This window comes from Anomalospiza imberbis, chromosome 18 (assembly GCF_031753505.1).
Source record: "Anomalospiza imberbis isolate Cuckoo-Finch-1a 21T00152 chromosome 18, ASM3175350v1, whole genome shotgun sequence".
In the NCBI taxonomy this organism is placed as follows: domain Eukaryota; kingdom Metazoa; phylum Chordata; class Aves; order Passeriformes; family Viduidae; genus Anomalospiza; species Anomalospiza imberbis.
Window position 1 is genome coordinate 7,122,688 of NC_089698.1, and position 1,153,433 is coordinate 8,276,120.

Here is a 1,153,433-nt window from a genome sequence, read left to right on the forward strand (position 1 = left end):
AATAAGGGCTGATCCTAAGGCCAGATGGATCCATAATATCTGGGCTGCAAAAAATGGATTATGCTGTTACTCACTGAATTTACTCAGACACTGCAGTTTCTACAAGATGAGTTTTTCCCTGAGAAAAAGTAGCATTGCTTGTATTTAAAAAACACCCTCCACAGTCCTTTCACCATCTGTTCCAATGACTGTACAAGAAAAAAAGCTAACAGCAAAGCTGTATTCTGCTAAACCACCTGTGTCTGTGACTAGAACCAGAATATAAGGCAATTTTATGAGCTTCCACAGTCAGCCCTGACCCAAAGATCCCCATGTGCTCTGCTCCTATGTAACTGAAAGAGGCTTTCAAGTTATTTGAGCGTGCAACTGGCACACCAGGAGCCATCCACCTCATACCCATGGGAACAGTGAATGCAGGAGGAAACCACTGCCCAGGAGCCACTCCCCTGCACGCTGCATGAAAGGACAAGCCAGAAGGCAGAAGAGCCCACACTGCTCCTCCACCATTAATCCCAAATTCCTCCTTGCTGCCTGCCACTCAGAAATGCCTCCATGAAGACTATCTCTGTTCCATGGTGTAGGGACAGAAGTTGCATTAAAAATACAGTTGACCCCAGAATGGGATGCGTTTATGAAATTCCACTTTTCCCTTTGTGCTGTTGTGAGGGAAAAAAAAAAAAAGATGGCAAGTATTTGATTTGCTCCAAGTTAGAGGCTTGAAGAAGTCCTAATGTCAATGAACTACAGCAGAGAGCAAATTCCTGTGGGTACCACTCCTAATGGCATGTAAAGTATAATGAGGCACTATTAAAGGAAAAAACTACCACTGATTTAAGAAGTAAGAAAGTAAGTAAGATTTCAGTGTGAACTAGGCATGGCACTCATGAGCTCAGTATGTTATCATTATTCTGAAAACAGGAATTCTCGGTTTAGGTGTTCATTTGGGGTATCAAATCTTGTGATTTCAGTGCAGAAAGCCCTACTTTGAGTCCTCATGGCTGACTGTGTACAATGGTAAGATTTATTGAAGCCAAACCCACGAGCATGCTTTAGTTCCAAAACAACAGTGCCAATGCTAACTAAAGGACAGTCCTTCACTTGCATGGAAGGTGACTTTTCCCTTAGAGAGTTCCAGGCATTGCCATTGCTCTGGCTAACCACACGTATCCTTCCTATTATTTCCTTCAGTTACCACTGAACTCAGTGGGAGGGTTCCACAAACACAGACAGTGCTCAAATAAATCCTTGAAAATCCTGCTCTTACCCCATACGGAAGAGATGGATAGTCCAAGCACCATGTGGAGGCTGGAAGTTAAAAGGTGTGAAATAAACCTCAGAAGGCAGCACACAGCCTTTATGGCTTTTACATGGCAGATACTTGACCAAGTCTGCTGAAATAAGGGTTTTTGAATTACTAATGGTCATAAAAAAAATTTATTTCAGAAAGGGGATATTTTTAAAAATAAAAGACTTACCTGTGGTAGTCCTTTTTTTCTACAATGCAACTAAAGCACTAGAAAAGCTCCTGGGCTGGCAGAATCTGCTGCCTAAGCCATGTTGGGCACTTCTGCCATGTAGTCTGATCGAACTGGTCCATGCCCACAAAGGCAGAAATTACTTCCATTAATGAGGAACAGATTGACAGAATATTTTAACACAGTCTAGAAATGTTATTAAACCTCAGCATTACCCACAGTTCTCACTGTCCATCCCATCCAGAGATATTCTAACATCTAATATCAAATGGACAGGCTATGTCAGTGCTTTATAAATTACTGTCTGAAAAATCCACACAAGGGATGGACGTGTAAAAGGTGAACAGGATGGCAACACAACTTCTAAGGCAAGTTACTCTTACATATTCTCTACTTTCTCCACACTTCCAGCACTGCCTTCCCTTCTCTCTGAATATCCCTTAAAATGGTGGGTCTGTCTACCAGTCTTCCATGGCCTGGAACACAACCACTGGCAGAAACACTGTTTCCAGTCTACTTTATTTGCTTACATTTTAAAAAAGTAATTTCAGTTCTGTATTTTGCTGCTGATACAACATTTTTTTTTTCTATCAAGACAGATCAGTTCCATTTAAAATGTATCAGAGGCAGACACCTGTAACTAGTTTTACCTGACTCTATGTATACAGTTACATATACATTATATACATATAGGCATTATATATATACATATAAATATATACACATATATATAAGGCACTGTAAAACGTACCATCACTTCTCCAGGACTGTTTTAATCTGTAGAAGCAGATAATATTTCTTCATATAATTGGAAATGTTTTTAAACATTTAAAAAATGTTTCAGGGTTAGAGATATCAGCTGTGAAATAAGCCTTATGTTAAATTTCAAGTTATTGTGACAAGATGAACAAAACCAATTTTGACAGTAATTCTAATCTATTTATTGTAAAACTGATTCTCTCTTTTAAAAAGACATATCCACCTGTATAAAGAGTTTCCTTTGTCTCTCCTTATTATGTTCCAAAATTTGAACCTAAACTTGTCCCACAGAATGAAAAATAACAACAATGAAAAAATGAAATACAAACTTGGATAATTTACCCATTACTTAGAGTGAGGAAAACCAAGATTGCTGTAAGCCAAGATATCTTTAAATAAAATGTATTGAAAGAGATCATGGCCTTATATAATCCTGCTTGATGCAGCCAACATCCATGGAGCCTGGTGATTACAGTTTGAGCCATTTTATATAAAAGGTAATCTCTGCCACGTGAAGACACAACAGCACACAAATATGATTGGCATTTATAATGAACATGCTTGAATGGATCCTTGCTTAATGCAATTAGCCTATATATGCAAATTATGGCATCAGAAATCCCGCAGCAGCTGCAGGGCTTGGCAGCTGCATGTGTTGTAAGACAGTCTGACAGATCAAATGGACATATTTCCAAAGACTAGAAACAGATAGACAGATGAAGACAGCTTAAGAATTACGCATGTTTGGGATTTATAGACCCACATGACCTGGACAGAATGTATTCAACAAATACCAATATAAAAATGTTTCCAGTTACTCTGTGGCAGTGATTAAAAACTGTGCTGGACCACAGGATCCCTATTAACCCCACAACTTCAATAAACAGTACAGAAAACTTCATTTAGTGTTGCTTCATGGACCACTTGCTGTGACCTCCCAAACTTCATTGGTCACAACTGGGAGACACTCTTTTAAAGACTCACCATATCTCCTACTCTACCACAGGCATCTTGAAAATGAGATTGAACATGCAGTCACTTCCTTTAATATTTTGTCAGTTTCATCCTTTGCACTGGAACTGGCCTTTCCAGTTCTGCTCTTCCAGTTCAGGTTTTGCACAAGTGGAAGTGAGAAAGGGCAGCACACCGTGAACCATCTCAGCAAATGAATGCAGCTGAGGCAGAAACAGACTCTTGAAAATACTGAAGTGACTCAAAGGTTTAAAAAATATATATGTATTACGAGAGCCACAAAAAAGGTTACAGACAGAGCTCCACAAAGCCTGCACGGATACATTCCAACAATTCGAGGTGGCAGAACAGGTGAAATACAGACCATAAAAACGGCATGACATTAACTTTCCAGACTGTCAGAGACAGAAAAGCTTGACCCCATCTTTCCCACACACACAAAAAAATATTGACTATATATATATATCTCTCTATATATCTCTAGTCTGGACCACAGATAGAGTCCAAAGAAAACCACATTGCAATTTCCATATGAGGCTTGTAGGAGAGCAGGCATCATCTGAGGAACGTCCACTGTAAGGCCCGGGAGGGATCCTCGTGGGCCGAGTTGACACAACATCACGCCTGGTTAGAATTAGAACAGCAACACCCCACAGCTCATGTGCTGCACATGGCTACCAACACAGAGCTCTGTGCAACCCCCCGAGCTGGCTGAACCAAACTGAGTAAATACATTTGTTTTGCTTAATTAAAAAAAAAACAAAACAAAACAAAAAACAAAACAAAAAAAAAAAAACCAAAAAACAGATGTAAGATATTAGGGCAGTTCCTGCTATCACCTTCCTTAAAAATTCAAGACTTGAAGACTTCTTTAATGTACTTGCTTACAGACATGTTTTGAGACTGTATTAATGATCTTCAGGAAAATATGCCACCCTGAGGCTTTTTCCCTTGTTCACTTCAGGTTATGTCTGCATCCAGTTTTGACATGGGGGCCAAATGCTGGTTGTCTGTCAGTGCAGTATTTGGCCCGGAGTTTCAAAGTCTTTGCTATTCAGACTTTCCTATGAGGTCAACAAACAAAGTAGTAAAAAAAAGAAAATATTAAGGCTTCAAGTAAAAATATTTTCTCTCTCTCCCACCCATGTAGTAAGGTACATTTAATTCCATAATACTCAATATATTATACAACTAAAGATATAGAGATCCAACTTTTCAAGGCAGAAAAGTACTACAATGAAAACCTGGAGGCTAAATGGGAGCATATGAACAGGGAACAAACAGATAATAAAATGCAATATTCAATGAAAACTGATGCATAAACTAAAAAAAAAACTATTGCTCTTTTTTAAATAAGTAATACAATCCACAGCTACAAATAAAAACATGTTGAAAATATTTAAGACTTTTGAAACATGAAATAAGCACGACAAAAAAAAAGAAGCTACCTTACAGGATGTGTTAACTTGTGCTGGATTTTCATGGCTGATCCCCACCTACTATAAATTAGCATCAATTAAATGAGCTTTCATGGAGCCACACCAATTTACACCAGCTGAAGATTTGGCCTGCAGTGTCTGTAAAAACAGGGTATCTTGACAGAAGAACCTTACTGCTGATCTGTAAACTGCTTAAAGAGCTATGCTTTAATATGGGCTGGATTCTGCTCAAAAATTAGATTTAATAAATAGGTCCCCAGTCCCACAACAGGAACTATGGAACAGACACTTACATTTATGAGTAAATAGCTGCAGGTTCAGTGCCTTGGATGGAAATGAAGCTGGATTTGCTGCATGCAATCTCCTGTTAACAGTTCTGCTTAGATTATTCTTTCAGAAAATCTGAACCATTTACTCCAGGCTATGTGCACTGAATTAAATTGCAAACCTCAAAAGGAAAAAGAAAACAAAAAAACTTTGGTACCATTGTAAACCTATGAAAAAGTTGAATGTCTCAAAACTGTGGGCAAATCTACTCACAAAATACATAATCCTTACTGCTGAACCTGTACTGACACAGTGCATCCTTTTATTCTCCCCTACCCCTTGTGAACTATGTCAAAATAACCCTGGATATTAGTGCTTTATACACACAATACTGTGTTTAGTCTTACTGAGAAATTCTCTCATGAACTAATGTAGTTAACTTCAAAGGCTCTTTGGCCCTTCAAGTTCCTCAGTAGCTTTTTCATTTATAAATGCAAGAGAAATAACGATCAAAGTGGAGCATCACTGGGATGCAAATCTCAAATATTACATTGGTGCAAATTTTCAGCCTTGCTTGCATGAATTTCATGTACATATTCAAAGATACATGATAAAATGTGCCCTTGTCTCACTCCCTAATCCCATGTGTTTCCTACCCCCTCTTTTTCAGGGCTTACATATGGCATACATGATACTTTAAAAACAAGTAATTTTGTGATACTCTATGCACCAGAGTGAATTCCAGTCCTTAAAGAAGTACTGCATCTTCCTGAGGTGTTAACATCAGGTTAGACTGCAGATTAATAACAGTTAAAGATGGAAGAAATCTGTAAGGCCATCTGGTCTACCCCTTGTCCCTACAGACTCACCTCTCACAGAAAATTTTTTATGACTTGTCCAAATACAGTTTGACTGTCCTAAACAGTTTGTCCAAAACTCTGCTTGGAAGACTATTCACTGCCCCTTCCTCTCCATCTGTTCTGCCCCATTCTAAATGTAGACCATTGGTTACCAGTGACAACCCTTGGATTTACCTTTGGTTTGACAACTTTTAAGTAACATATTTGTAAAATTATGATACTCAATTTTCCCTTCATTGCTTAGCCAGTGGCATGTTTTAGCCCTTTAAATCTTCTCATTAGCCAGCCCAGCCAGTTCTTTAACGTATGTTGCTCCATCAATACCTGATCCAATTTGCCAGCATCCTTCTGGTACCACGGTGCCTCCAACTAAAGACAATGTTCTACGTGCCAGTGAGCAAATCTGCACAGCAAGACTATTGCTTCTCTGCTCTGCAATATCCCTACACCAGGCATTTAAAATATCACCAAGGCAATAAAATGCACACTGATTTCTACTTCACTCTCTCAGAACTTCAGCCTATTGCAGATGCATTGCTTTCCACGTTTCTTCCTTCAGGCAACATAGAGCGTTACACAGAGAGATGATTAACTTTCTTATGTTCTCTTCAACCTTTGTCTCCAAAAAATAATGTGATATACAAGGGACATAATAACCATGTATTGCAGCAAATGTCAAGATTCATCAAATCAAAATATAAATTTTAACCAGGCAAAATTAAGGTCAATATTTACCTTCTGGAATAATTAACCTCAACATACATGAAAACAAATAAGATATTATGAACATGTTCTGAATTGCTACCAAATACCTGGAGAGCTTTCCATTATAGTCAAGGACTGAAAAGGATTTAACCCCTTGAAACGAATATCCTGAAAAATGATGGATTTAGATCTCTAATCAAAACTATTCACCAAGAGAACCAGGTGGAAAGTCAAGGTCTTGTATGCTGACTGGCTCAGTGACAAATAATAATTTTTAGTGACTTTGGCAACAGTCGTTCAGGATATTCTTAATTGCACACATGATCTAGTTGGCATTGGTCCAGATGTCAGTACTTTTGACTTCTGAGGTGGTAACTGAATGGTAAGGAAAAGGAGATAAAGAATAGAGAAATAAAAATCCATGTGTCCCAAAATTAGCTTTGCCAAAGTCCTCATACTTTTGACAAAAGTAATGCACCCCTTTCTTGTTTTTTACGGTAAAGTTGTCTTTAAATCCAACAAAGTAAATGTAGTTTTCTGGAGACAGGAAAAATAAACCTCAGAATGTTAAACAGATTTGATTGATATTCTTTTAAAAAGTTGTTCCCCAGGGGGGAAAAACCCAAATTGAAAATCCTTTGTCTAACAGTATTGAAGACCAGAGGGAATGTGCTAGTAATTAGGCAGACAGAAAATTTATATCCTTTAGATGCACGCTTGGCTCAGTTACACACACTGTAAATTCAACAGCTTATGATAACCTTGCTGCGGGATTACACTGACGGCACCAGGGCAAGGCAGTAAACTCTGTTATTGCCTAAATCCAACAGGTAAGGAGGGTGCAGGGAAAGCAGCTGATGGCTGTTTAAAATATGTTTCCATCTCAACATTTCCTTTCTTAACTGCTTGGTTTTGTTTCTGGGTCAGAGAAGCCTTTCAAACCCAGAGGGAGCAGGAGGTCAGAGTGGCAGATCCTCGCCGGTGTTGCGGTCCTTTTCCATGGAGACAAACACACGCGCACACACACAACTTCACACAAAGGGAGGCCAATGGCAGACAGGGAGAAGCTGTTGCTATCCTTTCTCCTGCCCCCATCCGGGACCAGGGAGGCTTTTAAAGAAGACATGGGTGTCTGCAGCCCAAGTGGCCTTGCCTTGTTCCTTCCCAGGAGAAGGAACCTGAGCGGCAGCGCCCCGGGGACGAGGAGAAGCTCCTGCTCAGCACAAGAACCCTACTTTCCATGTCAGCAGGAAAACAGCAGTTGGTCCTCTGGCTCCTGCCAGACACATCGCTGGCCAGAAGAACTGGGAAGGGGCATGGGAAAACTGACTGATCCTGGACTGACTGAACTGTTTCACAGCACAACTGGTACACAACAGAGTGGTTGGACAGACACGCGCACAATGGCTTTAGCGCTCTCTTGCAGGAAGGAATTCCGCTCGGTGTTGGTCTTAGGTCGTAGCCAGTTCCTGCCTGTCGGTTCAGGAAGAGTCTGATAGACTGTACAATTTTATTATTCCCTCAAGAATAAGGCTGCAGCTGGTTTTTGGCCAAAAGAGAAAGATGAAAACAGAACAAACCCAAAACAAGAAAAGGAGAGTGGCCGACTGCTGCTGCTCCTTCTTTGTTGTTATTTGAGTCTTCACAGTGCTCCTAGCTTCATGGCTGGCTGAGTGGATGGCTCTTTGTTTTTAATTCATTTTATTTTACACTGAAATTTCATAGGTTGTTCCACCAACTCCAGACACCTTCTTAACATTTGAGTGTCTAGCAGGGCTGACTGGCGTCCCTTGGGAACTTGATGTTGAACCCAACCTGGCTATTCCTTTTGGCTGTCCATTTATTTTACTGTGAGGTGTCTTCAACTGCATGTCATCCCTGCATCAAAAGAAATATCAAAAGATGCAACATAAGTGACAAAGTGTGATAGCAGAATGGCTTCATTCAGAATAAACAATTACCCCCGTCACCCTGAGTTCCCAGCATTGCAAAATATTCAAGCCTGGGAGCAAGCTGGTTGAAGCCAGTGCATTCCATGAAAAGCCACTGAAATGAGAGAATTAATTTGGCCATTAGGTTAGTGGACCAGGCCTGAGTAATATTTGTTAATTTAATTACTTGCTTAAATGCTTTGTTGTTCCAAACTAATTGCAAGGGCATTTGTAGGATGCAGGAGAGTTTAACTGTTACCACTGCTCACCACTGACCTTAAGTGAAACTGTGTTTTAAAATCAGAAATAAATTCTCAGAAAAAATATTTCCCAGTTAAATATCTAGGTAAACAAAACTTTGTTGCTCATCTCTGAAACAACTTGTTTGCACTTAACTTCAGGAGATCTACAATAATGGTTCTCCCACATTTCAGTAAGTTTTCCAAAACTGTTGGATAGAGGAGAGAGAAATCTGGGACCTTAACCAGAGGCCAGCACAGCACAGTAGGTACCAGATACAAAGGAAACTTAGATATTTCTGAAGAGCAGCTCTCCAGGTCCCAAATAAGTTTAAATACTGCATCCGCAGCAGGATCATGATCTCTTCAGGCTTTGCAAGCTCCATGGCTTCCAGAAGGAAACCAGAAACACATACAGAAGCTGCAGCTGAGCATCTTGCTCAGTTACTGAAGCTTTTGGCACAGCAAATTCTTCCTCTCCATGCTTTCTCACAGAAAGGAAGGAAGCAGCAAGGCCTTAAGGTAAGGTCACGAAGTTCTGTGCTTTTATCAGCACTTCTGTACTATGGACACTCAACACTGCTAAATACAGAGCTGTCAACGCCAAGCACCAGGACTGGTCTCAGCCTATTTCCCTCAGTGCAGGGTATGTTGCACAAGTAGGATCCCAGCTCTGCCTCTGTATCCACGGAATGTCTGGGTCAGCCTCCCTTCAGGCTGCAAAGTAGAACAGTTCCACCCTTTTGTGCGTAAGGGGAGGAATAATCTGTCTCATGCCTTGGAAATAATTCCCCAGTTCAGCTATGACACTGTATCACTATGAATTTACAGCAAAACTGACCACCTGCATGCAGTTCAAGGTACAGCAGAAGTGCAAATGTTTTGTCATGATGAGGTTGCTGTGGGGGTGTGACAGAATTGAAGAGCACCCACAAACTTCCCACCATCATGGCCCACAGCAAACACCTCATCAGGGTGTGCCTCCAGCGCAGCTCCAGCTCCAGCCCTTGCTCGCAAGCAGATTCCCACTGCTCTCAGCCCCTCAAGCAGTACATACCTCTGTGCTCCCACTGACTGCACCTCTGTAATTTCCACAGTGTTCACAAACGACACAGCCTTCGGGCCTCCGTAAGAGGGTGACCTAGGCATCCCTGTGGGGGACGATGGGACCTGGTGGCCTGGGGATTTGTAGGAGCCATTGCTCACCCTGCCCTGTAGTGCTTGATGGGACTGCACATTATTATTGGCTAAATCAGCTTGCAGAGAGGTTGTGGAAGTCCTTGGGGCTCTTGTCATTGCACTTGAGAGTGAAGACACTGAAGACTGCAGTATAGGGTTCCTTGTGCTAAAGCTGGTGGCAGCCATCAGATTGTCCCTGGATCCGTATCTCATGGCCATGCTGCGCGGGTCTTCCGAGAGCGTGCTCACTTGCTGAAGGCTGTAGGAGCTGGGCGTGTCATAGACACCTGAGTCTGCAAACACCGAGTCAGGGTGCGAGTGGAGGAGCTTCTCCCTCTCTTCCATCTCTTTCCTTTCCTGGATGGATGCCATAATTGTCTTGGAAAGGTTATCATAGCGCACTGGGGAGGGGTCTCGCTGATGCGGGGCTGGGCTCCCCAGCACCGGGCTGAAGCTCTGCGGTGGCTGGCGCTGCAGCTCGCTGCCCCGGAGGTGGCACATTTTGGCTGACAAATATGGGGAGTGGTACCCGACAGAGCTGACTGCAGAATGGGCAATGCACTTCCTCCCCGAGGGAGACATGGGGTTCAGCAAACTGTCATACGAAAGACTCCCATTTCTGTTTGACAGGGAATTGGGAGAAAAGATGCTTTTGTAAGGGGTGGAAGCTGCCCCTTCAGACTTTATTGGATGAAGGGGCACTTTGTCTGTCCCTCTCCTGCCAGCAGATTTCAGGCTCAGGGATCGTGAATTGATGGCAAAGGAATCTATCTGGAGTGGGGAAGACTGGTAGGTCTTGTGGAGGGAGCTCTTCCGGTAGCTGGGGATGTCCAAGCTGGGTTCGGACTGGTAATCAAGGCTCCTGCCATCCTCTTCTATCAGAGCCCCTTGACTGTGTCCCTCCTGCAAGGTGATCTAAAAAAGAGGTAAATATGAGAAACAGAAGCCAGTGACACGTAAGTACAGGTTTTCTCTCTCAGTGAGTGCATGGGAAGGACAGAGCTGAAGGTCTTCCCTCTGACTGTCAGCCCAGGTTCATCACAAAAAAATCTCCTGACTCCTGTTCAACATATGGATTAGCACCTTAGAAGCAAGGAGGAGTTATTCATAGTAAGTGCTAAGTAATATTGACAGTAAAAAGTAAGTTAATACATGGACACTGAAAACACAGAATGAGAGACCCAAGCTGAGACTCAAGTCTCAATCAAGGTAAATCAGATTGTTATCTGATAATACTGCCCTTGGAAAAAGCACTGTACTTCACTTTTTCTACAAATAGCTCTTGAGTTGAGGGATGTCTGGTCTTGTGTGCTGAGACAGAAATACTTTGAGCTTCATTTCAGCATGCTGGGGACCAGCACACTCTTATCCGCTCTACTCTGCACTATGAATATTCAGTAATTCTGAATTTCTGGTCATAGGTCTTCAAAATTAAGCACTTAACCTTAATTAAAGCAGAGAGGCTCCTTCTCACCATTTAGACAATGAAATGAAGCAATTTTCTCTTTTTTATTGCCCGTGTAGGAAAAAATGGCCACATCAGAAAAGAAAACAAAGCCCATAGTTTATTTATGTGCTTTGAAAACAGATAGGACTTCACTCTGTGAAAATTGCTCAGAGTTCTGTTCACTTAAAATGCCACTCTGTGCTAAGCAAATAGTTTTCACTGTTATTTTTAAGGAAGAGTTTGCCATAATGCACAATAAATTGGCTACACTGGCTCTGAAAACAGAGAGTTATTATCAGTCACACATTTAATCAGAAATGCAGTTGGCACAGCTTGTTCTTTAGTTTCTTTTAAAGGAAAGCTATTGAAAAAAAATAAACTGAATGACAAACCCCTGTTTTACTGTGGATGTTTTTAAAAAGCTTTTTCCTTTCAGCTAGAAGATAGAAAAATATGCAAAACAGCTCACTCTCTCCTAGAGCATGGTGCTAAATTTGGCCTTCTCTGGAAAAAGGAGACCAAGTGACAGCCTGTAAGGGAGGATGAGAGCAATGACGTAGCTTTTAAGTATATTTGTGCTACTTATCCTTGTGTCCCAATACCTCTTTCCTAGCAGTTTTCACTGCTCAAAAGCAGAATTACATTGACAGGCTGAAGAACTGAAAGAGAACAGACACCATGGCATTCCTCACACAGCCCAGTCTCTTTCCCTCTGTACCTCCTTTGGCCTGGCAGACAAATCCATGCCCTCCTATGAGCTCACCATGTGAACCCCATTTTATGATACTCCCAGCTGACTACTACAGAGTTGTGATTACTATAAAACTGAACAAGTCCCCAGAGCTTGCACATCAGTCAGCAACATCAACAGCACTGTTTTGGGTTAGGATTGAAACAGCAACCCTCAGAGTGAAGGTGCTGTTCCGTGTTATCATTTCACAGCACTGCCCAGTCCCCTGGCCTAATCACAACCTCTCCTGTATCTATATTGCATCTCTGGCTGTGCCCTGAATGAACACAACAAGCCTACCTTCCTTGGCTCTCTGACTTTTGCCATTATGACTCAATGCTGTGGCTCCCACAGCTCAAAATTGCTAGATGATGCCTGTAAATAGAGTATTTTGAACTGGATGTCAAGCCATTTTTCATGTAATAAAATGAAAATGATAGGACATTAAACTTTTTGGATACAGTGAACACTCTGTTGTTCTTCTGTTCCCTTTCATAAGCCACTTGTTTCTTCAATAAGTGGACAAATCCAGAGAATAAGATTTACCATTACTGCAGCAAGACTAAAACTTAAACTTGGTCATAGCTGGAATTCCACTATCTGTCACCATCTTTCTTTTCAAAATGAGAAGGATTCAGGAAAAGCTTTCCTCACCATTTAAGGAACATTCTGTCTTATTACAGTGTTGCTACAGTCAATTGTTTTTATCTACCATTTTTTCCTTTCCTTACTTCTTTCATAATACTCCTTCCTATCACCCCCTGCTTGTTATTCCAGGGGTGATACTGAAGGACCTGATGAAATTAATTTTGGGAAAAGTGCACTGTGTGTGGTATGTGTTTTTTAAGGATGTCTCCACTGGTGCATGAAGACTTGGATACATATTGCAAATATACAAGTTAGACCAGTAATTTTCCAAATACTGTTCTCAGGTCTTGGGGAGCCAAGGAATATTTGAAATAAATCCATGAGAAATAAGTTTCATAACTTCTAAGCAAAAGAGAAAACTGTCAAAATTCCACAGCAAATCTGTCTAATTGTTTGGACCTCAGTTTTCTTTATAGGTGAAAATGATGCCAAGAGTTAGGAAGGTGTTTTTTTCCACAGAACCCAAATGCACTGAATAGGCGCTAAGGAAGGTCAAACATGAGGAGTCTTCTGTTAATTCTCACTGAGGAATCTCTTGGGATGCTTTAAAAGTTCTTTCTATGTTGCAAGCTGACATCTTAAGGAATCAGTGAGTACAGTGAGTGTTGGCTAAAGGGTCTGATCCAGAGAAGCACTCAGCATGCCCAGCTCCCTCTGAAGGGAATGTGAGGTGGCACCTCTGCCAGGGGAAGCCAACGGGAGGTGACACTTCTCAGCATCCCAGGATCAGGCCGAGACACTGGAGCAGCAGCAGCGCACGCCTGGCAGCGGGACAGACATGTCAGCAGGGGGAAGCTGTGAAATCAGACATGTTTCCATAAGGAGCACAGTGAAAATAATACACTGTCACACAACAGTGCCAAGCTTTCTTATTTACTTTTACACTCTGGCATTCACTAGAGCCCCGCAGTGAATTCCTCCTCAGCTCCACACTGCCTGGCGTTAGCTGGGAGCAGAAACTCCTGGGCTCGCTCACCTGCTCGGCCGTGGCGTGGTAGTGGACTTTGGGGTTGTTGCTGAAAGCTGGTCGGTATTTGTACATGGCAGGAGTGGGAGGGCTGATAAGTTTGGGTGAGAGGCCACCTTCTGCAAAAGAAAAAAAAAGTACTTTCTATTACAATGTGTGCGGACAGAAAGCTGTCAGCCATAATTCCCTGCCATCCATCGTCCTCTGCAAACGATCTGTTCCGGAGAGAAGAGAACGTGCAGTACTTCTGTGTAGCATTCCACCAAAATCAATGGGGTCCCTTATGGCAGTAACAGCACATTGCTGCCAGATCAGCCATCTACAGAGAAGGAGAAATAAGACACAATATATTGAATGGGGTGACATGTTTTGGTGAGTAGAAATTTTGCCTAATTTGAAATACTAAATATTTGGGTTGGATTCAGTTACTAGTTCTGTCTGAAAAAAAAAAAAAGGTTTTTTAAATAGCATCAAAGCATAAAGTTCATGTTCTTACAAAAGAAATAATTCAGTTTGCAATGCCTAAGAATTTCGTGCTAATATTTCTGATTCCCTAGATTCCTTAGACATTTATAATTTAAAAAAAATATTTAAGAAGGAGTTTAAAAGAGTTTATAAATGCTGCAAAACTGACATGAAAAATTCAACCTAGGCTTGAATAAACCACTTCAAGCTGGCTTTTCTTTCCCTTTCCTGCTGTTAATTCCCCTAGTCTGGAAATCATATAAATAGAAAAATATCCTTCACCCAGAGCCCATGTTTTGAAATAATACAAGAAACATTTTAAAGAGGCTAAAATAGTTTCTTATAAATAAAAATAAAACACTGATCATGCAACTATACCTTCACTGGTGCCCAGCTGCCCTTTCAGCTCAGAGTACTTGCTTGGATCTCCTTTAGGTGGGAGAGGTGGTTGCACATCCATACTCTTATCCTCCAGACCTTCCAGGCTGATTTTAGACTGAAAATGATCCAAAAAATCAATCATTACATGCAACTTGGTTAAATAACAGCATGTGTCAGAGTGCTGGATGTACCAGAGGACCAGAACTACCTACACCTATGACAAACAGGATTTAGCATCTACTGCAGGCACGGACTGTCACATGTAAAATTAGCATTGTCATAACCACCCAGGAGAACTTTAAATGCACTATCCTGGTCTACTTGGCAGGCTAAGTACTATAATCATCATGCTAATTAATATGTGGTAGAAGACAACAGTGCTTTCTAGCATTTTTCAGCAACTTTCCAGGTGGCTCTAAGCAAGTAACTATCCAAAGTTACTTCCAAAGGAAGTAACTATCCACAAAAATCTTGCAAGTTGGCTTCCTTTGAATCCACCACTTTTTATGGGACTAAGCAAATCCTTCTCTATTATTCATGCCAGGAGAAACTGAAAAGAGAAGAGAACTCAGCTTCTGAGTCAATATTCCTTGCCCTGGACCACAAGCCTTCCTGCAGCCTGGAACCTCAGAACATTCTTTGAAGTAGAACAGCTGACCTGGTCTGGTGGTACAAGGGTTCATTAAAATTAATTTGAACACCAAGAGGTGACAGCTCGTGGGACAGAAAATAACTACTGCAAAGAACAGTCAGCTTTTCCAAAAGAAACCCAGAGGAATTCCATGCTAGAGCTGCCTGTTATTGGATCAAAAGCTGCTGTTACTGAACCTGCAATGGAGGATGAAGTGTATGTCTGAGAATGAAATATATGACAAGGACTCAAACTCTAGTTTCTGCATCATCTCAAGGAGATTTGTCAATGACAGACTCACTCCCAGGCTTGATAATGTTCAATCCATGCCCTTCAAAAGCAAAGCTTGGAGATTTCCTCACCTTGCTCCGGTTGAGGTTGGCTTGGATGCCGTTGTCGCTGATCTTCACTGTGATCTGTCGCTCAGACAAATCCGGTCTCAGGAAAGGAGGCTTCACATTCACAGCTTGCTTCTTCTTGGGCTCGACCACGTACCTGATTAATTGTGCAACAGTTGTCATTAAAATAAGCAGTAACCTAAGAATAAGGACTGAAAATCTTCCCACTTCCAGGTTATGGTTTAAGAATGTGTCAGAATCTAGGTAAGAACCTCCATTTATTTCAATGTATGTAATAATTAAGCAGCAATTAAAAAAAACTAGTGAGCAAAAGGAGAGGAAGCATTAAAAAAATCAGCAATTTTTGAAGCACTAATTGACAAGAGCACAAAGAGAACAGGAGAGGCCGGCCACCAACAGAAGTGACTGACCACATCATCCCAGTTAACATGAAACAGCTGCCCTGTGGTGGGGAGTCAGTGTCTGGGGGACAAGGCCCAGCACATGAGGAGTTACCATGGAGAAGATGATGTGCTGCCAGTTCTAACTTACCACACGGTGACTTGTTTCTGTAGCATGTTTAGTGTTCAAATAAGTGGAGGTAAAAGAGACTGCCAAGTCTATAGGAAGCAAAAAATCTAAGAGGAAATGGCTGACTTTAGACATCTAATTTCCCTCCAGTGGAATAGAATTCTCTAAGTGCAATTGGCCAGTGACTGTACTATGCCTAAATATCAATACACACACCAGCTTTCTCTGTTTTATGTAGTGAACAGGACATTCTGGTAGTGGTGGCTCAGGCACCTTCAATGCACAGAACAATCTGAACAGGTCTTCACAAAACACAAATGTTCTGCTTGTTATAATTCTGTGAATAGCCATGATGATGGCACTCACAACCCCTCTCTTAACACAAGTGTCTCACAGCGTTTAGTACCCAGCTCTTATCATCCACCTTGACCTGATTTTCATGTTTTGGAAGGTTTGAGAAGCAGCTACTCCAATGTCTTTAACACATGTAACAGTCCTTTAGGACTTATTTGTTGTATAATAAAGGGGAAAAGAAGGCAGATAAGAGAGTCAGGGTCTGGAATTGTTCAACACCCTAGAAAGGCTCAAATAAGTCTTGTAGTAAGATTATGAACATGTTTGCAGGGTGGAAAGCTCAGCAGCTAGAATTATAGTCCATCTGATCTACTGCATTAAGATCCTGATTTCAAAATGTGAAACGATAAATCAATTTCCCCAAAAATAGAAAGCCATAAATAAAATCTCAAGTTCCGTGATGTAGATCTCATTGATAATCTGTTTTATGATAATGAAAGTGCCAGTGAGATTGAAAACCACAGCAGCCTTAAATTGGATTTAAATCTTAAGGAGAAAGGCTGATTTTAGCTTCCTTCCTTTTCCCCAGCAGACTGGACATTGTGTACAGTGTAAGTAGTGTGGGCAATATGATAACATATGGATATTTACCTTGTTACTGAAATCCACTGGATAAACAAGCTGGCGAAGACAAGGGTGTAAGTTCAACATAATTTGACAAGCTCATTCCAAAAATACTTCTGAGACAAGGGTGGTGAATTACAGGTTACAGCCATGCAACACGGAAGCAGCTATCACAGAGCTCTGCCTTCGGGACTGTTTTTGCTTTGCTTTCCTATTATTCCATCAATGATCCTTGGCTTGTGAGCCCAGCCTAGCACATTTCTTCCCCTGTCCCAAGAGGGACTCTTGCTCCCTCATTCCCAGCTGAGAGCATTTCTCTTACCTGGGAGCCAAGGGGCTGCAGAGCACATGTTCCACGTTTCCACAACATCCACGGGTAAAAGGATTCACTCCCCCACGGAATTTCCCTGTCACCTGGAAATATGTTCAGGACAGTGCTCAAACCTCTGGTTATATAAAAGTCATCATCTAAGCCTCAGAAAGCCAAGAATAAGTCTGACCCTTCTGTCCTTCCCAAAGAGATCATTTTCCTTTGAATGCTGCACTTTTTCTCTCTGGCTCTAATACACCACCTCTGTCAGCTATTTCCAGCTAGGAGGCACTCAACTCAAGATCCTTCCCAAAAGGACACTGCTGAATGTGACTGGGTTTCAAAGTGATGTGTTCACCTCTCCATGCTGCTCCTGCACTGGATTTGTGTCTGCTCCCAGCCAGACATCCCGTTTTAGTCTCTTTCGTTCCCATCACTTCCCCTCCTCTGCCTTGGCGAGTCCCCTCCAAACCAACAGCAAAGTCAAATCAATGTTCCCAAATGCTGGATGAGAGCAATGTCTCCTCTCTCTCTTGAGCAGCGATCAGTACAAACCAAGGCCTTATGTGGGAGGGTGCCAGGAACTCCCTGGTGATTACAATGTTGCTTAAAAATGAGCAGGTTTAATAAAAGCCAAGCCTCATTAGACTGGCGGGATCTATTCAAGGCTTCATAAGCATTATAAAGAGTTTGTACTCCACAGGCAGATACTCGAAAGTCACCATATGGGGATAAACACCAATAAAGCCAGGGAGATTAGTAGTGGTTGCCATTAAAAGCATTACTGTTGTTGTTTGCAAGTAAAGCATTTTAATCAGCTCATAGTTCTGATCTAGCAACAAGTTTACAGAGTACCAGAAATACTTTAATAGCTTGCACATAAAATAACAAAGGTTAAATCATTCTGCAATATTTTACGCTGCCTTGTTGATATAACATAAAGCTCTTTAAGAGGCCGAGAGAGGCTGGAAGTTCTGAGATTTGGAAGAGCAACCTTTTGATGAAAATGTGGGCCTGGGACATTTGGCACATCTGAATTCAATACTAGGCTCATGCTGACTTGTGCCAGATGCTGGCAAAGCATTTCACATTTCTGTGCCCATTTTTTCAAACACAGTATGAAAATAAAATTTCTCCAAATCACAGATTACAGTACTAATTATATCAGTTTGGTTTCTAAAGTAGTTTGAAAATCACTGCTAGAAAGCAGTCTAAGAAGGAAGGGTATTTATTTACTCTATTCAGAAACTAAAAATACCAGGATATGAACAGATGTTGGGTTATGGGTTATTTTGATTCCATAAAAGAATTTCAGAGGCATTCAGAAAGCTCAGAAACATCCAAACCCAGCCACTATGCACTTTTCAATCACGGTCTGCCTACTACGAATGCTCAGAACTTACAAACTCCAGAATTAATAAATACCAGAAATTTACAGTAATAACCCAAAAATGTCTGTACCATTGGCCTATAAAATGTACCGGGAAAAGAGGACAAGATAAGCTGAGCATATTGCAACTGGAAAGCTGACAGTAGATAGCTACCAGTGTGAGAAAAGAGAATCAACACTGAGACTGCAGGAGCAAAGAGAAATGTTTTAGAACAGTGGCAAAGCCAGGAGCAGATCTCATATCCATTTCTCCTGGTCTGGTGCTCTAATTACTTAGATATGCTTCCTCTGAAAGGACCTCAGGGCTGGGAACATCCATCCTTCAAGTTACAGATAACCCCTACATATGACTAAGCAGAAATTACAACTAGATTATATTGAATTTTCAAAATGGCATGGGAAGATGTAATAAATCTCAAGTGGTTTGGTAGCTCAGGAAACCAAACCAAGCTAGGATACATTTTCCAACGGTTATTTCAATCACAGAAAAATCCTCAGCCTTTCTAAATTTTAGTGCAGCCACAAACACATGACGTTAAATTTATCATCTTTAAAGTTAAAATTTTCCTTCTTCTTCAGCTTAAAATTTTCATGGAGAGTTTATGTCACTGCGCAAAGACAAGCCTAAGGCAAATCACGATTTGGGCTATCAGACCAAAATGCCCTGTGTTTCATGCTACTATTGTTAGCACTATCAAATCTAATACTTGGCCAAAATTAATTTTAAAATGAAGAGCAGATGATTCTGAGCAGGACAGAGAAAAGCATTTGAAGATGACAGCTATGGAAGCTTGCTTTGTTCAAAGGCCATGTTAGGCAACTGTTCAGGATGACTTCAAATTCCTCACTTATGTAAACCTCCCACACTCTTCTGGATAAGAGTTTTTATTGTCTCTTGTGGGATGGAGACAATGGCATCTCAGTTTACGAAGGCCTGGTCTCAGACAGATGTTTTCATTGCTCACAGCCTGCCCAGGAGCCAGACAGCTCCACAGCATGGAGCCATCAGCCCCCAGGACAGCCAAAACAGGTCACTGGGAGCTGCAGAGCACCCATGGGGGCAAGGGCAGCAAAAACCCATCTGAAAAAAAACCCAAACCAAAAGGGAAAAGAAGTATGGTGGGGAAAAATGTGAAAAAAACCCAGATGTGAGGGCGCTTTGGAGCTGGAGCTGTGGAAGGGTAAAGCACTGGAATGCACAGAGTTCATGAGCCTTGGGATGAGACCAGTGCCACACCTGCAAACTGTCCTTAGGGTGGCAGAGGACTGTTGTTGAACCCACCACATCGACCTCTATCAGCCACACCAAGCCATTAATGTGCACATGAATGCAGGTGTGCATCGACCACAGGGACTGTGGGTCATGGACATCTGAGTACCGGCAGGGGAACTGGAGTTTTACAGGCTTTTTGGCACAAGGAGTCATGTTGGCACTTGGTTTGGAGAAGCAAAGCAAGTTGGTTCCAACAGCACTCTGTGTGTGTGTGAGTTCATATGCACGAGAACAAGAGAGAGACACAGAGGGAAACAAAGAGCTAACTCAGACCCTATTATGGGCAGTGAGGGCTTGCTGGGGAGTTCAAAATACCAGGAGAGAGGGCAAATGATTGAATATTTCTCTTTCTTTCTTTCACTCAATCTCATGGATTGTTCAGTCTGACTCATAAAGTTTGAACTTGGATTGATGGTGCTTACCACATAAAACCTATTTCAAGGCCATGAGTAGATTTTAAATAATAAATAAGCCTGGGGTGATGCTCTGTGGCTAAAAAAGGGAAACCTTTGCCTGCATTGTATTAAAAAACCCTGAAAATAAAAGAATAGGCAACCTTCCTAGATCTTCACAAAAACTCCAAGAGCATCACTGGTAAGATTTGGACTATCTTTAGCTTTACCCAAGCTAACCTGCTGATTTTCCTTCCCACCTCAGCACCTTAGCCACAAACACGGAGAAAGGATTGCTTCTTACCTGTTCATTCGTTGTGCGCCCTCGGGCCACTAGAACAATATGGAAGCCAGTGAGACCAATGACTGGGATAAAGAATAACCCAGCCACACACATGACAGCCATTCTGTATCCAGGAGTTAAAGAAACTGGGATGAGTGAGGGGAAAAGGAGTCTGTGAAAGACAGGGAGAGGAAAAGGAGAAAAAAAATAGGGGAGTGTCACAGTGTCATAGAATGGTTTGAGTTGGAACGGACCTTAAAGATCACCTAGTTCCAACTCCCCTGTTGTTGTCAGGACACATTTCATTATCCCAGGCTGCTCCAAGCCCAGTCCAGCCTGGCCTTGGACACTTCCAGGGATCCAGGGGCAGCCACAGCTTCTCTGGGCAACATGTGCCAGGGCCTCATAGTGAAAAATTTCATGCTAATATCTCATCTAAACCTGCCCTCTTTCAGTTTGAAGCTGTTCCCCCTCATCCTTTCACTCCAGACCCTTGTCCAAAGTCCATCTCCAGCTATCCTGGAGCCCCTTTAGGCACTGGAAAGGGCTCTAAGGTCTCCCTAGAGCCTTCTCTTCTCCAGGCTGAACATCAACTCTCCCAGCCTGTCTCCAGAGCAGAGGGACTCGAGTTCTCTGAGCATCTCCGTGGCCTCCTCTGGACTTGCTCCAGCAGCTCCACATCCTTCTGATGTTAGTACAGCACTCCAGGTGGGGTCTCATGAGTGCAGAGTAGAATGTTCCTCACCTTTAGCAAGGTCTAACTAAATTTCACCTCAAAGTTAAGTCCATCTTCTCCTAGTCTGGGTCCTCACCCTTGAGATGGTCAAAAAGTAATGTGAACTCAGTGATTCTGGCTCTACCTTTCTGCCTTGGAAAGAATATTCTGCACTGACCTATCAAGAGCAGTATCATGTGTTACACCAGCATGCAGGGGGCTACTTCCAGAGCACACTCTGCTCCAAAGCACAGCAACAGAGTTTTAAACACAGCAAACAGCAGTTGAGAGCTACACCTGGTTGTAAGTAAAATTCAGAGAGGCAGCTCATCCTTCTGCTGGGTTGTCATGACAAAGACTGAGAAAGACAAAGGGTCAGCTACAGTTTCTGGAGCAATCCATGCTCACACAGGTACAACGGGAACAGAGGAAAACCTGCACTGAGCATTTGCAGGAGGAGGGCAGTGGGGGATCAGGAGAGGCTCCACCAGCTCCCGGAGGACAAATATTCAGATTCATTATTTCCTCAGTCAGCTTGAGTCTGGAAAGACCAAAAGGAAGGATACGTAATGGTAGTGTGAGCTGCTCCCAGCTTTTCCATATGGTTTAGTACGAAGATGAGCCCAAAGGTGAACACTCCGACCATGTGCGTACTTAAGGACAGCAAGAAGAGAAAAAAATAGCGGTAGTTCCTCCGTCCTATGCAATTGTTGACCCATGGGCAGTGATGGTCAAAATCCTTGTAAAGAAAGGGAGAGATTGGGAAAAATATCCAAACAATGAAAGAAAATACATTGCCTTAGAGATGAATCTGAACCACTGTCATGTAAAATTACATCAGACTAGTTCTGCAGCTTTACAAAATGCTTGGCTGTCTTATAAAAGACTTTTTAGGACCAAGTTGTTTCTCTATCCATGAATGGAGAGGTACTTGAGTGTTTACAGGGTTTGAAGAGAGGATATATCAAACATAAAGGACAGGCTATTTATCTGCTAGCTGCAGAAGCCCTGATTTTTTATCATTCCTAGCATGAGTCAAATGCAATGAAGTTATTATAACCTAGAATGGTTTGAAGATGCAATAGTGCTGCAGAATGGCCTGTCCCACATTTCAGTATTTATACATCACTGAATGAATCCACTTTGAACAACGGACATCACAAAAGTATCTTTTTACCAAGCAGGTCACAAAGAAAAAGAACAGCTGGATCAGACAGAGGAAAAGTTATGCATCCAAACCTAACAATTTGTCTCAGTCACAAGTCCAAAGTCCCTCACAAAGTCAGATCCCTTTTAACAGGAGATTTAATAATGAGGGCAAGCCACAGACACCCTCCAAGTGCCTTTGCACAGTTTTGTAAGCATGTAAATCCACTGTCTCCAGCGGGATTATTCCTGACATGAAGAGAAGATCAGGTGCAAGAAATAAACCCTTCTTACCTCTGTGTTCTTCAGAGCAGATATTACACATTCATTGCACTGACCAATGAATTGTTTATTCTTCGCTTTGTGGCAATGCTATTTTTAAGCACTGCTCAATGATGACACAGGGGTTTTGTATTTCTAAGTTTTGCACAATGCATTTACAAAAAAATTTACAAAATACAAAAAAATGGATTAGAGCTTTTTCAAAGCACATTAGAGAATGACAGGGGCAACTTAAATATTAAGATAATTTCAGGCTATATCTGAAATGCTGACATAACATCTGTCTGCTATGCAAATCTGGCTGTATGCAGCCCAAAATACCTATGAATTATGAAACTATATAAGTGCTCACTGCAAACATTTCAATTAAGAAAACAAAAATCTGACTACTTTGTCACAGATTCATTTTTGTGTCCCTCTGGTAACAGCATGCTTTAAGTTTTAATTTGTTTTATTTCTGCAAGTATTGTCTGCTTTGCTGTTTATTCATTTTTATCAAATTGGTTCAGAAGTTTTATATTTGGGAAAATAATTTTTATTGTACATTCTAGACTGACAGTGAAAACATGTGAACTACAACCCTGAGTGGATCCTACATGGAAAGACAGCAGTCACTCCTTTTTACTGTCTCAAAGCTCTTCTAGAATATGACAGGTGAGTGGGAAATAAGCATCACAAGAATCAATAAAACATGTTTAAGGCCATGATTTATTGATTCAGAAGTCATTAATACTTTTTGCCTACATTCCTCCACAGCAGTAATTATTTAATTACAAGCAGAGCTCTTGTGCACTAGAATAGTAGGGAACATTCAACTGACTTGACTATCAATAGAACTTGGGGAGAGCTAGCCAGAGTCACCTTGCCTTCTGCTATTTTATGGAGGTTCTTTTTGGATTCCCTCCTATTTTCATTTCTGCTGCAGAACTGACTCCCATGGAGGCCTTACATCAGCATGAAACTTCAAGTGTTTATACCACTGAGTTTTGAGCAATCTTTCTGAGAAAACTTCATTTCCTGAAAATGAATTTTTTTGCTAAGTCACCGAGGGAGGAGGAAGAAAGAAACTCCATGGGACAACTGAGAATTTACCATCATCTAAACAATCCTCAAAACCTAGAATTAGTGAAAACATTTATGTTTTAAAACTAGTAACATACAATTCAGGTTTTCCACCAAAAATCTAGCTCTGTGCAACAATTCACAGCAGTCTAAACAAACTGTGTGTCACAACTTACAAATAGCTGTGGCTACTTTCCTCTACCCAGGGACCTTAGCAGCTCCTCACTCTCAGGCTTCTAAAATCCCACATCCTTCTAAAGCCTTCCAAAACAGGACAGCCTCATCCTATTTATCAATGGTTACTAGGCACAGCACTGCTTCCAGATAATTATGACTTAGATATATGACTGACACAAGATAAATCCAGGCAGCCTTTCTCTCACTTGTAACTGTGCTGCTCTCTTTGGGACTATTCCCTTGCTCATGGCAAAGAGGATTAGGACAAAGGTAGTGTATACAGCATTCCAGCTGACTCTGGTATTTTTTCCCCTTCTGATTAGTAATTGCTTTCATTTTAATGGCACAGCTGAATATATTTTAGACATATTAAGATTTCATCTTTCTATTGAAAAAAAAAATAGACCTTGCAGCAGAAATGATCCTTTAGAAGTAGAATTTTTAGCTCAGCAATAAAAAGTCCCCTGACAATACACTGCTGTGAATACAGTGCTCTGTACCTACATGTCTGGGAGATGCTTATAGCCCAAAACCACATCTTACTGTTTAGGGGTTATTTTTTAAAAATCCAGTGTGACTCACCAAGACCCTAAGGGTAACAAGAATCAAGAAAGTCCCCTAATTCAGAGCAATCAACATTAGAAACACGAATGAGTTCATGCAGTGAGCTGGGGTGTTGAAAAACACATGGGCTCCTTCCATTGACTGGAGAACCATTTGCTGAACTCCGAGTTTTCTTCTCCTGAACTCACACACCATTGTGGCTTCTCTGCTTGTCCACTAATGTAGGCACCAGTTTGCACCAAATTAAATGACGAACCTTAAGCTCACACATGACAAGTTGAAATGGTTCACCCTGAATTTCTTGCTGTCTTGAACTCTGCACCAACTCTCCCATTCACCCCTTTTTTTACATTCACAATCCCTTAGCTATGTCGAGGAAGATGCAGCCAGCATTATAGATGTTTATTTTAATCATCACTGGTGACAGGGCTGACAACAAGCGTCGCCGCACTCGTAACACACATAACTGAGGGCTGTGCCTCGAATGGCACAGCTCAGCGGGAGTCCAGCGAGGCCGCGGCTGAGAGCTCCCAAGAATGGAACTCTGGGACAGCCCAACGCCTGTTCCCAGCAGCAGGGGCGAGGCCAGCCCGCGGCACAGCCCGGGGCCCAGCGCAGCAGCGTTACCTCCACGCAGTTGTCGCAGACGCTGCAGTGCGAGCAGCGGGGCGGGCGGTAGAAGTGGCAGGTGGCGCACCACTTCATCCGTACTTGGATTCCTTTGATCTCCACGTTCTTGTACAGCGGCGCGCGGAAGTCGTCGTCTTTATCCTCATCTTCGTCTGCTGCTCAACACGAAACTGAGAGTTAGTGCAGGCAGCAGTGGGCAAGGAGAAAAGAGCTAATCCTGTCAGTACCTGAGACACAGGGACACTGCACAGTCCCCTTACTGGGGACAATGCAGAGGACAGATGGTCTATCACTTGTGTCCTGTTTAAGAAAAGAGCCCATTTAAAAATAAATGCACAAAAAAAAAAACCCAGTCTAGAGGAGACAAATATATACTGGGAAGAAAAAATATTACTCTAGATTCCTGTGATCTTTATTTGTTTCCTCCTGATAGAAAATCTAAGAAGTTCACATCTATTTAACACCTGGTTAAACATTATAGTGCAGCTGGCATTGGTTGACTGGCTCCAAATTAGGTGGAATTTGATAATGTTGTCCCAGAGGAGCATCAATTACTGTCATGCAGTTCTATATTAAATCTTCTCTAGATGAGTTATCATGATCCAATTTCCATTGACTTCAGAGGGAATTTCTCCCTTCACCTAGATGAGCTTGGAATCTGGCTCAGCTACAGTATTTATCTGCAAGAGTATTCTCTGGATTAACGTTTGTGCATGGAAGCAGAGTGCTGTACTGGCACCATTCCCTATAATTTTCCTTCATAACTAGTCAATGGGACTCTTAGATAGAGACAGACTCTAAATCCCTTAGGCACTTCTATAAATACAGTCTGTAGGTTCTCCAATACCATTATAAACCTGCCCAAGCCGTGTAATACATGTGGGCAGATGAAAACAAGACACCGGAACAGTCAAACCTTTTAAGCTCTTATAAAAAATCTGACAATGCTGACAAAAAGTCTGTACATTATATATACCTACATTCATTTAAACATGTTCCTTTTGCAGAATTCAGAGAGTTTGTACAAAACAGATCCACATCAAAAATACTGAAACCCAATTGTAGTTGGTATAATTAGCCAGCAAAAAACATTGCCAGTCTCAGCCCAGACTGTAAATCAGATTTTTCAAGGCAGCCCCAATTTCAGTTACTTGATACTTCCTTTCCTACTCATTCATTCTGGTGTAGTACCAGAAATTCACTCACACAGAGCCAATACTGATTCATACCAGAAAGATTCAGAGAGCCAACAAATTTTAAAAAAAATTTAAAAATGAGTAACAGAGCTGGGTGTTTGATTAAGCTCCTCTTCAACAAGCTGGGTTTCTGCAGCCCAACTTTTATCATTTCCCCCCCATAGACCAAGTTCTATCTGCCAGACCTGAAAGGTCATATAATATAGCTAGAAATGTGCTTATTTCCAGTTTCCAGAGACCTGAGCAGAAGAATACATTGACAAAGGAATTTATCTTACTACACAGATTCTCATACACTGATCCACTGACATGGAGCCGCCATGTCTCCTATTTTTCTAACAGATTTTTGGTGGCTTCCTTACAGGAACTGTGTGATTTCATTAGAGTCTCAGCTTTTGTCCTGCTTATTTGTTGTTTTGGTTTTGAAGTAAATTCCTAACTATCAGAAATGTGCTAAGAAGCTTGAAACCAAGAAGACTAAAACTAATTTCAACAGCAGAAAGCAAATAGAGTGATTGTGTATTCATTTTAAGTCACTCCTACAATTCCTGAACTCCTTGCGCTAGCAGCTCTGCGGGCGGCGTGGGGTGGTGATAAGCTTTTTTTCACATGCACACTTGTGATCTGAAATAACATCTGCTGCTCTTTCCTCCCAGCACTGGTATTTATAGTCTTTTCCATATTTTCCCTTATCAGTTTTCTTCCTTCACACATCTAAACTCCTGCTCCATTACCTTCTCCTAGGACAAATGCCATGTCTTTTCTCTCTCCTTGCTCCCAGCATCTTCCTGACAAAGCACAGCCAGAGATGCAAGGCCAGGGCCACAAATGAAGTGAGAGACAGTAGAGGAGTGAACTTTAGGAGCTCCTCCTCTTCCTGCTTTGCCTCCCTTGTGTAAAGGGAGATGGGATGGGAAGCAAGGTGATGAGAAAGCGTCTATTTGATTTCCCCGTGTGTTTCTTCCTAAAATGCAAAGTCCAAAATGAAGAACTTGTTTGCAAAAGGAAGTTAGAGAAGCCCAGAGGAAGGTATGAACTGACAATGCACTCAGCACTGATCACACCCAGGGCCTGGTGATGTCCAGCTCTGCTCTGAGGCAACTGCCCTGCATAATCACACTGGATTCTCAGACTGATAGTGTTTAATGTTTAATTAACCACTGCTATCTCTGCTGAGATAAAGAAACTAACAACTAACAAGTCCAGGAAACTCCTTAAAACTCCACCTGCAAAAGTTCTTTTGAAAGTCACTAGCATTTGTATGTTTAAGCACCTATACACTGTATCAGCTGATCTTACACAAGTGACTGAATCTTGCCTCTGCCTTAGATTGCCTTTACACACAATAATTTCCTTAATTGGAGTGCTGCAACACTTAATCAGGGGTTCAGAAGCTTCAGCTCAGAGATGCTCATCATTAGACCATGCTACCTGGAGACACCTGGCCTTGCTATTCAGGGAAGCCAGCAGGACTGGTACCTTGCTCTTGTCAGGTAGCAATTCAAAATAGACACCGAACTTGGTGAATAGAGGTGAAGAAGCACAGCTTGCAGACAGCACAGATCCATTGGTTTAGACAGCCTGCCTAGAGCAGTCTCTGCTGCAAACTGAGTGTGAATAATTATTGGAAGACAGATAAAATGAGGTGATAATTCTCTCATTAGGATGTGTTAAAAGAGATAGCTGCACTGTGGTTCCCATTACAAAAGCTGAGTGATCTCTCCTATTTAATCAGCTGTGAATCAGTACTAATTTAAGCAGGAATATATTTCTAAATGTATACATTTTTAGACACTCTAAGGCAAGCCTTAATCATTATCTGTTCTAGCGTTCAATGCTTTTGCATTTCTTTCAAGGTATTCTGGAAGGACTGTTTTGATGAAACTTGCAGGAAGTTTAGCCTCTCCCCTCTGCCATGCTCTGCTACCTATTGTGAAGACAGTGACTTAAATCCAGTGTGCCAGCATGACACAGAGGATAGCAATCAAAATCACATCACTCAGGAGAGCTATCCAAGGAGAGCCATTCTACACAGCCCTGTGCCCTCAAGTGCCAGTCGGAGCAAGTGCAAGGACACCCAGCAGCTCAGAAGGGAGCTGGGGGGTACCCAGCATTTCACTGCCATCCCACTCCTACTGACAGTCAAGTACAGTAAATAAATAAATAAAGTCTACAAGATTAATCAGCAACTTGTGTGTTTGGATACCTGGCACCTCTTTGGCTTGGATTTTCAATGAGGTGTTCCCCTCCCCCCCCCCCCCCCCCCCCCCCCGCAACAGTCCCATTTCTGTTACCTCGTGGAAAAACTCCAGGGTCCATGAAAGTTGCCATGCTGAAGTTTGCCAGCACAAACAAGAAAACGAGTCCATTGTACACTGGGATGGCTGGGGAGATGGCTTTTGTCAACCAGGGGCACCTGTGGAGAAGAGAAGTTATGGGTAAGGGCCCTTTCAGCTGTAACACATAGTTTCTTCCCACTCACTGCCATCACACAGAGAAGTACTCTGGGCCACCCCAGCCATGCAGCAAGGCTGAATTTGCAATGTAACAGAAATTTCCACAGAGCCAGTTTCAGTGATCACTGCAACACCCTCTGTAAAGCTGCTTTGTTCCAGAGCACAGAAAGCCCTGATTGTTCACAGGCTCACAGGGCTTTGCCACCCTATTGCCTTATCCGCAACCTGGCATTTTACTGCTCTCTGTAGCAGCTTCATCCCATTGTTGCAATTCTTTTACCTTCTCTACTGCCTTGTTGCAGCTGGGGTTACTTTTAATTTTCCCTGGTGTAAAGCACAATAGGATTTAAACTATTGATCCCCAAAGCAGGGGCAAAGAGAATCACATTTGCTTCTCACTAAGCTTCCATGGTTTTCAACACTCGGATCCAACTCTACAAAACCTCTCCTTGGGGAAAGTTTTGACAGACCAAGCATGGCCTTTGCAGGTGTCAGCAGAAAACGCAGTATCAAAAAGAAAGTAGATGGCATATGCCATGTGAACAATGTTCAGAAACACCAGAAAGATTTGTTGCTTACCCAGTGAGTGTAACTGAGAGGAATTGAAGATAAAGAGTAAAGGAGAATGAGTATGAGACTTTGGAAAGAGGATGGGCAAATGCCTGTTGATTAGAGAAAAATTGTTCAAACTGCAAAGAACACTTCCCACCATCAGAGAAGGGCATGATGAGGCAGAAAAGAGACTGCCTTACAGGCAGCTTCACCAAATAAAAAACAGTGTGCATTCACTCAGCCATTCACAACCTCTGAACACCCCACCAAATGCGTTTCTCCTGTCTGCAGGAGGAGGTTTGGTGTTACAGGGCCACTGAGGAGAAAAATCTGATCAATCTCATGATACTTGCAAATATAAATAAGGAAGAATGTGGGTCAAAGTATGTAATTGAAAAAAAGACCCTTCACCGAGTTGCTCCTTAGATTTCCACTTGTCTTGACAGCCAAGGACTCTTCCAAGGCTGCTGAGCAGGCAGGCATTCAGCAATGCCTGCTTTAGCATAAATCTCACACTGGCCCATGTATTCTGGGATTTTGCCTGCATTACATCTACAGTTGGATCTGATTGTCTGCCAGGCTGAAGCCTGTGCAAACAAGGAGAAAACAACAAGCAAGCAGCCCTCTTCCACGAACTTGCACTGGGTTTGTTACCAACAGGCTGTTTTGAACAGCTGAGAATGGTGTTATTGACCTTGAAGGGACACTGTCAAACGTGCTCTTGTGACCAGTGTTAGGAAGTCACCAGTTTCCTTCTCCTGTTTCTTCGTGGGCAGGCAAAAATAGATTGTTTTGCACTCCCCACCTCTTCATAGCTGGGCTTTTATCACTGCACTGCTGCATACTGCTTTTTAAAGGACCTTTTCTTGGTGTGCTTCATTCAGCCTAGCCTGGGGTGAGGAAAAGATGGACAAGTCCTACCCAGAGTGAATGAACTGTAAAGCCATGAGCAAGACACATCTGTGGCCAGGGCCAAACCTCCAGGCTGACTAAGGGAGAAGAAAAAAAATCAGCCAAAGACAGCTTGACTCCATGAGGTACCTACCCTAAGAGCCCTATGTTTCCCAAAAGGTGGAAATTCAACAAGTAGGGAGGTCATACTGACTTGCTGCCTTGCTCAGTTTGCCTCAGAGCAGCTGCTGATGACTGCAAACCAAAGCAAGGCACAAGTTTCTCACTTGCCAGGAAAGGTGCTGCTGCAGTGACCTTGCCAAGCAAACTGCAGGCCTGCCACTAACAACAGTTTCTGCCACATCCTTTGGAGGAAAGCAAAATACGCCCTGAAGTAAGCGGTTATAAAATCAATTCTACTCAAGGAAGAGTTCTTCCCTCTAAATTATAGTAAAATTAGATTCAGTAATGGGCATGACTGACTTAATTTCTTCCCATGAAGAAACTGCCTACACAGAGAAAGATTATGAAGTTACCCATTGCTTGTCAAGCATGGAGGAGAGATGTCCTTGGCAGTAAAGTCACGTAGGTTGGCAAATCAAAGGACAGGAAACCCTTTCTTACAGATAACTAGTTACTCTGAACAAGATTATAATGAGAGAGACTGTCTCAGATGATTAATGTAAGCATTTTTTAACATTCTCATTTGTGATTTATTTTGTCATGTTCCCAACAAATATATCAAAATATTAGGAAAAATTTTAGCCATAAGATAAACTGCACAGGTCATTTAATGGGTAAACAGTGTATCTGAAAAGACTTCACGGAAGCTGAAATAAAGAATAGAGTGAGTCACTGTACATACTAGCCACAAGGTCAGTTCACAATCCTTCCATTTCTTCTTCCCAGAATTGTTATGCAGCATCACAGATTACATAAAATTAGATGGGACAAAAGGGGCCTCATTTGTAAACTAGACTGGCCAATAAAAACAGATATGGAGATCAAGTCCTGGCTCATAACTGTAAAAAGGTCTGAAAAAGAAAATTTCCAATAGGATTCATCAAAATGATGCAGCCTCCCTGCCCCTCTCCTCTAATGTACATATAATTTTTGTCAAAATAACAGAAATTCTAATCTGAGCCTAGCAGGTTTTTTAATCACTAATCTGTCATGTAAAAGCCTGGCTTCTGCCCCTCTACCTCAAGAAGAAAGCTGCAGAAATGTTGGAGCAGGACCTGTAGCAAGTTTCTTTTTACTTTGTGCATATTCTCTCTCCAGGAGATCTACTTCCAGCAGCAATTATGCCTACTATATAGGAACAATTATAGCTGAACTTTTCCTTTCCTTTTTGCTAAAAGAAGTTGCTCCAAATCCAGACAAACAGCACACAGGGCTTAAAACTTTCTTTGGCTGGTGAACCCAAAATTTCAAAATGCTACAGTTCTGTGTCTTCAACTCATCTCACAGTGGAATTATATAGCAGGAAGGGTACCACAACTTTCATAGGACTACATGAATTAAATAGAGCCAGGACCAGTGTATAATCCCCAAATGGAGCACCACCAGATTTTTCTCTGAGAGAAAGTAATTGTACAATACATGTCCTATTGCAAGTTAATTTGGATGCCTCCCTTGAACCAGAAGACCTGCAGGGTAATGTTGTAGGCACCAGCCATACTGCATCAAGGACTGCTCCAAAGAGAAACTTCCCTTGGCTTTGTTTACTGGAGAGATTCAGAGCCAGCACACGCCACCATGGCACGCTGGGGATAATTACCAATCTCAAATTTTTCCAAACAAAGCACACAATTACACAGGCAGCATTTCCCTCATGATTATACTTCTCTGACACAGAGTGATTCTGTTCATAACTCAGTGGAGAGTAATTCAGGGCGACAGATGTAATCTCATTTATCCTATTTGCTCTTGAAACCCTATCCTAATAAAACGGAAAGTTAAAAAGATTAACAAATAGGATCACACAACTTGCTAGGTGTCAGATAGACTTAGCGTGATCAGCTGCCTTCCTCTGCTAAATTAAACAACAAATAATCCTTTCTGCTTTTTTGCCTGGTGCTTTGTAGCAAGACATGTTTGTGTCTTACAATTGTAGTTCACCTATAATTAAGTAATTGAATAGGACATTTTTCTTGAATCCTGCTCTAAATTAAGATTTTTGCATTTTTCATTAAAACATGGTTAGAGAAACATTAGGCCACAGAGAATGGAGCCTGGGACTTCAAGAGCCAGGTTCTAGTCTTGGCTCTGACATTGGCCCACAAGCCACCAAAAGTCACCTACTCCCCCTGGCCACCCCAGTTACATATTCTGCAAATGAGACCAAACCCCTGTCAGGCCATCTTCCCCACTGCAGGGCAGAGAGTCTGAAAGTCTAAAAGCATCTCTGTTAGGGCCAGGCTGGTGGCTGTGGTGTTTGTGTCCCTGGAGGCAGCTCTGGGCACCCACCAGCCTCCCCTGAACAGGGCAGGGGTGAGGCTTCTGCTGCTGGGCCGTGGTGTGAGGATGGGTCTGTGATTTACCCAGCAAACAGGGCCAGTGGTTCATTTTACAGCCTGCCTGCAGCACCACGAGCACACGTGAGCACGTCTGCAGGCCAGAGTCAAGGAGCAGGACATGGGGCAGAAGGCTACAACCCTGCCCTTTCTTGAAGCTGCTTGTGCAGTGCACAGAGATGTGGGAACCTCAAGAGATGGGCATCCAAGCTTTGGACATTTATCCACACCTAATAAGAAGACCCTCAAGAATTGTCTAATTGGCTGCTCAGCTGCACCTAATATTTGATCTGAGATTACCACACATCCTTCCCCTCAGCCTCAAACAGATGGCTGATGCACAACAAAACAATTTATTTCTCCACAAATCACAAGGCATGGGGTTACAACACGGAAAAGAAAGCATCTCTCAGCTCAAACGTACTTCTGCCATTGCAGAGGTAAAAGAGGAATGTGGAATAGCAGATTCAGTGCATGCAAGTAGAAGCAGCTCAGCAAAGTAGGGACTAATTAGATAAGAGGGGTCAACAAGCAAGCATAATTTGACTAAGAACAAGTACTAATTTCACTGGAAACTTTCAAACAATGTCCAAAGACTGTAGAAGCCTGTCCCCGATTTCTTTCCAAGTGTTTCTAGCCAAACCCTGACTATTAAGAACATGTTTGCACTGTAAAATCCATATAAACAATTTATAATCATCTGACCAAAGATTTAACAGCTCTAATATCAATCCTAGGATGTGGAACCAACATCCTGGGCTGCCCAAAAGCTGCCCTGCCCTGTAAGGCAAAACAGTCAGGATGGCTGAGAGGACACACCAGAGCAGGGACAGGTCCCCAGGGGTAAAAGTCCTCCTCAACCAGCACTGCACCAGCTGGAACATAAATGAAAGGGCTATCAACTGACTGATTCTGAACACCCACGCTGGAGAAGGATTTGGAGTTGGATGTAAACATCCAACTTGAAAGATCATTCCACCAGTTTGTATGTGGAACAGAGAAGGTGCAAGACACATCCTGAAGGCTGTGCATGGCCCAGTCTGCACCACAGAGCAGAGAAGGGCAGAGCTCTCTTAGTCTTTAGCAGTGTTAATCTAACACATTTCTCACATTTCCCAGTCTGGGTAAGATTTTTCTATTTATATGCTTTTTCCTACCCTGAAATTACAGAAAAGTACCTTTCTGGAATAGTAACAGAAGAAAAAAAATATCACTCATTTTCCATTTTTTGTCACTATCAAAGACAGCACGAAGATTATTGTACATCTAAAAATATTTTCCAAGGTGCTGAGACATCTGTAGGTTTAACAAGGCATCACTGGAAACAGTCAGGAGAGAATTTATGTGAGTGTCATAACCAATGTGAAACAGAACAGCAGGTCTTGTGAAAATAACAGGAGGTTCTGGACTGCCAGGTTCTTTGCTCAGCTCTGCACATCAGATTTTGATAAGTGAACTAATTTCTGCACCATATCTTACTCATTGGCAAGAGTGCAGATAATACATCGTTGCCATAGCACTACACTCTCACTGTGAGTATGGCAGTTGTACTGACAGAAAGTGATATCAAAGTAAAGGAGAACAAAGCCAAATGTTACCAAAAAATGGGAAAAAGACAAGTAAATACTGGAAAATTTATTACTGAAAAGCAGTAAATGATGAGAGCTGACTGCTACGTAGAACAGCTCACACTGGTGATAAATAGGACCTACCAAAACATCTACCCTGAGTTTTCAGGTGTGGTTATCCATCAGAAGAGGCAAAATTCACCTCAAATCCCACCACCAAAAACCTCATTTATTTCATGAGTCCCTTCCTCATTGAAATACAGACAAATACTAGAGATAGAGGTTCTAATCCATCACCTGCTTAACTGTGTTTAATTATTCACAAGAAATGTGCTGGGCTGGAATTCACTCAGGTTTAACAAGAGCTGATGAGGTTTCAGTGAACTTTCCATTACACTCTGGACTCCATCCAAAGGCTAGAGGTTCATGTCTGGCAACATACAGATCAAAGGAGCTAAATCAATTAAAAAGTCAACTTGTGATGTAATGGTCCTTGGTGAAAAATCTTACCTGGGCTATACATCACCCCCAAAGTGAAACACAGTCTACCCTTTTCATAAAGCTGCCTGGAAGCTCTGGATCATGCTCCCTGCATCCCTTTTTTAACAGTCTCCAAACATCTGAGAAAAGGCAGTATTGTCATGTGAAGCAATGTGGGAGAAACACAGAGAAGGAACAAGAGTACCAATAACCCAATCTGAGTGAGACCACCACAGGTGTAAACCCACCCATCACCCTCACATTCAGAAGCTGTCCAGCCACCCCAGGCCTATTGTCCAGGCACAGGCTGACCCTGCAGCCAGTGGGCAGCACATGCTGTGTGAGCTGTAACACTGTGTGACTTCACATCATGTGCACAGCCAGCAGATGGGCCTGGGCTGGTCTGGACTCAGTGCTCAGGCCTTGCAGAGATGCTCTCTGCACACTCAGTGGCTGCTGTGAGCCCAGGAACCCGAAAGAGCAGCCCCAGTTGTAGCCAAGCCATTGGGCTACTGCCAGGAGCTGCACTCACGCTGCTCAGAGCAGGGGCAGGGACTGGGCTCACCTGCAAATACACAGCAACCCAGCAAAATCCTGCTCTACACACTGCTTGAAATGTGCACTGTCCTGCAGGGAGTTAAGGACCTACTCAGAGTCAGTTTGCATTTACTGACATACATGAAGGCCCAGGAGAGAGGTTTTGATGTACTTGTAAAGGAATGTGCTGTAATAGTGCAGCAGCACTTAAAATGCCCAGCTCTTGGTTTGCAACTCAAATGGAAGACATGCACTGCACACTGATCTGGGGTACAGCCATGCTGCATTTCAGAGCACACAGTAACATTTTTGTATGAGGAGAAGGATGATGCTCACAGCAAAGTGAGGCAGTAGGTCTTCACGGCACTTCAAGTGTCTAATGGGCTGTGAGCAGCATCACTCCAAGCAGCAGAGAATGCTCTGGTGCCTCAGGAAAGGAGCCAATTGCCAGTGCTTGAGCAAATCAGAGCAGATTCTGGGTGCAGGCACATGGGGTGATCACACAAATCAAGAGACAAACACCTTTTGTTTGCTTTTTCAATCCTGGACTTTGCAAAGCCTAAAATGCCACGTAGGCTGGAAGAGGCAAGGACAAGCGTAATCCAGGGCTTCTCAGACATGCATCAACCTTTTATTAGTACCATGCTGGGCAGCTGGAAATGAACTCTGCTTTTTGCAGCAGCCAGTAAGAGAGCTGAGTGTATGGGGGGTGGTGTTTGGGTCATGACAGAAGAGAAGGGCAAGGAGTAACAGCAAAATAACCACAGCAGGAGAGACACTAGTGGCCCTGTCACACTGAAAGTTTTAAATCCACTTGGTTAGAAAAAGAAAGAACTGCTACTCAGTAACATTCCTTTGCAGTCCTGTCTGCATAGGGCTGGCCACCAGCATCACTGCAGTGCAACAGCTGAGTGACTTCCAGCCCATTCCAAAGGTCACACAAGCAAGTCATCAAGCCATGGAAACCTTGCTAAATGGGAAATCAGAGAATTATCTCCAAAAGATGTTGTATGAACCAATAATTCATAACACAGCAGAGTTCTCAGGGCGTGAGGCTGCACTGCCCTGTCTGTGCTCCCATGTGCACCACTTCCAGCAATAATGACAGTCCAGCTGCCCAGGCCAGGGTCCAGGGAGGGCAGAAGATACCTCACAGTGTCTGAAAGGGACACACAATGCTACACAAGCTGAGTTTTTATGAGCATTTTTGAAAACACCATGTGGAATGCAAACCTGTGCTTCTAATTTGTAAACATCATAACAATGAAATTAATGTCACACCAACTAGTGCAGTGCTAAAAAGGACAGCCCCTCATCCTCAGTCCTCCAGAGTCCCATTTCCCTGAGTAATGAAGAACACAGCTTATTTGGTCACCACTAGTGACTCTCGTGACCTTCCAGACCTCTCAGCAATCAGTAACACAAGTTTTTGTTGGATAGAAGGAACTGCATTTGCCAGATCCCAAGATGGAAAAAAGGCACAGGATAGCTCCTCCCTGGCTGAAGGATGTTCTCCTGTTTCTCTGTTGTCTTCATCCTTGTCAATACACACATGAATCCAGCAATGTGGAAAGTTAAGGTGGGCTGCTACTACAGAGTTGCTTTTTAAAACAAGTTTAAATTATCAGCAGCCTAATTCAGACACACTTGAGGTGATCCCAGCTACTGGCACTAGGATTTGTACACTTGCTCCATGTATTCCCCAACAACAGAGTGACAGAACTTCTAGTACACATTCAGTCTTAGAATTCATGAGATAGTGGGGTAGTGGAAACAAGGCAGCTCATTTTAAGTATGTGGTGATGAGAGAGAGAGAAACAAGAAATATTATGATATAAGAAGGGAGGTGGTGACATCAGTGAAACAGCAGTCTATATTACCCTTGTTGAAAAGTTAATTTGATTTTTCAGATACTCCTTTTCCACATGAGCTCAGTAGAAAGAAATTAAACTTCACAAGATACCATCCCTTTACAGCAATTACCTCACTAAAAGACAGCATCTATTAGATTAAAGTATGTGCCACTTAAATTAACAATGAGCCAATATGCATAAGAAGCATTCAGTGTGAGCTCTGAACTCTGTGATCATGTCCTTGGTGCATTAGCACAGAACAGGGTAACACGATGCGCTTTCAAAGATGCAGGGAAAAAGAAGAAAAGCAGGAGCACCAGCAGAGCCAGCCCAGGTGTCTGAGGCTGATCCTGGGCAGGCTGGTGTCCTGGTGACCCGGTGCAGGCACAGGGCTGCCTGGGGGAGTGGGCACTGCCAGGGAATATCTCACTGGAGGATCTCATCCTCCACCACAGGCACCACTCCTCCACCAGCCAGCAGTGAGAGCCCAGCCAGCCCTGCCAGGGATGTCACATGAGCAGCCCTGGAAAGGCAGGACGGACCATCCACTGCAGGTGAGGTCTGACACTGCCCCCACCACCCAGGTGTTTGGCAGGGCAAATGTACCAATGTACCAAATGTACCAAATAAACATACCAATGTATCCAAAACCCAGCTGGCTCTGACACATCTGCCAGCTGCTCTTTGCAGTGCTGGAGCACTATGGAGACTTGGACAAAGGAGGGGTAGGAAAGTCCTGTCAGGTGGGTGATAACACATTTCTTCCACAAGTGGAAAATGCTGTTCAGGAAATTTACAACTAATTGAGACCAGAGGTTCTTGCAGACCTGTCTGGATCTTGTATTGCCTTTGAAATTTGGAAAGAATACCTGTCCATGGCCTGAATAACATGCTTCAGAGCTGCTACACAAGGCTGTTCATCTATGCAATCGCTTGCCCATATGGGAAAAGGAAAACAGTTTCAATCTGAACTCTCTTGTTTCAAGATTTCTAGACACATGGTGCAGCAAAATTACTGCAGTTATTACAAGCTTCCCCTGTGTGAACCAAAATGATCAGGGACTTCATATTTTATAGAAGAGATGAACAAAACAAAGAGATGAAGGCACCTCTATTGCAAATAGATACAGAAGATAGGGTAGAAAATGTAAACATTCTCATATATCAACTACTGGAACAAATATATAATAATAAAACAAAAGTCTCTCTTAGAATCCCATCTTTAATTTCCCTCTGGAATTTCCTCTTGAAGGGGTTTTATGGAAACCTGAACTGGGAGCATGACATTTTTATACCTCATTCTCACTACACTGAGAAAGAACATTTGCACAGCAGGTATAAAGCCTTAATATATTAAGATTTTAAGCAGAGAATGAAAAATCAAAATTATTTTAGCCAATTTAAGAAAAGAAAAATATAAGAGACCGTCATGTTTCAACATACAAAACTTTGCATTTGGAAAGAACATGCTCCTGTGGCCACCTGCTTTGGGATGCTTCACCCCTTCTTCCAGCCACCAGCTGGTACCAGTCACCTTTTGAAACTGGACATCAGAGGAGAATCATCAGTGGTTCAGCCTATTTTGGCAACACCTTTAATCATTAACTGGAACAGACCTAAAAATTATGGCCAAGGTAACAAAACAGAGCAGGACACACCATCCTTTCAGCCCCCTGCTACCACAGACACCACGCGCACACCTCTCCTGGCCATGCACTGCTCTGAAATCCAGCAACACATTTTTTTACCCCACATCTCTTCCCTGCAATGTGGGTGTCAGCAACAGCAGGGGAGAACTGGGATGCTCCCAAACTCCTTCCCAGCCCATTTCTGCTGGAGGTCTGGGACTGTTTTGGGGCTCAAGGACAGAGCTGAAAAATCCTCATTTCTTCCAGCAGAGGGTAGTGGGACACACAAGCCCGCAAGCAAACGTGTAAGATTCTATTGCAAGTGAGAGATGCATGCAGTTTAAACCAAACCAAGGGTGCAAAACCACAACTCCACTGCCTAACCCAGTGGAAATGTTACAAAACTAAACATATTTCTTCATTTGCATTCATCAAATGAAGAAACACATCAAAATCAGCTTGTTCTCATTATCTCCACCCTTCCCCAGTAACAACATCATCTTCATTCCCCTTTCTAATTTTGGGAAGGATGCCCCCAGGCTGCAGCAGAGTCAAAAGAGCCTTTTTCTAAACATCTCTACTAGAAAACTGCCTTCTCTTTCCCTCTGTGGAACTATTCTCCTTCCCTTGGATCTCCTTGACTTTCAGACACTGTTTCATCTTCTCTCCCTCTGTTTGTCCTGTTCTAAATCAAATGACTGAGCAGTCCCACACGTCCTCCTGCAGCAGAGCAGCACGATGCAGTTGCTGCTTTAATCTGGGTGTGTGGCCACTCAAAGGCATTCTCAGGTGCCTCCACGGGTCTGGAAGCCCATGGGCAGAGCTGCTCAGAGATGTCCCAGGCTCAGGGCAAAGGTGACACATGCAGATGACTCATGGCTGTTCCCATGCATTCTCTCAACAGACACCAAGAAGAATAACTAAGGGAGAACAGTCACAGCCTTCTCAAACTATTAAATCACTGTCCCAAGACTCCCCTGCCTGCACATCAATGACTGAAACATCTCTGCTTGCCATCTAACAGGATTAGGGCAGACTTCTGGAAGCAGCCTCTCCTGCAGGGAAAATCTTATTACAGAACCCATCAAAAACCAAAATGCTTTTGGGGAGCAATAAAAACCTAAAACAGACCACAGTGACTGTCACATTAACAGTAATTTTTTTTATTTAAATTATGAAACCTAGCAGCATCACCACCTTAGGTCTAAGTGTCTCTGTCAGCTTGGACAAAATATAAAGCCCGTTTTCCAATATTTGTGCAGGTGCACAGGTATTCAATTCAGGTTGACAGAAAACAAAATTACTTTCTTAGCAAACATCCTATGAGGGGATAGCATCTTAATTACAGAGACAGGGAAATGGGATTCAGGCTGGAATATAGATTTGTTTCTTGCCAATTCCATTCCAAAGTGCACAAGGCGAGGATTCCCCCCCCCAGCAGCCACAAAGGCGGGGAAGTGCAACTGCTTTACTTTTGTATTATTGACTATACCTCCAAACTCAGAACTTTTAGAGGCAGAAGAGTAGCTTTCTCACACAGTGCAGTGGACACAGGGTAGCTGTTTTCCCTGTTAATACCTCACTGTTCACTAAAAGCCCAATGATTTTGTCATTTTGGGGTGCATTTCTTTCCAAGAATCACAGAGTAACCAGAAAAGGTACAGTTATGCACTGGATGTGATGAATGAAAACCCCTCCAACTCTATGGCCATAATTCAGGAACATAAGCTAATTACAATTACCTGAGATGCATTAACAAAGCTTAATACTCCCAAGTCAAAATGGGACAATTAGCAGCTCCTGTACCAAAATAGAAGATTATGGAAATGACATATGTGCCACCATCTGCTAATGACATGCAATAGGCAAACCAATTCAGGGGTGGAAGAGAAAAGAAAAATAAAAAAAGAAACAGTTTCCTGATGAAACTTGTTTCCATTTCCAAGAATCAGAGTGAATATTCAGCTTCAACATTACACTTTCCAGATTCCCAGCTGGGACCAGAATGATGAGCGTCAAGCATCTTATGATTTAACTGTTGAGAAATTTCCAGGCCAAATTTTCAAGCAAGAGGTCTGGCTACAGATCTGAACTCTGGGATGTTTTGTCTGTGGAGTTCTGTCCTTGCTTCCAGTGGCAATAACTTGCATTAGTATGTGTAGTTTTTAAATGCCCAGCTGCTCCTGAACTTTGTTAAGTTCTTAATTAGTGTTTTTTCCCTTGATTTAATTTAAAGAGTAGGGATCATCATTCTGCTTTTCATAAAAAAATGAACATTTACTTCTTGCTGAACAGCTGTCACGGTGTAATGAAAATAATTTACTGTTCAGTTTTTCTGAATGAATGCCTTATCCCTCCTGTCCTTTCTTCCCTGAATATTTCCTGAAAGTCATAAACCACCAGCAGACTAATTTTGGCTTATACTAGAAAACTTCTTTAACTCTGGGATACCTCATGGCCCTTTACATTCCTCTTTAAAAGCAAATGAGTCTGCCACAGTGGATAGGGGAAGCGTGGAGCTGCATATCACTGGAGAACAGCCACAGAGACATAAGCAAAGCTTGCTAAGATGAAACTTCCCCATCATCTCCTTTGACTGGGGGGACAAAATAAAAAAAAAAGAAAATCAGAGTAATCAGAAAATCCAAGCATAGAGCTGCAATTCATACTCTGAGGAAAACTTTGAAGAAAACTTGTATTTTCTGAAATTGTAGTACAGGTCACCCGATTCCACAGGTCAAAAACAAGGTAGAAATGAACCATGTTGTGGGGAGTTAAATCTCTGAGGTACCCTTTGGTGAATATGAAAAGCAATTTCTTTTTCAGAGCCAGAAGAGTGGCTTTTTTAGGTTTTAATTCCAGGATGTACATTTGAGTCATCCAGGTAATATTTTTCTCACTCACCCAATGGACTAAAAACAGGCTCTTGCTTATTTACCTGAAAAAGCATAGTCAGGTATTTTGAGTGACCTGGTTGGGGGTTATTTTTTTCACCAGTTTGTTTATATATTCCACAATTCAGCACATTTTTTTCATGTGGAAACACCTCACTTTTAACATAAACTTCAGCATTTTTGGAAGTTTTCCATTTAAAACAATACAAAGATATGTCAATAAAAATTAACTGGAAAGTATTATAGCCCGTCCCAAGAGAAGTTCACCAACTAGGAACAGAGATTTACTAAAAGAATGGCTGAAATGAATGACTCTCAGCAACAGACATTAAATATCCTTAAACAAGAGATTTACACTGCAGTAGGTTGGGCATGGAGATGCAGATGAGGTGTGGGGCCCATCCTCTTCCTCATCTTCTGTCACAACAGCCCTTCCAAAGCTTCTTGCTTGTGATATTAATTCTGCCATGCTTACAGGCCTGCTTCCACACACTACAGAGAGGAAAAGAGCCTTTAACATTGTTTATTCCTTGGACATGAGTGACACACTCATTTATCAGCTCTTCAACACCTGCTGTTCAACAATAAACAGAGATATCAGCAGGTTTAATTTTTTTTTTTTTACAATACCAGATCCATCAAGTCATTGACAAGTTAACAAATCTGCTTGCTTTTCATGGTGCTTTGCTTTGATTTTTTTGTAATTAAACATAAGATTGTTTGGATCTTGCCTTTTCCCTCAAAATGGAACACTGCCATATAGCAGTTTAACTCTGTATTTAGCTTCTAAAGTATCATATTTTCTCTTCTCCCTCCCTGTGACAGCTCAAGGCAAACAACAGTCCCTGGGACATCTGGAGGTTGGGGTTTGACTGCATCCCTTCCTGCTACGAACAAAAGCAATCAGCTTTGCTGAATTAATAATTATTTAGGAATTGTTAGTATTTCTGAATTGCAAAACTTCATGCTTGCAAAGGCTGTAAAGAACACTCCTCCGTCAGAAGGTTATTAGAAAGAAAATAAAAGCTCCATGTTAGTTGTCTTAACTGTGCAAGATGAGAAAATGCATTTGCCTTGTTTCTTTAGTAACTGCTATGCAGCAGCTCCTTTGGTATTCCTTGCTTCTCTCAAATTCACATAACCATGGCTTAGTTTAACCAGGGACTTCTTGTGGATGTTGGAAAAAAATAACAGCTAGAGGGAATGATATGGTTATGCAGCAGCTCCTTTGGTATTCCTTGCTTCTCTCAAATTCACATAACCATGGCTTAGTTTAACCAGGGACTTCTTGTGGATGTTGGAAAAAAATAACAGCTAGAGGGAATGATATGGTTATGCTAAAGATACAGTAAACACAGCCAGCAACAAAATGCAAGTATCCTCATTCTGAATAGGAATAGATGCCAAGACAGCAGAAGTCTGCCTTGAACTGGAAATGTTTTCAGTTAGTCACAATTTCTGCCAGCAAAACAAAAAAGGGGTTAAAGTGAATTCAGAACATCCTAATAGATGTAGAAAAGGCAGAGCCTGTGCAGAGGGTGTGCTCCAGACACTGAGGGGCCTCTCAGTGATGGTTTAACTGTATCCATGCACTTAAACCATCCCGGCAAAGCTGCGCCCTTCGCAAAAGCCAACCTGGGTGTGCTCTTCTGGCAGAAGGGCTGCCTGGGCAGAGGGGAGGAGCAGCCAAGGAGAACAGATTCCCTTTCTACAAGCATTTTGTTTCCTACGTGTTTGCTTCGACTGCGAGCCCTCGCCTGCACAAACACCCGGGCGTTGAATTGTTCAAATTACACAGCCTTGTGTTGCTCATTTACAACAGCACAGCCAGTGACAAAGAAAAGAACTTAAAGTGCTCGGCGCCCTTCAAACAGGAAGAAAGCCTGTGGTGACAGGCTAGAGAATGCGTGACTTGTTTTTGCACCACCCCACAATGCACACACACACACCACATGGAGTTTGGGAAGCTCCAGAAAAATCTGAACACAGGCTCACAGTTGTCTGCAAGAGAGTTAAACCTCCAGCTTCCCTTCCCCGAGTTAGGAGCACAAAGCACGAAAAGCAGGACCTCTCTGGAACATCTCTCTTGCAAAATGTTGTAATTTCCCATCTGTCTTCAGCTTGGATGACTTTGCCAGGTCCACAGGGGACGATTTCCAGCATTCGTTTTGGATTAAGGGTTCCCTCACTGGGACTCAGGAGGCAGAGTAAATGACCTGCAGCTGCCTCACAGAGCCATGTCAAATGGTGAAAGTGCCAGTCCCAAGGGGCTCTGCTAGTGGGTCCTAAGCCACTTAAAATCCAGCAGTTACCACCTGATCTCAAATTATAGGAACCAATGACTGTGTCAAGTTGATTTGCAGACTGATAATCATATGAAAGATTTGTTGGATAACCTCCATCAGAAAGGACAGGGTTTGTTCAGGCTTTTTTTTTTTGTAACTAGCAAAGTTGTTGGCTGAACCAATCCAATTCTTTTTTTTTTCTACTAGTGAAATCTATTGTTTGTCATTTGCTTTTGTGCTGAAAACTACTTCTAACACCACACCTTACTTTGTGTGCAAACAAAATTACAAACAGTTGTGTTTGGCTTGACACCTAGTCTAACTGCAGTGTGACTTTATAGAAGTTCACAAAGACTAACAGGCATAATAAGAACAGCATCTCCTGGATCAAAAACTGTTTTCAGAAAGGACACATAAATTTGCTCATTATTTCTCTGGAAACTTATGGGTTTTGGAAATTTCTGGACTTTTCAGTAGGCACAAAGTCCTTTTTCTAGTGGAAAAATATATTTTACCATTGTCTTTTATGATTGCATTTTCTATATACTCAGTGAAAGCCAACACTACAATACTGTGTTACTGTACCTTTCCCTCAATTTTCACTTTCCATACAGTCACATTTTAGCCAATCAATGTTGTTGTCTCCAGTGCTATATGGACTTTCCTATACTGTAACACTCACAAGTGGAGGCCACGCTGTGAGAGTCACCTTGAAATGTTTTGCTCCTTAAGCATCCCATCTCTGCAGAGTGGATACACCCTCACAAGTGGATGCTGCCAGCCAGTATTGGGTAATTAACTGCAGTCTGGTAGAAAAATTGTATTAGCACAGCCAAGCCTAATTCGATCTACCAGGTCAGTGTAAATCTGCAATGCAGATGCAGAAGCCTATTTACTCAGTTTGCTTAAGTATTTTAATTTCAGTAACTGAAGCAACTCTACCAGTTTGCTGTTCAGCATCTTCCACACTGTGGCAGATTCTGCAAAACTGACCTTAACTCTTGGGTCACTGAGTGCTCTGTGTTGAAACACCCATGTTTGAAACAGGGGTAGTGCCTACATTTATGCAAACCTCTCAGAGACTCAGCAATTAAATAAGCATAAAGTGCATTATAATAATTTAGTGCTCCCTCCTCTCCTGCCACTACAGCTGTGTGAGAGGAAAATGGGTCAAGGAAAGATACACCCTCAACTTTCAGATACTTCCAGTTATGCCCTGTCTTAATGTGGCTGCAAACTCTGGCCCCTCAAAGCTTTGGCAACCACTCACTGCAACTCCACTGTGTCAGACTCTACTCCATACTCACAATTAAGCCAATTACAAAGTGGACTTTGCAATTCATTGATAACATAAAACAGACCAAGAGACTAACACATTGCCTAATGGGAATGTGGAAGACAATTTTCCCTGGGTATAAGTGCATCCCTTCCTTCTGATCCAAGATCTGTCAGGAACAGAACTGTAGTGCAAGCACAGGAATCAAAAAACTACCTTCCAGCACAGCTGGAACTAAGCACCAGCTGGAGCCAGCCTTGACCCTGGTCAAAAGGACAGACAGAAGCCTTTGCCTTCTAGAGAAGATGGGCACCAACACTGTCAGCAACATCCTGCTGTACCAGCTGGCCCTGTCTACAGAGCAGCACACAGAAAGGAAAGCAGGACTTCTGCAGCTTTCCCTACAACTTCCATTTGCATCAAGGAGTGAACTAGTTAAACCACTGCTCCATGCCAGCTGATAAATTCTGTTCAGAAACCAAGTAAGCATTTTGAAAAAGGTTTGAATACAGCTGCCCGGGGGCCTGGCAAGATGGAGGAAACTTATGTGACCCACTTATATTGCTGATCAGAAGCCTCTTCCTAGCACACGGTGAGGACAGCCAGAGAAACTTCAGGGGAAAGCTCTGCACAGAAATATTCTGCCATTCACTGTCTCCCACTCACTACCATCACCATGTAGCATCACAACTATTCTGGGCCTTTTTCCTCACGCAATTCTTCTAACTTTTGATTTGAACTTGTTTCCTTCAATGGAGCTTTTTCTTAACTGTGAACAACTCTGCATATGAATAATGTGTCAAGAATACTCCCTGTGCATAAAGAATTTACATACTATGCAGCAAGAATCTTTTATAATTGTTTACTTCTGACCAGAAAGAAGGCTCAGAAAGAAGCCCCTGATGGCTCATAAGTGGCAGCAATGGTAAAGTAGGAGTAAAATGCTGCAGCCATGAAAGAGAAAAATAATATAGTTGAATCATGAAGTAGATGCTTGGAACATATGTCAAGGCCAGATCAAAACAGCCAATTGTTGCTATTATCTACTTAATCTTCTGTTGTGTGGAAAAGGGAGTTAGGAAATTCTTTTCAGCCAACGCGTCTGTCTAAGCCAATGCCCAAGGCAAATAATGCTCTAAACAATAAGGCATTTTGTTTAACTCTGCAATAAATATTAAATTTACAAAGACAGCTGTTTGGTTGCAGACTCCTCCTGCAATTTCCAGTCAATGTTTCTTATTTACACAAATGCATAACAGTACATAATCCCCTCACCTTCAAGTCTCAGCTCCTTGAGAGAACAGGCAAAAGAGTGGAAACTGGGGCTTAGAAGTTTAATCCTTGAAACAAAAAATTAGGCAAGGCTGCTTCCTTGAGAGCTCCATACGGTGTCTGTTTGAAAAAGTGACATTTGTAAATTTTTATTTTGGAGTTATTGAAATCTTTTCACAAGATTATCAATCACAGAACAGTTTCACTGCAGAAGGATCTCTAGCAGAAGAAGAAATTGACAGGAGCAGCCCCTGTAGCAGGGAACTTGGAACAACCATAGGTCAGGGCAGCAATCTTTAACCTTTGTTTTCAGGGGAGCCTGACCTTGACAAATTACCAGCAGCATCTGACTGTACCATGAAGTGATCCCTGATCTTTTAGCAGCTGCATTACTCATACAGGAGATTAACATTATTGCTTGCCCTATTGTTTGATTGTGAGAAGCTAATAAATCAAATTTGGCTGAAAAAGGTACATGCAAATCCACGCTATTATACTGAAGATGTCAGTAAAACAAGTCAAATCCAAACCAGAATCTTAATTGAAAGGGACACAACCCTGACGATACACTTACCTTCCTCTAAACTCAGTAAAGTTCTATTATTTGTCTTTGACCACTGAGAACACAATATTATTTCACAGATTATAATATAGACTGTAGACAGACAGAAGCATGTAAGTTTTAAAATATTTAGTAACCCTCAAAATGCAGGGTGCTGGAAGCTCACAACTCTTTCCCAAGCAGTTATCCACTCTTGTACTCACACCAAACTCTGCTAAATTTTCCACTCCAAGACCACCAGAGTCCCCTGAATAAAGATGAACAGACATGGTTGTTTGCAGATACTGGAGGAGACAGACAGAGCCTCTCCACTATAAGCATTCCCACTCATGACCAGATTTCTGCATGATGGCTCAGAACACCAGGGATGCTAACCCAGTCACTGCTGAAAACTCTGAGGATAAAGAAGTTTTGAATCTAACATCATCCTTATGAAAAAAAAAAGCAATTTTTTCCTATATGATTCAATGCAAGGCACAAGTCCTTGTGTTCAGTGGGATGAGTACAAATCTTTCACTTGATTTGGATCCTCTGCCATTTCCTTTTAGAAGTTAACTTGCATATGGCCACACTAAGGCTAAAATAAATGCATTCTAATGGAACCACAGACCATCCATGGACTGGATCTACAGCACAAAAATTCAGGTGTCTGACGTGCTACTGAAATTGCAGATGCTTGAAATATTAAAGAGGAAAAGCACGTGAGCCCCGGCATAGCTCGTACACCCAGGTGCATCTTGCCTCCCCTTCCCTCCTTCCTCAGCAGGCACACAGCCCGTGCACTTGCAAGAGAGTTCTCCCAGTCTTGTTTCCTGGGAGTCTCTAGTGGCTGCACACCAAGCCAAATGTTCACTTTGCTATCAACATAGCCAGGGGGCTTAGAGATGCTCGCCAACCCTTGTTCAACCACTGTTTCTGTTTTACAACATGTCATGCTTAGTGATATTGAAAGGAAAAGCCAATAAAAGGAAAAATTCATCTTGTGATTAAACAAAACACTTTGGATTGCTGGTTGCTGACACTGGCACCAAGCCACCTTCTTCGAGGACAGAATAGAACCTGCCTGCTGTCTTCACCAACAAAAGGATTTTTACAAAATAAGGGTGTCTTGCTATGAATGATCAAAATGAGCAGCTTGGCAAATGGACCTGGCCAATCCTCAATTACAGTTTTGTTCGACCCCAACCTAAAGATGATTTTGCTCAATTCCAGAATGACATGATCCTGCTCTTGAAGAATTTCTGCATGCCATATAAGTTACATCTAAATTCACAAAACACAGAATTTATAGCAAATTTTTAAGAGAATAAGAGTTTGAAAATTTGTTTTTAAGGTATTTGCATGTGTCAATGCAGCATACAGTTTGGAAATCAGAATCCTCAGGGCTTGCTAAGCACCTGCTCTCTCAAAAGCAGGCTTATGTGCCATTGAAAGATTTGTGCTGGGAAAGGATTAATTCCTTTTCAACTAAGAATATTTGCATAGGGTACTGTGTTAGTTATGCCAAAGTCCTCTTTGATACTTGCATAAACTGCAGTTTTTGTCATCAGTTGTACAATGTTCCTTTTTATTCTGGCAAATGCTAAAGTTTAATTTAAACACTGCTTAGTAGGTCTCTCTTAGGCAAATTCAGATACACAAATAATCATAATGAAAACAAAAGAGCTCATAAGCACAGTCAAATCAGAACACACCTCTGACTGGCTTCTCACCATTGCTGTGCTAGAGAAATAGGACAGAAACTCCATACGATAAACAGCAGAGGCTGGGTCTGTTGTTTGAGCTGGAAGATCTTCCCCAAATTCTATGATCTATGTTTCTATCTACGGCAAATCACGTGAGTGACCGATATAAAATAACCACTAGAACCATCAACACCACCTTCATACAAAAACATTTAAAATGTTATTAAATCCAACCCCCAAACACTGTAAGACCTCTCATTTTTTATTTCAATATAGTGCACCCATTAGTCTTGGCAGGCCCAAGACCCTTCACTGGATCAGTGATGAATGTCACTTCTTATAAACCAGCTTTCTAAAAACCAGCTCCATCCAGCAGCTGTAAACAGCTGTCTCCCAACAAATGTGATGACAAAGTTGCTTCCCAGTAATAAATGGTAGATACCACTGCTTCCCCAAACAAATGCTATCTCTATGAAAACCTCTCCATTTGTTTTTTTAATGATCTTCAGTCATTCCTAAACTCATCACAGGGAACACTGGGAAGTCTTACTGAGAGTCAAGTTTATGAAGACGTAAATAATTCGATAAGAAGAAAACTTTGACCAAATCTTTGATGATGAATAGCAGAATACCAGTTTCTGGAATCAATGTCTCAAACTTGAAATGGTTGTGGCAGACAGAAATGGTTCAGAGACATAAATCCCATAATCTGACAGGGAGTACTACCTGCCTGTTTGTGTGCTTCCCCTACCAAAGGAATTGTAAGAAGCTTTTCTGCAGCTCACCAGGCAGGAAAAATCAAGTGTTGATAGAAAAGTTGTGCTACCTAATGCTGTGAATCTGTAAAGGTGATGAATAGCCCAAATGTTGATGCAGCTGGTGAGAAGCTGCTGTCAGATCATTAAGCACAGCCAGGTGATTTGTCAGCGTTCAAAGATGCAGAATTTCCTATCTTCCACTTCCTCCCTCAGGCTCCTTGCACATGCACATGTCCTCCAAAGCCATCTTTCATTACAGCCTGAAAATCATGTTTTATCTCCTCTTCACCCAACTCACAAATCTGCCAGGTTTCCAGGGATGATTTTCAGCTCAGACTCTCCTTTCTCAGAGAGTCTGGGTCTGAGCACAAACTTTTATCAGCAAGTATAGGCTAACACACTGCACTGTGATTATCATGTTCACTGTTCTAAGGAAAGTCTTTGCTGCTGCAGTAGCTGAATGCATGTGGACTTTTTTTCTCTCTCTCTTATGGCTACAGACAATAAGCACTGCTGATGTGTACTTTTTACAGAGCAGCAGATTGATGTTAGATTAATTATAAAACCTATTTTATCAGATTAGTTTGATTAGCTTGGATTTCACATCTCTTCTATAAGACATAATAAAAATCTCTCTCCAGTTTAAGTTCTGTGAGAAAAAGCAGTGAATTCACAAATGTATCCTAAGAGAGACATAAAGCTTCTCCTGAAGAAAAACCCAGAAGTGAGAGGCACCAAGGCAACGACAAATGGCAGGAATAAAAGCACAGATAAGCATGAGGAAAGCTCCTCCAATAACACCCTACCACGACCAGTGTGCCCAAGACCTTGTTAAGCAGCACTGCAAGATCACATTGAATTTTTTACTCATGTAAGCAGTCCTGCTTGGGCCAGAATGACTGAGCAACCTGGCAGGGATGTTCATGGTTTAGTCCCACAGACATGGGTAAGAAAATAATTGGAATATTCTCCATGTTGCTCACAGGATGGATGCTCTTCTGACTTATCCATAATGCTTTAAGTGAAACATCTCACTAGAGACAAGAGGAACAGACAGAAATACAGTGTGAGAAAAGGATCTTCAAAAACACTACACAAAGCAAGTGTTTTTCACACTTGTGCAACTAAGGTAATTTCTACTGGAAAAATCCATCCCTCCTGCAGGCTAATATTTTGTATATAGTCAACATAACCCTGAACATGGAGGCTTCAACTATGACACACAGAAAAACAGATAGCTTTACATTCTGAAAGCAAGCAAACTTTTGACTGGCTAGGGGAGAGTTGGAGACACAGGAACCTCATTTTTTGGTCTCAACTGACTGCCTTCCTGTAACTCAACTGCAGCTCTGCACTGCATTAATCTTACTTTGCAAATGCTCCACAACATGGACTGGCTGGGCATCAGGACAGTTAAGAAAAGCTCAAGTGGAAACTGCTTGTGTTTGCTCAACACTTAATTTTCAGGCCACTTGTCATCTTGGTGTTAACAATGCCATGGCAATTATACTGTGGAACAAATTCCTTATAAATATGGATTTCCAAAACTGAAATGCTTAGGTAATAAAAACAGCAGAGACACAAACCCACAAGTAGGATCATATTTAAGACTGGTTGCAAAATGTGACTTTACTGACAACTCTTCTTAACATCTTTATAAATTTCATATATAAGAAATATGCATTTACACAATACAGTGAATAACAAAAGTAGCATTAGAAGACTCAAAAGAATGCAAGTCACAGAAATGTAAATAGAGTATTTTATTATTGCACTACATGTTCAGGCTGCATAAATAAGTGTACATATATTGGTGGCTGTACTAAGCCACTGTGACAACTATGACTTTATTGTGGCAACAAAATGCCAAGAAATCCCTGGAGATTTAGCAATATTTTCTGACACCACAATCCTGTAGCGATCTCCACAAGCAATTAAATGAAAATGCTGCACTGCCTCCTGCTACATTCCAAAGAGCTGTATCAGGCAATTCAGCCTGCCTAAGAAAAACACTGACAATGTACAGCCCGTGACTGACAGCTGCCAATCAGCCACAACTTCCTGAAATGGTTCAGATAGGCTGGCAAGAGAAATACTACACTGCATTACCCCATAAATATCAAGAATACCTTCCAAACAGATTAAAAGGAAACCTATATTCTTCAAGGGGGAAAAAAAATACAGTTGTGGAAGATGCCAGGTTGGTTTGCACTTTCTGTGCCAGCCCTCCCTGCCACCCTCCCCACAGAGAGAGAAACTGGGCCATGGTGTGGGGAGCGTGGCAGCAGCCACCAAGAATATCTAAAGGGGAGATGCTCAGCTGCATCCAGTCAGGCACCCAGTCTGTTGCTATCAACTTCTCACTCGGCTGGAGGAGAGGGAAGTTTGCAGCTGGCTGAGATGCACCAGTGCTGGCACAAAAAAAGCCCCTGGGAAGGGAACAGAAAGGATATAGATGTTTCCCAGGGAATAAAGCAAAAACCCAAGTCAGTTAGAATGGACTGCCTTGGTTTAAGTGTGTAAAGGAACAGTAAGCGAAAACAGGGAGAGATGTAGAGGGAACAGTGAGGCCAAAGTACAGAAGATAGAAAGGAAAGAAGGGTAAAGGAGGTGGCAGGAAGAGCTGCAAGAAAACAATAAGCCTGTTCTCCACAGCAGTGACATATTGAAGCCAGTGTGGGTAATTTTTGTTCCAGCAATGGCTTTGGGGAAGACAATCCTTCCACCTTCATTCCCTCCAGTGTGATGCTGCTCAATCAGGCACAGTAAAAATCTCTGCCTCAGAAGGACTACTGGCAACCAACTAAGCTTGTCCTTAGAATAAAGTAGGGAGCTGAACATAAAAAGGCTTGGCATCACACAAGACAGGTCACTGAATGCTGCTAAGAAATCTTGTACATCCTCAAGCTCAAAGATACCAAGGGCACTTCTACAGTAAATTTACAGAATCTAAGTGGTCAAGTCAGAAACATGTAGCCTTTAGCTCTTAGAGGTTATTCAATGACTAGCTGCAAATTTTGGCTTCTCTTTTCTGGGAGGGGGTCTCTTGCCTAGTTTTGGCTCTGTGTCCACTATGAGCTGGGTTCAGCTTAAACAGTTGATAGCTCTGCTTTGTCATTTCAGAGCTGGAGCTCACAGAGGTGCAGCCTGTATGTGTGTGACAGCCTCTCAGGTTGTTCAGGCAATTCCCGTGTGTACCAAAGGACATGTGCTATGCAGGAATCTGACACACAGGAATTGATTTTAACACATTATTTAGGATTATGTCTGTTTTCATCATGTGTTTCTATTACAAGCAAAATTACTTTCTGGAACTATTGAAGCCCTGGCATCAAATAAAGCAGAGCCTCAGTTCCTGCCTGGAGGGTCCATGCTGCAGCACAGACTCAATCAAAAGGCAAAGTTTGCTGATAGACAGCCAGACTTTTAAACTTCGTTTGCTCAGGCTGCACCAGAAGCATCCAGCACTAATACAATTCTGGCAAACGTAGCAATCATTTGTTCAGCTTGACAAAGGTCACCAAACATCAGCTTGAATCTCCTACTGAAGTCCCTTCACCAAATTCTGCTTTCAGTGGCAGAACCAAAGCTGGCTCACAATAAGCTGGGGCCCATTTTTTATAATAAGCAGTCAGGAACATTATGCATTTTTTATACTCTGCAATTTAAAATTTACAGGGTATAACCCTGAAAACTAGGATTAAGTTTAATACACTTTGGATTCATATGATCTCATTACAGGATGAGATGATTCTAGACAGAGTCTGCACAACTGCATGGTGAATGTACTCGGGGGCCCAACATGTGACAACTACGCACGTAATTCAGAATTCTGCCTGGAAAGGAGGGTTTGTATAATTTTACTCAAAGAACCTTTTGATTTCAGTCTTAGTCTTTTGGCTAACTGGCAAATTCTGAACACTAAAGTAGCCTGCCATTTAGCAGCAACTCCCCTGAAAGCTCTTAGATTTTATTCTGGGGCACAAAAAAGGTACACAGTTTTAAAGAACTTTAAGCTGGTCTCTCACTACAGCAAGCTATCAACTTGCTCTTATCTTGCAGTAGGATTTGCAAGGTAACAGCAGGTTGATACCTTGTCTAATTCACAAGTGCAGAGTTATGTGGCTTGTGTGTCTAATTTATACATGGACATTTCCAACTTTCAAAGGGGAAAATGTGATTTAGGTACACGATTGTCTGCCAAATTCCTCAAACAATCACAGATGTTTCATATATGTCTGACTTAAGAGGGCTGACTGCTGAAACCTAGACTTATCCAAACCACTACAAATTCCTCTACAAGCCATTTGTCTAGAGGCAAAGGACAAGATCTAGATTTATGGATCATGACACAAACTTATAAATCTTTGCTCTTAGTTTACAATTTAAAAAACATTTAAATATGGAGTTTGTCAGCCGAAGTAGATTTTGGTCCTTTAATCCTAAATTCCAGTTTAATGGAGCAGAAGCAGCACTTGTGTTTCCCTGCCTTAATGTGCGCTTACTGGTTTTGTACAGTGCCAGTGTCTTCAGCATGAACACAAGCAACCAAACCTGCAGAATTCTGGGAATGCAGCTGCCACCTCCACCGTGGGGAACAGCAAAGATGAGGAACCTTTTCCCCCCAGCCTCACCAGTGAGAGGAAGAGCCTGCAGGGCTCCCTGCAGAAAACTGCTGCTGCCACAGCAGCTATTGCTTCTCCATCCTCCTGAGAAAGTTGCCTGGCAGGGAAGGAGCAGACAGGCTACTGAAAACCCACCTGCCCAGCACACAGAGTCTGTGCTGTGTGTCAGTGTTATTCAGCTGAGGATGGGGTTTGGTTTTTCAAACAGCTCGTCTTGATAACTGTGGGGCAACCCCAGAACTGCCTCATGTTCAGCTTCTATTCTACATCAAGTTGCCCTCAAATCACTGTTACTTGACAATTCCAAAAAAAAAAAGAACCTGTCTTCAGTTTCATCTAATGTACCAAACTTCAACAATTTTGGGGTGACTGAACATAAAATTTTCAATTAATGATAAATATATTTTTCAGTTAATTTTTTAAACAAGCTAAAGAAAACCACTTCTTGCCCAGTTAAAATCCGGCAACTTAATCTTTACAATACTAATGGTGATGATGTTTGGGGCCTAAAATTTGGCAGGGTGTTGCCACTGATTTCTTCAAACCAAAACTTTTAATCATGTATTATCCCAATTTTTAAAATAGATTTAGCTGGTTCAAAACACCATTTTTTTCAGTGAATGAGCTATTCAAAAATCCTAATCAGAGACCCATTTTACTAGAAGCTGTATAAACACAGCTGCTAGAAAGGCTCTGGTACAGATTGCAACATAATGGTTTGAATTCTGTTTGGAGAAGAACCTCACAGTGGCAACTTAAACACGTCAAACAAATTTCTGTGGCCCCAAAAAGTAATGTGATATGGTTTGATTAAAAATAAGCCATAACAAGTGAAATGTTATACTGAAATACAAAGAGCAGAAGGTGAAGCCAAAGCAACCATGATGTAAGTTTATGAGAATTTGCTCTTGAAGAGCAACACCTACAAGTAAAAGAGGAAGAAGAGGAGCTGACGAGGAAAGACAGCTCTGAGGAAAGAGAAGTGAAAATAACCTGGGGCAAAACCAGAGCCAAGGAGGCCACCTGAGAGGTGCTCTGCCTGTGAGAGCACTGCCAGCCCTGGCCATTAAAGCATCTGATGAACCACTAATCCTGAAGGGAGGCTTCCAGGATATAGCACTAACATGTGGAAGACTCTTCAAATTGCATTCTGCTTCAGTCAGGTCATTTTCATTCAAAAGAATTCACTGCTTTCAGGGTTCAGGAGAAATCCATTGTGGAGCCAAAACCAGATGGGAAAATGTTTAACAACATGCAGAGTACTCAGTGCCAGGAGAAAGCCCCAACACAGCTATTTGGAGACAAGGCTCATGAGGCTGCAGGTGGAAAACAGCAAGAAGGCTGCTCCAGGTAGCTGCTTCCACAGACTCTTCTGGATGCTGCAGAAAAAGATCAAATACAGGTTATACATAATTTGCAGTGGTTTTACTGAGTGGGGCGGGGAATGGGAAGGTTGTTTGGTTTATTTGCTCAATGCTGAAATAGCTCTCAGTTGCATCTACAGAGAGCTATAATCCCTGCAATCATTTTATTGTGTCACAGAAACATATATTAGAGGTAGTCTGGCTGGGATTTATTCAGTACATATAACAGCAGCAAGGAGTTTTCAAAAAGGGGTTTGTGGTTGGATTGATGGACATGTAATCACTTTGAAAGGCAAGATGAATCACTCAAACTAGTGGGGTGAAACAAAAATGCACAATGAATTCCCCTCAGCCAAGAAAACAAAAGAATAAATTATCACATTCTACATGAACTGGGTAGAAAAAAAGGACCAGAAAATTTTCTAAGACAACTGACTTCAAACAGTATTTGAATTTCATAGTCAAAGAATTTCTAGGAAGAATCTTTTTGGAATGGATGTGAAATTTGTAATAACTCACTACACAGCTTACCTTCTTGCTGGTACTTGAATTCTCATTCCTAGGAGAAAAGAGGAACATATCAGTGTTGTATCACTAGGCTGAAGCTGGGGGTGTTCTTAAGGGAATTTTCAAAAAGATCTACTTACCAAACCAAACTCTGTGCCTCGCAGGTGAGGAAGGTCCTTGTAATTTGTGTTCTTTTGGTCATCTTCAATTAAAAAAAAAAAGGGAAAAAAAAAAAGAAAAGAAAAAAAGAGAAAAAAATAAAGGAAAAAAAAAGGGGGCTGCATTCTCAGATTGAAAATGCTGGAGTTACCCCACTTGAACAATCAGCGTTGGCTGATGCAGATGAAATTGGCTATGGCCAAGTATGCATGTTGCATAGCAGATGACTTAAATCTCAGGCCCACCTGTACCATACAAAGAGAGGGCTGCATTCAATTCAATAACCAGGCTGGGTTGCCTGAGCTTTTTCTTGGGTATTTCTGCTTGTTCCTTAAACTTATCAGCTCTTTTGACTGGACAATTTTGTACAGAATAAATGGTTCCTTCCAAAAATACCATTATACACTACAGACTCCCACCACTCCCCCCTACCCCCCCGCCCAGATTCTACTTCTACTGAAGTCCAAGTCTTCTCTTGGACTTTCCCTGCTGGCAAGGCAAGAGATCATTGCTGTCCTTTGGATTGTTTTTGCTTGCTTGTTTATAGGAAGCAGTCTGGACTTCCTAATACGCTGCACCTGTGAGATTTGCCCAAGCAGCAAAATCACTCCCAGGAAAACAGTTCTTAGCCACACTACTTAATAATGATCTTTGGGATGTACTGTGGATTTCAGCATGTTGACTCACAAAATGTTTCCATGAAATGGAGCTTTTGGTCTGATTACGAGGATACTTCTTGCTGGGAATGATCTTGATGCTCATTTTCTTTATGCAGACATTGCTAACTTGGAGAGGGAGAGGAAGATAGCCAAGGAGAGCTCTAGAGGTCCAGTCAAGGCCATGTGTAACTATAGATCCCTGTATTTTGCTGCAGTATTTGTACATCCGGCACTGCATTAAGAAATCTGACACAAAAGCCACAAACTCTGTACCATGTTCAATACTGCCAACCCAAGTGAGCTACAAAGTCCAAGCCCAGAAGGAGGAAACCTCTACAATATATTTGACATATGTTTGTTCTTATACAGCCCCTCCCTGTAGTGGCACCCATAGACTCCAGTACTTGAGTGCATGGCTCAGTGCTTGAGTTCAGTTTTGGAAGGTATTTACAAGCCTGACAGAGGATCTTATTTCTACCTTAACAGTTACTCAGACTCTCTGACAGGACACAGGACAAGATGATTTCAAGCATAAACTGACTACAGGAGAGTTCAATGCGTTTATTTTGCAGCCTTAAGAAGAAAACACTGATGGATTTTCAATGCCTTATCACATCTCTTCCACAACCATGTGGCTGGCATTACTTTGGACCTTTAACCAAAGAAAACTTTCAACTCCACTAATAGATATGATCCAAGAAATGTTTTTTGGTGATCTCACAGGACTGCTTACATGTCAACTAAATGTCTGTAATTACTGATAAATTCTTATCTGAGGTTGAACATAATTAAGATTTCTGTTGATTATCCAAAGCCTTGGAGACCCCTTAACTTTGCACAGTGTGTTTATTCCAATTGACATAAGTCAGTTTTCTTGAGCCTGTAAGGAAATCCTTCTGGGATGGATGCTGAGCTGGTCAGAAGTGTTTGATTCACAGTTGTGGAAGCTGAGGACTTCTGCCTTCCCCAGTGCAGTAAAAAAATGGTCTAAGTTCAAGTTTCTATACTTGCTGTGACAATTTGTCCTTTCTATCCATTTTTTCTTGCTAGCAGAGTCTTTGCATGCCTCCTCAATCTCTGCTGAGATTAAGCTGCTATACTTTAACAGACAATACAAGCAATATTCAAGCCAGTAACTTAGATATGATGGGACTGCTTTGCTAACAGGATTTTTCAGGAGGGTAATGGAGATATTTGTTCCAGTCTCTAACTCTAAAAGTTAAAACCTACAAGTTAAAACTTTCTCTTAACTTCTCTGACTCTCAGCCACTGACAGCACAACCATAAGTATTAAGGGTGTACAGTATGATACTACAAGTGGAGAAGATAAAACTGTGTGGCCACAGTCAAGTGCCTTTCCATTTTCATAAAATGTACAGACCCTTGTCTGATTCTTTAAAGAACTGACCTAAGGAATTAGCTAAAACATTAAGTTATACTACCTTCTGAAGTACAAGATTGTAGTTACAAGTGGGACATAGACTGTGTCAAGTTTTATTTTTCCTTATTTAAATTCTCTTGCCAAATATAATTAAAACATTGTTTAGGTTGCACTTAGCTTTTTTACATAGTACCAGAATACAAACACAAATATAAATTACTGCACAGATCTCAGTATTATCTTAAGATGGAGCTTAAAACCTTCTTTCTAATGTATAGCTTTGATGATCTTAGGTTTTGATTATTAACGGCAAAGTTATTTTTATAGAAGTAAATGTTTATTTCCAAATTAAAAAGACAAAAAATGTTGCAACTAAACAAATTGCTTTTCTCAGTAATCAAATTCTCCCCATCAAAACTAGACTGACTCTAAAATGACTGACCTCTTACATCAAGACTCCAGCAATAATCAGAGATAAACTGACCATTGTCACAGCACAGAAAGGGTCAAGTTTCAAGACTTATTTACTACCCCATTTCACAAACAGTGAAGGGATGCACTGAGGATATTAAAATACTTATAAAGTACGAAGGTAATATGAGTAAATCTTCTTAAAATGTTGTGGGCCAGCTCCCACAGCTGGGATTTAGCTTTTATGTTGAAAGACCTTGGTTCAAACCCACAAACTCTTTTGGGGTCACTGGATAAGTACTTTAAGTTTCCAAAGATAAGTAAAAGATCATGTTCATGGTCTGTTCTCCTTAATAAATAACAGTAATAATATGAATCATTTTCCCCTTTCTGAGTCAAAGCTTCCCAGAATAATTCCAAACTTTCCCCCCCCAGCCTTATTTTCGAACAGAAATCCCTAGTAAAGTAAAATGAGGAAATTCAGTGCTTATTTGCAAAAAGTATTCCCTCCCACAGAGCCAGCATTTTTCCACCCTTGGAAAAACACTGCTTCCCAAAATGGGGCACTGCATTACATCAATATCCCTGTACATGATACAGAGGCAGAGGCATGAATTCCCCTTGTTTCTGGAGGGCAGGGCAGCCCCCAGTGTGATAAAAAGCCTGACCCAGCAGGTGTCTATTCCCAGCCCAGGATCAGCCCAGGCATCTGGTGCCAGAAGTGCTGGAGCTGTGCTGCTCTGCCAGGGAACTGTGCAGGCCAATTCCCCATCAAGTCTGTTCCACACAGGCACACACAGTCAGTCTCCTGGGAAACCTCTTCCTGCTTCAGTTCTGAGAGCATTTGAAACTCTTAATGGAGTATTCGACTCAGCCTTAACATAATCAGATCGATCAGATGAAGATGTAGAAAATGGTTACCAAAAACTATTAATTTCAGTGTTTTCTCTGGCAGAAACAAAAGTAAGTTCTGGTAGGGCTGAATATGTCAGGGGAAAACATCCCCAAAGGATGAGAGAGAAACTGGAGTCACAAAGGCAAACACATGGTAGAGAATCAGAAAATCCTCCACTGGGTTCCAACTCCTAAATTAACAGTATTCTGACGCATGCTGGGGAAAGGCAGCAGTGAGACAATCTGCTTGTTCCCTTTATGAGATGAAAACAATCTCTTCTCCTTGCTCAACCTTTCACAATAATCCCATGAGGAATCACTCCAGCCAGGCGCACACAGAGCCAGCACACCCACCCAGACAGGCTGCATGGGGCAGGTTTTCCCCACCACCAATCTCCTGTGTCCAAAGGGTCAGTCCACAGCTCCCAGCTGTTCCAGGGACTGGAGTGCATGTGGAAGGCACAACTGTCAGAGCTGCAAACCCACCTGCAGGACTCCATGGCATGTGGGAAGGGGAGGAAGGTTATCTTTTGACAGTAGAAAAGAAATGCAAACTTTAATAGCTATATAGGCAGTGCCCAGCACATGTGAGCAGGGATGATAAGGAAAATACCTATAGCAGTTCAAATTGGGTTTTAAAAAGCAAGGGCTTAATCCATTTCTAATTAAGTCCCACAAAGTAGTGAATTGACACTCTAAGTGTATGTATGCAAAAGCAGCTGAGAAGAGAAGCTGGATAACTCCTCTCAGCACAAGTTGGATCACTTCTGCAATCTGTAACTCATCTACGGACAGCACTCACCATGCCAAAACTCCACGTGGCCACTTGGAACTGGAAAAGAGGCCAACAGCAGAGGACAGGCGTCCAAAGGGAACACAAAAGCAGATTCCAGCAGCTTTGCTTAGGGGCTCTATTCACGCTGCTTAACCCCACACAATGCAGCCTGGCAGCCCTTGCCTGACCAAATTAGCAGCGTGTCCCTAATGAGCCTGACATCTCAGGATGCTGCCGTTAACCAAGCAGTCGATGAGACTTCCCTGCTGCCTGCCCAGGTGACAGACCTGGCCCTCTCACACATGGCTACTTCCTTACAGGCAGGCTGGTGACCTGTTAGAGAGGGTTGTGATTTTGGAGTTTTACAATGGTGTTTTCAGTTTACAGATAACTACAGCCTTAAGCCAAAGGGCAGAGAAAGAACCCAAATCTTCCTAGATTTGCTGCAATTACTTCTGCCCATAGAACTGTGCTTAATAAAAAGATACAGAACGGGAATACCTCTGCACTGATCTCCACTCAGACACTGCTCAGCCAGCAGCTGTCCAGGACTCTGGCAGCCAGACACCATTGTGTCCTTCCTCAGGGAAGCAGCCTTGTTGCTTTGTCTGATGTTTTTTGTAAGGACCTCCATCTCTCCACCCACTCCAGTTCCAATCTCCAATGTCAAGACATTAAAAAGAAGAGATTGCTTCTTACAAGAATTCCCAACCAAAAAGGAACTGATTGGTAGATCTGAGCCTTCTTGACCTTGAATTTTTTGATGGACATATGATTCAAGATGGGCTAGCAGCACACTACTGAACTTCAAATCCAAGCTGTGAAAAGGCTTGGTAGAGTTGTTCAATATTTAATTACAAAGCTTAGTCTCCTGATATATGATGTTATATAGTTTCAGAATTCCGTAGTCTACTTCTGTTCACCTCTTTCCTCCCTAGTGTGTATTCAAGGGCTCTCACAAGCAAAATTTTCATAAAAACAGAACAATCAGCCTAAAGGACACTTCAACTCTTACAAACCTCCCTAAATGTTTACAGTGCAAATGTAGCATGGGAAGCTTTCTTCTCTAAATTAGAATTCAGCTGGGTTGATCTCTAAAGCAGTTCAGACAGAGAGTGCAACCCCAAGGTTTTTCCTAGACTTCATCCTTCAGCTGGCTCTTTCACTGAAAGATGAAGTGTTATGATACTGCACTGCAAATTCAAAAGCAGGATACTGGGCATAAGACACACATCCAAAGTGCCTGCAAGGATCAAACATAAAAGATATAGAGCACAGTGCTGCTTTCAGAGATATGAAAGATGATGATGACATTTGTTCTCTGTTAGATTAAAATCTTCCAATATCAGGTCAGCAGCCGCAAGACTTGGGAATGCTGTAACGACACTTTACTCACACTCTACACATTGGGTAGGCAATTGCCATTGTAAGGAGACCTCATCTATCCCAAACTGCATCCTCTTTAACCTGGATTAATTAAGCTGCTTTCTAGCCTGTGGTTCTTTCCTCATTATTCAAGCACAGACAGGAGGAAGGTACACAGCTTCAAGTAGGATGGAAGCTGAAATGGCCCACTGAAATCCATAGTGACTCCTGGTCATCAGAACAGGACCTGCACATCTGTGTGAAACATGGGCTCCAATATGTCAAAGCCAAAGTTTCCAGCTCTAAGAGCCTCATTTTCCAAGAAACAAATTTCACTGATAACAATTGCTTCTCCAGACCACGAATGTCTTTCATTCTCAGATCTTTGTTTCATCTCACTAACAAAGCAAACAGTACTTAAGCAGCCTGGAGATGTCATGCACAGAGAGTTAGGCAGTCTCATGGAGCTATTTTACATTTTAAAAAGCACTTATATTTTTACATGTCTAAATGTTATGACTTACATTAAAAAAATAAAGTCAATCAACATTTCTATCTGTTAACACTATGATTTTTTTTTTAATTTTACATAGGATATTTTTTCTTAAATTCCTTTGAACAGCATGTTTCAAAACTAATCCGCAGTGGAATTCTGAGTGGACAAAATTCTGAACAGAAGACATTTGCAATTTACCCCAACATTGACAAAACTGTGACAACAGCAAAGCGTACAACTCACTCTGTCCAGATGATACTTTGTTTTGTTCAGCTTTTTTGCACACTTATTTAAGATGCTGTGAGAAAAGCTGTATAAAAAAAAAAATCTCCTGATACATAAGTCCTAAGTAATACCAAAAATAAGGAAATATCCCTTCAATGTAGAGTTCTTAAAAAACCCCAAGCGAACCCTTCAGTTTCACCTATATGTGAGCTTTCTTAAAAGGAAGTATTACTGAAGAATCTTATCTCTTATAAAGTTATCTGCAATTAAAGCAGAGCAATAAAAAAATTCACCTCAAACACCAACAAAAAAGCCCTCTAAACCACTTTTGTGACCCTCTTGCACTGCTGGCTCTCCAGAGGGAAGACTGCAAACGAAACAAATCCATGAAGGCAGCAGTACACATTGGTTTCAACTGATTTTGAAGTCTCACCTCCTTTTTTACCAAACAAAAAAAAAACCACCATTTTTTGCTTAATCCAACTGAACAATACTTTGCTTTCACACAAGCTCAGATACCTTACAATAATTACAATAATAATTTGAGTCTTGATTTTAGAAGTTAATTTCTCACCCATATTGCTTGGGGGAGGGAAAAAGGACAAAAGAAACCTCCAAAGCATAGATAATAGTAGTAACAAGGATATTTGGGTTCAGATTTCTCTGAGATTGTCAAAAGTGTATGTGAGGTACTAACCTAACCTTACTCTTCCTGGTTTATTGCCATTGCTCAGCCTTGTCTTCTTCATCTTGCAGAGCAAGAAGATATGGGAGGAGATGTAGATTTTTGTCTCAAATCTGCCACTGTGTACTTTAGACCAGAAAGAGTTTCTGGATGGAAGACAGAGAGAGAAGAAACATCCCACATGACACAACCCAACACCACACATACAAAATACAACCTTTCTTAAAGGAGAAAAATGCAGATAGGAAGGTGACTCGTTATCTAGTCTGTTTTCAGAGCAAAGCTTGCTTTAATTCCTGTCCACTTTACTAATTATTCCAAAGTGTGTGTCTGTGCTCAGTGTTGCTAATCAGAGTGTGCAGAAACAATACCCTCTCTGCACTTAGAGCCAAATTTAGAGGTCTGCTGTCCAGTTCATAAAGTTCAGGGTTTCTATGAATACGCTTAATTAAGCCTTGGAGAATATCCAGGCTTCAGGACATAATTCCCACTCAGAGCCTTTGAAACAAGATTTCAGCATCATTCCTCCAGGACACAAATGGATTTGAGTGATATGACATCGTATTTTTTTTTCTCCTTTAACCTGAGGCAGCTTAAAATGGAACATTGTTATTGAGCATGAACCAGCTCTTCCTTTATGTATTTTGTGTATTATGGCCAGGAATTTATCCAGCTCTACCATTAGAAAGCATCCAGAAATAAAATGAGGAAAAGAGTATATGAGCAGCCCCAAGCTAAAATGAATAGCACCTTACCCTTGTTTTTAAAAAAATTCATCACATGTACCACCAAACTGCTGGAAAAACTCTTTCTTCCCAAGCCCTCTCTTCTCCCTACCTCATCACAGGTTCCCATTCAAGGCCAGTGACTCAACACCTCAACAGGGAAAACAGTCCAGGCTGAAATTTATACCCAACAGGATGGGAGAATGTTAAGATCATTTCAAGTAGGAAGGAAGGAAGGAAAAGCCATTAGCAGTCAGAAAGGAAGCACATTTCAATAACGCTCTTTTGTCTTTAGAAAAGGGAAAGCAAGCGAAGAAAAGTTCTCCCCACTACACAGTTGTGCTTACATAGGCTTCTTGCTTGGAAAAATCTTTGGTTTTGGCAAAAACTACACAAAAGAAGAAAAAACCTAAACTGCTTAAGAAAAGAAATCTTCTAAATAACAATAACACAGGTCTGTTCTGGAAGAGATCTAAATATTTGCACCTTCCAAGTAAATAGGAGGAGTCAAAGCCTGAAGGTGCCAAATAAAGAACATGCACAGAGTCATTTTTCACAGGAGCAATGACTGACTGTCAGACTGGCTCTGGGTGAGTGGCTGGGCACACACCAGGGACACGGTGCTGGACCTTCTTTTCTTTTCTGTCTCACAAAGAACATAAGAAACAACACTCCAGCATACCCCAGAGGTTTCTCTGGTTGCCTGTGTGAGCCCACCAAGGTAAAATAACTCTTTATCACACAACTTTGCACTCCAAAATGGAGAACTCAGCAGGGACGCAGGGCAATGAGGTGCTGCTGCAAAGGAGGTAAGACTGAGCTCCCTAAGACAGGGCCTCCAGCACACTCCAGAGATGTAAGACTTGGAAACATAAATAAGTCTTTGATGCACTTTTCTTCTACTACAGCGAGCAAATCCTGGAAACAGGCAAGCATACAGCGCTGGGAGAAATGCCAGGCAGGTTCCTCCCCAAAATGGCATCTCCCTGAGCTGCAGGGGCTGTGGGACCATCCATCCACTGGCACAGAGCTGAGGCCCTGTGCAGAACAGCAGTGCTGTCCTGTGGTCCCTGCTTGCAGCACATGCCTGGGTAGTTTTTCCAGAGAAGTTGCAGCTCCTCCTGCATCTGTGCCCATCCATCTGTTTCCTGCCTTTGATGAAAACTCTGCAGCTTGGCTAGACTGGATTTGAGCCTTAACAGGGATTGTTTTACTTTCCTCCAACCCTCTCCAGTGGAAATCAGATGTATAAGCACAGCTATCTCTCAAGATCACAGAAGACAAAGTATTATCGGTTATCATATTAGCTCCCTTCCATCTGACAACTCCAAGAATAGGAACATTATGTACCTGTCACTGCTTGTACCCATTGAACAAAGCCACAGTACTTTATGCTTCCATTGCAAAGTTTAGGCCAAGCAGAATAAGTTCAAAGCACCCCCAAACCCAGGCAGTCCCAAACCACCCAATGGTGGGTGGCACCGGCTCCAGCCAAGAACACCTTTGCATGCACTGCAGACACAGCTTGGCCATGGTTCGTGCCACCACACATAATGTGCTCTTCAGAAAAGGGCCAAACAATAGAAGATTTGTGAGATAATGTACTGGAGCAAAGCTGAGTACTTAACATTTTAAAAGTACAAGGGCCTGATGGGGCCGCGCAGAGGCACACACTGAACAAAACCTTTCAGAGGCAGACTGGAGCTGCCCACATGTTACCAGCTACCGGCCTCCGACAGGCACGAACTGAGGCTCGATTGTGTAACACAGATCAGAGGCTTTCACCAGAAGTCTTGAAAATTGAAAAGCTCTCTTAAGTTTTCAACAGTGGGGCTGTTAGCAGGAAACACAGTTCATATGACCCTCACAGCCTTCCCAGGAAGAAAAGCAACAGCCTAGAAATGCAACGGAGAGTTGGGATCAGCACTTCTGTGGTAGTAAAACAGATCCTAATAACATCTGCTGCCCTTTACTTTATTTGAGGAAGCTTTTCCTCTGAATATTTCAACTCTTCACTTTAGCTGAATAGTTTTTAGCTTACTTAGCTTTCTTACAACAATTATTTAGACTAAGAACCCATTATTCTTCAGTTATGCCCAAAACATAATATTGCTTGGGCTCAGGAAAGCAAATTCCCTTCCCAGGCCTGTTCCGAGTAGCTGTGGTGTGGGACTGCTGCCCAGGACCTGCTGGTGATGAAGGAGCCACACGCTCACCTGAGCAGACTGTCCCTCCCAACCTGGGCACCAGCACAGCTTCTCCATGGAGACAGCTGGAGCCGGATCTCCTGGCTCCTCCATACAAGGAGCCAAAAGCTGGTAGCCCCAGACCTGGCACAAGCTGTGCTGCCAGGGCACTCTCTGCAACACACTCTGTGATCCTTGCCTGACACTGTGCAAAGAAGGCACCACTGCTGATTTAAGAGCACTCTGGACTGCAGTTGTGGGAATCAGGGACAGTATTTTGGCCAAGCATCTCATCTGGCTTGTTCCAACACTCCTTTTCAGACAACTGCTACTGGCTACAGTCACAGACAGGATATAGGGCTAGGTGGACCCAGCACAGCTGAACTCATAGTTGCAAAAGAGCCCTGTAAGAGGAAATACACATCAACACAGATTAAGTTTTTAGGTGTCATACTGGGAATAATTTGGCCTGCAGAACTTTGGCAACAAGGGTTGAATAGCATGCTGTGACTTCCAGATCTGCATGCCTCACAGAGCTCCTCAGTCAAACAGCAATTCTCATCAAGAGCCTCTCTGGTCATTCACTGTGAATTATTCTGTTCAGAGGAAAAACTAGTTTCAAGTTAAAGCCAGGGTTTTTAATTTACAATTATTTTTAAACCTATTGCTTTTTGGCCTGAAGCCAGTAGAAAAAATTCCATTTATATAGATCAGATTACCTCCTCATCATTCATATATCCATCTGTTTAGAAGGTGCACTTTTCATTTATACCTTCTTAGGGAAAAAAAAAACCCTAACAAACCCCAAGCCTTTTAATTTCTTCAAAGCCGTTCAATGACTATAACTGAAATCAACAGCACCCACTTGTGCATAACTTAATTTCATTGCTATTTGTCATATAAGCCTACATACTGTAACTACAATAACTTAGATGACAGTAAGAAGTAAGGAATTGGACAGAAACCTGTAGAAATATGAACCAGCCTGTAGAAAGATGAATAAACCTGGGGTGGGTATGGGCCATCTGATTCTGAATGGATGGGGAATGGAGCTCCTGCCTGCCAACACCCTGCTCGCTTCCCACGCTGCCACAGCTTAACAGCACACCAGAGGCTGTAAAACCCAAACTAGGAAAAAAGGAACAGGCCAACACACTCCTGTACAACTAATAATCATTTTTAACAAACACTACCTTGGATGGATGCTACAATCAGAGAGTTTTAAGATTTGGGAGTTTTTTAGGGGTTTTTTAGTAAAAGCTTGTCATCTGCCTCGGAGACAGATATGTAATGCAAATTCATGTCACAGACCACAGATAACAAAAAATGTTTGGATAGTTCTCTCTTCAGGTGTACTTACAAACAAGAACAGTATATCAGTATCTCTTCACACAGTCCTTCCCCTTTGCAGTTATCTCAAAATAGTTCAACCTGCAGAAATTCAAACTTTAGTATCTGCTGCTACAGTAAGCAAGAGGGAACCACGTCTAAAACAGAAATGTTGATTATCAAAGCCATTCTTGCTTTGGCCCAGATTTTGGCAGTGGCAGCTTAAATCTTGTCCCAAATATCCCCCTGCTGCCCCAGTTTCAGCCCTGTCACAGCCCCATGGAGCAGAACAGCCCTGAGCCGAATACCCAAGAGCCAGTTCCCCACTACAGCTCTTCCCAGAACAACTGCCATTCCCCCTTACCCAGGCAGACTAAAGATAAGAACACTAATATAAAGGAAAACATTTACTTAATGCTGCAATCTCAGCAGTGATTGTTCTGGAAGGAGCAGTGGTAGTAATGCCTCTATCACTGCAAGCAAATGCCTGTTTTGCAGAGCAGCCTTGGAAGCCCCACCTGCAGCTCTGAGCTCACCTGCCAGCAGCTGCAGATGCTTAGTCACCTCCTCAGCACAGCAAACAACCCAGCAGCCTCGTCTGTGCCTGCCTCTGATTTCATTTGCAAAGTTACAGATGTGCCTACTCAAAAGCACCCTTTACAGGCAGCTCCTCACAACATTAAAGGCCCTTTACACCTTCTGAATAATTCTAGCTGCCTGTACAGCAGGGATGTTATTTGTTATCCCATCCTTAGGGATTACAGTGGAATAACTTTGCTGTATATTATCCTCTACCCAAATATTCAAAAATCATGCTGACTGCTTGTCTGTGCAGGAAGTAAGAGTTTCAGCTGTATCAAAGGGGAGGAAAAATCCAAGCTGTGTCTACAATGAACCTCCTCTAACATCCCTCCCCCCACCTGGTACTGTGCAATTTCAATGTCAGCACTACTGTAGTTCAGCCAGACTGCCAAAGCCTGCTTAAAAACTGAGCAACAGAGATTAGAGATGGAGTCGCTCAAAAATGAAGTTAAGCAAAACCTTTATGCATTTATCATAAAATGATAGGCTTCATAGTCCATGAGGATATTACTTGGAAAACAATCTGCAACTGTGATGAATTTCCTTAAGCTTCTGCAACCACAGGTCTGTACAAAATGGGATTAATTCCAAACCTTATCAGCAAAAATTCATATGGCCCAGTTCATGAATCCTGCTTTACAGGGTTAAAATTTAAGCTATCTGGTATACTATGGAGGAAAGAATTGTTTTTATAACCACACTTACGATTCTCAGAGCACAATTCTGCCCTTGAGCAGGTTTGCTATTTCATTGTTAATAATGAAAGCCTAAAGGAAAAGCTCAAAGGAACTAAAAGGAAAAAGAAGAAATCTCAAACTATTTTTTTGCATTTAAGTCTTCTGCTGACATTGCCATTTGCCCAAAATAAATATTTAAAATAAATATTTATTATACTACTTAAGCAAAATAAAATTTAATCCATGGTTCATGGAGTTTTGAGATAATACTAAGCATACTATGGGTTTTAGTTCCAGCCTTGTTTTCTTGAGGTACAAGCCGTAGGTAAGAACACCCTGAACAAGTGTTTCTTTCGCTGCTGATGTAGAAAACAAAGCTTAGGCATCCTGGGGGACTTTTTTCAAGTGCAGTCAGCCACATGCCTGTCTCTACAGTGATATGACAGCAACGGCCTCTCCCATCACTCAGAGAGGCAGATCCATGAAGCAGCAGCTTGTATTCATGGGCCATCAATTGGATTAATCCTGCTGTGAGCAGATGGCTCTCCCTCACCTTACAGCATGGAGGCTGTGATAAAGACATCAGTCATGGATAATTCAGGTTATCAGAAGCTCCATCAGAAGCATGTAAATGGTGCTGACTGTACACCAGCTGGCTTCAGGAAGTGGGTTTTGACTCGAGTTTGCACAATTTTGATTTCAAACCAGCCTTTTCCAATTTTACAGAAGGCTAGCAAGATTAGTAAAGGCAGATTAAGATTAGTAAGGATGGATTTATGCAAAACTAAAATAGACTTGATTTTAAACTCCATGACGTTCTTCCCACAATGCAACAGATTCTTCTTTTGAAATTACAGTAAAGTGATATAAATTTTCAAAAAGGGAAGCCCTCGAATATTCTGAAACTTTCTCAATATTATCTTTCAAGCAGAAAAGTTATCTCATCAAATCAGCTCTACTTCTCCTCCGAAACCCCCAGTGTGTGATGTTAACAGTGAGATCCTCTTCCTGAGATACTGGGTCCTGGGAAGCTGCTGCAACAACCACTGAACTTGAGAATCTAAAGCAGGGGATCAAGCTGAAATCTGCAGAAACCCCAGTTTAATTTTTGATTACGAGGCCAGGCCAGTTTCTCCACTCAAGGAGCACAAAGATTTAAGAAATGCACCTTAAGTTTAGCTGAACTGTAATGAGCATTCCTATTAAGAAGTGCATGCTACTTTAGCTAAACTGTGATGGGCATTCCTATCTGGGAACATTAATTAACAACATCTCTTTCCACTGAAGAAAACACAAGAAGAAACTAGACTTGTGAATCAAAGTATAAACAAAGACATCAAGTACAAACACTGTTGTTCCCAGAGATGCTGACCTCTGACAGGCACTTGGAACACAGAAGCACAATTACAAGAGTCACCAATGTCTTGATGGAAGCCAGCAGCCTGTGATCTATTGGAAACACTTTCCTCACCCAACACTTCATACATCAGCTCCAAATTTTCCAGTCTGTTTGCAGTTTTTAACAGCATTAACCGATACTCAGCCTGTAATGAGTTCCTTTTTAAATGTAAATCTCACTGGATGCAATTCTCCACAGTTCTGAGAAGAAATGACTGCTAACTTCTTGCCTTGGCCACTGGAACCTCATTTGTCCAAAAACCAGTGCTGGACTGAAACTGAAAAATTTGCATAGGTTTCTTGTAAAGGACAGGAATGCAACTAATGGCCATCTCAAGGGGTTTATGATACCAATATTCACACAAACCTGATTTCAGAATTTGAAATCACAGGTTTTGCTGGTAGAGTTGATTGAATACTTAAGACTTTCAAGGCACGTGATTTATACCACATAATATTCTGACTACAAATTTGGCTCGTGTCAATAAAGCACACACTAAATGGATTAAAAGTTGGCTAACTGACAGATCTCAAAGTAGTTGACAGTATAAAGTCACTGGGGAATGAAATTGCTTTAGTTTGGTTTTGCATTTATCAGAGTTAGTCAAATGCTCATGCAGGTACATAAAAATGCTGAAGTCTAGATATAAGCAGTTCCTTGGAAGAAATATTCTGCTAAGACATAGGTTGGCAGAATGAAATAAAAAACACAGGCATAAAGAAGAAAGAAAAATTCAGTGCACATATTCAGTTGACTTCAGTTAAAACAGGCAAAGCCAGAGACAGAGCTACACCTCTGGTAACACAAAGCAGAGGGAACTGCTCCAGGAAAGGGGATGTCTTGAAGAACTTCAGCATCCTGGCAAGTGAATGACTCAGGAGCAGCCAGTGCCACAGCACAAGAATAAATGACTCACAAAGCCTTCAGCTTTCTAAGACAAGGGAACAGAAAGTCAGGATGTGATTCTGTGGCACCACTGATGTATTACATTCAAATCTTAGATCCAAATTTTTTAATTTGCATTGGAAAATTGAAGGTGGCAGAAAAGAAGCCACCATGAAAAAAAATCTGAGTGTTGAAACTAAAGGTTTCTATAGGAGGCTTTAAACATGCTTTCTGTTGGGAAGTGACCATTATAAACAGCAAGAAGTAGCCCTGAGGAGATGCTAAAGAATTCTTGATCCAGGAGCGAGGACACAGTGGGGTTCAATCCCAGAAACTGCTGCACAGTTCAAGCAAGACAAATTAGAAATATGATACTAATTTATGGGTGAGGCCAATTAGTTACTGGAAGAAAACAAGAAGTAAAACAGCAAATCTTTCACTTGGTGTCATTAGATCAAAACTATCAGCTTTTCAGAAAAATGTATTTTAATTGACAAGGATATGGGAATGCCCATGGGTGAGAGGTGGTGAAAGAAGACAATTGTTCCTTTTAGCTGTACCTTTTTTACATCTGTGCCAGATCCTGCAGAGACTTTCAGGTATACTTGTGGGCATGCACACGTGTATCATTCTAGTAAGGGTTGGATATGAAGTAAACAGTGAGTTACTTCAATATTAAATTTGAGAATGGAGAAAGAAAAGGAAGTCATTCAAGGCTACAATGATGACATGGACAGAAACATTAAGTAATTAAATTAATATTGACGTTTTCTAGCCAAAATTAGCACTTGGGAATACTGAATCAATATTAAAATCTCCTCTGAACCTTATAGGGGACAAGAAGGTATCAAAGCTAGTTGGATATTATATACACATTTACATAATCTTGCAATCTTCCTTAGACCCTTATCAAACTATACCTTTAAATATGAAGTTAAAGAGCTATGTTTTCCAAATTTCACATGCATTTTGAGAGCTTCCTGTACCCGAGCCTCTTAATTACGTATTGTATGCCTACAATTAGGTATTAAAACAAGTAAGAATGAAACAGGAAGGGAAGAAAAAGCTATGCAGAAAAAAGCCCCAGCAAAACTACCTGCACTCATTCAAAAACAATACTGTAAGGCAACTTTTATGTTTAGACTACTGGGCCTCAAATTTCCATTATGTGAAGTTTCAATTCATAATTCAGGAGCCAGTAGTCAGGTTTTGTTTGCAGCTGAGCTAAGTCATAGCCTTTACTTGGATTAGATCCAAACTCTAAAAAGGGCAAGGAGGCCATCTCTAAGAAGGCAAAAAGACATTTAATCTATTCAGGAGCTTTCAAGACCTGCCAATATTAAAAAGCATCACATGCTCCTTGTCCAAGAGTCATCCAATACGATCCCCTAAGGAGTAATGGAAAAGTTTAAGACCCAAACCTACTAAACTGGAATATTTACAAAGGAAAAAAATTAAGTTTGAGAGATTATTCCACTCATATCTACCCTGGATATTAAGATACAAAACACTGCTTCCCTTTATTTCCTTATTAAATCAGGAGTGGACTCATCATCCAGTTAGAAACAGATGCACCAGGATTATGTAAATATTTTTACTACTCACAAAGCTCTAATGTCAAAAGATAAAGTGGCCCCAAATGTGTGTCTGTGCAAGTGTTTGTAAGATCAGGATTTTTAAATTCATGAATGTAGAAGTCAGGAAATTTTAGACATTCAAATTAATCAAGGAGGGAGGAAGAGCAGTGAACCAAAAAATCAGCAAACTCAGAAACTATTTATGATGAAAACATTATTATTCATAGCACCAAGCTTAACTTGTTTATTTGCAATTTCAGATGTTCAAACTGGTCACATTTGCACAAGTGAAATCTAGAAATCCCCCTAGAAACTCAGATATTAGATAGATAGTAGATTCAATCATTTACAGTCTTAAACCTTGTATACACAAGTCCCAATTCAGTCTTTTTCACATTCAGTCATGCCTTTCAAACAAAACAACAGAATCTCTGGCTAGCACATAGACAGCTTTGCAAAGTTAAAGATAAAACCAAATATTCTGTTTCCAAGGTGGTGTGTAATGAACCTCTGATCATCTCTCTGCATAACTTCCAGGTCTCCTTCAAAATATGAGTGTGATGGAGCAGCCTCCCATTTCCACAGATATTCTCTGACACGTGAGCACAATGGAGGAAAAAAACATTTGCCAAAGTTGCTTCCCTGAGAAAGTCCAAGGGAGAGTGGAGCGTGGCTGACAGGAACGATGTGCAGCCATCAGTCCTTGGGTGAAGGGAGCCAACATGAGGCAACATGAATGCTTTGTTTGGAATTGCAGCCCTCCTCCTCTTTGGCCCAAGCATGATGCATTACAGCAGCCCAGTCATGCAGGACCCCCCTCCTTCCCCTCCTCTGCTTCAGAGAGAGAGAGGATTTTCAAAATTCTTAAGAAAATAACCCTTGTTTGATACCAGAGCACAAGTTCAGCAGGCTCAGGATCCTGTTTCTGACAGCGGCCAACAGCAGATGCTTAGGAAAAAACCCCTAAGAACTACTCATTCATCACTTTTTATCCATTCCAACATTCTTGTGCCACTGACAGTAAAGCTCAGGGCAGACAGAGCCAGCAGCTCATAATTTAGCACCAACAGTAAAATGTTCCATTCTCATTCAAAGCAAGACGTCTGAGCTATCAGAAATTTTAAGCAGTTCAAGACACAAGATGAAGGGCAGGTACATCTATCAACTGTGCTTTTGGTTGAATGCACATTTTTCATAGTGCTGGATTTGATGACCCATGAAGTTCCTCCCAGCAATAATATCAAATCAAACAGCACTTTGTTTTCTTTGACTTCAAGCAGTGAGATGAGCCCCAAAGAAAAACAACCCAAGGATCACAGCTATATTTCAGAGGAAATTTGTTTCAGGTTTGAGGTAGTCTCCTCTCTGTCATTTGGTCTCATTTGACATGCTCAGGTATTTCTTACAGCTCTTCCCATTATTTTAGAGATATATGTGTAGATAGTTCATATATAAAAAGAAAAATCTAAGTAAAGATGACCTGTCCACACTGGCCAACTCACTGCTCAGCTCCTGCCAAATGATGGGCAACAGCTAAATGCTGCCGCTGCCTCCTGAGCAGAAACGATCACTTGTGTCACCCTTCCATTTCAGAAAGAGCAATGTTCTTCCAGGCTTCCAGCTTTCTTCTCAAACGTGAAAACTGACCAATGAATTCAGAAATTATTCAGCTGACAGAGCAATTGCAAAATCCTGGCATTTCCTTAGGAAGAAGTCAAAATAGAGTAAATAGCCTTATACAGTATTCAGATTTAATCTGGGCATCTTTGGTTGGAATATCAAAAATAGTAAGGAGAGATAAGGAGTTGCTCAATAGAAATATCTTTTAAAATCAGAAACTAGGAATGTAACATTTGCAGATATCTGCAAAGCTGGGAAATACCAATATCTGAATCATCCCAGCAGCATGCAAGCTCTAACTGTAACATCCAGTGGTTTTCAGCACCAGACCTCTGGCAGGTTAGTTTTTACCATCAGAGAGCACCCACCTGGACATAACTTGCCCTTAGTAAGCCATTTCAAACCTGGCCTAACTGTATATTAGTAGTTTCTATTATCTTGTAAGGTCAATTTTGGTTTAATTTCTTCTGCAGAGTTAGATAATTAGAATTTGCTCAAGAAACAATTTTCAATAAAAAAAACAGAAACCATAACTAGGCTTCCTACAATAAGACCACACAGCATGCCCAGGTATTCACATCTGTAGTTTTCATTTCTTATGCAATTATGTAGTCTGCTTTCTGTATTACTAATTAGGCGATTTTACCATTCTGTTGCATTTTATATAAGGGCCATTTATATAACATCTAATCTCACTAACTGTCAGAACTGAAAGCTCATTGTTCACAGGCAGGAAGACAATAAAATGATCCCAGCAGAAAAGGCAAAGGCCTCCAGGGTCAATTGCCAGGGGCCACTAACCAAGCACCTCCAGGCTCTCCACACACCTGAAACAAAGCTGTGCTCTGGAAATGGGTCTCCTTATGAAGGAAACTGTGCAAGGAGCTCAGAAAGCAATGGCAGCCTCAGGACCTCAGGTTATCACTACAGCAGAGGCTTTCTGTTCTTTTCTTCTATTCTTTTCACTGAGATGAAAGTAGTTGATGAGACACTGATTAAGCCTGCAGACATTTTGTACTAGTTACTGTAACAGGTCGCTGTTCTAAGATTTATGGCACACGAGCAGTAATACAGAGACATTGACAAACTGCATCAAAGAAACAAAAATCATTGTTAGCGAAGGCCATGATGAAGCAGCATCAGCCATTTTTCTAGGTATGCAAATTTTTTTTAAAAAATCCTTCTTTCTGTTGTGAAATAGGACACTATTTAACAATTATTTTACCAAATATTTTCCAGCTCAGGAGAGAAGTTGTGTAGGAATCAGATTCCACTTTAGCTTACAGCTCAGCAAGTCAGGTGTAGGTGTGGAGGGGAGTATGAACCCTGATGTCTATTTGTTTAGATACTTCACTCTAACCCACATTTTGGCATTCCTAAAGGTCTCAAATACCCACAGACACTGAGCACTCAATCTTGCCTTTCACTGCCTTCCTGCCAACACACAAGGCACAGCAGATATGACCTCCAGAGCTGCTGTTTATTGTGTCAGTCTTGCACAGTGGAAGTGAAAAGCAGTTGTAAGTAGTCCAATATGTTGACTTCCATTATCAAAAATGGAGGCACACCCTCCATTCCCTTCAAGCATTCCTGCTGGCAAAAAAATGGCCTTGGAGGGCAATGTCATTTTGTAGAGTCAACTAGGAAATAAAATAATCCCCATGTGAGGAAAGCTTGCATTAAGAATCTTTCCCACCTCCAAATCTACATCTCAAGCACCAACACCAAACATATTTCAGAGCACACATCAGCTGTTGCACAGAGAATTCAGGCTCAGTCTCCTAGCAGCACCACTATTAATAGAATCTGTTTAGATTAATCTTCAGATTCAACCTCAGCGAACTCTGTGGACTGAATTCCAAAAGTCAAGATTATTTAGGTATCCATAACAAATTTTTCCTCCTCAGTTCTCTGCAACTGATGTACGTAATGTCAGAGTAAGTCCAAACAACAACATCCTCAGTAAGTGGCTGATCAGTCCAAAAGACCAGAATAAGAATATTTCACCTCCATTACAGATTAATTGGCTCACAGGAGCTTGTGTTTTTGCCAACATGCCTGCAGAGATGTTTAGGAATTGTATAGTTCTACAGAGTTACTTCTAGAATTAAAGCAACTCTAATGCTAGCGTGATGCCTTTGAAATTAAAAATATACACATGCTGACATGTTTTCAAACTTGTCAGTTCCCATCTGGAGCTGCATTCACTCATCTCTGCCTTCAGCTTTAAAAAGAGGGCTGTTCGTGGAACCACAAATGGAAAAGCACTGTGTGCACAACCCTGGGCCACAGAGCCCAGGGATGGGATCCATTTGAAAAGTGCAGCAGAGACAGCAATTGGAGCTGTATCACACTGACAGGGACTAACATAAGTCTGACCTCCTTCTGCTCAGGCTCCCAGACAAAACTCTCTTCCAACTGCTCTCTAATGCTCCCAGCTCCCAGAAGGACATGTGCTCTGAGCTCCAATGGCTTTTAGGTCTTTGTGAAGCAGAGTTCAATTGAGAGGTACTAACTACAAACAGCCAGTTTCTACTTAATAAACAATTATAACACACACATACAGCTGCTTCTTTCCCCCCATGGTTTTAAAGCACTCAAGCCACTACAAAGCCTTTGTTCCTTACAGCCTCTCTAAGTGTCTATCTCTCTGCTTAACCATTTACATATTGCTCAAAACTGTCTGTAATATCTCTTTGTTTTGGCTGTTTCCCCTTCAGTTCTACCACACCTGAACACCATTTATGAAAGCTAAAAATATACAGAGATATTACTGTTCTCTGAAAGAATCTCAGAGCTGCTCTAACCTGCAGTCAAGCATGCAGGAGACGATCACAGATCTTTTCTTGGCAGCTGTTTTGCTTACTAAGCTACTTTTGCTCCCCCTATAAAGAAAGGGTTTCTTTCTTTCACTCCTCTTGTATCCTGAACCTTGAAACTTTGGTACCCTCTGCGTCAGTGTCACCATGACTCTGGAGCCTCTAAACCAGCACATTCTGACCATTGGTATCTGTTGGTGCTAATGACTTTTATTGCATTGCTTCTTAATCAGATGGATTTTCGTTATACATGCAGTGCTTTGTGCATCTTCAAATCCCACCTACTGCACCTCTTACATTCATAATGAAACCCTCATGGCTCTCTTTGGGTGTCTTACATCCACTGAGCATAGAACAATTCTTTAGGGCAAGGATGATGTACTGCTTAGCATATTCTACCTCTTATTAGGCACAAGATAAATAATGATTATATTTTAAAAGGGACATTGGCAAATTCAGACCCTCAAAATTTTAGACCATTTTCAAATGATCATGAACTAGTGATATTTCTTTTGCATTCTTTCACTGTTTTACCCTCTCAGTATCCAACAGCACCAAACACAGACTCACATATTAAAGATGTAACCCACCCCTGGGATCTCTCGTTCCTGTGATGCAGGTCATCAAACTCCATGAAAATCTTATGTTGTTTTAGTTGGCCACTGAATCACAATTCTAGAAAATGGTTTATTGGTTATTTTATTCTCACCCTTTAATGTAAAAGATAACCCTTCCTGTAAGTCAATATTTATGTGAGACATTAAATGAGCTCCCTAAAGGCTTTGGACAGGTCCTTTTATTTTTTGTTTTTGACTTAGCCAATATATGACAAATGGAAGTAATTAACTCAAATATATGTCTATATGAATAGCACCTGCATTTTAGGGGTGAAAAAACTTAGCTCTATAAGACTAACGTTGTAACTTAACATGAAAACAAAGGTGGTTTTGATCAACTTCCAGCTTAAAGGCTTGACACTAAGAATTTCAGTTTAAGTGGGGACACAAATCACTGGGTAGGTTTAAGTACTATCTGCTTGGCTGCCTTATGCCCCATGGAATCTAGGAACTGACATGTTCTGAACCACTTGCAAGCCTGGTTGGATTGCACAGGCACAGAGGAAAGAGTAGAGAGCAGAAAAACACCCCATTACAATCAATTCACCATGCACTTTCTATCCATTTGAATTTGCAGGGTGGCACTTTGCTCTGAAGAGGTGGTAAAATAAATCAGCAGCCACCTATACAAAAATCCTCCTTCTTCTGAGTTCCGTTTGAAGCCCAGGAAACCCAGAGAAGAACACCAGTATTTAAGCTGAAGAGTGAATCTCACCCTAGATAAAGCTAATCCATCCCATCAGGTCTGACTTTTATCCATAGTTGAAAAGATACTTTGAAGAGAGAATGTTTTGTATTTCAAATGCATCTGTTTTGTATTTCAAATGCATCTCAATTCTTATGAAAGACCATGCGAGGCAGGATGTCTCCTAAACCTCTCCACGAGAGACTGCTTTTCTTTACAAATCAAAGTGAGGACTGAACTGAACCCTGGGATCTGGGTAAACCTGCAGTTCAGACAGTTTGGACTTTTACTGCTCATGAGTAAATCACCTCCTGGGAAAATAATGCTTCCTATTTGCCACACTTCCACCAACAAGAGGTTGGATTTTTCCTGTAGTGGAGGGAGGAAGGAAGGAAAAAGCCTCAAAGAACTGGGTTTACTACTCAGCTGTGCTTAGTAGGACAATGTGCTAACACCTACTGGACCCACATAAACCATCTGAAAATCTCTCAGGTGCTTGCCTCTCATATTTGGTTTAATTTTCAGTGTCTATCCTGTAAACTCTGTCCACCTGACTAAATGCTGCCTCCCTTTCCAGACCTTTCTCTCCTGTGCTTTAAGAGGGGTACAAGCAGAGGAATGTTTCAGAACATCAACAGTCAATTACCACAAGGATTTCCTTCAAACGTGGCACCGTAGCACCCTAGGTAAAAGCTAATTTTATGTTGAGCATAACCTATTTTATTGACAGAATAACAAACTTCAGCTTTCAGCTAGTATGACTCACTAAATTCTCAGTTTCTACATTTACATTTAGACATTGCTGGCAAAAGACTTGGTACAGATCACCTAATGCAGGAAGTTTTGTACTTTGCAGGCACACTTCTTGGGAATGAGAAATTAGGTCCACCAGTGTCCTGTCCCTGAAAGGAAACAGCTGGGGTAAGTAAGAAAACATTAGGCAGACCACATCTGATCACACCTTATATCACGTGCTTCAGAAGCCCAAGTTATTGCATTATTTTGTGGGAAATATTAGGAAAATAAAGCCTGCAGTTTCAAAATGTAGGCCAAGTTTTCAATACTTGAATGCTAAACTAAGGCAGTCTGTTCTATATTGTTTCAGATATAAACTCCAGAAATAGAATATTCAATTACATGTATGATCAATATTTAGTGTCAAGGAAACCCCATTGGGTATTTTATGGAATTTAGAAACAGATTTACAGTCTTTCAGGAATGAAATAAAGAGATACAGATTCTCTCTGGAGAAACTGATGCATGCTGTGGGTACTCCACAAGACTGAAGCACAGAATTTGGGACTAAGTTTCAGAACATCTGAGATATTAATAAGGATTTATTAAGCACTTTTCAAGATTTCAAGTCCAGTGAGTAGGGAGAGGGGGGAGAAAGTACGAAACCATAAGAATTTATTTTGTCATCACCCAAATGCACATACAATATTCTGCGGAATCTTACCCAGCCATCTTGATAATTACCACCGAAAAATGGCCTAAAAGACCACTCTAATCTGCTTCAAAAGTTTAAAGCTCTTTATTTATACATACAGATACCTAAGTAAGCAGTAATTTTGGCGTTATGACTCCAGTGTATCACTGATTCAGCTCTGCAACACTTGAGATTCCCTGTAGTCCAGGTCTCTGCAGGCAAATAAATCAGAGCCTTTGGTCTGAACACATTGGCTGTGACTGACACCAATTTACTGTTGGATCAGCTTTTCCCAGATCTAAATCGATAACTTCAATTCCAGAAACAGGTTTAAATCTGTACTGTTTGAGAAGGTTTACAAAAAGACAAAACAGAAGCTGAGCTCTGAAGGAAGCAGAATTACTACAGAGACTCAGAAGACTATGCATGATCTTATTTTGTTCAATTGCATTGTAAATCCACCCACCATCCCACAAAAATAACAGATTGCACTATTCTGTTTCTTGGATGAGATTTTCAAATACTTTCTAGTTGGCCAAAACACGCTCCAAGACTTTTACTAGCAACTTAACCAACAGAAAAACTGACACGCCTCTGGTAGCACTGAGAGCAGTCCCAGTATGAGATGTGTAATAAAGCACTCGGCCTTTCAGCCATGCGGGCAGTTCAAAGTAAACACTGCCAAATATCCATCTTGAATGTGTTAGCAAAAACACCCCAGCCAGCAAATGATCTATGGAGCTTAAGTGGATGTCTGCATGAAGCTTGCAGATTTAAAAAGCATCCACAACTTTGTTGCAATGTACTAAAATTGACTAAAAACCCTTCTTTTAAGTATAGCACTCCTTGTAGATAAAACCTTTCATTCATTTATTACATGGTTCATTATAAAATTATATACAGCTTCAGTTGTGCTAACTCATAAAGCATACCTTTCATTTCCTGAACACTAAGATCTGAAACAGTGGGAAGCTGGTCAGCAGTCCTAACCCAAATCCTTCCCACTAATACACCTTCCTGAGCTCTTCTGCAGAACTTTGCCACCACAATAAAGACACATTTTGAAAAGAGCTCCTTTTGAAACATCTCTGGAGTGGCAGCTCCCAGGCTAGAGCTGTGTGAAAATACAGGAGTCCTGTAAAGTCTCTCCCTAGACCAGTACTATGCAGTGTAAACTGCAAACTTCCACAGAAATCTGATGAAGAAATAACACTACTTGGTACCTAATGAGAGCATAACCTGCTGTTGAGCCAATGCAGTCCTGTATTTCTCCAGATCAAAAGGCAGCAGCTGGTTATGCCCAGCTATTGACTGAGATTTCGTTCAAGCTTTGCACAGGGCAGCCTTCACAGCCTAACACCTTTCTGCTGCATTCCACAGCCAGGAGATTAATACAGCAGCAGGGTCTCTGCTAGGTTAGGAAGCCAGAGCAATTACCAGTCATTTACTGCTAATGGCTATTCAAACTCTCAAGGTGCTGTCAGAAAAGATATTAATTCAACTCCTGCTTTTTGCTAACCAAAGGCCAGCGAGTCTGCCCTGTGTTAGAGTGAAGAGTCTATTTAAATCCCACTGGAAATAATGGGGCTAAACACAGCAAAGACTTAAGGAAACGGAACCCAGACTTTAAAAGAAGCACAAGTATTGCTGATGCCTTCCTTTAATGCAGGTTTTTTCTTGGAATGTCCTCAGCCTTGCACAGCAGTCTGAGAAAAGCTTTTCCTGTAGAAAAAGACCTCTAGAAGAACTCCTGCCTCTAGAAATCAAGACTTCAGCTCAAAGCCCTGATTGTATCAGGGATATGCAGGAAAGAACATGTGGTGGCTTTGAGCCATTTCCCACTCTATCACCGTTTCTTCCCACTGATCCTGAGAAGTTAAAATTTGCTCAACACTATTTCAGTTATTGCCTGAATAAAAACACTCTTGCCAAAGCAGAAAAGAGAAATCAGTCTTGCAAATTTTTCTCTAACTATAACTTTGTCTAGTACAACCACTTTCAATGCAGTCCCACCTGAAATTACTACCGGTGGAACAATGCCCTTTTGAGAAAGCCCATGTAGAAGCTTATACAGTCTTGGTGTGTTTTAGGACAGATTGCAAACAAGTTGAATCACAGTCAAGAGTGATTCTTTAATGAATTCCATTGCTTAGTTGTCCTGTAGCATCTCACATTCACGGACTCTCCTTAAAACCATCAGGGGAATTTTATCACTGATAGAATATCAAATGTAAGCACAAAGATAACTACAGCCTGTGAAATAACGTGGAAGCAACTGCAAACTATCTACTGGAAAGTGTTAAGGCCAGTCAGCCAGGGAAGGGGAAGAAAAAACTGAAGCTTTTTTGTATTGCATACAAAATGCAGTTCATCTGGGTCCACTTTGCTGCCAAGATTTTATCATGGCTGAGTTTGGGTTTTGTTTTTCTCTTCAAAAGATTAGTGTCCAAGCATATGAATACATGCTATTTGTTTTGCTGTCAAAACATAAATACCATGTGTTTTATCCAGCAACACAGTTCACTTCAAAGATTCATCAGAAATGGAAGACATACCATAGGTTAAGCCATTCCTCAATTAGGCAGCAGACTCTGGGGCAAAATTTCTGACTTCCAGCTCAACCTCTAAAGGCTGGTTATTTTATACTCCACAAGAAAATACTGATACATTCTTTGCTCTTCTGTTGTTTGAGATCCACTCAAAGTCTCCCAGTGCATGTGTTTTCTTTAAAATTTCATCCCCATCCTTAATTACTTTCTCAAAGGCAACTGTCAATGTGAAGAGGCCCATATATTTGCTCGATTTATAGCCTTTTATTAGCTCCCCCTGCATATGATGCCAAAGGCTTTTTTTTGCCAAGTCTTTTCAGTCCCTGCTTAAAGCAGAAGCAGATGCTGTGCATTGTCAGCATAGAAATACATGTTCTGATTTAAGCCACTCTATCCCATTATTTATAGGTAATTTCAATTGTTGCAGAAGCTTGAATACCACTTTCTCATGGATAGGACAAGAATGGCTTAGGAGTTTAAACTAACTTGTTCCCAGATCCCCTCTCACTATGAATGATTCCCTCTACAGCTACAAGCAGCCCATTTCAGAGTAGAACTGAGCAGGAGAGGATTTCCCCCAGCAGCACAGCCCAGACCTCTCACTATGGCTCTGCTGAGTGTCTGGCCAAAGCCCTGCCTTCTCCCCAAGTACAGCACAATTAAACCCCAAGGCCATTGCATGTGCTGACAGATTGGAGAGCCCTGAGTTACCTGACCAAGAACACCCCCAAGAACACACCTGCTTCAGGTGCACGCTGTCCTCTAATCTTTCTTTTACACGGGTAGAGTTTCTACACCTCCACTACAAGTTCAAGTCTGCTCAAATTTCTTTCTCCTCCTTCAATATTGATTTCCCAGTCTTGGTACAGAATAGCCATGATAAAGAGCATGTGTCCATCCTCAAGGACACAAGAAGAGTCTTATTCTTTTCAAAATCTGCTTGCCAAGCAAAGCCTGCAGCTTTAGAGCCCGCAGCATGCAGCTGCAGGATTAGCAGTTAACCAGCTCCCAGCCACTGATAGACAGCTTTGTGCATATCCATTCAATGGAATCCATTCCTTTCCTCAACCAGACAGCAAGTCCACAGCACATGCCAACTTGGGTATTGCTAGTTACTCCTCTTTTCTCTCTGTATCCTTCTCATTTAGTGATCCAATTAGCTCCACTCATAAAGAACAAGTAATTTGTAGCACAATCCAAAATAAAAATATTAAAAACAATTACTATCTATGTCCAGTAATATCATTATCATGTTAGAGTTTTTTCAGTCAAGTTTCTTATCCAGCATATTGTCCAGACACCCACATCTTCTTGTACCCCTCTGGACTAAAGTCAAACTGTACATTAAAAGGATGAGCCCCTGAACACACCTGTAACACTCTGGTACACCCTCACTTTAAAATTTTCCATAGGATCAACACAGTAGCTCCAGTTGCCTTGGCAAAAATCTCAGTTACGCAGGCTGAATGCTTAAACTCAGAAAAACAGACCTCAGCCATCAAAATTCACCCTGGAGATTTTATTACTAAGAGCAAAAAACCCCACAGTTTCCTTTTCCAATCCAAACAAAATCCTGGAGTAGTTTCAATGTACTAGTCCAACACCTGAAAAGTTCAAAACATTATCTCCTGTTTGGACATGGCTTTCACTCACACATCCCTCATACACAAATTATTTAAAAAAAACATTTAGGTGCAGCAGAAGGAGGGAACAACAAACTGTGCTGGATCAAACACAGCAATGAAAAAACAAAGTAGAGAGAAATGCAGGTCCTGCTTGATGGGTTTGAAACTGCACAGGATGAGGAACAAATTGTACTACTGACTCTTCCGAACAAAGTATAATTGTCCTAATTCTATTGTGGGTGTTTTTATTGACATATATATGTGTGTATGTATATACATTTTATTTATATATGTATGTATGTATGTATGTTAATGCTGTATAAACCATTGAAACCACTATAGAGGTAAGTTCATTTTCCTGACTCCCAACCCAATTGCCTCAAACCTTTACTGAAGCATCTTAAGAAGTCCCAGGAAGCCAAAAGGCATCCAAAATGACATTTTCTTAAGTGTTTTAATTCCAGAAACATTGCCACAAGAAACAGGGTCCTATTCACAGCCCATTTAGACCTCAACCAATGGATCCAGCAATCTTTTTTAAGTCACAGAGAGACATGAGAGACAGGATTACTCCTCATTCTTCAGTAATACTGAGGCTGCCTGGAAGTGAGCTCTGCAGCAATGCATTTCTACTGATGCCTTATTGGCCCAGCAAGCTATTTAAAGGTTTTGACAGTTTTTGACAGTTATGAATTTGCAGTAATTTCTCCCTGCAGCTATTTTCTGATCTTTTCTGCATTCTGTCCCCTTCCTTCCCACCTGATTCCTCCAAACATCCCAGCATCTGAACAGCAAATGTACAAAGCCATATCTTAATCCTGCCTAATAGACTCCTGAGCAGGGTACTAAGAACGAGTGGCTCAAAAGCAGTAACCTTCAGTAAGGCAATGAAGAGGTGTTTATGCAACAGTGTCTCCCTCAAAGAGCATTATATAAGCACAGTGATCACAAGGGCTGCCAGAAGAGTGAGGCATCAGCAGCTCTTGATTTCCCAGTCCAACACATCTGTAAGCTAATTTTACACCCAAGACTGTTTAAATAGTTACGACATGTGTGAGAATATACACCAGTGTTCCAGCATTGCCTCTGATACAACTCAAACCTTATGAAATTGTAATTTTCAGATGTACATTGAAAACATGCACTAATTCGTACCCAAACCTACTTGACTGCAAAGAAACTACCAAGAATATGAAATTGGCCTGGTCAGTCAGACCTACACAGATAAGAAAACAGTTTCCTAAAACACGTCCCAAACACATCCTCCCACTTACAATATACTTGCAAAACAATCTGATACAATGGAAAAGGAAAAATCATTCCATTAACATCCTATCTGGGCAGACCATTTCATAGCTTTTTTTCCAGCAAGGGAATATATTGCCAGTTTTGTAGTTACATCTATGCTGTTCTTTGTTAGAAACGCTCCTCCGGTATCTCAGAAAAACAGCAAGTATGTGAGAGACACAGGAGGGAGATGTTGGCAAAAACAAATGTAAGAAAAACACATAAAGAAAGCCAAAACATGCAAAGTCTGGAAGATCTTAAGGTTTTTACACCGGTACTTTGTCCTGCTTGCTTCATGATGGGTGTTCAAGAAGAGGGGAAAGACATGAGTATAAAAAACAACAGAAGCTTGGGCTCCTGGCCCACAGGAGTGGAACTGAAGTCTAAGATAAAGCAGAAGCAAACTACAAAAGAACCCAGATGTGGCCTTGCTAGAAAGAACTGACAGATGCTGAGGCACCACCCTTCATCATTTCTTTACTAAAAATATGGGCCAGATCCAGAACTCTTTCAAAATGATTGGAATAACTCCACTTAAATTCAGTAGGCTTTGGATCAGATCTTTAATTGGGCCAAAAGCAAACTCACCATTTGTTGATCAAAGCTCAGCAAGAGCTTTCAAAATACATACTTTCCTTGGTAAGGGCAGACAGCTTCTAAATTCTCAAAGTTCTTTCTGAAAAAGCATCAATGAAGGCAATTGTTGGCTGATTTCATTGGTGTGCCCTCACTATAGCTTGGGAATACACAAAAAAATCTTTGTTTATCTGTTATTTGAGACTATTATAAGCATATTGACTGTATTGTTGCCATTAAATTGAAGCAATAAATAAGAACTTATTCATACAAATCAAATTTTTGAAAACTTAGAATTGTAAAAATCCTTTAAAATTAGTATCCCAATGAACCATTTCTCCAAGCTGTAACTTGGACAAAAGGCTCCACTTATATAGAGTGGCTTTCTTTTTATTTGTTTAGAAAGCTTTACAACTACGGTCTGTTAGAAATCTTGAAAAAGCAGCCTCCCCATAATGCACCTTTACACTTAATTTACAGCCCTACTAAAGCAGGGCCTTTTCCTGCAAACACATTCTTGTGCTCCATACCTAAATAATAGGATATTACTGTAAAACATGTGTGCACTAGGAAGGAACTGTTATGTTTCCAATACAAAGTGAAGTGCCAAAGACTAGACAGAATATCCTCCCAAAAGAGAAAACACTGTTTAGCTTCCATAAGAACCCACAATGAACTTTGCCCAGAGGACTGGCTGGCACAGAGGTATATGACTTCAGTGATACTAACACAACATCACTAGTATGAGAGTGAAGCCATTTCTTCCACTGGATATTAAACAGCAAAATATTTCACTGCTTCTAGTCCTTCCCCTAGAGGAAGATAAATCACTGCTGATGTGAAGTTTCCCTCCAGAAAATGTTTTATAAAGCATACTTAAAAAAAAAAAAAAAAGAAAAAGTGCTGCTAAGCTGTCTTATTTCTACAGCTCTGCCAGAGAAACTGCTCTTGCTATAAAGCTCTTGTTCCCTTGGACAAAATATTCAGTCTTAGCTTCAAAAAGAGAGTTTCTCACCTGCACAATTTGTGCAGGTATGAAAACCAGTTCAAAGCTCTCCCATCGAAAGATGCAAGGTGAAAAAATCTGGCAGCTGGATCTGTAAGCAAAATTAATCATGTCCTGCAGAAGTGTCTTCTAAAGAATCCTTAAGTCTAAATGGGAGAAGCTGCCAGCCTGCTTTTGCCAACTTTTGAGGGGGAATCAGACGTTTTCCACAATTAGGCTGTGTAACAGCAATGCAAAATGCTTTGATCAAGCCCTTTATTAGGGACACACTGGAAGGGACTTAAAGAAAACAGCATGTCTGTCTTTCTCCTTCTTTTGTGACTGAGGAATTGTTTAATTGTTTCTATGGACAAAAGCATTACAAAAAGGAGTCCAAAGTTAGTCACAAACTTGTACAAAATTGTCTGACTACCTCCTAATAAGGCAAATTCACAAGTGGAGAGGAAAGATGAGCTCTCTGGCCCACACCACTTTCAGTAACTCAAGGGGAAAAAAAGCTTCATCAGTAACCCACAGATGAGAAACAAGCCAGAGAAGGGGCAGGGGGGGCTATAGGGTCTGTAAAGCACAGCCCTGCCAAGTTCAGCTTTTTCTTGGTTCCAAACCACTCCAGTACTCCAGGGTTTTCACCAGAATAACTCATTTCCAATGAACAATAGCATTCTAGCATTTTTATGGTCACACCTGCACACACATTTAGGAGGTTCATTTCCTACCTTATTGTATACAAGCACAGAGAAGCTCCTAATTTGTTTATTGCTCTCCAGACAATATTTTTACACTTATGGAGAAATAAGATGTACAAAGTGATTTTAAAAAAGAAAATAAAAATAAAAAGTGAAGGGAAAAATAGGAATTATCCTAAATGCTGGTAGCTCAGGAAATGTCTGTGATTTACAAGAAGGCAGCCCAAACACTTGATGTGGAGACAGCCACCTTTGCCAAGAGTCCATTTTTTGATCAAACTGTCCAAAACTCAGGCATTACAGGATCTCCAGCATTAAAAAAATGTCAATCATACTACACAGCGCCCAAGAAATCTTATCTTCCAGGTGTATGTAAGCATCTTTTGCTTAGTTCCTCCAGCCTCAAGATTCCTGAAAAGAAAACTGGCCAGGGGAATGCCTCTCAGGATCCTCTGCTGTGCTCCTCCCCAGACTCTGCCTGGCAGACTCACACAGAGAAGGAGACTTCCTTCCTTTGATGGAAGAAGTGCAGCCCAGGAGCTGGACATCACCGCATGGCTGCAAGAAAGGGGAGGATATCTTGGCTTCTTTTACATTCCCTGCATAGGAAAAGGGATTTCCCATTGACAGGGACACATGAAATAGCTTGGCAGCAGGGAAAAACTAACTGCAAGGAAAAGGGAGGCTTTAAAATGGTGGTGACCACAGTAGTATGTAGATAAATGAAGAGAAATCAACAGCACATAGATGCTACTACTGAGCCTCAAGCAGTTGCACTGTTGCTGCCTCTCTACATTTTCCATCACGATTTCTTAATACTCCTCCACTCAGAACAAAAATAGCCTCTTCAAAATGCCAAATGTGCATGGCAAACATATTTGGCTTCTACATCTCATTTTATTAGCAAAAATGAGGAAATGGGACTGATCTGTGACAAACAGCATGACGGTCCAGTTTAGCATGTTCTCTCTTCAGTGTAAATGTTTTTGGGAAAGGAGACTATAGATGTAAGGACTTGGGAAAGGATATTTCAGCTTAGCATCAACAAAAGTAGATTTTTGACAACAGCAATAAATGAAATGAAAGATTTCCCTGCCATCAAAGCTGTTAGCCCCTTCTGAAAATTATTACAAAGACACAATATTTTCAAGGATGACCATCATCACAGCTCAGCTTTGTAAGACAGTGTCATTCCCCACTCCTTCCTCTTTACAAGCACTGGACTAACAAGTTCACTTAATTTTATTAGTTGTGCCTCTATCCCCAACTACCTGACTACCATGCTTCAAACTCAGTTCAGGCAGAGATCAGCAAGTTTGCTTTAGGGAGACTGAAGCTCTTCCTGCCCAGCAACCCTGCACTGCTCTGGAGCCTCAGCATTGGCTTACAACAAGACAGGATGAAGCACAGAGTAAAAGACAGAGGAAAATATCTCCTGTGGGTGGCCACGTGCTTGGCATGAGCAGCTCATCACTTCCTGAAATTCTGTCATTTGTTTCATCTTGTTTTCCTCAAGGTCACAAATCAGCTTTAAACTAGATTTTCTGTCCTTTCCTACTTTTACAGGAAATTACACCTCCAGCTGGTTAGTATTAAGCAATTCCCCTAGTTATAACCCAGGGAAATAATTTCAATAGCATAGCTGCATTCACAGTAAGAAACTAGCACATCTTAATATGGTTCATCCCTTACACTATTTTTAAAGAAGTCTTTCCTTCTAATTTAATTACTTGGAAGTGACTCCAAGTTCAGTTCCCTCCAGCAAGCCTGAATTTAAAAATACCTCAGACTGGTCATTCATCAGTGGCATTTCTGTTGCTCTGCAAGGCACAACGGCTTCTTTTTATCATTTCTGATTAAGTTAGAAGCTTCTTTTAATAGCAAGCAAAAGAGTGTTGTAAACTGAACTGATGCTCAAAACCCAATTAGCATTGATATTCACCAGAAATACACATGAGCTCTATTTGTTTTTACCCTCCAATGTTGCTCTGTGTCATGAACAACCTACCAGCCAAAAAGTAAATATTTCCACTTCTAAAGCACTGCAGTTTCCCTTCTGGATTGCCCACAAAGAAGTTCACACAATAAAATGAGCCTTTCTGCATGCCAGACGAAGAAAAGAAGTGTAAGCCCTCCTTTCAGCCATTCTACAAAAGATCTGATGAAAATTTGGAAGCATACAAACCAAGATAATTACTTTAAAATATTGCAGTATGCTGTTACTCAATGGCAAAAGCCACGCAATTCTTTGTATATTTGGTACAAATTCAATGATTATTCCAGGCTGTTAAATTTTTACACTACACATTCCTGGAATGAGTTCTTTTAGAGGTAGAAAGTTGCCATTTGTTTCCGCTAGAAAAAGGGATGTTTCCTTTAGCTGAACCACTTTATGTTTGCAATAAAACACTCCAGGGTGCGGTGACAAACTGTCTAATAACCACCACACCTACCCGTGAATGAAGTCAGTGTGTCCCAGCACACATTAGGTGTGGCCAGACTGGACAGCCTCATTGTATCCTGTTGTTAAGTTATTACTTAATGAAAAAAAGCATATCGGGGGGCAGGGAGGGTTAAACAGTGCTGAACTTTAAAACAACTCTACACATACACTACCCAGCATGGAAAGACAAGGAAGCAGACAGAAGGATCTATATGCATCATTTCCATTTGCAAAGTTTGCCAAAAAAAAAAAAAAAAAAAATCCTTTTCCTCTGTGTAGACTGTGCAGACTTTTTTTTCCTTTTTTCTCCTCTTCCCCTGTCAAAATAGGTTAGAATAGGTTTTTTTTTTCTGGTGGGATGATTCAACACTTACTGGGCTTTTACATTTCAACAAACAAATTACATGAGAGGGAGGAGGACAAGCAATAAACACACAAAACTATTACAAACCCTCCTGAAGTCAAAGCAATGCTTAATTTGGTATCAGAGATCATCTTGACATTGACCAAAGCTCATTATGATTTTTTTTTTGCTAAAGCCAAACCAGGTTTAAAGTTTATACGAAATTTAGATAACAGCAAACTCCTGACACACAAGAGTTGAACTGAAAAATCCCACAACTATGGAATAGGTGCCTTGGCATCTTACAGAATACTGTGCTTCATTCTGGAAGTTTTCTTTCCAAGAAAAGTCATCCCATGGTAGAATTATCCTTCCCTGAACTATTCCTCTAGCTCGAGTTCTAACAATAAAAATTTGAACTCTTTACCCATAATCCTACAGAGAAAAGAAACAAGACTCCTATTAGAGCAACAGTGATTTAAAACTTGTGACTGTTTCACAACAGACGTTCTCAGTCTAAATACTCTTTTTCAGTATCAAAACATTTTTCATATGTTTACACTCAAATCAATGTAATAGTGTCAATTTTAAGCAGTTGCTTAGAGCAATAATTATCTTTCAAAATAAATGGTCCAAACATTTTCTTCTGCCCTCTGGGAAATGAACAAGCTTTAAGAAGATGGTTGGTTGCTCAAGCAGCCAGGAGACACGGAGGCGACAGCTGTCAATACAGACAGAAACCCACAATTCTCATAAAGCAAACCAAAAAACATTAGGATATAAAGAAGTCTAAATATAGATCAGTTTGATTTCTTTTCTTCCCAAGTTTCTTTCTTGCTATAGAATAAAGAAATTTTTGATTATACTATTCCAGTCTGGAATTGTAACCACTTTCCCAGCAGCCAAGTCCTCCCATTCTACTCCTGTCCACCCTTCCCACTGCTGCTGCTAACCCCAGTTTGATCCCTGTGGGAATAAAGTTCCTTTCTTAGCAATTTTTAAAGATTGGAATTTCATGGAACCCAAAATGTTACCAGATTTTTAGCCTGATTAGTCTTCTCATACACACTACATTTTTTATTCTAAAAACAATTCTGAAGATTTTTAGAGAACGTCGGGAATTGCATTTAGACAAGAAATTATTTATGCTTATCTCGAAGCCTGAGAGACATAGAGTTTGGCTTTTTCTTTTTCCCTAATCCTTAAAAGTATTAGAGGAAAAAAGGTATCTTAAATCTGTGCAGTAGGACTTCTAGGACACAATTATCTTCCTTGTTTTATTGTGCCACAAAAACATGGTGATTACTCCTTTTCCCCTTCCCATCAGGGACTGATTTATTTGATTGAATAGCTTTGCCTGTAATAATATGAAATCCCAGTTACTCTGCCTCAAATAGTTGCCATGCTTGTAATTATTTCAAAGAATCATAATTACTTTCACCCAATCTATTTCAAGTTATAAAAAATCCACCAGTTTTTGAACTCTAATCCATAAAACCACAACTTGTAAAGTCATAAAGGATTGCAAAAGAGTCAAACTGGTGAAATATTAAACATCACAGAGAATGCAAGGAGGCCTAAGGTTTTGTTCTTAAAATATAAGACATATATTTATGATACTGCTTAATACATCATACGATCCCTTTTTAGAAGTGAGAGATGGAAGCATCCAAGATCTTGCAGAAATGTGACCACAACAAACTGAAACCCATAATTCTATTTGTAAAAATAGACTGTAGGCTAAGATTAATAGACTTTACTGTAATTCCTGGGGAAGCAAGCATTTTTCTGAATATTTCTGCATGCAGTAACATCTTTTACTTGCACCAAGATCGCTGTGATGATTTTGACAATAAAGAAAAATGCATTGAAAAAATCCAGATCAATCCAAGGGAACCCAAGTTATTTACAACCTTTAAACTTTTCCACTTCATAGATACAATATTGGATTTCTCACCTTCCTCAGACTAATAATTGAGTGAGAAAAAAACCCAGCCCCGAGCCCAACACTTCTTTTTGCAACTTGACACTTTAAGTTCATATTCACCATCATATTTTTAAAATACATTAGAATGATAACACTGGCATAAAGGCAAGTGCTCAGAAAATTGGACTGCTAGAATAAAACTGTCCATGAATCTTTAAAGCCACTTGCATGTAACATGAGGGCCAAATTTAATCTCTTTATTGCCTGTACTCCCTAGAGGGCTGCTGCTGCTCTGCATGCTGGCTGAGCAGGTACTGTTCAGGATCACTGTACCCCGCCAACATGTGGCCTCAGGCCATACTCGCTGCAAGCCGTGCACATTCTGTACTCAATATAGAATTGTTCTCCTTCTGGGATGTTCTGTTATAATTAACTTCATGTGAGTGTTTTGCTAACATCAGCATTTATCATTTTAACACCCCAGGAGTTATCATCTCTCCATCTCAGCTGGATTTTGCAAATGGGAACCCAAAATGCTGTGTGTCCCCCAGAACCTGACTTTTCAGGGACCTTGGCATTTGGCAGACAGTGAAAAGGGCACTGCCAACATAACATGAATTTAGTATTGCTCAGAGCTAGAAGTTCAAGATGACACTGCTCTGCAAACAAACCAAGGCTGCAGTCACTGTGAGATGACCGAAACCAGCTCACCCAGGTGCTCACAGGCTCTTTGCCTTCCCCTGCCCAGCTCCCTGACTGCCCACCTTAGAAGCACAGAGAAAACACAGGACTATTTCTAAACATCTGCTTCTGCCCTCATGTCTGCTGCTTGCAGGATCCAAGGCCTGGGCAAAGAGTCCCACGTCTCCTCCTCAGTGAGCAGAGCTGCCTCCGCAGGGCAGGGCAGAGGCCCTAGGCACTAGGTCATGCCCTGTGAGGGTGAACATCAAGAGACTGTAGCACTCTGCCCGTGAACATAAACCCCACTGCTCTTGTAGAGGCAGAAAAGTCCAAACACAAAAAGCAATCCTGTTGTCACATTTCAAGCCACTAAGGTTTAGTCTTGCTGAACTTGAAGATTCTGACAGGCAAAACTTTTTTTTTTTTTTTTTAAATCATTCTGGTTTAGCCTAAGCTAACCCCTCGGTGTAAAGTGCATTTCTTCACCCAAATGGCAAATTTCACAGAACTAAACCTAAGGTCTCATAGTGCAAGTCTTGGGGATATTTACGATTAAGGGACACTGAAACCTGCAATTTAAATTTTAAAGCAGTGATTTCATGCACAAGGGAGGCTAAGGGCACAGTTACACAAAAATTGATACAACAGCAGAAAGAGCATAGAACCAACCCTCTCTGCTATTGGCTACACAGGAACTGAACCACAACAGCACACCCGATGAAAGCTACCATCAGTGCTGGCACACACGGGGTGTAAAGGGACACACCATAGGGTGTATGGTAACTTTTTCAGAAGCACCACAGGGTAAGTCCCTTTCTGCAATCATACACAATGTCCCAAAAATGATCACAGCTTTTAGTAATTCCACTGGTTGCTTCTGTCTTCCACTCATGTCAGAATCCATTTCACTGCTTGAAGTCTTGCTTTCCCATGTTTTCCCCCCTATTCACATAGTACCCGAAGTGGCCAGCAAAGTTAGAATCACAGCCTACATATTTTATTTGTTCAGTTTCCTTACTTTTGGAAGCTTTCCAGATGGAAGCCAGGAAAACAAGTTTTAGAGACAGGGAATACTGACCAAGGGCTTAAGAAGCATCTGAAAGTACTTGCTTTTAAGAGGACTACATTTACAACTATTTTTAGTCCAGCAGTAGAAAGCTGGGCAGTTTTTGATCCAATGCAAGCCTTGGTGGCAACACAGAAAGCTCTGATTTGGATAAATGATCTGCACTACTTTGTCAGAGCTAAAAAAATACAGAAGCTAAAAAACTCTAAAAAGAGACATTAAATAATACCTTGGATCTCCCGTCTCATTAACCTATGAGCAACCTGGGAATGTCAGACAGAAGGGTTCCCCCTCTGAAAGTGTTCTATTTTACAAGTAGTACATAGCACAAACAGTGGCTTCCTACAGCTTTACTCATCTCATTTCCAGACAAGCTTGCTGCTCAAATGAGAGGACAAAGAGCAGAAATTTCAGTGTCACTTCACACTGCTGTGGTTCTCTGGAGCTGTGTACTCTGCTCCCTCATGCCCAGGTGCCAGTCCCAGCTGCTGCAGTCTGAGGGTCTGCAAATGGAGCTGCTGTGAAAGGGCACACCTAGACTCTGAAGTCCTACTCAAAGAGTGAGGCGACAAGGTCTGCAGAAAATTGCAAGTCCTTTATTTTAATTAAACACATGCAGATCAATAGTCACTCTTCTAGATATGCATAGTCTTGAGTTAATTAAACCAGTTAGTTCTTTTCTTTCCACAGCAATCAATGAAAACCATTTTCATTAATTAGCCCAAAGGCATCCTGGCTCTGAAGAGTTTAGTACAAGCTGAAGCACTGAACAAGTAGGCAATATACAGGGGAGAAGAAAACCCACATGTCTTTAATCTGTGGAGAGGAATTACTTAATCTGAAGTTCTGTTTGCTTTCCAAACAAGGCTATGCTGAAAATAACTATGGGCCATAAAATCTTTTTTGTTTTCAAAAGAACACTTGGCACAAGAGTTTATCAAGGCCAAGTACTTACTCCCTTTCACCACAGAGGAGATAAAAAGGACAGACAAACTTCCAGCAAGTGAATTGCATTTTTCATTAAGAACATAACTTTTTGAGAACTTGCATTTTCAAGTTTTGTAACTAGAATATAAAAATCATACAGTACACACCAGTGATCGAAGAAGCTGCAAATTACGACACAATTTCCAGTTCTGCTCTCCTCTCCATCCATGCTAGCACCCACTTACAAAGATTAATTGTTCACACAGCTACAGGAATGAAACTGGTAATCACTGTCATGCAGTTTATAACTTTTTTTTTTTTGCAGCTGAAAGAAAATGAGCAAAAAAAATATTAATTTGTTCTTTACATATTTGCTGTTCAGTGACAGACCAGGTATGCAAAAAACCCATATTGTAACTAGGTCTCCTTTCTTGTGTTAAATACCATGACAACTTCAGTTCTTTGCATTATTTGCTCATCCAAGTATTCATAATTCTTTCAGTATGACACAAAGAGACACATCAGTTCCACTAAAATTTCAAATACTCTTTTGTACTACCTTAAATCAATGAAATTGCTTGTATACAGAAAGAATTAAAGTCACCAACAGGCACATGAGAGTCACTTCATTTTTCTAATGTGTTTTAAAATAGCTAATGAATGACAGGCTTTTTATAAAGCTTGGCATGTGTGTGAAAAACGTTTAAGCCTTAGGATCTGACTTTTTATTAGCCTCTTCTTTTGGACCTCTGACACTGCCCACCTGTCTCTGGTCACTCTGGATCACATTTCACCCCAGAAACAAAACAGGAGGCAGCAGGATAGACTTGCTTTCTTCCTGCCCAAAGACTTCAAAGGAAGGTCTCTCATGCCTCATTCCTGTGGAGCAAAATCTCCCTGCCAGCCCCTGAGTACCTTTCTGAAACTGCCAATGCTAAATAAAAATCCAGAACAGTGACCAAAGCACTCAGATTCACTTTACCTCTCACTCTCTTATCTCTCCTGTCAGGTTTGTCCTGTAAAACAGCAAAACCCACTGTTGTGAGGAGCAGCACTGTTGAAAAAGCACAGATTAAACACCCATTGGTTCCCAGTCACTCTTCACCAAAATGTATTCATTTGGGCCTCACCTGCTTAAGCAAAACCCACTCAGGTGAAACAGGGATAATCCAGTGCACCCCAGAATGAGAGAACAGGGTTGGGGCACTGCCAAGTGCTCAGAAAAGGCCAGAAGCCTGCACTGGAACTTGGTACACAGGGATCATGTTTGTCTGCCTCAGGAAGCTGCAATTCCTGCTTGTAACAGAGTAGGTTTAAGGTTCCTGTGAGTCATCCCTAAGCAATATTGTCCTTCCTTTCAGCAGGTGCTGCAGGTGCCAGCTAGGGCTGTGCCTCAGAGGAGCTGAGGCTCTCTGAGCAGTTTCAGCTCAGGAAAGGGGAAGGAGCATGGTGAGGAAGATGAGCACTTTGCAGCACACAGCTGAGCACTGTAAACCCCCAGACAGACAGTGGGTTGTTACAGCACACATAAGGACATTCCTCCCCAAACCCCCAGACTGCTTAAACAGTCTTCACTCTGTCAATAAGGAACAGGAATGTTCTTCGAAAGCCCAGGATGAAATTGCTACAGGAGGATTTTTATGCTTTGCTAATAACTTCTTGAATGAGCCAGCTAGGCTCACTACATACAATTTGGGCTTCAAATATTCAATATATTCCTGGCAACAACTCTGCTACATACCGAAGGAGCTCCTATTCCAGCAGGTATTAGCTCCAGTTGTAATTTTTAAAAGTAATTCATTAAAATGCTGTCATAGTATGATAACAATGTTTTTAATAACCTGTAAATCATTTAAATGCCTACATTCTTTCGAAATTCAGGAAGATTTAACTACTGCCCATAGTACACAAGGCTGGCCAAAACACTGACAGAAGAAGTATTCTATACTCCAAATCAATTTTCTTCTCCAGTCAGCCTTTGAAGCTCATTGCTAATATTAGCTTTGGGACTGCATGATATTTTAAAAGTGAACACAAGAGAGGCACTTTTCAGAGGCACTCTGGAAAAGTTTGGTTCCTTCCAACAGGCACTGAAGCAAAATTCTCCATACTCTATGTCAGTGAACTATCAGCTGCAGCAAAGCTTTTGCAGTGGCTTTAAGATTTGGGAGAGCAAGGGAAAAGGATGATCACTCTTCTGTATCATCCAGGCTGTGAGAAAGAGTTGACAAGTTCAGTGGTCTGAGCCTGGACAAAAAAGTGATAGTGAGCACCAACTCCTTGCCAGCCATGAGTAACTGGGGCAGGAGGATATTCACATGGGCAGGGAGAGCAGATGTGGCAAACTGGCTTTTAAACCATTTGGAAACAAATTGTGACTTTAAGCAGCAAGTTTGATTTAAACAACTCCAATCTTGCACTCTTGTGGGATTATCTGTTCAACGTTGAGAATAATTCTTATGTTTCAAAAAAAATTATAATTTATTTTATGTTTCAATCTTTCTCCCTGTGTGGAAGATATTTCTATCAGAAATAAAATATTTCCAAAACTGTCTTCCAGTTAATGAAGTGTTTGTGCATCAACCTAAAGGGGCTTCCTTTGGGAAAGAAAGTGTGAAGAATAGGAGATTAAACCCACTGCATTAAAGTGGATTGAAAGCCCGTCAGCACAGTAAAGAGCAGCTCATCTCTCACTTATATTTGCTCCAGGAACTTACAGCAGAATTATAACTTCAGTTCAATGTAAATAACATTATTTTCATACATTTGTATTTCTTGCATCTAAAACACTAACCAGATTTCAAAGTTAACCTGGAATCTGTGCTGCACAGGTAGACAGCAAATTAAAATAGTTTCTTATCAAGTCATCCAGCTTAAATACAGATGACCTAATGCAACTGGTGATGTTCACAACCATAGGTGTTGATAAGTCTGACTAGGGAGCATCACAGTAACACAGAACACTCTCTCATGTGGTAAGGAAAAACTGCTGCTCAAACTTAGCTTAGGTTGCATTAACTATTACTGCAAGCCAGAGTCTGACACAAATACATATTTAGAGTGCACCAGCTTTTCCTATCCAGCCATGAGGCACTGAAATCTTAGAGAGGAGCCTCAGCTTGTTAGACTGTGCTATAAACATACTTCCAGCAGTCTGGATGCTGTACCAAAATAAACAGAGGCATTAAAAGCAGTTCTCCAGTATTTTTAAAGGGGCCCAGGAAGGACAGGCAATTTGGTTTACACACAATGTGTTACTGGTTGGCATGATTTCTAAATTAGGGGGGAAAAAAGCTGGTGGACCTGAGCAAGTACTAGAAGATGGGCACAAGCCACCTCTGTTCTGGCAGAGCAAAACGCATTGCTGTCACACTACCAAGTTAAATGCATAACAGTGTCATCTCTTGACAGGTGTATTATGAGCAAAGGCAATTATGATGCAGTGCTTCAGGACAGGAACAGAGACAACTGCGAGCTGGGCTGAAGCTTCAGTGTTTCTGCTCTGGAAACTTAATTTCTCAGAGATTTTGACCTAGTCACTTTTCCTGACATTGACAGAAGATGATTACTTCTCCTTGGCTCTTCCTACTTAGTCTCCAATAATAGGGTACAGCTGCCAAAGTTACCCAAACATATCCCTGTAAAACTGTGATAAATGGTTCACATTTTGTCCTTCTACTACACGGATTTAGTGTGGGCAGTCACATCTTAAAACCCTTTTTAGTCCCAGGAGAAGAGGCAACTATTTTCTGAAAAGCTTCCTCTAAAAATCTCAGCCCTATAACCATACCCCGGTATTTAAGAGGGGTTAAAACTAGCCCCATCAAGTTTTCTCTGGGATTAGCAGGAGGGACAAGGCTTTTCAGCAGCCAGTCAGCAGCAATGCAGTTGGCTCGTGAGGCTACACAGAATTAATTACCTGTCACCAGCCCCTGGTGTGGGGACATTTTCAGCCACAGCCTCCCACCAGTGAACCCTCTTCACCAGCAGCTTGTAGAGCACAAGAACTGATGGGCTTTGTGTCCTGTGCTTGGCCTCCAACAACCCCCAGACCATGACAGAGAAACTACAGTGGAACATGCAAATGAAGGATCCTCGAGCCACAGCTAAAAGAAGCCACATTAACGTGACTCATAGAATCACAATGGAAATTCTGAGGAATTTCATAAATCAGAATGAGCCATTGCTGCACTTTGACATTCAGCAATTTTCCTGAAAAGAGACTGTTGAGCGCTACTAAAAAACAAGTCATTCACAGGCAGAAAAAATGGGCAAATCCATTTTACTCCCAACTTGTTTGACTGACCTTGAGGTACAGGTGGGAACAATGAAGGTCCAAACTGTATTTTTTGGTAACAGTCTCCTTCTCCTGTATGTAAAGACTCCTTTAAATGTAGAACTGCTGGAACACCTATGTAGAAGTGTTTACTCTTTGGGGTTTGGGTGCCTGTTCCCAGACGCTGAGGGCTGCCGGGGCTCTCTGAGGGGAGCCCTCAGCCAGGCCGCGGCACCTCAGGAAAGGGCAAAACCTGCACGGAGTGTGGGGAAAAGTGTGAGGAATGGCCCTGGGAGTGGCTGTGCTGGATTCCCTGGCAGCTAGCACACAGCAAATCCACACTGCAGCCTGTGGCAGAGCCTGGGCTGAAGCAGGGGGTATTTCCTGAGGGAACGTGGCAGCGGAGAGGAACCGCAGCCCATGGAGAGCCCACACTGGAGCAAGAGAGGAGCTGAAATGGACTGACCACAGCCCGCATTTCCCCTCCCTTCGGCCCTGCTCAGGGGCAGGAAGAGGTAAAGGAGTTGGGAATAGAGGAATGAAGCTGAGCTGGCAAAAAACAGGGTGTGAGAGGAAGGTGTTTTGGTTTGATCTTTGCTTTTCATCGCCCAAATGTAATTTAATAATTATTTAATTAATTTTCCCTGAGTTGAGTTTGTTTTGTCTCTGATGGCAACTGGTAAGTGACGTCCCTGTCCTTATCTCAGCCCGCGAGGTTTTTCATCCCATTTTCTCCCGTCCTGTGAGGGGGAGAGCGCCAGAGTGGCTGGGTGGGCATGCAGCCAGCCGAGGTCATCCGGGAAGGGCAGGGCGGAGGGAGAGCTCGGACTGGGAATTGGCCCAGGCTGCTCCATGCTGGGCTGCGAGCAGCATGAAGCCCTTACACAGCACTAACTCTGCTTTGGAGCGATGGCTCCAGCACCTGGAGCAGCCTCCCTGCACAGAGTATTTCCAGCATCTCTAGCTATAAACCAGCGGTTCTACAGGAAACATAAGCAAGGGTGCATTTAAACTGCTGTCAACACCAGCTCTGATCTTTCATGCTGACATTCACTACCCTCACAATCCAAGACTGAAGGAATGGATGGAGGAGTGACAGGTCTCACACAGAGCACTGAGGAAACAACAGCTAAAAAAGAAAAAAAAAAAAAAAAAAAAAAGAGAGAGAGAAAGATTATTTCATCAAAAAACAGCCAGACAGATTTTATTAATCCTGACTGTACTTGCAGGATCTCCAACGGACTTCAGACTAGTGTACTCCTTATGTAATTCCTGCCAATCACCCCTTCGAGCCAGAAACACCAGACAGAAAGCAGTCTTACAAAAAAAATTAAATGGGGGAAAATTCAACTTTTTAGCTTTAGATTCAATAAGATACTGGACTTAATGAGAAGTGAGGGAAAGGAGATAAGAATCAAGAAGAAGTAAAAAGAAAAAAGGGCAAAACCCTAGCATTTGTTTTGAAGACTGTTTATTTAAAATTGCTGCTGACCATAAAATGAACAAAAGTACCAGGAAATAAAATATTGCCGTATAAAAGTGCCATGTTTCCATGATAATATGGAACAGCATCATATGCTGCAATAAAATGTTTTAGCTGATCATTTCTTGTCTTTTTGGCACTCTGCTGACACACTTTTAAAGTGTTAATTAAAAAAAAAAGAATCAAATCAACACTACAAATTGGATAGATTTGTGCCCTGCAAACAGTCTCTTCTGACCAGTAATTTGTGGAGCTGGGGCTCAGCCAACTTCCAATGAATCTGTGGAGAGTTTCCAGCAAACTGTCATCGCAGCAGGATGCAGTTCTTGATAGGGTGATCATACATGGCAAGTGAAGTGATGCTGAACTGTCACTAAACAAGTCTATTTTATTGTGCCTGGACCTTCCTTTAAGGCTCACCCAAATATGGAGATTGACAGTTTATATCCAGATAAGCATTTATACCATAATGCACCTAAAATCCCATGGTATCCACATGGAAACAAGCTTTTTGGATGACTGTCACATTGTGGGAGAACAACAAAAAACACTGGACCAGCCACAGCTCTAGAACACAAACACTTTTTTATATTTATAAATCAAACAGGCCATGACAAGAGACCTGAAAAAGCAGTACTTTTTCCTTAGGGGTTCTGACTTCTTTCCTATTTTCTTTTGTTTGAAATAAAGAATTTTAGATTTGATATATATGAGAGCATTTTAAGTGCGCCTAGCGCAGCACTCATCCTGTATTCATCTATTGCTAATATTTTTAGAAGGCTATTTCCAAGACACAGGTAAAAAAAGCACAAAAACAAAGCTAATCTGCATGTAGAATACTAACAGTAATTTGGAATTTCAGTGTAAATTCAAGATCTCTTGACTTTTGAGAGATTTCTGCTTTCTGAAAATGGACCCAGTCAAGGCTAGGCAAATACAGAGTAAGAATCAGCAGTCTAAGCCTCCCTTGATGTACTTTCTCTCCAATAGCCTTCAAAATACCACAGGTAATGTCAGGAAAGTGATAGTGAAGTGTTTGTGTATTCTTGGAGAAAACAGAAAATTCCTTCTGTGTTACTGCCATGGAAATCAGAATATCCCTTCTCACCCTGCAACTTCTTCCTTAGATACGTAAGATGGGGGAAGGGAATGAAAGAAATCCTTGACTGCTGCACAATAACTCATAATAGCACTATTTTATATTCTCCTGTCTTTTCATCCTGCCCCCTACCACTTAAACGGGTGCAGACAGCAAATTGTCTGAAATGTCTTCTAAAAGAGATAATTTAGCTTAAAATCACTGTTTTCTGAACTCAGAAGAACAAAAAGAGTAAACAATAAATTTTCAAGACTGTCACTGTATGGAAGAAGCAGATTTAAGAGGACTGACTTTCAGAGAGAAAGCTTAGTATTTCCTGAAATTTAGAAAGACCAACTTGTAAACTAAGGAGGAAAGAGAAGCATCTGAAGACTAGCAGCCCCTGGCAAAGCTGATGGAATGTGTTTAGATATCCGTTGATGGGACTGAGAAGGCACAGGTATAAAGCAATATTGCATATTTTCCATCTGAATCACATTGCCAAATTAACTGTTAGGCTGCAATCTTTCTGCTACCTCTGCCCTTCAGGCAAAGTATTTGTCCCAAGTAAGGCTTCAAACAAAATGATTCAGATGTTTCCAAGAGGAAGCTGAAGAGTGTTATGCTTTTCTCCTGTTGAAAAGCCCATCCCTTCAGAGCGACAGAACAGGACCTTTTCCTTGGGCCACAGACAGCCATCTTTCAGGAGGGTAAGGCCCAGGACATGTGCATGCTAAAGGCTGCTGAAGGAACACAATCGGCCAAGCCAGGAGGACCAAGAGCCCTCCAAGGGGTCTAAACCAAGCATGAAGTCCCTTGGATACCTTGGAATAATCACTTTGCAGTGAGATTTTAATGGGCAGATCAGGAGATCAGATTCAGGTTCCAGCTTTAGATAGGCTTCAACCCATCTCAGTAATTCTTACACAGCTTCATCAGGTTATGTAAGCAAGCACAGTTGAGAAAAAGTGAGAAGGAAACTAAGAGGAGAGATCTGAATCAGACGCAGGCTGTTAAATTAACTAGCTCAATATAGCTGTAAGCTTTTTTATTAAAAAGGAAAAGAAATACCTTCCGAAAAAAGAGGCCAAACTGGGACTAAAAGACAGAATGTATATTAAAACCTCAAGTTTTCTAAGTGAGGAGTTGGCAGGACTCACATGCCCAGGGGAATCAATCCCTCATCAGACATGCAAGCATCCACCCATCACACATGCATAGTATGCTGCTTTGGAGACTTATCACAACATACACAGTGTCAAAAGCAGCCCAAAAGAAATGTATTACTAGAGGAACCAAGAAAAAAACTGGCAAGAAGAGACACTTTTTTAATGATGTCAATTCAATATTGCACTCAAAATAGCCTTTTCTCATTTCCAAAACAGTTGAAGCAACAAAAATAAATAAATCACTCTCAAAGACACAAACAAAAGCACGAAACATACTAATCACAAAAATGTGGGATCACTGCCTCACTCCACTAAACATGGCTCTCTGTGATCAGAGCAGGACAATGTAACTGGCAAATTGCTACACATTTCTTTCCCTTTGGACCAGCCAGCAACTCAGCTTGCTGTTCTGAAGCAAATAAATGCACAATGAATACAGAATTTCTTGGTGGGGAAGAAGATAGAAATGTTGGTCAGCTTCTTTGGAGAGGATGCCAAATATGTGTGAGTCACAATAAAGACAGTGGCCCACTGAGAACACTTACAGTTTCAATACAGAAGAGTTGTTTCATCAACCCCTAAAAGCCACCCCAGCTCAACAGATGGGATTAGATTTTCAATTGCGTCTTGTAAGGCCTCTACTCTGGCATTTCAGAGGGGAAACAAGCAGTGGATCACCCTTTGTGTGTGTATTGGGCAAAAAGGCCTTATCCACCTGAACAGACTGAACTGGAGATCACCTGTCGAGAGAGACAGAGAATAGCAAAAAAAAAAAAAATACATGAGACAGACAAGATGCAGCCAGATAAGCCCAGGAAGATCCGGAGTGATGGAAAAGACCAAACATAGGCAGTGAGAGATGTGTTCTGTAAAGGGCTCATAGCTTAGTCCACAGCCATGCCTCCCCCTGGGAGGCAGAGTGGCTGGAAGCAGCCACTCAGGACACTTAAAACCCCCACAGGTCTCCATTTCCTTCTGCTGTCAAGTGCCTCTGAAAGGTAAACCATGTACTTGGGTTATGCTAAAAGTCATGGGCCATGGCAGTGGGCTGTGACAGCAGCTGTGATGTTTGGGGTCAACACAAGCCCTGGGGCCAGTTTCTACAGAGGATAAAGAGTCTCACGTGGGAAATGAGAGGTGGAGAAAATGTGTGTCTGTAAACCTTCTTCAGGAGCACTCTAGGGCCCAAAATTCACAACCTCCCAGCACCCACCACAGGAAGAATTAAAAAATATCCCATCCAGACGTAAATGCCGAGATGATAGCTGGATCAGAAGCTATCAGAAGCTCAGAAGCTGTCTCTTACCAGATATGAATTATAAATCAAAAACAACAGGCTAGAGGAGGGAGGAATCATTAATTTTTCAGTTCTCAAACCATAGATATCATATTTAGCTCTATCCCACTAGTCATTGTAATACAATGCAAGAAAAATTACTTGCAAAAGTAACTAGTCATTGTGGAATCACATACAAATAAAAGTTTAAAGACTACAATGTTACCATTAAACTTTTAAAGAGAGACAACAAAGCTTTAGTACATGTATTTCTCTATTCATACATTCATGCAGTGTTCAAGAAACAAAAGTCTTGCTGCATGATAGATGGCCCAAAATGACATTAGATGGAGTAGAAAATGTAGAATTAAGCAAATCTTCAGAAGCCCTTTCTGAAAGAATTACCTCCATTGAGTCCTGGGCTGACAGGGCTTCAGCCTGGAGTTGGCACATCTGCGCAAAACTTGCTAAGCACCAGCTTGTATAGTGCCTCTCTGGCTCAGTTTAAGACGTAAACAGGGATCATAGCACTGATGACCTTATTCACAAGTTGCACTACTAGAGACCAGTAGGGATGGAGACTTCCTAAGGAGTAGCACAGCTTTGCCCCAGCAAAGTCTTCTCAACTGAAGCAGAAATGGAAAGCAGATGTTTTCCAACCTGTTTATCATCAGCAGGCCAAATTCAATGCCACATGTAAGACCTTGTATCTTATTATCACTGCAATCTATTTGTCAAATGCCTTATTCTAAAAATATACGAAGATGATACAACCAGAACCATCTCATTTCAAGGAACCAACCCTTCCAATATTATAAAAACCTCTATCTGCCTATCCTCCTCCACTGTCCACCAGATTCTTGACAGCACTGCTCATACAGACTGGCTTTGATTTCAAAATTCATAGATTATGTAAAATAAGGGAACATTCTCAGCAGAGGTCTGCCAAGAAGAGGTAAGGTGGTCCTTGCATTTTATTTCTGAAACAAAACTATCTGGACATGGATTAGAAGTTTTGCTTCACAACTAAAAAAAAAAAATCACATTGATTCAATGGCTGCACCCAGAAAGTCCTGTTATTTTAATCCTGCATTGTCTTTGCACTGAAATTTCTGTAGCAGATATTAATTTCCTTTGTTGCTGCAGATGCTACAAGTTCCATACATGATTTAGAAGTCATCAAATTCAAAGGCTTCCTATCTCCTTCTGTTTGACTTGTACTGTGTATCAGAAAGCAGCCATTTTATATACCTCTTTCTACAGAATTCTCAAAACCTAGTAATTATAAAAAATCTAGTGCCTGTTGATGCTCTTACTGTTTTTGCCATAAAGACTCATTAGCCATTTACATAAGATACAGTATGTGCAAAGCCAGCTTCAAAGAGAAAAGCAAGATGTGAGACTTATGCACCACACAACAGAGAAATTAGACAAGAACCTAGAGATCTAGAGTTCCTGGTCAAAGCCATGGGTCTGAGCACATGAAGATGACCATAAAGACATCCTCAAGACCCTGCTCCATCATTGTGCCTTGGAATGTTGGAGGAAAAGCCAAGTTAACAGTGTGGTTCCACAGGAAAGTCTCGAGGCAGTGGCTCCTGAGCCCAGTGCCAGACACAAACCCCATGGAGGGAGAGCTGCCCACCTACACAACTCATGGCTCCTGCTACTTGGAGCCAGGAAACGGCATCATCAAATGCTGGGGCTTGGTAAAACACAGGAGGCGGTTCAGCAAGTCGCTGACAGCAGACAAGGGTTAACCACAGCATTATTAGATCATAACACATCTGGAGAGTCTTATTGCTGGGGCAAACATTAATCTTCAGAGAAAGCTAAACATGCAAAATGAGATATCACTCATTAGGAAGAACTGAAAGGGAGGTTATACACAATGAAAATAATCCTAAATAACTTTTGAAACTGAACTGGCTGAAAACAGGGAGAGGAGGTGTTTTTCCATAAGAAAATACCTACCTCTCCTTGCTGACTGGGATCAGAGTAAGTGGAAAAGTTTTAAGCTGAACTTTTCCATTTTGAAGCATTCCTATGATTGACCTAAGTTTAAATTAAAATTATGCTTGTTTATAGAAATGTCCAAGCTTTCCTTATTCCCAGAACTGTACTTAAATTGTGTTGATATAGATATTACATTACATTATTTCCCTGAAGACATGAATAAGAGCTAATGTAAATGCCAATTTAGTTTTAAGAATCCTTGGAGAGTAATGCTTTGTCTGGTTTTATTTATGAAGGCCCTTATATATTGAAGCAGTCTCAAGTTTGCTTTGTTGGGCTCCAACTTAAGAAGTAATTTGTTCATTTAAGAATATTCTGCAGTTAGTTTAGTCTGAGTGTGTACCAAGCTTTTCTGGAGAGTAGTCATTTCATGATGCACACATACACTGGAAACAGCTGCTTTGGTGTTTAGATTTCACATTCAAGAGATTTTTTTTGCACCTGGGACCTCTGTCATCCGTTGCTCAATCATCTCAACACACAGCAGCAGAGTACAGGTATTTCATAAGGATTTCACATTTGATGTGCACAAATTCTGTGTTTACACTTCCACAAAGAACCATGGTAACCACTGCAATATCTAAATATGGGTTACTGTACAGTTTATTCCATAATATCCATCCTGAGAAGAACAAAGAATCAGGTACCCACTAGTGTTTGCACAATGGTTTAGAGTGCAGAATTTTAGGCACTTTGGACAGCTTAGAAGCTAGTCTAGCTAAATTGCATTAGTAATTGCAAAAAACCAATCAGTGACTAATTAAATCCTCTTGCTGGATACAGATTACTGGCTGAAGATTTATGTAGTAGACACTACACTGTGGTGTACTCACTGGAATTAATTTTTCCAATCACCAGACAAGGATTCCTAAAATTGCCTCTCCATGGTAAAATAAGATGAAGGCTGAGTAGGTTTTTCCAATCCATGGTATTCTTTGCAAAACAACAATACAGAATTTCTATTAAAAACTGCAGCATTCCTGTCTCAACCCCCATGCCGCTTCCTCTCAATTTCATTAGCTGCTCCCAATGACAAATGATCAACTAATAGTATCTCTGTAACAGTGCAGCCAAATTGAACATTACTCCTGGATTATAGAGAAATAAGCGTTGTATCTATTGGCTTGAATCAAAGGACAGTAAATCAGTGTTCCACTTCTGCACTGATTACACAAGTGTATCTCGTGTAGCTTTTACAATACTTCTCCCCCACTCTAGTGTGCATCTCCTTCATGCTCTAAATTGGCTTACACCACTTTACTGCTATATTTCAGACATCTTCCAACACAAACTGAACAAAGCTCATGGTTTCCCTTTGTTGGCCTTGAAAAGTTTCCTTATAGCTTATACACTATGTGAGCACAGAAATCCTGTTCCAGGTCATCTCTCACAGGTGCCCCAGAGATCCCCACACCACAGGTCCTACAGCTGATTTCAGCTGAGAAGCAGGTAGTAGCAGGATAAGTTGCTTACACAATAATGTTATGTGTATAATTAATGACTAGCCCAGGTAATGAATCTCAAAAATCAGATCTCCAAGGTCACCAGGTGTATTTATCTCTCAGTTTAAGTTTTTTGGTTTTGGCAATAACACTCCTTAGTTGACATTACTAACAAACCAATTGAGCTTGAACAATCTTGTAGAGATTGTTTCTATTTATAAAAGGATACACATGTGCCATACTTGGACAAGCAAGGACAGTATTTAAATCAGCATCCTGAAAGGACTTTAGACCAAAAAAAAAAAAGAAAAATTGCTTGTATATTCTTGTACAAAGGCTGAAAGGCCCACCCTGATCTAATTGAGACACTCTCATTCCTATTTCTATATGACCTTAATCTCTGCTTATTAGGAAAAATAGAAAGGAGGTTGCTACTGGTATAAATCATACACTGACTACAGCAGTAGCCCATGTACAGCAATAACTTCCATTCCAGTAGCTCTTCTGCCTTTTTCAAAGTGGATCTACAGTGAGAACTGAAATGCCACTGCAGTGGCTGCAGAAAGCTCTGCATCCACAGCTGAACATGTGTAGCCATTTACTGTCCTCAACAAACATGATTCTCCTTTTTACTTTCTCAAATTACAAGAAGAAAAAAGTATTCCCACTAATAATAAGTATCAGGGTTTTTTTTTTTTTCTAAAGGAATGAATTTTAATAGCTCTCAGAAAGGTCCTGTATTGCCAACTTTGCTGTTGGAAGCAAAGATCACTGCCCTTGGAAGCAAAGATCATAAAATCAACTAGCTAAAAACAGTAAAACTGAGACTTCTTAAACCATTAAAAAAACAAAACCAAAAACTTTTCACACTTCAGTTAAATATATTTTCCTGTTGAGACTGCCTGTCTTATCTGGAATGACAAGTTTGTCTAGATTCTATTTCCAAAAATTTTATAGCAAGATGAAATTGCCACAGCTTAAAAGGATATTTCTTTGTCATAACCAAAGTAAATATTTTTCATAAGCTTACAGACATGACAATTGAGATGACTCAGGTCCACCAGGCAAGCATTGCCTCTTTTGGATTGCAGGTAGAGTGGACAGGAAAAACCTGCCATTAAAAATGCATTTAACATGGAAAATGTTAAGGTATCTCAGGAGGCCAAACTGCACTGCTTGAAATCAGTATGTGACTGTGAAGTCAGTTTTAAAATTCAGCTGATTAAACCGATGCACACTTTTTTGCACACTCTTTTCCCCCTGTACAGTGTCACCTGCATGGCTGTCAGTGAAGCTGCTCCCTACAAGTTCCAGTGATTTCTTGGTTTGGCATATGGAAAGCAAAAAAAAAAAAAGAAAAATCAGAAATACATTAATATTCCAAGTAGTGAAGAATGGTGTGGAAAGAACGTTCAAGGAGGGGGGAATTTGTTCTGTTTCATAATTAGTATTACCACTATCAAATGGACCCCTGGCTAGAAACAGACAAGGTATAGGAGCTTTGTGCACCAAAGTTTTCAGAATGCCAAGGGTATCTGATATGACCATCTGGTTAGGATGGGGGGAAGTGGATTTGTGGAGTGGCAGTGTTTCCATGTGCTCTCATACAGGCCACAACACACCTGGAGCTCTGGCATCACACAGCACAAGCAACTGCCACCAGAGCTCTCCCAAATCCACAAGCAGCCTTCAGCAGGTTATTGGGCAGAAGCCAAACTGTAAGAAGGATGTAAGACCACACTCTAAGGCAGAATTCATGCTGTCCAGCAGCATATCAAGATAAAATATCCGAGCCACAATTTTATCTTTATTTTCTTTATTGTGTATCTACTTCTCAGCATTCAGTTCTATTTCTTCTAGGCTGGTATAAAACACACCTGTGTTACAGACAAAGCTCCATAACATCTGCAATATACATTTTAAATCACATTTTATCATTTGATCTAACTGAAATCAGAACACTACACAGGCAGAAGTGAACATCTGCACATCTGGAACTAAATACTTTAGGCAAGGAAAACATCTTTGGATACAAATCAAATTCACTAAAGCAAAGATGATCTTCTATTAGCTTGGCCTTTGCTAGTGACTAAACAAATCCAAGTGAAAACAGCAGGCTGTATTTTTCCCTTTGTGAATATATACAAATCATGAGAGGAAAAGATCTAACATAGTTCAAGAACTCTAGGTACACATATCACTATATTTTCTTTTACTACCATCCAGGATGGTTAAGATAGTTTTAAAGTGCTATTACCTGTTTATTTTAAGGCTGTTCCAGTGCAGGATCAGATAACTGCAGGAAGGAGGTAGTTCTCATGATTTAAGGGGTGAATGTATCATAAGTGCATCTGGATTCATACATGTCTAACTACAGAAATGCTGAGTCTGTCTAGTTCATGAAATGCAGTAACATGATATACAAATGTAGGGAGAGCATCAATTTTTTAAAATATTCATTAACCAAAGCCAAGCTTTCCTCCCTGTTAAAGTAAATCCAGCAGCCCTGCTATGGAGCACAGTCTACCAGCCATTCTTCCTCCTTCTGCCATCTGAACAGCACAGGTTTAGGCTATTCCTCTATTTTCTTTCCATCCCTACTGTGACTTCAACTTCAGTTGCTCTTCTACACCAATTTATCACTCCTCAATTGTTTCCTAAAGGCTATTGGTATTAGACTCCCTGTGCCACAGACTGCATTAGAGTGCCAACTGCAGATATCTGTGCTGTGTATCTATGATTAGCTCCCATTATGACTCTTAAGAACAAAGTTGCTCATATTTTCAGTACTGACTGAATGAGTTTTCACCTTATTTGTGCTTTCACTTCACCCAGAAAATTACCCATTTTATTATCCCATTTAAAGAAATAGTATACAGCAGTGTTACTACCATTATATCAAAGAAGTAGTGGCACCTAGACTTTTGTTATGAATTACATGTTTCCACTGCATTTCAAAGATGCTCAAGAGGCTGCATGCTACAGAAAATAGTCTGAAAATGGGTATTTTATGAGGAACTTCAGGCCTACAATATTCAGTGAGAGAATGATGAGCTTTTTTCTCCTTACTAAAATGAGCCACAGTTTCCCCTTAAAACCATATGCTTTTAGCTGGCTGTGTAATCTCCAGACACAGGCATTGCAGCTGCTGAACTATCTCACAAGTTCTCAGCACCAACACCTACAGTAAGCAGCCAATTTAAGCAGATGAGAATTATTAGCTCCAGAATAATTATAGAATCATTTAGGTTGGAAAAGTCCTTTTAGATCACTGATTCCAGCTCTTCACAGGTGACATTCTGCTTGCTGATAATTAAGCTGCATTCTCTCCTAACACTGAAGCTGCACAGCCTAAAATAAGGTGAGAAGTTCTTGAAACTCAGGGTCTTTGAATGAACACAATTAGGTCTACATCCCAGCACTTGGTAGTTCAAGGCATAAGAGCCCAGACTTCACTGAAATAGGTTAAATTGTTACCTCTAACAAAAAGTCTTATAAGAAATATGAAGAAAAAATTATTTTGGTAGAAATAAGTTCAGGTTTGCTAGAACTGAAGCACTGGATTTGTCCTATGTTAAGAAGAATTAGTTCTTCCTTCATTACACCCTTTGATTTGCTCATATAAGTAAATTAACCTAATCATTCTATACAACATTATTGATAAGTTCCTTCATAATGCCTAGAATTAATGCTTATTTACTCTCCCACTGTGACAAATTAGACCACCTACTCAGACACTGTATTTATTACTGAAGGAACACACATGGAGTGCTAAAAGCCTGCAATAATACAACTCCGATATTTAGTTGCCTTTCCAGGCAATAATCTTGATAGCTAAATAGTTTAGTTCCCCCTCATAAAATCAGAAGAAATATAGCAGTGATACAGCGAATCCTAAATGCTGAGGAAAAAAAATAAAGGAGAATCTAAGATGGAATTTTCCTAAAGTATAACAGTACCAGAGATCAGCACCATGATGAACTAATGGCGGACTCTGTGTGTTTCAAACACTCTTTATGTGCTGCTTTTTAGCAAAGGTGTTTGGGAAAAAAGCTAAAAATAAAGACCACATTGCTAAAAAGCTAACCCTGGCCTTCAAGTTCAAAGAGCTTTTCATCCAGCAGAAGACACTCATAATGTGTGGCATGAGACCACAAACGTGTCTAGGGAAAAAGCCAAGTCAGAGACTGTTTTCATACGTGTTACTCAGAAATGTTTCCAGTGCCCTAAAAGCTTATTTTTTCTATTCAGTAAGTGGTTTAAAAATAGTTGTTATCCAATTTTTCCATATATATTATCCTCTATTATTCAATTCCACTGTGCTGAAGTTGCTCTAATCCCTGACATTCCACTGAGGTGATCTGCACCCAAAATTTGATAGGAATCCTGTCCACCATGACTTTCATGTATATATAGACAGGTTACTTCATTAACAGACAGAGCAGCCTTAGAGCTTAATGACATAAGTAATTAATAAACACATATGTAAATCTTCATCTGATAAAGTTCTTGTGGTATGACAAGCAAGCATGGATTGTATCAAAAGCACTCCTAAAATTGCTAAAAGAGTTTTAGGCCGGTGTTTCAACTGCTGCATATCAGAGCTCTATCCAACATCAAACGAGTCGTACAAACCAACAAACCTGAAAATTCAGGTCTATCTCAGCCTTTAATAACATATCACAACAAAAAGATCTTCAGGAGACAAAACATTGCCTGTGGAAAAAGATAAAAAATTAAAATGCTCAGGAAAGGGTAAAAAACCCACTGCCACACAAAAGAAACTAATCTCATGCATATGGCTTGCTTTGATTCTACAACAAAGATGGATTTTACTAACACTGCTCAGCATGAAAAACAACACCAATCCCATACAAATTCATCTGAGTATTTTTGAATGGACAGGACTTCAGATTCTGCCTGACAACAGTTGCTCAATTATGTGTTACTTTTATTACACACAAGACTTGGCAGCAGCAGAGAACGTATGTCTGGGACAATCCTCGAAAAATTTACTAACACTTCAAGATACACAGGCCAAGTTACAATATGGAGAGATCCTTAAAATACTTCATTTTGCATGTAATTATTCACTGATAACAGAGGGAGCATAGTGAAGTTTCAGATTCAGTAATAGATTAAAAGCAATTGCTTCTTCTGTACAAATTGTAAAATGAACATCTCAGTTGATGTCCTGCTGCCAAAAGGATGTTTCAAGAACTGTGTTACCAGGAAAGTCTTACATCACTAAGCAATTTGCAGCTCTACACTGGAAGTATCATGTGAAAACAAACATACAGCTTCCAAAACAACCTTAGCACACATCCATTCCTCAAGCAGCCAGAAAAATAAATGCTGGCATTAAGGCCCCCTTATTTTTTGTACCATTTAATATTCACCACTCCAGTGTCAACCAAGTTCATCACAAAAGCCAAGTTCTGTCCTGTGTTTGCCTGTGAGCACCAGACTATAATTAGACCACCAAAGGATGAATGACAGGCTGATACTTGTACTAGCTCTTGAGACTTGACTGGTTCTTGAAACAGTGTAATATCCTGAAAGGATTTATCCATACTTTGTATCAAATGCACTGAAAACAAGCAAGGAAAAAATCAACGCACATTAAGTCGAGAGCAAAACTCAGTGTCAAAATCTGTTCCGATTTAAGAAACTGTTAGACAAAACAACATTTACGATTTATTCTGAAATCCTACATTGAGATTACCATACCAGTGACAAGCATTTTGAAACATCGAGAATCATATCACAGCCAAACCACAAAAGATAATGACACAGACACATACTCCCACTCTGATAGAGCCTTCTGCTTCCAACAGCTTCACTGAGCTCGGTTAAAAAATAGCAACGGCAAAACAAGGAAAACAGAGTTTCAAAATAAGTAAAACAATAAATCTTAATATGCAATAGCCATGTTTTCACCTTCCCAAAGGTAGCTTAGTCAAAGCTCCTTTCAGAGCACAGTTTTGTAGCATCTCTGGAAACCTCTGCAGGGAGGGTGCTGCTACCCCCGCACAGGAAAGGTTAGCGAGCTACAGAACTCGAGTGTATGGAGAGGGAAACAGCCGAAGCACTACAGCACTCACATATTAATATAACTACAGGAGAGCTGCAAGGCGACAGCCACAGCTCCATTCCGCATTTAAGGGAGAAGGGAATGAGAGAAAAAGAACCAGAGAGAGGAAAACTTTCCTCGTCTTTCCTTCAAGCGAATGTAAATTTGTTCATTAGCTCCTCAAGCTTTCAGGAACAGTTACATAAAAATATGTAAAATCGGTAATGCTTAGAATAGGATGCCTTCCACTTCAAAAGGCTGTGCCGGATAAACCCTGAGACACGCGAGAGATTGACGGCAGAGGCCAGCTCTCCCTCCTGGAGCACAGAGACTCCGGCCAGCTGAGGCACAGGCTGGGTCCACGCCTGTCGGCAGCGGGGCGGCTGGGGCTGCGTTTCTCTCCCGTGCACCAGCCCTGCACAGACGGGCAGAGGGGCTGCGGGGCTCTGGCATCTCTAATGCACACAGCCGGCAGCTGCGGGAGGCTGATGGGGTTTTACGTGCCATGAAATGGTGGATCTGACTATCAGGCACATTTTATGATAGGGAGAGATCGTGAGCCTCTGCAAAGCAAACCCGGGCAGGGATAGCAGGAGGCAGGCAGGGAGCAGGACCAGCAGCGGCAGGGCCTGGAGGACTGTCAAGCCCAGCCACCTCTCCCCGTCGGGCCGGGCGGCCCCAGCCCGGGCCCCCCCTCCGCCAGAGCGGTACTTACGTGAAAACAAAAAATAAAGTAGTCGAACCCACTAATAAGGCAGCTGCTGTGGATACCGGGATGTATTTCGTAGGTTTAAACCTCTTTCCAGTGCTGCTGGGCATCCTGTAGTTTACACATCACTATGTAAATCCAACCCGAGAGGAGGGAGCCGGGAGGATGCGGGTCCCTCCGGCGCGGGGAGAGCGGGACCCGGGCGGCTGGGAGGGACGGCAGAGGGACGGGAGCAGCTGACCTCCAGCACAGGAAATCCCACCCACACCGCCCAGCCCACTCGGCTGATGTCAACCAGCCCCTTAAGGTAGCGCTGCGGGGAGACGGGAGCGGGGCGCACAGCCAGCACAGCCCCCGGAAAGCTGCGGAGCCGGGGCTGCCCGGGCTGCCCGCGGCGGGGCAGCCCCTGCCGCCGGGGGCCCCCAGTTCTGTCCTTTCTACGAGAAAACCCCACCCCAACCCCGAAAAGAAAAATAGAATGCATTGAGCTCCACAGGGCGCTGTGTGGGACGCCGAAGCTCCTGTAGCAGCTCCCTGAACAGCGGGGCTCTAGAGGGGGCTGCGGACGCGGCACCGCCGCAGAACCCGCGGAGCGCTGCGGGGTCCGCGCAGGGAGCGGCTCCGAGCGGGGCCCTGCAGGACAGGGCCAGCTGCAAGCGAATCCTGCCGTGCTTGTTCAGGGAATAAACCCTACTTTTCATTCTGCTACACCCAGAGTCACAGCATTAAGGAAACTGCTGCACTCTGCCAAATTTAGCTGATTCCAAGATCCATAACTGAGTGCAAACATAACTGAAATTACACTATACTCTGTTCTTTTAAAATCTATCCATTAGCATCAGGAAGGCAGACAGAAGAGGTAATTTAAGGTAACAACACAAAGTTCACCGAATCAGCTTTCCCAGGAGCAGTGTGAGAATGGCTTCTCTGTTCACACTCGAGGGCACCACCCAGCAGCTCGCCTGTCTCAAGGAAACCCTCCGATGGGAAAGAAGGGTTCAAGGCCACTTGGAAGTTTGGAAATCAAGACCAGGAGCTGCATACATCCCGCTCCCTCCCTCCTGCTTTCTTTCTCAGCTAATCCCTCTTCTGCAGCTGCCTACATGCAGATAAAGTAACCCCTGCCTAACACAAAAGCCACATTTGCAGCATCTGCTGGGTGTTGCTAAAAGCAAGCTTGCCCTAGAAGGCATACACTGCAGTGCTGTTCAGAAAGAACATTTTATAGTTTCTGATTTTAAGAGACTTGATTAGTTGCACAGTCCTAGAAGTCTTAAGAACAGAACAAGTAAAACCCAACCAAAAATCTGTAAGGGTCCTCAACTTTGCCAGTCTGCAAAAAAATACCCCCACAACCACTAACCAAACAAAAACACAAATTTTGAGCCCCAGCTTTAACAAAAGCAAAGCCAGCAAGTTCCAGCCTGAGGATATATAGCTATGTGAAATCTCAGCTTTTGCTAACAACTGCCCTTCTTCAAAAAGAGAAAAAAGTCTTACCCAAAAGGGACTAAAGCCACAAGGCAACTTAAAAATAATCTCCAGACTTAGATTTTTAAGGAACAGGAAGGAAAACATCTACCTAAACTTAGTTATTTTTGCATGTTTGGGGGACTGAATGTTTCCTATGCTTCACTACCCCTTGTCATGCCAGCTTATTGGAATTATTTATTCTCAAACCCCTTGTAACTAATAAAAAGGTCAACAATTTTACACAGAACCAGGCTCTGCATACAAAGCTGAAAGACTTCAGGTGCAGCTACATGAGCATGTTAAATCAGATCAAAGGCACACCTGGGAAGCAAATCTCTCCATCACCTCCACTTACCAGGTCCGATGTGTATTGCTGAGTGATCTCCAAGGAATCAACTGTGTCTCTTTTCAACAAAACTGGGCTGGAAGATCCATTTCAGGAGTACACCTAATGCTCTGGGCCACAAGTTAGTTTAGCACCACTTACTTGACAAAAGCAGAGACTTCATAGCTTACATCAATTTAATCAGCTTCCTCCTTCCCACTCAAGGGAAAAAAATCCTTCCCTTCCCATTCTGTCTGAGCAAAGAATTTAAGTTGCAAACAGAACTCTGAATAATTTTGTAGTGATATTTTTATTTTAATCTAGAAAATGTTATCCTAAGCAGCATTATGGACTGTCTAAGAAGTTGGGTGAATGTCCTGTAATGGACAACATGCATTCCGTAGGTGTTGAAAAACAGCAAAGAAGTTCTCTCCCAAGTGATAGTCATATCTGCATTTTAGCATGGACCTGCAAGCTTCCTTTCTAGGTGAGCCACAAAAGCATCCTGTCAAGTTTCTAGCATGAGCTGGGAAGCAATAGGCACAAGTTCATTTTAAGATACATATCTGGAGTTTGATGATTTAAATTTCATTATTTTTTAAAGACTAAGCATTTCTGGGACAGTAACATTCCCTCATGTGAATTGTGGAGTTAATCTTAAAGAGACTATGCCTCCTCTGCACCTCATTATTTTCTATTGTATTTCCCCCTAAGGACTCTTTCCTCTCTAGAAAGTCTGCTTCTCAAAGACAGCTTTGCAAGTAGGGAGGATTCAGCACTTCTGTTCATTCCACTCCTCAGAATGGTTTTCCCTTCATCACTCTGACACACTGATGCTGACCCAATCTTGCTGTATCTGCCCCCATTTGTTGGGCCAATCTTTCAAGCCATTCCTGTTCTGAAAGGGGACTCTCAGCAGCAAGCAACTTTGGCTTTTCTTAATATCCCGATCACAAAACACTTCTCTAGAGGGAGACTAAAGATAACTGAGTTATCAGGACACAAGGAATTGTACCTTTCATAACAACAAGAAGAGGTGCATCTCCAAACTGAACAGTTCTTGAAGACCACAGTGCCAGCGGGTTTGGGCTGCACAGTCATCCTGCGGATCACAACACCTGTGCTGTGCAGTCATGCAGACCCAGCATTTCCAAAAGAGGGCTGAGACATTCCATGTTACAAGGCTACAGTGTTATGCTGAATTGGGCTTTGGGATTACTTTTTTCTGGTGCACATTGTAGATTACCTGTCACAAAGCAGTAACTTTCTGTAATTTTGTGTCCAAGAGTTCCCACAGCTCACCTCATTTCCTTCCCACTAACACTCCAGTCCTCAAGAACGCTGTTTTCAAGCCAGCACAAAGCACTGCTGAGCAACACTCAATCTTGTTATTACAAGCCAAGTATATTTAAAGCAGTCAGATGACTTTACCTGTCAAACACTAAGGATGTCTGAGGAGGACTTGACTAAAGCAGAACAGGCATGTCTCAGAATTGCTCTCCTGGAACATCTTTATTTCAAGGACTGCAGTTTCTGGATTCACACTACCTTATGAGCATGCCAGAGGATTTTGGCAGCACTGAGGTAAGCAGCAATGGCAGCATGAGTTAGGGAAAGATTTAATGACAAAGAACAAACACAGCTACAAAGAACAATCTAAAAATAATCTGGCAGAGCGTGGCTAGTAATTGCATGTCTTCCTGCAAGATTTTACTCTGAGGTTTTACCCCAAAGGAGGAAGGGCCAACCACAGAAGCTGTGTTGGAGCCACATGGCAGGGTATCCCTTTCAGAGCTGGTAAGATGAAAGGAAACTTACAACAGAGCAAGAATCAAGAAAGCCTGAAAGCCATGTAATTTTCATATCAAGTCACAGCACTCATTTTAGCTGGACATCTTAGCTACATGATTAAGAAAATTATTTTATTTTGCACACTTGAAAGTACTGAATATCCCTAGAATATTTTATTGGTCACTTGCAAGTTAGTTCCCAGCTCAAATTTTCTGTTGCCATTAAACAGTGACCACAATAAATAATTACACTTTTCTTACTGCATTTTCTTACTACAACTACAAATGATGTTGCCAGCCCATGTAGTACTGATGACCTACCAACTGTTCAGGGTCATTGGGAAAACCCTCAAGGATCACAAGTTCCTTGTTTAATAAAAGCTATTTTCCCCTTCAAATTTACAGTGCTCAGAACAGAGACACCTGGATCATCTTGTGCTGCACCGTGCTGCCAAAAGTCCAAGCAAGGGCCAGACAGTTCTGGGTACAAGCCAGGCCTAGTAAGTTACCCTCTGAAACTTTAACATGACAATTTTAATTTAGTTGTTCCATTTCTTACCAGATAAATCAAGAAAATATTGCCTGACAATGACTTAAGAGATTTATGACAGAATTTTCTAGATAATTCCAATAGGGATTTTTTGTGGGATGGCATTTGCTCAGAACAGATCTGGTGTATTTCCCAACAGCAGTAATGGGGCATGTCAAGTTGCATTTACTATGAGACTTTAGGAATCAATATGCAGAGTTACTAAGTGATCCCCACAAAAAACTACTTACATCAGAATGAGGTAGGCCTCCAAGCAGTTTTAAAGATTCACTAACCATCCTGTTTAAAACCATTAGTAAAGTGCAATTCTCCTCTAAATGAAATATCACTCTAAATGATTCTGCTGAAACTCTGCAAGCCAACACTGTTCATAAACCAGCAAACAAGATGTTAAAACAGATAAGCACTATTTATATGAAGCAATGTAACTTTAATTATACCTGTTAGAATAGTCTTGAGAAATATCCTCCAAGCATACAAAATATTCAGTCATTTTAATGTCCAATGCATCTTCATTGATGTTTAAAATAGCCATAGTTGCTTTTGTGGAACAAAAGCATTAGAAAATGATGAAATTTAAACTACCTGAAGTGAGGCCAGCCAGCACAACATGAATAGGCAAGGGCTCACGACATTGGTAGCTTCTCTCTTAGGTTGTAAGTAAATTACACATCTTGATACAACAGTTCATATCTACAACACAGTGAATCAGCTGATGTAAATTTGTAGAGTCAAGACTGATAAACAATGAGCTGGACTTTCCCAGTTTGAAAGTTTGACTGTAAAGTTGATGAAATACTTGTGGTAGGCAGACACCTTCCACAAAATAAATTTGCTGTATGTAGCATCTAATCCAGATTTGTGCTAGCACCTTCTTTGTACTTAAAACATTATATTGCTGTAACAGAAAATACACCCCACAAACATTACCTGCACTATCAATACCTAAAAAAAAAGTGCATTTCTACATATGTAATTTATTTATGGATCTGACATAGGTTGCATTTCCACTAGACTACAGCAAACTAGTTTGACAAGTCTTAAAAACATGAAGAGGTCTTAAGTCAGTGGTTGGTGTCTAATGTGACTTAAGTGGACAAAGATATTCCATACCTGAATTTGTGTGTTATAAAAATATAGTGATCACAAAATCTGTTGCATAGCTGTAGATACTGCTTAGCTCTTAAATATTAGGAAGATTTTTGCTCCTATGCTTGTCAGTTTTCACAACCTCAATATTTATTTCCTTATTCTTACTTGCACAAGCTGCTTACTTGAGAAGCACCTTGTTTTCACACAAACTAGTGTGAGAAAGCACTTACATGTGGAATCCACTCTACAGCTCATTACTTCAAACTTTTCTTCCTCAAGCAAAATAATTCTGATCTGTTGCAGTTAAGTTTTCCTTAGCTTGTTACTCTGAAAATGATAAATTGTCAAAGATTTAATTAAGGTTGGTAAAAACCTGGCAATTTCTCTTCTTTCTATTTTGAAGAGTAATTCTAGCTAAATCTAATTAGGAAGACCTTTAAAGTAGATCCTAAATAAACCATCATAAAATAAAACAAAATCCTTTATACACAGCTCGCTTCACTGAACTAGTGTAAGTTTACACATGACCTCAGCTATGTAAAAACACTTTGAATTTAGTTTGGCTAAACAAAATTAAAACATTGGCTTGCCATGGATACCTCAGAAAATACAGCTTGCTAGAAACAACCTGGAGCAGTCAGGACAGATGGGTGTCCTGGGAACAGAAGGGCATAAATAAAGACAGCAGTGGGAAGTTAACTGGAGAGGTTTGGGGTTGTTTAAATAATCACCCACTCTTTAAGGACTGAAAGCCGATGGCAATTTGTACAGATCAAAACCCAGCAGGGCAGTTTGTAATGTAATCTCCACCATTATCTCCATTTCTACATAAATAGGTGCAATTTAATATCACTAAGGTGTCAAGCTGAGTTTTCTGAACTCTGATTTGGAGTCTTTTCTTTAGAGGAAGGTTTCTAGTAACATTAAAGTTTTTCACTGAGCTAGGTGAAGGAATGCACTGAGATGGAGCAGCACAAGGCCCAGCACTGCTGAGGGACATCAGAGTTCAGCACAACTCATCCTGAGCCACACACAGCATCCAGAGGACACAACACAAACTGGTAACAACAGTTAGCAACAAAATCCAAAGAATACTCAGACTCATTTTTTTTCCCTTTACATACAGGTATTCCTCGAGTATGTTGCATTAAAATTAAGAATTTACAACATTCTATTTGCATAGTGTTGAGAAGAATTTTAATTTTCTGAGATTTTGGTATCACAGAGAATTTGCATTTGATACAAGCTACCTTATTATACAGGGGGGAAAAAATCAACATTTAGTGTTAAAACACAACAAATTGGGAGTGTTTGCAATCTGCGAATGAGACATTTAGTGTTACTAATACAAACTTATTCCTGGAGAAAAACCCCCCAACAGATTAGTGTAGTCTTCAAAATAATTAACATGGGATCTAGAAGGAACTAGTTTAATTTATATAATAAGTAGACTTCTTTATGACCTGAACTTGCTGTTAAGAAGATACTATTTTGATGCCTGTCAAAATGTAATGATTTTTAAATTTAATTTATCACTCTGGAGTCCTCATTCATCCATCCATTCAGCACATACACACAAAACCATTCGTACCACCAAAGACTGGATCACTAAGCCTGGCTATATAGCATCTTTCTAAACCTGAAACAAGCAGAAAATTTGTATGAATTGCAGACTTTAGCACCCAACAATGCTTTATTTACTCTGTTATATTTTCCTTGCTTATAAAAAATGGATTAGGACTTTTTAAAAACCTTCACTTGGCAGTCTACTTTACCTACAGGCAAGTTAAATCATTAGAATGACTTGCACAAAACAACATGACTTATTTCACTGATATAACTTTAAAAATACTTACTGCTTTTTAATGTGTAGAACAGCTAAAGTGACCAGAACATTGAATGACCATCCTTTAGTTTGGAGGACTAAAACATTCTTCAGCCAAATGTTACCCAGAGAAATTATTTGACTGAGTGGTCTCTCTTAACTTTGCTCTTTGAGACTGAAGTCTTGCAAGGATGGTTGCAATCCATGAACTGTAAACACAGATCAGTTAACCTAAACAGGAATGGAAACGTCTTGAAGTCATCTAAGCATGCTGAAGTAAGAGAAGAAGAGAGGGTAAGAACATTAAGCAGGAGTCATCAATAACTAATACTAAGATGAATTAAGTCGTTCAGGTGCTGCCCCCTCCCTTTTGTACAATGTTTGACAGTGAAATGTAACTCATCTATTTTGCTGCCTTCATCGCTTTGCCCCTGCAGACTAAAAATGCATTCCCAGTAAGAGCTCTCAAAATAAAAAGCAAATCCTTTAAATGAAAATTTAAGTTTATTTTGAAATTTTTAAGTCATTTCTATCAATTTAGACACATTTTGACATTATCAGATCATTTACAGTGATTCATGGATAAAAGATTTGGCTTTTACATTCAAATGTTAAATACTTCAAAATAGCTTTGTCTTGTTACTTCCAAACCAGAAACACTAAAGAGCATTTTATTTTGCCTTTCAACCATCTTTGTTAATTAACAGACTTTTGATATCTGCTGTAGTTGAAGGGGAACGTGCAAAACACCAAAGGAATTATTTTGCTTGAATGAAGTGAGTACCTTAATTACAGTTCCAGATTTAAGACTCATTCACTGTAGCATCAAAAGGCAGTGCTAAGAAGAAAGACATGATTTATTTTTAAAAAATATATTTTCCTTAGGTAGACTGCAGAACCTGACTGAGTTAAAGCCTCTTTATGAAGATAAAAAGGTCTTGCTATCCCATGTTAATATCATCCAGTCTTACAGTTTAGCAAGTTTTGTCCAGTTTTCATAATTATTTTGGAAACTATTATAAAATTTCATCTCTATTCCTACCACAATCCTTGTATTAGTGTTTAACAACAAAATTCAATTTATCTATCAGACGTAATTGTGTTGATTTTATTGCTTACTATAGCTTATTTTCTTGCTCTCTAGCACTAATTTGAAATTGGATAAACAAAAAAACATTTGCAGGGAAGAGATTTGACCAATTTGCCCATTCTGGCAAGGAGGGTGTCCCTCGAGCACGTTAACCACAATTAACTGTTCCAAAGTGTATTCTAGCCTGCTGCTCTCCAAGAAGGACAGCCTCCCTACCAAACATCTGAGAAGTTCAAAACTCCTCCAGTTTGTAAAAACAGGAGCTCCAAAGCCCTGGGGAAAAAAGCTTATACATTTCAGACCTATACATTCTTGAGACTACAACAATATGCTGGCGAGGGGAATCTCACAGGAAGGTACTCAAACAGCTCTGATTCCTTTGCACACACCACAGCATGACAGGCTGCTGCAGCTGCCTTCAGTCAGCAAGCAGCACCATGGAAGATCTGGGACAGCAGCAGGAGCTTTCTGCTAGAATGAAGCCTTTGTACTATTAAAATTTGGGGCGGGGGGGAAGCACAGATTTCATTTTGTGAGAAGAAAATGCTTCTCCAATCTGACACAAGAAATTTTGTCCCCCACCTTTATTTTCACCATCTGATGGATCATCAGCAGTGTGCCAGGAATGCTCTTATTGCCTGATTGCAGAAGTCTGCTGCATTTCAATAAGTACAGGCACATTCCCTGCTCAAGTACACACAGCAGCAGGTGTGAAAGGTCTGTTAGATTACAATTTAGAAGCCATACAAGAAACACAAATGCAATCTAATCTTCCCTGCTGACAAAGGCTATTAACCTACTTAATTCACAGGAATGATGATATGTAGCTCAATTAAACAAGTGTATTCATAAGCCTTTCCAGTATACAGAAAACTCAGTTCTGTCCTCTGATGCTGTTTTCAAGTTTGTTTTATTCACTCTTTTGGATGACTGTAAATAAGTGTTTCCACTATGGAAAAGAAAGTTAGCACAGTACATTTTCATCACTGGGGAATGAATTTTTCTGAAGACACCTCCCAAAGGGCAAAAGCCTAGAAAAAACAATGTGAATGTTGAATGCAGTTCCATATAAAGTCCCTTGTAAAAATAAAAAAAAATAACCAAAGGAAAAAAAAAAAAAAAAAAAAAAAAGAAAAAAAATAAAGGAAAATCTGCAAGGCCCAGGATGATTTTATTGCTTTTCTTCAGTTTTTTCCTTGGTCTCTTTCTTCTCAGATTCTTTGCTCTCTTCCTTTACAGAAAGCTCTTCTAGTTTTTCAGCAACTTTATCAGCACTATCATTTTTGTCTGTGCCTGCTAAAAGATTGGTTAGGAAAGATATTACATACAAGCAGTAATGCATTTTCCTGTTAAAAAGCGTAAAATAGAAGGTGAAGGGGGTGGGGAAAGACAGCTGGTATTGGACAAAAAGATATTCTTCACTGACCACTGGAGTGACTCATTCCATTTCTTTTCCTCTGGTAATTACTTCAGATGTCAGATTTCCAGAAACACCACTCATACACATTAATCACTACATGAGGGCTTAATCACAGGGACTGAGGAATGTGTAACATCTGGCCAGCTGTGCTGCTACCAATAAAGTATCCAGACAAGCCCTTAGTTTCTTGGCATCATAACAAAAAAAAAAACCCAAAGTCAAGTTCCCCAGTTTGAAATTGGGACATAGGAACTCCTATGACTGGAAAACTCCAATCTAAATATCTTGAAGGATGCTGACTGCAGACCACTGGTAGTCTGTACTTAAGAAAGATAGAAATGTTTGTTTTATTTACATGGTGACATACCTCATGCAAAGGCAATTCTAAAGGGAGGTGCAATAATCTGTTAGAGACTTGTGAACAACCTCACACACACTAGCAACCATAAAAACCAGTCAATCTTATACTTGCATGATTATACATTTGCGAAATTTGGAAAAAGGACCTGGAAGGAAGAAAGAGCACTGTGGTTGCAGTGTTCACAGTTCATTTGTTTACTATAAGCCATAAATATTTCCTTGACAGCCTCTCCAAAGCAGCCATGTCCCAACAGCAACTGTAACAGCCTTCCACAGGAAAGAAGGCCATCGTCACTCCTGTGAGCTCTTACTCTCGCAGACAGAAAAGCACCTGAACTGAAGGCTGCAGTTCAGCACAGAGTGAGTCTGCTGGAACACGACACTCCAGGGTACTGTAACCACTCACACGGCTCAGAAATGTGGCACCAAGTACGCTGAGACTACCTTACCTTTCTTTGCCGTCTTGCCTACTTCATTCCTGCATTCTTCAAATTTTGCCTTGAATTTCTGTGCATCTGTTTCGGTGAAGATAAAATATTTTTTCATTACTTTTACCACCACACAACATTGAATACTTCTAATCTTGAAGAAAGATACCCCAGGGGAAGCTTTGTGTAAACAAAAATTGTAGGGACTTATGAAGTAATCTAGTAAATCATACAAGATGCAAAATCCTTCAATCATATCTTTGTGCAAAAGTAATTCATCTTCTTCAGCAAGTTTACTACAGCAGCTTATTTTGCAAAATATTCACAATGTAATGCCAGCAGGAGCTGTTTTGTAGTTATTACAACTCCCAGCTGTCTGTAGCCTAAAGGAGGAGGAATATGATGTCAGAGACTGCTAATACAACTATCTGTATGCAAAAGACTGAAGATTAGCTTTGAACTGCTATCCTTGCCAACTATGTTACACCTTAGGTCTTCCACAACCTGACTATAACTGGGGGTTCTTCGCATCAGCAAAGGAAGATAATGCTTCACCAGTACAGCATTCAGACTCTGTACCCAAGGGCTGTTCCTCACTGCAAGAGCCAACAATGCATAATCCTTACACTCTGGTCTAAGCCACCACTTGATTCAATAACCATTCTAAGCAGCTGATCAAATTGTAATAATGTCTCTACACAAGTAATACAAGCAAGAAGGGACTGGGCAAGGAGCTCCCTGACACCAGAATGACCAAGGTGGTATTACCCTGGCATCCCAGGCTGGTCTGGCTGGCCACAGGAGGTCACTGTTGCCCCACAGGAATTCTGAAGGCACTTCGTAACTAGTTCAGGGAGTGTTTGTATCAATTCCTTTTCAAGCATCTCAAACAAGAGAGACACCTGAAGGACAAACTTAGGTCTGTTCACCTGTCATCTACTTAGTCAGTACTGCAAAGGGCAAAGAGGAAGAAAGGACTACTCCCTCAAGACAGAACATTCAATAAGCTGAACAGCCTCTACCAGAAAGAGGGAAAGACTTTTCAGAGACTAGCAAATAGTTACCCCTTCATTTCCTACTTGATCATGAAGCAAGCACTAAGCAGGTGGACCAGAAAGGTTTATTTGGCTAAACAAAATGACATCGGAGACTTAAGGCAAAGGAAAAAGGCAAGATATACTAAAGTTCTTCCCTGATGTAGTCAAATCCATCAGGTTCTAAAATATTCAACTACTTCATGATTCATCTAGTATGCAAGGAGAAAAGGAGGCTACCACACTAAACTTGTGTGGCAAATTGTAAAGCAAGAAATGCAACGCTTTTACATTTTGCTCCTTTAAAAAGAAACCCCAAACCAACAGCAAAACAAAACTACATAAACCCCTCTGCCTCCAAACACTTCTTTGATTTAATCCTAGCTGATCCATTATTAGAGTTACTTTTCTAGTACTCAGAGTAGCCACTTCAGAAAAACCCACCAACTAGTATGATAGGTCTGACTTGCACTTTTCACTGAGGGTTCCATTTAATCAAAACAAAGAAGATACTACATACTCCATTAAAAAAAGAAAAACCAACCCAGATGTTCTGCTAATGCAGACAGACCAGAAATATCAGATCAGGATCTCCTTGTTTCTAATGCAAAACTCTTAATCTTAACTACAACTGAGCACCTGAATTACATGGAAGTAAGCTGTGAGTCTCTTAACTGCCTGTAGTTTTATTCTAATTGGCACAGCACTTACATTAAATAGCTTAGGTTAATAAAGTGCCTAAGGCAGAAACTGTTCAAATATTACTGCAGACCTAATTGCTACCCTGTTTGTCAACAGATATAGTTAAGTGATTAACAGACTTCTCTCAGATGAAGAATTAATTAGCTAACACTCCCATGCAGGGGTGAGATACAGCACATCTCCAACAATGGTTTAGAGCAGCATTTAGACAAGCAGGGTAACATAACAGTGCACAATCAGTGTAAGTTCAGTGCCAGTCCACTCACTCTCTGCGTTTAGAAATCGGATTGCCAGAAGTTCGGGCTTGGGGCTTTCATCTGCAAAGTCAGCATGTGTGTTCCAGACCCACGCCCTGTCGCTCCCTGCGTTAGGCTTCAGCTCCATTAAGGGTGTGACTGAAAGGAAAGCATTAAAAGATGTACAGAGCACAATAGCAAATGTTTTCCACACCAGACTCCATAAATCGCAGTGAAAACGGGCTGTGATAGTTACATAAAGCACTTGACACAGAATTACTGTGGGATAAATACAAGACAGTGGTGTTCATATATATTTTTCTTTACATTGTCAAATAAATTATGCAAAGCCATTACTGTGTGAGAGGATGCTGGATTCACTACTGTTAGGAAAAAGAGTTGGATTCAATTTTTGCTTAAAACAGATGATTGTGATACTAAGAGATGCTAAGAGTCACTGATCACAGCTCTGAAGTACAGACAAATTATTTAGAAGGAAAAGGCATCCAGACAGACAAACAACACTTACTCTTCTGCACACCAAAACTACTACCAAAATTAATTTTAAAAAGCATTTTTCCTTCAATTAGTCAACAGGTTAATTACCTCTCCCATCAGTTTAAAGTTGTACTACAAGATATTACAGAATTCTGTGGTGCTGCAAAGTGTGCAGTGTATTTTCAATCTATTTGTTCTCTCCCAGTAAATGGGGCCCTGTCCCTCCAAGACACTACAATTACCTCACCTGACTGACTTGAGAAGTTGAAATGTTACTTCCCACAGTATCTTAAGACTTTTTATATTATAGACATGCAAAGTGTAAGCAAGGCTTTTTTTCTCCTTGGGCCCTGTCTAGTTCAGGAGAAATCTGAAGAGTCTACTCCCTTCCCTGCATTTTTAACATCTAGAGATCAAAATACATTTTGCTCCATTTAATGCTTTGCAAAAATGAAGAGCGTTCTTCTGTCTGACTGTGAGTCAGCATAAATTCAATAAACAAATCTATACGGAGAGCAGCTTTTCCAGGAAAAAAAGCCTAAACAACTTTTGACATGAATACTATAAATTCATCAATTCTGTTTTCCCACGTGCAACATTTATTTCCCTAAACAAAAGCTTTATTCTGTCTGGTTGGTGGAATTATTGAGGTTTGCATTAAACTACTTCTTATTTCAAATTATCTAAATGTAGTTTAACACCACAGAACACTATAGACTCCTCATATAAAAATCTGAGTATCAGCAAGCAAGCAAAGTATCAGCAAACTGGTCTACTTGTTGCAAGTTGTGCTGACTTTCAAGTCTGTCTTGCTCTTTCATGTTTTTTTTTTAATTCAAAGAGGATTCTTTTTTGAATGAGCCAGCCCAATATAACACATTCATTTCAGTTTATTTCCCAAGCAGAGAAAGGCAGACTCAGAATTGCTTAGCACCTCAGTATCTGTTTTCTGATAGTTAAGGACTGGTTTTGAAAATTCAGACATTTAGCTGAAAGTAGTACATTATTACATCATGGGTTTTGTCCCTCTTTTACATACATTAAATTCTTATTTTAAGCAGTATTAAGGCCTACATGTTCTACACTTTATTAGTCATTAAAATAAAGCACACACACACAGAGGAAGCAATCACACAATGCCTATCACAGCTAAATTTTAAAGTGACTTTTGTTAGTCTTACAGCACTATCATACCCTTAAGAAAAACTCCAGCTTCCTTCCATTAATAAAAATAAACCCTCCTGGTTTTTGATGCCTGAAGCCTTGTATGAAGAGCAAGAAACCACCATACTTCAATTCTACAAGCTGATTTTTAAAATCAAGAATAAGTATAGAAATGTAAAACATACTGTAATGGTTTGCACAGATTTTAAGGGTTTTATCCCTCCTCATGAGGAGGCGAATTGTTCCCTTCTCCTTGTGTTTCAGGAGTTTCACATCACCAGTTCCTCGTTCTTTCCATTCTGGAAGGTCATTCTCAGATGCAAACCGGAAGAGCTTCGCTCGCCTTGGAGAACAGAAAATTTAATTAGCCTGCATGTATTGAAATACCACACCTGACCAAACAGCACAGTTCGTTTTAAAAGCCACACACAAGAAGGAAACAATTCCTTTAATAAGATCCCCTGTTCTGCTTCAAAATACACATTCAGAAACTGATATGATAAATTAAAACCAAACAATAAAATATTAGGAATTATGTAATAACTGTACTAAAATTCAACAGGTTCTGGACCCTCTTAGGGGATGATAAACATATTTTGTGTAGGCTAACTTTAAATTCAGGAAGCTAATTAACAGGTTTTGCTATAGCCAGAGCTCACCACACTACCTTGTCAGAAACTGACCATCACTTTAGTTATTATCGGAATCTGTACAAGGAGAACTGAAATCTCTCTTCCAGATGAGCAATACCGTTCTGTGATTAAGCAAAAGCAGAATTTTTAAACCCATTTCAAGCCAGCACATCAGGGATCAAATTCAAAATGCTTCTTAAGCCTTTAGACGACATTTTTCTTCAGGCAGATCAAGCCATCCTGATCTGACAATAAGCACAATCTAAGGATAAACTGTGTTGAAGACAACAGACAGGAACTGCCACAAATGCCCCAATGCTGTACTGCAGCTGCTGCTTTTATTATTTCAGTACCTTGTACATCACCCTTTACCCAGGAATGCATGGCAGCAACACCACATACATCTCATTTCCTTCCCCCCAAGACACTCGTTTCACATTCTGTGATCACAATTTCAATAATTATTACCCAAGTTGTTGTCTTCTTTTATGCAAACAATGCTAAAGCCAGTTTCACACTATCAGCTCCCTTCTGTGGTTCCAAACTTCATTTTTTTGGGGAAACATCAATCACCCCCCTGCTCAATCTCTGCCATCACAGTGCAGACCAACCAAGTCAGCCTTCATACCGATATTGCTGCAAGTCATGCAGCTTTTTATAAACACTGTCAAGTTTGAGCCTAATGAACATTCAGATAACAGAGAGAAGTATTCTACTCACATCTTAAAGAGTTCTTCCTCATCCTCTTCCAGAGTTTTTATTTCTTGCTCTGGAAGGGAAACGATGGGCTCAAACTGAGGATCGTGGTTAGAGTCATCTGCATTTTCAGTAGAAGTATCATGTTCCTCATGTGCTTCCTGAGGAGGAAAAAAGAAAACACAAACTTGCTATGTACCCCAACCCTGAAGTACTCACATCTGCATTTAAAACATTTATGACTTCTCAGCAACTAGATCTTATTAACTGTAATACCCCATAAAAGTAAAGAAATATGATTATACCTGAAAACAAATTACTTCCAAGTCAACATACAGGCACACTAAGAAACAAAAAGGTGCTCATGCACTGCTAGGTGTTTTAATCCTACCACTCATGAATTGTGCAGAGGCTTGGCCTTGGAGTAATAGCTCTGGGTTATGGAAAAATAATTTCATCAACAGTTTTTCCTATGTAATGTGTTTTAGGCTACTAAAACCCTATTTCTTAGTGTCTATGACCCATTGTTAATGGGAAAATTAGAAAAAAACCCACACAATATCCACCTAAACCAGCTTTAGAGACATATTGCATCCTGAGTTCATCATTCTGTCTTATGTATTAGAATCACCCACAGTCAACACAATCAAAGATATTTTGAGGCACAGCTGTAATACTCATAAAATAATTTAGGTTTCTTGCTTTAAGACTCCTCAAGGAACTTTAGGTTACAGGTAAATGGCCCAAATAATACTTCCTATTTAAGTTGTTTAGGAATCTGTCAAAGAACTCATTAAGCTTAAGAATAGTTTTTATTACCATAAATGTAATAGCAGGTAAATGATAAACATCTCTAGTACTTCATACATATAGACTGCTAAGAAGCACTCAGCACACAAGCCTAGGAGGGAGATTCATATGCAAGTTTAACAAAGCCACAGAACAGCTATCTCAGGTCTAGGGAACTGATTTGGGTTTGGGGTTTTTTGTTGCTGCTTGAGTAACAGAAAGGAAAAACAGTCTATGCATACAAGACATTTAAACAATATTTTTACTTTATAAATGGAAGAGTCCACTGTTACAAGCTCTATTCACAATGTCCTTTATGCACACCACGTGTGCATAAAACAACAGAAATAAACCAGCCTATTTTACTGAACAGTAAACTAGAGAAAAAAGAGGGGGGCAAGCGAAAATTAGTTTAAAAATGGTGCAAAATAAAATCTAGTTGTATCAACAACGTCACACGAGGTATCGCAAATTTTATGTCCCCAGGGTTCCAGCATGGGGAAAAAATCGAGAAAGGAATTACATCACATCTGTTTCCTAAAAAAAGGAAATGTTAGCCAAACTTTTATACATTGTATCCATCTGTGCAAGCAGCACATCCCGGAGGGTAATCCATCATGCGTTCTGCGCCTGAGCAAATAATTACACAGACCATGAGAAATGCACAATTCACAGCAGGCACACGCGAGAACGTGGATGCCGTTATCACGATACGATCCCGCCCTGCCGCGACATAAAGCACGTGAGGAGCTGGTGCGGCACGAGGGGCCCGGGGGAGGGGCGGGAGGAGGAGAAGAAAGGAGGGAAACGGGGAGAAGGACTACCCGAAAGATCCCGGGTCGCCCGGGCTCCCTCACACCGGGGAAGGGCCGAGGCGGGCGGAGGGGCCGGCCCGAGCGGCCACACGCGCCCGGAGCGGCCGCAAACCCCGGGCACAGCGGGCGCGGCCGCTCCAGCCCCCGGCAAGGCCCAGCGTCCGTCCCCCCGGGCCCTGCCCGACCTCGGCTGCCCCCGCCCGGGCCCCACCTGTTTCCGTTACTCTCCCACCCCGGCCCTCGGTGCCGCCCTCTCCCCCGCGCCGTTCCCGGCCCGGCCGCCGGCCCGCGGCCGCCCCTCACCGCCGTGTCCGCCATGGGCCCGGTCGCCGCGCTCCGCTCGCCGCTTCCTGCCGCGCGCCCCGCCCGCCTTTACCTCATTCCCGCAGCCCGCGCCGCGCCGCCGCAAGGCCCGATGGGAAACGCCCGCTCCCCCCCAGCCCCGCGCCCCGCCCCCGGCGCGGGCAGAGCACCGCCCGCCCCGGCCCCGTCACACCGATCCCCCCCACGGGTCCTCGGAACCGGCCCCGATACCGGCCCTGCCACCGAGCCCCGGTACGGACCGCCGGCGCGGCCCCTTCCGCCCCCCGAGAAGCGTTTTTGTTGTCCCGTTTCCCAGGCGCTTTTCCCATGACCCCCCGCGCCATGGCGGCGACCGCCCGCGTCCCGGCTCAAGATGGCGCCCGCGTGAGGGAAGGGCTGATGTGTGAGCTGCTGTTTTTAATGTGCTTCAGGGCCGCGGGTTCTCTCGGGCGCGAGGAGCCGCGGCGCTGAGGGGCAGCGCTTAAAAAACAACCAGATCGTTCCTCTGCCGTCATTCTCATCGCAGCGGCCCGCCCGTGAGGCTACGGCCCCGCCCCGGGAGGTGCGCGGGGTGGCTGAGGGGTGGCGGGACCATGGCGGAGGAAGGCGAGCGCTGCGACCCCGACCGCCACGCGGCTCCTGCGGCGGAGGCTGGAGATGGGGCTGAGCCCGAGAGCCAGGCCGGGGAAGACCCCGCGGAGAGCCCCGACGTATACAGATACATTAAGGGAGACTTGTTCACCTCCGAGATTTATAAAGTAGAGATACAGAACCTGCCCAAATACATCGGGTTTAATGATGTGAAAAAGTTCCTTGCCAAGTACGGGCTCAATCCTCACAAGATAAAGCTCTTCGGGAAGCAGACGTTCGCCTTCGTGACGTTCAAGAGCGAGGAGGAGCGGGACAAGGCCATGCGGGTGCTGCACGGCGCGCTCTGGAAGAGCCGCCACCTCAGCGTGCGCCTGGCCAAGCCCAAGGCCGACCCCATCGCCAAGAAGAGGAAGCAAGAGGAGGATTCGGAGCAGGGAGAGGCGAAGCGTCCGGCTCCCTGCGGAGAGGAGCCCCTGAGCAAGCGGATCGCGGATGTGGTGACCCCGCTGTGGAACGTGCCCTACGAGGCGCAGCTGGCCCAGAAGAAGCAGGAGTGCGAACAAGTGCTGCAGAAGCTGACAAAGTAATTCCTGTTTGTAACGTAACGAGTACAAGACTTGGCCTTGTGATGGGATATAGCTAAATTCACACCAGTTGATACCTCTAAACTGAATGAGTTAGAGGTAGGTCAAAACTCGGATCCCCTGTCAAAGTAATTACAAGATAATCTGCGATGCTACAGTTTAAAAGCTGTTCCATCTGACAAAACTAGCTATTGATGTTCTTGGTCACCTTCAAAAGTTCGCTTAGTGAAGGGAAATTGGTTTTAAAGTCTGTTTTAAAGCAGAAGAATGTTTGTGCTCGTAAAAATCTGGCGTTGTCATATGAGGTAAGAGAGAATCAGTCTGTAGAGATGGCAAATTACTACTAGGATTTTCTCTTTTAAAATCCCCTCAAAATTTTATGCCTGGTCTTTGAAGATCAAAGTATCACTTCTGTCTTTTGACATGAACAAAACTGGCATTAATTATCATGCATAGGAACGTTGATAAATTCAGTACATAACCATAATGTAACCAGTACATTAAACCCATTTTCAGGTTACAGCTCTTAAAAATTGGAGAGGGTTTGCCTGTTAAAAAAATCTGGAAGAAACACTCTTCCATGTGGTAATTGGTTCTTTTTTGTGCCCTATACAAAAAAAGTCTTGTGCAACTATTGACCTCAAGTTTTCTAAATGTGTGCTTTCCATTTTTTGTTTCCGATTTGGGCAGGGAAATAGGAAATAACAACAGAGCTTTACTACCCTGGTTGTTCCTGCAGAAGCAGAAGTTTAATAAATTATGTTGCCCAGTGGAGGGAGTGAAAGCATCACCCTTGCAGGTAATGTAATCTCAGGTAAAGTGTGGAACAGGGTTAATGAGCTGAGGGTTATGTTCATTATTTTGTTTTGAGAAGACTGGACAAACTCGAGTATTTGACTTTGTCTTGTAATAAATGATGAATTTTAGATGTTGTTGTCTTTCATGTAAATACTGTGTGGAAATATTAACAGGAAGCAGAAAAATTGATAACTGAATATTATAACTTTAATATGCAGTCTTTGCAAGCCTGTGTTGTAAGCTAATATGTTCCTCAACAGAGGCAATATTTTGATATTTAAATAACAAGATTTACTAATACCTTTTCATTATTACTGTTAGTTCACACACATCAAAATCCATCAGTATTGTCCATATGAGCTAAATGTCCTGTGTCCATTTTCAAATGCATTTAACCACGTGGGATTTTTTTCAGGGGAAACTTGGCGTGTGCAAATAAATGCTTTATAAATATCTTACATAACTTTATTTTAAATCTAGACTGAATATCGCAACAAATGTGAGTTCTTGATTGGGATTGGTGTAAATCAAGAAGACAAAACTGTGGGTTGTCGTCTTGGCAAATATAAGGGTGGTACATGTGCTGTAGTGGAGCCATTTGATACTATTCACATTCCTGCTATTGCCAAAAAAGTAGTAAAAGCTTTCCAAGACTACATAAGGTGAGCATAAGTAAAATGAGTTATCCATAAAGGTTTTGGTATCTTAATCAAAAATATTTATAAATTTAATTCATGTTTGTTCTGAGCTTTGAGTGAGCTATATCAGTCTCACATTTTAGCAATTCTTTGTTTCTGCCTTGTGCCTGCATCATGGGGAGTTTTGCCCTTGCTCCTGCTCAGCTGCTCAGAGATGGGGTCAGGTACCAGCTGAACACAGCTTCATTGCAAGCAAAGGGATGTGTAAGTCTGCAGTAAAAAGTGTGTGTTACTCAGGAGCTTCTTCCACTAACTAAAAGTAAAGAAGCACTCAGAACAACATTTCTGAAAGGAGGAATTAATTAACCAAGGTCCATTGTTTTCTCTGACGAGAAGAATCATCCTACAGAAAGGAATAAACCAAAAGTTGCACATTTAAGCAAGAGTACTTTTTTAGAAAAAAGGATGCATTCTTTAAAAAGCAGTTAAATCCACAAAAATGGCAACCTCAGAAGAGTCATGAAGATGTAAGATTTGAACTTGGTGTGAAGCAGAGAAGCTAATGAAAGCATTATAAAAAGTTATGTCATTCTCTGAATGTAGTGAGAAGCTGCCTCTTGCCTCTGTAATTTTGCATGGGTTAAAACAGGCAAGAGGATTGTGTGAAGGAGGGACAGGTTATTTTGCTTTAGGAGATAACTATCCATCAGTCTTTCTTAGCTGGAAGTCATTCTTTGTTTGACAAATCAGTGTACCCTCTTTTTGTACTCAGCATTTTTTCCATCACTTCTTTTGATTCAATAAACTGTTTAATGTTACACAAAAAAAAAAAAAAAGAATTCTCTGTGTAAGTGACCAAGCTTCTGGAAATTGCAGGTCAACTCCTTACTCAGTGTACAGCCCCGAAACCTACGAAGGGCACTGGAAACAGCTCACGGTCCGCACCAGCCGCAATGGCCACATCATGGCAATTGCTTATTTCAATCCTCAGGTATTTTACTTGATATGTAATGGGCAGCCCAGGCTCAGCTTTAACTGCTTAAATTTGGTTTTATGAATTGTGCATGCAAAACAGTAATAGAAGAATTACTTGATGTGGTTTGCCTTGCTTCACTGCTCTAATTTCTGTTTAGACTAATCTGATACATGGAAATGAACAAGTAATATTCTTATGTAAAGCATATACTAAATCATATCTTGAAGTCACTAAAATTATTATTTTCCCTTCCTTCACATGAAAACTTTAGAAATTGAGTAAAGAAGAGCTAGCTGACCTGAAAATCTCTCTGGCAAAATACTTCACAGAAGGGATGGGAAAGAGCAGTGGTGTTACTTCCCTGTACTTTGTGGAGGAAGGACAGAGGTGAGGGAGTTGCCTTTTGCTTTGGGGGATTTTGGTGGTGGCTGGATTTTTGGTCTTTGCAAATTTCGTAACATTGTATTGTCTACTTCATAGAAGTAGCAGCAGTTGTTACTAATTTGTTGAAGTTATTCACCTTTGCCACAAGAGACTCCTGAAATTTCCCATTCTCTGGATAAAGGCAGCAAGAGTTTCAGTGGGTGAACTTTGCCTTTGCTGGCTGTCAAGCTATAGAAGTGTTTACTGCAGTAGATGAATGTTTGTTATTATCAAGTAACTCCTGCCTTTCTTCCCTATTTATGTGAACTTTTCAATCTCCCCATCCTCCATGGAGCACAAGGCTCACACTATCTTCATCTAGAGATGGTGGAGGTCCTTGCACACTCTGAGACATTAATGGCCAAGGAGAGTCTCCAAGAGCAGATGATAAATGTTACTGCGTAGGATGTAGCACTACGGTTTTTGGGATTATTACAGCTTTGGTAAAGATTGTAGCAAACCTGTTTGTCTTCTTTTTGTGGTTTTGATTCCCCCTCTATTTTGTCTCCTCGTTCCTCCCCTATCCCCAGGAAATCTCCCAATCTAGAAGACTTGCCTTTGGAGCATGTGGCTGGTGATAAGTACATATATGAAGAACTCCTTGGCCTAAAATTTAGAATTTCTCCTCATGCATTTTTTCAAGTAAGGATGATGTGAAGCTGCTCATTTAACTGGATCTGCCTGAATGTTCTTGAGCTTGACTAATGCTGTGGAACAAGATGTTACATACCTCGAAATTTAACTTTTTATATATTTGGTATGATTAAATAGCAGTAAGTGTTATATTTGGCTGTAAGAGCAGTGAATGACTAAGCTTGATGGGAGCACATTGAGGACAACTTTTTCTATTTACTAGTTCATTATAATTTTCCTCCTGTTTCATGGCAGCCTTTTGTAACACTGAACATGCAATAATACACTTCAGGAGTCTTGTATTACTAGTCTGTTGGCTTTTCCAAAACTTATTTCTGCCTTTCCAACACTTTAAAATGTATTTTTAGCGTATAATGATTTGTTTATTAGAAACAAGAAAACATGCTTTACTAAGACTCATTAAAACATATTTACTGTTTATGAAGAAGTAGATCTATCGGAAACTTAATTTCCCAGGTGAACACACAAGCTGCAGAAGTGTTGTACACTGCCATTGGGGAGTGGGCACAACTGAACCAAGAGAGCACCGTGCTGGACATCTGTTGTGGGACAGGAACCATTGGGATTTCTTTAGCAAAGGTTGGCAATTTCTTTTCCTGAATAGAAGCTACTTTTTACCCGTTTTTAACTGTACCTACAAGGGAAGAAAATACCTTATGTATATGAAATGCAACAGATTATGTCTTCATTTTTTGAATTAATTTGTAATTGAGCTGCCTGCAGCTGCTTTACCACATCATTATGAAAGCTCACCGTTATGTTGAGCAGGCTAGGTAGGAGTCAAAGTCCCTGTTAATTGCTGCTGGTATGAAAAATGGTTACATTCACACATACAGACCACAGAGGGATCTTTTTCCTTTGATTCTACAGAGAGTGAAGAAGGTAATTGGAATTGAGCTCTGTCAGGAAGCTGTGCAGGATGCCAAAGCAAATGCTCAGATTAATGGTGAGTTAAGCTGAAACGCTGAAGCCGTTGTTTGGTAAGGAGTAGTTGCACAGCCAGTTGTTCTTTACCTTATCTAAGCAGCCTGGAATTACATGTTGTTGATAGTGATCTTGTCCCGTTTAAACACTTAATCGCTCTTGAAAACAAACACCTTGTTAGCCCATGAGGTCGATTTTCCAGTTGAACAGCTTTTTTTTTTTTTCATTGAAAGTAAAACGTTTATTTCAGTGTAAAAATGAGATGAAACCACAGCTACCCTCTTAAAGAAAACATTAACATAGCTGGTGTTTGTGGGCTTTTGCTTTAGTCCAGATAGTGGAAGATGCTCAAATTACTGTTGTTTGAATGGTCTGAAGTTAAGTGATTGTTTAAATTAACACTGATTCCAGAGTAGACTGAACAATTTGAAGTTTCTGAGGCATCAAAACTTAATATCCAAGGTAAAGAACTGAAAGCTACTTTGACTAGACAAGTACACCAATAACATCTTTTCTTTCTCCTACAGAACTGAATAATATTGAATTTTATTGTGGGAAGGCAGAAGATATTGTTCCTTCCCTAATGAACGTTTTAGCTCCTCAGAACCTGATCACAATTGTAGATCCACCCCGAGCAGGGCTGCGTAAGTTAGGGTTTAAGTCTGTTCTCTTAATGTGTGTTGGGTGGGAAGCCAAAGAAAACGCCATTGGGATAAATTAAGTGGAGGCTTCAGGTATAGCGTGGAGCAACACTGCAGCAGTTTTGTTCATGCTGAGTATAACCTGGCATTTTTCTGTGGGGCTCTTGCTGCACACAGAACCAGTAAACAGCCGTTGTGGTTTTGATCATCTAGATTCCAAGGTAATTCTTGCCCTTAGAAGAGCTGAACATCTGAAGAAGCTCATCTATGTCTCCTGTAATCCCAGAGCTGCAATGAATAACTTTGTGGAGTGAGTGTTTCTTGCATTAAGTTAACTTACTAAATCTGGTAAGAAGAAAACTGTTTTTTGAGGAGGGGGGACCATTGCTGGATTTTTATTTGCAAGCCATGTTCCTTGAGGCTTACCTTTCACCAGAAACAGCTGGTAGCTGCAGCAGCTGGCTTGGAATGGTATTGCCCAATACACAAATCATAATGGAAATATCAGGGGTAGTGAATAAGCCTATGGGGAAGAAAATCCTCTCTGAGAAGAGCAGCAGGGATGAGCAGTGTACTAACACATTAATACATTTCTTCCTGCTCTTCTTTCCCTTTCCCATCAAGCCTGTGCCGGGCCCCTTCCAACAGGGTGAAAGGAGCCTCTTTCCGGCCGGTGAGAGCCATGGCTGTGGATCTGTTCCCTCAGACCAGGCACTGTGAGTTACTGATCTTCTTTGAGCGGCTGGAATACGCCAATGGCAGCTCTGCAGCAGCAGCACCTGCTGCCAGCGAGATCCCAGCAGCAGCCCGTGGCACCGAGGGCGCGGATGGTATCAGCCCAGCAGCCAGCGAGGGGAGCCGGGCAGCTGCTGGCCACGGGGACTGCAGTCCAGGAGAGGGCTCACCTTAACTCCTGAGAGACTTCGTAGAAACTACTTCTGCTTTTTAACTGCATCGGTAACATCACTTCTGTAACTTGCAGGTAATAAATCTCTGTACAACAGAGTAATCGCAAGGCTTCCAACTTATTTCATCATCCTAATTTGAATTTAGTTTCATTATCATCAATTCCCAGAAGGGTTTGTGTTGGAAGGGACCTTAATGATTATCTCATAACCACCCCTTTGCCATGAGCAGGGACACCTTCCACTCAAGCAGGTTGCTCAGAGCCCCATCCAACCTGGTCTTGAACACTTCCAGGGACAGGATGTTACAGACGACTAGCCCAAATCCTACTTTTCTCTTCCTGCCGAGATACATACATAATATATATGTATACATCAACTCCCGATTGGGTGTATATATACACCCAATTCCCAGAGCAGGTCATCTTGCTACAGGGACCTGGACTGACCTGTCAGTACTTCAGCATGCTCTGTTCCCCTGTCAAAACTGTGCCGTGTTTTTTCAGTATGCAAGTTAAGATTAACTATTTCAAAAATAATTTGCTTGCTAAATCTTTATTAGGTAGTAACAAACTCAGTCTAATAAAAATGCTACACTTTCCACAGTTGAAGTCAGTCTTACTCTCAGACTGTAGCATCAATGACAAGACAATAAAGGCTGTAAGTTTCCTACACCATACTGCTAAAGCTGAGATGACTTTGCTGAAGGCAGGCCCTCACCCCTGAGAAGTGACAGCCAGAACTGAACTGTACTGACACCAGCACCTTCCAGTGCACTGCCAGTGCATCTACTGGAGGTGAAGGCTCTCTGGCTCCAGAGCTCCACAAGATGCTCTCCAGTCAGGACTCGCTGCAGCCAGAGGCTCAGCAGCTCCCGTGAATGGGCTGTGATCCACACTACAGAACAGACAGCGACACTCTTGGAAGGAGTGACCACCTCAAATCTCAACTTACTTCTAATATACACGTAATATGGCCTAACACCAACAAAAAAGTTCTGCTACAGCCCATGGCTGTGCTGATACCACACCTCTCCAGTGTTTGGTACCTGCACCCAACAGGTACCAAAACCAGCACTTTGAGTTGTAACGTTTCCAGCCTTGCCACGGTTTAAGTAAAAATACCTCAATTCAAAAAAAAGGTAACGATTTCATACCAAGTGTTTAACTATGTGAACATTCAATTCCTCACCATAAAAAGTGATTCAGTATTTCCATAATCAATGAGGCTGCACTGATCTAATTTCTCTTTAAATATACCTAGAGGACTTGAAGAATAAGAGTTCCTTTCTCTATATATGCTTACACTATCGTAATACTGATCACACTGGCACATTTTATAATATCAAACTTTATTGCTCGAAACTAATTGTCTGAAAAATACACATGTAGTACTCAAAGACCAAACACAGAGGATTACATGATTGTGCAGAAAAAAAGCAAGCAGAGGCTCAGTGAAAATGAGGCTTTATAGTTGTACCAATTTAGCACTGGCACCAAGCAACTGCACCCAACACAACTCAAAACAGCAACCATTGTTACCTGCTGGGGCAATAAGGATGAACTTTGTTTTCCCATGTTCTCAGATACACATTGAAATACTGTCACCGATAATTTTATTTGGTTAATAACAGCATGGCTTCTTGCACTTCACATTTCTTCCCACAAACTTAGGAGGCTATCACTTCCTGAATTTCACTCCAGAACCAAAGTACAGTTTAGTGAATAAGATAATCATGATGCTTTTAAATACTTGGACATTACAAATATTATTTGTATAAAGCCTAACAGCATCACAGGAGAATGGAAGTTTACACACAACAGTTAAGTTTATGCATAATAATCTTTCCGAAGTTCTGAGTACCCAACTAATTCAGTTTTGTCTAATAAATATGTTTAAAAAAGCTGATGACTGGTGTTTCAGTAGGTAGCATCTGACTAGTCACCGGAAGTCACAGTAAGTTTTCTGTCAGTACCATGAAGATCTGAATGCACGTGAATTTAATCCTTAAAGTCAATATACCACACTTTTGTTGAGAAGCACATAATATGCGCAAAGCAAAATCTGTCTAATCCCCAAAGGATGGAACAGTTCTTAAAAATACACTCCATCCCTATAAAAATACCCATCTTCCCCTGGATATAGAAGGGATAAATAACAAGTATCAGTGACAAAAGCAGCAGTTTTATGCATTCATACAATCAGATCTAAACCTTTACAGCCGATTACCTAGAAAACACACAAGAGTTACAAGACAAGTTTAGGATACATCTTGAATCACACTGTAAGTGTTCATGCAGAAGCTGAAGTTAATGCAATGGTCTATCCTCTATCACAGCAGCTCGTGCTTATGTGCAAATGCAAGACTGTTACACTCCAAACAATAGTAAACATTAAAACACAAGAATACTTCACAATGACATAAACAGCAGTTACGTTGTTTGTTCCAGCAGTTATTGCGCTATTTTCTGGACATCTCTCCAGTTAAAGGCTGCAGCAAGGTCTAATACCATCTTTTGACGTTTGTTTTTGTTTAGAATGCATAATATATGTTCTAGGCTTTGGTTCACAATGAAATCTCTGGATGTTTTAATTAAGGGCAATGGTCACCTTGTGATTCTGATAGTGGCAGACTGAGGTAATACAGCAATCCTCTTAAAATTACTGAAAACAAATTGGAAAGTGAGGCATCTATGGATATTCTGCAGGTGACCTGCAAATGCATTGACATTCTGATTTCAGAAAAATAAAAATATCTACAAGGGTGATTTGTCTTTTACAGTGCCATCCAAGTACAGATTTTTCTGCTGAAAACACAAGCTGAAATAAAACCTATCTAAGAGTAATACATTTAGGCATAGAAGATAAAAGCCCTGTCTTTATGAAAACAGAAGTCCCAATAAAAACAATGAAAGAGACAAACAGCAATCACTGCTTGTCACTACTGCACCAATATTATATACCCTTCAAAACATGGAGATTTATTAAAGCTATAAAAAAAAAAGCAGAGGCAGTGGTTTTTTTTTTGTGTTTTTTTTTTTTTAAGACAGGCCACTTCTTTAAATAATAGTTTATATATTGTCTTCCAACTACCCGTATCCTGTTGTAACAGGATTACAACTCATGGAACTAAAAAACTAAATATAATAGTAAAAAATGGGTGGATTCATATTTGCAGAGACCTCCAAGCACATAATTTAAACACAGAAACAGGTCCATGACTCCTCCTGTTTAACATTATATGCAACACATTAGAGAACATTCATTTGAAATATAAATTAAAATCCACATATTTCCAAAGTAACGTGTGATGTGTGATGTTAAAAGGAGGTCTTACAATACTGATGCCAACATTTTTAAAATCCAGTAGGCACTAAATTCAATATACTGCAGCACTCTCTATGTAACATGGTAACTTAAAAACCAAAACCACACTAAAATCAGATTAAAAACAAAATAAACAAACAAAAAAAAACCCTCAAGCCCCCAGATCCCTGTCAATGTAAGTACCAGGAGCTGCAGCAGGTACAGAGAACCGACCTTTCATTCCCAACAGGAGCAGAAGGAGTGTAAAGATGGAGCAGTGCAGCTCCTGGATAAGTCACTGCAGCCCTGCCACCAGCTTGGCTTTCGCTCTCTTAAGACCAAACCAAAAAATGGTTGCAAGAGAAGAGTTCCTGCAGTCACCCAGTGAACCCCGTGTGAAAGCCACAAAGCAGTGCTTTCACACAGCCACACTATTTCTTTTGTGCTTGGCTTAATAAAGCCTCAGATGACACAGTGAGTACTGCCTGTTTGCCAGGATTGTATTTTATAGTTGCATATTTGTGATTTCCTTATTTATGAGTATAACTGGTTATGGTCTCATTCTACTTGTTACTCTAGGTCATATTCCAAATCTACATTCTAATTTTCATTACAGAAGTTACACACTTGCTTTAAAAACTAAAAAAGTAATTAAAAAAGTAAAAATAAAAACTTCCTAAAAATCTAAATTGCTGCAGTCGGACTTAAGAGTTGTGTTCATTTTTTTTTTCTAAAGTCTTTGCTTTTATGGTGCAAATTGATTAAGACTTAACTAACCAAGTCAGATGCAATCTGACACCAAACAAATGAGAAATTGTTTTATTGCTGGGAAAAGGGAGTGGAAAGTCATTGGCAAAATATTTTCAGACTATCAACCATCATCAGCTGCATTTTGGCTCCAAGCTTTGAAAACAGCCTTTCAAATTGCAGTTTTATTTTAATCATAGAAGCGGGGCTATATTTTCCCTGTTCAACTTATCTGTAAACCAACACAGGCTCTTTTCATTTAAAATAAACCCTACTAATTTTCAATCTCCAACCTGTTACTCTTAACACTACCAGGTATTCTTGTTCTTTTCAAGTAATAACAAAATCTGCATCCTCTAATCTCAAATAACTAAGCCTGGCAGGAGACAAGAAACAAGACAAAAAGAAACAGCGTTACTGGCCTAATCCTATGGCATTAGAAACATTGCTCATCACTTTCTTGTATTTGTCACCAAAGTGTCTTATCAGTGCATATTATTATGTGCTGAAATGCAACAAAACTTTTCACAAAAATAGTTTTAGGCATGTTCATACAAGAAGATGTACATATACTTCTTTTATATATACATATATATGAATGTGTATATATATAATATCAGCTTCAACCTGTACATAGATATTTTGAATTTCATACTTAAAATACATCCATTTCAAACAACATGGATGGCTTTCCAGGAGAAAGTGCTTGATTGGTTTTATCCTGTGTGAACATGCCTGTCCTCTGTGCATTTGCCCCAGTAAAGATCTTTATGATCAATTCTTTAAACCTACATATCTCAGAGGTATTAAACAAGGAAAAAAAAAAACAAAGAAAAAGAAACTAGGAAAAAGTAATATTGCCCTGATGATGCAAAATGAACAATGCATAACTGAAGCAGCTTGGATTTTAAAAGTTATCTTGCATTCTGCAGCAAACAATTTTTAAATAGTTTTTGAAAATCTAGTTCCTCCATTTGTGTTATTGCTCCTCACTTGCACATTTTCTCATTAAACATCAACAGTACAGAGAGGTTCACTACCAGGCTGAGCTGATTCCACTACTGTCATCTTGGGTTTCTTTCGGGTTTCCTCCTAAAAAATACAAAACAGCCCCCAGCACACAGTCATAAAGAGAAGAGAATCATAAAACAGTTCCAATTCTGAACCATTTCAGCCAAACTTCTGTCAATTGTTGCAAGAGGCTAACGAGGGCTAATGTTAAAAACAAATGTATAGAAGTAGGTACAATCACGTTAAGAGCCAGTTTAAAAGACAGCATGACAATCTCCCCAGACGTAGACCCCCAACGAAATTCTGAAGACCTCTCTTTACTTAAAATACTGTGTAAAGTAAGCCAAAAAGCCCTGCTCATTGGTACACGTGACCCATGACATTCACACAGTTTGTCAATACATGAGAATATATACTCACTCTTTCCTGTGCCAGTTTTTTCATTTCTTCCTGTAACTTGTTCAGGATGTGCAGATTTGGCTTGTTCTTTTTGGCATACTGCTGAAGTTCTATCACACTTCTATCAGAGGTTTCCTATTCAATAGAATCATGAGCAACAACCAATCAACTTTTTATTGAAAAACATTAATGTACGTGGAGCAAAGTTCAGTCTGTTGCATTTCTCTAGTTTAGTGTGTAATTAGTTTACCTCCTTAAGTAGGAACATCTACTTCCATTAGTTAGTTAAATAGGAGCTTTAATTTTGACATGGAAGATGCAAGATTAACACAATTATTACCGTCAATGAAATCCAAGCACCTTAAAGTTTTGTTGTAACAAAAACTTTAAGAAAAATCCAGAAGCAGAATTCCAGTCCCAGGGTAGATTATACTCTAACAAAATCCTGCTCACCTGTTTAACCAGCTTGCTATTCTCTCTGCCATACATTCGCAAGAGAGAGCCCCAATTTTTCACATGTGGATGCAATAGCTGAAGGATTTTCTGAGAAGCCAATTGCTTCCCTACTCTTTTATTTTTGCCTGTAAAAGTAACCATGGAAGTGTGTCAATACCAGCACATTACGCGATGATAGCCACAAATATTCACTTGAGTTAGTCAAAACTGAGATACCAGAGAAGAGCACGACAAGCACACAACGGGCTCGGTGGCTGAACAAGCACCCTGAGAGTGGACAGCAAAGCAGAACAGGAAGAGAGGAAGAGGAGATCACACATCACACCAGTTATTGTACTTACACCAGCCTCGCACTGTATGCTTGCCACAAGTCATGACATATTCACTCTTCTGATTTTTCCCAGGAATCACTTCAAACTTTATGGATGTATCACCCATTCCGTGGTTTCTTAAGCACAAACACAATCAAGATCACATACATGTTGATTAACAAAGTTTTTTTTCATCAGTAACTTAAGTTAAGTGAAAAAGCAACCCTGTACGAGGGAAAACAAAATACATTTGTCCAACAACTACATCCTGATCTCCAGAGGCACAAACAGCAAATGTGACTCAAAGAGGAGTCAGAGTTAACCAGGTCAGCCCCACCACGTGTCTCACAGGCCCAGGGAACTCAGCAGCTCAGGCAGGGCCACTGACAAACAGCAGCAACAAGCCAAGAGCAGGTCCTGAGCCAACACCTCACACCACACACGGCTCCCCATGCTGCAGCCTTACCTTTTAAGGCACTCATGGAGAATCTGATATGGAGACAAGAGTCCAGCTTTACTGGTGAGTTCATATACCCGTGAGTCCTCAATACTGATATGGTTAAAATACTGCAAAGGAATTGAAAAGGGTTATTGTGCTTTGTGCACGTAAAACCCTAATACTGTCCTTAACCCTAATTTCTCCTTTGCTACATTAAACCAATTCTGTTGCTCTGTGCTTAGTACTTTAAAAAGTGTTTTTAAATCCATAATGGGTTAAAAGCTGCATCATTATACTGTCACACCTAATCAAACATTTGCAGACCGAAATTTTAACTCTAATCTTACATTATTCAATATGTACATAAAAATAACAATCTTAATGAATATCATAATTTCTCCCTCAGGACAAGGTTATTTTAGCAAATTATGAAACTCTATTTACCAAAATGCTGTGGTTTACTAAAAGAGAACAGAACAGCTGTTGGCACATTTGGTATTTTATTTTAAAAGAATGGAAAAAAATTGTCTGCATTTTCTTAATGACTATTTCAGTAGTGCAGGGCATACAATACAGTTCTAAGTTGAAGCAAGGGTACAAACAACTCCTGTATATTACTTCATTTTAGAAAACATTTCTTTCTGGCTGATCACCGATTTTTCCTTTACTCCTTACTGATGGTATCACCAATCAATGAGCTACTTAATTCTCCTAGCACCTGAGAAAATAGCACAACTGTCCTCTTAAAGAAGTTTTTCCTTTGATTTTCTCAAATGTCACTGCCCCAACTAAGGGATTGAACTGTGTGGTAATAAAAACATCTCAGAAGCCTGAGCATTTTTACTTCTTCCTTGGATCACACAAAACCAAACAGCACCTAGCTCTGAACATTTCCTGGCACCAACCAGAGGATTCTGGAAGGCAGGGCAGTACAGGCAGTCTGCTGCCTTGGAACATCTCAGGGGTTCAACAAGTGACCTGTTGGTCAATAAAGAACCAGTTCTCTGCATCAGAGCAAATTTTCTGATCTATTCCAATAGAAAAAAAAAAAGTATTTCCTTTGCCCTAAGTCTTGCTTTAAATGGAGGATTTTACACTTCCATTTGACTGAGGAAACAGTCTTACTAATTTTCAGTAACATTTCTGATAATAAATGTACAATGTTTTAAAAACTAACTTAAATTATGCCAGCCAGGAAGCATGAGCTCAGTACCTCAAGTTCTTGACTGTCTTTGGGCTTCTCCTCAGAGGTCTGTTTAACAAAGTCAGGAATAAGGATTTCCAGTGTAGCTCGAGCTGCAGAAAGTGATTAAACATCTTCATTAGGTTTATTTTAAACAAAAACATCTCATCTATAAATTGTCAGGCATTTTCTTCTGGTAAGAAATTCATTCACACTTTTCAAGGGAAAAAACGTCTAGTTCAACTTGAATATTAAAGCCTGATAACTAATTAAAATATGAAGAAACTACTTTTTAGAAGTGCCTACAAAAGGAAAAGTATCTTAGTCTCATTTTAGAAGTGACATAGTGCCTTTAAGACCAAAACACAGAGTTATTATCACCCCCTAGTTCTTACAGCCAAACCCCAGTACTGAATTACTATGGCCCTTGGAACCCCAGAATGGGTACAAAAAGCAAATAGAAACAATTCAGCAGTTGGTACTGAGAAAGAAAAAACGTTACCAGCTTTATTCTTGGCAAGTTTTTTGCTGCTGGCAGTTCCTGCCCCATAAGTTACTCCATCAATAATCACTGAGGCTCCAAAAGGTTCACTTGGGTTCTCTGGAAATGGAGGAGAAAAGTAAAGAAAGCTTTTTGGAACTCCTGATGTACATGAAATATCACCACTATCAAGATTTGTTTTCATTTCAGCTTCAAGAGGGATGAAATTGGTTTATTCTTCATGAAGACCGAAAAGCTGTTTAGCTAACAGAGTTTACCATTAACAGACTTACCACCATATACTTCATTCTTCCAAATAAAAAACTTAAAACATTTTAAGAGACCACTGGTAATCTGCCAGAACTCAAATTCCACATTTTTTGCATCATGGTGTGAATACAAGAGCTACACATTCTGATATAGAAATTTTAGTTGTGTTATGCACTGCATATACAGGAATAGCATAACTCTGAATAATGGTAAGGTACCCTCAAAAAAACCCCACACAAATGGGAAAAGCAAGAATTAATCGAACATACATTGTAACACTTAGGGTATATTAACCTAATTCCAGTTCTATTCTTCATATACACAACATCTTTGGATTCTTGATTAAGCATCAAGACCAGGATAGAGTTGTTTAAGGAAACAGACTTACCACATTCAAAGAAATTGTAAACAGGGCGAACCTTTAGGACTCGTTGCATATATTCATGCAAGATGCAAACTTCAGACTTCCCATTGGGATTAATGACAAACTCTGTAAAAAAGACAGGAAGAAGGGAAGAAGCTGATTAGTTCCAGTCTTTGAAAGATAATGTCTGTTACAAACAAATCAATATGAGCAGCACTCAGCAGTAACAAGAGCTGAAGGTAGTCATTACTTACCAGGACTGTAACCTTAAATAAAAATATTTTTGTTTAGAAATTAGTCTTTTGAATAGGAAGTGCATTTTGACAGTATTTTTCCTTTCCTATGTAATATACGATGGGTCAAAGAATACAAAATACTGGATCAGGAACTAAGGGGACTTATTACAGGATTTTTTTATTTTCAGTCAAGCTTAGAGCTGCAATTAGTCTTCAACGCAGCCTATCTGATCTCCAGGTAGATCAGCTCACCTTTCTTTATAGGTGCATCCTGCACAGACAGGGTGATGAGTTTCTGGTTGGCCGGCAGGATGGGCCGCTCGGACTCCGCCTGCTTCCGCTTCATCTCCCGGTTGAACTGGCGTCGCTCGGCCCAGGTCCGGAATTTTTTTACAGTCACTTGTTCAAAGTCAAAACGCTTTTCGAGATAGCGTCTAAAATCTTCCAGATCTGAGAAACACAACCAAGTTACTCTCTCTGCTTCACCACTGAACAAACATTAAGTTCTCCATTTTCGCTGTTTTAAATGTGCTGTAATTATTTTCTTAGACTAGGAACAAAATGTTTAGATGCTGTGTTGGACTAACAGAAATAATTTTAAGTTCTCCTACTATATTAAATTAGATTAAATGCAAAATGTTGTGTAAACCAGAAAACAAAACAACAAACCATTTTATTCTGCCACTTGATGATTTTACTAATCCCTAACCAGCACCAATATCCAACACAATATGCAACAAAACACCAGTAATTGTCCTGCTTCAACATCTAATCACCTTCCCTTTACCTGAAGCAAGGTACACAGTGAATACAGTAGTTGTGCTTTCAGCCTCAGTTCCCTGAAGCCAAACCCAACTGTTGCTGCCTACCTATTATGCAGTGTACCATGAAACACTGTACAGTGATGTTCCATGAACTCCATGGGTATCTGCAGCCTCTATGCAGAATTTAACACATTAAAATTCACATACAGAGTACTAAAAGATTGCCCCCTTTCAGTACAGCTGCTTCTCCTTTATAGGACAGTCTGCAAATATAATCAGCAAAAATAAAGAGTAGCATCCACAGATGTAAACAAACAAAAGCAAGCTGCTGGTATTGTTTCCTTCCACAAGGAATTCCAAATGCAAATCATGCTTATACTCGATCACTCAGTATCTTTTTCAGTAATACACAACAGATCCTATTTAAAGAGAGAGACAGACAGGTGAACTTCATGTAGAAAAATAAGTGCTTACTGGTTTGAATTTTGCAGCTAAATATTGATGATTTGGGGTTTTTTTCCATCTTTTGGCACGGTTTTTGGACTGGACATGACACATGTAATAACAAGGACAAGTTTTATGTCTGATCACTACAAAGACAAATGGCAGCCTACGACCCATACCAATACTCTGAGCAGCAGAAATTTACTGGATGGGATTCTCGGGTATGCAGATGTGATAAGCAACACATGAGCTTCTTCTCCAACTTCCTCTCCGTTGTGTGGTGATTTTGACATGGTTTCTTTAGACAACTTTTTGTGTAGATGCTATCAGATTTGCATAAATAAAATAATGAAGCATCACACCCCTCTGTATGAGTGCAATTATATTCGCATGACTTAGTCTGCTAAACTTGTGCAAATACAGAAATATAGTTTAACTACATTTATCTTAAGAGATCATCCTGAAAATAGATATAACTCAGCCAATTCAGAGAGCGCACAGAAAAGCCTACTTGAGGAAGTCACATGAACGCATTTGATGACAGCAAATGAACACACTGACATAACTGATTCTTATATTGAGACGAAGTCTACAGGACTAAACTACCAAAGTGTTCACTTTTTATGTGTAAAACCTTTCCATGTAGATTCTCAGGGCTTCAGGAAGGATTGTAATTCAGTAGCCAAGTCTGGAATAAAATTTCCGAAATGCCATTACCCCAGCTCAAGTCAAGAAAAGAGTCTACTTCCCATACATACCTACAGATTCATCTTTACATACTTCAACTTTGGCCTTAACTTGTCCCAAAGCTCCTTGTGCTGCATCTCCCCCAGAAGGGTCTTTGTCATCTAAAGGCCCAGAATCAGCAGCAGTGGAATCTGGTTCTTCTGTTTGGCAGTCCAGTTCTGAGGATTTATCTAGATGCTTTACAGGTGATACTTCCCCATTTGGGGTTATGTCATTGTTTTGTTCCCTTTCCTCATTTTCCTTCATTTTTTTGTAATGAAAGCAGGGAATGCTACTAAGGGGAGGATCATGTTTCTGCAAATACAAATAATACAGAAGGTTTCAGTATCTCAAGGTCACCAAAGTAAAACACAAACCCAAAAGATGCAAGCAAGATGGAAGGTATTTGTATTCAGTATAGGCTCAAGCTCCTCTTTGGTCAGTAAAGTCATTCTACTCAAGAGCTGAGCAGGGTCACTCCTGGGGGGCCTTCACACTGTGTGACACTGACACCATCCTGCTGGTTTAGCTCCAGACTACAAACTGTTCAGCTACGTGCAAATACTGCATGCTTTCATAAAATCCACTGAACTTTCCTGAGGCATAAGCCCATTGCATTAAATCCAATTTCTGCAGATTCCTTGGGTGCAAGAATGTCATATCCTTACTTCTGCAAATGTGGACCATAAGCCACAGACTAATTTATAGCTACAAATAAATGATCCTTAGATATATGTCATGGTGCATTAAAGCCCCAATTCTGCAGCCGTACTAGAAAAGTGAAGGCACCAAACAAGATCATCTCATTCACTTTAACTGCCCAAACAGAAAAACAAAAGCACCCAAGAAAAATTGTATCAGGTTTTCAAACACAAAATACTTTCTTTTTCAAGGATCTTAATTCAAACACCGGAAACAAGCCTGCCAAAGCAGAAAAATATTCAACTGCTTTCAGGAACATAGCTCAATTTTTAATCTTAGTTAAGTATTTAAAAAATTGACAGCTCTCACCCTTATGCTTCCTGTTCCCAAAAAATAAGGTCTAGACCAGGTAACAACTCTAGATTCTCTGTGCAGATATACAGGAATGCCCGAATTATGGAATGTCATGATCCATCCATCTGGCAAAGGCTCTGTAGGAGGGCGGCCACGACCTTTAAAGCAAATAATGGCTTTAAACTTGGATAGACTGCTTAGAAGAATAGGAAAAAAAAAAAAAACCCAGGTTTTTATTTATTGCCTTTTCGGTCCCAAAGAATAAAATGGCACTGAAACAAGATTAACAATGTTTTGTAGAGAGATGTTGTTTTAATAACAAGGTATATGCCTCTAACCCAGACTCCTGCAAAATTACAGATTCTATGATGTTCTCAACTAAAGGCAATAGTAGCAATAATTTTTATACAGACTGGTTTGTTTCATCACTGAATTCTCTTTTCTTTAGTCTTTTTATACTTATCACAAGCACCACTGGAAAGTATTTATTGGAAAAGTCATAGTTGCTTCAGAAACAACTTCATTTTCCATTAAATTTTTTTCACTTTACACTCGGGAATAAATTTGCATGGAAATACCACCAGGTTCACAGACCCAAACAGCCAGCAAAGAGCTCATCTCTAAACCAAGGTCTCATGTCTCTCTAAATCACAAATCAGAGACTATTTATCTTTGCTGGAAGTTTCCTGGCAATCCTCTGTTACTATACAATTTTGAAGCAAAAAGGTATTTGGTTTTTTATCAGAATACAGTGAAGCTGTAAAATACTCCTCTAGTACATGTTTAAATTTTAATTCTAATTCAGAATCTTTTCCATTACATTGTTCTTGATGGGTTTGTGTTCTCAGCTCTTCTTTATTAGCAGTTTCTAACACAATGAAATCAGATAAATGTAAGCCACTGACTTTTCTAGTTATTATATTTAACCTAGATGGCATTCTTGGAGACCTCACATCAGGCAATTTCAACAGCAGAAGTAACTGAAGCAGGAAAAAGGCCAGAATGTCCAGAGACAAAAGCCCCAGATCACCCTTGTTCACCTCATTACTTTACACAAATCCACACACTAAAATATATTCTTATTACATACAATAGATCAAAAGCAAAAATCAAATTCACTGTTTAAGAATGTGAAAAATCATATTCCACAAGAAGAAGCCTCCCGACAATAAAATTCTCCAACACAAAAATGATTCAACACAAACTGCTTTCCCACACTTTGCTTGCTGATATTCTTTTGTTCTACAGACACGAGCCATAGACAGGACCTACAGTTATTAAATGCACATTAACTTACTCTTCAGCACAGTTTTAATTTTGGTCATCATTGGCTGCACGCTTGTCTCTCCATCAGACTGGTGATCACTTTCACCACCGTATTTCTCATTATCTAGTCTCCTTGTCTTGGGTGCTCGAAGACCTTCTTCCAGCAGAGCATCCACATCATTATCAAAGTCATCCTGAAAGAGACTTCATCAGACACTATCCTCCTGGGCCTACCAACCTCCCTTTTCCCTTGCAAAGAGAAAACAGATATTTTTGATATGCACTTCCACACAGAGAGAAACTAGAAATTTCCAATGATTCCAGTAATAAGACTGAAAAATAAGAAAATAAGTGTGATGATAAAATGAACTGCAATTGCGTGAGAAGACTTTTAAAGGCTATTTTTACACAAAACTAGAGAAGCTGCAACACAACTCAGAAGTTTGACTAAAATAGTTTACAGAGTTTCTCAGCCATAGGTCTGTCTCTAAAAATTCTGCGGCTTTGACTCCTGTACTGCACACTTCTAGAAGAGATTATTTCTTTGCATATTTTTTTCTAGCCACTTGGAAACATCTTACCCAGGAAAGACCTGTGGATTTACTTACCTCATAGGAGAAATTCAAGGTTTCTTCATCCACTTTATCTCTTTGAACGATTGCTTTAGACGTGAACCCTCCTCCTTCTTCATCTATTTCCATCAAATTGTCGGTAAAGTCTTCTAGCTCATCCAGAACTGCAAATTCCACTCTCTTTTCCTGATCAATATCATTTTCATCATCCTTCTTGTCATCACTTTCACCCCCTATCCCTGCAGCTTTACCATTACTACCACCGAAAGGACAAACATGCAAATCCCCATTGACATTATTAGCACCAAACTCTGTATCTGCCTTATAATCCTGCTCAACTCCAGTGTACAGAACTTTCCTATCTTTGCTTTTGCAGCTTTCTGTAAAGCTAACACTAATCTTCACATCCTTCAGTAACTTAAGATCTGGGGTGAACTTTCGAACTGACGGTGCGTGACGAGCAGTTCTCGGGCTTTGGTCACTACTGTTGGGGTCTATGATAAGACGACTTTTGTAGCAGGCAGATCCCTTTGTGAGCAGCTGTGTTCTGCAGAGACTGTGCGTGTCCCCAGCAGGGGTATCTGACTGTCCATCACCACCAGAGCCAACGTCCATTACCTCTGCGTCACTGGACGTTTGCAGGGGAGGTGGTGGAGGCTGTTCGTTGGGCGGCAGAGGTGGGCGACAAGAGTGATTCTCCACATTCAGTTCTCTTGCAGGTTCTTTAGGGAGGGGTGGTACATTTTCATAGTTCTCCATTTTTAAAACTACTGTTTTTAAAAAAACAATGCTTTAATAAATGTTTGTCCCTATATTTCTAACATGCATAAGTCCATCAGGATAGGTTTATCATGTCTTATTCAATATGCAACACTGATGATTCAGTTAAGCTGACTACATTGTTCTTTTCATTAATGTAGACAGCTTTCAGAATCACTGTCTCAATTATTGGAAATCACAATGCATTCAGCTTAAATAGCTGAAGACTAAGAGTGCATCTTCACTGGACAAGCTGGTCTCCTTTTCTTCTTTCAACCTACAAGAGGAAAGAAAAAAAATTTTGTCACAGGAAAAAAATGGAAATAGTATCTCAGGCAGAAAGAAAACATGTCACTTCTTCTAGCATAAATTTCAAGTAGAAGAGTGACACTTTCACAGTGAGAAAAGCAGGGTACCCAGATACCATCTTGAATGCGGCCAAAATTAGAGTGGTTTTATCACTCGAGCTGTACACTAGCACAAGAATTTACTAACACAGTTGCCTTTATGATTAGCTGATTAACTCTGCTTTGTTAGCAGGCAGGGCATTAAGCATGACAGACTAAAAACTGCATTTTGGGGAAGTTCTCCCATAATCTGAAACAAGCTGGTATGTAAGCCATACTTACCCACACAGCAGAAAGGATAATTAGCTTACAGTTTAAGACAATCTGCAAAACCAACAAGATTTTAAAGACTATGGTCATGGCTTTTCAAAATTTAAGTCATCAGCTACTTCTGAAATCTCACAATTTACTAAAATATCACAGAAAATTACTCTCTAGATAACCAGATACTAGACATTTGATCTTGTATTTTGCACTATTATAGGACTACTTATTTATTATGTCCAAGGAATTCAGGTTCAGATATACAGCATTAAACTTTAAATTACTTTTGGAAGGTATTTAGAAGCCTATGTTTTAGGGAATTTAACCTGGAAAAAGTATTCAATTCCTCTAGGAAATTTTACAGGGCATGGGGAGTGTTTGTTTAAGGCTTATGTTTAAAGCTTATTTTTCACATTAGGTCATTCTTTCTACCATGTCTGTGATGGCTTCTTCCATTATACTTTTGTCATCTGTGCAGGACCATAAGCACCTGGGGAAAAGAAGGATCATTTCTTACCTGCTTATTTTGGTTTCTCCAAGTCCCTCCATGCCAGCCCAAACCAGGCTTAAATCTTCCTACAAGCTAGAAAAGAAGCACTGCCACTCTGCCCCAGGCAGCCAGCTGGCTGAATCGGCTCTGTTTAAAGTACTCCCAGCTAGCAGAGAAAGTCTTCCTGAGTACTTTGGAAAGACAAGCTCCAAGATCTCTCACGTTGCTGTGTAACATACAGGACAGAAGGTCTAGGTTGTCATGAGGGACTTAGAGAAACCAAGGGTAATTCTCTCATGTATCTCTATGCCAGCCCAGGCAGAACAAACCAATAGCAATATCCAAACACCAACTGGGGCAAGGCACAAAGCTGGGAAGCAGAAGTTGTAATGGGATCAATTAAAATTCAGCAATATACAGAAGTTACCTACCTGGAAGCTGGAACAATATAGAGCAAACTCTAATATGGCAACAAAGCAAGTTTTGCTGGGGCAGCAGAGGAATTCAAATTTTGTAGTGTTTTTTAAACCTACTCAGAATTGTGACACATCCAACATGCTGAGTTTGACACGCTTTATAAAATTACTAAGGAGAAAAACTGACAAGAACTCTAAAATAATCCCATCTTCTCTGATACCAACACATTAATTCTCAGATTGAAAAACGGCTCATTCACCAGTAAGACAATCAATTCTATAGGTCTAATTCCATTCCATCTTCAGTTCAATGACCTCAATACAATGACCTCAGCAATGAACAGTTCCTTCATCTTTCAACAGGTTCTGGTATGTATAACGTAGAGAACACTCCTAGAGATAAATTTGTCTATAAATTTCCTCATCTTCAGATTAAAAAAGTGAATGACAAATTATTAAATTCTTCACAGTGAATCATTAGTGTCTTAATTCTGAACAAAATAATCAAAAGTCACAGCATGAGTTCAGTAACTCCTGGAAACTAAGTGCCCAAGTCATCTAATTTTTCCATCTTACAGAGTCTTCTAAAGAATCTTGAAAAGAGCAAGCAGAATTTCCACAGAAATGGAATACTGAAGTCAGCATTCTAGAATTTGAAGGAGCAAAACCTTCCCTTGTGTTCAAGGAGCTCCCTGGTCCAATGAGAAAGACTTATTTTTAACAAGGCTAAGACATGATCGTGAATGCCACTTCCAGACCCCTGATACATGTCCTGCTCCTATGCTAAAGTGTTTTAACACCTCCAATGTCAAAACAGAACTTTACCTGCCCAGCTTGGGTAGTTCACTGATACAACACCTCTGCTCTTTGCAGGAAAGATGCCTTGTTATTCTATTCAAGCACTGGTAACAACTATATTCTTCTTGTCTTCCCTTTCTTGCTGGCTGTGAAATGATGAATAGCTGAACGATGAACAGCAAATCACAGCCAGGGATTGTCTGCTCCTCAGCACACACTGGGTCAGGAAAAGTACTAGACCAAGACCGGTTCAAATGAGCTTTTTCCATTTCTAGCCAAGAACCTGCCACACCCCTAGGGTAAAATGATAGGCTGGTAGTAATGCCAAAAAGATTTTTGCTTTTTATACATTTTTCATATATTTGCAGCTCTGCAGACTACTATTATACAGTTGTACAGCTCCTTAATTAACTCTGGTACTTTTCCTACCCTTTCTCTTAGACTTTAGAACAATAAGCTGACCTTCTAAACACATTCCTGGAATATTGTTTAGTCTTATTCTAAGCAGGGGACCTCCAATAAGACATAATAAGAAGTGGGCAGAGACCCCTTGGACCAACTCCAAGGGGCTGACCCAGGGATGGGTTACTGGGGCAAATGAATCTCCTGGGTGTACCTGTTAGATACCCTAATTAATTAACCTTATAATAGTAGAAATCTGGTGCCAGGTGTGCCCATCATGACAGGACATCTGGAAACTTCCAAAGAAAGGTCTGTTTGTTACTATTCTAACACTTTGCAAGGGTTTTTTGTCTCTTTTGATTATAGGTAACAGTAGCTCTACAGTTACAGTGGGTTACAATACCTGCTTAACAGCCACAAAAAGCAAGGCAGAACCAGTGGAACACAGGTCCAATTCCCATCTACTTCCCTGCCAGCTGACATTACAATATGCCCTTTATATCAGGGGCTGGGAAAGAAAAAAACAAAAAAACCTCAAAAACAAAGCAACAAAAACACTGAGCTATCAGGTATTTGAAGAGACAGACAGAAGGGAGAAAAGACAAAAGGAGGAGTTAGATGAGCTTGTAGGTTACAAACAGCCAAAAAGGCCTTAGACAAGGGAACAGAACAGCCACACACTAAAAGGCACAGCATACCAAGTTACATGGTAACATAAGTCAGTTTCCTATTGTCATCCTTCACTGAATTGTCCTGAAATAACAGATTTTATTCTCCAAGGCTCCACCAAGTTCCATTAACAGTTTCCATAAAGATTCCTTCCAAAGAGACAAACACCACTGGCAGCTGCAGCAGGCAGTACAAGCACTGAAAATGTGAGTGCACAGCTCATGTTCTGCAGATTACAGCACATGGAATTTCCATATCCTTAACGCTTATTTTAGCTAATCATTTTAAAAAGTTTCATGCCACAAAGTAAACTAAACAATGCAGATATGGGAGGGCATTTAAATGTAATATAGCAAACTGCATAGGTCCCAAGGACAGCAGAGTAATCTTAGCCTGGTTGTCTTACAGATGTCCTTTAAATGCAGAAAGGAAAAAACCAAAACTACTTTGTTTAGTAAGTACCGCTGCCCATTCCCACAATCAGACAGAAAAGGGATGGGAGAGAAATACACAGAGAAAAGGGTATCCTTTTTCAAGGGAGAAAAAAAACAGCATGTTAAAATTTGGAAATTTTAGTGTCACCCAAACTCAAAGAAAAATTCCTTTCTGTTACAGCAGGTCAGCAGTCTAGAAATAAATTTAATAAAGAACATATTTTCTTTACAAATACATGTAGCTGCAGCAAGGAACAGCATAACACAGATACTCTCTTCAAAAAGTCACTTTTAAAAAGAAACTCTGTCAGACTGTTTACTTCACATTCAGTAGACCCCAAAAGGAAGAGTGGCTCAGAGCAAACTCTCCTTATTTGCTAACCAAATACAAAGTCCTCCTCCTCATCCTCCAGCCCCAAATGGCAACTCAGGTGCTGATCCATTAACCCACGTCAAAGTTATTCCCCACTCACAGTAATCTACCTTCTTTTCATTAATACCTAGTGTGCCTTTTCAACACATACAACTCTAGAAATAAGTTAATCCTATTTATTACCACTGCTAAAAAAAACCCCGAAACAAACCCGAAACAAAACCTGAAGAGACTGGATTTATTTTCTTTAAGCCAGAACAGAAAGTACTAGAAGAAAATATCCTTTAAGATAATACTACATGTAAGAACTCAGCTCTCCTCATCATCAGCTTTAGTGTAGAAAGGTTCTGAACGATACAACCACTTTGTGTAAGTCAGTCACCAAGGATGGTTAAGAAAATGCAGCCAGAGCCCAATAATAACATTATCAGTGGCAAATACAGACAAGGCTCAAGAACTTCCCAGGTTCATAACACTTCATTCCATTTCAGAACAAACAGAGTACATAATTTTGGAAAGCCATCCTCAGAAACAGCAAAACAACAGTTGCTTTTAGAGCTTGAGCAGTTTGCTGGCATGGTTTAGATGGCTTGATTAATTATGTAAGACAAGAAATTGATTTACAAAAAGCAAAAATGAGAGCCTAGGAAAGAGAAAATATATTCTTCCTTTCCCATCATATGTAAGCTTCTTACTTGAAAAGAAAAACAACAGACATAAGGAACAAAAATCCCTTCTCTTCCTCTAAAAATGCAAAACAACCCTGATAATCAAAAAGAGCTGCCTAGCGACCCAACTCCTCATCCAGAACTAAAAAGAGGAGCCCCCAAGTTTAATTACCCAAACAGAACAACCTCTCAAATCACAAAACAAAACAGATCTACTTCCAAGACCTCTAACGGAATAAAGAAAACTGAACGTGTTCACCCAATTCCAGTTTATGGTCGAGCAACGCCTGGGTATTCAGGTCTCAGTGGGCAAACAAACTTTGCAGACAAACCCAAAGCTTAAGGAAAGGAGGTCCAAAAGAACGAACTGTTTCCAATTAAAAAAAAAAGTGAAGAAAGTTGGGAGAATTAACCTTTCGGAGGCTGAAGGAGATAATTTGCTACTAATAAAAAGAACACATTAGGAAGAATCCTGAGAATTACAGAGACATCACATTACCTTCAATGTACCAGAATTAAAAAATTCCCTGCGCGCCCGCACACACCTCGATGCCTTTCCTTCCCAACTCTGCTGCGGAGCCGAGCCACGCTCCCGGCCCCTGTACAAAGGGCTGCGTGCGGCGGAACCGCCGCGCCTCCCTCGGCCCAGACCCGCACGGACCTGAGGCACGGCCGCAGCCGCTCCTCCCCACCGCCCCCGGAGCAGGAGGGGCCGAGGGCACACACACGGCCTTGCCTTCCCTTCCCTTCCACCATCCCGAACACAATCCCACGGCGAGGCGACTGGGGGTAGGCGGGAAACGAAAAAAAACTCCCCCAAAAGACAAAACAACCGAAGAAAAATCCTGAACAAAACAAAACATCAGCTCTGAGCGGAGGCCGCTCAGGCCGGGCGCAGGGGAAGCGCCGCACGGCAATACCACCCGGGCAGGGCGGCGCCTTCCAGCGATGGGGATGCCGGTGCTCGGGAAGAGGCTCCTCTGGGCTCCGCGCCCGGGGGCCGCTCCGGGCAGGCGGCAGGAGCGCGGCGGGCCCGCTGGCGCCGCGGCCTGTGGGGCGGAGGGGTTGGTGCCCGCGCAGGCCCGCCCTGCCCGTCACCCCGCGGGGCCCGCACCCACCTGGGCCATCCCCGGCGGCCCCGCCGCTCCTGTGCCGGGGCTGCGGGTGAGGACGAGCCCGGCCGCCTCACGATCGCCGTCCCGCACTCCGCGCTGCCGCCATCTTTAAACGCCTGCGCTGGGCCCCTCCGCTGCCCGGGGGCGGGACCCCGCGCGCGCCGAGCCAATGGCGTCCGCAGCGTCCGCGGTCGCCGATTTGAAATCCCGGCTGCCATTGGCCCGTTCCCGTGCCTGTCACCGCGTTCCGCCAATAGAAACGCGAGGGACGCCCGCCCTCCCAGGCCCGGGCCATGGCGGGGCGGGCGGATCCTTTGTGTGGATCCTTTCCCCCTGTACGGGCCAGCCGCAAGAAAAAGCCACTTTTCCCTGGAAACGCTGTTTTGTACCTTTAAGGAGCAAAACCTACAGCATTACTACAAGACTGACTCACCTAAAAAGGATAAATCAAAGTAGGGGCCGTTTCTGCTGCTCTGTGTACCAAGCAGTTCACAGAACAAGGCCCAAATCTGCAGTGTTTAGACAGGATTACTAAATAATTATTGAAAATACCTTACATAATTTATGTTAAATTACTTTAAAAGGGTTAACATTTGCTGTCCTAATTTGCTATATTATTTTATAATTTGCGAGCAATATAGAGCTTTTATTGATATACTTATTTATAGGGTTACTTTTGTTGTTCACTGGTCTGAAATCAACATCACTCACAAAATATTGTGATAATGCATCCTGGTTTCATCACCAACAGTATGTTTGTGCTTGTTTCATGTGTGACTTAAGGACATGAAAGTCTTTTTCTAGTATTTCACTGATCTCATGTCTTTGAGGTCCCCAAATACTGCTATGAATGATAATTCATATTTTAATAAAACTTTAAAAACTTACTCAGAATACTGCTGTTAGGTGTTTCCATCTTTGTGTTTGTCTCGCTGCACCAACACATCTAATGACAGAGTGATAATTTGGACATAACATCACGGACCGTGTCAACACAAAGATCAGCTTACCAAAACTGCTTTAAATCCCTGCAAGCTGCCCTCAACAACTGACCGCAGCTTCCACTGAAAGCAGTTTCTAATTTTTAATTCCTCGTAACAGGCTTCTGCACTCAAGCCATTATTTTAGTGATTTTAAAATTATGACTGCTTTTATTAATGCTAAAACAAAACACTTCAGGATGGGCATTTAATAAATACCCACAGTTTGCAAAACAGCCACTCACGTCACACTTCAACTGCCAAAGCTGAGGAAAAAGATCTCACGACTAAGTAAACAGCTTGAGTTGATGCTGGCATTTGCTGTGTCAGGTCGCCTCAAATTGCTAACACTGGGACAGAAGATTGTCCCTCCCCAAGGCCTATCAAAATCCAAGCACTGTGATCCATCGGCACCCCGCTTACGTGACTGTATAAATGAACTTCTGCAGTAAGATTGCATACTTCCGAAAAGAGGTTATTTTTTTATATGCACAGGAACAGCAGTGCTTCAGTTAGGATCAGATGAGGCACACACACAGATTTTTGCATAGAGTTGCAGAATCAAAATGCCTGCAGTGCTTAGAAAATGAAAAAAAAACAGCTTTAGTTTTTCCATTGTGCATCTGTTCTCAGAGAATCATAATACTATGTCTTAAACTAATGGTGCAACAGCTGATTCTTTGAGACACTGACACTACAAGGAAAATGACTTCTAACTTGTTATAAACAAAAGGACAATAATCCATTAACAAAACAATGTTTTCATCCAAAAAATGCTCATATTGTGGTTAAATTTTTAATCCAGAAGGTTGATGTGACCCCTGGAGAATTAAATCTGATCTGATCTCATCTGCTCTGTCTAATAAGGTGGAAAATTCACCTGAAAATTTTCATCACCTGGACTTCTGACGGAACATTGTCATACATGCACAAAAATCTTCAAGTTTTGAATTAGAAGTGTACAGATCCACCTGCATGGTGCAATCAGGATTAACCATAATACCATGGAGTGTCATCTACAAAAAAACAGTTCCTAATGACAAGGACATTTTCACATGCGAGATATTGAAGGCTGGACAGAAACTACTGCTGTTCACACAAAATACAGCCATCAAGCCTGTAAAGATAGAACTATGAGCTTCCCAATAAAGTTAACAGGCTGCATTAATTGGAATGAAAATTAGGTGGAGCCAGTGGCTTTTTCATATTCTTCCTATGTCCGTAACTGCAGCACATACTGTGCTGTTCCAACAGCAAAAGCTGCTGCAAGACAAGTTTTGCTCAGCCTTCATTACTTTTATTTCAGTAAAATAAGGTGCACTGCAGCTTTTTACATTTTTTTGGGCATTGGTGAAATTGTATTTGCTTGCATTACACATCTTCGTCTTTCACTTTTTGCTGCAATCTGCTCTCCTCAATCTAATCTGTCAGACATCACAGCCATGGAAAGATGTCAAAAGGACCCCATGATAAGTTCTCGAATGTCAAAAGAGGTGGTTGATTGCTATAAGAACTAATCAAAGTAGACAGATTCTTTGGCTCAAGGATACCACAGAATTTCTAATCTCACTCTTGCCATTCACAGATTCAACATAATCTAAATAGTGTTGTCTATAAAATCACATATGACTTCTGATTTTCCTGTTGGAAATACTTCAGCCAAATGGTTCTCCCAAGTTTCAGACTGCTGGCAGAATTTTCCCAATGCTGCAGACATTTTTCTAAAGACAATATTGCTTGAAGTGGAGTATGATGTCTAAGTGGTCAAACAAAAAGTAACAGCTTTGCATTGAAATCTGGAAGTTAAAACAAGAAAAAATAAGTCCAAAACCAAGTGACCTTCACATTACAAACTGGGCTGCACAAGCCATGCAGAAGGAACACTCTGTTCAATTACCAGTTGCACCCGAGCTGGTGCTATCCTGCAGTGACTGAGGCTTCCCTTACTTATTCTTCATACATAGAACAAACCTATTCCTATGGCTGAAGATCCTGCATTCATAAGTACACTCAATTTATCTAGGGGGAATATTAGAGAAAAACAAATAATATCTATGTGGGACAGAATAGACTTTGATTTCTATAGGTCCTGTCATCCAAATAGTTCAGAACACTGTGCTGAAATAGTCAATATTTATCTGCTCTTTATAAACTTAAAGAAGAAACACCCTCTGAGTCAGCCTCGTGGCTGTATGCACATCGTGCAGGCCAGGTAAACCACCCCTGCAAGGCAATCTTAGTCACTTCACAGAGGTGTGGTAGTATTGCACTGACAACTACTTCTGGCTTCCCCAGCTGCTGTTGCATGGTAATTTTTCTTGTGAGCCATCATACACCATGATGTTTGTAAGTCAAAGCTGTGGTAACAAAGCACACTTGGTTGTACACACCGTGTGAACTACAGCTAGAAGCTGCTGCTGCAATCCCTTAGCCTGGACTCGTCTCTACACTGCTGGCAGCACACAGACATGAATCAGGAGCGTAATCTTTGGCTGTCAAAAATCCAGGTGTAGTTGCACTTATATAAGTAAAACCATAAATGTCAGTACCTTTGTTTTCCCTGACAGAGGCCAAATAAATTACAGTGCTGAAAGCACAGTTGTGCTGCTAGGGTTGTTTTTAATACAACTGCCATCGTGGGATTGCTTTGCCAGTCTAAACTCACGCACATTATAACAAGACAGGACTCAGACTTAACTGGCATAATATGTTGCTAAAGAAAACAGAAAAATGTGTAACTGCCATATTGCAAAGACAGTGATACAACACATCTATAGATGCTACATCTAGAAGTACAAGAGCCTAACATATGAAGATTCATGCAGCAAAACAATTGGTGCAGAGAATTTAAATCTTCATGTGAGGTGCATTTTCAGACAGTTTTGCTCAGGTTAAACTCATTACCTGCTGGAGAACACTTGGTGCATTCCTCAAGCACACTTACCTGTTCTGTTCCATCTGAAACCAGCCTAGACCCTGGCACCTGAGGCTGCCCTGAAATGTGAGCCAAGGCACAGTAAACAGGGACAATCTGGAAAACTATTGTAAGGGCACTAATCAAACCAGGATGATAATGCAGACCCATCTGTAATTGAGAGGACAGTTAATTCCTCTTTAAACCCCAGTCATTCCAGTGAGACAGAAGAAACAGGAGATGGATAATGCATCTGAGTAAGACGTGGTTTTACATAGTTATTTTGAGTAGCTATTGACAGCAGAGATAGCATAGGGAAAGGAAAAAAAAAAACTAGCTTTCTCATTCACCTTTTCCTTGGAAGAGTACATTCCTTTAACAGAGGCAAAAACCTCAATCACTGAATACTAATTATAATGTTGTACCACAAGAAGAGACACTACTGGCCCCACATATTTTCCAGTTTATTATTTAATATATATTAATTAACATCTGAAAAGTGATGTGGTTTTCTCCACTGAACAGAAGCAAGCAATGTGTTTACCCAGTCTGGCAAGTTACTGACCAGGGCTGGCTCCCTGTGTCAGGTGAGACACCGATGGAAAACACTCCTGCATCACCAGAGGGAAGTTGGAAGGCACTGGAGCGCCTCAGTAGGCACTGTCACTCCCAGAGGCCTCAAAAAGAACAGGATCACAAATCAGAACATCATTCTGTGTTCTCTGTTTTCCCCTTCCTTTCTCCATCTTCTGATCTGAATTTAGGTTAAATCTCCATTTAGGTTTCATTAATTTTTCTCCATTTATCTTTCTAGTGCAAAGACACAAAAATTTAATGCACATCAGCAGAGATACTGCTTTTTTCTCATTCATGTTGTGTATGACTTGTGCATTGTCATTTTTGCTTGTCCTGCTTAATATTAAAATATTTATTATTTCTTCCTCATCTGTGATCCTAAGTTCAGTGCTTATGTCTTCTGTTTTAAAAGATATGGTAAATTTGAGCATGTCAATATGATACTGGCTTTTTTTCATTCAGCTTCTAAGTTCTTGATACACAATGCTACAGAGATAATTTATATATATATGAAATATATTCAACATTTCTTCACTCTGCTCACCTTAACCTACATTTTGCAGCATGAGTCACACTGATGGGTTTTGTAATTCTCACAGTTCATGCCTCTCCAGCTGATTGCAGTACTGATTCTATTTTCACCAAGTCAAGACTATTTCCTAGAACCTCAGGAGCTATCAACAAGACTTCTCTGCAGAAAATGAATCAGATGAAGAACATCAGCTATGTCCTGTTACATCAATCTGAATGAAATAAAACTAACTCCTACTAGCTAATATTCCATATAAATAGGGATGCTTGCTAAGCCATAAATGTGCATTAAGTTCTACAGGCTAAAACTGAAATATGAAATACTTTAATTATTGCCTTATTACTGCTTAGTATCTCATAGATTCATTCCAAAATTACTTATTTCCTTACGATATTACAAAAACAGTGTTCCAAGTCTTATCAATATTTTATCTTAATTATTCAGTTTGGTGTATTTAATTTGTAACAACAAATATCAATTAAGCTTTGAACATAGTGAGGACCTCCAACGGCCCAGCGCCTCCTCTGCTCTGTCCAGGTGTGTTTTATTAAGCTACTAGAAGGGAGATGAGACAATTCCACCTCCACTGCAGGGACCAGTACAGCAGAGCATTAATGCAGGCTCTACTCAGTGTAACCGGAGAGTCGCAGGTCTGCCAAGGATCCAGACCTTTTCCACAGTGAACGTGGATTCCCCATCCTCCAGGAGAATTTTGTGAGGCTCCACTTTTCCCTAAGGAAGCATTGATTTTGCTCTTTCCTACCTTTCAAATATTTTCCAATTTCTTACCTGTGTAAGACAACCACACAATAGCACAGAATTAGGAAATACCCACAACAACATAAAAAGCCCAGAAAAAATACAGCACTCTTAAAATGGAATTAAGTACCAGAAATAGAACAAAAATTACAGCTCCTTCATCCTTAATATGGCATTAAAGATTTTACTTCATTGTATCACACCAAATTACAGCCAAATGAACAAAAACAGATGTACAAGAATGCACAATCTAGTAATGCCAACAAAGACTGGTCACCAGCTTGACTTTATTCTGATTCTAGTTTTGAACACACATGTAAACAACAATTATGATACAATTTTAAGCAAAAAAAAACATAGCTGAGGTTTTACACATTTTAAAATTTCTTCCACTACCATTCCAATAGAAAAAAATCAGGAAACAAAAATCTCTTGCAAATGTATGAGTGAAGAAATGGTATGTATAAGCAAACTTAGTAAAATGCCATGCAGTAGTTTCCTATATACACCTTTTTCCTTAATATCCATTAAAACTGGTATTTAAAATTCCCTTTTGTTATTAAAAATACTTTTATAAAAATAAAACACTTTCTTTGTTAACTGTAGATACAGTATCCTTTTTCCAGTGGATTCATTGCAACTCTAATTTGCACAGATAATGCACTTTACAAATATCTTATTACATCTATGGTCAAGCACCACTTGCTGATATCTGCACAGCAGTCCTGATCCTGTTTCCACTGAAGCCAATGACAAAACTCTCACAAAGCTTCCAAAGAAGTTAAAAAACCTCACTTTATAAGCTATTCTGATGTGATAAAAAAACAACATCCAAGGTTTGGGCTCTTTCCTGTTTATTTTAATTGTCAGAAAAAGCAAATCCCAGATTTAGAATTCTGATTCAAACATATCAAAATACATGATTATAATCTGTATTTATATCTAAGATCTGACTCACCTTTCTTTGCCTATATGTAAAAACCAAAAATAACTTTTCATTATTACAGAACTGCTATAAAGACTGAAGTTTACAAATGCTTTTAGTATGACACTGCATGCAAGTATTTTGCTTGCCTTTATGATAATGTCTTCAAAGAGAATGTCATGTTTAAATATCCACTAATTGTAAGGGGATATTAAAAAGTTTGCTATGCAAACTCTCAGAACAAGCTACTGAGGCAGGGCTTTGTTTCTAGGTATGCATGTGTCAAACTCAAATTTAAGACAGCTTTAGCTACTTCTTTGCATCTAAAAATAACAGTTGACATTTTTATCCATACAAATATAGGGTTTAAGAAGTCATCAAAAAATGAAAAAGGGCTGACCATTTCCTGCAGCTCAGAAGGACAGTCTGGAAGGCTTTGAGTTCTAAACCATGCACAACCCAACACAATTTTGATTGTCTTGCAATCAAGGTGGTCAAAAAGTCATTTATTCAAAACTGAATCCACAACCTGCAAGCAGTCCTGGTATCTAGAAGCTATTTAAATATCCAAATATAAAGAAGAGATTTGACTAAATGCTGCTTTAGCATCTCCTGACAATTACAAATCTGGGAATGGCCTTTCACAGTACTTCACCTCAACGGAAAGTCTCATTTACTGCTGCCTCCGTTACACACACACACACGAGAATGCCCAAACACACCAGCTTGAGTACAGAAACACAGCTGCACTTTTCCCAAAGAGTAGCAAAAGTCTGGCTACTTTGCAATAATTAGTTAAAATCAGAGCCTTGTGAAAATTAGTCAGCATACCTAAAGGAAAAACATAGTGGTGATCCATTACTAACCTAATATTCAGTATTCAAAATAAGTCAAAACAGAACACCACTAGAAGCAAAAATAGCTTGGGGTTTTCAAATATCCTGTTATTAGCTAGAATCTTCCATTACCTACACTGGCACTGAATAATTGAAAAAAGCATGCATTTAAATAGCTTTTTAATTCCCAGGTGTTAGAACATAGGAAGTACCTCTTAATATTCAACTTTTTCAGCAATATAAGACTGCAACAGTGTCACCTTATAACACATAGCTATTTCTACTAATAATCCATGAGATGGAATCCACTCCAGGCTGTAACACATTCTACCAACAAAGAAATTAATCCAAAATTTTATATGTACAAAACAGCTGATACATGAAAACCTCATCTTCAGCTTCTGTTTGCAAACAGGTACCTATTCCTTACCTGCTTGCTGGGGAAGAAAATAACAAAACCAATACTGCTAATTAGACTATCAGGGAACAGGATGTCACAGCACAAATATTTTTATTCAGGTCAAAGATACGCAAGTCTGCTCCCATGGTTCTTTCAGTAAAATTTAACTGAGACTGAACTAAATTCCCTACCTTGATTCTCAGATCAAGTTTTAGAAGTAAGATCTATTGCTATACTATCTATAGAAAAACAAATGTGAAGAATACCCCCTCCCTCTCTGCTCTCCCCAGGCAGAACATTGCACCATGGCACTGAGAAGCTTAAATTAGACTAAAGCACTTAATACTACCAGGATAACATACATTCATTTAATGCACATTGGCATCAGCTGTACAACCTTAACAGTGTATGTTGAAGATAAAGCAAAGCTTGGTAAAACCTTCATATAGAACAATAAAAGCAGCAAGTATTTCCCCACCATTTGAACTAAAACCGAGTTTAAGTTCTACTTATAAGATCTTTAAAAACATCCACATCTACAAAAAAGCGGTGACTTTGTCTTGGACAAAGATGGCCTTGCCCTGAAAGCAGGGTGGTATTAAATAAAATATTTCTGATTATAAGTTGTTACTTCATGTAAAAAAAAGCATCTTCATCTGGTTGTCTCCAAAGCATTTGTAATTTGATAGGGCATGCTACCAGTTTATTTAAACTTTTGCTTTCCTTGCTATTTTTAGTTTGTGGAGGCTGGCACAAAACATTAACTAGAGCTTAATGGCTTGTTGTCTCATTGCTATTATTACAAACCATTCATGTGGAAAGTTGTTAACTGTGCAGTTTGAATTCATAGGTGCTTGTTTGCCACTGGTTGACATCAGCATTGATCATGTTGCGCTCGGTGAAAGTAACACATCCCTCGGAATCGATGAGCACCACCGTGTTCGTCCTGCAACAGCGCAACGGCACAAGGTCACACCTGGGCTCCAGCACAGAAACTCCCAGGCTGCCACCCCTCAATCCAAAATGTTTTAACTCTTTTTTTTTTTTTTCTTTTCCTGAGCACATCATCAACACATGAGCAGGGCAGAAATCATCCTGACACTGACAAGTTCAAATGGGCATTTTCAGTCTGTCACACCACTGCTTTGATTCCCTGCTGCACTTGCAGCAGCTGACACACAAACCTGCTCATTGCAGAGAGTATAGTGAAAGCTTAAACTTAGTGCAAAGTGCTCCATTCAGAAAGAAGTAGCATAAAACTAAGTTTTTCTTCACACCCTACATGTACCCATAAGGATTAGTGATATCAATAGTACTCTCTTGATTCCTTTCTTTCAAACCAATTGTATATTATTGTGTTAATTATTATCACAGGACATTGATATATGATCAAGAACAAGGTGTCTCTCTAGGAACCTTCCAAAGAGGAAATTTGTTTTCATGAAAAGCAGATGCCAGTTGTACATCTATTCCACTTTGCCTTGGCTAAGCTGTTATTTCTCCATGGACACTGCAGTACCCTTCCACAAAGGGATGACTGACAGTAGGAATTTTGCACCATCTTGATCTGGTGGCCTTTCCCAAGTCACTCCACAGTTGTTCAGTCATAAAAAAAAAAACAACACTTAATTGCTTCATAAGAAAGTGAGGCCCAGTTAACAACCTCTATTCACTAAGCCCTGTTGCTAAGGGAAAAGTAAGTGTGAGCATACAATTATAGCAGTAGGGAGACTTGAAATGTGTGCTAATTCACCAGTAGAAGGTCAGTATTTCTACCAAGTTATCCCTGTTTCCTTTGAAACTCCAGTCTGTGAAGAAAGGGGAGCAAGGTGCTTTGTTACCATGTTAAGTCTTCGTTATCCTATATTTAAAATGTTCTTTTAATATATTTAAAGAAACCACTGTAAATACTGAGTATCTCTCTCAGAATACCAACTTAAAATGCCTACAGCAGTAAGCACTCTGCTTATCACTCCCATTTCTACAGAGGAAATACTATGACTGACCATTCCACAGACCAATCTGACAAAATTACTGGCAGACTTTTAGAGCAGCAATTCCCTACCACCAGCAGCAGGGTTCACCAGCAATTTTGTCCCATTGAAGTTTAAATGAAGATTTGCATTGCATTATTCTATTCTTCTTGCAGCTTTGGTGGAACAGTCAGAGCAGAGAGTGAGAATACCTCAGTAAAAACAGCAGTATGAGTTAGGGGAGAAGTGGAAATACAGGTTCTTCTGAACAAGAGCAATAGGTTCTTAATGTATGAAAATGGCAGATGCATTTTATGATGCACTGTCTAAGGAAAACTCTGATTTAGCAATGCAGATGACACAATTCCTGCTCGTGGAGGAAGGAGAATTGTGTTCTGCAGTATCTCTGGTAAGATCGAAGTTAGATGTGCTCAGATCTGCTGTTACACTGGGGAAGCAGGAGAACTGTATTATCTCATCTGGGACAAGTTAAAGCTGTGCCATGCTCTCCATCAAAGATGAACCACAGTGTGAGCTTCAAATGCTCTTCAGCAGCAGATCCCAGACACCCAAATACTGACCAAGCAAATACATTACTGCATTATGCCAGATAATTATCTGAAAAAAAATTTAAAGCAGTCACTATAGAATTTAGTCTTACAATAGCACAATTTTGATTTGAGATGTGCTTTGATGCAGTACACATCTATTTATGGCTATGAATTTTTTTACCTTGTTCCGTAACCTGGGCAACGAACACATAAAGCTGCATACTTGTTCAGTATGGGACGGATGTAGTCCTTCCCTTGGTCTTCAATTGCAGGGTCTGGTAATTGACTGGAAAAAAGTAGGAAAGTAGTTAAAAAAACCCCAAAAACTCCAATATTAACACATTCATCCATTTTGATCTGGAAGGAGTTCCAGGACATCCCTGAGATCACAGTCAAAGGCAGGGCTGAAGCAGAAGAGAGGGGGTAAAAGACAAAAACCCATCAGGAAAGAATGGAATTCTGTGATTAAACCAACCACTGTACCCACTAAATTCCTGTAATATGCACACACAAAGAGATCATAAAGTAATATGAAAAAGGATATTTTGAGAAAGTTCAAAGCTAGTGCATATCCACATGTTCATATTTATTATGAAAAGATTATTTCATCTTGAAGTGTGATTCAGAAAGATTACAGGCTTAGTTTTAAATATTGCTTTTTGTAAGTAAATATTTTCCTTTTATAGTCAGGTGGTTTCAGATGAGATCAAATGGAATTACTGAACATTAAGGGAAGATCATTTGATTATACTGTATGTTATACCTTTGTCTTTTTACTAGTAAAAAGTATAAAATCTAACAAATTTTAAAAAATCTCTTGATGTGATAGCAGATGAAAAAAAGCTATTAAGACAGCTTAGCAGACTCCCCAATTAGTATTCATTGCTCAGATGTCTGAGTTCTTATACAAAACTTTATTTTGAACCACTGAAAAATGCCATATTCATGAATGCTGGCATTAAAATTTGCTGTTAAGTTTGGAAAATTGAATCTATATACCAGAAACAGCTTTGCTTCAACTCTAATCACTTCCCAGACAGATAAAAGTCAAGGTAAACATGAAAGTTACCAGACAGTGAGCAATGATATGAATTTAGACCACAGCACCTCCTGTACCCTACTCCATGTCTGCACACTGAAGTGGTATCAACTGCCTTTCCTGCTGAACATCCAGCTGATGGGCTCAGGTCCACTGTGCCATCAATTTTGAGTGCAGGAAACTTCCTTACATCTCAAACTCATCTCTTGGGGACTACCTTGACTGAAACTTCCTTGACTGGAACTTCCTTGACTGAATTGTACACACACTTATCTCCTTCCCTCACTTAGCCTGAAACAACTGCACTTTTGAGGAAGGCAGCTCTTTGTACTTTGAAGTGTTGCTTTTCCACCCTCTGCCTACACTCCGAGTAGCAATACAGCACAGCAAAACCTACTAACACAGACCTGCTCACCACCTGTAGGGGTGCTGAGGCCCTGGCACAGGTTACTCAGAGAAGCTGCGGGTGCCCATCCCTGGAAGTGTTCAAGGCCAGGTTGGATAGGTCTCTGAGCAACCTGTGCTAGTGGACAGTGTCCCTGTCCATGACACAGGTTGGCACCAGAGGATCTTTAAGGTCTCTTCCCATCTAAATCATTTTATGATCTATGTAAATAAGTGCTTTTTTTAAGTGCAGTAACCAAACCTATGTGAGCCTTCAAAATCTCACAGCAAGCAGCTTGCACATGCCTAGCCATGCACTCATTGCCCTTATTAAGAGAAGTGCAATCTTAAAAAAAAAAGGACACAGAGAAACCAGTGCACAGCTGATGAGGTCTAAAACTGCAGTAGCTTTAATTGTATCTCCTTCTTAAAAATCAATACTGTTGAAAGTCAGGCTCTGTGAGAACACTACTTTCAATTAATATGAAGGAAAAGTGCTTTTTTCTTTCAAAACAGTTTCTATATGCATTTTTTAAAATGGGTCATACTGTATTTGAGTAAATTCCAGCTATCATGTTCTTACGGCTCTTGATTATTCATCACTGTAAGAAGCTCCTTCACCAAGTCTTCTTTGGTAAGGTCTTGACTTCTCTTGACCACTTCTGTGAAAAGCTGCTTCCCATACTGAAGTTTCTTCCAGGGTGTATCCAACAAAGAATTACTCAATCCATATATTCCTACACACATACACACACAAAAAAGCCCAATTTAATTGGAAAGTGCATTCTGGTGATTTCAGTTGTCATTACAGATTTTAAAAGATTTTAATGAAGTCTAAGTGGCTCCCCAGCTAACCTTTACCTTCAGGTGTGCCATAAACACACAAGCCCCATTACTGAACAGGAGAATACAGCAGGCTCCCATCTGATGCTGGGCTGTGCTTAAGCATTGCCCTCATGCTAATGCTCAGCACTTGGTTTTAGTTGGACTCTTAACTTGTATCTACAGCAGTTAGTTTAAATTTCTGGTTTGCTAAACCATGAAGGCACAACAGAATTTTATAATTTCTGCAATCTATCTAGTCTTGTCCAGTGTAAGGATAATAATCCTAAGTTATCTTTGCCCCTGATTTTACTCTTGAAAAACACTGCAAAGCAAGATTGGATGACAAGAAGGACCTTTCTCTTTAGAGACACCCTCTAACCACAAGCCAGACAAGAGACACTACCAAATATCCTCTCCTCCTAAAGGCAGCCATGTACACATGTCTGTTGTCTAAGCACAGAGACCAGAACCATCTTTGGTACAGTCTGCAGATACCTAGAATTTGTGACTCCGTTTCTCACTGTAACATGGCCAGATTTAAAATTTTTAAAAAGTCTATATTAAAACCTGTTTTATGTTTGTAGCTGTACAAAATCTAACAGTTGTTTCCAAGAATTTATGCTGTAATTGCTACAATAACAATTTGCTTACTGGCAGCCACATTCTGACCATTAAACTAAGCTGGCTAAGTAAGGCTCTGCCATCAACTGTTACCAACCAGTTACACTGCTCAGAGCCTTCCATGTGTCCTGGTTCCATTTAAACTGCCTTTCTGATGATGACTTCTGGAGCACTGTTCTCTGTAGCTAGCTAGCAAAGAACTAGATTTGAAATATTTTTGAACTGGTTCACCTAATAAGATAGATTTTATTTTTTTTAAAGCCAACTTTGTCCCTGGGGGAGCATTGCCACACTGTGACCTTCAAACTGCTGGGTAAGGGGAGTTAGGGTCAGACCCTTTGAAAATTGTTTGTCTCAAGACAGATTCTGTCCTTCTGCCATAGTTACCTAAGCAGTATTCCACTAATTGCACTGCAGGTGGGTACACTGACATTGATAGAAACTTTTAATGAACTATTTATTCTTTACTGAAAGTTACTAAGAAAAACTTATATGAATTCAAGGACATTTAGTATTATTTTCTTTTAAAGAATGCAAAGAAAAAGACAATGCTCAAGTAGCTAAATTACTAGAACAATACACAGCTACATAAGAAAAAGTAATATTCAGACCTTTCTGAAGAAAACCTACCAGCATTTAGGAAAACAGGTTCTGGTTCTCCTCTGTTTCCATAGTAGCAAATTACATCTCCTTTGGTGGTACTGAAAAATATAAATACAAATTTCTCCTTGAAAAGCCATCAGCTTCTATATTTGATTATGCTTTAATTTCATGCAATCTTTGAGCACATTAAGATGCTTCTCCCACTGTTACTCCTATGATACCAGACATTGATGTGTTTTATTACTTTCCTCCTCTCAAAACACTGCACCATTATCAGGAAGTAGCATTATCATTTTTAAACATAACTGCAATAAAATTCACTAAAACCTCATGGTTTTACTGCATGGAAGTAGCAAGGCTTAGTGACAAAAACCTGGTTTTGATTAACTGGAGATCCAGTTGCTTGGGAGAAGGGAGCATGTGAAAACAAAGGAACTGTCCATCACAGCAAGTACCCTTTTCCCCATCCCTTCTTTTGAATCCTTCTTGCATTCTAAGCCACTGACTGCTGTGGGCCACTTTAGATGGCAGAAGTGCATTTCAGGCTCACTTCCAGCAATGCTGCAGGGCAGAGCTGGGTCCTTTGTGCATTTCTTGGCTGTTTTCAGATCACTGTAGTCACTGAATCTCTCTCTAATTGGAGGCACTGGCTGCAGCACTCGCTCTCTCCTGTGCACAGAGTACAGGGAGGGTCTTGCACAAGGTTCAGAGACAGCTTCCAACATTGCAAACAACTCTGACAGAGATGGTATCAGCATATCCAAACAGCAGAGACCTACATAGTCACACCGATATGGACAACAGAAAACACCAAACCAACTGATAAGGGAAAAAAGAGAAAGAAAGTCATCAATAAGCCTTGTGTGTCCTGTGGGAAATGGATTGCCATTAGATGGCTCACTCTCAACATCCCTCACTCAGCTGACATGGAATAGTGATTCCTCAGATCACTTCCACTTGGTGGGCTTTGGCATTTTTTTTTAATTTGCCAGAATACAGCAATGAGATTTAATTCTGTATTTTCCCCCAGTGATTTATGTACTCACAGTTACCAACAAACACATTCTGATCATAGTTCAGTTTTTAATTTGTCTCCCAAGCTCCAGCTCCTTAGACAGCAGATAGAGTTTCCAAATTGGAAAAAAAGAAAAACAATGAAACAAAAAACAAAAACAAACATAAAAACCCAAACACAAGACTTGCACTTAAGACTGAATTTGGATTAAGTAGCATAAAGCATAGTACAGAAGAGAAGCTATTTCCAACTCCTCATTTTTTCCCTAAGACAAAAAGGAGTATCTCTGATGCAAATCAGAGTATATAGAATGCAATCTCATTAATGATGTACTGGAACTTAAATTGCTCTGCATAACTTAGCATCCGCTACTCAAACCTTAATAACAAGCAAAACAGTCTTGATTTAGCTGTTTATATTCTTCTTGAAAAGCCATTATGAAAGACATTCTACAGTGTCCTTTGCAAGACAGCCAAATGAAGAAGGAAATATTAACTTATTAATTATAGAAGTCAGAGGAGTCAAGAAGAGGAATATGAAAAAAGTCCACATAAAGCAAAAATAGAAGTGCCTGTCTCTGTGCACTACTCTTCCTCCTCCCGAACCCATAAGAGCTTTCTGATACCACACAGAAAGATTATCAAGTTTTTCAGCAGAGGCAGAAGACAGCAATCATAGCAAACATATTGTGTACACTATTTTTATTGTTAAATATCTTATAAGACATAACATCAGTTATGATAACATCAGTTACTCAATTCGCAATTTATCAACTGTTAAAAGAAATGTGTAGTATTTCTGAACTTTCCTCTAGTAGCTTAAAAGACACTTATTTTCCTTACCTTTTTCTTCTCATCCTTAAGATCCTTGTTCAGATTTATTTATGCTGATGTCAAGACTTACTGACCACCTGAACTCTCCACAGACAACAGCCCACCTTAGGTTTCTGAAGTTAAGACATCAGAAATCACACACACTATTGTATTGGCGCATTAACTACTCTCTTTTCAAATACCTGCTGTAGAAGGTCTGTGAAAAGATCAGAGCAATTGTTATAACCTGAAGTCTCACAAGAAAATGTTAGATGGAAAGGTGGACAAATGGCCCAAGCAAGCCCTGGAAGACAGCTGTAAGACAAGGCCTGTCACAGATGAGACTGCACGGTGAGTAAGCTGGCACTGCTGACTTCCCTTAGAATGGCTTTTTACGTGAAAGAATATAATCCTCTAGCATCTCTTTCAAGATTTGTGTCACTGACAAATTCAGTAACAAGATCCCCTGGAGTTTATCAAGAAGATGGGGAATACATACAAACTGCAGGGTCACTAATTCAGGACATCCGTATTTTATGGCATGCACACTCCCCCAGATGAGTGTTTTCACTTACATCCGCTGCAGCACTGCTGCTGCCTTCTGTCAGAGGAAGACTAAAGCCTCCCAAGAGACTTCTGAAATGGGGATACTTTCAAAATTTAGTTCACTGTGCCAGTCAGCTACTCTTTTTATCATTTGGCTCTGCCTATTCCCTTCCCACTGTTTACAGGTACTCAGTACTGAACATCAAAGCAGAAGCCAAGATGAAAAAAAAATCACTGTAAGCTCAATCGCAGCAATAGCCTCAAAACCCTGGCCTGTACTCAAGATTCTCTTCCCTCCCAGCCTTACAGGTATAGATACCAATTTCACTGCAGAAGTAATAAAGGCGTAATTAAAGTGATGACAATAGGACCCAACAGACATATTTTTAAATCCCAGCCATAGCTGACAGCAGAAAGAAACTAAAATTATGCTCTTAGATACATCATTCTGTCAAAGAAATGTAAGCAATAATAAATGCTCTAGGAAATATTCTAGGCAGCACAAATATCAGTAGCAATAGAAGCTTCACAGCAACATGAAAGCGATACAAAGTTTGCCACAATCACTTCTTAATGCTGATGAAACATCAGCAATGTCCTTCTGCACTCCTGCCCTGCTTCAGTTTCAAGGTGGCTCCAAGTCATGTCCAACAAAAACTCAGAATGAAAGAAGAAGGAAAAAAGGAGTGAGGCAGTAAAACTGCACAGAGTGGTTATCACCAAGTGATCACTCCCCTGAGCACTGAGCTCTACTCTGCTACCGACAAGGACATTGGATTGTTTTAAGAATAATCTGTGCATGTATTTTTTGTGCAAGGACAAAAGATGAAACTGGTAGCAACACTGAAATGCTATACAATAGTTTCCAATAAGTAGTATGGTTCACAGATTAATTTTCTTTTCTTCAGTTCATGAGCTAATCGGATAACTCTGTTCTGAAGCTAAAAATAAACAAGCAAACACCACCAACTATAAAGCCCAAACATGTACCACCTACCGTCAAATAAAACAATGAAAAGAATTCTGCCAGATACTCACAGCATACAAAGTCTGCCTTAAAACAGACTCTGATTTTGTTGTTAGAGTCTAAACATTTCTTTGGCACTGTCCTAGTATTTTGGGCCAGGCAGAAGCTCACAGCAGAGGAAAGAGATAAAAGAAGTTTTTCAGAAGCATTTTTCTTTCTTTTGACATTGGACTGTCCATCCATCCACTGGAAGTGACTGAAAATCTAAGCAGAAATAACCTCATTTTCATAAGGGAGCCACAAGAATCAAGACAGGTATACTCTGCAAAAGGTGATACTGAATTAAGACAATGCATGAGAAGAAAAAGGAATGAGCTTACAGAGCAATCCCAGGGACTTGACCATCCATGTTCTTTTCACACCAGCACTCTGACCCTATCTCACTTTGAAAAGGCACCTAAATCCAGTCTCTGGAGAGCAATCAAATCCTTCCCACCCAGCCAGGTCACGGTAACCATGCTGAATGAGAGCCTGCAGGTGATGGTATAGTTCAGTACATTTTCCCTGCAGGGACTGAAAACTGGCTATGACAGAGGAGAGCAGACAAGCTCACCCAAAAGGCAATTTTCTGCAATCCCCGCCAGCTGACTTGTTTGTGAGGCACAATTTATCTATTCATCATGGAGAAAGTGATTCACTCCTGTTACACAGGGATCTTATTGCACATAAACTATATAGGTTCTAGCTGACAGCCTGTCAGAGACTACACTTGCTCGGTGGGTGACAAGAAGCTGCCAATTTGTCCTTCAGGGCAGTCTGTATTACACACTTGGCAGTAAGGAACACAAGTGAGATGCTGCCACAACAGCCTTGACACAAGTTTGAGGTACCCATGAAAACCTAAGTAGGTGTAGCAGTAGATTTGTTGAACACAGGTTTTCCCCAGGACAGAAATGCTGCCCTGATCATCAACAAAAGCAGCTCACTGCCTTCAGGTATTATCACAAATGCAGAAAGAAGGAAAACCCCTTTGAATATTGAACAGGTATTTACTTTACAGAACAGTCCAGCCTCTGATAACCTTGTTCCTTTCTAATCAGACCTACAGATAGTCAAAATGAGAGGAGTGGAAAGACTGCCTTCCTGGAAGCCAATTTTGCAGCTGCACAAGATTCCAAACAGACACTGTTTGCCACATGCTATAATTCAACATAAAAGTATGTTTAGCATAACTGAATAAATATTCATGACTCTCATACTCAGCAGGTACACCAAAGATGATAAACTGAAAAATCAGAAAAATAAAAGTACTAAGTAATTTCGTTAAAACAACAAATCAATAGTGTTTAAACTGATATAAAAAGATGTCACAGAGTAAAGAGATTATTACACTGAAAGTGTCAAAACCCATGCATATTAAAAATAAGAGTCACACCAAGCTGTGGAAATAAACAATGAGATTTCACAACCTGTACAGTTTTTCCTCCTCCCCTTCTTGTAGTACTGCACCTGTCATCTAGCATACTGTCATCATAGTCATATCGAGAGAAGATAAAATTTCTTTTTCTGAAATGTGTACCTGAAGATTCAAACATTGTACATCTCTCTAAATATGCTGCTTACATTCAGCAGAAACATGTGCTCAGGTACACCCCTTTCCACCAGTGCTTCATTTACACTTTCAATCTGAGTTTCCCCTCCATTTCACACACTCTAACACAGCCAATCACTATTTGTTACACAATGGAAGAACACATTAAAAATAGTCCTCAATCTTTGTTTTGAACACTAATGTGGCCCAACAAAATAGCATCAACTACAACACCATTTTCTATTTACACAGAGAAGTATCTCCCTTTTATATACCACATTTCTCTTTGGAGTAATTCTAATTTCCTAAAATGACAAGTTTACAAATATTATTGAAATTGCTCTGCATCATTAGCTTGCCAAGAATTTCATTTCATCAGAGTATCCAAGGCGAAGGACATGTCAAAACGGAGAAGTTAATCAACACACACAGCTTTCAGAGTGATACTCAACAAGGAATTATGACCTGTATCACCACTGAAAGACTATTCAATTGAGCATACAACTCTCTATCAGCCCAGCATGAATGAATAAACAAACAAACCCAACACAGGAATGATTGCCTTAAATAAAATCAATCAAACCTACTTTGATATCATCATACTAGCAGCCATTATGATTATTCTCTTTTCCTGCATTAAAAGGAAGAAACTCAAACTTACTGCTTGCTAGGTCACACCTTGAGTATGATGCTTGCTTGACAACACCTATTTCTTCTATTGCCTTTTTAGGGAAAGATAGCCTTCCAATTTATTCAATCTAGCCAGGCAGCAACATACAGCAGAAAGCTCAAAAAGTCTAATTCTCTGACCATGGTAAAAATTCATTTATGCAACTGAAAAATTTTGGGAAGTCTCTAGTGAGAATATGAACTTCATAAAGTAGAGTGTAAAAAGACCAAAAAGCATCAAACCCTCCAACTGCCTGGCCATCTTCTGGGTTGAATTTCTGGAAACATAACCTATATATTTATTTCTAAGCAGGCACACCAAGCAGAAATACACTCATGGTATCTTCACAGAACCGACTGGTAAGTCTGAGCCATCACCTGAAGGTGGTCTAATACAGAAAGTGAAAAATGTAAATACAAGGTCAGTTAGTGAGAGGGTGCTAGAAATTATTTCCACTGAAAACAGTAAACACTCTGGCCTTCTGCTTTAAGTGTATTCCCAGAAGCATGCAGAAAAGCTGAGTGCACCATCAGGTTGTCTAATAAAATTAATGCTTCTGCACCAAGTGTGCCAAAGCAGCAGTGTGCTCCTGGCAGTTTAGATGTGCTCCCAGTCATGCAGTGTGCATCCAGCTGGGAACTGACACAGGCCTGGAGGTGCCTTAGCCATGGATTTCCATTCTTCTTCATCAGGCAGAATGCAAAGGCAAAGTAGCAGATGTACTTGTGCACAGACACATGCACAAGCAGTAGAAAGGATTGTGCTAATCTCACTGATTATAATCAAGTATCCAACATCCTTTCTCGGCTACAGAAAGTTTAAGTTAATGTTTACTTGTCTTGTGCTGATTTTTAATGTTTCATGAAAGATTAATGACACAGACACTCTGACAGGAATAATAGCTTGAAAGCTTTCAGCTGTTCTAATCCTGCTGCAGCACGTCAACTCTCAGAGAAAAAAAGGTGTCTGAGAAATTATGAGCCAAGGTTTTGTCTTCTCAAAATACAAACCCCAGAGCCTCCAGGGTAAAGTCTGGCTACAGCCTATCAGGGAGTTGCAAGAAGTTTTTTGGGAAGCAATGGTTAGAATACAAGATAGCCCTCCAGTGTTTGAAAGATAACCAATAACAAAGGAAAGGAAGACTACAATAAAATTAGGGCCTTGCATGCCAATTAGCAAAAAACAGGAGCTCTAACTTTAGTTTGTGAGAGGCTTTGTGTTGTTACACTTCGGTGCTCTGACTTGTACGTACAGCATTGTTATTATCTTTCTCCCTCTGACATTTGAACTGTGATATTTTATAGACTTACTTCAAGTCAGCTGCTAATAAATTAAATCCATTGTAAAGATGTCCCTCTACTGAAACTTTCTTCAAGTAAGAGTAGCAGTCCAGATCTGCAGTCAAGAAGTTTGTTACAAGAGCACCTAAGAAAGAGAAGTACATAGAGCAACTTGTATGTGTGCTCACTATTCTGACAGGCCTGGTAAAATAAACAGAAAGATAAAGATTCCTGTTGCAAACAGGCTGTAACAGTGGAAGAAAACCCCAAACCACAAAATCAACCTAAATAATAAACCATCCTTTATAAGTCCTACATCACTGTTCACATTAAGAGCCTGACTTTTACTCTGAAGAACTCAGTCAAAAGCTCTTGGTCAAAAATTCTAAGAATTCACATTTACTAACTATTCTGGACTGGATGCATCTTTCTGCTCCCCCCACCTTACAAATTCTTTCTTGTCTTGCTTCACTTCCCTGATATATGACCCTAGAATTACATACAAATGACATGGTTCACTTGTGTCTCTGTATAACATGTTTTGTCACTGCAATATATTCCCAATCCAGTACCATATGACAAACACATCTATTTTTACTTTTTAAAACCCCACAGATGTGCTGTTTTGAGCATCCCCTTTGAAAGAGGGTTTATTCTATTATTTCTCCTCCTCTGACTTATCAATGGGGAAGAAGAATCTTTTAGGCTACCTCCAGCATAATCCAAGTTGCATTCCCTGACAAAGGTGTTTGAATATGAATATACACTTTAAGACGTCTACTATAGTGTAAAACTAGCTCAATGCTTGGTTAATTTTTCTGCCTGTTAATTAGAATTACTTTCCAGAGGAGATGGTGCTGCTGCATAGATTGTATGAATGTGACTTCAGGCTCTAGGCACCACATCTTGTTTTACTTATGCCTGCTCGATCAAGAAATCATTATCCAAGTCAAGTTCCTCACATATGTACTCAAACTCATCAGTTAAAAAATTTTGTTTACAGCACATAAACATTCTTTTTGTCCATAAAGCTGTGTTAAGAAAATTAATATTGTAATCATCATTATTTTATTGGAACATCAGGGCTCGTTTGTCTACTTCCTTTTTTGTTTTTTATTTCAACTCCTCCATACCTCTTCCTTTTGCATTTTTATCAATCTTTGGCTGCATGTAGTTTGTCAGGGCTGCCATCTTGCCTTTCTTACTGATTCCCAGCCATGTCCCTCCTTCTTTTCCCTCCTCCATATCCAGACCTAATGGAATAAGTAAGAGTTAGGTTATTAAGTACATGAAAAAATGTTTCAAATTTACAACATGTTTTCCTTAGATATATAAGGAAGAAGAAAATTTCTTATTAGAAAGGCAACACTATCACCCTAATAATGAAAAAAAACAGGCCATGATTCCCTTATAAATCATATAGAAACTACTCAAAACAGCAAGACATACATACCACTAAGGATCTCATTGCTGCTGTCCCAAAACTCGGCTGATTTGGATGGTCTGTGGTAAAATTCATCCCTATTAGCTGCTAGAATAAGCCTGTAGAACACAAGAGGAAAAAAGACACTATTACTTACAAATTGGAACTTCACAGTACAGGCAAGGAGCAGAATCCAATTTTTTCCAGAGCATTAACTCATTTCAAGCATGAAACTATTCTTTATCTCCCATCTCACCTTTATCACTCAGTGTAAAGTTCAACTGACATCTGACAGTAGCCTTCTCTCTCACTGTCCTGAGACACTCAGCAAGTCCATCTTGGTGAGTGAATGAGGCAACTGGTGTTTTCAAAAAACAATTCTTACAATAGAAGACACTGAATTAAGATTGCATAAACAACCTTAAGATTCCTCAGCACAAAGTTACAGCTAAATGAAAGAAAATTATTATTACTTTGAAATTATATTTCAAATTTGAAATTATAATTTCAAGTATTTTGAAATTATTTTTAAGTGTTTTTCATTGGTAGAACATCCTCACCTGAGGAGCGGGTACTGCATTTGGCTGATCCAAGTAAAGGTAAAAGACAACTGTGAACCAGGCAAGCCCTGTGTGGAGGCTCAGGGCAGCAGGTGACTGCAGACAGACCTGCACAGCTCCAGTGCAGCTCCCAAAGTCCTGCTCATTAGTACCCACAACATGACTTGCCTTTATTTCAACTGTGAGACAGTGAACGTTCCCCCTTCTCTCCAGTTATGGTGCTTCATTTAATTTTAATGAAATGCTATCTTTCAAAAACCTGCAGATTTTCTTAACCAGTTTTCCATAAGCTCAGTTATCTTCTTCACTGTCAGTTCCTCTTACCAGCTGCATCTCAATTACAGCTGCACAGCAGAAGACAAGTTTGCTACTGGAAACTGAAGAGAGACCATACAAATTTAATTCTAATTTTTAGCCACAACACACGAGAATCAATTCCAATGACATCTCATTACTTTGTTTGGCATTCAGATGTACTTACATTTTCTGCAGTTTTCTGAACTTTCCTGCAAATTCATCTCTTCCCTAATACAGTATTTTAAAAGAGGACTGCAAGGTACAAGTTGCACTTTAGAAATACTACAGAAAAAGAATCATAATCAACCATAGAGAAACTAGAAAAACCTGACACTTCAATGGCATCCTTTCTGTGAGGTAAGTGCTTAGTATTTTGCCCAACAAAGATAACATCTGTTGGAAAGAAAACTGTATGTACTTTTTTATCATTCCAATGTAAATATAATATTGTTCCTTTCAAACTTACATAATTTCTCCTCTTCTAGCTGATTTTAGTCTTTGAGCTATAGGCTTTCTGCTGGTTTACTATATTTCTGTCATCTTACTTCAATATGCTCCATTAACAGGATGCAGCCTCCTTTCACAGATTTTTATTTAAATGAGTATCTCCACTGTTAAAAAATAGTTTGCCTGAAGTGCACTTCTTATCTCTTGAAGCTTCAATTATACTTTGCCTTCAATAATTCTTGACATGAAACTACATCGTTTCTATTACACGAAACTTCGTTACTATTTGTTTATAGTATCTAACTACTAAAAATAAGCAAAGTCTTTTTTGTGTGACTGAATATTCCCCATCTCAAGTTTAACGCAGACCTCTAAATTTAGCACGAGCCTAGTATACAAAAGCATAATAATAAGCACATATTTATTTTGTCATTTATGAAACATAATTATAGTGAAAAGGAGCAATATTAAGTGACCCCCATCTTCTAATAAATTGCAAAAAGCCTATTCAGCTATTTTTATAGCTGAAATAATTCGACTGTATTAGGGTTTACATATTAAGATTTATTTTAATATTGAGAGAAATGAAAACATGAGAAATCATTCCATTAAAGTGATTTCCTACAATGCAATTCAGCTCCAGAAAAGAGCCTGTGATTATAGCTTTGAAGCTTGAAACATTAATTTATTTGTAAGATGCACACAGTACTATTCAGAAAGATGTAAAGGCAGCATATTACCTCTGACAATAATAATGGACTACAGTAAAGTGCTTGTTACACTGCACTAAACTTTACCACAAATAGGCCCCAGGAGGGAAAACAGAACCAGTTGTAAACATACCGGCAGATGGATCTGTTAGTGTGTCACAAGGGCGACTCTTTGCTTAATTAGGTGCTCAAGAAAATTGACCAATATATTGCTCTAGAAGCCAGAGTCTACCTGGATGGAAAATTCTCCCAAGTGTTACAGAGAACATGTTTTAGCTTGGCCATTTTCTCCTAGCCAGTAAACTCAGTCAATGACAAGCTGTTTGTCTTTCCAACTTTGAATGCCTATTACTGACACTTTCTTTCAGTTAGAAGTGCAAAGCAGAGAACAGTAAGGAAAGTTTAATTGCCTGCTTCGTGATGGACAAAGAGATTAGTGACTGCAGGTACAGGAATCCTCTTTTGGTTGGGAAAACTGTTCCAAGACCTCACCATGAAATAAACAGAGCTACAGCACAGTGATGCTTGAACTGTCAAGAAAAATCACCCTTAGCAAGAACTTGTAGAGAGATGGCTCACTTGGTCCAATGGCTATAACACTGCTTGGAATTAAGAGGGCTGGTGTTAAAGGAAAAAAAGGACTAAAGCTATGTATCTGCTGTTAAAAGCTGACACCAAGAACACTGTGGCCTGGCATTTATCACCCTAACAGGTAGCTCAGAGTGATTTACCTCAGGTATAGAGCAGGGCACTGCTTAACAAAAGATATAGAGAAAGTTAAATACAATTACATACTCCTGAATTTAGGCCAAACATCTCAAAAGCACTGTCCTATTCTGATAATGACAGCAAGTTGTTTTCTGATATAAATTAATAATTTCAATCTTAATGCAATTTTTTTATAGCAAGCAAACTACGCTAAGTTCTACATTTAAATATTGATCATAGCAGAAAGTTCACTTGGCAAGCAACTGCAGTTTACATCCAAAGGATTTTCCCAAGAGGCATAAAATTGATGAATCTGTCTTTTGCTAACTACCAACACAAAGAAAGTCAGACCAAATAAATGGATATATTAATTCAGCACCAGTCACATCAGAAACAAAATCCCTTTTTAGTCAAGCTCCAGACGCAGAGAGGAATGCACTCTGGACAGTTGAGATTTCCATTCTCGTTTCCTCTCTTTCTATAGAATGGCATCCGCTTCTTAATACAAGAGGACAAGAAAACAAGTCAGTGAAAGGCACAGTGATTTACTCAGCAGACTGACTGATGGTTTCTGGATGAATACCAATACTTGTACCCTACAAGGTAATATGGAACCTATAGAGTATATATAAACACAGCAATAAACCTTCCTAGTCTGTTTACGGCCTGAAGTGCTTGCTGTCTTTTTATTACATGCTCAGTGTACTCAAAGATACTGATGTTGGATATGAAATTTAAAAAGGACAGGCTACAATGAGGGAGAATGTTTAATACTTTGGAAACTCATTGTATGACATTGAGACATTCTTATAAACTGACCTAGAAGCCTGCAAGCTTATTTTTTCTTTAGTTTTTGGCTAAAGATTTCATACACATGACTTAGTTTACTGCCCACAGTTTTAATTGCAAGCAGATTTTGGGGAGGGGAAAGGCTAGGACACTTCTTAGAAGTTCCTGGGTTGCAAACTGGAAGCCTTAAATCTATCTACCACACTGAAAGCAGGAGACAGCTACAACTGTGATGCCCAACAAACAAGATTCCCCTTAGTTTAAATAATAGAGTAGAAGGCAGGACTTCCAAACACTGGAGTACAATATTTAAAGGACTTACATAGCACGAGAGATCACCAGCAAAAGGTCCATGATTACAAAGGCCAAGACTTCAGATATAGTCTAAAACCAAAGGATTCTAAAAAGGCTACAGTAACTCCTCCAATGGGGAAAGCCATGAAGTTAAACACTACAAAAGCACATTTGAACACATAATACTGATTTGAGTTTGTAATTCACGCACTGGCTACAAAAAGGAATTGTGTAAAACATTACAGAAGCAAGCCTGTTTTAACTACAACCATCTTACCTGTATGCATTTTTTGAAACTGGCCGTGGGTCAAATTTGAATAGAAGGATGCACATTGAAGAACTGATGTATAAATCTTGTTTCTTCCACAAAGGCTCAATGCAAGGTCATTCTGTAATAGCCTAAAATGGTAATAAAGATTATCTATTACACTGCAAATTATAAAAAGAGAAACTTGCTGCTGTGCTGGAGCTTAAGGATTGCAATGTACTGACTAATAGCTCACCATACAAATACTTAAATAAAATACAAATACCAAAACACAGTAGTTCTAAAGAATGATTTACTAACCAAATTCTTACAGTAGTTCTTTCAAAGTTATGCCTGGCTAGTTCAGATTTTTAGGGAAAAAACCTGCATCAGGAAAATATTGACAAAGTCTAGAGTGCTAGCAATACATGAAAAAAACACTGTCATGCAATTTTCTGCTCATTACCAAAAAGCACCTTTATTTTTCCCCCTCTCTTAAGGAAGGCAAAATGCTTCTTTTAGAAGAAAAGGGAAAATAAGACTCAAACTGTTGAAGAAGACAGAAAAAGCCTCATTAAAGACACTCACAGACCTGCAAATAAAGTATAACTTAAGCCAAGCTACTATCAAGGTACAGGAGAAATTATTATTGTTTTCATTGGGTAAAAGGTCTGGTACAAAAAGAAATACAATGGACATTTTGTGTCCAGAGTTTACATTTTGATGAGGAGTTTCCAGCACTTGTGCTATATTTAAAATTCTGGCCATGCAGATGGAATGACAAATGGGCTTTCCATTTCAAAGCAACAAAACAGCTTTCAAATACTTTGTGTTGTCCAATTAGCATTTTCTAGTAATAAAACTGCAGTCTGATCTTTACTTTTTGTGGCTGCTCAAACAATTATCAGAATGCCACCATCCAATGTTGCCACACACAACCATTTTTTATTGTTACTGAGAACTTTTGCCATGCAAGGACTTTCAAGGTAAGTCAAGGGGAGAGGGAGGCAGAATTCAACACCACAACTCTAAGGCCATCTGAGCCACCCAATGACTGAAAAAACATCTGCATAAAACCCAGGATTTTTAACCGTACTTTCAAGACATGTAGAAAGCATCTTTCTTGCTCTTTGATTGCTACATTATTTGTCATAAGAGATATCAGGAAATGGATCATCTTGACTACATTCACATTACCAAAAACAGAGCTGCAAGTGCAGCATTTATACTGATTTTTTCTCAAATTAACAGCTTGCCCCTAGCTGCTGGCTCCTCTTACGTCACAGTTCAGCACTAAAACCAGCCTGCTGTTGTCATAGCACAAGTTCAGTCTTGCAACCCAACATCCTGCAAAGGGACTCTTCTGCTGCAGGACATGAAATAACTCAGTAAGAGGTGCAACACTTCTGACATGCTTGACAAGAAAATTAGTGCAAAGGAGCGTGTGTGTCTGTATATATATAAATATGCCTCAAAGTATTTTAAATTCTGTTCGCTGACAAAAGGAATTTCCCTCCCAAGTTGACTCAATCTTGTGAGCTAAGAGCAGCAATAGCAGAGCTATCCAACTTTTGTGTTTAACAGGTTGCACAATAACATACTGTTGGCTTTCTTTGCCTCTATCAAGTCAATCCCAAAATAACTGCCTTAGAAATTCATCATAAAATTAAGATGTAGCCTTGAATTTTGGATAACTGATTGACAAGCCAGGTCTTTAAAAAAACCCACAGCCAGCTTCATAGAAAAAATCTAACCACTTCTGAGAAGGTGTTATGCCCCTTCTCAGACTTTATTGCTGAATTTTCAGTTGACTGCAATCATACTGAACTTGAACTGCCAGTACTGGAAGACTTGGATCTTCTACACACAGACTATTTCAGAAACAACACTCACAGCTCAGAAGAAATCACCTTCAAATCTACGGGTTTAGAGGTTCCCATCTACAGCACTACTGTGAGTATGGCAGGGAATCCTAAACACTTTTTTTTTTTTTTTGGCAAAGTGCAAAGAAGCTCCGTTGGTGAAAGCAGGGATATAAAATACAATTTTAATGACAGCTGTCACTGAGTACTCTTGCTGACTATGGAGATATGGCTGCTAGGTGCCTTGCCAGATAATTAAATGGATTACTTGATAGAAAACTGTTTGCAATTAATCACTCATAAGACCACTATTTTAATAAACTGGTTTCAGGTTCCATTAGCTGATTTATTGGGTTCCCTTCAAATAATCAAGTAGGTCCAGCTGTTCATGCAAAGTTACTGGCCAGCATAAAGATGAAACAAAACCTGCCAGTCAGAAAACAGCGGCAAAATAAGTTTGCAATACTCATCACAAGTATCTAGAAGGACAAATATTTTGAACAATTCAGTACCTTTCTAGAATCCCCAGTCATTATTATTAGGTACTACTGCTATGACAGAATGCTTTTTGTCATCCCATCAACCTTGCTTGATGTTATTACAGTTCTTTAAGTTACATTTATGCTTTTATTAACCCCAAATATCAAACCAGCCTTTTTTATCTCAGGCTCCACCTGCCAGCCTTGAGACAAGCATAATTTTATTTTCTTTTAGACAGAAGTGTTTAAGGCAGATAAAACAGAGCTACCCCTTAAAATAGCAGCAACACTTAACTGGCAAAGGAGGCAAGCAATGTATTTTGGTACCTTCTTTGATTAAAGCTGCATTGCACTTGAAACACCTGTTGTGGATATTACCCTTAAATTCTTAAACAGAAGCACACTGTAAGTCAGACTCAATTTTGGATATTCTGAAATTTACAATAATTAACAAAACACTAAGAGGAAAAAAAAAACCTGAAGGGCTGTCATAGATACTGTAAGTACATAAACATTCAATAAAAGTCTTTATGCAGGTGCCATTCTCTCGAGCCCATACTCACATAAAAGCTGCTGCTGCAACCACGGGGATGAGAGGAGCACATTGCACAGAGCTGGAGCTGCAAAGCACGTGTACTCAACTCAGCCTCCTCCTCACACAACTGAGTCCCCACAGACCAAGGAGAGGAGAAGGTGAAAAAGTTTAGGCCAGCACTGACTTCCACTTGCAACTTGATCCTACAGCAAGTCCAAAGCTAGATCAAAAGCTGATTTTCAAACTCCATTTCTGCAGAAAATGTGTCTTCAGAACCATCCTTAGAGATGCAGAAGGTGCCATAGTTTAAAGAGCTCAAATAGAAAAGGCAAAGTGTTGTGGTACAGCACTTGCTTTCTGATTTTCTTTTTGAGGAGAATACAAGCCAGAATATACACACTATGCAACATGGCAAGGTCTGCAGAAAGGGGGGAGAAATCCTGTGCTCTAGGATGGAGACAGTGCAGACTGCTCTCTGGATAATGAGCTTTTATAAACTCTAATTTGCTTATTCCTAGTCAACAAGACAACAGTAACCAAGGATGACATGATAGCAACAATCTCCTATTTCTGTAATGTTTCTAGTTTGCTGCCCAACTGATGCCTAATACACACAAACCAGCTTGACAAGAACCACAAACATCCTGTAATTAAGCGTTCTGCTCCAAATGGCACCGCTAATTTGGAAATGACATTAAAGTAACTAACATTCTTGTTCTGTGCTACAGTACTCTGTTAGACAGCACAGTGTGTTGTTTTGCTCATTTGAAGGATCAGTTAAAAGTCTGAGTGGATACACGCCAGTATAAGGTAGCATTTAGAGGGACTTTCAGGAGACATAAACATGATAGATTGTGTATGTTCTTTCCATAGGGTTCTACCATGATTTGGTTGATTAGAAGCAATCAGTTCACAACTTGGCATAAAACTATTTTGCCCTTAAGAATTCCCAGTAGCAGGCTTTGAAAAAGGAAGCCATTTGTTATGTATTTCGCATTCACAAATGAAGCATCATAAATAACATCTGTCAGTTACCACAGTGATCTCAACTGCTTCTCAACTCATCCAAAACTATTGTTTAAGTGCAGTCTGAAACACAGCTATAAAACATTATTCACTGGAATCTGCTAATTCTATGTACTACAACAATAACATGTGTTCAGCAGAGTACAGAACTATTTCACTGTCTCTTCTGAGTATGGCCAAATGAAACTGAGCCCTACAGTCCTCAAATACCCATAGAAGTGCCATAAAAGTTGATGTATTTTCTTGCACTACTGAAATGAAGTTTTTAATAGTAAACTTTAAAATCATCAAACATAAGACATGCTTGATTAGTTCTTAAAAGTAATCTATTTTTCTCCCTCAGAGAAAAGTGTCTCCTGGCTGCATTTTTAAAGCATTTTACTGTTTCATTTTTGCACTTCCCTTGCGTACCACATGCTCCACTGCAGCAGTACTATATAACTACAGATGAAATGGAATAGATGGATCTATAATTTGAAGACTTCCAGGTTGTTCCCTGTGAAGAGCATTTGTAAGTTACCCAGGCTTTGTAACCCTACCAAGGTGAGGAGTCAGTCTTCCCTGCAAGAGACAGCAATGCCAAAGTACAAACTTAAGAAACAAAGAAAGTAACATGTAAGGTGAATGGCACTCCCAAATTTAACAGGCTAATTTTATTTTCAGCTGCTTGATTTCTGTCTGGCATGTTACTTAATTAGGTCCACTGTACAGCTCCCATGAGAAACAAATGCCAGTAAACATAACCTTTCACCACATCATGTTTTAGAAATACTTACAAGAATTGAGTAAAACAGCCTTTGCCCCAGTTAATTAAGACCATGATCAGCAACGGATCTGCAGACTCAGAGCCTTTTGCAGGGCTTGTTCCTTAGATAAAAGCTGTATTTTTAGCTTGTACAGTTCTTAGATTTTCTTCAGGGAAGAACCACCCAAGACATTAGTAGTTTTCACTATCTAACTGTGACTGTTTCTTGACCTCAAAGGGTCGCTAGATATTAAAACTTAATTTAAAAATTACTTTACTACTCTTGTACACTTACAATTACTCCTGTACGTGACGCAAGTACCAACCAGCCACCGTCCAGGCAGGAATGAAATGCCATCGCATAACCAAGGAAAACAGGTGCGAACCGACACCTGAAAATATCCCCCGAGGTGCTGCTGGATAAATTTAGGATAAAAACCTTAAGCAAATGGCGCTCAGGAGCAGCACCTTCCTTGGCGGGGAGGGCCGGGGCTGTGGCGGTGGCCAGGAACAGCCACACAGCCCCCGAACCAGGAGCCCGACAGCTCCAGGAGGATGCTGGCAGCTGAGGCGGCCCCGGGCTGTGTCCGAGCCAGCCCCGCAGGCACGGTGACCCCCGGCCCCTTACTCCCCTCCCTCACTCACCCACGGCCGCCGCACCGCCCGTCCCCCGCGCGTCCCCCGCGCCGCTTCCGGAGGGCGGCCGGGCCGACCAGCGCCGCCCCTCCGGGGGCCGGGCCCGGCTCCTCCTCCCGCCGGCGCTGCCGGCCCCCGCACCTGCCCGTGCCCGGGGACCGGGGCCCGCCGGCACCCACACCTGCCCGTGCCCGGGGACCGGGGCCCGCCGGCACCCACACCTGCCCCGTGCCCGGGGACCGGGGCCCGCCGGCACCCACACCTGCCCCGTGCCCGGGGACCGGGGCCCGCCGGCACCCGCACCTGCCCCGTGCCCGGGGACCGGGGCCCGCCGGCACCCGCACCTGCCCTGTGCCCGGGGACCGGGGCCCGCCGGCACCCGCACCTGCCCTGTGCCCGGGGCCCGCCGGCACCCACACCTGCCCCGTGCCCGGGGACCGGGGCCCGCCGGCACCGACACCTGCCCCGTGCCCGGGGACCGGGGCCCGCCGGCACCCACACCTGCCCTGTGCCCGGGGACCGGGGCCCGCCGGCACCCACACCTGCCCGGGGACCGGGGACCGGGGCCCGCCGGCACCCACACCTGCCCGTGCCCGGGGACCGCCGGCACCCACACCTGCCCGTGCCCGGGGACCGCCGGCACCCACACCTGCCCGTGCCCGGGGACCGCCGGCACCCACACCTGCCCGTGCCCGGGGACCGCCGGCACCCACACCTGCCCGTGCCCGGGGACCGCCGGCACCCACACCTGCCCTGTGCCCGGGGACCGCCGGCACCCACACCTGCCCGTGCCCGGGGACCGGGGCCCGCCGGCACCCACACCTGCCCGGGGACCGGGGCCTGCCGGCACCCACACCTGCCCCGTGCCCGGGGCCGCCGGCACCGACACCTGCCCTGTGCCCTGGCCCGGGGCCGGGACCCGCGGGCCCTGCACCTCGGCGGGCTGTGTGCGAGCGGCCGGTGCGACACCGCCCGGCATCCCCCAGAGCATTGGGAAGTCATCTCACAGCGCTTGAGCTGCTTCTTGGCTGCCTCAGCCTGCTACCAGAGTATCTGGTTTCAAGCTGAGACGAGAAATTCAGGTAGTAGAAAAATGTTTTTCACTGTTAGGGTGGTCAGGCACTGGAACAGAGCTGCCATCCTTGGAGGTGTTTAAATCTGGTAATGTGGTTTAGTGGTTTATAGACGTTACAGTGGTTAATGAGGTTGGACTTCATGATCTTAAAGGTCTCTCCTCACCTTGCTGATGCTATGGAGGTGTGAAATAAAAACATTCTATGCCTGATCTGAGCTTCACAGTGCTCATATCTCTGAGCACAAATGGCCCAGGCTGCTGACAATCTTAGTGGGTTTGGATGCAGGTCCTGACCCCTCAGAACAAGGCCCTGTGTGGGATGCTGCTCCCCGACCACCTTCAGCAGAGACTCTGCTTCCAGGAAGGCCCCAAAGTCACTGAGCCCTGAGCTTGCAATGGGATGAATTCCAGCCAGAACAGCTTTCCTGAGGATTGAGGAAAACACAAGTGACAACATCAAATTTGCTTTCAGTTATTAGCACAGCATGATCAGAACTGATAACCAAACATTTAGTAATTTTACCTAGATCTGCAGATTTGGTTTAGGACTGGATCTGTGTCACCTTTTTGTCCTACTGAAATATTATTATTTCATTTTTCAAACAAAATCTCAAACTTTATTTCTGACTTTTTTTTTTTTTTCATGGGTGGCAATAGAGGGCTTCAGCGAAGCCTGAAAATTACAAAATGTTTTATAGTGAAGCCTGTAAGGAAACACCATAAAAGCCTGGAGGGTTCTTCCAGGTTCTAACACTGATAAACACAATACACACAAGATGTGAAACAGTAATTAAAAGAATTCCCAGGGGTATATGGATGTGTTAGGTGGCTTGTCAGGCAAAACCTTTTATCCTGGATAGAGAAAACCTGAAGTCAATTGTCAGGTTAACACTGCTCTGGCATATGACATTGAGCAAGTTCACCTCAATGCTTTCCTTCTCCATCATCAACAATGGGATGATCACATTGACCTTTGCAAGGTCTCTTGAGATCTACTGATGAAAATTACTGGGTGAGTCTATGATCATCATTCTTTGTACTACTGCTTCTGAAACACAATAATAGATTGCAGTTATTACGTTGAGAGATATAAACCTAGAATGTATTAATGTTTTCAGGTACAGAGTTGTTATTTAAAGCAGTTATCTGGTGACTAAATAGACAAATTATACAAATCTCTGTTACATTGAAATTTGGTAAAATGCATGCACATTAAATGTAATGTATTGTTCTTTTTGGCACTCTGTTTGAGTCCTAAAGTATAGATTCATCACTGTGACCAAAGATTGTTTAGCTTCTATGCTCGAGTCTCATTTAAAATCTGCAGAAGGCAATCTGCATACCTTCAACAGCAGTCACATCTATGGGAATAAGGGAGTATCCATAGGCTTAAAACGGAATTGTGTTTTTTACTGATTTTTTTTCTATTTTTCATACATATGGGAAGTAAGAATAAGTTCAGTCATTTAAAAAGCCTTTTAGGAGGCTGCACAAAGAGTCCACTGCAAGAACTTGTGAATAATGGATTTGGTGGCCATTTTGACTCTTCCTTTTATTCTTGTGTCTACCTTTTGTTCTGCCTAAACCAGCTTGGTTATTGTTGCCCCTTCTAGACCCTGTCCTAGGGGATCAGCGTACAGCTCCCATTGTGTGTCAGACTTGAATAGACTGATCCCAAGCAGGCTCTGCTTCTGTATCCACTTTAAGAGAGCGGTACTGAGAGGGCACCACCTCTCTTGGAGAAAGCTAAAATACCAGCAGAAACTTAACTAAAGGCTCGTAGAATTGTCCGGAGTTGGTTTCAAAAACTAAAAGAGAAATAGTCCTGACATTTGTTTAAAGAGTTTGTTCCTTGAGTCCTGGAATGCACATTATTTGGAATGCATAAAGCACACTTTAGATGGATTAAATATCTTTTCTCTGAGAGGTCTCAAAAAGCAGCTTTAAAGAGGGGACATCAGGGACCCTGACAGTTTTCTAGAGATGGGTTATTGTCCAGATCTAGTTTAATACCTCTACCAATTGTCTAGATGATGCAAGATATTTATTAGTAAATTTTGTAGCCTGATAAATGAGACTGGTTACAAAATCATCTCATGTGCCCAGTAAGTCATCCCAGTCCAGTAAATTGCATTTTTAATATCATAAAATGTGAGGAAATGCATCTGGAAAGAATGCAGAGATGGGGCTAGAATGGCAAAAAATACCTCAAAAAAGAATTTAGTTGTTATTATTTCAGTGTGACCTCTCAGGATAATACCGTGGTAAAATGCACTACTCTAACCATTTACTGTATAAAATACAGGATATACAGGGGAGACAGGAGAGTGACATTGTCTTTGACCACAGGACAGGGACATTGCTGCACCATTTCTGGCACCCACGGGTAGGGAGGGAGGAAAACAGGACATTATTCAAAGGAGGAACATAAATTAAAACACGGTATAAAATAGGGGCGTAGGAAGCTCAAGCTATTGAGGTTGCTGAAGACTAAGCTGAGAGGTGATGATGGCAGCGCACAGACCACTGCAAACGGCGAGAAGGTCAAGTTAGACAAATCCACGCGGATCGCGTGCCAGCAGTACCTGGCTGGCTGCACCTGACGGGCCCTCTGCCACAGCACTTCAGCCACCAGCTGGGCCCGCCGCCCCCGGGCGAAGAGCTGTGCAAGGCGGCGTTCACTCCCGAGCGCACAAACCCTCCGGCGGCGCAGGGAGGGGACGGCGCGGTGGCCGCCGGTGCCCCGCTCCCCCGCCCCGCGGCTGCGGCCGCTCCTCCCGCCACTCCCGCCGCCCGCCGGGGGCGGGGCCGCCGCGTGTGACGGGCAGGCCCGCGGGCCAATGGCGCGTGGCGCGGCCGGCCGCGCGCGGCGGCGGGGCGGGGCCGCGCCGATGGCGCTCCGGTTGCCGGGCGCGATCGCCGCGGCGCCGCCCAATGGGAAAATTCGCGGCGCGGGGGGCGCGCGCCGGTTCGCGTGCGGCCGCGGGGCGGGCACGGCGCGCGGCCCCTCACGCCTCCCCTCACGCCTCCCCTCACGCCCCCCGCGCTCCTGCCCCCAGGTGCGAGTGTTGAGGAATGTGTCCCGCTTGGAAAAATAAATAAATAAACAGAGAGGTGGGCGGGCGGTGGCATCGTGGTCTGGCCGGGCAGTGCGCTCTCGTTTCCCCGCGGGCCGCTCCGGTTGTTTTCCGAGCAATAGTTTGGGGAGGGCGCGCGTTTTCCAGCCGTGCCCTTGGACGTTTTTACTGCAGCGGCCTTGGGGCCGTCAGGAGCACCGTCAGCGGCCGAGCCGGAGTGCGGGAGCGGGGACCCCGCGGGCCCGATGGTAACGAGTCCATGTGCTCTGTAGAGAAGGGGAATTCCCCTGCGTGCTCCAAAAATCACAGTAGCGAAGGTATATGCAAGAAAAGGGTTAATGAGTATTTCCACCTCCCCCTCCTTCCTCCCCCATCCCCCGCTGGATAAAGATGGTCTTGGATACCCTTTGTAAATAGGAATGTGGAGGTGGGAGGGGAAAATCAGCCCGGCTCCGACTACTCGGCTCCCTCGGTGGGTGAGCAGGCGGGAGGAGCTGGTGCAGCCCGGGCGCTCTCCCGGGGAACGCGCGGGGGACGGACGGGCACCCGCGGGGCGGGCACGGCGGGAGCGGCTCCTGCGCGGGGAGCGGGAGAGGAAGACAAGGGGCTGACATGCTGCCCAGCGGCTGCCCAGCGGCTTACTGAAGAGTTGGGGGGTTTCCCCTTTTTATTATTTAATTTTTATTTTTTATTTTATTTTATTTTATTTTTTTTTTTTTTTTTTTTTTTGTGCGCCACCTCCTTGAAGCCAGTAGCAGCAAGGAAAATAAGCTGAGGACGGAGAAATACAGACGGAGATGGTGAGCAGATGATCGCTGGGTTGGGGGGGAATGAATGAGGTTGCCGGGTTATTTTCTGTGAGGTTCTTGCAGGGAGTAGTACGTTTTGGGGTGATTTTGCATCACGATTCCGGGCTAGACTTCTTTGTTTGCTAAAGGTTGCTGGTTCAGGTTTAACAGCGTTCATCAGTTTATTGTGAGATGCGCAACGAGGAGTTGATGTATGCGAATGCCTGAATTACATACGCAAGCCACACACACAAGCAAGCTCTAAACAAACCAACATTGTAATAATCCTGCGATATGATGGGCAGCTCGTGTCATGGAGGGAAGTCATTGCTCAGGTTATTTGTGGCGTGCATAGGAGATGAGTCTCTTTGTAGCAAAGACTAAACAAAATTAACCTATTTTTTCACACACGCGACATCCATTGCACACTTAAAAGCCAGAGTTAGGGGTTAATTTTTAATTATCGCTTTCCCTGCACTATTGAGGTCCACGGTTAAAATCTGACGTTTGTAAAAGTTGAAAAACTCTCTGAAATGTTCACTTCTAGTGAATATGAAACAGTAAAGACTTTCTTGCTTTTTTTTTTTTTCATGAAGGCACTTGTTCTTGTATGTGAAAGGGGGAATTCTTAAAACGTGCACTTTGCTTGTTCCGCTGTACTGTTGTGCCTTTAGGTAGGTCACAATGCAAAACGTGATTCATAGCATGTTAAAAAAAAAACTCTAAGCAGATTTTTTTTAATCAAGTGAAGACCTGTTATCGTACCAATAGCTTAAACCCTAAATACAAGTTTTGCGGGGTGGAGGGGGGGAGGCGGGAAACAGCCCTCCTGATTTGTATTAATAGGAATGCTTTATGGTAAAAAATCCTGCTTCTAAATGACAGAATACTGACATTGCCTGATTGTAACTTCCTGTGGATAAGGTACTGCAATCTGCTAAATACACTAGTCCTTTAAGGCTCCATACATTTAGACATATTTTGTTTACAAAATTGTGTGGCCCTGCATGGTGCAGTAGTAAAATCTGAAATTTTAGTGATTTTAGAAATCTTGCAAGGCCCTGCAAAAGAGAAAATATGCAGCCTTGTATTAAATCTCCTATGGGAAAAAAAGGAAAAGGTTTGTTGTAATAAAGTAATACAGGGTATGCACGGTGACTAAAGTAACTGCAGGGTCTGGAGAGTTTGGAGTTTGTATAGAAAAAATAACTTAGGAACTATGCTGGGGTCTTCATCCTGCAAGGTATTTGGATGGATGATCCTTAAATTTATTTTAAGCAGCATCTTTGTCAATCCTTGTCTGAAATATTTAAATTATATGCTCCATTAGGCAAATGGGTTTATCTTCCCATTGCTTGGCTAAAGGAACGCATTTGGAAGGCAAGAACAATAGTTTGACTGCATGGTTCATCCTTGTGTATTGTTCAGAGATTACAGTTTGCATTTTATTTGACACTGGTGATCTTTATGAAGTGGACTTCGTTTATTTTATTATTATGCCATAGTTGCTGTCAAATAACTGAATTTCAATTTATATAACCATAGTTTTGATGTACTATTTGGCTAAAATAGATGAAAAATAATTCCCTTCTTTGAATTTCACCTATTAAATTCAAAATCTCTGCAATTGATTTCAGTATCAGAAAGTTTTTAATATTAGAAGAACCAACAAGAGCTACAAATAGAGGGAGTTTCCCATTTTATTGAGTTAGGACACTGTACTAGAAATGGCAAAATTCCTGCCTTTTGCTTCTACCTCAAATTTTGTACAAACTGTAGTTTAGATTAGATATCTTGTCCTGAAGACCATCTGTATGCATATTACAGTTATATAAAACGAAGCTTCTCTACTTGATTTTATGTAATGCAACACATTATATCTGCAGTGCTTTCAGTGGATCTTGGGTAGTGTCAGAATTGATACACTGCAAGGAAAACCTGTAAGAATTCTTGTGCTACCAAGTTTATAGTTTGTTGCTCTTAATATTTTATTGTGTGAGTATAAATCATTGACACAGACATTGTAAACAAATGCTGTAGCAGCTAAGTGTCATTTTACATTTGGCTTGTGTCTTTCCAGTTTAACCAGAGTATGACAGTATTCTGTCAGGTGTGGGGGCATCCTAATAGCCATCATAGTTACCTTCAAAACACTCAGGTCAATTTTTTTACTTTCTTGTCTGTCTCTACAGAATAAGGAGGAAAAGGCCAACTTTAGGGTTACACCAATGTAAATAGGGAAGGAATTTCACGTGTGTTGCGTGCAGTTACCTTATTCAGACTTTGTGTGTGTCTCCTGGAAATTAGCAATGAGATTTTAAAGAGTAAAATCCACCTATTTCTAGAAAAAATGTTCTTTCCGTAATGCAAGGCATTTAGAGCATACATGTAACTTGACAAACATATTTTCTTCACAGACAGGCATTAGAGGTTTCATGGGTTTAAGCATTAAAATAAGAACAGGGAGATTTTCTTAAATTTCAGGTAGGATGTGGTCTACCTGTGAGCTGAAGCAAGGCAGGTAACCACCTGAGCATCTGAGAAAAGAAGCAATCAGATAATGAAGTGGTTTTTATTTCCTTCAGCTAACTTGTGTAAAACAAAGCCAAACCCAAAAAACTGCCATGCAAATATTTTGTTCCCTGTTTGTCCTTTTCACTCCTACCCTTGCATTTCACAGGCAATCCAAAACAAACAGAAAAGCTACTTCTGCTGCAGTCTGCTGAGGTTCTACAGGTCTAGATTTTCTCCATTAGCTTAGGTCACATTTGTTTTAAGTAGTATGTTAGAGAAATAGCTAATTCTAGTGAATCCAGTTCTTTTTGTGATGGGTTTTGTCAACATTCTAAGAACAGACAGCTTAATTTAGTAAAATCCAATCTTTTGAAAGCCTGACAGTCAACCCTCTGGCATTCACAATTTCAGCTAGCATTTGGTGTGTCGTCTGTAAATGGCTAATCATTTACTTGGAAGTGGACAGCATCTATTACTCAAACAAAATAATGTGATCAAACCAAAGAATATTTTGGAGTCCTGATGAAGCTCATTGATTGTCACTGTTTCAGCGTAGTCTGATATTTTGACCCACCAAAATAAATGCTTTTCTTGGAATATCAGTTAATCTTATGGATTAAAAAATGTGGAAGATACCTAGTAGGAATGTATATATGGGTAGCATTTTAAAATATTATAACCTTTTGTAGAGAATGACTTGACTTAGTTAATGAAGCTCATATGTAGTTACTCCTCATTCCTACAAAGAACATATATTTTCTTACAGTGTTGTCATTACTGGGAGCTTACCATTGTTGGAATGAATGTGTCTTTCTGAAAATAATGGCTCTTAACTAAGGCAGCATTATACCCTTGAAGTGACTGGCTTCATTTTTATTAACAGGTTACTTTATCCAATTCTGTAAAAATTGACACTGCCTTTGTATATATATATATATATATATATATACCCACATTTTTATATATTTAGCTTTGTAGTTACATGGGTTTTGTTCCATCTGGATCAACATCCTGTGAAAGACTTGATTCTGCAAGTTTGAATGCTCTATATAATCAACTGATGTTAATTACCATAAGTTGAATGATTTTTTACTATAGTAATATATATATTTTGACTGTGTACTTAGAGTAAAATTGTAATATTCAGATCGCAGATTCCAGACTAAGTGGACCAAGAAGGTAGTTCTCATGCAGCTCTTGCACAGTGGTGATGCTGCTGCTGGCATTATTACAAGGTACTGAGATCCAGTGAGAACATATGGGCAGGGTTGTGCCTCTGTCTCGCTCTCCAGTTCATATTGTGCTGGGAAGACCTTTCTGTTCCTGAGCTACATGCAGTATGCTTCATCTCTTCAGATATGATGGCTTTCTCAGACAATTTGGGATTTTTGTTCCATAAGGTTCTTGACTGGGTTGTCAAAATCTTCTGTGCATGCTTCAGTTGATGTTATTTATAGTTAGCTTTTTCTGCATCTCAGAGCACATGCATTTTGTTTCAGAAGCTGCAACAGGGTTTCCATGAGATACTGTGCAGATATACACCAGTGCACTACTAATCTATTAGCTTCTGATTTGTAGGTCAGGGAGGAATTGAGATTTTGCTGTCTAAGCAGTATCACCTCTTTGCTGCTTCAGTGCTTACATGACATCTAATGTTGGCTGGAAATTAAAAGGACACTGTCAAGGTATCTTTGACAATTTCATTTTTATTATTTATTTTGTTTGCCTTGTTACTGCTGTCATAAGCCATTGGAAACTTGAAGTCTAGTGTCTTAGCAACAGGCCTTTGTCCTCCAGAACAGGTAGTGTTTAGCTGCTTATGGTTTATTTAAGAGTTGTAAAGCATTTTCTGTCTTCTGAAATGCAATATTGAATTACAGCTTAAACACTGCAAGCAAGTGAGAGGGAAGAAATGAGTAAATCAGTTTGGGGTAAGTTCTGACATTTTGTCATTAAAATAAATCAAAATATTTATTATTTTCCTTATTTCTTTCGGAACCTAGTAATTTGGAGTCTAGAATTAGGCATCAGTGCTTTTCTTGCACTGTTATCCTCGAGAGTGGACTTTTCAGGGGATTGGTACCAAGACCTGCATTCTGGTTAGATACAGTTGGAATTACCTGATGAAGTAATGTGTATAAGAATTCTTACAGGTGCAGTGGTATTGACTGATTGAGGTGCTGAGCAGTAGTTTTACAGGAGCTGGGCTTTGTATATCACAAATGCCTTTTTTCTGCTCTAAGCTTAGTTACCTTCCCCTCTTATTTCTGCTCTCATAAAAGGAATGATCATGGGGTTTTTTGTACAGGAAAATTTTGCCCTAACTTGTTCCTGTATGAAAAAGTCTTTTATTAACTCATCTACATTCATTGCATTGTAAAGTCAGTGAAACTAGACCTACTGTTTCCAATAATTTAACTGCCTCTTCATCTGCTCTGGTGGTGGAAACTCTACCCATGAGTTAGAATACATCCATGGAACTTTCTTATTATAGTAAATGCTCTCTGTTTAATTTGGGTTATGTAGTGATAAAATTTTAAGTAACTGCTATTCAGACCAGTGATAGAAGTGATAACACAGACTTTTTTACTGGATTACCCTGTTGGTGAGAAACTGTATTGTGATGTTTCACTATATCCACCATGGCTACTGGATTCACAGCTTGATGAGAGCTGAATGTATGTAATGAAATTGGATAGTCTAATTTTTGCAGGTTTTAAAGGGGAAAACTATAATCTTTTTAACAGTATGCAGAGTAGCAAAGCTTGCAGAGATTGCCCAGAGGAAAGCAAATTGCAGTGTGACTTAAAATATGGTTCATAAAGTGCTGACTGTCTTGGGGAAGGAGAATCTCAGGTGACTTTCAGCATGTCGATTAGATGCCTGATTTAGAGAGGGCAGCCGCTTCTGGCTGTGGATTAAAACAGTGGATGCAGACAGACTTCTCTGGAGGCTGATCCAGTCTATGAGGTTGACTCAAGTCTCCTAATTGCCACTTTATGGCCATCTCTCTGCTGAGTAGCAAATACGGGTATTTTATGGAGACTAGTTTCCAAAATTAGGAATTTACAAAGCTGAAATAATCTAACATTCCTTCTACAATTCATAATCTGATGCAAGGAAGCTTCGGTCATGTTCGTCAGTAGAATGTCAGTAACCACTCATAAAACTTTGATTCAGTTTTGTGTAACAGTACCTGTAGTCTAATGGTCCCAAGGTATTGAAAACTGTTAGTGTATGCAGGATCCATACATTTGAAAGTTTTTGGAATGTTTAAGACACATACTCTTTTGTCCTGAATAAGGATCACATATGAATTTATTTTATCAATGTAATGTCAAGTGAAGTCTCAAACACAAATCCTTAAAAACTTAAACTGGCAGTGTTTTGCTTCTTTGCACCACAGGCTGGGTCATGCCATGCAGGTATAGTTTCTCCTCATATTTTTAGACTGGTTCTATTTTAATTCAGTGTGACAATACAAGTAGTGAGTTATTGATGGCAGCTAAAGTGAGACCATTATGACTGTAATCAATAACATACCTGCATAGAATAACAACTACTACCAGGGACATATTTTCTATTGATTCAGGAATTTATGCTGTCTCCACTACACCCAGTCTGCTACTTCCATAATTTATGTAATAAAATTTCTACTTTAGAGAAGCTGTTACTAAGTTAAATACCAGGAAATGATGACATATCAAGATGTAAATTACATATTGAAGATTTTACTACAAGCAGAAATAGCACTTGCTAAATTCCTGTGGGTTCTGATTCAGGACCAAGGCACTTCCTTGCTGCAGGCTGGAGGATAATGGAAGTCAAAACCATGTTCCCTCTCCTGAAGCAGTATTTTAGAGCTGCAGGGTAAGGTGCTGTTTTTAATGTGGTGTGACGATGGAAGATTATTGAACTGTGCAATCCATAAGTTTGAAACCTCTGTAGGTTCCCACATTTTTTTTTTTCCTATGTTTCATTGTGCTATGTTCCTGCAGATGATAAACAGTTTTCAGCTTTTACAGACCACTTGCTATGCTGATGGTGGGGTTTCTGAATCCCAACCCACGCTCATCTGTCTAAACAAGGAAACAACCACCTCATTTCATTTATGATCCCACAAACCACTTTCCACTGTTTCAGAAGCAGAGAAACAGTATGATAACTCTGGTTTTTAGGAACCTTAGTATTTAAGGTTCTGATGAAATAATGTTAAATGGAACTGAAGCTAGTTATATATACACATGAGAGAATCTCAGTTATATATATAAATAACTTGATACTTTGGCTGAGACTTTCAGTGATCTGTTAGGAATTTAGGCCCAAACTCTTAAAGGGAATTAGGCACCTAGTGCCTGTTTAATTCCATTATATTTCTTTACAATATTGTCACTGAAACCAAGGGCTCAGGAATCCTTCTGAAAGCTTAGCCCACGGGTATATAAACTTCCTTGACTTGTTTCTTTCAGGTTTGTGTGGTTGTTACAGCTTTATTTTCAAATACTGATGGATTAATTTAGTAAGATGTATTGATATGTATATTTAAATTATTGCAACTGTTTAAAAAATGCACTTACAGATCTGTTTAACAAAAGTGTCAATCTCCACAGACTACTACCAAACTTAAAGAAGCTCTGAGCATAAAACTTGATTTTTGTTGTCAGCATATGTGAATATTTGTATACATTTGAATTTGAAAGACACAGTCGTACAATAAACACAAGAATTACATGGCCTTTCTCATCATCCTTGTTTAAAACAGTGCAGTTTTGAAGGCATTTAGTACATCCCCAAAACCTGAGAAAATAATTGAGATACAGACAGCTGTGGGGAGTTTCAAAATACAGAGTTTCCATTTATACTGATATAAACTGTGTAATTAAGTCAATTTCCAGTTGAGGTTGTATAATTCAGAGAATATTGAACATCCACACTTGCTTCAGGCTGTCTAGTGGACTATATTGCCCACAATTAAACAGATGAATGCACAAATAAGGATAGGCATCCTTCCAACCACTTATAGCTATATTTAGCAAATTCTTCTCATTTCCCTCTCTGTAGGAGTGTGATGTTGGTAACCTTAACATTGGCCAAGAGAGCTGTCATTGTCTTAAGCTCTGCCCTACAAGGTGTTTTACTTTCTCACATTGTTTTGATCTTGCATTTGCTCCCTTTCTTTTGGATTAACCATTTATATGTCCTAAATGAAAAATTTGCTTTGCGTTATGCATCTGAATGTAGAAAGAAGTAGAAGGTCATTCTCCATGCCACAAGGGATTAGAGAGATCTTTAAAGTTTCACAAGTTAAGTGTTCTGAAATTCATTAAAGATACAGCCAAGGCAGGGGAGCAATGCAGAGAAATCTCCTTTTTATGGAAATCTAAGGTAAATTTCTGTAATTTTTTACATCATTTTATGTATTACTATTTCAAGAATTATGGTGACTCATGTTAAAGTGCAGCAGCCTATGTAGTATTACCTTTAGAAAACACAGAATTGGGCTGAGAGAAGTCCTGTAATTGGCAATAGACATTTTAAGCATAAATAAGACTACTTATTGGCTTATTATAGATTTTATTATTTTATTTTTATACTACAGGCTTGCTACCTGTGCAATAATGAGTAAATACAGCTGTGTTTTGAAGATGCAGTGTTTAGCCACAGAAATTTGCTACTGATCCTGGTAGTGAAAGAACTTAACAGGTGCCAAATGCAGATGTGTCTGCCGCAGTAATGCAGATGGGAAGAGGAGGCTGTCAGGCAGGGGTTTGGTGTATATGGGATTGAACTGTGTGATTCCAGCAATGATGCAGAAAACAAGGCCTGAGATGAAGCTTTTTAGCCCTTGATTAGCTAAAGTAATGCAGGGTACAGTTTGTCATGGTGCCATGAAAATAGGGAAGGACTAATAAGAATTACGGGATAAACACAACTATTTCTTGTGAAAAGAGGTTGAAGTCTAGGGGAAAGCAGCTGGTCTCACACAGGAGAGAGGGATATTTTAACATCAAATTTTTTCTTTGATGTGCTAAACCAACACACTTTAGAACTGTAAAAGCTTCAAAAACAGTAATACAGGTATTTCTGTTGTTTCAGAAATAGACAAACTGTGGAGCTATAATGTGTAGGAAAAGTACTGATCTGACAGTTTCTGATTTTGGTTAAATACATAGGGATAAGGCATGTAGTGATTTCAGAAGCTTTAATGTCTACATAGTAGTTCAACTAAGAAAACTAGAATTTCACATAGTGTCTGATTTAAATGAGCTATCTTCTGTCTGTAATCTGTTATCTGCATGTACCTATGAGACTGCTATACAGAGCATATAATTATTTTGTTTACCATTTTGAGATTGATGTGGATGGAATCAATACCAGTTACTTTGCTTTTCATTACTGAAGGCATCTGAAATGTTGACCAACCTTACCTTCCTTGTGTCAAATGGATCACAAAGCCCTTATATACACACCATTTGACCTTCTAGGACATTCTTCAAAGAACTGGCAGGCTTAGCATGTCGCTTTTTTCCTCACTTGAAGAAATTAAATCTAATTAGGAGGATCCTACTAATACAATGTAGATAGAGATTACAGGTGCACAGTGTGGAGAATCCAGAATGAAAATAGCTGTAATAGAGAAGCCGGGGGAGGGGGAAGACCCTGAAATAGGCTGACTTAATTATCATTCCTGTACTCTAAAATAAGAGACTTCAGTAGCTGCACTGATATAAAACATTTACAGCAAGTTGGAAAATTCTATTGGGGAAAATATCTCCCAAGGCATTTTCTTCTACACTGTATAAAATGAGGAAGGCATTATGCACAAATGCAACAGTTCCTGAATTTTAGTATTAGTGATTAACACTTGATATTTATTTCCCTCTTCTTCACTCAGGTGTGCTTTGACTGGGTACACCTGAGTTACCTAAGTGCTTTAAGAGTGGAAGCATGAACAGAATTGACTTCTCCTTGGGAAACCTTTCACATTTCACTGGCTGTTAACGTTGTCCTTCCTACAGCAAATGTCACTTGAGACTTTTGTAATAGAGAACAAAAAAGTATGCTTGTGCATGCTTGTCATTTCACATGAAATCAAGTGACTGATTTCTGATGGAAATCTCAAGAGCATTGAGTTCATACAGGTTTCTCACAGATCCCCCTCAGAATAACTGGGTTTTGAACATATTTTTGAGGCAAGGACTATTAATAGTAGGTTATCTGAAAAACTATTTATGATACCTTTGATACTATGAAATTGAGAGAAACTTACCAAGAATGTACAAGACAAAATCCAGCTGGTTGAAAGTAGGTGTAATATCTAGGACTAAAAAAAGTGTGCTTGTTTTGTGTGTCCTTGTGTGACTGGGGAATTTAGAGTAGTCACTGGAAGATGAAGGAATCCAAGTCTCTGCATTATTGGACCCAGAGGCCATACTGTGTGATTACTAATGCGTGCAGGCATGGTCAATAAATTTCATGGTTATACATCTCATTGTCATTTTTGGAGCTCATTGATTTAAGCAGCTTGCGCTGATCAAGAATATTACAGCAGGCAGCACAGCATCATATGCTGACGGGTACAAAGTGGAGGAGTCTTACTTCAATCAAAACTGAAGAAAAATTTGCTGTTAAGTGTGAACTGAATGCTGGAGCAAGTTGGCCAGAGATGGTAGAGATCATGTTCCTGGAGATTTTCAACACCTGACTGGAAAAGGTCCTGAGCAACTTGCTCAAATTGACTCTGCTTGGAGAAGGAGAGTTGCCAGGTGCTATCCGAGGGTATTTCCAGTCTCAGCCGTTCTGTGTCTGCTGTGCAGAAACCAGAAGGCGGTTCCAGGTTTGCAAGACAATATCCCTTTATGTTTTTCTCTAGTGGGGATAAGGCATCAGTGACTCTCCCCTTTGCAGTGCAGGCTGAGAAGGGGAGCTGGAGGGACAGAGCTGAGTCAGGCTGGGATGTGGCTGCAGGTCTGAGGGCATCATTAGCAGCTGCATTTATGAGACCGCAACTTGTGAGTTTAACCAACTCGGTTGTATCTATTTAAATTAATATTTAAGGTCAAACTTCTGCCATTAGTGCAATAAAGAATTTTAAGAGGTTTATTCTAATTTAATGCTTCCACTGTCACTTTTTACAGCTGGCTTCAAAGCATATTGACTTACATTGAACATAATCTTCTAATGAGTTTTTGTTTTTGCCAGGAGATACATGTTTCTTCCATTATCTTGTTTGCTTCTATTTTGTACTTTGTGAGTAATATTTGCAATTACTTTTCTACGGTACCATGTTGGTAACAGCAGCAGGAAGCCATAGTTAGCTCAGCTGGAACATTTTGGCCTCTGGAGTTCTTCTTACTGCATTCAGAGTAAGAAATAACTGCCTGATTATCATTGTGGCATTTGGATACTCTCATACCCTTTTTTGTTCAGTATTTCTGTATTGGTTAGACTTAAGACAGCTGGTAGGAATAGTAAATCCAAGTTGATTGTAACAGATATTGTCTGACATTGGCATGTCTGTAACTAGGAAGATGAAAACAATGTGCAGTAAATATTTTGGACAAGCTGAAAGAAGTTGCTAAAATAATTCCTAATTGTCCTGCCGGCTAGACTGGGTAAACAAAGTGAAAATTATTTGCTTTCATTTGTGCACATTTTTGAAGAGCCTCAGAATTGCTGTGATGGTGTATCAAGCTGTATGTCTGCTCAGTGCTTTTGTGGACATATTTCATGTTACCTGTAACTTCCATGAGAGCAATGTTCCTGTGGAGAACATGTCCTGTGGCTGTTGTGGGACTGGAAGAGCTGTGCTCAGTTTGCACCTCAACAACTGGTGTGCATTAAAGCACCTTGAAGACATATCTGTAATATTAAAATAAAGGTGTGCAGCCTTTGTTTAAAATCCTGTCTCTCTGGAAGCAGTTTACCTAATGAGCATGTTTTACTCATCTCATGGGGACAAAGCCTGAGCTGTTAAATTTGTGGCAGCAAAATGAAACAATTTTTGAACCAAGTCATCATTTTCAGCATCAATAGGAGGTGATGCCCTTGTCAGCTGGCATTGGTTCAGCATAAGGTTCCAGTCAGAATTGCCTGCGTTATGCTTCGAGCTGCTCTTTAAGAGACCTTCACCCTTCACTCTGTTTGGAGCTGCTGCCGTGCTGGCTCTATTGAATATTTATAAGAAACTATTACGAGACTCCTTCCTGCAGTCACACTGTAGACTCGTTAGTTCTCGTCTGGCAGAATGAAGCTTGTTCAGGCTCGTGACAGACTCTACTTCCATAATTTCTTCTCTGCTTACTGTTGTGTGTTAAGCCACGATACTGATTTGAGTTCAAAATACAGCTCCACTTGTACTACTACAGTAGTTTCAAGGTTGGCTTGGTTCCTGAGAAATTCAGACCTTGCAGGACCTGGAGTTTGGCAGACTAAACTTTTTAAACAAGGTTACGAGTGAAGGCTGGAAAGCTTGTTCTCTTGCTCTGCTGCTTGACTTAACTAATGTTTTACTCAGCTGTGTAAATCACACTGAATCCACACCCCTTGCAATGTTAAGAATATGACATTGCAAAAAGTTAGGGATCTGTTTTAATATTAGGTGATTGTTCTTATCAAAAATTTTTATAGTACACTTGAATTTCTCTTCCCATTAACATCTTCAGATGCTGGAGAGAGATGAATTTTTAATCAAATGTAAATGATGAGAATGTCAAACACACTTTTTGAACAAAGTTGCTCATAAAAGAGAAAAAGTTATACATAAATGTACATTATCTATAAATTATAATTTCTTCCTGAAGTCTTCTTAGGTCTTAGAAGCATGTGCAGTAGCAGGGTATCCAGATTTTTACCTCAAGTGATACCTTGATTTATTGAAAATGTACAGTAAATCAGCTGACTGTCACCTTCTGTTTTTCTTACATCATCATCAAGAAATTCACTGATTATTTACTTTATTTAAACAGACCATAGTTTTCCACTTGTTTTGAGAGTAGAAGCTTTTAAAATGGTTCATACAAGATAGACATATTCAATTTAAAATAATTTTAGAAGTGCAGTTTAGGATTTGTTGCTATGTTTTAAAATTTTATCAAGCTATTAGTGGCATATTTTAATATGTATTATTACCCTACTGATGCAAAATCTTATCAAGCTATTAGTGGCATTTTTTTAATACCCTACTGATACCTATTTATTTCTGATTATTACTGTAACTGCATTTTTTGTTGTTTGTTTTTTGGTTTTTTTTTTTCTTTTTTTTTTTTTACAGGAAATTTTGTGTTCATTTTTTTCTTGGAAAAAGGGATTTTAAAAGTGAAATTTGTGAGGAAAATTCTTGCCTGAGGTTGGATTTGCACTGATTCAGCATGTTTTTTATGATTAGACCATCTCCCTCAGTGCTGTTTCTGGAACAACGTGACCCTTTTAATGAATTTTATTTTGTGACAAACTGAATTTCCGTGTACGTGCTCTATTTGCTTGTGTGTTTCGTGTTTGTGATGTGGTTTCTCCTTTGTTCTGCAGCACTTAAAAGCATCTGCTTATCAGAGTTGAAGATAAATAAAGCATCCTGTTAGTAATTAGCTAGATGTTCATTGTGTCATCCTGAAGGCCCTGGAATTACTGTATCAAGACATAGTGTTGTCTTACAACTTGTATATTATGAAAAATAAAATTTACCATGGAAGGTGATGACACCTGGGGAGAAGATACAGATTTTGGGAGGCAGCCAAATGCTGAATTGCTTAAAAGAATTGGGGGACAAACCCTAAAGTCTTCCTTCATAAAAACAGTCTGCAGGTAGTTGTGTTCATATTTTTTACATCACTTAAAAATCAGTTTCTCAGATTTAAGAAGCTGGTTTTCCCACTGAGTTCACATACATCCTTTGTGAATCAGAGTGTTAGTTTTGTCTGGTATTAGTGGGTTCAGGTGAGGCCTTGTGGGTGAGCGTCTTCATCCAGAACAGTAACCCCCTCCCCCCGCCAAACAAAATAACCTTAATTATTTGTGGGATTCATTACTTAAATCACTGCTGTAAATCCCTCTGTGTCAGTGTGACCGTCCTAGAAATCCAGTGCAGCCAGCAGTAGAAGGGTCAATGGCCAGCGGTGCTTTGGCATTGTAGTGCTGTAGCTACGCTTGGGCATTTATTTATCAATTGATTGATTTATATATTTTGTCCAATCACAAATGATTTTTGCATTTTATGACCCAAAGCTGTCAGTAGAAACTTTGCCACATACTAGAGCGTTGAAACCAGATAGACATTTCATCATTGAACTTTGATTTTGGGAAGTAGGAGCTCTAGAGCTGGATGAAAGCCTTGACTTGAGCTGTTTTGAGCTAGGGATAGCAGTGCAGTTTTGGCAGGTGTTTGGGGTGTGGACTGCATAGGAAGTTGTCTCATTCCTCAGGTCAACAAGCCATTAGTCACACTAGTTAGAGAGTTTATTCAGAGTTTGATCTGCCTCTTATGTTTTCCAGGGGTATCCGTAACTGAGTTGTGCTTTATGAACAAGGGGAGGGGCCTAACAAGTCGCCTGAAAGGGTGGTAAGAGTTGGCAAAATTTCTTACATATATTTATATTTCTTTCTTTATTACATGTGTTTGTGTGTATGAAATCTAGAAAGCAGACTTGTCTGGGACAGTAAATAGAAAGATTAAAAAAGTAGCAATCTCACAGTTGACATTTGTTATACCAACAATAAAGTGATAAAAGGCTAAATTCTTTTTATAGTAATAGCCTGTAGTGACCTTTCTCTCAAACAGAAGGACTTTTGAACTGAGTATGGCTAAAATATGCAAGAGTTTGAGTTAGCCTGCTTGGAATACCAAATCACCAAACAAAAACAAATGATTGTTATAATCAAAATCTAGAATAATCAACTGCATATAATGTAGCTAATAATAAATCTTCCAAAACTTCATAAATGGGCCTTGTCAAGATGTTTTGTTCTGCTGCTGCCTGGCTTTTAGACAAGAGGGGAACTGACTCGCCACTTCCTGACTGCCCCTTCTCAGCCCCTCCGTTTAGTGTCCAGCTGTACAGACAGATCTCATCAGGGCTTGTTCCCAGAGCTCTCTGTGCAGAAATCTGTGGCAGGGGAAGGTTGCACAGATCTCAGCTCTGGGGTTACCTCCAGGCGTGCTGGGCTGTGGGCCTTGCTGCCCCAGAGCCTCCGTAGTGCAAGAGAAGGGCCCGTGGCAGAGCAGCTCAGTCAGTGTAGGCAAAGAGCAAGCAATTTATTCATTCGTATGGCTTTCACTGAGCTTAGAAGTTATTCCTGAGACCTAACCAGGCAGAAGCTTCCTTAGAACAGGAAAAGTCATTTACACTGGTATAAAGGAACATAATTAAAAAAACCCTGATCTCTTAAATAACTAAACCAGAAGATGGCTGTACTTGCTAAATGAGTAAAAATGATCGAATAATTCAAACTTCTAAAAGCTTTCATTTCTTTTTATTAGTCTCCTTTTTAATTTGTTTAAGGGAAAGTAGATTTTTGGGTAGAAGATGGGAATACAGTTTACACAGTACACGCAGAACTGAGAACTATTGCTTCTGAATATCCTAAGCAGTATAGAAGAGGTGGGAGATTCCTTAGGGGATTTTTCACTATAATAGTCAGCCTGAGGTGAGACTCATATTTCAGCTAACTATTTAGAGCAAAAGAAAATTACTGTAGGGGTGAAAGGGAATAAAGTAGTAGGAACAGAAGGTGTTATCTTTCACCAAACAGCTTCACTACTTGTTCAAAATTAGGTAAAAAGGTATAAGGCAATCAAATGGAATGCTGTTTGCAGTGACATGACAAACATGTATCTGTATTTATTCTGCAGTATATTTGTGAAGGTAAGGAATGTACAGCTTTGAAAATCTTCCTGCTTTTTGTACTCTCAAGATTCAAACAATACTAATTGTCCTATCATTACCAAAGGGCTTTTTTACAGAGTTCATGTCTGAGACTGATTTCTTGTTTCAGAAGTGAGGTGTTCTCTCTATTCCTTTCAAAGAGCATGTCACCCTTAATCAGGAGAGCTATACATTTTCAGAATGATGGTGCTTTCAATTTATTGCTTGTCAACCCTAAAGAATGCTAGTCATTTTCTTTACAAGTGCAACTCATTGACTGAGACTGCTTACTTATAAAGCAATTTTAGGTTTATTTTGATTGGTTATTGGTTTGTGGCTTTTAATGATGAGATTGAATTGCATTTCTGTGCAGTAGACATTGTGGTTGAAAATCTGGAAAGTTGGAGCCATTTGGAACTGCTCTTACTCCCACTGAGGTCAGCAGTAGCATTTCTGTGGCTTTCAGTGGGAGTAACATTATACTGTCTGAATGAGAAGATTTTTCTTTCAAAAACCACTTATAATAGTCTGCTTTAGTTAGAGTTACATGAAAACTAAGTAACTATTGTACTGCTTGTTTATGGAAAAAAAAAGGTATTTCCTAAGTAGGAGAAATAAGTTGTAACCATTTCTGTTGTGCCAGCACATTGGGTTTTTTGATACCTACAGCTCTGGAAGTCATTGCCACAAAAATTGGTTATCTAGAAGAGTTTTGATTATATCCTCCAGTGTGTTTTATTATATTGTTTGTGGGAGTAGGTTTCAGCAAACTGATTGCCTTCTCACAAGGCAGGGAGTGTAGCAGGATGAATCCTTGAAGGTATTAATGGTCATGTCAGTGAGGAATCTGGATTGGAGAGGAAGTGTCGTCTGAATATATACAGTTTTCAAAACTGTGTATTAGTTCTCAGCATTTATTAAAAATTATTATTAGTGTCATTTTCAGCAATGTCATTTAAGAAGAGGGTTATTTTCTGCAAAGGTGAACATTTCAAAAAGTGCTATGTTTGCTATGCAATGACTGTCAAAAGATTTTTTTTTAAGCCCTTCTAGGAAGATGCTACTAAAGTGAACTTCACATAAAAGCTTCTAGCCCATGGTTGCCCAAAGAAGATTTCTTAAGCATTAAAAATAAATGCCTTTTCAGAAATTAATGCTAAATAGTAATTTCCAGAACTGTAGTTGTGTGATTTAAATAGTCAGTTTTGCTTGCAGTATACAAAATGGAGTTGACTGGATTTGAAATGTGTTCCAGGCTGCCAGATTTCAGACCTCAGCCATCCGGAATGGGTGTTTTTGAGTGGTTAAGAACATTTTTTTCCTTGTAATTAATTTTCTTTCCCTAATTCATTGCTTGTGGATTTATGGCTGCTTATTTTGGGTTTCTACCATATTTTCTGGAATGATCAAGAGTGATGAATTAATCTTAATTGATGGATTACTGTACATTAATCAAACTCTTACTTAATATGCTTGATATTTCTTGAGAGTAAGCTATTTTTAAAAAAACATTGTCTATAGTTCAGTTTATTAAATTAAGACTTGAGCATATAAGAGTTTCTGTCACATATGGGAAGCACAAGTTATGACCCAAATACTCAAATTACCCAAAGTTAGCATTTTGTTTTATAAGCATTTGCAGCACAAACAAAGCTCAACTAAATAATTTTAGAAAGGAATTTCCCCTCCATATAGTGTACATTATATGTAGATGTTAATTAGGGATTTTTCATCTGTGGCTTTTGGAGATTTTTTTAATCTGGTTTATCTGATGCCAAGTCTATTTATTATGAATGGGAAGTTTTACTATTGTCTCTGCATGACATGGTTTACAAACTAAGTCTGATGACTCTGTGTTGTGTGCCTGAGAATTCACCTCTACATGATTATCATTAGTTAATGATCATACAAGCTTTCCAGAATTGCTGCTGAGTCCTAATTTTGCCTTCATTATTATCCACACCATAGTAGTGCCTTTGGTGGTGCTGAATAGATATTAAAAAGTACGTTGGATTCTTATGTACAATATGCATGACTTCTCTAAATTATAGTTTAGGGAGCATCAGAACTACTGAAATACTGATTACCGAAACAAGAAGATTTTTTTTGTAGGATGTCTACTAAATGTTTGCAAAATTCTTAACCTCTCTGAAGTAGAATTTCATTGAATTGCCTGGCTAAGGTTGGCCTTAGAATTCTGTATGATACATCATTGTGTGCTGCCCTGCTTTCTGCTTCATGGCTTGGAGAAAACCTGCTTCATCGTAAATGCATTAGTATTCAAGCCCTGGATGCTTTTCTGGACTCAAAGGACCGATAATCTGTATTTGGAATACGCATGTGGAAACATGCTAATGTACACCTATCAATGGAGCTGTACCTCTTTGCACACATTAGTATTGAAAACAAATATGTAACTTCTGATTCTTGCGGTCCATCCGACAGTGTTTGTTTTCTGGTCAAATGTGCGATGCAGCTCCTCTGTCATATCTTTGCTGGCATATTCCCAGATGCCATACCAAATTTCCCCATATGGATCCAATGAGGAGATTACAAGTTTAGAATTTAATCTGTAGTTGCACAGCAAGAGTCATGGTAGGCCTTCTTAATATTCATTCAGTGTTCGTGGAGACATGTCTAGCAAGATGGAATAAGATTGGCGCGGTCTATTAAAACTACAGTGAATAAAACTTTAGGACCCAATCTCTTGATTTACATTTCTTATAGCAACATCTCTATGGAACTGACAAGACATAAATATTAGACAAATGTTCTCCTTTTATTTAGATTCATTAAAGGACTTTTCAAACAGATAAAGGAATCTTGGATGATGAAAATAATTAAACAAAAAATATAAAGCATTATCTTATAAAATGGTTACAATACCTGCTCCTCAGTAAGCCAGAAACACATCGTTACAGCATAGGTACAGATGGAATTGAAATGAAATGCAATCAGTTTAGCTGCTGCACCATCCCATGGTGACTGTTTTTAACTTTTCCTTTAGGTGTTAAAAAGTATATTTTATACAAGAGGAGAGGCAATTTTATTTGGCTTTGGGCTACCTTCTTGATTTCTTGTAGTTTCAGTATTATTCTTCCATTGTAAACTTTCATGCCTTATGGTAAGCAATGATTTTTTTAAAAATTTGCTTTATATGGTGTAATAATTGATTCTGGGCTTCAGCAGGGATGTACATGGAACAAGTCTTCTGAAACTGATTTGCAGCTGTGCTGTAGAAACGTGTTGGAAATCGTTTGGGAGAATTTTGTGAGACTATCTTGCACAACTTAAATAAAGGGTCTTCCTTTTAAAAACCTCATGACTTCACTGAATTTTGAGATAGGTTCTAAAATACCTACATAGTGAAGTCGAGAGCATTTGGACTCTAATAAAACAGTCCCCTTTGCATTTTAGATTTAAAGCTGAATTTTTCCTCCATCTGGAGGGTTATGCATGAACAACTGCAGAGATGGGTTGTTCCATGAGAGTTCTGGCAGGGATTGTTTCCCTGGAATGATGCATTCAGGAACAGAAGGGAAACGTGCCCTGATCTGTCTCAGAAGCTTAAAGCATCGCTTGTTCCTCCTCTCCTTCCTGACTGGAATTCCAGTAATTGTTGTAGCTTTAGCATCGCCCACATCAGTAGAAAGAAAGACTGTTTCTTGCCACTGCTCCTTACCACTGCCAAGATGGACCTAGGGCATTTTTGACTGGGGGTATGAGGGCGTATTTATCTCATTAAAATGATGATTATCATATCCTTTTGTTGACATTATCTTCAGCATGTTCTTTCTTTTAATTAAATTGTAGCTTATTGTATGGTAATTCTTTTGCTTTCCTGAAGTGCTTCTTCTCCTTATGATAGGTATCTGTACAGAATCCAAACTGACAGCTGACAAAAGATTGACTTCATAATGCTGTAATGGATTGCAGTACTTCTTGTTTTGAGCATTTCTTCTTTTGGCACTAGGCATTTGTGAAAATATTTGCTAGGTTTTTTTTTTTCCCATGTTTTTCTATATACATGTATAGGATGATATTTTGGCACAAAAATGTTACACTTCATTTAGTGACAAAGAAAATTTTCATCATTCTTGGAGAAAGTTGGTATGTTTGATAGTTGCACATCACTCTGTGTATTTATAGGTACAGGGGGCAGCACAAAGATTAGATGCTTTCCAGCATGTGTTACTGCAGTATTATATCTTTCATGAAGGTTTTTTTTATGGAGCTGAGCTTAGAAGTATGTTTGAAAACAGCCTTGTCACACATGTCATCAAGGTCAGAAGGGAGAGAAAGCAGACATTTCAATGTTCCAGCTAAATTTTGTGAAAGGACTGTAGAATGTTAATGCTTGCTAACCAGTGAACCAGTCTCTTCGTGCCTCTTCAACAGTCCTGCAGTGGAGAGGATGCACTTTATCCTGTTCCATGAAATTTTGAACTTTCACTGCTTGGGACTTGAAGGTTAAACTTTCAGGTACTACAGTTGATAAAAGCCACTAATTGATTAGGAACCCAAAGTGGCGCCATACAAAAGCCTGGAGTGCATGGTGTGGAGAAGTCCTCAAGTGAGGTTGGGAGTGTGGTGTCTGTACTTGGAAATTGTCTAGTTGTTGATGTAGTGGAGAACAGCGGTTCATTCTTGCTGTTTATAGACAATGGAGGCTTTTTTGGCATTTTTATCGTGGTTTTCCACCGTGAGTTCTGGAGAAATATGAACAGTTGGTTCCATGTTGTAGAACCTCACTGGTGGTGAATACAGTTCATTCCTTGGAGTGCTGCTTTAGAACACGTTTTAATTTCAAATAAATATCCAACTGAAAAACATTTTGCTGAGCACTGGACCTAATTAACACTATCATTACATATTTCTGCATTTAGTAATTTAATCTTATTACTTACAGTTTTGGGAAGCTGATGTGCATGTTGATAGCATTCAGGTGTTAATTAAAAACCACATAAGTAAGTAAACATCAGTTAGACTAATATTATGCCCCCAGACCTGGAAGTGTGCAGCCTCATCAAAAGCAGACTTTCTGTAATACCCTTTGTGTGCCAGTGACACTGAAGGATAATGCTGCTTTGTATTATCCTTATAACTTGAAAAAAAAATTATTCTGATTTATTGGATTTATTCCAGACTTAAACTGCTGTAGAAGCATACTACTGCTGTGTAAAACCTTTCTGCCAGCAGGTGGAAATGTATATACAACTCATCCTATGACTTACGTCTTTTCACTGGCTGATATTTCTTTTCCAATCACTGAAGTTGAAGGCTAGTAAAAATCCTATTTAAAATTTCAACATAATGGATCTCGCTGTGCCAAAACTTACAAGTTCTTCTCTTTAGCAGAAACTGGAGAGTCTAGACTTTCTGGAAGGTAGGAATACTGGAATAGTGTTCTGTATTACCCACTACAAGTAATTAAAAGCTGTAGATATTGGTTAAGATGTCTGTGGTATGTTTCTGGAATGATTTTTTGTGGAATGGGGATCTCTGTTGAACTTGGGACTGCTGTATTGCAGTAAATTTATCTGTGGTATAGTACTAAGCACATGCAAGCATGGTCTTTGCTAATGAGTTTATAGTTGGCACAAAGTTTCACTAGCTTTTCGTGGCAATCTTTGCTGTTTGGAATTCAGAACTAGTCATGCTATTCTGACACAGTTGGATATCTAATTGAAAATAACATCACAGAAGTATTTTTCTGTTAGAGTTGAATCTGTAAGATCCTAGCTTTGTATTTGAGACTGAAGTTTTGTACTATTTCCATTACTATATAAATACTGTATGGTAAAGAGTTGATATTATTTCTGCCATTTCAGTGGAAAATCAGAATTTCAGGTGAAGCAGAGTTGTGGGATAATAAGCTTGACAAGGCACTAGGTGAGATATTGTAGATCTAGTTTTTAAGTATTAAAAGACTGAGGAAGACTGTATTTAAGTCAAGACAAGGAGAAGAAATTAGAGGCATTGATACTTGAGGTTCAGAAGGCCAATTCTAGAAAGGAATTTGGAAGGCTTTGAATGCTGGATGATAGTGGAAGCAAGGGACAGAATACATGTCTGGAGTTACAAAATGGCTAAAATAGCTGTTTATTTTTATTGCAAGTGGTACAATACAGCATTCAGGTTGTATTAAAGCTACGTAGAAGGAAGCTAAATAGGAAAACTCATGGGATTTTGAAGATACCATTCTGCATTTTTTTATTGTCTCTAATCCCACCCAAAGGTGAATTCTCAAATATGGGAGAGCTTGCAAGCTCATACTGAGTTAGGCAACTTTACAGGCTGAGCAAAAACTACTGCCTGTACTTGGTGGTGTGCATAATTTTTCTGGGCTGGAAGGAAAGAGTTACAGACAAACTTAGAGCCTGTGGAAAAAAGGTCTTCACTCACAATGGAATTTGTCAAGCAGACACAGATATGCCATGGAATTTTTCACACTTGCTAATGGCTAATGGACTGTCTGGCAGCTCAGTTAAACTATGAAAACTCTTGCCTTCCTTTTTTTCTGTATAGCACCACATGAGGAGAGAGCATTGCTGCATCATCCAGTGCTTTTGGGGTGTTACATTGAGAGCTGATTCCACCCTGATTAATTTCTGAGAACAGGCAGCTCACAGCATAACACTGTTCTCTTTTTTTTAATTTATTTTCCACTCTACTTTCCTGCTTGATTAATATTACAGCTATTGCCTGAAACACAGAATTATTTCTCTGTACAGTTCTCATTAAGAGATGATCCAAAGGGCTTCTTTCCTAGTATACCACAATTAAATAGGAAAAGGTTATCTGGCCTTTCTGAGAACTCATTTAAAATGAAGGAATAAGAATATTGTTTCAATTTTTTTTTTCTGAATAATAACGTGCAGAGATTACATTTTGCACCTTGTTCCAAAATCCAATCACTTCTTTTTATTTCTGTATGCAGTGTAATTCCTTGGCATTTGAAGAAGATGGCACTGGAAAACAGTGCATATGGGTTCGGTTTTTTCTTTCTATAAGCAAGTTATTTTGATGTAATGAATGGAAGCCGATCCTCTGTCAGAAAGAGTTGATCAAATGTGAATTAAATAACCAGACTGTATTAAAGTCTGTGCCTAAAATGGTAAATGTTAATATGATTCATTCAAAACTGTAGGTATAAAATACAGTAGATAAAAATTTATCTTGGTCTGCTAAATTCAAGTTAATTGGAAGAAGGGTAGTGCAGAAGCGGGTGGCATTTTGTTTTGCCATGTTGTGACCAAAGGGTGTTTCAGAATAGTTTGAGTTTGTTAAAAGGCAGATTTTGCCGGAAGGGAGAAATGCAGGATCGTGTTTTGTCAATTTCTAATAGGAGTGGAATTTCATTAGGACTACTATTCATTTTTGTTGTGGGAGGAAGAGTAAAATAGATTCTCATTGACTTAAAATGTCACTGTCAATTCTAGCTGCTGGAATTCTCTGCAGTTTGTTGGCTGAATATATGAAAGAAAATAGGACTATGGGTCAGCCCTGTTCATTCTAATTAGGATCCGTGAGGTTTTGTGTGGGCTTACACATTTGTGGGTTTTGCTGTTGTAGTTGTATAACATTGTGCTTTTGTCTTTTCTTCTAACACCCACACACTCTTTGCTTTCTGATAGTGCTTCATATTTATTTCTGTAATGCAAACTCTCCTCTTGATTGCAGAAGCATAATTTGTCATGCCTATACTTCATACCTTTCTGTCCTTGATCTCTTGGAAAGTCCTTGACATTTCTTTGCTTGGTCTACCCAACATAATGGTTACATGATTTTCTTGTCCCACTGCTGACAGTCCTTTCTTCAGCGTTTTTCTCAAACTTGTGTTTATCTTCTCCTTCAAAGAGCTGTGTGATAAATCTACATATCCCTATTTCTCTCTCTGCACTCATTTTTCTTCTGTCTTTCTAAGCTGTGTTCTTGTCACAAATTTCAGAATACTCCTTATAGGGCAGCCTTTGAAATCAAAGTCTGCATACTGGCGGAAAGATACGTGATTAGTTTTTGCTTTGGCTTAAAGAAGAATTACCATCTCTGCCAGTTTCAAACACACAGACTTGCAAGCTGGCTACTAAATTCTAAACGACTTGGAATAAGGTTTTTTATCTTCTTTTGTTTTGGTAGAAATACTTAGTAAAGATTACTGGAAAATTCTGTCCTCCCTGCTCAAAGTGACAGATGATTTCGATATGGAATTTCCTGCTAGTTGTTATGAACAGCCTTTGAATTATGGCTGCCATGAAATTCTGTACTAGCGCACAGTGAAGTGACTTGAAAACAAAGCTAATGAACTCAGAAATACCTGTTGTTAATCTTGCATTCAGAAGTACCACATTAGCTGAAAATCACTTCAGCTTCCTGTGACTTTTTGGTCCTGTAAGTTGTAAAGTGTAATTCTCCTGCAATAATTTTCTTTATCTTAAAAAAAAAAAACTATGTGAGGAAAGGCTTTTGTTTGTAGGTGATCAGTCTCCCCATTAAAATTTGTAATAACTGTGTTATTTTTCCTGATTTTCCTGCAAGTTTTTAAACTTGCAGAGTAACTGCCTACATTCCCTCTTCTAATAACCTCAATGGCAGTTATATTACCTGGAAAGATTTCATTGCTTGTTCTCTGATATTTTTAAAGTTACTATCATTGGTGTTCACTATGGGTATTGAAGACCTCATCTTTACAGGTCTTTGAGGAAAAATAACGTGTCCCTGCAAACACTTGGGTACTTCCTCCTCGTTCAGAGAGAAGAGTTTGATGTCTTTACAGGAGCAGTTGTTGATGGCAGTGTGTTCGACAAGGAGGGTTATTTCTCTAATTCCAAAAGAGCACGTAAGACATAAACAATTACAAATACAAGTATTGTTAATCCCCCAGTTGTTCAACAGCAAGTAGTCTAGCACTTCCTTTTTAAAATATGGCTTTAGTTGAACTACTGCTTCTCAAAATATTTCCACTTATCTCTGAAGTCATAATTATGGTATTCATCATATTTGAATATAATTGCTGCACTTTGCATTCTGTTCAAGTCATAGGACTTCAGTAAGGAATTAATTTGAGCTATTGCTTTCTTGCCTACTGGAATCTGAATTTTGGACTTCCTCTCCTTTGGTTTTTATCAGTTACAGTGTAATGTTTCTAATGAGGCTGTCTCATGCATAGAGTATTACTCTGAAATGGAAGTAGAAATTTACAAAATAATAAGTAAATACAATGTAAGTGGTTATCAGGTGCACAGAGATTTCTGGATACAGCAGCTATAACAGCTCCATGTTAATCCTGTTGTAGACAAGTTCTCCTAAATTATTTCATCCCTTTTGAGAAAAATATTATCTCTGTATAACAAGATTTAATTAATACTTGTCAAGTGCTTGAGGTGATCTGCTTTACGAAAGGTATTGCTGGGTAGTTAAAAATATTTATTCTACTGGGTGCAGTAATAAACAGTAGAACAGTAATAAACACATGCCTCCCTCACATGTCCTGAAAGAATTAAAACACTCAAAAATATATTGGAATATTTAAAGACTTGTGCTCCTCATAGATGAGGACATTATGAAGCATTTTCAAAAGCTTGATAAATGCAATAAACTACAGATGCATCAGCTTGTTCACTGTGTGCTGTCAATCACACAGAAATTGGGACGAAGCTTTGAAGTAGTGTAGGACTATATAATAATATTATTCTGTGCCTTTTTGGAATGTGTGACCTCTTCATGGAAAGAATTGCACATCTGCACTCTAAAGTTTGGAACTGATTACAAAAGAGTTGCTAAGCCCAGTCATTTTCTATTACAACCATGGTGATTTATGTATTTAAATGTAACAAATTTTCTCCTAAAAATAATTAGTGTTTGTGTTTTGTCCCTCTTTATTTGATTTGGAAAGGCTTTCTCTGATGGGTAAAATTGTCCTGATTTCCACCAAAATGAACATCACGAATAGCTGCTCATTTTAGAGCAGTAGAGTTTGAGCTCTCATCAGTGAGAGCATTAATGGAACATGACGATGCTTGACCTTGTCCCTGCCACCTTTCTCTTTTCCTTATCTCCACTGAAGAAGAGAGAGTGAGTTTTGGGCAATGTTCACAGTAGCTTTCTCTCTTGCTGCTTCTCCAGGGCTGGGTCCCCTCATTTGCTGCCTGAGCCGTGCCTGGTGCTCTCTGCTTTGCTGGGCAGTGACGTTCCTGCTGCACATACTGAACACAGGAATGTGCAAGTCAAAGGCAGTGCAATAGGGAATGGGGCCTGGGAGGTTTGTAGAGCATCCCCAGCTCTCCCCACCAGCCCAGGGTGAAGACAGGCTCAGCACATGCTGAGCCTCTCTGCACATTTTTCTCTTCTTTATCAGTCTTTTACTGGGATACTGGCAAGTTTCTTAGTCCTTGGGTATTATTTCCATGTGCAGCCTTGCAGCTGAGCAATTGTAGCAATACCAGAGTTCAATTTAACAGTAGTTCTTCAAGAGCTTGGGTCCTTGACTGATTTGTAGAGGACAAATGAAAAGAGCAATTGCAAATGGGTTTCTGAGCTATTAGAGCTCTAACAGCCTTCCCTCTTGGCTGTCTGTCAGATCATACCTCAGGGAGGGATGGGTGGGCTATGAACCTTAAAAAGATTTAAATACTTAAATGCAGGGTCAACTTTTCATATCAGTGGGTGTCTTTAGCTGGTCTCGGTGTGCTCAGCAGTAATAATTTTCTTTAATATTTTCAGGTAGCTTTGAAGGTGGTAATTGAGTAGCAAGTGTTTTGAGTTCTTACATTTCTTAATCATATTTCCCTATAATTTACTTAAATTCACTATAGAACCTCAGTTTTGGATTCATTTTAAAGAAAACGTCATTGCAACTTGTTGTGCTGTGGGTAAGATTTGTATCTAGTATATCAATAGCTGCACAGAAACTAGTAAGCCAGAGAGTGAACCAAGCCAGGAGAGGAAGAGGTTGTTAGGAAGATCTTCTAAAGGAGAGACATTAGCATACAACTTCCTTCATTACTCAGCTATTTTAGGGTATTCCATCAATGCATAACATTAATCAAGGGAAAGGGAACTACTAGGTTGTGGCCTCTACCTTGTAGATCCTTGAGGCTGTATAACCTCTCTTCTCATACAAATTTGTAGACTTAACCTGTTTCTGGAGTTATCAGTTCCAGCATACTGCAGCACTGGCCATTCTCCTCAGTGACAGCCCCCTTTTTTTGCTTTATTCCTCTCAGGTGTGCAGAAAGTGGCAGGCTTGAATTGATTCTGGCAAGAAGCCATAATAGTTGATGCAAGAAGGCTGTCATCTTTTGGTACACAGAAGTGGTTTCTAGATGTGAAATCCATACCCTGATCCTTTGCTTCACCTGGTGTTTCAGTGGCACTGCTTGGGTTCAGTCTGTCACTGAAATGTTGCTGCTTTGTTATTTACAGATGGTTCTCTGTGGCTGATGTGTGACTCGGTGGGGAGATGACTGCCTGGTCTCTTCATTTCTCTATTATTTCATGTATGAAAAGGATGTATTGGCCACTATTAAAGAAGTAGCCTTATCAAAGAGAAAAGATAATTACAAATCACCATTAACATTCTTTGAGGATGGCTAATTGTGAGAAACTGGGGGGAACAGCAGAATGGAAAAGTTTAAGTGCCAATATCTCTGGCCTCCTGTTTAAGCATCGAGCCTGCCTTGTATAATAAAAGCTATTTATAAATTGCTGCTCTGTTAAACGTGTACAGAATTTTACGATGCATAAATTGGGAAGCAGAGCCAGCTAAGGGACTTAGCAGAGTGATGAATGGATGACAGGGTGCAAGACTGAAACTGTGTTTTATTCATGGATTGTGAGGTCAAGAAGAAGAACTGCTGGGAAGGGCTGGCAGTTGAAGGAGAAAGATACAGAACCCAAGAGATAAAGAATCCGGTAATCTGAGAATTATCAAGGCACATTGTCACATTTCTTTTTGACAGTTACAACTCCAGGTAGTAGCTTTTTATTTTTACTTTGCTACAATTTTCATGAGTTATTTTTATTCTTTCTCCCATTTCCAATTGCATCACTGTCATCAGCTACTTCCAGTGTCACAGCCCTAATTCTCCTAAATCTCAGTAATTTATTTCCTTACATTTTAAGGAGCAGGTAAGAAAAGGGTTTTTTTCCACACGCACGCACACACACACACACACACATTCCTTTTGATACAGCCACCCACCCCCATCCATTTACAGTGTAGAAGGTGTGTCATCATGCAATCCAAAATCATAGTCTTGATCTGGGGCCCAGCTAGAAATTTATTAATCTGTTCAGTTTGGGCTGAACTTGTCAGAGCTCAAAAGATTGGTAGAGGCTGATAACTCATTAAGATGCTGTTTAATTCCCTTGGTCATGCAAGTGTTCCTGAGCAGAATGCAGTTAATGAAAGTTAATTCCAAACACATGAGTTAAGTTCATTGGTTTGCAATCATTATTTGTAGTTTTGTCACAGGATATGTTCAACCTGCGGGTGCGTTTTATATCCGCAAATACCACAGACTAAAAAACAAATCAAGACGAGGCTAGAATAGAGCTGCTTTGGACCAATTAATGAAATCTGATTTCCTTTCATAATTTTATTGCAAGTTCTTCCTGTATGTAATTTAAAATCAGTAGATAGATTGTTTAAGGAATATGTGGTTGCAATTAAAAATATATGTTGTTCTCTAATGTGTTCTCTGTGTCTTCCATCTGTAAGGATTTCTGCCAAAAAGCATGGGAAAGGAGATTCAAGAGGCACTCAAGATAATCATCACACAGAGAAGAATTTCCTTACCCGGTAGCAAATGAGAAAATATACCCTGATTAGTTTTACGGTAGCATGACCTTTAGTTTTTTTCTGGTAGCTTGTATGGCATTTGAGAAAACAGATGAAGTAAAGGACTTAGATGTTTGGGGAAACTGCAGGAATTTTTTCATGCAGAAGTGACAAGAGATTCACTTTTACAGGCCCCAGTATCCTGACATATTCTTGCTATTGTCACATTGTAATGCTGTAATTTGAATTTTAAAAAACCACAGGCAAGCAGTGTTAAATAAAAAGAAAAATAAAATATTTGGATGTGATTCTTTGTAAATGAAAACACCTGACAGTGCTTATAGTATTGATTTTGGTCTAATTTGTGTGCTGCAGATTAACATTATTTCCTGGCCAGATTTTATCCTGCTTTTGCCACCTGCTTTTGTCTTGTTGCGCAAGCCCCCTTTAGAGCATGGGGGAGTGGGTTGTGAGTGGGTTCATTCTCTTCATAGGAGAATGAATGAATCATTCTTTTACAGTAGAATGACATTTTTCTGGGAGTGCCTTTTGCTCTCCAGGCTTGTAGTATCAATCTGATCAGCCTGTAGTCTGGGAATGGATGAGTGGGATCCAGAGCAGTTATTCCAGTGGAGCTGACAGACCACATGGGCGCTCCTCTTCTCTGGAACTGCTCTGGGTGCTGGCTGGTGTACTAGGAAAACTGGCAGTGCTCTATGAAAGGTTTGTCTCAGCCCTCCCTTAGTTCAGCAGTATAGCCTGAATCTTAGTCTGTTAATTTTACCTACTTGTGGATCCAAAATGTGACAAACTTGTTTGGTGCAACCATCCTCACTGGTTGGACTAAGGTTCTTCACCTTACAGTGAGTACATGGATTTTTATTTTTTTTTCTATAGCAAGTGCAGTTTGAGGGGGATATTAAAGTTTGTTTGCACCAATAGTACCTTGTGGTTGGAATAACATAAATGTCTGTTCTGCAAATAATGGCAAGTACAGTCTGCTAAACAGAATGCAAGGGGAGCATGGCAGTTGTTTTGTGAATGTTTCTAGATCTTAACCTTGAAGTTAAGGAACTGTTAGCTCTATTGTAAAGTTAATATTTTTGAAAAATAAGTTAGGCCAGGTTTCTTTTCCCTAATAGTAATAAATTGTCTTCTAAACTGTCAGTGATGTTTCTTTTAGGGGAGCATATTTTTGCTAGCTATTTATTTTGTGCATAAAGGTAACACATATGTATAAATATTATTACGAGTGTTAGTATTGCACAATAATCAGAAATTATTTTCCCACCAGTCTTGATAAAATTTTAAAATTAGGTGTAAGAACCAGCCTTTCAGTTTGCAAATTAAGCAATGTGAAGCAATACATAAGATATCTCAGGTAAGTTTTCACTTTTTACTCTATTCAGAGTAGGAAACCATTTTGCCATGGAATAGGACTAGGTTTACAATAGGTAGTAACAGCACTTTTTGGAAACGCTACAAAGATGGCATTGCCTGTTTCCACATATCACAGTTGGCTCACTAAGTGCCATATTTTCTCTTAAGTGCTTTCCCTGCTGTTATTTCCTCCCTGAAAAGTTGGTGGTTGAATCAGTCCCTAAAAGCAGAGTGCCCCTGGGAGACGCTAAGACCACACAGGAAACAAGCTTAGTCTCAATATAGGTGTTGGTTCATACATGAGCTGGATTTACATGCTGTAGTACAATCAGATAAAATGATGAAGCGAAGAGAATTCATGCTTTTAGTGTCTGTTGCTTTGTGCTTTCTGTATATGAGATTTTTATGGAAATTAGTGGACATGCAGCATTATGCATTTGGCTTGAGACATGAAGTGGGAAGGAGAGTACATGATGTCTTACACAGAGCTCTGGAAAGGAAGCAAATTGCATGCCTACCTGAAAATAAAAGGCTCACTAACATGGTGTTGAATGTGTTTTCTCAAGAAAGCGATTCCGTATTTTAATCCTGAAGTCTATGAAGTATATGTGTTACATGTGTCACTTCTGCATACATTGTTTTACTTCTCTCAGGATTTGACAAATTAGACTTAGTTTGGACCACAGCCAAATAATATGAGCCAATTTCATGCCTTGTGAGTTATTGAAGAGAATGTTTGATACCTAAAGCTTCAGTTTGCTGGCTCCCCTCCCATTTCTATTAATCCTTTTGGGAATCTCAGTTATAACTCTCTTTCAGAGGCTCAACAATTTCTGAGCACTGGGTTACTATACCAGTAGAATGGAAGGAATTTTAAATATGATCTCCCTTTCCCCTGACATTTGTCCCTTTCTGGTTTGCAGTCTCCTTTTTGCTAATTCTAGAGAACAACTATGCGAGATCAGAAAACGTGCTTTGGTCTGAATGGATCTTAATGTCACAAAAATCACTATCTGAACTTGGGATCAGAGGATGTTCAGGGCAGTAATTGGATTTGGTTTTCTGTATTTCTGTAATATATTTATTAAAGATTCCATAAGCTGTTATGTTGTTAAGGTTCCTTATGAGGCAGGACTGCTGGTTTGCTGCTGCAACAGCAGCATGAGGAAGACAGACAAACAAGTACATTTGACATACAATCATGATGTTGGAGTAGAATACGCTTTGGACAAATGTGGTCAAATGCGAGCTTTTATAATAATTTGGGGCTGGATTTTGTTGCATACAATCCAATGAATTCTGTGAGTTTGTGAGATGACCTATGTACAGGGGTGATTTTAAGAGCACTGCAGATGCCTATTAAACTTACCTTAAAAACTTTTATCTTTAATGGTCTGTTACCTCTCCTTGTACTTCTGTTTTATTTCAGTTTGATAAGGTCTGAAATAGGAAATATTTTAAATGGGAGAAGATATGTAATGATGTACTGCAAATGTGATTTATGAAACTCTTTGGAATTTTTTGGCATATAAGTATAAATACAGAAATTCTGTTAGAGCATTTTGAAGACTACAAAAGAATAGTTTTCATGGAAAGAAATAGTCATTACCTAACAAAGTGAAGGTATTGATCATACTTTAAGAAGTGAAGGTCAAGATTTTACTCAGTTTACACAGGATACTGCATGGAAACACATTCTTTAAAAGAAATTAAAATCCTGTTAATGCTCACCGTCTAGAAATGTTTGTGTAGCAGCTTTTGCTTTTCCTGCATAGGAGGTGACTTCTGTAATCTCTGTTACTGATACACTGAGGAAAGTTTAATAATAGTGCAGCTTTATTAGTGCATAAATCTCTGTTATGGCAACATAAATCTATGACAAACTTGAGACAAAATCATACTAATTGTGTCCTTCTGTTGACTTCAGCTGAGTCATGTACAGATTATTGACAAAATTAAATACGAAGAAATGCAAAGAGGCTGCTTGTCAGCTTCATCTATGTAGGTAAAGTAAAATAACTTAAAATAGGGAGTAACAGTGTTAACACTTTTTGGAGAGAAGGCGGTGTATAGATACTGATGAATTTGCCTCTTTCATGATCACAAAGTCCTCAACCACATTCCTTGTGTAACTAGCTTTATGTAGAAAGAAAAAAATGTAGTGTAATATAACCATAGTAATTGACATTAATATGTTGTAGCTGAGATTCTAGGCAAGATAGGCTGGAAGATGAGGAAAATCATAATCTGGTAGCATAAACTCCTCAAGCCAAATCTGTATCTCTTCTCAGTGTAGGTCACTGCCCATGGGGAATGTCCTCATACTTTCCTCATGTTGCAAGTGGCAGCCACTAATATGGACCTTTGGATCAATTGATTCATTTCTGACTGCAGTTGCTTACCCATGGTGCACTATAATGAGCTTATTTTCCATAGTGACTGTATTTAGGTGGGGGCAGTGTAGAGAGGAAAAAAAAAAAACAACTGGAGAGATTATAAAGAAATCAAGGAACATGATTTAAAATCCTTCATGTGGAAAGAGGGGCTTAGAGAGTCCTCCTTTTCCTCACTTTTTGTATGGATACTCTTCTTAATTTTACTAGCATCACTAATTAACTAGCTCTGTTCCAGTGGCCTTCAATATACAGGCAGATATTTGCATGAAAGTGAGAAAACTTAAAAAGGTTAAAATTTGGCTTTAGCTTCTACTCAGTCTTTTTATTTTGGTTTTATAATAAAAGATTTCGATTCTGAGGATAATTACCACAGCATCTAATGTGGATTAAGATCTGACAGGAGAGCTATTTTTAACCATGCTGCTAAAAGTTCCAGTAAATTATTAATAAAGTCAGTATATAATTTGGCAAAACCGAATAATACTTATCTTCAGTGTTCCTAAGCTATGTAGTAGGCTGTTGAAGGAGTTTCTTTAGAAATTAAGGAGAAGTAGCAATTTATAAAGGAAAACTACGTTCTTTGTTTGAACTCTTTTAGGGTATAGGTAAACAACTTCAGCATCGTGAATAAAAACCTGGAACAAGTGTGGAACAGTTTTTGGTTTTACAGTTGTTATTCCTCATTAGAAGCAGCTTATTTGTCTCCATATATACTGGGAAAAATGATCTGTATTAATTGCAAGCTCTCAAAAGCCTAATTGTTTTTAACAGACTTGTGCTGTGCTACAGAGGTTAGATCTCATGACAAGCAGTATATACTGAGTGAAAGGTGGCAGGGTTGGGATGTGGCACTTTAAGAGGAGGATGTACAAAATGCTTCTGATACCTGGAGCCAGAGACCATCCGTCAATGACAGTCTTTGTCTTGTCTCTTGGTAATGCTGCAGCTCCTTGTTCTGAGGCAGAGTTCACCTTTAAGTTTAGACACGTGAACTGTCACCAAGTGTAATGTCTTGTCAGGAGACATCAACTGTTTGCGACCTTGCGTGAATCATTTGTCTTACGAGGAACAGAGATGTTATGTAAGTAATAAAGTTATTGTCTCAAAAAGGCTGGAGCGCACGTCCGGCAGTTTAAGATTATGAGTATATAAGCATTCAGGTATTTTTAGGGACTCCAGTGGGTATTTCCACTCATTCAGCAGTCTTTTAATGAAACGTGCTTTCTCTTTCTTCCCTTTAATATGATTAGTCATTTAATAACAAAAATAGATTAAAGAAGTTGTGGGAGAACTCAGAAGCCCTATGAACAAGTTTAAAATACATCATAACTCTGTTTCATCTAGCCTGGTGTTTGTCAGCTGCCCTGTCAGCTGTCACCTGCCTTAGCATCTGGGCAAAGCAGAAAGTTTTGAATTACTGTTGTCATGTTCCTGTTTTATCCTGGTTCCTCTTTCCTCCTCCATATGAGAACTGACTATTCCTGCTTTTTCATTTCTTGCTGCTAAGTGTAGCATGGCCAAAACCACAGGATTTGGCTTTATAGCTCTCATTCCTATGGATATGAATGCTTCATCCTCAAGCGAAATGCTGGGCAGGAATGATGCTTAATATGCAGGGTGTTACTACTATACAAGAATGCAGGGAATGTTTTGGCATTAACTATTAGCAAAAAAAAAAAGTTGAATAGATTAATCTATAAACATACTGAGATTTACAAACCAGAGAAAATGAGGCATCCTTTGCCCTTTATCCCAACTTGTGCTGATCAGGGCCTGGGGAGTGGGAAACCCGATTCAGCACAGAGGCTGTAAATCATCCCTCTGCCATCTCAGGCAGGTGATTACTGCAGGGTTTGCTGGCCCAGGCACTCTGAGTTTCTTTTCTCTTGCTTTCTTCCAAGATACTTAAAATGTCCCAGCTTGCTTGCAATCTTCTGAGTTAGCGCCAGAACAGATTTGTGTGTCAGGAGACTTGAGTTCAGAAGGTTGCTTTGAAGATACGTGTGCTTTGGTCCCATCACTGGAGAAGGTTCACTTTGAATGCTCAGTTTCGTGGTAGATCTAGTCTAACCCATTGGGCAGTGCACCCAAAAAACTCTCTCTCTTCTTTCAGCGCTGCTCATGTTTGACAGCAGGAGCCCAGCAAGGGAGGCTGGGACAGCTCCTGTCACCATGAGGGAGCTGCTGCCTTGGCTTGGCTGCTACTCTGAGTCACAGGCACAGAAGGAAGAACCCCCCAGAGCTTTGCCATCAAGGGGAGCTCCTCTTTCTCCTCTCTATTTTGTGAATCTGGCCTTCATTTAATAACTTTTGTTGCAAGTCTGAAATGGAATATGTCATGTCAAAATGAAATTTTGAGAGGGTTTGAGCAAGAAAAGGAGATATTTCAAATTCAGTTCAATCTGCCGAACCAAGAAATCAATTATTCACGCTGCCTGAGTTAGGGCATAAAATGAAATAGCGTAATGTCTTCACTTTTCTCTCAGTAGTTTTAAGCAGGGTATTTTAGCTCAGACATGGGGTTTGGGGGCAGGTGTTGCTGTTGGGGCTTTTTTTGTAGTTAGTTCTTTTTTTGTTAGTGTGTTACCGTTGTAGGGAGTGGTGTTTGTTGTTTGTGCAGTGGGATCTTTGGGGACTAGAATGTAGGGAGCATTGACTGTGTGGGATGGCTCAGACTAGAGGGGGAAAGGACACCTGAATTCCCAAGGCAGCGTAGTGAATGTGTGTCTGAGTGTGGAGAGGAACTGAAGCCCCTCAGGCTGAGATCTGATGAGGGCATGGTCCAGGATGTTGTGGCTGCAGAGCCAACGCAAATGAGCTGAACATGAGTACAAATGTGCTTCCAGTAATGGCTGATCTGTTTCACTGTAAGAAAATAGGTCACTGAATAGCAAGAAATGTAAAAATGATAAACTGTATATATTTCAGCAAATGTGTGGTGTTTTTCAGATCTAATACAAAGCTCTCCATGGAAGAAGTTTTAAAATTACAATTTAAAATAATTTTTAGCACCTTTTATGTTGTCTGTGAAAATCATCATCATCAATGGCTGGTATAAAGACAGTGTGTTCTGCATGCTTAGTCTTGCATCAAGCAGTTCATACCCTAAAGGAATATTTGACTTAAGGGAATAGTGCAGCAATTAATTTGAGATAATACACAACTCTAATGGTTCCTTTTAGTGTGTTAGTGAATGCAGAAAGGCTTTAGCAAATCCTTACAGTCCAAGAGGGTAAAAAGTGACTGTCTGCCCTCCTGAAGACTCATCTATATAGAGAGGGAATCATCTTTGTTTTCTTCATTCAGTACCCCAGGCCAGCATGTGTCTCAGGCTCTTGCTGGGATTTAGTGCTGCGGCTTCGAGCTATTTATATTGGGATAGGAGGAGTAAGCTATTCATAGCTAGGCACAAGTGGAAGGAGATACAGGGAGGCAGAAACAGCGTTGGGATTAGGATCCTTTCAGTGGGCAGTGACTTTATAGCTTTTCAGCTCACTGCACTCCTGTTGGTAATGAACCTTCATTTCCCTGGTGTCATGTCTGCATCTTGTCTAGGATTTGTCATTCCATCCTCAATCCCTTTTTTCCTTGAATTGTCTTCCATTTTCACTTTTCTATAAGACTCTTCTCCCTATCCATTTCACTCCAGTTTCCTCGTAAGTTTTCCCTCACATAGAAATAATGTTTCTCACATATCCCTGTGTTGAATCCCACAACATTATTCTGTTTCCTGGTGTAGGGTGTAACTTTTTGCCAACATTTTGAAGGACTTGTGCGCTTACAGTATGTTGTTTTAGTTTTCAGAGATGGGAGGCTTTAGGTGATAGGAAGCCATAATTTTTTCTGTTTTCTAGGATACAGATCTCTTCTGGATGATGTATTTGTTGTGCCACCTATCAGTGATTTCTAAGCTGGGGGGAAGGAAGAGTCTGCTGCTTTTCCGTGAAGTTCCCATACTATGCTGAATGGGGGAGAGAACTTAATTTTTTGTTTAAGTAGTGGTTCACAGTTGTAAATGTGGTTGTATAAAGCTCGGACTTAATGTTCCCATATATGAAAATACCATACATTACAGATGCACTGGGAGATGTAGCCAAATAAGAAAATTCCGTTCTCTTTATTTTATTTCTAAAATTGACTTAATTCCACTAGAAAAGTGTCATTTATTAAATGAGTAGGTGTTCTGAAACAATTTCAAACCTATTTAGAGAACTTTAGTAGAGATTAGATCTGTTTATAGAACTTCACAGTTTTAATGGCAAAAATCCACAAATGTGGTCTTACTCTTTCTTAAATTCTAAACAGATCTTCCATGAGAGATGTGTTGTTGTCTTTTCTTTTGGTTTTCTCTTAATTTTATTAGTCATTGGAATTTGCTAACATTCCTAGCATTTAAGAGATCTAAAAATTGAATCTAAACCATTGGAAATGGTCTTCTGTCTTCCTTGTGATTTATCAATTTACATGAAAAAGTCTGGGTTATTGACACTGTATCATATTTATTGTAGGTTCCTGGATCTTGTTGCCATAGTTACATCTGGTAGTCAGGAAGAGTTTTGCTGGGCTCAAAGTTATGCTAATTGACAGTTTCTTAGGGAGAATAATCCTCAAATTTCAGAGAATAATCATTTTCTTACTCTAAAACTTGAGGAAACTATTTAGTTTTCAACCACAACAATATCCTCCTCCAACCCAATTTGATACCAATGCTGTGTGTAGTTAATTTTTCTCAGAGAATGTTCTTTTTTCTTGGGTACTTTTTGCTGTTTGATCAATCCTCCTCTTGCTTTTCTCCTCTTCCCCCATCTCAGAATACAATGGCTCTTTTCTGATGCTAGTATAGATTTTTCTGAAGAAGTGACAGTAATACAATGTCTGCCTTGAGTTTAAAGGTTCTGCTTTTTGTGGGTAATGCAACCTATTGTCTAAAGTAAGATAATCAGGGTTAATCACATGGAAAAGCAAAATATTATTACTGATGCACCATTAATCTCTCTTACATGTTCTTAAAGTAAATTTACTTTCAAAAGGAAGGAAAAAACCCAAATGCAGAAAACCTCTTCAGAACTTTGTTTGTTATTTGGTCCTGGACTTTCTCTCTTGTTATTATCGAAGAAAAAAGAGAAGAAGCCAGATTGGTGTAACTGAACAGAGACATTGTACTGCAGTTCCATTCTAAACAACACTTGGTATGTGTAAATGGTAACTAACAGGAAAGCTGGAGCTTCAGGATTATCACAAATGCCCAAGATGTGATCAGTTATAGAATTTGTTAATTTAAATTGTTTGAAGATATAATCAAGCTGTATCTACCTTGAGATTCCAGTTTACTTAGTTCAGCGTAAACTGATTTGCATCATGGTAGGTTTTATCTCGTTTCAAGAGTTTTATCTAGTTTCAATGCCTTCTGCAGTCTTTGCCACCTTCATATGGTTGGCTAAAATCCTCTTGCAGGAAAGGCTTTATTGAAGCAGACATTTAGATTTTATGATGCACTTAGATTTTATATATTTAGTGTGTAACAGTACTCATCCTGTAGTAGATGGGGAGAAAAGGAACAGCTGCCTGTCCAGCTTTTCATTATAATGTCCACTTAGTGCTATGTATTCAAGGTATTTTAAACATTAGTCTTCTGGATGATAGCCAATTAACATGTCTTACCTTGGGCGCTTGTAAGTCACCAAAGTTATCAGCAGAACTTTTAAAACTAGGTAACGTCTGATTTGTCTCAGTGAAGAGGCAATTCAGAAAGGAATTACTGCAACTGTGTCATTAAGCACATCTGATGAAAGTTCTGATTTAAGAGCCTTTAAATGCTTTTTTTTGGACTAGTGATAACTAAAGACTCTGCAAAGGTAGAGTTTTTACTGAGGAGCAAGATGGGGTCTTTTGCATCTGCTTTCTGAATCTGCCTGTTCGTACAGCTTCACTCTTGAAGGGCTCGCAGCTTCTGGCTACCATGGCTTAGCAGTGACTGAGAACAGTCTCAGGTTCTGTCTGAGCCCCCTGTGCCCCTGAAACTGCTGAGGCTGATGGTGTGGGGGCCTTCCAAACAGAGAGACATTAGTGGGAAGGTGTGAGGTGGTGTGTTTAGGAAATGAGGGCTGGGCAGACAAGTCTTGGCATCTGTAAGTATTGGCGTGGGTCTCGGGGCGGAGCGGGACACTGTCTGGCATCACACTGGTGTGCATCCCCTTGCCATGGCTGAACTGCTGTCCAGGCGTTGTGAGCTGTGGAGTTTTCCTGTGTTCAGGCCACCCTTTTATTCCTGCAGTGCGTGTGCATCCTGTTCCACTTCTGTTCCTAGAATGTGTTTGTCAGACTGCTCCGGGAGCCTTGGAATGTGCAGTGCAGGAGCTGGGCTGCCCAAGGGTTCTACAAATGTTTGGGGTTTTCATTTAAAGCTTAGTGACTCACTGGGAGTGCACAGCATTACTTGCTGAAATCAGAGCCATGGTCTAGTGAGTTCAGAGCCAAGAGGTCTGTATTCTACCCCTCGCTCCTCTATTGATTTCCTGCAGCCTTGGACATTTCATTTTTACTGTATGAGTCCTTAATGACAGTTTTTTTAAACAGGAGAGAAATATGAAAAGGGATAGTAGTGATGGTAGTAATAATATTTTAAAGATTTTATGGATTTAAGTTTATAGATACTGGCAATCCTTGTCTGTACAAGTGGTATATGATAAAAAATATTTTTACTGTAATTTTCTGTTGGAATTTGATACAGCAACAGTGGTTTTGAGATTGGCAGGGTTCAAAGGGTAGCTTACGTGTTCTGAGTTTAAATTCAAAATATAGCCTCTGTATTCTGTCCTAAAGCTGTAGTTCCTTTTTACTATTGTTGGGCAGCAATTGTATGCCTGTCTCCCCTTATCACAATCTCTGAAAGGCTACTGTTCAAAACTGGATTAATATTCTTAAATTTAGTACCTTGTGTTGCCAATTTAAATTCGTAAGTTGTTTTATTTTCTTGATAATAACATGATATATAAACTTATAGCATGTTTTTGCCTTAGGTAGTTTAAATTGCTTTCTGTTGGCATTTTTTTGGAAGGCCACTTTTTTCTGCTCTTTCCATGCACTATTCTGTTCATTTCTTTCAAGAGTTGGTGATTTAGACTCATGTATAAGAAACAAATTTAGCTACAGGGTGGTGTTAAAATTATCTTGCAGTGTACCAGTCCTACTCTAACGTAACTTGGCTTTATAATACTACCTTTAGAGAGAAGAGAATTAACAGAATTAATTAACAGAATCCTCACATCCTAAAATGTTGGCATTTATTTGAAGAAGTACCATTTATATTTAGCCATTGAAGTATTTAGAAAAATACACCTCCTATAGTCAGTGCAAATTTAAGGTTAGCATCTAGTTGCTTTATTATTTTGCTTGTTGTATTTGCTACCAACTAAAACTTGTAATCAGTTCTCTACTACACTCATTCTAAATTTTACAGATTTAGTTCAGTCTTTGCCTTTTTTCCCATGTGTGCATTAGGGCTTAGTTTTCTTTGCACATTTACATAAAAATAAACTCTGAAGGCCTGGGGAAAGGGCTCTGTTAAGAATGTCATGTTTCTGAATGCCTGCTTCTTAGATCCTATACTAGTGTCACATTAAAATCACAGAGAAATTAGCTTATGGTATTGTTTTAATTATGTAACAGAAGTGTGATTTCTCTTCCTTTTTTGAGTACTGGATTATGCAATGACTTTAGAGGCAAATTTGTCTCTTTTTTAAAGTAGTATTAAATTACTGATTTTCCACTACTTTGAAGCTGTCTGCAGATAAGCAGATCATAGAATTAAATCATGTTTAAATCATAAGGCCACTGACTACGTTGAAGTTGTGGGGATAAGACTGAAACTTTCCTGAAGTTTAACAGTGTTTGAATGGGGTATTTTAATTCAAGCACATCTTTTGTTCCTGAATTGGACAGCAGCCAAATTGTGCTGTATCTTTCTGCTCCTTCAGGGAATTGTAGGCATTTTCAGCTTTATTTTATGCCTTAGTTGAACATGCTACGTTCTTTGGGCGTGCATAAGGGAAGAGAAGGAGGAAACCAATCTCTGAATACTCAGGCACAATACAATAAGCTGTAGACCATTGATAAGGAAGGATTTTTACTGACTTGAAATAGGTGCTCAGTAGCTTCCTGATAGAAGCCCTCAGATGTGGTAGCTGCTTTTAAAAGCTGGCTGGTTTTATAAATATGTATCTCTGTCTCAATCACTGTGTCCCCAACAGAGAGATGTAAGGCTCTGCTATCCAGCCCATGGCTATAAGTGTAACAGTACAGGGAACATAACTTTGCAAACAGGTTTGACTCTTCTTCAATCTTGACTGATACGGCTATGCTTAGGTTTAATTACTGGAGTTTTGTGGTTGTGTATAAATACTTGAGTCTCCCAACCTGTAATTAGCACCTTGCTTTTTCCTTTACCTGCTTTATAATTTTCTTCAAGAATGTATGTGTGTGTTTATTACATTTCACAGGAAAGAAAAGCAAATCAGATACTAATTTTTCATGTTGAATAAAGAAATCAACTTAACGATGTTTTAAATATAAAGTGTTCTTGCATAAGTTAGTGTTTTGATTTACAGTGTTCTCTTTGTCTTTTTATAACCACCTGCTTCAGGAATTGGTTTGTGTGTCTGTCTCTTAAGAACTGTTCTGAAGGTCACACTGGCTGCTGGTCGAGGGGACCTGCTGCAGTTCTTTAGTTCTGGCCTAAGTTTATATTACATGATTTTGATGCATGATGATCTGATTATGCAGTAAGCTACAGTGTGATTCATGAGATCCAATTTTGTGGTGCCTGGGATGTTATTGAAGCTGGTGCTCTGATTATGACTTTGTGACATAATTTATGACATTATTTCCAAACCCAGTTTTTCTTCCTTTTAAAAGAGCACCAGTGTGTATTCCTATCCTAGATGACATTGAGGATCAGGTCATGCCCTTAAAATGACATGAAAATTTCTATTTTTGAGTATTAGTGAGTATTATATTCTGAGTATTAGGGTATTAGATTCTGAAAAAGAAATTGTAAGAAGTTAAGTGCTACTGGGTAAACAGCGAGAAAGGATGGGCCTCTTGGTACTCGTCTTTTATAAAGGTATCTGTCATGCTGAAAGTGTGTGTGTGTGTGCTTATTTTTACCTATGTAATGTTTGTAATTAGCTCACTGTTTCAGGAGATTCATAAGTAATCTTAGGCTAAGATTTTTGTCTCTAGAATGCATTAATCACGTATAAATGTGAGCATGTATATATGAATGTCATAAATGACTTAATCTACACAGCAGATTTGGAAGCAAATTTAACTTAGGCATAGCAAAAAATAGGGAGTGAGGAAACAGAAGTGCATTTTTAATGTAAAGTGCAGTATTACTGTATTTTTTAATAAAGAGGGCTATAATATAAAAATGTTCAGCCAGATTTTTCAAATGTCAGGTGTGCAGTTATGTGGAAAAAATATGCGTAGTACGTAACTAATGTGATTGGGATTCAGGGATTTGTTATGTAACAGAACTCAGGGATTTGTTATGTAATAAATGCTTTGGATGTGCTCACAGCTGCAGTGGAGTTAACATTTTTTCAATAAGACACATAATTGTACATGTTGCAGGCACTTTTTTTGTTTGTTGATCTTTCCTGAACAATATTGCTAAGTAGCACAGAAGCCAAGTAGTATAAAAAGCTTTTGTAGAAAATATCTTTATCTTTCATTTTTATTGTAATAACAACTTACTTTGGTTAGAAATACTCATATATGATTTTATGTAAATTAAATGTATTTGCCATAGTCCGTAATTTTATAGCTCCTTATGCTTAAACTGAAGTAGCAGGTTATAAGGAGAAATTACTCAGACCACTGGATGTGGTTTCCCTTCAGTACAAGTGTGTTATGTTTTCATGATTTAATCTTTCATTTGCTGTCACTAGACCAGACCTAACCTAGGAGTCCCTGTGTCAACCCATGAGTACATGAACTCATAAACACTGTTGTGTGTGTTTGTGTCATAGAGCAGTTGAGATCTAGTGCTAATCTTATTTTATGTATTATATTGAAGATACTGAAAGCTCTTCGGTTCCTTTCATCTTAATGTGGTTTACAGTTCTCAGAAAACTTCTTGAACCAATAAAGCTCAGGCTTTGGCAGTTTTTTTTTTAAACGCCCACTTTGCACAGTATCCTTATTATTTATTAGTGATTTGATAGAACTGCATATGTCAAATTATTCCTCAGTTTTTGAAGGAGCTGTAATCCAATGCAAATATGAGTGTTTGAATTGTTTTTTGTGAAACTTGGTTTAAAATAATTGGCATTTGGCTTTTGTATAACTCTTTTCAAGCAGACAGTTCCATAATGCTGGAATCCAAAAGCATCTTATCTTGGCTAGATGACCTGGATCTTAGTTTATCTGGGCAGTTCTTTATGTCTAGCCAGGCATGATTGAGAATTTTCTGTTGGTTCTTTGTCTCTTACAAACATGGGAATATTGGAACGACTTATTCGCTCCCCGAAAGTCAGTGGAGGTTGGTGTTAATGAGGGAAATGCAGGGCAGAGCTGTGATGGAGTCCACTGCAGTTTTCCTTAGGGTATTAATTACTTGCTATGCTGGGCTTGCTCTTGCTCAGGGCAAGGTGCTGGGAACAAAGCCTCAGGGTGTTTTTGCACCAGCAATTAGGCCTCCCCTCCCCTCTCAGCAGAGCCAAGGGGAATTCTTGCATCTTCTGAGGTGTGCCTGTGTGTGTCCTGAGCAGGTGGCAGAGGTTGGCTGCTGTGCTTTGGCTGCTCCGAGCCTGGGGCCAGATGGGCAGTGCAGTTACCTCTGTTTGCACTTAGCCTTCCATAGCTGTGCTTCCTCCTGCCGCTGTGACCCCAGGGCTGGGATGGGGAATCCTGGATGTGGCTGGTAGGGTAAGGACCCTTCAGCTGAACAAAGGAATTGCTGTACTGAATGAGCAGGACGGATGTGGCGCTTGTGTATCCCAGTTAGGGGAGTGAAATCTCTGGTGGAAGTTAGAGTGGCAGCAAGATGATGTTTTGCCAGAGCAGGCATCCAGCCCTAAGGTCTAAGAAACAAGTTCTACTTTCAGATTTGTGCTTGTGTAAACTTGAGTAGTTGCATGAAGACATTTCAGCTGTTGCTTTATGGTTCTGTGGCAATGTACTCAATCCAGATTTTGCAGGCAGTTCTGTCTCAGGAGGGTGCCTATAGGGTATAGGTAACCACTTTGGGTTTGATATTCTTGTACTTGTGTAAGAGTAGTCCTTTATTCATGTGTCTGACTCCAGGCATGTACTCTAGTTCCAGTAATAACAGATGTGATTTAGGTACACAATTAATTATCCCACTGAAATGGCAGCAGTTCACCAAATTTCTCAGTCTAAAACTGCACGTGGCCGTTTCTTAAGTTGGTGTTATTGGATCATAAAATACTTCCATGTTACATGGAACAAACTTTTTTTCATTCAAAGTAAGAATATTGACACTAATTCTATTCCATTTAGCTCACAAAAAGGCAGGATATTGAAGTATTATTTTATTTTATATTATGTTTTTATAGGACAGGTGTTCTGATTTTGCCAGTTCATTCTAGTGCATGGTGGAAAATTGCTGTAAGTTGCATACTTTTTTAATAATAGATGTTCAAAAGTTTCTCCAGCCTTTAACTCTACAAATATCATAATCCTTCTGTATGCATTTTATCTATACAATTCTGCTTTCTAAAAAGAAGTCTTTGGCCCCTAAAGAGAGAATTAATTAAAAGTAAATTGGACATGTGTTTATTTAATGTAAAGAACACACTTGATGCAAAGTACTATTTTTGGAAAATGCAGCTTACAATATAAATTCCAATTTCCTTTCCAAATAAACTGAGGAATTTAAGGATAAATAAAACAACTCTGTAAATTGTCTTTCATTGTTGTTGTTGTTGTGTGCTGTAGCCATAATTAGTTGGATGTTTGTGCACCAGGAAGAGTCCACAATGGTATTACTAGAATAAAAAGGTTTTGCATGTTTTCCATTCTGGCGTGGTGGCTGCCAGCCAGCACTGGAGTGAAATCCTGACACAGTGCTGACGTGTCTCGGGCTTCGCTTGGATTTGTGTGGAGGGAGCAGTTGTGATAAGGAGCTCTGCTCCGCTGAGTTAGACACTGTTCACTGACCTGGGCCTTGTCATCCTGGGGAAGTAAAGTGGCCACTTCTAACCTGAAAACACACAGAACAATCTGGTAGAGAAATTCAGTCTGGTTTTGCTGCAAATTGCATGGATTTATAGGTGGTCAGCCACAGCAGCAGTGCTGCTTTGCTTAGCAGCAATGCTTTAGAATGTTGGATAAACCCAATCAGTATTTCAGATCTTCTGAACTGGTGGTTATTTTTGACCAAAAATAAAGATGGTAAATAAAATAAACTTCTTTACTAGAAATCAGATATTTAGCTTTTTTTTTTTTTTTTTTTTTTTTTTTAATTTAAACAACATTATGCTTGAGTTCTTCTGATACTGGTGGGACACTGGTTCTCCAGTCTCAAATTACCATTCTGAATATAAATGTCATTGCTCAGATGTGTGGTTTGAATAGCACTAGCAGAGATCTTTTGTCACACTCTTTGGTGTTGTAACAAACTGCATCCATAGCAGGTATTACAGTCAGGTTACTCAGCTGCCTGAGCAGATGGACAGTTATCTTTGTGAAATAGAGAGCTGACTTAAATACCTGGCTGCATTTGACTTGGAGGAAATATTTGTTGAAGAAGCAGATAGAACAGGTGGATTGTCAGGAGTACCCAGGGTATCAGTAAGGCATGACCCATCCATCTGGCAGTCAAAGTTAGGGCTTTTTTCTCCTAACATTCACAGTTCAGATCTTGGAGAGAGCTGTACAAGCATGAAATCATTGGAATTATTCAGTTATGTGTATGCATTGTAGAAACAAGAAGCTTACTCTCTGTATACTCATAAGCCAGTATAATTTGATTGTATCCTGGAACAGTCCCTTAGGTGTCTTGCTGCAGCTCCATCTTTTCTGGCACACTCATTAACCTGCAAGCGAGTTATCTGAGACAGAACCCAGAAACTCTGGTTTCTTCAGAGGGGCATTTCCTTCTCCTTACCAGATGTGCTTTTGAGCTTGTTGGTCTCTCTTCTGTGCAACTCTGTTTCAGGTTTCCCCCATCTGACGTTTAGCTTTAGAATGGTTAAAACCGTTAAAGTTCAATTTACTTTATTAACTATTGGTTTTCTGCTTAAAATACTAAAAAGAGAAGCAGCCTGACCTACTCCTCTCTTCATTTTCAGATGCAAGTGCCCAAAACTTTTAAAGTATTCTTATTGAGTGCCCTTTTTAAAAAATAAAAAACTTGATTTGCACCCCTCTTGCAAGTCCTGCTAAGCCTGCATTTATGGAAGAATTAGAGATCTGATTATACAACTTCGTAAATGCATATATATTAATAGCATTTATGCATGTCTTGGGAAGACAGCTTTTTTCTAGCATACTATGTTTGCCCCCATTCATCTTTCCATTTCAGTATTTCATGGTTTCAGGTGTCTACAGTAATGCTCTGCACTTGGAGTGAGCACGCTGCTAACACTTCCAGAGGATTTCATCAAATTCAAAAGAACTTGTCACAATAGTGAGCACTGTGCTGAGCTTTTCTTTGTACACATAAATTATGAGATCCACAGCATTGGCTCAGCATCTTTATCTTCTCTGTAGGATGTAGCATGTTGCTTTAGCACCACGTACTAAATAGTGGTACTACCCTCTGCCTGTGGAGAAGGCTTTATTCAAGATACCGATGTGTTTTAATCCATCTGCCTTCAAGGCAACACTACTGGAACATAAAAGTAAGGAAGTGCATGAATATTAATACCAGCTCTTGATGTGACAGGTACTATAGCTTATGTGCATAGTATGGTACTTAGAGAATCTGAGAGACATTTTTAGATGAAAATGAATTTTGACTTTGCTGCTGACAGATTAAGGCTATTTAAAATGGATTACTTTTCAGTTTTGGGGCTTTCTTGCAGAATATGTATTAACTCTTAATTTGCCACGGGAGATTAAAATTACAAAAGTTTTTTCTGACAGATGCTAAGTTTCAGTGTGAGACTTTGACACATCCCTGCTAAAACTCATTGACATGATGTTGAGGAAATAATTCACATCCTGTCATGAACATCACAATGGTCTATATTGCCAAAGGTGGGATGCCTGATTTCATTGGTGGGATGACAGCACTCTCTTGGAACTCATCCATTTGAGCACAGCTGAGAGCCAGCAGCTGTGTTTAACTATATTAATTTGGAGAAAAATAGTAAGCTGTCATCAAATCACCTCAGCAATTCAGAATTCAAAGTTATTTTCCCAACATTTGCTGGCCACTTGACTGAAAATTTTTAAGATTACAGATTGTATTCCTGTGACTCAAAAGGGAATGTTTCTCTGTTTTTTGGTTGGGGTTTTTTTGTTCAAGACATGCTGGATTCTCCTCATTTACCTGATGACAGCTGTGATAAATTAGGTCCTTTTTGTTCTTGACTGCTGAGTGTAAATCTTGCCTGATGGTTTTTCGGCAAGTTATGTAGCTACACTCAAATAAGTGACAGCAGAGATGGCTAATAGTCATTGCTCCTGGCTTAGTGCTGTATTTATTGACATGAACGAGCTGTTGACATCAAGAAGCTGATTTGCAAATTCAACTGTTAAGATTTATTTGGTCAGTCCTTACAGAGAAGATTTACCTTCACATAGTAATAGGACATATTCAGTAAATTAACCAGAGACACAAGCCCATCCTTCTTCTAAGAAACTGTAGAGTCTTAAAAAAGTATGAATTCCTTCCTCTAAGGAACTCAAATGAGAAAGCACAATATGCATGGTGTAAACATCCTTTCTGTTTTTTGATTCTGTTAAGGAGAGGACTTGATTAGCACATGTAGGCTTTACTGTGAAATCTGCAGTAGATTTCATGTTAAACCCAGCCCTGTTTAGTTCTGCTGCACTATGGAATCATTTTCTTAATGAACAAATTCCTCAGACTTTCAGCTGTTAATGAGTACTTGTCCAAGAGCAGTGGTTTCTGGACAGAATCTTGAAAACTTCTCCTTGTCTAGGAAAACTGGGTAAATGATGTGTCAAACCATTTTAAAATGCTTTCAATAGCATTTGAAATGAAAAGTTCTGTTAAGGTAGATAATATTCCACAAGTGATTGGAGAATTTGCAGTTGGTCTTTTGATCTAAACTTGAATATTTTAAACTGCTTATTTTGGTGAGAAAAATTACAGTCTGATTATAATGCAACAAATACGTTTAACAACATAAACTGATGTATTATGAAGATGCATCTGCTTGTCTGAGAGAAAGGCTGTACTGAGCAGGGAGAGAAGACTGTGCCTGGTCCTTGCCTGTTGTAAGCATAAAAAACTCTGTAGGATTTGCTGAAGGTACAACCAATGCCTGATGTTAATTGCCTGAAAATTTGATACTACACAATGTGTCCCTAGAAGAAATGCTGTTCAGACAATTGAGTGACTGCTCTGGATTACATTTGTGTATTATCTTGTGGAGAAAAAAGTGTGGTTTTTTCCTCCCAGCAATATGTTTTGAACAAACCAGTGTACACAGTTGGACTCTCAGCAGGGAGAAAGTCCAAGGACTGACACGTTATTGTAATAATGGCAAGGTCAGCAGCACGATTGGTGCTGTAGTACAGCTGAAAGATTAATGTCAAACAAATCTATTTTTAACATGAAGCATAAGAGAATCTGTCTTTAGCTGTAGAATATGTTAAAATACATTATTGTAAAATTACAGGGCCTGGTTATTTTTCAAGTTTCTATAAATCTTATATTTAACTGATAAATAGATTAAGTTTTGCTGAAAATAGACTCCTTGTTAAACTGTGAAGATTTCAATCAGATTAAGTACTCCATATGAAAAATATGTTAAAAATTTAAGTGTCCTTGTACTTGCTTGGTTGTCTTCTATATTTAGGAAGAATGGTCTTAAAATTTCCCCAACTTGTAAAAATATATCACATCAAATGTATCTAGGTAGGACCTCCTCTTCTTGTATACCTGTCATTAATGTCTGGATATGCAAAAGATGCTACTTTTTTGCTCATGCAATTGAGATTTTGTCATAAACTCAATAACTGTAAAGCTTTCCAAAGGTGATTTTGGGGTGCAAGTCCGTGGCCATTTGTCAGTATTGAAGAGTCCAATGCTTTCATTAAGACAACTGTTGCAACACTTAGGAGAAGGGAAAGAAAGGGGATCAGGAATAAATATTTTGTGGTTTTCTTCTCATCTGTGTATTGGGGTGCTAAAATTGATCATGAGTGTGAATGCTTGATATTGTGTGTTCTTTGACATCAAAAAAAATTTCAAAGACTGGCTTGCCCACATCCTACTTGAGGAAGTATATATGAAAAAAATCTTTGAAAAATAGTTAGAGTGACTGACATGAAATTAGATCAATGGCAATATTGTTGACATTGATTGAGGAGTGTTAAGTGAGGGATGGAAAAAAACATACTTGATCAAGATTAATCCTTTTTCTGCCAATGCTCCTGAGACATGTATAATAATATTTTTTTTTCCTGTAAAGCTGCCTATGGAAGACTGCAGAGCCAAATCATGATTTACACAAGTCCATACAAACTCTGGACCCAAGGATCTTTGAAGATTGCACAAAGGACTTTAAAGACTTTTAATAATTATAGCTGTGCATCTTTATTTCAGCTGAAACTTCACTACAGTTTAAGATGCTGAAACCATTTAGCATTATGGATGCATAGTTTTGTCTTAAAATTCCCTTTTCTTGTGCCCCTGGGAAAACTGAAGTGGAAAGTAAAATTATAAATGCTTTGAAATGATTCGTGTGTTTAAGTGGAAACCCACCCACAGTTTTCCCAGAGTGCAGGTCACTGAATCCTAATGCTTCTCTTGAAGGGAACTTCAAAAACTGCCAAAGATACAGTTTAGAATCTGAGTGGGAAATGAAGTTGCTTCCTGTGTTCACTCAATGCCACTGAAATGAAGTCTGTTTTATTTGACGTGTAGTTGAAAAGTTCCAAATACAGAGCGAATGTTTCAAGTTATCTCAAACCAGATTTGGTTGCAGGGTTTTTCTGCAACATCCACAGTCACATGGAACTCCTTATGTAAGTCTTGGAAAACATGTACCACCTCCAGCTCCTGAAAAAAAAGAAAATCCCTCTTTTTAGTCATATACCACCTTTTTATCTTTTGATCTCAATCTTACTGTTACATATAGCAGAAAGTGTATATTAACCTTGGTAATAAAATGAACTCTCTCTCTTTTTGCATTATGAAAATAGGGCAGTTTTTGCTGACTGTTGCATGAAAATGCTCAAATGCTGCAGTTATCAGCATTATTCACTTTCAACAAATACCTAATTAAACTTGTGGTAAGTCATACTTGAAGAGGGTTTTGCCTCTGTGTTTATGGAATTCCTGACAGGTGGAAATCCAGGTATGTTCACTGCTTTTACAAACGTGCTTTCCCTTCTTGGCTGCTGCCCAGGGCTCTGTTGGAGCACTCTGGATTTTCCACACGTGAGCCGTGTGTGCACAGCACACAAACAGTGCTGATGGCAACTCTGGAGCTGCTGGATGTGTGCTCAGAGGGCACAGCCCCCACTCCTGTGGGGTAAATCAGGGGCTGCACAACTCCCTCAGAGTTTCCAGGAATTCCTCTGTTCCAGGCACAACACAGCCAGGCACGAAAAGGCCTCCTTTGAGAGTACCAGATTTCTATCCAAAAAGACACTGGCTGATGGCAGGAGATTATAGCAATTATACATCCTCAGAAGATAATGGTCCATTATAAACCGTGGGGTTTCTGGACCCTTGCTGTCAGAGAGTTATTCAGCATTAAACCTCAATCTGTTTGCTTCCACTGGAATTTTGCAAGGGTTGGAGCTGCTTCTCTGCTAAGACCAGGCTTCCAGAAGGTTTCTGATAGTTTCACAACTGTAATGCCAACAGTGGGGACTTTGTGGGTACAGTGAGTCCAGATAAATTAATATTTTAATTAAAAATCCACAATCACTTTGAAAGGGCCTATGTCTAATTTAAGGTTAGCATTAACCACCAACTTGACTGTGACAATGCTGCCAATCTATCCTATCAAATTTTTGTTTTTAACAGCCAGCTGACCCAACTAGAATAGCTGGGACATGGAAATTCAGGCATAGAGAGCTTCAGTTGCAAGTAATTTGATGTTCTTGCTTCCATGCTGATAAATGGATTCGTGTCCCTCTTGTAGAGTTTGTCTGACACGATAGAATGAGCTGTCTAAATGAACAATAAACATTCATGTGATTCTTTAAATTGGATGAACCAAATGAAAGCATTTCATAAAATCCAGGATGGGGCGGGAGCTTCTGCATGTTGTAAGAGTAACTGAAGCGTTACCCCTTTTCTACCTGTTGGGGATTACCCTTCAATACTCCGAAGCCTTACACTGAAGTGTAGTGATGGATGCTGCTTTAGTAAGAGGAAAGCTGCACACTGGAATCCAAACTGCTGGCCAGCTGAGCCCAACCTCTTACCAATGGAGTGAAATGGCTTAATATAATGCTGTTGACTTTCAGTTTTTGTTTGACTGTTCTTTGAACTTTGTTTCCAAAGGGATGAAGCAATCTGCACTACATTATTTTATAGTTCCTTGTTACAGGATTGTAGATTGAATGCCAAAGATTTAATAAGTCTAAATTCATATGAAAGAGAAATTAAGAGATTTTTAAAACTTTTTTTAACCTAAATACTAATAATCTTGAAATTCAGAGCAGTAAATTGAATTTGTGGAGTGAGCTGTATTATTTCTGTTAAAGGCCACAGAAATCTCATATTTAGACTTCTGGGTGACCTGCTGGTAAACATGCTTGTTAGGAGATAGGAAAGATGTCTCCCTCTAAAACAGAAAATGAATCCAGGTGCTTTCTAGACTAGGTAGAGCATTCTGAGTTACCTGTGCTCATTTGTAATTATTTTTCTTCTTAATGCTGAAGTGTCTATAAACGCGTACAAAGATGGATGTAAAGACGGGTTATCAAACTTTTAAATCAGGACAAAGCTTTGTCTGCAGAATCTGTTCTGCTTGTCTGTGAGCACAAGCAGAATATGGGAAGAACCCATCACAAGAAGCCACGGTTTACGCTTCAAAAGTTTTTCTTTAAAAAATAGAATGCTTCTGTTTATTGTATTTCTAAACTCTCTTGGTTTTGCCATTCTGTGAGGTTTTTTATTAAGCTTTAGTTCCACAGACATTTTTGCTTCCAGTTGACTTGTTTAGAACTCCTTCTGCTGTGAATGAGACCACAGATTAAACCCTGGCTTGCAATATTAATACTTCACTGTTAATTGCCTTGACTTGGTCCCTTGCAGTGCAAAATTAATGTCTGTGCCTCCTCTTTCTGCAGTCTTAACTGTAGCAGAGGGAGGTTTAATCCAAACGGGAGCAGCCTTGTTCCCAGAAAGCTGCTGGAGCAGCGGTCTGGGCAGTGGGGTTCTGCGGAGGGCAGAGCCAGCCGAGGTGCAGAGGGAAGGGGCTCGGCGGGAAGGGGCAGGAGGGCTTTGCTGTGCTCCATGAGGAGCTGGCCGCGCCGTGCCAGCGGAGCGGCGGCAGGAGCGGCGGCACCGCCGGCCGGGGGCGGCAGAGGCGCGGGGCAGCGCCGGGCGCTCTCCGCTCGTCCCTGCCGGGGTCCTGCGGGGTCCTGCGGGGTCCTGCGGGGTCCTGCGGGGTCCTGCCGGGGTCCAGCCTCTGCTGCCCCAGCGCTGAGCAGCCCTGCCCCGGGCGCAGGGCGAGCGTCCTGCCCTGCCGCTGCCGCGGCTTCTCCAGAGCCTGGAGCGGCCCTCTGCTCCACGGCGCCTCGGGGAACTGCGGGCTGTTGTTTTTCTTGCTGTAATGCTTTAGGAGGAATATATGATCCTAACAGTATAACAGATACAACCCGGAGAATATTTTTAACAGTACTGGCACGGCATGGTAACTTAGAGGAACATGTGGTTTCTGTAATCGTACTTAATGGTTACAAACCAAATTAAGTCTAAATATTTGAGGAAATTAGCCTGCAAAGCTGGATGCGAAGGAGTGAACACATACCAAATTGTTCTGATGAACAGAAATTACCTTCTAAAGTAATGTGAACTTGGGATGACTTTTTGCTCTTTGTGTAATGAGGGGAAAATGGTTCATTTTTGCTCTTTAACAGATGCTGCCTTTGAATTGTAACAAGAAGGGGGGAGACAGATAATGATTTCCAGTGAAGTCTAATTTGTTAAAAGGCACAATTAAGCTCTGAGATAAATGATTTAGCTTTTAAAACACTGAGAGTAAAGGAATTAAACTCAATTCTCACCCACTGCCTGTAGGGTAGCTTTTTGATTTCTGTCAAAGGGAGCATTGTGATTTGAAAAAAAAATAATTTTTATGGTTGTGCTCTGTCTCTGAAACCATACATGTGCAGTGACAGCTATTTTGCATCTGTTTTAGGGCAGGTTATCTTACTTGATTCTTATGAGAAGCTGAGCAGTTGCTATAGCTACTGGGCTGTGGCACTGCTGAGGTTTTTTCATCAATTTCTAAATGTAATTGTTAAATAAGTTTGGTATAAGGCATGCGATATTCTGCTGTTCTTTGCACTTGGAGATTTTGATTTATTTTTCTTATTTAATTCCAGCAGGTACACTGAATCATATATATTTATGTACATAAGTAGCGACGATGTAATGAAAAATTACTGTGCAGGTTTTCCAAACCAGCATTAGCCTCAGAAAGCCCCTGCATTCCTTTTGTTCCTCTTGTGGTTGGGTGTGGGTTCTGGTCTCTAGCCACAGTCCTGCAGGGTGAGATGCTGCTGGAGGGGATGCTGTGAGAACCACGTGCTCCAGCTCTCTTCTTCCAAATGATCTTTTCTTTCCGGTGTGCTACATCTGAAACAAATGCACAAGCAGAACTACTGCTAACAATACATTGCAGCTCTTAGGTACAGGTTTTTAACATGTGTAAAGAGCTGTTCAGAGCAGAATTAGCGTGTCCTCTAATTTGTAAAGGCTGCTACCAGTTCTTGACCCTGCCTGCAGCACTTGGTGATTCTTTGTTCCCTGCAGCTGTGATCCAGTTGTTACACTGGCTGTACTGATACCAGGCAACATTGCTAAAAATGTAGTGTCGGTTTTGTCATGGGTGGATGTGGGTTTGGGTATTTTCTTTTTTTCAGCCAAAGCTCACCAGAGGTCCAAGTCCTGTATGATCCTTATGGTGGGGTTGTTGAGGCTTTCTGTGTAGTTCTTTTGCCATCCTGGAGTGTGGCAGTTGGTGAATTTCATCTGCAGAAGCAAAATCTTTAGTGCAAACCTATTGCAAGGAGGCCATAGTGGTGTGTATTAGCTGTTAATGGCTTCTTGTCAGGCAGCAGTCAGATGGGGAAGGAAAATACCCTCTAAAGCAACACCATCACTGGAAAGCCAGGATACAAAATATGGGCTGAGCATTTAGGGCTTGAAAGATACAGTGAAATTTTTCAAGCTGCTGATGTTGATTAGTACTCCGGTGTTCATTCACATACAGAACTGGAGACACCCTTGTCTTGGGCATTTTAGGGAATTCCAGACCCTGTGTATTTTTATCTTTAGTTGCTTTATGATTCCTGCATTGTGAATGTCTGACAAATTCTCTGGTAGCAGTGGTGGATTTGGTGGCCACTTGCTGAAGTTGAGTGCCTGGGATGCAGCACTTCTGAGCCACTTGGGACAGTGTAAATTGATTCTTTACAGAGATTTTATTCAATAAGATTAGTGTCCTATTTAGGCTGCAATAGCCAATTCTGTAACTGAATAATTTATTCTGGAGCTCATAATTTTCAGAGAATGGTGTATATATAGCTGTTGTGATCCTGTTGGATAACACTAGGCATTCTGAGAACAGGAAGAAACTGTATTGAAGACATTGTAACAGAATTAAAATACTGGAGGTTGATAATGCAGACTTCTTCAGAGATGCACTTAAAGGCAGGTTCATAATAATTAAATTGATGTTACCTTTTTAGCACAATCAGTCCACTCACTGTTGTGAAAAAAAATCCCTATTTCAGGAAAAACCCTTGCTCCAGACTTCCCTTTTAGGCAGTCTTCATTTACCTAAGGCAGAAGTGTTCCCAGTCGTCTGTGGATGGATGAGGTGTAGATCTGGTGGTGTAGGACCTCTGCTGCAAAGTGCTGAGCTGCATTGATGACTTCTTCGTTCAATGCCCTCTATTTCTGCTCAAATAGCACAATTTTAGGCAAATCCTACCAATTCTGCAGCCAGATACACAGATATAACCTCTTAGGACCTTACCATTGGCAGACAACTCCTAAAGTGAGCAGCAATTATCCCTATAAGGATTTGGATTACCTCTGTACTTATTCTCAATTTTGTTGCTTTCCTGCAGTTCCTAAGATAGAATTATGCATGTAATCTAGGAGGTGAACAAATGAATGCAAATCTTGGTGACCTAAGAGATTTTTGGTAAATGGTAATTGTGAAAATATATTTTTTGATAGTCACCTATCTTGATTTCTGACTGCAATATTTGGTTTAAAATGAGTAATCCTGCAAAAGTTTTCAAGATTTATATCCTAAGTTTGGTCTTAGGTCAATACTCATTTGTCTGATCATTTAGTAAAATATACTGTTGTGTAAGATTGTCTCACTGGACTGTTTATGAACATGAGAAATATGTAGTGTCTGTATTGTGTCTAAATGTGTGCATACGGGTTAAAATAGTTATACAGACAAACTCCCATCTCAAAATCGAAAGTATTTTAACCACTAAATTTTAAAGGAATTCAAGTTACTCTAGTCTAATGAATTGCACCAATATCTTTAAAAATAGTATGAATATTTGCATGCATGCATAATCACTTAAGGTGCTTATCGTGTAATTTACTGAGGACTATAATGTGAGAATTCTTGGTTTATAAAAATCTAACCTTTAATGTCTACTGTAAAAAATAATTGTAATTAAAGTTTAATCACCATGTAAAATGCAGATATGTTTAAAAACCATACTTTTGCTTTCTAACCAATAGGTGGTGTAGAATTTACCAGAGTGCTGCTGGAACATTACATTACGAGCATTTCAGGAACCTAGTAATTTCATAGTAAAATTTAATTGGGCAAATCAATATTTTATTGTCAGGAATTGACTGAAGTACTGAATCAGTTCCTGAATTTTTTTTTACTTTTATCCTTTTCTAAAAACAAAAGTCCCTGTAATATATAAAGTATGCAGAGCAGTCATTGATTTACAGCTGAAGCACAAGCAGCTTTGAGAGAAACACAGAAGCTGTTTAACAGCAGGACTGCTCTGTAGGTTAGGGCAGGAAAAAAGGATGCTCCTTCCAGTTGGAGCTACTGGAGGTGTAACACGCTGTTGTGTGATTTCTCAGTTGGCTGATCTGACTATCAAAGAAGAGACTGCTACTAGTTCCAGCTAAAAGAACTACTCATTTAAATCAGTTGAACCAGTGCTGGTGCTTTGATGCTGAAGATTAAAGTTCAGTGCTCACTGGCAGTCATTGGGGGTATGACATTGTTGCTATATAATCATCTATGCTGGGATTTGTTTGTGACTTTAGGCTTGATATGTCTTTCGTTTCAAAGTCTGCTGTAGGTTCACTGGCTGTAAGATAGCTTGGGTTTCATATATGAATTGCTTATTATTATCTTATCCCTCACTTGCATTTAGAAGAAGCTATTTCACAGAATGAGGAGCTACTTTTCTAGTACAGGGTAAATTTGCAGCTCTTACTCATATAGAGACATAAGAATTATTTCATTCAGTCATATACTCATTTGAATACCAAAAATTGTATTTACCTGCTCTTTAAATGGTTGAATACTGTAGTTAGAAAGTAGATAAATGGACAGGGGTGTATGATGCACCTCTGTTACTGTACTAACAGCAACAGCCAATTCCTCAGTTAAAAAATGCATAATGAACTTTACAGTGTCGTCCTCTACCTCTTTATATTTTATGCAGAAGTGCATAAAAAGTCCCAGGTTGATTTTAAACTTAGAGCGTTGAAATGAGAGACAGACATGAATTCTGCAAATAATCCTCACACAACTTCCAGTAACCCTGAGCCTTTTGCAGGGGTGGAAAAATCTCTTACTCACTTGTCTTCCTGATCCTATCAGTGACAGTTTTGCATAGACCAATGCTGGTATCAGTAGTGAAAACCTGTATCTTTGCTTCATCTCCAGATGAAGCTAATGCTGCCTGAATTACTAACTTTGCTGCAATCACTTTGCAAGACAGTATCTACATTCTTGCTTTTTGTAGATCACAAGCTGTTCATGTTTGGATCCTCTGGAATGAAAATAATCTTAAAAGTTTAGGATTATCAATCACTGAAGTGATCTTACTTCCCATTATGTTTTAACTTTAAAACTTTTCCTCCGTGCCATTTTGGATATAATTTTTGAGAAGGGCTCTCCACGTGTTAAGCCCTTAGGTTTGTGCAGAGTCCTTGGAAGATGCATATTCAGAACCTCTCTGGATGGCCAAGCCCCTGCTTTGTTCTGCTTGTCAGAACGGCTTGTGATTTTCCTGCGTTTCCAGTAGAGCTTGGAATTATTCAGATACTGATGTTCTACTGAAACAAGCATGGGAGTCAAAATTAACATGGCTTTTATTTGTAGCTTGTTTTGTGCATGGTGATAAGCTGTAACATTAGAAGCACAACGCTTGCTGTGCTGCCTTCCTCTGGCACCTCATGTTGGTTTATGGCAAAGCCAGCTGTGTGGCACTGCTTCCTGGCTGGAATGTTTGCAGACAAGTTTAGTGTGACACAGAGCCCTGCATAGTTACGGTTGTGTGGCTTCCAGGTGGCTTGAGGGCAGGCAAAGGCTGCCCTCCAGAAAGCACTGATGTGAGTGCGGAGAGCAGGCAAGAGACCCTTACCTAGCTCTGTGTTTAGAGCTGCTCTTTATTAGTATCTCACTGGTAAATGTAAGCCTGGGTTTTAAGAGAGGAAAAAATTTGAAGGAGGTAGAGTTCAAAGCTTTTGATTAGAATTTCCTGCCAATGTCTTACTAAAAATGGAAACAGAAGTCTCTGGTTTTTTATGACTCTGATCAAGCTGTAGTTGACTCCTTCACTCCTACACATACACCAGTTGTAATATATAATATTGCATAATATATTAGAATATTATGCCAATGCTTTCATTGTCACTGATTGTACCCTAGAAATGTAATTGTAATTCTTCATGTTGTCCTGGTGCCTCAGTGTTAGAATGTGATGGATAAGAGATGTTTTTGCATCTAGCAATTGCATGTATTAGTGTTTGCATCAGTAGGTTGGTTGCAATTACTGACTGTGCAGTAAGTGTTACATACTTTGAAGGGATCATCCCTGGAGAGGTGCAGAGGTTCCACAGTGAAATTTTGGATTGAAGATCTAGAACTTAGGGGAAGTTGAAGCAGATCTACTGAAAAATGGAGTGGGTTTAGCAAGAATGAAATAATCCCTACAAATCTGTGGATTTTATTTTCTACTTTTCACCATAGTTCTCTCTTTTCAAGTACCTGGTGATTCACTGCTACTGATTGCAGAGTCCTGCCTGTGTGCACAGACACCTTCAGTGTTTTGGGTCAAATACTTATTCTGAGGCTCACACATGAAAATGAGTGATTTCATAGAATTAAGTGTAAGCAGAGCAGTGACCATTGTGTTGACTACAGATTGGATTTAGTAGGTGGTGGTTTATTGTTTGATTGGTGTGACACTGCTGCCAGTGAAATCTGGCACTTTGTGTGCCTGTAGTACACTTTTAGTGATGCATATTGATTTTTTTTCTCTTTTTTCCCTTCCTCTCACTCAGGGCCTTGTTACAGTAAAAGCTGATGGGTGAAAAAAAAATGATAGCAATAGATATTTCTGGGACTTGCATACCAAGCACATAATTGTTTTTATGCCTGTTTGAAATAATTGCCTATGTCCAGCAATAATGATACACGGAGGAACAAATCAAAACCTGGTCAGATCAGTACCAGAGTTTTTCTCTTAATGAAAAGAGTATATTCTTGCTGCACAGTTGGTTGCTAGCTCCAAGAAAAGCTGGAAAGCGCTGCTTGTCCCTCAGAAGCCTTTCCCTGCTGACATGGTTTTGATGAGTGTGTGAAGGGAATACCATCTGCCTTAGGGATGTAGAGGGAGCTGTGTAACACAGGGCTCCCAAGGGATTACAAAGCTGTAGGACAGCTTCAGAAGTGCTGAGGAGAGAGAAAAGAAGGGCAAAGGGAGTCTCTTCTGCTGAGAAGCAAGGTTTTGAAGCAAGGGGTGGGTGCAGTTTCTCTTGTGTTTTTGTATCGTCTCAGTACATCCCAGCTCTTGCCTCTCAGGAGTTTTACCAAGCTGCCTTCTTCCTATCCCCATAAGTCATTAGTGACATGATGGAGCATCCTTTATAGCCTCTGCAGACTTAACTGTAATTTAGATCACTGCACCAATATGCTAATTGGCTGCTTTTCCCTGTTGTCATGTGCAGACTCTGTAGGTGTCCTTCCTTTCATTCCTCATGAGTTTCATGATTCTGCAGTCTAGAGGCACATGGTTGAAAGGGCTCTCACAGGAATGCCTTGGCTTAGAAATGCCACACATTTTCCTGATTAATTGATCTCTCCCATAGATTGTAGAACTGATCTTCTTGAGTGAGTCTACTGATCATTCAGATCTCATGGGGTCTCTGTTGGGCTTACTCAGTTTCCTCTGGGGTAATTTAAAAAGGAATTTCACCTCCATTTGATGTACTGCTGTTCCACTTGTCCTACAACATCACAACTTTATAAATGTCCAAAAGGAAATCCAATTTTAGTAGGAAATGATAAAACTGGAAAAGAACAAATCAGACAAAAATCTGTAGCTAATGTACACTCAAGCGCAAGCGTTGTGGAATAACTAACACTGTTAATGCTGGAAATTATATCTGTATTGTGGCATAACAAAACCCTCTGCATGGACCATGTTGCTTTATCTACTGGTCAGGAGGTCACAAACTATAAAGCCCCCTGTTTGTGTAGGGCTGAAATAGGCAAGTGGAAATGGAAGTGATGGAAGAACTGCCTGAAAGCCTGAAGTCGCTCTAGGGCTGACGAAAGGTTGTGAAATAGTGAAGAATTCGGGGGACACTGTTAGAACAGTTCTCATCCATCCCATTGAGGGACAGTGGATTGATACAGGAGCTCAGGAACCCAGTGTTATACCTGTGGGTAGGTATATCTGTGGCATCAAGACCTACAGCCAAATCAAAACAAGACCTATACACATTCAGCCTTCATGCACTAGAAGGTGAAATCAACAGCAAGAGCAAACATCTTCATTTTACATCACAGTTAAGAATAAAGTTCAACCTTTACCCTTTTAATTTTCTTGTTTCATTACAATACTTCATAAACAGACTTAATAAAACCTCAGTTCCCATGATTTTCTCTTCAGAGATGGCACAGTGTATCCCAGCTGCAGAGGAAGTTCTGCATAGCACTAATTATGCACTGAAAATACAAAGAAAGAACTTGACATTTTTCCCAGATCCATATTGTGTTGTTTTACTGGTTTTAGGTTTGGGGTTTTTTGGCATTATCTTTATTTATTCAAAAAATGGGCTTTGAAAACCTGTTCTAGAACTTGCTTTAGATGTACAGGATTTTTCCTCACTGATACATAATGATCAAAGAAAATGGTTATTTACTCTCCCTGAAGATCGTTTAGAGCTATATCTGGAGGACTGTAGCTAAACATGACTAATGAGATCATTGGCAATTACTTCCTGTGTTGCCTTTCCTGGAAACAACACAAACAGAAATATTTTGTTTGTCCATTGGTTGCATTATTATTAAACCAGTAAATCAAACCCGCTGATCCTGTTGGGTCCCTTCCAAGTCAGCAGATTCTGGGATTCTATGCACATTACCATTTCACAGGATGGTCAGAAGACTTTGATTTTGTAGCACACTCAGGAGCCAATTACATTTGGGGTCTGACACATACACAGAGTTTTATTACTGTTCATGGCTTATTTACTGTTCATTCTTTCAGGACAATAGTAAGTACTTTATTTTGAAAAATGATTAGCCTCAATAGAAATCAGAGTAAACTTTAACACAGTTGAGCTAGACCTCTAAGGGTAGTGCTCTCATTTTATGAATGAGAAAACTTAAGGTATAGAAATTAAATGAGACTATGAAGGCAATTGGTAACAGTGCCACTGATAAAAGTTTGCATCATATGACACAAAATCTTTTGTTCCTCTCTGCTTCACAAGATTTTAGCTGCAAGAAGCTACATGGTATTTTTTCTGTTTAGCCTGGAATACAGACAGAAGCAGCAGCAAAACAGAACTTCTTGATTTATTTTCAAATTTTATTTCTTGTGTCACAACAGAACAATTATAAGTAATGAATGAAGTTGTTCTTAAGGTGTTCTGTAACAAGTAAAGAACAAAATTTTCAAAGAAATAAGACAAAACCTTTTAAAAATTCTCAGCTTCTCCTAAAATATAAGTCTGCTTGCACTTCCACATGAATTACTGTTCTGAGCAAATCAACAAACCCTAAGTGAGGGTGTTTCCACAGCAGCAGCATGCAGTTTGATACAGTTTGTCTGAGAAGTTGGCAACATGTCCTTTGTCTCAGTGATGTTGGTCCTAGTGAGTCCAAAGAGAGAGAGAGGATCCTTTGTTGCCTCTTAATGCTGGAATTATTTTGAGCACTAATCACCCATCTCTCTGTTGGTCTTGATCTCCAGCCCTTGTTGCTACAGGCAGCAGTAGCCTTGAGAGGATTGTGCTCTGGCCAGCACTGAGCAGGATTCATTCTGGATGGAATTTCCATACAGAAATGTGATGAAAGGGTGGCAGTGGAAATGAAACTAGAATGTATTATTTGAGCGCTGTAATTGCAACAGTACTTTGAAAATACTTTAAGACTTGTAAACAGATTTCATTTAATTACATGTTGGCCTGTCAGTTAAAAGTGCAGGAAGGACTCTTCCAGCGTGATATATTGCTTGTGTTCACAGTCACTCTTGCAGAAGGGTAAGTTAATTTGGTATGATCAGCTTGGGCTTTATGCAGCCTGGGTATTGAATTCACAATGCTGAAACTGCTTGTTAATCTCATTTTGCCTTTACATATCTGGCTTTAAAATAAAACTTCGTAACAGCACATGCTGTATATTGGAAAGCAGGGGGAGCTCCTTCTGTCTGCTGCATTTAAAGAGATCGGTATTTGTGCTAGTTCTGAGTGAAAATGTTCCCAGCCTCCTAATAAAGCTGTAATTAGTAGAGTGTACCAGCACCTTTCCATGAAGATATATAGCTTTGAGATAATCCCATGATTAGTAACTTGGCTTTGTAGGTGGCTAAGAACATGGAGTCAGCCTTTAAGAGTGCCTCTCCTGTTCCTGTGCTCTGATTCCACTGGGCAGTTGTAAAAGGAAGTGTTTGCAAGCAGATGAGTAGGGTGAGGAAGCATGTCTGATGTGGGATGGAGGCTGTGTGTGAATGTTTGCTTGGATGGGAGGGAGAGAGGCAAAGTTGTACCAGAGTTTTTACACCAAACCCTGTTTTCATGATAGCAGTCACACTAAGATCTCTAAACCAAAACCTACTGAAGGGGTGAGGGGCTGTAATTTCCATTGACTTCAAAGGAATTGCTAATGCCCAATTTCTGTCAGCATTTGACCTCCTGAAAATTCAGAGGAATTAAGCCTCAAGGTGTGGGTCCTTTTTGAAGGCTTTAGAGACCAGAATGTGTTTTGTCTTAAAATCTCTGAATAATATATGTTGGAAGGGACTTTTGGAGGTCATCTGGTCCAAACCTTCTTCAAAGCAATGTCTATAAACCTTTTATGACATCCTTGTAAGATTGGGCATATGTGAGTAGTTTGAAGCTTTGTCAGGTTTCACTCAGTCATAAACCATAAACTATAACCCTTTTAGCTGAAGCTAAACAGTGAGAAAAACCCCATCTTCACATACTGAGCCCTCTTACTCTCTGTGGCTGACACACAGTGCTGACTTAAATATGTTCAGTATTGAAATGCAGCAGTAATAGTTGGTAGGATCGTTCCTGTGGGTGTAAGTTGGGGTTCTTCCCATTGCATACTGACCAGGCTGAGGGCTATAGAATGTGTCCACTCCTGCAGGATATGTTCTTTCTGATAATCTGTAGCCAACCTAATACCTTAAAAATATGCCAGTTCAGTTTTAGGAGGATGTGCTGCCCTGCATTCATAGTGTCAGAGGTGCTGAAGTCAGGCATTTGATTGCCCTTGATCTGTTCTGTGCAGGGAGAGCCTTCTCTTGTAGGGTACCACAGCTCACACACACAGAGCAAAGGCACCTAGTGGTACTTTCATATCATTATCTTTGCTTAGCATTACTGTCACTTTGTTGTTTGTAAGGCACAGGTCAGATAGACAGTCCTGTATATGCTCATTCAGATTCTGGAACTGATGGATAATGCATCTGTTTCCTCTAAATTGGCCTGCTAAGATGAGAATGTGAGCAGCTAAATAACTGGAGTCAAGAATAAATGCTTAGCCCTTGCTTGGGTAATCAATCTCACAGACTCAATAGAAGGCATGGTACGGAAATAGCAGAAAAGAGAATTTGGAAAGATGTGGGATGATTTCTTTAGTGTAAATGTGGTTTCATGTCACTTTATTTCCATGATTCACTATATCTAATATAAACAATGAAAGACAGAAGAGAACTGGCTTTCTGAGGGTGGAATCAAATATGAATAAATTTAAAATTTAAGCTGCAGAGAGCTTTAGTAGAACTTTTTTGAGTTATGTCTGACACTTATCCTGTCATTAGTGGCTGAAAAAGAAATGTTTCAGGCCTATTTTTTCAGGAATGCTGGCAAAAAAAAAAAAAAAGGGTCAGTTTAACCCTTTGTCCCACCGCTGTACATAGTTTTCCTTTAATGCTGTTCTTAGGGAAAGCTAAGCATCTCTTGGAGCAAATAATAAATGTAAACTATCTCCCCAGGTAGAGGTAGTAACAGAAGCAAGAGAGAGTATGAAGGAGTAAGTAGCTATTTTAAAAGTAAATCAGGGCATGTTTACCCCTGGTGTGGTGCTTTATCCTCACATCTTTCAAGCTGCCCACTAAAACCAAGGAATTTGCATTGAGCACATCACCCTGCTTGTTTGGTGACTCCCTTGTAACAGTGCCTGCAGGCCCCAACTGGGACTAAGACCATACTGTGCTTGGCTCAGTACAAATGAGAAAAATTAAGTCAGCCCTTTCCCAAGAAACTCACTAGAGAAGAATCCAGCTGTGGCTAAGTCTCAGTGGATGCATACTAAATTTTAAAAAGCCAGCTTCTGTTATAAAGAATATAAAATACAAAATATTCCTCTTTCTGTTTCACACTTGTTTTTATATGTATCAATGTCTGATAGAGGACATCAGAGCAATCTGCTAGAGAATATCCACATGCACAACGTGCTTGTTTTATTTGTCTTGCATCGTGATTGCACTTAGATTTGTTTTTATTTATGTGGCACATACTGCAGGCAACTCTGTGAAGGTGTATTTTGTAGGTTTATCTGATGAGCATGGCAGGGCAGGCACATCTGTTTTTTCTTGTTTCATTTCCCCAGCATTTGGTGGGAGAGGGCTCTGCAACTGGAGCACTTTCTAACTGCAGGACTCCATCATTGCAAGATTATTTTTTTCTAACTAATTCTTCTTTACATTCTGCTCTGAAATCCCACTGGGTGCCTGCTCAGCAGTGCTTTAACTTCTGAATATTGAAACCAGCAGGTATGGTGAGAATGGAATATTTTAAACAGCAGAAGAGACCCTTGGTATAGTGCATAATATCTGGCTCTCTCTCTGCTGCACTGGAGACAAAAGCTGTGTGAGAGTCACTTAGGGTACAGCTGTTTATGGAGCACTGACGTGGACTTCCAGAGTACATGAAAGCTCTAAAACAGGAGAGTGGTGCTGGGTGCTGGAAAAAAGGGGAAACAGAACGACATCTCTGGGTTGGTAACTTAGCTTTTAAGATAATTTTCTAAATAAAAGAAAATTTGCTTGGCAAAACTGTAAGATGAAAGACATTGATCCAAAGGTAGACATTTATGGGTAAAGCATCTTATTTTAGTGCCTGTCTGCTGTATAGTGTGGAGATCATTATGGTAAATGCTTATCCTTTTAGATTAAGTTGTTGGCTGTGATACAATTGGAATTAGTTACGTGCAAAGGTTTTTGTAACCAAGTGTGACTTCCAGCAGAAAAAGAAAAATGCAAGAGAAACTGCATGAGCGTATAAAGTAGATTTGTGTAGGTCAAAGAAGCAGAAAGAAGAGTGATTTGGGGCTAAAATATTGATAGAACCTTGTGAAATCCCTGAATTAATGCTTTCCTGGCAAGCAGGCATGTGGGCATGTGTAGGGGTGTTTGAGAAAAGTGAAATAGATTACAATCCAGAAATGGGATTCTTGAGCAAGGTATTTTTCTTTTTCTTGGATGGGAGAAATAGCTGAGTAGTTATTTTCCTACAAAGTCAAAAGAGGCCACCTTTGACATAAGGTCTCTATGGGGAACAGTACAGAATGTGAAAGAGAAAATAACAAGGGAATGTTTTTTAAGGGGTCCGTTTCTTTTTCTTATGAGGGCTATTGAAATAGAAAACCTTACTGAGCACAGCAAAAAGCAAATGCAACTTAATTATGTTACTGATACTCTTCTTCTGAAATGCCTTTCTTAGTTGTCTAAAAAACAGAAGAAATGCTAATTCTGCAGAATGATTGTTTCCTTGCTATGCTTAATTTCTTTGCATGTTTAATTCACTCTGAACCTTAAAATAGCTTTCTGGTGCTTGCCTTGCTGGCCTCTTGTGCTTTATTTACTTTTGAATTGATTTTCAAGCTTTCACTCACTTCCTTTTGGCATGAAGATCTGTAGGGATAAGGGGATTTTAGCTCTTCCTCTGTCCTCTGCCGCTGTGCTTCCTCCCTTTCCCTCTGTGTCATGCAACACTGACCTCATCAGCTGGTTTTTTAATACTCCAAATGGAGGAGTTCTGTGATGGGAGTTGGGAAGCAATACTGTCATACAGTTGGCCTGTATGACTAATCAGTTAGAGAAAGAATTCCGGCTGCAGAATAGCAGAGACTTCATGCTTGATTGATGATAACAGCAGCCAACTGACTTACTGCCCTTACTGCCAGCATCCCCCACACTATTAGAGAGGATTTCTAGCACAGGACAATAGATTTGTCCTAGTAAGCATAATGCTAGGGTTTGTAGTGCATGACATCAAAACCAAAAGGAAAGCAGGTCAAAATGGATGGCTTCCTGATTATACTTAGAAAAGCAGGAGTGGAAGAGTCTGGAGCTACTGTTTGCTCATCCCCTACCTGCACACTTCCTACCAAAAGAAGTGGATTAGTCTCTGTACTCAGCACAGCGTAAAGAATTTCTTTCATTCCTAATGACCTTTACCATGGAGCTTGTTTTTCCTTGGCAAATCTCCCAGACCATAGGCAGGGCTGATTTCTTTGGCCAGCAGAAGTTACTCTCTTTGAGTCAGGGCTTATGAAACTGCCATTATACATAAGGGTAGGATATATGGAGGGAAATAAAGTATGTTTTATAGAACCCATAAGAAAGAAGGGAAGGCTACACTTGTTTAATATAAATGTATCTTAATTTCTTTTGTCTTACAAGCTGTAAACAGCTCTCAGAAAATCGTTTTTGCTCTGGGGTTGCAGTATTTTGTGTCTGGTCATGTGAACTTGCTGCTCTGCCCACAAAGCCGTGGATCATACTGGTTTACTGAAGCTGCAGAGAAGTTGAGGTGGGAAAACTTTTTTTGTTGCAAAGAGAAAGATGAAAGTTTTCCTGGATGAAATCAAAATCTGTTTATGAGTCTCAGGAGAGCAGTTCCACTCTGCTGCTTTACAGCAGAGAAAGGAGCCAAGAATATGGATGTTTCTAACACATAGACATAGTAATACTTTTTATGGATACTGTGAGCTTACCGGGTGTCAGGTGTTAGCAGATTGATTGCATTCAGTGTCACTGCAGAAACCAAGCTGTACTTTTTTCTGTTTAAATATCGTTGTGCCCACTGTTCTCATTACACCTACTAAAACAGAAGCAAAAGGCACTTAAAATAGTATCCGTGTACTGGATACTTTATTTGGATCGATGTAGGTGCTGTTTGGAGCAGAACTCCACTGAGTATGCAAACTAATACTTAAGATATTTCTGTAATCAGACTTCAGTTGCTGGATTGAGATATGTAGGTTAATTTATTATCTATACAAAGAAATTGCCTAAACTGTAAATAGCTGGTAATGCTTTCTGCCCAGAATTTGAGCTTTGTGTTTGATTTAGTACCTAAGAGAGAAGTATTAAGTTCCAGTACTGATTCTGATTTGAAGTTGAATTGTGAAAATTCATTGTGAAGTTGTTAACAGCAGGGAGCTTCTTTTGTGAAGAACTAAATTAGAAGCTTTCAAATCTTTCAGTACTGACACACTAAATAACCTCAGAAATTGATGAAGTTTTTATTTTGTCACTGGCTCATCAATAGCTGTCCTTCTTTTCTAGGTCCCTTATTCATAACAAAATGATTTCGGTATAAAAGGGAGCTTAGCCTTTCACAATTAGCCTTCACTTCCTGCTTGCTTCATTCCCAGTTACCACAATCTAAGCCACAGAAATACAATTACAATACTGAATGACGAGAATTTACGAGACAGTTTGGTTCTGGAAGTGAATTTGTTGTTTGTGATGTGGGGACTTGTGCGAGTGGCTGAGGGCCGGATACCTGTGGAGGACTGACGGCCAACCCTTCCCGAGCAGCTCGGCCGCTGGGAGCCTTGCCAGGCGTGCAGCCCTGCCAGGGGCTACTCATCCTTGGCCGCTTCCCTTCTGCTGCACGTGCCACATGAATTTAACATCCAGCTATCACAGAAATGAAAATGGGGCACCGTGTGTTAACCTGCAGCTGAATCAAAGAGCATTTTAATGCTGTCATAAAACTGCAAACTCTTACGAAGCTTAAAATATCCCAGATTGCATCTCTTAAGCTGTTATGCTAATGTTCTGTATTTATGTATGTGCATTAGCTAAAAGATGCAAAGTTCTCAAATGGAAAATAAAGTCTGCAGTATCTGCTCAGAAGTGCATCTGCACCGTGTCTTTATGAGGTCTGAACTTGCCTTATGTTGTGCTTCCCAAACAGATGCCAGAGAGACTCAGTCCAGTTACCATCAGGCTGGTACAGAGATGTACTGTATGTTGAGATGTTCTATATTCAGTGCTTGTCCAAGTCCACAGAACTCAGTGGAGTGGCATAGGGGGGAAAAAGATTTTGCCTTGCCTGGATGGATCTTCTGGTAAGTTCTGGATATATGACAATTGTGAAGGTGGAATTTGAAGCCATTTTGCCCAGCAGAAGCAATTATGCAATCTGTGTAATACTAATTTTTATCTTTTTCAGGCTAGGCAGCACATTTTAAAGACAGCTCTGAATGGAAAATTAATTTTACTTTACTCTTCTGTGATTGACTTGGTCTCCTGGGTCTGTAAATCAAACCAGTTGGTGTTTAGCTTTTTTAAAGTTCAGTCATGCCCAGGCTTTTGACTCTGATGAGCATTTTAGCCATAGAGATCTGCATCAGTGAGGAACAGATAAGTCAAGAAACACTTTGTCATTTTCATTTTCCCTTGGAGAAAATAAGCTGGGGGCAGGATTGTAATTCCCCCGGTGATTAGGTTAAATGGATGGGTGGTACAGAACCAGAGAACAGTCTGGAATAAGAAATCTTCAACTGAAATGTTACTGAGTTAGTTCTGGTTCTCTGTGGAGAGTAAAGGGAGGAAAGACCAGACAGAGACCAAAAACTGTGCAGGTTGGAAAAAGCAGCAACACTTGAGATGCTCCTAGGGAAGCATTCCTGTTGCTGCCAGTGGCACTCACTGTGAGCTGAGTGAACACTGTCCAGTGTCTGCCAGGAACCAGTTCTTCCTGCCCATCTCAGAGCAGCACGTCCCTCTGCAGGAGGGGATGCATTTCCCATTTATGTTTACTTGCTGTAATTCCATCTGGGGAAGTGTGCAAACATGGGCAGTGTCCTTGGGATAGTGCAGAAGGGATGCAGGAGAAGGGAAATAGGAGGGACTCTACAGTATGCCTGAGGTTGTGTAAGATCTGTTAAGGAACTGTGGTAGGTAGAAGTTGTGTCTTTAGAGTTCTTGCACCTGAAGGAAGAAAGTGTAGTCTTAAAATATTGCAAAGCAGTTAAACCAGTAGAGACATAAATATTTTTTTTCCTGCTACAGTTGAAAGGCGTGTTTCATATTTTACCGTTTCCTTTGCACTTTCAATTTTAGAGTTCTTTAGAAATCTTTGCTTGTATCTCTGCTAAAGTCTGCTTTAATCTTCAAAGAAATCTTAGAAACCTCAAAGACCTTCCTGGTTAGTCCCAACACAGGTTGTTCTGCCAATGCATTACATCCTGACTCAATCCAAAGGTACTGGTTCTGTGTATTGTCAGAATCCATAGTTGGATTCAAACAGACTTACACCATTCTGAGCACTGAAAAGCATTTTATCCTGCAGGAGGTTCAGAAGGAGACAGAATGTTGCTTGGGTTTGCCAGGAGAGGGCACGTGTTAGCCAGGGCAGGCGATGTCTCCACCCCTGACCTGCTGCTGCCGGACACCAGACACCTCTGGGTAACTCCAGAGCTGGAGCAAATTCAGGCACTAGCCAAAAAAAAAAAAAAAACCAAAAAAAACCCCATGCCATTTTCCCACTCATTCAGGTAGGTTACTTGCTCTTACAGGTAACATTCCTCGTGGCAGTTTGCCCCCACAGTGAAGAGTGACCACCATAAAAAGAAGCCTTAAGATCAGCTGCAAGAGTTTTTAATCTTCATCCTGCTTTATCTTAGCAGGGTTCCAGGGAGATGTAATTTCATTTCTGTTGTGTGGGGTTAATGGCTTGACAGATACAGGAATATTAATAAATATTTCTTAATTATAAGGTGTACTGAATTGCTAAATGAGGAGATAATATCTCTTCATGGCATTTTTGGGCATAACACAGCTAGCCTATCAAATGAAAAGAGATAAAAATAGTAATTTGCACAGTCACATGTTTTGAAGCCACAGAGGCAGGTAACAAGATTTCAACATCATTGATTCATCTATGAGCAGAACCAGAGTACAGGCAGGGAGATCAGCAAAATAACCGCTGGTGTGTCAATTAAATCTCTCTAGTAAACAATCCAAACAAGTGAAATTCTGCTTCAGGCATTTACTGCTTCTTTCTGTAGCTGCAGAAATTCACTACTAGACAATTCTAGTGGTTGAAAAATATCTTTCTGGGTTTTATCTTCAAAGTACTGTCTATCAAACCAGATTTTGCAAGGACTGATGCATGAAATTTCTCAAGTACCGAAATTTTAAAGAGTCAGAATAAATAGCAAGCAAAGTTTTAAATGACAAGCAAAAATGGAACAGAAGTTCTCAAACACAGTTTTTTCCTTTTTGGACCCCTATATGTTGAACAATACTGAAGATGGACATAAATCATTACATGTGTTGAAAAAACAGGCGCAGTGCACCAGTTTCCTTCATGTCCTAAAGACCACCCAGAGCAAATTATCAGAAGTTGGTTGCAGACAAAACAGACAGCTTTAGGAGACCCAGCGGAAGTGCAAAACATCGTAAATAAAAGTGTCTTGGTTTGTAAAAAAACAAACAAAAATAAAAGCTGTTTTAGATTACATCATAGTAAAATGTCAAAGAAAAAGATCTCTTGACTGAAAGATTCCAGGTTCAGAGATGTAAGAGCAAACCACTGTATTGCACCGTGTTGCGAGGAGTTCAGGGAACTCGTCCTGTGCAGTCCTGTGCTACTCATGCTGTTCCTGCTGTAGCAGAGCATCTGGATTCCTCATGCAGGATGGCAGCCCCCATTCCTTCTGGGTGTAATTCTATCCTGCAAAGCACTACTCTAAGTTCATCTCCGTGCTTTTCGCTGGCACTGTTAGGGGTAGGAATCCGCAGTGCTGGAATAGATGAAATATTTAAGGCCAGTCTTACACTTCAGTAGACTTGTGCTGATGTTGAACTTGTTCCAGCTTCTACATATTTTTAGATATTGTGGAATGAAATTTCACACTCCTCAAACCGTGGCTTCAGGGCAGTAGCACTCATGACCAGTTTGCCCAGCTCCAGTAGGGGCTAATGGCATGAGTACAGGGTGCAGTGCTGCATCCATTCCTTTCTCATTATTTAATAGAACATGTCAGCTGTCATAGCTTTGTTCTTCAAAGGAAAACTTGACACAACCTATGCATTTATTTATGAATTTGATGTATAAGGGGGAATAGTTATCTGTGTAACAAGAATCTTCAGTAGTACCTGTTGTCCTGGGCAGTTGCTGTGTTAGTAAGAGCTGGAGTTTAAGTCCAGGAGCAGCTGATGGTGAGTGATTCTGAATAAATTGATATAATAATCTGAAGTGAAAGCACAGCATGTGGAGTGACATTTTTAGCTTTGTTAATGTGTTTCTGGATAAAGAGGATTTTTTAATGATACGATTTTTCTCCTGATTGAAACCAGAAGAGCAGTTCAACATTGAGAAGGAATAATGTGAATGTTATGCAGTTTTACAGTAAATGTTAAGAACTTTGAGCTATGGCAAGGGAATAAAATTTCAGGGCTATGACTAGGTAACTAGGTACTCAATACTATTCAGCATGAACACTGCATCCAGATGACCTAATTTGATGTAATTCCTAAGTCTTTTATGAAATGGAAATAGAAGATGAATAAATATTCACTTGGGGATATTTTTCTCTAAAACCTAAAAAAGTATTTCTATACCCCTGAAATTGGTTTCATTTTTTATTGTTCATCTGTGGTTTTCAAGAGTCCCATGGTTTCAGATACAGCTTGACAGTCCTGATTGCTTTTATTTTACTCCAGTGTTCTCCCAAATTGGGCTGTATCTGATACTACTTTAGTAACTGTGTTGTTGATGGACGTGGGTAGTTGTCCATCCCTTCTGCTGTTCCCATCAAACCTTTGTGGGCACAGTGGACACACACACACAGAAGGGGTCATTTTTCTTGAGACTAACTGTAAATTGTGGCATGAAGGATTGGTGGCCCATCACAGATGGGAAATACTGAACCTGCCTTGATTGAGGGGAGCAACACACCAGACTCTTGTTCATCCATTGCTCTATTATTGCCTCACCGTGTTTCCAAGATCGGAAGGAAACTGCTCTGACACAATTTAAAAAACTCAGCCAAACCTCAAACCAGGAAAAGCTGAAGGAACACTACCCCCCCATCCCAAACCAATACCCACAACCCTATCCATTCCTATTTCTGTCCTGGATAAAGTATTTAATGTAGTTACATGTGGCTGTGTTAGATTTTTCTCCAACAAATACATTCTTCATCCTTTTCTTTTATTCCCAGTTTCCCAGATTAAGCCTGAGGACTTTGTGCAGTCCAAGTCTTTTATAGTAATTAAGGGTGTCCAGTTTTATAGCAAATGCTCTGATGTGATCTTTTTAATTTCTGTAATAAGAAAAAGTCATAGGAGTTTCTATAAATAAAAAAGAATATTACAAACAGTGAAGTGAAGCAGCCGAGTTTAAAGTTATGTAGAAACTACATGAAAACAATCTGTTCCTCTCATAAAATGCCATAAGATTTCAGCAGCACCCTTGTAATTTGGAGTCTACCCATTAATGTGTGTGAGCCTGTGTGTTGCTCTGCCATAGTTATGCTGGAAATCTAGAATTTAAAACCTCCAGCTGCAGTTTGGCCATAGTTATGCTGGAAATCTAGAACTTACAACCTCCAGCTGCAGTTTGGCCATAGTTATTTTGGAAATCTAGAACTTAAAACCTCCAGCTGCAGTTTGGCCAAAGTTATGCTGGAAATCTAGAATTTAAAACCTCCAGCTGCAGTTTGGCTGCTCAGGCACCACTGCAGGCACTGGGCACTCACATGCACCCAGACTACAGCTAATGAGCCCTAAAGTTAATAAATTTTCACAGGTACTCTGAAAATTACTTCAAAAGAGGCTTGAACACACCAGTTCGTATGTGCAGGAAATCATAACTGCATGTGGAAATGTGTGCTGTTATCTACAAGTTTGGATTAATGGAATTTTTTTGGTTCCTTTTGAGCTTTCCCATTCTTAGGAGTCAGCATAGTGATCAAAGAATCAGAATAGGGTTATGAAAGTAAAAAATTCCTTTTAATTCCAGGTTTTGCTTTACATTTTCCACATCAAGGATGTGTGTCTCTGATAGGAATTACTGGTGCTAACATTACTTCCCTTGGAAAATACATTGAAGTTTCAAGTTGAAAATCTCTATAAAAGTAAAATATTATCTGTAAATGTAAAATATTTGCATTATGGCGTTAATGGTGGCGTTTCATTAAGTTGTTACTCATGAATGGAATTACAAAACTTATTCTACTTTCTGCATTTTCAGCATTTTTCAATATTTTTTTTGGACATCAGACAGTATTTTGATTTTTCTTAGGGATTTGAAACTTCAGAGTTGACTTTGCTGACAGTAGCCTGTGCAGGTTATGGAGAGGACTGAGACAAATAATGCAGTGAGTTAATTTTCTGAATTGTCAGTTTGGAATGTTACAGGATGTCCGATCACTTGGTTCTGCTTCTGGTGTGACTGATTTCAGAAGGGGATTAAAAGCGGCTGATATAGCTCCTGCTTTCAGTCCGATAAAGCTGGAATCTGGAGATGCTGGTTGGCCCTGCCAAAGTTTTCCCTATTATACAGTTTTCTTTTTCCTTTCCTTAACATTTTGGGAAAGGGGCAGATGCCACCCTTTAGACATGTCTAAATGTTACTGCACATTCTTCAAATTCCTCTTCTTCGTGTTTCACAAGTGTGGAGTTGGGTGCAGCTGAGAAATGAAGATGTAAAAAGAAATGCTAGAGTTCTCTGTGGTGTCTCTATTGTATCCAGGTTACATATGCATGTAAATTAGTATAATTAATTATATCTACTCGTTTCAACAGCCAGCTCCTGAAGCTGAGCTCACAGTCAGTCAGTCTAAATAATTTCCTTTTGCATGATTATGTCATTACAGATATTAAGGACCAAGCATTCTCCCGGTAGCTCTAGCTTAAATACAATCAGAATAATGCATGTTTTCTACAAAGAATTTAAGTACTAAATCTGTTTAAAGTCTTGACAAAGCACTGTGTCCAGCAGCATGGCCATTACTGTAATTCCATTCAGCTTAATATATGCAAACCAGAGAGTTTCAGTCAATTGCAGTAATAAAACTTTTGTTTCAGCTGCCAAGTTAATAATTTGACTCCTCATGATTGTGTGTTTCCATGGCAATTGGATGGGTTTATGATTGACAAACATACAATTAAAACATGCCCTTCAAAACTGTACCTACTTCAAAACAGAGACCTACTGAAAGCTCAGTAATATTCCTAAACAACTTTTCATTAAAAGAATGGTGGATTGTGACTTTCAGCAGCCAAGAAGCTGCAATTTGTAGGTCTCAGCATCAATGAACATGGCCGAGTAATGTTAAGATTTACTGTGGCCTTAGCCTTGGATTTAAATCTCACCTAAATGTGGACTTTTATTCTCTTATTGATTTAAACTTCTCTGGCTTTAGTGATTTCTTTTAATTAACATCTAGAGTGAAATGGCCTAGTTCTTCCACAATCTAATTTCCTGTTGCCTTCATGTAGGACTGAGTGTGGTTAGCTGAGAGAGAGCCTGCTAGAGTTTTTAATAATAAGGTTATGCATATACCAACTCTTGGAAAATATATGCTAATGGCTTTACCAAAATTTACAAAAATTTATGGGCGCTTCAGTGGATGAAAAAATCTTATTTAAAACCATAAAATTCACTTTATGTTATAAAAACTCTGGTATTGTTAATCAAAGTAGGTTAATAACAGGGTTTCAGTGGAAGGTATATTTGCTTCTTGCTCTCTTTTAGTGTCTGGATGGCCTCTGGACCCATGGAAATGTCCAACTCCCTTTCTAAGGGAGAAGAACAGTAGGACTTAGATGAGGCCTAGAGGGAACAGTAGCTTATTTTATATCATCATGGAAATTTATTAGCATTATATGAGCAGCTTAATATATAGAAGCTTTTTTCATCAGACTACTCAGGGTGATTACATTTTTTTGATATAAAGTATATCATTACTTGTTAGTTCATTGCAATTTTTCTAGCAAGTCTCAGACAAGTATATTTTTGTGCAGTTTTGCAAGTCTGATATAGTGTCATTATATCTGATACTGTATTCATAGGATCTGTTTCATTTCTATATGTTTCCAGATGTAAGAAGCACCTAATGCCTGTGACACTGTTGTGATTTACAATCAAAATATCTTGCTTGTTTCCAAGGTAGCTGTATGAAATACATTTCCCTTCTCTAATAACTAGTCAAGCTGAGGGTGTTTTGAGGCCGGTGTTTTTGGCATCATCAATCCTTAGCTGCATTTTTGGTGCCACAGAAACGAGAGACATCTCTGAATCATTCAAGAGGAATGATAAAATGAGAGGGGAGAAGTTTGGCAGCTGAACATCGGTGGTGTGCCCCAGCCCTGAGGTGCTGGAGCCGGCACAACCCCACGTGAGTGTCGGGACTGCAGGATCTGCAGTAGCTTGGCTGCTCCCATCCAACAGCAGCCCTTCAGATTGAAAGAACAGCCAGATTCTGTCTCTTAAATCTGCACATTATAAATATTTAAGATGCAAATAAGACTTGTGTGATGGAGCTGCTGCTTCTGTGTTTTTGGCGGTCAGTCCTGTTCATCAGTTTTATCGCACTTGGTGCTTGTTGCGAGGATACTGTCCAGGCCGGCAAAAGTAAAATTAGATCTGTCAGCTTTGTACTGCTTTGTGGTTTCTCATGTTGTGCTAGTCCCTGTTCTGCTGCTCCACTCCCTGAGCCTGAGCTGCAGTGAGCAGCGCTCAGCTGAAAGGTTCTGCAAGGCATGAGATCTCAACTACCTCTGAACCCAGAGAGATCCCAGTGTGGCGCTCTGCATCCACACCTCCAAATGCGATGCCACTGGTACTTCTATGGCCTCAATTGTTCTCATTTCTGTGGTTTTTATGAGCAAAAGGGGAAAGGTGATATGGTACTGAAAAACAGATTCAACAGGTATATCAAATCTTTACTGATAAATAAATAAATTTTTAAAGCAGTGCAGTTCCACGCTTACTGTTCTTACCAGGAATGTGAATTAATCCTTCTGTCAATATGAAGAGCAGGAACTGTAGCATGGAGCAAATGTATATGAATTGTTTTCCCGTTTATTTCTCTTCCAGTAATTATCTATTCCCTTTCCTGACCAGCAGTGGCTCCTTAGGACAGACTCAGCATGTGCTTTCTTCACTGTTCACCTTATTTTCCTTGTTTGTTTGCTGGCATGTGTTTTTTTTCCTTCCTTGTTTATATCTCTGTCTAGCCACAGAGACAGTTCTCTGCAGTCAGTAAATCACACATCAAAATGATCAATTAATATGAATTAGTCCATTGCTACTTCATACATTCAGATGTTTGTCCTGGCAGGTACCACAGCAGCCACATAAAGCCCATCCAGCGAGAGGGATAAATGCGGTGATTGAGGCTCTCTTGACGGGGCTGGGACAGTTCTCCAGGGTCACACGTTGGCACACGCTGCCAGTGCCAGTTCACACGTGGCACTGCTGTTCTGTTCACAGCACAAATGTGCCTCTCCTGAGTGCCTTTCCTTGCCAGTGTTTCTGTGTTCTTCCTGCCCACAAATGTATTGGGTGTCAGCGTGTTTCACTGCCAGGCTTTCTAGCACGTGCTCTTCTCCTCAGTACTACACTGCTTCATTTGGCCTTTCAAAAACCTTTGGTCTCTTGTTTGTGTCCCCACCTGGAGCAAAATGCAGCATTCGGGACTCCGAGGTCAGGCTGTCACTGAAATAGATTAGGCATTTTATTGTAATTGCCAAATTTCTAGTGATCTGAGTTTACTCCCCCACCTTTTTTGTTTTTTCTTTCTATTTTAAGTACTGGCTTGGGATTCTGTCTCAGAATCCCAACAGTCTTTCTTGGTTAGGTTTTCTGTAGCACATCCTCCCGATATTTCTTAGAAAAATAACAAGAAGTTACTTGAAATTAGCAAGATGTTAGAGTTTTAGGAATATGTTTTCATGTAATCCCCCTTAATTGGCCTTAAAGATAAATACAGAACAAGGAGGTTTTTTTAATATAGGTCTAAATAGTTGATTCAACTTTTTTACAGTAGAATTGTAATAAATTTTCTATATCAGAAGAACTACAGTAATACACCATAAAAAAGGAAACAGTGTGGCAAAGCAAATAATTTTGCTTCAGAAGTGCCTGGATAACCAAATTCCTGCTGCTTTCATGTTTTAATCCTCTTTAAAAGAAGAGGCTGAACTCTTTCGGCGTTTAAAGACCAGATTAAACCCAACGAACTGTTACAATTCTATGATCGTTACACAGATGCACTGGAAACACTAAGAAACAAACCCTGTTAATAAATGTATATATTTACCATGCTTCAATTAATGTGAGGTTATAGATACTTACAGAACTTCCATGCGAGTGTGGATGTGGGAACTTCTGGGAAACTTAACAGTGCAGGTTTTAGCTGCTCTTGTTTGTGCTGGGAATTGAGAGACCTGTAGCTTAGTGTTTGAATATTTTGGTGTGTCTTTAAATAGCCACCGTGCTATGACTGCCCAGTAGCCTGAGTGCATTAGAATGCAGCTTGTAAGAGGTCTGGGACTTGGAATAGAAATATTCTTCTTATTTCCTTCTTCATTAAGCTCTCCCTGCTTTTTGTGTGAATTCCCAGTTGGCTGGGAAAGGTTACTAAGCTCTCATCTATATCAACTACAAATGATTGATTTCTTCTATCCCTAGATATTCTTCCTACCCATCTGTTTTACATTCTTAGAGCAGCGATTTTAGATGCTATTTATATCTTTCCTTGGCAATTGTTTTTCAGTTTAGATTACTACAGTAATTCACCTTTAATTTTCCCTTTGCTTTATTGAAGCAATTTATATTAGTGATCCTAATCTGTGCTAATGTCACACTGATCCATGTGCATGACTGAGTAGAGGCCCTTCTTTTTCTCTTACGTGAACTTCTGCCTTCTGATCATCATTAATAAACAGAACTTTAATTTTTTTTTAAACAAAGACAAATGGAAAGATTGTTATGCAATTAAATAGAATATACATAATTGCTGTGTAAATCAGACAGACATGCTGTGCTCTTTCGCTGTCATGCAGGTACAGATCTTGCATCCTTGCAATTTCAACTGCGAAAACCTCATTAAGTCAAATCAGTAGAACATAAAGTTTAAAGAATGCCAGCACATCTGAAATGATCTGACTGTTTACCATTTGGTTTCCTTACTGTTTATATGTATTTTGTTAGTTTGGGAATGTTCATTAAGTTTACCTGCATACACACACATCCACTTTGCCAGTTTTCTGGAAGATGTATGCAGCTCCTGCCACCATGGAGAGTGCTATGGATTCTGCAGGTTTGCTAGAGGACTCCCCTTGTTTCAAGCTACTTTTCTAAGTTCTTGTTTAAAAAAAAAAAAAATTAAAATCCTGCTTCATGTGAAGAAGAGCTGTAAGAGATGTGACTGAGGCCTCATTCAATTGTGTCTTTTTTAAGGACAAGAGGAAGGCATCACGTAGGTGTTCAGGATTGAGATTCCAGAGATGTATCACTCACAGCTCTTGACTTTCAGCAAATTGTCATTTGCTCTGTGAATTGTCATTTCTCCAATCTTACCTGTATTTTTTTGTTCCTTTCTTTTGCCTTTATCAGCATGTAATAGTAATCTGTCTGTGGCAGAAGGCCTTATGCCAGTTACAGGATTAGGTGCCAGTCTAGTAGTGACTGCATGTGGTCGTTCTTGTGGTCAGCTTAGACTATTAAGAGTATTCAGATTTATCTGTAGCAATGCATATTATCAGGAAAACAGTTCTTAAGTTAGGCTACCCTGTAATTTTATTCACAAAATATTGTTAGTTAAGCTTTCACTCAGGCTGATTTTCTTCTTGCATTTGGGCACAGAAAGAACTGGACATTTTTCAAGTACATATTTTTGGTAAGAAAATTCCTAGCTTGACAAACTATCTGATAGCTGCTTTTGTTCCGAGTTGAACCTTTGCCAGTGTCATTGCCAGGGCAGAAGCTGTTGGCCACGGGCAGTGAGTGCAGCATCGTGAGCATGCCAGAACTCTGGCAGAGCAGCACAGGAACGTCTGACGCTGCTGCCTGCACAGTGCTGCTGGTCATTGTCATCCCTGCCAAACTGGGACATGGCTCTGCTCTGCTGCAGCAGCTCATCTCTGCTCTAGCTGCAGTAGGATATTGATTACAAATTGCAGCTTTCCTTTTTGAATCGAAATTCTGCACAAAGATTCTTCTAAAAATTCCAGCTTGCTTTGGAAAATCTGCTGTCTTAACCTTATGGTTAGGGGACTGGGTCTGGCTTGCTTGAGAGAGGAATTTCTACCCTGGAGAATGCAAACATCTGCAGCCAGTTTCCCACAGTTGTTGTGACCTTTGTTGGCACTAATATATTATTACTAAAACCAGGGTTGATTTTTTTATCCTTCTTTTTCCAAGATTAAATTTCATTATAGAATTTTGGAAGATCACATTTGCCTCCTAGGTAAATGAATAAATTTATCCTCTTTCTGTAAAACATAAAAGGTGACTTTGGTTACCCCATGAATGCTATCAAGTTCAATTTAGATACCCTTAGTATACTAGAAAACAAAATTAGATAATTCATCATCTAAATTAAATGATACTCCATATTAGCATGTAATATAACAAAATTCCTTTAAAAATTTTCATTAAAAGTGATCAACTGCTGCATTTTAATTTAATTTGGTGTGATGAATTCTTATGTATAGTAAGCTGTAAAACTGTAAATTCCATTTTTAAATAAAAGGTGGTCAGTTATAGTTTTATTGCTGTGTAAGTTCTTGAAACAATACTGTTGGTGAAGTCTCACTTATTATATATGTATCTGCACCAGTGTGGTACTAGACTGTGTATACCTTGCTTTTCCATTCCTAGATGTCTGTTTGTAAGGAGAATTATTAGGAACGTAGTACTAGCAGCTGCCAGCAGGCTTTTGATAAGAAGATTATTATGTGTTAACTTTAAAGAGTTAGGAATATATAATTTATGGCTACTTGGTGGATTTTGCAGATGGCCCAGTTGTACACAGTTGCTAATTGGAATGACTTAATGGAAAACCAGTCTTGGAAATTCTGTCATTTAGGTCTGTTGCAGTCAAGAAACTGCTGTTTGAGTGCATCTCCTCTGTTTGATGTTCAGGAAGAAATCTTAGTCCTGTATTAAAAACACTAAACTGTCTGGGCTTCTTACAAATATTTACCAAATGCACGAAGTCTGTGAGATTTCCTTCAGAAGAAGGGATTAGCTTTAATTTTGCTTGTATCATAGCACAGCAAAGTGAATCCCTGTACACTGGCTTTTGTAGTTCTGTATTTCATACATTTTCTTTTAATATGTCATGTCTTTATCAACACAGCAACACAGTAGAGGAAATAGGTGCACCTGGTTTGGCAGAGTTAGTTCAGCCATTGTTTCTGTAATAAATTATTTACTTCACTGGTAGCATGTAATGACTTGAGTGACATTTTATAGGCTGTTGTACATTTTCAGTCCTGACATTTTAAAAAGCCACAGTTCTTATCTGTGACATGTCTGTGTACTGATGCATGGGCTCTTTACTACTTCTGTAATATTTATATAAAATTTATTGGCAGTAACTGCTATTACCCAGCACATCTCTTTTGAAAGGTCTGTGTATCTCTCCACATTGACTGAGCTGTTCAGAGGGGGTTTGGAACTTTCTGGGCATTTTGCCACTACTTCTGTCTGAACTTTGTCTGCATTTGTATCAGCTGCTTTAGTTAGTGGTTGCTTGCTTGATGTTGACATGCTGATTTACACTATAATTAAGAATGAGTAGGAGTTTCTAAGGGAACTCAGAGCTCCTAAGTAACACAAAAATAATGCTGTTTTAAATAAATTTATAGAGATAATTGAGTGTAAATATTAAAATATCAAACAGCTTCAAGTCCACGTCTTTTGATGGAAAGCTTTGTAATGAGTGTGCAGGGTGGCTGCTGTTCATTATGTTTGTATCACATCTTTAAGAGGAGAAACCTCACTTCCCATGACTGTTTCATATGTTTTGATTCAAGTTGTGACAAAGCATATACCCACACACGGAGTTGTGTAATGTAGCTACCTTGTGTTCGCCATCTGATACCTTACATAAAAGCAGAACTGTGCTGTCAGAATACCCTACATTTCTTTGTGAAATAAAATAGCAGTGTAGCAAATGAAGATGTAAGGTGAAGGAAGAAAATTCTTTCTTTTCACCTCCTTGTCTCTTAGTTAAGTAAATCACAGCAGATACAAAATACACTTCAGAGAGTTGTATTCAGCTCTGGCCAAACTTCTGGTGATTTATCTGTCACAAGAGGTCTTGCCAAGGAAAACATACAATTGGAGGGTATCAGCTTCTTGCAATCAATAAAACAAAACATGGACAGACAAATTAATCTGGGAGTAAGTGAGCTCTTTTCCACTGGTCTCTTTTCCATTGAGGTAGCTTTTGGCAAGTGAAGTCGTGCTGACTGCAGTCTGCTGCTGTAAGCGATAGAAACATTTGTTCCTTGAGGCTGCTTTGAGGTTGTAAGTGTGCAGTGAGGACTGGAGCCATGAGTCTGCAGGTAATTTTTCTGCTACCAAATAAATTACATGATCCAAATTCCTTATTAGTTATTTTAATGCCAGAAATGCCAGGGAGAAGGTCATTTGAGCGACAGAGAGAGCCAAAGATAACGGCTTTCCATTCATACCCTGGGCAAGATGTTACAGTGTGTGCTTATAGTAGTATTGCAGCTGAATTGAAAAGCAGTCTGCTTGTCCATCGTTTATTTTGGACTACACTGCTTGCTTCCCTCACGTTAGGCAGTGTTAATGTCACCAGTTTCTGTGCAGAGGGATGTGCTCGGTGCCCCAGAGCGTGTTCCAGCCGTGGTTTGTGTCACACTGGCTCCGTGTCACTGGCACTCAGACTGGCACAGTGGGAGCCAAGGGCCAGGCAATCCAGTGGAGTTGCCCAGGCTGTACCTGCCTGAAGGCTGCTCCTCCCACTGACTGAAAGCAAATGTTTCCAAGAGCTTGGGTGGATGCTCAGAAGCCTTTTGAGTAAGGGACCAAGGTGTGAGGAGTGGACTACCAGCACACACCAGGCATAGCTGATGATACAAAATAAGACATTAAGAAAAAGGAATGGTAGAACATGTGCTACTGTACTTCCCATCATGCTGTTTGTGTAAAAGTCCTCATCTGTTGGCAGTGCACACATTTGCAATGGTGCAGAATCAAAATTTGTCCCTAAGTCTTCCTGCAGTCTAATAAGCTGCTCACATTGTCACCATGTTAGAAAAGCTTTAATAACTAATTATGTTCACTGGAGTGGGACACGAATGAAGTGTGGTGGGGATGCAATTGTGGAACTCGCTGACTGGCAAGAAATGCTTTGCTGATAGATGCTTTACTTTCCCAGACATTTTTGCAGTGTCAGTGCCTTGATGTTCTGTTAAGTTCTTTCTTCTGAAAATATTGATCTTAATTAGTTACTATAGCTAGAGACTAATTGTCTGATTTCTTTTTTTTTTGTCATTTGTTGGTGAGTAAACATAAAACCACTCAGTCCTTAACAGTGCAACTGGGGTAATTAGTTACAAGTGAGAGATAACAAGCAATCTGAAAAGGCATTACAGGTTTTTCTCCACCTTTCCCATTTGAGAGCTGTAAGATACTTGATTAAAATTAGCAATAAAAGTACATCACTGGAATGAAGCAGCATTTTTGTAATGAAACACAGGTGTTTTATTAAATGTAATGCTGCCCAAGCTGGTGGGTTTTCTCCCCTCTCCCCTGCACCACAGCTCATGTTATCAAATGGGCAGAAACCAAGGGCTGAGAAGGGGACTTTGCAGGATGGCCATGAGCCTCAGCAAGCTGCAGTCCTGCTTCCCAGGATTTGGGCTGAAGCTCTGAGCCGCATCAGCCAATACAAACCAGCACTCGGCTTCGTGCCGGCAGTTGGACTGTGCCCGTGTGAGCACGGCATTGTCTGGTCCAGGTGTTTGCCATAACCCACACAGCACATCAGGGACTGTCACTCTTTGGCAAACACCCTGCTCAAAGAGTAAAATGAGACATGTAGATTTGTGTTAAAAAGACAAGAAGTTTTTTCTTGGTGATCAACACTAAATTTCAGGCTATACAGGTGTGATAATCATGAGAAGACCACCAGTAATACTGTGGGTGAATATAAGACTGCTGATATTTTATATACATATTTTGGGATCTTGTGAAGTAGGCAAATGCACTTTATTCCCAGGTTATATGATAAAAAAGATTCAGCAATCCCACAGCTGTACATGAATGCTATAGTGGGACTGAGTCTTACCCAGGACATCCCAAGCCTTAGGCAGCTTGTTTTCTTGGCTCTGAATCAACAACAAAAATACAGGTGAAAAAGGAGGAAAGAAAAATCAAGGGAAGTATTTTTTCCAGTAGTTTTTGTCTGTTCCAGGTGACACTAAATGTAAAGCATTATTTCTTTCTGACTTAATAAAATAAATAAAATTAGCTTACGTAGAGGAGATAAGTAATATTCTTATGAGACAAAAGCTGAAAGAAATTAGGCTTCAAAGAAGCTCTCTTCTTACATCAGAGATGTAGAATTTTCTTTTAGCACCTCTGTGGTTACAGCGAGTCTGCAGGATTGAAGTGTTTTTCCTTACTTACCACTCAGGTGTTTATTTGGCCCCCTTGTGCCGTCGAGGCAAAGGAGGAACAGTGAGGAAGGGTCTCATGATGGAGCCATATGTTGGTGACAGGGCAGTGAAATGTCTGGTTAATGGGTAAACTTCACCCGAGTGAAACCCAGCAAGGGTGATCTGCAAGAATCAACTGCTTGAAATGTTCTTGCTCTCAGGAAGAGAGTAGGAGAGTGGGAAACCAAGACAAAGGATCCTGCTGATTAACTTCAGGAAATTGCTGGGATAAGAAATGCTGTAATGGGAATGCTACATAAAGCTCAAACAAAAAAATGAGATTTTGAAAAACATTCTTTCTGGTGAATTTTCTGTCCTAATTTCTCTTATTCCCTGCTGTTAGAAGAAAAAATGTCAGACAGGATGAGGTATATCTGTGGAACCACAGCTGACATTTTTAGAGCCACTAGATGGCATTTAGACCTGGATGATTGAAAATGCTCTGATGTGTGCTTATGAGGCAAACATTTTTTGCTTTTAAATCTAGGAATTAATGGGGAATTAAATATATATTTGATTAAATTTTAAGTTTATAAGTGTGTGATTTATGCACATATGAGTGGCATTGGGATAGAAATCAGGAGGATCTTCATTAATGGATTTTATTTTCAATACTCCAGTTCTGTGGGATTTTCTTGGGATTTCAGGTGGTGGTGGAATAGATGCTAGAGCTAATGCTTTTTTGTAAACCAGCATGACTCAGGAAGGAGAACCAAGGAGACATACAAATAAAAGAGTTACACAGTATTATGTAAATGTTATCGTTTATTCAAAAATAATCCCCTCTTCCTATTTCTCCCAGATGGAATAAAAATCTTTGTTATTTTCTTTGTTTCTCTTACAGAGTTATTATCGAACCAAGGGAGAATTTCCATCTTAAAAGCCACTACAAGAAAGAAAGATTATAAAAGGTACTGTGTTTCTGCAGCTGAGTCTCTTGAGTGTCTTGTTACTATTTCATTATGTGTGTTCTTAAATCACTATCCTTTTATTAAATTGTCTTTACACCTCAGAAATTCTGTCATTTGCATGCTATTGAAGGCCAACTAAAATTTGTTTAACAGAGTGGTAGAACGGTTGAGGAGCAGAAAGAAGGGAATGCCCCTGTGATGTCCCTTAAAACTGCAGCTAGGACAGGACCCTCTGCCATGGTTCGTTGTGTCCGGAGCAGAGGCAGCGGCAGGGGTAGATCACAAGTGCAGCTGAGGAAAACAGGGATGAGAGTTTTCTCTTTTGTACCTTCTCTGATCCATCTCTCCCTTTTCCTATTGCCATGGAAATACTCATTTAGCTTCATTCTACCCCTGGCAGAGCAGGGGATGCCTCTAAACTGTGGGACTTCTTCCTGCAGGCAGTAAGGGTGAGACTCTCAGGATGTCTTTTCCTCTCTCCATGTCCCCCCTGCCAGCTATATCTTAGTCTTTCTGGAATCTAAAGCCAGTCCTCTGCTCTCTTAGAGGATGACCATAAGCATTTTCAGCTGCTCTGAATTCACCTCCGTACTTTGGTGTGTCTGTTTTAAATCTGGGGACTTGAAAGTGAATAATGGGATTAAATATTAAAGTACTCACGTTTATTTTCCTGAAATATTGCTCCCTTCTGTGTACTGCTTTATTTTTCTCAGAGTAGGTGGATTATAGTTTTAGCCAAGCATTCCTCGAAAATAATCCTCTGAATAACACATATCTTGTTACTGATTTTTATAAAGTTTTTTCCATTTTCATTTGATTGTTTTTTGATTAAACATATATGTCAAACCAAAAAGTTTTATTGAAAATAAATAGCTCATTTTAAGTTTCAAAGCTGTTTGTTGGAAAGATTCTCAGCAGAGTTTACATTGTATTTACTGTCTGAATTGTTTGGGATTTATCTCTGTTACTTTCATAGTTTTAATGAAATGAGTTAGTCGTGTTTATTATAGCTGAAATGTATTCCTATTTATACAGTGCAGGATTTTAATTTTAATATAATAGAGGGAATTTGCTTTAAACATTTGTAGTGGTTAGAAAGTTAAAGCAACATTGTTATTTTTCCCACTCAGCAGTTATCAGCAGGATGGCTATTGAAAAGGGATGTTTGAATAGCAGGTTGTTTCTTGGAGCAGATCTTCAGTGATTGGGAAGAAATATTTCTGCTTCCAAATAACTGTAATTAGGCACTAGTGATAAGTTTGTTCCTGGAAGTAGGTAATATTCTTGATGGAGGATATAAACTGCAAAAAGCATTAAGATTTAGTCAAAGATAAAAATGTAGGATAGGCTTGGAAGGGGTGAGATCAGAGTCTAACTATAGCTATCAGGAAGAAAATTACTTCTTCAGAAGACAGTTGGTACTGACCCCCTAAATCAAATATTTTTCCCAATTCCTGCTGATTTTCAGGTCAGGGTCAGCCTCAGCAGGAGATGTGATTTGGATGTGGTAGTTGACCAGTGGAAATGGGGGTGTACGAGCAGGTCAGATCCAGAACAGGCTTCCCATGCAGGGAAGGAGGGATGTGGAGAAGGGGGGATCCCTGGAGGTCTGGTGTGATGTTGGTGTTGCCAGCCCAACATCACAGAGCCTGTGGTGACCCGTGCCAGGCTCTCACCACCTGCAGAGCAGCCGGACACCACGTCCCGGTGCTCTGCTGGCAGCACAAATGCTTACATTTTGATAGAGCCACAAACCAGTGAATAAAAAGCTCTTGTAATAAAGATATAAATCTCAGTCTTGAAGATTGATACTTGCAGTTTTGCTCAGTGTACGGCGGTGCAAGCACAGCACGGCGTTTCTGTTGCGTGCGAGGGAAGATCCGAACGAGTAAAGAACGCTCGAGTCTGGACTAATCAATGGGGTTACTATGGCATCTTGATTTACCCAGGGATATGAACCAGGCATGTCCTGAATATTATTCTCTGAGGACTACTTTGGCTGTCAGTTTAACCCCACAGAAGCCAAGATGCTTGGCTAATAGAATAGGAAATGCTTCTCAGGGATAAGGGTTTCTGCCTTGAAAATTCAGCAACACCTTGCACCTGGAAACAGGAGAGTTGAACTGGCAGTTGTTGTGGCAGTGCTTCTGCCCCTCAACCAGGCACCACCTCTGGAGCAGCACGTTTTTCCAGTGTGTAACAAAGACTGTTCTGTTGAGAGAGGTTACATGCTAAAATCCATCATATGGAATGATGACTTCCTCCAAGACTTTCATTAAAATGTATCTGTTTTTCCTGTCTTTATGTTTATGCATGAACTGAATGATTATTCAAGACAGCAGATGAGTTAAATACTTTTATTTTGCTCAGAAATTATTTATTAGTTCTCAAATGCATGTTTGCCTTGTAATACTAAAAAGCTGTGGTGTTAATCAGCACAAACTTGGATTGCATCCTAAACTTACAAGGGTAAAATGAACTTGGATTGCATTTTAAATTTACAGATGCTGACACAGTGAAGGGTGTGCTCTGCACATGCCATTGCAGAACGCAGATCAACAGTTTTGGTCTAAACAGAGTAGATTTACTTAGTGCCTCGGGCTTCCAAATGTAGCTTGGTGAAAAAAAATCCTGGATTTAGAATGACACAGATGTTACTGGAGAGAATTAAAGCTAGTGGCCCTTATTCTGTTTCTTCTGTCTTTGTATTGCTTTAATCTCTTAATTGATACTGTTCTGGTTCTAAGCAACATAAGGTGGAAATCTGATTGTTTTTAATGAGAGAGGTTGAAATATGGAAGAGTAATGCAGTAAGATTGGTTAGTAAGCAGCTAATGAAATTATTTTGATTTAGTAGCTTCAAGAATTATACACAAGCATTGCCATTATGTTCTTTCCTGTTTATACTGATGTTTTCAGTTCCCTGGTGGAGCAATAGAGCAGCCACCCAATTCTCTAGATGTGCTTGTGAGAGGTAAACAAGACCCATGTTCTGCAAAACAGCTGAAGGGTTTTGGTTCTGTTTTCCTCCTGAAAGCAGGTGAAAACCACAGGGAAGAGGCTCACTCTGAACGTTTCAGACCTGTGAATTTTTTTCCTAGCAGTGACAGTTTATTTATTGGTATAAAATGCTTTGGGAGATACTAAATATTTGATTCAGATGAGTTAAATAATCTGTTTCTATTTGATGCACTTACTTGCATTAATATTAAAAATAGTAATTGGAAATGCCCTCATAAACCTCGAGACTGGAGCCCTAGAATTAAAAAGCATTTGTTATTACCCAGGAATGTAGCTGTGCAGTTTTATTGGCCTTTCTTCTACTGTAATCTATGGATCTCATTTAGCTGCATGCAGCCCTGTTCTTCTGAAACATAAAAGGAAGGAAATCTCTCAATAGCCTGAAATCAAATTATCTCTCTGTGTTAATCTACATGTAAAACATCCAAGCCCACTTCTTTAAAGGAAAACAGTTCTACTGATAAGGAGGGCTAGACTGTGTTCTTTCGATACTAGAATTAAGTGGATTTTTTTTTTGTCTGCAGAGTGCTATTTATAGCATCAATTAACTCCTCATGGTTGGGATAAGTCATTTGACACATCTGTTGCTGAGCTTAAACACTCACTGTTCTGTGGGGTCACAGTTGGATTTTTTCCTCTCAAAATGTGTAATGAAAGGACAGTTTCCTACCTACTGGCTCTTAGTTTGAATATGCTGCCTAAACACGCTGCCTGGTGCCTGCGGGGGCATTTGGGCTGGGTGGAGCTGTTGGGCTGCCTGACTGCAGAGCTGACCTCAGCTTTGTTGTTTGCCATTTTGTTCTTTATCTACTTGATGATAGCACAATCGTATCTTTTATGGAAGAGTTATTATGAGCTTCTGCAGACTCTTCCAGCCTCACTGTAATGTGTCAGTTACTCTGTGTGACAAACTGGCCTGGCTTTGGGAGCTGCTGCTGGCCCCACTGACTCTTGTTTTTCCTGTATTTTGTAGAGATTTAATGCTCCTAAATACAGGGCTGTGCTCTGCTGCAGTTCCCCACACAGAGCCAGTTTCAGTCACATTCCTGGCAGTAGCCTTTCTCTTAAAATGGAAGCCCTTTTGCCAAAACTCTATAAACACCTAAGAGATGAGAAAAATGAGGATTCTTGTATATTGTTAAGTGAAATCTTGTTCGTGTTCTGTGGAAGTAACTGCAGGAGGTTATAACAGTGTCTTTATGTGTTTGGCTTATTTGCAGCCAGATTGGATTGTATATTCAAGGAGCCAAGCTTTAAAATGCATGGGAAAGAAGGACAGACTGGAGTTATGAACTGCGCTGCTTTTGATCTTTATTCTTTTCTCTTTCTCATTGAAATAGGCCTGTTGTGAGAACAGATGTATTGATTTTGGGTGGCTCTGCTTGCAAGGGAGGCCCTAGAGTAAGGAAGCAATTTCTGTTGAAAATGTTAGAGCCCCCACGGTTAATTGAAGGCCTGACGCTATTTAACAGTCACATAGGCTGTTGGAGAGGTTTTGCTTGCTGCTTGGAAGAGGTTATTCCAGTGAAATACTCGTGGTGGGATTGTCTGTTGTCTGGTTCTGCTCGGAGTGATCCGTGGCTGAAGGGTCTGTTGATGTGGGCTAGGATCACACTGGGGTCAGAGGAAGTGGGGCACCTGGAGCTGCTGCTAAAGGCAGCTGTGAGAATACTTGGAAGCCTGGATATCCATAACTCAGAAAGGGACCACAAAGTGCAATCCATTTTTAAGCAGAGCTCCTTATTGATTTCAGTGGGGGAGACTTTGAAAAATCGATGGCACGCAGCAGCTTTAGTATGCAAGGACATGTGTTCTGGGGTGTTAAAGTGATCGGCCCATGAACTAATCAGGCTGGTAGCAATCACGTCTGGCAAGTTCCAAGGCAGAAGGAAAGGTGTCAGAGGCTTGAGATGCAGCAAATTTACTATTCATATTCCAAGAGAGATTGCAAAGTATGATCTTGTTCATTCTAGCTTTGACTTTCAAGTTGCATTTTATTTCTGTAGAAGAAAAAAAGCTACAAAGGGAAATGGAAAAAGTTTTTGGCAATATGTAAACATGGGCCTGATTATTATAAGGTGTAGTATTAAACAAATAGAATTGCTGAAGTAATCAAAATACTCTGATTTTTTTCCATGAGAAACCATCTCTGCCTTGTTCAGTCTTTCAGTATTTACAAGATTATTACAAAAACTATTCCACTTAGACACTAGTTTGGAAATATTTGGGGACTGTTTGTTTGCACAGAGAATTTACAGTGCACAGTGTGAATTTATAGACTATCACATACCCCATTAAACCTGAGTGTGGACACTTAGTAGGTGTGAAGTAATATGCTGCCATTTTGCTGTGCTGTTTTATGCTTAATTAACACAAACACTGATCTCTGAAGGAAGTTTGGCATAATGAGTGCTGTGATGGAGGAGTTCAACATATTCAGTGTAGACAAGTCCTTAGGTCCCGGAGAGCAAGAGCTCAGAAAGGTGCTCTTTGCTGTTCTGGTTTATAAATGACAAATTTCAGGAAGAAATTGATTTTTTTTTTTTTAACATTGGGTAAAAGTAAGCATAGGCTAAAGCATTTACTTTAAAAATTACCCTTACAAAAATATTTCAGTTTGAATTTTACAGCATTAAACTGAATTATTTATATTATTATATGTATGCAGTTGTGAGAAAAATGTTCTGTATTTCCATAATTTATTTTCTTTTCCATTTGGAAGAATATAGCAGTTGAAATTTACCTTACTGGGGAGGGAGAGCTACAGTACAATTAAAGCTATGTAGACACACTATATGAGCAAGCGCTGAAAACCCTGCATGAAATTTTGGAATGAAAACCTGAAAAACTCTAGTAGCAAAGTGCTGAAGTGAGGAATCTTTATCAAAGGGTAGTTCTAGAAAGAACACTGGTCATCATTTAAACATGCAGTGATTAATGCATAGAGATTGAATTAGATATAAGAAGATTTTGGGGATTTTTTTGGTTGAGAACTATATCTTTTCTGAGGTACCACAGTATGATTTCAGTGATTTGAACTAAAAGGCTAATGAAATTATTTCTTTTTAAATGGACTGGGAACGATTTTGGTAAGGTTGAAGATGCTGTGGTGCTGTTGACCAGAGCCAGTTTGGTGGTGAGTTAAGTCTTGGAACTGCATTGCCTTTACAAGCATATGTTTGGATACTTTTGTTGATGTGGCTTAACCCAGTTCATAGTATGATATTCTGCAAATTTATTTGCAGGGTTTATTTATTTATTTATACAGAATAATTCCTGCTGGATGATCAGATGAAATTTCTTACTAATGTAAAAGCTCAAATATTTCATGTTGACATTTTTTTCTGCAGGAATGGAAGTGTGGAGCTGCAGCATTCCTTGCATTGTCCTTAAGATGCAAAGTTCCTTCTCAAGGAGTTCTTCTGTTACCATTTCCTCTGCTCTGGTTCATTCCCTGGTTTAAACCTTGTTTCACAGACTGCCTCTGTGCAAAGGAACACAAAAACCCTCACCAGCTTTTTTGTTGTTTCTTCTGACACCAGCACAGCGTGTCTGTCTGTGCCTACCAGAGAACTATATTGAAATAGCTTTCTTTGTGAATTCCTCATTGCTATTCATTGGTGGAGGTTGTCACGTAAGGGTCAAATTAGAACTCAGTCAACCACAGCAGCGAGAGGACCAGGCTCAAAGATAGATTTCAGCATAAGGTCTGGGAAGCAGTTTATTTGGAATGTGTTACATGTATTTTATATATATATATGTCCAAAGTGTTATTCTTTTATCTCTAGAAACTCAGTTATATTTAATTTTCTTTCTCTGGTCATTTACTTGAGAATTAGTCTTTCTCTCACTCTGCCTCCTGACTTTCATCTTTGGGCATATCTATGCACGGTTTTGTTACAGCTATATAAGTTTTGAGCATAGAATTTAATTCTGTTAGTTTAAGAAAAAATGAGATTTCTGGCATGATGGTTCTGTGCTCTTTGAGGTTGGATCCATGTGAAGAAAAGATCGTATTTCTGGTAATTTGGCTGAAACATAAGAAAATGTGTTTATGCTGGCTTCAGGAAGGCAGACAGTACCTGGTCAAGCAAAAAACCTGCCAGGGCAATATTCCTCTGAAAATGTTCTAAAACATTTGAACCAGGAGTGTGAGTTTGTAGTGGCTCTGCATTTTGTGCCACGTGGTTGCAGCATTTTGATGTGGTAGCAGCTTAAGACTGGCAGTGCTGCCTCAGAACCATGCCTTCACCAAATGGGTTCTGTTCTCTACATTCTCCAGCAAAAACAGGGACTAAATTGGCAGCTGCTGACCCAGAGAAGTTTCAGTCATAGATGTTTTAAGACAAAATAAATCAGGGATTTACTGAGCTACACAAATGATCTGGTATCCCAAAAGCTTCTTTTGTTTAGGTTTCGTGCAGGATCAGCTAGGTACACATACAGACAGGGAGAACAAGCTATTATGCTGTGTCCATCTTTTAGAAATGAATGTCCCCTCACTGACAGGGATCTGTGAAATGAACTTGAGCCATTTCAGGCTTGTACATCTGAGAGGAGCCTAAAGCTGTGTGCCCAAATAACAGCTCTCATTTCTGAGAGCATCCTATTAGGTTTCTGTGTTTTAAATTGCCCAGCTACAACATCCAGCTTTGAAACATTCCATCATCTTCCTTCCAGTCTAGAGTTTTCCCTAATATAGGACATTAGCTGTAAATCTCACAGGAATATGCAAGTATTCATCACTGATAACAGATTAATCAGGGTGGGGTTTTTTTTCTTTAGGAGTCTCAGGATTGGCTTCTCTGAATATTATTTCTTTTACTACAAGTTAGGAGGAAAACGGTGTAATAAATAATTTCTACAACACAGTGAGAAGAGCCTGGGAGCTGACTGTATATAGGAGAGTCTGTAATACCTTATTAACTAACTCTGTCTCTTTCCTCTCTCTTGTAGCTGATTCTTCTTGAGGCTGCTCTCCTGCTTTGTCTGTCCTGTTCTAGTCTTAGCAGGTGATGTCCCAGCAGCTCTAGCCCTCAGACTTCAGTACCTCACTAGGTGTGTATGGCTCAGTTTTCTCTGCATGCTTTCTGGTGTCGCATGGAGGGCAGCACTCATGTTATGCTACTCATCTCTCGTGGCACTTGGGGCTGAGAATGCCATAGCATGCGTTACGCTTCAGTACCATGGATTGTTTAAGCCCCATTTTTGCTTTTATTCTGCTGGTTTTCTTCCCTGGAGAAGCACAAAGCTGCTGTTTCCATGCACACTCGCAGGCCTTCGTGTTTGCTCCTGCAGCTGCTGAGCAGCTCTATGAACAAGCTTCTTGATGCTCACAGAATCATCTCCTGCCAGCAGGACTGATAGACTTGGACTGGTCTGATAGAGCAGTAGTGGGGCAGCTGAGTTCAGCATCCAGACTGCTGGATGGGAGCGGTCCCTGCGAGCCTGCTCCCCTGCAGCTGAGCTGGGAGCAGCCTGTGCCGTGTTGTGTCGCTGGCGGGAGGACAGCGCGCTCTCCAAACGCAGCTCACTCACAGAGCCCATCTCTCCCCAGGACTTGGAAGTGCAGGGCATTTGAGGTTCTTCATGACTGTTAGGATTTAGGTGCCCACATCTCACGAACTTGACCCCTCTTAATCTGAAGGGCTCTTCAAAAACTCTTGACTATCAGTTACATCCTATAATAGCAAAATTAGCATGCAGAGTTGACTCACGTTTTTTGTGGAGCACCAAGTGACCCTTGGAGTCTTGGCAGTGGTTCCAAGAGCCTCAGACTCGGGTGTGAGCTGGGGTGTTAGCAATGAGCAGGACCCCTGTTTTGGCCCTTTGCACTGGGGTGATTTTCCTCCTCGGTGAGCACTCATGTTGTATTGATTTAGAAGGGGCCTTTCGATGCATTAGTGGAACTGTCAGAATAAACACCTCCTGTTACTTGCTCTAACTCCAGTGCAACACTAATGTATTTAGAGTCACGTAGGCAGGAGAGGGAGATTTGCTGCTGTCAGCGTAGCCTTTGATACTCTGTAGGCAACTGTTTGCTGTGTTTAGAAGTGCAGCCTAAGGAATAATTTTTACCTGGCTGCTCTGGGTCTAATATTTTCATTTATTGATACCCTTTTCAGTGCACTTTAATTTATTTACGAATGGTAGCAAATTGCAAGTGGCAACCTGAGTAACTGACTCATGAGTCAGTACTTTTATTTTTCTCCTCCAGTCTAGACTGCTGATAATGTAAATTGCTGAAACCCTGGTAAAATAATTAGGGGTGCAATCAACAGCAAGCAAGTATTTATCTGCTAATGAAACATTTGAAATGCAGAAGTCTATCTTCGTCCAACAATAGTTAAAAGGCAGTTACTGGTTCTGCTGCTTTTTCTGCATAGCAGTTAGGATTTTTGTGGTCACGAATTGTGCATCTGAAAATTTATACAGTTTATTTTCTGTGTGTGTTTTTCTTTGCAAAGAGTAAAGAAGCACAATATTTATGGTTATAATGAGGTCAACACTATACTTTCTGCAGGAAGATCTCTCTTAAAGATTTTACCATTTATAGAACCCAAATTTTCTAGGTTTTCTCATGTGTGGCATTAAGGGTTTATATCTCATTAAGGATTTTCTGAACGGGATCTTTGTCACATTATCAAAATGTGACTTGAAATTTATATACCAGCTTATTCATCAACTGAATTTTTATTACTAAAGCTGTAACTGCTTCTGAAGAGGAACTTCTTGATTTTTCTTGCACTGTTGCTAATGCTTTTCCTTAGAACAGAAACTTGCATTATATGTTCTACAAGAAACCTGTTTGTTTTAAATCTAGTTACTGTAGATAACATCTTGTCATCTTCTTTCTATATCCCTACTAGATTTACTTTTTGAAATCAGTCCACAGACATACCCTGCCTGTGGGACCCCCAAAAGATGACTTTTGTGTCATATCATGATTGCTTGTGAGAAAGAGCAGTTTTAGCTGCAGACAGTTCCTGAAAGCTGGGCCCCTGTGAAGACCTGAATTCCTGCTCTGCAGCACCTCGAAGGAGCCTGTCTGCATTCGTTAATCCCTGACTGATCCAAACTCTTCTTGGGCCTGGAATACCCCCTCGTGAGGTGTATTTGGGTCTGTGGCAGCCAGGCTGCTGATCTGCTCTGGCACGAGGGCAGTGATGATCAGTAACCCAGGGGTTTTAGGAACATATGGCTAGAAATGCCCCCCCACCCCCAGGTATATTTCTTCCAAAATCTGACTTGTGCCCGGGTCTTTGCAGTCCCGCTTCTTTCACGCTCCAAGGAGTCTGTGAGCATGCCTGCAACTCCTGGGAGCAGTGACAACAGACAGAGCTGTCTCCATCTGTGCAAAAGCAGGGAAGCACAAAAGCAGAAACATGGAACTTGGCTGCGCGCAAGCCAGCTGAGGTCCGGAAAGTCTGGCTGTGTTCATGTCTAGCTGTGCCAGGGCTAACTCATGCTGAGATAGTGCAGGTGAGTCTTCCTGTGACTTCCCATGAATCATACTATCCTTTTAGAGGGTTGTGATTCTCTTTTACAGAAACCAATGTACTCTCTGAAGGTTTTATAGACTTTTAATAATCTGTTGGAAGGTCTTAGAAATTGGCAGTTTGGTCTGTGTTTGACTAGTCTGTGACATCTGGAAAACCCTTTGGTGGTTTTTGGTTTTCTTTCAGAATTTCAATAGAGGTTAAATCAATGCAAAAATGACAAAACTCACTTCTACCTACTGCTCTGCAAACATGAAAGGCTCAAGTCATGGTTATAAGTACACATTATGAGATTAATACATGATAATCCTTATACTGTTCCTAACATGATTTTATTTTACTCTGATTCCTTTCAACACCAACTCTCTAAGGGTTAACAATTAACACAGTGCTACTGGCCGGTTATTCCCCGTGAAATCGGGGAGTATGTCATTGGATTTGGCTCTGTCACTCCTGCCCCAGTGTCTTTTTGGCCTGTTGGGTGATTACAGCCACATTTGACTAAAGCAAGGAGACCTTGAGCCTGCTTAGGAGTTCCCAACAAACTGTGTAAAAACATGCAGCTTAATCACTACTAATACTCCTCTTTGGGAGCATAACAGTATTATCACCACATTATTATGAGCTACCAAATAATCTGCAGAGGAGAGACACCTGATAAATGTAACAGTCATGGAAAATGGATCAGTCAAGAGTGTGCATCATCTAAAGGCACTGAATGATGAATTGCAAAGCATCAGGAAGCAGGGAACTATCTGTGCTCATGGAAATCCTTGTTGATAGATGGAAAACAAAGAATCTTTGGCAGCAAATCAAGGGACAATTTCTCAGGACTTAGCACAGAATATGAACAGTTCTTGAATTACAGGAGCCTTAGACAGTTCTGCCTCTGCTTGTCTCAGAGATGCTTTAAGTAGTTTAGTAGTAAAGGGGTTACTTGATTAACTAAGGATTCTGTTGAGGCCATAATTTATGTTTATATTATATTGCTGATTTCATACTCCTAGTAAAAAAATTTAAATGGTGTTCAGGTCACAGATCTGTGGAATCAATGGGGAGTTTTACTGCATGCACCATACAGGTGGAGATAGGGTTTTAAACGGGTTGTTTCATAACCCTGATAGGGAAGACATAAAGCAGAAGTTCTAACCCACCTAGCTGGTTTCTGAGTTTCGTTTTCTGCATTGAAAGACAAGCAGTCCTGCGTGTTTTCCATGGAAGATGTTTGCTTTTTCATTTGCATTATTAGCAAACGGCTGCATGAAGGACTGTTTCATTGACTGAAATCATCAAGCATTTCAACTGCAATTGCACACTCTGCATTTAAAATGTTTTCCATGTTACAGTGTGCTGCTATAATTGAAAAATGAAAACTATTTTCAGCTACTGTCTGTTAAGTTTGGGGGGTGTGGAAAAAATAGACACAACTGTTTTCTTCTATCATGAAGTTTCTGTCCTTAAAAATGTTAAACTTCTCACTTATACTGTTGAAGACAAAAATTCCAGGTGTCTGTAGTGAGAATGTTCTTCATTCCCTCTACAGCCATATCTTTTTTATATATTTCTTTTAAGTACATTATTATTTGCACAGTGAAATTAGCTCTGCAAGAGGGATGAAAACCCTTGTCAGAGCAGTTTTAGCAAAAAGATCAAAGGAATTAAATACAAATTCTCTCAAAGGTGAGCATATTTTTTTTTCTTTTTTGAACAGAGAAGTCTTAGATTAATTACTTTTAATTTAAAATCAGATCAATGGATGGAAAGATGGATGCTTTTCAAAGAGCACTGCAGCTTGCTTCTTAGAGTGATCAGTATTTTGGCAAGGTGACTAACGATATGCATTTTTATCTTTAACCTCTGACCCGTGCCCTCCCCACCCTTTACCTAACCCTTTCCATTTGCCCTGGTCAGTTAACAGGCAGGAAGCATTTGAAAGCAGTCATGGATGACTATGATATCAGGTCTGCTGCCAGCATTTTAGCATCTGTTAAAGAGCAAGAAGCTCGTTTCGAGCGGCTCACCCGCGCACTTGAGGAAGAGCGGCGCAATGTCTCCTTGCAACTCGAGCGTGCCAATCAGCCCGCAGACCGCATGAGCATCTGCAACATTGGCAATGGTCAGCCCCTGGCAACCGCCTGGCAGCAGCTCGTACTGCAGGTAAAGCCTGCTCCTTTCAGTGTCACTAGAGTCCCTAGCACAGTGTCCCATTCCTGACAGTCAGTGCATCGTGTGTTGTCAGCATTTCATTACTGCGTGCCTTGTCTTCGGATAGCCAGAGCTGGGGTGCAGCTTCATCGAGTCGGCTGGGAGCCTTCGGAGCCTTGGCTTGGAAGTTGCTCTCCCTCTTAGCTCATGGGATACTTCTAAAAGTATGTGCATACTTCAGTAAAAACCCTAAGAAGGGATCTTCACACCCTCCTCCAATCTATGCACTTGCTGTAAGTCTGGTGATGTGCTGGTGATTGTAAAAGAAGGCTGAATCATAATCTCCATAGCAAACAAAATTTCCATTAGAAATAGCTGGACTTTGAATAGAGGGAGCAGCATGAAAAGCAGGGATTTCCCTCCTGCAAAGCCTTATTGTTTGTGTAGGGAGGACTTCATAATTTGTTTCTCATGTGCAGTGAATTGATAGACGATTTTAATGATGCAAACTGGCTTTGTGGGTAGCTTTAGATTTCCAAATACTGTTTTGCTTGATACACATTCTTTTAACTGTTTAAATGTGCAATGACAAACTGCTTATGTCTCTAAATTACTTCAGCTCTCAAACCCCTCTGACACACAAGGTAAGTCATGCAGAAGCAATAGTACCATTTGTGAAGGTCTGTTTCCTAAGAAAACATTGTTCAATTCAGAAGGAAACTCTGGGCTGTGGGGATTCCAGAAGTTGTTTCCCAGTTATACCAGACTGTTTTACAATTACACTTGCATTGAGCTGTATTGAGGCAGATTTTACCTTATATTATGGCAGCACTGCTTTTCTAGTAACAGCTGCCATGTTTTTTACATGTAGATGCCTGAATTTGGGATTCCATGTGAAAGGAGCGGCCTAGGTTAGGCTAAAAGTCTGACCATGTCTGGTAAGAGCTGTAGGTGGTTATCCTCTGATGAGCATCTGGGCTGGGAGAGGGGAGATGTGCTTACCTGTTTTTTATAGGAAAAGGACAAGTTCACCTTCATTTTTTCTGAATGACTTTGTGCAAAGTGCCTGATTAATAGCTTCAGAATGAAATTCCTTATCCACAAAACTGATGAAGCATGAGTTTTCTGCAATGTAATGGCTTAAGGTCTAACCACTTCCAAGAAAACTTAATAAAAGAGTTTTAAGTTACTGGGGTCTACGTGACTTTTATGGAGAAACAGCCCCTCTAAGTGACCCCAGGCTGAATCTGCGTATGCTCAGCTCCCTGCCACTGGATAAGGGAGCTTTAATTCATTGATAATTAGCACTGAGGTTTTTAGAGTACCTTGTATATGAAATAAAATGGTTAAATAGCTAAATATGCACAATTAAGAATCAATGTAAGGTTAGTTGTGTGAATTTTCATAAAATACACTGAGGGCTAAATTCCCCCCTGACTTACTGGAATTAGAAAGAGTTTAGCTGAAGGATGAAAGCTGTACCTTCAGTCTTATGCAGAATATATAATATTTTCACGACTCTGGTTGTGTTGCGTTTCATTGTGCAGAGTACCCAAAGCAAAAGGCTGTCTGTGCTCTGCTGTCCGTGGGGATTGCTCACACCCTGCAGTGAAATCCACCTCCCAGGGGCTGTTGCAGCGAGCACTGGCTGAGTGCTGCAGATCACCCCGGTCGACAGCTTGTTATAAGGAATATTGCAAAGTAACTCAAGTAGCAGCTTTTCCATTTGGAACTTGCCTGGGGATTATACATAATCTAGTTATTCTGTGTAGAATTTGGACAAAAGAATTGAGAGTTAACTCCATTTTATGAGAGTGACAAATAGTCTTTAATGATCTTCACAACCAGGCATCAGTTTTCCATGTTGTTTGTTTGTCAGAGTGGAATCTGCCAAAGGGATTTGTTAGGGAAGTGTGTACAGTCAGGGCTTTGTAAATAGAGTCTCTCTCACAACTTTTTTTTTTTTTTAATATACAATCCTACACTTACTCCCTTCTTAGAACAGAAAATTAAGCCTTTTTTTTCCCTTTTCATTTTAGACGAGGAAAAGTACTATATATGTGGGCAATGTGTCAGGAGTGTAACAGTTTTCTGAAGTTCTCAAAAGACAAAATCAAAGTCTTATGAAAATATTTATTCTACTTAATGAATACTGGAACTCTTACTTTAATTTTAATTTCTTTTTTAAATAGCAGCTTTAAACTTGTTCCATAACAATAACTCCTTGTCCTAGACAGCCCAGTTAGCCACTTGCTGGTGAGTTCTGCCTGTTCAATGTGAATTTCAAATACTGGAATGGAACATGTGAACTCTGGTGCACTTGCTGACTTTTTCTGTGAGTGTCCCTTGTGTCTTGTGGCCCTTAAAGAGAAATACCAGATCTGCAAATGAGGTCAGGGATATGCTGTAATTGCCAAAAAGTGCATACATAGGCTTCTTGATTTTGCATTAAGTGTGGCTATTTCTTTCTAAAAATTACCTTAAACCTTAAAAATTACCTTTTCATGGGAGAGATTGATTACTTGAACAATCTAAACAAATCATGAATGGTTTGTTCAGATATTAGTTAGAAATAGCTGAGATTATTCTTTAAGAGGAAACTTTCTCAGTGGACGGGTTTCTGGGAAACACAGTCCTCACAATAAGAGGTCCTAAGTGTTGTTGAAATGTCTCCCAATAATATTAGAGTCTTTTATTCAGGTAGTGGCCAAGGCGTTTGTGCTTTCATAGCCCACTGCAGAAGGCAGTGCCTGCCAAACCTCCGGGCTCTGCAGAGGTTTGTACCCATCTGTGTTCCTGCAGGAGGCTGTGAGCAGCTCCTCCCATAGGGACAGTCCCCTTTAACCCACACAGGCCCTGGTGAATGGGGACAAAAGTGCTTTTTGTGCTTGATGCGCTTGAACGAGGGGTAAATGTAACTTCTGCTCTGTGCAGCTTCCCCAGGCTTCTACTGTAGCTGCAATTACAGTTTGTTGCTGAGTGTGCAGCCGGTGACATGAATTAGGGTGTCTCAACTTGAGAACTTTGGGAAGGTAGCAGCTTTATACATGTGCTACTGCAGATTCTGAAGGGTCATATAGAGTGTTCTTTCAGACTAAGAACCCTCCGGACAAAAGCTCATTAGTTACACAGAGAAAACCTTGGCATTAGTCTGGAAAATGTAACATTTAATGAAACTTCGGCCACAGATCTTATATCAGGGTAATAAAATCTCCTAAAACTCACTGCAGGTTTTTACAGTGTTCTTGACTATCTTTGGCCTTGAGTGGTGGGAGCCACGTGGCTGGTCACTGCTGTTGGGTTTTGGAAGGGAAACTCTGTTGTACTAAAGACAGAAGAGTGGTCTGTTGATGTATATTTGTGTTTGCTTCTCTGACTTTTGAGGTAAATCATGTACATTGGTTATTACAGTATTTCAGGCCATGGGAGTCTTGGCAGTCTTTGCCTTTTGATCATTTTTCCAGGACAAGCACAGTCCAGTAAGTCGCTGGTGAATGGCACCCATCATGTGTCTTCTACATGTTCAAGTATCTAGTTGATAATGTTTTTTTACAAGCCTGAGAAATCTTACTGCTCTTCATGTATGAAGTATAATTTAATTTAACTGGTTTCCAAGTCAGCTTTCTGCTATTCTTCACAGTGGGAACTGAAGTCGGGCAGGAAGGAGATACAGACATGCCCGTGTGGGTTATATGCTGTGACAGGCTGACACAGAGATGCAGTATTACCACCACAAAACATAACTTACTACTAATAAAGAATATTCTTTTATATATATATATATGTATGTATATATACTTTTATTAAAACATTAGACATGTGATACTTATTAAAGACAAGGCTATATCCTCACATGGTTTAAACTAGCTCCGTGGGTTTCAGAGAAGCTCTGTCAAATCTGATCATCTGGGGAGCTGAACAAGGTTTGCATTCAAAGATTGTTGCCCATCAGTACGTGGTGACAACTTCCATTCCTGTTAATGTTGCATAACCAAAGTACAGCATTCAATAATCCTCTGTTGCCAGGAAAAGCACTGTAACAATACCTTGACTTCAGAGATTCTGTAGTGCCCTGTAGGGATTTGAGAGGGGTTTCTAGGTCAGAAAAAGGCATTATTCCCCTTCTTACAGGTAGGAAAGCTGTGGGAATTGCCAAATCTCACATGGTACAAATAACAGAAATCAGCCCCTTACATGCTGGTGTAGGGATTTACTTATCAGATATATTGACTCTTAGGTGCCTGTAAGAAGTAACATGGGTTGATCTGAGAAGTCTTCACACTCACAGAATTATCCAATAATTGAAAAGTTACTGCGTTTGACTTACTATGATTCTTTTAGGTTCACAATGGTGGGTTTGTTGGGATGTTATTATATTAAAAATGAACAAAGTTAATAAAGTTACTTTTTCCTTCACTTTGCAAATATGATTATAGCTGTTCAAGGAAAAGTAGCTTATGGAAAAAAGCTACAGAATATTTTCATAGTTAAAATTTGGATCATTTATATATCAGCTTATGTTCCAGAGAAATAACACCTGCTTGAAAACGAACAACCACATTTGACTTTTTTTTTCTTTTTCAGGCAGGTATTTTTAAGCCATAATTAAGTACCAATAAGTCTTTGTTAATCTGAGGTACCTGTGACTTCTGCCAAAACAGAAGTTTTGACTTTTAGTGAACTGAGGGTTATTTTCAAACAAAAGGTAAACTCTAAAGCACACCAGAACACATGGGGAGAATTAAAAAAAAAAAAAAAAAAATACAAAAAAGATCGGCTCAAATTGCTTTTTTAAGAAAATACCTTCAAGTTAACCTTTCTGAGTCAGCCTGGGCAACAGTAGCACTTCTGTCTGTATTTCATTAATTTTATTTAAGATTCTCTGCTGCAAACTGACGTGGTACATACTGCTAGAATATAGAGACTGTTTCCAGTGCTTTGATAGTAAGAATATGGGTGCATTAATATTGTATATAATGGTTACTTAATATTGTATATATGTTTAAACATATCTAGAAAAGAAGCAACCATGGGTTCTGAGCTTCACTGAATCTTCACCTTTCCTTTATCTCTTCTGCATCTCATATAGAATGCAGTTCCATCTTTGTGTGTAAAGTTTCATATAATTACTTTCTAGTGCCTCTTGGCTTCCTGTGTTACATAACATATTTGTGTTCACATTAAGGGACTGACAGCATGGAAAATTTCTTTTTTTTTGCCTTACAGGTAAGGTCAGGTACAGACAACAATGCTGTCAGTTCATGACAGCTCCCTGGTGTTGCAGTACTATTTCCTGCCACATTGCCAAATACCAAGGAAAAAACTCATTGGTAGTTAACCCGTGGCTGTTCTCCTTCTGCCAGTATTGATAGGTAGCAAAATGTTGAAAGAACTTGCAAGGATAATCCTTATTCCTTTATAGACCCGGTGGAACCCATAGAAATGTACATTCTGCTGTGGGGTACCATACGGTTTGGTGTCAGTCACCTCACACCTGATCTGTGGCTGCTGCTGCCCCTGCCCAGCTTCCCTCACCCTAGTCTGGCTCGTGTTCCTCTGGCCTGCAGGTTCCTGGGAGTTACAGGAGCACTCATTCTGCCTTCAGCCTGACCCTGCACATTCAGTGTGAGTAGAGTTACTGAGCTTCCAGGAGTGACCCGGGTCAGGTTTCAGCTTCTACATATGTGCAACTATCCAAAGGTTCCGGGGGGAAGGAGGAGGGAGATTTGGGAATATGATTCCCTTGGGAGAATGAGTTCTTAGATCAGAATTCAGTGTGAGCTGAGAGGTACTTGCACTACCTAAGGATCCCAGCAGTTAGGAACTGCACCAGGAGCCATTACTCAGCTACTTTTCAGGGAGACGTGTTCCCATCTGCCTCCATCCCTGGCTTCTCCTGTGTTGGACATGATAATAATTGCATTTAGCTTGGAGGTTGGAACTTGGAGCATCTTTTTTATGGATGCTGTCCCATCTCTGTGAAAGCATCAGCTCCTGGTTTAGATTGAGAGCCAGGACCTTTGGTGATAGCTGAGCAAGAGTGGAAGCTGAAGCAGGAGCTGGTGCTCCTTGGGCACAAAGCCCTGCAGCTGGCTTGGGGCAGTGCTGCTGCCAGAGCAGGAGCTCTCCTGGAATCACTGCAGGTGTCACCTAGAGACTTCACAAAGTGACAGCATGGCAGGTGGCACCACTGAGGAGCTCCTACTGTTTGCCTTTCTGCTGGGATGACCCAAATTCCAAAGGAAATCCTACAGCCTGCTTCATGTATTGCAGAAGGAATTCATAGCAGAAGCCAAAAAAAAAAAAAAAAAAGTTTGTGCAACAGGAGGCATCTTGGTATATATCATATGAGAGACTCTGAAAATGGACTCAAATGGTACTCCAGCAAGAATTTACATTTTCTTGTTCTTCTGTTTCTTGAATAGTCTCAACCTTGTGATTATTCTTCAGTCTTCATTTAAGGCCTTGGATGGTAAAAACAGAGATACAAGGGAATGGGAATAATAGTATCAATTTCAGCAGCAGTTAAGAAGCTTTGACCAGCTGAATCAGAAGCTGTGCAGTTCTTTCCAGAAGGGATTTATTTGATAAGCAAACTACTTAAACCCCACTTAGGAGAGTTATTTGGGGCTCAGAACTGCTGGCACGCAGCTGAATCCACTCAAAATCTGATCTGTTATCTGAGAAGTATTTGTATAAAACTTTGTCAGCGAGTCTGGTTTAAAAAGTAGATTCCAAATGATTCCATACAAAATAAAAAGGGAGCCCAGTGACTGAGAAACTGACCCTCTGTCTGGAGGAAGAATGACTTTATAAGATTTGGGGTTTTTTTCAAAACTTAATTACATACTATTTTATAGCTTTACATGTGCAGGTTGAAAATATACTTCCAGCTCCAAAAATCACACCTTTGCAGAAATGTCATTTTTCTCTCTGTCATCAAAAGTACCTCACATTCACATCTCACACTTCATCTGTTAAGTATGTGCTATGCAGTTCTCTGTGGGAACTGCTGAATTCCAAAGTGCCATCTAATGTTTGTCTGCAGGACAGCAGTGCTTTGCAGTAATGATTGAAATAGTGCAAAGCAGTGGCCATGTTTGCCCTAAGCATCTCAAATATTTCTGCAGTTTCATTTGCCTTGATGGTTCCAACTCCTTTTGTTTAGTGTAATTTTTTATTGAATGAGGTTTTGGAAGCAACTGAAAAGCAAGTATTTTCTTACTTTGTTTGACAAGACTTGTGAAAGAATGACTTTTCGCAACTGTTAGCCTTTCTGGCCTGGAGCTGTGCCAGGTTTTAATTAAAAATATTTAAATTGAATGACAAATTCACTGTTCCATAGTAATTTTCCATGATTTTACATTGCTTTACTAATAGAACTATGTTTTCTTCTAGGAGAACATATAAGAGAAACACATTAAAATTAAATTCTGATTGTGGTGTGTTCTCATTATGTAAGCAGGCATCTAAGTTTTTCTTTGCATGATGTCTCTGAGTGTTACAACATTAGCAAGTATAACAGCAAGCAGTTATTAAAAAAGTCTTAAAACAGGAACATTAAAATGTAAATGTTAAAGAGTAGTATCAGGTTTAACAGGATTTTTTTAAAAAACAACTTTCTAGTCCCATTTACCACATTTGCTTCTTGATAATTAACATGAATAATCTTACATTAAAGTTGTGATTTATTTTTCATGTCCTGCTGCTTGTTTGTTTCTCAGTTCAGACAGCAGAACATGATTAATTGTCCTGACTTTTTAAGATTTTTAGTTGTCCTACTTTTTAGTTCCCAAGCATACGAATGTGTTAGTTTAGTTGGGATGTTCAGGAAGAAAGATTTTAAACCATCACAAAATCTTTCTGTACTACATCTCCCAGTTGAATGAAAAGGTTTTGTTCCTAATACAGGCCTTGATCGGTAGGGGTGCAGCGAGGCAGAGCTTCATCCCTGCGAGGCGTTGCCCAGGAGCTGGCCAGCCTTTGTGAGCCTCTTCCCTCACACAGCCACGTGCGGCTGCAGAAAGGTTTTGCAGAAACTTTAAAACCACCAAGCAGCCAGCCTGGCAGTTTCCTCTTCCCCTGTGCCTTTTGGGCTTCGGATCCACAGGGTTCAGCCTCGCTTTTAAACTCAAAAATTGTCTACGGTTCCCTTGCAATGTCTGTAAGCTCTTGTGATCTAATGCTAGAAGAGCCCAAAAGGGATGTTGGGTTATGATGACATTGATAAATTATTGAGTCTTTAGCGAGTTTAAGACATCTTGTTAATGGTTCAAATTATGTTCCTGCTTGCTTTGTCACAAATGTGGAGTGATTCACTGAAGTCATCAGCGTGACTGAGAACTGAGAACAGAATGGCCAAAGATGGCCATGGGCAGCCTGAGGCTGTGTGCCAACTATAATTAAAGCCTTTGATTTAAATGTATGTCAGAGTTTACTATTTATTTCGGTATTATAAAACCAAAACAACAAAACACAAACCAACCAAACAAAAACCAAACAAAACCCCAACAACTGCTTCTTTTTTAAGCTACTAAATTACTAGCTGGAGAGAATATTTTTTTATCCGTAGTTGTGGTGACTGGGAAATTCTGTGGAATACCATCAGAGTTCATTTTAAGGACTTAATCTAAAATGCTGGCACAGGGCATTTTTAGAATACTGTAGTTAAAGATTGAAAAGAGCTGTAGTGTCTGTGTTTCTAACCCATCCGATTAGCTCTTCTTCCTTTTTTGCAGTCTTATTTTCATATATAACTATTTAAAATATAAGAAACCTGCTCTGGAATGAATTTCCTACACAGAGACCTTAATTCTCTCTTCAGAAGGGAGTGCAAAACAGAGACCTTAATTCTCTCTTCAGAAGGGAGTGCAAAACAGCTTCAGGTTTTGGTTTGAAGAGGACAGTAATTACCATGAAAATGGGTAGATTGTGCAGACAGTTATCAGTCCGGTACATCATGGCAAACCACATTTTTGCCTTCTGGATGAGACAATGACACGTTAAGCTGGTACCTTCTGAGCAAGAGTTTGTAACATGGAGTATGAAATACAGCACAAATCGTCTGGAAAATCCACAAACCAAAACAGAATCTAAGAAATGAAAAATGGTTAATACTGGGTCTTTCTTTCCTGCATTTGAGTCTTTGTTTTCCTTTCCAGTAACTACAGCATGAAATTATGGTCACAGTACCAACCTTAACTTGATCTGTTTTCCTTGCTGTTGTTGTTCTTTTATAAATGTCATGGTAATTAATTTTTTTTTTCATAAAATGGAGGAGGTTTTTTTATCCCTTTAAAATGTAGTTGATTCTTACCTAAATGAAGCTGCAGGGAGGAAACATAGGTCATTCATTCAGTTGTGACCTATATGCACTGACATGTACCTTCTCTGTCCTTTGTTTCTAATGTAAGCAGTGCTGTCACCACACTGTCATTGTTCTTATCCTGTCATATGACAGCTTAGATGAAATGGAGTTGACTGATACTAGATGTAGCAAGATGGAAGCTGTGTTGGTATACAAATTAAAATCCCCTGAATTTACTGAAATGCCTAGTGGTGTCAGCCTGTAGAAAGTGTCTGCTTTGCTGTATTGTTCTTCAGCCTTGTGATCCTTTAGACCTCTTTTTAATACTGGCTTCTTAAATAAAGGAGACCCCTGAAATTATCCTCCATTTATACAACAGCTCCCTATTGAGGCAATCTGGCTTTGTCTCCATTTCTAAACTTGCAATATGGGAGCAAGAAGATTGTCAAAACCACATTCATAGCAACGTTAGAGAAACCTGGGTGGATGTGTCCTACTACAGTCATGCAGCCATTTTGGAGCAGGTACAGGTGCTTTGAAAGGGCTCCTGTAACTTTTCAAATACATTGAAAAATGATGATAACGCTAACAGGAAAAGATTTCAAAATGTGTCTCAGAGATAGAATGTTCTGTTTGCATTTGTGTGGATTGAAATCACGACTGTAGGGCACTCTGACACATCCCAGGGTGCTGTGCTTTAGTTCTCCCACTTACCTTGTTTATTTGCTGTGTGAAATTCACAGAAGGACAATAAAACACCCTTGGCATGGAAGCCCCTGTATGAATACAGGCTCTCTAATTCGGAGAATTGCCATGGGTGATGGTGGTGCTTTTGCCTATATGGTTAGCTGGGATTCTTGATTCATCTTGTGCCTTCTTGCTCTGTTGGGTTTATGGAAGTTACATATCACTGAAGCCATATGTTATGATCCCAGGCAGAGCTGTAAACCATTTCCTTTTTACTGCCTCTGAGAGCAGATCAATCTATAGAGCAGCACTAGTGATGGGGAATTTTTTAAGGGTAATGGGAGAAAATAAGAAAAGAGAGCTTGGCTGAGATACTATACTATTCCATCTTCCAAAGAATTAAATCCCTTCCTATTTATAAATTTTTAATTTCTCTGCAAGAAGAAAGAAGGTTTTCACCCTACTTTTGCAGCTGGAAAAAAAAAAAAAGAACAGATTAAGAATTTAAGGTTCATTAAAAAAAAAGAGGAGAAGTTTGTGATGTAGTCAGCAGTCTGATACTAATGGATAGAATGTTTGTTGCCAGAATCTGGAAGTTCAGTATAACCTCAGGGATCTAATCCATAACTCTTTCCTAGGTAATTAGTTCTTTGACTTCACATTGCCAAATCTCAGCATTCAGAATTGTACGAGCTAGTAAAATATTGCAAGAGGCTAAGGGGACTTGAAATGTAATTTCCCTTAAAAAAAAATCTTTAAGCTTTGAGTCAAAACATTTTCAAAATTTACTTTACTACCAGAAGGCCTACAAGCATCTATTTTATATTTTAGAGGAAAAGCATGTTTTTAAATAACAACCTGACTCCAGCAGGTGGGACTTCAAAATTCACCACCACCAAACTTGCGTGGCTTGCACAAATACATGTGGGTTTACAACATGAGAGACTTCTTATGTGAGTAAGAACTGGCAAACCCAGCCAGGAAGGTTTTCAGTTTCGTCACTTTGCATGCAGGAGTAGCTCCTGCAGTGCCCTATGGATATAGGCTTTACACTGTTTTTTTCTTTGACAGGGTATAAAGGTCTGGCACATAGCCATGTGCATGGCTAAATTGAATGGCGCTGTTCTGTGCCAGCATGGCCTCAACAAAAGTGGAGCTATTTTAGTTTGTTAACTGAAGAAAAGTTGGACAAGGAGAAGGGGTGGGAGAGCACTGTACAAAAGTACAGGAGACTCATACAAACCTCATTCCTTTTGCTTTGGCCTTTACGTATTTTATTAATGGCCACTACAGTTGCCTCTAAATTATTCCCCTGTAGATGGAATACATCTTTTCCCTCCAGTGAAGCAAATCACTTCAGCTAAACCTTGTGCAACATCTACCAATGCCCTTGATACTTCAAGGGCTTGGTAAAACTTCACCGCATTTATTTCTAAACAAACTAGGATGAGCTGGGTAAAGTAGCTCTGCCCTGTTCTCTGCCCCTAAAGTACAAAGCCTTAGCTTTAGTATACACCTGGAATGCTGACGTTGGCAGTAGTCGTAAGGCTGAAATTAGGATTAAATAGGTCTGAAACATTTCTTCCACTCTTAAATGTCTGTAGAGGAGATGCCACTTTTTCGGGTTCCTCTGGTATGATTTATACAAATTAACTGTTAGTTATAGGGACACTGGAAGGATGTTTTAAAATTTTCAGGGAACCTGAAGCTGGGATGAAAAGAACTTTTTGTGCAAAGATGCCTATTCTGATAATTAAAGACAATTCAGTTGTACTTTTCTTCCTGGTGTATAGCTAGTCTCCCCGACTCTGACTATGCCTGTTTTCCAGGGATAGTCTCTAATTTGATGCCAGTGTCTTTCAGTCCCTAATTACCATTGTTCAGCCACCAGCTGTTACAGTGTCGGATTTACTTATGGCTTTGGTTTGCTGCAGGAACCTCGTAGGAAAAGGGAGACCCACCATTGCCTCTTAGCTGGTATCTGCAAGCAGTGCTGGATTTTCAGCACTGGGGGCCTCAATCCCTCCCAGATCTGACCAACAGCTTCCATGGAAGGGCAGGGCACTGGTTCAGGGCTGGCTGAGCATCTCCTCTTGCCCTGTTGTAGCTCCAAGGGAAAAATGCTTCAGGTTTAGTTAAGTTGGTTTACACCTACCAGCCTACATCTCTTTCTTTCAAGACTTAATGTCTTAAAATATTTAATACATCACTTCTTGCAATTTTGTGGAAAAAGCAGGAAGAAGGATCAGATCCTAGAATAAGAAGTATGGGAAGGCTCTCCTTCCCAGGTATTTTATAGAGGTTCACAACCTTGTTCAAAGAGTGAATGTTAAAAACTAGGTACTTCTAATTTACTAGGAATAGATGGATGTGAGAACCGTGTTGAACCATGCTGTGAAGTCCCAGTTTTTGTTGCAGAATGTGGTGGATGCAAAGCATAGCACACCTGCCATTCATTTTGGTAATGAGTGATTTATCCAGGCAATCTGCTAATGAATGTGGGACAGGTTTGTGGGCAGGTGAATGGCTTTAAAAAATGAGGCCAGTTACACTTTTTAGCTCTAAGCCGCACCTGTGTAATACAGGAGGGAGGAGACGGTGATGGAAGATCATCGTTTTCTGGTGTTGGTGCGTTAAGGGATGCCATTAATCTCGAAGTGAAGTGCAAGAAGTAAGCAAGCGAGAAGGTTTCCTTTCTTGCAGACCGCCCTGTAATTCCGGAGGCAGCTGCGCTCTCCGGGCAGGCGCTGTGGGAAGGGCTCTGTGCCGCCGGAGCCGGCAGGTTACCGCTCTGAGACGCCGGGAACAGGCGGCTTCCCCCTTTGTCTCCGTAATCCATCAGGAGCGATCCGGGGGGGCGGGCCGGGAAGCGGGGGAACCCCCGGGGCTCCGGGCGCGCAGTCGCTCGGTGCAGTCGCCGGCAGCCGGAGGGACCGCGCGGCGGCGCCGGGCACAGGCGAGGCTGCTCGGGCACAGCCGCGGCTGCTCCCGCAGCTCTCCCCGCTGCCCGGCCCTGCCCCGCTCCCCCGGCGCGCCGGGCGTGGCCCGCTCCGGCTGCGGCTGCCCGTCAGTGCCGCCCCCCGCACGGAGCCTCCCGGCGCCGGGCAGCGGCGGCACGGCCATGTGAGACGGACGCGTGCCTGCCGGAGCCGCGGCGGTGCCGGTCCTGCCGGCGGAGCGGGGCTTTTCCCTGGATGGGCTCAGTCCGTAGGGAGGCTGCGGAGGGGCTCTGGGGCGCCGAGGGTGCCGGTCCGCGTGCAAAAGGAGCGAGCTTCGCCTGGGGAAGAGGCTGCGGAGGCTGTCAGAGCAGCAGCCTGGGTCCGCGGAGGGGCTGCGGGCGGCCGGAGGCGTTCCGCGCTGGGGACAGCAGGACCTGCACCTCGCATAAATGCCTGCGGAACTCAAACAGGTTTGTGCGAAACTTGTGTCCTTCCCCTCGGGCTCTGCGGCCGCGTGTGCGGGGTCCTGGTGGCGTGGAGAAAGCTGTCAGCGCTCGAAGGGGTTGTTTACTTGTGTTTGCGTTTTTAGCTGAGAACTCAGAGCAAAAGCTGAGCTGCTCTTTCTAGCAGAGCATTCGAGAGAGAATCTGCTTTTGTCTTTGTTGTGTTAACTGATGAAACACCGAAAAAGCAAGCCATTGTGTTCTTTGACCTTCTCGTCCTGCTCAATAAATCTAGGGAGCTCTTTGACATGAGCAGCTAGAAATAGTGCTTTTAAAAAAGAAAGCTTTGCTATTGTGCTTTTGTTCAATGTTTGCTTTTCCCATACTGTGCTCCCTGGCTTTCTTTTTGATTTTGTTGCTGGACATACCAGAGGAAAAACGGTGGTTTTTCCCTCTAAATGTTACCTTAAACATAAAGTTCTTCTTGGCTGTCGTCTTAGTAGTTAAAATGGACTTACAACTTGGTGTAAAAATATTTCCAATATTATTCTTCCGAGTGTCATTGGGTATTCCAGGGGAAAGCTGTTGTGGACTAGATTTAAATAAATAGAGATCATATAGACTCCTGTAATTCATAGGTACTTTTCCTGGGTAACCTCCTTCTCCTACCTTGTAAGCCTCAGGAAACCTGATAAATTTAGGTGGTGGCAGGGTAGAGCTGCTTCTCCAACTAGGATGAGGTTGTGTCTTTTTCTTAATCATTTTTCTCCTCTGCCTTTGTAATTTAAATAGAGAGTACTGTAGAATAAGAAAATGCCACAGTAATACATCACTGATAATACATCCCTGAATTTGTTGAGGTTCTTTGCATTGGGGTTGTTAGAGTTTCTCTGGCTTGGTTTAATACCCTGTGTTTCACCCACCCATCTCAGTAACAGAAGGCTGAATCATTTCATGATGCAAATAGGATGCTGATTCCCTTGAGGGGAAAGTAGCCCTTTCAGCTGGGTCCTCCAGTGAGCATTTCTTTGTCTGTAGGATTCCCTGGAATCACAGTCCTGCCTGCTGGAGGTGGCCGAATGCTGGTTTGTTTGGGTACTTGTGTGTCATGCTTCCTGTGGGTGTCTTAGGAAGGGATTTGATTTGTCTGTGGTGCTGTTCAATATTGCCTGACCCACAGCTACTGTACCTCTGTCAAATTATGTGCAATGGATTGTTGAGTTTCAGATAGATGATGTAGTTAGTAGCTCCAAGGGATTTTGGTTTTTTCTGGGTTTTCTTAATACATATAGGAAAAAGCTGGAGGTAAGGAACAGAATGCTAACAGAAAAAAAAAAAAAAGTATTTTACATCTTTTGACCCGTGCAGTACAGCTGTGTTCATGTCTTCTGGGTTTTCTGTGTTGATAGGCGGAAAAGCTTGAGTGAGAGGGGAAGGTTGTAGTTAATCACTTTAGGTCATGCTTTTCAGTTAGCTTGTAAATTCTTCTCCCGTATCAAAACAAAAAAATGTCATGGTTTTAATTTTCACACTGTCTGTCATAGCTGAGGATTAGACAGAGATGTGGTATTTTCTCTCTTCTGTTGGAGTAATGGTTCTGGATTCATTCTGAGGTCTTTTCACAGAGTAACTGTTCAATCTGGTAGCACAGTAGTTTATTAGAGAATGCTTTGCTTAATGAAAGGTGGTAGTTTTAAGCCACGAGTTGTCAGAAAAATTTGCTGTGCAGTTACAGGGCCTCTAGAAAGTATTTGTTTAGCTGTAATGATCACAATTAAGTAAAACTAAACCAAATGATAAAATGACTTTGAGGTGGATGACAAGTCTATACAATCCATAAAGATAGGAGAGATACTACAATGGACTTCTGCCACATTAACTGAAGGCCTGTTGTGTTTAGATAAGGACAGCTGTGAAATAGTAATTAAAAAGAATGAAGAATAACTTCTAATCATGCTTTTGCTGGGAATAGTCATGCTTCCTGAAGTTCTGGGCCACAAAAGCAGCATTGTACCTGAGGCACTGGTAGAGGACCCAAATGCTGAAAACCAGAAATGTAGCCATGATGTGTGGGCTGGGTGTCACCTTCTTGAGTCCTCCCTTGGCCGTTCCCCTTCTTGCTCATGAGGGATGAAGGCTGTTGAAGTTTGTGCTGGGTGTCTGCAGTGGCCTTGGAAGTAAGTAAAGAGTTTATGAAACTGAGAAGGATCTTGAAGTCTGGAACTGTTAAAATATGTGTTCATGCAGTATCACATGCGGCTTTGATCTGGATCTGAAACCTAAAGTGCTGGCTTGCCTCAGGGCCATGAAGTTGTGAAGGGGAAAGGAGTCACTTAAAGTGACTTTTGCCAAAAGCTCTTCAGTTCTCTGTTATTCTTGCTTTGGAAAATACTTTATTAACATTCCAGATTCAGGCACTGACCTCAGTAAAGCTGGCCTTCCTCAGCACTTTGTTCCTGAAGCATTTCACTAGAGGATAGTACTGATGTGAGAGAGTAGGAAATCGTAGATCTGGCAAGATGAAAAAGCATTTAATGCATTAGTGACATCCCTGCTGCGAGTCTGTGCCAGTGACGGAAAGCTTGTGCAAGAAATGTTCATGGAGGTGCAGCATGCAACAGAATCGTCATTTTCCAAGCAATTGGTCCAGTCATATTAGAAAAACCAAATAAGAAGAGAGTGTGAGGTTTGGCATGGATTTCTGTAGGGATTCACCCATGGATTCTCACATTTGACAGGCCTGAAACAGGTCTAATATGCTTTACTGCCTTGGAGTGAAGAGATGTAGCAGTCTCCAGCATTGAGTCCTCCTTGCTCCCCCAAGCATTCCCTTTGGCAGCAGGTGTGACCTCTGCAGCAGAGCTGGGCAAAGGGAATGTGTTTTGGGACTCACTAGGGTGTTGAACTAGGTACAGGAGCAACTGAATGGAGGCACACACTTGTGTGAGCTCTACCGCAGAGGCAGTAATTCTCTACAGGACAGTGGATTTTTGAATTCTGTGGGCAGTTATTGCCCAGTTCAGGTGTGGAACATCAACTCAGGTGTGGGAATGTGCCATTACCTCCCATGGAGGAGCTTGTGTAGCTGAGTCCTTCAGCATAACGAGGAAGCCTTGGGGCTGCAGGAGGATGCATGTGTAAAATGTGGAAATGGAAGTGTTCTCTTTCTGAAAATGCCTCAGTAGGAGCTGTGTTCCTTTAAAACTGCTGTTGGAGATATGAGGGCCTGTAATGTTAATTTTGTGTGAGTGCACAGCTTTGTAACAGCAATGGACATACCAAGCAAAGCATTCCAGCAATTCCACTTCCTGAGGCTGTACTGCTTAACCACCTGTCCCCAAGGTCTGGAGCTGTTGCACATGGAGGATCAGACTGGCTGCAATTTTTGCTTAAATTACATTGCAGTTACAAAAAATAAAAACATGTTTTGGTGGTTTTGGTTGGTGTAGGTTTGTTGTTTTTTTTTTTTTCTCTTAAACAAATGTCTGCACTCAAGGTATTTCTGAATGTAGAAATACTGATTAAGGAAGATAAAATGAAGAGAAAAGTGTGTTAATCACATTGGAAACTGGATGTTTATAACAAGGCTGCTCACAAACACTTTTTTTCCCAAGAGTTAATTTCTGCCACTAATTTAAGGTTTGATCCAGTAGGAGTAAGATCAAGGCCACTGGTGAAGTTCTGTCCTTGCATTTGAGTGCTAAAATAACAAGGCATTTCACTCAATATAGGAATTTTAGGATATTCTTAGCATGTCTTTACCTGTTCCTGCCTCTGTTCTTCAGTTGCTCTAAGTTACTTCCTCTGTGCTACCAAAATTTTGTAGCTGTAGTGCAGGGAAACTTCTAAAAAGCTCCTGCTTCAGACTGCACCACTGCTTGTTCTCCTTTGTGGAAGTATTTTTGGATATTGTGGTGTGAGATGGGAGGTTCAGCCTCGGGCTTCAGAAAATCCTGTTCTCCGCTACTGCTGGCTGTTGGTTTCCCAAAGTGCAACAAGGTAATGCCCTCATGTTTGGGGACCATTCTGGGGACAGAACCTGTGAACTGATGCAGCTGAAAAGCTGAAGCAAACCATAAAGCTTCATGAAAAGAGGAATTGCCTCCTGAAGCAGACTGTTTGAGGCCCTTGGAAGGGTTGTACCTTCTTCCTGGGCATGAACCAGGGAGGAGAAGTGGCTCTGCATGAAGTTCTTGGGAGAAAGAAAAGGGCAGGGGACGAACAGGAGCGTGTGGGCAGGAGCTCATGTGATGGCTCTGCTGGTGAAACAAGGTGACACTACAACACAAAATCTCAAGTGCCTTGGCCTGGGAGCTCTGTATACATTTGGTTTGCACAGATCTTCCCAAGGACAGACTGGAGCAATAACAAGACTGTATTCTTCAGATGTTTTTAAAAACACTTCTGTTTCAGTAGCCCGTGAGAAGTGAAACACAGGATTTTGCTAGTAGCTTTTCTTTGGTTTTGTTTTTCCAGTGGAGGTTTGAGGAGTAAATGGAGTCCCTGAAATAAATCCTGAGACTAGAGAGAGCATATTTCAAATTCTTGGATAAAAGGAAAGCTGAAACTCAAACATTGATAGTTTTAAGTGTCACTATGTCTTTTGTGTCTTCTGTCTCTCATTAAGTTGCAGCCAGGCTTTGGGACCTTTTTTTAATTTGCCTGTGACTATACCTGAAAGAAGCCCGATGAGCAACACTTGCTTTCTTAGGGCAGCATAATCTTTTGTATCTAAGATTCTGCCCACGCACAAATGGGTGGGCAGACTCCTTTCTGTTGTATGTAGGGGTGAAAACTCCATGAACTTGGTGCTCCCTCTATACTGCAGTAATGTGAAAATCCATAACTTCCAGTGGTGTTCTCTGCCTCTTTGAGTCAGGCCCACACCTGCTTACAGCAGGAGATTGAAATACCAGAGTTTTCCCTTTTGTCCAATCCCACACGCCTATCCTTAGCATCGCAACTCTGCAGCGTTAAAAAAAGAAAGTGTTTTAACTAAACTTTTAAGTATTTTTGAGCTTTGGAATTTCTGCCTCTACAAGCTAAATCACATGGCACAGTTCTGAACTTTCATTTTCAGTAAAACTTTCTCAGCAAGATTATTGTAGTGTTCAGGGAGTTGTTCCTGAAAGTCTGTAATGAAACAGAGTCAGAGTTTATTTTTGTATAGTAGAGATTGTATTTTTGTGTGTGTTTATATATATGTGTGTGTGTGGGTATAAAAATACATATGTGGAGATGAGAAGATGATTTAATTTAAGTAGCATTACTCTGGATGTGTGTAGCGTAAGACTGATCAGAAGAATAATCTGGAATGTTCAGAAGTCCTTTCAAAGTACAAGCTTGTAATTGATTAAGGAGCTGATGAAAGAGATGCAGCACAACTTGTTTATGGATGGTAGAGCCCTGAGATATAAACAGATCCTGTGTGTGACCAGGATTATTCTGCTGTTTGAACTGTAAACTTCTGGAAATTATTTTCATAAGTTTTGCATCTGAAGATATTTGCATCCCTCTCTTTTGATATGATTCTCAGGTGAATTTGCTGTTAAGGGTATAACAGCAAATGGGCTCCTGCTCATGGCACTGACTGGGCCTTGGCTGGTTGGGTGTGTGATACTTCAACAAAGACATAAATCAGTGTCTCTACCAGAGTTATGCAGAAATGAGAGCTCCAAATTTGAATAAGATAAAGCCACTTGTTTAAGGAGTTCAGTACAGGCCTTTGGAAGTATGTTAATTCCAAGTAGCTCTAGAGAAAGGATTGATAAAGAAACCAGTGAAAGATTACCTATAGGGCTTCACACAGTACTGCACTGCAGTAATGTGAAACATTTGTTTTGAATGGGCAAAATTTCTTATTTACAGAGCAAATTATGTGGGTGGCTAGATTTCTCTGTCAGCACCTTCCTTAATCCTTGTAAATCACTGATAAACCAAACTAATTCTTTATATTGAAACAGTATCTGGAAGTTCTTTTATGGCACCCACTGTCTCTTATATTGGCATAAATTCTGTTGAGCAGCTGCTCTGGTTCTGCATCAGGTCATGCTGATGTTCTCCCATAGGTATCACTTACTTCCAGGCACCTTCCTGGCATGACCTTCTTTTCTTCCTGTGGCATCCAGAATGGCCATTCCTAAGTCATGGCAACTCAGGAATTTGGAGTGTGCATGGTGCCTTGGTTTACGTGTGCCTTGAAGCTCCCAGTGCTATAACTGGGGCTTCAGAAGTGCTTTGCACCCTTTATATGCTGTTCCAAATGAACCCACTGGCTGATTTGCAAATAGGAGGGAAGCAAAGTTCTGGTTTCCTCCCCAGGAAGGGGGACAGTGGCAGGGGTTGCCTGATGCTTGTGGGCGGGTGAAGTTAACCACACTGTTTTCTGGATGAAATTTCAGTGAATCAGTCGTGCAGAAAGCCTGTCCTTGCTTTCTAGCACTGCCAGGCAAGTCAGTAGATATTTTTAAAATATTTGGCAGCTTTCTGAAGTGCGCTGGTTATGGTGTTAATTCTGCAGGGTCCCAGCACTAAGAGTGTCAGAACCTGATGCTGCAGCTCCTGTCTCTGTTTCTCGGTAATATATTGTTTTCACCCATGTGCTTTAATAATCTTATACTTCCCAGTTTTTCATTCTCCTCTTTGACCAACAGGAGTGGTCTGTATTTCTGACTACAATATGTTTACAAGAGTTTTAAAAAAATGTATTCTTCACATTAGTGTATGTAAATGTGAGTACATGTGTGCTAGATGAGGAGCACATCACATTTGTCCTTAGCAATTTCATCTCATTTGGTAATTCTTTTGACCAAGACATGTTATTTTATTACCTGTGGTTAGAATGCATCTTGGTCATGGTGACACATTTATCTTGTATTTTATGATGCAGTCTTATCACATCCCATTTCTTTTTTCTTTCCTATTCAGCTTTTCATCTTTTAGTGACAGCCAGGACACCAGTTAGTGGCACAGTAATACCAGGGCTATGTATTAGTGCACGCTGCTGGCAATTTTTAAGAGTAGTACTTTGCTTCTAAGGTACAATATTCATTTTAGCAGGTTGTTTCTGGATGGGAGAGCCATTTGTAATTACATCAAAACCAGCAGCCATCAGTCATTTTAGATGTAGGAGTTGGGGAAAAAGACTTGGATAATGTTCAGGAAATATGAAACAAACAGAAAGTGACACTGCACCCACCCTTCTTGGACTGCAAGGAGTGCAAAGAAGCACCAATTCATTTTTTATGTACTGCTGATGGACTTTCATATTTACAGTTGCAGCTTTTATATTTTAACATACAGAAATTATCTTCCATCAGCCATATGAAAAAGCAAAGTGAGAGGGAGAACCTTGTTCAGTTCATTGCTGAAAAAGTTGTGACCCTTCTTAATATGTTGGATTAAAAAAATTATTTTTCCCTGCCATGTCTTCAAGGGCCAAATACTCAGAGAAAACTGCTGCTGTATAGGTAACCAGGACTGAGGGACAGACTTTCAAACCTTTAAAAGTTTGCACCAGCTGCAGATATGATTAGAGATCAATTAAAAGGTGCTGTGTCAATCTGCTGAATAATTTGGAAAACCTGACTGCTGGTTTTGATGTTTAAATAGGAACTGAAGCATCTGCCTGCAGTTTCCATAAGTCTAGTGTGGCACACTGTTAATCCAGTAAGTTTTTCTTCTTCTTGGTCTTTGAGATTCCAGTCAGAATCATCTTTATTTCATTTACATGGAATCAGTACTGTTTTTTTTCCCACAAAGCTGACACTTCAAAATTTCAGCTTAACAGTGCCAGCACAAACTTTACAGTACTCAGATAAAATTTAATTTTCTTCCTTTGCTGCCTCCACCAAGAGGCATAGCATATAATGTGTAACACCCGTGCCTAGCTTGGCTGAATTCCAGAGCCCTTCCAGAAAAAGAGACCCTGGTAAAATCAGCATCTGCCATGTAAAGGAGGAGTCATGTCCACAGCAGCTGAAGTGCTGTGGATGCTTGCATAAAGACACTGCAGATGTGTGGGTGTATTTCATGAATTGTTGCTCTTTGGATTTTTTTTGTTCAGAGAAACTTGGCTGAGGTACATTATGTGGATACTGTTTTGGCAACTAGAATTGCAAAAATATTTACGAAGTCTGTTGGGTTCTTCCCCCATGCCCTTATCCCTCCTTCCTGTATTTAAAATACCCTTAAGTGTTTTGTTTTAGTCTTCTGAAAATTCATCATTTTCCTTTAAAGGGACAAGGAGAATTAGTTTTCTACTGATTGTAAATTGCAGATAAATGTTTTTGAAAAATGCCTTTTAAGTTAATATTGTGTTGAAACACAACGCTTAAACTACTTTTTTTCCTAATATTTCCTGTGGACTTTTGAATTGCAAAAATTTGTGAAAGGTACTTCCCTCTTAAAACGCAGCTCCCATGTTCTCCTGAGGTGAAATGTCAAGATGGCTTTGTTGAGCACTTCATGAGATGCCCTCTGTTTGGAGTTCTGCTCAGTTGTGTTTCCCACAGTGGTGGTGGGAGTGCAGCCCTGGCTGCCCAGAGGATTGTGTGGGCTCCTGGTCCCATCCCACTGAGCAAGGACCGCTCACCATGGTCCCATCCCACTGAGCAAGGACCGCTCACCATGGTCCCATCCCACTGAGCAAGGACCGCTCACCATGGTCCCATCCCACTGAGCAAGGACCGCTCACCATGGTCCCATCCCACTGAGCAAGGACCGCTCACCATGGTCCCATCCCACTGAGCAAGGACCGCTCACCATGGTCCCATCTCACTGAGCAAGGACCGCTCACCATGGTCCCATCCCACTGAGCAAGGACCGCTCACCATGGTCCCATCCCACTGAACAAGGACCGCTCACCATGGTCCCATCTCACTGAGCAAGGACCGCTCACCATGGTCCCATCCCACTGAACAAGGACCGCTCACCGTGCAGGGCAGCGGCTCTGGGACACGTGGTGGGTGGGGCAGGTAGCGTGAGGTGATGAAGGCTGACTTCTCCATTGGACAAATGAAACTCGGCTATCGGCCCTGGCAACTCTTGAGGTCCAGTTTCTCAGAATTGTTGCCTGGTTTGCCTGGTGGAGCACTGCACTTCAGCCGGGGGTTACACTGCCGCTTCTCGGGTTTTGATCTTGTTCCTGAATTTCTGAACTCAGTTCTGATAGTGCCCAAAGGCATTTAGAGCTGGTGTTCTGCAGCACTCGTGTTTCATTAACTCTGGAGAAGTGTAGTCCAGATTTTGGCTACAGGTAGGTCCAAGACTCTATAAAATGATGTCTTTGGATTTAGCTGAGAATTGAAGGAAGAGTGTCATGAACGGATCAATTACATTGGAAATGAAAGAGTTAAGAATGGAAATCTGATTGCACAGCTGAAATCTCAGTAGGAACTTGTGGTCTCTTGAGAGAAAATGCCATTCAGCACCGTTGCACAGAGTTATTTCATTCTTAATTTTAATTGACATGTCCCAGAATGCAGCCTTCTCTGACGAATCCGGGCGGCACAGAGGCGTTGTGAGTCTGTCTCTGTGTGGGCGATCGCTGTGTTTCAAATTCAGGTCATCATTAATTTCCCTTTGATACCAGCATCCTTTCTGCCTACCTTATTCATTCAATAGGTTGATGAAATTTGAATGAATCTTCCCCTAAGTAAGATGTTGATCACCTCCTGGGATTTCAGTGTAATAATCTTGCCCTGCTCTTTTTATCTTTTCTGACAGTTTTAGCCCCTTGCCTTGTTGACAGGGGACACTTCAGTAACAGGAAAGTAATTATTTTATTGTTGTAAAAACTGAGGTGCATAGGTGTTTCAACTTTATTGGTGGGGGGACTCCTCAGGCAAAAAGTCGTTCTAGTGTAACATCAATTTTTCATAAGTCTTCTGGGTTTAATTCAGAAGGAGTTACTTAAAAACCCAGCAAGAGTAGAGTAACCATGCAGCTTCATCCTGTAGTAGTTGTGAGTAGTTGTGAGGAGTAGTGATATCTGCCTTAAGTATTTCTTTAATATTTTATATTTCCTGTATTGATTGCATTTTTTAAATAAGATGTATGATTGACCAGTATTGGGATTATCCCAGAATTTACAGAATTCTTTTACAGCTTTCATCTCTGCTTTGTATCCAATAGGCAGCAGTTTAAAGAAACATTTTGCAGAGAGCCTAAATGCACACAGTAGCCACAAATGCAGTGGAAAACTTGAGCTACAGAACGTTACCTTGTGATTTAATTTGTTCTTAACCTGTAGATGTGCAGATGAGGACAACTGCAGGTACAGCTGGGACGCTGAAGGTTTCATTGGGGTGTAGATTTGATTACCCCTCCAGCTTATGGATAAGTATCAGTGTTACAGGTCTAAATGCCTTCAAAATATAAATTTACAGAGTATAATTTGTTTCTAGTTACATTCTATGTATTCTGTTATTCATCTTCTTTGTCTTCTCAGCTTTTTAAGCTGGTACAGTGTTTGGCTGGCACACAAATGTGCAGTAGCTATGTAAAGAGAGTCTTCATTATCTTTTGGAATTTTGCATAACATCAGCTCCTTCATGGAAACCCTGCAGTGTTAGATGGTGGTCATGGTGATGCTCAGACTTACTGCATCTGAAAAAGAATGTTTGTTTACAAAGGGTCACTCTCAGCGTAAAGACATTAATTAAAGTCTTCAGAGATTTGGATTTGAACCCATTGTTCACCTTTTCCAGAAAAATTGGTCAATGGTAATGAAGGTGGACTAAAGAGGAGAAAGGGCATATGATATGTTCTTAATTATTTGTATTTTCCCTCTGAGCATAAATAGGATCTGCTACGTTTTAACATAGAAAATGGTTTTGTATTTTTACTACTTGCCAAGGTTGAAGTAAGCTATTGTGAGTTACCTTCCTAGAAAGCCTGAGCATTGCTTCTCATGTAGAATTCCTCACTTGACACAAATTAACAGTAGCCAGTTGTCTAGTTTCCAGAGACCTTGTTTCCTGGTAAGATTTGAATGCCCCTAGATAAAAGGAGGCAGAGCTCCCTGAATTGAGGGGCGAGTCAGCCGTGGTGTCCAGACAGTTCAGTGCAGTGCTCCAGGTGATGCTGGAACTGAGTGTGCAGTTCATGGCTCCTTTTCCTGCTTCAGCCTGTCCCCAAGCTGACAGGAATTTCATGAACCCATAGCTACAGCCTATAACCTCCATCACACTTTTTCCCCAAGTTTTGGTCTGTGACACCATACCTGGAATGTTTCCTGGATGCAAGCCTTCCCCTCCTCTCTGGTTGGTAAGCAAGTGAATTTTACTGCTGGTGTGCTGCATAAGGTCCTGTAGAACTTGCTTTTGCCTGGTGTCAGTCTATTTATTGTAAAGCAAGGCATGCAAATAATTGCCATCTCTGATTGGGTGTTTCTTAGGAGAAATTATTGCTGCTGGCTGAGTTTTCCTGGAGTTTCTCTGGTCTGGGGTTTGGAGCAGAAAGGGAGCCTACCCAGCCTTTGTCAATGGAGTGGTTTCAAGAATAGGTGCTGTGCTCAGATGAAGTGTGTGATTCAGAAGAGAAAGGAAGTGTAGTCCTGTTACCTGGTCTCCTTCTAGTATTCTAATTTTTGAAAAAAACTTGATTTTTAAGCAGGTGAGTTAAAAATACTATAATGTGTTTATACTCTTGTACAGCTGCCTGCCTTAGCTGGGATGGGGGCTTAATTAATAATTAAATCATGGATTTGTTTGGGTTTGACCAGCCTCAGCACAGAAACAGCCTGCTGAAGTTGCTGACTGCAGTTAAGTATGAGAGCTTTGTTCTCAGCAGAATCCTTCCTCTTGTGTTGTTTCCTCAATAACCTGAAGGTTCCAGAACCTCTTGGTATGTGCATGTGTCTGTTCCTAAGCTAGAATGTGCATAATATTACAAATATACTTTAAAGGGACTCTACCATGCCACTCTGGAATGTGTCTCTGTGTATATTGCTTGTTTTTTCTTTCTTAAACTTGTTTTTTTCCTCCCTGCCCACAAACACCCATATACTAGAAGTTTGGAGGAAAATCCCCAAAGCCCTACATTGTTTATGTGCACAGCCTATTGTTCAATCAAAGTGCATATTATCAATGGTCACATGCTTTGCTTAAATATTTTATAAGATCACTGCACTTTGTGCTAACCCTGCCTTCTTTCTATTGTCTGATTGTGCATTTCCACTGGACCTAGTAATCTAGACAGGCTTGAAATGTGTAAGCTTTTAGCAGATATTTGATTTCGGAAATGCTTTGTTCTAAAAGTTCCCCTTTGTTACGCTCAAATGACAGAGCTTTGAGTAGTAAGGGGTTCTTTTCTTCTTGCCTTCTGATTGTACGATGCTGAAGCACTCTCTTATCTGCAAAGAATCTCCGGCCCCCTCGTGCCTCCAGCACAGGACAAAAGCCATGCAGGTGCACACCGGAGGACTGGATTAAATGGAAAGGCAGGTTTTAGAGAGAGGCAGGTTCAAGGCGTCCTGTCACAGCTGGGTGAGGAGTGTCCTGTGGCAGGAGGGTCTCTGCACGGGCACCTCTGTATCCCCCAGCGAGGCAGGGCTCTGTGTGCGGGGGAGCTCTGTGCCCTCCTGAGGTAAAGAACCTCTCTTGCTTTGTTCCTTGGCTTTTGGACCACTGCCCCTTCTAGGATAAGGCCGCAGGGTAGAAGAATGGAGAAATGCTGAAAAGAAAAGAATAGGAGCTGCTGGAGGTAAGCTTCTGCTGGCTCTGGGTGGAGGAAGGTGTGTGTGTTTCTGCCTGATCTGAGTGCAGCAGCGTGCATTGCTCTGCCCTGGTGGTACTTCTGCTCTGGTGCCAGGAAGGCAGTGCTTGATCTCTCTGCTTTCCACTCCCCAAGTCTCCAGTCATATATTAAAGAAATGTACAGGAGTTTTGTCTCTAAACTTGACAGAAATAGGTCTGGGCTGTCTGCAGCTGCAGTAGACACCAAGACTCCTGGGTTGGGCTCCACAGTGGCTGATGTTGCGAGCAATAATGATGACCCCTGTTTTTTGTGGGGAGCGATGAGTTTCCTTCTTATTTGGGCCGGAACTACTTGTTATTATGTTGAGGTCATTTACCCTGAGGGCAAGTGAAAGCAGCTTGTTACTCGAGTTCAAGCTCCAGAGTTTACTGTCCGGTGACTTCTGCCTTCTTCCCATCCAGGCAGATTTAGTGGAATGGACTTCTTACTCTTTTCTTACAAAGTTCTTTTAGGATCATTATTTCTGAAGGTGTTTAAATTTACAGGAAACACATTCAGCTTCTTGCAGTGTGTGCGTCAAGAAAATTTGAGTACATAATTAAACTGAGGAACTGGAAATTAATTGGGAGGGAAATTGTTGCTTTAAAGATGTGCTAAATAATTACCATTTTTCTATTTTTAGCTGGCTGTTGAAGTAACATAAGATGTAAAGAAGATAAATCTCTGTAGCCCAGTACTCCTCATTTTGGAGGAACAATACACTAATTCAAATAGCTAAATATTTCTTTCTTTAGCTCACTGGATTTTCTAAGTGTAGAAAGATGTCAGCTGTTGGGTTTGGGAGCTACTCAATGCCTCACTTGTAATATACTTTTGAAAATTTGAGCTTCCTTAAAAGTTTTCCAGAACTACAAAGCATCCACATGCATATGTGAATACTTCATAGCAGGGAGACAGGAGTCTCCGCTGTTCCTTGCATTCTATGCACTTGTAGGTGCCTTAAATGCTGCAAACTGTCAGACTAGATCCAAGCTCTGGGTTATCCTTGGGTTTCTTGCTTTAGAGGACAATGAGTTGGTACCAAACAGGAGCAGGAGGGTGTTGGTGGCACAGCAAGTTATGTTTGCTGGTGCTGAGTTGAACTTTCAGCCATCTGGTGATGATGGTGGTGCTCTTGAAGTCAGTCTTATTGAAGTTTAATTGAAATGTGATGAACGAAGATTGTGTGCAATGTTTCAGTTGCATTTTTGTGGCTGACAATAGCAAGGATCAATTTAGGGAGAAGCACATTAGAGCATACTATGGCTGCTGATTTAGCATCTAAGTGAGGACCATTTGTCTCATGAAGTGGCTGTGACTGTCATCATATAATAATGTGGGGTGATATGTCAGTACCATGGAGACAGTCTGTCAGAGATTACATGGAATTAATTCTAGACAACAATGATGTAAAGGTTAAACAAGCACAGAGTATGACAGAAAGCAGATCTCTGTTAGAGTATTGGGAATATATTGCAGGTATAAAGAACATACATGAGGACATACCTCTGTCTTACCCCTGGTGGGGACCATGTGATTAAAGGTGCCTGATTTAAGGAGGTTGATTTGCCAGACAGGAGCCTCAGGAAGCTGTTCTTTAAATAAATTAGGTCACATAGGCAGAGAGTGGAGAGGTTTTTACAATGATGACTGATGAAGAGCCGGATTTTAAGGAGCTTTTTAGAAGGGAGATTGTGAAGGGTATGTTTGCATGCTTTGACTTCTTGAAGTGATCCCTTTAGCAGGATCATGGGAGGCTGAGGGTGAGCAGAGACAGCTTTGTGAGGCCATCCAGTCCTGCTGGGTAGTGGGGAGATGAGACAGACTGGGCAGGCTTTAGCACAGCTCCTAGAGATAACTTTGAACTTTTGCTCCTTCCCTTAAAGGAATGAATTCCGGAGGGATTGTCAACATTTTTGTTACTGAAATAAAGGTAAGCAGGTCACAGTTCCTGGATGGTGCACTCTGTGCTGAGGAAACCAGGGGATATAACTCTGGGGTTATCTGGGGGAGAATATCAGTGCTTCTGGTATTTTGAGGGGTGTAGCTTTCAGATCATGCCTGAAAATACAGTGAGATGCTTTAAACTGTGTGGAACAGATACTTCCTTTTTTACTTTGTGTCACTTCAGATTATGGCCTGTTAATTATTTGGACAGATGTGTTTTGGATGAGGTAGATACCTGGAAGACAAACTCTTCCAAAGTTCCATACTTATTTTTCTGTCTATTTGCCTGTCTGATGAGCAAAAGGAAACTCATGGTCTTATGTGCCACAGTTACAAAGTGGTGCTGAGTGAAGTCTGTTTATTTAGCCCCAAGTAAAGCAGATCTTTACTATGCATGAGTCCATGGCCACTGCAGATTTGAATGTGGGGGAGGCAATTCAGAAAGGCTTTCAGGTTTGTTTTTCCCTCTTGGCTTGCTTTAGGTGGGGAGTGTCTGGAGAGGAACTGGAATGCAGATTTAAAATTTCAAAACCAGCAGGATATATTTTGGAGCAAGAGAATCACCAAGTGGCTGAGGTTGGAAGGGACCTCTGGAACTCATCTGGTCCAACTCCCTGCTCAGGAAGGGCCACTAGCAGGTGGCTTTTGGATGTCTCCAAGGGCCGACACTCTGTAGCCCCCCCAGAGCAATCTCTGCCAGTGCTCAGTCAACCTCACAGTGGCTGGTGTCGAGACACAACCTTCTGTGTTTGAGTTTGTGCCCAAAGCCTCTTGTCCTTACCCTGGACACCACTGACTCCATCGTCCCTGCAACATCCTGTCAGGTATTTATTTACACTGATGAGATCCCACACGATTTTACTCCTTTCAGGCTGGCAGATCTCCTGATAAATATTTTAAACAATCACCAAGCATGCCAAGATGCTGAAAAATTGAAGGTATAGCCCATTGTGAAACAAGTAAATTAAAACATCATAAGGTTCTAAGCTCAGGTGACGCTGTGAAACCAGTCAGCTGGTTTAGAAGGGCGGAAGTTGATTTCATGCCACAAAGAGGAACCAGAATACTGATTTTGATGGTATTTTGTTTGTTTCTAGAACTCCTCTGTTCAAGTGACCAGCTCCAAAAAGAAAGGTTGTAAGTCGTATCTACTTTAGCTGCCTGCTGTCTTTTCAAGTAAGCTACTTATGACTTCCACTTGAATGTTGTTTGTTATGGAAAATCTCACGTAAATAAATTGGTTTTGAATTTAGTAACAGCAGGTAAATGGAATAGGCCTTTTCTGCTGTAGTGAGTGTAGTCTGTGCGAGCTCCATTGCTGAATATGTAGGAGTTGACTTCTTTCCTTTTGCTTGCTTCTTCCAAAGCTCAGCTTGGTGCTCTTCCCTGAACAGGCATTTTGTGTGAGCGACATGAACTGCGAGTCAGAGCAGTGGTGTGCAGAGCTCTGGAGTGAAGGCTGAGTCCTTTTGTGCCATTATTTAGCCATATGTGGTCTACGTGTTGCTTGCAAATTCTGTGGGTTGTGACCCCCCTATTACAAGTGACCCATTTCTGCATTTTTCATGCTGTGGATTTTATTGAAGAAGAGGCTTCAGTTAATGGCAGTGTCTCCTTCAGGAGCTCTGACTGTGGGAGTTGAAGACAGGAGGCAGTTGTATCAGAAGGACAACAATTAAGTTTCTAGGACCGACATTTATCTAAATATAGTTGGAGTGCTAGGAGAGCCTTGGAGACAGGTTTTAAGAGCTTTTATGAATACCAGGACTAAATGGATTGTGCTATCCCTAGAAAAACTTCACTGTTTTTGTTAGGGAAGTGATAAATTTATTTTAAACTCTTGCAGACTTCCCAAACAGACTATTGCCAGTCACAGAACGCAGTGCTGGAGGGGCAGCTTTGCAGAGGGAGTTGTTGGGACAGTAATTGGAGGACTAACATTTGGCTGTTCAGCAGTGCAGTTGAGTACTTGCCAGCTTTTAATTGGGGTATCTGGATCCTGCTGATGTTTCCAGAGGCATTTGGAATGACAGCAGACTAGGGAGCCAAGTGCAGGAGGATCATTGCTGAGGAAATACTCCCTGTTAAATTTCCAGATTTTAAGGGACCAGACAGAGTATTTTTGTCATCCTTTATATGTGACAGGTGCTAATCAAGTGGAGAGAGGCTAAGACTTTTTTTCCCTGATCTTTCCTGAAATTGATGTGAGATTTTAATTCCCATAGATGGGGAGAATTCCAGTTCCAAGTTTCTTACCTGCCATGATGTACTGTGGTGGTGATGCAGCAGTGAGGCACCTTAACTGCACCATGGCTTTTGGAATGTGGTTATTGGCACTGTTACTGCCCAGATTAATGTCTTTGTTTTTCTTTTTTTGTGCTTGGAAGGTCGACAGAGAACAGTTAGTACCTCCTGTGTCATAAGACTCCCTGGGTTTATTTTTCTACAGAAAAAAAAAATCTAAAAAAGGATCCTAGACAGTTTACTTTGTCCTCCCTCTCTCTACCTTCTATCTTGTATGCCTTGTTTTTATTAAACAGAAAAAATTAGTCAAAAAGCCCACACATTCTTAAGGGTAATGCTTGTCTTGTTGCCGAGAGTTAGGTCAAGTTTTGGGGGCCCATCATCAGGCTGAAGAAGGGTTCCATAGTGGCTCTTGTCCTGGGGAACCCTACTGCCGTGTCATTTTTACTGAAAAGTCTGTTCGTTTGGCTGTGGGGATCTAATGTGGCATTCTGTATGTTGCTGACTACCTCTGTGAGAATATCGGTACACCGTTTTTCTGTGTAGTTTTGGCTAAGTCAACCAAAAATTACTCTTTCCCATGGATGATGTGATTTTCAAGACTTCTTTGGGCAAAATCTGAAATAATAAAGTACTAAGTCTGATTATTTGAATCTAGATTTCTCAGATAACAACGTAAAGAGGAAAGGCATGTTGGGACACCCCATCATGTCTTGCCCCATTCAGAGATCTAGTCCCTGGAGAGTTGCCCCCTGATCACTCCCCTTCGTGTTACTGCTAAAGGCTCAGGGTACTTGCCTCTGCTGGTATCACTTCAGCTGGGCATGTTCCTCACAGAGCAGAGAGGAAAAGGAGCTGTAGGAGGTTTTTTCCTTTATAATGCCTAATTGCATTCCTCTCTCCTGTGGGCAGACAAGTGGACAGTCCTTGGACAGGTTAAATATCTGTGAATGTTTTGACAAAGTAAATAATACGTGTCCTATGTGGGCTGAGATGAGAGCAGGCACTGTGCCAGGAGCACCTGTGGCTCCGGGGCTGAAGAGTGGAACTTTTGCTGTGTCTGTGTTGCCAGCAACAGTGAGGAATCCAGATGCTGATCCCTGTGGATTCAGTAGGTGGTAAGAGACAAGGCAAGTGAGACATACGTAGTTAACACTGCCCACAAAGTACAGCCAGTAGGAGTTTTTGCATGTACATGGCTCGTCTGACCTGTTTCTGCTGGATAGTAAAAAAACAAACAGGAGGAATTTGTTGATAAATGTGTGATGTTCCTGTTTAAAGCAGCTTGTTGGAGACAATGTCAGGTTGCTGTCCTAACTTCTTCTGGTTGTCTTTCCATTTGAAAGCTCTCATTTGAATACCACAATACCTCTGTCCTTTCCATTTTTCTAGTTTATTTGGTAGTGTGTGTATGTTAGAGTGCCCATGGATATGGTTATCTGTACAGTCAGGTGTAGCCTGGAGTCCTTGGTTGCCTAAGAGGGTGAGCAGGCAGAACTGTGACTGCTGTAGAAACTGCAGGTGCTCGGGTTCACCCTGCCAGCACACCATGACAGTTCTACTTCACTTGTTGGGGAGCTCTTGCAGCAACGTCCTCTGTCCCCAGGCTGATGTGAGGCACGTTCTCCCCAGAGCACTGCCCTCAGTGTTCTTCCTCTGATGGCTGTCAGGAGAAAATGTGACTGCCTGTGACGTACTGAGAGGATCGGTCTGTAGAGAAGGTTGGGACGAGAGGTCGCTCATCCTGAGCATCTTGCCCCTGTGCTCTTTGTCACTAAAAAGCCACTGGTAGCCCCTTATCTGCTGGTACTGCATAAGCTGATTAATGCAAGACATCTTTGGGGGGGCTGTCTCAAGGTTGTGTGACAATGTTTCTGGAAGTCTGAGGAAACTGGAGTTATTTGAATAGAAACTCTATAGATCTTCTTGAGTTGCAGTGAACTTACTGATGGGCGCATCTCAAGCTTGCATTGCTCTTTATAATGTCCCTAGCATTCCAAAAAGTGAAGATAAAAAAAAAAAATAGTGCAAGTTCAAGCAGCATTGAGTGTCTGAACTGCTCACTGTCAAATGTGCACCGTGTCCTATCAATTTTCCTGCTCAGTGGTGCCACGAGAATGGCCACACTGAGAAGGGAGTCATTACTCACCTGAAAATCTCTTCTGAAAGTTGACTTGTAACTAGAAAAGTTGGTCTTAAACAGTGGGAGGGAAGGAGAGAGAAATACCAAATGCTGTCAGCTGGTTGCAAACAGGAGGCTTTATTTACTTTAGATAAGCCCCTTTTTCTCTCTGTTGCATAATTTCCATCATAATCTTGTTTGCTTATTTAAAAATAAACCACAAAGCAAACACAAAATAAAAACTAAAATGAAGTGGCTTTAGTGAGCAGTTTTCTCCCAGGGATGATATTCTAGATTACGTCAAAAATGTGTCCTCAGTATTGAATTTTGGGTCTGTATAGTAAACTTTATTGATTGTTTGAAATGGATTGGTTGGGTGCTGTTCTCTGGGTAAAGCAAGTCAGCTTTATACAAATTCTAATGCTCTTGGCTAGGACTGAATGGAAGTTACTCGAGTGAGAATTTCCCTATGACACTAGAGGCTGAAAATTGGCATTGTGCAATATGCCTGATTACAATGAAGCAGCTTTACTGGAATACAACAAAAAGACTGTGTTCTTAGTTTAAAAAAATAGGCAGATTTGATTGTTGTACATAGGTGATTCAGAAGCTCAAACTTCCTTTTTTACAAAAAGCTGTTAAAGTATCCTTTTGAAGTCACTGCAATGAGTAATTCTTACACTGCATTCACAGTTACCCCAATGAGTATGCACCAGCTAAACCCACATATTTAAAATTCCTGCATCAGTGCCATTGCTGCAGTAATGAGAACCTGGACTTGCTGGATTGGACAGACTTCATCTGTACAGAAGAGAGATGGCAACCAAAGAAGAAGCTGGGAAGAAATTTTAATAAGACACAGGAAGAAATATTAAGAAATGACTGGAAAAGGATCATGCCTGTTCTGTTATCAAAGCTGTGTAGGAGTTAGTAAGGTACCCAGGACAGTGCAGCAGTTAGGATGGAGTATTTTGGTTCAAGACAACATTTGAAAGAAACGTGAATTCTTCAGGGAAGATAAATCCAGTGAGTATACCCTGTTATTTCTCCCACTCACCTGGGGGTGAAGAGTGAGAATTTAATATCCACAAAACTAGTAGGGTCAGCAGACGTATAGGACCCAAGTCTGGACCCCTGATTATTGGCTCTGACTATTGTTTTGCTGACTTCTACCATTTTTACATTTCTGAAATTCTTACCAGCTGTCAGTGCTGCATTCTGGTTTTAATTTTTATATTTGAGCATCAGTTGGCATGTGGAATCCTCTGATTTACTCAGGTCAGAATGCTCTGGTTGTGTCCTTATAGATTTTATGCCTGTAAATTTCTTGTAATATTTTAAAAAATCCATAAATAACTCATTTTATTTTGAAATATACATATGTGATTTGCAAGTGTTTGGGAGCAGTAGTAAAATATGTCATATGTGAGTAAATTACCTATAGGTTTGGGGTTTTTTAATTTTTTTTTTTTTTACTGTAGTAAATAACTGTGTCTGCTTTTGGCTTCACTGATTTGCTGTCAGGTCCTTTGCTTTTCTTGATTATATTAATTCTTTTTATGTATTTCCTGATTTGATTTTGTCTTGGCTGATGCTGATGGATCACTGTGTTTTCCTGCATCCAGCTCCAATTACTGAGCAAGCACAAATGATAGCAGAATTCCCTGCTGTCAAGAGGCTTTCTTCTGGCAAGCCAACCTTCTCTAGAGCATAAATCTCTTCTTTGCTGGATCATAAATAGTTTTGCAAGAGCTCATCTGCTACTTCATGACCAACCACTTCTACTGCTGAAATCTGAAAACTAACCTCTGTTCACATGAGCATCATACAGTGTTTTTGTTAATTAAATGCCACTATGCAGTTAAGTCCTGGAGCTGGTGATCTGTGAGAAATGTTGTGTTCAGAGGAACGTTGCTTTGTTAGCCTGGTTGTTTGGTATTTGCCTCACTGAGAGGTTGGCTTTGTTCTTGTTCTCCCTGTCCAGTTTGAGTCACTCTGCTTTAGGCTGGCAACAAAAAAGTACTGCAGTTATTAAACTCTGAAGGATTGTCTGAAAACTGCTTTTCTTTCAACTGGACTGCAGGAGAAATTCTCTTGACAGTTCTGTTAGGGATGGGAAAGTTCAGAGGGTAAAGCATGTGTTTGTTTCCAAAAACATGGTGGGTGTCACTGAGGCTGGAGCCATGAATGCTGTTTGTGGGAGCAGAAGGGCCATCACCCTTTAACTGGTAGGGGAACAAGGCTGCCCCTGTGCTGTGAGCTTTGCAGCTGAGCTGCCCATCTCCACTTCTCCATGTGCTACAAGTTTCCTTAGCCAGGAGACCTGCAGAAGTGCTTGACTTCCTCTCTGATTCTGAGACTTCTCTAAATGAATAGGACCCACTTCTGTTAAATTCTTTAACTTTTAAACATGTTTTTATTCCCCTTCGCCTCTTGTCTTCCTTCCCCAGAGGTAGCCCAAGTGTTTTAGAAACAACATAGTCAACTGGAGCTCATTAAATAATTCAACTGTTGCCTGAAGTGATAGGAAAAAGAGGACGACCCATTTAATAAATCAACCAGAGCTAAAAGCTCTGTGGTTTGTAAAAATGTTCATCTGCCCTCCCTTTGAACTACCCGAATTTCTGTTCTGAAGCGTGGGGTTTTTTTCCTTCTCAGCTGGATGTTCCCTGCTCTGGAAGGGAGCCTGATCATCCTGCAGGTTATCCTTGCAAGTTGATTCTCTCAAGCAGCTCTTTTCCACAGCGTACCAGGGGTGTTGCATCAGGGGCATGAGACACTGTGAACCATTGTGGCCATCCACATGGTGTTCCTGGATAACTTCCTCTCTCGTGGCTGCTTCCTTATTATTCCTGCTGAGGGCTTCTGAAATATTCTATCAAAGTCACCGCTGCAGCAGGAGCACCCCAAGAACTACCAATGCCACCTCTGAGGTTCCTTAACCAGTTTTAGCCCAATAAATGAGGGCATTTTGGTGGCCACTGAGGTATGCTTTCTGAAGCAATTAAAAGTGACCTAGCCTTTTTCATATATGCATTTGCTTCTCTTTAAATAAGTAAGAATTCTCAAAGTGAACTTTATTTCTTTTTCGTGCATTGTGCCTATTACCTAAAATGGGTCTAAATACAAGATACTGTCTTCAAGGGACATTGCTTAGAAATATGTCTAGGGAAGTTCATAAACCTTTTGCTAAAGACATTCTTCTGGCTGTAGTCTGTGTCAGACTTTCATTTAATCCTTTTGAACAGGCGCTTGCCAGTATATCAGCGTGTTACTGTATAAATTGCTTTTTCATTGTTGCTGTAATTGTAAAGTAATCCCTCTATTATACCCACCCCGTGATCACTACATTATCTTTTTGCTGAGCTGCAACATTTCCTGGTGCCTGGTGGTGTCCTGCCTGTTGAAATGAGAGTTGTTTATTAAATTGGCTTTTCAGTTGTGGTTCAGTTGAAGAACTGGCAGAGTGATCAGTAGGAGAGACTTGCTACATGCCTTGAAACATCATCAACTCCCTTGTAGTTCATTGCTTTTTTTGTTTTGTTTCAATGGTCTTTCCTTCAATCTCTGTATTTGGTCTCATGGAAACCATATCAGGTTACTGAGCTTTGTGTTCCAGGGGCTGCTGGAGATGAATTTGTGAACACTGATGTGCATAAATAAGTAATCATAGGTTGGAAATCAGGGTCTGGGGAGGAATGATCCATTCGCTTCTGTTGCCTGTTTTGACCAGAGAGCTGAATTAGCAGCTAAAATGTGTGCTGTGGTGTGTTAAACAGCATTGAATGGGAGGCTGCAGAGATAATCCTGGGAAGAGACCATCGAGGTTGGTACTGAGCCCGGACAGGCTTTGCTGTTCTCTTCTCACTGCTGAGGTGGTGGCTTTTTCAGTGAAATTCTGTACCCTTTGAAGCATCCCAAACCTCTTGCTTAATCAAGAGGTAGATTGCAAGGTAGCACTGTGCTTGATCATTTTGAAGAGCTTTTGGCTGGTTTTGTTTTCTGCTGTGTTTCTTGCTTTGTAAAAGGTTGGATTGCTTTCTTTGTAGCTGTGAGGCATTGCAGAAAGAGGCTGCTTCCCCAGCCTTTCTCACAAGTATTCAAAAGTAAATTAAAAAAAAAAAAACACTGGGTGTTTTAGTTACTTTCTCTTGAAACCCTATCGAATTCAGATGACTTCAGACATAAGCTAGGGACACTGAATAGTGTGTCTGGATTTTCTTGCACTCTTCTGTCTAGGCTGGGACCTGCTTGCATGCCTTTGTTGGTGTGCTGCTGGCAGCCTGGGGTTCAGAAATTCCCCCGGGTCCAAGAGGGAAGTTTGAAGAGTTAAAAAACCACAAAGAAATGGAGCCATCTCACATCTCTTAATATATTTTTGCACTTCAGCCTTGAGAGAACTCTTAAGGTTTTGTTTTTGAAGCCCTTCTGTAGGACCACCAGTTCCAAATAATTCAGGCAGGTCCTGAGCTTCCCTAAGAGGTGCAGATACCTTCTCAGTGGCAGGTGGTGGCACAGTCCCTTGCCATGTAAAGCCATCACTGCAGAAGTCATGCTGACAAAGTTGGCAGCATCTGGCTGTGTGATAGGGAAGGATTGAGGAAAGGATGAATTGTTGTATACAGCAGAAAGGTAGAGTTTATGTATCAATGCTTGACAGGCTCTTCTTGGCTTTAACCACCCTCACCTTTCCTTGTAAATTAACGTTTCCCCCTTAAGCCCAGACAAAATCCTGGGACTTTGTTCAGGCAGTAAGTACTAAATAAGGAAAGTCAAGCTGATGTAGCAAGAATGTAAAATACTGGGCTTCTTTCAGGTAGTAGTTCTGAAACACAGCTTCTCCTGTTAAAGAAGCTTTCACTGGCCATGTGGAACAGTAGGAGCAGAGGGCCGGTGACTACTCTTGAAGTGCTCAATCTCTCATGCCTACCACCACAAGTGGTTTTGTAGCTCATTTCTTCTTCAGGAAGTTATTTTGCAATAATTATGGCTAATTTGGAGACATTTCAGTGTATTTTCCAAAAAGAGATCAGATATTTTTTTTGTTCTGGTATGGTTTGAAGCTGCATTTAAAGCAAAGCCTACCAGTTTTCACAGATCAGCTTTAATTTTATTTTCCCCACTTGCCATACCAACAGCAAGATACGTTATCAAATGTATGACCAGGCCAAGTCAATAAACTCTAAATGCAGCCTAAATTATTTTCTGTCTGCCTTGCACATTTTTATGAGTTTGTTGAAGGGCTCACTTGATGCGTGTTCAGATGAGCAGGGGAAATTAAATTGTTTTCCCCTTTCTCTCCTCTTCCCTCCCCATGACAGAGTGATGTGCTTCGACTTGAAATTACAAAATGTCTTTTAAAGATCTCTGAAGTAGACAACAGAATTGGTCTCAATGGTCCTTCTTCAAGAGGATATCGGAAATGGTTTTTTTTTCCCTATTCAGAAACTTGAAAAGCTCATGGGGTTTTTTTCCCCCCATGAAATATTACTCTACTACTGAAAGGCTGTCCTTGCCTAATGGAAAATCCTATGTTAAAAGAGGACAAAACATTCAAGGTGTATGATTTTCCTGCTGTATCATTGTGATGCAGCCATGTTCTTTTTGTATTGCCATACTGAGGAATTAAGCACATAGGAGGTGATGATGTGTTCCAGCAAGTGGTTTGCTGTTGGCTGCAGCACAAGTCTTGTGTCCTCTCATGGTGCTGGGTACAGCCATGCATCTGCTTGGGCTGCTCCTGTGAACACTGGTTCAAAAACACTTTGCTTCATCTTTCATCACCTCTGTAGATCATTGTTTCACTGTTCACACTTTTCCTGTGCATAGGAGATGAAATCTGTTTCCATAAGGTCTATTTGGTTGTCGTTATTATAAGCAAAACAATAGGGTTGGGTTATTTCCAGATGTGCTTCTACCTATGCTGGTGGGAGGAATACCAAGCATCAGGAGAACTTGAGGGCTTCTGAAATTGTTGCCCAATAAACTAGGGAAAAAACTTAAAAGTGATTAAGCCAGTAAAACTAGGGCTACCTAGTGATTTATTTCAAGTACATCAAATCAGCTTTAAAACAAAGAAGGTTTATGGTATCGTTCAACCACTACATAATAACTTAATTATAAAGCCCCTCTTTTGTCCAAGAAAATGGCTCTTTGCTGTAGACAGCTGGTCCCTGGCCCTTTAGTCTGTCAGAATGACTGCTGTTGTTGTGCTTGGCTGTTTGACAAACCAGGGAAATAGTTGAGCAGGTTTCTGTAGGTAACCCCTGACATCCTTCAAGTGCAAAAACGTTTTGTTTCAAAGCTCAAGATACATCTTCATGCTGAGGTAGTGGAGCAATTTGGATGGCTCAGCTGGAGAGCAGTTGCTGTGTGTTTGTGGGAGAAGGATGTGGCATTTTTAAGGGAGAAGGATGATGCTGCTGGAAGGCCAGCAGCTATTTGGCTGCCTGCCCTGGAGCCTGCCAGCAGATCCTGTGGAACCAGCCAGCCTCACCAGCTCAGCAGATGGACACACCAGGGCTGTGGTGAGCTGTGCAGTAACGAGGAGTGATGGCCTATAGTGAACCTCATCTCTTGATTAATTAACATGGAAATCAGCAGCAAGGGTGCAAAGAAGAAAAAACCATTTTCCCCAGAATGACCTCTATGTGAGTGAGTTGGTGAGCCACAGAAGGGACTGAAGAGGCTTTGTAAGAGAAGCATGTAAGTGTGTGTACAACAGACGGTCAAAATTGGTTGTTAGACTGCTCCATTTACAGAATGGTGCTCTGTTTTCCAGCTCACATTCACATGACTGGGACATTCCTTCAGTATTTGTTACAACAGCCACGCTTTTCTTACTGTCCACGTAAAGAAATAGCAGGGTTTGAGATTTGACCTATGAGTGTATGTAGAGGTGGCTTCAGTTTGGAGACTAAAGAACTTTTTTTACTTTTTTGAGGAAAAAAGTTTTTTTAAAAGCACATGAATGATCTGCAAGAGCATAAAATACTTGAAAAGTTCATATTAATGTTAAGATTGAACTGAGATACTTCAATCCATTGGAAAAGGCTTTTCTCACCATGTAGGAATAAGAAATACGATGCTGAAATACTTACTCCACCTTTGTAGATACGGAGTTTTCATTTGCTTGCCAACTAAAAAATAAGAACTTCTCTGAGCTGGGTTGTTGTCTCCTTTGTAGTTTGCTTTTTGCCTGCCTTTGTTATTAGCCTTTATTAAAGAGTCCAGGAGATGATTGTGTTGATACTTCCCAGGAGGAAAGAAGCTGCTATTAATACAGCAACTTCAGCAAAAATTTAGATTAGGCTTCATGAAATTGAAACCAAGGCTCTACAAATAACCTGAACACTTACAGCTTGAAAAGCTTCTTGTAAAGAAGGTAACCATGTGTCTCTGCCTCTATTGATGGATGCCATTGGGGCAGTTTCTGTACATCCCTGTTTCTCAGGCTCTCTATTATGCCATTGAAGGAGTCAAGAGTCTCACTTTATTGTCCTGTTCTCTGTATACATCCCTTAAAATGAACAATCCCTAGGACATGCTGCCATGTATGCTAAGAATAGCAGTGATGGACAGCAAGTTGCAGGACTAGTAAGTGAGATGGTTTATTTTGGCCCAGTGCCTTTGGTTGAAAGGGGGCTGGTAATAAAAACTCTGAGGCAGAGCTCCTGTGAGTTGTATTTGATGGTTGGAGAGGTGAGGAAGAAATGGCTCCTGCTTGTGGTGGAAGAAGTGGCTTTTCACAGTTACTAAATGGGAGTCTGAGTGCTTCAGGCACATACTGAAGGAAATGGATGTTGGGCATCAGATGGTAAGGTAGGATGGGCAGTGAGGAACCAGAGAGAAAAAATGCTGTTGAAAATACTGAAGGAGATTAGGACCTCTGCAGAAATAGTAGCTGATGTTGAGAATTTAAGAAAATTGACTAGAATCTTGACTGCTTAAGGAAAGTTTAGCAAACACATACAAATTTCAGCTGAATGGTGGGAAAAAAGTGTGAGGGGAAGAGGACAAGGTACAGCCTACAGGTCGTGTCGTTTCACTGTTGGATGTTGGGATATTCTTACTGTCATGAGAGGGAATTCCAGTCAGTGTTCATGGCAGTTTAAAGTCCAGTGGAGTTAATCCTTTGCGTTTGAGTTCAACAACATTTTGACTTTTAGCAGGAGCCTAAAGTGATATGCAACATCTGTGTAGAGCATTGCTGAAATTCCTGATAAATGAGTTCCAGAGGCAACCTTCCATTTGTGGGACATTTCACAAAATCTGCCACACAGAAAGAATAAACTTTTTCAGCTGGGCTCTTCGGTGGCCTGAAAAGTTAAAGAACCAGAGTCTTCTTTTGGGATGATGGAAGAGACAGGAGTCTCTTTGTAGACACTCAAGCACTTCAGACCTACTGCTGTTGCTGACCATCAGTGTGCCATGTAAGCTCAGAATGACTGAAGGCACTGAAGCACTGGGGAATAATCTCTTGATAGTCTGTGCCTCAGTTTCCTCTTCTAAGAAATATGCAGCTTTTAAAATGAATGCTGATTTTAAATTTCCCATGACGTAGAGAAGGTAGTGATGGTGAAATGTAAAATATTGTTGGAAGGTGGTTGACTTATTTCAATTTATATAATACAAATGGAAACAAGGCCTTTATTTGCTTGGGACATCTCCTGCAATATTGGAGAGCTGGTGATATCCCTGCTTTTGTAGCAAGGTCACTTCTGTCAATACCATCCAGATGTGTATCCTCAGGGTTTGTCTAAACATGGTTTGCACTGCGTGGTGTTAATGGCTCTTACGCTCTCTCCCAGCAGGGTCCCACCCTTGTGCTTCCACCTCTGTGTTTATGGACTTTTGTGGCATTTACACTGCTTCGTCTTCCTCTGTTCATCTGTCTTGTTTCAACAATTTTGGGGGAATAAATCTTGCCTCCTTTCCTTGTATGGGAGAGAAAAATTTAAGAAAAGGACTGAGAAGCCCATTATAGAATGACAGTGAATAGGAGCAAACCTGAACATTTTTGTCTGTGACTCTTTCTAGCAGCAGAGAAGCAGTAAATTTTTGAATAGGTAAAAGCAGTGCAGGGTTAATTGTTCTAGAAGTCGTCTTATTAAGATACTTGTGGTATTCAAAATGGATCGATCTAAATGGAGAGAAGCAGGGGCTTGGGGCTCCATTCATCCTCAGTGCACGGTGTCACAGGAATGGCAGTACCTGGGTAGGTGCACTCACGTATTTCAAGACAGGAAGGTCAAGTGCCTGCTCTTAGATGACCTTTTGTCATCCCTGCTCTTGCTTCTGTTGACAAGTACCAGGTGATTTTTAGTTCAGCTCAGGAGAAGGTTATGAAAGGTTTTTCCTCTTTGCTTCTGAGTGGAGAAGGGATGCTCTGGATGTGCAGCGTGGAGGATGAAACCAAGCATGTCCTCTTCAAAATGTGGAACACGATACTGCTGTTGTTCAAGGCATCAGTACTGAAGTCAGTGTAGGAGATAACTGCTTTGAGCCAGCATGGCCACATTCCAATCAAAACTTCATTTTTTGCCTTACTGTGTTGGCCTGAGCAAGTCAAATGTTTCCCAGTTTTCTGACCCAGTTCTATTTTGTGCCTCTGGGACAAGGTCTCTTGTATGCTTCTGTCTATTCAATGTGTTTGTGAGAGTTCCAGAACCATTTCAGAGATGGGAAAGAGTAGTATAGAACTCGATAAAAAAGATTAAAAAAGCCAGCTGGAAGCTTTTATTTCCACCTCTGGCTTTTGTTTTCTTCTGATGTGTTTTTCGTAGCTGAGGCAGCGTTTCCTTCATTTGAACTGTTGCACAGCCATGGATTGAGCAGACTTGTGCCTGGGACATGTAGGTATAGGTGATAGCTCAGTGAGGTTTCCTGATCAAAGGTGTCCCACATCACCAAGTGATGGCACCTCAGGCTTGGCTTTCCATTTTAGGGTAGCTGCTGTGGTAGTGACCTGAGTTAGACTGCTTCAGCTTCCTATAGGATCTTTAAAATGAGGTGTGAAGAAATAGAAAGTGAATCCCATGAGGTTGAAAAAAAAACAGCTTTTGAAAGATCAGAGTGGCTCCTGGGGTTACAGGAGTGGGTGACAAGGGAAAAGCTTGACACTACCCACTGCTGCTGATGCAGCATTCAGAGTGCAGCTGCCCAGCTACAGAATGGGAAACGAGCACATTTTTTCTCAGTTTTGAGAAGTGACGTGGCTGAGAATCTGTAACTGTATGTTATGCTTAAATGCTTAACTGTAATGGAGTTGTAATTCAAAGATGCCCCTTGTCATTGTGGTTTATTTACCCTGGTTTATTACATCCAATTGGGAAGTTTGTCTGCCTTCAAACGTTTTGCTTGCCTGATACTTAATTGTGCTTTGGTTGTATGAGACTTGGCTCCTGACTCAAATGATGCCACATTCATTTAATAGATTTGCTGGAGATGAATTTTCCTCTCAGTGCTAAATTTGGGGCACGAGTCAAGTATGTTCTGCTGGTCTGAACATAGGCTGAGCCCTTCACTGCAGGGTCAAAGTTCTGCACTTACAGGATTTTGTAAGTGCATAAGGGCTGCTTTGGTTTTTTCCTTTCTTTCTTAATAACACAGCTGCTCTAAATAATGTGCCTACACAGCAGTTGGGACGAAAAAATTTACAGACCAAGATGGTTGGCTTTTGTTTAATGTTTTTAATTGGCAGTTGGTGTGCTGTGTAAATTCACCCTTGCTGTCCTAACAATGTTTGTGCAGATTTAAGTCTTTTCACTTTCTCGCACCCAAATTACTGTAATTTCTCAGAAGAGCCTGTTGTTTCATATAAAATTTGTGTACATTGTACAGTTGCACTTCTGTGGCTATATTGCAATGTAAGTTTTTGCCTCCTGTGTAAATCTTGAGATTAACAGCCCTGGTGCCTGCTGAAGTAATGATCTGCATCATTTCAGGTGCTCAGTGAACAGTCAAGAGGAAAGCATTTGGCAGTTCCTGTGCTGTTGCTGCATGGAAAATCAGTTTCACTACTTTCAAATGCTTAAATTCATTATCAGCTTAAGAAGCTTTTCTTGCAGAAATGGAGGGATTGGTTAATTACTCCGCTTTAATTGCAGTCACAAATGGTACATACTTGTCCCTTCCCAGGGCACAAGTGATTCCATGGCTAAAAACTGCAGTGCGAGGGAGGGCAATTAAAGGGAATTATTTCAATAAACAGTTTGTACTGAAGCCTTTGACTCCCCACACCCACCCACCCTGACCGCTGTTTGGAAATACTTGAGGAAAACACCACTCCCTCAGTAGGAACTCAAGCGTGGCTGTGGCTTTGTTTTGATATGTTCCAGTTGTGTTTTGCCACTTGGAGTGATGTTGTGATGGGCTTGTCCACCAAGAAAAAGGCTCCCAGACATGTTGTCATTTCTGTTTTTCTCCAAGGCTCCAGCTATTGTGCTCCACCTGAAGATTAGCTCGCTGCTCAGAAGTGGAAGAGAGCGGTGTTTGAGCTGCTAATGCAGCCTCTCGGGCCAGTCCATGTGCTGACTTCAGTTACCATCTCCAACAAGAGTGTCCCTGTTTGAGGAACACTTAATCATATGCTAACATCATGAGAAAAAGTGTAGTTAGCTTCTGAGCTATATAAATGCCAAACTGAAATGAAGCATAGAAAGGTGAAATGTACTTTTTCTTAAGGGAATCAAAGTGCTGTGCCTTTCTGGAAGGGAGTGGATGCAGGATATAATTGAGGTCGTGTGGGAGATGCGAGTGCACCTTGTGCCCTCTTGAAGGTGTGTGGCCCTTGTTTCCCAAGTGAGCTCTATTGTGCATTTATAGATGTCCTGATTTTCAGAAGAGTTGTTGCAGCTGTATGCAAACTAATGAATTCAGAAGCAACAGGTGAGGAAGAGGGAAGTGGATTAACAATGAAACAATTCACCTGTTCTCTGCCATTGGGAATATTGTCCTTGCTCACGCTGGAAGGTGACATTTTTCCCTGAAATAAAATTGGAAGATTAGAGGTAACCATCCCAAAATCCACACAAAGGCTATGGAGGAACGGATGGTAGAAGAGACAGGAAGCTTTCATAAAGCTGTGCTGTATTGATCTGTGGAGTGACCGAACATTCTCAAGGGAGTCAGAGACCCCATAAACTTGGGCGAGGCTGCAGGGGACAGACCCCCAGTGGGCAGAAGGGTGGGTAGGCTCAGTGGGTGTCTTCTGTATCTGATCGTGGTTAATGCTGAATGAGCTTATTATTTAGATGCTCATAATGAGTTAGATAAACAATGAAATAATTAACAAAGCAGGCACTTAAATGGTTATTGCATGGTTTAGAGCTGACTTTATTTAGATGAATGAGGTAGTTCATTCTGCTATTAGCTGTGCCCTAGCAAAAAGGGTTTCCCCTCCCCCCTCTTTTTAATGATTAAACGCCACAAACAGAAAATGCACTATGGCTTTTGCTGGAAAGACAGCACAGTGGCCTGCTTCCTTCAGAGGGAGTTCATCAGAGACTCCCAGTGACTCACATGCAACTTCTGAAAATGCTGTCTTAGTTTTCACAAATGTCAAAAGATTCTCAGGGTGTTTGGTACAATAGATCATCAAGTCATGGAACATGGATATTTGACTTACTGTCTAATTAGATCACGTCTGTAGCACAGTATTCCAGGTACTGTTAGGGTATACTTAGAAGGCTGTCTTCATTTCTGCCATTCTCTGAGCTGCTGATTCTTTTTCCTCAACTAGTTTTCAGCCCCAAGTAATCACTCAGCAGAGCAGCTTACACTGGAATGCTCGTGGATTCTTTCTGTAACCTCTGGTCAGCTGTAGGATACCAGATACCTCACACTCAGTGACTGGGCCCTAAACTGCAGATCTTTCATTTTTCACTGTACCTCATAATCTCTTTCTGTGTTGTGTGCCTTTCATGGTTCTTACTCAGTACAGATAATTTAACAAGACTTGCAAGCTGTTTGCTTTAGCTTTCATTCTTTCACACACACCACGTGTAGCCCATTGCATCTGCCAATGAAAAAGAAGAGCAGTTACCAGAGCTGTAGACCCCTGACCTCAATTCTGCAGGTTTTCTCTTTTACCTGTTGCAGTACAGCATCCTATCTGTGGAGGGCTTGGATCTTGTGAGAAAATTCAAGGGCAGCCAGAGGGGTGATTCAGATTACTGCAAAAGCTGACCGAGTTTCTGATGCTCTAAGGTATGTCACAGATGGGATTTTTCCCTTGCTCCTTTCTTTTTTTAAAGAGCAAAGGGAGAAAGACTTATGACACTGACCATGACTGTGCAGACCAGTCCTGGGAGTGGATGCTCTGTGTACTCTGTCTGGCGTGGTTTTCTTTTTAAAGGTGCTACCAGAAAGACAAAATCAGCCGTCACACCAAGCCTGCCTTGGGAGAACATTATTAGTAAATCCCTAGATGTGAACTGTTCTTTAGAAATATCAATCAAGGCAGTTTTATTTCCCTGTCTCCTTTTGCATGGGGAGGGTGCGTTTTCATCTGTCCTTCCCTTACTTAACCCTTCAGCCTTTAGGTACTGCCCTGCTCATCTGACTATATTTTGCTAAAACTGTTACCTCCCACCATTCCCAGAACATCTCAAAGATCTGGAAGAGCAACTGGATGGAAAAAAGTTTTGTCATTTGTCATAGTGGACTTGCTTCATCAGAAGGCAAATTTCAGGCAGGGAACAAGGCATTTAAGCACATTCTGAAAAAAATGCTTGATTTTATTTTTTTTCTTTGTACTTCAGTTTTTTTCTGTGCTCCATATAGGAAATTGTCAAAGGTTTTTGGCATATTCTCCTGAATTCCTATTGCAAACCTTTATGCTAAGGAAAAAAAGCTGTGAATTTAGACAGAGAGATGCATTTGGGTAGATGTGCTGGTCTGTGTAGTCTATTTAAGTGTAAATTTTATACATTACAGTTGTCCTTGCATGGATCTTGTTATTATTAAAGGTGGCTTCTCTCCAGAGTAATTGCTCTGCTTTACTAATTGTTTAATGTTATTTCAAAAGAGCATTGTTTTTCCTTCAGGACAGTATTTGTGTCAGGAGTTGCACTGAGAAGCTGTAGCTGTACCTTTCCCACAGTCAGCCTCCAGGTAATGTACAGCTACAAAAGACATCAAGGACTCATTTGACAACCTGTACTGGGAAAGTAAAAGTTGGACTCAGAAACTTTTTGAGAGCTTTTGCTATATTTATATCTCACAAGAAGTCACTAGCACTTCTTGTCTGGGGAGATCTTTGCAGGAAGTTCCCTTTAACTCTCTTGTGAAAAACTTCAGTAATACTTTCCTTTTCAAGAGCAGAGAAGCAGATGGGTGAGGTAAATCTAAATCAAATTTCTTTGTCCTCTGATGGCCAAATGTGGCTTTAGAGATAAATTCAAATGTAGCTGTGGCTTCTTCCCTGTTTACCAGACCCCTGGTAGGTGTATTCTCCCTCCCTCTGTCTGATGCTCTCATGTCGTGGCAGCCGAGCTGCAGTAGCTCCTCGTGGCCTGCTGGAACAAGCTCCTCTGATACCTTCAGACAAGAGCTGTCTGCCAGGCTCTGAGCTGGTGCTTAATGACGTGAGCGCGGGCGCTTCTGTCGCCGGTTGCCTTTTGGGCTCTGTTCAGCCATTCCCCAGAGCTGCTCTGCAGACATGACAGAACAAATATGACAATTTTCAAAGGACCAGGCAGGAGTTGTTGAGGATGTCATCTTTCAGCATCAACTGAATTGTCTCTGCATGCAGATCTCACTTCAGCATGGACCTCATACAAGTGCCTCCTCCATCCTCAGTGTCCATGCTCACAGGGCGAAACTGACAGTACAAATCACATCTTCACATCTTTTCACCTAGTCTGATTTATTTAATAAACAGATAAAATTATGTTTGCAAATTAGTCCACTGGATAACAGTTACCTTGTATGACAGAAGACAGGATTTGATCTGGCATGCACTTAATGTATTTGAAATATTTTTTTCCTAAACCCTTGATTAAAACCTTCAACTCCCCAGCTATTCTGCTGAGACTGAAAAGTACTGCAATATTTCAATATTTCTAGCTGGATTTTGCATGATATTCCTGTTCTTTTTTCTTCAAAGCAAGCAATGAAGAAACAGAGGAAAAAGGAAAGCCCAACAGCTGTGTAGAGTTGATATGCTTGGAAATTAATCATTAATGTCTTGCAGGTGGGCAGTAAATGTGTTATAAACTCTTCTGTATCTGCATGCAGGGTGATGAACCATAACTAAGTGAAGTGCGTGGAAAAGATTCTTTCAGGCCTGAATCCTTGAAGAGCAAATAGGTGCCCCCAGGAACAGCTCAGTCTACACACAGGGGGTTATTGAGGTTATGCTGGTGTGATGTGCATAGTTACTGTTTCTCCAAGTCCTTTCTGTAGGTTTATGCTGTATCAGAGCGGCTGGAAACTGATCATTTATCATTTTTTGCTTTTGTATGCCTTTTACTAGCATCTGGAAGAGAAATGCATCCTCCTAAATTAACTGTTAAGGGACTTAATCACTGGGTGGAGCAGATATGCTGGATTAAAGAGGAGCAGTTCATTGCTTTAAGAGAGATTTGCCATCTCTTGGAAAGATCAAGTGCTGTACATGGTGCCATGTGGCATATTGCAAATCTTTCAGAAACAGCTCTCCCAGACAGGAGGAGTCATCCCACCTTTTCCATTTGCAGTGTTCCAACCACTGTGTTGTGCACTAATGTTTTATACGGGTCACTTCAAAAGTCGTGCTTGTCATATGCCCATTATCAAGTGAAAAGATGTTATTCAGACAGGTAGCACAGATCCTGCTGACTCTGTTTGCAGCCTGCCTTAGAGAAGATGGTATTCTCTGAAGGTAGCTCTAATTTTTGTTCTACTTATTATGTACTTGTAAAGAAATTATTAACAAGGCCTCTGATTTGGGAACGTGATCTTGTGCTTCTCTGCAGCCTCTTCTGTTTACCAGCATGACCTGGTAAGCATGACCATCTTCCTCTGTGGGAAGCTGTTTTGAACACATCACAGTCACACCTGTTTATATTGATAAATGTTTATTTTGTGATATGCTTTAACCATTTCCTGCAGCAGAACTGAAGTTGTACATTTGAGCTGTCTTCAGCTTTGTTTTCTTGAGGTTTTAAGCTGAAGAAACTCAAGCCTGTGCTAAAACGTGTTTACAAGAGGGTGGTTGTAGGACTGCTCTCCCCCCTCTGCTGCTGCAGGCTGTGCACAGGCCATGTGGAATTAAATAATGGCATTATGGCTGCACCTGAGACCTTTCTGTGAGAGCAGTTTCTGTCTGAATGATCTCAAATGCCTGGTCCTTGGGCCTGTCCAGCTTGCAGTAAGCAGTGTATTGTAGTGTGTTGGTACAGTGGTAAAATCTTGGAGCACAGTATTTTAATATAGCTGAGGCACTCCCTTTCTATTGTAGAGACAACTTGAGACTATTTCTGCAAGGGAGCCAGGGGTGCTGCTTGTGCAGTCTGAGTTCACCACTGGGTGTGGTAATTACAGTTGCTGATATTCAGGTTTCTGAATTGGACTAAGTGGGTGTTGCATATGTGAGCGAATGCTGGAATTGGAGACCTGGACTAAATAAGCATCAGAGGTCTCTGAATCTGCTAGAGAGGCTGCCATAATGAGTCCTTGTCCTTCTGTACTCTGACAAAGGGTTTTCTGGCCTCTGCACTGTGTGGGTGCATCCAGGGGGTTTAGGAGAGGTGGCATTGCAGTGGAGGGGGAATGTCTTGGAGAGTAAATTGTCTCTCTCAGGGATGAGGATGCCAAATCTGTGCTGGTGGGTGCTTAAAAGAGGGAGGTTGCAGGATTGCTCTCCCTTCTCTGCTACTACGGTCTGAGCTTACACAGAGGCTGGTGCAGGATGAGTACTGGAGTACCAGGAATGACAGGAGTTGTGGTCCCTGCCAGCTGACACTGACATGTGTTGAATAAAGTGTCTCATTGAGAGACTGATAACATTAGAAAAATGATGTCACTGCACAGAATTGTGCCAGATGTAGTCAGAATCCAAAAATACCTTTCCTGCACTGATGAAAGGGAGTGGGGGAGGATGTGATGGATGTTAAGGTTTGTTTGGTAGTAGTGGCAGCAGTTGCTGGAACAGGTTGGTGTAAGGAGTGTAACCGTGTGTGAAAGGAGCAGCCAGGGTTACTGCAGATGAGGGGCCAAGAGATGAGTTGATGGCCTCAGATCAGCACCTCCTTCTGTGCTTCTGCTGTGTACCACACTTGTGGCTGAAGTAAGAGTGTGTGTTGGCTTTTTAAAATTATTATGGATTGGAGATTTTAAATGCGTTTTCCATGTCTTCAACCATAGATGGATACACTGTAAATTTGATGAATACAAAAACACAGATTAGTTTTTCAGATTGACTGAAGTGTTCTGATGAACCTCCTGGGTAGTCACCACGCCTGACACCTTTCAGTAACAGCAACAGGGCTCCAGTCTTAAAAGCACAGCAGCAGAGCATATGGGGAACCAATTAATTCAGTAGATATTAATTAATAAACACATTTCCTCTGGGGAAAACTTTTTAGCACATCCACTCTTTGGCCCAAGATTGCTTGCACGCATGAATGGATAGCAAACATGCTTTCCTGAATTGTCACTTGTTATTTCTTGATGGGCTGGGGAGTGCCTCCTCCAGCCTACTGCTGCCAGGCTTTGGGAGAGCAGACTGCAGCTGATGCTCGAGCTGTCTGAGCCACCAGCGTTCTCACACATCCGTGATGTCAGCTTGCAGCCTGGCCCTGACGCTGAGCCGGGCCCGGCCAGCTCCCGGCAGTCTGAGCTCTCTTTGTTTGGGGCTCCCTTCATCCGTGTGTGCATTGGAATGAGCAGCTCTGGTACAGCTGCTCTATGTCCTGGGGCACAGATGTGCACAGAGCTCTCTGGAGTGGGCAGGGCATTGTGGAGCCTTCCTCTTCCAGTGCAGCAGCTGTCTGCATCCTCCGTGGCCCTGCACTGGCTGAGCAGGGTAGGCTGGATAGTTCATACACACTGCAGGGCAAGTCACCCGAGTTCCAAACCTCCACAAACTCGTGTTCTTTTAGAAGTAAATCCATTGTTCTGTCATCGCGTTCATGTTGCTCCAAGGGTAAGAACAGTGAACATTTCTGCTGGAGCCATGGTCATTGATGATGAGGACTTCTAACATCTCTCCGCCTGCTCCTAAGAATGAATTGGTTCTCTTGTAAGACTTTCTTAGGAGAAACAAGATCCAAATGGTTTACAAAAGCTTTTTACTGCTGACCATGTGAATTTGCTTGACTGCTCAAACTGGAAAATGCTGCATAATATTGTAAGAAATTATTTTCACTGATGCTCTCCTCTGCTGTGGGGTTTTTGCTGCAGGTATGAAGGTGATGTTCTTGAAGCAGCTCGCTCACTGATTTGTTCTGAAGTTGTCATTTTAATAGTGTAAAATTCCATTAAATTAATTATACAGACTTGTATTGAAATTTGCTTCTCTTCCTGCTGAGTGTAAAGACAGAAGCCTACTATGGGAGTGCAAATCCCTATGATAGAAAACCACCTTCATTGCAAAATATGGCAGTGCTTTAGAATGGGCAGTGTGCTGAGGTGTGACCTTACCAGTAGAGGACTGGACCAGAAGGGCTTGCTACCTTCATGGTTTCTTAGGTTCTTAACATTACACGAAATACTCTCCATTAAAAACTGGTTTTATTTCTTGTACACGTGCAGATGTGAAGTTGTGAAGAGGAGAAATTTTTTCATGAAAGTCTGTAAAGAATACAGAGGGTTCTCTGGTCTCTCTTCGTCTTAGAGAAGTTATGGGTGTTAAATGCATGATGAAAATATTTTATCAATTATATCTTTAAAAAGAAGTAAAATTTCTAAAGCATTTGAAATTTAAGTTTGCTACTTGAACTTCATGGAAAAAATAGTCAAGTGCCCCTTAAGAGCTCGTTCACTGTGTGTATATTTATCACCTATCAAAATGTTACTTGTCTTTTCCAGCCACATGGGTAACCTTTCCTTCTTGGTACTTGCAGCCTGTATCCTTAGCAGGGAAAAATACTAATCCCTCATGAGTGCAACTAACATGGTGGGTGAAGTCAGCAGAAATCTTTCTACACAGTGAGCTGGCAGAGCAGGTTTGTAAGCCCGCAAACTGCAGCGCTTTGCAAAATATTCTGGATCCAAAAGCACAATGAATTATGTCTACCAGATTCACAAAGCTGGGATTAAGAATAGCTGTAATGTCTGCTGCTGAGGGTATATAGAGCACATTATCTGGTCTATTTCTGGGTTTCTAAACACATTTTAGGTGTATACTAGCAGCCTGTTAGAATATATTTGGTGGCTTTTGTGAAGTGAATGATATGGTTATACTTTGGTTTCATGTAATTTTCCAAATGGAACCATGCTCAGTTTAAACTTCTTGGGAGAAAATAGTTTTCTGTAGTTTTTTCTGTGATCAGAGTTGCTGATAATTCCTTGTTCAGGAGTCAGTTTAATTTCTGCGTGTGTGAACTGATAAATGGTGGGAGGCTGTGAATGCTGATGTGTTTGGTCACTGTTGACATAGTTAATTTAATTAAGTGTAGAATCAGGCTAGCTTTCTGCCTGTGGGGTGTGAAGTGTTCATGGTGTTGGACACAATTTGCTGTTCAGGATGGATGTCTTTGTCTTCCACCCGGGTAACTAGATGGGTACATTTGTTCTTCCTGATGTGCTGTCATCCCTTGTAAGCAAGATTTATTAATTTGGCTTCATCTTTGTGTTGTGTTGTTCTTGTGCTTCCCTGGTATTCGTGGCTTGGGGCAGTATTCTCATGCCAGTCCTCAGCTCATCTGCCAGAGCCGTGAGCTGTCCTGCCCGGGGGCTGGAAGTGCTGGGGCTGGCACAGGAGCTTCTGGTGTGGGAGGTGGGTTGTGATACATCTGGGCCTGAGCTCTCCTCCCCTTTCTGTGCTTTCCCAAATTAATCGCTTGCACGCCACCACGGGACAGTTCAGACCCATTCTGTTCATGCTGAGCAGATACAGAGGTGTCCCCAAGTCACACACAAGGCATCGCGCTGTTGCCTGAGGGTGTCCACTTGTGTCAAATCAGACTGGGCTTGTGCTCAGGTTTCTTGTGTTTTATAATCTCTTCCCTGTCAGTACAAGATAGACATCTAATGAGAGCTTAGCAACAAAAACATAGTCTAGGCAAACCACATAAAAAGCCAAAGAATGACATTATGGTGTTTGGAAAGCCTTAATAAAGAATCTTAATATACTGCCGTGTGTGGAGGGAGCTACTGCTTGCCAAAAGATTTATATGGTGAACAAAAGCAGTGTTAACAGGATGGAATTAAAAACTGAAATATTTCTTTCATACTTCTTCTTTTTTCCTTCTCTTTTCCTGCCACTTTTTTTTTTCATGTGAAAGCCACTGATTTGGCTTCCACATGACACTCTTCTCATTTATAGGTTCTGTCTCTTCTCATTTTTATCCGTCCTCCCTTTTCCCTGACGTGCTTTATTGTTTGGTTTTGCCCTCCTTGGATAGACTCATGCCTTTTGTAATGCTTTTCTCCTCTGCTCATCTTTTTTGGTGCTCTTCAGGTTGTAGCATTGCTTTTGCAACTGGTTGCCACACTTAACATCTTCCATACATCCATTTATCTGTTACTTTTACATTCCTGATTTAGCAAGTTGAGATGTAGAATATTATGGATTTCTGTCACATGAATTTATTTGTTAACAATTTGTTAATGTGAGTGATGGGTTAGTCCAAGTCAGCAAATCTGACTTGTGGATTCAGCAGCACCTTTTTGGAGATGTTTTTTTTTGCTGCTGGGAGACTCTTGAAAGGAATTCAAAGACACTGGCTTTCTCTTGGGGAAAAAAAAGGAAACCCACAAGCTGAAAACGAAAGTAGGATGAGCCCTGCCAGTGTGTGTTTCTGAGAACATTCCCAGTGCTGGGCTCAGGGTGAGTCCTGGGGGCAGGAACTGTGTTTATGGCAGGGTGTTCGTACTGGGTGGTGGACTTGCTGCTGCTAGATCTGTAGTGATTGAGTCTGTCTTTCTGTTAAAAAAGGTGGGTGGGATGACTGTTTATCTTTGATTCCTTATGAAGAATTGGGAAAAAAATAAAACAGCTTCATTTGAACTCTGGGAAAGACAGCTGTGTGTATAGATGATCCCAGGATAGCTCATGCTTTATGGAGGACTTTGGTTTATTTCTGCCAAAATTTTAGTTGTGGAGATGGGTCATAGGAAAGCCTATAAAGGAGAGAAGGCAAGACTGGGTACCTGGGTGCTGCATGGACAGGTGAAAATGGCATGCCCTGCACAGGCCTGATTTACAAAAGGAATCTAGCACAAGAGGATCGTCTGTGTGAAAGAGAGGCTGTCACTACTGCCAGTGTGCATGTAGGGATTTAGGCACTTGGAGTGGTTCTGGCCAGGGTGTGAGCAAGCTGCCTAGGACTTGACTAACACACCATATCCTATTTGCAGCCTCCACTTGGCAGGACTTCTCTGGAAAAATGAAGGATTCTATTTTCTGGCATAAAACCATAACAGGAGTGGGAGGGAAGTGCAGCTGTCCTGTCCTTAGGTTCAAACAGCTCATCTTGCCAACTGCAGAGAAGTGCAGCTTTCAGAGCATGAGTTTAGTTCTCTGACTGATGGTTGTTAATAGCAAGCCCTTAATTTCATCCTGATCTCTTGTTTTGATCTGTGTGTGTTTAATTGAAATGGCTCTCTCTCAAAAGCCCTCTGAGAACCTGCTTAAAAGTGATTTAGACTGCTGACTCTTGGGCTGCATCTTGTCTCAGTATTCATCATATTTGAATTCCATTGTGAAGTCCCAAACAAAAACACATCAGAAAAAATAATAAAAAGGTACTATGTAAATAATTGAGTGCGTGGCAAACGTGATAGGATTTTACAATTCCAGTGCTTTAATGTAGAAGAGCTGACTGTACACACAGCGCCAGGAGGAGTGAGTGGTCACAGAAAGATGCCTATTTCCAGCAAGTATGTGGAACCATTAGCCAGAGCTGATGACAAATGAAAAAAGCCAAACTCATTTAACTAAGAAATTGAGAGCTATTTTACTTTGCTGGTGAAGGTATTTACCTCTGGGCAAGTGACTTCCACCTTAGCTTAAATGACTTTTTCCTTTTTGAGATTCATGCTGTAATAGCAGTCCTTGCTGAATGGGTGACTGTCAGTATTGAGCACTCTTATTATAAACTGACTGGAGCCAGTGGTTTCCCATTAATTTTCTAGGTGACAGTGCCTGGATAGATGGTGCTCATCCCTTCTTTTCCCCTTCAGTCGCTGGTTCCTGCTGTCCCACAGCTATTTCAGTTATGCTGGCACAGCAGGTTTTGGGAGCTGTGCTGTAGGCAGCGAAGGCTGGGGAATGGGACAGACAGTCCTTCCTGGGCGATGGTGGCTTCTCCATTGACACAGTGCTCTGGTTTGCAGTTTGGCCTTACTTGAAGTACTGCTTGACAGATGAGAAGGGGCTCACTGGTGGGAGGAGAGAGAACTCTGTAGGCCAAAAGATGAACAGGCATCATTAGCCCCTTCTCTGGCCAATAAAAATCTCTTTATTGCATCTAAGTGTAGTTTGCTGAGGGCAAGCTGGGGGAGATGGAGAATTCCTTCACAAGCTTTAAATAATTTATTCTTAGCCTGAAAAATCTTCAGAGTGTTGCAGCAGTCAAGTGTGAGCAGTTGTGTGCATGCAGGTGATCACCTCTCCATTATCAGGTTTATGAGTAAATAGAAACATGTTTCTTAAAAATAAGTAGGTCCAACCTTTTCAGCAGCAAAATTTTTCCGTGTGTTTCTTCTTTGCTTGCACAATTCACACTTGCTGTATTAAACTTTAATGTGTGTGTGTCTTGTCAGTCTTCATCACAGACACTGGCACTGGTTAAACCTTTCTCTCTGAAGGGCTCTCCTTCAGCTTTCCATTATACCTTTAGCCACTTGACTGGTAATCACATCACTCCTTGACCTTCTTCTGAGGTTAATAGCTCGGACCTTAGGCGTGAAGGAGAGACCTCTGATCCTGTTCTCTTGCTGTTGTGTTGGGTGTGCTCTGAGCCCAGTGTGCTGCATCCACACCCTTCCACAGCTATGGATGAGAACTGAATGTGTTCTTACACAGCATTTTCTCTAATACCCAATTGCTCACTTTCTTTTTTGTTTGTTTGTTTGTTTGGGGTTTTTTTTTTGGTTGATTTTGGTTTGGATTTTTTTTTTGGTTGTTTTGGGGTGTTTTTTTTGGTTGGTTGGGGTTTTTTGGTTTTGTTTTGGGTTTTTTTCTTTCTCTCTTTTTTTCTTTCCATACTGTTTATTGCTAGTTTATCACAGGCACTTGCCCTCTTCCCAGTGTGTGAGGTCTGGCCATGTACAAGTAGGGGTAATAAGGTCAGTGTTAGGGAATAAACAGAAAATCTGTGAAATAAACAGACTACCGGACAAAAAACCATCGATGAACTCTCTTGGGTAGCTGAAATAGCACAGTAACTGCATTGCACTTGGGAAAATTGTCTTTCTGCTGGAATCTCTTCCATTTGGAAGATTTACAGCAGTCAGAGTGGCCTTTGGCTTTGTTGCCTTATTTGTGTCTTTTGGTGTTCCAATGGACTTGTATCTATCCAGAGACCTTCTGCACAGTTCCTTTCCTGCTGTCCCTTTTCTGCTCTCTGGGGCTGCCCAGCAGCAGGAGCCAGGCTGTGTCAGAGGCTGTTCACGCGTTCCTGCTGTGCTTTGTGCAGACCATGGCTTTTGCTGGGGGGCTGGAGCGGGGTGAGATGCAGAAGAAGAAGTAGTGTGTGATTTCACAGGGGTCATCTCCTGGGGAGCTGTTTGGGCTGACGCAGCCCTGCTGCCCCACTGCCAGGCAGACCTGCTCTGGAGCTTCGTAGTGGGAGACACTGGCAGGCACAGTCCTTGTGAGACCGGTGATTGGATTTATTGGCAGTTGCTTTGTATTCCCTAGAATGAGAAATAATTTGTTTAAGGAACAGCTTTCTTGGAATGCAGGCTTAAAAAATCCTCAGTGGTCTGTTTGTTCTGTTTCCCTCAGGATTGGAAAAGCTTTTTTGTTGTTGTTTTTTGGACTTTTTTTGCTTTTTGTGCTGTTTTTCCACAAAAAGCATTTTTGTTGCGTAATTCTGATCTACCAGCAAGATAGTGGGTGGGTGAAGAGATGAGTTAAATTTAACACTGATCTGATATGGCTCCTAGGACACTCAAATAATGCTTCAGCCTTGGTTGTAATTCAAAGAATGCAGGGATGGTTTACATCTGCCTTGAAGTTAAAAGCAATTCTCTAAGGTAGTTTTGTAGCAGTGCAAGTAGGCGTGTGTGTGTTAGCCTAGAACTGGCTGTGTCTGGCAGGCTTTGGTTTAACTCACTAAGGATATGTGAAGGTGGCTGGGGTAGAGTCTGGGACACACAGACTGCATAAAGAAACCTTCTGCTCTCACCTGCCAAACTGACAGTTGTTTTTTTTGTTTTAGATGAAGGACCTAGCTTGTACTTCTGACTCCCATGTGCATGTAAGTTTGTGGACTTGATATCTAGTAATACGTGCATCCATTTAATTTGTGATCCAAACTCTGTGGAGCCTGGAAGAAATGAGATCTGAATGCTTGTCTTGCAGAAAGGAATGTAAAATTAGTCATCCCACACCACCCATAATGCCAGTGCTGTAAAGGCAGCAGGTGGAGATGAAGGAAAAAACTTGGTGGAAAATTATAATCCATAATATAACCTCGTCCCACTAAAAACCTCCCTAATTTAGCCTTGGTTAGTTCATCTGAAAGACTCCAGAGAGGAAACAAGTCAGATCTATTTTGGGTTTGGTCAAAGATTAGGCATGCAGATTTATATTGTATTTGTCTGGGAGGTAGTTTGGCAAAATGCAGCGAACTCTGTACAAACATTGGTGAGAAACAGTAATTTCCTGCTCAGTTTCCTGCTGGGCAGCCTGTCCAGATAAACACTGGCCATGTTGTCGACAGTTAAGGGAAGGAGAGTTCTGTGTACCAGTTGATCTTTCTTGTTTTGGAGTTTGGTTTTTGATGGGGGTTTTTTGGTTGTTGGTGTATTGTGGGTATTTTTTTTTTTTTTTTTTTTTTTTTTTGGGTCCTGTATAATTTTCATATTACAAATAATGGCTTATGCTTCTATTTTACTACTTGATCTTGCTGAGCTACTGAGAGAAAAAGGGCTTGTTGACTAAGGGACTGAGTGATGACTTATGATACCCTTGTCCTGTTCTGGGTTCTACACAGAGTACTTACACTGGGCTTTGAGGCGTGGGTTCATCCTCCAGCCTTAATGCTGTCTTGAAGCACTAGATATAATTTTCCTGCAGAATCAATGGCAAGAGCTGGATTTGTCCAAGGAAGTAATTTAGTCTGTGCAAGATCTGTTCTCTGAGGCTCCTACTCTTCTTTTTGACTAACAAGAAAGAATTAAGTTATCCTGCATTTAGATACCTTGCTAAGCTGCCTAAAGTTAGGTGGTGTGTATTTGAGCCTACTACTCATCCATTTCCCCATCTGGAAGTTGCGTGTCCTCAGACTTCTTCCCAGGAGCTGTTGAGGTGAGCAGACAGCTCTGTCACATTGCAGCACTGTTGCCCTTTGCAGGGAAAAGCTGCTAGTGATGATTTTGTTCAGAAAATCCAGGGGCATGTGTGGTTTCCTGAGCATTACCTTAATGTAGTGACGTGGAATAACATGTAAGTTTTAAGTATATATCATCACATCTGTTGAAGCTGACTGAGATGTAATGTCTTGACATCCGTGGTTAACACCCAGTCAATCTGAAAAGAGGGCAAGGCAATAGGGGGCCCTGAGACACCTTGACAGAGTGACAAATTGCTCTTTCTGATTCAAAGAACCAGCTTGCATGGCAGAGTTAAACAGCTCCCAGAGAAAGGGGAGGAGAGCATGGGAAAAATACCCGATTTGTTTAGGCCTTCCCATGTATTTTTTTGTTTGTTGCTCAGAGTTGAAGCTTTTATTTTTCCTTAGTCTGAAACAACAGCAGGTTGAGAGGAGCAAAGCCCCTGGGATTCTGCCTCTCCCACTTCTCGTTCTTATAAACTGTTTACAATCTCCTTCAGTTCCTAGCTTTGTATGGAAAAGTTCAGTGGGTCAGCTTTCCCTTTAGCTTCATCCATCATTCCAGTCAATTAGAAATAGTTGAGGGCCAATTGCCCGGTCTTCCATTAACTGAGACACTTCAGATTGTTTAAAATAGCATAAAAGCCCTCTTTGTTGACCGTTGGGCAGGCACTGGATTTGCCCGTTGACGGGCAGCTACCGCGTGGCTGAACAGAACCCCAGTGTGTCTTGCTCTGCTTGAGGGATGAATATTGCTGCTCCAGGCCTTGTCTGGGGTTTGATTCCTTCTCCTTCACCTCCGCCTCTTGCTCTCCCTGAAAGGTGTGATGCCTTCAAAGGGTGAATTACCATGCCTGCTTCCAAAAAACCCGCTCCTCTTTGTGGCTTTTCAGAGCTCCTGTAGTTAAGGGTTTTCTCCAGTTGCTGAAATGTTCCTTTTAACCTCCGTGCTTTAAAAGCTCTTGGCATTATTTGTTCATTGCTTGTCGTGTGTGTTTCTGAAGGACAAAGGAAGTGTGTAAGTGTTCAGGAAACAGTTGGTGCATTGTGGTGTGGGGCTGAGTTCATTCTGGTACCCTGTGCCAGGACAGCCTGCTTTCATTTGGGGCTAACATTTCCCTTCTGTTCTGAGCTGACCAGCCTTAGGGGAGAGCTTGTCAGAGCTCTAGCAGAGCTTCAAGCTTTCTCATAGGTTGGTACGTTTGGGTTCACATTGAAGTGCACTGAATCCATTATATACATGCATATACATAAATATAGATATATAAACCCCACATTTTATTTCACATGAGAAAACAAAAAAGTAAGTTTACAAAATGGATGTTTGTTTATCTGCATCAAAGTAGATATTTATGTATTCCCATATTTAAGTCATTGTCTCTATTGCAGGCTCTGCTATCCAGCGTCATGTGTTTCAGTAGAGGCTGGTCCATGTGCTTTTTGCTGTTCTATAGCCATCTTACTTGAGTGTGCCATCATTTGGTCCCAGTTTTGGCACAGTGTTTCCCCAGTCATGAAGAATTTGGGTAGGTCTGGCTGTGTACGTGTGCTTGGTGCTGAAGACTTGGACCTTGCTGTGTTTCTTGAACTGGGGGAAACAGCCTGTGGCAGTCCTTGAACTTCAGGTCTCCATGTGCTTGCAGAAGGGGCCCTGCCTTGCAGCAAGCACTGCAGTATATGAGGGCTCACCTGATTTTGAAGAACAAATTAAAAAGAGGAGACAGTTTCCTGTACTGCTGCCCCTTAGAGGACGCAGGCTCAGTGATGGGCACGAGCTGCTCAGCTTGGAATCCAGCTTTTGCACTGCTGAGATGAACAGAAGGCTCTCAGGACAAGTCAGGGCAGAGAGCACAGCAGGGATCTTGAGGCTGTGGTGAAAGAAGGGTGCTCTGACAAAGCAGGAGGCTGTGATAACCAGATTTGAGAGTCTTTAGCTGCTGGGGATTTGGATCTTGTACTAGAAAAAGTCTATCTCAAATGCACCAAGTTCAACAAATTCCATCAGTGATTTTCTTCTTCTCTCATGTCTCAGTCTGATGCAGATCTCAAGACAGACTTTTCTTTAGCCGCCTTTTGTGTCCTTCTCCACATGGCTTCAGCAAATAAAAGCTTGAGGACATGACTGTGCTGGAAGTGCAGACCTGAGTGGGAAGGAGACCGTTGGGGCACAGCATCAGCCTGAGATTTGACTCCAACAAAGCCAGTGTTTGCTTGCTTTACACTTACAAATAATCTCATGCTTTGCAGAGATTGAAGCTTTAACGAGTAATTTAAGGAGTAGTAGAGGAGAGAGAATCCACATTTAATTCAATTAGCATTGTTGTCCAATGCCATTAATTATGCCCAGACTTGTAATGTGTTTCACAGGAACTGATACACTTGAGCGTTGTCTGGGCTGGGGTTGACTGAGGACAAGTATGTCCACTGATGTAGAATCCAGCCTTTGTGCTTTGCAAAAACCCTCAAATCTGGGATCTGACTGTAGCCTGGAGCAAGGAGTAGCTGGAATAGCCTGCACTGCAATCTTCAGAACAAAGGAGATCTTGGGGAGAATGAAGATTCAATGTACATGATTTCAGTGCTCTTGAAGAGAGGCTGTTTTAGTGGAAATAATAATCTCCTGCAATTTTATATGATTTCCAGACTGTTTAAAATTGTTCCATAGGCAGAGAATAAAGAACTTTGTTTACTGTCTTGAAGTAGGATGTCTGATCCTCCTGGGGGAGGTTATTCTTTTATTAAAACAGATATAAAATAGCTACTTTGATGGAAATACAATGCTAGGAATTGAAATGGTTATGATTACAGAAGCTGTAGTAGTCTAATGCAAAATAAGCCCTAGGAGATATGTGCCCTAAATGATAAATCACTGTTCTTTAACAAAACAAGAATTACCGTTACTTTACGTTTCTTGCTTATTTTACAAGGTCTTCAGCTGTTTCATCTGCTCTTAACTTTTACAGGCTGGAAGTAAATTGATTGTTGTTTTGTGTTGTAAATAGCCTAGCTTTTTTAAAGCACACTGGAGATGCAAGTACGAATCAACAGGACAGGATTCATTTGGTCTCAAAAAAGCAAAAGTAAAAGGAAAAGTCATGACTACTGACACCACATGCAATAATTGCACTGGAATGTATTCTTATAATTTGGTAGCATTTTGTAATCTCATTGCTTTTGCTTTGAAAGCCTCCAGTAAAGTAAATGAGTATATGTTGTTTTGAACTGAAATTAACCTCCTTCTAGCAGGCAGGGAACTACTGGTAGCATTATTCATTAGGGGTGTCGTGTTCCAGCCCTATCCAGCAGCTTGTGGTTTACTCTGGATAATTAGGCATACCTGCCAGATGTTTGGAATCTGAGATGCTGAGATGTATTTAGCAAAAAAGAGCATTCTAACTACTGGCTTGGAAGCTGAGCACAGAGGAAGTAGTTGAAAAGGGTAATGTGTCCCAGTTTCTACAATTTGTGATGACCTAAATCCTTAACGATGGTGTCTAAAGACAGATAACAAAATCTTTGCATCTTTTCTACATTAATGTTAGTTTGTGACAGCTCCAAGCTAGCATTGTAGAGAAAGCACAGGGTTTGGAGATCAAAGAACCACCTGGTTCAGGGGTAAGCTGGGTGACAGGCTGTCCCCCTGGCTCGCTGCATTCCTCAGTAGCTCACATAGTAAGAAGATGTAGTCGATGCTGGCTGGGTGCCTGTCTGTGTTGAGGTATCTACCTTGAACTTTGCAAGCTTTTAGCCTTTCTGATGCCTAGGACAGTCTCTTGCTAACAATAGTTTTCTCTTGTAGGAATGCAGATCTGTACCCTATCTGCCTGAATCTTCATTTTAGAAGCAGCCAGAGGATAAAAACCAGCACAACACTCATTTAAAGTCAATGTGCTCTAGCTTGCAATTTGCTCATGTTTAAATGCCCAGCTTTTAAGGTTTCCTTTCCCCACAGGCAGTCTGAATACAAAGGCAGGCTATTTTTTTTTTAATAAAGAAAAAGTATTGCAAAAGCTCAAAGAACAAAATATTTCTTTCCACCTTCCATCTCCTCAGGTTTATTATCAGAAAGCAGAGGCTGCCTCTCTAAAGTCTAGAGGGGAACAAAGAGATGCCAGCGCCTCAAGTGCAGCTGGAAGTGAAGGTGGTGGGTGAGCTGTGTGTGTGTACATACGTGTGTGAGAGGAGTGAGAAGGTCCCACCTTGAAGCAGTGTTGGCATTCAGTGGTGAGGTTTACAGGGATAAGGTGTTGTGCAAAAACCCTCTACACATAACTGGTTTCTTTGTTTTTGGTAAGGTTTGGTTGAGTGAAGAGGAATAAAAGTTCTGAGTCTCTACTGTATTTTGCAGTATTGTGTAAATTATTCTCTTTGGAAGAAAGCTTCGCAGCAGGGTGTGAGAAAGGGAGTTGAAGTTATAACACAGTATCTTCAAGAGAAATGTGAAGAGAATAATGTATTTATTGCAGGAGCAAGTTCCCCTTCTGGAGCCACGTGCAGAAGGCACGATGTGCCATCTGAACTCTACCATGAGGAATTCAGCATGTATCAGAAGTTATTTGCCATTAATGATTTGAGTCCTGCAGACTGGAAGGAGTGATTTTCTTTAGGATTTAGGAAACCTTATTCTCGTTGATTGATTGTCTGACCTGAGTTATTCTGTGGCTTCAATAGAAATGGAAGTAGTGCCTGCTTGTATCACTTCTGGTGCCTTATCTTTGAAGGCTGTCTCTGTTGCATTTTGACTGAGGTGATTGACAGAGGCTTATTGTCATGGTCTTGGTTAATATTAGTGCTTACCTGAAAATGAGAGTGGCTTTCTTACTGAAGTCTGAGTTCCAGAAAGTCAGAATACAGCTGTAAATAAATGAAAACTGGGCCAGGGGCATCTCAGCTTGCTTAAAGACAAATTGTAGATCATGCAAGAATTAAATGTGGACCTTAATAAGACATCAGTAACAAAAGGTCACTGTGGGCCTGCACAAAACACGGCACAGCAGAAGAGGGAATCCAGAGGCTATAGCTGGGTTGAATGCAGTTTTTCTAACTGATACAAAATGTAGTGTTGTAGTTCTCTGGTGATGAAGCTGTTCACACATGGAGAATATTTAAACTGTATTGTAATTAGGCTTAGCATCTCTGTTGTAACAGTTTCATCCCAAGCCTTTTTATTTTCCTGTGATGTGAAGAGAAAGAATGGATTTGCCCAGAGTTTTCTTTTGGCAAAGTCTGTTCAATTTGCAATTTTGGGCTCTGTGTCATTCTTCTTGGATTTTCTGTTTTGTTCTTAAAATATGTGTGTAAAAATGTGTGAGTGTGTATAGTTGTTAATAAAGGATATTCTTTGAGTGTCTGACAGGATGTGCCAACAGAAGCCCTGCTTTGCTTTAAAGCCTCTGTAACCAGATACCTTCAGGGCTGGTAATGAAAAGATCAGTTTGTCGTTTCATTTTACGTGGCTGAGGACTCGTAATGCTGGGCAAAAGTCTGATTTCTCAGTGCGTAAGCTGGTTCTTTATTGGCCTCTTGCTGGGAAGCTTCTGAAAGACATTCATCTACCAAAGGGAGCTTCTCTGATTTCTGTGCTGGAACACACAATTGCGTAAGAAAAAGGAAGGTTCTGCTGGCGAGCAGCAGAGTGTTCTCTTTAGGCAGTATCCCTGCAAGAACCCGCTTTTGATCTCCCTACTTTCTGTTTAGATTTTATTATGTTGTCTATCGGTTATAAATTTAAATAAGCTTGTAGCCAGTTGGACCTTACAGACTTAGTTAAGATGTAGGAAGGGAAGCATTTCACTGAATTAATCTCTAGCCATTAATTTTTTTTTTAATTATCGTCACTTTGGGCAGTTTGAGAGAGGTGTCTTTATTTTTTTTCTTTTCTTTAATTGTAGGTGTTGATTTTTTAATAGCCTTCTCTAGTCTCCAACTGAGTGTACTTTATCAAATGAAAAAAAACTTCCAATGGTGTGTAAGATTAAATGCTCTGAACAGGCCCAGTGGGCCTGTTCACTGCAGAACTGAAAGAATGTTTTTGCAGACAAGAATTCCACTCCTTCTATGCTGGGTATTGAAGAGAAAGCTTAAAGCAGATTTAAATATAAGATAGTAGTCTGCTAGTCTGTTGCCTGCTAATAGGAAGTACTTGATAGATGCTTCACATGATTTCTATTTGCTGCACTGAGCCCAGTCATACCAGCACAGCTGTAGCAAGCTTGTCTGAGACAGAAAATACTCCTTTCTCTGAATCTCTGCTTGCAAATTGTTGGGTAAAATGTGGTTTTTTTTCAATCAAAGAAACTGAAATCAGTGGAATAGTTACACCATGATGGTAGAAATGAGAAGTTAATTTTTTTAACCTGCTTCTTTATAGGAACAAAGCCCTAGTAACCAGACTTCAATAGCAATGATGCAAGAGCCTCAAGAAATGGTGGAAGAGACAGTTACTGTGGAGGAAGACCCAGGCACTCCCACTTCCCACGTGTCTATTGTCACTTCTGAAGATGGAACCACAAGGAGAACTGAAACCAAGGTGAGAGGTTAATAACCACTGAGGAAAATGGCAAAGTGCCATCTAATCATGGAATAGAAATAGCAGGGAGTAGCCTGAGTGATGACAATCATGCTATTGTGATCCTCAGTGATTTTGAACATTGTGTTTGCCAGCAGAGCTGAGTTCAGGGTTTTTTCAGTTTCACCTCTGTGTCTAGATTGCTCCCTATCAGCTGTGCTGATTCTGCTGTTCATGGAGCTGTGAACTGAATGTAGAAATTATCCAGGTTAACCAAATAAAAACACCTTCTCAGGCTGCTTATTCCTCTAACAGTCACTTCATTCTACTGGAGCAGTTCACAGCATTGCCCTGGAAACAAAAATTGAGTTGGTAGGGTTTGTCTGAGAAGAATATGTCTAAAATTAGGGACAATCTGTAATAACATTATATGATTATGCATTTGTCCTGTAGAACAAGGAAACAGCCTGTGTAAATAACACCATAGCATTTAAAATCTGCAACAATCTTGTGAATGGCATCTTACTCCTAATACATGGGGAAAGCTGAGTGTGCTCTCAAGTGACTGTACCTCAGGTTTGGCTGGATTACAGGTGTGGCAGACGTTCCAATTTTCCTGATGCCTTTTTGTTCCTTGTGTAAGGTAATTTTGCAGTCTCTGTTGAGCAGGTGCTGTGTGCTCATGGCTGCCTTGCATGCTTTCAGTGCCACTGGAACATTACAAAGATTAAGGGTGATTCCCCTTTTAAAAACTTCTAAACAGGACTGATTTAAAAAAAAAAAGGGGGGGGAGGGGTTTGTTCAACTGCTTTCTGTGTTAAAAGGAGTTGAAGAGAGGTCACTGTGTAAATCAGTGTTTATTTTCACTGGTGTTCCAGATTTGCAGTCCTCTAGGATATCTATTCAGGACATCAGATCCTCAGGTTGAAGTAAATGAGTGTTGATTTCCTGAGGTCAGTAAGCCTGTACCGATTATAATAAACTGAGTGTCTGGTTAAATAGTTGTTGCAGTTAGTTACAGGGTAAATATGATTGACCTATTTTCTCATTTGTTGAAAGGAGATTAAGGTCTTAAAAATAAAACAAATGAACGAAACCCCCACATTTTTATTAGCTCTTCAAATAATCTAATGTATTTAGTTTGTGACTTACATGAAAGAAATGCTGTTTTCTTTCTAGTAGCAGCAACAACAACTGTTTTTTGCAGGAAGGAAGTGATAAAATTACAGTGGGGATGGACACCTTTTCATATGTACTAATAGTAGTGCATAGTTTTAGAAGGCTGCAAGGACATAAGATTATAGCTATGACTGTAAAAATAGAGGTGAGGCCATGCCTCACCTAGATAACAGGACCACATGGAGTGAAGTAGGTTGTCTGGAATAGTCGTGGCACTGATAAAAGCTGTGTGTTTGTCACAGCTCAGAGGTGTGATTTTCTCCTCTGGGTTGGGGACCTCCTGTTCTTCCATCTTGCCACAGAAGAGTACAGTGGCAGCTTCAAAACAGGCATTGTAGCTGCATGTGGGAAAGGAAAATTGAAAAAACAGTAACCCTGGAGCTACTGTTCCATTTCTCAAATGGCTTTCTTGTGTTACTGCAGGTCATTGCAGGCACTGAAGTGTGCCCACGATGGAGGCAGGATGCGTAGCTGTCTTACTCTCCAGTTGTGTTGTTTCAAATAATGCCACTGACTCCAGCTTAAGTACAACCCAGAGCTGTTTCCCAGTAATTCATTGCTACAAGGACCAACAAAAAAATACTAAAAACCCAGTTGTTGAGAAAAGTGGTTCTGAAATTTCAAAACACAGCCTGGCTTAGCCCTGACTCTCAGAAGAGGTGCTGAGAGTTGGCTGGGTTTGTTGCCTCTGAAATGATTTTGGTTTGACTTCTCCTTGCTGTGATAAAAAGGCATAGATTTAACAGCTCTTAGATACTAATATGAGGTCAGATTTTACAAGTTTTTTATATCACTTTGGTCTTCAACTTGCATTTTGTTTTGGGAGAGACTGTGAAAATGAAAACTGTGTCACTGGGGTTTAGTAGCATCAGTTAATTGCCCTGGAGTTAATTGACATTGACACAATCATTTCTAATAGGTATCATCGTAGTGCTTTCATAGCTTGTGCTATTATGTGTGAGAGCCTTACAGAGAAAATTAACTTTCCTGGTACCTCTGTGCAGTGGCAGAATTCTGACCTTGCTGCTCAGAGGAGGGTGCTGAAGAAATCTCCCTGGCATGGGAGATGCAGCCACATGGCTGCTGAGCATCCTACTTGCCAGGACTAGGAGATGTTGAGCTCAAAAGCTGCAGCTTTGTATCTCTGCCTGTTCCCTCACAGATTTAAAGAAATTAAAAATACACTTAACAAATCCCCCCCAAACCAAAAAACTCCACATGAATCTGGCCTTGCATTCAGTGTGCAGGTGGTACTTGTCCTTGTAGAGGAGCTACACTTCTGTGGTGGGAATCCTCACATCTCTTTTCAGTACTCTCCAGTGCGTGAAGTTGACATGGTCACACTGTGCTCAGGGGGGTAGGTTTGTGCTCAACCTTTCTTTTTACTCTGAGCAATAGCCTTTTATCCTCTACGTTGCTCTGCTTGCTCCAAGCCCCTTTAAGGAAGGATTTAGAACCTGTTCTTGTTGTGTCTATAACTAAGGGCTCTGCTGGACAGTGTTGGCCACAATCTCCAGCATATCTGTCTTGCAAAGAAAGTGGTGGCATAAGATACTTCCTCTGGCAGAGTAAATAACACAGGTCATATTTTTTTTTAAGAGCCAGAGAGACCAGAGATGTTTTTCAAATGTATTCTTTCTTTGCTGGATAGTTTATGTGGGGATTTGTCAACCTAATGCCATTTTTGGATTCTTAAAAGGAAAATGTCACTTATTTTTGTTAAATTGTGTGATTTTCTAGGTTGCTGGAGAGCGATGCCTCTGAAATTCTTCCTCTTGAAATGCAGCAAAGGCTGTAAACGTGAACACTCCTGGATGCTGCTGCTCTTTTATTCTCTATTCCTTCTCCTGTTGTTTCAAACCCATAATTTATAGAGGCTATTCTTTTCAATAGTGTATTAAGTAAACAACCTTAATCTAGATGCATTGACAGTTTTGCTTTGCTTTTCCCTCATCTTTGAAAATGCCTGTAGCAGTGAAGCAGGAAGAAGGTGTAATAGAATTTAATATTTGACATATTTTAAATAGAGAACATCTGCCTTTTCAAAATGAGATCTCTCTGGGTAATTTTCCCCTACCTGTTATTCCTTTAGTGTTATACTAAGTCCCTACATAGAATTCATTGCACAAAAGATGTAGCAGATAACACTTCATTTCAACTTTATAATATCTCTGGAAGCCAAATACCTATCAAGCTAAAACAGTGAAAGTCACCTTGGGGAGAGACTTCAACTTCTTGCTGCTGGCTGGAGCACTGCCAGGTGTTAAAGGGAGCCTGTTGTAAGTGGCTCAAGAGAACTCAGTAAAGCAGATTAGATGTGTGTGTGTTTGTGTAAAAGTTGACTTTTTTTCCTTTTTTCAGGCACCTTTTATTTTTGTCTTTGAAATGCCAAAAGATTGGAGAGATTTAGGTCACTGTTCCTCATTGAAATTGATGTTTTATCATAGCAAACTGTGAAATCAATCTGTATACAAAGTTGTTTCATTTGTAGTCCATCCATTTTCTTTGAGCTTTCCAATACTCAGCAGGTCCAGCTCCCAGCAGTGATTAACTGCTGTTTCCACTTCCAGCACCTGTGATAAGAAAGTGGTTGTTACCAAAACTCTGGGTTGTGCTGGTGCCAGGTACCCCAAGAGACAGTTCTTCCAAACTTTGCAGGAAATGCAAAGGAATTAGGCAATAGAGCCGGAATGGATTTTAGCTGAAGTTGAGGGCCCTTTCAAAATGTGAAATATTAGCCTTAAAATTGAAGGGGAGAGATTTCAGCTGTTGTTTTGAAAACCTACAGGGTGAGTTCTTCCACGGCATTTAATGGAAAGGTAATAGCTTCAACCTGCACAGGCTGATAAATTTTTACTGTCCATAGTTCAAAAATAAGCTCACAGAAATGTCAGGATGCACAGAGCCTCCTGCATTCCTTCTCATCTGATTCTTGTTTATGACAGTTTCAACAAGATTGTTTTCCCTGTCAGCTTTTATAATGCTTTTTTTATTAAAAAAAATAGAGGCAAAACAAAACCAACCTCAAAAACAAAATGGAGGCAGAGTTATTGATAAGGTGACTGCATCTGACCATGATAGCCCAGTTCCACAGATATCTTGGAGTCTTCACTCCTTTGTGACTGAGACACCTGTTTGTACCATATGCACATGCATCCAGTAAATCTAATTGTTGGATAGTTTAATGTTTGTTCTCCTGTCCTCCTAAATAAATAGGAGGGTGAGGAACAGAAAAATACAGAAGCTGTTTCAAATGTATGAATATTTCCTTTATGTTCCATTGGCAAATGTATTTCCAGAAACAGAATTAGTAAAACCATTATTTCCTGTAAGGGAAATACTTATTAAAGAAGTGTTATTTGTGGGGTGAGCAATGGTAAGGTCTGAAGTATACTTAGATTTTCGGGTGTAGAGTGCAGCAATGAAATCACTGAATTGAAGTATCACAGAATTTGGGCTGCAGAGAGGCTGAATTGTAAATTGGATTTTTTTTTTGCCCTACAGCTGAAATCTGGGTATCTGTACAGGAAAAAAAGAATTACAAATATATTGTAAGCATACTCAGACAGCCTCTTCATAGGGAAGTATTCTGAAGCTTTCTCCTGCTACTCTGAGATTGAGGCATTTAAACAACTGAACATCTTTGCTTTGTCATTGAGTGAAAAAGCCTTTTCAAACAGGTTTTCTTTAGGGATGGAAAGTAAACAGAAGAAGTCAAATTGCGCTCAAAGTAACTTGTAACTCTCCATTTTTTATTAGAGCACATCTGCAGTGGGGAACTGATGATAATAAATGTTTTTTAAGATGGGGTGCATCTGAAGGATCAGGTGTCTCTCAGATAAGGCTGTCTGTTGGGACTCCCATTTGGAATAGCTTCATTCTCTTTGGCTAATGCATCAGTATTAAGGAAACCACAAAAATGTTGGGAGAGAAGATTACTGTGCTGTCAGCTGCTCAAGCTTGCCTGTGTTCTTTTGAGAAATAGAAATTAAACGTTCCCTTGAGCAGGATTTCCTGAAATAAACGTGTTTGGTTTGTTGGTTGGGTTTTGTCTTTAGTTTGGAAACCTTTCATTAAATAGACCTTCATCTGTGTGCTGGCTAATTGCTGCCAAAAAGCTTCCCTTTATTGTCCTGTCAGCAGCAAAATGTGTTTATCACATGATAAATCTTCTGTCTCAGTGCCTCTGTCTGATAAATGAGGCATGAGTACAAATACTCCCTCTCTCTCAAAATATAAATGGCTCTGTTTGATGGCCCCAGTGTAACACCTGTAGCATTACCGAATGCTTTTATACTATGAGAAATGCATAGTTTAATGCTTGAGTGAAATGTTCCTTTTTATGTGTCTGACCAAGGTGGTTTTGATTGTCCTCATACTTTGTGTTTGCTGCTGGGTGCAGCATTCAGAAAATAGTGAGAGGTGAAGCTGTGCTAACGCTGTAAACTTGTTTTTACATGTGCTGTGCTGCCTGACACTGAGTGTGGCTTTTTGATGAGCCACAGCCATTGAAAGTCTGTCTGTGCTAGTCTAAAAGACAGGAAAATAAGGCAAAGTGTAGATAGAAATTGCAAACTAATCCCTTGCATTCTGTGTTGGCAATTTAAACTAAAAACCCAAATCTCTGTAAATACTCTGTAGAGTGCCAGAGCATGGTGAAAACCTCACTAAGGGTAGCTGACGGGTCACACATTGTCTAGGAGGTGATTTTCAGTGATCTGAAATTCTGCTTTGTGGTTTTTGTGTACATGCAGCAGCTGTTGGAGACAATTGTCCTGGCTGTTAACATTTCTGTGGTTGTTACCTTGTCTGTTCACCAATAACATGGAGCAAGTCTTTGATGAAGGTGGACCTGATCCTGCAGGACAAAGTTTATTCCTCCTTTTGTGCTGTTGCTGCAGCCAGAAGAGATGTGTTAGGTACTTCGTGTTGTCTGATCTTAACAGCTTTAGGAAAAATGACACGTGACAAACTGAGCAAGCGTGGCAGCTTGTGTCTGAAAAGCAGTGCTTGGGCTTAGATTTGTTGTGTAGTGCTGAAAGAAAGAGCTTTGTGAGGTTATGCAAGGGCCCTTCTTGGCATTTAGAAAGCTCCTTCCTTGTTCCTTTCCGAGCATAAGTATCCATTTCTGATTCATCAAATTGCTGACATCTACCTTAATTCCTGTTACTGCCATTACTGGTTCCCAAATTCAAGAGCACAAAGGCCCAGCATTTTGCATCCAGTTTTGTCATGGCTTTGCAAAACTTGCATATTTCAGGCCTGAGAAATGTCGTTTTTTCTGCTCTTAGAAGATCACTTATGAGTATGGTACTTTGAATAAAAGTATTGTTTCTGACTTCAGTAGAACACTGAGCTGTGTTGCTTTGTGTGTATCCACTTCACAAAGAGCTACTGTAAACTCCACCAGCTCTTTTTCTCCTCTCACTGCTGAGTTTATAAAAGCTGTGACAGTGGTCACGCTGACAACTGAGTGCAAAGGAGAAGCATTGTGCACAGGTAACAAGCAAAAGCCCCTGTTGGATTGTGTGTCATTAAATAAATGTTGAGTTTCTCGTTTCCTTTCTTCCAGTTATTAAAATGTGTGCTTTGAAAAAGGGAGAAAAGACTCAGAGGCATGGAAGGATAGCATCTTTCCTGATGTTTACTTGCTGAGGCATTCCCTTTGTATTGATGAGGAAAATTCTTTCAGCTCTGGCTCAAATTAGATACAGAGGTCATGTTGGTACCTGGCTATGCTGCATTCAGCATCGTGTTGCTGTTAATTACACTGCTGGTGGAGAGGCATCTGTGCTGCTCTCAGTCTTGTAGGATTTCATTACTTCATTATGTTCAAGTATCATTTGCTCACAGATGTGTGTAGGAAAAGAAATGCTGTTTGGGTGAATCTTTTTTCTGTTTGGGGTTTCTGTGTGAAAACATCTGGCTAGAGGACATGTCTGGAGCCACTTCAAGAGATGAACTCTAATTATTTCCGTTATTTAGGTTTGCAGCAGTTTGGCTAATCTGTTGCCAACCTAAATATTTAAATCACGGGCTGTAGGTCAAAATATTTATTTGGACTTCAGAACCACTGAGCAGTCCAGGGATACATGTTGTGGTTAACATTTCCCTTGGATGTAGCATTTCAATCTGAGATTTACCTGAAGAAAAGTGTCATTTACTGGTGCTTATTTATGTCTGTAATAGCTTAGAAAACCCAAAAACCTTTTACCAGTTTTGTGTTCTTCCCCTGGTGTGTGTAATGCTGTCAGGTAGGTTGATTCTCACTCTCATCTTTGTGGATGTGCTGTTTTGTTGCTTGGTTGGGCTGAAAGTCAGCACCTACTAGGGTTGGGGTAACTTTATATAGGTTAAAGTAATTTTACTGGGGTTGGGGCTACCAAGGATAGACTGGCACCTACTGGACTTTTTATTCTTCCCAAAAGAGCTTTTGCTGGTCACTCTGGAAGGCAGTACAGAAGCTGATGGAGCCCAGATCCCAACTCAAACAGAAGGCCCTTTGCTGGTTTGGAAATACAGCGCCTTTTGTCCAGCACTGTCTTAAACAGATTACCAGACCTTTGCCACAAAGGCAAATGGTTCTTGCAAAGGTTTAAGGACTCTTTGTTCTTACCCTTCAGCAAGAAGTCCTGAATACAAGAGCCCTCTGGACATTTACTCTTTTCAGTTTTTGTGAATTCTGTTTTGAAATGAAATGTGATTTATGGAAGTAAAGATAAAGCTGTATTTGTGTACAGATTTTTCTTAGTGTTTTAAACAAGCTTGTCTAGGACGTTTAGGTAGCTGCAATTGCAAAAGCAATGTGATGTTAGTGTTCATTATTATTTATACGAATTTGCATAAATTATGAATTTGCATTATGCAAATTTGTTAGTCACCAAAATAATTACAACAGCTACCTATTGGGCTTGTGTGGTGGTTGGTGGATGTAAGAATATTGTAAAAGAGAAAGCAGGTGTGTTGTCCACAATCCTGAAGCCCAAAACTTCTCTGTTCGAGATCATGGTTTCCTAAATATTACTGCCGAATTTGAGCTCCATCAAAACACACAGAGGTGCAAACTTGATCCAGATCAGGCAGAAGCACATAACTCTATTTTTGTTCAACTAGGGAATGTGATGTGGTATTTATGCTGTAGCTGTGGGAGGACAGGCTGTAGCTCCACAACATAGTAAAGTCTTCTCTTAGGACAGGTGTCTCCTGAAAACATTTTGGAGGAATTGGAAGTGATATAATGACTTTGTGCTGTTTCTCTGTGCTGTCACGTGGCTGCAGTGGTTTTGATTTGGTAGTAAGAGCCCAGAGTGTTTTTTCCAAAGTATTTTTCCACTGTTCATTCCCAAAGTTAATAGGTGAGCTGACTGCTGCACCAGTGTTACAGGCACGGCACAGTAGTTTGCTCTGTGGTGCTCTCTCCCGTGTTCTCACCACATTATGCAGCAAGGAGAGCATTAACACATTTATTCGCTGCTTCCTGCCAGGTTACCAAGATGGTCAAGACAGTCACCACGAGGACAGTGCGGCAGGTGCCGCTGGGGCCGGACGGGCTCCCTGCCATGGACGGCTCCTCACCCATGGGCAGCTACACGGACTCCATCGACAGGAGGTACCTGAAGAACGGGGAGCGCTTCATCACCCCCCAGGCCTCATCCACCCTGACCCGATCCTACAACAGCTACAACGACTCGTACCCCGAGAGCCACGAGGGCCAGTACCGCCCCTACATCGGCCACGACGGCTACGGAGACCTCTCGGACAACTACGGCAGCTTGTCCCGGGGCGTCAACTACCGGCCCCGCTACGCCTACGTGCCCGGGGGCACCTACCGGCCCGATGACGGCAGCTTCACCCTGCCCAGCAGGAGGGAGAACTACGGCCCTGTTGCCCAGCCTCAGGTGCCAGTGGGCAGCAGCGTTGACCTGAACCGCTCTCAGCCCGAGCGCTTCCAGCCAGAGCCCTATGGACTGGAAGATGACAACCGCAGCCTCGGCGTAGATGATGAAGGGTATGAACTGGATCCCGATTACTCCACTGTGAACAGGAGGACGTCTGCAGGTGTGCCAGAGAGAGGAAGGCCTCACAAAGGAAGGTAAAACCCGATTGTTTTTCACAGTGCAGTTCTGCAGCTATTGCTTATTTGATCATGTACATTCAAATTCTCTGATCTGGTACATTCTGGAATTACTTGACAGAAAAACAACCCATAAATGACTGGAAAACACACATGAAGTATGGAAGAGAGAGGTGGGGCCCAAGGACCCCTTCAGTGATTCTGGGCTGCTTAGTTCAGGTTGAATTTAGAGAAAAGATGACCTTGTACAAGAAGGCTAAGTTACTTTTTTTCCTTCCTCATAGAAGAAGAGTTGTGAATGCACTCTATTGTCATAGAGCCATCCCATGCTAGCAAGGTGAAAAGAGGGGTTTGTGATCTGTGAGACTCCTGACAGGTCTGGTTGTGTGCACATCTGCCAAACAAAAGGTTCGAACAGCTGGTTGGGGTTGCAGATGAGCTGATCCCTGGTGGGGAAGGGGTGCCAGGCTGTCTTGTGAGGTGTGACAGCCTCTGCCCTGATCCTGTGCTAGCCACACACCCCCAGCTGTCTGACCAGGTTTTGCTGAACCTCACAGATCTTAAAGACTAGATCATTATTTTTGCCCTGTGCCTCTGCAGGGAAGAAAAGAGTATCTGTGTTGTATTTAAAATGACCAGTTACAAATTACTTCTGGTTCAGCCCAGTTTCTAAGGAATGTTCTATTTTATGCCATGTTTTCTGGTATTAGATGTTTATGCTGTGTTCACAGCTATCTGTTCTTGCATTTGAGAAAAAACCCCAACAACCCCCAGGCTTGGCAAAAGAGTCCTGTTACTCAGCTGAAAGTCATCTTGTACAGACCTGAAAAACTTGTAATACTTTGTTTTCTAAGGGGTGTACAAATTCTACATGTGCCTGCTTGAAGTCATATCCTCATGATTGGTGTTTTGATATGGATTTAGTTCTCATTCTTTTCCTTTTAATTTAGAATAGTTTCCAGAGCTGTAAAGAGTCTGGATTCACCTGCCTCTGTGTACAGACAGTCTTTAGACTTAACATTTCTGACCTCAGGCTATGCTGCATCATCAGCAGTTGTCGGTGGGATTTGTGTTGCCTTTTTCTTCTCTCTGAGTCCTCCTCCTTGGAGATGTTACATCATTTATTCTTTTGTGGCTCTATTTTCCCTCCCTCTTCTGGAAATTCATTCCAAAGCTAGAATCAAACACTTCCAAATTGTCATCTATACTTGTGAGAGGGGAAAAAAACAAAGATAAAAACGCAATGAAAAGGTGTCAAGGCATATCTCCCAAAACACCCTTCAAGTCCCTTGTGACATCTTTGATTTTGCAGGCTTACCCAGCAGTGGAATCACGTCCCCGTTTTATGGGGCTGAAGGAAATACCTGCACCCAGTGGGTGCCAGAATCCTGATCAGTCTGTCAGACTTGGATTAGCACTTCCCTGAACTAAGCAAGTTTACAGTTCTTGCTAAAAGAAGTCAGGCATCAATGCTTCTAAATTTTTATTAACATTTTTCAAACTGTATGCAAAATGAATAATTAAATATATTCTTAGAACCTACCCATTTGCATTTTAAAATTCGGTGGTTTTATTAAACATCCCTTTGATTTATTGTTCCTTGCAGTTTGGATAGGACCAATTCATAATTTTCCTTCTACATTTCTTTTGTTATGAGGTTTTTTTCCATATTTAATGTGATCAAGAGGCTTTGACAAATAATTAGCCTGACTGTGGCAGCAAACTTTAGCTGTTGAGAACATAAGATTGTATGAAGGCCTCTTCATAAGCAGTTACTTTTTGACATTTCAAAGAAATACTTGAACAATTCAGTAAACCTGCATTTCAGATATGCTACTGATCTGCAGGAAAATAAAGACTACAAGTAGTGCTTTGTACTAGATGAGGGTAATTGCCAATTTATTATTCCTCTCTAGTTTTTTTTAATTTTTATTTCTGTGAAAATGATTAAATGAATGTGATTGATTGATGTCACGTTTGATTTCAGAAAGTTTGTATGTGTAGAGCAGGTTTAACAACAGCTCTGTTGGATGCTGTTCTGTGTTGCACCAACTTTCAGCTTGGGCATCTCGTGTCCTGAACAGAATTCCTCCGCTGATGACTCACTGAGCCTTTGTCTCATGTTCTTCCCAGTAGGTGCTACTTCATTAGGGAGTAGTTCAAAGGTAAAAGAAGAGTCCTTACTGTCAGTCCCTGTTCTGAGAGGGCTTGATGGAGGTTTCTCATCCGAATCTGTGCTAGTGAGTCTGATTCCCTGTGTGATGAGGTGGCAGCCCAGCTGTGTCTGGAGGGGGTCCTAGGCAGGGGGATTACAAGTACAGATTGTTCTTTCCAGCTCTTGCCTGCTCCATTTGGTAACAGAGATAAATACCTATTTGTGCTTTTCTTCTGTCATCACCAGCCTCATTTTAAGCTACTTATATTTCATTTTAAATTGAGGAAAAATGTGCCTCCTCACAAACATCTCCAAATCCTGATAAATGCACAAAGGCAAACATTTCCTCTGCTGGCTCGTCATTGCTTGTGGCTGGGCTTTCTTGTTTTCCTTCATACTGAGTCTCTCCTCACGTAAGATACATCACCTTCTGCAAGAGCACCTGGCAATTCTTGTTCTTCCCCTCAGCTTATGCTCTGGTTTGGTGTAAGTCAGGTCGCATAATAAATTGGAGTTAGAGAAAAGCATTTGGGGTGTATAGTATTGAAGTTAACTTATGACGGTATTTACACATCTTTAATTGAGTTCGTGCTCTTTTTTCCTTCATTTGGTATGTTGCTTTTATTATATTAGGTGTTTAATTACAGTTTTTAAAAACATCTAATTTTATTGTGTGCTGGATGTTTTATATACAGTCCTTTTTGCAAGAGAAGAAGTACTGAATACTTTTATTCACAAAAAACATCCCTACTACTATTGGAACATTTCTTAATCATTAAATTGAAATGAACACAGGCTGGAAAGAAATGACAAGTCATAATTCATCTTACTGGTTTAAATAACTTCTGTTCAGCTTTTTCTTGTGTGAGTGGTGATTTCTTTCCAGAGTGGACCACTGCAGTCTGTACTTGTATGAGCATTCACGGGACCTCTTTTTTCCCTAAGGGCTCTGGAGCAGCTATTGCCAGTGTTACTATTCCAGACTAGACAGGGTATAAATTTTTAATGTTGACTAAATCTACAACAAAACCGTTTTTTACTATTAAATTATCTATGCTAGAAGCCTGATTTAAGACACTGAGACTGTATTTGGTGGTCACTTCACGGTCCAAATGATTATTATCAGGAAATGAGCCAGATTTTAGATTAAATACCTTTTCCAGTGGGTCTGTCTTGCTGCTGTTGTGTATAGACAGTGAGAGCACTGGTAACACCGTACATGTCAGTCTCATTCTTCTTCTGGTGTTTTTTTCAGTACAGAATGTAAAGGCTTGTAATTGTAGGTAAAACTTCCAGTCAGCACTTTTGGCCTACGTTCACTCATTCCAAGTGTATATGGGCAGCATTAGGATGTTGTCTAGTTCAGGCCAGGAGTTTATGGACATGCCTGGGCAGAACAGGGTGAGGCAAGCAATGTGGCCAGTTTGAATAATATTTGGGTTTTTTTCTGAGTGTCTTCCTTAGTGTGAATTCAGTTTGATAATATTCTGGTAGCAGAAGGTGATGAAAAGCAGAGTTTGATATGGCAGGAGGCAACCCGAGTCAGCTCATCCATTGGGAGTTCTTAGGTGTTTCCAGTTAAGGGGATTTTGGTGTTTTAACCATATGGCCCTAACTCAGGCTTGTCTCAGCAGAGGATTCACTCCAGTTTTGAATCCCCTTGTGTATCCTACCAGGGAACAGAGCCTGGCAAAAGTAGAATCTCATTCTGCAAAGTCTTTACTTCTCCTCTTCAATGTTTGGCACAAAGTTTCCTGCTGAAATCCCAAGCCTTTCTGGTCTTTTATCCAAAGCAGACACCAGCTGCAAACTGTAACGAATGTAACACTTGTAGAAGTTGTTGAGGATTAAATGTTTAAATCCTTCACCTGTTTATTCAAATGTGCCTGTGTTGAAGCCATAAGGAAGATGATAAATCCACAAGCTGTCGCCCAGTTTTTAACTATGCTAGAATGTGTTTTGATCAATTCCCTGAGACAGGTGATTAGTGAGACCCATGGCATCCTAAAAACTCATGTGCCTTGCTACAAACAAACGGAAGGCAAGATGCTTGCAGTCAGCAACTCTGGCATAGCACCAGAGCTCTTCAGTCCTGAGAGTAAAGAGCTCTTGGTCTCCCGAGAGCGGTATCTGCTGAGGCTCTTGTGAGTCCTGTATCAGGTGGCTTTTCCTTCCCAGCCTAGTTGCTCCAGTGATGCGGATGTGAAAAATCACATTTGGACTGCATCAGTCTGACTCAGAAAGAGGATTTCTTTACTCACCCAGTGTGTAAATATGTTGGTGATTAGGGTGTGTTTAATGCCCTGATAGATTCTTGCTTTTGATTTTCTCGCTCTGCCAGTCTGGTCTTCCAGCTCTGTTAAAGGAGAGCTTCTGGGGCTTGGGGCGCTTCTGCCTTGCTCTGCCTAAGCAGTTGTTCTGATCCTCTGCAGATGATCTGCTTTGGTAAACTACTTCCCCTGTTGGGTTTTTTTAACCTTCCCTAGCCTTGATCACAGTATTTAGTCATGTGGATCTGAAGTAGTGTGATACTTGCCTTAGCTGAGCTTTCTTGTATACCTCCTAGGTTCATACAGGATCCCAGATTTTCTGCATAATGATTTGGGGCCTTCAAGGGTCAAGGTGTTTTCTTTGCTGCCAGGTACAGTCATTGAGTTATGTCACTGGTGCATTAGCAGTGGCTCCCGACCCTGTTTCATCCTCAGAGGAATGTTGGATCTGGCCTGCGTGGCCTTATGCCAGCAATTGCGGGTTTTTGTTTTTATCCTCTTCTCTACCAGTTGTTGAGAGATGCTGTCTTGTTTTAAAGCAGGGTTGTGATCTTATTTATTTTTTCCTTTTTAATGATTAATTCTTCACTTCAGGTATTTTCACTCATATTTAATAAGTAGTGATTGACAATTAAAATTAGTACTGTTGGTACTAAACTTATGTGGTACTCTTTTGTCATGACAGTGTTGCAGTTTGAAGTCCTAACTCTAAAGTTTTCTTTTGACAAATTTAATGAGACCAAGGAGATTTGTGTGGCAAAGGGAAGAGGATACAACGTTGAGGAAAATAGTCCCATCTGTGTGGTTCTGTTTGGAAGGCTTTGTGGAAATAAAGCAAACAAACTGCATCCCAAGACAGTAATTATCTTTGTGTACTTGCACGGATGAGGAGGAGAGAGAAACTTAATTGCGCAGGTGTAATTGAGGTGGTGCACAGTTATTTTGTGGGCAGCTCACACGACTGAGATGTTCTGAATTGCGAGTTACCAAGTCAAGCAAGGAACAGCTGTGCAATTATTAAAATTAATCTTCTGCTGCTTTTATGAACTGAAAAAGAATTTAGCATGAAGATGAGTTTGAGAAATGAGAATTTGTTGTAGTTTTAACGCTGATTATCACAAATTTGCATTTGTAAAAATAGGACTTTGAGGAGTAGCTAAGGGGTTTTGTTATTCCTTCTGCCCCATGTGCATTCACAGAAGTAAATTGTTTCAGTGTTGTTGCTTTCTGCTTGGAGTGATGGAAGCAGCTTTGTTCTGTACCAGAAAACATGACTGTCCAGAGAGTGTAAATTACTGTGTAGAGCAACTGCTGAATTATACATATACAAATAACTGCATCAATAAAAGGATTTCTTCAGATTCATTCTGAGTTTTGGATGCTTGCCCATTTTTATCCTTTCATTCAGTTTATGGTTTAGAGCAGCAATTAAAGCAACATAAAGTCAGGAGAGGCATTTCTAACATTAAAAGCGTTAATTGTACAAGACTAAGTTCAGTCTCCACCCCCGGTTGCTCTCCACCCCCAGAGCCCAGTTTAATTATCAGTCCCTTTGGGATGGCAGCAAGTTCCGTTTTCTTCCTGACTTCTAATAGCCTGTACTTCAGCATGACAGCAGAAATGGTTCAATAACATCACTCAGTGCTTTAGATGAAAGATTTTAAGAAACATTTTATAGCAATTAGAACCACTTGCTTGACTGAGCTAACTGCAATACTGAGACAGTAGCAAACCTGTCCAGGAAAAAGCTGTAAAGCAAAAGGCTGCTGCTGGTTTGAAAAAAAAAATACATATAAGAGGGTGGTTTATGGCAATATCGATTAAGAGTAGTGTTTAGAGTATGCTTGTCTAAGCATCAACATGGAAATGTAGTGGAACTTGTCAGACTTGCTGAAATACATCTGTGGTCCCTGCCCAGGCCTTGAATGCCTTTAATTAGAGTTTTGGTTTGTTGAAGAAGTAGCAGCATTAATGAAGATCAGTGTTTCCTACTAAATGTAATCCAGCTCTGTTGTAATTGCTTTGCTAAGTGACCAGAATGAAAGCAATCTGTTTGATGGCTTGCAGTTCCTGTCATCATTTCATTGCTAGCCAAACAAACACTGTGCTGGAGTCCCATCACTGCTGAGAACTCAACTATGGTTAATTTTCAAGTTACTCCAAATAAACTATTAAAAACTGTAAATATGCTGCCCCAGTGATGTTTGTGATATAAAAATGTGTGCTTGTGGCTGAAATCTCCATATTGACTCAGTGTTACTAAGTGTTTAAACGTGCTTTTTTTTTTTTCTTTTGCCCCCCTTTCTATGTCTTGGGACCGTTTCTTCTCACAGGGGCTACGATGACCCCATCGAGACGGAGATGGTTGAGGAGAGGATCCCGTACCTGCACGGCGGCTACGCGGCGCCGCTGGCGCAGCCGGAGCGGGGCAGCATGGCCAGCATCGACCGGCTGGGGAAGCGCTCGCCGTCCATCGACAGCATCCGCAAGGACCCGCGCTGGAGGGACCCCGACCTGCCCGAGGTCATCGCCATGCTCAGCCACCCCATCGACCCCGTCAAGTCCAACGCCGCGGCCTACCTGCAGCACCTGTGCTACGAGAACGACAAAATCAAAAAGGACGTCAGGCACCTCAAGGGCATCCCTATCCTGGTGGGCCTGCTGGATCATCCAAAGCCTGAGGTCCATCGTAAGGCCTGCGGGGCTCTCAGAAACATCTCCTATGGGAAGGATAATGAAAACAAAGTGGCTATAAAGAACTGTGATGGGATCCCTGCATTGATCAGGCTGTTGCGAAAAACAAACGACATGGAAGTCAGAGAGCTAATTACAGGTCAGTGTCTGTGATTTCGTTAATGGATTAGTCTTTAGAACAGTTCTTTCAGCTTCAGGAACAAGAATTTCTGGAGATTACAAGGCTGAAGGAGAATTCAGATCACTGGCTGCAGCTGTTCTGTAGCTGCACCACGTTTGCGGGGCGAGAGCCTGACATGTGCCCATCAGGAGGGGATGGAGATCATCTCTGTGGGTGTGTGTGGTGCACCTGGGATTCCCTGGCTGCTGGGGGATGGATGCTGCTCCTTGGCTGTAGCATGCAGTAGCATGTGCTTGGGGTACTGAAGCTGAAATGAGTTACAGCAGCTCCGTTGACAGGTAATTTGTAGTGCACGTGCCCTCAGTGTGTTGCAGTCATGAGGTAAGATAGGCTGAGCTAAATCTTTCCTTGTTAATCTCTTAAAAAACAATCCTGCTGCCATGTCCCCACTCCCTCATATTTAGAGAACAGTCAGTCTCATCAGGAACACTTCCAGCCTGGTGCTCAGGACTCTGAGGCTGTATATAAAGTTGCAGCGCTTCTGAGCTGGAAAACTCAGATTTTAGGGAGCATAGGGTCTGCTTTGGTTACTTTGGACCCGGATTTGTTTGTTGCAAAGGTTGGAAAAGGGAGAATTACATTTCAGGTTAGTGAGTTCAAGCACACTTTGCAGGGAGTTTTCAAATACAGCTCCATTATTTAACCTGTTTTTATCTGAACTTAGTTTTGGGTATCATCCAAAAAGAGCAATAAAGTATATGCCAAGTTTCAAAGTTCAGCCATTAAGTGGGAAAGGGTAGAAAAGTATGTCATCTCTTAAAGTAAGGAGAAAGATATTATTCTTCAGTCTCCCATAAATCAAGAGGAGTGAAATGGATTTCCCTTTCTCTTCTCAGAAGCCGCAGGGGATGTTTGGATGGAGACCAGAGCAGTTCCAATGAATTTCTGTGCCAAAACAGAATTTTTCCTGAAAGCTTTGTGAGGATGGAAATGGGTCCAGGGCTGAAATTGTTTAGCTGCCTTATCAATGTTGGCTTGTAAAGGTAGACCCTGTTGCAAACATTGATTAAGCCATTAGAGGTAAACATCGTAATTCTGTAATTTCCTCAAAAATTATAGTAGCTCTCTTTAGGTTTTTACTGGTAATCATAATTCTCTGAGATGAACAGTGGCCTTGGGTGTTCCATCTGTTCTTCCACGGCCATTATAGGCTATTTAGCAAACTAGGTCTAAATATACAGTGTTGAAACTAGCAGGGATATTTTTCCAGCCTTTTTCCAGTGAGCTGGCAAAGGAGAGCTGTCTGTTTTGTCAGAGAAACTCTTGAGTAGCACGTGCTGGTTGTGCTTGGAGAGCTGTCTGTGCTGTGCCTCAACATGGAAACTCTGCAGGTGGTATTTATATTCCATTTGTTGCACTCATTTAATGTGATGGCAGACTTTGTTTTTTTTTTTAATAAAGAATACCTGTTTATCTACTGTTCTAGTTTAATCAACACTCATTTCTGGAGTGCTGAGAAGCAATAAATTTATTTCCTTACATTCAAGAAAGGAGAAGCCATCTATAATTTACTCTGAAGGAGTATCATTATAGTGCTAGGTGGTAATCAGTCATTTCTGAGATGGCAAAAGCAAACTGGATGTTTTTCCTTTTCACTGTAAATGGCAATTGTTTTGATTTCCCGTTGCTTAATTAGCTTTAGAGTTCAAATGCATTTTATTTGGCAATAGTTTTTGCTAATTAAATCTAGTGTTTTTATTCCACCTTGGCTTTTGTTACTTAGAGCTTTTTATTTCCCCTTACTCAGAAACACCAGGAATACTAAGGGCATTAACCTAAACAGATGTCCAGTAACAGATGATGTGTATTTAATCTCCACCTAACCAGGAATAATTTCATTCCCCTTCTAAAATGATATCACCAGATCCGGTGTGAGACATCCAAGCATCAGCACAGAAAAGAAGAATATTCCAGCAATGCCTCTGTGACTGGTGCTGCTGTACTTGCACTCTGTGTTCAAAGCTCTGGCTGACAATGTGGAATTGTCCATTTGTAAAATGAGCTCCAAAAGTCAGCAGAGAGAAACAAGAGCCAGCTTGAAGTGCAAAGGGAGCATTCAGGCAGGGCTGTCACAAAAGGACTGTGTTCTGCAGCCTCGGAAATTCTGATCACAGTTCCAGTATTCTCCTGGTAGCAGTCGCAACTTCCTGTCTGGGTGCTTTGCCCTAGTGATAAACCAAGGCCTACCTTTGCCATGAAAGTTTTTCAGTGTATCTGGACAGAAATGTCTGGGGACTGCATCAGCAATGCATTAGGAAAAAGGGAAAAAAAAAGAAAACAAAATACAGCAGCATACAGCATTTGTGTTTATTTCTTTTAACAGGCTCCAAATTCACGTTTGGTATGACACATTGATTTTTCTACAGTTTAATCTTTCTTTAACTCAATACTGGCTGCTTTTCAAAAGCTCAGTAGTAATCACCAGCTGGTCATCCCAGCTAAGGACAAATGATAAAATAATCCTACTTTCCAAAGAGATTAAAGTAATTTAAAGAAGTGTACATAATTCAGTTGTCTGATTTGAAGAGCAGTTCTAGGCTTGAAGTTTTGTTTCTCTGGCTGTAGAATACTGCCTGCCAGCAGGACAGGAGGTACCTGGGTCACACAGTAGGACACCCTGTTTGAAGCAGGGCTTTCAGGCAAAAGAGACCATCGTTCCCATCTAATGTGAGAGTCAGTCCTTGACAGCTCCATGCCTTCTTCTTTGCTTGATCTGATGCAACAGCCACAGCTGGATCTGGTCACTGTGTTAAAGGAGTGGGGAAGCCACACCAGTGAGTTAAAAACACCCAAGAGGTGGATGCAGCATCAGGGGAGAAATCAGATGTGTGGCATCAGTGCTGAACGAGTGAGTCTGGCTGTGCTGGGAGTGTGTTCCCTTGAGCACTTCCCAGGATACACATTTGGAGAAGTTAGACAACTGTTTTGACATTAAATTTTGGAAGCAGGCAGAGTGTACTGATACACCGCTGCTGCCAGATTAAGCCAGTCTGTAGATTTTTTTCTTACAGATAGCACTGGTTTTAGCAGAATTTGGAAAGCTTCTTTGGGTTAGTGCCATCACTGTTTTACCAGGTGTTCTTGACATATCTGCACTTGAAAAATAGCACTAAACATGATGTCCCTCCAGGTCAGAGATCAGTGAAGTGTGCAAAATCTGCCTTCTAAACTCAAAGATACATTCATAAAACACCACAGATCTCACATCTCTTTGGTTTTGGAATGTGGAGTTACAAAATGCTTCCTAGCTACTGCACTAAAAAAAGCTTGATTTAAGTGTTAGAGTGTCCATAAGTAAGTCATGAGTAGAGTTGTGTTGAGAAATACTCCATAAAATTCTTCCTTCATTTCTTGTTAGGCTTGTAGCTGTACTGCTGTACTCTCAGTGGATCATTTTCTTGAGAAAAAGAGAGAAATGAGGATTAAGCTGATAAGGAATTAAATCTCTTCTGATTGGGAAGGTACAAAAGTTTTATCTTGAGTGATAAGCTTTTTGTGGAGGAAATGTTCCCATCAGATATGCAAGACCAAAATTCTATTACATTCTTTGAAAAGCAATCAGGAATTGGTAGCTTTAATGAATAATTTTGTTCTTTGTGAGAACGTTGGAGTAATTTTGTTGTTTAATGACATTGCACTGATTTTAAGTGGTGCAGGACATGATTCTTCCAATTGGTTATAATTGAAAAATTGACCTTCAAAATGCTCTGCAGTTGAAATATTTTGATCTAATGCTCGAACAGCAACTTGAAGATAAATCAGCTGGCTCAGAGCTCCCAGCTCCTGGGCACTGATGTGTGCTGAGGTCCTGTCATCTGCTCAGACCTGGACTCCTCTTTGGAGAAGTACCCGCCTCTCTTCAGCTTGCTGATCTCAGATGAGCTTTCTCTTTCCATTTGCTATTCCAGGGCTTCTCAGAAGGTCCTTGTCCATGGTGTGTTCTGTCACACACTAGCTCATGTTGTGGTGCTCAACACTGCTGAAAGGAGCACAGCTCCAATCTTCAGGACTTGGATACAAACAAGTCTATCAAACAAATGCCCCCCGGACCAACGCGCAACAAGAATTCCTCAGGGAATATATTGCAGTGTGCTTATTTTTCCAAGTGATAAACTATCTGGTATGGACCACAGAAAAGGAATTAAACAGCTTCTAGTTTCTTGGTGATGCTGGATTTTTTTGAAATAAAAACTTGTAGTTATTTTCCCTGCTTAATATGTTGAAAAATCAGGGATGATGGTTGAAGCCACAAGTACATAAGTACATTACTCACAGTATTTATGAATAAAAAATTGCTAGTCATCATGTTCATCTTCTAAAGAGCAATACTTCATCTTTCTCTAGTCCTAAAACTCATGCAATCTGTGGCTAAAAAGGCCAAAACTTGTAGTGAAAGTGCATGGAAAATTTAGATAACTTCATTCACCTTGTGCTGCTGTGTTAGTGACATGATTTCTCCTGAGTGCTGTTCTTTTCAATGGATAAGAGCTTTAAAAACAGTGTTTCCAGCTTGGTGAAACATTACTGTGTTAGACCAGTAGTAACAGAGAATGATATTTAAGATGGATGTCAAATTTACAGCAATTTTTTCCCTCTGATTTTTTTTTTACTCCTAAATGCTGCAGTTGGATCTGAATTTGTCCTCTTAACCTAAAGGCTGTCAGTATCAGTGAGCTTTCCATAGAATTCATTTGCTCTAGAGCAGAAAGGATGCTGGGATTTAGAGGTCTTTGTTTCATAATTTTGAATAAGAAAAATGTACTGTCAGTGTGTTTATTTTCTATATCCTTTCTTGTGAAATATTTTCCCCATGAAAATATGAAGTCAGTGTTCAACCTGAAGTTTTTTCTCTGTCTTTGGAACCACAGGACTCCCTCACATCTGTTTATTTTGTGCTACCTTTCTTTTAAGTGCTGTGCATTTTCCCTTGCTAAATGCTGCTCAGCAGAGGGATTCTTTTGGATTTCCTTATGCAACTATTAAGGAGAACATTATACATTTAAGTGCTTTGACCTTTTGAATAATTTGAAGAGTTTGCACTAATTTTTTTAATAGTAAGGCTGTCTTTTATTCTTCTTCAGTTTATTGTTTTGTATGAAAGATTGTAGAGATGGGAGGCAGATGAGAAATTGAAAGCTTGTAAAATGCTGGGGGAGTTTTTGTCAAAGAGGGTGGGGGAAAGGTTCTGTGTAACTCCAGTTTCCTTTGTCCGGTAGTCACTGAGATTTACAGTCAAATTGTGTTTGCCCTAAAGCGTTCATTGCATAAACTACAGCCAGCCCCTTAATAAAAATTCTGTGTATGTAGAGGAGCTGCTTCCATTGGGGCAGGTGGTTCTCTTGGTCAGGGTGGGGTTACAACATTAAAGCTGGTGGTAGATGGGCAGGTTGGTGCTGAAATCTAGTTGGAACTCTGTTGAATCCACAGTTGCATTTAGTCTCTTGAAATAACCTCTGGTGAATGAGAATGTAGGAAGAGATTGGAGGTGGTGATTTTATTTTACATGCTGTGGTTGAAGGTATTGAAGTCTCGACACTAATCTCTAAGTCTTAAAACAAGCAAAAGGTTTTAGCACTGGAAAACTTTAATACAATCCTGTAATATTAGAGCTCTTGGAAATTTTGAATGTATTCCTGATTTTTTAGTTATATATCTGCCTTGTTCTTTTTAAGCAGTAAGATTTGCCTCTGTAGTTCCACTCTAGAGGTAACAGATTACATCACTGCTCCAGGAAAGATTGAAAGGGGCTGAAACAAAAGGTTGCACTTCTGTTGTTCTGTTGTGTTTTTTAGATGTATATAAAATGAGGCGGAGATTTACAGTTTGCACTGTAATCTGCACAAGTCCATAGTGGTTGTAACACAGGGAGCCTCAGGTTGATATTCCATCAATTTAGGAAAGATTCCTTGTGTGTTTTGGGGAATCTGGGTTTTCTCTTTGGGCTGTCTGGAAATTTTGCTGGAACTCACACTTTTCCTTGGAGACCAAAAGCGTGTGTCTGGCTCCCTCCAAGTGTTGTTACTGACAGTTCTCAGATGGTACCAGGCTGGGTCTATGCAGAAATTCTCTCTGAAGTGAGCATTCTGTTTTAGTCCTACTCTGATGAGTAATAACTGTCAGGACACTGATACAGGTCTGCTGGGAGGCTGTATCACTTATCTAACACTGGGTATTTTGCAGCTATAAAGCTGTTGTTCTGTTATTCGGTTTTGATGTTTGACTTCTGTCTACTTTGGCTCATAATTGAGTTAAAAATGAAAAGACAGTGGAGTTCTGGTTTCCAGCTTCTTCAAGAAATCATATGTTCGTGGCACCAGGAGATTTGAACACCGATATTGCTTGTGACAGAAAAATGAGAAAATAAATAATAGAAAGGAGACTTGAATGAAATATTATCTTGTGCAGAAGATAAGCATAAGATCGGTGATCCTCCAGAAATTCATCTCTCCTAGGACTTTGTCAATATACTTTGTTTCACTGGATGAATTTTTACTTTTTGAGACATAGTTAGACTTGAAAGTGTAACACAATTTGTATACAGCAGAAAAAGCCTATTAATCTCCAGTAGTACATCACTTTTATGTACTCTGTGTAGGGCTTGATGAGTTCAACAATGTCCATGTCTTGAAAAAGGTACTTCCATGCTTTGTTGAAGAAGCTGTGGGATTTTCCCTAAGCTGGTTCTGGTCTGGCATCTCCTCAGGTTGCTTCGCCTTCTTGTTTAGCTTTATGATTTAACCTTCAAGCACTTCCCTGTGAATCCTGTGATTCTATTTACCCTTCAGATTTAATATAGTTGTTATACTCCGGTTATTTAATGATCCCCTGCAGGCACCCTGTGGAATTTATCCTCCTACGAGCCCCTGAAGATGGTCATCATCAACCATGGTCTGCAGACGCTGACCAACGAGGTGATCATCCCCCACTCGGGCTGGGAGAGCGAGCCCAATGAGGACTCGAAGCCGCGCGACGCCGAGTGGACAACGGTCTTCAAGAACACCTCGGGCTGCTTGCGGTAAGGCACAGCTGCCGAGTTTTTTCCCCATAGTTTCTCGGGGTTTTTAGTGAAGAATTTGAGCTACTGACTAGTTAGGATTCTAAATGTTCCTTCTAAAATTCCTTGCAAAGGAGCCTTTCTGGTTTCATACTGTGTTTGCAATTCTGAAAGCGCCTTGAGAGCAGGGCAGTTCATGCTAAAAGCTGGAATCAGGAGGAGTCCTAATGCAGTCTGAAGAACCAATGTTCCCTAAACAGTGGGTCTCATTTTGCTTTTCTTTTGAGAAAAAATAGTTACGCTCAGTTTAGATTCTTCAGTTTTGTGAAGAAGTCAGTTTGAATAAAACTACTAAAGATTTGGCATTATACCTTTTCTTGCTCTTAAATGTGCTCCTGTCAGATTTCTACTGATTAATGCATCTTCAGAAGTTGGTTCATTTCTGTTTCTCGGGCTTGTGGTCTCTAAATTGCAATAGCTATTCCCCCAAGTAACTTCACAAATTAAGAAAGTAATGAAAAGTGTTCTGGAAGGGCCCATTACTGAAATTATTTGCAGTCCCTCTGGAAGCTGAGGTCCTTTAAGCAGACTCCAGACATCATAGGTTTTTACTTACTAATGTCTCATTTCTAAGGGTGTTCTGCAAGAGGAAATTAGTCATGGTGAGGGAATAAAAGGATTATCTCAATGAATATGAGATTCTCCAGTAAGTATAGACAATAAATTAGTCATTAGTAGACTAGCCTAATCCACATCATAAAATTTTATTAGTATGTGGATCCACTTGAACTTCTGTACTCCAGAGTATTTCTTGGTTTGTTGATTGATTGGATTTGGGTTTTTGTTTTGGGTTTTTGGGGTTTTTTAAATTTTAAAGTAAGGCACTGGTTTTACAGGAAACTCAAAAGCTTGTGCCCTTTTGGACATTGTATTCTTAAAGCCTATGAAGAAGGGTGTGAAACATATACTGAGATATTAGAGAATTTAAACTTCTGCTATTTCAAAGTGGTCCTGATGCAACCTGAAATGCATCAGGTGACACCCAGTGAATGGTGGCTGTTTCTGCTGTTGAAGGCGGAAATGTCTTTCAGTCCTCTCATCTCTGGTCTCTGCTGTCATAGTCAGGAGGGACTTAGTGCTTCTTTGTGGAAAATTTGAAGCTTCCATCAGATGTGAGGCGAGGTGATCTCATGCTTGACTGAGGCTGCCTAAGGTAGATGGGGACGTGAGAGCAGGGAAAGGTAATCTGGAAAAGGTAATCTGTCCCCGTCTGTGCTGAGCCATGGAGACAGCAGCCTCCTGCACAGGAGCTGGGGAGAACTGCCCTGCTGTCTCCTCACTTCATGCAGTGAGGTGAGCGAGTGCAGGAACAATACAGGTGCAGGAGCAGGTGGGTATGAGCTGCCTTTCAGCTGATTGTGCTTCCTGTTCCCGTGTCAGGGATATTACTCACACCGTTTGTACAGCACTTCCAGATCAGGTGTCTAAATGGACATATCAAAAGTAATTAACATTAAAACTGTTGGAAATTATTTTGTGTTGTGTGCTGAAATCCTGTGCAGCTCATCTTTAAAAGCAGCAGCAAGATGTGATAGTTAACACCAACAGAGAATAAATTGTTGCAGCCATCTGTCTGACAGATACCAGTGTTTAAAAACCCCTTTGCCTATGCTTCTCTCATTGACACAGTAGCTGGTCCTAGAAATTCAATTTTCCACGAATGTAGCTTATTGCAGACTGCAAACTGTTCACCAGTTTGATATTTAATTGGGAGATTAGGCCTCTTGATTATGTGCCAGCCTCCCTTTGTCCCTTTTGGAAGTGAGCCTCAGGTGTGAGCTGCGTTGTCTCCCAAAATAACTGGAACAGTCTCTGAGCTTCTGAGGTTTCAGGTGTCCTTGCAGTTTAGGTATCTAAGCAGAAGACAGGCATTGTGCATGCAGCATGGCATTCGTTTCAGTATCATTTTTTCAGTTAATGAAGTTTATCAACAGATGTGGGCGAGTTTGTTCCAAACTCAGTGATTCACAGCATGAACTGCCAGTTAATTATTACTTGCCTTTTTTTTTTAGCACTGCTTATTCATCTTTACTTTGTTCTTAATCTAGGTTTCTCCTTTGATAATGTGGAGCCATGGAAACACTAATTTCAAAATAATTAAAAACAAGTAATTAAAAAAAGCCACACTACAATTATTTAGCTTTACCTCTTCTTAAATTCCTGGTCCATCCCACTTTCCTTTCCAGTCTTACCCATTTTCCCCTGTGTACCTTGTGTCTCTCCCTCCTCACTTTGGGGGTTCAGGTGCTGGTGTGTGTGCAGGTCTGAGTAGGTCGGGGTGAGCTCTGTAGTCACCTTGGCCCAGTGCCTCAGGGTGGATTAAGAGCTGCATCAACAGCAGGGGTGGTGTGGGACGTGGCAGGCACGTGTGGGATGGAAGGATGCTTCAGCTGCAGGGTCAGTAACTGGGGCCAGTACCTGAGCAAAGATCTTTACCTGCACCGGGGCTGGGGATTGACTTACACGATAAGAGCCGTGATCCCTGCACTCTGCCCTTGGCTGGAGCTGAGGTGGCTTTCTGTAGCCCTGATTTACCCACTTGCTGAAGTAACAAAATTCCTGCTGTGATGCTGGATACTGGTTTTGGTTTGTGTGGCCGCAGGACTTGCATCCAGCAATGGACCTGCTCTTTTATCTGTGTCTGATACTGAAAAACATTGGACTTGGTCATTTACAAGCTGGAAATCAGAGAAGCTGCTCACAGTTTGTCATCAGGAAAGCCATTCAAGAAAGCTGCTTTGCCATGTTATCTCATTCTGGGATTACCTGGGACACTCAGTGGTGTCCACTCCAGGCTACTGTAGCTGACCACACACACACAGAGCCAGTGGGAATCCAAGGAGGAAAAGGCCACTGGTGAAGGTCTGTGTGGACTGTTGTTTATTTAAAGGGCTCCTTCTGAAGTCAGGCTCTCTCCTGTGATAGTGCCCATTGTAGGAATATTTTGAATCCTGGTATCATCTGGAACATGGCTGATGGGTTCTGTGTGCCATCTCACTCTGCACTTGACTTGCCAAAAACTCTGTTCAAAGAAATGTTTGGGGGAATCCTTTGGAAATTGGCAGTACACCCAATTTGTAAAGTATGATCTGATAATGAAATTTACTGGATGTTCTTTTATAATCTTGACCACTGAAGTTTTCAGAAACTAGTGCAGGTGATGGTAATTTTGTCTTCATTCTCATCCTGAGATCAGGAAAAAGATGCTTCCTTTTTCATTGCTGTGTTTCTAAGGATAGACACACTATGATGAATAGATCTGCAATATCCATAATCAGTTTACTGCCGCAAATGGTCACTAGCCTTGTGAAGGATGCTGCCCTGGGTGTCATTTTATAAAACAGAGGTATTCTTGTTGAAGCTGATTAAAGAAACATGTATGGTAGAAATCTGGAAAGGAACAATACAAGACAAAGCAAAGTGGATTTTTGGTTATGAAGCAGTAGGACTGGGGAAGAAGTAAGAAAGACATTTGCTTACCATAGGAGAATCATTAAGTATGCACAGATGTTCCTTCATTTCATTTACAATGCAAGTTTTATGTCTTCGCATTGTATTTTATTCTTTTAGGTATGTGGAGAATGTCTCTTCTAGTTACTGCCCTTTTTTTTTTTTTTCCATTAAACACTTAAATCCATACTGGGATTTGCAATCCAGAAGTATTTGTCTTCAAATAGCACTCCTGGTGAAATAATGAGATTATTTGGTGCATCTTCATGAGGCCATTTCATGATCCATCCTACAACTTTTACCCAGACATGGAGGTGCTTCAGGAGAAGAGCATGAATTGAGCTCTTGTAGGAAAGATGGATCTGTGGTTCATGAACACCCAGGCAGTACCAGAGACCTTCCCTGGGTCCCCTGGGTTCTCCTAAGATGCTTCCCTGCTTTACATGGAAATTGCTGCATCTGTGGGTCAGAGCACTGTTGCAGTCACATTGTCTTGTTAGTTGTCTGTGGAGATAACCAGCATGATTCCTAGTTCTCTGGAAGCAGCAAGGATTTTAATGATTTAAAAATGAAATTCATTCTGGTCTTAATTGCTAGTTTCTGCCTAATTACTTTTAATTCTCCTAGATTTTTTCACTTAAAAGAGGACAGAGTAGAACTTAGTTCCTAAATTGCCAACTTTCTAGCCTGATTCCTGTGCTAAACTGACCTGCTGTCAACAAATGTTAAATGAATTAATTTGCATAGCAAACAGATGCAAAGTGCTCCTTTTTCCAGGGGTACCATCTGTAGTTGCAGCATTTCTTGTCAGTTCTCCAAGTACACAGAAATTCGCATTCACAAACATCCTCAGGGTTCAGAGCCCTGGCCGAGGTGTATGAACACAAACAAACTGCACCCACCTGACTTTCCCTAAAAACATCCATTCTTCAGCTGGAGATTGCACATAACAGCTTGTCCAACATCAGCCCCTGAGAAGGGAAGGGACCGCCTGGTGGCTGGAGCTGTACCAGGACACTTGAGAAGTGTGGATTTATTTGCTGGTGTGCTAGTGCACTGACATAATTACAGGCAAGATTAATGGTATAAACCTTTTTGTGGTCTAATGTTTAATAGCCCTGTCTCCTTCTGGCTTTGATGAGGTTCAGGCTGCTAAGTGCCTTAGGGGATCTAGATTTCACTGATCTTCACTCTTCCATCTTTATTGTGGGACTGGCACCTCGGTATGTACCTTCCCCTGAAGTTGCTGTAAATACCAGTAGTTCAAGGATTTTGAAATGGTTCATCCTACAGACATCAGCTGGGAATAAACTACTCCTGTAGGCGTTAATTAAGGGTTTGGTCCCATGGAATCAACACCTGAGAGGTTTGGTGAATGTGAGATACGATGTTCAAAGACATGGTATAAGGATTCGGGGAATTCAGAGCCAGAAATACACTCCACCAGGTTGAGAAATGATGTAAAAGTATCTGCAGGCCCCTCTTAGGTACTTCAGAGGAAAGGTGACTGCAAGAGCTTGATGGTAAGTTGATAATACTTGGGATGTGTCAAATAATTTTTGTATGCAAATGTTCTGAGCCTTTTTCTGAGGAGGACAGAGCATTATGGTACATTGTCCTGCAGGTGTCACTTGCAGTGTTTCAGTCACAGGTAACAGTGAGTCCTCATGTCTTTATGTGTTAGTAACGTGTGTGTACCCAGACACAGCCTGCACACACAGTTTGTAGCACGAGTGTGGGTGTGTCTCTGGGGCACGTGGAGGTAAAGGAAGTTTTGTCAAGCAACATGTGATCTTGTTTGGGCAGAAAAGGTCTTTCTCTTTGCCCCCAGAAACACTTGTATTGAGTGTGTCAGTGATGTTTTTTCTTCCCATCGCTGTGTGCTGAATTTGAGGAACAAAATGAAGTAAGGTCATCAAAACCAGGTTCTTATGCCCTCCTTTCTTATTAATAATTAATGTGTGGCTTTTCTCTGAAGAAGAGTGCCTGGGAATTAGAGCTTTCAAAATGCATTACTTTCAAGCTCTATTCATCTTTAGATCCTGCAGGCATGATAATAGTATGTGGTGACAGTCACCTAATATTTGTCCTGTGTGCACTCATACACTGGAGGCAGCCTTCATCTCCAGCTGACTGAGGTAAGAAGGCACTGAAGTGCCAGTCTGTGACCTGGAAGTGCTGCCTAGTGCAGAGCAGGGTGCAGGAGGTGAGGCTCAGGTGATGCTGCTGCCGTGCTGCCAGATGAGCCGCCCTTGGTGTCAAGGGAGCTTTGCTCACTGAAGCATGGCACAACAGAGGAGGTAGAAACTGGAGGCTGGCACCTGAAAACTCACATTTGTCTTTTTTATCAGCAGCAAATTTGCATTAGTACAGAGCCCTCCTCAGCAGCTACACTTCTCCCCAACTCCAAAAAGGGTTCTTTGACAAAGTCATTTGTTTGACATTCCCTCTCACTCTCAGTGTATTCTCCTATCCTAGTTCAAGTTGTCCTTTCCTATGCTTTGCAGGGCAGTTATTTAACCAGGATCATCTGGAGAGGAGTCCTCCCAAAGGTTAATGCTTCACTGTCCCACCTGGGGGAGCTAAGGGCAGATGCTGCTGTCTCTGTCCCCCCACTTGCCTGCAGCGCTTGGAGGCTGCCGTGCTCGTGTTTGTGTTCAGAGTGGGTGCAGCCTGTGGGAGACTGATGCTCCAGGTACTGGAGCTAAGATACTGTCACTCTTTTGGTGTGCAGCAGGTGCTTTTGAAGTGGACTTTGAGAGAAGGAATAGTTACAGAAAGAGATAAAAACGGAACCAGAATTTGCCTGTGCATCCTCACTTTGGAGGCAGCAAGTAGCACGAAAAGGGAGAAGCTTATCTGCCCAACCCAGACTGGAAAAAATCAACTCAAATTAAAAACCCACACAAAAGAGAGGAGTGAGCGAAGGCAGTTTCTTAATTAGCTTACTGATACTGTGCAGGATCACAGCATATGGCTGTCCTGGGGCTTATATGATGAGCAGAGCGTTTAATTCGTGCTAGTAAGGAGCTGTTAGGGTTCCTCCTGACAGTTCCTGATGTTTAGCTTGTAATATAAATAAATTATGCATAGGTTTTAGCAGCAGAGACATAACCTAGTTACATGCAATCTTAATGCTTTACAGTCATATCTTGAGATATAAATCTAAGGTTGTATACTTGCTTACTGCCTTTTGTCATTACTTAGGAATTAACCTAGGTCCCTCCTCCCTTGGCTGTCAGGAGAGGGAATCTACAAAAAATGTCTGTTGCTGTGGTGGGGTGAACAGCAGGACTGCAGCAAAGCTCCCTGCAGTCATTCTGATGGATGTAGTCTGCTTTGGAAGGCTTGTAAGCCCTGATCTTTGTTAGATTAGTGCCACCTCCTTTCTGTATTTTTGAGATTCTTTGTCATGGCAGCAAGCATGTGTGATAAAGCAAGCAGAGTCCCTTGGCCTTTCCTCCAGGAAGAGACTGGAATAACTTGGAAGCTAAGTAGCTGCTGGGCATCGTGGAATTCTCATGCAGTGTGTTTCTGCATCATTTTGCATTACAGGAGAGTAAGCTGAGGCCCTCCAAGTAGGTCATGCAGGAGTTAACCAGTCAGCATTTTACTGAAAAGGCATTACAAGGTGTTCTGGGTATAGAATGCCACCGACAGCGAGGTACAGATGTCAAGTCCATCCTTTGTTAAACCATACTCTTGAGCCCTAGCCTGTTTCAGAGAGCTCCTGTAGGCGGTGCGGACATGGATATGAGGTGTGACAGGGTGCCCTGTAGATCTCTTGCTCTGTGCCACTGTTGCTGGAGCACAGACTAAGCTCGTGAAACCCTTTTTCAGGGGTGGCTTTTGCTGTGTCCTCTCAAGCATTTGGTCAACTAAACAAAACCAGGCACTTGATTTAAATAGGTGGAAGGGTTTGCATGCATAGAAACTGGGGCTGCTCTGCTGCTTCTCTCTTGGGTGTAACTGGTCAGTGAATGCTGGAGTGGAGCAGCAGTGTCCAGTGGGATCCCAGGTCTGAACAGCTACTACCCAGCTGCTCCCTGCCTAAATCAACATCAGTAGAGCTCCTCTGGCTTTCTGTGCATTTCATTTGGACTTTGGCTTCTTTCTGCTTTCTTTAGCATATTCTCTGCTTGATTTCTGATTGAGCTCTCTGCTGCCAAACTGCATTGTGCCGTACAGGGCCTCTGACCAGAGCTGCCTGAATCAGGCTATCTTCGTGTCACAGGCAGCTTCTTTCTTTTTCTCTCTTGTTTTCAGAACAATGAACTTCAATACCAATTAAACTTTCTGGTACTTGATGTGAACTGAAGTATGGAATCCATTCAATTTCTGCATGAAATGATGGAATGATTTTTAAATGTTGTATATTTCTCCTTTGAGACATAGTGGGCCTAGATAGACACTTGGAAATAGGGTTCATTTGCTACAACTATTTACTGATCCATCTCCTTTGGCTGGTATCCAAATAAAAATTTATTTATTGTGAAGCAGTGTGTGGGTGTGGAAGGATGCTTGTATAGCAAGGATTCTAAAATGCCTGCCAGAATAGGTGGACAGAATAACGAATATATTTTAAGCTAGACTTGTGAGAAGCAGTCTTTTATCAGCTGAAGTATGCAAAACTCAGGTGTCTGGACAGCAAAGCCTCAGTGGTGGTGCTGGTCAGAGTCTAGCAAGGGGTTGGAAAGAGCACATCTCTGTCTTGGCTTCAGCTCTCAACTGTGATTTTTCTAGGGAAAGGTGGAAGTGTTACTAGGAGGATGTCTTAAAAGTTTCCAGTTCAACTTCGTATTTATAGAAAAAGCAAAGTCTCCCAGCTGTTGTCTTGGTTCCCAGCTAGATCTCTAAACAAAGTGCTTTTTACACCTGCTGAACTGAAGCAGGAGGGTAAGTGTTCAGTAACACTCCAGCCTTGGCTTCATCTGCAGCACTGTGGGATAGCATCTGATGGTGCTCTCCACCAAGTGACAGACACAACAGTCCTGGAAATACTAGTTTTAATTTTCAGAGCTGAAGATGTCTTTGCCTTTTTTTCAAGTTTCTCGTCACCATTAAAAAGAAAACAATCCAAAAGCTCCCCATATCTCCACTCTGTCTGTTGGATTGTTAGGGAGAGCACAGAGGGGCACTGCCACATGATTGCACTGAAAGAGTGCAAGTTAAGTACCCTGTACTTAATTACTTTTAAGTCTTTTCTCTTGAAGATAATTCTGGTGTGTGGCACAGACAGTAGTAACAGCTCACCTCTCCTAGGGGTGATGAATGCCAGCTCTGTTCTGCAGATGTAAATGTAGCATTCAGATTTGCATATTATTAAGACAACTCTTTGGTGATAATGATAACTTTATCTTAGGCGTGAGCAGATTTCTCAGCACACTCGCCCCCATTCTCTGAAGTCTTTAATAGCAACAGACTGCATTCCTAGCCTGATGAGTTTCTATGCTCATAGGTATTTACTTTTATTTAACATTTACTTAGTGCTTCTTTGTTTTGCAAATATTGCAACATCCTTATGAATTGTCTTTCACTAGTCCTGGCCACAGTCTGTACTCTCAAGAATTTGAGGAATAATCCAGGTTGCTTTTTCTAGCTAAAGGCTGGAGATTTTAAATCTCTGGAATGAGATTTGTACTATACTGCTTTATGTAAAATCAGTCATCCAGTTGGTTTCTTAACTGTGTACCTGGAGTCACATGGGCAGTAATTCTGTGTTTTGTTTCTAGAATTGTTCTTCAGACTCTTACAGGAAGCACACTGAAGGTTCCTGTTACCCTTTGCATTGTGACATAAGAAAGACACTTCTGTTTTTAAAATACATTTGTCATTTAATAGACTCTTGGAAAAGTATTGAAAAGCAGGAGAGTCAGGGAAAGCAGCAGAGACCTTCCTTGGGGTGAAGAGACAGGGCAAGTGAGCAGAACACTAGGGATGAATGGCAGGTCTCACTTGACACTGGTTTGTGTAAAAATAGATAGAGTAGTTCCCCCTCACCATTCCCACCCTTCTCAATGGGCAATCAGCTTTATTTTAATTTGTAAAAGAATATTTGCCCGTCATCAGTGCTTCAAAAGCCCTGCAGGGTTGTTCAAACTTCATTAAGTTGCTTTGACTTACATCCACAGAGGTTCTTGATATTAATTTGCCCCAGCAAGCAAGTCAGTGAGATCATTTGTTTAACTGCAATATCTTCTGGCCATTCCAGGTCTTGCATGGCAGCCTGTCTCCTAAGTAACAGAGTTAGCAGCACCTCAGCTGGGGTCTCAGCTGCCTTTCTCTTTGGTGTCTTGTGTGAAGCACTCCATCCCCTGAAGAATTTCTTCTGGTGTATAGCAGTACTTGTCTAATGTGTAGAAAAGTCAAATGAAAAGCAAAGCTCTCTTTCTCTGAGTCTGGATGCCATATGTTACATATCTCCATTGCATGAGTTTCTGGCCTGGGTGAGGCTCTGCATTCCTTCTGTGGAGTGTTGCCCTGTGTAAAGGGACTGCAAATCCTCTGTTCACTGCTGGAATCAGTCGTGTTTGTTGATTTCCATCACTCTTGGAAGAAGGGTGTTCAGAAACCTTACTTTGAAAGCTTCCTTTGGACAGTGGTTTGGTTACATCTTCCATTCCTTCACGTTTAACAGATACAAGATGCAGAACAATCCCAGTACGGATGTGAAACGGAAGAGATTTTTTCCTGACTCCTGTCAGTGGAGCGTGCTGTCAGGTTGATTATTCCATGGCAGTTCCTGTCCTTTTTCATGACCAGTGCCAGCAGTAGCTCTTCTGTCCATGTCATCCCTTTTGTTTTCATGCCCCTCCTGAAGACCCAAGATGAATTTGAGCAGTGACTACGAGGTGATGCTTTTCAAGGTGGTGGATGGTAGAGTCTTAAGGCCACGGCAGAAATGCAGCCTGGCATTTTCCTGGGTTGCATGGACCTGTGAAGGCGTCTTTGGATCGTGGAAACCAAACCTGGCAGCACTTCTCATGGGATGATCAGATAAGAACTTAATCAAAGCATACTGTCATCGTTTTCATAGGGCCCACCTTAGTTTAGAGCTTAGTCTGGCATGGATCTGAAATGCAAATATTTCCATGGGGTTTGGGAGATCTTCATTGCCTTTTGCAGTGTTGGAGCAGCAGGAAGAGCAGTCTCATGATGCAAGTGCTGATGTCCCTGGGCTTCGTCTGTCTGAGATCTGCTTGGACTGCTGGGACAAGAGTGGGAGCTGAGCTCTCCTGTAGGTCTGGGGTACAGTTACAGACAAGGAAATGGAGTTTGTTCTTCCAGGGTGGATAAATCCCAAGGGCTGCAGGAAGCTCATTACCCAAGGAGGGAGGACTAACAAAATCCCGAGAGTTGTGTATTTATAGAGCAGATGTTTCTGCATGAGATGCTCATAAGGATACATTTTGTGATGTGCTAGTTAAAACATTAAAGCTGCAAAGTTTGATGTCGGGATAACTTAGTCATAGCATTAATTAGCTATTAACTTGATCCTGCAGAGTTTTCATGCTTATTTATGTGCGATATATGTGGGAATTTTTTTCTCAAGGCATTAATTTCCAGTAAATTTTTCTGTAGTTGAAGAGGCAGTGATATCAGCAGGCCACACTCTTACTGATACAATATTAAAATATTTTTTCAATCATAACCTTATCAATGTCTACCTTGATATTAGCCCCAGTACAGATCAAGAAGTAAGAAAGCAGGATACACAATACTGTGATGGTGTTTGTAACCGAAGCATAAAACAAATGTGGTGCAAGTCTGATAGCACAAATGAACCAGAGAAAAATCTCCTCTGAATGGGCCATAGGGCAAGGAAGGTGCGAAGGTTGAGCTGTTCTGCCTTTAGTCTGCCAGTGTTGCTTGTGAATTCTAACACTCTGAGACTTAATGAGGGAATAAAAAATGTGATATGCAGCTCCAGATAAGACCATTTATAGTGCATTTCTGTCAGCCTGAAGCTTAACAAGTAGTGTTCCACATTAATAGATGTGCTTGAAGGTAGAGCTGCTTTTATTGTTATAGTTCCTGAAAGGTATCTCAGAGAATTTGAATTCTAATTTCAGTTTCATAAAGATGTAGCATTAAAATTCACATTTGTGTTTTTGATACAAAAGGATTAGTACAACTGGAGATGGGAAAACAGCATATAGAATGCTCCTCTATCTATCCTTTGGAATCATTTTAATATCCAGTTTACCTGCCTCCTGTCATCCATTGCTAGAGGTGAAGCTGTGTTAGGATTTGAGAAAATAATTTGTCTATCTGTGCATTTCATTTGTGTTCTTAATTGAAAGTTAATGTGCTGTTACAGCAACCAGCTCACAATTAAGTGCCTCCAGATTTTGAGAGGTCTCTGAGAAAATGTAGATTTTCCTAGCTATCCAATTAACACAGCAGCCTGCCCAGATAACCAGGACGTGGGAGGGGACCATGATTGATTTGTTAATTACTTGGAGATTGGCAGTCCCTCTAGTTAAAAGCAAAAACTGACTGCAGGATCCTGATAGCAGAAGGTAATGATGGTGTCCTGAGCTTTTGAGAGGTAACCTTACATGGCTTTGTGGGATTCAAAGACCTGAAAGTTGAAAGGTTGTCTGTGTTATTGTCAAAATTACTGCATTTCAACTTTGGGAAGAGCTTCCATACAGGTTTGGTCAGTGAGCATTATTAAGAATAATTCTGTCTCATATTCCCCCTAAAGAAGAGGGGGCATCGATGGGTGGGAAGGCAGCATTTGGAAAATCGACTTGAATTTTACTTGTTTTTTGGGTAATGGCAAATTGATGCTTATGCAAGACTGGGGTATCAGTTTGTGCTCACTGGGTGAGTGAGGCCAAGTTCAAAGGTCCCCTCTGATAGTTTCTGCAGTCATTGATAAATGTAACTTTTAACAGCTCCAAGTAGCCTTCCACTCTGTCTTGCTTCTTCTACCTGTGCCATTTTCTTGTGCAGAGTTTTGAGAAATTCAAAGCCATGTGAACTGTCATCCTTTCCTTACTAAAAGTGACTGACCCAGACTTTGAAATGACTCTGCTGCACACAGCTTTTTTGGTTTCTTTGGCCATGATACTGCTGAGCAATCTTGTGACTTAGCATGTTTTTCCTAAGGTAGTGAAAGTATCTTTCAGTTTGGAACTGCTGGTTTTGAAATTAAATTTTTCATTTGCATACTGTTTGCTCTGCAGACTCCAGCCTGGTTTAAGGTGAGTCCCTGGGCTTGCCAGCAAAGCAGAGAATGTTTGTAGGCACCTCTAGGATTATGTTCCCCTTTTTGCTCAGGCTCAGAGATTTGCAGATGTGCATTGCCCATACTTTACTGAGATTTAGTAGGTTTGTCAGTCTACTTGGCCTCCTAATTTTTCATCCAAGGTGATGAGTTCTTAATAATTGTAGTATAAATCAATGCACCTTTAACTTTATAGTGAAGGTCACAGGGCTAAATTTTCTTTCAACTGTCTCCTGTCAGGAATGTAAGTTCAGATGGAGCAGAAGCACGCAGAAGACTGAGAGAGTGTGATGGCCTGGTGGATGCCCTCCTTCATGCTCTGCAGTCTGCAGTTGGCAAGAAGGACACGGACAATAAGGTGAATTTCAGTATTAAAATATAGTGGATGTTTGCATCAATTTATGCTGAAGTGTTGCACTGTGATCCAACTTCTGTTGCTGGTATCAGAAGAGGATTATGCTTGCCTCAGAAAATAGAGTAATTGTCCTCCTCTCATTGCTGGTATCCGTGGTAGTGCTGATGGGGTATCAGCAGGATGCTGCTGTGTCTGCCTCTATGGCTGATGAGGGGAGCAAAGGCTGGTCGCCGAGAGAGGTGAGGAGCCTAGTCCTTTATTGTCAGTGACATTATTGCTATTGTTCTGCATTACTTAATTGGCATTTATAAGTGCAGTCTCCAAATCAGAATTGAGTCCCATATGCACAAAGCAGCAAAGGAGTCAGTTCCCATTTTAAAAGCTTTATTCAGTACCATCTCTGAAGACTGAAGTGCTTAGACATTAAGAAATGTCTTCAGACCTGCAGCACTTTCACTGTGGCTTGTTTTTTTTTTTTGGTGCAAATTTTATTAATCTGTTTTTATCATCATCTCATCCCATGGCACTTAAAAGTGTATTTATATGTATGAGGAACATCATAACTTTACCCTGTTTAAAAAAAGAGCATACTATTCTTTATAACACCAGAAGGCTTGTAAAGCATCATTATTTTATTCTGAGTCTCACCATGTGATGGCCTGAACAAGGGGGTTACAAAGCCCTGTTACTTAATCAGGTAATTTTGGAAGTGGATTTTGTAACCACCTGGCGGTTTCCATTGCAACCTACAGAGCACTGCTCTTGTCAGAACCCGAAGTGCTGTGGATTAGCTATTACTGCAGGACAACGTGTGTTCGCATTGAAATCCTCACAAGGCCTAGGTTTTGACCCAGAGAAAATTTAATAAAATGGGCCCCTTGGAGACTGTAAATGTTGGAAGAATGAGAGAGAGACTTGGATTAAAATAAGATCCTTATATGATCATTTTCTGTTGTGTGTTTGATCTTTTGGCGAATTGTGTTCTTTATGTAAGATCAAGTGGTATTTTTGATTAGAGAGTTTTCATTTTGAATGGATACTATTTATAAAGCGCTTCACTTTTGGAAAAATAAAATGGGGTTTAGAAGAAGAATGAACTTTAATTTAAGGGTCTTGACTAATTCTTCCTTGAGAGCTACATGGTTTTCCTGGGACAGGTGGCCTTCTTTTTTTAATTTCCCTCTCTGTACAATACAATGGTTTGCGGGTAAGAGGGTGCAATACTTCATAAACATAAATTTCTTTTTAACAGTCTGTGGAGAATTGTGTGTGCATCATGCGGAACCTTTCCTATCATGTCCACAAAGAGGTCCCTGGAGCTGATAAGTACCAAGAACTAGATGCTGGTCAGACTACAGGCACAGGAGGCTCCCAGAAGAAGAAGAAAGATGATGCTGGTTGTTTTGGTGGAAAAAAAGCTAAAGGTATGTGTTGCAAAAAGCTCAGAACTTGAAATGGATTTGGGGGTAATGTTGCTGTGCAGTCCTGCTCTTGCAAGCACGTTCATCGTGCTCATTTAGGATGATGCAGTTTGTGGAGTGTTTGCAGTGAGCTGGCATGTATTTATCTCCTGTGTTGCATCACTATTGGATGTTTGGATTCTTTTTTCCACGATTGCTGTAATTTTGTTTGGCTTTAAACAGGATTGCTGCATGCTGACAGATGGCGATCTGCTGTTGGAAAAAGGTGGATGTGCTCTGCCTCTCCTCTGCGTTGCTGTGTTCTTGCATCTTTCACATCTCTGCTCAGTCCCCTTGCCTGGCTGTGTAGCATGTGTGCCCTTCTCAGGAAGCCAAGCCAGCATGGATCCATCCATCCATCCATCCATCCATCCAGTCCTGTGCATGGCACTCCTGCCTATACATCTTCATGCCTCCAGATTCTCATACATGAAAACAAACTAAAAGCCTCCCCTCCCACTCAACCAAAACATACAACCTCCCAATTCAGTCACTATTTCAGTAATTTACATTGCAGACACGATTTTGTAGCTTTTAATTGTCAGTCACTTTTAGACCTGTTCTCTCCTCTGGGGCATGAGTGTTGCAAATGAGTTTCATTATGAGAGGATTAATAGTCTCAGTAACCCCCCTTCCATGTTTCCTTTACAAGGAGACACTCAAATTATATCCATTTTCTTTGTTGTTTTAGAGAAATTACTATTCTGGACTGAATCCTGTTTCGTTTCTTAGAGAAATGACTATTCTAGATGAATTCAGAGATCATTAATTCCATTTTCTGTCTAGGCTTCATTCTCCTCATTCATGTGTACACACATCCTGGCCTACTATTTATAGCCAGGTACCAGGAAGGGTTTTTCCCCTTAAGAGCTGATATGGAGTTGTTTGAACATGATGGACTGTGTGCTGCATGTTAGTCTTTGACCTGACCTGCGCCAGTTACTGAAATATTATGTTTCCATATGTGTTAGGGAAGTCATCACAGTGTGAACTTGCTCTTGCAGACTAATCTGTCATCAACTGCATTTAAACTGTTTAAAATAAAAAATTGATGGGAATCTTCTAAAGACTGGGGGGAAAACTAAAGAAGTAATTCTGCCTGCCTGGCCAGCCTTTTCTCCCAGGGAGTGACTGAACCTGTGATACCCTTTGGAAACTTTGCACGTGTGCTGACTCGAGCCTGTTCCCTGCCACTTGCAGTCCGTGTCGTTGCTTTGCTTGAGAGCAACACAGTCAGTGGAAACACTTTCAGCCATAAAAGATCTGAGTGGCCTGTGGGAGGAGGGTGCTGTGCTGAGGGAGACCTGTCCTCCACCCCCTCGATGGCAGTGACAGGAGCACTCTCAGGTGTGTGTCCCATGCCAGGTGTCTGCCTGGGCCCACCTAGAGATCCCTCTCCTGGGGCTGTGCACCTGGGCACTTTCTGTGCGTCGGCTGAAGCACCAGGTCACGTCTTTCTGGGCAAATCGGTCTCAGAATCATCTGATGCTGGGGATGAGCCTGTGGATTGCAGCAAGCAGTGCAGGCACTCAGTGACAGCTTGGGTTTGGCTTTCCGTGTTTGGCAGGAAATGACAATGCATTTTAATGTTTTTTTTCACCTTTTTGCAGTGCTCTTTTGAAAGTGTGCTGTTCCCCAGAGGGAAATCAACTGGTGATAATGCTGAGCTCACAGCTTGTAGGATGTAGATCAAAAGCATAGAGGGTCTCAGATGACTGTTGTGCTTAAAAAATAAAAGTTAAAATCCATTCATAAATGTGCTTTTAAAATCATAAAGAGAAGCTCCCTTGTTTCGCTGTTAAATTTATGTGGATACTGGTCTGAACCTACCTTAATTTTCTGAGTCTAAAACTTCAAAATCTATCTGTTCTCTCCTTTCTTGTTCACTTAATCTCGCAGTGTTTCCATGTTTATTTTATTTTATTTCATGGTCATTGATCACAGCATCTCAAACACCTCTGCAAAGGGCTAGTCATCCTTCTGTCCCCTCAATTCTGTGAGCACCTTTTCATTTAATAAAAAGAGAAAGAAAAGGGGAAAAAAAACTGTGCAAAGAAAGATTAGGGGGTTTTAGGAGGAACAAAAGGGAGAACATGAAATACCTTGGTTTGGTTTTTTAATTGATGAAACTTCTGTAGTCTTGTAATACTCAGGTTTTGAACCTGTTCTGTGAAAATATGCCTCTTTGTGACTGTTCCTTTGTATTTTCTTCATCCTGTAAATTTTTGTTTTCCTTTTGCTGCTTTTCTGGTAATTAGAGGAGTGGTTCAATCAAGGTGAGTCTGCAATACTTTCTTTTCATCATCACCATAACATGCTTTGTTCGGCTTTCACATGCAAGGCTAAGAGCTGAGATCAAGGTCTTGTTCATCCACCTTCTCCTCTGCTCCCCCAGCGCATCCTCCTGTTCATTTCAGCACACATGGAAAAACCCTCTGAGGGAGCTTCTGCACTTTGGTCTTTCCATACCACCAATGGAAAACATAAGGATTTATTCATTCTTGGTGTAAGTGCAGTAGGGGGATTGCTGTGCAGCTGGTCTGCTAATCCCAGGAGAGCAGGAGCACCCGGGTGTGGGTTGTGTCACCAGCCCTGTCAGATGCAAGGCTCTGCTGGCTGCTCTGGGGGCTGGAAGGGGCCGTGAGCTGCAGCAGCTTGGGTGTGTGTTCTCAGGGGTACTTGGTACTTTTTCTGCTTGGGCACATGCCTGGGCTGCTGCAGCTCTGTTACTGGCACACACAGGAGCTGGAGAAAGCTACCCCAGTACCTGTCTCAGGGAATAGGCTTCAGTTTCTCATCCCAGCACAGTAAGTAAAATTGTACCTGGAAGACACAAGTCTGAGGTTAAAGCTTCCCTTGGCTGGGAAGTTGATAGGCTGTGGGTGCCTGTGCGACTCCATTGCTGAGACTGATTCAGGGGTGAAGGCAGGGGCATTTTCAGGTTGTGACACTTGCTTCACATCATGGGTTCTGGAGGATTGGACCAAAGGAGAAATGTTGGGGAGGGGAAAAAACCAACCAACCAAAATCTAATTGCTCCACCCAAGAAATGGTGCTGGGCAGTGTTCTGCAGATCACTGATTTTTGGACTGTGAGTGGTGAGGCTGTGGAGGATGGACTTGTTGGCAGGACAGAGCTCAGCCCTTGGTTTCTGTCACTCCTTTGTGGCCAGCTCAGTGGCTGTGTTACTGAACAGCAGGGAGGATAAGGTGGGATTATTATGAAGAAGCACTTTCCCTTAAACTTTTACTTCAACCAGAAAGAAAACATTTGGGAATTAATCCTTCAGCAGAAATAGTCTGTCTTGCACCATGGTTTGATTATATGGTAAAACAAAACAACATTTGAGGAAGATCAACAACAACATTAGTGGTTAATAATGCTGGGTCACACTTCAGAGTCTGTACCGAGTTTCTGACAGATGGAAAAAATGCTGAAGGTCATATTTTGGTTGTTTATTACATAATGAAAAGTAGCAAGGGGGGAGAGGGGAAGAATTTTAATCCCTCTGTTTCGGAGACTGTAAATTGCATCTTGCACAAGCAAGTCTCATGTCAGGCAATTTTCCCAAAGCAGAGTGCTGTGCCAGTCGTACACCAGGTCTCATAAAACAGGCCTGTCAGCAGGCATGCTCAAAACTGTCTCTTGGCAAAGTTTGGAGCCGTGCTTCTCATCCAGCATTGGCTTTTCTCTGACACACCTCAGGCTAGAAAACCTGGAGAACCTGGACATAGGTGGAAATTGAAATATACAAAAACAGATCTTAAACTTCTACTGCAAGCGCAGTTTGTGCTGTGGTTTCAGCATCCCTGTGGTGCACAACCCGATTGTGAAGATCCAGGCAATGGTGTGCTCCATACAAATCCCAGCCACATGGGTTGTGTGTTCACATCCCTGTTGTGAACAAATGCACAGACTCGAGGGACAGAGCAGGGTGTTCAGAGCTACAGGATCTGGCATTGATGCTGATTTTCTTGTGTTATCAGGGATGCATGGGGATGGCTGAGAAGGTTTTAATCAGTGGACTCCTGAATTGCTACATTTGGTCACCTTTTTAGAAACTCCCCAGTATTTGTGAAAATCAAATGGGAAAAATAGCTCTGGGCCTCAGATTGAGACCTTTGCTTTCTGGGTGGATTTGGTTTGGAGTGTTCTTGCAGCTTGCTCACCTTGTCTCTACAGGAAAGCCCTGGAAATGTAGGTGCTTGGGGTATTTCCAAACACAATCCATTTGATTAAGCAAGTAATTTGTAGAGTTGAAATCCCCTTGGCCAGAGTTCTGTGTTCTGTACTGCTGCCATTGGCAAGCAGCTGGCAGCTTCTGTTTTGAACAGACGGGCTTTGGCCTGCGAGGTGGGAGTTCCTTAGAGGGCTGAGATGCAAACCAGCAGAGGCTCCTCCAAACCAGCCAGTGTTTGCTGTCTGGCCCAGAAATGGAGAGACAGCAAGTGAAGAGCCCAGAGCACAGGTGGAGGGTACTGTCTTTATGAAAGATGGGTCAGTAAATAGGCAGCTGCTTTGGCATTCCCAGCTCAAAAGTAGCAGCCAACACTGCACTCCTGGACAATTCCTCCTTAATAAGTTGTGCACAGACACAGTGCTTACTAAACACTGCCAGTGGGAAGAAGGGAGCTCTTACTGTGCCATCTCAGTTCTGCAGGGCTGATAGAAGTGCCAAACCGACCTTTAAATTATAGAGAGAACTTTTGAAATGAGTAGTTGTGTCAAGTACGGTCTGGCTTTCTGAGAACATGTTCTGAGGTTTAAACTATTTAATGGCAGAGACATGAAATTCGGGGTCATGTGAAAAAACAGTTTGTCCTACTTGTAGATAAGATGGAGTCACATTTATGGGTCTGCTTTAAGTCTGTAATCTTCCCTACACTGACTTCCTTCCTTGAATGCTTTTTCCTTTTAATTCCCTCTGCCCTGCTTTTTCCTGTCAATGCCCTAAGGGTCAACAAGGGTTTGCAGCCAGTAACTGGGTTCAGCTGCCATTATGAAGTGCAAAGTCTTTTGGTGATGTACAGCACTTCTTCTTTCTGGTATTTGATTCCCCAAGCAATGTGTTGCTCCTTTCACAGAGCAAAAAATTGATGGAAGGCTGTGAAGTGCCACTGATTCCTGTCCCTTCCTTTTGAAAAGATACCTTTCAAGGAGTGCTGTGGTACCTGGCTGCATGACCTTTTGGCTGCTTAGATGGGCTTTTGCTTACTTCATTTAAGGAAATTACTTCAGATCAGCAGAACTTCTAGGTTCGTGTTTTGTTTTGCACAACAGTTGAAGTTGGCTGGTATTCTGTGTTGGCATTTCAAAACAAAAGGGTGTGATTCCATCCCCTCCCAAAGAAAGGGAGAGGATGGAATACTACCTTGAAGGGGGTAGTTTCCCTTCTTAATGTTATTCCTAAATATTCATAATGGTATTTAAAAGCTTTAATTCTTCTCTGTACAGTAGTGAGTATTTTTATCCTTTTGTCAAGAGGAAAGGTAGAGTGACCCATTGAATTTACTGTGCATGTACCAACCCCCTGCTGTAACAAGGCAGGGACTAACTAGCCTTTCCCATCTCGTGACCTGTTGGCAGACAAGACTCAGACTAATCTCCCCATTACATTTTCAAGGACCATTTTCCTGTTTGCTTTTAAGCAGCCTGACTGGTGGACCTTCCAGCCTTTTCTGTAAAACCTCCATTAAAAGCCTGGTAGTCCCTGTGCAGAAGCCACTTCTGGCAGCATAAATTGCGTTGCCTACGTTCATCCCATTGCACTTGCCTTCCCTGCTCTGGAGGGAGAGGGACTAAATAACTTGATTTTTATCCCCTCAAAATAATTTGGGAAAGCTAAATTGTACACTGCTGTCCTCAGAAGCCATGCAGATTCTTGCACTGCCTTCTAAATATCTCTCCCTGCTGCCAGTATTCCTCTGACGGCAAGGTTCTTGCTCATCCCACAGCATCCATGTGGGCTCACCCAAGGCGGTGTGTCTCCTCGGGGGCATGGAAACTAACCCTTCCCTCCCCATGTGTTTACATAACCTTGAATTCTCAGCCTAAGTAAAAGTGCAGGTTTTGTTCTGTTGTATGTAAAGATTGTATAAATAAAAGCTGATGTAATAGTTTTATACCGTTTCTTAGCAAAAGTATGGAATTATTTCCATTAGCTTCTAATAAATAGCAAAAATGACACGTTGTTGATTGAAGGGCAGTTCAAGGTTAGGTTGTTGGCTGCTGTCTGTACAATATATTAAATCTAGGTCTTCCTGCCTGGTTGTTGCATTGAAAGTAGAGGCTGCAAAGCAAAGCTGTTGTTGTTTTGCTCTGCTGCTGAGTTTTTGCTTGCGCTAAACTTCAGGTCAAGATTCGTCTGTGAAAACAAGTAAACACTGGGCTTCTGAGGGAGGGGCACAGCTTTGCCAAGATGGGAAATGGCACAATTTTTCAAGGTTTAGAGCACTCCTAAGACTCTGAAACACTAGTGCTAAGAATGTTTGAAGATCAACCTGAAAGTAGCACGGGTGTTTGTCCCTAAGCTTGCTCATGCTGAAACCACAGCTGTGCAGCTGACTGCGAGTCAGATACACACAGTTATGGATATCAGTCTGTGATTTATATTCTGGATCTGTATCTTCTCCTATCTTGTAGATGCCCATGACAGTAACTTACCTGTCAGTATACTGACAATCTTCTCCATCTGTTGTCTTCTTTTTTGCACAGGAAAGAAGAATGGAGATTTGGACAGGAATTTTGATACACTTGATTTGCCTAAGCGGTCTGAAGCAGCAAAAGGTAATGCTAATGTTTGTGCTTTTGGAAATAACAAGTAGATTGAGAGCTGGAGGCTCTTAAAAGGGACTTGAGACATGAGCATATCAGGCTGATCTTTCTTTTGCAGCCAGTTAATTGAGATAATGGATATATCTGTGCATGCTGTTATCTAGTGTTGAATACTGGATATTTTTATCTGAGACTGCTGAATTGTTGGAGTCTCGTAGAAGCCTGTCTGATTTGGTGTTAGGTGATTGTAACTCCAGAGAGGGGTGAGTACAGGCTGTCCTCCTCTACAGCTCCATTTGCAACCCACCTGCACCACACCTGACTGTAAGGAGTTCTGAAATGCACTCGGTGAGGGTGCTTGGCACTAACCCTTTCTCTTCCCTGGCATCTCTGTCATTCTTCAGTGTTCTTTGGAATTGGGTAACAGCAGGGATTGGAGATTTTTGCCTTTACTGATAGTCTGTCTTCCCCTGAGCACAGTATTCCTCCCTGTCTGTAGTGAGTGGTACTTACAGTTTTCCAAAATCTGGGAGGTTCACAGAAAAATTCTTCTGCATTGTGCTTTTGTATTTCAGCTCTGGCAGAGGTGGAGTCTTTCACAATCTGCATTCCCTTCTTGCAATGCATGGTACTTTTTTAAATTGGAGATTAGGAGGTGATTTGGGATTTTGTCAGAATTCTTAGAGCATTGGATGGTGTTTTGAGACTTGAACGGGTTTTGATTTGAAGTGTGTGCAATGTCTCTGCAAAGATCCAGCCATTGTCATGGCAACTGCTGCCGTGCCACCCTGTCAGCCTCACCTTAATGAGCTCTGAATACCCTGAACTACCTGAGTGTTCCTCAGAAGAAAAATTTTAAACTCTTCCCACATCACGTAGGGAGTCTTGGAGAGTGTAAAGAGACAATCCGACTCAGCGGAGAGATCAATGGATTTGGGATACCTGAATTACGCTCGTTTGGTGACCTTGGTCCAGTCCACTTACTTGTGCTTCAGTTTCCTTGGTGTTAACTGAGAGCAACAACAAAGGCCATGTCTGAGATCCTTAGAGATGTGCTGGTAGTCAGTAATGGTGTAATAATTATACATACATAGTGCTGCACTCCACTTCACAGTGAAACTCTGATTGATGATATGCAAACTAATCCTAAGATGTAGATGAATCTAATCTATTTACAGACACCCTTTATAGTGGATGCCGTTTCTACTCTCATGTCTAAACACTGATTTTCATTTGGTGCGTTATTGCACAAGATCTTCTGTATCTTGTGAAATAATGCAAGATACTAATGAACCTCTCAGAAGCTGCAGTGCCAGCCTGTTTAGAGAGCTGCAGGATACTTCTAACCAGCCTTCACTGACTGCCATCAGTTCAGGTTGGGAGCTGATAACAGTGCAGAGCAAGGAGACACCTTTAGGATGCAGGAAAAGAAAGGAATGCAAAATAGAGTAAAGGCTTCAGCGTTTGCATTCTTTTCTAAATGCGGTTGGAATGTCGGTGCCGCTAGAGGGAAAAGATGGAAATCGAGACTTTCTGCAAGGAAATGTATCTTGTGTAGCTTTCTTTAAAACAAGATTAAAGGCTTTCATGTGGCTCTGTTAATGGTAGAAGTGATGTGCAGATCTGATGGTAGATGGGTCTGTCTCGGAGCTTACACAGCTTGTTATATTCAATTGCTAGAAATCTCACACTTTTGAAGAGGTTGTTTGATAATTTTGAGATACCCCCATTTAATCAAAGTCAAATAGATTACATATCTCATGATAGATAAGGTCAGGAGATTAATCCCACAGCATTTTGAAAGGAGCACTTTGACATGGAAAAGGGCATATTTTAAAAGTAACTATTGACTTGTGTGCTAAGAGTAAAAAAACCAAGACATTGATGCATTTTTTGTTCACTTTTTTGCTGGTAATTTCCTGCCAGGCATCTCATTTACTTGAGAATTCCTGGATAGTAAAGGTTCTAACAAGGTTGCTTGAACTTTAAATTGTTCACTGAAATAAAAAAAATAAAATTGCCATTTTAAAACCCTTAAGAACTCTGGTCAGATCTCTTCTACAGAGTATAATTGACTCTGATGAGATCAGCTCTCAGCTGAGGCAGAACCTCGTTACCGAGATGGAAAAATCATGCAAGTTTTAATGATCAAAAGCACTCAGATTGAGTGACATGATGAAGTGCTATTTCAAAAATCAACAATTATAGATTAATCTCTTTCATGTATTATTAAAGCCATTTTAAAGTGAGTTTTCAGTTGGAATCTTTGTGAGCAAGTGAAACTGCAATAATAAGACTTGTTCATTCAATGCAGCAAATGAACATTGTGGTAGTTAGCAAATACTGGGATGTAGTGTTGGTAAGTTTACTGTAATCTTACAGTCAGCATCCATGGAGCTTATCTGGTGTGTCTAAAGATGTGGTTTCAGGAACTTGACATCATGGTTTCCCCTCGAGATACTCCTAGGTATGACCACTGAGTTTAATTGAGAGTGTGCTTGTGATCACTTGAAAAACCATGGACTAGTAGCAGCAGACTACTCCAGACCTATTTTCTGTCAGTTCTGGAAACTCAATTTTGACTCCAAATTACTTTAATGGCAGGAATCTCTGCCTGTCCTGCAGCCAAACATCATAAAACCAGAAACTTCTGTTGATTGTGGGTGGGGACTGGCTAGTGTCTGTGCAGGGTGCCGAGCTTTCAGTCCTTCAGAGCATCTGTCCTGCTGTACAACATCTTAGGAGCATCCTCATATCCTGAACAACCCAAAGGGTCCTGTGAGTTGTAACCTAGTTTAAATGCTAGTATTTTGCATTCCCCGCCCCGGAATTAGTTTGTTCTGGTGAGGAATGAATGAAGGAAGGCAGTTCTCTTTTTCAGAGTGATGAACTGGAGTCTCTTCCTGATGGCTCCTGGTTTTTTTAATGGGAATCAGGTTTTGCTGCAGCACATCATTTGAGCAGCCCTGAAACCATTTCTAAGCCTTTAATAATTTTATGTGCTAGGCATTCTGGCAGGGGAAAGCTTCTTGTTCAGGGTTGTTATCTGTGGTAAACTGGATAATGTCAGACAGGACAACTTGCAGTGCTTTCAGAAGCTGTCTCATCTGATATTAAAAAATTAATGTATATGCCCTGGCAGTGTCCAGAGTACTCTTGTCCTCGTGAGGAAAGATTGTGAAAGAGAAGCTTCTTGTTTCCTCTTTGTTGAAAGGAGCATATTTTTTTTCCTGGCAGTCAAAGAGAGAGAGCATAAATTTTGGGGGAAAGTGATATGAGCTTGCATAGAGAAGGGAACAGCACTGACAAGAAATTATGAATGCTGTCCTCAGAACCTTGCTAAATTTAGGACTTTCAAAAATTGCTGCTTCTGGTGGAGGGGGAGAAAGCCTTACTGAAATCCCTTCCCCAGTCTAAAGTAGGTCAGCGATAGTGGTGCTGGCTGCCTCCTCGGCAGCATGTTCCCTTCTGCACTACCAAAGCACTGATTTCTCCTGTGTACACATTAAACACGTAGCATAGTACAGCTCCTGTGCTTTGTTCGCAGAGTCCTTAACTTCTGAGCAGGAACAGTGGCAGGAGGCTCAGGCACCGGGGGAAGATGAGGATTAATCATATCTGTGCAGGGGAAAGGCAGTGTCTCAGCTGGCACTACCTCTGCAATAAGGTTTTCTGAACTGAATCAGAATTGATGTGTGTCAGCCCCCCAAATACGTTACAGGGGTTGTAATGTTTAATCCTCCTGTGTGAAGGTGTTGGACTGTCCACCTCTGTTCCTCAGTGCTGGAGTATGGGAGGAGAAAGTCCAGAAGAGTAGAACAGTTTTGTATGTGGAATCGGCATTAGGTTATTCCTAATTAAATCCAGACCTCTGTGCTGTCTGGTTTAAGCAAATCTTATGGCTTGTTGTTTATGTGCTCAAACGTCTGAGGGCAGAACAGTAGCTGCTCTATGGAGCTTTGGGTGTTGAAGTTCAGCTCTCATTTCAGTTTATCTCATTAGGGAGTTGAAAATCTTCAGCCGTAACGAGACATGCAGGTAGATTTCAGCCTGGTGGATGAGCTAGCTGATTTTCTTCTTGAAAGCAGTTATTAAGCTGCTTACTAATTTTCCTTTTTGATGACTTAAGTTTAATTCCATTTTAATGGGAACAGAAGTTTAGGAGAAGGTTATGCTGAAATACTGAACTAGTGTTAAAAATGCTTGTAAATGAAGAAGTCTGTTTTGTTGCAGTGGGGACATCAAAGACAAGCTGAATTTATCTGAAAGCTCAGCTTTGTGCGTACACTTACCCTGGTCAGCAGCCTAAGTAGGCAGGGAATGAGATTTTGGATGAACTTGTCAGCAGGTGAATTTCTTCTTCTCCATTATCTGAAATTCTCAGTCGCTTTCCATGTAGCCTCATGCTGATGATAGATTTTCTATTCCAGAAGGCAAGTGTTTAAATTCTCTTATAAATCTTAGTATTACTGCTCCAGGAAATTAGACTTCCTGGCACTGTCAGGGTAATGACTTTAACTTAGTAGATTACAAAAGTGCCAGCAATTTGTCTTCAGCTAAAGGCAACATGTAGTAGAAGGAGAGAGAAACTTCACTTTACTCTGGCTTTAGTTTGTAATTAAGATTGGCTGCAGTTCGCATTTCACTGCTGCTTTAATTTGCTTTCTTTAAATCTTGACAAGTTGACTCAAGCATTCACCTGCCCTTTCCAGCTCCCTTCCATCGTTAATTTTGATTGTTGTATTGTGAATAAGTGAGTAGAAGTGATTGATTAATGGCACCATCCACACCCCTCCTGTGTCTGCTGCTGGAAATTCAGGGACTGGGAAGATCTCCTCTGTGAGAGCAAGTAACATGTTCTTGTATTAACATCTTTTGAGCATTTCATGCACATTATTGAGAATTCTGATCAGAATTATTAAGTATGTCTTATTTCTGTTGCTTTCCTGAGCTGAGTGTTCATTTTGGTCCCATGTGTTTTTCATAATTTACAAAGCAGTGAAAGGTTTCTCATCTGTCTTCCAGTGCTTTGAGTCAGAGAAAATTTATTGCCTTGAATAGGAAAATTCCCATATGGAACCTGCACTTGCCAAACTTACTTATTCTGGTACCTTTAAATTCCCATTCTTTTTCCCTATGTTTTCAAGGAATTCAGAGCAGGCATCTGTGGATTTTTCCTTTCTTGTGTACACAGTCTTTCCATAGCTGACTGCTAATTGTTCTGGAATCTTCTGCCTTTTTGTCATAATCGCCTCTCATTCTTACGTTCAGTATTCTTATTTGTTCAGAGCTGGTGGACACATGCATGAATTGCTTCCTGGCCTGCTGAGCTGTGCTTTACAGGTGAAAACTTCTTTGTGATCCTTATCCATCTGTTAAATTTAAATATGTAGAACATAAATTGGAAGTTTAAGGTTGAAATTGAAGGCTTTGAAAAATCATATTGGGGGAATGCTGTTGGAATGTAAATTGGAGGTCCAGGGGTACTGTTCTGTCTCTGTCACTAATTCTTCTCACTTGGTAATACAATTCTATCCCACAGTATTCTTACTTTAGAGACTCTAAGAGAAAAAATACTTTTCTGGGAGAAATACTAAATGATATGACTGAAACCTGGTACAGTAACTGTGTACAGCAGCGCTGCTGAGACTCACAGCTCTGCTGTGTGGAGTTCAGTTATTCCACAAAATCATATGAGAGGAATTTGAGACGGTTACAGGACCAGCTCTGGTGTTATCTGACTGCTCAGGAATGTGAAGAATAGTTTTGGCTTTGCGTCCTGGTAATTGCTGCCGTGTTTGTCAAACTGTTGCTCTCTGGCTTCAGAGAATGCCTTGACATTGCAGCCCTGAGCTGTGGCTTCCAGTCCCTTGCTTCATCCATAGGGACATCCAGGCAGAACCTGTGTTTACAGGTAAGAAAGGCTAGATTCCTGGTTGGGGTGAAATGGCATCTGTGGAACAGAAAAGCTCTTGCAGCTGACTAAAGGAGAGCACAGTGCTTGTGTGAGTAGACTATAATGTAAATGGCCCAGGTGAGAGATTGTGTCAGGAAGATTTGAGTTGAGGACTTGAAATAGTTCTGCTACATGGAGAATACAGAACCAAGATAAACTGGAGAAGAAATTTCAGCTGTGCTATTTAAATGCCACTAACACCTCCCCACCCCCAGCACGGACACTTCATAGTGTGAATGTCTTTCTGGTTTAGGTCACGAAGCTTTGAAGTTTAAGCTGAGGGACCAGTGGGAAACAACTGCTGGGAGAGGGAGGCAGGAGGAGCAATTGTAACTATAGGAGAATTCCATTCAGCTCTGTATTTATAGAAGCTGAAACTCTTTGTGAAGTCATAAGGTGGTGGTTCCTGTCCATCTCTGTTTGGATCAGCTATAATTTGCTTGCCTATAGAACTCCTGATTTTTCCTTTGTCTTCTACCTCTGTCTTAACAGTTAGAGGTCACATGCAAGATGAGTTAAGACGACTGCTTTGTTTCTAAATAATTTCAGACTTTTCCTTCTGAATGAGAAAAAGCTGACTCACTTCTAAGATACTTTGGTTATCTTGGAAATAATGAATCAACATCAACAGCTATTCCTCTTCTTTTTCCCTCTTTTTCATTCTCAAATGTTTAGTCTCCCTTAGCACATGAGGGAGAAAAGATAAAAGTTGGAGGGAAGATTCTCCCTCCCCCCCTTTAGGTCCTTTGACCTGTGGCTCTCATGGGACTATAAAAAGACTCCAGTAGTCAGCTTCCAGCTCCTTTTTGCTTGAGGTTGACACCCAGGGATAATAGATCTGTTATAATAACTAGCAGTATCTTCAGAAGACAGGAATCCCAGGTGGTAAATTCCTTTTCCAGCTTAATGTGACTTTGTGGCCAACTTAAGTGCACAGAAAATGAGATTTAGGCATCTCAAACAGGAAGAGCCTATATATACTTGCATAATAAAGTAGCCTATAAAAAACTAAACAGCAGGAGCTCCACTGGAGCGCATGGTAATTACAGCAGCTAATAAGGAGATGGAATGATCTGGAGCTTCAGCTAAAGACAGAACTGGAAGGAGAAGAGTCTGATTTTCTCAGTCCAGCATTGCTGCTGACTTTCTGAGTGGCCTTAGGCAAGTCAATAGCATTCAGTTGCTGGGGTTGTAGTGAATCTGTTCATGAAGAGCCTGCTAGTTCCACTGCCTTCACTAGAAGAATCACTTCACCAAAATAATAGCTAGAATAATTACCTTCACTAAAATAATTAGTGTTTTCACTGCTAGTGTGATAACCAATGCAAATGGAGTGTATGTGATATATTTGTAGAAACAGCAGACTTCTGGTAAAGTATGCTGTATCCCAGCTATTGCTAGCAGTTTAGTGACATAAAAATGAAATAAAAACATAATTTCAGTTAAAGGTGGATGGTAGAGGTTTGCCCTGATGAGATACTGTGGGAATGGACTGAGACGTTCATGTTACAGAGAGAATTTTGCAAATAGTGGATACTGTGAATTGCTTTGCGCTCTCAATATGCGTATTGCACTTACTGTGTTTTTTTATTGAGAAGTTCAACTGCATTATTTATGGTGCTTTGTATGGAAAAGTGTATACATAAACCAGTGCATAACTGGAAACCTTGGTAAGTTTTACTGCCCAGCTGCATTTACTTTGTTATAGCAGTGTGTGCTCTCAGGCAGTGCAGCATCTTAACTCTTCAACCACTGACAGGATTTTCATGTCATTTCCACTTGGCTAATATTTCTGATGAAGAATAGTTAATGTTGGAAAGCTATAATTGCCAGTCATATGTTTTTAATTTGCACAGCTTTTCCTGTACTGTTTGCCCTGCTGAGATTGGCAAATTCTCTTCCCTCCCCACATTTTAGGTTGTGTGTATGTTTTTGCATGTCCCATTTAGCATTTCTATTCTACAAGCAATTCTAATTGTTAATCTAAAATAGAATGCTTGTTATTACAGAGCATAGCTCATTATACAGATGCTGCTCCAGGACTGTTTATAAAATGAGCATGTGCCAAGAAAGCCTGCCAGGAGTAAAAGCAGGAGTTGATGGGAGGGTGCTTATCCCTCATAACTGTAGCTGCCTCGGTCTTGGGGCTCAGTCCCTGCAGTGAAAGACTCGCTCCATCCACCGATCCATCACTGTTTCATTATGTCAGCTTTTGCCATGCCACTTAGTTTCAGTTAAGAAACAATAACAATGAAATCTCTGAGTTTCCCCCCCTCCCTTTTAGCATAAGCATAAAAAATGAGATGATCCTTTGAAGAGGGGTGTGAATCCGAAAGTTGTCCTGGTTGCCCAGCCAGTATTGCCAGGAAGCTCAGGGAAGAGGAACTCATCTTCTGTCAGAATTTAGAGATGAAATTTCATGTCAAAATCAATTACAAAAACCTTGTTGCACAAAGTTACGGTTGTCTCTGGTGTCCATCAAAAGTACCGCAGCAAAGTTGTGCTGACGAAGCTGCTTGACAAGTTAAGAGAACTGCAGAAAGTTTCAGAACAGCTGAGGCAGCAAAATGGCGTAATGTTAATTTAAATCCCTTTCCAGATTTCCAGAAGTAGTGTGAGCAGAAGCAAAGAAGGTAGTTACACGTGAGTGTTCTGAAAGCTGTGCTTTAGGGGTAGCCAGAATGTGGATTTCTGAGAGCCCAAGGTGACTCGGTGCTTTCAGAACTCAGCACTAGACAGACATCACTCGAGTCTCACTGAAAGCATCTGGTATCCTTCTGCCCAAAGAAATGGAGACTAATGCCACATAATTGGGCATTGGAGCAGATTCCTCAGAGAGGTTTTGAAGGGTTCTTTATATCATTGAAGGATTTCAAGACCTGACTGGACAAAAACATAATAGCTTGGCCTAATTTTGGCATTGAGCCTGCTTTGAGCAGGAAGCTGGCCCAGTTGACCTCCCATGTTCCCTTTCAGCCTAGTTGTTCTGTGTGACTCTCATTAACTCATTACAGAGTCAGCCAGGAAAAGTATGTTTACATAAAACCAGCACATTTTTCCAAAACAGTCCACAGCTGGTGGGTTAGGTGACTCAGGTGAGAAGAAGAATGAGAAACTCCATTTGCCCATGGAACCTGAGAAAGGAGCATATATACAAAATTGAGTGTGTCAGGTTGCACCTCAAGATATGGCTTGTTTCAAATAAAAATATTTTTTTACATATATACATTACTGGTGCCAGCACAATAAACCATGGAATCCTCAGAACACTTGATAATCAGCCTTTGAGGGTCTGCTTAGAACAGCTAATGATGGGGGAGAGAAAGGGGAATGAAAATCAGATAGTTGTGTGATTCTGAACTAATTGCAAATTGTGGTACTGGAGATCAGGCAAGGAGACCTTCCTTACAGCGCAGCCAAGACAGGCAGGTACATGCATTTTTTTCCACTTTTGCATGAACAGTACTATAGTTAATGGAGAGCTTTAACAGTAGAGTTAATCTGGAAATTAAAACAAACTGGAATGTCAAATAACCTGGGCATTTTAAATTGCAGAAGCCACTGATGCTCATTAGTTGGGCTGAAGCTGCTATCATGTTTTGCAGAAGGGCAAATAAAGAGAATCAAAAAATTAAGACTTCTGGTTTTGCAGCACTAATTTCCAGTGAGTGTACCTGCACAGCTGCTGCAGCCCTGTTATCTGACTCATTACTTTGTAAACCACTGTGAGATATCTTGAATATGAAAGCTGCTATATAAAGCCATATTTATTTCTGTAACCCTGAGTGCTCTGCACAGGCTTAAAAGCTCCCCCCCTTTCTCCACCATGACAGGGGAATTACAGGACTTAATGTGCCATATACCTCTAACTGTGGATTGAAGAAAAATGACCTTGAACTGAGAGGGAGGCATTTTACATGGTAAAGCAGTCACTTAAATTTACCTGTCAGCTAGAGGCGGGGGAACCTTACCTCTGCATGGTTTAGAAAGCAATGTCAATCCAGCTGCTGGTTGCTCTGAACCCACTGAGAGCATGATTGCTGACCCAGGCATTTCCAGATGATCAGTGAGAATGTTGATCAGTATGTGGTAGAAAGGAGGGCATTTTTATTTCAGTCTCACAGACCATTAGTTTTAGCCCTGAATTTTCTGTGTCTTGATCACAGGGAAAATTGGAAGTCTGTAATAGCATGAAATGTTACTTGTCTGTGCAGGAATAGACCCTGGTTCAGGCAGATCTGGAAGGAGGCAATATGGAGAGCAACCTTGCACCTCGTGCCCAGTTCATTTGTGTTTTGCACACCTTGCCATCTTTTTACTAAAAATCCTGTTGCTTTTGTTGGAGATGTCTAGAGCAACTTTGTGGTGATTTTTACCAGTAGCCTCAGTTACCAGCACACTGTGACAGTCCACTTGAGCAGGCCAGCTCTAGATAAAAGCAAGACTGAACTCATGTGGGGAGGGAAGGAGGGTACCACTGCTGAAGTGAGTTGTGCAGTTAGAGGGCATTTCAGTGGCACAGCTGGGAACAGAGATGAGATTTCCTGATTACTAAAGCAGTATCTTCCTAGCTTGCTCGTGCTAGCAAGCCCACTCTGTTTAGAGATGTCAGTTCTTCTTGTCCCCCTATTACAAAGCCAGGAAGGACATTTAATCTAATTACTTTTGTTTTGAGACTTCTAAAATCACAACCAGCAAATCTGTAATCACGATTGAGCATATAATTGCATCTTATCCTGCTGAGAGCTTAAAAATAATGAGCAAGAAAAACATCTCCAAAGACTGACTCAGAGTGTGAGGGGGCAAGAGAAAGGTCTAGAGAAAGGATCTGCCTTTACCTGGAGTGTCCCCAATGACCTTTAAACACTTAGGAAATTGGAAGTCTGCGTTCCTTGCAGATGCAGGTTTCCCGCTTCCCTTTTGGGGCTACTTTTCACATCGAGTAATAAAACAAGAGAGCACACAAGGCAAGCTGCAGATGTGTGAGAGAAGAGAGAAGTGGGAAGAATGACTGAGGTGGTGTGTTCTCGGCAGTGTGTTCAGAATTTCTCAAGGAATGAGGAACTGGGGGTGTCAGAAGCATGAGACCTAATCCCATTTATTCAATTACACGAGCACTGCTCCCAGGAGAGTATTTCAGGTTAGTGATAGTGTCCAAAATGTAGGACCTGGGAAATGCACGTGTGACTTGGATTTGGGCAGTTTTGCAAGGTTTTGCTTAATAGCTAAATTCTAACAAGCACGTCCCTTCCAAATCTAACATCTCTGTTTGCTGAAAACACTCCTGAGATTAAACCCACGGACAGTAAACTGTATTGGCAGTTTTCTGGGTGGCTGGATCCTACTTTCCCTGAAACACTGAAAATTTGCTGCCAGTAGTTTCACTGAATTTTGGAGACCTATTTCTAGATCAAGCTCTGGATTCATATGGTCCATGAAAAGCCATCAGGGCATTCATAACATTGCCTTAGATGGAGAAATGGGTATAGGCCCTAATATGATGGAAATTTCTATACTCCTGAGGAAGTATCTCTCCTTATTTACATTTATACTGACCTTTTCAGAGTTTTCTATAGGCATGAACAACCTCCACAGTAAATGTCAGCTTCTGCTTAGAATCTTTTACATGGGTAATTTTAAGCTCAATTTTTAATTGCATAATATTACCATAAGAAAGCTGCATTGAAATTGAAAACTCTCCTAGACAAAGTGGCTGTTGGGTTGGGATCTTTTCACTGTTTTAAAGGCGATGAAGTGGTTTCAGAGAAGTTGTTAGAGTTGCTTTGTGGTAGTGGCTGCTGTGGCTTTGTTGTAGAATTTCTGATATGGTTTTCTGCTGCTTTATGAATGCAGGACATTGCTGTAGGGTGGTGAATATGGGGCAGGCTGCAGTTTGATGCTGTGTAACATTCCCCTTTGCCTCTTGAGAAATGTCTGTGTGCTCCCTCTATTCATTGCAGCAAAGTGTCTCATTCATTGCTACACACTAGGGTCCCAATCTCTTCTTTTTCTTTTTAATTTGCAAATAGATTTATTTGTGATTGTATTGTGTGTGGGTGTGTGTGTGTGTTTAGCCAGCTAAGGCTTCAGGGAGCTACTTCTCTCCAGATCATGTTGTCTTATCTCACATTTTAAAGTCCAACTTTAGGTTTTACAGCAAGATCTGTGTTTCCAGGAAATCTATTATTCTGTAGGCAGAGCTGGTTTTTTCAGTTCTGCCTGTGATTATCCAATATTTGGGCAGTGCACCGAACAGCAGGCGGGTTTACATTTAATAGAAACTGCCCTGGTTTTCCAGAAAGATGCAGAGAATGGTTGGCAGGAAGAGTGAGACTACCTGTTCATTTAGTACTTTGATGTGGTATGTTCCAGTGTGTCCCAATTTAAATGAGGGAGGAGCAGCAGCATCTTCTCTTGTCTCTCATCATCTGTAATCCCTGCCTGGATACAGTGCTTTGAGGATGAGTGCAGAATCTCTGTTCTTTGAGGCATTAATGTTTCTGGCTTACACTGAAATCCATGAGAATTAAGTACCCAAATATGGTACCTTTAAAAAGCTAGGCTGCAAGGTCCATTTTTTTATTAGAGAAGTTAAGGAAAACCTTTTGTGCTGCTTCCCCTCTAGCCTGACATTCGTTTGACATTGAAAACATCAAATTCTTTTTCTTGGATGCTTGGGAGATACTTGCCTGACAGCAGCACAGTGACTGTAATTGAGACAGATTAGAGGCACTGGGCTGCCTTTGGGTGCATGAGGCAGCTTTCATGAAATGGAGAGAGGAATTGGAACACACTTTGACTTTGGAAGCTGGAGCAGGAACTAATTAGCAATTTCAGGACACAAACAGGATTGGAGGAAGTGTTTGGGTTGGCGTACAATAAATTATTTATTAACACGGGGGAGTCTTTCCATATGTCAATTGCTTATAAAAATGCTTATAAAGGCAAGATTGCAGGACTTTGCATTTAATGAACCAAACAGGCTTCGGTCCCAGTGATTAGGAGCCACTCACCTTTCATTTTTGCAGGCTGAGACTGGACCTGGTAGCCTTTGCTCAGCTTGGATTCTTGCTAAGCTTCCCCCAGAAAAGATTAGTTGTTTATTTCCAAATATTTCCTCCTTACTGGGATGTATTTTGAGATGTTTGATGTTTCTGTGAGGGTATATACACTGGAGAATAGAAAAATGTATTCTGCCTTATTTGAGGAATTCAAGCTGTGGAGTTCTGCGGCCCTTCACTGCCTTAAGCAGACAGTCCTCTAACAAGCAGCTGCATTTATATGAATAACCAAATACCTGTGTAATGGCTTATGACCATTTATTAAACTTTATAAAAGAGTCATGATGAGCAGTGGAAGTATAAGAGGACTCGGTGAAGCATGAGTAACCTAGAAAGTAGCTTTCAGTTTGGATTCTAAGCATATTTCAGTGTGCATGAGCTCTGGAAGATTTGGGGTTTTTTCTTGGCATTGTCTTTCCCTTGGCACTGAAGAGAAAACCCAGGCGTGCTGCGAAGGGGAGAACCTGACAGGTGCCAGCCCGAGAGGAAATGCTGTCAGTCGATCCTTGTCTGTCGCAGCTCCAGCTCTGAACCACCCAAGTGCTTGTCAGGACCCTGTGGGCTTTCAAACCCAAGCAGGAGGTGCCTCAGCAGCAGGAATATTTTGAAGTACAGTCAGTGGAAACCCCTTAAATGCCACATCTGACAATGTAATCCTGTTTCTGTAAATTCCTGAGTGATGGAGGATTTGGGTTTGCCTTGCTAGTTGGTTTTAGTGCCATCACCCCAGTGTGTAACAGCACAGAAGGGCTGACCCCAGAACATGCTGTGGGTCCTCCCACACCTCGGCTCCCCGCAGGCCTGGTGGAAACAGCATCTGTGGAGGTCTGGAGGAGCATGGCTGCTGTGTGCAGGCAGCGCACTGGTCACTGCTGCAGCCACCCTGAGCCCAGCCTGGCTCCAGGACTGCGGCCGCTCCTTCCCTCGGCTGCCGGCTCTGCAGAACCACCTCACACCTCTGCACTCCGAGTGCTGCTTCCGCCTGGTGCTGGACTCCACAGCTTTGCGCTGCAGAGCCCTGCAGCCTCTCCTCCACTCCACAGCCCCTCACAAGCTTTGGTCTACTGGGCTTCTCATAGGGGAGGGGAGGGCACTTGGTGCAACCATACCTGGCCTCATGATCCAGCATGTTCCATAAACCGTCTTGAAGACAGTAAAGAAGATAGAGATCTGCAGAGGTAAGAAAGCTGTTTTCTCACCTGTTTGCTGTGTTTTCTACCTTTCTTGCATACCTCAGTACTGAATGTCAGTGGGCGTGTGGATATTTCAACTAAATTGCATTACCATCTAGGGTTTTTTATTTTGTCATGCAGCTGTCTGCTGGAGTGTTTCTTCCCTTTGCTGTGCTTCTCTACTTGCTGGCATTTTATGACAGAAAGTTTATAAAGCTGTTCAATATCTCAACAGTTCTAAATAAAGTCAGAATCTTTTTAATAAAATAAATATGCTTAGGTGGCATCTGGAGCCAAGGACTAAAGCACGACTCCTTTTGCAGTAAGTTTTTCTCTACAGACAGATTTCTACTGAGCTGGGAGGAAGCTAAAAGCTCATTAGCTTCCCAGTGTAAGAGCAGCTGATTGGCATCTGGAACTGCAAAGCTGAGTTTTACAGGGGCTTGAGGCCAAAAAAGGGCAATTTGGAACACCTGATCCTTGGTTAAACACACACTGAAGACTAGAGGAAAGAAAATGGTAGGCTCAGGCAGCCATAAGTTAAAGGAAGGAGTCTCTTAACAGTGCTGTTGATTTTCAGTGATGACTCTAGTTTTGAGACATTTTTCTGTTATGAGGCTCTTGGACTTGTGGATAAGATAGTAACAGCAACACATTGCATTTTACTACTGGACATAGCTGTGGTGTAATTTTTTTATGGATTTTCCTTCAGAGAATCACTTGGTATCTCTCTCTTTAACAAACACATTTTATACACTGAGCTCAAACCTGCTGATGGTTGGGCTAGACAATTAGACATCTGCACTATTAATGGCAGTGAAAAGAGTCTCAGGTCTCTTCAGCTGCACCACATGGCAGCTGTGATCAGAAAGCTGTGTTGTGCTGTACAGAGCTGTAGGTGAGGGTTGCAAGGAAAATGTTTGTCTGCATTTGGTTGTTTCAGTTCAAGAAAAGTCCCAGAAAACACACATGTTCTGGCATGAATATGTGAATGCACAGTTGAAAAAACACATTTGTATATCTAATATGGAAAGTAATAATTTTCTTCACGTTCCAAATCCTCATTAGCTTTGCCAGCCATCTTTTTATTTATTTTGTTCCTTTGGGAAAGCTTAGCTAAATGGAAAAGGCTTGCAGTATGCTCCAAAAAGCAGTAGATTCAAGCTGTACCAAGGCAGAGAATAAGCATATTCAGACCTAGAGATTTCTCCACTTACGACCTTTCCCCATTAGGAAGAAAAGGCCACTTTCCACCTTCTTATACACAGATGAGGCATTCTGTAGTGTCACCTCGTTACTGCATGGTTCTGGAGCTGCAATTAGGAAGTGATCTTGGGCAATGTTATGGGTTTGGATTATTCTGGCATCCCCACATATTTTTGGCTGGAGTTTGCAGCTCTGAGGTCAGTAAGTTGACAGTTCCTGAGCCTCTCCACATTTCTACTGGTGTCACTGGCCCAGGCACCAGGAGACAGATAAGCCAGGTGGGCTGGGCAGTGTTATCCTTTCTGGACAGGATTGTGCAGTCCTTGGAATTGCTTTCTCTGGCTAAAAAGGAGGAGTGACAAAATAGAGCTGTTTTGTGACAGGAGCAAGGAGACACCCCTCGGGGCATGTGGGCAGTCACCAAGCACTGCCATCTGGGTCCTTTCAGAGAGGAGAAGGGAAACCAGTCAGTCATGTAATTCTGGACCCTCGCAGAGACAGGAGCAGACATATCCGAAGCACCCATGGCCAATAGGAGCAGCAGCAGCACTGAGATCTAAAAGAATAAGCATGGATGTTTGACCTTGTCACTGTTGTTGAACTATCCCTGTGATGTAGCAGACAGCATCTGGAAATTCAGGTTTTCCCTCCCAGGGAAAAATAACATGATCAATGACATGCTTGATACTGATCTTGTATGCATGGGCTGGATTGGTGTCTGTTTAAGAAGTCCCCAGTGCAATGCACATCATCACTGTGCCCAGCTCCTTTCGGTGTCAGCTGTTAGACATGTGAGCCCAACCAGGAAGCTTCAGGAAGGAGCTTCCCTGAAGGGAGCAGGCAGGATTGCTCACATCTAGGAGCATTGCTGCTCCCTTGGCATATTGATCTGCTGTCAGTGAGATCACCAGCCTGATAAGCTTCATCAGTCTTTTGTCTTAAAACACTGTAGTGTCTGAGGCAAGAGTAAGGGGCGACCAGTAAGAGAGACTCCTCTAGACACAGCCTTTCTCCAGGCCAGAGGGTGTTCATCCCTAGCTTAGAGTCCCGGGTGTGCCTGAGCTGCCAGAAATTCCATACCCCAGTACAGCTGGCAGTGTCACACTGTGAAACCCTGCAGAGCTGGCAGACCTTTGATGCAAATTAGTTTTGTACTCACTTATGTATGTGAGCCAGGATTTTGAACCAAGTCCCCCTTCAAGATGTTGCAGTGGTGATGCAGGGCTTGGGCTGCATTCTGGGAGCCTGCAAACACCATGGTAAGCTGGTGGTGGGAAAAGAGGAGCCTGTCCTTCCAAACAGTTTGCATTTCATATGTAGCTCACAGCCCAGAGACTCCAGTGTGTGCTCTGTGTGCAAGAGAGAGGGAGAAAATTTTATTTAATGTTTGATTTTTTAGATACAAACTGCATTTCAAAACAGATTTGCTTTTGGAATAATATGATTGTCCTCTTCTCTTTAAAAGAAACTGTTAGTTATCACTGTGAAGTAAATAAAAATAATTTTGAATCAGAGAAGCTGGTGTGAGAACAAGTGTTAACATTTCATGTACTGTACTGAGAGTCCCCAGGGTCAGAGGCAAGTCTTCTGGGACTGGGGTAAAGGCAGCTATTTACATGAACTCTCCATTATAATCATGCTGCCAAAGGGCTTAACGTTAACTCCAATCCAAAGCATTGTTGCTTGTAACAATGGTGTTTCTCAAAAGCAAACAAAAAAACATTGCCAAAGGTGACCTAGAAATGATTAAATGTGCTGCAGTTCACCCATGTGTCTCCTCTCCCATCCCTCCATCAGCCTGGCTGCTGGGGATTCCCTGTGCTTTGGAGACAGCCCTGCAGGACAGAGCATTCCCCTTTTGAACTAGTAGCTTGGGTAGTGCTCCAATTATCTGCAGCAGCTTTGAGATTCTTATTAAGAATTGGTCCTCCAGAGCCTTTGCTACTGATTAGTGAGGAGAAAAGGCTGTTAATGGAGCATCTCCAGTTGCCAGGAGACTCAGCTGCACATGTTTGGAAAAAGACTTTGTATTGGGCAGTGTGTCAAACGCTGTTGGAAGAAATGCTGTTTGCAGGTCCTTTGGAAAGGGAAAACTGTATGAGGTCGAAAATGTGTGGTCACAGAAAACAGAAGTGCTAGAACTCATACAAGGTCAAAACAGGTTGTGTTTGATTGAGACACCTCTTTGTTGAATTGCATATTCTTTGGATATGAAGTGGGATGTAACCAACCTTGTACAAATCACACTCTGTAAGAAGGTACTTTGACCGCTTGTGGAGCTTGGGAAATGTAAAGAATAACAGAAATAGCAAAAGACAGTTTGCTTTCCCAGGCATCCTTTCTTTCTCTTGCACTGTCTTGCCCTCCAGCATTTCCTTTCCACTCTTCCTTTCTGTCTTCCCTGCAGTCACCCTAGCTCCCTGTGTTGTTTTTTGCATACCTCACTCTCGGTAGTGCTGGTAACATTGCTGTTACTCCCTTTGGGCTGGGGGTTTGTTTGCTTCCCTTTTGGAGTAGTGTGCCAGTGCTGTTGTCATTGTAGGAGTATGTGATAAGCTGGGAAGAGTTTATATCATTTTAGAACTTCCGTATGACTTAGTAGATTAGTTGGAAAGGTCACACAGTGTGGTGTTCATTTCCTAAACAGAAAACTCTTCTTAAACATTCCCTCAAGCCTGATTCGAGTCTCGTGTGTCCCACATTATTCTGGTTGTTCTTTTCAATACTATTCAAAGGCTCTTCTGTCTGTCTTCAGAGCTGCTGCTCAGTGGTTGATGCTGCATTTGTGATTCAGTCTGCAGTAAGCTCAGTACCTGTCCTGACTTGTGCTGCACGTTGAAGTGAAAGCCACAGGGACTGTTCCGAACTTTCCACCTATTATTTCATCTTCCTTCGTTGCAGAGTTTGCTGTGCCTCTGCTGTGTGACACTCGGTATTCTGCATGTACCTGCATCGAGCTGCATTCTCGGGCAGTTATGCCAAGCGTTTGGCTCTGCTGGAGCTGGCTGTGTTCACACTACTGCTAAGCCTTTCAATTAGAAGAATCTTGCAAGTTTATGTTGGCATTCAAGCTGCTCTGTGCACTGGGTGCTGAAGCACAGCGTACATATGGAAGGGAGCTGATGGGTCGGGATTTTTAGGGATCTGATTACTGTTTTCACAAAAGTAACCAGCTGCCTCCCCCAGCCTTCTATGGGGATTTTCATGTAGTCTGCTGTAAAACCACGCTGCAGGGTGAGGGGTTCCTGGAAGGGGAGAGTTGAACTGCAGGACTGATCTGCTGCTGAAGTGTTCTGAAAACATTTTTGTAGCAAATACTTCTGAGCCCTGGTTTAGACCTTGCAGGCAATGACCTGCACAGGCTGCGGTGAAGGTACCGGCCGGTTGTCAGCAGAGGGCAGGAGTCCAAGGGCTGCGGAGCTGTTCTTCCGTGCAGATTCCGAGTGTTCATTTCTCTCACTGTCATGACTGTTTACTCTCTTTTTTTATTGTTCCTTTTGTTTTTGGCTTTTGGCCGATAGCTTCCTAGTTGCTGAGGGCGATGCTCTTTCACCGTGCAGTCTGTTTTCAGGTGACCTTGCGGAGGAGGTGCGGTCCGGGCTCCTCTCGCTCCATCTGCCGGCGCTGCGAGTGCAGCTCAGGGCGAGCGCAGCGGCCCCCGAGCTCCCAGTGCCGGCAGCCCCTCGGGGCTGCGGGCTGGGAATGCACCTGCTGCGGTAGTGGCAGCCCAAAACGAGTCCGGGTGCTGCTGCATCTTCCTTCTGTCGGGGAGCAAAGTGCAGTAAGTGGGAATTGTGTCTGCACACAGCAAGAGTGTGCTATGAGAGTTCGCTTCAGTGATTCCACAAACACACCCCCCACCCCCCTGGTTTAGGAGTTGCTCTTTTTTTTTTTTAGTGTTGCCAGCACCCTTCCAGCTTCCTGTGAAATTTGACAGTTGTTTTAAGCATCAATCCAGAGGTTTTGTGTGGATAGAAAATTAAGCAGTGTATTTCTGCTGCAGCAGCAGGAGATTCTTCATCAGTCCAGCATGCACGTGTGTATAATTTCCCATGCCTGTGGTGGGAGAATAAATCCTAAATGGAATGGGTGGTGAAGGGGAATAGATTTGGCAGCCTTGTTCCGAAGAGAGTTGTCTGAATTTGGGATTAAGCGAGTGTATCAGAGATAGGCACCTGGTGCAGTATCTTATGTTATTGCCAGAATGTAGCTAAGTATAGGCACAGGATCAGCATTGCCAAGATGAAAGCAAATAGTTTTGTGGAGGAGATAATCCAGGAGCTGCTGCATCATTCTCAGCATGGGGACTGAGGGCTGAAGGGATGGAGATGGCTCATCAGCCCCAGCTAATTCCTCAGGTGTTTCCATTCAGGATTCAAATTGCTGTCTGTGCTGTCACTGTTCTCTGGGCAAATAATCTACTTGCCACATCCTGGTAATGTGAACTTCACACAGAACTAGTCCCATTTGCCAGTTCTGAGCAACTCTGCTGCAAAAAAGCTCATCTTCCTATTTCTCAGAAAGACGAGACTGCAGTGTGTTGGAGGTGACTCTGATGTGGAAGGTAGTCCTCTGTGACACATTCTTCTTCTTGTTAGCTGGGGAAATGCTTAAACACTGCAGAAGGTCTGATGCTCACAGTGACATGAGTGTCCAAGGCGTTTCTCTGGAAGCCAAAAGCTAATACAGTGAACTTGTTTACTTTGCCTTCTGCAGTGAAAGAAGCAATAAATTACTTATCTTCATGCTTTTCCAGGAGGAAACAGTGTAGATTGCAACTCAGCACAAATCCATAACCAATGGAAAAATCTCATTTATTCCAGGAAGATTGTCTTTATAAGAGCAGTGCTAAATCTGGGCTATAATTAAAACAGCTTTGTTTTAAAAAAAGGAGAACAGTGAATGTTTTTGTCGTTTAATGTATTCTCTATCACTAATGACCCTCTTTTCTCATTTCTTGTATCCATTGGTGTAAGGAGTTAGCTGTATATTGCAAAAAAAGTAGCATTACCTGAAAAAATAATTAAGATGATATTGAAATTAAGGAAATTAGTTTTGAAAAGAAGCAAGTGCTTAATGGAGGTGAGACCAGCTGTGCTTCCCAGGATCGTACTTGAAGTGCTTCATGGAAAAATGTGCAAGGCCTTCATGCAACACTGGAAGGAAATTCATAATAATTCAGACAAATTGTATCCTATAAATAGCAGAGCTGGATTCATTAGGACAGGAGGCAGATGGAGAAAATCTAAAACTTGTTTGTTTCTTTTTAAGGCACTATAATGCTTATGAAAAGTGTCAGCTTGCTGTCAGAGAGGGAAAACCCTCCAGTGTAGCAGCATCTTTCTCGTTATTAGTTTCTCATCCCTGCTAATGAGCAGCCTCCGTGAGGGGCATTCTTGGTACTTGGCTTTAGAAACTCCTGCTGTTTTTCCTTGGCATACCCAGGCTGACCCAGAAGAGCTGCAGTGCTGGGAGAGGGGCAGGGGAGGCAGGAGGAAGGACAGAGCTGTGTATGGTGTGTAGCACTCGCTTGCTCTCTTTGAGACAGGTGCCAGTAGGACAGAGGCATAAATGTAATTGAAAAGGGGGGGGTGTGGGAGTGAGCTGGGAATCATCCACCACCTGCAAAGGAGGTATGCCCCAAAGCAGGAAGATACTGGTGGTTGGTAGAGAAAATGCTGTGCATTATTGAAGAGAGGAGGTGAAGGCATTTTTGAGATGCTCTTACAGTAGTAAGCAGGAAAAAGGAGATGCTTTCATGCATGGAGAGAGGCAGTGACAGAGAGCGGGTGAGAGGTGCGTGACTGGAATGCAGCTGTGGCCACAGGAGGGGAGCGGAGGTGAGGGGGTTGGAGCCTCTCTGCATTCACACACAGCAAGGTGCTGAGGAAGGAAGTGTGTCCAGTCAAAAACGAGCGTACAGACTGACAGAAAGGGCACCTCACAGACTGCATTTAAATAACAGGGCAGAGTAACAGTGTGGGGTTGTTTCAAAGTGTGCCAAAATTACAGCTGCATACTTCTAAACAGAAGACTGGCTGAACAATTGCATCCTGTTGAACCACTGGCAAGTCTGAGTTCAGATATAGAAGCAGAAAATGTTCTGTTTGAATATTATCTGTTAATGAACCTGCCTTCATCTCTTCTGCTGATCTGATTTACATTTCAGCAAAGCTACCTGAAAAGATAACAGTGTCAAAATTCCAGTAGGCTATCCCAAGAGGTTTTTAAGTATTAGTGTTCAGGAAAGGAACACCAGGCGCTTATCAGCAGTGTTTTTTCTTGAGAAGTTCTTAGGTTGCCAAATCACCTTGTGAAGTGGCAGGGGAAAAGGGTGATATGAAGGTCGTATTGGAGTCAGATAATCACAGACTTATTCAAGGAATGGAGGAAAGCTGTACAACTGTTCATGCTTCATGGCTTAAGTAACGCTAGTTTTTCCTCAGCATTCAATATAGAGGGCAATGATCCCAGTGCAAGGGGAGGACACTCGAGAAGAGGAAAGTCAGTGGTATGGATTGGCAGGATGCCTTTGGGGGTTGCCATCTGTTGCAGTTTGCGCATATCCATAGGGTGTCATGTCTAGCAGGCAAGTGGTGGCATTAAAACGAGACACAGACATGGAGCAGGTTAAGTATCCGGTCACTGGAGAAGGATCTGGGCGTGCTGGGATGTACATGAGAAGCTGAGCATGGAAAGTATGAACCAGTACATGGATCCTGATGGATCCTCATGCATAGATTGGATTTTTGGTATGGAGCAAACCTTGGCTGATGGTGTTTGCTTGCTTTCAGTGCCTGCTGTACAGCCAGGGGGTTAACACAGCTTAACAGTGTTCATAGACAGTGTTATACAGGGTTTAGAGGGCTGAGTTCTGAGATCCTGACTCAAAAAGCTACACAGCCATATGAAGGATATGGAGAGATACTTTCATTTAAAATCAAGGCTTCTGTTTCAGGAAGCCTTTAGCAACAGGGAAGAAAAAAAACTGGGTAGGACAGCATTGCTTGAAGATGTCTAAAATATGATAATCTGTGATGTGTGTATGAGAGATGGGTGATACTGAAGAGAAAGCGCTGAAGAGAGGAAGTGATTTGTGTTTGGAGGTTTCCTGTCTTACTAGTGGAAAACTTGCTTTGAATTATGCTATAATTCTAGGACAGCATCTTGTCGTGTGAAGAATATTCTTTTCATGTGTACAAATAATAAAAATTATTTTGCTCAAAACAAGCTTGAAATTGCCTCTTTGCCCAGGCTTCTTCACACCTTTTTGCTTTCTTTGATGTCATGTTTTTCTAGAAATTCTCTCCTAGGTAATGCTTGCTGTGTTACCTAATGCTTACTTACTGCAAATATCCCAAAGGCCACCAGACCAGCTACAGTGACTGCAGAGGAGTCACGTTGACCAAAGCTTGCTTGTGCCCTTGTGCACTAACCAAGGCAATTTAGGGATTTAGTTTTTTGTTCACATAACCTGAATAGCACTCGGATACAGTTTGTCTGGCCTGTCCTTTAAGCAGATGCTTGGCATACTCCACCCTTATTGATGCAGTGTGTCATGCTATTCTCAGTGAAGGAAGGGAGATAAAAATTGCTTCAAATTGTTCAGCAATTTGGAGTGATGGAGTTCTTGCCTAAGATCCTTTTAAGATGGGTAGATGCATAAATCCTAATCCTATGGATGAGGAAGTCGGGACACGATGGCACTGTCAGTTTCTCAGCATCGCAGAAGGAAATCCTTGGCAGAGCTGGGAATAGCTCTCTTTCCTGTCATGCTGAAACTGCGCAGCTGATAGAGTGACTCTGGGGATCTGCAGTGAACAGATGTGGCTGTCACCGTCTCCCAGTGTGGGACAATGCCGGCGTATCTCTGTGCTGAATATTTGAATTAAGTCAGTGTTCCTCCTTGCCACTCAACACTTGGGGGTTCTGGTCATTTGACATCCTGCCTCTTCCTTCTGTCCCCTAGGTGTGTGCAGGGCATGGCTGACAGGATGGTGTAGCTCACTTTGTCTGGCTCTGCTCTCTGTGTCTCTAAAAGTATTGAGAGAGATTTGAACAAGGACAGGAGTGCAAGGTGAATTTGCAGCCCAGTCTAGAGATGCAAAGTAATAATGGTTGCAGGCAAAAATTGTCTCTTGTCACCTTGTCATTACCTGCATGCTGGGCAGTTTATAGCATAGCACTGATTCCAGAAAGAATTGTCGACCTTAAGACAAGCAAAGTGACCTGCAGCCGAGGTGAACATTTCTCTGCATGAGTTGCTGTCTCCATCATTTCTAACAACTGTGGATAAATGTCTTGGACATGGCAGAAGCTCTTCTTTCTGTGTTGTCACAGCTTTCACTTGTCTTTATGTTATTAAATAGGGGTATGTGTTTGTTTATACATTGTGTTCTCTGCTTATCTTGCTTCTGTTCTCCTCTTGCCCCACCTGCAGGCTTTGAATTATTGTACCAGCCAGATGTGGTCCGACTATACCTCTCCATCCTCACTGAAAGTCAGAACTTCAATACTCTGGAAGCTGCAGCAGGAGCTTTGCAGAACCTTAGTGCTGGCAACTGGACGGTGAGTGCAGTCTTCAGTCTTTTTTGTTTCCTTTGTGTAAGTAAAGAATAATGGGTGTCCCATTGTAGGTGCACTGTTACTTTGTACATTTATATCTCCTTTGAAAAGAAGGGAGGTGGGAATGTCAAGGACATTACTTCCATTTGTTTATTGGAGACCTTTCGCATCTTCTGGGCTGGTGACATTTACATAGTGGAACTACAGTGCCACCATTTCAGCCACTTAAGCATTGCTTTGTCCATTCAGAAAAGCCTGGTATTAGATAGTTTTGTGTTCTAAATACTTAATTTGTTGGATTGACAGTTTGCTGAGGAAACTGCACTCCATAGTGTCCCCTAATAACCCTCTGTGAAGTATCCCCAATGCTGATAAGGCAGTTCTCTCAAAGATTTGCCTGGTCTTTTCTAGAACCGTTCAGCAAAGTGGGACTGATAGCAGCCTGGGGGTTGGCAGGGTGGTGTTTCACAGCTGCCTTGAGTACAGCTTATTTTAAATAATACAGGGTTGTTTGAAAAACAATCATGAAACAGAATAAAACCGTGAAATTGGAGGAGGAGGAAGATAACAGATACTTCAGATGCTTTACTGTTTCTTCCAAGTGACCTCATTTTCCTAATCCGGAGGGATGTGTTTTCACACCAAGGTGTGTACAGAACAGATGCTGGCAGATGATGCTCCTTCCTACTGTTCCTGCCCTCTTTCTCCAGAAGCTGTAGCATGAACTCATACACCTTGGTTCTTGGTGAACTTGAATGAAGGATTAAAGCAATGGGATAAATCAGCAAGCACAACCTAACTGGTCTTTGCAGTGAAAAAAAAATGGGTTACAGCACTGAAGGAAATGCCAGGGGCAAGGAAAGAGCAGGTATATGAACTCACGATACTTGGTGTTGTTTCTTTTCCCTTGTGTGTCCCAATCAGTGGTCCACGTACATCCGTGCGACGGTGCGGAAGGAGAGGGGGCTGCCGGTGCTCGTGGAGCTGCTCCAGTCCGACTCAGACAAGGTCGTGAGGGCTGTGTCCATTGCCCTGAGAAACCTTTCCATGGATCGTCGCAATAAAGATCTCATAGGTATCTTCTGAACTTCTCTAACCAGCCTGGGATCTTGGAGACCCTTGAGAGACCTCGTGTTTTCTTTCCCTTGTGCTGAGGATTTGTTCTCTCTGCATTTTCCATCCATGCTATCTGGGATTGCTCTGTAGCTGCCAAGTGGGGAGCTGTCAGCTCAGAATGTATTTCCAGCCCACTCAAACAAGCTGTGGCTTGAGGGAGATCTCTAACTTGGGAATACCATTAGGTGTACACTTTTGCAGGAGTGTACACCTAATGTACACTCCTAATGTAAGAGGAGTGTGTGTAGATGTGCAGAGGGCTGGATGGGTTAAGAGGTTTCTTGTCTTTTCCTTAGCTCTGGCTAGTATGGGATTTGTGCTCATAGATGTTGCTCCTTAGGCCTGCCAGCTACTCCAGTTAGAGTGGGAGTCTGGCCTCTGCCAAGCTGAGCTAACCTGGGGAAGTGCAGGGAGCTCTAAAGTTGTACCTTTGTTTTTTTTGCTTCCTTCTTCCTTTCTCATCCTTTTGCCTGGTGGGTACTTGTAGAAGCTGGACACTAAACAACTTAATATTCTTGAAGTTGGTGTTCAGCACTGCTCTAGCTCCTGTCCAAAGTGGTAACTAACATTCATCTGCCCATAAGCAGGAATCTTGAAAGATTCAGCTGAGATGAGTTTTCCTCTAGATGATTTCTGTATTTAACTAAGGTATTTGTTTAAACTCTAACCTTGTCAGGCCAGGGAGTACTGGTGACATGTATAGGGCCATCATTGAAATTGATACTGGCAAAAGGTATAGTGGGATTCTTAATATGTCAGGTTCTCATTTTAATAGTTCAGAGGTGTAGCCAGGCAAATGGTACAGTTGGATACCTGGGAAACACTTTCTTACCTTTGTTGGAGAAGGTTAATAAATGTATGGCTGCACACCTTGCCCCAGAAGGCCTATTACAAGGCTAAGTTGAGTAAACCATGTGCGTGTATTAGCATGAATACCTGGCATTAGCAGCTACTGGATGCTTTCTTGCCTCAGGCTTTGCAAAATATGATAGATGTTGGCTGTAAAATTCTCAGTAAAAATGCCTTTTTTCTGTCCTCAATACCTTTCAGAATCCACGACGAAGGACTACATCATAGCTTTATCAGCTGTCAATCACCTTGAAATAAGGAATGAATGATAAATACCCTGTGAAGTCACGGTCTTGTGGTTTAAAACACATGCATTATAAGGGTTTTTTTCGACATAGCAAACACTATTGATTTCTATCATTCAGGATGGGAAGCTGAAATTATTATTAGGGCTGCCTAATGGTATCTCTTCCCCTTATCTAGGTAGTTATGCCATGGGTGAGCTGGTAAGAAATTTGCCCAGCAGGCAGCAGAGATCTGCAAAGAACCTGGAAGAGGACACAGTGGTTGCAGTGTTGAATACCATCCATGAAATCATTACTGACAGCTCAGAAAATGCAAGGTCTCTGATCCAGACACAGGGCATTCAGAAGCTGGTAGCTATCAGCAAGTCAAGGTAAGTGACAGTTGAAAGCAAAATGCATGAGAACTCCATGGAAACATGAAGATGTCACTATGAACAGCAGCTTTTGCTTTGTGAAAGTATTGGAGCATGCCAGCCTTTCAGAGCTGTAATTTCAGCAGTTAATATAACAAAGTAAAAACAGCCTCTAAGAGGTACTTGATGAAAAAGGTTAATTGATGAGTCACTTCAGTCGTGTTAAGATGTGCTCCCTCCTTGTCAGAGTCATCTTAGCACCATATATACATTTACCAGGCAGCATTTGCAGTGAAACCATGATGTTTGGTTTTAGTTTGGAAGGCCTTTTCTCTGTGGCAGTGTTCCACTGCTGGAATGCCAGTGATGAAATCTGTTTCTTTCAAGTGAAATGGTTAATGATGTGCAGTAATTGTTCTGGCCAGAGTGGTTGGTGGTGGTAATTTGAAGTGACAAATTTTCTTCCATTTAAAAACTCTGTTCTGACTGCTGTAGAGGAAACTTCGTTTTGTGTAGTTCATGTAGTTAGAAGTTGTAGGTGTGTTTGCTGCAAACTTCTGGGAGAGTGGCTGAAGCAGCCTTCTTGGGTTGTATGTTACAAAATACAAGAGCCACCAAAAATCTAGGCCTGTTTTATATTATAAAAGATGTCTGTGTACTGACTTAGTAAGGAATAGATAAAATTTCATTTTTGATTTAAAAACAGCTTACTTTTTTTGCTGACCGAAATTACTGTGTTAGGTATTTTAAACCATGGAGCAACTTCATTGAATTGTGAGGAATGGATGTACATTGGGATGAAGGTTTGAAAAGTGGCTTAGAACATACTTTCAGTTTAGGGATTTTTTCTCTGTATAAATCCAGGCAGAATGGAATCTGTCTGTTCTTTGTTAATGACGGCTACAAGACAAAAGTGTCACCATGGCCTCTGACCTGACCTGATAGTGCTTGTCCAGCAATGCATGTGAAAACACAGAAATGTGCAAAATTCATAACATTTCGATTTCTGTTTTTGTCAGCAAATACCTGTAGATCTTAAGAAGTCACTGAATGATTTCACATGTATCCCATTACTTATAGGTTGAAATAATAGCTGTGTGGAGTATTAGGTATTAACATACAAATAGTCGGACATTGCTTGATACTTAAACTGTAATTTTATCTTGCAAATCAGCCAGTCTCCCAGAGAAACAAAAGCAGCATCTCACATTCTTCAGATGATCTGGAGCTATAAAGAACTACGAAATGCCCTTCAGAAGGATGGATGGAACAAGTCACACTTCCAGGTAAAGATCTTAAATAAGTTCTGGAAATGCCTGAGTGGAGATGTCCTTACTTAGGCCAATCTTGCAGTCTGTAGATCTTCATTTTCATTTCGGTTCTTCCAGGTGAGAGTGCACTGGACTGTACCCTACTTAGTCACACCGTCCTGCAATAGAGTTGCTGGCTGTGCTTTGCTGTGGTCTGTGGAATCTAGCTCTTTAGGTTTGGGGAGTTTGCCATCCTGTACAGCCCAAATGCCCCAATTTACTGGTGGAAGAATTAGCGTTTCTTGTCATAGTTGTGTCTCCTTTGAAATGTTCTGTACAGCAGCCTAGGGCAGCCACCTCTGCTTGACATGCAGCCTCCTCACCTTTCCTTGCTGGAAGGCTTCTCCTTTCACTGGGCACCAGTGCTGCCATTGAGAAAACAGGGAGAAAACTCCTCCATCAAATCTATGTGAAAATAAAAAGTACTCCAGTTCCATATCATCAACAGAAGGGGGGCTTAAGCACATTCCATAATCTCTCTCTGTGCTCTTGGTTCATTTATTTTTATTGTTCAGTTTCCATGAGTAGCAATTTGGTGTTTGTGTGGTTTTTGTCTTGTAGTCTGTTTCTGCAGCTCCAAAGGGATCCAAAGGTACTGCTGGCAGGTCTGGCTATGACGACAGCACTTTGCCTCTGGTGGATAAAAGTCAAGGTCAGTTCTTCTCTTTATCACTTGTCATATAGTGCTTTACTGGTATTCTGGATTTGCTGTGACTGTGTTGCAGCACAAGGGGGTAAAAGTGTATTATTCATGTGTGATTTTTACCCCACAGTCTCAAAATAATCACTGCCTATTACCTGGAGATGGATAGAATTTCTTCCCTTACAAAATGTACCCTACTGATACTGTTTTCTCAACTTGGATGCAGTGTTATCAGTTAAATCTTCCTGCAGGTGGGGTTGACCTTACCCCTACTCTGTCCTGGAGTCTTTCCCTTTTTTAAATATATGTACCCATTTTGGCACAGCCTCTTCCTCTACCATGCAGGGCTTTTTTAGTGGAGGTGAGTTTATTCAAGCTCCAGCTAATCCTGTCTGTGCTTTTTCATGAGGCACAGCCACACCAACACCAGTGTAGCACCAGCTTTGATTTCACCATGATTGCTGTGTCTCTGAGCCTGGCTCTGGTTGGTAAGAGCAGGATTTGCCTGGTGCACTTTCTCTGGTGTTACTGCAGAAACAACAGCCCCACACTGCCCTGCCTGCTTCCACCTTCCTTGTCTTTGATCAAACCTGGCACACTATGCAGACAGAATGATTTGGGTCAGCTTGCTGATGTGACAAGAAATTTACTTTCGTTGTGGATTAGTTTTCTGTTGGCTCAGCAGGCTGCTGGATTGGCTGGTGTGCCATGAGAAGCTGCACCCTTATTTATTTTCCTTCTCTTTTATTCTGGAGAGACCAAAGAGAAGCTTGTTAATTGTGGTAGGTAGTCCAGAGCAGAACTGTAGTTTCTGTTGGAGAGAGAAAGCCCTGTATTACAGTGCCAAAGCAGAAAATACATGGATTACATGTGCTGTCTGGAGAATTTGATTCAGACTTCCCTTTCTGAATGGATAACAATTGAATAGTTTGGGAATTTTTTTACAATAATCTCTGCATACTTTATCGACCTCTCTGGTTTTGTGACTAATTCAAAACTACCAGTTTTTGAGAAAAGCAAATGTACCTCAAGTTCTTCCAATGCTTCTGTTTTCTAGATAATGAGAAATCTGGGAGTCGTGATATGATACCTATGGATGAACTTGGCCCAGGTAAATTCAGTCATAGATCAAACTCTCTGTCTGTTCCAATAGAGCACACTGTCACTCACAGGAAAGTTCAACTATTTCTCTAGGAGATATTATTTCAGATGGATAAAGCTGACATTTAAAACAGAACATTGCCTCACAAAAGATTGGGTGTCATCTTTTTTTTTTTTTTTAATATTTGTATACATGTGGCGTGTGCACACCAATTTCCCCCACTTCTTTATGCTTATATTGGGGGTACACTGACCCAGCTTTCATTCTGCTCTTTGGTCCCTGAGGCAGCTGCATTCTCTATTACAGACCTGGAAGTCTCTGGGATTCAGAAAGAAAGAGTTGAAATTTACTTCAATGTATTGCTTGTGTTTAAATCTGTTCTGCCTTTGTTTTTGTAGGTAAAACCAAAATAGGTTAGTGTGTGTGATATTCATGACTCTACTTTCCATTTACCTGCATCTAAATGAGCCTGGCTTTTCCTATAGACTGAGAAGAGCCACTGACTGCCAGTGATGCCTTTGAGACTGATAAGCTCTGTAGTGTTAAACTTCTAGAGGTTTTTTAATTGTACCAAGGTAGATAAAGGCACTGTGTGGTCTCTTGAGAAATTGCACCTATTTAAATGCACCTATATGAATGCCTCCAGAGCAAACAGTTTGGTACACTGCTATTAGTGACTGTGGCTGAATAAAATAGCAAGTTAGAGCCAAGAAAAAGCCAAGCATGTTCAGAAAGTAAAAGAACAGGTATCTATTACCTTTTGTATTCTTGGAAAAATGAGATGCCACCTGCCATGAATCAACTGTCCGTATGTATTTTGCCTTAGGGAACACTGAAACATTTGTTCTCACAATGGAAGAAAATCTCTTCAGAGAGGATTGCCTGGCAGGAATAGCTGTGTGCTGGCAGGTGCTGCAGAATGGGCAGTGCTGATTGTTTATAGTCTCAGTATTAATTGCTGCCTTATGCTCTCAGGAGTTACTGGTACAGCCCTGAGTACAAAGCAAAATGCAAATTTACAGCATATGTACAGCATCAGGCAGATTCTCTGGGCCATGCTGTTCTCCAGTCTTTTTATCACCTTTAGAAGATGAGATCTGTCACGTTTTCCTGATCCCAGCTATTGAGTGCTTTTTACTTCCAGTATGACTATGACTTTGTGCTATTTCAGAGGTCAGCTGAAAAGAGACTAACTTCATTTATCCAGTTTACTGTCCTTAATTCCAGGGAACTGGAATAACAGCATTTCATCTATTTTCTTCAGGCTCTTCCAAATGCTGCATGTTTTTTGTCTTACGGGCATATAATCCGAGAAGGCTGCTCTAGATTATATTTTCAGATTTTAACTTCATAATGGACTGTTGTGTTCTGGAGTTTTTGGTTTTTCCACTCTGGAATGAACTGGTCCTTCCAGTCCAGTGTTCATCCTCTGCAGAGTACATACATGATGGTTCCGGAACATCCCCACCTCTCTGTCCCTCCTCTGTGGGTGCTTCTCACCAGTGTTTAGACTGTCCTGGTGCTAGGGCTTTTCCTATTAACCCACATTGGCTCTGCTTCAAGATCACAAAAAGAAAATTGCTGTTGCTGTCTCAGTTTCTCTCCTAATGCTGTGGAGGTTATCCTTCTCAACAGAGGAAATCACTCTGCTGTCATTGGTTAGGGAGGCAGAAGGATACGTTCCCCATCAGCTAGCAGTACTAGACCAGCCGGACCCCTGCTGTGTGGGGCAGTGGAACAGCCTGGCTAGGGTGTGGGTGTGCTGGGAGATAGAAACCCCATATTATAAGTCACCATGGGGTGATCAGGTCTGTCAGGCGTCCCCAGCTCCAGGCAGGCTGGAGAGCAGCAGTGCCACTGTCACGGTGTGCCTGGGGCCCTGCCCCAGAGCTGTCTGCAGGGCCAGCAGAACGGTGATCTCCAGTGTGTGCCAAGTCCTCCAAAACTCTGTGTGTGCCTTAGTTAACCTGCAGGCACTCAGACAGGAGCGCTTGGGAGGTGAAATTGTTCAGACCAGAGACACAGAGTTCAAATGCCACTGTCCTCCATGCCCATCTTCAGGCATGACTTTTCCTTTCTCCTCCTGCTCTTTGATGGGTTTAGAGGTTTGATCTTTTTTAAGTTGAGAGCTGTGTGAGGGCACAGATGGACTGACACTGGCAAGCATGTAATTGGTCCTGTAATTTGTAATGACGTAAAAATGTTGCTGTAGAGTGAAGGGGAGATAGAGAAGCAATAGAGACAACAGCAAGCAGGATCCTGAGAGAGAGAAGTAAACAAGCCAAGGATGGGGCATTCCTCTATTGACAGAAGTTCCACAGTAACTTTTGGCTATACAAGGGATTGTATTAAGTCAAAATAATGTACTTATACCTTGGAGCAGCAAGATATGTATAGATCTTTATGCCACAGAAGCAATTAATTCTTATTGCTTCTTCAAATGAATGTGAAACATGGGAGAAGCAGTATTTCTGACTTCTTGCAGAGCCGTGGTTCTCAGGGCAGTGAGGTATTACTTCTCTAATGCAGCCTCTTTCAAGATATTTCTCGTTTTATTTGATCAAATCATGAACTTCCTATCTCTGCTGCTGCTTATCTTGACAGAGGCATAGCCCAGTGTGTGGGTTTTGGACACGTGACCTGCGGGTGCTAGTCTGCGTGCAGGCCAGGGGCCAGCAGGACAAAATGCAAAATCTTTTGGAGTTCAGATGCAAAGAGCAAAGTTCTTGAGTGTTCTTTGTTGTCAGATTACTGCCGGTGCAAAAGTGGGATTTTCCACTTGCTGATGTGTCCTGGCTAAGTGTGGGAGTTTTAATTTTTTTGTAGTATTAAAGGTATGTTTTGGTTTTTTATTTTTTGATTACAGTTTACTAATGATCTTGCTCCCTGGGAAGTATCACAGCTGCCATCCTTCACTTAGTGGCTGTTGCTTTCCGGGGTAGTTTAAAGGTTTCCATTGTGTCTTGACAATTCCTTTTGGAAGTGTTTGTCAGTCATCCATAATGATGGCACTACAAAAATGCAAAGTGATCCATTACATCCTTGTGAGTACAGTTACCATGAGATTGTAAAAAGCTACCACCCAGTTGCTGCAAGTTTGATTTTCTGTTTTCCCATCACTTAATACATACTTTTGTGAAGTATTTTGTTGTAACTAAATGATTAATCTGTAGATTAGGACATAGCCTACTAGCAGTGTTTGTGCCTATCATTTGAAAGAGAATTATCAGTCGTGCGTTCTCCACAAGTCCTGGCTGGGTAGCTGGGTGCAGCTGGTTTTTTACTTTTTTTGTTCAAAAGGAATAGCTAAGAATGTCAGGCATTTTGATTGTCAACATGTAATTGTAAGTTAAGTGCTGTGTAGCAAATCATGCTTTATGATCTGTGAACTACTTGTATAACTCCAGAATTCTTTAGTTGTTTTTGGTCAGTGCGGTTAAATCATCTCTTACTGCCCTTGATTTCCAAAATCCATCCTGCCTCAGGTGCTTGTTTGCTGGTCTGTGTGCAGTTGTCATGTGGGCAAACAGTGCCATGAGAAGCCCACAAATACATCACTCACCTTTCCTTAATAGCCTGTAACAGGCAAGTAATAAACAGAGAGAGGCATTTTGATAGTTTATGTAAAACTTTTTGTAGTATTCTAAAAACACAGTTTGTCAGGACAAGAAGACATTAATGATCCCTCAATTACATAGGGGAAAACAAAAGCCTACAGGGAGGTATAAATTTGGGTCTCATTTACTCCAGATTACAATGCAGTCAAAGCAGAGCAGGCAAGGATCTATTTGTCACTGATAATGAGGGAAATTTGATGTATCATGAAAATAAATTAAGTTTTGCATTGTCTGACAATGATTCAAAGCTAAGGTTCTGAAATAATTATAGCCATTTCTTTATAAAACCCTCTCACAGTTTTCTTCTTATGTTCATCATGCTTTCATGCTGTTCCTTAGTTGTCAGGAGGAAAGGCACCAACAGGTGCTGCTTCGTAATGAAAGACAGCCCAAGCACAGCAGGGTTTGCATTGAGATTTCTTCCAACTTGACAGGCCCTTTTTCTCAGTGCTCTGATGGGGACTCTTCCAAATTATTGTCATGTCCTGCTAGTAGTCAGGCCCAGAAAAAGTGGGAACAGGCTGCAGACCATTCAGAGAATGAACACAGCCAATTAATCAGGCTACTAAGCAAGGAACACAGGATTTGGGCTGAATGTGGAGCTCATTAGCCACAGGGCATGAGATGACAACTTGCTCCTTTCCTTGGGCACACTAAAAAGTGCAGCAGACTGGGATGAAAACAGTGCTGCTTGCTAATGAGTGCCAGCATCTGGCAGTGCTATAAAAAGAAGGCTTCTCTGTTTGTTTTTAGCTAGTAAAAATGAAATTTCAGAGCTGGAGCACATGAGAAGCAGGCTGCCGACATCTTTGGGTTGTGGTGGTTTGTTTTCCTTTCCTTTGCTGAAGAATTCTGCTTGCATCAGCTCTGTTTCTGCTCTTGTTTTTGCTTCATGCCTGACTGTTGTGTTTTCTCCTCAGATGGATATTCCACCATCGACCACCGAGACAAAGAACGCAAGTACAAGACCAGTGATAACACAGGAGATGCTTCTGAGAAGGAACCTTTAAAAGTGAGCTCCCTCTTACTGCTGAGTGGTAGTTAGTGCCTTGGGAAGGAAGGAGTCCAGTGTCCTCAGCCAGAAACACAGGGTAGTCACTCACCAGGGGGCTGTATACAGGGCCTTTTTTTATTTCACATGAAGACATTATTTTGTAATTTAGTACTTGGCTAACTAGAAATAAAAACAAAATGTTGTTTTCCAGTGCAGGAGCAAGTGCGGGTAGTTGCTGTACTCTTGTAAATGGATGAGGTTGTAAAGATAGGATGTGTTTGTTCTGTTGCCCTTGTCCAGGCAGCATTCCCTGGCCCTGAACTGTGTAACTGTGCTCAGACTTTGTTCTGACAAGTCTCTTCAGATTGTCATGCTGCTTTATTGTCTTCACCATGAGAAATAGGTGTGATCTTGTGTGTCCATGTCCAGCAGTGTGGTGAATAGTACTCATTTCTACAAAACTCATTCACAGTCCTGATGGTGGACCATGGCCATGGGCCAGGGAGATGGAGAGCGAAGAAGAGACGTACACAGTTATGTGTGTGTCTTCTAAATACAAATTTAGACTACTTTCTAACTAAAAATAATTCTTACTTTACGAGGCTTTCTTTATTATGAGCTGTGTGCAAGTGTGGCTCAGTAGGCTCTGTGTAATTTCTGTTGCACTTTTGTACCTTTTCAGAGTAAAAAGTCTGTTAATGCTGTGGCCACCCTGGCCTTAACTCAAGCTTGGGTTTTCCCCTGGGGGAGTAATTTTGAGAAGGAAAATGAGGATTCATTGAAATAAAAGTCAGTGGTAGGAGACACCATTGCTAGTCTGCAGAAGGTCTTAATAACCTTCAGCACACTGTTGCTAATACCAGAAAATCCAGGTGATTCATGTTGAGGGGAAACAGTTAAACTTCAGTCAGCTGAAAGGCAAACCCACCATCATTGAACAGGGAAATAAAAAAATGGGATTTGGATAAAAATACTTCATAGATGGTAAACCAGGAAGACTGCACCAACTTGTCTGTTTGAACTTGCCTGGCCAGGCTCTTCCTGCTGTGTTCTGCCTTACCAAGTAGATACACCCCAGAGAGTGGCTTCATTCTACCTGGACTTTTTTTAAGCTGGTTACTGAAGTCCTACATTGTGTCCCTGCCCTCCAATTGGCAAGAAATGGTCCTGCTTGAGCTAGTATCAGTCAAATAAACTTCCTAGTTCCCTCATCACAGTTCTAGTACATTTTTGCAAGGATGCAGCTGGAATGGATGGAGTAAGTTTTATATAAGAATGTTGATCAGTAAGAGCTTGGCAAAAAATGTCTTTTTAAGGAAAATAGGATAAAGTAGGAAAATTGCCAAGTATTTGTTACTTTTTCTACTCAAAATTGATTAAAGTGGTCCAATGCAACCCTCAAAATCATATCAAGCAGCCCTAACTCCAGCATATGACCGAAGTGAAGCACAACCAGAGTTCAGCAAGAGGCTGCTTTGCTTTATGAGGAAAGAGAGAAAAAACATTTCGCCTCAACAGTGTGTGACCCATAGCCTGTGCTGCCTCTTGGTTCTGAGCACCTAGGGGTAGCCTGAGTCCAGGCTGTTGTACACAACAACGGTGTGCACAGCCCTGCCCTCACCTGGGCAGAGCTGAGCAGCTGCTGCTCTTCCTCCCTGTGCTGCCAAACAGAAATGTGGCTGTGGGGGTTGTGGCTCGTGAGCTGTGTGAAAGCTCAAGGGAGGCTGGGAATCCAGGGAACTGGTGACCTTTTGGCTGTTGCATATGCTTTTGTCAGTATTGTGCCTTTGCTGATCCTGTTTCTTCCTCTACCACTAATTTTCCCTTGTGCTACTTTAAGCTGACTTGTTTGGTGGTTTTGTTTGATTAATCCGCTCTGTTTTGCTTTAACTCCTCACCCTGTGCTGCAGAATGACACAAATAGGAAAAACATTACCAGGAGTAACAGGGCTTCGGTGAATCTGGTGGATGCCCGTGACATTAAACCCCAGCCTGTTGACTCCTGGGTCTAATTTGCATGCATGGTAGGTCCTTTTAATGGTAATTGGGGCTAGTGAATAACTTTCTCTTGTGCATGATCTGTATAGCTGTGGGATCTCTTCAAATCTAACTGCTAACTTACAGATAGATGAAAGTGCATTTGGAAGAAAAAAAAAAAGTCGTGTTTATACTATTCAGTGTATCTTTAATGAAATGCAATCAAACACCACTGTTTGATTAAAAATAACCTGTCAAATAACCAGGCAGAAAATTAATATTGTGAATGATTAGTTGTCAGCTGAAATGTGAAATATTTCTGCTGTTAGGCCATGGGAATGAACTTGAGTAGTGTGTTCCTGCTTCCAATCATTTTTCTCCCTCAATACTCATTATAAGGATTAGCCTGAGACTTAAGAAAAAACATATCCTTGACCATTTTTGGATGTCCCCTAAGGTTCCCACGAATTACAGCAGGAAAGCTGCTGACTGTACACAAGTTACTGTGCAAGGAGAGATGATATTGGTTACACAATGAACAGTGACCCACAACTCCCACTTTTCTTTTTTTCTTTATTGTGTGTCACTAAAGAAAGGTGCCTTTTTGTTGTGTTCTAGTTGTCTGCCTTTGCCATGTGCCAAGTTCCTCAGTAATGTCACCGGCCTTTCTTCGCTCCTGCCACTGCTAATCTGTGTCCTGCTGTCTTGCTTGAGTTACCCCAGTGATAGCTTCTGGCACTCCGTCAGAGGATGCTGTGTTTGGAACAGCAGGTGTTGTGCCCCTGGCTATGACTAAAGGAAAATTTCAGTGACTGACACGAAGGCACTGAGCAGCTTTCCCATCAGAGTGGGCAAGAGACTTTAAAGGCCCAAATTCCAAACCGTGAACTGTCATCCACCCCCATAATTCTACATGGAAATCCCTTGCATTAGTGGGAGAGAAAACTCCTGTATGTTTTTGGGTGATGGTGCTTGATAATTTTTCCTCTCCTTCCTTTCAGTCTAGTAGAAATGCAAGGTGTTAGCAGATGGTTTCTGTTTCTGGTTGGAAGCACCTGCCCAGAGGAGGCTTTCAGCATTCTGAGGTGCTGTCACAGAGCAGATCCTGGCACCACTGGCCTCCCATGGCTGCTCAGTGCTGTGTGATCAGCCATGGTGGCTCAGGCACAGGGCTAGCATCGATGTGCCTGTGGTGCCTGCTTCACTCCTGCACTCTGCTCTGAGCAGTGAAGCCCTACAGCTGGGGTCCTGATTCTGAAAAATGAAGTCTGTTTCTCTCTGGGAGTTGTTTTCTCCCAGACATGCCCTTCAAGGAACCCATGTGTTGGCATAGGTTGGCATTTTTAGTCACTGTCCTACCACAAGGTGATGGAGATCACCAAGGCCATGCTAATGACTGGTATTAATCAGTTCTGACTTTATTTTGCAGGGCTAAAGTCCAACCACATTTTTTTTAATTGAGGGGGGAGAAACAAACATTGAGTCGACCCAGAGGATCTCATCAGTCACCACTGCCATTCAGACTGGGAGGGCTGCAGGTCCCAGGAGGGCGTGGGGAGCGAACCCACCCGAGTGCCATCGCCCGGAGCACGATGCCTTACAGCGAGACACTCTGCTGCTTAACTCCCTGACATTCCCACCAGAAACAGCCACCACCTCCCCCTCCTTCCCTCCCACTCCTGCAAGAAGAAAAGCAAGAAAAGAGAATCCAAGCTTCCATGTAGCTGGCTGCATTCTTAGGTGACTCTTACATGTGGATGGTGCCAAGTTGGAGAAGCGCACATCATGCGGCAGCTTCGCAGCAACAGAGGAACTGCGGGATATTTGAAATGATACCGTAGGTGTAGCCATGAGGAGAATAGCACTTTTCTGGTTTGGGGTTCATTGTTTTGGTTTTTGTTTTGGGGGATTTCTTTTGAACTGTGACTCTTAACGTTTTTGAAGGCTTTCTGAAAAATGTTTAGGTTTTCTTTATTATTCCCACAGAAGGTGCAAGAATGTTGAGTGGGTTTATTGGATTTCAATGAAGGGAGAAAATGCAGAACAAAAACTATTAAATGCTAGTTAAATGAACTGGAGAGTGGAGAAAAAAATGATGCAAGCTGTATAATCTGCTTTTAGAGTAAGCTATATCAATCACAGTGCTATATTATCATTATAATCTGGTGTACAATACTTCTGCCTTTTGAATTCTGTAATGTCTCTGTTTTTATTTCTGCATATTGAAAAGCAGTTTATGGAAGGTTTCAGTGTCCCTGGTTCAGAAATATGTGCTGGAAAATGGAGTTGGCTGGCTTTTTATTTTCATGTTCTCAAAGATTGCAATAAGGAGCTTTTACATGTTAAATGTATCATTGTTGCATTGATGATGAACTACTTTTGCCATAGCTGTTAAGACATTGAAGGAAATAGGAGCTTTTCATTTTGAACACGCTATAAATTTGAGATGGGTCTGTCACTTACGTTTGATGGTAAATTTTTCAGTGTTGGATCCGTGTTTGCTTTGGGCTATAGATCCTGATGAAAAATGCCACAAAGGGAGCTGGTTTGGCATTTTAAAATCATTGTCATGGTTTCTGTGTTCCTTTGTTTTTGTTTTGAGCTTGCATATTTCATGTGGCGTGAAAATCACAGCAGCTTTCCTCCAGGATGCCAAGGCCTGCCTTCTGTAAGGGAATGTTTACCTCAAGAGAACGTACTCTGCAAATGTGGTATCTGGAAATGCCGGGAACTAAATTATTTCAGATCACTGATTTTCTCCAGGCATTGGTCAAGGGAGGGCAGCAGATGAGAATAGGAAGCAAATGTCTCAGTATCAGCATGAGAGGACTTTCGCTGATTTTACTTGGTTGCCACTGTTCTTTGATTGCCACATTTAGTTTTAAACAAGCTCCTAATAACGGTGTGACTGGAAAGCACATTCTTGAGCCTGGCAAACATCATTTGCGGTTTTCAGTGCCTGCCGTTCCTTTTGTTACTAAAAAGGGGAAGTATCCAACAATCTCACCTCCCCAAAATATTACTGTAATAGTAACCATTACATTTTTTGTAAAAAAAAATTTAAAAACTTTAAAAAAAGGCAAGTACCAAGAGCTTTGTATCTTCTTGAGTATATTAAAAATTTGACATGAATACATATATATAAATAAATAAAAAAGTCTATATATCTATATATATATATATATTGTTGTGCAGAGAATAGGTTAACAAAACCATGTAAAGTAGTTTGCAGGAGAGGGAAGCATTTGTTGATTCAGGGATAAAGACTGATGCCAGAAGCTGTCAGTGATTTGGATGATACGTGTGCTGTTTCGCACCCTCCCTTTTTGACCCTCATCTTCCACATACGTTGCAGTGTCACTTCTGGATCCTGGGGAAGGTGAAGTTGCTTGGAGCAAATCAACATAGCAAAGATTTGTTTTTTCACCTGCATGAGAGTCCTGTAGGGCCAAAGATGCTCAGCGGATCAAGGGAAGCAAAGAGAGGCACCTGTGACTATCTGTGTCGGGGCAGTGTCTCTCTGTGTAGACGTGAAGTGTGGCAATGAAACCAGATACATCGTCTGACTGTATATTATATCAATGGTGCTCTTTTCATACTTGTTCTGCCAATACGCGGAGACCCTTTTAACCAAGCTACAGAGAAGAGTTTTATATCACTTTTGGTTATGTATTTGGTGTATTCTTTTTGTATATGAAAGGATTTTTTTAAAAACGTTCAGTAATTAGCAATGGAACCTGCTTTGTAGCTGACTAGAACAGTGTAAGAGAAGGGCCATGCTGTCAGTCTGTCCCTGATCTACTTCAAACCATATATTTACCAAAGGAGTCTGAGAAAAAGTTCACTTAAAATAAAGACCTGACTGTTGAAAGGAGTCTCTGCTAAGACTTTGTGGTTTAGTTATTGTGCAGATATTTCAAAGCCAGCAAGAAGTTAACAGAGAAAACCACAGGAAGGAGCAAGTGAAGTGACTGGGGCCAATTATGGTCATGACTTCCAATCCTAGATATCCCATGGCTCTTACTGGGACACTGCAGGGACACTGAGAAACTGGGTTGGAGTCTACATTCATCTGTGTCACTAATGGGCTAAAAACTCTAAGGATATTTGAGAAGCCGAGTCAGACCCCATCTCACTTCTCCCAAAAGTATTTTTTGGTATTTACACTCACCCTGAACTGTCCCTATCAGGTTAGATGGCACTAGCTGCCCAGGTCATCCTAGCAAACTGTTCTTTGTTTTCCTGGGGATGTTACAGCAGCCAGCAGAGTTGTGAGCTGACAACATGGTTCATTGCTGCAGAAAATCAGAGGATGGTATGTCAAGAAGTTGGATATCAAGTTGATGGGCCAAGGCTTCCCCTGGGAATCACACATCAAACCCCTACCCTTCCCATGCCTTACATTGACAACTAATTCCCAAGTATGTAGCAATAACCCATCCTCAACGTTATTGTGGGATTTTTTCTTCTCAACTGTTGTTTGGTTGGTGAGGAAGGAAAACAGATTGGGGGATGACTTGTATGTGAGACTATCACCTTGTATTATCAGCCCACCTGCTGAGGTCCAAAGCAGGGTACCTTGAACCAGATCTGGTGATTTAATGTCCTTTTTGTCTGTGGCCAGGGGCTCACTGGTGGGATGTGTGCCCACCCCTGACCTCACCTCTCCCCTTGTTGGCACAAGTGTGACTGGCTGTTTGAGCTGTTCTGGAATGTGGGTATATGAACCCGTAATTGTTGTATTTTGGCAGCAGGGACTGTATGTAAAGAAGGGAAAGCGGCAGTGTGTGTTGACTAATGCTGCAGTAGGGTCTAGAGTCTCCTGCTAAGAAGGCAGGCAGTGCTTTTTAGGGCTCAGGTGTGTGACCTCCTCTTTTACCATTGACACCAGTGTGAAAATGGGGGAATCTGCCTGCAAGGGGCTGGGACAGAAGAGATTTCTGCCTGCAGAAATTGTAGTGGGAGGGATGGTTGTGGAAGGAAGTGATGATGTTGCAAGACTCCTGCTAAAGAGGAGGAGGAAATTTGATGGCCCAGTCAGGGTTGAGATAACACAGGGGAGAGGGAGACTTGTGACAGCATGTGATTACTGTAGAACCGTCTTCCCAGGAAGGTGGCTCACATATCTCCCAAGCGTTTTCACTGAGCTGTGCAAGTTGAAACAACACTGTGTGTCAACTCCCCTGGAGAAGCATCAAGTAAGTGTGCAAGTAGTTGTGCTTTACACTGACCTGGCTTCCCAGGTCAGTCAGTGTGTCTGCAGAATCCAAGGAGGAGAGTAAAAAGGCAAGGCTGTAGGACATTTTGGTTCTGTTGTGGATTAAAGTAGCAGTATAGCCATACATACAACTCAAGGTGTGTTGTGAGCTTGAAATGCTCCCTAGGGAACAGCTTGGGCAGCCGTAGGTCCCAGTCTTCAGTGTCTTCTGTTCTGGTATAACTGCTGCCTATCCCAGATCTGTTCTCGCACACTCAGACCTTCTGGTTCCAAATGTGCTTCCATCAGGGAAGCAAATCTGGTCTCTGTTGCCAAGATGCCCCTGGGGACTTAGGAACTGATTTGCTGTCAGGGGCACATGAAGAAAGTCAGGGGTGACATGTCTGTTACAGCAGTTTCCTAAGTTCGTGCCAGCTCTGAGGAGCAGTTTCAGTAATGCTTTCTAGCAGCAAAGCTTTCTGCTAGGCAAAGCAGTTTTCACTCCTAGAGCAGTTCCATGAGACTGAAGGTGATGAGTTACCTTCTGTTACCTGCCTTAAGGTTGAGCATAGGCTCAGCTATCTGTGAGAGAGGTGCACATGTCAAACCCTCGAGTAAGAAAAGCTTCAGAAGCCAAATGGGCACATCAGAGTGGTATAGCCTCATCTGCTGAGCGACTGCTGGCTCAGTGAAACCTACAATGTGCCAATACCTTCAGCCAGCAGGTTTGTGCTGTTGGGGGGAGTTTTTGAAGGTGTTTATATAGGCGTAGTTTTTTGCAAAATTTCTTTATGATGCCCCTAAAATCTAGTGTTTCCTTATCTTTGACAGAAAAAAAGTCTGATTTACGGATACAGTAACTAACTTAGTACATTTAAGGGGAAGATATTATTTGTTTTCTGTTTAAAGTTTGACATCAGGGTAGGATGATCTGAAGTCCAAGGTGAGGAGGAAGATAGTGCAGATACTACAAGGCCTGCCAATCTGGTTCTTACTGTTCAGAAAAAAAACAACTAGACTAAGAAGCTTACTGGTAATTAGTAGCTAATGTGTTTGTAACTATCATGTGCCTTAAAATTTTCATGGTAGGAGAATTTAAAAAAAATCAACAATGTGTTTTCTGTAATAACTGCTCAACATTCTCTCTGTAGATTAGACTGGTGGGATTTTGCATTGTATTTACACTGTATTATAAACTGAAACACTTAGAATGGTTTGATTTTACAAGTACGGAGAGGAAAAAAAAGGTGGATTATGCTTTTCATAGAACAAATATTACCGTGACAGAATGTATTATTATTATGATAGGATCTTTCCATAATGCAGACAAGTAGAATGCTTGTTAGAAACCAGGTATGTAGGATAACAGTTTGGTGTGTTTTCAATAAACCATGCCTGGAAAGAATACATGTGCCATTGGTTATCTTTTTGTTACATCAGTTATCGCAAATATTCTTTGGCTTTTGCACCAGCAGTTTTCTGTGGCAGGGGATTATTCAACCCTAGCTCAGGTCAATGCTCTGTGTTAGCAAAAGGTCAGTGGTAATGAGAGGCAATTGAAATACCCTATAAATGAGTAAAGCTGAACATTTTTGATTTGTTGCCAATATGCTGGAGTTGTAGCACAACTCTGGACTGTAGATCATGGGGTTTTTTTGTTTTTTAATATACAAGTATATTTCTCTGGGAAAGACATCTACATCCCTGTTCAAGGGCCAGCATGTCTGTGAGCACAGAACTTGCTGATAGCTTTTCCATTTGGAAAGTTACTAACCTTCCTCAATTAAACCATAAAATCTATGTAACTTCACAAAGATTGCACATTTCTGAAATGTGTGTAAGAAAACCAAACTGTAACAATGTATGAGGTTTGGTTGACATGAGAAATTGTTACTTTGAGGATGTGCCAAATAATGTACATTTGGTACTGTGGAATGGAAGAAAATCGGATAATGAAGAGTCACCCATGTGTTTAAGGTAACAGCCAGTTACCAACAGATACTCATTCTCTTGAGGACTGCCTCATCTGTGTTTGTGAGATCGGTGACCAGCACACCTAAACACACTGTATTCACCGCCATGCCTTCATGAAGCCTGACAAAACCTGATAAATCTCCACAGATTGTTCTGCAAGGTCTTAGAGAATGGAGGTCAGGTTTTCTGAGTGAAAGGTTGATGAATCATTGCCAGTAACAGAATTTGCCGTATGAGAATTCCTGATTGTACCATTCACAGCACTGTAAGGTTTCATTTACATGCAAATGTTTGCAAACAGAGCTTAGAAGGTCATCTCTAGCTTACCTTCCCTCCTTATTTCAGATGTTTTAAATGCATCCCCAGGTGTTTTGTAAAATCATCTCTGGATCTGTTCTTGCAGCTGGAGGATACAGTTTCACAAGTGCTGTGAAAAGATGTGGGCTCCTAGACTAAGCATCCTGCAGCTTGGTGTCATCATTCTTCCACTGCAGTGAGGAATCTTATTTTCCCTTTGTGGATGCACTAATATGGCAATGAATAGCAGATCCTGTAGGTAAGGTATACTGAGCTAAAACAAATAAGTTGTTTTTACAACTGACATTTTATAGCTGTCAGAATTACTTCATTTCCATCTTATCACAGGTTGGGCAAACAGAAGTGGTGAGTCCTGCAGGTGAAAGGTTAATCTGGTAACAGTGGGCAAGAAATATCACAGCCCTCATCTGTTTCAGGTTTCAGCAGTGTCTTGGGGTAATATTCTGTCCTCAAGGGTCTCTTCCCCAGTGTCTTTCTTTGAAGGTCTCTGAAGCACAGCAGTGGCAGGATCTTGTTCTGGTTCAAGCTGATGGGGGATCTTTTGAAACAGGAAGGTGCTTTATAATGTCATTAACTGAGCTGCAGAGACAGAGGCAAAGACTGAAACTCTGGTACTCTGTTCAAAGTGTGTGTGCACAGCAATCATAGCTGTTATTTGTAAGGTACCTTATAACTGATTCCTGATTGACTCCTCAGGCAAGTAAGGACACATCACTGCCCTGCCGGTGTCACCTTGGGTGGGAGAGTTAGGATCTCAGTGGTTTCTCTCTTCTTGTTGCTGTTGTAGGGGTTTCTGTATGTTCCCTTCACTGCATTTAGTATTTGACTCTTTGCTCACAATTGTCCAGTAAGCTGCTTTTCACTTCCTAATGCCAGTGGGAAGAGGTAATGGCTCCTGTACTCTGCTCTGTACTCAGACAAGTAAATTCTGATGGAAGGATTGCTTCCATGAGTGCTGTTATGCAAAAGTCAGTACTGCTAGGTTTGATTACCTCTTAAATCCTCCTTCCTTCTTGTACACCAAATTGGTTCAATATTTTGAAAGACACTATCATGTTCCTTTGAGGTAAAAAAGAGGCTTCTGCAGAAACCAGACTTCACTCTCATGTACTGCCTGAATCACTAAGACAACCTAGACAGTAACTGTCATCTGGACAATAGGTGTAAATTACCAGTATTTGGTGAGATCATCCATTTCTGACATGAGCTGTGAGAATTTGCAGAGATGTATGTATGTTGTTTTAGGGAAGTTCTTCCCCTTGGGAGCTTTCTATCAGTGGCCTATTCTCATGGGCACTCCTTAAACACATGCTCCACATGCACCATTCCATACACAGTTTGTGCACCATTCCATACACAGTTTGTGCAAGCATAGGTTGTGTCTTCTAACTGTAATAGGCTGATGTTGCAGTAACGTTCAGTAGGTTTTTAAAATATGTTCAAATTAGAAGATCCACTGTCTGCCTTCTCCCAGAATTCAAAGTGTGACTTTATTTTGAAAAGTGCCTCTTTTCCATGGGAGATTTCACATTTATGTGTCAGTGACTCCAGATCATGTTTGCTCAACTGACCAAAAGCCTTTTTTCTAATTGTCAGTCATGCAAACTGAGTCAGGCTTTTTTCTTTTCATCCCTTGCCACCAATAATTAAGAGCATTTCAAAAATGTAGTGGAGTGGAAAAATTTTTCTTACATATGGAATTCTGCAAATACTCTGATAGTACATACATTGTGTTTATTTTTACAATTTGCCATGTAGGAGATGCATTCTAATAAATTAAAATACCTTTTTGTACTAAAAGGTGGCTGTTATATTTGCCACATGTATTACAAATACATTATTCACTACTGCATTTTTTGAAATATCCACTCTACAGGTTCCCACCTTTCCTAATCTTGACAGTCTCTTGAACAGTAATTTTGGGCATTATTCTGATCCTCTCTTGTAAAGTGCAGAAGAGTCTAGCTGTTTACTCTGAATCATCCTTCTGAGACTGGTTTGCTCATCAGCCTGTGTGATGTGCCCTGCTGTGACAGGAGTGTCTGTTGGGTGCAAAGGTGTTTAGGGCTAAACACAAGCGAGGATTCTTAGGAGTCAAGGCTTTAGATGTACAGACAAATTTTCTGGTCCACTGTATGTATCCAGATTTTCCAGTTTTCTCTAGAAACTTGTATATGCTAGTAAAAGTGCTTGAAGATTATTTTGCATTGCAAGTTTTGCAAAAATTGCTTCCAACCACCTGAAGGACTTTGGTCCAGTGACTTGGAGTTGAGCTGAATACCAAGAGGACGTGCTGCTGAGCAATGTTACAGAATGAATCACTGACTTACAGTACAAGATGGAGGTGTTAGAACTCAGTGTTGGTTCTACACAGAACAGCACAACAGAGCTGAAGCTGCTTCTGCATAATCTAACCCAGTACAGGAAATCTTGTGTCTTTCATGATATGACAGAGTTACCTTGTCAGGAAAACTCTTATAGTGTTGCCTTCTCTTATCCCTGTGAAATGCACACTGTACAAACTGGCTGGGTCACCATGGTTTGCTAGGTCCATTTCTAAACTGACTCTGTGACCTTAGCCCGTTCTAGTTTTCTTTTGGTGATCCTCTGCTCCTTATTATTGTCGTGGAGGTGGATTTTCTGCAGCACACAGGCCAGGGGAGGGACCACTGCGGTAAGGAGGGCTATACAAGGAAGAAACTCATAACAGTCTTGAAAGAATTCATACTGGGAAAGACAAGAATGGTTGTCCTTGATTTTCACTCTGATTTTCAACTGTTGGATCTTTCTGTGGCTGTTAAACGTCTGGAAGCCTCACATGCAGTACAGAATTCATTAGAAAAAATGAAAGTCATGCCCCTGCTCTGTTGTTTCTTACTTTTTATTTAGAAATGTGACTGTTGCTGCCTTATATAATCACAGCAGGACATGCTAGGAAATGCCACTGGATTTCTGCATTGTTCAGGTGAGTTAGAGACCTCGTATTTGGCTTTGAATCTTCTCAATGACAACCGACACTATTCACACGGTGTAACAGCACTGAGGTTAACCAGGGCGTGCAGGACCCACCTGCTAAAACCCATTTTCTCTGGACTTTATTTCTATACAGCATCTTAAACATACCCAGCATTTCAGAGTAAGCAGCTTGCCCTGCCCCTAAAAGCACGTATTATGTATGTACAGTATAATGAGGGGAAAACCAGCATTTTATCAGGGTCAAATACTATGTAGTTTTGTATTCTTTTGGAAAGAGTCTGCTCCTTTTGTTACCTGTTACTGTATTTATTTTAATCTGTTTACTACTTCAGTTTTCCCTGCCTCTGCGTGGGCAGATTATTAGTTTTAGTTGTTTGTGTTTTCAAAATTCTGTTTTGTTATTCACATCACTGCATGGGCCTGCCTTCTTTCAGTGTGTGCTCTTTTCTCTCACATAAAGATGATTAACTTTTGCAGTAAATGTTCAAAGAAGTATCTGATCTCATAATAGGAGCCTTCACTGCATCAAGAAGCATGCTAGTAATTTAACAAAAATAGGGCACATGAAATTGTCTTTTCTTGCAACATGGATGGTTTTTTTCACTCTTGCTAATGATTAATGAGTTTAGCTTGGGGACACAAGTCTTCAGAAGTTGCAGTGCATTTCTCCACCCTAAACCCAAACTGTGGTTGTTCAAGTTGAGCTCAAAATGACAGAGTGTTGTTTGATGATGTGTTGGTCAAGGCAAGGCGATGTGCATCACCTTGGGTTTGCCAGGTTAATGTAGAACAATGGCACAGACCCAACATACTCCATATTTCTGTTTCTACCTCCCTAAAAAGATCACTAGTGCTTGCTTAATTACAAGCTCCAAAATAAAAAAAAAAATTAAAAAACCTATAAAGCATGGACTAGTTAACCTGTGCAGTTGCATTTACATAATTTGAAACAAAAGCTGATTATTAATGACTCTCTTTATCCCAAAAACACAGCCTTCTCCATAGCATCTTCCACTTGCATATATTCCAGATGAGATGGGTAGTTAGTGCATTGGAAATGGGGGCTCTTGCGGACATAGTTAAGGAAATCTGGAGCTCCTGGGAAAATTACATTGTCAGCCAGAAGAACTGAGCCCTTCCTCAGCAAGTTGCATTCCTAGAAAGAAGAGAAATGACTTCATAGTGGCTGTTAAGCAGACATTGGCTTGAATGGAATGTACTTTTATGTTAACCCAGTATACTTGAGTGCCTGCATCCAAAAACACATTGTGGTACGGGTCTGGAAGGTGAGAGAGACATGGGAGAAGCTGAGTAACTCTGGGATCCTTTGTGGTCATTTGCTTTTTCTGTTTATTAGCATAATATTACAGACGCTGATGCTGAAATAACAAATCAAGTGGAAGTGTGTGCTTTGCACCTTAGGTTGTTTCCAGCTATGTCTACATGATCAGTCAGGTGGCTTTGTTTTGGCTGTCATGCCTCATATTTAAAAACTTTTTTAATATAGCATTGAACTGTTGTAATAGCTCTTTAGGTCGCCTGAGAGTAGCATATACTGCTTTGGCCAGTCTCAGTCAGACTCCAAAATTGCTAAAAGAATGAAAGATTTTCTGTGCATGTTTTCCTTTCATCTTGAACAACTTTCTGCCATTTTGTTTGGGATACGGACATGAAGTGAGGTTTTTGCACAATGAAGACCCCTCTGACAAATTTCCAGAAGACATAACTAACTTGTAACAGTCACTTCAAGTGCAACGTTTATCCTCAGTAAACCTAAAAACCTAATTTTTACTGGTATTTTTTGTCTAGAAGAAGCTGCTTATCTGGGCTTACCAGCTGTTTTAAAACAAAGTCTGTAGGTACATCAGCTTGTTGTTATCCTGTTGTTACAGGCAGTAGCTGTAGCCAAAACATGGGGTGTTTTTCGTCAGTCCCAGTCTATGAGAGTAGTTCTGTTGATGAGTGTCCTGCAGAAGCCGTTGAGCTTATTGCTCTTGCCTCTGGGGACTGAACGCCAGTCAGCACAGTAGAAGTGATTTTAGAGACATGTCAAATACCCTCCAGTCTGTTTCTATTGCACAGCTTACAGAAGCTTAAAAGAGACAGCATATTGGATTTTCCACTGGTCATCAGGATTTCAGATGCTCTTCATGTCTGGCTTTTTTTGTTTGGCCCACTTCCAATATATACATATTTCATCTGAATATATTCATACTACAATACCTGCCGAGAATACATTTTAGAAAGTTTGTGACATCTGAGAAAATCTGAGGATCTTTTCTTTGTCTTTCTCCTCTTAATTTCACAGGAGTTTTTTTGCAACTTTGTATCACAGTTGCATCAGACCTACCACTACCTCGGAACTAAACCGTCTGTTTGTTTTGGCTGTGTTGTGAGGCTAAGTTCTGATAAGGATGCACTGTGGAAAGAGCTCAGTCATCCTGACACAGGCAGTTTAAAAGAAAGCATTCTATGAGTACAAAATAACTGTAGGGAGGGAACATTTTCTTTAGCTACTGCTGTGTAAATTCAGTACTAGCTGTTCATAACCCCAAACAAATTTCCTTTTCAAACAGCTTTCTGGAGGACAGGGCTTAAAACTAAAAAACCAGGGAGGCTGGGTCAGAAAATAGTGTTGTAGTCCTCAGGCAGGGGTCAGGAATTATTTGTCAGGTTCTCAATCTAAGAGGCAGGCTCAAAAAAGTGGATTTATTTGTGAAGAAAATAATTGAAAAATGGCACTTCCGTAGAATCAGGCAGTTGTAGAAAATTCTACAGCTAGGTGAGTATCTGTATGTGCTGTGTTGATAGGTACAGATGTTGTCAATCTCAGTTATTTAACACCTGAAAATACCTTCCTATCCAGAAGTCCTTTGCCACTGCCTACTGCTGTTACAGCCAACTTATTTTGTAACACCCACAGTAATGGTTAAGGCAGCTTGGGAAGAAATAAGCATCATTTTTACACATTTGGGGCTGGACATAGAGTTGGACAGCATTTCCCTAGGAAGTACTTGGCTGGGGCAGTCTGCATTCTTCTTAACATTGCTTTGCAGCCAATTAATTAGGTGGAGTGTAAGAACTCCAAGACAAGTCATACTCCATGCTACCATAGCCATACTACCAAAATGGTATTTCATCAAGAGCCTCTGCTGGCACCACAGACCCAGGCAAAAAAAAGGAGTACTGAGGAAATTGGAGAGGCAGGATATGCAGGTCCCAAGTCTCACCCGCTCCCAGGATCAGGATGGGCTTTGGGTCAAGTGTTCTGGTTGGTGATCATGCACACACTCCTGGAGTGTAAGACTCAGGCCATGCACTCCTCCAGGTAGGATTTCTACTGCACACCTGTATGTTCAGGAAACAGAATGGTTCAGCAGTACTCACTGAGTCCTGAGCTACGTAGTGGTGGCAGTTGTCCTTAACAAAAGTTTAGGGTCCTGTCCTTCAGATCCTCTTTCCTTGTAAGGCTGCTATTTTGTCTGCCAGTCTTAATTTTACACCAGATGAGGTCCCTCATAAAGAACAGAGGCCTCACAGACATGAAGATATTTGCTGCTTTACTTCTAAGACTGGAATTGTGCATACTGACCTGAAGCAGGATGGTGTCTGGTGTATATTTGTCTTTCCAGTGGTCCAGGAAGACAAAATCCAGAGTATCCACTTCATATTTTTTTTTCAGCTGGGGGATAATTTCCTCTGAAGGGCCTTCTAAGATTTTTACCTGAAATGCAAATCCGTGTGATGAATTGCAAACCATTAAGAAAAATCACATGCTCCCAGCTCATTTTAAATTGTAGCCAGACATCGGGGATCGTGTTTATAGCTCAATATTGCGTCAGTTGAATTATTTGGTAGAGTTAGGTCAAATGTACCTTTCTATTTCTGACAAACCAACTCAGTTAAGTTTCAGAATACAAATTTGGGTGTTTTGGATTTTGTTGGTTTTTAAATTAACAACAGAAAAAGTGACCTGTTGTTTTTGTTGTATAATGTGTATCTTTACTGGAAACATGGAAATCTCTTGTTGAAAACAGTCATTTTAATTACTTTTTCTTTAGTTACATCTCAGTTGAGTCTTGTAGTCCAAGGGAAGCAAAAAATGCAGAGAACAGGTTAGGTTAGAAAAAAGATGGAGGCTACAGTATGTAAAATTTATATGGCCAGTAGAGGGAAGAGTCAGGACAGAGGCTGTTAACATCTTCCTCACAGGTTTATTGGAGTAACTACTGTTAAACTGAAAGCAGCTGCTGCATGTGGATTTTTGTCAGGCAAGCACCATATGCCATGAAAAGAGGAAGAAAGTGGTAAGGAAATGCCTGTTTTATGACTCATAGCTGATCAGGAGATTAAGTCAGATGGAGAAATGCAGTTTTACATGTCACCGGTACTTCAGGTTCTCTTCAAGAAGTTAAGAAACACATTAGAAGGTCCCTTGGTGGGACTTATTTCCTCCAGTGTTTCCAGCTCCATTGAAGTGAGATATCTGCTGAATAGACTCAGGCATGAATCCCCCAACGTGGGGGGGATATAGACTGGAAACACCTGCATCTCAACCAGCTATAGAGTCAAGACACCTCTGACTACATAAAACTTAGGTATGGGTACTGTGACCAGCTAGATTTGGGTAAATCCTTCTCATTTGAAGTCCACTGCACATAATAAACTGATTCCTGTGAGCTTTTGTAACAAATTGGACTATGGCTCAGTTTTTTGTAGTTAGTCTTGACACCAATTTGAACCTTTTAGTTTATAGTAAGAAACCCAGTATTCTTCTGGCTTTTGGAAGGCAACATAGTGAAGTTCTGCCGTGAGAGGTCAGGCACTGTAACTAAGCATGGAGCTGGTTAAATTTATATGGCCCATGGGTACAAGAAAAAAAAAACAAAAAAATAAAAACAAAATCTAACCACTTTTGCTGTAGTGGTTACAGACAAAATGGTATTTACCTTATCTTGTACTCCAGCAAACTCAATCATCTGTTTAGCTATAGCAGCAAATTCTGGGTTGAACTCCACAGTGAGCAGACGAGCTCCTGCCTTCAGCAACCGAGAAATTCTCACTGCTGAGTAGCCACAGTACGTTCCCAGCTCCAGGGCAACTGATGGATTGGCCTCTTCCACTGTCTTGTCTAGAATTTTACCTGATTAAAATGGGAAAAGATTACCTTTTGACAAAATCAAACTGGTTCATATACAGAAGAGCAAGTTAGTGACAAGAAACTTTAAAAAATTCATGTACTCAGTTGCTCAGGACATTCAAAAATTAAGAGTTGATGTCAAATTATATACTGTATCCTTTGCAAAGTGGCCTGTGATCAAGTTAATCATGGACATTTTAAGTCCTAAAGTGCAAACTTTCAACTAAAAGAAATCTTAGTTTCACAATATACACATTGCTGAGTAAGGAATTCCCTGAATTAACTTCTATTCCCTGAATATAACTTATGTAATTCCCTGAATCAACTAATTTATAATGTTAGAAGGGGGAAATGCAGTAATTTTTCCCAAGAATTTACTGCAGAAACTGGCCATATTTGTGAAATATATGACTCCTGGATTTTGAGTGCTCATGTTTGTTGCTAATGTTATGTGCTGTAGTCTAATATAAAATTTCTTATTCCAAATACTCATCTTTAAAGGAAAAAAGAAAAGCCTGCTTACAAAGCTGCAAAATATTTGGTTTCACTGCATGAATTTGTGAGATAGAAAACATTAGTCAATTGTTAACAACAGAAAATGTTCCCAAAAAGAAGTGACAGTGACTATATTCAGTCCTTTTGAAGAAAAGGATTTATTTATGAGATTTATTTGTGAGAAATTTCCTCTTACTTGTATGGCTAGAAACTAGAAAACTAAACTCAAAAAGTAGTGGAAGGGATTTTATGCTAGGCCATGGTCATTAAGGGATATTTTTCTGGGTGTTATTTGTTTATGAATATGATGATGAGGCATCTTGAGGCTATGTAGTCACTCTTGAAATCTCAGAGACTAAAGCTTTGATGGATTTTATTTGAGGAAAGGCTATCAGAGGTAAACTAGAGCGAAATTATTAAGAATTTAATCACAAATACTCGAAGTTTAGAGCTTTAAGTATTCCTACTCAGCCATGACCCGCAGTTCTGCTCCCCTAAGCACCCCAGCCAGGTATGCTGAGGAGCCACTTTCAAAAACTGTACACATGTCAGAAGAGCATTTTTATCACAGTGCTTACAGTTGTTTTTCATTAGCTATGTTAATCCCAGACTAAGCAAATTTCCCCAGAAATTTCCCAGCAAGAGGTACTTTTGTTTCTGAATCATAAGGGAACATATTAACATTTTGCCACTATAGTTTTTTGAAAAGATTGCTGTTTTCCTGCAGCTATGAAAAAAAGGTTTTGTTCCCATATTTTTCTTTAGGAGACAAGAACAAGATGATTTTTTGCTAAATAGCAACAATGTCTGATACTGTATGACATGAATAGGATTTCTACCTTCAACAGAAACTTCTAATTTATGCTTGCATATACAAAATTCATATAGTTAAACACAATTTTTGGTTTTTTTTTTTTTTTTTTTTTTTCAATTTACTATCTTGTTAAGGATCTGAAAGTATTTAACATAATGAATTATGTCTTGAAGGCACCCTGTGTAAAAAGTGAGGTATAATGCAACCCTAGATTTTTCCCCTAAGTTGCCACTCTCTGCTTACACGCTTGCAATGTGAACAACACAGAATCCCAGATCTGGGGCTGTGACTTTCTGGATGAGTCACTGGATACCCCTCCTCAAAAACATCTGCATGAGCAGGCACGACTGTTCACAGAACTACTCTGCTCACCACAAGGCTGTGTGGGTTGGGGTTTTTGCAGCAGCAGATGGAAGTTGCCATGTAAATACAATCAGACGTCCTGTACTGTGCTAGTCTTGAAGGATCTTTCAGATGCTGACCCCTGCTGCAATTACCTTTCTCATCACCCACGTTCATGGCCCACTCTTTCTGGGAACAGTATTTATCTATAGTGTCCACCACACTGCAGGGGTCTCCTCGGACTGCATTCTGCAGCACAAAATTTAAAATTCTCTGTTCTTTGCTCTGATTCATGATGAAATTGGTTACTTTCTCCCGAATAATTTCATTCCAGATAAGGGCAGCAGTGCCATTTTTCCTGATGAGCAACACAATGAGCAGCAAAATGAAAAGCAAGATGAAGACAATGAACAAAGGGACTGAAGAGCTCTCCAGCATCTGGAAAAAAAGAGAAAAACAACCCAGGGTTAAGGTGGTACAGGAGAGGGCTGTCCCTTTTGTAAATATTGAGCTAAATAACCCACAACCAACCCTACTGAATAGGAACACACAGAGTTTAATTATGATTGTGTCTAAAGTAGCTGTAAAAGGCTCTCTGTCACTTGGTAATGGATGGTGCTCTGTAGCATTTCCTTTAGAAGCCAATTTTACAGGCAGTCAACAAGTAGCTTTATTTCATGCTCTAGTCCCTTCCCCCACACAGCTGCTCAGTCCTGGCTCCAAGCATGCCACTGCACAAGGAGCTTCCAGCATCAAATCTTTTCTAGCTCCAATGGGAGCTACAACATCCTCAAAGATTTTGCCTAAATTACCCAAGATCAGTGACAAAAGGATTATCTCATTCTAGGAGATAACAACGTTCTTCCAAATCTCTTCCTACTTGTTCTTGCTTTTCTTTTTTGTTTCCCCAAATATTGTCCCAGAAAAATCCTAATTTTTATGGATGGTCTGAGCTCCATTCCTTATTGGAATTTGGCATATACACATGGGGAAGATCTATCCCACTACTTAAATTTTGAATCATCATGCAGAACACATTTTGACTTCAGAAGATGGCTGAGTTTCCATGGAGATATGCTCAAGATACAGTACAGCTGATTTTGTTCAGTCATTCTCTTATCTTAGTTGCAGAGCAAGTATGATTCGTTTGGAGCTGTTAAAAGTCTATTTCTTTTGCTTTTAAGCAGTCACCAATGTTAACAGTTACCCTTAATGCTTTTCTTGCAAAATCTGACCTGAGATGTTTCCTTTCAGAGCCTGCCAGCATCATTAGTACATGAAAATCTTGCTTCTTGGACCTTCTGAATGTTTTTTGATAGCTAATGTGAGCCTGTTTCATTACTTCAACAGGATCATGAAGTCCTGGATGTCAATTTTCTTCTTTCCCTCTGTGCAGAAGTAGTTCTACTGACCAGGCCCAATTGTCCCGCACCTTTCAGATAGGAGGGCTTCAGCTCTTTTTAGGTTTTCTACATTAAAATTTTTGACATTATCTCTTCACTGAGAACTTTGATAGGGCTGTGGAAAGATCATTAGTTTAATATTAAATATCTCTCTAGCTTCACTTGACTGGTCTTTCCTTGATTTTCATGGCTTAGTTGATTGTATGGTTGTTGTTGACGGATTTGGATTACTGACACAGGTGAGAGATAATTATTCTGAACTCCAATGAGTGGCTGGAACCCAGAAAACACTTCCTAAGGCCAGCAGGTCTCTAACTTTCCTGCCCCAGGACACGTGAAACTGTGACCCTGCAAACCTGTGACTCACTTGGTGGCAGTCCAGCTACAGTCAGGTCCCTCTAGCCACAGGCTGTTGCTTCAGCACTATGAGATCCTGCCAGAATGTTTGGGGCTGCCCTGCAAAGATCTGTCAGACAGCAAGAGGGGATGGGAGCAGCGGGATGAACTAGGTAGTGTATTTTTGGGGAAACAGCTTTCCTCCTTTATTGCTTAGCATTGATATGAGACCATTCCATGAGATTTCTCTAAACAGGGAGAGACGGCGTCTGTAGACTAACTCAGCCCTGCTCCCTGTCCTGCAGGAATGCTGAGACTTCTTTTTCAGACCGACTAAATCAAGTACTCAGAGGGATCCACTTTTTACAGTGCCTCAGATCTTTGCACTCGAATCCCACATGAATGCTACCACACATAAGAGCAGAGCCCACCTGCTTCCCCAGAGGTTGGTCACAGAGTACATGCTGATTTTTCCACTCCTAGATGAGCTCACTTATTTTTGAAGTATCAAGGAATGCTTTTCAACTGCTGTTTTTTTTTATTACTAATATTTCTGTATAACACCCCAGCACCTTCATAAACTGGCAGTATGGGTTGTTCTTAGCAGAACTCCTTCAGGAGGCAATTATCCTGAAAACCACTTTCCAGAGGAGATACCGTCTAAAAAGAGAGAAAAGGACACTTTCGGGTTGTTTTTTTTTAACACAGTATTTTTCAAAGTTTGTCCCTCTTAATTTCTGTCTTCTTAGGTGTGAAAATAAATTTGTGACAGCAGTAGACTGTAAAGGCAGTCTGCCAAGAGCAAGAGGCATGGTGATGGTCATGCACCCAGAGGGAAAAAAGATCTGTACCAAAATAGGTAATTGCTTTCATATTCTTAGCTGGAAAATATTTGATATGAAAATTAAGTGTGTAATTCAACCAATTTAAAACTACCACTACCTAGGAGACAGTCGTGTTATGACAGCTTTAGAAAATGCAACAGTAATTTTAGCTGTAATGTGGATTCATGAGATTCATTAAGTATGCAATAAAACTTGCATACAGTCAAGTTTCCCATAACCACTTATTAAAAGGCAGCCACTCTTATTATTTAATGCTTATACTGAGGTTCCAAATACACCGCTTAGCACTGCAACCTCTTCTGTGCTTTAGAAACACTATAATAAAGGGAACCTTCTCTTTGAAAGCTAAAATTTGAAGTGGAAAATAGCAGGCAAATGAAAAACTCAGCAAGGGAATAAACAGAAAACTGGAGGGACAACATTATGGGAAGGAATGAATAACACATATCAGTACATCTGGTTTTGAGAAGACAGAGTTTAAAAGAAAACATATTAAAATTTCATGCCCAAACTTGTCAAACTACTGATGAGTCTTTCTAAAGCACTGAGTTATTTTCTTATGCATCTAATCTTACTCATTTTGGCAGGTTTCACAAGACCAAATCATAACTTGATAATGCAGCTCAGCAGTTTTCCCCTGATGTACACCATAATCAAACAATCAGCATTTGAATGAGAGTACCTCTGTTTCAGTTTACAGAGATTTAAAAACACATTTTCAAAGAGAGAAGCAGACACAAAATGTGGGAATCTGCTGCCCCAGCTTAACTGCCTGTGGAGATGAAACACCTAAGTCATTCCAATGGCTTTAAAAGAAACCATGAAAACTGGCTCGGACTTAGGGATCTGCTATTATGCCAACAGATGTTAAGTTAGGGGATTCAGTATCCCCATACTGTCATATGATCTTCAGTTTTTCTAAAATCATAAAAATGCCTGTGTGATGGAGCCCAAACCAATACATCCTGTTTTTTATTCTCATGCAGCTGACTCCAGCCATTTCACCAAAGGTTACAATAAGGATCTTTCAGTAGTGCTACTTATCAATCCTTCTGGTACATTTGTCCAAACTCTGCTAAAAAATAATTGCTCCTAGAATTCCCTGACATGAAAAAATAAGGATTAGGACAATTGGTAACATCAATTTTTAAGGTAAGTCCAAGTAACCAGATTGAACTGAGATCTTTTTCACTGTTTCATAAAAACTGTACAAAGTTTTCATAGCACTGTGAGAGGAAGGTGTATGAAAATGTGATGTAAACTACTGATTGCAACTGCTTCTCTGATTCCAAACCATTATCCCTTTGCTAAAAACTGATGTTTACTGAGAAGAAAAATAAGCATGTGAAAGTAAGCACATTTAAATGGTCTAAGTTTTAACAAAAGCATATACCCTAGTGAGATTCACACTCAATGGATTAAAGAAGTACCAAATTTGACTATTTAACTATTCTGAAGCCTACATTTCACTACATTATGATTAATTAACGAGATATCATTTCCTACAGATGCAAAAATAAGAGATGACAAATATTGAAATGCTTGTGAGGTGGAAAACTGCTGGATAGAACATTTTTCTAATCAAGGTGAATCCTTCTAAGCCTAATTACAGAGCTTCTCATTACAGTTTTAGCTTGTATAAACTGATATAGCTTTGCTTTGTACTGAAAATTAAGTCCTAAACATTATCACACAAAACCCCATCCTTTTGTACAAAGACAGCACATACATTAGCCTACTATTCTCCAGGGCTGGAATGAGAGTAAACTTTGTGACCCTGAGCCAGGGGACTTAGCTGTCAGTCTCATTTTGGCAATGTTTTTCTAATTTAGCCTTGGATGAGCTGTCTTATCTTCCTCTGTGTTGCCACAAAAGTTACTGCTACGTATGTAAACTTTCAAGGTATTGTAAAGCTGAATAAATCTTTTTCAGAAAAGTCCCTGCTATGAATGTGTGGATAACACCTGAGGAAAGGCAAAGTAGTTTTGTCTGCACAGCAAGTGCCTATGTGACATTATTATTCTTGAATTTATGAACAACTGGGAAAATGTGGAGACAAGCAGTGCTTCAAATGCTTTCCTAAAGGGCTTTCAGCCAGCTGACAATTCAGGCCTTTGAGGAAAATGGTACATTGCAGTCTTGTTATAATTTTTCATGCATTTAATCTAACTGCCAAGTACTGGTTGGTTGTTTAAGAGTTCATTACAAGTCTCCACGCATCCAGAAAGTACTTTAGCATGCTAGTGCTAAAGGGTTTAGAATCTAATTTTGACTTTATTAACTCACATAACTTGGTGAATGGGGAGCACTTGATAAGTTTATATCATTCAACTTTTTTCAGCTTCTGCTGAAATTATGCCTTTAGACACTGATGCACTGAAGTATGCAGAGGATTTTGCACACTAGTAAGGATATATTAGCTGTTTATGAAGCATTGTGAAAGCAATGCAGAAGAGTCAGCACATTTCTACACATATTTTAACAATGCTCTGCATTAGGCCAGAGGAGATCCTTGCTGTGCTGGGACTGGAGTTTCTGACTCTTAGTCCTATGCTGTCTTGAATGAGGCAATCTCTCTTTTGTGGCATTTTGTTTTTCTTGATGTTTTCCCAGAGAAAGGCAGAGTATTTTGGTCCGAAAGTCTAAACTAACTTCTGCCAAACATATTGTATCCTGTTGCTGTAGGCAACACAATTCAACAGCTTTGTAATTTAGTATATTTAAAGGTCAAAAAAATATCTTTTTACCTTCTATTCTTTTGTTACTGTTTATGTATTTTCAAGTGAGTGCAACTGTTCTGAGAATAATCATCATATTGCCAAATGTGGATAGTTTGTATTTCAATGGAAACTTAGTCTTGGAGTTTGACATCATTAAAACAATCTGAACAGACTTTATATAATTTTTCACTATTTCTTGCCTGAAATCTAGATTTTCCTCTCAGTTTTTTTTTTCAAATTACTATAGTTTAGCTTCACTGCCATGACTACAAAAATTTCTGTCTTCTATAAATGCAAAGTTCTGATGATTGTTTTCTGCTCCCATAGCCTTTTGTCTTCCCTTTTCTTAGGCTGAAAGGAAACAGATACAAGTTTCTTCTTATTGAATGAAAGGAAGATAACAGAAAAGTGCCTATTGCCTGCTTGGGAGCCCCATCAAATCAGCTTCATAAGGATGTTTAAATCCATTCTCCCCACATAGATTTCAATTATGTTAATTGCTACCCACTTACAACTCCCTTCCCAGCAGCCATTCTTTAGATGGCATTCGGTGCTGTTACCCAAAGCAGAAGGTTTATAGAATGGTTGTGTGCCCCATAAAGAAGTGCAGTGTTTAGAATGAACTGGCCACACAAAGAGGCCTCATCTACACCCAACAAGCAGGTCCACAGGAATTTTTAGCATTATAATCCAGACTGATCTAGTGAACACACTGCATGATTAAAGCCAGAGTTTGGGGTGAGAGAATTCTTCAAGTATATGAAATGCACTTTACCAGGCCTTAAGCAAAAAACAGCTTTTCAGGAATAAGACCCTTTCAGGTACCCCTAGGAAGTGTTTGTTTCTGATAGTCCTTATTCCTACTGGAGCACTCCAGATGTGTTTGTACTATTTGTACCAGTGTTTAAGACCAGTGGTAAGGGTGGCTCAGCAGAATTGTACAAATCCTACAGGCAGTGGACTGACAAAAGTAGAAAGTGCTCTGCCCTGAAAGCATACTAGGAGCTGGTCTGTAAAGAGTTTTCTAAGATTTTCATGTTCCAGGGAGTAAAATCAAGCTCTTATTGAATGATTTTGCCCCAGATATAGGTAGGTAGAAAAGGCTGGAAGAGGAAAGATCAAAATGGCCAATTGTCCTCAGACAGACCTATTTCACAGTCTCTTCCTTATATCACAGGGCTGAATCCTTAGTGTCCCAAATCCCCACTGCACGCTCCTGCCCTGCTTCCAAGGCTACCAGCTAATCTACTGTAAATCTGTCTCTCTCCCAGCACAGCCTTCTGCTGTCCACAGGCTGATCTCCAGGCTGGGGGGAGTGCACGACTGAAACTTGGTAGTGAGGACACCTGCTGAGGGATCTGAAGGATTAGGAAGGATGACTTCTTTCTATGAAAATTAACAACTCTAACACACCAGGGAAGGTGGGATTCACCACAGCATAACAGGTAATCAAACACTGTGTGGGAAGAGGGAGCCTGAGATAGAGCAGAGTAGGGATTGGTTTCAAATCCTGAGTGAAAGCTCTACCCAGAAAAGTGCCTGAAGTGGGTATAGAGGGTATCTGTCTAGAAATTTGCTTTCTGAAAGAGCTTTAGAATGGCCTCACACATTATGATCTGTTTTCAGGGACTGCTGCCAAAATTATGTTTTTTCAAAAAATTCCCAGTCACTTTTAATTCCAGTGATTCTGAAGGAATGCTGAAAGACAACAGTATGAGACTGTCAGATGTAAACTGGGTACCAGACTGCTGAGAAATATTGCTAAACTTGGGTGGCAAGTAAGTTGCTTGCAGTGTTAATGTGATCAAACTCTTTTCTCATTAATGCAAACTAAAGCTGTAAATCAGGACTTTTTTCTTTTGTATTTCAATACTGCAAAGCTGTGCAAATGCATGTGGTTCTGAACCTGAGGGCTTTGTTGGAGAAGCCCATGACTGAGTAAGCAGAAGTGCAGAGACAAAGTAAAGGTTGTTTAAGGTTGTTTACAGAGCTCATCAGTATGACGTAGTTGACAGTATTGATAAATATGAGTTTGTTTGTAAAGGACAGAAAGTAAAAAATATCCAGCATGAGCATCAGAAGGATACTCTATAAGCACCAACAGGGCTGGCAAGCAAAAGTACTTGCTTTTTGTCTCTTCTTCAGAGATATTTTGCAGTAGCAGAACTCCCTCTTGAGAATGAGTTCCTCCATAAACTACATCTTATAAAAGCAGCTATTCAGCCAAATGTGACTGAACTGAAGATTGATTTGCATTCAGCTTTTTCTTCAATATATATGAATACCAAATTCCAGCATACTTATAGCCATAAATTAAATTTTCAATTTAGTCAGGGTTATCTCATCTCACTTCTTTCAGCTGTCAAGATTTACAATACAGTACCAATGCATTACACACAAATATGTCCTACTCTTTCTCCGTGAAAGCTGTTGCTGCCCACAGACTGGCTTCCTGACAATGAGTGCCAGTCAGAATGTGGAAAACACCACTTCTTTCATAAGCACCACTGTTTAAAATAGTGACATTTTCTAAGATAACACATCGTGTCAAGCCTGACAAATAAGAAAATATAAACATGTACCTTTCTTAGTATAGCAGAAGCTGTTCCCTCCGATCTTTTCCTGTCCTGCTCTCCTGTGGATTTTACAGAATAAGAGTCCAAAAGCCTGCAGTATTCAGTCACATTCGATCACATCACAGGAATAGCTTATCAGTTCTGTTACACAGACTCTAAAAGGAGCACTGTCCTTTTCCCCAACTCCTCCTTTCACAGATTCTGCACTGCTTAAAGGTGCTCGGTGCTCTAATAACCGTAGAGAAATCTATTCATCTGTCCCCTAACGACAGTGCTCTTGTTACTTAGTTACAGCACAGTGAATGCTGACAAAGTCAGGTGTGAGCCAAATCTGTGCTCAGTATAAATGCAATGTGTTCAATCAAGCAACTTCAGGAATGAATTTGGCCCAAGGGATTTAGTTCTTTTTTCAGCTCAGACGTGGCATGCTACAGCCAGAGCAGAATTGGTAGGAACAAGACCTAGGCATGCGGGTTAAATATAGAGTGCTGCTGGAGGCAGGCGAGGTATGTATAGCAAATAGCTTAATAGCAACTACAGGAGGAGCTGCAATCAATACATTATAAATAGCACATTTGAATTTCTGTGGCTTCTAGTTGGAAAAATATTCTGCTACAAACAGCTCTAAGATAAAAGAAGAGGCTTATTCTAAAAAACCTTGTTCTCGGCTTGCCTGTCTATACTGTTTCCTTCAAGGTAGGAACAATATAACCCAGCTGCAATTAAATTGCACCATCGAAGAAAATCAGAAGAAAACCAAAAATCCCAAACTCAATATGGTAATAGTTCTCTCCTGTATTCTCACTGCAAAGCTCAGACCTAGTCAACAAGTGTTTAAAGCTCAAACCTAGAAACTTTTTAAAGACTTAAAGAATGTGTTTGTACCAAATGTGGCAGAAACAGGAGCTGAAGTTCTGAGAACTTCAGGCTTTGTCAAGTGATAGGGGAGGTCCTTGAAAGAATTAGGGACCACCTGAGAGCATGACAAGAGAAAACAAAATAATTTTAAGCAGATTAATTGAAAAAAGAATTGTGGGGAAAAATAGGTGGGTGAAGATTGAAATGTTTCTAGTAGCTCTAAAAAAAACTAAGACCCTGCAATACAGCACAGTCCCCAATGTCAATAAAGAATAACTTTGAACTATCCCTTCCATGTGTAACAGAGCTTTAGCTCTGCAAATATTTTCTTATAATCCAGACATCAAGCGCAACAAAGAATGAAGTAAGCAATACTGCAGTCCAGCTTCACTGACAGTAATTTCCTGTCTGGTCAAAAGCTGGTTGTGTCTGCATGATCCCTGATGCGTCCCACAACTCAAATTAGCAGAGAAATTTTTACTGCTGGGCTGTGGAGAAAAGAGTTTAAAACAGCAAAACTTACTCTAAGCATTGAGTAAGTATACAGCTTTACCTTGTGTAAGTATACAGCTGCTCTTTGGAGAAGTCCTTGCAGTTAACTACAGCTAGTTGTGGGTGGTGTCAGCCCAGCTTCTGCTTAGCAGCAAAATTTAGTGCCAAGACTTCCCTGATTGAGCAATATCCCATGACAACACTTCTAAAAGTCTTCTAACTTGAAGCTGGATTATATTCTTCAGGCTCAAAGCATGGGAGGAGCAAACTTGCTTCTGCCTGCCCACAGCTGTTTACTTGTGTGATAAAAGCTATGCCTGCAAGTAACCCTTGCTGTTGTCTGCGTATTTCATTACATAAGTAAAAATGGCGAATGGGAAGAACCGCAAGTTAGACAAACTGGAGGTTCAGTTGGTTAAGCCATCCAAACTGTGCGATAATGTCCATAAATTGCTTCCAAGTTAATAGAAAGTTGAAATCTTGTAATATGTTATGGGGTATTTTCTTCCCCAAGAGAAGTTTCTTTGGTAGCCTGATAGACATTGGTTTATGCCTCTCTTTAATTTATCTGTTAGCCCAACACATGGTCTATATAAGTATGGATATTTTTGCAAGTTTTTACTAATGTACTAACAAGGCTACAAGCTCCACAGTACATAAATATATATACTATCCATATGACTTATCCTTGTCCAGACAGTAAAAATCTGCCCTGATATTAATACATCCAGATTAGAGAACTGCAGAGAGCTACAAATATATTGGTGTAATACAATTTTAATGTAGGGCCAAGATCTTAAAAGACTTCAGAATATCTATCAGGTACTGGATTCACAGGGCACATCTATGGGAAGGTGTAGAACCAGGATGCATTAGCCTGGGAGCAACATCACACGAATGGCAGCAGCTCAGGATAACTGGCTGGTTCAGGCTGACTCACCCTGACAGTCATCACTTTAGCTCTGATCTGGCTACACAAACTTGAGCAGACTTGCTCATGGACAGAGCCCCCAGCTGCAGTCACATGATGCAGCTTGGCAGGGCCATTCCCACTTGCTGTGCATAGCACAGAACTAGAGCCTTTCCCCCTAAATCCATGCCTGGCATAACAACAAATGGCATTCCCTTCTTCTAATAATCCTGGACAAAGACTGGTTTTTAAAAGACGAAACAAAGGGAGACAGGAGACTAGCACATTATCATAAACCCCACAGATCATGTGAAACACTGAGTGGAAGAAAATTCTTTTGAGCTTGCATTTTCAGAATAGCAGGAGGGATTTTCTTTTATGGGAATTCGCTGTTTTCCACAATCAAATTAGTCTGTCTTGCTGAGAAACACGCAAAAGAGGAATTTTGAAGAAAGGAAGCACCACTCATGTCTGAATCAGGAAACTGCCTGGCAATATCTAAAACAGGAAACAGCTAAAAGAGAAGAAAAGTGGCCAGCAAAGTTGTACTCTAAATTTGAACAGTTAATACAAGCAGTTAGACTATTTTGTGTTTACAGGGCCTCTTAAAAGGTTATCAGGAAGATTGAAAAAACCTTTCAACTTTCAAAGACTTTATAACTCGTCACAAAAACTCTGAAGCAGTTAAGTCTACCGTGTTTCTCTTTTTTCTACCCTCACGTTTTTTGGCAATATGTGCTGAAGCATTTGAATGAAGCCAAGAACTTGTGTTACTTGAAGCTTCATCCGTTTCTGCTGGTTTTTTCCCATACTTGCAATCAATTACTTGTTCAGGACAAACTATGTACAGAAGACCTATGTTAAGGAAGGAAGGAACGAATAAAAAGGCATAGATTAAATTCTGAACTAGTCCTACTCTGAGACAAATTTATGAAAATAGTTCTTGAATAATCTTTAAAAGAGAGAGATGGTAAGAAACCAAAAGGTCCTACCTCATGCGGAGACAGCTTAGTTCAACCAGTGACCCAGTAGAGTTCACTGACACTTCTGTAAATTATTCATTAGATCACGCCACAAAATGCAACCTCTGAGAGAATCGATTTCCCACCCCATCCACTAAAAAGGACGCGAAGTGATGACTTCCAAAGACAGTATCTACTTGACACCTCTCTTCTTCACCCCACCCTCCCTGGTTGCTGATCCGGGAATGTAAGACATGAAGGAAACTATGCCAGAAAAACAGGAAAGAAGATGCGCTTGAAAAGTCAAAATTTTTAAAAGATTTGGTAGAAAAAGTATTTAGTCCTGGTCATCTTCGTGAGGGAGAATTTAATCCATTGATAAATGTAATGTTTGTATTTCCTACAAAGGAAACAACATACAGAATTGCAAGCAGTCTTTACAATAAATTCAAAAGGAGAAAGTTGCCTGCTAACAAAATCAATTAATGACTTACAAAGCACCTTTTTTGTTGAATGGATTTGTGTACATTTCCGAAACAGGGTGTCTCCTTTACCCTTTTAATACCACACTCTTTGAAGTATATTGAATAAACATCTCCGCCTGGAAATAAACCAAGCCGCAACTAGAGTATAAGTTTATTTATTACTTCAAATATGCCAAGCTACAACTAACAAAATTCAGTGGAAATATGATGTTAAATTTGATAACAATCTTGGAAGAAGTTTTATTAATCTCAGTTTTGGAAGTATATGCTTTCACTGCAGAAACACAAGGCTTTATCTAAATGATTCCCGATAATATAATGTATTTGCTGCTAAAGGACTTAATACATGTTTTCTTCAAAGAAATTAAGATCTATTTTATATATGTTTTATATATATATAAAATATATATAGATATTTAAATCTGTATCACTAATTATCTAATCAACATAATGCTAACCACAAAATAATTAAATTAAGAGTAGAAAGCCATATGAGCTGAGCCACAGATACAGTAGAAACCACATTTGATAACCATTATGTGTCTCCTGTTCCTGAAAGAGTTTTGAAGTGCAGCACAGACACACCTACTCAGTGCTGACTGAAGGAAATATCAGGGGCTGCTGCTCTTACTGATACTGTCACCATCAGCACAACCCACTCCTCCTTGCTGCTATTTGTCTCTATCACTCTTGAGGATCAAGCCTGGGAGAATGAGCAAGAACAAGTGGAATGGCACAGCACAGATTTTGGACTTACTTCTGAAACTGGCAGTCCTGATGGGAAGCCTGTGGAACTGCACTGTGCTTTATCCTGAGCTGTGGGATACAGCCACAGGGCTGGGCACACCGCAGCATCACATGGTCACACGGTGGCACAGCACCAGCTGTACCCTCTAATCTGAACCTCCCTTAGAGTTTTAGTCATTTCCTTTCATGCTTTCACTCGAGACATAGCAGAAGAAACTGACACCCACCTTTCTTTCACTTGCTTCAATTTCATTTCACTTTGCCACATTTAAGGCCTTTCCTTATTAGAAGAACACCATAATGCAGCAGGGACATCTCCTCACATAAACTTGTTTTGTGTTTGGGGAGAGTTAATTCCACCCTTGATCCTACATGTCTGAACTAAATCTTTGTGAAGAGCATATGCTCAACACTACCTGATTCAACTCAGAATAGTGGCTAACATGAAAAGCTGAAATAACTTTGCATGTGTGCACCTTGAAAAGCATAAAAGATTATATCTGAATATGCTCAAGGTTTCTTTAATTAAAAGACCTCTCAGTATGCTCCAGTCATTTCTTTCTACTGCTGTTGCAGTGGGTAACAGTGTCTCTAGTGATAACAGGGGGTTTGCCTTTGGTTTTCTTGTATTGTGTGGGGAGGGAGGTTAAATAGCAATGATGCCGGAAAAAAGTCATCAATCCACTTACTAAAGTGATAATAATTCCTGGCTTTTTTTATGTATTTTCAAACATCCATGTACTTTCAGACATTAACTGGGTGAAAAAAAAAATGAGACTGCACTGGAGGTGAAGTGAATTCTATAAAACTTTCTTTGGAGTGTTTTAATTTCCTACCATTTCTCCTCAGCTGTAGACCAGAGGATTGATGTTTTCTGAAACAAAATGGTTGGATGCTGCCCCCTTGTGAGCGGGGCCCCTGCTCCACGACTGCCTAAAACCTTTTTTTTTTTTTTTTTCTGTAGAAAAGGCATATGATTCTCTTGTCCCAAACTCTGCTTTTGCCTGTGGTGGCACATATGACCCACTACTTAAGGCAGCAGACAGGGCGAGTACTGAGCTTCAGTAAAGGCCAAGCCAACACCTCTGAACAAGGAAAACTTGTTCCTTGATTTTTTTCGATCAATGCCAGCTTTGAGGCCTTTTACCTCCGGCTGTCAGAACACACCACAGGTGTTATTAACTCTGACAGCTCCCATTCAGCATAGGTCAAGAGCAGGCATGTGGCACAGGGATAGGGAATGCCGCTGGAGGCACTCTGAGAGGTTGTCCCGAGTCGGTATCTGTCCCACCACGTCCCAGCCATGTGTGCAAGCTGTTGGTGCAGATTGCAGTCACTGACCCATGTCACTTGGGCCCCACTCCAGCATTCCAGCAGAGGAACCCCTTTTTCCAGACCTGAGTCCTGCTCACAATCCTGAATGTATCATAGTCACAGGAACACGGAGCAACACTGTGTGTAGCCTCTAACACCTCATGGAAGGTGCTTTGTTCGAACCTCAGAGGTTTCTGTCACCCAGTGCCCTGCACCTGAGGAGGGGATGTGGCAGCTCCTTTCGCCACATCTGCTACAGAGGGATGGCTGGTTCAGAGGGGAAAGGACAGGTCTTGGATATCAGGGAAGGTTTTGGGCAGTCATCATGCTCCTTGTCTTTCCCAAAAGGCCTTCCCTGAACCCTTTCTACAGCAAGGTCTGGGGTGAAGCCAGTCAAGCAAACTGTGGGATTTTTCTTCCTTCCAAATGTGTAATTTATCGCAAATTTTAACTGATTTTCATTGAGGAGCCCAGAACTGGGCTCAGAATACTGTGTCCAGTTCTGGGCTCTTCAGTATAAAAAGACAAGAAGCTACTGAAGAGGGTCCAGCAGAGGCTATGAAGATGATGAGGGAGTTGGAGTATCTCTTATGAAGATAGACTATGGGAGCTGGACCTCTTTAGTCTGAAGACTGAAAGGGAATCTCATTAATGATATGACAGGATGAAATGCGATGGCCATAAACTAAGACACGCGAGGTTTTACCTCAACATGAGGAACCCGGGAACAACGCGGGAACATGCTGGCGGTGGCAGAGCACTGAACAGCTGCCCAGGGAGGTCGTGCTGTCCTCCTCTCTGGAGGACAAAGCACCATTCCGCCTGCTCCAGGTGGCTCTGCTCGGTACGGGGGTTGGACGCAGTGGTCTCTAGAGTCCCCTCCCCACCCTAACGATTCCGTGCCGGTGTGTGTGATGCGCCAGAGCCTGGGCCCGCCTCCTCCAGCCCCGTGAGGGCTGCGGGCCGAGCGCTCCCCTCAGGCAGCTCCCGCGCGGGATCCCCACTGCGCCCCGCCGCCCTCCGCTCAGGCGCTGCGCGGCCAGCCCGCAGGGTCCTGGCGGGCGCGGGGCCCTGTGCCGTACAGCATGGCGGCGCTGTGGCGGCGGGCGCGTCTCCCGGCAGTGTCGGGGCTGTGCCGTACGCTCCGAGCGCTCTCAGGTACGCGGTACCCGCGGGGCTCGGGCCCGGCAGCGGCCGCGCATTCGCCGCTCCTCGCGGGAAGCGGCTGCCCGCGCCTTCCGACGGCCAGAGCGCCCGGGGAAGGTCCCCCAAGCCTTTCCAACCAGCCGCAGATCACAGACTCGAGCGGCTGCTGTGGCGACCGGGCCGCCTCACCGCTCTACTCCGAGGCGGCGGCCGCCTCCATCCGTGAGGGCTCTGGCAGCCACGGCCGCGCCCGGTGCTCCTGCGGAGCCCGCCCCTCGGCCCCTGGGCGCTGAGGGACCCCCAGGTTCAGAGGACGGTGCCGCGGGGTGGGGGCTGCCCCAGAGCGGATTAATTCCTGCGGAATTAGCGCCAAAGCGCAGCGGCCCTCCCAGCCCGCTCGGCAATTCCAGGGGAACCCCCCCGGCCGGGCTCGGATGCTGCGTGGGCTCGGGGCCCGCCCTGCCCGTGACGGCTCCGAAAGCAGCGGCCACCCTGTGCCATCCTGTGCCCTCACTAGGAGTCATCGCTCACCTGCGGCTGCTCCCGCCGCCTCACGCCGAGCCGGGGCCGGTTTGCTCCGGGGCCGGTTTGCTCCGGGGCCGGTTTGCTCCGGGGCCGGTCTGTGCAGTGGCCGGCGTGGCAGCAGGGGCCAGCTTCCCTCTGGGCGCGGCCCCCGCCCCGGCAGGGCACACGCGGCATATAAAGCTTTGAGTCCCATAAGGTGACCCCGCGGAAAAATACCTGCGGAGAACTTGCTGCTGTAATTCTGAGACAGAGACCTGTACCGGATCTCAGTTGCATTAATTATGAGCCTCCTGGGTCATTATGTAAAAATTCAATCCATTTTCTCACTTTGTTTGCTTTAATTTCTGTATTTCATTCACAAAACCAGAGTAGATAGCTTAATGAGCAAACCACAGTGCTAGAGTGAAGTGAGGAAAACCCAAATCAGCAATAATCAAATGTAAAAATAGGTGTACTCTGAATACTGTCCTTCTTACATACCTCTCCCATCTTCCTGGTCTGTTTCTATTCCTTTTTTTCTTCACGCCCTCTTCACAGGAAAGAATGAGTATGATCTTCTGGTCATTGGTGGAGGGTCTGGAGGCCTTGCTTGTGCAAAAGAAGGTTTGTATGCTGAAATAACTGACAGAAGTTTTGGGTTAACTTCAGTGGGATGTAAGGAAACTGAGGGAAGTGTTACTGATAATCTTAAAGCTTATTAAGAAGCATAGTATGTTCAGTACCTGCACGTTAATCATTAACTTAGCTCCCTATGGTTAATCTGCAAATTAAGTCACACACTCAGATGGTGTGATCTTATTTGGCTTTCCTCTTAACATTTAAAAAAACATTTCTTCTTTTGTCATGGGAAAAAACTAATAAGCTTTCATTTCACTGTTGTAAAAGTGTTCAGAGTACCTCCACAGACACTGACTTTTTTAAAATATCATTCTCATTTATGTGTTAAAACAAGAATCCCTTCAGACTGTTTCCAAGAACTAACTGCTATAGAGAACCTTGCCCCCTTTGTATCTCGGGGTACTATGTTCAACAACCCACAGTGTTCTTAAACATCTCATTTGAGGTCAAATTGCATTTTTAGGGGCAGTGGAAGCTGGAGGCCCCAGTCTGGGTTATTAAACATCTTCCAGAGAATTTGCTGACCACATAGGCAGATTGGGTCTCTGGTCTGGTATCTTGTGTTAGACAAAAAAAACCACAAGCTTTAATCTCCTGTACTTTATCTATATCTGTGCTACTAAAAATGTTTATGTTTGTGTATTTCTCCTTCCTCTAAATACCTTACCTTGCTTCTTTGTTTAAAGCTGCTCAGTTTGGAAGAAAAGTGGCTGTTCTGGATTATGTTGAACCTTCCCCACGAGGTATGGAAGAGAAATAACAGGGTAATAATTGGAAATGCATATAATTCAGCTGCTCAGGTCAGCAGGTTGCTCCAGACAGCAGTGTCCAAAGCCACATTGCCTGTTTTGCTTGGAGTTAAAGTCCTTAAGCCCGGCTTGTGCCATGGCTCGCTCTCTCCAAGATGAACCAGCTGTGCCTGCTCCCCTGCACATTAATCTTGTTAGTAGTGCTTGATGCTACCATTTATAGTAGACTTAGGACTTAAATAAGTGAGAATATTCCCTCTGTCAAAATGTTATATACAATTTCTAAAAATTACTGATTGTGTCATGCTGAGGCTTCTCATACACAAGGCACAAAATGAGATCTGCAAATGTGAATGTTTAGTTACTGAATCTTCTGAGCTCTGAGAAAAATCTTAAGATGGTTTGAATTTTAGAAGAAAAATATAGGGAGATGGTTTCATCAGACAAATGAGCACAACGAAAGTTATAAACTGGTCTGTAGAAGACAGTAAACTTTGTTGTTACAGAACTTTTTACTTCCCATGGACCCAACTGCATTGTTACACTAATCTGATGCATTTACTTTTTTTTAACCTTTCTTCTTTTTTTTTTTTTTTCCCCAAGGAACTGCATGGGGACTTGGTGGAACTTGTGTGAATGTTGGCTGCATTCCTAAAAAGCTTATGCATCAAGCAGCCCTTTTAGGGAGTGCCATTAAAGATGCCCAACACTATGGCTGGAATATATCCCAACCTGTTCATCATACCTGGTAAAGACTGTTGCCTGTCTCCACTCCTATGTGCTGCAAATGCATAACAATAACCTTGTCCCAGTTGGTGTTTGTTATGGGACATTTAGGGAAGTGAATTTTGCATGTGAGATTTTAGCCTGGTACTTGTTAAAAAACAGAATTAGTTACTGGTTTCTCAGGGCAGAAATTATGTTGATTTGGACTTGATAATTTGCTTTTACAACAAAAAATACTGTGGTTCAGTCCTCATTTTCAGCAGTGGCCTATATCTTTGTGTTGCATAACATGGATTTGTAATATGATGACTTCATGTTCAGTTTCTTGTTTTGCATAGGTCTGTGATGGCTCAAGGTGTTCAGAATTATGTAAAATCCTTGAACTGGGGACACAGAGTGCAACTACAAGAAAAGTAAATAAGACTTTGAAGTTTGTCTTTCTTCCCACAGTCAAGGAGGTGCTCTTGCCCTTTTAGAACTGCAGAATTCCCTTTGAAGTTTCTCTCTAGAGCTAACGTTTTCAGTCTGTATGTCGTTCCTTCTGGGGTCTGTAAGTGGTCTCTTCCTCTCCCATTTTCCTTTTGGTGGAATAGTGGTTGACACTGACCATACACAAAAGCTTTCTAGCAGTGTAGTGATGCTCTCTTTAGTCTGGAGAGGTTTTGCATTAATATGAAGCAGTCAAGGTTTCTTAAGATACTTCTGATCTCATCCCCCAGAATTTCTATACCATACAAACCCACAGCTAACACTATGCTAGAGCAGCAGATTTTTTTTTCTTTCAGTGCAGAAATGGTTTTAGGTTTTTCAGCATACAGTTCCTTTTATAGAGAAATTATAATAGAAAATTTAACAGATTCTAGTCTTCTTACTCCTGCTGAGTCACTTTGGTGTGTTCTCAAATGAGCATGGCATCAGAAATGCTATAGATAATACTAGTAATGCTATGGCTAACAGAAAATATCTTTTTTGAAGAGGTCAATAACCTCTCAGAGTTTGATGTCAAAGTTTGTTACTAGGTTAGTAACTTTTCTGTATAGAAGAGTTAAGTGTGACACACAATTAAGTGACAAATCATGACAGAGCTGCAAACAGTCCTATATGATTCCTTCCTTTTACTTACTCCATGCCTGTTTGCTACCCTTTTTAGCACTTAAATACAGAAAAGGTAGCTGACTGTATTTCATACCTGTTCTTGTTTTCTTCTAAACAGGAAGGTGAAATATTTCAATATAAAAGGAAGTTTTTCTGATCCACATACAGTCCGTGGTTTAACAAAAGCAGGTAAAGAGGTGAGCTGCTGTGCTGATTTCTGCAGTGTTGTTCACTTTGAACATTTCAAGTCATTTGGGAGCTAGATTGTCCTTTTGCAAATTGCTTGAGGTATTGTTTTAGTAAGTGAGATTTGCATTTTCCACTTAGAGAAGTTGTTTATGAACTTGACTGGTGCCTGCTGAGTCCCTGGCCAGGCCGTTAGATGCTATTGCTTTTTTCTGCGGGTGGAAATGCTGAGACAAAAGATTTTTGTTTGATTTGGTCAGTCATGCTGATGTTTATAGAAATGTAAGTTCTGAGAATTAGGTTGCTCTGAGCTGTTTCCCTCTTTCAGGTGATTTGTAGGGGTTATTAACTCGGTAATACCAAATTGTGTGTGGGAGGCAATTAGTGTGAATGCACAGCTGGGTCATATAACTGAATGGTGGCCATTGCTGTGTATTTAACAAGGCCTGAACGTGCCTTTTTAACACCTTTTTGAGGGTAGTTGTTTGATGTTGCTGATTAATATCAGGTTCTTGAGGGTAGGTGTCTAGGATTTTCTAGAAACATTCTCCTTTTGAAGTAGCTTAACTCCAGGCCTGAGACAGAATTTAGTGTTGTGATCTCTGTGTGTTTTATCCTGACAAGAAATTGATTTTAATAGTGTCATTTGTGCATAACTATTGTTTCCAAGTAGTCATCAGAATCTTGTGCAGTGTAAGAACAATTGCACTGTTAATATTAAAACAAAACCTCGTAGAGAATGGGTAGGAGAAATTCTGCACGTATTAGTTTATCTCCATCCTTTTTTAATGCATTGCTGATTATTATGTCACATAAATAGCAGATGGTAGTGTCAGTTTTTTTATTGATCACTCATTTGTACATAGATGAAATCCAAAGACAGATAAAAGGATTGCAAATTATTGATTTTGATTTTTCATTTTTGTTTGTAGATCGTTGTTACTGCAGATAATATTGTCATTGCTACTGGAGGAAGACCAAAATACCCTACGCATGTAAGTTACCCTTCCATCTGACAACTTCACTGCTTTGCTGAGATGCAGAACACAGTGAAGGAGGATAAAGAATGTAAAAATAAAACAACATATGAGAGATTTTTGTACTTGTGTCACACAAAAAAATGTCTTTATATAAAGGATGGCTTTTTAGAAAAATATTTCCTTAGACTACAATTTGCTCTGATTCACTATGTTGGTGTTGCTTAGAGCTATAGGATAACTCAGGTTGGAAGTTGGCAGCCCCAGATGTATTCCCCTTGATCTGTACTTCAGCTAACACAGCCTGAATTGCTATGAGCTTTTATTGCTGACAGGATTTGCATTATGGATTCACCTGTGTGATCATAGGTTGCAGGTGCACTGGAGTATGGAATCACGAGTGATGATATCTTCTGGTTAAAGAAGTCTCCTGGAAAAACGTAAGTTACCTTGCCACAGTTGTAATAGATGTTGGCATTCCTACCTTTTCTATATGGCAAGGTGAAAAATGTTCAAAATTGCCTTTTGTACACCAGTTTTTCTTCTGTTTTCCTTCTGAAAATGTGCTTGCAATGCAGAAATATCATACTACCAAACTTCATTAGTAACTGACAGATCTTCCCCTCTTACTCTTATGAAATTCCCTTCTAAAATCAAATTAAATACACCTTTTCACCGTGTTAGGTTTTGCTGTAGCGATTACACCCTAAGTCACAAGAGGGCAGCATGAACTCACCTGGGGGCTGCTCAGTCCCTGTTCCTCCACTGAGGAGAAGCTCCAACATAATTTTGCATTCTCCTAAGTTGTGGCAGTTCTGACAACAAAAGAAAATATGAAGAGACATTTGGGTTACTTTTGCTTTGGAAGCTATTGTTTAACTGAAATATTAAAACACTGGTTTTGATGGAAATACTAAAATGTCACAGTTGTTTTTTACAGCACATAGTACAGTAAGATTCCGAGTCAACGCTGCACTATAGAGCAATTTCGTGATGAAGATAATTGTGATAGGAAATGCAGATTTGCTAGCCTGAAAGTCAGATAATGCTTTTTGTCTTCTTTATTGAGCAATTCTAGAAAAAGCAAAAGAGACTTTGAGCTATAATACTGGTGTTTCTGCATAAAACACAGTTGCCATTCATGGCAGTGACTTTCTGCTATAAAAAATGCCCTGTATTAAGCAAAACTTCAAATAGACAAATGAGGCTTCTTGGTACAGTTTTAGAAAGAATGTAAATTTGTTATTGTTTGTAGTGTATCGGTCACCTCTTGAATTTTGAAGGCATGATTTATGCAAGGAAATTTGTTTTTAAGAAAAGCGACGCCCACTCCACCCCCCCCAAAAAAACCAAAACCAAAATATAAGATTTATCCTTGTAAGATGTTTCTGTGAAAATGTGGCTCTTGTCCAGTTGCTGCTAATGCAAGTTGTAACAGTGTAATGTGGGAGTCTAGTGTTTATATGTTGCATTCCTGAGATTTAGTCAAAATAAGCCTGCAGGGGCTACAGTAGCATTTCTGTGCTTTATCAGGCTGTGCCTTAGCAAATGAAGGAGAGAGTTGTTAAAGGTTTGTTTCTGTCGGATTTGTTTCTGTTATAAATATTCCCAAGGTTCAGTTTAACACCTTTTGTTTTTAGTCTGAGCTGTGTTGTAGTTATTCTTTCTTTTCTCCCTCTCCAAATGTACATATCTCAGCTACAAATTACATGCCTGGAGGTTATAGAACTGTCAGTCCTGCAGTTATTCTTTTTTGTTTTTTTTCTTTGAAAGTAAACCATTAACCAACTTAAAAGTCCCATGGATATACAAACATGGGGAAGAAACTCACTCCTGAGATGAAGGGTTTTGGCAGGGTGAATTAGAAGAGATGCCTTGAAATGTGTTGAGAATGAGTAAGAAATTGAGCAGGTGTGAACAAGGTTACTTCTGCTTTCCTAACTTTTCTTTTAGATACTGACAATGCCCAGGAACCTCCTGTTTTGTACAAGAAAGCGTGAATAATGTGAGACTCATGCTAGGAATAAGTGCCAGCTGACACCTATTTTTCATCTAATGAAAAAGAGCAAACATATGCCCAAATTACAGAAATTCTCGTTTTTTTCACTGTGAATCTCCAGTAGATATTTCTTTATGGGCAGTATATGGCTTTTTGCAGCACTTCCCAGGAGCTGCATGCTAATGAGGGTGTGATCATTCATTCACAGATGAATCAGATGCCCTAATGCTGGAAAAATTATTTCCCATTATGTTAAATTATTAGCCAAGCATAAACCTCAGACTAGCAGATTTTAATCGCTTTTACTCAGCCTATTCTCTGTACACCTTCAGAAGTTGTGTGTTTTTATTGTAACATAGAGAGATGTTATCTGGAGTCTTTTGTAAGAAAACATGTGTTGTACTGACTGTGCAGTCCCTGGGGCTTACAGAGCTGCAGCCTCCATGTCTGCACTCCTCAGAAGTTAAAAGCATTGCTGTTAGAACTGGGAGATGCTGCAGATTGGTTTAGGGTAAGGCATAGGCCATGAGCCCATTCAAAAACCTAGCAAAATACTTTGTTGTCAGTGGAAATACTGTGTGAGATGTCATCTCCAAACTGAGATTTTAACAAGTCTGTAGAAGACATAAACTGCAAAGGAGTGCAAGTGCAGCCTGTCCAGCAGCTGAGTGTTAATGGCTGCCTGGCTGGAGCTGCTTTTACCAGCAGAACAGGGACTGAGCATTCTGCCTTTTGTACCCAGCAAACGTAGGGAACTGAGGATGTGGTTGGGAGAGAGAGGAACTGCTGCAGTGTAGGGATCAGCTGGGGATAGAGATGGAAACTGCTGTGCTGGAGAGCTGATACACCTCATAAATTGCAAGTGTTGATGGACAATTTCAATTATATTCTTGATTGAAAGGGTGTGAAATATTGGGAGGGATGGTAGCTGGGGTTTTATTTAAGAACTAAAATGGATATATTTGGTAAATACCAGTCTAAGTATATCTATTAAACCCAGTTTCTATAATATCATACACAAATGTTTGAAGACAGGAAGGGCAAATATTTGGCTTTTGGAAAAATACAACAATTAAAAAGCAGATGGTTATAAATCAAAATTAAATTTAGCAATGAATAAAATCTTCATTGGGAACTGTAATCTACTTGATAGGAAGACATCATCTAATTGATAGACCATCCCCATGTGCTGAAAGATGAGCTGTCAGGGAAGAAGATTGGCCTGGTTGAATAGAGAGTTTTGGCTGGAACTCAGGGGGAAAAAAGGAGTGCTTATGCCCCTGGGAGATGAGGGAGGACCACAAGGATGCCATAAGGTTGTGCAGGGAGAAAAGTAGAGGAGCCAAAGCCCAATTAGAACTTAATCTGGCTACTGCTGTAAAAGGCAATAAAAATGTTTCTATAAACACAGTAGCAACAAAAGGAGGGCTCAGGAGAATCCCCATCCTTTATTGGATGTGAGGGGGGAGAAGCACAGTAACAAGGATAAGGAAAAGGCTGAGTTACTTAATGCCATCTTTGCCTCAGTCCTTAATAGTAAGAGCAGTTGTTCTGTGGGCACCCAACCCCTGAACTGAAAGATGGGGAGAGGGAACAGAATGAAGCCCCCATAAATCATGAGGACTTGGTTAGAAACCAGCTACAGCACTTGGACAGGCACAAGTCCAAGGGACTGGATGGGATCCACCCCAGGGTGCTGAGGGAGCTGATGGAAGAACTGACTGAGCCACCCTCCATCATTTACCCGTAGTCCTGGCTAACTCAGGGGTCCCAGCTGACTGGAAGTTGGCAAATGTGATACCCACATCAATTTTTGTTTCTGTTTGTGCAAAAATATGCACAAGCTCATTCCACTGCTTTCTTCTTTTCTTCCCTAACAGGTTGGTTGTTGGAGCCAGCTGTATCCTTTGAAAAGCCTGTGATGATCTATGATTATAACTAGCATAGCTGTCTTTCCTATGAAAGTTCAGTTTTCAGAATTCCTCTGCTCATGTCATATAGTTGAGTTGGTAAGAGAATAGTAATTGTTTTTCTATACAGTAGCATCATGGAAATTAAGATCAGCTGAGGATAAATTCTCAGGATCTTAAATCCAGTGTTAACTATGTTAACTATAAGACTTCCAAGTTTTATTCTATGTACAAAAGCAAGCTAAAGATGTCTGTGTGAGGAGAACTTGGTATCTCCAAGTGAAAAGCCCACTTGTATACTACTCGTAAATAGTGTTTATCAAAATTGTTGTTTACATTTGCTTAACTGGTGTGTCACCAGATGTTTCCCTTGAGTGTGCTGGTTTTCTAACAGGCATTGGATTGGACACTACAGTCATGATGAGAAGTGTCCCACTTCGTGGGTTTGATCAGGCAAGTATGGAATATCTTACATCTCCTTATCTAGTAAATAAATTAAAAGATAGATTTTATTATTTTTATCTCCTAAAGAAAAAGTGTTGTTTGCATCTCCAAACATTTCCTAATATGTCCACAGTTTTTGAGGAGGGAGTATTGTTGCTTAAGTGGCAGTGACAAACACCACCCATGGTAGTGACACTAGTGACAGCTCCTGGTTGTATGTCACCCTCTCTCACCCTGGAGTGGCTTCCTTAAAACTAGCGGCTTGTATGCCTTAAAGGTGGTGGCATGAGTTTGCAAAATACTGTATAAGACTAATTCTTGGGATTTGTACTCCTCATTGAAGAAATCCACACCTGTGATAGCATGAGGTCTGAGCAAGCAGGGAATAGTGTGTGTGTAGCACTTGGTCAAACACTTACAGTAGGGCTTGCTCTGAGAACTTGATCCTCTGTAGGCAGGAAGAGCACAATGGCCATACCAAAGTTAATAAAATATTAATGGAGATAAAATAATTATGTTCAGTCTGCAGCCACATTGAGTCTGATGGAAACTGATTAATGAGCTCTCATGTTTCTGAAGAGACATAGCCCTGCTGTTGCCTTCATATTAGTTAATATCAACTTTGAAAATAAAGTTTCGTAAGCTGAGAGAGCTTGTGTGGAGTTGTTCTATGTGAGTGGTTTTGTAATAATATCCTTTAAGTAATAAACACACTCTGGCAAGGTGCAACCTGAGTTCCTGCAGTCAAGAGCACTGATGTCTTTGGATAAACCTGTTGATGCCACATTTTACTACTTCAGTGTGGTGTGGCATTATTTCAAACAGGCTCTTAGGACAAAAGTGTTGTTTGTTTGGGTTTTTTTTTCTATTAGAACTTTCCATCAAACCTTAGTGATTTGTAGTCATTGCAGAGAAATGTCAGGTGTTATGGCAAAAGGAAATACCTTTCTCCCATTGTTTTATGAAAGTATTTAATTTTCATCAAACTACTAGAAAATTGTAATTATGGTAATGGTAAACTGAATATGCTCTAGATTGTGTAAACAACAAATGCTTTAAAAGCAACCATTTTATTAATATACTGTTATCATTTTTTGAAAATAATTTGAATATTCAGGTGTAGTGCCTCTTGGAATGGAGTTGCAGGTCATAGTGGCTCCCTAAATTATCATGTATTAGTAGTGCATAGTAGCTAAGTGATAAAGAATGTTTGAAATGCACAAGGTAATTACTTGGGGTTTCCTGAACCCAGCTGAAGGAGGGGTTTACATTAAAAGGGTCATGTATATAAGAAAAAACAAATTTGTTTCACTACTCAACAGCAAATGGCTTCTTTAGTAACTGAGCACATGGAATCTTATGGCACAAAATTTTTAAGGAGATGTTTCCCAACTAAAGTTGAAAAATTGGAGATGGAGAGCGACAGATTGCAAGTCACTTGGAAAAATGCTGACCTGGACACAGAAGAAACCGATTCTTTCAACACCGTTATGTGGGCAGTAGGTAAATATGATTATCTTAACATTTCTTTGTAATGCTTTCCATTCTGAAAGTGAAGTCACTTCATCATGGGGTCAAACAGCCCCACCCCCCCATTAAATGTTTAGTGACTTAAACATTCATAGTTGTTTAATTCTTTTCTTGCATGCCTGACTTGTTCATTTACAGTCTAAAAACACATTAGTTACAGTGAAGGGGAGAAGTCTGTGGTAACTATTTTTGCATGAGCTGCGATAAATGGGAGACCATCTAGTCTTTCTCACTTTCACTAGAGTAAGAACATGAATTCCAGCAAGCTCTGGTTGGCAGGTAGTGTTCTCTAAGTCCATATTCTTGATTCATGAAGCTATTCACTGTAAGTGCATATTTATCCTGTTTAAGAGGCTACCATTCCTTCTATTTTTTTTTCTAAACTGCGCTGCTTAAGTTTGTTACTGCAGCTGTCATCCAATTCAGAGAAAGAGAAGTAACTGTCTCTAAAAATCCAAGCCTTTGCAGGGAACCTTGAAACTGTATAGCTTTTTGAAATCTGGTTAGGGACTTTCACGTATCGCAGACCCCTTGGAACTGACATACAACAACTAAGAGTAAATTGGTTTAAAAGAATGCTCTGATAAATGTCTATGAGCATAATCATCAGAAATGGGAATCAAATCTGGAGTTTTCCTCCTGAGACAAATGCTACTTCCTGCAAGGACTAGCACACTAAATTATGTACAAGGTTCCAGCCCACAGGAATGAAAATACTCCTTCAGTGTTGCCTCCCTAAGCTGCTCATTTGTTGCTGTTACAAGTCTGTCCTCAGTTTCTGTATTGATTCAGATGGGCTGTAACCCCACCAGAGTAGAAGACTTTTGCCTTTTGTGCTTATAAAGCTTTGTGACTATCTGGAATTCTAGATCAATAATGCATGGCTAAAGGTAGTAGTGGTATTTGGCAGGCAGATGATAGCTGGCAAACAAAGTAAATAGACTTAAACGTACTGCCCAAGAAATCTGTTTTGATGCAGACGAATAATTAGTTTTACTAGGAGCTTTAGCAAACCCCTTGACTACTTTATATTCTTTTTATCTGGCACTTCTGTTTTAGAGTATGGGAAAGCATTACTCTTTCATTTTTTTATAACATAAATTTAAATTCTTGTGGTTGTAGAATAGATCCATTACAGGATCAGAAACAGATCATTTATAGCATTTATAGCATTTCGTATTTTGCCCAGTGGACTTAATCTACTGTCCAGTTGTTATATTTCCCTGGTTAAGTCAGCTTTATATCTTCCAAATACCCCAAACAGAGAGCAGGTTGTGCATTGTGACAAATGTTTTCTTTTCCTTACTGTAACTACTACTCTCTTAGAAGTGCCTTGGGCTCTACAAATTGTGGAAACAGCCTGTAATAATGGATTTATCTCATCAGAACCAATCAAACGAACTAGTGCTTGCCAAGAGCAAAAAAAAAGCTCATGCTATCTGGACGCATAACAATCCTGAAAACTGTAGAGTAATATTCATGAGGTGAGATTAAAATGTTTCCAAAAGTGGGTTTCTAAGTGCTGTATTTGATTTTTCTTAAGCTTTCTGGTAAAAAACCCAACCCATTCTGTGGTTCTATGAAAAGTACACTGCGTTGGAGACACACGTCAAATGTCAAGTCAATTTGTTTACTTTTGTCTAAGATGGAAAAAAAGAGCTATTAAGTTGAAAAATAAGGAAAAAAATCTTGGTTTACTGTTAATTTTAGTGGAATAAGGTTGCATGATAGACTGTTGTAATTCAGTTGTAACATGAGTCTGCTCACAATTTCAATACAGAGGAGCTACATGTATTGTAATTTTTGTCATAGATTTGAGTTACAATCCATATTTAGAAACAGCAAAATGAATAGTGTGAGGATTTTGTGTTGACTTTTTTTTAGTGTTCAAATTGGCATTCCACCCTTAAGGATTAAATACATTAACAGTTAAAGCTGGTTAATTGGTGTGCAGTCCATATGATTCATTGTTTTGCTCTGTATCAACACACCCACACCAGGTGTCTCAGATAATAGGCTGGGAAACTTAGTGGTGTTGAGGATTTCCTGTCTGCAGATGTGCCAGTTATAATACTGATTGAAGCAAGTCAGCTTGTAGAGTTGGTTAAAAAGCAGCTGCTATTGTTAACTAATTGTAGCCTAAATTATAGTACATATTTCCATAATTTTTGCCAGTGCATCATGGAATTTTAGTAGGGTTTTATTAATAATGTTTAAAATAGTTACTGATAGAGTGGGACATAGTTTAATAAGCCACAGTACTATCTCTTAATGTCAACCCTTTAAAAAGAAAATTAGATTGTGTTTCTATGACGAGTTTTGTTTTGCTTTTGGAATGCGTGATTTTCTGCTTGTATGGATAAGCCAATAAAAGCACAATGCTCCCTTTGTTTTTCTAGCAGCTTTTTTTAACTATTCAAAATATTTGAGGAGAAAAAAAGAAATCTCATTTTGATACATTTTAATGTAATTTAAAAGTTTCAGTCCAAAGCTTTGTAGGTAACTCATGGGCCTATCCTCTCTTGCTGAGGGACTACATACTGTTATATTCCAGCTCAGTTAAAGAGCTTGTTCTTGATGTTTATTTGATTTTTCTAGTTCAGCTCTGTATGTCGTTCTGTCTTACTAGTGCTGTCTTTGGCTTCTAGAGAATTCTCCTGAAATTATAAGATTTTGAGGTTTTGAGTTTTTGTTTAATGTAGAACCAATGAACTTTTACTACTCTATAGTATTCTCCCTGTCCTTAAGGATGTACAAAAAATGTTTGTAAGATGCCTAGTTTATCTGAGTTCCAAAGAAATGGTAAATGTGTGCGTGTTCAGAGTAAACATGGGATCTTCATCCAAAGGAGAGTAGAGATTGACACCTTTGTAAGCAGACGCAACTGCTGGGCTGCAGGGCAAAGTTGCAGGAGATCAGGCTTTGTAGGGAGGGTTCATTTCGGCTGTTGAAGGGCTGAAACCTGTGGCAGGAGTGCAGCAGTTGCAAACAGCTAATATACAAAAGGAATTGGTAAGTAATATTTCCATGTGAGTTTGCAATACATGACAAAATATCACTGCTGTAACTGAAATTTGATAATTCACAATATCCTTAGAAAAGATAACTAAGTCAGTCTATCTCCAGTGGGGTCCTACCGTGCAGAGGAGCCATACTGAATGGATGATTAAACTAAGCAGGTATTTGTGAAATAGCCTGGAATTAGTTTGTCAGAGAATGTGAGGTAGTGTGCTAGTAAACTGTGACAGAAAGAGCAATGACCAGCAGCAGATTTTAAGTTTAGCTTTTGGTTTAGGACAGCTTCATAAAAAGAGTTTTTTCCCTCATGAGGGCAGTGGAACAACCATTCCAAGTTCCAATGCATTTGTAAACTTAGAGGATCCTGACTGAGTCTTTGAAATAATATCATCTTTGCTGTATAAAAGAATTACAGCTCTAGTTCATTGTTAAGCTGAACCGGTATCAGGTGTTGCACATCATATGCTATCAAGCACATTGTCCTTTGGTCACACTGGACATTAGGCAGATTTATTTTGTTGTGCAGTAAAATAGGATCCTTGCTGTTCAGTATCAACAAGGGGTTAAGTACATAACATTTTTTGTAGTAGTGTTCTTCAAGGCTTACAACCAAACCAGTTTGGGTTAACAAGGGAAACAGAAATTTTGTTAGGAGATATTCTGTGGAAAGTCCCATAAGGTAAAATATTGCTGTGATCTCCTGTGAGCACATCTCTGCCAGCCCCTGTAGAAAAGGGAATGGGCTTTAGATTTCTCTTGGCAAACATAATCTTGCCATCGAGTTTTTAATCTTTGAACTCTTTGAAAAATAAAGCATCTTGTTGATCTCAAAGAACTCCTGTTCTTTGGCAGTTTCAGGACATCTTCAAACTAAAAGCACATGTGCTGATTTTAGGCAAAGGGTGGGTTTGTGTGCCTGGTAGGATTTCAGATCTTAGAAATAAGCTGTGAAGTCATAATTTCTTGAAGTTGAAAATGTGAAAAAAATCAGGAGTTATGGGTATAAAATGAAATTCTTACTGAGAAATTGTGAGAACTGATTTTTATAATAGTAAGTGAATGTTGGGAAACATCAGAAGTCCCTGAATTTGGCACTACAACCTACCAAGACACATTGTATAATCATGAGCCCAAGCTACTGAATTTGAGATGAAGCAAGATCAGTAAGTATAATTCTTGTTTATGGGGGTGAATCTGCATGGAGCTAAAGGCCAATAAAGCTTCAGTTCAGTATTTAAAATTTTATGTTTTGCCTTCAAAAATAATAGTTAGGCAGAAGAATTGAGAGAGTGAAGAATAATAGTTAGGCAGAAGAATTGAGAGAAACTTCACTATGAGAAGCAGCACATTTCTTTGTAACTCTTAGCTATTAATACCAAGCTGTGCATATGTTAAAATTGGCTGCATTGGAAAGGTTAATTGTTGTCCTGCAGGTTTGATAAACTCAACTGTTGTTGTCACAGGTCTTTAAATGACTCTATTGACGGGTTTTCTTTTTTTCCTCTTTCAGTGCCTGCCGTTGCGTGCTAAGTTTTCTCTTGGCTCTGCCTGGCAGGAAAAAGAGGAAACTAGAAAACCCCATTAGTTGTCCATTTGCAGAATACCCAGGCTTTACTCTCAATACCCAAAGAAATACAACGGTAGGAAGTTGTTTCACATCCGAGCCAAGATAAGGTCCTGGAGGTTTATTATTTTTGTTGCCTGATAGCATCAGGACTGGGGAGCAAGGGGCAGAGAAGGAACAGCAGATCAACATCCCATGGGGACAAGAGAAGGGAAGACAGACAGATAGCCAAGTGCCGACAGCTTCAGTCAGTGCTCCCAGAGGAAGTGTTGGTTTCACCAGATGAAATTAATACACAGAAGTCTTTACAGAGGCATTCAGATGTGACATTGTTTGAGGAACCTGGCTATATGGAAGATGTATAAAGCACTGAATCATATGTTTACATATAATTAGGTCTGTATTGACAAGCCAGGTTTTCCTTTTGTTTAATAATTTCCTACATTAACATCAAAGAGCTTGTTTTTATAATGAAAACACATTTCCTTTTTTGTTTTGCTTTGCTATAGCTCTGTATTAAATTCAATGCAAATCATGACTGACTCAAAGGAGACTTGTATGTGTAGATATATCCATATTCATTTAAAGCCTCTAAACCAGACACAATGTTAAAAAATTTCCTTAATTTGGATAGATACAGGTATTTTTTTTTTCTTTGTGATCCTGTGTAGCCTTCAAAATTTTGTGACTAACACATAATTTCACTGTGCTTATTAACTTTCAAACAAGTTGGATAGGATTTAAGATTGCAATTTTTGGGTCAGGAATTTCTTCCTTAGACGCTCTATAGAAAGCTCAGTGTAATGCTGTTAAGACTTCAGTGATCTAAGGGGTAACTATGCAGAAAACACTACAAAAATATATTTTTAAAATATGAAATAATTTGATATCATTGGAACTGGAAGTTGTAATAAAATCTGGGCTTGGTTGGATTTGCCTCATTTGTTTTTAAATACATTTAAAATATTTCTAAACTCTACAGAAATAGCTCAAATACAGTTTGAGATAACTAAATCACATTTAGGACTTGAGAGCAAAGTTGATAAAATTTTTAATCTAAGCTGAAGGTACTAAAAGTGTTTTAAGATAAGTGTATTCAGATTACAAGAAACGAGGACTTCAGGAATGTTTAACGTTGAACAGCATTATTAATAATTTTTATTCAAAAAGTATACACAACCCACTGTTGCCATTGAGCACCATTCAGTTAATGTTTATTGGAAATTTTCAGTGTAGAAGTTGCATAGTTTTTAGATGTATATTTGTGCTACATTAGGAAACCAAATTTAGAATGTTCAATAAATATGAAATCATGTGTTTTTTGCACTTTTTCCAGTGGGTGTTTTCTTCCATATTTAAAAAGGATAACCCTCTGATGTCTGAGAAAAGGCAGTAGTGATCGAGCTTCTCTCCCACAGAATGTCATATCCATGCTTTCCACCCCTGCAGCTTTCCCACTATAAATTTTCTCATATTTCTGCTTGGACTGTGAAACAGAACAAAGTTTTTGGAGACACATAGTGGAGGATGCCATCTTTTTAGATTAACATTGCTGAAGTTTTCCAACAGCTTTTACTTTAATTTTTTTTTTCCTTAAGGCCGAGCTCCTGACACCAAAACTCTCAATCTGGAGACAGTTGGAGTGAAAACTAACTCTGAAACTGGAAAGATTATTGTTGATGCCAGTGAAGCTACTTCTGTTCCTCACATTTATGCAGTTGGAGACATAACAGAGGTACTGAGTCTACATAAACTATTTTACAATAACAGGAAGCCAACTTTGTTCCTGACTAATAACTAGTCCCCAGATGTAGTCATGCTGTAGTGTATATCTTAGTGTTTTGCACTTTTTCACTTGGCAGGGCTGGAGTGTTTATGCCAGCCACCTGGGTCAGTAATTTCCTTCACAGGGATCTTGTGAAGTATCTCAGCATGAGAGACTATTGCTGATGTTTATCAGGGAATGCATCATTGGGCAGAGGCTAATAATGATGTCTTTATCACTCCTATTATCTTTCTAATAATGTCTGTATCACTTTTGACATATGACTTCATACTGCCTGTGAATGCTGAGAGAAAGCAATTCTTACCTTTTGTAGTTGAGTACATTTACTGGGAATGCCCATGACAAGTTCTGTGACTGCATTTGGGGTATTTTGGGTGTTAATTGAGACTAATCACAAAACAGCTTATCAGCTCCCTGATGCAAAATGCTTCTGACAAAAGTACTTTCCTCTAGAATAAGAAAAAGCAATTGCTGAAAATACTGAATGCATATGACTTTTCTTCATGATTTGTGAATGATTATGCTAAATAAACATAAGGGGTATGGCTTTTTTGTTTGGGTTTTTTTGGGATTTTTGCTGGTATTTTGAAAGAAGGGGACATTATTACTTAAGCAAAATAATTTACTGGTTAGGTAAAACCAGATTCTGTGGTCTTATTCTAGTGCTATTGATAATCTATAGTCATATATGACAAGAATGTCTTGTCATGATAAATATGCACTTAAATACTTTCAATCTGCTAATTTTAATTTTACATAAGAGCTTAGATTTTCTGCTGTAAATTGGGCATCCTTAAATATGTTGATTTCATAAAAAATGTTTGTCTGAATTCTGAACTGTAGAGTTACAGGAGGATGTTGTCATCATCTGCCTGCTGTGCCTGGAAAATTTGGGCAATATGTAGAATACAGAGCAATGCTGGGCATTGCAAGATCCAGTGTTCTCTCACCTATTACTGGAATTGAGGCCTTTCTATCAAGATTGTTTTTCATGTAGTGCAGGCATCTGCCTTACAAGTCTGGCAAAGCTAAATAGTGTAGCAATATCCAAACAGTAGATATAGTATCATTTTAGGGAAATGTAGAAGATTTCTCATTCTGCTATGTTTAAAATATTTTAAAGATCTCTCAAATGTATAAACCTTACAGGTCCTTTTAGTTTCTGAAGAGATGTAATGGATTGAATGATGTCTTGGGAATAGCCCTGCAAATTTCTGACTGGACTCTAGAGCTGCCAGAGACACTTAAATCTCATAAATCTGCTGACCACTCCTGACCTCTTCCCTCTGTGTAGACATGTGTTTCTTCCTGTCTGTCTCCATCTTCATGTGGACTTGCCATTTCCTTTTAAATTGTGTTAAAACTCTTTTCTTCTATGATATTTCTCCTTTTTTTTTTTTCCCTTATTCTACACAACTTCTCTATCCAGTTGTCCTGTCCAGTCACTCAGAATTTTGGGATTTTCTAGAGTTCCTCTCCTTTCTTCCCATTTCACATGCCAATTCCCTCTTTACTTGACACTTCTTGCTCTTGGATACTTCCTAAAGTCCACTTTCTGCTCACAACAACCTCCTACACCTGCTTATCCCTGATATATATGGTTTGGCTCCCTCCTGCTTTCCAAAATTTTCTTTTTAATCTCATCCAAGAAGCAGTTGTTAGAGGCAATGCTGGCAGGACTTAGAAGATGTTGCTTATTTTGCTGCCAATCTGCAGTGTTATTTTGGGCAAGTCATTTCCTTTTGGATGCTTTGTCTTCTGCCCTTTGAGGATTTAGTTGAAGAAGAAATATAAAGTTGGAGGCAGGATGCTCTCCTCTTTCCTTCTCTGGATCTAAAAAATCATGTCTTCATTTATTTGTCATTTTTATTTTGTTGTTAAAACTTGGATTTCCTTTTCCTGCTTTTGTCCATATTAGTGCAGTTTTTTGAACCTGAGTGGTTCAATAGACACTTCTAAATGTGTTAAAAACAGCAGCACAGTTCTATACTGTGTCCAGTGTATAACTGGGGTGGGGGGGGAAATGAAAAAGTTATGTCAGTGCTCTGTAGAATATTCCCTTAAGCTTTTATCTGCATATTGGCTCAATGCAGGGAATTAAAGAGATCATCATATAGTATTCACACATTTCAAGTGTTTAGAGATAAAAAGAAATACTGCCAGTATCTTATCTGACTCCAGCACATGACCTGTGTAATTCCACTTTCTAAGCAATGAAGTTTATTTTATATGAATACTTTAATTAGTCTAGTGGGTTGTTTTTTGTTTTTTTTTTTAAGAAGAATTAATTTAGATAATAAATTTCATTGGCATGGGAACCAGCACTGAAAGAAACTTCTGTGTTGGTGCACGTCTCAACACATAAGAATCAAGGGCTTCCTGCTAAGAGCCGCAAAGCTTGGTTGTGGTACTTTCTGGGTGTGACCTACCAAAAGAGCACAGGAAGGGGAATCTTGTTTCCTGTGAATGAACATCAGTGATCCCTAAGAATCATTATAAAAATTATTTTTTCCTCCAGTGTTCCTGCTTAGGATTTCTCTTTGCTCTGCTCTGTCCCTGTTAGAGTTTCTTTGCTACCATAAAGTGCTTTTGCTCAAATTTTGCAAGTAGTTCCCAAGCCCTCCTCCTTCCTTTACCACTCCACACTGAATAAATACTGAATTGCTACCACATAGCAAGAACTGCTTTTTTAACATTTGAATTCAATGCCCTGGCTGGAAGGGGAGTGAGCGAGGGGGCAGCTGAGTTTCCTGATTGCTCAGGATGACTGTTTTCACTTGGGAGTCCTACCCAGGTGGTACAAATGGGAATCTGTGTGTGCATGGGTGTCTTGTTGCACCCCTGTACGGAATGGAATCCTAATGTTACCCCAGATTTCATTTGGAAAAAAAAGGGAAAAAGTCTTCCAGATGCGAGTCAGTTTGTGTACCCTCAAAAAACATTATTCAAGTTCTGGCAAAATATTATTTTCAACTGGCAGGTGAAATTGCATTTCAGCATTTTCATCTTCTGTAATCAGGAAAATCAAGATGGAATTTTAGTGTGAATTCTTTTTTTCAGTGCTGATATAAACTCTGTGTTAAAATCCTTCCTCCAGTAGTGTTCTTGTTGAAAAGCATGGCACACACTATAAAGACATTTTCTCAGAAGGAGGTTTATGGTCAGGCCGCTCCACATCTGTCATATTTCAAAGGGTGTTACAACAAAGATGTGTAGAGAAAGTGGAATGTACAGTATGTTGCTTTGAATAGAAATGAGACCAAAAAGAGTTGTGTTAGAACAAATACACATTACTTCAAAGCGTTTTAAACTCTCTTAGGACCATCTCAGTTAAATGTATAATCCATTGGAGGATTCTTATGAACAATTCCTATCCATAATTATCAGCAGAGTAGTTCTACACATGACTGCAAAGTGAATGTTCATTTCAAATATTTACCAAGGAAGGTCTTTAAGTCATTGTTTATGAGGAATTGGGCTTTATCTGCATGGATGTTTTAGTAATTAGTTGGGTTTTATGGAATGCATGGCAGTGCTTTCACAATTTTATCTCTTGTTCCAATCTTCTATTCATTTCTGGAATGCCAAAACAACATATATTTCCTGCTACAGAAATGATTGGCAGACATATTTCAGGCAAATGTGTGTAAGAAAAAACAAATTTCATCTGGTAAATTACATTTACAGTCTTGAAAGTCAAAATGCTTAATTTGAAAAATTGTTACTTGAGGGATGTTAGAAGGAAAAAGGGATAGACTTGCAGCTTTGTGATTTGTTATGAGCTGTGGAGGAAAAATAGATTAGCCTTCATTAGCAATTAGAATTGTGGTTTCTGTTATCAGGTTAGATGTAATGTTTCAGATTGGTTTTTTGCAATTGAACTTTTAAGTGGTTATTACTATAGATAAAAGCCTACATGCCTATTAATATGCAGATAATTAATATGGTATGTGTACTGAAGAAAATGGTGGTAGCTAATACCATGTACAGATTCTGTCTACCAACATGCAAAAAAAGATAAGCTGGTAAAGAGGAATGGATTCCAGTAAATGCTAAAAAACTTCAGGATAACGAAAAAAAGTTAAAAACTTTGAATGTGTGTGATGGGAAAACCTTATTTTATTTTCTGCTGAGAACTGGTTTTGAGAGCTTATTGAATGGCTGCCTCCAAGTAGGACTTTGCAGGAGTGTGATAAATGTTGTATCTGAATGGGACGTGTGTGAATCAAAACTTCACACATTTTATAAAGCATTCCACGTTGTGCCACAAAAGTGTTCCTTAATTATGGCTTTCTTATGTTTTCACATCATTCCTTCTGAATTTGTGACCTCTTTTCTCACGTCAGACAAGCATTTTGATGATATATCTTGGATGAACTCTTAACCAATGGGGTTTTTTTATTAGATCTATGAATTTTGTTTAGTCTTATTAACCTATATGGACTGTTCTTCCTTGGTCTTGAAAATATTCCCTTGCAAATACCTTAATTCAATTTTCAAAAACTTTCAAGTTCTTTAAAACCAGCTCTGCAGTTCTGATGCTCCAGCGGTGCTGTGCCAGCACTCAGAATTTGGGTTCTGGCACATTTACAGCCCTGTTTGGATATAAAAAGTAGCCAGGACTCATGGCTTGAACTGGAGCACACCCTGGTCATATCCTGCTGTCGTTCCATTTCTCACTTGCAGGAAGTTTGCATTTGCCAGTAGCAATCCCTTTCAAGCCCCTCTGTAACAGCAGAGCCTGAGACCAGGACCAGCTCACCCTTTAGGTCACAGTGCTAGCAAAAGAGCTTTCCACTTTTCCAGTCCAGGACCAACCAAGGAAGTCAGTAATAGTGTCTACAAGTAGCTAGGTTTTGTGCCTGTGTTCTGTAAAAATGTGTCAGACAGTTTTTTGAAAAGGTCTGATATTATAAAATCTGTTGCTTTAAACTAGGCTCTTCTTGCTTTAAAAAGACGCTTTGAAAAATTTCCTCATGGCTTGCTTGGAGAGTAGGGGTGAAGTGAGCAGTCAGCATGTGAATATGTGCTGCTTTTCAAGAGGTGCCATGATAAGAAGCAAAGATTTTACATATTTGTGACATTTTCCCCCCATTAAGACAGATAGTAAACTCAGACTTTAAAGTATGTTTGGACAGAAATTATTATTGCTTTTTCTATTTGAAGCCCTGGCTACCAAGCTGGAATTCCAAAGACTTGGCTTTCCTCTGACCATTGTCCCAGGAGAAATCTTTGGATGCCGCTTCTACTTGAGCTCAAACAATGCTTTGTGCTCTCTTCTTAGGGCCGTCCTGAATTAACACCCACAGCAATAGCTGCAGGAAAACTGCTGGCTCAGCGTCTTTTCGGCCAGTCTTCAGAACTGATGGACTATGACAATGTGAGTTACGTCTTTTTGCAGTAAGAGCAATTTTTGGCTTTTTTTCTTTTAAGGAATTGCGTTTTGTCACCTGGAAGCCAGCTTTGACAGCAGCCAAAGTGGAGGTGTGTGCCCAAGCTGCACCTCTCAGTCATGCACAAGTGTCTGGCAGGCAGCTGCTGCACGTGCTTCAGCAGTAACAGCTTCTGCTTCCTCCCGAGCAGGTGCCTACCACAGTCTTCACTCCCTTGGAATATGGTTGTGTTGGCCTGTCAGAAGAAGCAGCTGTGCAGCGTCATGGATCAAACAATATTGAGGTATGAAAACACTTCTAATTTTCTAGTTGGTGTCAAAGTTGCCCTGTGGAAAGGCAGAATTTTTACTGCTGTATCAGGTAAAAATTTTGGTGCCCAAAATACTGTGTTTATAGGTAGGGAGTTGGGGTCTCCAGAAGTACTCAGATGTTCAGTAGTATTGCAGCAGGTCACAATGGGAACTGTCGCCTCTTGGGCTTAAAATCACTGACAGGGCGTGACGGCTTTAAAGTAGCTGCCATTTTAGCAAGTTACCTTGTGCAGCATCATTAAATAATGGTTATGTTACTTTCTACAAGTTACCATTGCAAATTTATGATGTGTTACTCTTACTCACTTGAGAAAATCGTTAATGAAAAAATAAGAATTTACTGTTCAGAATGCAAAAATTACAGTTTGGATTTTGTTGTGAGATGCATTATTATAGATAAGAAAAGATTCTTGGATTTCATTTTTTTCAGTAAACACGGCATTGAACCTTTGGGAGAAGCTTAAAAATGCTAGGGTTTTTCCTTTAATTTGGTGCATTAGTCTGAGTGGCATTATTTGTGAGGGTTTTTTCAGTTTTGTTTTTAATCTAATAATTCTCTGAGAAAGGTTTGTGTTAAGCTCTTACTGTGCTTTCCATATTTTTCTTTAAAATAAAATAACTAACAGGTTATAAATGAATCAGTATTTGTACAAAGGTATAAATATATAGTAATAGTAGTTATTATAGTAATAAATACCAGGTTTTGACATAATAGTACTCTCTGACACAAAATCTTATTGTTTTTCCTACCAGGTATTCCATGCATATTATAAACCTTTAGAGTTCACAGTGGCTGAAAGAGATGCAACTCAATGCTATATGAAAGTGAGTTTTGTGAGCTTTTAACTTGCTTTTAACTTAAAATGGGATATGGTACAGCCAACTTTAAAAAGCACTGTTTGGAAAAAAAAAAAAAGAAAAAAACATCTCAAGGTGGATATTTTCTTGGTGACAGACATCTTGAAATTGCTCTACAGATATTAGCATTTTTCAGAACTGGCATTCTGCTGATAAATACCCTCTTTGAACTGCTTTATAGATCCTAAAAAGTGTTTCATATTCTACAGAGATCAATCTCTGCTTCTCCTAGGAAAGTTCTTCACTGGTTACATGAAATATTTATATTGACACCTCTTGCCAGAAGTATGATACCTTCAAAAATTAAGTGTAAGGCTTACAAAATTACAGTAATTAGTCAGTCTCTACTCATGAAAAAAAAAAGCTCCTGGTTTAGACCAAAGTACCAGACCTGAAAAGGGCCTTCTGCAGCAATCCAGTTGCTCAGTGTTGGAAAGGTTTTTGATGCTCTTGCCTACAGCAGAGAATCTTAGAAAAGATGAAGCGTAATGTTGGTAGAATATATAATCGTTTTATTTTTCTTCTTTTTCTCCTCATCATCAGGGAACAGTCTTTTTTGCATGAATGTGTCCATTAATTATATTAGACAATATCACATTGTTAGGTAAGGAATGTCCATTGTCAATAATTGCAATCATTTTTTCTGACTGTGTTTTGTCACCTCTGAGTTATGTAAATGCTTGCCTTAAGTGTCCCAAGTGCCAGAGTAACAAAGGCGATGATATTCAATTTTATGTATTCCCTTTGAATTATGTCAATTAGAGTAAATATTTAAGTGTGAAGTAGTAACAGCATAAGTTGTTGGATGATGTTCAATATAGTCCTTATTAAACTCTCAAAATATATAAACAAACATTTAACTTGAGTCTTTCAAACTATTGCAATTTTTTTTTCCTTTAAAATGCCTTAATATTTAAAGTCCCACATCAGGATTGCTGTTTTCTTGGCATTCATGATGAAAAAAATCTGAGCTTTTACTGAATAGCAGCACTTAGTAGATTAGTGATCATTTAATGCCTGATGGGAGGATGCAGGGAGAGACTGACTTTCTTTTCATAATTATAAAGATGGTGTCCTTACAGGAACTAAACCGTTTTCATTAAGTTCTCTAATAAAAGTTAAGTGTGCAATGACTCAGGCACTCCTAGATACTCATTAACCTTCATCTTTGGCTGCTTCTGAGGCTCGACTCCTTTTTAGGTTTTGTGCCCCTTGTGGTAAATGTATCTCACCAAACATGCTGCTGTAAGTGTTTACTGACTGAGTCACAGAGGCACAAAATATCCTGAAACTGGTAGTGATCTTCTGTGAAAATACAGCTGATCTTCTGTGAAAATACAGCTGATAATGGTAGTGATCTTCTGTGAAAATCACTACCATGTTGAAAACAACTGCACAGACTTGGAGAAGTGCTGAGGTGGCCACTCGGTGGAAAAGAGTACTGGTGTAGTCACCAGACTACAGAAAGTACTTTGAGGATTTCATACAAATGGGAAACAATTCCAGAAATTATTGTTGTCAGTGGCTCCCTCAAGTCTGAAAGAAATACACTAATAAAGCTTCAATTCAGGAAAGTGCTTAAGGACAATAAGAGTAAGACCTATTGAAGTCAGTAAGACCTAAGCAAGTGCGTAAGTTTTTGGCACACTGGAAATAAACAGCTGAACTAGGATCTTGGGGCACTCCAGTTTCATTTAATTCATCTTCATGCCTTATCTTTAAGTGTTCTAAGAAAGGATCTTTTTGTGATGTATTGTTTTCAGATGGTGTGCTTACGAGAGAGGGAGCAACGAATACTTGGCCTTCATTTCATTGGACCAAATGCAGGCGAAGTTATTCAAGGATTTGCTCTTGGAATCAAGTAAGTACAAAAGAATGTCTCTAGCTTCTAAAGCCTGCTTCTTAAGTTATTGTAAGATTATAAAAGATAGCTGCCTAGTTTTGGCAACACTATAAAGAATGCATGCTTTTTGTTACTTTCATGGAGTATTGCACATATTTTCACAAAAAATACTGCAGTTCTTCATTAAGATGTACTGGATTTAGTTACTGTAATACTGGATATAGTTAGGGAACAACTGAGGAAAATATATCATTGATTTGATATAGTTAAAACAAAAAACAGAATTAATCATTAACTAAACTAATGTTAGTTTCTTCAGTATAGCTTCTTTTGCATTCTGTGCACAGGATAGGAAATCACCACACAGTTTTGCAATTTGCCTCTCTAAAAATATATTTGTGCTTTTCAGAAAAACCTTTCTTTACACCTGCCAAGCATTTCCTTTCCTAATCTCATCTTTGAATTTGCACAGCCGTGGCTTCTTAAATGTTCAGCAAGGTTTGCTTGAATTCTTATATTGCTGGAGTACTAGCTAAATATAGTATAGTAAAAAAGAAATTTCTATAGGATGATGGGAGAGGGAAGATGTTGCATCCCAGGTTTGGGTTCACATTATGGGTTTTTTCTTTGTTAGTTTTCCAGTTCTCTGTACCCTCGTGCATTCTCCGAGTTTTTTCCCTACTCCTGTGGTTTCCGTGCCCGTCTCCCCGTTTGCGGGAAGATAGTTTTGTTTGAAGCAATCTGATAATTGCAATAAAAACATCCTTTGTGATCTGATCTTGTTTAAGATTTTGCTCAAATATTAATATAGAAGTCCTCCATTTGAAGGAGTAAGCAATGATTCTCAGTCCTCTCTGGTTAAATGGAAAATTCTTGCTATGCTTTTTGTGTGCTACAATTATTTCTTATTTGTTTTTTCCTTTCCCCTTCTTATTGCTGATTCACATCTTCAGAAATGTGGATTCCTCTATTTACATTATAAAATTATAATTTTTAACTCCCTCTTCAAAGAAAGTAGTCTGGAACATCATAAATCATTGCCAGTTGTGGTGTCAGTTCATTTCCCTAAATTTCATCACCATTTTACTGCAGTTTTAGTCCTGCAGTTGTGAATGACTATTATAAATGAAAAGCAGACAGGATTAAGAAGGCAGGACTGCAAGTATCATGTGAGTAATATCTTGGAAATCACGGATTGCAGCGTACACTCGGTACACATTTTCAACATGTGTTTGTAGTCCATTAATTGCCAGTGGTATAGATTCTAGAACTACATTTTTTAGGATGTCATTGTTTTGAAGTTTTATCCAAAATAACCATTGAAAAGGAAGCACATGAAACTGCAGTGCTTTTCTGCCTTGCTTGAGGGAAATGGAAACTTTAGCCACAGTAAGAGGTTTTCAGCAGGTCAGATTCCTGTATTGGTTTCTATTGCATTTCACAAATCCAGAGCTTTCAATGTGGAACCCCCACTGTAAAAGCTGCTCTTCTCCTTTGTCAAATATTAGGTCTTGCTTCAGCCTCTCTGACAGATGATTTTTCATCTTTCCTTCCCACCCAGCACTCCCGTAACATCTGTAGTCAGCAAAGGCCTTTTGCTTGTCAGTGCTTTTTTAGATGTAAGTGGAGACACCAGAAGGCATCTATAGCTTCCTTTCCTATATTTTGTAGAGGGAGATAACATTATTCCATAGAGAGCTTGAAACAATCCTTAAATTTAGGGCCATTTCAGCTATTCTTACAACATGACCTGGCAGGAATAGCAGTTCAAAAGAAAGTCACCAAATCTTAAGAATGGTACTGGACAAGTAAGGGAATTAAGCAAGTGGGATTGTAGCACAAGGGAACTTTGGTGGGTTTTGTCTGCTTGTTATGTTTTTTTAAATAAAAAACGTTATTTTGCCTCACTTTTAACCTTGATATGTTCAGTGTAAGCACCAGAGTCTTTACGTTCATAGAAGAATATCCTGGTATTACTTCCTTTAGCAGATTCTTTCCAACAGTTCTAATTAAGATTTTCTTCTTCTGTGTGTAAGTGTGCATTTTTTTCCATCTGGAGTTAGTGAAACACACATGTATGTACAAGAAAAGCTGAAGGTTGCAGTTTTGTCATATGTTTTTGCCACAGGCTCAGTTGTGACTTAGGGTAAATTGCTTAATTCTGTCTCAACTCTTATGACAATTCTTTCCTACCTCAGTGTTGGGAAGCTGGGCGTCTATGTGTTGTGTAAGTGCCTGAGAAATAATAGCATTGTCTGAAGAACAAATGCAACTCCTCTACCTGATCAAATGGACAAGAGCAGAATTATTTTATATTTATATTTATTATTATGTTTTAGTACCTTTTAGCTGCTTCAGGTGAATAGCATTTGACTTTGTGGGTCATTTTTTGTTGTCTTTGTTGTTGATTTTTGGTAGGTGTGGTGCTACCTATCCTCAGATGATGAAGACAGTTGGCATTCACCCCACCTGTGCTGAAGAAGTTACCAAGTTGCACATTACAAAGCGTTCTGGCCTGGATGCAACAGTCACAGGCTGCTGAGGTTAAATACCATCCCTGGAAAGAAGGAAAAAAAGCACAAAACATATTTGTAAAGAAAAGGGGCACTGAAAGTTGAAACAGCTTTAATGGTTCAGGTTACAGGAATCTTTTTTTTTTGTTTTTTTGTAGAGAGGTTTTTCTCACAGCCGAAACATTTTCCTTGTACCATCACAGTTCTAAAACCAGTGTAGTCCTGCTGCAACAAATCTCTCTTTCTGAGTGCCTAAAACTCTTCTGTTGCTGGGAGCTAGGGAATAATCACAGTATTCCATATGTAAACATAACTAAAGCCCGTGACATCTGAGGCCATCTACAAATGAAGCAGTTGTCATTTGGGTTTCCCTGTTGGCCAGCAGAAGAGTCTCAGATGCTGGGAATCAGACAGGACATCCCTTAGAAGTCTGGTGGGATGCTTTGTCCTGCATGGCTCATTACTGATCCTAATACTGAGCACTGAGACTCTGCATTCATTACTGATCCTAATACTGAACACTGAGACTTTGCATTCACTAGTGGAAACAAGTTCCTGGAGTGCATAGCAAAGGGTAAGCAGTCATCTTTGGGTTTTTTCATTTAAAATATAATATGTAATGGAATTTAATAGAAAATCACCTGAAGCTGTACTGCTGCTGGAAGAATCACAATGGATTAATCATTAGCAGCCTGGTCACAGTGTTAGGGAGAGGACTGAGAATGAATGATCTCAGAGGTGCTAAAGAAAGAGTTGAATTTTATGGTGGCGTCTCTGCCTACTCCTCAAATTTTTAATTCAGCTCAGTCCAAACTAAATTGACACATCTCACAAATTACTGCTTGAACAGTGTATATTAAGCTGACAAGTAGAGTAAAACCCTCTAATAATCCACCTTATGCAGCATTTTCTGTTTTATAGAATGCAGAAATATGGCTGACACTGAAATATTTTCTTGGTTTGTTTTTAAGACTTTTCTTACTGATGAACTGGAGTCTATATCTGAACTGACTTATGTCTGGCTTTAATAAAACATGTTACTGAAGGGAACTACATTAAGCAGTGTTCCAGAAGAGAAATGGTCCTGCCCTGAGCAAAGATATAAAATAATCATCTGCAACTTTTTCTTTTTTTTTTTCTGTTTTTGTGTACTGGCCCAAGTAAGAAAGCATTACCCTGTTGAAAATTCCTGCTGATTTTCGTGCTCTCCAGAAGGGGGAGGTGCTGGCTCATCTGTGGCAGGAGAGGAACAAATCTGAGAGTGAAGCTTCTTGTGCAGAACCCTGTTAAGGAGGTAGCCTGACTAAGGCAAACACAAACCAATCTGCACTGAATTTCAATCCCAGTCACAGTTTCTTGCACCCTTTACAGCAGAGTAGTGCACATTGGAAGAGACCAGCTTCAGGTGAAACAAAATATATCCTTTTTGCAGTTAATTTATATCAGTGTTTTATGTGTGGAATTTGTTATTTTCATTCCAAACTTGTTGCAGTTTTGAAGAATAGTCTGATGATTATGTGTATATCTGCTATTTTAATTTGATTGGTATTTCACTGCTGGAACAATACAGATAAATGCTTAGCTTATATCGAGTGTGAAATAATTTTTACCATGAGAATTGTACCTGTCTGAGAAACTATTAGACAAAAGGGATCAAAACTTCCTTGTAAAATAGGATTTAACAGCATTTATCACATTCTCATTGATATGAGAATATTAAATTTTCTTTTTTTTTTAACTTAAACGAAAACAAAAGAAGTCCTAAATGTTTTCTCTACAAATTTTCCTGATTTTTTTTTTTTTTTTGGTCCACATTTCTGGTCCATAAACTAGGAAGAAGTGATACAGTTGGACTCCAAGTGGCATTCCCTATCAGATCTGCTGATGCCATTTTTCACCTGTGAAGTCATCCATAAGTTTGTAGCTGACAAGAAATATTTGGACTGGAAATGTTGTTGAAACAACGCCTGAATTTTGCAGCTGCCTTTAGAAGAAATTATTAAAACTTTATATAAATAGGTGCATACCTGCACATTCAGAAGTTTCTGTTTCCTTTAATAAAGGGCCTTATGAGTATGATGCAGCCAAAACCCTTGCTGGATTTTCCTCAGCTGTTTACAAAAAAGGAATTCAGATTAAATTAGGATTTCTCTAAAATGTTTTACTTAATATTTCAAAATATGGAGATACAGCATAATAGCAATTTTGCTGTGAGAAACAGCTCACCTCTGACAAAACTCTAATGTTATGCATACAAGTTTTTCTTTCAAGTGATTATCTATTATAGTTCCTTTTGTTTCCCAAAATGAAAGCACTGGTGTTTAACCATGTAAAATCTGCTTCTCTTCTCTGCCCTACCAATGCATGCAGTAGACAGAGTTGTCTGTCCCTACAGACAAATCAATGGAAAGATGAGTTCATTTCATTCATCATAAAGTTCAAATTAATTATTTGGGACAGCAGATAGGGAGATCTCAAGGAAATGTGTCCTCAGTGCATGTAGAGTGTGAAACTAAAACATGTCATGGTTTTCAGAAGAAACAGAACTGTCTTGGTTTTAGAATTGCTGAGTGGCTTGCATGAAGTTGCTGTCTCTTCAACAGCAGACTGGCTCTGTTCCTCATTTAGTGGAAAAGGCTGTTGCCCCCTCAAGTAAAACAAAACATACAATCCCACCTACATAATAATGTCAGAATCAACAGAAAGACCAAATAATGACAAATATTGTGATTGTGCTTTTTTTTTTTCCTGAAGGATTCACCAGGGATGGTGCTTAAGAATTGTTTTTAAAAGCCTGACCAATGTAAATTGAAACTGTTGATGTACATTGCAACTTACTGATTGCATGTAAAAATGTACAAAAAAAATGTGGTCAGGCTTCTTAGGATGCCAGCTGATGAGGATTTGTTTGTCAAACCACACCATGGTGCAAACAAGTCTGAGCTTTGCTGGGTCCCTCATATGTGTGATCCCAATATTTATTGTGTTATGAATTAATTAATAAATAAAGAATATTTTTTCTAGTAAATGTGTGATTGCACTTGCTTAATTTTCTACATATGATTTCTGCTTACAATAGATATATTTTTTGATCTTAATGCTGTCTATCTTGGTTGAAGTATGTATTAAGGAAACGAAGAAATAGACTCAGACCTTTTATTAAGGAAATGTTGATATTTCTGTATCTGTGTGTAAACTGAATAACCATTGAGATTTTTCCAGGCTGGATGGCCTCATATTTTAAATTTAAATTAAGATAAACTGTAGACTCGGTAAGTATGGTTTCAAATATTGCCTCTTTACTCCTGCTAATGAGGTCTAGCTGGTATTTTCATTGTCCCTGCATGCTGACATGCTTCTTGAAGTCTTGTCAAGAGTAAACTCCCTGAGTGCAGTCAGAGCATTTTACAGGGCTACAGAATTCTACATGAGCTGTTCACTTTGGGGTTTAAACTAGAACACAGAGTGGAGAAAATGCAGTGCTACAATGCCAGTTAGTAGCTGTGGATACTGCTAGGTAAAAATATTAGAAGATTCATAGAGAAATGACTAGCAAAATGTATTTAGAACTCTGAGAAAATTCTTTGTCAGAAAAGTAAGGGAGTACATTGTTCAATTCATCTCAGTTTTCTTTTATATCTTTAAGTCCACTGATTGTGATGAGAAGTTCCCATTAAGTCAGGCGATACTGAGCTGAAACAGGCTAATTTAGTATTGCCTCAGTATATGCCCTGGCTTTGATGCTGAGAATGAATATTGACTTTACTCTATGTAAAGGCATTTCTATTTCTGCATTTTTAATCTATTCGAATTTCCTGAAAGATTTCATTGCAGGTTCTAACTAATTAGGATAACTAGTAAAAGTCCTAAAAAAAGTAATAAGGTAAGCATAATTCTTGATTATTTTTTGCTTATTTTCATATACCACTTAATCACAAAGCAAAAATAATAATGGATGAGCATAGAGACAAAATAAATTTGGAATAGAATTTAATGCATTATTTATATTATACCTAATGACAGCTTGTTCTCAAGGTGTTGTCTACAATTCCGTTTTGCCCTTTCCCATTTCTGCATGTACTGTATTTTTTTACATCTACTGAAAATTGTTTCTACAGTTTAGATTATTCCAGACCAGGAGCTGGAAAAGGTACTTCAGTACAACAGCTGCACATTTTTTTGCTAGCACATTTATTCTAATAAAAACATAAAAGCCATGGATGCCATAGTGCTTCTAACCAAAGCAGTTGAGTATTTTAAAGACTTTTGAGTTGGAAGACTTCTCTTTAGAGGCTCACGTCTGTCCAACAAAGTAGGCAATTCTGTGCCCATGTAAATTGCCATTTGTCTAAATGCCAGTGACATCAGTGTGTGTACTCAAAGCTAAGGCTGGCCATTAATTTCAGTGGGATGCAAGTATTTGTCTTAAGTGCTTTGTTAAAGGGGAATCAATATAAGCATATGCCAAAATGTCTTTCATTATTACGGTTGGGGAAAAGGCTGCAATTATGATTCAAAACATAAAAGGTACAATAGACATCTATGATTAGGCAATGAAATATGCCTTTAATAAGCATAGTGCAGACAGTTTGTTTTGCAATACGTAAACTTGTATAAAATTCATTGACTTTTTCATTCTTTCAGATCTGTGTGCTCTCTTTTAAGAGAGGTTTTTTACTTTAATGCACGAAGTTTTCCTGATGTTCTTCCAGCAGAAAGGCTGGGTTTGTATGCATTTATTCTAGTGCCAAACGTGGATTTTACTGAGAAAAGAGGAAACAGCAGAGCAAACCTCTTTTTATTTTTTTCCTTTTTCCCAGGGCAGCATGCAACAGATAATGCAGTAATTACTCTAACTGATTTCTTAAAAAATGGAATATTTCTGTCCACTCCATGTCAAAAAGCTAATTATGTTTCCGTTGTGGTACTCAAAGTCAATATTGTCAGCTCTTCTTAGTTCTAATCCTCTACATTGAATTTTGATGGGCCAGGTGAAATATCCCCTTCAGCACCTTACTGCAATTCTTGTCAATCATCTTGCCATGAAAAACATGCATATTACAAAGGCTTTGGCAACACTGCATCTGATTTCAGTCTTTAATCTTATATGCACCTTAAGAAAACATCATTCCAGCTACTGACATTCTGTTTGGGACATGAATGGGATCCTATTTGCTGTGGGAAACAAAAGAAAATTATCTAATCTTTAATGGATATAATGGAACTCTGGCCATAACAGTGTAAAGTCTTAGTAAACCACAGATCTAGGAAGAAAACAATTATGATGGTGAACTGATGAAGAAATTAAGCAGAATAAGAAAATGCACATGTATCTATTCATAATGTAATTGTAAAATACCTTGCTTCAGGCACTGTTGGACTGAGGAGAGTGTCTTTTTTTGGAACCCCCTAGACTTTCTGTACAAGGAATGCTGTTTACTGTAGTCCATTTCCTAGCATGGTACTGTGTGTGCCACTTTTTTTGTTGTTTCTTATAGACAAGATCTAGCACATCTAAAATCTTCTGGTCCTACAATGGAAAATTAACATCATTCCCTAAGAAGCTGGAATATAAACTAATAAGGCAGGTTTCCAGAATCTGATTGCATCAGTCATAAAGATATAGTATGAAGAGAAAAGTGGATATTCCCTGGGGGAGAGTGTGAAATGAAGACCAGTCTTGTTTGAACAAGGTGCTGTGCATTGTTAGCTGGGTAGAGATATTGGGAGTTGCAGCCTGTCAGAACCAGCATCTCCAAGGAAGGGGTGGGGGAAAATTTTTCCAGGTAGAAGTCTCAGCAGTTTGTAATACAGTATGTCCAATATATTAATACATTTATTTAAGGAAAGCCTTTATACTCCATGAAAGATGAACTGTACCCCTACTGCACCTCCAGCTCTGTTTTTTTTCCAGATCACACAATCACCAAAAAGACTGTTGGGTTTTTTTCTGTCCACCTTTCATTTACTTTAAAGCAATATGGGAATCGGACTTGTTATTCCTTGTTTAAGCATAAAGGCAAAGACCAAGATCCCTCTACTTAAGTCTTTCACAAGGAAACTCTTTTTCTCAAGGCTCTGCAAGGAATTACCTAGGTAGTAACATAATGCAAACAAATCTAAGCTATAGATACCTTTTCAGCCCTTGTCTCTTAGAATACTATGTAACTCCAGTAAAATAAAATATCAAGGGAAAGAAAACGGTGAAAAAAGACAGGCTTTAGGCTTTAAACAGAAATTGAGAAAATAAATAAATGTTCCCTTCTTTGTTGGCTCCCTGTGAGGAAAGGCCCAAATGCATTTTTTCCATGGTGTATTCCCAACAAAACAGTTAAAATTGGAAGCCTGTTTTACTTTTATCTTTTTCTAATGTGTGAATGGTCTGTAATGCAGTCAACCAATATTCTGTTCACACAGTGTCAGAGCAACAGGTTATAAAGCAGCTTTTAGCTTTATGCAGGAGGTTGAGCTCAGCAATCTTTCTTTAAACACCTTTGTTCAATGGGGACAAAGAACTGAGCATTGGAATTTTTACTTAATCTTGATAATCTTCCTTTTTTTTCTCTCTCAAAGGGTCAAGAGGAAATGCATTAATTTTTAACTTCACGTGAAGGCAAGTTGTACAAACACAGCTGAAAACATCAGGAAATGCAAGCATTTTCCTTAGAGAAGTGGAGTCAAGTAATATTCTGCTGGCAGTAGACTCCTGGATAATTGGGAAGATGTTGTTAAGCACAGCAGTTCAGGCAGCAGGGTGTTCACACTGATAGCACTGTTCAGTTTGGCTGTCCTAGGTGAATGACTCCTGTGATGTTGAAAGCAGAAATTATTAACCATATGACAGGAAGTAATTTAAAGAACACAGGCTGCTTTGGAGACTTAAGAAATGGCTCTTAGACTGTCAAAGGATATTTTAAAAATTCATTTCATTTACATCAGACTGAGATCTAAATTAAATCATGGCAGGAACTTTTGATTTTTGCCTCTTTAATTTTCATTGAGTTTATTTCTTAGACATATTTCAAACACAGGAGAATAAGTAGAGTTCTCTTGACATTCAGACTTTGCTTGCATTTCTGTCCTTGTTCATTCTATGTATATCCAGAGTTTCTAAGAGTTTCAGGTCAGGACTTTGGTTCTCTTTCTTAATTAAGAATTTAATTGTTATTCTTGAATTTTTCTTGTTCCATCTTTTTGCAAGAGGCTTATTCTATTTTACTTAGCTACTTGTAGCCCTATTTAATTATTAATACGTGAAGTCCCTTTTTATGGGGTAAGAGTCCAATGTATTCGTAAGAGAGCATTTTGGGATTTTCTGCTTGCATCTTCCTTTAGCTCCCTTGTACTTTCCAAATTTGGAAAGGCCATAGCACCAGAGGAGGCAATTCTAAAGAAGTCCTGTCCATAGCTGTGGTATTGTTCACCTTGAAGAATGAGAGACCAACCATTTGTGAGTGTTTACAGCTAGACCTTCTGAAGGGCATCATCTTTCCTTAATGACAAAATGCATCAGATTCACAAGCTGTGACAGCAGTGCCTGAGGGTTCCCATGACAGTGGCAAAGTGGAACATCTGATGAAATCTGCTTGTGAAATGCAAGGTTGCCTTTTTTGTCACTGAGGTTGCTGAGAGAGAACTCTGAGGTGTTGCAGTTTTTGTATTCAGTAGCAAACTCTCAAAAGGAAAAAAGCTATCCTGGAGTGATGAGACTGTTCATGTGTGGGCTTAAACATCCTTGTGAGGCCACCTCATTGTCTTATGTCTAATTCTGGAAGTCCTAATATTTCCCAAGTTCACAAGTTGGGTGAACATTTGCTTTAAGCCATTGTGTTGATCCCTAGGAACAGCAGAGGGAGGTGGCCCCTTGGATCTACATTATTGATTGAAGCACTCTCCCTCACTGTACTTCAGTGAAGTGTAGCCAAGAACAACAAGATAAGAATTAATGTAAGTGACAAGGGAGTTCCTCAGACCCTGCCAGTGCACATTAGCCTGGCTGAAGAGAAAAAGAAGCTGATACTCGAGTCTTTTGAGTTGTGAAGGGTCTGGTCAGTCCTTGAAGGGGAAGCACATGAATGGCCCAGTTGTCATCGCATTTTATTTTTCCTCCAACTTTGACTAATGGTGCATTTCCTCTGGCCTCCCACGGGCCATCCGTGGCTGACTTGCTTTGTCACTCTTCACATCAAGCTGCTGCCTTTACTGTCCACGCTGTTCCCATGGTGGGAACCCGGTGTCCTCTAAAGAAATGCACAGGCACAAACCATCTGTCATTCTCCCACTCCTCTTTCAAGCCACCACTTCCCATATTGTGTGGCCTTGCAAGCTGAAAGCAATCTGCCTCCCCCTGCATGCCTGGAGTACATGCCAGCTCTCACCCCACTTGATAAGGGACCTCCCGACACTCTGCCTGTAAAAATACTAATGGGCATCTCCCAGTTGATAACCAGCTCTGCCTTTTTATTGTGCTCATGGGATGATAAGTTGTCTGGATCAACAAGGAATTGTCCCCTTTTCAGGCAAAATTATTAGGGTCAAATTAGGTGTGAATTGTGAAATTAATCATTGCAACCACAAATAATTTGTAGTGTGCTATGGACAAAGGAGAAAAAAAAAAAGAGAGACTAGAGGAAATGATTGTAGGGCACAAAGAACCAAAGTGATTGGGAAGGAGGGAGGAGAGAATGGCTGGCAGTGCCATACAGGATGTTGAGCTAGGCATGTAGACTCTGCTGGATTTGGTCTCATGCACCTGTGGACTGTGAAATAATAGAACAAGGTTCTTCAATGTCATCTGAGAGTCTGAATTAATCCACACACAAGATGTCTTAGAGAGAGGAAGATACCTGACTTTGCACCAGAAACATTCCTTTTATGCATATATAAGTTGATTATATTCTTTGCACATCTCCAGATAATCTGAATCAAGTGAATGTCACCTCTGCTGGAAATGAATAATGCAACATCTACTGAAAAGCCTCAATTTTGTTTTCTGGGCTGCGAAGCCTGAGTCTTGTGCTGAAAATACAAATCCAAAGGTGTGCTGAATTTGCTTGGAAATGCTGCAAAGCTATTCTCATTTCCTGTAACTCTTGCATGGTTGGCCCTTTTCCATGGCTAAGCCCCAATTCTTAGCCAGCCAGAATGAAGTGGCAGGAGAAATTCCTTCTCTGTTTCATCTTCTAGTGTATCTAGGAAAGCAAGAACCAAGAATTTGAACCATTAATTCCTAAGTCTGTGACTTGATTTGCTGCAGTACAAACTGTGTTTTAAGGGTTTTGTCTTCTCTTACCAAAGCTAATTGTTAATTGCATCTTCTTTTATCCAGCCGCTGCCACAAGGAATCAGCCTTCTGTGCTGATGACAGATCTGCCCCTCTGCTATCAGACGCTGTGCTTTTGCCATCTCAGTTTCCTAAGAATTGCCCCTGCCTGGGAGCCAGTGGAGCAGCTGTGTTCGGGGCAAAGCAGTTCTCTGAGGAGGATGATGATTTATGACAGAGTGATTCCCTTCTACATGGCTAGGACACTGAGGTTGTGTTAATTTTTTATCCCCTCCCCAATATCCCCCTTTTCCTGCTCTGAATTCTTAAAACAAATCTTGGCTTTGCATTATGAACAACACACAGATGCTATAGTGACTTGAAAGAACATATTTTATGGCACAGGATGCAATGCATCCCTTGGTGAAAATTGTAGAAAGAGATAACTGCTACAGGTGGCAGAGGCTGCTGGATGGCCATCAGAGGGTACACAAGGAATAAATTTGAATGCCTCTGCCAAATTTTTAGTGTTTACACCAGTGACACTGCTTCTTTTTCTCTTATTACTGTCATGTATGTGATTTTGCTCCAGTTCTCATACTGGCCTCCCTCCTGTGCTTAGGGAAGAAGCAGGTCTGGCATTCCTACTACACTGAGGTTCTCTTGGGCCATAGGGAATGGGTTTGCAATGATGTAGCTACACTGGCACAAAACTCTGGCCATGTACCAGCACAAAACAAAGTTTGTCTGGAAGCAACTTGCTCTGAAAAATATCTGCAAGCAGTACAGATGCCTTCATGGAGATGGGTTCTCATGACTGGATCTCAGCCATGTTGAGAATCAGCTTTGTGTTGATGTACTTCCCTGAAATATTCTTTAATGGTTGAACAGCCTTGAGCAGAGATCATATTTCCAGTTTGGGATTCCCTTTATACATCTTTCATTAATACAGGGATTCTCTGCAATCAGAGACCAGCACCGCAGAACAGCTGGATCCATTTTGGCTTGACAAGGGGCATGGGCATTTTTTTATGTATATTTATGGCTTTTGTGAACATTCAAAATGCTTTTTATAAATATTAAAAATAATCAAGGGTTCTGGAAAGAATTCATCCTGCATTACCATCATCTGCAGGAGTTCTTCCATCTTCCTCTAGAATATGTATTACTAGCTGACACTGTGAACTAACTGGTCCAGTCTGGGAATTCCTAGCTACAGCTTGAGGAAAAGGGAGGCTGTGAAGGGAATTGGTATCTCTTGATCATCAGAGAGAGCAAATACAATACAGGCGGCAGTCTGGCTGCCCCTGGAGCAAGTCAGAAGCAAGAAACTTGCAAGCAGGCACCTCAGAGAGCTCCCCAGAGTTTTGCTTTGCCTGCTGCACCCGCTGTGGTTACTTGGTAGGTTACTTGCCCTGTTTGTCTTGAGGTAGCTGGAGTTGAGGCATCTGTTTTCCATTTAGAGCTTGGAGGATGCCCAGGTCTGACTTGGCATGCTGTCTGCACTGGGCATCAGCAGTACAGATGTGGAAACCACAAACCCGATTAATATGAGCCTAGAGTAAAAACTCAAATAAGCTTATAAATAAAACCAGACTTGCAGATTATTTGTTTCCATATTAGTCTATAATAGACCCTACTCAATATGTTTGTTTTATTTGGTTTGGTGACCGACATAGGTATTTATATTTCCAATAAAATTTTAAATCAGAATACAACAGATGAAGTAAGCCTAAATTATTTCTGCAGAAGATGATTGCAACTGTCTGAAGCATGTAATTCCTTACATGAAATGTTAGCCTGCTTTGAACAGAGATGTGGCAGACTTCTCAGTATTTAATTTACCATTCCATCATAGCTCCAGATCCTACATTTATATATTAAAATAGACTCCTAAATGGACTCTAATCCCCAATGAATAATCCAGAGGTGTTGGATGGCTTGGTGGGTCTAATTCTTGATATAAGCACCATCTGTGTGATCTTGGGTGAGTCACTAAATGATCTCCATGTCCTAGCTTAAAGTGGTGACTGTCTTTTTATCCCTGCCAGGCTCCTGCTGAGCTCTGGGTTTGATGACCTCAGGTGCTCCTTCCCAGTGCAAATTCAGCTGCTCCAGTGCAGGTAATGAAACCATCTAGAGAAGAGTGTTCCAAAGAACCATCTGAGAAGATTCTTCAGCAGTGCTGACAGACATTTTACTCAGTGGAGCAGATCTCTTCCTGGGAACTGATGGCTCTTAATCCAAGGGTGAGATTACCTTGATTCAGCTCCATTTAAACACAGCTGTACCAGAAAAATTCTATGGTTCAGCAGTATTTTATTCTGCCTGCATTGTGACACTCGGGATAGGACACCTGCACAAAGCCTGACAAATCTCTGAGGTGAGGCCTTATACACACCTGTGCTGAGCAGCATCTCCAGGTGACCAATGAGGCCTACCTGGTTTTCAAACCATACCATGGTCTGAAACATAAAAGGAATATAACAGGAATTGTGCCTCACTCTCCTAAATAGACAATAGAGGGAAATGAGCACTTCCACGTGCTGGTTTGGATCTCACATGGGCTATCAAGGGAGCAGAAATTCCCAGTGGGATGAACCTGAGCCTTGGCTAAGTACTTGGCAACTGTCAAGTGACTTCTTTGTGCTCATGGAGCTCTAAGGCAAATGAATAAACAAACAAGGCTCGCTTCCCATCTCTGCCTTGCAAAAACGTAAGGAAAAAGCTTTTATACCCTTTGTTAGGATGTCAGTGCCAGAGTAAAGACACCAGCCGTTATTCCATTCAAATGTCCAGTTTTCATTTCCAGTTGTTTCTCTGGAATCCCTTTTTCCCCTCCTCTTCAGCTGGTTGAGCAATGGCCTGTTCTTATAAAACAAGTCTTCAGCTTTGTAACAGTCCTGACTTCTCATTGTTTGAAAGGCAAGAGGGTCACTCAAAGTAAACTCTCGTGTGCTAGATAGTGTTTTTCCACATGGAAATGTTGGAGGGCCACTCTGTGCTGTCAGCCCAGAAGGGCCAGAAGATGCCTTCAGACTCCCCAGGTGCCTCTGTGTTTGTTTTCTAATGTTTTTGCACACACAATATCATTAATATTATGTCCAAAGCTTGTCTTTATAAACAGAGTCAACACATCTAACTTATTAGTCAGCCACTGGGAAAAAGGAAAGAAATAAGTCAACATTGTGAGGAATTAACCCTTTTCATTGCCCAGAGAAGAAATCAAAGATGGTATAAATCAAAGATCTGTTGAAACTGCAAAAGAGACTTGATTATTTTCTCTCACAAATTAGTGGAAATATTTCCTCTCACTTTGGCACTCAAATGTAAGAGGTGTCCTGCAGGACTCGGAAAAGACTGGTGAACGTACAAGACATGATTTTCTTTCCCATGGCATATGCCATTGAAGGGTAGGAAATTTCCCTCCTACCCACCTTGTTCTTTTTTCAATCTCCATTTCCCTGCAGGCTGCCTCAGGTACTGGGCTAGGCTTGGACTGTAGACACAATTAGAAATAGAGTCAAGACTGCACGGAGCAAAGTGTCCAAGTGCTGAGTGAGTGCCCAATGGGCCGTAGTAAAATGCACAACCAAGTCAAAGAAAAATGGAAAATATTCCATAAAATTCATCTTTGCATCCCTTTTTCCTCTCTTGATATATGGCCCCTGTTTCACAGCTGCCCGGGCCCCGGCCTGCGTGTAAATATGTCAGTGCAGCAATGAGACGGAACACGGGCGCAGGAACGCCGCCGGCGTCTCCCAGATAAAACACTGAGCTGGAGCCCAGGAGTTTATTGTAAATAAAGATCAAGGCAAAGCAGCAACATTTCTGTTCGGCTCCAGCCTGCCAATGTTGCTAGTCCAGCTCCTTTCACAACTACCATATGTCCACATGGATTTCTCCTTCCAGAAAGGGACATGTTCCTCTTCTCACAGCTCTGTAGCCTTTGCAAGCTCCCCGACACTTTCCATGTGTTGCTTTTCAGTGACCTGGAAGCATTGACGGCAGATGGGACAAGGGGTGGGCACGGAGGTGAACTTCCAACTGTTCTGCTCCATACTGGTGTACCTGAACAGTCCCTTTGTGGGCCTGGGAAATGTTAATGCTTAGTTTGGCTCTCCTCAGCAGAGGGCACTGGGTCCTGTAAATGGGAATTGATGCTGGGAAGCATGAGGGTCTGATCACTTTTGCAGATGGACAGATTTTTTTTCCTTCTGGATACCGGTGGTGTGGAAGAGAAGTCTGAAGCTCTGTCTGCTGCATGCTGATTGACTGAGAGACAACCATGGCATGTGTTAGCAGATAAACTTGTCCTTGACATTAATTTTTATTTTAATTAAAGAAGTATCTACAAAAACCAGTTATCTGGAAATCAGGTTGGCTAAAGTACCAGTCATCTGGCATCCTTCTGAAAAGTAGCACCAGCCAGCCAACACAATGGAGGGAGATGCAAACACCTATAAACAAGAGCCTGAACAGCCAGGCCGGGGTGGAAACTGGTTGAATTGTTTAGGCTTGTTGCTGCAGCCCACAGAGAAAATACAGCAGTGATCTGAGGAGAGCTGCCTGGATCAGGGAGTTTAGCCTTCTTTGTAGCCTTGATGTAAAGTCCTCACAGTTTCAATGTAAAGTTATCATTTGTTCAGTGGGTTCATCCTGTTCTCAGCAATACCCACAAACAATGCACTGTCAATCCACTCCACTTTCCCTCTTTCATCACAGCCCTTTTCTGTGTGCTGGGATTTGAATTTTCCTCACTCATGGTTCTGATGAGCTGTAAGCCAGAGGCACTAACAAAAATTAATAGGAATGTATTTTTTTTCAAATTATTTTTTAAGTTTAGATGGCTCTCATGCATGTATGTTGTAACATAACTCTTTTAATAATAGAAGTTTAAATGCTAATAAAGAACATATATTTTAAAAACTTGCTAGGTCTTCATCTGGCACTAATATGTTGAAGATTTGGCACAATTTACTCGTAAAATCAAGAATAAGAATTCATTCTCCACACTGACAGCTACTGACCTTTCTTGAGCTGACCTAGGATGCTTCATATTAGACGACAGCTCCAAAAGCAAGAAAATTGAATACTACCACAATATATGCTTTAGTTCTGCTGAAGAAAACTACAAGGCCATGCTGTCTCCCAAAAGCAGCTAGTAGTTATTTAAGGTTTTACACTTCTATAGCAACACATCTTACCACACCCTAGCATTTGCCAGACCCAAACTAGAGGTTAAATGTGCTGGAAAATGTGGCAGAAGCTTCCAGCATTAGCTGATTCCTGAGCTTATTAGGACTCAGGCATGCCTTGCAGAGCAGCAAGATCAGTTTCAGAGCTGGGAGAGAGGTGCAGCTTTTCTTTCACACACCCTCTCTTCAAGTCTGAGCCTCTGCCTTTGCCTTGGCAATCCAATTTATGGTTCAAGGGCTGCCCATGGCCTGCAGTGCTGTGCCACTGTTCCCATTTACATCAGATAAAAGTCACGATGGCTAAGGGTTGTAGGTTTGATCTTTTTTATTAAATAGGTCAGCAGGCCCTAACATTTGGCAGCCATCTCCAGTCCCAGAGCTGTGTGATGAAAGGTCATATCATGGCAGGCTCCAGTGTATCTTTTTATCTGTCCTGCCTGGTACAGCATGTTCCAGGTGGAGACTGGCAGGTGCTGGTGCTAAACCCTGCCCTACTGCTGTTCCCTGGTAACAACAGCAGTATCCCATGCTCAGACCCAGCTCCCTCTGACTGCCATGGAAACTGTTGCTCCCATCACAGTGCTTTAAAACACTGCAACTTTCTGACCCAGGCATGTTATTCCGGGAAAGGAGAAACTCCTTTGCAAACAGATGTGCTCTTGAAGTGCTTCCTGTAGTCTTCATTAAGCTAAACCAAGTCTACATTTTGCAACTTCACTTTCCACTGCAGAAGCCTGATCCTGTACCTTCATTTTTGGTATTGTACATCATTATTCCTTAACACCACTCAGTAGAGAAGTAGGTAAATGATAAACTTGGCTGTAAGTTTTTTCAGTAGCAATTTCCCTTAGCAGTTTTAAAGTGTGATTTACAGGTTAATGGGGTACATGGACAGGAGACTTCTGCTTTATCCCCTGCAGCCCTGACAATTTGGGGTGTTGCCTGGCTCGGCTCCTAGATGTCAGAGGAAGGACTAACTTGCATTTCTCCCCAGTGATTTCTTGATGCTACTGGTGGATTACAGATGTGATTCACTCCAGAAGGCACTGCTGAGTGCTCCCAGGTATCTGATCTGCCAAGCAAAGCTGGTAGCATCAGGTCCATGAGAATTCCCTCTCCTGAAGAGAGGCCAGTGTCAGCCCTGGGACCTGACATCGAACAGTGCAGAGTTTTGTTAGAAGCCAACTGAAAACGTGGTGCTGTTATTATCTGACACCAGCTGAAACAAAAGCCAAACGTTGATGAATGTCTGATCCTAAAAGTAAACAGTTTGATTTTTTTTTCCTTTGCAAGTCAGGGGCCCTCTAGGGTTTTATCTGATTTTGGCAATCTTCTGCACATTTTGGGGCCTGGAGCATGGTTTTAATTGTTACATCACAAAAGTTGCCAAATAATGTTGGATGCTTCTTAAAAACTCTCTCAATTTTATGGAACTTCTCAACGGCTTGACTAATACAATAATTACTGGAACTCAGCTATGTTGCCTAGTGGCAAATGGAATTTTTTCATAATGATCCTGTCTGTCGTTAATAGCAGGATTTGTTCTTTCTCTCAGTGGGAGAGAGGCCAGAAAGCCATGGTATCTGTCTTTTTTAATGACAGCCAACAGCAAACGGATAAAATAATCAATTATATCCACAGATAGGTAGATAAAGTATAATTTATCATGTCAAAAACAAAAATGTTTTTAATTGGGCTGTTAATCATTTTGTAATTTTAGCTAAAGAAATGGGGACTCTGCTTTGTGCTCAAACATCACTAATATTTTATACAACATTTGCTGATCTTATTATAGCTTTAATAATAGTGTTTACCACTAACTGCCAGAATATAAAATATGATTTCTACTCTCATTAGCTGGAGACTTCGCAGTAAAAAAAGATGCCCTTCTCTTTTATTTTTCTTTCTCTAGAAAGATCCAGGAGATTAAAAAGGGGGACCAGTGTACTAATCAGCTGTAACAGTTTCTAAAATATGCTAATCTTTTTGTTTGATTAGAAGTACCCATATTTCAACCAACAAACATGTTACAGAAACGTGTTGGGTTTTTTGGTTTTTTTTTTCACCAAAGCATATAAAGAGATTAGTATAACACAGCAAAAATTGGAAGCTTGGAGTTTTGATTTCTAGCCACACCTGTATTGTCTTGAGGGAAGCTGGGCAGATAATTTAATCCCTCCTAACTTGTTCTCTGTGTCTGTAATGTAGGTATTAGATAGCTGCATCATCTGTCTGCTGTACAGTATGTAGGTGTTGTAAAATACATGAAAATTTGTAATAAAGATGGCAAACATCTGGCTGGCTGGCTGCAACAGCAGCCTCTCTGATAGGAACCTTTTTGAGGAAGGAAATGGGAAGTTTATGGCTGGACCTAAATCTTCCCCATATTTAACTGAAAATGTCATCTTAATGCTGCCTGATTTCAGGATCAGTGAGGAATCATCTAGCAGAAAAATCTCTCAGCACTGGGTACTTTGGCTGTCTGCTCTTTTGTTATTACTCCTGTATGCCAGGAGCAGATGCCCTGTGTGGGACCAGATCTCTATTGTACCCATAAATTCTACATTAAAAAAATACTAGCCATGCTAAGAAAAGAAATGTGACTCTTGACCACCCCTTTGCCTCAAATACACTGAAATTACTTCCCTGCTTCAGAAGTGTTTCACAGAAGAAAATTAATCTCCATTCTTCTAAACTTGGTTTCCTTCTGAACAGCTCTGCTTTCCTGAAATCAAGATCCAGCCTCTAGAGTACCTGCCTGGGAGCAGAACATGCACTTTAGGTAGTTTGGCAAGAGCAGATTTCACTTCCAGTGTTAAGGTGAATTTTTTTGGCTATGAGTTTAATTTTATGTTCATAGCATCTCCCAGCGATGTGCATAACAGAGCAGAGCCGAACTTCTCTTCCTGTAACTGGATCTATCTTGGATGTCAGGCAAATTTAGTGGATTGAGTGGGTTTTTTACAGGCCTAATGGCAGGATTGAGGCTGTATTTATACTGAGAAGCAAGGAGGAGAAGCTCTGTGGCTGGCTTGTCCAAGCATAAATAAATTGGAGGTACATGAACATTCAAAAAGTTCCCAGAGAGTCACGTTCCACAACTTAATGGGCCTGGTGCCTTCACCTGTGCCAATTTTATGTGACTCTTAACTCTGGTCTTAAATAAAAATGAGACTTGCTCTAATGACATCAACAGCTTTCAGTGAAGAAAATATGCTGCTACTTTGATACAGATCCCCTTATAAGGAGGACACTGTAGACAGCCAAAGCTTTTTTTCCCATCTGGTAGGTGAATGTTACGATTCCCTGCTCAGAACTGTGGCCTCAACAACAATTCTCTGCTTTCAGCATTACATTAGATGATTTTATTAATAATATGGTTATCTGCTGCCCCTGCTTTTGCCACTTGATTTTACTGTCCCTCTCCATTACATGAAAGGATGGAAAAGGGGTATGTGAGTTGACTGGGGGAGGGGAGACAATAGCATGAGCAGGGGGTTAAATGAACCAGCTGTTATGTGTGAAGTATCTGCTTTCTAATTGCTTCTGTTGGAATTCAGGGGGAAAAGTCGCTGGCTTCAGTTAATTAATAAGGCAGGACTCACATAAACTCCAGCTGTGAGCACAGGACTGGTCTTTAAAGGATAAGCTCTGGAGGTGGGGCAGAGAGTTTGATTTCCTTGCACTAAATCCCATCACATGCTGGTTCTGTGTGTGTCCACTTAAGCCTTTTGGTTGGCCTGTCTGGACCAGACATGAGAGATCTGTTGCTGTCCACGTGCCTCACCCCAAGAAAAATGATCTCTCCTCAGAAATCAAAGGTGTGAGGCTATGTTTCAAGCTAGGGTGAAACTGCTGTGTTTTCACTTGAGTCTGGAAACCCTAAAAAGTGGGGATGTTTGGATCAAAGGTTTTTTTCAGACTTAACAGAAGCTTGGGCTTTTGCAGCTGGACACAGATACAGGTTTGCCATTTGGTTCTCTTTTCTGTCTAGTTCCAGAGGGTTAGGATTTGGCATCCTGTCAACATCTCTCTCATCTGAGCCCTGCCTCAGAAGCCTTGCTGGAAGGGTAGCACTGACGGGGAGGTTGTGCAGCTGATGCCTCCAGACCATGTCCAAAGGCCATTTTACAGTGATCTCTTTGAGGAGAACAATGCCCAGTTCATTTCCCTTTTTTTCTGAGAGAGGCTCAAAAATATCAGGACTTTTTCTGTGTTATGGACAGTGCCCCTAAAACCCACATGAAAGCGCAAATGCCACAGTGTTTCCTCATTTGATCCTGCTCCAAGTCTTGCTGCCATAGGACATCCCCCACCACCAGTGCAAGGTCCTTCTAGTCAGACAACAGCTGGGGGTCTGTGCTGAGACAAAAGTCTTCTCCCACTTCCCATGGGATGGCATTTCTGGATTCCAAAGCTTGTTGTTTAAGTGTGTTATGTTAGGAAACAGTGGAATGAGAAAAAAAGGTGGAGGGGATGTTCCAATGTGGTTAATAGCCTGCTTTTCCTCGCTGACTGTGGAGGGAAATGAGCTTCCTGCTTAAGGTGAGATGTCATTTTCTGGATGGAAACCTTTGTGTCCCGGCTGGCCTGCTCCTTTTGGTGCCACTGCTCAGGGGAGGTCTCTTCCAGTGTGAATGCTCTCCCTTCCAGGCCCTCTCCTTTCCTGGCACCTTGCAACCTGCCTTGCATGTCCTGATGCTGCTCAGATGAGTGCCGGGGTCAGCACAAGGGAGGGGACATCACCATGTGGCTGCAAATGGGTTGGGAAAGGAGGAGTGCTCACTTTGTCACAGAGAGCCCAGCTATTTGTTCTCACCATACCCTTCCTCACACAACCTCAAGGCTCAAGCATGCAGGAGGATTTTGGCATTTCACTGCTGCAGTTTTCAGTGACAGCTCAGCCTGATGTGGGACCGAACTCAGAGATACATCAATAGCCCCAGTCCCCTGGGCTGGCTGTGCTCAGCTGGACTTCCCACCCAAAGAGAAACAATTCTCGGGTGTTACAGCACGTTTCCAAGCGAACCAGGTGGGGCCCCGCTTGGCAAAGATCTATAAACAGCAGCTCTTTGTCTCCTCTGTTTCTCTTCACCCTGAACGTGTTGCTGTTTTCAGAGGTTGGTTTCAAAGTGCTTATTCACAGCCACCAGCCGTATTGTTTTATCTGAGGAGATTAGGGCTGAGAATGTTGTGGTTTTGTAGTGAAAAGACTCCATTGGAAATAGCAGCATATTTGACATGAGACTGTTATTTATGCTCAAATAACCATCTTGTTTAAAGATGAGGAGTCTTTTATTTTTTTCCTTTTCAAGTTTAGATCAATCATGTATGAAGACAAACTCCCACTCAGCCTCCCCTGGCCCCTAATACTTTCATTTCATTCTTCTTCTGCTCATTATTTTATGATTTTGTCCTTGACTGGAACATTTCTCTCTTGCTCTTCCTTACATGCACCATTAAAGAAGGAAAGAACTTATATTTAAAGCTCAAGACTTGTGTAGCTCTTAAACTATAAATAATGTTTTCTACAGATTCTAAGATTATTAAATCCTTTTAGTTAGCCTCCCTCTTATTTTACAGCTCATCTGATTAGAGGGGACATACTCTTGTTAAACTTTATTTAACTATTTCTGTTTTGCTTTTGCAAGCAGACATGAGAAAAGAGGACCTGGCTGCATGCACTGCTGATCAGAACACTTGGAACACAGGAATGCAAAAAATAGCATGCAGCAAGAGAACTCATTGTTGGTATGGCAAAAACCTCCAGAGAAGCCCTGCAATTCTTGAGATGTAGTTAACTTTCTAAATACAGGCAAGTCTACAAGCAAAGCTAAAATCTGTTCATCTGGGTAGATAAATGCAGTCAAACTACCCTTTTCTGTAAAGGGCTGACAGGCACAAAATCCATGAAGGGAATACTTTAGTGTGAGAAGATGCTCAGGTAGTGACTGGTTTTGGGCAGCTGTAGGAACTGAACCATTGGGCACTGTGTTTTGCCTCCCCATCTCTGGCTTCTGTTGATGCCAGGCTCGGGCTTTGCTGAACCAGGCATCAGCTTTTCCCTACAAATGCAGCCAAACCAGCTGATACTGCAGCTGATCCTGATACTGCAGCAATGAGCTGCACTCCTGCTTGATGCAATCTGCTCATCTCAGACAGTACCTCAGGGGATGGCCATGGAGTCAGGCCTTGCCCATGTTACAAACTACAGAACTGAGCACATAGAGGAGAAATGGCCCTACCAGAGATAAAGTGAGTGAAAAGTGCTGAAAAGCCTCACAGTAGACAACCTAAACAACAAAATTAGTTCCTCCATCATCAGTGAGGCAAATGCCTCTGCCTCCTGGGCCAGACCGGCCAGTGTTTTAATGGTAGGCATAAATCTATTGCATTTTTCTCCTCATGACCTAGCATATTCTGTCAGGCCAATGCATGGTCCAGAGAAGCAGTAGAATTTATGTGTACAATAAAACAATAGAGTTTCAGTGATATCAGCTGTTTGACAAATTTTAATATACATTTTCTATAAAACAGGCAGAAATTACCAGAATGTAATACCCAAATAAAATCCATGATCCATTTGCACGACAGATCTTCAATTTACTCGCATTCATGTGAAAGAGACACATAAAAATGATATCCATGCTTAAAATCACTTAAAAGCAGTCTGAAAGACCCCACAGTTGCAAGTGATACCTCAGTACTTAGCTAATACTCATGTTTCGATGGCTTTGCCTTCATGATTCTTCCAGTGGTTTCTTTATGTTTTCTGGTATTTTGCCAAACACCTGTGAATCAGTGCACAACAAATACTCCTGCCATTTAATTTAGCCTTGCACAGAAAGGCTATATTAGGCCTGATGCAGACCTAATCCCAAACCTCTAAAGAGGTTTAAGGCACTCTGGTTTCACCTAATCCCGAAACCTAAACCAGAATCATTGAAAACCTCCATAACACCACAGGAATGGGCAAATAGTGAGTTTCCACTATGAAATTATTAAAAGGACACAGTGTGTCTTTTGGATTTGAGACCTAAAGCTTTGCCTAAGGAGCTTGGACTGTCCACAATAAAAGTGTTTATTTTGAAGTTAGGAAGTTGAAAGGTTTATTTGACTAGACGGCTGATTTCACCCCTCCCACCCAAAAAACAAAGATGGGTGATCACCCAGAAGACTGGAAAATAGGAAAAGGGATGAACAAGTAACAAGGGAGGGGCAGCACAACAAAGCAGTCAAAGATGAAACCCAGGTTTCTCTTTAAGCTCAGTCATGTCCCCTTGTGAGAAAGAGCAAGAGCACAGCCCCCTGTGCACAATTGGGCTCTTGGGACCTGAAGTTCCTCACAGCAAACATGTAAGGAAAGAGTTATTTATGATATATTAAAAACATTGCTGCCGTTCAAAATAGAGGATTTGCTCTTTTGAGATCACTTACTGATAGAAGATAACATGTAAAAACATGCTGTAATGGAACTTTCAATTACAAACTGCATCCAACTGTAGTAAATTTGATCTTGCATTAACTCCTGTTAAATTAATTGGATTCTGTCATTCCTGAATTCTGGTAACCACCTTATCTTGCCGTACAACTCATTATCTTTGCGTTGTGAAAGGGGTATTTCATTTTCAAGGTGACTGTAGGGAATAGTAACTGTACCATATTCTACTAAACATTTAGCCCCTAACAAATTAAAGACCTGAAGATTACTGCACATGTGGTTCCATTATACATAGCAATTTATAGCAATGATCTGCTGCTCTAAATCTCTTAATTCAAATCATTTCAGCAAAACATACAGGGAAATATGGGGCTGTACTTGTGCATTATACAATACAGCATGTATTTATCTGTGCTCAGGACATTCCTCCTAATGAGAGGCATAACCTCCTCAGTGTACTGTGTTCTCATAACCACCAAATGCCATTTAAAGCCCTTTAGAGCAAGGATTTAGGAATCAGTTTTCCTACTGATGAGAAATTTGATATGAATAGAAAAGCAAGCTCCAGATTTACCTTCCCAAACTCACAAAAAATCTCCATGCCTTTGTTTGCATCAATAGAAGTGGAATAGAACAGAACACCACTCATTTAACAGCACTAGATTTAATGTAGTTTTGAAAGACTCTGGCTCCATAGGCAAAAATGGTAGGAAAACTGAAAAGCATGTTTTATGAGGTACCAAGCTTTCTAGCTGGAACTAGAGCAGGACAGCTTCCTGAAAAACTACATAAATGACACAGCTTTTAACTCCTAGACAGGTGACACAAGCAAATGATGGTTTATTTGCTTTCCTTGAGCAAATCTCGGTGTGGCAGGGGCCTGTGAAAGGGGGAAGAGTGGTGTCTCTGCAGTGCTGTCATTGTACACATCTGCACTGCGCTTCCCACCGTCCTGCTGCGGGTGGATGGGTACAATAGCAGGGCACAACTCGAATCCCACAGCAGTTCTGTTCCAACAATATACACAGAGTTATTTAACTGCTGCCTGATTCAGTTCACTTGTGACATCTAATCAGTAACTTCCATTGGGAACCATTTCAGGAGGCAACTTTTCTTCTCTAAGGAAGCTCTCCTGCAGGACCTAGGAAACTTGTATGCCTGTGCCGCACTGAAAGAACTGGGTCTTTATCCCGCAACAAATCCAAGTTCACAGTGGCTCCTGGAGGAGACAAATGACTTCAGCAATGCGGTAACTCCACGCACAGCAGAGCACCTGATAAATGGCTGCTGTGCAAGCAGAGAGCCAAACCACAGCCCAGTGCGCACCCACTGATCGGCATCCCCAGCCAGCTGTGGGGAATCGCCCGAGCCACACACGGACCGGTGGCAGCCACAGCCCGGCACCACCGCCCGGCACAGCCCTTCCCGGCTGGCTCTGGCTCCACGGAAGAGCGACCAGCTCGGGCTCCCGGTGAAGGCCGGGTCCTTCCGGTTACGGAGCGTGAGGAAGCGGACAGGCGCCAAGCCCCCCGCAGGACCCTCGGAGCGGGGAGGCTCCTCGGGGGCTGCGCTGCCTGCCGGCGCCGCCGCCGGCGCTACGGGCAGCCGTGAGCGGGAGCCCCTCACGGAGCCCCCGAGCTGAGCCGCGCTCGGTCCCGGCGGCCGCTGGCCCCGGCGGGCCGGGACCGACAGCGCGTGCGCGCCTCCCGCCGGCCCGTGACGTCACGCGCGCGGTTCGGCGTTCCTCCGTGTCCGCCTGGTTCCCGCGGGAATCGCCGAATAACCGCTACCACGCACCCGCCCCGCCGGGCGGAAGGGTTTCCGGTGAGCGGGGGAAGGGAGGACGGGGGAACCCCACGCTCGGCCGTGGGGGTGGCGGCGGGGTCGGATCAGGCTGAGAGGACTCCGTTGTCATCGGCGTGGCGCCGCCTCACGGGCCGGAGGGGGCGGGGGTGCTTTGCGCACGCGCGGGGCGTCGCCAAGGCAACGACGCGGTGGAGGCTCGGCCGCCGCGTGCGGGGCGGGCGACGGAGGCAACGTCACCCACCGCCCGCGGCCCCGCACAGCCCCGCACGGCCCCTCAGAGCCCCGCACGGCCCCGCACAGACCCGCACGGCCCCTCAGAGCCCCGCACGGCCCCTCAGAGCCACTCACGGCTCCTCAGAGCCCCTCAGAGCCCCGCACCGCCCCTCAGAGCCACTCACGGCCCCTCAGAGCCCCTCACGGCTCCTCAGAGCCCCTCACGGCTCCTCAGTGCCCTGCACGGCCCCTCAGTGCCCCGCACGGCCCCTCAGAGCCCCGCACGGCTCCAGATCTCCTCATGGCCCCACGGCCCCTCCAGAGCCCCGCGTGGCCTCTCAGTGCTCTGCACGGAGCTTCAGAGTGCCGCACGGCCCTGCATAGCCTCTCATGGCTTCTCGGAGCTGCTCACGGCCCTGCAGAGCCCCACACAGCCCCACTCCAGCGGGCGTGGGAAGAAGCTCAAGCCAGCACGACGTCGCATCTGTGGCTGACGTGAGGCATCTGCTCAAAAAAAGTAATGTTATGATTATGGTTTGCATCTCCTTCATGATCTGCAGCAGTTTGCCTGGACAGTGCGTGCAGGAATTCCTCTGGCAGCAGTGATACAGTGTGCGTGCCTTGACCTCAGGACACACCCTATCAGGCATCAATATCAGCGGTGGTAATGGAGCTCACAGTTCCAGAGTACTGAATTTTACAACTCCCCATAGTAATCCCAGTACTTCAGCTACCAATAGAAATAGGTATTTTTAAGGTATTTAAGCGACACTGCACTGCTTGAGCAGACGGAGGTAAGGCAGAAACAGCATTGGCTGAGTATTGAGCATGGTTCTGTGGAAGGAAGGCACGGCCTCAGGTGGGTCTCTCCCCACCATTTGCAAAAGAGTAGTGGCAGTCCTCAGGAACACCTAAAAGTGCTTTAATACCTTTCAGTTGGAAGCATTTACAAAGGAAAACATATTATTGTCAAATACATTATGGTAATATGAAAAATAATGTTGTATTTATCAACTGGTCAGAGCTCTAGCTCTGATGGTGGGCTGGGCTCGGAGCTGGCTCTGCCAGCTCGCTCGCTGTCGCCCTCTGGCGGCAGCGCGGGCCCGCGGCGGGGGCAGCGCCCGTCACCGGCGCGGGCAGCGCGGCCGCGTTGTTCCGAGCGCGTCCCGCGGCCCTCGGGGACATTGCGCACTGACCTCCGACATGGGCGTTCTTTTGCTGTGATTTTTCTCCTCAGCAGTGCTGGTTTTTTAAAATAACGAAACGGCCTTGTACAACTGCTTTAAATGCCAGTTTTCAGTAAGAAACAATCCCGGTTTCAGATTCAGCAGCTTCATTTTGAAATGAAAAAGGTAAAAAGCAAGCATGGTGTGTGCTCTGGAAAAAACAGACCACACGAGATGGAAGTATGTGTGTAACTTTTTCCTCTGGGAATTGTTTTGAGGAGCATTTTGCCACACTTTTTAGCGCAGTCTCTTTCATCCTTCCGAAGCTCCTTCCAGAAACCTCCAATTTTTAGCAGCATTTCTGTGCAGCTTTTAGAGATGGCTCCGTGACTGGGAAATGCCATTAAAAATGTGTCCTGTCTGCCTAAGTTACAAGAAGTATAAGGAATCCTTAAAAACTTTATTTGTAACTAAATTACTAGATTTTTTTAAATCTACTGGAGCAACTTTTTGTTTTTTAATGATTCCTGTTAACGTTTCCATTGATTTACAGGTAAACTAGTTTTTTCTTGTTTTAAAAATACCCTGCGATCAGCAAGTCTTACTCTGTTTATTCTGGCTTGGAAGTGTGATTATCAGTTTTAAAGATTCTGCAGATGGGAATTATGTTGGTGCATGCACTGGAATAGATGCCGGTTTCTAATATCAGATAGATTGTCTGATTTTGGTTAATTGGTGTAGAGACTTATTTTTAAGCACTGGAATTACAGTGTTGGAATGGTAAGGTATTTAGGGAGCAGAAATGTTGACTAAGTATGTTTACACATTTTCTGAGCATTTTAGAATACTGTTTCTTTTTGCAAAGAATTGTTGAATTACTGACCTGTATATGTTATTACATTCTAAAGAGACACATTTTTTGGGCTCTCTACCGCAAAGAACATCAGGCGGTATTATGCTTCGTGTTTGTATAGGTCTTATTTTTAATTTGAGAACTACTTCTCTGCAAGCTCAGCCATAACAATGTACTGTTTCATTGGATCAATAGTAACTGTAAACCAGTCATTGCTAATTAGCTGAGATGGGAAATTTAACCCTGAAGATTCTGATTTTTTTAAATTGTATTCTATGAAGCACTGTCTTCACTGAGAAAAAATAGCTACTATGACTGCTCTTCTGTAATAAATTGTCTTGTTGCAGCTGGATTATAGATGCATGCTAGTGCTATTTCTTGCTTTGTGAAGACAAACTTGATTCAAAAAAAAGGTTGAACTTTGCTTTTTGGTCACCTTTTTGAGTTGTAGTGCTGATACTTCTGTACAAATTGGAATCTCAACACAGTATTACATGTTTGTTGTGTTTGTTGCCTTTATAAAGGAAAAAGGTAAGTCTAGTGACAATAGTAGTGTTTTCCTCCTCAGAATATCTGTGTGGATGCATTTATGCTCTCTTTGTAAGAATGCAGTTTGACTGCACTAAAATATACTTGGTAGTACAAATGAAGGATTTCAAATTAGTAATAGGTTGAAAACTCTTCAGCTACTGGGGTTTTAGTTGCCAGATTACTGGTCTCTGTGGAGCAGTGTAAGTGATCACAAAACAATGAGAATGAAACAAATCTTCTATAAAAACCTGCACAATTTTTTGCCCAAGCAAGCCAGCTTCCTTTTGAGCTCTGTGCTGGCACAGTCATATTATTAAAAGTGCTTTTTTTTTTTTTCATAAGCAATAAAATAATTTCACAACTGTAATGAATGCACTTCCTATGGTACATTTTAATTATATGCAGCTAATGCTCGTCATTTCAAAAATTATCTCACTGGCATTTATGACTTGGTGTAAACGCTCATATATCATGGGATTATTTGAAAGAACTGAAACTTTGAGAGATGTCAGGTTTGCTGCGTTGAGGAAAGTGACTCATTAAACAAGAGGTGCTGATTAGCAATGGGAGACTGTAGAACACATTTAGGCTACAAATATCAGAGTCAACAGATTTACTTTAAAAAGCCGTGTTACTGTGTGTAATTTAAAAAAGGGATATCTTAGCTTTGAAAGTTTCCAGACTGCTAAACTGGAGGATCCAGGCTATATAATGATTCAGAAGTGTTTAAAATAGGAATCAGTCTCTTCTGAATCTCAAAAGCGAAAGTTCCAGAGGAAGTCACCTTTTCTGTAAATGGATTTACCAGCACAGGTTTTTAGAACCGTAACATGATACTGTGAGCAAATTAAGAGTTTTAGGAGAAAAAAAATCTTTTAGTCAGCAAATCTTCTTTCTCATGATTTATTTTTAAAGGTCATAAGGTGAGCATTACAGTAAAAAAATAGTTGTTTGTACAGGATAACCTTCCCAGATGAGATGCAACCCTGTCCTAAACCTCTGGGTCTGCAGCCTGAGTTTCCCAGAGCCGCTGGGTGACATTTGAGTGTAAGGTAAAGCAGAGCAAGAACTATTTGAAAAAGAAACATAGACTAATGTTTAGCTTGTCTTTTTGTTTTAGTTATTCCATACTTTTTCAGTAGATGCTAAATTTCTTTGATTTAGGGGAGGGAAAGATTTTGCTTTAAAACACCAGATAGGAATCTGAGGACAGACTTTTCACACTCAGACAGCTGGAGCAGCTGTAGAGTCCCCACTGAAATGAAAATGCAACAATTCAAGATTTTGAAAGGCAAAAAGTGTGACCAGAGCATTAAATAGAAGGGCCATATGATACCAAAATTAAGCTCTGTGTTTATTATAAAGAAAATCCTTGTTTTAGAAGGGAAAAAAATGAACTTGTTCCACCACTTTCTTTTTTCCTCAGGAGAAAACACAGAATATATCCTAGGTAATAAATCTGTTTTATGGCTCACATGAGAAAGGGTGGAGAAACTCCCATTATTTTCTTCCCAGAAATTGAAATACACATGAGCTAACATGGGAGACACTGGGATTTTCATCCAACAAATGCACAGCTGGCTTCTGCTTTTATTATTTTTCTAAGCGTAATAATTTTTCATTTGATTAGCTGGTGGCTGACAAAACTATCACTTGCACAGTGTTTTGTATACTTAGTAGAGTAGGTGTGATGCGAAAAAGATACTGTAATGTGTGCCCAGAAGCATAGCACGACGTGTTCAGATGATGAGAAATATCTGCTTGCCTCTTCTTAAAATACAAGTTTCTGACACTGACATTTGAGTTTGAATATCACGAAAGGAACTTCTTGACGTCTAGAAAAAGGAGAATTATGTAAGATTTGAGGATTATTTTTTCTTAATTCACATTGTAGAATTGTGTGATGCTGTGCACAGGGAAAGAAATTGCTAGGAGTCAGTTGGCAGTCCACAGTGCCAGTTTTGCTGTAGAAAGCAGTGAGACTATTAAAGAGAGAACTGTCCTCATCAGTGTTATGAGGTGGGAAAAGCAAAGCTGCCAACAAGATTTATCAAGGATACAGAGTGTACACAGTGTGAGCTGTGGAGAGACCCATGGACAAAATGTGAAAAAAACAACAACAGCGAACCACATACCCACCCAGACAATGAGATAAATTGAGCACTGACATAAAGGTGGGGGAATAGGAGCCATCTAGGAATGAGGTTCCTCAGAGCCATGTCTGAGCAGAGCTCTGTAAAGCCATGGATTCTCACTTTGAAATCAGGAGAGAGAATGGCCTATCAGAACTCCTTTGTGTGCCTTGTGCAGATTAAAGAAAATGTGTTCAAGAATCCAGTATCCTGTTTTGCGTGGACCATTAATGCCAGGGACAAAGCAGGCTGGTTTCTTCTGTGTTGGCTCTCCTGGTGTTTGAAGTGCTAAGCTGTGTTGCTGTCTGTGTGCTGTGGGCAAAGCAGTGATAACATCTTCCCTAAGTAAGTAGCAGGGGAAGAAGACTGCAGTTTTATTCTGGATTGGTTGTCCAAGTGTTAGTGTGTTTCTTGTTATTTTCAAAAATTCCAAAACAATTTGACGTGTTCTGGGGGGCGAGAGAGAATGTGGGCTATCTGCTTCCACCTGAATATTGTGTGATGGCACCTCTGGTTTTCATTTGTAGTCATTTACAAGTGGTAGATACTTAAAACCATGTAAGAAATTTCTAAGTGAAATTAGTTTGAAGCTACTGGTTCATTGCATACCCAAACCTCTACCTTTAATGTCCTTTCACACAGTGGCTGCTGGGGAAGGAATGATTTTGTAAGGACTAGTAGAATCACTGGGTTGTGTATCTGCGTTCTGACCTAGCTCCATTCACTAAATAATTGTTGACAAGTTCAAGCTCTGTAACTGGAGGGCTATGACTTTGCTAAATGTATGCTGAACATCAATATATGTTCATGGATGAGGAAAATGACCGTAATGGAAAAATACGAGATTACTGACGTGGCAGTAGATAATCGTGGGAGCTCTCTTTTGTTTGTATCTCTCATAGAGGCTTTATGCTGCTAGGGATCAGAATACTGTGGTGTATGGGACTGTTTCTTGGGGCATGGAAGTGCATGAGCCTATATCAGGGATGGCTGTTCTAACTGAGGGTTGCCCAGTGCAGAGGGCCAGGAAGCAGTCTCTCCAAAGGACGTAAAATTAGTGTGGCCAACTTCACTGTTCACCTCCTTTTTCCTCAGTCTGCTTTGTTAGAATTTGCACCTCTGTCGTGACAGTATTTAGCTATTTGTTCTAATAAATCTCCTCTTCTGTAATGAGCTAGTTTCACCTTCTGAAGTTGTACTTTGAATTCTTGCCCTTGTGTGCCACAGAGGTTCTGAGCTGGGTGAACCATGTTCCTGGGTTAACTGGAGGGGATGCGTTCCTGCCATGCAGCTGAGGATGCTGCTGGTTAGGAAAGGCCCTTGGAGCCGAAGCAGTTGCCCTGGTGGCACCACCTTTCCTGCAGTGCAGCTCTGTGGTCTGGTTTTGCACTCTGATCTTTTGTTCCGGGTGCAGAGGGCTCCTCACCCAGCTTGCAGTAGGTTGCACAGAGGGAGAGAGTCCATAGTGCTGTGCCAGAAAACTAAGTGATAGTGTGAGCAGGGTCTCCAGCCTGCTTCAGTTCCATAGCATTTATGCTCTTTTGCTCTTGGTAACTGTCAGACCTTATTGAACCAGGCTCTCAAATCTGAGAGTAATTGGGAATATGTGACACATTGCAGGACTTTTTAAATTTAATTTTTTTTCCTAGTAGTATGTTTAGGCCTCCCTGCTTTTGCTTCAACAATTGAGGGTGTTGGTTGCTTCCTCATGTTTGTATAAGAAAAGTTTTTTTATAGTCCATTTTTCCAGCTGGCGTATGTACTTCCTCCACAGTAGTGTAACACATCATTCTTCCCACTCCCTCCCAGCCTCTGTAGCTGATGGAAGACCTTCAGGGTTGTTTTATTTGCAATAAAAATGGAACTATAGGGTTGGGAATGGTCATTATTCTTGCTTTAAAATGTGTTCTTCAACAAGTTTTGTTTTGCTCTTGGTAAACGAGAAGGATGTAAGGAAGCAAGGAATAATCAGCCGCATTTAGTTTATAGGACATTTAGTTTGAACTGGAAATCTCTAACTCAATTTTTGTTTTAGCTGAAAATCTATCAAGAAAAGCAAAAGTTTGTCAGAAACATGAATGGAAATGGGCTGCATTCTTTTTTTTTTCCTTTGACAGAAGAATTCTTAATGTAATACCAAATGTGAAGAATTTTTTAGTATTATCCATCCCAACTTCTGCAAGGTAACAACTGGAGTGAAGGCAGTCTAGAAGCTCCACATCCATCCATTATTTTGCCCTGTAATGGTGAGTCTGGCACACTGACAGCACTTGAGCCTTACACATTTGCAGCTGTGCTGGAGGTCTTTCCTTGGTGTAACATCAGTTACACTAAAAAGAGAGGAAGGTGGCATGGCCACTTTCAAATCATTGACTGACAGAGTCCTGTCCCTGTTCAGGACAGTGCGCACTGCATCTGACTTAAGGATAGTACAGCACCTGCTTTGCCACAGCTTCACTCCTGCTTGCTGGTTGTTTTTATCACCGTTCATCCAGGAGTGTTACTTAGCCGTAGAACAGAATTTGTAATATTTAATGTGGAAGCTTTTTTTTTCCTGTCTATGACAGATTATTGAGAATATCTACTGGGAATGCCCTTGATTTCTAGTGATTTGAATGCTATTTCTCAAGAAAGATTATGTTTTGGAACTAATATTTCAACTTTAAATATTTTTAAAATATAATCTTCCAAGGTTTGCCAACACTAATGAACACAACCTAGGTCCTTCCGCAGGGGGCATGTGTAGACATGGCCCCTGTGGATTGAACTGCCTCACTGCTTCAGATCTTCCCTATTTTTAGCCTCTGTATATGCCTTTGTTTTTCCTAAGTGTCTAGTTCTAGGTGATATCATAACTAACTCAGTCAGGGCAGGAATTCACTCTTTTCCCATATACTAGCTCTACTGTAAGCTTGCAGAAGAGAAATGGATCTGAGAATCCTTGCATATTAAATCTTACTATGGGATGTTTAAGGTCCCAACAGGTAATTTTTTTAGCTACTTTTGTATTTTGCGATTTCTCTATGAAAATAATGATTTAAAGGTATCTGCTTATTTTATTGCTCCACTGCTAAATAATTGAAATCAGCACTTAGCATTTAATTATAGTGATTTTAATCATAAATATTGTATAGTGCCTGATGGTGTAATTGGGCATTTTTATAATAAGCCCCTATTTTTTAAAACAAGTGAGAAATCTCTGAAATTCATGCCTTCGTGCTTGTGCCCATTAAATGTGGTTATCATTATCTAGTGACGACATACGTTCTTCCTAACTAGGATTCTCTTCTCTTTCATGCTGATGCTATCTCCATGCTAGATTATTCCTGTTCCTAATAGCACCCCAGGGCAGTAGTGAGAAGTAAATGTGTCCCATATGGCCGCTTTAGACAGCAGACTTTGGTGTGGGAAGATGGGAGAGGATAGACACTGGGGTGAAGAGACAGTGGGGTCTGTGTGCCCTCACTGTCCCAGAAGCAGGGCAAGCAGAGGGGGAGCAGGGCTGTGGCAGTCCGTGCTGTCTGGCTGGTTGGCCGTAACGTGGGAGCGCTGCAGTGGGACAGGGTGCAGTTATTTGTTGTGCCATGCGGGAGGAAGGAGCCAGGGAGGAACTGCAACTGAGTCACCCGTTCTTCCTGGAGCGCCTCCTGGGGTGGTGCTGCTAGAGGCAGCCCAGTGCAAGACTGAGCCTGAAGGCTCCAGCGAGCTGATTGCAAATATTTTGCAGAAGTCTTATTTTCTGGTAATTACTTTAACATGATTCAGTGTTTTCTCTTTTGTCTGATCTTGTTATGAGCCTTCTTGCCTGATCCTTCGCCCGCTGTCGTGGGAGCAGGGAAAGTGTTCCCACAGCATGTGTTCCATTCCTGCTGTCTTTGGCCTCTCAGGTTCAGTGGCTGTGAGTAGGTGCTATTCAGTAGCACCTTGTCCTTTTGGAACAATGACTGATCCTGGACCTGTTCCTTTGAAGGCTTTGAAACTACTAAGCTGTTTCAGATAGAGGGGTTAGAGCAATTTGTAGAATTGGGGTCCAGGTACTGATTGCCAGTTCATGTTTCTAGTGATTCGTGAAATTAGAGCTCCTGTGGAAACCTGGAACCTTGCTTCTGAGGCAAATGTTGTGTATGAACTGAGTCCAAAGCCCCCAGTCTTCAACAGATATATGAAGAATGGCTAGGATTTAGGTTCCAGTGGGTCACCAACAGTGTGTATTAGAGACTAATAATAACAGTGAACAGACTCATTCCATTCCCAGTTCTCTGGGGTTTTAGAAATCCAGCAGAACCAGCAAAATACCTAAAGCCCAGCAACTGAAACCCAGCCAAGTTTTGTAAAAATTACAATGGTAACTTCAAATAAATATAAATTTTGCTTTTTAAATGTACAGTTTATTTAAAAACAGTTATTTTGCCAAACCATAAATGTATCCAATAACTAAACCAAGAAATAACCAAGGTTAAGAAACCTAAGATTATAAGGTTTAGGAAAAACCTTTCTGATATATTTAGTGCTTTTGTTTTACCATGTGATTTACATTTAATCCTCCTTAGACTAACTAATACACACATACATAACTAATACATATCTTTATAGCAGACCAAACACTTCTCATAAGCAACTGACTGGTTTGTGTTATCACATTTGTTCGATGAGGGTGGAGGGGGAGAGGTGTAGAGTATAATTCATTTGCATAATATTTTGCAAGTAGTAGAAAAAATATGTCTCACAATATAGCTACAAGAAATACATGGGTGCTCATAATTCATATTATCCCATAAAAATTTGAAGAGCATTCAGAGACTGCAAATAAGGGTAATTTATGTGTAAAACCTCATCCATGAAGAATTTATTGCCATAGTAGGTATAATATACTTTGGCACAGACTTCTTCCGTGAAACTAGTACTTGCAGATTTGAGAAAGGAACGTACTAGAGACCTTGCGGGTTAAACTGTAGTCTGGCTTTATACAAAGCATATTATAATGAAGACTTTTCTCTTCTGAGAGACCTGAAGTCAGTTAATAAGCCATGGCTGTTGACAATGTTTTTGAACATCTTCACTGTGCAAGTAATCTCTTTAAAATCAGTGTTAGTTTAGTGGTGCTACCTTTGTGTAAGTATTGATGTTTGTAAATATTTTGAAAGTTAGAGGGAACTGAGGAAACTGCAGAAGTGCATTCCTACAAAACATTTTAATTTGCAGTATCTAAAAATGATATCTAAAAAAAAGCAGATCTAAAAATATGTTTTGCAGAGGTTGTTTGCTAACCATGTTGTGAAGCCCAGACCTCGTTCTTCTTGTGAGGACTGCACTGGGACATGGGGCCTCAATCTTTCTCTCTGCACTTGAGCAAAACCGCCAGGTAAAGGCCCTGGAATCCATCCATCTCATTGCCAATTTGACTTGGGCATGTGGTGGCCGAAGTGAGGCCAAGGCAAGGCTGTGGTTACATTGCAGTGTTGTCGTGCAGTCTCAGGGAGATGTCAGCACTGTTCTCCTCAGTGCTTGGGTGGCTCATGCAGCTGGAACAAAGATATATTTCCTTTTGTTCCTGCTGCTGGACTCTGATTTCTGTTTTCTTTTGAGATTACATTGTGCACATATGCTTTTATAGTTGCTGCCTCTCTTTGACCCAAACACTTCCATGGAAGTTAATGACATTAAATGAAAATCAATGCAACCCATTGCCACTCCAAGATTTCTGCGTAATACAAAGTAAACTTAGAATAGAGAAGGATTTAATATACCTTAGAATGTGCCATTTAAATGGATGTAGCTGGGAATGGAGAGAAGCAGTTCCTAGCATGTTATATAAGAGGGATTTTGGCCCACATCAGCAAGGGAAGCTACAGGGCATATAGCTATAAAAATGGACCAGAGTTCTCAAGCATTGATGTAGAGCTGATAGGACCTTTTAAAATTCTTCCCTGAAAGGTACACAGTGGTGTTGGGCAGCAGTCTGCTATGCTTGGGTTGTCAAAGGACGTTATCAATTCCTCTGTGATTTTAACTGTTAATTCCAGGAAGTCTAGGTGTTTCAGGAAGTGCCATTCAAATATTATGCTATTTCTTCCGGTGTACTTCCTTGTACACTACACTTACACTTAGCCTTTTCTCTGTTGGCTTGCTCTGCAGGAGAAATCCCAAACTATTGAGAACAAAGATAACTTCCTGTGCCAGGTGTATTAGCTGGAATTATCTCTGTTGTACAAAGAAATAACTTTTCTCTTGAAAGTGACATGGGATTTTTGACGTTAGTGAAGATTTATCTCATCAAGGACATCACAGTGCTACTAAGAAAAGCTCATTGGACTCATATCAGAAATACTGTGTTCAGTTCTCTGCTTTTCCAGATGGATTTAGTGGAGTTACAGATGGTGCAGAAAATGGCAACTGAAACAATTTGGGGAAATGGAACAACTGTCATATGAGGAGAGATTGAAAAGGCTAGTACTCTTCAGTTTAGGGAAAGACAGATATTTATCATTGAGATTTACAAAATCATGAAAGTGATGAAAAAGCCAGATGTGAAACTGTTGCCCTCCAAATCCTGCGGTGTAAGAACTAGAGTACACTCAGTGAAGGTAGTAGGAGATCAGGTTTAAAACAAAGAAAAGAAAGTAGTCCTTCATTTTTGGAACTCCAGGTAGTGAACTTTTTTGCCATGGTAGGTAGCAAAGGCAGGGATACCAGCAGGTTCAGAAGAGGTCAGATAATTTCATAGACAAAAACAGAACTGCAAATGGACAGTGAAGTTGTGTGCCCTGTAACATCATTGTGCTTGGGGGAGGGGTGCATGGGGGGCAGGAGGAATGGACCCCAAAAGCAGCCAGGCTTCTGTCTTTTTCCTAAACAGTATCTCTAAATAGCATGGCATTGGTGGAAGTCAGTTACTAGGCCAGATGGGACCAATCATCCGACCTTGCAGGGCATTTTTTTCTGCCATACAGTACCACACTATGTTCTGCTTTGAAAGGGTTTTATTGTTAGTGCATTGAATTCTCATAAGCATAATCAAGAAAAAATGGTAGCATGTTAATACTCCATTGTTGATACCTGAAATATTAATGTGTTTTTAAGTCTGATCCATTGATAGTCAAATGCCTGCCTGTTACTGTGCATGTCACTAACATGGCATTTGTTTGGAAAATATACAACTTGGAAAATGAATTTTAAGTTTGTGTGTTTATTTTTCTTGGCAGTGAGTTTTGGTTATCTCAGAAGGGAAAAGTTATCCAGGTGCAGTGAAGCTGTGTGGTGCCATGAGTGCTCTGGCAGGAAGGTATGCAGGACAAGTATGCAAGGAGCTGGATCTGAGTAGTTTCTTCATGCTCCAGTACTGTGTGCTACTGAGATGTCTTTGTGCTAGTTCCAGGTAGGCCAAATTGAACCAATGAGTCAACAGGGACTTAGGGCCAACCACATCCACAGATCAGAGACCCAGAATTTGGGTCATGGTCCCTATTCCAGGCACTGGACTTTAATGACGCTCAGAGCTGGGATGGCATCCCTGCAGTTTGGAGCATCCTCCCCAAGCACCCAGCTCTGTGCCTGCCCAACTCCCCCACAGGCTTCAGGCTACTGCTTCTTGCATAGCAGCTCACTCTTTATTACATCTCTAGCATTTGGAGGAGACCTGCAAAGAAAGTGGGGCAGGGGGGTGAAATCACTATATAGGACACAGAAAAGTTCTTTAATATGGGTTTGGGTGGAGGTTTTTTGTAAAAGATATCTGTAAAATGTCTTCTGTATGCTTTTTCCCTTGGTAACATTAAGCATATTAACAAAAACATTCTTTGCTTTAATCAGACAATATGGGCTTTGTTCATATGGAGACTTTTGAATGTTATGTGTAGCTCCTTTACTCTGGGACCTGCTTTTAGCAGGGATACTTACATGAGTCATAAACTGTATGAGTGCAGCTCAGGTCGGCTCATTGTGCCTGTGGAAACTGGTGGTACTCTGCTGTTGATGAGAAATCCACCATAAACAAATCCTCACTCATGGTCTCAGGTGTGTAATTGGGAAACACATTTGGCTTTTAATCAAAAGAAATGGAGTGTTTGGTTCTTAGGAATATCTTTTCTCTTGTTTCAATGAAGTAAATGTTATTGCAAATAAAGAGCTTAAAGCAGTCTGACTAAAGCCTCAGCTAATTGAGCTTTGGTTCTGTGAGAATTTGGATGTCATCATCCTTTTGTTTGCCACTTCTCTGGGGAAGTACTTCAGCTATATGGCAAAAAATAAACAAAAGAAACCTTTTAAATCTTCACACTTAAATACATTTATGAATATTTTTAGTTACTGTTTACTCCTTGCAAATTTATCTTGGTCTGGAAAAAAGTTTCAGATGTATTGTTTTCCTAACAAAGATTTGACCTTCATCTTTATACACGGTTTCACTATTCTTCCTATCAGCATTTAGTTCAAAGGAGCACTTCGAAGCACGCAGGCAAAAGCCAGTTCCATTGTGTAAAATAGAAATGTGTGTTTTATATCACAGGAGTTTAGAGAACAATGCAAAGGTCAATTGTGTTGCTTGCTCTCCTGTCACATGATGTGGGTGTGTATATGAATGCATCCCTGGAATTCCACTGTGGGATCTGCATCTTTGAAGCTGATGCTAAAATTACTGCCGAGGCTCTTCCAAAGGCGGATACTGATAGAAGATTCAATGAAATCGAAGGTCGCCAGCCTGGTAGGCGTTGAAAGATACCTGGCTATGATACTATTTCTGATTTAATAATGCGAATGGGAGGCTAGCCCTTTGTAATAATTAGGACTAATTACTGAAGAGGTGTTGACAGATGGGCTAAGAGGAAACAAACTGCCTTTATCCAGTGGCTTAGAGTCAGATTACTAGTCTTGTGTTATCTGTTTCTCAGAAAGTAGAAGCTTCAATCATTCACTAAGTCTTCAAAGGGGAAAGGGATCCTAACAATATACAGGATTTGGGATGAAGCTATGAAATAAGTCTTTGACTCAAAATGGCTAAATTAATCTCCTTTCCGTAAATTATCATACTTTAAAGTTTGAGTTACAGATGGAGAATCTGATTGTAGTACTGAAAAATATGCAAAATCAGTATTGATGACTGTCCTGTCGCTGCTTCTGCTCATGGATTAGTCTAAGATTGGTTCCTTGCTGTTAATTATATTAATATGAATTCTTTGATTCCTTCTTATGCCATGCTTGCTATCCAGCTGAAACTGAGACAAGGGAAAGTAGTAAGTATTCTTTTGTTCAGTGTTTGGTTTATGCAGATGTCATATCTGATCAACAAGCAGAAAATACATCTGATGAAGTTAATTATAGTTATTTACCTTTTTAGGAGACAAGATCATGCATATTCCAGGAAGAAAACAATGTATTACAATACAATTGCATTTACTAAGAATGATGTAGGATTTCCTTAAAGAGAATTTCTTCTCTCCTTTTGAATGTAGTGTCCATCCAGCACATCTGCATGAAGTAGATAAAACTGTCCCATGTGAATGGAGTTAACAAAGACATTCAGGGATTAATGCTTTGTCACCAGAATGAGCAGTCAGTGTGACTTTCTTTAGGCAAATCATTTAAAAGTCTAGCCACCCTCCATCTTCTCAAATGACTTTTAAGTTCTTTTCTCCCCACTCTCCACCATAGATAGAACCAGGTTTTCTTAGAAACGTGATAAATGTGGTTGCATTTGATAGCACTTATAAGCAGAGGTAGCTTTCAATTATTTATTTACTTTTAACAAAAGGGACCATTTAATTAATGTTTAAATATTTATAACAGTTTTATTGTGCTGTAAAATCAGTTATACTTTGATCTAGATTTTCTGGTTTGAGATAATAGGGTTGGTAAAAGTTTTCCTAATGAATTTGGTCAGAACATGACATAATCTGATTATCTGACGAAAGACTGACACTTCAGTTCCTGCCAGCATAAAAGCGCGGTACAATGGGGGCTGTTCAGCACAAATTCAAAGGCTGGGAGTTCAAGTTCAGGTACGGCAGAATTGTTCAAAGTTTCAAATTAATGTGGTGAAACAGTGTTGCATTTTTCAATGTATTTTTGGTCAGGAGTAATTTATGGTGGGTGAGAGGAGTGAAGCTTGAAGTTAAATGTGCAAACTGCAATTCCAGTTTGTAACTTTGGGTTAATTTCCCTCTGTTTGCTAAATATTAGTGTTACTCGTTAGGACATAGAGAAACTAACTGGTAAGAACATCACAGACACAGGAAACAGTACCAGAAACTGGGAATTAAGCATCATCAGTATTCAACCTGTTAAATGTGGAACCAGTTTTTTATCAATATCCCTCACATTTTAACAGTTTAACTGTTTAACATATGAGCAAATGCTCATATGCTTGGAAATGAGCATATTTAACTAATGCATCCTACATGCTTGTGTAAAATAGATGTAGATTTATGTGATCAAACTGGCATGAAAACAGTTATGTCTAAAGTGTAAGCTTAGCCTAAACTGTTAAAATAAACATTAATTTTTTCATTTGATATTCAGGTAATATTTGCTCTGTAAATGTCGTTCCTGTTTGCAGTGGAATTATAGTGATCCCTACTAGAGTTCTTGGACTAAGTTACTCCCCAGTAACTTGGCTTGTCCAAATACTTAGGCTGTATGGAATAGGAATACTAGTAGACAAATGATACATACCATTAAAAATTAAGCTTGAATTTTGGGTGATATTTCATAACATAAAAATACTTAATAATCTTTTATTTTGAGTCATATATTTAAAAGTGGTGTACACAACACAAAGTCTTTTCTTTCTTTTCAATGCTGAAGGGGATCGTGGAGAAAGTAAAGTGTTAAGTACCAAATGTGATGGTCTTTACTGAAATGCAGTTTGTTTCTGACCTTGAGAAGATTTTTTCTGACCTGAAGAAGGATTTAAAGCTTTAATCTAATGAATTGATACAGACTGTCCACATTGCTTTGTTTCTTAAAATACCACACGGCACGTGAATCTCAGTGTCCCTGTGAAGGGACTGTCTGTGCCTGGAGTCAGTGAGTGGAGTCCTAATCCTAGTTCAAGAGACTGGGGCACCTTGGGAGGTCACTTTCTGTCCCTGCCACTGCTTCTCCATCTCCAGAGAAATACGTGGAGAAACACTGGTCTCGGAGATGTGTTGTAGTTTACACAGAAGCAGAAAGCTCCCAAGGATAAAACACTTTATGAAATACTGGTGTAATGAACAGACCCTGCAAACCCTCCCTTGTTTGAGCAGTCTCACTGATATCATCTGGTAGTTTGGACAGGCATAGATCAGATCCAAAATTTGGATTTCAGTATACAAGCTGGTCACAAATAGAAATTGCCCTTGGGTATTTAATATTTCTTCTGTGTTTATGTAAATTTGTCTTGTTTGCTATTTGCAGTTTTAAAGTATATTTTTTAACTGTTATGAAACAAATGACAATATAAACATGGGGGTAGGAAATAGGTAAAACATTCTGATATAAATGCATCTCCCACCATATGCTGGTAAAGTACGTAGCCTGTTAGCTAATTGCTGACTTTTTTCTTCTCGTAATAAATATGTGTTTTGTACTTGTATTTTTAATTCTATGAAATGTAAACTGTGTCTTTAAAGTAAAAGAAATATTTTGGGAAGCACTGTCAGAGCTCAACTTGCAGCATAGTTTAATTTAATTGCCTACCTCTGCACGGCCTTTCTCCCATGGTGAGGTGTACACAGCAAGGGGGTATTTCATAAGCAGAGGGAAGCATGCAGCCGGGAGCACAAGCTCAAGTTTTAAAAGTACATGAAAAGTAGATTGCTTCATTGTGTCTTCATGAAGTGTCACTTCTCACTGTCTCCTCCCAGCAAATGAGTGTGAACTGCCAACTTCAGGGATGTTCATATTTAAAGAAAAATTGCAGACTTCTGACAGTAAACAACAGTCATTTTTACCTCGTGTACGGTAAAAAGCAAAATAAAATGCAACACTACTAATTCCATGTGTAATAAATATTTGTATATATTTATCACAGCTTAATCCAAATATAATATTGACAGAGTAATAAAAGAATTTATATACTTTTGTTTAGTTGACTCAAAGGTGACTTGATGCAAAATCAAAATGCAGTGGCTTTTAAACTTAGGAAGATACTGAATTAATTTTATTTTAAGATTGGTATGAAAATGGGATTTGGTCACTTTCTGCCTTTTTGTTGACTGTGTCAAGCCAGATCCTGAGCAGACCCTAATGTTCATGGAAACAACTCCATTTCTAGCAGCTCTGGACATGGTCCTGTACATCAGGAATCAATTAAAAGTCATTAATAAATGGCATATTTTAGAAGTAGAAATTAATTTTCTCTTGGTTGTATTTCATTATGTAATATCATGTCACATATACTTTTCCTAAATTCTGAAAACTCTTGTTATACTTCACACTTCTAAGAAAGTATAGAAGACAAAATGTCATCTGATTTGTACTGTGCTTCATGTTCCTATGCCCTGTGGGGGGAAAGGAAAAGTAATAGAACAGACAAATAAATAAACGTGGTGTTGAAACTGGTATGACAGTTTCTGCTCTTGCACAAAGGAACTGCAATCAATTTATTGTCTTCATTGGTCAAGTGCCAGAATAACAGTATATTATTATACAAGAGTAGATTAATTAAAGTGTAATTAGAATGGAATAAATTAAACAATCATAAAAGTTTGTCATGGGAAAAATATGTGTTTAGAATTAATTAGTTTTCAAATAAAGTGATATTTTAATTGCTCAGAGTTACAGAATCCTTAATTGCAGACATATAATTCTGGTCTAAATAACTTCAGTTGCTGTAACAACTTGATGTATTTCTTCTCTGTCAATTATTTTTAATAGTTTGTTACCAAACAAGATTATTGCTGGAATGTCTGCAAAAATGTCTGGAAGATGTTTAATTAAGCCCATGCTATCTGAAGACATTATTAGCTCTTGGAACCAAAAGATTTGTGGCTGATGCTGCACTATGCAGCACCCCTAATTAAGGAGGATGGGCAGACAGAGCCCCGTGGCTGACAGATTGCTATGCATGGCTGAACTGGAGGCTACTCAAAACACTCTTTTGATGGTCCTTGGCTCATCAATTTTCTGCTAGATTTCAATGATTTATCACATGTACAAACTTAAATTCATTCTAGGTCTGATGTTATGGTGAAGAGAAACTTAAACAAATCCTTTTTTTTAAACTTATTTTGTGTATATATAAATGCATATTCATATTCATGTTTTCAAAGTGATTAATCATTTGTTGTCTTTTGTGTCCCCATTAATTTTATGCAGAGTGTGTTGTAGAGCCTTACGCCTGTGGCCGTTTATGCTTTCTTTCTCCAAACAAGGCTGGCTGTAGTTATATCATTGCACTTTTCCAAGCAATTAATGGTTTCAGAAAGTAAAACAGATGGGTGTCTTTTCCCTCATCTGCAAATTGAACCTGTTTATGAAACACTAGAATTCCATCTGTTTCAGCTGCATTTCATGCTGAATTTTAGGCTCCCTTATTAAAAGCTAGTGCAATAACATGAGAGGCAGGGGCTCTCACATTTTCAGATCCCATATTTTTGGCATAAATGTATCCATGACATTTGTCTGTCTCCAAAATGTTTACCTCAGTAAGATTTGCAATGCCCAAAATGTTTAATTGTGTTAAAAAAGGTCAAACAGCTGATAGCTGAAGGCGCATATGTCAGAATGAAAGACTGAAAAAAAATTATCAGTCTGACACAGGGGGAGTATTAGAATGATTAATGTTTATGTTAATTTATGGCTTTTACATATTGATTAATAGCTTTTTGTTCCAGTGACCAAAATGTGTAAGTGGCAATGAGATCCATATGCTAACTCAGTGTCTTTCAAATGATTATAATCATTCTTAGTTTTGTTCCCATGCTGAAACTATGTTTTCCTATAGAAAGTGATTGTTGTACAGTGACTTTTTTAAAAATTACAGATGGAAATATTTGAAATTGAACCTCAAGACACAAGCTTGGGTTTCAGTATTCTTGAAGGTTACACACTGACATTTATATACATTTTTTCTTGCAAACTTCATTACTTAAAATCTTAATATATTGTGGTTTAGCTTTTTTCAGGTAAGGAATGCTTACAGACAAAAAGGGTGCTAATGCTGGGAGGAGCCATTATCTGAGTGGAAATCATTAAAAATGCGTTGCGTTGCATGACGGTTATTAGTCATTTTCTCCCCTGCTCCCTTAAGATTTCTTGGCATATCACCAGTTGCTGATAAGCAGTTTTGTTTGCTATCTGTCCATTGACTAATACAATTAAAATGTGGAAACCTCCATCCTTCATTGTCTAAATGTCAAGAGAGAAGGTAATTTTGGGGATCTCTTGAGAAAGGATGAACTCCTAACTTCCCTAGCAGTCAGTGGGAAATGGAGGTTCTCAGCACTTCTCAAACTGAGACTTTTGAAGTGTTTTTCTGAGCAGGCAGTCATTGCTAGTCATTAGAAATGATTTGGTGACTATTTAGAATGAAAGCTCTGACAGTATTTAGTGTTCCCAACCTGTAAGAGGAAGGACTCTTGTCAGCTGTAATGTTGGCTGTGTGGCAACAGGTTTATGATATCAGCTAATGAAGGATTCTGTAACTAGGTCATATAAATCACTGCATTCTCTTTGACATTGATGTGTCGCTGACTAGTAAGTTTTGCAAGCAAGATAGAAATCTGTCTACGGTATCTGGATATGGTATTTTCTGTTGCAAGCACAAACTAATGAATGCTCTTAGTCCAGTGTTGTGATTTTTTTTTAATTAAATATTATTATTATCATAATTAATTAGGTTTTGAAGTCACAAGTATACATCACTGTGCTTAATCCCTACTTTGGCAGTCATAAGTAAATAGTAATATGAAAAATAAGCAATTCAAAAGAAAGCATTTTGTTATCCTTACCTCTGAAAACTAAGAGTGCTTTATTAGTAGTACATTTACTGGTTAAATCGAAAATTTATTTCAGAAATGTAATTTCTGCTTGACATTAATTTCTTGGTTTAAAAATTTGTAATGTTTTCTAATTTCCACTTGAATTAAATTATTATTTAAATTTGCTTTAAAGAAACCCTAGAAGTTTAATACAGTTTCTATCTCAATAAGATATAAAAGGGAGTTTTAAACTGAAAGCTGCATTGTTATGTGACTGACAAATGAATTTTCATGTATTCTGGGGCTCTGACCTTTGCAACTGTTTGTGTAGCACTCCCTCATCTCTTGATCAAGCTTCTGCTAGTTTTACTTTTGCTAGAGCACATTTGTGTCTTTTCACACAACAGACATATCCTGTGTTTTGGGCACCTGGGGTAAGAATCAGAGAAGCAGGGTGCCTGGCTTTTAGTTTGGGATTTTCACTGTTCCCTAAGTGTTTTGTGGGTGTTGCCTTGCTGCAGGACCCAGAAAGGTATTTCTTTGTATCGCTGAGTTACTTTTCACCTCGGGTGCAAAGAGATTTCTTCAGTTTCACAACATCTCTTTTGTATTGCTGACTTCCCTGTTTCAGTGTGTTCTTATATTTTTTGGTTTGTATATGCAAAATGAAAAGCTGGGCTTAAAAATTTGTCACAACAGGTCTGAAGAATTGTTTACCAAATCATATACCTGCTTTCAGACCATTTGTAGTCAATAACCTATAAAAATTTCACTTTTGCAGTCAGATGAGGTGAACTTCAGCTCGTTCAACTTGCGTGGATTTGTCTGGCATCTCTTTTAATGGTGTATGAAAATGTTACTGATTCAATGGGTTCTTGTAGTGCTAAATTCTTGTTCTATGCTTCTGAGAAGTGCCATAGAACCAGGCAGCATTTTGTGACAGCCAGGGATGTGTAAGATATTTCCAAGTGCTGCTGTGTTCTAGCACAATTCAGTGAGGGGAATTGGGTGCTTTGGGGCCCTTGGGTTCTGTTGAGGCTCTTGAGCCACAAGGAAAGGCCACGGCACTCCCAGCAGCCCTGGTATGGGGCATTGCTTGGGCTGAGAGTAGTTTGTCATTTCAACCACTGAGAAACCTCATTGTCTGCAGTGGTTGGAGGCTGGAAATGTGGGAACATTGCTTTTGGAAAGCTCATACTGCAAGGGCTGCCCTCTGGATTTTAATGGTGGAGATTGCAAATGTAATGGAACAAACAAAATTGTTTGCATTGCACCATTAACTTCAAGGAGTCTGTTATTTGCACTGACTGCCTCAGCAGTTGCAGCTCAGAACCCACTTCCTAAACACACTCGTGCACTAGAGCACAAAGTGCTCTGACACTGGGCAGTTTGTCAGGGGGTGCAGGTAGACACAGAACTGCAGGCTAAAAAAGGGCTTTTGTATGAATGAAAAAGCCTGGAAAGGGGGAAGAACAATTTATTCAAATCTTTCTCAATTCATTCTTTGCTCTGATTTTTCCTTTGGGAGGGTGGCACCTGGTTGACTGGGAATTGTCAAAAAATAACAGGGATTTCATGTATCTGTTTGTGAGCACACCTGGATGTGTTGGATATTTGCAGTAGTAATTATGTCTGCACACCTGCTGGTTTCAGTCCCAAATCAGTTTGCCAGACATGCCTAGGGAGATTTATTTCTCCTATACCTGAAAAAGCTTTTTTACCACTGAGGTTTTACTACTCTAAGCCTAAAGAAAAATAGAAGAGGATTTTTTCAAGTCTTTGCTTGAGCTGTTGGTATCTCGAAGTGAACTGTAGAGTTTGTTAGGGGGAGGAGGGTGTTTGGATGATATTTTAATAGCAATTTGTTTTTGCTTCAATGTGTGATAGAAATACAAGTGACAGGAGTGGGAACAGGAGAATTGCTGAATTCTGCTGGAATTTTTCCTGTGGGAATCTGTTAATGTTTTTAATTCTCTGTGAGATTTTTCTAAGGTAATCCTTTTGACATTTACATATTTTAAAGGCCTCTCATTAAACGAAAGCTTAACTTTTTTATATCAAATGCTGAAGTGATGATACTGAAATACCACTGCATAGAAATTCAGATGGTTTGAGGATTATTCTAATTGCAACCTAAGCAAAGTAAGATTTGTGAGGGATATTAATAGCGAATTGTTTTTTTAAATAATGTAATTTTGAAGAACATTTAATTGTTCAGGCATTTAGCAGATGCATTTTCTTAGACAAAACCCTTTTTGGTACCTCATGTGTGGTGTACTCAGCCGTTCACTAACTGAAACCCTTGTTTGAGCAACTGGATTCCACTCCCCACTTGTGTAGCAAATGTAACTTGTGCAGGAGCCCAAGGGTTTGCAGTGCACTCTGTAAAATCCTTCTCTTTGTCTGTGCCACATCAGTGTAGCTCAGCTCCTGAAGGACGATGCTGTTACCAGGGCAGGAAAGACTGGAAGAAATAAAAAGTGGAACATCTTTTTTTTAAAAAAACCAAAAAGCCTGATGGTGAGGTGTTGCCTCTCTTGCAGGGGATGATATCTTGCAAGCAAATACTGCCATGAGCAAAATGATTCATGAATTAATATCTTTCCGCTCCTTTCACAGAAGGCAGGAGAACAGCACAGGGACAAACATATAGTGTAGCCCAGAAATGCCTTTAAATGAACTTTATTCTGTAGGTTGAATTTTGCTTGTTCAAGCCCTTGAGCCAGACTTGTTCAAGCCCTTGAGCCAGAATTTGCTCTCAGACCAGACTAAATACTAAGCAAATTCATTTAATTAAATTTGTTGCAGATATCCCCAGTTAACAAGAACAGATTGGTCTCCCTGAGGCTAGATAGAGTTAACAAGAAAATAAATGTTGTGCTAATTAGAGAACTCATTTTTAGACACCTGGGGTGAAACTTTAAAAAGTCCTAGAGATGTAGGATTGAAAATTCATTTGGAAATGAGTCTTAGGCTTCTAAATCACTTAGGTACTTTTGAAAAATTTCCCCAGAGGCTTTAACCATCTCACAGTCATCATATTTAGCAAGTTTGTAGCTGTCTGCTTAGCAAAGCGCTGCATACCTATTATCTGTTTGAATCAGTATACCACAATGTACTTCATTATCCCTGTAAGGTAGAGACACTGAGCTACCCGGTGAGTTGAAGGTAGGCTAAGTGTCATTTTTCTGAGCATGCTTGTGTGTCACCAGGAACAGAATGATGCCTTCTTGGAGGTATTAAAGTACCAGTACCCCAAATTTCCATCTCTTTGCAACCTCATGGGACTTTGTAGGTACCTAACAACTTTTTATTAAATCTTAAGTGACTTGTTCAAGCTCATGGATAAAAAAGACAGCAAAGATGAAATTTTATAGCTCAGCACCTGCTGGAAGGAAAATGAGACACTAAATACTGTCACACTGCCATTCATCTGCCAAATCATGACAGGAAGTAATAAGGACTCAATAAACATTTGATTCAATATTAAGCCAAATTTCCAGATTCACATATAGGATTAACAGAAAAGCAGGGAAAGAACCAGACTCTAAGGAGCAAAAAGTCCCTACAATAGCTTGCAGCTCAGAAGTATGTTTTCAGTATTTTTTTTTTTTTCTGTAACTGGTCTGAGGATTTTTCTGAAATATCATCCGTGTAAAGACATGCATTAGTAGTGTCTGTTTCATGCCAGGTAAAACCCTTCCCACAGCCACGCACACACTTGCTGTCTGTCAGCAAAAACTTCTGTGTCAGTAATTAGAAAAATGCTATTAAAAACCTGCCTTGTAATCCCAGATAGCCTCTGGGTTGCCTCAGTTCTATTTCCTTGCTCAGTGCAATGAGCTAGAATTGCTCCACTGTGAAGTGGGACCCTCTGACAAGCTCTTAGCTACTCTTTTATTTATCTGGTTCTACAAAGTGTTGTTTTGAGGGTACCAGCACTCAGCTGTAGTGCCCCAAAGAGGTTTCACTTGGTGAGAAAGTCCTTGATCTGACAGGTTTATAACACAGGTGGAGCATGTTACAGATGGGCACTTGGGAGCTGCATCTCACCGTGAGGGCAAACACGCACATCGTGTACATATGAAAATTTACTCCAGCCTGCCATGAGTCTGGATTATCCAACAACTTCATAAAAGAGATGAGTCAGGGCCCTAAAACATAGAGGGTATCCACTGAGCTCATTATTTTCATACCTAATTACACAGTGCTATTGAGAGAGAACTGCACATTACACTGAAGAATCCTGTTTCATCACTAGCCCTAAAAGATAATTGCATTTAATTAAAACCTATAGATACCATGGTGATAACTGATCTATAAACATTCAAAGTAGACCTGCAAATGAGGTGCATTAGCAAGTGCATCCATTAAACACAATTTGAAAGCTGGTACTGAGGTGAGAAGGCAGTGAAGAGTTGGGCTGTTTTGCCATGGAACGCGTCGCTCTTGCACTCCATTCTGATTCTCTGCAATTCCTCTGCTGTGAACCAGCAGGCAGACAAATACCTGCTGACCATTCCTTACTGAATTTTGAACACTTTTTGTTTAATTTGGGGTAATATACACAAGTAGGAAAAAGTGATGACAGGTGACACTTGCAGTGGCAGAAGCTGCCCTTTTCTTTGTGAAGTTAGGTCAGAAAGGAAGAAGCAGATATACTAGTGTGGCTAGTAATGCCACAGATCAGGGAGTAAACACTTCTCATGGTGGAAATATTTCTTGTAATGGACATTGTAATGCATTCTCTAATGAACTGTAAATTATATTTCCACTAGAATCAGCTGCCAGTTGCCTTGTCTTAGCCCAGGTCTGGAGGGTCATTTGTAACAAGTCAGAACAGAAAATTTGTCCTCATCCTTCTCCAGTGTTTGTGCACAGCTGCATGCAAAGCTGTTAATGAGAAGCGAAATACCTGGTGAGGGGCCAGAGCAGTGAGTGCCTGTGGGGAATCACACAGGCTGTCCCTGTGAGCTCATCAGGAATTGTCCTCTGCCAAGAGTTCCTTGTGTGGGACAGGGCAGCTGCTCCCCCTATATACTGGTCCTACTCTGTGCTGACTTGGACCACATTTGATATGAAACTGAAAACATCCATCTCTTGATCCTTTAGGGAATACAAAACCCTTGGAATAAAATGTTTAGCACTGTAGTCATTCAATTAATATGAAGTACTGCATTTCTTTTTTCAAGAAACCATGCTTAGAACCAAAAATTAAAATACTCTGGAGTAATGGGATTCTTGCGTAGAAATTATTATCACTCCCATCTCACCAACATGGATGAGGGTATTGAGTCTTTCATTAGTAAATTTGTGGACAACACTAAGCTGGGAGTGTGTGTCCATCTGTTGGAAGGTAGGATGGCTCTGCAGAGAAACCTGGAATGGTTGGATAGGTGGCAGAGTCCAATAAGATGACATTTAATAAGTCCAAGTGCCAAGTCCTAATTTTGGCTACAGTAGCCTCTGCAATGCTATAGGCTGAGACGGTGTGGCTGGACAGTGCCCAGGCAGAAAGGGACCTGGGGTACTGGTCAACAACCAGCTGAGCATGAGCCAGCACTGTGCCCTGGTAGCCAAGAAGGCCAATGGCATCCTGGCCTGTAGCAGGAATGGTGTGGCAAGCAGGAGCAGGGAGGTCATTCTTTCCCCATGCTCAGCACTGGTGAGGCCACTTATCAACTACTGTGTCCAGTTCTGGCCCCTCAGTTTAGGAAGGATGTTGAGATGCTTGAACGTGTCCAGAGGATGGCAATGGGGCTGGTGAGGGGCTTGGAACACGAGCCCTGTGAGGAACGACTGAGGGAGCTGGGGCTGTTTAGCCTGGAGAAAAGGAGACTTAGGAGACGTAGACCTTATCACTCTCTACAACTGGCTGAAAGGTGGCTGTAGTCAAGTGGGGGTTGGTCTCTTTCTCCAGCCAGCAGCTGACAGAACAAGAGGACACTGCCTTAAGCTGCGCCAAGGGAAATACAGGTTGGATGTTGCAGGGACAGTGATTTTGACTACCTGGAGTTCTGCCTCTGGATCGGCCTCTGGTCAGCCTTCCAGTGTCTCATTCTTGCAGCCACCAATGCCAGCTTCCTGGTCAAGTACTTTACCTGCCTCATCAGAGAAGGATTTTCCCCCCGGTCATCTTCATTTATGATGCTTTCAAGAAGGAGTTCAAGCTGGCAGATCACTATCCCATCAACTCCCAGTTCAAGATGGACTATATCACAAATTACTCTTGTGCCTGTAAACCACTTAGATCCAGGTAAGGGAGTGTTCATTACCTCTCCAGTCTGTAGGTAGGAGCTGGCCTTTGTTCTCCTTTTCCCTTGTGCTGCAGCCCAGATAATAGGTAGATTATTCCTTCTTTATTGCCTTCAGATATCCTATTTTAGTCTCAGGTGTTGCAACAGACCTCTCATTAGGGGTAGAAATGAGCCAAGACGCAGAATCTCATTTAACAACATGAAAAGGGTCCTGGTTTATTCTTCTTTACAGCTTAGCCATCCTGACTCTGACTACAGCAAGTTCCTACTGTTGGCTTTTCTGACAGACTCTGACTGCTGGCTGTTTGCTGCTGGAATAGTACTGCAAGTACTTCCTTGCTGCCTCTGACTACAGGTTTTTTGCCTAGCTCGACTATGACTGCTGGCTCCAACAACAGGCTCTAACAAGAAAGACCACCTTGAGGAGGTAAAGGAGCCCTGAGGAAGAAGGAACAATCCAAATTGACCTCACAGCAGATCTTTTGCAGCAGCAACTCTCTTCCTTGTTTCATTCTTCTGTGTGTCTCTATGGATCGTTCCTTCTTCCTCAGGGCTCCTTTACCTCCTCAGGGTGGTCTTTCTTCCCCCAGGCTCCCCCTTGTCCAGCCAACCCACCCCTTTCATCACATGTATCTTTATTAGTCACAGCTGTGACCCATTAATAGCAAGACTGTTCTTCTTTGGTAATTAGTATAACTGTGACTTATCAGGGACTAGGTCACTTGTAATCCCTTCTTCTACACCTACAGTTTGGATATTAGGAAATTTTTTTTACAGAAAGAGTGATAAAGTAATGGAATGGTCTGCCCAAGGAGGTGGTGGAGTCACCATCCCTGGATGTGTTTAAAAAAGACTGGATGTGGCACTTGGTGCCATGGTGTTAGGGCAGGGGTTGGACTCAATGATCTTGAAGGTCTCTTCCAACATAGTGATTCTGTGATCTGAAATTCTTTTCAGTTGATATGTTCACTGCAATGCTTTTCTGAAAAAAACCACAAAAGTAGTATTTTTGTGCGGAGGAAGGGGAAAGACTTAGCCAGGGGGCTAAAGCCGAATGATAAATTGCTTGCCCACTCAAATTATGGGTGTCGAGTTTCTTGTATTTATCTCCCTTTAGCTCAGGGAGAGTAGCTGACCGATTTGAGATTTACAAGTGTGCAAGAGGTGCATGCGCATGGCCAGCTCAGCACCTTGCTGAGAGAGGAATGCAGCAAAGAGCAGGTTGGACACCTGCTTCGTCAGCTCATCTTAAGAGGAAATACTTCACCCTCAACTGGGTGGCAAATAGAAAGAACATTCAATAAAGAAAATTCAGAGAGGAAAGAGCAGAAGCAAGTGTCCTGCTCAGAATATGTTTAAAGTTGTCATTTCACTTTAGGCTGCTTTACCCTCTGTGATATCTGTGTCTGCTTCTCATCCCCCCAGTTCACTGCTCCGATGGCTCTGCCACCTCCGGATCCACAGTTTGTGCTCAGAGGTACCAGTGCTGCAGTCCACACTCTGCATTTTTCCTGTGGAGGCCCAGAACCTGATATCCCCCTTCTTTTCTCTGGGTAAATACACCAGGATTTCTGGCTCTGCTGAACGTCATATGGTTGTTTCCTTTTGAATTGAAGTGTATTATTTTGACAAAGTGTTTCTAGGGAAAACAGCAGCATTCAAGTTGTGCATGATGGGTATGTTACTTGTGCATACAGCATCAGTTTTGGAAACAAAACAAACAAACAAAATGAAAAGCATCAGACTCTGATCACCTCCATGCAGTGCTCACACTAAAAGCATCTCTTTCTACTGCCAGGTCTGAGAATGGGTTTATCCATGTCTGGAACCTGAAAACACACAGAGTGGACACAGCATTGGATGGCCATGGAAGAAAATCTGTCTACTGCGTGGAGACAATGGGTGGTAAAGACAGGCTTCTCAGGTTAGCAAAGCCGGCAAAAAACAGTGAAATTATTCTTGTCTCTTGTCTGCGATTGAAGGGAAAAAAAAAGCGGGGAGGGGACACAAAGGATTCTCTTAATTCTGGAGTCACTTAAAGTTTCTCCAACACATATGGAAATGTACTGAAGTAAAAAAAGACAGAAAAACTCTAGAATAAGAAGTGTAGGGAGGTGGAGGGGGAAAGATGCAATTAATTTATTTATTATATGTGTGATGATATCATAACAACCTGGGACCTGTAGAGTCTTTGCTAAGAACAGGTGAGGTCTTTGGGTCAAGGAAATACACTTGGATTTGAAGTTGATGAACTTTTCACTGCTGGTTCCTGGGGAAGATTGAAAAAAAGAATTTATAAATAGAGTGGGGATGGAGAAAAGGGAAGGAAGAAAGAGAATCAGAGATGGAGAGTGGAAGACTGAAAATGAGCAAGAATGCTGAGTTTCATGGTTTTGCTTTGTTGCAAAATACCTTCTGTTCTTGTTTAGCAAGGGAAGGTCAGGAAGATTTGTGTACTTTGGATTAGACAGGTGATCTAGAGTAGATGCCAAAGTGTCTGTATGATTAGGAGGTGTTCTGACATGTTTATCTAGAGAAGACATCTCATAATATACAGTGGAACTCATTAGCATTTATATTTCTTATCTGCTTAAGTACAATTATCAACACTCTCCCCCATAAAATCATATTGAATGAGCATTGTTTGTATAATTACAGAGTTTTTCTGTACCTCCGTTTTTACTGTACAGTTCCAACACTTCACATAGCAGTGCAGTTTTAGGACAGCATTTATCTGTATTTTATATTTCTCTCTTGTGAAGCTAAATCACAACACTTTCTTGCAGTACCATACTGTTTGTATCCACAGTGCTATAAATGTTGTGTCAGTTTGTCACTCAGCTGAACAGCACTGATGTTGAAAAAGTCCCAATAGTCTGTAGATTTACATCTCATCTGTTTTGGTTTCATGCTTCTTCAGGTGATACTGCTAATTAAAGTAAGACATGGGTAAGGGATTTTGATGACTTCTTGCCCAGGTGATACATGAGGACATACATCCTGTGCTAAGATAGTTGATGGATTGGAAGCTTCTGCACAGTGCTACTTTGTTCCAGAGCCAGTGGGATCACATAAATCTGCAACAATTCCTGCTGTGCCCTTTGTGTGTGCTCCTCGCTCTGCCTGCCTGGGAGCAGCACAAAGCCTCTGGGACGGGGCTGTGCAGAGGAGTCCGTGGGAGCTGCGCTCGTACCTCGGATGCGGCTGCTAATGCTCTGGCCTTGGGTGTTTCAGCCCCAGCATTTCCTTGAGCAATTGCTGCCAGTCTCTCTCCGTTGTGTCTCCACACGTGCACAATCCTAGGAGCCCTCTGTGCCCTGCCTGTAACTGTGGGAAGTTGACCACTGAATGACTGTCACTTTTTATTAATCTCTGATAAGGTCTTGTCTTGCTGTTTGTCTTTCAGCTGTCAACACATGACATTTTCATTTCTTTGCTAGGGTGAATGAGTGTTACATTTGTAAATCTTGGGATACTTTTGTTTCCTTTTAAATTAGATCTAATCAATGATAAAATGTAAGTATTTTTTTACTGTGTATATATTCAACTGCTCGTGAGACTTTATAAATATATTCTTACATATAAATAGCACAACTCAGCCTGATCAAGCCTCTCTGCACAAGGAAACAGAATCTGTGATTGCAGTGTATCTGGCTGGCTCCCAAGCCTCCTCCATCCCAGGGACAGTTGAATCTCTTGGCCAGTTCCACAGTTGGCAGAAGGGTGGTGGTCTCAGGGACACCGAACTCCCCCCGTTTCATAAAACACCCAATGAACGCCCCCACAGAAGCTGAAGTTTGGTCCTTGACTGTCTGTTAAAGACCCAGTTCAGGTTACTGCCCTGCAGGCAGCCAGGCTTCCTCACACTGCAGCTCATGGATAACTTGTTTTACTGTAACAGTCAGGGGCGCGACCAGAGGATCTGCTTGTGGGATTTAGCAGAGGGACGGACTTCAGTGATGGATTCTGTCTTCACGGAGCATGTGGGATTCTGCAGATGCTCTCTGTTAAAGGTGGCGCAGGGACGCTGGCTAATAGCCATGGCAGCCAGAAGCCTGGAGGAGGTAGGAAGTGTCTCTTTCTCTGTGCTTGAGAGGTTGCTTTTGGTTCTGAAATGACATCATTCAGAAGGGGAAACATCAGTGCCATTTAATTCTCTGCTCAAGAGCAGGCAGCACAAGAAACCTTTGGGGGTTTTAATCACTAATTTTACTGCCACGTGGATGACTGAATTATATAACTCATGCTTTAATAACAAGGATGCCACCCCAAGATTTATCTGGCATTTAAGTATTTGCAGCTGCTGCTGATCTTTACGTGCAGGAGTTTTGAAAACTCTTCTGGTGCTGCTGAATACTGGGAACAAGAGTCCTTCTGGGGAACTAATGGTCAGCAGGTCTGTCCTCAGATGGAGGAGCTTGTATTCCATCTGAAGCTGAATCGGGTTTGGCGAGAAGAGGGAAGGTGCAGGTGATTTGCAATAATAAATATTAAATGAAATATTGTAGCTAAGTGCAAATTGCTGATGAGCATAAAAGTTCACATGCTTTTCTGGACTATAGGTTGTATATCTTGAAACTGAAATTTGTATATTCTATACATGAAGTAATAAGTACCTGAATTACAAGAAAATGTGATATTTTTATTATACAGAAGTTAAGCACATATTTAAGTACTTTGTTGTCTCGCAGCCAGAATGTTCACCCTTTTACAAAACTAGATATGCCTGTGGACACAGACACTGCACCAGTAAATACAACCATTCTAAGTCCCATGCCTTGTTCTGATCAAACAAAGAACTCCCTCCATCTTAAAGCAGTGCTCAATAATACTTAAGTTAAACAAAATTGACAAGTGCATTCTCGTGTCAGCCAGAGAAGTCCCGGTAATGAAGAATTAAATAATCAACTGACCCAAACAGAAGACATTTACCCTGGTGTTGCTTACAACTCATCTCTGTTTTATTCTCATTTGTTTGCTTGGGCCCTGCAAGAGAAGAATGATTTGCAATCTCCTGATGTAGAGGAGTTCCACTCTGTGTGTGAACCTTTGCATTAGAACTGTGTCACGTTTCAATAAATTCACATAAGCTCCCATAATATATAGTGCTTCCAAACAGGCAGCACTGTGTGAGACACAGTACATTTGCAGCTTATGATTAAAATTAAGACTTAATAAGTGTTTATGCTTGGCTGGTGTCCAAAAAAAGACTAATTTTGTCTTAAAGGAGGTTCAGTCCATAAATAATGAGATCTGAACAGGCATTTATTTGTTCATGATTGCATTTAAATCACCAATTATGAGTTACATGCACTTTTCTTGCCAATTTGCCAAAAACATGTTAAAAGCTTTATTAATGTGAAAAAGAGAAAGGGTGTGTTTCCTTGTGGCCAGTTTTAGCCACCCAGGAACACTATTAACCTCAGGCAAAGGCAAATCTTTCTCCTATTAAGCAAAACCAGTATAAACACGGAACTTCAAGTTTTAGGTTACAGTTGTCAAAATATGTGAAATAGTATTTATTTCGAAGGCTCAGTTGCCTTTAATGCAGACAGTCTCTGGAACTGTCAATCCAGCTCAGGCAGCAGGTCATGCCTGCCTGCCTTCTGCACAAAGCTCTTTTCTCATTGTTTTTCTTTGGCCTTCGCAAGCCCAACTGTAGCTCTTGTACCAGTTCATCTGTTTTTAGTCAAGGTAAAGCAAAGAAGGTTTGTTTTTTTCTTGTAACCTGCAGAAGTGCATTTATCACAGCACACTTACCCTTCTTTATTACATAGAAGTTGCAGTTTTGGTCTTTCCTAGGAGGCAATGCCCTTTGGAGAGACAGTGATGAAAGAGGCAAGATGAGGGCAGGTCATCTTCATACTTACAGCCTGTTTCCTGCCACAGCTAACTTGGTCATTATGTTGATAGCAAGAAAGTTGACAAGAGAAAAGCATCATTTGTTAAGAGTGAAGCTCCAAAGAACCAGAATTCTCAGATGATCAAACTTTGGTCTGTTCCCAGGTTTGGTCTCCAGACTAGATGGCTCTTGGCTGTAGTCACTATTCCTCAAATCTGGAAAACAGTTTCCTGCTCTATTGCTCAGTGGCTTTTGAAAGTGTTCTGTATATTATGTGCAGAACACAGTACTCGTAGTCTTAGAGTGCAGCTGGATTTTGGCAGGCTGGCTGACAGCCTCTAGAAATAGGAAGATGTTCTGGCAAGCTTTGAACTAAAGGTATGGGATTAGAAAGCCATCGCAGCTGCCGTGGTCTTGATGGATGGTTCCCAGAGGAGCCATATTTGTGTAATACCTCATCTCAGATGCTTAAGGAAATTCGCACGACTGGGGCTGTCCAACAGTGCTGTTGGGCTCTTGCACATTCTGGAAGAGCCTGGAGTGGCTGGTGATGCTGGATTTATCAAATGTTTCAAGTAGTTTAATTTTACCACATAATGCATAATTTAATTAGAATAAAAGATCACCTTGGTGATAAAGTATGCATGTGAGAAACAGCAACATTCCTGGCTGCAGGTTTTCAATACCCAAGAGCTTCTGTTTCTCCAGAGTTCCAGACTTGAGAATCAGCTCAGAGCTGAGGCACTGCCATGTCAATCAAGAGTCTCAAAATCTTCCAGTACCAAACTAAAAAGGCAGACTCCCGTGATCTTGCCTGCCATCATCCTGAGGTGGAAATGAGCTACTTCCTTGGCAGAGGAGCAACTTGCCCAATGTTTAAACAAAAGAAAAATCAAAAGCACACAAACCAGGTCCATGATTCATTACCATCAGAGCAAGCAACAATGGATGCTGCTCTGTAGAGAGAACAGGTGTTTAACACAGCATTTTCTGACCCTGCTTTAGACAGGGTCAGACAACGTTGTGCTAAGAATACTTGTGTGCAGACACCGCTGCAGCCGGCCTTAGCCAGTAATTGCGGGGTTACGATTTGTTAGTGCAGTCAGCAGTAAACAAAAAATCCCCTTTGCCTGTATACACTGCCTGTATTTCCATGCAAGCTCTGTGTTACCACAGCAGCACAGAGGAGAGAATGCAAGTGTTCACAGGTGAATACAGCCAAAAAATTAGCAACAAAGCTGGTAAAAGGAAAAAGAAAGGAGGGGGTTGTGTTCCGATTAAGCAGTCTTCACTATTATCTGTTGTGTGCACAGTGTCATCCACTGTTTGAAAAGAAGGCTGCAATTAAATAGAAGAGTAGAAGAAAAGGATGTGTTCACTCTAGCAGTTTTGTCTAGTCTTTCCTAAAACAATGCACTTCTTTAGCTAGCTGTAGATTCCCCTTACAGCTCCAACTTAGCATGCATTCCTCCATTTCCTCCAGACAGTTTTTACTGGAAGAGCCTATACTAACTTTAATCACCTTAAAAGACTTGTGTTTTTAACAGCAGAATTTTGACCTGGAGCCTGACCAACTCCTCTTGTTTTCCTGATGTCAGGTTCAGATTTTGGAGCTGCCATCCAAGACGTCAGTCTGTACCTTGAAACCAGACGTGGGTGCCAAGCTGGGCATGCCCATGTGTCTGAAGTTATGGCAGGTAAGGCAAGAGTGCCTGCTAATTGTGAAATGTTTTCCCTGTGATTCATTTTATATGAAGCACATGAATCTTTCTTCACTTGGATTTTGATTTATAATCAAACCAATCAAGTAATTATACTATTAAAGGGGGGAAAGATTTGTGAACATCCTTAATGTAACTTTCAGAGCTTTCCAAGCTTTAATGGAAGATTTGCAAATGCTCAAGGAAAGCTTTGTATCCTTAGGATAGATACAGTTTTTGCATCAGTCGAGGAAAATGAGTGACTTACCAAAGCCAGTTGTTTGATATGGTTTCTCACTGCCTTAAGACTGATGAGAAATGTTTGGGTTGCTTAAAAACAGTGGTTTTAATGGCAGATTCCATTCACTTCAGTGCCCTCAGGATGAGGAAACACTCTATGAACATTTCTATTCCAGACATACAATAGGAACAAAATGTTTATGGTGGTACTGACTACAGGCAAAAGGGTAAATAAGAGAAGTTAGTGAAAAAAAAAACGCATTTGCAAAATGTTTAGCAAATAATGTTTATTGGCTGCCAGCAGTGAACACAAGTAATACAAAAAGGTGGCAGTAGAGGGAGGAAGGAGTTCAGGTGATTGGCCTGAAACCTCCAGAGAATTGGTGGCAAAGCTGATTCCCATGTGACCCCCTGACAACACACTGCTACAGGTCTACAGCTGATGCCAGGGGTGTAATTCCTGCAGGCTCAATGGAACATTTGTGTTGGTTTTGGTTGAAAATGTTATCAGTCAAAGTGAGGCCTCAGTGTGTTCACCCAAGATCCTGATCCGACTGAAATCTAGAGAAATTCAGTTGCTGACTTCAGACAAAAGCCAAGACAGGCCACAGTTGGAAGTTCCATGCTGTAATTAAAAATTAGGGAAAAAAAAAAAAAGAGGAAATTAAATAATTAAATAGGCTGATTAGACTTTTGTTAAACAAAGTTTCTCCTAAAAATGCAATCAGTGTTCAGTGCTTGATGAAATGAATGGGTCTTTCTGTCTCCTCGACATTTTTTAATAAGATGGTGATAACTGTGGAAACGTTTGGTGTTGAAAATTTTTCTTGCCTGTATAAGAAGTTCTCTGTCTTGCCCTATTTTCTACATGCATTAATATTGATATTCCTCTAGGAAGCAGAGCAGGTGCAGAGTCTTAATTTTATATAGTTTTTTATTTTGTTGCCAGTGGGGATAAAGCAGAGGACTGGGAACTGGGAAGGCTAAATTATTCCATTCAAATTCTGACTTTGAGAACTCACCATAACTTCCTAGACTGCACCAGGCAAGTATAGATAATCTCTTAGAGTCTCACAGCTGTATTTGCTCTTTTAAAAATGTGTGCAACTTGGTTTAAAGGCACGAGGAAGAGGGTCCCCTTAGGGAAATAATTGTATGTGGTGTACCAGAGTGATGCTCTGCATTCTGTTTGTGGTTGCACTGGAAGTGGCTCTCTGAGTAACCCTGTAACCATAAACCAGGAGAACACGAGCTCACCCAGCTGCACCCCTTCCTGAACAGAGGCCCTCCAGGATTTCTTTGTACACGGCTGTGTTGGGCAATACAGACAAACCCAGCAGATGAGCACTCCCAGCCCAGCACTCAGGGGTTGCCTAAGAGACTATTTGATGTTGCTTATGGCACAGTAAATTAACAAGTTGAAACAGAAGCTGATAGGGAGAGCCCCATAAAGGTCTGAAGGAAGAGTGCTGGGGGTGGTTGGCCAATGAGAGTTTGGGGGCTGCAGCCAGATATCATCATATTTTTCTGCAATTCAGGTGAACAACAAACCTCCTCAGCAGCAGGGTGAATGAGAAACTACCGTAGAGCAGAAGGCAACTGATGTTAGGCTTGTAGATTAAGCCTCACTGGCTTCTCCTAAGCAGTCGAAAAGCTTGCAGCTAGTTATTTTGTTCTTTTGAGCACTTTCCCCCCTTATTTTTCTAGGTTTGTCCTTTAAGATATTAGTTCATTCACTTTCTTTTGAAGATTCATGTTCTTAAATACATCGTCTCAGTTTCACACCTTCCTGCTATTACTAATTGGGTGGAGTAGGATTTGTAGGAGTAAGAATAGTCTTCCCTTAAATTTTTTGCACTCCTTGGGGAAGGCATCATATTGCATAATGGTGCAAACAAAATAATTCAACAAGAATAATACATGTTGAAACTGGAAATGCCGAGTTATTACTTTATATAAACTATTGCAATTATTCCTGTTGAGTTGACAGCAGATCACCTTTTCTTCCTTCCTTGACAGTTATCCAAATGCAACAACAAAATGTTCTGCTTAGGAAGAGCCATGATTTATAATTTAATTTTTCTACTGAAACAGAACATGAATGGTGAGACTTCTCTCCAGCAGTGTCTGTTATTGGGAATTGAAATAAATGGGCCATTGTGAAGCACTGCTTGGTGAGTCCAGGCTCAGACCAAGAGCTCCACTGATCTTTCAATAACTTTTATTGTTTTAGTTCATGCACCCATTGAAATATTACACTTCAGATGGTTAGGAAAGTCAGGAAGAAGTAGTGTGCGAGACCTGCATTTCATAGGAAACAGTACTTGGGTTTTAAAACACATGGATCTTAGATCTCACTTGCAAATTACTGTTTTTCAAATCTAAAGCGCAATCCCCACAGCACAAAAAAAGAAAGGATTTTGCTTGGCATTCCCGAAATGCTGAGCACTCTCCTGTCTCTGCCATCTGCATAAGGGTGAGGAGCTCCTGTGGAAGCCACCATCCCCTTTGAATAGGGAGAGGAGCTGACGTGTTTCACTGCCTGATGACAGCTACAACTTCTGTGAAACCCCAGCTCTGAGGGAGTCTTGTGCTCACAGAAGAGCAGCACAAATAATAGTGCGGTTTTTATGCTTAAATTGCAGGCTTTCTTTAAACTTAAAAGGACTATTAAATAATGTTCTGCTTTGAAGATTTTACCCTTTGTTAAATACAAATAAAATCTGGAATAGTCATTTTATTCAGATTTTTTAAAAACATTTTTGGTATCTGGTATCCAAAACCAGATATTCTCCATCCAAAATACCTGATGAGTTAACATTAATTCACCTGTATCTGACGCAATGTATGAATCAAGGTATTAATTGCTCTGATATTATTTTAGCAAATCAAAATTTTGACAGAAAAATTGTTCATAATTCTGGGCACTGTAAGAAACCTGCTTTGTGGGCCTTTCTAGCCAGAGCATGCTCCCACCTTTTCAAAGGAAAAAGGATCTTAAAGGAAGGAAGGAGGCTCCTCCAAGATCCCAGGTGTGGACAGACCCATTCAGAAGGATGATATAGGGGATTTCCTAAATTTACAAGGATTTCCCCTTGGTTCCCTTCCTTTAAGGAGCAATGTTGTTCCCTGCTCATTGAGCTCTACTCCTCAAACACTTTTCTAGGCTGAGTAAGGCTGAGAAAGCACATGAGCCTGGTACTCAGCAGTTGTGTTATCAGACCACCCATCTCTTGTTAGTTTAACTTCCCCCAGAACACAGAATAACCAGTGGGAGAACAATCCGGACCATTAGTAGAGGCAGTGAGCCTTTGGCCACTACAGGTTTGTATCATGGCACTGACAGCTAGCGAGTTTGACCTCATTCAATAATGTGATTAATTAAAAATTAATTCTTTATGCCCTTTATCTTAATTGAATACTGAGCAAACAAATCCTGTAGGAGCAGACAGTGTTCTTAAAGATCTGAGTACTCTGTCGGACACATTTCTTAGACGTGCCTACATGAGGTGGTAATAATCCCAACGTCTATTTGGATATTTCTTCTCCTATTAAAGAAATAACTGGCATTAACAGATGCTGTTTTTTAGTTGCTTTTCATTAGGGATTTGCATCTTCACTCTCATAACCAGGTACTGCTTACAGGATCATTCGTCTTTTGGCTGGAGCAATGATGAATATTTTCCTTAAGTGTGACATGTAATCCAGTAATGTTCCCTTCTTTGAGTTATTTCAGAGGCTTAAATAAATTAGGTGTCTGCCCAGGGTGCCCTGCCCTTTGGCCTGTGACATCATTAATCAAAATAGCTTTCAATTGGTTACAGTGGGACTCGGGCGCCCATTAACCCCTTGGTGACTGACCCAGCAGTTCCTGCTGGGAGGTTCAGTGTTTACCTTCAAGCACTGTGGGGTACTTGGGCAGGCAATCCCTCTGTGCAGCCCTACACCTGGCAGTGTGGAACTGGAATCCCTGGGCCTGTATTGCTTGAGAGTAACTCTCAGTTGCTCTGTGGAATTTTTTCTGTGAAGTGCAAACAAAGTTCAGACCATGAAGTAAAGCTCCTGAAAATTTTGGTCAAGCTCTTTTCAGTTGTTATAGAAGGCAATAGTTTGAATTTTCAGAAAGACATTTTCTCCCTCTGTATGTATGTATATATGTGTGTGTGTATGTTAAATACGTATAATATATATAAAATTTAGAATTTGATATGTAGATATAAAACCTGTAAGTGCGTATTACCTAGTAATGCTTTATGTAAATGGATGGAATATCAAAATTTGACATTGAGATATCTAAACCTCCTTTCACTTCTACATCAGTCAGCATTTTAATTTATTCTCTTGGTTCTTGGACTAAAACCTACACTGGGATGGTAATTTTCTTAACAGACTATTTACTTCTCAAACAATTTTATTTTTCCTTAATCAGCTCAGCTGTGGTTCACAACCTGTGCTTCTGGCTGGCTATGAAGATGGATCAGTTGTCCTCTGGAATGTTCCAATGGGAAAAGTGTTGAGCCGACTCATTTGCCACCAGGAGCCAGTGATGAGCCTTGACTTTGACTCAGAGAAGGCCAAGGGGATCTCGGGCTCATCTGAAAAGGTGCTTAGCATCTGGAGCCTCAATGAGCAACAGAACCTCCAGGTCAGGATCACTGGCCCTCTAGTGTCATTTATCCCACTTTGCACTAACAGTTTGATAGACTAAAAAAATATTTAGTCATGAAGAGGAGTTGTTGCAGATCTCTAGCTAATTAATCACAGACTGGTTAGAATGTCTGTGCTATGTGACTAGACTTAGCAAAGATGGTGAGGATTTAAAAAAAAGGAAAAAACCCTCTCTCACATGTTTCTGGTTTTACCAAAGTTGCAACAGTCACACAGGCCTAGCATTACTCAAGCCATTGCCTCTGTATCTTCATTTATCACATTGGTAGTATCCAGCTCTCGGAATGTCCTAAACATTATAAATGAGTTATAAAAATGAGAAACAAAGGATTGCTTTTCCAAAGGTTCTGCTTGAATGGCTACAGCGAGCTTTCCACTGTGGGAAAGACAGAAGTATTCCATTAAACACTTCACAAACAGAAAGATTAGGAGTAGCCCAGCTAGCACCAAGAGCACATGAGGTTTAGGCACCCAGCTTCGTTTGGCACCTACAGGGCCCAGCCAGAGACACAAAATCAGGCAGTTGGCTGCCCCAGTTCATGTCTGAGCTGTGGAACTCTGAATGGCTGGGTTAGAAGGAGGTTGTGTAATCCCAAGCTCAGGCTGTGCTAGGGAATGGCCATGAATACTGCTTTCATCTAGACAACTTTAGCAAGTGTTCCAACGGTGCCAAGGCGGTAAGTACGACCTGGAAATGTAGGTGTGGAAGTGCAAAAAGGCTCATGAAAATTAAAACAGCCCATGCACAGTCTCTCCACTGCTGGGGGCTTTAACCTTTTTAAAGTGGCAGTTGTCCCATGGAGAGGGCCTGAAACAGCCCCTGTGTGCCCATGTCATCCTTGAGAAGAATCTGCCAGATACACCAGTTCAAGGGAGAACAATAACTGCTGTTCCGCCTTGCAGCTTTTATGGAGTTTTTTTTAAGTAGTACAGCAAGTTAATGCTGTTTTCTGAATGGTGCTACAGGAAGAAAAGCACATGCTGGGACATCCAGTGGTAACCCATCACCTGGGGGACACTGTAAAGGTGTGGAATCTGTGAGGCATCACCACAACATCTGCATTTCTGGGGTGGCAGGGCAAACACATCCAATCCCAGTGAAGTTTGGAGGACACGGCACTCACTGAGGAGGCAACTGAACCTTAATACACAGTGCAACATGACATGAAAGAGGCACTCTGCACTCTGAACAAGTAGTGAAGGTGTCTGATACGCAGTTGTCTTGGTTTGGGTTTGCTGGTTTTTTGGTCCTGTTTGCCCTCCCCTTGCCTAGCCGCCTCCTGCTTGTCACAATCTGCACCAGGTGTCCTTAACTCAGGGAAGTGGAAGGAAGGTGAGCAATCCCAGTATGAAACTCAGTATTGAGACTCTTTCTCTAAGGTAGAGGTGACAGAAATCTGACATCATGACAGGATTCTTAAATTTTCAAATACTCTGGTGGTGGAAAGAAAGTTGTTCTTTCATATTAATCATAGCAACACTTTTTTCCTAAAATAAAAGCAAATACTGTTCTTTACAGCACATTTCACTTAGGAGTTAATGGTACGCAGGGCCATACGTACAGCTTGCAGGAGAAACAGTTGTTCACCTGAAATATTGCAAGTATTGTTTTCCACAAGGTATTCCCATTCCCAGGGAATGTAAGATTAGCAACACCTTCAGCACCTCACACTGAGAGATAGAAGGTTGCCTCAGAAGAAATTTAAATGCCAAGTACTATAAACTACAAGCAATATTCCTGTTCTTCATGGGAGCATGAATGCCCTAAAAAAATGCATCTTTCATATGAGCACTATGAGATTGTCAAAGACATAGATTAAGTTTTTTTCCACTATTGCATTAATAATATAAACCAGATGGGGATTTTTTCCCTGACATTCCAGGTACCTGAGGTAATGGTAGACGTTGGAAAGCCACTCAGTGGCACATTATTTTTATTCGAAAAGGTTTTAATAAGTAACCGTGGTGCACAGATATCTGCCGTTGGAGAGGGAATGATGCAATGATGGTACTGCAGCTCTGTTTTAAGTGGCAGTGTTCCAGTGTGTCAGTGAATAGATGATGAAGGTAACTGCAGAGTTTATTGCTATGAGGAAAGTTTGTATTGTCTCCTACAGGAAAGTTGCTGAATTCATCACTGTCAGCAAATGATAGGATTGGTTATGAGCCTTCTGATTTGGATGAGATAGTGTAATTATGTGATGATGTTTGTGGTAGAATGTTGGAGGTAAACAGCAGGTGAATAAACAAAGCAGAACTAAGACATCTGATAACCATAGAAGCTTCTCTTTATATGACAAGAGAAAAAAATCCTCTAAGCTGTAATGTAAGTTTTGTTGGTTTAGTTGCTGAGGCTTTTCCCCCAAATGCTGAAGCTTAGTCTGCTGCTATTTTGGTTATTTTTCTAATAAGCAGAGGGCTTAAAGACATGCTTTGGCTGTAGATGCAAGTGTCCTTGGTTGTGACTGGCTGAAAGCAGCTCACCTGTTTTTACCCCTTTGTTTTCTAAATTACAAGCTGGTTTTCTGGTTAGGAAATTATGTTGGTATTGGACTGCTGTAGTTAGTGACTTACTGTAGTAAGTCCTGGGATGGCACACATCCTGGCAGTAGGATTACACCTGGCTGCATATATCTTGAGCAAGTTTTCTCCTTTGTGTTGCTTTTCTCTCTCACTCTTGTATTTGCAGATCATGTACAAAATGCCCACTGTTCCCTCATGTTCCATAGCCAACAGGTATCACCATTACAGGCTTCCTTTTCAAGTTGTGGCTTGCTGAGGACATGCCATTTCTCCAGTCGCCCTGATTGTGCTGTATGGATCTTGCCCACATAATTGACGTTAATGATGGGAGCACCACGCCTGGGATTGGTTATAGCCATTAGCTAATAATCTCAGTTACGGAGTAAGACCCATCCTACATTTGCCAGGCTGGTGATGTAAGGAATAAATCTTTCCCTTGCCAGGACATTTACACCAACAAAAATTCCACAGAGGCCATGCTGCATTAGGCCTACCCTGGGGAGTTTGGAGCACATGTACTAACAAAAAGCACAGGTTTTACAGTAGCAAGTAGCAGCCCCACCAAGAGGCCCCCATATAGCCTGCTATTTCTAATTAGGCTTGAGCAAAACTTGCTGTCCTCTGTTCTCAATTTGTCATAAACACATTCTTCAGGTTGTCTTTGAAAAATAAAGGTGTAGAGCATGTAAGAAGCATGTCAGATTCCATTCAACCTTTTGTCTTACCAAACTGCACAGCTCTTGCTGTTTGAGTAGGTAGCTGGGCAGTTCTTACATAGTTGAAAAATAATTGCTATGGCTTTATGCCTGTAAGGTTCCAAGATGTGTTCAGCTGCATCTGAAATCAACCTTGACCAGCATTCCTGGAGTTTTCTACATCCAGTATAAAGGATAAAAATATCTGCAATAATATGTCTTTATAACCCTGTACTAGGTATGCATCATGGAATGTCCTTCAAGGAGGAAAGCTCCTCAGGTGTGATGTACTTGTCAATCCCTTCCTGCCTCAGACAAACAGTAAACACAACCCAGTGAATTAAAACAGGCACTGGATGATATTAAGCTTTGGTACAGGATAGCTACAGACTCAGGCTTAAGGAGACAGTGGCATTAACGTGTTGTTTCCAGTGGTACTTATAAATAACAGGTCAGGGCCAGCTTTGTAAGCCAAAGGTGTTTTCCCCATTTTGAGAGAAACTGAGCTGTTCCAATACACACACACACACACACACACACTCACTCACACACTTGTGTGCATATTCCACATGTGTTTCAGAGGCACATTGCTCCCTCAGACAAGTTACCTGAGGTGAGAACAGCACAGGTGTGTTACTTTGAGCTTTGTGCCTCAAGAGAAACTCATGTCAGCAAAAACTTTTCTTTCCAGGGCCTAAGTCCTGTGCAGGCCCAGTGCCTCCTGAAGGAAACCAAATGCCTCCCAATTGAATTGTGCCCCTCTGTGCCCCAGTAGTCTCCAAAGAGCAACAAAAGGCTTCCATGACTGAAATCAATAACTTGGCTATAATCCCCTCCTTGGATTTGGTGTAAATAGTACTACTCTTGGGAAGTAGTACTAGAAATACAGATTTCCTGACACTGTAACCCAATTCTTGGAAGCATTCCTTTCTCAAGACTGAGGTAAATACTACAACAGCTTATTGGGGGTTTTGTGAGAGGCCACAGTAGTAGAAATGAGTAGCAGGTAGCTTAAGCATCAGCTCAGAAGGGTCTTGGCCTGGGAATATTGCAGAAGCAGGGAAAATATATGGCCTTAGCTCTGAACATTGCAGCTCATACAAGAATAGCTGGAAGAAAAGGGCAAATCTGTACTCAAAACCTTGATTCAGACCCTCACTTTTGACAGAATATATATAGCTTTAAATGCAAAATAAACTAAAAGCATACAGGAATTTGGTTTATTTTGTGAAAATTGCTGTGGAAATGGGAGGCTCAAGTTAAAGTGTTTTCTGTCTCTATCGTTGTTCTCACCAAGCACCATCCATCACATGGTGAAAAGCTCCATGCTCCCTGTGTGACACTGGTGTGTTGGGTGGGCACAATACCTGCTAAAGTACCGAAAGATTCCTTTTTCTTGTGTTTTGAACAACTAGAGCTCATTTGTAACTTTTTCACAAAGGTTTACAAAACACACGAACTTGTCAACGCTGGCATATCTGATATCACCATCCGTCCAGACAAGAAGATTTTGGCAACAGCAGGGTGGGATCATCGCATCAGGATCTTTGGGTGGAAAAAGCTGAAGCCCTTAGCAGTGCTGGACTATCACACAGCAACCGTCCACTGCGTGTCCTTCTCAGATCACAGCAACCCCCGGGAGAGACTGCTGGCGGCTGGCTCCAAAGATCAGCGCATCAGTGTCTGGTCCATATATGCTCAGACATGACACATCCTGCACTGCCATGGACTAGGAAAACAGGACTGGTGAAGCAATTCCTAGCACTGTAATTCAAATGTGCATGTGGGGAAGGGGTAGAATCTGTCTCCAGGCTGAAGTGAGAGTCCTAGGTTAATTCTTATGCTGCCTGTTTAAGCTATCAGTTTTGTCTTCCATAGAGGAAAGTGGATTTTTAAAATTCATAACAAGCAGAACAAGGCCAGTCACAAACAAAGACCAAAGTTGCTTTGGGTTCTGCTACAGGTTTTGCAACACCTTTCCTTTGGCAGGTTGCTGACATAACTTGTGCCAATATCTTTTGTAAAAATGGACTGGAATCCCTCGAACTGCAGTGGGGGCAGAATATGTCTGTTTGTAAGTCATGTATGTATCCAAGAATCTAAATCAGTGTAAAACATCACTCTTTCTTGAAAATTTATACCCATTAAACCACCTCCAGTGGTTTCTCATTGTCAGTTACTTTTTCTTCCCCGTAACCGAAAGGCTATAAGAACACCCTTGATTTGTTCACACTTCTGTCAGTTTCTAACTTAAACCAACAGCCAGGAATGTGACTAGGGATGGCCTTCGGCATTTATGAATTTCATTATGTCTCCTGTCACCTCAAGCCTCACAATTAATCACAAGAAAGAAAGGAAAAAAATCTTCCCCAACATTGCACTGCAAAGCTATGTAAAGCCTTTTACAGAGCCAGTGCTAAATCCTTTCCATAGACTGATGAGCTGAAGGATTTAAACTCGACAATCCAATTAGCGCCTTTCTCCTTAGAGAGTCGGGGGTAAGTTTCAGCATGGAACATTGGGGATTCAGCTGCACAGCTCCCATTAACATTTAGGGGAATTGCATGGGTAAATCCTTATCCACACAGTGCGAATGGTTCCATTAACTTGTCATCTCTACAGTCATGGAAACTGAAATTCATTGATGAAAGTTTTTTGTTTGACTCACAGAGCAGCATTTGCCTTCTTCTAAAGCGTATTAGACACACACCAGTGTGCTAAGAGCCAGAGTACTGCTGGATTCTGTCACAAAGCTGCAGTGACAACTGTGTCCAGGCTGTGCACTGTTGATACTTTATTGGAAATAACTGTTTCTGCTCCATAGAGAGGTGGAAATCAAAGAAAAAGAGACCAAAAGTGAACAGCAACATCAAAGACTTTGAAAATTATTTCAGGAAAAACACACATGCAAATTAAGGTTTGAGTCTGTTATCCAGCTGTGCCTTGCAGACAGAGAATATTGCTGGACTGAAAGCCTTAAGCACCCAGTCTGATGTTCTTTACATTAAAACACAGAACCAGGATACTGTTGCCAGGCTTTCCTAAATAAAACGTGGCCTTACACATTTTAGAGTGTGGTGACACTTTAAATAATGCATTTCTTTGATTATTTCTTTACTATTCAGTCGCTGCATGGAGGATCACATTGCAGATGAAAGTTAAAGCCTAATTTTAAGTGATCCCGAGTCAAGGGGAGGTGGTGGTGTTCATTACATCTACCAGACAGAGTTGCACGTCCATCATCCACCTCCCACACAGAAGAAGAGCTGCCCCCACTGTACAAGCAGCTCCAGCCTCAGCCTTGTGCAATGAGATGCAGTCAACCCTCCACAAACCTGCTGCTGGAAGAAACCTTTTCTTTTGTTCTTTTTCCTCTTTCTCAAAGTAGGTCAGAATTGACACAAAGAAACAATGAAATAAATAAATGGAGAATGTGTTGTTGCACGTGGTCCAGGGGCCTGTCCTAGGAAGTTTGCGCAGAGATTTCCTTTTGCCTGTGCTCTCTGGTACAACACCACACGTGTGGCCCAGAGGGTACCAGCATTCTTCCTCCACGGCAGCAAACAGCAGCCTGCACTGTTGGGCAGTTTCCACAGAACTGAGCTGTAGGTTTAATGCCCATCCAGCAGGAAGGGAAATCCAGGGCTCACCCATCCTGGGCAAAGGGTTAGTGTAAGAAACAATTTTTGATGCAAATACTCTGGCATTGGCACAGGGCACCCCTCTGGAAAGAAGGATTAATGCTTTATTAAGAGCATTGTTAGATCAGAGGCTGAAAGTTAGGAATTCTTGAGTATATTTTCTCTGAAAATTGCCATTTGCTGTCAACATCTGTATCTAAAGTAATTAGGGAGACTCATAAGGTATGTTTAGATTTACAAATGGGTCTTTGGAAGATACTCTAAAGATTACTGAGTGCTTTCATCTAACTTAGTGCCTTTTGCTGGGAGTTGAATATTTATGTTTGTCTGATGAAGTAGATTTAGAAACGAACTTAGTCATGCAAGTAAAAATTGAAAATGAGGACATGAACTGTATCTCAGACACACAGGTGAGAGTTTCATCTGCTTCAGGACAAAGGACACAGGTTGCAGGGCTGCTTGCAGGAACAGACTCATCCTTTACTTCCCATTACCAAGGCATTATCCATGCCATACTTTTTCACAATACAATTATTTCATTAACACTTTATATCACTGCTGATTTTATTTAAACACCCAGAAAACAGATTTTTCTTTCACATTTTAGTTTCCTTGAAATGAGCAACCAGACTACACTAGTTTGATGTAGAGTTGAGCCTAAATGCCATAGTTTGATTGTGAATTACAGTCTTCTAGCAGTTTATTTGCCTAAGAAACTATCCTGGACTTCCCCAAAGAAGAATGGTTTCCAATAGGAAAGACAGTCTGTATCAGTATAGGCTGTAAAACCCAATTGTCTGATTAAAACTAGAACTGTAAAATACAGATGTCTGATTGTATCTAAGAAATTAACTTTTTTAATTAAATAAAAAATTACAATTGTACCATGAGCATGGTTGTCACTCAAGATTTCCACTGACTTGCTAGCAGAAGGTAGTGAGAAAAGAGCCACCTTAAGGTGCTGGAGTTAGCTCTGAAATCTCACCTGCCACAAAGGAACAGGGCTAGCCTGTACCTGGCCTAGAGGATTCAGGAGTGAAGGTGATGACAGCTAAATTATTACAAAAGGCTTCCTCCTAAGAATCACCGTCTTTGGCACCATGAGAGGGAAGAAAGCAACCAGCATTCGTAAAGTAATAGAAATAAATCCCAAACACCAGCATTTGGGCAGCAATTACCTGGAATATTTATCACCACTGGAATGAATGGGATCTCTGACCCTCTAACATTTTTTGCAAATGAATCCATTAGTTACAAGTCCTTTCTCTTATCAGTACATGAGCCATAAAGCACTGCAGTCCTTAGTGTAGATGAGCAAGGAAAGAGGAGATTGTGTTTGTAGTAATGAGTGAAAAAGGAAGTAAGCTGGGGGCATGCAATGAGACAGTTGTTAAATTTAGTCCTTTAGAATGCAATTGCTACAGGAAGCCAAAAAATTACTCTGCAGCTTGACTTGGACTGTTGCAAAGGTTTGAGTTTAAAAGAGCAGATTTTTATAGTTAAGCCAATACTGGCTTCTGGACTGCTTTTGTTTTTAGCATATTTAAGATGCATCTACAAAGCCAACTCGCAAATTAATAAATCTTTCCTTTAATTCAGTCTGTCAAGAACAAAGATAGAACACTGACTACTGCAGGAGCCATGTTAGTGATGTAAACCAAAGGACTGGGGATTAAACAAGGATTACTGAGTGCTAAATCAATGTGTTTCCTTTTCTGGCTGTGTGTCTGTGGTGTGAAAGTGTGGATCATTACATAAAACATGGCACATGACTGCCTGGATTAATACTACACAATGTTGCGGCAGCGCTGAGACATAAAAGTTTGATGTTTACGCATGACTATTGTGCTACCAGGAAAGTATCAACCATGACTAAGGAGAAAGGCAAGGGGGTTTCTGCTAACGTGGAATATTCTGAAATTCCAGCTTGGGTCCCCCTACTATAGCTTTTCCAAGTAAACTTGGCTGTGTTTGTCTATGTCCTACTCTTCTGGGGCATCCTGGAGGTTTCTTTTATAATGTGAAGGAAACTATCCAGAATTAAGATCATACTGGGGGGTGACATGGCAATTCATGTAAGGATCTCACAGTATCAAATTAAATGAAAATATAATCTCTCAGTTGGGAAAGTTTTGCTCACCTGATTAGTGGTCTGAACCACAGCTGTACATCCTATCAGCAGTGCTGTGTACTCTTATTCTAAGCTCAGAGGAATTTAATTTGCAGTTTGGTTTGTAAGAGGAGGAGAAAAAACAAAGGAGCAACTTGTCCCTCCTGTGTTAGTTGATAGGAAGACTGTGGAAGGTATGAAGGGCCTTGGAGCAAACCACCAGCAGTGGCCAGATTGTCCACAGGAGAGGGGCAAGGATGGCAGGAAGAGTATCTGGTGGAACCATACAGTGATAGGTCTGGCCTACTCATACACCAACTTATTTTTGTCTCAGACATATTTGCTTTTACTTCCCCAGCATCCTTTTTTAAAGGTGACAGTACACTAGGAAATCCTGTAGATCACAATCTACACCTCTAAATAAGCTTGTGTTCACCCAGAGAAGAGTGTATTTATTTCTGTGCTCTGAAGAGTCATAAAACCAGAAGCTGCAGTGCCACAGGGGATAGCAGCGGGAAGGACTGAAGACCTGAAGCAGTCACATGTACTGCCAGAGAACCACCCTGCAGTATTAAATATCTCCTCACAGAAGAGCGACATGGCAGTGATAAATATATTAATTCTAATAACTCTCTGTTATAATTTGAAGTTCTAATTATTAAAAAAATAAAAGGGGATAAAAAAGGCTGTTAAATTTACTTGCAATTACAGCTGTTTCCTTCTAGTTTTTATTCTCAGTATATATAAACTAGGGCAGCAAAAAACCATTAACATCCTCAGATGCTTTCTGGACAGCAATGGTCTCTCTTTGCAACCAATGGCAGGAATGATTGATCCTGATTATGTCCAGATCAGGAAATGAGCAAGCATGTTCAAATGCTGAGCCCTTATTCTGCTCCATAGCTCTGGCATCTCACACATGCAAAAGTACATTTTCCAAGCCCCCATGGCACTGCTTGCTATAAACATGTTCTGACATAGGTAAGAAGGCATTGGGTGTGCTGGGCCTATGGAATAATTTTTAACATGACAGAGAATGTGTCCTGATGGTAATTAAAAAAACTGCTGATACAAAATCTCAGTGATTTGTGAATGCATTGTTTGTGTTCATGGAAAAGCATGTAGGCTGCTCTTAACACTTAGAGTAAGCATTGTCTGTTCAGATTTTTTTGCCTCAGCTATTTTGATGGCATGCAGACTTGGCATCCTGCTAAATAGAGACATTGAGTCTTTATAGTTTTATCTCTTGAGCTCATCTGGTTTGAAGTAGTTGACAACAAGCAGGAAAGGGAATAGAATGAAAGACTCACTTCATATTTGCTGAAATAAAAGAAATGTGCAAGGCAATGCTCAAACAGAACCAGCCTGGGAGAAGGGCTGCCTCTTCACACCCCTCCTCTGCCCTTTCCAGATGATGGCTTTGCCTGCAGCCCCTCCACTCTCATGCTGGTTCTTGCTGCCCACGGTTGGAGCTCACACCCCAGACAAAGGGCAGCTGAAGCAGCCAGGCCGGAGCACCGCAACAAGGGGAAGCATTGCCCCCTGGAACAAGAAACAGTGGGAGCACAAAGCAAATGGAGCAAAACACAAACGCCCAGCATCCAAGCTAAAACCAGTGACAAAAGCAATAGTGCTAACACCGCACACCAAGGTGCCTCTGTAAGTTTTACATGTGGTTTATTCCGTTTTTCACTTCTTTGCAATTTAAAGCCCATGGACATCAGTCTGAGTCCCTGGGCACCTGTGCAGTCACTCCTGTGAAGGCAGGCACTAAGCACAGCAGTGGCACCTGAGGTGTCCTGCCCTGCCCACTGAAGCACCCGCTGGTTGCCAGAAGGAGCGTCAGGGAGGAGGTGTACACTGCAGGAAAACATTCCCTTTCCTTCTCCATCTCCCAGAGAGCACTAAGAGCTGTTCACAGAGAGGATGGGAGGCTGTCCTTCGGCAGCTCCAGTTGCGCTGGGAGCAGGAGGTGGAAGCTGCTCTACAGCCTGGCAGGATGTCACAACATGGAGCAGCGAGCCTTGAAATGTCTAGGGCCTCTTCTATCTATGCTGCTCCATCTCCTTATAGAATTAGGTCCTAAATGAGACTTTTCTGGCTCTTGTTCTTAATCACTTTGTTACTAGTTCAAATATATAATTTTAACCTAAATAGAAGTGAGTGATTTATTGTAATTATTTTGTATAGGCTGCTCTTAATAAACTTTTTTTTTTTTTTAATCTGGAAAAACATTTAATTTCCCATATGGAAAGAACACATTTATCATACTTTACTTGGATATACTTGGCCAACTATTGCACATATATGCAAAACATATGTGACAAATTCAAGGCTGAATTTCATAAAACAGAAATGCTGTGAAATGTGATATAATAAATATATTACACAGACATATGTGGCCAATTTATAAACCTATGGTATCTTTGGTAAGTTTATAATAGGTCATTTCTATTAATGGGGGGAATGAGGGCATTTTCTGGCATATGCAACACACATAATACTTTACACAGCCCTCCTGAAGGACAGTGGGCCTTTGGAGAGCAGACCTGTACATGTACATACATGTGTATATGGGACATGTCTGTGTTTTTCAGAATTAACGTGTGTCTTCAAAATCAGCTCTTCCTGTGTGCAACATACTGGGCAGGAAAAAAAAAAGTACTAAATACTATTCTTTGATATTTGCAAATCTCAAACCTCTGATACACTAGCTAGATTCCCACCGACAATGGGTGTCTCACTGTAACAGCACATTTTATATGCACATGCTGAGCTCATAATGGCGATAATAGAAATCTTTGGGTACAGTCACTTTCACCTAGTTTTGTCAGATACCTATGTAAATTATATATCTTAGCAATCAATTCAATTGGAATGATTAAATGAAGAAAAAAATGCTTATGTTTAGAAAAACGTTGCATCCATACACAAGTACTGTCCTCTACACATGCAGAGTGGATTCTTAACACCAGCTTAAAGCAACGGCTAAGCCATTGCTGGCTGAGTATCCTCAAATTGTAACTCACCGGAGACTGCCCCTTCTCATTTATGCCAGAGTGTTTCAAATATGAAATCTTTCCTTTAACCCCCTAATCTATATTTTCCTCTCATCGCCTATTTCCCTTCTCGTTTTCCGTGCGTGCCGAATCCACGGCGTGCCATGCCCGGCTCTTCCCTCTGGAGGGAGCCGGCTCTTCAGGCAGGGCCGGCCGGGGTGCGCGCAGCATCTTCCTCTTCCTCCTCCTCCTCCACCGCGGCCACGGGGCAGCGATACCTGCGGGGACCCTCTGAGGTGACACTCGGGACACGCTGGGTGTGTCCCTGCCACACTGGCAGTTCCACACGAACGGCGGGTCAGGCCAAAGCACTCGCGCTCTCAACGCGCTGCAGAATTTGGTTTCAATTATCAGGAAACCGGACGACAGAAGGCAAAGCACCAAGAACCAACACGTGTATGTGCACACAAACGCTATTCTCCCACCTTCCAGCCCAGCCGTGTTCAACAGGCTCACGGCAGCTTTTTGAGCTCTTTGGGTAATGATGCTGAAACCTGCTTTGCAGGTACTGCTGCGTTTGCGCTTCCAGCCTTCTCCAGGCAGCAGGGCTCAGCTTCTGCCCCCCCCAGCCCAAACCTGTGGGTGCCTGACTTGTTTCTAGCGGCTACAGGGATCCCTTTACACAGGCAGAACATTACACAGCACGACTGAACCTGCTTTTCTTATTCCAGACAGATCGAGGTACATCCCTTTGGTGAGGGATCCAGCATTACAGCAAGTGGCTGAAATTCACTTGCTGGAGAGAAGGAGTGCTTGGCAGGAAAGGACAGTGCCCCAGCTGAGGTGACCACGAGCCATGTAGCCCCACTAGCCACGGCTCTGTGTAGAGATGCACTAGAAGCCCACAGCTCATGGGAGACCCACACTGTCCCCCAGCAGCCTGCTGCATGCAGAACACCTTTTCTATACCTGCTACAGTCCTCGGGTCATTCTCCACCCTGCAAGCCACTGTTACACACACTGTAGCAGGAAGCCAAAGCAGTTGCTCCCCTGGCCGTGTGTATGTGTGCTTGAGATTGGCTGAAGAGATGCCAACACCCCAGGATGCTGAGAGGCAGCTGCTGGGGACTACCTGCACAGTTCTAGCCAGAGAGTCATAGGGCCTCCCTGAAGAGAAGGAAAGACTAAAGACAACATCTGTGAAATGTGTAAAGAGTGTGCATGAATACTGCAAACACACAGGAGCCTCATCCCCATGCTCCTATGCTACACTGAATTTAGTCAATTCCACAAGCAAGGACAGAATAAAATCAACTGCAAAAAGCCATTTCTGAAAACTGCAACTATCCCCAGTATTTGGGTTAAGTGATTAAGCAAAGATCACCCTTGTTCCACCTGCATGGAACAAGGAACTAATCCTGGATTTATCCACTGAGCTAGGTGATGTGGTTTTCAGACCTCAGAAGCAATCACTGAACTCAGCCTGTTCTTCCAGAAAATAGAGCTAGATGGCTAATTTATTTTCTAGCCCTATTTAGAAAGGACAGAGGATGCCTGTAACCTCCACACTTGAGCCTGTTTTACAGCAGCTTTTAAATACACTTTGTGTGTAAGTGCTTTGTGTGACTTGAGGTAACCACAAGTGGAAGTATCGCTGGAATGCGGCTGCCTTCTTTCCTAGTATGTGCCATGGACCTTGGTGACAGCATGGGCTGAGTGAAGTTTAACCAGACGTGTAATCAAATCATACCAAGTCATTTGTCAAATGAATCCACAATATACAGATAATGCGTGGCCTATACATGATATACCCTGACTAACAGGCTGACAGGTAATATGGCATTACAGTGTTACAAATTTTTCTGTGATTTTCAAAAGGCTTCTACTAGTCAATCTGCAGCATTACGGGGTTTTGTTTATTTGAAGTGGATTTTTTGTTGGGATAGAAAAATAACCCTTATTGCTTTCCATACCTGTAACACTCCCATCTAGTGAGACAGACATTGTTATGGAAGGAGGGACACCAGTCAAAGCCCTGAAGAATTTTGATTTAAGGATTAAAACACAACATGAACTGGACTACTAACATGCTTTAATGTGAACATGTCTAAGCACCTTGCATGCTGATGGACTAAATGCATGATTAGAAATACCATTTTCATAGTTCAGACTGTAGGCTTGACACAGCTGCATGGTCTCCTTCCCATTCAGCCTCAGGACCTCTGCAGTGGTTCTTTAGCACAGAACACAGACCCATGATCCTGAAGGCCCACCACCCACAGCCATAGCTTGAAGTTCTGTGATTTTCTCTTCTTCTAACAAATATAAAATTGACATTCCTGCAGTCAAGGCAAGGACCTTGAGCCATTTTCATTAAGGGCACAGTTTAGTCCTGGCACCTTGGGTCATTCTATGTGTGCTTAAAGAGAACAGGTGCTTATCAATACAAACAGATCTGTTTTCACCTGGGAACCCCAACCTTGCAAACTGTTGTATTGTGCTAGATTACCACAACCATGGACACCTGTGGCAACCAGGGACAGAAGGGAAGGAGCAATCACCTGTGGAGAGCCACCGTTTGCTCAGTCTAAACTCTCCTTGTTGAAATAACTGCATTTTGTAGGGGAGGCTTAGATTTCAGGGCAGACAAACTGACAAATATACACAAATAATCAAACAAGTAATGAAGGAAAGAAAGAAGAGGAAAAATATTTATAAATGTCACTGTCCAATGTCTTTTCAATTGAAATGAAATAAGATTATCTACACATATCTACAAATATCTACATGTATCTACACTTTGCAGATATGATTCTTTGGTTGTCTTCACTTTTTTTCCTACGCTGCAACTATCAAGAAAAAAAAGGGGTTTGTATAATCTTTGAAGGAAATAATAAATATAACAACTTCATTAAATGTTTGACCAAAGCTTTGGCACTAATCAGTTTACAGATAACAAATCATACTGAAAACTCTGAAATAACAGTGGCAAAGCAATAGAGCACATCCGAGAGCCATTTCCCACTGACTAATAATAAGCACAAGGCTATTTTACATCAGACTTTCTGAGAACATTATGCTTTAGTCAGACACTAAGAATCTCACAATTCACTGCAAATGTCAAATAAAATACATATTTCTTGCACAAGTCTTTTTTTATGGATCCAGATATATATTTTTTAACAGAAAAAAATTACATAAAATATTCATGGTAGCTTGTATCCCTTCTTAAACCTTTCCAAAAAGGTTTTGGAAGCCCAAAGCCCACTGCCAGAGACAAAATAAACATTGCTATTAACACTGCCACCTGCACAAGGGAAAGAACATGTTTTAAAGAGTTTGTAATGAAAATGCACAAACATGGATGAATAGATGACTTTAAAAGAAATAACCCCCATCTTTTAATGGAGTCATGTGGAAGAATCAGGAAAGTGTTCATAATACTGTACACCAACACAGCTGAGGAGCTGCTCAATACCTTCTCTGAACAGAAAGGGACTGCCTTCAGTGAGCATCTGACAAAACACAAGCCAACTATTCAAAACACATCACTGGAGAACTCTGATGAACAGGACCATCTTTTTAGCAGTAAGGAACAACTACTGAATGAAGATACTAAAGGAAAAAGAAAAAGTACTTACCAGCATTAAGAGGGAAGATGCAGCAAGCAGGTAATGCAGAATAGATGCTTTAGAACTACTGCAGTTTGGGTCAGCCAAATATAAGAGGTGAGCCAGTCTGAGAAAAAAACCCTGAAGTCCCTTTAAAAGGCACTTCCACAGGAGAGTATTCAAGAGCTCAAGAAAGGATACCAGAAGGCAGAACTGTGTGAGACTGCCTGGGAAGCAGGTGGGAAACACACAGCCTGAAATCTGCAGATATTCCCCCACCCACAGGCTGGTTTTTAAACCTTTGCGGGCATTATTGGGAAAACAAGATGCAAACACAGCTGCACGTCCCTGTGCTCTTGGCCTTCTCAACAGCTTCAGAAAATGCTGCTATGGTTAAGGAATCCCAGTGAACCCCAAAACTTGCGAATGGGTCAGGGCCAGAGGAGAAGTGGGAAATTTGTTCTGGCAGTAAGGATTCAAAGCACTCCCTTTAACCTAAACTCTGCTTCCCCAAGAATCTCCTCAAAGAACCACCTGAGCCACCTGTGAACCAGCCCCCGGTGTGCCCCGGGTTGGGAAAGACTGACACCGACAAGTGCAGGACGACACACGGCTCATGGCCGGCCCCACAGCCCCTGCTGGGCGCTCACGTACAGGCCCCGTGGGCAGAAAACACCCGTGGGCACCGCCAACGCCGGTGGTAACGCCAAACCTCCGGCAGAAGGCCCGGCGCGCGAGTGAGGGGACAAGTCACTTCACCGCCGCCGCCTCACCGTCCTCCCACCGCATCCCAGCCGCCCGACGGTCCTCGGTGCCCGGCACGAGCGGAGGCGCGGGGGAATAGGGAGATAAGGACATATGGCTTCATTTATCAAAGTGCAGCCGCGGGTCACACCGCGACGGAGCTCCCGGCACCGCCGCCCTCACGGCCCCCACTGGGCGGGGCGCGGGGCGGGGCCCGGCTGCCGGCGATTGGGCTGTCTGGCTGTCCATCAGGTCAAGCTGGCCAATCAGCTCACGGCAGGGCGGGAGGTGGGGGACAGGCGGGGAGGGGGAGGGCGGTGTCTCTCGTGCCGCCGGTGCCCCGTTACCGGGGCCCGTAGTCGTAGCCGGCGGGTGCTCCGGCCGGCGAGTACATGTTGGCAGCCGCCGCCGCCGCTGCCGCCGCGTTCATGTGGTGGTGGTGATGGTGGTGGTGGTAGCTGTGCCCGCGGATGCTGGGGAGGGGGTAGGGGGCGGGCCGGCTCTTCGCCCCCAGGTAGTGGTCGTAGGCGGCGGCCGCCGCCGGCGGGTACTTGTAGGGATGGTGGTGCAGCGGCTCCGACGCGGCGGGCTCCAGGCGCAGTTCGTGGTGCGGCGGGCTGGGCCGGCCGCCGCCCGCCCCGGCCAGCGGCACCAGCCCGCCGCCTCCGCCCGGCAGCGCCGGACTGAGCACGCGGGACATGAGCTGCTGGTGCGCGGCCTCGGCCTGGTGCAGCGCCGTCCCGCCTGCCTCCCGCTCGAACTCCCGCCGGCTCTCGGCAGCATCTACGGGGGCAACAGAGTCAGTGCGGCCGCGCCCGCCGCCGCGCATCCGCGCACACGGGAAAAAGGCGCGCGAAGGGAAGGAAGAGCGCGGCTGCGAGCGGGGCGTGCAGCAGCGGCATGCGGCAGGAACGGGGCTGGCGGGACGGGACCTTCTGACTGCGATAAATGGAGTTGAGTTGACTGACAAGCTGGTACACGCCTGACATTTTTGCAATTGTGTAACACTAAACAAATACAGACTTCCCTTTATTTTGCAGGCCCGCAGTGCTTTGGAAGAAAGGCCTTCGGTTGTCTTTGCAGTTGTTTGCTCTGGGTAATGGAAAAGCAGTCAATGGGCAGAGGTGCTGTTCGACCTGACTGCAGCTCCTGAATGGAGTGGGCTGGCCCTAAGCGCACTGCCGAGGCGCATTAAAAGGGCAATGCGAGGAGGAACCTGTGGCCAGCACTGCATCTCTGCCTGAAAAGCTGAGTTTGTTGCTGAAAAGTCGAAAATGGGACTCTAAAGGCAAGGGGCAGTGTTTTTTAAAGCAGCAAGTTTTCTTAAGCACACAACAACGGTAAATATTGTAGTCCAAGGAAGAATTAATTAGGCTATGAAGGCAGGTATTTTTCTTTAAAAAATAAGTGGTAGCACAAAGTTCATTAGCAATGGGGCTGTGCAGCACCTTGGTGAGCAAGGCTGGCCCCAGGCATGCATGCACGGGCTATGCAGGCCAACAGGGCCTGGGAGATCGGCTGGCCTGACCACTGGGGGCTCTCACCTTTCTCTGTCCCATTCTGGTGGGCTGGGGAAGAGACTGGATTCCGGGATCTGGCAAAAGCACTCATGAGAGGAAGAGGCCCTGGCCTGTGGTTCCTGGGCCTGGAAGAGGAAGGGAAGAAGTGATACAGAGCTGATGGTCCAACAGAATGAGCAACTGGAGCATTGCCTCTGTGAGCTGCAGCTGGAAAATGGGGCCCAATACAACGTCCCCCTCCATGAAACCCTTGTGCAAATGTAAGCTGGGCAGACACATGTGAAATAGGGTGAGTGGGTTATTGCCATAACCAATAAAGGCATAGCCTTACCAGTCCTCAGGGTCGCAGTCTCTGAATCCCTTGGCAAAAGGGTTGCTTGCAATCTTCAACTGTGTGATCTGTAAGAAGAGGTGGCAAAATGTCTCAAAGCAGCACACAGGGCTCCCTGGCCAAACAGTGAGTGTGTCCCTGAGCAGGCTTTGGGACTCAGCAGTGCTTGGTGTAACAGAGGGGATCCAGGTGGCTGGTGGAGCCAGGGTGTTCTCTGCCACAGAGCACAAACATGTGCTTTCCCTCTGTTAGAAAATGCGGGCTAATATTCTACCTAATATGAGTTCAAGGTGAAGGGAAAGGCATTTTGAGTTGGCTGCAAAAGCTGAGTAAATGCACTTTAAGAAAATGCCACATTATATGGGTCACCACTGGAGCAGTTAAGACAAATCACTGGATAAATCATACTTATGTATTTATTTAATTCGCCAGGGAGAAGGCAGGACATTTTCTATATTTAAGCAAATCCACGGATAAAGTATGTGATTGTGAGTTTCCGGAATGGGTTGAAAAACAAACTTTAAGCCCCTCAGTGACAGTTCCAGCCTTAGAGGTCAAACTGATAGAAAGCAGGAGAGAAAGAGCAGCTGTCCGGAGCCATCAGGCAAATGCCAGCCGGGGAGGGACTCCAGAGCCCCTTAAAGGCACAGCCTTTCTCTGGCCTCGCCGCCTCCACCGGGGCGAGGTGCGGCCCGACCGCAGCATCCCGGAGAGATCTCAGGTCAATTTGCTCGGAGGCACTGCAGAGGGTGACACTCACGCCGGTTGCTCAGGGACAACGCCGGGACACAGCCCCGGCCTGTGCGGCATCGTCGCGGGGCGAGGCGGTTCGGAGCAGCACTGAAAAGCCCCCGCTATGAAATCCTATTTCCACTCGCTGCTGGGATTCCTGCTCTTTACATTACACTGATGCGATTTAAAGGAGCAATTGGATTAACTGCTGCCCAGAGATCCGCATTAGATTGGGGTGGGGGTGTTGTGTTTCGTTTTGTTTCGTTTTTAACGTAAAATTGTATTCTGAGGAGAGACAGACCGCTACGAGTTTAAAGCAGTAAAGTCGCAGATTTATCCAAACAAATTGTGAGTGACATTTCGCAGCGGGAAGCCTGTCGTTTCCCCACTAGCCCCACGGCTTTACGTAGGTAATGAAGTCCCTCGGGCGGGGGAAGCTTGCGATGGGGCTAGAGCCCACGTCGCTTCCTTGCCGTACACCGATGCGGTTCCGCGCAGCTCCCCGGCCATCGGGTTCCTAGCGCTGCCCGGAATGGGTTTAGCAGATGGGGAGGAGGAGGCGGAAATACCCCCAGCCATCCCCACCGCTGCCGGCCACCCGCAGCCCAGCCTCCAACCCCGGAGCCGGACGAAGGGGCTGAGCCAGCACCCATGGTACCTCCGGGGCGACCCCAACCCCCGCTTTCTGTTGCCCCGAGCTCCGCTGCTGCCTCACCCGGTGGTTCTGGTAGGCGGTCACTGCCGTGAAGCGCGTCTCCTCGAAGACGAAAGTTTTGAAGTTCTCCTCCGCGTACTTCTCACTGTCTTTCCGGGGGTCCACGTAGACCACGTGAAAACGCGGCTGGTATCTGTGCATGGAGTTCAAAATGATCTGAATGATAAAACGAGCAAGGAGACAATAACTGATCCAGGCGGAGCATGGAGAGAGGAGAGCGCAGCCCCGGCCCTGCCGGCTCCACTGCCCGGGACAGCCGCGGGGCTGGGGCAGAGCCCCCGGCGAGGGGCGCGTCAGGGTCACCCCACGGGAATCACAGCGCGGGGAGTTCCCACCCCGTGCAGCCCCGTGTTGGACATCTTCTCCCGGGAACACTTACATGCCCGTTGTCATCCAGCAAATTGTTGGTCAGTTTGAGCTTATCGAAGGAAACGATCTGCTTCATCCATTGCGCCCCTTTGGCCGGGGAATCCGGGTGGTAATGGACTCTCCCGGGGGTGGCGGGGTCGGCTTTGCCAGCCACCAGCCAGGAGGAACTGTGGAAAGCGTACCTGCGGGAGGGGAAGGCACCCTCAGCCGCGGCCCGGGGGGCTCCCACCCGCGTCCCTGCAGCGCCACTCCGAACGACTGCAGCACCCCGCAGCCCGCAGAACCCGGCCCGGGATGGTCCCCCTGGCCCACCGAGGGGGAAGCACCGCCTCTCCATCACTCCCGCTTCCTATGGCCACGAGAGGAACGAGCTCTTTTCCGCAGCCAGAATTGCTGCGAAGGGGATATACTATTTTATCAGGCCGGCGATGGAACTGTCGTGAGAGAAATCTGCAGGATGGAGGAAATTTATAGCTACCCGTGTAGATTTGGGAGAGAAGCCACAAAAGCCTCCCCCTTCCTCTAAAAAAAAAGGGTGAAAAAGAGCCCTCTGTACAGTAATATTCTCGCTTTAAGTGAAGAGTGGAAAGTTGTGTGTAGATTAATAGCAGGTTCAGAATTTAGCAGTCTTGTTTCATTCTTTCAAAGTACATATTCAACAGTAACATTTAAAACAGAGAAACCAATCTTCTATACACGTGTTTACTTTAAAAGCCAGTGTTTGCACAGGGGGAATTAGACACCATTGGACTTGAGCAGAAACATTACTTTTTAAAGATATACTCAATTGGATGTTATATATCCTACTTCCCTTGACAAGCAAACATTTCTAGGACGCCCTGAGAATTTGGATATCTGTCTAAATATTTATATATCAGACCCTGCAATTCCTATGCGGGCTGCCTGCTCGGCGTCTTGATCTGAAGCTAAATACATAATGTGCTTTTCACTGTCTTAAAATTAAAGGGGTTCCAAACCAGACCACATCGATGCCTTGTGAGTCGACAGTTTCCAAGGCCTTCCTACACTGCCGCTGGAAACAAGGGCAGGGTTTTGTGGCTTGGGTGGCTGATGCCTTTCCAGAGCACAAAACCCACTCTCTTCACCTAAGCACCCAGGAAGCTCCCCAGCAGGCATGGCACAGTTTCGGGACATGCGCTGAGGGGCTACAGCATTCAAGGAGCACCGAGGGGATTTTTATTAAGTGGCAAAGGGTGTTTGCCAGTAGAGACAGGGTGTAGCAGTACGACAAAGAGAGCTTTTCTGGGCAGGACAAGGCAGCTCCTGCCCTGTGCCCTGTGGAAACCTGCCCTTCTGCCCATGCTGGTCTGGCCCTGGCCGTCTGTGAGCCTGGTGTGGAGGCAGAGGGGGCCCTGCAGTCCCCTGCAGCCGCTCCTGGCCCCAGACTCATTGCAAGAGTGTGAAACAGATCCCAGGTCAGCTGCATCCCGTGTCCCCTCCCTGTCTCGCACCGACAGGTGTCACGCCCAGGGGCACATCCCCGAACTCCCGGAGGGCAGGAGCAGGGGGTAGGCAGCGACCCACCAGCCCCTACGGCTCCAAGAACCGCGAGACAGGCCAGGTATTTGTTACTTGCCGGTATCGTTTGTCATCCACCGGGACGAAATCCATGAGGAGCATGTAGTCAGCCATAGGGTCCATCCCAAATATCTTCACCTGGAAGGTGGGGAACATGCGCCTGGCACAGAGAGAAGAGACAAGTGCTACGTTGAGGAGCAGCAGGGAGCCCCGAGGGGCCGGCACGGGTTTCTTCCCCTCCAGCTGCTCCGATACCCTCCCAGTTGTGGTGCTAAGTCCCCTCGCAGAAACCACTGGCTGGAGGAAGAGGCAGATACGCCCAAGCTGCGTGGGGAGACTGGCTGCTGTGTTCCCCAGCCCTCGGCAGCATCCCAAAAGGCGAGCCAGGGGCGTCCTGCCTCTCTCACTGGCTCCGGGACCGTTCATGTCAGACACCCGAAATGCCCCACCGCGGTGGAACGGAGAGGACAGGGGGAACAAGAGCATCCGAGGCCTTTGCTATGGGGAGATCAAGTGAAAATAATTTCTTTCCCATGGTTTCCCCATCATTTTAGCTGACCTGACTGGAGGCAAATGCAAGGCATTACCCTGTCTGCAGACCTGCACTCAAGCATCGGGAGTCTCAGGCAGCCCGTGGGGGTCAAATCTAAAAACTCCAGCCAACGGCACGAGGTGATCGAATTCCCACCTGTGCCCACCAAACTTGCGCCCGTTTGAAAGCAGTGGTTACAGCAACAGCCCCTAGGGCCACCAGGAGACCTCTCCCAGCCCGGAGGGGCAAACACTCCCCCTCGGCGGGCAAGGGCTAGAGGGCAACGGGGATGTCCCAGAAAGCCCCGTCCGGATCCACTTCATTGCAAGATCCTCGTCGGCCTCCCGCCCCCCGCACCTTTGCAGAACGAAAAGGAGAACGGAAAGGAGCCCAGGGCTCCGGAGCTGGGCAGGCCAGCCCAGCCCCCGCGGCTGCTCCCCCGGTTCTTCTCCGCGCAGGCCCCCGGGGGCTAAGCTAAGCCGAAACGTGGATCCCACGCTCAGGGAGGGCACGATTTCTTCAAGGGGCTGCAGTACAAATGCGATCGGCGGTGGGCTAAGGGAAGGGGCCGGGATGGTCCACCCGTCCCTCCCTCCTGCATCTGCACACACAGCGACCAGGGCCTGGCCCGCAGCTCCCCGGCGGGACACGCCGAAGATGTGCCCTGGCGTCGGAGCTCGTTATGGCTTCGTTTAGATTTACAGAATAGTAAACCAAGCGAGCGACTATGGGCAATATTTCGGGAAGGGTGTTTGCAGCCATTGAAAAACCAAAGTCCCAACCGCCCCCTGAACAAACAGCCCGATCAAACCCGGACACAGAAAGCCCCCCCGGCTCGTTCTCGGGGCACACGGCCGGACCTGCTCTTATGTGCCCCTTCCCCCCTCTGAGGGCCGATGGGTCAGCGCGCCTCTGGCTCCGCAGCTCTTCCACATCGGGCCCAGCACTGCCGGGCTGCATCGGGATCGGGTGGCTGCGTCTCCTTCTCTGTAAGGCTTTTAGCAAACTCTGGAGGACGTTTTCAGTCGCTCCCGCTGTTATTATTATTTTTAAATGTGCAAAAGCCCCCATTAGCTCCAATTCCGGTGTTTCTTGTTCTAAAACTTAGTTTTAAAACAAACAACCTGAGATGATAAGACCCATCTAGACAAACAGCAGGGCCAGCCCAGAGGTGCTGGAAGAGAATAGGCTTTGCAGCGCCTTTCCCGAGCCTTTTCCTGCTGGTTTTACCCCGTTTTCTCCTGTTTTTACTCGCCTGTCTGGAGTTTCTACTGTGTCATAAAGTAAACGAAGAAAAGGGTGGGAGGAAAGCCCCCGATTCAATTCGAATTGGTTATTTCCGAAACCTTTTGAAAAGGAATATTTACAATCCTTTCGCTCTTCTTGGAGAGCTAAGAAAGCCAGATCGAAGAACTCCTGTTTGCAGAGAGCCTCCGCCTGGAGCCTGAACGACCTTTTTCCGCTAAGGAAAGCAACGCCGAGCCCGGCGCCGGGCTCAGGGGCCGCGGCCGGAGACAGAGGGCTGTGCGACCCGGCGCCGGGGCAGGCACCGTCTGTGGGAAATTCCGCCCGGGTCCCGCAACGCAGCGCCGGCTGCTTTTGCACCGGGCACCACTGTGATTGTTCTATTTTAGGAAATTGCTAATATTAAAAAAAAAAACCAAAACCTTAAAAGGCCACTGTGTACATATAAGTATGGATTTCTTTGATTTTGTTTTTTGGGTTTTGGTTTTTTTTTTTCACTTTCGGGACCCTCACAATCGCTGATGGGAGAGCGGGCGTGCACGGCCGCGCTCACAGCTCTTGCCCTTGCCAGACCGTTCGGAGCGGAGTCCGACCCTCTCCCCCGGCCGGCCATCCCGCCGCAGTCAGCCCCGGAGCGAACTGAGAGCAAGCAACGGGGGGTTCCTTAATTTGTTTGTTTTTCTTTTCTCCCCCCCGCCGGATCGCTTTAAACCAAGGGAGGACTCAGAGCCTGGACAATTCGCAGCTCTGCCGGTGCCTGGCGGGGAAAGCCTCGTAGCTCTGCCCGAACCGCCGCGGCCGCGGCGCTTCCCGGGGATCTCCATTAAATGCAGAAACTAACAACTGTAATTGGGACTCCTCTTCCCCCCATATGTTTTGCTCGTTCCTAACGTGAACGCCTCAGCCGCTTTCTTTGTTCCCTGCCCAGGAGCGGGGTCCTGGCCCCGGAGCCGCGCCGCGGCGGCCGGAGCAGAGCCGAGAGGAGCCGAGTTCAGCCGGGCTCGTTACTTGATAATTGGGAAATGCAACAGCCCTGGAACACGTTTCAAGGTGCAGAATTAGGGTCTGTTCGCGTCTCCGCCGTAAGGAAAACATCTGCCCGTGCTAAGAATGTATTTAGCAGGTTTTGCACGGTTTGCATGTTGTTTTTTTCCTTCCCCCGTATCGTTGCTGTCCGCCCCGGGAACACACACTGTCCTCCGTAAACACGGAACGAAGTCCCGTGTGGGGTCACAGCCGAAGGCGCCCGGAGGAGCACAGCGCCCTTTTAAGCGAGAGTGAAACCCAGTGCCCTGCCTGCCGTCCTCCACACGCCTTCGCCGTCAGCCCGCAGCAGCAGCCGCGCGTTCTTCCGCAGCACCGAGGCCTTCGGGCCGCAAGAGCTCACAGATTTCGCCCCAGGAGAAGCGCAAGGATCAAATGACGGCGACCGCTGGGCCGGGCCGCTCCGCGACTCGCCCTTGGGCAGCAGCTTCAATCTCCCCCCAAACTGCGAATTAAACCACTCGCATCGGACTCTCCCGCCCCGACTGGCCTGGGTGCCCGGGTCCGGAGGGAGCGGCTGGAGAGCCGGGGCCGCTCGGGAGCTCCGCACTGACCTGCCTGCCTTGGTGACGATCATCTCGGTGCCCAGCTGGTTGAACTCGTCCCACAACGCCTTCATCTCTAGTTGGACGCTCACGTTGGCCACCTTCGGGTTCTTCTTTACCGGCGCCTTGGCCGCGGCGGCAGCCCCCGCAGAGCAGCCCGAGACTGCGGTCGGCCCGGCAGCGGCTCCACCGGCGCCCTCGGGCTGCTCGGGGCCTGGGGGCGGCGGGTTGGTCCCGGCCGCCGCCGCCGCCCCGCCGAAAGGGTAGCCGTGCTGGGGCTGGGGCGGCGGGTGCGGGTGCTGCTGAGCCGTGCAGGGCTCGTAGTGCGGCGGCTCATGCTGTCCGTAAGGGTCCCCCGGGGAGGGGGAGAGGTGGTACCCCCCGGAGGCGTTCAGGCTGCTCAGGCTGTTGGCCGTGAAAGCTGCAACATCGCAAAAATGGGACAGCTGGGTGAGCCAGGGGCTGGAGATAGCTGAAATCATTCCAAAAACAAGCGGTCAGGGCTCCGCTCCGGCTCCCGCTTTCCCCCCAGCTCCGCGCCGCTCCGCGCGGCCCCCGCCTCCGCACCGGCTCCGCGGGGTGCCCTCCGCCTCCTCTCCTGCCCCGCGCCCAGCCCAGTGGGGCGCCTCCCCCTTTCCGCTTTGCTTGGCCCCAGCCCCGCTCCCCCCGGGGCAGGCGGGGAGCTCTCTGCTCCCGCTGCCTGCCTGCCTAGGCTTCTTTTTTCTTTCTTCTTCTTTTTTTTTTTTTTTTTTTCCCTTCTATTTTTTTTTCTTTTGCAAACCCGAGAGGTTTGCCAAAAGCCTCGGCGGTGCAAAGCCCGTGCTATCTCTGCAGGCCTCCCTTGCCACACATCACTTGGGAAAAAGCAAACTCCCTCCTTTCGCCCCCTCTTCAAAAAAGGGGAAAAAACAAAGAAAAAACAAAAGAAAAAAAAAAGAAAAAAAAAGAGTGGGGAAACTCAGAGAAAGCAATCGGCTCTTATTTCCGTGTAGCTACGCTGCTGCAGGTAACGTCCTTCACTCTGGAGCCGCGGGGCTGCGGCTGACAGGGGAAGTCGGATCTGGTTTGGCAATGCCCCATTCCTTCCATCCCCGGACGAGAAAGAGGAAGAGGCCGGGACCAGAGCAAAGCTCCGGGTCCGCGCCGAGGAGCACCGGGACGAACCCGGCTGCGCAGCCCTCGGCCGCCGGCCCGCGAGGGCCCTGGGGCGCATGACAGGCCGCCCCGCGGAGCGGCCGGCTCCTTCGGATCCCCTCCCATGCTGAAAGGCTTCTCGAGGTCCCGGGGGTCTCTTGCGTTATTTCCGACGCAGCCCCTAGGCCGGACAGGTGGGAACAGAGCCGATGGGAGCCGAGCCCCGGCCTGCCGGTGCCTCAGGCACGGCCGGAGCTGTCGGGGGATGCTTTCAGCACCTCTGCGAAGACGCGAGTCCCAGCGGCGGAGCCGTCGAAAGCTCCTACCGGGCCACGGGCAATGCCTTTCTCTAAGGGAGGGCTACAGGGGCTCAGGCGTGCCGGGAGGAACGGCAAAGCCTCCTCCGATCGGCTCCGCGGGCAGGCCGCGTTCTGTGCGCTGCCCCTGGCCCGGCTGCAGGCACGGGCCGCGTGAAAGCCCGTGGCCGCGGTGGCCGGTGGTCCCGTCCCCGCAGCCCTGCGCGGCCGAGCACGGCACTCACCTTCCATGTCCCTGGTGACGGTGCTGAAGTGCATCTTCTGAGGGCGGCAGCCGGGGCGGGCGGGCGCGCTGCGGCCGCCGCGGCGCTCCTCCAGCTCTCCTTTCCCTGCTTGCTCGGCGGCGGCGACTGAAATCAGAGAGGCGATACTGAAAGCATTTGCCTTGGGAGACAGAGGGCTGTTTTCGTCCATAGGGGAGACACCAATGCAGGAGCAGCAGGCGCGGCAGCCTCCCACCACGAGCCCCCCCCTCCCACCCCCTAACTCCCCTCCTTTCTACCGCACCATCCAGGGAGGTGCGAACGAGACCCCCTCCTTCCAGACGGGGGAAGAGGGGTGGGGAAGGGAAATTAAAAAAAAATAAATCAAACAGAAAACAACCTAAACCCTCTGCCCCCCCGGGAAGGGCGCTGGGGAGCAAGAAACTTCCCCGGGTCCCTTTGTAGCCAGCGCCGAGCACTGCAACGGCGGACCAAGCTCTGTCAGCGAGACGGGACCGGGGGGCAAGAAATAAATAACCCCACGAATTTCTTTTCCTGTAATGTCCATTTCTCACCACCCCCCCCCCAATTCTTTCCCTGCGATTTATTAATTTTCTGTCTTCCCTTCCCCTCAACCACCACCTCCTGCTTCTGCCCCCCTCGTCCCCTCCTTTTCTCCTGCACGAAGGGAAAGTGTCTCCCTTATAGGCGCTTTCCCCATTCAGTGGCTGGGAGGCGTCACATGGAAGCCGGGGGTGTTTGCCTGCAGAAGTGGCGGCGACGGCGGCGAAAGCGAAGTGAAACTCCTGCCGAGACGGTGTCAAAGGGCTGGGGAGGCCCTTCCCCGCCTCCCGGGCACGGCGAGCGGCCGCCGGGGAGGGATGGGATGTGCTGCGGGGCGGGCGGAGGGGCCGGCGGTGTCAATCACGGCGCCGGGAGCCGGCCGACGGGAAGGGAAGAGCCGAGCCGAGCCGAGCTGAGCCCGGCGTCACGCTGCGGATGTCCGGCACCGAGAGAAGGGATTGCTCTTTTCCTCCAGCTCGCATGCACCGCGGGGCTGGGGGCGACCCTCGGGGCTCGGTGGCCGCGGGGACCCGCAGTCTGAGCCGCCGCAACGGGCGGAGTCTGGGCACGTCAGGGTGCACAGCGGGTGCAGGTACTGCCGGCCCCTTCGCTCGGATGGGACCCTCTTAGCCCCGGGCTACCAAAATCCCAAAGCGCCCGCCAGCGTTCCAGCATTTCCTTCGCCAAAAAAAAAAAAAAAAAAAAAGAAAAAAAAAAAAGTGCGGACAAAACGGAAAGCAACGAGCGAGGTGGCAGGCGAGCTCCTGCCCAGCCCAGCGTGAGAGCCCGCTCCGTCGGCAGCACCTGCACGGCCCGTCTGGGCCGGGAGCCGCGCCCGGTTCCTGTCTCTGCCCCGGCGAGGACGAGGCGCTACTCACCGCCCGCTACTGGCCCCTCGGAGCGCCGCGGCGTTCCCCGGGCCCTTCTTTCGCATCGGCGCGGAGCACGGCGACGTGCCCGCCCCGCCGGGTCCGGCCCGGCCCGGGTACCAGTACCAGTCTCGATCCGCGCCCCGGTGCCGGTCCCCCCGGGCGGGTAGCTGCACCGAGGTCCTGGGGAATTGCCCCGACGGGGCGGGCGGAGCTGTGGGGCGCGCCGGTGGCTACCGTCGCGGTGGGGGTTGCATAACCCGAGCGATGCGCGGAGAGCCGGAGTGAGCAAGCGGGTTATATATAGCTGCCCTGTCTGTAGCCTGCGGGGCTTGATTCTTCTGTTGAAATATTATCTTTGGATGTGGTAAAAATATTTGCAGAGAAAAATCTAGACTACTCTTACATATTTGAGCATATGTTCCTGCAGCTAACGGCATAAGGGCAGAGCGTGACACGATCGCTGTTTTGTTTCTTTGCTGCTGCTGGCAGCGCGATTCCTGGCCGGGGCAGCTTCTGTTGCGAGCCCAGGGACACGCCACGGAAAAGACAGTCCCGGTACTGACCCGCGCTGCTCACCTGGCGGCAATACAAGAAGGAGGGGAAGAGATTTCGTTTGGGCACCCCGGGGCAGTATCGGAGGAAAGCGAGAAGCCGCGGGTGCGAACTCCAAGCCGCCTCCGGGAACTCAAGGGCTGATGCGAGCGGGACGCTGATGCCCCTTACCCGAGGTGTGCTTGGCTCTGGACAGCCTGTGCTCCAGGAGGAAAGAAAATATTCCCCCTGGAAATCAAGAAAACCCCCGAAACCAACGCCCCAGTAGAGTTTGGGGTTTCAGTCCCTGCCTTAATTGCCTGCACCGTTTCTCAGGTTTATTCCTTTCTCCTTTCTTGCTCCTTACATACAGCTCCAGCTGTAAGCGACGCCACGTCGGGGACAGCCCGGGCGCGGACCGATCCCTCGGCCTGTCCACCCGGCCGGCGGAGTCGGGGTTGAGCGGTGTCTACCAGGAACAGAGGACCCGCCGGGAATCGTTGTCACCTGGGCGGCAGCGGAGCGGGTCCTCGCCAAATGGCGGGGCTGAAGCCTCGAAACCCCAAATCCCTGGGAGAAGACCCCGCCGCCCCGCTCCCACATTCCCTGCCCGGCCTCGCAGACACGCGGGGTACCCACATGCGTGAGCAGCACTGGGCAGAGCTGAGACAATGGAGGGGGAAACCAACCCTGTCTGCCCTGCAACAGTGACAGAATCCACCCGAGGGAGAGGGTGGCACAGCGCTGTGCAGCAAGCGGGGTCGACCCCTTTCCTGCACCCCGAAAAGGGCCTATACCCACAGGTCGCGTTTGACAGAAGTCCCGAGGACGCACGTCCCGTTCCTCGACCGCTCCGCACCGGAGCGCTGCAAAGCGCATCCAGTCTCGACGCGGGGTTGCTAACCCCGCCGTTAGCCATTACTGCCCCTGTCTCTGCATTCGTCCAGAGGACGGGTGTGTTTGTTAGGATCGAGCCCAGAGGTTCTGCTCCCCGCACCTCACACTTCGCCCGAGCAGGTGAGAGGAGAGGTAGAGGGTGTCCCGCCGCCTCTCCGCCGGAACGGCTCCACGGTGAGAAAACGCTAAGAGCTCTATGCGGAAGAAGGGTTGGGAAACCTCTCCCCCTTTCTCCTCATCCTCCGTGGACACACATCTGCTTCGTCCCGAAGAGATGTAGTCCAATGGCTCAATAGCCTGTGGTGGCACCGAGGAATGGCAACGACTCGGGCATTCCCCACGACGGCAAACCTCAAGTCCCGGCCCTCGAAGCCGACCATCGTCGTGTCCCCGCCGCTCCAACACCCTTCCCGACCTCCCCGCAATAAACACCTGCTGGAACCCCCTCCCCTGTTTGGGCCCCGCACCCCATCATGCCCCACACCTTTCAGGCGAGGCGGAGGCGGACACCAGTGGCTGCTGCCTTCGCCCTCCCTCGCAGGGGACTCCCTGCCGGCACCGTTCCCCACGGGCCGGGCTAAGTGCCCCTGGTCACGGACACTCACAACGAGCCGTGGCCGTGTTACTTCAGAGGTGCCCGGGTCCCCCAAGCCGGGCTCCTCCGCGTACCCCGAGCCCAGACTGTGATAGAGGAGCGTCGCGGCCCCGATGGGCTCTCCCCGCGTCCCCGGGGCCTGAATGGGACACAGCCCCACTGTGCCGCTTTCCCTCCGTCCGCCTTCCGCACTCACCCCTCCGCCAGCATCTCTCCACTCGTCCCTCCCGCGATCCCTCCTTTCTGCCCGCTCCCCCGGCCCTTGCCCGGCCCCGCCGTCCCTCCCGCCCCCAACCTCTGCACCCCGGCTGGCCCCTGGCGAGCCCGGGCTTTCGGGGGGGGAGTGTGGGGGGGGGCGCAGACTCTGCAGGGGAGCTGGGGGCGGCCTCGCACGGCCCAGCTCGGCTCGGCCTTGGCACGGCAGCCCCGGCTCCTCGCTGAGCCGTGGGGCAGCAAATAACTATCGGGGGGACAACGGCAACGAGCCGGGGCCGGGAGCCCGCAGGGCCGGGAACCCGCAGGGCCGGGAGGCGGCTCCGGACTCCGCGCACACAAGCGCACATGCCGTGTCACCGCACGCTGCTCAGCCCAGCATGAACAGCCCAGCGGCGGAGCCCCGGGTGGCCTCTGACTGCCGGCCCGGGAGAGCGAACCCCGCGGCCCCGCCGCCCCCGGCCGCCGCAGCAGCACCGCCCGTGCAGCACGGGAAAGGCTGACGCTGCCTCGCTGGTGGTGATTCTGCTGCAGGAAAAAAAAGATGATTCGTAGGGGTTCAGCTAAAGAGAACCGCGGACGTTTACGGATTCGTTGGAAGGGTGGAAATACAGAGGACACCGGGGACATTTCGGCAGGTGAAAAAACCCTGAAGTTCCCGCGGGTCCTGGGAAAAACGGGGATTTTCTGGCGTTTAATTTGAGACCGTTATCGATGACTACTTTTTTTGTATTTACAGCCATCCTCGTTATTACTCCGACTACGGCGACTAAAAAATTATTAGCATGGTTTTGCAACTGACGTGTGTACCGAAATAAACGAATCTCTTAAAAAAAAAATCAAATCTCACCGAAAAAGACAGACAATGAAACCGAAAACGGGGCAAAACAGACGAAAGACAGAAAGACAGAAAGAAAGAAAGAACATTAAGAAAAATTTGAAAAATGGAAAGAAAGCAAGAAAGCACGAAAGAAAGGAAGATAAAAAAAGAGAGAAAGGGAAAGGGAAAGGGAAAGGGAAAGGGAAGGAAAGGGAAACAGAAGGAAAGGAAAGGAAAGGAAAGGAAAGGAAAGGAAAGGAAAGGAAAGGAAAGGAAAGGAAAGGAAAGGAAAGGAAAGGAAAGGAAAGGAAAGGAAAGGAAAGGAAAGGAAAGGAAAGGAAAGGAAAGGAAAGGAAAGACAACCAAACTGATAAAGACGAACGAACGAAAAGCCAGGCAAGGAGAGCCCGAGCTCCTCTGCAGCCGCTTTGCCCACCGCAGTGGTTTGGGCTGGGGGCATTGGCACCCACGGTCCGGTGCCAGTCGCCGTCCCTGCGCGGGGCCGAGCGGGGATTTCACTCGCCCGGCCCGTCCGGCGGCAGCGCGGCAGGTGCGCGGCCCCGCGCGGCTCGGCCCCGGCGGCGGCAGCCGCGAGCGGCACCGGGCACCTGAGACCGCAGCGCCGCGGCGTCTGCCCGGGCCGCCGCCGCCGGGGCCGCGGCTCTGCACAGCAACCGTGCTGTGCTCCGCCGGTCGGTGTGGGAGAGGAGAGGAGAGGAGAGGAGAGGAGAGGAGAGGAGAGGAGAGGAGAGGAGAGGAGAGGAGAGGAGAGGAGAGGAGAGGAGAGGAGAGGAGAAGAGAAGAGAAGAGAAGAGAAGAGAAGAGAAGAGAAGAGAAGAGAAGAGAAGAGAAGAGAAGAGAAGAGAAGAGAAGAGAAGAGAAGAGAAGAGAAGAGAAGAGAAGAGAAGAGAAGAGAAGAGAAGAGAGAAGAGAAGAATAAAAGATCCAAATTAAGTAATTGTTGTACAACCAGCTCAATCCTCATGAACAACAGTGGTTTTCATGCCAATAGACAATGATGTGTCAGTGAAAACTGGGACTTGTGGGACCCCATGGGCTGCCTGACTGATGGGCATGGTGGGGAGTCAGTGGGGCTCCATACAGTCCAGGGGAATGGGACTGGGCTCTCGTATCACTCACTCTCCCCACACCTCCCACTGACTCCTGCTTGCCAGCCTTGGCTCCATGTTATTTGCCATGGGGATTTCAGGCTGCTTTTACAGGGTCACTTGCCTGCAGATCCCAATGTAGAGATCACGCATGGGGAAATTCTCAGAAATAAAACTGTCAGCCACTCTCTCCCAGCACACAGCCGGTGGAGTTTCTCCCTTTCCCCTCTTTTCTTCTTTTACTTCCCCCCGCCCCACCCCTAGGCCCCCACCCTGACAACTGCTCGTGCTTCTCCAGTGAGATATCCATGCTCTTCTGCAGTGCAGCTGCCCTGTGTGGTCCACCGTTCGGGGCTATAAAGTTTTTGGGACCCTCACCCAGCCCCAAAAAGCAGAGCTCCCTCAAGAGCTCCTGGGGTGGCCTGGGCAAGGGGACCTGACAGTTGGGGTCATTGCCTGGAGCTCTGCCAGGAGCAACCCTTGCTTATCTGGTTTTGAGTGTACCAGGAGCTACCTCTAAAACCAGTCACTCCTGTCCTTATTATTGTTCATTAATGCTGTCAAAAAGCTCTGAAGGGGGATGCTACTCTGCTGCCTGGGGCTCACACACACATCTGCCACTAATAGGTGTGAGAGAATTAGTGCCCATCCCCTCCTGCCTAGGGAAGCTCTTGTCCAACTGCCTGTGCTCTCTGGGTGCAGGGAAATGGGGCTGCAGGTACAGGGTAATGAGGTGCTATTAGTTTGAAAGAAGGATTCCCCCCACACCCCAGAGTACTGAGGTGCCAAAAATGGCTGAGTTGAAATGTATTCATTATCGCAGCACAAATTTGAGGAAGAGAGGGTGAGAAGTCCCATAGAGAAGAGAAGGACACTGCTGCTATCTGCATCCAAAAGGAAAGCAGCTGCCTCACTGCTTCTTGCTAGATCCCTTCTGTGGAGCCAGAGTCAATTTCAAGCCATCCACTTGCAGCCGTGTTGCTAGAGGGAAGGTCAGGCATTTATCCACAACTCGGTTGTGGTTGTTGTGCTGAAGGTTTATATTCACTCAGTGCCACTGCAGCATCCTGTGCAGACATTTATTTTGGCTAAAGGCAGCCTGGTTCTCATTTGGATGCAGTCGCTGAGTCCTGACCCACACAGGCACCGTGCACCAGCGGAGCCGCTGTGGCCCTACAGGTTTGTCTGTGTGTGCTCATTTCACACAGGGGGGCCCAGATGGTTCCATCCCACAAGAGGCTTCAGTTAGACGAGCACTGTGCTTGCATGGAGGGGGGTTCATTGCAGAGCTCAGTCACCGTCAGGACATGCAAAGCTCCAAAGCTCCCTGCTTGCAGTTGCTGTAGACTGTCCTGAAAGGATTTTTTTCCTTGCAAGAACTTTTCTCCTTTTCTCTTAGGCAAGTAAAATAGCCTGGACACTCCTTGTTCTACCTTTTCTCCTGGCAAAGCAAAGAACAGATTGACATCACTTGTTCTGGAGCTCAGATGTTTTCATGGGGTTTGGTGTGGCAGATGATGATATATATTAATCACTAACATAACACAGTATGTTAGCATAAACAAATGAACACAAACAACAAACCACAGGGCTCAGCATGCTAATGGGAGGCTGCACAATCCACAGGAGATCCCACTGGGATAAATCTCCCTGCATTGCTGGATGTTACATCAGACCTGTTGCAAACTTAATCCAAAGGCCATAAGGAATGGATGCTTCAGCCAATGTCAGCTGCTTCTTCCAATCCAATCCAGCATAAAAACTGGCTACATCATGGAGATTTTTCTTTTTGCGTCAGTGCTGGAGCTGAACCCTCTGGATTGCGTCCAGCTGAGAGGCAGCAGGCTCTGCACTGCCACTGAGGGCAGATCACACATGTTAAAGTCGTATGGGGCAGTGCAGTCTATGAGAGCAGAGACCAGACCTGCAGATGAGCACAGGACCCTTCCTGGAGCCCATATTTGTCTGAATAAAGCAGAGGGGCTTCTACCAGCCTAGTCCTTTGTCCATTGCCTCCTTTTCACTTTACCCACTTGTGGATGTACCTGTTCCTAAGGGATTTGGTGATCTGTCCACAGTTCTCAGCTCCACTTGCTATTCCCTCATGCCCTGCAGGAGACCTTGTCCCTTTTGAGAATTCTGTGGTGTGGCAGGTGAGACAGGACTGGTGGTCCCTTCTGCCCGCCTGCAAAACCCCACCAGTATTACTGACAGCACATTCCTCTCCCCAGGAAGAAGGATTTTGAGGATTTCAGACTATTGCTCTGACTCCTGCTTTCACCACCCCACCACCCAGGCAGACACCCTGCTAAGGGTGCTGAGGACGGGCAGGTTTTCTCTGCTGGAGCACAAGGCTGCTGCAAAAGTCAGGCACTGCAGTCAGAGCCTGCCAAGCACAGAGATCAGCTGGACGGGTGAACCAGCCCTGCCTGAAATGTGAGGTACCCTGCACCCTCTGTGCTCCTGCCTGCAGAGCCCAGGACAGAGACCTGGTACCCCTTAACAGGCATCTTGAGGAAAGGAAGGGGCAGGGACTTCAGCAGCCCTAAAGGAAAACCCTCACAATATGCTTTGTAATCCCTGCACAAGCCCTGCTAAGGGCAATGGCGTGTTACTAAATAAGCACGGTGAAGCAAAGCAGAGCAAGCCTCAGAGTTCCCAATCCTACCACTGTGATGTCTCAAAGAAGTTCAACATGGGGTATCCAGGACTGCTTGGCACATCTAAATCCCTTTGCTGTTTAAATCTCAGTGTCCTTCTGTGCAAACAACAGTGATGATGTTTAGTCACCTTCAGAGAGCTGTTTGGCATTGAAAGGGATCCAGGATAATCTTGGCTTAGGTTTTGTATAATTTATTTATTGTATTTTTAGGTTTTGTTGTACAAAGCAACACAGCACCATTTCCAGTTCTTCTCTCATGACATCTTGTCATCAGAGAGTCATCTCTTCTTCTTCCTACTCACTAATTCCATTCCCCCTTTCTAGTTGAAATTCCAGACTGGAGCCATTCAGGAATCCACATTGATGAAGATTTTTTACATTTCTTGTGATTTTCTCATATAAAATTTTTTATGTAAAAGGCTGTTCAAATCTAACCAGGTCTCACACAAGTGGCTGCTGCATAAGGAACATCCTCCTTCTTGTCCTACTGGGCTCAGAGACAGGGTTTGGAAAAGACATTTGAAGGTGCACTGCCAGGCTCCCCAGAGGTAGAGAAGCAGCAGAGCTGTTTTCCTTCCTCATGGCTTTTGCTGGGGAAAACCTGGTCCTGGTGAAGCCAGCAGTGGGATCCCCATGACCTGAGAAAGGCACATGTGTAAGGGGACCCCCAACACACCCAGGGCCCAAGCTGTGCTGGCAACTGTCCCTGTGGAGCCACTGGCCCTGGAGGCGAGGGCTCTCCACCTCCCCCACGCATGTCTCGCTGCGGTCCACAGGCACTTCCCGTGGGCCACGGCCTGGGAAACACCGCCATCCCTGCAAATAGCACGAAGCGACTGGCACTGAGGGGTGCTTCAGTTTCAGGAACTGCCAATGCTCACGCCTTCCTCTGCGGAATTAGCACAAGGACAGATTAAAGAAAGCCAATTTCCTTTCTCATCAAATCAATTCCTTCTGGGGCAAACAAAGCCACGAGCACAGCGCTCTTGTCCTCCCGTGATCTTGTGGTTTGCTCTGGTTGGAAGAGGCAGCTTTGGAAAACCCAAGCCCATTTCCTGCTCTGCGTGCTGCGGTGTATATCCTCGCCTCAGCCCTGGAAATGCTTTGATGGATATTATTAGGCCCGGAAAGCATTTGGAGCTCCTTTCTTCCGTACGAGCTGAACAAACTGCTATGGGATGAAAGAGGGGCAAATTGGAACGGTCTGTGGATGCTGCAGGCAGGCTGCCTCACGAAGGGAGCCCATGTTGTGCTGCCGTCTGTGACAGGGACAAAGCAGCCTTGGGGCCAGGGTTGCTGCCAGCCCCTGGGGAGGGGGGACATTTCTTTCATACTCTCCTGCCAAAAGGCAGAGCTGAAGTGGGGCACCACCAAACTGACGGCAGTAAAACCTGACCCCTCCTAATTGCATCCAGCCACACCCAAGACTTTGGCCTCTTCTTAAATCCATATACCAGGTCCAACAAATCCCATCGCCTACCCCAACACGCCCTCATCAAATCCTACAAGCGAGGGGAACCAGCTTTTCCCCCCTCTAACAAGGACCATTGCCCACCCCAGGACAGACTTGCTCATTCTTTCTCAGCCTTCCATACACTGGGAGCAGGAGTCTCTCACTGCTCTGAAAGGGAAAGTGCATGAAAAGCAAAGCCAAGCCAAACCTTTGCTTTCCGAGGGACCGCAGCTCTGAGCGGTGTTTTGCCACTAACACAGTCGAGAAATGACAGTGTGGAAATCTTGGGGAGTGAACTGCACTTGTGGTTATTGGTGAAATCCCATATTAGTAGAAAGGTCTGGTAAATGGAAGCAGGAGTCGCTCTGACTACAGCATCTGTTGGATGTGGAGAGTGGTTATGACTCTCTCCAAATACAATGCACATGTACTGGGGAAAATGACTGCTACAATAACAGGAATAAATCTTAATAGAGACTTGGGTGATAACAGACACCATAGGGGAGTTATCAAAATGAAAAACATATGGCAGCGTCTCTGCCAGACCTGCGTGGAAACTCCTTGGAAGGACTAAGCAGAGCTTGTACCTGAAAACAAAAAAAGAGCAGAAGAAACAGTGACAGGGGAACAGGGCTGAGGGAACCACATAAATTTTGTCATCATGCCCTCCTCAGAAGAGCAATGAGGGTTTGGTGTCAGCGTCCTACGGCCTGTCTCCTTACTGGACAAGTCCAGGTTTAAAAGCAGCCTCGTCTGACAAATTCTTTCCCACTTCTCTCAGGTTTGGCAAGGAGAAAGGCTGCAAACCAGGCTGGATAGGGGCCATTTTTGATTGAGTTCAAACAAGACCTTGACCTGCATTGCTTATTAGCATTAGATCCCATTTTCTCTGCCTTTTGGCAGCAAGTAACGGCAAGGATGGCAGAAAAGGAATAGTGGAGGAGCAAACTCAAGGCCCTGGGAAGTTCAGGCACAGCCCCAGCTGTGAGGGCAGGATGGATTTTTTTTCCTGCAGTTATAGGAGCTCAAACTGAGCCCAGACTTCATGGTATGGCAAAGAACAAGCAAACGGGAAGCTCGGCTGGAACTGACAGTTTCTTGGCAGGAAGCAGCAAGAGACAGGACAGAGCAACGTTAAATGAAATTGCACCTTCTCCCCAGCACTTCAATGTTTTCAGGAAAGGTGAAACTACAGATTAGCCAGAGTACAGAAACCCAGCTTCATTTTGCTCTCCTCAGGAGCAGCCTGACAGGTGATGGGTAAACATAAGCACAGCAGATACAGAGCAGGTTGATGTGAGATGTGGGTACTGTTTGTCTCTTTGGTCTGCAAGAAGGGAGCAGGAGGCATTCCCAAGATCCCTAGAGGAAGGGGAGGTGTCCAGCTTCTGCTGATCCCACACTCTGGATTCAGGAGCAGGATATAAGGATTGGTTCCTGGGTACCAGCCACTGCTCCTTGGTTCTGTTAAAAGGTTGGTCCCACACCAAACTCTGACTGCACTGACTGGCCATCCAGTACTAAGGCAGAACCCAGGGACAGAGGGAGACTCTTGAGGAGGGACCATCACATCCTCTTCTCTCACAGAGGTGACTGTAGGCTACCATTGTCCCATCCACTGCCAACTTGACAACTGGGGATTAAATAGTGGAAAATTCAAAAGACAGCTGAGGATAGGGCTTATATTAGTCAAGACACTTGGGCAGCTAGCTTTAGATGACCAGGGTCACCAGCAGTAAATAGAGATATTGTTATGGTAATGGAAACAAGACAGAGGGCAGGAGGACCACAGAGCAGACCCTAAGTGCTAAATGCCTCTAAGCTGTCAGGGACTTTGCCCCTGGCTGTCATTATTTTAATTGCCTCTTAAATCTGCAGCCACTGGTCAGAGCAGGTGTCTGAGGACAGGGGATGGATCTACTTTGGTGCCTGCCACAGCCAAGACTGAGATGAAAAGAGAGTTGGATGTGATATTTGTTACACCAAGCACCCACATTTATATAATCCAGAGTTAGGAACCCTGAATGACTTGTTTGCTTACAATCAAAAATCTTCCCAGCCCAGGGGATGAGCAAAGAGGAGCCTGAAGCTCTGAGCTGGTCTATTCCAGCATCAGAGGAGCAGATCCTGTCCGTTTCTGCAGGCTGGGACTCACTCGTGCCCATGGCTGGTATAGTCACTGGGACAAGACCCAGGGAAAAGCAGAGACTGTCTGACCCCAGACGGGCTGCAGATGCCTTGTTTTGGCTCAAGCAAATGTACATCAGGCAAATGAATTCAGAGATCAAACAGCGTCTTTATGCTAGTCCTGAGCAGAGGGGTTATTTCATGCTTAGTCACAATAAACAAAACAATAAAGCAGTCATAAATGGTCACCAAAAATTATTTCAGAGTCCATAAAACAAAAACAGAGCTTAACAAGGACAAATGAATTGTTAACACTCCTCCTCTTCCCTGTCCCATAAAACATGTCAGGTTTTACAGGTGATGAGGTGAATGCCAAGCTCCTCTGGCCTTGTGAGACCGGCAGCGTGATCATTGCTGCCTTTTGCTGTGAGCAAGGTGATAACCCCAAAATCCCATTGCCACTACAGCCCCAATTCCCACTTCTGCTGCTGGCTGGGGACCCCTGCAAAACGCTGTGGGCTGCCCATGGCTGTGGGATGCTGCCCATAGCCGGTGTTTCCCCTCCACTGAGGCAGGGAGTGCTGTGGTGCCGTCAGGAGCCTGACACTAAAACCACAGGATGCTGTGCTGAGCTCTCGCGCTGAGCAAACAAGGCTTTCTAAAGGTTTAGAGGACCACCTTCACGTGCAGAATGACCCCCCATGTTTAAACCAAACAATCTTGACCTCTCTATGAGTCTTAGCCACATAAAAGCTCACCTCTTGGACTCTCCATTAGGTTTTATGATGTGCTTCCATATTTAAATGGACATGACTCACACCAGGGTTTCTGCCGTGCATGTGAAGGAAAGAGAAGATGAATGCCAGATGTTACGTATTAGTTACTTCAGGGAAAAAAAAAAAAAAAAGAGAGTAAAGGAAATGTTGGGCTGGGCTTTCCCAGTTTCCCCTGCTCAGGTAAGCATCAGACTAGTATCTGACTTTTCTTTAAAAATGCAGCCCCCTCAGCCTGGCCACACTCCTGGCTGCTCTGCAAGCACACAGCCCCCCCAGTTCGCCCTCCTCACAGCAGGGGCTTCAATTTTCTGTCAAAAGTCTTCTGGCCAAACCTGGCAGCTGTCAACACCTCACTGTTTATTTGTGGAGCAGAAGGGGGCAGGAGGAGGAGTGGAGAAGGGGTGGAGGGCAGCCCCTCTTTGGGGTGACACATTCCTTCACCCAGAAAACTCCGGGTAAGGCAGGCAGAACAGCCGGGTGATGCAGAGGAGCAGCACAGGTGGTGAGGGTGCTGAGGGGAGAGTTCTGCCCACTGCAACTGGAAAAGCACCTGACAAGCTGCCTGTCATCCCCATGGGCTTATGGCTGCTTTCCTTTGGGTGCCAGTGGCATGGGTAGGTAGGAAGGGCTGAGCAGCAGATTCCCTTTACAGCCTTGCTCCTGCCTCTCTGAAAGGACTTTCTGTCCCCACACAGACCCCCTGCATGTCATTACCTTGTCCACTCTGCTCTCAGTGGGTTCATCTGGCACATTCTCCCATTCCCACCTCCGAGGGACAATGGCAGAGGTCCACCCAGGCAAGCATGAAACTGGCAGGCTTGTGCCATAGGTCAGCCCTTTCCTGCACTTGGTGCTGTACACACGCAGAGCATGAAGCACAGCCATGACCACACTGAAGTCATGGCCAACAGGTCCTGCTCTCAGACTCTCAGCACCACCCATGGTGAAAGAAGGATAACCCCACCTATTGCATCTGTTCCAGAATAGGGAGATACAACCTTAAAAACCTAACTAGCCCTTCTCAGGAGGCTCCTCCTGGGGAGCCCAATGCTCCATGTGGCCTCTTCTCCCCACAGCGGGCTGGGGGACTGACACATTGACATGAAAAGGGTCCTGCTGCTCCCAGCCAGGGCGGGCTGTCCCACTGCAGACAGATGAGGCTGAAACTCCACACTAAGCATATGTAAGGACATTAAGCTGTTGGAACTAAAGGATAATTTGAAAAGCATTTTTCTTAATACTGGCATTAAGTTTCCCCAGCTTTGCAGTTGGTAAACAGAAAAAGAATGTCCTTACTAAGGAAAAGCAAGTGAAAGCTGAACCAGAGGGGAATTAGGGAGTGGTGGATGCTTGAAGCTGGGTCCCCTTGCTTAGCTCAGGGTGCTGATCATGGTTGGTGCAAGAACATCTGTTCCCACCCCAGACCTGCAGAAACAACCTAGGGGTCACTGGCTTTCCCTCACTGGCAAACTACAACATGGCAAGAGGGAACTAACATGGTCACACTGTCCTGGGAGCAAGAGCATCCATGCTGTATCCTGCCTGCACCAAGGATAGGGCTGCACTCCCACTGAGGCCCTGCAAATATTCAGTTGAAGCAAAAACTATTTTTTCAGAAGTGATGAACTGAGAGACTTTTCATCTTTATATCACACAGAAAGTCCTCTTGGGTACCTGCTAAGCTCTGCAACTTCTTTATAGAGCTGCTGAGTGACTCAGTCATGAATAGAGAGCACGGAAGTCTGCAACCTTTACTTCCCATTTTAAGGTGTCTGTCTTTAGCTGGATAGATTAGTGCAGAGTTATGGAAACAGGAGATCTCCAGCTACAGCAGCTGCAAGTGGTGTCTGGTGAGTTATGGTAGTTCTCAGCACTACCCTGTTCCTCAGTCCGCAGGGATGGCAGCCCTTCCTGATGCTCTGGGCCTGGCGAGTCACAGCCTTATGGTGCAGCCTCTCATCTGCCTCTCTGCATTCCCACCTCTGCCCCTGCAAAGGTCCCGGGGCTGTAGGCTCTGCACTTGCTCCTGCTTCCTCTCCCTGCCTCTGCCACCACAGGCCAGCACAGCAAGTGGGATGTGGGGCCCAGTGCTGCATCCCGAGCTCCTGAGCGCAGGAAACTGGGAAGCTGGCAGCTCAGGGACCACAGGGAGGCATCAGAAGAGCCCATGTCCCCCACAGAGGAATTCCTGTGCCCTTGCAAAATGCCCGTGTGAACGGAGGCAGGAAAATTAGCTGCAATATGGCTTTTTGTGATCACAGAGATATTGCAAAAGGAAGGAAAATAAAAAAAAGGTTCCGTTTTCCTCTCATTCCCCTTCCCCACCTCACTGGAAAGACTCAGGAAGTACCCAGCCATCAGGAACAATGTGAAAAAAACCCGGTACCATTTTCCCTGGTGAACCTGGCAGAAGCCCAAGCAGGGACCATAACAGCCAGCGGGAGTGAGGCTCCCTCATGTCTCTCCTGGAGAAACAAGTGTTGGGCTCCTTCATTTCACTTTCCCCCTCAGCCTTTGCGGAGCCCTGCTGCCATGTCCCCAGCATGACGATGAGGGATGTCTCCCTCTGCCTGGACATTCAGAGTGCATGTGCAGCAGCTAGGGCTGGCAGGGCATCCCCAATGAGCTCCCTGCCTCTGGACTGAGGAAACAGCTGTGGCTTGCTGAAGGACACATGCTGGTCACTCCATCAGCCTCTTTAACTTCCAACTCTTCTCCAAAATGCCTTTTAGTTGAGCATCAAGGCTGCCCAAAAGTTTTCTCATCCCAAACCACTAGTGTAGATGCAGACTGTGACAAAGGCCAGGGCACGTCCCTGGGAACATTAATCAAATTTTGCAAGAGCTGCAACCACAAGAGTGTCGGGGCGGAACCAAATTTACCACAAGCCACGTTCCTTCCCTTCATGTCCTGCCCATCTGGCACAGCTGGGGGAGAGCACAGGCAGAACCAGCTGCCCAGGGTCACAGCTCTTGTACATACCTAACAGTGGGGTGAGGGAGAGGTCTATGGCCCAACACATCCCCATGTTGGGTGTGGGGAAAGCCCAGGATACTGAGGAGCATCTGTGCTTCCAGAGAGCACATTCCTAGGAGAAGACACCATGGCCTGTCTTCCTCCAGGGCCTCATACATCCCCTGGGCTTGTATGCACATGCAATGCTTCCCCAAATAGACACTTTTCTGGGAATGTCCCATGGCCCTGAGGAGGCTTGGCTGGTTGGCATCAGATGACCAAAGCCGTTGCGTGCTCCCATTGTTCCCCAAGGCAGTTATTAATAGAGCACTGCAATAATAGGGGATATTTATAAAACACCTCTGTGCCTGGGAATCCAGAACAATCTGCAAACCTGTGCAGGTCTGTGTGTCAGCCCTGAGCCCCTCTGGTGATTGTTACACAGAGAAAACAAACACTATAATCTAAAGAATTGTATGAGAAATGCATGGGCTGGAGGGGACACTGCAAAAATCTGGTGTAAGATGTGAGCACCAGCACCGTGATCCTGCAAGGGCACAAGGGACAGCTCAGGCCCAGCCACCTCCCTGCCAGCAGAGCAAAGCAGAGGAAGAACAGGAGTCATAGGTGCTCTTTCTCTGGTCCCACCTTGTGGGGAAGAGAGATGTCACTAAAGAAATTAAAGCTGATACGGTCCATGCCCAAGCTCCCCAGGACTACCCAGAGGGTAAGGGTACAGCTGGCAACAGGGCTGCACTGGTGCAATTGCCTTTTATGCTGAGTTTGATTAGAAAGACCCATTTTTTGCCCTTCCTGACATCTGGGCTGCAGAGACCAAGACCAAACTCTGGTGACAGTGCTGAGGATCTGTGCTTAAATAGTGGAGTTTCACACTTGCAGAAACCTGTGCAAACTTACCAGGCCCTGTACAGGAGAATGCACAATTTTGCTTACCTTTATAGATGAAAAATCAAAATGAGGTGCAGGATTCAGTTAGAGCAAGGCCAGGCATCATGGGCTGGAGCGAGGTGCAGAGCCTCACACTGGCACCACACAGGAGTTCCACACACAGCCAGGATGGGGACTGGGCAGAGAGGAATGCAGATAGCCTTGCTGTTGGGCTGTTCCATCAGGATCATAAAACCAAACAAATCCAGTCCTCCCCCAAGCCTTGCTTGAGGAATTAGAGAAATGAGGCCATTTATGTCTTCACACGGGCGACTGAGCCTGGCAATGACCTCTGGTCACTTCGAAGCAGGGCTGGATTTGAAATGTGAACCAGAGACCAGGAGGTGAAAACCTCCATATCCCATTACAAATCGCTGGGGATGCCGGAGGCTTGTCAAGCCACAGTGCTTTGCTGCTTATTTATTACTATTTGTCTATGATTGTAGCCATTGCCAGGGCTGGTGTTACTGCCTGGGCAGTGGTCAGCTGCCAAGCAGCCTCCAGGGCCAGCCTGTCTCCCAGCAAAGCCAGAGACTGGGACCCTGGCACTGAAGTGGTCAAGGTATCACTCCTTGCTGTTGGAAAAACACATTGATCCTTTTGTGGCAGCAAGCACAAGTACAAACATCACAGTGGGTGACACAGTCCCCCAGCTGGTGACAGCCATGAGGAGGTGAATTCACCCTTTAAGGTAATGAAGTATACAGCCCTACATAGTAAGGGATCTGGGTAAAAAAAATCCCTGAGCCATAATTTAGTGACATTAATTCTACATATTGTATATTCAGTCTTGTAAACTGGCTTATTCATAACCAGGCAGCACTTGCTGTTTGATTATTAGTGCTCTAAGATAGGAAAATCCTCTGTCTGGCTTCAGCTTGTCTTCTGAAACAACTGCACAGGATCTGCTTTATTCACAAGTGGTTTAACCGACTTAAGTTTTCTTTTATCCAAACAGATCTCTAACCGAGTAACCATGGCTTCACGAGAAAAGCAAGCTGGAGACAGCGTGCGTTTCTTAAAAAAAATATCCTATCTCTCTATAAACAGAAAATTTCCTTCCATCTCTTTTAAGCCTGCTTCACCCCACTCCTCTCCAATAATCATCTTATTTCTACTTTTGTGGTCTAAGAAGTATGGGATAATTTTGCAGATCAGAAGCTAAGGCAGGCCCCTGGGTGGTCAGAGAGAGTCTCCCCAGAATGGCTTTGCTGGCTCTGCCCTCCAGACAAAAGGACAGGTTTCCACAGCTCAACAATGGGATTTGGAAGAAGATGTTTCATAGAAGAAGTTTTAGCACCCCTGTGTGGTATCACTCTGCTATGTGAGAACTGAGCAGCACAGGGAAATTCTGCCTGAAGCTTCGATGAGTCCACAGCAGCCTGGATCTGCTGATGGAAATGTGACTGTCGGGAGGCCAAGCCCAAGCCATTTCCCAATTACCAGTTCAGCCTCCAGGGAAAGCCACAAACCCATCTCTCAGCAGGGATGGGCACCACAGGGCTCTTTCAGATGGACTTCCTTAGAGGTCCAGAAACAGGAGAGAGGACAGTGTGCAGAGAGCATGCAGTGATAAATTCCCATAGATCCATGTGACATTAAATGCTTTACAGCAGAAGTGATGATAATTAATTTGCTTATGATGTGGAACAGCTGATGGATGTGCTGATGCTGTCAGGATTCAGTGAAGCTGCACTGATTTTCACGCAGACTCGGGGGCTCTGTTTAGGAGACACGATGGGTTACTTCCCAACAGGACCAAGGGGATTTAGGAGGTGAAGCCCCATTTTCAAATGTGAGAAAGTATTTAAGTGCATGTTTGCTGAGTGTCCACATGTTTGCCACCTGAAGGTATCCAGACACTGGCTGGTGATGGAGAGGGAGACAGCAAAGACCAGTGAAAATTAAGAAATCAGGGCAATACTGGTCCTGACCTGCTGACTGGTTTACTAGTTTCACCAGGCACTATCTGCATTTAATAGGAATGCTTACACACCTGCAGATGTGATGCAGGCTGCCAAAATGCTTGCACTCTCTTGAAAATGCACCAAGAGCGCATTTCTCCCTGAATCTTGGTGGAATTTATGCTGTTAAATCTGTTGTGGAAACACCAACCAAGAAGCTGCATTTCTCCAGTGTCCAGCTGAAGTGCATTAACTCCAGGTGCAGGTAGAAGTGTGAAAAGCAGCTCAGCTGATGGGAGGGAAGGTGAGTGTTGATGGTGCCAGATCCCATGTCCATTCTCAGCCCTATGCTATGGGGAAGCTCCTTTCCCCTCAAGGCTGTCCTGCTCAGTGCTGCAGCATGTCCTGGGAACAGTCCTGTCACTCTGAGAAGCTCTCCAAGTCCCTGCTGCAAGCAGAAAGGATCTGTGGGGGGTGAAACAGTGCCAAGTGCCTGCTGCTCAATAGAGCAAATATATTCTGAGGGTTATTCATCAAGAATAAAACTACAGAAAGAGAAATATAGGACTGTAAGGACGTGCAGTGCAGGTCTAGAGCTGAATAATGGAAATTCTCAAGAATGGGGCTTGCTGGTGGCTCTTCACACACAAAGTTAATCCAATAAAGTGAATTGTCCTGTGCAACCTTTCCACTACAGCAGCCTTTCCTTCAGCATTAGGATTAACTTTGGGCTCAACCATTGTATACAATGCTGAATTATTCTGCCTTGGTGCACTGTCAGAGTCTGAATTTCCTATTTCCATTTGCTTTCTTTAGCAGAGCATTTTGTTGCCAGCCTTAGCGAACACACAACAAAAAGTTTTAGGTTCCACTGAAACACAAGTTAGTCAAGTATAAATAATGTGTACACTGTTTACGGTCCTAAAACTTAGATTGGCTTCTAGTTAAAATTACATATGTGTTCCTAGTGTTTGTTTTTGTTACTTGTGTCAGGACTAGAATCCAAAATACCTAGGACTACATAACAGCTTTGGGAATATCACATTTTCAACCCAATGGCTGGGATTTGCTGTAGTGATTTTAGGCTTCTTGAAAACATGGGCAAAGAATAAATTGGCTAAGCAGAAAAAAAATAAATGTGAAATCTCTTTGAAACAATCAGAGTATACAGTGGTTGCAAAATAATCCACAGAAACTTCTTTTCTTGGTGTTCCTGTGCTGAGAACATTTCTTTTTCAATGTCAGGTTTAGAAATTTCCACCTTATTTCATGCTGTGATGAACCTACAAGAGTTTTGTCTGTTCTGAGGTGAAGCATTGTGCTGTGCCAGAAGAGGCAAGAGCTCTACAGATGAGTAGAGGCAGGAAAGCATGCTCAGCTCTTACTGCAGCTCTCTCTAGTTGCAAAGAGAGGAGATCTTGGCACGTGACAGGTTTTCTCTATGGTTATTCTGCGTCCAAAGGTTTGTCCAAACCTTGCCTTTGGCATGGCACCTGAGTCAGCTTTGGGCTCCTTTACTGAAAATCTGAGTCCTTGCAAAATCTTTTGTCCAAGAACCAAGGTTGTCACAAAGCACCTCTGGGTTCCTGTGGCAGCCTAGGCATCAGCCCGACTTGTCCAGTTTGTGGAGAGAGTGGAGCTTTTGCAGGTGGCCAAACTGATGCTATCAAACCTAAGTGTCAGATTCCAGGGGGAACAGCCTGCCCTGGCAAGGGCAGCAGGCTGGGACGGGTGCTGCTGTCACTGAGAGCAGGTTTTTGGCTTAGCAAGTTCAGCAGGCATCCAGCAGGTATTCACAGAGTCTGTGGGGGGCTGACCCAGACAAATTTGACCTCCAGCATGTAGAGAGCATCAGGGAAGGGCTCTGGTTTTACTGTCACATCCAGTAGGAAAAGCCTAGTAGTTTTGGGGAGCGATGCACCATGTCCCTGTGAGCAGGAGTTTGGCAGGGAGGGCATGACAAAGAGCTGCTCAGCTGTCCCCAGCTTTACTTAGAGAGTTTTTTAATTAAAAGAGATCCAGGGGGACAATAAAAGCAATAAAAAAGCAATGCTGGCTGTGGCTGAAGAGAAGACGACTTTGTGGGAGTAATTTGAGGCCCCAAATAAGTGGTCTCATGCTGGTTTTACATGGGGTGTAACTGTCCCAGGGCAGGTTCCATCACAGCCCTCACAGTGTTTTCCCCACAAGACCCTCCCTGCAGATAAGAGAATAGGTACAATGTGGGATAATGACAGATTTTCAGTGTATTTCTGAAAGTCTCAGTTTAACTTCTTCTGCCTGGAATTGTCAGGGCATCTTTGGACATGTGACTCTTCATCTCAAGTGTTTGCACTGCCTCCAACAGGCACGGTGGGTGCTCACCACGGAGACATCAGATTCCGTTTGAAGGACAAATTGAAGTGTGGGTAATTACATTTCCCCATTTAAACTGCTGGCCAGTCTCAGATGGATAAAATGTTCCCTTCCTAGCTGGAACCGTTGCCATGTCCTGGGAAACAGCTGCTGTGACAAAGTTAGGGGGCAGCTGCTGCGTGAACAGGACTGACGTATCCGTGGCACACGGCCGCCCAAGCCCAGGTACCCAATGCAGGAGCCACTGCTGCCGAGGGCTCGCCTGCACACTGGGAGCCTCAAGAGCCTTTCTGGGTTTTGGTACAGCTTGAACCAGTGCCTGGCCGGTGAGAGAGCAGAGGGATGGAGAAAGGCTCAAAGCCAAGTGCAAGTGGGATTTATGAGGCTGGGTAAGGGGCCGCTGTTGCCCGAAGCACTGCCTGCAGTGCTTGATTTGGGACAGTGACACCGGTCTGGGTGCCCATGCTATTCAGAGCACACTGCCCCCATGATGTGATTCTGACATGGCTACATCTGCAAATGAGAGCAAGTCCAACGACATCTGAGCCAAAGACAAACTGAATCAATGGCCCAGCTTAGGAAAAGCTGGTGAAATACAGACCTGGCCCTTTTCCTTCCCTGCAGCACTGGTGAAGTGCACAGTCTCTCAAGTAGGTCTTTATAGCTGATCAAAGCGTCTGTGTGGCTTTTCAGGGGGTTGAGCTTCCACTCACAACCCAAGCTCCAGTTTAATAATGTAGCTTGTTAAATAAACAAGTGGATATGCAGAGCCCCAGCACTGTGACGATGGAGAAGATCCGGTGTTCTCTTCCCACTCCAGAGCCAGCTGTTGATGGACATCTGTCTGTAAAACATTGGGCCTTTTATTGTTTTTAATGCAAGAAATGCCTTTTCCTGGAGACCACCACTGAATACTGCTTTGCTAGAAAGGCTCCTTCACAATCCAAACAGAGAGCAAGTGAGCATAGAGGATCCATTACCCAAAAACTCAACAAAATCTTCCTCACCCATGAAAAGTGTATGCGCAGCGGAGGACGATCTCGGGGATGGAGCTTGGAAGAGGGGGGGAGCTGTTCCTGGAGGGTGGCGTTCTGGGACCCACCAGAGGAAAATACTTCCATTTTTCTATCCGATAACTCTACTGCCTGGCTAGCAAAAATAATCCCTTATTAAAGATAACAGGAATCTGACTTGTATAATGCATTCATTGAGATTGATGTGCTTCCAGTTTTCAGAGTTGCTATACCTTCAGAAAGCCACAATATCAGCATGATGGTGGGGACAAGCACTTTTGCAGACACAGTTTGAGTTTATGATTTTGTGTGTGCTTTTGAATTGCAGACTTAAATTTGATCTCAGCCATCAAAATAGAGTTGTCAAGGTCTTAACCTGCCTGAACAGGTTACCCATTCAGCCTTGCATTGCAGTCAAGGGATGCATATGTGTAACCACCCCTTTTTACCAGGGACATGGAGTCACCTATTTGAATTCTCATCCTTTTGTTAGACCACTGATTTGTTTTACTAAAAAAACATGGAAAGTGCAAATGTCTTATACAGTGATATGTAAGTGATATATTCCTTTAACTGAGCCAAATTCTACATTCTCTTATGCTCTCAGATACCTTTACCAGCAGCAGCATTTTGTCTAGTGTGCAAAAAGCACATTGGGCTCTTGGGGAAAGAAAGCTCAGCACAGCCACTGCCACTGTTCCCCAGGGGGCTGCCCCGGAGCCCCTTGCTGTAGGACAGAGGCAGCCAGAGGGTTACAAAAGCACTGATTCTGCCACAAGTGCCCCAGAGTCCCCTCCATGCTGGCACATATCCCTCGCATCTGTTTTGTGTGGGAAGAAGTGATTTCAGCCTGACCGGTAAAATCAGGTGTTCTTACAGGTCAGTCCTGGAGCAGACATCAGTGGCAAGATAGATCTTAACTGCTGATGAGAAATGGCCCACCAGAACTGGCAAAGGCTCCAGCTCTGAGGTGGCAAATAACCCCAGTGCCTTTCTGGCAGTAAAGCAAAAATCTGCTTTTGTGCAATGGTCAGCAGAGGAGAACTCAACCGGAGCAATGTGGGGTAAGTAGAGGGGCTCCTAGGGAGAAGGTTAATGCAGAGGCTGTTTTACAGGCTCACAGGATTGTGATCCATGCCCAGAAAAGGTCTACTTCAGCATAGGAAAGTTCCACCCATCTCAGAATAGCTTTGGTTTTTCGAACACAATTTGATGTCATCAAAGATGATTTCACCCTTTGTCTCTTCATGGGTGAAATTGCAGCTGAGTGACATTCTCACATTATGTAGGGACAAGTGCAGCAGAAATTCCTCCAACTGAGGAGTGCTTAATTGCAGGGTCACCTTGTCAGTGTGGCGAGGTGATCCCCTTTTGGCTCCCACCAAAGGCAGGTTTGAGAGAGGCCTCAACTCACATGGTTCCTTCCCAGGACATGGCTCTTCCCACTGAGCTTCCTGCAAATGGCAGGACCATGAAAGCACAGAACCCGGATGTCCATCTCCTGGCTCCTTTCATTCCTGTTTTCCATAGATGAAAAGCATGGTTTCATCCTGGTAACACCCAGAAGCGGGCACGTTTCAGCCTGGGGTTATTTCTTTTTTTTTTCCTCTAAAGAGCAGTGATAAAAATAACCCCCATGAAAAAAAAAAATCAACCCTTGAAGGCCTGATGCAACCTTCACCCACAGGAGCATTAGGACTGACAATAACATAATAAAGATCTGAGGTATCACCAAGAAAAATAGGAAGCAGCCAAAGAAAAAAAGGTCACCACAAGCTCACTGTAAACACCCTTGCTTTGCACATATCTTGGCTATGCTGGTGTGATTGCTAGCAGGCCAGTGTGATGCTGCATTTTCACTGCTACAGGTATTTATTTTACACTCTGGCTCTGAGTCTGAGCCTCTGAATGTAAAAACAATCAGAAGGCTGAAGTGTAAATTCTCCCTGCTGATTTATTTACTGTTGTGTTTTTATAGCACCACATGGCTCTAAGTTTGCACTGGGCCCATTCAACCAAAACCCATGTCATACACTTCCAGAGAAATGAATGACTTTATAAATTCTCTACAATAATAATCCCACGTACAGGAATGCATGCAGAGAACACCCAGACGGGGCTGGAATGTTTTAAGAATATAATATTGTGCTTTTTTGGTCAGGGAAACACATTTCTCTCAGGAATATGTGGTGTGGCCCAGGCTCCAGCCCTGTCTGCCTACCACCTGTAATAAGCCCTTTGGGAGATTTTAGTTCAGGCCACCCAAACTGTGAGCTGGGCAAAGAGACATCAGCACTACGAAGTTAACAGCCTTAATGAAGCCCGGCCCAGAGGAGACTCAAAACATCCACAGTAGGGGAAAAAAAAGGAAAGAAAGAAAAGGCTTTGATAGGAAAAACATCTGATCCATGTTCTCTAATCTTTGCTTTGTTAGCTAAAGCATCTTTAAAGGGCTTAATACCCCTGGAACAGGGATTTCTTTCTCTACCCTTCAGAAATGCCAATTAGAAGAGCAGGAAACTGCTTCCAGAATGGGGAGACTCTAAAAGAAAATAACTTTAGCTTGAGCGATCTGACTGCCTTATTTTCACAAGCTATTTTTCCCCCTGTTGTGTGGGTGAGCAACAGTTTTCTCCAGGGAGAGAAACCAGCTCCACATGCCAATACTGCTGATGGAAAGGGGCAAGGAGTGAGGCAAGGAGAGGGGAAAATTAATCCAATAAAGGGACAAGAAAACAAGAGGGCTTACATTTTAAATACAACAGGAATGACACCCTTCTGGTGTGGCAGCCTGAGAAGTGAGTGTGCTGTACACTGGCAAGAGGGAAGCACCGGTGACCAGCTGTGAGAAGATCAGTGCACGGCCCCTCCAGCCCTGGGAGTGGAGGCAGGGAGGGATCAGCTGGGCAGAGGTGGTGCTGATGGCAGCAGATTACACTGTCTTTGCACTGCTCTAGTCTCCTCGGGAAGAGAAAACCTTCCCCAGAGTCTCGGTGTGGGGAGCACGTGGGCACACGCAGTCCATGTCTGTGCAGCGCAGCTGATGGCCAAGGGGCTGAGCCTTGGCGCAGCTCAGTACAGCCAGCCCAGTTTTGCTGCCAGCAAACCTGGTCACAGAACTCCTGGTGACACGATGGGGACTGTGGGTCACACTTGCTCCTGCCCCAGGGTTTGGTGGTGGGAGCAGAGATGCCTCTGCAGCCTGTGGGGCTTGGACGAGGAGCAACCGCCCGGACAGTGTGGGTGAGGCTGCCGTGGGAGTCCGTGCAGCCCGGCTGGAGCTGCGATGGCGATGGCGGCACTCCCCGATGGCCGCCCTCCGACAGGGTAGCCCTCGCTGCCGGGCCATCCTGCAGCCCCGCGCCAGTCACAGCTGTTACGAATGATAAACCCTCTCATCTCCACAGACCGGGCTAACCCAGAGCCTAGAAGGGAAACATCTGAATAAGCTCCTGGCTCTGTTCATGAAATTCCTGGACATAGTCCATGCTAAGATCTTTTTCTCTGTAGCTGAGTATTTTCTTTTGCACCTCAGGATGTTACAACAGCTGTTTGTAAACAGCTTGCATCCAAAGTTAGCAGAAGGGTGAGATGGGGAATCATGTATCAACTTTGTCCTCTTGAACATGTAAAAACTGTTGCAGCTACATTGGCAGTGCCATGGCTGATTTAAGAAGTCTGTTGAAAAGGCCAGTAGCCATCAGGAAACCACTCATGCCTGCCCACACACAACCAGGCTGGAGCAGGACTGTGGGATGCAACCCTGAAAGCGCCTGCCTGCTGGAGGCACACGCTGCCTCTGCTTGGGATGGAATTCATCTCAGAGCCTGTGGTCAGCTAGAATCCAGGAGAAGGAGGTTTTCTGGGGAAGGAAGGAGGCAGAGGCTGGTAGGAACTGCTGGAGCCAAGAAGCTGCAGGGCAAGTGTGTGCTGAGTGTTGAGCACTTTAGAAAACCTGGTGCTCCTCTGCAAAATGCTAAGATGGCTGTGGGGTGGCATAAAGCTGGGCTTGAACCTAAGCCCTGACACTGCTGTCCATGCTCCCTAGTCCCTCACAGTATCCAGCCTTGGGAACAAGATAGTCCTTCCCTGCTCTCATTTCCACCAGGAGTCCCTGCTCTGAGCCAGCTGAGTTTTGTACTGAAAAGAGAAAACTTGCAAAAAAAAAAAAAAAAAAAAAAAACCATAAACACCCTGCACCACAATGGGGGAAGGATAAAATCTTGTCATTATTGCATATAGGGTGTCTGGGTTTCTGGAAGGCTTTTGCTTTCCTGTACAGTCTGAAATGGGCTGGCCCCTGTGAGAGCTGTCCTGTTGCAGGAAGCTGTTGCCACAGTGATCCCTGGAGACCTCAGCTGGTGTAAAAGGGGGCTCTGCAAGTCTCAGTAGCCCTGATGCAACACCTTGGATTTAGGACAGCTGAGCTTGTCACCCTCAAGAAGAGCCACAGGGGCCACAGCACTGGGCACAAGAGGGCTGGGGGGCATCTGCTGGCCATCTGTGTTGGCAAAGCTTTTTCTCTCTCTTTTTCTTCTCAGATTGTGTTACCTGTCATCATTTCTGGGAACAAGTGTATTTTAAGAGGCATCTTTAAAACTGCCCAGCGACAGGCTCCCATTCGTACATCGCTCAGAGTGCATTTGAATAAATCAGACCACAGCTTTTTCCAGGGGCTGTGTTTGCTCCCTCAGGCTTTTCTCTCCAGAGATGCCTCAGCTGTCTGACTTCTGTCGTTGTTGCAGGTGGCATAATGCCTCTGTGCTTATCCCTGCCAGCCCTGACTGACTGGTACTGTGTGCTGGCACACCCCAGCTGTCCTGACAGGTCCTTGAATGTTTTTCTGGATGGGATGGATTGGCACAAGCCATCAGCAGAACCCAAAACTTTTCTTTCTATCCTTTACTGGCAGTCTTTCAGCTGATGTTGGGAGGACCTTATTTGCTTTCTTCTTCAACTAACACTTTCCCTTGGCATTAAAAATATCAGAAATGGCACTGACACTGGCAACAATTCCAGAGTATTTTTTTCAGCTCCAGTGAAAGGTGAGTTATGACTCATTGTGCTCAGTCTGACATCAAATAATTCTGGGTGTAGATGTGTGTAGGATATGAAAGTGGTTTTTGTGTGTGGCTGCTGAGGCTTCTGCTTATTTCCTGATGCTATTGAAGGCAGCCTGAACTGAAACAGAAAGATGAAGTATATGACCTCTGCAGACCTCTGGCATACAACCAGCAGCAGGAGCTACCTGAGATGGGGCAAGAGGCTTTGTGGATTACTGCCCTGGTGTCAGGTTAGTGCCAGGCATTTGCTGTGGAGGGTCACTGCAGGTTTTTTGAGTGCCAGATGCTTAGCTAAGGAACAAGCCCACATGGTCCCAGGTACAGCCCTGGCTGCTGGGGCTAGGTTAGCACATCAGCATGTGCAGAGATGCTTATGGATGTCACACCCTGAAGCAAACTGAACAAAATGTACATTGCAAATAATTGCTCAATAAGAGAAGAGAAGAGAAGCAGAGGGTGGGATGTGCCCTTGGGCTTTCCCACAGCACAAGGCAGAGACAGGGAATTATTTTTACTTGCAGTTGACCACGTCCAGCTCTTGTTTCCTCCTCTCCCAGCCAGAGACTCTGCTTGGTACCAGATGCACTCTCTCCACTTGATGCTGCCTTGCTTCTGCAGCCTGACCCGTCAAACTGAAACAATACAGGACATGTTTTACAAGGTACTTCTGCAGTGGGGAGGGAGAATTTGTAATTTTATGGAGCTTGTAAATTGAACTTGTAAAGTCCTTTAAAGCCCATAGCTTGGGCATTTCATCCTACTGATGTTTAAGGATAAAGGCCAGCAAGGGCAGAGGTGAAAGGGGCCAGATTCATTGCTGAGATGACTGCAGGCATTGGAGCTTCCAGAGGGAAGGAGTTTGGTGTAGTTTAACCACTAGCTTTACAAAATTATCCTAGACCATCTGCCTTGCAGCTCTTGGGAGTCTTTGTGAGCTCGTTATAGCCTTATGTGAATATGTGAGTCCAAAAGAACCCATGCAGTGCAGTGCAGCTGAGACAGGACCCAAATGAAATGCTTTTGGCTTGCACTTCACCAAATATGGCAGCATCTGGGGAGACAACTTACATCTCTGGCAAATTTGTTTTGTGTGCCTCAAAGGGTGGGGTGAGCATCCCTGGCCTGCAATACCACAGGAGTATAAGGTACCTGCTGAAACAGCCCCAGAAAGGAACAAACAGCCATCTATTGCAAAACACCAAGCATGAATGTAATTGAAGGCAAATTATAATAACAGTGAGTATAACAGCAGGGCTTCTAAAAAAGCCTGTTCTGTGTCCTGAGCCAAGGGCTTTACCTGCCCCTGTGGCTCTGCAAGGTAATTATTACATGGGCAGCCGAGATGATTGATGGATATATTCATAAAACAGAAACCTGACACTTTGCTCTCTAAGTCCAAATAATCCAACCAGGCTGTCCCTGAACAGGGCACCCTCCCCTTGGCACGTTTTTCATGGGGGGTTTCAAAAGAAAATCAGCAGTCAAGTACCAGAGCCCAGACCCAACAGGAGGATCCTGGCTTGTTTCTGAGGGCCGAGGGCAGGTGCTCAGGCTGGAGCCAGCTGTGCACACATGGACCCTAAGCAGCGAGTATTAGGCTGTGACAGCTGCAGCTGGCTCTGAAATAAGCACCAAGCATGAAGAGATTATGATAGATTTTACTTGTATTATGAAACTGATTTTACATCATATATGAGGCAAAAAATGTCGTCTCTCAAAGGGATGGAAATCCTTCTGCAGGGCAAGAACCGTCAACAGAGCAAAGCTCAGGGCTGCTGCTAGGGGTAAGGCTAATGGAACATCTTCTCTGCACAGTGGCTGGTCTACTGCGTATGGCATGAAAAAAAAAATCTGTATCTGACAGTCTGACTTCGGTTTGGGGGAAAAATAGACTTCTATTCTTTCTCCCTTCTCTTCCCAAAAACAGTTTTCAAATTTCTTTGCTATTTTTGAGCAAGAACCAGGCTGCTTTGGTCCAGCTGTTTTTGTCTGCACCATAAGTAAGGGACAAGCAAGGGAGGAAGGACTCATCTCTCCCTTCATCATCACCGACAAGAGTCATAATTCCCATCTGAGACAATCATGTTGTATTTGATGCACTTCTAGAATGAAGTGCACATCACATCCTTCCACATCCTTCTGGGCTGCTGGAAGGACTTGCCCATCTGTTTTAAACAGGCTTGGAAAGAAATGGCCTCAGAGCAGAGAGGAGGCAAAGTGATGGGTCCCCAGGGCAGCCCTGCCCAGGGCCCTTTCTGTCACTCCTGTACAAATGGGGAAGTTTGGTCTCCAGCCAGCAACTCCTTGTGCCATACAGATGTAAGTGCTAATTCATAAAGAGATCAATCTTACAGCGTTGAATAATACTAATGGCATAACTAGCACCACCTCATTAGTCCTCTAGTACCTGCCCCCCAGGACAACAGGGTGTAGGAGAATAAAAACCCCAGCTTTAAAAAACAACTCTCTAACTTTTACTACTATCTCTGCAGCTACTAACATGTCAAAGCTGCTAGTAAAGGGCCTCTGTTACTGGTGAGAGGCTGTACAGCTAGTTGTGAACTTTTATGAATATACTCAACTATGTAATTTGTAAGCAAAAGAGTTATGTACTCATAAGATCATTTATGTATGTACGTATGTATGTATACATTTATGTATTTATGTACTCATAAGATCATTTTTGTATGACTGAAATAGCACCTAATTCCCCTTCAGTTAATACCACGAAACAACTTCCATGTCAAAACTAAAGGAAACCATTAGCACATGATTAAAGCAATAGATTATAACTTCAGAAGTTTTAAAACTCTGATTCATGTGTCTTAAAAAAACTTCCAATTTTGGACACCATAAAGTCCCTGCAAAAATGCTACCAATGTCTGCTACCTTAAACTGAAATAGTTTTTTTTTAAAAATTCCTCTGCTGAGAACTGGCATGTCTTGGGCAGTGACAAGGACCCAGGACAGCTTAGCAACAGCTAAGCAGGCTGAGGCCTGTGAGGAGCAGGTGAAGGACTTGTTACAGACACTTGGGGAAGGAAACTGTGGGATCTCAGTTGAGCAAATTGGCAGGTTTGTCTAAGGATGGATGGTGCACCAGCACCGAGTCACTGCTGCAGGCAAGGGACAGGCTTTGGGAGAGCTGTGGTTGGACTCAGTGCTGTCTCCCAGCACCATGCCAAGGCCCTGACTAGCAAGGGCAGTGGGTGGGAACCAGGGTCTCCAGGCCATTTTGAAGGGCAAATACTCCCAAAAGTGGATGTTTTTACTCTTTCAAAGCCAGTGAAAGGCTTTTGGTTCCCAGGGCACATCTGACCCCCCGGGATGGTTCCTCATTTCCTGCAAACCAGGTGTCTGCATGGGGAAGCAGGATGCACCACAGCTTCAGGCTCTCCTCACGGCACTATTTAGTCACTGGGGTTATGGGAAATAGCCTGAACCATCCAGGAACTGACAGTGGACCCCATCCTGTTATCATGCTCTATGATGGCCTATCAGGAAATGACATAAATACCCTCATTACTCTCTATTTTATTTTTCATCATTGTAAAGCATCTTTTTTGTTTTGTTTCAGCTGGCAGTAGGTGACCAATCGCAGTGCCCTGGCTCCCCACATCCTGCTGGGCAAGGTCTGCCTCTGTCCCTCTGAGAATCGGGCAAAGGATGTGTCTGTTTGCCGGTGTTTTTTCTTGCTGCTCCAGTGATGTTGCCTAGGTCAGGAAATAAACCTTTTGGGAAGGGGCAGGAAGGCAAGCTTTTATTAAGCTGCCTGTGCTGAATGTCCACAGTGAGATGGGCACCGTGCGTCAGCTGGGACCAGCGCTATGAGAACGAGTTCACGCAGGTCTGGCTGTTTTGATCCAGAGTGACTCCAGGTCACTGACCCTTTCCCTCTTGGAAACCTGCATCTGTCTGGAGTGACCTTTACAGCAACATTATAAATTTAACTTCTGCACTCTGCATCCTGCCTGTGCTGAGAGGGGAAGCTCTCTTTCCAAAGAAAGCTTTCCATCCTTGGAAATACATTAAATAATACTGCTACTGAATTGCCTTCTGAGAGTTACACGCTGAACTGCTAATCAGGGGAGAGCCAGTGAATACAGGGAGCCATTCACCAGGTTAGTGCCATTGTCTTTCCCTGCTGTGGTCACAAGCTCTTTGAGGACAGCAATATGGATATCATGGATACCATGGGTCCAACCAGCATCTGGCACTGAGCAGGCACCAGCCTGAAACCTAGGAGGAGCCCTCTTACTGTTGTCTGCTTTTCCTGCTTTGAACTGCCCAACAAACATCCAGAGAGACCTGTCACAGGGTGATTTTCTGATTTACAATGGGACTGTGGTAGAGTATTTCTAGCTCAGTTAACAGCTGTTTTGTTAACTCCTAATTTCTCCCATAATCTGTATATTTCTGTCGCAGCTAGGGCATGGTCTGTGATATATGATGGAGAGCTTTGCCATTAATCATGTGCAACTGAAAGTATAAACTGGTTTTATTAGTTTTTGGTGTGCCAGGTCACATAAATTAACTAGAGCATGTGTTTAATGTGTCCTGAGCAGTGTCTCCTACCTTTCCTGCTAAGTCAATATGTCACCCAGGAACTTCCTCTATCTGTACCAGCAGCAGGACCACAAACACTCTTGTGCTACCCTTGGGGTGACTTTTGCCTGCGCTGCATTTAGGGCCTGCCTATCCCTGTGGAAGGGGTTTTTACTGTGACTGATGTTTATAGGTGGGGGGAGCTAAGGCAAACTGAGGTGACACAGTGGGTATGCTGCCAGTGTGTGCAGCAGCCGGAGACCAGCTTGTATGTCTTGAGTGAGACTTGTGGGGCAGAAGTGTGAGGCCAGTGAAAAATCCCTGAAACTATTTCACTGCAACCCAGGATGCTCCTACATCTAAACCTCACCTGCTTAGGACAAAGCTATGAAATAACCGGTGACTCAGCTCTTTATGGTTCCAGTGCACTTGCATTTCCTATGGTGCACTGTCAGTATCACTCCAAGGGCTTGGGTTTTCTTGGAAGGAAAGGGTGTAACCAATTCATTAACTGACCCTGGCATCCTGATTTGCATAGGATGCTTCTGCTAACTCTAGAATAATAGTGGTGATTATAAACACATGATGGAGAGGGGTGAGGGTGGTGAAAGCCATTGTAATCACACATGGGGCGACGTGCTGACAGACGGGCTGCGGTTCAGGATCCGGGCTCTGGGCAGCCTGCTGAGCTCCCACACAGCGCGGGAAATCCCCCAAAGCAGCTCAGCAGCTTTCCTGCAGGAATTCAGCTGTCCCCACAAGGGTCCTCCCGACATCAAGCTGCTGCCATTGAGCAACAGAGAAAATACAATATTGCCTCTATGAAATGCTGTCATCCAACTCCCGGATCAGAGCCTGTGATCCTGCACGTGCAGTCTAGACAGACTGTGTCTCAGTCCAGCAGCTCAGAGCCCCTGGATTGGCAAAGCCAGGGCAGCTGGAGCACAAAATGTCTGTACTGTTTTTGTGTACTCCCGGCCCTCAAAGGATTCTGAGACTGATCAGGTTCTCACACAGACTCATTAGGGCTGATCTGACCCAGGGTGGCTGTAAAGCCCCTGAGCTTGATCTGGTATCATAGGTGGGCTCACACTCTCTCCTGACCTTAAATATCCTCTCTTGATCTTATTTGGATCTCAAGTTTTGCTCAAAATACCTTCCATTCTTCCTAGTGCTATCAGAAGAACCTTGGCATGAGAACCAGATGTGCTACCTGCTCTCCTGGCACCCATTCACTTCCACACCGACTATTAATGTGCAGGAGTGTGTTATAAATTATTTGACATATATGTAAATCCCAGAGCCAGAGTGTAGTTTTTGGCACCCTCTTCCAGAAAGCTGATGTGTAAAGTCTTTTACTTGAAGACTGAAAATTATTTGCTGGGTCTCACACTTTCCATATGAACATGTGGGGACTCAGTGTGAAAGAGATGGACAACACCAGGCAAACGTGCCCCTTGTTTTGGGGAGCTGTCAGATCTTTCTCCTCCCTTGTTCCACACGAATGCAATCTTCTGGCTTGTTCCCATCACTCTGATGTTTCCGAAATCGCTGCAGATAAGAGTCCAGTGACTTGGTTGTCATGCTTTTTTGAAGAGTTTTCAGCATGATTTTTCTATTATTCCCTCATTTTGTTTTGGTTTTGTCTTCTGATTTTACTTGCTCAGAGAAGCAAAGCAAGAGAGGATATACAGTTTTGAGGGAAGAGATAATGGTCTTAAACTCTAGACTCCTCAATTCATTTGGACTTTTCCCTTTTAACTTACAAACACAGAAATAATTTATATTTAGGTTACTAATGCCCAATGCATTAGCAAGAAGAAGACTCAGAATCTGAATATACTTACAAAGCCAGCACTTATTTAGACAGGATGAATTAGACCATTTACTTTCTAATTGAAAGTTTTTACTTTCTAACTTTATTTCTGATGCAGACTAGGATCTCCCATCAAGGGAGAAGCAAGACTCCTTTTCAGGGTCTAAAAATAAAGATCTGAATAGTTCATATAGAAAGGAAGATGTCTTGCCTAATACTGGCAATTAGCAGTTAACTTTGAGGCACCAGTGTTTCTAGCATCAATCCAAACATAGTACATCCTGTCTAGTGGTCTCTGCCCTAACTCAGTAAGTACCCTTCTCATAGATAAAAATGTGTTCTTGATAAAAAAATGTCCATTTACTATTCTATGGAAGTCTAGTTTCCAGTGTATCTTTCAGAAATTATTCCTGTGATCAAATTGCCTTAACGAAAAAAGTTTTCCTCTTACCATGTCCTTGTTCCTTTTGCCAATAGAAATAACTAACCTCTCATGTCCTTAAAAGGTCTCATTTAGGCCCTTTGGTAACTGGTTTGGGAATTGTTCTTGCCATTTCCTAGCTACTGACTTGGCACTGCTGGATATTTTTCTGGTGCATAAAATAAAGGGTGGGAGGGTGTGCCCCTTTCAGCAGGTAAAAGGGACTGAAGAATTGCTTGAATAGTTACTTGGCACTTGCTCCAGTACTTAAAAACACTCCTGTTTCCCAACTGGGCCCTATTTTTCTCCTAAAAGCATTCCCTGATTTGTGACCTATCTGCAGGTGCCGGGGTTTTTGTTGGCTGAGTGTCCACATCCAGAAGTGACACTGACTATTTGAGGATTTGTTTCTTGCCTTGCAAAAACATTTAGATTTCCAGAGCCAGAGTCCCCATGACCATGGGCTGGTGATTGGGTTTGTTTTCACACGCAGAGGAGAGGGGATGTTGCAGAATTACTGCTACTGGTGGCTCACCCAACTCTGGCAGGTGCCTGGGCTGAGATCATGCTGGGAACTTGAATTGTTGCCAAGTTGGTGTGAGAAAGGATCATCTCATTTGTCCTTTTCCCACCCAGATGTTTTCTGTCAGGTGTATGTCCTATCAGCTCACACACAGCTCTGAGCATCAAAGCCATTCTGAGCACCCAAGTACATTCTTCCCATATTGGAGGCTCATATTTTCACTTTCATAAGCTGATGTGTCTACTGGGACTTTTCTCAATTTTTAGATCCATTTATGACTGAACAAGACTATGGTTTAAGCTTGAAAATACCTCAAGGCTCTCTCAGGACTTACTTTGTGTCTATCACGGTCTTAATGGTCTGGGCATGAGGTGACTTCTTTGCGCCAGCTCTACTAGTGATTTCCTGGCTGCCACTCTGCCATTTTACCTGTGGAGGGGAGCTTGCAGCAGTAATTTCTGTTAACTTCTCTTTTTCCCTTCATAAATCTGCAAGGAGACATAGTCAGCAAAGGACAGTTTCTCACTGTTTGCACCAGACTTTAGATGAGCTGCACACTCTTCAGTTGTGGGGAACCCAGGGCCCACCCAGACATGTCTCTGTTCAAAAATTAGGGCTGAATCCCTTCTGTTCAGTGTTGTGTCAATCCACCCAAATTCCCTCTGAAAGCCAGGCCAGAAACACTGATATGTCTAAACAATTCATGTCAAAACTGTCCCCAAACCTGGAAACCCAAATAAGACACAGGCTCCCTCTAGGAAGGATGTTAATACATGAAAATGTGACACACAATGAAATAGAGATTACTGGACAAAGAGCTCTGTTATCTTATTGATTTGCAATAAAAATGGATTATGTGTTTAACAGATTTCTATTCTACTGTCCTATAACCCCCCCCCCCCCCCCCCCCCCAACAGGAAGACTTATTTTAACCAAATGCATCACACTTTATTTGTTTTTCTAAGAGCAAACCATCTGTGCACCGGTAACGTTTTTATGGCCTATGAAAGAGTACTTATAGGTGCAAAATATCAACATTCCTGTAAAATTAAATTAATTACCTGTTTGGGAACAAGGATTCCTTTCTCCTCGTTTAACTGGAATTCCCAGGTCTGCCCTCCAGTTCCCTTCAAAACTGGGAACCCAATCAGATTAATCAAGGCGAAAGGCATTTCCGCTCGCTATTCAAAACATTGCAGCTCCCCTTTGTCCTTATCATGAAGCTGTTCAATCACTCACTGCCATAGAGGAATGGGATTGGTTGGGGATGGGGACAATGCATGTGCTTCCTTTGACTCAGATCTACCTTCCTTCCCTTTAGAGTCACTGTAGCACTTCTATTGCTTGGAGCCCAAAAGTAAAATCTGCTTCAGAGAGATGCAGTGAGATGGGCCGAGCAAATGTACTTGCTGAGGTGGAGGAGTCTAGATTATAATTTCACTGGCTCATCTTTCCTGTGTAAGAGGTCTGTGCTTCATCTTTTGCTCTTTTTCTCTAAGAATGATTACATGACTCTGTTATCCTTCCTTTATATTTCATGTGGTATCAGCTATGCCACATAGTTTGCCATCACATCCTTTCCTTTTGTTTGAAAAGAGTGTATAATCTATCCCAGCAGATAGCTACACTTTGGCAGGAATATGCTTAATATTCAGTAATGAAGCATAAAGGGTAATGGATAGAATGATGTGGAAGAAAGAGATGCAAAATAGACATAGCACTGCAGGAAACTGCATAAAGTCAAGAAGCCACTTTAGTGTAGATCTGGGGAGAACTTTCTTTACAAAAATCAAGTGATTCTTCAAAAAATAAACTCTTCCGCTTCTGAAAGCTATACACTCTCAAATGCCCAGATAGCCCTTACCCTTATGAAAACCATTTTAAAGGCAGAGGAATTTCAGAAGCAGCCTATCTGTCAATTATTTTAATCCTCTTAACTATAAATATGGAGAAATCATAACCACAATGGTGGAATCCCTAGCAAAAGCCTTCCTAGCTACTAAAACAGTTCAAGGATCTGGAAACAAAAACTTCTCCAGTTTAGCTTATGTAGTGCCCTTCTGGTTATAGCCTTCACGAGTGTCTCTAGAAAACCTGCATGTGAGAATATCAACCATAAAGATGGGCTGACCACAGGTATGTCCCATGTCCTGGGATAACACACTCCTCTATACTGTAGCCTTAATCACGGGAGAGAACTCTCCATGCTCCTCGCAGAAATTGGGATTTAAAACCATTAGAAACAGGCAGAGGCACAACAGATAGAGCTAGAAGTCATACATTTTTACATTCTTACAGTTGACTCTGGAGACTTTATGTAGTTGATTCAGGAAAACACCTGCATTAGAGATGGAGAAGATTCCTTGTGTACCCCAGAGCCCTTCCTAACAATTCTGCGTGCCACTGGTGCCAACAGAGTTTTTAATGTCTTGGACAATGGATTTCTTTCTCTCACTTCTCTTGGAGGGTGATTAGAACCCATCAGCTGAATGTCTTTTAGTTTTAGGTTTTCATTTAGCTTGAGCATTCGCATGGTGTTTGGTATCACTATAAGTCCACAGGCAGATGTATACACGGATCTGAGCTGGCTCAGCAGGAATTCCCTGCTGGAATGGTCTGACTGGGGAGTGGGCAGTGTATGTTGGCATGTGGCTCCCAGGAACTCGGCACCTTTAAGACAATTCTGTGGCTGTGGTCATGCCGGAGGAGGAGTTTCCCCCTTTCTCTTTGTCCATGTGACACACATTGAAGGATGCCTGAAATATTAAAATAAACAGAAAGCTTTACTTGCAGAACCTGTCTGCTAAGCCAGGAATCACATTTCTTGCTGCAGTTTCAAACTGCCATCCAGAGACTTGTAAAACATTGACAAAAACCCTTTTGCCCCCAGAGCTTTCAACAAAAACAACAGCCAGTAATCACACCCATCCCTGAAAGAGCAAATATATTAAAGTCAGTTTCTGCTTCACTCTCCTTATTTTTACCCCCACAAAAGGAGGATCTCTGAACATATTCTCCTTTGTAATTTCCATTTTTTTCCATTCCTGCTATTATAGCTGATTTAAGGATTAGAAGGCCCCAACGTGCCAGATGTGAGGGAAGCAGGCTTAGTGGATGTAGTAAAAGAAATGTAAGGAAACCCCCTGATCTAAAGGCCCATGTCCTGCTCACTCTCATCACTGCCTGCTTTCAATGGGGAATGAGTAATCCCGTGTTCCACAGAGCAGTGCCAGCTTGTAAGTGGGACTGCTCTAAGGCAACCTTACTACTGCAAGGTGTAGTAAAGCACAGGGTACCCATGAGACAGAGACCTCTAAGCAGATTATTGACGCATCTAAGCAGATGTTACATAGATGCTGGCTCTGTAAGCTCCATTCCTCTGAGACATGTTGGACTCAATAGTTACCACACATACACACACAAGGACAGTGTAGGGTTAGTTTGTGACTCACCCAGGAAGTCTGTGGCACTGCCAGGAACTGCACACTGGTCTGAAGGATGAGTGTTTATATTCTGCATGGTAGATCTGCCTGTTTTTCCAGCTACATTCTAATAAAATGTCTGTTGCCATCTCTATAGTGAAGAGAGAGACTTCTCTAAATGACTTTGTTTGAAAAAAATCTCAGTGAATAAAAATAATGAAGAATATTCACAGCTAAGGTTTGAGCTTCATAATAACTGAACAATTTTTTATCCTCTGACACTTCTTAGTACACACATACTCAGAAGGATGCTGGGAATGTCTTATTTGACTGAGATGCTTGTGAATTTATGTAGAGTTTTTAGGTGATGATGTTTTATGGAAGATATCCCAGAGCCCTTTGTCCTTGTGTTTGGAGAGAAGGTTCAGCTTATATGCCACCCACAGGATCCACCAACTCTTCAGCTGAAAAAAAGAATTGAGGCATTGCCAAAGGTGATTGGTGTTCCTGACTATCCTTTGCTCCTCTACAATCTCAAGTAGGGGGACTGGAGAAGATATGTGAAGTGAAAAAGCAATTTAATTCTACATCCATGCAAGCCAACTAACACTATCCTACCCTTAGGACTAACATATTTCATAGCAGCTGGGCAGAGTATCCCAGGTTAGGTGTCCAGTGCTCCTGGTAATCCACAGTCAGCAGCCAGTTTGCAGTTGGGTTTTTTTGGTGAATACCCATCCACAGAGAGATGCGCTTTTTCCTCCTCTGGTTTTCTTAGGAAATACTCTTTCAGCTATTTGGACACACAGATCTTGCTCATCTCAGAGTAAGGACAGCGGGGATAGAGAGCATCCTCCTCTCATCTATCCACCCAGCTGGACTCAGCTGGGGCTGCTGAGCAGAAGCAGTGCCCAAAATAAGATCCCTCCATCCTGTCAGCCGAGGTCAAGTTTGAGAGCAAAGTCGGAAAATTCTATACATGCAGAGGAGACCTCCAGTCCTCCTGGTGAGAGAAAAGACGAAAAGGTGCCAGACAATAGATAAAGCCTTTCAAAATAGCAGAAAGGGAAGGGGAAGCTGTCTGGGCTGCTGCGCTCTAGGTGATGGGAGACAAAACCATCCAAAACACCATCCCCACAGATGAACGGGAAACCTTGTTTTGTCTTGGGGATGTTCACATTCAGTTTAAGAGAGAGGTTTGCTCATATAAGCCCCAAGGACCAAAGAAGCCAGGAAAGCACAGACAATATCTCAACAACTCACAGAGGAGGTGATAGAGAGATGGTGAAATAGGGGAAGGCAAAATTGTAAGCTTTTATTAGGTGTGGATGATAACAAACGCACTAAGCAACCACTGTGTATTTGGCATCCCAGGAACTCTGACTCCAGAGCTGGCATCCAGGGAAATGAGCTCTCCAAACTGTGAAGCTCAAGAGCTTTGCTGAAAATGTATGTCAGCTCTTTTTTTATCAAATGCTGCAGGAGATCAAGTGAGACAATTTGTTTCACCTGAATCTGCAAATCATTGCTAAGTCATTGGGCTCATCTACACACACAGCAAGAGCATCTGGCTGGCTGGCTGGCCTCCCTAAGCGCTGCCTGAGTGCTTTGCAGCTCTTCAGCCACAAGTGCTGGGAGCAAGGTGTGAGGTGCTGAACTGAAATCGCCAGCTGACAACTTCCAGGGGAGCTTGGGAAGCTCCCTGCAGCCTGTTCCCTCTTACACTCTCTGACTTCCATGACCTCTCCACAGATGTGAAAATGGCACCTGAGAGGCCTGTGTGCAGAGCTGGTAATTTGTCCTCACCCAGTCTATTCCAGTATGCAGAAACATGCATGGTGTGAGAAATGTGTCCATGGCATAGCGCCAGAGCCAAAACAGACAAAGAAATAATGTTTACCCCCAGGGCCTTTCTGACAAACAATAAAAAAGCAATAGAGTCAAGATAGATTACGCGTCAGCTAAAATATTACCTCTTCCTGCCAATTCTTATAAAAGGAGGCAAAGCTGCTCTTCGTGCTGAACCAAAACTTCTGTTAAAATACTCAAGGAAAACAATCATTTAGACAGCATCTTTCTTTCTAGCCAATGACAATAATATTCCTGTTAAATCTTTATTGTGACAGTCGGCTTTACGGGATGCGGCAGGCAGTTTCCTTTGACTACAGAGCTGCCCAAAGGACTAGAGAACTTAGAGCCTGAGATGAACACTCTGGTGACATCTTTGCAAGCAGAGAAATGAACTAATTCCACCTTCACCACATACAGAAAGCAGCTTTAGGTTAGTTGTTGGCTACTTTCTGCCCTGTGCAAAACCCACTTTCAAAGGCATCAAGGAAACAATTGCCACTTGGGCCTCAGAGGGAATGACAAGCAGGAATGCCAGCCTGCCTCACCTGAGCCAGCAAACAGCAGCTCGCTCCTGACTGGATGCCTGTGCTCACCTGAATGGGTCTGAACAACATGGAGATGAATAGGGACCGTGTGAATATTTTATTCAATAAACTTGGCTCTGCTGTTGTGCGGTGGGTGAGGCATGTGATTTATTACTTACAAGAATTTGGACAGCCCCTGGCTTAATATGAAAACACTGGCAAGTGTCAGGAAATTCATGAACTTTACACACATGATTATCGATGACTTGTATTAGCAAACAATTCTGGATATCCTCCCTTTTGCAACAATACCAGTGGCCAAGCAGAGCAAAACACCTATGTGGGCCTAAGGTGGTAAATCACACACCATCGTCTGCAAATAACCCACAGTCAGAGATCTGGCTGTGTGACATCAGCAAGAGGCAAAGGCTCTGCTTAGAAACAGATTAAGAAAGAAGAGTTTACCCACTTCTGCAAAGCCTGGGTAAGTTTCCAACAGGCACCACCTGTAGCAGTGTACAAGACACAGGAAGCTATACCTCTCTCCATTAAATCTGATGGGCATTACTCAGAGTCTTTGTGGATATCTATGCCATAACATGAGCTGATAAAGGAGACCCACGCCTTTTTCAGTGAAAAATATGATCAGACAGATGAGATAAGCTTCAGACAGATTTCTTGGCTTGGCAAAACTAAAACTTCCTGTTACCGAAAACTACACTCTGCACTCAACAGAAACAAATTTTGAATACTGGGCTTCCATGTTGGTTATTGGATGAAAGTACATGTTTCTGTGAGTCAGACAGATCCTACTCACACCTACCCATACTTGTCTAAACCCACAAATCTGGCAGTGGGACAAGTTGTTTATGCACAAGCATTTGTACCTGAAATGAAGAGTGCAAAGTGGCATATATAAAGTACTTAATTTATAAAGTAAGATCTATTTCAATAAAGGTAATTGAAGCATGCAGTTCAGGGAAGATCAGGTAATACAACATCATGCTATGCACAGACAATGAATATGAAGCTCTTCAGAAAGGACTTGTTCTGCTGTGAAAATTCACCACTTGTCCCACTTTGGAGTTAGGAGATTGTTCAGATTTTAATTAAGTACTTAAACATATGCTTAATCAAACCTATTCATGGACAAACTGTAATGGAAACCAAGCCCCTCCAGTATAATGGTGCTTAAGAGTGAAATTAACTGGGATTATTAATATAACCACTCTTATTTGGGTGAAAGGGAAACTAAGAATGGCTTTTCAAGTAAGAATAGCAAGAAAACTAAGAAACATATCCAGAAGTAATGAACCCCATTATAGCCAACAAGAATGAGTCCCCCAGTCAGGAAGCACTCATAAATATCTATTTCTGTTCTGATTTTTTTTTTAAATAAGGCATATTTCTATCTTTCAGTGATAATGGCATCCTCTCTGGTCCATCAGAAACCAGGGAAAACTTTCAATAGGAAGCAGTCAGCTGCTTTAAAATCAGAAGAAGTGGAGCTGTATGACCTGCTACTGTTGGATTTAAGGAAATGTTGGAATATGAGGGAAATTCCACAAGACTGAAGAGAAGTCAAAAAGTGCCAACATTTGAAGAGGGGTAGATGGAAAATCCTAGGTGGTATTAACTCAGTTAAACAGATGCTGATTCGGGGTTCAGTTCTGAAAAGACTGATACTGGATACAAGCATTGAAGAATTTAAAGGCAGCATATTTTATTCCAGTCAGCATAATGGTATGGAAAATAGGTTTTGCCAAACTAACTTTTTTTATGAAATTACAAGTTTCATTAATAAAAATGCCTCTGATATAATATAGAGATTTTCCTATAAGGCATAAGGTTTATTTGCACAACACTGACAAAAAGACTGAACACTCTACAAAGCAGTGTAACATTTCTTACGTGTAATACAATTAGGGAACCGATAAAACACAAAATATTTGTAAATTAGAAACTGTGATGAAATGGGGCTGTTTCTGATAGCATCCTACCCTGGACCAAATACCTTCCAGTTTCTTTCTTGAGGTTTTCGAATGAAATGCAGATTTAAGTAGGGGTAACACTGGAAGTGGCTCAACAAGGGAATGTGGTACTGTACCAAGAATGAAGCTCTGGCTTGATTCATCAATATGCACTCAAAGTTGACCAAATGAAAAGCCAAACAACCAATGTGAAGACTGGAGGTCCCATTTCTAAGATAGGAAGTTCTAAAAACATTAGAAAGGCACTGGGAAACACAAAACAATCAGTCCAAAACTGTGGCTACGAGTATTTAAACTCCAAAAGAACAGACTATCAGGGGAGATGAAAATTGTATTATCTTTGCCTGAGGAATTAGTGAGACCACTTCTAGAATATCTGTCCTGCCTTCAATCTACTCTTCAAAGGGATGTGGAAAATTCTGGGCTACACTCAAAAATTTATGTCTAAATGGGACAAGGTTTGGAAACTATAGCAGAAAACAAAGGACTTGTAGAACATAATCTATAATTTATTGAGGAGAAACCTAGAAGAGACTTCGAGGAAAGCTGCAACTTTTTTCTGTGTTCATTTTTTGCTTGAAGGGAAATGAAATATTAAAATCTGACACTTTCCATGAAATGGATCTCCTGGTCTCTGAGCTGTTCTCATCCCAATGATACAAAACTCTAATAAATCTTGTGCCAAGGGTAACACAAAGCTGAATTTTAACTGGAGATTGGTTACATTTCTTTCTAGACAAATAATTTGCTGGTGTGTGCAGCTCCAGAATTACACACCCCAATGGCCAGAACAAGTTTTTCTTGCACCCAGTGAGACCAGGTGGCTGAGAAATGGTTAGTGAAGGAAAGGACTAAACTGTAAGCATCCTGGGCTCTAATCCCACCTAAGCCCCTGCCTGATATTTTGAACCTGAGCAACCATTTCACCCCCTCAGCCTCCAGTCCAGCTGTAGAACTGGGAAAAAGTCAAGATCTTGCTGAAAACCAGATGTTGCATCTCAGCTAAGATTTATCTCCAAATAGTAACTCAGTGAAAAGACCTGCTGGGGAATGCAGGCAAGTGGATGGAGGGAGACTTTTGCAAATACTGTAAATTCACACTATTCACATGGATACTTAGGAGTAAATGGGAAGGGGCCTTTCGCTGATGATCAGTTTATAGGAGTAGCATTTCCAGCCTCAAATTCACAGTGATAGCACATGCAGTGCTGCCAGCAGCCAGCTTTCAATTTTGTGGATTGGCAGCCTGGAAAGCCCCACTGCACAAGCAGAGGTGGTGGGTTGTAGGCATTTTCTTGCTCCCATGGTTTGGAGGAGGGCAGTGAACCTTGCCACTGGAAAGCTCTCAGTTTCAGTTCATATTTATTCACGTGCTCGTTTTTCTTGTTTGGTGAATGCTGCGTGTCAATATTTAGTCACTGCTGTGGAAACAGCAACACACATGCAAAGGAAGAGGGGAAAAAAGGAAGGAAAGAATAGAAAACTGTTTTAAGGCACAACCAATTTGGCTGGTTTTGCCCTCTTGTCTCAAGAATATGAGTTTGTGTTGCCCATGTGCCTGCAAAGGGAAACAGGAATTGAAAAAGGAAGTGTATCAAACTGTTTACTTGAAACTATGGGCAAGAGTGGGAGCCAGAACGTCTGGGAATCCCATCAGGCATCCTCTGTGCGTGCACAGCTCCCTGGAATTGCTGCCTGGGGCCAATGATGCAACAGAGCTGTTGTGTTTTCAACCACCTCCTCTTCTCTCCAAACCTTGTAGGGGTACTCTGAGCTCCCCTTGCTGGAGTTTTGTTTCTGATCCTGGGGCATAGGGCAGGCTGGATCAGAGCTGAAGGTGAGCAAGAAGGACCAGAGACAGAGCATCCAGCCATCCACACCACAGCAGCTAAGGGGCAATGGAGCTCGGGGGCTCCTTCCTTCCTGCTCATGTGCAACTTGCATTGAAAAAGCAGCAACAACAAAAGGATAATACTGAAAGGTCTTCTGTTGATAAGACATATGAAACACTGATGACAATAAAGTTTTACCAAGCAATATCACAAATTACCCAGCATTTTAAAAAGTACATTTAAATTGCTGCTGATAATATGTATCTGCTATGTAGTAAAACCAAAACGACATGGGGAAATTCTGGTTTTTAATTACAAGAAAGGACAAAGTCCTTAGGTTACATATTTCAGTTACATTCAATTTGAAAGCAAAAAAAATGAAAATGTGGTGACTGTGATCTCCAGAGAATATTATTTTCTCCATATTTACCCACAAATTAAGGGAAGCCTTCTTTATTTCTGTTGTCAGAAGTGGAAGGAGGATATCTAGTTGTGATTTGGAGGAAGTGCCATCAATACAGTGAAAAGTAGTTATTATATGTTGCACTTGGCAATGGGAACATCCTGAATAAAGCTATAGGGATGTGCATGCAGAAACGTGAGGAAAAGTCTAACCTGAAAGGGAGGTCATCTGGTGCTGCCAGTTAGGGCTGCAGGGTTTGTTCTGCTCAGGCTCTAGTCTTTCAGTATGACATTGCCTGTTGTCAAAAAATGGCAAGTCTCAGTGAAACCCTGGAGAAAGGGGAGACTGGAACACCCCCCCAGGCTTTGGCAATTGTTATAGAAAATTTGTGTGTGTGTTTAGATCCTTGATTGCAAAAGAAAAATGGCATTAAGTTGGCACCAGCAGGGAATTTTATACCTGTCAGTTTTTGCACAGGTCTGTAAATAGCAGAAACTTTCAACTTCTGCCAGAAAAGCATCAGGGTTCCCACATACAAAGCCAAGGAAATGATATATCTATACCAAATACTGGAAATTTATTTTGATTTCAATACAGTCACTCTGATATAAGAGCTGAATGGGTTTGTAGAGGCTTGATATAACCTAAAATGGAAATAGGTGTGGAGACTCACATCTCCCATTTCTGCAGTCAGACCAGACTGTAGCATATAAGCACCAACATACACCTCTTTAGGAGATATATCTTAAAGCTACATTGACTCATAATAAAAGTCTAATTTCACCTCTCAGGAGCTGGAATGTTGGAATTGCAGATCAAGTGTCATTAAGTACAAAGCAAAAGTTGACCTGCAGTTTTGTCCCCCCATGCCAGTGCTCTCCAGATTCATACAGTGGTATTTGTGTGTTTTCTGCCCTCTCATGTGGACAGGGACCGGTGTCCCTGTTTGGGCCAAGTGAGGAAGAGACCCTCAGCTGTTGACTCCAGCCCTGCAGTGCATGGGGCCTTTGATGCTAAGTTCTGGACTGGCCTAGTGCCAAAGAGAAAGACACAAAACTGTCCTGCAGTAGATGTGTGGTGGGATGCCTTTTACATGGACCTCATTGTGAATCTCATTCTAATAACGCAAGATTGGTCCCAACCTTTGTGTCCTTCCACAATTCAACACTTACAAATAATTAAAGATAATCTTTACACAGATGCCAAGCAACTTACAGGTCTTTCTAGGTTTAAAACTAGTGTTGCTGGGCTCCGGGTCTAAGGTGATGTGTGGATCAGGCTCCAGGCAGGTATGTATGGTTGCTGGTCCTCTTGTCTGCTTTACCTGTGGCTTTCTGATTTTCATTAAGAAAGTGCAGAAGGAACCTTTTTGTTGCTTTGCCATGTTCCCATCCAGACCACCAGTATCCTTTCTTGAAGAGGGTGTGTATCTTGTGCTAGGTCCACACCATGAATGTTGAGTACATGCAGTCCCTTTTGAATCACAGGAAGTATGTAGGCTTTGGAGATTATCAGCCCATTATTAACATTTCAGAAAAATATAAAGTGGTTTCCGCTTTATCTGTTTACTCTGTGGCTGATAAAATATTAACATTTTTCAACCTCCACTGAATAATCCCTGGTCCCCAAATTCCCAGACAATATGGTGTGTGGCTTAAATGGATCACCCCAAACGAAGCTGTTTCTCTTGGCTACTGTCATACAGGAAGCTGGTGAGAAAAAGGTTGTTTGCACAGGATTTAAGCATTTAAAAAAAAATTATGAAAAAGTGATGCTGAGGAAAACATCAGGCAAGTAGTAAAAGTGCTTTGCATGTGTGCAGCTGTTTCCTGGACATTTCTTTCTATTGCAGAGGCACTTGGTTCACAGGAAATTCCAGCTCACATACAATGCCAGTCTCCCCAGAAAAGGGGCTCTGGGCTCAGCTGTATTGATCTGCTTTGTGCAACTGGTGGTGCGGGCAATTAACACCATGTGCACACTCAGAGACAGCAGAGACTGTTTTGATTTGATTCTAAATGGTTTGTAGGAAATAATAGTAAATTTGCCTCCATCTGTTTTATAGTAGGGCTGTTTTTTCTCATAGTTAGTTTTGGACCTGCCCAGATTAGATATTGGTGCAGATACCACCTAAGCTCTGTGGGCAAGCAGCTGGCTCTGGGCTTGTGCTGAGCACCACGTGGAGTTGTGTTTTTTGGTGAGATGTCCAGCACAAAGAAGCAGAACTGCAAATCCACAGGCTGATGCACAGACTGAGAGTCTCACATCAGCCTTCTCGATACATCTAGAATTTGTACCAAGTATAGAGGTCCTGAGAAATTAATTGTTTCTACCAGCTACTCTTTCTAGACTGTTTTTCCAAGTTTAGAACAGTGACAATACAAGATGGGTACAGACTCCAGCAAGCCCAACTCCAACCCTAACTTTACATGTTTAGCATTTTCTGTTGGATAGAAACCCTAACCTGTTGCAAGCACTGGTATGGCTCATCTCATGGCAGACCCAGCAATGTTTAGTTCTCATCCGGAGGTGCTGGGAGCAAGACAAGTGCGAGCAGGGTTAGCTGGAGTTCCCATTCTGCTGAGTTGGCAGAAAGCCTCGTGGCAGCAGATGCAGGGGACCTGAGATGATAAATGGACTTTGGAAAGCAACCCAAACATGTACATACAAATTAGTATTTAACATACAGTTGCTATTTGCAAATTATGCCCTTGTGATTTAGCTCTTGAATGAAAGCAACTGTGTTAGCTGAACAAACAGTAGCAGAGGAGGCTGCAAAAACGCCACTCCACTCCCACCCACAGCCGTACCCTGGCGAGCCCCTGGGCCAACCTGCCCATGTGTTCACATGAGGCACACACACTCCTTTCCAAACAAGCCGTGAGAGCCACCCAGGCTTGATCTCTTCTCCCACTCCACCGGGCACTTTGAGCCATGTGAGCCACCCTTAAGCAGCCACTGGCCCTGAGTAAAGACCTGACACTGTGAGGAAGGGGCTGGTGGCAACCTGCACTGTGAGCATGCAGGTCACTGGTGAAGGGGAGACAGGAGCTGGGCCATTTGCCAGGTGCTTTGGCAGAAGATGAGCTGGGTTACTACCCCATGTTTTTAACGGGAAGTGATGTTATGGCAACACATGAATCATAAACAGTTTGACACCAAAAGGAATAAGCCACGGTGGCCCAACACCTGAGCACCTGCCCCTATGTCCGGAGTGACACAGTGGGCTTGACACAACAGGCCAAGCTGTGACGTGTGCTGTGAACACTCAAAATCCCAGAACTCCTCCAAACCTCAACAATCAAAACCAGACCTTCCCAGTGTGAGTCCCAGTGCTGAGAGCCTGCTCTACTCCTGGGCTTCTTGGAAGGCCCCAGGGCAGAGGGGAGGAAACCAAGGCCGAGGAGCATAGAGCACCCTTGGGTGCAGTCAGCTAGTTAGTCTGCAAATTTTGGGACCCCACATCCCAGCTAAGGAGACTGCTTGCCTCCAGCAAGTATGAGGAGCTGGTGGGCAGCTGCCTCCTGCCATTGTTCCTGGCACAGCATGCTCAGGGCTGGCAGCCCGAGTGCCTGCCCAGATGAGCTCTGCACCAAGTGTGCTCTGCAGGACCCACCAGGAGCAGCACAATGCACCATCCTCCCCCTGACCCCACGGCAAGGCTGGAGTTTGGAGGTACCAAAAAGGTGGTGTTACTCAGTGGCCTACTTTTTGCAGGTCAGGTCTTTCCCAGCCAAAAAAAGAGGAAAAGGATTACATTTTAAAATAGTTTCCCTTCCCTTGTGAGGGAGAAGTCAGAGGTAGAGCCAAACAGCTGCTACTATGCATGATTTAAGGAGATAAAAAGCAGCAACAAGAGGGAGAGACTGGGATTTATAGTATCAACCCTAAAAACAGTTGTTAAGAGAAAACCTAAGCCTGGCAAAGCCTCACTGGGTGTTGCTCCGTACACAACTGCTAAGCTCAGCAGATGGCATCTAGGGAGGGAAGATTTGCTTTGAGATATAGTCTCCACCATCACCACTTTCACCCAAGATACTCCTTTACACTTGAGGTCCAAGTGGCTCAACCCCTTGTGTGGATGTCCCTGGGAGACACGTCACACTGAAACAGGCTGAAACAGAGCTGTCAACACGGCAGCTCACACAGGCTTATAAAAATAAAGTACAACTGAAGCCAATACAACTTCCTCTTCAAGCATCTCTGAGCAAGGAAATGACTTGTCCAAGCAGGTTGGTGGCAGACACTAATGTGGAGAGGGGCTCTCTAGGCTGCATTCGAGCCGAACTCGAATGACATGCCCAAGTTGGCAACCAGACCTGGAAAGATCGTCTGCGTGTCGAGTCTAGCCCTCTGCAATCGCAGACAACCGTGTCATATAAAACCATTTAACTTTGCTAACTATGCTGCTCATCCCTCCAAACCTACCAGGAGTGTTTTCAGACCCTCTCTTGTCTACTGGTGTCGTCTTTGCTTTCCTTGCTTAAAGTCCCTAGGGCAGTGGGACCAATAAATACACATTCCACACTCAATCGGGAAAGCCCATCTGCCCCGAGAAAAAAAATAAATATAAAGACAAACCCTAGTGAGGCTGAGATCAATAAGTATCAGAGCTGTCAGCTCTTCTGCTGGAAATGAGCTTTCTACTTGAATTTGCACTGAATGTCACCCACACACAAAAAAAGACACTGGTGCTGTTGCACAGGTATGTATTATGTATTCTACACTTTGAGGGAAAACGTGTATTTTTAAAGTGGTTTGGAAGTTGTTGGGAATTTGATTTGCTGCCCAAGAAAAAATACCTTTCTGGTTTAGCTTTTTAAAAAATCAAATTAATTTATTTTTAGTGATGGGAGAGGAGCAGATACTTTTTAAGGGAAAGGTTAAAATAAAAATATGCTGTCTCTGGGGATTTCCACTAGATTCAAAAATTTCTTTTTTCCATTAAAAGGTAAAATGTTTGATCTATTCCTTGTTTGGTTGTCTCTCCACTCACTCAGGATGCTGAGCACCATGCAAGCCCAGTCTGTGCCCTGACTTGGCTTGGCTCTGCAGAGCCTGTGACAGTGTGCCTGACATGGCTGCACACCTCGTCCTCCCTGGCAGCAGTGGCAGAGGCACTCACCACTGGTTTTGCTCAGAATGCCCACAATGCTGTTTCTAATAAAATCTGATCTCCTTCCTTTTGATGCAGATGACAGGAACTGGTCCTGGTTTAAGTCACCCAGCCAGAGAGCGCACACCACAACTGGCCCACAATAACTCTGGAACTGGAGAGAGGGACTCAGGAAGCAATAAATCAACTATGCTGAGTTATGACATTGGTGACAAAAGAATGGTTTCTCCTCCAGCAAGCCCTACTGAAGGTCCTTGTTCTCTGAAGTCACTGTAGGGGCTGGGCTGGCAGGCCCCACAGCGGAGCAGACGGTGTTTATTTGTCCTATACACATTCTAGAAACAACCAGTGCTGCTGTGGATAGTTTATATACAAGCCTAACAAACAGCACCAATAACACTGAAAAATTATTACTATGATAACATTTTGAGGCCCCATTGAAAGTTTGTATGTCACTACACTAGGAATATATAGCTGCCTAATAGGAACTGGTTCATTCCTAAACAGGGAAGATCAATGAAGAGTAATGGAGGCAGCCAGGGCAGAGAATGGTGGAAAGATGTCCAAGCTTACCCAGCAGCTTGTTGGTTCACCAGTCCTGGTTCAATGTGTTATTTGCTGCTCTTCACTAATCCTTCTATAATTATTCATAATACAAAAGAATCTTTGAAGCCTCTAAAATACTATTTGACCATTAAATCATGTGATGGAGCAAAGGCAGGATCAGTGAGACTCAGGGAAGCCAGGACCTGTGTCTTGAAAAGCTACATCTGGTAGAAGCAGCCCCTCTTGCAAATGTGTTCCCAGAGGAGGTGCAAGCCTGGTGCTGGCTGAGAAACATCTGAACTTCTAATACACTTTGGGCAACCACATCCAACAAACATAATTTTTCACTACAGCCCCACAGTACTCCATGAAGGAAGCACTGTGACAGCAGTAACTCATCACCCATTCACTGGGCAGGGAAAGGAGCTAAGACTCCACGCTGCCAGGCATGTTTTCCACTTGAATTACCTCCCTACCCTGATCAAGTAACAAGAAGCCCATATAGTGCTGTGTGGCATCAGAGGCTTATCCACACAGGGGGTCTACAACCAGAATGAGGAATCTGACTGAGTGGAAACACTACAGAAAGGAGCTTGCACACAAGCACAGAGCTACATGGCTTCTAGAACTCAGGGTGATCCCCTCTGCACTCCCCTTACTGAAAACCTGAAGGGTCTGAGCCAGTGTAACACACCCTGGCCAGGTTGTACAGAGCATGGCTCCCTCCAGGGGCAAAGGCAAATAGACCATTTGTTCAACTTGTCTAGATTGTCTACAGACTCCAAAGCAAATAGCTAAGCATGCATCTTGTAAAAATGTCATGTCCCCCTGTTTACAAGAGATTTCTCTGTGATATTTGCTCAGACCGAAGGTAAAGGCACACCAGTGAAACAAACAAGAAAGGAGAAGGAAGTCACACAAAGCATTGAAGATTAAGGTCCCAATCTGCACTGGCAAATGGAGGCAGTTGGACATGGTCACGTCACCTCCCTCCCTCTCTTCATGCATCAAGTTATTTGTGGCTGAGGAAAGGGACCATTTTAACAAAGAGGGAAGGCTTCCTCCCAGGGAAGCCTGGTCTCAGCCTGCAGTGTGTGATGTGATCTCTTGGCCACACAGGATTCTCTTGTGGAGCAAGGAGGTTAGGATGTGCCTTGTCCACTCTGGAAGAGGCTATGATGTGCAAATCTATGCACAGCAGACCAGAGCTGGGAGCCCCTCCAATGTCCTGAATAGCTTTCAGAGCGATGGATGGTGCTGATCTCCTGGGAAAGGTGGCAGCATCTACAAGGGGGAGCTGACCAAATGCTCTGCAGATCAGGACTGCTTTCCATTCCTGCTGCTCCCATTACAGAGATTCTTCTGCCACTGGGAAGTGAGTTGTGGATTCCTCCCTTCAATCCTGTCTGCTCCACAGACAGTATAGGATAAATTGAAGATATTTGACACTACAGAGAAATTTCTGAGGTGCTATAAACCCCAGTGTGGGTTATATGTTTGGGTGAATGTTGGTGAGAAAAGAGGTGTAAGGGGAAAGTGCTGTGATGTGGCAAATGGCAGATACACAATGTGTAACTGACCCCAGACAGATCCAGTTCCATCAGCTCAGGAACTTGTTTATAAATAATTTTAAAAGCAAGCATATGGGCAGATAGACATGTAGAAGAGGCACCTCAGTCCCTCAGGAACTGCTGGCTCCTGTCCATGGGATTTTCACAGAGCACTTCTATCTCATTAAAATTGTTTCTTCATGGGCCATGAAATGATTTTCCATGCATGGAAAAGGTTCGGAATGCTCTCAGCTCTGAGCAAAGGAACACACTGAGGATGGATGGCTTGGAGAAATTGACATTACACCTGGCCCCAAACAGAAAAATGGGAGCAAGATCAAAGCCATCAACTCTGTGGTACCCCTGAAGGGAGATGCTGAAAACGATCAACCTCAGTGGCAGGATTTGGGATCACCAGGCAGGCATCACTTATCCAGCTCTGGCTGACAGTCCAGAGAGCAGCTGCGGCTTGTTTCCCACAACAGAAGCCCCTCCCTTGCCTCGCCCTTTACCAGCATTTTTGGGTGAGCCCTCCCCAAGGAGGGAGCACACCCAGCTGCCTCAGCAGGGTGACAGCCTATCTTCTCCTTAGGGTGCACCTGGCTCTCAGCCCCCTGTTTGTCCCCTTGTGCTGGGGGCTGGCAGTGTTGGACACAACCTGGGGCAGATGGAGGGAGCTGCTCCACACTCAGAGCCTCTCTCCACCCCTTTCAGCCATCTCCACTGCAGAGCCAAAGGCTGCTTTGCAGTGCCCTGGAGCTGCAAAGCTCTTGGGGCCAGAGCCTGGGCCTGGTCTTCAGCTTCTGAGGCTCCAGGAGTCTTCAGCCATCTGGCAAAAGGAGTCTAAATGCTGCTTATTTGAAGAAGGCACAGTCGAGAGGAGTGTTTCTTCCTCACCCCCTACACAAAAGGAGGATGCTGATGCTCACTCCCTTGTGCTGCTTGCCAGCCCCTTTCTCCCCCCTTCCAGCTCTTTGCTCCATCTTTTCTTTTTTGCAAGGGCTGGATCAAGAAACACAAACACTTCTGATCAGCTTGTAGTAAAAGAAGCACAGTATTTTAGCTTCAAGAGACTTTGGAGAGGCTCGCAATTTGGCTTTCATTCCAAAAGCCAGGCTACAGAAAACCCCCCTTGAGATAATTTTGCTGATGCCTGGGTTACTTCTTCCCCCTCCTTGGCAGGAGGCTGCAGCACCAGAAAGCATCAATTTACTCCCTCTGTTGGGCCAAGAACATCCCTGGTACAAATTTATTGCTCTTAATAGGGCTGGGCCTTTAATTCCTAGCACATACTTGTGAAGAATTTTGGCTTGTCACTGAGGGGTAGGAATTATTTTCCTCTCTACAGGTACAGGCAGGTCCTCCTTTTGCTGAGGGCTCTGCACATCCCAAGAAGAGCATTACTGCAGTGCTCCCATAAAGAGAATATGAAACCCCCATAAGCACCTGCTTGTGCTAAAAGCCAGCAGCAGAATGGCTGCTGTTCAGTACATGGGATTTTTTCTTCTTCTTTTCCCCCTTTTTACTGCTCTTCTGCTAGTGCTACTGTGAGATCAATCTGCTCCCAGTCCCTCAGGGAAATAGACAATGGAGTAAAAGGTTCCTATAATGAAGACCGGGCACTTTTGCCATTAAAGTCACTAGCAGCTGAAGCTAGGACTAAGGTTTCACAGCAGATTTTATGACTTCTTCCCATTTGTAAAGGAATCTGGTTTAAATGCTTGTCATGCTCAGCTGACTGGGGTTCCTGTCATGCTTCTTTGTGGACAGTGCTGATGTTCTCACTGCTGCAAAAGCTGCTGCTGGTGGCTCCCCATCACTGATGGGGCAAGTGGCCACCAACGATGGCAGCCCATTAAATATTATTCCCTGAGAGAGGCTTGCTGATGACTGGAAGGAATCTGCCTCCTGCATTCCAGCTCACTCAGTGCCTGTAGGGCAAATCTCGGCTGAATACAGATCTTTTAGCAAAAATCAGCCCGAAGGAAAGCAAAGAGCAGAAATGAGCACACTGCCAGCACGTGCCAAAAGTCCAGACTGCTGGCATGTCCCTGGCAGTGCTCGTGGGAGACATGAAGAGACCTCTCTGAGCAAATACCCCTCAGCAGCCCAGAGGGCAGCCAGGCTGGCCAGGCCAGCAGCTCTGCTCACTGCTCTATCAAACAACACCTGACAGCACAAACAACAGGGACCACTGAGGGATGGCATTCCCATAAGTACATCAGGCTACAGCTTCCCATGAAGTCTACGTGGATTCAACCAGCAGCAAAAGGCTCTGATACTGCAGTTCTGTAAGGGTGCCTCTGCACCCAGCCTGGCAGCAGATGCAGTTGCACATTTCCACTAAGGCACCTTGAGTGCTGTGTCCAGTTCTGGCCCCTCAGTTTAGGAAGGATGTTGAGATGCTTGAACGTGTCCAGAGGATGGCAATGAGGCTGGTGAGGGGCTTGGAACACGAGCCCTGTGAGGAACGACTGAGGGAGCTGGGGCTGTTTAGCCTGGAGAAAAGGAGACTTAGGGGTGACTTTATGACTCTGTACAACTTCCTGAAAGGTGGCTGTAGTCAGGTGGGGTTGGTCTCTTTCTCCAGGCAGCAGCTGACAGAAAGAGAGGACAGTCTTAAGCTGCACCAAGGGAAATACAGGTTGGATATTAGAAAAGAGTTTTTTATGGAAAGGGTGATAAAGTGATAAAGTAATGGAATGATCTGCCATTCCAGGCAGGTGGTGGAGTCACCATCCCTGGATGTGTTTAAAAAAAGATTGGATGTGGCACTCGGTGCCATGATTTAGTTGAGGTGTTAGGGCATGGGTTGGACTTGATGATCTTGAAGGTCCCTTCTGACCTAGTGATTCTGTGATTCTGTAAACTTCATCCCAGTTTGCAGGAGATTCCCCTTTTGACATCTTTCTCAATAATACTAGTAACTTTCTCGTCGTTACTCTGTGAAATCAGCACCATGAGCATACAGTGGCCTGCAAAGTCAGGTGAAAGAGGGGATATTGTTTCAGTCCCTCACGTTACTGAAATGTGAACAGGAGATGTAGATCATTTTTCTTCTCCAAGGAATAAAACCCAGACTCCATGATGAAAAATCCTCTTTGGATTTCAGCTAATGAGTGCCTCGGCTTCATCAGATCTGCAAAGGAGGATTTGTGATGATAGGAAAAGCCCAAGTAAGAACACATGGAAGAATGAAAAATTATGAAAATTTAAATGTTTGCTTTTACCCCTCTATAAAATTCTTCTGTACTTGGCCATTATGGATCACTTGTGGGTAAGTATAATAAAAGAGGTCACTATTCTTACAAAAGAAAATGATGCTTACTGGAGGCCCCCAGTCCCCAGATCTGGGGGCTTGGCAGATCTGTCCCTTTCTCAAAAAATCTGTTTCTGCCTTTTGTGACTCTGCATGGCTAATGATGTTTTGTGTACATCTGAGAGTCTGCACAGACACTCAACAAACCATTTGCCTGAGGCCTTCATTCCATGGGTACTATGTGAACTGGTCTCCAGATAGATGAGGTTGCAGAGGTTAAATAGCTAGTTACAGTACATAAAGTTTATATCCACTGTGACTAGATGAAGCTTTTCCCTTCTTTTAAGTGCCTTTATGGAAAAGAGAAAGAAGACTGTAGTCACATCCCAGCTTTAAAGCATAATCCTATTTTAATGGTAATAACATACAAAATCCTTCCTGCTTTACATCCAAACACCTGCACTGCACTTCAGTAGCAGTGAGAGATGCTGCTCAGCATGCAAGGGAGACTTGCTGCCCGCACCTTGACAATCTTTCTGACCTAACACCCCTAATAGTCTTCTATTACAGACTTTTAGTGAGACGAGCAAGGCTAAATGCAGTTGAGATCCAGAACCTGGCCCAATAAATTGAGTTTTGCAGGTAATTTTTCCTTTATCAATTGTGTACAGCAACAACGTCCTTCCTGCTGTGACTTAGTTTTCTACCAAATTTCATAGAGAAGGTATTTGGAAGATGGTTGATTGCATATTTCATTTCATACAGTTAAGAATACTTCATGAAATAAAGAAAATACCATTACCAGATGCTCCATGCTGGCCCTAATGGAGTTAAATAGTCCCAGGCAGGTAGTGCCATAATTTCTTTCTCCATCATGCCAGGAAATGCTGTCTCTAGTGCAAGCTGGGTACATCCCAGGAGGAACGATTCCTCCAGGGGCACACTAGTTTGGTGACCTGTTCCTACCCATCATCTTGTCCTTATTTGCTCTAGGGCAGAAAGTGAGAAATTTTTAAATGACTCATGAGATAGTCAAATCTAATTTCAACCTTGACGCAGTCTGGAATTCCTACTAACCATCTTCAGCCACCTCCTCCATGAAAAGTGGGGTTTTTTTGATCATGATTCCTCTGTGCTCTGCCACAGGCATCTCCCAAAGCAGTGGCTGCGCACTTGACCATCGCTCTCCTCTGTAAATAGATGTGAGGAAGCAAAGAATTGCGAGGCAGGAAATGGCCACTTGGTCCAATGAGCCTGACCCTTTAAGTTTATCTCAAACGCACCTCCTTGCTTTGTCTTTGCATCTGCAAATCTCCTTTCTCCTCATAAAAATGTCTAGCTGTCTCTTAAACCCATTCAAACTATTTGCTTAAGTGACCTAACTTGGCAGCAACTCTACAGCATTTGGGCAGGCCTGAGTGACATAATGCTGCCAGAATCCCCTGTTTATTTTTCATGTTGCCTGCTATCCTGCCATACTGGGCTAGGCTGTAGCAGATAAACAAGTTCTGCACAGCCCACAGGAGCCATACATGGAAAACTCAAAGCTACCAGAAGTGGCAATGCTGACTCAGCATCCAAAATGCTTCCCATGAAGTACCTTAGGCCTCTTTGGAGTTTGTGCTCATGGAAGAGCCATCTCTGGGTGGAGCTCTGAATTGGCTTCAGCCTGTGTTCAAGAACAGATGGGAGAGCTCCTGCCACTCTCCCACCTAAACTTCTCTTCACTAAGCATATCGAAGCATCTCCTGTTCCAAACTGGCAGGTAGTTAATTTTAAACTTACGTACAGTTAAGTAGTAAAGATTTTGTGAAGATTAGCTGGCTTTTCTGCTGCTTATAACTTTTCTTAGGAATGACATTCACTTGCTTGTTTTAACTCTAGATGAGCACTGCCATTTGGTTCACTCACTATAGTTCCTTCCACCCTGGTGAAAGACCAGCTTCATTCATCTGCTCAAACCTAGTGTAACTCTGCCTCCCACTGGAGTTTACAGTGGATAATTTGTTTCCCTGTATCTGTTCTTAAATTGCTGTTACTGATGCTGCTGAAGGCACACTACCCCACAAGAGGCAAGTTTCATTTGATGCAGCTGATACGGTGTATTTATTCCTATCAATCCCACTCAGTGCTTTTCACACATTTTTGCTTGGCAGCACCCCCAGCTCCCTATGTGGGACTGTACACCTCATAGCACAGTGAACTGAAGCCAGGGAGCTTGTCATCACGTTTTCCTAGCTACCTTTCCTGCATCCCGGGAAAGATCCCAATCTGAAAATCATAATCACAGAAGAATCTTTATCACAGGACATGGATCCTCATCCACATGCACCATTACATGTGTACCAATGGTTACACATAATGCCTAAAGCCTTAAAATCACTGAAGTAAACACTGCAACATCCAGCCTTCACTCTTTTGTTGCAGTTTGTACTCTGGAACACGTTGTGAGCAGCCAGTACTGTTCTTCTTCATCAGCTCCCTGAGCATTTGTCAGCTGAACTACAGCAGCAGGAAGGCAGGAATAAAAACCTCCAACTGGAACTTTTCCATATACACTGTATTCTTAGGTTACAAAATAATCCTACATATTCATATACATGTAGCCTCACTAAGGCAAAGAGACCATTGATATGAAAACTCATCTGGAATATTAGGATCTCTTAAGTTCTGGTTATTTTCAAGATGCTGTGAATAGTTGGCACATGGAAAAATCCCTTTGGTCTTGATACAAATCCCATTCTCATAAACACTTGAAAATTCCAGTTTTGCCAATAAGAACAGACATTTAAAGCATGTAGAAACATAATCAGGTTTTTAATGAGCCTTTTTGCTCCTCTCTAATTACTTTTTGTAGCACTTGAAATGACAGGGTTCCTGAGGTAATCCTTCTGCAATCTCTAAGAGACCATTGTGATTTGATTTTTTTGTTTAATATATTTTGAGCACTTATCATGTATTTTATATCTAATGTTGCTATCCGTCTACAGGCATGTGCCAATTTGTTTTTTCCTCCTGTTTTTGGGTGCACCCATACACAGGTAAGACAGGAGGCCAGACTGTGCTCTCCCTGGAAAGCTTAGTTCTACTTCATTTAATTTGATCTGTAATAAAACTTATTTTCCATTTTCCCATCTGACTCCTTCAACAGTTTAAGGCCCCTATGTGTACTAGGTTGTGCTGACTTTTGATGATTTCGTCATGAACAGTCTGTGTACAGAATGTTCTGTATTCAGAGACATATATGCAACAATGCAAAATACATTTCTATGTTGAAAAGTAAATCCCAGTTTGTGAGAGACATTATTTGCCACAACATCAAGCTTTTCCCAGAAACTGCCTTTCATTTCACCCCGCATTTGCATTCACTTCACCCTGCCCCTTTCTCAGCCTGGCAAAGCTCGAACTCCCTCAGCAGCTTGATAGCAGCTAATGCTATATCAAAGGATGCCTAAACCCCATTTAACTGTGCATGGGGGGATATAAAAGCTCTCAAGAAGACTAACAACACATAGCTGGGAGTCCACTGCCACAAGCCTGAGCAGCTCCAGCCTCCCCCTGTCTTTCCCACAGTTGGAGAGCTGCAGCTGGTGCCACCCCTTTCACTCAGCCCAGCCATCCCAGGATGTGTCACTGCTTCCCTGTGTGCAGCTGTGGCTGCTGAGCCAATGGGGCAGCAGTGACCAACCCAACCAAGGCTCACACACTCTGCCAGCTCATTGCACTCAGACAGCTGGAGATTACACAGAGAACGAAAAGAAAGACAAACCTACAAGAGAAAACTGAAGAGAAGTCCCCGAGCAAAGGCTGTGTTGGAGTATTGCTTCTCCTGTTTCCACACCATCTTTTTTTGATTTCTTCTCTGTGTCTAAGTATTTTAAAGCAGAAATCTGATCTGCCCATTTGGGTTCAAAACAGGCCAAGTTCCTGCTGTAGCATTGCTTGTGTTTGGTATCCAAATTGGCATGGGATGGAGGTTGCCTTCCACAGCAGGGAATCTGAACACCTCTTGTTGATTTAAACATCTTGTCCACTTTCATGGAGAACTGGCTGTGGCTTCACATCCTGCACAACCCAACTGCCATGGGCTAAAAGCAAGGGACAGCCTGGGAGAAGGGAAACTTTCACAGAAGAGCTGGAAAATAAGAGAGGCCGACTGTGCCTGCTTGGTACATGCTTTTTTCACTGATGCTGGCAGATAAATCACTGCCCTCTCATATCCCCACGGCAGGTGTGTACAGAGCAGCTGTTCTTTGGGCTCTGTTGCCCTGTAATGGCACATGTATGTTCTACCTACACCCTTGCCACAGCTGCTGTGAAATAAATCTCTTAACCCACTGGAAGGTGGATTCCCCCACTGTGTCATGGGGAGAGGTATTTTCATGGTGAGAGGATGGGAGGAAATAGGGCTTTTCAACCAGAAACATGCAGAACAATATTCAAAGTCACAGTCCTGTCTTGCCATCCAGATGTTTCCAGAGACACCAAACCACTGCATACCAAACTCAGGGCTTCTCATTCCCACCAGACAGGCACTGCATGAGGAAAGGATATGTGCTCTGTTTAACCTCATTTATTCCTTAGCAACCAAAAGCTCCCTGTATTTTCCCATCTTGGGGGCTTATGTGTGGATCCCCATTCGGTGACATTCACCCACCATGAATGATTAAGGAATCTGAATCTTTAAAAATTGCCAGATCCCATTTCTATTCCTAAATACAGCCCTATAGAGAGAGATAAGCCTAGGAGGCCAGGGGATTTTCGTTTATGATCCCTTTTTATGGGGCCAAGAAGCAGTGCTACGAAAAGGAGGTCTGGGGCCATCTCTCCCCTCTGTGCCTGTGCTTTGCAGAGATTTATGCAAACATTTTTTTGTGTTTTACCTAGCTGTGCTGTGTTTGCTGGAAAAGCAGCTAGGCTCTTGCCCTGGGATGTATGGCCCAGACATGTGCCAGGTCTTAAAGGTATGTTCAGCACTGGCCAGTGCTAATGGGAAGTGAGGATTAACATCTTAATCCCTGATGTAGCTGTTGCACCAGCAAAGCCAAGCCAACTACCTCAAGTGGGCAACTACCTCAAGGTGGAATGAAATTCAAGACTGGTTTGAAAATGCTTCTCCTGAGAGAGCTGCCCATAGCCTTGCCTTCCTATTTTGGGAATGAGTGGGAATTGCCTCTCATTCATCAGTAAAATACTTTTATCCTAATTAGGGCAAGTGTGGAGTGTTAACTTCTTAGGAAGCTCTGTGCTGTGCAGGACTTTCCTTGCCTAATACAGCTCTTGAGGACAGGTTTATTTCTGTGGTTTTACTTCACATACCTGCAATATTTTCTTTCCTGCACAGGGCTGAATGTACCTGTTTAAATTTATGCTCAGGACCAACTCAAAGATTAGTCACTACACATAAGGTATGTAAGTTTCACTGTCTCATTACCTGTCTTTTCCTGAGAGGAGGTGGGATGACAAACCAAGGAACAGGAGAGAACAGCCATGGAACATGGAATGCCCTTAGCAGTGCTGCTTGACCTTAGAACCTGCAGGCTTAGGGATAGGGGAGTATAACCAGCAGAGTCAGCAGCTGGAATTCAACTGCCCCAGCAGGAACTGAAAACAAATGAACAGACTAACTGAAATATACCTTCCCCCGATCTCTCTCTGAATCAACACCATGCTGTTTACAGTAGTGTATAATAATATTGAATCAAGATTTGCATGGGACAATTTCTGTGCCACAGCACATGATAACTCTGCAATAACTTTTGTTTTCAGTGATACAAAAACATTTACTTTAATGATAATGAAAATAAAGTCAGTAAAATCCCTTTGTCCTGTTGTTTTGATCAGATAAACCATATCTACCAACTGTTAGAAGGAGGATTAACTTGGGTTGACATTTTTTTTTAATGTACTATGAGAAAAGCCCTGGGGCCAAAACATTTACAGGCCAGATTTTAGTGTATGTTGATCTAATAGTTTCACTGAAGAAAACGTCTCTAGACCTGGCAGGTGTGTATTGGTTTTCATTACTTCAAGTGTCTACTAGCAAAGTTTTAATTAACACAGTTGTACACAAAATATTTTTAGTGATGCAAGAGTGAGGAACTTGGGAGCGGGACTCCTGGGCTCTCTTTCCAGCTGCTGAACTGGGCACGGTAGACAGGACTGTAGAAGTCTTTCCTGACTATCCCATGGCTTTCAAATTGGTAGGACAAGTTTTCCTCTGATATCCAACTGTTCCGCTCATGTACTATTTGCAAGACCCCAGTCCTGCTGTCAAGTACTGAAGAAATCGTCTCTGCTATGGCCTAAAGGGAAATACAGGAGCAAGGAGATGGACAGACTTGGCTGAAGTCTCCCAGCAAGTCTGGGATGGAACCAGCACAGGCCCCCAGGTGTCCCTAGACCTATTCCCGTGACCTAACCATCCTGAGCTGGCCATTTGCCTCTCCCCATTCCACCTGGGGAGATGCCCACTTTTGAGAACTATGGAAGAAAAAGGAACAAGCTTAGCAAGCTGCTTGCCTACTACAAACATAACAGGATAAAACACAGCATTTGCTTTGCCTCTTATCAGAGACGTTAGGCCACAAGAGATAAGGTTATTAGCAAAAACATAGCACTGGTGCTCTAGTCAGATAGCAGAGGAGATAGACCACTTATCTTATCAGCTCCTTTATGAAGTCTCCCTCACTGTTATTATAATTTTCTGATAATATTATATACCAAATTGATAGCATTTTATTTTTCCTGGACAGGTTCCTTTCACTTGCCCTTTTCTTAACAGGTTGACTTTTTCCCTCCTCAAGTAAGCAGACTTTCCCTCTGAAGTCCTAAGTTCGGCTGCTCCATTTTGCCTCTTTTAGATCCACTTTATCCTAGTTTCAGATTGCTTCAATTGCACTTCTTTTACAGTCCTTTGTCTTCTGCTACCTCTCTTTCAACTGAGATGCTGTTCTTGGGATAGGTTTTTGACAGTGACAACAGTAAATGGGATGATTTGCACTTCATCTAAAACTCCACTCTTTGTCTGATGAGCATTTATTTATCACGGATGATTAAGTCCTTTTGTGTACTTGGGAAAGAGCAATTTCATTATTCAGCTGTGCATTTCCATGGGGTCCCCCATTACTTTGTTCCTCTGCAGTATCCTGAATGTTATGTAAAGGTTTGCTTTTATTAAATTTAATGAAATCAAAAGAATCAGTGATCATCAAAGAGCTCTCTGGCGACTAGCCTGTAAAGGCAAGCTCCTGCTGTAGGCTCATTTTTTTGACATTAAGGTTCACAACTTTGGGAATGTAAAAGCACCTTCATGAAGACAAAAATTAGGCCCTAAATTATGAAGTGCTGATCCTATACCCCTAAAATTAGTGAGAGATTAGTCACAAGTTTCAAAGGGCACAGGGTCAGGCTCTACCAGAAAAACACAGTCCCTCTGATTTATTGTGCACATTTTCACAGGACAGCCTTTGAGATGCAGCAAAGATCTCAACATGGCCAGATGAAATGGTATGTAGAGCCCCACTCCTCAGAGGCATCCGTATGCTCCTTATTGTGTCCTGCACAGTCAAGCTGAAAATTTGGGTCGTTACCATGCAGATTATAACTAATTTCATACATATGACTTTGAAAGAGATCACTTTACAGGGCCTTTGCACAGGGATTACTTGCAATCCTCCTTGAGGGGTGATCTCAAAAGTTTTTTCTCAGTATGATAGATTGATTTTTCTTTTGGCCATTTGTGATGATTAAAGCAGAGATCTTGACAGGTCCTCCTACAAGGGGTCAAGTCCTGCTCCTGGAAAGATGGGAGTTGGCATCTGGTAGCCTGAAACTGGGACAGGCATTTTAAAATCCAAACACTTGGCCAGGCATTAATTCAGACTGTCTGGATGGAACGATGTTCGTCTGCCCGCGTGGTTCTCACATCCATCGTTTCCAGGAGTCGTCCTTCCTAGTATAACATAAATCTCTGAATGATGCTGTTTGGCTGCCCTAAGAGACCTCAGTGAAGCAGCGCATGTTGTCTTAAATAATTTCTAATTCCTTCCTTTCTGTGGTGTTATAAAGCCTTGTGTACACTGCTCTGGCAATGGGCTTCTGCCTTGGAGCCTGACGAGAGGCTGAATTATTGTGCTCCTTAGGGGATCAACAGCTTGGCACACTGTTGTGTTTTCTGAATCTTCATCAGTATCTGCTGCAACATTTTTCTTCTGTGATATCCAGATACATTTAAGAGCATGTGTGAGTCCTATACTCCTGGCAAACTTAACATTAACTGAAAAACACAGAGCAAGATTTTTTTCTTTAAGTCAACTGAGTTTTTCATTTATAAATCAAGAAAGGGCCAGGTCCTGCACAAGAGCAGAGCTGGGCTATTCTGTTGCACTGGCTGCAGTGCTCAACCACGCACTTTACAATCCAGCCTGCCTCCTTTTCATTCCAGAAAAACCATGCAGCCCTCAAAAGCTTGACTTTGTCAGTGGACGTGGTTTCTCCATAAATACTGGCTTAGTTTGTGATGGTATAATACTGGATCATTTTGTCTGTGTTTCATATGAAGGGTATTTATGAATAACTGCTAAAAAGAGTGTAAATGCCTAAAGTCATGCATTTTATACCTATAAATATGGTACATTATGAATGGGTATGACCAGATGAGAGGAAGTTGTCACTGTTGGATGTTTTGGAGGGCCTCTAACCATCAACTGCCCTATCTGTCATTTAGTAACAACTTACTTTGCATGTGTAAGTGGAAAATACAAAATACAACTGGATTTGCTTTTTGGTCATAACCTTGCAGTCTGAGCAATCTTCTAACTTGCTGGAACCCCTCAAAGATCCCAAGACACACAAATAGGAACAACAACTCTGACCTGTTTCCATTTTCACAGCCCAAATCACTACCCTGCAAATAAGCAAAATAAGCAAAGTAAGTCTGAAACACCAAGCAATTGGGGGTCTTTTTCAGATACAAACAGAAATCCAGATAACCTGGAAAACATAGGTCAAAACTGACTTACTGAATTTACAGACAGGTCTGGGACAATCATACATTTCCTGGTTTGAAAGTGTAAGTAGACTGTGAAGTGACATCTGAAGAAGACATCTGAAGTACAGTGCAAGTCTTTTAACTGTCAAAAGTATTTATTTACCTGATAGTGATGCAACATCAAAGTTTCTTAATACAAACTGAACTACAGATCTCTTTTCACTGAACAAAGCAGTAGGAGAGGGAAGCAGAGTGGCACTACTTGGTGAAAGAAGAAGAAGCCAGCAGCAGTGGGTGCTCAGGGGCCTGCCAGGCCAGCTGCCTTCTCTATGGGGCATAGGAGCTGAGGGTCTTGGTGTGAAAACACACCCACACAATCCCTCTGAGTCTGTGGTATTTTGGTCTCTAGTGAAAGCTGAATCGCTTTCACTCAGCTGCAGAAGCACTTAGGAGTTGTGTGGGTGTCCCCCAGAACACACAACAAATCACGAAGTAACAAAGGGAATTAAAAGGTAGTAGTAATATGATACACAATTTAAGAACATGGATTAAATATTGAATTAAGCCTTACTCCCCATTCAGCCTACAGCCAGTCTCTTTGTTATAAAAAGGCACTGAGGGCCAAATTCTGCTCTTGCTTTAATGGGAATGAGGAGGAATTGCTACGGAGTTATGTCAGAACAAGCCTGAGATGGCGAGAGGAGCCTGAAGCCAGGGCAGCAATGTGGTCAGAGCATGCCCAGGAGGGGATGGGGTGGACAGAGCTCCTGACACAGTTGTCAGTGTAGGCAGACAGGCCCTAATTGGTCTGATCTGATTACTTTTTCCAAAAGCTTTGAACTTTGCACAGGATGCCTTGGGCCTGCCTGCAGGAGCCCTGCTCTGGTGGGGAATTAGCACAATGGCTGGGCTGACCTCCCCGCTCCCCAATTGAATTTTATTATCTAACAGGCAATGGTTGGTGATGAACGACTGACAGGTGTGATCAGCTGATGGGAATGGCTGGGGATGGTACACATGCACTGTGATTTTACCAGACTATAATGTGTTCTGCAGTGGGCAAAGGATAAAGCTTGTAAAACATTTGTTTTAAGTCTTAAAATATCAAATTCCTCATAACTATGGGCTTCCTAAAACTGGCCCTGGTAATTACAAGTGTTGAGCCATGAATAATTTCACGCTAGGAGGTGCATTAATTTTAACCTCCTTCCTCCTCCTCCAGACATTGTGAAAGCACATTACCAGTGAGGACAAGTTTATGATCTTATCCAGGACAACTGGTGCAATAATATGAAATGAAAACCAAGACAAAAATGTCATTGTCTGCACACACTGTACAAAGGGATCCTGCAGAAAGCTCCCTTTGCAGCCTGAGACCAAGAGTGCTCCAAAGGTGCAAGCAAGATTTATGGAACCTTTCCAAGCACATGGCTCAGACCTTGTCAGATCTGACTGTCATCAGCCTGGTGTCTAGGGATTGTTTCAAGGAACAGGAGGAGTTTTGACATCCCTGTGTTTTGACTGTCGCTATGAAGGTTTTTATTTCAAAAAAATCAAAATTTTGAAATCTTCAACCATGCTTGCACAAAAATCCACTGAGACCTGGGACCACGTTGATCCCCATGTAGCATGCTTGGCCCCAAAACAATCACCTGCAGTCTGGAGTACTTGGGTTTCTAATCTCACTGTCATTAAGTTCAAGGCAGTGGCATAAGGATGTATTTGGCAAGCCCTCCCTCCTTAACATCTACATGTTCCTGTCTGATCACATTTACGACAGCAACCCCACAGTTTCACAACTCACTCAGAAGTTACACCTCAGTCAGAGAGGAAACAGGCAAGTCTGGCTGGAGGAAAGATCAGAGATTTCTATCTTGGGCAGGGCACCCCACAGAGTATTTGCTATTCAGGCTGTGTTGAGGCTGCACTGTCAACACCATCCTCAAGAAGGATGTATAATACAGATGTTAAACACCAATTATCCCACTAAAGATCAGGTAAAGTTAAATAATGGCAAGGGTGTGATGCTTAACATTGAACAAATTAGGGATGATATTCTCTGCTTAAGGTTCCCAGGTGCCCCTGTGGTAGCTCTCCCTCACCTTGTACTACATCAGATTGTGTGTGCTGTTACAGCAATGCCGGGTTGCGAAGTAAAAAATTGTCTTGATGCAGATTTGAAAGCCTTGGGGTTTGCTTCACAAACTCGGTGCTAATATGCTGACAATGTCATTCTCAGTTGCTTCTCAGTCCCTTCAGACTGAGCTAAATACCTTGAGCTAAATATATAGGCAGTCCTGGTTTATATCAAGACATCACAATTCACAAGTCATTAACGTTGTTGGGCTGCACAAGGTAGAATTTAATTTCTATGTTTCACCTATGATCCTGAAAAATAAAATCTTTGGGCACATTAATGATTGTGCCCCTCTTGTCCTTTATAACAGCATAACAGCACTGAAGCCAGCTACAGGCTATTTTCTTGAAATTTTTCATGCTTCCTTTTTACTCTTTAAGAAAAATGTATCAGTGTGTCACTACTGCTAGGATGAAATTTTCCTCTGGAAATCAAAGCACAACTAAAACTCTTTATCAGTTTCCCCATTCTCTTCAGAAATCTGTGGTAGCAGATGCCTTAAACTCTCTCGTGGGTGAAGGGGAAAGGTTGGATTACTGAAAAAACAAGGCAGGCTTCAGAGTGTGGAGGAGGCATTAGGAACTGCTTAGGATCTCAAACCTGCAACACCTTGAACCCATCACCAGCCAGAACCGTGATGGATGGGAGAGGATAAAGGGCAGTCTAGCTGACCCATGATGCCTTCCAGTGCCCTCCAAGAAACAAGAAGAAAAGAGATTCTTATCACTCTGTGAAAGAACAGAGGGGAAAATTATCATTAAAATGCCTTCCTAATAAAACTAACAAACAGGAACTTTTTTTTTTCTTTCAAACTCCATTCTCTTATCCCTTCCCTGCAAGCTTCAAGATGGCCATGACTTGAAGAATTTTAGCATTTGAGTGAACCTTTCCTAAGTAGAGGTCACATCCTTCTGCTTAGACTTTAGCTTTGTTAGACAGTCTTCTTGGAAAACCTCAAGAAAATAAATGATTTTGTGTATATCTTTACAGTCATCAGTGCATCAAATCACTATGTAGAATTATGGTAATACACAGAATTAATGTAAGTAATATAATTATGTATTTGTGAATGTGAATTCACATCCCACATCACCTGCCAGAGAATCACTGATGAAACATTAATGAGTCACTTTATTTTTCTGTTTGCTTTAGGTCTGGGAATTTTGCTGTCTCTTTGTAAAGTGCTCTAGGATGACGTCAAGTAGTGGAGAAGTTTAGGTGTGTTATGGAACTGAGGCAATTACAGACCTCGCAGCAAAGAATTTATAGTACAAAGCTGGCCATTGGAACTTAATTTCCTATCATTGCTTTCCCCATAGATATTTGCAGCCATACATGTTTGTGCTTCTCCCAGCCAGCCAAAGAGATCTTCAGAGCTCATGGGAATCCATAGGAGTCAGATCTCCCCAAAAGTGACATGATGCTGCCATACATCATATCTTCCTGGTGGTCATAGGGGCTGGTAGGACAAGGCTGCAAAGCTGAGTGGATTTCAGGTTCAGTGTTCAGCTACAGGGCACCTTGCAGGACTTGAAGTTCTGGAATCAAGAAATGACCTGTGGAAATTCACTTGTTACGGCCCAACACCCTACCCACACACTCTCAGCAGACAGCTGGGGAATAGAATCTCTTTTTCCCTGTTCCCTGAAAACTGCATATAGGATTTGGAGCAGGAAGGCTTGGAAACCATTTTTAAGTTAATACTAGGATTCTGAGTATTCTGGGGAATCATATGTGTCTCTGATTCCTTTCTGAATCCTGTGGGGCAAATCTCAAGGCCAGGAACTGCTTAACAGCCAGTGCTGAACCTGTGTCAGGCAGGAGGGCTATTAACATGGACACTGTGTCTGTTTTTTGGCTATGGAGCTAGAAATGTTTCCCAAAAGCTGCTGTGCTGGGGTGTCCCAGGCTTTGCCTACCATGGGACATTGCACTACTTCCAAGGAACTGGTTTTGGATATGAAAAAAAATTCAAATTACATAGACATGCTGGCAAAAGACTTTTCAATGTAACTAAACCATCAAAACCAGGCTCTTTGGCCTCTGTGCTGTCCATCATCCAGCGCCTCGGCCCAGGCATGACAGCCCTTCCACCTGGGAGAGCTGCTCCAGTCAGCCAGGGCAGAGGAGCTGACATCAGACACTATAAAAATGTGTGATTTAATGAGTGCCATGCATCACATGACTCAGGCCTTTAAAACAGCCTTGCTGCTGAGTGCCCGATGTACTGAACTGCCCCAGATCTCTTGTAAATCTTGTCTCTTCTCCTCCAGAGCGTGCTAAGTTCCCATGATCACTGAAGGAACAGGGGTAGTTTGGAACCTTTCTGCATTCAGGGTTTATTCCTAATCCTGTTGGTTCCTATCCCACAATGACATAGCTTGGATCCCCCAAACATTCCAGTAATTCCTCCCTTTTGAGCAGGCAGCCGAGGCGCTTCCTTGGCAAGCAGGCATCCCACATTCCTGGACTTGATTCCCAAGCTGTCTTGCCCACTCTTCAGGAATGGCTCCCTGCAGGGACTTATTTCCTTAAGGATGAGAGGTTTTCATACCCTGGCAAGTTTCCCACTTCCTATCATCACATGTATCCTGTGCAAAGAGGGAGCAGAGAAGTGCAGGTTTCTTCTCGGTTGTTTTGAGTGCCCAGACACCTCAGGATGACAAGCAGGTGCTTGCAGAGTGTGTGGTCCCTTGCTCCAAGCTGGGACACTGCTGGAGGGTTGCTAGGGGTCCTGGGGAAAACTCTGCCTGAGCTGTGACAAAGCACAGCAAAGAGTCTTTCAGATGTGACACATTAAACTCAGGGGCCTGCTGAGAGGTTGCTCCCAGGTTTGTGGCAGAGACCAGCTCCCAGCAGTTACCAGCACTGTCAAAGCCGATGCATGAGGGCTCCGCTGCTATGTGAGAATATCAGTTTTGAGCATCTTTTTACCTCAAGCTCAGGTGAGAGTGTCTGAACATTAAATTTTTTTCTATGAACTGTCACCAAAGGGTATCTGGGCTGAATTCACCAATCTCTGTGTTGTGTTGCCTTCTACCTTGGTGCCTGCATGTGCAGTCCAGCACAGCAGCACTTTGCATTTCATTATCTCCCTAGGCATCTCCCTGACTGCCCAGAACTGTGCTGCTTACCTGCTCACTCACACAGCCTCTCCTCTCCTCTCCTCTCCTCTCCTCTCCTCTCCTCTCCTCTCCTCTCCTCTCCTCTCCTCTCCGAGCTGAGACCTGTGAAGTACCCTCTCATTGGGGCTCTAGCCACTACTCTCTTTATGAGTCAAAGGAACCTGCAAGGAATAGGATTTTTTTCAGGCTTGTTTTCCAACACAGATGCACAGAGGTGCATACAAGTTCAATACAAGTTATTGGGCTGGTTATTGCAGGTCACCAGCTGACAGGCTGCATAGTTTAATTTCTGCCTCCAAATACTGTTAGCTACTTATTTTCTCATTTGCTGTCCATCACTGAGCTCCCAGGTGTTCTGCCAGCATTTAAATATATCTCAGTATGAATTCTAGTTATTTAGGAAAGAAATAAATTCCTTCCCATTGCTGAGAGGCTGGATGTTAATGTGATGGAGGCTCTGCTTAACTCCTGTTCTACCAACCTTCCTCTACAGGAAACATTTCTGCTCGTTCCACAAGAGATGCCTGTGCGTGTTCAAGCAGCGGAGCCGCAGGTACAGCCCAGCAGTCCGCGGCACAGCCGCGCTCCAGCCCTTTCCCTGCTCCAGCCCTGACCCTGCTGCAGCGCTGTTCCCGCTCCAGCGCTGTCCCCGCTCCAGCCCTTTCTCTGCTCCAGCACTGTCCCCGCTCCAGCCCTTTCCCCGCTCCAGCGCTGTCCCCGCTCCAGCCCTTTCTCTGCTCCAGCACTGTCCCCGCTCCAGCCCTTTCCCCGCTCCAGCCCTGTCCCCGCTCCAGCGCTGTCCCCGCTCCAGCGCTGTCCCCGCTCCAGCCCTGTCCCCGCTCCAGCGCTGTCCCCTCCGTCGGTGCCCGGGCGCCCGCGGCGGCCGCAGCGCAGCGCACAGAGACACCTCGCGGCGAGCCCCGTGACTACACAGGGTGCCAGTGTCCCCCTCCCTGTCCAGCCCCACTGACCCAAGAGCCCCAGGCCATGGTCGAAGAGCAGAACACAGACAACCCCGGGACAGCCTTCCGTTCCGTTCTGCACAGATAGGGTGTAAAAGTAGTTTTCCTTCTTAACGCTGACAAAAGGAGATGATGCGGGACACTGCATCACAGCTGAGGAGCTCTCCTGTGGAGAACAGGCCACACAGATTTGTACTCCATCATGCATCTGGCCAAAACCTTGGGACCCGCAATTTTTTTTCCAAAAGGGCTGAGGCGATCACCCACTATGCGGCAGGAGACAGAGCCTACTTGCTGCCTACTGGCCGCGTGTGCATGTCTGTGGCAGAGCAGAGCTTTCCTGTGAAAATGAGAGGCTGGCAGCCTACACTTCTGATGCTGAGGCACTGTTGGAATCTTGCTCTACTTAGGGGCTTTGGTTTCCTTGACTTGAAAACAAAGTAGTAATATATGACCTGCAAGGGTGTCATTATCATAGCAGAGATCTTGGAGGTCCTTGGAAGAGAAGTGCTGGGAGAAATGCAACCTATTAAAAATGCAGTTTTCTCCTTGCCAATTCTATTCTGCTTCAAGGAAAGGGGCTTTTGCAATGACAGCTGGGATGAGCTGGTTTTGACAAGTCAGAGTATGCAGGTATTGATGGAAGATTTAAGTGAAACATGACTAAAAGACTACATGGTTCACAGTGCTTTTGCCTTGCATGCCCAAGTGCTTCACCTTTCCTAGAAACAATCAAGGCAGTGGGCACTGAAATGTCAAGAATCCATACTTGATTTCAGGGTACCAGCAAGTCCAGAAAAGCACAATTGTCCAGACAAGGTCTTCAGCATATTCTCCCACTGGGCTTCTTGCTGGACAGCCTGGAACTAAGCCAGCCATGTCCTGCCTGATAATCTCTGCTCTTGTAACTCGTAGTTCTCAGATAGTGAATTTATTACAAGGCATATTTTCACACCTACTTGCCATTTTCTAGAATTTGTTTTTTTCCTGCTAAAAATTCTTCTATTTTAATTTGACACTGAGGGTGGGATTATCCTCCGAGGGTGACTGCCACACACACCTCCTTGGGACCTGCCCAATGCTGCCCAGGGCCAGCTGAAAGGCCAAAGTTGCATGTGTAGATTTTCTCTGCAGTGTTCTGGGGAATGCTGCCTAGACTGGGGGCTCAGGCAGGCTCTGCCTCCCAGACCAGGAGAGAGGAGCTGGGAGGAGAGACTGAGAGCACCTCACCCCTCCTGATGTGCTGAAAAAGCCACGCCGGATGCACCAGCTGGTCTCAGGGCTCTGCTGGCAAGTGCTGGCATGCACTTCAGCCTGCTCATGTGTGTGGGGGAGACTTTCAGGAAGGTCTCCTGATTTTGCAGCATCAGATCACATTTGGGGCCACAACCTGTTCCAGTGGAGTTAAGGCAGAAGAGAAAGTAGATTTTGCCAATGTGTTAACTTTTAATTAAATCTTAATGCCTTAATTAAAGCAAGGAGGGTTTAATTAAGGACTTAGCTAAAATTTAATACTTTAATGGGACTAAAGACTTTAATTTATCACTGAGCTGAAAAAGAAAAAAGCATTAGGGCTCAGTCTGAGATGCATATACACACACCAGCCAATTATGAAAGAATCCTGGGGTGTCAGGTTCATCCATCAGAGCATGCTGTGCACAAGGGCAAATCTGGGGTTGTTCACATTTCCAGGTTACCTGCCTAAAGCATAAGCATAACTTGAGATCATTGTATTAAAAGGTACATGGTACCTTTGTTTCTTTCTACAGACTCTTTTCTGAGCTGATGAAGCCCTTCCTCTAGGCTGTCCAATTCATGCTGCTGCAGCAGCTCAGGGATGAGGCTGGAGGGGTCCTGGTGCACCTGCAAATGCCCAGGCTCTGAGCCCATGAGCTGCTGCTTCGGGGCAGTGTGTGATTTGAAGATGCCCCATCACCGGCACATGGCCCACAGCTCTGAGGACTGGACAGTCCTGCCCAGCATTATTGTGGTGACACGATTGCTGCAAGGCATTTGGCTGGCTTTTAAAGGCAGAGTTTTCACGGAGCTCAGAGCTCAGCATCTCCCATCCTCCTCAGAATGGGATGTTTGTCAGTGTCCTGTCACCCCAGGACAGTCAATATTTCTTGTGCATGGGAAATAGGAATACAAGTGACTGCATCTCACTTTCAGCTTTTCAAGTGCAATGTCCTTATACTGTAACACCTGTACCTCACAAATAAGTGGGTTTTAAGGTGCTTCTGATTACAGCTTCTGAAAGATTCCCTACATGCACTGGTCTTTCAAAGGAATCATTTCCAACCATGTGGCTTTTCAAGCTCATAAGCCAGTACACCAATTAATACAGTTACCTAGAGATGAATCAGAACTAATAACAAGCACAGAAAATCTAACCTTTTACATTTCTTTACATTGTGGTTTTGCCCTGTAACATTTTCTGCAAGTGATATTGAAAACCTTCTGAAAGGTCAGTAGGCATAATTGTGATTTTACCAGCAGAGAAGTTGAGGTATGGATGGGGCAGTAAATGACTAATCCAAGATCAGACAGTGACCTCACAGACATTTTGAAGACACTTCCCCATCAGGCAGTGTGCAGCTGCACTCCTTTGAAGGGAATTGGAGCTTAAATTGAACCTCAGGTTGAGAAAACTCAGCCTTTCTCCTGGGTGTAATGTGATACTATGCGGGGCTTGGTATTTTGGTCAGACTGTCATTTCTTCAAACAGAAATCTGCCCAGCCTCTGGAGAAAGGACACATATGTTTCCTATAACAAGACTGTACATTATTTTTTATATGCATAGGAAGGCTATAATATCTGAGAAGACTCATTACGTGCTAACCATTCATATCTGCAATTCTCTGTGGAGTCACATAGGCCTAATACATTAACTGCATCAGACACACGGAGGGCCAAAGCTTCATCTCTGTCCAAGGAGCACAGTGCACAGCGCAGCAGGACTGGCGGGTCAGGACGCAGAGACCTCTCTCTGTTTCTCTACCAGCTTTCATGAGGAGCAGAGCAGTCCCCCAGGAACCACAGCAACACTTAGGGCAGTTATTCACTGCCAGAGGTGGGAGCACAGCTGGGAGCAATGGGACAGGGTGTGAGGGTGCATGTAGCCCAGACACATCCCCTGGGCTGGTTTGCTACAGGGACACCAACATACAGGAACTTTCAGGAGCTCTTTGCTATCCCCAGGATGTGCGTATCCATGTGCAAAGTAGAGACAGTGTTAGGGGGTGCAAATGTAAAATACTCCCCAAACCACATTAGCCATTTCTCGCATAAATCAAGAAGATGTGCTGGGTTCCGCCTGCTTGCAATCCTCCCCAGAATGTGAGGAGAACCACTCTCCTAGCACACCCTCGCTCGCTGAGTCTGCGTGCTCAGCCTGTGGAGGCAGCTTGGGGGTGACAGGCTGGGGACTTGCCCCATGCACTACTAGTAATTATTCTACTTTGATTCTTGCTCATCTCTGGCCCATGAAATCCAGGCCAAACTTTGGAGTGTGTGTGGGGGGTGAGGAGATGGAAGCTGGGCCCAAACTGCCTTAACTGGTTCCACAGAGCTGCTGCTTTCCGCAGTGAGCAAGCCAGAACAATGTCATCTCAATACCCCGTGCTAATCTGGGGGAAACTGAGCGTGACCAACTTCACGCATGACAGCCTGGAAGCCAAGCATGGGAGGTCAGCACCAGCCTCACTCAGAGCTCCCTCGCAGTCAGCTTGGAGAGATGAGGCACATGGACAGGCACATCCCAGTGCCCCGTCACTCTCAGCATGCACTGCCACAGAGCTTGGCCATTGCTCTGAGACCCCAGTCCCCATGCTGACAGCCTGAACTTCCAGGGTCTCAGCTACCCACCAACAAGAAAGGCTGGTGCACGTTTTAGGCGTGCTGTCATTAACAAATGAGGCACAGCGCTTGATTAATTCCACAGGTTTCTTCCATTAGGAGCCACTACATCATTGCTACACGAGAGCCTTCCTCCCCTCAGTGCTGACCTTCCTCCCACAGCTCGCCCATTTCCCTTGGCTGTGGAAGTTATTACAGACTGGTTATTTGAAAGACCTGGAAACCGGGGCAGCCGCTGCTTCCTTTCATCTCCAGCTCTGCTGCTCCTCACTCCTTGGCAGTTTGGAAGGATGGTGGAAGTAATTAATGGCTGGGGAGTGGAGGAGGAGGTGCTCCTAAGAGGGGAGTCAAAAATTCCTCTTGACAATGACCACATGTCTGAGGCTCGGCTACTAGTTCACCTGACAGCAATAAGGGCCTAATAGTCATTAGTCACCACTGCAGACACGCTCCATGCACTTCTCCATACTCTTTTTTCCATGATGAAGGCTGAAAGTAAAACAGCATCAACCACCCTAATGCTTTCAACAAACTTTTGTCACCTTGCAGGAAAAGACTGGGGAACTGATGGCTCAGAGAGCTTTGTCAGCATCCTCAGTCACAGATAGAGAAAGATCTTCAAGCACAGAAATAAAGCAAATTAAAAAAGATTTTAAAATGTCAACTAAAATCTACCAGGAAATGAGACAGCTGAGAAGGGACAGAGAATACCCACAGGGAATTCAGGCTGATCAATATGGAAAGTTTGTGTGACCTCATTCCGTGTGACCTGCAGCTCCCAGTTTACTCTTCCTGTCTCTCTTCCTCAGCAGTCTCTCCCCCACCATCCTACCTTTAATTTCTCTCTGCACCTGATCCTGGGTTATCTAAGGGCTTGCATTCAAAGAACTTTGTTTCTGTGGCACAAGAAATAGGCAAAAAAATACAGTGGTCATACCATAGCCCAAAAGCAAGAGGAGAGCTTGGCTCTGCAGCACTGTGCTAGGGCAGTAGAGAGCAACTAAAACTTAGGAAGTTTTAGTTTCTGCTAAAACTTCCCAGTGCCTGTCTCCCAGCCCTATGCCTGCACAGGCTGACATGCTGAGGCCAGGAACCTGTGTGCTGCTCTCCCTACTGCCTTTCCCACACACTCACACATGATAATATCTGAGGTTTTGGCTCAGAGTCACCTGTAATTAGAACAAAACTGGCAAATTTCTGATGTTAAACTTCAGATAAAATTGGTTGCGAATGAAAAAATAAAAAAGAACGAGTGTTATAAAGTGGAAATGATATATCTGAGAATTGATCAGGATCTAGAAGAGTGATGCAGGAATGCTAATGCTCCTCCGTGGAGGATTTGGAGATTACGTTTTGGACTGAATGCAAAACCAAAACATTTTGAAATGCAGGCAGGAAGGGAGTGCGGCTCTGGATCTTGGCAGCCATCTGCTTGCCAAACTGTCCCATAGCCACAAGTCACGGGGACTCTCTCGGGCTCTGAGCCTGTCCTAGACCTGCTGACCACAAGGCTGAGGTACAGACCTGGCACCTGAGCTGTGCCCACCCCTTGGTTTGGTACTGTCCCCCAGGTGTGCTAGCAAGGAACAAATGGGCTCTGTCAGGGCTCTGTAGAGATCCCTGCCTAGGGCCTTCCAGCCTTCCTTGTCATGGAGCTGCTTCACAGTGTCAGCTGGATTTTGGACTCTGAAAAGCCTTCTGGAGGAGAGGCTGCAGCTTTGCTTTTCTGAGAATTCTTCAGATTTTCTACTTTATAACCCAGCACTCTGCATCACCTATCCTCCTGTTCCTCTGCCAGACAAATTAATCCTGCCATTCCCATTTTTCAACAGGAAAACAGGGGCATAACAAATCACAGTAGTTGGCCCAGGGCCAGACAGAAGATCTGACCTATTGAATCCAGGTCATGCAGTTCTTCAGCCAGGGTCTTAATTTCAAGATCATCAATTCCTCCATCCACAGCTGTCCAAGACAAGACTTTTTCCCAGAAAAGTAGGTAAAATACTCTTTGGACCCAGCTGCCTTTCATAAGTATCTTTGCCAAGCTTTTCTGCCCCATTTAAGAGGGCTCAGGCATGGTTTATAAAATATCAGACGGAGAGCTCTGAGATAAAGCCCTTTCTTTTTGTAATGCTCAATACAGTGCGTGATTTGGCTGCAGAGGAAAAGCATTGCTGTGTGGAAAAGAGTTCTCTTTGCCTGACGTAGACATCAGTCATTATAAGTAATTGTCGTATCACAGTGAGAAAAGCAGATCATTTCACTGGTGGAGCAGCCATGCTGCTTTTGAGGAAAACTGCATTCTCCAAGGAAAGTCACAACAGGCTTGATTAGCGCCCAGCTGCCATGCAGAAGTTAAACCAGATGAGCTGTGTCAGCCCAGTGGAAGCAAATGCATGGTAGCTGCTCCAAAAGCCTCTCTGCCCCTAGATTTGTCACTGACTGCATTGTTATCTGCAAGGGGGCAGAATCTAATCAGAAACACATTTTTGAGTGAAGGACTGACCTCTGCAGTATCACCAGGAATTTCTGAGGCAGTACAGCTGTGCAAGTGCCTTCCCATCTCTGTGAGGCACAGTCATGCCCACTTTCATTTCAGTGCTCCAGGCTCTCATATGGTGCTGAGCAGCATTTCTTTCTATCTTAAATCCATTCACTGTGTTTGAAATACAGCTGTGAAGCACTGAGATGTTTCAGAAGATGGCAACAAGTCAGAGAGGATCAACTGAAAGAATTGAAACACTCTTACAAGAACACTTGCCTCACACAGCATTTCACCATGGTATTTCTATACAGTGTTCAATAGTGTGTGTTTGGCCACTCTCCACTTGTCTTCCACAAAAGCACCTCCTCTTCATTTGAAGAAACAAGAAACACAGAAATGTACATATAACCTTGTTCTAATGATTAATTATTCTCGCTGTGAAAAGCGGGGTAAGTGCCTGATTTTATAATTATTTGGCTTCAACTTTCAGCCAATTTCTTGTTCAGCCTTTCCACTCAGATTAAACAGTGTTTAGTTCTTGGTATTTTCCTTTTGAAAAGTTGCTCATCTACTGTAGCCAAGTCACTTCTAAGACTTCATTTTGGAAAGTCAGATGACTTGAGCTGTTTAAATATTTCACACTGTTTAGCTTGAAATTGTTTGTGATGCTCCTTGTCCCCTGCTCTTCCCCCACCTCCAATAGTGTGGCACTAACCCCTCATATGGGCTATAGAGGAAGTCCTAGCATCAGTCCCACCAGTGTAGCCCAGTGTCAGATTTCCCTACTTACTGTTCCATCTTGATCCCTTTTCAGAGCCTGGGGGGAACCCTAAGACCATCGAAGGACACAATTCCCACTCCAAAACTATTCATGTGAAGGCAAAACTCTCTTTGAGGTCAGGTATACAAGAGCTGTGAAGATTCTGGGCTTGGTCTCTTGCAACAGAGCAATAGAAGAAATTCTACAGAAGCTAATAACAGCTTCAAAATGTAATTAATTTCCTGCAGAGTATTTTATTAATACCCCTTGAACAGCCACATTCTCAGAAATGTACCGTACCCACAGGCGCTCAGCACTGGAGACCTCTGAAAGCCAGCCCCAGTGCTCAGTCTGGAGGGTGCTGAACACCTCCACGTTCCTGAGCACTGCACACTCTCCATGAAGCCTCCCTAAATGCACCAATTTCAGGCTTTGAGATGGAAACCCTGGAAAGGGTTTGCTGGCATACCAATGACAGAAGTTTACTATTAATTTCTGCTAAAACTTCACAGAATCAGAGAGATTATTTCTTGGCTCTCTTTCAGCTTTGTTTTCAGGATTACATCAAGTAGGCCTGAAAAAAAATCAAGTGCAAAAATTCTTTATTCCAAAACTGTAAGGATAATAAAATAACCAGAAAAATAAAATACAGAAGAATAAAACCACTCACTCAATGCTTTGTTTCCTTGTTTTGTTCTAATCGACCTGATTTTCCCCTAAACCTACTCACAAATTTTAGGAGAAAGGATACATCAATAATTCTAACAAACATGCCAATTTTCCAGTGATTTGAGGTCACAGTGGGATCAGGGAGCAGATGAGCTGAACACAAGTTTTTCCATCTTATTCTGCAAGTAAGGGCAGGACTCACAATTCTCTTGCATACATAAATCCTATAAATGCCTGTGCACCTTGTACATGGGATTAAGACCTTTTCAAGGTGAGAAGTTGTAGCCACAACGATATGGTTGGAAAGCTGAGTCTTCACCTGGCATTGAGACAACTTATTCACAAGTTCCTGCCCTTGACAGCTGGCACTCTGCTAAAATGCAAGTGGAATATTTTCAAAAGCACTCCTGAAAGTTAAATCTTCCATTTTAATATTCAAAATAAGAAACAGCTCTTCCAAAACACTTGGCACTGCCCATCTGAAAATCACCAGTCATGTCTGGGCTTATTTTATAACATCTGGCAACTTTCTGTCATGCCCCACTGCTGGGTAACAACCTTGGTGACTTTTTGGCAACTATTACATTATTAGCACATTTCAATCCCAAAGCTCAGCTGCTGGATTGAAGACCTTGAATAGCAAAGTACTTAGCTGCTCTTCATGGTTACTGGGAAACACCTAAAAATGCAAAACAAACATATCCTAAAGGCTCAGATGCTAAAAGGAAGATTATATTTTTTAACTCTTGATTTTTTGGCCTGCTGCATACGTTTTGATCACTGAGGGTTTTGCAATTATGCAAATGGCTGAAGAACCCTCTGAAGCTGGGGCTGAGCTGGAGTTCAGAGGCATACCTGTAATAAAATCCCATGATGACTTAGGAGTGCCACTTCAGGCAAATACCCCTTCCCAAGATAAAGAGCAACACACTATTGCAATACGCTGGGTTCTTCTCATTCTTTCGCCTTCCTGATGTTTGGCACAAGTCCAAATCCTCTCTGTTTTCCACCCACCCATCATACATATTCTGCTAAATATCCTGTCCTCTTGTCGTTTTGGCAAAAATAAACTATGCACGAGAAAGAATTATGCCTGTGAGGCTCTCATAAAAAAATTCCTGTGAACGATAAATCAAAACAAAATAATAATTATCACCAGCCACAGGACCACATTTATGTTTCTCATATTTTCCTCTGACTTTTTGTAGATTATCAAGTCTACACAAGAGTCAAGAGCCAGATTTTCTTAAAGATACTGATACACCAGTAATCTCAGCTCCAAAACTGAAGCTCACCTTGTCTACAAGAGAATTCTCTATGCTATTTACAAAAAGGTTTAAAATTTTCTCCTAGAATTATAAATAGTACATTTCTGTCCTGGAAACAAGATGCCTTGTTTTTTCCTATGGCTACATAAATCTTCCACGGTCCCTGTGCTACTCCTGACTTGCATTTAATAAATAATGAATAGTTCCAAAGTGATTTTTTTCCTAATGCTCTCAAAGGCATTGACACAGACACATACTCTTTAGATGGGCAAACTGAGGCACAAGGGACTTGCCCAAATTCCCAGTATGGCTGGGTGGAGGCAGCTGCCTGATCTCACCTGGCAGATGTCCAGCTTTCACTGGCACAGCAAGTCCAGATCAGGCTCAGGGGCATTTCCCTCTGGGACCACTGAGCACAGGGAACATCCACACATGCAGGAACAGCACCCAGCTCAGAGGTGTTCTTCAGCCATGCTGGGGTTGAGGAATGCAAGTGGGGCTGAGACAGGAGTTTCCCACTCCTGCAGAAAGGGTTGGGCTGCTGGGAAGGGCCAGCGAGACCAACTCTCCTCTCCGCTGACCAAGTGCTGTCCAGTTTTTGGATGCTGGGCTTCAGTGTGACATGGACCAAAGGACTGAATCAAAAGGCTTAGAAGGGAATGTTCTCTAAAGAAATGTTGAAAGAATCAGCATGGTTCAGTCTAGAAAAGAGAAGGAAAAGCAATACTCCACTCTTTTCCCCAGTTTGGCAAAGTACTAAAGGCTCCAGTCCCTGAAACAATGTGGAGCTGTGGTAATCAGCACCCAAAGCTAAGGTGTAACCTCACCTTTCCTTCCCCAGCAGCCTTGGAGCTTGAACAGAGCCTCCTTCCAAAAGCCCAAGAGCAGATGGAATTAATGCATGAAGCCCCACCAAAATAAACGTCTATGGGACTTTTTCTAACACCTCACAGGAGCTCAGACAGCTATCCAGCCTTTGTGTCAGCACCTGTCAGCTTATTCCCACTCCAGCAGGCATCAAGACTTGTGCCTCTGTGTGCTCTTACAACAGCAATTAGGCTCATTAGAGTGCAATTAACACTATTACTTATCAGCAAAGTTCAGAAGTATTTTAAAATTAGTTTGTAAATACATTTGCCCACAGGAAAAAATACCATTTGCTGGATTTCAGCATTCCTGGAACTTAACTGTATCTTTCCCTGTGTAAAAAGGAAAAAACCATAAATAAAAAACCACAGGTAAATCCTAACCAAATCCACTGAGAAGGGGCATTGAAATAATTATTTTTTATGAGCTCTTACTGTTAGGATTAAGGAGAAAATTATGGCAATGCTTTTATCTTAATGCCTGAACTTTGGTGTCAATACTTTAGCTATCCTAGTGTCAAACAAAGTCCTGACTGCAAAGCAATGCAATGTGCAAAGCTGCAAGCCCAGCCAGACACAGCCTGGTGTGAGCAGCTACAGCAGGGGCTGCCTAGGGATGAAGCTCACTCCCCACACAAGTCAAAGTAATTCACGTGTAGCAATACAGTTAACAAAAGATAATGCAAGGCAGTGGACCTTTACAGCACGCATCTAAGCTGTGGCTGGGATCCTCTGGTGAGTTTGCCCTGTGAAATGGAGCGTGGTACACATATGGAGAACACAGAGACACAAACTGTAAGCTGAGGTTCAGAACAGACCACCACCTCCAATGCCTTGATATGTTGCTTGGGTGAGCTAAGCACTGTATACAATCTAGTAAAGGCTGAAATTTATCAGACTAATGCAAGCAGATCGCACCTGAATCCAAGCTGATTTACATGCAATAATTTCCTCAACCCCACAGTATCTTCGCCTACTCATCCAGTCTGCAGCTATCACAGTCTTATTCCTCTGGCAGACACTAAAATTTTAGTTATATTCAGTGTTCACTGAGGTGAAATACTGAGGAGAAAACCAAGCCCTCTGAGAGCACCCACGGAGGATGGCTGATCATGCACGGGGTGAATAATAAATAGATGTAGTCTGTAAAAATGAACACACTGCAAGTTGTGAAGAATAGGCAGAGGGATCTAAATGTTATCACTGGAGATCAACTGATATCACTTGGCAGCATGGGGTGTTTCTGCAAGACAGAGTGTGCAAGGTAAAAATATGTTTGGAGGGTCAGAGACTTTATAACCAGGCTGACATCTTATGTCACTTGGGCTAAAGAGCTCATCCTCTGTGTCATCCACCCAGCCATGTCGGTCAGGGTGTTAGGGGGAAGACTAAGGCACTTGTACCCTGTAAGCCTATTGGTTTTATTTTCATACCTATAGTCTCCTGAATGTAAATGCCAAACAAGCACATCACAGGCCTGGCAACATGAGCCACAATCTTGGAATGTGACTGCATGGTAATGTCGAGGACAAATTTCTAAACAATCCCCACCCTTCCCTGAGAAATGCAAAGACACAGGCTATTAAATAATCTCTTCATTTTAGTAATTTAGTTGCTGTTTGTACAACGCTTTGAACGTGCATGGTGCCACAGCACAGAAATGCTAAGTACTGGGTTATTTAGCTGTAAAGCCTGTGATAATCCCTCATTATGAAATAATAATTAATCATCATCATTTTATTCAAGAGCTCCTCACCCCTACCCCCACCCAAGCCCTACAGGCACTGACCAAACTCTCTCCTGTCTGGACAGGACAGGATGGTTATGGATGCAAAGTTCAGGTATGAACTTTCCCAAAGTTCAGGGCTGTGCCTACCTGTGTGTCTCGCCCAGCCCAGCGGAGGGACAACATTTCCTGATCTCCAGCTGAGGATCAAAGCTACAGATACACCCAGCCCAACCATTCCCATCATTCTTATTAGTCCAGAGAGGGAAATTGAGACATTCAAAGGGTAACTGAGGACTTCAGGAGATTACATCTAAGGGAGCTCTCTCATGAGGAACAGAGTAGCTGACTCAGCTATCTCTATTTTCTGTATAAAGATGGGGCAGATCTTCAAAGCCTCCCTCCCTGGAGGCAAGGAATATCCTGTTCTTAGTAACTGCCCAGAGCAAGGTGCAGGGCACTGTGAGGCTGTTTGGTTTCAGAGCTATCTGTATTCAAAGCAATTTGGCATTTATAATATTAAAAATTAGCACAAAAATATAGTCATGACTGCTGCAGGTGGAAGACAGAACAGAGCCTGGATATGTGAGAAGCCAGAGGGGACACACTATAGCAACACTGGGACCTTGAACTGGCCCCCAGCCACTTGCACCAGCTGTAAAGCCCCAGTGCATTTACAGCCTGGGCAAGCACTCATGAAATGAAGAGGCAACAGACAGGGCTTAGTCATCAAAGAGGAAGATGCAGGTGTCTCCCCCTGCTTGGGACCCTGAACTCTCCACAGCAGTTAGCAGTGCAAACAGTAAATGCCTGCTGTGAGTGTCACACCTCTTCCCCCCTATCCCACCTCTTAAAAGACCCACAATTCTGACCAGACATGAAGGTGTTGTGTTTCTTGTGGGAGCTGCTCTGCTTTGTACTAGATGTTTCAGAGCTGATGTAGATGTTCATGTACAAGCTGAGTGGAGATGTGCATTCCTACATGAGTTTGAAGATTTGTGTCTAAGTGTTCTGAATTATCTTTAACTTGCACAGCACAACCCCCACAGCATTACAGACATCTTTACAGCTGGTAGATCTCCCATCAGCCCTGGTCATCCTGGAAAACCATGCCTCAGCCTTCTCCCAAAACTTTACCAAAGAGATGTCTGCAGCTGCTCCCATCTGCTTTAAAGCTTTAATAAAACTAAAGTAGAAAACCTTGTGAGATGGTTCCTATTTCATCATGCTCTCTGGGGAGAATCTAAATTTAATATCCTAGATACCAAAAGCAAGCTTAAGGTAAGCTAAGTTACATCTGACTGACAAACTAACATGAACAAAGTTTCTTGTGCATCCTCCCAAGACAGGCAGCACTCACCAAAGCTCCTAGTTTAGCAATTTTTCATTATACTGAGCTGTAAGAGGAATGAGTGGGTGGGGATGGCTGCTATGAAGGGTCAGTTAGACACAACACTAGTATCAATCCTTTGGTATGAAAAAATAGAGTCAAGAGCCCTGGTCTGCTCTAGTGCAGAACTCTGGAGGTGGAACTCAGATGATTTGGGCTCTTCACCTGTGATAGCTCCAAAATAGCTCACTGTGTCTTGGCTAGGATTCAGGTATGCTTTAAGAACTGATTTTCTTATTAAGCTTTTCTTTTGTAACTAACTTTCTTCCAACTTTGTAATCGGGCAACTGAACTCCTTTTGATGCAAATTAAATATATTATAATTTTAGGCCAGCTCAGTATTTAACATGGAACCCTTCCTCTTTTGTGGAGGTAGAAAACCTAAATAAATCAGAATTGCTGACATGCCCCTTCTGCAGCTGAGCTAGGAATGATGTGAGCACTGGTGTCAGGCAGTGCCAGGTAAAGGGAGACTCAAACCCCTTAACGCATGTCACACAGCACCTTTTGCCACAGAGCAGACACAGCAGAGCAACAAACTGCTCTAGCAATGTACCCCTTATCAGTATCTCTAGTTTTGTGAGGTATTACAGTGAGTTCTTCATGATATTGTGAGAGAAAATACTAACAAAAATATGTGCAGGATGCATTAAATACCACTTCAAAGACAGACTGTGAAAAGAATTTTTAAGAGGCAGGAATTTGGGGAGTTTTTGGAAGTATTCTGGACAGATGTATTCTTGTGCTTTTAGTTCAACAACCTTTTCACTATTCTTTTTCAATAGCATGGAAGAAAATATAATACCAGCAGTGGAAAAAAATTCCAGAAAACATGGGCAGAGAGTTGGATTAGCCTTTCATTCTTGCAGGAGAAGGTACCCTGAAATTCAGGTTATTTAAGCTCTGAGTTGTTCAGTTAATATGAGAAATAAAACTTTTGCTTCTAAATGTGAGTGGTATTCACAACTGGAACTGATGGGGGCTTCTTCATCAGTCACACTGTTAAAACACAGAAGAGATCTTTCTGCAGTAGAGGAGGGGAGCTGTTACCTGTCCATAGATATTGCTGGGTATCTTGCCAGTGCTGAAGATCTTAGGTCTGCAGCTACACAGCAGGTCTCTTCTGCCCTTAAAGTCTCTCTAGTTACATTAGACCAGGGCCAAATCTTGTTCAGAGTTACACTGAATTTAATCCAGAGCAAATCCATGAACCTGTTTAATATGCACTAGTTTTACAGCAGCATAAGGGACAATATACTTATGAACGCTCATGTTTAGATTTTGACTTTCTCACAGGAAAACAAACCATACCTAGAACAGTCAGGCAGCTTTCTTTTCAGGGAGCTGCCTGCTAAATATTAGTAAGATACTTTCCATGCCGGGAGTCTTGCTCTGTCTTTCTCTTTACTCTTCAGCAGGTTTCCATTCAAATCAGGTTTTTTGCCTCCTGGCCATGGATATTTCTGCAAAGAATGACTTTCAGATGGGATGACATTTCCAAAGTGCTTGGAGGGACAAGTCTGACCATGCTGTTCTGTGGTTGTGACCCATTATCAGATACTGACCCAGAGGGAAGGTTTTTTGGCTGAAAACTGAGATAGATATAGATCCTTTTGCCTATGTCACAGCTTCTTGACAGTGAAGATGAAGAAATGGGCTACAGAGGGACACTGAGGAAGAATGACTTCACCACAAAGTTTTTCCCCAGCCAAGACTGGCAGTGGAGTCACTAAGGAAAAGCAAAGTTTCCAAAGCACACAGCCCTATTTTCATCCTAGAGTGGCAGCAAAACTGGATCCAGGTTTGACAACTCAAAGGACAAGAGACAAGATGGCACAAACAAACCACAGGGGCTGAATCAAGGTCCCACTGGGACCTGACTTTGCTCTCACTTACATGGCTACAAAACCCACATGGCAATGAAATCACATCATTTGAAGGAATAAATGGAGCACAAATTTTATTTTTTGAGAGATTACATTTCCCTCTTTGTTACAAGATTATGGTCATGGTATGCCAAGATCAGTTATGAACCTTGATGTTTCCAAAGACATAATGAAATACTAATCCCAGCATTTTGCCCTTGTATACCCACTGAGTGAACAGCCATTCTCCAAAGCTCTTTGGTGATTACACCATGTCATTGGCATCTCCTCTTTCAAAAAACACTTGAGAAAATAAAATAAAAATCATGCTGTAAGCTTCTTCCCATCAGAAACCTCAGGGATCTTTAACTGCAGAAAGGAAAAAAGCCTTCCCTAGTGCCTGACAGCAAGTTGCATTCTTTGCTGAATGGGAGGTCAAGAGGTGACCTTGCCCCTGCCCAACTTCCTGATCCTCCCCGGCTGCCAGCGCCGTGCCTGGGAGCCCTGGGCCGCTCCGAGCTTCCTCGCAGTGCAGGCCGGCACCAAAATGGCCTGACAGGGCTGGAGGGAAAAGGAAGCTGCTTCTATTCCCACAGCCTGTTGTTTGTTTTTAATGGTAAATGGCAGCTCCATCACTGCATCCCACAGGTCCCAGGGAGGGCTGCGGGCTGCGCAGAGATCGTGGGCTCACGAGCTGCACAGGTGCCACCACAGCTGGGACTCTGCAGGGGTTCAGACAATGCTGCAACAGGCAGTGAGTGCCAGGGAGTGATGAGACATCAGCCTCATGAGACTTAATTACCTCAAGACTCTTTTGCTTTGTACCTGATTTTCTGACTTGCAAATTATACTTCATGCCTAAGATAAAAGTATTTCCACTTATATTTCACTGCAGGGCTGGGGACAAAGAGTGCCTTTGCTCATAGGTTTGTTGCCATCTTGAGTTTTCTTTTGGGCCTGAACTGAGAGCTACTACCCAATGGGATACTGCAAGGCCTTCAGGAATGGGAACTCCATCAAAGAAGGAACAGTACCAATGCACATCCTTTGCATGAGACACAAATCCAAGCTCTTTTTTCTAGTTACAGACATGTCACAGAGTGGAGACAGCAGTTGATCAGTGTTTGTCAGTGTTTGTGTTGTTACAGTGACCATCATGGATGTCTCACTCCTTTGGCAAGAGAGCAGTAGCACCACAAGAAGAGTCAAGCTCCATCACAAATATTTTTCTCTGAGCAACCAGGAGCAAAGACAGCTCCTTTTGCTTCTGAGGAAGCATCTGTGTGTGTATGCAAGGGAGATATGCAGGAAGCTCAACATCAGATCCAACTTGTCTTTCTCATGTTAATCACTCGTCTGTCATAACACAACAGGTAAATCTCATTGTACAAGCAGGCACTTGGAAGACAAAGGCAGCCACCCATATGTGAGGCTTAAAATGACTGGCAACTGCAGAAAATTGTCCTCCCTTAGACAATTATAAGCCATGCTGTGAGTGAGCTTGCGGCTCCTCTTCTGAGAACCTGGCCTTCAGAAGCATTGCAGACATGCAGCATTCCTTTTGCAAAAACAAACATATTTTGCCAAATAAATTTGTGCTGGCTGTATCATCAATTCTTTGAGATTGAAAGGCTTGAATACTCTTTGGCTTTACAGGGCTAATATTTTTTTGCATAGGGCTGTAGTAATAATACTGCTGCCTCATCTGACACACTTCCTGCAAGAACAGTATGTTCCTCCCAAGTAGCTTCTGAAAATGAAACTTCAGAGGAGTTTTCCACCAGCACATGTAGCAGCAGGGGGGAGGGGGGGCTGTGGCCTGCTTAGTTTTTCCAGTCATCGCTTGCTTCCATAAAAAAGGAAGAAATTGCGAATATCATAACATTCCTAGATTATTCCAAGGCTGCCTGCCTCTGCTTCTCTCAGCAAAGTTTTATTTGTCCCAGATCTGCCAAGCTTTAGCTGATGCCACACGGCAACAACACATGCACAGCTGCACTGGCAAGAGGAATCTGTTTTATGGCCATATCCACTGTGGCACTGACTGGTGTTAGATAGGTTATACTCACGTCCCACAGTGAAAGTTATTATACACTCACTCATGGCTATTGCTGTGTAGCTGCTCCACACGGCTATTGTACCCTGAGGATTTAAATTGTCAAGCAAAGAGCCTGCTCTCTATTTTCTTTGCTCTTTTTCTGTGTCTGCTTTACATACTGATGGAGGATTACCCTGGTTTTACCTGCTTGTCAGGCAGCTATACCACTAAGTACTAATTGTATTGTTCTAAATCTCTCACATTTCTTGACTAAAATTCAATTTACTTTTTTTGCCACAAGAACCACATGCCTGATTGTCCTGGGCTCATTCTCCTTTTCTGGTTTTCCTTGTCTTTTCAAAATGAAAAGCTTGTAGAAAAGCCTTAACTGAGCTAATGGAAGGGGAGATTGTTGTTTTTAAGGCAGATGTGTGTCTAAGAGCATTTTGGCACTGTAGAAGGAAAAAAAATAGTCAAAGCAAAGGCTTCAAAGAAAGTCTGCTGTCTTTATTCTGCATGTTATACAGCAGTTGGTGTTTTGCAAAGGCATGGAGCACAATGACCATATATAATCTTTTCTTTCTCTGTACATCTGCTAAACATACACCTCACACCCGACAGCTCTTTAGGTCCCCTTTGCCTAAGTCACAGGATAGACCCTGGGTGCCCCAACTCTTGGTAAATGGGGATGGGAAGAGAGGCAAAGAGCAGCTGAGACTTCTGGATCATGTGCCATACAAAAGGAATGGTTGATGATGGGGAGGGATGACAAGGTGAAAATCTGGAGCCAAGTTCTCGGCCAGGTTGAAGTAGCAGTGGGTGGGCTGCAAAGTCACAGGGGGACATGAAGAGAATGGGTGCCTGGCCAGGGCTCAGTGACACTGAGGGGCTGGAGAGCGGCAGTCACCCAGTCTGCTCCTGTCCTCTGCAGCTGCCACTGCTGGCTTAGGGGTTTTGTGCTTAAAAACTCAGCTCAGCAGGAAGGGGAAAGGGTGGTGTGGAGGCAACTGCCAGGGCAAAGGGGAGATGAATATTTCATTTGTTACGGGGCCTGAAATAGCTCTTAGCAGCCCTGAGTACGAGAGTCATGTTGCGAGGTGGGGGGAGAGGTGGGTGCCAATTTGTCAACAAAGCTGCTTCAGAGTTACACCGAAGATTTATGAGTGTCTGCATGATCCTCCTAGCAACGAAATCCTGCTCAGGGTAGGTGAGCCTCATGCTCTGGAAGGATAACAGAGCTCAGATGTGTTCGCTCAGTCTGGCCTGGCTGGAGAGCGTTGTTACCTGCACACTTCTAAGGCAGCAGCTATGGCCTTGGAGCTCCAAGGTATCCTGGGAAGTCACTTCTCCCTGGACATTTAGTTGGAGCTGTCCATTAAGTGCCTTTTAAAATGTCACCCAGAGGGTTAAGAGACAGACCACAGTCTGATAACTGACCCAGGGCAGAGCCAAGACAAGAATCTGACCTAAGGACTGTACAGACCCAGCACAGTGGGCTCACACAGAGACCCAGCTGTGAGAGACTACTGCCCACACTTCAATTCACACTGGGGTTTTGATATAAAATATCATTTTTGATCAATCAGTTCTGAAGTGTGTCCTAATGGAAGGAACAAGGCACCAACCTGCAGGATAGAAGTCCTACATTTTGGCCCTGAACCCTTGTTATTTCCAAATCAGAAGGATAAAACTAAAACGAACAAGTTTCAGTTTAGCAGCTCAGTGCTCTCTGACCTCCTTATAAATCCTGACAGCTATCAGTGTCCCAGCTCAGCCTTCACAGGCTCTCACTTGCTCCCCTGTACCCAGCTCCTCACTGTCACAGGTGGAGCCCAGTCCTGACAGTCTATTTGGAGATTTGGACAGCAGCACAGAAGTCTGGTTGTGCTCCTGCGCAGGCTGGAACTAGCTCAGATTATTGGAATAGCTCTAACTCTAAAGTTCATGAGATGTGTTATCATCCAGGGATGCAGATGTAGTTCACTGAATGCATTTAATAAGCTTAGCTAAAACCAGATTGGTTTTAGGACATTTTAAATTGATTAAACTGGGCCATGTGACAGGGCTTCAGTTGGAGATGAGACCTTAAATGATTATTTTGCTTCTTAACTCTAACAAGGAACCAAAGTTTCCAGTTTTTGCTGCTGATACTAAAGCAATTATTACTGGATTAAATCTGGAATAAACCTGGAAATGCTTTAAAAATATCAATTTATTCTTCAAGGGAAATATTCCTATTGCAGTTCAAATTCAAGGTGGCATTCAGACTTGAAGCTGGATTTCCCAGTCACAGCATGAGTTATGTGGGATTAATAGAGTTGAAGTCAGTCAGAGGAAAGGCAAGAAACAGTGCTTGCATGCAGGGCATCCTTCCACCTCAGGATAAGGGACACAGGCAGGGCCTCTTTCGGGAATATTTCAGGAATTAGTAGTGGACACAAATAGTTTGCAGAAGAGCTTTTAAACCCCCTGTTTCCTCCTGTAACACAACAGGCTTCTGAAACACTGACACACTTCTTAGCTCAGTCACTGCAGTTTGGGCATAATAGACTGTGTTCTTGGACATGTCTTAGCACCGAGTGAAGGGTGTTCTTTGGAATCCCTTGTTCTAACCCACACCTCAAGATTTTCACCTTCCCCACATCGGATGCTAACCTGGAAGACTGTAAGTTTCCCCCGAGAGCACCTTTCTCTTAAACACCAGCCCGCGCTGAAGCTGGGAGTCACAGCATGCTCATTCAGCAAACTAGAACGCTGCATACAGCATCCCACCCCCAGCAGAAACACCAAAATCATTATCTTTTAAGGAACAGCCAGCCCTCAGGCTGCAAAGAGGAGGGGGTGAGGAACCCATAACCCTGCACAGCTCCCACTGCAAATTTACTGGCCTCCTGTCTCGTTTTAACAGAGTGAGGCTGGGGGAGAGAAATACCACACATAAATTTGCACAATCAGTCATACAAGGGGGAGAAAAAAAAAATCCACAGTCGTCTCCAAGATTTACGAGCCCCCCTGAGCTACAGCACAGAAAAAACAAAGACACACACACATACACACAAGGAGTGAAGGGAAACGTGATCCCACTTGCAGCTTTATTCCTTTATCATGTTTCCTGACAGCAACCTGGGCCCGGGCTGTACAAAGAGGAAGCATACAGAAGGTGTGGCTGTGAACAGCAGAGAAACAGCCCAAGACTAGTAATGTCCATGTCATAAAAGCTTGGCACTGCTTCTTCTGGGTGATCTTGAAGCACCAGAGAAATTCTTCCATCCCCTCTGACCTCAGTTTAACTGGAATAAACTGAGTCCTGACATCCCAGTCAATGGAGCCACTGCAAACTCACCTGGTGTAAGCTGGGACTGAAATATGTCCCACCATTGTTTACATCCCTGGGATGTGCCCATTTGGACAAGTGCTACCTGCACTGCCCATTCACTTACAATTCTTCCCCAATTTTTAGAAAAGCTATGCTTTAACAAGGAAGAGATCTGTGGATCCAGACCCTCAAGCATGTCCTCCTATTTTAGACAACATGGCACATGTAGAATTTAGATACTTTTAAATTCTCAGTTTGAGCATTAAAAATGAATGCACTAAAGAACACCAATTTTTGCAAAAAAAATCCTTGATTGTGGAATCTCCTCTCTCTCTCAGAGACAGCAAAAGGTACATTGGTAAATGATACACTTAAAACAATCTAAATCAAGTGAACATGACAAGAGCTTATCATCAATGATCAATCACACTGCTTGTTGCTACATTCCACCCAGCTCCTTATAATATTATATCATCCACATAGGCTGTGCAGTGACAGAAACATTCCCCTCTTACATGTGTGTACAGCACCTAACACTCACCTCCAGACCTAGTCCTGGGCTTTGACCACTGAGGAATGCTGCCTCTGCTCAGCTGCTGGTAGGAGTTAAGAGAGGACCTCTCTGTGCAAATTAATAAATTAAATAAAGATTTCTATGGCCTGGTCATTATCCCTGAAATCTCCTAACTAAAGTGCTCCCACCCTTTTGCACCCCTCTGTTTCTGCTTTCTAACTAGGTTCAAAACCATAGATTTAAAAATTCGATAAATCAGTAAAGCTCAAAGTAAACTCAGAATCAGATCTCAGTAGCCTATTTTAGCAGCTTCTTCTTATAAGTTTAGCTTTAACAACTTCCAGCTGAGGGGTGGTTGGGTACAGCTCACCAAAGCAATATAAGCAGAGGTATGGTGCAAAGAACCGGTGCAAAAGCACTATTTAGTTTTCTCCCCACTGGTCCTGACTCCAGCACAGAACCAGTGACTGGTTTACATCTATTTTCTCATTAGCTGACATAAGCAGTTTAATCTGCAACCTGCCCTACTACATAGACTTAAAAGCCAGTGATTCCTTCCCTTTTCAGTCACATCATATGACCATGGCCAAAAAATATGTTTGAACAGCTCTCCCACCTCAGGCCACTTTGAGGGATTTTTCTGGGCATGTTCCAGTTCAGATGCGTTTTCTGAAGTCAGTCTGTGATCTTCACATTAGTAGTTCTGCTACAGCCTGAGATAAGCCACAGAGTCTGCAGACACTGATGCTCAGTCCTTAGAAACACCTGTAGAAGGGGAATGGCAGGTGCAGGTGAGAGAAGCACCTGGCCCACAGACCGGGGGCCCATGTCCTAGGTATGCCACCAGCTGACAGCCACTCAGTGCCAAGTTTTTTAAAAATAACATGACCTGGGAGCATGAGCTGTCTTTGTAAAAGTCGCTGATGAATTTTGAACTCTAAAGACACAGTGCCTTTCCTAAAAGCCTTGGCTCCTAAAAGCCCTAGTAGAGCAGATGGGTGCAGACTGGCACCAAGAGCGTCAAGTAACAAACAACCTGACTGCATTTGCAAACAAAAATTTTAGCAGAACTGGAATTGGTCCTTAATGACCAATGCTAAAGCCAGAAGTTAAAATGATCCTTTTCCTATACTGCCAAATACACAAACGTTAAATTTATGTTGTATTTTTATGATAAGGAAGCTGTAGTGCATGCGGTGTTTGGGATTCATTGCTGTGTGGCTGAGGAACAGGAGGCTGTGTCAGGCAGGGGCAAGGCCAGAGAAGTGCAGGTCAGCTTCCTTTGAGAGATGGATCCAATAGGAGAGTGTGGGAGCTGTGCCCCAGCCCATGGGATGCTTTTGCTTGGTCTGTAACAGATACTGCCTCAAACAGGATTTCTTTAAGGGGACAAAGCAGGCTGGAAGAGGACTAACACAGTGCCTCAATGGCTGTGGGATGATGTATTTGTGCCTTGCCATCACACCTGTTAAGAGCTCAAATGCACTTTGGAAAAAAAGTCCAAACCTCACTTCAACTAGATCTCATGCAATCCAAATCCTCCACTCTCCCACCTCCCAGAGCTTTTGTGCTGCACTTTCAGTGCAATTACATGCTAAATATCTGTCTGTCAATGTGCTGGATCCCCTCAATTTGTATGACATGCTTTAACGCAGGCCTAGCCAAGCCTAATGGAATGACAGCTATGCCCTCCAACCATAGACTGAGTGCTGCTGGGAGAGCTTGCCCGGCTCCATGAAGAGCAGGGGAGGGGGAGGACAGAGAAAAACCAAATGCCACCAATTAGCTGCCACACTTGGACCCCTGGCTCAAAGAGAAGAAGGCACCTTCTCTGTTGTTGGCTCTGGATGAAAAACCAGCAAGAGAATGCCATGCTGTGTGTGTTCCCTGGCCCCAGACGGACACACAGCCTCTGTCACGGGTGGTTTGCCAGCAGGTGTAAACATGGGGAGCTCATAGTGAACTTTACTGGGCAATGCTGGTTTACAGCAGCTGAGGGTTAGATCCCTCTGTCTTTGCACTGATCCCATATCATGGTTGTTTTAGTCATGCACACCAGGAGAGAGTCAAACTGGAAAAAAACCAGTTCTTTTTGAAAGAAATCCTTAAACTCCCAGGCTAATCTTCCATAATATCGATGAATCTCTGCAAGCTTGTTTTTGTCTTCATGTCCAAAACAGCTGGGAAGGTCCTTAGAAATTACCAAATCCATCACCCTCTGGTAGGAAACGAGAAAAAAGGGTCAGGGAGAGCCGCTTAACAACCAGAGAGAATTCTATTTGTTCAAAACCTGGTATAAGGGGAGGGGGAAGATAAAATGTATCCCAACTGCACATTATCAGGAGGGGAATGAAAACCGACTAGAGGGACACGGCACTAAAAATAATGATTTTTCAGCCAGCAGCCAGACAGGCGTCTAATCCCATCTGAATAGAGACATCACTGGAATAGCACCCGTCAGGGTGACTGCTGATGCTGATTCCAGCTGGACAGGTCTCATACAGCCCAATAAACATACCTCAATCCTCTGTTTCTGTTAAACCTTTTCTTTTATTCTTTTTAACTGCTTTCTTCTCTCAAACCTTATTGTCTCTATTGTAACCTAAGAGGGCTTTTTAAAAGCTGTAATGAAAAAAGTTAAATGAAATCCATATATCATTAACCCTGGCACTTCTAGGGACCGTCCTGGCATTTGCTTGTAAATGTGTTTGTAGCTGGGCTTGTGGGACTCTTCCTTTCTGGGATGTTTGACAGCTCCATGGTGCAACATCTCATTTTTACAGAAAAAACTGTTGACATTTTCCTTTTCAATATCGTAAGTGTTTAATAAACACCTTCACGTAACAAATACCTATTCCTTTGCCTGGAATAACAGCTCTGGACAGAGATTGAGCTATCCTGAATTTCCCACTCAGTAGGGAAAGTTTGTTTGTTTTAAATCGGTGCAAGAATTTCCTAACTTATATTTATGGAAGAGAAAACAATAAATCAAATGAATACAAGCCAATTCTTGCCTCTGGTAGGAGCTGTCAACTTGAGCTACCAGCCTTCCTCCTAGTCCTTGCAGGAGCCACTGAGCCTGCCTGAACCAAAGGCTATAGAAGAGCTGCATCCTGGATAAATCATGGATACAATACTTTAGCTGTGGGATTCCTGCTCTGCAATGGCTCTGCAAGCAAGACAAACACTGAGTTGGTGGTGCTAGAGGCCTCTAGCTGAGAGCAGCAATGAGCAATCTGCAGCTGGATTCACAATGGGCACATTCCTCTGTGATGCCAGGCCTGGCCTGCCTGCAAGGGGAGCTCCTCATTTCAAGACTCTCTTCATCCTGGCCTAATGTCCTGTCAAGTAGCTGATGTGTTTTATTGCACATTTCAGCAGTGACTGAAACACAAGTGTGCAAATCAGCATCCCAAACAAAGTGTGGCAGGGCACCAGCTCAGTCCTCCTGCTCTCATAATTATTTTTATAGCCTTGAAATGGAGAGGTCCTGCTGGCTAATCACCACAGGGCACCAAGGATGCTCTGCTTTCCAATTTAGTGGTCTTTTTCTTGCCTTTTGTTAGTGTTTAACTATGTCTAATAAAGAAGCATAAGTAAAACCCCTCTGCTTTATGACAAGAACCACAGAAGACCATCCCAAGGAAACAGCAGCACCTGAGAACTACCATTGCTGCACCTTTTGTGTCTTCCTCATTCACCCTCGAAAGCTGATTGCTAGATTCTGTTTGTAATTCATTATTCCTCCCCTGTGTGGACCTTCTTGCCTTGTTAATTCTGAAACTACAAACCACCTGAAAGAACAAAGGTTATGGGTGAAGGTTTAATTCTCATGTTCAATGCATTTTGACACTTGAGCAATCTTTCACCTATCTCAGTGGGTAGAAAATAAAGACAACCCAGACTAAAATGCCCCAAAATTAAAGCACTGAAAAAAAAAAAAAAACCCACAAAAAATCTTGAACATCATTCAAAAGTGCCCAGTAGACTGCTTTTTGTAGAGGACTGAAATGGAATTCTGTTTCCAGGTTTTCCCTGGAGCATTCCAAATCTGGACCCGTGGCACCATTACTGCATTTTAAGCACATTTACTGAAATATAGAAAACACCTTTGCTCTTTATGATTTCAAACACACTCTAGACTAAATGACTCAGAATGAATACCTGAAGTAATGTCAGCAGAGCCAGATGGTTAGCATTTGCAGAAGTTAGTACAAAACAGCTCAGTCTGTACTTTCCAAATGCTCAGAAGCAAAATATACCAAAATATTTCCAAACATGTCAAAATCAGAAGTTCTTCATATGCTTTGTGGAGAGATTTTTATTTTGAAGTCAGCTGTATGGTTTTTTTCCCTAGACCTGAATAATGATGCAAATCTGATGAGAATTAAGACAGTAAAGGAGCCTACGAAATCCTTTGGCTACACAGCAACAGAGAGGGGGTCTCCAGAGAAGGAAATTTCATCCGTCTGTTTTGCTGACAGGAGAAGGCTCAGCGTGATAAAAGCGATCCTGCCACTTGCTCTGAGAAACCCCAGAAAAACTCTGCACTGATACATCTCCTCTGACACCTGCTCCAGCTGATCCTTTGCAATTTGACAGGGCTGGAGGGCTGAGGGCTAAAGAGGAGGTGGGCCAGGTCCTGAGAACAGACAAAACATTTCATGTGTCTGATCTGGCTCTTGGCTTTTGCGAAGGCTGAAAATGAAAAAAAAATCAAATATATGGGCAACCATTCTGTTATGTTGCCAAGGCTATGCAACCTATTCTCTGCTGTTCATCTCTACTTGAAGTTCACTTTGCAGTACAGTATTGTTGGACACTTTTTTATTTTGCCATTTTAATGTTTTATCTCACAAATCAATCCTTTCAGCTCCCTATTCCTTATTCTCCTTGAACTTTTATCTGTACAGGAGAGCACTGCATCGTGTATCCTTCTCTAGTCCTCTGGGGACTTCACTGAAATCCTCACCTTGAGAACATCAAAACATTAACTGCCCCTGGCTCAAGTGCACTGCCAAAAAGCCTTGGAGGTTGCAAGAGACCTGAGGCAACGTTCCAGATGTGTAACACATCTTTCTCAATTTACATGAAACATATTCACTTGCAAATACTGACAACACACAAACTCCTGATAATCCTAATGCCACACATCACAGACACACTTGCCATAGCATGACAACATCAGCTAACATAGCTTTTAGAGAGTCTTAGAGAAGAGCTTTCTCTCACAAGGCTGGCTTTGTAGCTTTGTCGCCAGAGCTTTTCCGTGAACATTATTGTTTGAGGCCATGATTTATCTCAGTTATTGACTGGGAGGAGAACAATGTAATGGTCTGAACCTCACAGAATTTCTCAATTCCATGTACTGGCACTGATTTTCTCTCTGGAGTGAAAGAGTGTTTAGTGTGTTTAGCCTTGGTAATTCATGAAAAAATAAATAAACAGGAACTGGCTGTGTTGTTCTTTCCTCCCCTTAAAAATACATCATCCTGATATGTGTTACCTGTTACAAAACCCAGCCAATTTGCTTTTTCCTTTACAGATAAGACAAAGCATCTTTTCCCAGTGATGAATAACTGAGTCAGACCACATTACCTGCAGTCAGGTTGCAGGTGCCAACCAGCTGCACATCTCCAGCCCCCTTCCCCTGCTGCTGTGGTTTGCCTTTCTGTGACCTGCTCCCAGGCACTGCACAGAAGCCAGGGAGGGGGAGGCTGAATGCACTGTTTCCACTCACAGAAAGCATAAGCCTTGCACAGCAGTGGCCCCTTCGTGCCTCTCTTTCTGAAGGAGGAGTCTGTGTTTGGCCTCTAGAACTGAGCATGGGCAGAGATTTATTCCCCAGAATTGGTGTGAAATTTCCCCATGTTATAATTCAATTCTCATAAAGTGGTACTATCACAGCAACAAAATATGCTGCTGTCCTTTCATTTCTTGTCAGTCCATCTGTGTTTACAGTCCATTCTGTAACCACTGAACTTGAGTCTCCTCTGGTAAAAAATCAGTATGAACAAAAATCAGGAAGGATTACATAGCAACAAACTAGTTTAGAAACCCACTCTGGTGGCATTTCTTAAAATCTGTGCCAGATGGAAGACTTTCAACTAAGAGAAAAACTTGGAAAAGTCCCATGTCTTCTGGCTGAACTATGAGAAACTAAGTTCCATTGCACTGACATGAAAGGCAGTAAGAGGCAGTTCATAAATTACACTCTGCTCCTGCCATCATGAGTTACCAATTTGTAATTTTGTAGAGATTCCACCAAAGCCATGGGCAACATCAACCTGTCCTGAGCTCTCAAACTCTGATTGAGTTAAGACAGGACAGTGTCCCTCCTAGTGGCACAGGTAAAGCTATAGTGTATATCCCCTCTTAAGGAAGCACAGTCCAGAGCAACACCAGCCACACTCTGAAACCCAGAGCTCCCCTGTGCACAGAGCAGTGTGAGGTTTATGAGCTCACACATCATAAGACACATCAATTCACATGACTGAAAAGTGGATTTTCACCTATTTTGCAAAGTGAATCAAAAAAGCAGAAGTTTTTAACGCTTTAGTTAAGTTTGATCCAATCCCAATTTTTTTTTGAGTAGTTGGTGACTTGCCAAATGAGCAAACATGGAACAGCTCCACAAACACAGAGCAGTTTACTGGAATTCAGAGGGAGCTTGGAGAAACTGCAAAACCTGAAGGTACAAGGCACAGCCCATCCATTCCTCCCTCTTTAGGCAGCATAGAGCATTCCCATACTGAATTTTCCTCATGAAGGAAAAGAGAGAAGGGAGAGAGCTGGTGTCAGGTGAGGATTTCAGGGTCTGGCTCATCAAATTCCAGGAGAATGACCACCCTCGTAACCCAAAACAGCTGCTGTGTTTATAGTAAACATGAACGATAACTGGGTGGCCTTTGAAGCCACCATGTCCAGTCCTGGTAATTATGGACAAGTGGATACAGTAGTGATGATCCAGAGCATTTGTTTAACGTTCAGACATCATTAAGGCCATTATCAAATTTCTGTCCCTTCAGCAAAAAGGGGGAATGGGGTCAATCGTCTGATACCACTGGCAGAAAAGCAAGGGAGGAGTTTCTTCCCAGAGTAACTCACACTGGATAAAATTCCTGAGTACCACCTGGTGCAGCAGAGGCCTTCGCTCGGACAGAGGCAGGTGATGATGGAAGGCCCCTTGGGCACACCAGCCAAATGGATTCAACACCAGGGCCTCCCACAGAGCTGTCCCAGCCCCTGTCCCTTGAGTCCAGGAGACAGGGTAGTTCAAACACCAAATGCATGTCTTGGAATGTCACTTCTTGAGTGAGGGGAAGGGGCAGTGGCAGCATTACTAATTGCAAGGAGGTATTGCTTGTGTGCACTGGGAAGCATTACCCCCCCGTGCCACCCCCATCCTGACCCACGGTGACTTTGTGAAGGATGCTCTCCTTTTCCAGACACTCCAGCTTTATGGAGGGAAATACCTAGTTTGCAAAGGCTAATTCCAAACACCAAAGCTGATGAAAAGGCAACTACACAAGGCCTTTATGATGGGAAATTGAAATGACCCATAGTGAGAATTATCAAACAAAATCTAACCAAGTATGACAGTAAGAAACGCTGGAGGGATGGGGAATGAACTTTACCTTTTCAAAGTTGGAGACCTAGTGCTAGGATCCATGTAGCATGTTTATTTCCTAAATAAAACCATATTATTATAGTGCATCTAAAAACTCTCCAAAGCTGGCAGGACCTGCAAATGCTCAAACTGTCGAAACCACACTTCAGCCACACTTCAGTGAGATCAAAAGTACCATCCACAGATACCTGGGCATCCCAAAGTTCTTTTTTATTGTGATCTCACAGGATTAGCTTTCTTTTCTTCCTCAGAGGGAGAAGACCACAGGTTGGGAAGTGGACTGAGACATCAAAATGTGGCATGGAGAATGTGGAGTAACACCCCTGCAGAGCTGCTCTGATCGAACACAACTTGTTGCTGAGCAGTCTAGGTGTGGAACACCATCTATCTCCTCGCTTGCGGAAGTCCCTGGCCCAGACTAATACTACCAGCAGCACCTCTTGCTCCATCTGAGGGGATGTGGCTCCAGTAGGCCAGAGGGGCTGGAGGGATGGGGTAGCTGTTCTCTTGGGAGCTGCTCCCTAAGGTCAGGGCTGGGGCACAGTGCCAGAGCAGCACTGAGAATGCTCAGAGCTCTCTGCTCAGAGGATAAACAGAGAGTTGAAATCTCTGGGGTTGTTAATCTGTCACCTTTCCCCAGCACTGAATTAATTTTTTTAATATGTTTTTAAAAGGAAAGTAAATAAAAAGAAAAAATAGAAGAGATGATAAATGGAGCCCTTTCTATTCCCTTCATCGCTGGGCAATACCACCCAGATGTCTGGCAGGGACAAAATATTGAAAGGTTTTTTTTTGCCTTGCCATCCCCAAGAACCATCTGGATTCACAGAAGCTCTAATAATCTGTCTATCCCAGATTTACTCTCCTCTCCTCTCCCTGCTGCTACAGACGATACAATGAAGTGGCCCTGCTTTTTCCAATTCATAAAACTCTGGACTGCATGAACAGCACTGCTCAGTACAAACTAATTTAACACCATGCTAAGGTAGTCCAAAAAGATCCTGAGTTTCCATTGTGCTGACTGGATTTTCCTACAAAGAAGCTGGAAGAACGCATCACATAACCTGAATCTATTCTGTGCAAAGCTTGCAGCTGTTAAAACAGCAAACAGTTTCCCAGAGCGTGTCTGTCTTTGCTGCAGAAGGGAGTGCGTGAGGCTGCCGGCCACACTGGGGCAGTGAATCGGCCTGGGACCCGTGGGACCCGGCCCAACTCTGACCTGCTGTGTGACCTTGACCCTGTTACTCCACTTCTTTGTGCCTCTGCTCCCTTTGCAGTACTTTATCTGGCCTCCCTGTTTATCCTGTCAGCTCTCTGTGCTGGATTTGTCTGCTGCAGCCTCGTACCCATGACACAGGCAGGGGCTGATACCATGATATTAACACTTGCTAGCCAGGTTCTGCACAGCTCTTCATCCTAGAGCAAGGGACTTCTTTCCACAGCAGTGAAACATGGTAAGAGCTAGTGCAGACTCTGCCATCACCCATAAACACAGACTGAATGAAACACAAATCCTGACAATTGTTATCATCTATCTCTAAGAATCACTGCTTCCATCTCAGGGAAGGCCTTCTCCTGAAAGCCAGTGACTTGCAGTCAGGTACTCTTGGCCTTTTAGATGAGAGGTGCTTGAGGAAGCATATTGCCACAGGGAAAATGTACAGAGTTTCATTCCATTCATCTTCCTTGAAAATCTAACTGAAGTAAAGCAAGCACTAGTCAGCATGTAACAGGAGAGGAGTATGCTCCAGAGAGTGCTGGAGTGCACACGGTCCTGGTGACACCAGTGGTCTTTGGAACACAGGTCATCTCAGCTGGATTGTCTGCTTTCTTCCTAAAACAGCTGCCATTAAGGAGCACGAGATCGACACAACTGCAGCCCCTGCAAAGAGCATTTTCATGTGTGCACCATCTCTCCAAGAGTCAGAGCCAAATGTTTATTTGAGGCTCGAGCCAATTACTGCTGAAGACACACCAACAAGAGCTGGTTCAGCGTGAGACATGCAAATGCATGCTGGGGTTCCTGTGAGGGTGTGAAAGCTGCAGACTATGTGCTGCTCCTCTGAACACACCTGTAATTGCTTCTAGCCCAATATTTACCTTCCTGAAGAGAGCACTGACCAACCACCCAACAGCACCTGGCTACTGTACAAAGCCCCAGTGGAGCTGCTTCCTCTGTTTTGTGTGAAGGAGGAAGCGAGGGCAGCTAATAATTTCTTCTCTGTAGCTGCACCACACAAGTAATCAAACAACTGTTGACAGCTGGGAAGAGAGGTGTTGGGGGAAGGGGGTGGGGGAAGGTCCATGTGTTAACTTAACTGATAAGCTTTGCCCAGTCACAGCTCAGCCTGTCTTAAAGGTGGGGTGATGGGCATGTGGGTTTGTTCTTAGCTGTTCACCTGCTGCTGGCTTTCAGCACTTTTTATTCCGTTGTTTTGTTTACCTTACAGGCCTATTGTCATCACCTCCGCGCTGCCAGGGCGGGCCTCAGGTGCGAGCAGTCCACGAGCGCTCGAGGTGCAGCCACCACAGGATCCTGCTGGTTGTGAAAATTGCTTCCTTTGCTGATGGTGATAACATCAGGCAAACAAACGCTGTGCGGACTATTGAGCTTGTCTTTCTCCTCGGGACTTGAATTGCGTGGAGCATTCAAAGCAGTATAAATACACCTAATGTCCAGTAATGAAGCTGGAGCAGACACGAGCAGGTCTGAGTACCACTTGATGACAGGTTCTGTTGTGGGATTATTGGATGAATGGAAGTGCTAAGCATGGTTATCGTTTTCAAGTAAGATTCAAAAAGACCACTTCCCATCTTTTGAGGTCCCATTTTCAGATGTAAAAATCCTGCCCAATAAAGTCCAATATATTTGCATGGGATTTTTGGCCCACTGTCCCAATTACACACACAGCACAGACCCAGGGAAAGGCATCCTGCCTAACTCAATTTTGTAAATTTTCTGCAGATTGGGTGTGGGTGGGTGTGTAATTGGGAAGAACCACTGGATGTGCCAGATTGTTACAAAAGTGCCCAAGAGGATAAAAAAACCCCATTCAGGGGTCTGCGTCCAACTTGTGTGTTCTTAAGAAGGCTTCCACTAAAATACAGCCCACCAGCTTTCAGTGTTAATGAATCACCTGCTTCCCTTGAATTTACTCCCACTGTACTGGCAGAGCACAGCCACATCCCCCTGTTATTTATTCTGCTAGACAAAACAAGTCAAATTTTGTATATAAAACCCACAAATAGTACATTTTACTGATCATTTTAGGAGGTCTCCTCTGTACTTCCTCCAGGATCAATCTACCTCTTCTGATTATGGGTTAACCAATACTGAACACAGCATTAAAGATGGGACTTCCCAGATCTCCTAGATGGTGCTGACATAGACAGTGCACCACCAAGCACTGCAGTCATAACCAGTATCTTCAATGGTACCTCCATCACCGTTTGAGCTCTTTTCCCCCCTGTCCCAGGCACATTCCCTATTCTGCTCACACAGCACAAGGGTGGCTGGTTCTCAGGACTCCTGCTCAGAATCCTGCAGCAGCCTAGTCCACAGCTGCTCAACCACTCAGGGATATGGTGTGCAGCTGCTGAGCCTCAGAGCCAGCCTCTGAGAGTCCTGACATGGATTTTAGTGGGATTTACTGCACTGAAATACAGAAAATCTTGTTGCCTTTAGGATTAGCCCCTTCATTTGCACATCCAACAGTGCATGCTGTCTGGGTCCACTTCCTTGCACATGGTGCTCAGTCCTTCAGTTACCACCAAAAGAACTGCTCACAGGACACCCACAATTTTAATTCCTTCTATCAGCAGTAATTGCAGTGGGGCAGCTTCCAACTGTTACTGGAGCAAGGACCATCAGGAATTTCATCACAGTCAACCTAACTTAGGTTAATTTATACTCATTATGAATGATCCCAAGTCATCAAATACAGATTAGTGATACTGCAGTACAGGAGTTTTACAGTGCTCTTGGAACTAAAATGTAGTTATTTCATTAGAAATGTTCTGAGCTTCCATTACAAATGGTAAATAACAAGGTTGGAGCAAGGTGGGCTCAGGAAAGGCTGCCCAGGCAGGAGCAGTGCAGCCCTCAGCCTCCATGGCCCCCAGAGCCTGCTCAGGGAGCACAGCTGCACTGCAGGGTAGCATCCCACAAGAATAACAGATAAACACACTCACTTCACAAGCCACTGGGCACTATATTTCTTCTGATGAGAACCATCCATTATTCTTCCATCCTCCTCTGTGTGTCACATTAGTGAGCGGTTTTACAAAGCAAGTCAGGGGACAGCTTTATTTACTCCCAGCCACACTGCACGGCACCCAGGTCCAGTGGTATTGGTTACACATGACCTCGGGTCTTCCATTATGGGCTAATGTCTGCAGCCCTCTGACCTCCGGAAGTGCTTGAGGAAGAGCTGCAGTAAATCACAGCAGCACTTAGAGGTGGAAGAAGAAAGTCCCTCCTTATCAATCTGCCAGCGGGAGAGGAAGGACTCTGGCTGGGCTGCTGAAGGGTGATGTGCTCTCAGCTGCTCAGAAAACTCCACAGACAGAAGCAGCCCTTGAATTGCACGTTGCCACCATGGACTGTAAGAGTGAAGGCAGAGCGACATGAACCTGGTTGCATTCCTCTCTCAGCCTGGGCTGGCAGGGACAATCCCAGCCACTCACTTCATGGGGCAGGTCCTGTCTGTGAACACCTCAGCTTGGCATGCACAGACTCTTCTAATGCTTTCCCTTGAAGGATGCCTGGCCTCACACACTGACTCCATGGCAAAGCGAGGGCCAACCCAACCCTAACCCTAACCCTGCACTAAGGTCTATAATCAATCCTTACCACTCAGCTTCTTACCAGAGGACATGAGCGGTCTGTGCAGCCTCAGCAAATTCGTCATCATGGGGTTAACCCAAGGATGCTATTAAACACCCTGTGTGGCAGAGCATGAGAAATTACAGGTGGAAGCAATAATTTAACCACAAAACACCACACTTGCAAATCATCATCAGTACAAGCAGTTCTTCCCATGAGAGTGGAAACAGGCAAATTTGCCACATCCTGTGCGGACAGGTGGAGCCCCAGAAGGACACAGAGTGGGGAGAGCATTAGGGAATGAAGCTCCTATCTCTGCTGGTCCTGCAATTAGCAGGGGATTTCAAAACTAGTTACAAGTAGCTATTAGAGAGACCCAAAGAACACTGGGATGGGACCAGGTACTTCTTTGTTCTGGATGGGCCCTGAAGGGGAGAGGATGAAGATCTGCCAATGAAATGCATAACTTATCCCTTACAATCAAGGCAAGAGGACCTTGGAAACAAAAAATTCAAGGTGGCAATATCACTCTCCTTTCCCATTTATCTCCTACACAGTTCTAGTCGTCATCTCTTTCTCAGAGTGCCTGGCTCAGTCAGGTCACAGGAGCTCCCTATCCCAAAGACAATCCTATACCTCATACAGTTGTTTTTTTTGGTTTTTTTTTTTTTTTTTTTTTTTTTTTTTTGTTTTGTTGTTTTTTTTTTAATTTCGCTGTCCAAGAAACAAATGAAAAAGCAGCTAATGAGCTTGATCAGGTCTGGAGAAGGCTTGAAGATCTAACATCCCATCTCCATTCTTCACTCCGAGAGCAAGAATACTACCCAACAAAAAAGCAAGGGAAGAAAAGGGAACAAGAGGATTTTTAATGTAATCAAATGTGTCATATGTCTAAAAAGTATTCTGCTATGTCATATACATGCATACACAGATCGCTTTGTATGTGTTTTTTTCCTTCTTGCCTGTCTCCAGAACAAACACTGCAATTTTACTCTCCCATAACTGTTTCTTGGCTCCTTCTACACATACCAATACAGCAGCATCACAGATTCACTATAGGAAGGACTTACTCCCTCAGCTGATATAGCTCACTGCCAGACCAGCATTATCCTCTTTGTATGAGGACTGGTTCTTTAGGGAAAGGCAGGGTGTAACATCTAGCAAAAGGAGAGGCTCCGCCCTTAGGATATAGAAAATACTATCAGAAAGAATACTTTTTTCTGGCCAAGCTTAAGATCCATACAAGATTCTCCAAGGGTGGGGAATCACTTCCTAATGACAACTCATTAGGTCACCTGGAGGGGTTTTTTATGGTTTATGGGCTTTGGGGTTTTTGTATTCTATTGCAAAAAGAAGTTTACAGTGGGGAGGTTTTAGCTCAGCTACAGTTAGAGACAGGCTCAGACCAAAACCTCCTAATTACAGAATCCCAGATCTTGGAAATGCCCACACATGTATTCACACTTCCAAGTTCACACCAAATTTTCCACTACATAAGGACCAGTAATTGGGTTTTTTTTTTAACACGTAAATATTAAAACCAACCAGCAACACAAACACAGAGATTGCAGAGGGAACAACATGTTTCCATACAAACAGCGCAGGAAAGATTTTTTAGAAGAATCAGCAGCACCCATTGGGATCCTCGGAGCCTGGATTCCTGAAGACAGCAAATGTGACACCCCTTTTTTCCTCATCTCGGTAACTATCTGCTTGCTGTTTACTTGATGTCTCAGAAGTACTAAGCCACAAGATCCTGTCCTGTCAATTCTGTCACATTTCATGTGACAGCTGTCCCTCTTCCATATGATGACAACGACTTTGAAATTCACTTGGCATTTCATCTCCTTTCCTGCTTCTCTCAACAGCTACACAAATTATGTCAACACATACAGAACAATAGCAAATCGTGAGCTGATAAGCACAAAGTGCAAAGGAGCCTGTTTCCACAGGGTGATCCCCAAGAAGATTTTAATGTATGCATTAAAAAATGTATAGAATCACCATTTCTCATGGAAATAAGGGAGCCATAATTTACTGCTCTGTTCATGTTGAAGGTCCCAGGTGTTGTTAAGCACTGATGCAGATGGATCTTGCAAAACAGAAAGCTAAGCTAGACAGACCCGAGCTGTCTCGAAGACAAAAGTGAACTGTCCTACATGTGCGTCTCAGTCGTCACAGTCACCAGGGCTGTTACCTTCTGCTATGCCTGAAGGAAGGAGCAGGACCACAGCCCAGCTCCCCACACCAAATACACATTATGTGACATTTACATTACAAGCCAGAGTTTCTCAAAGACACACGCTACCAAATTAATGCGTAATGATAGCTTATCACAGTCCTATACTTTCCCTACAAATGTAGCCTAGGCTAAAACACAACATATGGTGTTATTCAGAAGTTTCTTGTTTTGTAGTTACTTCATCTTTTTCAGTGCATAAGTTGATTCAAATATTTCTCTAACAAAAAAAAAAAAGGCACAAATAGAAACCCAATGTTATTTTTTGTGGTGCAGGCATTTAATGTCAGTTGCATATTATAGCAGCTTAAAATCCTGTGACTGCCACCTAAGGCACTATCTGAAATAAAATAAAAATTGTGACAAGTCTGTAGCCAAAGAAAAGTATCACCAAGGCAATAAACTCCTGACACACTATCTTTGGCAGTGGAGATACTCTTGCCTTTCACTGCTTCAGCCTATTCCCAGAGTGCTTTTATAGAGCGTTGTTTTAAAATCAGAATCATTCAGTGCCCAGATTTATAGCACAAGTGGAAAAATCATGCCAAGAGCCCGCCCTCCCTTTATTTTTTAACTTTTCTTTTTTTTTTTAACAAGCAGTTTTCTGTCATGAACACACCTATCTATCCGCTATTAACAGCGATTGGTGGACAGTTAACATGGGCACTCCAAACACCAGGGCCACATCAGCTTGTGCTTCAATTTTACAAGTCTCTAAAATAGGAATAAATGCAACTCAAGTGTGCAAGGAAGATTTTATATAAATATGAATAAACTGAATTTGAGAGCTTTGAAATTTTGATAGTGCCAGTGAAATCCTGCTACTATGAAGACAACCAGACTTTGCTCCCTTCTGTACTAAATAATTTTGAAATCTGTTTGCTGACTGTTTTTATAGTTACTGTAAAAGTGAGAGAACTTCCAAATTCACACTGCCTCAAGTATTTTTTACCACAGAGAATCTTACTGCAATTAGTCTGGTTTGTAATGGAAAACAGATGAAAGGAGAAGTTAAATCAAAACCTTGCCTCATATCTAAGGTGTTTTCATGCCATGCATCCCAAGAAGTTTTCCCAAAACCAACAACATTAAATTAAAAGCTCAAACATTTCTACCAGACCCAACAAATGCAGATTAAGCTGAAATTTAAATGGAAAGTGAAAAGATTTTTCCTTCTCCTCACCTGCCAAGTCTTCAAAGTTCAGGGCTCTGTGTTTCTCTTTCAACACTTAGCAGCAGAAACACCTAGGGTTGAGTGGAGAGATTTCCTCCTCACACTGGCATTATTCATTATTTCTGAAGTGTTGACAAATGTCTTCAACACTACACAACGCACACAAACAAGAGTCCCTGCTCCAACGAATTTACAGTCTGAGGTGTTATCTTTGTTCTGTTTTGGTATATCACCACAAATTTCAACAGGGTACCAAGTGAGCCCAATCCACCTTCCACCAGCAGTTTTCCACTGCTTTTAATAGGAGCTGGAACAACCCCAGTCAGACTAAGTTATAGAATTAGATATTGCAAGAGAGAGCAGAGTTCTTGGCACGTCTGCAAACAGCAAAAAAACCTGATTCTCAACAGTTTTGTTTGAAATTAAGTGTATATTTTAACGTTTTCACACATAATACATTTTGAGAACTTAAAGAGCTCCCTTTTCACTCTGTCTTTCAACCCCAGCAGTGCTACACATCAAGCAGCAGCAGGCAATTTCTGAACCAAGGCAGGCTGGCAGCTACAGTAACAGCTCCAGCTGGTGGAAGTTGGTGAAAGTTTTGGTTTATTTTGTGCTAAGCTTTCTGCCAGGATATTTCACACACTGGAAGTGTGTATTTTCTCTGACATTTCTGAGAGCCTCCAAGTGTTCCTGCAAATAGCCCCACAAATTTATTTCAAATTCAAACAGGCAATTTCTGCTTATCCAAACCTTTGCACTGAGTTGTTATCCATGCCTTTTCCCCAGCTGTACCCTGTGGAAGAGAATGCAGTCACACAGCCCTGTGCATTAACACACACAAAAGGCACATACACCTATTCACACCCAAAAGTCTTCACAAGGATAGCACCAACTGGAGATGTTGCCCTTCTGGCTTGTGCTCTAGCTGGGGCATGGATCCTTGTCAACATTCCTATGTAAACCAGACTGGATTTTAAATGTTGTCCAAATTAATTATTGCAGTTCAAGTAGCATTTCAAACCAGTAGTGAAACAATTTGAAGCTAAAAGCAGAAGGGACATTAGGAAAAAAAGCACCTTAAACCCACACCCACCACATGTGCTAGTTACTACTGATTCACATCATGCCGAAGCTCAGCACCGGCAAAGCCAAATGCCAAATGCCACAGCTCACAACATGCTGACCCACCACTCCATAAACCACGCTGAGTTCAGACAAAGATAATGTGAAATGACTGAGAAAACTTCACAGTTCATAGAGCATCTTCAAAGTCACATGCCAGCAGTGTCCCCACCCAAAGCCTTCTCCAGCTTACCTGGTGCTGTCTTCTGGTAGAGAGGGATCTGAAAGGGCTTTCCTGCTTCCAGCATTTCGCTGACCTGTTCTCCCTTCCAAACAGGACATGGCCAGCAACTGTTGTGAACATCCAGGCAAGATGCCAGGTGTTCCTCTCCTTCTGTCCTCCAGCTTACAAGCACTTCATGCAGTCATCTCTGCTTACAACCAGTATTTTCCTGATTTGCTCAGACATGTCCTCCTCCCTCTAAGATGAGAAGTCCAAGGGGTTTCCATCCATTTCCTCTACAGCTTTGCTCAGTCACTCAGCCACTATGGAAAACAAAAATCAAGATCATGAGACTTGTATACAATGGAACAGACAACTCGTTTGCCATAAGATGTGAAAGTACACCACAAAAGTTTGCTCTGACAATTCTTACATTCAGCTCAAACAAATTCCTCTCTGATCCTTTTTAATGGCATTTATTTTTCTTCTATTTCACTGATATTTCCAAAAGCTCCAAAACAAACATAGGCATAAATAGCTTTCATCAGAAAGTATTCAGTCTACTAATCTAGAAACACTGCTTGGGGATTTAATAAGGAAGCTGCTTGTCTATAGTGCATCAAAATACTTAATTTCCTGAACAAAGCTTTTCAATAATTATTAAAGTTTTAGCTTGTATTTAACTTCCTTCTTTTGAAAAGCTTTCTCAGTTTCTTCCTCTGATGTAGCATCACCCCATTGATTACACACCTCATGAAGAGCTGACAGGACCAGACACACTGCTCAACTCTGTTCACTGTATAATTCAAGACCATCTCTTTCCATCCTAAACTGATCTGTTTATTGTGGAACCACTCTGGGATACAAGCCTAGTATCAGACTGGTTATTTGAATAAGAAGGGGTTTTTTGCTACATCTATCAGATGGAAATGGAGTGTTCCAAGACGCATTAGGTTTAGGCTATTGTGAAAATGGGATCCACTGTGAAGGTCACATGCAATCTTAGTTTCTGAATGAATATAAAATTTTGGATACCCAGGTTGAAAGCACAAGTTCAAGTTTTATACAGAAGCTGCCTTCAGCTTGAATGAAATAAGAATTCCCAGGGAATGAAAGACTAGCTGATTTCCTTTATAAACCCTGAAAAGTCTTTGGGGAGAAGAGGCTTGGACTACACTTTCAACATCTAGAAATAACCTCCTCTTGCTCCCTTGTCTCCTACCTTCCACTTGCCCATTTCCCATAAAGGTCGTTTCCAAACACAATTGATTTGAAAACTCAGATTATTCTGTTAAAATTGCTGACTGTGTACTTGGCACCCTGAGCCAGATTGGGACAATCCCCTCAGGTCCTTTTACCAGCTAATTTATAGCAATTTTTGTCGAGACAAGGAGTTATGGTCTGTAAAAGGCTTGCTGTCAGCCTCTCATAACACCCCAGCACCCTGTCAGAAAAGGGACAGAGCCTGGGAAGAAAGTTTCAGCAGTGATCAGCTGGTTTCCAGATGGGTGGCCTTCTACAAGCTGTCCAACCCCATGGGTCCAATAAACCAGCCCCGATTTTGCACTTTAAAACAACAAAGATACAAACCCTCCACTACTCTCCAATAGGGTTTTATAAACACAGTCCCAGTCTCTGTGTCAAATTTATTAGGAAGAAATTCATTCTGCTGTCTCTCTCTTTGCATGCATGCGGCCAGCCCCTTTTGCTCCAGTTTCTCATTTTTACATGGGTGGAGAGACTTGTATCATGATTTACACCCTTCTGAGTTGTTTTCCCATCAGAAATAAAGAAGGGGCTAAACAAGTCAGAAATTTGAGGGATTGGCCTCTAAGGTATAAAACCACCCACATGAGGCAATGTTTGTTCTCAGTCTGGCATAAATTCTCCTCTTGTCTGTCCTCTCCACCTTAGCAAACCAGAAGAGCACATGATTCAAAAGGTACAAGGCTGATCAGCAGTGCCAGTAGTGAGGAAATGGCCCAGTTCAGAGCAGGAGAGCATCCTGCCCCTGGAACAGCACTGCCACTCTCCCAGTGCTGCTGCGCAGGGGCCTGGGTCTGCCTCAGCACCAAACCACAGATCACACCAAACCTGCACCTACAGACCTTCAGTTCCCTTCTAAGTACTGAAATCCGTACCAGCCTCTAGACAACTATTTATTCAGCTAATATGTCTGTATGTTTACATTAATTGTTGCATGCATAATTTTCCATGTATTTAGTGCAATTTCCCCTTTTACTTTCAGCTTATTACTCTTACTGGCATCACTCACTTCAGCAGTGCAAAGATTCACACTTGGCATTACCCTGAAGAGAGCCAGAAATGGCTGTTGTCACTCTTTTGCCTGGTAGGTGTCTCAGAGCCAATATTTAAGCTTTGGCCTTTCCTCATAAAGCTGCAACTTCAAAGCCAATTTTATTATTCTCTAAACTCAGTTCAAGAAACATTAGTACTTCTACACAGGAACCATTAGGACTGTTCTCTCAACTGTCCCATCAAGATGATGACCCTGATTATAACATGTTCAGAGACTTCCAAAAAGAGCAGAAAATAGAAAACATAATTGTAGGGGGAGAATGATTGTCTTCACAAAGAGTGAGTAAATGTCATATTTAATAAAGATGTTGTACTAAATTTTTAGGCATCATAAATGTCTGCTCACTAAAACTCATAATTATGGATGATCCTGGAATTTGAGTATGTAGGCTTTGTACTGAAGAAATTAGTAGAAAATATGCTAAGGAACAGAATTAATTGTAAATACATGATAATGATAGGTCTAGATCTCTTAGACCACTCTGAAGGATTCACTGTGTGTATGGGTAAGAATGAGCCAGCTGATACTGTGTAAATATATTATTTAAAAAAAAAAACCACCTTTTATTATGAAGGTCCCTTACAAAAGTTTCATAATGTTGTGAGAAGGAGACAGTTGATAACCCCATAATTTCTGTGATATATCTATTAGAAGAAAAATCCAGATTTGCTTGCCATGACTTGCAACTCCCTGAAGGCTTTGACCGGCTTCCCATGGACTTCACCATGGCCAGGATTTCACTCTCAGGTATGACTAAACCTTAAAGAAAAACATGTCCCACAAAAAATTACAGCATTTTTCATCAACACAAATCCTACCAACCTCAGCAGCACAGATAATATTTGTTAGAACAATGAATTTTCAGTGGGAGCCTACAGAAACCTCATGGAGTAGGATCAGGGTTATTATTACTTTTTTAGAGGTATAAAGTTCCCTCACTAGGTGTACTGAAAAGCAGAGCTCCTTCGCAAAGAAAGAATGCTTCACATCCACTGTTAATATGCTTTCACTGCTGAGGCTCAGCCACAAAAAGTGAATATCCATCTTTCCTGTGAAGCTCTGCCCATCTGCAGCATTTGGCACAGATTTTAAAGTACAGTAGACTCCAGTTTTCCAGGGAGCAGCCATCATTCCTGTGCTCCCTCTAGAGTGACTACTGGAAGCCAAAAGCATTTAAGCAAAGCTAGATAAAATCAGCAGCGCCCAATGTGGGTTCTTTCTGGTTTCCTGCAAGTAAACAGACATGTTTACAAGGGGCTGTACATTCACATCAATCATAAGGTGACTTTGTTTACAGTAGAGGAATTTCCTGCAGGCTTTTGCTGTCCTGGTTTCTTTCTCTTTGTATTTACTTTTGTTCAAATGCAATTTAAAAAAGCCATAGGTACTCCAGCTCAATTCAAAACGTGACACACTGAAATCTGAAGCAGGCTATAATTCATGCCCAGATTTAGTTGTTCTTTTTCTTGTTTGTTTGTTTAAGCTAACACATGCCTCTGCATTAAAAAGCCACTTTTCTCTACCCATCCAATTCATCTATACCTGGAAAAAGGCAGATTTAATTTATCACTCCATTAAGAACTGCTTTTCTCATCAAACCTACAAAACAGCAGAAGGCCACCTTATATAGGGATCAGGTTTATAATTCAGGCATCTAAGAGACAGATTCCTCAGAGGAATTAAAGTAAAAATGTTAGTGAATGCAACTGAAAGACCGGTATTAATAGCACCTGAGCTGCCAGGATTAAGGACTTCTGCTGCCATGAATCAGAGTGAACTATTTCTCCACCACTTCACTGAATAAAAATTTATTTCAGTGGGGATTTAATTTGAAGAAACACTACAGAATTTGGCTGCAAAGATCAGGGAAACATGTTGGTGGTTCTGAGATACACGGACACTTTTGATAAAAAGTCATGAACCAAAAGTTCACTCTGCTTAAGCTACCGGATACAGACAGGAAAAGACTGCAGCAGTTGGGCAGACATTACACCTACTATGATGGCACAGATCCTACAGCTGCTCCATCAGCCCCCTGTGATGTGCTCCCTCTGCCTGTTTGCTCTCCATTCTGCTGCATGGTTCAACCACACTTCAGGTCACTCTGAATTATTAGCCCTGAGTGCAAGTGTGCACTAAGAGGTCAAACACAGGAAGGGCCAGGAAAGGACACTCCTTTAACACACAGGCTTTAGGAGGCAAGGCACATCCTACCCCCAAAGGCTACAAAAGAGAGATGCACAAGAATATGAAGAGCAGAGCCAGAGATTTGCCAGGAAGGAAGTAGATTGGTGTTTATGAGTGGCAGAAGAGGGAAGTAGACCTCCTGTTGCTGCTGAGAGGCTCAGTTGCACAAATGGGAGCCCACATGAATATAAGACTTCTGGAATTTCTTTTCAGTAGTTTCCAATGCACAAGCCATGATTCAGTATAAAAATCAGCCTAGTACAGGTTCTCTTTGTTAGCATCTGTTAGCAAGAATGTCAGCTAATCAATACATTTTTATTGCCAGATACCTACAGGGCTGGAATAGACACTATTTCTGACATTATGTTCAGTGTTCTTCTTACACCTCATTTTCCTGGAAGCTGTTTTCATTCACCTTGTGTGGCATCATTATTCATCTTCACTGATGCTTATCTACCTCCATAAATTTGCAAAAGGCCATCCAGGGAGCTGAGACCCTCTGGACAGGGAACCAAACTCATGTAGCTAACTGTCTCTTCCTCACCACTTCGTGCTTTCAGACTGTCACCTGAACTTGGGTTGGGCTTTGGCTCTTCATGGTGGTGGGGACCTTTGTAGTTGACTTGCAATGTCCCCACAAAGCAGTTTCCCTGCTGTAGGTGACAAGAGGCAACAGCCAGGACTTGGCAATACGCAACAAAAAAATCTTCCCAAAGCTGTAATCCAATTTACAAGCAGCTCCTCTTACTACATTTGTGTGTCACAGGTGAATAGAGCCATGAGCTATATCTGTTAGCAGCTCCTGCTGCAACCAGACTTCTGCAGAACTATTTGGCACTCTGAAGAATACATTAGCAAGCCTGGAACTGCCTCCTGGAAACTTCCCAGCCTCTCTGTTTGCTTCTCCAGACAGACACCTCTTCTCCCATTCCAGATACCTGCATTTTTGTCTCCCATATACTGGCAGAGCCCTGGGTTCCTCAGTGCTTTGTGCTTTTGAGGAATCCTGGCTGCACACTCACAGGGCAGAGATAAACTGGCACGTGGTGCTTTTCTGTTCCACAAGTGCTGTGTCCCAGGAGGATGAGCAGCATGAAGAGCAGGACACTCTGAACCTACTGGGGAGCCCAGTAACCGCTTCCTGCTGACCTCATGGCAAGTCACTCATTTCTCAGGGTCCTGTCCTGCACCTCAGCTATTGAACTGCCTGAAACAGCACCTTAAAGTTACAAGCTCCAAGCTTTATGCCTCTGCTCTGCTTTTCATGTTTCCTTTGATACTATGGCCAAGTCACAGTCTTTGTGAAACTGTGTCCCAGCCTGGATGCAGGTTCTCCTTCAGCAAGGAAAAACATGAATGTTGTGACACCACAGGGGGAGACAACACCAAAATTTTTCAAAGATGTCCACTGCAGTCAGAGAAGCTACAGAGAGCAAGATCTGTCTCTTGTAACATGCTGGTGAAACCAAGCACCCACCGTGCTGTGTCATTTGCACTAATGCTCCTCACTCTATAAACAATAGTTACTGGTGTGTGGGCCATAGTCAGTAGAATAAGTACCAAGCATATAGGATATACCACCTCCAAGTTAGTATCTGAAGGGAGTAAAATTCAGGTGAAATTCAACAACTCTCATTTCAAATCAAGTGAATAAGGCTATATCATTAAAAGGAAGGGGGACATAGACAACTGTGCCATGCACACTTTGGGAAACACATCAGTATCAATGGTATCTTGGAATAATATATTTAAGAGAATTATTTTAATTCTGAATACTGTCTTGCCTCAGGATCAGTTTCTATTTGTCCCAAGACATGTTGAAACAATAAAGAACATTTTCTCACCAAGCCCCTGCAAAAAATTTTCTCTTAAGGGTTTAAAAAATTGGCAAAAAGCCTTCTGCAAGAAAAGTGGAAATACTCTTTATTGCAAAATCATCACACTCCCTCAAAATGTGCATACAGATATTGGCAACTTAAAAAAACCTCACATTTAAAACAAGATCCTTTTCTGGTAAATACAATGACCACTCTGCCTTAAATTTTAGAAAGGGACAACATCAAGCAAAACTTCCCAGTGTAGTACACAAATAGATGATTTCTGTAAATACTTACACTGATGAAGCATGTGCTGTATTTGACAGGTAGGTTGTGATATGTTTGCTTAGCTGCAGGACAACGAGATTCTTTAGCTTCTACGTGCTAGTACATTCCAAAGGATCATCAGGTATTTTGAACGTTTAGAAATATCCAGGACATCACAATGAACACCCAAGTGTTTGGCATTTGCCTTACATCAACTGACTTAATAAGTCATCTGAATAAACCTGCATGTACATAAACCTCAAATGAGCTGATCAAAATGAGGAGCTACTTTGCATCATGCCTGGCTGCAGCTTTAAATTCTTCAAAGGAATCTGGCTGAAGTATAAGAAAAGAGGCTTACTTCTTCTCTGAACCTCTTTAGAGCAGTATCTGCCACACAGAAGATACTGAGGGAGAAGAAACACATCCCTAGCATCCCATGTCCCAATATTTTGGATGGAAACACTAGGCAGTAGCCTGAAATTCATCAGACTTCAGAAGGAAAAATGTGACTTACATCAAGGTCTTTTTTTAATTACTCTTCTACTGTAGAGGAAGACCATAATGGCTGTTGAGCAATATACAGAGGCTCTATGGAATAGCAATGAGTACAAGGACTTGCTGTGGGTCTCTTTGGCAGTGCCTGTCACAGTAGCTCAGAGCTAGCCAACAGTGGGAGGAGAAAGAAAATGAATTTCAGTGTATCAAAAAAAAAGATCCTGCAGTTATTACCATCCTGAGGCATCCCTGACACAGAGTGGGCTCACTGCAGGAAAAGAAAAAGCAGCACAATGAACTGACACCCTTTGTATCATGTACTCAAAGCCTACACAGGAAACACAGATGAAGCCTCGATAGTTTGCAGGCTCCCAGAGGAACCCTGCGTGCCAAGAGGAGGGGGTTCATCTATCCTATAGACAGGTACAATGTGCACTAGGGATAGGGGTAACAAGGAAGAAAACTTACTGAACTCAAAGCAATGAAATCACTGAGGAATGGCTTCCTTGTCCTTGCATCCCATGTGAGGATAAACAAAGTCTCTTCCTCTCTTTATTCACAAGTATCCCAGTGAGCCTGCGTTATTTATTTCATCAGAAAAAGCACAGCTTATGCCATGAAGAAAAATGAGCTACAACTGGAGGTGTTTTTCATGTTAAAGCACAGTGGGCAGCAGTAGACACCTAGGTATTCAGTATTTCTCCTCCCTGTAAGAAAAGGGTTTCTACAACTTTTTAAGAAAAGCAGAAGAATCCTCAGCATTCCAATCTCCTTGTCATTGTTCACAGTGAATATTTGCGTAACAAATCCTGCATACCTGAAATTTCCTTACCCAGGCTATGTGCATGCTCACACCTGACAGCAGTTCTGCTATATTTGCTGCCATAAAGATTGCTTGGCAGACATTGGAGATACAGCAGCAAACTCAGCTATCGTTCTGTTATAAGGAATCCAATAAATTCTAATGTAAAACGTAGTCAAGTGTTCTTCCTTTCCCTGCTCGTGATTAAAAGGAGCAGACCTCCCTCACCTCCCCATCTAGTAAAACCATTTGTCTAATGCACTGGGGGGTGTGGCACAACCATTTGTACTGTCCTTCAGCATCAATTCAGAAAAGTGTTTCAGCATATGATTAAGGTCCTCTGAGTACAACATCAAAGGTAAGCAAATGCCCAAGGACACTGCTGACCTGGCTGTACCATTGAATCAAGATTTTTAGCTGTCAGGCTTTGAATGAGCATCTTGCTGGTGCGCCCTGGTCTCACGGCATGGGCAGCAAACAGAAAGCAGCACTAGGGCAGAGCAGTGCTGATGAACATAAAAGAATAGCATTAAAGCTAGGAAGGAAACACTTAAAGATTCAAATCACAGGATGAAATGTAGGTAGCAAGAGACATCACAGCTAACAGGAAATGTTTTAAAGCCTCCTCAGTATCAAGACAATTGGACCACTATGGTCCCTTCCAACCCAAATAATTCTGTGATTCTGAGGAAGTGAGAAAAGAAAGTGCTGGTGGCTTGCTCACCTTCTCTCAGGTCTTTGATCCCTGAGCTCAGAAGGAAAACTGGAGTGGAGCAGGGAACAACCAGTCCAGGGTGCTTCTAACCCTCATGTCCACTTCTAACCCTGTCCTGCTGCCACATAGACAAGCTGATGTGGCATAAAGGCACAGTGGAGCACAATTCAGAGGCAGTGTTGGACTCCTGGGGGCAGAAGATGATCACTCGTGCTGTGCTGCCAACCACTCCTGGGATCCCCTCCAGAGCTCTGCTTGCCCTGTGGAACCAAGAAACTGATGTCTCTGGGCACCCCACACAATTAGCTCCGTGTTTTGGGGTGATATGCCCTAGGAGAGCACACACCTGCAAATACACTCCTCAAGGAGGTAAACAGAATAGGAAAGCAGATCTCCACTAGAAAGCAAAAAACCTCCTGATAATAAGCTGTGACTGAAGTGAAATTCTCTTTATGTAAAGCCATGTGATATCCAAAACCAACCCAACTGTTCTTCATTTTGATCTTTACCAGGAATTATTAGCACCCCTCCAGGAGAAAATCCACCTCCTGTATTCTGTTTCCAGCTGGCTCCAATTCACTCATATTCTAAATGTCCCACTGGATTCTTCTAACATTTTATAAGGTGTCAGCTTAAATTCCTGTAAGCCATGGCCCCATCTATGGCTATTAGCATACAGTATGAAAAACAATATTTGGGAACAGGAGAGCCAAACTGTGAAAGTGCAGTCTCTAAATATGGCTGCAGCTTCAGGAAGGAGTTTGCAAATGTCCAGAGATTGGGCTGCTCTCATGTAAACCAGGTCACTTAGACATCAGATCTCCTGATGTGTAGGAGCTTGAAAGAAGCAGGGAGAAGGGGAATATGTGGAGCTACAAAAAGCCTCCATTTGAAACAACTGCCAGTGTACATTTATCTTGAATATGTCTCCAACAGAAGAAAATCAAAATAAATAATCTCCTGTGTCTGCTTGGCTCAGGACATAATAAAAAGTGGCAAAATTTCTCTCTATTAATACAGACTATTAGGTTTCTTGTCCCAAGAAAATGGAGGATCCCCTGCTACATAAATGCTTGTTTCTGATAGCAATTGGTCAGATAAAAATGGGGGACTGATTGAAGAATTATTTGGTGAAATCTGATGCCTTCTTTTCTGTTGGGTGCAGCCGAGGGCCAGCTGGCTGGTACCTTAACTCTCCCCTACCTAAGCATCTTGACAAATGGGTTTTTTAACAGCCCTAGTCCCTCTGGAGGGAGATTTTCTGCAAGAGCATGCAGTGATAGAACAAGAGGGAATGGCTCTAAACTGAGAGGGCATGTGTAGATTAGATATTAGGAAGAAGTTCTTCCCCAGGAGCGTGATGAGACACTGGCACAGGCTGCTCAGGAAGCTGTGGCTGTCCCATTCCTGGAAGTGGTCAAAATTAGGTAGGATGGGGCTTGGAGCAATCTGGTCTAGTGAAAGGTGTTTCTGCCCATGGCAGGGGGGTTAGAACCAGATGGTCTTTCAGGCCTAGTCCAACCTAAACCTTTCCATGACTCTGTGATAATAAATCAGGAAATCTTGTCTCAATTAACATCTCTCTAAACTGGAGGGGAGTGAGAATAGGGAGAAAGTTTAAGTCTTGGAGAAGATCCAGGGATTATACACTCAGTGTAATACAACAGAGTGAGAACCAGATAAACCTAATAATGAAGTAATCATTAATAACAAATCTGTTGTAGCTTTAGCAACAACATATCATCTGCTAGCAGCCTCAGTTTAAAATGCTGTATGTACAAGACCCTTCCGCATGCCAGATTTTGATTTCTTCTCTCAGTCACATTCAAATACAGTAGCCCCTGAAACTACCTTACCCCAAAGGAAACCACAACTTTAAAGTGCAAGCTATGAATATCCCCATAGCTACAATGATTCTCAGCAGCATTTGGCATTACAGCCAAGGTCATTTATTCACCAGCTAGTAAGGGATCGTTAGTGACCTATAAGTGCAAGTCTATTACAAACCTGTAGGTCTTAAATGAGCTAACAGTACATACCGTCTTCAACCTTTTAGGGTAAGTGTGAAGATGCCTCTTAGATCAGATCCTCAAGATAGCCTAGGGATGCTGATGCACTCAGGTTTGAGATTCATGCCAAAACAACACCAAATAAAAATGCTGTGAAAAAAATCCAGTGTCAGAGTGTCTAGTTGGGAAATAAGAGTGCCAAAACCACAGCTTTTGGAAATTGCAGACCTATTTAAGGATTGTATGTGGGACACTGTACAGAAACACTCTTATTGCCAAACAGTAGAGAACTAATAAATGTTTCAAGTAGGATGAACTTAAGCTTATCTCCATTTTTTGTTGTTGTTGGGAATAACGTGATAAAGTGATCTTAATGGATACATTTCCCATGAGTGTCTTGGATTGCATCTTTATACTCTAGTGTACGGTTATTGATGAGCAGTATTGTATCTGCAGTTCTTCCCATCTGGGTGCAAAATCTGCACTTGCCATATTTGGAAGCTGAGTAGAAAGCCAGTTGACCATCTCCCCTCCTTGCCCTCACAGGATGCCCCTTTATAGCCCAGCAATCACCAAGCACTAGGCTTTACCTTTAACGAGTCACTCCTCTTGACTCAAATGTTTGTAAAGTTTCCCATTAGCCCATTTTCCTCTGTTTCACACCACCAGTATTTGAGCTCCTAGTAAACTGAACCAAAGAGACATTCAAACATGACAGATCATCTCAGGATACTTTATATTTAGAAATCAGCCTCAGGCTACAACAGTTCCTGAGATTCCTACCTCCCTTCAGACCCAAGTTTATAATGTATACTCTATGAATCACTTTAATTTCAAATTAGCACTGCATAGTCCCCAAAAGCCACAGAGAGGAATGAGGCTTCCACTGAGCCAAAAAACCCACACATGTCAGGAAAACATGGCCCTAACCATACATAAAATCAAATCAGAGTTGTTCTGGTCATTGGAAAGTTGTTCTCACAAATACTTAGGTCTTCCCCCCGACCCCATACATTTTATAATTAATTGCTTGCTTTTATTTAACAAAATACTTTTCTCACACTCTACCTTCAAGGTTACCCTACTCCAGTCTAACGTGAGCTGGCAAAAGATAAACACGAGCTGCCCACAAGATAAATCTAGGGAGGAACACACTCCATAGTAAAATCCTCCATTGCATCTGTTCCCTTCACATGAACAACTGCTGCAATCTGGTATTTCTGTTCCAAGATATTTATGTGTTTCACACACCAGTGGGAAGCGATTAGGGAAAGCAGTACGACGCTGCAAAGTGCTCACCAGCTGAACCATGCGTGTGTGGGACGATCAGCTGTCAGTCTGAAACCACATGGATTTTGTTACCTGTTGCCCCTGTGCAACACAGTAATCAATATTAAGGGATTACACTCTAAGAACATGAGTGGGGTTCAGTTTTCTCTAAGTGACCCAAGCACATGCTCAACGTGTTTGTATGAGGAGATCAAGTGAAAGATCCATTAGACAATAAAGCAGCACAAGCCCACGTTCCTGTGGGCTGAAATCAAGGGCACATTTTCAAGCACTGAGTAGGCTAAAGAAACTTGATGCCATCTGAAACACCCCTCAGCCAGTGTGTGCTGGCTGGATAGAAAATTCTTATTATCTTCTTATCCTGCTTTGTTCCTTGCTAGATTTTTGTGGTCTCAATAATAAAATAGCAAAGTATCATCCCAGTCAGAAAAACTAAAGTGCCACCCCATGTTTTCTTTATGAAGTGCTTCATGTATTTGCCTCCAGTAGCTTTTTCATAGAAGCTAAGGATATTCATGGGGAGAGGCATAGCGAAACCAATCTGTGTCTGGAAAAGTTGATATGCTCCTTACTTGCTTACTTGTTGTAACCTGAAGCCATTGCCTTCTTTTTTCTCCCCCCCCCCGCTTTTTTTTTTTTTTTTTTTTTTTTTTTTTTTTTTTTTTTTTTTTTTTTTTTTTTTTTAATTACTAGTACATATTTGAGACCTGAGCCAAAATGATATAAGAAGGAATCCTGCTGTGGCTTTGCTGATTACTTGAACAGGTCCTTTGATGGCAAAGGACCCGTGCTGATAGCAGAGTATAAGACAATTTCAAATCGGGCCATAAAGCAGGAAAAACAGATGACTGCTGAAAAAAAAAATCCTAATGTAAATGCATGTGGTGGTCTACTACTGCAGTGTAACCCCACGTGCTCTGGTAACTCCTTGTCAAGGAGGCTGCAGTGCTTTAAAACCTTTCATGAGCTAAACACTGCAACATCCCATGGAAATAGGGAGGTATCCTTCACTTTGTAATCTGGTAGAGAGCTGATGTCTGATCCCACACCTGTGAGGTTGGGAACTCTGATCCCAGCAGGACCACACGATGCCCATCCAGGAAGCCACTGACAGCACTGGGACCAAGCCTGCAAATCCCAGCCTTTTCCCTAACCAGCAACACAGTCCTTCCTCCAAGATGAAGGAAGAAAATAGACAAAGTTAGGTTGATAGGCTAATCTGATGACAGGTGCTGTGCTGAATTCCCACATTAGACAGTGATCACAATAATAATTCTCTACTGAATGCACAAAAATATTAATAATGCATTTCTTTTAGTAAATATTTAAAGCATAGTCACAGAGTGTCAGACCTGAGTGCTCAATTTTATGATTTTGTCTCCAAACCCATGACATTAATATTAGGATATCATAACTTGTTGGGTTGTTGTTTCTCTTAAGTTTGCTTCCTATTTCTGAGCCTTCAGTCTTGTTTTCCAGCTATTACTTTTTTCCTATGACAAGCAGGTTAAAATCTGTCTTGGTTTCTGAAGGCTGAGATTCCCCATTAATTACATGCATGGCTCTAGGAAATACACCAAATATCACATAACTTGGCATTCTTACCATGTTTCATGTTCAAAGCACTTAGCAAAATTCACTTAATGGGTCCTGCTAGCACTGCTGTATTTGGAGTTAGTGCAAAACAATTGCTCTGAGCAGGATTTGGCACCCTGACATGGCTCTTTGGAGGGTCAGGTCCTAAGCAAGATTTCTCAGGGTCTTTGGAGAACTCATAACTGGGACTACAGTTTTGGATTCCTCCTGTCCCAAAAGCACATTTCTCTTATTAAAGATTTTAGCACTCAAACAGAGCCTCATCCGCTCCTGAGCATCTGTTTACACAGTCTAGATAATTTTTGATTAGTTTGTGACTGACATACACCTCTAGCCAACCCCACAGTAATAAAGCAGTATACCATATCAATAAAAACAATGCACAAAAAAGGTTTTTAAATTGAAATATCACACACCTCTGAAAGATCTGGGAAGAAACAAAGCACAAAATGGCAGCTCTTGTTTACACACCTACCTTTCTTTCCCATCCACTCACCCAAAATTTTAACAGAAGTGTTTATTTGGAGAAAGAAAAATTAAAAGCTATTAGGTTAGAGATGCACACTGGGGATTCAGAGGGCCCTGATCTAGGAACAGGAAAGGTCTCATTGTACCTGGAGAGCCCTTTTTCCTTTCACTGCTAATTCCCACTCTTGGACATCCCTTCTGGAAGGCTTTCTGAGTTTGGTAGTGTTTGCACTGCTTTGAAATGCAAGTCTCCCTCTTTGTTTGTTTTTGAAATGGTTTGAAAGGGAGGAGCAGACGTCCTTGGCTACTAAAGCTGAGCTTTCCCAAAACACAAGCTGCTGCTCTTTGTTTGCTTCTCGTTAATTAGCTGTGTGTCTAATTAGTGACAGGTTCCCTTTGGCTTTCCTGAAACCAAAGCCGCTCCATGTCAGTAGAGGTCCATCAGGGGACTTGTCAGTGACCGAATGGTTTCCAGCTGCTCTGGGGCTCTCCTCAGAAGCACGGTGCACACACACTGCCACTTACCCCGAGGGACTGCTGATAGCCCTGACAAAGGAGATACCAGTCACTTTATCTGCACTCAACCCCTGATTTCAGGCAGGTCTAATCTGTAATATCCTAATCCACATCACACCCTAATTCACATCACATCCTAATTCACTGTGGAGACAGTTTCACAGCAGGATAGGAAACAGGGGATAATTTTCTAACCCTCTCCTCTAATCCACTTTCCCTTCCCAGTGTTTTGCTCTCTCACTTTGGTCGAGATTCACCTCAGTTATTGCAGTCCAATAACACTAAGTTCACCCAAGGGTGAAAACTACTTTTCAGCTGCACAGTGCATCACTCAGCTTTCAGGGCACTCACCATAGGATACTGTTATTGCAGTTTGTTTATTTAAACTGAGGTGAGCTTGGCCTACTACCAGCTTTAAATTTACCTTTTTGGGGGCTCATTGAAAAATCCCTTCAGCTGTACACGCTGGTGTGAGAAAGAGGGAGGACACAGACTTGCACCATCCCAGGGGACCACTGAGACTGTTTCTCCCCCACGAACATGCTTCCTGCTCTTCTCTGCTCACTTCCCCCCTACGGGTTTCCATCAGCAGATCCCTAAAGAGAGAGGAGTTTATTTAATTCCCTACTGATGTCAGATCCTGTTGGTGCCAAAATGATTGATGGGCAAGCACCATGACTGACGGGAAGATGCGCTTTCAATTAGCACTGTGTGGGCCCCTTCCTCTCTCTTCTCTCTCCCCAAAGTCCCTCTGGGGCAGTGCCCTCATTGCAGGGTTTCTCTTTGTACCAGAATTCTGTATTCCCTAGCCTCTCTTATATCAGCAACACCATTTTACAAATACATGGCTTATTTTAAACTGGGCGAAGGTGAACATGGGATTGTCTTGGACATTAAACAACCCCGAAACCCATCAACCCCTGGACACCAGAGAAGACATTTCTCCCAAAAGCCACAGGGTTCATAGCATTTTATTGAAAACTTCTCTGAAACCCAAGGTCTGTGAAACATGGCACATGACAGCTCCAGGGAGTCATGGAGCCAAGAGAAAAAGCATAATCATTACATGGTTTTGACTCCTATTTTGCAACAATCACTCTAATAATGGACTACATACAAAAACTGGGATTCTTCCTATGAAACACTATCAAATGCAAGGGAGACGATAATACCTCCTATTCACTTTCTTGTTTCTGCAGAACTTGTAATATCTTACCTGTTGCTCTCATTCTTGGTTAACAAATCCAACCCCTGGCACAGCTATTTGTGCAAATACGATGGCATAAGAACACCAAAAGAGCATTTTCTTTTCACTTTCTCAAAGGTGATTTGTGTTTCTTTCCAAGTTGCACTAGAAATAATACAGTTTCCTGGAAAGATTTTCCTGCACCAAGATTTTCCATGAAGAACAAACAGTACAATCTAAACATTGACTGCAGCTCAGAAGACTGAAACCATTTTCCTGTGTCAGAGTTTTAGCAATAGCCAGATGCTGATGAACAGCAGGTGCCAACAGAAAACAGCTCTGAGCTCACATGCTCTTCACCAGCCAAGTCCAAAGCGTGCAGCAAGGCTATTATTTCACTTCCCACAGTAAAGGTGATCTAGTCAGTAACAATGGTGTGGAGATGAGAGAAATCAGGGCACTAATGAAGAACTACACTATTCTTGGACAATCAATTCCAGAAACAAAAGCATCGGGCTTTTGAAGATGAAGTTAAAGAGATATGTAGAGAGACTTTGCTGGTGATGTACTGGAGATATGAACATCTAAGACCTCCTCTATTGATCAAATAAAGCTGTTCTGAGGAACTTAAATAACATTAAATCATGGCCAGATAAACTTATCTTAATCTAAATCCCCTGTAATTGGTTCTCTGTGCCCCATCCCTCCATCTGTAAACGAAGTTTGATAATTTCCAGTAGATCTACACAGACCACATTACAAAGCTCACTACTCCCAACCCACTGGCTCTATATATTTCCAGAAGCACTGTTGTCTTCTGGAGTTTACAAAGCATCTTGAATTCAGTTCTGGAAACATACATCTTGAGTGTGCCTAGAATTTATATGTCATCAACAAATTTGAGACAAACACTTTTGTACTGGTTAGTACAAAGATTACACAAACTAAACAGTGTGCCAGTATCAATAGCAATTATGTACAGTTACAAAATCATCTATCATTTCCAGCAATGAACCAAATCTTCCTTGTTTTAGACAGGCAACATAACTCAAAGTCAGTAACATTATGCTTGTACTGTTTGAGGAAAAACACTCTAAAAGACTGGAAAGAAATAGCTTCTACTAGAGATCCTTTCCCACATTTCCACATGGAAAAAGAAACCCCAAAGTATGTCTCTACTGCAGCCTTCCAGCTTCTGTTGCTTTTCTAATTCAAGTTTAAAAAATTCCACAGTCCACAGAAAGGCATGAAGAAGAAATCAAGCACCTGACATACTTGGTTTAGGACTTAAGTGACGTGTATAAGCAGATGTGTGAGACTTTCCTGTATGACTCATTGCTCATCCTGGGTCAACTACAATTAGGAAAACAACAGGGGGAATTAAAATGGGACAGAAAACCATGAAGGAACAAAAGCTGAGTCATCAGTCAGCCTAACCCCAACCTCAGTTACAGCATGTGAACCTGGAATAAGTCTGCTAAAATTAGTGCTATTCTTCCAGACTGACATACAGAGATTAGGAGGTACTTCTGACAATAAATCAGAAGATGTGCAGTATCATCACTAGTTTCACTGCAGCTGCTGTACTGCAACACATGCCTCTGGTAGGGGGATGCTATAAACAGTTGAAGCCTGACAGTCAGAACTGATTTGGACTCCAAAAGTTGAACTGCTTCTTATGGGTTGCACAGTAAGGGATGGCAGGCTTATCTACACACTGCCTGCTAAGCAGTCTGAAATGAACAGGGAATCTGGCTTTACTCTCCACTATTCATCTGCTGGGAAAAGAATTTCCAAGAAAAAAAGATTATATATTTCTTCTTCGCTTTCTATCAACTTCCCCTGCAATTACACATAGCTTAAATCTAGTGCAAAGGAGGCAACAGGGAACAGGGAAATAGGGTTGTCTTTGGAGAAGCAACTTAACTGTGTGCAATGTGGAGCCAGATTCTACATTAAAAAGGCCATACTACAAGGAGTTCAGCAGGCCATGAGGGAAATAAGAATTTGAGTTCTAATAAAAACAAGAAAAAAGGAATGTCTTTTTGGATATCCCATGCTTTCAAAACCAGGGCAAGAAGCCTATAATGAATGCCATTAGTGCCAGCCACTGCAGCACGTCTGGCTTCAAAGCTGCCCTTGCGACACTGCATGTGTCTTTTCATCTGTGTCAGTAGAAATGAGCAGTAAACAGTTCTAACAGAGCTGTGTTTTGGTCAGATTTGGGATAGAGTTAGAAAAAGCCAAGTGCAGTCTAAGTAGGGAGTCCTCACTCCAGAGAGCCAGTACTAACTCCTAAATAGTCTGTCTCTTGATCTAACAGAAATTCACACTGGGAAATGCTGCACCCTGATCCAGAGATGTGTTCTTTGTGAAACACCTCCAAGATCACCTGTAACATGAAGCAAAGGAAAGGCAGAAAGATCTAATCCAGCTACTGACTCTGCCAGCAACATTTGTTTCAGCTACCGCAGCAGAGATGAGCAGGGCACAGCTCTGTTTCTGTCTACGAGCCCCGTGGGCAGGAAACAGGATTCAGAGAATCCTTTTGTGAAGCAGCCCCTTGACCCATTCCCCCAGTCTGGCTGGCTGGAATAAGCAACTGAGTGGATGTTCCGGCTGGGGACATTTCTATCCAAATGTCACAGAAATCTGCCCCAGAAAAGGACGTCCCCTTTCCTCGCCTGCTGGCCGGACGAAGCGGCAGAGCCAGCGCACCCCAAGGACCGTCTCCAGTTTACTGGTGCCCTCTGCCGACCAGCTGGAGGAGGAAGAGCCTTATGGGATAGCGAGGGGGAAAAGATCCCAGACCTTCGCCAGTTTGGGTGGAAAGGCCTCAATCAGAACGCACAGACCATACTTTGGCGTAAGAAGCTCCTCTCCTCTCCCCAGTCTGACTGGGTACCCCACGGAACAACATGTCTGCCAAGGGACGACATGGTCACTGTAAAATCACGTGCATGAGATGACTGAGGTTCATTCTGAACCTCAGCCCTCCAACCAGTGAAGGTATTTCAAAAAATCACCACCATCTACGGGTTTGTTGTCAAACAGTGAACAGCCCCCTCAGCACACACTGAAGTGCATCAGCCCCTGCAGTCCTGCACCACAATGGGGCAGGGGAAGTGCAGTGTGGCCCAGGAGCACTTTGTTTGTTCTGAGTGAAAGAGGGGATTATCTGAGTGGGGCTAGACAAGTGCCCTGAAGATTCGATGTCCAGAGACGGCTGAAAACAAGTTGTACTGCAGCCACTCTGATGGCAAAAGATAAAGGGGCTGATGGCTTAAAGAAAAGGGCTCATTGCACAGGAGAAATGGAGGGTAAATTGCTCTTTTTATTTCCTGCTCATGTCAGCTGGTGATGAATTAGGAACAGAAGAAGAACCTTGACAAAGCGCTCCCATAGGCCAATCAGCAGGCTGAGAATTTGGGAGGTTCAGGTCTGCAGGGATGCCATGGCTGCCTTGTTGCACCTGCCCAGCTGTCTGTAGGCTTGGAGTTTGACTGCAGGGTGGGTGAAGAGGCTGGAGCTGCCTGGGGACTGCTGCCGTGACTGGCAGAACAGCTTCCCTCCCAAGGCTGATGAAGGGGCTGAGGAGAGAGGAAGAGGAGCTCTTTGCTAAAGTGTAACAGCCTCTTGTGGCAGGGCCAAACAAGCAAGAGGAGTTGCTGAAACTTTGCCCCTGGCCTATCAGGGTTTTTTACAGGACAGAACATTGCCCCCTTAGCACAGATTCAGGAGGGGCAGCACACGGGTTTCATGCCCCACCAGCTCCAAAGAACAAGCACTTGCTGGCAACCCTTCAGCTCCAGTCTGTCCCTGTACCCAACAGCTCAGGAGCAGCTGGAGCAGGCTCAGAGCACCTGCATTAGAGGGCTGTGCAAAACCCCAAAGCCACATTACTGTTTACCACACAGAAAAGGGTGAATCAGCCCTTCCAGACTGATCTGCCACCCTCCAGCTTACGACAGATTCAGCCCTTGGCCACCCACAGCAATTTTATATCCACTTTGCTTGTTAGGGTGTCACGGGGATGAAGGAGCCTCTTCCCTGACCTGTCTGGAAGCCAGCCAACCTCAGTAAGAGCCCTACTTCCTCACCTGCCTCAGTGCATGTAAGTGTGCATCATTTACTGCATCCCACACTTTAGGTGCCATAGAAGAGCACTGGCCTTGGCATCTGCTCTGCAGGCCCAGGAGGTATGCACTGAAAGGCACCTGCTTTCAGGCTGTGGGAACAACCCTCTCAGGTCTCCATTAGAGAAGGCGATGACAGTTGCACTTATACAGGTGACTAGGTTTCACCCATAAGAGACAGGCAGAAGGATGCTTTAACAAAGGGCACACCAAAGAAATGCACCTTCTCTTGGCTAACCCCTGCCCTCATGGTCCCTGCCACCCACAGTGAGCTAAGGGTGTTCCTTGAGGTAGAGGAACCAGTTCTGGTGGCAAAAGCTTGGCTCAGAGCAAGAGCCAGAACTTACAATAAACTGTTCTTTATAACCTGTTTTCCCTTTGGTGGCACTACAGCACCTCCCCTTCCCAGGTGCCCTCTCCTGGACTGGACCTCAATTAACTCACAGCCTCAGGCTATAAATCAAGTCAATAAAAGGGGCTGTAAAATAAACATGAATAGATCTTCCCCTTTCCATTCAAACGTAGTGAAGTGGCAAAGCCTTTTTCCAAGCAGAGCTCAGACACCCTGTACTTCACTGGCTTCACAAGAGGGAATCCAATGTGCTCATACATTAATAGAGGTGACCTGGTCACTGGGATGCAGGCAGTGCTAGGAAGTGCCCCATGGCTTGGAGGTCAGCCTCAGGTCGCTTATTCAGAATTTCCATGGGGGGGACAGTTCTAATTTACAACTCACAAGAGTAGGAAAATATTTTAGAGAAGGAGGTTAAATAAGCAATGTTGTTGGGTTTTATTAAAAGGCCTGGCCTACCAGAACATAAAAGCACACATTTCATCCAGCAGACCTACCTGACACCTCAAATAAGGAAGAAAAGTAGATCTTCAGCACTGGAGCCAAAATCTGCTCCAAGGGATGCCCAGGAGGTCAGTAAAGTTGGCAGCGTGACACTGTAAATACAAAGGACTAAATTCTGCTGTCAAAGCAGCAGCCATGAGAACTGTGACCTTTTCTAATAATTTGCAGGGGAAGAGATCAGAGGATATATAAACTATTGTTATGTGTAGTGCTCCAGTGTCTAAAGCTTCCAGCTGAAAACTGGGCCACAGCATGCCAGGTGCTGTAAGCCAAAGTGAGAGAAACAGCCTGCTTAGAAGTAGTGGAATCCCTGTAGGCATGAGGGGTAAGAAGATAAAGTAAGGACAGCAGAGCATTGGCCTGGTTCTCCTGATCAACCCAAGGCCCTCTATACCCTCACTGGGCAATACAGCAGGATAACCCTTTCAAAGGCAGTTTGGAACAGTCTTTTAAAGTAAGATGACCCAATTTAGGGAAAGTTCTGCCTTTCAACCAACTCTCCATGCTGTCCAGCAGCACAGCAGCCTAACTCATCTGGTCTACAGAAAAGAAACCAGCTTTATTACTCAAATCACTGCCAGTTCCCTCCATGCTCCAGAGCCTGCATCAAACATTTTTATAGCCTTAAAAGCCATATGGAACCTTGAAATACATTATCCACCTTCCTGGGTCAAAAACAGCAAAGTAACAGTAACTCCCCAAATCTATGCACGAACACACCCTTTGGAAATCATCCATCTCCCTTGTAGCTCATAATCCAGCCCCAGGGAGTGTCCAACTCATAACGAGACTGTTTGCTTGGAGCTAAATCCTCTGCACGTTATTGTTAAGAAATGGATGAGGCAACTGTAGCCTGTTTTCATTAGCAGAGGGTCCAAAGCCTGTTCAGAACTGAGCTGCTCCTTGCATTAAGGAGTGACCATATGTGCACAAACCCGCAGTGGAATGAGAAGGGTTAAAATCCTTAGGTCTATCCTTTTGTGGCCACTTTTTCTGTGTTGTTGTTGGTTAGAAAAGAAGTGCTCATTCAAAGAAACAGGTAAGACATCTTTAGAGTCAGGAGATGGATCAGAAGATACAGAAAAAAAAGAGTTCAAGAGAGGAAGAAAAAGCTGAAGGGGACTGAAATCTTCATTCAAGTCTTTGTCCCTCCTCTATAAATAGGGAACTATGACAATGCTCCTGTAGTTTGTCCAGTTAATTATAGAACAATAGGAGGACCTGGGCTGTGATGGATTGGTGATTTACAAGATAGGAGTGTGAGAGCAGAGAATGGCAATTACATGAGCGCTTCCACACTGCCTAAATGACAGAGTGTTTGACTAAGGAACTATCTGCCTTCCCCTGGTGATAAGAGCCGAATGCCTCACAGGCCCAGGTAAACAACAGAGTTGGGCTTCACTCAGTCTGGATGGGATGCCCGTTATCCTTCCCTCCACCTGGATGGGATGCCCGTTATCCTTCCCTCCACCCGGTCCTGGAGAGGCACCTAGGGAGAAGGTACAGCACTGGCAACTGCTCACCTTCCCTGCAGGGAGTGGATGCCCAGGACCAAGATAAGAATCACTGAAGTAAGGCCACAGGCAGGGGACAATGGCCGGGCTTGGGCCACAAAGCCATCCATCACCTGGGAAACAAAGCTGATGTCAGCAGGGGTGGCTGCATCCTCCAGGCATGTCAGTTGTCGAGTGAGTTGGATGACAGGCGTGTCAAGGACTGAAGAGGCCTCCGGGGAGATGCCAGGAGAAGAAAGACCATACAGTGATTGTCGCTACTCTGCATCAGTGCCAGGAAAGGCCACACTGCTTCACAGATTCCTTCCAGGTGAAGAATGCATAAATCTCTTGGTATCAGGTTTGATTCTTCTTAATTGAAGTATTTCTACAGTAGCTGAGTATGCAGCACTATTCTTTGGCAAAAGAGAGTATTGTAACTGCATAAATTAAGGCCCTTCATATTTTCTGAACAAAAAATCCAGGCTCAAAGTATTCAGGGATTCTTTTTTCCTCTTTTCTGAATGGTGTGAACCTTTCCCTACAGTCTCTGAGTACCCATACAAGAATCCCCACCTACAGCTCTGATACAAGTTTGTTCCAGTTGCCCCATCATAAAATAGAGAAACATTGGAGAGCACTGATGGCTCCACAGAGGGGTTGCAAGAGAAGGGAGCTGTAAGATGGTATACATATCTTCTTCACACTTCAAGCATATCCCACAGCATTACTTAGGGCTTGCATGAGGAACAGTTTATCTGATAAGCCCCTTCAATGATTACTCTTATTTCAGACTAACAAAGTAGCTCAGATTGACTTCCTGACCCACTCATGTCTAACTGCCCCATATGGACAAGCCCTTGCACAAGTAGCTTAGTATATCTGTAGTTCCACCAAATGATCCACCTTGAGGGAACAAGAACATTTCCAGCAGGTCTGGCCTCCACATGAAAGTGACACAAGAGTCTTTCCGAGTTCAGTACTGGCCAGAAGACAAGAATGAAACACGTGTTTCTGATCATTTCAGAAGCTCCAAAAGAAGTCTGTTTCAGAGAATGGGCAAGAGTTCGAATGGGAATAGGGGAAACACATGTCCTGTTTGAATTGTTATTAAGCCATTTTAGCCACTCTTCACACATGCATGTGAAGTGTCAACCCAGGGCAATGTGCAGAGTAGTTCATGATGCACATATTAGAAGTTAAGACACATATTAGAAGTTAAGAGTTTGGAAACTGCTGAATTCAGCAATGTGGTTTGAGCTCATTGTAAAGAAAGATTAAAATGGAGATGAGAGTCTGAACTCGGACTCATAAGTACTAGGGCTTAGAGCAGGGTATATCTCAAATTATAAGCTGGTCTTTCTCCTTCCTTTCTCCCTGTTGCAGCTCCTGGGACTTGCCTTCTCTGTGTCATGTTCGGTGACTTTTTGCTTATTTTTCTGCTGTCGGGAGAGATGCCACAAACCTGGAGCTGGGCCCTTCCACCCATTAATCAAAAGCTACAAGTGCTCTGCAGGGAGACAAAACCTCTGTGTGTTTTCTCTGATATTTCTGGGGCAAGGCATGGAGGACTGGGGGGGGGGGGGGGGCTGGGCCAAGGACCCCTAGTTAGATTAACATTTTATTCAGAGACCTATTAATCAAAGTCAGAAGTGGCGTGAAGCAGCACCAAGGGAGAAAAATAGCTGGACAATCAAGGCCCTTTCAAAAAAAAAAAAAAAAAAAAACTGAACCAACCAACCACCCAACAAAAAAAAACCCCTCAGCTTGTCCTGATTTACTGCAACTCACTCACAGAACTAGGTGGGAAAGGGGGAATTTGCAGCCTCTATCCAAACAGGACTGGACCATGCAGGTAAATTCTGGCTTTTTTCACTTTAAGCAAACAACTCTCTGTATCCTGCCCTCAGCACCAGTCAAAAAGGTCCCTATCTTTCTTTCTCCAGAGCATAACGTGTTTTCATGCAAGCTTATACTTTTTAATTATTATTTTTGGAAGACCGCACAATTACACTCCTTTTTCTTACAAGGAAAGACAGGCACAGTTAACAGGAACAGGTCTGGCCAGCGTTCTGCAGGGCCTTTTGGGTAGGAGATAAATGACCTTAACAGCACAACACGGACAGGAGTGAGGCAAGTATGTGTTAGGAGCCTGAACAACCCCGTATTTGTTCCCTCTGGCACCAGCATTAACTCATCATGAGACGAAGCACAGGGACACAGGTGGTGTGAGCCTGAAAACACAGAGATGCACTGGGCACAGTGCAAAAGGGGTACTTTGTTTCAAGACAGAGATCAGCCAGGGAAGAATTCAACCCTCAACTCTACAGTTTGCCTCAAGATCACAGCCACTGAAGCTCTGCATGTCTCAGTGAGAGTCCAGTTCCTCCCTGACTTCTGTCTCCTCAGGCGTTTGGAGGATGGTACCTCAAGGACCTCTGAAACCTCAAGGTGCAGAAGGGAATTGGGCCCCATGACCCCAAAGGGTGATGGCATTAAGAACATTATTCTGTAGGGGCTCAGCCAGTAGAACCACATAAATTAAACAGTCCTCAGAGGAAAACCTTGTGCTTTCCTCTGCAAGTGGAGCAAGCCTCCTGGAAGACAAAGGGTAAGGACTAAGCTGGACAGCAACATTATGACCAGTCATGTCAAGCAGTTTATGGGAAACTATAGCAGCTGCCTTATACAAAGACAACTTTGCCACAAGGAAGAGGAGATGGGGAAAATGTATGCATGCATTCTCTGCCCAGAAAAAATGAAGGCATCTCCAGCAGCTTTGGGTTGGTGTTCTCCTATGGCAAGTTCCTGGCAGCTGATGACAGCAAGGAAACTTAGGGAACTTGATCCCTTCTCTCTTCCTCAGGCTTCTGCCCCCTCCAATCCCAAAACACAAGTATAGGGAGGAAGAAACAGATTTTTCTTGTACAGATACACTAGACGCCAGGCAGAGAGGCTTGTGGAATGCACAGTCCAATGGATCTAGTTTCCCATAAAGACTGGCCTGGTCTTAGCAGAGGGTTAATTAACTCTGGCAGCTCAGGGCTGGAAAACGTCCACTTCATGCACTGGAGTGCCTGGCCACGGGTGAAGAGAGGGCCAGGCAAACCATAGGGGCAAAGGTCCATCTGCAGACATGTATAAAAAGCTTGGCTGGGCTTGTGCCTGGGTCCTGTGGGAGGAACACAAGAAAGATTTAGCCAATTGCTATAGCCAGTGCAGGGTCTTGTGGGTGCAAGGGGAGAACAACAAAACCACAAAAGAGCTAGAAAAACACAGCCATGCCAGGCGTAGGTGGAGACACATTATCATATGAGGCAGGCGTGCACTCTGCCCTCCCTTCTCTAGGCATCACAAGTGTCTTTGTACCTCAGCCTCCAGTAAAAATGGCTGAGGCTTTGATGGGGCTTAGAGAGACATTCCTCAGTGGGTTTTGGGGTTCACAAGTAGGGAAGCCAAGTGCATCACTGCGGCATAACAAAGAAATGAAGTTACTTCAAGGCCATGCAGACCTGATGAAAGCAGGATTTGGCTTCCCTTGCACACTGAAAGAGGACACTGTCCCATATCTCTGTGCATGCTTGAGTGAAGTGTGTTCAAGACAGGAGACCTCTGTTCCCATTGCTAGTTTTGCACATTGCCAGACTGCAGGATACATTTCATGGTCAACAAGAGCAAAGTCAGAGAGATCTTTTCCCAGTGTAGCAGCTCCCAGCTGCATCACACATGAAAAAATGCCCTTGTTCCCCATTATTCCTCTAGCACCTAGGATGTGAGTACTTTGAAAAAACTCCTGGCAGCATTTTACAAGACTTCTATGAGGTGGCAGCAGCTGCCCACATAAGCCCAGGGTCTGGAGACAGACACTGCTTCCCAGACCCTGATGTAAATCTGTAACACCAATTCTTCCATCCTCTGACTTACTGAAACCTAGCGGGAGCTTGGCAATTAGCTTAAACATGAAAAACAGGAGAGCATAGTGCCTCTTCTCCAGTGTGCCAGTTATTGAGAAGGAAGCAAGGAAGAGCTACATGCAAAAAATACACCTTGGGCTGCGCATTCTTCCCTCTCACTTCCAAGGAAGGTGGTGCAAAATGCAGGGGTGTTCAGTCCCAGCTTTGCTGCTGATGTGTTCTAGGAGAGCAGGCTCTCTTCCCCTGCTTCAGTTTCTCCATCTTTGCAATAGGTGCAACAACTGGTATCCAGCTTGGCAAAGCCTTCCAAGATCCATTGATGAGAATGACCTATGAGACAGCTGGTATTATTTTACTAAATATGTTCCTCACACTTCCTAAAACAGCAGGTTCATCACAAGGTAGGGAAAAGAAGGAACAGTGACTAGAGCTATTTTAAAGTGTCACACCATCCAAAAGATAAGAGAAGAGACCAAATCCTTTAAGCTGTGTTAGGATAGAACAAGGAGCAAGTTGGGAGCTTACCTATCTGCCCAGGAAAGCCACTGTGTAGCAAAATGAGGGTGAGAAATTAACACAGAATTTCTGTGATTCCTTGGCTTGCTACTCAAGATGAGTATCACAACCATAAATATTTGAGGGAAATACTAAACCTAAACAAAGGAAAGTAAGGTTCAAACAGAATTGTTTGCAAAGAATAGGGAAGAAAAAGAGAAGGAAGACAGGCCAGGAGGTATTGGACAAGCCAAGGAAAACATTTTGAGAACACCATGCCACTTAGTGCAGTCAAATGTATTTCAAAAGCAAAGAAATAGTTTTTCAGAAGTTACTGCATAGCCCAACTGTAGGCAGGAGGTATTCTGTTGCCCCTGCTTTGAACCAAACATATCCTCTCCTTCTGCCCAGCATTTTTCACTCACAGATTTCAAAGCACTTACAGATGTTCAAACTTAACATACTTCTGAGATTAACTTTCTAGATTAAGTTTTTTGATAACTCTACTCAATAAAATAGACTCCAGCTTTTTCCCTCTGCTCACAAAGGTCCTGCTAATGCTGCTTTGCTATGAAGTATTCATGTCAACTCCCAAGTTCTACTGTTTTCCTCTCCATTGCAAGTGCAGCAGCTCAAATATGTTTTATGTACAACTTGGCATAGACTAACTTAGGTACAGTGACTCCAACAAAAGAGCCTTCCTCTCCTGTGCTCTGAAGTAGGGCTGGATTAGCCAGAAAGGTAGGAGGGCAGGGCAAGAGGAGAGAAAGTGAGTGCCAAGACAGGCAAGGGACTCCTGGCATTCCTCTCTGAGCCTGTAACCAGATCCTCCCTCCTCTGTTATTCTTGCCACCATTCTCGATCTGTTGGAATTGCTGAGGAGACAACTAGGCCAGCTCAGTAGGCACTGATTCAGCATTTGTAAATACTCAGTAATCGGCCCAGATCAAGCTCTTGTTGCTGGGAAACTGCCCATCAGGCCTACTCCTTTATTCTGCTCACTCCTGGTCTTTTCCTGGTTGCATGCACAGACTTCATCCTGAGGGCTGTTTGCTGTCAACTGTGCAGTGACGTTCTTCCTTAGCTGAGTGAGGAAACCTTTTCCAGGCAGCTCACAGCAGCAAATGAACAGCCAGCAGGGAATGCTTCCATACACCTGCCAGGGACTTCTTCATCTTTGTAGAGCTCAGGTCAGACCTTCCTGGCTCAGGAAAGCCAAGGGGAAACTGCCAGGTAGAGAGAAGCCCATTTCATCCCATATGAGGATCATGGGTGAATCCACTCATGGCCCAAGCATTCTGGGGAATTGCTCGCAAGAAGACAGTGCCCCATGGCATAAGCCACCTCCCCTCAGCAGCAGGCCATGAGGTTACTGGAAGTTGCACTACCAAGGACCATATACCCCAGACAGAGCCTCCTGGCAAGATACAAAGCTGGTGGAAACCATTCTGTGAACTATTTATTTTTTAATATGAAACCCTCAGCTTGGCATAACCAAGGAACAGTTGGAGTATGCATCTATTTTTAAGACACAGATTAAAAAATATATAAATCAGTGGACTTGTCCAGCTGTCTGTTTTCCAGTTAATGAATACTGAGGCTCCATTTTTTGGATTAGAGTTATTTTTCACTTAGAGAGTCAAGTGTGTTTCTAGTAGGCAGGCAAGTGAGCATGAAGATGAATGCACCAGTTGTATGCTCTGGGTTTCAGCTGAATTGCTTCCAAGATAGATTTTTTTGTTTTCCTCTAAGATGGGAAACATCTGAGATAATTTCCCATCCCACATGGATTTCACAATTTCCCATTCCTGGGAACATAGAGTACCTAGTACATGGGGCCCTACAGACATCTACAGATAAAGGCAAGGCAAGGTAGGAATGCTGGAAACGCACAGACAAACAGGGATTGAAATTACATGCTAATTTTTCCACAGCTAATTAATCACTGGAACAAGTTTAGGGAATATAGTGCCCAACCTTCATCCCAATTTTCTTTCATTTTGACAGGACTCAGATGCTTTCTGTGGTTTTAGAAATACATGCTTTACTGTACATAACTAATGTTACACTACCAAGACACGTATAATCCAGTGCTCTTGGTCCAGAACTGGGCCTCCCTGCATTGGATCTTCTTAAAGAGATTCCTCTTGGCAGTTTGTGTGCACACCCCAGCACATGCTCTAAAGGCTGAACCCTGAGCTTTCCTGAAGTCAATGGCACAAAAGAGCAGGGCTAGGATTTCACTCCACTGCCTTCAGGTTTCACATGCTGTCAGTAGATGCATCTCCAATTATTTCTTTCCTGCACATCTGGAACACAAAGTAGGGCACTAGATTATTGCAACACAGAGCAACTTACCTACAGCTGACTTCTTCCAGAGCGTGAACACCACCACAAGAGTTCTGCACTCACTGAGGAGCTTCCTTTCAGATATACACACAGGAAAATACATCTCATGATATGTTTTCAAATTACAGACAACACAATGCCCTCTCTCCATCTCTACCCGATGCAAGCATATCTCTTTATTCCTCTCAACACAGAAACAGAAACCAATAAAGTATTTTTATTTTTTTTGCTGTGCTGTAGGAAACTGCATGGGAATTTGTACACTGAAATTCACACGCAGCACTTGGAGAGAGTTTCCCTTCATTTACGCAACACAGAAATGACAATGCTGCTTCTTGTGCTTTGAAGTCTTAGGAAAAAAAGGAAAAGAAGCAAAGGGATCATTAAAATGCCGTTCTTGATGGATAGTGGCAAGAGAGGATGACAGGAGAGGAAGTAATCAAGAACACCAAGGTCTTACTTTCAAAGCCTCCTGCACTGCATGATCAAATTAATAAGTTTGGTGGGTTTGCTGCAGCTCAGCCATCAGAGAGCCAAACATGGGAAAGCAGCAAGCTGTATTTTATGTACAACTTGAGAAATGCCAACAGCATTGGGAAGGGTGTGGAAGAGCAGGTGCAGACAGAATAGGCAGCAGCTCACAGCAGAGCTGAGGACAAGGCAAGAAGGACAAGAGCAGTTTGGCTGGAAGAGAGCAGCCAGCCCAGGCAAGAGACTTTGGGCTGGACCTGGAGAGAAGTGTCTTAAGGCACAAAACCACATACAACTGCGCAGGGAATTTGCCCTCCACTTTGTAGCTGTTAATGGGTACAAATTCCCCGCAGCACATGGGGATTTATGGAAACTAAATATAAAGCCCAAGTCCCACTGACTGTCATTTTTTCTCAGTCCCCACAGAACAAAGATTTCATGTTTTACTTCCCATCTCTCCCTGCAGAAATCAAGGCAGCTGACCCAATATGAAGATTCACCCGTGAGAGGTAAAAAAAAGCCCGGAGAAAAGCCTTCATTTCACCAGCAGGTTCATTCAGAGAGATCACGACACAGCACATAAAGGGGCCATTGTTTCTGGAATAAAATCTCCATTTGAGCTCTCTTCTTTGGCCATGATCAATGGGAGGGAATTAAAGTCTCATCCTGGGAAAAAAAACAGCTTGCTAACACTGTGTTGAAAGATCAGGTAATGGAGATGCAGAGCAAGTGTGGGCACCCACATAATCCATTGCTGAGCTTGAGAATGCTGGAGGTAAAAGCTTCACAAACACAGGCACATCCCTTATCATACGCTATGAGAGACAACCAAGTCAAGGGCTAGGAATCCTGACAGGAGTTGTTGGTATTTCACAGTCCTTTGATCCAGATTTCAGCTCCCCAAAGCTCCTCCCAGTGTGGGGGCATTTAAATTCCATGGGTGCTTACACAGCTGCCTGTTCAGCCTCTGCATTTTCTGTCCCACAGATGCACAGAGCCAACACCAACAATTTTGAGCTCTTTGTGCTACATAGCCCTGGAGTATTCTGAGAGCACTTAACTCCCACCCATCCTCCTGACCCAATATGAAGATTCACCTGTGAAAGGTACAAAACAGCCTGGGTACCTTCCCATCTCCAACAGAGATATCAGTGAAAACCCACTGCTCTCACCACTCAGTGCTGATGGCAAGGGCTTTTTCTACCACCTGGATTTCCACCCTCCAAAGCTCATCAGACTAAACACCCACAGAGGACCAACCCTATTTCCATCATGGCCACAACATTATAATGACCACCTCCTCCCCCTCTCTGCTTCAGCCTGATGCTTTGAAACAACAAGAAAAGGAGCTTTTTACATAGTAACTACTGGTTCAAGAAACAATGTCTGCTGCTTGGGCAACTAAGTCTGGAGCATCCCTGTCAGCCTCTGGCTGACATCACATTTGCCTTCACCCTCTCCCAGACCCAAATCTCATGTGTATTTTACTAGTAGAAGCAAACAGGAGTTTAAAAGCGATTTGCTGCCCTCTCCTGAGCAAGCACCAGTGACTGTCAGTACTGTAGTGGCTCTGGAGACACTTTCCTTCAGCAAGCACAGCTGCTCCCAAGCAAAAAGAATGGCGCTGGTGTGGAAGCAAACAGCTGTGACAGGGCAGGTTAGAAGTGATCATCAGCTGCGACAGATGAGGATGGCAGATCAGCTACACAGCAAGAACCACTTGGTATCCAAAGAGGGCATTCCTGGCATTTTGGTTTTGTAACTCTCAGGTTAATTTTCCTCTGTGGAAATACAAAGAAATACCTCCCAGCATATTCTCTTCTCAATAGTCACAAACATTTCAGAGCAAAAGCAGACCATGAGATATATAAAGAAATAGAAAAAAAATGTATTTGTAGGGTAATTTGAGGAGGTTTTTTTGGACTAAACCCACTTAAATCTTTTATGTCTTCCAGTAGTGCTCTATCCTGTCCTTCCAGGGAGTATGTAACTTTACCTAGACATACACTATGTACACACACACACTATCTTCAGAACAAAACACTGCAACCTGCTGCTTTCAATGCACTTCCCCATGATAACTAATTTTTTGCAGAAACCTGTAAAATTAAATTGTACTCTCCATTAAAGCCCTCCAAAATAAGGCCTATGAACCTGAGGGAGCTTTTGTTTCCATATGCAAATATAGACATAAAAAAAGTAAACGGCACTTCTAAACATTTCTCAAATATTTGTTTTTCTATGTACCCTAGGACAGATAAGAAGTCCCATGATGTGGAATCAACACTGTTTTCTTGGCACTCTCTTTAGGATGCCCTTCACGCTTCAATCCTGAAGGGAAATGAGGGGTTTAGAGAAGGCCAAGGAGCCTCATATTAATGACCAAGAAAAATGCCTCTTACGATTTGTAAACAATGCAACAAATCCCAGATCAGGCTGCCAGCAAGGCATCCACTGAAAGTCCTCACTCAGGTACACGCACAGCACACAGCTCTGACTGCATGAGAGGGATGCGCCAGGAGCTATACTATCTCCAAGCACTGCCTAATCTCCAAGTGCTGCATGGAACTGGCCTGTCCCAGTGACCAAGCCGTGCAGTGGGTGACAATGAGTTGTTGCCTGTGTGTACAGATGTGGTATTTTCATCGCACGCCTGAGGGTGCAGAACCCATGAAAGTAAGTGTAAGTAAAAGAACAGGGGCAGGTTCCCAAGGGTCACATGGACCCAGGCAATCTGTAAATAAGGGCCTGCAGCAATCTTGAAGCAAAACAGAACCACTATCACCATATGGTACAGGGACTGTGGGATTATGGCTTAAAATTCTCTAGGCTCCAAAATCAGCTTGCTTTGCTTTCAAGCCTTCTTTTTCTCTGCAAAACATGCAGAAGTCACCATAAAGACAACTGAGAAACAAGGCATTTGGAAAAAGAAAAAAGCAGTATGTCTTCCCCAATGTCATCTACCAACCATTTGGTCCTTCACTTAGGAAGTGTTGACCTGCTTTTTAGACACCTCAGGTTTGGAGGTTTGCAACATGGAGACTGCAAACACCTTGGTCTGGTCTCCCAGGCTTCTTTAACCTGGTAACTTTCAGAGAAAGGAGCTGCTTGGAAGCATCTGCAAGGTAGCAGAATGTCCAGCAGGCCTGGCAGCTGAACCCTGCATGGCACGGACTTGGATTGGCCTTGATACTAGAAAACTATTTGCAAAGTAGCTTAATAGCTTGCATTTATTATGTTTGCCATATTTCACCGCTGCTTCCCCTTTGAAGCATCTGTGCATTCTTGGACAGTGTCCTTTCAGAATGAAAGCCAGTTCTCATTTCAACAACATCCCAGCAGATCCTCCACTGGGTAACAGAGCAAGAAAGCATCTGTGACATGCAGATTCCTGAGCCAGGAGAAGGCAAGATACGCAGGGTCTGGATTTATGGATTAGACATGCTGCCATGGCACACAAATCACTCTTCACTCAGTGCAATTCATTATCACAGTGCCATGGCTGGTCACATTTTTCACAGGTGCAAATAATGCCAAAAAGGCTTTTAAACTTCCTTGTGCCAAGACTTAATGATGCAGAGTCAGGAGCCCTCCTGCCTCCTCATGGGAGCAAAACCAAAGTCAGCAGTTGTTCTGTCTCTCTGGACACACTGAGCCACGAAGGATTTTCAGTACCCCATGGCAGTGTTAACAGACTAAGCAGTCACAGGGCTAGGACTGTGTCTGCTCCCAGTCCAGCCTCTCCCAGCAACTGAACCTGTTGTACTGCCCACATGCACCAGCAGCATCTTTTAACCAAGGTAAATTCAGCTAAAAATCCACAGGCCCCAAACGCACCAGGTGTTGCAGTGAAAAGCCCCAGGTGCTCGGGGCAGCGGTGCCGAGGAGCTGAGGCGGGAAGATGGAGGCCTGTGGATCCCCTCACGGGGCTCATGGAGCACCAATTTGGACCTCTCCACCGAGGAGGCTCCTCAGTGGACCTGTGTCCCTCCTTGGAAGTCATGGTCATAGTAATATTGCAGGGGATACTGGTGCAAGAGGTGTAGTCCCCAGAAGAAAAAATAAATCTGAGTTGGACCCCCATTTCCCTGGGTGCCTTGCTGCCACATCCAGTCAGGCCAATGCCACAGGGGTTAGTGCTGGAGGGACATGGGGCACAGCAAGGAAATGGCAGAAGGAGACCCCAAGGCAGAGCCCCATGTTACTCACCTCAGTTAGGCTGGCTCCGGTACACACAGCATGGGGAACGTCCTTCTCAGCCATCGACCCCACCCGTGCGCTGCCCGTGAGGGGACGCACGGGCCTCCATCTTCCCGCCTCAGCTCCATCGGCACCTGGCGCTTTTCACTGCAACACTTGGTGCGTTTGGGGCTAGCGCGGCCCTCTGGGCTGAGCTGAGCCGAGGTGAAGCAGCCTGGGGCAGAGAAGTCCCAGGACTTCCCTTCTTCCCTTCAGGCGGCCCCGGAGTGCCCGGACCGGCTCCTTCAGCTCCTCACCCCGTCGCGGGCTCCCTCAGCGGCCTGGGGCAGCGGCCGGCGGGCCGCTAGGGGGCGCTCGGCGGCCGCGGGGCAGCGCTGCCTGGCCGGGCTCCGTCCCTGCCCCGGGTCCCACTGCCCTCGCCCGCCCCGTGTCCCGCCGCCGTCCCCGTTCGCCCACTGCCCTCGCCCGCCCCGTGTCCCGCCGCCGTCCCCGTTCTCCCACTGCCCTCGCCTGCCCCGTGTCCCGCCGCCGTCCCCGTTCGCCCACTGCCCTCGCCCGCCCCGTGTCCCGCCGCCGTCCCCGTTCGCCCACTGCCCTCGCCCGCCCCGTGTCCCGCCGCCGTCCCCGTTCTCCCACTGCCCTCGCCTGCCCCGTGTCCCGCCGCCGTCCCCGTTCGCCCACTGCCCTCGCCCGCCCCGTGTCCCGCCGCCGTCCCCGTTCGCTCACTGCCCTCGCCCGTCCCGTGTCCCGCCGCCGTCCCCGTTCGCTCACTGCCCTCGCCCGCCCCGTGTCCCGCCGCCGTCCCCGTTCGCCCACTGCCCTCGCCCGTCCCGTGTCCCGCCGCCGTCCCCGTTCGCTCACTGCCCTCGCCCGCCCCGTGTCCCGCCGCCGTCCCCGTTCGCCCACTGCCCTCGCCTGTCCCGTGTCTCGTCACTGCTCCTTACTGCCCTCACCTATCATGCCATGTCCCATCACCTTCCCCCGCCTGTTTGGTCACTGCCCCAGCCTGCCCCATCCCCTGCCGCCAGCTGCCCCGTCCCCACCGCTGCCAGCAGCCCCTGGGCGAAGAGCTCTTCTCGTGGCCGAGCTGCATTCGCGTGTGAGCTGAGTGGGAAACGGACCCCCCGTTACTTGGGTTTGGGGGCTGAAGGGCACAGGTCGTTCCCCTGCTCGTCACCCCACAGCCTGCTGGCCCCACCAAACACCTTCCCCATTCCCGCTGCATCACAAAACAAGCAGCCACACAGTGGCTTTAGAAGAAACTCCCTGTTTCTCCTGGCCCATGGTAGAAGCCAGCAGTTCCCAAAGTTTAACTGTAAGGTGCACTCCAGTAATTTCTCCACCTGCCCTCTGGATTTGTTTTGCTTGGCACAAACTCTGAGGGAGCACAACAGCATGCAAGATACCCAGTGCAGAATAGAAAAACAAGCCATTTACATTGTCATGCGTAATTTTATTTAAATTTTGCTTTATTTCAAAAATAATTAAGGGACACCATAAACAGCAGTAGGCATATCAGTGGGGTTTGTAGTTTGAACCTCTCAAGACCAGATCTCTTGCGCCAAGTGCCATACAAGCACAGTCAAACAATTCTTGTCTTCAGGATGAATTTCTCATAAAGATTCAGGGCCCCAGTCTCACTCAAGTCAGTATTAAAACTAAAGTAGACTAAAAGGAATGCAGATAAGGTAAAATGAGTGGGCTTCTAGACATGCCTTCCCTCCCCCAGAAGAACATTGGAAAAGATGCATCAAGCAAGAAGATATTTCCTTTCCCTTTTACTTGGGAAACCAAGGCAGGAGAAAACTAAATCCCTAGTCTAAAGCTCTTATTGCTGTCTGTGGTAGCAGAAGGAAACTGTATTTCTCCATTATCCTAGCTCAGTACTCAAACAGTTCGCTGCCCACCTCTGTCCTCACTTGACCCAGCACAACCAGAAGCATCCTGGGAAATATGGCTGGAATACTGTAGGAGGGGAGAGATTGAGCACTGGAGCCCCTGTGAGCTTATGAGCTGTTTGAGTCAGTTCTGGTTGCTGTAGTTTATGACTTCCTTAGTCTACTGAACCACTTCCAGCTCAGACAAGCAGTCAAGATCATGCTAAAGAATTTAAAGCTTTGAAAAAACACGAGATTGATTCTTTAGGAACATGGCAAAAGTCTGATCAGTTCAAGTTCCGCTTCAGACTGCTGTCAGGATTAGATGCTGTACTAAATTGTCCTCTCTGGGTATCATAAACTACAGGACTTTGGCACAGCATCCCCCAAAGGGAGGAGGGTCTTCTGTCTCGTGGTGTTAATCATTGTTGGAGGGGTTTATTGAAGAAGATACCCAAGGGTCTACCTGCTGGTCTAGTTCTCGGGTGGTGCTCCAGGCTTCAGCAGTCATTCTCCGAAATTTCTGCAGGTAGACAATGATGAGGATAACCAAGATACTCTGGAGGGAAAGGAGGATGAAGAGAGAGAGCTGAGAGAGGAGAGCCAGGCTGCAGTACCAGTGCTGGCATGTGGAGACGATCTCATCTTCTGTCAGGTAGGCGATGATCCGGCCCTGCAGGTGCTCCGGGGAGCTGCACCTCACATCCCTGTACAGGCTCCGGTTCTGCTGCCACTGGAGCCAGGAGCGCAAGTAGAGGATGTCACAGGTGCAGTCCCAAGGGTTGCCCTGCAGGTAGACTACCTGGAGGCTCCTCAGGTTGTCAAAGAGCCCATTGGGAATAGAGGTGAGCCTGTTGGAACCGAGGTGGATGATTTCAGCCGAAGGACGGAACGCAGTGGGCAGGTTTGCTACAGTCAGGTTTTTCAATGAGCAGTCAGTAATGTTGGTGGTGCACTTGCACGGAACAGGGCATATGGGTGTCACGAGTGGGAGGAAACCAAGGAGGGACAAGAGAATTCCACTGTTCATTTTCACCTGCAAACACTTCCCTGGTGAGACTGGATGAGGTGGAGACCAGACACCACGCACTCTAGAACTGACACCACAGCCAAGGTCTTTTGTTGTTTTGTTCTGAGGATGAGTTTCTAAGGTTGGATAATTTGGTGTCCTCCACTGGAGACGCAAGAGCTCTGAAAAGAACAGAGTTAAAAGAGAGCAAATTCTGGTCTCTTGCTATAGGTGAAGGAATGTTCATGGTCTTCCAACCTGGATTTGAGGAGGTATATGAATACATGGCTACATTTTCACTAGTCCTCAGAAATGTACAAGAGCTGCTTGTGTTTTCACCATTACTGGAGGTGCATTATCAGAGTAGCCAAGAAAATTTCTGTCAAGGAATCAAAAACTAGAATATGAACTTTCTCATGCCTTATCACAGCTCTAGATTACATCTGTAAGCAAAGTTTCATTCATGCAAACTGCAAGAGGAGATTCAGAAATAAATCTACTGTTACCATGAGTAAAAAATAACCTTTCCAGCCTTGAAAAGAAGTGATAAACAGTCTTTGGCTGCAGAGAAGGTGCTGACCACTCAGGATAGAGGCCAGTGGAGTTATTCATGCTAACACTGCTCCATCAGGTGAATAATCACCTGTGCTGGAAGACATGGGTCAACGAGCTATTTTTATGTTACAATCTCATGCCACTGCTGAACAGGAGCTGCTGTAACTTCTCCAGAATAACTACACATACCTGCAACAAGTCAGCATTTTTCTGTGCTTGACTAATTGTAATTGTCAATCAATCAAATATAATTTTAAAAAAGAGTAGGAGGTAGCATAATTGACTTACCAGAGTAGTTCAATCCTTGCTTTCTTGCTGGCTTTACAACACAAGAGAAAAGTCTCAAGGCAGTCCAGCCAGTGCAAAAGTGTGTGCATAGCTGTATTCCTAGATAAGCCCCTTGCAGCTGGCTGGCAAGATAAGGGTCAGGCTCATACCAGGGACACGTCCCACATGAGGCCTTCCTGCAAGTCTACTGCACGTCACCGGAAGCTGAGGCTTCATTGAGCAAGTCTTCCAAGAAACGGGAGCTGACACTGCTCACAACACGTTTGCTGGGAGAGGCTGCCAGTACTGACAACTGTGATTCTGGGCCCACAGGCTCAGCCCAACAGAAATGTTACGAAGTCTCAAAGGCACAGTAACTCCAAATTCACTTCAGACTGGAAGGCGATGTTACTGGTTTGTACCATACTCCCTCAGCACCGTGACCTCTGGTTTCCCATCTCATCAGGAAAACTTGGCAGTGGTGACACCTAGCCCTTTCTGGGTGCTGACCCTCAGGTTTCCCTGGAAGCAGTGACACAAATCTAGTACTTATTAGTGAAAGATCTACTGATAGAGGTCTTCCAGTCCATCCATCTTTCTAGAGAAAGATTCTTCAGATGGCCCACAGCCCTTGACAAGTGCAGTTACTGAGAAAGACTGACCACATGCTTTATTTAGAAGTTGCATTACACAAATACTTCAACAGGTAAGTCCCAGGATCAAAATTACATTCAGGCAGAATCATGTCTTCTCATGGCCATTGCATCTTCACAGACACTTCTCTGCCATCAGCCTGACCAGGCATACACTACACTCCTTAGCCTAAGGCCACCAGAATCACATTATGGAACTGTTGCCCCATTGAACTCAACACTGTTACATTGTACTGTGGATATCCTAGAGACCAGAAATTATGAATGCCCTGAATGTGCTCGTGTTAAGAGAATTGAGGGTGCAAAAAAGTGGCAGAATGTGGCCCTAACCACGGGAAATTTTTTATGCTCCGAAGAAAACAATTAAACTTTCAATTCCTACAAAATTGGAGCAGATAATTCCAGTTGTTTCACTGTGGTGGCCAGGCAGAATGGGAAAGATATCTTAGGCTAACAAATTAACCCAGCTTTTCCTGCAGAGTCTACTTTCCATCTGGGAGCAGCTCAACTACAGCAGGGTAAGTTTGTTCAGCAAACTTACCTCGTCTCATGCGTTCAGAGCTATGTTTATTCACAGGCAGGTGTTCAGGCCAGGTGTGGCATGGAGCTGATCTAGAGCCAGACCTATTGTGGCTCTGCATGCAGCATGGACTTGGCAATGCTCTCCTGGCTACTTACAAACTGGATTTCCTGGGATTGGATCTTGCCAGCTGACCACTGATGATTTAGATACCACTCCTAGGGGAAGCTTGGATATAGAAGAACCTTCAAGATCCTCTTGCTAGCTTCTGGAATAAACAGGCCAGAAATCCCATGCAGGAAACCTGCCTGAAACCTGCTCTGACTGAATTAGATAAAAGGAGAAACAGAGTCAGTTTTGCTCTCTCCTGCCCATAATGTATCACCAATGCTGTTCAAGGGGGATGAAAATTAAACAGAAAGAGGTTGGATTTTTGAATGTATTTATTTCACTGATCAATTCAGGTAGTAAACATTAATAATAATAACAATAATCATTTAATAAAATGGATATGTTTAAAAGGTTTCATTTTCTTTGTTCACAATGACAAAATGTTCAAACAGAAATTTACAAAAAAATATAATTATAATAACCCAACAGATGAACAGGAAACATAGAGCCTAGGAATGGAGCAAGGGGTGAGGAAGGTGCATGGCAGGAGCAAGCCAGCATTAAAGCACAGCAGAGTTTGTGAGGAAGAGCAGGGAATGCCATTGCAGAGCACGACGAGTGGGAGCCCCTCCTTTGAGGGGAGGCATGCAAGGAGGCAGCAAGGACTGCACAGGCAGGACCAGCACAGCAGTGGCACACAAGGGGTTCATGCCATGGATCCATCCTGTCAGGCACAGGGGCCAAGATGTACCAACAGCCCCAGCTGCAGCCTGGGATAGCTGTGGAGTGGGACACCATCCCTGCAGCCACTCACTCAGCAGGGCAAAGCTTGGCAGAGACATGGGAATGTGCCAGGGAGTGCAGGGATTGTATGTGAGGCTGTGGAAGGTTGCATGAGGGGAGGTGTTAAATTACTTTCCTATCCACACTTCTCACTGCCAGAGTCACACAGCTAAGCTCCCTGTGTTCAGGAGTCTCTTCTCCACTTACTGTGAGAATTGATGCCACAGTACAACACACTCCTTAAATAAACAGATTCCACCTTTCAGGCCAGAATCTGAACCCCTGATGTCCCCCAAAATCAGTCTCTAATCCCTTTCCAAGCAGTCCCCAAATTCTGGCACGCAGGCCAGGGAACATTCTACAGAGACATGATTTCAGTGGTACCACCACCCCTCTGTAGAAGCCATCTCTGGTGCCTCACTCCTGTGTGGTTTTTCCTAAATGCAACTTGAACCATCTTTGCCAGCCTGTAGCCAAAGGCTTCAGCTCTCTGTAGAGGACAGGCTTGTGATCCTTGACTTGATGTAGGAGGCACATGCACTGAGCTGATGGAGACTTCCCCACGTGGAGGGATGGGCAGATCCACCCTCAGCAACCCTGCCTGTGACCAGTATACCCTGTGCTTTCACCAGCACACAGCACCTCTGTGCACAGCCCAGCATGAAAGGTGCCAGCTGCTCTATGTCCATGCTAAAGGAAAAAGGTCTCCTTTATCTTCTAGGAATGAATCTGTTTGAAAGAGGAAAATCTCCAGGTGGACAGGGCTCATTTGCAACAGAACATCCTCCTCACCAAGATTAGTGTAAGAAAAGAGGGGATAGGTACTTCAAGATGTTTCCTTTTATGTTAGCACAGACAAAGACGAGAACTTAGCTGTCCACCTTTTTGGAAAACCTGGAGGAAGCTCCTGTTTCAGGCTACTCCACTGCTCAAGTAAGCACATCATGCAAAGAAAGGTTATACTTCCTCTCAAGGGCCCGGTCCTTCATGTTACTGAAGTCAAGCTGAATCCTTCTGCTTTCCTAGGATGGCACTGCCACTTATGAGCCCAAAATAGGGGAGCATGGAAAAGAAAACCCTGAATATTGCTGAACACTGCTCTTGCTCAGCTTGCACAGTTCTGTCATCCTTACTTTGTCCTTCCACATGGTGCCAGGGTCTCTCCCCTGCCCCTACAGCCCATGCTCTGGCTAAGCAGAGGCTCTGTACAATGAATAACTGGAACCAGCCAACCTACTCACCACCTGGACAAACCCTGACAGGGACTCTAAAGCCCCAGGGAGGAATCAGACAAATGCAGTGCCTAGTAACAGAATCTAGGGCCTACCTATTCCTGGCCAACACTGTGCTTCCTACCCAGGGAGATCTACTGGGGAGATCTAGAGATGGAGGAACAGATACGAAAGGGGAAAGGGGGCAGAGGAGTCAGCCAAGGAGCAGAAGGGCCCAGCCCATGGCTGCACTCTCTGGAGTCAGAGGGAAGAGCCAAGTGTCTCTCCCTCCAACAGCCCTGACTCCTGTGAGTGTGGCAGTGTTGCTGGCGAGCCCTGCCCTGTCAGGCACATCACACTCCAGGGCTCTGCTCTGGCTGGACTCAAGTTAAAAATACTGCAGGAAGCAAGAACAGGACAGGAGCTGCTGCCCAAAGAGTGCTTTTATCTCTGCCCAGCAGACCCACCAGCCTTCCCAGCACTAGGGCAGGAAGAGCCAAGGAATAAGGAGGGGGAGAAGGGCTGAGTGGCCAGGGGAAAGGCAGGGGAGCAAGAGCCAAGCCTGCTGGGCTGTGCTCAGCCCCACTCAATGACAGCCCTGCACCTGGCAGGCTGACCCAACACCTGCCCACACAGACTGCCTGCAGATCTTGGATACAAGCCTACAAAAACTGTCCCTTCCCCCAGGAGAAGCTTGGAGCCAGCAATGTGCTCGTGGGACTGTAAAGCCTGGGGGTAGGGGACAGGTCTGCATTTTAGGTTGGATTTCAGCCCTAGGGTTTCTACCCCCTCCAAAGCAGTCTTGGCAAGTGCTCTGGATGCCACAGTGCTTTTCAGAGCAGACGCTGAAGACACACTGCAGGTGATCACCAGAGCTAAACCATGAAACACCCTCACCCAGCTACTGCAGGGCTTTAGGGTTCCTCTACCAATACCTCCTCCTGCTGTGGGAGGAAACCATGGCAGGGAAAGGGCTCACTCCAATCACATCCTTACAGGCAATAGTCAACAACTCAACCTCTCTGCCAGAAAGATATAACTGAGAACAGTTTTCTTGTAACCAGCCTCGAGGCACTCAGTCTTTTGCTGTTCAGTGCAAACATCCTGGAGTTTTCTTGATAGGAAGAACAAAACCAACCAACTAAACAAAAAACCCATAAAAACCTGGACAGGATACCAGGCAATCATCAGAACTCCTGAGCAGGTCAGTGCACAGAGGAACACCCAGCCCCAATTCTCTGGGCCAGCAATGTCCCCAGGCTGAGAAGCCCAAGCAGCACAGGTCAAACTCACAGGAGGGTATGGCTGCCTTTACAATGCTTGTGCTGGCCCCAGACAAGGGGAACAGGGACTGGGGCACCTCAGCTGGGAGTAAACACTTACGTGCATTGACACAGATACTTTAAGTTTGTACACCAGAGAAACCAGGACTTTAAATACCAGAGCATTCCCAAACAAGAGATTAGTACATAGGAAAGGGGGGCCTTTTTCTTTTCTTATTTTTTAGGATGCTTTAGAGACATCCCAGGCTAGCTTCTTAAAAAAAAAAAAAAAGGAAAAAAATAAATGAAAGAATAATTAATAAAAAAGAAATAGACATCAGTAAACTGTTAAGTGAACAGCCTCCTCCACAATCCAGCTGGTCAAAAAGCCAGCACTGCTGCTAATAAATTAGAGGGTATGGGTGCAGCTCTTGCCCACAAGTCTCTATACATAGGAAACCTTTTCTAAATGTTCACAGCTCTTGCCAGGTCTCAGATGGTCACTGAGGGATCCCTTCTGCCCTCCAGGTACCTGCTTCTCACTGATCCTGCATCTGCTGCTGCATCTTCTGCAGCATCTCTTGCATCCGCCGTAACTGCAGGAGACACAGAAGAGAGAGTCAGAAAGGGACCAGTGGATCCAGACTTGGCGACCCCATGGAGCTGACAAGGGATCCCTCAGGGAGTATTAACTCCTGCCTGAGCAGAGGCACCTGTGTCTGGTGTGTCTGTGTCCTCCCTGACAGAGGAAGCCACAGTGCTCAACCCTGTCCTCCACCCCAGGAGCCCACAGGGGGACACAGGAGTGGGAAGCCTCAGGACTGCCCCTATGGAGCAACTCTGGAGAAACTCCTGGGATTCCAGCTCCAGCATCCAGGAGGGACAGGCAGAAGTGGTACTCACCTCCTCATCCTTCATCTTAATCAGCTTCTCTGTCTCTGTGTCTGGTGTTGGGAGAGGCAAGATAGGAATGGGGCTTTCTATCCTGTTGTCCTGAGTCAGCTTGCTAGAGAGATGGAGAGAAGAACAGTCACTCATGGTCCAGGATGGCTGGCTTTGGTGTCACCACACAATGACTGTCACTCCCCATGGTAGAGCCACCAACAATGCAGCATCACACTCAACCAAGTGGAGGGGCCGTAGGGCAATCCAGTCCAGAGCTGTGGCATGCACTTGGATGAAGAATGAGACCTCCTGTTCAGGAGGTGGGAGGCATGAGACAGGCACAGCATAGCAGCATTGCTCTGAGGGCTGGGGTGCCCGTGAATGCAGGTAGGGGACACAGAAAGGAGATTATTTTCTTTCAAAAGACAGGAGCTCTCAGTACATGAAGAGGGAATGGTAGTAGCCAAAGAAGTCTGGGCTGAAATTGGAACTTCACGATGCCACTTGCACATGTTTACCACTTGGAGTCACCATTGGCTCACTACTGAGACAATTTCAGCCTTGGCGCTTAGGATCTCCTACCAAAACAACTCCCTAGAAATGGCCCTGTGCTGGTTTTATGAAACTTGTTCACTGGCAAGGAACTAATCATGGCATGAGAAACGGGACCTAACTGAAGCTTTCTCTAGGCATAGCAAACACTTTTTCACTGTGCTCTTTTTTTAATAGACACACAGCCTACCTAAATAGCAGCTGAGATACTGTTCACCCAGCTCTAGCATTTAGCATAGTTATTTTGGGACTCCATATACTTGCTGCTGAAAAAAACAGGCTTGTCTGCTATGCTAAAGTACAGGGATACACTGCGTGTCAGGAGAACGTGCCAACCTGCACGTTGGCACACATGCAGCACTGCTCCTTGCTGAAGCACAGCCGTTCTGCTCTGCAACGTGGCAGCACAGAGCTACCAGCCAGGGCTGGCAGGAAGTGAAGGGGATGGTTCACAACAGAGGAGCCAAGACCTACTTAAAACCAAGTTTTTTCACCACTATATCAGTCATGGAAGGGAGAAGGAAAAGGACAGGTCTCAAATGAGAAGCCTGCGAGTGTTCTCTCTTCTGATTTCTGATCATTCTGACGAAAACCACAGAGCACCAAATGCAAAGGGAAGACAATGCAGAAAAATCTTTGAAGACATGTTGTCTTACTAATTGCCTGGGCCCTGTTGTCTGAGAAACAGCAGCATCCCAAGGGACAAGTTATTATTTAGACATAACTGCAGACCACAGAATGCATTCCTGTTCAGCAATGCACACAGCTATCCCTCACCAGAGAGATGGTTTATCCCATTTTATTAGGCTGGATGTATTTCATCCACTGATAGAAACAGCTCTTCAAAAGAATCTCCAGGCCTATTTCTTTATATCTGCATGGGGAATCCTCAGACACGAATGTAGATTCTCAGAAGCATTCGTGCCTTGGGTTCAGGCTGTGGGAAACTTGCCTGGATTTGCTATTTTAGTTACCAGTGCCATTCCTGGAGGCTGCAGCCCAGCAAGTCCCCAGCAGATCCACAGCCTCCTGACCAATGAGCTGTTGTGAGAGCCACCCCAGCTCCACAGAGGGTGACAGACCCCTCCCACCAGAGGTGGGGACCCACCTGGTCATTTGCTGGATGCACTGAGCTCGGTAGTTCTCGTAGTGGACATCGCAAGTGACGTCCTTCAGGTCGTGCATGTGTGTCCGGATCAGCATGTTCCGCAGCTTCACGAAGTCGCAGTGTGCCTGGTTTTCCACTGTGGAAGCAACAACGGGAGAGTGCCTGGATATCACATCTCACCAGGCCTCTCCAGGGAGCCCCTTCTCAGCTCCTGGACACATGGACTGGACTAAAACCCCACCCCAGGGCTCCTTCCTCATCGTCCCCCGCCACTGCCCTGGCGCAGGCCTCACTGGTGCTCTGCACTTCTCAACACTGAGGCCAGGCTGCTGAAGGCACCGTGGTCCCAGGACCTTTTCTGTGTAAAAGGATTAATCAAGCACATACAGCAGAGCCCTGAGAGAGGATCCCATGTAATGGGATCTCACTGTTATAACCACAGTGAGCACAGCTGGTGCTGGAGGTAAATTGCTTGTCTGATCAGAATTTGGGACTTATCAAAAGGCCTCAGTAGACAAAATCAGCCCCTGAGGGGCAAAGCCAAGAGCAGGCAATGGAGAGCTGAAAGCTGCTGTTGCCATGGGGAGCCTGGCTTCAGATAGCACTGTGGGAAGCACTGTGCTGCTGTGATGATCTCCACTTGCCTCTCTGCAGGGCTGGGGAAAACCAACTGTATCAGGCACAGGGGTTCACAAAGTTGATCCTACTGCCAAATGCCAGCATCCCAACAGGCACGTCCCCCTCTGGAGCCATTGAGGGAGCAGAGCCAACAGCTGAGCAGCCCAATCAGCCAGCACAAGCCCATGAGTGCAAACACAAGCTTTTGGGATCTAAAGCTGCAAGGTCTTAAAGCAACAAACCAGCAAGGGCAAATCAGCAACAGCAGCAAAAGCCACTCCAGGGTAATTCTGCCTAAGGGCTTTATGAAATTTCTCCCTTTAGAAGGGAAGAAAGTTGGAGACAAACACTGTGCATCAGCAGAGCCTCCAGCCCAGCAATTCCAGCATTTACAGGAGCAGCAGCAGAGGAGGGAGTGGACGAGGATTTCCGATTGTTTGGCTGAAAGCAACAGCTTCTCCCCAGAAAATAAACAGGCAATGCCCAGCCTGCCCTGCTTAATAAGAAGCTGTGTCCTAGTGCACATTAAAGCTTAGGCATTCGTCCATTCACACTGGAGCCTCTCTTCCTCAGTCTGCAGTGGGAGGGTTATTGATACACCCCAGTAACACAGACCTCCTGAACCAGTCCTGGTGCCTCTGTCTCTACCCTACCTTGTCCCCTGCCATGTGCCAAAGGTGGCACAGACAGTCCCAGCTCTCCCCTGCCCTCCCTGTTGGAAATGCCTGTCTGTCCTTGCCCCATCCCTGCCTGCCCCTCCTCTCAATGCTCCCAGGCTCCGTGCTTACCTTCCACAATGCCCCAGGGGTAGAGCCGTCCACGGACCCGCTGGCCTTTCGCCTCCACCACGGTGTTGCTGCCAATGACAGCAAAGGGAGCGCTCTCCTGGAACGAGAGGAGCCGCTGAGCCCAGCTCAGCCCCGGGCTGCCCATGGATCCCTTCTCCAGGGGCCAAGCTCAGGCACAGCAGAACAGCAGGAGGAAGGTGCTGGTAGGAACGGCACAGGGACATCCACACATGCCACAGAGCAGGGCACCACAACCCAGTTGCAGAGAAAAGCCTAAAGGACTGGGATGTACAAGCAGCCTAGCTCCTAGCCTGAGCTCAGCTGTCCTGAGGGAAGCTGTGTCTCTGCAGGTGCCTGCATCCCTTCATTAAGGGGAAGCTCTACAAGGAAGCCAGGGCAAAGAGGCTGGGACACCAAGCAAGTGGGACAATGTATGCCAAGAGCAGGAGAGACTGTGCTCCTGTCTGCGCAGAAGGGAGTCAAAGCCCATTGTCCCCCTCTGACAGGAGGAACAAGGCCATACTGCATGCACACACAGGCTTGGGAGGCAGTGAGGACTGGGCTGCTGGGGCCTCCAGATATGCCTCTATGATCATGTTGTGTCCCCCAATGCAACTAATGTGTCACAGTGGTGCCTAATTACTCAAAAATCTCTCCTGCTTGCTGATGGCATCACCCACAAACTGAGGCTCAGAACTGCTGTTACAACCCAGCTTTCATCTTAAACACACAGGCTGGGGCAGATGGAGGAAAGACTGACACTGCCTGGAGGGAGAGCAGAAGGGCCGTGAGTTCATGCCACACTTGACTTCATGGCATCTTCTCCAGGCCGTGGCATCAGCACCTTCTCCAGGCCATCCACCACATGAGCCAAGGCTGTTCCCTGGGTAGCAGTTGCACAGGCCTTCAGCACAAGCAGGGCAGCTCTGGCTCCTTCTGGACTGACCCACATACCCATGAGTCTGATTCCCCAGACCCTGCTGAGCAGATTCCTTACCTTCAGCTCTCTGTCTTGCTGCTTGAACTCCTCATCTTCATCAGAGTCACACTCAGGAAACTGATACACTTTAATGCCAAATTTGTCGATCTCTTCCCGGATCTATGTCCATGCAAGACAAAACCAAAATAATTTAAAACTGAACAATACAGAAATGCTGGGTTTATTCTGTCTGTGCTACCATGGTTCGCTATAGCCTACAGATGGCAAAAGGATTTGATGTTTCTTCTACAGTCATCCTCTCTGCTGAGAGCAGAGCACAGCTGCAGCTGTATGTGCAGGTACTGTGCATGTGTGTGCGTATATACACACAAACACACTGTACAGACACATAAATACATATATGTCTATCTGCCCTCCCTCCTCAGCTCATCCCTGACACTACTTCAGGTATAACCCTGTACAGAAAGAGCACCTCACCCTCTCTTTCAGCTTCCGGATCTCGGAGGGGATCAGGCAGTCAGCTTTGGCAATCAGGGGCACAATGTTGACCTTCTCATGCAGGGCCTTCATGAACTCAACATCCACAGGCCTCAGCCTGCAGCAGGGATGAGGGACACTGTTAGCAAAGACACACTGGGCAGCTCCCCCTCCAGCCTCTCTCACCCACCAAGCACAAAGGGAAAAGGACAGCACTGTCACAAGAGCCTGCAGCAGCACTGGGACAGCCCTCAGCTAGGGCTGTGCCTCCAGGAAAGCTGTCTCCAATTTTAGCTGCTGAGTGTCTCATACAGACACTGGCTGGGTATATGCCCCCTTGCAGGCCAAATACTGCCCAGGTCACAGCCTGGGGTCTCCCTCCAGCAGTCCTGTAGCACAGGCCCTTCAGCTGCTCCAGGCTAGGCTGACACATGAGCCAGCAAGGGGTAGGGACTGAAGGCAGCTTAAAACTCCCTTTCCTACACATCAGTCCAGCTTAGCTAGATAGGAACATACAAGTCTGCATGACATTATTTCTTCTGATTTTCAAATCAGGCTGTAAGGCCTGAGGGAGATCTGCTGTGTCTATTCACAGGCAGTCTGTACTGCCAGTGAGGGGAAGGGAGTGCTGTGATGCTTAGCAGAGGGAGAACATCCAGACATTGCTCCTCTCCTGTGCAAACAGCCCTGGCAGTGTACAAGCTGCTACAGGGCAATCCTGGGGCACAAGGGTCTTCCCTCTGGACTGAGTCACCCCCCAGGCCTGGAGTGTGGGCTCTCACCCGTGCCCAAAGGGAGAGATGAAGTAGAGGCAGCAATGCACTCGGTTGTCCTGGATGTTCTTCCGGTTCAGGCCACTCTCATCACGGAAATACTGTTCAAACTGCTGGTCAATGTAGTCAGTGATGGGCTTCCAGCTAGGAAGGGCAATTAAATCAAAACAAAATCATCAGTAGTGTCTCCTGTCTCCTAATGACTGTGAGGTCAAGGACAAAAAGGAAGGCAGCAGTGCCCTGCTCACCACTCAGTGTTGTTAACAGCATCTCCAAAGCCTGGTGTGTCCACTATGGTCAGCTTCAGCTTGACACCCTTCTCTTCAATGTCCACTGTGTGCTTGATGATCTCCACTGTCTGGTTGATCCTCTCTTTGAACAGGAGCACATGAGTTAAAGCCAGGCAGTAATGCTGGGGATCCCCACTACACCCGTGACAAGCCAGCTCCCTTTTACCATTGAACACAGGGAGTAACACAGGTTTCAAAAACCCCAGATCATGCCCTAAGGAGCCTCAAGGGGGTGGTACTGCAGGGGCCAGCAGCAGGCAGACAGACTCCAAGAAGATACACAAACCTCTGAAGTGCCTGTAGCCCAGCTGTTCTGAACGTTTTGTACAGTCACTGGGGAAGGGGAATCCCTACCCTACTCCAGCATCCAAGAAAAAAAGACAAATCTTAATATCTGATCCCAAATGGCTAGTGCTGCTCTGCAGCTTCATCTTCCCTTCAAAGGACAGAAAAGCCCAACAGCCAAACCCTTTTTGCTCAATTCTAGTGCCTTAGCAGACACAAAGGAGAGCAGAGCCAAACAAGAGGGCTGGGATCCAGCCAAGCTTGAAGCTGCTGCTGAAGCAAGGAACCAAAGTACTAGTCCTTAGGACAGTCCCATTCACCCCGCTTTGCCCCCAGCTTACCCTCTGCATTGAGGAGCTTTCTGTCTTTGTAGAGGTCTGTCAGGAACAGGCTATTCACCAGCGTGGATTTGCCCAGACCCGATTCTCCTAAGTGACAGAGTGCAAAGGGGAGGAGGAATAAGCAAGCAACATACCCACTAACTGACTTACAAATGAAGCTTTGAACAAGGCTTTGAATCCTGAGCTAGAGGAAGCAAGAGAGACAAGCTGTCAGGAGCTGTTTATTGGCATGACATCTTTCCTGTAGTGGAAAGACTTTTGCTGCAAAATGTCTCAATCCTTGTAAAAAGGTGATCTCCCAGCTCCCCCATTCTTCCTCTCCTTCCTTTCCCTTGGTCCCTGTTTGGCCCTGCCTTCACCACCCAGAGCAGTCACTGCTGGAGGAAAAGCTTGCTCGAGTGGGTTATGAGGGGTCAGGAGGGGCCTTTTCCTCCTGGGGGAACTGCCACAGGCTGGGGAGCAAAGCAGGGCCTGAGACAAGGACCAGAACAGAGTGAGGAGAGGATCCAGGCGCTATGGGAGCACCTAAGGAAAGTGAGGAGAGCTGGTTCCCTGCACATACCCACCGTGTGGCCCAGACACCTCCATCCAGTCTCACCTGCAACCATCAGGGTGAAGTCGAAACCCTTCTTCACAGATTTCCGGTGGACCTGGTTGGGCAGAGTGGCAAAGCCCACGTACTGCTTCTCATGGTCCTGCGGGGCAGAGGTGGATGGCAGCAAGTCAGTGTGTGCCACGCCTTCTGCTTGAGCCTCACACAGTGACAGGAGTGGGACTTAAAAAGCCCCTGGGGCAGAGCCAAGGGCTGGAGGAGAGGCGAGTCCCTGCCCTGGCAGCTCTGCGGGGCAAGGCAGACACCTCCTCTGGGCTTAGGCACTTGTCCCTTCCCACAGGTGGGCACAGAGGGACATGTCCCAGCCACAGCCCTGCTTGGCTGCTCTCCTGGCACCTTCCCAGCATAGACACCACAAGGGAAAAGGCACATCCCACCATTCCCACCAGAGAGCACATCCAGGGCTGCTGCTGACAGACAGCTTTCCTAACTCTGCTTCATCTGCACAGTCACAGGCTCCCTTCACAGCAGGGTCACCAAATGCCGCCTCTCCCCGGGTCATTTCCACATCCCTCCCTCCAGAGGCACATGTGCTACATGATGGAGAGCTCTGTAATCAGCACCCCGAGGCTTGCACTGTCCTGAGCCATGTCTAGGGGAAGGTACAGCGGCTCAGCTTCTGCTTGACCTGAGAGGGGATTATTTCTTGCTGTGTCACAGCCACTCCTGGCTGAATAAGAGGAAATCCTGAGTAATCTCTTGTGTTATTTCTGAGGAGAGCAAAGTTCAAGGAGCAAGGGAAGTGGAAGGATGTGGAAATATTGATAATAGAACTGAGATGATTTCGGTGAGGGTATTACATTTAGTATTACTGGAGTGTTACTTACCACCCAACCACCCCCCAGACAGAGCTCCTTGTCACTGAGTGCTCCCTCACAGCACAAAATCCACAGGCACCTTGCAAGCATGGCACATGCTGTTACAAGCACACAAAACCATTCACAAATGTCTGAGCTAGAGACATGATAGACTCTGCATTTCAACATCATTGAATATAATCATACGACTGGGATTCACACCACAGATACATCCATGGAGCCAGGAGTTCCTCAAAACTGGCCCTAGCTCCTATTCCATGGATGCCTTCAAGCACATGACTGTCCTCACCCATTCTCCAGGCACAGCAGGGAACACCTCAGTTCATAAGTTTAACTATCTCCATTCCTGGGCCACACACTCAAAGAAATACAAAATATGATCAAGGATGCCAAGCTTAGGGCAATGCTGACTTGCACCTATTTCCACACTGCAGGTGGGCAACATCACTCCCAAGCAACTTTCTACAGCTGCATATCCACCTGTGTGAGAATCCCTGGGCATCCTCAGTCTGACAGACAGCAAAGTTCCACTGGGGACACTGAGGAGGAAGACAGAGTGTGTCCTCCTCCCAGTTTATGGCTGCTCTGGAGCTGCCCACTGAGATGGAACATATATGGCTGACAGCCATTGTGGCCCAAGGATTCTGTCTTTCAGCACTGTCACTACCTTCCAGCAATTGAGGTTTGGTTTGTGTCTGAAACTTGGTCATTTTAGCCCTGAGTGATTATGGGTTCTGATCTCCCTCACCTCCCATAGCCGAAGCAATGTTGTTTCACCACCCCACAGTCCAGAAAGGCGGGAAAGGACAGAGAAAACTAAATTAGAGAAATGGGGAGAATTAGAGAGTGCCCAAAGTGCTCCACTGGCAGCTGTAATGACTGATCTAAAAGGCAGTGACATCCCGAGCAGCAGTGCAGCGAGCGGCAGCGAGACCCCGGGTGATGAGTGATGGCAGCTCTCACGAGCTGCATGCAACAAAGCAATGCCTGCCTGGGGGACACCTCAAACTGCCACCCAGAGGGCTCAGGAAAGGGCAAACGAGATGTGCAAAGCAGAGTGAGAAACGGGATAATGGCAAGGTCACAAAAACAAGGAAGAAAAGACTGCTTCCAGCCTCTGTCTCTCAGTACCAGAGCTGTCTCCCAGCTGCTTCACTTCCTGGTAAAACACATCCATGAGCACAGCCAAAGTGGGCACGTAACAGCCAACTCCTCACAGTAAAAGGTCCAGTGTGTCCCAGCAAGCACCATAAATATACAACATACTTCCCTTTTGTGCTTCTCCGGCCCTGATCTTTACCAGACTTTGGAAAGACAACAATCACCTGCTCTCTCCAGTGACTTGACGTGTGAAATAGTACTACTAATGTGCTAATGAAGCCACGGCTGAGGCTTGGGGTGTGTTTCTCTTGTTTTGCTTGGTTTTTAACCTAGATGACTAAGGGCTGACAATGGAGACACTGGGGAGCTCCGCTCTGGTGCAACTCCACTTACTTATGCCAGGTGTAACTGGCCGAACCTGATCCCTCATTTCTGTTCAGCCCAACCAAGAGAGCATGGATTTGCTGCACCGCTGGTTGCCTCCCCATAGCTCCATGGACTCATGATATTCAAAATGAGCAAATCCCAGCTGGTGCAGGACACTGCCCTTTACGCACGACTCATGTAGTCATTTCCCTTGCAGAAAGGAAGGTCAGTGCTGAGTGCAATAGCAACAGAAGAGCTTCCCTCACTATGGGAGGCAGCCAGACCTGTGAGGGGAAAAACCCTGTCCCCAGCCATGTCTCCCTCTGACCAGCCATGGACACACACATGCAGAGCCCTGTCAAGGGTGAAGGCAAGAGACACAAGATGAGTTGTGAGGAGGGATCCCCTTCTTATAACAGCCCTCTCTCAGGAACAGCAGCGTGGTCTCTGCACCAGCCTTGACTTGTGGTTCTTCACCTTCACTTCGAGACACTCAGTGTATGCTCCAACCCCAGTCATATTCAGGCACTATGACAGGCATGTACCACCACCTCTGCCAGCATGGCATCATCAACACGGCATTTAAGGAGGCCAAGTAGCCTCCCAAGCCTGGTGTGTGCCTTACAAAGCTCTACACCACTCACCACCTCCAGGTACTGACTGCAGAGCAACCATGCATGGGGTGGAGAGGCCTGGGAGGGCTACTGACAGATACAGGGGGCTTTCTGGGTTATGAAAAACTAAAATCCATTAATTAGATAAGAGGCTTGGATGGAGGGAGTTCCTAAATGCATCACAGCCCCCTTCTTGTGCTCTTGACCCTCACAAGCCAGGTCCCATCAAGCTGACAAAAGCCAGGACAGCTGGTTCCTGCACTGCGCTTCCCTTGCCAGCTCCAGCTGTCAGGAAGGAGCCTCAGCCAGCCAAGCCAGCAGCACTCTGGCACAAGGAGCCCCTCTTCCATCACCTGCTCCATGCTGCTGCCTTTGTTCCTGCTGGCATCCCGCAACCACGTGCCTGGGAACATGCCCCACACACTACCACAGAGGCCACTAAGAGCTGTGGCCAATCTCTGGGACCCTGTCACAAACCAAAGTACCACAGGCCAAGAAAAACACACCCGTACTCTCCCTTGGCACATGCTTGCTGGTTCACCAGACATTACAGCAACATGTCACATCCTCACATCCTCTAATACCCGGCCGAGGTGGCCAGGGCTCCCCTGGCAGCCAGTGCTCTCCCTGGGAGTTCAAGCAAGCAACAAAGCCCTGGGTGGGCTCAAGCCCTGTTCATGTTGGTGGCGTAGAAACACTCAGGATGTGTTGCACAGAGGAGAAGCTAGCCTGGTACTGAGGTGCTCACAGGGCTGTCTGCACCTCCAAGGCAGAGTACAGCCTCCGTCACTCCTGTCCTTCCCAATTCCCTCATGTCTCTGGTGGATGTGCTGTTTAAACCAACCCAGATCTCACGTGACTTCATTCAGCCTGGGGATAAAAGGGGCCTTGCTGGGTATATTCAAAAGAGCTAAAATGAAACATTATGGGACCACAGCAAATTTGAAGAAAAATCCCTGTCACGGTCTGGAGCAAGCCCCAGAAATGATGGAGCTGTGCTAGGAGCCTGGCGCCTCTGCCTCTTCAGGGGGAAGGGGCCCTCTCGGTGTCACAGCCTTCAGCACAAGCCATCCAGCTCCCTCCCAGGCAGCCCTTCCTCCAGCCCTTCCCCTCCCGGCCAGGCACGGCCGCCACATCCGCGTCGGCACGGACCAGCACAGCCCAGCCCAGCCCCGGAGGAGAGGCAGGCCATTTGCTTCCTTTCATTGCAGAAAGCTGCATAAATTCATAACACAAACAGCCCCCGAGGCATCTGCCACGGACATCTGCTCCTCGGGCCTGCGGCTGAGCACAGGAGAATCGGCAAAACCACTCGGCCACCAGCATTTACTGAAGAGAAGGAACTCTGCCAGCAAAGCACAGCATTAACACAGTGTTAATTAATACAAATCGGACTGCGTGCGGGCATACATAGCGCTGACTCCTGCCCTGAGCCCCCCCATGCACGCACACGCCATTCAGACAGGGAATCACTGCCTCGAATAACCGCACAAAAGCGTCGCGCATCTCCCAGCTGCCCAGCGCGCCCCTCGGCCCCGCGCCCCGGGGGCTGCTCCCCTCCTTCCTGTGCCCGCCGTCCCTCCCTTACCGGCGTCTTCCCGCTCCTCTGCTCCTCAGAGGTCTCATCTTGTGCTGCGCGCGTCTTCTCGGGCACCATCCTCCCCCCTCCTGTCCCCGCTGCTCCCCGGCTCGCGCAGAGCTATAAATACATCCCTGTACCTTCAGCTTGCCTGGGTGGCTTCGCTGTGCCTGCGTCCGGGGAGACAGCAGCCGCTCCACTAACCGCTCCTGAATAATGATCGAATCCATAACCGCGGCGGGCAGGACGGACGGACAGCCACGGCGGGCCAAGGGAAAAAACCCCAACCCATGTGTTCCCTCCCAGCCTTCGCTAAATCCATGCGGCAGCCCCCCCCCGCCTACGCGTGCACACACACGCAGGGCTGGCTCGGCTCGCCTCGGCGTCGAGGCGAGGCGAGGAGGAGAGCCGAGGAGAGGCGAGGAAAGGCGAGGAGGCTCCCAGGCAGCTGCCCGGGATTTCCTGCCTCCGCCTGTGCCGCGGGAGGAGCCTGCCAGCGAGGACAGGACAAAGGCCACCGCGGCCGCAGGCCAGAGGCGATGTCTCTCGCCCCGCCAGTGTCCCGCGGAGAGGCTGTGCACGTACCGGATGCTGTCCCTGCCATCAGTCTGACTCCGCGTGACAGATGGGCCTATTCAGCTGGAGGATTTCTTACATACCCTGCCTGATGCAGCCGGACAAAGGTTTGCTGGAGGAAACCTGCTCTCAGCAAAAAAGGGCTGCTTCTGGCTGTGTGAGTGAAGGTCTCAAGGATCCACGAAGGCCCCAAAAAGCAGGGTTCAAATATAACCCCCGGATCGCAGTCCTGGTTGACATGGATCTGTCTGCACGTGATGCAGGCTGATCTCTTGTCTAGTCCAGGCTCTACTGCAGCCTCATCTTTGAATCCAAGTGGAATAGCAGCAGATGCATTCTGGATCTTACAACAACCATTCAAGCTCTGAAGACGTTTCAGAATAAGGAAGTATCTGTCTTCATTAACCAGATGAACCCAACACAACAACAGCCCAGCACATCAAAAAAGTCATTCAAATCTCAAGTGTGGGTTCTGAACCTATAAAATATGCCTTCCAGCTTTTCTGTGCAGCCATAGAAACTGAATGGGAATTTATATTAAACAGTCAAAAGCTCCTAATTTCATATAATCACACCATTCTGGAAACCAGGGGGTTAATACCACAGCATGTATAATAAAGTGACAATACCACAGCATGTATAATGAAGTGACAGATGACAGCACTGGTGGTGCTGGAGGAACCTGCCCCTTGCCTCACGGGTTCCTGAGCAGCTTTCTGCTCACCAATGGGAAGTACACAGGCTGCAGCCATACTCCTGCCTCGCTCTCAGCCAGAGCTGCTGCTGCTTCTCTGGGATCTGCAGGACTCCAGCAGTGACTCCTCAGAGTGCCAGACCAGCAAGGCCTGCCCTGGTCACCTTGGGCCACAATCCAGAGCCCCCACCATGTACCCCAAGTCTGGCTGACACCAGGTTCTGTTATAAGGTACTGAGTCACTATAAGGTCCAGTGGTGTGAAGTCTGGGAGCAGCTGTGAGTGTGCAAATGAAAGAAGAGGGGAAACCCCCCCCAGTGTTTTACCTACACTGCCGTCCTATAAGCTGACAGAGGGTGATGCCAGAAGTCAAAGGCACGAGGTCCTAAAGGCTGATAAAAATAAATGGACGAGAACTAGGAAGCACTCCCAGAGCAGGAAAACCCCTGCCATACAACAGTTGTCATACCACAAGCATGAAACCCTTCTCCAAACCACACTGATCCCCCAGCAGCATCCTTAATTACACCCACTGAGTTTTGTTCCCAGTTATTTCTGTGTGTAGCAGTCAAGCAGAGGGCCTGGACTGAGATCCAGGTGTGGCAGGAATTGCCACTGCTCAGAACTGCAGCAGAACTAAACAGATTCCCTGTTTGGCAGCTTTGCCTTCCCTCTGCTGCATTACTCCATTCCCCAGGGAGCTGACAGCCCTGCATTGGTCTCCCTGCTCAGTGGTAGGTCAGGCCATGCTCATGACACCTCTTCTTCCTCCTAGATTCACCTAATCCTTGCTTCCCAGGACCGGGGCACTCTTCCACAAGGGCCTGCAACTGGCACATGACTGAGGAGCAGTGATGGCACCACACTGCCTGGACTGGGCAGCAGGAGCAATGGCTTGTGGCACACCCAAGGTGCATCTAAACCTTCTTAAGATAACAGGAGGTTTCACCAGTCCTTCCACACCATAAACCACAATAGCTGCAAGCAAACCCTCTCCAACTCCGATGAATTCGCATGGCTTGGAAAACTCTTGTCTGAGTATCACAGGCCACATGGCCACCAACCACAAGCATCTTCCAAAGGCACATGGAGACATGCTGTGTCCCCACGAGCCCACTGCACCAAATCAGAACATTCTTTTGGGCTGGGATCACAGATGAAGTCAACAACAATTTGGTTGCAACAAAACCACAGTGTTGTTCATGGCCCCAGGAGCTGTGCTGACAGTGCAGTGAGGAACAAGGAACGACTGTCTCACAAGTGCCTTGAGCTCTCACACATCATACATGCTCTCAGGACCGGCAGCCAGGGAGGAATTCCAGTCAGAAGGCCATGCCTGACAACTCAGAGAAAAGATCAGGAAAAGAAAAAGAAGAGTAGGGTCTTGACTACAAAGATCCTCTTAAGACTGAGTGGCCAATGCTATGGCTTCCAAAAGGCTGAAGGACAGTCAACTGGTCTCAGCCTCTCCTGTCCCTCCTAGAGACAGGAGAGATGCTCATCTGGCATCCTCAAAGTCATCAACCATAAATGACAGATTCGTTTGTGTCCCTCAGATGTGACACATGACACACACAGAGCTGTTGGCTCAGGCTGATCTGTGTCCAAACTTCCCAAAGACAGCCAAGCCAATCTTGTTTTGCCCCTGTCCTTTCTGATCACAATCCTCTTTCCACACAGCCCTTAGAAATGCCCAGTGTAAATCCTGGCCTGCTCCTCCAACAAGAAATCTGATGTATACTGTCCTTAAAAGAAGAAAAATAGAGGACATCTGGTGCAGTGTGCAGCAGAGCTCAGCAGGGAAAAACCTGACACTTCCAAGATCTAGAGCAAATCCAAAGTGTTTTCTTCCACTGGCACCTCGAAGCTCCTCTCCAGGCAGGTACTCGCAGCAGCAGCTTGGGGGTCAAACTGGCTGCAGGATCTAGGTTTCTGAGTGTCAGAGCAGACAACCCCAACCTGCCCAGCTCCAATATGCCAAACAGTCAGCAAGGGCAACACAGACTTGGGGTGCACCAAGTCCTCCCCACCTCACAGACCAGCCCTTTGTCAAACTGTGACAGCAGAGAAGTCCTCCACCTGCAGGGGAGCTGTTTTCTGGCAGAGATGCTGTGGCTTAGGGACTGCAGTGCTTAGGCTCCATCCTTGGTGAACAACCAGGAGCATGTCATGGAAGGAAAAATCTTCAGCCCGATCCAGACAGACGGTCTTGAGCAGCACAGAGCCAGGCAACAGGGTCCCACCAGGGATGCACCCAGCCAGCCTGGCCTGCATGGAAGAGTGGTGAAACTGCATATCCATGGCTTGGCAGGGTCAGCACAGTCATGTAATAACAGCATTTATGTTTCTTCCTCTGAAGCAACTAAGCTATTTTCAGTATTCCCCACAGAAGGGAAGTTTTCTTTCTGGCTGTTTTCTAGGACAAGGGAAGGGCAGTTCCAGAGAAGCTGTTTGTTCAAGCTGAATAGGAGCAGCAGCAGGCAGCAAACCCATTCCCAGCTTGGACCAGGGCAATGGAGGATGAGGAACAGCTAATACCCTCCCCTCCATGCCTGTGCATAGCTGGGAACCTCCAGGGCTCAGTTGCCACCTTCTTCTCCTGCTGCCTCCTCTCCCACTATAAGGAACATCAGTGCTGACTTCAGACAGATGAATCTCATGAGTATTGCAAGGTCTGAACTCTGCTACTCCATCACCAGCAGACCTGCACACTCACCCTGAGGCTCCTGCTGACCTGATCCAAGGAAAAAAGCCTTGCTGATCTAAACTCTGATGAATAATTTAACCTCAAACTTGCAAGCAAGACTCCATCTAAGTGGCTTCAGAGCCCTGACTCTTTAGCCAGGCTTCATCCTGTGATGCTCTGGAAAAAAAAATATACCAGACAAGAAATGCAGAAATCCCAAAGCATAGGATTCATCCTCTGTATATTCAGTGCCACAAGCACAATCTGCACAGGAGCCAGATCTCATCTTTTCTTTTACCTATCCCACAGGTCAAACTCTTAATTTCCGCTCAAGGATCACTGCTGCTTTGTCACATAATCCCTCCAGAAATGTATGAAATTCTATTTCAAAGGTATTTATGCTCCCTGATTCCACTTGGAGTGCCTCGTGCTTCCTAAGAAGCACTGTGTGACTCATGCCATGCCTCCACTTCCAGCTCTCAAAAAGGAGCAATGACCGTAATTTGCCTCCTGCTTGTTTAAACTCGTGACTTGCTCTGGAGTGAGTTCCCAGAGCTTCTCACACCCAGCTCCTCATTTAGGATAATCTGCACCATATAACAAACTGGGCAGACGTGGAGCTGCCCGGATCTCCTCCGGCAGTGCCTCGGTCGCTGCCCGGATCTCCTCCGGCAGTGCCTCGGTCGCTGCCCACTCCTGTCCGCGGCAGGAGCCGCGGTGCGGGACCGGAGCGTTCCGCGCGAGAGAGGAGCCGGCGCACGCGAGGGCCGTGTCCGAGCGGGGAGCGCCCCGGCGGCTTCCCTGGCCAGGGCCACATGGAAATCAACGTACAGGTCAAACATGCCACCCTCAACAGGTCAAACCTGCCACCCTCACTGCTTCCTCCGATTTCGAACATATTCCTTAGCATAGGACAGAGGTTTCCAAATTTAGCCTGTTAAGGCAGAAGGAGAAACCAGGTGGTGCAAGAGGGTCTGTGGCAGTCTCAGCACTACTGCTGCTCATCTCTCCCTCCGATTCATCTTCCAGCTCTGCAGCACAGATCAGACTTAAATAGATGCCTGGCCTCTCATCTCAAAGCTATAGCTAGGAAAACCAGGGAGAGGCAGAGCAGAGCCCTGCCAGCCCTGGGAAGCCAGGAACAACAGTGTTTGGGAGACAAACAGGTACACATTCCTCTGGGGCACAGAAGCTGGCTGGTCTGAGAGCACTTTGGTGGAAGAGGATGGAAAATAATGGTGATTTATCCTCTGCAATGGAAAGGCACTGCTTCTTCCAGCACTCAGATTCTCCATCCAAATGACAAGAACATCAGTTTTGGAAGTTCTTGATGCATGTTAACATACATGAATAGGAAAAGGTTGGGGCCAGGATCCTACAGAAGGTGCAGTTTAAGATACAGGTAGTGGTCCCAATCCTGCGATCCTTACTCACCGAGTAGTCCCTTTGAAATAGAGACGACTGCTCACGTGAGTAAGGGATGCAGGATCAGGCCTGTCTACCAAAGAGGCTGAATCCTGAACCGGAGAGGAGCATTGTGAGACACCTACGCCTGGTCCAGCAGAAGCTAATCCAAGGGCATCACAGGGGAAGGCAGTCCAGGCTGGGGCACCACACCTGCAAACAGCACACTGAGCACAGACCATGGAGAGCAAGGTAGTGGACAACAAAGGTGCTCCACTCAAGCAGAAATTCTCCTGATTCATTCCCAGTTCACCCATCTCATGGATACTCTGCAAGGAGATCTTGCAGATCTGCAAGGAGATCTTTCTTAACCCTGCTGTCCTCCCAGCAGGCTCCTGAAAACCTTTTTGGGAGGATGAAAACCAACTGTCTTGGGAGAACTCCCAACCTCTATCTTCCAGCTACAATTAACATAACTTTAGAAGTAGCTGATGCCCACAAGAGAGGAGAATAAGCCCACTCAGCTCACCAAATAATTTTAAATTCCATTAATTAAGGGGGAAAAGGCAGCTCTCTATAGCAACCTTCAGTTCTGGGAGGCCTCTGGCCTCAGACTGTGTGAGCGATAACCCCAAAAAGCTGTGCAGAACAAGGAAGTAGAGGCACCTTCTTCTTCCTAGGGGGTCTCCTGCAGGTCCCCCATCAAGGACTCAGATGCCCAGGCTCCAGCCACACACCCTCCCTCCCTGCTGTCAGCTGCCTCTGCACACTCAGTAACATGAAGCAGAGTCTTTGTGCACCTTGAGACAGCAGAGGCACACAGGGACCTTCACCTTCCTTCCCACCCTCACCCCTGGGCTTGCAGCCCCAGCCCACTTGACCGAGATGAGCCTGCTGAGAGGGAGGCATGCCCTCACCCTCCTCCCTTTGCACCAGCACAGCTCTGCCTTGCTCCACCTCCATCTCCACACAACACAGCTGTACCTGGCTGTGAAGTGCTGTCCCTCGGAGCCTAGCACGGGCCTGTGTTCCTGGAAGAAGCAGCTGTGTGCCTTCTGGTCTGTCCCAGCTCACCGTGATGTGTGCTGGACCATCTGCTATCCCAGAGGGGTGCCCCAGGAGCCTGTTTCCCAGCCCCACCACAAAAACACTGTGCAAACGTCACTGCCCACATCAGTCTGCCCAGGGCTGGGCCCTGTGTCGGGACTAGCATGTCTTTTCAGATGGATAATTAGATTCCCTTTCCATTTCCTTTCCCCTCCTGATGGTTTCTCTGGCTGGCAATTCCCCCACAGCCCTGCACAATCCAGCAGCATTAGTCAGAGGGAAATTTTGCTCCCTTCCTCCCCAGGATGTTGTTCTTGGTTTAATATGAACAGCAGCATGATGATTTGAGTGCTTCATTGCAATAGCATTTGTCCTTTTCAGCCTGGCAAACACAGGCTTCCCTCCCATAGCTGCACCCTGCCCCTTTTCCCCAGGTGACACAGAAATCACAGTGTGAATTCAATGAATGTGATGTTGTTGGCAATTGGAAGCAATTAGCTAATCAGCAGGAATATGCAATCAGCTGGACTGGGGTTGCAGCACACCTCCATTTATGAGCAGAGGTGCCAAACACTCCTTTTGGGCAGGGCCTAAAGAAGCGTACCTGATTCTCAGCCATGGTGTGAGATGCTCTCAGAAAAAGATCATAACACCCTCCTGCAGGAAACCTGAGGAAGAGATGGAGCAATGATGAAATTGGGGTAATTTAACATAGAGCTGTATCTCAGAGCTCCCAGAGAAGGAGAGGATTGTGTGCCCAGATGAAGTATCCAAATAGATCCTCACTGAGCATACAAGATTGTCTGTCCTCCCCTGCCACTGAGAAGTGGCTTTCTGGGAAGCAGTACTGATACCTGAAGCCCTGATGGTTGCACACACGTCCCCAGGACCTGCAGAGATGCACAGACACATGAGTTCCACCTGACAGAGAGGACTTATCCTGCTGGGATCCACAACTTTCCCTCAGTTTCCCTCTCACAGCAGATGTACAGACTGAAGCTTTCAGATTGTCAGAGACAATCTGTCAATTCTGTCCTCTTATACCCTGTGACATCCTGTGTTCTCCATGGGCAATGTCCTGAATCCACGTAGAGCATGGAGCTTACAGTCCTCCAGTGCAAACCATCAAGACTTCCAGCAGTTCCACAGCACTTCCTGGGCTTGGTAGCTTCTATTCTGCATGTGGCTATAAAAAGCAAACTGCTGCCTGCTCCATGCAAGGGGCTTTGAAATGCCTTTCAGAAGATTTCAGGAGCCTGCAGCTGACTCTCCCCTGTGATCCATGCCAGCCCACTGCTGGATGCAGCATTACCCAGCTGTGCCAGGCTCACAGGCCACGAGGCTGAGACACTGCAGCCATCGAACAGTCAGTGCCTCTTGCGCCATTTGCAGCCTGGCTGGGCTTGCCAGGGCCTGGCACACACTGGTGCCCACACCGGCTCACGGTGGCAGCAAGACGCCGTGTTCCCAAAGGGCATCACAGCCCTGGCTGCCCGAGGAGGTCCCCAGCACAGCTGTGGGACCACCTAGGCAGATACAGAGTCTGAGAGTTTGCTGCATGAATGAAGAAGAAAAGGCAAGGGCAGCAAGGCAGCTGGGGACCAGCATTGTTCCCCACTTGCCTGTGGTTTTGCAGCCATCCAGCATTGACATCGGCTCCTTGTACCCTGCCATCGCAGACACTGAGGCTGTGCCTGGGGGACAGCTGTCAGAATAATCAAAAATGGCATCAAGAAATGCTTTCCAACACCTTTCTCTCCCCTTCTCAATCACCTACTTGCTCCAGCAAACACCAAGCCTGGTTACACCTTTGCTGCACAACTCACTGCTTCCCTGTGCCCTGCAGTGTGACCGGAGAGTCACATTTTATGTGGTGATGGGAGAAAACTTCAAGTCACTGAACATCTAAATCAAACTGTGCTTCAAAGGGAATTTAAATGAAGTTTCTTCCAAGCTTAAGAGTAATAGTCAGTAACTGCTGAATGTTGCTTCTCCTGATCAGGGAGATGTTGACCAGTAGGGCAAAAATAAGACTAGTTAGTCTGAATTTGTAGTGAAACAGAACAAAGAACCTTAGATGAAGAAGTATCTGGCTCAGAGTCTCAGCAGAGATTGCATCAAATACTAGAGGGCTCCCCATGCCCTTCCATAATACAGGTGTGAATTGCAAGGTCTGGAACGCACAGAAGGATGGACCACACAGATCATTTACCAAGACTGGTGAACACTGACGGGCCCCAGTGGCTCTGCAGTACCCAGATGAACACCCTGCCTGAGGCTGCTGCAGGACACAGCACAGTTTGCCAGGCTAGGGGGGTCAGCTCAGCAATCTCGGTGCTCTTGTGATGGGGGGGCAGTAACAGGCACCCCAGCACAGAGCCAGGAGCCCAGCACAGCAGCCTTGTCTGCTGCAGTCCAGCCCCAGACTTCGTTAACAGTTTTGCAGCAGTGAGAGATTCCTACTAACCGCTGAGATGGAGCCATCTGTTTCCATTTATGTGCTGGCTCACAGGAGCAGCTACACAGCAAAGGACTCTGAAGAGGGTTTGCTCTCCTCGGCACACGGGGAGTAAACAGCCAGCCAGTTGGGACAGAGGCTGAATTCACCCTCCTCAGTGACCTAATACCTCCCTTCTGCAAAATGAACACCTGGGAGGCACTGCAGCCCTCCCTCTTTGATTTTGTGACCAAGCTCCATCATTAATCCACATACAGGCCACTTCCCTGAAGGCACAGAGGACTTGCTCCCAAGTGCAACTTACACCAAATTACTGCTCTGCATGGCACCACAGCAGAGGAGGGGCTGATAAAGCTGTTCTCACATCTCTTGGCCTGCCCTCTTAAAGCCAAAAGGAATCTGCCACTGATAAGCCAAGATCTCTAAATTAACAGCTACCAGGCCTTGTTTTTTTTCTGTATCAGGGTCCTGCAGAAATCAAGTTATGCAAAGAGATCTTTACTCAGACACCTTTTCCATGCATTTGTTTTTATGTACATGCTGCTTGGGCCAACCATGTACCCAGCTGCCCCACAAAAGGTCAAAACATGCTTGTGGTGCTCTGTGCAGCACAAAAGCACAGAGTGGAGATGAAAATTGCAGCAGGTATCATGGGATGAGTCTAGGCAGCTTCCAAAAAAGGTAGCAGGAGGAAAAGGATAAAAACTGGGGACACCCTGTGTGGAGAGGGCTATGGAAGGGCTATTAGTCCTGTCTGGCAGCTGAGCTTTGTGAGGACTTTGCCACCTTGCTTTACCAGTCACACCTGCTTGGGAGGGAAAAAAGTCTTCTTGCTCAACAGGAGATTTCATACTATAAAACAGATTGCTTAATTCTTGACAGTTTGTTTTTGGAAACTACCCTTTTCCTGTGTTTGCTACTTCCTCTCTGAGCACACATTTTTTCAGAGCCAGAAGAGACGTTATGCTCCTCTCAGCCTGTCCATGGGCCCTGCAATTCCCTTCAGAGATTCCTTCAGCTTGTAAGATTTGGTGCCTGTGGTGGACTCACAAAAACAGCAGAGAGCAGCAGAACATATCCTAAGTTTTCCTCTCCTTCACAATAAAATCTTCCTAGTCTTGACTGGAGAGAGTAGAACTGAGTGTTCCTGGAGAACACTGCTCTTAGGTAAGAAAGGATGGAATATCAGGACAGCATGAACAAAACACAGCAATACCCTGTGATACTGCAATAGCAGAAACTGGCTGGACAAAACTGCCACAAAACTAAAATCCTAAAACTTCCTACACAGCTTCTTGGAGCGATCCTTCCCAACATGGTCTTGTCTCACTGCCCCAATCCCACCACCAACTTCTCTGCCCCATTGTGGTTTTGGTTATCTCACCTCCAACCACACCCCTCTGCAGAGGGCAATTCTGGATCACTTGGCAGCCACCACCATGCTCAGTCCCACAACAACATGGCACCGATGCTGCAGACAGAGGTGGGAGAGCAGCCAGACCTCAGGTCCATTCTCAATAGCTGGAAAAGAGCATTCTCTAAAGTGTATCCTCCTGTAGCTCGTGTGCCTGGTTTAACAGCCTGACCACAGGAGCTTCCCTTGCTTCTCCAATCTGCCTTTGCTTTGCTGTCACATATTGTCAAGCTGTCCCACTCAGCCCTGCTCTGCTGAAATCTTCCCAGGAGACATTTCTCCTCAAAGCTCCACATAGAGTGACATTGCCATCCTGGTCCATTACAGCCCTGTCCCAGTCACCCTGAGGCTGCTCTTGGGGACTTAATATATTGCAAAGAGCACACACGGCTTCAGGCCACAGAGCACAGGGCTACTGAACCTGAGAGACCAGGGGAGCCCTGCCTCCTGCAGTTCCCAGCCCACCGGGTAAAGCTGTGCTCAGGCAAGCAGGATCTGCTGCCAAGACCTCCCCCAGTGAAGGAAGAGCCAGTGACCCTGCCCTGAATCAGGGGAGGCCCTGAGCAGCACAGCAGGGCTGGGCACAGAGCCCTGAGTTACCATCCCAGCTCCAGAGCTGACAAACCTCCCAGCAGAGGCAGTGCCTGGTACAAAGCCTCTTCTGTTCCCAACACACGAGCCCGCTCCAGGCTGCCGCCGGGACACATCTTTATTGTGCCCTCCTGACTTCAGCAACAGGCAAGGCTTGGGGATAATGGTCCTTTTCTGGGATGCTGCTGGGGCTCACACACAGAGGCTGCAGATGCAGGGGGCTGCCAAGGTCCTGAGCGCTGCCAGGCAGCCAGCACTGGCACCGTGCATCTGTCACCACTGACAGCAGCACAAACCTCTCCTGGGGCTCCACTGACCCAAACTCCTCCTCAAAGACATGGCAGAGCTCCTCTGTAACCCAGCCAGTGCCAGTCACCTGTCATTGCACTTCAGTGTCATGGGCACAGCTGTGGGACCCTGAGCAGAGAGGAAAAAAGGGGCATTTTTAACACAAAATACCTGTTTGTCTATGCACTTTGGGACTGTTTCATCACATACAGGCACGGAGACAATTCTGAGGCAGGAAGGAGAAAAGTCTGCAAACTCTTGTCCTCACTGTGACATGGTCACAACAGGATTCATTTTCAGTCCCTGCTCCCAGTGCAACAGGGAAGAGGGGCAGGAAGGGTGGAGAAAGCCTCTTGCTAGATCCCATGAATGGTTAAACTCTCCTTATTTAGCAGTGGTGGGAGGGGAATTTATCTCCAAGCCAGAGTCTTGATGCCACCTGGGACAAGGCCAAGAGAAAAGCAAATTCTTCCAGTCAATTTATCCTCTTCCAATACTGCCTACCCATCTACAGGGAGTTTCTGTAGCCACACAGCCACAGAGACATGAGAAAAGACTGCTTTTATTTTCCCACCCATAGACTAGCACAGCCCAGCATCTCTTAGCTGAGCTGGAGGCAGAAGACAACTAAGCTTAAGGGGAAGTGGTTGGACACCCCCACACAGCTTGTGAGACAGCACTTGGAAGCCGTCCTTACTGAAAAACATGGACATTTACTGAAGTCCAGAGCTGCACCTGGCAGACCAGCTCCAGCAACCAGGTTAGAGCTGGGCTTGCTGGACACCAGCAGAGTCCAAGGACTCCAGGCTCCAGCTGTGCAACAGAAAATCTTGGCCACCTCAAAATAGGGACATCAAGGCAGGAGGAAGGGCCCTTTTCCATGTCAGGAAGCAGAATTATCTTGTAGTTTCTGCAAGCAGCATCTGTGGTCTCATATGCTCCTCATCACTATCTGGACCAGCAGCTGACACCCCAGCTGGCTCCCACCCCATGCTCCAGATCCTCAAATCTCCCAGATTTCTCACTGACATCTTGGGTCCTAAAAAGCAAAACCTCCAGGAGAGCTCTGATCCCCATTTCTGCTGATCCACAGGATCCTCAAATTCAAAGAACCCAGTGGGGACTCTTCCATCCATGCACGTACCTTCAGGCACCTTTCCACAAAGCACATGACCACATTTAGCATGTTCTCCAGCTGGGCACAGCTCAGCACCCTGCAGGACAGGGCTGGACCTCTCATCAGGAACTAACTGCTCTGTGACATGTCCAGCTGTGTTTTTCGGACTCTGCTTCTCCTTCCTATTTCCCCTCACTCTAGCAGATAAAAACCCCCACAGCCATCACCCACTTACCATCCTCCTGCACAGCTGTACAGCACTGGGCAAGAGGCACAGGACTCTCCTGGAGCCTCAGCCCCTCGCCTGCATCATTCAGAGAGTACCATAAGCTCTGGCTGGGCCTCCAAACACTGCTCCACCTCAGAGCTAGAGACAGATGAGGTCACCTCCAGTCTGAAATCACTTCCGTCCTCAAACTGCTCTCAAGACTGTGCCACAGATTGAAAAGAGTGGGATGGGTGGGGAGGGAAACCCAAACCAATGGAGCATGTTCCCCATTAAGAGCTCAACACTTAATTTATCTCTGCCTCCCAGTCGACTGCCATCCGAACCCTCCACCCTCCCTCCTTCCCCTGCAAGAACAAATCTGGTAGAAACTGCTTTGAATTAACAGCAGGGTATGGCACAAGCCGCACAGGACTACACTCAACCCCCAAATCCCCAAATCCAAACCCAAGCAGAGCAGTGGGGAAGAATCACAGCTTGGTGTTGTCAGATGAGCTCAGCCACACTGCTCTGCCTTGTGCCAGCTCCAACTGCTGACCTCCAACTGCAGCAGCCCAATTCTATCTCCCCACACACAGGGTTGGAAATGGTTTTACTGGCAATGCAGCACTGGGTAGCAGCCCTCCAGCTCTGTGATTTCTCCAGAACAGCCCCATACTCCACTGTACAAGTGGCCACACTGGCCAAGGTGGGAGCAGAACTCTCCCACCTGGATCAGACAGCACAAATGCCTGAGGAACCAGACTGAGAAAGGAAAATGAAAATTAAGGTCACCAGAATGGGGTAGTCCTAAGGAAAAGAGCCTTGCAGTGGTCACAGTCGACCAGGAGAAACCAGACTGACAGTTCTGTGGCATTCTTTTAAAAACACATTGACCACAGATGAATCAGTGTCTCATTGTGGGAAGCTCCAACCTGACTGCAGTACCCAGCAGTGCCTCAGGCAGTAACGGCCACCACACATCACTGTCATACACGCAGACTCCTACACAGTCATGGGTTTTCCCCCTCACCTCAGACTTTGCTCAAAACAGGAAGGCACCCAGGTTTTGTGGGTCTCTTCCAGAATTCCCAGTCTCACTGCAATGGCAGCCATTGGATGGGGCCATTTTGTCAGCAAATGCAGCTGTTGTGATCCATACCCTGTTTGGAATCCAATCCAGCTCACAAAGGCACATGGCCTTGGCTTCACTGGTGACACAGCAGCCACTGGGCATGACCCCACAGGGTGGTAAGAGCTATTGCAAATGCACTGGATAGAGGAACAAGGGGCAGAGCATGCTCGAGTGCAGCTATCGATCACATGCTGCATAATTTTAGACTTCCTTCAAGCAGATGGAAGACTGGGTTGTGTGTGCTGCCAATCCTGTGATAGTTTCTTTGGATCACACAACAACCTGAACAGCAGGAGAAATACAGCATGACTGCATCTCCCAGAGAGCACTTTGTTCCTTAGCCTCTTTCCAGAGGCCAGCCAAAACTGCAATGAAAGTAAGACCTTTTCTCCTTGTGGGCTTCAGCCCTTCTAGAAGAAGTGGGCATCAGAGAAAGGAATCTCTCTCAACCCCTGGTACAAGGCATGGCCCTGGGCTGTTGAGGTAGCTCCTCTTCAGCATAGACTAGGAATAAATACACTGCAGGACAAAGAGGTTTCAGCAGGTGAAGCAGCAGGCTGTTCCCACCTGGCTGCATTCCCACCAGCTTCTTTCTGCCAGTTCTGGCTTCCCACCTGTAACTCAGTAAGATGCCTCAACACAGTGAGGACCTGGTGGGGAAGTGACTGTCCAACAGACAGGCTGCCTTGCTGGGGAGATGAGGAACCACAGAGCTTCTACACAGCAGTGCCTGCGAGTTCCCAGTGGGAGAGCTCCAACAGCAATGAGTGGAGCAGGGCGTGCTTCACACCCTGAGAAACACCAACCACGACATGGAAGGAACAGGTCTGAAGTTGAACATTTGGCTAAGGGGAATCCTGAGGCTCAAGTGCCTCTGGGAAGCTTTAGTTGTGGTGTGATTGACTCACAGGGGAGCAGAGCTACTCCTTCATCAAAGTATGCTGTGTATCCCTAAAAATCATGGCCTCCAGATAGAAATGCCTCTAGACAGAGCTGTCATATGCTGGGCTTCAGTTCCACCACCTCTGAGCATAGAGAATTTCACTGCAAACACCCACACCTGGTGTCTGCTGAGCCCTTAAGGATCCAGTGCTGGCAAGCACTGAAGAAGAGTCATACTCTTCACCCTGCACCCAGACACTCTGGAGAGCTCCAAACCATGTTCTCTGTCCCCTGCAAAAGATATCAACACTGCAAAAGATAAAAGATCTGCAAGAGCAAAGCCTGTGTGAGTTTTCCATGCCGTGATGAGTCTGGTTGAAGCAGAGACAGGCACATGGGAGCATAAGGCCTCAGGACAGTGCACTGCCTGGCTCCTCAGCCCTGGATTTGTCATCCAAGAGAGCAGACTGCAGTCAGCTCCATGGTCCCAGGGAGCACATCCCTATGTCAGGGGGCAGAGCTGGAGCACAGAGGTGATCCCAGCCGCAGAGGGCCCGTGCTCAGCACACAAGACAACTGCCAGGCACACAGAGCAGCCAGAAAGCAGCACAGCCACTGTGATAAACAGTGACTCTCCACTAGCCAGCTCCTGCCATGGACACACAGGAGGGGTTTAAGGAGAAGTCTGAAGGAAAATAAAGAGAACAACGTTCAAAAGAAGGTGGGATGAGCTTAAGAGATTAATCCACAATGGAACATCTCTGCTGAACAGATCTCTAAAATAGAAGCAGCATTATAAAAGTTTCAGTTCCAATACAGAAACCAAAATGTCACTTCTGAGCACAGCCATGATCCTTTCACAGAACTACAACTCTCACTGATTTTTTGAGGCAAAGATGAAAGGGCCATTCAGAGCAGCCTGGAACATACCTCTTGCAGTATTTTCCTTCAGCAACCCCTTTCCTGGACCTAATCCATGGACCACAGCACATGAAAGGCAGCTGTAAGCCTGGCACCAGGTGTGTAAATGCCGAGGCAGCAGCAGCCTCCTCATGGGAGATGGTGAGAGCTCTTGCTACACAGCAGCTTAGATCAGAGAGGGATGGTGGGGGAACAGCAGTGACAAGGCTGCTCACCAGAGCCAAATTTATAAAAATACAGGAGGTATCTAGCTCCTCAGTTTCAAAGGAGTTAGGCACTTTCATCTGTATTAAAAGAAGGCTGTCCCTTGATTCTTATTATTGCAAATTGCCTAAAATATTTGCCTTTTAACTACATTGTACAATGCCGTTTGTGGGAACGCTCATATTTCAGCCTATTGCCTTTCATCTCCACACCACCAACCCAGACCAGAGGAATGTGTCAGCTCCTTGGTTAATCCAGAATGTGCCAACAATTTCAGAGGCACTGCAAGCAGGATCACTTCATTTGTGGCAGAAACAGCCCACAGTCCTGGACTGGCACAGTGGGAAACTGCAAGGCTGTGGCCCAACAGAGGCTCCACAGACACCATTGCCATACAAATACTCAATAACTGCCACCTTGCCACAAGGCCCCATTGAGCATCATACTGGAACAAGAAGATCAGAGCTGCTGTGATCTTACAAAAAAAAAGGCACTGGGTTTACAACCTAACTCTGCAATTTTGGTAAATCTCACCACTGATAATTCAGTCTAAAATACTGCAGCCAGACCAGGCAACCCAATTTGACCAGGACAGATGTGGAATATGTGTATTGTCCTCACAAGGTCTCAGGGATGGTATTTTCTACTGAATTCAAGACTGCCATTCTGCCTCTCTCCTCATCAAAAATTACAGCCTTAGGAACAAACCTAATCTGCAGGAGACAGACACTAAAGTCAAACATCTTGCAGATTATTAAAAGACAGACATTCAAAAGTGCATTCTCTACACCACCTAAGATCCTTTCCACCTTAAGATAACAATTTCTTCCTTTAAAAACTGAGAGAGAAAGCAATCACAAAAGGTTAGTGTCCCATGCTGAATAACTACTGTCCTTGCATCAGGACCACAGCCCAACCATTGAACAAACAGGGTTCTCCTGTTCTTTGCTGATAATATCCCTGTGACACTGCTCTTTGCTGCTATTTCAGTCTTGATTTCCACTGTAATCCAGTCAGAGTCATCAATATACTCTCTACTTGGCCCGTAGAAAAACCGTTATCAGTAACTCACTAACAGAGCTCTGATTGTAAGGAACAGATAACTGTGGAATCCTCCCTCCTGAGAATTTTTATGTGGTATTGCTGATTTCATAAATTTCTTTCTGGGCTCATCTGAAAATAACAAAAATGGTGAAGTACATGAGATGTAAGATGAGAGATGCTAACATAGCAGGCACTGGAATAGCAGAGTTCATGAAGATGTCACCTTTGAGATGATTACACTGGATTTCTAGAAGTCAGAATGAAACCAGATTAAAAAGATATTAGAGAAGACAGAAAGTCATTTGACTGTAAATGCTGTGGCTGTTGGACACACAAGGGGCAGCAATATGCAATGTTAGAAAGAACTTGGAAGCAATGGAGTGGAAAAAATTGCATTTGCTAGGCTGTGTTTTCCTACAAGGCAACCCAAAGGAAATGGAAACAGTGGCGTAGGTAAGGCAGAGCAGCGAGGCAGGGTGGGGAATGCTCCTCTCAGTCCATGAGTTAGCAGAGAGCCAGCACCCCCATGCCATGTCAGCTCAAGTGACAGCCACAACAGGCCAAGAGTAATTTGTCACTTGCAGCCCTTTAACGAGAACTGGGTGCAAAATCAAATTAGATACCCACGAATAGCTCTTAGGATGTGCAGCACAGCGTGAAGTCAGACCTTTATATGTTTTAGGAATCCAAAGATGACTATCTTCAAGCAAAGCCTGGAACCATTATCACATGCAAAGTGAGAAGGGGTTCTCTTGGGTTTCTAGCCTGGGCTCTGACTTGCCAGGCCAAACAATGATCTCTTGGGATGTATTTTCTAGGATTTATTTTCTCAGATTTATTCTCTGTCTGGATTCTCATCCCACTGCCCCTCACAGGCTTTTCAGGCTCATTTATAAACCATTGCCTTGAAAATACAAAGCAACACCTGCTTCCTCTTCTGAAGAAAACACATGCTGGCCTATTACTGCAGGATGCCAGCCAAGATGTGGGTGGATGCCCTAATTATTTTATTTTTTGAAAAATAATGAAGAAAAATAGGTTTTTCTAGGTATCCAGTACACATGGATTCACTGGAAGCTCCACAAGGAAGCTCAGCCCTCAAGCATACGCAGGGTATCTGAGGAAACGAGAGCAGCGGTCTCATCCAGACATCCCCTGGATGTCCACTGCCATTAATGTCATGGTAAATGGGATCTGAGTCCTCCAAAATGCCCAATATCTCCTGTGAGTTCTAACTTGCAGGGACACACTTAAGTACTAAATACATCCAAGTGCAAGATGCAGCACAGTAACGGCTGACGGGAAGAAGCATCCACACACTTCTCAAAGAAGCAGAAGATGGCTCATTAAGCTTTCAAACTAACAAGCCCCATGACATCCCTCATTAGCAACCCCATGCACACACTGCACTGCTGCCACATGAGGGGCAGCTCCAGTAACACCATCACTTGTTTACCAGGAGAACAATTCTGCTATTGCCTGACACCTGCCCATGACAGTGCGACCACGGGAGGAGCAGGGAGATGTTCAGATGACACTGGGCATTCAAAACGCCTGGCACTGGCTGGAACCTCTGAGCAGCTGCTGAGGACCAGCCCTACCAACTCAAACAGAAAGGCTTTCACTGACATTATTGAGAGCTGCTGCAAATAATGCCATCCCACAACTCTGAGATGGCATGCAAGTGCATTTGGGGTCTGGCAGCTGAACAGAGCCAGCACTGAGGAACAGGAACGCTGGGCTCCATCCAGTTGCTTCTGGTTTACTCAAATTGCTGTGAGATCCAATGCTGTGAACCTGGTGCGAGCCAAGCATGGTAGGGCAGGGCAGATGAGGCTTATCTAGGTGACAAGAGGACACGCTCCTGCTGCACAGTGATGGCCATCAGGGTCCCAAGCAGGTCCATGTGGCACTGCTGGGGTCTATGCAGCAAACAGGCCTCTAATTCACTGACCTCCATGGGCCTGCTCTGAGCCTCTGAAGTGTCAGCCCCAGGGCTGCTGGCAGACCAGAGCTGATCCAGAGGGTGCCAGCTGCTCAGTGAACCTGGAGTGCTTCCCAAGCATGTGCCTGGATTAACTGCTCAGTAAAAGCACCAAGTTCTGCAAAATGACTGTCTTCTCCAATACCCACTTCCCTCATAAACACATGTGCTGCCAAGGGCTCCTTTCAAGGGGAGGGGAGCTCTTTAAAGTAGCTGAACAGCACAGGTATAAAACTTGGGATGAGACACAAGCAGTTTCTCTTCTGCTTGCTCCAGTGCACTGCTCCAGCTGCATCACAGAAACCATCTCTGAGAGTCAGGACTGCAAGAACAATGGCCAGGAGACAATAGATCATCCCTGACAGCATCTCTCACTGTCCCAATGACACATTCTTGCTCATCTTGGCCCTGTGCAATCATGGCAAGGCCTTGCTACAGACCAGCTGCATCTCTTGAATTAACTCCTGCTGTCTTGATTCAGCTCACTGCCTACAAAACAGGGCAAATACCAGCTTCTGAAGGGTCTGATGCTTCTTCCATTACTGTCTGATCCCAGCTGGCACCAGACTCCCTAAGCAGCAGGAACCTCTGAGAATCTATAGAATCTTAAAAGCCATAAATCTCCCTGACATTTTTTTACAGCAGGCCTTGGGCAGAGAGAAATTACTATTGGTCCAGATGGGCATTTCCAGGACTTCATATCACTGGCAGAGACTCGGAAGAACTTCAAACCGAAGAGAAAGCACAGCCAAGGAGACCGTGCATAGGGCAGGTAGATGCCTTTGTGACTCACATTTCACCTGAGTATATAATTAATGTAGTATGTAATTTATTTGAAAATAAAAGTGGATGTAAGACTGCGGGATCTAAAGAGACTACATGTGTGCACGTATCACAGCAAGAATGAGCTCAGTGCATCAGGAAGGATTAAAATAGTTCCCACGCTGAGGAAACAGCGAGGAGACATTATAAAAAGCTGAAAGCAAAGTGACTTGTCTGGGAAGTAACCTTAAAAATAATTGCAATACAAACTAGAGCAGTAAAAGGCCTGGCTTGTGCTCCCATGTGTGTTCACACAGCTTCATGCACCAGAGGTCTGCAAGGAAGAATGAAACGTAATCACTGGTAATCTGTATTGCCACGGGCTTTGCCTCACAGAAAGCAGAAGGAAGATGTTACGCCCTTGGAGCCACTTTTCCCACAAGCTGAGTGGATCTCTTTCCCCTCCCTTGCTTCTGCACTGAGAACGTCCAGAGGTCAGTGGGACGGGCTCACTCCTCGTGGCCAGTCTCCAGGAGCTAGCACTCATGATCCTGTGCTTTATTTGCTCAGCCTGCACTCTCAGCTCCAGTTTCCCTGCCAGGAGTCATTCTGAGAGAATGGCACCAACTGCCTCGGGTGGGGTCAGGCAGAAACGGGGCCATCCCAGCTCCACACACACACCCCGGACACACTGGATAACAAGCTGCAAGACAAACAGGGCACTCCCAAAGATCCCCGGAAGAGCAAAGGGCTGAGCCGCACAAAGCTCAGGTCTCCCTCTCCTTGGCACCGAGTGGTCACACAGCACAGGCAGGGCCAGGCAGCCGCTGCCCCTCTCTCCCCAGCAGGAGTCAGGGCAGGCCGAGCACGGCTGTTACTGCCATCAGCCACTGCCACTGCGCCCAGAAACAGAACAGAAGAGCTGAGTGAACAACTGGAGTTAACTTCTAGTAAAGGCTTCCCACCTCTGACTGACTGACAACTACACTGGCTCACACCCCACAGAGGCCTAGGCTTGCATGCAGCACAGCCCAAGATCCTCCAATGCTACATCTCCAAGCATTAACCCTGAGCCTCCCTCAGCCCTGGCTGCCATGGCACAGCACCAGGCTGGGGCAGGCCAAGGGCACCACAGCTGTATCCAGAGAGGTCTCTGACATCCTGAGCATCCCTGCACTGCCCTGCCCAGCACAGCTACATCCCTCTTCCAGAACTCAATTTCAGCCTCAACTTCTCTTATTTCTTTTTACTTCAGGAGTGGACAATTGTACTCAAGCCAGAAACGAAACAATTCTCCTCCCGCTCTTGGCGTTACACCCTTGCAGATGCTTGTGCAGGGTTTCACTTCCTCTTCAGCTCTTGGCCAACACTTAGCCAAGCTTTGCTCATTAGCAAAACAGCCCCTGCATCTTCTCAACACACTCTCCCTTCCAGCCACCCCCAGCACTAGGCTGCTGCGATGCTGCTGGGTACCAGCCTTGCAGGCAGGGAGTGAGGACTGAGGGAAGGGATAGCAGTCTAGAGCTGAATGTTAGCAAGGTCCTAACAGGTTTCAATTAATGCACTGGAAGTACAAAAGAGAAGGAATGAAGAATATCACCCCATTCAGTCCTAAAACAAAGACAGCTCTTTCTTAAGTCAGAAGCAACAGATCTGTTCTGCTTCCTGCAGCCCAGCCTCTATGGTCAGCACTGTACATCCAAATCTTTCCTCTCAGTGTGCAGTGCTGCCTTCCCCTGTTCATGCTGAACAGTGTTTCTGGAAAGCCAAGTCATGGATGAACAGCAGCACACATACATACTGATGAGGAGCATATGTTCTGGCATCTGATCCCAGCACCACACACAAATCCAGCTCCTGAACACTTTTGTGGGAACAAGATGACTGCAAACCTCTTCACAGCTCCAGGGACAAATCTCTGGGAGAAAAGGAATGTGTAACAGCAGACAAACTTTTTTTTACTCTGCTTCAAGGCTAACCACACTGTAGACATGCACACACACACACACACAAAATCCAGCCCTTATGGGAATTATTCCTGTATGCTATGAAACAACTTGCATACACTTCACAAACATCTGAAGTCACACACATATTAGAGGTGCCCCATGTTTCTTTTATGAGTACAGCATTATACTGTGTGGTTTCACTGTCACAGGGAAACCTCTGCCTTGGGCAAGAAGGGGACAAACACTTAGTGCTGATCAGGAAAGAAAACTCTACAGGTAAGCAAAGAATGTGCCCTCCAGTTCATGCTCTGTTATCCAAGAAAAAAGGCAACACAGAGGCCACTTGAACTGGAAAAGAAATGGGAATGGGAGAGGAATCCTCTCAACTTAGCCAAGAGGTATCTCCTGAAGTACTAAGGATGAAGCTGAGCTCCCCCAGGCTTGGTTCCAGCATATATGAGCAGTAACTGCAGCATGGTTACAGGAGCCACCACTGTGGGGTATCCCAAAACAGCTGGAGAAACCCCTTGGACTGAACATTTAAAACTAATTTGGCAAAGCTCTTGAGATACACAGCAGGCATCCAGCCTGGCCTGGCATAGCGACCAACCAGCTGGCTGAGATGGAATCTCCTCTGGATTTCCAAGATGTCCATTTCACTGGGTATTTAATGAACAGCACCTTAGACCAAAACTGGGCAATATGGGTTCTAGAAAACACTGAACTCCACCAGTTGTTTCTCTCTCTTCACTTGCCATTCCTCCACTTTTCCAGGGAATGGTCATAACACAAGCCCCTTACATTTACTGCTAGAACCATCAAATGAAGAACAGCATCCGTGTGAAACCAGTAACATTTCTTGAGAGCATAAGTGGTTGTAAGAGACTCCTTGACTTTGGAGACTAGCACCCAGGGACTGTGGTGTTTCTCCCTTGTTCAAATGGCAGCAACATTTCCCCCTCTGCAATTGCAAGCTTTTGCAAAGCCCCAGCAGTCTGGAACCCAGCAGCTGAACAAGTGTCACCAGCATCTCTTGGGGTTAAATGAAGGTTGTTCCTACTCCCTCAGTATCAGCAAGGATCAAGCCCTAACATCTGTTGAACTGACACATTTGGTTAATGTGCCTGGAACACTGGAACAGCCCTGTACAACTCTCACAAATGCAGCAGAATTTTGAAGTTGTGTACAAGTAGCTGAGCAGGGAAACTGAAGTGACAAAAATCCTGTGCAGGAAGCGCTTCTCCTCTCCATAAACTGCAGATTGGTATTTGCATCGAGAGGGCTGAACCTCTCCCCTGCCCTGCACTCACAACTGTTTCATCCATTTGGAGCATAAATAATTGAAAAGAGACAGCAGAAGGAGACAGAATCTGTGCCCAGCTCTCCAGCAGTTCTGTTTCACCACAAAGTCCATACACTGACCTCTTTTTACAGCCCTTTTCCAAGCAGACAAGCAGATAAAGAATGGAAAAAAAAAAAAAAGTCCAAGTGCCCAGGATGAACTTCCCTTCCCAGCCCAGAACAGCCCATCTGTGACACAGGGCCTCCTGCAGCCAGGCTGTTTAGACAGATGCACAGCAGAAACACAGGCAGGGCTGAACCTCCTGACCTGCTGCAGTCCCACCCGCTCCCGATGCTGTTCTGAGCACTGAGCCTCTGCCCAGCTCCGAGGGCAAGAGACCAACGTTGTCTTTTGAAATGGGCCAAAAAAAATGAATGAAACACACAAGGCTTTTCACAGAGAAGTAAAAGCTTCCACTTCTATGTTGCATCTGGCCAAGATACACTGGCACATCAGAAAAACAAGCAGGGATGTGCTGCTTTAAGAGTGTTTCCACTATTTACCTCCAGATTCTGTGACTAATTTGCTACTCCCTTTCTGGCAGGCACATCTTGGTAGCCAGGATGCATGACCAGGGTTGGAAAACACAGAGGCTGGAAGAGACATTAATGTGGAGAGTCAAAGAGAAACAGCCTCACCCAGGGCAAGCTATGACACAGTGAGAGACTATCCAGCTGTAGTGAAATATCCCATTAGACAGCTGCAAACATAATTTTGCTTTCTCCGAGGGGGGAGAAAAAAGAAAGCCACCTCACCACAACAACTCTAAGTTGACACAGAGCAGGAACACAGATCCATATGGCTGCTCCCAATGACTCAAAGATTCACAATTATAAAATAATTGGTTTAATTCTGAGAAAATTAAAGAGTCAGTGGTAGTCTGTTCTCCTTCCAGATTCCGTACTTTACTGCACAAGCAAGAACGTTCCTCTAGCCACAAGACTACAAGAATTGTTATTGTAAGAAAAACATTTAGGTGAAAGATGGAAATGCCACAAAGGAACAGCACAGGTACAAGTCCTCCAAGCTACTCCAGCAGAGACTTTGGGGAGATTCTGTAAAGGCTAAGCTCTGCTCATGGTCTGTGTTGTACAGTTGCTGTACAAGAGAGCCTACCACTCTGATGATACTTCTCATCACATATTTCACAAAACTCAGTTAATCAATTTTCCCTGCATAGGTACCTACATGGAAACTGAGGGTCACATTAGGTCATAATTCAACCAGCTCAAGGCAAGCACAAGGAATCACCACTTTTCCCTTCTCTTAACCTGTTCTTGGCCATCAGCACCACAGCCTGCACTGAGTTGTCCTCAGTGTGATGGGCAGTATCTACAACTACCCTGGGTGTCTCAGCTCTATGCAGAGTGCAGTCTTTCAGGAGACACACTTACCTGTAGCCCATCTGGGCTTATTTCTCCATAAGCACAGTAGAGAAAAGGAGAAGGCAGTTCAGCACACATTAAGAGGGAACTGGGGGATTTCCACCAGTGTTCTCTGGTAGGCAAGGCTGGGGTTGAAAGCTGACCTTAAAAATGATGCTCTGTCTTGGCACAGTTGCTATTTTAGATAGAAGACATCTCTACTGTTGCAATATCTGCTGTTCCAGGAACAATAGAAATCTCTGCTCCATTTTTTACAAGAAAAGATCCAAAGGAGTCTGAACGTAAGTTTTTAACATATAAAACCCAGATTCTCAAAAACTGAAACACAAAGGCAATGAATTCAGTTCTCAACGACTGGCATGGAAACCACTCATCCAAACTACTTTTTGCACAGCATCTTCTCTATATACAGGCCCCATATATTTTTACTGACAAGCAGACCACTTAAAAATAAGATCAAGTAGAAAAAAAAAAAACTAAACTGAATGCAAAATGCAAAGCCCTGTAATTTCAAACCCACTGAAAGAACTGGATCCACCAGATACTCTCTGCTCCCACACCCAAACAACTTTGCAAGTTGATGGGGTGGGGAGAGATCAACTTGGAAAGGAGAAGTTCCCATCCTCCTGATTTAAAAAGAAACAATGACTTCAAAGAACATGAGAGACATGAGCCTGAATGGGCAGGAGCCAGCTTCAGAGGCACAGCAAGGTAACACCCCAAACACACACACACACACCAAAAACACGAGCTAGGAGGCATGTTCTGGAGGAGTGTGCCAGGAGACTCCAGTTTAACCAGGTACTTAGAAGGTTTCACCTTTACTCCTCCCACAGCAACACCTCTGGCTTTGGCAGAGCACCCATCTGCTGTACTTGCCCTGTCAAATTCTTGACAAATTGCTGGGTTTCCCTACATGGGGCCTACTGCTCTGCACATGTGACATTAGTCATTGCTTCATTTCCTACCCAGCTTCACCATGAGAATCCCTCTTAGTGATCCAGTGGTAAATAAATTGCTAGGAAAGAAACCATCCCTCTCTCCAAGAGGTGCTGAACTGAGGAGCTTGGTGTCATCAGGCAACCTGCCACAGAGCTCCACACCAGTCCAAGCTCTTAAACCACAACCCTTCCCCTGGGAATGCTGGATGCTCCGCACACAGAGACCAGGATGAAACCTCCACTGACTTCAGTAATTTAGAGGCCCTTCCTTGGAAATCAGAGAGGTGGAGAATCTACCGTTATTTTTTCCTGATGAATGGTAGCAATTAGGAGCCCAATCTGCAAATCAGAGTACCCTGAACCCAGACAATGCATCAGCCCTGACCATGCTGTGAGGGAGGATGAACACACATTCTTTGACACCACATTGTTCCATTCTATGGACTCGGTAAGTCACGAATATTATTAAGAATTTACCAAAGGCAACCCTACTTACATGCAATCTATTGTACTGCCCTCTAAGAAGCTCACTTCATTTCCCAAATATTCATTAAAAAACAGCTTGTATAATAATTTTTAAAAAAATCAATTTAGACAAGAACTATAGCTTTACTAAATCCTTTCAATTGTTATCTGCTGTCAGATGCAAGAAGATTGGAAAAAAGTGGCACAGGAAGAAAAATCCTGCTCTTAAAAAATGCTAAATAAAAATAATTTATGCTTTTGAGTATTCAGGTTAATTTTAACATATTGCTCTGTGTTCACAGCTTGGTTTCCCCTTTCCATCCACAAGTAACAGGCCTGGCCCAAATCCATAATGAACTGTGCTCTGTCACGCAAGACCCACTCTACACTCAGCGTAAGACACGCGGATCCACACACACCTCCTCCACACTGGAGGAAAGAACTCCTCTGCCCCAGCAGGAACTGCACTGACCTGCACACATGGGCTCTTTGGGGTACAGACTCCAGCCCACTTTTGCCTATGCAGTGTGACAAGAGCCTTCAGGAGTTATGATAATATCTACAACAGACTCCTCTGATCTCTACCTCGCTTCTTCCCCTAGGGTATGCACAGAAAGGAGCCTTATACATAACCCGCTTCCCTCTTAATTTAAAAACATGAACTGTAGAACAGCATGGTTTGGGGGGGGATGTCACAAAGCTTCTCCCCACCTCACAGCTTACACTAGATGTTCTACAGTGTCAGAAAACATTCTGGGTTGCTTTCATCCAGAAATAAAACAATAATTAATTGCAAAATTCACAAATAACTACAAAATACTAGCAAAACTTCAAGTACCTTGGGAAAAATGCATCTGGTGATCCTATTATCCTATTACCCCTAGATTTACTTTGTTCTTCTCATCACTGTGATCAGCAGCTCACAAAATGCACAGTGCCAAGTCTGCATTATACAGGGAAACACCATCTCTTGCCATGGCCAGGTGAATACCCAACCTGCTACAAAGGTAGTTTGCTTTTCTGTGGCCCAAAAAGGCTGTGCAGTACTAGGGTCTTAGCAGGCAAGGTGTTTGCTTCATACAGAATTGGAGCCTCAGAGAAAGACTGGACTCAAAGGCAAGTATAAGCCAGGCTGGGAATGGGTGAGATTCTTCCCATGCACTGCTCTGCTGTATTAACCACCATCTCCATCCCCACCCTTGTCAGACAGAAAGGCTCTTTCATTTACAGCAGACTTCCCTATATCATGATGATGGGTACTGAGGGACACACAGGACCCTGATAACCCCTTACCTAAGCATTCAAGCTCTGCCGAGGAAGATTCCTCTTCTTTTCAAACATCCTAAATCCCTCCAAATACCAAATAGACAACAAAAAAACCTGTCGATGTCATCTGATTGCATCACCCCTCCTCTCTCTCCAGGACTCAAAGGCATGTCTCCAAATAGCTATTAGCTTTACAAAGCAAAACAGATGTTTCCTAACACCCAAATCCTGGCCGTCTGCGAGGTGCCGATCGGCTGCAGCACCAAGGAGCGGCAGGACCGGGGCTGTGTCTGCGCATCTGTGCTGCGGAGGGGAGAGGGATGCGAGACGTGCTCCTAATACCCAAACGCCTTTGCCAGCCCCCGCGCTGCCTTTCTCCATCCGAACCCGCTCGACACACCCAAAGGCAGTGACAAAAAAGAAACCCAAGCCAAAAGCCGGGGGGATGCGGCAGGCAAAGCGCCTATTTCCCGGATGAACGCAGCCAAGCCACCGCCGTGCCGTGCCCAGGTAGCTGCCGCATCCCCGCGGAGAGCCGTGCCCGGCGGGAGCCCACCTACCTGCTTCTCCTCTGCGGGGCGGCGCGGCCAGGGCGGGATGCCCGCGGGGGGGACCGGCAGCGGGGAGAGAAAAGGAGAGAGAATGAGGCGAGGGGAACGCGCCGGGCCGCGGGGCGGAGCGGCCGCGCGTCCCCGCCGCCTCACCTGGGTTGACCAGCTTGCTCTTGTACCGCATGCCCGTGCTCATGGTGCCTCCCTGGAGCGACGGCCGTGCCCGTGTGTGCGAGGGTGGGTGGGGGACTGAGGGAGTGCGAGCGGCGGGGCCGCCCCGCGCCGCCGCCGAGGGGCCGGGGCCGCCCGGGGCCGCCAATCCCGGGAGCCGAGCCCGCCCCGGGCCCGCCCCCGCCGGGTGACAGCCGGGCCGGGGGCTGCCCGAGCCGGGCAGGGCGGCGGGACCCGCCGGCCGGAGCACCGCAGCGATACCCCGCTCCAGCCCCGTCCCGTGCCGGCGGCTGGCGAACACAGCTCCGGGCCGGGCTGATGCGCAGGAATAACCCCCCACAGCCACCCGGAGCCGGGCAGGCTACACCTCCCTGAAGGTTTAAACACTATAAAAGGCAGCGCTCCCTGCTCTCGAACAGAACGACAGCAGCGAGAAGAAGGAATACAGTATTAAAAAAACATACAAAACCCAAACACAAATGGAATAAATAGGAAATGTGTTTCCAGATTTAGCATCTCAAAATACAGTGGGAAGTCCTGAATCATACTGCAACCATGCTGTGTGAAGTAGGAATGTGTGTTCTGTTTCCATTTAAAAAAATAAAGAGGTTATATGGGAAGTTATTTTAGGTAAAAGCTGTCAGCATAACTCTTTAAGATGAGGCAAGAGAGAACTTAAATGAAAAGCAGCAGTTGCACATGACATGAGAACAACTCATAGAAAACTCAACAACAGAGAAGAAAGGATAATGGGATGTGAAGACTATGGACACCCAGATCCTTCCCCTGACTTCCACGGCTGCAGGGAGGGGTCATGTCTTCCCCATTTCAAGGAGAGGCAAATTATCAGACCTGAAACTCTTCCGAATACAGGACAGGATAAGTTTGGCTGCATAACTGAAGGGCACTGCCCTGCCTGGGAACAAATATGATACTGATGCCACAATATCAACTTTTCAAATCCTTGTAGTCATCACAGCATTTATCTTGGCATTTCTTCCACCTTCTCATTCAAAACATCCCTAACAAAACAAGGAGACACTTCCAAGGCCTGGCAATCCGAGGCACATACATTTTAAAACCACATTAGCTCACCCTGAGCTCACTTATAGCCATTGATTCAAAGCATCAGAAAAAAGTGAATCAGGTAATTGTCAGCAAATTTCCTTGTTTTTAAATGCTAGAAAGCCCCAGACCATCAGAGACTCTGCACCACAATTAAAGGCACCAACGAGCCAATCAGCCTTTCATGAGTTGTTTTATAGTCTGCCACAGTGTTTTAAAACTAATGAAGACTGAAAGGACTGCAGTCAAATACTCTTTGATCCTGCTGAACAGTCATTAAAAAAGTTACACGCGGGCACTTTGTCCCAGTGCTGGAAAACGTCGGTCTGGAGAAGGCCAGGATGAAATTTAGAGAAAGGGACTTGTCTTCCAAGGCCCTGGTGGAGCCAACACCTATGGGAGTTGAAATGCAAAGTCAGAAAGCAGGCTCTAGCCAGTGTCCTCTGTCCAGAGAGCTCCACAGTACAAAGACTTGGCTTAACAACTATCTATTCCCCCAGTCAGCTGTTAAGTATTTTAACAAAACCAAGTTCAAATGTAACTGAAAACTAACATTAGTCAACATCAAAGAAGTGGTAGAAACCATAAAAAATAAAACTACATTGAAAGGAAAGTACACACATATGGAATCAGCAGCTCTACAAGCCCTTCTTGGACAATTATTAAAATAGATCTCAAATTTTGAGCCAAAATGCTCCATCTGGAATCCACAAACCCAAAGACTATCACTCAGTACTCAGTATCCCCATGTAAAAATCTTTCCACTGAGGCTTCCTACACAAGAACTGTGACAGTGACTTTAGGTGCATTGCTTTAAAGAGAGAGAAAAAACTCCTCTGTTTTTAACAAAATTAAAGACTAGATGCTTTTGATAGTCTGCTTCCCCATTGTCCTAGCTGGCTTTGAAAGGCAAAGCTTTCATGCCACCTTTGCTCAGAGAGCTAATCTAGCTTGTAACTAAGGTCTCCAACTGAAGTCTGGGTTTCTCAGGAGGGGTGTGGCTGTCCTGACTTTCACAAGAACAAACGGACAGAACATAATTAAGAGGGGTGCAAAATATGATGCAAAATCCTGGAAGGAAAAACAACAAGAAATGTGCAAATAACAGCAAACAAATTATGAGAAAAAGTTTGCCATTAAATCTCTCACCTTGGCCCTCTGGACAGACATGGTTAAATTCAAATCTTCATAAAAATGGTAACAAATTTGTGTGAATGCAAATCCGTCACTCCATTTCTTCTTTCAGCTTTGTTATAGCAGCCACTGAAGTAACAATGTAACGTCCATTTTATGCAGTTCAACTCCAAGCAAGCCAAATATGCATCCCAGTAATGCCAATCATTTGTGAATCCTATCCTGATTAAACACTCATTGCTAGACAGCAAAATTAGGGGTAATCATTACATGAAAGACACCCCAAATTAGTACAGAAGACAAAGTGTCTCAATCCCAGATTTGGAAAGTAATTTACACTTGTGCATATATAAAACACACAAGACTACAAAAGCATGCAGAAGAGAGTTGTAACTCAGCAATGACATAAAAGAAATAACAACATTCGTGAACTTATAAAGTAAGGCGTGTGATCAGATTTTCCAAGATATTCACTCACCTAAAGACATCACTAGGTGCTTAAAGAACTTTGAAAAAAATAGATGTGAAGCTTTGCTACCTAACTTACAGATAAAACACTTTTAAAGTTGTTTTGAAATGAAATCAACACAGGTTGCAGGTATACAAATTTTAGAAAACACCTTCATAACCCAGGGTAAACATCACAACTCCTTTGAATATGCACTGTACACAATGCCATTACAGCATTTCATACATTAGCTTGAAAAGGCAAAATAAAACAAGAAAAACCACCCCAAAAAGAAAATTGGCGTTTTCCACATTCATACAATTTATTACAAAACTTCAATGAAAAGTAGTGCTATGGTATATATAAAAAATCAGTACATGCTATCGCTCAGCTGACAGATAGAAATGCCTGTGACAAATTTTTGCCATCAATTCTTGAGACCTGAAGCCAAACCTCCAGAGGCATCCACACGAGTTGTTGGTGTGTGGAGTGTTTATGGTGTGGTAAGGCACGGCGATTTAGGAAAGTCAGCTTTTTCCAATCACTGGCGAATCATCAGCGTTTCGTACATTTTCTCATACATCACACAAATGCAAATCACCAGAGATGAAGCTTCAAAAGCAACAAAAGCACAGAGGAAGTTCTGAAAAACTGATACGATACATAATAACCTAAAATGGCAGGTGAAAGTTAAAATACTGTGCAAACACACATAGGTTTACCATAAACAGGCCACAAAGGCTTAGTATTATCCATGAAACTGTTCAGAACAAACTAGCAGATAAATGATTAATTCCTTAAACCCACCACAATGACTAGTCCAAACAGTGTACTCTTGGCAGTTTCTGAATAAAAAGGTATAGGAAGGATAATAAAACCACATGGGTAAGTATGAAGACAGTGTTACGAAAGGAATCAAAAAAGATACACTCTAAGTTGAATAACATTGATTATATAAGCTACAATAAACCAAGCAGTTTTACAACACGATCTTCAGACTTTGTGTTTGTTTTAACGCAGGTCCTGGTCTGTGGCATCCAACTTTTGCATTGGAACGTTACCACTCGGGCAAAGAAAAGAGAGCACCCATCCACTTAGAGAACCGTATGCTGCTGGGAACAAAAGTGGAAAACAGAGCATTAGAAAGGACAAACTCTCGGCACTGTCAGAGCACTGGGGGCAGTCAGAACCCCTCCGAGCAAAGCAGCATAATCCAGGGAACGGGGAGTTTCAGTTCCTGCAGCACAGGCACCGGCATTACAACCAGATCAGCTGAGCAGTTTGGTCCCAAGTATTTATCACAAATGTCCAATAAGAGCTGCTAAATGAGAACTTATTTTTAGCTACATAGTTTCTTAGGCAGCCATACCTCTCCTCAGCCTGCAAGAACACAAGGAGAGCGTTACAGCTCCTCTCAACAGTCCTGCACACAACACATCGACCTTGGCCTGTTCTGTGAAGCATTATTGCTGCTGAGGGAAACAAACCATTCAGCTAAACAGGGCTAGCAGTAGACAGCAAGCTTGACATCATGCACCAACACTATTAAGGTAAAACAGGAAAGCAGACATTTTTTCAAGCATTCATACAGCAGTGTTCCCGTGGCTGGGAAAAAAAAAAGGATACTGGTCTGTAATTTCAAAAATAACTATCAGTTTTGGATATTTCTACAGTTACTTGCCAATCAAAAAGGCTGCTACAAAGAAAGCAGAATCCCAGCTTTCCCTGAAAGTTGGATCCTGCTTAAGAAGTTGTGTCAGATTTGGAACTCAGGGAATACACCTCAAATTCTCCAGTCCCAAAAATACTCATTCCTTATAGAAAAAGTCAGTTTAATCTAAATGCTCATCTGGATGGAGAAAATAGAAATATCCTAGAAAACACTATTGTGCCAACTTATTTGTAAAATACACTGTAACACTCACCCAGACTAGAGTGGGGATAAAGAGCAACCTGCTTTGCTCTTTGCCTTTCTCACTGTGGAGTTCTGTTCAATACACAATTCCTTCTCATTTTAAGGAGCCCTTCACTTCTAATAACAACTAAAGCAAGCTAGCAATAAGGCTTTAAAGCCAGAGCCCATAAACTGAGAAGCAATTTCAATACTCAAATTCAAACTCAACCTGTTTGCTACACTGCTGCTTTGAGTTTGAAAGAGAAACTTGGTTTCTGCCACTGCCTGCCCAACTCTAATCTGTTACAGAAGATACCTCAAGAAGAAACTGTAACTTGTTTCAGACTCACAAAAAGACTGGAATTTCCAATAAACATGAAGGCTTGGGTTCTAAGCTCAGCTGTGCATTGATGTTAGCAGCATTAGCTACACGATACCCACATTTTATAAGCCATAGAACACACTTGGGCAAATTGTGTTTGTGTACTTTTAACGTGGATTCATTTCACTGCTCTTTCTTCCTCACCTTGTAAGGCAATATTTTATGACACAGTTAGGTTAATACTATTCTTGAAAAGTCTGACCTCTAGCTTTACTAGACCAACCTTACAGTCCCCCATGCTCATTTCACCAACACAGAGTTAACAAATGCCTCCATCGGCAACGTGAGTTCATACCATCATTGAACAAAGAGGATATTTCTCCAGTGTGCCATTAAAATAAAACTCTCTCAGTAAGCAGCATAACTAGCAAGTACTACATACACCTGAACCCTGATCCAGTGGTCACATAGCTCAGAATCTTGTATTTTTGAAGATTTTGAAGACCTTGTAAAGGAAATGGGTTTGTCTACCTCTCAGCTCTTCCAAGAACACCACTACAATGCGAAGTGACTTGGTACCTCTGTTCACTTCTGAACTCCAAATGAAAGAAATTTGCTTGATAAGCAGCTACATTTCCTCACCCACCTCAATTCTTTTCTTCAAATAGCTCCCATTTTATGATAACTACAGTCCTTTGAGGGTCCCATCATCAGCAAGAGCTTTGAGAAATGGCATCTTTCCAAAAGGCAGAGGAGTACTGGATGACACCAGTGCTCTGCTGTAGGTTTTGTTTGACTCAGTTCATCACCACACCCCAAACATTTTGGTTTTCTGGTGCTTCAGTCACCCTCTGTTGACTTTACTGCTTCAAGTTTGTTCCCTTTCCTTTGCTACTCTGTAGCAAGACCTCAGACTTCCCCACAGCAAACATCATCAGCCAAGTTCACAGGAAGTAACAAAATTGGCCTTTAAACTGATTACCAATGCTCATCAGTTAAATATGTCAGTAGGGGTGATAACCACAGAGTCACATCCACATACCAGGATCCAAGCTTCAAAACTATCATAAATGTTCCTCTGTTTCTTTAGGAAAAAGTGGCCCTGACATTTCCAGGGTCCCCATGTTACCATACAATTTCCAATAGAAGTCTGTTCTCTAAAGGTGGAAAAACTTGTGCCAGCCCATTAATGCGGGGCTTGTTGAACAACTCCACAGTCAGAAGAGCTGAGGAGAGCTGGACACTGACAGCACCCTCCTGCTCTAGTTTCTAGCCAGAGAAACATCCACTGGCAGTGCCAGGCAATTGTTACAAATACTACAAATTTGCCCAAGCTTCACATTCCCTAGGCTCTCAATTTCAGCTGCCAAAAAACTACAACATCATCTCTACTTCCTCAAATGACATTTCTCATCAGATCAATTCAGCATTCAGCAGCATCGTTTTAGAAGGCTGGTTGCTATGACAGTGCTTTGTGTTGTTCTGTTAAATGATGTCAATTCATTGGTAGAAAAAAGGAGCTGTTTGGTGTCTTTAGCACTGTTCTTATCAAGAACCAGTTAATGTGCTCAGGAGGCTTTAAAATACTTGTGGAAATCACAAGCTATACTAAAAGAATTTTCAACATCCTACAGATATTTTAAGTGCAAGATGCTTGGGTTTCTTTTTTGTCTGAACATATTTCCCTAACTATAACTACATTTCCAGATGGCTGTATTAGCATTCCACAGCCTGGTTTCTGTTACTGATTTGTCCCAGTATGATCTTGAAACTGAGTGAAGACAGACAAATCAGATTTGTAAGAATAACAAGAGGAAAACAGATTGCAAAGATATACACTTTGAGAAGCAGAGAAGGAAAGGGAAGAAACATCCACCAATAACCATTTCACTTGGTACAATTATTCCAGCTTTTCATAATAATTGCTCATCTGAGATGGACAAGTTCAGAAACTAGTAAATATGCTATTGGAGTTACTTCAGGCTTATTTCAAAAGCATTTCATATTTGAGCACCCCAATAAACATGTTTTAGGTTTTGCTACCTTGTTCCACCCTTCCATCTTTCTCTTCAATCCTTTATGTGAACTGTCAATTATAAGAACCAAGAAATTCCTACACTTTATTGCACTGTCTTGTGTTTTACAAGAAAAAAAACAAATCCGAGAAAGATTAGCAAGGGGAGTATATCAAAAGTCAAGGTAAAAAAATTGTTACTGCTTATTCTAAGAATATTCTGGTGTCTAGCTGTGCTCTCATTGCCTGCTCCACCTGCACTAGCTGCATACAGAAGCTATTAAATGTTTAGAGGAAAGAGACAAAAGTGTAGGTCAACAAACCTTTGTCAGGGCTGCACTCAAAAGATCTTAATCACCACAATCTGTTCTCACAGGCTTTTGTCTGAAACTGCAGCTGGAAACAGGAATGACCAGTGTGCCAAAATCATCTTCCTTTCCTACCTCTAACCAAGTCTCCACCAGCATTCATCTTCATTCTCTTTCAGGATTCTACTTCTCCACAGCACAAAATCTGTCTGTCCTCTTTGAAAACTTTGAATGTATTTCCTGCACCTAATTTTTGTCTTTGTCACTCCCCTTATTCTTCTCTTACTCCAGCCTTGAAAGTAAAGGAAACTGCTTGAAGTGAACTCTCTCTTTGCTCCTTCCATAACATCTTTAAAGATGGCCCTATTCCCAGTCATCCCATCTGTGTAGCACTTTCTGGTAACACAGACTTGTCAGTCTTTTCAACAAGAATTTGAGTTTAGCACTTTTTAATCATTATGCAATACTCCTCCTAGAAAACTCCAAAGCATTCAGCAACCTCCTCCCCACTCCAAAATACAACTGAAATCAGAAGTGGGTATTTCACATATTTGGATATTAACACCTTTCATTACCCTACTGTTTATTCTCCAGCTCTTAACTATAAAGGTCTTCATACCATACCACACCCCACTTTTCCCAAAATACCTGAAAACTGTGCTTTATGAAGGGGAAAATATTTTAAGAGACTTTTGAAGAAAACACAAAAATTAAATATGTATCCAAAATAAGAGTGAAAATATTAATTTTTACATAAACTCTCTGTTTATAAAGTCACATATTTTTCTCAGCACAAAGTAAGGGTGCAAAAGAGCAATGGGAGGAGAGACTGTGCTTTCAGTGATCCTTTTAAGTTCTTGTAAAACTAGAACCTAAGAGATGTTCAAGATAAACTGTGATAGAACAAAAAGATTAATACCAACTACATTTAAATTTGTTGGCAGTTTGGCTCTGTTAACCACTGTGTTAATTACAAGTTTCCTGGCTTCTCCAGAAATAGTGATTTCAATAAAATACGGCAAATAAATCTGATGGGAACGGTGGAGGTTGAACTCCTCACTCCTCCTAAGTTGCAAAATCAGTTAACATGCATGAGGGAAACTTCCCTAAGGCTAAGCTCTGGATGAGGATTCCCTTCCACATGCTGCCAGGATCATACAGCAACATCCTGGTTTAGGAAGACTGCATCTGCACTTCTGACTGCATACTGGGTAACAATAAAAAATCAATCTATCTTTCACTCTCTCTCTCAAGGGTAACAAAACCAGAAGTTCAAAAGTCTTTCCTGAAAGCAATCTGTTAAACATGATTTTCACAGCAGCTGCAGACATGTAGCTTAGCATATTCCAAAGTAACAGCAGGACCTCCATGTATGAGGATCTCATTCAAATCCTTCTCAAAATCATCCATACTCAAGTATTTCAGCACAATTAACTTCACCTCAAGATTTAGTTCAAATCACAACAAGATCATGGGAACACTCAGTTAAATCTGCAAAATCTCCTGCTTAACATCGAGAGTGGTCTAAGCTGCACCCCAGATTAGCAGTGTGAGGTATCTACAGAAGAACATTTCCCTTGGACAGACATGAGCATGCTCAGAACTCTGTTTACTTACGTAGCCATGGCTGCAAATTCAGCCAGGGACAAACCATGCTCCAGTTCCTTTTTATAAAGACCATATCCAGTATTGTCAGAAGCTGTGAAACACAGGGGACCTGGGGCCATTTCTGGCTAACCATCAGTGGGAATACTACATCCCATCAGCCCTCAGACACTGATTTCACAGCAAAGGCAGCACCTAGGAACTGAGGAAAGAAATCTGAATATAATTGTACCCCTTGCCATCCTCTGCCCAGCCAACAACAACTGTGGACAGGGGTAGATTTATGGTGTGTTTTTCTTACTGAGTATCAGTTTGAAAGTGCCATGTGATTAAACATGATTTCTAACTCCTTCAAAGAACTGAGCTCCTTAGCAAAAAATAGTAACAGAAATTTACACTAAAAAAGTTTTCCTACACCAAATAACCATTTCTACAAGTGGTAAGAATTTGGCCACATGACAACAAAGTCACGGTGAAAACTTGGAACCTTCAATTCAGACTATAGTATTTAACAATATTGAACAGGCTGCAAAATGACCAGCTCCTGGCCAGGGAATGAGAGCTTTCTGTCAGACACTGCTTTCACAAACACCGTGTGGTCAGCCACAAAATTATCCTCAGTGTTTAGATTCCCAACTCTGGGAAAACATATCTTAGAATGGAAGTTGGAAGACATGATGTGAAGACTCCTCCATCCGCAACAGTTGAAACTGTGACAGTAACAAACCTGGGACTGAATTACTATTTTCCCCTTAAGTACTTCACTCAAAGATAACTGCGCCCATACCAGTAAAACCATGAACTTCTGCTTAAGTGAGAATCCAATGAATAAGTTTATTTCTTAATTATTTTTTTCTTCTTTTTATGTAAACAGGAAGAATAAAGGTTCAAATAAAGGCAACAAAAAATCTCCTTATTTTAGGCTTGGAATGTTGGCAGCTGACTCAAGGTCATAAGGGATAATATAATCCATTTTATTCAAGCTTTACATTCCACAAGACCAGCAATCACAACCGGAGTATTAAACTGAAGTATTAAGCAACCAGACTTCTCATATCCTTCCATTTTTTGTTCTTGCATTTAAAAGAAAAATTCTACCAGAAGAAAGAATGAGTATGTGCTACAGGAATTTTTTTCTTCACTCACTCTGATCTCCCCTAATACATCACACATATCAAGGGAGTCTGTATTCAGTACACCTGAACAAAATTCTGTCTGGCCCTTTGAGAAAACTGTTAAAAACTCAGCAGCCTACATACCCCAAAACACTCTCTTTTGTTTACATATCAAATTAACTTTCTGACCAGCTTGTGCTAACAGAAGCAAAGCCTGATGATCCAAAAGTAAGGCACTGAAGAGAAGGATTTACAGGTCTTAAAAACAGTTGGAAGATAACACTGGCATATAACTTTTCTAGTCTACTCATGACATCAGTTTTTCCTATTAAGTACAGTAAATGCAAGGCCAAAGTGCAAAATTAACAATAATCATTGCCAAAATCTTATGTAAGAGGTGAAAACAAGTCAGAAAAGTAATACCTGATGCATCCAGATGCTAAGCACCTTAGTCATCACCAGGCTTCATCCTCATCTGGGCTTGCATCTGGGCAATCATCTCCTGCATGCGGCGCAGCTGGAAGAGAAAGACACCCCAGTGTTCACAACAATTTCATGAGAAGCCCAAAAATCCAGGAAACCTTAAAACATTTTTTCCCCCCATGGTAGAATACAGATCCTATTTTTCTCTTCACAAAAATTCACATAAGTGAATACTTTGGTTTTCTCCATCTCATATTCTTCAGTTCAGTACATCTAACTTTCAGAAAGGATTTGTAAGAATACTTATAAGGAAAATTAAGCAATAGAATCCAAATCTTTTGAAGCCAGCTATGCTTGCAGACCTATGAATCAACATTTAACACATAATAAGGAAAGCATGTTCTTTAGGTGTGCACAGAGCTACACCTGAGTGTAGCAGCTTTGTTGTGACAGAGGTGCTCAAAGCATCCGATCATGTAGGAACACTCATCCTGTGACTATCAGAGAACTCTGCAAAATTTTAGCAGCAGTAACAGCCAAACATGCAAGCAAGATTTAAAAACTATTTCAAAAGAGAACTAGAAAGATGTTTATAAAATTTGGAACGTCAGACTAAACATATTAAGCACCAATATTTTTTACATCTAAACAATTACTTTTCCTGGAAAAAACTGTTTTCTTAAGGCATTTTCTTATAGCACTTAAAAGCTGGTTTCCATTTCATAAAAGGCCACTTATATATAATGCTTTGTTGCTGGTTGTTTTTTCTAAAAAAAAAAAGAAAATATTAATCAGAACAAATGTTCCTAAGACAGAAGAAACAACACTGATATGGATTTTCAAAGTATATATGCAAATACCTCCAATTTGCTTTACAAATGACTGGGTACTTCCTTCCAAATGCAGGTGGGGAAGCTCCACATACAAGAGCCCCATTTTACAAAGTGGGAAGGAAATGGGCTGCTATTTCCACGCACACTGTATAACCTATGAGTCCACCTCAAACCAGAGATCATGTACAAATCTGAGCCTTGTATAGCAATTTATCTTCTTTTTTAATTTATGTAGAGAAGTGCTTTCATTTATTTTCAGGGGGGAAACTAACTGAGAAAAACTCTGTCTGAACAATTATACTCGATTTTCATCCAGTAAATCACACTAACTATTGTGATACTTGTTACTCCACCAGGTTCAATACAAAAGAACCTGAGACAAATGCTAGAATATATGAATGTGGTGTTGAGCTGTTGTTCTATTTTGTTTAAAAAAATCCAACAAACTGAAAGAAACATCACAGAACAAGAAAAACTAACTGCAGGTGCTTGCACTTTTTCTTGCCTGCACTTAGATACAGATTTAGGAAAGAGTAAGAAACAGAAGATTAACTAAAGAGTAAAAAAGATTGCAGCACAGCCAGAGCTTGCTTAAAACTGGCTGGCTTATGTACTTATCCTCTTGCTGCAGCAGCACAGGGTTCAGGAGAGGCTAATTCAGGTTCCTGTGACTGCTGCAGAAATGCCCTCTGACAAAAGGAGATTCGCACAGGAACAGCATGAAATACAGCTAAGTCTGTGAGGATTATTATAAACCCATCTGCATCTTTCTGCTCAGTACTTAAAAAGCTTCTGATCAAGAAGATGGCATAATGTTGCAGGAAGGAGGAAAAAGAAGAAGAAAGTTCCCCAAATGTGTACTGCATTGATTTCATGATCCAAGAAAAAAGAAAAGCTTCAAAGATCAACTTGTAAATATGTAAGACACCTGGTCTTTTGAACTTCCTCTCTGCAGATCTACCATCAGAATAAAACTAGCTTTTTGTAAGCTCTCCTACTTGAGCTTTCCCAAGAGCACTCCAAGCTGAGCCATGAAACATTCCCAAAATAGAAACCATTCAGTAATCACAGGGGGAGATAGTGCTGCACACATATTATGGTGATTGCTCAAATGCAGAATTCTGCTAATAGCCAACATTTTATTTTAAGACTTAAATACAGAATTGAGAAATGCATTTTCTTAACTTCAACTGATAAAAATAGGCCCATAGCACAAAATAAATCAGATGCTGCATATGACACAAAGATAAGGTAGCACAAAAGCCCAAGGAAACCTACTCTGCTCTAACGTTAAGAGTGTAAAAGATTTTCCTTTTCCATCCTCATGTGGTGTTTTTGAGACCTAGTGGTGAAGTCTCAGTCTTTTCCATTAGGCAAGGAATGGCAAGTTTCTGAAGCTAGTTTAGAATAATTCAGTAGAAAACCTTTCAGGCAAAGGCCTGTAAAAAAAATGAGGCACATTGTTTGAAAATTAAGAAAAGGGAATCAAGCTCTATTATGCTCAAGGTGTAACCATGCCAGTCTCTTCAAAAATTCCTCTTTGAGTAGAGGACAGGACACAAGACCTGTTCCTCCACATTACACTACAAACAAAACCAGCTCATGGTCACCTTACTGGACCTACTGAATAGACAAAAAAACCCCTCTGCTCTTAATAAAGGAGAATATAAAAGAATCACACCAAAGACTTAAATTGATGTCATGTCAACATCTACATTCCCTTTGCTGTTGGGGACTGCAAGCAACAAGGGCAGAAAATGACTCTGATCTTGCTCAGCAGAGTCCTCTCACTTGCAAGAGCAGCATTGACATATTTGTGTTCATCCCCTAAAGAACGGATGCTACAACATGACAGCATAGGGCCAATGCACATCAGGAGTGGAAGGAAGCTAGGAAACAATGTTTGGAAATCTGTTAAAACAAATAATTCCTGTGAATTCTCAGATAACAAAAGGCAAAAGAATAAACATAACCTTGGTATAAATGCCCCTTAGTTTACTTAGGTCTACAATTTAGTTCAAACGATCATGTAACTACTGCAGCAAATCAGAAAGGAAACAAACATTTAAAATGAGAGCTAAGGTTACAGAGTTAAAAGTGAACCATACATCTGGTTAATAGCCTCCACACCCTTAACAGAAACCACAGACACACAGCTCTGCTGTACCCACAGAATTTCATACAATACCAGCAGACACTATTCCTGTTTAAACAACATGAACAGCTTCTCAGTGACCAATATGCAGGTATCACAGGAGGAGAAATATTAAGAAATTAACAGTATTTACTTCCCACTGATACGTTTCCCCTCTACCAAGTCTGATTATTCCTGCCCATGCCTTTACATAAGAAAGGCATAAGTGAAGATGCTACAAGAACAGGGAAGATGGAAAACTGCAGACAGTGGATTTTCTAGTGAATGTTCCCGTAAGAGTTCTTTTGATTAAAAATACTCCCAATACCAAAGAACACAAGTAATTTTGTTAACTGAACACCGGAAAAATATTCCTGATAATTCAGAAATGGGGCTACCTTTAAGATAAATGCCTTCCACAGGACACGTTCACAAAGAGCAGAAGTCACTCAGGTCACAGCCACTGAGCTGTGCATGCACTGTTCCTTCAAAACAGTGAAGGAACTGTTCCTTCAAAAAACAGCTAAAAACAACAACAACAAAAAAAGCAGTTGTTCAAAGAAAAAAAAAAAAAAAAGGCACCAAACTTTTGCATTATAATTCCCCAGAGATTCCCATTGCTAATTGGGGTTTTCTTCTTAGGAAGTTCTCCAGGACTAAGACTGCACACTTCACATGGCAAGGCTGAAGCATTCTGCCCCCACGCACTGGGCAGTAACACCCCATAAAAAATTAAACTTTAGACCTGTTTTTATTTCCCTCAGGTCTGCAGGCTTTCATCAGCAGTCATGCTGTCTCTTCCCATGGAAGTTTGCCCCTTATCTCTCAAGACAATGCTTTCCCAAACCCCAGCAGCAGCAGGCAGTTACCTGCACACATCGGTCCCATCCTCAATCCCCACAGGGCCACTGCTGGCCCCCAGCCTGGCAGCCCCACTGCTGCCCCCACTCCTGACTCCCACACTAACCCAGGGCTCTTTATCTCATCTGCCAAGGGTCACACACGTTCAGAAAGTGGATGGACAGAGAGAAAACAAGTTCAACACTGTGTTCATTCTGCTATATACAGCCCACTGCTGACCAACTCCACTGGAAACAGAAGCCTGGAACGATTTGCCCAAAGTGTCAGGGTACCTCAATAGAGAAACCCAGAGGAGTCTATTCATTGCTGTTTTCATGTAAATCACAGCCCTAACTTTTTCTGGAAGTACTACCTGTCAAAACCTTCAAAGGTTTTTATTGACAAGACATCTTCAGAGTAAGAAAAATGTGGCACAAAACAACAAACTTTAAGTTTGTGCCCACTTACATTACAACATCAAAATAATCTGTTCTGCATCATATTTACAGTAAGGAACAAGAATATCTTTATGCCTATTTTCATTTTCCAGCTCTAAAAAAAACAGATCATCACTTGCAAATGAGCAAAAGCACAATGAGACTAGGCAATAAATCCAAAATGACAGATTAGCAATCACAAATTGGCTAAATTGGCTGAACTGGGACCACATACTTTGGCATACTAAAAGACGATTTAGCAAAAGTGATGCCTTGATAAAGATGATCCTGGCACTAGTTCAAACATTCATTCCTTCCAAGGTTATATAAACCTCACAAAACTGTAAATAGAACATCAAGCACCGTTACTGATGGGAATGCAGAACAGGAGGGGAAATGGATATTTGTTTTCTCTGTGAAGGCCATGGAATGCAAGCCCATTTCCTCTGTGCCTCTTTCCTCCACAGATTTTTCCCAGTCTGAACCTTAGGGATGATTTGGAGATGAAGGGATGTCATACCAGCTTATCTACAGAAGATTCAGCAAAGCCTCTTGATCTCTTTGGAACAATAGAATGCAGAAGTTAAAAATGCATTTGTTTTTTCAAGTTCTAACCTAATCCCCTGCAACTTCAGCAGCAATTATTCAGAGATGATTAGCCCCAGAGGAAACTTTCAAGGACTGTCCCCTGAGAAATTCAATATTTCATCCCTTTAAGCCATGTTACATAAAAGACACATGACATATTTATATACTGGTCTATTTTGACCACTCTATGTCAATGCATAAATAGAATATATATATATAGTGCCTGTCATATCAACAGTTTCCAGGGAAAATATTTATTTATAAGAAACTTTTTTCAGACATAGGTCTTAAAACAAATAGTTCTACAAGGATACCCAAGATTCTACTTAACTACTAGCCATGTACAATTTACATAGCTCAAATAACAGGAGAAACAGCTATGACTCAAATTCTTTAAGTCTGCTTGTCTGCTTGGAATCATTAAGCAAAAACAGAAAAACAAACAATATTTTCAAAAAATGCTCTTGACTTTTTTGAAGCATTCAGTACTGCTGGCTATCAGCTGATGTGCTCCTGTTGCTTTGCACATGCCCCTGTAAATGGGAGGCAGTTAATTTGTGTAGAGAGCACTTGCAGAAGTTCCACTCTTGTATGTGCACAGTCATCAAATGTGCTCATGCTGTTGAAATGCAGTTATATAGTGATAAATATGCAGCTCACTCAATTTCCAGTAATTCATATTATTAACTACTAATTATGGTGATAATCAGCTGCTTCTGTATTTCCTTATAGGAAAAATTTTTCCTATTTATATCAACATGCCAGGGTTAGCCAATAGCTAACCAGGTTCAGCTATTTTTAAACATGGATGCTATAAGGGAAAAAGGAAATGCACAGACCAAAGTAAATTTCAAAAATTTCCATGTATGGGAATCAATTTTCCACCTCAGAAACACACAAAACTGTTTGTAGTTTTTTTATTTTTTTATTACTAACCATTGCATATGTGCAATGATCTTTCCTGCAGTTATGGATGTGGATCCAGGCTGAATTGGATAAAAGAAGGATAAAGAGAAAAAAACCACTATCTTACAATTGGCAGCAAGTCTTCAGTTTTCACACTGCAAGTAGAATAAGCACTGGCAGCGTACTGCTAGTATTTAAATACCAGGCAAAAATTTTCTGAGTCTCTACAACTTCAACATTAAAATACTAAGTCAAAAGGCCTAGCAATAACTTGGAAACAGTGAGAAATCATGGTTTTAAAACACCGATTTCATAAACTGACAGACAACAAAAATACTATGATGCAAGTCAAGGTTAAGATGAAAAAACATATGTATTAATTATATTATGGCTTTTTTAAGACTCAAGAGTCAGTTTCTACTCCACAGCCACAATTCATAAGAATAAATTCACTGGTAATGCACTTGCAGTAAGCACCTGCACATCTGAAATGACACGAGACTGTCACTCTATCCCACCACAGCACCCAGCATGTGTAGCTGACAAACAAATTGATTTTAATACTTAAAATAGCAAATTTCCTTATGGAAAATCAGCACCCAAACAGGAAATTATACACATTCTGCCTACCAGGAGTTTACACAGTGCCTCCCATCCACAATGCAAGTGACTATAAACAAAACACTGTAAGGGCCACTTGTATGCTCAGGTTATGCCTGTCCTTTTGCACAACTCCAATCCTACCTGCCACAGGCAGTAGATAATGCAGAAAACTGAAATGGCAACCCAGCATGTTATATTAAAGAACAAGTTTTAGAAAGTTCCTCTTACCTCAGCCTCTTTCTGCTGGAGGATTCTATCCTTGTCTACCACTTCCTCTTCAACAGGTCTATTGAAGAAAAGAATGCATTGACAGCATAAAATACAGAAGTAAAAATCCCCAAGAACAGAATCAAGACTCATATTTCAATTAATATAACATCATCAAAGTCTACATTCTTCCATACAGGGCAAATTAGGACATTTTAAACATCATGCTGCCCTTTTGTAAAAGGCCATCTTTACCTCACAGACTCCTGCTATTCACTCTCCATTTCTTAAAACTGGATTTCTTTACTGCTATATGGATTTTTTTTTTTTTTGTAATTTACTTTAATGAAGAGATTTGCTTCACTATCTATCCATGGTACAAAATCAACCACTAAAAACTGTGCAGGCTATTTAATTTCTGCTTTAACATCAAAATGCTTTGCTGAATAGATGCAGCAAAGGTTGTTGTGGGTTTTTTTGCATTAAGTTGCTAAGGATAACCTTGCCAAGAATTAATAAAGATATAATGAACTCCATAAAACACACAAATTATCAGAAAAGATTGTTTGGTCTAAATTTCTCTCTTTAGCTCCATATGAAGGAGCAAGTGAAGCAAAACCTCCCTAAGCAGACAGACTGGGGCCTATTTAAATTCGCCCACTAGCATTCATTTTCTTCAAGCAGACATCATTACATAAAACCTATCCCGTTTGCAGGCACCTTCTTCTGCACATTCCAATTAAAATCATAGAGAAAAGGGGATTTAAGCTGTTTATAAGCACAGCACTTCGCTATATATTATTCCTCTTCAAGAAGAGCATTTCATACAAATTTCTGAATTCCACAGATTAAAATCTCATCAGAAGTAATTGTTTACAGGTGGGATTAGTTAGGAGAAAGAGCAAGTCCCCTGTCAGTGGGCAGTGAGGAGCAGCAGAGCCCAGGGGCAGCACACACTTACTTGCCAGTACGTTTTAGCCTCTCAGAACGGAAGTTCTCGTAGTGCAGGTCTTGGGTCACCTCCTGCAGGTCCTGCATGTGTGTGCTAGAACATGCAAAGGGCTAATGAACACTCAGCAAAGCAAAGAAAAACACCCTTTTATCTTTTGTTTCTGTTTTATCTAATGGATGTCTTTACCAGAAAAGTAAATCCTTACAGACCAAGCCAGCCAGAACTCTGCTTTCAAGTTCATTGATCTTTAATTCATTCCTATGTGCCACACCAATATTAATCAAAGACCCAAAATATGCTGTCCTCCTCTTGGTCATTAATTATTTCAGATGAGTTGTTTATATCAGTTTTGCAGTGTTAAGAACTTGCAAAGACAGTAATTCAGAAAGATACTTTAATTCCAAAAGTATTTTATTACTCTTAAGTGCTGTCAAACATAATTTGTAACTGGGAACTAGGTGGAGCTGCTTGGCTCACACAACAGCTGACATTGCTTAACAATTTCCAATTGCCAAGAAAAAAAAGGAAAACCCACTTTCTCCCAGTGCCCAGCAGAGGGCAATCCCTGCCCAGTGCAGAAGGAATCTGGAATGACACAACGGAATTCACTTCCAACAGTAGCCAAACATCGTTTAAAAAAAAAAATCACTTAAAAGCATTTACGCAGGCAGAATATCCGTATCGGCTAAAATCATAACGGGGTGGGGTATCATATTTAACAAAGGATTTCCCCTACTGCCAAGAAAATTGCACTTTGCTTTTGGAATATGCTTCACTTTGAAGAGTATTTTAAAAGCCTCTCTGCCCCACCAACTGCACGATAACAAAACTTCAGCTGGTATGTACAGCCATCAGATCAGTTCACATAAGGCATAAAACCATCACATATATCTGGCAACATAAAATATAGACAGTATTTCCTGAATTGAGACATCAGAGGGTACAGCAGGAAAACAAGCTGCAGGGGACTAAAATCTAACTCTGTGCTGGCATCAGGGCTAGTTTTAAATTAAGGAATTAAGGTTGCTATAGGTTTCTAGTCATTGTGGCAGTTACGTCACCACAGGAGATAGGATCATTTTACCATTACTCACACCAGCATTGTGCGCAGCTTGAGGAAATCATTGTGCTCTGGATTTTCAACTTCAACAACTCCCCAGGGATACAGGCGGCCTCTGATTTTTTTCCCCTTCACCTCAATAAGTTGATTGGATCCAATAACAGCGAAGGGAATGCTAGCCTAGTTGAGACAGAAAAAACAAGTTACTGTTTTGATTTTTGGTTGGTTAGTTTTTGTATTTTGCTTTGTCTTTCTTTTAAAGAAAGCACAATTCAAGTAACAGGCAAGAGAGGGGGAAAAGAAATGCTGCCAAACACTCTACTAAAACCTTCTCACATCAGAAAACCAACAAATCCCATTCGAGGCAATGCAGCCTCTCCTTATGAGCACCTGTAGCTGCGTTAGGATCAATTTGTTTTAACAGAGGCCCAGAAGGAAATGACGCTTCACTTTAGGAACACTCGACTGCTGTTAAAGTACAGTTTGGGCATAATGTGTCATCTGACATAACATCATGCATGGAGAACAGCCAAGAGAAACATACTTCAGATGCAGAGTGAAGTAGCTAGAAAGAGAATTTCAGACACATTCTTCAAACACCTTTGCAAGCACAAAGAGGAAATTACTTCAGTAAAACCTTGATTATCTCATTTAACACGAGGCAAGCTGTTAATTAGTACAGCAACCATAACACACACAATCTTTCTCCTTGCTCACATGTTAAAACGTTTGAGTCAGAAAACAGACTGCAAATAATAGTTCCTGGTGAACAGTGGTTTCCACTTAAAAGAGGAAAGAAGAGAAAGTCATGACACACTGCACTTGGAATTCTGATGAAGCAGGGACTGGAGTAAAAGGGATTATAATTCAGAGTCAACACACAAAGGAAACTGAAATTTTTGACACATTGTGAAAAGAATAAAGTACCTTTAGGCATGTTGTAGATTGAAGAACTACAGCAGCAAAATTATAAACTAGGAGCGAAACTTGCCTTTAAAACTCTAGTTTGTTCTTTAAACTCCTCATCTTCATCAGAATCTGCATCGGGGAGCTGATAAATCCTAATGCCATGTTCAGAAATCTCATCCAGAACCTGAAAGTTTGCAAAAAAGAAAGAATAATACTCTTAATTCATTGAAGAGGTATTCAGTTAAAAATATATGAAATTGATGAACTAGTCACAAATATTCACCTGACTCAATGTCCAAACTGCAAAATAGCACAGGCTTGAAGATTTTTTAAAAGGCACAAAAAATAAACGTATTTTTGGATAGCATAGCAAGTAAATAATTAAAAAATGCCAGAAGATTTACAAGGCAAATACAGAAGCAAAGTGAGGTTAATATGAAAAAAGAGTAGAAGTAACAAGAAGGAGTTCGCTAGTTACAGAATCAAAACCATTCACCCTGTGTCAAAGTTATTTTTGTGCATTTGATACGTTCAAAAATGTAGAAGACAGTGCCTAGTGCCTCTTGAATCAAATAAGATACAAGCTTATTATCCACCTCAACTGGAGAAAGTCATTAAAAGTCCACTAAGAAAAAGACCCTGTTCTTAAACAGTTTTCTTTGACATTAATGTCTGAGGGTAACATAAATAATACAGTATCTGTATTCCTGGGCACATTCTTTTCCTAATGAAATCACTGCAGGGGTGAGCAGGCAGCATAACTCTAGGCCTTTGGCAGTTTCAAAAGGTGGCACAAGTCTATTCCTTTTTCCAAACCAAGGAGATTGTTTCTGCTGCCACACTACTAAAAATACTTAAGTCAGCTCTTGTCACTGCATCAAACGCACTGACGAGAGTTACTTTCAGTAAAGGAAGTGTGGTGGTATAAGGACAGCATGAAGAATGCTGAGATTCTACAATGACTGCATCCGAAGGGATCTTGGATGTTTCATCAGAATAGGAGAAGAACTGGGCAAACTTCCTAGAGCAGCAACAGTAACACCACCAACAGCACCTGAACCAAGCAGCTGCCCTGCTCAATGAACTCCCAGCACAAAGTTTGGGCAAATTCAGGGAGAGTTTTGAAGTAATGGTAAAAATATTCAGAAGAGCCTATGTAAGGACTTGTGATGCCATTACTGTGTATACAACTGGAAATTAACTTGGTAGCACGAAAACAAGCAGACTTCAAATAGAGAGGTCTTAATGAGCCTTCTCTGAGTATTGTTGGGCTCCTCCATCCTCTGTCATGATGGCAGCCGACAGCTGCAGTATAAATGAAAATTGTCCAATCAGAACTTGGTTATTTAACAGGTGTTTAAAAGAAAGCAATTCCCAGACCATTAGCAGAGGAAATACAATGTATGAGCCACAGCTGTTCCCTGACAATGTTTTCCTGCCAGGTATATAAACATCCCCCGCACTCACACACGCGCACACTGAGCAAAGTACCACGAACCCCCACCTACACAGAGAGCAATATTTTATAGAGAGAAAAGAAATTTGGGAGTAAGTGTTGCCAACAAGCAATTAAGACATTCACATAATGACATTTAAATCAATGGATGTTACTGTTTTGCAAAATGAAGACCTGAACTGTCACCAAATGACAATAAAAGATGCACAGCTGGGATGGGTGGGGCAGCACTGCAGTTCGATGCCTTTAAGTAGTGGCATTAAACAAGAAAGCACATTTAACCTGGCTGAGATCTTTGAGATAAAATGCAAGTGGAACAATAACGGGAAAGCCAACAGCAAGGGGTGCTAGAATAATATATTACAGCTGTTAAACCTAGTGCTTTCCTGAAAGGAAAAAGAATTGCAATAAAAACAAACTGTATTTTATGCTCCTAACAATGAAACAGCATTTTGCTTCTTCAAATCTTAATTTTATTGGCCTCAGAGGATTCTGTGTTCCTAAAGATTAGCCTTCCCATGGGAAATTAAAAAAAAAGTCAAAATATTAGTTCCCCTCTCATGAAGTCATTCTTTTGAGCATGTTTCCTTAGCACCCTTGCATGGCACAGCTTGTGAAACTGTCGTGCATTTCTTCCCACTCAAGAGTTTGAAAAAATAACTTTGAATTCCAGAAAGCCCAAACAGGAATTACTCCAAGCTGGGTTTCCTTTGCAAGCACCACAAGCTAATCTTACTGCTTTAGTCCATAGCAGCAAAACAAAAACATTTTACTTCAGATTGACGGCCAAATGGCAGAAACATCTAAAAAAAGTAAGACTTCAAGCTGCGTCAGCAAAGCAGGACTTTGATTCCTATTCTTGATTAGAGACTCTGTTGGCCAAGATGCTTTGAGTTAGAACAATATACAGTAGCTTTGATTTTCAAAGCTTTGGAAGCACATTATACATTTGACTTAATATAAACTCAGTTTGCAGAGTGACCTTTGCCAGCAGTATAAAAATAATGAAAACTTGTTTACCTGCTCCCTAACCACTCCCTCAGACTACAGATGCCCTTCATCTTGCTGTACTTTGCCAGTACATAAATGTGGTGTTCATATGTCTAAGTCCAGACTGTTTTAAAGATTAGTTAGTTAAGTTAGTTAAATTCCCCGTGAATTCTATTTTAAAATAATTAATGTTCCACTTAAATGCCTCCTTCAAATCTTTCAACATCATTCTGCTCCCAAATGCTGAACCAAAAAGCAAGCAACTATGGATACTGAGCCTGAAGTATGCTGCTGAAAGGGTGAATTACGGGGATTTTACAAAAAGTAGCAGCTCCACAATCAATGTGAGATAAAAATCTTCCACAAAGTCAGTACAGTAACAGAAAAGGAAAAGCAATAAAACCTACACAATCAGCCACATTTCTGCTTTATGATTTTCCTATGAGCTCCTTCAATTCGAACACAGTGCACCTGTTGTTACCTTATAGTATTTGTGGAGGAACAAAATTAAAGTTCAAGATCCTGGCCAGAATTTCTCCCAGCAAGATCCAAAGGTTCTTCTTGTCTCAATGAATGGACTTTTTAAAATTTCCCTCCTCCTTTCACCTGGTTCACCATAAAGCTGCTCATTTCTGTACAAGTATCTCCTCCTCTCTTCAGTGGATGTTTGCCTGCACTGCAGACAAGTTTCATACAGTCACACTGTCCCCACTTTTAACTTTCTCAGCTACGAAGAATTCGTTCCATCTCTTGGACAAGTTTTCTCACATCACCGAGCTTTAAAAAACAGAGCAGCAATGCCAGCAGTACCTCACCTTGTCAAACTGTAGTTCTTCATGTGCCCACACAAACCATGGCCACACCTACCACTGTGGCACTGGTTCACTCAAAAAAGCTCCAAACAAATCCTCTGAATTTAGGTGGAGTTCAGCTAATGCGCTGCTTTGCAGCATGATTTTATCTATACTATTTTCCCAATAAATTAAACTGTAGTCCCTCCTCAAGAAAATAGAAAAATACTCCCAACACGAACACCCTTGGAATAAAGATTTAATAATCATTCTAAAGGCCTACAGGAAGTCACAGGGTCACAATCAAAACTGTTATGCCATGCATGAAAATGTAATATAAAAGATATCTTACCTTATAAAAGGTTTGCTCTGGTGTAAAATACAGACTGCAGTTTAGAAGTACTAATTATCCCTACACTACTCAAAGAGCAAGTCTTTAAATTTGTAAAAATTCATAGGCTTTGTAGGGTTCAAACTCATTAGACTTTATAAGTTATTGTACTGGTTTTGAGTCATTTGAACCTGACAAAGCTTGTGGTCTCAATAAATTTTACTGGGCCACCTCTAAGCATATATAATACAATCATACCACCTACACATTCCTTTAACAGGGTTGACAAAGTCATTCTCAAAGAGAATAAATCAGAGCAGATTAAATATTTACATTCATTGCTCAGATGATGCAATAAAATGGAAATTCAATTTAGGGTTAAAGACTTGTACAACCACAAATATTGACATTATTCCATTTAATTCACTACAATGTCATATCTGGCAAAAGCTGGGCTGTCTTGGAAAGGTTTGTCAAAAAATAAAATTTCAAGATTAACCCTGCAAAGCAAAGAATGATTTTAGTACCACTGTCTGGAAAGACAGTCTCCACTACAACCCTAGTGTTTCAGATGAACACAAAATCCAGCAGGAAAAATTTTCACACAACAACATGCATTTAACTATAACAGTGGAGCCACAAAAGCATCCTGCTCATATATTAACCCATCTGTCCTGTCTCTGTATTAGTGTTTTACCTTGTACCACGGGTGTACTTATTTTAAAAGTTTCCAACCATGTTTTGCTACAAACCATGCAGCAGAGTGCACAACGCAAGTACCTTCTGGATGAAACTGAAGATATGCCCTCAGAACACACCTAATGCGCTCCCAGCACTAAGGGGCGGTCGGGCAACTGCTCTCAGACATTTCCACTTTCAGGATTGTCTGAACCCTTGTTACAAACCGTCTTGCTACTGGGTGCCATGCTTTGCTTAGATACATGAAGCCAAGAACAGCCACATTCTTAGCAAGTGTAACTGGCAAAGCACATCAGACTTCAGTGAAGATTTCCCACCTCACACTTCCCCAAGATTAGGTCCTTGGCCAATATTATTCACCCCTCTTCAGTTTGAAATTACATTATATTTGGCTTTAATATTGTATGGGTTGCTCTGTTCTCGTGATCAAGTGTTAGACCTACTCTTCTCTTCAGCCTCTCCCTCTCCTTCAGCGTCAGGGTATCAGCCTTGGCAATCACAGGGACAATGTTGACCTTTCCATGAAGAGCCTTCATGAATTCTACATCTAATGGCTTCAGTCTGCCAACAAGCAGGGAAAAAAAAGATTTAAAATAAGCATGGAATCTTGTGCTGTTTGTTTTATAACAGACCAAAAGTATTTATTGCAAGTGTCCACATAAACATTATTTTCATAATAAATTAAGCCATTAAGCCTAATGCCCTTGCTTATCAACTTGGTTGTACAAAGTTTAAGTTGCAATTAAAGCTGTGTCTATACAATGAAGTGGATATTAAAAGCATTTGTTTCTGGGTGATAAACAATGCAGTACTGACTGCCTTGAAACAATATTAAATGCAAAAGGGGATGAAGTAAAGGAGAGCACTAATCTCTACAGACTGTTATCTGACAGGTTGGTAACTCAATTAACATTAGTGCTAAGTTACCATTTCAAGTAATGAACATTCTTATGAACTCTTATGAAGGTACAACACCTTAAAGTACAAAAGCTCAAGCTTTTTCTTACCCATGCCCGAAAGGAGAGATGAAGTAGAAGCAGCAGTGGACTCTATTGTCTATGATGTGGCGCCTGTTCAGACCACTCTCATCATGTAGGTATCGCTCAAACTGGTTGTCAATGTAGTGGATAATTGTTTTGAAGCTGTGGGATGGGAGTGGGGAGAAAGAGAAGCATCTTACATCAGCTTTAAATAATAAGGAAAGAATAATGAAAAGATAAGAACAGAAGGAGAAACATAAAACATTACTGTTACAGAAAATTCAACTTCCTAGCATTTTATCCGGTACTGAGGAAAAATATTTTGATAATGCAAAAGGGTGTTTTCCTAACAACCACCAAGTGTCAACTTATGCCTAGAGCCAATTTCAAGTGTTACTCTGTTCACTGGATAAAAAGGTCAAGTGCAAGCTCAGAAAAAAGCACTTGGTGCTGAGACAACACAGGAACAGAATATTGAGAATTTGTCTGCCTTTTTTCTGGGGGTAGGGGCTGAAGATTTGTTTTTAAACTGGTTGACAAATGACATATCCCGGATATCCTCTTGATTTTCAACCCTGACCCTAGAGCCAGGTTTCTATAGTTACCTATGAAAATTCTGCTATTCTGTTTGAATTAAGTACAAATACATTATCAAGTCATGCACTCAAGCATCACATGATTTATTAAGCTATTTTTGTTACCTTACAGAATTCTTTTCTGTTGGCAAAGTAAAAAAAAAAAAAACTCCTACTTAGTTCAAGGCAATTTAAAATATTCTCTACAAAGAAGCAAATGAGCACAAAATCTGATCACAGATTAATCAGACACAGAGAGCAGTGACTAGAAAGACAATAGAAAATAATGCATAAGAAGATAATTTTAAGCTATTGCAGAGCATGCAGACACCTGTAAACACCATTTATATTAATGGACACTTTATATTAGGTACTGCAGGGGAAGGGAAGTGAACAGCTGACATAGATAAGGTTAGGCAGATGACCATGTATCATGAATATGTCTTAAACTACTTGAGAAAAAACTAAGCAGAAAGCTGAACTTGAGAAATAGAAACATCCATATTTCTGTTGCTGAGAAAACACAAACTTGATGAGATACATTTAAGGAGGAAACAGAGCAGATAACAGAAAAGAAAATTAATGATTTGGAAAATGAACACGGAATGCTGGCAAACACTGTGATAGGCAGCAATGTTTGACCCAGGGCTGTATGGCTGCAAAGGAGATAACAAAAGAAAGTAACACGAATGATGGAAGAGATCCTGGAGGGAATTTGATTCTCCAAAGCTAAGTAAGCTTTTGGATTGAGAAGGAATAAATCCACGGTAGAATATATACACACACACGTTTACATCATTGCAAGATTTGCCTATTCTAAGTGATATTACAGAAGACAACAAAGCAAAAGATGGAATTCATTTGGCTTTGACCTTAGTGCTACTCTTTAGGAAATAGTACCTTAATACCTGAATGTGCTGAAACACATCAATATGGTTTTTGTTCCTGTTAACCTCTCTTAGTTGGTAAAAGGTAATGAGACTGAAGACATACAAATATTAGGACAGAAACCAAACACTAACAATGGGAAAGAACTATCACACATTTCTCTGGTAATGTAATTAGTTTACGTGCAGTTTTCTAGGTCTAACAGCTATAATTTTCCCTATAAATACGGTGTTAGCGTCCTGTACCTCCTGACTTCCGGGAAACACCTGGCTTATACCACAGTGCTGTCATTACTTAGGAGATAGCACATCCTGTATTGTAACAGCAAACAACACAAACGCTGCATTTAAGCCCACTGGGGGAAAATGAACAATATTATCGAGCTGCCAAAACCCATAAAATATAACCTTAGTCAGTTTAGAAAAAAGAAACAAAACAAGAAAGAGAAAAAAAATATTTAGCAGCAGCCAAAGAGCTGAGAGCAGCTATCAAAGAATGACCTGTGACACTGCAAGCAAGAACGAAATAAAGAGTGTGATCAGCAATATCTAACAAGTTCACCTCTAGTCTGTTTTTGTCAACCACTTTTTTGAGGCCAGATATCAAAGCAAATCTAAGCATCAAGAAATTTTTTTCCTCCCGTGATTAGATCCCCTCTCTTCTCATGAAGGATGTTATTTTAAGGACACGCTTCTCTCATGATCCCAAAGTACTTACGCATGGAAAGATGGTGAATGAGTCAAACCTCCCACCACAAAGAATTTTGCTGTTCCTGAAACACATCCCTCAACTGGTGCCATGAGCAATCCTAGGTGTGGGTCTGATTCTAGAATACAGAACTCCAGCCAGCTTCACACAGAATCTTAAAAGCTTCACACAGAATCTTTAAAAAATCGCCATGGTAAACTGTGGTTCACGTCCACCTTACCTTTCATATTGTTTTAAGTACAGTAGCATCCAGCAAACAAGAATTACTCTACTTCAGAAAATGTGTTGTACTAAATCTGTAACAAATAACTTCCCAATCCAACACTGTTGTTTTTCCAGTGCAGCAGACTTCCTGGACAACTCTTAGTTGCAAAAAATCCTTATCAGTACTTTTTTCTTTGACACAAAATACATAAAAATTTACCTCAGCTCCCATCCCTGAATGTCAAACTCTAAAATTTAGCCCTTTCATCAATGCACAGAGACTAAAAACCATTAGGGAACCTACTCAGGAGAAAGATATTTGAAACACTCCCAGTGACTGCAACCTCCTAGAGACGCCGTGCCAGTTTGTTTTACCTATGTTCAAAATTTGCCTTAGTAAAATTTGGCACCTCAAAAAACAAATAGTCTGCACAAATTGCAGCCTTCCCAAAAAAAGGGCTTTATAAATCTTGGATCATGATCAGCACTACCAGTGAACCACAACTGCAGTAAATGCTCCTGAACACAAACATAAGTTCAAGAACATGAACTTGCTCCTTCCTCTGAACTACCAAGGAAGGAAGGTGGTTGCACTGGGTTAGTCTTCACTACAGCTCAAAACAAAAAGTCTGCCCATCCAAGTCCCTGAGACATCCTGTAAAGATTAACAGACTTTGTCAAAATGACACTTGACATGGCAGAAAGGCTTTTCATGTGACATAAGTAGACTAAAGAGATACCATTAACTGCATATTTTTATTTTCTAAGATGCAAGTACTATTTGTTCCTGTAGTGTATTTGATGTTTCATATTGGTCTCATAAAATTACCTATAAATTGTTCTACTCAGCTCTGAATCACCACAGAATGATTCTATTCAGAAAACCTCCAAAAAGAAAGGGGAAAATCTGAACACGTAGGTCTATAAGAAACATCTGAGCAGAATAAACAAAGGCCATTAGAACACAATCAACAGGAAGAGCTCTCTATAACACAATGCACAGGCTGCAGAGCTCTCAGCTCCAGCGGAAGGAAGCTCTAGTCAACAGTGCACAAAATAAGCAAGATCACGATGCAGCCCAGAAAGGTGCCTTTGTGCTATTCCGAAAGTTGAATTTTTTTCAACTTACTAAAGTAGGAAAAGTGGAAGGAAAATAGAAATCTCACTAGAGCTTCACTTTCAGACTTTCATTTAGTGTATTACAGAACTTCACTGCCTTCACTTTTGCTGTGTTCCTACATCTACACCATAGAAAGAAGAGAAAAACCATCTGATAATAAGAACACTGCAGATACATCATTCTGTCAATGAAAGATTACCAAACAATCTATTAGCACTATATATGTTTATTTTATCTGCTATTTATCTATTTCCTGGTCTTTAACTTATAGTGAAGGACTCAAATCAACCTGTATTCGCTTTATGTTCCATTTCTCTGCACAGTGATCCTTGTTTGCCTTGGGATTACCACCACCAGAACAAATAAAGTGCCAACAAAATTAACAACTGAGTAAAATAAATATTGTTAGCACTTCTTAAAAGACAATCATGTGAAAATTCAAAGTTTTAATACACTGAAACTAGAAGCATCCCAGTAAGGATATCTCATCTTAATTTGAAAAATTCATCAGCTTTCCAGTTAAAGAGAATTTGCCTGAATGTGATTATTTGGAAATTACATTTATGAACTCAGTTTGTCACAAATTGCCCCGTTCCTCTCTAGCTGCTTTATAGATTTATTTCTTTATAATCATTATGCTAAAGCAGTGATGTGTATTTTCCAGCATATCTACTGACAATTTTTTCATCCATTAAAGATTGTTGATGATATTTAGGCAAGAGAGAGCCAAGTGGTAACTTCATCATAAAAAAACACCATTTCTACCCAAGTTGCTGGTAGTACATATAGAGGACAGGGAATGAAAAGAACTGTCTTAAAAACATGAAAACTGGATGGGCCAGAGACACAGAAAGTAAAAGACAAAAAGTTTCCCCCCACCAGAATTTTGTTCTATTGGAATGGCCATAGAGATAAAAAGCTGCAGTGCTCAGAGAAATTTTTTGAAGGAGAGGCTGTTAATTTTGAGGCAGAATCATAGACACACCCTACAAAACTTTTAAAAACATCAAATGTGGTTAGAAAATTGAAACTGGAAGTTGTAGAAAGTACCAGACACACTAGAATAGTGTTTGTGTTAGACACACATAACTTTGTTAACAAAGCAGTATTTACACACATACCAGTCCTGGCTGTTAATGGCATCTCCATATCCTGGTGTGTCAACTACAGTTAAACGCAGCTTCACCCCTCGCTCCTCTATCTCTACTGTAGAAGCTTCGATTTGAACTGTCCTCTCTATTTTCTCTAAAATAAAGGAACATTTGGATTGTTATTTGCCTATCAATTCCTGCAGAGACCTCCACAGGAGAGAGCAAGAGGAGGAACTGCAAGCTCAAGTGTGCTGTAGCCTGCATGACATAAAATATTTTATCAAAATACACAAAGCAGTAAGCAGAATTTAACACCACGTTTTTGTAGGTAAACAAGAAACAATGAACTAAAACATGGGTTTACTTATGACAATATGCAAAAATAAAATAATAATACTCAATAGATTCTTTGTCAAAAGGTTATTTACACCTCTAACCAGGATTTAAGGCACTAAAGACAAAAAGCAGTAAGAAGAAATGGGGATTAGAGCAAAACCACATTTAGGTATATTGATACCTAAAATGTTTGGGAGGTGTTTTTTTTAATAGCAACTGATAAAGAAACAAAAGCTGTCTTTGAAAGGAAATCTAAATATGAAAATGACAGCTCAACAAAAGATAATTTAGACAATTTAAATACAGCATGACAAAGTGGTATAATGGGTAAAGAATGAAGCAATATTAACTGAAAGAACATGAAGTTTTATAGGATGGAGTGTGCTGGAGGAACTGCAAAACCCCATTTACCTGCAGCTCCAGGAATATAACGTTCTGGATAAAGATCAGTCAGGAACAGACTGTTAATTAAAGTGGATTTTCCTAAGCCAGACTCACCTACAAACAAAATAATTCAGGTTATTAAGCACATACACTTTCTACTCCAAGATTTTTTAAAGCACCTTGTCTTTCTCCAAGCCCACATTATGGAGGAAAAATAATTTGTTAATCAGGATCCACCCTAGCTTTTGATATAAAAACATCAAAGGTTCAGCTAAGCACTTTGAAAACACCGGAAAAACAAGCCTCCAGTGTTCTCATAAATGTTACATGAAAATTGTAAGTTTACTGTAACAGATGGCACAATAAAAGCTGAAAGGTCATACAGCACTTGGACTATAGATTTAGAGATAGCTCAGATACTTGAGAGAAACTACAGCTTTTTTAATTTAAACTTACAAAACCAGGAGCTTTAACTCTCCGGCTGAACATTTCTGAGAACTTGAAGGTTTTCCTAAGCTACAAATTAAACCTGGAACACTGCTGGGAACACAAATGAGTAAAGCAGTCCCAAACTAATAGTCAAGTTTTGCACCCTTACACTTAAGCCTATAAAGGTTCTATGAAACTGAAAATCATAAAGCAAATTATTCAAAATTCACCTGAGAAGTTTCATAATTCTGTAACTTCAAACGATACAAATGTTGTGCTATATCTAAGTAAAGAAGTTAAACGTGTAAATTTAATTACTAAATCTGAGTTTCAAAAAATTGCTTGTTTCCTAACTCAAGAAATCAAAGGAGCCAGCATTTAGACCAACTGGCCGTATTATTTTAGATGCTACTAACCTGACATTAGAGGTGAAAAAATTATCTGTATTTCTCATCACAAACTACATGACACAAGAACTCTACAATTATCACGAATTACCTGTTTATCTCACAAACACTGCTGAATACTGTCACCAAGTAATCCCAGATGGTACTACAGAGCACATTTCCATTTTTCACTAACTGCTCCAAAAGGGTAACAGTACTGTGGACTCCCTTTGCATATGCAAACCATGAAACTGATTTAATGTAAACATAATTCAACATCACTAGGAAGAGCTTTGTGCCTAAAGGACTCTCCATCAAAGAGACTCAGGGGTGCTCATTGACAGAACAGGCAAATTACAGGTTTATCTCTGACACCAGAGTGAGTCAGAACAGAACTGCAGAAAACACAACAGCAGCATCACAATTTCAACAGCAAAACACTCACTGTGTGCATTCATGCCTTCAGTGGGGAAACAAGAGTGAAAGAAAGATTAAACAACTACCCCTGTCCATCTGATGATGAATCAGGAATGCCAAAATGTCCTGTTGGCTCCAAGTCTTCATCTTTAATCACTATAAATACTCCCTCCTACTAAACATGACAAAATAGGAACAGATGAAATTAGAAAGTGTATAGAGGTTCAAAGATTTTTCTACTGTTTAACAGTCAATTGCTAAGTAGCAAGATGTATACATTTATGTGAAAGAAATGTTGTTGTTGTATAACAGTCAAAAATACTTAAAGAACTCACTTACCAACCACCATGAGTGTGAATTCAAAGCCCTTCTTCACAGATTTCCTGTGAACCTGGTTGGGCAGATTAGCAAATCCCACATAGCCTGCCGAGTCGGAAAACTGACAAGAAAACAAAGGTTGACTGTAAATGAAATTCCTTTCCCCCTAAAAAGTTGAAAAAGAGTTTACTTGATTCTACACAATAAACTGCAGGGGTATATAAAGCACATGGAATAATAGAGAATGAAACCATTTTTGCTGCAATAGCAAAGAAGACCTTAAAAAGGCTCATTTACCAAGCAGGCTGATATAAATAGAAATGAGATAAGTACCTTGGGCTACACAAACAAAACTCTCCCCTTGGATAAAATAAAAATAAAAATCTGCAAGCTTGCAAGAACGTGCAATTATTAATTTTAAGAAATAAATACAGTGCAAAATAAAAAATTCTGTTCAAATTTGGTGTCTGCTGCTACTATCTTCTATAAAAATAATGCATATGCTTACAGGTAAAAAACAAGAACATTATACTAATGGGGGGGTTACTGAGATACAATCACACAGAGATGTATCTTTTGCTAGTTAAGTTGTTCACCTATCTTCACAATCTTTAACTTCTAACACAAAAGCAGGAAAAAGAAACATGCCTGAAAAACTTATCAAAGAGATTTGGGCTATACACAGGGCAGTCTGCTCCAACATCTGTTACCCACTGATTGAAAACCTAATAGGAGCCTAAATAAGAACTGCAGCCATCTGATTTAGGGACCTGTGGGCTATCTGGAACTAGATGTGTTCTTCACAGATGAGTTTATGATGAGAACAGGCTTTTTACAATTCCACACACTTCCAGTGGTGTGGGGGGATACAAGGGAAATCACTTCAATGTAATTATTTTTTTGCTAACAATCCTTTTAAAGCCCATCCAGGTGGGCAAAAACATTAGGAATGAAGGTTTGTACCATGAAATTTCCTTAGGTGAAGGTACCATTTTAACTTTGTAAGCAGAGACTGAATGTCTGGTGAACACCAGAAAGTCTGTCACTAGGATCACATACAATCTCTGTTTCTACTACACAGTTCCTTTTAAGAAACACATCTGAAGCAATAAGGTGTAATTTTTTCACAATTTTAGCGCTTCAGTAAAATTACAAATGTTTTCAGAAGTTGAACAGATTCTGGACAAAACACTGGCTATGCAGCCATCTCTTTACCTTTACTTTTTCACCTGACTGAGACATGTTTCTTCACTTCAAGTTTTGGACACTGGAAGAAAAAAAGCCATAGTTCATGTTAGCTGACTTGAAGATTAAATTACTTTTAATTTTGAACTGATCAACTGCATGCAATAATCACGTTTATTCTAGTAGAATGAAATGTCACATACTCAAGGATTACCAGAACAAACAAGCCATAATCAAAATGTGTTCCTTCTGAAATAAATCATGGGAGTACTTAATTTAAACACTTAAAAATTTCAAAATAGAAAAATTCCTTTAAAATGCAAAATATTAAAATTTAGTATCATAACAAATTTTCACCCATCCTGTCTTTGGAGAAGGATGGTTCACAGATAGGCGAATGTAATGCAAATGTTGTCCAAACATCACATTTGAGAATTATTACCACATCCAAAAATTCTCATGGGAACAGGACATATACATGATTCCCAGGTAAGGGTCAGAACATAACATTATTTTCAGTGACTTCAAAGTGCTGTTGCTGAATAGGACACTACACTTGGCTAACCCATGCTGGATGCAAAAATTTAAGCCAGTGTGAAGGACTATCAAAAGAGATTTGTTCTTTAGTTTCAGACACCCAGAACAGCTGGACTTTGGCACACCCTTATCTCTTTAGTCAAGGATGTTAGCTGTGCTATAGATTAGTTATCAGGGCAATAGCAAAGCCCTTTCATTTAGAGCAGCCCCAGAGTAGGGACAGGAAACGCAGAAGCAGCAGGAGCACTTCACAGCTTGGTTTGTTGACAATGCAGCTCTTGGCCTGGAAAAGTAGGGAAGTGACCTATGCAGGCACCTGTGTGTTCAGACCTTCCTGTTGGGTAGCAGGAGTCATTTTAGCAGGATACAGTCCAGTTTCTGACACTGGCAGTTTGGCAGTCAAATCCTGGCAGAGTCCAAGCTCTGGACTGAAGGAAAAGTCGAAGTTAGCATAATTGCTGCTTGGAGTTCTAAAGAAAACAGGTCTTCAGCTCCCATGGTATTTCATTTGCCCTGCAGCAAGCATTTAAAATCCTGGCAGCTGTGCAGGTACCAGCTACCCTATAAGCAAGGAAAGTTGTTTTTTTCCTCCTCCAACTACTTTTCCCTCATACCCAGCTCATTTGCTTACTAATGAAAGCCCAATGCATCCATTGCCTGGAAAATAGAGAGGTCCTCATTCTAATAATCTGTCAGCCTCTAATTGTGTATTCCTCAAAACATTCTGGAAAGCATCCCTTAAGAATGGTTTTGAAAACCAGAGCTTCTTTTCCTTTGACCAGTATGCAAAGCCTCATTGCGGCCTCCAGCCAACCATTGTCACGGGTCCTTAATGACACTCACAATCCCACTGACAGAAGTAACTCGTTGCTCTGTTGACATCTTGTTTCTAAGTTTGGAAACCTCTGTTGTCACCTTGTCAATAAAATTAGTAACATAGTTCAAGAGTTTAGAAAACTTATAGTTACTGAGTGCTAATGTAGATATACCTGACCCATTTCTCACAGTAATGACAGAGAAGAATTCACCCAGGCCCACTGTCCATAGATAAAGGAGACATAGGGGAATTATTCAGGTTTCAATATGTATGGCAAATTCCCTACTTCTACTTTAAACTGACAGTATAGTCACATGCATTGTAGCATTATTCAAGTTACTTGATTAAAAAGCAGAAGAGTCAAAATTGCCATACACTGATTATGATACATTCAGCTTCAAAGTTAGTCTGTTATCGCATAAAGAACATTTTTTCATAAAATCATCTATTCCACAAGTACAGCTTACAAAACCTGTTTCCTACAAGGCAAACCACATCAGCTTGCGTCTTACTCTGACTGAAAAGTTGCTGTAGCCAAAGCAGCAGCCCAGCTGCTCTGATCACATCAGATTGCAGCTCACACTTCCAGTTAGTAATTTCCCAATGTCTTTTGTTAGAATAGAAATGCATTAGCTCAAGTTACCTCAACAACAACAAAAAACCCCACAGAAACACCTGCTGTTCCACAACACTTAAGGTGCCGAGGTTCATTTGGGAGCTCAGTTGCTCAGCCTTGACATTTTGCAATTCCTAATACTGCCCTCATGAGGTTTCCTCGAAAATCATTCCACCACACTTCCCCGGATGACCACGTGCTGCCTTCCCAAAGCTCTGCCATACAGTACAAATCAAAACCTCGGAATGAACAAAATGCCACACGTTAAATCCTCTTACAGCACCAAACAAGCAGAGCACTGTCAGCGCTGCTCACTAGTGAGAGTTTGGTGCTGGACCAGTCCTCGCTGAGCATCAGTAACCACAGAAACCCACAGCTCTGCACACAGCTGACTCAAACATCACAACAACGTGAAGCTGAGTCTTTGACAACACTCTGGGTAGTTCACACACCTGGAAATTTTAACATCTAACTTCTTATCAATTGTCCAGAACAAAATGTATTAAAAAACCCCCACAACTAAGGCAAACCAGAGCAAGAACTGTATCTATTCTGTTTTCTTTAGATTTTCAAGTACTCTTTCAATCAGTATGAGATAAGCAAAACAGCACATACAAAACAGTTCAAGGAGAAAGGAATAGATAAGATACATCTGCAACAACTTACAAAAAGCAGTGAAACTTTATCTGTAAATAATGCTGGGCCCTACTTAGCAGGCCTAACAGAAAAAAGGGACACTGTGCTACAGCATAGGAATGTCCAAATGTGGTTTTGAACAGTGGTTAACACAACAAAGTTTCATTTTGGATTCCAACAAATTCCTATCCTGAACAATTTGATGTTGGCAATGTAAAGGAGCAACGTGCCACTGAGTTCAGCTGCAGCTGGAACCGCCATCCCACTGTCCTCTACAAAGAGCAGTATTCCGGTGAGAGAGAAAGAGAGAGGAAGGAAAATGGGTCATTTCCTTTGTTCCTGTCAGGATGCAAGAAGTAAACTGTGAGGAACAGGCAGACTGGGAGCTTCTCAATAGGAACCAGCACAAAGAAAGCACTACAAGCATGTACAAAGAGCGAGTCCATATAAGGATATCAAACAACAGTTTCAAATAATCACTTCAGAGTGACCTTACAACCATCTCGACAAGCAGAACAGCCCTCCTGATTCCTCAAATAAGGCTTCTTCCTTCCATCAGAGGCTATATAACTCAGACACTTTTTTTGGCAGTATTTAATAGCCACAGACAGGAGTAAACACATGGGTTTCCCAGTCCTGGAAATGGTCTCAGCAATATCAGCATTCTGAAGTCACTTTTCAGACTTAAAGCAGGCAGAAACACCAAGATATGGCAGTAAAACAGCAGTATTTGTGGTTTCTCACTAAAAGAACTACAAAATCCAAGGAAGAAGTGTCAAATCTGAGTCACATCAATAATAATAGAAAAAAAATTGCATGATTCTGTGAATCACTGAGTTCTAACAAACGTATCCAGCACAGCCTGTTCTGTGTGCCATGCCCTCACCTCCACCGTGGGAAACCCCCTCCAGATGAACAATCCCAGGTGATTTCATTTTTCCTCATTAGAAATAGGTACTATCAATTGAAGGAATGCTCTTTTGCACACTAACAATTCTGCTTTACTCCGATTCAGGAAAATGACCGTATCACTTCCACCAAACGGAACTTACAGAAAATGCAACAACCCAAATGTGACCTTTGCAGACAGACCATGCCAAGTGTGAGCCAGTGCTCTGGCTTGGAACTGATGTTCAGAGCTCCTAAGTTCTACAGACTTCCTTCTAGTATTGCATTTGAACCAAGGAGACTGTACAGGGATTACTGCATCAAAATGCATCAAAATTTGGGAATGCATCAAAATTTGGAACATGCCTGTGACTCAACAGCACACATATGCACAGCAAAAGGAACAAGGACTAAGCAAGAGTTCAACCACTGTATGAGCACTATTCTTAAAAGGTCAAGAAAAAACAACACACGAACCTAAAGCTCTAATCCTAAATATTTTATTTAAAGTTCAATTTCAACGCTAGCATATGACTCTAAACAACTTTTGTACTGTTTCATCAATGAAAACAGCCACTTGAAATGCACAAAGGAGGCAGTGACACCGTTCTTGTAAATGATCAGTTCTAGGGATGACGTTGTTTCTATGCAAGCAGCGTTTGACAGTATTTTTGTCGAGTTACTGTGTCAAAAAGCACTGTTAAACGGACCAATAATAGTGAAAAAACAGGGGCTTTTTAAAATTAAAAAGATAAACATATCAGCCACGATCACTCATCAGGAAATAGGCAGCTCTGCCTCACACCCACAGAGCTTAAGTATAATTGTGGACTGGGACGTTTGTATTTAAATCATTTCCAAGTCATGCTTAAGCCTCACGATGCCATGAAGTCTCTGACTTACACGTGAACAATAATTAAGGACAAAAAGAAGTCCAGCACGAGTTCGGTCTGTTGCCAAAGCAGGTTCACGTCGCTCTGTGCATCCCCCCGGCTCCCGGCAGCCGCAGCCCCGTGCTGGGTGCTGCAATTTTAAAAGCATCCGAGGAATGCCTAGTGGAGACAGCACTTCCTGCTCCATCCTCTCCTCGCATCTCCGGCTATCCCAGCACCGCGGCCTGTCCACATCTCAAATTAATCCTCGCCTTGCTTTAAAAACAAATCAAGGTGTGCGCGAAACGGCCCCACAGCGGCGTCCCGGGGCTCCCGCCCCAGGTACACTTCTCCCGTCCCCACACAAGGCTGCACGACCCTCCCCGCAAACGGCGGCGGAGGCAGGGCGGAGGCCGGGCCCTGCACGGGGGAGCCCCTGCAGCGCTGTGGGGGCGGAGGCGCCGCCGCCGCGGGGGACGCGGCCCCTTCCCGTCGCTCACCTGAGGCCGCGGCCGCTCCCGCCGCCAGGCCGCGATCCGCCGCTCCGCCCCACAGCCCTCCCGCATCCCAGCAGCCACCGCGGCAGAGCGCCCGCCTACCCCGCGCCACTCTATGGTCCGCGCACGGCAGCGAGAGGCGGCTCCGGGAGCAGCGAGAGGAGGGACGGAGCGTCCCCCACCCGCCCCGCGGGCCAGGGCCGCCGCCGAGCCGTGTTCCGAAGTGCCACATCTACACGGGATGGTTTGGTTTCTGTTTTCTACCCAAACATCGTTGAGTTTTGGGATTGCTCCACTTACGGCGGGTTTAGCGATACTCCTCAATGGTAAACCTCGTGGCTGGTGTGATAACCGGGGGGAAATCCAGCTTGAAGTTTGTGCTGTTTGACTGTAATGGAGTATGTAGCAGCAGCGTGGTTGGTTGGCAGATGCTCATTCTCACATGAAGTAAATTCCTCTCCCGAACATTGTACCAAAAAATCCCCGGTACTTGTTTTACTCGCACTGCTCTCGCCCGTCACGGCTTTGCCTCTGGTTCTGTGAGAGCCTTGGGCGCTGTCACTGCTGAAGGGCCGAGCGGGATTCTCCTGCGAGGTCTCTGCGGTGTCAGGGACTCCAGCAGGCAAACCTGGAGTGGAAATGACACCTACAGTTAGACTACAGACACAGATCACTTTCTCATGGAGAACCCGTGTTACATAGCCCAAACTCTAAATTCAACACTGCCAAAACTAAAACACATATTAGCAGAAGTATCAGAAAGGCTTTTTCCAACCTTCCAGCTGCAAGAACTGTGTTCAGGAAAGTTCCTGGACATCTATCCACACATTTTGAGAGGGCAGGTTGTGTGTGTGACCTAGCAGCAAATCTTTTGACTAAAAATCCAGAATACCAAGAAACACATTTCTGTTATGTCTGTATTCCCATCCATTAAGCAAACAGGGTTGCAGCTCACAACAGGAAAATGTGGAAGTGAAACAAATGCTGCTGAAGGAAGACTGGCATTATTTGCAATTCAAATTGTGCTCATATTATCAACTGAGCATTGATGGGATCTGAGTAAGAACAAGATAAAAGCCAGTGAAAGCGCAAGCAAGCTCCATTTCCTAGGACAAAATGTAATGTTATAACTCAAAGTTCTGATTCACACTTCCTGGAGGAGTTAAAAGACAGCATTTCACTCTTCCTTAGAAATTAAGGTTTTATTTTAAATGATTCCATGGATTTCCATATAGGTGTTTCCTACTATCACCAGAGGAACATTTGTGGCAGTTTTTCTTTCACTAAATTAGAACACTGTGATGCACACAAGATTTTGCACACATGCACTGTCTACGAACAGCTGCTTAGTATTTGAAGCAATTATAAGAAATTGGCACAGACAATGCCAAACTACAGGCTGCCATCAACACAGACACAGGTGGAAGTCAGTGCTTTCCCATGACTGTCACTCCTTTCCTTTGGTAGGATTTAGTGCAAGGGGTGAAAGAGTCTCCAGAAATTTCAAATCCTTTTCTATTCAGGCAATAATTTTCCCAAGTCATGGCTGAATCAGATCGCTGACTAATTGTCACACAAAGTGTTCAGGGAAGCCACAGCCCTTCCAAAGAAGTCCCATTAGGCCAGAAAGTGATGTAAGGGAGGGCACTCAGGGTAAGAGCAGAGGTCAGTCCCAGCCAGTGCCCTGCCTCTGCAGTGCCCAGGAGCAGATGCTTAGGAAAAGATAAAAGTAGCACCGTGCTTGTGTATCCTCCCAGATTCCAGCAGTCTGGAGCTCAGCAGCTTCCTGAGCCAGAAGTTTTATCTTGATAGTTCTCTCTTCCATGTATTTTTCTTCTTGCTTTTTGAACCCATCCCAGCTTCTGTCATTAAAGAGCGTCCTGTGACAATGAGTGTTACAGGGCATTATTCACTTGATGAAAATGTTCTTTTGTTACCTTTGAAACCTGTTATGAGACTCGTTATGAAACTGCAGTTCACAGGAATGCCAGGCAATAGAACTGGAATTGTTTGGGGTGTGTGACTGAGAAATGCTGCACTGCAGACACCTACAGCAAATGCAGACCCCCCAAACACATGCTGCATGTTTTTTATTTCTACACCAATATTAGCAGAGGTGCAAACAGAAGAAGTGCTTCTACTGAAGAACACTGGTTAAATAGTCTAGAAATGTTCATGCTGTGAACAGCGGCCTGACTGTGAATCACTCATTCCCAGGATTACTATTTTTGAAAGAATTTTGTTTCGTTTTTCCCTTGGAAGTTCCAATGCTTTTTCTTAAAGTTCCTGACACATCAGGGTTTACATTATCAAAAGCACAAAAGTGCTTCCTTGAATTCAAATCTTAACTTTGTTAGAGTCACATCTTAGTAAGTCAGAAATACCTCATACATTCAGTAAAAGACATTATGTGTCTTTTGTTCCAGTTCTCTTCCAGAGAAAATGGTGATAATGATTATAATAAAATAAATACAGCCATAAACTGAAACCTAAATTGAGTTTTAATAGATAAACCAACTGCATTCCTTGGCATTACTTTCTTTAAGATATGCTGCTTAAAACTGTTTTTATTTTTCAGTTGTGAGATCCCTTTTAACTCAATTTTCTTTCGGTGCAGTCTTTTCCTCACATAGATGAATGTTTGGGTTTGAGCCCAAAATTCTGTATGATTGCTGTAATTAATGGCTGCACTGTGAAAGCAATTCATGGAGATATTGACTCAGTACTGTAAGACACTGAACACCTTGAGCATTTGGGAGCATCATCACTCCCAAATCTCTCTGGAGATAAAATTGTCCAAGGGCTGATTAAACAACTTAATCATATACATAAATCTTTTTCATTTCCATAAGATTTCAGTGTTTGATTCAAAGTATTTGTGTATGCTTTGCCAAGTTACAGTACATGGCTCCAGATCCAAATCTTTTAGAAATAAATCTGCTGCACACTGTGGGTGACATCCTCTTTTAAAGGATTGCCAGAGAAAAAAATACTTTGAACGTAGCTAGTGGAAATGTCAGATGAAGTAATTTAGATATTCCCTGGGTTAATTTGTAGGATTTGGGTGTGCTGAAACACAGAAATTTAAGGATGAAGTTCCCATTGATTTGATCAAAATAGTATTTGTGTAGGGCTTTATCTATGGAATCACCAATAGGGAAAACCATTCTAACATCTCAAATTTCCTCATTTTTGCAGACATGCTGCATCAGGAATCAGAGATGTCAGGCCAATGAAAGCTGGTGTCACTGATGAGACCTGCAGCTCAGAGCTGGAGCCTGGGCAGGGTACAAACAGGAAGCCACTATCTGTGCATGCACCAGAATTTACAGACACAAGCTGCTTTACAAGAAAATCTGCAACAGATAAGTATTTTCCCTTGCTGCAAAAAAATGCCCAAGCCTCATTTTCAGTGACGCGCTACAGGAAATGAAGATTATATTTGATTTATAGTAGTCTCAGAGGAACAGAAGTATTTCTTTTGCATTTACAAGCATATAAAAGCCCTCCTTTTCAAGATGCTACTTATGGCAATGAAGAAGCAATAAGAAAATATTCTCCAGTGTAAGAGAAATTTTGCATCTTTCCACCAATAACAGTCATCCTTTCCTCTTACTGGAAACAAAGTTCCCTTTTAAGAAGGAAGCCAGGATTGACCAAACAGATGTGTGTTATTCCCAAAAGCAGAGCTTGTCTGAGATGTGTAGGGGCTGCACTGCCGAGGTGTCCCAAACCTCCCACATCTTCTCAGCAATGCACATTTCTTTAGACACAAGATAAATATAGTATATTTCCCATCACTAACCCTGAATAGTTTTCAGTAACTTCATGGTCATATCTTTACTTTCAACATCTGCAATGTATATTTAAAACAATGGCATTTGTCCTTGCTTACTCTGCTCTTTACAAACTGACATCTTGTGTGATTTCCCAAGAATTACATGGGAAAGAGATCTACCTGGATCCTGGTACACCACAATCTGTGGAAGGAGGCTAACTCTGGAAAAGGACAAAATTAAGCTATAGTTGTCCTGAAGGAAATATGTTGTAGAATGGACCATTAGGCATGAAACAATGTGTATTTCCTATAGCTTCCCCCCACCATCCTGCCTATCCAAGCTTTAATATGTTATGTTCTCAAGATCTGTCCATAGCATTAAAGGGAAGTATTTGAAGTGGCATGGCCTAAGCACATATTCAGTGTGATCTTCTGGTAAGTGGGATGATCAAACTCATCTACATGACATTCTAAACTTTGGGCAAGGGCCTTCATTGGCCATATTAACTGCCCTGGAACACCATTAACACAGGGTTATGGCTGTCTAGTGATACCACAGTGTTCTCTGCAAAGCTGAATCCAGAAAACGAGGTGCTGAAGGATTGGGTGCACAGCAGCTCACCAGTGCAGCCCAGCTGGTCCTGCCTGTGGTGACTGGAAATGTTCTCAGCAGGGCATGCTTTAACAGAGAGACATGAAGATAAATTCCAACACTGGGAAGTTTCAAGTGCTGCTTCAGAAGTTTGTCTGCAAAGAAATTCAAGAGAGGGGATGTGGAAGTTAGTTCTGATGATGGTTTTCCACTATTGTTTTCCTCATTCAGGGAGGAAAGCACCTGTAACATTGTCTCAGCATTCCCACTGTGTGTAGTCCTGGCTGCACCAGGGCAGAGTGTGTGTGTAAAGAGTAGATACTGATACAGGGTTCAGGCCACTGTGTCTGGAAAGAGATCTGCAGCAGCAAATATATGAAGGCTGAAAGCACATTTATAACTTCTTTCAGTGTTTTTGCAGCTACATATAACTGTTTCCTTCCTTTCTTTTACCTGAGTCTAGTCACATCATCACTGAGAGGGAACGGGGCATCAATATATTTCTCAATCCTGAGAGGCAGCAGCAACTTTGTACTAAAAAAAGTGTTGGATTCTACATCATTAGCACCAGTCACTGAGAACGCTGCGTGTTCTTTCAAAATTCTGGTCTGGTTTTCTCTTTGCTCAAAAGATGATCTAAGAGAAGAAGTGACAATTTTGTGTTAACCACTTCAGCTTGTTCCTGAAATAAACGATTGTGAAATATAAATCCTATGGTGAAATTGAGCGCTTTCATTTTGTAATAACCTGTTCATTTGACAAGAACTCATTTCCTATGTGCCAGTCTTCTGATGCGCCACACTGGAGACACATTGGCACCGCTGACACACAAGAACTTCCTGGAACCCTATCCTAGTATAGAATCTCTTCAGTTGGGAAAAGAATTGCATTTTGAAGGAAAATTCAGAAAGAAATAATCTTCTCTGAGAAATCTCAGGCTTTCTAAATAAAGAACAGCCTTTGTCTAACCCCTCTGTGTTTGTAAATCTCCCTGCCTTTATTTCAGCACTAATTAGAATACAAAATATGGCACAAAATCTATCTCTAATAGGATTCCTAATTCTTCACCTTTGTTTATGTCTGATCCAAAAGTTATGGTAAGCTGTCTCGAGATCATCGAGCTTTTAATTAATCTTTTGACTCATACTCCATCTTATTCACACAAACAATACAAGGTTTGTGCATAAGAATGATCCCAAATGTCATTTTCCCCTCTGTCTTCCAGATGCTTAATATTTTAGGGATTAGAAAGGGCAGAAGCACTTAGGTAAGGGACGCTCCACAAATTATAAACCAAGTGTGCTCTGCACACTACATTTCAGGTCCCCAAAGGCAAATCTATCCAAACATTGCTAGTGGGAGGCCTTGGGGCTGAACAAAGCCCTGGCAAGGCTGGAGGGCTGGGCACAGCAGGTCTGTGCCATGGGGCAGGGTTCATGCACCAGGACAAGCAATGCTGGTGAGAGCCTGGACCCCCCATTAGCAGCCCTCCCAGTAACTCTGTGCCTGGTGTTTGTCCTGATTGTCAGGAAAGGAGCAAAAACACAATCACCTCTAATCCCAGAGCCCCTCTTGCTATAGTATGGCTCCTGTGCAATTGTTCTCAGCTTGAATACCACTTCCGCCCATTTTCACAGGCTGTAAAGCCCCCCATGTATCCCCTTAGAATAATTTAATTAATACATAGCTGAAGCAGAAATAGATGTAATGACAGGAATGGTCATTTGTTAAAGAGCTACTTTGCTGTAAGAGCATCGTGCCTTTCAGTTTAAAGGAATCCAGACTTTTCCAGCAAGGGTTTAACTTACAAGGAGAGATTTTCTTTACTTAACACCCCAAATAAAACATCATGCTGATTTGTATTTCCTTTTCATTTCTGGGAGTTTAATTTACAGTGTTTTGACATTAACACCATCAGAAACCACTATGTGCTGAAGTTGATGGTGTCCTCAGGCCCCCCAGCAGCTGTGTCAGTCAAGGTAGCAGTAAGTCAAGTAAGCAAACCTGTGAGCACCTTGCACCAGTGGTCTCATTAGAGGTAGTCTGTGCAACAAACTTTTAGGATCAAGGAATAAAGTAATTAAAAATGGAGCTTGTTGCCAGTAACCAGGATAAAAGCTAATATCTGGGGTAATGAAAAGAACCAGACAAAAGTGAAATACCAGGAATGGAAATGCCTCTCAGCAGAAAGGTTCTGTTGCCCTGTGATTATTAAGCATGTATTTCCCCAGAGAAATAATTGCCTTGGATTAAGTGATTTGTAGGACTCTGTTGCTGGGTTACAGGTAGCAAAGGAAGGTGGAGTGAGGGTTGCAGAGGTAAAAGAAGCCATGGGCTGGTTTCCCTTCTCAGCCCAAAGACCCAGCAGCTGCACTGGCCCCATGAGTGCCTCCCAGCCAGCACAGGAGCACACACAGGCCATGTAGCGAAGGAAACTCTGAGTTCCATGCTCCCGGGCAAGTGGCAAGGGTGGGGTTTTCCTGTGCTTATGGGCTAAGATAACTGGCATTTCTCCCCCCTTTCTTAATTGTTCTTCTGTGCTGTTTTCTATATAATCATTATTATCATCATAAATACAGATGCTATTCAGTTTCAGCCTGTGATCTGGGTTTCTTCCTGTTCACCTCTGAGATATCTCTGTCTCTGTGGATGGGTTTTTTGCACATTCTCCTCCCCCTGACACCAGGGACTCTTCTGAGTGATTGTAAGCAGCCCCAGTTTGACAAACTGCACAGCCCCAGTCACACATTCCTCCTGGACTTGCACACTGGAATTTGCAGTTTTGAATAATTGAAGTAAACTGTATGTCTTTTATATACAGCTGGAAGAGGAGATAAATCCTCTGAGCTCTGTTTACCAGGCAGTCTTTGTTAGGAAGACATTTTCCATGCTAGAATTGTTTACAGCTCTTCAGGCAGAGATAATCAAAAGGCTGCAGTCATCATGTCAGCTTGTCCAACTCCATGACAGTCCACAAGCTCCTGATATTCTTGTATTTCTTTTTTTGGGAGTCTTGGGGCTATTTGGGTATCTTGTGACTAAAGTTCATCTTCTGGTTGTTAAAAAAAGGAAGTGAAAGGCTTTATTCAGTGTGCTGTGACCTTGTTGTCATCCTCCTGTTACTACACTGAAGTCACCTGTCAGGATGTGCGCAGGGCATTGCTGCTTGTTACTTCAGCAGTCACATCCTCAGCTGTCAATCCATGCGATTCCTTTAACCGTTGCTTATTCTTTCTTCTGCTGCTTCTGCTTCACATGTGCACTTTTCCATTCATGCTGCATTAATATCTGTCTTAAGATTTGGATCACAAACATCTACACGCCACAATACGTTCTGTGCATTTTTGTACAACAGAGAAAAACACTTATCCAGGGGCAGGAAATGTGTTCTTTTCAACTCTGTGATCTCCTCTACACTGGAAGGACACTTTGGGCTAACTGAAACTAAATCTAGTCAAATCAATTCAAAAATCACTGTGAATATAACTTTCAATTTTGTCTAAAACGTTTAAACCTATTGCAATCAAAACAAGCCTTTCTCAAGACACCCAGTGCGCAGCCACTGGGACACAGCTCCTTGTGAGTGCTGTGAGGCAGCTGATGAGGTCTGTCCTCTTTCTCCAGCTGCTGTAACTGCAGCATTCACACCACAAACACTCCCCGCATCTGCCAGCCTTGGGGGACTGAGACCTGCTGCTGGCTGCGGAGGCTGCGGAGGCTGAACCAAGGCCACTTTGCAAGAGCAATCCAGGACACCAATGGTCCATGAAGAGACTGTAGCAATTGCAATGTCTGCCCAGCCTGATGATAAAACCTCTTGTAAATACAGCAGTTTTGACATGGGCCTTAATTCCTTAACATGCCATAAAGACTCAAAATGTACTTGAACAATTAAAACAGTAAAGTCAAGTTTGGAATGTTTGTGAAAACATGTTTAAATTGTATGCCTTGCTCTTGGCTCCAGAATCAGAACAGAGTTTCACACCTGGTGTAAACTAAGAGTAGTTTTTCTTCCTGGACCTATCTAAGAATCTGTCTACTGGTACTGACAGGTGACATGCTGATCCCATATCCAAGGCTCTTCTATTTTCTGGGTGATTCCTAAGCGTTTGATGCTGGTTTTTTTAACATTTGCCGGACACAGTATGCAGTAGAGAGCTGTGCCTGTCCATCACTGCTTAGTCTTCTGAAAAATGATCAATTAGACTCCAGTAACCAGGATTTTCACACTGCTGGGTTCCTGTATTGGCAAGACCTCTCTGAAGGTCTGGCTGCGGACTTTATCAGCAAATAGGAAATACACAGATAACGGCACTAAAAGGAATTTGAGCAGCCGAAATCCGAGATGAGATGCCTCCCGCCCCACGCTTAACTGGGAACAGGCAGCGTCCCTGCGAACTCCTCCCGGAGCAGGGCGCCGGGGAGAGCAGAGCGAAGTTTCCCGGCTCAGGTGGGACCCCCCGAGCAGGAGGGAGGGCCGGACACCCGGCCCCGGCCCGCGGCGGGCGGTGCTGCTGCCCGGCAGGGCCGGGCCAGGCGGGACGGCGGCGGAGGGCGGGCGCCCCGCGGCTCCTCATATAGCACTGCCCGCGGCCGCGGCGCTCAGAGCCGGCTCGGCAGCCGCCCGGGGCAGCGGAGCAGACCCGCCGCGCCTTCCTTCCTGCAGAGCCCGTGGCACAGCGGTGGCAGCAGCATGTCTTCGGCGGCGGTGGAGATTTTGGGGCTGGGACTGGGCATCCTGGGCTGGGTGGGGGTGATCCTGGCCTGCGGGTTGCCCATGTGGCAGGTGTCGGCCTTCATCGACGTGAACATCGTGGTGGCGCAGACCATCTGGGAAGGGCTGTGGATGAACTGCGTGGTGCAGAGCACGGGGCAGATGCAGTGCAAGGTGTACGACTCCATCCTGGCGCTGCCGCCCGAGGTGCAGGCGGGCCGGGCGCTCACCGTCATCGTGGCACTGCTGGGGCTGGTGGCGCTGATGGTGACCGTGGTGGGCGCGCAGTGCACCAACTGCATCCGGCCCGGCAAGATGAAGTCCCGCATCGTGATCGCCGGCGGGGCCATCTACATCCTCTGCGGGGTCCTGGTCCTCATCCCGCTCTGCTGGTTCGCCAACATCGTCATCAGCGACTTCTACGACCCCACCGTGCCGTCGTCCCAGAAGCGGGAGATGGGGGCCGCGCTCTACATCGGCTGGGCGGCCACGGCCCTGCTGCTCTTCGGGGGCTGCCTCATCTGCTGCTGCTCCTGCTCCCAGCGCGACGAGACCTCCTTCCCCGTCAAGTACTCGGCGCCGCGGCGGCCCACGTCCAACGGCGAGTACGACAAGAAGAACTACGTCTGAGCGGGGCTGGCCCGCTCCGCGGCCCCGCGGGGCACGGACAGACGGCTGCGGGCCGGGAGCGTCTGCGAGAGCTCCAGCGCTCCCCTGCCTGGAGGCTTTTCTTAACGGGGACCCCCGTGAAGCGGCGGCCCTAGGCAGGGCAGCGCCCCGCTGCCCTCCAGCCCGGCTCCCCGGCGGGTCCGGCCGCTCCGCTGCGGGCAGCGCCGCGCTCGGCGCCGCCGGCTCCCGGTACTGACCGACCGCGCTGCCGGCCGAGCAAAGCCCTCCGCGGCCGCCCAGAGGAGGCGAACCAGCGTCTGGGGGAACCGAGGAGCTCCGGCGAGTCACGGCGGCGTTTACCGGCACGCCCCGTCCGGGCTTCGCCGCCGCCGCCTGCCCGCCCGGCTCCCGCCGCAGGCCCCGACAGTTCCCCGGCGTTCCCGTGACACTTGTGAGTACTTTGCCGCCCGCTGTCGCGGCCGGTGCCTCGGGGCATCGCCTGGCTGCGGGGACCGGGCGTCGGGTGCGCACCAGAGCCGAGGAACAGCTTCCCATCTTCGTCATCTCTCCCAAAAGGCTCCATCTGGCAGTTCCCGCTCGGACTGATAAGTGGGGGTTCGATCTATTCGGGCAATTAAAATAGGGATCCTGTCCAAAGCATGACACTAACCTTGGTCCTTAATCCCACAAGCAGTAACTCTTTGGAGAAAGTTATCTGACTTTCTTCAGTTGTTTCAGTCCCTCAGTGAAGCGTATTGGTCTGCGTGTATTTGAAACCTTGAAAGAGATTTCAGGTAGTTGCTGTCCTTTAGTGGAGCACAAATCAGATAACAGTAGGTTGTCTCCTGAGGTTCTTCATCTCTCCTTCAGCTTATGCTCTGTTTTTACTTGAATATGAACTCATTGCCAGAATTATTCAAGGACTAGATTAAGAAATCTAGATCACTGTATATCCTGGCTCCAGCAGGGCCTCTGCTCCTCTCATCTGCACTACAGGAGACTGGAAACATAAAAATCGCCCCAGATACTGATGGTTGGGGGGAATGATGTCTTTGTGGCCTTCTTGCCAAGCTCTGCTTGCTGCCAGTTTTGAAATGTGTGTTCAGTTGGACATGCACTTGGTTGGCTCCCCACCATGGTTTTGTTAACACGTTCTTTCCTTCATTTACCAAATCAAGCAAAAAATTGCTAGAAGAATTTTACCAAAAATATCTTGACTGTGACTTTACGCCAGGTGATCAATTGTGAAGTCATGACTCTCACAGCTCTCGGCTCCTCTGCATTGCCCTAGTAACACTGCAGACTGGAAGGAAGATGGTTTGGGCAACATAACTAATTTTCCTGGAGGTCTAATTTTGCAGGAGGTCAACACCTCCTGAACTTCACCACAGTCTGAAATATTAGCTTAAACTTTTTCATTTTACACTGCAGAGACAAACTTTGTTAAGGGAGGGGCTTAAGGGGATGGGGTGATACTCCTCCAATCTAATTACTTGTAAATCCACACAGGATTATGCTACTGACTGTGGCAGCATCTGCATTGCCATAAGGAGATTTCTGCCAAGAGTTAGGGAGGAAATGTGCTGTTTATACTCCTCAGAGATCAACCCTACAACCTCATAGGTCCTCACAAGCATGTAGCAATACAGTGCACACCTGACCTGAGCATTAACTCTTACAGCTTTCTGGTAACACCAAACTTACTGACAAACCATAACTGTGGGTCTGACAGATTTACATTGACTCTGTTCTTGCCTTGCTTAGCAAACTTAAAACCCTGGAGGTATCAGCAATTCGTAAACTGGAATGAGAGACTGAAGCCTTGCCTCTGCAATTTTTGATGTTGAATATTGAGCACGATTTACCCTTTTGAAGATAACTGCTTTTGTTTTTTTAAACACATAAACAGCAGGGTCTGAGCTCATCAGAGAATACAAAAGCAGAGCAATATGTCTATAACTACTTCTGCTCTATAAAGAGGTGCAGTTCTAATACTGTCGCCATTTAAATAAAAGCTGTAATATTGTTTTTATGATGTGATATGTAGTTTTGGTACAAGAGTGAAATATTCTGTATTTCATCATTGCAACTTTTTAAAAACAGTGTAACCTTGTAAACTGTAAATGTATTTAAATGCATATATTTTGCAAGAAATCTACCAAAGTTGGCTTGTTATACGGTTTGGTGCCTTTATTTCATGACTACTTTATTTTAAATTGTAACATCCAACTCTATTTGTCACTCACCCTAACTCAGCTCTCTGCTGTCTAGCAAATGAGTCCACAGGTATTAGCCCAAATCCTGGACCTCACTCACTTTTGTCTCAAGTTAAAGAGCTAAACCCCACTGACAAAAATGTCTACATGTCTCTGAACAGCAGAGCCTTCAGAAGTGCTGCAGAATTTGGGGTCTGACCAAAAGATGAAATGCTTCTGGGCAATGCGTCACTAGCATTTCAAATCAAAACTGGTGTCTTTAGGAGAGGGAGAGGAAACCTATGCCTTAGAAGGGAATTTTAACAAGCCAGATTTCTTGTATTGAGGCAGGGCTGGATCCTCTTATAAGCAAAATCTGAAAAAATTATGCAGAAAGATCTCTTGGAAGAAGCCAGTGCTAACTGTGCATGTGCTACTAAACATAGCATCATCCTACCAAAACCATGACTTGTGGCTGAGTGGGGCCCATGTTAAAAAATATTTTTTATATTTAATCTCATTCTTCAGTATCATAAATTTTTGCTGTGCTTTAAAAGATAACCTGAGAGAATGCTGTTACTGATGTCACTGGCTTCAGGGTAAAAGTCTAACTTGGTTTTTGCTATGATTTCTTTTCTAAGAACAAAGATCTAGTCCTGAACTTAAAACCTTGGAATTGCTCAGGATCAGGCCAACCTCATCCCAATGAAAAGATAAATCTACAGCACTTGTTTACTATTTTTATTTTGTATTTATGATTTCGCATAAAAATAAAAACATGTAAACCAATCCCTGAACAGGGTCACTGTGTTTTGTGAAAGCCACTGGATTGTTTGGGCTCAGGAAGGTGGGGTGTGATATTGGTGCCCAGAGGGAAATTACCTGGGCTACCTTTGGGGAGGAGAGCTGGGTCACCTCTGTGGAAGAAGGAAGGGCTGCTCCCCTGCAGAGCAGAGCAGGCAGCATCTCAGCTCTCCACTGAAGCCTCAGACAAAGGAGAGCAAGTAGCAGCAGCTGGTCTTGTGATGTGAGCACATTAGGAAGTGGAGTGTGTGCCCCAGCTATTTTGGGAACAGCTCTAAGCATGAAGCTTTTAAAGCTTTCAATTTCTACACATTTAAACTGAAAGGAAAAAAATCCTGCTGCTTGGATCAGCCCCAACCTGACCTGATACCCTAATTCTTTCTGCCAACCATTTATTTTTTTTCAAAAGTGCATTCAAGCTGGGGAGAAACATTTTCACAGATGCAACAGAACAAAATCTAAGGAAAAAAAAAACCACCCAAAACCAATAAAGATGGGTAAACTAAACTACACAGACTTATTGCTAGTGGAGAAATTAACCTAAGTTATATGACTGCCAGGGAGCACATTTCATATTTTGCATTTTTTTGCAAGATTTTCAAGCTTTGCTCTAACAAACTGTTGCTTTAAAAAATGAAGAAAAAACATCTTCAAAGCCTTCATTTTGCAGCATACTTGCCAGCTGGGTTGAGATTAACAAAAGCTCCTTGCCACCCTCCCATTGCTATGCACATGCTGAGCTGGAAAAAGGGTGTCTGTCGGCTTGGCCTTTGTCCTGCTAAACGAACCATTTCATAGTTATGAATTTGAAAGTAACCTGCAGTTCATACCCTGCAAATCTGGTCAGATCCTGTCTGTGCAAAGAAGGGAAATGCACCAGGCAGAGGGAAAAGGAAGCTCAATCAGTCACGTTTGCTGCAGGATGTTTAAGGAAATATTTCCTTTTCCTGTACAAAGATGTTTGTTGGGCATCTGCTCTTTGAAACACACAAAACATCTTACTCTTGAAGTGAGAAAGCAGCATCACTTCAGATTTTTTAATTTAAAATCTATTCTCTGATCAAATATTATACAATGAACTTGTTCTTTTTCCTTGGCCATTGTTCAAACCCCAAAAGCAGGTCTCCTCCAACTCATCCATATATCTGTAATGCTAAAATATAGTCCTGCCTATCAGGAGCCATATGCCACATTAAGTGCCATATTCATACATATATAGAACAATATACTAAGGCAGTATTCAGCATCAGATGGTACCCACAATGCATCCCTTTTTGTGTGTGCACCGAAGAAGAAAATCATTAATTAAGCACACATGTTTGAGGATTTTCTTTTGTAAGTCTGCTTGGTAAGACATAACAAATATTCCTGCTGTATTAGATTAATTGGGTGAGAGCAGGTGAATTCTCTTTTCAGGTCAAATACTGCATTGGTTTTACTTGTAGCCTGATTGTGATAAATAACTCCACAAGCAAAGCCTCAGGAGTTTCTTATATTTATATTTTGGACATGACTGACTGCTCCCATTTTTATTTTCATCAGACCTTTGTTTGTGTCTGTGTGTGTCACTGCTCCAGATTGTTCCTTGCTGACTCTCTGCAGCAATAGGGTCTGTCTAGAAACCTCCTTCTTCTACCTACTACTACCCTCAATTAGAAGAAAAGGAGAACTTCATCTACTAGATCGCTGATAAAACCTCCCACAGCAACAGTGAAGGCTTTACAGTTGCTTGGATACACAAGACTTGCTTCACCTTTTCCTTAAGCACAGATTGAGACATCATGAATCAATTTAGCAGAGTCCTTTGTCCTGTGCCATTTTGGGATTTTGTTTACAACACTGAGCTTCCCCCTCCTTCCAAAGCTAACCATGTGGATTCAATCCAAAATCGGGCAGAGAAAGGTAAGGAGTAGTAGGACTCAGCATGGAAACACAAGTGTTGTGCTGAAGGCATCTCCCAGGGCTCGTGCCAGTCTTCTCCTCATGCTTGAGCCCAGCTGCTCCCTGGCCATTCATCTACTGCCCTGAGGGAGAGCTTTGCCTCTCTGAAACTCCACCTATGGTTTGGGTTGCTGGTTGCTGTACCCAAATAAGCTCAGGATAAGGGGGGATCAAATCACACAAACTTTACCACTTAAAATGTGAAAATACTCATCAGCATCAGAGTCTGCTTTAGAATTGATACAGGAAAATGAATATATGAATGAGTCTGGATGTCAACCGTCGTGACAAGAATTAACTGGTGTGTTAACTGAACTACTGGCTTTAGCTTTCTGATTTGAGAACAATAGAATCATACAGCATGGGGTACTGTACATACAGCACTGGTTAAAGCAAAAGAAGAATGAACCTTGGGACTACTATCCAGCTGTTTTGGTCTCAGGCTACAAAAAGAAAACAAATAGGGAAACACCTCACTCCACAAGCCACAGCCTTTTCAACAAGACACACAAATCTCATTACATTAATAATGGAGAGTAAACAACAAGACCACCTCCAATAGCCAGTACAGAAGGACTTTGACCATCTAGAAAATCAGCAGAAAATAAAATAAGCTGCATCTTTTCCTCTAATCCTCCTTAGAGCATCTTGAATGGCAAAAGCTATTCACATGGACTAAAGCCCTGGCAGCAGCTGGCAGGGTATTCATAGCAGGTACAAGGTGTTCCTGAAGCCCAGTTGATATGACATCCACACAAGTTACTCCTTCTTTTGGAAAAAATAGCCTTAGTTCAGGCATGATGAAGTGCCTCAGTGCTATTATGTACAGCAATAGCAGTGGCTCCATTCCTTACTACACCTCAGCTCCAAATCCAGGGATGTTCCCTTCTGGTGGATCCTCCAGCCTGCACCAGCCAGGCAGAGACTTTGCATGGCCCAGGGAGGTGCTCTGGTGTACACAAACAAAACAGATGAGATTAAGCCTGTTCATGTTTATTTACAGTGGAGAACAAAAGTAAATGTTTAAAATATCTGATTTTTCCAGGCAAACAACAGATAACCCTCTCAAAATGACTCTGATCCAGTGAGCAAGCTGTGCACTCTGTGCCAGTTGTATCATCCTGTGCATCTCTCATTGCTGGCTATGTCCTGCAAGGAGCTAAGTTACACATGTGCACATTTTAGGTCTTTAGCACCAGCTGTGCCAGCTGTGGAACATTTTGGGGTTTTTTAAGATAAGCAGAAGATTTTTTATAGGTTGAAAAATGCACTAAAAGCTAGGAGATGCACAAAACCAGATCCCACAACAACAATTTTAATCTGGTAGCAAAAATAGTTTGCAATGTTAAAGGCATATTGGGTTTCAGTTGTGTATGTTCCTAAAGTTTCAATGAAGCAGGTTAGCTGACAGAGCTCTGAGTGACATTCCTCCTGATCCCATGCCAGGTACTCTAACAATTAATCTAACCATATGTGGTACCTCTGGGCTCTGTTCCCACTCTCAAACAAATTCTGAGCTGAATCGATTCCCCTCTATCACACTCATACATAACTCATTAGCATTAACTGTGTTTGTTATCAGAATACTTCCACAGAAGGTTAAACCTTAAGAGAATTTAGGCTTGGGCACAAAAGATCACTCAGGAAAGAAAAATAGGCACTGCTTGACAAGAACATATGTGAAATCTCAAAATGGTAGGATTCAGTTTCAATATACCTTCACATATTGGAAGAACTGGGACAAAAAACAACAATCACCAATTCTTATCAGCTCTAACAAGTGCCTAGCACGGCAAAATTCTTGCACTATGTATATTTTTAGATTACTCTTCCAGTTATAATGTTCTGTCCTTATTGTATATCTTTTGTTAGAATTAGGATATCTGCTGCAGCAGCCTGGATAACCTTTAGCCTGAGCTACAAAACCTTTAACAGTTTCCAATTATAACAGCAATCTTTCATTCTATAATACAAATAAACCCAAGTGTTATCTCGACACAGAAGACTCACATGAATACCCAATGACTACAGAATGATTTCACCATTTTTTTCCTCTATAATTTCCTGCTATTATTTCATTGGAAGCGACTGCCAAGATCCAAGCAGCATAATACATTTTACTGTTTACATTTACTTTATTTTTGTTATACTGTTGACATTTCAAAATGTTGACATGCAAGGCAAGTTTTAAAAATTTAACATCTACTTGAATTCCATTATGTTCTTGGACCCTTAAATTATTTTTAGGCTGTCCCAAAGTTTTCTCCTGATTTTCTTGTCTGACCAGTTGAGAATATCTCTGTACCCAAATACCCGTCAATTTTATAAAATCATAAGTCCCACAGCTTGTGCGATGGAAGAGGAGTTTCCATTTTTCAGAAAGATATGACATGGTAATGTCCCTTTTCAGATATATGGAACTAGTTTTCCCATAATCTTTATGTACTGTAACAATGTAAATTGGGCAGCAGTTTGGAGAAAGATAATTCCATTGGGTGGGAATTCCATTAGGAAGAAACTAAACAAAGACATAATTAAAGCAGTTATTCTGCAACTATAGATAGTGGATATTCCCAGAAGCCAATATCATACTGAGACTCTAGGGGTAAAATGCTGTTGTTTGGATAATATTAAAAGAAACTTCTTGTCTACCTGGGGTTATTAATGACCACAACTATTTAAGACATCCATATAATCATTATAGTGTCCCTCCTAAAAGGAAAGCTATTATCCATGGCATCCTGCCCAGATTCCTGCCGAGCTGATTACATTCTTTAGAACCTGCACTTTTAGTTCATTACAGCAATCCTGACTTCATACCTGATGTTGTATGGGCTCATTTCACATTCTGAATCCGTTACTGACATCTGTCCTAAAGGCTGATCATTGGTGGTGGGAAAGAGCAATCCCTTTTTCTTCTGCCTCTTTCATAAGGTTGGAGATTTTTTTTTCTTTCTGTCTGCAAAATGTATTTACAGCCTTGCAGAAATGGCCTCTGGCAGATTGCAATGAACTCCACTGGTGTGTTGAAAACGAGCCCACTTCAAAGCCAGGCTGGGAGAGGGCGCTAAATTTAAGACCAAGTTTTTTCTCCTTAATAGAGTTACTGATATCTGACTCATGTCACAATAAGAAATTGAGAATTTCAGTTTTAACACCTGTTACTACACAGGAATTCAGATTATGAAGGAAAATGCAAACTGCAATCCTTTTCCTGAACCAAAAGGTCTTAGGTCTGTCCTGGCCTCATAACATGGGCAGGCAGGATGCAGGAGCTCTTAAACTGCTGTGAAACCTCACTTTGTGACCTTGCAAGGAAGTTTGAATCAAACAGAAGGGTCTTACCTCAGAGGAAGAAAAATGGAAGACATAATGTTAGTGCTTTATAATGAGAAAAGTGGGGTAAGACCCCACTCTGCTGTAGGCACCAAACTGAGTGTCTGAGGTGACATTGACAGCACAGACACTGCACACTGATAAAAGAGTTAACAGGAATGAGAGCCTGGAAATGGAAATGAACATATCCAGGGCAGAAGCAAAAACTAAAGAACTCAGTTATCTTAAAATGTAAACATAGAACTATAATTAATTTTGTTTCAGATTGTACCCAAGTTGAAAGTACAATAGGAAAGGACTTTTTTAACAGACTAGAAAATAGTACACATGACATGTGTGTAGGTAAGGTGGTTGAATGCCCTGGACAGTGGGAGGTTTTAAAACTGATCTCAGAAATGTAGAAGATTTTTTTGTTCTAAAAACAATTGAGAGAACTAATATGAGTGATTGGACACCGGATAAAAACCAGCACAAGTAACTAAATATAAAGGCATGAGATGAGACTAAACACTGCTTAGCTAATAACTAATTAATCTGTCACAGTAATGTCCTTTTTGGTCTCCCTGTCCATTTGCATGAGGTCCTCTCAAACATCCATCCTGATGAAGGGAGAAGGTGAGGCAAAGAGGAAATACAAAGTTTAATGAAAGAAAAGATCACAAATATGTGCTGAATAACAAAAAAATGAGGAGTCATCACATTTCTTTCCTAAGGGCTCTAATCAGGGAGGAGGAGGGGCAGCAGTGATTCTTGAATAGTTTCTGCCAAGTCAGTGCACTACCCTTGGAGCCATACACTGTATTTGTATCTTTGAAAGGCTCAGAGAAGATCCCCTTTCTGAAAGGAATAATTTATTCGTTATTTGGAGATAATGGAACAGATGAGTAAGCAGATATATACATACATGGAGACTTGTCAGAATGGGATATCGGCCCAGAACACAAACAATATCTACATTTACAGGCAAAAATTCCCCATGAGAATTGAGATGGTTGAGAGTTTATTAGATAATATGAGTTAAAATAAAAAGAAGACAAGTTAGTAAGACAACAAAGCTGGCTTTAACTACTAACCATTCCAAAAAGGTATATCTCTTTCAAACAGATCTTGTTGGCTCCTATCACCTATTTGAGATGAGGGTTTTCAGACTGGGTAGATGACCCCTGTGCAGCTGTGCTACATTTCATTCTCCCTTTTGTTGCACAGACAGTTTAGTGGGACACACTCCCGTATCCTATTCCCTTTCCCTCGTTACTCACAGCAGAACCTTTCACTTAGCATTTCTAATAGTGCCATGTAGTGCTGTCGTTTCAGGAAATGCCTGGCTGTATTCACTGCTAAATCAAGCAGGAGTCGTGCTGGCAATTCAAGGAACACCTCATCAGAGGAAAAAAAGCAATTGCTGCTGAGCTATTGTTTTCCATTTCATTTCACACACTCAAAGAGCTCTGGTGACCACCCAGTGGGTGCCCTGAAATACAGATTCCAAGACACCTTCCTGAGCCAGAAAGGCAAACCGGATTTACTGCTTACCCTCTATTGTTACTCAGTCTCTCTTTTCCTCTTAGTTCTTTATTTTCTATTTTTGTACTTCACCCTGTCATTTTCAGTCCTTTTCAGGTCCCCTTCTCAATTTTGTATGCAGCAGTTGGAAAGCTCTGTCCTTTTGACACAGCTTTTCTAAGAGGATATTCTACAACAGGAGCCAGCAATTCAGAATGAGTCAGAAAAATGAGTCAGAATTCAGTAGTTTTTGTAAGGAAAAAGTCTCATAAAAAGGATATGTTCATTAAGTTATTGTTTTAACTACTCTGCCCTTAACACTGATATCAGCTAATCTATTTACATGGCTACACAGCAAGTGGAACCAGCTGAAACAACAATACTCTTCCCCTTCTTCATGTCCATGAAACAGCACACACTGGATTTGCAAAGCAGGTAACCAAATCCAGCACCCATGTATGCTGTTTTTGTGGGTGTGAACAAACTGCAGCCCAATAACAGGATAAAGAAACCTAAACACTGGAGGGAGATTCAGTCCTTTTGTAGGAAGAAAGGGAGGCAGTTTTGCTTAAGGTTAGAGGCAGATAAATCTCATGAGGAGAGAAAAGAGGCAGACAGAGAAGAAAAACTGCAGAGTGGTTTGACTTTTCCTTAGAATGTTTTAGGAGAACAGTATTTCCCTCTCTAGAACAGACATATCTGGGAAATTCCACGAGTGCTTTACAATATGTGCATATAGATCTTTAAAGGATAGTGCTTAATCTTTCAAAATGTAACTTTTACACAGTCCAGAAATGGTGCTGTTCTGCTAGCACACACTTGCAGAGCCATTAAACCTGGAGGGTAATGAATGTTACTGACAAGAGCTATAAATAATGAAGAGCATATCAGGTTTTATATTTTTAAAGTAGAAAATGTTTTCAGCCATGAAGATTTTGGCAAGTGAGAAAGTAAAGCTTGAGATGACAGACAACATCTCAAACTTCCCAAGGAAAATACCACAAACAGTGTTGGGTGGTAATCTGGTCTTGTACTAGATAGACCTGAACTCTCAATTATAGACAAAATTGGATTTCTAGAAATCTGGATATATGTGAAAACTGGATATTGATTTAACCTAGTAAGCAATGACTGTGTAATTGAGGCAAGCATGAACAGTGTAAATGAAACACTGGCAAGCCCTGGCTCTGTTTAGAAGGCAATTATTTGAGCAGTGTGACACATACCAAATGGTACCATGAAACACCACAGTTCTCAGCTAAAGGATCAGGTTGCAGAATTATATTACAGCACTAGTTCTGCAGCTGTTGAGATCTTATTTCCATCGTAGGGCAACAGCTTTTCAAATCTGAGATCCTGTGAAAAAGCTCCCAAGACAGTCTGCCCCCTCACGAGTGATTAGCTGGACATAGCCAAAGACTCTTTTGAGTTTCTTTAAACTTAACAGACCCCACTGGAAAAGCCCAGAACTGTTTGGAAAGGACCATTTTTTTAAATTTAATTTATTAATTTTAACAGCTTCCATATGATGTAGCAAAACTCTTTCCAGTTAAAAGAGACTTCCCTGAAGGAAGAACAGCAGCCTCAGGAAAAAAAAAATTATAATGCTGTTTTTTTTAAAGATGAATGTCATCCTGTACATAGGGATGGGGACATTTTGGTCAGAGCATGGTCTCAGATGAGGAACTTAGCCAGGGACCAAGAAAGTAATCTTAGACCTCAGACCATGCTTGACCCAGGGCATGCTGTATTCTTGCTGTTTGAGTCCTGAATTACTTCACTGACCACACCACTTTTTAAAGAAAACACCACTTTACATGCCCCTTCCTTGTAGACTACTGATCCAGTTAGACTTTCAGATCAGAGAGTAGATCATTATTAATGGCATATTTATTTTGAGAGCCCCTTGGTGACTCCTTTCAGCAAATAAAAACATTCTAAGAGCTGACTGTCCCTGTGAATTGTTTCCAATTCAATGGCAGGTACCTCCGATTTTCCACTGACATGCTGCAAATGAATGATTAAATGAAAGTAAATTCCACTGAGCTAAACAGTGGAAAGAGACACCAGCACCAAAGGGACTGGAAACAGACAAGCTGCAGCAATGAGAAGAGGTGACTCTAAGTGCTATAAAAGACAGCACCCTTTTGTTGTAAGGGAGCATTATTTCTTTTGCAAGGGCCAGAAAGGAAACATCTAAATTAAAACTAGTTTTGAAAAGAAAACAAAGGACCCAGAATGTCATGGTACTTGTCTAACATGGGTAACCTAGTCATTAACATGAAGGAATATCCAGAAAAGTCATCTACAGCTCTTAAACAAGCGGTAAAGACTTCAGAGACGGATGTTGTTGAACCAAGGATTAAAAAAATCCCCTGTTCTCTTAATAAAATAAACTGAGATCCAGCACTGGAAGGAACTATGTTGTGATACAGCTTGTGTATACATTTTACCTTAGTTTAGTTCATGAGATAGGATTAGGCTTGCCCATAAATTCCTATGGGATTGGTCTTAATTCCAATTTAAGAATGACTTGTGAGCCTTCAGCTCATTGAGAATAGCATGCATCAGCAATTCTACTAAATGCTGGTTGTGATATCAAATTACCAGACAAGTCTTTATCTCTGGTTATTTAGATTTTAGTGTATTGCCCAGATGCACACCACGGGAGCAGACAGCAAGTCAAGGCAACACATGCCAGGATAGCAACCCAGCAGCCACAAGTGCCTTGAGGGGGCAGAGGAAGCCAAAATTGATCTATAACACAGCAGCAGTGACTGGGAAACCCATGTTCTCTGCTCTGTCAGACCCAGGGATGGCACGAGTTTAGGTACCATGAAGTTAGGGATGTCTTGCCTATTTTCAACATGTTGTGTTTCTTCTCTAATTCTGTTGAGAAGAATTAGAGAATTCTTGTTGTTTCTTCTTTAATTCTGTGTTTCTTCTCTAATTCTGCCACCTTCTGAATGACAAAAATCAAAATTCAAATGCTTTAAAAGAATGGCATCCAGTCTGAAATAAAAAGCTCCCACAATTTTCTTTCCCTAGTGAATGTTCTGCAATATTTCCTGCTAAGTGTGTGTTTATAACCCAAATGCTTGTACATAAAGGTGGCGTTTTTGAGCTCCACCCTGGGCAGCATATTTTTCAGCTCTTGAATCTGCTCCAAGGGAACTTTTAGTACCACCTTGAAGCCAACAATGGTACACAAGTGCCAAGAGGGACTTCAGTTTTCCATTTAAAGAAACAAACATTTCACGGCTTTCTTTCCCTCAAGCCAGACTTACTCACAAAGGAAATTTCAGAGGAATGTTTTCAAGAATATTTCTTCTATGAGGGAATCAAAACCATTGATTGACAGATGTACATAAAATCAACAAATGATGTTGTGTATTGCTGTGAGAACAGTCCTGGTGTTTTATGTTTTGATTCCTCCTCACTTGTGATTACATTTCCCTTCTAATAAGTACTGCTCCCCTCTTAACAAGTTAGCACACCCAGAGAGGCCATTTCAACACAACAAAACAAACTTCAAAGAACTCCTGTACAAAAGAGACTGATTTTAAAACTTCCTCTTCTGGACTTTACAACTGGGGTACTCCAGACTAGTGATTAGAATGATGTAAAGTTTTATTTCTCTTTTATTTCTGGACAGGTGAGCACTGGAAACGTTGTCCTGAAAACAGGAGTGGAAAAAGTGAAACTGAAGCATTAAAGACAGTCAAACATGACAATTCTAAGGTACTTCTCCTGCCTGAGTTCTCTAGAGTACATGGGATTTAACTAAACAATTAAACAGCTCTCCTGCAAACCATTCAGCACTTTAAGACTGCAATGGCTGTGTCAGATCCTATCAGGTTTACAAGTGGTGGTTGCTATCTACTAATATAAACTCAAATTGCTGATAGAGCAGCTAAAACCATCAGATTCTGAAATACCTCTGATTTATTGCTTCTGCCATAGAAGCAGAGCAGTAGGCTCTAAGAGAGTAGCCACAGGGAAAAGTGGGAAGAAAGAGCAGATACTGTAGCTAAATTTGATATAGCTCATGAACTAGAGCTCCTATTGATGTAGGACCAACTGTATTTTCATCTAAGTACCAAAGCATAAAAGTCTGATGATAAACATACATACTCCTGTAGATCAAGGCAAAACCCCCTAATATCTCCCAATATTCAACCCAGGAATATTTTCTGTCCTTTATTACAATAGGTTTTACAATAGCAAGTAAAAATAATGAATATTTGCAAAATAATTTGCTTAGAAATCATTGTAGGGATTTTAACTTCCATTAATAAGAGCAACCAGCACTATGACACTGTTCCATAGGGTTGTGGTTTTTCATACAATATCCAGCTATGCTGCAGATCTACTCACCACAAAATACTGCACAGGCTAGAATTTTGCAAGGATCTGGGAAGAAGTGAATGCAGATTCGCAGATAAGCACTGACAGTGACCAAACACACAGAAACCACACCTGGCTCAGGATGGCCTTGAGCGAGGACTGGGACAGCACTTGTTTGTGTCTCAAAGGAAGCATCAAATGCAACTGCTTTGTTTCTCTATCCTTCCCTAGCACCTGCTTCTGACATTAGAGAGGCCAAGAACTGACCAAAGCCCACTGGCCTCCCCCTGTGGCTGTTATTGCCACAGTCAAATTGGCACAGAACGTGGAGGTTTTTCATACAAGGAAGCTGGAACATTCCTTAACTTTTTTTTTTTTTCTCCTAAGGAGAAATAGGAAAGGAGGTAAGAATTTTTATCCACTATGCAACTTTGATATTGGTAAGTACAAGTCTATTAAGTCATCACAATTCTTTCCTAGAAGGGGATTCACTGCAATTCCAATCAAATCTGGTCCTTACTGTCCAATTTCAATTATGTTTAAATTTATCACCCCATAAGAAAACCAGCCATGAATCACTGAGCAGGAATGGCATAAAGCAGCTTGTTCAGCTGCTTCAGTACTTTGGTAAGGATTTTCAACATTTTATTTTTAAAAGAAAAACAAAAACATTTTAAAGGATTGGTTTCATACTGCTATTGCTCTCAGATTAGCAGCAGCAGAAATATTTAAAGAACTGATTAGAGGCTGCTATTACAGCAAGCAAACACTGGAAGAGTTACTGCAGCTTCAATATAATCCTTAGGGAATGTTTCTATTTGCATTCAGACATGGCCAGGTGGAATATGACTGCACATTTAAGAGTCTAAGTTGATTTCTCAATGCTCTATTTTAAAAGGAGTCATTAGAGCCATAATTTCTTTTTGGGATAATCAATCAAAAGCACCAAAAGTCAAGTGACCATTTTACTTAACCTACACAAATTTCAGTGGGCCACTCAAACCACCAGGTTACTGCTGCCGAATGAAACTGCTCCACAATCTCCTCATGCAATTATTCTCCGGGTAGTATTAACACATTAATCAACAAATTCTCTAGCCTAAAATAAACTACATAAGGAGCCTCAGATTCTATTGCTCACATTGTAAAATACTGACATGCAAAATTTTTATCTATTGGCAGACTTCTTCAGGTGTCCATGTAGATTTAATAACTTTCTTTTTACACAGCATTCCACACTCCTGACTGATTTATAGCCACATTTGGATGACCTGGGAATCAATTCAACAGCTGATCAATTCTAAAATTTGCAAAAGTATTCTGGGCACTTCTGGCAGATCTTGGGAAAAATTGAACCTTAAAAATCAGCAAAAAACCAACCAACCAACACAAAACCAGTAAAGGAGGGACAAAGAAAGTTTATGTTTTATGTTACACACGTTTGGTTTAAGAATCTGGCAGTAAAGCAATTAGCAACGCATCAAGCAGAAAAACTAGCTCCCACTTCTCATCTTCCCAGTATGACAGAACATGCTGAAGTTAAAGGGCGCTTGTGCCTGTAAATTTGTCCATTTTTCAAAATATGACAGTCACCTAGTAAAAGAAGTCTTAAATATATGCTAGGGCTGAACTAGTTAATCATTAAATACTGCAGAAATGGCAGTGATGATGTTGTGATAAATAAATTAATTTCCTACACTTATCTGATTCAATTTCATTCATTGAGCAGTTTGCAACTGAAAGATAAAGTGAAAATATTTAGAAGTGCACTCCACTGTAACAGAGACTTGTACCACTTACATATTAATTGGCCTGGCATTATTTGTTCAGAAGACAGCAGAAAATTCTGTGTTTCCATTTCCAGAGACCTAAAGCCCAGCAAGGTAGTTCAGAAAAGTGACAGAGTTTTTGTATGCAGTGTAAAACCCAAAATGTGCTGGTAAGGTGCAATATAATTTATTGCCAATACTACCTAGTAAGCATGCAAAACCAAAAGGCACCATTACTTTATCTTAGGAAGCACAATTTTTTGGTCATCCCAGCATGGCACAGGGATTTATTCAGGTAAGGTGACAACATATAAAAAAATATCTAAAAATCCAAACCACCTTCTTTTATGAATAAAAATAGTTTAATTAGGTTTCTGTTGACTACATTTAAATCACATTTAATATTAAATTAATCTGTATTAAAATATGTACAAAGAATGACGTAATGATACATAACCTCTATGTATTTGTTACAATACATGAAAACATTGAAGTCACAGTGAATTCAGGCAAACGCTTCAAACAGAAGAGCATTCACATGTACACATATACACAGCCACCAGAGCTCAGCAGGGTAAGGCCATTGAGCCATTTCATATGACCAAAGTAAAATGAAATCTGCTATGGAACATGCTAAGCTACTCTGTCAATATTTATAGTGCTACACTCTACACAGAATAATCAGAGTACTTCAGCCTCCTTCCAGGAAAATTATTCCCAGAGTCAAGCTGCAAGTGACAATACAGTATCACAATGCATGACTAAAAAGGTTTTATTGATACTGGCATTCCCTGGATTTTTCATTTGGTTTTTGGCAGTTACTCAGTATTTGGATTTTAAAAACCCTGAAATCTTAAAACTGCTCCCACGAAACAAGTCTTTCAATTAAACTACAAGACTTCAATCTGGTAATACTAAAAAACATTTCCAGCATTCTAGAACGTCAAGGAGAGTTTCAAATAGTTTGTTTAAAAAAATAAAAAGCATTCAAGACAATTTTAAAAGTACAATTGAACAGTAATATAAATATGGAACTTTAAAACCTATTTTTTGTTATCAATCAACAACTGAACATCACAAGAGTACATCTACTAATAAAAGCAGGCTTGATAAATAGAAATCCAATGTACAAATACCAGGTGACAGCCTTTGCCATTACCAAGGTCAGATGTTTAGAAAAAGAAGTGTTCAATATCTCTGTGCTGAGATCAAAATCCTTTTGACCTCCCAAAAGGCATAAAAACACCAGTCCAGGCCTGTACCAGTACCTAAGATACACCAAAACTGCAGCACCATGAACTTTGGAACATCCAAAATAATTTCAGAGGGTCTCATCCTCAGCTTCCAGCACAAGGAGCCAAAAGACACCACTGCATAACAAGAGCAGAAGACAAAACAAACAGTCTAAGTGTAAAGAAAGAAACAAATGGATGTAGAAATCCTGTGAGCCATGCATGCCTCTGCTGTCTAACAATCAGCTTTGGACTAGTGTGCAGCTACTTCACAACTAAATTCTTATATCCCCATCTCTGTTCCAGGTAAAAACTACACACCAGCCTAGGCCACAACCCTAACACTGGGAAAGAAAAATGCTAATTCCACATTAACATCAAAGCCAGTGGCACTGCTATGGCCAAATTCCATCCTGAGCTCAAACAAGCCATCAGAATTAAATGAAAGTAGTAGAGGATCAGCTACAATTAAGCTAATGTGGCCATTTCTCTTACAACACAAACTGATGCTCCTTTTCCACTGTAAGTTAAAAAGCAACAAAAAGTTAGGAACAATGACAGAGAAGCTCATGGATGATGAAACTTAAATAAATCTCTTAAGGATGAAAAAATTTTGCTTTCACACTGTCTGCCTCCTCCTCCAAAGGAAAACAGTTGTCTTTGTAAGAAACTCTTAGTGTCAATTTATATTTTCACTAAAAGTTGCCATATTTTTAAAAAGTATTCTACAGATAGTGGCGGGTTACTTGATTTGTAATAATTTTTAAATAAACCCTTACTGTGTCTTACCTTTAAGACAAGAGAGAAATAAGTGCATCCAGAAATTTGCTCCGATCTTCTGTTTTCAATTCAATTACTAAAATATGAAATATTTTATTACAGGATGCAAATGACTGAAAGACATACCAGACATCACCAGAAGATATACCAGGTATCTTCTCTTGAAGAACAATAAGCCTGAGAATACCAATTTATATTCTTATCCATCTTTAAGAAGGAGAAGCTATTTGGACAAAATGCAAAGGACATTTTTTATTTTGTGCTTAAATACTAGCAAACAAATTTGTAGGTGCTCACTCCACAGCAGAGCAGGCACTTCTTAAATCTAAGAACATTTCTGTGTATGTTCAACATGCATAGATAGATATTGTTAAAAAAGCCTGTCTCTTTTTTAAGCATGTCCAAGATAGGCTGATTTCACTGCTTAAGTGTCCCATCAACGCCATGCTTGGTTTGGCTGCTAAATTTAAAGGCCCCACAGATAACACCGTGGACTGTAAAGTGAGGTGCACATGTGCAAAGCGTTAGTGCATGCAGAACGCACTCTCTCAAAGCTAGGCTGGGTGCTTTGAGGTCTGTGCAGCAGGAGGCAGCGCTGTGAGCGCGGGCCGGGCTGCCCGCGGCCGCGCTGGGCGCAGACGCGTGGCGAGGGCCGCGCCAGCGCCGCCCCGCTACTCACTCGACATCTCGAAGTGGTTGTGCAGCGTCCGGGAGTTGGTGCTCTCCGCAGCCTTCTCGAAGGCTCTTCCGAAGAAGCTGAGGCAGGAGCAGAAATACGAATGAGTGCCCCAGGAAAGGATGTTTACTGAGGTAGAAGCAAGGAACTTTTTCCTGGCTGAGAGGTGGAAATGGCTTCCAGATGTTTTTACAGGTGCCGTGTATTCAACACACACCTCACTTATTCATGTGCAAGAATTTTACATTGGAGGCTTTTAGAAATGAAGTCATGGGCCATATGGTAAGATGGAAGGAAAAGACAAATCCTTGCAAGGATTGAAAGATCCTGCTTGAAGATCCATATCCTCTCTCAAAGCACCTCATGCCTGTTGTATGCAGGAGGTGTGTTTTTGAGAAGGATACAATTCAAGTTAAAATAGTCAGTGTAAAATAGGTACAAGAAAGATATATTTGCTTCAGAGACAGGTTTAGAACTTGTAAACACTTTGCTTACTTCTTCTTGTCCGAGCTTTCTGTCTCTGGAGGAATCCCCACCATGATCACAGTTCCCTGTTCAACATCCATGGGTGCAGCCATGACCAGGGGCAGCAACTTGCAACGCTTGTTTTTTGTCTGGAAGTCAGAAAGCCTCTTGGTTACACAAGGCTCAGAAAGCAATTTAATATCAGCTCTCCATGAGCAATAACATTACAAATAGTCACCTAAGGATACAGATATTCTGCAGCTCAGCAGAAGGTGGGTTCTTTACAGGATATCTTAATACACTGTTCCTTACAATAAAAGTCACTTTAAGGACTAACAGAAATTTCAGTGATGTACTCCCTCAAAACTTGCAAAATTACACAAATGTTTAGATTGTTATTATCTTAGTAATGAAAACTCAATGCTATGAAGTCTCCAAATAGGAATCTTCCCTAGAGCAGCATTCACAAATATGCTAAAATCATCCAATCAATCAGCAGAAAAACATTATTAATAGTTTCCTATAATGCTTTTAATAATCAATTGCAAGTATCTGACAGAACAGTAAGTACTACACCAGCCAGAAGTTAGTGAGTCAAATGCTTTTGATCTACTTACAGAGCAAACAAATGACTTCAGTAAGTATTTACTAAGCAGACATAGAGACACTGGTTTGGAAAACAGTTTCACATCTGGTGTGCCCTATAAAAAGAAGAATTATTTCAATTACAACCCATGATTATTCTTACACTTAGTTTTGTCTACTAACAAGTCTAGAAGCTTTGTGTGGCTCAAAGAACACTAACAAGAACCTTTATAATACAGGTGGTTGAGCTCAGTCAGCTTTGCAACAAAGCCCTGTCCCCTTTATGAGGGGTGATTCTGCCTTTGGGAAGTTCAGAGCAATGTCAATATTGACCCATCAGAGGACAGCACAGTACAGAGAAACAGGCTCTTTCTTACAGAGTAATTCTTGCTGTGCCAAGCACTTAAGGAAACTGTTATTCGAGGATGATGCAGTCAAAAAAGAGACTCGAATGTTAGCTCAAACACAAAATTCTGACCTCCATGAGGGAGCAATAGAGAAATGGCCCCTGGGAAATGACAAGGTTGGTGCAAATACAGCTGGCCACTGTCTGCTGGATGGCACGTAGCTGCTTTTTGGCTAGGTCTAGTCCTTGGTGCAGCTTGTCCAGGTTACCCCTGCAACAAAAAGAATAAAAACAAACACTTCCTTAGTAAAACAAAGTTTTTCACATAAAAATTATATCTAAGTACTACTGACAAGGATATTTTGATTTTTTTCCTTCAATAGCTTATGAAGCAACAATTCATATTTTCGATCCATAATCCCAATATATTGCCCTAAATAAAATTGCAAAATACTGAAGAGGCATGTTTTCAGTACCTGGAGAGACTGTCCAAAGCCTTAATGAAATTAGTTGTTTCAGGCCCCTCTTTCTCTATGTTCTCCATGAGAGAAGTTGTTGCATAAACTATGTCACTTGCTGAGAACTTGTTCTTAAAGCCAAAGTGAATGCTGAAAGTCTGAACTCGCAAATCTTTCATTCTGCAAAATGAAGTAAGCCCAGGAAATGGGTAATAATAATTAATAAACATTAACATAATAAATAATTAACATTATCAACATTGACCAGCAGTCTCCCCAGTATGCTAATCTTCAGAACATGATAAAAAACCTTATACTAACAGCTGCAACAAATCTAGTGTTACTTTGTCAATCTAAGAATCATATTTTTAAAAACAATATATTAGATCTTCTTCATACAAAAATATTTAAACTTAATTGAAAAGTATTTTCAGATAAAATATTTGTATTTAAAACTATTTACCCAAATTTGTTTGCAGATTCTTCAATCATCTCCCGAAGATTTTCTTTCAAAGACATGTCCATGGAATTAAACTTCTGTTTCACTTGCTTCAAGGGCAGACTAAGAAAACATGGAAAAAAATTCATTGACAGGTATGCCAGAAGAAACAAGTATTTTGCCTTTTTCTCATAGGACTTTCAAAATTAGATAATTTAGCAAGGTGAAGTCTTGCTATGCATTTGTTTTTTCAGTCATTGAAAAGTGAATGCAAGGAAGCAGAGGTTACTTTACTGAGCTGCCATTCCAGAAAAGCATACAGCAAGTGCTCCTTGTAAACCAATACACAAGTTGTGTAACTCTAAGACACTGCCACCTATTCAGAGCCCCGCAATCATATTTAAAAACCAACAGCTTGAGTACTTGCAAGCTTTATTCTGAATATTTTCCTGTAAGTAATTGAAAAAAATGATCCCAATTTTTATAACTCACCCCATGTCAGCCAAAAACTCCTGGAGCCTCTTCTGCCCTTGTACAGACCAAAGCTTGAGGCTGGCAGAGGTGTAGCAGGTGTTACAGAGACTTTCGTAGAGAGACCAGTGCTGGTACAGTGCCAGGCGTAGGCTGAGCAGGAGTTATGGCAAATAGTTGCAAACACAAATATCCTCTGGCCCTACAAACTCCACGAGTAGGAAAGGATTCAGCTGCCCTTACATCTTGTATGACTGCATAAAATGCGGCGAGAAGCTCAGGTGATGGAACCCAAGAGCAGCAATGTTGACTTGTAACCAGTTCTGAAAGGTTAAGCTGAACTGAAGCCCCACCAGCAGCTGAAAGAGGGATCCATGCACAACAAAACATCTGGATTTCCCTTTATTTTATTTCCATTCCCAGTAGACATGGTGCTGGGATTTTGTTTCCCTAGATAAAATCTCCAGAGGAGTTCACCCCAGACCTTCTTTAAGGATACTCATATTCAAATGCAATTCTCATGCAGTCAATGGACAGAGAATTCTCCTCATCCTCGTTGCGGTGGTTGTGGCGGGACACGTGGCGCTGCAGGATCCCAATGTCAGTCACGTACTTCATTCTGAAACAAAAACAGGTTTGTCACTTCACCTTCTGCCTGGGAATTTTTGGTCTCTGTTACAAGAAAATAAAAATGCTTCCTAAAGTCTGCAACATGAAAACCATAGATACATTTTGAAACCCTCCCAACTCATTAAATAATATTTTTTCAATATTCATCGTTTTACTCAGGCAATTAAAATTTAAAAAAAAAAACACCCAACCAAAAAAAAAAAAACCAACAAAAAAAAAACCACCAAAAACCCCCCAAAAAACCACAACAAAATAATACACCAAAACAAAAAATACTGACCAAAGAAATCAGTTACTTATTACACTTATCTATTCTAAATGTCCATGTATTAGTAAAAATTTAACACCATGATTTATGTCCACACATGTAATACATATCTAGTAGGAAATACAAAAAAAGAGGAAAAAATATCTGAAACTTGTTATCTAAAACTGTAAAGGAGCCTGGAGGATACAGAACATACAAAGGTTTCTTCCTTTAATTAAGCTGTATCAAGTTCATGCTCAGGTAAACTACAATTAAACACAATTTCCTCTTAGATCAGAAGTGATTGATTTATAATTTGGTGAAAAACAAAGCTAGCTTAAAAATTCTAAATAATAGAAAATATTTTTTAAATATGTATATTCCTATTTTTGTAATGGAACAGATCACATTCAGGCATTAATATATTTAATATCACTGTTAATTACTTATATCTGTTATAATTATACCCTGATGATTCCTGATTTCTACTAATTGCTGATAGCTACTCCCAAAAATAAAACTTTAAAAGATAGACAAATAAATAAGAAAGAATAATAATAAAAAAGATAAACTTGAAAAAAAAACTTTCTTACTGAGTGATTTTATCTTGGACCCATTGATCTGTTAGGCCAACAATAGCCCACCTAAATTTTTTTTGGAAGAAATAATAAAAAAAAGGTTAAACCAACAAATATTCTAATAGGTATATTATATTTATTCCTCTAAGTAGGTAGGAGAACAAATCAGAAACATGTTTACCAGCAGTACAGAGAAGTTAAGAACAAAGTTATCTGTTATTATTCCCTCTTTTGCAGACATACACATATAGTACCATTCTCCCTTTTTCCATGCAAAATCTGTTGTTGCTTTTAATTAATTTACACAGATGCATTCTCTAGTTGAAAACAAGCATCCACTCCCAAGAGAAACTGGAATCTCATAGTGAAACCAAATAATTTTGGGAAATCTTGCCTGCCTTTGTGGCAGGTTTAAGCTTCCAATCTCTACAAAAAATGATGATGGAAACCTACCACAACATGTCATTCAAGTCCTTAGACATTATCCATGCCAGATCAAACATCACCATTGCAGACTACAAGAGGGAGAAGCAAAAAGACAAATGAACACATGACACAGTTCACTAAACAAATAGAACACTTCAATCTGCCAAGTACTAGCACATGTTACTAAAGCCCTAGAAATCACTCTGGAGCCTGACAATCTGCCAGCTTCTTCCTAAGATATTAAGTAGAAAGAAAAATATTCTAGAGAGCTCTGTAAACATGCGTTATATAAAAGCAAACACAATTAATAAAATATAAATAATCAGGCCAAATGACAGAAAGAACAGTTTGATGTCCTAAGTGCTGTGTTTGGGATATCCTGACACTTTGAAAGACAAACAAGCTCCCTACATGCTCGAGTATTTTTGTGACAGTATTTGTAAATAGGTAGATACCCTTGCAAAGCTCTAAGAAACAGCTATAAAACATTAAACTAAGTTAAACTACTTGTATATATATGATGCAGTTTTTATATATAACAAAAAGATACGAAAATAGTGAGATGCAATAATATTATTATATTGAATAGTATTATTAGAGAATTATATAATTGTAACAGATAATTATAACATTGGATATTGTCAAATTACCTTTACACTGTCACCTTAAAGTTTTATGGCAAACAGAGTTTATACTTACTGAGGTTCCATGGTATTCATATTGTTCGTAATCAAAAAGAATTTCTCGTCTAAAATGGGGAAAAACCCAGATTTGACTAAGTGGTGAACTGGTCATTGGAGCCAATTAAAAAATAAGCCAGAAATGGTGATTAATATTTAAATTTCATTTTAACAATTAAAAATATTAAACTTGGGCTAGAAATTGTTTATCTGCAAGGCAACTAGACTTTAGTAACAATGTGGAAACCACACTGAAATGTACTCAAAACAAAAAGGAAAAATTTTTATGTCACTATTCCTTAAATCCCATTTTATCTGATTTGTTCCTGCTCATTCCTATTGACTACAGCAGGATTGTAAAAGCAGAAAACAGAAGGACAGACAAGATAAGAATATTACAGCTGTTTGAAGTGAGCTAGTGCACCTATTGGTAATCAAGTTTTAAATTACTATTTACAATTTCCTCCATTTAAACATTTTATTTTTATACACTAAATATCTCTCTCAACTTTCTAAACAAAACTATAGCTAAAGCATCTTGCAAATCACAGCTTGGTATATTTTTAACCAAAGAATGAAAGAAAAAGAAGCAACACAAAAAACCCCATTTACACACCTGCGGGCCTCCCATTCTCGCCTTTGTCGCCTTTTCATCGTCCTCTCTATTACCTCCTGTAAATTAATTTCCAGGATGTTAAACAGCTGGAAAAAATACTCTAATAGATTAGCATCTAGATACCTCAGTTATTAAACTTCAATTTAAAAATGTAATTAAAAATTTAATTTAAAATATTTATTTTCCTTAAAAAAATAATATATTGCCATTAACAGCATCTAATGAGAAAAGTATCATCAAAAATATTTCCAAGGAACACACATAAGATCTTTGTGAAATATTTAACAGATCTGAGAACAGCTCTTGTGTGTTTGTAATTTTCTTTTGAATTGGATAGATTCTTTGGCTTAGACAGTGCCCTTCTTATATTACTAGGGAAAAAAAGTACGATGCTAATGGGAAGATAACAAAGATAACATGAAATATATATTAAATCCAAGGATGTCTTTATATTTAATTGTCCCTTAATGTTGCTGGTCTCATGCCTTTGTTTGCTTCTATAATATAAATAGAAAATATGCTACAAGTAACATGGCAAATTATATTTCATGTGTACACTTAATATACTTTTGTTAGTTTACTGCCACAAGCACAGACAAAATCCATTGCTAAACTATTTGTGAGCTTGTATTTTCTCAAGCACTTTTTTTGTAAAAGGAATTAATATCTAAACAAGTTCTGTTGCTAGACTGCCAAGCCCACAGCACAAATTAGGAGATAGATCTCTCCAGTTTATTGATTATACAAAGAATTATGCGTAAGTAAGTTCAAAACAGGTTTTTTTTTTTTTAATTTGGAGAAAATACTTGTGTAGTACAGATAAATAAATATTTTGTGTATGTGCAACTACCTGTTGTAGTAGAGTATTTTTAAATCTTCCACTTGGATTTGTGATCTAATAGAACACAATTTTTAAACTCAAATACTATTATGATGTAAAATATATATAATAGCAGTGTTATTTTTCTTCCTTTCAGAACACAGCAGTGAAACAAACCTCTTCAAAACGTCTGCGCTTCTCCAGGGGTTCTGAGCCATCACTTTCATTCTCTGAGTCCTCTTCCTCCTCCTCCTCATCTCTGAAGATGTCATCGTAAGCAGGAACATCGAGATCATCATCTTGCTTGACTAACAGCTTAATCTAGCAAGGAGAAAACTGTATTTTAGAGTAAGTATCTTATTTAGTGAGCAAAATGCACTCTGTATTAATTCCTGGCATAACAAAACATTGGTTTTTAATACAACTAACCTACTGACTTATAGAAAATAAGAGTAAAAATCCATATTCCATTGTTAGAGCGTTACTGGAAAATTTATCATTTTAATGCTTGTTAAAATAAAATAATTTGTGCTTAATACTTAAATTCTAGGTGCTGCTAGATGCTGAGAAATAACACATGTCACATTCTGGAGGGATGTTTATCCTCTGATTCATGGCAGTTTGATTTATAGCAACAACATTAACAGGTGCTTACTACTGACAACTACCACATTGCTAACTTCAGACATTTCACTACTGGAAAAACGATTTTTTTCTGGTCATGTACGTTACTACTGCAAATATTTATTTATTAATGCTGCTTTCTGACCTACAAGCTAATGTTCTAACCAGTTTTGCAAGGACAGAAAAGCACTACACTGCTCACCACCACACTGTGGGGAGGTTTTTACTGTGGGAGAAAAGCTTTTACCTGTGTGTCATTGTAAACATTCACTACGTTGATCGGTCTGTGACTGTCACATACAAAAAACAATGTGTCTTCTTCAGGCTGCAAGATTTCCAGGAGGTCTACATTAGCACCACAATTAATAAGAACAAAGTATTTGAACTGCAAACAAAAGCAGAAAAAAAGAAAAAGCTTATTACTTGAATTGCCAGGAAACATGGAAAACTGAAAACACATTTACAAAACCCACAGAGCACTCATCATTGCCAAAACTTGCGTTTACTTTCTGATATTTGAAGTCTCTGAGGCAGAATTTTTTTAAGGCAAAACACACAATTCAGGGATGTTGGACGTCCAATACCTGCCCCTTTATATCTCAAAATGTGTGCAAACTCCATTTGACTCTATCAACATTATAGCACACTCGTTGGAGGGGATGTTAAAGTCTTGACACTGGTTTGTTAAATTGTAACCACAGTTTTAAGCAACAGTAATAATAACAACGAGCTTAAGCGTTGATATTTTAAATTGGGAAAGGGAAGCAGTTTATCTTTACAAAAGATGGGCTACAGCTCAAAAATTTTCCAGTATTTTTTCACCTGATCTTTATGCTCCAGAAAGGCAGTTTCAAGCTCTTGCCACCCAGCCACTGGCACGAGTGTGTATTGCACATGGTCACACTGAAACAAAGCCTGCAAGGAAGCAACAGCTGTGAGCAGAGGGGAGGGGAAACAGCCTCTCCTGCAATGCTACACCAGGCTGTGAGTCTATTCCACACAAATCCTTAAAATAAAGACATCCCAAATGACAAATCTACGTGAGCTCTGAGACTACGACTCACCAGTTTTCTGTGCCAGAACTCACGGAAACAAATGTTACAAAAGCAGATTAAAGCTTCCCCCTCTCCCCAGCTCACACCCATGTATAGGATCCCAGGGCATATGTATTTTCTCATACTATCAGCCTGCAGTGACAATGAACCAAGACTTACTTGGAGTATTTTACAAGCACATAATGCATCAACATCTGAAGCAACAAGAAGAAGAACACGCTGTAAAAATAACAAAATAATAGCATTAATATAGGTGCCAAATAGAGCGTGCTGGTGCACGAAACGCATAGAACACCGAGACATCGGAAATTCAGATTGAAATCATCACAAGCATAAAACAAGATTGCTTCTGAATGGACACTGAGACCAAAATTAACCAGTTTGGGTATCTGTCAATATTAAAAACAAGCAACTCCACATACCCAAAATGTGTCAGCTCCTTTAGGGATAGGTAACTACTCAGTCTCCTCTGAACCTCACATACTTTTGAAGTTTCACACCTAGTCAAACCCTACAATGATTTTCATTGTGTTTAGAACGGCCTTCGTTTTCAGCGCAGATTTGCAACAGTTTTAACTAAAAAAATCTGTAGCAAGAGCAGGCAACTCAGGAAAGAAATTATTTCACCTAAATCAAGGTTGGCTGGTATTTTTGTGGGGGCGGCAGGGAGAGGTTGGTTGGTTCAGCTTTCGTTTGTTTTGTGAGAGTGTTGTTTTAGGTCTTCGGGGAAGGGTGTTTTGAGATTTTGCTCACTGCTGGAGAAATTAAGATAAATGCTTTCATTTGCACAGTCCATAATATCATTTCATTCGTAGAAATGCCAAAAGACTGTCCAACAAAAGCTTCACCACCTTACCACAGTGAAAGGAGTTAAGCAAGCCCTAGGTTAAAAATACCAGTAGCAAGCAGATGTGTTACGAGACTGCGGGAAAAACATTGAAGATAATAGAAAACAGTATTTAGCGTCTGGGCAAATAACGCCAAAACGATTAAAAAGATATTTAAAATGCGGTTCAGACATGCCATGGTTAAACATAAGACCCAGAACACACAAGAACCCTTTTGCGGAAGGAGGCGAGCCCTAAGGGCAATTCCCGACAGAGCTCACCGCGCTGACGCTGCTTTGTCCAGGGGTCCCAAGGGCAGGGAAGGGGAAACACCCGGGAAAGGGAATGCTACCACCGGCTGCCTGCCGGACCCGCCGCCCTCAGCACGGCCGCCGCGCCGGCGCTCCCCGCCACCGACCCCCGCTCTGCAGCCCCCAGAGCACCGCAGCGCCTCAGCCGCCGCGGGCAGAGCCGGGGACGCCCCGACCCCGCACCGACCGTGCGCCGCGAGGCGGCGGGAACCGCGGCGGCCCAGGGCGGGGAGAGCCCTCAGGGCGGCCGCCCCGCCCGCCGCTGGGGCGCCCCTCCGGCCCCGGTGGCGGCGCGCTGCCCGCACCTGGGTGACGATCAGGTCGTAGAACTCCCGGCGGCAGTCGGACACGAACATGGCGGGAACGGGAGCGCGCGGCGGGAACGGGCGGCAGCCGCAGGCCGCGCCCGCTCAAACTGGGCGCCAAACCAGCGCCGCGCCTCATTGGCCCGCGCCTCACGGACCGCTGGCCAATAGAAACGCGTTCCCCCCGCCTCTGCAGCGCGAGAGGCCCAGTCCTTTCCGGGGCTTCGCCAATGGGATGCGGAGAAGGCGGTGACGATCCGCGCTGCTGGCCAATCCCGAGAGGGTCTCGGCCGGAAGCACCGTGCCGAGTTTTGTCGCCGCGTCCGCCATCTTTGCTGCGGGCGAGTTGTAAGCTTCGCCATTAAAGGGAGCCCGGAGGAGGGGAAGCAGGGCCGCATCAACGCCGGTGACCGAAGAGAAGCCGAGCGGGCAGAAAGGGCTCCCGGCGATGGCCGCCTCGGAGGGCGCGAGGGCCCGTTTTCCGCCCTCACCCGCAATGGCCGCCCGAGCGGCCGGCGCCGCGCGGCACGCCGGGAGGGGCGGGGCCGTGGGTGGGGCCCGGCCCAGCCCGTGAGGCGAGCGAGCGAGCGAGGGAGCGAGCGGCGCTGGCCCGGCCCGGCCCGGCCCGGCCCGGCGGCCCCGAGGGAGCACCCGCCGCCGCCGCCATGGTGAGACCGGGGGGCGGCCGGGGAGGGGCCGCGTCACGGCGGCGACGGCTCAGGGGCTGGCAGTGCGTGCTGTGACACTTTGCGTGCTGTGGATACTGATGATTGCGTTCTTCTCTGTGTGTTGTTTGTTCCCCTCTAGTTCTCTTTTAATATGTTTGACCACCCCATTCCCCGGGTGTTCCAGAACCGATTTTCAACCCAGTACCGCTGCTTCTCGGTATCCATGCTTGCCGGACCTAATGACAGGTCAGATGTGGAGAAAGGCGGGAAGAGTATGTGCTTGTTTTATTTTGACTAATAAACTGTTGGAAGAGTGTTTTGGAATAGTGTCAAGTCTTGCAGCTTTTGGCCAAGGCAGCAGGAATATTGAAAACACGGTGGCAGAGTGCTCAGCGCCCTGGGCTGGGCTTTGAGGAAGGAGGAGGGGTCGTGTTCCATTGCATTACTCGGTAACTAAAAATGATTATCCAGTGAGTCGGGGTTTACGAGCGTCAGAAGGACACAGGCTTCGTCTACAAAGCGTCTTGTTAAAATCTGGTATCTAGTGTGAGCCATGGAAGTTTATGATTAAGGAGTTTCTCTCCTGCACCGTGTTGCACTTCATTTAATTTGTATAAAGAAAACAATAGATGGGCCAACTTAGTTTTCAGTGTGTCAGACTAATGCTATGTTGAGTTGGTATGGATTGAAGAGCACCTATGAGCCCTAAAGAATAAAATTAGCTTTGGGAATTTTTTTCTTTAGTGATAGTATTGTAAAACCTTGTTTTCTCTTTTATTTTTTCCCTGATTATAATTCTGAAATCTCCACATAGCAGGAATATTTGTCATGACTGATTCTACTGAACTCTGTCTGAAAATGAATTTGCAGATTTTAGAAACTGCCCTTTTTTTTAAAGAGATTTTAGAGAAAGGAAGGATAAAATTGTGTGCTATGTACTCTTCTACAGATGTACTTTTCCTAATTTTACATTCTTATTCATTTCTGCAGTAATTATGCCACCATCAGCTTTGGATCAACTCAGTAAGTGAATACTTTATTCTGGAATAACAACATTAGAAATAGGAGCAAGTGTGTAGGCAAATACCACAGTGTTTTACTTATCTATTTAAGTCTTAGGTACTGTGTAAAAAATGCATTTTGAAGGTATTTTTTCTGTCAGAATTCATGGGGCTTGTCTGCCTTCAAGTACAGACATCTGAAACATTGGGCATTTGATACTGGGCATTTAAAGTTCTGAGTGCCATGCCAGCACTGGATTTGTGTATCTGCTTTCTCTGTACTTTTGAGCAGTTGGGATAATGGTGTGAGGGGAATCCTCTCCTATGGTCTGGCCCATTCTCTTGGTGATTGATCTCTGAAAGCTTCAGAAAGGTGCTAGGGGCTTTTAACAGAGAAAACTTTTTTCTCCTTTCTCACTAGGCCGCCTTAATATTACTTACCCCATGCTGTTCAAGCTGACCAACAAGAACTCGGACCGAATGACTCACTGTGGAGTGCTGGAGTTTGTGGCTGATGAGGGCATCTGTTACCTTCCACACTGGGTGAGCTGCCTCACGCTGGACTGTCAGAACCTGAAAAGTAGGAAAGGGAGTTGCCAGGTTTAATATTAAAGAGGTGAATGTTTCCTGACAGTGCCTGTCTCTGCTGGTCGTGTTCCTACAACAGCCTTCAGTTCTGGCTCAGGCTTCCTTCTGCAGAAGTTTAACTTAGCAAAGCAGACTGCTTTTAATGTGCACCTGTCTTTTCTGAAATTGAATGTACATAAGAGCTGATATACACAGGAGATTTGAAAACATCAGACACATTGATAGGGTTTTGTGTGTTTGTTTCCATTCTTGCAGATGATGCAGAATTTGCTGCTGGAAGAAGGAGGCCTGGTACAAGTGGAGAGTGTGAATCTGCAAGTTGCTACTTACTCCAAATTTCAGCCACAAAGTCCAGATTTTCTTGACATCACCAATCCCAAAGCTGTGTATCCTTCCTATTCAATTATGGAATAAGGGGAAAAGATTTTTCTTCCAAATTGGAACGATGAATCAAAGCGAGCTTTCCACGTGTGGCTCGTACACTTCCAGTAGTACATGGCCACTGCTGCTCCTTCTGAAAACAAAAGGGATGGGGAGCTGATGTACAGAGATGTGGTCAACTGCTGGAACAAAGTGTGGTCTCAAGAAGGAGGAGTGTTGGCTTAAAATCCAATGAGCTTTGAGTGTCCCTTTGAGGAATTTATACATCCTAACATTTCCTAAAATCCTATATGCAGTACTGATGACTTTTAAACCATGTTTGAGAAACTAAAGATTAGTGATCTACAGTATGGTGACTTTAAGGCTTTGATGTTTCACTGAAAACAAATATTTCATCTTAACATACGGCAAAGACTAGAAAATGCATTGAGGAACTTTGCCTGTCTAACTACTGGGGATGTGATTGCCATCAACTACAATGAAAAGGTACAGTGTAGGGTTGAGGGTTAAGTTCAGTAGTTGGATGTTGGTACTAAAACAATCAACCCAGAGCTGTGCAGTGTTTTGGACAAGTAATCCCACATGGCAGATTTCACAGTTGGCTTTCTATTGGAGGGAAAAAAGAGTCAGCTAAGTCTTTTTCTGAGCTGCTGTTTAAATTTCTTTGGACTCACAAGAAAATATTTGTGCTGTTGAAGGTTTTACAAGTGAGGGGATAGAATTTATCCTAAATTCAGAATTTGTTTTCAAAAGTGGAGGTTAAAGTACAGTAAGAGTGCAGCAGGGTGCAGTCATGGGTTCTCTGGCTTGTCAGTTAAAAACTTTGGCTTTTAAATTCTGTAGAGATCCTGCAGTATCCAGTCCTCAGCCTAAAGAGTACTTACTTCGGGTCTGGAGGGAAAGGTTTAGGTATGCTTTCCTTACACATAATGCAATCTTAAAATATCTATGACTGTTTCAGATCTATGAGCTTCGGGTAATGGAGACCAAACCAGATAAGGCTGTGTCCATCATAGAGTGTGATATGAACGTAAGTTAAAGCTGATGGGGAAAGTCTGCCCTAACTGTGTCCTCCCAAGAGGAGAGGGCACTTGGGCAGTGATAGCTCTGCACACCCAGCCCAGCTGATGCTGCAAGAAAGGTGCAATCCATGGGGTAGGGACGATGTCTCACTTGGGAGTACTCATGTGCCTTTGTGACCCCATCTGTGATCCTGATTAGCACTTCATGTACCATCAGGTGACTGCAGTGCCTAGAATTTCATATTAGCTTTGGCATGTTTTATCTGAGTTTTATTTAATAGCCTTGTCTTGCCTCATACTCCAGTGATATTGTGGAGCTGTTTTACTGCTTTGTTTCCATTACATGCTAAGGTTAATTCCTAGTAGGCTTGGTCCTTTTTCAGTTCTGAGTTAAAATGTTTAACAACCAAACATTAGTTCTTTTTAGATCAAACGTAGTGATAGTAGTTCATGGAGTTTTGAGGAATAGTAGTATAAAGGTTATGATTTAAAGAAAAATATCAATAATGGGTTTTTTCATGCTTCTTGTGTAAATAGGTGGATTTTGATGCTCCTTTGGGATACAAAGAACCAGAAAGAAGTGCACAACATGAAGAGACCGCAGTACGTTAAACTTTTGTTCTTCCAAAATGCATCCCCTAGAAGTCGCTGTTGACTGTGGGGGACGTGCCAACATAATTTTTTTTAATTTAAACAAGTTCTTTGGGGTAAATTTTACTTACCAGAAGCTTTTGCATGTGTTACTTTGGAGACTGATGTTTACCAACTGTTGTTTTGGGAAAGTGATTGTTCTGAAATTTTGTTTGGCCAGAAATACTTGGAACTGTTTGCATGTCATGTGCATGTCAGAAAAGAAACAACATGAACTTGTTTTTCCCCTCACAGGATGTGGAAACAGACCACAGTGGATATGTGAGCGATACAGGATTTCGTGTAAGTGCCCTGTTTCTTCTGGTTTCTGAATGCTGTAAAATGGTGATGGAAAGTTGTTCTGAACAACTGCAAAATATCAATACCTGTTCTTAGAGATGCTTGTTATTTAACTGGCAAGTGCCTGTGAATGTTTTGTGTGATCACAGCCAGGAGCAGCATGACTTGTTCTCTGCAAAGGGCAGATGGGAGGTTGAAACAGACTCCTACACCCACGATTCATCAGTTTATATGTACCAAAAAGAAGCCTGCTGAATTAAATAACTAAATAAAAATTCCTGTAAGATTTTACAGATACAATGTCCTTGTGCAGTGTGCTTTCAAATGCCAGGAGTTCAATGAAAACTGGTTATGTATCCACAGGCATTCTCTGGATCTGGGAACAGATTGGATGGCAAGAAGAAAGGTGTGGAGCCCAGTCCCTCACCAATTAAACCAGGAGACATCCGAAGGTATGTCTGTATCATTCACTTGTAAGCCAGTGAAGGATCAGTTTTGAGCAGAGTTTGGTTTTTTCCCCTGCTCCTGAAATATAAACAAACTAATTTTGTAAGGAGTTTGCCTTAGAAAGTAAATAGTCCTTCTTATCCACAGGCTAGTAGAAACATGCCTGTGGCCAAGCTTCCACAAAAACTCCAGTATTCGATTATTTACTTCTGCAATCTGTGCCTATCTTCAGAAAATAATTCAGTGGTTTAACTCTGGAATTATTTAGAAATGAAAATGTGCAGTCAGTGTTGGTATTACACTGACAGACACAGAGTAGGTCTCTCTGTGTCCAATTCAGAATAGGTCTCTGTGTCAAATTCAACAGTATATAAACATAATGTTTTTATGCTTTTTTCCAGAGGAATTCCCAACTATGACTTCAAGATTGGTAGAATCACGTTCATTCGGAATTCACGTCCACTGGTCAAGAAAGTGGAAGAGGTATATAAAGTTGAATCCTGCCCAGTTTTGCACAGAATTGGAACATTAGAACTGAGGTGCAAGTTTGAGGTCCCTGTCTTTCCCCTTGATTTTTTACAGCATGCTTCCATTAAAAAGTGGTAGTGGTTTAGAATGGTTTGAGTCACGTGAAGCAACCTCTGTTGTCCTTGTTACTGATGGAGGATTGGCCTGCTGTCAGTTTATTAAGCCAGTTGGCTGAAAGGTCACCAAAATGCTACTATTTCATTTTCAGGAAGAAAGTGATTTTTATCTAAATTAAGGATGTGAAATGTCTACGCTCAGTGGCTGCTCTGATGGAGCATTCTTGCTAACAGTCGTTCGGCTTTCATCATACACAAGCAATGAGCCAAGAGGTAAAACCTTTTTTCCCCTCTTTCTTTTTTCCAGGATGAATCTGGAAGCCGGTTTATTGCCTTTTCAGGAGAAGGCCAGTCCCTGCGCAAAAAAGGAAGAAAGCCCTAAGTTGTGGTACCTTCAGCTAGTTAGGGGGAAAATAAAATAACAGGTGCAGCATCTTGGATCTTAGTAATTGCAGTTGAGAGATTGTTTTGCAACACTGGAGCACTTAATAGGTGTTTTGGTTTCGGTTTCATGTTTACAGCTGGAGCTGTCAGACTGTCTTAATTTTCAGTTGAAAATTAAGTTCTGGGAATTTGGAAGAAGCTTTTTGTATGTGTTGTAAAGAGGGGAATGCAGATTTGTGGTAAACCTGAGAAGCAGAACTAAAAAGCTCTACCTTATTAAGGGTCCAGTTCTTAGACTCATCTTCCCCTCATCTCCTGAGTGACGATGATATCACGTTGCTGTGTGCTTGGTATTTTCCTCCCTTTATATATATTTTGCCACAATTTCAGATCAGCTTTTTGGTGTGGTGCAAATGAAGGGTGACTTTGGTGTTTAGGATTTTAGCGCTGGGAATTTCTTTGAGCTTAGCTTCAGGTGTTGGGTTATTAATCATTCTAAGCAAACCCCCTGTAACTGCTTTTTATATTTATAATTAATAACATGCCTTTTAATAGTTCAGATACTATAAGGTAGCGCAGCAGTCTCTCGGCACGTGTAGGGACAGGAGGGACCCAGCTGCACTGCCCGGTGCCGCTTTGGAACGGTGCGAGTGTATGCCGTGCTCCCTCTCGTCTGCCGGCGAGCGTACCCGGGTGCAACCCTGCTCACTCCTGCGAGCCCGAGTAAAAGTTCCTCGTTGCCAGCTGCGTCCGTGTGTGGTGATTTTGCACGGGCCGGGGGCGGCCGGGGGCTGCCGGGGGCGGCCGGGGGCGGCCGGGCGTCCCAGCGCCTCCCCGGGCAGCGCCCGGCGGTCGCGGCCTGCGCTGGTCACGTGCCGGCCGCCGCGCAGCCATTGGCTGCCGGGCCCGGGGCCGCTTTGTGCCGCCCCTCGCCATTGGCTGCGGCCGCGGCCGCGCCGTAAGCGCGGTGGCCATTGGCGGCGGGGAGCATGGCGGGCACGGGCGACTCCTGGCGGGTGAGCGGGCGCGGGGCCGGGGCCGCCGGGGTCGGGGTCGGGGCCGGGATCGGGATCGGGGTCTGGTGGAACTCAGTGCAAGCCGGCGGGACTCAGTGCAGCCCGGCCATGTCCGTCCGCAGCCGCCGCGCTCATGCGAGGACTACTGGGGGGAGTGGAAGCACTGCCGTGGGCTGCGCCACGCCTTCCACCACTACTACGCGCACGGGGAGCTGCCGGAATGCGGCCGCTGGCGGGAGGACTACGAGGCCTGCCGCGCCTGGGAGAGGGACCGCGCCGCCGCCGCGCAGGTACCGGCCCCGCTCCTGCTCCTGGCCTGCCCGGGGCTCTGTCAGGCCCAGCAGCCCCGGCCTAGACCCCGCAGCCGCGGGGGTTGGGGAGGGTTTGGAAGAACAGGCGCCGGAGGTGGGTCAGGTTGTCTTAAAGTCCAGTGGAGGATCCAGGGAGTGTTTCAGCTGTAAAATCTTGGGTTCTGATACTCTGACATTTCCTCCCTGAAAGGAAAGTCCGCCACGTTACAGGGAAAAGGCGTTCCTGGGCTGTGTAGAAATGCCCCTGGCTCCAGCCCCGCGGACACCGGGCGACACGAGCCCTGCAGCACGCCAGGCTCCGGAGGGTTCCACAGCAGGGCGAGTTTCCTTCGTATCTTAGGAGCCAGAGGCAAAATAGAAATATGACTTAGTTTAAAACTTGTATTCTGGCTTACTTAGATAACATTTAGCACTTCTGCTTAAGCATGATAAATTTTTATTTCTTCTTTTATCTCAAATATTCAGAGCAGGAAATCAGCTCTGTGTAACTGGAACATCTAGCACTATTATGGTAATATTATTTTTCCTGTATTTCAGGAAGCTTTGTGCAAGAGTGAAAGAGCTCGAGTTATGGAAAAACAGAAATATGCTCCAGTGTGGAAGCTCAGGAAGAGCCCACCACTTGACTGGTATCTACCACTTGACCACGACAAATCAAATTAACAAGACTGTTTTCTGTGTTTGGTCAGTAACATAATACACAATTCAGAATTATGCTGGCTTTTTTTTTTTTCGTTCCACATCATCTTGAAGTTAGTCAACTGTAGCTCTGCCCTACAATACTTTAGCAGTCACTCAAAAATTCTGAAGTTTTATTTAAACACTGAGTATTTTTAAAGGGAGACTTGAGGTGCTTAATTTGATTGTGTTTTTTACTGCTGACTTACACTTCAGGATTTCATCTCAGCAGGCACCTTTCAAATTCATGCATGCATGCTCTAGCTCTGAGGGCCTCTTGCCCTACCAGCTGGCACCGAGCATTTCTGGAACAAGGTACTCACCCCAGGCCTGCCAGATGAGGGAAAAAAACCCAAGGTGGGACTGTTCTTTGCAGGCTCAGGACAATCCCAAACACTGGCATTTAAAAGACACTTCCCAATCAGGGTTGTGGTAGTTGAAGAGCTTCTCACCTCTGGGCTGCACACCCTGAAACTGCTCTCGTGTGGTGGTGTGTGTTGTGACAGTATTCAAAACTACTGAAAAATAAAGGTTTAAATAAATGTAGGGAGAGAGATCTGGTTTGTATTAGGGCAAACTCATGGAAACTTAGCTACAGCAGTTACATGGCAATATAAGAAAATAAAAAACAATTGCCTTTGCCACTGTGTAAGGTTGTGTAGCTTTGCTAGGTGTGTTATTACCTGGATAGTCATTAAAACACAGAGATACTTCATTTATTTTTTTACAGTCACATCCTGCAGTGTTGTAACCTGCAGGGAAAATTGTTTATTACTCCAATCTTTCTTCCTTCAGTCGCTGAGCGCCTCCTGGCAGCTGAAGCAGGAGCTCCCCTGTCACTGTGTGTACACCTTGGTGATGTCAGTGCACTTTCCTTCAGGGGGATCATAGCCGGGAAGGGGAGGGGTGTAACTGGGTCCGTCCCTCTGGAAGGGGAAGAGCCCCTCGTCCCTCCGGATTGCTGCCTGGTACAGCTCCTCAGATTCCAGCTGCAGCTCCTTCAGTGCCTCCTGCTGAGATTCTACAAGGGCTTTAATTGCTTTCTTTTCTGCCTCATCTTGGTTCTGCTTAAACAAACACCACTTCTTCAAAAGTAAAACTCTTCTTTCAGACTCTTCAGGAGAAAGAGCAGGAAGACTTCGCACCCTGATGAAGAGAAGGATAACACTGTAATGGAGAAACAGCCTGACTCCAAAGGCCAAACTAAGAAAAACAAAATGCCAAAACAAAAAATTCCACCACCAGGCAAAAAACCCCCACCACACCCCGAGAATACACTGAAATCATTAATAATTTAGTCAGTCTGTGAGGTCTTCCAGTCACTCTAACAGGAAATGCACCGGTTTTCATTATTTTTAGCAAGAACAAATAATATTTCCTTTCCACATGTTTGTCCTGACGGAAGTGGGTATGTTTTCTTACCAAGGCTGGCACTATGTTGCAATTGTGCAGATAAAGAATTTTGCTGTGAGTGCAGGTGCATGGTGAAAGACAGACCTACTGACCTGTTGCTCTCTGAGTACTTCAGTGGTGTTATAAAATCCTCAATTGGAATCAGTTCTGGGGCAGCTTTTTCCAACCTTTTAAGCTTTTTCTTCATACGCTCCTTCTGTGCTTGCTCTTTCTTCACATCCACTTTCTTTTTCTTCTTTGGCTGTGCTCTACAAGGAAAACAGCAAATGAAGGAAGATATTTTGTCCTTTAATTCAACACCAACAACTTCTATTTTCTTTTCCATTACTTAATTTGTAACCCTGACACGAGTTCCAGCCATTAGCTTTATTCAAGTAATATAACTTCCAGGAGCCAGTGACAGGTCTGCTGAGATTTTCTGCAGAGAGAACTGGAACTGCCTGGGAAAAGCAATTTTGTGCTGAACATCAGAATGACCTGAGGAAGTTCCACAAAAAAATTGAATTAGAATTGTTTCAACTGGCTCAGAGTGCAGCCCAGCAGGTCTGTCATACAAGGGGCTTGTGCTGGAAAGGACCTGAAGCCTCACGTGGTTGTAATCCCCTGCCATGAGCAGGGAAACCTTTCACTAGACCAGGTTGCTCCAAGCCCCATCCAACCTGGCCTTGAACCAATATTCCTGTTATTTCACATTAAAGAAGACTTCAAGTGGTTTTATACATGCTTCTAGAATTTCTGCACTTGGAGCCAAGTTCAGGCTGTAGATGTTACTTCTCCATGCAGATCCATTGCACACTCCACAAACTGACCCTCATTCCTGCCTGGCAGACTGAACAAACAACACTTATGGTGTGAAACAGTCCCTCTCCACGAGTGCCTAAGAGCTACCTGGGTATTTTAAATCAAGCTGCATCAAAACAAAACACAGACACTGAAATGTGGCACAGAAATCTGGCCACATGTGGGCTGCCTCTGCCTTCACAGCAAAGCATTTCTGGTTCAGCCAGGCTTTTACCGGTGTTGCCCAGCAGGGAATTCTGGAGCACTGCATCAATCCCCACATTTCCAGGTCTGTGGTTGTGCTCCCCACAAGCACAAAGTGATAACTGTATCACCTCTGAACTCTCCACAAGAGGCCAACAGTTCCCAACTGCTCTGGCATATAGAGACTTAAACATGTACAGTTAAAGGTTAAATTTGGACTTGGGAAAACCTGTGTTCCCCCATGGATGAGAAGGCTTCTGTGTAACTCCAAGAAAGCTGCACTCACCTCACAGGGAGGGATGTCCTGAACTCCAGCAATGAGCTCTGCCAGTGACTCCCTCGGAGCGGGACCCTCTGGGGCAGCCAGCAGCTGCAGGAGGAAAAATAACGTAAGGCATGAGGAGGAGCTGACCCCGGTGTCACCGATTCTGCACAGGAGCCTCTGGTTATTCACATTTTACAGCCATGAGTTTGGAACCATCTTCGGCCACTTCATTCATGGCAGGATACAGCGTTTGCCTAGAGATGACCTCAAACCCTTGAGCTGGGTAACTGATCCCAAATGTGGACTGGTGGGTGAGAGCCCACCAGGGTACCGAGGGGTGAAAGAGATACAGGTTTTGGATAGGTTATAGCAGTTTTATTTTCAAGCTCTGACAATGACCCCTTTGAGGAGCTGGTACGGGAGAGGTCAGACCACCGCCGTTCAGATCAGGAGAGCGATGCCGGCTGTCCTATCTCGGCGGCTGTCACGGGAGACGAACCGGCCCAGCTGCCAAGGCACCGACTTCTCCAGGTGCAGGGGCCCAGCCCGGGAGCAGCCCCAGGAATGGGCGGGAGCGGGCTGGGCAGGCACTGTGGCTAAGGGGCGCCTCCCGGGCTCCCTCCCCGCGGTCCCGGGGCGGGGCGGGACGGCCCCGGCCCCGGCCCCAGCCCCAGCCCTACCTGAGCCGGGCCCCGCGGAGCCCTCGCGCCGCCGCCGCCGCCGCCGCCCACATGGCCCCGCGCCGCGCCGCGCCGCGCCCCCGCCGGCCGCGCTCCGACCCCGCGTCCCCCGTTCCGGCGCACAAACGTTCCGGAGGGCGCCCTAGCGGCGCTCCCGCCCCGCCGGCAGCGCCCCGCTCCGCCCGGCAGGGGGCGCCCGCCCGCGCTGTAGGGCGGGCGGCGCCCGGCGGGGGAACGGCGGGGTCGGGGGCGCTGTTTCCCGCCGGGCCGGTTAAGCGGTTGCCAGGCGCCGAGTTCCGGCGGTGCCGGATCGCCGGCGGCGCCGGGCGGGGGATGCGGCGGGGCGGCGGCGGCACCGGGACATGGAGCGGCGCTGAGGCGGCTCGGGCCGGCCGGGGGCGCGGGCACTGCGGCGCCGGGCGCGGGCCCATGGTGGCCGGCCGCCGCTGAGCGCCGCGGCCGCGGAGGCAGCCCGGGCGGAGCCGCCCTGGGGTCCCGAGGGCGGAGGCCGGCGGGGGCCCCGGGCGGGGAACAATGAAGCTGCTGAAGCCGACCTGGGTCAACCACAATGGTGAGGGCCGGCCGGGCAGCAGGTGCCGCGGGCCGGCGGGGCAGCAGGTGCCGCGGGCCGGCCGGGCAGGTGCGGCGGGGGAACGGGCGTGCGGCACACGCCGGGGGCGCGGGGCGGGCGGGGCCTCGGGCCGCTGCCCGGCGCTCCCCGGGCGGCCGCGGGTGCCGGAGCCCCGCCGCCCCGGGAACGGCGGGCGCGGCCGGGGGCAGCGGCAGCAACAAGTCCTCGCCCGCGCCGTCCCGGCGGACGGGAGCGGGAGCGGAGCCCGGTCTCTGGCGCTGGGCCGGTTCCCGAGGGCGGCGTGGGGACAGCGCGTCCCGCTGGAGGGGACCCTGCCGCGGCAGCCCCCGGGACCCGGCCCGCCCGGCACGGCGCGTTCGCTGCGGGCGGCCGGACACAGCCGCGGCCGGGCTCTGCAGGGACGGCGGCGGGCAGCGCTGAGCTGATTCCGCCGGCCGGGCACGGCGGGGCCGCTCCGTGCTGGGGGACGTGCGGAGGGATGCTTTGAATGGAGTGTGGCCCGTGCACAAGGGACAAGGAGTTTCGTGCCCAGGTCCAGGTCCCCTCGGATGAGTGTCCAGGATGAGCCGGTCTCCGCTGCGCGGCACTGGCCTCCCGGCTCTCACACTGCTGACACAAGGACAGTTTAAAAAGTTCTCCGATGCTCTGAGCTGTGCTACCGTTCTCCACGGAGGGCAAAGTTTCTTCCAGCAGTTCTTTCAAAACAACTCACTAAATTTATATAGTGTCCTGTCTGCCAGTCCTCTGGTGATGTTGGAGAGATGTGTGAGCTAAAACAGCTTGCGGTGAGGTGTCGATACTGACAGAAGCCTCTGTACTTTCCTTGTGTGGCAAATACAGGACGGCACCAGAGTTTATGTCATATTTACATTGCTTAGGATGAATTTCCAGATTAATACCTGTACTGTTCCTGGTGAAGCAGCGAGAAGAAACCTAACACAAAGAGCTCACTTCTCTTTATGCAAGTTTTGCCCTCAGATTCATGGGTACAGTTTTATTTCAACTGCAAATTTTATACTCTGTCAACGTATAAATGTCATTACCTGGGCTCATGTAGCTGATTGGTATCTAGAGTAAAACTAAGACCAGGTTATTCAAGCTGGAAAAGCATGCTTTGAGTTTAAAACCCCAGGTAGAACTTTACAGCTGCCTTTCTGCACGTGTTGTGTCCTTTGTGTTCGTGCTGCAAATGTTGATAACAGTTTAAGCCTTGAGCTGCCATTCGTGTTGCATCTTTACTTGGCCTGCTCTCCAGGGACTCTATAGGCAGCAGATGGACTCGACCTTGTACCAAAGGTTGTAGTGAACTGAAAAAAATGTGGAAGTGCTTTATTCTAGATGTTTTTTACATTTCTGCTTGGTTACTCTAAACAAATGTAGCATTTACATCTTAATCTCTGGCTGCCTGTGGTTAGACTGTCCTGTGCCTCTGTGTTTCTTCAGTGGGAGCAGCTGAATAAAACCTTTCAACCTAAGTCCTTGGAGATCACAGAGACTGGATCTGTAACTTCTTTCCTTATTTTTTTAACGGGTGCACCTTTAGATATGGGTATGTATTTGAAATCTGTAGCAATTTAGAAAGCATCCAACCATTGCAGAACACAGGCGTGAGCCAAGCAGGGCTTCGTTTACAGAGCCCTGTGACAATGGGTAGTGCACTACAGAGGCCTTGATGGTCTGGATTTCACTCCCATTTCTGCCACTGACCTTTTGGGATGAGTTTGGCTAAGGCACTTCATCATAAAAAACCAGACATTGGCCACCAGCTCCATTTGTGAGATGCTCTCAGGGCTGCAGAGGTGTGCAGGGCTGTGAGACAGTCACACATTGCTGTCCTTGGGGCAGGGAGTGCAGGATAAAAGAGTTTAGTCAGCCTCTTCTAACATGCCCGGTTCCGGATCCTCCAGGCATCCCTGCGTGTCAGGAGTCTCCATCACTCCTCATGGGCCTTCCTCTTGGCTCTGAAACCTCTCCAGAAACAGGGTGAAGGGTATTTGCACTCTGTGTGCTGGAGACTCTGTGATAATTCTTACTCCTTTGATTTCTGCACAGGCACACGGGGCTGCCTCACTGTTCTCGTTTGTGAGCGAGTCCTGATAGCAGGGCTGGCTCTTCCACACACCAGCTCCAGATTCATTTCAGCCTTTTCCTCTTCCCACTCAGTTCTGGGAGTTTTGTTTTACTGAATGGACTAGAATGATGCTTCCAGGCATGCATTCTCCAGGAGATAATAGACACTAGAAGTGAGTGTTGTAGCACACCTGGGAATTGTGTGCTGCACAGCCGAGATGCTGCACGCTTACGGTAAAAGCACTTCAGCACATTTTGGCTCTACAGTTTTTGCCTTGGAGTTCTTAATGTCACTTTTTCTGAGTGCTTATTGGATTTATTTCTTGCTCAGATGCATTTTCTATAAGCTTTTCACGCACTTAATGTGGATTTATTAGATTTTGCGTGAAATTCCCATTATTGTTGTGTTGTTCTCTTCCACGTGTCTTTGACTTTAGAGCAGGGAAGAATATTCAAAAGTGCAGTCGAGTGGAAGGGGTGAGAACAGATGGCTGTGAGATACAAGTTGCTGGGATTGGCTTCTCTTTCCCAGTGTTGCATGCAGTAGCTCTGTACAGATGCATCATGCATCCAGCAGCTGCCTGTACATACTCAGCACTCAGGGTTTTGAGAGCCCAGTGCTTAAAGACAACTCAGGCAGGCAAACACTGATCCCTGTGGGAAAGGAAGTCCCTTGCTGTTCCAAGAAACCCTTGCAAGCCCCAAGGTGCTGCTCGTGTATAACAGCTTGTAGAAACTGGAGCCTGCTTTTGTTTAAATATAGGCATGGAGTTTATCTCTCCAAGCTGTAATGGTGGAATGTAAATATTTGAATTGATTTGTTAGTCGTGTTGAATGTTATGTATTAGATGGGCTGGAAGCAAATTGAGTAGAAATACATTCATTTTGAGGTAGAAATTCACCTAAAACTGTTCTTATATTTAATTGATTATTGTATAAATTTAAGCAACAAACAAAAATGATGCAATATTTAAAATTACTTTTATGCTTCACTGGTGTATATTTTTTTAAGATGGGACCTTCTCCTTGGGTTTCAGTTATCTTACTTAGATCTTTTTGTTCCAAACTTGTTTCATTATCAGTATTTCTTTAAGTGCATAATGTATATTTGGGTTTGTTAAACAAATAAGCCCACAGGACATCTGGTATATCATAAGGTGTTCTGTTTTTAATGAACCTGGTTTGCCTTCTCCTGCAATGTGATTCTGGGAGCTTCAATAATTTAAGCTTATCTTTTTTTAGAAATTATTGCAAGAGGTCAGAATGTCTTAAAGCACACTGTGTTAGATTTTAGTGTTGCTGCTTAAATATCACATTTTGTTTTGGTGCATCATTACTGTTGGGAAACTCAGCACATCTCCAATTAGGAGCATGAGAAAGCTTCAGTCACTTTGAAGCAGAGACCTTGTATCTTTTGGCTTGTTTAAACAGAAACTAACAACATAATCTGATAAAGACATGGACCTGGGGAAGGCGGTGATTGCTATCAAATAATGCCTGCTTCTTCATTATTTTGAGAAATTGGAGGAATGTGAAGAAAAACCCAGTGTCTGTGCTCAATTTGTAAACCCCCAGTAGTATGGAACAAGTCTTACAGCTTTTACCTGTTACTTATCCAGCAGTGTAGATGGCATTCTCTTGATAGTGGTACCCTGGAGGAAAGGGCACCCTGGCAATGTGACCACTTCATCTGTTCTTTGCTTTTTTCTTTTTATTAATTAGTAATTGGACATTGGGTACTGGGCAGATCATTGTGTATCATTAGCTACCTGTGGAATAAGATCCCTCCCTGGATCACAGTTGAGCCATGTAGGAAACTTTGTTGTCCAGGGCTTCATTTATTGCTGCTGCCTTTCCTGGGTGCAAAGTCCATACCCTCTTTAAACGTCACATATAAAATAATGCCCTGTGACCTGACAACTTTCACTGAAGTCTGTATTTTTAGGATTATAACCATTTATGAAAATCTATTCAGTGCTTATGTGGTTGAACCCCAAATTTATGCTAGGAAGAACCTAAAAATAAAATATTATCCTGCTATGTAAATATATGGATAGTTTGTGTTTGAACACGTGGTCGTCAATGCCTGTTCCCGTTCATGTCATAAAATAGAGGAGAACTGAAGTGTGGCACCCTTTGTACAAGGAGCAGATGAGTAGAGTAGGACTCTTTGGGCAAGCAAGTGGGGTCATTGGGCTGGGAACATCATGAACACAGCTGTGTGGCAGAAAAGGGATCAGCATCGAGTGATTTCTGTTCACTGCCCTTCTGTACAAGAATTAATTGTGTTAAAGTAACAAATAGCTGGTACAGATCCATGGAGTAGGAGCTTACTCACAGAGGCCATGGCTGAGCAGTAGATCTCTTTGTGTAGGGGTTGTTGAATTATAAATCTGAGAAATGGCTGATTGAATTTATAGAAGAAAGTCCATTGAGGGCCCCTGATTCAAGAAGTCAGAACTGTAATTTCTTTGGAGTTGGAAGATTATCTTAGGAAGAAGCATTGTGTGCTTACCATTGTACAGATCCTTAGGGACTTATCTAGTGCTGGTTTCTGAACACAGAGTACTGGGCTTTGTGGACATTTTCCCTGGTGTGGCTAATTTTAAGCTTTTATGGAGAATTTTTAGCTAAATTACCTCTGGCTCTCTAAGCAAAGTAATTTGCTGCATTTCTTAAACCCTATCAGTGGATCTGTGAAAAAATCTTTGCCCAGGAGAAGGGAGAGAGCTGATGTTACTGCTCTTGTAGAGTTGTGCTCTTAAGGCAGAAATTGGAGAGGCTGTGGTAGTTTTGGGCATGTAGTAAAGGAAAGGAAAATTATATAATGTCAGTAATTTTTGCAGAGCAATGAGTGCAATGGCAATTTTTTGGAATGTGTAGCATATCTGCTTTGCCTGAATAGTAATGGTGGAGGTGGCTAGGTTGCTGTTCTTTCTGATTTGCTGGGAAAGTTTTCTCTTGGCGTGAATGATACAGAGGCAAAATGAGCCAGGTTATTAGAATTCAAAGGTCTTTGGTAGCTGGCTTCCTCCTCTCCCCTACACATCTAATGGCAAATACCAGAGTATATGAGCCCTTCTTGCCCATTGCCAAGACTTCATGCAAATTGAAAATGTCACCTCTTTCACATCTAAAGTCTCCAGAATGGCCTTTTCAGTAAGTTTCGGTGGGCTCAACTGTTTCAAATGATGCACTGGTTTAATAGAAGGGAACTTCCACATTTTGGAAAGGGTAAAATAAATGTTTGTTTCTTGTTTGTGCTTCGCTAAATATTCAGTTTAGCCCTGAATGTTGCATTTGACTTAATAGAAATAAAAGCGAGAATAAGGCACAACAAGCTGAAGAAAAACCACAGCTCATGTGTGTCTCAGCTCATGTGTGCTATGTGGTCTGAAGGACTTGGAAGGAATGTAAGTTGAGTGCCATCTTTCTGTGCTTAAGGTCTGCTTGGCTGCCTGTAAAAATTTTAAGGGAAGTCACATGTCAGAGTTGCAATATAAATCCAAATGAAACAATCTTTAAAACAAGTCAACATAAAGGATACAAAAGTCAAAATGAAGCCAAATGTGTATCCCTCGAAAAGTAAGAAATAGTGGGTATTTGGATGAGGATTTTATTAGGAGTTTAGCATCAAGGTTTCACTTGCTACAGTTGGACATAAAACTTGCTGTTGGATAAGATCTCCAGGTTTTATCATTTATGTCTTAACATCTCATGAAGATGCAGCCCAAGATTGACACTCATGGGAAATTTATCAAGTAATTGTGGTGTGTGGGTACTGGTACTTTTGGCTGTTTGATATATTGCCTTATTTTGTAGTGGCATATATGTGATCTTGCTTGCAGAGGCATTCCAGTTTGAGCGGGTTGGAAGTGCTGCCAGGAATTCTTCGGATGTGGAAATCGCATGCGCGTTCTTTCAAATAATCCTTAGTGGTAGCTCTGAGCATCACTGAAAGGCAGGAAGCTTGCTGCTCCCCTCTTCCTTTTCCTCTGCAAAGGTTAAAACAACTGTGAACATATAGAGAGTGAATATGAGCCAGTGGCTGGAGCAGAACAGGTTGGAAGTAAGAGCTTTCTGGTTTCCAAAGCTGTTCCCCACCTATGTTGTTACAGAGTTTACATTCTATTAAAATTATTAGCTTTCTTCTGTAAGATGTAGCATATGGAGAATTGAAGGATTTAAGAGTATGGTTAGTCGTCCTCTTTCTATATGGAAGCCATAAAATCAAAAGTAGTCTTCGGGTAGAAGAGTTTCGTTAAGAGAATTGATATTTGAGACAGGTAATTGTGTGACCAATAGATGCAGCCTGAGATTGGGAAGGATTTTCAAAAAACAAAAACAGAAACCAAAAGACGACTTGCTTCAGGTCATCAGCTAATGAACTGTAGAAACCTGGAAGAAATTCCATACTCAAATACAGTTTTGCCTTGTTGGCACTTGCTTTGTGGTATTACTTTGCTTTGAGGTATTTGGCATATCCTGCTGGATTAAGTGTCCCTGGTTATTGCTGGTTTTTGTGGCATGATAACTTCCATGCAGGTTTTTAATAGGCTGCCATTTCTGTCAGCAAGCTGCTCTCAGCTCTTGTAGTCAGCTGGGATTCTTACAATTTGAACCTTTAGAAGAAGAAAGTCACTTGCCAGCAGAAGAGTTATGGTGATTCTGGTGTTACTGCATTCCCTTGAATGTAAAACAATTCAGTGTGTTGCTGTTTGTTCTCTAATTCCAGGAAAGCCAATATTTTCAGTGGACATTCACCCAGATGGGACCAAGTTTGCAACAGGAGGACAAGGTAAATCTGTGTACTGATAGAAGGCAGAATTTTGGGTAATAATAATAATAATATTGTGCCTTCAGAGCACTTGAATTGGTTTGACCCTTATAAAAAGACATCACTTTTATCTCTAAGAAACAGATAATTATGTAAGCTATGAAAATGTATTGGGAAGTGCTGCTGGCCCTGCAGAAGGCAGGGTTACGTGTTCTGATGTCCTCATCCCCTTGGGTGTCATTGAGATAGTAGCTGCTATCAGTGATTGAGTTGTGGCCATATGGGCCAAATTTCCTTTTAATTTGAAGAGGAACTGGATGTGCAGTGGAGCTTTTTCAGTTGCTAAATAGTAGAGCTATTGGAACAGAAAAATCCAATTATATAAATAAAATAGCTTAAGAAATATATGCAAAAATATTATTTGGTTCACAATAGTGAGTGATTTTATGTTGGCTACAATAATTGTAATTTAGTATTTGAATATGTATCTTTTCTCTTTTAAAATACAATTTTATTGCAAATAGTTGTCCTTATAGTTGGTATAAGTTATGTACAGTATGACTTTTGTACAAGGCTGTATAAATTTATCTTTAATAGCTTCAAGAAAAATAAAGCACTTCTGAATTGGTCTAATTATATCAAAGCGACATCTGTATTCAGATGTTTCCAAAGTCCCCACTGCAGTAATGCCTACATTTTCACATCTGTTCTGGAACTGAGATTGGTTTGAAAAGCTTTTTTTGGATGCATTTAGAAGAGGGAGCTTTTTGGTCTCCTACAGGTCAGGATTCTGGCAAAGTTGTGATCTGGAATATGGCTCCTGTCCTGAAAGAGGAAGATGAAAAGAATGAAAATATCCCCAAGATGCTTTGTCAGATGGACAATCACTTAGGTAACAAAGTTGGTTGGTTGGGTTTTTTCATTGCTGACTATTGGTAGTTTGCCAAAGCTTAAGGCTTGCATGTCTGTAATTATAAAAAGAATGCCTGTCCAGTGGTGAAGAATCAGTAGAACACAGCAGAGTGGTCTCATACTTTGGCTGTATACTTTTCAAGATATTCAGCAGAAAATGCTGTTAAAATGTGAGGAAATGTGCAGAGGACTGTAGATACCTTTGGAAATCTCTTCCCTATCAGCTTTTGTCAGCTGTGGCCATAAAGTATTTGACAATGCACATTCTGAGAAACTGTAGAGCTCTGAAGGAATGGACAGAAGAAGTAAGTGTGAAAGATACATCATATGAAGTAAATTGGTTATAGTTATAAATTATTAAATGTATTACATTATAAATAATTGCATTTGGAATTAGTAGGGTCACCTGACAAGTTGTCCCTTCTTTTCTTCAAAATATACCTTTCCTTCTTTGCCCTCTTAATCCCACTTTATTTACCAGAATAAGTTTCCTTCATTAGAGGAATATTCATCGTTCTTCCTTCAAGCCTCTTTTGGTGAAGCTTTTTTAGATAAGGAATAAAGTTTTTTAAGTAAGAAATTCCTGAACTGCTACTGAAAGATAAGTACCAATTCATTTATCTAAAGCAGACAGAGTAACTGCTTTGAGTGGGAAAAGCCCACTTTAATCCTAAATGTCTCCTGACAAGTTTTGCTTATTAGTAATATAAATCCTGTCTGCAGTCCAGAACCGCTTATTCACATATTTCACCTTGCACACTTTCTTTTCTCCCTTTCAGCTTGTGTGAACTGTGTGCGATGGTCAAACAATGGCGTTTACTTGGCTTCGGGGGGAGATGACAAGCTGATTATGGTGTGGAAGCGAGCCGCGTAAGCATGTTTCTTCCTTCAGCTCTGCATTTCATTTCAAGGAGGTTACTCTGTGACATCTTAGTGCTTCCTCCCTGTGCTGCCCTTTGGTCAGCTCAGTGCTTCTTCTGGTGTGGAAGGAGCTGGAAGCTGGGACACCACAGTGGTGTTGGAGATGTGGCCTGCTGTCCTTTGGGCTGGAGGGTGTCTGCCTGGGCAGTCTCTCTCCTCTGGAGGAGCTGAGAAATTTTCTTCTGTCCTTGAATAAAACTTCCTGGTGAGATTTGAAGAGTCACCTTAAATGTCACCATTTTATGCTATCTATAGAAATTCTACATTTTATTGAAGCTAATTTTTTAATAATTGGAATTACTCTCTCTACAAAAATGCTTTTTTTTTCCTCCTTCTGTATCATAGGAATAGCTGACTATAAAATACAAATGTACTGTGCAGCTGATTTTCTTTTAAAAAAGTGAAGAGCTTGTGGTGGTTCTTCTTATAACTGTTTCTATTTTAATTAGGTACATTGGACCTAGCACTGTGTTTGGTTCTAGTAGCAAACTTACTAATGTTGAGCAGTGGAGGTGTGTGTCGATTCTCAGAAGCCATTCAGGGGGTAAGTTTCAAGGTATTGAGTGAACATAATTTGCATAATTTGGAAAAAAATTGCTTTTCAGCATCACGTTTTCTTGTTTGAAATATATATATTTGGTTGCAAGTCAGTAATTAATTTTAAGAGCAACAATGAAAATGAAAACCATATAATTTTTAATGAAATGCAATTTTCATACAAGTAAATTCTGGCAAGTATGGTATGTGGGAGAAAAATTAACAACTAAGAAACTTACATTTTGCTATTTTCTAGCTTAAAAGTGAATCTGAATAAAGGAAGCTAAACTGTGTCTTTAAATGTTCACACTAGCAGTGAATAATCTGATTGGCAAAAGACCATGTTTTTGCAAACCAAAGAATAGAAATGTTTTTCAGAAGAAAAATATCTAAAGAGCAGTGTAAAAATTGAATAAATAAATAATTTTAAATGCCTTTTGCATCTGCTGACATGAGCTGTGATTAAAATCAAGATTGAAATAATTCTGATCACTCCACATGAATTGGAGCAGAGTGCATTGTAATAGCTTCTGTTACTTTTTCATTCAAAACAAGACAAAGTTCTTTTTGCAGGCATCAGTGCTTCCTACAATCACTAAACATTGCATTCTTTCCCTTTTGGATTTTTTTTTGACCCCTGTTGAACATTGGAAGTTGGGGAGATTCACTCCCAATGAGTGTTGCTTGTTTATTCCACTTTAGTGAGGTGGTAATCATGTCTCAGTGATAGCAAAATATTGCTACAGAGAACACAATTCTTTGTAAAAGGACCTTTTGATTTTCTGCTTACCATCAATCTCTTAAATGGAAACTTCCTTTTCCCAAACAGATGTGATGGATGTAGCATGGTCTCCACATGATGCCTGGCTGGCATCCTGTAGTGTTGATAACACTGTTGTCATCTGGAATGCTGTCAAATTCCCAGGTGAGAGCTCTAAAGATGTGCCAGCATGTAAAGCTTTGTGACTAAGTCTTCCCTCCTCGGGTGTATTTCACTGACTCTTCAAATCTCTAGGAGGCATTGGGTTGTCTGTCTTCCAGGGTGACACATCTGCAGTCTGGCAGGTCGGTCCTTCTCTTCCAGGTTTGGATGGCAATGAGCAGGGGGTTCCACACTGCTGCAGACAGCAGCTGCATTCAGGTTGTGCTGCTGATTTTACATGAAAGTCATGATTGCATGTGTTTGTTTACATGCCATTTATTTTAAGCTGGCTTCCACTACTGATACCAGAGTTTTTAGGCTTTGAAGCTGATTGTGCACCCTCTCAGCCTCTCCTCCCACAGGCTGATAAGCGAGAGTGTGACTGAAAGTAGGTTACCAGGTCTGCCAGCCTTGTGTGTCTGTTGAGTCACAACTTTGACTTGGTTCACACTTGCTGCACAAAACTGGATTAGTTGTGATAATCTTTGGGTGTGGAGGAAAGGGTGAATGTTTAACTGGAATTCCAGTTCAAGTGCTGCTTTCCACAGTTTCAGAGTGCTACTCTGAAGCGCTGGGACTCTGCTGCTCTGACCTGTCTTCTAAAGAGGTTTGCACCTCTTATTCCGGCCAGAATTCTCCTGACCTTTTCTTTTATAACAGCTTTTTCTTAAGTACAGGTTGTTTCTACACTAAAGGAGGTTATACTTAATACACTGTTGCAAAAAGATGTTGTAAATTTTCTCAACACTCTACCCTGAAGGAGATAGCGGTAACTACTCTCTATTCTCACTTTTTGTGTGCACAGAAATTCTTGCCACTTTGAAGGGGCATTCTGGCTTGGTGAAAGGGCTGACCTGGGATCCTGTTGGAAAATACATTGCCTCTCAGGCTGATGATCGAAGTTTAAAGGTGTGGCGGACCATGGACTGGCAGCTGGAAACCAGCATCACAAAACCCTTTGATGAGGTACTTCAGAATCAGTGTGACTGTTCAAAGTGAATTCCCTTAGAATGAATGAAAACTGGAAGAGTAACTCTTGATTCTGCACAAACATGAATTAATTGAACAGTACTGAATCAAATAAAGCTCTCAGATAGCAGCTACAAAAGAGGGACAAAAAATAATTACTTTCTCATAAAAACATGGCTGACTAGAGACTCTTACTGTCATTTGTTATTGTGGATACCAAAAGTTTGCATGGGTTATGTAAACAATTAAGTAAACTTCTGAAAATGTAGTGGTTATTCTGGGGAAGTGTTTGCACACTGATCACAATAGTCTGACATTCTTCCCTATGCATCTTCTATTGGCCACTATCAGAAATGAGGTAAGTACTCAGGAGGGATCTTTGGTCTGGCATCTTGGGGCTGTTAGGTGATGACTTTGATGAAGAGATCGAGTTCCTGGGGACAGAAGCTGGTACTTGGTGAGTGGAGTGTTCTGCAGTGATCTGAGGGTATTATGATTAGTGCAGGTGCTCTGTGTAATAGACCTTGTCTGCTTAAACTCAGGTGGGAGCTGGTGTGGCAAGCTGAAGTCTCATCATTAGTGGTTGCTGTGTTGCAGCCCTGTTATTAACGAGGACTGTGATAAATAATGAGGAAACAGTATCCAAAAAGATGTAACATTTGTCTTTCCTTTAGAAAAGTTCTCGGAGTTCCTTTCCCCCACTTTTGATAGGGTTTCTTGAGTTACACTACATAACCTGTGTAAACATGGCCAAATGCTGAGAATTGTGTGTGAGGTCATTCTTTTGTATTCTCAGGATACTTTGTAATCATATTCCCTAGATCTGAAATTTAAATAGTTTGTTTTACAACCCCTTTGTTTGCCAGACACTTTTAAAGCTCTGGTATGTTTCTTTTTTTTGTCAGTGTGGAGGGACAACTCATGTGTTGCGCCTTAGCTGGTCACCTGATGGTCACTATCTTGTTTCTGCTCATGCCATGAATAATTCTGGACCCACTGCTCAGATCATTGAGAGGGATGGATGGAAAACCAACATGGATTTTGTAGGGCACCGGAAGGCAGTTACAGTAGTGGTGAGTGAGTGATAGTAATTTATCCCTGAAGTTAAAACCTGTTGCTTTTTGATAATTTTACGTATAAATGGGACAAGAGGTGAAGATGGGTGTCAAGATTAGTAAAGCAAATGCATGGTGGTGATTTAAAAATGTCAGCTTTACATGTTGGAAGCAATCAGGTGGCTGTTGTGATAAGAGAACTGGATGTAGATGAACGAGACAAAGGGGAATACAGAAGCATGTTAGGAATGTCAAACATCAGCTTTGTAGGCTGTTCAGTGACTTGATTAAAATGATTTAGGTTTCTAGTGGGTTTCTGATCCCTAGTAAAATTAATATTGTTTGTCTTTCCTGTGAAGGCATTCAGCAAACCCCTTAAGAAAGCCTCTGCAGCTTTTGTCAGTGCTCTTATAGAGTCTGGTTCAGGACTTTACTTCTATGAAATGTTCTTTCACTCTTAAGTGGAAAATTTACTTATAAAGCAGATCTTCTGCTGAAATGTAATTACTGTGATAAAATTTGGGAATCTTATTTGTTCAGAAATTCAATCCAAAAATCTTCAAAAAGAAACAAAAGAATGGGAGCTCCACCAAGTCAAGTTGTCCCTACTGCTGTTGTGCTGTCGGTAGCAAAGATCGATCTCTTTCTGTCTGGGTAAGTGGCTTCTTTGCTGCCTTTGAACTAACGTGGTCATTGGATAACTTGGGGGTTTAGCACAAGGGTCACATGTTCAGCATTAGGTCTTATATTTAGCTTCATGTTTAAGGGTTTTTTTTGTCTCTGTTGTTAAAGGTTTAGCTGGGTACTAAGGAAGTGGATTGGTGTTAGTTCATTTCTCTAAAGGCAAGAGCAGTTAGAAGCCAGTGGCAGAGTGTGCCCTGCTAAGGAGGAGCAGCTGTTAGTGGATTAAACATTTTACCTCAGTTAATAAATGCAACCTTATTTTCTTCCTTTTACTTGTCTTCTGTTTTTGTAAAGGAAAGGGATGTGAAAGTGAATGAGCTTTTTAAGTATTCTTTCAAGTTTTTGATATCTAGTTTGGGTTTTACATTAAAATCTACACTAAAATTTGTATTCTGGCTAAGAGAAGTGTAGCTTTTTCACATTTTTAAATGCAACTGGGAAATACAGGGTATCAGTTTAACTGATTTGTAAAGCTTTGTAATGAGAACTTGTGCCAAACTGCAATCTACTATTTATAGCTTCCAGTGTGATATTTATCCATCAATCTCTGGATGCATAACTAAGTCTGTTTCTGGTAATGGCTGCCAGTGCATACCTGTATCAAAGTATCACTCAGTATATTTTACTTTCTATTTATATTGTGAAGATTTCATTTGGAGTGGCTGTTGAGGTTACAGAAGGTAGTACAGAGATGCAGTTATAGGCTGTCTTTGCCCTTATACCCATATGTAGAGCACAGAAGCATAAATAACTACTGAAGATGGCAGTGACATTGCATCTGTGAACCTGTGAGCATAAAACTTCCTTGACCATATCAACTTGTGCTTCATTTCAGCTGTGCTGTACACTTAGAGATGTTGAGTCCATTGGTTTGACATTAAAGAGCTTAGAATGTCTAATTTAGAGCAAGTTATTGGAGTTTTCATATTCAGTTCTTTATTACTAAGCTGGTTCTTAAGTGCAGAGGAATCCTCTTTAAGAGTGATTGTGAGTCAAATTCCCTTTGCTCTTGATAGGTTTCACTTTCTCAGACAAGTAGTCTGAGTGAGGACATGGAAACCTAATCTGTTTTCTGTCTTCTTGTGCTGGCAGTTTGCAGCATCCTTATCTCAGTACAGCTTAGAACAGAAGCTGTCTTTTGCATCTGTGGAATTGCTTTTGGAGTGGCAGAGAGTGTTTTATGACTGTGGTGTAAAGGGAAAGTTGATTAAGAAATTCAGTCTGTGTTTCAGAAAGGATAATTGAATGTCAGCTGTTCTTCTCCAGTGGTTTTCTGTCCCAGCAGTGGAACAGGTGACTTGGTGCTTCAGATGCACCACCAGGCATGCAGCTGTTACCTGCCCAGACCTTGTTTGGTGCATATTGGGAGGTTCTGGGAGAGTATTAATGTGTTACTATCTGTGGTAGTGTAGAACTTCTACATTTCTTAGTGTTCTTTCTTCTTTTCTTAAGCTTACGTGTCTGAAGCGACCTTTAGTTGTCATACATGAGCTGTTTGACAAGTCAATCATGGACATCTCCTGGTAAGTTGATTTCTGCTGTTGTGGAAGCCAAAGCATTGTTATCAACTTTAGGTGTACTTATTAGCTGGAAATGCCTTAAAACAGTACAGACTGTGGTTGTTGGAACACGAGTAATTGGTTGCTGAAGGTTTTGTTTCTGCTGCAGCATCTTTGGTAGTAATAAGAGCAACTAGCACATGGTCACTTGAGATTATTAACTGAACCAAGAGTAATGTATTTAGAACAAGACACAGTAAAATATCTGTGGAATGAGTTTCTACTTGTGATTCTTTGACATAGGTTGTCTTAATTCTAAGACTTCCTCACTTCTGAAATTCTCCCTTAACAGTTGCAACAATCTCTTGGTGGGTTTATACTGTGATTTTAAAGCTTACAACTGTGTAACTTCCAGGTTTCTATGTGTCATGTGGATTTTGCCATGAAGCTCAGTGAACCACAATAAAAAACTTTCGAAACCAAAACATTTTTCTTTCATTAACAGATTAAGGCTAGAAAGCCAGAAAGTGGGATATTTCATGAGAAGTGCTGCTATTGTTATAGTGCAATAGCTTTGAATAGTTTAGTTTTCCTGTAGTGTTTTTTATTTCTCCATCTGCAATTTGCACATTTTTCATGGCATGAAGTCATTGGGAGTAATAGCTGGTTAACATTTTGCAGTTTCTGAGGAAATGGTTTTGTGGGGTATTTGAGAGACAAAGGATCATCAGGCAGCTTGTTATTTTATATCCTGTTTACAAATTGAAACGGATGGATGGATAAAACGTCAATACTATGGAGTGTTCCCGGAAATGTGCTCCATTCTGAAAACAGACTGAGTAAATTCTGAGAAACCTGGTACTATTATATTGTTATATCTATATAATTTCTGTCTTAGAATTTTGGACTTGGATCCTTCAACATAATATCTGCAAGTGATTATGTTTTCATGGAACAATTGCTTGGATCCAGAGGTCAATAGGAGCTCAGCAATTTTCTTTGCTAAGCAAACAGAAAACTTTCAACATGATTTTACTGTTTTCTAACTTGGAGTACTGTTGGTGTACCTTGTTTCATGGTGCTGAGGCTGATTTCTCTGGATGTGATGCTGTCAGGGCACCAGCTGCCACAAAAATAGGGGCTTCCAAATGCCCATAGCTGTGGTACTTGTAATGGATTTTTAATAACTTGGTTAGGACTTGAGAGTTGTGCCAGCTTTCCTTTTCTCTTCCCTTCTGTGTAACAATTAATCTGTAAGCCACTGTGTCATTGTCTCTGTGAGCTCTGTACTTAAAAGTGTTTGGGGTAGAAGTCAAAATTCAAGTGTTTTTTCAAATGTGCAATAATAGGTTACATATGCAAGATTATAATTCTTTTAAGATAGATAACTTCTCCTCTCTCTTTTTGCTAAGAAAACCTGACCTCCAGAAGAGGGTAACTATGTATTTCCATGAATAAACACATGTGCAGTTTGCTTAAAAACCCAAATAATTGAATTGTAAAAAAGTCAAACCTGTGTTCTTGCCTAGTACCAAGATTTTTGGCTTGCTTGTCAGCTGAGGGCCCATTTCTTCACCCACTTCCATTAGCACAAAAGTTTTGCTCATCTATTGAAGGAAATGCATTTATAATTTTCCCTCACTGTTCATTGTGAACACTACTCGGGTTTACCCTTTCAGGAAAGTTTTCATGGTGCTGCTCATGCCATGGGCAGGTGTATTGTCCCAGTGCCACCATCCTTGTGTGGTCTGCAAAGGAGCATTGGCACAGGGACTCTGCTGCCTGTCATCCTGTCTCCTCACTGTCCCACTTCTTTGGTTCCATGAGTTATTGCTGTGATAATAAATCTTAAGCTGAGATTTTTATTGAACAATCCATCAGATTTTATTGAACAGTCCATCATCTTTGCATGAATGAAAGAGATTAAAAACAAAGTTGGATCTTTATTTCCCTCAGGACCCTTAATGGACTTGGTATCCTGGTGTGTTCCATGGATGGATCAGTGGCATTTTTGGACTTTTCCCAGGATGAACTTGGGGATCCACTCAGCGAGGAGGAAAAGGTACAGTAAGCACTCAGAGAACCTTTGATCATATTTCAGGGATGTATTGATTCAATTAAAATACTGGCCTGTTTATAGAAGTATGTAGTAACTGATTTCCATATTATAGAAAATGTGTTGCTCTTGTCTGCTTTACAAATCATTAAAAAAGAGTAGTCAAGAATTGAATGTGTGGTATTAGTTTCTGTTCTGGAAAGAAAGCATTTGGAAAACATCCAGTTGCTGACACATCATTATACATCTGAAACAATTATTTGGCCAAGGAAACAAGAAGTGAGTGCTTCAAAGCACTATAAAATTACTCTTTCACTTGCATATATGCAAGTCTTTTTAAACTCATTGCTCTTGGCTGTTTTACCTCTCATTGCTATTAGCAACTAGAGCTTTGAATTGAATTTATTTTACATATTGATGTAGTGTTAGTTGAAAACATAAGGAAAAAAATCTGGTGTATAAATGCTACAAGGGGCATTTTATGGATTTCATTAGATTTGTGTGATTCCCTTGTATTATAATCAGTGATGTCATGGTCACTCACATCTTCTATGCCCCCAGAGCAACATTCACCAGTCCACCTATGGCAAAAGCCTGGCAATCATGACTGAAGCTCAGTTGTCCACCACCATTATTGAGAATCCAGAGATGCTCAAGTACCAGCAGAGACAGCAGCAGCAGGGGGATCAGAAGAACGCCTCATTTCGGGAAGGCTCTGGGAATGCCACAGCTCCCAAAGTGGCAAGCATGGTTAACGGGGAGAGTCTGGAGGATATCAGAAAGGTAGGTGCTCTTGGGCACTGTCAAATACTGAGTCACTAAATACCAAACTCTTAGGAAGGAACCAGTTTCTGTGCCCTTACTTGTGTTGAATGGCCTTTCAGGCTGTGTATGGCCCAGCCGATCAACTTAGTGGGTCATTTACTGGGAATTGTTGAAAACTTAAATGCTTTTAAGCAGAAGTAAGGCTATGTGGAAACATTGGCTTGTGGCTATTTCTGTGATAGGTACAAAATTCTTGGTGTACAGAAAGGAAATCAAGAGTAACTAATGACAGAGAAGCTGTTGAACTGTGTTTCAGTTTCTCAGTTACAGAGGTTGAAAGCATTATTTAATTCTGTCCTAAATATAGAACACAAATTTTAATTAAAAGATTTGATATGCATAGTGTTTTAGACTTGATTCTAAAGTGGAGGGCAGATTACATTCTCCACAAATGCCTTTTCTACAGATGGATAGATTGAAAATCAGAAAATTCTGTTTATGGGAAAGTCTTTCCTAACAGATTTTCAATTGAGGCACCTCTTCTAATGTATCTGTTTTTGTCAGTTTAGAAAAAAAAATTAAAATAGCACTTCCCATTTATTAGAAATGAAGATAAAATGTATTTCCCAACAGAATCTCTTAAAAAAACAAGTTGAAACGAGAACAGCAGATGGTCGGAGAAGGATCACACCTCTCTGCATAGCTCAACTGGACACTGGGTATGTTTGGAAGTAATCTATAAAATCCTTCTTTACTTTCTTATCTTTTTTTTCCCATTTTTTTTCCTGCTTGCCATTCCATCTTAGGGCATTGTAAATCACTTACTGGAAATAAGTGTGTATTCTTATGAAATGCAGTTTCAACCAGTGTTCTTTGGCCATAAGATCTCACTTTTAATAATCAGGCTAATTCTCATTATTTGCTGTTATAGATGATCAATGCTATAATGTATTGTTGACTCATATCTATATTAGTACCAGCTTTAATATCCTTTAGACATGAGAAATTACTCTGGAAACTGCTGGGGATTTATTTAGGTGTATATGAGTATCCACGTGTGGAAAAAGGAAGAATGGAATAAATATTTTAACTAAAATTGCTATTTTTGAATTATCTTTAAAGTGGTTTTGAGAAATGTATTTGTTGTTTGTCTTTTTGTTTAGGGATTTTTCTACAGCATTTTTCAATAGCATCCCAATATCTGGAACTCTGTCTGGCTCAATGATGTCTTCTCAAAGTAACCAGCAGCTCATGTCACTAGATTCTAACGCAGCAAATTCCCTTAATAATTCAAAGCCTTCTGTAGAGCCAACAGCAGCCAGTATAAAACCAACAGATGATGCAGCCAATAAAGATGGGTCAGTATTTGCTCTTTTGTTTTTCACTCACATGAGTCTGTTTAGTTTTTAATTCTTGTTTAAAATTTTATAATGAAGAAATTATTAAAGTGGTTTCCTTGCTGAAAAACCCCAGGAATCTAACCTTCCTGAAAACATGGAGATTTCTTTAGTGTTTGGTTACTTTAAATATTGATAAATCTGGAATGAATAAATCCATGTGCATAGTTCTGGCAGTGAACTTCAGTGCAATGAAGCACACAGCTGATTGCTAATGCTTTAACAAAACTTGTTTTTGGGTTGGTGGGTTGCTATTAGTAAACAATAGAAGGTGTTTCAGTAGTGTAAGTAATAAAACCTACTTTACATCAAATTCTGACCTGTTTCCTCTCTTCAGACATGGTGATCCTTCTTTCCTGTGTAACAACCCCATCAGAGCACAGTGACATTGGCTTGTCAGTGCACATGTGCTGATGGGCCAGTGTGTCTTTCAAATGAATTACAGAACAACTGAATTTTACTTGTTTTTCCTTCAGTCGTAGCACTGAACTGATTTCTCAGTGTGTTTTTATAGCATTTGTAGCATCATAGTGTCATTGAAACCTCTACTTCTCCATCACATTTGGTTGAAATTGGCCACAGATTAAAAAATGAGTAGGTGGACTATGAGAAATGATTGACAGATAAAACTATTAAGTATCTTTTTCTTTGTAAATGGTACTTCTAGCAGCTTTTTAGTACAAGCATCATTTATTTTAGAGCCATTCATTCTCTGAATTAATTCTCTGAATTAATTGAAAAATCTCTTAAAGTAAACAGCTATTGAAATAATAGATCCCTGGAATGCTTTAGTGTGGGGAAAACACATTCCTTTGCCCTAAATTTGTGCTTGGAAAGGCCTAATAATCAGGTTGGATTTTTCAGCAACAAAATCTAAACCTGGCATGAATTGTTTCATCCCAAATTGTTTGATTGATAAACAGTGAAATATAATATTGTAACCAGAACAAGGGGTAAAAGCAGGAACCCCTGTGATCATTTTAAAAAGTGATCCTTTCCCAATGTGTACCAGCTGAAAGTATAATTTCCTTCCTGAATTTAAAATACACAGTAAATGAATTAGGGTATTTTAATCCAGACATGTGGCCACACGAATCTCTGAGGTGTACCATAGCTTTTCAGAGTAAGCAAAGCTTGTAAAACACTGATGCATGAAATAGTGGAAAAATAATACTATAATTGATTATATATCTGAGTGAAAGGTTTTCTAGCCACTACCATGAATGCTAGTTGTTATGAGCAATGCAGCTTACCAGTACTAAATTTTTCAGTCCTTATTTTGCTGTCTATTTTCTTGACAGTGTAAATGCTACCTCTGCCTCAGCTGCTCCTTCTGCATCATCTTCTTCTGTGTTGACAACTCCATCCAAGATTGAGCCTATGAAAGCTTTTGATTCTCGATTCACAGAACGATCCAAAGCCACCTCAGGGACTGCTGTTGTATCAAACACAAATCAGACTGTTGTGGACAGGTAAGACACAGCCTGGGGAGGGAGGGAGGTAATAACATGGAGTTGAAACTCTAATTCTCTGCGGCGTAGATGTCACACTGCTGACACTCTAGAAGTTGTCTTGGGTTTCTTCCACTATTGGAAGGAAGGGGGCAGCTACAAATAGGTAAATTCTGTGCTGCTGTTACCCTTTGTACATTTGTCCCTGGCATTTTGGTATCACACAGATTCTCCGAGATATTCCAAGTTAAAACTAGTGTTGTAAGAGGTTGTGTGTGCACATGCCTGTGTCACTGAGTGCAGCTGGACTCCTTAGAAGACAAAACCAGCCAAAAATAGCCTGCCTGCATCTCTGTACAAGAGAGATTTACTTCAAGATGAATTGCCATACATGTCAGAAGATGACCTCTCATCATCATAGCTGCAGTTATATTTCAGCTTTATATGCCTTGAAGGCATGCAGAGAAGATTCTCTGATTCTAAAGGGTTTTGGCTCTGGATCCATGTGATTAAAAAAAAAAAGAAAACATTTTGTGACATAGTGTTATGGCATAAATATTCCTGTTTCACCAAAACAAATGATAAAAAGAATAACAATCTGAGAAAAAAGTATGTAGTTTCCTAGTTATTATCAGTAAAACCTGTTTTTAAGCATCAATATTTTTATGTCAAAGATCTTAACCATGTGATGCAGAAGCAAGATGTATTAAATTACTTTGATAATTGCTTCTAACGTGTCGTTGAGATATGGATAAAGGTGTATTGTTTGGCATAATTCAGATGCCAGAGAAAAAAGGTTTGGATTATGCAGGGTATTTCTCTGAAGCCAAGTAGTTAAGGAATAAGTGGCAAAACAGTGTGAGTTAATAACCAGCTATTGGAGGCAAGGGGAAGAGTATGATTAAGTGACCTATTTTAGGGTATAATGGTTAACAAGAGAGTTCACAGGGATTGTACTTTGTATTGGCTACATTAGATTTAGCTCTGTAGGGACATGGACCTGTTGGAGCAAGTCCAGAGGAGGCCACAAAGGTAATGAGAGGGCTGGAGCACCTCTGGTGGGAAGACAGGCTGGGAGAGCTGGGGCTGCACAACCTGGGGAAGAGAAGGCTCCAGGGTGACCTTATTGCAACCTTCCAGGGCCTAAAGGGGCTGCAAAAGAACTGGAGAGGGACTTTTCACAGGGGCATGTAGTGACAGGACAAGGGAGAATGGCTTCAGACTGAGTATCTCATCCAGGTTTGGATGAGATATTAGTAAAATATCCCTGATTGTGAGGGTGATAGACACTGGAACAGGTTGCCCAGAGATAATGTTGATGTCTCATCCCTGGAAGTGTTCAAGGCCAGGTGGGATGGGGCTTGGAGCAACCTGGACTGGTGGAAGGTGTCCCTGTCCATGGCATGGGATTGGAATCAGATGGTCTTTAAGGTGTCTTCCAACTCCAAGCATTCTGTGATTCCATAGTTATGTTTCCTGGAATGGAAGCTGGAGCAGTGAAGTCATGTGTATGGTTTGCAGATACACATTTTGCAGTAGTCAGAACTGAACAGAACAGCTTCTGGGGGTAGACAACAGAATGAAGTTCTGCGTGAGTAAGCAGAAAGTCTCATGTCCACTGAAGGGGAAAAGATGAACTACTCTTGCATCTTAGAGTGCTGAATTATGTGTATCAGCTCAGGGAAAGAGCTGATGGTAATTGGAACTGAATGCTAAAATAAAGTTGCTATTTCCAGCTTTATCCCATGGCTAACTGCTGGTTTGATTAAATTTTTTTAAAGGGGTGAATATGTCTGATTGGTTTACATCTATATTGCACATTGTACTTTTGGAAAGGGTTTGTCATACTTCTTCAGCTTCCTTCTCCTGCCTTGGTGTGCTTTGAAAGACATTCAAAGAGGGCTAAGAAATGTCATCTTATCTGCAAGAAGGCAATGTGTAGGATATATGGCAACTTTTGGAATCAGCTTTTTTTTTTACAGACTTTTTTTTTACAGACTGAAGGATCAGAATTTAATTAAAGACAATAAGCCCAAGGATATTCTGGAGAGCAGCAGCGACAGTGAAGAGAAGATTCCAGCTGTTAAACCACTCAGTGTACCCAAACGGAAACTGGAACTTGAGGGGGAAACAGTAGAAAAGAAGAAAAAAGGAAGGCCTCGGAAAGATTCCAGACTTGTACCAGTAACTTTAACTGTTCAGGTGAAATATATAACATTCTTTGTGGCTTTCAAAGTTCATTTAATAAAGTCAGTCTTGTGTTGACTTGTTCTGTTAACTAAGGGAAACACAAGTAGTGTCAGTCCCTCAGAATTTTTAGCCATCCCTCTTCCATGCCTTTAAATTTACTGGTTTTAGAATTTAAGCTTAGAAAAAGCAGGTGTCCATGGTGTGGTAAATGTGTTTATCTTTTATATACATATGTAGCTACTTACTAAAGGTCCCAGCATGCTAAGTAATGCTAGCCTGCCAAAGACTGTATAGAATAAAATGAATTGCCAACAGTTTTTGGTGGTGTATGATGGAGAGTGGTCCAAGAACAAGAAAGTGACTTAGATATGGTGATTTAAATGGTTATAAATTTCCTCAGAACCCTAAAATAGTTGCATTCGAGTTTCCATCATTTTCAGGCATATAGACAGCTGTGTTTTCAGTATCTAGAGCTTAGATTTTCCATGTAATAAACCAGAATTTTCATGAATTAGTTGCAACTGAAAATAGGAGCGTTTTCAAAAAAAAAAAGACTGCTTCAAGTTTTTTGTTTTTCTTTGATTCTTAGAAGCTATATTAAAAAACTTGTATTCATACAACTAATTGGAACAAGACTAATATTTGCAATTGGCATTATTTGGAATTTTAAGAAAATTCTTTTTCAAATCAAGCTATTTGGTAGAATATATTTGGTTTTCACTTTTTTAAATTAGAAAATGTAACTATTTCTGCCATTTTTTTCCAGTCCCCAGCTACACTGGCCTCTGAGAAGGATGCTGCTTGCATCTCTGCACCAGCATTAGCACTTAAACTGCCAACCCCAATCCCACAGAAATCGTTTACTTTGCAAGTAAGTGGACCATAAGGAAAAAAACTTAATCCTTTAAAAACAAACACAAAAATCCTGCTTTCTTTTAAATATCCTAAGGTTATTCATGAGTTAACGTTTGAATGCATGTATTTGTTCAAGCAAGCAAGATGGTAATGCTTTAGCTTCTAAGAATATGTCTTTATGAGCAAAGATAATAGCAAATCAGCTGAAAATAGGACACCTCTGACCCAGCTAAACTCCAAAGAGGAGTGAGTACTTCTGGTTCATCAGTCCCTCCCCCTGGTTAGCCAAAGTGTGTGCTGGAGATAAGAGTCTGGGGGGTTGGCTGCTGCAGTGGTGTTGGGAGTACACCACTGAGGAATAGAACCAGGGCTTTTCTGAGAGCTCTCTGGAGGTGCTCTGCATCTGAACAGGCTGGCAGATAGTAATGCTTTAGGTATTTATGAAACAGTTTTTAGGTGTGTTCAGGCTGTGGTAGGCTGGTTCCAATTGCAAGACTGTGGGGAGACTGGGCACATACAGACTTGATCTGGTGCCCATAATTAGGAAGCAGAGACAGACTAGCACAGCCTTTCCTTGTGATTGTGCTTCAAATACAAAGAAATTATTTGTGTTTTAGGCAAGGCTGATTTTCAGAGGTCTGCTTCTTTTGAAGTGCCACGGTATATTTTGAACCCACATTAAACAGAGAATGCCATACTTAAATCTGTTCTTAAAGACAGCATTGTTTTGGTCCTAATAGTAGTTGCTGCTTTTTTGAGTAGTTTTTTTCCTCTTGCAAAAATTATTTTATTTTTTCTATTTCAGATAAGTTCAGATCCATCAATGTACCTTGAAGTGGAGAATGAAATGACCACAGTGGGGGGCTCAAAGCTGAGCAGGTTAAAGTGTAATCGAGAAGGAAAGGAATGGGAGACAGTCCTCACCAGTCGAATCCTCGCTGCAGCAGGAAGCTGGTAAGAGAGCATCTTTTGGAGGAAGGAGGTCCTGAAGGCCAGAAGACATTTTTAGGTGTACAAAAGTACAGTTTACAGTTATTTTTCGTAATAAATATTTATGGGGAAAAGTGTGCACCACTCTTAGTCTTAGGTTTTGCTTCAAGAATTAACTCTATGCGGTCTTAAAACATCACAATTCTCATTAGCCAGTTACAACTATTTTCCTGTATTTTTACATTTCTCCTTTAAATTTCTTCATTAAAGTTGACTAAATCGTAAGTGACAGGTTTTCAAGTGCTAACTGCTAAAGAATGAAAAATTTGAAGTGGCATATTTGGTCATGTCAAAGTATTTTCCTGAGTCTTTTGCTATTTTTTCTCTTAATTTTTCTCAATTTTGTCTAGTTCCAACTTTAGAGTTTTAACTGAAAGTCTATTTCTGAGCCCTGTCTAGGTATGAAAAAGAAGCAGCAGATTTTAAAGCTAAATACAAGGACACCCTTGAGGGAGAGGTGGTGTATAACCAAAAGCTTTACTGATATTTCCAGCTATGTCCCTTGGTCTGCTTAGTTTATGACTTCTCTTGGTATTGAAAATTTTCTCTTAAAGCTGCAATAATTATTTTTTAGGGAATTTACCTGAGTTGTATGATAGCTTAAGAATTCAGCCTGTTTTTATGCTACTTGCATTTGTCAACACGCAAATGTTTCTTGTTTATTTGATGTTTTTTTTTTTTTCCAGTGAGATAGTAACTGTGGCCTGTGAGAAACGAACACTGTCAGTATTTTCAGCTTGTGGTCGTCGCCTTCTTCCTCCTATAATATTGAATACACCCATTTCCACCCTGCATTGCACAGGTTCCTGCATCATGGCTCTCACCACTGCTGCTACGCTCTCTGTTTGGTAAGGGCCACGTTGCCTGCAGCAGCTGGCTCAGGCCATGGTCATAGGTACCTTCAGTTGTGTCACTGCACTGCTGTTGAGACAGGAGCTTAAACCACATCAGGTCTGAACACGAGTCCACTTTTGAATAGAATATGCAGAGTTAACTGGGCAGGACTGGTTCATTTTCAGCAAAATCCTGTTTGTGTTCTGACAGTCCAGAATATTGAACTTCATTCTAGAATGAAGATGAAGAATCAGCTGAAAGTCACTAGTTAAAATGCTTGTGATGCATGTGGAATGGAATGAGGGGGTGGGAAAGAAAAGTACAGATACATCCATCTTCCATCACACTCATCCAATGAAGCACACGAGTTTCAGAGTTAAAGTACTCCAGCCATTTTCAAGATGCCAAGATAAAAACACTGGTAACTCGTTTGCAGTTGTTGAATTCAGTCTAATGTCTCAGGCAAGTCAGGGCTCCTGAAGGAGTTATTTAGATCCTCACTGTTTGCTTTGTTGTAATGAGGTTTCCTGATAAAGAGCTATAAAAATTGTTCTCTGCTATTAACTTCTGTCTCGCCATAAGGGGTTTGAGTTTGCCAAAATAATTTTGTCAAAGCAATGAAGAAAATGTCAAAACAAAAAAGCCCTAAACAAGCTCCCCAACCCCTGACTTTGTCATGAATAGTGAAGAAGTGCATTTATTAAAAGATTTTGGAGTTTTCAGTTGTTTTTTGACTGCAGACTTGTCCTTTTGTCTTTTTCAGGGATGTTCACAAGCAGACAGCCATCGTTCGAGATGAGTCTTTGCAAACAATATTTTCAGGTAATAAAAAAGTCCTTTAATTACCAACCTTTGAGCCCACCTGTACTATTTAGTGCCATTTATGAATATGCTGAAATTTTATGAAACCTGAAAAACCTAAATAATTTCCCTTCATTATTGTGTAGTAAAGGGAAGTTCTTGAAATAACAGTGATGACAATATCAGTGAGTAGCAAACTTGTGTGAGATTCTGTAGCTTATAGTCTGCCTTGCTTCTGAATGTAGAAATTCAGTGTTGTGAAGATCACAAAATACTTAATGTAAATCTGCTATTACAGCAATTTCTCTGTGTAATTTGCATGTTTGTTGTCCCAGTGATGAACAACAACTGATTATCTTCTGATTCATTACTTAAAAATCCTCTGTTTCAATCACTGCAATATCTGGCACAACACAAATCATCAGAAAAGCAGTGTCTCAGGGTACATTAGCCTCTGTTTTAGCTTTAATCCATATAGTACTAATCCAAACTAGCTAGAAAGCAGTTGTATTAGCAGTTTGCAAATGTCATCATTAGAAGTTACATGCACAAGCCCTGGGCTTGGAATATGCTGGGAAATGAAACTCCGGCTATCCCACTTACACTGTGCTCTTAGCACACTTTTCTAAATATGCTGGGGTTTATAATTTAAACTTAATGGGAAAAAGAAAGCTAAAGGCTTCTTGGGTTACAAAAGGTGTGGCAGAATTGCTGAAGATTTTCCCTAGGTAAGGAGAATGTTCCTGATTAAGCCCATTTTCTGTATAAATTGCAGCATCAAGATTGAAAATGTATTTTGCAAAATTGATGTTAATGCTACTGCACTGAGTCTGGTGCTTGCCATCATTAGTTTGTGTCTTGACCTTCCTGTCAGTGCTTGAGAACAACATTGAGCCTTTTTCTGTTAGTTGCTGTAATTGATAAGAAATGGTAGATACCATTTTTTACCATTGTGAGTCTTAGGCAAGACTCCGAAAGAAACTCTTTGGTCTGATTGGACTTGCAGGAAGTGATGCAACTGTCTCTCAGATCTTGCTGACCCAGCATGGAATTCCTGTCATGAGCATGTCTGATGGGAAGGCATACTGCTTTAATCCTTCTCTTTCTACATGGTAAGTCCTGGATTATTTCCTGCTTTTGCAGCTCAGAGGAACTGACATGTTCTGATTTACTGGGAAGAAATCATTCTACCTCAGGGCCATGGAAAAGTCATTGCTAAACACAAGAAAAGGCTATACAAGAGTCTCAAGATCTTGTTGGGGATCAGATGAGCTTTCCCCATGGAGAGGCATAAGTTCCTATGAAAAATTTCCATGGGTAAATTATTTACAGGATCTTTCCAAAACAGGTTCTTTGTTGTCTTCCTAAGAAGAAAAAAAAAAGCAAATTGTAATCCTAATATAATTGTTGTAATTACTGTAATGAGCCTGCTGGATGAAAGGGCTTATTGTTTTAACTCCTCCTTAGAATAATTGTTGTTCTTCAACTATTCAAAGCGAATCCTCTGGAAAAGGAAAAATTTGTTTATTAAGGGAGTAAGGAGCAGGGGACAGGCTCTCAGCCATAATTCTGAATTTGCTGCTATTTCTTAGTTTGTACCACAGCTTGGGAAATATATAAAAGAGCAATGTGTTTAGTCATCATACAAATTTAAACATGATAAAGCAGCAAAGGGTATTTTAAATATTTGTACCATTTTACCTCTGTGCTGTCTGAAATCTAGACATAGCATTGGTTTGAGCCACTCTTTCTCCTGACACCTCAAGCCAGTGAAGATGATATCCTTAATTAGGTGTGGGAATGGCAGCTGTAATGTCAGCTCCCTCCACATGAAGGGATATCTGTAATTATGGAAAAGATTGTCAATGTGTGTATGTCTGGTAGAGGGGGAGACCTGACATATGGTAAAATCAGGTTCTTAATGAGAAAGTTGTTACCTGTGTTCACTCCACGCATCATTCTGGGTCATGGCTTCTTATTGGATTGTAAAATGGCAAGCAGAAAGTTAATGTCCTTCCAAACTAATGGTAAATTATATTATGTAATTAATATTTTAAACTTCGGGGGCAGGAGGGACGCACCACAAGCACAATTTGGACAAGTAGTGGGAATAATCAGGGTCCCTGGAATTCCTGAGCCACTTCAATATGTTTTTGGTTATCTGTGAAAACACAAATCCGGTTTTGAAGCAGAGCAGAGCTGGATCTGCTGACCTTGCTGTTTGCACTCCTCAGACTTGTTTTTTGATTGTTTGCTGTTTTCCAGGAATCTTGTTTCTGACAAACAGGACTCTCTAGCACAATGTGCAGACTTCAGGACTAGTTTGCCTTCTCAAGAAGCCATGCTGTGTTCTGGGCCCTTGGCTGTGATACAGGGACGCACATCAAAGTACGTGCGCGCCGCCTTTGTGTCGTCAGCGTGGTTGGGTTTTGTCATGGCCTTTATTCACATGCCTGGATCACTGAGTTACTTCTTGAAATGCCAGTGGCTCTGAAATGATCGGTCGTTCATACAGTGGTTTTTTAATCCTTTGCATGTTTATAGTCTGGATCTTAATGTTATGAGATTGTTTGGGGGAACAGAAAAGCATGCTCTAAATATAATCATTTTAAGGCTCCTCTTTATTGGACGGGTAAGGTATCGGACAATTCTGTTATACTTTTATTAGCTACACTGCATTTTTTACATTATGCATTTTAATTTTTAATTTACCAGCTTTCTGGAGTAGGCTTACAATTTTTGAGTTAGTTCAGTTGGCCTCAAAGAATCTATTTAATGAAGTGTTTGTGAAAGTTGAGATATTAGTCATCTAATGAGTATTTTTAACATGTGAAAATATCACCCAGGAATTGTGTGAGCCAGAGCAGATTCCTGTAGGTAGCTTTATAGCCCATCATTCCTTGGATTTGAATTCGATTTCCCAGGCAGATTTCTTGGCTATTTCTGCCCTTCACATCTAAGTTTAATTTTTTTCTGGAGAGAAACTGTGTAGTGTTGTATGATTTTATTGCTGTTCTCACGAGGGGAAGGGGAGTTCATTGTGAAAAGCATTTGAAATATAAATAAACAACACTCTTTTTGAGAGAGACAATAACAGAATGAAAAATTCCCTTTTTGAAAAAATTCTAATAACTAGTTACTTTTTTCAAATTAGTTTTCTTATGACAATGTGTTTGTGTGCAAGAAATCCTTTAAATGCTTCATGTCTTGTGTGGCTCTGAAAGATCAGTGCAGTATAGCTAGTGCTACAAAAAGATATATTCCTTAAACTTGTATCTGATTTTATGGCACGTTAATCTTTTTGGTTTTGCAGTTCAGGAAGGCAAGCTGCAAGACTGTTCTCCATGCCTCATTTAGTGCAACAAGAAACAACACTTGCATACCTGGAGAACCAGATAGCAGCAGCACTTATGTTACAATCCAGTCACGAATATCACCACTGGCTCCTTATCTATGCACGGTACCTAGTTAATGAAGGTGAGACCTGCCAGGCTCTGCTGCTTCTCTGCAGCTCTGATGGGCTTCTAAGAAACACTCTGTTCATGTCATGGATATGTATGATTGCCTTTAACATCCTCCTTTTAGCACTTGGCTTCTGGACTCGGGTTTGCTTAAAACCAAAACAAATTGCATTTGCTTCTGCAGTGCTCAGTCCTCAGGAATCCTGTTTGGACACAGTGGCTGGGGACAGACCGTGGTCTGGGGAAGCAGTGCCATCTGCAGACTCCAGTAGTGGCAGCTGCATTGTAAAACAGCCCAGTGGGCTGTCAGGCACATCCTAGGTATTGTCTGGCAGCAGCTACAGATGTTTCAGGGAAACCAGGAGCACTTTGTAAAATGCATAAGCCTCCTCAGCCAGCCGACAATTGCTGCCTGATGTGAGATGAAGGGGTTGCTCAGTCTCTGACACTTTGTACTCGAGCACATAAAATTGCAGAGAATTTGCTAGTATCGCTTGCACTTTATTCTTTTCTTACATTCTAAAATTTCAACTGGTGCCACCAGTACTGCCTGTACTGGTGAATTCCATGTGTTCAATTCTGTGAGAAAAGAAACACACAAGAAAAGTTCCTTGTGTCTATTTCGTATTTGAATACACCTTATCTCTATGCTATTATGTTAAATAAGGTTAACCAACTGATTTTATACTTGTTGGATTCTAAAGATCTCCGTTGTATCTCTACCTGTCTACATTCATAATTTAGTAGTTCCCTTTGTATTAATTCAGCCTTACTCCTCACCTTGCATAATTATTCTGCACAGAGAATGAAATGGTTTGTGTTGCGCCACCTAAAAGGTGATGGCAGAATTAAAATCAAGCTCATTAATTCTTGCCTTTTGACCCTTACCTTATTTAACAAGAGAGCTTGTTGAGCTGTGTGTGCTTCTCTCTGCTCTTCCCCAGTTGAAATTAAAATATTCATCTTGGGTCATATGTTAAAGAGATGATTGTACTTTTAAAAGCCTTCACTAACTGAGAACCTCTGCTGCATGCACTGGGTTCCTCTGGCACCTCCAAATGTTGCTGCCAAGGATGGATGGATGAATGTCACAAAAACTGTGCTTTGCCAGATGTATAGTGCTGCTTCACTAATTTTCTAGAGCTGCTGAACTTTGAAAATTGCACATCCTATTATTGACCCTTTATTCTTATGATTATTTCAACATCTACTGAATTCTAATCCATTAAATACTCGGTCTATTATATGTTGATTGGCAAGTTACTCTTGAATAAACTTTGTTTCTTGCAAGGGAATTTCCCCCCTCTTATTTTTGGGTAAATAAAGGAGGTCCAGAGACTGTGTGTGGTTTTATTAAAGGTGTTTTGGTTTTTAAAAAGCTGGTATGTTTGTGTGGGAGGGAAGAGTGAGGTTGAGATCAGGGCAGCTCTTAAAACAAGCTGGAGTAATTACTTCAGACTTGTTTTTCTCCCTGTTGTGGATCATCTTTAGTAGTGGGTTTGGTTTTGAGAACCTTAAAAAAGACCCTTCAGAGCTCTAAAAATCATCTTATATTTCCAAAGAATTGCTGTAAGAATAATAATATAACTTTCCTGAAATCAATGTTTTGGGCTTTATTTTATTCAAAATACTTGTAATTCTTTCCTGAATGTTGTCTGCTACATTGTGCAGTGGATATATGTAGTTAAACGCTGTCAAATGTGATTTTATTTCTGACTGTCTCCAGGGTTTGAATATCGTTTGCGAGAATTATGCAAGGATTTACTGGGTCCAGTCCATTACTCAGCTGGAAGTCAGTGGGAATCAACAGTTATGGTAAGTCCTGATAAGCATTTAATGAAGAACAAGGAAGAGATTCCCATAAAAACTACAGGGTATTATCCTTTCCATACTCTGCTCTGATCACATAAGCAGGCTTTCTCCCATGGCACTGAGATTTATTCCATGTGAAACCACAGACAAATGCTTGTTGCCACAGTGTCAGCTCTGGTGCTGTCTTGAGTATCACACAGATGAAGGAGAGTTGCATGTTCAGCTCTCCACATTGTTGAGACAGAAGCTTTGAAACAGGGACAGGCCAAAGATGTCTTCCCTCTCAGAACACAGCCTGGAGTCTGGAACTGCAGAGGCTGCTCCAGCTTCATGAGTGTGTAAATGTAAAGCCAGTTTTTATTCTGGGAGTCATGGAAGCAAAGTGAGAACATAAAATACACAGCTCTCTCTAGGCAGGAAAAAGGGCATGAATGTTAGACAGCTCCATGGAGCATGTTAATGATAACAAATAGATTCTGAGGATGCTTTTGTGTTTTCTATGCAGGGTTTACGAAAGAGAGAACTGTTGAAAGAGCTTCTTCCTGTTATTGGACAGAACCTCCGCTTCCAGAGGCTTTTCACAGAGTATCAAGAGCAGCTGGACATCTTGAGAGACAAGTAGCATGTCCCCAGATTTTCCCTGCGGGGCCTGGTCCGAGCCAAACTGCTGAACAGCATTAGCAGAGACAAGAGAGGAGCGAGAGCCCGGCCAGCGGGGACACTCCTGAAGAAGGGCTGTGCCGCAGAGGTCCCAGCGGATTCCTGGAAATGAGTGGAGGAGCTCGACAGTTTCCCCAGTGAAACTTGACCATTGAAGCTGTGACCTCTGTTTCTATGGAAAGTCATGGATATGTACTTCAGGGGGATCCTTTTGGATCTGGATCTCATTTAATATTAAAACTAGCTGAGAACTGTTTGTGCGGTTTCTTGGATGTCCTGTGAAAAGCACAGTACTTCAGAGTACACTGAACAGCATATTTAACCCTGTTTGGGGTTTTTTGCCTGAGGATTTATTGAGGCTCAACACTATATTAAATTAGATGAATGAGCCACGTAAAAAGAAATTTCTTAAATATTAAGGTATTATGCAGCCAATAGACTCTTTCCTGTGAATATAATAATAATAAGAGGCTGTTCTAACACATGGACTATTTTTGTACTAGAATTTGCTAACTTGTAATATGGAATTTTATTTGGCCAATAATCAGGCTATCACTACAAAGTCATCTTGTAGGAGTTTAATTACAAAGGCTATGTTTCAAAGTAATTCTACCAAATTAACATGTCATCATCAGGTTTTTAATTTTTCAATGTTTGTAAAAGGCATTTGGGGGGAGGGGGAGGGATACAATGGGGTGGCTCTTTTTGTAAGTACAAAATAAAAGAACATTGCATTGGTTAAAAAAAAAAAACTAAAAGCAAAAACATGGTCTTGAATTATTGCGAAGAGCACAGGCATCTCCAGAAACGTCAACACAGGCTGAATCACAGTAACGTGTCTGGAAATAAATAATTTTGTCTGGGTGATCGTTCCTCGGATCAGCCAAGCGCTGGTGATGTCTGTGGACAGCTGCAGCGTTTGCCCCCGGAGCCCATGTGGGCGAGGGAGCAGGAGCTGTGTGGGAATGCTCATCCTCTCAGAGCCCAGCAGGCTCCCTCCCCACGGAGCAGAGTGCCTGCCTGCAGCAGGGAGGGAGCTTTCTGCAGCTATGGCCATGTTCCTTCTGGAGTGCTTTTGGAATGGCACTGAAAACAAAACAAGTTGTTTCCTTTCTCCAGAGCGTACTTGGTGCTGGGAACGGAGCAAGTGAAGGTGTTGGTTCTTTGCAGGCCCTGTTGTGTGGATGTGCCTCAATGCCTTGCTTTGAAAAGTTTTTGAGTAAAAGAATCCAAATTATTAAGAGTAATTAAACCCTTGTAAAAGGGCAGTTTGTCCCCTAAACGTCTAACAAACAATATCCTTCCCCCTCAGCCAGGACAAGGGGTAGCTGTGCTGCTGCTGTGGCCAAAGAGCCTGGTAGTGAGAAGCAGCTGTAATGTTGTAAATAATTTATTTATTTACAACAGAACAACTGTTCTGTTCCTCAGAGGAGAACCATAACAACACAGAGTCATGGACTCTCAGAAGTCATTTAGTATAACCCCCTGCAAGCAGAGCGGGTTGTGCTCACGGGTGCAGCCAAGGACCGAGGGATGGGATGGAAACAGGAGCTGGGCTCCATCTTCTGGGGAGAAGGGCAGCCTGCTGCAGTCACTGCGCCTCTGGCTCTCCTCTTCCACGGATGTCACTCCCGTGGCTCTGTGTGGGCAGCTGCCAGGGTGCTGGCTTAACAAGGAAAGAAAAAAGGAGCACGCATGGATTTGGAGGTGTTTGATAAGTAAAAGCTCCAGGACAACCGGTGGTTTCCTCCTGCTCAAGGCAAGGGATCCAGGCTCTGACCATCCTCTGTTCAGCCTTGTGCTGGTCTTACCAGTCCTAAGGGACAGTAAATTCCTTGTCATTAAGTTTTTGAAGAGACACTGAAATACTTTTTTGTGAAGAGCTATATCCATATTAAGACAACAAGTAGGTTTTCCTACCCATTTTTTCTTGGGAGGTTCTGCCACTGCCCAACAGACCAGGAATGCAAAGACTTTAAATTCCAGGCAAGAAGACGCGTTTCAGTGAAGCGGAAGCCCCGGGAGGCTGCTCTGAGGTCGCACCAACCTTCTCGAGGCCGAGCACGCCCGGCCTTCCCGGCCTGCTGCCGCGGCCCCGGAACGCGCCTGCCGCCGCCCGTGTTTCCGCGCCGCGGCCGTTGCCCGGCGCACCCGGCGGAAGGCGCGGCCGGGCCCGAGGCGCAGCGCGGGCCGGGCGGGCCGAGGCGCAGCCATGGGCAAGCGGCAGCACCAGAAGGACAAGATGTGAGCGGGGGAGAGCGCGGGGGAGAGCGCGGGGGGCCGGGCTGTGCGGGGCCGTGTCTGTGCTGCTGTGCCTCAGTGACCCCCCTGTCTCGCAGGTACATCACGTGCGCCGAGTACACGCAGTTCTACGGCGGCAAGAAAGCAGGTGAGGGGGGACGGGCCGCTCCCTCAGATCCCCGGGGCGGCGGGTGCTGAGCTCCGGGCCGCGGCCCGAGCCCGTGGCACGGCTCGGGAAGGCCGCGTTTCTGGCCAGAGGAGCGTCCCCGCCCTCCGCTGGGTCTGTGCCCGCCGGTGGGGCAGAGCCTGGGCGGTAATTACCGCATTTAAACTCGGAGCTGTCGGAGCTCCGGGGTGATCTTTTCCCGGCAGTGTAATTTCAGTTCAGAAGTTTTAGTTACATTTTCCTAAGCTTTAGGATATTCATCCTTGTCTTCCGTAACTTGCCACAGGTTATGTAGCAATATGTAACTTTCAAATGTTTCTTTGTTACCCAGAATACCATGAATTTATTGAAATCTGTTGTGTGGGTTTTCTTTTTCCATAAACAGACCTTCCACGAACCAATTTTAGACGTTTATCTTTTGATCACTGCAGGTAAGACAACAAATTTACACTATCATTATTTAATGACATCTTTTTATCAGGCTGTTACACCGAATTAAAGCCATGTGCGTCTGAGGCAGTTACTTTCATTGCCTTGTGCCTGCTGTGGCAGTTGTGTGACAAGAAAAAGTTGAATAAGAACTGAAACAGTCTGCATGACCCGTGATCAGTGTGTGCAGAGGTTGGAGCTGATGGCTGAAAGGATACACAACTGATGAAATAATGCAGAACGCTTACTGTGTACATCCCAGTCTTTCAAATCTCTGTCATCAGGGCTCAAATCTGTTTGTCCCTGCTCAGAATGTGCTTGGTCAGTCACTCATCTTGCTAAAATAGAGATAAAGGTAGATTGAAGAATATTTCTGCTAATTTTTTTTCTGTTTAGAGTTTACTGCTGAAAGTGCAGGAGTGAAGGAAGAGAGTTGGTAGAAGTGGGTTAGAAATCCTTGTAAATTGGGTAGTTCAGGAAGTTGCCTTCCATACCTATGAGCTAAGAGCTGCCAGGATTATGGAAGCATCCCTAACAGGGGATGCTGAGTGTGATTGCCAGTTACACTGTGATTTCCACCCGGTTTTGCTAACAGGTTGTGTTCTCTTTTTTCTAGTTTGTCTCTGCAGCCATTTGAATACCCAGTTTGCACACCAGATGGGACAGTCTTTGACATCCTGTAAGTTCCTGTCTGTACTTAGCTTTATTTCTGGGTTGTTGAACTGGTTACAGCTGTGTAATCATCACGTAGTCTTAGCAATTTGGCAAAAACAGTCATGGCCATCAGCAGAGGTTTCTGATGGTGCTTGTCATGAATTGCTTTATCCCTTCTCTTTTCAGGAGCATTGTACCTTGGATAAAGAAATACGGAACCAATCCAATCACAGGAGAAGTAAGTAATGATGGGTGGATTCACATCATGGCTTTGCTTTCTTTGTGATGGGTGGATTCACATCATGGCTTTGCTTTCTTTATGTTCAATTTTTTATTTAATGTGTTAGAGAAACAAAAATGCCTTGGTGAAAGCAAAAGAAGTCGAATGGGAGTGCAGTTTTGAAGATGTGTGGAAGAAAGGAGAGCATTACCTCGATTTATTTTTTGTAATCTGATGTAAATAGGGCAGAGTGAGTGGTTCATTTGTATGAACTCGCAGGGTATCTTGCCTGCCTTCCAGCTGTGGCATAATGAACATCTGTACAGATGGAAGTACAAACTCTTGTCAATGCTGGTGCTGCCCAGAAAGCCTGATTGGTCATTGGTGGAAAAGACTCTCCTGCTGCCTCATATAAGCACAATTCTGGTCCCTACGGGGCAAGGGGCTCACACCTCTCCATCTGGGATTAAATTTGCAGCAGTGTTTCCTAGCCCGAAGGATATTTGGCATCATGCAGATTAAGGAGATTAATAGGTGATATTATGAATGGTAAGCTTACACTACAAAACCTTTTGAGTTATCCTGACAGTATATCCTGAAAGCTTCTGTCATGATGGTTCACTGTGAGGGAAACCTTTGTGGGTTTCTCCCCCCTTTTTCTGCATAAATGATAATAATGAATTACTTTCTGTAGCAGCATGAAATGGTAAAACACTGAATAAACATGAAGTACAGGAGATATTTCCCTGCTGGAATTATCTTTTTTCTGATGTGTTAAAGTGCATTGTTTATGAGGGCATAGAGGGAAATTTTAAGCAGGAACTGCTGCTTGAGCAACTGAAATTTTTCCTTCAGTGTGTGCAGTTACTTTTCTAGGCACTGGGTGGCGGCCGTTGCCCAGGATTGGGGAGGTTTGCAGCTGCCTCTGGGCCGAGATTCCTTCTGAAATATCTTGCATTTGATTAAAGCTTTTCCCGCCACACAGATACGAGGAAAAGCCAAATACAGATGCAACATTCCAAACTCTAAATGTGAGCAGCCTGTCTGAGACTTGATATCTTCCTTCAGGTGTGTTTGTACAATGGTGAGATGATTGAAGGTCTTTCTTCACACGTGAAGAGGCCAGTGTGTTGTTGAGAAGGAATGAAATTACAGCTATTTCATTTGTTTTTGCCAGCCTCTCACCACCTTGCTGCTCTCTGCATTGGTTGGGAGTTTTGGGGTGTTACCAGATCAATTTTTTTCACTCAGAGCAGCTCATTGCAGACTGTGAACCATGATGTGGTTTAAAATTGCTTTGAGTGAATGCTAAGCAAGAAGTGTAATGTGCCTGACTGTGTTGTGTAATGGAGAGAGAGGGAGACTGTTCATGATATCTTTGGTGAACCATAAATGCTTAAATGAAGTCAGGCCTTGAGACCTGTTAGCTTACCAGACTTGTGCTTCTGTAGTTGATCTGCAGTGCTCTTCCAGCTCTCCTCAATGTGCATCCCCCCTTTTCCTCTGTATCACTTTCTGGGGAGCCCTTTCTTCCCCCATCTTGTTCTGTGGTGGCCTGGTGCTGTACAGCTCCAGCTCCACAGGACCAAGGTGTTCCAGATCAATTGGAAGAAAAAGGAGACACTTGTTCTCCAGAATAGCACACAGCCCTGCTGAATTCAGCTCTGTGGAGCTCTAAGTTGAAGAGTAGGGTTGAAAGAAGGATTGTAATTTAGGCTTTGTTTCCCAGAAGGGTAGCTCAGGTTTTTGGAAGAGTAGGGTGACATTGAGCAGAAAAGGGATAGGAGTGCTGGGTAGGTGACAGAGGAAGTCAGTGAATTGAGTTTGTGCATCTCTGGACTGTTCTGTCCTCTGTTGAATCTGTCACTGTGTGTGCACCCTCTGTTCCCTGTGCAGCTTGTTCATGGAAACCAGAAAGTATCTTCTGTAATGAATTGGTGACTTGGAGAAACTCAGGACTGGGTTTATTTAGAAAGGAATTGAGCCAGATGAGCTGCAATGCCATGTTGTGTACACTAACTTATGGAGTTTGCACAGGTTGGTGATGAGGCTCTGGAGAATTTTTCCATTTATTTGTCTGGAAGTAAAAAATAGTAATGAAACCCTTTGTGGCTTGTACTTCTCTAATTATGGTTTGCTACAGGACAGATGCTTTAGAGAAGTCAATAGACTACTTGGAAATGGGGGGTTAATGGTGCACCCTTGGCACTCACTAGTTCTGTCTAGCTGCCTTATTTCTGAAGTGGACCCCTCAGTGGAGAACTGGAGAGCCTGGCAGTCATTAAGATATTTATATTTGCTGTGCTCCAGGGGGTAGGACTGTGTTAGTCTTTTATTAATTGGATGTCTGTGAGCTGATCTACAGGGGACTTCTTCTGAATCCTAAACTATTGGACTGGCCTTTGTTTTTAAAGAAATGCTGCAAATCACTGTTGACCTTTTTCTAGAATTTACCATGAGCTATTCTAGAAAGTAACTTAAGATTTTTTTCCCCCCTCGCTCCCTTTTTAACAATGCATTGTGGTAAAAAATGCTTGTTTTACTGCTACACCAGTAATTTTGGAAGAAGCAGTGCATTTCTCACAGCTGAACTAGAGTCTGTCAGTTGGCATTGTCTCACTTACTTTTTCTGTCAGCTTTATCAGGACACTGCCCTGACTTATCCTTACACTAAAATTGCATAAAATAAAGTGGAAAGTGATAGTTAGCTCATTCCTTTTTACTGACAACAGCACTTTGGCTTCTTGGGCTTGCAGAGAGTTGCAGGCTTGCCAGGACGTTTCATGTAGTGACGTTCTGACAGCCTGACCAGCATGCCCACAGGAGGCAGCCAGCTGGGCTCAGGATACCTGTTTCAAGGAGTGAGATTGGCCAGAGCATGTCTGGTTGGTTGGAATCTCAAATATGAACAGATGATAGATCAGCATGCCTTTTGACAGGAATTTCAAGGAAATTGGTTTTCTTTGTTGCATGGATAATATGTTCTATGTGGGCAGAGCTATTTTTCCTCCTGTTCATTGTAATGTGTCTGATGTCAATACCTATTTTTTCCACTCTGGTTGACATTCTGACTGTGTGGGCAGGCCAGACTGTTGTGGCTGTACTTTCAGCCCCTATCAAAGCTCTGTAACCTTGGGCAAGTACCTCTGTTCCCTTGTCCCAGAAGTAGCTACTGTCTTTGTCCCTGTTGTCCCCTTTTCTGTGGGAATTTAACTCCTTTGGACACTGGAAAGCCAGTTAATTTGATTCAGTCCAGTTAATTTAGCCTGGCCTATGAGTCAGGTTGGGAGACCTGGAGATGCTGTGTGGTGGATTTATGAGACTGAGAGTCACATTTGTGGTCTGAGTGAGGCAGAGCAGAATTTCTGTTGTGCCCTGTCTTGTGCAAGGTTGGGATCTAGACCTGCAGCCCAGAGAGGGCATTTTCTTAAGCATCACAAGGTTTTAGCTTCTGACTATGTTAAGAAGGAAATTTTTTATAAATTCCGAGGGTTTTTTACAGGTTAGAAAAGCCTTTTGGTTGGTGATAACAATAAAGAGGAGTCTGGTGCATATGATGAAGTAATAGAAGGCAGAGCCACTGGCATGGAAAATGAGAACCAGCTTTGGAGTCAGAAGGCTAAAAATCCCTGACTTTTCCCAGTGAGACATATGTCTTTTTAAAAGAGAGAGCTGGACACAAAGCTTTGCTCTGTGTACATTATAAATATTTGCTATTTTTCTCCCACACTCTTTAATCCTGTATTTACCAAATAAAGCTGACTTGGGGTGAAATTATGACTAACATGATCAAATAATGGCAGTACAGTTGCCTGGCTCCTGCAGTAAGCCTGTCTGATGCAGGCTTTGGAAGCACCAGAGAGCTTGTACCTGCAATGCCCTGCAGTAATGACAGCCTGCAGTGGACACCTCCTCCCTCCAGCACTGTTCACTAGGAATGTAAACAGTGCCCTTTTTTTCCAATCATTTGTTTGAAGTAAGGTTGGTAAGATGATGCTTGCCATAATAATTACAGGCACTTTCAAAACCTATAACTTCTTACCCACAAAAGAAAAAAATTGCAACTACATCTGTTATTTCAAAACTTGGAAAATCATTCTCAAATACATTCCTTAAATATAGTTATCTTCCAAATGCTGATGGGTATTGTTACTTCATTTTGTTGTTGAAATAATGATTTCTTTTCACTTTGGTCAAGTAGAGTTCAGTGAGTCTCACAGATCCCACAGAAATCAGTTACTGGTTTTGCAGTGAAGCTTGCTGACCTGGTTTCATGAAGAGGATATGAAGAAGATTAGTTCTTTTACTGTTGATTTGTTAATCCCACTTAAAAAATGAACAAACAACCTTACAATGCTTTTTTTATGCACTAAAAATGTCTTTGGCTATCTAAGTAAGGGAAATCCTGTCTGAAAAGGATACAGAAATTGGAGCAAAGGTGAAACTCCTTAAACATAGAAGTGTTTTTACCATGTTTTTATTTTGAAAGCATAGAGATAGAAATAGAAAACGCTGATAATTGTTTCTTCACCTGGGGAGTGAATATAATGAGAAACAGGGCTTAGGTATTTTTTCTACTTTTGTAATATTCTGAATAAAGAAACTGTAGCATGTGAGCAATGTGGGAAATACCAAGTAGGAACAGGTGTTAAATTACAGTTTAAGTTCCAGGCAGGACTTTATGGTTCACTACAAATTGCTTTCCAACTCTGTCACATAATCAGTGCAGGGTCCCTGTGTTTCAGGAATGGATTCCTGAAAGTGGGTTGGATGAGCTTCACACATTACTGAGTCAGAGGTGTTGAGATCAGTCGCAGACAAAACTCATCCAACCCCGAGTCAAGTGGAATGAATCTCAGGCCTGAACTGGGAGGAGGAGAAGTTCCAATTTCATGTGACCTTACTGGCTAAATCAGCAGTGACAATGGCTTTTAACTCAGTTCATATGGTCTGTGAGGTAATTTACTGCAGATTGCTGCTTTAATTGTGTTGTTCCAGGTGTGTTTCTAGATAATGAGCAGCCAATAATGGATGTCATTAGACAAAACCCTGTGGTTTGAAGGTGCCCTCTTTCAGGGCAGTGTAGCCCTGTCAGGAAAATGCAATAGCCGTCGATAATGTGCAGTGGGATGCATTTTCAGAGTGTTTGTTGAGACCTTTCTGTAACCTGGTAGTAGTGTTACCTCACAATTCTGATGATCATCTAAAATGGCATGTTGAAGCAGGAGTCAGATTTTCCTTGTGCTTTTTCTTCTTTTTGTTCTTGAGAAGTTTGCTTCACTTACTGTTTCCAAAGAGATTGTTCTTACTTTGAGCATTTTCATCTTTTGTCTGGATACAAAATACCAGCAGGAAAATGCTGTGGAGACTTCCACAGGCAGGCTATGTCCACATCAGTTTTCTATATCTAGAGTGCTGGGACTGTCTATTTAAGAGCTAAATAGTTTGACCAGTTGAGATAATTTTTGTTATGTGAAATTCAGGAGTGAGTCATATCCCTCTCACATTGGTTTTTTCCTCAACATCAGAGCACAGCACCTGAAATCCAAGTAGTTTTCTCCTTGGGGCTTCGGAAATGAGTGATCATTTAGGTGGATCAGTAACGTCAGGTCTCATTTGGATGTAATATGAGTGATGTATAAATGAGAATTTAAATTTTTCTCTAGAGAACTCCTTTCACGTACATGTCAGAAGAAGTCGGCACATCTTCAGCTTTGAAATTCAAAGTATATTTCTTAATTTGTCTGATGCAACTCAGGTCTTCAGATATTGCAGAAGTTTAAATGTCAATTGCCCCCTTTTTTCTCCTTTTGTTTAACTTAGCATATTTTCCTATATATTTGAAATGATTTTTTTTTCCTTGTTTATTTGTAAGAAAAGTTTCAGTGTGGGGTGGGAATACAGTTTTGTTCTGGGTGAGTAATAGCTTATTACAGAACAGAGAACAAAGCTTACAGAAATAAAGCCAAGGGAAGCTTTGTTGTTGAAAAATGATTCAGACAAATCCATCTTGGTTTTCATGTGCTGCAGAAAGAGGAGTGAAATGATCAGAAACAGAAAACGGGAAGACTGTCTGAGGTCTTTGGCTCTCTCAGTCTGCTTTGCAAACTGCGTGCTCTGTCTTGAACCAGTGTTTGCTTTTTACCTGCTATGGCTGCTGAGAGCTTCTGCTGATTTTTCATCTGATACTTATCTTCTGTAAATTTTGGGTTTGACCAGCCTAGTCTCGTTTGTATTGGTGCCAAAATTGCACCAAACACTCTGTTAGTGTTTACAGCTGTGTTTCACATGGAAGAATTTAATGCTTTCTTGACATTCTGTTGTTGAGACTTGTATTTTCCTCTCAGATGTTCTTCATGCCTTTAAGTTCTCCATACCCTACATGGTCACAGTTCCCCTCCACATCTGTTAAATTTTAATATATCTTCTTTGAACAGAGTTAATCTTAATCATACACAGTAAATGCTGTGTGAATGCCTGGTACAGTGGTGGGAATATTTTCTAATCTCTTCCTGAAATACTTTGATAACATCTGATATATTACACATGATAGTGTAAAACCAAAAACCATTTCAGTGTATGTGTTGAGACAGGAAGGGTGCTTTGAGAAAATGAGAATTTGTTGCATTTTCTTTTGGTAGGCTGGGTCATTTCAGAAGCAGATACAAGTTAGATTTAGCCAGGATGAGCAGTAGTTCTTCCTTTTCTCTTTGTTTTGTTGTTTCCAGTTTAATGTTGCTGCCTGTGTTTCTGTGAGCAGTAGCAGACTCCTTTCAGACACGGGTGGTTACAGCTGTTGTCACTAAGCATCTCTCTCCAGGTGCATTTTTGTCTGGGGCGGCAGACACAGGCTGCTGCTCAAATGCCCAGAATCCACTTTGAACAAGATGAACTCTTCAATATGCAGCAACTGAGCCGTGTCGTCTTACCTCATTGGCCTCAGAAATTATTAGCTTTTAGTCAACAGTCTAAATGAGTTAATATTTGACTAGTGACCATAAATTTTCAAGGCCCCTGGATAGAAACATATGAGGACATGGTTTCTGCCCTGAGGAATGACCACGAAGTCATGTGTCATAAAGAAATGGTCATAAAACACAGGGGCAATCAAGGGATGAAAATCCCACTGAGTTGTATCCTGACAGATAACTCCTTCTTTTGATGGGTTTTCTGAAAATTTCCCTCTCTCCTTTGTTGCTGACAAACATAGATAGCTGGTTCTTTCTTTTCCAGAGTTGTTTGTGTGTTTTACAGTAGTGCACCCAGCATTACTGAGAGTTAGCCTTTATCTGTCCTAAAAAGGGGATTTATTTTTCAATTCTCTGTATCTTTGGGAAACAGTGAGGGCAAAGAAGATGAGATTTGCTTCTACTTACTGTTCAAGTGCTTTATCAAAAAAAGACATTTAAAACCCTCCAGTGTCATGAGTCACTGGCCAGGCTGCTGTTCCTCCTTCACACCTGGCTGACTGTGGTGGTGGTAGGCAGTGTTTGATCCAGTAACCCACCTCTGGTCACAGGCAGATAAACCTATCTACCATTATTTCTAATGCATTATGTCCCTTACTGCAAGAAAGTATTTACAGCTAGGTTTTACAGACTGAACAGATGGTCTCTTCTTTTCCTTTTCTGTGTTTTGGTGTAAGTGTGCACATTGGATGAGATTTTGTGACTGTGACACTTGAAAAACTAGCAGCTGTGAAGCGCTCTAGCCTTAAATGAGATGCAGCATGAGGTTTCCCACAGATCTTTACTTGCCTGTTTTTCACTAAAATTGGAGACTAGATTTTTGGTGCTTCTGCAAAGCTTTGTTTTCCTTGAACTGTGCTGTATTTGGCTGTGGATCTCTGGATTGGTAGACTTTTGACTGCATTAAGACTGCAGGCTTGATCTTGCAATGCAGCTACATGTCTTTTTCTCATGGCAATTTCTGTTAATGTGCTCTTTGATAGAGCAGTATTATTGCTGGTATCTGAGAACCACGTGTGTTATCAAGCATATCTCTATGGTTCTCTGGGCAAGGCTTTGGTGACCATATGGTGTCAGTTTAATTAACTTTTAAATATGTAAATATAGTGGTCTAGAAGTGTGTAATGAAGGATCTTCTGTGTCCATTTCCATTCAAGCTCAGCAGTACATGAAGACTGCAGTTAAACAGTAGTTTCATCCAAGAATGTGAATTGAGGGTATCTTTTTAGCATTAGGTGGGCAGCTGTGATAAATATTGAGCATTTTTGTTGTTGAATTAAACATAGAAATGATACCTGGAATTGTGAGAGTGTTCTGGCCTCTTGACTGCTGAGCCCAAATTTTTCATGGAGTGTTAAAATATATATAGATGGCTTCTTTTGTTAAAACAGTGCTGCTGTTTTCTATTGCAAACCCTACTGTGTAGGCTTGAGGATTTCCAATGCCCTTTATCATCATTAAATCCATTTACAAAATCTGAAATAAGTAACATTATACATGGAGTTATTTCAGTACTATTCATTGAACTCATGCCCCACTTTTTTGGGGAGATTTTATAGCAAGGAAAATTCTAAGAAGGCTTCTTAAAATGGGAAGCTGTATGTAAAGTTATATGTAACAGGTCTCATCTTTAAAGGAACCAAGGAATGTAACACAAAATTCATTTGCTGTTGCTAAGCTAAGTTTGGTACTTGCTAGGCAACACTACATTTCAATATTAGTATTTGTTCTGGCTTTCTCTTCTGCTTGAGGTAACTCTGTGTTTCTTGTTTTGGTGGGATGAAAAACTATTAAATGGCCATGCCAGCTTGTGAATGATTTTTGACCTCATATTATCAGCCAGTTCAGATGTGACACATTAATTATTCCCCATGTATAGTGTTGGTCCTGGTTGGACCCTAGGCACTACCAGAGCCCCTCTCTCACTGCCCTCCACAACTGGACAGGGGAGAGAAAAGGTCACTGGGGGTTCATGGGTTGAGAGAAAGGCCAGGAGAGATTTTCTTCCTAGATAAGTTATGCCAGCTGCCTTACCACCATTTCTGATTGTCCCAGCCTTGGCCAGCAGCATGTCCATCCTGGAGCCAGCTGGACACAGTGGAAGCTTCCAGCAGCTTCTCACAGAAGCCACCCCTGTAGCCCCCCACTACCAAAATCTGGCCACACAACTCCAGTACCAGCTTCCCTGGATTTTTGTGTGTTCCTGACAGAGGCCGTTCAGTGTGTCTGATCAGGGAGTCCAATCCCCTGTGCGTGAACATTTGAAATGTGCTGAACATTTGAACACGTACTCAGTTGCTGTTGGTAGGGTGGGAAAGTCTGTCTTTACTAAATGCCGCTCTTGCCGCACGTCACCAACTCTGCCCATGTGTGGGTAGAGAATCAGTGGAGCCCTTTCTGATTGCTTTTCAGGCTGGTGCATATCCAACAGGGTCAGAGCCTTATTAACAAGAAGAACGTGCAGCCACAGACCAAAGAGATTCAGCGAGTGTAACTAATTGATGCATGGGGATTGTAGGTCATATCTGCATGAGACACCCAGCGATGACAGAGAATGATTTAATTTGAAACAATCGGCGTGCTCCATCCGCGAGCTGCCACGGTGCCCCACTAACCTCGGTGGCGTCTTCACCTCTGCCTGGGTATCAATAAAGGATGCTGCCCTTTGGGATCCCGCAGGAGCTGGTGCTGTCAGCTGACAGATGAGAGCGCGCGGGGCGGTGGGGCTGCTCGCTGCCACAGGAAAGTAGGTCATGGCCAAAAGTAGCCTTGGCTGCCTTTGTGGAAGTGTGCCTGTGAGAAAGGAGTCAGCTGAGAAAAGAGCTCGCACGGTTTTGCGTTTGTTTTTTTTTAGCCCTTCCTTGCTGTGGAGCAGCTGGCACTACGTGCCATGAAATGCGTCTGCTTTCCAGTATTTCTGCATAAAATATTTTTAGTAGGGAATATGTGGCTCTTATTTCTGCTTAAGGGAAGTGGCAGATGCTTGTGGTCTTTTCATTGTCATTAGGAATTTAGAATTTAATTAGATCAAGTGTCTTTAATAAACACTTTTTTTTCTTCTTGCTTTCTTAACTGGAGCGTGGCTGAAACTGGATGGTGGGTGTGTATCAGGAAAACTCAGGTTGAAAATAGTTGTGAACTTGAGCTATGTATGCAATATTTGTTCTCTCTTAAGCATTTTTAATAATAAAAAATACATGAAAAGAAATACTTAAACTCATTTTAGGATTCATTCACTGCTGCTGTCTCTTCCTGTGAAGATTGGCGCCCGTTTGTGGCATAACGGTCATTTCCATGGCAACAAACTGTGTGATGGTGCTTGGAAAGCTTTGACTTTTGATGGAGAATAAATAAAAGGAGATTCACCCACATGCAAGATAATCCTGTTTTCATGTGAAATGAAGAACTGGAGAGGAAAAAAATGATATTACACAGTTTGCCTATGTCATGTCCTATTACACTTTCCTGGGTAATGTGTAGGTGTTTCAAAACCGAACCCCCTGGAAGTCCTGGTTGTGGACTCCCTCCTCTGTGGCTGCTCTGTGTGCAGTTGGCAGATCCTGTAGCCTGGTCTTGGGCATTGAGCAATCCTTTGTAGCACATCGTCATCTGGTTTTGCTGTTCTGAGGCTTCAAAGATTTCCTCTGACAAAATACTAAATCCCCTTCTTGCCTTGCCATGCAAGCTGAAGGAGCTGCTCCAAAGGGCATGAGTTGACATGCCAAGGTCACTTCTTCAAGAGAGGCCTGATAGAAAGCCAGCCTGTGGCAATAAAAGTTTGTAATATTCATACAGCACTTCACTACACACTTCTCACTCTGGGCAGTACTTCAACTCCTGTATGACAGTCACTGGTTTTTTATTTACTGTTGACATAAGACTGTGTAAGTGCTGGTCTCTGTGGGGAGCAGATCCAGCATGAGCAGCTGATGCACCATGAGTAGCTGAGGCTGAAAAATAACCTTTTTCCATAATATGGAAAGATATGACCTGAAATACCATACTATTTCCGTGGGCACGGAGTGAGAGTCCGAGGACTTGACAGCATTTCTAACAATACATCATAGGTTGACAGATGAAAAGTGCACTGCAGCTTTTGCTACCTTTAAAGTCTGCACAGCAGTTTAGTCTGCCTTTTCTGTGTAATTTCTGTCAAGGTATAAATCTGAATCTTCAATCATGCTGAACTGTTTCTTATGGAACTATTTCCATTTTTCTTTAAAGATGTTCATGTGTTTTGAGCATAGCTCAGATCTTCCAGGAGGATGATTTAAGGACCTTTCTTGAAATTATCAATGTTTCCAGCAGTTGTATTTCTAAAGAAGCTTTTTCTGAAACATAATTTTTGGGCTGTTGCACAACATGTGCACAGATGGATGCTGCTTTGTATTAATAGTTATTTAGGTTGAACAGATCTGTCCAGGATCAGATGTTCATTTTGGCAACTCTGCAGTTCCCCTACTATTTCTTTGATAAAATTGTTATTGTAAGAAGATAAATAAATAAATAAAGCTCCCCATTCACTTAGTGATTTCAGACTGCCATTTGCTCCCATTGCCTTTGCTGTCCTTCTTTGTACCCCAGCAGTGGGCAGATATTGGAGTGGTTTGGGTGGTTTTTTTTTTGAGAATCCACTTGAGGAAAAGCAGTGGTACTGGTCTTCTATCACATAACTAAATATAACCAAACCTGGCCTCTTTTTTCCCTTCCCATCTTTTTCCTACTAGCTCTCATTGCTCTTCCTGCTAATAAATTAGAGAGATGGTTACCTTTCTGGCAGCAAATGAGCCTGCCAGTTGGTTGAGAGCAATTTGAGAAGCACCTTCCCTATAAATGAATGAGTCCAGCTGTCATAACATGTACTCTGTAAACCAAGAATATGGATTTTGATTAGGCACAGAAAGCCCACTAACTTAGTTTCACACTTTATTGTTTTTTGTCATGATGATTGAAGTAGCAGTGTTGGCACCAGGGCTGACAGATCTCCACTTGTAGCTGTCTGGGTTATAAAAACCTCCTTAATTTCTTCAGGTGCATATTTTGAGAAGAGAACCAATTATTTCTTTTAAAAGTCCTGTGCTGTGTGTGCTTTTAAGGATCCATTTGGCTGTGAAACTGTCTCTGACAGCTGATACAATCAAAGGCTTTGTTTTTTAGAAGTCTCAGATCCTGACTCAGCCTTGCAGCTTGTTTCATCTCCAGCTGGGTGCCACAGTCAAGCACTACCTGACCATCCTGCTGGGCTGTGCTGATGAGGTCACCCAGGTTGTGATGTGCCCTGTCTTGCCAGTGATGTATCCAAATCCCACGCTGATCCCATGGAATGACTGGAGGCCTGGCATGTTACTGAAGGCTCACTCTTATTCTGGGGGTGTGTGCTGCTTCCATGTCTTAGGGAAGGCTGCAGGACAGGAGCAGCCTGATTGTCCAGAAATGTTTACCAGCCCAACACCTCTGCCCTTCCCATGTCAGAAAACCCTTCCAGAGAGAGGGCAGCAGAAAAATGCCATAGACATGTTTCTGATGAAGTGTGGGAGAGCAGGAGTAGCTTAGTTTGCAGTGTCCTCTCTAGGGCTGGAGAATATTATCCCAGCCTTGGCTGTCACCTCAGTTCCCTGTTCAGTGGAATTGTTACCTGGGGGTTAAGTGGCTGAAAATCCCTCCTGGGACTCCCTTTGTTACCCCAAGTACCTCTCCAGAGAACTTGTGTCTCTGTTTCTCTTTATTATTGCTGGCTGTCATGTGAGCTCTGCTGCACATTTCCTGGGTAAAAGGAAAATTACAGTTATTTCAGAAAAGGCATCGAACTTGATTGCCAAAATGGTTTGCTGCCTTTATGACTTTCATCAGAGGCCCCTGCTGAATTGTCCTTTCTGGTCAGTGGCAACGATCTTTGCCTCTTAGCTTTTCATGCCAACTCCCCTTTCAGTCTATGCTGAGAGTTGTGCAACTCCTTGAACTGATTCCCCACGGTTAGCACTGTCCTGAGTCAAATACAGCCCTGTAAAAAACATATCCCAGTTCTCAGGCTCCCTGAACCTTGTTGTTGTGGGCTGTGACTTGAATTCCCAGGGTTCTGATAATTCAGACAACCTGCAATATATTATTAATAAATTATGTACCATTGAAGTCCTAACAGTGATGCTACAGTTTTCTTTTATTTCCATGCTTACATTGTTGTGATTAATCTTTTTACTGCTTTATTTTCTTTAGAAACTAGATGCCAAATCACTTATAAAGCTGAATTTTGCTAAAAACAGTGAAGGTAAGTGCAGTCATTTTCTGTGGTGGTGTTTTGTTGGGTTTTTTTCCTTAATAAGTGCTTTAATAAATTCTGGTTTGTCTTACTCATAGTGAACTTGAGTAGTTTGTGTTCTCTATCATGTTTTTTGAGTAGAATAATTGCTTCTTGTGAGTGATATGTTTACCTTCAAGGTTCCATTTCTGTTTTTCTTTACACTGGGGAGCTGTAAATTATTCAGCAATTTCACTTTACTATAACTGCTACAGCACTAAGGTACTGTTTACTTTAAGGAAAGAATCAGAAAAAGTGAAATTTCTGTAATGTTATCTCATTTCCAACTTGCCTGTGGCTATATTTGCTGTTCACTTGGTTTTGAACAGCTTTTTGTTTATAAAAGGGATTAGACTTAAATAAACACGTGGGGTTTTATGAATAGAAGCACACAAGACAGCTGCCTCAAGTTTTATTTTGCAAGATATAAAATCAGCCTCCTAAGAAAGCATGGTAGGAGCAAAAGAGGAGAGTAGAGATAAATTCATCTTCTACAAAGCAGATAATGATTTCTTTGAAATGAAAATGGCTAAGATTAGGTGGGAATAAAATTCTGGAGTGTCTGTCTCCTTATCTTACCAAAATCTATGGATTACAAGTTCTTTTCTGTAGCTGATGGATTTCTTCTGTGCCTTGTGTTTCATCTGTCTCAAGAGCAGGGTGTTAAAAATTGATCAGTAGTCAGTGTGGCCAAGGCTTTTGAAAGATACCTTGACATTGTGCTTTCCCTAAAGAAATCCAGCTCACGATGCTGGAGTGGAATGACAACAGCCATAGAAGAAGCCTTTTCCTTAAAAAGGTTAATTCTGTGTCATCAACCAATCAAGGGAAAATGCAACAAAAGACAAAAATCAAGTGTTGCATTTCTGTCAGCAAACTTTTCTCTAAATCATAATGTGGAATGGTTGTAGGATCTTCTCTGTTCACACATAAATGTGATATAAAAGATCTTTGGGCCTTGCAGTTGCTCACATTTAGTGATCACCTGTGAGATGAATGCTTTCCATCCAGATCAACATGTGTGTGCCCTCAGCAGTTTTGCTTTTCCTAGGACTGAGAATAAGGGTGACTTGTTCTTTTTTACAAAGCTGGAATGAGGCCTCATATTTTACCAGTGTGTTTCTGTATCTATCAGTTGGGCACTTGCAAAAATGTCTTTCTTGAGTTTCAGTCCCTTGTGGCAATGGCTTTCCTTCAGCCCTGGTGGCATTAACAAAAGTGTCCTCAGCTTTGACTTGTGCAGGGGGGCAGAGCTGCCTCTGGTGGCACAGTGAGGGGTCGGTCTCTGCAGGTGTTTGCCTCCCTGTACCTGCAGGTGCTGTGAGCAGCCTGTTCTGGCCTCCCTGCTGGTTTTGATTTTCAAATGGTAATTAGGGAGAAAAGAACTAAATAGGCCCAACTTATCTAAAAATTCTCACCCAAACCCCCAGGTCTAGCAAACTGATCAAGTATTAACCTTCTTCTAACTGCTGTCTGCTGAGATTATCCAGACATTTTTCTTTTTCCTCCTACATTGCCTTCCATCAGTTTGCTTGCTGTTGACTTGCTTAATATTTATGCTGACCCTCCTGGGAAAATTCACAGCTTGATTAGAGCAGAAGCTGGGTTCCTTACTGAGTAACGTGTTCAGATTTAATGGCATTCTGCTTGCCACATTTGAATACAAAATGCTCTCCTCTGCTTAAAGCGCAACAGCTGTTGTGTACTTTTCTGTAGGCTATAAGCTAAACTTTTATTCCTGGGAACAAGAGTGATACAGAGCACTGGACACGTTGCAAGGTTCATGTTATCAATAGATCTTTGATTACAACAGTAACAATTCTGTGGTGGTATTTCATAAATATCAAGCAAGTTGGACAAAGTTCTGAGTTAGGAAATTGAAGGCAATAGATTTCAGAACTGCATTTTCCTTGTTTGTTTTATAGCTCTCTTAACTGTTACTTTTTCTAGCACTTTTTCTGCCACTGGAGAATCAAAATGTTATCAAAACACCATTAAGTACCCACTGAAGTACCTATTTTATATTAAAAATTAATACAAATATCATCCACAGAGATCAGAGAAATTAGCTGTTTCAAAACAGTTACAGGCCTTCATGTGAAATGTATGCTTTTTTCCCTCTATCAGGCAAGTACCACTGTCCAGTGCTGTTCACTGTATTTACCAATAACTCCCATATTGTGGCCATCAAGACTACTGGAAATGTGTTTGCCTATGAGGTAGGTTCTCTGTTGCATTTCATTATTAATATTTTGTACTTGATGCATTTCAGTCAAAATCACAAAATGTTTTAGAAAGACAAGTAAATTTTATTCTTGTTTTACAGCCAGGGAAGTTGAGGGACGGGAGATAGACTGACGTCATTAATCGTTGTCCAACTTTAGCCTTCAAAATAGGAACAACTTTAGAATATGAATTAAATAGTATTTCTAAAACCTTTTCTTAAGTTAATCTGCATGTACTGAATCTTGTGTTTCAAAATGAAACACAAGATATGCCTCTCAGTTGAAATAAGAGACAAATTTTCTGTTGTCTTCTTTCTGATACAGTATCATCACAAAAACATTGCCTCATTTCTATTCATTCAGTGAATAAAAAAGAGCATTTTAGCTGGAGCTGGGGGAATAGGAGAAAGAATGCCTTAATGGACACTTAAACTGCATTTTTATTCATGTTTTGTGAACATTTATGTAAGCCCAAGTGGAATTTTAATTGTGACTTCTTTGCATAGTCCTTACTGTAAAAGCAAGATTTATTTATTTTTTCAGTAGCAAATAAATCCTTCAATTAATGAATCCATATCCAATGTTGTAAAAAGTCTGAACACTGGAACATCTTTTTGAATTCTGATGGGATATTCAGATACTGAGGGAGGAACAGGCTGAAACCATTGCAATCAAGGAAAAGGCTGGATTCATCATGGTTTTGAAAACTTGCTCTGATGTAGTAGAGCTGTCCTCACCTGTGACAGCAGTCTAGATCATGTTAAAATAGAAAATATTTTCTGTTCTTTCTGCAAGCAGTATGCTTTGGCTGCCGGGGTTAACAGGCAAGGATGAGTTTAAGAGTGGTCTTTGTTAAACCCTGGTCAGTACTGCAGAACTCTTCCTCTCTTTGCTGATCTTTGCAATACTGGGCTTCCTGAATGGGCTGTGCCAAGAGGGTTTGTGGCCCCTGTGGTACCACATGAAGTAATTGCAGTTACTGGTTTATTATAAGCATGGAATTAATTTATGGCCTTCTGGAGGTACTGGGATGTTATCTCTTCCATCTGAGAACCACAGAGGATATTTGGGTAAATAAGATAGATTCAGGGGTCTTTTGCAGGTAAGAGCTTAGAAAGCTGAAAGCAAGATTTTTTTTTTTTTTTTTAATTTTGGCAGTACTTTTATGATTAATTTGGTTGAATGATGGACATAACTATGGAACGGAGACTGCAAGATTCGTCTTAGAAAAATAACCCAGCAAACCACACAAAACTGTCAAGTTTTGTAGGGATGAGAGACAAAAGCTTCTCATTTGTTAAAGCCCACATTGAAAATCTTGCAGCTGCCAGTTGAGAATAAGGGTGAAATTGTTTTCTTTATGATTTGGTGTTCAGCATTTTATTGATATCACCTATTTACTTGTAATATTTCCACACAACAATGAGATTTTGGTATCTGTGTCTTTTGCCTGGCTGTTAGGCAGTTGAGCAGCTGAACATAAAACCAAAGAGCTACAAGGATCTCCTGACAGATGAGCCCTTCACTCGGCAAGACATCGTCACGCTGCAGGTGAACTTTTCTCTGTTACACCTTATCCCATACAGGGGTTTATTTTGCAGAGGGTGAAATGCTGCTGTGTACACTGTTCTAGCAGGTAACTAGAGTAGCTGAACAGAGAAACTTCGCTCTATTTTCTTTGTTATCCAGGTAAGCCACAAAGATTCCGTGTGACACAATCTGGATGAGTAGTAACATGGTCTGTGGTATTAAAAGAAACAATATTTAGAATGTAAAGTATTTAAGCTTTTAGGAACTTGACATTATACATTAAGACTGAAGTGGATTGTCCATCTTACTCTTCCAAAGATGTATAAAGGAGTCAAAGGTTCAGAAAAATGTTTTCCATGGAATGTTTCTCTAAATGTAAACTAAGGCAGCAAACCAGAGGACTTTTTCTAATTGCTTGTTTGGAATGTTTTGCTTCTTGATAGATACCAGTTTTGGTTCTTTGCTGATTTTAAGAAAATTAAAACCTAAATTAAAAGAGCATTGTGAATTTTACAGTGTAAAAGATAGTTATTTACAGATGAAGTTTAGTATCAAAAGATCTAAAACTTTTGTTTAAAAGTAGGTACTTTTAAGCTTGCATAATTTCAAAACAGGGAAAAAAAGATTCCTGGATCATTATTATTGAAATCATGAGTTAGTATGCATCTCATGAACACTTAATTGCCACTAGCCAAGGCAAATACAGTCTAATTCAAATAGTAATTTCATTTCATTTATGTGTAAATTTAAATAAAGTGTAACCCTTCTTCTCTACTCCCCAGTGCTTAACAGCATGTTTTTAAATATTTTTCCTCTGTTCCTTTGGGCTCCTTGGTGTTCAAGCTAATGCAACAAAGTAAAATGTTTTTATTCCAATGGATGCAAAAAATACAGCTTTTTTTCTGACTGAAAGCTCCCAACAGAATATTGTTTCTTTGTAACTGCATGGTTGCTAATGGATTTGGAAAAGTAAAAAAAGACAAGTGTCTAAAAATGTGTCTGTGCACCCATATGGAAAACCAAGTTATTTTGAACAAATAATTGAAATGTGCAGTCACTAAAAAATATTTTGGTATGTTTTGTAGGGTTGGAATTGAATGTATGTATAAAGAGTGTATTCTTGTTACTTGCCTAGCTTTGATTTTTCACAGCTGTTCTGGTCCTCTAAATCTCAAAGTGCAACATCTAAAAATTTAGTTGTTCCCTATGTGAGTTTTTATCAGTATTTTTCATCTTCATTCTTGACATGTTTGGTTTCTGTCTTGCTTGGAGCAATACCTCTAATATGAAACTAAGTAAATTCTGATAGTTGTGCAGTCCAAGGTCACAGCCACAGCCCTGCACCTCTCCCACCTCCATTCAGGGTGGCATTCATAATGTGTGAGTAGATTTGATCTTCTTAAGCAAACAGTTCATTGTGGATTGGTGGTAACTTCTGCAGTGTCCAGTCTTGTGCTACACTCTTCTTAAATAAGTTTAGAAATAGCAAAGACACCCCCATCTTGGGATTGGACTGCAAGAGATTTGACCATCTGAATGCTGTTGACCAGAGAAAGTTTGACCTTTTACCAGATCAGTTTTTAAATATTCTTTTCAGAATTATTTTTAACAGTCCAAAATGGCTTAAGGCTGTTGAAGGAGGAGAGCCATTGACTGCTCTGCACAAAACCCCCTGCAAACTTGCATGTAGAGCTTGATTTCTCCTATTCAAATTCTGCCCTACCCTGACTCGCTTTGTTGAGGCCAGGATTCAACCTGAAGTGGCATGACTAGCCTGGGTTTTAGAATTGCTTAAGTAGATGTGGTAGAGAAATGAGTTGTTATTTTCTCACAGTGTTTTCTTCATATAAATTATTGAAAGACAGACCAATATCTCCTCTACAAGCTCTCTTGTTGACAACACTGCAGGCGGCGTGGTGGCTTCAGGCTTCACACTGCCAAGCTCCACCACCTGTGGCTCTGTTTCTTAGCCAGGGTTCATGACTGCAATCTGTTGTGTTTCAGAGCTCTACCCCAATTCCTCCTTCTCTTAAAAACCTTTCAATTCTGTGTTGAAATTTATCACTTTGTTGTTTTCTCATTTCCCCATGTAAATTGAGTGCAGTGGTATCCAAGAGAGCTGGAATTGAGACTGAGTTGATATCACTGACCCTGCTGTTTGGCAAAAAAGTAGATATAAAGGAAGTCGCTATAAAAAACATTCTTTGCTTTGCAAATAACAGCTGAATAGGGCTGTCTGTAATAGCTGTGTTTAGCAATAGAAAATAGCATTTCCAGAGGCTGACTCTGAATGTCCTAGGAAACAGAGGGGGTACCTGTGTTTGGTAGTGAAATACAACGTGATAAGTAGAAAATATGAATGATGTGTGTTTACAGATTATTTGTATGATCACATTTTTCCTTATTGATACATAAAAGACAATCCTACGTCTGCTTGGATTTTACCAGAATAGTAATTGACCTCAAACTTGGCTTCTTTCTCCTAATATATATAACTAAAAACAAAACAAGAAAGATTTGCTCTTTTCAGAGGAGGCAGAATTTGCATAATATGCTTTTCCTGTTCTTGGTGCTAAACATAATTCAAACACGAGTCATAATCCACCCTGTTAGCTTTTCTGCTAAGCACCATTTCATCTGGTTGCTTTGAATTTGGTAGCAGTTATTTATGTGCTATTTACTTGTAAAAAAGGACAACTTTTTTTTTTTTTACTTGAAACTAAAAAAAGCAGAATCACAACTTCAGTTGTTAATAATACTGTGTTAGGTCTATGATGTGCTTCTCTTTGTAAAGGAATCCACAGTGCTTCCTACATGTATTCTATATGCAGAAATTACTTTTTCCGCTGTTGAAATGCAAATGTCCTGGGGTGGAGCATGGCAGGTTTTCATCAGCATATGGCCATATTATCCAGCCAGTCAGGGCAGGAGGTAAAGAGTAATACCATATCCTGGTGTGCAAGATACATTAGCAGTACTGGAATGGAATTACTGAGGCAGAAGATGTCATGGATTCTTGTTTAGGATTTTGCTGATGGTGACAGAAATGCACATGACATAATTCCATATGATACCCTTCCTAGATTCAGCACTCCTAGTGTGACTGGGTTTTTAGGCTGTAGCTCTTTACACTGAAGTTTGGATTTCCTTGTCTTAGCTTTGTGATCTTGCTACAAACTGAAGTCAAGCTTGCCATCTTCTACAGTGCAGGTCTCCCATTTTTCAAAGTTTCTCCCTCCTTATCATTATTTCAGATAATTTTTCTCCCAGCTGTACTGGTTCATGTCTCTTTTAAATGGAATTTGCTGTTGTATGTTGTCTATGTTTCTCAACTTTCAACCTACTTATATTCTTTTCCTTGATGATGATCAGCTCAGCCTAACTCAGCATCCCTTGAAAATGTCATGAATGTGTTCCCAGCTGACAGACAACTCAAGTACTGTAAGATTAATTAGTTACTCTTAATGGGTAAGGCAGGATGTAAAGTGCTTGGGGATCTGTGGGGACAGGGTGTCTGTAATGGAAAAGCTGATATTGTTAACACTTGTTTGTAGTGTTGTTACCTCCCACTTCTGCTTGCCATTCTGGTACGTTGCTGTTCATCATTTCAATTGGTTCACCATTTTTGCAATTGGTTTCAAGGTAGGATTGAGCACAGCTTTTGAAATAATAGTGTATTAGACCTCAATTCAGATCTAGGTAATTCTTCCAGTCCTATGTTTTACAGGTTTTCAGCTAGTATTCAGTCTAAATGTTTAACTTAATTTGAGATTATCTTCCAAGTAGATTTTCAGGGGATTTACTGCTAGGTCTCAATGTCTACTGTCAAATCTTTATGACAAAATCTGGTAGAAATTATTATTAATTAGTGTGAATGTAAATTCCTTGTGTGTTTCAATCCTATATTATGCAAATTATTCTCTGTGTAATGATGTGGAACTTAATGGCAAGCACATAAATACCTGTCTTCTGAATTCCCTCTTATAAGACCAGGCAGGCTGAAGCAAGTGTCTGCCCCAGCTCAAGCTGGAGAGGGGAGCAGAGTCAGGTAGTGCTTTGCTGGACACAGTGGTGAACTTCCCATCCCAGCAAGTGTGAGATGTCCTGAGGAGAGCAAAGTGAGAATGCTGAAATACCCAGCTTTCACATCCCATTTGATAGCACCCTGTCCATTTATCATCCTCCACCGTGGATTTATTCACAAACAAGAGACAAACTTCAGTTTGTGAGGATACAGCAGAAATTACTCCTTCTCTGGAAACTCTTCAAAGCTATTGCTGAGCTGTGTGCTGGCAGGGGATGTAATGAGAAATGTGGCTGTGCTCAGTGGCAGTGCTGCAGGTGACGCAGAGGCACATGTGGGGGTTCCTCCTTGCCTAAGGAATTGCAATAAAGCCCCTGCCCTGCTGTGCCAGGGGTAGCAGGTACAGTGCTCTGGTGGCAGCCTGCAGAGAGCCTTCCCTGGTAGATGCAGGCTAACAAATGCATCTTTGCACTGCAGAAATGGAGGGGGGAAGAGAAGAAAACACCAAGTCTGGGTAAATGCTAACAGGTTTGCTGCTGTTAAAGGGAAAAAAGCCTTATACTGTTATGTACTTCCTTATGTCAGCTTTATTGTTTCTATATAACCTAATCAGCTGTGGACAAGACATGGCTCCCGACAAGCTGTTAAACACCACTGACATTTGTGGCAGGAAGCACAGCTAATGAGCAGAACTGGAGGTAGCTGAGCTGCACACTGTTAATTGATATTTCACTCCTCAGCTATTCCTCATTTGCTCTTTGTGTGACAGAAGGTCAGAGCAGATTTCCTCACGGTTGTGGGTGAGGTCTCTGTGAGGGAGAACCCTGCACCAACGGACGTGCAGAGTAGAGGCTAAAGAAGTGGGACATGGTCGGCATATGAGGCTGACAATCCTGAGCATAATTAGGGATGCAGCATGGCCAACCAAATGGTGAGAGAAGTCAGAACTCAAAGAAATCACACAGTCTAAACCTGCTGGTTTTAACCTGCTTTTTGGGGGCTTCTATGTGGTGCATAAGATTAACAGTTCAAGCTGTTTCCTCAAGTGGGTAAAACCAGAAAATGACAGTGGAACAAGTGGAATAAAACTTGAGATTACCTGTTTTCAGAACTCAGCTTTCAGGAAAACATTAAATGTGAGATTTTTAATAGTGATGATAGTTAGCAACCCTTTGAAGTCTATATCTGTGCTAGTAATTTGCTAAACTAAAGTTTATGGTTTGTAACCTTAATAAGAAAAACCCTGAGACTGCCAGCCTTAGTGTTTTGTGTACCTATTTTTAAACATGCTAAAACAAACAAAAGTAGGCCATGGTTCATCTTCCTTTCTGGTTTCTGTGCACTTACACAGAACTTATTTCTTAGGTCTTTGGGCTCCAGGCCTTAATCTTAACAGGATTGGGAAAATCCCCATTAGTCCAGCCTTTCTCTGACCAGGAGAGGCAATTAACTCATTAGAGCTTGACGCTTTGACAATGTGAGTGTGTCTGCCCATCTCTGTGGCCTCTTGTTTGGACTGCTCTGATGCTGTGCCCAGTAACTGTCATGGATGCAATGAGAAGAGCTTGGCAGGCTAATTATTAGTGTTTAGACAGTTTTCTTCCTGCAGTGATATGTCTAAAGACTTACAAAATTTTCGTAGTGTTACCTTTAAAAAATGTATATCTCGTGTTGTAGGACTCAGTACCACCAGTAAGGAAATGGTTTGTGTCTTCTGCAGCACAGGTTGGACTAGTCAGATGTGTTTCTTCTCTTGGGGGCAGGTAGAAGCAGCTGGTATCTTGTGTTTGACTTAGTACTCAGTCCAGTACTTTCACAGTATGCTAATTCTGATTCACACTAATTCTAATCAAATAATTCTAATATCAAGATGCTATATTTTACAGGGAAATAATTATATCCTAGATATCCTGTACAAGATGATACTCAAATTTCAATTTGAGGAGCCATTTTTGAGGGGCTATTCCACTGACAGAGGGAAATCTCTTTTGGGGTAGGAGTGTGGGTTGTCCCCCTTCTCAAAGTGTGGTGAGACTCTTGCTTTGCAGAATCAGGAATACAGGGTACAACACTGTAAACCAAACCTTTGTCAAGGTTTCCTTTGAAAGAGATGGCCCACGTGGCTGTGATGGAAGGACCTTGTAGAGAGGACCCGGGTCACAGTTCTGGGGTTTGGAGTTCAGATCTCCCAGAGGGCAGATGGACAGCTGGTCTGCAAGGAGAGGGAGCTGCCCTGTGGCCTCTGCTGTCCTTCAAACGATAATAGATGCACTGCCAAAGCGGGGGCTGCTGGTGATTTGGAGAGCCCTGAGAAATCCCCTGCAAGGAAGGAGGCTGTAAACATTTTGCTGGAGTTGCTCAATGCCTGTGATTAGGCTGGTTAAGCCACATAGATGTTTGAATGAACTGTAGCTGTTAAACAATGTGAACTAATCTGATTTGTGGTACCCTGAGCACAAGGCCCTGGGTTTTATAAGGCACTGGCAGTTGTGATGTCCTTTATTTATTTTTAAACAATCAAGAAGTCAATAAATGAAGATGCTTTATTTAGAGGAACATCATGAAGGTGTTTTCTGCTTCATTTTTGCTGCTGCCTTCCCTCCTGTCCATGAAAAATTGGTTTCAGGAGTCAGTCTTGCCCTTCAGCTTTGCCATGAGCTGCAGACATGGATTGCTATAAATCTGTTATCTCTATTAACATTAATACACAGATATTTTTTCCCTTTCCTGAAAGGGTAAGCAGTCCTTCCTTCCTTCACCTTTTGAGGTAGTGTATTTATGTGCAGAGCAATGATTGCTGTCTGGGAAAGCTGCAGCTCATGATTGCTGCAGAGTATTTCAGAGTGAAAATGTCTTGTGAAAGCACACAAAGTTCTTTCTCCAGACTTTCTCTGTGCCTCTTGTTGACTGTCAGAAAGCAGGGTTCAAATTTGTCTCTATTCACATATATAAATATGTATGTAAGGTAATAAATAGTAAATACACCTGAGTGCTGGTGTCACAGGAAACAAAAATGGCTAAAAACTAGATCCCAGTTTCCTGTTTTTTAGTAGTTTTATTTAAAGATTGCCTGTTTCTAAAGCAAAATCTTAAAAATGTAATTTTTGGGGCAGTTTTTTTGTCTTAATGAAGATCTATTGGAGAGGTATAGTGGGACAGGAAACAATAGGAAATTGTTATCTGGTGATTAGGAAAGGGGACAGCAGAAAGCCAGGAGGTCCCATTAAGGTGCAGAATCACACAGCTTGATTTCATAAATGTGTTTTGGTTTTACTACCAGCAATAAAACTAAAAATGCATTCTCTGGTGGAAGCATACTATTTCAGGGATGAATGAAAGGCATAATTAGATAATTTTATAAATTATGAAGCTAGCAGCTCTGCTTGTATTAAGCATTACTTCTGGCAGAGATGAAATTGTCAAACTTTATCAACCATTGTGGTCTGAGAAGCTTTGTTAAATTTTTTAGGATAATAGATTTAATACTGTTCATGTTAGTTTTTTATTCATAGTTTTTTGCATAACATGTTGCATTATTTTTATCCTGAACTAGAAACTATTGCATATTATTTTGTTAGTTTGGTATTTTAAAGTTTGAATTGTTTTCTGTAAGATAGACTTTCCATTAGTGACTGGGTGTCCTGGGCTGATGTTTTGACCTTTCTGTGCTGCAGAGGAGCTTGAGGAGAAAGCCTTGAAGTCATTGTGAGGAGAGGATTAAAGTCTGTTTAATAATAGTATGAAGTAACCTAGATCACCAGTAGGCATTCCTTGTCCCACTCTCTCTGAAAGGTCAGAGTTCTTCAGAAAGTTGCCTAGAGATAGCATAAAGGATCACAGTTAATGGACTGTGTGTTTTTGCTATTTTCCTCCAGTGGCCACTAAATTGAATTTTCAAAACAGCTTTTTTTTTTTTTTTTTCATCATTTTTAAGCATAGTTCTATAAGCACTAGTAAAAAAAGCTGTCAACACAGTTCTTACTGCAGAGACCTGCTCTGAGGGTTTTATTTGTATTTTGAGATGCATTGCAAAAGTTCACAGAGCATGTGCAAATCAGGCCTAGGATTATAAATAGCAGGAGATAGCTGATGTGCTTTTGCACAGATCTTAGACCAAAGCTCAGAACAAAGGAAAGAACATGGGGATTGCATTGTTCTTGCTTCTCTAGGATAGGGGAGACTTGGCTGAGTTCTGGTAGTAACTTCTGTAGGTGAGATATGTGGAATATTATGTTTGGAACTGAATTCCAGATCCCTGAGGAGTCTGCTGTGAGCTGACTCGTTGCTGATGTTGGTTGGGGTTGATTGCTTTATTTTTTTCCATCTTTTTGTGGTTTGGGGAGTATGGAAGTTATTCTGTCTCTCCCTGTTTATTTATTATGGTGTCTGCCCTTCAGTCTAGTCCATTGCCTGGAATACCAAGGTCTCTGATATTAGTTTTTTCAATTATTTTTATTTTCAGGATCCAACAAACCTGGATAAGTTCAATGTCTTAAACTTCTTTCATGTTAAGAACAACATAAAAGTAATTGATCCAGGTAAGGATGAATTGAAGGTAGGCTGAGAAAGCACCAACCCAAACATGCAAAATCTGAAGATGATTCTGTGGAATTGACTCAGTTTTCTCGAAGGACATCTCAGTGGTTAGCTTATTATGCTCATATCTGGGTTTTGAGGTTTTTTAATCTACTGTTGTGCAAGCAAGCATCTCTTTCTATTTACCTGATCAGAATAAGTGAGTATTATCTCAGATATGGAATATCTAATATTCAGCAAATAATAAGCATTCCAAGACAGAGGCAAGTGAAACTTATAAAAATGAAATATTAAAATATTAACTAAATCAAATTCCACAGTCCAGTCCAGCAACCTTCTTCCCCTACTGTCACATTAAATATCTGATCCTGGGATTTTAGTATCACAGGCCTGGCCATTCAATGAGGACGTGAAGGACAGAAGTTTGTGTTGTACCCAACTGTTTTTTGTCTTTATTGTTCTATAAAAATTTTACAGGACTTGAATGGACTTAGATGATTTCTAGTGGTTTCAAATAAATTTTCATGACATTTGGCTTGATTTTTTTTCTTGTATGTCATATTGGCATTTATTGTTCTATATTTTGTGCTATATATTTTTAACACTGTCGTTAGTGTTATGCATTGCTATTTGTCACTGTGTCTGGAGGAATATATATAGTTGCTAGACCTTTTTATTTAAAAAAAAGTAGCATTAATAGCTGAAAAATTTTTGTGTAATTAATTATGTAATAAACTGAAGGAGAGCAAAATACAATGTTTCTTTTAATTCTGACTGATTTAACTTTGTCTTACCTAGATGAAGAAAAAGCAAAATTAGATCCATCTTACTATTTGAAAAATACAAATACAGAGACCCGAGAGACTTTACTAGAGCTTTATAAGGAATTCAAAGGTGATGATATTTTAGCAGCTACTATGAAGGCTCCTGAAAAGAAGAAGGTGGATAAGCTGAACGCAGTAAGTTGACTTAATTTGTAGTTTGGTACTGATTGACTGCTTTGAGAATGGTAATAGTTGTTTTTCTTCTTAGAGGCCGTATTGCAGTATAAACAAACACTGCTCCTTATGTTTCTTCTCACACAGAAATTTGTCATAGATGAAAAGATGAGAATCATATCAGGATTCCTTAGACATGCATAGTATGTGTCAGTGAGTTTCTATTTGTTAAATCATTGCAAATGAACCTAAACATTTAAAAATTGAATCACAATGAGAAGGAAGAATCCTTATGATGTGGTTATGTATGTGTTGGCAGAAACTTTTTCCCATGTTATGATCTCTCACTTTGAGTTTGTTTATCATTGCTCTCTGCATTTATTGGCAGAGAGAGCACACCTTAAGGGTAGTGCAAGTGAATCATTTCTGGTGTGGACAAATACATAAATCATTTCTGGTATGGACAAATACATAAACCAAGCTGCTCCTCCATTTTCTTTTTCCACTGGATTGCAGAGTTTAGTGGAATATTTTAAAGGATGTTCTTCCAGGTGCATGTTCATGGTTGTCAAGAGAAACAGCCCATCTGCATCTCGATTTCCTACATCAAAGGCTGTTTCAAGTGGGCAAGAGAGAGTATTCTTCTGTCCTTTAATAATTCTGGGATGTGTCTGCCTACTTGCTTTGATTACACTTACATGAAAACTAACAGCAGTGCAGCATACAGCTTTTAATGAGAGGGCTTAGAGACAGATTAGGGAGCGTATGTGACCAAGGAGTAGGATCACAAATGCCCTCTTTTTTGGGACATTGTAGTGTTAAAATAAAATTAAAAAAAAGTAAGGAGAAGAAGAAAGAGGGCAGAGATAATGATGAGCTCTACACATGTTGGGGAGTTGGATTGTCAGTTTATGACGTGGGTGGGCATAGCTGTAAACTTCATTAGAGTGCAGTGAAACCTTAGGGAATGAGCAATGACCTGGCTGGACTCTTTACAGGCATTTCCCTGGAACTGCTAAACATATCTCTGGGTTTATTAGATCTTTGTAATTTGCTACAAAATCCGTGTGTGACGTTAACATTTCCCGTCTGCAGAATTACAGAGCCCAAAATATGGGACAGTGCCTCTGCATGCAGCAGGGCCAGCTGTGGGAGGGGCTGGTTTGCTCTCCCCTCCAGTGTCTCTGTGATTCACTGGATTTTCCTTCCTCTCAGCAGCACTGGAGTATTCTACAGATGTCTTGGCAGAAGTACTCCTTGCCTTGCCTATCTGTACCCTGTACACACAAATAAATTGTGGTGATAGAATCTCTGCATAGTGATGTATTAAACTGGAGAGGAAGCATTAAGCCTCTTTGGCTCAGCTCATGAGCAGCCTTAACTACAGTTTCATCAGAGCAAATGCAGGCAACAGATGGAGAATTATTGCTGCACTGGGTATTTGTTTCCTTCAGTAGGAGCTCGAGCAGAAAGTCTGCCTTCAGAAGGATGGCATTCGTGTGTTTCTAATGCTTATACAGTATCTTTGGTACATAAATTCTAAGATCTAATGTCTTTTTCTCTTGCTTTTTTTTCTGTAAATAGGCTCACTATTCCACTGGAGCTGTAAGTGCTTCCTTCACCTCCACCGCAATGGTGCCTGAAACTACCCACGAAGCAGGTACCAGAGCTACCTACCTACAAACCATTATTTATTTCTGAGTTTCAAAGTGTGCTCCTTAGCACACATACATTTATGAGGACTGAAAGGATGCATTGGTAATTGTCAGTGCTGATACCATGGAAATGTATTCCCTGACCAGATATATCCTTACTGTCCAGTGAGGTTGTTCTGAAAATACTGGAGCAATTATGATCAAGCTTTGTCTTTGAATGACAGTTACTTCTTTTGAACCAAAATTAATGAGACATTTTCTATGGCCAGGGATGACAAATTGACATATCTCCTTTTCTAAGTTAGGAATGAAATATAATCTCTCCTCAGATACCATAAAAAAACTTGGCCACGTTTTTGGCCTACCCCAGTATTAATTAGAACAACAGCAAATTCTGTGATGGTAACTTTTCGTTTATTGCTTTTCACATGAAAATACATTTTAATACAATAAAGTTTTCCTTTTATTCTCCAGCCTAAACACAAATGTATAAATGTATAAGATTTATTTAGTTTGGATATTGATTAAATAGCTGAGTCATTAGTATTTTCAATTGAGCAAATTAAGCACTAAAATTTAAATGGCAAATACTTAGGCAAAGATTGAACTCATTGCTAGAACTACGTTCACCACATTCACTTCCTTTACTTGGTAAGTTACAGTGATTTGAAGGTGACAGAGTATAGGAAATATCTGACTGACTAGACATTTTGACAGAATGGGAATGGAAATATCATAGATTGATCCTTTGGTTTGACTTACCAGTAATGTCCCCAGTAATAGCTTCAGCTGTTTTCAGACCTGGGTCGATCTCTGTATGTCAGCAGTTTGTGGTTGGCTGATGACTACCTGCTTGGCTTCCAGGATTGACAAGAAGCAATTTGGGTTCAAAGTAATATTTGTGGTTGGTAGACATTGCTTGAAAATGATAGTTTGTAATACTGAATGCTTCTGGGATTTAAAATATACATTATTTGGTTGATTCTCAAAGAGTTGGTGGTTTACTATAATGGAAAGTGTTTTGCACAGAGATTAATGCAAGGTTATCATAGATGAATTGCAGAGTAGGGTCCCTCAAGCCTCAGTACCACAGGAGAAGAGGTCAGACAGTAGGTTCTATGGGTTGTTTACTGATGATTTCTAAGGATCAATGAGCCAGCTTACAGAGAGCTAATTACTGTCCTTTGCTTTGATGTAGCTGCTATTGAAGAAGATGTTGTGAGATACCAGTATGTAAAGAAGAAGGGATATGTGCGACTTCACACTAATAAAGGAGACCTAAACTTGGAGCTGCACTGTGACATGGTACTGTGCCCCATAAGATGAATTTCTGTCGATAACAACCAGAATTGGAGCTGGCAGTGGAAATGTTTACATAAATATTTATTTATTTATTTATTTATTTATAAAAATTAATTAACTATATATATTTACACTATATGTGTAAGTGTTCTCTGTGAGTAGTCCCATCATTTTAGTGGACTACCAAGGTACATGTTTAGAACTGCAAAGGGTCAGGATTATTGACCCAAAAAATGACCAGGAAGGAAGAGAGCAAAGAGAAGGCAGAGCACAGTGAAAAGGGAATAATCCAAGGTTACACAGCAGCTTACTGACAGAACCAGGAAAAGAACCTCACCGAAACCAGGAGCAGTCTGTCAGTCTAAGTCCATGTAGTTAAGATCCTCAGAAATTGTTAGATTTGTTTCTAAAGCCTAAGCTTTATAGAACAAAACTAAATGAAAATCTTAGAATATGTTTTTACTTCCTGTTATCCCCGTTCTTAAAGTTCAAGTTTTCAAACACCTTCCCTTTGCCATTAAGAGAAGTTTATTTTAAAGAGCAAAAGACTGGAGTTTTTTATAGTCTATACTGTCTGATTTTGGGGGAAATCAGTGGCTCTTAAAATAATAAACATTGCAAGGTTTCTGATAGATGAATGAGTTGTGGTGACAGTGATGTCTCAGACGTCACTTATTGGGTAGTGGGTTTGCTTATTTATTTATACAGCCACTTCTATAAAAGGAAAAAGGTTTTCAAATCTTTGATGGTTTACTGAGATTTTTGTCTCAGGATATTATAGGCCTGAAAGTTGGTATTTTAAAAAGTTGAAGGATGTGAATAGGGGTTTAAATGGTAAAACTTGTGTTTCTTGTGAGCCTCACAAAGCTTAAAGGCAGTGGTTCTGGGTAAGAGCTGGGGTGCCTGGTGTGAAATCCAGATGTACTGGGAGAATGCATCCATTTTTGTGTGCAAGGAAGAAAAAGGAGCAAACAGCATAAGTCTTCTGGCTTTCCCTTCTCTTCTTTTCTCTCACATGAGTAAGAAGCAAGATATATGTAAACATCTCAAGCTGATCTATGCAAACAGCATGAGAATCTCCACAGCAGTGTGTCGTGTTAGTAATTCTGTAGTTCTCTGTCATCCCTACAGGTGTTTTCCATGCTATGAAATAGTAACACTGTAATAAGGCAAAAAGCAGAGGATGTGAGTACAGCAATATTTAGGGGAAGCAGCAGAACGAGCAGATTGCATTGAATCATTTGTTTTGCCATATGTTCTCAAACTGGCTCCTGGCTAAAGCAGGCTGACTGCAGCTATTCTTACCAGCGTGGGCTTTTTGGCCACATGTGTGACCAGTGTCACTCAGTCCTGAGGACCCAGGCTCAACTGCTCATTATAAACTTCCTGTATGATATCCATTATGTTTCCTTTTTTTCCAGATCAATTCCTATTCATCCACCTTTCACACACAGAGCTTCTTGTACACCCTGGAAGTGTGTGCAGTTTTACACAACCAGACATGCTCCAATGCTGGCCTCCAGCCATCTGTTCCTTTGTGTCGATTAAATCTGTGTGAATTTAGCAGACCTTTGGCACTGCAGAGGGGGAAAAAGATATCTGTTTAGGATAAATAAGAAAAACTTGCTGCTGTAGGGAAGTTTTCATAACATCCACCTTAGGTCATCATCCTAGGTCTGTGAAATCACCTCTTTCCGGGAGGCACTTGTTTTTTTCCCTTTACTAAATAAGGAGTTTGTGCTTCTAACTTTGGTTTTCCTGAATCACACTGAGGTCAGCTCAGTGCAGACAGAGCAAACATCTTGCAAACATATAGCACATACATAGGTCACAAACATATACACAAATCAGCTACAATGAGTCTACTGAGACTGCAAAGATCAAAAAAAATCTAAGTATTGTCAAACACTTCCAGTTCACCCTGCTTGTGAATATGTGTGGCAATAGTCTTAATGAATCATGTGTGAAGTTTTTATCAGCTTCTCTGCCTTATCCAGTGCACAGACTGGACCATTCCTGGAAGCTAATTGGAGCTGGTTTATATATAGAATTTGGTTTTCCTGTCAAAGTGTATAGTGTGGGTAAGGTCCTTGAATGCAGTCAGGGGGAACAGGATTGTGCCATAATGCTCTCTCAAATTAAACTGCACAGGGTTTTTTTAATTGCTGAGGGATATCCTGTGCATATCATTATGGAAGCCACCCTGGCAGTGATCATAATTTCACAGTAGTGCAAATATATGACTGTGAAATGTTTAAGGAAGCTTGAGGATGAAGTTGCTATATAAATATGACAGATAAATACCTGTGTCTAGAGGTAGGACTTGCAACATTTAAATTACATTTTAAAATAGTCTTATGGTTTAAGTTTCAATACATTCTTTGAGGTGAAATGTCCTCACTAAAATAGAGAGCAGCAAGTGACATACTTGCTCCCTTAGATGGTATGTGTACTGAGTCTTCAACTAGATTTTCATGCCTCTTGTCTGTATTTAAGCAAAATGTTCTTGCAGTTGTGCTGCCAGCACACTGCACTGCTTCTGAAATCTGCCCAGTATCTATTGCCTTCAGCACTCTCCTTGAGTGCTCTCTCCCTGTCCCTTCACAGCTCTTTCCTTTCTTTCCCATTTTTGTGAGCTATTTGCCAGTATGGATTGTTTGTAGCTCAGTCTATATGTACATGTGGAAACCTTTGTTTAAAAATAAATATAGGGTTCTTCATATACTAGTACTTTAAGGTGCCAGTCAATAAGATTGATAGTGATGAAATTCTTCCTAGCACCAAAAACCTAATCAAGAAATGTTTTGTATTGATCCAGGGCAGGAAATCAGTGTTGCAGTGTGATTGAAGTCATCAGTTACTCTGTGACAAGATTCAGAAAGAGCATGAAATAGGACTAGAATCCAGATAATTTCAGTGTTTGAAATCATGTTCAGAGCCCCAGAAAACTTCACTCAGGTTCCAGAAGGATGGTGTGTGGTTTCAATCATTGACCTGAGAAAAGGCAATAAAAAGACTTTGGAAGATAAGCTGGATTTTTTTCCCACCCTTTTGAATTTGAGCCTCAGATGAGCAAAGGTACTGTTCTCTCTTGGGATCATAGCAGTGTGTCTACTGCATTTTTTGGTCGTTTGTTTTTCTCCCAGTCCTCCTATTCAGATACAGTATGTTCCTCCTGATGGGGACTAATCAGATGGCTATTTGTAGGGATGTTTTCCAGGAAGCTGAGTTCAGCTGCACGTAAGAAACATTTTTTGTATACACTAATTGGATAAAAATTTACAAAAATTCTACTTGTCAGTAGTAATTCTGGCAAGTACAGAAGATCTAACAATATCCAACAAGTGTTATTCTCTCAGTTCTAGTCCCATGCATGTCAAACACATAAATTCTGAAGAAATAACTGATGAAAGGCAATGAATATCACTGAATTTCTTGTATTTTATTTACTGTGATTTTTCTGGTCTCCTCAAATTATTTTAGTTGCTTTAATCAAGTTGCTGCTGGGAACAACTGCATATTATCCATGTGTATTATGCTGCATTAGTCACTATAGTGATGGAGTTTTACCTTGTAGGTGGTGGAGCAGCCATTTTTAAAAAAATATATATACCTAAAAATAAATCTATGTAATGGAAATGTAATGCTCCAGAAGACCCTGTCAAAATGCTGAACACATGGTTTGATGTTCTATCTGCCTTCTCTGCTGGGTGAGTCCTCTGCCTACGAGTGGTCACTGGGGTGATGATCTGGTGGTTCAGCACATGCCAAGAGCTGCCAATCTCATAAATTCACTTGTCTCTCTCAGGTTTAGAACTTTAAGGTTTAAGGGCAAGATGGCAAAACAAAGAAGAATGTGAGATGGATTTCAAAGCTCCATCTGACACTCCACAAATGCTTTTTGAGGTTTTAGAGCCTGGCAAACTCTGCTTAATGGTGATGTCTTGGCATAGCTTTCCCAAGAAGCCATTACTCTACAAACATTGATGTTTTAATCTTTTTAGGCCCTCTGACCTGTTAAATATGCCTGTGATCTATAAATGTGTAATCCAGGCCCTGTTCTTTGAAATCATCTCTCCTTTTGTGTGAGGGACTGTTCTGAAGATCAGAAGCCTATAAACTTCTTATCCGTTTCCTCTGGCAAAGAAGTGAGTTGCTGAAAAAATCCTTTGACCTCCTGGCATGATGATTTCTCCAGTCTTCCCAAATCTCTCATTTTCTTCCTGATTTAAACCTCCATTCTACTTGCTTTCTGTCAACGTGATATTGGCATTGTTTGGGAAATAACTGGCTGATGTTTTATCAGTGTCTGTTCATTTGGTAATAGGATTAGAGAGATGAAATACAGTGGTCTTGGCATGGTTGTAATGGCTTGTTTCATACTTTTTCATCAAAATAGGCCATTAGCCTATTATTAGCTGCAACTCTCAACTTTGACAGTTCTTGTTAACAGAAACTAAGAACAAACAAAGCTGTGTTTTTCCAGTAGAAGAGCTGTATATGTTTTTTAAAAACGTTTGTTAGAGAGGATGTTGTTATATCTTGGTATTTTTTCCTCCAAGTGGTACAATAGCAGACAGATCTATTGCTCTTTGGGGCTGAGAGTAGGATGGCTCTGCACAGCCATCTTGATGAACAGGTCACTTCTGGGTTGTTCTGAGTGATTGGAAGCTGATATTTTAATAGTTTTCACTTTGGGAGCATAAAACCCTATCCTGGTTTAACTCTAGTCAGCAACTAAGCCCCACACAGCCACTCATTCACTTCCTGACCAGTGGGATGGGGGAGAGGATCAGGAAAGGGGAAAACTTGTAGGCTGAGGTAAAGGCAGTTTAACAGGTAAAGCAAGAGCTGCACACCCAAGCAAAGCAAAATGAGGAATCAATTCACCACTTCTCAGGGGCAGGCAGGTGTTCAGCCATCCCCAGGAAAGCTGGGCTCCAGCACTATAATGTATACTTGGGAAGACAAACATTATCCCCTTCCTCCTTATACCCACAGCTTTATATGCTGAGCCACCTCTCCATGAAGTGGTCCCTGCTGCCCTGGGCTGTCTGTGTGTTTTCCTGGCAGCCTTTGGCACTGAGTAATTGCTGGAAAGGCATTCTGTACATTTGGACCCTTTCTGCCTTCCCTGCTGTCCTGGCAAGCTGGATCTGGGAAGGGCATTGATGGTTATTGGATCGTGCCCCTTGATTTCTGACATTTGCAGACATGAGGTGCAGACATCCCATACCAGCTGTGTCTGCCACTTAGTGATCCCAAACCCGAGGATGAGGTGGGTGTTTTGGAGTTACACAGCTGCTGCTCTTCATCTTTCTCTGACGTGTTTCTGGTTTGTACCTTGGCTGCTCTGATGAGAGCAGGGTGACCTTGAGAGGTTGACAGCTACCAGAGCTTCTCTGTCTAGTGTGGAAATTGTTACAGGTTGCATCTTCTGGAAAGGTGGAATTTATGTGCAGGCAGCTGCAGATTGATGAAATGCCAGGGAGCCGCCGTGGGACCTGCGTTACTCCAAGTTTTAAGCTGCTGGAGGTTGCTGAGCAATTAAAGTTGCATCCTCATTTAGACTGTACCCACTTGTGCTGTCCTGCTTACCAGTGCATCCTCATCAGCACCCAGCCCTGCACTGTGCTGTCTGACAAGCTCCTTAGTCCTTGCGTGACAGCAAATTTGGAGGGGGCAGTGAGGTGGGGTGAGAATTGCTTTCTTTTCTACCACTTCAGTAAATGTAAGTTGGAGGAAAAGTAGTAACTGTGGCTGACTCTGCCTCTGGAGAACTAGTAGTTAACACTGACAAATTAGATGAGTGAATTAGATGCCTTGTTTAATTTGAGTTGTGCTCAGCTAAACTGATTGATTGTCCCTGTGTTTGCAAGAATGTGAGAACTAAAACTGAAGTGTGTCATCTTTTTACTGGCATCTTGTCTAAGCTGAGCATCTTGCTTAGACTTCAGAAAAGTTTTCAGTAACATCATGAACGTCAGTATAGTGGAAGAAATGCCTTTTAAAAGTGAAATGTAGCTATCTGCTGAAGTCTTTGCTAAATAGCTGATTAAATTACAGTGAGTTTCTGCGTAATGAGAATACATTAATTCTGCTCTTTGTTCTAGGCAAACTTGGAGGTTTTGAGGTAGCAAAATAGGCAAATGTTTGCTATCAAGTCAGCAATCTATTTCCCAGGGCATAGTTAGCTTGTTCTGATTATTTTTTATTATCAGTAGGAGTCTGGCTGAGTGTTTTACCCCACAGTGCCCCAAAGCTTTCATGTCTCCCAGTGCTCACTCTGTGGAACTGTGCTCTTCTGATCACCGATCACAAATTGCCTGAACACATTTGCTCTTGGTATAAGCAGTTGAGAATTGTGTCCCTTAGATGATCTGTGGCTTTCTTGAACTGAGCCACCATAGGCAGCTGTTGTTTGCCACCATCACCTGTCACTGGCTCAGTCCTTCTCTCACACTGGGGAACTGTTAGCAGGAAAGTGGAGCTGGCAGGGAGTGATGTTTAGGTCTGAAGTAAATGTTTCTCATTCAGGAAATGTCATGAGCTTCCCACAGTGCAATTCTTCCCATGCTCTTGCAGTGGGCTTTGTGGAGTTTTGGGTTCTCTTGTCCCTCTTGCTGTGAAACAAAGGGAATGTGCTAACAGTTCATTGGTACAAAGCGAAATGAGGTGGTTTAAATGGCCTTCCAGAACAGTATTGGATGCTGAAACATTTACATATTTCTTTCCATGGCTTGGAGGAGGGAACAGACACTTGCACCTGATAGATGGTGATTCCTGAAATTGTACCATTACATTTAGCTCTGACTAAGCCCCAAATAAAGCCAAGCTTTTATTGCTGAATTCTCTTCTGTGTGATGGGTAGGCTGAGTACTGCAGATTGAAAGGTAGGGGGAGAACTGAGTTTAAACCTTACCAAATCACCTCTTTATGGGCTCACGCATTAGAGGAGTTGCTGAATGAACGATTACAAGATAAAAAACGCTCAGTGTAAAAGTACATAAATGGTTTAAAGCAAAACAAAATCTACCTTGCATTTTAAAGGAGATCTATGTTAAGAAAATGGAAAGCTTCGTTTGAAGCTTTAGAAATTTCCATCACTAGTTCATGCCTCTTAGTAGCAGAATTCTGGCATTTGTGTGATAAGATGAAGGCTGTAGAATGCAATTTTAATTTGAGAGGAATGAGCTTTTCATTATTTCCTGCTTTGAAACATAGGGTTAATGAGCATATAGCAAGGCTCTGCAGTTTAGTGCCACTACTACGGTTCATCCAATTTAGAGAGAAAAAAAGAAATAAAAGGGAAGTGGAATTAGCACAAGAAAATTATACAGATGTGCGAATGACAGCTTCTGAATGCTTAGTGTGAAATTTCCCTTCAAGGTTCATGCACATCCTCAAGGGATGGAGCATTTTGAAATGATTAGCTCTTCACATAGTAAAGCCTTTTTCCTTGCAGTCATGGCAACAACTCAGGAGCTCTTCCCTCTTTTCCCATCTCCCGCACCTTGGCAACAGGAGTGCTGTTGGTTTTTCATCTCCTCCTCTTTGGCTCTTTGCTGCCAAGTAGAGATTGTGAGTTAAGGTAACTTTTACAAATGTAATGACCCATTGTAACTGATGAGAAAGGACAGCTGCAGACTGGGAAATCAGATAGCGACCTGGCTTGGTTGGTCCCACCCATCAGGTCTCAGGATGCAGCAGGAGAGATGAATTTTATCTGGCTTGGAGCCACCCTTGCTGGCAAAATGGAAACTGAAATTGGCTCAGATAAAATCTGCATTTATCCTAGGAGATTGTAGTAAGCAGTCAGGTTTTTTTTCTGTTTTGCTTTGGTTTTCTAAATTGTATATTCCTTTCTTCAGTGTTCACCGAGTATAATGATTTCACAGTCTCCTGTCACTGCTATTTTTGCAGGGTCATTCTTTGTAGCAATCTCTCATTAAGTCTGAAATTTGTCTGGCCATAGTAACTGGTAGAGTGCTGGTGTTACCACAGTACTAAGTGTGTCAGCTAAATGGAGACTTAAACCTACTTAGAAAACCATTGGGCTGTGGCCCCATTAAATATGTATATCTGTGAGCCAAGCAAAGCATTTGTGACATCTTCTGGGATAAGTACTCTTCTGGATTCCTGTCTCAAAGCATTTATTAAAATTTTACTGCTTGTCTTGAGTGTGAATTTTCAGCAGTTGAAAGACAGTTATCTGGCATCTACAAAATAAATAGGGAGCACAGTTGGAGCAGGTGACTCATTTTTGGTATAAATAAAATTTTTCTTCTTACTATTTGTCATTTGGAAAGAAAAGTGTCTTTAACTGAAGGACATCATAGAGACACTGCATTCACTTTACATGGTCCCAACCTGACCCAAGAAAAGGAGGAGTTCTCGGGGCTCTCCTACCACACTCTTTGGTCAGAAAAGCCTTCCACAATTTTTAAATTTTCCTTTTTAGGACTGTCACTGCATCATTCTGAGAAGATATTGCAGTAGATTTAAAAACCATGTTTTCTGTCGGTGCATTTCAGATCAGGTTAACATGGTGGCATTTTTCCCTTGACTTCCTTACATATAGGTCTAAGTCATAGTCAGTAGAATAAAATAATTTAAGTCATTTCCTGCTTAATGTAAAAGGGATAAAGAGGGCAAAATTAGCTGTTGCTGTTGAGGCCAGTTTAAGACAAAAGCAGCCAGAACTAAAAAGAGAGCCTGGAGCACACAGTCAGTGGTGAGAGAACAAGACCCCGGCGTTACCTCCTGCATTTCCAGGTGCCTTGACCATCCCCTCCTCCTTCAGAAATGGTGTGTGGCAAGTGCTGTGCAGGAAGTTTCTGAAGAAGGAGACAGCTTTGCATTTAAAGAATGGGAGTCTGACATCTGCCACAAGATCTTACATCAAATAACAAAGTCAGGTTTGTTTATGTGTATTTATATGTCATCAGTCTTTGTAGTTGGAACAAAGACTTCAAAGACTGGCCTTGTTTGTGTGGTCAGTGCAGAACACAACTTCATTACTGAGGATCTGCCCCTTCCCCATAAACCTCGAGCCTTTTTCTCCTGCTTTGGACAGGACGCTGCTTTAAAGAATCCCTGAAATGTGCTTGGCAGTGTGAGATTTGGCAGGAACATTAACTGCTTTGAATAAATCAGATAATCTGAGGCAGATATTCTAGATCTATTGCATGACTGAAACTGGGGTTTATTACTGATTGAATGCAAACCTTCTTATTTGTGTCTACTGAAAAGCACTATAAAAGGTAGTGCTAATGTTGCTAAGGAACTGTTTACCTGCCATATGTATCTCTGTGATGCATGAGGTGACCATGGGAACCAATTTGGTGGCAATTATTTAAAGAAAACCTTGCAGTGAAATGACTATTGCATGTATACTAAATATTTCTGAAATTGCATTTAAAAGGCTTATTTCTGGGAAAGGGTATAACAGCTAGAAATCCATTTAGAGAGAAGGGTCAGCACACATCCTGCATAAAAAATACATTACTAGAGCCAGTTTTTTTAATGTATATTTTACAAATTGTGTTTTAAAAATAAATAGGAAATCTGTTTTGAGTTATCAACTTTGTGCAAATTTAAGATTATTTGGTGTCCATTCCTAGGGGACTCAGTCTTTTGCCTGGTTTCATTTTTTGTGAAAAATTAATTACAGGTTGCTGTATTCCCCCCTCGAGAACTTATTAACTATGTCTCTCTCTCCAAAGAGTACTTGGCTCTCATGACATAAAGTGCCTTGGGCTAAAAGCTGCTGATCCCATTTCTGATTCATAAAGATATTTTTTAACTTAATTTTACCCTTACTGACATTTTCCACAAGTAATAACTAATAGCAAAATGCTAGGATCAATGCTGTTATGATATCATCTTATAAAGGAAACCTGTGCTCCACAAGTGATTCCTCAGGGGTTGAATTTTACTAGAAAGATGAAGTACAAAGATTATTTTAAAGCATATATGTTGAATTCAAAGGAAAAAAAATTCACATTTACTATAAACATTGAAACTGTAGGAGAACCTCCTGTTGCTTGATACAATTTTTATGGAATATAGTTACTTATGAGTTGCCCTCAGGATGCCACCAAAGTACACGTCTTGGTGACATTCTACCATAAAGCCATTATGGTACCATTACCATTTAACTCAGTAATGAATTCTGTAGGAAATCTGAAATAATGGCTGGTGTAAGATGAGAATTTGCTAATTTTTTCACTTGTGGCCCAACTGACAACTGTCATCTAAGCAGAGTAATTTATAAGGAATCGATACAGAGAATTTAAAATGACAGGTAAAGTTTGTTTGGAAAATTAAGAGACATTTCAGTGTAAATAAAGAGGGGTGAGAATGACTGTGTTTCAGATGAGAAAATACAGAAAGTTGTGTAGGGTTCTGGGTGAATACTTGTATGGATTGGCTTTTCAAGTGATAGAGATTATTTCATCCTTAAACTATTATAATCAGGCTGGCCTTGGTTTTTTCTGTTTTGTTTTGTTTTGGTTTTTTTTGCTTTTAAGTCACTTCAGGTTGCATGGCTCAGTCTCTGTCTCTCAGCAGCTCCCAGACCAAGAGTGATGTCACAGCAGTGCAAAGTGAATTGGTGCCTTTCACAAAGACAAGTCTTGTGTGTGCTCACTTACAGCCCCTGCAGCTCCTGCTGGGACTTTACTTGCCAGCACATCCAGCAATAAAGATATTTTTAAGGCCTGTAAGAACTCAGTTAGATGTATTCTTTTGTAAAACTTAAATAGACCTATGCACATAATCCACAGTGGGGCTGGAAAACATGTCCAAGTATAGAAAACAGGTTGTTTCTGTACTTGTGTTTGTATGTCTGAAGGTATTTTAGTATTGCAGAGAAGAGAATCCATACAATTACAGTGGAAGGATGATTAGATGGAAAGTAAGTTTTTTAGTATGTTTGAATATCATGGCTCATAAATTCACTAAATAACTTTAATTTGCACTGTAAAAGTTAATTAGAAGTTATATATATATTTAGCATCTTTTTCTTTTATTTAGAATTTTGAAAACAATTTGAGTTTTTTTTTATTTTTCCTGTGTTCCAGTGACTTGGTCAGTCCCGTTGTTACTTCCAAGTGGTAAAGAGGACCAAATGCTTCTCTTTCATTGTGCTCACTTTGAAATAGTGGAGCAGAGAAGTCAGGTTCTTTCTCACTCTGGTAAATTAACATTTTTAAGTGCTAGAAACCCCCCTTTGGAACAGGATTGTGATGCACTGCTGGAACTCAGTTACTTGCAAGTCTCTGATCTTACCTGTGTTCACTATCAAGATGTCAACTGGGAACTCCCGTTATCTGAGTTAATGTTCAACAGTTCTTTGTGCTAATTGGAAGGTCTGGGTTTAATTTATTTAACACAGTGTGTGTCTCTCCTGTGTACCTTAAAAGAAGGTATATTACAGGCTTTTTCCTACAGACAGAGCCTCTGTCCTCTTTGAGTTCTGCTTGTTTGTTTCTTTGTAAGGCACAAGTGAAAAGTGATTCTTGCAGACACTGTAATGATTGTTTAAAGGTTGTGCTTAATTAAAACATTCCATTGTCTTTCAGACACCCCGAACATGTGAAAACTTTATCAAATTGTGCAAGAAGAACTATTACAATGGAACAATTTTTCACCGATCAATTCGGAATTTTGTGGTGAGTATTTAAAAACTCCTGTGTAATGCACAATATATGATGCACTCAAAATATCCCTTATATTTAACTTATCTCAGGTTTAGGTTGTTCCATGCATGACAACTTGCAATAGAAGTATATTAAATATACCATCGGAATGAGGGTTGTCCTAACCTATGCCGTGTGTACTTACGGGTGTTACTAACAATTGTCTCTGACTAACATTGTCACTCAGAACATCTCTGCATTCAGCACTCCATTTGCTGGCATTCCAGACAAAGCCTTGAAGAGTCATTGCCTTGGCTCTTGTTATCTTCCCCAAGATGTGGGTGGGTGGTTAATGAACAGAAGCAGAGAGAGGGAAATGCTAATTTGGATAAGTAATGCTGTGGCCTGTTGAAATCCCATTCAGATGAAATTTTAGCAAGCATCTGAATTTTTGTTTCAGGTTGTGGTACTTGGATATAATCAGGTTAGCCTCTCCTAGTGTACTCCAGCACTGGGTACCCAGGCTTTCTTGTAAAGGAATTAAAGAGCACCTTGTGTTCCTGAAATGTGTCTTTGGTAGTCAAAAATCTTTATTTACAGAGTTACAGTCCAGGCAGCTTAGGATATTGTAGCTGCTGTGTAACTTCCTTAAGAATGAACAACCTCATCCTGAAGGCAGAGCACAACTCAGAAGGAACATCACTGAATGTTACATTCTGTCCTGTCATCCTATAAAAAGCTTTTTTTTCTTTTGACAGCACTGTGTATCTCAGTTCATAGTTAAGCTCACAACTAAAATTATGCTTGTGAGCTATTACTTTGAAACAGATCATGGCACGCTCCCTCCACTGGCATTAAAGCAGAGAATATTATTGCATGTACAGTGATTAACACACTGTTTTGTTACTCAAAGATTAGTTTCACATGAGGATTTTTCCTGCTGGAGGTAGTGAGTGGGACGCAGATTCAGATACAAAAAATATTCCATATTCCCCCTTTTCTTGCCTTCCCATCACGTGGAGGGTTGGTAGCAAAATGTAAAGCTTTTTCAATTCCAAAAGCAGTGCATCATCAGTTAAAAAGCAGGCTCTGATTCAGCACATATTAAAAAGGATGATCTGGTTAACCCATTTGAGATTAGTTATTTTCCCTATTTACTTTTATAAAAGACCTATTATTTTTATGAAACTGCCATTCTGCTTATGGATAAGCAATGTCAGGGATGACAGCCAGCTGATAATAAGCTCCAAATAAGAAGTAATGGTTTCCTTGTTGCTGACTTGTCAACATGACACAATATAGAAGGCAGAAAATTGAGCACACTTGGCTTTTATGGTTTGTATTTAAGGTCTTTCACACAGATTCATGTGCAATTCTGATTTAATTTTCATTCTGCAGATCCAAGGAGGTGATCCCACTGGAACAGGAACAGGTAAGGCTGAGTTTGAATCAAATAAGCTGTTCTCACTTCATGGGCTGTGTTGTTACATTTACTTCCAGACAATTTAAAATTAAAATTCTCTAAATGATGATAAGTGGGACATTGTGTTTACTTTAAAACAGAGGTTTCCTTGATATATTTTTATGACCATATTGACTATGTTCAAAATTTCATCCAATATATTCTCAGTCTAAAGCTTGGGCACTCTTCCATGCAGAATTCTTGCCGTTTTTGCTTCCTTTTTCCTTCAGAAAATAAATAAATGAAAATTATAATGATTTTACAGCTGGTCTTCCAGGGCAAAGAATAAAGGAAGAAACACATTCATGCAAAGTCGCTTTCAAATTCAGTGTTAATGAAATACTTGAGACCTGCCTTGGAATTGGTGATTGGCCAGACACCATCTGTTCTCCCAGCTAGTTGCCTTGTAATGCCCGAGCTGCCCTTTTTCTAACTTTTGGGGATCACTGCTAAAAAATTCTTCTGCCTGTTCTTTCTCCCTTGGTTGGAGATCTGGGAACAGTCATAGCAGGAGTGGTCAGGAGGCAGAGCAGCTGAAGGGTGCCTCAGCATTGCCCACCAAAGGAGATAGATTATGTAATACCTCTGGTCACTGCTGTAAATTTGCTCATTTTCCTCGTGCACCTTCTATCTGTCCACTTGTGACTGTCACCAGCATCCCCAGCTCCTCGCCTGCTTAAATACTTCAGCTGTATTTATTTTGTTAATTATGTTAGTGTGAGTGGCCCAACAACTTTTCTTGTCGTGTATGTGATAATCAACAGTTGCCGGATTTGAGACTAGTTAAAGGTTCAGTGTTTTGATGGCAAAAACCCATTAACAAGAATTGTTACCATCTATGCTTGGACTGTCAAATGTGATTTGATTTTTTTATGTGGAAAGTTTTGGTTCAAATCCCGAAAGACGTAATTAGGAACATCTTTTGAAATGAGAAATTAAAGAGGTGTCAGGAGACGGGATAGATTTAATAGGTTGACTCAGACGCCTCTTACCCTTGCAGGGTGGAGTTCAGATCCTGCTGTGGAATGAAAATTAATTTGCTGGTGTCATTCCTGCTTGTGTTTGTGCAAATGGCAGAAGTGCTGTAAGACAGCAGCCTTAACAGAGGCAGAGGACTGGCATCACTGCTGCACTGAAGGGCAAAGCTCAGTTCCACTGCCTTTGCCAGTAGGAAGTGAAATGCTAATGAGCACAAAGGATGAAAATCCTCCTACATGTATTCTTTCACTTAAAAAAGGAGTCTAATGACCTCTAGTATTTTCCATCTTGTTTTCCTCCTTGTCATTCTTAATTAAATACGACTATATCACAGGCGAGATGTCTCGCAAACATCTGTCAGGACTATTAAAGTTCTAATGAAATGAACAGTGTACACTCAAATAGACATGAGTCTTGGAGATTTTTAGAGACTTACTGCAATTATTGTAGAGTCCAAATGGTGCAAGTGTCTTCTTTGCACCTGAATGGCTTTTATTTTTGGAAGAAAATTGAATTTTATATGTCTTTACCTAATCGCATGTTGAATATGATAATATCACAAAAAAATCTAAATGGGGAGCCTGGTGGGCTGTAGATTGCTCTTGAACTGTCATGCCTTTGTGTTTAATACTTCAGTGAAGCTGCTTAGACAGTTCACAGAGTGCAAGTAGTCTGTCAGGATTTATTCCTGACTACTGGATAGATCCAGGGCACTTGACTGTGAGGCAGAAATTCCACTTGTGTGTCTCGAGCTGTAAGAAGGTGGCCAGACCTGAGGCTTGATGTTCCCTCTGCAGCAGGGCAGCCAGAGGAGAGTTCAGCTCAGCAGCACTGCTCTAGCAGGGCAGATGGACTGATGCTCTCCTGGGCTCCCATGCTGTAAAAATGTTGGTCCATTCGTTTGTGCATTATTAATGTGATCGCAGGCATTCACTTTAGGAAAGCTTTGGAGTAAAGCACTGGGATTCAGTACTTTGTACCGTTTTTGCCTGTGGCCTGTTTGTTATTTGCAGGGTAAATTCCCTTTTTTATGTCTTCTGCTGGAAGGAATTTCAGTATTTTTTTTGACTCACTGCTTCTTAGAAGGGGAAGAAAAAAAGATACACCTTTGAAAGCTAAAAAAAGTCTGTAAGATTAAATGGCTTTAGAAGTAAATAACTTGACTTCTGTAATAACAGAGAAGCATATGAGAACAGAACAGGGCTTTCTTCCCAGATATTTCAATTGGCAATAGGGAGGGCTATTTGGAGGTTACTCTTTAAATGTCAATATTATAAACTGTTTCTATTAGAGTCTTTTGTAGGAAGACTTCAGAACAAAAAGAACATGCTTTGTTTCCTCATTCACACAGAACCTTCTGCTTCAAGTGATAATTTCTAGCTAAGAGATTTGGCCTTTTTGTTTGTGTTTTTTTTTTAAAAAACCTTTTCTAAACTGATACATGGAAGATGCATTAAGCCTCTATATATTCTTCCTCTATTTATTTAATTATTCCTGTTCATTAGTTCAGGAACTAGAAAAGACTTGTTTGAATATCTTCCCACCATTTGGTTTCTGTCATCTGACATTCATCCCATGTGTCAGGGTGTCAGGTTTATGGTTGCAGCCCCCAGATGCTGAGATGATCACCCACTCCATTGCTAACTAAGCCCAGGACTGTTCATCTTCTGGGTGGATTTGGGCACAATCAGTACAACATGACAGAAGGCAGAAGGTTGCTTGTCATACATACACAGACTGTAACTGTGCTTTGGCCCACCTGGATTAAGTGTGGTTGTGTTTTAGAAACAATTCACAGAAGTAAATGCCAAACTGGTTGTCACTGACCATCCTCTCCCAAGGCTGCCCCAGCTGAATTGTTCTCTCTGGAAGCAGCCCTGAGCCTCGCGTTGTTGTTTGTTATTCAGCTTCCCTGTATGTCCTTTTTGAGTCTCTTTTGGACTGTTGTAAATTAAATGTGACCCAGCAGACATGTGAAGGACAGCTAATTCCCGGTTGTTAACCTTGCAATGGAGAAGGGTGGAAATTAGCATTATGGCATCTGGGAGTTGAGATACCACCCTGAGAAAAGAGTGGGGAATGGAGTTTTACCTTAGCATAGCTGTCAGACCTGCACTGCCAGAGCAGTCAGATACACACTCCTGCAAGAATGACACTGATTTGGAGGACCAGACTCATTTTCCTAGAGCCTTCACTTTTATGGTTCATAAGACTACTGGGAGAAATTTTATTGTGGTGCAGCAGCTTATTTCTTCTCTAACAAAATAACCACCCATAGAGGCAGTATTCAGAGCAATAAGCTGAGTCATGGTCATTCTTTGTCATGATTAATTATTTGAAAATTAATTTTAGATTTGTGACGTATCTCTTTTCCTGCTGTTCATAACAAGTAAGTGGTTGAACACTGTGAGTAATTCTAACTCACGGTCGTGCAAGTGGAGCAGCTGTTCTGTATTTTCAGTGTTCCAAATAATAGAAGAAAATTTGCATGTAGATAAAATAGGTTTAATATCCTAACCCATTTGTATGAAAAAGGGTAAACTATATGCAAAGCATCACATTTTCAAAGCAGCACAGTTTTTTTTCAGCTACTCTTTCTTGCAACCTGTTGGAAGGTCTCATGAATCAGCCTGTGATTTATGAATCCAGGAGGGCACAAAGGAGGCACATTATAGCTGTAAAAGTCCAGGATGAAATACTGCTGGTAGATGGGAATTGCATTTTGTTTGGCAGCAAGAAGAGCTCCTCTGAAATGTCAATAGTGAAGGACTCTGGACAAACTTGATCAATGCAGTATGATTTCCTAAGATGGCAAGTTCCTTAACTGTACCAGTTTTAGGGCCCCTTTTCTTGCATGATTGAAGCACAGTAAAAGCAAGAGCAAGACCTTTTTATCTAGAATATACTCCTTTTAATCTGCAGTCCCTCTGCAAATCCACTCTCGAGTTTGTGGGGTTGGGGACTATGTCCTCTTATCTGAGAGAAGCACTTACTGCCTGAGCTAAGGCTTTCATATTTGCAAAATGATTCCAGAATCTCACTTGGAAAGCTCTACAGAAGTGTCAGATGTTATTGTGTGCCTCGTTGTTCCAAATGACAAGAAGAAAATTACAGAAAGTAAGCCATCATTTTTGTGAATCAGAACCCTCCTACTTCCTTACCACTGCTTAGCAGTTTTTAAGCCAGAAAAAGGAAGGATTTATTTAAAATCACAACTGTCATGAATGATGATTCCCAGCCCACACCTGGCTTTTGGAATGCTACATTTCTGAAGCTTTAGATGCATCTCTCAGCTCTTTGCAGGAAAGTTGCACAAATTCTATGATTGTACCTCAAAAAACCCTTTTACATGCTTTTAGTAGGAACAAAGACTACCAAAGAGTAATCTGGTTTAGTTCAAAAGACAATCTGAAATGGTGGCTTTTTTTCTGTGTAGTTGCTGATGTGTGACTGCTTCAGATGTCAGTTTAGATCTTTTCACCTGTTTACTATCAGCACAGGATGCAGATACAAGCCTGAATAACTAACCATGCTTCAATACAAGCTAAATATATCTTCCCACTCTGGATAGCCACAGAAATTATTAATGTTCTTTTCTAAGAGCTGTGTGGTCTGTTTCATTTCAACTCTGTGTGAGAATGAGTTAAGCACATCTTTAATTTAAGAGAATTTTTTAAAAAGGAGAATGCATGGAATTGTCTCCCAGCTTCCTGCAGATTTGAATCATGTGTATCTGAGTAGGCATGTGATTTTTATTTTACAGAATTGTAAAAAACTCTTTCTGGCTCCTGAAGGCATTGACACTGTACAGGTTAAATGCTGTTGAATGGCACTGTATTTCTGTGGCTGATCCCAAGTACATTTCCAGCTTTGTGCAAGCAGGAGATTCCCATGTGCAAGCTGTAATTATTTCCAACACCAATCCAGCCAGTGGCAGTACATGCTGGGGCTATGGCTGCTGCCATGTGAACTGATTTTTAGCACAGAAGCCCACAGAATTCTTTTCCAGCATTTTTGTAACAGGATCTCAGAAACATTTACAAGTCCAGTAGGCACACAGCTCCACTTGGACAGAAGATAAGATGAGAGAGAGGTGAAATGACAGGCAGTGCTGCCAGCTGTGAATCCAACACCCAGAGTCAATTCTTGTTTTCTGTGGGTTTTGCTTGTAGGCTGGTACATCAGCACTGGGGTGAGGGGTTTGCATCATCATGACTCCAGATATAGCCAGCAGAGATCTGTGTGCACTCTGAGGAAGATTTGGGGAGTGTCAGGAGGAGCCTCCTCTCTTTGTGGCACATACAGGGAGTATAACATAAAAAGGCTGGAGCCAGACAGTGCCATGCTCCCACCTCCTCTGTCTACATCCATTCTGCTTTCAGAAAATGTACAACCACACCTCCCAGCTGTGTTGAGAATAAACACAGTAAAATCTGCTGGATACTTACAAACACCTCATAATTATTAGTAGGTTTGGAACCGGAGTGGTTTTCCCAAGTTTACGCTGAGCTCTAATGTGGAGAGTAAAAGGTAAGAATGTAAAATCCCTGTTCCAGCTGAGCATTAGGCACTGCACTGCCATGGCTCTAGACTGATGACGGGTCTGTACTTAATCTTCATGGAGAAAGTCATGTTGGGTTTCAGTAATTAAAAAAATGTATAGATGTAACTTGCCATCTTCTGACTTGTTCTGTCTAGTCCTGGTTCAAGCAGATACTTGAAGCCTGGAACAATTCCAGAGGTTGGCTGGAGTTTGATCAAAAGCACATTCAGGCTATTTTTAATTTAAGGAGAATACTTTGGGGTTTTCCTTGAAAAAGAAAAAAAAGTATTCTCTTTAAATTATTTTTAAAAACCAATCCAAAATAACAACAACCCCCCCCAAGCCATGCCTGCTCTGCTGAGTGCCTTTGCAGCGTCTCCACTGCCCTTTGCCAGTCTGTGCTGCCAGGTCTCCACAGACACTGCAGTTATGTCCTTCACAGGACGTCTGGCCTTTTAGGCAAATGCTGCACAGGCCATTCCCTGCTCCTGCTGCAGCTCCCGGGCAGACAGAATTAGCCTTGGAGAGAGCTGTGTGGCAGACAGAGCAGGGGCTGGAACTGTCTGCTAAAATATTAGTGCTTATTTCCAGAGAACCAGAATGAACCAAACTTAGCTTTCATACATATGAGATTAATTCTGACCTGCAGTGCATGATCTGAAATGAAATCATACAAAAATAAATATTCCAAAACCTAAAGATCATGGCTCATTGCTCCTGTCTGCAAGCTCTTGGGTCTGGTTGTTTGCAGTGCCAGAAAGAGAGATTCTCTCTGTCATTCACATTTTTTCTCTTTCCTTTTGAATTATTTTTCTGACCAGTGAAGGCTTCAGGCTTGATTCCACTGTCTTTCAGCAGCTTGGCTGTAATTCCAACATCAGCTGGAAGCACATGAAGAGTGTAGCAGGCTCACAGGTTTGGCCACTTGCTGCTGTGTCCCATCTCAACAGACTGTACTCATGTTCTCTGCCCTCTGAAAATTTCAGACAGCACAAACTCCTCTAGAGCTGCCTGCAACTGTACCATATCCCTGTCACCCACCTCTGGAAAATATTGGCATATGGGGTCAAGCTGACGTAATTTAGGTGATCTTAAAACATTCAATAGCCAGAGATTGCTGAAGTAACCACTGCAGTACTCCTGATTACAGAAAATCCATAAAGGGTTTGTCCCCTTTTGCCACCTCTTGTCAAACTGCAGAGCAGGCAACACTCAACTCTATTAATAGGTCTTTTGAATATGATTAATTGAGTTTTTAAGTTGGTCGGCTTATTCCAGAATTTCTCACTTAGTTCCACTTGCAGCTGTCCATAGGTGATGCTTTCTTTTCACAGTATCATCTGAAACTCTTTCCTCATTTAATGCACTCTTGTAATTTTTTTTTGGGTAAGATTTTCAGTAGGAGCCTGAGTCATTCCTTCTTTTCATTTACTGCTTCTGTGTGCAGCCATATCATCAAATTGCTTTCTGTGCTATGTGTGCACATGGCTGTGGAGCACTACAGATCCCTCCCTGACGTGCTGCTTTTCCAGTGATACACTGACTCTGGAGGGCTCTTGAGCCATTTCTGCAGATGGACAAGTCTTGCTGCCTGTTTGGATAGTTTTGTTCGTTTTATTTTTAATACTGTCCTAAGGTGAAATATTTTTTCATGGTTTGTCAAACAAGATTATGGATTTGACTGTAAAACTATGACTCATCTCAGCCTTCGTTTTTCTTATTAAGAATGATCCTGAAGGAAAGTGCAAATTAAAATGTCAGATCTGTCATAAATAATGTAAAAATGACAGCCAGGAGGGGACCTCTCACGGACCCTCTCTCTGTGCACAGTCACAGAAAAGAAATCAGTTTTGGAGGGCTGGGGCTGGGGTTTGTGCAATTTTATCATTCTTTTACCTTCATTGCATATAAGTGTTCACATCATCCAGGTATCTAGTCCAAATATCTAATTTTTGCTTTTGAATTTGGAGCACTATATGTCGTCATTCTTCATTGTTTAGTCTGGGATTAAGCATTTGATCTTATAGCTCCTATTCTTAGTTGATTCTGTGAATGTGTTTCATCTCCCTGATATTTTATTTCCAGAAGCATTGCTATATCCAGAGTGCAATTAAACTGGTAACTCTTTGCTCTGTGTTTTGTCATGAAGCCAATTTTAAAGATTTAATGTCTCAAAAGAGAAAATTTATGGTGGACCAGGAGGAAAAAATTAAATCCTTGACTGTTCTTCAGCACAGGATACATAAAGCTGTTGATAAAGTGTGGTCTGTTGCAGCTGATAGTGTGAGGGCACAGAAATGTGTTGCCAGTTACCAACACCAGATTTCAAGGTCGTGCTCAAATACTGGCCTAGAGATAGGGGTGAGGTAACAATGTATTAACACATAGTGACTGCAAGTGCTGGAAACCTTGAGTTTAATGTCAATGCCTGTTGCAACACACAGTGGGAAACTAATGGAAACAAACATTATTCTTCTATCTTTTTTTTTTTTTTAAGGAGGAGAATCTTACTGGGGAAAACCTTTCAAAGATGAATTCAAGCCCAATTTGTCCCACACGGGACGTGGTGTTCTTAGTATGGCAAATTCAGGACCTAACACAAACAAATCACAGTTGTAAGTAGTCATTTGCTTTTTTGTACTTTATTGGTTGCCTCTGGACATTATCTCTCACTTCTGTTATCTCTCACTTCTCTAACTTCTGTTAAGAAGAAAAATTACATTTTATGATCTACTCTAAATGTAAAGTTCAGTAAAGGGAAATATTCTGTTGAGTGGTGCATATTGCAATCAGGTCTACAGCTGCTCTTAGCCAATCTAAGAGCAAAGTGAAGCACAGCAAGAAGACCTATGGGTTTTTTATATCAGCAATAACTTATATTTTTTGTTGTAATGATTTGAAGTTTTTGTTTGATTTTGTCAGTGTCCCTCCCCAGTATTACCCCTATAATTATCATCATTCATCACACCTCTTAATTCTGTTTAAATTTAACTCCATATTGAACTTTTTGAAGGAATTGGATGAAACATAAACTCTATGGTAATCTTCTTTTTAGTCACCTGATTTTAAATAAATGAGAACAGTTCTGCTCTGTTGAAATGTGTAGACCCAGACATGGCAGAGTGTACAATCTGGGAGAATAACCTGGTTTCCAATGTACAAAAGCAGAATGAGGACTAAAATGAGGGAAAACTTAAAGATACTGAAGTTGTAATGGCCTTGTTCATGTGTAACATTAGTATGGGTGTTTGCTTGCAGTCCTTTAAAAATGTTCTGTGTCACTTTGAGCCAACTATTTATTGGTTGCTCTGTAAGTACTGTAATATAAAAAATTGTCCTTTTATTGGGAGCCCCAGGAAAGAGAGAGAGTGTGTGTGTGTATAGTACTGTGACTTGGCACTGAGCAGGGAGGGAGAGAGCAGGTCTTGGTGTTTGTGATGCTGAGTTAGGACAGCTTGCAAACTCTGCAGCAGTGTGGTTTGCTTTAATTAAACACAAGGGCTTGTCTCAGGACACAAGGGCTTGTCTCAGGGCCTCACATTCTTGGGCTTACTTGCGTTCTTAAGCCTAAGCACGTGTGGGGCAGTTTGCTGGATCAAATTGCTGTACAACTTATTTTGGATTTGAATGTTACTGCCAGCTCTCACGTGCTAAATTAGGGGAGAGTAGAGGCTTCTTTCCTCTTTTTTTTTTTTTTTTTTTAAAGAAGGGGATTCTAATAACAGAAGTTACAGAGACCATAAGCAATGTGCCATTTTGAGTCACATTATCTGCTGCTGTAAATGTGATTGCATGTTCTCTTAAAATTTGCAAATGAAATATGAAATTCCTTTATATGTAAGTTCTCAAGAGAGTCCAGCTGCCCATATTTAGAAAGGTTCCTAGGCAGCACTTAGATAGATCTCCTCTAGCCTTAGGAACTCTGTCAATAGCTCTCCCCATGGGTGACAGGCACTACAGGGCAGAGGGACTGGGTCCCCCCTGCAAGGTGATGCTTGAATAATGCTCAGGACTTCTCTGGGACCATCCTGAGTTATGTTAATTCTGCTGTCTTTAATTTATTTTATGACAGATGAGAGGCTTTCCCTGTGTATTTGTTATTTCTCAGGGTTTTTTTATTACAATGCTACATAACTGACCATGTGATAATTTTATGTATTGGATATCCAGGAATAAAGTGGTATCCCATGTAGGAGTTTGCATTCTGCACTGCATCGCAATGCTTTCCTAGGGCAAGCTACATCTTAATAGACTGTCTGGAACATTACAGCTGCTCCTATTTCCAATCATATAACTTCCTGAGGCAGCTGCTTATATGGAAAAGTGCTTTTGGAATGCTTATATATTTTTAGCTGTCTCCTATGCAGTGTAACAGATGGAGACAGGGAGGAGAGCCAGCACTGCATGTCCAGCCAAGACAGGCCATCGTGGTCTGCAGACCACAGTGTGGAAACCTTTGTCTCATACATTTATAGTCCAGGACTTCCAAAGAAGCATTAAGCTTTAGAGTAAAGCTTTAGTAGTAAAGGTTGCTTTGGATTAGTGTTTTAGTTCCCATGTTTAAGTTTAAAAGTACAGCCCCCAAAATTAAAAGTCCAATTAATTATTTTTGACACTTTGAAGTATTCTTCTGGGATGTTTGTATCTGGAGCACAAGTGTGCTCTGTCCAGAGGAGAAATGGATCAGCAACAGGCCAGTTTAAGGGAAGAGAAATGCAAAAAGTAAATATCCAGAAAGTAGAAGTTTCCACTGGCAGAGGCTGTTGTGTCATGTCACTTCATTTGCTGGATACAAGCTGCCCATCATGCACCAGAAATGTTCTTCCCAAGCAGGATGCACGTCTGCCTGCCCTGCATGAGCTTCCCAGGGCCTGCATGGCCAAGGAGGCAGATGCTCAGATTAATTTTGGACTTGCTGCAAGACCCCCTCCTGAAGTACTGTTTAAAAATGTTAGTGTGATGAAAAATGAGAAGCCGAAATTCCAGAAATCCAGGTGGAACCCACAATACTGAGGAGTTAAAGGATGTTTGGTCCATAGGCCTTCCAGAGAGGAGACAGAGAGGGAGAGGGCCTTGGCTTCTCTCCAAAAGCTTTTGCATTCACTTTGTGTTTTTAAGCATGACTGGCTGTTGTTGAGGGTCAGTGGGACAACATGGTAACTGTTATATCTTTATTCTTTCTAGCTTCATCACATTCCGCTCTTGTGCATATCTGGACAAGAAGCACACAGTTTTTGGAAGGTAAGTGAAGGATATTTTGGGCAGCAGCGTAGCAGACATTCTCCCTTGTATGTCTGAAGCCTAAAGAGAAGAATCTAGTGACTCTTGTAATCGAACTGGAGCAAAATCCCAGCTCACAATCCAGTTCTCCTTGTCATGAGTAGGTGGGCAACATTGCACCAATGCCAGTCAGCAGACCCTGCCTTTTTTTATCTCCTTCCATCGCTGTAAGTTGCCTCACTTCCTTTCTGTGGGTGGCCCTCCAGGAGTCATGAGCAAAGTAATCACCGTCCTGTAATGAGCCATGTTGATATTTGTGCATGTTAATTGCTGGGACACAAGAGATTAGCTCTTCAATACTGCTTTCATGCTCCTATGAGCCATCAACTGAAAAATTAGCCATGACAGGACTGTTCATCATGGAATAGAGCTTCTGCATAGATGAGGTCTTTTGGCCCTTCTTATTCTTTTTTATTTTATTCTTCTTTTCTTTTATTCCTGACAATGGTATAAAATCTGTATATTTATGGACACATATATAAAGATACTACCAGTGCCCAGACAGTGAGAGAAATTCATTCCATATAAAGAAGTCTCTTCTGAAAGTCTTTTCCAGTGGAGCCTTCACATGATAAAGTTTAAGGTATTTATTAAAGAAGAAATTACAAAATCTTGGTTATGGTTTGCTCTTTGCTTCCTCTGCTGCAGGTACTTGGTATTTACCAAGTCAAGCAGAGCTGTTCTCAGACATCTCTTGTGCATGGCAAGAGTGGGAATGTTGCTAGCCTGCTGCACTGGGAGTTCCTGAGAATCTTACAATCTTTTTTACTTGTAGATTTGGGGTTTTATTCCTTTCATGGTTCTATTCATTTGGAAGTTGGCAATGGAAAATAGAACCATGTGCTGTTTACTTTGATTGAATGTCATGCTATTGTGCATGTACAGTGAAAGTGATATATTTAATCCATCTTCCCTGCTTGCAACTTTTTGAGGCAGAAACTGCTTCATTTTAATGGCACTTTATTTTAGAGCTGTTAGTTCCAATACTGATTCTTCAAGAATTGCACTCTTGGAAATGAATTTCTTTTTTCTTTCTCAGGTTTGTCCTAGAAAAATTCAAAGTTCCCTTGTCCTTTCATGAAAGCAGATAAATATAGCAAAATCTAATACTAAAAGCTGAGAGTCAGTAGCTGGGAGTCAGATCTTAGGACTATTTCACTTCAGCAGCAATTTGAGTCCACCTTGCAAAAACCCCTTCAAATCCCCTACAGTAATGCTGTTAGCCTGAGCTGGCCACCTCATCAAGTAATGTCTGAGTTAGGACAGCTCAGCTGAAAATGTGCCTGGTCTTCAGTTCTGGGTGCAGCCTGGCCTCAGTGAGCATCCTGTGTAGTCCTCCAGTGACTTTGCTGTGTTTCCCCAGGTAAACACTTAGTCCAGGTAAATCTGGTTAAGCATATATAGCAGAGATGTTTGCAGTTTTAGCAAAGACTGTCTTAATTTGTGAATTGTCTTTGCTGTAACAGAAATCTGAGCTTAGTTGCCAGAGTGAAGAAGTGGTGCTGCCTATATTTTTAGCTCAAATACAATGGAAAAAGTTTATAAAAAGTGTTGGTTTAGAATCATATTTGGCTTCTTGCATGAAAACTGAGTGACATCTTCATATGAACACAGAGCGGGGAAATTTTACTCTGATCTGTCTTGCATGTAAATGAAGATCAATTCAAAGAAGGTAAAAATTAAGATGCTGGGATATATGTATCCCAGTCAGTCTATATTAATTTACAAGCTGAATTATTGAATAATTGAATTTACCTACAAATTTAATAATAAAAGGTTGATGTGTGTAGCTCTTAAGATCTGTATTTTGTGATCAAAATCCATCAGCTGTTTTTACCTGCATTGTTTTTAAAAGTAATAAAAGCCAGAAGATGCCAGAGATTGTACCTCTAGTAAAACTCCAACTTCAGTTTGCTATTTTAGATCCTGGGTGAGTCCAGGATTTGGTGACTATATCTGAGCTGATTATAGCACAATAATATCCAGGAAGCATATCTAGGAATAATATCTAGGTTTAAGAGCAGAATGAACCTGTGATATCAGGATTCTTTGTTTCCATCAGTGTTTAATTGTATTGTTAACTGGATGCTTACTGGCCTGCTGTGACTTTCATATAGATTTGAGGATTACTTATTTCAGTTAATACAAAAACCTGAATACTCTGATTGGAACTCTACTCTCAGCTACTCCTGTGTGACTCTGGTCCATGTTAGTGTCACACAGGTATCTTGGAGAGCACAGTTTGACCTGTTTGTAATTTGTGTAGAAGTTTCCAGCAGGCTTTCCATACTTAGGAGAACAAAAAAGAGTGAAAGGGCAACCATTCCCTACTCCTTTCTTTGTATCTTTGGTCCTTTGTGGGATGCAAAATTGAAAAGTTCCTTTTCTGGAAATGCATCTTATTCATGTCCCCACTGGTCTGAAACACAATTGTTATGTAGGAGAATCTATCAGTGCCCACACCTGGGCAGTGGGACAGTGAAGAGGTGACATGTGTCTGCGTTGGTGCACTGGAATTTTCATGTCTCAGGAGAAAGGTGTGGCTGGAGGACAGGGAATTGTCATAATTGTGCTGCTCACCATGGCAGGATGCTGGTACTGAAAAGAAAGGAGATAATCTGGCATGGCTGGGGGGTCAAAGCAGAGAGTGAGAGCAGAATGTCTTCCCTTGGAGGTGTGTTGCAGGCTGCATGGATTTCCTGCTCCAACAGAGCTGCCTAGATTAAATTAGTAATTACCATTTCTAGTAATTACTATTTCTTCTGACTTAGAGAATGAGGTAATTAACATGAAAACCAACTGGTGGTTTTTGTGGGCTTTTAGCTTGCTGGTAAGAGGTTTAATTTAGAAACTGAGATAATATAAAGCAGCTGATATGCCTTTGCTCTGCAGAGAGGGGATGAGAAACATTTGTAGGGGGCTGCTGCCTGGGGAGGGTCCTGCCTGCTGCTGCCCTGGGCTCTGTGCCTGAGTCTCCTTCCTGCCCATGCTCCAAGCAGGGCCTTGGCTGTGCTGTGACCTGCAGGGGCTACAGGGACACTACAGCCAAAACAGCAGATAAGCTCAGGTTCCTGTTTGGTGTTCTTTATGAAATTTAGGTGCAGGCATATCCCATCCATGTTGCTGTTATGTTTCCTGTTGCAATGGTTCACAGCTGTCGTGGATCAGGGGCCTGGTACATTTGCCCTTTATTAGCAGAAATAGAAACAATCTCTGTCCCTGAAAACTGAGATTGCATATAGATACAGGGAAATTGTGACAGTTACTCATTTCAACCTACCTTCCACCACCTTTGGAAAAAGAAAGCCTCAGGAAAAAATGAAATTGCTTCATCGATGTTTTTTGGGAGCCTGTTCTAAAGCTAAAGGAACACATAAAAATGTACATGTTTAAAATAGTAGTGGAAAGTGATCAACAGAAGGAGAAAAATGCTTCCAGAATTTTGTGTGAGATTTAGGACAAGCAGAGCATGGTGGGCTTGAAAATGAGGGCATGTTGCAAATACATGATGTGATGTGATGCGATAAAACGAAGGGCAATAAAGGGAGCAGAGAGAAAAGTGTTGTGGTCAGAGTGGCAAAGCTGAAAATTATCTGTACAGCAGTTCTGTGTGTTTATTAGAGCATCACTTGTGTTTGTCAAGAGCTGAGAAAAGAATGTGGCAACTGAGACAGGAGATGAATATGTCAAGGACATGCTCTTTTGTATGAGGCTGTACATGTCTGCTTACTTGCTTAACTTTTACTGTCTCTCGAGGTTTCTGCTGCTCATTCTTCAATTCTCTTGTTCCCAGAAATAATGAACAAGGTGGTTTGGGAAACCTCAGGCTTGGTCAGACTGGAGGCATCAGTCAATAGCTGACATGCATTCAGCTTATTCTTCTCTTTTCTTCCCTTCTCTCCTTGTCAGATGCTTTTGTGGAAAAGAGTTCTTCCCTTGGATCAGTATCACTCTGTATCAAGTATTCCTTAACCTGTTTAATGCTTTCTACTGCAATTCTGTGGACTGGGGCAATGAAAGTAACTCTTGTCCTCTAAAGTAATTAGCTACATAAAGCAACTACCAAGCATTATTCAGTTACCCAGGTACTGTTATGTAATACATGATCTGTTTCCACTTGCAACATTCCCTGTATGATTTGAATCGGTGAATCCCAGTTGCTTCTAAGCTGGAAAAGTCATGTTCTTGTGGCTCTTCTGCTTTAGTACATCTGAAGATTGAAGAAACTGTGTGACAGCAGAAGAGCTGATTCTGTGTAGGGAGACTGACCTAATTTTGCACTGCAGAGTCTGGTCCCCAGAAACCGGAATAGGAGCAAAGGGCAAGGTGGGGAAATGAGCCAGGGCTCCCTGTGGAAGCCATGGCTGCACATGAGTACTGGGCTGTTGGAGCTGCATGAGGGCTGCTGTCGTTTCCAAAACAGTGGTATGATCTCTGAAGAGGGACCTGTGCCAAGACAGGGAAGTCCTTTCGTGCCAGGTTCATCTGTTGAGTCTGGTTTCAATAAGCTCTTTTCCAAGTTGTTTTATTTTTTCAGCACCCTTTATTACCATGTCTCGCCTGCTAGATTAAGCCCTTATCTAGCCGAGAGATGGAGACGTTTTGGCTGCATCCTTGTTGCACATTTGAATTGCTCACTCCATTGCAGATTGGGTGTATGCATAGAAAACATTTTGTCCTGAGTGTACGTGTTTGTGCACATATGTGTTGTTCCCTCTGTGTGTGTATATAAATGTGTGTTCTCCTTTTTATAAAAATAACCTTCGGGGCAGAATGTGTTTACAAAAGAGCAATTTTTCTTTCTGCTTTCTGTTTGTAGTTTAAAGCTTACTTTAAAAAAAAAGTCCAGACATTGTTCTTGTATCATCTTCTGACCAGGAAACTCTATCATGTTGGCTCACTGCCATCCCCAGCGTTGCAGAAGGCTTAATTCCTTTAATTCTTCCAAACAAAAGTATGAGGAATAGATTCATGTGTGAATGTCTCTGGGCCTGCAGGGGAGATGCAGTTTTCTTTGGGGTAGCATTAACTGATGTACAGTGAGACCTTCATTGGCATATTGCAAATGGATAGAGCCTGCTCCAGATATTTCACTTCTTCATCATGCAAAGGCATTGGCAGTGGTTTTGAAGCAAGGTTACTAGTTTACATAAAGGAGCCTTAACAGGAAGTAAGATTTTAATAACACAACTAAATGTGAAATGCAAAGATTTCCAGTGCTAACTTAGCCAGCTTTCAAGAAAACAGAATTGCACGAGTAAGGGCACATTTTTGTTTTCATTCCTATGCTAACAGGAAAAAAAACAAAAACATAAATGTACCTGCCTTGTCGTTCATGCTTAAATGTAATGCAACATTTATCAACCTCCTCTAAAAATACAAGCTGTCTCAGGGTTGCTGAGCTAAATATATAGTTGAGATCATAATTTCTGTTCAACATCTACTGGAAGCACACAGCAAACTCTCGATTCCACTGGTTGTTCTGATGTGAATGGTGTCTTGAAAGTGTCACCCTTTTCACTGCAGGGTGTCATCTGAACACCTTTTTAAACCTCAGTCAGTTTAGGACAAAGCATGTTTGACGCCTTATAAAAGGAATAGAGCCAAAAGCAGTGGAAAAGGTTAAACTTGTTTATGCCCTTCTCCCTTCCCTGCCATGCTGGCTCCCAACTTGGCAGAAGTGACATTGCACGAGACCAGACAACACAGTGTGAACAGTCACTGTCTGTGCCACACGTTTAGCATGTCTAAAGACTATAAAGGGATGTGAGTCTGAATTTCTGGAATCTGCATTTTATTTTACTGAAAATTATGTACAGATTTCCTTGAATATTAGAATAATATTAAGTAGTGGCTCACTTTTTAGAGGATTTTTAAATGTTTTTATGTACTGATCTGATGGTCTTTTCTACATATAATTTATTTAGGCTTTTTTCTTGGCCCAAAATATGTGCTGTTGGGCAGGCAAAGAATCGCAAAAACTTCGCTGGCATGTTGGTTTCCTCATTCACTGAGGAGCAGTTGCTGTGAGGGATGCCAGTGCATGGCCTTTGACACATTATATCTCATCAAACTGATTTTTAGTGCTGCAATGTAGCATAATGAGATTTGACAATAACAACATGTAACATTTCAAGGGCCTGCATATACCTTGTCTCTCTTAGATCAGAGGAGAGCTCGCAAAAGCCTTTACAGTTTGGAATATTCAATTTCTTTTGCATCCAGCTCTGACTGCCAGGTTAGTGTGTTGTTCAGTTTTTACTGGATGGGTGCTGTTTGCAATCAGACCTTGTCCTTTTGGATGTTAATTTTTAGTGGTCAGATACCAGCCTCAGCCGGGCCTGACCCTGACAAAGCTCTCAAGTGCTCCCTGAACAAAAGTGACTTGTAGATTATTTTCTGTCCCTCTGGTCAGAGCTCTCTCCTCTGAGCTGGTGGTTTGTATTCAAATTAGTTGTTTTTTTTATTTTTTTTTAATCAGTATTACAGCGGTGTCTTTATAAAGACAAAAATATATATATTGAGAGCTGACTGTGCTGACAGTGTAGTACACAGAGATACTCTGTGCAAAATGTTGGGGAATGCAAGGGAGAGAAAAGGAAGCAATTTTCCATTTGAGAGACAAGAAGTGAAGAAGAAAAGATAATGACATGCTCTGCAGGCATAGCAACTTTGTCTTCTTCCCCCTTAGCCCTTAAGAGTCATGTGAAAATAGCCTATTTAGGTCATTTACTGATGACCTGTGAACACCATGTCTATCACAGCCTTTCAAAATGTACAAGTGACAAAATATTACCTATAAAGTTTAATTAGCAATGCAACTGAAGATCTGGTAGCATCAGTAAAATGCATTAGGGCTAATATTGTGGGAGGTCTAGCTATGGGCTAAGGGATTACTCAGCTGAGATTGCCAGTGCACAGCTGATCTGGCCATTTCAAATTATCAGAAACCTAATTAAATGAAAACATACAAGCAGATAATGAGTGAGCTGTTGGCTAGAAAATCCTTCGATATTAAATCAGAAGTTTCCTTTGGGGCAGTTAAAATACAGTGAATATATCTTGGGCTGGGTGTTAATCACCAGTATTATAAGTGAATCTGATATTGGCCTGGAGAGAGATTTTAAAATTTAGTTTTTGTTATGAACTTTCCAAAGTTCATACAGGGTCCTCAAGCCCTGGTGCAGCCTCCCCCAGTCTGCTCCCTCCAGTCACAAATGACTGAGACTGTTCTAGCCTGCATCCATGGGTTTTAATTGCACCTAAAAGTCACAGCCTTATTACAGAATATCAGCAGGCCCTTGGGGAATAGAGTTTGGAGCAGCACTGAAACATGAGCAAGCATAGCTGTGCTGAGGCAGGTGTAGAACACCCTGTCTATCTCAGTTCATTCTCTGTGATGGGGTCTGTCCTTTTGGTTGTGGTTACAGCCTGTCCCAGCCCACGGGGTGGCACTGGGGGCACTGGGGAGTGCTGTAGGAAGTGTATTTCTCCACTGGATCAGCTGGGACCATGGCAGGTGAGAGTCAGAGGCCTCTTCTGGTGCTGGTCGGGCAGAGTCTGCCATGCTGAGACTGGACAGGTGTCTTTGAGAGGGAAATACCCTGGTATGAGTGTATAAAGTGTATAAAGGTGACTGTGAATATCATGTGTGTTTTGATCAAGGCATTGCTTATTTCTTTGATATGAAAGCAGAGTTAGGTGATAAAATGCTCTACATATTCCACCAGTTTGGTACCCTTTTTTCCCACCAACTTCATTTAATTTGATTTTCCCCCATTTCATTTGCCTATCCCTTGCCAGCCTACCTGTGCTGGTGCTGTAGACCCAGTAACAATCAGGCTTCAAAACAGTCAACCCCCTGTAGAAGCTGGGCGATTGCTGGCTCTTGGCTTGCCCTGTCCCATGGGCAGCCTTGGACTCCTCAGTGGCCAGTTCCTGCCCCCGCTGCTGATCTCCTGGTCCCAAACTCCCCTGGCTCCTGGAGCAGTGTTTTTGAGAATTACAGCTGCTTCTCATTGTCCCACAGCTGTTAGTATGGGCTGTATTTTTGGTTCCTGGCCATGTGGCTTGGCTCTATTAAAACAGATGTTGTCCAGCTACAGCCTGCTTTGCTAATGGATCTGGACCACTCAGCATCAACAGCCTGTCTTCCTCTTTATTTACTGCTCTTCTAAGAATAGCTGTTTTCAAATTTCATTGTGGATGATGACGTGGATAAAAGTGTTAAAAACCCTGAGACCAAGTGCTAATCCCAGCAGGACCCCTCTGAAGACATACTGACTCAGTGGTTCCTGTTTAAAATTAGATTTTGACACCTGTCAGCCAATTTTTTATTTGATGTGTACTGTATTCCCTTCATATCATTCTGGTTCCTCAATCAAAATATCAGCCGCCTTCCAGAAGTCTGTTCTGTGGACACTGTTATCCCTGTTAACCACATCTGTTGTCCCAAAGATAGACGGTTGTTTGACAGACACTGTTTTCCAAAAAAACCTGTTGATTGCTGTTACTTACTTCCTTTTTTTCTTAATCATGTCCTGTCTCCGCTATTCCATTATTTTGCTGGGATAAATGACAGGATGACAGGATTATAATTATCTGGGTTTCCCCATTTATACTTTCTAAATATGCTTTTCTAGAACGTTCCCATTGTTCCACACTTCTTTTGAAAATAAACATGCGACAGTCCACAAAGCCTTCAGCCTTAAACATTTTCAAGCAAGTGTTTGAATATGTTGACTTGAAAAGTGAGAAGCCAGGGATCTAAGGCCCTCCTAGGTGAAAACTGCTTTGAGAAGTGTCCTGGCCTTACCCTGTGGCTGTGACTTGATGCTCTGCTGCCTTCCCAGAGCCTTCATGAGCTCACAGTCATGATGTTCTTCTGGAGGAATGCTGTGCTTTCAGTGTTTGTGCCGTTAGTGCAGACAGCTCTGCCACTGCTCTCCTGTGCTGCTGTAGTTACCATTCTCTTCCTGATTCCACTCTTAGGTCTCATAGACAGTTTGAAAACAAAGAAGAAGAAAAGGCTTGTTCATCTGGCTGGTTTGTGTGGCTTCCAGGTTTTGGGCTTTGCTTTGCCTTTGAGTGTTGGACTTTTCCATGTTCTGTTTAATTTTAAATTCAGATCCCATATTTGAGGAAAAAATTCTTATCTTACACTCTGAATGACATTATCTTAGGTCTTCCAAACAGAGTTGCTGACTCCTCTCTCCCCGAACATGATGATTTAAGAAACTGCTAGAGTAATGGGCATAAATGAGATATATTAAAGTTAAGGGAGTAGGAATGTTTTGAGTATGCTGTGAAAACTGGATAACATGTCTTTCCTCTTTTAGGGTGGTTGGTGGCTTTGAAACTCTGACTGCTATGGAGAATGTGGAAAGTGACCCAAAAACAGACCGTCCCAAAGTATGTGTGAAGCACTGGGGGTAGTGGCCTCACATGGCAGTGCTGGTCACTCTGCTGACACTTCTTGAAACCAAAATAGGGGGAGATGACACAACTTAATCAGCAGATGGAATTACTGTTCTTCTCTTCTGCTTCCAGGAGGAAATAAGAATTGAGACAACAACTGTTTTTGTTGATCCCTATGAAGAGGCAGATGCACAGGTGAGGTTGCTTGGTTGGTTGAGATTTTTTTTGAAAGGCCAAAGCTTTTCTGGGGAGAATTTTGCAACTTAAATGCCTTTTCTTTGCACATGGGCAGCTCCCTGGTCCATCTGGTTGCCAGCTAAGATTAAGCAGCTGCCAGTCAACATTGCCTTTTTGAGAGGATCCCAGTTGTTCTTTCAGTGGAGAGTTACTCTTGTAACTGAGTTTGGCACAGCTCCCAGTCCATCAGGCTTCTGATGGTTTCCTTTCAAAGGTCCCCAGTAGCTGTGGGTGGCTGCAGGTGAGGAGTCTTGCTATAATGGCTACAGAGAGCCTGTTTGTAGTGGCCCTCGAGGGCTGTCTCCTAAAGCCTGCCCTGTAATCTCAGCAGTGCTGATTGTGGTTTAGAGTGCTTTAAAGCTTCAAAGAATTCTAGACATTTTCTCCTTATTCTGCACTATCTCTTGCAACAGATTGCACCCTTTGCTTCCCACAGGTTGCTGCTGAAAGAGAGAAGTTCCAGCAGGAAGAAGAAGCAGCCAAAATAAAGGCTGAAGTGATCCCACCAAAGAAAGAGGTTCAGACTCCTAAAACTTACCGGCAGGGGATTGGAAAATACATCAACATGGCTGCAGCGTGAGTTCCCTGTCCTCTGGTTTTTGCTGAATATTTTAGGTGCCTTTCCTGCTGGATGGTGGCCCTGTTCAGTGCCATTGTTCAGATGTTTGTTTTGGGCCAGCAAAGGCACCCTCATGTAGTCCTAACAGTCAAGAGTTTACTTCACTTCTGTTGTTTTTCAAGGCCATACATTAACTGAGCTTCTCTTTTAGCCCTTGAACATGACCAAGTTGGTCTTTAAAAGCATTTGCTGAATGTAGGTACATCAGAACTGTAGATACATTTCCAGAACTCAGAAGTCTTTGAGGAACTGTACTGTGTCACTTCTGCACCATCTTTTATCCTCTTCCTTTTCTGAAGCTATTTCTGAAGGCCATGGTCCCACAGATTTTTCTCTTTTAGCAATTTCTGCCCTGCACAAATTAGCTGCCCCAGGCCCCATCAGTTTGCTGGTCTAGTTCCCTGTTCAGCCACACAAACAGCTGCACCAGCACAGCTGAAATGGCTGGAAAGGGTCTCAGGTTTGCTGTGGGAGCACAGGGCAGCTGAGTAGCTCCAGAGTACCTGGCTGGTTGGACAGGCTTATCCTAAAGCACCCTCTCCCAGACACCCTTTGTACCCCTGTCAGGATTGGCAGCACTGCTTTCTTGCATAAGGACAGCACAGAATCCTGGCTGAGCAGCAGCTTAGCATGTGTTTTGGAAAAATTAAAATAAATGCCTTCCACTTGATTTTTAACAGACTTCTCTAAAAGCATTTGCAAAAATGCTGTTGCCTGTCTGCTACATAAAGGCCTGTATTTATGCATACACAGATCTGGGCAGCCATTTAATCAGCCTGTGTGTGCCTTTGTGACTTACAGGTATTTGCATAACTGTGAGAAGAGAAATATGTTCAGGTAGGTCAGTTTAGTGTGTCAGTAAAATTTTTCAGTTGCAGAATATTGTGTGTCCCTTAAAATACTATGTCCAGCTTAAAACTGCTGACACACTGCACTCTTATTTACAGAGGAAATCCAGCAGTTGTGGCTCTGTGGAAAAGACCAGGTAGTATAGAAAGGACCTTCAGTCATTGCAGCCTGCTCTGGCAGATTTAAGGTTTGGTGTTCTCCCTATCAGCTACTTATATCTGACAATAAAACTGTAGCACATGAGCTGGTGGCACAGCATTCCCTGGGGTTGCAAACTCTGCTCAAGAGAGGCTGATAATAATAGCAACAACTGCAACAGGCTGGGCTCAAGGAACAGAAAAGATTGGAAGAGGTCTCCCAGCTGCTAATTCCCTATAAATCCTTTTGCTGCCACAAGTGCAGGTGAGAAGGTGTGGGAAAAACTCATGGCTCATGTTCTCCTGACCATGCTAAAAAGGTACAGCTGTTAAATCTTCAGCTCTGGCCTGGAGAACTTTCTGTGCTTTGAACATGTTCCTGGGAGTGTTCAAAGCCTGATCCAAACCATCCCAATGGACTCATCTTCCCTCTTTTTGGGCATGCCAAAGACTCCCAACCCCTGCAGTCCCCATGCTGGCATGGAGCTTGCACTTCTGTCTAGTTGACAAGGGATGGGCTGGCTCCAGTATAGCTGGTGCTGGGAGAGAACAGGCATCCAATCTGCCCTGGTCCCACTGGCAGTAAAGACTCCCTCAAAGTTGTTTTCATTCTGGCTGCAGGAAGCGCAGCATGGAGGATGATGGGCCTTCAACCAGCACAGCTGTGAAGAAAGAGAAGAAGAGCACAGGCTTCGGGGACTTCAGCTCCTGGTAGCAGCATGGGGAGCCCAGCACTGGGGCAGCACAGCACAAACAGGAGCCTCCCACATGGCCCCAGAGAGCCCAAAAGACAGTCTGTCCTGGGGAGGGAAGGCACCAGCCTGCCCTTCCACTGGCAGAGAAAACTGCTGCTTTGTTGAGGCTGGTTAATGTGGCTTTGTTTTCTAGAGAGCGCATTCCCCCACTGCATCTTCCTCGAAGGCTGTTTTGTTGTTGTTTTGCAAAGCAGGGAGCAAGGCAGCCCAGCTCCCCAGGGATCAGCTGGAGCCTTTCTCTGCGTGGCTGGCAGCAGACCAGGCAGAGCCCAGCCTTGCAGGGCACTACTGCAGTGAACAGCTACAGTGGTGAAAGAGCTCCTTTTACAGGTAATCGTTCCCAGACCAGCCAAGTGTGCTAAGCGAGGGAATGAATTAATGTGCTGGGAAGCTCCTGTGCTGCCAGAGAGCTCTGTGGAAGCGCTTCAGCCTGTCCTGCCCTTACCTTCCAGCTGCCTCCTGCTGCTTCTCAACAAGGACCAATTTTGTCTGGGCTGACTGCTGTCATCTGAAGGGCCTTGCTCACTCCAAACAAGCCCTCTCTGTACCCATTAAAGCCTCCAACAGCCTGGGAAGCTGCAAATCTACATGGGGAGCCCGGGGCAGCTGCACCACTTACTCCTCCCAGTGGCTGCCCTTCCCTGAGCCACTGGACAGCCAGAGGTGCCAGGATGCACCAGTTCACACCTGCCCTCAAGTGCCAGAAACTACAGCCTTGAGCAACTGAGCAGGAATAGAAACAACTCTTTTGTTTGTTTTTTTTAACACCCATCCCTAAAGCCTGGTCCTTGCAGGGTAACGCACCCCCATAGTCTGTTCCAATGTCAGGCTTCCCATCACTAGGAAAAACAACATAATGTAGCTGACAGGCATCTCAGATATTTCCATTAAGTAACCACAATTTATTAAGAATCTTAATAAAGGCCTTATGGGGTAAAGATATATCAGCCTGTGAATTTTTAATCCCAAAGAATCTGTGTGTTACCATAACTTAGACATAGCAGGCTAGATCTTGAATATCACTTTTCAGTTCATCTTAGGTGTTTTCAGATAAGAGAAATGCCCTCCCTACCTCCTTTGTGGTTGAGTAGAAAATTTTGTAATCCCCTTTGGAACAATACATTTGTATCGGTGGTTTCATTCTTTAAGAAAATACTCCATTTATAGAAAATTGTTGTAAAAACTTCTGGAAATATTTTGCATTAAATGCTTTTATTTTCTTTTGAGTGCTTGACTTTGACTGTTTAACTGTTATTTCCAAGATCACAGCATTGCAAACTTGATTGTTTTACAAGGAAATGATTCATTCCTGCTTTTTAAGATGCTCATAAGGAATTCTGGGATCTCTGCGGATATGATTACATCTTTGTTAAATTATAGGAAGTTCAAACTAATTTGAAAGAATAATAGGGAGAGTTTGTTTTGTAAACGTCTAAGTTTGAAATAACACATGTTTGATTACCGGAATGGGGGATTTGATGGTACTTTCCTAAAGCTGAGTTTCTTCTGTCTTATTGGAACCTCTTGATGGCTGGCTCTTTCATGATAAATTGTTATTGATCCCCTTTACCTAACTCATACTTCAGCACACTTTTGAGTAGTCAAGTTCACAACATTGTTAGAGCTGGGATAGGCAATTTTATGAATCCATAAGGATAAAATGCTGGTTTTGTACTAGATTAAAATGGAGATTATTATGAAAGGAAGGAGATTTTGATTACAAGGAAGGCAGCAGAGGTGTGGCAAGGACTTCCATTTCAGCAAGTCCTTGCTGCAGATTGATCCGAGGGGCAGCAGGCTGTAGAGATAACTGCCCACTTTCCTGTTCTGTTCCAGGTTTTTGGCAGAGCTCACTGCAGTCCCTGAAGGACCACTGCTGTTCACAGTGCAGAGGGACTGCTGCCCTTCCAGGCATTGCCTTTGCACTGCCCCTTTTCTCACCATTTCCCACCATAACATCAGACACGAAAGAATGATTTCCTGGCTTCTAGGAAGGGTTGAGCGTGACCCTTTCAGTTTTGTTCCAAGCAGGGGTGAAGCTTTTCAGCTGTGGTTCACCTCTAGACCTGGATCCAGCTCTCTGGCCTGCTGGTACTCCCAGCTGCAGTCATTGTCTCCCAGGCTGGGGGACACAGGCTCTGGCCCATTCCCAGGGTGCTGCAGTGGCCCAAGGGTTTGGCCAGTGCCCAGTGTTGAGTCAGCAGCCAGACACTCGTGAGAGCTCTGTGGGGCCAACACTGTTCCACCACAGCCAGACCCTGCAGTGAAGTTTTGTCCTGCAGAGCCCTACCTCTGCTCCCTCCCACACCCCTAATTTTGTGTATTCAAGTAAAATTCTTTTAAATCTCAACTTCCCTTCCAGTCATTGGAATCCACAGAGCCAGTGTGACACAAGGTCTTCTCTGAAAGATGGCAGGGGCACAGAGAGCAAGGCAGTAGGCTGTATCCCTCATTTTTCCAAAACCTGGCTCTTTGCAGGGTGACTTGCTGTTTCCACTACCTGAGCTAGGAAAGGCGAGGAAGGAGACTGTACAGAGACCCTTTTTTCCCCTTTCATCACTTGGTTCTCCAGCAAAAATGGTGTGTTGAGGAAATACCCAGCCAGCTCCTGTTATTGCCAGAGGGATCAGCAAGAATTGTGCAGCCTTACTTATAGGAACTCACTCCTGGGAACCACTGTGCTGTTTGTAAGCACATTTTTACATTCTTTGACACTTTTCCAGTAAATGTGCTTAGAGAGAAAAAGTAGGATTTTAACCAGGGGCTGAAAAAGCTTTTGTCTGGCCTTGACTAGAATAACACCAGCCCTCTCATACTTTGCACTGCTCCATACCTGAGTTGTTCTGCTGAAAGGCACTGGGTGACCAGTGAATTCATTGTTTCCTGAGATCTGGCACTGTAGCAGAGATCAAAACACCCTTGAGAAGGCCGTGGTGTGTGGTGGGGCTGGCAGCCGGGCCCAATTGTTTCCAGACACAAAGAGGGGGCTCACAGGGGACTCAGCTCTTCACCTCTGCTTTTTCTGGCATGAATTCAGCCTGGCCCCTCAAGGAGCAAAGTATTGTCTGTGTGGGAAACAGCACAGATTGAACAGTTTTTCAAGCCAAGTAGCTGCAACTCTGTTACCATATTTACCAAGAGAAAAAGAAAAAAAAAATTGTTTCATTTAATTTTGCCTGTTCCCTGCTGGTTTGAATGGCTGCAGCCCAGGAGTTCAGACTACCAGTTGCTCTGCTTCAGCATCACATGGTTGATCCTGGTAGTTCCCATCTCATGTGGGGCTACAAACTGTGAGAAGTCAAACTGTGTTTGAAGGTCTCCAAGGAAATCCTGCTTTTCCCTCCACCCTTTTTAAGACACAGCTGAGCCCAGCACGGGCTGTGAGTCCCCTCAGCTGTTGGTAGCGTCACAGGCATGGCCATGGCCGCCCTGCAGGTGGAGGGAGCCGGAGGGAGCAGCTGGCGGGTAAACCACTGAGTTCTAAGTATCAAATACTTCTGGGATCCCCCTGCCACCGATGGCCAGCAACGTTTGGAAGGAACAGGATGTCGGAAAGCTGGCACAGGAAGCATCTTTTATAAGCAAGAGATGGGGATTTGCCAAAACACCCCCCCAAGTTTCCACACTGTTTGCTTTGGAGGAGGCAAACAAGCCCCCTCAGCCGGCACGGGAAGAGGCGGCAGCGCCGCGCCCGGCCGGGTTAACAGCACGGCGGCGCGGCCGGGCAGCTCTCACTTCCTCTCTTTCTTTGGGAAGTGTACTTGTTATCAGAGCCTTGTGGAGGATTTAACCAGCCTGTGCTGGGACTGTGGGGAGCCATGGCCCGGGAGGGACATTCCCACAGAAGGGGCACGCAGCTGTTCGGGACGGAGCTGGTGGTGGCGGGACGATGGCGGGAGAGCTGAGGCCAGGGGTTCCCCTGAGGTGAAGCCGTGTGGGGCTGGTGGCCTGACGCCATTTTGCTTCAGTGCCTGAAGCCCTCGGCCCTGGGGCACCGACCGTGGGGGGCTGCTGCGGAGCGGGGGCCGCGCACGGAGCCTCGGCAGGGCCGGCACTGACTCAGCCTCCAGGGAGCTCAGGCGCTGCAGCCCGGTGACTTCATTCTCTGGAAATAGCAACTGAGGAGGAACCATCTCTGTCACTACCGTGCCCGCACAGACACTCAGCCAATAATGGCTCCTTGGCTAAACGTATGTTCCAGAAAAGGCACCTGATTCCCTGCAAGGGCTTCAAGGGAAAATGACTCCTGCAGTTCCCCTGCTTGCAGAGTAAAGCAAAGCCATGGCAGCAGCTGGCTGGTTCAGGTAACAGGGGCCCTCTAATCACTGGTGAATTGAGTCTTCCTGAGGTTTCTGCTGGGGCACCGCAGAACAACCCCTGATCATCCAAACCATGGCCCTACCACAATGGCCAGGGATGTTGGAGCTCCCATGGAGGGACCCTGGGGGTGTCCAGTCTGGGTTTTTCCAGGGGAACAGTGCAGGGACAGGACTTGTGGCACTGGGGCCAGCATGAAGGGCTGGTGTGGGCACAAGGCAGGTGTCCCACGGGCACCAGTCCCTGCATCCACCTGCCTCGTCAGCCACGGCAGCCCTTTGCTGGCCACTGCAGGACAGGCTGGCAGGAGCTGCTGCTGCCAGCATGATGCCTCAGCGGTGGTGAGAAAAACCCTCCCCAGCCCCACATCCCCAGGCTGGGGCAAGCTCATGGCACAGGGCCAGCACTTGCCCACTCCAACATTGCTGTGGAGCTTTCAGAGGTTAAATGATCTCTCCAGGCAGGTTTGGAGAAGGGCTGTAGGACTTCACTGTGTTGTGAGGGGCAGAGAAGGCACAGAGGGCTCCAGAAGGGGCTGGGATTGATCGATCTGACCAAGGAAGGAGGAAGCAGAGTGGGGATCGGGGCAGCTTCCTAGGCCCCTCTACCATTCCTGACGTCTCAAAGAGGCCAAATTTTTCCTTTTATACAGAAAAAAAAGGCTCATCAGCAATCACAGCAGGCTGGGTTTGGCAGCTCATAACTTAATGGCTTTTAAAAAATAGCCACAGCCTGTTATAAACGCTGGTCAAGGTCTCCTCTGCCCTTCCCCCTGGAAAGCCTTCCCAGCTCTCACTTTTCTGATATTAGATACTTTCCCTAATCTTTGGCCTTCATTTATTAATGGCTAATTATATCTATTTGCTTTAGTGCCAACATTGTCCTCTAGCTTGAATAGCTTTTTTGCCTCCATAATGTTTGCTTCCCAGCACTATTTATAGACAGCAATTGTATGCCCGTGCAGCCACTGTTGTGTTTGGCTGCATGGGCTGTGGCCTCCTCAAACAGCCCTCCTGCCTCCCTCAGTGTCCCGTTCACGACTGGAGGGGGTCAGACAGGCCCCCAGCCAGTGCCTGGCTCTGGGAGAAACCAGTTTGATGTCAGCACTGGCCATGATGCTTTTGGGACAGGAACCTGGGGGCAGAGCCATGTGTCCCTAGGGAGTCCTGTGGGGTTATTTTTTTAGGCAGCCCCATGGGGTTATTTTTTTAGGCAAAGGCAGGAATTACTCCAGGCTCCTGTTTGCCTTCCCTGTCCTTCCTTCCACATTTCTGTTGGGGAGAGAGGAGCACCCTGCAGCACGGCCCACCAAGGCAGCGCGAGAAGGCGTGTGATTCCTTGCTGCACTTTCATCCCGGGATGAAAGGGATGATAGAAAACATTTGTTTTTGTGATAAAAGCAATTGACCCAGGAGGAATCCGCCTCCCCAGGGTGGCCTGCAGCAAATCGCAGAGATAAGGCACAACAGGCAGCAAACACCAAGTGCTTCCAAGCCTCGGAGCAGCTGCAGGGAAGGAAAGCCGCACTGGGCTTCCACAGCTGCTCCCAAGCCCGGACAGCATGGCCAGGGATGGCTTTAGTGGATTTTGTTGGGAGCAGGAAGGTCTGCAGAGAAGGACACTGTTTTGTTTGTTTTTCATAATGAATGACCACATTTTTTTATTGGAGACATCTTCACCACAGATCTCAGCCGAGCTTTTAATAGATGGGTTCCTCGCCAGCGGCCATTGCAAATTGATTGCAGCAGAAATGGCAAGTGAAGACAAATATAGTGCAGGCTGCCTGCAGGGAGAGTGCGCGGAGGAAACTTCGGATGCTATTTTTGGTGTTTTGTCTCCACTGCTTACAGTGTTTCTAATCTTTGGTTTTCCTTAAAAAAACTGTTTGGGGTTAGGACTTTTTTTTTTTTTTTTTTTTTTAATTATTTTGAGAGGTTAAAGAAAGTTCTGTTCTCTGGAGAAAGTGTTGGGTGCCATGTCCATGCCCAGCTCTGTGGAGCTGCTGCGTGCCATGGCCCAGGTTGGTCTGGCAGGAGGGTGAACTGCTGCTGCTGCCTCCATCCCCTCCACTGGGACCAGAACCACGTCTCACTCCTAGGCGCTGTGCAGGGGCTGACATGGAGCCAATCCCTGATTTCACCCCGATCCATGGGAAACTTGTGGGGGGCAGGAAAGTACAGCACTCTGGCTCATAAAGAAAGGAAATTCTCCAACACTGCTGAGCCATGGCTGCACCACAGGGGCTGGCAGTAGCAGCCCCAGCAGTGATCTGCACTGCTCAGGACCAATGCACTGAGTTGCCCTTGGTCCCAGCCAGCTCCAGGAGCTGCTGCAGCTCCTGGGACACAGGGAGACCCAGAAGGGTGCTGCAGGGTCAAGCTGAAGTGCTTGACCTGGAGGGTGTCAGCTCAGGTGTGGCCAAGAGTGTGCATGCTGGAGTCCAACTACAGGGAGACTGGGAGGAGGGCACTGGGAGTCACTCAGGTTACTTGTCAGAGCAGGAAAACACTCCAAGTTATTGCTGGGCTTGAGCCACAGCTGGGTGACATTGGAGTGCTGTTAAAGGCTGATACCCTAACCTTCTCAGGCCCAGAGGATGGTCAGGATGTGGTTGCAGATTGAGGCACAGTCCCAGGACAAAAAGCAGAGGTGGCTCACTGACACATCTTGTCCATGGGTGTGAGATAAGGTTGTGGCTAATTAGAAGTAAAGCAGCAGAAATGCTCATAAAAGTGACAAACAAGGTTGGGGAAATCTGGGTTTAACTACAGAACAGTGAAATAAAAGCAGCTCGCTGGCTGTGACCGCACAGCCAGTGTCCATCTGGCAGTCTGGGGTGTTTGCAGCAACAGTTCAGGGGAGATCATCAGCATCTGGCAGCATTTTGGACCATGGGATAGGGTTTATATGCTGCATAGGAGGCTTTCTGGTATGAGAAACCCCAGATGTTCTTCTGCCATCTTTTTAAACATCCCTATTTGTGCATCCCTGTTTCGCCTTGATTTGATCAAGCTGCAGTCTGTCATTCACTAAAAAATCTCTCAATTTCCCATCCTTGCCTTTGAATAATGTAAAAAGCCTCTCTCTACCAGCATGCTGGACAATGCTGACATTGGAAGAAAGACAGCAAAAATGGGAAAAACAAGTTGTTTATCAGTGGCTCAGTCAGCCCTTTAGCAGAGGGCACCTGTGGCTCTGTCACACCTGGCCAGGCTGATGTTGCACAAGGCTTGTACCCAGATGCTCAGCATTGTCCACCATTAGCCAGGGTGGGCTGTGGCTGCTGACCTCCGCTGGGAAGAAAAAAAATTGGAAAAAATATTTTTTAAAACTTTAAGAATGTTTTTAAGGCAGTCACTATCATCCACCTCTGATAACTCTGTACCAGCCACCTAGCCTGCAGTGCAGGATCAGGATCCCAGTGCCCCACAGTGCTGCCTGTCCTGCCCCACTGGGCACCTCTGGAAGAAGAGGCTGAGTGCCAAAGTAGGCACTTACCCTCTGCCTGGGGTTTCCCAGCTGGGAAGGTTTTCAGCTGGCCTTGCTGGGGCTGGAATGTGCAGATGTACCAGGGAGAAGCACAGCAGTGCTTGGGAGCAGTCCAAGGTAAGTGCATTTGGTGCCACACTCATTTGCCCAGTTCCACCACTGGCACAGGCACTGGCCTGGAACTGCAGCACTGCAGGGTGAGGCTGCTGACCAGACAAACTCCCTTGTTGGAGCTGCAGAGGTCTTAGGGGTAGCACATGCCAGCTCAGCCCCCCCAGGAGGTTATTTTGCAAGCGAAGTCAGCTTGTGGAGGAGGTTTTGTGGCTGGGGATCAAAGTCCCTGGCAGCCGCCCAGATTCCCAGTATTTAGCTGTTGCACAGCCCGGGTCTGCAGCTGGGTTTGTGTGCCAGGCCGCGGCAGGAGGCGGCAGGGAGGGGGAGTCCGGGGCTTGCCGGGGGAGGAGGGCTTGGCTATCCCAGAAGTGGGATGCTGGGATCAGCCCTCTTGCCTCTCCCCAGGAAACATGGAAATGGGGGTCAAGCCCCATGGTCACCCCTGGGAAGGGCAGGTGGGAGATAGGGATGCTTGGGAAAGGGGCTGATCGTGAACAGGATTCCCAATGCCCAACAGTCACAGGGAAGCATGTTTTCTTTGTCCAGCAATGGAGGCGTTGTGTCTGGGTCCTGCAGCATCCTAACTAGTGGGAGCATGCCTGCACCTTCCCTGTCCTATTTGTCAATGCCAGCCTCACCCCAGGCAATAATCCTGCTTTCTCCATCCTGCTCCATATCTGTCAGTCCTGGCTGTCTCCTGGTCCCCAGTGCTCCCAGGGTCTCAGCTGAATAAGCACATTTTTTATTGTCTTTGTGGCTGCAGACCTTGTGGAGTTCTAGGAGGAGGCAGGCAGGGACACAAAGAAGACGTCAACTGACTTTTACAGCTTTGATTAGTTAAGAGCATGTATTTACATAGTGAATAACCTGGAGGGTCACATTTTAAGACACTGATGTATTTCCCCCTCCCAGGCAAATAGCGTGCTTATCCCCGCCGGGTCTGTGGGGTGGGAGGGAGGCAGAGCTCGGTTCCCTTGCCAGCCCCACTCCCAGTGCAGACAAGGAAACCAGTAACACCACCCACCCCACCTTGCCAGGGCTAATGTTCCTGGTTTCTCTTTTGCCTGTCACAGTGAGGCTTTTCCCAGGTCCAGTCTTGCAGGGGAGTAGTCGGTGCTCCCTCCCTTGTCTGTCTCTGTTGGTTTTCCATTTCATCCGGCCATATTTCTATAACCAGCTATTTTAGGGGGGGTGAGGGGAGGGGTGTCAGCTGCCCCCTCACAGTGACTGTAAGTGGCAGCAAAGGGTTGGGTGTCACCTGCCATTCCCATTGCAAGCCAGGGCTGAGGGAGCACGGATTGCCCTCACTATCACGCCCATGTAGCTGCCGGACACTGTCAGCAGACACTGAGTTGGCAAGAAACCACGCTGGCACTTGCCACAAAAAAGAGTAGAGAGCTGTCAGGTTTGGGGCCAGGAGCTGTTCCTGCTGTATTATTATTGGCAACCTCTGTTATATGGAAAAACAACAAAATCAAGAATAGATGTAAAGAGCAACGTGTTTTTTTCTTCGTTCAGCTGAGCTGTCAAGAATAAATCACTGGGTATTTTTGCAAACACTTGGCGAGGCTGGGGAAATCTGCTGGGAGCCGGACTGCTCAGGTCAGGGCTGTCCTGCCAAGAGATGATTACAGCCCGTCCTGGGTACAGAGGAGTGGGGAACGGGGCCAAGAGGTGTCTCAAGTCCAGGAGTAAGATTACAGGCTGCGGGGTCAGCAAAACCCTCCCATGCTCTGGGCGGCTCCTAAACCCTTTCCAGAAGGGAAACCACCCGGAGCACTGCTCCGGCAAAGGGCCTTTGGTGGGGGGCAGGGGGCCTTCAGCAGCCCTGCCAGGAGGTGGCAGATGCTCAGGGGTGAATTGATCAGGCAATACGTGGCATTTCTGCCCAGCATTGAGATGAAGGGTTGGCTTCTGCCATCACATGTGTCGTGGGGGCAGGGTGCTCCCCAGACCCATGCCAGGCTGCGTCCCACAACTGTGGGGTTGGAGTGCTTAGAAGTGGAACCCTCTGCTCCTGACCCCCTTCCTGGAGTTGCACAGAGGCAAGGTGAACATCTTGGCAGATTGTGACCTCCCTGTCAAAGCACAGATGAAATTTGTAATGTTCCTGTCTTAATAAGTCGCTAGAGTAAGTCAAATATCCAGCTCAGCACAGTGCCTGGAGTCTATTGGAGCAATTAATCTCTAACAAAACAAATTGCACATTGCTAGAGCTTGGCCTGTTGGGTTTTTTTTAGCATCCATGTGTTTTTTCCAAGGGAGGGGGCTCACACACGCCCCGCTCACAGAGCATGGCTGCTCTGTCAAGGAATTGGTGCCAGCCTGAGCTTCGTTCAGCCCAGGGCCCAGCTCTGCCACCTCCACAGCCCTGCCACACTTTCACCTTACCTTAAAATTAATCCCACAGAGCAGCAAGGCCACAGGGAGCAACAGCAGAGCCAAACCAGAGCCACTCAGAGCTCGTACCAGAGTGACACAGTTGGAGGTGGTGGTAGAGTGCTGAGGGATGGGGAGAAGGGGGACAGTCCTCAGGTCTCTGTCCATGCCCATCTAGTAAGTCCAGCATCCAGTGCTGACCACAGGGAGACTTCCTTGGGACAACAGCAACAATCTTCACTTCTCTACCCAGTATCTAAAGGGAGATTTGTGTAGCTCAGCTTCATGTAAATGTGTGAAAAAGAAAGGAAAATGGAAAAAAATGGGGAGGAGGGGTAACTACCAGCTACTGATATTGCTGCTGCTGCCCAGGGCAGATCTCACTGACCCATGGTGTGAGGGCTGGAGATCCTCGCACAGCCCAGCTGCCCTCACCTCTTGGACAGAATTCAAGTGTCTGGCTTGGAGGAGATGAGCTTGGTTTTCAGAGCTGACATGCAGAAACCAGAGAAGTTTCCATGAAGCCCTTCACACTGACAGTGTTGGGTGAAGCCCTGTCTCTTGTTACAACTCCTGGGGTTTTGGAGTGGCAAAACCATGGTGTGTTAATGCTCACAAACAGGCGCCAGAACAACAGCTTGCATGGGCAGAGGGATAGGATGTTCCATCTTGAACCAACTTGGCTCTCTCCTAGGCACCAGCACCAATTCTGCTCTCAGGAAGGAATTATGTCCCAACCAGCATAATCAGGCCATGGTATTGCTGGGCATGAGCAGCTCACAAAGCTGGTAACTGCTTCTGGCTGTTAGGCTTTGTCTGATTGTGGCGCAGCAGAAAGGAAGAGCCAAGGAGAAGACAGGAAAGGAAAAAAAAAGAAAAAAAGAAAAATAAAAAGAGAGAGAAGAGGAGGAAAAAGGACAAAGAGAAAAGCCAAAAGATGCAAAGGAAAGCAATGGCAAGGGGCAGCACAGCTGCATGATCAGGAAAAGGCTGGAAAAAGTCTTGGGGGTCTCGTGTCCCTTGAGAAGGACAGCTGGGCATGCTGCCCATGTCCCATTGCTGCAGCTGCGTCTCAGATTATGTTCATTGCACTGAAATAAGTTTTCCTTTCAACACCAGGAGCCTGAGCCCTGAACAGGCCCAGCGCAGTGCTCAGCAGTGCATGTCCCTGGGTTGGGGCTGGTTTTCAGCAGGAGCTCCCAACTCCATTGCCTGCTGCTCTGAGTAATGCCAGGCAGCCAGGGAGCTGTGCCCAGGCACTGCTGGTCACAGGCAAGGCAGCCCCTGGGCTCCAGCAGCTGGACACCCCACGTGTGTGCAGGCTGTGTCCCACCTCCCCGTTCTTTTGCATCCATAGTGCAAATGGGAAAAGCAAAGATTCAAAACATTCCCCCCACCCTCTGGCATAGCTGTAAATGCTTCGTCATGCAAACCTCTGTGTAATGGTCACTGCTGTGCTTATTTAACTGGCCCTGTGGTCTGGGTGTCTGCTTGCCAGGCCAGCTGCTGAATTTCTAGGAAACCAAGGGATGAGGCAGGTATCTTTAATGCACGTTTGTGGCCTGATGTGATCAGACGCAGAGCAGCGGATCAGGACCATGAGTGCTTGGCCACCACCCTGTGCCATGCTGAGCAGGAGCAAAAGCCCTTGAGCAGGAGAAGCTGCTGCTGCCAAGATGAGATGTGAGTGAGACATCCACACCCAGAGTCCCGAGTGGCAAAATGAGTCACTGCCCTGTGCCGACAGCATCCAGCGCCAGGACACGCTGCCTCCACACCCCCGTGGGTCTGTTCAGTACAGGATGGGCAGCTGAGCAAGGTGGGGACTCTTCTCTTGGCCACACTGCTCAGGATTTCAGCCAGCAGGACCTATGGTGTGAATTATGATGCCAGTCCCATATCTGCCCTGCTCACTTGCATTAGCCTTTGGATAACAAGCTCTGGGGCACAGAAAGTATTACGCACCATCCCGAGCTCCCCACTGCCTGCCTGCCCCCTGGCATCCTCTTCCAGCTTGGCAGGGACACTGAGCTGTATGGCACGGCCCTATGGACCAGGATAAAGCACAGGCAAATCCTCAGGACGGGCTCAGCCACAGCATCCCCTCCATGAGCAGTCAAGACACTGCTGAGCATTAGGACAGGTCCCCACCGACCCCACAGCATCCTCCAGCCAAGCCCCGTGGGAGCTGGATTCTTCAGCCAGCATCTCAGTGTCTAAATATCACCGTGGGCCACAGGGAGCCTCTAGAGCTCTCATGGCAGGAGGAGATTTAGCAGCCCATTGCCTCGGTAACACCCCCTGCCCGAGGATGCTGCAGCACTTTGTGAGAGATGGGTTTGCATTTGTACGGTGCCTTTTGCCAGAGGGATCTCCGTTAATGCTGCAAATGTCACACGTGTGGAGGCTACACACATCAGTCACATCCCCCCACCTCTGCAACACATCAGGTCCTCAGAGATAGAATCACCCGGGGAATGGTGGAGAAGAGGCAGATGCAATTACCCCAGCTGGGGTTTAGTCGATACCTGGGCAAAACCTCTGCGTTTGTGAAGCTGCCCAGACAGTTTTGACTGTCACACATCTTCAGGACAGTCCTTTCTGATCTGAAACTAATCAGATAGGACAAGGTATTGCATTTGTCTCCAGTAAAGCAGAGATTACTCTAAGTCTTTAGGAATTACCAAATTTGAGTTGAGTTGGGTTGTATTTCTATGCACATGAGCCTTTGGTAAGTCGAGCACTCACAGGTGAAGTGCAGCCAGGTCTTGGCATTAACCACTATCACAGATATGTCTCACAAAATACATGGGCAGCTATTCCTGCCCAGACAAACGTGACAATCAGTCTCCTGACCCAGTCAATGCTGTGACCAAGAGGGGTTTCTAATAAAGGCCTGGGGATCACAGCCTGTACAGTACGGACAGCTTTGCTGGATTAGAAACCTGATTAATGGCCTCGGGGGAGATTAGAAATTGCTATTTTGAGAGGGGGTTTTCATAGCAGGTTCTGTGTAATCGCCAGCGCCAGCAGGACAGCCTTATCCTGGATGTTTTCTGGGGGAGCCGACACTTCTGGGAGCCCCGGGAGGCCAAGCCAGGGAGAAGCATTTGTCTCTGCTAATAGCTGTGTTTATGTTTGCTGCAGAGCTCATCGCTGGCTGACCACAGCAATTACACGGGGGAGGCATATTTACATGTTTTAACTCTGAAACACTGAGCAAACAAGGCAAGATAATCATTAACTTGGGGAGCTGTTAACCTTCAGCATGAGTTTTGGCCAGTAAAGGAGAGATCTGCCAGAGCAAGGTCTCTATTTTAGTAAACATTGAAAGAATGATGTGAGAAAGCTTTTGGTTTTATATATTATGAGTAGGTAATTAAAGGGCATTAATTTGTGTCTCCAGCCTATACGCTGTGAGAAACTTCATTGCAGAAAAGAGGGATAAAGGGAGAGGGAAAAGCACTGTTTAAAGCAAAAATCCATTGCCTTCATCAGCTTAGGAGCAGGAGGAGCAGGGTCAATAAAGCACAGCATTGCAAGGAGTCTATAGGTCTGCAGCTCATACATGCTCATTTGCTGTTGATTATCATTCCAAAGAAATTGTATTTAGGCCGAAAACTTGCTGCAGGAGCTTAATCAGTAAAGCAGCGGTAGTTTAGGAGCAAAGAGCAGCACCTTGACCTCTGCCCTTGAGGTTCAGGGACTGGCCATGCTGGCTCCCAGCTCAGGGCTGCACACCCAGCCAGGCAGGGTGGGAGCGCAGTGGCTCTCTCGGGTTGGTTCGGCACTAAATCAAACACTGTGAAATATCTGTCTCATGCCTGGCCACAAATCGTTATTTCTGCCTCCTGGGTAACGTGGGGGAAAGAAGAGGAACAAGAAGAAAGCAAAATTCTGCAGACTTTGGACTGTTATGGGTATCATTAAAAAGGGGGGAATTGAGGAAGGAGGAAGGTAAAAGAGGAAGAAAGGAAGGGAAGATAATTTATGTGGACAATCAGAAGCAGATTTTCAATCTTATCAGTTATAGTTGGTTAGAAAGTGGAGCATGCCAGCCAGTCAATAGTGCTTGTTTGACCACCAGTGGGAAACAGATGATGAATTCATCTGTAAGGAGATTATGGCCAGAAACAGCCTCTTGCCCCAACGAGCAGCTGCTGGGAGCTGTGGGTTGCCAGCCCAGCCTGACCTCGGGCAGTGCACAGGAGGCTCCACTCGCTGCCCAGCACAGGCTGTTCGGGCAGGGGCACATCCTTCTCTGCAGGGCACACAAAAAGCAGTGTCGTTTGCCATTTGACACAAGGCATGGAGAGGGATAGTTTTGGGAGAGGCCTGAAGTGTCACAAAATGTCACGTTTTCCCACGGATGTGCACTTGCGCTTGTTCTGCAGGGCAGGCTGTCAGAGCCATACCAATCCAGCTCTTTCCTGAGCAGAGCCACCCTCCAGCACTCAGCAGTCAGTCCTCACCCTCCTGTCCCAGTGCCCCACATACCTTTCACACACGGGCTGTATGGCACTCAGCACGTGCCCCTCTAAGTGGTTGCACAGTGTTCAGCAGTTCCAGTTTAATAGAATAAAGGCTTACTGTGATAACATCAGCAGGTTTCCCCTGTGCATGGCAGAGAATCTATTAATATTTGTTTAGGAAATATAATTGTTTAGGAAAGCCCCCCCAGTCCTCAAAATCACGTGCTTTACAGCTTCAACCCAGCCCCCAGATGTAGCAATTTCCCCAGGGCCCAATTGCAAAACAAGCTGCTCTGGCCCTTGGCAGCCCTGCTCCCTGTCACAAGATTCTGGACTTCTAGTGGGCTTTTAAAGAAAGTTTTGGAAAAAAGTTTGTTTGCATAGGCAATGCACAGAGCTCCTGCAGTTGGGGTTTTTTTTTTTTTTTTTGTTTGTTTTTTTTTTTTTTTTTTTCGTTTTAGTGTTACACTTCTGTGGGAGTGTTTTTATATGATCCTGTACTGAAACATTTTGAATAATTTTTTCTGCAGAATAAAACTTATGATTTCACCTTTAAATGAACAAATACCTCACAACTCAAACACAGCTATTAGTGCCACTCAACCAACAGCTAAAAAAATCCCAAAACTTTTACTGTAATCAGGCAGTTTAATCCTCTGGAGTTTTAACTCTACAACATTTGAAACATAAGAAGAACATTACAGACGCCCAATACAGTATTGCTGCTCTGTCATCAGCTCCAGGTCCCAAACTGGATGGTGTTGTTCATGTTGTAAAACTACTTTAACTTCTATCAGGTGTAAAAGAAAGCAGATGATCATAGCTAATAATGTCAAAAAGGTGTTCTGAAAATTAAATAACATTCACAACCCTTCCTACAGGTACAGGGTGAGCCATGATATTCCATGCTAGAATGGACTTTGCATACAGGTACATGTTTTAATGTCAGAATGCAAACCCCATTTTGAATAAAGGGCTAGTTTGGCCCTGCCATTGTTTTTGCTTAAACTAGAAATCACTAAAGTCTATTTGGGCAAGAAAGAAAGTTAAGCTATGCTTACTATTAAAATACAGAAATCAGACCATGAAAAATCTACTCATTAATTTATTAAACACTGAAAAACCTGTATTGTCTGCTTTCTAGAGTGCTCTTTACTAAGTAAAATCTTCAGTCAATCAGGTTAGCATAGATTAAACTGCTACCAGGATCACAGAGCACCTCAGCTCCTCAGTTCAAATCTTATTCAGCAGTACTATAGAAATGAATGAGCCAAACCCTGAGAACAGCTCAGCCTCTGCTAGAGGAGAAACAGTTAATACTTGTCAGTGCCATGGCTCAGCAGAGCTGCTTCACAGCCAGGAACTACTTTGTCCAGCCACAGCTGCTGTGTCTGCTGGAGGTGAGTGCCAGCAGCAGCACAGGTGCTCACTCCCTGCTCAGACCCATCTGGGGCAGAGCCAAGGGCAGGGAGCAGAGGAAGAGACAAAAGTGGAAAGAATCTCACATGGGCAGTGACCCAACTGGAGAGGACTCCAGAAGATAAACTCAGCTCTAATTGTGGCTGTTTTCCAGTTCAGGCTACCTGGACTCCAGCATTACAGACCTACTGCTGTCCCCAGTCAGAGCTGCAGAACTTGGGGCATGGGGGAGAACCCCAAACTACACCACTGCCCAGTTACTGAAATTTAACAGGGACAAAAAGACCTCTCATGGAAGGTTCTCAGGCTTTAGATGAGGCATCTGCCCATCCTTGTCTATCTGGAAGTCAGATATCCTGGTGTTTTCCAGCTGGTAAGACAGAACACTGGAGTTGACATTGCCAAAATTGTTCTGGTAAGCCAGTTGCTTACAGTTGGTGTTTTATAGTCCCTCTGATACACCAAAATATAATGGGATGTTACTATGAACATCTCAAATCCCAAAGATACTTGTTATTTGGATCTTTATTACTTCAATTATATCCTGTCAAAATGTAGGTTTTTATACAAGGAAGACCATACATCTCACATAAAATGCCATTTTATCCCTAGGGTTTGAGGGTTTTTTCGTATCTGGAAAGATCCTTATTTCATGCCCCAAAGACAGCACTTGAATAAGGAAAAGGGTAGCTGGCTATCTTCCATTTTCTCAAGATGGAAATACTATGTTTAGATGAATTGATGGATTATTGAAGACAGCATGTAAGTGTGCACTGAATGACTTCATTCTGAGCCCCAGGCAGTCCAGAGGGATCATATCATTGACAAGACCAATAATCTGATCAGAGAAGCTACAGGAGTTCCTCCCAGCCACAGCAGAATGAACAGAGGGAGTGCTGTGCTCAGAGTGCTCCTCAGGTCTACAGCTGATCAAACTGACACAACAAAAAGCACACCTACACTTCAGTTCCTCTCAGGATTTGCTTTGGGGGTTGTCCAGACTGACTCTCACTATGCAGAGGTCCCACAATTGGTTCAAAATAGGCAAAAGCCCTAAGAGTAGCAACACAAATTTCTGTATTTTGGAAAGATATGTGAAAGGAAAAACCCCAAATGTTTTGTGGCAGTCCTAAAACGACATAAAAATCAGATTCAACCCATTTACGCGTTTTTAAGAGCAACTAAGAGCACTGTCTTCTCTCTCTGGCCCTACCAGAGGGTAAAGCCTGAGAACTCAATTAGCAAGAAAAGAGCACAAAACCAACAGGTAACCCAACAAAACAATTGAAAGCTTTTATTGTGATACCTCGAATAGATACAGTATAGTGAAACAACAAATGATGTACAGTATTGCAAGGACAAAACAGCAACACAGCCATGTCACCTGTAAAAGAAAGCGTTTTAAAGAGTTTAAGAAACAATGAGGCACAACTCAACTGCCATTTATGACTCATGCTTTAGACCTTAAACCACTTGTAACAGTCCTTTTTAAAGAAACCTCTGAAGCATCTGTTCCTTTTCCAGTACGTGTTTATACTGCTGGTTGGCTTAACATGAGTCTCAGTGAAGTCCAATAAAGTGTCCACAAAGTTTAACAATAATTTGACAGCTTCTTCCTCTCATGGCCAATATCCAAGGCTGGAGATGAGTGAAGTTTGGTCTGCGAGTCTGGAGGTTGCTGCTGCTGCAATCTGGCTGCTGAGATGAGCGGGCAGGAGGAGCCCTACGAGCGGCACTTGGAGGGAAGTGCATGGCCACCAACCCTGGCACCCAGCCTCGGGGAACTCTTGCACTGATCCACCAGTGGGAAATACAGATGACCTTTGGTTACGGGTGGAGACTCGGTTGGAACCTCTGCGGCCAGTCCTTAACTCAAAGAAATGTCATAACCGATGTTCCTCCTCCTCTCCCAAGGACTGCAAGCACAAAGGCACACCACCCACACTGGTCATTATGCTGGGCCTTGCAACTGGGACATTAAGATGGAGCCATAACAATCTTCCTTCACACAGTTTGCCATTGTACAGCTTACAACCAACAGGGGAAATTTGGATCCTGGCCCTTTTAACTGGCAGATAAAATTAAGAATACCAGGCCGCTAAAAGCATACAGCAAGAGTGGTTAGGCTGAGCAATCCCTCAACAAATAGGTCAGCAATCCCTCACCAAATTCTGCAGCTGATTCCACAGCAAGTTTGCAATGTGACAGGATTTTTATACATGGCAGCACTGCCTTTTAGTAATCAAAAAGGTACTTAAAGTAACCAGCCAAAGAAAAACTCTAGGGTTTGGAGGCAGACTCAGTTCTGGAAAACCATTGTTACAACCATTACTTTGGACCTAGATAGAGAATACGTGGTCAGATCACTAAAGTCACACCAAATTATGATTAATTACCTTAGGACAGGCACGGCGCTTTAGAGGTTCAGTGGAAAAAACTTTCAATACATGTACATTTTTGCTAGCAAATTCCTATGCATCCCAATGAACATTTCTTCTAAGCCAGCTCATAGTAGTTCATTTGGTCCAAGAAAGAGCCAGCAAGAAACAAAGGTTCACAAAAGCTTTTTGTTACAATTTATAAAAAACAAAATACAAAATAAATGTTAAGACCAAAAATAACCAGTACAAGTAACAAAAGTGCTCAAGTTGGAGGGGAAGTAAACTTGCCCAGAGCAAACACATACAAACTTTAAATATAATCTTTAATATATTACAAAAATTGGTTAGAGGGAAAATGCTTTATTAACATTTTTTTCAAGTAAGTTTATTTTTCTTTCAAATGACTGCTGGAGGGTTCAGTGACCAGACTGACCTCTTCACATCAGCCAGCAGTCATTGCTATCTGGATTCAACTTTCACCAAAACCAATAACAAGAATTCTCTATATCTTTATGAGGGAGAAAAAAATAATCATTGATGCTGCCAAACAATATGGGAAGAAAATTCACATATTCCCTCAAAAGAATGAGCCTCAAGAATTGTTACATGGCAGCATAAAATAGTGATTCTGTACTAGTTCTACTCTTTACTCCTTCTAAGAACCCACTCTTAATAAAAGACCAAAAAGAATATTGCTTTGTTTGGTTCTCTTAAAAGCCATAAACATTACATTTAGGTCATTAACTCTTTATGCCAGTAGTCTGAAGCTTTATGTGCTAAGCACTTGAAGTCCCAACCTTTGGCATCAAAGTTAAGTAAGGTTTTGGTGAAAATGTCCAGTTTGAAATATAAATAATGCACTGAAGAAAGAGGTTGAATTTCTACAAATAAGAGTGTATTACAGACAGCATTACCTTATTAACAAGAGCTAGCCAAGCCCCCAATTTTGGAGAGAAAAATCTTTAATACTTTACATATTTTCTTTAACTTAAACTCTCTCTGGAAAACCAGACATTACTTTTGCCTTCAGTCCAGTGTACTGCCTCAGCAAGTCTGTAGCCAGGAAATAGAAAAACCCAAAGATACACAAACCTCACACAAGCTGTTCACAAGTATCAACATTGCAACAGGACTTAGAAGCCAACACAAACTTTTTGCTGATAGAAGTTTTAGTGCCTTCCTTGTTGGCAACATACATTGCAATGGTGGAAAACAAAATACTAAGAATTCCAGGTCAGAAAGAGCAGGGGACAGGCAACACCCAAGCCCATCTTGCATCAATGACATTGTTAAAAATGAGACCTGATGTGAACACAAAGTAGCAATGTGCAAACGACTGTACTACCTGAGGCCTCTGGACTGAAACCCAACAGCTTGAACTACTTCTCCAATTCTTACATTTTTAATTCATAGGTATCAATCATGACAACATCTGGCAGGCAGTTTAGCCAGCCTGCATCACAGAGAATGTGTACACCTGGGAGAATGCTCCTCTCACTCCTCCTCTCCACAAAAACACTGGAAAGCTGGTTTTAAAGATTTGTATTGCCCCTACCCATTGGCGTAATTTTTCATGACTGACAATTTCTAAAGTGCAGCAGAGTTCAGAAAGCCTATGAGAGATTCCCAAAAACAGAACAGCAGCAGCAGCACCTGTGATTAATTTCAGAGGTGCCATATTAGAATTGTTATTGAGAGAAAGGGATTTCATATTGCAAGGCTTCTGTATTGTTCAGTTATAGGACTTATGTAGTGTTAAAGGGATTTTTTTTCAAACAGTTTGTCCTCAAGCAGTAAAAGGATTAACATACAAAAAGTCTGTAGAGACTGTTTAATTTGAAAATGAAGTTAGCAAATTTATGTAGAGCGTTTCTTTCACAGTTGCTCAGTTTGCATACACAGATACCAACAGCTCATATTGTGCATATACTTTCCAGAAGTTTCTCTCATTAACTGATTCCATTAAAGAAACAGCATGAGAACAAAAGAGAAGGTGAGATTCATATAAATTTTTATTATAAAAAGATACTTGGGGATGATTTAGCCAGCAAACCAGGAAACCCTTTCCCCACCCCCAAATTTTAAAAACTATCTACCTATTTTATTTTATGAAAAAACAAGTCAAACTTCCCTTCCCTCTTATTACCCCTCATTTTCCTACAGTTACTATATTAATTTTCATGTCATAGGCTCTGGCCATTTCTCACAAAAATAAATATTTTTGTTCAAATGTAGCAGAAGCAGAAGACTTCAACAAGTTTCCTTGACATCAACCTCTTTGTCCAGTGCATTAGGACTATAGAGTTACATGGAACCAGCCATAAAATTTTACTGATGCACAAGTCCCTGTTACTGGCAAAGGTACAGTACCAAAACTTTGTTTTTTTCCTAATATACCAACTAATTTTTTATTTTTTCAAAATAGAAGATGCATATATTTTTCTGTCTTTTTTAATCTTGCAAGCTATAGTTTTATAAATTTTTTTATCCAGTAAACTCCTTAGGGAACATGTTGGTCTTAAAGGAACATATTCTATAGCATTATTGATTTAAAATCCTTCTATGTTATTTCATTAAGATACCAAACCTCTGGCATAACCTTTCCTAACAACTTGAGGCCTGCTAACTTCAGTCAGTGCAATTGAAATCTTTTTTGAAGTGAGCACTGTACCTTTAACCAATTCACCTACAAGATGTACATAGGTTGTGGTACACTCAAATTGAAAAAAAGAAATTAAAAACTACAACACTGCATCCTCTTCACTGCCAAACACATCAGAAATTGCTACATATAAAAAAGCACCCCATCCCATACATTCTTTCAGACTGCTCAGGTACAGAACTTCTACAGGACTGGAGTGTAGGTGTTTAGGCAAGAAGCATGCACAGCAGAAGTAGCATTAAAGGCATAGGTCAGAGAGAGATGCTAACCAGTAAAATCTGTTTTCAATTAGTGAACTGTTTCTCTAGTCTGAGAGAGTTTAGAAAAAGGTCATCCAAAATGTTCCAAAACAACTGTTCACACAATAATACACGTACAAAAAGAGGGAACTTACACAAGGAGAAAAGGCAAACATGGCCTGAAATGGCCACTTACACTACACCACTCATTTGTGAGGTTTCAGAGTTCAGTGATATTCTCAGGGCCACTCTAGCCAAGCTCTTCCTTTACTTTGCATTAGTCTTTGTAAAGCCTGTTCCACAGAATATAGTCCAAACAGAAGGAAAAAGGTTGTGGTTCACTCCCAGCCATTGTCTTTTATCATGTGGGCAAGTTCAATGATAAATTTTCCTTCTTTGTATTTCTGACTGCTCTCAAAAGCATGTTCCTGGAAAGGAAAAAAAAATATCAAGGCAACACTGAATTAAGTTCAGGAAATTAAGTGTTTTAAACATCAAACTTCCAATAAAAATACAAACCAGGAGCCATTACAGTTAACAACCCATATTGGTAACACTGAGCAAGGAGAGGGAAGGGAAAAAAAGAGAGGTTGAAAAGCATTGAGAAGGAAACAGAAGCAAACTTCCAAGTGAAATCAGTAGATCTAGTGCACAGATCTTGGTGTAGAACTGTCCATGTTTTCTCTCTACTTAGGGAATTTCAATGCTTTTTAAAGTGAAGGTTAGGAAATGGCATGTTATACATCTTATTTATTTATTCCCAGATGTAATGAAAATAGGGAATGCAAACCTCTTCAAAAGTTCTCCTTTATTTTCATCATCACAGGAAACACATTAGGAAAACTTCTAAAATCTGAAGCTACACTCAATCAGTGAAAATCCTACCCAGAATTCAAGATTTTCAAAACCTCAAACTTGCAACACAGCTGCAAGCGCTCAGGTAAATTTTCAAACAACAGGATCAAGTCCACATTACTTGTAAACAGAGTAATATGTTCAGTACTGTTTATTGTAATTAATATTTTTGCTGCATAACCAACTTTTGCAATCCATGCCACTACACACTCACTTTGACAATTTCTCCCACCTGGTTTAGTGCATGTGTGCTTGGGAGTCTTGCAAAAAGATTATCAAATACAGAAATATTAGATAGCTGTAACAGCACACATAACTCATGCTTGATTTGCAGTCCAGAATAAAGTTATTATCTGCTACAGCATTTCTGCAGATGCAAGGAAGCAAGACTACATTAGAGCCTGATGCACACAAAACCACCAGAGCTAACTCAAATAAACTATCAGCAAAGGTGCTACTCAAACATCTGTGCTTCAACATGCAAACATTTATTGAGGATTTAAGTCTATTACTTACATATTTCCATCCAAGAGTGGTTTTACAGTTTTCACAATAGATATCTGCTACAGCATGTAAACCTGTCAGAAGAACTCTCTCCTCTGCTGGACCACAGCCCACATTTACCCTGAAAAAAAGGGAGAAATTATGTTAACAGATGAGTGTGTTTCTTTTCTTACTGTTCCCCATCTTTTCTCCTGCAGACAAAAAGTGGTTAAGCCTAACTTATTCAATGCTGCAGAAGCAACTTCCTCTGTTACACTGAGCAGAGGGACAGGAAGAAAAAAGGGGTTTGTTTTTTGTTTTTAAGTGGCTGTGGTGTCCCTGTTGGTGATACTCACTGCCAGCAACAAAGACAAGCTAAATAGTTAAACTTCCAGAGAACAGAACACTACACAGTAACTGGACACTTCTACAGTTTCAGGCTTTACTTCAAAAACTATTTGAGACCTCTCTAATGGAAGTCTGTAGCAGTGAATCAGCACCAAGAGCTGAATTTAGAACCAGCTCCAAAATAGCAGCAAGAAAAAAGCCTCATAAATATTTCTTTGCTGCAGATCAGCAGACTAAGCTCTGATGAACAAACAGCAATTTCAAAACAAAACATCCCTTGAAGTACTGCATCAAGCCAGTTTTTCCACAGATGAGTCTATGCAGAAAACAAGAGGCAAGACTAAACCAAGTTTTTAGACAGTTTTAAATATGAGAAAAATTTTGCTATTTTTGCTGCTGTAGAACCAAATTCTTCCTATTAGAATATTAGCAGAAATCCCAAGTCCCCGCTGAAGGACTACATATTAAAAGAATCTCAAGGATCTGTAATCAAATCCTTTGCAGTTACAGTTCCATTATCCTGGTCAAAAATAGACCAGGACACTCAACTGTATCTTTTTCAAAATGCTGCAACACAAAAAACTGCTGAAAAATAAAGACAAAAATGCAATCCTGTATATAAAAAACTTAAAACGCACCCATTAACAAATCCAAAGAGCCTCCTATCAAGGGAAGGACATGCCTAAGATTGCAAATATTAGGCTTGATAAGATCACAGAGACCTTTTGCCTCTAGCACATTTGCAATATTCAAGGTCATTAAAGATGTACCAAGTTTACTGAAACATTAACCTGTAAATGTATCCAACTGTCAGACTGGGAAATTCTTTAGACCACAGTAGAGTTGTCTAAAGAAAATTTAGTCACTCAATATCTTGTGACTTCTGGAGTATCTCAGAATGGCAGCTCCTCTCGAGACAGCTACCATTACATAGACAAAAGGATTTTCACATTAACACACTCCCCTAATCTTTCAGCTCTTAGCAGAATGACTTAAAATATATGTGCAAAGGAATGCTTCAGAATCAGCCCAGTAGCTCTTTAATAACTACTGCTGGTGAGTAAAGCCAGCATTAAAACAACAGGGCAAAGTACAGCTCTGTTAATTCTTACTGCTTTCCCTTTGGGAAGCACAAAGTTACACTCTGCAGGTGGTGTGCAGAACCATAACCACATACTTACACAGAATTGAAGAGGTAGGCTCGTCCCTGGCTTCCCTGGAAGGACTGCATAAAAAAAAAAAATGCACATATTAAAAAACACAAGCCCCACCCAACAAAAAAATAGTTCCAGAAGGGTATGTAAGTAAACATAGAATGATAACAGATACAAACTATTTCAGATTAATTACTTCATACTAGTTCTTTATAGGAAAGTCTGGTCAGACAAGTTTTCATCTACATTAGATTTTTGATAATGATTTTATTTTACTTTGTCAAGTGCTATTGCTGAAAATTCAACATCCACAATGCAAGCAAAACATAATTTTTTCCTACCCTCTGCAAGGTATCAATTCTCATTTTCCAATACATCCTTCATGCTAATTGAAATAATCTGCTTTTAACTCAAAGGGAATTACTCTCATCTCTCCTCTGTCTTCCCCTGCTGCAGCCAAAAGATTATTTATTTCAATTTAATTGCATCATTTGATAGAAGAGCAGTGAAATTCTGGACAAGCATAAAACCAGCATACTGTACTCAGGAAATGGATCCAATCAGTTTATAATTCACAGATAAGCTCAGCTTCATTTTAGTAAGATGACTGTTACCATCAAAAGCCTGGCCACAGGCATATGCTTTCCAACCTCTCACAATCCTGATAAATGATGGACAAACAATGGCACTTAGACTTTCTTGGCTGGTTCTAAATTAATGTTTTAGTTCAGAGCAGTAGCACATTTTTGAATTAAAACCCCTAATCAGCCACATTTACTAGGGGCTGGTTTGGCCTGTGGAACAGTTTCAGTGCCTGGGAACTGCACCCTTGATCCTTCTGAACCAACTAAACCAGCAGTTCTTCTTCCATGCACTCAGCAATGTTAATGCAGACACAGACCCAAACCTGTGCTCAGGATGTGAGCTGCACACACCCTGGGAGAACTTGTGAGCAGACCAGAGCCAGCCACAGGTAAAACATTCCAAACCTGTGTCAGACACACCACTGCTTTCATCTGGCTCCTTCTGCATTCAATTACTTGGTAATTGAGACACAGCCATTCTTTCTCATCCAAACAGGATCACACTGGAAATGAGTTTTCCTTTCTTCTCTCTTTCCTTCTGCATTCCATTAAAAAAAACCCCTGTAAACTGTCTTAATTCATTTTTTCTTCCAGCATTTAAATTCTCTGATCTACTTTCAAAGAAAATCAATTACTTTATCCATGATGCAGAGAAAGTACAATTGTTTTTAAGAATCCCTGTGGTTCTAGTGTTGAACATCACAGACCAGCTTTTCAGAAGCCTGCATTAGATCGACATGGAAGGTTTTTGGAAGGAAAATATCAACCTGAATACTTTAGCATGGTTTTAGTAATGCCAGGCATGAAACCACAGGCAAAAGGTCCTTTCTGCAATGGATTCTTCTCCTGACACGTATTTAATTATATCATTACAAGTCACTCAACATTAAAATAGGTATTTTGCCACTCTACCAACTAGCAACACAACAGCAATAATTGTTGTCTTTTAATTACTCAGAATAGTGTGCAAAAAAATCCCCCCACCTTGTAAAAGGAAAATGCATATAAATGAAACCTGCAATAAAGAATGTTTGAAGAAATCCCTGGCTCTGGACTACTCTGGGTAGCAATAGTGCCAGAGTAGTTACATACAGCCTTTATGTACTTCTAAAATCTTTAATATGAGAAATTCTACCTAACAGTTTATAGCACTAATATTTTATAATTTTAGCAGCCATTTAAAAGAAGTATTGAGAGAACATGTTACTGCTCTCCACAAATACTTGAAGGGAGGTCGTAGCAAGGTTTGGTCAGTCTCTTCTCTCACCTAACAAGTGACAAGACCAAAGGAAATGGCCTCAGGTCGCACCAGGGGAGGTTTAGGTTGGATACCAGGAAACATTTCTTCACCAAAAGGGTTGTCAAGCATTTGAACAGGCTACCCAGGACAGCGGTGAAGTCACCATAGATACAAATGTGGCACATGGGGACATGGTTTAGTGGTAGACTTGTCACTGTAGGGTTTGTGGTTGGACTTTATGACCTTACAGGTCTTTCCCAACCTCAGTGATTCTAGAGGTTCTACCTTTAGCAAAGACAAAAGTACTGTCTCCATCAGCCAGAACTACAAGTCTTGTGTTTCACCAGGCAAGGAAAACCAGATAGGCAGTGCAGAACAGTGAAAGCTGAAACTTCAGGTGTGACTGACCCTGAAAAGAGGAGACTAGGTTGAGAACAGAGTCTGAACAGTTCTGTCTGAAAGTAATTTATCCTTACAGCTGCCTTGAAGATAAACAAAAACCCCACCACTAGTTCAGTTCTCCTGAGATACTTAAACATACATCACAAAACTGGCAGAGTAGTGCAGACCTACACTCTGCAGTTCCTACAGAATAACCAGGACTCTCTAGAGAGAATGCTTACTGCAGGTGAAAACAAAATCTCTTCAGATAAAGACTCTTAAAAATGCCCATTAACAAATGACTAACTAGCCTGGGTAAACAACACATTGATTTAGAGAAAACTACAGATGTGCAACTCCAAAATTTAAGATGTAAAGGAAACACTTCAAAAATCCTCTTATTCAGTATGAAGTAAACATAAAACTAGAACTTCCTTGTTTCACATACCTAAAATTATTAAAAAGAACTTCCAAAGCCATGATGACCATGATACTTGGTTAAACTACTGTAAAAATTCTTAAAATTAAAGAAGTTGCAGCCATTTCCCCTTGCTTTAAAAACCCCATGTTGTGAATTAGAATTCACAAACCTTTTTTCAAACAGCACCAAGAAATACTCACTAATATCGTGTGCCTGTTTCTCTATTTATATGTAATTACACACACCAATCACATATAAATTAATGCAGTGGGTTGGGTGTTTTTTTGTCTGGTCCTATATAATAATTTTTAAACTACTTATATGCCATACCTGAAGTTCCCTGGCAGGCTGGGGAAGAAAAAAAAGACTCCAGAAAAAAACAAGAGTCAGGAGATCTGAACAATCTTATGCAATTATTTCTGCCAAGTTTATGTTTAGTCTTGACTTAGTATCACCTAATAAAAGCTCTCCTTTGACCCTGCATTTTTCAAAATTAAGCAGAGGGCAGTAACAGGATGCCAGGAATAGCACAAAAAGCAGCTATTCCCCTCTCTTGTTTCATAAGCTGAAAAAAAATTCAAGCCAAATGAAATACAAACCAGTGGTTGGAAAGCACTGCTTTAGTTGCTTTTCTTTTCCTAATATATTTTTAAAGATGACTTGACTATTTTTGCACCCTTTGCTTTGTTGCTCTAGACATACTGTACTCTCTCCTAGGCTTATTTTCCCTCAGAAATGGCCGTTACCTTCTAATTTTTAGGATTATCAAGGTTGAGTGGAGGGAGAAGCAACACAGAATCTTTTCCTGTGACAGTGGTTTTAGAAAGAAAGTGCGTTCACAAAGATGTCACTGTGAAAAGCTCCTCCATTCCAGCCTTGCTTCCCATTCCCAGAGTATGACTGATTCATTTGATACCGTCTTTTCTTACCTACACTCATGTTTAGAGGCTAAGGATTGTATTTACACGCCACAGAACACTTGTTTCCTTGCCCAGCTGCAAAGAGCAAGCAAAGAGCAAGTCCCTCCATGTTTACATCAGCCAGGTAACTCGACAGGAACCTGCAGCAACTTGTGTAACTCCATTCTGGAACACAGAACGTGGGTCCAGGCAACTCAGACTTCCCTTTAAAACCAGTGCCCAACCACATCCCCTGTGTTTCACTGAGCATTGAATGGTGTGCCGTCCAGCCATGCAGAACTCCTATACACTGACTGCAATAAAAGCACAGCAAGGATATCCATTTTTAAATTCCCATGCCTTCTAATTTTTCTTATCAGTCTCTTGTCAGCACTTGGCAGTCGGTTTCTTCTTCACGTGAACAGCTGACATTTTTTTCCCCAAAACTGTATTCGAACATCACAAAAAAGTATACATCTGTCACGGATGCATTCTCTTATTGGGGTAAGAATGACTCATTATCACAGTTCTACTTTCTGATGCATTCTACTACTAGCAATGAAAAGAAGATGACTCGGTTTGGTGCTTGAGCTGCTTGCTAAGCTTGTAACTTGGCTATAAACAGAATATTTTGCATAACTAGAAAAAAATTAATACTGAACATTTGTTTTTACCAGCACTAGGTTTCTCACACTCTGTACTGTATGATTCAGTTATACTGATAAGAATTTTAAGGGACTGACAGGTTGAACACCTTGTGTGTCAACTCTTCCAAGAAAATGAAACAAAGTACCTTAAATGGCAGCGTCAAGGACTAACAGGCACAACTGTTCAAACCAGTCTTCAGACAAACCACTCTTCAATAGAATAAACATCACCTATGCAAACAAACTTTAACTGTGCATTTAACTGAACATTTGCTCAGCACTCCCAAGATCACGAGCACTATACATAAATCAAAACTGAAGCAGAACATTCTATTCAAACTGAGTCTTAAATATGTCTTACCCAGTAGAGAGGAATTAGAAGAGAGTGGCAAGTGTGACCAACTCTCATCAATAATGACTCACAGCAACCAGGATTTTCACTTAGAAGCTGGGTAATTTATCAGTCCCACTAATATCTGCAGTTGAACTTTAAACTTGCTATAAGGCTGGTTTTTCATGGTCCTCAATTAATAATACTGCATGGACTTATGAGTTAAATTATTCCTCAGAAAATCCGTACCTTTGACCAGCTACCCATTTATACAGAAGAATGTGCCAGATGTACCATGTTTTATTGTTTCAGCACAGCTGAAAGTATCCAGAACACCTAACAGTATCAGCAATAATGTCCAACTGTGCTTACAAACTACAGTGAAGTCACCTGCAAGAACAGTTTGGAACTAGGATCTTTTCAAGTCATCTGACAGACCTCTATCACTGATACATGATGCAGTAAAGAAGCTTTATACATGCTTCACTTGTACACACATGCAGAATTAGGTATGATCTATGCTTGTAAGTTAAACCCACCCTTACCTCTAACCACCAGGATCAGCTGTTTTACCCAGGAGGAAAGGAAATATCAGTCAAGCAGAATATGTATTTACTGCCCTAAGGCACAGCTGAAGGCATGGGTGGGGGAAGGGGTGCTACTGAAAAGCTTATGCCATCAATTATTCCCCAGAGATGGGATTAGATTGCATGGCTAGAGATCATGCTCTACAACAAATATCCAGGGAAACTGCTATCTTAGCATGTACTGGGGGCAAGGCAGGCATTATTCTGAGCAAATCACAGGGGCATTACCAGTGTCTGCAAGCTACTTGAAACAGAAATAAAATATTAAATATTCATCTGATTTAATTTCCTTTCATTTGCTGGAGCTCCCTTTACAAGCTAAGATAGATCAAGCTGAATCAGTTCTCTGGACAAATAAGCAAATTTGAGAAATACAGAAAATTGTACTTGTTAGGGGCAGCATTCTTAAAGTAAACCAGAAACAGAAGTGCTCTAATGTGTGAAATTATCTCCTCAGCAAGATGCATCAGAGAGTGTAAGGATATCCTCTCTTCAAGACCTAAAACATAAATTCAGAAAACTGAATTCAACATAAGGTACAGACAAAAAAAATTATCGGCAAAAACCCCATTTGCTCCATTTGGTGTTTCCCTCACATCCAACTCCTTGATAAAGCAGACCATCAGAGGTGCTGCTGCCCAGCTGCATCCTAGGCAACTTCTAGAAGACTCCATGATAAATATGATTTTTTTTAAAAGTTCATTTCAAGTATTTACTGAATTTGATAAATGAAGTTACAACGTTCAATATGTAGAGAAGAGCCTTAAAAAATTCTACCCCAAAAACTGCATGCCTGTAAATCTGGCAAATGTTATTTCCCCAAAGTGAAGACTTTGTCAGGCAGGACAAGTTATCTTGACCTATGCAGCTTCTTGAATGGATTTCAGAAATAATTATTTCAAAATACACAGAGTAGAACACTTCCCAACTCCTTTAAGCTTTCAAATCTAGTCTTGGATGTTTTGCAAAGATTACTTCTCTTTCAAAAACTTTTTTCCCCAGAAGAAAAAAATGAACCCAAAAAACTAGAAGCTTCTTGAAGAAAAAAATTATCACCAGAATATTTATGAAATTAGTGAGGGAACAAAAACAGCCTTCAAACATACATAAAACAGGCCCATCTATCTTTCTAAATACTCATTATATCATAAGCAAAGGAGGATTACAAATTGAACCAAGCTAAGCACAGCATATTTACTTAAGACAATAAACCCTTTAAAAAAATTCCTCTTGATCTCATCAGTTAAACAGTGGAGGACAAAACCACAGATTGCTAAACAAGGCTAAAAATGTTTTAGCATCTATTTAGGCTTAAGACTCTTCCTTCTCATCAATAATGGAAGAGCAATCATACTGAATGCCTTGGAGAACTAAACTTAACCACCAAGATCATTATTTCACTCAGAAGGTGCAAGGATTTCCCAATGCAGTCAGTGACAGTTACATATATATGTATATACCTTTCTGCAGAACTCATTCTTGAAAATATTGACACATCTAGTCTTGTCTGTGACTTCACATGACTTTTTCCCCCTCTGGTCAGATATGCTTGGCAATGAATAAGACAGAAGAAAGTGACAGTATTTATACAGTCATCTATACAAAGTAATCCAAATTCTCTCCATTCCCAGAATTAAGGCACACTATAAGATGCTTCAACAGTCTTTCAAGCAGGTCAGCCTTGAGTGACAAAATATTATCCTTTGCATTATATCCAACAGATTCCAAAATTCTATTATTTTTTTTTTTTTTTGTAATTTGGTGGATCATTCCTGAATTTCTAAACAATTATTGGAATTTAGCAGGTACAAGCCACTCTCAAGTGCTTTGGAACTTCTGCTCTTCAAGTAACATTTATCTCCTATAAAATTAACTGCTCTTAATAATCACTGCACATTTCCTACTATTACCTAACAAATCAAAAGAAAGCTCCTTCAGTCAGGCCTTCCACAAAACTTATTCCAGAACTGCTCCAAAAGCAGCAAATATATAACATTTTATTTAGTCCACACAAGTGGCAACCTCCCCTGTACTTCAAGGAGTCTTGCAGAAGTTTCTAAAAATTAAATTAGTTTTGGATTTTTAAAATTATTAACATACACTGTTTGATCACTTTTTATGTGCTGTTTGAACATCTTAAATCCATGAAGTATCAATTTTAAGTCCACTAATTGCTTCCTATGGCATCAGCTCCTTGGCTTGCTCTTCATTAAGACCTGTGGTTGTTTGCTCATAGTTTACTTTCTCTTCTGTGCCTACAGTCATGGCAGGATATGATTTTAAAAATATTTGCCTCTTTAAAAGAAATTTTAAAAAGCCATAGGTTCTTCCCCATCTTGTGAACATATCCCAGTGTAGTGATGGTTTACTCCTTCTCATAGCATTTTAAAAAAATACTTTAACATCCTGACAGACTGAAGTCTTCAGCAAAGAAAGAGAACCTCCAGCACTCACAGACCTGTTGGCAATGCAAATCAGTCACCTCTAAGGTGCACCTGACACCACCTCAAACTTACACTTACTTCAATTAAAAGTCACCTACAGTTTATTAGTTCTCCTTCTGTGTATCCTTCAAATCAACGGTTACCCCAAGATAACCTGGGAGTTATAAATTGTTATGGCAACTGTTCATACAGGTGTGCATGTGTCCAGCTGTACAAAATAACGTTTGTCATTACCTCTACTGCCAATGACCTCCCAGTCTGGGGATCCTAATCTCAACCAGCCCGCTTCCCATGCCTTCCCCTTCCCCAGGCTCCTCCCCAGCTGCAGAAAATAAGGTTATAACAGAGTGAAAACCTCTAGAAGTATATGTTCTAACCACTAACATCATGTTGATTTCAGTACTGGGCAACACACAGAGTCCTTTCACAGCTGCAGAGAAAACTAAAACCACATGTGAATTCACTTGAGCAGGTAACACATTTTTTGTCCTGTCTCATTAATCTATATTATTATTTCTAAACCATTACCAAGACTCTTGGTTACCATTTTATCACCAGCAAGAGCACAAGAAAAAGAGAGCTTTGTGATTCATTCCAGGGCAAGAAAGAGATCCTGCTGCTCAAACAAAACAGAAATAAAATGAAAAGGTGATTCGTGTATGCTGCCATCCTTGTCAGACAATTGGCATCAACAGTTCTCAAAAGCAGAAGAACTGCGAATCTGTATTGAAGTCAGAGATTCTTAGGATCAGAATCAAAGGGATGACTGACAGAAATATGCAGCAATTTTTGCTTTTCCATGACAGACCAACATTTAAGAGAAACACCACTCAGTTCACAGCATAGGTTTTCAACTTCAAGTCAAAAACCACTACAGTGTCAGGTATAATAAATTCTTATACCTCAAAGCACATTAGAAAGCCAGTTGGAGCTGCTTTAAATTAGAAGTGCACCACACATTTTGGTTCATTTTCCCTGACCACACATGAGGAAGAAACAACCACCGTGTACCCAGAAAAGATGGGGTGAGGGACAGCCCCCAAAGGAAGCAGCTATGGCCAGACATTAAGTAAATACTGTTTGCCTTTATCTGCTGCAGAGAAGTTGAGGCACTGGGTTCTGACATGAAATGGTACAGGAAGCATTTGGAATGAAGTGAGAATCTACAACCAAAAATTGTATTTAGAGAATGTAACACAGAGCTTTAGCTTTTTAGGCCTTCAAGGCAGTGGGGGGGAGGTCAGGTTGAACAGTCTGTCTCTACTCCATCAATAAATCCAAACCAGCCCAGGAACCACACTGTTATTTGGAAACTTTCAATGGTATAGAATCAGCTTCCTACACACTTCAGGTTGGTTTATGCTTGTTTGGGATTTTCCTGCATCTGAAAAGTTACAGTAACTAGGATTCTAGATATGTCAAAAAATAATCTCTCTCACTAACCTCAGTTCATTGAATATAATGTGCCTCAATAAAGGCACTTTAAGAGCAGTTCAGAAAAAAAATCAAAATTGATTTGCACTCCTCACCCTCCCCAGGGCCAGGTGTACTTATTTTTAATGATCCTTTAAATGATCCAAGTCTATCTATTGCTTTGCAGTTGTTCCCATCAGAAGAACTTCTCCCATGCTGGATTATGTAAAGCTTCAGCCTCAGAAAGATGCGTTTTCCAAAGCTATGTCCCAAATACAAGTACAATAGAAGACAAATGTTCTTTTTATTTTAAAAGCATACAAAAATATACCACACATTTAAATGCATTTCTCTTTTACCATACAGATTTAGACAATAAAATATGGTTAAGAAACCTTAAAATGACAAAATATGAATCAGCTGTCAAATAAGCATATGGTCAACCTGTAAGTACAAATATTTTTGTAAAGTGTCTCCATCAAAAATTAAGGAAGCCAGAAATCAAGCAGAATCCACCTCTAACACCCTTCCCAACACCATTAGAAACAAAAGCAATTATTTGTATTTACTAGGTATTTTTGAAGAGTCCTCTATGTTTTCTTTGAATTGAAAATTTGAATCTTAACATTTGAAATCATTTACAAAGCTGTAAAATGAACACATGATGTGCTTAACACATTTGAAGTATTCTGCTGACCAAAGCTCCTGAGCCCTCGGAGAAAACTGGCTCACGTAGCAACAGTGGCAGCTTAGTTGGCATTGGCATGCAAAAATCTAAGTCCACAAAAAGAAGAGCTTCCTATTAAGTATGTGCTTGGATTGCATTTTCTCAATGAATTAATACATGCTGAGAGACACAGCAAAAAAAGAGTTTCTTTCTTCTTTTAAGTATCTACAACCTGAAGTTCAGGAAAGATTAAGCCATCCCAGTGTTTTTTGGCCCAGAACATGAAGTGAATAATGAAACTCTGAGTGTCTGTAATTTAGAATCCAGTGGTGCCAAAAAGGCCTCTTATACTCATATTCTGAAATCAACATGAAAAAAAAAAATCAAGTAAAAGGAAAAAATTGTATCTTGAAAACCCGTTATTGCCTGATAGCCCTTGGATAAGCAAGCAGGTATACGTTCTCCTCACCCAAAGAAAACCCAAATTCAGAAGCTACAGCATTTTCAAGCCCTCCCATCTCTTCAGCACTGAATAGCAGCATCACCTGAGTGCTGCTGAACACACAAACAGGCAGGAGCAACAGAGAACTTTAGTTAGTGTCAGACTCTTTAAAGCTAACTTTATTTGACAAAACAGTTAAAAAGAGAACATTTTGTATTAAAAAGTTTGAAAAGCAACTGAAGTGTTTTCTCCATGACAGCATAAAGAGTAATTTAATCAGGAGTTTTTGAAGCAAAGAATAAACCAGTCTGTCAAGTACTTATCCCAAACTTCAAGCTTTCCTACATATTTCATACATTACGAGTCTTGGTTTCTTCTAGCAACAGGGAAGAAGGGCAGGCCTAGCCTGTTTCAAGGTTCCACCTATTCTCTAAGCCCAGATAGTCCAACTATTTTGAACACCTCTGGCTAATCATATTCCTTAGGAGCTGGTAGACAGTAAAAGTGTGTTTAAAAATTCCGTAACACAAGTGGGACACCCTGAAAACAGACAGTTTTGTGACCTTCAGTCCAACAGAGTCAAAAGAAATGTCTATCTGGAATAACCATAACCAGAATAATTCCCTACCCAGAGATCCATGCTTCTTCTGCTAGTTTTCCTTAGCAGACTTTTCAGATACAACAGCTCACAAACAGTACCCACCTGACAGCAGACACAGGTTGTTAACATGGGGAATATATTAGATCAACCTTTATGTCACATTCAGAAGCTTCCAGAATACATCCAGTTCTTAGTACACAACATGTATGACCAAAGAGTGAACCCAGGGAAGATATTTTCAAGTATGCATCAATTTGCATCCCTTATCTACTGGCAGTGGTGTCACAGTGACAACTATTTTGGTTAAGAAATAATTCATGAGGTCTCTAAAGAAACCACTTGCCTTGGAGATCAATTCATCGTGATTGGCGAGATGGGCTCTGCAGTGGATACAGCTGTAGGTCCGATGACAGTTTGGCAGGTAAGCCTGGAACGTTTTTGATTTTGTCATTTTTACCATCTCTGCTGGTGGCTCCTCACTCAGCTCAGGGCTGGCACTTGAAGAATTACAACTTTGCTGAACTCGCTGACAAAAGAAACACTGGAATATGCAAGCAAAAGCCGTTGTTGTTCTGGAGTGTGTGTGGCACTTTCCACACAAATGACAGAAGAGAAACAGTCACAACCTGTAGGTGAAGAGAGCAGAACAATTAGCAGCTTACAACAAGACCAGAGTTAACTTGTTATTCAACAAGTCCAGCCATAAAGCAAAGCATTATTTGGAGCAAATAACTGGAGCCTGGCTGCACTACAGGCCTCTTTTTCTAAGGAACTGCACAGTTCAAGTTCCATTCAACACAGCAAAAAGCAGTTCTGTTCCACTAATGGCTTCTACTCCATCACACTTCTAATGAGGGACGAGATTCAAACAGTTCTCCACGAAACACAAGCACTTTCTATATTATACCAGGTGTACTCCTAAAGACATCCATGCAGAAAATCACACTAAAAAGGTAGGGAATGAGAGGAAGTTAATTGCCTTTGAAGTTCTAATGGTCAGTTCCAATACAGTGAGCAACAAGGAAAGCAACTTGTTCTGTCCAACAATCAATATATTTCATATATTTGCACTTTGGTTTTCAGCAAAAGTCTTGCAGGATCACATCTGGCTTTAAGTCAAACACCAAGTAAGACGCTGCCACCCTATTCAGGGATCTGATCCCGACTACTCTTTCAAGCTCTGCAGAATTATGCCTTTAGGCAAAGACCTTCTTGACTGGTGTCTTGATCAAAGCTAATGAGGTACTTCCTCACTGTACCAGAATAGCCTTAATGGAAGCGACCAAGCCCACAATCTGATACTGAAGCTAAATTCTGCACAGAGAACACCCAACTGCATCCTTAATCCTCAGCGTGCATTTCAGAGATGTTACATGTCAGAGCACGCCAGAGCCTTCTGCTGTGCTGGAAAGCAAACCTTTTTAGTTTGCCTGAAAACAAAACAGATGCTAAACACTGATAACATCTCCTGGTCTGTCAGAGGCAGCAGCTCCCAGGCTCTGTATGCACCATGCTAATGAGCGCTCCAAACACGGCACAGTCAACTTATGTCATCAGCTGTCAGGTGACTGCCCGAGTAGGTCAATAGCACAATCAGAAATGAGAGACATCATCAAGAATTTACAGTTTGCTGATCCAGCTAAGAGCATGCACATGAGTTACCACAGTTGTAAACTGTGTGCAGGGCAGCACTAACCACTCTTCGAGCAATAGCATACTGGTTACACAGCTAGAGCAGATAGTGCAAGCCACAAAGTCTGTTTATAGGAAGCAGTCACTGCTTCAAAAGAAGTCTTGAGAAAGCAATCTGTACAGCAGGGCTAGCCCATCAGACAAGCACAGCAAAACTTCAAGGGGTTTCGGTTTAAATATTTTTTAATCTTAAGCAGGAGAAAACACTACTGAACAACTTGCTAGAAGAACAGTTCTTACACAAAGAACTGCAAAGGCAGAGAAAAGCTACAAACAAGACACGTAACACCACAGGCAAGCAAAAAAAATAAAGCAACAATGGGAACAAGCTGTCATCCAAAGCATGGATCTACACATGAGAATGACTGGGAAAACATTTGATAAGTGATATATTTATATGTTTGAAATATTAACTGATTTGGCATGAAGAGTAGGACATTAATATTAATAGCAATTTAAACAAATATATACTTAGTGTCCCAAGATAATTAAATTACAACTGCACAGGGAAGAATAATTACATTATTTGCAGAAAACAGTTCGCTCATGTAGAACAGCTAGATATGAAACCCCATTTATTAGAAGTAAGATATATAAGAAAAGTAATCTAAGAACATGAGGTTTCTGTTGAATTCCCTGTTTGAACTCAATGTTAGATACAGATCCTATTTAGGTTAACAGAAATAGACAAAACCAGAACAAAACAGGATTTCAGAATGAAAGGCACCACATGCTAAGACGTTTTTGACTTTGGCTTAAATTAAACCCTTTCCATCAGTAATTGAAACACTAGTTCAATCCTCGAAGAAGTTCAGTAGGTGTAAATGTGGCACTTGGGGATGTGGCTTAGTGGTGGCCTTGGCAGACCTGGGTTAATAGCTGAACTCAATTACTTCAGAGATCTTTTCTAACCTTAGCAATTCTGTGCTCTAGAACATAAAAGGAAAATATTTTTCTTCAGGGCATTCCTAGAAGTGTTTTTAATTCACACTTCTAAAGGCAATCTGGACTTTTCCAGATTCAATATACCAGGTTCTTCAACTATAGAGATTAAAATATTTCCAAGGCCGATTTAACAAAACTGTATTTGATACTGCTCTGTTTGATACACACCATAGGAGCCACAGACTGCCTGCGCCGTTACAGGCACAATTCAAAACAATCCATTTCCTAGCTGGCTCTAACAATGGTGAATAAACACTGCCTCACTTCCCCTCTCGTAGTTACGAGCAGTTCCTCGAGCTGCTGCTGATTACTCCGCACAGAACAGAGCAAAAACCCCAACGAACTACTCCCGTTCTTTGGGCAGCACAGCCCGTGCTCTGGTCCTGCGCAAAGACACGTGCGTCTCCTGAAGCCCTCCTTGTGTTCGCACCTACCAGCGCAGGGCCCAGGGGCTGTCCCGGCCGCAGGAGCCGCGCACGGCGATCTCCGCCCTCCTGCCGGGGCCGCCCCGAAGCCCGAAGCCGCCCGGGCTGGGCGAACAGCGGCCCCGTCCCGCCGCCCGTGACGCCACCGGGGCGGGGCGGGGGCGGCCCCGCCCCGCGCGGGTCCCGGATGTGTAAACAAACACCCCGATGAGCGTGGCGGGGGGGCGGCCCCGCACGGGCCCCGCGCCGCCGGGGAAACGGCGGCTGCCGGCCGCAAGCGGGGATCCCGCGCGTGGCACGGCAGGAGGTGCGTCAGGAACCGGCCTCTCCGTCGTTCCTGCGGGGCTCTACGGAAGAAGCGACATGAAATACGCTCAAAGAGCCTTTGAGCGGCTGCAAAAAGCTGGACGCGTCCTGTGCGCGCACTGTCAGTAACCTACGGTGAGCTTACTCCAGCAGGGAAAAACCTCCAAGTTAAAGACTGAGCCACAGGAGCCTCATTTTCACTTTTACATACCAGGAAATAACAGGAGAAAATAAGCGCGGAGAAAGTTGCCGGCTGACACCCCGCTCCCCCGGCGGGAGGGAGCCGCTGGCCGTGCGCCTTTCAAGCCGCTTCCTCTCTCACGCCTGGGCACGAAGCTACCGGGGTGGGTGACGCCGTCGCGTTTTCTGTAACCCCCGCAGCGATTCCAGCAGGACAGGGGCTCGTGCCCCGCTCTGGCCACCGGCGCGGCCGCGCGGCCACCCGAACACGGCCTCAGCGCTGCTCGGGCCGCCAGCTCCGTGCAGAAACCCACGGCTCCCGGCCCCGCGCGGCGCGGGTGAGAGCGCGGGGGGACCCCACCGCTCCCGGCGCGCCGAGCTCAGCTTCGCCCCCCCTCAATTATGTAAACCGCGCTTACCCGCCCCGCACCGAGAAGGCTGCGGGCAGACAGCGCTGCCGTCATTTCCAGGCGCTATAAATAGCGCCCGAGCCTCCTCCCGCCAGCAAAGTTGTCTCGGTGGCCTGGCGCACACGGGAGACGGCGGCCCCCACCCCCGTCCGGGGCGCAGCACGGATCCCCTCTCGCAGCCGCCTTCCGCCCATAACCCTCCCCAGCCCTCCAAAAAAATAAATCCCAGCACAGGGAGGAGGGGCCGCTTCCCACCCGCTCGGTACTCACCGCTGCGCCGCGCCGACTCCGCTCCCAGCCCGGGCTCCGAGCAGCCCCCGGGCCCCTCTCCCTTAGGGGCCACGGGTAGGAGGGAAGGCGGGACCCCCGGTCCTTGCGCGGCGGGCAGCGAGAGCTCCGCGCCGGGCCTTCACCGAAAAACAAAGAAGGGGCGATCAAGGGAGGGGTGGGGGGACACGACGGCTTCCCTCGCCTCGAAGGTACCGTCTCGGCGGCGGCCACCGAGGGGGAGCGGGGGGGGGGGGGGGGGGGGGTCATAGACGGGGGTCGGGCGCGCGTCTGCCGCGCTGCGGGCCGAGGGGCGGCCGAGGCATGGTGCCGTGCCGGTGCCGTGCGCTCCGCCCGGGCTCCCGCTCCCGCCGCCGCCGCCGCCTTTGTTTTGCTTTGCCCCGGCCCGGGGGCGCAGCGGCCGTTAAACGCGCTCCCCCCGCTGCCGCCAGCCAATCGCCGCGCGGCCTCGCGCCCGCGCGCCCGGCCCCGCCTCTCTCCGGGGGGGCGGGCAGCAGCGGCGCGCGCCCCGCCCCTCCCTCGCCCCCGGCTTTGTGCGGGGGGGGCGGGGAACGGGGCCGCGGGGCGGGGGCGGGGCCGCAGCGCAGGCGGGGGGGCGTGTCGGGGGAGCTGGCTCCGCCCCCGTCGGGCCCCGCCCCCGTATGGCCCCGCCCCCCGGCTGGCCCCGCCCCCGGCGGACCCCGCCCCCGGCCCTTGGGCCGCGCTGCCGGCGGCTGAGGCGGGCCCGGCCCTGAGGGGAGAAGCGGCGGGACGGGAGCGCGAACGGAACGACCGCCAGGTAACAGAGCCCCCGCCGAAGCAGCCGGCTCGGTTTATGGTTCCATCGCCGGGTGCGGTTTCCACGTGAAAACGCTGCAATCGCCTATGTCGGATTGCTCAGAGTGCGTTTCCACACCAGAAAGCATTTGTCCTCCGCGTTTCTGCAGGATTTAGTAAAACCCCGGGAGGTGGCACTAGTCTGGTAAAACTTGAATGCTGTAGAAAAAACATAAAGGAAAAAAAGGCCAGTTAGAGGCTGAAAGACAAGGGGGATCGGTTGAAGCACTTGATTCCAGAGAGAGAGTTTGCGGAAAGCTCATCGCTTATAGAGAAAAAATACACAGGTTTTACGGTGTAAAAGAACAATTTTCAGCATTAGGGAGCCAAAACACAACTCACATACAAGCAGTTTCCCAAGTATTTGAGGTCTTTTGGCAATGATCGTGTTTTTCTTTAAAAAGTCAATAAAAGCCACCCCCTGGTTTATTTTGGCTGTACCCTTCTTATTTCCACGGACAAAGCGCGTAGGGACACAAACTGCTGCAGCCTGTGACGAAGCTGTCATTTACACTGTACCCGCAGGCAGGGCTCTGCTGTCACGCTACAAACACACACCATCAATAACATGTTTGTCACTTCCTTTTCTTGTCAGTCCTGACGTAGTTTTCTTTTTTCCCTAATCTTTACCAAGTGGTTTGTTTTCTTTACCCAAGGGGCCTTAGTACTTTGTGGAATACTAGAGACAGGGAATCCAGTACAATTCAGCTAGTGGCTATGATCAATAAACCATGTGCTAGTTGATTTTATCCTGCCTATCCATTTTTAAATATAATTCAAATGTTGATATTTATTATAATATAAGTCAGGTGTTTTGTCATATTCTTCTTCCTTCTTAATGGCAAATTAACGGCCAGTCTGGAACAGTACAAAAAAGCCACACTTGCAGAGTAAAGAAGATATATGCTTTGTTGAAACAGCAGGACACAAAACTCTGTGAGAGTATTTCCAGTAGGGCTTTTAGTGTAATTTCCCCATCATCTCTCTAGCTCTGGTGCTGGTAGCTGTAGTCTTGTAAAAACAGGAGAAAGGTGATAATCCTTTGGATTTACTTAGCTACACTTCAGAGTGCACCAAATCCAGCTTCCTAATCCAGTTCCCACAAGATGAGTTAGATGAGGCAAAAGCTAAAGATGAACAAGATAATAATTGGAACAGAAAAAGAAGCAAGGATATGTAGCATAGTTTGATAGAAAAATTACATGGAATCTGATACAGTCATATTTAGCAATGAGCAGAAAGTCACGGTACAAAGAGTGTTGATCTCTGAATTGTCCTCCCACCCCCCACAGGGAGGTGTCAGTCCAGCTAAGCCGTGACTGACACGTCTCAAGTGGCTGAAACCAGAGGTGTCAGTCATGACTTACACGGCCTGGCATCTCCCTGCTTCCCTGGGACTGGTGGCAAAGCTCCCAGGCAACCCACAGCCTCGGGCCTCGGGGCCACTGATGTCACGCTTGCACAGGCCTTCAGCGCTGCGCGGCTTCTCGTGCTGGAGTGCAGCAAGTGCTGCCGAAGCCCTCACGCTCCCTGAAGTCCTGATTGAGTTTGAACTCTGATTCAGTACAAACTCAAAGTAGCACAAACCTGGCACTTGGTGCTGCTGTGTCTGCTTTTCTACAGCTATGAACACAACATCGGGGTTCTCTCTTCCCTTTACCTCAAGAGACCTGCTGCGATCTTGGTTTGGGTGTTAGAAACCGACCAGGTTACAGAGAATCAGGGATTAAAGTTTACATGATGAATAAAAAAAACAACCAGCAATCCAGTGCAGAATGTAGAAATGACTCTCCTTTTCAGAGATGACAAGATGGACAAGGGGGAGAAAGAAGTGTCTGTCATTCAGCAAGGACAGCAAAGGATCCTGAAAGCTGAACAGTGTTTCCATTGTTTTAACACAAGCTCCGCTTCTCTACTGAAAGATCCAAATGACAAGAACACTGAGGGTTTCTTTCTCTTTGCTGTTTGTTTCCCTAGTAACAAATACACAAGCTGCACTGTTAGATACCATCCTTTCATCCTTTTCTCTTTCCATTTTTTTTTAAAGATAAAGACATGTCAAGGATGTAGTCACTGGTAGCAGGTTAAGGTTGCTTGTATGAATGAACCTCCAATACAGTGTGATGTACTTGAGGACACTGCATGTAGGCAGTGAAATAACTTTAAAAGCATGGAAGAAATGATGGAAGTAGTGATGCATCTCAATGTTTGCATCATTACTTCTTTTGCTTCTTTAGGATATGTTAAGTCTCAAAAGTTTGGAGACTTTAACCAAATTTTAAAAATCAATTGGTCTTAGAATTTCAAACTCTAGATTCTCTGTGTTAGCTGAAAGAAAACCACCGAAAGAAGGAAAGATTTTTTTAAATGTGTTTGCTATAAATGCAAGCTTAGTAATGAAAAACAAAAAATCTGATCTTATGTTCTCAGTTACTCACGTTTGTAACATTGTGTTCTCCAAAGTTCTCCAAGGAAAAGAAAAATGCATCTTTTCTATTGGGACATGGTAGCAACTGGTCTAAATACTGTAATGTAGAAATAACTGACAAAATTAACATCAAACTTCTGATTATATAATATGAAAATACAACATTATGCATTAATTGTAAACCAGCTTGTTGCTAGGACATAAGTTACACTGGTATTTGTCACAGTGTATTTTAGTTACTTGTCTGGAACTGTCTGTGTAGGGAGGTATTTCAGGTGAACAAATAAATTCCTTTCATTTGGGATGCTTTCTGAAATCAGTACTACTATTAAATTGTACCACTTATGCCAACATAAAACCTGCAAACCCTGAAAAGATGCAGAGAAGCTGCATCTCCAGTGGATCAGGGAATACAAAGGGATGTGATCAGCTGTCCTGAAACACTTTGATGTCTCAAGCTTTCATCAAGTAGAGAATAGGAAAAGGAATTTGTTTGGGGGCTATGAATCAAACAAATCTGTATCATGATTTTTATGTGATGTAGACATCTGCTCATATACATATAAATGGATGTGATGTGGAAAAAAGTCAGAATCACCCAGAGCTCCAGATACCTAATTTAGGAGAATATATGTTCTCTCTGTCAGAGGGCTGAAATACACCCCACTGGAGGGCAATTTGTCACCTGCAAAATCTGAATTGCTCCGTTAATGCCCACCATTACTATGGAAGATCTACTTTATTTCTTGTGTGACTTTTGAAATAGCAAAACCAGATGTTAATTAAACTTCTCTAATATTCAGACTGACAGATATACAAGTGTCCTACCTAGAGCAGAGAGGTTCATCAGGGAATTAGCCAGTACACATGCCCTTCAAGCATCAGCATGCTTTAGTTGCTAGGTTAAATTTTATTAACTTTTCCCCCTGAATTTGGTTTTTTTTTTAAATAATTTAGTATCAACTTTCAGTAGAATGTCTAGACCTTTCTCTACATGATAACAGAAAGTTGAGTTTTGTTTTATACTTCCTTTAGTCTTTAAACAAAAATATAAGGCCCACAGAAGAATCATCATGCTATAAGCACAGTAATGAAAATGGTGATCATAAGAATGAGTGCCAGCTGTATTTATTGTTGAAATGTGTTTTTTGTACTAACCAAGCTGTGGACAGATGAAGTTTTGTCTGTCCTCAAAAGCAGAGGCAATTTCAGGGACTGTGATCAGGCTGTGTAAGTGGGGAAACCTGGCTGTGTCTCCGTTTCCTTACGGCTTTGGTTGTTGGCTTTGTGAAAGTCTGTCAAGATACTCAAGAGCAGAACAGACAATTGCAGTGTGTAAATACCTGTGTGTATCTCTAAAACTTACAACACTGTTTTTCTAATGAGAGAATTTGTAATTGTTCCATTTGTGTTTATATCTGGCACAATCCATTACAACCTCTGGAACAGCAGGACACACAGATCCTGTCTGTTAGTTCTGTAACTTCCCCCTCATCTCTGAAAAAGAAGCAGTAGTTCTTTGAAACTATCTCAAGCTCCCTTGCAAGGGGTGATGTCTAGATCATCTCCAGAGACTGAAAAGATAGAACTGTTCCAGCTCCTCCCTGACAGTGGCTGTGTGATTCTGAATGCAGGGAGGGCTGGAGGCTGTAGACAAGGCTCAAAACATTGAGATTGTAGACAAGGAGCAGACAGCACTTCACCAGGAGACTGGAAACAGCATCATCAGTTTTCCAGCTGTTCACTCCTGGTAAGTAAATTACACAGTACAGTGGAATATTTAGCATGCAAACAGGAGTGACAACGCAGTAAACCAGCACACCACCACCTAGAAACTAATTGCACTTGATGAGTATCATAGCATTTAAATCACAAAATCAGATGCTAGCATGGATTTTCTGCATTGAGCAGAAGAGAAAGCAGATGATATGTTTTTCTGAGGGAACAGGAAAAGGTAGTAGAATAAAGAGAACTACATAAGCTTTTCAATGTATACATACATGTTAAAAACTCCACCCTAATGTAGGATTGTCATATATTTCATGCAGCTATCAACTCCCTGGCTGACTGTTGGCCAGCTGTTGCTTATCTGGGAAGTTAAATTTGTGTTTTGTGAGCCATAGAAAAGCAGAGATTAAATTTCTGTTGATATGTGTTTTGTAGAAACACATTCTGCATATGCTTGCCTATATATGCAAAACAGTTGGCTAGAGGCAGGGATTCAAGCTTTTTCTGTGTTGGGATTGTTCAGTTTCCTTTTTTTTCCTTTCTTCTAAGAGATGTGTTTCTCATCTTAAAATCCAGACTTATATTTCCATCTTTATTTCCTATCCTGCCCAGATTAGGGCATCCAGCACAAGCATATTCTGTCATTTCACAGATAAATAGAGCCAGAGGATTATTGTAATCATGTGGTACAACTCACTGTGGGACAGAAGCCATGTGACTGCTGATATTACTTGTCATTTAAACCAGAACATCCCTTAGGGAAACATGCCTTAGAACATCCTGTCTCCACAAATTGTTAATTCCTTGTTCCAGTCATTAATTACTCTCATTGACAGGTATATATATATTATTTCTCCCTTGAATGTATTTAATTTTACCTTTCAGCTGCTGTTTCCTCTGTCTCTGTAAGATGGAGGAGACTGTAGGAGTCACTACAGACATGAAAGCATCCTTTTAAGTAACAGCATTTGATAAAACACATTTTTCAATTTCTCAGTTGTTTCTCTATCTCTTCTCAGATCCTTTTCCACGGTATCAAATGATTTCTTGAGCTGTGGATTCCAGCAGTGGATTCAAGCATGGGACTGTCCTTCTCCTGTTCAGTCAGTCAGATGATCATATCTATCTGTGCAATTAATTGCCAGTTCAACTGATTCTTTATTGGGATCCCCAAAGGCATTTCAGAATTGCTGTTCCCACTTCAAAACCAGCAGTATCTTATTAGAGGGGCAAGCAACCCCAAAGTTAGTTAACTGATGGTAAAAATCTTTTCAACTTGTTAGTGTTTTCTCATGAATCAGGCTGGACATACTATACAAATTAAAAGCTTGGCCACATTCAGAAGGCATCTGCTATCAGGAATGACCAGCAGGTTATCTGGAGTTTTTCACAGAAGGTGAATGTAATTTTGTTTCAGAGGTGAATTACAGATTTCCATAGCAAAGCAATACTCTAGGAAAATTAAATTGGAACCAATTTTGATTAGGATTGACTTCCTGTGGTAGCCAGCCTATTGTATACAGGGCAAAATGCAACAGGGCATCAAATTATTCTCTGGAATTATATGAAGACAGATACTAAAGTGCTGATTATTTTTGCAATGTTGAGATAAATATACAAAGTAAAGAGTAATGTTGGCCATGGAAATTTTCTGAGAAGGACAAAAATAAAAGCTTTTATTGTAAATAATATGAGTCTAGTGTAACTTTGAATCTGAAGGAGACTGAAGAGAAGAACAGGAATAACAAGAAAAAACAGATGTTCTGTGACTATCAGAGCACAGGGTTATACACTGTAACTTGACACTTGACACATTCTTTTTAGTAACTTATCTAAAAAGTGTCTGCAAAGATTGCTGGAAGGAGAACATACAAAGCAACCCCTGTCTTCCTGCTCTTCACACTGGGGCTTTTAAATTCACTGTGGCAACTGCTAGAGCTGTCTCTGCTGATTTATTACTTGTATTGGTACACCTGATTCTGTAAGATTAACTCAAAGGCTTTATTTGCCACCCTGTAATCTTCCCCTCCTGTTAATCTTTCCTCCTTTTTTTCCCTTAGGTAATTTAATTCTGTAAACCCCTGGAGAATGCAACTGAGTCTAAAGACTAGTTTTATTTAGATTCAAGAAAAAGCATCACTGATTTTTATGTTTTGTAATCAGATTACCTGTACATTTCATCTGTAGGTTGGAACAAGCTATATGTGATATATGTACCTTATATACTAGATATTTCTGATTTTTGTTTTCTCCAGTGGATTTTTATTTTTTTCCAAGGCTATCTCAGTAACTGAGAAGTGAACAATCCTATTAAAACTGCTGAAGGATTTAGAGAAAAAACAGCCTAACACTTTGTCCCACTGGGAAGGTGTGCCTGGTACTGTACTGGCTCCATCTTGTGGCTGAACCTGCACTGATGCTTTAAAACCGGCTGACCCTTCTTGCCATCATTCTTACATAAATATTGATAAATAAGTGTGTGAGCTTCCTTTATAACTTTTAGGACAGATGGCTCAAATTTTTCTGGTAATAGAGAAACACAGAAACAGGTTGAAGACAAGATTGCCCAAGCAAGCATTGCCCAGTTCCCTGTGTAGCAATGTCAGTGAGTGTTTGGTTACATTCTCCTGCCTACTGTCAGAGGAGCCTCAGCTAGGCAGAGGGAGAACAAGCAAATACCAGCACTTTTTGATTCCAACCTGCACTAATGTTGCTGTTCATTATTAACTTGCTGTGGCCAGTAAAGCAATTTGCCATTTACCTCCAAGAGTGGCCTCGAGTTTCTACCAAAACATAAACACAGATCAGGGTAGTTTATTTTGGCAGCATTCTTTTTTTCTAAAACAAATATTTTTTCAAGTGGTTGTCATTAAACAAAATGCTAGCATTTGAACGGAAGGAAAAAGCAGATACCTTTCAATTAACCTTTTCCTACCATCCCCGAACTGTGTTCAGTAAGTGCCTTGATTTGACTGCTCAACCACCCAAACATGAACTGAGCATAGGAAAGGACAAAACACACAGCAGGAATTACAGAAGGCTGCCAACACCCCAGTTCACTGACCACATGGCTCAGCTAGTGCCTGCTTCATGTCCCAGTTATGTAAGCTCATGTTTTGGTGTATAGCACAACTAGGTGTTTTCTTCAGACTGCAGAAAAGTAAATAGTTCACTTTTAGCACCTTCAGTGTTGGCAGCAGGAAGCCAGTGAGCTGCCAGGGCATGCTGGATGTTCTGCTCTGTTGTGTATCAGCTTGTGTGTCACAGGATAGAGCTTCTAACAGGCACAGTAGAAATGGCATTCATCTCTAAAGATATTGCCACAGTTGCAAGATTGCAGAGATCAAGAGAATACAAATTACGATTGCAGAAACTGGTAGAAGGTTGGTTACTGGGTATGAGGCAGGATAAGACTGGCTGCACCCATATTTTGGCAGTGTTAATATGAAAGACATGTCCCCTGATCCATATGATGTGAAAACAATCCTGTTTCCAAGGAGTCACAAGCCCCAGCAGAAAAGTATCTCTTGCTGTGTCATACAGAGCATCCATGATATCCAGGCTTGAGTGATAAAGCAGCTTCACCTTGTAATGTAGCTGCCAATCTGGAAAACATTCTATATCTAAAATTCCATTTTGTATCCCCTGCAGACATGCTCAGAAATCTAAAAATAAGTACAGATTTGCAAGACTGCCACAGTGAGTTAATAATGTCAAAGTCTCACTCTCTCTGCTGCACTTCATACCCATTGCATAAAGCAAATCCGCTCAGAGTTGCACTACAGTTTTATGTGAAGGTTTCCTTGCTAGATTTCGTACCAAGAAAAAAATCTTTGCATTAAGTTTGTCGCATGGTCAGGATGCACTCTGCACACAGTACATACCTACTGTGCTGTGCCATACAGCTGCTGAATGCTCTCTCTGCTCTGCTCTGGTACTGACATGTCTGTCAGAATGTTTGCTGAGCCTGGCACAGGGACTGCTGCAGCTTGCGGCCCAGGGAGGCAGCGCAGGAGAGGAACGGCCAGGCTGCTGCAACCACAGCATGATCAGTGCTTGAAATGACTGGAACAAGGGTGGGAGGAAGCCATAAAAGACTCTCTTACATCTGCTCGAGACAGCAGCATCGAGCACTACACATAAAATGTGTATCATAGAATGTAATAACAATTACTTAAAATAAAAGCAGAGGTAATGCTGCTGCTTCGTGTTCTGCAGTGTGCCAGGTTAGAAGGTTATTTTCTGGTAACAGAGGGGTGAAATGCAAATACTGCAACACCACCTCAGCTGGTATCTAAGCTCTAGAGAGGCCAGCACTCAGGTGGATCTTAGCCACACCAGCTGGGGGTTACAGCCTTCAACATCCTTCTCATATATTATCCTTCATCCATATATTCCAGAAAAGTAGTGCCAATGTTGGCATACCATGCAAAGAAACTGTCACAGGTGCCTTTGTCCTGTGCTTTTCTGAAACCCACTTTGCATCCCAGGTTTTGTTTTTGTATCCTTGAGAAGACCCTGTTCTGCCAGAAATAGCCACATTTCAGTGCCTTTCTGGGGTATCTCAAACTTTTAGGTTCTAAAAAAAAGTCACCTGAGACCCCTGGATGGCTCAGGGGGCACAGGACACAACCAAACCAGCTGCTCTGGCAGGAGCACACAAGCACAAGTCAACATAACTCACATTTGCTCAGGAAACTGATACTTGCTCTTGTGTGAGCTAAAGAATTACAGGGCAGAGCAGACAGCATTAACTGTGTGAGCAGGGTGCAAAGCAGGGCATGGAGGCTGACAGAAAACCTATTGGAACCAGCAAAATCCCCTGAGTATCAGTATCCAGAAACTTCCTGTAAGACACTTTGCTGCTGCTACAAACAAGATTCTGCAACCCCTTGGATATTGTTACAAGAGAGAAATGTGTCATCTTAGCTGGGGGTATAAAAGACACCCACAGGCTGGTGAAGTTACTTTTTCATGTTACAAGCTATAATACTGTTCTCTCAGTCCTCTATCTTGAATTGCTCTTTTGATACTTCTGCCAGGATGTATGGAATGGGTGGATGGGAACAGAGATGAGAAGAACAGATTGTACAAAGTTTGACAATCATAACTAGCATAATCATAATCATTAATATTCATATTAAGCTCCCAATGCCTCACCTTGCTTCTGTGCTTCATTCCCTAGCACGCTGGTGTGCTTTTTTCGTAGGTGGTTGGAATTGCTTGGACCCACACCAGAAATGGGGAAAAAACCGGAATGATCAAATCAATCCCACACAAAAAAAATTGTCTTTAATTCCTCATTACTACTGCCTTGACCAGTCATACTGTACACCCACTGTGAGACTCAGACTGCTTTAAAATAATACAACTAAACAATGAAACCCAAAACAAAAAGAACCCCCAAACCTACCACATAAAAATAGAAATTATTCATTTACAGTTTCAGAGATACGTTTGTGTTGTGCCCTGTCACTAGGTTAGCCTTTGACAAACACTGGAGCTCTAAATCTAGAAGACTTATATGATATTTTTCTAGACAGTCTGGTTATTATTATAAATTCTGCTGTTTAATGGTCGCGGTTGCCTGCCGTCAGCAGTTTTTATTTGTATACGGCAGTTCATGGCAGCTTTCCCTCAGCAGAGGGCACGAGCACAGCCGTGGCCATCCCGACAGCTCTGCAGGACCGGGCTAGGCAGGAGCGCTTTGCAGCACAGAGCTCTGAGCTACGGCTACGCTTTCTCATTTCCTCCAGAGCTTTTATTTGGATTTTAACGGAGGCAAGGTTTCTACTACGAGGCTGAATAAAAAGTGTCATTACATCATTTCTAGGGCTGGTTTTGTCTCTGTTATTTTTGCTTTCTGGAGACTAGATCAACATTGCTGAAAAATGTGACCCACAGACAAAATGAATAGCAAACATTACACAAAAGTGGTTTGATTTGTAGAAAGTATGTGTAAAATCCAATCTCTGAAACGTGCAAGGTGGTACAAGATTGAAAGATCAGCCCGGGAGCAAGAACAGCACAAACTGTGGTGGTGCCAGGAAGGGCAGCCTGTGCAGCAAGGAGGGGCTCAGCCTCTGCATCTCTGTGGCAGCTGTAGGCTCTGTACAAACGGGGATCATCCTTCCCTGCCGATGTCTTCCAGTCAAAAGAGAAAAAATATGTGAGGGGTAGCCCCCTTTATACCCTACACCAACGTGACTGAAGTAGGGGTGAAAGTGATTAAAGCATAAATTCCATGCCTAAATCTGTCTTGATCACTGTATTTCTTAAAAACAGCAACATTTAACTGTTTAAGTATGAACTTCATATATATATATAAAACTTATATAGAACTTATATAAGTATGAACTAAAGATCTACTTCTCCCCTCCCCTGAGCAGGTCCTCTTCAGCCCCATGCACCTCGGAGGTGTCCCGGTCACCACATCCGCACTGTCAGTGGGCATTGGGCCGGGTGACCTTCAGAGGTTCCTTCCAACAGGATTTTTCTATGGCTGCCTTCAGGAGCTTGGCTACATTTGACAACAGCTACATCTAATGGCACCGAATTACAAAAGTTCTTGAGATGGACTGCCTGTTATCCAGGAAGGCCAGGCATTCATCTGACCTCAGCACAGCCTTTAAAGTGTAAGAGGACTAAACAGAAGAGTAAAGAAAATAAAATATTGCACAAGACAACAAATGGAAACAAAATTATTGCAAGAAGATACCAGGCAGGACACTTCTGGTGGTGCCCATTACTTCTAGAGGGAGACAGGGTACTGGGTGAATCCAGTTTTGGGGCTGGTTTAAGAAAGCCAACATGGCACTGGAAAACCCACCCAGCAGTAATGTAGCAGCTGCTGATCAGCAAGCCCTGGAAGGTGACAGCCCGTGGTGCAGTCTCCAGCAGGGTACAGGAATTGTGCTCATAGGAAGAACTGTTTCCATCAAGCTTTTCAGCAATCAGTTAGCTCTTCACTGCCTGAGCAGGTGCAAAGGGTTTACAGATGTATTTATTATTCCTAAACAGGCCAAAGAGTAGTTTTTAATTTTTACTAGTTTACCTGAAGATTATTTTATTCCAGGGCATGAAAGGCTTCAAGCACCCTGCTCCAAAATCTAGCACAGTTAGCAAGCAAGAGCAAGACAGATCACTGAAAGGCAATCACACTTCTTTTCACAGTGAAAATTACCAAATATTCAAATGATTCATACATTCAAGTAAAACCAAAATATACACATGCAAAATTTCAGTAATTAAACACAAACATGTCATCATGAATCCATTCTCAGTGCAAGTGAATGCCAAGACAATTCCTGAATATCCTGAAATGAGCACCTTAAGAGCTGAAATAGATTCATCTGCTTAATTAATTACTACCTTTGTTGGATGAGGAGTGTGGCAATTTGCAGATAGCAATATTTATACAAATAATGCCACGGGCTTCATTGCTACTGCCCACCTCTCTACCCACCAAACCCACCTGGATTCTAATCACCACCTTCAGACAACCCCTGTTGCACACACAGATTTCATTCATTCAAGCACATTGATCTGGAGATATTTTTGCTTCCTAGTCCCTTTTTTTCCCCCAAGATTTAATTCAATAGCTGTTACAGACATGGCATTTTATTTTGAGAAGGATTGTATTTGTATTTATTCTTCGAGCTAAGTGTTTTGTTTAATATGCTTGTTGTAAATAAACTCTATTACCCCTTGTGGTAAAAGGCCACAAGTTCCTGCTTTGAGAAACTGTTAAGTGAAATTGTTTCCAGATAAATGTTTCCATGTGGTATTTGCCTCTTAATTCACTTAAATACCTTTGAAAGACTTAGGCTCCCAAAGATCGTACGTAGCAGTTGCAGGGAAGGAGGTTTAAAGGGAAGAAAACAGTGAAGAATTACAGAAGCAGTTAAAAGTTGGGAAGCAGAAATACTGTCATCTCCAAAAAGTGAATTTTTCCCTGCATACATGAAAAACAGCTGACTGGAGCCTCAAGTAGTTGGGAGTTACAAGCTGCTTCTCTCTTCAGCACTGCAGAAAATTCAGCCATTTGAATATTTCCTGAAAGTATTTCATATTCACCCCCCAAAGAAAAGTCATGAAACCCCTTAAATTTTACCTGCTGCTGCACTGCCCAATGCCATGCCTTCCACAGCACATGGACACAAGCATTCATGAGGGCACATTGTTCTGAAGGGCTTCACACCTGGCTGCCCACTCCACCTCCTCAGGACCGATTTCTAGGAGAGGGAGCACTGCTCCTGAGCACATCTCCCAGCTCCTGGCATTCCTGCTGTCCCTCTGCTCCAGCCCAGCCACGCAGCCTCTGCTGCTCCGCTGCCAGCCTCGCCACCTAGAGAGAGCGCAGCATCTGGATTTTGAACTAAAGCACAGCACTTGGTGTTCTCCACACGGGTCAGGCCTCTTCCACTCTTCCGCCCCTCTCTCCTTGGATAGGAAACACACCAACAGGCTCCAAGGACACAACGCCCAGCAACAGCTTCCTCATCAGCTTCCCACTGTAAATAATCCTGTGTTCTGTACTTGCTATACAAATGGTTAGAGGTATTTACAGAAAACGGTATTAATTGCTCCACTGACAATCAGTCTGACAGAAGGGTTGATTTGCTGTCAGCTGGCAAATACTGTGGCAACATTCCTGCCTAGGAATAAATGCTGTCAATGCTAGAGTTACCTGGAACTTGTTAATAGGACCAGATTGCTGTGGAGGCTGGTCAGCAAAAGGTTCCTCATACAAAGCACAGGCAGAGCCTTTACAAAGCCCAAGTGATCCTCCAGGGAAGTGCAGTGAGGATTGACAGCTAAGGCAGTGTCACACGTGTACAGAGCAGCACCACAAATAACTTGACTGTGCGTTTACAGTAATTTTATTTACAAGTTACCACAACACCTGTAGTACTACAGTTTTTATAACACCATTAGCAGTAAAGTAAGTCACATCTAAGAAGAGTAGGAGGCAGCAGAGAAAAATGTGCACAGAGAATGCAGAAAGGCTATTTAGCTATAACTGAAAGTAGGTATTTTTCTACAGACTTAGACAGTGAGAAGGAATATATGTTGAGAAGAACAAGCTCTTCAGCCCTCTTATTTCTACAGCATGAATTTTTTTGTACAGTGACAATTTAGTATAATGAGTACTACACTAGCAGTCAACTGCAAGTGATAGGGAGAAAACTGTTTTATTATCTTGCCCTTTTGAGCACCCAGAAATGAAACCCAAAGCTTCCCTTTGAACGGAGTTATCCAGGGCTGGTTTACTTGCAGAGCCAGTAGTGCAGAATTGCTACTGGGGGGTAGGAGAGAGCAGTACTTATCACTAGAGTTCCCAAGCATTGCATATTGCCTGTGAGGTCTTATCTGGTCTTAAGTAGTTGGTGAGCAAAGCCAGTTGCAGCATTCCACAAGTCTTTTTACAGTGCCATGCTCTAAAGCTGAGTACAGTTTAGCAGAATCCCAAAATCAAGCAGAGAAAAAAAGCCCTTCTTATCTCTTATCATCATTGGCTCTAATGATGCTGGTGTTGAGCCTGGGCCTTTCTCAAGAGGAACAATGTGGAGGAGCAACTCTGGAGAAACACTCTACACTTAGATGTATTCTGATGACAAGACTCAGAAGAAAATAAGCTTAATGCAGCACCAGGTGCAACCCTTTTCTGCTTCAAAGTACAGCAACAGCTTCCAGAAAGCAAACAAGTGTTATCCAGGACCTGGTTTTCCCCTAGACGTCTTTAATAGCCTGGAGCGACTGTCAGCGCACACAATCCATGCTAGTGGCTGCAAAGACAATGAAAACACAAGCTGCACAGTAATAATTATTTCCACTACTAACTACACACAGGATATATTGCTTTTGGTACAATGCCATTTATTGTCACAAGAAGAAAACCAGTGATTAAGTTGAGCACATGAATTATGCAGACCTTTGCCATGCTGGAACAGCATATTTTACTTACAGAAATGTCACCAACTCAGCTGTAAAAACAGCTTAACACAGTTCCTCCAAAATACCAAACATATCCTCAAATCCAAATTTATATTACATTTAGCTACAACAGAATGATTAAGAAATGGTTTTATTTTCAATCCCCACTTTTGTCTGGAGTGCTGTGCTTATACTGCATGAAGGCAAACAGAATCAAAACACAGCTACAGTGACAGCCACAACACCCACTGAAATATTTCTGAGTGGGCAAACTGGCCTGCAAGTTTGTGTCCCCTCCACACCTGTGCAAACCTACTCAGAAAGCCTGAAAATGTATATATACAAAAACTAACAAAAAGTTTTTTAAAACACAGAATGCATTAAAAAGTTTGAACTCTTGCGTCTGTGGTGCCTCAACTATAAGTTAGAATATCTGTGAGTTTTAATACTTCCAGGAACAAAGAAAGGATTTCCTTTGCAGTACTAGCTATCAAAATAAAAGGTGACCAAGGAGAAAGGCCTGACTAAAAAACCTTCCAGCTCTTTTGCAGTATCATCAGGTCAGTGAGTCTCAAGCCAAAATTCTGAATATTCAGCATTTTTGCATTTGCAATTTTAAGGCAGAAAAATTTGTTCACATCAAGTAATTTAGTCTGGGATGTTACAAAAAAATCACGAACAAACCAACAAAACCAAATAAACAAACAACCTTCCTAAAAGGTGCATCTCAAGTCTTTCAGTAATAGCAAATTAAAAAAAAATCTATGGCATTCTCTTACAGCTTTGTGGTTTTTTTTTTTTTTTTTTTTTTGCTAAAAAAGCCTGAATTTTCAGACACAGATCACACATCGCAGCTATAGAGATTAACGTCTTCCATTATTTCTAAGTTGTGTGTTCAAGGTCAGAATTAAACTTGCAAGGTGGAATAAGAGATCCCTGCAGTGCCAACACCCTGGCTGCTGCCATGCCAGGGCTGGCCCAGGACTGGAGCTGCCCTGCCTTATCTGGGTTTTCTCCCCAGAGCCAGGGCTCCAGGTCAGCTGCCTGTACCCAGGCCCAGCTCTGTGAAGCACAACTGTCCTTGGCTCAGCTGTACAGAGGCAAAAAATGAAAGAAGCAAATAAAAGCAGAGCTGTGAGGCTGCAGGACTTTACAAGCATGCAAGGTAAGGAAAAGTAAGAACAAAGGAGTGAAGTCATCAAGCCAGAGCGGACAAGGGACTTTGGAGGAAGATCCCAACATGGCAAGTGTAAACCCCTGAGGAAGAGCACTGTTGCTGGAAGAGGAACTCGGATCAAAGGTCAGCCTAGTGCAAGCAGCAAGGCACGGAGACGGAGGAGCAGTGCTGCAGGCAGCAGCCAACAGCCGAGCGCACACAAACCCACAGACTGGGAAGAGACATGAAAGTATTTTTATTACTATCTTTTTAGGTGAGAAAACACTGCAAACCCAAGACCCTGGCAAGGCATTTCTTGCTCTTTTCAGAGAAATCAGGAATGGAAGACTTCAAATCTCCTCTCTTCAGCCTTCACATAGGAACACAAGCTACCTCTGTACTAAGCTAGAAGGATCATACATTTCTCTACCACACTAATTAATCAGCTGGAAAGAGAAGGAACTTCAGGAAAAATGGGCTCTGTGTGTGTGCATGTTGAAAGGAAAACAAGAGGCAGCTTTAGAGAACTTGCAGGAAGTTTTCAGTATTCACAAGGTACATCAGTTTAACAGGATCAATAATCTGCTGTTTATCATCAGAATGCTCACAAATCCTATAGAATAGATATTTTTTGTAACAAGTGGAACTTGTTTACTCAGTTTAAACACAGAGAAAAGTAAATTTGCAATAGCAAGATGTGTTTAAAAAAAAGGGCAGAGTTTTAGAAAACACTTGAAGGAAAGTTGTCAGTGTCAATTTATAAATTACAGGGAAAAAGACAGAGGTGTTACAGAACAGTTCTCACATCCAACTCCCAAGATCAGGCTTCACACAAACAGCACGTGAGCAGGGCTGCCTTTCTGATGGGGATGTGAACACCTCTGCCATCAGGGTGGTGTTCAGCAGACACACTCAAGCTGCCTTTGGAAGCAGAGTTGAGGCTCTAGAACTCCTGAAGCTACCTGGACTTGTGTGGTGAGAATACACATAAGCAAGGTAACCACCAACACACCCAGCATATGTTCACGCGATCATGTTTGTGAGTCTTCTACATGCCTCAAATGTTTTTTATTTTTTAAGCTTTTCAGTGTTACATATATGCAATTTAGAAAGAATAACTGAAGATGAAACATACATAACACAGAATTATCTTTGGTCTGCAAAGTCCTAGGTCAGATTTCTACACAGTTTGATGCCATCAGACCTACATTAATCTCTTCCAATAAACACGGCTTGTCCTCAAAAGCAGCTCCTTGCCAGCCTTGCTGAGTATTTGAGTGCAGCATCTCCCCAGCACCTGGGGGTGCTCAGGGGAACCAGCACCCCGACCCACGTGCCCAACAGCTCAGGAGTGCCCACTACACCTGAAGTTTACAGATGGACAGCTTACAGCCACTGCTGGTGAAACACGGGAAATTTGTGTGGTATTTCAAACGAATCCCACTGAAACAAGGATCACAGCAATGTTAAGTCAATCAGGTATTTGTCAAAACCTTCCTGGAGCCAAGCAGCTGTGCAGCTGTACCTTGAAGTCCCTTCCTGAAATGCATGCTACGGTGAACACATCTTCTGCCAGGGGAACAGCCACAGCCAACAAAAATGTTAAGAACACACAGAAACATGGTGAAAATGAAATTCTGTATTATTCCTGGGGGAAAAAAAAAATCTGTACTCTGCAGTGAAAGCCAAGGAGGGGAAGGAGAGATGAATTTTTAGAAGCCAATCTCAGAGCTGTTACACACCTGCCGGTTATGGTTAAGCTTTCTTTAGTTTCAGGTCACATTTTTTGCCTTTTCATATTAAATAGAGAAGTTTTTAGCTGCCATTATCCAGCTATACCTTTTAAGAGTTCAATTCTTTGAAGAAGAATTAAAAGTCCATGACGGTGAAATGAACTTACTTGCACTGCTCCCAGAAATCCTACGTTTCAAATCCCTGGTCGGAAAACCACCTTTTTGTACTGAAATGAAAATGTTTGGTTTCTAAGGATTACACAAGTAAAAATTTTCAAGATTTCATGGTTTCATGGGAACAGTACAATATGAATACCCATATAAAGAGTGTCAGAAAAGCCCATGAACCATCAGGTAACACTGAAATTGATTTGCATCACTCAGTGGGTCAAGATTTCATAATTTTTCTCCCACCAAAGCTCATCTGTGTTTTTTTGGGTTTTTTTTTGGCTTCCCTAGTTTAATTCCAAGTTGGTACAGTTACACAAGGGGACACACACCTTGAGCAGTTACAGCTCTTGCCTGCAGGCTGCTCCCCGTGCACTTCCAAGGAGGGGCAGTTTTGGATCAGCCAATGGACCAGCTCAGGCCAAAGCAAAGTCCCAGTCGTTCTAGATATGCACGGAACTATGCTGGTTTGGTAATACAGGGACACAATTTAATGATTTTCTTTGCATTTGTTTTTACAAGATTCAGATGCCAAAAACAAAACAGAACATTAAGTTACCTGATTTAAAAAAGAAAATCACAAACGTTTACAACATCAAAAGAATAAGACGAAATATAAACCTTTGCTACTTACAATTGATCTATACAGATTAACCAAATCACAAATCTGTCACAATATAAATGTTTAATTGTTACAATGAATAGGAACATACAGAAAATGATTTATTTATTTTTTATAAAATCTTCCTTTGCTTTTTTATTTTAAACTTACCATTAACTAAATTAGCTATGCAGGACTTGTGGGGTACATGACTAAGAAGGCACCAACAGTACAAAGCAAAGACAAAGCAGTTTGAGTATTTTAAGAGTGCTCTACACTGATACAACACGAGAAAAGGCAACAATAGTAAGTAAACCAGCTGCAACCATTAGAATTTTGTTCTAGATTTACACATGTAGTCCAACTTTTACATTTCTGCCGATGTATCACTTGGTTTGATCACAGCACATGCTACAAAAACCACTGTAAGCTTCACTTTACTAATGTGCACTTTTCACTAATTTAGTGTCTTGATTTCAATTGTTAACTAAACCATTTTGAACCACAAATGTATTTAAAACTTAGTAAAAGGATTGTTTGGACTTTTTAGTTTAAACCACTGCATTTACAAAAATATTTCCCCTAAAATCTGGGATTGCTTGAAGACATTGCTGTACAAATATAAAAGTACTATGCAAGGGACCAAATTCATAAGTATATGGTGTGTATGTATAGACCTATATTTATACCATATCACTGTGCTGTAACAACACAATAAATTTATCAATAACCAAGGACTATATAAACTACACTAACATAAGCAATATATATTAATAAAGTTTAAATCTATAGTACAGTTGCTCAGCAAACAACTTTGACATGGTATAAATATATCGTAGCATATTACAGTGGGCAGCAACAACAGGTTTTTCTTTCTCTCATTCTGCAAGGAAAGCCCTGCTCAGCTCCTCAGGTTTTGTTTGGCCACTGCCAAGTTCTGTCCCCACTGCTGTTCCCGGAAGCTCCCGGCACACGCGGCCCAGCTCTGGTGTCACAGGGGTGAGGAAGAGTCTGGCCACAGGCAGGACAGCAGAGTCAGAGGCTTGTTTGCCAAAGTATCCATGAGAATTTTGTGTTTGCATATTTTTCTTCAGCTGTAAGGTTGGAATGTTTTTGACAGTGAACTGTTTACATTCCTTATTCCCAAAGCATCTTTACCATGAAATATGCATGCTACTTCGATTAAGAGTTGCTGTTCTCTGCTCTAAAATATAAAAACTGCATAAAGAAAAGAACCCAATGTAAAATGATGAAATAACTGACCTAACACAGTGTTGTTAGAGGCACCTTCTTTAAATTATTTTTAAAATCTGACCAAAAAAAAATATCGTGCTTCAGCATTTGACGCATCAACAAATTCAACCCAACAATGTTTACTGAATTCAGTAAAAGACTGATGAATGTGGTTATGGATCCTGATGGATGCCAATTGGATTCAGCAAAAGTAGCTAAGGAAGAAAGCCCAAAAGCACCAGACATTAGGTAAAGCAAACCCTCGGCTTCTCACTCAGAGAGACGGGATGCAAGGGTAAGTCTACACGTCCCCAAACATCCCAAATTAAAGACAGTATTAAAAAAAAAAGAATTGGGAAAGAGAAGGGTGAAGCTGCCAAAGTTCTTCCTTAATAAATTAAAACTGAGGTGTTACAAACTAATTTCAGTAACAGTCATCTTTCCAACCATGCCAAAAATGATTCCTGTTGTAATGATGATCACGCAAGTAGCAGAGATTCTAGAACTACTTCAACTTTTCAAAACTGAGTGAGAAAAGTATTTTGGTAAAGATGTGTAGAAAGGTCAAGAGAAATTTCTACACTGGTATCAACAGTCAAGTGCATATTTCTTCTACAGAAATGTTTTTAGCATAGGTTCCATACCACGATTCCATGATCACTTGTGCAGTGTCCTGACAATGCTCTGAATTTGTTCCCCACATCAGAGATTTATGTACCAAAGGAACTTCCTAGTAGAAAATGCCCTTTAATGATGAACCCTTGCTTATTAAAAATTAGTTTTGGCAGATTAACACTTAAACTATAGGAAAAAAAAATTGAAATGGAATCTTGTAAGCACCCTTATCTACTGGAGTCTAAGTTAATGGCTTTCTAGATTTCTCTGAAGAGCAGACTAAATGGGATGAGGAAGCCTGGAGTTATTAACCAGACAGCATCCTTATGTACTACAGTAGCAATTGAACCTGATTTCCATTCAAAGACATTACCCAAGAGGAAACCAAAAACTAATTCTTAATGTTAATGTGAAGATATAAGATTTAAATTTATTTCCAGGAATTACAAGTGCATTTTGTTCATATTAGCAAGCAGTCTTTATACAATCCATTCTTCACTGCTGCCAAAATAAAATGAGAAAAAGACAGCAGAGGTATGAAAAGCTAAAAATAGAACTATTTTTCCTAAGTTATTTGTTGAATAGCATTTCAGTTGAACACAACTCAGAGGTAACAATAGATTATTTTTTTTTCTCAATCATAGGCATGTGGCACTTAGACAATCATCTTTGCACAGAAAGCTTTAACAGTCATGCGAGGGCACAGTAATTATTTTAAACAAGGCAAATTTCTCACCACAGAGAGCAGTGGGGAAAGAAAAGGAGGCACTGCACTGGAACATAACACCTAGTAAACTCCACATTATACAATTTCAGTAACAAATACTTGAAAAGATCATTAAAAGGTATACAATTTTAAATGTTACTTAGTGCTAGCTTTGTTTGGTTGTCCTAACTCAGCATTATCAGAAAAGTTTGATAGTACTTGACAACAGAACAGTACTTCATGTCACGAGCTCATGGAGGCTTGATTACAAATCACCATAGTGTAGGTTGCAAGAAATGAACTTGAGATGCTGACATGCTGTAGGAGCAAAAGTAAAATCAAACTTTCTCATTTGAAGATGCAGTGTTCCTCTCTGCAAGAATCTGAATGTCAGTGATTAGATTCAAATGTCAAAACTATCAATCCTCATTTGAAGCATTTCACTGGTATGCAGGATGTAGACTGAGTTAATTAACATCGTATTCTGATTTCTTGCTTGCCACCAGATACGGCTGCCTTGCCCAGGAAAAGCACTGGCCATGGGGTCATGGTGCCATCGTGGTCTGTGTTAACCCTTCCAGCACTCAGGGAGCAAAGAGCAGCTGCAGCTGCCACCTTGCCTTTGCACAGGCCGTACAAACACTACTGCATGGTAGGAACTTTGGGAGTACTATGCCTCCAACGTGGGTAAACTTTAAATGATCTCTCTTAGGAAAAGCAGGGAGAAAAAGGTACAAATTTTGTCAATACATGGAAAAATGTTATTAGATGAATTCAGTTAAATTGGGCTCCTATGTGGCTCTTACACTGGATAGAATACCTGTATGTACAGCACAGGACACCCAAACAAGTGCATAAGCAAGATTAACATGAACACAACTTATGCTGCAATCCATAGCATAACGGTACACTCTGCCGGATGCTAACCAACCATTTCTATTTAAAAAAGGACGTGCAAAAAAAAATCTGGGATGTCACTGACTTAAAGTGCCCTGAATAGTAGCTTTTCTAAAAAAAAAAAAAAATGCCAGCGACTTCAGTAAAGTCAGAAAAACACAGTTCATGGTGTAAACGTCTTACAGGTTAATGAATTATCTTCTTGGATATTGATCCAGGAGTGAAAGGAACCACTGCATCTTTCAAACCAGAAAGCAAGCAGTTAAAACACGGCCAGCAGTAGGTGCACGTACAGTACAGTACTGCAACAGGTCAACAATGGGCATTACGCATAGGAGTGTCAATTACAATTCTTCAGGCTTAAAAGATTCATTGAAAGCATGAAAAGCCAAAACTACCAGGAACCGCCCTCCTGAATGGCTCAAAGGAGTTAGTGGATAAGCTGAGAGAGGCCACAAGACATGACCAACAATAAAGAACTGGGAAGAGGAACAGCAACATTTGAGCATGCCCAGTCCTTTAAGTCCTTGTCCTACAAGAGAGCAGAGACATATTTCAGTGAAGGAAGTTTAACATCACCTTTTAAAACAAGCCCTTTCCTATTTCTGTGTTCTGTGCACGCTGTGTTTACCATCAGCCAGAGCCAGAAGGATCTACAGATGTTAAAAAAGAATTCAGAGACAGTGGATCTTGGGGCATTCAATTTTAAACTATTAATTCTTCAAAAGATTAGGAAGATTAAACATAACTAATCAATGAAGTACATTGTTTGTCTAAATCAAAAATCTGTTCTTTTCATACTGCTTCTCAGTTCCACAACCCACAGCTCAGGGAACGCTGAATCTTGAGGAACAGCCCAGTGAGAAGAGCTGGCTGATCAAGCCCAGGGGGAGTGTGCAGGAGAACAGGAATGCACAGCAGGACACTGTTACTGTGCATTTGAAGCCAACTCCTGGGGACTGGCCCTCACGAGGATGTTAAGCAGCTATGTTTAAACCGTTGTGCTATGGCATAGCTGGCAATCCTAACCACAAATGACTCGGACAAATTACCAGCATATCCTTATCAAGCTAAGTACAGTATTTCAATTTCAGTATTCTGCTGGCCAAATCAACTCTGCATAGTAGCATTTGAAGGTAACATTTTTATCAAAAAAGAAATTTCTGCTAGCAATGGATTACTGATATCTTTATCCCTAATCCTTTTATCCCTTAATCCCTAATACAACCTAGGTAAGTATGGTCTGAGCAAAGAGGCAAGCGAGAGATCACCAACTATGATTTACCACATCAGTAACCACTCACTGTCCTTCCTTGAGACTACAGCCTATTAGGAACAGGCTTCATCTTGTTCCTAAAAATTTCTGTAACTTTATTCCACCATGTGTACATGCACAGCTGTGCCCTCACACAGAAAACATGGGTGGGACATTAACACCAGTCAGTTACTGTGTCCCAGGTCTGCTTATTAACAATGCCAACGAATAGAACCAGTGTGTGAACCTTAGATTTCCCTACCTTTTAATTATTACAACAGTTCCAGTATCACCTAGCAAGCTTAAATAAACAAAACACAGTATTTGTAAAAATTGAAATTTGTTCACTTATGAGCTTCTATGCATCTAAATATTCAAGCCAGTGGCAACAGCTGTTACCCTACTAAAGTAAAAACTGTACTTTTAAAAGTTTCCCCCACTTTCTTTTCTTTTTCTTTCCTGTTAATTCATCATTAAATGAAAACCTGGGGGTATATGCAATGCAGAAACTGAAATCACATTTTTAGTGCAGAAAAAGTATTGCTTATAGCAAATCCACAAAGCTCCTGCACATTGCCAGCAGAGCTGTGGATTTCTGGCAGCAAGGAAGTGCCCTGGCTCAAAACTTCACCTTCCTGATGGAACTGCCCACACAAAGCAGTGATTGCAGAATGCTGCTCTGAGGGAAGAAAGCACAGAGAGCACAAACCAGGAAACCCAGGGCAGCCTGTTGCCTTTGGCTTGTTTTTCCTTTCCACTCATAAAACTTTGATACTTTCCCCTTTAGTATCACAAAAGTTTCAAAGGTACTCCAATCAAGTCTGTGTTTGACCAATTTGGTATAAAACTCCTGAGACTTGCAGGCCTTGTGGTACAGCAAGACCAGTTAAGTTCATTGGTTAAAAAAAAAAAAGTCAGTCAGTGAATTTCATCTTAAATTAAACTTTCAGACCTTCAAAATGCTAGGAAGATTAATCACAATTAATTTATGAATGTTTCAATACCTATTCTTATTTACTCACACTATTTGGGAGCTACCTAAAACTAAAGATCCTATTGAAGTTCTGTGTGTGGGTTTTTTCCTTTAAAATAATTTAAGAGATTTCTCCTCTGTACATTACATTTAGGAGGAGGTTTTTTTAAAAGCATTTGAAGCCATATGACAAAATTACGTATCTGTAAATTATTAAGAACATTGCCCCCTAAAATGTTTTTTAAAATAAAATTTGCATTTCAAAGCATTACCATTGCTTTTATTCTAAGCAGCATTACTGAAATGCAATTCTTATTCCCTAAATGTAACCTACAAGTAAGGTAAACACCTTGGGCAGTTGGCTGGATTCCATGTGGACACTTCAATGCTGTGGGCAAACAGAAACGTTCCACAAAAACAGGACAGGACTGAGCTCAGGTCCTTGGCGAGGGAGTTACTGGGTACTGGAAAAGGCAAGTCCTACATTTCACCAGCAGCACCAAAGTCTCAAACGCCCCCCTGCCCGAGTGTCCCCCATAGCTGTGACTTTACCTATGCACGATTTAAGATCGGTATCCTGGCTGGAATCTTGCAGTTTCCTCAAAAATCAATTCTTTCAGCTTTTCCTTCGGCAAGTCATCCAACTCCATATCAAACTTGAAGGGTGCTTCAGCTACAGGCTTAATAACACAAAGAAACATGATTACTCTAATGTCATTGTGCTGAATTTCATGCAGTCCTTTTATGGATGGGGAAAAAGTCTGAAAATGTCCTTCACAAAAATATCTAACACTGAGCAGTCTTCAGGGCAGAACTCCCCCTATTAGTCCTATGTGTATTTTACGTATTAGTTTACCAAATTTTACACCAAGCACAGTAAGTAGCTAGTCAAATCCAAACTACAAGTTGAAATACTTATTTGAGGCTCATAACTCAGTATCTACTTGAAGAAAAAAATTATCTTAAACATTTTTACTTCTTGGAATAAACATATCTGGCCCTTCAGGAAAACTAGGTTATCTCCTCCTCCCCCTATTTCTTCACAAAAAGGAGCCAGCAATCTCCTCAGAACTGTACGTAAACTACAGCCAGTTCCAATTCAGGCTTTTAAAGCATAATCTGATGGCAAACTCAGTCATTCTCCTCCTTTGCCTCAGACATTATGAAACCAGGCCTCACATGAAATGAGAATCTCCATTTTCTGGAGAGGGAGGACATCTGAGCTGCTATTTATTGTGTGGCACCTCCTAAATGTTGTACTAAAGTGAGAAATACAAATTTTGGTAAATTGATGCAATTTGTTCTTCAACTCCATTAGTGCAGTAGAAATACTACCCTTGAACTAAAATAGAAAATAATCAGCTGGATCATTTTATCAAAGTTTACATTTTAACAATGTCTTTACCTCATCACTTGGATCATAATACTGCTCCAGATATGGATGGGCTAAAGCTTGCTCCACTTCAATCCGCTTATGAGGATTAAAGGTCAACATTTTATCCAACAAATCAAGTGCTAAGAGGAAAAAAAGTGAGCAAGGGTTTAACACACACTCCAAAAACGTGTTACAAACCCTGACCTTACCCAGACAATGCCCACTACCCAAGGTCAGTGCTCCCCTGCTGTAGCTGGCACCTGTAACTTGGGCACAGAGGCTGTGCCTGCCCCTCTCTCAGCACTCCTGGGCTCCAGCAGAGGTGTTACCCTGCCCAAGCCCTTCAGCCCCACAACGGCTGGCAAGGCAAGCAACGCACCGAACCCTACGGTACAATCTGGCTTGAACTACAACAGAAATTAAATAGATGAGACTTTTTCTTCTCTCAGAAAAATGCTTTGGATTTTTGTGCCAAAATCCAAACTAAGATGGAGGTTTTCTGAAATAAATAATTATGAATATGTTCTTATTCTGAAAAGAAAACCTGGCTGTTTACAGATGAAAATATCATCCAGAAGTCCTTAGATGTTCTAGATCATCATAGTGAAATATTCTGGCACAAGCAGCAGCACAGAAGATACTCTCCAGAGAAGATGTAAATACATTTATATTCATGAGATTCAGGCAAAATCTGTTGAAGACAGCTCGCAAAGAATCCGTAAAGAACCTAAAGATCCAGTAAGACAGAGTGAGGTCTGGTGAAACTCTGGACAGACAGCACAGATCAGTGCTACTGCAGTTGGTCAGCTACTTTGCCTGTAACACACTTCCCTTTTCCAAAAAGAGAAAAAGGTGATTACAGGGCAAGAAGCTCTAAGATATCCCTAAGATATCATCACATTTCTTCTCCTCACCACATCATTTATGAACCAGAATTTTAAGAGAGGCTTCTTGATGCAGCGCAGCAGTTGCAGCCTTGCACCAGGATGAGGAGCACACCTGTGACCTGAGGTCATAGCCCAGCCTGGGGAGGGAGGATGCACCATCACCCACCACTGCAGTGAGCTCCTCTGGGTCTCTGCAGCACTCAGCACTGCACAAGACACCCACCTGCACTCGAGGGCAGCTCCAAAAGCCTCAGACCTGCACTGTAACCACCACTCCGTGCTTTGCTGTGGTTTCCTCAGCGCCGGCAGCTCCTGTGCTCAGCCCCAGCCGGGCACAGCACCGTCCCTGCCCTGAGTGACGGCCAGCTCCTGAAAGCTGCCCTGGCACAGCTGCCCTCAGGGTGTCACTGCCAAGGGGCTGCACCCAACTGCACATTCCCCCTCAGCTGAGATACCGGCACTGCTGCCATCTGAGCTGTCAAAGCCCACAGGGAGGATTCTCACACTGATGAGCACTGTTATAAAAGCAGAATAAATCACTGCTGTTTTCCTCAATGACAGGGATAATCAGCTCCATACAGTTCCATCTGCAGAAATCAGCTTTTACATGGTAATTCAGTACCTGCTCATATCCACCAAGAGTAAATTATCGTATCAGTTAAAAAAAGCAGTGACTTACAAATTGTGCTAGAGCAGGTAAAAGAGCACTGTAAGGTGAACACAACCACCCTTAAACTGTACAAAGTTGAGCATAAAAGGTAAATTAATAGCTATCTAGCACAACAAAATCATATTTACCCCTTATTAAAGCCTTGTTAAGAAAGGTTAACAATTAATATATTCCTTGCTTTTATAACTTTTGCTCCACACATCCTAACTGAATCTTTTAACCCATTAAATTTTAAGTCTTCATGGTACCTAAGGATCCCACCCACTGATGAAATCCTGTTTAACCTACAACTGATGAACAGTCTGCAAAAATTCTATCCAGGGCAGCAGCAAGCAGCTGCCTCCCATCTGATGTCAGAAACAAAGTTCAAGACTTGTTTGATGCCAGTGTTGAGACCCAGTGCTGATGATCAGCACTTGAATAATGTACTGCGCTTCCAAGGACAGCGACAAGAGTTTGGATTTCACATGTAAGTTAAAGACCAAACTCTACAACAGGTAACCTTAGAGTTACTAAAAACTGCATTAAAAAGATAAACGAGTGGGAGGGCTTTGTGCTGGTTTATGATTTGATATTAGATTTACAGTGCTATTATAAGGTGTCTGCATGTTCTATTTCCAATCTAAAGATAAATTCTTAGGTTACAGAAACTCCCATCACTTTGATACAATATAATAGAGTACAAAATACCTTTGGGGTCGGCATTTGGAAACAGCCTGTTCCATGGTACCTTATTTTTGTGTGGTAGAGAAAGCAAGTAGTTTCTGGCCTTTAAATTTATTATACAATTCAAATCTTCTTGGGAAGGGGATCCAAGTATACCTAAAAAATATGAATATAAACAATAGTGCATTCTGTGAAAATCACATTAACACAGCTGTTAATGTGGTATCTGCTAAAATTAAGTATTAAAACTGCTGGGAAGGAGATTTCAGACCAAATGTTTTAAGGATACGTAATACCTGAGTTGTTTTTAGAAACTTTTACTAAAAGCCATTTGTTAAATAAATAAATGGATCTGAGTTTTCTAATGATCTGTAATCTCTTTAAAAGATACCAATAAGTGGTGTACCTAAAGAAATTTTTAAAAATTTGACCTGGACCTAATAATAGATGAGCTTTTAACTTATATTTTTAAATTTTGTTTTAAAAATATATCTGCTGATGTAGTAAATAAATTGCTAAGTATTCTCTAGTTGTCCCTAAAACAATGATTACCTGTAGTAATTACTGCAAAAATAACTAGAGGGGGCAGCAGACACACCTGCAGATCCACACCTTACACCGTAACCCACTGGAGAAAGACCAGCCCAGCTGGCAGAAACGATGGAGAGAGACAGACAGATGTGGAAATGTTGCTTTTCCATAAAGCTTACCAAGGATATGGTTAAGTTGGTCAAGGTAGTGTTTTCCTGGGAAGATGGGTCTATTGGAGAGCATCTCTGCCAAAATGCAGCCCACTGACCAGATGTCAATAGACTTGGTGTAACCCTGCAAGTGAAGCAGAAACACGTTCTTGTAAAATTTTTGTGTAACAGCAGCAACATGTTACTTCAGTAAACTGTGAAAGTGCACACAAATCGTCTTCTTTTTTAGATGAGTTGTGCTTGCTCATGCTGTTTGGTTTTTCTGTACAAATGAAATAATCAAGAACCATATATCAAAACACTTCTTTGAAGGGGTAGCAAGAACTGAAGTCTCCAAGATACAGTTTTCCAAAAGGATTTTTTTAAGTTTAGCTAAACCTGTTACCAACTGCAAATTGTTGAGATTCCCTAATTTTATAACCAATTTAAATTAAAACATTTTGGAAACCAGGTATTCTGAATTGCACAACCCCTGACAGAGTGCTGAACATGTGTGAAAGCAGCTGTCCCTGAGGGGATCAAAGCAGCACTCCAGGACAAGGCCTTTGGCAACAGGGGAAATGGCCAAATCAATGGCTGCTGGTTGGCTGCTCTGCACAACACCACAGGCAGGGAGAGGTGCAGGTGCTGGGAGGAGACCACAGCAGTCACTGGGATAGAACAGCAATGGAACAAACATTCAGTGGGATACCCACGTGTATGGCTAACCCTTGCCACTCACAGAAGAGGCAGTGAAAGCCAGCAGTGACAGAGCCCCACTGTGCCCGGCCTGCTGCCACTGCCCCTCCCTTGGCAAGGCTCTGTCCCCACTGACCCCACAGCCGCTGGGCACCAGCTCCTCAGGATGTCATCCCTTTACCATTTGTGTTCAAGGCGCCAAATCATAAAAGGAATCACGCATTAAGCCAGGAACTTTTAATGTGACCACCTAATACAAAATATATTCATTGTGAAAGCCTTTGATAAGTAGATGTGGGTAGCCCAGTGCTGTGGCCTCAGTGAGGGCTTAAAATACAAGATGTGAGTTTAAAATACAAGAAGCTGGGGGAAAACACCCTCAATTGGTCAGACATCTATTTTCTTGAAGCGCCTGGACACACTATTGACATACCAAAACAAACCCACCAACTGGAAAAGCTGTAAATGCTACAGCAACAACAGCTGTCCCAGAATATAAAATACAGCTCCAGGTGTCAGCCAGGTGTATGGCTAACAAGTGTCTGGCTGTGGGAGTGAACACAGGGGTTCTGATGGACACCCAGCACCCACACAAGGATTGGATGCACCTTAAAACGGCCACAGAACACAACAGTAATTCAAAATACATAAAAACCAAAGGAATGATTCGTGAAGACTATGGGAATGCAATTAAGACTGACACATAAGAAGGATCACATGCCTTCATTCAGAATCAGATTCACCCTCATTATACATTCTACACCTAAATTAAGATGTCAAGATAACATTAAGGTAACATTTGCAGCCTTGATGGAGGCAGCAGTGGAATGCTCATTCCTACCACTCCTGTCCTGCTCAGAGGCACAGCAGGTGATGGAAGCAGTCTCATGACTGGCAATGAACTGGAGGTGTGGGAAGTTGAGCACGTGATTTCTCAGTTCTAGTACCCAATAATTGCTTCTAGAATCACAATTTATTTCAAGCCAGGAGCTCTACTGGAAACCATGCCCACTTCTCCCCAAGACTGTGCGTGCATTCTGATCCTAAAAACAGAGAAGGGCTTGCTGTTCCCAGAACAGTTGGAATTCACAAGAGAATAGGCAGCAACAGCAGCACCCCAGCAGCTCACTGTGCCCTTACCTTAGAATTCAGCATGATTTCAGGAGCCCTGTACCAACGTGTGGCCACATACTCTGTCAGGAATCCTGTGTGATCATGATCGGGATCTGCAACGCGAGCCAATCCAAAGTCACAAATCTGGTTTTAGAGAAGAAAATAGGAAAAAAAAAAGGCACATTAGACACACATTTCCAATACTATAACATTACTAATTCACCATTCCCCAATCAATGATGTTAACACCCACAAATGCAGAGATGGCAACCTATGTTTTTAGAAAAGTTATTGCACAAAGGTGAAGAAAAATGTTTTGGATCAATTACAAAGAATATCCAACTGCCATTCAGGGGCCAGGAAGAATAAACAGTTCGCAATTTATGTTCCACTACGGGCTTGCTTACAGCACCTTCGCCAAACAGGCCAAGATACACTGCTCCAACCTCTCAGAAACTCACCAGAAAACAAAAAGAATAGCAATTAAGACTTCCAGAAAACATAATTAGCAACCAACACATTTGTAACCAAGTTCAACACCCGATTTTACAAAAGCTATCATCATAACTGCATCTTTGCATAAGAAACAACCTGTCCAATCATGAGATAATGGTAGACTGGAGAGATTACGGGCTGTTGACAGAAGCATAAACGTAAAAGACAAAAAAAAATCCCCCAAAAACAAAACACAAGAAAGAAAATATTTCTCAACCCCTTATAAGGAAAACAGTTTTATCTAACTATGAAAAGAAAAACAAACACTGATCTAGACTAGTGAGTTCAGCAAAAAGAAAAAGGTGTTTTTAATTATGCTCTGGTAAGGAGGCTCCAAGGTTTTCAGAGCTATTTAGTGTCTAGAGAGAAATTAAGAAAATTGAAAATGTGAAGACAGACTGCTGTAGAGCAGAGCAGCTGTTCCTTTCTTACTGTCCCAAAGGTCAATGGCAAGGTTGTTGAGTGGCACATTAGACACATTCACAAGCTTCTGCTGCCCCCCAAAAAATACCAGGTTATGATTGACACACAAAGTGTATTTCCATGAAAGAATACAGACTCTCAGGAAAACCAGGCATCACATGTAGGAGTGGCAATCAGTGGGAGGTTCCTCTGCTATATTTGTTTTATAATATTTACTCTTAGATAGTTAATTGTGTACAGTGATTATATTGAAAATATGAAGTGAAAATAGGCTATAGTCAATAAAGTCAGTAATGGAAAATCCTACCAAAACCACAGAAACCTCACTTGCCCTGGCAGATATTTCTTAATTTTCCTGTAGGGACAGCCTGTCAGTAAAATAACTGATAGATCAGATGGAGAAAAAATACTTCACCTGACTAAAAGCTACATCTGAAAGACAAGATTCAGCAGCTGACTGTTACACAGAGGGTCTGAAAAAAAGGCAATGATGAATGTCGTAAGCCAAGCTGCATGTCATTACTTCAGCTACGTATTAAAAACATAAACCCAGCTCCCTGAATCCTTAGAAAACAACCCCAAAAAGAACCTTTTTAAAGTATGGCAAGGTTCTCCCAGGCTACAGGAACAGAGCAGCTGCCTTGTGTGCAATTAGTTTACATAAAGAGACTCAGTACAAATAATCAGAAGAGCCTCCTCTAAAGAAAGAAACGAAGAAACCGTAAGAGGACAGCTTAGAGATTTCAGAAAATAATTATGCAGCAGGCAAAATTGTTGTAATCTTTTCCTCCTAACCTCGGAAAAAGCTAGATAAGATTACAGGCGAAGAGACTTGTGCAGATTTTCAGTATGACACAAAAGCAAAGTGCTAGGGGTTTGTTACTATTAAAACAAAAGAAGAAAGACACTGTCTGGTCCACAATGAAAAGCAAGAAATGAATTACAGGAGATGTCTCTGAATCTCTCAACTCAAGTAGAAAAATGCTCATGGGATGGAAAGGAAGAATAATGACAAAGAGAGCTCATTAAAATGACAAAAAGCCCCTGCTGACTGGAGCAGAAACAGGTTAAGCAGAAAAGCAGAAACACCATTAATGAGAGAGACTTCAAGGTTGAAGCTGTGAGGAAGAGGTTTTGGCTGCAGAGCTGACAGGAGTGAGAGCCCAGAGTCAAAGGCACGCTGGAGATGCAGGGCTCTGCCTGAAGCCCCGGGTGAGGGACGGGCACAGCTCTGGCTGTAGCTGGGGAGGGCAGACACTTCTCACCCTGTGCCAACAGGACACAGAGAGCAGCTGCCCTGCTGGAGGGGCTGTGGGGCCACTGTGCCCGTCCAAATGATGATGTGTAGCAGGCAAAGCACCAGGAGTCGGTTTTTAGGCTTCTCCGCATGAACAAAAACAGTAACAAAAATAAAATGAATAATCTGAGAGCAATACAGTGACAGGCAAATTTTCTTGGCATTTTCACTAAGTCATAGCAGAGAATAAAAAGCTACATCATGAAAGACCCAGGTATGTCAGTCAGTGCTTCATGCCTTGGAGAGACAGAACAGATGCTACTGAGACAGAAGTTACTTCCCTGCTAAATAAATTTTAAAATAATAAATAAATAAATAAATAGAACCAGCATCCTATCTATATATTTAGCTTCCACTTCTTGAAAACAATGTTCTTGCAATCACTATCGGGTTTTTTAAACAAAGATGGCTTAAAATTGGATGAAGCTATCAAGCAGATGGGAAGATTTAGGAGGATCATGTACATGCAACCATTTTCTAAGCAAATGAAATGACACCAACAGTACTACTAATATACTGAAATATCTGCAGTTGTATTGTTGAGCAGCCTGTGCCTCTGTGTTATTTGTATAAAAAGAAACAGAGACATTACATTTAATTGCTACTGATAAGATGGTGGTTCAAACAGTTGCATCTTCTGAGTAACTGGTAAAATCGCGAAACAAACACTAACTTGCAGTTTTCCTTAAAAAAAAATCCCTCTCTCATCACCTTTTCATGCCTGCTGCAGTAGGTAACAATTCTTGGTTGTCTTATTAATTGTGAGTTTCCATTATGTAGACAGAATTGATCATGTAGCCAGTCTTTAGAATGGATCAGCATACAAACAGGAAGGAATTGTGTGACACTCTTGGAATTGTGACAAACCCGTACAGCCCACAACTGGTTCACACTTAGAAGAGGCTATTTTGTTTTGTGGTTTGTTTATTGAGAAAGTTAGAGCTACACTAAAAATCAAAGGGTAATTAGGAGCAACACAGTGTTCAACAAACACACTGGTACCACCTGGGATCAAGCACTGTAAACTCAGCAATTCCACTCCATCAGTGGCCAGCAGCAAATACGTGATGTACAGTGCAAAGGGGAACATATTCCAATGCCTCTCTCATCTCCTACGGATCTGCCCTGTGGGACTCTAAACCTCAGGGAGCACTCAATAAGGGTATTTTTCTGCTAACTTGCTTGGTGTTTTTTTAAAAACTGTAATATCTACAGTGCTCTGTGGTATCAAATTCCACAACTTAACAAAGCTGCAAGTAAACTTCACCTGCTCCTTTCCTCCCCCCCAGCCTTTTCCATAGGTAAGGACAGTGAACACAACTGCTCCCTATTCACCATCCCTGTGCCACTGACAACGTTATCAATGTTGGCAAATTCTACTGGATTCCTCTGTTCCTCAGCAGAGGAGATCCAGGCTAAATAGCTCTTTGTGTTATGGAGAGCAGTAATCTGAAATCCTGCTCTCCTCATATCATCAGGAGAAGTGTGATAACTATGATCACACTGAAGACTCAAAACCAACTGAAAGGTACAGAATGGCATGTTTTCTGTTTTGTTCTCGATTTCTGTTCTATTTCTTCACACTTGGTTTGCTTTACTGAATGCCACTAAGTACTGAGCTGACATTTTCCAAGAATCATAACAGCTCTAAGCTCATCCTTCTGTAGTATTAACGAGTACAGAGCCGATCACTGGAAATGCAAATTAGAACATTCCCTCCCTAAGTCACTGCCATGCATTTAATCAGCACTGAATCTCAGACGCCGCTTTAGCTGCCCACTAATATGAAGTCCTCTTCCAACAACAAAACATTAACAGTGTAAACAGAGAAATCAAATCTTGAAACATACACAGTTCTGAGTTTACTTTTGAGGTAAACATGATGCTGCTTCAGATCAGTATTTTCACCCAGCTTTCAAAGAGGCTGTTTCCAAGTCAGCCTCCAGATGGAAACAGTGATGCACTCATTACAGCAGTCTAACAGATTCTTAGTCACTTAAATCTTGATAATTATTTTATCAAACCAAATAATGTTTTGGCAATCTTTCCAGGACAAAAATCGCATTAATACCCAGTAAAAACCCCATATTCATGGAAAATCTGTAAGAAATTTCAACTCACCTTGAGATCACATGTGGTGTTAAGCAGCAGATTTGAAGGTTTGAGGTCACGGTGAAGCACATTGGCTGAATGGATATATTTTAACCCTCTCAGAATCTGGTAAAGGAAGTAACAAATGTGGTCGTTGCTGAGGTGTTGAGTCTTTAGGAGCTTGTAAAGATCTGTCTCCATAAGATCTTGCACAATGTATCTGTGAGGTATTAGATGTAAGGCAGCAAAAAAACTTGGTATCAGGTCATAGAACAATGTACAGTCCCCAAGGAAACTTCTAGAGCATCTTTTCTCTCTTATTTGTCTGTTTGATGACAATTATGAAATTGTGTAGCTGATTCTTGCTTTACAAGTTTGGAATCCAATCAATCCTGTTACATGATGCAGCCTTTTATAGAATAAAGAGGCACCAGCATGTGATCCTCTCAAATTAATCATCATAAACCTCTATTTCTTCATAGTAGAGCTTGACTTTTATTGGAATCTTAATTTCATCTGATTCCTATCCTGCTTGCCAAGAAACAAAGGGTGGTTTTTTGGTTAATGAGTAATAAGCTTCCAAGATATTTGCTTGCAATTGCATAAAAGCAGGACTGTAGAAGATCTCATCATTTCTGATCAATTTTCTTCATCATCCCCCCACTTTAAAAATCCAGCTGTTCTTCTCTCCGATATATTTATTATGCTACACTGAACACAACAGTCCTTCTCTTACCAAAATTAAATCCCAATATGCTCATTCAGATTATTTTTTTTAATAATATTGCAACAAAAATGAAAAAAGGGTTTTTTGTTTTTGTTTTGTTGTTGTTTTTTTTTTTTCTGCTTTGACAGGAATGAGTTAAGTAAAATCTTCTTCCCCCTAAATTCAAGGAAACTTGAGACAATTATAGCAGAGTCTGGCCATTTTATTTTCTCGTCAAAGCAACCAGTTGTAACAGCAGCTCTACTAAGATCAAATGTAGTTTTAGAATTATGTGACTAAACTAAATCTTCTCTACAATGTTGAGTTCTTTGCCTTGGAAGACAGAAGATATTCTCTTTTCCTGGAAAAGAAAGAATTAAACTAGTGCTCATCTACATCAAAACTCTAAACTGATCAAAATACTATTAACTTCCCTTTTGCTTTACAATAACAGAAGCCAACTTTTATTAATATTTAGGAAGGAATTGGATGAAGGGGAAGAAACAATCAAAAGAGAGGAGGCAACCATTACTAATGATGCCAAATAACACTGAAAGGATACACATCTTTCATCTGTTCAATAGTTGGAGCTCTGATAATGTCATTTATTCCAATAATATTCTCATGCCTGAAGCGCAGTAGGATCTTGATCTCTCTCAGAGTTCTCTGGCAGTATGTCTGATGCTCAAAAGGACTGATTTTCTTTATAGCAACTCGAACTTTGTTGACGTTATCATAAGCAGAACTAGAAGAGAATCAGTAACATCAATTACAAAGAACATTAAATTCATTCAATTCAGAAAGAAATAATGTGAATTCATTTAACACAGGGGTGGTGCATTTTGTTTACGTTTACTTTTACCAAATGGGGAGAGGTGACAGTGACACGCCTTTTAGTTTGGTGAACTGACAAAACACTGTTGTTCTTTCACCAGCCTATTTGGGTCTCTACAACCATTGGCTTTCCCAGCTGACTTGGAGTCTGTGGTTCGTGGGTACTGCACAAAGAAAAAGGTATTTGTCCTCTTTCTCAGCCTGTGCAACAACCAAGTCTGAGGTTTTTTCTATATGCTGCAATCATCAGAAGTTTGAGAAAGTTCATCTAGAGTTAACCCATTCACTTTGGGCTGCAGAAAAACCTTCAGAAATTCTCTCTTAAGCAGCAGAAAACCACATCCTGTGTCCAGCTCCCACAAGTAATACCAGTTGTCACAATCTTTCATGCTTCCATCAATCTACACTTTCAGCACCTCTGCAACAGACACGGAAGAACAAGAGATGGAGAATTTGTGACAACACCTTTCCCAGTTCAGTTCCAAAGATAACAAGACTTTGAAGAAAGCAAGCTGTATCCAGGTACACACATGGAGTGGAAGCAGGCAGCAGCACAGTGAGGATCACAGTGACTGTGACCCATGGTAAGGAACTCACTGCCTCCTACATGTACAAGACTCTTTCCAGGAGCTCAGAACTACACCAATAAACAGGCTCAATAAGTAATATCTCTGTTCAACATGCCTACGCATTCATGAAGAACATCACAGCCTGAGTGTAATTAGAAGTCTCAGTAAAACATACCTAATCTTCTGAAATCTGGACTATGAATTCTAAAAAGTTTTAGTATGTTTTCTATGGTCTTGTTTATATAAATTACAAAGCATCTCATTATCATATCTTCTACTGTATTAGAAGTATATGGTAATTTAATTAATTAGAATTTGGATGTGTTTATATGATTCTTGTCCCTACTCAAGCCCGCTACTGCATTATTAGGAAATTAAAAACTAATCAAGCCTACATTCCATACATTTCTGTTAGCTTCAACTATTTAATATAAAAATATAATCATACTAGCCAAGGACGCTTTATATCCTACCAGTTTTCTATAACTGAGTCCCAGAACTTTCTTTGATACACTTTTAATTTGCCTTACTCTGCTGAGATGTCCAGGTACCTGGTGACTGGGTACAGCAGAATAAAATGCAAAGATCCAATTAGAAATGGAGACCTCAGAGGAATTTAAATGCCTGGCCACATCAAGGCTCTTTGACAACTAAGCAGAAATATGGTGCAACAAGGTGTTTTTGAGATGGTACTGTCATCACTGGATGCAAAACTGTTTAAAATTTCTCACTTTCATTATTCAAATGGACATATAATTCAGTCAGTTAGTGTCATCGGTAAGATCTTCATACAGCACATGCATACCTAACTGTAATGACATTCTTTTTGCACGGTTTTCCCACTCAATCCCTTTGACCTGCCTTCATCCCCACCCCTGGCCTGCACCCACAGTCAGCACCATTTATTTGCCTCTAGAAACACTGAACTCAAATGCTCCATGGGGAGCTTTGAAATGCCACATGCTGAGCAAGTATTCATTACAACTGTTGCTACTGCATATGTATAGATAACACATTAGCAGCTCCTCGTCCCAAAATAGATAATAACCAAGTGCTCTAAGTGGAACTTGGCATAGCCTCCAAGAGCACTTGGGCTCCAGTAATTTTCTTAGCTCATCACCTGTGGTGTTTACAATAGACCAGTGAGGTCGGTCACAAGCAGAAAACAACACCAGAAATAACTCTGAAGCACGAACAACCTGGATTTGGGAAAGAATCCTATGGGCCATTTCATCATTATAAACAAACCTCCTGCCTCCTCCTCTGTACTGACCTGAGCATTTTTTCTGCCACAATGCAGAATCTTACGTCCTTTCAAAGGACTGGACAGCAGCAGCTATGCAGAGTACAAAAAGGATAAATGCCAATTTTTACCCATTGATGCTGCTTCAATAAAAGCTCCCAGTCCCTTAAAATATTTGATAAATCAATTATTGCTTTGCAAGAGCTGGTTATTGATGGAAAATGTTATCTTTCCTTGTACAGATTAAATGAACATGAATTCATCAATGAAACATACCAAGATTTCCTCTCTTGTAGCTGTTTCACCTACAGTCCTTCAAGCATTTTCTTAGCAAAAGTTTTATGCTGTCATTTAGAAAAGGATGGCTAATTTTCTTTCTGATGGTTCAACTATAATATACCTGGTTCACTGAGGAAAAAAAATTTGGAATAAAGATGCAATCAGTTTCCTCTCCAGGGTACCTTCCCCATACAGTCATCTTCGTGTTTGTATTGGATCTCCCCACACTAACGCAGCTAAGCTTCCATTGCCTCAGCTGAGGGGAGTAACACTGAAATACTGTCTAGCTGCAACATTAAAGGGGATACTGGACTTATTTCTGATGTCACACTTTTTGAAATATAAGCCTTTCTGTAACTTGATTAAACATCGGAGGAATTATCTCAACTTCTATGAGCAAGAACCTAATCATACAAGCAGTCACGTACACTTGCTAGTGCATAATATTTTAAATGTCATGCATAATGCAGGTACATTGACAATCTGTATTATCTAGTTAATACCATTTCATGTTCTCAGCCACAGCCCTTAAAGCACATATTGCCTAAAGTAAACTCTGTGACCCTTAAAAAATGCTTTCTTGATTTGGCACATGCTATAGGAAAGTGTAAAAGCTACACATTAGACTGAACTTCAGTGGAATTGAAGAGTCAGGCTACAACCAGACCCCTCTTTGGCCTATGCAGCCCTATCGAAATAACTGACTGACTATGCAGGAAACCCCTTAAACTCACAGAACCGGGTCCTTTGTAAGGGAGACTGAACCATTTCCCAAGCTCTCCCTCCATCCAACCGTTCATTGCCTGCCACCAGCAGCAGATTTACACACTCCACCCCAGAGCTCTGCTGAAGAAATATGCTGCTCATAGTGTGCATTCCAGTATTTGCAAACAAAACCACTCTGAAGGTGCAAATGCAGGCCCCGGTGCAGCTCCCTGCAGCCCGTGCACCAGCTCATCTCTGCGGGTTGCAGCCGCAATTACTGATCCCATTTGCAGCTCCTGATCACCCGTGCTCCCCCTGCAGTCCGACCAGGTTCAGCTCCACAGCACATCCCACCCGCCTCCCAACGTATCCTAAATTTAGATTATTTGCATTCTGGCAGTGCTGTCCCAGTGTGCACAGTGTAACCTATTTGCCTGGGCTGTCAGCTTCTACTAAACCTCACAACAACTGGCTGTATTTGCAATGAAGCTGTTAACTGGGACACCTTCTAAAGTCAGGAACTTTCTATTATATTGACTTCTTCCCAGAGAAGACAAAAATCTGTAAAGTGGGAATAACAGTTCCCATATTAAGAACTCTTGGAGTGCCAGTTTATAGCTTCTAGTTTCTAATCGTTAAGCACATGTACTGATCATCACCCACAGAACTGCCCCATTATGATGAATCTAGACACCAACACTTTAAATATTTAGAAGGGAGGATTTATTTCTACCGCAATCATGTGCAGCTTCACAAGTTGAAGCAACCATTGAGCTGTGAGTGCTATTTATCTGTAATGTGATAAATTTACATATAGATTTTACAACTGCCCATTATTCCTGTTTCAAGCTGTAGTTACTAACCTGTGATAACCTGCAATGGCACCGTTATTTAGACACTTTTGCAACATCGTGCGAAAATCAATACAAGCCCCAGCAGCAGAGTTTATCATTCCCGATTTTAAGTATCTTGTAAATACATAATAAAGTTTTGACTAAGTAAAACATCAGGCACAGCTGCACAAAATAAACAAATGAGCATTTATAACCCAAGAAGTTGCACCACATAACTTTACAGCCAGTTTTTGTCCTTCTACTCTCTGGTACCAACTTCCTTTTTACACAGAAGCCCAGGGCGGGGCTGGTGCCAGGAGCAGAGACCAGAAAGGCACGGCAGCCCGGAGCCCAGAGCGCTGCCCGCTCAGGCGGCTCGGGCACACGCCCCTCGCCCATCAACTCCCTGGCGGCAAGGGAACCTTTCACCAGGCACGTGTGGCCGAGTGCCAGAGCTCAGCCCCTTGTGCCCACAATGCCTGCTGCATGTTCTTCCACCCATTCCTCTTCCTCGCATGTTTCATTTGGGGCAGAACTGGAACAAGTGAGAGCACGCCGCAGCTGCCGGCAGGAAAGGAGCCAGCTCCTGGCAGTCCCCGCATCCCACACAGGGCTGGTCCTTCACACTGAAAAACGACTGCCTGCTCCTCTGCCACGCTGCCTGCAGGCTTCCCCACCACGGCATGTTCCTCCAACATTTCGAGGATTATTCACCTCGTGGCTGTGTTACAGGCTGCTCTCAGCACACACACACACAAAGTACACAACGCTACCGGCAAACATCCTAATTACAACTCTAAATAAAAGACTGATTTGAAGTTTAAAAGGGATTTTTTTTTATCAGTAGCTTTGTGTTGCTGTGGAAACATGATTCCAAGGGCATATCCAGAGATAAGAATCTTTGTGAAATATTGGGTAATTCGGCTTACACACAGAATAGGAAAGGCAAAAATATTTCCTAGCAAGCAAGCTGATCTATGGAGATCTTTAATCTTTTCATTCAGTCTACATTTAGCTCAACCATGGACATTTCCACAACATGCTGACATTTATCATGTTACAATGCAAATAGCTTAAACTTATTTTTAAGACTCCTGTAAATAAAATAATGCAGTATTATGACACAGTAACAACCACTGTAACACTGTTCACTGTAATTTTTCGGGATGGGGTAAGGTGGTTGCAGAAGTGCAGATTTGCAGAGGGTTTTGGGTTTTTTGTTTGGAGCTGTTTTGTTAATAATCAGATGTTAACTCTTCCAGATTCTTTAGAATAATTACTTTCCTCTTCTACATGATTAAACCATAGCGAGCAGCTACAGTGTATGATTTTTTTAATAAAGAGAAAAGACTGGAAAAAGGATAAAAATAGTCAAAGACTATTTGAGGACACTGAGTAATGTGTCATTTTTACACTGTTGAAGCCAATTGTAGCCAACTGTAAACACCTACGTTTACTAGAAATATTTGTTACTTTCCTCCATTTATTCATAATATTTTGAAGACAAGTCTAGTATTCATTAGACTTTTTTATTAGCACTAATTTACAAAATCAGCACCTGGTTTTAGAAGGAACAAGTGCCTACTTATATTGCGATTACACTTGCCTTGTTTCGAGAAACCTGTTTATAAAAAGACAACTCATGTCACAGTTTCATTTTGATTTCTCAGCTTTTTCTAGAAGAGGTTCTCAATAACAAAGCATTTCTCAGGTTTGTCAGCTGAGAATTCAGGAAATAAACTACAGAAATAGGGGCATCTTAATACACGGCCACGTTTCTCCATCAAAGATTCAGTTTCACAGACTAACTCCTGCCATGCAGGAAAGTCAGCAACCCATGAAAATGGAGAGTTACCTCACCATTAGATTCTTTAAAAAACAACTAACAAATAAGAACCCAACGAGGGAGAAAAGAAATGTAATTTCTAAATCAGTGCCCTTTATTTTACCACAAGTCCATAGCAGGGTGCCCATGTGACCCCTGCAGACTCCACTGTGCTTTCAGTTAACCTCTCAGGCTTACTGGGTCAAACTGGAACAGAACTGCCTCCACCTCTACCACCTACTGCTTCAGTCATCTTCCTCTTAACAATCCAAATCAATCCTGATAGTAAAGCTTCCTGCTACAACTATGCCAACTCCTTCCTCCCATGACAAAGGTGAATAATTACTCTGAAGTGATTTTACTCAGATCTGATCTACTACAGGTTTTTGCCCATCACACCACAAATTCTTAAGGCACTTTCATAACTTCCTAAGATTTGCTTTCATTTCATTTAATTGTATCTGCTCAAATAAATGTAATTAATACTGATGAGACACTGGCACAGGCTTCCCAGAGCAGCTGTGGATGCCCCATCCCTGGAGGTGTTCCAGACCAGGCTGGAGAGGGCATGGAGCAACCTGGTTCGGTGGAAGGTGTCCCTGCAGGGGGCTGGCTCTACTTGATCCTTAAGGTCCCTTCCAACTCAAACCATTCTAGGCTCTAATAGGTTACAAAGGCTCAATTTTATTTTTCAGTATTTGAAAAGTAGTATTTGATGGATCCTTGCAAAAAATTCAATTTTAAGCTACTTACTATGCACATAATAATTACTTTTCAGTATAATTCTTTAGATCACTCTTAGTATTTTGAAAATGAATAGCTAGTCATGCAAAATGGAGTCTGTTAAATTAATTACTTTTGCCAGAAGCTCAGTCAATTCATAATCCTGGGTGTGGCAGACCAGATGATTTGTGTTTTGTTAGCACCTACTAAACAGAACTATGAAGAGCAGCAGTTCTAGAACTACACCTTAACACTGGCATTAGAAAAATAGTGGCTATTTCACCCAAGGTTCTGTACTGTTTGGCTAAAGATGTTTTTTAATTTTATGGTGCTTTGATTAATCTTAGTTGTTTGGGAAAAAATCAATTCTCTCAATCTCTTCTAATGTGTATTTTTCTTTCCTTACCTTTAGCTGTAGAACACTGACTTCAAACCACCACGTATGCCTACTCTGTTTTAAGCCACTTCAAGTTAGTCTTCAGAAAATAGAAAACTCTAACATCTCACTTTATCTATTTCTTCCCTTCCCACTTCCCTTCCCTATTTAGAGGTTTACTTGCTCTGCACTGCCAGTATTTCCTTTGATAGCATCGATGCCAAATTTAACAAACTTCACTACGTTTAAAGGCCCTTTGGCATCTGTGAAATAAATTCATTCCAAAGGCACCCATCACTTTTGATAAAATATTACCATATTAAATATCACTGTCTTTCTCATCTGTATAGAAATTCCTGTTGGGAATGAGTTTTGGGCTAAAATTGTAAGAGATCAGCAACACAAGATCACCCAAGGTCTCAGTGAATTCAAAGGAGGGGCTGTGGTTCACTCTCCCTTTGATGCCTCACATCCCTGCCCTTTCTCACTGGTTTGGTTGGAGCAGTGCCTTTGTTTGTGTCAGTTCAGAGAACTAAAGCAGCTCCAAGCTGAAGCAAGAACAGTAAAGAAGCTTTTACCTGCATAGTCCTATTCCCCTCCTGGGTCAGCACCAGCACTCACAGGGCTTTGTATCCATCATTTCAACTTCTCACCTTTCAATTTTATTTTTTTATGAAGTCACTCTTCAGCTAAACCAGCTTTCCAACACGGCAAATGCTCCAGCTGTGCAGGCCCCAGCACAAGAGAGGAGGAAGGAGTGACAGAGCAGAGGCATAGACGGAAAAGCTGCCCCTGCAGCAGCAGCACAGCCCAAGATCAGCACAGGTCAGCCTGCAAGGCTCATCCCTGCAAAGCTCAGCTCAGGTGTCTGGGCCTCCCAGGAGAGCTCAGCCTCCACACAGCCAGTGAGGTGCCCACCTCCTCCCCCTGTGCTTAAGGCTCCTCAAGGGGCAACAAAAACCCACCAGGACAGCAAAGGACAGGTCAGCAACATGATCACTGTTACTCCAGAGCCTGGAAAACAACCACCACATCCCAAGCAGCAAAGCAGGAATCATAAATGTGTGCAGGAAACACTTCCCCTTTCCTAGAGAGAAGGGAGAGCACTACCAGAGAGCTGTGAGTGGTGATAGGATTAACAAATCCTCCAGTGTGGTTTAGTCCTTTGTCTGCTAAGGTTCTAATTTGACTTATATCCCATATACTCCTCCTAAAATCAGCTTATTTAATTGATTCCATACCACATAAATCTTCAGAAGAGATAGTTCACAGTATTTCATTCCAACAGAAAATAGAACAAAATCATCCATGCACACTCAAAAGCAGAGATTTTCCTAAACCTGACAGAAACATCAGGGCAAAATGAAAACTATCTCAAAGCACTGATGAAAACAAGGTCATTGCTACTGTCCACTCTGCCATGGTTAGTTCAGTATTTCACTTGCAAACCAAAACAACCAAACCACTAGCACTGAGTGTGCATCTCACCACTATCAGAAGTTACTTCCCTTTGTATCAGATTACAAGGCATTTTCTGCATGTTTTTTTCCATGTTTCTAAAAAGACATGCCAACAGTAAACCCTCAGCATACTCACAGCTTGGTGATTTGTTCAGAGGAGGTATCAGCATTAAGACATGTCGGCTACAGTAGCTGAAAGGAAGCTATTTCACAATTATGAAACAATAAAAAAAAAAATCCAATATAAAAGTCAACCTGAATGTCATTTGGGATATTTTGCAACATCCAAATCCCAATAAAATTGGGCAAATTCTGGACTGAAGCATTTTGGGGAGTATTGATTTGGAGTGCTCTAATGACCTGCAATTTTACTCAGGACACATCAGCAATATTTGGTGAAGCAATCTGCCTTCCTTCTGAAGAAGCAAGAAGTAATATACTGCAGTGGCAGCTGCTAATGTTAAGAAAAACTGCAAAATGAAGTAATTGCACATTATAAACTGTAGCCTAATTGCGAGTTGCTCGTACTTAAAACATACCCACAACACAGACGAATTACTTTCCACCATGTAACAAAAACTCTCATTTGCATCCTAATCACCACAGAGTATTTCAGTATTTTATGAAAATTCTCTTATAATACAAAAGAAGAACTTCCAAGAGAAGAGATTTCCTCTTAGGGGAACTTAGGTGGTTGTGATTTTGGGTACTGCAAGCAGATGGACAATAAAAGCATGTGCACAACTCTGCTAAAACTCAACTATCGTGAAGATTCTGCCCAAATCTAATTGAAAAATATTTCTACTGCAGCCTTTCTACAAGACATATATACACAAACCAGTACTGAATCCACCACTAAGAGGTCACTGGGCTGGAGGGGCACAGCACAAGCCCAGGCAGCGTGGGGGCACCAGGAGGGTGCAGAAAGGACTGAGGGGGACCCAAGGCTGTCCCTGCACCGGCTCTCCCCAGCGAAACGGGTGGAGACAGGAATGCTCAAACCAACTCCTGCCCCCAGTGGAGCACAGGACACCCTGCCAAAGGACCTACCATCGAATAACCCTATCTGAATCAGTGACATTTATTACAAGCTGGAATTATCTTACCAATCTACCTGCTCCAAGCTGACAGTGAACTGCATTTGGTTTTTTTGTGCACCTTGCAAAAAGACAAGTTTGAGAATAGCTCAAACATATACCCAAAAGTTGTACTAAAGCAAAGGAAAACAAGCTCTCTTCTGAAAAGGAGATTCATCCACAAGCAAACCAGTGTCTTTAATAACCATCCTGCCAATTAACAGAACACACATTTCACACAGATAAATCAACTGAAATGAAATATACTACTGAATTTCACATTATTACACTATTATTTTTAATTACCTTACAACACAATAACATAGAAGCTATATTTTTGAATATGTGTATAGCTCCATACACTTCATTTGAGTGACCTGAAAATCAAAATCAAATACAATTGAAATCACTTAATAAAATGTTTCTGGGTCTGGGACTTTTTCCAGATATTATTTTAAAAGTTCCTAAAATACTTCATCTTAAGTGAAAGCCTTCTCCAAATTGTCAGAACAACATCCAATTTCATCCATGAGCAGTGCCAGTTCCCAGCGATGAAGGCTGACCAAGGACTGGGCTGTGTAATGCACACAGGCAGCAGGTCAAGGGAACTGATTTCTGCTGTGAGGGCACATCTGGAATTCTGCATCCAGTTTTCCTCCCTTCCAGTACTGGACCAAACCCAGCAGAAAACCATTAGGATGCATAGGGAGCTGAAGGATGTGACATGAAAGAAAAAAAATTGAAGAAATTGGGTTTGTATAGGCTAGGAGGGGAAAATGGGGTGGTGCTGGAAAACATCCAACTGCTCTTTTAAGTTACGTAAAGGGGAATCACTAAGAAAAGTGATCCAGATTCCTCTCAGAGACAGAGTACAAAGGACAAGAGGGGATGGTCCCAAGTTGCAGCAAGGCAGACTATCATGTTTTTAAGGGGAAAAGTATCACCGGACAATTGGTTTAACACAAAAACCAGAAGTTGCCCATAGATGTTGTAGAATCTCCATCCCTGGAGATTTTGGAAATACTGAGTGGACATGTCGAACAACTTGGTCTAATTTTGACATCAGCCCTGCTTTGAGTAGGAGGTTGGACTACATGACCTCAGAAAGTTTCCTTCAACCTACATTATGCTGTGAAGTATTTCATAGCAAGCTGTCATAAAATATTTTCATTAAATACCAAATCAATCAGTTATTTTCATTTCTAGATCACAGCTGAAAACTGACAAAGCATCAACAGAAAAAGCATTAAAAAAACTTACTATGCTGGCGAAGTACTAGTTTTCAACACAAGCTGAGCTCTACACCTACTCAGTTGGTAAAGCACCAACTCTTCTCTGGGCTGTAGATCCTCACCCCTGAGCAAGAAGCCACTGAACTAACAGAGCCTGGTGTCCTACAAATACACATTTCTAGTCTCAGGAGTAACAATAAATCCTTCTGTGAAACTGGGGCATGTCATGTCTCCTCAGGGAGTCTGATTTTTCACATGTGCCCCAATACAATCTCTTCCCCAGCTGAGCACCATACAGGATCTCTTCACTCGAGCAAAATACCTATTTTTGTGAAACCTGCAGAATAACTTTCCATCTTTAAGACTTTTACCATCTGTCAGATTTGATGGAAGGCAGGCAACAGGTACTAGAACCATATGTACGGGTATGGGAGATGGACAGATGCAGCCACGTACACATGCTGTGAACATATAAGCCTTATTTCCTTAATAAAGCATGCTTCTAAGAAAACCCATAAGTTATCTCTGTCTGTTCCCATGGGATGGATCTTGCTGTGCTAGAATAATGTGTATTTATTTATAAAATGCAAGTGTCCATGAGCTGCACTCTTCAGCTAAGCCAATATCCCATTGCTCTGGGCTGACAGCAGAAGTTGCTACCTCTCTTATCTTCCATAAACCTGGAAGACAGCTCTGACACGGAGCGAGTGGCTGCTGCCCGTCCCTGCTGCACAGCTTGTGGGGGCCACCTGTCCATCACCGGGGAGAGCAGGAAAAGCAGCTCTAATTTCTCCTTTGGATTCCCACGCCAGGTTAGGTAAGTGCTAGAAGCTTGAGTGACTGAAGGGAAGTGCTTACATCTGCCTTCTCCCCAGAGGGAAGAAGCTGATAACTAGCCACCAATTACACTCCCTAATTCCCTCCTCTGATCCTTGCACTGGGGCGGGTTGGCTAAGTTGTATCAGCTCCCTCTTCTCCTTATCACACAGAGAGACAGCACATGTTAATTACCACCTATGGACACCCATACCCAACCTGTGCTCCCTAAAAGCACACGCAAACAGGGGCACGGCTCCATCATTGAGGGCTCTGTGTCTCTCTGGATCAAGGCAAGAGTTAACAGAACGAACATGACAGGCTCTTTCTGATCACTGCCACCGAGCAGCCCACCCCAGCCACCACGCTGACCCCCACAGAGGATGCAAAAGCCACCTTTTTATGTAACTCAAAATAAACTGTTATGCAGTCATCAATTCCATTCAAATTTCATGTTTTAATATCAATATCTAAGCCTTGCAGATTGTTCTATTCCTGATTTCTTTCTGGTTTTGTTTCTTTATTAATATGCTTCTCTTAATTTTAAATTATTGATGCTCTAAAAGTAGGGCAGTTCCATGAGACAGTAGAAAGAAGTGTAACTTTAAAGAATCTACTGCCAAGTGTTTTAAGTATTCTTTTCAGTATTACTTTAACATTTACCTATTGACTACCTAAACTTCTAATATAACCCTTTCACAGCACATCAATAACACAAAGCTCTCTTTGTAAAATGGCAAATTCAGAGCAAGAAATCCAAGATTTGAGCTTGCAGATTTTCTTCCAACTGCACTCATCTGCATTCAACTGTTTATTTATAAGCAGTTATTTGCAGCACTGATATTACTTCACATTCATATAAACTTGATGACAAAAAAAGCTTCCAAAAGCTAGGATAAAAATGAGAACATCCCTATCACATTCAATTCACCATTTCTTTCCAAAATGATTATTTGTTTTTTACTGTCAAATTATCATCCTTGCCAAATTACTGCTGATCAACTGGAGGAAGAACAAGTCACGCTGGAAATGTAAAGCTCAACTCTATCATGTTTTTATTGCTGTTCCAGTGTTTTTGAAGTATGGCTTGTTAACAGGCTGCTTTAAACAATACTACTACTAATAATAAAACCAAGCCCACATAAGGGGAGAAAGAAACAACCCCAACAACCTTTCCCAATTATCTGAAAGGTATTTCTGAAACTCTCAGACCTGGTCTAAAAGTGCGTTCCATCTGACTCTGATGCTGATAACATCCTATCACTGAATAAAAGAGAAAGTCACTTAAAGAACTTTACCCCAACACCCCTCAAAAGAATTAACAATTCTTAAGTGAAAGCAGAGAGGAAGAAGACAACCCAACATTTACATATATTTGGATAAATTAAGTCAGAGTAACAAACATGACTGTATGACTAAGTAATTGCTCAAAGAATGTCCTGCAGTCCTAGGAAGTGCTGAGGATTTTGGCTCAAACTTTGTTCTGTGCTCAGCCCTTAGTTTCACATGCAGAATGACCAAAAAAAAAAACGGGTTAGAAAGGGGCTCTGACAGGGATCCATCTCCTACCACTTCACCCTCTGCAGCAAGAGTAAGGCAGAAGCCTGTATCACAGGCTGAACGACTCTGGCAGAGTTGAACTGGAGGACATTAGGATGGGGTTTGGCCTGATAACGTGCCTTTTCTGCTTACGAAGCCGAGAAAGTGCAACCACAACACAGCAGTAAATATACTGCTCTGCTGAGTTTATTTTTACTTAAAATCTGATTATGTAAAAAAATGACTGCACTAGGGAAAACAGTTAAATGCCTTTAAGGGTTTTCAAATCCAGATGAGAGAACATTCACGTACAGTCTCTTCAGCCAACATCTTCCTCTATTTCCTGTACTGGTATTTTATGTTGTGATCAATATTTCTCAAACATTATTCTCTCTACTGCAAAATCAAAATGGAAGACTGACCATAACAGCACTATCCTAAGAATACTTCATTTGCCCTTTTACTCATATAATCGAAAGCATTTTATTGTTTTCAAATCCCTAATCCAATAACGTGAAACATAAGAATTAGGATAAAATGAGAAAGAGAGTGAAGGACTTTAAGAGTCAAAAGACACTCATTTGCCCAGTAACAAGCCTTATGGCACAGTGCACTTGTAAATAACCATCATCTCCGAAGAGCTCCACATTAGCTGTGGGTCTAAAACAAAACCATCAGGGCCTGCTTTGCTTTCCTTTATTAAAGTGTACAAATTTAAATGGATTTTGCAGTTGCAGAAAACATCTCCATCTGCACACTCACAGCTTGCCCTCTACCCCACCCCCTGAGGGAGAAGCTTCTGCAGATCCTCACTGCATTAGCAACCAGAGCAAAACACAAAACACAGAGCAGTAAACTGCACAACCTGCATGGCTGGGATTGATAGGCAATCGCATTTCATCGCAGTCACCACAATACAGCACAGCTGCTATGCCACTGCTACAAGTGCGTCCAACACTTTCCTGATCAAGTACACACTATAAACTGAGACTTTGTTCTCTGTCACTTCACACCCAAGGCACAAGAGCAATCATCAAGAGCACAAAATACATAATGTGGCATTTTATGTTAATAATTTTACAGCCAAGTGCAAGGAGCCAAGTGCGTATTTCAATTGAACTGGAGATTTGGAAATTATCAATTTGATAGTGATTTCGTACAGCATTCACAGCAGACACAAAGTACCAGAAGAAGTTTTCAAATAAAAAACAACCTTTTGGATTTGGAATGGAAACAGCTTCAGTGTAGAAGTTTACCACACACCGTTTGGAGGGGCAGAAGTGGCCCTGTTTCCCCTGTATCTGCTCACTGGCATAGGGATGCCAAAAAAGGGCATCAACTGCCATCGTGCTGCTTCTTGCAGTCCCTGATCTGTGGTGAAATATTTTAGCTTTCCACTTTGTTTGTGAAACACAGTCTTTAACACCCCGTTGAAGTGAACTGGACTGTCCCCAGCACACACCTCAGCAATGCTATTCCCCAGGACCTTCAAAAACCTGACTGCGAGTGCAAACAAGTGCAGCCACTACTGAGATTACCTGCACTCATTTCCTTACACTGGTCCAGATGATAAAATAACCATAACAAAATACAGCCTGTACCAGAAGCTACATCAACAAATTTTGGACTAGATATACTGCTGTGATTTCTAACACTGAAACAATAACAAGGATATTTTTACACTGTAAACGGGATTTCTGATTTACACTTTGAAGGTTCTTCCCACAGCAAAAAAAAAAAAAGTGAAGGCCACAACACAAAACTCTGAGAGAGAGGCTCATCTCCCAGCTAAAATCAGGCCTAGATGAAAGCTCCCTCCCTGAAACACACAATGACTTCATCCTGACAGGCCAGCACAATTCAGTGACTATGTGCAAAAACCTACAGCTATAAAAATCTGTAGCACACAGCTGAGGGCTGTGAGGCGTCCTCGCTGAGAAATGCACTGCTTTACAAAAGATTCCTCACCAGAGAGAGAAATTAATGCTGATAAAGCTTTCACAAAATCACAACCTTTTAGTTGCCTTTAGTACTTCTGATCAAAAACCATACTGAAGAAACAGAGGCAGTGTTGCAAAGAAGTTGATAAAACAGCAATAAAAAAGAGTTTTTCATCTGCATCCCTTAAGTTATTTCAGGACTACAGGGTTTTTTTTAACTAATGGAAGACAAAATATGCAATCCTAAGTAAGGCTACTGAGCATGCCAGGTTAATAACCCAGTCATTAGATACACAGATCAGACAGCATCACCCCAGCTCACTGAGACTGCTAAAAATCCATCTCACACTCTTAATCCAGTTAGTTCACGTTTTTTGTAGTTTGTTCACGGCGCTCTTTAAGACTGATGTTACCCTCAGCAAACACACACGATCGCTTTTCAGCGAGACTCAGACTAATGCAATATAATTTAGACCTAGGAGAGCTGAAGAGAACTTTCACCTTCACACGCTAACGCAGGCACTAATCCGGCCAGCTCTGCAGCACAGACAGCACGTCCAGAGCAAAGTCAGGCAGCGGCAGCAACTCCGATGCTCAGATTCACCTTTTTATACCCCACGACCTCGGGCTGCTGCAGCCAGGTGAGCCCTCGCAGGGCACTGGAAGGGACGCGGGGCTGCCAGCAGGATTTACTACCTTCCCCCCCGCTTCCTGAACGCCTGCAATCGCACTAGGGAGACGGAGGAAATAACGAGAGCAACCAACTCCAGAGGCACAAGATTTAAAGAAAATAAACGCAGGAGCGAAACGAAACGAGACGCTCAGCTGCACCCACCGATCGAGGGATGGGGGGGGAGAGGAAAGAAGGGTGATGCCGGGGAGACAACCTCGGGAATACGGAGAGGGAGGCAGAGCTGAGGAGAGCGAGACAGAGCTGCTCCCCCTCCCCGAGGGCAAGGGCGGGCCGGGCCCGCGGCCGGGCAGGGCGGCGGGAAGGAGGGAGGGAAGGGAGGAGGGAGTTGTCCGGGGCAAGGGCGCTGCCCCGGCGGCCGCACTCACCACACCATGCCGTAGGCCCCCTCGCCGATGTAGGAGAGGTTGGTGTAGCGCGGCCCCACGTCGAACACTTGTCCCCGCACCATCTCCGGGCCGCCGGCGCTGGCGGAGCCGCCCGCAGCCCCTGCCCCCGACACCGCCGCCATGTTGTCCGTGCCGGGAACCGCGGTTCCTGCGTGCGGGGGGGCGGAGGCGGGCGAGGAGGGGGGCGAGGAGGAGGATGCGGGAGGGAGGAGAGAGGAGGAAGAGGAGGAGGAGGAGAAGGAGGAGGGAGGAAGAGGCGCCGCCCGCTCCGGCCGCTCCGCCGCTCTCGGCCCGTCGGCCCCGTCAGCGCCGAACCCGCCGCGGCCGCTCTGAGGAGGCGCCGCCGGCCGCGCGCGCGCACCGCCCGGCCCGGGAGGTGGGAGGGGGGAGCGGGGGGGCGAGGACGCGCGCGCAGGGAGCGGCGCGGGGCGGGGCCGCGCGCGGCGGGGGGCGGGGCCGGGGGCGGGGCCGGGGACTGCGGTAACCGCAGCCGCTGGGGAGGGGGCGCGGCGGCCGGTCACGTGGGCGCGCGGCCGCGCGGCGCCATTAGAGGCGTCAGGCGACGGGCGGGAAATGGAGCCGGGCCCGGCCCGGCCTCAGCGCCCGCCGCTCCCTCAGCGCCGGGCCCGGCCCGGCCCGGCCCGGCCTCAGCGCCCGCCGCTCCCTCAGCGCCCGGCCCGGCCCGGCCTCAGCGCCCGCCGCTCCTTCAGCGCCCGGCCCGGCCCGGCCTCAGCGCCCGCAGCTTCCTCAGCGCCCGGCCCGGCCCGGCCTCAGCGCCCGCAGCTCCCTCAGCGCCCGGCCCGGCCCGGCCCGGCCCGGCCTCAGCGCCCGCCGCTCCCTCAGCGCCCGGCCCGGCCCGGCCTCAGCGCCCGCCGCTCCCTCAGCGCCCGCCGCTCCCTCAGCGCCCGACCCGGCCCGGCCCGGCCTCAGCGCCCGCCGGTCCCGCCGAGCGCTCGTCCCGCACCGCCCCGCGTGCGCCAGAGCTCGGGCACCGCCATGAGCGCGAGTTCATTTGTGACGCTTCCCGACTTCAGCACACAGTTTTGCGAACTCATTTTAGAATGATGTTTTTACATGTAATTACGTTTTCCTGTTCGCTGCTTCCCGTATAAATGTAAATAAACTGTGTAGGGGAGGTGAAATCTGTGTTGAAGGTTAGTCATGGTCGCTGCTTGCAACAATGCTGTATCTTTTCTTCTGCAAGGCAGAGTTTTCCTAAAACAGCTTTTCCTTGTTTGCAGGACTTCATGCACAAGGATCTTTACTCCACCTGTGCCTTTTTTCCTGCAGTTCTCTAATGACCTGACAAGAAGTACTAACCCCTGGTTGCTACTGCCATTTTCACTGCCAGCATCTCCGCTGCTTCTCACCTGTCCCTGCCTCGGGACCCAACTCCCGAGGTGGGATGTCATTTCTGGCATCCCACCTTCTTCTGGCCCTTCCTGCTCCGAACCAGCTTCCTTTGCCATCGGCCAAACCATCCCGGCGTTGCGGAGCTGCTCCCCTCGCTCGCCTCCCCCGGGCTCCGGGCCAGCTTTGCCCAGGGGTGGGGAGGGCGGTCCCGGGTCTGGCTGCGCCCCCAGCTGTCCCCAAGGCTCCAGGTGCCACCCAGCCTAGGCTGATGGAGGCAAAGCTGTCAGGGGCAAGCATCGCAGTCTAACAAACTCCCCTCCGTATTTAACAGGCATTCAACTCTGCAGCTCGTGGTTTTGTGTATTTGAGTGGGATAATGCTTCTGATGTATTCATTTTAACATGTGTATGATGGTTTTTGTTTCATTATGTGTTCTGCACTTCAGAAACACAGCATTATTTTTCTCAGAAATTTCAGACAGCCGTAAATGCAAGTGTTTAACTTTTCTGAAACCAAGTACGGTATTATTTTAAAGGTTCTTTTAACTCTAAAAATGAAAATTTGCTTACAGTTCTGATTACAGACATAAATAAATACGTCATCAGCAAATGCAAAATAAATTATTATGGAGAATGTAGCTTAAACACAGCCCGTCATACCAACTTTAATTAAAAACTGGTGTGTATCTAGATTATTTTCTACCTTCACTGGGATGTGTCTGATCAAAAAGGAAACGGACCGGGCAGGCCAGGAAATTGTGGAAGGACTGTCAGCTCCTTTGAGCGCTGTGTTCAAGTATATGTCTAACCCAATTAAACCCGAGTAAGTGGTCAGAGGCTATGGCACGCTCTGCCAACAGCTCCTCTCGTGACAGAACTCGGTGCAGTATTTCAGAGGAGCTCTGCAGTTGCTGAGATAGGCAGAGCAGATGGGAGTGGTATCAATCAGTTTTCAGCCTACTTAAGTACACTGCCATTACCTGCACTTAATGTTGGGTCTTTTGCCTTAATGCGGTGACATAAAAGCCTCAATTTTGGAAAGCACATAAACGTGTTTTTAGAAAATTATGAGTTCCATGATCAAAATGAAGGGCTGTGTTGGGGGAGAAGAGGTGATACTTACTAAAAAATGATAGCAGATAATGAAAAGCAGAAGGAAAAAACCTTTTTATTTCAAAGAGAAATCAAAGCATTGCTGAGAAGAGTTTGTGTAAGCAGAAACAGGAATATTAAGAAAAAGCTAAGCCATTAGCTAAGCCAGTGTAAATACGTCATGGTTTGGACTGTCTCCATCTTCAGTCAAGTTCAGGAGTCACATGAATGAGTTCATCCTACAATCAGGATCTAGAAATTCCCTGCACTGTTACTCGTTTCTGCTTTAACTGTTAATTCTTGTTCTGTAAATGGGTCTCTTGAAAAGGGAACATTGTACCACAAGGCCCCTGAGCGCTGGGATCAGCAGTGCCGGGTCAGGCCAAGGACAAACACCATGGAGCTGCCCTGTGGTGCCCCTCTGTAGTGGGGGTGGGAGGCATCTCAGATCTTTGTGCTAATTTAAAACTGAAGCCACATCTCCTGAAATCATCAAAATTATACCGGTTGTGTGATTTGCGTGGGACATTGCAGCCATGGCTTTCTTGGGAGCTGCTGTACGAGTATGTCAGCATGAACCTGAACCTCCCCATCATCCCAACCAAACACAGGCATTAAGTACGTACAGTTTTACCAGAATTATTTAAAGAGACCTCAAGCCTTTGTGCGGGGGTGATGAGAGAGAGAAATAAGACATGTTAAAATGTTTTATAAAGATATATTTTAACTTCTGAGGCACTCAGGAACCATGGTGATGGTTCCTGAAATTGCTTAGATATGAGCTCTGATCCACAGGGAACTATCCTAAGATTCAGAAAGAGCATCAGCTGGTAATAACTTCTAGTCAATACCTACCTGGGCTTGACTGAACAGGTGACACACATCAGAAGTCCCTTGAGACTGATCTTCATGCGATTGTTGACTACTGCTTTTGCAGTGTAAAGCGACCCTAACGAAAATGAGGCTCTTGCTGTAATCTTGCACTGCTGGGAGGTTAAAAACAATCTTTCATCCAAATTGCTGGGCACTTGGTGCCAGAACAAATTTACTTTCCCCCCCAGTATTTCCTTTTTTCTGCATTCAACATTCTGATGGACTTTGCATGGAGCTTACTGTGGCTTAGACACCATGGAGTTAAGATGAGAAAACAGATTGCTGTGGTTGTTCCGTGCATGCCAAGGGGAGCACAAAAGATTATTAATTGCAGAATGATTCTGTCAGTAACAGCCTTGATCCTGCACTGGGTATCATTCTGTCACTGTCAGAACCTGTCACTGTTGTAGGAGATGTCTTGTATTATCTATCATGTTCTGGTTAGTTTTGCTGTTCATAAATACGGTTTGAAAACACAGTTGCAATTTCAAGTCATTTTTATGTTCCTTAGTTTTAAACAAGTAGTTTATAATCATACTCTAAATATTTTTAAAGGAATCGATTTTACAGCAACCTTAAAAGCTTATCATATAAACCTAGCTATTTTAATTAGTATACTGACATTTCATAGCTGTCTGTATAAAATTAAGTTGCTTTTATTTTTCAGCTGCAGTTGTAGCAGTATCCAGGCACTGTCCTGCAGTTCAGTAATGGAAATTTCCCAGCCTCAAAGCACACTCTGTCTCAGTCAGCTGCAATAAAACTCTGAGTGATTTCAATATTGTTGTGTGCCTTACTTGTCCTCGGTTATCTGGAGCTTGTATCTTTTGAAAACCAGCTACTCCTCATGAGCTTGCTTCATCTTGCCCAAGACATGAAATTCAGTAAACAAGCTGAGGATGATAAGAGAATTGAATAACCAGATAAAAAGTTAATTTACAGGACTGGCAAAATGAAACATATGCATATTAAGTATTTACACAGCATATTACAGTGACTTGTGAGTCTTCACTGAGGTCCTGCTACATGACCCCTGTTTTCTTGTGCTGAAGTCTTATATACTGGAAGGCCATTAAGTTCTTACAATAAGATTTAGCTAGTACATAATACCAGTCTCTTGCTTCTGGTATCACTGATTGCTAAGAAAATAAAAGTTTTTACATAATTTTACAAAATTATTACATAACCTCAGAAGTCTAATAATTTACAAACACTAGAACATGCAGTGTGTTTCCCCCACACTTATTCTTGGTTCAGCTGTAGGCAGGACAAGTGATGCCTCCAGCAGAGGCAGAAGTCAAAGCATGTAGAAAGAAGATTATTAGGATTTTTATGTTGTCCAAATATTGCATTTTTAATGCTTTTTCTCATAGCAAAAAATGTAGGGAACTTCTGTAATGAATAGGTTGGCTGATGTGAAGACAGAGGAAAAAGGGTGATGCAAGAATGAATACATGAGAATATGGGGGGGAAGAATGTAAATTAAAAGTAAAATGAACAGGTAGTGGGACTGAGCTGTGGGAATAGAAGGGTCCTAGCTGGAGGGGTGGCATCCAGACCCCACTGCATCTGGCTGTGTGCAAGTGAAGCCCTGGCAGACACACAAGTCTATTCAGGGAGAACCAGTTTGGGGAATGATGCCAGGCCTTCTAAAAAGAGCTCACCAGGACTTGCTTTCCCTGACGTCGGCGTCTGCCGGGGTGACGTTCAGCACAAATGCGTGCGGCTGATGACTCTGATGGCACAAGTACACGTCCTACTTGTCTGCTGTTATTAGATGTAATCTAAACCATGGGCAGTGGCTGAACAGAAACAAGTGACAGGGGACAGTACACTAATGGCATTCTGAGATTTTCACCAGGGTTGAACATTCAGCCAGCATTAATGGCCGTACATCCCACGACGAGTGCATGGCAGCCTTTAGAGTAAGCTGCAGGCCAATAGCACAGCAATTCTGGATGAAGGTTCCACATACAAACTGTCACACTGGGCTTTCCTGGCCATGTGACAAGGAAACAGGATTCCCTCTTCTCTGCTGGGCAGGTCCTGACCTTGCTGACATGGAAGTGCAGAAGAGGCAGCTCCAGGTGTATGGCTGCAGGGAAATCTGCATCTTTGCTGTCTACACCTATGCTGCTGGAGAGAGGGCAGGTATCGCTCTCCTTTCCTTGCACTTTGTTCAATCCACTGATCTGACAGCTCAAAAGGTCTTTACTGCTTATTTTAATAGATTCTGTATAAAATATAGACATCAGTATCTACAGTCCAAAACTGATGAATCACCATTTTAAAAAACAAATATTTCTTTTGTAGTTTTGCATATCTATAGCAGATAAAAGCTGTGAAGAGAAGAGAGATTTCCTAAAGGAAGTGGTGTCACCATATTTTGAGAAAAAGAGCCAAGCTGTTGGAATCTGTGTTGCATTATGGGGTAATGCAATACCTCTGAGCACTTCCTGTTTATCATGAGTGATACAGTTTTCACCACATCATAAAACTTGCAAGCATTTGTTAATAAACACTCCTAGAGAAAAAATAATACCCAAATATACAACCCCTGTGGCATCTGTCATTATAAACAAAAGAAGGTTTTCGTTATCTATATTGGAGGACAATTTGTGTGAAAGCAGCAGATTTTGAGGGTCCCATCCAGCTCTTGCTGAAGGCCATGTCACATCTGTCATTAGGTCATTGCACCCCAGCACATGGGGCGCATGTAAACAGCAAGGTGTTCGAATGAGCAAGTGTAATTTTTACTATCATCTTTCATCATTTTTTAAAACAATGTGGGGATACAGAGAACAAACATCTGCAGAATGGCAGGAGAGAGTCTTGTATGAAAATGGCAAAAGTAAGACTTGCTTTTAACAACAATAATCTGCCAGTGCTGAGGTACCTAATCAAATACACAAACTGTGCAGATGTTCAGGGTGGTGCTGTCTTGCTGTGTGGCCTTTCTAACTTGTCAGCTTTGTTCCTTCAATTAATTTTTCTGGATAAATTAACCTAGCTGGGAAAGGAAGAGCTGGAGAGCAGAAGGGTGCAGATTTTTCAACACCAGCAACCTTGATGACACAATTTGCACCCCCAGCAGATAAAATCTTTGGCAAGGAAATGCAAATTATTGTGACTGATTCAGGATGTTCTTGTGATCTGGCTGGGACTTGGTCTGCAGCTGACAGACACACGGGGTGGGGGTTGGGGAGGGAATTCCAGGTTTCTGCCAGTTCCATGGGGAAGCATTTTGATAGGCAACTGTACAACAACAACAACACTGTACAGTCAGACACAAGACAGGCTGGTGCCTCATACAGCTTCACCACTGCTAAATTCACTGTTACGTTCAAAGCAAACTACAAGGCTTATCTGTTTGTTCAAGATGGGAACATCTGAACTGCAGCTTCATGTGGTAAACTCCTGCTGCATGGAAATGCAAGATGGGCAATGACTGTGTACAATTCCTACTTCTTTAAATGGCTATAGCATTTAAAACTCTGCCACACAGACTGTTATCAGTTAGACAAGAGGAAAGATTGAACCTCAGAAAGATGTTCCCTCCAGCTACAAGCACTAGATGTAGCAAAATTGAATTAATAATTAAGACATTTGTAGCTTTTTGGCTTTTGAAAGTTTTAACAATGGGGAAATGATCTGGCTCACATTATCTTTGTCTTACCTGACATATGGTGGTTATTATTGCAGATACACAGAGCCTCATGATAAGAGATGCCTTTTATAAGTCCAATACATCCACTGTAATCAGGCACTACATTTATCTTACTGCATTACCAAGTCTCTGGGTTTTGTACAAGTGACACAAAATTGTTGTGAGGGTATATCAGTGTCCTGAATATCAACTAACTTTTCAATATGATGTCTCATTTCCAACTGACATTAACAGCTCGACTGAATCCATGGCCTGTAAATCCTGAGAGAAAGACAATAAAGTCTGCTCAAACAAACAAACACACAAAAAAACCCACAAACCAACCCAAACAAGAAATAACATCATTCTTTGAAAAAGATATGGCAAAATATCTGTAGGATGATGCTCTGCGTCCAATTTTCCATGTACCATTACTGGTGGCAGGATAAGGTTAAGTGATCACGCTCTGCCAAGCAGCACGTGTGGGGGAGCAGACAGCAGATGTGCAGCCACTTAGCCTATGCCTTGTGCACCAGACCGTGGTATGGAAATGCACGTGGATATTTAATTGCTATTCAACTACAAGTTGCTTGGATTTATGAGTCTGGGAAGTGCAGATGCTGCAGTGAGGAATGAGTGTTTATTAGCACAGTAGCTGTGCTGGCCTCTCCCGCAGAGAGGCAAAGTGCCCCAGTCTAGAGAAAATGGATTAAAAGGGGGCAGTGCACCACTCTCATGTCCCATTTACCTTTGTGAAGTGCAGCTGGAAAAATGCCAATATATGGATACATTTCCATCATGAACTCTAAACAGATTTCACTGCTGCTTATCACAGATAATAAAAATGCAGCAGCTGTCCTCTTATCAAAACCCAATTTAGAGAAATGTATGTCTAAATAAGGGACATAAGCACCTTCAGGGGCAGCTATGTGGATACATGAGAATAAACCCTATAAGAGCTAGATTAGGAAGATGGGACCATTACTCTATACTCAAGCTTTTCCCAGTGCTTATTGCAGTAACCTTCTGTGGTTACTCTGCACGTGTCCCCTTTCCTTCGTGGTTCCTCTGGCACTACACTCTTCCCCATGTCAGCATCCTGCTGGGCTGCTGCAGTTCCATTCAGTCCTCTCTCTGCCCCAGGGGTGACCTTCCTTCACCTCTCCAGTCAGCCTCCCTGCTCAGGCATGTTCATCCTGTGCCCTTTTGAGGGAAGCCCCATCTAGGAGGTGAAGTGAGAGGTTAAGCATCAACTAGGAGCAAGGCACCCCCCAAAAGTGCAGCAAAATTCTGATGTTCGTACTTCTCCCGCTCAATGCAATCTCAATTCTCACAGTGTTCAATTCTTCTCATTTCCTGGACTGGTATAATTTTTACTGAATTCTTTTTCTTGCAGTTTACTGAGCTGCATGAGCTCATTAAAGAGTCAAACAAGCACCAGACCCGTACAAAGAAAGCAGCATGACTGGAAGCTGAAGCATCATTTTGATACCAGCAGTCCTTTAGATTTGGCTCAGCTGCCAGGTGATATCATTCCCTAAGACTAGTTTCAGCTGTAAAATCAGGAGGTTTGACTGCACTGCTGAGAAGCCTTCACATTTCTCTTGCCTTTGCCACACTTTGCTGCACTTTTCTCTGTTTTTGAAAAATGCAGGAAAAAGCACTCATGAGGCCAGTTTTGTAATGACTTCCTTAACCACCTCCCTTTCTGCTTGTCCTCTGCCTCTCCTGTGTCTGCCATTTGTGCTTCCCAAAGTCTCCCAGCTATAATTCTCTGTGCTCCCGGTGACATTGTCCTACCCTCTCATGAGCAGCCTGGAACAGGAGAGCCTTTCCACTAGAAATTTTCCATGCAAACTGCACAAGCAATACAGACAAACCCAGTCCTCCTTTCTCAGGACAAATGTTCAAAAAAAACAAATATTACACAATCCCCAAGACATGCACATTACTCACCAAAACAATCCTGGGAATCCTATTTGTGCCTCTCCTTTCTCTCCGGTGGTACCAGTGCCCTGAAGGCAGGACCCAGTAGCAGGACTGTGGCTGTATAAACCCAAAGCCTGCAATGGAGGGCACTACTCTGTGCAATGATCAGCAGCCCTACTGTGAAGGACAGAAGTATCTTGCTGTGTTTGTTTTGTGATGTGTTCTGCTAATTTATACTGTTGGATTAATAAAAATAACAAGATAGAAGCTTTCCAAATGGAATCCATTGCTAACTGTCCTTCATAGCTCTATTCTTGTTCCACACACATTAGGAAGTGCACATTATCTGGTAAATCAAGACATTAGAAACAAATAAATGCCTTTATCTTGTAAGGGGGAAAAAAGCCTTTCTAGAAATACTGTAGAAACAGTCACATCCTCTATTTCTTTTATAAAAGGCAGGCTGTGTCTTATTATCATCAAGGAAGAAGTAAACAAATGTAATTTAATCAGTTCTGTCTTTCGTCGATTTGCATCAGCAAGAATAAAAGACAAAGGCAGAATGGAAAACAGCAGCTTTGTGCTAAAAGTTTCAATGCACAAAATACTTCTTTCTCCAGCTGTCAAACATTAAAAAACGCTCTGCATACCAGTAATAATAAAAGTGTCAAACAATTGACCACAATGGGGATCACAGTGCTTCATTAAAAGCTCTAAAGCAGAGTAGAAAAGGTTCCAGACATTTGCTAAACAGAACTAAATGCTCAGATACTTTCAAAAAGTGTCAGAAGATGCTTTCATCTCGCCTAGTCATGCAGATAAATATCTCCTTGCTTATTCCAGCCCAGTCTCCAAGCTCCTGCTGTTTCAGCAGTATCAGCTGCATGTGCCACTTGCTGCCCTGAGGCTGAGGCAGCTCTAGTGCACCACAAGAGGTTAATGTCCTCTCCAGTGATGAGGCTCCATTGCATGTGGTATTGCAGGGATTTAATCAGTAATTTTGTATTTACATACGTAATTGTAATTATGTATTATTTGAGAACCTAACCTATTTGTTCAGCTGACAGGCGATGTTGTGATAAGGAATTTCAGCAGACAGGATATTTATAGATCCTTTATCTCTATGTACAATCAGAGCTAAAACATCAAACAATACCCCGAATGAAGGGTTGTTCCAGTTCAACTTTACCCCATTGTTGCTTTTCCTTTTTTTTTCTCCCTCTGTCTGGTTAGTACCTAAAACTTGGCAGTGAGAGAAAAAAGGGAATGTGACTCACACTGACAACTTCATTTGCTGTAAGAGACCTCAGTAATTGCTCTAACCCACTTACAGGAAAGCTACCCCTCCTCTTTCTCTCCTTCTCCACCCTTGGACGGACAGAGGCCACGCTTGTAACAGGAGCAGCAGGCTGCTCCCAGAGGTCAGGCTATCACTTATGGAGTAACCGGGCCTTCCTTGTCACTTTTCTTCTTCTGCATTTCAAGTTAACCCCTCACAAGAATTTAGAGCAGCTTCAGATTAAGGGGCACCTTCCCACCATGGCTTTTTCATGAACCTAATAATAGGCAGGGTTTGCAAAGGGCTCACGGCTCAAACGCAGCAGGGGTGAGGTGGCTGCTCCCACAACACACAGGGCTTGGCAGCCAGGACAGCAGCGCCAGGATAAAGCTGCCGAGGAGTCAAACAATTGTTGCCTTTTCCTTTCCTTGTGGGATGGGGGCTGGGAATGGTAAATAGAAACAGGAGAAGAATCAGCACAGTGCCATGCAGCACTCTACCAAAATATATTTTCATTTTTACTTACATAATCAACATGAGAGCAGCATTCATAGTGAGGTGGCGGAACAGATGGCAAAGACTTCATTTTCAGCAAGACGTTAATTAACAACAACTCGGGTTCCTGTTAGAGAAGGGGGTTTGTTCTGCTCTAGCAGGGCTGAGATGGGTGCTCACTATCTAAAACAAAACTCAGTTTCCCCAGACAGAATTGTGATTTCTTTTTTCCATTACATCCCTGTTACTTTTCCAGGATACTCTCTAAAACACAGCAACATCCCAGATGAAAAGCCTTATAAAAAACCATCATAAGTTTGGGTCCCACAAGTAGCTTGGGATTCTCCTTGCAAATACTTTGAACACTCTGTGGACATATAAATAAAAAGAGGAAAGGGAAGAAGAGTCCTGACTAAGAGAGTTGTGTGCAACTTACACTGCAGGTGAGGCTTGTGTTATGTGCAGCAGCTTTCACAGAGATGATTGAAGCTAAAGCTTCTTAGATGTTCTGCATGAAGTTCTCTCTCCTCTTTCCTCTGTTCCACACACTTGGACTTCACATCTTCAGCACACTGATGCAGCTGAGTTGGAAAGAGCTGTCCCCAGGGGGACTGAAGCAGAAAGTAGCTATGAAAGATATTTATTCAAACCACAGGCAGAGAATACATCACCCAGACACAATGAATAGGGAAATGGCACATGAAGCCGAAAAGTCTGGCCTCTATTTTTCATCTGATAAGCTGTCTGGACACCCAGGCACACTGAACAGCCCACAGATATCCAGCTCTTCGCTCCCTGGGCTGCCAGGTGATAGGAGGCTGCTTTTTCCTGCTTTACATTCGGCATCAGTGGCTCTCCAGAGTCACACACCCAAGTCCTGCAGAGGCCTGTGGGCCACATTCCTCTGGGGATTACATCCATCCCAGCAGGAGAGAGGGAAGAGATGCAGGCCAAAAGGGACGGGCAAGCAGTGGGGAGGGGAGCAGGGAAGGAGTGAGCAATAGTGAGCATCCAAATTAACCCAGGCAGGAGCTGGAGGGCAGTACTGCAGAAAAAGGAGAGGGGAAGCAGTCATACACTCCATTATGTAAAACAGGGCATCAGGGCATCTAGACTGATCTGCTGTGGAGCTTGGAAATGAACCCATTATTCCCACGTCTCAGCACTCATCCCTGTGCTGCCAGCAAATCTCTAACACCTGACAAGAAACGTCTCTGCCCATTCTAATGCCATGCACATCTAGAAAGGTTGCTTTTCTATTACTCCCACTTCCTCCGTGCAGGCAGTAGATGGCTGTGGGTCTGTAATGCAAGCTGAAAATCATGCCCTACTCGTTACCCAGAGGGAGTGAACAATATCTTCGCAATAATTCTTTATTTTCTTCAATGTGTGTGTTAAAAACATTGTTGGGATGACTGAAAAACTACATTACAAGAATACCGCAGTTATCAAGTCTAACTAAAAATGAGTTTGTGCTTGAACTAAGAGTGTCTGTTTCAACTTTCAGCAGCTACTTTAATTCAAAGTTTCAGGTAGGCTCCTCTGCCTGTTGCTCTCAACAACAAGAAAATACATCCTGACCTTGTTATAACTGAGCACAACCAACCTGCAGAACTGTACAAGACTTTGGCCTCCACCAGTTCACCTTGTGTTAAACCAGAAATGGGCCACAGAGAATATCTTGCATACATCAGATGGCAGAGATTCTTTGCAGTATGATTTTCAGGAGAAGTGCCAGATATCACTGAAACTGTGCTTAGGAGGTGCAAAGTAAAGAAAAGAACACCAAAATTGTATTCTGCTTAGCCTGTCCTCCTTTTGCAGGGGTTAAGAGGGAGTTGTGAGAATCAGCAGAACTGCTTCTGTACTTATGGCTGATTTTTTGGGAGGAGAGAAGAGTGATGAAAAATCCTCTGCAGATATTACCTATAAAAATATTAACAGCATAACAAGAAGTTAACTCTTCAATCAAAACAAAAAAGAGAGGCAACCAACAGATGCACAGACAAGCACTGACTTCAGTGGAGCTGCAAGGCTGAATTTGGCTCCAATTCTGTGAAGTACTTTCAAAGCAGGAACATACTGCATACAAATGAGCATTAAATAATTCGCATCATTAAGAGAGCTCTGAGCAGCTCATCTGGACTTTGAAAAAAGCTAAAGCAAATGTAGATTGTTTGAATACCATTAAGAACAGTCATTAACAAGCTCTAAGGCATCCACAGTATTGACACAGTGACCCATCCTCCTTCCCAGGTTATTTTCTTTATTGATTGTATTTTCTTACACATGAGCCTTAGAGTGTGACAGAGCTCAGCAGTTCATGTAGGAACACCCCTTAAAGCACTATACAATTACATTTTTGGCATAGTGCATCTTTTAATTTTGGTTTTAGAGAAACGTGGCCCTGTTTGGTGTAGATACCATAGACAGTTTCAACACCAATGTATATCAAAGAAACAAAGGCAAATAGGTAAATGGATTCATTCAGGAGCTGTGTAACAGAAACAGTTACACTGGATGCCTGGTTTCCAGGTTGAAGCATTTCACTTGATCAGCTCTAAGCATAGCTGCTGTAGCACTGGGATAAATTGTAGCCTCATACCATATCTCAAATGCTGGGAAACATGTGGGACAGTGCAAGAAGAGTGCAGAAGAGATCAGGTGAAGAACACAAATTGTGCAAAGAACTGAAGGCACTCAGGTGCCAGAGCTGCAGGAGTTGAGAAGTGTTGGAATACTGAGAGCTAAATATGTGCAGCAAAGTGCAAAGGGGGAGGCAGGGCAGGCACCAGCCTACAGGCAGTCGAAGGGGAGCTGGAAGGAATCTTTAATGAAGGCAGAAATCATTCTGAGTGACTCAGAATATTGGTATTCACAAAGAGAATTGAGAACAGGCAAAAATAAATAAAGCTGAAAGCAAAACCCAAAGGCCAAATCCCTCTCAATAGCCAGAACACCGATATAATCTGAGCAACCAAACAACAGGTCCTTGTGAAAGCCCCTCTCCAGCTACTTCGTGCACACCCAGCCTCTCTCCCGGGCTGGCAAGGGCTGCAGGCAACTCCCCCTGCCCAGCCCGGGAGCTTTGCAGGCGGCTCTTGTGCTGACACCATTTTTCTGCAAATGCAGCTCCGGTGGTCCTCCCTCCACACCCCCAGCCCTTGGCTTTCCTGTGACATCTCAACTAGTGCATTGTGTAACCTCACAAACTTCCCTGAGCAGCTCTGTGTGGCTTTCATTAGCTGCCAGCTTTTGTACATGACACAGGCACACACATCAGTCCCTGACAGACCCAAAGGCACAGTAGTTTGATTTATGAGTGGATTTCATGCTAGCCAGCTTCAAGATCCTGCTGCCATCAGCCGAAAATATCTGCAGGCAGCATTTAACTAAAACCCCAAGTTCTACAAGTTTTACAGTAAAGATTGGAAACCAGGTTAGTTTCAGTTTTATTTTTTTATACAAGTGTGATGACTTGTTCTTTCTTTTTCTTTTTAAAATTTTCATTGAGGAGTAGTCAAAGAAGTTACAGTTATATATTTTGGAGCTGAGATCAGTAAGACTGAAGAACAGGATAGACACTTCCTGACAGTGAGATCTATTAGTCAATGGAGCAGTCTCCCAAAGGAGGTGATAGGAGCACAAGAAGTGCTTTAGCAGAGCTAAAGCCAGTATTAAGTGCTCCAAGTGATGCAGCCAGCTCCAGAGGATTGCCATGAGACACGGCAAGGACGCCTGCCATTAGCCTGCTAATGCACATCCTGGCCTGGCCAACTGCTAGTGGGAATAGCTCACTGACTTAAAAGGTCATTAACAAGAAAATATTAGAAGACAATTTTCTAATGGCAGGGACAGCCTCTGCAATGTGTCTTCCATTACAAAAGGTGATTATTAGTAGGGGGAAGAAACAAAGAGTTTTTGTTAGTATTTGTATTAGGGCTTATTCATTAGCTCTTCCTTAAACTACCTAAAAGTAAAAACCACTAAATTGCTCAGATCCCCTTCATGTCTAATTTGCCCTGCAGAAAACAGTCCTTCCCAATCTCTTGCTAGCATTACCAAGGAAATAAAAAAGTAAAAGCCACCAATTACAAAGCTTAAGACTGGGAACACAGATCTATAATCTCTTTACCTTAGAAAGCAAACAAAACCAAGACAAATTGAAATGCTACAATTCAGACAAAACCCATCCTTATGAACTTTCCCATGAGGAAGAACATAATTGGTGAAGGGAGGAAGATTAAACTATTTTCCAAATGTTTTAGTGTCAGTACAAAATCCAGCACTTGAGATGCTTTCCTTACCATTTTCTGGTATCATTGCACTGTGCAGCACGAACATTGTCTCAGTGGTTTAGCTGGTAACTTTCAAACACCTTGTATTTAGACTTTAAATGTCACCTTAGTACTGAATGTCTGGAATTTGATACTCACTTTAGTGTCCTGATCCATTAGGACTAAAAATTGTACAGGCAACCAGCCCTAGATCTATAGTAACTCATACTCATGTATGAGTTGATATTTCTATCACTCTGAAGAGATGGAAATCCTTTGGAGGGGGAACAGAGAGAGGATTACTATTTAGTTTTAAAAGCAGACTCACCAGTGCAACACCAAAGCCTGCCTGCACCGTTGAGTTGGACCTTAATCTCAGTGGCAACGTTTCTGTTCTTCAGAAAGATATAGGGTAGAAAGAGGGAATTGGCAGAGTTGTCTCAGCAGCTGATCCATTCCCCCATCTCCAAGTCTGTCATGGTAGGGGTTCAACAGGAGCTGTGCTCCAGGGAACCTTCTGACAGCCAGCACTAAGGAGGACACGGTACCTGTAAAGACCAATGACCTTGTGCCAGTTAAGTCTGTCAGGGAAAACTCTTGACATGCCTCCACACTCACCTCATGCTGGTCATTCCAGCTGCTGAACAGTTGTGTGGAATTAACTGCATCAACAGAAAACAATTGGGTAAAATATCTGTTGTCAGTGGCCCAACTTGTGTTACCTGTGCTTGTCTGTAACCCAATAATTAGATCCATCATTAGCAGCTTGGCTTAATTATAACTTAGAACTTCTCCAAGCATAGACTTTGCTCAAGATTTTAAATGACTATAATTAATTAGGCAGAAAGCCTGAAGTGTCTTCTCATCCACTGTTAGAATTATTTTTTCTTTTCTCCACATTGACACCAGAATGTGGTTTCATAAAGGAACTGGGCTGTCAACTAAAAGATTAAAAAAGAGGCATCTCTTTGTAGTAAAACACAAACACCTTTTATATGCTATATAAAGAGAAAGAAGGCTTCAGAATTTTTAAATCTTGACTAAGAGATGCAATAAGGAGTATCATTCTATCCTACACTTGTTTAGTCCTACTTATTATAGAAAATATTTATTTCTTGCCTTCCATTTAAAAAGCCTTTTGCACCCTCCCCAGATTTCTGCTGTTATCAGAGATCTGGTACCGGGCAGCTGGACAACAGCCTGAACCAACTGCTTGGATCTTCAGCAGTAAAAGGCAAGCCACACAATTAACGCCAGAAAAATGGTAACTTAAAGGACACAGGGGAGGAAGGGAGGTGTTATCATGCAAAGAAACGCTTCCCACTCGGCTTTCCAGGGCCCACCCGCAAGACGCAAAGACTAGAGGAAGGACCCGCACGCTGAGGGCTCTCCCGCGCAGGCCGCGGCCGCTGCCGGATTCCCGCGGACGCTCCCGGGCTTTGGGCTCGCTCCGGCCGAAGGAAGGCGGGAGCCCTCTAGGGGTGGCACAGAGCCCTAAGGGACATGGGCACCTGCTGGGCCATTCGCCTCTTCCGTGCCGAGCCCCTCCTGCCTTCCCTCGGCACAGAAGCGCTGTCCTGGCACGTGCAAGGGCTCAGCAGCTGAATGCCTACGCAGAAAATCAGGCTGGGTACAAGGAAGGCCCAGACTTTTGCCTGGAAGTGCTTACTCTACAGCCCAGAATATGATGTGGGAAGTCTCCTGTCTGTGGTTGGTTCAATCCTCTCAGGGAAAACAGAACATCACCAAAGTGCAGACTGCAGTTCTGGAGCTAGCCTGGCTCACCACAGCATAGCTGGAATTTTTGCTTCTAGGCTATGCAAAAAGGACGTGGTTTTGCCCCACTGCGTGCCTCAAGCATACTGTGAACTCTTGTATAAAATGAGCAGGTTTATCTTTGTCAAGGCTTGTTCAAAATAGTCCTTTCCAACAGCTACTTCTATTTGAAGGCTAGGTAACAGCTGCAGCATTTAAACATTTAAATATTTTCTCATTCTAATGAGAACTTAAGATGCTTTCCAAACAGCTCAACATAACAACATGAGAACATGGCAAACCCAAACTTCAAAACATTTTGACTCCAGTAAAAAAAAAAAACCCAAAACAAAAACAAAAAAAAAACCCCAAACAATACCCAAAACAAAACACAAGCATCAAAAAGCGTCTAACAAGATATTAAGAATTTGCTGTAGTGCAACCAGTAGCAGATTTTGTTAGTGATACAAACCAGAAGAGTGCAAGAACAGCTTAACACCCACCAAGGTTTGTTTTTTTTAATATAACAGATATTGACCATAAAAGACCTGCATAGTTACATGAGCAAAACGGCAGTATCAGTTTGGTGAAACAGGTAAATACTTATTACAGTAAACAACTGTCTGCATGACATATTCAAGGTTATGCTCAATTTCTTAAAAAAAAATATAGCTACAGTAAGATGAAAGCCTGTAATCTACATTAGTGCTACCTGAATAGCAAACTTGATCTAGATGCAGAAAATGTTTTCTCTATCCCTCACCAAATGGCAGAGATGTAAAGTCTGCATTACTAGGAGAACCCATATTTCTTAAAGTTCTCCCAGTCTCTGAAGAAGCACTTCTGCTCACTTCATTTCCCAGGTGGAGAGGACAGGCATTTCCAGGCTGTTGGCAGAGCCCTGGTTTTGGCTGGGATAGAGTTAATTTTCTTCCTAGTAGCTGGTACAGTGCTGTAGTTTAGATTCAGTGTGAGAATAATGTTGATAACACACTGATGCTGTAGTTGTTGCTAAGCAGTGCTTACTCTAAATCAAGGACATCTCAGTCTTCAGGCTCTGCCAGTGGGGAGGTGCACAAGCAGCTGGGGAGGGAGCACAGCCAGAAGAGCTGACCCAAACTGGCCAAAAGGCTGTTCCTTTACATTCACTTCCATAGGCTTATTGATTGTTTCTTGCTCAATCCCTTCAGCAACAGAGACTGCAATGACTGGAATCCTGAAGCAGAAGGTTGGCTCTGAGCCCCATGTTGAACACATGGGTGGTGGGGATCTGTTGGATGAGAAGGAAAACAGTCACGAGTATGACAGCACAGCCAAGAATCAGCAATGCCTGGATTTCATCTCCTACTATTCAAAAGGAGACAGCAAAGCCAATGTTGGGCACCAGCAAAGAGAAACAACAGTGATGTCCAGTCCTGTTCTCAACTGCAGCTGGAATGGGCTGTGACCTAGAGGAAAGCAGCGCCCTTTGGGAAGGGAAGTGCCGGGATTCCCATGAGACACTGGAGTGACTCTGCTCAGCTCTGTGTTGTTATTGGCAAAGATCAGCCGTAGTTGCCTTTGGGCTGTGGAGTTACCTGGCTGATGGATTCCCACAGCTGCTTTACAAAACCACGGAAGAACGGCGGCAGTCAGCTGCTGCTTGTGCTCCCTGGTGAGCCCAGTGAATCACAGGCTGGAAAACTGCTACTAAACCCAGTCAAGCAAATCCCCAGCCTACACTTTTCTGGGAATTTGCTGCTTTTTTAGAGATTATTACAAGTGAAATTTCACCCCTGCAATTCTTCCTGTTAAAAAAATAAAAACAAACCAAAAAAAGACATTTAGAATCATGAAATGGAAGATATTTTCAAGAGACTTGAGGTTTGATCTGAAGTAGGTTCAAGCATGCCCATAACATCTTGACCAGAACACACCTGATAATTCATTATGGTTCTCCTTATTTTTGTATTTCAAGAAATACTTCATCTGCTTCCCTGTGATGCAGCATTCTGGGTTCTTGTAGACTTTTACTCTCTCTAGGATAAATACAAAAGCATTTAGACAAACTTCCTGAAAGATTGCATCTCTCAGATCCCCTTGTTAAAGCTTGCCTTTTATCAAGTCTCTCATCTCTGTCCTGCTCTCCTTATGTCTTCCTCTCATGAGGATATGAACACCTGCACTTCAGGAACAATCACAAAGGTTAGCTTAGCTTCCAAGCCTTACTTGTATTTCAGGTTACCATTCCTCTTAGAACTTTCTCTATGTTCTGTAGTAAATTAGCCCTAACATACTCTGAGAATTTGTTCTCTAGCCTCCCACTTCAGTGGTCAAATACCACTTCTTTAACAAGTATGCAAGTAAATAAATTGTCACCATGTCTGGCTGCAACAGGGCCTTTCAGATCATTATCCTGTTACTGCAGGGCACCAGCAGTACACCCTACTTAACCTGCATTGTCACTGTGAGAAAAAAGGGAAAAAAAGGAACAGATCAAATCAATGAATTAGAGGTACACAGTCCTGAAATGGTTTCAGTGACATTCATCTTTTCAAGTAAGCTCACTGTGTAATCCCAAGGATTGCTTCCTTCTAGCGCTTCCACTGATCTCTTTTCCCAGAAAAGCCCTATGAAAGAAGGCAATGTGGTGAGACAGTGTAACCACTCAAAGATGTGCAACATGACCTACATGAAAAAAGTTCCAACACGAGGCACCTGAAATATTAGAATGAAACAGGTCTTTAAGAAAAGAAACAAACAGTGCTTTGAGTCACTATACTTTATTAATACTTCAGAACCATCAGATCCTACAGTGGCAAGTTCTTATCCCCACCTGTTTCCAATCACTTATTTGAAACAACTTCTTGCAATATGCAAATAGATACATGAGGCACTGTGTGAATACAAAAGTGACAGTACAAAAAATTCCCAACAATTAAACCTCATGCAATACATACATATATAAAAAATATGGTAATGTAGCATAATACACACAAGCACTATTAGAACAATCCATGTAAATGAATGTACAATATGCATAGCATTTAATGATCAATGACAACAGGTTTTCAACTTGTGCATAATACCAGTCAGCTTAAATAAGAGTTTTAAGAGACTAGATAACTGGTTAAGCCACAGCTTATAAAACCTGCTGTACTGCAGCTTTTCTGCTCAGGGTCACAAGTGCAGACTAGCATATAAAATAAATAAGGACTACGATTCTACAAAACTTGGCTAACAGCTCCTATTTCAAAGTCACTGGCCCTCTTACTTCCATTCAAGGTTCATCAGCCAACACAGTGGCAAGAAATGTGCCTAAAGCAACAACTCTGCTCTTGTACTGTTTTAATACTGATAAGAAGATATATTTTTAAGTCAGCGGGCGTAGTTAACAGAGGTCTCACTTGCCACTCCTCAAGCACGGGACTGGCGTTACAGTACGCGGCAGACCCTGAAGAATGGCACTGACTCAGAGGTCGCTGAGCCTCGGGCTGTGCTGCTGCTCCCACCCTGCCTGCTCAGCCAGCTGGGGTGGGACAGAGAACTGGGGAGGGCAAGGAAGGCAGGAAGCTTTTCCCCCCACTCTCAACAGTGCAAATGTTTGAAAACACAAACATTCTGCAGGAATAAGGAAAGACAGAGACAAGAATATTTCTGAGGTCCTGTAATCAGGGTGAGAGCTACTGTTACCTGAAATAAGCTTAAGTATTCCTATGAAGTAAAATACAAATATCAGAATTTTCTTCTTACATATCCAATACTGGTCCATGCCAAAGCAACAGTTATTGTAGTCTCTTATCTTCCTAGCTGACATGGTTCTTTTTACACTCTTGGTGTTGCAGACCTCCAAAGATCGGACCAAATTCACTACGGACACAGATGAAGTGAAAATTACAAAGTGGCAACTAAACTGACTTAACAGCCAACAGATTTTATAGCCTAGAAGGCAGCATTTTGGGGAGGGAGAGGGTGACAATGTAAAAGGATATAAAAGATAGAGAAAAAGAAAATTTGGAATAAAATAGGGAGGACATAGAGCAGAATTGACTTTCAGAAGAGGAAGCTAAAAGTAATTAAAGTCATTAAGTTAAAGGAACTTGGAGTTAAAAACTTTAAACTGGCCTTTTTTTTTTTTTTGTCAGTATAAAGTTTTGACCCCACATAAAAATAATATATTGCTATTATTAAATACACTCAAGAAAAAAATAAGTGGGAAAAACAGACAAAGAAAGCAGCATTAATTATGCAATATTCAGCCAAATGCCTTTTCACAAAGGTTTCATCCTGGTTTCCTAGCTATTACCTCTTTACTCTTGGACATCCAAAAAGAAGCATCATTGCTTAGATAAAAGGATAAATAGTTCCTGGCAGGAATGATGGTCACACATTCCAGCTCCATTTGCTGAAGTAACAAACCTTTTACCTGCCTAATGTATGGCCTCAAAAGGGATAAATAACTTCAAGGAGTGATCCACTCGATCAGGAAGGACCAATGACATTCCTGTGCATGGAAATCCAAAACCATTTAATCAGTAATAATTTCAGTATTAGATATATTAATATATGTCCTGAAAATTAGTAATCAGGCTTAATAGTTGAGAGAAAATTCAGTAATCAGGATCTAGCATGCCACAAAGCCCAGATACATTTAGCTTTCAAAGGAACTGAATGTATCTTGTCTCTTCAACTAAAAGGCACATAAGACGTAAAACTCTGACTGAGAGGAGTTTGTTATCAAAGTAGAACAGACATTACAACACAGCCAAATTAATTTGCTTGAAACAGTGGTTTTCAGCCGACAGTGCACTGCCAACTCTTCTAGGCTGCCTTTTTTTTTTTTTTTTATTCCATTATTTGCATTCCAAGAAGCTTAAAAACATTTCCTACTGATTTTGTCCTCTTCTACTCAACAAAAGCTGCATCTTGCTAAATTTTCTATGTGGCCAACACAGCTGTCCCTTGTTTATTTTTGTGTGCATCAGCAGCAGCTGAAGAGCTTGTGAGCATTCAGGTCTGATGGCCCACACCAAAATAAAGGTTTATGTGATTCTCTGGAAGATTTTGGTTTCCTGTTCCATGCAAAGATAAGGTTATCTGTCACAAGATCCTACCAGCTCATTTTAAGGCATTACTTAAACAAGTGTCTATGACAGATACATGTTCAGAAGTGCAAACACTTCAAGTCTCCATTTGTTTACTTCTCAGCTGATATGACTTATATAAATAAAAATAACTTTAAATCAAATAAAATCCAACCAAAACACATACAGAAAGTGTCTGGCTTAGCTCTTAAGAGCTGACAATGCTGCAAAAGAGATACTCCACAGGGCTGGCTGGTTGAGTGCCTTGATTTAGTAACAGAGAGAGGACCAGCCTCTTGGTTTTGATGCTGTTTGAAAGGTTTTGATGAGCTTGGCAAAAACCCCCCTGGTTTCCAGTACTACTCAAATGCAACCAGACCTGCTATAAATTTGTGTTTAGGGAGAGTACATAACTTCATGTAGATTGGGCAGTTTCATATTCATATGAAAGCTCATTTTTCTCCTTCCTCAATCCTTCCTGGGTGGCATTTTGTTCATCAGAAGGGTTTGCTCCTCAAAACGGGGGAATGAACCATTTTTTCCTAGTAGGAATCTGAAGGCACAGGCCCAATTGCAAAAGGGACAGTAATAGAACTAAGCAGGGAAATTTAATTCAGGCTTAACTAGGGTTAAATTATACATGAATCATCTGCAGTCTGCTCTGTTGTGGCTAACATCCCCCACCTTCTCCCTAAAGCGTTTCCTTGATACTTCAGTACTACAAGACTAGGAACAGACAATGGCTGGTGCTGCACATTCAGTACCTGCATCCACAAGAATACAAATAATTTAACCAACAGAGTCAAATTACACTAAAAGTAGAGCTGGAATATTAACTTAGACTTTACTGCCTATGCCCTTTATTGATTGAGGGTATTTGCTGGTTACCTTTTTTGCAATGCCATTTACAAATATCATTTACAAAAGTTCTTAGCCATTTGTTTTGGAAACACCTTTTTAAGGTTAGTTTTTAGGTGTTGGTTTCTTGTTTTTTTTTGGTTTTTTTTGCCTGGAAGGGAAGCGTCAACCCCAACGAACTGATTTAAGCTATCAACTGAACACAGGTTTTCCAGTGCAGACAGCCAACTTATCTCCAGAATTCAGAAAACAAGAGAAGTACTTTTCCCAACATCCAACAAAAAAAATGGAAATTTTAGTGGCTCCTCATGACAGAAGGTTAATGGCACTGGAAATGCTTTTTAAAAGAGCAGTATCACATCTGACTCGGAATTGAGATAAGTGTCTATTAAATGCTATTAAAGTCATCACTGTGATTAACACTACTCAGCTGCCAGCACTGCTGTAACCACTCGGTGCCCAATTACTCATCCTGCAGGGCTCACCATCCCCTCCACTCATTAACACACTCCAGGTTTACTCACGGCAGCACTTGCACAGTGACCAGGAACTGCAGAGGCTGGGTGCTCCCTCTTAGCACTACTGTACACAGGAGGATGTTTGGAAAAATCCACTTAGGAGAATTAGCTTCCACGGCAGTGTTGAGGGTTCACATTAAGTCACCTTGGACACATTAGTGCTACTCCTTCTTTGGCTATTTGAAGACAAGAGTTACCACAGCTGAGCTCTGCCTTTTTAATGGGTGTGTTTCTAATTCTTTCAAGCACTGGTATTTTGCTCTAAAGAACTGACATTTGTAGCTCTATTTTCCAGCCCACTTCCTTTTTAAAATAGGCATTAATAATACTTAAATGCATTCCTGTCTCTCTCTTTCACTCCTCCATCACTCAGAGGGTGGATTTTACTTAATCTCCCTCTGTTCTAAGAATTTTCCTGGGTTTCTATCATCCGTATTCTCAGAAAAAAAAAAAGCCAAAATGAACCCCCTCAATAAATGTTATTTGTAAAATTTTAGTCTTGTCTCTGTCAGATCCAGAATATTCATTGTCTAAGGTGTGTGGCTTGGAAGGAGAGGATGGGGAAAGGAAGAGAAGGTAGAACCATGAATTACCCATAAGCAAAAGAGATGTTGGATACCCACTAAGCAGAAGAACTGAAGTCAGTTTCCAGCTAAACAACAAAAGAATTTAAGTGTGCTCTGTTTTAAAATTTCAGGCTCCTCTAAAGAGCAGTTTTTCTTCTACTGAGTGCTAAAATGCACTCAGCAGACATTCATTTGGAGTCTAGTAAGACATGAAAATTATTGAACATTTGTCTTGAATCCAATTCAGCTAATTTCTACAGCTTCCCCCTAAACCATATTTGTGATTTTCCTGTAGATGACACATTAGAAATTACTTATTCTAGTGATGGGATACAAACTGCCTTTTTTGACCCATTAGAATTTCTGTTGACCTGACCAGACTTTTTAAAGCTAGTAAGAAGTACCTGAAAAAGAGAGAAATACTTTTAATCCATGCTGTAATCTCCATGACTTCTCAAAGACTGTTCCTATTCATTTACATCTCAAAGAAATGAAGCAGTATGTCAGTCAAAATGAATGCAAATGTAAGGGAACAGCTTCTAAGAATGCAGAATTTCTTCCCTAGAGCACTGCTTGAGAATTAGATTTTATGATTGCCACAGACAGCTTTCTAAAGGCCCACTTCACTTAGCTCCCATAAAACAGAAATTATCAAATTTGAAACAAAAAAAGATATTCTCACATAGCTGCAAGCATCCATCAAAAGACTTAAGACTTTCTTTCCTCTGTAATGTAAATCTGCCTAGAAAAGGCTGAAAAAAATAACCTTTACAAAGAGTTTGGCTTGTTCAGTCCCTTTCACCTTTGAGGAAATTTGGCAAATTTCAGAAACAAAACCATATCATGAACTTACCAATATTTCACACCTTCCTTCATAAATACAATAATTTTCCCCTCCCCTGATAACCCTCAAATAGCAATCAATTCTGCATGATTCTTACTATATTAATAATAGAACTATTTGTAAGACACCAAGAGGCACTAGTGCTCATCAGGATTTAGCATGGAATTGAGAATCTGGCTAGAAACCAAAGTCGGAGGGGTTGATAAATCCAAGGAGATTACTGAACAAGTCTAAGGGCTTCCTTAACTGAAGAAGGTTCACTACAAACACTGATGCCCACCCCACCAGGCTGGAAATCCTTCCCCATACACTTTAAGACACCAAAATGTAGGGTGGAAAACTGCTTACAACCTTCTCAGCAGAAAAGCCCCTGTGTCAAAACAAAGCAGTCTGAGCTGCTGTGTAGTGAGAGGAGGTCACTGAGGAATTCCTACATGAAAAACTGTAGGGTCATCCACAGTAATTCCAGCAAAAGCCCTGGGGTCACTGCACCATCCTACAGCAGTGAAGGATCCAGAGACTGTGGACATAGTGCTGCCTGTTCTTCCTCTGAGCCATTCCAGCTCTTCTACCTCAACTTCCTCCCCAAGCAACATTAATGCTCACCATATTTAATCAATAGGACTGACATATTGCAATGACATGTGCTTCTAAATGTGGCATACAATCTTGCTGCCAGATGAAAAGCACTTCTTGTTTAGACACTGAAATTAATAACTAATTTACCATTGAGCCTTCAGATCTTGTTGAGTCCTGCTAGCCAGGCAAGACAAAACACAACCACAGGCTCTAGCACGTCATGAATAGAGCAGTTGTGCAAACACCTTCACATATTCATTACACTTCTTTCATCCTCTGAGCTTCACAGTTCCTTAGAAAAGTTATTCAGAACCAAAAGGTTCATGAAGTGTGGCCAAATTAACCTTTCTCTACGAAAAAGAATTGTTACTAAACTGTTTCTAGTTTTTGTTACTAATTTTTTGTGACGGCCAGAAGTTACTTCTTTTTAAATGAAACAATCAGATTGTTACTTTAAGATTAAACCTCTAGAGCTTTCTGCACAGGGCAGGGGAGTAAGTCACAGTGAAGCTTTTACTTCACACAAGATTTGGCAACAATGACAGATGTTTTCTTGAAACCTAGTTGCCACTAAAATAATTCACAAACTGAAACATTTAAGTGCATCAATGAAAACAAAAAGTCACATTTTAAAAATTAGGAACTGGCTGACCAGTCTATGATAGGCAGCCAGAAATCCCTGGGTGAAATATTTAAGGCACTTGAGGGTAGTCAGTTTTTTTACACCAAGTAATAGAGACAGAGCCATTTTAAAATTCCAGTTTAAATAAAAACCACAACAAAATAAAATAACACTGCAATACATTCCTCCAAATGTAAAGTTCAGAAAATTAACAAATAAACACTTACAAGAAAAATAAATTCCTCCTTTGTTATAGTACACAAAATAATGGCAGGAAGAGGACATTTACCTGCTTGAGCACACAAACTGTAAAGATCTCTCTCAAATACCACAAGAGGGGTCTTTTAGGTTGCCAAATAGCCAATGAACATGTTTGTTAGGGAGAAATAATTCAGTGCAGTTAAATATTAGATTCCAGTTTATAAGCCAGAGCATCCCAGAAAGCAATTGATTTTCTGTCCTTTTCCCTGGGATATTTCTAGCTAGTTTTCCCGCTTTTCTGGAGCATCCAGTTTTATTTTCTCCTCTCCATACACACAAGTGTTAAATGTTTCTGTTTGAATAAAGAGGCCACATCATTCTTGTACTATCTTTGGTACAAACCAAAAGCACCTTACACAGCACCCTGGTGTCACCCAGTCCCTGTACCCCAAGTCGGTTCCTACAGAACACACACAGGAAGAAACTTTTCTGTGCTGGGGACAGCTTCTCCCCTCCACCTTGCAAAGTAACATCACAGTTAAGTACGACATACAGCGCTCTTTTAAAGCGCTAATTTTAATTTTCACTCAGAATTTATGAAATGCTTATTCTCATCCATTAGCTTATATCTGTTATGGTTTCTTACCACTTCCAGGACAGAGGAATATGACCCACAGCCCTGGGACAAACTTTAGAGTCTGCTCCCAGAGATGAAATAGCTGTACAAATCTCCACATCCGCTCAGTGGTTTTTGAGGGGATGGGGGGAAAAAGGGAAAAGGAAAAGACAAATGGGAACTCAGTAAAATGGGTCTTGCCTTTCTGTTCCACATTTGTCCATTTGTCTTTTTTCCTGATGCATTTTGCCCACTGTATTAGAGGCTTCTTCAGTGGAAAACAGTTCCTTACGTGAACTTACTTGAACATTCTGGACAAAACAGATTCTGTCACTGTGTGGCTGCTGCCTCGCAGCTGAGGAAGTTAAAGGGTAAGCTCTGAGCATCATCATCAGCCCTAGGGCTCTTAGGGTCTCTGAGACAGTCTGCCAGGATGTCCTGAGGATCCCTCAAGAAGACCACCAGAACAGTGATGTTGTCACTGGATCCATTTTCCTTGGCAGCAGCCACCAGTCTCTCTGCTGCTTTGAGCCCCACTCCTTTGGTCTGCATCAAATGATCCAACACCAAATCTACAACCTCATGGGGCTTGATGGCATCAAAGAATCCATCACAGGCAAGGAGCAGGTAATCTTCTGAGCCAGTCAGCTCAAAGGAATCGCCATCTGCATCACCAGAGACATAGGGCTTCTGGCAGATGTCACCTGAGACAAACATACAAAGCAAAGGTTTGATTACTACAGATGTAAACAGGCACTTCTTTACCCACCAACTGCTATTGCCATCTCAAGGATGGTCAGATCATGTATCTGATGCAGGATGAAAGTAGTCAAAAGCCATGGAACAAGCACAGAAGACTTTTGTTTAAGGATGCTTGGAACCTACCTAAATTCAGTGGGTTTCTAAGGAGTTACTTTAATTTATGCTCCCCTAATTTTGCAGGGAAAATAAGGAATTGATTCCTAAGCTTTTTCTCTCAGAAGCATATTTGTGCAGGGTGATAGTCAGGCCTTCATTTTGCAGGTGTGCTTCCTGTACAGCCTTCAGAATGCCAAGAAAATAAATTTTTTCTCAGCTATTCAGATATACATCACAACACCCTAAGAATCTGCTCATTGTGTCTAGTTTATCAGTTTTGCATGCACATACTTACCAAACATGGGCTGCTACTGATCCAAATAGCATTACACAAATTCCATACTAATCTGTTCCCACTCATACATTACATTGATGTACGGTATTGCTCAGGGTTTTTTTTTTTTTTTCTCTTTCTGCCCTAATTGGCAATTATCAAAGCAAGCTTGCTTAATAAGATTGTGTGAATACTACAATTAAAATGCCCTAAATTGCTGGATATTGAAGGAGAATGCAGTGATTTGACTTAAGCAGAAAGATCCACAGTCAGGAGAAAGATACATGCATATTAAAGTGGACAAAACCCCCTCACAATTCAGACATTCAAACATAGAAAAGGCTAGACAAACATTTATTGCTTCCTCCACTTTTACAAACTAAATGCTGCATATTTATTAAACTACTGTAAAACATTATAGTACTTTAGGCATTTATAGGAAGCAAGATCCTGGTAGTAGGAAAAAACAGGACTATCATGGCTAGAATGTAAAATAAAACATTTTATGCTCAAGGTAAAACCAGTAAGCTGATGTAGCTGCAAGCCATGTACGTCCTTGCCTCATGGGAAAGACAGTAAGTAGTTTACTATTTGTTTGATGCTGAACAAGACACCATTTACAGTAAACACAGTCTCAGGTGGTGTGTTTCAATCAAGTTTAAGTTTACTGATTCTGATGGTTTATCTCACCAATTGCTCTGGAAACAGCCAAGGTACCATTAACCCGCCAGCAGTCCATATAGGTTACACAGCCACCCAGAGTCTCAATCCTTGCTCTCTCATCCTGAAAAACAGTGGAATACATTTTGTTTGCTGCTCCAGCTTCTGCATTTCGACAATGGATATAGCAAACACATATCAGAATCTAGCACAGAAACTGCCACACAGGATTACTGGAAACAAGCAATTGCTTTCCATCCCTGCTATGGCTTGTTCACAAAAAAAAAAAAAAAAGAATTCTCAAGTTTTTGTTTCATCACATGCTTTCATATATGGATGAGTAAATTTTCCTGCTACTTCTTCCTATTCCATACAGCAGTTGGGTGTATATATAAATGTTCAGAATGAAATATATAACTAAGCTAAGTAACAATTTTCTTTTCATTGATACTCCTTTAACGACTCAGTTTTTACCAATATTCATGCAGTGAAGGCAAAGGGTCATGCAATGCCAGCTTAACTTGCAAAGTCCCCATCCAACTTCATGGAATAAAATATCTGTCTATTTAAAATAGATAGGAAATGCAATACACTTTAAGCCAGTTAGGCCAATAGAATAGCATTAGCTTTTCAATGACAGTACTGCATATAATGAAAGATTTGCATTATGCTAGTATTTTAAATTTCTACTAAGATATTTTGTAGCAGGCAGATTTAAATTCACACACAAAAATCCTGTGGAAGTCTGTAATTACTGCAAATTTTGAATAGTCTGAGCAGGAACTGAAGTGAGGACTATCAGTACCATCCATTAGTACTTCCAAGCAGGTAAGGTGTAGGGATCACCTTGTCAAAACAGGAGTGGACGCAAAACAAGAAATTGTTAATTCCATGCATCCTAACATGCAGTAGATGTAATTATGTAAAGCACCAAACACTTAAAAAGGCTTGGCACCAAAAGGTTTCAAGAGAGAATCTGACATCACACACTTAAGAGGAAAAAACAAGTCAGACTTACTTCTCTTTCTGGTTTGTGAGGTTCCATTAATGTCACAGCTTTCCCTTGCTGCACCAGCATCACCTGAGAGTCCCCCAGCCATGCTATGTGTAGTTTGTTCCCTACAATCAATGCAGACACACCTGTGGTGCCACTCCGCAGCTTCTACAGAAGGAAAACAGGTGTGTCAGGTGAATATTCAACAAGCCCTACTAGGATACATGGCAATATTGAAAACTTAGGCTTAATCACACTAAATGCAGCAGATTAGACCTGCTAATCCTAATTCAGATATTTGAAAAAAGAGTAAAAGATAGTAGAGAGACTTGAAAGAAACTATTTATAAACTTATTTTCTAATATGCAGATGATTAATACTGTCTCTTATGTTTTCCTTCTCTTGCTATTAATTCCAAAACTGATCTAGGAGACTAAGAGCTCTGTTGTTTAAAACAGAGACATGCAGAAAAGCAAAAGGATCTGAATTTCAGTAGAATGAACATTTCACAAACAAACACATCTCTCCAATCCCTTTCACATTCTCCACCCTAACAACTACAGATACCTTGCTCCACACAGATCTCCTTATCCTTGGGAATTTAAATGAGAATGTCAACAAAGGAAAAACATCTAACTGTCCTAGATTCCCTGAAAGGATTAGTGAGAGTCAGACCTTATGAAATGTTGGCCCCACTTCTGTACCTCATTGGCAGAAATAAAAACATTGACAATGAGTACTTCCACAGTAGTGCTATAATAAGAGTTCTCAAACAGTGTAATGTAGTTTTGAAGAAAAAATGTTCATCATGCCAACTTAATTCAAAGTTTAATCAATAAGTTTAATGAAGTGAGGAGTCTGATTTAAATCATAGAACATATTTTTCACTTACAATCACCAGTGACACTAATGGTGGGACAAGAAAGAGGAAGATAGCAACCATATTATCAGGAAGAAAGAAATCTCTTTTCCAGGTAAGAGGTAAGACAGCAGAACATCTAGAGGCTGCCTTGTTTAGACAAGGAAGCACCGGTATTCTCTGAAATAATTGATATGTCAGAATCACTTCAGCACTTCTTTTCAATTACTCATCTTGGACTCCCAAGCACTGGTTTTCCTCAAAATAAGAAATAATTTACTCAAACAAAATTTTTACATGTAGCATAATTTCATAAAGAAACCAGTGATTCAGTAAACTGTACTGTCAGAATTTTCTGGATAATACCACATTGTCCAACAGTTCTTAGTGTTATTTAAATACAATGGAATTCATCTCTACCCACTCACCTCTCTTTTGGCTTTGAAAAGAAACATTTCATCTGTCTTCTGGAAAGAGCATTTCAAGGCCTCAGCTGGATTCTTAACAATCTCTTCATGTAACCCAACGTTTACATGTAAGTGGGTTGCTGAGTAATTGGCAGCATCCACTCCACCGTGGCCATCGAACACCGCAAAGTAAGCACGATCAACATCATCCTTTTGCAGGGAGGGAGAGAGAGGAAGACATTCATGTTCAGCACCAAAATAGCTCAGAGTGGTACCAACAAGCAAAGATTCTTTATTCTGGGCTTTCTTCCATACAAATGACCATTTAAGTCCACTTACACATGTACAAAATGGATAAAATGGGAACTCTGCAGGCCAATTACTTTTCTTTGTTTGCTGTTATTCACTTAATGTCCTTAAAAATAACCTGGCATTGAAGCAGCAGACTGCTGGTTATATAGTCCTCCAGCAGGTTCATGAACTGCACTTGTACAATTGCTGTTCTCCATATCATAGAATAGTTTGGGTTGGAAGGACCTTACTGACCATCTAATTCCAACCCCTCTGCCATGGGAAGGGACACCTTCCACTAGACCAGGTTGCTCCAAGTCCCTCTCTTGTAGCCTCTTTAAGCACTGGAAGTTGCTATAAGACATCCTCAGAGCCTTCTCTTCTCCAGTCTGAACAACTTCAGCTCTCAGCCTGTCTTCACAGCACAGGTGCTCCAGCCCTCTCGTTATCTTTGCGGCCTCCTCTGGACTCACTCCAGCAGGTCCTTCTCATTTTTATGTAGTGAGTCCCAGAGCTGGACACAGCTCTGCAGGTGGGGTCTCACCGGAGCAGGGTAGAGGGGTAGGTTCCCCTCCTTCAGCCTGCTGCCTTCCCTGCTTTTGATGTAGCTCAGGACATATTTGGCTTTCTGGGCTGCAGGCACACATCACTGGGTCACATTGAGCTTCTCATCAACAAACATCCCCAAGTCCTGCTCCTCAGGGCTGCTCTCAATCCATACATAAGTTGTGTCAGTCACAAGAACATTGTAACTACAGCAACATAACACTACGTGAACTTCCCATCTTCCCATATCATAACTTATGACACGAATCCCAAAGTCACAAGGTCCTCCCTGCATCACTTCTTCATCAGGGCAGTAGCTGGCCCCCAGCAATCTGAGTCACTAAGTCCTTGCTCCAGTGCAGACACGATAAATAACTTACGGCAACAAATTCACAGATCATCCATCAGCAGGGCACCGATGCTGCAAAGCTGCCCAGCCAGCCCCCCCTGTTTTGTCCAGACTTACTGAGAGACCAAAGAGCTGATTGAACTCCGGGAGCAGGACGTGGCGATCCTCCATCTTGCGCCGCGCGTTGCGGATGGCGTGGATGGACACCAGCAGGAAGCGCGTCAGGGGCCTCAGCGGTGGCAACTGCTTCTGCCACTCGGAGCACACGTCCCGCAGCTTGTTAAAAAAGCAGCGCTGCAGCGACTCCCCATCCAGCACTGACAGCACAGAGACAAAACAGTAAGTGCTCTGTCCCACTTTCCTACACTACCCCATCTTTTGGCCTGTCTTTGCTTCAAGTTTCTTCCCCTACAGCTACATAGACATATCCAGCACCCTGCCTTTACAGGCTCTGCAAGAATTAAAATGAGGTCCTGAGAATAATGTGGAGAGAAAGTTGCAATGGAAAACGGTGTAACATTAAGGATAATAGCAGCTTCTTTACTTTCTAGTTCTTTTTCAAAATAGAGGTTTATCAAGCAGATGATTACATTACAAAAATCATAACAAAGACCCAAAAAAAATCAGTCTACTATATTAGACATAAATGTTATTATCACGTAAGTAAAATCCATAAGATAATCAGCAGGAGTTTGTACATACTGAAAAATAAAAGGGAATCATCAAGTGGGCAGAAAAACCTTCAAGATGAGATTGCTGTTGTCTTGGACACAAGGGCTGAAAAAGCACTGGCCTGGCTTTGGGTCAGGTTACATCCTACTGAACCACTTTCACTGAAACAACAAGGAAGTCTGAAAATGTTTGCAATAGCTCAACTCATAGTTGAGCTGAACAGATTAGAATTTTAAGCTGTTATCTTTATCTTTTTAAATACTCATGGTTGTAGGAGCTGCAGGGACAGAACACTTCCGTTACTTTCCAGCTTTGTCATTACAGAGCAGAACTGTAAACACCCATTGGGCATAGTGTGAAAAGCTCCAGCCAGACACTCAAATCCTGTTCTGGACAGATCCCAAAGATCAATTAATCCAAACTTGTTCATCAGACTGAATGGCTTGGTGCTTGGCATTGTGTCTAGCTTTGCAACACAGTATCCCTCCTAACAGGTAACAATTTAAAGTTTTGTTATTTGAATAGGAAACCTGCCTCAATGCTAAATAAACTAACTTCAAAACACCCTGAAAAGAACATATATAGAGCAAAAATAATTTGCTGGTCACTAGTGTATACTCTAAAAGACCTGCAGTGCATGAACTATCTTTCCTCCTACATCTATTTTATTCTGAATCCTGCTAACACTGCTAGCATTAAAGCTTCCTCAGAATTCCTTTTTATATCTCCTGGTTCAGCAGTAGTGGCTGGCCAGCTTCAGATGCAGCTCTGGGCTATCTTCCTCTTTCTTGTCCCACCATTAGTGTCACTGGTGATCGTAAGTGAAAAATATGTTCTATGATTTAAATCAGACTCCTCACTTCATTGAAAGCTTAAATTTAAACATACATCCTTGATTAGCAGCCACTACATACTAACCAAAATTACTTTGGATTTGCTTAATATGTAGGTGTTAATGGACAAGCTATAAAAACCTTTAGATATTAAATCATCCCATACACAAAATAACTAAATAGGACAGCATCTCTGACAGCCTTGCCTACAGCTGTTAGTTTACGTATTTGTAAATGTAGAAGACACATATTGCTGTTTAAATATTAAGCTTGTGACATCTGACAAAGAATTTAGTCTCTTAACAGCAGAAATGCTTCTACAGTGTACCACAAGCAGTGGTACTCACACGTGCACCCCCTCCCCCTTGCTTTTATATAATCACTCCTCTTTCATTCCAAGAATGCTTTTTTTGGCAGATTTATTACTGCAGTGCAGGAAGAGAGTCCATACTGTGCTGTAGCATGAGGAACAGCTTTCCTTCTAGTTGTACAGTTAAAGTGATGTAATAGCAATTACAAGATAGGGGAAAACAAGTACAATCCAAGAGGGCAGAAAAATGAACACCTTTAAAGTAGCTGTTTCTTGCTGAGATCAGGCAACACAAGTACCTGAACAATGAGCAGTTTCCATCCTGTTTGATAGGGGAATGAATGGTCAGTAGAGATTTGATCTAAATGGCAATGGTGACACAAAAATGAACAAACAAAATAGACAGGAATATGTAAAACTAAAGAAGGTTTCAACCATCAGAACAGGGAGGGCTCTGGGGCATTTGTCAACAAGGAACAGAGTGAGAGAGAACGTGAACCAGTTCAACATGAAACTCATCCAAGGATTTTCGAACTTTGCCTGTGCTATCTTAAAAGTAGACTCCAGTCCTATCTTTATGGCCTACAGAGTAAAACAGCAGCCTGAATATTCTACAAATGTCCCCAGTACATAGTAACCAGAGACATCAGATGCTTGTGATCAAGAAAATATCCACATCCTATCAAGTTCTTCATTACTCCTTGTTTCTAAACATTATTTATTTATTATTCAGATAGGGTTCATTTTGGTTTGTGGGCCCAAGATTTACATAAGACACAGAACTACAGATTACAGTCCTAGGCTCACAAATGTATAGCAGTTCATGTCTTATATTAGTGCTATAGTTCACCTCAAAGATAATTACATGGGAGTCAATGAAGAGTCTGCAGCACAGTGTCTGCAGGGTGCTGTGATAACCGTTTCCAACTGCTTTGTGCAAACCTACGTAATTATCCTAGGTGAGTTACAATATGCTGCTTCTGACTTTCCTGTAGAGGCTGCAGTGACCTGGCCACACACTGAACTCATATTTGCCAGCTCCCCCTCAAGGCAGAATCCTGCCCCAGGCCAGGTTAGCTGCAGTGAGTGAAGGCCACAAGCATTAGGGCAAGGGATGACATAATCACGGTGCAGCATGACTTAACTAACTGAGTTCCCCCTCCTGCCGTTTCAGACTTGGACATGAATGCTGAAAGAGGCTTCTGGGAAGTGTCATTTCCTGGCCACTGCACTGCTCTCTTTGGGGCACACTGAACTGCCTTTCAACCCATCCCAGGGAAATGGAAGGGTGAGTATTTCCTCTTACAGAACAGACTGGTTTTGCCTAAGACATCTCTTCTCCACTGTAATCTTCTACTCTGCCTGCATCCTGCTCCATTTAAATTCTTGGCACTGGGACTGAAGGTTTGGTGAAGTCTAATGTTAAACACTTCAGTACGTAAATGCAGTAGGACCATCTGTTACACAAGGCACAAACCCAGTACTCAGCCACCAAGGTCTGTTCTCGCTCCAGTTCACTCAGGAAAAAAATGCAGGCATCTGGTAGAAGACATGCAAAGCTCTTCTTCCCTCAATATCTCACCTTTATAGGTGAGAGTAGGAAGAAGAGAAGTCATCGATAAAGACACAGACTATCAAGCAACTTGCCAAGAGAAAGATCTAGAGTTTCAGGATGTTTAAGGTGTCGAGGAGCCTGAATCTGGTTGCCAAGACAAAAACAAGATGGTTTATATGAATGAATTGAAGGTCTGGCTGTACAACAACTGTGGTGATGTCAATGTCAAAACACAGGAATAATTAGCTAAGGTCACTCTGCCAAAGGGGAAAGGACACACTCTTCCCTTTCAGAAAGCCAATGCACAGGATCAGTCAGGGCTCCAGACACTGTGTTTGCATGTTGCCCATAAAACTAGCACAGCTTCCTTTCATCCCACAGATACACAGCAAAAGCAAATGAAGTTCCATTCACTGCTGCTTGCCAGGCAGCCTAACCAAATAAATCTGGGAAACATTTCAAAACACTGAAGTCTTCTGAAAGACAGAAGAAAACCACAGACAGAAGAAAAAGTATACTTACAGGTAAACCTTTCCTCATCTCCTTCTCCCTCTGTTTCTACATTTTGCAGCTTAAATTCAGACAAGTCTGTTTGGAGAACTTCATCAACTGCAGCATGGATCAATGATGCTGCAAGAAGTGGTGAAACATCTCTGCTGGTAAGAAAAGGAAGGGAAAGCAAAATAGACTGCATTAGTTTAAACTGAGCTACAACCTCGCAGTGTATGGCAGGTGACCTCAGACTTAGACACTATTACACACAATAATACAAACTTCATTAGTAGACTAGTAGAGCAAACCATATGTTCAATATTTATTCACACAAATCTTTAGTAAGAGCCTCAGTCAGACAACTGCTTTCTCAAGAATGTAAAGAGGAAGAAGTGTATGAATCATATTTTCAAACTGTTGCCTCACACTCCAGTCACAGATGGTACCTCTTTCTCTTGAGCTCTCAGATGGGAACTTCTACCTTCAGTTCCAGCCCCTGAACACACACATTTTGTTTCTACTCACTATACAGCATTTATTGCTTGTAGTCAACAATATCACTACAGACAGTATCAAGATCTCAGATTTGTGGTAGATGCAAATCTCTAAAAAAGTTACTTAGGACTCTCCTTCCCTTCACAAGAAAAGTCATGCTTAATGCTAACCTACAGCCCTTATCATTCAGTTTATTCTGACTGGAAGTTTTCCAAAGAAACCACCCAGGTAGAAGGTGCTAAGAGTTGAGACCGGAGACTAGGATGAGAAGAGGCTCCAAGACTTGTTATTTAGACAAAGCTTTTAGGTAGGCATCCAGAACACAATAATGCTACATGGTCTGCTCACTCAATGCTTTATTCAAGCCACATGATTTATAAGAAGCCCACACTTGCTATAATGTTTTTGAATCTGTAAACAAATAAATCCCATCCAACTCCAAAAGGAGGCTGCTATAAAATAACTCCTATATTCACTACAGTCTCATGGCAAGCACTAACATCTACAGTATACACACATGTTCCAGCCATTTTCTATGAGCACAACGAAGAATAAGCATCAACATCCTCAAAAAGCCACTTTATCCATTGTTCATGGAGCATTTGATTCCCACAAGGTATTGAATTACCCAACCAAAGCAAATACCACATTAAGACGCAAGTCAAGGACAAGACGTTGTTTTCCCAGGAAACAGTTAGAAAGTTCTGCATGAAACTGGTTTGCTGGGGAGTATGAAATGGTGGAAGTATTTGGTCTGTGATGTTGCTCAGCAATGAGTGGTTTGTGTGTACAGAAGGGCAGGGAGGAGAAGGCCGCGGGGTTTTAGATCCCAGTGACAAGAAGCTGAAATGCATTTTGTCATTGTGCTCCTGAAAGAGGAGCCTTGTCACATCCTCACAGCCATGTATGAGTACCTCCCGTGGCAACAAACAGAAAGCATTGTGTCAGTCAGCAGGCTCCAACACAGGCCTGCTTTATGCCACGCATTCTGTGGCACTGACGGCACAATTTAATGAGTTATTTCGGTACTTCAAATAGATGGCAACGTGTTTGCAGCCCTTTCAGTGCTAGCTGCAGTCATGTCACATCAAGAGAAAACAGAATGTGGCTTTTTATTTCTTTTTTAAGGCTGATATGTTTAGGGGAGTTAGTTCCTTTCCTAGCTCAGTTAAAGTATCAATGTCTGCTTTTAATGACACTGACAGACAACCTTTTAAAAGGTCAGGCAAAAAATACATACAAAACAGATATGGCATCCCTGCCCTCCAAAAATCCTTCTTCCTGTTGTTGTTCACATAAGAGAAAAAGAAAAGACTATGAAAATATAAGCCCCACAAACAATGTCAGATGTGCTGTTGACACTGCTGAAAATCAGAAGCTTTAGTCAAAGCACGTTTCAGCTCCAAGAACAGAGACAAGAAACATGAACAGCGATGCATTTAGCTGCACAGTGAGAGCCACAGCTTCAGAAATCGTCAGAATTTCTCTGCTGTACTGGAGGAAAAAAATCATATCTAGACTGGGTTCACAGCTCAGCATCAGAAGAGGGCTTAATACTTTGATTTCAAATTTTGTACATTTCTGCTTTCCAGAGTCCAGAATTACTGAACTGGGTCCATAAAAAGCAGCTTAAACAAAAGGAAATATACTAAGTGCTATAATGCACAAGTAGTGAATAAACCTCTGCTGACAGGATGCCTGTAACAAAGAAAAAAATTACAAATTAGGTCACATCCTTCAACTTTTTCCAGTTGCCACCCAGTTCCTAAAAAAGGAAATTCAGTGATTCCTCACTACTGATATGCTTCATTCAGCTTTGCTTCCTATGTATTTCCTCCCACTCCACAGTTCTGCAAATCTGTAAGAAAGTGGTTGTTTATTGGGATTTTGTTATGCAGACAGCTACAACATCAAACAATTGATTCTGACACAGTGAAAAAAGATAAAAGTCTAAAAATTACTGAACCTATTTAGTTCAAACTCAGTTCTGAACAGAACATATTTGTGATTACTTTATTAAACCTTTACTATAGTGTTACCATATTGGCAAGACTGGTTTTCACTTAAGCTCAAGTAAATGGAGCTCCAAGGAATGGCATCTTTCATTCAGGTTCAACGTTTACCAGTCCCAAGTTCACCTTCTAAATCAGAGACTTTAAGAGTTAACAAAACGTGTCATTAAAAAAGAGCAAGAAGTGCTGCTTAAGTTGAGAGCTACAAGGTCTCACTTGGCTGGAGAGTATCTGGAAACAGCCACAGTACCTATGGCAACCAGTGCAAAAGTAACCCACTGCAATTACCATTGCAGACTTCAAACCTTTCCTGTAAGCAAAGAAGAATGTCACTTATTGTTAAAATCTTCCTTTCAAAGAAGCCCAAGACACCCTGGTGATGAGCTGAACCAAGCATAATTTAATCTCCATGAATCAGAAGGAACACTGTAGCTGTTTCCTAAGTAGAAAACCAACTGTATGGGAAGAAGAGGAAAGCTGGTGGGGTGTGTTACATGCACAGGATGCTACTTTAGGGGAATCTTAAAAGAAACACGTTAGCTCCATTTCTGACATGCAACACTACACACTCAGCCTCAGCACACACAGGCTAGTAGTAAACAAACCTTGAATTTCTTTGCTGCAGGCTATTTCTTTGCTAACATAAAGGGTGTGTTCTCACCACAATAAAAAATATTTTAAAAGAATTAAAGCATGTCATAACAGTGCAGTCAAGGCATCGTAGATTCACCAGCAGCTGAAGTCAGATCAACAGTGGCTGGAGCATGGAACTCATATCCTCCAGCTACTCAGTAAAAAACAAGACTTGTTTCAAAAACCTGAGTACAAATAGAAGAGGTAAGTGGAAGAGTAAAGCAATACCTATGCTAATAAAGACCATACTTAAATTTATATGCCACCCTCCTCCTTCAAAGATTCTGGACTACTGGACACACAGAGTACTGGTAAAAGGAGCAATGCAAAGCTCCTGTTGATACACATACCTCTGGGCCAAAATAAAGTTACACACGGAAGTAGAATGCAATTATGATGCATTGCATACTTTAGATTTGGCATAAGTTACAGAACAGAACTTACTCCTCCTGTTCACCTTTTTTCTCTTCTGCAATACAATTTAGTTATCTATTTTCTTATTTTCAAAAGACCAGCTGTCACACCACCACAGCCACAGTGTAATCACATACGTCGGGTCTGTTATTGTTACTGACCCTTTTAGTACCAGTCTTCAGAAAGAAAAGCAGCAAAAAATATACATGTTCTTTTGGGAAAGCAGAAACACAATAAGGTAACTTCTTACTAGTTTTTTATTTGTGTCATTAAAGCCCCAGTACACTTGCAGCAAGTGTTGCAAACAAGTCACCAATTCAAAGGTGTTCCCACCTCGTCTTCCTCTGCAGTTTAAGAGGGTACACTCAGAAGTCTCTAGCAAACAATTTTTTGGGTAATGGGGAAACATCCAGAGCATCAAAGGTCAGGCCACCATACCTTGGCCAGAGCCTCAGCTACAACTACACTTTTTGTGAAGGCTTGAAAACAACTGACAGACTTCCTGCAGTGCTCCATGCCCAGCTTACAGTGGCTTTGAGGCCTCAGAGTAGTGCAGCAGATGGCAGACCCCAAAAAGATGCTCCTCAGCATTGGGAGCAGAGAAATTAGCTCTGTGTCACCTTGGAGGGTGGTACACAGCCTCTCTAAGATATGCCAAACACTCCATGTTTACACAAAGCCTTCTGCATTTTTATGCACCTATTTTGCAAGCGAAAGAATTCATATTCCCCCCACTCCAAATACACACATTCTCCCACAGTACTGTCAGGAAATCTGTTTGTATAAAATAAAGCACAAGAGTTTCCAACTGTCTTGGCCAAGTATTGATCACTTATCTTTAAGATTAAAACAAAAAGTGATATAATTTGGTTTCTAGACATTATTACCAAAGTCATGGCAACAAGGCAGCAGTGGTACTGCAGGCCAGAGCATCAGTGCGTAGTCCTTTTTTCCTTTCAGCCTGTGCATACACACATATGTTCGGGAGAAAGAAGTGCTATATCTGAAAGCACAAGCTCCAGCATAAGTCAGCTGCCTTACATCTGAGGGAAGAGGTGCCCTCATTTGCTCTGTGGGCTCTGAACAGCAGAAGATCACACACAGCACAGCTCTGCCACTGCAGGCTCAGGGTGCGTTTCCAGCATGTTGCAGCTCTATCAGCAGCAGGTTTAGTGCAGATCTGCAAATGCCAGCAGTTCTCCAGCAAGTGAAAGATCCTCTCACACTGCCAAAATAATAGCAGGTCACAAGTTTCCTCATAAACAAAAGCTGCTTGTATTCAGTATTTTCTCCACAATCTGCTGCTTTTATTTCCCTTTCACTTTTTATTCTTATAATCAACTACAGAATGTTTCCACTCAAGCAGCTTTAAGCATTAGCATTTATTGGAGCAGTACCTAGAGTTCCCAGGGTGATGGTGGCCAGAAAAGTACAAATATATATCCATTAAGGAGAGAACATCTGACATTCTACAATGCACAGGATGTTGTTTCTTGTGCTAATGACATCAGGTCATTAAAGGAGATGAACAAGAGGGAATCAAAATAAATACATAAACAATGCCACACACAGAATTTCCATCTCTTATGGTTACATGAAGCAGTTTTTTTCCAGCTTTCCTTATGAAACTACCAGAAGCAGCAGCTTTAGAATCCAGAATCCATCTGTTCAGGTCCTTCAGTCATTACTGAACAGTTTTTATACAAACTGTGCAGTGAAGAGTCACCTGCTACTTCCATTTTATTCTCAGCAGGAAGAAAAACCCCACAGCAGAACAGGAGAGGCTTAATTCCACAAAAGCCACTTTCCAATTAAACCCTAAACATGTTGTTTCAAAATTGAGTATTTATCCTGAAACAACAACAGAAAGGGTGATTCACACAGGTTATGAGAGCAAAATATGCAAACATGTTCCCAAGCATGGAGAAAGTATCAGCGCATTACATCAAATTGTTCAAATTAGGAATAAGGAAGTAAGTTTTAGGGAATTTATTAAAAGCAGAGGTCACACTAGAAAGTAGTTTTCACAGAGGAAGAGACTAAAGAGCTTTTTAAGAAGAGATTGGGAAATCAGAAGCAAGATAAGATTTTCTTTTCCCCCTCCTCACACTTAAATCACATTAGACATGAAAATAGCAGAATTGCTGAATTAACTACTCTAAAAGAAGGGAATACTGGAAATAGAGATACCACAGCCACACCTTGGTATGAGCACTACAGTGTAAAGCACAAAGATACAAAACAGGATGCTGAGGCAACAGCAGATCACTTGGGAGGAGGCAGAACAGGAAGCCCCAGTCTCTCAACTGTTATTGTAGTAAATCTCCTCCAACAGGAAGGCTGCTGCAATTTCACATTGTTCTTTGGATATGTCACAGGATGGCCATACAAATTTCAGCTCCTATCGAGGGGAAGACGAAATTTCTATATTTGGGGGTCTGACTTCATGTCATGTTCTGTTGCAGTGAAAGTCAGGAATATTTCAGGTTAATTTCTAAAGCTTGGGAAGTAACTAATGGTCACTTCATTCACATTCACTTATTTTCACACACTATCAGAACACAGCTATTACCCAGAAGTGGATGTTAATTAAACTTCTGCAAAACAAGATTACTTAAGCCTGCTCTGATTCTTCAAAATGTTATGTGTTGAGCTGCACTTAGCAGAATGCAGTTCCATCAATTCAAATGAACTATCCAAAGTAGAAATATCTGCAAAGCTTTACCAGATTAGTGAATTAGGGGCAAGGCCTGCCAGAAAGCAAAATGGTTTGCTGTTTTAGCTGGTGTTTCACTGTGGTAACTGCACTTGCAGAAATTGGTTAAAATAATTCATTTTAGATTAGGTCATTCAGGAATTAGCCTGACATATCCAGTTGCTTCCATGTAAAAAGACGCGTGCAGCCTTGGAAAAGCAACAGCATTCAGAAACTCCTTGTTAGACCCAACCAAAGTTATTTCTTTGCCATTCTCTTCTCAACAGAAATCCTGATCAGTAGTGGAGGAACAATGTTCCTCATTGAAAAGGTACGAAGGTTTGTGCCTCCAAGCAACTGGAAGACCAAGCTAAACATCACCATATGTTGTCTCATGAGCTAAGGATACTGCTGGGCTTTATTGGCCACGGACCTTGATTGGCTTGGGCCCTTCTGGGCATGACCCAAACATCTGTGCACGTGTGAATGAAGTACCTGACAACACAGAAATGAAAAGCAGAACAGCAGAACTGAGTGTCAATCTTGCTTCCCAATAACACTTTGATCTACACAGAAATCCTTCCTCAGTACTAACCACTATGTAAAATACATTCTGTGATGCTGGAGTGTTAGAGAAATCTCACACTCAGGAAATAGAGATCAAGCAACAATGCCAGAAGTCAGGTCAGCAAGGTACATCCAATAACAGCTTCAGAGTGTTAAGCCTATGTAGAATAACAGTGATATTTGAAGGTGGTTTTAAGCAAGCTGCCCTCCATGTGTTTGGGATGCTGCCATGACAGCCTGCAGATCGCTGGATCCCAACTACAGTGACCTCCTGCACAGTCACTAATCTGGCACCCTTCTGCATCTGCAGCAACTTTTATACAAACATTTAAGTGTCTTCTAATGTCAGTCCCCACCCTTATTTTCCCATTTCTTATAATATTTAACATCCTCCTTTCTCTTATTTCCTTACTATTCCCTCATCTATTTTATTGAGGATTCACATCAACAGAAAAGTTTATTTAGCCTTCAAAGCTCCATTTTGAATTGACCCACAACAGCAAACATGGGGGAAAAAAAAAGTAAAGTTGACAAATTCTCACACAATCAGAGACTTCAGTTTTAGTTCCTAATTACAGGGATTATAACAAGAAGGCCTGCAATTTCAAAACACAAGATTCCTGTCTTGGCCTTGGGCTGTATCAGTCTTCTTCTCCACATGCAAGAACTTAGCCTACCCAACAGGAAAATGCAGCCTTTTTGCAACTGTAAAATGAGGTTTCTCTTTGTCTTAGGAGTCCAAAACTGAGCTATAATTCTGCAGGGATCCCTACATTTGACACTTCAAGTACATTACACCCAAACTCATGGCTTTACCCAAACACAGAGCTGCCTGTAGCCAGCCATGAGAATTCATAAAAACACTTTTCTTACCTATTTCTGTTTTTCACAAACATTTTCTGCTTTACTTTCTTTAGCTCCCTTTCCCTTCCTTTTTTTTTTTTTTTTTTTTTTTTTTAATTGCCAGCTCAGGACTTGGGCAACTCCACCAGAGAGGCTGTGGAGCCAGAACTGGCTGCAGGGCAGGTATGCAAAAAATGAAGCTTCTGACACTGGCAGGCTCCTCTCTGTGTAAACACCAGGAGTGACAGGTGAGGTGAAAGCATTGCAAAACCATCATTCCTCTTCTGTTTCCACTTGTTACCGTGCCCAATAGACAACAACAGAATGTCAGCAGATATGCAGCTCAGAAATACTGATTTTTAAAGCACTGCAGTTTGAGTAACAAATCCCATAACTCTCCAGCCTCAAACCTTCCTCTCTTAATCAGCTAGAGAGAGCACCAGCCTGGCCCACGTGGCAGAGTGGGTACCATGTGATAAGTATTTGTTCAAGACTGGCATTACCCTGTTCTTTAAAGCATTCACCCAGAACCGCTCTTGCTCCACAGAGTTCAAAGATTCAATGCACGTGATGAATTTGCAATCTCACTGTGGAACAAAACACAGCTGTGTTTTGTTCAAGAGCAATTTAGTCAAAGCACAACTAAAAAATGCAATGATTATCTGGGCCTTTTTAAACTACAGTCTAAGAAATTGTATTTCTTTGGTATGCATTTTTCATCTTCAGATTTGGGCATACCATTTAAGTGAGTAAAATTATGTCCATAATCATCTCTGTAATATATAGGAGTAACTTGATTTTTAAGGCAAATTTCCCAGACAAGTTATGTATCTAAAAATCACCTATACATTTTCAACAACAACAAGAAATCTATTTGGTGTTCATAAACTCATAGGATGATAGTTGAAAAGGCAAGTAATTCAAACCATGTTTACTATCTCTCAAATTCCTCTAGTAACCAGGTAACATTCAGCACGTACCAAAGCAGAACCAGTCTCCTCCCCGCTCCAGTACCACAGCACAGTCTGATTAGCACTCCTGCTCTTTTAGACCATCCACAGTCACTGTTCTGGACTCCTAAAGGCCCGTTAGTGAAGCAGACCGTGGTAGGAACTTGGTAACAGCTGGAGTGCACAGGCCCTACTGCTGAAGTGCAGTAAGAGAGTGGAGTAGCAGAAGACAAGAAATTGGTGGGAAATAACCTGTTCTCAGTGAAGCACTAACTTGCCAAAAGACGTAAGCCACGTTCAAATTCTTAGCAGCATTAAAGAGGAAGTCTAAACGGTTCAGGATGAAGGTTACTAGGATGCAGTCAGGGGATGATAGAAACATCACCGATGAGCAGCTGTGTGTTCCAGCAGTGGTGTGACTACGCTCCTGAAGTTTTAAGAAAACATCAGCTTGAGAAACCCACACAAGCACGTCCCACTCGGGAGGGCTGGGGAGCTGAACACCCCCGGCAGCCCTGCGAGGCGCCTCACGGACTGCCTCGCTCCCAGACTTCCAGCTGCCCCCACAGGAGCCCTGAGGGACCTGAACTCACAGCGCTGGCACAGCGGAATCGCCCTGGCGCGCTAATCGCAGACTTGTAGCTGAATCCGCACCCACAGTGGGAGAGAACTATCTCTGAAAAGCACACAAACAATACTATGAAGGCACGGGGCCGAAGGCCTATGGCCTGAACAGAAGCATGCTATTAACAGTCACCAAAAGTAATTTAGAAGGGGGAACAATAAAAAACAAATCTCCAAAGCTAAAATTCGCTGGGGACGCCGAGGGCTCTCCCCCGCCCCCGGCGGGCCCCGCGTCAGGAGGAAGCGCCTCCCGCGCCTGCACCTGCTGCGGCCTCGCTGCCGGGGCGGCCCCGCTCCCTCACAGAGGCCGCCAGCGGCGCCCCCGGGGCAGCCCGGCCGGAGCCCTCGTCCACCCCCGTCCCCTCACCTGCTGCCCAGGAGGCTCCTCGCTCGCTCGGCCAGCGCGCCCGGCACCTCGGCCCTGCTCAGGGCGCCGCTGCCCGCGGAGCTCCACGGCAGCGGCTCCCCCGGGCCCAGCGGCGCCGGGAAGTCCCTCAGGAAGGAGCTCAGGGGAGCCGCGGACGGCTCCGCTTCCAGCGCCATGGCGGCGCTGCCCGGCCGGGAGGGGCGGGCGGGGCGGGGCCGGGGCTGCGGGAGCGGCGGCGGCCCCTTTAAGGGGAGCGCGGGGGCGGGGCCGGCGGGGCGGGGCCGGGCGGGGGCGGGGCCGCGAACAACGCCGGGAATGCGGGGGGCGCTCCCGGCGCCCGCGGGACCGGGACCGGGACCGGGACCGGGACCGGGACCGGGACCGGGACCGGGACCGGGACCGGGACCGGGACCGGGACCGGGACCGGGACCGGGACCGGGACCGGGACCGGGACCGGGCGGCCCCCGCAGCTTCTGGTGCTCTCCTTCCACACAGCCTCTGCCATCAGAGAAGGCCTGAAAGGAGCAGGAAGGTGTTTCCCAGCGATGCCTTTTCACTGAGCCCTTCCCGCGCTCAGCACTCATGGCATCCTAGAATAACCTCAGTTGGAAGGGACCATCAGGATCACCCCAAAAATCTCACCATGTGCCCGACAGCATTGTCCACCCCTCCTTTGACTTCCCCTCCAGACCCTTCCCCATCCTTGTGGCCCTCGTTTGGATGTTTTCTAATAGCTGAATGAATTTTTGACATTGTGGTGCCCAAAACGGCACACAGGTGAGTGGCTTTTCTATCCTAAAACACTCTGCATTAGATGATGAAGAATTACACACCCTGACAAATCATGCACAGAGATACATACAAATGGGAAGGGTGCAAAGAGATTTTACAACCAAAAGTTTGTCTGCAAATAACCAAAGCAAAAGCCATGCTTGGAGGAAGAGGAAAGCATTCCACATAGTTGGGAAGCCATGGAGAACGACCAGTGACAGGTTTCCCACACTTCCAGGATCATCTCCAAGCATCACAGAAATCCCAGGCAGCAGCAGCAGCAGCCAGCTGGGCACACAGGCATGTTCAGAACAGTTCCTGGTGTACAAACCAGGCTACAGCTACGAGAGCACTTGAACAGCTGAATCAGTACGAGCACCCTGGAAGCTGTCGTAGTTTATGCCAACACCTACGATTCTGAGGCACCACATCAACTTGATTTTTAAAACAATGTTGTAGTTCTTCATGAAAAGAAGCTATTTGCTCAAACCTGCTTTTACAAAAAAGAACTAAAAGAACTACAGAAAAAAAATCTTCTACCTATGGCTGGATCTTCTAAGCAGTACTGTAAAACATAGTTCAAGTTTGAGCTGTAAGTGTATAAACAAACATTTGATCAGAGGAACAGGCTTGGTGTTGTGGTATTTGGGCTGTGTTCTCTGGTTCAGTAAATGCACACACTGTGCCAACTAAAACAGCAGAGTTGTAAATTACCTTTGCAGGGACTTGTTTTCCCTCTCTGTTGCCTGTGCATCCCATGTCAGGTCGCTCTCTCCACATTCTGTGTTGAAATGCAGCAGCCTTTGCACCTCCCATCTGACCACAATTAGTGCTGAAACTGTTTTGGGGCTACAGATGACACAAATTGTACTTGAGCAGATTACCAGACATGCTCAGTCATGAGTCCATGGAAGGAAAGGAGAGAGTATTATATATTTGTACAATGAGATTTTGCAATGTGGCACCCAGTGCTGCAGTGGTTAGAAACAGCTCCACACGAAAGCAGGACAGCCGCCTTTTGACACCAAAACTAACCACCACTGAAAGGACAATTCAAGGAACAGACAGGACAAACTGTACTTTGTCAGACATGATCTGCTGTGTGACCACAGAGGAATAAACCAGCATGGATACTCAATCTGTCTTTCAGCAGCAGGAGGAGGTCTCATTTAACTGGGCCCCATTGACCATGAGATACTAACTGGTCTGCACAGGCCATAATTTGGGAATCGCTGCTCAAAGCTGATATTCCCCTTCACATTTATAATTTCCATTTTGTATGTCTGTTGGCATCATTCTCTTATGCAGCAGAATGACAGACTTGAAGCAGTGCTCTTGCTATTGCAGATGCAATTTAAAAATCTGACAGCTACTAATAATTTCTTATTTTTGAAGATTCAAAGTCAGATGAAGCAAGTCTCCTGCCATACTTAAAGACTATGGCAGCATGACACTGATCTTAATCAGTTCTTATATTCCTGGCACTTGCATTGCTGACAAAGGCCCCAGAAATGTCAGAAGAGACAAATTCCATTTCCTTACTATTAGCCACAGTTAACAGTCCAAGCAGACTTCTTGAGTCTCCCTACTGTTTGTGAACTCTAATTGTATCTATGAATCCAAATTAAAAGCTTTAAGGCTTACTCAGTTACTGATGGATAATCCAGAATAGTTTGTTTTGGGAGCAACCTAAGGTGTTTAACTGTTCTAAGAACAGGAAAGCAGTGAAACATCAAAGATACTTAAAAATGAACTCAAAGAGAAACACATTTTTATAAGAAGTTTATTTTCCTGTTGTGTGGCCATTATACAAAGTAAGCAGCCAGAGCTGCCATTTTGTCCTTGGGTTTCTTTGGGTTGAGTCTTCCCCCAGGTCTCCGGCCTTTGCCCCTTCCCCGCCCTTGCCTCTTCCCTTGTCCCCCACGGTGCATGGGGTGCCTCATGGCCGCGTGTTTCAGCTCCACCAGATCCTGAAACACGGGGTCACAGAACACACAGCCTGAATGCTGGGTCTCATCGCCAGGTAAGGGAGATTTGGCTTTGTTAAAATCCACGTCCACGAGCGCCGCCTCACACAAGTCGCACGTCTCGGGCGACACCCGGACCTTGTGGGCGTTCTCGAAGAAGTGCACGATCACGTTGCATTTGTTGCAGGCCATCTTCCACTTGGGACCAGACGTGGAGTCCAGCACCAGAACCCCGTTCTCACACTCCACGCACTGCCCAATTCCAAGCATGCTAAGGGAATGCTGGCACGTGGGGTGGGTGCACTCATTACAGCCCATTCCTGGGGAAGAAGAGTGAAACCATACCACCCTTTATCTCACTACTCACACTACCCGGTTTGAAGGAAGTGAGACACACAAGCCAGAGACACTTGAGTATACTGCAGATTTTCTAAATCACTGAAGAATGGAACTGCTCCCAAAACGGCAACTTGCCTCTTCACAGTTTCAGAATAATCCCCTATTGAAAAATTCTCCTATAATGCTTTTCAGAATTGCCATATACTGCCACTGTACAGTACAGACAGTTTAGTGATGAAAACTCACTACATTTTCAATTAAATGTATGGCTCCTGCCTAACTGTTACTTTATACTTGAACTACTCACTGTTGGTCCAAGATATTTTTAATTAAAAGATGGTAATAAAAAGATGCTGAAAAGCTTCAGTGCGCTACTTTACGTTTCAGTCCCACAGTTACTAAACTAACTGCAACCTCTACCTCTTCTTATATCCTTCAACAGCTTTTAACACATTTATCTCTACCAAAACATTCCCAAGACCTGGTCTTTGTTTATACTCCTATCCAAGCCTACTCAAATTTTCAAGGCATCAGTATCTTGGTGTCTTTCACTGCATGCTGAGTGTTGTGAAGGTCATCTACAGTGCATGCAGGTAAATTATTTTCTTACTTCTTCTATGAAAAAAAAACTTCAAAAATTTGTTAATACATTTTGGTCAGTAAGTTTAATGGGAATTTTAGGTATGTAGAACCTAATTTGAACATTTTATACTAAGCAACACTGATTTTAAAACTCCTAAAAAGCCCATTGTATAGACTGTACCTAATTTATTTCAAGTGAGGATGATGCCTGCATGCTTGCACAACTCCTACCTTTTTTCATGTCCCTGAAGGGAGGATGATTGTAACAGTATGGACATAGTGGATAGCTCTTTCCTCTGGATCCAGATGACCACAGAACCAGCTCAAAGTCATCCAGGGGACAACGTAACTCCTTGTAGAGTTTAATGGTACCATTCTGGGGGAGACTGTAGGTGTCATCACAGTGAGAGCAGTGCAGGCGACTCGGCTTGGCCTGGAAACAGAACACAAATCTCCTGAACAACTGCAGGGTCAACAGAGTTTACAACTTGTGGTAAATCCAGCTGGAACCGCTCTCTGGTTTGTTCCCCAAGGCCAAATCCTATCAGCCTTTTTGTTTTAGAAAGGCACTCGTGATGACCACATTTGAAGCCAAGTCCAATAGAAAAGAAGTTTATACTCAATGCCCCCCAGCAAATGAAATTCAAATTCCAAGTATGAGGTAAACTGACCTGAATATACTTCATGAAACGATGGCATTTACCACAGCGGGAAAGGGGTTTGCCTGTGGCAGCCAAGGGTGAAAAAGACACTTCCATCAGTTCATCCATACCTGCAAAAGGAATAATCACACTTAGATTAGAATTCTAGTTCTTAAGAGGAAACTTTGCACAAAATCATCTCTAGACCTGTGAAGAAGTGAGAATTAAAATATTTTACTCACAATGCTCTTCCTTGTCTACAAAGACAAATACACAGCATTTTGCACTAAGCATGCACAAACATACTGGTTCAGCTAACCTCAAGTTTTCAAAAACTCACCACTTGCACAGGCACAAAATAAACTTGAAGTAGAGCTTTGGAGACATGATTCAGTCCATCTCCCTTTGGAGAGCAAATTAATTTGACTGGAAACTTCCATTCCTGGCACAACTTTTCAGAAAGCCTAAACCTCTGAAAGGAGCCTAATATATACTTATTTGCTATGCAACAACTAAGTAATTGTAGGGAACTTCACATGTAGAAAGTTTTACCTGCAATAGAATCCACAAAATAGTGAAATTTCCTTTTGAAAATGTCAAGGGTGTGCTCCAGGACCTGATGATAATTTGCTTTACCCAGAGCTATTAAGTTGAGCTGCTTCTCTACAGCACTGCGGATTGTAGGAAGAACCAATTCTGCATCTAAAGGAAACCAGAGACAGCAGCAATGAAAGGTCAAAAATGGAGGTAGGAAACCATTCACACATAAACTGACATCAAAATAAGCTTTCTATGAGACAGAAATGTTACACATTGACATCAGCCTTTGATACAGTAAAGGGAAAGGAAGGGAAGGGGATGGAAAAGGGAAGAGCATTTAACTGACCTATTTTGTAATAGCCATGAACCAGAACAATGCCAAGGTTTGTAGGCTTTAGTCTTCGACCACTCTCCACTGTGACATAGTTTCGCTGGCAAATGTTGTTAATGTGGACTGGAATACTGGCATCAGTTCCTGCCACACAAAGGAAAACAATATATCCACCCTGAATAAAACAGACTTTTCATCAAATGACTCACTTCTGGCTTCTCTGGTTTAATGTAAAATTACAGGGCTCCAAAGACTGCTTAAATTCAGATACCTTCTTAATGTTACCCAACTTCCAGTGCATAACTTCTCCCTCTCTAGTAACTCTGAAGTTCCTTTGCAATTCTGGTAAGTCTGAAACATATGGTTTAACCTTAATCCTTTCATCTCTTCCAAGGAATTACTATTGGGAAGACACCTATTGTTACAGTTATTTACTCTGGAAAAACACAGTAGAGTAAGAGATTGTGTTTGCTCTGACAGGGCAAATTCATGAAAATACATTAAAAGAAACAAGTCAGACGGATAAAGGAAAGTAGAATTGTGGTAAGTTGTATAATAAGATACAGAAGGATTTCTGAAGAGAGCAAAGCTAAAGCAAGCTGTGAAGACAAGAAATCATTCCTAAGAATGAGAAGGTGCTTCGTTCCACACATCAGCTTTTTCTGACAGAGAAGTGACAGGGATGTTTTATGAAAGGATACTGCTTTGGCCAGAAATGTTTGGCCAAAAACCAGAAACTACTAAAAATAAGGATAAGAAAGGGAAAGGAACGTGGGGGAAGAAAAAATCTACCATCTGCTGAGGGGAGCTATGGGCATGGTGGTTTAAAAGGGAAGAGATGATCACTGTACACATCCAAATGAATACTGAGAGCTCGTCACTGACAGAGACAGTGCAGAGGAGTGACTCAGACTCTGCACTCTTGGTGGATGTACTGCAGAACAATGTAAGTTACACAAGCTCCTACCAATGCCATGCTTTTCCATCAGAGTGATCAGTTCTGCTTCTGTCAGGTAATCAGGAGGGCTGGTTTGCTTTTCCAGCAACTTTATTTCACCAATCGGAAAAAGATCTCCTTTCTCACAGTGGGGAAGGCTCTCTTCTAATGGGATGCTGTGCCATGGCATAATTTCTGTGAACCCTGTAGGTAAAGAAATAAATAGCTTGCCAGTTTACCATAAAAGCCTCAGTAGTGCTGCTACATTCTTTTTACAGAGGTCCAAGGAAAAACTTCTGCCTTTGTGTAATTTATCCCCCAAAAGGCATTTACTGTTTGTAAAAAGACTGGTCTTCACAGTGGCAAATTAAATATTTGAGACTACTACATGAAAAATAACACTTTTTCTATCATAATTGAAGTATGAAAATTAGGACAATATTTGGTCTCTGGTTTTGAGAGCTCACAAAAGTCTTCACAATTGCACTTGTCCCCAAAGCTTCACTTTCATATCCATTCAGTGTATTAATGAGGAAAAAAATTCATCTGCATCTAATACTTTCTTCTGATTTGTCTTACCTGGTGAAGTTACCACCTTTCCAACACAGGTAAATCTTTCAGGGCCAATACTGAAGGAAATGGTGGTTTGTAGGTACTTGCAGTCAGCACTGACAGTGGCAATGAAGTGCCGAGTTATGTACTCATACAGTCGCCACCCGTCTCCACCTGGGGAGAAACAACACCTCAGCCACAAAATATAATCAAATTTCAGTACTTGGAAGCTACTATCCTGGGACAAATTTCTCCTAGGAATGTATGCATTAAGTTGTTTTCTTTTCCTTGGCAGTACTACAGTCCCAAGGATCAATTGCTGAAGCAGCTCTGAACTTCACTGCCACCAGAAGTTTCAGTAAGGACCTAGTTTGCTCTCTCTTCACTTCTTGCCATTCAAATAATTTTATTTTCTGTTGCAGCTCAGTGATTTTGAAACTGGCACCTTACACCTCAAGGGACTGATTTCCTCACACAGTGTCCCAATACTACTGAATTTGTCTGTACCTAATTCTGCTTCTGTTGCAGCTCTCATTGGGGTGATGGGAGGATGGTCTCCTGCATCATGGCCTTTCCTTGGACGATTGATGCCTTCTGATAGCAATACTTTTACCTGGGTGAAGAAAGAAATGCCTTACTCACATCAAATCCATAACAATACAACATAAATAAAAGAAACTAGAGATATTTAAAGTTTCTGAAGGCCTATAGGTCATAATACACCAAGCAAGATCTAGTCAGAAACAGACTAGAGAATGACAGTACAGCTTTTGCTTCATGTACTCACAGTTTCTGCCCAGTAAGGGTTATTGGCTTGCTGTCTCAAACATCCTTTCAGGTCAAAGTTTTCTGGATAATGTGTAGTTTCTGTTCGAGGGTAGCTGATATAACCCTGAGTGTAAAGACGTTCTGCTATTTGCATGGCATGTTGGGGACCCATTCCTGAGAGGGGACAGGAGGAAACAAAAAATCATATACACATCCCTGTGATTACCTGGATGCACCTGGATGTACACCTTACCCAAGAATTCAAATATATTATGGTTTGTCCTTTCCATATGACTTTTGTCACCTTGATCTTGCCAAACGTTTCACTTTTGACAAACAGCTTTCTAAACTTGATCCATTGCCCAAAATGATGTATTATTTGTTTTGTTTGAGAGGCCAAATTATTTTGCTTTAAAACAGTGTGAAAATCTGAACTTTTGTACCTACCTAAAGCAGCACTGGCCACTCGGAGCATTTCTACTGTATTCAGAGCCAGTGGTCTCTGCTTCACCTTCTCTTTTTTACTCACAGATTCTACCTAGAAAAGAGCATTTTCACAGTAAAACTCCTGACATTTGGTAAATGCACAATTTTAATCATGTCTATAAATATATATCATACCTACCATTGTCTATTCTTGTAATATCTGCTTTGTTCTCTTAAAACAGTAACCACCAGTATATTTTTACTTCAGAAAATCTGACTGGAGATAATTTTATCAAGTTCTAAAATTAAAGTCTGAAAGTCCCTGCACCTACTTTCTGTGCTACAAGGATTTAGTGCTCATTACAAGCAACAGTCCTAACTATAAGAATGCAGATTTTTAAAAGCTTCAAGCAGTCTTTGAAGCTTGATGTCTATAAGCACTTAAATCCAAACACACTGTCAAAGATGTATCGAACAGAGCAGAGTTAGATGTTAACTGGCTATAAAGACTTTACCATACACAAAATTAAATATTTAACTGCAGGAATATTACCCTACACATAATTGAATTCCAATTTATTCCATGTCTCATGGGAAATAAGAGGTCTGCTTGGAGACATCTGAACAGTATTTCCTAGCAGGTTTAGTAATGAAGAGTTCCTGTCATGAGTGACGAGCATTTCCAAAGTCAATACTAAGAAGAGGCTTCTGCTGAGATGACCACACCCGCACAGTACAATCTACAATAAAAAAAACTCTTGCCTTTTACTCTCATTTACACAAAACTGAATGAAGTAAAAACCAAAATAGATATTCTACTCTCTTTAACAAAAACAACCAAAAGTCTCAATAGTCAGCAAATGAAATATTAAATTGTATTTCCTTTATATGAAATATGGATCTACTGGCACTTGGTAAATATTCTTACCTTTGCTTCTTTTGCCATCTTTGTTATATTCAGGAACATTTGAGCAACCTCACGATCAAACACCCTCACTCTATCCCAATCCAAAGTGAGAGAACTTTCTTTTTCTGGGTTCACCTATTGGACAAAAAAAAAAATTAATTCCCACCAACTCTACTCCTAGAAGTGTGAGAATGCATATTACCAACAAAAGTCCAGCAAGCAAATCCTAGGACATATAGGATTTGTAAGGACAAATTTAGGACAAACCCACACCAGGACGCCAGTGCTCAAACATGCAGTGTTACTCTTTTTTTGGGGGGGTTTTTGCAAAGGATGGAGCACTTGGAGGTCTGGGGAATGACCAGAATTATTCCTGACTGAACTGAAATGCTGTCCTTGTTCAGTGCTGGGAACAGTAAAGACTGAAATGGGCAGAAATTCAAAATCTACCATTTTGATTTAGCAGAATCAATCATTTGTATTAAACTGTAACTAGGTCATGTTGTCAGCCCCATGAACAAAAGTTGGTATGAAGTGACCAACACGAGAGAGCACAAACCCCTCTGTAAACAGCACCAAGTGTTTCCTAGCATGACACACAAGACACATCACAATAGATGACAGCAGATGCCAGATTTCATCTTTTTTTTTTTTTTTACTTTTAAAATATTAAAATACAAAATTGGCAACTTTTTACCATGAATCTCTCATTTGCTTAAAAAACCCTTGTGATCACAAGCCATAAAACCCTGTTGGTTTGCTCTCAGAGCTTGGACAGCAGTGAGGCTGTAAAACCACTCCAAGCTGCCAAAGTACTCTGAGGACTCAATTGCCAATTAACACAATGAGCATTTAATTTGCTTTAAAATTCCAATTGCCAGCAATGCCAATGTTTGTTGGCAGGCTAATTAATTCCTGGATTCAAATTAACAACAGTCAGTCCAAGGACCCCAGGGAACAAAAGAGAACCATTTTAAGTAGTTTTTTTGGCAGAATCTAAGCTTAGATGATTAGCACTGAAGAATTCTTATAAGCAGCAGACAATAAGCACTTTAATACAAAACTGACATTCTGGAATCTGTTCTTGAGAGTGGTGACACACATGTGAACAGAATGAGAACACATGAGTAAACTATAGGCATTGTGAATTCTTGTCAGCAGCTACGGAATTATGAATGAACAAAATACAAATGCACTTCTTTTGTAAAATCAAGCACTGTAAAACTTACTTTAGCTTGCAACACCCAGTAGGTCTCAGGCTTAAATGACTGGATTTTGTCATGCCTCTCAACACAGAATCCAAGTGTTGGGGTCTGACATGGCCCAAATGAGATGAGGGAGCTGTCTAAATTCCCGTATTTCCCCTGAAAATATTTAGTCTGGAACCTGAGAGGAGGGCGGGGTGTGGGGGGGAAACAAATGAGGAATGGATACATTAATATCCTAGTTCCCATGAAAAGCAGAAGTTTTTGTCATCATACATGCACAAAAGATGAGTAATCAATGAAATAATTCAGGAATTAGGAAAAGAGCATTCTGAGAAACACCATCTCTTACAGCTAATTAAGACATAATCATTCTGAGAAACACCATCTCTTACAGCTAATTAAGACATAATCATTTTGCCTCACAAGAAGCTGGGAGGGGACACAGCCAGGACAGCTGACCCCAGGAATATTCCAGATCATATGACATCATGGTTAGCATATAAAGCCGGGGGAACATGGATGAAGGGGGAACTCTTGAGGCAATGGTATTTGTCTTCCCAAGTATACATTATGGTGATGGAGCCCAGCTTTCCTGGGGATGGCTGAACACCTGCCTGCCCCTGAGAAGTGGTGAATTGATTCCTCATTTTGCTTTGCTTGTGTGTGCAGCTTTTTTTTACCTATTAAACTGTCTTTTTTATCTCAAGCCATGAGTTTTCCTACTTCTACCCATCCACCCCAGGGGTGGGGAGGCAATGAGTGGCTGTGTGGGGCTTGGCTGGGGTTAAACCACGAAGGCACAGAGCCACTCCTGAACCTTTGACAAAACCGTCTGCAGTCTGTGCTGTCACCTTGTGAAGGCACAGCCAATCCTCAGATCCAGCTCCTGGCGGGCATCCACGGACAGAGCTTCGTTGCGATTGGGCTCTCCCAAGTGATTCATGGCATTGCAGATGTCTGTGTCGGTGATGGAACTGAATTTAGCTCTGTAAATCGTCCTCTCCGTGCCACGAGGCTTGTTCATGACAGGAAGAACAGCATCAAGAACCTAGGGAAAATCAGAAGCATACTTAAAGAGGATTTGAAAGATAAAGGCTTTCTCTCTAAAGATAAAAAAAAACCACTCTCCACAAAATATTTGTTTCTGTGTCACTGCTTTCTTAATTCAGCAAGATGTCATTAATTGATAAGCCAGAGCAGTATTTGTCCATCCACTCAAAAGCATATGAAGAATTAACAAAACTGAAGGGTTTATTTACTATACAGCAACTGCTGGGAGCAAATCAGTATTTTTGCCTAAGGGCAAAGACATTCACCACTGCAGCTGCAGCACCTTTTGGTGAACGTGTACCAGTGTCTATCTGGGTTTATTCTACTCTTTGCTAAGGCACAAGTAATGATACAGGGGCATATAAAGAACTTACAATAATCACTTCATAAAACATGTTTCTTTAATCTAAAGAAAATCTCCAAAGAAATACTCTTCCGTGAAGGCTTCTGAGAATAGGATGTTGAAAAAAATCTTAGCAAAGTTTTTGTTCTATGTGTTCTCTTTTTGTTCTATGTGTTTCATTTTTATGTGCAGAAGCAAAATTTCTGCAGTATGCCTACACTTGCAAGCAGTTTCTGTGCTCTAAGGAATCTAATTGCTTAACAAACAAAAGACAACAGATGAAGTTTTATAAGGACATAAAAATAACTACTCCAGCTGTGAAATACAGGCCAATTCTTGAAGCACTGGAATGTTCTAACATTTAAGAGGCCTGATGTTTCATCTGAGATGAGCAACACCTCTGAAATTTATTTATACTCTTTAACTGACATCTTACAGAGTTCAAAGCATGTGGGTTTTCCCACCAAGGCCCTCTATGCCTTTAAAACTTTATTCAAGTTTACACTCATAAAACAATGCATTGATAGTCTTGTCAGACATATATTATGGTACTGTGAGTCTTAAAAATGGAAACCTTACTTCAAAACAGATGTTTTCTCCTTCCTTATCACAATCCAACCACAAGACAATACAATCACAGCCTCTTCCCTCCACCTGTGAGAAAAATCAGCACAGTTCTTCAGCAACTCAAAAAAACACCTCCCCCCTCCCTACCTATATATTTCTTTTTCTGGTTTCAGCAGGGTGTGTGAAGTGTGAACAGTAACCAACACAGACTTATTTTAAAGAAGGCATTTATAAGTTGTGCCTTACACTTGCTGTTAAAGCTAAACTTGCATCCAGTGCTCCAATTCTGAGAAGCAGGATATCAGCTGTAAAAAAACTCGGAAGGCAACGGGAAAGGTGAATTTAACAAAGATTTCGGACAGTGTAAGAACCAGCAAAGAAAAAAAAATTATACTATGTTAATAAAGTAGATCTAACTGAGACAAAAAGCTACTCCCTGGAGGAATTCTTATTTAGGAACATAGAAAATGGAAACTCTAAATACTACTCATAAGAAAGAATACCTGTAAAAATTTCACCATGGTCAGTTTGGGATTAGCTTCTTTCTTTTCTGTGGGAGCTTTACTAAAAAGTTCTGCTGGATCCACTTTGTCCCAGCTGTTATATTTTCCTGAAAAGCAAAAGTATATTAAGTGGAGCTCTGAAGAAATATTTATAAAACAAACAGCTTCACTTTGCAAAACACTTGGCTTTCAAAATATGTATGGAAAATTTTCTACACTAACAGATCTTGCTTTACTGTATACCAAGAGACCTCTTAGATTTCTCTGGAGGACCTGGCAGCTCTACAAGCCATATTAGTTAAAACATCTGATGAGCAGGCAAATACCTATGAAATCCAAAGTCATGACGTGACCACACACCGATGTCATCTTGAAGTGGGCACTCTGTCCTATGAAGGACCCGGTGTACTCGTGCACAGAGCACGCACCGTTGAGTCCCTTGCGAGAGGACATGTTCCCTGTGAAAACAGAGTATTTTCAAATATAAATGAGGTAAAAAAAAAACAGCTAGTGAAACAAATAGTTCTGTGTGAAATTACATCCTCCTTTCCTTAGATCTTACAGCTAGGGTTTTTCTGATCACAAAACTCTACTCATTGATCAAACTTTCATTTCATTAAGTATCAATTCAGGGCTTTCCTAAAGTATATTTCATCTTCAAATTAAACTATCCATGATCTCCACCAGCTTTTCCCTCCCACCACGAAACCTTACAAAAATACAGCTAGTTTTCTAGAACACACACTTTCTAATAATTTTATTTTCCAGATTTATGAAACTTTCACTTCACAAATCTCAGAACAGCCACTTGCTACTTGATTGGCACTTTCCAGACACCGCGTGCTCTAAGGCACTCCAGAGCTATACAAAATATTGAAACTAGATTCCTTTATTGGAATTAAACAGGCATCAGCCCATAAAAACAATCAGAACGTGATGGGACACCCCGTTCTTTTACGAACCTGTCCGAAGCCAGCGTTCCCAGGAGGCCCCTGCCCAGGGCGCTCCTCACGCTCGCCGCACTGACAGCAAGCCCGGCAGCCCGCGCACATCCCCGCGCCCCGGCCGCGCCGGCAGAGCGCTCCCAGCGCCGCCGGCTCAGCGGCGGCCACGGGCTCCCGCCCCGCCTGCCCTACCTCTCGAGAGGATCTTGGCGATGGACTGCGCCAGAGACGGCTTCTCCGCCACCATGAGCACGGTCCTCATCTTCGGCCGCTGCGGCGCGGAGCCGCGGGGACGGGCCGGCGGAGCTGAGGCGCGGCGGCTCCCGCGCCTGAGGGGACGGAGCGCCGCTCAGCCCGCCCGCTCGCGGAGGGAGCTCGGCGGCACCCGCAGCCCCGCGGCCGAGGGGCACGAACGCACCCGCTTCCACCGAGCGCCACACGCACGGCGCCGCCGCCGAGCAGCCGCCGCCCGCCCCGCTCCGCCGGCTCGGCCGCGCTCCGCGCCTCAGCGGGCGGCCATGGCCGCGTCACTGCCGGGTCACGGCGCCGGAAGGCGCGGGCGGCTCCACGGGGCTGCGGCGGCGCGGGCGGGCGCGGGACACACAGACATACACACACAGAGACGTGTGCGGACAGACGGACACACAGACACACACACACAGAGACGTGTGCGGACAGACGGACATACACACACAGAGACATGTATGGACACACAGACATACACACAGAGACATGTCCGGACAGACGGACATACACACACAGAGACGTGTGCGGACAGACGGACACACAGACACACACAGAGAGACATGTACGGACACACAGACATACACACACAGAGACGTGTGCGGACAGACGGACACACAGACACACACACACAGAGACGTGTGCGGACAGACGGACACACAGACATACACACAGAGACATGTACGGACACACAGACATACACACACAGAGACGTGTGCGGACAGACGGACACACAGACATACACACACAGAGACGTGTGCGGACAGACGGACACACAGACACACACACACAGAGACGTGTGCGGACAGACGGACACACAGACACACACACACAGAGACGTGTGCGGACACAGACATACACACTCAGAGACGTGTGCGGACAGACGGACACACAGACATACACACACAGAGACGTGTGCGGACAGACAGACACACAGACATACACACACAGAGACGTGTGCGGACAGACGGACACACAGACACACACACACAGAGACGTGTGCGGACACAGACATACACACTCAGAGACGTGTGCGGACAGACGGACACACAGACATACACACACAGAGACGTGTGCGGACAGACGGACACACAGACATACACACACAGAGACGTGTGCGGACAGACGGACACACAGACATACACACACAGAGACATGTACGGACACACAGACATACACACACAGAGACATGTGCGGACAGACGGACACACAGGTATACACACACACAGAGACGTGTGCGGACACACAGACATACACACACAGAGACGTGTGCGGACAGACGGACACACGGACATACACACACAGAGACGTGTGCGGACACACAGACATACACACACAGAGACGTGTGCGGACAGACGGACACACAGACACACACACACAGAGACATGTGCGGACACACAGACATACACAGAGAGACATGTGCGGACACACAGACATACACACACAGAGACGTGTGCGGACAGACGGACACACAGACATACACACACAGAGACATGTGCGGACACACAGACACACAGACATACACACACAGAGACGTGTGCGGACAGACGGACACACAGACATACACACACAGAGACATGTGCGGACACACAGACATACACACACAGAGACATGTACGGACAGACGGACATACACACAGAGACATGTATGGACACACAGACATACACACACAGAGACATGTGCGGACACACGGACATACACACACAGAGACATGTACGGACAGACGGACATACACACAGAGACATGTATGGACACACAGACATACACACACAGAGACATGTGCGGACACACGGACATACACACACAGAGATGTGCGGACACACGGACACACAGACATACACACAGAGACACATGTACGGACACACAGACATACACACACAGAGACATGTGCGGACACACGGACATACACACACAGAGACGTGTGCGGACACACGGACACACAGACATACACCCAGACATACACACACACAGATGTGCGCACACACACATTTACACGCACACACAGGCACACGTGTGTACACACACATTTACACACATAAACTCACGCACACAGATACACACTCACACAGAGACAGACACAGGTATACACGGACATATACACACCTACATCTCTGTACATGCAGAGACACATACACACACATGTAAACACTCACTCACACACACACATATATATATTTATATATATTTATATAAGTGTATATGTATATACACACACGCACTCTCACACTCAGACCCCTCCCGGGGCTGGCGCCCGCCCGCTCCAGCGCCCCCTGGCGGCGCAGGGCGGCGCCGCCCCCGGGCTCTCGGCGGCGGGGCCGGGCCGGGCCCGGGGCCGGGCGGGGCCGGGCGGGGCAGGGCCGGGCCCGGGGCCGGGCGGGGCAGGGCCGGGGCAGGGCCGGGCGGGGCCGGGCGGGGCAGGGCCGGGCGGGGCCGGGCGGGGCAGGGCCGGGCGGGGCCGGGCGGGGCAGGGCCGGGCCCGGGGCCGGGCGGGACAGGGCCGGGCCCGGGGCTGGGCACGGCCGCCGCTCGGGTCACTCGCAGTGCCCGGCACAAGGACACCGGCACAACGCGCCGCCACCCTTCCTGCCGAAGCCCGTGTGCAAAGCTGTGCCGCGGGAACCGCTGGTGCCGTGCCGTATGGTGCACAGATGCTCCCTTCCTTCATCCACACAGGTGCGCAGAACATGTATCACCAAACCCCTCTACGGGAACACGCGCACAAGTTGTATCTGCTGTGTTCGAGCGACGCGGACCGCTGTGCCTGTGCCCAGTCTGTCACTCAGGTTCCAGTTCCCGTAGACCCGAAACGCTACAAACAGCGTGGGACACTGATGGCATCTCCTTCAATGCTGATAAATTCACCTTAGGAATCTTAAGAGCACCTGGTTCCCTTGCACCCTGATGAGATAATGGGAACAAAATTGAGTGATTCTTGAAAAAGTGCTTTTTTTGCGCATTAAATTTTAGATGAACGTTAATGTCTCGCTTAGGCAGAAATACAAAGAAGAGAAAAAACAGTGGGAAGAGAAGGCTCAGGCCAGGCAGAAGCACACCCTTCCCTCATCCCTCCTTTCCCCAGGGAGAAGGCAAGGGCTGCCCCAGGGGATTTTGCCCCTGAAAGCTGCAGCTCCTTTCCCCAAGTTGTGGAGGGGTTCTTTGCTCTGTCTCTTCCTTCCCGGGGATGCTGGGCCCTGTTAAGGAGATTTGGTCAGTGAACTGAAGCTGTTTCCAACCTTTCCTGCATCTTTCAGCTCTTCCACACATCCTGAAATCTGTCAAGGGAAGAGCTAAAGAGGGAAGCCCCAGATTGATGAATTCTTATAAGCGCTTTGTGGAAGAGCTCAGCTCTCTATTTTTACCCCTGTGGTTGTGCATCGATCGTTGCCAATGTTTATAGCACTTCTCCCAGAGCTGCTCAATACCATACAAACCCAAAGAGATTGGGAAGCAGCCAGGATCAGGATGTGTATCAACCTCATGCTGGCTGAAATAAAAAGGAACTAATTCACCTTCAATTTGATTAGTAGACAATTAATAGACATTGAAGTTGTTAGCGAAAGGAAAAATCAAAACAAACCCAGGCCTTTTAATTCTTTGGCAATATTAAAGTTAGAACATATTAAAACAAATGTATTCTGCTCTTTCAATGCCTGGTTCCCTTTGACATCTGGGGAACATCTGGAACAATCAGGATGCGAGTTAAAACCAAGTCTTCAGATATGTCAGATACATATTTTTTAATTTCCTCTGGTAAAAGCCCTCTACAAAATCCAACCTTCCTTTTCTCTTTGAATGCTCAACGAAACATGAAATTTCAACTTTCGTTCACCCGGGAAAGCACAGTCGGGACTCTCCCCCACGTGGCCGAGGGACTCCGGACACTCTGGGTCCCCGGGTGCCCCTGGGCTGGTACAGATGTGTGTGGCTGGTCCCTGGGGCCACACAGAGGCTCCCCCGGCCTGAAGGGATCCCGCTGCCGGACGCCCACGAGCCCTGCGGGGCCACCAGGTCACAGAGTCGCTTGGAGCGCTTTGGAAATTGTCCGGAAAGCCTCACCCCATTCCTGGCCCTCCGGCACGGAACTGCACCGGTGCCAGCAGCGCGGAAGGGACCGGGACAGAGCGGGACCGGCCCCGGGAATGGGCCGGGCCGGCCGCTGGGGGGCGCTGCCGCCGCGGGAGCCGCCCGCGGGCCCCGGGGCGCGGCCGCGCTCGGCGGGGACGGGCGGGACCCGCGCTGCCACCGCTGCCACCCGTCCCACCGCTGCCACCGCTGCCACCGCTGCCACCCGTCCCACCGCTGCCACCGCTGCCACTCGTCCCACCGCTGCCACCCGTCCCACCGCTGCCACCGCTGCCACCCATCCCACTTAACCCACCGCTGCCACCGGTGCCATCTATCCCACCGCTGCCACCACTGCCACCCATCCCACCGCTGCCACCGCTGCCACCCATCCCACTTATCCCACCGCTGCCACCGGTGCCATCTATTCCACCGCTGCCACCACTGCCACCCATCCCACTGCTGCCACCGCTGTCACCCGTCCCACCGCTGCCACCGCTGTCACCTGTCCCACCGCTGCCACCCATCCCACCGCTGCCACCGCTGCCACCCATCCCACCGGTGCCATCTATCCCACGGCTGCCACCACTGCCACCCATCCCACCGCTGCCACCGCTGCCACCCATCCCACCGCTGCCACCGCTGCCACCTATCCCACCGGTGCCATCTATCCCACCGCTGCCACCACTGCCACCCATCCCACCGCTGCCACCGCTGCCACCCATCCCACTTATCCCACCGCTGCCACCCATCCCACCGCTGTCACCCGTCCCACCGCTGCCACCGCTGCCACCCATCCCACCGCTGTCACCCGTCCCACCGCTGTCACCCGTCCCACCGCTGCCACCGCTGCCACCTATCCCACCGCTGCCACCCATCCCACCGCTGTCACCCGTCCCACCGCTGCCACCGCTGCCACCCATCCCACCGCTGTCACCCGTCCCACCGCTGTCACCCGTCCCACCGCTGCCACCCGTCCCACCGCTGCCACCGCTGCCACCCGTCCCACCGCTGCCACCCGTCCCTCACGCCGCTCCCCGGTGCAGCGGCTCAGCCCCTGGTACTCTCGCTTGGCTCCGAGCTGTAGCGTTTTCCCCGGGGATGCTCTCCCGCCCGCTGCGCCAGCCCGGGGAGCCCCGCGGAGCCTCGCTCACTCCGCCGCCTCCTCGCAGAGGCTCTGTGCTACTGCCAGCCCAGGCTTGGCCGCCCTGTCCTCAGAAGTGCTTCTCACCATACTGAAAAGGCTCCAAAAAGACCCCCCCAGCCGCATGGCAAGCACTCTCATATCCACAGGAGAAACTCCAGGGAGAAGAGTCCATGTTTGCCAACACTGCAGCTGCTTACAGAGCTGGGGCAGGCTTCATCCAGGACTACTGACTTTACTTCATCTAGCTCTGGCTGGTGCTCCTCCACTTTTCCTTTGAAGATCTGAAGTCTCTCCAGCTGTACCAACAGGGCAGAATAGTGAAACCCCAAAATAAGCTGCCCCTCCTCTGGTTTTCTCAAAGAAAACGAAGAAAGTTTCTAGGTTCAAATAATTAGCATTTTGGTTTACATCAACTTGGTAAGTGTATCAAAGCAAAAAACTACCATTCTGGTTAAGCGCTTTGCACACTGTGGGCACTTCAGCCTCACCAATCCTGCTGCCTTTTTGACTTCCAAGTTTTTCTACACCAATTTTCCTCCAGGCTATTCCAGTGCACAGTTATTTAAGCAGTCAAAGCCCTCACCCTGACTGAGACATCCATGTTTCACTTGTCCATCAGAAGACCTTGTGAAGGATTAAAGCCCTGGTCCTCCTTGTTCTGCCACTGACTCGCTGATTTACTTTGGTAACATGCCTTGGTTCCTCCTCTCACCTCCAGGACTCAGATAGCAACTTCCCTCTTCAGGGATGCTTTGCTGATCTATGCGTAGAGCTCACTTTGAGAGCAAGATAGAAAAAGCTGCAGAAATATCATGCTCTCTATTGTAGTCAGCATGATCATTCCTGTTTCACCTCCCCGGGCTCATTCTTGACCTTAGAATAACTTTTCCCTGTTTGTTTCCAAACACACTTGAAAAGATTGTCATGAAATTAATAAGTATTGACAGGAGGGTCAGGCAGGCAAAACCACATCTGGATGGATACCAGAGACATTAGAAATTATTAAAATGCAGGTCAGATTATTAAAATAGCTTTTTTCTTTTTCTTTTGAAAAACTAAATAAGAACTATGAGGCCACAAAAATGTGCCTGAAATCTTGACTACAAATGTGGGCTCCAGATACTTTAGTGCTGAGAAGGAGACAGAGTCTACTACATACAGAGCAACACTAGCACTTGAAACGTTTCATGCTGGAGTGAAAGTTATGCTTGTCCCCTTATAAGAACTTCTTTCTTTAAAACACCTTTGAATAATAGGAGGGACAGAAAAGGGTGAATGCTGATGAAACAGGATATTGCTGGGACAGGAACACAAGTGACACACAAGACATGATTGGATCTTGACTGTTGACAGTCGTCCTGTCAGAACCCCAGCACTGCTCTGGCAGAACAGACTTTCATGTGCTCTGCCCATGCTGTGCCTGTGCTGGATATTGACCATATTTGCAGTTTCAAAGTTCTTGTTCGAGTGATAGAAAAATCTAGATAACAAAATAACATGCCATGAGCAATCTCACTGCCAAAAATAATATCTGGATGTGAGCAAATGCATAATTTGTAATTCACAACCATACAGAGAGGTTTAGACCTCACAATGTTTACTGTCTATCTCACTATTCATGTCTCTGTTTTCTAAACATCCAAGTTGTGTAAATTAGAGTTGAGGTAAATTCTTACCTGTCACTTTGAAGAAATAACTTCATTTTGAACAACAGTTTTTGGAATTTGGAATTTCTTCTTTGAATTGCATTGAATCCTCAGTGCTAAGGGCCAGCTGAACCCAGCTGGAGCCAGCCAAAATCTCATCTTTGCCTGAGTTTCACATCTCACTCATCACATATTTTCATATGTTCTCTCCTTCTTGTTGCAACCACATTTTCTTATGGTCTTTCTATACCTCACATATTTGAAGTTAAAATGATCAAAAAAAGTGTAGCTGCACTGCTCTTTCTTTGGAAGGACCACCCATCTCCCCTCAGGTCTAGGAGCTTGCTGAGGTTGAAGTAACTGTGAAAAAAATTAAGGACCAGTTTAAAAAAAAAACCCCACCCAACAGACTCTAAGACCCCTCATTACAAGAAACCTCTCAGAATGCAGTTCACAGTTACAATGCATTTAACTTATACCTACATGACAGGTTCATATGGCCTCTTCCTTCTGCTGGCTGACTTTGCCATTCAGCTTAATCCCAAGATTTGTGAGTTGTGGGGTTGTTACTTCCATGCTTGTGGTCCTGGCCTTTGAGCTGTGAGTTGATTTTGCATTATACATTTGGAGCTGACACCCACACTTGTGCTGAAGTCCAAATTTGCCTTGCATCTGTACTGTTTGGAGGTTTCTTTGGATCTGGATCCATGCCATAGCTCCCTCACCACCAGCTCCAAGCACACACACAGTCCAGGGAAAAGAGCCCCTCTTGTCAACCGACCCAGTTGCTTGTTATAAACCTTTTTCTTCACTCCTACAGGAAACAGCTCTGCCCTTGCTCTTTACAATTTGAAATAAAGCCAAAAAGCAGCTGGGTAGAACTGGTAGAGAAGAAGGGGTTTGACATTTAGTGTTAGATACATATTGTCCTGCTTTGCAGCTGTAGCCAGCATGTTAGGGTGCATGTTGCTGCAAACTGGCTTCAAAATCCTCTCAGGTAGAGCCTGCAGAGCTCAATGTCCTCTTCCTGAGGTGTTACCTGCAATCTACACTGAGCAATGTACAGAGAAAGAGCCCCAAAGATTGGTTCCTTCTGTAAGGCTCATGCAAGTGCCTGCCCAGCCCTGACTTCTCTGCACACTTCTGCCCAGTCCCAAGGCACCTCCATCCTTCCTGGGTCTTTTTTCCCCACTTCACAACAATTCTGAACAACTGCAGCGCAGTGAAGCAGCTAAATGGGGAGATCTCTCAAGCCTAAACTGTTGAGAGTTTGATTAACAGGACTGTTGCATTGTGGCTCTGGCTTGCAGCAGTGTTGGCACTTTTTGAAACACATCCTATCCACGTGTTTTACTGCAACAATGAAAACCTCTTCACCTGTTTTTTTTCTACAGCTGAGGCTATCTAACTCCACCTGGATAGTAAAGGCTGTACAGCCTCCATTCAGATTGCCTTCAATGAGTTTGTTAGCCCATAAATAACATCAATCAGCAGTTGTTTTTGAGGTAGGGAAGTAACTTGACAGATTCTTTCAAAGGAGAATTAGATTCCTGATTATCTGTGACCTTGCGTGTTTCAGAATCATTACAGCCATTACAGGACATCACTTGTCTTTACTTTGACTGTTCCTGCTTCCTTTGCATTCTCCAACATTTTTCCTATTGATTTTCAAAGAAACTGATGGGGTCACGCTGTGGCCCTCAGCAGACACGAACGCTTAGTGCCTCCAGCAGCTCATAATCAGCGTGTGGAATGAAAAGCCATATATCGCAGGACCAGTTAAACTCTGCATCTCTGCTGGGAGACTGAGGCAGAAACAACATCCATGGAGAGGCCTTGCCAGTTAGGGCAATTGCCTGGAAAATGGGCTAACACCCAGGGGAACTGCTGGGATAATTCAGCCTTCCTGGGACTCTCCTGATTGTGCTGCAGTTAAACCAATGCCCTGCAAAAGCGACACTCGGGCACACAGCCCATATTGTCACAGATTTCCCAATTGCCTGCCACAGGCACTTGGCAGGAGTGAGAGCTGTAGCTCTTGCAACAAAACCTGAGCAGAGCAGAGAGCTCAGTGCAGAGGCAGGGTGGTGTGACTGCTCTTGAGTATTTTGAAACCACTGTGGTGTTTGCAATGTGATAGCTCTGGGGGTATTTTCATGCACAGCCTGCTGCCATCGTGGTATCACCCAAAGCTGAGGGGAGAGAGCCGGATGGGCCAGTGCGATGACAGGTTTCATGCATTTACGGACTCTGAGCTCGAGCTGAAATCAAAGAGCAGCCAGCTGTCGTGAACACTTCCATGGGAGGTGCCTGAGGTAATTTTTCCATAGTTTTCGGAGTAACTCAACATCTCTGCAGAATTGTCTGGAAAATGCTGTGTGTAAGACACTCTCTTCCCATTTTTAAGACTCCAGGGCTGCCGTGATGGAAGGGGTTAACTGGGCAAGAGGCACGGGAATTCTGGAGACTTTTTCAGATACCTGGGGTACCTTGGGCTCCGAAATGTTGACCTCTGACTCTCTAAGTTTATCAGCACGTTCACTAATCAGGGGTGTTTAATGGAACAGCCACATGGATTCCTGACATTCTTGAAACGTTATGACCCTGTCAGTTGTATGAAGACTGAAAGTCTCTTGCTTTTGAACTCACTAGAGTTTGCACTGTCTTAGAAGCCTTTGATAAATACTTGCTGGATTTCTTACCTAGCTGCTCTAATCTGCCCAAGGTCATCATTCCAGAAAAAAAAGGTTTCATTTTGTGGGCATTCATCACTTAAATTGATCGAATTAATGCTTTCTCTAATTCCAGAATGGTAAAGAGTGTTGTGTGTCATGTTTTTAAAAAAAACAGCAGATAAAAGGTTTCTTTTCCTGTTGTACGTGAGGGGGTTTGTGTTCACCGTCAGTCTCTAAAGACCAGTGAAAAACAAATGTAAAATGTTTTTCCATGAAAAAACCCTAACATTACTGAAACAGATCTCCCTCAAGTACCTGAAGGTTTTATCAACAATGTCCATGTGCATGTTTTTCCTTCACAGTTCACACCAGAGAGTTTAAGCACAAAGGCCTGGATTCAGTTACAATCAGAGATCCAGGCCTGGAGGTATGTGTGATCCCAGCCTTGTCCAGAATTTAAATGGACCCAAATTCAAGTGGTTTGAATTCCCCATGAATGATGTATCCAAGTCACTTTTAAAAATTAAGCTGGAATTTAGCTGTCACTTTGAACACATTTAAAATTTTCCCCCAAATCCAGGATACAAACATAATAGCAAAGGCCAAGTAAAATGGTTTGAATTTTGAGCAATAAATTTTTTAAAAATTTCTTATGGATAAGCTCCATACAGGGCAAGCCTTGCTGGGTCAGATAAGACTAGATAACTCATCAGTGTAAGAAAGCCTTGTAATCAGGGTACTGGCTACAGGCAAAGAAAAGAGGCTGGAAATATCAAGAGTTAACAGGTGACTTGATATGGATGGCACTCTCTGCTATGAGGCTTTTAAAAGCAAACCATTCACATAATTTATAAATGGTTTTGTAGGAAGGCTCACATTTATCCAAGAGGCCATGCCTCAGCATAGCAGACCTCCCAGGAGACTTTTCAGGTGACTCTTCCTTTATCAACCTAATTTTATTACTCCTAGTTCTATTCTTCTGCTGTTTCTTGTCATATCTCTTGATATTTTTAAACTCATCACCTACTGGCAGTTTGTCATTAGGGTACATTGTTCAGCTGAGCTACACACCCTTATTTTGAAATAGGCAACAGCAAGAGCCTGACCCTTCCCAGGGCAGGGGAAAAGCGCATGAAAAGAGCTGAGGAGGTCAGATCCGGAGCACGGTGGGAGCTGAGGCACTGCTGTTAAGGCAGCATTGAGTAAAAGCCTTTCACTTGCAGGCTGACAGAACAGTCACCTGTGGTTCCACACGCACCATCCTCTGCCTGTTGGGTTTTACCTGATGTTGGAGGAGCTGAGGAATGGGGACACACAGTGAACAGGTTTAGATCCCCTGAACCTGACCCAGTACCCAGGCAGACTCCAGCTCACACGTGGTGCAGCACAGCAACCTTGTGTTTCCTATGAGCCTCCTTACGTGGGCTCAAAACCATGGAAGAGTTCTGCAGCAGTCCTAGGGATGTCTTGTTCACATTACCTCCCCCGACCTAGCAAATGGGGGGCAGGATAGGAATGATCCTTGTATCTAAGTCAGATCTTAATCTTTTTTTTCCTTTACTGAAGATTCCACTCCCTCCTTTTTCCTCTAGTTCAGATTTGCCTTTCAACTCTGGTTGAGCCCTTCTCTGTCATTCTCTCCTGCCCTCTTCAGCCCAGGGCAGAATCACTTGTACTAATGGGATGGCACCTTTTCTTCATTTTCAGGCTCACACATTTCTTTTTCACCCCATCATATCCCCACATCTGACTGGTGCAACATAATGAGATATTTAAAACCACAGAAACTGTGCAAACCAACTTTTTTTTCCTTACCTAATGATGGAGGAAGGAAACCAACTGGGGATTCACTGATGTAAACCTCACTTTGCCAGTGAGACTCACTTACCCGTCGCCAGTCTCGTGTCCCTGTGGTCAGTGGAGCAGGTACAACCACTCTGCTTTCTGTCCAGCAACAGCTTCACCCATTACACAAGCCTGATGTTGGGCATAACTCTGCTGCCTGACCCCTCGCCCTGCTCTGGGACTGTATTACTGTGAACACAACATTCACAGCTGCCCTTCCAAGTCACTTGGTCCTGTCCTTGCCCACAGCTTCCTTGGCACTTGCCCCACATATTTTATGTAAACCCCTGGACAAACCTCCTCTTTGGAGCCTCGGTTTTCCCTTGGGTGTCAGTCCAATGCACTAACTATTGCTGGTAAAACCCTGGCACACACCACACGAAGCTTTGAGCAAAGTAAAATATAGTCACAGATATAATGAGTATCAAAATAAAGTTAAAAAAAAAAATCACGACAGTACAGAAAATTGCAGAGCAATGGCAACCACAGGAGGAAAGCAGGAGAATATCACAAAGGCCCTGAAAGTCTGCAGAGGCCAGACAGACACATGGCTCTTCCTGACCCTCTCTCCTGGCAGAAGGGGGAAAGCGCTCCTCCTCCGCTCAGCCAGGGGCCCAGCCTGCTGTTAGCCACCCGTTTTGAACTACTACAAATACATTAATTTAGCCATCTAGACAGAAATAAAGCTTTTGAGAGAAGCAGCAAATAAATCACAGAAGCCCCGTGTATAAAAGCCAGGCAGCATGATGTGACACCTCCGCACAGGGCAGCTGTGACCTGTGTTAACCTGCCCAGGCTCTGGCACTTGAAAAACACCGGTGAGAAAACTTTAGAGACAACAAACTCCTACAAGAACCGCTGCTACAAACATCCTCCTCTATCTATCCCTCCTCAGGAAGGGCCTGGCAGGGCAACACCGACGGCTTTTCTTCTCCTGCTGTGCTTGTGGACTCTGAGCTACAGCATGCAGCTGAGCCAGGCTGTGGGCACGCAGTCTTTCCCAGCTGCTGGTGTTTCAGCTGAGAGGTAGGTTTCCTGGTTTGCCCTCGTTTCTCATATCCACAGCCTCCTCTTGAATTTTAGAGATTATTGCTGTATAAGAGCTGAGCATCTTGTGTGGCATTGAAGAGGAGATAAGTTAGTTTCAAGCAGCAGAGCTTTGCTGAGCTGACCTGTCTCTTCTAAGTCAGACTACGCCATGAAGAGAGCAATCAGCTCCAGCAAAGGGAAGGACAGAAAGCAGATTAGAGCTGGGGAAGGCTGGAAGAGGAATCAGACAGGGGATGAATCTACAGACACGACAGCTAAGAGAGCCCTGGCTACCAGACCTACACTCTTCAATCAACAGAGACAAGTAGGTCCCATATTTTGACCAGGTACTTATTTGCTATTGCAGTTTCTTTGGTGTGTGTACAGGGAGGTGACAGTGCCAAGGAGCAGGCAGGATAGATGGCCAGCTTGGACCTCATCTCACTACTTAAGAAATGTGTGGCAGAGTGGGAAACCTGCGGGAAAGCCAGGGAGCCCCCATCTCACCCCTCTCTCAACTTGTCCTCCAAGAGTGAGTTTTGCTCTCCTGGCTCTACACTGAACCCTCAGTAATCCTTGTTCACTTTAGGGAAGGAGCAGGAAAGCAAGCTCTAGGAAGTGTGTGAAACCTGCCAGTCCCTAAGAGGCTGAATAGCTTTCCACTCACACAACTGTTACTGATTTGAGACTCTTGGGCAAATTGCTCATTTCTGGCAAAGTCAGTGACATGTTAATGTGGCTGTACCTCTGCTAAAGCTGCAGGGTACTTTGTCTACTGGTGAAATTTTGCTCATCCAAGCTTAAGTGAACAATTTAGCTGAAGTGAACAGTTGGTCTCATGCTTCACTTGCAGCAGTGCTTTGAGCTCTGAGGCTCCCCTTTTGCTGTGGCTTGCTCCCCACCTGTGTTGCTTGTGTTTGCTGCTCTGATTCTGGTATGCACTGTTAAACTGGAGCAGTGAGAGACTTTAAAGTAGACAACGTGATAGCTGGGAACTTCAGTCACTGCCCAACAGTTGGCACTCGTGGAAAGCACCACGATCTCTGTGGCTCCCAGCAGAGAGGAAGCTCAGCCAGAGGATGGATGGCTGGGTCCAGCTGTGCACTTGAAGGCAGAGGCTGCTTGCACGGCTCCTCTGCTCCAGCACCTGCAGAGCTCTCCCTTTTTTGCTCCTTGGATGAGAAGCTATTTTTGGCTGTGTTTTGCTATATTAAATATTAGCTCTAGGCTTTCCCCTATGTACCATGTAATCCTGTTCTGTGTGGGCTTTATATATTGTTCTTTTGACATTATCACTATTGCATATTAATAAATTAAACTTTCAATTCATGTTACTCTCTTGGGCCAATGTATATTGCTAGGGGGTGAAAAGAAGGGATTAAACTGGCTTACAGAGTCCTGCTCTTGTACCATGTTACAGCAGATGCATAAGAAGGATCAAGGAGCTTTCTTGGCTTGGAATTGTTATATTAATAGCAGAATTGTGGGGTCATAATTTTTATTACACTCTTTTAATAAGCTACTGATGCAGACATGTTTTACACCTATGGGAAAATATAATTATGCTGGAACTGTAACACTGGATGTTCTTAGCAGAATATCACAAGGAATTAGGAGAAGAACGAGTCTTCAGTTATGTTGAATGAAGTTTTAGCAAGCTTAGTGGGGAGTGAAGGTCCAAGATAGAGAAAGAGGAGTAAATTCAGCCTGAATGTCTCTAAGTTTGGGCTTTAAGTTACTAATAAGCATAGCCATTGGAGAGCTGGTGACAAACTGAACTCTCCTGAACTCCTCAATAGGAGCATACACAGGAGCACAATAAGATGCTGCACAGAGTCAACAAGCCCCAAAACTACGAATGCACTGAGAAAAGTCCCCTGTAGGGTACAGCTTATGCTCGGGCTTCAAGACATATGTTGCATATCTACCTTACAAAATGCAGTGTTGAGTAGTGGAAAGGTGAGGCAGAAAATGAAACAATGCCAGATGCAAGAGCCCCATCAGCCAGTTACAAAATAAGGGAAAAGTTGAAGCTGACTAAAAGATTGTCCTTGAGATGGGGTTTGATGAGGTAAAAGATATTAGATACTCTATGAAAGTTCAAATAAAAAGCAGAATGACAGGGTTGAAAGCCACAGATGAGGAGAGGCAGAAAGCTCTGAGGTGGGCAACTACTATCTGTTAACTCCCATGCACCAGAGGAGCCAGTGCTCATCCAGATGTTCTGCAAACACAGCCTCTGTGCAGCCACCTCCACCTCCTCAATTAAAAAAAAAGAACAAACAAAACAATGGAGCTGAAGCCACATACCAGAAATCCCACACCCTGTTTGGCTATAGCAGGGTGTCTGCTGGAAAAGGAGACTTGTTTTAAACATATTTGATAGTTCTAACAATCATTCTTACTCCAGTTTGGTTTATGCTCAAGTAACAAACCCCTCAAAAGCCCTGCATCTGCACTGTCAAATATATTCTGTCTGTGGTTTAAAGACACTCCCCTCAGAAGATCAGATTTCCTCATCATCATACAATGGCTAAAATATGTACAGTGTCATGAGTAGACAAATACAACTTATTTTTACTGTGACTGTTGTTATTTTATACACTGCAGCACTACAGATATGACAAGCTCTTTACAACCATTACAGGAAGTCAGTTCCTTGCTCTGAAAACCTCTCCAAGATTAACTTTTGGTCTTAATTCTTATTCTGTGGCTTAGCACCAGACAACAGATGAGATACAGCTTCGTTCTACAGACAGCTTTACATTTATGTCCCAACAAGTGACTCCTGGGTTATGATTCCTGCCTGAAGTCCTGTCAAACCTATCTTAATTTGTTAATAGTTTTGCTCCACTAGGCTGACTGCTAAAAGGCTATAAAAAGTAATAGTCCATTTGTGAGTTTACTGCTATTAGCTACGAGTGCTAATTCATGCACAAAGAGCTATACAGCTGCATACCTGCAGTCAGTAACAGAGGAGAGGGGGTTACACACTGGGGGAGGAAATTACTCCTGTTGTAGATTTGGTGCATATTCGTCTGCAAACAGTCACCCCTCCTGCCTCAAGAAAGGAGTGATAACTTCTTGGTTTTAATCACACGCTGCCAGTTCTAATTGCTTTACAAACAACATCAAGGGGAGGGTAATTGGACCCTTCAGCTTCTCCATCATAACAGCGTGGCTACTCCAGAAACGAAAACAAATCTTCACCCATTCCAAAAGCTAAAATAAAGCAAGTGGTGGAAAGGGAGACTTCTAGTTTCTGTGCAAGGTAACACACACATGTTAATGTTAATTAAAAAAGTAAGAATTAGGGGTGTTCCCAGTGAATGACTTGCCAGGGGATGCACAGACAAAACTGTTGCATTTGGAAAAGCACAGCCTCAAGCCTGCACCTGCTTTCACACCCTTGCAAGGGAAGATGAGCACATTGCCACCTTTCACTGCCCCGCTTGCCAATGCTTTTCCTTTTCCCAGGACATTCAGAGAGGACAACGGAGCCTGGCAGGTGCTGGGCAATAAACTTTTTTGTAGAAGTGCCCATTGCTTCCCCAAGCATTGACACTGCAGCCACTGCTCTCCTGTCTAGGCACTGCCTGCCAGCCCTGGGCAGAGCCCAGGCAGGACCACCACAGCACCTTTGCAGCAGGTCTGCAGCAGCAGCAGGTCTTTGTGCAGTACCCCCCGGCAGGGTGATGTCACCAAGCACCACTTCTCTCAAGTTAGGCCCCTAAGTTAACATGAAATACTAGGGATTTTTTTTTTTTTTTTTTGTCAGCAAGAACAAAATTCTGCAGAAGTCAAATCCATCAAGGATATCAGTTGAACTCAGTGGTCCTTATCCTGTAGGGCAAAGAGCTATAACTTCCTAAGATGGTTCCTAATTCTATGCCTTTTCAGGAGATCACAGGATGAGCAAAGCCTGGCAACTCATTGTCCCATTGCTTCAGCAAAATAATTGCTCAAATGCATTGCAAAACTGCATCAAGGAAAAGCCCCAAGCCAGCAAAGTGCCGTGTGTGCACCCAGCCTGACTGGTATCTATAAGCTGTGTTTCTCAAGGAGCATTTTCTGGCTTTCTGGGCACCCCTACATCAGCACTGTAATACCAAGACATTTTGCCTAACTTTACACAGGAAAAATAAATGTGGCTGTGAAGATAAGATAGAATAGGAAAACAAAAGAATTTATCATTGTTAAAACAAGACTCAAGTGAGACCACATGGAATGAGACAACAGGGAAGCTGAACAAAGGAAAATATTAGAAAAATGCAGGTTGTATTTGGTGGAACAAGATCTTGAAAATCTGAGGATGTTTGCAAAGCAGTGCTAGTTCCTGTGGATACCAAGGACTAAAAACCTGCCAGAATTTGTTATCCCAAGGTAAAAAAAAAAAAAGGTAACAATGGCTTTAATCATTTGATTTTTAAAAACCAGCAGCTCCCTGGACAAAGGTCTCCAGAAGAAGAGAAAAACAGGTTGTGACTATGGGTGCCAAGAAAACATTAAAAAAAGCAATATGCATGCAAGAATCTCACACTACATCACACAGAGCAGAATGCTCACAGGGAGTGTTACTTTGATTTCTATATTATATAGAAGCAGGAGACATTGAACCCCCTTTTAACCTATATCTTTGTAGGGAAAGAGAAATAGAGAAATGTTTATAAGCCCTAGGGAAATTATTCTCACCTCACCCTATGAAAAGGGGAAAACCAGGACTAAGTCTATGACACAAGGGTTTCAGTGGCACGTAGACACCTAATTTCTGTGCACTCAAGCATTTTCTATGTTCATATGCATTTTCTATGTTCATATGCTATAAACATTACAGTGCCTTCTCCAGTTAAATCTGCCCTGACTGAAACTGTCCTGAAAATACTTCATTCAATGCTTAGACCCTGAAAAATATTTGCTATGTCCAAACTTCCTGCTCATTCTTAAATGAAATTTAAGAGGGTAACATTTAATGATGTTTTCCTTGAATTCAATCTTGTTTGCATCATGCCACACAAAAATGCACTGCAGAAAGGTTCTTCATAATGCCATTACGCTATTAGTGATAGTGGGAGAAATTGTGATATTCAATGTATCAACAGAAATGTCTTCATTGGCTTTCAGAAGAGATGGGGAAGGAAAGAGAAAAAGGGACAATCAGCTGATATGTGAAACATCCATATACAAATGATGATTCAGAGAAGGGTTATGATGGTGCTGAAGCTAATGAGACACTACAGATAATAAAAGAGACACAAAATCGACTTCACTTTATAATCTGAGTATATTATAGAGCTAATCAAGAGGAAGGAAGAAAACAAATCATTGCTTGTAGAAGTGGAGAGGAGGGGGAAAATGCCAGCAGATGACTCAATGCTCCCGAGTCATTCCAGTTCCAACTATCCATTGACCTACCTGAGGAAGTTTGAAGAACACTTTTAAAAATGTTTAAAGTCTGTCCTATACTTTCTTGACTGAAAGGGCAAAACCAGGACAGGAGACTGACTTCTAGATCTGCCATTTACAGCCAGGGAAAAAACAGAGGGAGTCTTGACTGTAGCTGGTGGAGATGGCTGTGCCTGCTGCATTGTGTCCTCACATCTGCCAATCTTGCTCTGTTGATCAAAAATTTTTAATATATAAAAAAAGGTTTGCATGTACTGGTCTTTTAATAAGAGAAGATATTTGCTTTTAAGTTTACATCTCTTTCATCACCATGCTTTCCCTGGGAAGGAGCTTTCAATGCTTTTACACTTTCCACACACTACCCCCATAGCCAAACCTGTGACAGCAGCAAGCACTCAGCATTCAGACAGCTGAAGGATTTGAAAACACCTACCCAGACTCACATCTGAATACTGGAGATGAAAATGAGCCTGGCTCAGGGTGGAGATGAAAATGAGCCTGGCTCAGGGTGCAGTGAGCTCCCTGTATCTCTTGGAACAGAACTCAGTACAGTGAAAATATGACCTTTCTGATTGCCTGTCTGTGTCCTGGGCTTTCCTGAAATCTTATTACTAAGTGCTGAAAGTTAGAAACTCTTTTCATGCTTTTCCTTCCCAATTTCACAGAAGCAAAGAAACCATTTTACAAATTCTGTACAAAGCATCTGATGTTGTTTGGTTACATTGAATACCTGCACTGGGTTTAGATATTTCCAGGAAAATGATTTGAAAGCTTCTGTAACTCGAACTGAACCATCCTCTATCAAGTTAAAGAGAAATTCACTAATACATAGTAGCCTTGTGTAGACAATGCATTATATTAGCCTGTGTGTCTTGTCATAATATATTCCAAGTGATGTGTGATGATGGCAAATCTGTTATCCATTAAAAAGGTGCTGAAGACCAGCCTGTCGGAAGACATTTTTTCCCCCAGTTTTGCTCCTCATTAGTTTTTGAAGCCTGGAAGTTACAGAACAAAGTTCATGTTAAAGGCTACCACTAATATTATCATTCTGCTTTAATGCTGGAGTAATCAAATACGCTAAAACTATATTCCCAATTCCTAGCACCACATTTTTATTCTAAAGATTAGAAAAGCACACACATCCTGGAGAGAAAAATGTTTGCAGCTGACTGATATTTGTCCAAAAAGTGTGATTTCCTCAAAAGCAGCTTGGTGCAGCTTCCTGCCTGCATGGCTTACACTGCTGGGGCTCTGGTTCAAGACTTGCACACTCTGCAAGTGGACACTAAGGGGTGTAAATTCATCAGCTTCTGCTGAACTTTATATTCACACACTGCCGTAAAGTCAGGTCAGAATAAGACTCCACACTTCCTATAGAAGTGCAATTCTATTTTCATGTGCTCAGAAGGGTTGTAGGGTTTTTTGTTTGTTTGTTTGTTTCGAGGTTTGGGGGGTTTTTGTGTATGTGGGTTGTTGGGGTTTTTAAAATAAAAATACAAGGAAGCAGAATTAGATTTCTTCTCTAAAAAAAATAATAGATCTTACTTTTTTGGGGTTTTTTGGGATTTTTTGGGGTTTTTTGGTTTTTTTAGGAAGAATTAATTTCTATTTAGATATCAGACATCTTCCTCTGACTTAACTGAGTCAGGTTCCTCCCACTCCAACCTTCACATACCAAATTTTTAGAGCTTTCTCTTTACATCAGCTAACAAGACAATTTGGCCATCTACCTAGTCCTTCCTCTGGGGGTTCAAGATCCATAACAAAAGATTTTGCACATCCATCATTTGGAAAAAATGCCTCCACACCTAAGTTTTCCAATCATCTTCACACGTTGCTTCTATGCGTTAACACATCTGATGAAAAGTCTTTAATATGCTTTCCTGGGATCTTTTTGCAGAGATAGCTCAGTGCTACAGATCAGAATTTGTGATGATTTAGAACTATTTTCTAAATCGAATGAAGGTTGACAAAGAAATTAGTGTATCTCAGTATAATCCTGTTCTGAATGATGGTATTAGGAAGTGTCAGATTGGAGATTAGCAGAAGCAGAAACCTGTGGAATTCAGAGTTCCCTGGCAAAGCTACAGCCCCTGGCTGCACTGAGGGCAGGACGGAGATCACAAATATCTGATAGAGAAGGTCTCTGCCAAGGACTTGGACACTAAATTTCTTATGGTATACACACAATTTACAGGCTTTTCTTGGTGCAGTTAACATTTCTTCCAAAAAACTGTATTCCAGAATGTCTGTTTTTAAGCACTCAACAGTCAGCATTACTCAGAGTTCTCCCCACCTGAGAGACACCAGGACTGTTGCCTGCCCATGCAGCTGTGCACAGCTACAACAGTAGGAGTGAGCTCCGTCAGGGTAACAGAGAAGTGACTCCTGGACCTTTCTCTGCTCCCGTGAGAAAAGCAAGCCTTGGAAGAGACCCTCAGAAAGCTTTCCTGGTAAGATACACCTATCCTTCTTTCCTGAACAGCAGCTATTCTAAAACATCTCATTGTAAGGACAGCCCAGGAGAGCACATGGCAGCCTTCCAGTACCAACATGTTTTACTAAAGGTAAAAGAACTTTATCAAGTAGTTGGGCTTTTCTGATCCATTAAATGATTGCTTGCAAATCCCTCCCTATTTTCATTGAGGTTTTTAAAGGGATGTCTTTAAAAGAGGGAAACACAACAGTAAAAGACCTCTCTGTGGTAGGGCTCCCAGAAAGATTTTACACTTCTATTCCCCAGTAGTCACCTTCAGCCCTGCTCTTGCCTAGAAAGTGCCGGAGACCTTCGTTCACATCCTGAGCACAAGGAAGCTCCGGCACCGTTTTAAAGGGTGGGAGCTGACAGCAGGCACCACCTCCAGATAGGACTGTTTATGCTGAGGGGGGATAAACGGATGGAGATCTCCATTAATTGTAACCAGTGGAGCAAAGCTGGAAGTGTTTCCTTGCACAGAGATAGCAGTGCAGGAGCACACTGGGAGCTGTGCTGTAGCTGCAGTCGGCTCCTTGCAAGGAAGGTTCCTGCTATTAATACCATGGCTATCACAGCAGATAACGCTGTAAAAGGCAGCAGCTTGCAGGAAGGCTTAGGTTAGAGTAAACTGAGGACTACTCTTTGGATTACAGGGTGGAGTAAAGTCCTCAGGGTGTTCTCCTCTCTCTGCAAGCCAAACAGCTGCCGTGCAGCGGGACCGTCCTGCTGTGGGTGCTGCAGTGACACCAACAGGATGCCCTGCCCTGCCCTGGGTGTAAAACAGCAAGAGCCATGCCTGCCTCAAAACACAGCTACAAAGTAAAGGCCAGGAAATGGGGAAAAAACCCCTGTTTCCTGATCACAGAATGCTGGGACAGACCCTGATCCCCCCAGGGAAGGCAGGTGTCCTGTGACCTACCATGAAAGGCAGATGAGCTCCCCCTGAGAAGTGATGGTGACTGGGACCAGTTCCACCCATCCTGGCAGTGCTCACAGTGGTAGAGGGATGTTGTTTGTCTCAACCAAGCTTTGAACCCTTGGGAGAAGTGCTGCTCTTCTCTTCATGCACCAGTCTTTCCTGATCTACTTTCAGTTCCTTCCTGCAAAGCTGCCCTGTGCAACAGGCAAGTCAGGGATGGAGAACTTCCTCCCCTGCTTGAGCCCTTTGGAAACGGCTAATTTACTACAACATGGGGAGAGAAAAGAAGAAGGATAGTGAAACACAGCCCAGCCTGGGCCTCGGGGCCATCTCAGGTTCAGGAGGAAAGGAAAGGACAAAGAGCTCAGGGACCCCCCAGTCTGGCTTTTTGCAGGACCTCAACATATCAAGTTGAAAGGGGCCTCTTTTTGCCCCTGGCTGTTCCTATAGTTTAAATGCTTTAACCTTTAAAGGTAGCATTCAGGAACCATGGTACTTAAGTGTTAAAGCTAACTTGGAGGGTATTTTTGCAGAGGGGAAAGAGTTTTACAAGGGCTTTTACCTACCAGACTGGCATTTCATTTCAGCACAGGTCATGTGCAGTGCTAGCTCCCTATATAACCTGCCCATGGTCCCTCATCTCACCAATTTCCTCAGTCTTGTCCTGAGGAGATCAACAGATTAAGACAACAGAAGATTTGAGGTTTCTTTCCCAGTGGTGCTGAGTGCCTGCTGCTCCTCCTAGTCCTGATAGAAAGGGTGCTCAGCAGTGCTGCAGCAGGCAGCAATTCATCTCTATCTGTGCTGCTCTTTGCCCTGGTCTGAAAGACACTGACACTGGACAAGAAATGAAGAAAAGCCTTTCCCTATCAAAAACCATCAGAACTCCCCTCAATTTTGTTGATCCCAGTATCTCTAACCACAGACTCTGTTCATTCTCAGAGCAGGCCCTGCACAGCCTTTCTTCCTTTTAAACTTTCTTCTTGTTCTGCCATTAAATAAGGTCACATCAGATGTGTCACTCTCCCTTTACTCGTGTACTTGCTCATCCAGTCCTCTAATTCCCATTTTTGATCTCCCTGTACTTCTTTCTCATTTCATCCCTGCTATTATTTTCTGTTTCCTTTCTTTGCTCCTATATGTACAGACCTCAGAAAAGGCTCTTTTGACATAATCAGCCTTCTGCCTCTTCCTTCCTGTTGTTTTCTAAACTTTGCTATTTTTCTACATTGAATTGCTTTTCCATTCCTCCCATGTGGCTTGAAATGTCTCCTTTCCACAACCACTATCAGAAGCAGCAGTGGCCTCCTTACAGCCAAGCTAAAAGGGGGCCTTTTTCTTCTTACACTGGAAAACCACATACTCACTGGACACAGGTCAGTGTTCCTTTTTTCCAGACCTCTTCAACTACTCATTTCCCCATCTGATGCTCAGGCTTCAGTAATTTATCTTTTGTCCTGCCAGTATCCTGGCAGTATCCATGGAATTCTGTCCATTTACTAAGCTCTATTATGCAATTTTTTTCTGCATATTTTACCTACCAACATCTAGCTCTGTAGGTGACACCCCAGCAAGGGGTGAGGAGCAACAAGGAAGGAGCTGGTTTTCTGGACAATTCACCCATTAGAGTCTGTTTGCTGAGCCCATTAAGAGGATATTTTTTGGTAAGGACACCTCTACATTAAAAACAACAATCAAGGAGTTTGTTTCGTGCTCTGTCATTACAGTTCTAAGGTCTGGGGTTTGCAAGCCACGACCTGCATTCCTTAAATAACATGGATACAGAGAATTTCAGCAGCAATCTCCTCAGACAGGGTAGTCACCAGAAAATATCCTGCCTTGCATGTGAGGGCAGGCTGGGGAAGTGAACATCTCTGTATGACATTACAAAACCAATTCTCCAGTACGGCACAGCAGCCAAGAGCCTCCTCATGTTCCCATGACTGTGTATCAGGAAGTGTGTAACTAAGCACACGCACTGCACAACCAACCCCACACACTCAATTTCAGGAAAGCCTCCAAGAGCAAATATATTTCAGGTAATAGCTAATTCTTCTCCAGCACTGGAAAAGAACATGTGATATTTCCACTTAACCAGGTATAGCAAGTTAAACACACTGCCACCAACACTTCAGCAAAGTGTCTCCTACTCCTCTCATATCCCCATGATTTTACTGCTTATGACTTCTCAGGACAGAGGAAGCCAAAGCAAGAGATTAACTATATTAGAAACCAAAGTAGGAATTATAAAGCTGGGCTTAATGGCATGTAGGCATAGCCTGCAGTCAGGTTCCAAAATTCTCCATAAGACATTCCCCCAGTAGTAAGGTGGTGGAGCAGAGGCCACACGTCTGCCTCTTCCTCCAACCAAGAAACGCAGCCAGGACTCACAAGCACATACAGGAGTCAAGACACATGCAAATTGCTTCTGGAGTAAAAAGAAAGATGCACAAAGAAACTTAGAGCAGCATTAGCCCCAGCCAAGTCACAGGTTAACCAGCCCCCAGCACTCTCCAGATGCCTCTAGACAGCCCTGGAGTTGCCAGGCCTTCAGCAAAGAGAACTGAACTGAGCTGCCTGAACTGAGCACCCCTGGATGCTCCAGTGCATGAGACACAGCCTTGGCATCCCAAGAAGACACAGCAGCTGCCCAGAAAGGAGAAAAACCTTAAAAATTCATTATCTGCCTGTAGAATTGCATTAGATCACTACTAACAAGCCTAAATAGGTTTTCAAATCAAAGGTGTTTGATTACATTTTGCCTTGGTTTTCCTCTTCCTCTTTTTTTTTTTTTTAAGTAAGTTTTTACAAAATAATTTTTATCTTTCCCAAATTCTTTTATCCCCTCTTTTCCTCTTGTTGGTTAAATCTGGGCTGAGGTTGATTTGCTGTAGGACAGAGGTATGTTAGGAAATTTGATGCAAAGGACAAGAAAACAAAAATCAGAGGTATTTGGTCTGAAAAGAGGCTTTGTCCAAGGCATAATTCTTGTGTGTTTAAGGACAGAGTAATAGATTTGGAAGGATAAGTCATATATCTTAGGATTTTCTTTCCTGCCCCCTTTGATTGATTCATTCCAGTCTCTTCAGATCTTTGCCTGTTCCCACAAACCTGGAATCTCAGGATTGTTTGATTAAGTCATGGTTACCATGACAATAAAAGTGCCTCTGGCCAGTTTGACCTTTGACTGGATTCAATTCACTGAGAGAAATGGACAGAGACTATAGAAAAAGCTTCAGCTTCATGTCCACTACTGCATAAAACAGGCTCTCCCGCACTTTGAGAGTGTGAGCTGGCTGCCCTTTAAAAAATATAAATTGGGCTGGAATGCTTTGGAAAGCATCTCTAAGGTTTTGGTAACCAATTTAGTGAGAAATATCACTTCAGATATAAAATGCTCACAGTGGTATATTTGGAGAATTATTTTAAAGTGAGACATTCAGCACAACAAAGTCAAAAGCTGAAATCAGACTTTGCATGTCCGATGTATATCCACAGAATTTAAAAATCCTGTCATATCCACATCCATCAAATATTTTATAGGTATTTGCAAATACCTGGCTCTTTTTAAGTATGTACACATGTATAAAAGCAGATTTCAGACTTAGAGCTCATTTCCTCTGATCATAGCCCACCCTGCCACTGCAGGCATTGTGCTGCTGTTGCTCATATAGATAATTATTCCTTTTCAAATACTTTCATTATAAATCCATTTCAGCAAAAATAAGGAGGGGAGGGGGGAGAAGAGAGAGATTTCAAAATTAAACCTGTTATGTGATTTGTAAATGGGCCTGACAGAATGACAGCAGAGTGGCCGTTGCAAGGCAATTCATGCATGCAAGATTGCCAGATCCCTGGTGGGAGAGTACGCGGTGCCCGCGCACGTGTGGGGGCTCTGCTGGCCCCGCTCTCCCCTCCCTGTGCTGGGCAGGCCCCTTGTTTTACTGCTTCCTCTTTGCAAAGGAGATAAATATATTCTTTGGTCTAGCTCAGAACAGTAATTAAAGCCAGCTAAAAGGAGGCTTGCTTCTGGAGCCGCTGGCTCCCCAAAACACAGGTGGTAGGAGGAATCAATGGCTCGAGCCATTTGGGAAGAGTGGGCTTCACTGGGTACACCATGGAGAGAGCAGTGAGCAGCCCTTCCCTGGTATATGCAGCCAAGGTGAATGTTAGCCAGCAAAATGGCATGGAGCCAAGCAGAGGGAAGTAAAATAAACCCAAGCACTGTGAAAACGAGGGGAAGAGAGTATCTGGGCTGGGGCAATAGTTATCCTGACCGTACTTGGGTAACAGACAATGCTCGTTTAAAAGACAGATCCAAGCGGGCAAGCTGGAACTTAGAGATTATTTTTCCATTTTTTTCTGTTTGATTTGTTGCTCATTTACTGTCATAAAGTTCTTCCTTCTTCTCACCGAGTTACCTTGAATTCTGAAGCCATGGGAAATAACTGATGGGGATTATTTGAGCCCTCCCACACAGACTCTTGGATGCAGAATCCTCCTGTTTCCATGCTGGCCATCAGGACCTTATCCTGTCAAATTTCAACAAGTTTAGTAGAGAGCTGCCATTGTTACAGGATTTTGGTTCCCAGACCAAAAATTGGAAGAGAGATTTGTCTGGGAGGGAATAGGGAATGGAGGAATTTTGTGTCACTTTTTTCCCCTCTTCTCTTTTTGATGAAAGAAAGAGGGAAAATGTCAAGAAGTGTATACAGGAAAATAATCAATCTGAAGAAATCTGTCCCTACTGGAAAAAACATTTTCGCTTCCAAGAGAAGTCAAAGTAATGTTTTGAAAGGTACTTACCTGACTTTCAAGGTACAACAAGGACTACAAACTCATAGAGATCCTCTGGCTTCGGAAAAATGTGTCTGAATCTTCTGTAGTTCATAAATTAAACTCTTTCATTTGGATGAGGATGATTTCCCCTCTGAAGAAGGAGTAGGCACCCACCCCACTGGCTTGTTCACCATCCCTTGCTACAAGATGGGAAAACAAGCAGAGAATATGCCTGATCCATCTTGGCCTTTCCCTCTCCTCATTCTTTTGATGCTGAGTGCTTCCAGTTGTGCCTAAACTCTCAGCAGTATTTTGTATTTTCCTTCAGTCTCTCTCTCCCTCTCTGTAAGATTTCACCAGCCTATTAGTGTTAGAATGTGTTTATTAAATCCAGATATCTATTTATCTATTGCTCTATCTTTATGCAATTCATATACATGTATGTCTGCTGAGGCATGGTCCTGGGTATAATGTTCCATTAGAGTGAAATGTTTACATAAAGGAAACTGAGGAGTTTAGCTATTATAAACCTGGACACTGTCAGTTTACTTACAAGAATGTCACATGCAGCCCATGGCCAACCTTAAATTGAGACCCTATCAAATCTCTTCTTTCATATCTGTGCCTTTATGTCTTCACTTGTGACCCATCACAGATCTATTGTGGATTAGTTCAGTTGCAACAAGAATCTTAGTATCAGCGAGTAGCACCATTATTGGAAATATCCCGTGTCTGTGCAGGGTGAATATCAAACCATTTCTTTTTTTCTGAGAGGATTTCTATTCCCATAAACTCAAAAAATTATCACACATTCTGTAACATCTGTCTCTCCCTCAGAAACAACTTTGCATACAAGAAGTAATTTTTTTTTTCCTTATTGAAAAAAAAGCTGCATGGCAAGCCCTCAGTCCCCATCCATGGAAAGTAAGCAAGGATTCGAGAAGGATTAGAGGAGTAGAAAGGGCTGTTAGATCAACCAGAGGTACCTACCATATAGAAAACAATTTGGAAATACCTGCCTTTTCCTACAAGCTGGATTCTCTGCTCTGGGAAAACACAGTTTATTTTTAGATCCTGTAAATAACAAGATGTTGAGTGACCACCAAAGATAGGCACTGCTCTGTTTCAAACCCTGCCAGCTAGCCATACTCACTTCCAGAGTAACTTCTGGCACAATCACAAGCTGGTGTGATTTTAAACAAAAGCGCCTGGCTGTGACCAGCAATGCCTTCAGCTGAGGAGAGGGAAATCCAGCCTTTCCCCCGTCCCTGGTGCCCCTGCCGGAGGCTGCTGATCGCAGGGTGGCTCTTGCTCCCGGCAGCGATGCTCCTGCCTGCCACTCTGCAGCTCAGCTCCCTCCTGCCTCACCCCCTGAAAGGCAGCAGAGCTCTAATGACCTCCCATGCACTTACATCTAACAGATACGTTTTTGAAAACAGAATCAGACCTCACACATCTACAACCACTTTAAAAAGCTTCTCACCGCACCTTCTGCTCTCTGTTCTCTACACTCAAGTGGAAGAATGGTACAAAGCCCCCTCTCTCACTGCCCTTTTCACCCAGCTCCTCCCGACAGCAAGAAAATCTTAGAAGAGCCAAAGGAAAGCTAAAGAAACAACTCTGGGTCCTGTCTGCCCAGGGAACAGTTTTCACATCTGGCTTTTGCTGCTGCTAGAGGGCTGGGTGAAGCTTTACTATCACTTCTCTCCCTCTGCGTCCTCTGCTTTCCATGCATCCATGTGGACTTTGCTGGTCGAGACAAGCCAGTCAGTGGGAGAATCCTTCCATCACCAATTTCCAAAGACTATCCTTCTTTCCATCTGATGCTCAGCCATTCATGAAAAAGGGGAAAAAATTTTTAAAAACCAAAACCTCACAGAATCAGTCTTGGTTCACTTCTTTCTTTGTTACTCCGCCCATCAGTTGTATGGACTGTCTTTTATTGAACAGTGTGGGCTGAGTCATGTAAGGACAAATTTGCAGGGATGCATTAGACACACCATGCGTCACAAAAGGTGCATGGTCAGAGGCTGAAGACAAACACATGCATCACTGACACCTTACTGGGATTGTCCACAATTGCACTGGTTAATGTGTAGAGTCAAAATTAGGCAAGAGCATAAACGCTCTTCACACTAAAATAAACAAAAGCTCATGGTAATGAGCCATAATATCCCACCTTAGCTGGCACACCCTTGTACCATCTCTGTAACAGAGAACTGTGATGATGTCCTACACCTCTAGACACAGAGAGCAAAGCCAAAAGGGCTACTCTGTTCTTAGATAAGTCAGTAATAAAGAGGGAAACTACTTGGGAGGTTTTAGTCATTGATTCAGAAAAGCCATAATCTGATAAAAATCACTGCTTGGATATAAATCTAATTTATGAATTCTTAACTTATAACAGTTTGCTAGGGCAGTGCTCGTGTTGAGACATTTTACACCAGATCAGGAATCACCTGTCTGTGCCTTTTCCTTGGTGCCATGCCAGGTGTGCAAAGCCAGCAAAGCATCTGCTGGGTGCTCTGTGGAATTCAGTGGGACCACAGCCATGTGGCCATGCCCAGTCTGGCAGTGCCCAATGACACCTGAGTTACTGTCCTTTACTTACTCTAATTGTGACTTCCTCAAATAAATAATTCAATAAGTTATGTTGTGAAAGTAGACCAAAAAGAGAGCTACATCCATTTACACTCTGCTGGGGGAGCACAACACACCTTTCTCCATGAGCTCCCCTGCTTTCTTACAATCCCCTCCTTCCCAGCAGTCACGTCCAGGGCTCTCTCAGTCCAGCACTGCCTGAAGCCAAATGGGTTCTTGGGAAATGGTTTCCCTTCCCCAGATGAAGACCTGATGTACTGGTTGCTTCTTACAAACCTCCTCTCTTCCATTATTGCCCTCACTTTCACCTGCCCATTGCTCCTTTTTAGTCATCTCTTCCCTAATACCTCTTTGGTGACTGGAAGATAACAGAAGCAGAGGAGATGATTCATACAAACTAAATTGGGGGTTGAACTTCGTTCAGTTCTGCATTTCTTTCTGTAACAGAGCAGGGGAAACTGCCAATAGACCCTCCTCAACCAGTCCATTCCCCCACTGCCACCCCAATGCTACGCCCATTTCTCTGCAAGCCATGAGAGTCACTGTAAAGAAGGTGGTAATTTTTCTGTCATTCTGAGCCCAAAGAAAGTCTCTGGTTTGGCTGCATGTAAGGTGGCAAATTTAATTCTCTTCTCTTAACTGCTTCTTCACTAAATCTATGCTGCCTGCTAATCTCCTGCGTCCTTGTAGAAAAGTCACGACTGAAGACTCAAGTTGTCAAAACATCACTTGTCTTTTCCACCAACGCTGGTGGAAGCATGGCTGTGCTGAGCCAGAGCGGAGTTGAGCGAGCTTTGAGAAAGTCCCTGTTTCCAATTTAGCACTGCTCCCAGGAGGTATTACATTTCCTGGTGCAGAGCAGAAAACGCTTTGAGATCCTCAAGCACAAAGCCTTGTTGTTTTATTCATTTGTACTGCTGAGCAAATTCTCTTTTTGAGGCTTCCAGTGGGGAAATTTCCTCCAGTTTCTCCATAGCAGAGTCCAGATTAAAGCTATCTTCACCCTTTTAAGGTCTAGAAACCATGATTTCTTCAAAGACAGCCTTTATTTCCTGTACTCCTAGAAGATCTTTTTAATTTCAAGAAATACTCTCTTCCTAATTACAAAAGCATTTGAGCTCATCCTCTATTCAGTTGTGTTGGCAGAGCCCCTGGAAGAGTTCTCCAACCTGAAATTTCCAAGGAATCTGTTAGGAAACCCATCACAGCTTCCAGATAACACGCCGCCAGCTTTATTAAAAGAGCAATGCTCGAGCAGGCTTGCACTCGCATTGCAGTCATTCTTGGCACTCCTGCAGCCTCCTCCATCCAAGAATTCTGCACCGCTCATTCCACTGGCTGCCTCTTCCTACCATCCCCACAACGAATGTACCAAGCACCTCCCAGCATCACCTGGAGCGCGTGAGTCTTACAGCACCTCACGAACTGGTTTTTACAGAGGCTCTCTGATGTCCTGCCCACTCCTCCCCAGGGAGCTGAGCGGAGCAGCAGCAGTCCTGGAGAGCTTTGCACAGCAGCGTGTGCAGGGTGGCTTCTCACGATCCCAGGACAGCCTCTCGGATGTCCCACACGTTTTACACAATTCTGTCCTCAAGCACTGGGCTACAGTTAACCAACCAGATCCCAAGGTTTTTCTTGAATTTTCCCCAGATTACAACCAGGACAAGTTTGCTGCTGCTTCAAAACAATGTTTCTCTGATTACAACCTAGGCTGACAATTATAGTGATTTAAACCCTAACTAATTGTGAAGTACTTTGATCATGCTTAGCACAACTTGTGGTTAGTAGGCTGCAAATAGTTGAAAGGAACTCTTGGGTTCACAATTTCCTTGAATATAAATTATATTTTGATATATAAGGTATGATTTAAATATTAAAATAAAGCTGTGTTTGTTTTTTCCCCTCATCCCATTTCTTCTTTGAATATTATTGCTGGTATAATTTTCTCTCCCTGACCTTAATATTTACCACACAATTTGTTTTAGCTTAAACCTACTTTTCTTGTTCATTTGATTTATTAAGAATAATTTTATAAAGGTGTTGTGGTTTTGATTTGGGGTTTTTGTTTTGTTGGTTTGGGGTTTTTTTTAGCTGTGAAAGTTTTTCTTTTGGGTTGGTTTGTTTTTTTTTTTCCCGTATTGTTCAGAGAACATGGGCTGGCAGCACAAATGGCTTTCTCTGGGCCAGAGAGGAGGTACCCAGCAGCACCTGACTGACTCCAGACAGGGTTACTGAGAGGATCTCTGCAGGCTTTGCAGAAGTCCCAGCAGCAATGCACTGCACCAATTCAGCCCATGCAGTTTTTGTTAATGTAGTATATGGGCAGTAAATCCTTATACTCCTCTCTCCTTTCTTTGCATTTTTAAGAGTTTAGGACACTTGTTTTTACAACAGCAATGAGCTGCATCTGTTGGTTGCAGCCAAAGCTCCTCTAAATGCTCCTAGCCAGGATCTGCACGTGGATCTGCACTGCAGGTCACATTTGCCTGCAGCATTCCTTGAATACAACTAAAAAGTGGTGCAGATGCTGATCCTCTTTACTGAAATTTTATCTTTCCCTCTGTTGTGTTCTGCTGCTTCTGCCCACTGCTGGCACAAGCCTCCATCCAGGGCAGCCCTGGACCTTTCCCATCTCCAGCCCAGGGCGTGCTTGCTTTCCATGGGGTTGCAGGTATGAGTGGCTGGTTCAAAGGGAGGTGCACATGTTGGCCCCATCCCCGAACTGGCGCCTCTCTGCCTGGGAAACCTGAGAGTTTCTGTCCTTGCTTATGAACCGTGACATCTGCACATTCCTCGGGCGCTGACCCCCGGGGGCCAGAGGTCACCCCAAGGTCAAGCAGTTTCCTCTTTCACCACCAATAGAGACCTTGACTAGAGGTAAATTATGTTGCAGTTTAAGGAAATAATTTGAAACACTCTTGTAATTATAATAAATTTTGCTGTTTACATTTTAATCTTCAACCCTTTCACCCTCTGGTTCTCTTGTTTAAGGAAAAAAAGTGGGGAATTCCATATTTAAGAGAAAAATTCCTGCCATGGTGGACAGTTGAATAAATAGATGAAGTTCCAATAGCACAACAGCTCCAAGGTCTTTGTCTGCCTTCAGCATGAGCATGCACTTTTTAAAGTGCAAAATCTACTTACTCTTCAGATAAGTATGTTCATGCAGCAAGAATGGAAACATAATATTGTGTCAGGAATGTCACGTGATTCCCAATTCTCCATGTTGAGTAACTGTAAAGTTACTTGAAGAAAAATCTCGAGCACCTTACCCAGGCAAAATTCCAGTTGATGCCAATGAAATTTTACAGTAAAACACATTTTGACTCATGGCTATAGCAAGAGCAGCTGTTTTCCTGAGCACATTGTCATTTGATCATTTTTTCTTGCAGCTCACAAGCACTGATGGGCTTGGAAAACCTTTCTTTCAAAGGAAAATGATCAAATAATCGCAATAAAGTCCTCTTACTTTTCAGCTGGGTACCATTATTCCATTTGATATTTTAAAACAAGACCCTGGACATGTACAACAATTCCTCATTTATCCAATACACACCGTCATCTGAAAACTAAATTTAGAGCAACACAAAGAAGAAGCAGAGCAATTAGAGCAGTAAGGTTTCTGGTGATGTTCAGAGTTGAGAGAATAAACACTCGAGGAAAGCAGAGACAACAACAAAACTCCTTGGCACAAACAAACACACAGGGCTCTCCTTAAAGGACATCTGAATTTTGTGCCAATCACTACTCTGAAAGAGAATGTACTCAAGTTCCACCTGTAGCTGTGGGGGTGTTTGCAATCCTGCTTCACTCCAAGGACCCTGTTCATGTGCTCCCATAGCATCAGCACAACACAGCAAGGAAGCAAACAGAGCAAGTGCAGTTGAGATCTGCACTCCATAATCTGTGTTCTGTCCCACTTGAGATGTGTGTTCGAGGGCAGGCAACTTCGCTTCTCTGCCGCAGAAATAATCACCTTCATAAAATACCTTGAGATCTACAACTGCAAGCTGCTACTCTGAGCAACATTGTGTCTGTGACAATTATGGCAGAGTCCACGTGTTTTGAGAACAACAGCTCACGAAGTGACAAACATTGTGTCTAACAAAGGGAAAAAAAGAAACAAGAGAAGTAACATAGGCTAAAGGCACTCACTCACCAGCAAGCAGAGAGAGGAACCTGCAGCAAGGAACAGTCAGAATAAAGAGACGTAGCCTGGACCTGCCAAATTAAAACCTAACCCCCAGTGCAACGGGGCTTTCTGGGAAGGAGTTCCTATAATGGGAGGCTCTGTGCAGTTGGGTAAGTGCTAAGAGGCTTTGCCTGCTGTAATCAATAGCTCACTAACACCAGGTGATCCTAGAGCATAGGCAAGATAAGGCACAACACAGCTTACTGGGAAGAGAAAAGGGAATATAAGGGATCCCTGACCAATCAATTGTTTTGATCTTCACGTACTTGCTCCAGGGCTGGCCTGTGTGAATGAATGGTCTCTGCCACAGGACGCTCCTGTCTGTCAGTGCAGCTCTCTGCAGGGGCAGGGCCAAGGCGCCGCTTCAGTTCATCCCCTCCCCAAGCACAGCCCTGCCTGCCCCACTGCTGCTCCCTCCCCACACTGAATTCTGTGCAACTGAGGCATAGGGAGCTGTCTCTCTGTCCTCAAATGAAATAACTTCTGGCCTGAAGGGGCAACGGTGGCAGAGAGCAAGAGTGGACCTCTTCCTCTGCAGGAGGAGAAGGTGTCTCTTCTCTGCTGGAGAGCACAGGGAACAGCAAGACACTGCTCTGAAATGTGGCATGTTTCTGTAGCCAGTGAGTGCCATCTTTGTGTTGGCAAGACATGATCTAAATCTATCACTTGTTTTTCATCCTGGGCTGCCCTTCTTTGGCCACCTGGAACAGGCTACCAATGTCTTAGTCTCCTGTCTTGCCAGAAAAAAAGAATCATCTTGTAGCAAGCACTGAGGACAGTGTTTGAGTAGACACTCTCCTTTGAGGCACGCAGGCAGCCTCCTCAATGACAACTGTTTTGTCCGAAAGCGCAGTTCCAGTCCTCACACTGATCCACATCAATGATTTTAACAGGAGATACTGTTGGCTGGGTAGGAGCTGGAAGCTCTCCAGACCTCTGTTCTGGACTTTAGCGGAAAATCTGTTTCTTTAGCACTCTGCTGTACTTTTTGTGCTGCACTGACACAGCCTGACAGAGTAATTCTACCTGCATTCACAATCAGCAGCTAAAGTCTCACTGCTTTCAGATGGAAACTGTTCCAAGCTCTTAATCTTAATTAAGTGTCCAAATTAGAAATTAATCAGCGTTCCATGTTCAAAGAGTTGGAAACAGTGATACTCTGTGTCTTCTTAAAACAAGACAAATGAACCGTTTCTAAACACAGTGTATAAAACAAACCTGGACAGAAAAGCATTGAGCTGGTACACAGGCAGAAAAATAGAAACTCCTCTACATTGGACAGTACTGCTAAATCTTGTCAGTTCCCAGATCTGGCATTACTGACAGTCCGTGCAGAGTAGGGGAAATGAAACTTGGCTTCTGCAGTCCTCACTTTCCATTCATAATGCCCATCTGTTGCTGAGAGATTTCTGAAAAGCAAACTCCATCTCTCAGTGCAGAGGATGTCCCAGTAATAGCTGAAATATGACTACAGGGACTGACAGATATTTCCCCATCCTCAGTTTCTATAAGTACATTAAAACAAAACAGTCTCTTTATTTGGGATAAACCTAAGTAGATTACTCCTTCAGTGTACTGTGGCCTAAGTTCCTCTGATGCTAGGATATCACAGAAATCATGCAGGAGTTCAGATCCTCCCAAGGAGTAGCAAATATCTGTCATTCCTACAAGTAGTACTCAGAAAACTCAGCAGCAGTGCTGATCCAGAGTCCCACTGCACAGATGTGCATCAGTGGAAACAGTATCAGACTCCTCATAAAAATGAAATGTTTTCTTGTTTCACTCCTATGAGGTTTTGGGAAACAATGTCAAAAAAGAAAAGGCAAGTGAAAACCTGTCAATAGGCTGGACCACATTTTTGTCCAGCCTTGGGCTGAACTCAGAATCCCACAGTTACTTTCCCCACAGGAGACAGTGTCTCAGTCGAATTCTAGAGACGTATTTCTCTGGGAATTCAGCCACGGGACTCCTGTCCTGCATTAGCTGCAAACATGAGACAAAAGGATATAACTGAAATCCGAGAAGCCTGGACTATGGACACGCCAGATTAGGAAAGCATCAGGGTACTCTGATCATTGGCAATCTCAGTGTCAAGTGCTAAGAACATGTGTTTAAGCAGATCTGCATTCTGAGGATCCTCTCATTTATTTTTCTGTTGACCAAGATACAGTTCATAAGATTCATGATCAAAACTTCAGCTCCTTTTTCCATCTTCTCTCCAGAGAGCTGTATGTCCCCCACACAGCTAACCAGCTGGCGTAGATATGACGAGTAGAGACCAAGATGTTTGCTTTTCCCAGGAACATGTAAGTACAGGACAGATGAGGGTCAGAAGTGTCTGTGGTTTTATCCTCCAAGAAGTAAGCAAATGTCCCAGTGACAGACTCACAGGAACCCAGTGTTACTCAGAGCATTTTCTCTTTTTACATCTAAACACAATGATCATGCACCACCAAGCTGTAGTCACATCACAATAGGGATGTTCCTCCATGGGGAGATGGATGGAGGGGCAGAAGGACAGATGTGGAAACATTCCCCTCAGAACCTTTCTACCCAGCTGAGCCAGGTCCAAAGTGCCAGTGATGGCTGTACAGCACAGGAAAAGGCAAATGGAGCTTCTCTCCTAGAAGTATCCAAGTTCTTTCCCTTTCTTAGCAGAATGATTTTAGAAACATGCTTCTTCCCTATCTGGAGACATCTGAAGTCTTTATTTTCCATGTCATTGTGTGAAAGTGTTCAGGTTGGTCTGGAGAATGCTTCCATCCCTCCTTTCAGATCATTTGTTCTCTTCTCTTACCTCTCCAAGTTTTAGTTCCTTTGTTACAATTGATTATTGTATCTCCATCTTTCCTTTTAGTTTAGTGATTAGAAGTCTAACAGAGGGTTTTGCATCACAAAGACTCAATTTCGTTCATTCTAGCTACATTCTCTTTCTTGAAATAGCAAAGTTAGCTATTAAAGTATTTTGGTTGATATTCAAACAAAACTCGGCTGGAGCTTAGGTATTCCTGTCCCACAGCAGACAAGGTGAGGAAGGGAATGGAAAGAGCAGCTGATTCATCTTTCTAACCCTCAGATTTCTGTTGATGTCTGGTACTCAGAGGGGAAGCTAAGTATGCTGCCTGCTCTCAATGTGTTGTCATGGTCACCTGCAAAGCAAAAACTGGTTATGTTGGGATCAACTCCTTGCCTGAGCTTTAGAGAAGTCACAGGAGTGGGAATGGCCAGTCCCAGCCAACACTTGAGGGAAAACCAGAGCACAGAGAGAACGCTCTGGCACAGAGCAGCTGAGCTGACATCATGTTTGCTTCTGCCTGACTCCAAATGGACACTCAGCTGTTCAGCCAAGGCTGCCTGCAGCAGTAGAAGGGCTCTAACCCCTGTGGTGCTTGTACAGGATAAACTTTGCCCACGCTCTGCTTTACTGAAACAGCTATTCCTCTCCCAAATGAGTGCAAGCTGCTTGGGCTGTGACATTTCTCTCACTTACCCTTCCTGTAAGACACACAGTTCAGGAACCCACTTCTGCTTCTGTTCAGGCAGTGCAGATTATTCATGTCTCTGTTGTCTGACTTAACCCTTTTCAGCTCCTGTATCCCCATCAAATGCAGAACTTTTGTTCTGTTGTATATGACAGTGCTGTTGGGAACTAGCATGTCCTCATGCACTTGACATCTAAAGGAGGGAACTGCAAATTTTCATAGGAACTGAAAAAACCTTGGTAGAGAAAAGAAGGATTTCAGTCACATCTCATGTACAAGGGTTGCCTTACAGTGGGCATGTAAAGCACCTGGCACTAGAAGCCCCCACCCCATCCTCTGCTGGGAGGCACGGTGGCAATGTGGGAACAGTGGAAATCACACCAGGACAGATATTTATGCGAGTGACCTGTTCAGCCAGTGAAATCATTTTGAACAACAAGACAGCTTTTTTCAGTCTGAAGAAATTGGTACGTTCACCCCAGCCATTATTTATTTTACAAGTGTCCTGCATATAATGAAAGGAACAATCTTTCTTACCATCTGCCTTGCTGAAAGGCACATTTTGTGTGTCGAACAGTTTCAGAGAGCTAATGGCAAAGTGCACATTACTAGCCCAGCAGTGAAAGCATTTGTAAACATCATCATCATCAAAGAGGCCTAGAGCTGCAAAGGCTGTTTTTTTGCCTTGTGAGTTTATGTCTGTAAATGACTAATTGGTAAAGTTTTATCTGCAGAAGGTGATTGGTGGTAGAAGATATTTACAAGAAAGAAAAGCAGGAAATAATTCATCTTGAGAAGGTGAATCTAATCTGGGATGTTCGTGAATTAAAATGAGCTTTAAAAATGGGTCTATTTTCTTTTTAAAAAATACTATTTTACTTTTCATGAAATAAGAAATACGAATGGACAGGCAGAGTGTGTAAAAAACTGGAAAACAGGTGAGAGTGAGACCATATGTCTCTGTCATGTAGATCATGCAGGAGACACCATACAGGAGTGTTTTGGGATGGAGAAGCTGAGCACTTGCACCCACTTGCTGCACTTGCCATTAATATATTAACGCCAAAGAAGATACCATATTTTGAGGGAAACAATGGCTTCACTGTGGAAATAATCACTTAGATTTTGTTGCATTATTTAGTATAACCTCCAAATATTCTTCTTCTTTGAAACAAAACCAAAAAAGGAAGAAAAAGATATTGCACTCTGGAGAGCAGTATTTTCCTTTAGTTGTTAAAGTCATTTCAGATGAGCTTGGTATTTAGTCTCCACTGCAGGAAATATTGCTCTACCTGTCTGAAATAGCTCTTATCGGGAAAATAATGCTTACTACCTCTGCTGAAAAATCAAGAGGTGACTCTTTAAACAGTCATATGACCTCTAAAAGTACCCAAAATAAAGGAACAACAAGGATGCTGGAATCCCCGTTAGCTAAAGGGCCTCCTAGGCTTTCATTGGGTTATGGATGTGTTTAACTAATAGAAAACATTGCTCAGTCTGATTCCTGTCCTAAAAGCAAAATAGGGATAATTTAGTATCAGGAGTGATTAATGTCATTTACTTACTCATTTTGTTATAGCTGTTACTGAATTTAAAATGCTACTCACAAATTAAATATTTTACAACCATTTTGCTCCTAATTAGTTGCAGATCACAGATTTCCTTTAAACATAATGGCTGTTTAGGTGGTGGGGTTTGAAATGCACATTGTTTTTTTACAATCATTTCTGACATTTTGAGAATTTGTTTAATTTTGATTAATTTCAGTTAAATGAGATGAGAGTGCACAGTCTCTTTGGGATGGTCTATTGTTTCAAAGTGTGGTTTAAGTGCATAACATCCTTTAGCTATTAATTTGCACACTTTGCCATATACATGTTGGACTTTAAGAGTCTGAATTAATGTAGCTTAAAGAGATGTTATCTTGATTGTTATTTGGATCAGGATAGTTTAACATACCCTTAATAAAAACAAATATCCTGTCACATAATGACCCTAAACTTTTTAGGGATTTCTTTTGATGATACCTTTTAATAAAAAGTTTGATTTGAGTGAGAAATAGTGAAGTAGAGAGTGCACATCCTCTATATGAGCAGCAGAGAAAAGCTGGTCAGTTTTTTCCAGCTGTTAATGAACAGCAATTTTAGGGTGCCAGGGACTTCTGAAGGTTGTGCTGAAGCCAAGGTAGGTCTGCCAATAGACAGGTAAAAGTAGTAAGCAAACATGATACTCTATTTGAGTCTTCCCCTGTTAGAACAAAGTTTATGTGTGTATTTGGAACAAACATTAATAGTTTGTTTAAAATGTTATTAAGGTGTTTTTACTGCGTGGTGGTTTTTCTGTT

General features: G+C 42.4%; 25 protein-coding genes, 10 long non-coding RNA genes and 1 other non-coding gene across 77 annotated transcripts; 17 read left to right on the forward strand and 19 right to left on the reverse strand.

The window, feature by feature from the left end:
• Positions 1–1,977: 1,977 nt before the first annotated feature.
• On the reverse strand, positions 1,978–119,706 carry ZDHHC8 (zinc finger DHHC-type palmitoyltransferase 8). 5 transcript variants are annotated; one of them, XR_011004990.1, is made up of 12 exons: positions 114,236–114,488; positions 28,597–28,718; positions 25,104–25,261; positions 21,812–21,984; positions 20,552–20,654; positions 17,205–17,296; positions 15,458–15,590; positions 14,462–14,579; positions 13,628–13,737; positions 9,705–10,741; positions 4,939–8,355; positions 1,978–4,270 (listed from the first exon to the last, which is right to left on the reverse strand). XR_011004990.1 is itself a non-coding variant. In XM_068208805.1 (11 exons), coding segments are annotated over exons 1-11 (2,220 nt in total). In that variant the 5' UTR covers positions 119,692–119,706; the 3' UTR covers positions 1,978–8,183. The 5 variants fall into 5 exon arrangements, 4 of the variants coding, with proteins under 4 accessions (XP_068064906.1, XP_068064904.1, XP_068064907.1 ...); XM_068208805.1 differs by lacking the exon at positions 114,236–114,488 and adding an exon at positions 119,690–119,706 and having other exon boundaries at positions 1,978–8,355; XM_068208803.1 differs by having other exon boundaries at positions 1,978–8,355.
• On the reverse strand, positions 51,103–68,388 carry LOC137484710 (uncharacterized). 2 transcript variants are annotated; one of them, XR_011004989.1, is made up of 3 exons: positions 67,713–68,388; positions 56,036–56,213; positions 51,103–55,519 (listed from the first exon to the last, which is right to left on the reverse strand). It is a non-coding gene; the product is annotated as an uncharacterized lncRNA (long non-coding RNA). The 2 variants fall into 2 exon arrangements; XR_011004988.1 differs by lacking the exon at positions 67,713–68,388 and having other exon boundaries at positions 56,036–56,261.
• Positions 119,707–121,769: 2,063 nt separating the features above from the next.
• Positions 121,770–336,173, reverse strand: RANBP1 (RAN binding protein 1). Of its 3 annotated transcripts, none has more exons than XM_068208817.1 (6): positions 336,163–336,173; positions 129,569–129,705; positions 128,402–128,559; positions 126,585–126,713; positions 124,604–124,669; positions 121,770–123,670 (listed from the first exon to the last, which is right to left on the reverse strand). In XM_068208817.1, coding segments are annotated over exons 2-6 (480 nt in total). In that variant the 5' UTR covers positions 129,571–129,705; positions 336,163–336,173; the 3' UTR covers positions 121,770–123,545. The 3 variants fall into 3 exon arrangements, with proteins under 3 accessions (XP_068064918.1, XP_068064917.1, XP_068064916.1); XM_068208816.1 differs by lacking the exon at positions 336,163–336,173 and adding an exon at positions 131,452–131,593; XM_068208815.1 differs by lacking the exon at positions 336,163–336,173 and adding an exon at positions 130,905–130,964.
• Positions 124,393–124,524, reverse strand: LOC137485037 (small nucleolar RNA SNORA77). The gene has a single exon (XR_011005163.1). It is a non-coding gene; the product is annotated as a small nucleolar RNA SNORA77 (small nucleolar RNA).
• On the forward strand, positions 131,648–141,417 carry TRMT2A (tRNA methyltransferase 2 homolog A). Its single transcript, XM_068208807.1, has 11 exons — positions 131,648–132,625; positions 133,317–133,425; positions 133,905–134,086; positions 134,939–135,053; positions 135,310–135,425; positions 135,992–136,103; positions 136,572–136,694; positions 136,986–137,061; positions 137,567–137,683; positions 137,894–137,990; positions 138,305–141,417. The coding sequence occupies exons 1-11, from the start codon at positions 132,045–132,047 to the stop codon at positions 138,588–138,590; spliced, it is 1,914 nt and encodes a 637-aa protein (XP_068064908.1). The 5' UTR covers positions 131,648–132,044; the 3' UTR covers positions 138,591–141,417.
• On the reverse strand, positions 139,920–159,447 carry DGCR8 (DGCR8 microprocessor complex subunit). The gene is made up of 14 exons (XM_068208801.1): positions 159,295–159,447; positions 152,593–153,592; positions 152,016–152,178; positions 150,734–150,876; positions 149,755–150,037; positions 148,041–148,238; positions 147,577–147,678; positions 146,940–147,038; positions 146,468–146,550; positions 145,282–145,382; positions 144,846–144,952; positions 144,502–144,629; positions 144,070–144,183; positions 139,920–143,730 (listed from the first exon to the last, which is right to left on the reverse strand). The coding sequence occupies exons 2-14, from the start codon at positions 153,313–153,315 to the stop codon at positions 143,647–143,649; spliced, it is 2,328 nt and encodes a 775-aa protein (XP_068064902.1). The 5' UTR covers positions 153,316–153,592; positions 159,295–159,447; the 3' UTR covers positions 139,920–143,646.
• Positions 167,901–190,996, reverse strand: TANGO2 (transport and golgi organization 2 homolog). 2 transcript variants are annotated; one of them, XM_068208786.1, is made up of 9 exons: positions 190,858–190,996; positions 185,596–185,717; positions 181,544–181,632; positions 181,224–181,343; positions 180,121–180,235; positions 173,237–173,307; positions 171,744–171,897; positions 169,919–170,023; positions 167,901–168,159 (listed from the first exon to the last, which is right to left on the reverse strand). In XM_068208786.1, the coding sequence occupies exons 2-9, from the start codon at positions 185,649–185,651 to the stop codon at positions 168,039–168,041; spliced, it is 831 nt and encodes a 276-aa protein (XP_068064887.1). In that variant the 5' UTR covers positions 185,652–185,717; positions 190,858–190,996; the 3' UTR covers positions 167,901–168,038. The 2 variants fall into 2 exon arrangements, with proteins under 2 accessions (XP_068064887.1, XP_068064888.1); XM_068208787.1 differs by lacking the exon at positions 190,858–190,996 and adding an exon at positions 190,508–190,636.
• Positions 190,768–191,916, forward strand: LOC137485025 (skin secretory protein xP2-like). The gene has a single exon (XM_068209254.1). The coding sequence runs from the start codon at positions 190,768–190,770 to the stop codon at positions 191,914–191,916; it is 1,149 nt and encodes a 382-aa protein (XP_068065355.1).
• Positions 196,444–441,860, forward strand: ARVCF (ARVCF delta catenin family member). 8 transcript variants are annotated; one of them, XM_068208793.1, is made up of 22 exons: positions 196,444–196,462; positions 209,793–209,859; positions 279,621–279,687; positions 287,665–287,766; positions 292,119–292,364; positions 356,802–356,960; positions 365,603–366,210; positions 372,951–373,450; positions 380,324–380,507; positions 393,472–393,589; positions 394,839–395,010; positions 397,305–397,322; positions 401,761–401,832; positions 425,656–425,783; positions 426,705–426,855; positions 428,169–428,361; positions 429,518–429,629; positions 430,215–430,305; positions 431,354–431,407; positions 435,936–436,027; positions 437,920–438,033; positions 439,416–441,860. In XM_068208793.1, exons 5-21 carry the CDS (start codon positions 292,149–292,151, stop codon positions 438,019–438,021), a joined length of 2,970 nt encoding a protein of 989 aa, XP_068064894.1. In that variant the 5' UTR covers positions 196,444–196,462; positions 209,793–209,859; positions 279,621–279,687; positions 287,665–287,766; positions 292,119–292,148; the 3' UTR covers positions 438,022–438,033; positions 439,416–441,860. The 8 variants fall into 8 exon arrangements, with proteins under 8 accessions (XP_068064894.1, XP_068064897.1, XP_068064895.1 ...); XM_068208796.1 differs by lacking the exon at positions 437,920–438,033; XM_068208794.1 differs by lacking the exon at positions 287,665–287,766 and having other exon boundaries at positions 196,445–196,462.
• A 5,327-nt stretch (positions 441,861–447,187) lies between these two features.
• On the reverse strand, positions 447,188–471,183 carry COMT (catechol-O-methyltransferase). Of its 5 annotated transcripts, XM_068208813.1 has the most exons (6): positions 464,534–464,743; positions 463,129–463,181; positions 455,398–455,680; positions 453,401–453,594; positions 452,044–452,175; positions 447,188–449,607 (listed from the first exon to the last, which is right to left on the reverse strand). In XM_068208813.1, the coding sequence occupies exons 3-6, from the start codon at positions 455,678–455,680 to the stop codon at positions 449,428–449,430; spliced, it is 789 nt and encodes a 262-aa protein (XP_068064914.1). In that variant the 5' UTR covers positions 463,129–463,181; positions 464,534–464,743; the 3' UTR covers positions 447,188–449,427. The 5 variants fall into 5 exon arrangements, with proteins under 5 accessions (XP_068064914.1, XP_068064911.1, XP_068064915.1 ...); XM_068208810.1 differs by lacking the exons at positions 463,129–463,181; positions 464,534–464,743 and adding an exon at positions 471,042–471,183; XM_068208814.1 differs by lacking the exons at positions 463,129–463,181; positions 464,534–464,743 and adding an exon at positions 466,375–466,493.
• On the forward strand, positions 455,678–464,674 carry LOC137484722 (uncharacterized). 3 transcript variants are annotated; one of them, XR_011004992.1, is made up of 3 exons: positions 455,678–458,978; positions 459,335–459,412; positions 459,759–464,674. It is a non-coding gene; the product is annotated as an uncharacterized lncRNA (long non-coding RNA). The 3 variants fall into 3 exon arrangements; XR_011004993.1 differs by having other exon boundaries at positions 455,678–459,412; positions 461,818–464,674; XR_011004991.1 differs by having other exon boundaries at positions 459,335–464,674.
• TXNRD2 (thioredoxin reductase 2) lies at positions 469,903–498,536 on the forward strand. The gene is made up of 17 exons (XM_068208808.1): positions 469,903–470,048; positions 471,099–471,164; positions 471,866–471,922; positions 472,532–472,676; positions 472,993–473,067; positions 473,868–473,946; positions 474,868–474,930; positions 475,282–475,352; positions 478,792–478,811; positions 479,183–479,274; positions 480,588–480,768; positions 486,976–487,112; positions 492,448–492,543; positions 492,747–492,839; positions 493,621–493,692; positions 495,489–495,586; positions 497,987–498,536. The coding sequence occupies exons 1-17, from the start codon at positions 469,976–469,978 to the stop codon at positions 498,108–498,110; spliced, it is 1,542 nt and encodes a 513-aa protein (XP_068064909.1). The 5' UTR covers positions 469,903–469,975; the 3' UTR covers positions 498,111–498,536.
• LOC137484723 (uncharacterized) lies at positions 498,260–500,763 on the reverse strand. Its single transcript, XR_011004994.1, has 2 exons — positions 498,597–500,763; positions 498,260–498,556 (listed from the first exon to the last, which is right to left on the reverse strand). It is a non-coding gene; the product is annotated as an uncharacterized lncRNA (long non-coding RNA).
• Positions 500,764–509,454: 8,691 nt separating this feature from the next.
• LOC137484724 (uncharacterized) lies at positions 509,455–520,105 on the forward strand. The gene is made up of 2 exons (XR_011004995.1): positions 509,455–509,592; positions 518,196–520,105. It is a non-coding gene; the product is annotated as an uncharacterized lncRNA (long non-coding RNA).
• A 1,573-nt stretch (positions 520,106–521,678) lies between these two features.
• GNB1L (G protein subunit beta 1 like) lies at positions 521,679–568,844 on the forward strand. Of its 6 annotated transcripts, none has more exons than XM_068208819.1 (9): positions 528,913–528,929; positions 533,886–533,965; positions 535,187–535,381; positions 549,263–549,390; positions 549,636–549,761; positions 551,739–551,901; positions 555,278–555,376; positions 560,049–560,264; positions 564,947–568,844. In XM_068208819.1, exons 3-9 carry the CDS (start codon positions 535,259–535,261, stop codon positions 565,211–565,213), a joined length of 1,122 nt encoding a protein of 373 aa, XP_068064920.1. In that variant the 5' UTR covers positions 528,913–528,929; positions 533,886–533,965; positions 535,187–535,258; the 3' UTR covers positions 565,214–568,844. The 6 variants fall into 6 exon arrangements, with proteins under 6 accessions (XP_068064923.1, XP_068064924.1, XP_068064922.1 ...); XM_068208820.1 differs by having other exon boundaries at positions 555,278–555,331; XM_068208823.1 differs by lacking the exons at positions 528,913–528,929; positions 533,886–533,965; positions 535,187–535,381 and adding exons at positions 521,691–521,806; positions 542,362–542,425.
• Positions 568,845–576,581: 7,737 nt separating this feature from the next.
• TBX1 (T-box transcription factor 1) lies at positions 576,582–589,141 on the reverse strand. The gene is made up of 8 exons (XM_068208825.1): positions 586,858–589,141; positions 585,192–585,603; positions 581,875–581,976; positions 580,288–580,459; positions 579,909–580,064; positions 578,462–578,529; positions 578,155–578,255; positions 576,582–577,393 (listed from the first exon to the last, which is right to left on the reverse strand). The coding sequence occupies exons 1-8, from the start codon at positions 587,045–587,047 to the stop codon at positions 576,954–576,956; spliced, it is 1,641 nt and encodes a 546-aa protein (XP_068064926.1). The 5' UTR covers positions 587,048–589,141; the 3' UTR covers positions 576,582–576,953.
• Positions 576,934–577,877, forward strand: LOC137484728 (uncharacterized). Its single transcript, XR_011004998.1, has 2 exons — positions 576,934–576,998; positions 577,651–577,877. It is a non-coding gene; the product is annotated as an uncharacterized lncRNA (long non-coding RNA).
• Positions 589,142–692,422: 103,281 nt separating the features above from the next.
• Positions 692,423–728,492, reverse strand: LOC137484727 (uncharacterized). 2 transcript variants are annotated; one of them, XR_011004997.1, is made up of 4 exons: positions 728,215–728,492; positions 726,253–726,336; positions 694,651–694,943; positions 692,423–693,403 (listed from the first exon to the last, which is right to left on the reverse strand). It is a non-coding gene; the product is annotated as an uncharacterized lncRNA (long non-coding RNA). The 2 variants fall into 2 exon arrangements; XR_011004996.1 differs by lacking the exons at positions 692,423–693,403; positions 694,651–694,943 and having other exon boundaries at positions 722,278–726,336.
• A 1,164-nt stretch (positions 728,493–729,656) lies between these two features.
• On the reverse strand, positions 729,657–733,374 carry GP1BB (glycoprotein Ib platelet subunit beta). Its single transcript, XM_068208833.1, has 2 exons — positions 731,935–733,374; positions 729,657–731,273 (listed from the first exon to the last, which is right to left on the reverse strand). The coding sequence occupies exon 2, from the start codon at positions 731,110–731,112 to the stop codon at positions 730,501–730,503; it is 612 nt and encodes a 203-aa protein (XP_068064934.1). The 5' UTR covers positions 731,113–731,273; positions 731,935–733,374; the 3' UTR covers positions 729,657–730,500.
• A 137-nt stretch (positions 733,375–733,511) lies between these two features.
• Positions 733,512–775,946, reverse strand: SEPTIN5 (septin 5). 4 transcript variants are annotated; one of them, XM_068208830.1, is made up of 11 exons: positions 775,922–775,946; positions 744,109–744,205; positions 743,511–743,597; positions 742,843–742,966; positions 742,604–742,738; positions 741,822–741,939; positions 741,402–741,503; positions 740,405–740,501; positions 738,999–739,134; positions 737,357–737,459; positions 733,512–737,049 (listed from the first exon to the last, which is right to left on the reverse strand). In XM_068208830.1, the coding sequence occupies exons 2-11, from the start codon at positions 744,116–744,118 to the stop codon at positions 736,993–736,995; spliced, it is 969 nt and encodes a 322-aa protein (XP_068064931.1). In that variant the 5' UTR covers positions 744,119–744,205; positions 775,922–775,946; the 3' UTR covers positions 733,512–736,992. The 4 variants fall into 4 exon arrangements, with proteins under 4 accessions (XP_068064931.1, XP_068064930.1, XP_068064928.1 ...); XM_068208829.1 differs by lacking the exon at positions 775,922–775,946 and adding an exon at positions 755,613–755,676; XM_068208827.1 differs by lacking the exon at positions 775,922–775,946 and adding an exon at positions 748,742–749,069.
• A 3,085-nt stretch (positions 775,947–779,031) lies between these two features.
• LOC137484730 (septin-2) lies at positions 779,032–814,142 on the reverse strand. 2 transcript variants are annotated; one of them, XM_068208831.1, is made up of 13 exons: positions 814,035–814,142; positions 809,199–809,250; positions 808,005–808,104; positions 806,461–806,547; positions 805,744–805,867; positions 801,155–801,289; positions 800,591–800,708; positions 795,963–796,064; positions 795,006–795,151; positions 793,921–794,004; positions 792,981–793,038; positions 786,412–786,505; positions 779,032–779,839 (listed from the first exon to the last, which is right to left on the reverse strand). In XM_068208831.1, exons 2-12 carry the CDS (start codon positions 809,223–809,225, stop codon positions 786,437–786,439), a joined length of 1,050 nt encoding a protein of 349 aa, XP_068064932.1. In that variant the 5' UTR covers positions 809,226–809,250; positions 814,035–814,142; the 3' UTR covers positions 779,032–779,839; positions 786,412–786,436. The 2 variants fall into 2 exon arrangements, with proteins under 2 accessions (XP_068064932.1, XP_068064933.1); XM_068208832.1 differs by having other exon boundaries at positions 779,032–779,842.
• A 60-nt stretch (positions 814,143–814,202) lies between these two features.
• On the forward strand, positions 814,203–819,371 carry LOC137484735 (uncharacterized). The gene is made up of 2 exons (XR_011005002.1): positions 814,203–814,357; positions 817,230–819,371. It is a non-coding gene; the product is annotated as an uncharacterized lncRNA (long non-coding RNA).
• Positions 814,918–852,335, reverse strand: CDC45 (cell division cycle 45). Of its 2 annotated transcripts, none has more exons than XM_068208837.1 (19): positions 852,191–852,335; positions 850,907–850,966; positions 850,515–850,607; positions 849,940–850,077; positions 849,246–849,389; positions 848,249–848,304; positions 847,652–847,700; positions 846,980–847,041; positions 846,542–846,592; positions 845,571–845,690; positions 845,093–845,224; positions 844,625–844,723; positions 844,180–844,341; positions 843,836–843,974; positions 843,390–843,473; positions 842,803–842,921; positions 842,311–842,387; positions 841,641–841,707; positions 814,918–815,911 (listed from the first exon to the last, which is right to left on the reverse strand). In XM_068208837.1, the coding sequence occupies exons 1-18, from the start codon at positions 852,239–852,241 to the stop codon at positions 841,643–841,645; spliced, it is 1,701 nt and encodes a 566-aa protein (XP_068064938.1). In that variant the 5' UTR covers positions 852,242–852,335; the 3' UTR covers positions 814,918–815,911; positions 841,641–841,642. The 2 variants fall into 2 exon arrangements, with proteins under 2 accessions (XP_068064938.1, XP_068064937.1); XM_068208836.1 differs by lacking the exon at positions 814,918–815,911 and adding an exon at positions 839,960–840,989.
• CLDN5 (claudin 5) lies at positions 823,007–824,006 on the forward strand. The gene has a single exon (XM_068208835.1). It carries the CDS (start codon positions 823,095–823,097, stop codon positions 823,743–823,745), a length of 651 nt encoding a protein of 216 aa, XP_068064936.1. The 5' UTR covers positions 823,007–823,094; the 3' UTR covers positions 823,746–824,006.
• On the forward strand, positions 842,301–849,407 carry LOC137484734 (uncharacterized). Of its 3 annotated transcripts, none has more exons than XR_011005000.1 (3): positions 842,301–842,441; positions 844,641–844,755; positions 849,226–849,407. It is a non-coding gene; the product is annotated as an uncharacterized lncRNA (long non-coding RNA). The 3 variants fall into 3 exon arrangements; XR_011005001.1 differs by lacking the exon at positions 849,226–849,407 and adding an exon at positions 844,855–845,778; XR_011004999.1 differs by lacking the exon at positions 849,226–849,407 and adding an exon at positions 845,598–845,778.
• Positions 852,336–852,761: 426 nt separating the features above from the next.
• Positions 852,762–858,938, forward strand: UFD1 (ubiquitin recognition factor in ER associated degradation 1). Its single transcript, XM_068208838.1, has 12 exons — positions 852,762–852,858; positions 852,998–853,130; positions 853,849–853,881; positions 854,281–854,402; positions 854,703–854,833; positions 855,242–855,314; positions 855,790–855,858; positions 856,388–856,453; positions 856,736–856,783; positions 857,144–857,232; positions 857,629–857,710; positions 858,119–858,938. The coding sequence occupies exons 1-12, from the start codon at positions 852,856–852,858 to the stop codon at positions 858,191–858,193; spliced, it is 924 nt and encodes a 307-aa protein (XP_068064939.1). The 5' UTR covers positions 852,762–852,855; the 3' UTR covers positions 858,194–858,938.
• Positions 858,939–859,102: 164 nt separating this feature from the next.
• On the forward strand, positions 859,103–860,375 carry C18H22orf39 (chromosome 18 C22orf39 homolog). The gene is made up of 3 exons (XM_068208846.1): positions 859,103–859,211; positions 859,334–859,501; positions 860,060–860,375. The coding sequence occupies exons 1-3, from the start codon at positions 859,185–859,187 to the stop codon at positions 860,183–860,185; spliced, it is 321 nt and encodes a 106-aa protein (XP_068064947.1). The 5' UTR covers positions 859,103–859,184; the 3' UTR covers positions 860,186–860,375.
• Positions 860,376–860,744: 369 nt separating this feature from the next.
• On the reverse strand, positions 860,745–863,641 carry MRPL40 (mitochondrial ribosomal protein L40). The gene is made up of 4 exons (XM_068208844.1): positions 863,543–863,641; positions 862,884–862,967; positions 861,706–861,861; positions 860,745–861,346 (listed from the first exon to the last, which is right to left on the reverse strand). The coding sequence occupies exons 1-4, from the start codon at positions 863,593–863,595 to the stop codon at positions 861,037–861,039; spliced, it is 603 nt and encodes a 200-aa protein (XP_068064945.1). The 5' UTR covers positions 863,596–863,641; the 3' UTR covers positions 860,745–861,036.
• A 297-nt stretch (positions 863,642–863,938) lies between these two features.
• On the forward strand, positions 863,939–896,008 carry HIRA (histone cell cycle regulator). Of its 5 annotated transcripts, none has more exons than XM_068208839.1 (25): positions 863,940–864,182; positions 870,940–871,002; positions 871,763–871,873; positions 872,673–872,763; positions 873,264–873,358; positions 874,181–874,276; positions 875,079–875,239; positions 876,148–876,315; positions 876,838–876,951; positions 878,434–878,504; positions 880,437–880,542; positions 881,098–881,319; positions 881,935–882,020; positions 882,465–882,659; positions 884,000–884,170; positions 886,132–886,351; positions 887,106–887,210; positions 888,000–888,148; positions 888,871–889,032; positions 889,782–889,840; positions 890,826–890,931; positions 892,085–892,207; positions 893,133–893,296; positions 895,007–895,095; positions 895,598–895,849. In XM_068208839.1, exons 1-25 carry the CDS (start codon positions 864,077–864,079, stop codon positions 895,712–895,714), a joined length of 3,150 nt encoding a protein of 1,049 aa, XP_068064940.1. In that variant the 5' UTR covers positions 863,940–864,076; the 3' UTR covers positions 895,715–895,849. The 5 variants fall into 5 exon arrangements, with proteins under 5 accessions (XP_068064944.1, XP_068064940.1, XP_068064941.1 ...); XM_068208840.1 differs by having other exon boundaries at positions 863,941–864,182; positions 886,147–886,351; XM_068208841.1 differs by having other exon boundaries at positions 863,941–864,113.
• Positions 896,009–897,871: 1,863 nt separating this feature from the next.
• On the forward strand, positions 897,872–966,088 carry PPIL2 (peptidylprolyl isomerase like 2). 2 transcript variants are annotated; one of them, XM_068208847.1, is made up of 20 exons: positions 897,872–897,996; positions 898,092–898,141; positions 898,545–898,590; positions 899,205–899,267; positions 899,429–899,480; positions 912,644–912,695; positions 914,853–914,944; positions 916,412–916,501; positions 924,967–925,042; positions 925,839–925,999; positions 927,563–927,638; positions 928,832–928,938; positions 940,521–940,610; positions 941,976–942,009; positions 950,058–950,175; positions 952,745–952,801; positions 962,179–962,251; positions 962,390–962,452; positions 962,931–963,070; positions 964,721–966,088. In XM_068208847.1, the coding sequence occupies exons 1-20, from the start codon at positions 897,965–897,967 to the stop codon at positions 964,812–964,814; spliced, it is 1,566 nt and encodes a 521-aa protein (XP_068064948.1). In that variant the 5' UTR covers positions 897,872–897,964; the 3' UTR covers positions 964,815–966,088. The 2 variants fall into 2 exon arrangements, with proteins under 2 accessions (XP_068064948.1, XP_068064949.1); XM_068208848.1 differs by lacking the exons at positions 912,644–912,695; positions 914,853–914,944; positions 916,412–916,501.
• Positions 966,089–982,312: 16,224 nt separating this feature from the next.
• YPEL1 (yippee like 1) lies at positions 982,313–1,004,427 on the reverse strand. 2 transcript variants are annotated; one of them, XM_068208850.1, is made up of 5 exons: positions 1,004,052–1,004,427; positions 1,000,167–1,000,449; positions 989,194–989,237; positions 987,698–987,806; positions 982,313–986,754 (listed from the first exon to the last, which is right to left on the reverse strand). In XM_068208850.1, the coding sequence occupies exons 2-5, from the start codon at positions 1,000,281–1,000,283 to the stop codon at positions 986,665–986,667; spliced, it is 360 nt and encodes a 119-aa protein (XP_068064951.1). In that variant the 5' UTR covers positions 1,000,284–1,000,449; positions 1,004,052–1,004,427; the 3' UTR covers positions 982,313–986,664. The 2 variants fall into 2 exon arrangements, with proteins under 2 accessions (XP_068064951.1, XP_068064952.1); XM_068208851.1 differs by lacking the exon at positions 1,004,052–1,004,427 and adding an exon at positions 1,003,403–1,003,540.
• LOC137484744 (uncharacterized) lies at positions 987,803–999,796 on the forward strand. The gene is made up of 2 exons (XR_011005004.1): positions 987,803–994,178; positions 997,800–999,796. It is a non-coding gene; the product is annotated as an uncharacterized lncRNA (long non-coding RNA).
• Positions 1,004,428–1,022,502: 18,075 nt separating the features above from the next.
• Positions 1,022,503–1,056,329, reverse strand: MAPK1 (mitogen-activated protein kinase 1). Its single transcript, XM_068208849.1, has 9 exons — positions 1,055,926–1,056,329; positions 1,039,979–1,040,161; positions 1,038,741–1,038,930; positions 1,034,432–1,034,548; positions 1,032,623–1,032,737; positions 1,031,937–1,032,068; positions 1,029,720–1,029,829; positions 1,028,867–1,028,994; positions 1,022,503–1,026,618 (listed from the first exon to the last, which is right to left on the reverse strand). Exons 1-8 carry the CDS (start codon positions 1,056,066–1,056,068, stop codon positions 1,028,878–1,028,880), a joined length of 1,107 nt encoding a protein of 368 aa, XP_068064950.1. The 5' UTR covers positions 1,056,069–1,056,329; the 3' UTR covers positions 1,022,503–1,026,618; positions 1,028,867–1,028,877.
• A 19,061-nt stretch (positions 1,056,330–1,075,390) lies between these two features.
• On the reverse strand, positions 1,075,391–1,101,436 carry PPM1F (protein phosphatase, Mg2+/Mn2+ dependent 1F). 2 transcript variants are annotated; one of them, XM_068208854.1, is made up of 7 exons: positions 1,101,212–1,101,436; positions 1,091,642–1,091,775; positions 1,087,867–1,088,066; positions 1,086,585–1,086,773; positions 1,085,322–1,085,465; positions 1,084,334–1,084,427; positions 1,075,391–1,083,215 (listed from the first exon to the last, which is right to left on the reverse strand). In XM_068208854.1, the coding sequence occupies exons 1-7, from the start codon at positions 1,101,385–1,101,387 to the stop codon at positions 1,082,842–1,082,844; spliced, it is 1,311 nt and encodes a 436-aa protein (XP_068064955.1). In that variant the 5' UTR covers positions 1,101,388–1,101,436; the 3' UTR covers positions 1,075,391–1,082,841. The 2 variants fall into 2 exon arrangements, with proteins under 2 accessions (XP_068064955.1, XP_068064956.1); XM_068208855.1 differs by having other exon boundaries at positions 1,091,642–1,091,772; positions 1,101,212–1,101,435.
• A 2,311-nt stretch (positions 1,101,437–1,103,747) lies between these two features.
• On the reverse strand, positions 1,103,748–1,115,016 carry TOP3B (DNA topoisomerase III beta). The gene is made up of 17 exons (XM_068208853.1): positions 1,114,780–1,115,016; positions 1,113,970–1,114,101; positions 1,113,644–1,113,750; positions 1,113,153–1,113,227; positions 1,112,032–1,112,228; positions 1,111,202–1,111,358; positions 1,109,994–1,110,107; positions 1,109,087–1,109,177; positions 1,108,659–1,108,813; positions 1,108,379–1,108,484; positions 1,107,899–1,108,045; positions 1,107,350–1,107,523; positions 1,106,398–1,106,526; positions 1,106,064–1,106,213; positions 1,105,542–1,105,642; positions 1,105,102–1,105,303; positions 1,103,748–1,104,269 (listed from the first exon to the last, which is right to left on the reverse strand). The coding sequence occupies exons 1-17, from the start codon at positions 1,114,847–1,114,849 to the stop codon at positions 1,103,788–1,103,790; spliced, it is 2,589 nt and encodes an 862-aa protein (XP_068064954.1). The 5' UTR covers positions 1,114,850–1,115,016; the 3' UTR covers positions 1,103,748–1,103,787.
• LOC137484747 (uncharacterized) lies at positions 1,106,138–1,108,558 on the forward strand. The gene is made up of 2 exons (XR_011005005.1): positions 1,106,138–1,106,258; positions 1,108,167–1,108,558. It is a non-coding gene; the product is annotated as an uncharacterized lncRNA (long non-coding RNA).
• Positions 1,115,017–1,153,433: the final 38,417 nt, after the last annotated feature.

What these genes read in the sequence shown, in the direction of transcription:
- ZDHHC8 (XM_068208803.1), bottom strand. Translation starts at nt 114,339, where the DNA reads ATGCCCAGCAGCACTGGAAAGAGGTTTAAACCTACGAAATACATCCCG. An exon ending in ACTTTATTTTTTGTTTTCAC is followed by an intron (nt 28,719 to 114,235) that starts GTAAGTACCGCT and finishes TCTTCTCCACAG; the next exon opens with GTGCCCCTGGTTGACAAAAG. An exon ending in GGCGCACAACGAATGAACAG is followed by an intron (nt 17,297 to 20,551) that starts GTAAGAAGCAAT and finishes ACATATTTCCAG; the next exon opens with GTGACAGGGAAATTCCGTGG.
- RANBP1 (XM_068208815.1), bottom strand. Translation starts at nt 130,952, where the DNA reads ATGATGGATTACCCTCCGGGATGTGCTGCTTGCACAGATGGATACAAT. An exon ending in CTTGCACAGATGGATACAAT is followed by an intron (nt 129,706 to 130,904) that starts GTATAAAAGTTT and finishes TTTCCTCCTCAG; the next exon opens with GAAGCACATGAGGAACATGA. An exon ending in AATCTGTGCAAACCATTACA is followed by an intron (nt 126,714 to 128,401) that starts GTATGTTTTACA and finishes CTTTCCTTTCAG; the next exon opens with TCACACCCTTAATGGAGCTG.
- TRMT2A (XM_068208807.1), top strand. Translation starts at nt 132,045, where the DNA reads ATGGCGGAGGAAGGCGAGCGCTGCGACCCCGACCGCCACGCGGCTCCT. An exon ending in TGAAAGCATCACCCTTGCAG is followed by an intron (nt 133,426 to 133,904) that starts GTAATGTAATCT and finishes TTTTAAATCTAG; the next exon opens with ACTGAATATCGCAACAAATG. An exon ending in AGCAAATGCTCAGATTAATG is followed by an intron (nt 137,062 to 137,566) that starts GTGAGTTAAGCT and finishes TTTCTCCTACAG; the next exon opens with AACTGAATAATATTGAATTT.
- DGCR8 (XM_068208801.1), bottom strand. Translation starts at nt 153,315, where the DNA reads ATGGAGAACTATGAAAATGTACCACCCCTCCCTAAAGAACCTGCAAGA. An exon ending in TGGGAACAGGAAGCATAAGG is followed by an intron (nt 150,038 to 150,733) that starts GTGAGAGCTGTC and finishes TTGTATTTGCAG; the next exon opens with AAACATGATCCTCCCCTTAG. An exon ending in TTACAATTTCTTTGAATGTG is followed by an intron (nt 147,039 to 147,576) that starts GTAAGTCTGTTT and finishes CTCCATTTCCAG; the next exon opens with AGAACCCAAGTGAACCTTTT.
- TANGO2 (XM_068208786.1), bottom strand. Translation starts at nt 185,651, where the DNA reads ATGTGCATCCTTCTATTCAAATTTGACCCACGGCCAGTTTCAAAAAAT. An exon ending in TTATTAGCAGCTGACTTGAA is followed by an intron (nt 173,308 to 180,120) that starts GTAAGTCTATAA and finishes TATATTTTTCAG; the next exon opens with TACCACCAAAGGAGATGTAA. An exon ending in ACCTGTTTTCCTAAATGCTG is followed by an intron (nt 171,898 to 173,236) that starts GTAGGTTTTCTT and finishes GTATGTGTGTAG; the next exon opens with GAATATATGGATTGAGTAAT.
- LOC137485025 (XM_068209254.1), top strand. Translation starts at nt 190,768, where the DNA reads ATGCTGGCAGCTGAGGCGGCCCCGGGCTGTGTCCGAGCCAGCCCCGCA.
- ARVCF (XM_068208793.1), top strand. Translation starts at nt 292,149, where the DNA reads ATGGATGACTATGATATCAGGTCTGCTGCCAGCATTTTAGCATCTGTT. An exon ending in GGAACAAGTCACACTTCCAG is followed by an intron (nt 429,630 to 430,214) that starts GTAAAGATCTTA and finishes TTTGTCTTGTAG; the next exon opens with TCTGTTTCTGCAGCTCCAAA. An exon ending in TCTGGTGGATAAAAGTCAAG is followed by an intron (nt 430,306 to 431,353) that starts GTCAGTTCTTCT and finishes TCTGTTTTCTAG; the next exon opens with ATAATGAGAAATCTGGGAGT.
- TXNRD2 (XM_068208808.1), top strand. Translation starts at nt 469,976, where the DNA reads ATGGCGGCGCTGTGGCGGCGGGCGCGTCTCCCGGCAGTGTCGGGGCTG. An exon ending in AGAGTGCAACTACAAGAAAA is followed by an intron (nt 473,068 to 473,867) that starts GTAAATAAGACT and finishes TCTTCTAAACAG; the next exon opens with GAAGGTGAAATATTTCAATA. An exon ending in ATGGATCAAACAATATTGAG is followed by an intron (nt 492,840 to 493,620) that starts GTATGAAAACAC and finishes TTTTCCTACCAG; the next exon opens with GTATTCCATGCATATTATAA.
- COMT (XM_068208810.1), bottom strand. An exon ending in GAACGTGGGTGATGAGAAAG is followed by an intron (nt 453,595 to 455,397) that starts GTAATTGCAGCA and finishes CATTTTAATCAG; the next exon opens with GTAAAATTCTAGACAAGACA. An exon ending in TTGCTGGAGTACAAGATAAG is followed by an intron (nt 452,176 to 453,400) that starts GTAAATACCATT and finishes TTTGCATTTCAG; the next exon opens with GTAAAAATCTTAGAAGGCCC.
- GNB1L (XM_068208819.1), top strand. Translation starts at nt 535,259, where the DNA reads ATGCATCCCTGGAATTCCACTGTGGGATCTGCATCTTTGAAGCTGATG. An exon ending in GGTAAAGACAGGCTTCTCAG is followed by an intron (nt 549,762 to 551,738) that starts GTTAGCAAAGCC and finishes TTACTGTAACAG; the next exon opens with TCAGGGGCGCGACCAGAGGA. An exon ending in TGTGTCTGAAGTTATGGCAG is followed by an intron (nt 555,377 to 560,048) that starts GTAAGGCAAGAG and finishes TTCCTTAATCAG; the next exon opens with CTCAGCTGTGGTTCACAACC.
- TBX1 (XM_068208825.1), bottom strand. Translation starts at nt 587,047, where the DNA reads ATGGACGAAAACAGCCCTCTGTCTCCCAAGGCAAATGCTTTCAGTATC. An exon ending in ATCGTCACCAAGGCAGGCAG is followed by an intron (nt 581,977 to 585,191) that starts GTCAGTGCGGAG and finishes TCTCTGTGCCAG; the next exon opens with GCGCATGTTCCCCACCTTCC. An exon ending in CCGCCTACCAGAACCACCGG is followed by an intron (nt 578,530 to 579,908) that starts GTGAGGCAGCAG and finishes CTCTTCTTACAG; the next exon opens with ATCACACAGTTGAAGATTGC.
- GP1BB (XM_068208833.1), bottom strand. Translation starts at nt 731,112, where the DNA reads ATGAACAGTGGAATTCTCTTGTCCCTCCTTGGTTTCCTCCCACTCGTG.
- SEPTIN5 (XM_068208827.1), bottom strand. Translation starts at nt 748,831, where the DNA reads ATGGATTCGATCATTATTCAGGAGCGGTTAGTGGAGCGGCTGCTGTCT. An exon ending in CTTCACCCTGATGGTTGCAG is followed by an intron (nt 743,598 to 744,108) that starts GTGAGACTGGAT and finishes TCTGTCACTTAG; the next exon opens with GAGAATCGGGTCTGGGCAAA. An exon ending in CCCCTGGGGCATTGTGGAAG is followed by an intron (nt 739,135 to 740,404) that starts GTAAGCACGGAG and finishes TTGCTTCCACAG; the next exon opens with TGGAAAACCAGGCACACTGC.
- LOC137484730 (XM_068208831.1), bottom strand. Translation starts at nt 809,225, where the DNA reads ATGTCTCAGTCAGGTGAAAAAGTAAAG. An exon ending in AAGCTGCGCACAATGCTGGT is followed by an intron (nt 794,005 to 795,005) that starts GTGAGTAATGGT and finishes TGCATGTTCTAG; the next exon opens with CACACACATGCAGGACCTGC. An exon ending in TCCAGCAGAAAGAGGCTGAG is followed by an intron (nt 786,506 to 792,980) that starts GTAAGAGGAACT and finishes TTTCTCTTCCAG; the next exon opens with CTGCGCCGCATGCAGGAGAT.
- CLDN5 (XM_068208835.1), top strand. Translation starts at nt 823,095, where the DNA reads ATGTCTTCGGCGGCGGTGGAGATTTTGGGGCTGGGACTGGGCATCCTG.
- CDC45 (XM_068208837.1), bottom strand. Translation starts at nt 852,241, where the DNA reads ATGTTCGTGTCCGACTGCCGCCGGGAGTTCTACGACCTGATCGTCACC. An exon ending in GTGCTTGTAAAATACTCCAA is followed by an intron (nt 850,608 to 850,906) that starts GTAAGTCTTGGT and finishes GCTTCCTTGCAG; the next exon opens with GCTTTGTTTCAGTGTGACCA. An exon ending in GAAAGCTCGGACAAGAAGAA is followed by an intron (nt 842,388 to 842,802) that starts GTAAGCAAAGTG and finishes CTCCTGCCTCAG; the next exon opens with CTTCTTCGGAAGAGCCTTCG.
- UFD1 (XM_068208838.1), top strand. An exon ending in ATCACCAATCCCAAAGCTGT is followed by an intron (nt 854,834 to 855,241) that starts GTATCCTTCCTA and finishes CATACGGCAAAG; the next exon opens with ACTAGAAAATGCATTGAGGA. An exon ending in CCATCAACTACAATGAAAAG is followed by an intron (nt 855,315 to 855,789) that starts GTACAGTGTAGG and finishes TGACTGTTTCAG; the next exon opens with ATCTATGAGCTTCGGGTAAT.
- C18H22orf39 (XM_068208846.1), top strand. Translation starts at nt 859,185, where the DNA reads ATGGCGGGCACGGGCGACTCCTGGCGG. An exon ending in GCACGGGCGACTCCTGGCGG is followed by an intron (nt 859,212 to 859,333) that starts GTGAGCGGGCGC and finishes GTCCGTCCGCAG; the next exon opens with CCGCCGCGCTCATGCGAGGA. An exon ending in ACCGCGCCGCCGCCGCGCAG is followed by an intron (nt 859,502 to 860,059) that starts GTACCGGCCCCG and finishes CCTGTATTTCAG; the next exon opens with GAAGCTTTGTGCAAGAGTGA.
- MRPL40 (XM_068208844.1), bottom strand. Translation starts at nt 863,595, where the DNA reads ATGTGGGCGGCGGCGGCGGCGGCGGCGCGAGGGCTCCGCGGGGCCCGG. An exon ending in CTCCGCGGGGCCCGGCTCAG is followed by an intron (nt 862,968 to 863,542) that starts GTAGGGCTGGGG and finishes TTCCTCCTGCAG; the next exon opens with CTGCTGGCTGCCCCAGAGGG. An exon ending in AAGTACTCAGAGAGCAACAG is followed by an intron (nt 861,347 to 861,705) that starts GTCAGTAGGTCT and finishes TCTCTTCATCAG; the next exon opens with GGTGCGAAGTCTTCCTGCTC.
- HIRA (XM_068208839.1), top strand. Translation starts at nt 864,077, where the DNA reads ATGAAGCTGCTGAAGCCGACCTGGGTCAACCACAATGGTGAGGGCCGG. An exon ending in TCACAAAACCCTTTGATGAG is followed by an intron (nt 875,240 to 876,147) that starts GTACTTCAGAAT and finishes TTTTTTTGTCAG; the next exon opens with TGTGGAGGGACAACTCATGT. An exon ending in ACGGTACCTAGTTAATGAAG is followed by an intron (nt 893,297 to 895,006) that starts GTGAGACCTGCC and finishes GACTGTCTCCAG; the next exon opens with GGTTTGAATATCGTTTGCGA.
- PPIL2 (XM_068208847.1), top strand. Translation starts at nt 897,965, where the DNA reads ATGGGCAAGCGGCAGCACCAGAAGGACAAGAT. An exon ending in TTTTGCTAAAAACAGTGAAG is followed by an intron (nt 912,696 to 914,852) that starts GTAAGTGCAGTC and finishes TCCCTCTATCAG; the next exon opens with GCAAGTACCACTGTCCAGTG. An exon ending in GAAATGTGTTTGCCTATGAG is followed by an intron (nt 914,945 to 916,411) that starts GTAGGTTCTCTG and finishes CCTGGCTGTTAG; the next exon opens with GCAGTTGAGCAGCTGAACAT.
- YPEL1 (XM_068208850.1), bottom strand. Translation starts at nt 1,000,283, where the DNA reads ATGGTAAAAATGACAAAATCAAAAACGTTCCAGGCTTACCTGCCAAAC. An exon ending in ACGATGAATTGATCTCCAAG is followed by an intron (nt 989,238 to 1,000,166) that starts GCAAGTGGTTTC and finishes TTTTTTATGCAG; the next exon opens with TCCTTCCAGGGAAGCCAGGG. An exon ending in CCACTCTTGGATGGAAATAT is followed by an intron (nt 986,755 to 987,697) that starts GTAAGTAATAGA and finishes TTTCCTTTCCAG; the next exon opens with GAACATGCTTTTGAGAGCAG.
- MAPK1 (XM_068208849.1), bottom strand. Translation starts at nt 1,056,068, where the DNA reads ATGGCGGCGGTGTCGGGGGCAGGGGCTGCGGGCGGCTCCGCCAGCGCC. An exon ending in ATTGAACAGATGAAAGATGT is followed by an intron (nt 1,038,931 to 1,039,978) that starts GTATCCTTTCAG and finishes AATACCTCACAG; the next exon opens with ATACATTGTGCAAGATCTTA. An exon ending in ATTATGATCCAAGTGATGAG is followed by an intron (nt 1,028,995 to 1,029,719) that starts GTAAAGACATTG and finishes TGTGTTATTAAG; the next exon opens with CCTGTAGCTGAAGCACCCTT.
- PPM1F (XM_068208854.1), bottom strand. Translation starts at nt 1,101,387, where the DNA reads ATGGCGCTGGAAGCGGAGCCGTCCGCGGCTCCCCTGAGCTCCTTCCTG. An exon ending in CTCACAAACCAGAAAGAGAA is followed by an intron (nt 1,084,428 to 1,085,321) that starts GTAAGTCTGACT and finishes ACTGTTTTTCAG; the next exon opens with GATGAGAGAGCAAGGATTGA. An exon ending in GGCTGTTTCCAGAGCAATTG is followed by an intron (nt 1,083,216 to 1,084,333) that starts GTGAGATAAACC and finishes TGTTTGTCTCAG; the next exon opens with GTGACATCTGCCAGAAGCCC.
- TOP3B (XM_068208853.1), bottom strand. Translation starts at nt 1,114,849, where the DNA reads ATGAGGACCGTGCTCATGGTGGCGGAGAAGCCGTCTCTGGCGCAGTCC. An exon ending in GAGAAAACATCTGTTTTGAA is followed by an intron (nt 1,112,229 to 1,113,152) that starts GTAAGGTTTCCA and finishes GATTTTCCCTAG; the next exon opens with GTTCTTGATGCTGTTCTTCC. An exon ending in ACTGGGTGTTGCAAGCTAAA is followed by an intron (nt 1,110,108 to 1,111,201) that starts GTAAGTTTTACA and finishes TTTGTCCAATAG; the next exon opens with GTGAACCCAGAAAAAGAAAG.